Raw genomic sequence first — 970,265 nt, 5'->3', positions numbered from 1 at the left:
TGACAGTCATGGTAAGGGTTCCATATTACACTAGCATACTCCAAAGTGCTCCTTACATAGGCATTAAATAGAATAATTTTAGTACGTGATAAACGAAATTCTTTGCAAGTTCGCTTTAAAAAACCTACAGTTTTGGTATACCTACAGGTATCTACGCACCATGCGCCCGCGCCGCCAAGAGTGTGTCTTGTTCTTGTAGGATGTGTTTGATGGTGGTGTGTGAGGGTAAGTGGTGGTGGGGGGTGGTGACAAGTACATACCTACTAAACAAGCAAACAGTTGAAGTCACAACAAGTGAAGTCTGGACTGGACGACGCGCGCTGCAGGTTGCACCTTAAGTACAAGATTTATCTAATTCACGGCTCAAGCTAAAGGAAATTAATATTGGTGATCCTTGTGTATTATAGATTTCTGCAAAGTATCTATCACCTAAGTACCTAGTATTGCTTCTATCCAAGAAAAAATTGTTGTCTTTATAAAAATAGTAGGTATAATCATTTACTTTGACTACACCGAAGCACTGTCAGGAAAACAAACAATGTAAGGATCTATATCCCGTACGCACGTCGAGAACAAATACTAGATAATAAATACCGACTCCCATCCGACACCAATAAAACGTGGAGGGTGTCATGTTTTCACACACACTGTCAGAGGAGTTTAAAATTTGTAAATACGCCGACGCGCGACGCCGCGCAAATCCGACTTGTTTTTTTGTGACGCGATAAATCTGCAAATTCAGGATTATTGGGAATAGTACCAAGTATTGCAAAAGTTAGAATGCAGTTGTTATTTTGGAAGTGGTCAGTGAGACAAAAGTTAAGTTATTACAGATAGAGTTTGGTCAAAGGGACCACAAGGTCGATTTTAAAGATAATAAAACTGCATTCTTTCAAAAAAATTCAAAGATCAGGAATTGAACCTACACTTTTTAGGGTTTCGTACCTCAGAAGGAAAAACGGAACCCTTATAGGTTCACTTCTTTGTCTATCTGTCTGTCTGTCTGTCTGTCCGTCCGTCTGTTCGTCGTGTCTGTCAAGAAACCGATGGTACTTTCCGTTGATCTAGCATCATGAAATTTAGCAGGTAGGTAGGTCTAATAGCACAAGTGCAGGAATAAATTTGAAAACCGCGAATTTGTGGTTACATCTTTAAAAAAAAATTAAAACGTGTTTCAATTTTCAAATAAGATTACTGTACCAAGTAGGGTATCATATGAAAGGGCTTTGCCTGTACATACCTAATAGTTTTTGATTTATCGTGCAAAATGTTGGAAAAATACCCGAGTGCGGAACCCTCAGTACGCGAGTCTGACTCGCACTCGGCCGGTTTTTGGAAATGTAGTTCCCATACGTAATATTACAATACTATAAATATTATAATTATAAATAAACAGATCCATGTTGTCGCAATCTTGGAACATCTTTTTGTGACGTGATAAAATAATGACAGTGAATTGCCCTGGGGCTCAGACGCATCCCCCTGTGAATACTTAACTGAATACTTTTACTTGAAGACTGCCAAATTGTACCCACTTGGTATTAAGATTAGATTTTTACCTGTTTTTGAGGTTTCCATTATAGACACGCATTAGTGTACTATTAATTTATGTAACTATTGTCAAGTTGATCAAAACCTACCCCTCATACGATAAATGATGGTCATATTTATAATATTTTTATAGTACCTATTTAGATACTGTAGATACCTACTGATGCGAAGATTTGGTCATATTAATATGATCACAACAAATCATCACAAAATTTAAATGGGTAGTAAAATATTTCCTTTAGGAATTTCCTCTTTATAAACATTTACCAATTAAGTAAGTAGGTACCTAGAGTCTAGACCGTACCTACTACGATTTTATTTAAGCACAAGCACCCTCTTTCGAAGGCCGGAGCGACTGAACTAATTTTAAACTAACATATTCGTAGATATCTTTTGTATTTATTATTCTAAATTGTAATTTAGTCAAAGGACGATGCAAATTAGCGCATCTATTGACTAAAATGAAGACTGGGCTCGTTGAGTGTGAGGGGAGCGTTTCAATCAGCCCTCGTTTGGGGTTTAAACATTAAAGCAATCTTCCATTGCGTCACTTTATTAGTTTCTGCTTCATTTTGCTCTTTTTGATGTTTGAAAGCAATCGTGCCGCTCAGTGCAAATACTTTTGTTGGTGTGTCGGTCTTTTGCTCTCTTTATTTAAATTACCTAATCAGTGAAAGCAAAAAATGTTTACGTTTTATAATGAAAATGCTTGGTAAAGACATGTTACAAATCGTAGTGTATTACTTGACAATACTTAACTTACTTAAATTAATGTTGTGAGTTAGTATTTTAAATTAATAAGTAAGAATCGGGCATTTGATATATGAATTTTATACCACATTTCGTACAGAATATATTGGCTTCGCAAGTTTTGAGTAAAAGAAATTTGTTGACGATCGAATGTCATTAGCATAGCAACATTCGGTACGGAATAGGAATGAGGTTGGCGTACGACATGAATGACAAAGTGGATGCAAATGTCGGCTTTGTCGGCAAGTCGCACCCGTCGCCAATCAAAGGTAACTCACGGATGTACTGAATACTGCTGCACGTTTTCCTTCTATTTACTCAAACGACAGTAGGTACTACTACCTACCAGGTAGATACCTAGGTATCTACCTGGTAGGTAGTATGTTCTAATATATCTGTTTGTGTAAATTTAACTCTGTAATTTTGTAAGAAAGGCCAACGGAGAAACAGCTCCATATAATTTTACTTACCTACTTATTTTTTTTAACATTTATTTAAATTTCATATCTCTTAAACTCATTTAGTTTTGACCGGCATTTGTCACGACTTTTGCCGGTCAAAAAATGTAGAAAAATTTTACTCTGGTGTCACGTTTTAATAATTTGAAAACTTATGCCTACTCCGGGTTTCATAGGTAAACAAACTTAAGTACTTACATAATCATTATGAATCATAGTCTTAGAACAATAAATTAAAGCATGGATATTGTTTTGGCATGCTTTAATTTTAATTGCTAAGTATGATATCATAGCAGTTGCAATAATTTATGACCTTAGTTCTTTTTTCTGCACGCTAGTAGTGTCAAACTGTTAATGACTGTCGTGTGTCGGAACAAAAAATTAACATTCCCTAATTATAATAAATCTTTACAGTTATGCAACGTGCTAGTTATGCGAGACCTTTAAATTGTTACGTGAATTCCTTTTATCTAATTCTACATTCCGATATCCATAATTATAATTCCTGTAAATCAGTATTGAGAATCATTTTCAAGAATTTTTAGTATGAAGGCATGTTACAAATTACAATATTTGAATTACCAATAGGTAGGTACCTACGTACAGAGGGTACCTACTTACTTACCTACTTTAAACGAAAAAAAAGTCTGACATACCTACTTATTTATGTAGATCATAGAGTTTACATGAGTCTCTACATTGTGTCATAGTAAAGTATCTACTTAAGTATTTGATCAGGTTGAACCTTATTTAAGAAATATCAGTTTGCATCGATATTTTATCGAAAGAAGCCTGCAGGCTTTGAATCGTACCATTTGAATCGTATTTTTTCTATGAAGTAAAAGTGTATTATTGGCAAAAACGGTGTTAAATTTCATAAATTCCTAGCTCCCGTGGGCGTGGGCGACGACGTCTGCGCGCACGCGCGCCGGATGCGGAAGTGTGTAATTATGCCGCTATTTCGCAAAAATATCTCAATCCCAATGCTCAATTCACCCCCGACATGTGCCATGTAACGAGCATTCTTTGAATAACTTCAAGACTATTTTCAAGATTTTTGCATTTTTTTCAATAGACACCTATTCAAGTAAGATATTATTAAGGTATTTCAACATAATATTATAGCTAACTTTGCAACTCTTGCTCGGAAAATGTACCTACCTACTTAGTGATGATTTTGCGCTTATAAAACTCAAAAGCAAAGATGATCAAGACAATTTTTTGACTCGATGACTGACTTGTGCATCAATCTTCCAAACTTGCTTGTCAAAACAACTTTATATTAGGTATTAAATTACCTATTAGAAATACTTATCTAAAAACCCGATCAAAATAAAATATAGACAGTAGACACGTACCTAATAATTTATCTACCGCGGCTGTATTGAACACTTTTGTTTTGCCGAAGCAGGCCGTTTGGTGCGAATAAAATATGAATAAAATAAATTATTGAATGTCTTTTTTAATAAAGCGCTTATTGTTTTATCGATATAATAGAGCCCGGGGTCCATTATGGCGAGGCACCGCCCAGGCTTATTCCAAATCCGGCGACACAAAGGGAAAATAATAAATAGTCGTATTTTGTTTGCGTTTTCTGCGCTCGGTCGCTTCGCCGTTGTTCCATTAATTGGTGGATGAAATAAATTAATTGAATTAGATCGCTTGAGCTGAGACCAACACGTCGGTTGCTTTAAATATTTGGACGTACATTTGGAATTGTTTTTCAGGTGGAATGGGTTGCACATATTTAATTATGGGAATTGTTTTGAGTTCAGCTCATAAGTTAATTGTTTAATGCTTAATGAGGTAACCGTAATTTCATTAACACATAATATTTTTATTGCAGAAAAGAAGTTGGTAATTGATTTAATAGACAGACTCTTGAAATCTGTAACTAAGTATTAGGTAGGTACATAATTTTAGAAAATATAGAAATTATGTAGTATTGTCGTGTGACAATATTATAAGGTAGGTATGTTAAGAGGTAGAGAAGTGAAAGTTGTGTGTAAGGTAAAATCCTTTTCATTCATATGTGTCTTTTTGCCTACTTATGTCTGTCTGTTACCATTTAGTGGCCCATCCATATTATATCAATTTTTTTTAGATTTGGCACAAAAATATCGGGCAATGTGCATGCCCTAGACGGAGCTGGGGTACTTTCTACCCCAGGAAATCGAAGAGTTTTCGAGGTAGAAAGTTTTTAAAAACGGGCAATGTCGTGAGCACTTATCTAGGTAGGACCTACACTTAATACCTATACTTCTATGAGTGGGTACCTACTTAGGTACCTACCTAATCGATTTATTGCGATCGATTTTCAACATCGCTCCAGTTCTAGTCATGTCATAACTATTACTCACTCTAGCGAATCAATCTTTAACATTTTTTGACCAGTCAGAGATATTGATTATTGAACACTAGTTTTAATCTATGTAACGTGGTAATTTTTTTTTTAATTTTTTATTACACTCTTCTGTAGGAGCTACGAAGGCGTCTAGCCCCATCTAGTGAGGAGTAGCAGTGATTACACATTTGGCTTTAGTCAATCCTTCACCCTTCACGCCACCGACTTTGGCCGGGAACGAAGATAGCAGATGCTTAGGTACCTATACCCTAAGGCCTAAATTATTAACACATAGGCTTCTTTTTGTCTCTGAAAATCTAAGAGTTCCCACGGGAATTTTTTAAAACCCATACTTATCCATGCGGACGAAGTTGAAGGAAAATCATATTTTACTAGACATATTATAGGTAAGTAGGTACTTACTTTCAGGAATAAATTCAAATAAATAATGTTAAGGTCCTAGATATGTAGGTGAACGTTAGCTAATTATTCGCTTATTAGATCTATACATATAATAAAATTGTAGAAAAGTGGTGTCTGTACAATGGAAATATATAAAAAAAAGTAGCAGGGGTTGTTATTATATTTATTATATTATGGAATATAATAATATGTTATTATATTATGGAAGCCGAAATTGTAATTAATTTTTTTTTGTCTGTTTGTCTGTGTGTTTGTACACGCTAATATCAGAAACGGCTTATTCGATTAAGATACGGTTTTCACTAATATATTGTAGTAAGCTTCACTTAACATTTAGTGTTTATTTCATGTCAATCGGTTCATAAATAAAAAAGTTATGTCAATTTAAAGAATCACGGCGAACATTTTTAACGTACAGAGTACGTACTACACGCCTCGCGCCTGAGCGTCCGTGGCTATATAAAGCGCGGTCACTATTCCACGCGAACGAAGTCGCGGGCACAGCTAGTATTACCTATATTTAATATTATGTGTAATTAAATATTGTAATTATACTTTTTAAACACTGCGAAGGTCCCATTTAAAATCTAACACAATAATTATACTTCAAAGCTGCGGTTAGGTTATGGCAAACTATCAATTTTACGGCAGTTTAATTCCAACAGGAATTATTGTAACCGACAACTTTCTACCAGTTTGCTTTTGTGTGGTGTACTTTCTTATTTCCTTATTACGTAATTTGCGTTTAAAAAATTAATAAAAAAAGTTAAATGTTGACTAACAAAAGGCAGTAAAGGCTGTGGATTCAAAGCGTAGGAAGTAATTAGGGCGCCAGATGGCGCTGTGCGTAACCGCAAGCCCCGGTGGCCGGTGACGAACCTTTGTGCTTCCATATGCTATCTAGATACATTAACGTATCTACAAAGCAAAGCAAAGGAGTATGTATGTACTTACCTGTAGGAACTATTGGGCTGATCCTACAATCCTAGGTAATCCTAATAATATCTATTATTATTACTTATTTAATAAGTAGCTTATAATCGCGACTGCGTAGATTTGTTCTTTTTTTGAATCCGGTGATTTTCCGGGATAAAACATATATCCCCCAAGTCTTTAACTAAGTAGGTACCTATAACCATGCAAAGAATGACGTTGATCCGTTGCTCTATTGCGATATGAGTGAAGGACATAGCATCAACCACACTTCATCACCAAACCATCAAATAATCACACTTGTACCTAAATATAACTTACATTTGTAATATGGGTAGTGAGGTAGTAATATGGGTCGTGTTAATATGGGTAGTGATGTAAGATGTTTGGATGTTTGTTAAGTACAGTTAGGTCATACTCTTTGACGCCACAACTGTGTGCCTACTGTGCGTGTGTTAGTTGCATTTCATCCCGGAAAATCAGAGTTCTCGCGGAGGTACCTAATTATGAGGTACTCGTAGATAGGTACTTATTCTTAACCAGAAATACTCTACAGACACTGCATCAGTTAGGTATATCAGTCAGAATAACAAGAATAAGAATAGAAGAAGTCTCAGAATAACATAAAAACTAGGTAAGTAAATGATCCTTTAGGCAGCCCCAGGAAGACATTAGAATTTTGCAATAATAAAATACTTCCGCCGCAATACATAATAGCACTCACAGTAGCTCTCGTCAAAATTCCGCTAAATATTTTAGTCACGAATGTGGCAAAAGGCGAATTACGGATAATGAAGACATTTTAATACCACACTTAGAAATTGCTACTCACTACTCAGTGCTCATTTAGGGCCTTTACCACAAAAGCTTTTAAAGGTAAATAACGCTGATAAAAATGCAAAGGCGAAGTGCCTACCTAATTTTCTAAACTTTGCTTTTTTAAAATTTGCTTAGGTAGTTACCTACATGAGTTACTTATAATTTTCTCCTTTCTTGTACCTTTGTACACCGATTTGCAATTTTTTTAAATCAACAGCAGAAGTTTCCGTGATGGTCCCATAACAAAATCTGGATCCAACTCCTTGATTCCGATGCAGCACGGTTACTGCCCGCCTAAGTTATCAAGATTCAGGAAGTGTTCATATTGGATTAATATTGTAGGTAGGTACCAAGCAACGACTTCGTGTTTGGACTCCAAGTCCCAACTCCTCACCCTGATGATGCAGGGTACCAACCTACAGCACTCCCAAACTATAGTGATTCAGGAACTGCGGATGGCGCAATATTATTTTAAGTACCTACCAAACATAGACTACATCATTGACCTTTGGATTCCAACTCCTCAATCCTGATGCTGCAAGGTACTGAACTCCTAAGCGTGGGGTTCGGGAATTTCTGATGGTAAATTGATATTTAAGGTATCAAGCACTCTAAGTCTGAACTCCTCAAACCTGATGATGCAGGGAACCTACATCACTCCAAAACCATAAAAATTCAGGAGTTGTTCCTAGTGAAATAATGTTATAAATGCTGAACTCAGACTTTGTTATTGAACTCCAAGTCCCAACTCTTCAATCCTGATGCAGGATGCTGCAAGGTACTCAGTATAGTGGCCTGCGATAGGTTGAAATGACGATGAATTTAACTAATTAGGTATTTTCACAAATATACTGCCCTCGAACCCTATCTACTACTACCTACCCTTAGACGAATTAATCGTCTAAGTTTACTACCCTCTATACCTACTCTATGATTCCTGCTATTTCACCCACGTGCATTTAGGTTTTTAAAATCCTTCATTTTTCGGAACAAAAAGTAACCTATGTCCGTCTCCGGGATGCAACTTGCAAGCTATCTCTGTACCAAATTTCGTCAAAATTTATTAAAGCAAATGAGCTGACAAGCAAATAGGCTGACTGCCTACATTTTTGCAAATCTAACCCAACGCGCCATCAGACTAAAAGTCTAATAAAATATAAGCAACAATCTGATAAACCTCTAAAAAATAATTTTCCAAAATAATATTCTAAAATATAACAATAGCCAAATACGTCTACTAACTAATGTGACAAAATTACCCTCATTATTGATGGGAACACGAGAATAATGCTTTGTCAGTCATCGGCAGCTCCAGCTGGTGACAAACAACTCGACCGTCGCTCTACCTATTTTCTATGCCTTTTTGACTTTGATTTATGTATTTTTTATACTCCATTCACCCGTCACGGGTACTATAGATATTGTATTTCATTGCAACGATATATGGGAATCATAGTTATTTGAATTTCATTCTTATTTCTCTACATTACAGTTTATTTTCTTATGATATTTAATTTATTAATATGATATCGAAAAACTAAGTTCGCGTTGGCAAAAGCCAAAGCTACGTCCGCGTAGTATCGCTACATCATCACTTAATAGAAGGGGACGCGGTTTTTATTTCATTTTCACAGTAATTTATTTTTGTATAGACACAATAATGTTATTGTGCAGTTCGATTTTAAAGCAAATATCTGTAAGTTTTGAGGGAGTGCCGGGTTACGGTTCACACCCTTGTTAATGGGCACAATTAAATAACGAAAACTAAATACTTAATCTTTAATCTCACTTCTAAAACATAAACGAAGATTTAATGCACTCTGAAGCATTAGCTTAGCATTGACAAAACTGAAATCACAGAATACATTAAGTATAAGAAGGCAGTATGTATAAGTACAGTAAGTATAAGTAAGCACTAAGCAGGTAATAAGGCAGAAGGAATTGAAGAGTAGGTAGGTACCTACCTAAACTACCTAGTAAGCAAAGATCCAGTTCGATGATCCAAACTTATAATAAACATAATCTCCATGCGTTTAAATTCTTTTTTCGGGATGAAAGGGCGCATTTTTGAGTTTTTAAACTTTGACGAGTGGACCACTAAAAAAATCACCAAGTTTTGTCGCCGCCTAAAATTTGCCGCCCTAGGGTCGGGCCTACTTGGCCTACTTGGCCTAGTATAGGGAAATCCGCCCCTGATTATACCTAGTGTAAACTGTCATTGGGTAATAGAAGAAGGTAGACAGCTAAGTAGGCACTAAAATAATAGGATTAAAATTTTATCTAAAACAGTAGTTACGAAAGAATTCTACAAGTTGTATTGAAAAATTCATAAAAAGTTTGTTTTAATATTTTTTCACCTATTCCCATCTACGTAGCTCATACCTAGGTCGGTAAATAGACATCTACAATAAATGGCAAACACTGCAGACAAACATGCGGTCCCAACAAAAACTTCTCGTTTTGTTTACTTTTCACTCCAACCATGTTTGAACTAAATATTATCTTTTCATGAATTACACAAACAGATTTTTTATTAACATTTTCTAGCTTCAAACTCGTAAAGCAAATATTATAAAGTCTGCTATTAATCAAATCGTAGAAACCACCGCCTTTGACCCGCCAAGCATAATGAAAACCGATTTGCCACATTCTTTACGAGAGGTGAAAATGATACAGAGAATTGTCATCGTGTAATGTCGCAGCTTTGTGCTTTCAGATGACAAAAGCCCCTCGCCACAGAAGCTCACAATGCGGCGGCAAGCGAGAGCGGCAATTTGTCAGGATCGACAATGCTGTTCGACATATTGACCATTATTTATGGAGCTGTAAAATTCATTCGGTTTTATTGCGGGAACGATTCAACGGCGTGTATTACACGATGACGATGCGTAGACTTTGTTGCAGTTATCTTTTATCCGATTGATCTCCTTTTTATCCGACCTAAGCCCGGCTACCATCTAAGCAGAGAGGAGAGGCGATAATATTATGTTGGTTCAGTCGACCCATTAGATTCTTAAAAAACCGGCCAAGTGCGAGTCAGACTCGCGCACTAAGGGTTTTGTACTCGGGTATTTTTTCTAACATTTTGCACGATAAATCAAAAACATAAAAATAAATAAAAATCTGTTTTAGGATGTACAGGTAAAGCCCTTTCATATGATACACCACTTGGTACAGTTATCTTATTTTGAAAATTGAAACACATTTTAATTTTTTTTTAAATGACCTAACCATAAATTCGCGGTTTTCAGATTTATTCCTGTGCTCGTGCTATAAGACCTACCTACCTACCAAATTTCATGATTCTAGGTCAACGGGAAGTACCCTATAGGCTTCTAGACAGATACGACGGACAGACAGACAGACAGGCAGACAGACAGACAGACAGACAGACAACAAAGTGATCCTATAAGTATTCCGTTTTTCCTTTTGAGGTATGGAACCCTAAAAACGACGTAAATCTGATTAGTCAACTAAACACATCTCCACTCCGCTCCACTTAGGTGAAAACCATTGATTTTGAAAGTGCCACCCCTGAAAACCAAGCCCTTAACGCCTTGAACTTGGAGTGCAAGACCAGTTACAAAAAATTTATGAATTTTGAGAAGAATCTAACTTTTTCAATAACGTCCTACCTTCTTACTTATTTTACTATTTATATGTGATATGTAGTATACCTATTTGTATTTTTGTATATTTGTACGTAAGACATATTTTGGTGGATAGGTACCTACCTACCTACGCTACTGAGTCCAGGCTGTCCAAGCTCCTGGATTTCAAAAAATATTACTTATCAAAAAATATGTTTCCCTTATGTTTTATTCTAAAGCTCAAGTAAAAAGCGTGACCAAATTAATGTGTAAGGGGTTTATCGTTAGTGTTCTCGATTTGCTAGGCGGGCCGGTGCCGCCCTGAACGCCCCCCCAGCTGCCAACTTTGTACCAACAGCACGTGTTAGCACAAAACTGAAACTTTTTAGGATTCCGCACCTCAAAAGGAAAAAGGGAACCCATATAGGATCACTTCGCTATCTGTCTGTCTGTCTACCCGTCTGTCCGTCGTTGGGTCTGTCAAGAAAACCTAAACTTAGGATACCTATAGTTACTTCCCGTTACCTAAAATCATGAAATTTGGCAGGTAGGTAGGTCTTGTAGCACAAGTAAACGAAACATCCGAAAACCTTGAAACAAATAATTAGTGTTTTAAATTTTCAAAGATTACTATGCCAAATGGGGTACCATGAAAGGGCTTTGCTTGCTCTTGCTTGTTCACAATTCACATCCTAGTCGCGCCATCTAGTGTCGAGTAGATACATCTGGTTTAAAAAAAATCATTTTACGCGCTGCTGTATGACATCATTTTTTTATCACCTTTACTGCCTTATTTGTGTACCAAATATTGTAGATACCTACAAGATGCAACCAGCAGATCCAGCCGCTTATCAAGGCTTATTGCTGCCTTCCTTTAAAATCCTTTATTTTCTGCATCAGAAACGACTACCAGACTGGAAATGGTATAACTCCAGCGTAATGGTAAGTTAAGCTCGTTGAAAATACAGTGGACCCCCGGTAATCCGACAAACGTTTTGCAGGGCAGTGTCGGACTATCGAATTTGTCGGATTATAGAGTACTGCCTAAGACCCCCTATAGTCCGGCGTTTTTTATTAAAGAGTAGGGGAAGTTCGGGAGAGTTGAACCGCTTTTTGCTTAAAGTGTCGTATTTTCTTATAAATGAGGCTTAGTGATTCAATTGTAATTATAAACAGTAGCTTATTTATTTAGGATTACTTATGCATAATTACTTTTTCGAACTTATAATACTGAAATATGTTATATATATTTGAATGAAAAATGGGATTTGGGTCAACTCTCCCCACCCCGAGGGACACTTGAACCGGGTTCTGGGGAGAGTTGAACATTGAGAGGGTCATTTTAAAGGGGAAAATAAAAACATTTTGTAGCTTAAATTACAGATATACTAAACAAAATATCACAAAATGAAATTAAATCATAAATAAACATAGCTATTGCTTTTCTAATAAAGAAAAAACTGATGTGAGTCAGACTCGCGCACTCGGATTTTTTTTCCAACATTTTGCACGATAAATCAAAAACTATTATACATAAAAATAAATAAAAATCTGTTTTAGAATGCGTAGGTAAAGCCCTTTCATATGATACCCCACTTGGTATAGTTATCTTATTTTGAAAATTGAAACACATTTTAGTTTTTTTTTTAATGATGTAACCACAAATTCGCGGTTTTCAGATTTATTCCTGTACTTGTGCTATAAAACCTACCTATAAGGATTCCGTTTTTCCTTTTGAGGTACGGAACCCTAAAAAAAAGAAAATTTCAACATATTCTTTAACATTCCACAATCAACATAATTATTAAACATTTCGCCAACAAAGTTAAATATATAAAGTTTCTTTAATCAAATTTGTTGGTAGTTAAATATATAACATTTCTTTAATCAAATTTGTTGGTCTTTCTTAACCTTTTCATTAATATCTTGTGTAACTCCTACGCATATCTCATAGACATAATATCTTCGGCATAAACCACATAAACGTATAGTCATAATTTCTTCTGATGTGCAAACAAAACAATACCAACGATCATTCACGTCAGGAATTCTGCAAAATCACTATTACTGGAACTATCAGCGTACGCAACATCTTCATATACGTCTTCACACTCGGTTTCACTATCATCATTAACATTTTTATTTTTTTTAGCCTTTTCCAGTTTTCTTTCTCTGGGCTTTTTGTTTCGAACCTTGTTTAGTTTTCAAAGTTTTCTTTCTAAATTTCTTAATTTATTAAATAAAACTTCAAATTTTCAACTTCAACTCTCACGCGTATACTACTTTGACATTAAATTTTACTCACAGAAAAAACAATCTTAGCAAAAAAATACTTAGCGCATGTTAAACTACAATAATCAGGCAGTACAATAGTAATAACACACAATACGTAACTCTATAAACACGGCCGTAATCTCAAAAATACATAAATTAATAAAATCTACTCTGTCGTAACAAAAACACTTTTCCGAGCCTGATAGCCAAACAAACCGGCCATTGTAAAAAATGGCGGCGTGCTGGTTATTGGCCTCCCACGCTTTACCAATGACCGTCTTGACGTTTCATTAGCGCGAAATTTAAGCTGAATTTTAAAAGGTGGTTCAACTCCCCAACCTGAGCAAGTCTCCCGGACTTCCCCTACCTACCTTGTAATCCGACAAATTAAAGATCCAATTGTTACTCCTTCACGCAAAAACTACTGAACGGATTGGGCTGAAATTAAGAATGGAGATAGATTATGCCCTGGATTAGCACATAGGCTACTTTTTATCCCGGAAAATTAAAGTGTTCCCACGGGATTTTTAAAAAACCTACATCCACGCTAACGAAGTCGCGGGCATCAGCTAGTTCAATAATAAAATAAACTTGTCGGATTACAGGGGGTGCCGGATTAGACAGGGGCCGGATTACCGGGGGTCCACTGTAGCTGTGTAGTAACGAATCTCCCAGGCCGAGCTTTTTCACCAATGTGTTATCAATTAAACTCTCAGATAGTTAAATCAACCCGTATAATGCAATGTAAACCGGTCGGAGCGCAAACAGAAAGTGTCGCTTGTCGTTCCACGCCACATCGTCGCCCTAGCGCCCTCTGTTCAGTCTCCATGGAGGGGACGCTGACGTCATGACCACAGCATAACGACCAGCACCGGACGTGAGAACGAGGTGCTGCCAACACGGCCATGCTGCATGGTGCCCGCCCCGGGCACCCCACGAGTCGGGATAAAGTTACTGCAAAATAGACAACCGTTAACACCTCATTTACATTACATACTTCTAAGGATCCTTCCTAACTTCCCAAGGAATATTGCCCATTCATTGTCACTTATCACTTAATAATCATACGATAGCTTGCAACTTGATCAACAAGACAACTCCACCTAAAGGGACTTTGCCACACTTAGGAGACCAAGTTTGTCGTAGTTTCATACTCGTAAGGTTCCTAAGGAATATTGTACATTCGTTACCATTTAACACTTTACAATTATACTTCGCTTGCAACTTAAACAACTAGACAACTCCACCTAAAGGGACTTTGCCACACTTAGGAGACCAAGTTTGTCATAGTTGAAAACCACCTGCACTTAAAGAGCATTTCGCTCACTTCAGCGTACCAAGTTGGTGAAGACAACTTGCGCTTAAAGAGCATTTCTCTCACTTAAGACTATCAAGTTGCCTTCAAGTTCCAAGCATCGAAGAAGACCACTTGAAGACCACTTGCGCTTAAAGAGCATTTCGCTCACTTAAACGTACCAAGTTCGACTTCAAGTTCAAGCGTCTTATTTCTTAAATCAATTTCCAATTTATATTCATGGTACAATATTCCCAATTAACCCTCTAATATTTTATCATAGTTCAAGCTTCGTATCCCAATGTGATATCCATGGTGCAATATTCCCACTAATTAACCTTCCAAAATTTTATCACGGCTCGCTATATCAATTATGTTGCTATACATACTTAATTTTGAATAGATTACTCAACATAATACACAAGGTAGCCTTGCCAACACGGTTTTTAATACTCCATGAATACTCTTTAAAGAATCAATGCATTAGCACTCACGATTAAAATCAGATCATACCTCTTTACTAAATCTCAAAGTTCTTTACTAAATTCTAACACATACTCAATGCCATAGCATCTTGTACCCACACAGTGCCCCGACACTATTCATCCACGTATGCAATCACCACACTATCTTTATCTACCGCGCATCAAAGCAAGGGATCACTGGTGCCTAGTTCATAATACAAGTTATTTGATCTCATAAGAATCTTTCTAAAATAAACAACAACAACAATCTTATCCATTTTATTTTAACTATCAATGCTTTATTATTATAAACAGATCATTTGATTGTAAAGCTGGTACTATCAATGTTAACTTTAAATAATTATTATCACTTTTTAAACTAATCAATATCTTAACTGCAGTTATATTAATGATTTCACTAGTTCACTGCATTATTAATTACGATGGTTGGTCACCATTCACCAAATATAATCTTATAACCCACAAACTATTTTAATTCATGAATTACTCTAGTATCAAACAATAATAATAATTTCGGCCTTTATTATTTTCGGCCTGTCCTGATTATAGCACAGAATTGCAGCTGAGAGCATAAAAATGTTGTATTTGTCTACCCTCTTATTGTAATCTTTTAAATGAGAATTTTCCAAATTAATAATACCCACTTAGCTATCTGGACTAGAATGTTTCTTTACACAAGGCAAATGTCACAGCTTTTACCCAAAAGAGTCCACACAAGATACCACTATAATGTATGTACTTAATAATTTGTAATATTATTAACTACCAACTTATATCAATATTATTCCAATTTGCATTATTAATGACGTACTATAACTTTACAAACTAAATAAAGCTTCATTATTATATTATACACACTACAATCTGTAATTAATAATTATTATTTGTTTCTGAAGCAGGTACCTAACAAATACAACGAAACTTTTGAAGTGAACAGACAATACAGGCAATAGTTCTAACTCTGAAGAGAAATATTACTTTCATCGATACTAGTCTGTTTGTGTCTATTTTATTAAAATATAATGTACAATCCTTTTACCTTCGTACTAGTTCAACCTAATTGACTTGTGTATGTATACAAAACGGTTTTCTGTTTGGTTGGACAAAAAAAAATAGCTAAAATGCTTTCAGAGGTCAATGTGTATACGAGTCTACTACTATTACAGTACTCTTCTCGAGGATAAACCAAATCGGATCACTCTGTTACATTCCGTCCGAGCAAGTTATTACTCCCTAGTCAATAGGTAGATACCTTTAACGTAAAAATAAATTCACTTAACGCAATTGAATCAAAAGAAATGTTAATATTTTGCAATTCTGCTTAAAATCCCTTGTATCAACAAAAAAAAAAAAAAAAAACCTTCGGCTTTATCTTTAAAAATAAACCTTACGTAGAATTATTCATCTTGCATACCAAAAGTACGCCCTAATATTATAACGCTCTAGTCAAACTTCATATTGAATGTATGGTAAATTATTTTGACGATTCAAAAGCATTTGCAAGTTTACTTGAATTATAATCTATTCTATTATATTACATTATATTTTAGTCTAGTCTGGTCTTGTCTTGTCTATTCTATTCTATTCTCTTCTATTATATTTTATATTGAATATTATATCGAAATTTCGATGGACACGCAGAATATAAAAAATAGAACTAAAACTTCATATGTAAATAATCTTTACTGTAATAATTTAAAGTTATTATCTATCTAATTAATTATTTACGTAGGTAGCACTAAGATAAAACTGTAAGGTACTTATTTAAAACTGCAACAAAGGCTCTTTTTAAATATTTACTGTTTTAAGTAACCAGTATGATAATAATAATAGATGAAACAAAAGCAACAATATTTAACCAAAACTAAAAAATGGTTAATCCAAGAATGTTACTACAGTGTGCAAGAACTTTTGAATGAATAGACCTCAATAATACGATGATACGATATAAGAAGATTTTAATAACTTTGTAAAGTACTTTTTGTTTGTAAGTACTTTTTTTAAGACTAATTAATTATAGCAGGACATAATTTGAAAGCTCCCATATAATTAATTCATAATTTTTGTTATTCATATTTCATAATTTCGTAATTGTTTGGCAATTAATAGAATTGTAATATTACCTTTAATTATTTACCTATGTTGTACTTTGCAACGCCCTTGCGGGGCTTCATGTTGTAATATTATAAGTATATATTTTTTTTATGATGTAAGACATGAATGCAAATAAAGAAAAAATAAAGAATTACCTCTATGAAGATACGAAAATTCTAAATATAAGTCACTCGTACGCGCTTCAAACTTGTATTCTTATAAGGAAAATAATAACAGGATTATATACTCCCAATTATGCTTTAAAAGAAGAACAATTACGAAAACATCTCTTCCCTAAAACTAGTATTGTAAACGTATGGATATTATTACTTACCCACACAATTATTTAATGTAGATACGAAGTACTAGAATATGACATTTGATATCATGTGCGTAAGTACCTACCATTGTAAATGTAAATAGCTGTAATTCCTGATATCTAAAAGGACTTTTCTGCTCTTTATTGAGAAATAAATGTTTTAAACTGAAATTCCTTTACTAACGATTCTGATATATGCGGACAACTACTTCCGGAATCTATGAATGCCTCATGACATGTGTCGAAAATATACACTTTTTATGATTTACCCTACCCCACATATTATTATGTAAGATTTACTTACAATACGAGTTCGGGTTTGGTTATCATGACTTATATCTGAGCTAACATTTCACTTGTGAAGTTTGACTAACCTATGACACTCTTTGATTACTTTTACCACTACCACCATCACATTTAAACTTGTTCGTCACGTGAACAACCCACGTGTTTAATATTTTTACTATAAAAACTTCTATGTAGGTAACTAGCTCAATCGTCACTCGTTTTTAAATTATTATATTCTAAGGACGTATATAACTGATGCTACTATAATAATTGACCCACTATAATAGTTGACTACTTGAAACTAAAAAAAAAAGTTGACACAACCGTGAATTTAACATTTTGTTCCAAAATAAAATTCAAACAAATTAAAAATTAACCATTTTTCAAACACATTCCCTTAAATTTGAAAAGTAAAAGACAATTTCGTTTACCAATCACTATTTCCACGCGGGCCACTTATAGACTGTACGCAATATTAAATCGTACCAGACTTTTACCTGATACCTTCAACTTAGAGTCTAGTAACGAATTATCTCACCTGACTATACAAAAGTTTGAGCATAAGATTGAATAATATTAAACCATATTCACTCAATATTTAATAATTACTCAAAGTACTCACAGTTTCGGTATCTTTACGAGATACCTTATTACGTTTCCTTCGCAGCCGACGGTGTCCTGGCACTTGAAGACCTCTAGATGGAAAAAGTACGTTTGCGTTTCGACCGATTTTTCCTCAAAGCGTAAGTTACTACACACTTCTGATGTTATTAATTAAACTCTCAGATAGTTAAATCAACCCGTATAATGCAATGTAAACCGGTCGGAGCGCAAACAGAAAGTGTCGCTTGTCGTTCCACGCCACATCGTCGCCCTAGCGCCCTCTGTTCAGTCTCCATGGAGGGGACGCTGACGTCATGACCACAGCATAACGACCAGCACCGGACGTGAGAACGAGGTGCTGCCAACAAATGCTGAGGGAGATTCACGAGCAGGTCACTTGACTCTAGTAAGGGGTGGAGATGGGTTACTGAGTACCCAACCTTCCATTCTATGCAAGTTATTCTATAAGCTATATGTATTATGAAGCAGCAAGATTGCGGGCAGAGGTCTAGTGTGCCGCGAGTGTGACAGCAGCGCGGTGTTGGCATGTGGCAACGCAACGCAACACACCTTAGCAGAGTAAGTAGGTATGCAGCGTGGTTGAATTGGTCGATATTACAATAATATTCCTCAATTCACAAGATAAAGAGCTATTTATTAGATAACTATGTCTATAATGACACTATTTTTGTCAATTAAGTGTAATAAAACACAGTTTATTGATGCATTTACTTCGATGCGGTCTCTAAAACATACAATTATAAGCAAAATGACCCATTTTAAAGGACATCAGGCCCATTACCTACCCACAGACCCATCGGGTGTACCTATTACTAATGTATTCTTGTAGTTAATAAGAGTTATAATGGAGTAATCTATTCTTATTACCTACTTACTTAGTAAAAAAGTGTGTTAAGGGTTGATTTAGCGGAAATGTGGAGTAAGTAGGTAATATCGCCAAAAAATTTCAGTCTTCATCCCGAGAGATCCCTTTTATTTTTGGGGATAAAAGCTATCCTAAATATTTACGAGTAGATCCCTATACCAAGTTGCATTCAAATCAGTTCTGTAGTATAAGCGTTTTGCGCGCTGTGACAGAATAGACAGACAAAAATTTTAAAAATAAGTAAGTACCGTTTTGGGCTAAGTACCTACCTACTTATAAGTAATTTCATATTTAGATTGATTTACTTTCGGCCGCTCCAACTTAGATTAAAACAGTTCACTAGAACACAAAACAGAAATATGCTTTCTTATGGTTTCAGACCATACAGCTGCTGAAAGCTCTTACCACCTACAAGGTTATGATTTTAATTAAGTATTTATTTCAGAATCTTTAAATGCACACCCAAACATACCTACGTATACCCAGAAAACAATATACTTAAGATAAGTACCTACAGAAGAAACTTTTGGTAAATTTATTAATTATGATACTTAGGTTTTTAAGCTATTATCCGGCTAGAAAACAACATCAAGGGACACCATAATCAAAACTGTTCTTTTGTTTAAGGTTTCCCGTACCAAGTCTCACGGAAACACCAGTATCATTGCAATTGGCAGCTCTGTAATCTTACGTAGCCCATTATGCATAGAAAATACCTGTTAGGACAATAAAAAACTCCCGCCATTGCTACGTGGAAAATCAAAAGCTATTACAGTCTATTACAGCTACCTACCTTCTATTGCATCCACCACGTTATATTGTCACAGAGTAGAAAATACACAGTAGGATTACAGTAGGTACATCTAAGTATATAGTCAAGCAAATCACATAGCCTAGCATCTGTAAAGTGAAAGACCTATAGACTCCTTAGCTGTAAAAGGTTTTGAACAGTTTTGTATTTATAACCTGGCACATCTACAAGTCCTACCTGGCAGAGATCGCTTCACAGCTATCCCAGAAAATACACACACACACACACACACACACACGCACGCACGCACGCACGCACGCACGCACGCACGCACGCACGCACGCACGCACGCACGCACGCACGCACGCACGCACGCACGCACGCACGCACGCACGCACGCACGCACGCACGCACGCACGCACGCACGCACGCACGCACGCACGCACGCACGCACGCACGCACGCACGCACGCACGCACGCACGCACGCACGCACGCACGCACACGCACGCACACACACACACACACACACACACACACACACAAACTGAGCTTGAACTTGTGGGAAAAGTCCATAGGCTTAGTACTTACTTAGCAGGCTGGCGTCAGCAGTTTCGCCGGTGCGTGGCTTTTGTAGAAACGTACTGACATCAGTTCAGTTGTCCTTTAACCGACATGCATCCATTCACTCCGGTCCACCATGTAATTTCAACTTTCTTGAGTGATCTCGTATTATATTTCACCACAACCTTGATAGAGAACACGGCGCTACCATCAAGAACATAAGTGTCACCATACCGGTACGGTAGATTGATGACAGCAGAATATTCACGTACCTACATTCATCTACTTTTGTGGGACGAGTCCATAGGCATAGGAGTCTACCTACCTACTTGAGTTCGACCCAACTAGGTTCGATGCAATTCTGAACTGTATGTTTGCTAAACTAATATAACGATTGTTCGCGAACTGCTGCGAGCGGAAGAAGATTTGCATTTTTAATAAACAAAAAGGCAATGTTGGGACATTTGCGTGTGATGGGTGTAATTTTAACGCGGTTATTCTAGGGGTAATTTTCATTGAAGATAGGTAGGTTTATTCTTTTCTGTGAATGTATCCAGTTAAATAAGTAATAATAGCTATTTTCATTGTTTACGTATCTATATATTAACTCCTTTTCATAGATAAGCAGTGAATGTCTACTAGGTACCCTCAACACACCCTGAAAACAATCATATTGTATGTACCTACCTACATAGGGATAAGTAACACAATTTAGCCAGATCTGGTTTTTACCACATCCTATAGACAATCGTAGTTATGCTTAATGTGTGAACGCGTGCATTGAAATAATGTTGCCACTAAATCAGATCCTACATAGTAAGAATCGGTTGTGTCAGTGCTTATCAGCGGCGTGCAGGTCATAGAGGCATAAAACACTGCTTACCCTTGTTGTAATAGCTCGGTCCTCATTTTTCACTATGATACATGCCCGTAAATAGGTCCCTAGCTAATTAATGCCAACCTTGGCTTCGAACCCTGTGCACGTCATTGGGTCTCACCTATTTGTAGCTATGTACATACCTACCTACCTATCTAACTAATAACTTGCGCCTACTTAGTGGCACACCACAAGTTCAAGCAGCCTCAAGTAGGATGGTTGCTTGACAGGATAGTGACATAGGCTAATTTTTATCCCGAAAATCAAAGAGTTCCCGCGGTATATTTTAAATCTAAATATACTCGGACGAAGTCGAGAGCATCAGCTAACACCTATAATAGATAAAAACCCTGTAGGTATAAAAGAAACTGCCGTCCTTGGCATTGCTGAAGCGAGCTGCGACGCGACGCTCGCATGTACAAGTACCTACTTACCTAAGTATCATCTTCAATATTGTGTATACCTACCTACTTACCTACCTACCCAATAATAGCTGATATGCTTTTTTCAGGAACATTGATCTACTTACTTTTAATAGGACCTACATTGACATATTGTGATGTTGTTGAAGAAGCCACAGTAGCGCGTATAGAAAACTAAAATGATATATCGATTTCATCTAGCCACAAGCATAAACACATAATTTCCAAACGATCTAAAGCTACCTCCAGTTTTCCGCTTAAACAAATTATGTAGAAACCTCCAGAGCATCATTGATCGCAATGCTGAATCGATAGCAAACGGTATTCAAAATGGTCAGGTGCGCTCGCCGTTGCCTAGAGGAACGAATTGATTCGCGGCACTCAATATTTCCTCCGTCCTCGACTCCGCTTTCCGCAGACCCAATCACTGTTATCACTGTACGGGCCGTTCCGCCGCGGGGCCTGATTATGTCATTAGATGGACAATCTGGCATATCCAAACCGTTGAAAATACGCGGACTATAGCCGATGGCGGTATCCAAATTGTGTCCAATGGTAGATGACTACAACCCTTTTAAGACAAGTTTCTCTAGCGCGCTTCTCATCGTTTTCCATACAAACGTAAATTTACCTAGTTTAGTTCTCAATTCAATATTTAACCAATCAAACTGAATAAAATTTTGTAGACACGTTCTACCCTCATACCTACTTAGCCTTCATAACCCCATAGTTATAGTTTTAAGTTTAAATTTAACAAATGATAATCAAAAAGTGTACAATGAACCTAGGAACCTACCTATTAGGAATAAATAGCTTTGACTTTGAGTTTTATAAAGACATACGCATCTGCTAGTTGAGTCCCTAAGGTGACACTGTTCGCTTGACCGAAATTGCTGGCGCACGTGGGTAATCTTTTGCTATTTCACCTAACATTGTGTGAGAAAGAGGTCCCCGGTATAAAGATGCGCCGACTGGTCCTTTTACCTTATGCGTCACCTTAAGATCGAATAAAAACGGCGAATCGTATAAAATGTGAGGGCTCGTATAAAGTTTATAGAGACGTGGGCGTGACCGCAGCGGCCGGCGATTGGAGCGCATGGCGCCAATGCGCGTGCGCCGCACAGTAGTCCCCATGCGCTTTGACTTATACAACACTGAACACATGTGTTTACTGCGTAGTAACCACCAAAGCGAAAAGCTCCACTGAAGATAAGCGGAGAGATGTAGGACTGTTTTTAAAATTCAGTTAAGTACATGCAAGTTAACCCTTTACTGCAATCTCACCTGGTGGTAAGTAATGAAGCAGTCTAAGGGAGTGGGTTAACCTGTAAGGGATATGGCAGTTTTTATTAAACCCATACCCCTTTGGTTTCTACACGGCATCGTACGAAACATTAGATCGCTTGGCGGTACGGCTTTGCCGGTGTAGGGTGGTAACTAGCCACGGCCAAAGCCTCCCACCAGACCAGATTAGAAATTTAGAAATTATAAAATTCTAAACCCCTGCCGGAAATCGAACCCGGGACATCCCACTAATAAGACCACAGTCTTAAGTATAATACCTACCACTGCGCCAGGGAGGTATGTTATTTGATGCCCGGAATTTCGTTCGCATTGATTTGGATTTTAAAAAAGCACATGAGAACTCTAATTTTTGGGATAAAATACTTATAGGATGCATCAAGCGATCTCTGAATAGTACCAAATGACTGATGATGACGGACCCTGAAAAGGATTTTCGCTAATAAAAATATAGATTTTTTGTAAATACATAAAAAAAATTGCGCTCGCCTCGCCCGCGCTTTTATTGTATTATATTGCTTGGTACCCGGAACTACATCCACATGGATTTACGTTTTTGAAAATCCCCTGGGAACTCTGATATTCCGGGATAAAAAAACATAACAAAAGTAGAGTGAGGTGCTTTTAAACAAAATTTTGCTATGGCTGAGCTCGTTTATTATATTATAGGTATCTGTGGTATCTACTAAGTACGTATTATTCATTCTGTCATCTAATTACCTTCCTTCCTTCCTTCATTCCGAGAGTCAGATGTGATGATCATTTTTTTTCCATTTGTAAGTACCTAAGTCCTTACCTATTTGTAGAGCACGCATAAAATAAAATAGCGCACCTAAATACCTACCTATGTATATCCAAAAGAAAAGAAGAACTTCACGATTTTCAAGAACCCACCAGTCAGCTTCCTAAAAACGTTTAAAGACCTGGCATTACCAATAATAATTGAAGGCTGGGCTATAAACCGACCGTAGCCGATTCTATGTTGATTACTCGTAGTTATCAAGGTTTGAGCATCGGCCGGCCTATTATAGCGGTATAAGGAACACAGGCATCTCATAATAACGATGATAATGTCTGAAATTATATGATTTGTGAGGAATTTTGTTGAAAATGGCGAAAACATTACAGAAAAGTACAGGGGTCGTAACGACGGCGGGCGGCATCAGCGCCCCGGGGCGGCTGCTCCGCCGCCCATATGCAAATTAAACGCAATCAAAATAATCATTCTGTTTGATACGACCTTACTTTGACTTGCGAGCTATAACGTGAAAAAGACATTAGCCCATCCCTGTATGGAAATACCTATAGATTCCTGTTGATAAATAATACCTACTTACCTAATTGGTCCCATAAAAATGGTTCATTCAAAACGTTCAGTGTATCTCCTGTACTTACTTATGGAGTTATTAAAAGTCAAGTCATTTATTCAAATTGGGTACTTTTGTAATCTTTCTGATTGTCAATTGTTGGATTTGCAATACGATGATGCAATGGTACATTTCACAACAGTTAGGGAACTTCTAACAAAACGTCTAGGCTTTGACGTCACTGGCAGCCCTAATGTAGCCCTATTTTTATATGATTTCGCCAGATTTCACCATAAGCTTAATAGGCACTTATTTGACATATCGTCGATTCAAGATCAAACCGAGAGTTCCCTCACTCTCGTTCACTCTGGTAGTGGTGATAATTAATACGTAAACTTAAAACTAAAGCTACGAGGGTTCCAAACTCGTCAATATCAAATTAGGACTTTAGAGAATCACCACACGGCAAACCACATCACAGATTTACCAATGATGATAAAACGTTTATTTACTTGAAAACTTACACTACCGAGTTACCTACGTGTTTTGTTCGGAAGTAAATGAACTCATGTTTAGGATTCCGTAGTAAGACAAGCAAGCCTTAGGTATATTTTCGTCCATTCCGTCTGTCCGTCTGTCCAAGTGTCACAGCCATTAAAAAACTGTAAGTAAAGTAAGTAAGTAGGTCCCGATACTGGCAAGCGTCGTAAAGTTGAGTGTAAATTACAGAAAGCCGTTCCTATAGCTAAGCACCTACTTATGTTGAAGCATTATATTGAAATAAAAAATAAAAGATTTTTCAGGATACCTACCTATCCATTGATCATGAAAAGTGAGTAAAAAAATTAATTTTGGTTGATCTCTCGAATAATACCTACCCTTGCCTACCTTCCTAAGTAGGTACCTACCTATTTTGAAATAAAATTATTTTAAGTAAGTAATAATATTTGAAAATAACCTACGTAGGTACCTACCTACTGTTTAAGAAATTCCTACCAAAATATTCAAAACTAGCATGGCTACGGAACCCTACCTTATCCATGTTCTCGCACGCACTTGACCAGTTTTTAAAAAGTAGGCTAATAGAAACAGTCCTACTTAGGTAGGTATCTCTCTACCCAAATTCCACTGTAGGAAAGCTTATTACAATAAATAGCTTACATTAAAGCTAATAAATGCTAACGGAAATGGAAATAACCAATGATTTGCATTGCTCAAATTCAATCGGACACGCGATTGATGTAGTTTGAATATGCTAATTGGTTGAAAAATATATCCAATTGGTTAGTGAACGTACCTACCTAATAATAAAGTACTTAGTGGTTGAAATGCATGATGTATCAGATAATAGCATAAACGATGCAATATTGGTATAAATATGTATAAAGGTTAGCATGAGATTATTACTAAGTACATATATTATTATCAAGTTACCTAATAGGAACTTAACTAATAAATGATTATCTATAAATCCTGGTAGGTATTCAATCCAATCCATCAGCCTAAGCCGTATACGTCCCCGCTTCGAGCCATCTTCTTCAGATCATCGGTCTAGTTCAGGTCAGGTCATCCTGTAAATCCAGGTTAGATACAAGTATGTGATATCTACTTTGAAATAGTATAGTTAGACCGTACCTAATATAAAGTTCAAAAATTAGTTTTGAACTACTTAGTTCAAAGTTCAAAAATATGTTTAGATTCTTCATGCATAGAATGTTAAAGCTAAGTACAGTCGGGAGATTGAAAGTACAGATAAATTAATTTAAGCAGAGTTTACTTACCTACCTAATATGTATCTAAATATCTCGGTAGGAATCTAATTACATACTTAAATTACAATATTATTTTGTAACTCTTCCGACCCTCTAAGTCTAATTAATATAGAGATAGGTAAGTATGGTAGACTACTCGCTTGCAATGATAGCATCTACAAGAATGCCTAGCCGAAGCTAAAGAATTCGCGCTAAGTTGAAGCACATAATGAAAGTAAGTAAGTATGTAGGTACTTATTAGGTATTAAATAGGTTTCAGTTACCTTGACTGTACACAAAAGGAACCAAAAGCTAAAGATATAATTCTCTAAACCAGATAAATCTAGGTATAGGTATGGTGCAACTGCACCACCACCACGCAGCACCACAGTCCACACAAATCCCTTACCATGAGTGTAGCCCTTACCATGCCCAATTGCAAAAAAAAATGTTTATCAGTGGGAGGGCGGGCGCTGCATATCACATGCTGCATGTTGCAGGATTATTTGTACCTACCTATATTATAGACTTCCGCAAAGTGATGCCTGCTTCTATACAACACATGCAGATATCTAATCTAGGTACTAGCTTAAGCAATGTACATATTTTGTAACCTGCGTGAGGTTGCTGAATACCGATTAGCATATACGCTAATGCCAAAGCGATCGAGCAATGCTTTTACCGGCAGTGGCATTATCGGTGCGTTAGATGTGCGCAATTTGCCTCCATTCGCCGTAATGACAGGCCGCGGCCTCACTTCATGGAGTCTGCATAATGAGCCGAACCTCGCCGATTGATCTAATGTACGTAGGTATACTCTTTAGGCAGTTACATACAAATGCCATGTAAACGCAACATAAAGGTTATCGTGAACGATGTTAAGGAAAACGCGGCCAGAAAAAATAAATCAGGGTAAGTAAGCACCTTCTGAACAAGAAAAGCGAGAGCCGAAAAAAATTTGCTTCACCCTATCGAATGATAGGTAGATGCTTCGTTGATGTACCCTACCTACCTACTTATTTTAAAATGACTAAGTATGAGGTTTCTTAAAGAGTTTTAAGAAACTATTTCGAAATAAATAATGACCGTCGAAAAAAAAACTAGCATGACTACGGAACCCTTTCTGATTGAGTTCTGAAGTTCTGACACGCACTAGAAGAAAACTCCTTTTCCTAACGCATAACGGTGGAATTAACTGCATCATGTCCTCCGATAATAGCCGCAATACAAGGGAATGACATCAGAAATGGAAATTGTTTTAATCGCGAGCAATTTGCGTGACGGGGTAACAGCAAGCTAACCACTGGTCCATGGTAGGCCGACCGTGGCAATAATTAAACGGCACTGCGCTCATACCTAGGCTATATCTATAGTCGTAGGTATACCTACCTAGGTTATTGCATAGATATCTTCTCTAAAATTATAATTACAATTGATACCTGAAGACCTCGAGAATCAAGACCTCATCATAGGTACACACCTTCCTAAGTAGCTAACTGGGTAGGTACTTACTTACATATTTTTAGTTCAACCATTTACATATACCTACATCAACCACTTTTTGAAAAAATCCATACTCTAAGATAATAAATGCGAAAGTGTGTCTGACAAACAGACCTAACACACGGCCTAACAGTTTAACCGATTTGGTAATGAATGAGCTGAATGAGCTTACGTCCCGGTGATGGATATAGGCTAATTAAGCTATTACCTATATTAGCTAAGGCTTTTTATCCTGAAAAATTGGAGAATCCCCACAGGATTCTCGAAGACCCATCCGTTTACCGATTTATACTAAGTAGGTATAGATCGTTTCATCGAATAGTTCCTATGGCGTTATGTTGGCTCCCCTGTCTGTTGGGTGGTCATTGGCACCATATTGGCATGAGAAGACGCAGATTTTGTTTATTTTCATTTGATTTTCATTTCATTTATTCATGAAAATCAAATGAAAATTAACAAAATCTGCGTCTTCTTATGCAAATATGGTGCCAATGACTTGGACAGTCAGGGGAGCCAACATAACGCCATAGGAACTATTCGTTGAAACGATCTATACCTACCTACCTACTTACTTACCTACCACACTAATTAAACCATACATAGGTATAGGTAGTAGGTAAGTAAGTAGATATCACCAAGGTAGATAACCTTGTAATCCTAAGTAGGTATGTACCTATTTAGGTTATTTTAGCAGATATGTTATTACCAAAAACGTTGTGTGGTGTCCAGCAGTGGGACCACAGATCTATGACGATGATGTCGATGATGGCACACAAGAAATAATATGCACAAAAACAATACCTATGTATAATATTATAGAAATAATACGGCCATCCATTGGCGATTTTTTTGTTGCTAGACTGGTAATATTTAAAGGTAAGTATTAATCCTAACTAGGTACTGGTAGATATCGAAGTACTTTTAAGTAAGGCGGAAAATCTCAATTTGAAGAGTTGCTAAGCAAACGAGGCTAGCATACCTAAGGTTGACCTGCTGGAACGAATGAGTTACAAAAGCATATGTTTTGAACGCTAGAGCACACCTTATCATTTACCACATTACGTGAGCAATGATTATAGTAATCTGCTCATAAGGGAACAATGGCGTTGCATTCGCCCTGCCACTACATAAACTTACAGGATGCTTTCACTTTGTTATACTGTAGACTGTAGCCTAACTTGGACTTATGCAATTTACAGAAAATTCAACCTTTGAAATGGATAGCATTGTAGGTACTTTATCTACTTAGTCACTTACCCTAGGACAGATAAATAACATTTTATCCTTTGATGTGGATAGCTATGCATTTCAATAAACTGAATGTGAGACGGAATATTATATTTCTATTAATATAAGTAGGTACTTACTTACCTACTTACTTCTACCAGCTAGCAATATTTTGAACATGGTTAGATGAGGAAAAGTAGAGTATGAATGTAGATCTTTCTGACAGATATGGCTCGATAGTAGAATACCTATAGAGCAATCAATGAAAGAAACCGTCTGCGATTTGGATATTTGTGATTGTTTTTGGTTAATTATTTGGATGGTAGTATAGGTAATTGGTACATATACAGTAATGGTAGAAGGCTACCTAACCTAAGTAAGTACCTGATCATAATATTTGAAACCTATGAAACCAGAAAATTCTTGCAAAGGTTGTTTATTTTACAATTTAAGTATGCACTCTCAGCTCGTCTGTTTTATTTGGCAAGAGTTGTTTTTAAAGATACTGACTCTTCTTTAATAAGAGTCAATAAAAATAAAAACACCATGTATTTTTTATTGTACAAATTTAATAGAAAATATGACCCTTTCACCGCTCCACATAATTAAGGAGTGCGCAACGGGACAAAGAGCCGATCGGCTACACGTTGTTAACAATGTTTTATGCGACGGAATCGGTTCACAATGCCGACGCGCGGTACCCTTTCTTCGGCAATTTGGAGACCAGCAGGCAACGGAAGTTAGAACCTCACCATGGAATTAGGAGTCCTTAGACTCTCCGGGTATCGCATTGTTGTTGTAAGAACTCCGCCCCGCAAGATTTCAACGCGACAAGTCAGCGCGTGACACACATTTTATAGGGCTCGTGTTTCACAACGGTTACACATTTTCAACGGAGTAAAGACTTGGGCAGACACGACTTGCGACAGCAGCGATGCGTCACGCGTGAAACCAGCAAGACGGAGCAGCGCGGTTCCTAGAACGCGTCAGTATTTTTCCTTAGGTCCATATTACATCTTCTAGGAGCAGAGAAATAACTCTTATATAACAATATTTACCTTAATATATAATTAAGAGTCACCTTACGGTAAGTACCTACCTATTGGTATTCAAATTGTTAATTATTGCAATGCTGCAGTTATAGGCGAGTAAAATTCTGATTTGTTTAAATGTAAGTATATAGGTACAGTTTTTCTTAGGCTCAGTCATCTTCATCTAAGTTATCTGTCTAGGTCAAAATAATTATATTATTTACCTATATATATTTTTTGTTACAGTCACCGCCACAAAAACCACAGTTGGTTTTACCGGGCACTGAGTTTATTAATTATAGCTATACAATAAAAATAAAATTATAGAAACCAGCATAATGACAAATTGGTAATGTAGGTACATAGTACTTAATCTAGTGGGTAGGTAAGAAATATATAGAGCGAATTAAAAAATCGTTCACCACCGTTAGGAAAATTCGGTGAATTGGCCAGTCACATTATGATATACTTTTAAATTACATAATAACAGTTTCTAACAGACCGAAGACGCCATCAACACTTAAATAGAATTATCTTGTTGCGTCCAAGCTTTGACCTTGCTATGCCATGAACTTGCAACCATTGATTACCGAATTACCAACTCATCGTCTATACTTAAAGCTCGTACCCTCGATTTAAATAATAAATATCTTATCTAAATAACACCCATGCATTGTTTTATTCCATACAAACCTGATGGTAATGACCTATATTAGCTCGAATCGCTCATAAAATTAAGCTGGCCACGTAATTTGACTTAATTTTGCAATAATCATCGCTGATTCAGATTTGCGAATTAGAGATACAAATTCTGATCGCTGAATATGAATTTGGAGTTCAGTCTGATTTAACAGGCAAGTTTCATCAGGTAGTATCATCACTATCAGCCTGTGGATGCCCACTGTTGGACATAGCATTCCCTAAGAAGCGCCACCACACCCGGTCCTCAGCCTTCCTCATCCAGCCACTTCCCGCCAGCCTCTTTATATCGTCGGTAAGTATCGTGCTTGAGGGCGTCCCACACTATGCTTGCTTATACGCGGTCTCCACTCAAGGACTTTCCGGCTCCAACGGCCATCACCATCAGTAAATTATAATGTCAATAATCAGGCTGAGGCGTACTTAGATCTTTAGAGCAATGGCTAATTGTCCTAGCAGGGAGGGGATGTTATCCGCGCGTCCCGCTGAGTGTCCCGAACAGACGGTGCCATGGGGCATAGCCCCAGGAGTGAAGGATGTGGCTGTGTTGGGTGGTTGGTGATGAGTGTTTCATCACCCATTAATTACTGGCTGCCCCAGCAACTCACTTGTCCAGTTTGGTGACGGGCGAGAGAGATGTTGCGAATAGGAAATGTGGAAGGGAAATCCGTGGATGTCTTATCCGTGAACCCCAGCCCTCGGACCTGTGGATGATGGACACGGGGGGTCCATCGTTCACAGTGTTGTCCTCGGGTTGGCTGGCGCGCTGTGATTCAAGCATGCCTCCAACGTTGTTCGGGGGCCCAGTGGTGGGTTAGCTACGACAGACATCCGCTGGCGGAGTAGCGAGGTGGTGTCGGTCCCTTGTGTTTCGTCGTCGGTGGTGGGATGGAACTTCGTGAGGTTTTAAATCGGTAGGTGTCCGACATAACCACTATGTTCCCTCGTGGCCAGTTGTGTCCATGATGACGGATTTTCCTCACGAAAAAAAGGTAGGTTAAATATAGGTACCTACGGTTACTAGTCTCAACCTTAGATTTATACCTACCTATAAATCTAAGGTTGAGACTTGAGAGAAGAGTTCTATATTCTGAACCAATTACTATTAGGCCCAACCCTGATGTCGAACCCAAGATCTCATGATCAGCCGCAGAATGCTAGCCACTAGTCCAGCGAGACGTAGGTAGGTACCTAATTACTTATTTCCATACTTTGTAAGTCAAACATGTAATTTTGCAATACAAAGGCAAATTTCATTTGAAAAAGCCGGAGCTACGAAGCGTAATCATACTGTTGCGCAAAAAGTGGGAAAACTAGTAATTAATCCGCCATATTAGTTAATTGTGGCCCACCTCCTCCGCCCCTGTGTTACGCTTCACTCGCAATACGGATAATAAAATTGTACCTACCTGCCATTCTTGCCGGTAAGTACCTACCTACGCTGTGTTTTACAGCCGTCATGTATTTTTTAATGTCAGTAATTGCTTATCAAGGTAGGTATAGGTAAGTATCTACTAATGCAAAGTACCTACATTTTTCTTAGACTACTAGATGATATCCGCGGCTTTGTCCGCATGGATTTAGGTTTTTGAAATCCCATACTTTGAATTTACGGAATACTTACTTAAGATACTTGGATTTATTGAAAAGTTGCCTATACCTGTCCATCTTCGATACTTACAAGCTATCCCTAGGTACCAAATAGATGAAGCTCACGAGAATGCGGGCGTCAAGCGGCTCATCAAGTCCAGCAAAAGTTTTCTTTCATGAACGGATTCGGTTGGGATATAACCTGATAAAACTCCCTTCGAAATCAATTCCTGGCTACGGTCTTTCATTTAGAAGGATTTCACAGATTTGATTTAAGTAAGTAGGTAGGTACTTAGCTCATTCAATTTAACGTCTTCGTTTTGACTGGCAAATGAAAGGGGCCTCGCAAAGCTGAAGTCGCCGAGCGACGTCCACGTTTGGTCTAACGCCGCCACTGATCGCACCGCATGGCAGTGCGGTGTAAATGCCCTACAGGGGTCTTTCACAATTCTTGCGGGGCGACATTGTAGCATCGTAAAATTCTACGACAACGCACGACGCTTTGTGGGAATTAGCATGAGAATTTACATGGGAATCACTTGTAGTGCAACGTCGTTCTTGCGATTCGACCGTGTTCTAAGTAGGTACTTAGGTAGTTAGGTAGGTACCTACAGTTTGTACCTAGACCTATTGTTTAAGAGCCTTGGTTTTGAAGTCAGGATAAACCAAGGGATACATGCACTAATTTCGGGTAATTATGTCTACCTACGTAGGTACGTGTATTTAGACACTAAAAGTTTTAGTTTGTAAATAGGTAGGTATAGTTTAACTACCTACTACTAATACCTACCTAAAATATAGGTAGCACATAAGTAGTACTTTCGAGGTGAATGTTGAAATTATGCAAAACCGCTGAATTAACAATAAGCGATGTAAAAAAAAGGAAATATTCGGAGGCTTTGGCTTGGACGCGGGCGTTTACCATTGGCCGGCTGACTCCCGCCTACCGCCCGCGGCTCGCACGCAACGCCTTGCATATTTACATGTGAAATCTAAAATAACTGGAAGTAGCATTATAAAGCTTAAGTCACACGCGGCGAATACTCCCTGCGAATGCAATCGCTGTGAATAAAAGCTGTGTCATGATACTCGCTGCGATCAAAAATCACTCGCCGCGAGTAAAATCACCGAACATTGTTCCGTGAGTGTGCTACTCGCTAAGTAGGTACTCGCTGCTTTAGCTCCAGAGCTTTGGTGTAGGTTACTTCCTTACATGAAACAGAGTCGAAAAAAAACAGTCAATTTTATTGATTTTCATGGTCAACTCATGTTTGACCGAAAAATTGACTATGCCAAAACTGTTTTTACAAAAAAAAAAGAGTTGATGTTTCCTAAGACAGTTTCCCTGGTACCTCCTATGGTTTTGGATTTTTCCATACACTGTATATTGGAATAGAAGACAGTGCCATCTTAACATTATTGTGAAGGTATGTTAAAAATACTGATGCCCATTAAAAATGAAGTAATTTCGTTTCTATATAATATCAGAGACATGCTACCTAAACGTAGCAAGACTTACAGTCATTTGGTGCTTAAAAAGGAGGGTAGCCCGGAAAGTTTTCCGTTAAGGGGCATGCATGGAACTAATAAGTACTACGTACGTAGTACTTATTAGTTCCATGGGGGCATGAGACCGGCCTGCCCGCGAAATTCAAATTTAATTTGGTTTTTCGCAATTTGTAAACTAATACAACAATGTAGGCTTATGGTTATTTTATTTGCGACAGTGGCAATATCATCCTCACAGGTTTATATTCTCATAAATTAGTTGATACTTTAATTTATTTCTTAAACTAGACCTTTTCAAGTAAAGATTTTTATATAAACCTGTGAGGATGATATTGCCACTGTCGCAAATAAAATAATCATAAGCCTACGTTATCGTATTAGTTTACAAATTGCGAAAAACCAAATTAAATTTGAATTTCGCGGGCAGGCCGGTCTCATGACCATTAAGGATTAGCAAGCTGAAGTGGCAATGGGCAGATCATGTCATACATTTCAATGCCATTTCTATTAAACCGTCTCCTCAGTGATGCTATTTTAAAGTTACCCGCAACCACTGTACATAAAACAAATTGGTACTTACAGCTCCTACAGCTCAAGGTTTCGCTACGCTACATCCAAGTATAAAATTGTAGTCTTTGGCTACTCTGGCAACGCTGAAAAATTGTCACGTGTCAAAATGGCATTTGGCAATGACATTTTTATTTTTGCGTGATTTTGGCAATAAAATATAAATAAATCATCATTGTTGAGACGACACGATGAGTTTGATTTAAAACTCGAAGGTTAATTTTATGATCAGATCAGAATAGCATAATATTTTGGAATTTGGACGTGGTACCTTAATGGAATAATTTTATTGGTGTACTGAACATATAGGTCTATGCGTTAATTAGTAATTTCTGTGTCACCTTAGTCAATAATTATTTGTTGAATTATTTGTGGGACTCGATAAATAATCCAGTATAACTTATAATTCATTTAGATTGTTTTAAATAAGTTTCAATTATTTGTGGACCAATAATAAAACCACAAAAGGTATTTATATACCCTACCATATGAATACAATAAAGTTTTTCAGCAGACATTTTTCATTGTTTTTGTCTTATTTTTGACCATTTTCAGATGCAACTCACTGCGGACCCTCGGCGAGCTGATCGTGAGCGTCGCTACAAACCTCCGCCACCGACATCGGCCCCTGCTGAAGATCTTACTACTGATTATATGAACATTTTGGGTAAAACACGTTTAAAGTACTAGTTACAACACACGACGTACATATTAAAGCCTACATATTAGTGAGACTTCTTTGTTCCAATTTTAGCTAGTCATAATGTAGTTTTTAACAAAAGATTAAATAGGTTAGAATCAAGAATTCAGACATGGTCTACAAGTAGTGTACAGGTAAACTTCCAATATTGTAGGCCAGTTTAATATTCAATGAAGAAATTACTTAAGTAGAATTTAAAATGTATAAAGTCCTTTATGAGGAACAGTCTCCACAGAGAACATAGCAAAAATGTACTTTTTTACAATGCTCTACAAAATTGAAAAAGGCAATTAATTACTTCAAATAATAGATTGTACCATTTGCATACAATTGAATTATTTATTGTGTATACTAATTATTACTTTGTTGTTCTATTTTAGGGATGGTCTTTTCAATGTGTGGCCTGATGATGCGGCTTAAGTGGTGTGCATGGACTGCTGTCTTCTGTTCCAGCATAAGCTTTGCCAATTCAAGAGTATCTGATGACACCAAACAGGTATAAATATCAGCAAGTGATCCATACTAATATTATAAATGGGAAAGTGTGTCTATCTGCTGCTAGCCATTAACTGGCTAACTGTTTAACCGACTTCACAAAATTTCATAATGAGATAGCTTTCATCCCAGGTCCGTCCCCAGACTAAACATAGACTAAACTTTTTCCAGAAAATCAAAGAGTTTCCTCAGGATTTTTTAAATACCCTAAATCCACGGAATGAAAATGTAGGCATGATCCAGCTTATTGATATAGTCAGGTTTCTTTTAATGGGTTTGAGAAAGTTGTATTGTCATTCTTGTAGATTTAAATCACTCTAGGCCAGTTGCCACAATATCTTTCTTTGAAGAAGAAATTTACTATATGTGTACAATGCGAATTTAATAAAAAGAGTAAGGTATCTTCTCACATCTATAAAAGAAACATTTAATGGACATAACTTTTTCTTTTCAGATTGTCAGCTCATTTATGCTTTCAATATCTGCTGTGGTGATGTCCTATCTGCAAAATCCAGCACCTATGTCTCCACCATGGGCTGCACTGACAACATAACATTAACAGCATGCATCAATTTGTAAAAAAATAAAATTTAGTAGGATACGAAATAACTTTCTCTTTATTATTTATAATGTGTAAAACCCCAAAAAACGATGTGCTCAATTTGTTATCTAATTTTTAATAAGCATTCAAGGTGTGAACAATTACAATTATTAAAAGTATTAATTTCACTATTTTCATTTAAAATTTTCACCGTGGGAATTCATGTGACTATGTGGGAATCTGACTGGATGGAATCTAATATCATAATATGAAATATCAAATTAGTGGTGGGAATCCGATATTTATTTGAACTTGAATTGATAATCCACGACGACCGACCGGTGAACGGTCTGTCCCATAGAGATATGATAATACGTTCATGGTCTGTCCACAGAACACTGTCACATCCGTAGTAGGTATATTATTCTAGTGATTATCATTAGGTACATACTCTGTGTATGTATTTATCTATGCCATTGCCATATCTAATATCTATGCAGATACTTTGACTGTGTCGGTGTTAGCTGGCGGGCGTGCTCTGCCTTTTTGGAGTGTTTTTTTTTTTTTGTTAAAACTGACTGGAAAGCGCACTAAGGGAGTGCTGTGCGTATGTCGGCGAGCGCCGGCACAGACGGGGTTCATACTTGTATAGTTTATCTAACTTGTTACAAATAACTACAAACTTGATATTGGCTTATTTTTGTAAAGCCAGAAGAGAGAAAAAAAAAACTATGCAGATTGCATCTGTCAGTTGTCACTCGCCGCAGTCCGCATTTTAAGACGTGATTGTATTCGTGTTTTTACTGTATAGTTAATATTTTAATTAATATAGAACGTTTATAGCGTTTAAAATAAGTGTAAAAATAAGCTAATACCTACCGTTTTGTCAAAGCTACTTATTTTCGATAAATCAGGTATGAAAAAGAGGTTATCTTTCTGTCAATGCAATTTTACCTAGATTATAATTTATTTTTCTGTAAGTAAGTAATACAGACTAGAATACAAAAATAATAAAGTTAAAATATCAACAAAAAAGTTGATTCTTCAAGATTATAATAATTATTCATACCAATATTTTTTATCTGAATGAAACTAATTGTTATGCTGCGCGCAAAACAAGAAGTCCGATCTGAAGTTGTTTGCAACATGGCATATTATAATATACCATATTGTGATCGCAGTTTACGCAGGGCATAGACTGAGGACTAGATAGACAAGACCAGTTCATGTCCTGATAAGACTACACTGTTTTGCGCGCAGTATAAATAGTTAAAATAAACATAACAAACACAATACTATTAAGTACCTACATACATTTTACTAAATTCACACTGCAATTTCTGTGTATAAATATTTCATAAGTTCAATGCCCAGGCAGTACCTACTATCTTGGTTGGTTAAATTTTCTTTTAAAACATTAAAAACAGACCAGCTTGCCAGCTTTTGGCTTGCAGATTGCAACATCCTGATTTAGGATGTTGCAATCTGCGGAATCAGGATGTTGCTATATTGCAACATGCGGAATCAGAATGTTGCAATATTGCGACTTCCTGGATCTTTGAGACTCAGAAATTGTTATAAACTCATGTTTAGGTATTGTTTTATGATAAAATTTAAGTAAATAATATAATATTATGTAGCTACAATGTAGATACTTTTCAAATTGTTAAAGGTTTGTCTGTCAGTAATAAGTAATGACTACCACTGCATTTCAATCTTTTTATTCTCAGAAGAATGAGCTAGAAATTCAGAAGCCCAGCACAGAAATTCTTAAACAATGCATACTGATGAAAACCTGTTGCATAAAAATTTCACAATTTCTTGTGAACCATAATAAGCAGAGACTAATAACTATAACAGAAAATTTTAAAATGGCCACTATGAAAATTAAAAAGTTAATGTTTTCTTGTATAATGGTTCGAAACCCTTCATGTGCAAGTCTCTGGTCTTGAGTCTTGACTGATATTTTTATACCTGTTTTCATTTATATTTTTTTATATTTGTAAACTTGTCTTACCTACCTCACAATAAAGATTTATTATTATATACCCCATAGTAACAGTGGCTATTCAGTTGTATAGTGTTTACAAAACAAGTAGTCCAATCTGAAGTTGCAACAATGTAGTGTGCTGGTCATAGACTAAAGATTAAATATATTAGCCAGGTTGAGATCTGTTTTTGCACAAAGTGCAGTCATGCACCTTGTGTTTACATTGGAATATTTATTTTGCACACATACAAAATCATATTGTTGTTTTATCTTGTTGTTTGTTTCAGAATGCCTCCTAAAAAAGTAGAAGAACCAGAAAAGAAACCACTCATTGGAAGAGTTGGTACTAACTTAAAAGTGGGAATTGTTGGAGTACCTAATGTTGGAAAGTCAACATTTTTTAATGTGCTCACTAAAAGTCAAGCTGCTGCAGAAAATTTCCCATTTTGCACCATCGACCCTAATGAGAATAAGTATCCATTTTTTCTTTTATATTTATTTTTAACTTAGTATATAATATACTTGATAGATATGACATGTGACATCACAAAGAAATATATTATTTCTTTTGCTTTTGCCAGTTGGTGATCTGTTTGTATCTCAATTTTGACTTGACTGTGGGGTAAAAACATTTGGGTACCATACCCTATAGTAGTTAACAATGAACACAGCTATTTTAAAGACAGTGCTTGATGCCAGTCTTGTCTGTCCTACCATTAGAGTATTTTGGTAAAGCGTAAAGCCTTCTGGTGTAGTGCATTTAAAAAATACAATAGTTCAGCTAGATTTGAGCTTTATTTACCTGCAGTATCAGACATTCACACATCATTGACATCAGCTATAAAGCCACTAGCGGCAAATTAGATTTGAAGCATAATTTGACAGGTTTTTAAAAACTGTTCTACGTTAATCACTGATGTTAAAGGACTATAGAAAATGAATATTTTACTTTCCATTACATATAGTGCAGGAAAAAACAAAAACAAAAAATATTATTGAAATATCCCACGAAAACAGTTTTCCTGATAATATCACTTCTCATATTATGTATTGAATATGACGTCGCCTGCTTGTATTTATGTACTCATACTCTACACGCAACTGTTGACTATTATTTGACGTCATCAACCATTCGGCCAATCACAGTCGTTTACGATCATGTGACTAAGTAGACAAAAAAAAATATTTTTCTTGTCGATTTTCTCTTACACTATCTCGTATTTTTCTTATATATTTTACATGCTGATAAATACCCTATTTTAAGATAGACTGATTCTGAAGTTATTGTTGAGCTTCTTAAATTCTGCATAAAAGGGATATTTGAGGCTGGTCTAACTAACATGGGATCTTTGAACTCCTTGGTCAAAGAGTAAGCAATCGTAGATTTATAATTTAAAAAAAATAGTATTATTAGATATCTATGGTAGCAATTTATAAATAATTAATTTGTCAAAATTTGACATTTGCGAAAATATTTTTATTAGAAAATGATGAAGTTTGAAGATTTTAGAAATAATATTGAGGTGATTGATGAATTTAATGTGAACCAATTAAATGTGAATAAAAATGTTATATACAATGGCCATCACAAATTGTTTACATGTACCACAAATGAGATCAAAAGACAACCTTTAGCAGCTGCTGTTCTAGGCCTGAATAATACTGACATCCCACTTCCTGATGATGTAGAATTCCATAATTGTTGGACTGATATCGATGCGCAAGAAGCATACCTAAAACTGAAACCCAAAACTTTTTTGATTCTCGGGAAACAAGGAACGGGATGTTACAGTTTAGGAGAATCTCTGTCTAAAAAAATTAATTGTGTTCACATATGCCCAAAAAATGTTTTGGTGGATGAACTTGATCAAAAAAGTATTACAGGGAAATGCTTAGACTTCAATATGCGACATAATAAAGTTTGCAAGTTTAATACAATATTGGCAATTATGAAAAAAAAATTAAAATCGCCTGCAGTACAACATAGAGGTTTTGTTATATCAGGATTGCCTTTAGTTACTTCAAGTAAAGATATAAAATATTTTGTCAGTACATTACAAGCAGAAGAATCACTTATGATTATTGAAGATATATTATTTGATTTGATATGCAATCTAAAGAAGGAAAAATCGAAAAAGAAAAAATCTTCTGAATATTCCTTGAGTTCTGACAATTCTGAAATTCAAGGTGAAGAAGAAGAGCAGCCTGAAACAGAATTAGAAGTAGAAAATCAAGAAGAAATAGTTGAGCTTCCTAAATTTTTGCTGGATTCTTGCAGTGACATTGTATTTCCTTCAAAAGCTTACTATAGCACAAAAAAGACTGTGTTGTTAAAACAAATTTATGAATTATTTGATTTGACACCTGATATTGTTCTATATATCACTTGCCCAAATGCAGATATTATTACAAAAAGAAGTCGAAAATTTTTAAACTATATTTCTAGCTCTAATACTTTTAATCCATTTAGTAGTAGTGAAGATATTGAAATAAGATGGCCGACATCCTATGTTTTGTCAGAATATAAAAAATCATTTGATGCCCATGCCATCAATCCTAAATATAATTGTGCACAACCAATACATTTTAAGAAAAATGCAATAGAACAAATCTGCAATTTTAAAATGAATGTTACATCATTTCTTGATGAAAAATTAAAGGAGATTGATCCTCGTTTTATTATAAAACTAGACGGACGGACTTCTGTTCATCAAATGATAAATCACACAATGGAAATATTGCAACTTATGCCTATAAAACCAGTACTTATTCCAGAACCCCTTTACTTTGAAGAATCTTTAGAGGATATAGATGAATTTTGGACAAAAGTGGAAAAGTTAAACGAAATCCGAAGTGGTGTTATGAAATTTAACAGATATGCCTCACCTTGGTATAATAGATGTCCAGTTCAACTTAAGAAAAGACAGTCTGTACAAGGAAAACCCAAGTTTGCTGTAACTTTCTTTAAGCACATATATCTACTATCTTCACTTGATGCTATGGTTTCATTCTGTAGAAATCCTCGTCCTTTTTTAAAGCTAAAATATTTTGAACCAACTTGTCGTATTATGATATTGGGTACAAGGTCTTCAGGAAAGACCATGGTTGCTAAATGCTTATCTTGGTTGTTCAATGCACCAATTATTTGTTACAAAACATTGTTAAAAAATGAAACACTTAAAAAATACAACAACTATGCTAAAACTATATTATCCGAAATAATAGCGAGCATTGAAGATGCTCGGTTTGCCCAATGGCAAAGTCTAGAGTTAGAGAGAATATCTAATTTGAATACATGGTTCAATACAGTATCCAGCACATTATCTAGTTATGTAAAACTTCTTTCCAAAAAATTAAACGATGAAAGCACTGAAGGCGATATCGTATTTTTAAGTAAATTTAATTCTCAAAGGAACCAGCTTTCATTTCTACCGATAGACGATTTACATGAGTGTGAAGATGCATTAATAGGTAAAAATTTATTAAAATATGCTCCTGCTTCATTGATGATTGAAGCAAGCAAACCTACCATACCAGTTCTTGGTGATAACGATGTTACTGAAGCAATATCTGATTATATAAAAGTCAACGAATTACAAAAAGAAATAGAACCAACAATTGAAGAACTAATGTTTGAAGTTATTAACTTTATAAAGACAGATTCCAAGTCTAATGAAGAGCTTAAAGACCAAGTATTCAGCAAATTTATAATCGACGGATTTCCATCAGATCCACAATATTGGGTTTATTTAACCGACTCTAAACTATTACCCGATTACACTATAGCTTTAATTGAAAATAGAGAAGTTGACGCTGACTTAATGCAGCGTTATTTTGAGATCGAAACATCCGTTAAGAAATATCAAGAAAGGTACTTGTTAGCAAATGATGTTTTGTTAAAAACTAAATTACTTCAAGTTAAGCCTCCAGACTCGACACTCAACGACATGCAAATTATAATTGATGAGGCGATAAAGGACGCACTCGACTCAATATTTGTGTATGAAAGAAACAGTGACGATTTACAAACTTTTACTGAAAATATTGAGAAATTTCGTGAAGATTGGGATAGCCTAAAATCAAAGTTACAGGAAAATTATAAAATATTTGTAGAAGTAGAACTTGAAGGAAAAAGTGATATTCAAGTATTAGATGAGGTCTTGCTCAAAATACGTAAAGGCTACTGCAAGCCTTGTTCAAGTAATGAGGAAGAACCTGAAAATCCTGCAGATGAATACGAATCTTTTAAAGATTATTTGGCGTATAATGATTCGAGAAATTTAGGTGACACAAATGTGTACTGCCCAATAGCATTTTGTGATTATGGTGTTTTACGAGAAGGTAAGCCGGAATTCACGGCAACATACGACAATAAACTTTACTATTTCAGCAACGAGGAATGTTGTGAAACATTACAGTATGATATAACGAAGTATTTATCATTAAATAAACCGTTTAAAAATATTCCACCATTGAGAATATGTGTTATCGGGGGTATAGGAAGTGGCAAAACAGCAGTATCTAAAATTCTAGCGAAAGAACTTGGTTTAATGCACATAGATTTTGCCGAATTTTTAAATACTTTCCTAATTCCTAAACATTTTAAGAAAGTTGGGTGGCAATATGAAAATAGTTTCACTGACACTCTCACCGAGGATGATGAAGTGGTAGAATTTCAGATGGATGAAGAAAATTTGGACATATTTGCTGATCTTCTTTCCAATGAACGAGAATTGCGAAGGATGGTAAGCAATTATTTTGAACGAGGTTCACCCCTATTGTCTATAATCATGCAAACATTAATCAAGAAACTTTGGTTTGAAAATCCATTTAAAAGTACTGGAATCATAATCGACGGGTATCCCAAATTGCCAACTGATATAGAAGACATGATAAACTGTTTTTGCATCCCTGATATAATAATAGAATTAGAAGGAAGTTTGGAAACCACTTTAAATAGACTTTCAGCTGTTAAATTAAAGAATTGGAAATTACAACTAAATGAAGCAAAAGATAAAGCTAAAAATAAATTAGAAGCAGAAAGAAAAGAATGGCGAACCTTTGTTACTAAATCAGTTGTAATTAAACTAATCATTGATGAAATTTTAGAAAATACTGTTTTAGACACAGAAAATGCCTACCCTATTGCAAATTTGTCTACACAACTTAGTACAATAATAGATGCCCATCCAGCTGGTTCAGCTAACGTAGATGCCAATTTATTTACAACTTATAATGAATTTGTACAAGAAAATCCAGAACCAGTAGATAACAGTCAGTGGGAAAAAACTGAAGATGTTCTTGAAAAAATAAACAATAGATTAGAAAGTATTTTTGAAATTGACGATGAAAATATTCAAAACTTGAAAGAGGTTGCAGAAGAACAAAAAATTAAAGTTACATCTTTAGATGCCAAGAAATCCATAAATAAAGTTATTAGACGAACATTGGCCAAATTATCTGATTTTCGAAATAGATCAGAATCCTTTCTTGAACAAACTTTTATTATAAATTGTGACATAGCTGAAATACTTTTGTCAGAAGGTTTCTTTTTACTAAGCAAATTTAATAGAATGTGTCCAGTGTTCATTATGGAAAATCCTCATACAATATTTAATTCCTACAATATAAACAAACGTAAAAATAAAATATATCCTATAATTCATCGAGCATATATATACTTTATTTCATCTGAAGAATATGTTAAGAAATTCAGGAAAAATCCATTAAAATATGTTCAAGATGATACCATTAACCACTTTAAAGGATATTCTATAAGGATTGGGATTATAGGACCTCCTAAGTCGGGAAAAAGTAAATTAGCAGCCAAACTTGCCAAAAAGTATGGGCTGATTTGTATATCAAAAGGAATGGCTATACGACATGTACTGGAACATATGGGTTGGACAGTTTTAGGAATGAAAATGTTGGCATTACTACGCGAAGGGCAAATTATTGACGCAGAACTTATTATGAAAGCTGTGCTTACAGTTGCAATGGATTATCGTACAGTTACAAATGGTTTTATAATTGATGGCTTTCCAGAATCGCCCCTTGAAGTGCATGAACTATCTGAATTTGGTCTATTTCCTCTTATTATGTTTGATCTTAACACTGATAAAGAAATAATTTTGAGAAACTCTCAATACGAAATTCATTATAACATACTTAATAGAATACCACCATATCCTCGTCCTTTTATTGAAAACAGATATAACAAATGGTATTATGAATGTGCAAGAGTTAGAGATTGGATTAATCAAGATACTCAAAATCTTTATGTCATTAATGGAAATAATTCTAAATGGCAATGCTTTGTTGATGCTTGCAAGATAATAGAATTTATAATCGAAAAGATACATTACTACATAACAAACTTCAAATCTAAAATTGTACCCGTAGAAGTAATGTGTATTTCTAAGGAAACATTCCAGAAAAGTATGTCGTCTTACCAAAATCTATGTCCAGTTTGTTTCAACAAAAATACTTTACGCCACAGCGGTTTCCCTCCCTATAATAAAGGCCTCGTCCAATATGAAGACCGCTTTTACTGGATTTGTGCAGAGCATTTCAATCTTGTACTACAACACCCACACTTATTCTTGGATTCTAAGAAAATTGTTATTCCAGAAATTCCCGCTATAGTTAAATCAGTAAATCTTTCACTCGTTTATGAAAATGGAATTTGTATAGTCACATATGCTGAAAATTTACCATCACAAATCATTGTCACGGGTGAAAATGAATTTGCAGCTGCTTATAAGAAAAAAACTTATTTGTTTTGCAGTTCTAAGTGTCTTATTAAATTTCTACTTAAACCTCATATGTATTACAATATTAAAGTTTTAAAAGAAATTAATACTTTTCCAAAAATTACTTTGGATAAATTACCTCATCTTGGTTATCTTGAGCAAACAGTTGGTAACATTATGACAGATGCATGTTGTGCCGTAAATGTAATTCGTCCAAAATATCCTGGTTTATGTACACGTCTGTCAGCTGTCCTATATTTAGCATTATATTTGAAAACTCATAATTCTAATTCTAATGCATCCTTATTATCCATGTACTCTAAAACCTTTAAAGTTTATGAGGCCCGATGTAAATTGATTACTGAAATAGGACTACGATTGCGATCAATGGATAATCCTTTTGCCAACTATCCGAAATGTTGTGGCAAAGAACGTCAATCTAAAAACCATTATTCCGATAATTTACAAAGGTCTTCAACCTCAATTTCTACAAGTAACAACAGTCTTTGTATAGAATTTGATTATACAAGTAGCAATCCATAGTAAACTAAGGAAGGAACCTCCTACAGTTTCTTTCAGTCTGTCTGTTCGTTCTTCCTTTACTGCCATTTTACTCATGAACTACCTATTTGTAAAGGTGATTACCTACTTAATTATTATTAGTTTTAAATCGTTAGGTACCTAGGTACCTACCTACCTACAAGTTTTTTTGTCAGTAAAAAAAAAAACTATTTATGTACCAAGGTAATATTTTCGTCATAAAAACACTAATTAGTTATAGGAAAGCTGATCTGAGAAATTATCGTAAAAAAATTACTGTTGAAGTCGACCATGATTATGGGGATAATCAACAGAATTATCCCCATAATCATTAATGACCTGAAATATAAAATACTTGCAAAAACGAAGAACATAGAAATACTAACAATAATAAGATACCTATAAAAAAAATTGATCTAACGGATGTTACATCAAAAAAAGTGGGGGTCTCCAATTTTTTTTTTGCTATTGTATTGAGTGGGATGTCTAATGAAAGAGGAGAAAATTCTGAGTTCATAAATATAAATCTACTACAACATTAAAATATACCAAGTGACAGAAAAACAATTTTACCATAATATTTCAGCGTTTATTAAGACAATTGCAGTCTAGTTTTAGTTTTCAACTTTATATTGTTATAGTTAGTTTCCAGTAAAAAGTTTTTTACTACTATGACTATGGAACAGGGAGGGTTCCATAGTCATACTAAGCATGTTATTTTCTTGTTCTTAACACTTACTTAACTATGTTATTTATTGTAATTTTCGTTGTAATAAATATAAACAAATATGTATAAAAGTTGTTTTATTTGGTATTTGAGAAAATAAAATTAGGCAGAATAACAAAGATATGAATTATTATTATTACTCTTTATTTTATCCCTCTGTGAAATCTAGTTATGAAATGTGATTTACTATTGGTGAAAAAACTATCAGTTCCTGCGTAGATATCCTAGTCAAGCAGTTCTGCTCCTGCTTGCAAGTACTTAAAGAGAATTGACAGATGCCCAGCCCTCAGTAATTTAGCATGACTAATAACAATTACTACTTTAATGCTGAATATTATAAATCATTGATTAAACTAAAAAAAAGTACCTCAAATCATTGTGATGTCACATGCCAGTATTTCATAGAAGCTCGCATACTAAGCGTATGTTTTGACGTTTGATAAAAAGATGCTGATCTGACTAGTTGTCGGACACAGGATTGTGATATGAATGTAACATGACTATGGTATAAACAATTAATAAATGTTTATTTCTTTCAGCAAGTAGGGTACCAGTCCCGGACGAGAGGTTCGATTTTCTCTGCGAGTATCATAAACCAGCCAGGTACTACCTTATATTTATTAAAGGCCGAAATTATAATAAATAAGTAATAATCGATCTACGTATCTGTAATCTGTCGATAAGTTACGCAAAAATTGTACGGTCTTTGCATGGAAGTAGGAAATGCATAATTATTTCGTATTTCTATGGGTCTTTGCTGTGACTTATCGACAAGTTAGATATATTATTAACTAGGTAATACCCGCGACTTCGTCCGCATAGATTTAGGTTTTTGTAAATCCTGTAGGAACAATTCGCTTTTCCAGAATAAAAGTTACCTTTTTAATTTTCGGGATAAAAGTAGCCTGTATCCGTCTTCAGGATGTAAGCTAACTCTGTACCTAATTTCATTAAAATCGGTTTAACTGTTGGGCCGTGAAAAGCTAATAAAAAGACAGACAGATTCACTTTCGCATTTATAATATTAAGTATTGATGGATAGATAGAAGTTAGATAGATTATTAATTTCTGCCGTTAAGATGGGTGCGACGGTTCTACCCCGAAATTCAAATTTAATTTGGTTTTTCGCAATTTGTAAACTAATACGACAAAGTAGGCTTATGGCACTTTAATTGCGCCAATGGCAGTATCATCCTCACAGGTTTATATAAAAAATCTTTACTAGAAAGAGTCCTAGAAAGGATACTAGAGCTAATTTCTTAAACTGTATAAACCTGTTTAGGATGATACTGCCATTGGCGCAATTAAAATGCCATAAGCCTACGTTGTCGTATTAGTTAACAAATTGCGAAAAGCCAAATTAAATTTGAATTTCGCGGGCAGACCCGTCGCATGTCCCTTAAAGAATTCAGAAAAAAAATGCTTAGTACTTATTTTCCATTTTAAATATGATACTTATTATGATAAATTTCAGCAAAGTGCCAGCGTTTCTGAATATAGTAGACATCGCGGGGTTGGTTCGAGGCGCCGCGGAGGGGCAGGGTCTTGGCAATGCATTCTTGTCACATATAAAAGCGTGTGATGCTATTTTTAATTTATGCAGTAAGTAGTTCATTATAATTTTTACTTATATAAAAATATAAAATTTCAATTGTTTCTACGCATATCGCGTAAAAACAAACTGTAGTTCACGACAGGTAGACATGACAATCGGGGTATGAGGCGGGGGCGCCCCGCACACCCGCACATCCGGGTTAGCGCGGGGGCTGTGTGGGTGTGCAGGGCGTCCCCAACCCGATTGCCATGTCGACCTGTCGCTAGATTATAGATCAGTGGATCTATAATTAGCGACATCTTCGCTTCAGTAGAACCAAAAATATAATTTGCCACAATTGTTGCGCGCAATCAAAATCTAAATAAAAAGAAATATAAAACATATGTAGTCTCGACTAATATAAAACAATTGAGGAACCTTAATAAACTGAACAATTGAAGTGTAGGAACAACACGATATTATATACCTAATTTATTCTGGATTATTGTAGGAGCTTTCGACGATGAAAGTGTAATTCACGTAGACGGTGAAGTGGATCCGATTAGAGATTTAGAAACTATTGGCGAGGAACTGCGTCTGAAAGATGAAGAACAACTCATGCAAAACATTGAGAAACTAGACAGGACCGTCAATCGCGGTGGAGACAAGAAACTTAAACCGGAATACGTAAGTTCTCTCTCTCTCGTCTGTCTGGCTTTACAAAGATTAGCCAATGTCAAGTTTGTAGTTATTTGTAACAAGTTAGTTAAACTATAAAAGTATGGACCCCGTCTGTGCCGGCGCTCGCCGACACACGTACGGCACCCCCCTAGAGCGCTTTCCAGTCAGTTTTAACAAAACAAACACTCCAAAAAGGCAGAGCACGCACGCCAGCTAACACCAACACAGACGAAGTCCCACGTAAGTTACACATAATAAATCATAACCCCCTCTCCCGCCAACAGAAGAGAAGAGATAATAAAGGAGATTATCGTAATTTGAAAGAGTAGAGATTATATTGTGTACTGACTGTACTGTGTACTCAAAAGTCTTAATTATTTTTCAGGAAGCGTTAGCGAAAATCAAAACAATTCTTGTCGAAGAAAAAAAGCATATTCGTTTTGGCGACTGGAGTGCTGCTGATGTACGTATAATATTTTTGTCACGTAATACAATCACACTTCACACTAGAGGTTATAGAGGTGAAAGTTTGTGTGAATGTAATATGTGTGTATGTGCGTATGTATGTTTGTTACTCCTTCACGCAAAAACTACTAGATAGATTTGGCTGAAATTTGGAATGGAGATAGATAATATCCTGGATTAGCACATAGGCTATTTTTCATCCCGGAAAATCAAAGAGTTCCCACGGGTTTTCGAAAAACCTGAATCCACGCGGATGAAGTCGCGGGCACCAGCTAGTATTTTATACAGCCGATAACAGTGTCCATTGATTTATTTCAGATCGAGGTGCTCAACAAATACCTGTTTCTCACATCAAAACCAGCTTTGTATCTTGTGAATTTGTCGGAAAAGGATTACATTAGAAAAAAGAATAAATGGTTAGTTTTTAATAAGTATTTACAATTTTTTATGGACAAATTATCCATAATCTGTCGATCAGTTACAGATTACAGCAACCTTATTTGTCAAAAAAAAATTTGATATTTTTTCCAAATAAAGAAACTATTTGCATTTATTCTGGAGTAATTACAAATAGTATCTAACTTTTCGACTGATAACAGATAGATTTCTAAATAAATTTTGGCCGTAATTTAACTTATGTTAGTGTAACGTAACTTTTGGGCCTGTATCCTCAATCTTAGGTTGAAATCTGTAGAGCGCACTTTGATTTTGCTTAGACTTAACTTTCAGTTAAAACGAGACAGATTTATGCCAGCGGTATAAGGCTGTCTCGTTTTAACAGTGTCTTAAGTCTGAGCAAAGTCAAAGTGTGCTCTATATATCTCAGCCTTACTATCAAATAATTTCCCCACAAAGCCGATACGGAAAAACATGTTTGTCTTCCCTTCGTAGGTTACCGAAGTTAAAGGAATGGATTGACAAGAACGACCCTGGAGCGCCTCTTATACCATTTTCTGGTGTTTTAGAAAGCAAATTAATGGACATGGACCCTGACGAAAAGCAGAAATTCCTTAAAGAAAACAACATTACAAGGTAGGCATTTTACTTTATTTCATACTTTTATGCATACACATGCGAATTTTATGGCATATTGTGATATGTACCTACTTAATAATTTTTGTAACATCTTTTTTGTACTTACAATCTTGCAATAATTGAATGAAATGAAATGAATGAATAAATTGATCTCCACTCCAATCGAAACCTGAGAAAATTTTTGGGCGCAATTTGAATTGTAGTTCATCTTAAGTGAATAATTTTTGCGAAAGACGTGTAGAAAACTAGAAAAAATATTTACATGGTTTTATTATATATATTCCAAGTATATATGATATAGTATATGGATCGAAAATAAAACTAATAATGCATTATGAACTGTGTAATTTAACCCCAAGCCAAAATAAGTAAGTAACATTAATTGTATTTCAGTGCTCTAGATAAAATAATCGTGCAAGGGTACAAAGCGCTACAACTGGAATACTTCTTCACTGCTGGTCCAGATGAAGTTAAAGCTTGGACCATTCAGGTAATTGCTTTTGCTATATTTGTATTGTTCCTTTTTCGTTTTTATTTTGGCTATAACGGTTTTATCACACTAACATTATAAAGGTGAAAGTTTGTGTGTATGTGTGTGTGTACGTTTGTTACTCCTTCACGCAAAACTACTAGACGGATGTAGCTGAAATTTGGAATGGAGATATTAGCACATAGGCTACTTTTATCCCGGAAAATCAGAGTTCCCGCGGGATTTTGAAAAACCGAAATCAACGGGCATGAAGTCGCGGGCATCAGAAGTGCTTTACTAGCATATTTTTAACTATTGCCAGTTGTAAAGTTTCTTTTATATACTTTACGTAGCGTTATCATTGTGATTTCACAAAATCATAATTTTTGTTAACAGAAAGGCACAAAAGCGCCTCAGGCCGCCGGTAGGATCCACACGGATTTCGAGAAAGGTTTCATAATGGCTGAAGTGATGCATTTTAAAGACTTCAAGGAAGAGGGCTCCGAAGCCGCGTGTAAATCCGCTGGCAAATACCGACAACAAGGTATTTAATCATGTTCTTTATCAATTATCATGCACTAGCGGATACCGTTACGGCGATATCGTCATTTCACCACGTGGACATTTGATAGGCACCCCCAGCGTGTGCTATTACGCTAAAAAATCTGCCTAATGCATTGTTTTATTGTTCTAAAACCGTCTTCGCATTATTGCCTTTCTAATAAATTCCGGTTGGAGACACTTCGGTTGGATGATTTCGTAGTCTATAGCAGATATAGGTAGTTTTTTTTTAAATTTTATGTATTAAGAAGATAGAACTAGCAGATACTTATTATACTTTTAAATAGAGAAGGATCACTCCGCAAAGACGTTTAAATGAAAAGCAACTATTGCTGCGACACAATAAAGTGCAATTCGGCTCGCACAGCGCTAAAATGTAATAAATGCCTCTCTTTCTATCGCGTAAATCTCTCTCTCTCTCTCTCTCATAAGAGTTAAGTGAGTGAATATAAATATCGCCGCGATAGTTATCGAATTTTGTCACACGGCGAGACTAACGCCGCAATTCTCTCGTCCATGGAGATGACGCCTTAGGCTTTGAACTGTAGACATATAGTCCGAATCCAATAATAAAACAAACCGATAACCGCCAATTTCATTTTCAGGCCGCAATTACGTAGTCGAAGACGGTGACGTGATATTCTTCAAGTTCAACGCGGGGGCGGGGCTAAAGGACGCCAAGAAGAAATGACGCGACAAACTGCTTCTACTCCTCGTACACATGTTGTATCTCAACCTTGCGCTCTACTCGCTACTACACGTCGCTTGAATGATGGACACTTTTTTATATATAATAATTTATTTATAGTATATATCTCAGCATTTATTGAAACGAGCTGGTTCAGACACAGTGCAATCCGCGCGGTTGAACTGTTTTGACTCTCTATTTGGTCCAAAATAGGTACAATACTATTTATTATAGTAACCTTAGAATGTATGTGACATTACAGTAAGTATACAAAACCAATGATTTTCTACAGCAAATCCTAGTTATTATACCGTTATCGTAGCTGAATGAATTTTGTACGATGGATTTTAGCCATAAGTGCAAGTGTTATTTATTGCGTTTGTCACATTGATTGCATCAAAGTTTGTAAATAAAAGTTTGTCTTCAATCGATGGTCTATAGGCGTCATATTTTGTTTTTGATATTACACAACCTCACAGTGTACTGTTCATATCCTCCGTTGCGGTTTTCGTTCTGTCTGAGCTAGCATTAAAGCTTGTTCTTGTTTGTCAATTTTATCATACTAAGAATTTGTAAATTCTCATTGACTTGTAATAAATAATATAGTTATATAACTTCAACAAATTCTTCTACACGTGCTATATTCCCCTCACTAGCCGTTTCTTGAAAATTGAAAAACACTTTTTCCAAAATAACGCGCAATTGTTTCAGAAGCTTTTTAAGGTTAGTTTGTGAAAGTATATCTTGGTCAGTAACGGGCGCTAGTTTTTCCTTATCCTTTTCCGATTTTTTGATGATCTTGTTGAGAATGTAGGATGAGACTTGCGCAACGGATTCCTCCCATTCCTTAAAAAATTAAGAGCGAAATGAGATATTACATCCATAGTAAATCAAGAGTATGAATGACCATGAATGGATGTCATCTCACCATTGCAATTTTTTTTTAATTACTTACTTGAAAATTACCGTTTAGTGTCTCTAAAGATAACATTTCTTCGATAAGTTTGACCTTTAAGTTATCGGTTACTGCTTCTTTCAAAACGTAAACAATAAGAGAACCAATTGTCCGCAAAGTACTACCTGCTCTGGAATTTAAAATCATCAGTTTTAGTAGGTACCTACTACGTAGTCTATTAAGTGTTCTATTTAAATAATGTATTTTTCAGATATACCTAACAACACAGTTTTTGCCTTGTATGATTTCATAAGCTACAGTTTTGATTCGTTCATGTGTATCGTTCATCAAAAACTCCAATGGATCGCAATCGCCCGGTGGTAATGATCCATACTGAACCAATAATCTCTTTTGGACCAAAGTAAATTGTCTTTGAAGGACGTTCAGTTCTTCCTAAAAAGGAGATTAAATTCTTTTATTTTAATTTTATAGTCTGTTAGATTTATGTTCTGTAAGATTTGTATGAAATCAATTACCTCCAAATCTTTTAATTTAATTCTTTCCTTAGCATGTGATTCAACGCTTTTTATAAACTTATGCATTATTTGCCGAATTATTTCTCCATTAATTGCAACGTTTATTTCGAATTCCACTACTCCGATTCGAGTGTAATAGTCCTCTAGCTTCTTTAAAAAATGGTCTAACATTGGGGCTATTTCTGAAACTTCATTTGCCTCTATTCTGTACATATTGTCATCGTACGCTTTGATGGTAACAGTTTTATTTGACGTCCGATACGCAAAAGTCAGTGTTTCTTTCGAAATGTAGCCCGCCAGATCTTCTTTATTAAATTCTGGAAAATTAATTAATTTTAAATAACCACATAATTATTTATAAAATGCCACTATCTACACCTTCATCGCTTCTCCGTGATTTATTTTTGGCTACAGCCAATACTTTTAACCTACCTGTAAATAATTCAATTAAATCAATTTTCATCTGATTTGTTTGAATAGTTATTTGATAACTATTCTCTTCTACCGCCTCCACAGGAAGGCAATATAGACTCAGTGGCAGCAATGTCCTCTTCGAAAGTACTCTCACTTTCCCCATATTGTCAATAACCGTAAATTTAATATTAATTCCACCATCCGAGATATCAGTATCGCCAGATAGAAAAATTTGTGTTTCAATTATTTCTGTGCCATTAATAGTGTCCAGGCATATAGTGGTCTCAGATGAACTTATGGGTGGTATACAATCGTAAGTTATCTGTAGGCTTTGTACTAATTTCGGGTCATCACACGTTATCACAACAATCACTGAACAAGTTTGTAAAGGTTCAATGTTATTTTCTGTTGAAAACTGTGAAGCAAGATTGTTGACCGGTTTTCCAAAATCAACTTTTATTTTGATTATATTATTATCGTCTGTTTTAGTATCTTGTACATCCAATGCTAAAAATAATAAATAGGTAGTGAGACTTGAATTTGATTTGATATGATCATTTTCAAATAATATCGTAAAAGTTGTGTTAAAAAATTAATTCACCCAAAACAAACGATTCAGTGTGATTTTTGAACATTTTCCAAAAGTACCTGTAACAATTTCGTTTATTACCTCCTTTAGCAGTCATAATTCTTTGCAATGATTCTTCCACCCCTTCTAATTCTGCCTGTATTTGTTTAGGATCAAATACGTCATTGATTGGACTTGCGTTTGGATTCAAGTCTGGTTCGGTTCCCAAATAACTAACGTTGATTATCCCATTAGTCGATAATGTTAATATGCCACCTGGCATGGTGCTTAGAAAACAGCGGGAAAGTGATATAGCTTTGTGCCCCAAATCACATGACCACAAGAGTGTCGTGGCTTCGTAAACGTATAACTTGCAATCTTCCGATGCTACCATTACAAGCAATCTTGAATTAGGTTCTGTTGATGAAATAGTAAAGAACTACACTAAGAAAATCATATAAGCTAACTAACTACCTACCTTTAACAAAATGAGTCTTACCATAATACCATCCAATTAAATAAGCGTGGAAGCAAATTGGTATGTAATCAAATCTTATCATATATTTCATTAAACCATTATCCTGGAAACAGTAAAGGTGTCTTTCACCCAAAGCAACAATACTGGCAAAAGTCGTACTCGTCTGAAAATATGAGCAATATTTTTAAGGTATAACTACCACAGAAAAATATAAAAGATAATTAAAACATAACATACTCGAATCACTTGTATTGCCATAATTTCTTCCCCAGCGTTGTAGGTCCATTGCGGTATATTATTCTTATTTGGTCGTACGCTTAACTCACTCAACTCACATAACTGTTGATAACTGAAAATAATTTTGTGATAACCAGAACAATATATTTCTCTAGACTAGATAATATGATAATTTGTATATATAATGAAGTAATAATTACCATTAAATAAAAAAGAAGTGGAAGGACATGACTATGTGAATGTGAGTGAAAAAATCTGGAAAAAGGTTATTGCTAGATTGGCGAACAGAACTTCACCAACAACATTGCGGCTTTTAAGATAATATAATTATTAACTTAAACAAATACTTAGTTAAGATGATCGAAAAGTCCCTTTACCTGTAGATTTCCAATATCCAAGTCGATTTGCAAATTACGAATAAGTCACTGTTGGCTACGTAATTAATCGGTCCAGGTATTAAGATATCGCTGAAAATACACATGAACAAAAATGTATCTTGATCAAAGAAACTCAGCGTGCCATCCAAAGCCTGAATACAAATAAGGTCTCTACTTTTCGAATTTCCGAATGGACCACAAGTTGCCCTGTCAGCTCTTCTTGTGAAGGAATGTTTTATTACCGGAGCGATAAAATTTTGGTCCCCTGAAAAGGGAATTGAATTGAACATTAATAATTAGGTACATGGATTGGTAGGGTAAGTAAGGTTGGCTTTCATTGATGTAGGAATATACTTTGGCTTGGATGAGTGGTGAACCTCCAGCACTGCAGTAGGATATCATCATCGCAAGAGCCTGTATAATGATGACAGCTGCAGGACTCATGAGTCATGAGTCATGACCAACGATGGATGAAAGAGGGCTCTTGAGCTAAGGTCTGTAACCTTCTTGAATCTTTGCTCAGATTTTAGAGTTAAAAGTGTTAAAACAAGAGAAAACAAGAGTCTCTTACATACCTGCTTACCTAAATCTATCTCATTTTCATGTCTGAAGCCCTATGAAATGTCAAAGTATGTTCTACAGCCTTAAACAAGGAGAATAAGTAATGGGTTCGTGACTTGATGAATAATAAAATTATGATTTTAATTTAGCATATAGCAGCAGGAGTTAGGACCTGACTGTTTTCCTATACCTACCTACGGAGCTTACTATATCTGTCTGTAATTATGTCAATCATAGATCTTATATTAGTTATTCTCCAACTAAAATCAAAGACAGAAATATCAAAAATAAATTCAATCCAAAACTTACCAACATCAGCATGACCACCTTGTTTATCCAATAAATATATAGCGTAACTATTTGGGTGCAATATTAGTATCTGACGATCGGCGCAATCCCTTAGAAGAGAATTTAAAGTTCATTAATTTTTAAATATTTTTTTTTATTAAGTATTATTTATCAATAGGTACGCTATTAAGACCTGAAGAATATTTTTTTCTGTCTACCTTTCATTTTACCTAAGATATAAGATGGTGTTACATATCAAACTCATATTATATTTGATTCAATTTTTATTTCTTTGCATATTAAATTATCATAAAGTGTGACAAGTCCAACTTGGCTGACATGAGAATGTCTGCCATGTTGGATTTTTCTTGACGTCATATCACCTGCATCACTGAAATTGACATAGGTAATATTGAGATAAGTTTAAGATTCTTGAACGTTACTATTATAGGTGCCCAATAATTATCAATTTACAAAAATAATATCTAACTAACTAACTCACGTTAAAAATTTTCCTGTTCCAATCTGTAAAACAATATCATCCAATTGCGACTCTAAAATTGCATGCGACTCGTTTTGATCTGTACGAGGTTTGTAGATCTTCATAACAGAACTTTGCCCGAGAATAAGTAAATCACTATCGCTATGTAAATTGAACTTGTCTACGATTATACAGTTCCCATTTTGTATACCGTCCTCATATTCTTCACTTTGCGACTTTTCATTGGACCACCACTGATTTACTTTGAATATTGACATTACCTACCTTTCGAAGGTAGTTACCTACTTATACAAGAATAATATTATTTCCTATTAAGATCAATATCTATTAAAATAAAGGAAACCCTTAATATAGTCGTCTTAGGTAGGTAGAAAAGGTAAATTGCTTGTGATGTTTGGATACTAATGGCACCATGGTAACAAGTAGGTACCTCTGTATATCGTACGTTGGAATAGATAGCTAAGTACATAAACTACATCACCTAAATCAAGTAGCTAGCTAAGCTAGATAGCTTAAAGTCTAAGTCTAAAGAGCTTTCTGAGTGTACAGAGTTTTTTTTTAAATGAAAGGTAAATGTTATCCCTTGACTGCGAAGTGCGATCTCATCTGGGTGGTAAGTAATGTACAGGCCCGGCACAGTTTTGACGGTATACTAAACCACAGCTGAAACCTATCAGACCAGACCAGACCAGAAACTATTTAGAAATTATAAACCCCTGTCGAGAATCAAACCTGGATCTCTCACTTATTAGACACAGGACGCGGGGCTCGCCATTGTGTCAGGAAGGTCGCCAAAGAGGCTCTTCTGTGGTGTCAAACCTCTTTAATGCTCTGAGGTTGTACAATAAATTGAAAGACCCATCTTCAACGTTGTCTTATTTTTAAAAAGCTGCTGACCCCTAAAAGAGAAGCAGTTTGATAGGAGGGAGCAAACCTAATCCTTGGACCGTGCCTTACCTACCCCTCTGTTAAACCTACCTACATACTTTAAAGTTGTTGGTCAAACTTTGAGAACCAGTGACCCTAGACACTGACCTCTACTAAAATACAAATAGGTACGCTGGACCTGCGACTGCCGACCTTTTTTTGAAGAAAAAATATAATTTTGGTGTGGATTGGAAGTTGTTGTCTGTGAAAGCTTACTTGATAGTAAGAAATGGCGCCAAAAACAAACTTGTCTATGACAATAATTTTGTGGCACTTGCTTGCAGTGTTTGTACCTTGTACATCACAAAGTTTTAACAGATGGGCCTGCCCGCGAAATTCAAATTAAATTTGAAAAAAAAAAAAAATTGAGGCCCGTTGCTTCCACCAAAGACTACAATATTATATGGCTTCCACCTTATGTGTGAGTAATGTGAGGTAGTGTGCGTAGTCATAGAGTGACAGCCAGTGTACGGCATACTTAGGCGGCGCCACATGCTCGTAAGTGACAAACGGCCAACAAAAGCACTGGCAATCGGCAGGTAGACACTGTGTTTGCTTAGCTTGCCAACTTGCCAACAATTCGATATCTAATTCTGTATCGAATTATAAGACGTTGTCACGTCAAAAAAGTACTCTGTGGACTGTGGTGTTTGCTGATGCTTGCAGCTGTATGTTGTTTGTCGAAAGCATGTAGCGCTGCCATCATAGTTATAAATATTCCGTGTTTCGCTCTTTGGGTTGTTTGTCTATGGTCTATCTATTGTGTCAAAGAATATGTAAATTGTAATCACTACGTATTGTGTGATTGTGTGTGGCTAAACAATTTGCGTGCATAATTTGTAAATTTTCTCGTGGTCTTGTTGAGAACATTGTTTCTTACTATTTTACAAGAAACTGTATTTATTTCTACAAGCTTTGCTAATCGGACATCTAAATTGTCAGGACTGAAAAAATGTCTGAAGTTCAAGACAATGGTTCTACCGAGCCATCATCGGTTGAGCCAGAACAAAGACCAAACGGCGGTGGTGGTGATGAAGGCGATGCATGGGGAAGTCACGAGTCTTCTTCTGTACGTCGCTATGCAAGAATGACAGTAGATAGAAACTCTGCATACTATAACATGAACCATAAAAATCGCGGCATGGCAATAATCTTCAATCACGAACATTTCGATATCCACAGTTTGAAAGCACGAACAGGTACCAATGTCGATAGCGACAACTTGGCTCGAGTGTTGAAAGGGTTAGGATTCCGTGTGACCGTTCTGGTCGACCGCAAAGCTGATGATGTGAACAAGTATCTACAGCAAATAGCTGAAATGGACCACACTGACAATGACTGCTTGCTTATCGCAGTGCTGTCTCATGGAGAATTGGGAATGTTGTATGCAAAAGATACTCATTACAAGCCTGATAATTTGTTCTATCATTTCACTGCAGATAGGTGTCCTACATTGGCTGGAAAACCTAAAATTTTCTTCATACAAGCTTGCCAAGGCGATAAGTTAGATGGTGGAGTAACCCTCACAAATAGAACGGAAACTGATGGTTTATCTAGTGCATCATATAGAATTCCGACTCATGCCGATTTTTTGGTTGCATATTCAACTGTACCTGGATATTATTCCTGGAGGAATACCACACGCGGTTCCTGGTTCATGCAGGCCCTGTGCGAGGAGCTTCGTTACTCAGGTGCTGATAGAGACATCTTAACATTGCTCACGTTTGTAGCACAGAGGGTAGCACTGGACTTTGAGTCCAATACACCAGACATGCCCACTATGCATCAACAAAAACAAGTGCCATGTATTAATAGCATGCTCATCAGATTACTTGTGTTTGGAAAGAAGTAATGTACTAGTTGAAACCAAAAGTAATAGCATTTTATTGTTACTCCTTAGCATGTTTTCATCACTGCTATTCCTTCTAATATTAGGATACTGCATTCCTATTTTTGTTTTGTATTTGGATTGTAAAGTACATACACTTACAGAAACTTGCAGAAATGAATTAGGCAGAGAAGCAGTGGGGAATTACAAGGTGCTGCTGATATGCAGAACCACACTTACCATTGATATGTTTAAAATTCAAAGAACATCAGCAGTATCCCCCTCTGCACATCTTGTCAGATCTATACCTCTAGCAACAAATATTTTAATTAGCTTTTTTTTAATGAATTAATGTTATTACTTATTCTAAAATAATTAGAAAATCCATATATTTAGTAATATTATTATAAATGTGTCTATCTGCCTTTGCTAGCTTTTTACTGCACATCTGTTAAACCAATTTTGACAAATTTTCATAGCACAAGAACTAGCTTATGTCATAGCTGGAAAATCAAAGAGATCAAAGAGGATTTTCAAAAAACCTACATTAAAATACATAACTAATAATTATCTTGTTTATTTAATAATAATAGATTTTAGGAATTAAGTAAATGGAATCAATGATTATTGATTACACTAATAAATGTATTTGATTATGTAAAAGTATGTCTTCATACGTACAGTAATTAACACCTTAAATGAATAATATCTAGATTTTAATATTGAGCTCAAATTTAGATAAAAGTATTAAGCAAAATGCATTTCAAGCTTTTATAATAATAACTAACTACTAACATTTATCTTGTTGATAAGTATGTACTTAAGAAAACTGCCAATAGGATATTAGTAGTGAACCCTAATACATGAGATAATGCCTAAGTATATTAGATAGGGTATTGATGGCTTGATTTAGCTTGTTGAGGAGATTGATATTACAGTGGACCCCCGGTAATCCGGCCCCTGTCTAATCCATCCCCTGTAATCAGACATGTCTATTATTGAATTGACTAAATATGACATACATAGTGAAGTATTATTTGTACTTCAGAGTATGCATAACATATAGAATCTTATCATTGGATCTGTAATTTGTCGGATAACAAGGTACACTATTGTAAAAAAAATCCGGACTATAGGTGGTCTTAGGCAGTACTCTATAATCTGACGATAGTTCAACAATGCCCTGCAAAATGTTTGTCGGATTACTGGGGGTCCACTGTATATTATTCTTATGATATTTTTAAATATGTAATAATATGTGATAGTTTTAAAGCTTTTGAACAAGATAAGCAAGTCTGCAAGGTCAAATGTAAGTGATTTTTCAAAAATAGCTTGAATTTTTGAAAAGTATAAGCTGCCCTAAATGATCAGCTTGGCCTGGTATTTAAAATTTTTATAAGTAGGTTTACACAAAAAAAAACTATTGCACGAATATCAAATCATTCTATAAATTCAAAAAGTAATTGTGGAGACAAAAGACTGGCAATGAGATTTATAATGGAAGTCTGATTTAGTGTAAAAAGTGTCAGATGTGATCAAATCATATTATAGGTCTGTTCTATATTTTTTTTTAATTTATCTACATAAAAATGCAGTATAACAGTAAGTGGTATGCCAGAAATTGATTTTAGTAATTTTTATACTTAATCAAAGCTTCACTAATATCAACTTCTGGCATACAAGCTAATTGATTTCATTTTTTCTGCCATCAACTCCCTATCTATACATAAATATAAAAACTGCAATTTGCTTTTTCAATCATTTTAAAACTTTTGTTTGATCACTTTTATAATCTAAGTATATATATTTACATATCATATTACATGCAGAAAGAGATGTTAAATATATACAAAAAATGGTCCAGCAACAATTTTATAAAACTTTTTCTACTTGAGCACTGAGTTCTACTTATACAGGCTTGTAATGATTTTCTTTATAATAGTTTCTGATTGAATGATATATTTTTTCATTTAATTGGGTTTACTGTTACTATGTAGGTATTGTAATTGTATGGAGTATTCTACATACCTAATTATAATTCCTTTTTTAGTCAATGTTTTAATAAAATTTAGTTTAGTACACTAAATTCTCTTCTTTCTAAGAAATAAGTTCCAATTCATACAATTATAATTAATGTGTTAGATTAAAAATGGTATTTATTTGCCTTTTAAGAACAAAAATAGTCTAAGAGTAAGGTGCACGAATCAGTTTGCCATGTTAATGATTTACTAAACCTAACAAAAAATATTTAATTTTAGTTTAATCATTGTTTACCTCACAAAAATTGGTATGAATTTATGTATGTGATATCTGTGTGACTGATATTAGGGTATGGTAAGGTTAAGGTCAAATATCTGTGAAGAGATTTATATTAAATTGTGGTCCCTTCAAAATTGTGCCTTGAAGACACTAAAATTTTATATGATAGTAGTAACTAGGTACATTATCATATGTTATCAGAAGTATATTATTAAACTGGATGAATCTCTTCATAGACATTTGCAATTGCAATGCAGCGAAATGACGTATTTTGTTATAACAAGCCTTATTTTTGTATTTTCAGTAAGCAATAAAATCTTTCAAAGTTACACTCCTCTTTGGATTTCATAACCCCTTTGTATCATTTTGTAAAGTTTGGCAAAAAGTAATGTAAGTAGAATTTGTCGTTACCTACCTGTTTATTATCCCTTGGACTTTCTAAAAACCATAGACATACGAATTTTCGCTTAAGTCTATGCTAAAAACATAAACCATCACTGAAATAAATTATACTGTCATAAATTATAATATTCAAAAGTACTTGGTGGATATCATTGATGTTGGAAGCGCCACCTGTGGTAGGTAGTGCGAATTTTGAGAAAAGGCTCGCCATATTTGCTATAGTACGTTAAAATCGTACTTTTACAGTTGACACAGTAAAACATGGCGAGCCCGTTTTCAAAATTTATGCAGTAGGCTTGGCAGTAGGTTGCTTTTTTGAAGACCAGAGATCAACAGAGCTTCGCTTCGGCGTCTTGCGAGTTTTTGCGGGAACTTGGCATGACATGAAACTTGGAAAGTAAAATATCTAAATTCCTACAAAACATCCATATCGCTGATACGTTTCCGGAAGCGGTCTATCAGGCAAAAATTTAAACTATTAATAGGCATAATGCCTGAGTAGGTTACTGCGGCAGTGAAGCGGTACGAGAGAGGTGTATAGGATATTGATAAAAATAAAAATATAGGTAAGTTATAATATATATATATATATTTACTACAAAATTACAAAACATTTCAACAACACTGAATCCCTGTTGCCTTTTCCCGAATTTCCCAACATTGATCCCAGAACTGGCTTAATCTTTGCTCATGATTTGCACAAAAGTGCTTGAAATCTCGTAGCATTCGCATTTGAAACACTTCGTCGCCGGCTGCGGGAGCTTGCGAACCTTTCCACTTCTTGGATATCATGTGATTCCAGGACCATAAAAACCCCATCTGAAAGTAGACAAAGAATGAATATACCATAGCGTACATGCGAAAGAAGTGAAACTTCTTTGGGTTTTAATCATAATTCATAAACACGCTAATAAAATTGAAAGATCACATTAAAAGTAATGGTTTGGTCACCATATTATGCCCACATTGTGATATCTTAGGCGACACTATTGTTTTTTGGTGTTAGTCCTACAACATTCTCAAACTGGTATTTCACCAGAGCAACATTCTCATTCACAACGGAGTCTATAAAAAAGAGATTAATTAAATCGATTGTTGACTGAATTTTTAGATCACTGACCGCAAGGTCGCTTGGATTTTGTTGCAGTAAGCCAATACCCATTCAGCAGGACGATTCAGAACACTCGATTCGGTAAGTTATCGTTCGACAAGATGTACTTTTCAATGAAAAACGAATGTTATCGAACGACAACTTACCGAATCGAGTGTTCTGAATCCCCCGGCTGAACGAAAAAAAAATCGCAGTCTACAGAACTATAGATTCTTTTCTTACCCTTCGCGTGTTATCATAACAGTCTTTATTCTTCACGTCGACGTGCCGCGTTATGTAGCCCTCGTGTGGACTGGGCGCGGCTTCTGGATGTACAGGATATCTACAATTTTATAAGAAACAAACATTGGGTAAGTATACATAAATAATTTAAAATTAAATGGGATATATTTATTTGTACAAGAATACTAATTTATTAGCCATGTTAGTACTAACTAAGCGCAAAGCTTGTACTAGTAGGCACGACAATGGGTGGGGTTTGAACCACCGACCTTTCGGATTTCAAGAGGCTTGCACTGCTACAAATATATTAGGCATTGCATTAAATGGTACAAGTTTGAACCTATATGACTTTATGTACATAGTGTCGAAATAGCTTAACATCTTTAGATTAGATTAGAATACAAACGAGTATTTAACGTTTACTCATCCGGATCATAAATCACTATGTATTGATTGATGTTGGTAATAAGTAATATAATATTTTCTACAAAGGTCTTTGTAGACGAGTTTAAAGTTCATTGGACTTTGACGCCCGCCTGGGCCGCCTTTGCGCGTTAAACAAACAGTTAGTGACTCAAAATGGTTAATGTCCACCGATATTTTTAGCTGTCATTTGTATGGGATTACTGCTCTCAGTATTACGTAATCCCATAATAACTTCTTTCATATTCAAAATACTTTTATTCAATTAGACTTTTAAAAGTACTTTTAAATCGTCAAAAGTATCTACCACTGGTTCGAAATGCTTTTCCTACCGAGAATTAGCAAGAAACTCGGCGGTTGCTCTTTTTGTATCTTTCCGTGGATAATATCTGCAGTAGGAAATACTTTCAAGCACAAAACTTTAATCAATAAAAATATAAATGAAGTTTTACCTGCCAGCATTGACCAGTTTATTTACAGGTTTGGCCCTCAGCCCTTTCTGTTCGGATTTCACAGTGGTGGGTATCAGTATGAACATGTTCCCGGTGAGGTGCACATACAGATGGTCGCCGACGTCGGCCGCGTGGGAGGTGCTCTCCACCGTACATTTGATAAAGCCGAAGCGACCTACTATCGCTTCTTGGAAGAGGAATAGTCTCTCCAGCCATGTTTCTTCTGTGAAGCCTGAAACAAGGTTTTGAGCATTAATTCATACTTCTACACTAATATTATGAATGAGAAAGTGTGTCTGTCTGTTGTCTTTTCACGGCCTATCCGTTTAACGACGAAAGTTACAAAAATAGTTCACATCCCAGAGAAGAACAAAAGCTACTTTTTATTCCGAAAAATCAAAGAGTTTCTACGGAATTTTTAAAAGCCGCCGCGTTTAACCGAATTTGACAATAGGTACAGAGATAGCTTCTGGAGATTTGGGCATAAGCTCTTTTTAACTTGAAAACAACAATATATAATTGAACAATATAATTTCAGTTGGCGAAAAATGTGTTGCGGACAACAAAAGCGACATCAGATGAGGAATACCGCGTTATCATCACATTATTGGCAGGCGTCAAATGTTACCTAAATTTGACGGTAGGTAGTCTATGAAACGTCAATTTTTCTTTGATTTCACCTCGCCCATAGCCTATTTGACATATCGTCGATGCAGGATCAAACCGAGCGTTCCCTCACTCTAGTTCACTATGCTACTCTTTCGTATATTAGGCTGACGTGGATAAAAGAATGATTACAATACAAGCGTACCCTCAAACAAGGCGCTTTTCCCTCTTAACAGCGGTTCTTCATTTAAAGGAACGTAAATGGGGCCGCGTAGAGGATCCGATTTCTCCGTAAACGGCAACGCGAGGGGGTCAGCGGGTATGGGCACCATTTGAAGACGACATGTTTGCGCTTTGCGGAACCAGCCGATTATCTGAAAGAGAAATTGGATTTTAAAACCTAGAAAATATAGGGATGCATGGAAGTATAGAATATAAAAAAATATTAGGTATGCTATTTTATTGTGGGTCATAATCATAGATAGGAACTGATTGCACTTAAAAATTAGCTATACATTGCTAGAATGATTTATTACTGCGTAATTAGGTGTAACTTGTAAGACGTGATCATGGTGAGGTGGAAAATCGGTTACAACTAAGAATTCAAGGGGTTTAGGTTAGGCATAATCGTCTTATCTTGAGGAATTTTACTGTTCATTAACTAGTATTTAGTAACTACACATTTTATATTAAGCAAAAACAAACGTGACATCTGAAGTACCATTCAGCTTGTAGAACATTTCAATATCAATATAAATCAAATACTTAAAATGAAAGCAAAAAAAAAAAGCGAATGCATGAATAATGCGATAAAATCGATAACCCCTTAACACGTCCTATTATGTGAGGTCGTTCTTATCGCAAGTTGAACTAACGACCTTTGACGACTTTGGCGCATATATAGGTACAATAACCTTTAAAAGGAGGTCACCTTATGGGGAGTAAACCCGATATTTATACATTTAGTCGATAACGATTGTGACATACAAACAAAGAAAGTCTTATCATCGAAATCTATTATGTTTGATGAGTTGATGATATCATTGGTTTGATGCTCAACGAACAATCCACTTTTTATAAATGCATATATGTGTCTATCTTATCTTGTCAATAAAAGTAAAATGAGTTCTGTCATACTCATAAGAATAAGATATTTTCCTATTTTCTTCCACTCTTTTGTTCCAAACGATGATTTCAGATTATCCTGAGATATAAGCTACAAGTTTCCCGAAATCTAAATTGCTATTTGTTATTTACCATTCAGCATTGAACTTCAGCAATGATCCCTATTCCCTACTAATATTATAAATGCGATTATTTATTTGCTCGTTTGTCCTTCAATCACGCCGCAACGAAGCAGCGGATCGACGTGTTTTTTTGCATGGGTACCTATAGTTAAAAATCTGGAGAGTTACATAGGCTACTTTTTATTCCGGAAAATCGACGAGTTCCCACGCGAATTTTAAACCTTAAGCCACGTGAATAAATCGTGGGCAACAGTAAATATCTCCTAATAATCAGATCCAATATCTGCCCTGGAATGGCCTGGAAGGAAGAACCCGCTATCGTTAGATTAGAGCTCGTTCAAGCACTCACCAACTCAGCGACAATATTCCCACTGGCGACGGCCCACTGTATGCACATTTCATAGGCCTGGTCGGGGCGGAAAGTGGCCTGGTAACGCGCGTGGCCCCACTCTATGCGGTCGCTTTTATTGTTCACGTCTATATCTAGGTGCGTATTTTTGTACAAGGGCACTGAAATTGATACAAAATATTGATGTGTCGTTGAATAGGATCTTTGGATCACTGGTAAGCCCCTTTCGTTCTTTGGGTTTTAAGTGTGTTAGTGTAGCATACGATCGAATACAGTTCTATATCCATACTAATATTGTAAATGCGAAAGTGTGTTTGTCTGTCTGCTAAGTTTTCACGGCCCAACCGCTGAACCGATTTTAATGAAATTTGGTACAGACTTAGGGTACATCCCGGGGAAGGACATAGGCTACTTTTTATCCCAGAAAATTAAAGAGTTCCTACAGGATTAAAAAAGGGCATCCTCTAGTCTAACATATCTAAAAAATTCTGTGAACTAGCTCTAAATTATTTCCAATAAACCAAAGATGTACTTACTGTCATCGCTCTCCAGTTGCATATAATTAGGATCAATATTATCACAGAGGAAGGCCGGAATACCGGACTCGTTGGTGACGGGGCTCGAGCCTGAAATGTCTATCGCTCCAAAAGTGGCTTCAGGAGGGAGCAACGGTGATCTAGGTCCGAGGACTTCAACTTCCATCCACTCGTTTTCGAAGCTTTGAAGGTCACCCAGGGGGTTAACGTAATCTGTTATTTCTGGACATAAACAAAAAATTAAACGCGTGATAACCTAGATCGAAAAAAATTGAGAAACTGGCGGGAAAAACAGTGTAATTGCACGAAATTAAATTTTTACAGTGGGGGCAAAAAAAATTAATGCAATCTGCTGAAAACTTTACTGTAATTGTACCGTTTTGATCGGAAAAAAAATTGTACTCAACTTTAGCACGCCACACGCAGCACCACACAAATCCCAACACCACTCGGTGCTGCTGTGTGGTGCTGCGTGGTGGTGGCGCGTGTGGCTTGCTTGTTGGCTGGCTTTTCCTGCATGTTTATCAGTGGGAGGGCGGGCGGTGCATGTCGCATGCTGCATGTTGCACCATACAGGTTTCTTTAGTTTGGCGGCTTATAGCAAATTAAGCTTTTGGTTCCTTGTATATCATGGACTCCCGCAAAATAACGCCTGCTTCTATACGACATGTGGCCAAGCAATCTTTAATAGCAAATAAAATGTTTGCCTGAAGAATGATAAACTGTTAACCTACCCTTACTATTCTTTTGAGGGAGTATATGGTACATATAGTACCCGGCTACGTAGCGTTTCAGAGTGTCACCTGAAGCGTGACAAATCATTTTTTCTTGTAGAAGTTTCTGAAAAAGAAACTAATTAAGATCGGCGGCCTGAGCAACATCGTGTGCGTGCGTGCGTGTGCATGTGTGTGTAATAAGAGTGTTTACGTCACAAAAATCAGGGATTTTTTACTCTTACCCAATGGCTTTCAGCACCAAATGTAAAGAAATCGAAAATCGTTTTGGCGCATCGTTTTGAGGAATGCAATAAGTTACAAATTTCATTCTCAAGTTATTTAATTCGGTTTTTTTTGCAGTCAAAGATAGATTCAGATCTGGTATGTGGCTATTCTCGAGGCTTATTACCTACCTATAGACAAGCCCCTATAAATAACCAATTTAAGCGTTTCAGAAGAACACTTCCTGTCAAAAATATAGGGATAAAAGAAATGCACGAAGACATAATAGTGACTGTGACTACACTCCCAGTAAAGTTCAAAAATTACTCCTGCGCAAAGAATTCCTTACCGCGCAAGTTACCTGCATAATTACTGTCGCTTTCTCATACGTCATGTTCTCCATATTAGCTTGCAGCCATTGAATGGCGTATATCGACACGAAGGTATGCGAGGGCAAACTGACTGTTTGTTGTAGGAAGCCAACGCCTAAACTCGGGTGGCGCATGCGCTCTAAGATCTCTTGTAACGTTGCATTGGCTTTCAACTTTGGCTCTATGACTCTGCAAACGAAAAAGCGTAATTACTAATTAGTAATTATATGCTTTCACGCAGTTAAGGTGGAAGCGACGGGTCTGCCCGCGAAATTCAAATTTAATTTGGTTTTTCGCATTTTTTAAACTAATACGACAACGTAGGCTTATGGCATTTTCAATTGCGACAATGGCAGTATCATCCTCACAGGTTTATATAAAAATCTTTACTTGAAAGGGTCCAGTTTAAGAAATTAGCTCTAGTATCGACTAATGTGTCAGAATTAGTCGATACTACAGCTAATTTCTTAACCTGGACCCTTACCCTTCTTAAAATGTCTTCACTGACGTTATGAAGCTTTTTTATTCGCACGCCCATTAAATATCTGAGAATAACAATGTTGCCACTTGCATTGCATGCAATCAAGCTTGGTTTCTCCGCGCTGCGCACCACAACGGTTCTGCTTAATAATCACTCTAAGGCTGAAATCTATAGACTTTAATCAGACTTAAGTCAGTTAAAACGAGATAGATTTATGCCAGCGATATAATTCTGTCTCCTTTTAACGGCACTTAAGTCTTAACAAAGTCAAAGTGCTCTCTATATATCTCAGCCTAATATTCCTTGATCATGGTATATGCTAAGAATACTTACCCGTCATCATACGTGTCGTCGCATTCACCTGTCTGAGATTGCGATCTCTCCAATACGGTTTTTGCAGCAGCTCTGAAACGTGGAGACCAACTCTCAATACATTACAATTCGTTATTATTATAAACGATGATTATGAGAGGTGATTAAAGGAAAGTTATAGTTTGCATTTCGCTAAAGCACCTCAAGCAAAGAAAATCTATGATGCAAGAAATAAAGACAATTCGAATGTAAGATTATTTGAATGCGAATTTGAGTAAGTAACTGAAGTTACAACGGCCAACTTTATCACTAATATCTTAAGACTAGTGTCCACTACGCTCGCCGAGCTGAGTCGAATCGAATTGCAATAATTCGTCACTTATTACGATCAGTGATGTGCCGTAGTGGGCCGAATCGATTTATTTGTCATATCAATCAACTCGTTTCGGCTCAATTCGGCGTGCTTCAGGACGACTCCAGGCTTTAGAATGTATCAAAAAGAAACAAAAAGAGGTTAACTCTTTAAACAAAATGTAACTTCAGTCACTCTTTAAAATGTTAGATGACGAAGGCTTGACAGCTTACTTACTTGGTCCCTTGGCTAGAATTTAGTGACTTAGTAGGTGAAACTTGCTGCAATGAAACATTCAATAAGGATAAGAATAACAAGCATTTAAGAAATAAATCTGGACAAGCTATTAGAAAAAGACGGGAAGCAAACTTATAAAACTTATTGGAGTTTGAAATTGAGTAAGATAAATTTTCCATTAAAAACAGGGTAAACAATAAACTTAACATTCTTTTTTTCAAGGCAGGAATATTAATAAAAATAAAGGAATATTGTGCAACATATAAAGGTAAAACTTACAAGGCCATGGATGACAAACCTTTGGCAATTTTCATCTTTTTCACTTTTCATTATTAAGCCCTGTTGCTAAATTATGTTTTAAAGGTATTTTTTTAATAACTTGCATAAAGTTATATGCACTTAATCAAATTTAATTTTCTTTAAAGGTACGTCATCCATGGCGAAATATTTGCTGAAAGCCGTAGGTAAAGATTTCAATAAGTTTAATGCTGGGGCCCGAGTGTAACTTTTCAAGTAAACGTGGGTTTAGAGAGTTGAGGTACTTAAATCTGTAATTTAGTATGGAAGGGCAAACATACAAACTTATTGAAATTGTGATACACAAATCTGTCATTAAAAATTGCTTACTGCGTTTTTATTAACGCTTAAAATGATCTGACGATACCTCTCCATTTCGATAAAAGCCCCAAAGTACAAACCAGATTAAACAACAGCAAAATCGGACACAAAATAAAGCATATACTATAGCGAGAAACTTTCTGTGGACTTAATTTAATATGGAGCCTAATGAATGACCAATGTGAATGGTAAATGATACTGAGTGAACAAATGATTGGTTCTAAGAATGAAACACCTAAGAAAAAAGCGTCAAACCATGCCCAAAAGCAAGCCAATGTATCAATAAAAGTGTAGGTAAATAGTGAGAAAACTTAGATTTTTTAATTTCCATTTTTAGGGAAGTTAATTAAATACGTAATCGAATACACAATCATACTTTTAATAGAATTTTGCAATAGAAAATATTGTTTGCATATTCGACCGACGTAAATTAATATAATTATTATGAATAGACTATGCAATACAAATATTTTAAGATATTTTTACTTGTTTTAAAACAATAACAGTGAACCGAAATAGTCTTTAAACATTTTATTTTACACTTAGGACCGGTTGCAAATCAAGAGGTTAAAATAAGGTTACTGTTAAAGATAGATCACCCAAATCTTTTGGGGTTGAGCTGGAAAAGTTAGCCAATTTCCAAATAAAATCAGTTTTTGACTCTGACGCAACAGTTCATGTTGACACACACGTCATTTCAAACTTAACTGTGGAGGTGGGAATACTAACTTCTGCAACCCACTTTGCTTGTATTTTGGTAGCCAAATCTAACTTACGAGTATGTTAACAATACTTTAAGCTAGGTGTGGACGGGTGATTCGTGACCGGCTGGTCAAATAACCGCTTCGGATTATCATACAATTGTTACAAATTGTTCATTGAAATTGCCGTTTGACTCACATAATTCTGCTGAACGGCTATTTAACCGCCGGTCAAATTTAACCGTCCGTGCAAGCCCAGCCTTAACCTTCTGATTCGCTCGTGTTCCAAGAGTAATTAAAAGGTTTGAAGACTGCTATGTTCTATTTGGATTGCCTAGTAGGAGGATCGTGTATACAATGGTACTGACATGGCTTCGACCCGAAGCCGCGGGCGGTCGGGCAGGCGTGTGCTGCCGACGCGCTCTCTGAACGGAGAGTTGGACACGCCTCCCTGCTACACCACACAACACGCACGTTAACTTACAATCACTACCTACTCACTTATACAGGTGTCCCTCCATAAAATGCAACCCCGGAAGGGGGTGAAACTAGACCATAAGTCCATAACTTATCAACGAAAAAAATTGTAAAAGAAATGTTAACAAGTAATTCTACTTTTTGTTTTAAAATTAAAAAATAAATTAAGATTTTTTTTCCAATGTGGACTCTATGTACGAAAAATCGATTTCTTCGAAAGTATTGAGTGTATTTCTTTGAAACAAAAAAAAAAATATGCCACATACATTGGCGGTGATTATAAATTAATAAATAGTTCGCAAAAAGTGGGTATAAATAAAGAATTAATGCATTTTAAAATGATTCCTTCGTTTAATATAGGTAAGTAGGTAGTAATATTTTTTTTTTTAATTTTTGTTTCTTTTGCCTTGATAAATTATGATCTAGTTTCAACCACCTTTTGGGGTTGCACTTTATCAAGGGGCACACTGTATGACAATATCTAATTCGATACTACAATATATCACAACGATACAAAACGAAAGGTCTTTGGACGAAAGGAGACCTTTATTTACTTATATCTGTAACAAAGATGGGCTGATAAAAATTTCTCTGTGGACAAATGATTCGCAATTTTTGTACAATGTCCTTGGAATGTGAAATTAATATGACCATTTTTACAGTGTCTCATGCAAATCCAGCGAACTTATCCACAGAGTACATTTCAAACAAAATGAATAGAATTTTCTAAGAATTTTTGTTCCTTGAAATGGTATTTAGCTCTAGAAACAAACAATTTTCGATGATTTCAAAATTCACAACTATATCGTACAACATATAAATGCAAGAACTATTGTACAATAGACAATAATACAAGATGCCTAAGAAGGATCACATAAACAAGGGTGGAGGGGAAAGCAAATGCATTATATCATACAGGTTTAAAACCACGAGTACTGCCGCGGAATAGTATGTTTATATTTATAAATAAATAATAAAAGGGAAGGCGTTTGTTGCTATTGGGTCTTATTCCGTAAAAACCAAACGTTGCAAAATAGAAAAAAAAAAAATATGTAGAATGAAACTTCCAAAAACTGATCTATCAATTATAAAATGGGGAATAGCAATCGATTTTTGGACGCTTAAGAAAATTGAATAAATATTATTTATCTAACCAAATCATTGTAGGTGCAAAATAATATTCTTTCCAGAACCCAATATTTTTTGGGGATATGAGCGTGCCAAAAAAACGATCGCCATGTGTTTGGATATAATAGAAATAATCACAAAATAAACAAAATAAGCTAGCCAACATAACTACAGAATATAGTGCAATTCGTGCATTATTTTATCCACGTTTATAAGCAGTGCTTTTATATACACAAAAGCATTCGTTTCAATTATATTACTTAGAAACTAATATGTTAAGTATAATGAATGTGATATCAACTCAATGTGCTTGCTACGTTTCGTTTGCAAAGAACTTGTTAAACCTCAAAGAGCACTAACTACTAACCACTGTTATTTTTTTATGTCGTAGAAATGATTTAATCAATGTGAGCTTTACAATGTTATAATTAGTTTTCAACTTCAAAGCAAAATCTGAAATACTAATTGCCACACCAGTTTAGTTTTTTAATATTTTATATACCCTATCTATTCTAAACGTCTCGCGAAAAAGGATCTCGATTGCTTCTAACGTCGAAACTTTGAAATCTGCGGATTTTCAAGAAAGCAAGTGAGATGAACATTGAAAAAACGGTGCTCAAAATTTTTAAAAAAGAATTAAAGCTCTGTGTAACTGAAAACGCTAACGATTGTATAAAATGATGGAGTAGAATTAAAATCGTCACCACTAACACATACGAATTTGAAACCCTAATATGTATAGTCCGTACAAAATGACTTCGCACGTGCCATTTTGACTCTATGGGTCAACTGCCATGTCATAAGTATGGTTCACCTTTAAAATAAGGACTCAAATCGTACTTAAAACATGACATTGACATCTAAAGTTAAAATGGCACGTGAGAAATAATTTTTTACGCATTATAGTTCTGTTATGTTCAATCAGATGGCACTTGACATATATTGGCTTGAATTTATGTCTAGGTTAGCGATGTTTAAACATTTTTGAAGACATTGTATGAATACATTTTTCATACACGTGTACGAGAATTTTGACATTTCTAGATCAAACTGCAATTTGCTGTGGCATAATTCAATAGGTATCGGAATTGCAGATACCGATGGTTTTTCTTGAGTTCCCTGCGATTATAGGTGCAATACCCGACAGGAAAGATTACACATCGAACTTTAGAAAGAGATTTCGGCTCCATAGAGCGTCGTCTCTGTCACTCCGACTGAGACAATGCTCTACCAAGCCTATCTCTTTCTAAAGTTCGCCGCTTTATCTTCCCTGCTGGGCACACAGCTGTGACATGATCGCTGCGAAGTCGGAGCCGATATATCAATCGACTATAATCTTTATAGTGAGGGTGGTAAACGCTATAATTCCGTGTACCTGCGCGTTCCGCGTGAGGATGGAGGTGGAGTGCCGCCGCCTCGTGAGCGCCGCGTCCGAAGCGCCGCACGCTCCCGCCACCTGGAGCATCCGTGCTGTATTCCTAACCCCATCCTCTGCTCTAACCCAAGAATCCAGAAGACCGGCCCTACCCTTAACCATTATTCACTTTAGTGTGTTCAAACTAATGTGACTGTGGTGTCGGCATAAATCTGTCATTTAGTTATAGGCAAGATCCCTACGTCCGTCAACTTCATATCGGACGGACTACAAAAACTCCAGTTTCAGGTATTTTTAACTTGAAAACTTAGACTGATTGACTGACTAACTGTTAAGACAAAGTGTCAAACCGATGTGTTTTTTTGTGGACAATTCCATCAGTTACACTTGATTTTTAAAATAACTGTGTATTAAAACTAATATGTACCTATATCTTCGATATTCTATACTTCTCTACTGAAAATATAAAACAAAGTAATGTTCGAAATACTGAAAACTGAATTATTTTAAACTAACTGACTATTAATGAAACAAAAACGATACAAGTTTAGGTGTAGGGCCGGTTGACTTGTCGTAAAATGTCGCCTCCGATAGACAGGACACTCAACAAATAATTAATTGATGGCCCGTGCTCATGAGGCATATTGTTGCAAACTATTTAGTACCGAAGGTTGTTGAACAACTATTTTATGTTCAATTTTATAGATTAAAAACACGTAGCAGAGCGTTTTAATAAAATATTATTATAAATATTCATGCAATTGTACTCAAACAGGAAATTACTATCGTGATGTCGTCTAATGAAAAATAGACAGGAACACATGCATGTGATATTATTCTACAAAATATAAAATTCATAATAATAGAATTAATTTGAAAAACACTATCTATATCATTTTATCCATTTATCTTTTTGATATATTGTCATATCAAAATGACGGACAGTATAATAAGTAGGTACAGATTTTTTCTACGCGAAAAGTCAGACATGCAACATGCCTTTAAATACATGAGACTAAAGACATATAATATTTTCATGTTTGAGTTCAGTTAATAAAAATATTCAATATTAGAAACTAGTATAACATGGCACATTAACATTGAACCATCAGTCTGTAAAACAGGAAAGATTTAGTAAAACAAAAATATAATATTATGACTGGGAAAAGATAATTGACTGTTTGTAACGCGAATTGCACTAACAATTAATTCAATGTTATCGAAATTGTTTCAAAACCTGTAAGTAACGAACTGAAAAGAATGTCAAGATTTTAGTATAAACAGAGTTTATTTAAAGGATCTGTATTTTCAATGATTGTAAGAGAATATCTGGTCGTTTTCTAAAAAACTGCATCAAATATAATTATGATCTCAAGTGTTTCAGCGAATAGTGAAAGTGTCAGCCAATCAGAAGTGATTCCGATCATTACACGTACTCTGTCAAATTACGACGGTACCCGCAGGGCACCAGCCTTTCAAGTTTACGGGTGCTAATTTTATGATAGGTTTATTAGATTTTTTTTTGCTGTTGTAGTTGAAATACATCTACCTTATTTCAGTGACACTGAAGAATAGTTATTTCCCTTACCATAAATCTTTAATTTGTCTTAAATACTTTTGATACGACTAAACTCGAAATTCCCGTTGAAATATATTATTTATCTATTTGAGGAAGATGCTTTACGGAAGTAAAGATAACAGGCTGTAAATGCTTTTCCATTAGTTTACATGCAGACATCAAGATTTAAAATAATCATTAATCATTTTCACGGTTTCACAGACGAACAGTGTCAATGTTAAAAAGGGCATTTCAAAGCTGAACACACTTTACGCACGCGCCGTACGCACCGTAAGCAACTTACGTTGAGTTCTGGATATGTGAATGACGTCATCAGTCAATAGAAGGCTTGCTGATGCTGACGAAATCCGAATTTTACGGTCGACGCGTGCTAATGAGTAAACACTAGGGCCGGCTACCTTGTCACATTCATCAACGTCAACAGAAATAGGGTAGGTAAGGAACAAAATGGCACACCTTGGCATCAAATGGTGTTTTGGAATAAAAATACTCTAACAAATCTCGTGCTGCCCGTAAACTGCGTCTTCTGCAGTCCGCCTATTTTTTACTCTGGTCATTGAACTAACTACGGATATATTGTAACTTTATAAGGCTTGATTATTACGACAATGAAGATATTTTGGTTTTTTTTTGCATTCTCTACATTGCCCCCAATCCATTTTTGGTCAATAAAACATGTTAATTTTCTATTTTTTTTTTTTTATATATTGTCACGATTTTTCCAAAGTTTCATCTTGTCCCTCCGCCTGCCCTATATCGGTTTTGACGTCTGCAAATGCTACAAAATAATAACGGGGTCTAGTAATGACATTGCATTTATAGTAATAAACGATGCGGCGCGTGAAGCTCGTCTCGTAATGTGCGATCAGCTTAAGACAAAGTTTACTAAGTCTGTGCATCTATGAAGGATCATGCAGTGCTACATTTTCTACATACTGGGCAGTCGAGTGCAAATAACTCGCATGCTTACTTGGTTAGACGTGGATCTAATTACAGTTAAATATTTACATTTTTATAGACATTAAATTGTATCTATAGGATATCTTAAAAAAACAGTAGTAAAGGCTTGGGAGGACACAACGTGCGACGGCCACGACACGTGTTTTAACAAGTCAAATGCAGCTCTTTGAAACATAAAAACGTCAGATTAAAATGGTGCTTTACTTTGATTTAAAGTCGAAAATTCAGTGCCGTCGATTTTATCTTACGACGTTTCCGGCTGTAGCTTTATGGAGAAACATGAGATTTAAAACAAGGTAGTCAAGGTCAATTATACTTAAACGCTTATGTGATTCGACGATCGAAGTTGGCGAGATATAAAACTTTAGACTCGTACTAAGCCTACTTGTTCGTAGTGTGTAAAAGTCGTATGGTATGCGACTTTCTGACGTGTTGCAGCCATCGCGCGTTGTGTCTATCTTGGCCTTAAGACGTACCATACTATGGTTGTTTAATTGTCGAATTGTTTGGTCAATTTAAATACTTACCCTCTGCCTGTTGGGTCTTTTGACCTTGTTGAAGTAGGCTTCGGTCATTTTGAGGAATCCTTCCGTGAGATGGTCGAGGTCGTGTCGTGTGGGCGTGGGGTAAATGTCACAGTGCGTGGACTCGTCTTCGAGGATCGTCTTTGTTGCCGGGTTGTATAGCGGCAAGAGGAGGGTACGGAAACGCCAGTATTTGAGGGCCTGAAATCCATACTAATATCACAGTATAAAGAGAAACATAGTAGTCCGATGCCTTTGATTTCGTGGTATGACGACCACGACGACCCTTCAACATAGGGCCCCAACTACGGAGGCCATTTCGCTCCTTTGTCCCGCACTTACCACAATTGCTCTACCTAGACGGCTTCGTCGAACACCGTCGAATAACGTTAATGTTATAAATGCGAAAGTGCCTTTGTATATCTGTTACCTTTTCACCCATCCTTTTAAGAATACTTTTATTATACACCTTACTTTTTGTCTTGGAAAACCAGAGTTCACACGGGATTATTATAAACCTAAGTAATTCTTTTATTTTATTTTATTATTAAACTAATAGAGGATGCCCGCGACTTTGTCCGCGTGGATTTAGGTTTTTAAAGATCCCGTGGGAACTGTTTGATTTTCCGAGATAAAAGTTGCCAATGTCAATTACATGGACGCAAGCTACTCCGGTACTAAATTTCATAAAAATTGGTTAAGCGGATGGGTCTTTAGGAATCCCGTGGGAACTCTTTGATTTTCCGGGACAAAAAGTAGCCTATGTCCGTCCCAGGGATATAAGCTAACTCTGTTTTCGTCAGAATTGGTTAAAATGTTGGGCCATGAAAAGGTAGCAGACAGACAGACAGACACACTTTCGCATTTATAATATTAGTATGAAAGTATGGATTAGGATAATAAATTACTTAAATTAAAAATGACTGAACGAACTTCAACGAGAGTGAAATCGGTGTCTCCTCGGGTACAAATGTAGTGGTCCATGTAGTTCCAGTTGTAGTTCTCCAACTTCTCCGTAGTAAAGGACACCCAGGATACCTCGTATGTATCGTGGTTTGGCGCGTGGAACCGATATCTGTAGTGGATGTTGAAAGGAGGATATGGATGCCTGAAAGGAGATAATTTAAAGTTGAGTTGAGTGTCAAACTAGCTGTCAATAAGTTTCAATATCGCATGTCTGGGCCGATATTGATTAGAATTTATATAAACTTTTCTGGCTGTACTGACTTTAGATAGATATCTAGCCAAGTAATTGGCCGTATGCTAGAGAGCTATCACTTCCAGGAAACTCGGATAAAATTGATCACTGCCATTTGGTAAAAAACCGACCAAGTGCGAGTCGAATAGTGCTGCAGCCTAATATTTAACAAACATCTCTATTTTTATTGCATACAATCTTATCTCTTATCTCCCTCTTACGAGACAAGCCTTACGCAAGAAATACGAGAAGAAATATTTCTTGGATCACATGATCAAGTGAATCTGGACTGATATTATACTGACCACACATTATGGACTGTTTCATCATTATTTGCTTTGATTGAATTTGCTGCTAAGAAGTCAGCTAGAGATAAGAAACCAGCAAAACTGCCGTCTCACCTCGGTCTATACCGCGTGACGGTGATCGTGGAGCCTACAAGCGTCAGTTTGTGAAAGATTCTCCCAATAGACAGTAGGTAGATCTTTGTTGGTGCCGAATTGACAGACTTGTTACTCTGGGGAGCTACTTTTGACGGCGGCGGCGTATGAGTCGACGGAAATTGAGATTCTATTACTTCGTTTTCGCTTATGCCCACTATTAGTTGAAAGCCCTGTAAAGAATAAGGAAATATATTACGTAAAAAGTTTTTGAGTTTACAATAGTTACTTATGTTAGAAGTGCGGAATGATGAAAATTCCAGTCTTTACGTTTTAATTGCACAAATTTTAAATAGCGCCGAGACTGTAATTTTCAATGTTGCGCATTGAATATTAGTCTCGGTGCTATTTTACAGTACATTTGTCAGTAAAACAGTAAAAAATTGGATAGCTTAAATTCTACTGGATAGCTTTAATCTTTGTTTCATCAGATGACCTTCGCATTTTAGATGTCATGTAATTAGTAAGAAACAGAGTCCAGCATTGGACGCAAACAGGCTGATTGATTGATTAAGAGTTTTTCAATATGATGTATTAATTATGTAGTTGTATGTATTAAATATGCATGTATAGAAGTTCAAACGGCAATCGGAGTGTCATTAAGCTAGGACAAGGCCTTTTCTAGTATATAGATTACAAACTCTACATTAGTATCCCACGCGTCTCACCTTAGGCCACATCATCACTTTCCATCAGGTGTGATCGTGGTCAAGCGCTTGCCTATAGTGAATTAAAAAAAAATCTAGTTAAACACTAGGCACTTGCATGAACGAAGAAGAAGTTATCCAATTATCCATTTCGCTAGACCTGAAATATATGGAAGCACCCTAAATCCTTCAAAAGCGCAATAGGTTAATAAAACATACCTGCGCCAATCGCTGTGATACCAGCTCTTTAAAGACTTCCGTAGTCGTAAGAGGTTCCTTATAGATAGCTCTATTTCGCGCAAAGTCTGCATTCACATCGTCTGGTAGAAGATTGTAGTCCGACACTAGATAATCGTTTTGTAGAGACCGCTTGTCGGGGAAATAATCAGTTGTGATCGGCAGGCAGGCCGGGATTGTGAGTGACTTCCAGTCCACACCTGAATAGTTTATTATGTTTATTGCTATAGAATGTTAGTGATTATGAACGTATTAGACTTAGTGTACACAGAAGTGGCGAGAGAGGGTGACGCGGTGCTAAATCATATCCTCCATTGCTTGGTGTCCAACTGAACCCTTGTCTTCGGTCACCTTCGGCCAAATGGGCCGAAGGACTAGCCGAAGCCGAAGGCAAGCCCCACAATTGAACGAACTTTACGAATGGAAGAGGCGAAACGTGGGCTTACATAAAAATTCAAAATATTTTTATTCAATTAGACTTTTACAAGAACTTTTGAATCGTCAAGAGCATCTACCACTGGTTCGGAATACCTTTCTAAATTCCATACACTAAATACATGTGTACAGCCGGTACATTCGATGCTTGAAGTCGAAATCACTCACGATACTTTACGTGCGTCGAACAGTCAATAGCAATAGAATAGAGCGTTGTTTTAGTAATTGATGAACACATTGACACGACTTGACGAAATTCTCAGGCATAATTTAAGCAGACTACTTGTAGAAAAAAATCTGCTAATGACTATGCGACTTTTACATTCACATAAAAATCTTGGAAAGTATTATAAATAACAATAATAATTATGTATATGGCAATGCTTATTAGTGACATGAAATGGCTTAAATACGTATAGTTGTTAGTTACAATCGAATGCCGCCGAAATAAGGCCCAAAGCGTTGGTTCAACTAGTTGCTTTAATTTGTGTTAGTATATGTTGGTGTCGCATGCACTGTTTATAAATACATACAAATTTTTACCAAGCGAATTTTACTGTAATCCATTTTGGCACGTGGCTATAAGCACATGTTTCATATATTTTTTTTTATTAGTAATTGATTTTAAAACAAATCACAAAATTAAATAAGGCAGGGCGTCACACTTAACGGTGTTAACGAATAAGTAAACCGAATGAAGCCAATTGGAGTCATAGATTTTATACGAAAACTAGCTGATCCGACTGGCTTCGCTCAAATGGAATTTGATGTACTATATTCATAATACACAATATACAGATAGCTGTATTATTTACTATAGCCTTGCTTTGATTACTCAACGTTGTGATTTTAGACATAAAACAAAGTAACCCAATTGTTTCAAATGAGAATATAACTCACACTTTTTTACCTCAAATTTTTTTTTCGTGGTTTAAACAGACGTTTTTGATTGTCCCGTAAAACGCATGTGTTTAACGTTACTTTAAACCTTACCTAAAGTTTTTCTGGTAAGATTATTAAACAAAACTATGTTTTAGCTTATTAATTCATATCTCAGTGAAGACTTAGTTTGTCGACACTTCTAGAATTTATTGTTGCGTAAGTTTCATAGAATTGAAAGTTATTATAAGTTACCTTGATTTATATATTGGATTTGCTACGAAAATTCTAAAAAGCGAAATATATATTTTTAACAACCCCCAGAAATAATATTAATTAATATAAAATCAGATTCATATAAAGGGAGAGGCAACTACGTGATGCAAATCCATTGAAAGGGATATCAAACCTATAGCTCGGTTCGCTTTGGGCCGCATTCGATCCAAACGATTTGAAGATATTTTCAATGCGACGATGTCATGAAACATTAAAATTGAAATGAATATTTAGTAACATTACACTATAAAATAGGGTGAAATGATTTTTTACGTTCAAAAAATGAATAAAGGATCATTTGCACATGAGCCTTACGACTCGGCTATAGTGCTATTCTTACAGCAAACTGTCCTCGTATCTTCTTTGAATCATGTCCTGGATTAAAGTTATCACCCCTCTCGATTTTGATTGCCAACGTTGTATGGGACAAATGGTCGATTGAGGTAAAATGACAGCTAAATGTCAGGATCGCAATCACCTCTGATTGGTTGACTCGCTCACTATTGGCTACAATGCATTGTTGCAACAAGAACACTATAAATTCAGCCAATCACAACAATTGAGATTGTAAGAATGATTAATATAGTTTTTCCGCAATCGACCATCTGACCATATAAGATTCTATCTGGACATGATTCAAAGAAATAGCACAAAGATTAAAGTTGTTCAGTTTAGACCACATTTTTTTTTTTTGTTAATATTCATGTTTTGAAAATATTCATCCGTAAATGTTAAACTTAGCGCACTCCCCAGCGCCTTTCATCTAAACATAGTTTGGTTTAAATAGTATAATATGAATGTACACTAACCAATCAAACGAGACATAATTTTATATACAACTAGATGATGCCTGATGATGCCCACGAAAACGTAATGGATTAGATTTTTTAAAAATCTCTAAAGGAATTCTTAGATTTTTCGGAATAGCAAGTACCTTATGCTTAAGGCTGCGAGATGCACATTTATATCTGTACATATTTCATCAAAATCGGTTAAGTGGTTAAAATGTGAAAAGGTAATAGATAGACAGGCCAGACAGACTTTAACATTTATAATATTAGTATATGGATGTATCCCGTCAAACCTCATTGATTTTTTTTATTAGCGTGAAAGAAAATGCCTCTGCTCAGAGCTCCATGATATCACAGAATATCATGGAATTTTTATGGTACGTTATGTAACGTTATTTTTGTCAATGAATCGAGGTGTACCAAATAGACCCATGAGTTTACGTAAGTGCAGACATATTTTTACATGGGATTGTGGCTTGACTGTATGAATACTTACCGGTAGTTAGGGCCGGCGTCCACTCCTGCTCGCCCGTTGCTCCCCACAGGAGAGCGAGAGAGGCGTTGTTGGTAGTAGACGGAGCGCTTAACGCAGCTCCGAGTACGCTTAAAGTGCCAGATGCACTTATCATACGTTTGCGACTCATTATATTGCCTGCAAATACAATTGAAACCGATATCATACTTGCGAAATTACCTCCACGATGGTACCTTCCTAGTATTTTCATGTATTATTTGCACTTTTGCGACGGCAATTCTCCTTTCGCGAGGGTTATTTTAAAATCTTGTACCGTGCGGTTTTATCTTGAAAGTAGTTTAGCAGCAAGACTTTTTAATACACCTTAATAAAAGATGGCAGCCCAAAAAAGGGTTGTTTGGCGTCGGCAACCATTTTGTAAACAGACTGAAGTAACTCGCAACGTTACTTTTCGTCCAAAAGTTACTTTTAGTTTTAAATTAGTTTAACAAAATATAAGTACAACCCGGCAAAGTTAAATAGAGATTTGAGAAAAATAGAGTTTGCCGAACACTATCATTTATTCGCGTATTGATTCATTTATTGGGTGGTTGAATACAAATCAAACAGAGAAATGTACCTATTTACATATTTTTTTAAATTCAAAAAGGTAACTAATACGGTGCATTCGGTTCGCATCTCAAGTTAACTTTGACGGGTTAATTTAAGAAATTACCATCAACTTGGTAGACGGAGTGGTTGGTATTGATGTTGGAGGCGCCGTTTTCCTTCCCCATGTTGCTGTCGCAGCGATGTTCCTCGGGGCGCGAGGCGGGCTCGCCGGCCGGCCGCGCCTGGTAATGGTGCTGTTGGATCAGCACCCCGGTGGGACCTGATCAACCACAAAATAAACTTCATAATTAAACCCCCACTACTCCTTAAGCAATAAGGCCGCCTTTGCATATAATTGTTTTTAGTTTATAGTTTCTTGTTTTGTCTTGGTTTTCTACTCCTCTTAATAACCCTCCCTCTTTGGCGCAGTGGTAAGCGTTGTGGTCTTATTAGTGGGAGGTCCAGGGTTCGATTCCCTGCAAGGGTTTGGCATTTTATAATTTCTAAATCTCTGGTCAGGACTGGTGGTAGGCTTCGGCCGTGGCTAATTACCGCCCTACTGGTAAAGCCGTGCCGCTAAGCGATTTAGCGTTCCGTTACGATGCTGTGTAGAAACCAAAGAGGTATAGGTTTAATGAAACTGCCAAAGCCCTTCCAGGTTAGCCCTCTTCTATCTTAGACTGCATCATTACTTACCACTGGCTTGTTGAACACGGAGTTGCGAGGCGACAAGCGATTCACTGACATCTAAATATTTGTATACAACTTTAGTTACCTTTTGGAAATATGTGGGTCCACCGGCGTCGGTTGCTCGTGAGCTTGACAGTGACGTGGGAAGGGTCGAACGGGTTGATGAGCGCCCTGCCCGTCCTTATCACGGGCTTATTGGACACGGAGCTGCGTGGCGACAGGCGGTTCACTGACATCGAGGAGTCCGTGGAGTCGCTGTTGGCTTCGTTGACGCCATATTTTGCTGAAACAAAAAAATCAATTTGCAAAAATAATCCTTCTTAGTAAGGTTTTATAATGTTATAAAATAATTCAAAACTACCAATTTACTAGCTGAGGCTTCGTCCAGCTGCAGTCAGGATTTAAAAAAATCCTGTAATGAACTCTTTAATTTTCTGGGCCAAAAAGTAGCTTATGGCCATCCCCAGGGTGTAAGCTATCTCTTTACATCAAAATAGTTTAATCGGACGGGCCGTGAAAATGTAGGAAGTGAGCTAGAGCTTTAATTTACTCACGACTATTCAGTATGTCATTTCCCAGGCTGTGATGGATATCAGGGTCGGACATCTTTCTGTGATGAATAGCGGACACCGGCGGACTTCGTCTGTTGATGCCCTCCAAGCCCGCCACGGATGTTTTCTTCGTGCGAGCCACTTTCTGAACCCTAAAACCAATAAAAGAGAATATATATTTATTCAAGTAAACTTTTACAAGTGCATCAAAATTATTTACCACTAATTCAGAATGCTGTTCCTACCGAGAAGAAGCAACAAGAAACTGATAAAGAAACTTAAAGCGATTATAAATATGGATTGTTACGGCTATATTCACGTGTTAATCGACGTAACTACTAGGTTATTATGGCTCTTTTACAGCATGGATTTATATTAGTATGGATGGATAATAAATTAGCTAAACATACCATGTACTATGAGCCGGCGGCAACTGAAACACTTGCGCGTCATACGCGTCGTAGTCAAATATAGAGTTGTGCATATAATCGTCCTCCTTCAACAGTTTCCCTTTACACTCGTCCTCGTACATCTTTTTCAATGGCTCCTGACTTTTTCTCGGTGGCAATTTAATCCTCGGAATAAAATTCGAGTACGCAACTTTCTTATTAGTAGAATAAAAAGATAAGTTGATCCAATGAGGCATAGAGTAATCGTCTATAGAATTGATATTGCTGTCTTTATTATGGAACTTTAGTAAGGGGACTGCGTGTAAGGGTTGTTCGCCGACGCAAACTAAATCGCTTCCTACACCGTTGTCGATGATTCTCTGCTTTGTGACGTTGGTCAGCTCTCTATCGACCTCGAAGACACCTACGCCGGGTGTGATCACGACACTAAGTTGACCCGTCCGGTCGAAACATCGGTCCAAGTAATGCTTTTCGAATACTGAAAGTTATTGCAAAAAGTCCATTAACAAATACAACTATTTATTTATCATCAATATTCAATATAAAGAGTATGTATATTTCTTTAAAAATTGAACTCTCGTTAAATTATTCTTAGCTAGATGATGCCCGCGACTTCGTCCGCGGAGCGTTTTTAGGGCAGGTAAAGGTATTTAAAAAAAAAAATTACCATTTAAACTCATATTCAAAACTTCCAGGAAATTCCCCTGAGCTGCAGTAGAATTAATGGCAGTTGGTATTTCCATGTTAGGCCTCTCATGGTATTGGAGTACAATCTTTTGATAGTCAGTGAAAAGCCTTCTCAGTTGCAGTAAGACATTTGACCAATCTTCATACCTTTCATTCTGGACTGCCACCCTGCATTTGACAAAATAATCCAAGGGTTAATATGGAAAATCTCTAAGAATTCAACACATGTTTATTTTTTTGTATAGTAATTGCTTGTTCGAATACAAGGATCCAAGGGTTAACATCTCTAAGAATTCAATACATGTTTAGTGTTGTTTTATTTAGTCTTCGAATGCCAGGAACAGTAAATAATTTTTGTGAAGAAGTAAGATTTGGAATTTTTACTAAAATAAAGGTTTCTAGAACCAAAAAGAAACAAAAAAGATTAATTAACTTTTGGTTTTGTGTAAAAATCAAATGCAAACCTTGTAAATGTAAATATTTAATATATTTGTATTGTGTATGTTAGTGGGTTTATGGACTATGTAAAGTAAATGGTAACAACCTGTAAAAATCCTCATAAAACCGCCCCCTGTAGTCTTTCTGTAAGCACTCTTTCATGTGTTGGGGGAATTCCTCTAAAGTCTTAGCTTTATAAAATGTTCTTGAAAATAATACAATTGTCACTTCATGATTACTGCCATTTTTCTGAAAAGTATAATAATATATAATATAATATAATATAATATATAATATAATATTTTGAAGCTTGCCATCCTACAATAATGGTGCACTTTGGGTTCTAAGCTGCATCCACACATATAAAAATTTGTTTCGTACATCAGTTTGCCAGTGTTCTTACTTTTTAGGGTTCCATACCTCAAAAGGAGAAAGGAACCCTTATAGGCTCACTTCTTTGTCGGTCTGTCAGTCTGAAAAGCTTAGTTCTGAAAAGCTAGCAGACAAACAGATACACTTTCACATTTATATTAGTATGGATAAATATGCACTCATAATAAAGATCAAATCCCCGAAAATGTGATAAATACAATAAAGAGAAATAAATAAAAAAATAGTTGTAATCGAAACCTACCCTCCATTTAGCAAACAGGTCCGCAAGAAATCCATTGACAGCCTTCTCAAAGTATAAGTCACCATGAATATCAAAATCCCACATCTCAGAAGACATTTGTATGAAAAGATAAACCATGGATGTTGAGGAGCGGAACACAATTTTCGTGTCTTCTGTTATTACGCCACAAGCGACTCTGTCACCTTGGGACCACATTTCGTACACCTGGCATCTGATTGCACCTCCACAATATTCTATCTTTTTATTCAGGTACACACAAGTACTGACCTAGAATAAACAGTAATTGTTGATTAGATACTTTGTATACTCTATTCATACAAAGAAGTTAGTATAGGGCACTCTCATCACACAATCCAGTACACATGACAGACGAAAATCAGATGTTAACCGTTTTGAGTCAATTCTTTTGAGAAAAATTATTGGTTCAGAGATTGAGCTGTGAAAAGGTAACAGAAAGAAAGATACACTTTTGCATTTATAAAACATATCAATATGGATAAAAATATGGTCTCTAAAGGACCCATTTTTAATAAGAACTTTTAAGTTTGTTAACTAATTAAGTTTGTATGTATATTTTACCAAATGATTCTTCAGCCTCCACATCTCAGACCTTCCCAAGTACTGATCTTTGAAAGTCAGTTCCACAGAATCTAAAGCAACATCTGCTACATTAACAATATTCACATACACATCTGCAAATGTTCGCAGTTGGAAAGTTGTGGCAATGCTTTGCTCCACGCTGATAGCATCTGGAAATAAACCTTATAATATTTATATCAATGCTGGATGGAAAGTGGCCTTGTTGTATCTCAATAAATTGCCATAAAATATTTTCAAAAATTCATAACTTTGTTTTTACAAGATCACTTTTGACAGTTGATATACAATACAAACTCTATTTAGACAACACTGAAGGGACTGACATTTTATGATGTTATTGAGTTGTCTTTAAATGGGGAGAGGAAAAATCTGTATTGGAAAAAAAAGGTATATTTCAATCTAGTCTTAGTAATTACATAAATGAAAATTCTTATTTGAACACTATTGTGTATGGTGTGCTATTTTCGAGTGACGTCTTTTAATGCACTATTAATTTTGTTGTATTTCCATCACCACATCTACATGTTAACTTGAATGGATATGTTAACAATACTATTACATTTTTTAAACCTTGTGGATAGGTATTTTATGCCTTTAGCTCACTGAGGTAATTGATTAAGTTTCATAATGTAGAAAACTTACCTCTCCCTCGTCCTGGAGCATCAACTTTAGTAACTTGCAAAAGCAGCCTTGGGTAATCATTTTCTGGGTGATAAATTTCAACAATATCTTTTTCCTTTAATCCGGGATAATCTTTCAGATTTATTATCAGATCTTCAGCTTAAATATTATGAAAATTAAAAATAAAAGATTTCAGACGGCTCAATAAAGCACCAGATTTTTTAAAAGATATTCATATTGCCATTATTTTAGTTGTACCTTCAAATAAAACTTTAAAAGTAATGTTTATAAAAGGAGAAAATACTTACAGCTGAAACTAGACTGATGAACGATCAATTTAAAAGATTTCATTTTTGTTTACAAATATTTATGAGGATATATTGACGACAAAATGGTAACAATGGTTTAATTTATACTTATGCTAATTGATTAGTAATGTAAGGATTATTAGCTTCCATTGGCACTCACTGTTAAAAATAAATGCTTTTATTGGCTTTTGTTTGATTTTAAATTACAAATTATGATTTGTAAAGTGAACATATTTTGGTCTAACTTTGTGAGTGTTAAATTGTTAATTTCTGTCACAGATTAGGTAATAGGTTATAGGTATTAGTTACTACGATTTCTGTATTACTTTTTTTTTCTCTCTCGTCTGGCCTTACAAAGATTAGCCAATGTCAAGTTTGTAGTTATTTGTAACAAGTTAGTTAAACTATTTTTGGTCTGTGCTGTGATTGGTCTGTGGTGATCACCACAGACCACGAAGTGATCACCAGTGATCACACTGCTTAGTGCTTTTTTTCCAACTGATTTTACGGCTCTGAGTTCTAGCCCCTTTTCACACGTCACACTTTAGTGTCAAAAAAGTAATTTTTCTCAATGTGTCAAAATTCAAATTTCAAGACCAAATTCAAACATATTTTCAAACCATTGAAACTGTCAAACATATTTTGGAATGTTGTTGAATTTTGTGAGTTGGAAGTGAATTGTTAGGTCTCAACGATTAAATCTATATAGTAATTATAAATGGTTTACAATGAATTTAGTGAGTATAAGAGAATTAGTGTCATTTTCAGCTGTTATAACTACGATACTTCAATTTTTATCCGGAACGTAAGTTAGATTCATCCTGCGCTTTAAAGATCTATAAATTGAAAACTAACCACTGTGCGTATTTTAGGTTGGTTTGCAAGCAATATGTAGTTAATCGGACAACTGCAGAATCATCACCACTACCTTTTGTCTGCGGATTCCTATCGTAAGTAAAGTATTTTCTATTCAAACATGTACCTATGAAGTCCTTTAATCACCTACATATTATGTGAGGTATTTTTAAGGACTTCACAGTTCATTATTGTTGAATTTTAAGTTAATTATGATAACCTCAGAAAAAACCAATTAAATCAACTTCCAGAGTTCATTTTCACAGGCCACTAAACTTTGGGTCCAGAAAAGTTTTAGTTCTCACGAAAGAACTGAGGCTTTCTGTGAGTGTGTATGGTAAAACTTGTAAGTAATTGCCAAGACACTTCTCAGACATGTGGAAGTTCATTATTTAATTAAAATTGATCAGGGGCATGACTTTAATAGAACTACAATACTCCTTCCAAGTTAGCCCAGTTCTGCTGCAATCTAATTTTTATTATTGTTGTTCATTATGAGTCAAACAGCTTTTGCTGATTCTACTCAAGTTTCAGGTCCTTTATGCTATAAATCTAATCTATTGTGGAATTGATTTATTTGAACTTGTTGTCACTACATCCTTGGGTAATTTGTTTTAATGTGTGGAGCTTTGCTAGTCAAAAGTACTTAATTTAAAAAAATGTTATTATAAATAAAAATCTTTATTGTTACAGATGTGGTGTTTGGTTACTATATGGATTAATTAAGCAAGATAACATAATAATTTTAGTCAATATAGTTGGGGTTACACTTATGATCTCATATGTATTCATATTTTATATTTACACCTTCAAGAAATCTAGTCTGTTGAAACAGTTTCTTTTATCATTATTGTTGTATTCGTTTATTATGGGATATATGTCAGTAGAGACTGATAATGAAGTACTTTTAAGCAGAGTGGGTATGTATTAACTTTATTAGATTTTTTATTATTATTTTGCATATAAAAATATTGCATCAGGAAACATAGATTTAAAGTAAAAAATTCAGTACCATTGATTTTAATTCCGCAACATTGCCACTTGGAGCGCTGGTTGTAAATATGTACAAACTTGAGCATTAAAACAAGGCAATTAAGGGCCATTTTTCTTTAACGCTAAAGTGTTAAGACTCTCAAATACTATCAATGTTAGTGAGAAGTAAAATCTTATACTGAGGGAACCGCTCACAGTTTGTAGCATTAGATTAAGTGTGAACACTTACTTTATGTCCAATACTTATATTTTGTCTTGTTGCCAGGCTTATCAGCATGTACACTCACTTTGATAACGATTGCCGCACCAATGAGCAAGTTGTTATATGTAATCAAGACGAAGTGCACAGAGTGTCTTCCATTTCCCATGATATTAATGTCCTTCATTGTGTCAAGCCTTTGGTTCTGCTATGGTTTAATTGAGCAGGACTATTATATGACGGTAAAATATTTTGCTTATTTATTTTATTCCTGACTTTTAAATCCAAATTATAAATGCGAATGTCTGTCTGCTAGCTTTTCACCGCCCAACAGTTTAACCGATTTTAATGAAATTTGGTTACAGAGTTAGCTTGCGTCCCTATAATTGACATAGGCATTTTATCCCGGAAAATCAAAGTTCCCACAGGATCTTAAAAAACTTAAATCCACGCGGACGAAGTTGCGGGCATCCTCTAGTAATACATAATTTCTTTTTACATAGTATTTAAACAAAAATAGCTTTTTCGTAAATTTTGTAGATTGGTTCTGGTTGGCGTTAGTAGGTCCAAATGTGCTACGTAAAATGTAACTCAGCTATGGTTTCTTTACAGAAGTATTATTTTCAGATACCAAATTTCATTGGAGGTGGATTGGCAGTGGTGCAGCTCTCTTTGTTCATAATATATCCAACAACTCCATATTCTTCACTTGCAACGAAGACCACATTAGCATAAATTTGGTCCCTTACCTTATTTATTAGATTAGATTAGATAGATAACACAATTAAAAAGTTTGTAAACTTGTCATGACTATTAGGTATAATATGAAGTGTTGAATGCCAATACAATGCGTTAGTATTAATATGACGTAATGTAATAATTTATATTGCCTTATTCTTTGATGATGATGCATATAGTTTTATGTACAATGTATATAATTTTTCTGGATCAAGAATCCAAAAAAAATGGCTAATTATTTTGAATTAGGGTATCCTATTTTATTTAACGCTAATGCATGGCACATTAAATTTAAAAAGTTCTGTTAATTTAATAGATTACAAATATTATTAAGTCCTTCATTATATTATTACTTAATAATAAAGAGGAACAATTTCTTTGTTTGTTTGTAATTGATAAATATTGAAACTTCTGAACCGATTTTAATAATTATTATTTTACCATTATAAAACTTCTTTATCCATAAGATTAGTAACACGATAAATTACATATTATACTATACCGCGGACGCGCGTAGTCGTGGGCAAAAGTTAGTCTACATACAAGTGCCATAATTTGAAAGGAAATAAAAAACGTAAAATTTCAAAATATAAAATTTTAAGTTTCAAATATTGAAACAATAAAATTGTTGTATTTGAATATGGTACTGATAAAATAATTGTATGATTTGAATTAAGTATTATTAAAATAGCTCTCAAATCTCTTTTACCTTAAACGGTTGTGGTATTTATTAATAGAGTAAAATTATGGAGATAGGATTAGTTAATTTTATAGCCTATTTTGTTATCATTCAATGTATGTGTTCAAATCGGACTGAGAGAATCACTTTTTATTTACGGTCTATAGTTTTCAGTTGACTGATTTTCTTTAGCGCGGTAGTGCCCAAGTGAAAATAGTATTTCAAAAGAGTAATCATACGACGCGTACAGTACGCAATTTGCTAGAAATAGACGCGCAAATTAGCTAGCATTCGGCTGTTCGCTCTTTACTGTCAACTGGGACATAATTTGTAATATACCTTAAATTACAATAATGAGTTTTATAATATACCTTAAATTAGTCATTTTAGGCTTAGCTTTGCCCATTTTACTGGCTTTTACTATGGCAGAGTCCTCCAGGCTCCAGCCCTTTAAGCTGTTAAAATGTACCTAACTACCTTCCGGTACAAAAGATTCCTTGTTTGTGGACTAGTTTAGTTATATCGGTTCTGACTCCCCTCTTTTTAGTCAGCTTTATTTATAATGATTTTTGTTATAACTTAAGCAATTTCATCTTAGGCATATTATCTCATTAGAAACCTTGTCTTTCGATAGTGGTGATAATGAGTAAAACCGATGTACAAATATGGGCCCAATACATACCCTTGTGGCACACTTAGAAAATTAAGAAAATCGGTCTCCACATTGATATGCATCAATGTACATTTGCCTTTAAATATGTTCATTGAGTTGATATAAAACAGAAATACATAAATGACATGAGTTTGGTTAATAAAGTTTTAGTTTGTAGTTTAGTACGAAAAGCGAATGAGCCTTTATACATACTTATAAAAAATTGTTCTGCGTCAGTATTGGATGCGTTTAGTTGGATTTGAATGTGTGCGTGGAGAATTTCAACTTTTACGGAAAACAAGGGTCATAAAATACTATTTTAATAAAAATAGAGTATTATTTATTTTAGTTTGCATTAATTTATAAGTACGTTTGTGTTGAGTGTTCATTGCAGTGTATACGTATTATTTTATGCATAGAAATTTATATTTCGATAGTTTTATGAAATAAATTTTTGTACAGTTTATTTGCGTTTTATTGTAACAAATAGAATACAAATATGTATTGACTTTACCTCTAACATTATGTTGATAAGATCTTGTTTATAATTTTCTAGAAAACAAACATAAGTATTTTTTTTAAATGTTTTTGATGGTACATAATTATTATATATTTCCATCCACAAGACCCATATTAAATTATTTAGAATTGATAACCACTAAAAATATATATCTACGTATTATTCTCTATCAAGAAATCTCATTTTTTTTTTAATAAAAAGTAGCGAGCGAAGGACCAGATTTCCTTAAAATATATATTTTTAAATTAATCATTCCTATTTTAAATTAATTAATTATTCCTAAAACATATTTAAGTATAATTATTATAATATTACACTTAATAAAAAGGTACAGTTATTTTTTTTCGTTTCGCTTGACAACAACTTAGTTACATACTAGTTGATTATTCATTGATAATGTGCCTACCTTTACAGGTACAGTTTGTAGAAAGCAAGATAAGATATCCGGAAAAAGAGCATAGTTTAAAAGATAGAAATGAACGTGTGGACGATTTAGACTGAAGATGATATCAAAGACGAAGAAGATTAAAGGAGCGGACTTTCAAAATAAAAAGCTTTCATACTATCGCAAAAGTTTTCTGCGGATGACCAACTAGCTTCTGAACAAGAAAGGGATGTTGAAGGTAAGATTAGGTATTTCATTCAATTAATACGCGAATTATAAAGAAATAATAATTTTAATAACATAATAAATAAATATCTGCTTAATTACTATTAGTAGCTTAGTTAATGTTTTTTTGTACAACTAGAAGCACACACGCAGTATGCGCGGTCATTTTGTTCAATAGCACATCTTCCGTGGACATTATACACTGATATTGTATTTACTTGTAGTATAGTTAATTTCTCTTGCTTTACAAATGAGACTTCATAGGCGACGTCGCCTGGAGACATAACTAAAGCAATAATATAATAAGTATTGTTTCGATTTTCATCTCGGTATGTGTGACTTCGTAAAATCTTTTTTAATTTTAACATTTCACATTTCATACAGTGCGTAGTCTTTATTGTGCTCACTTTGTTTTGTACATAAGTTACTGCTAAGTTTGTAGCTTCAACCACGTCATCGTCCTTGTGGCTGATGTCTACCATTTCATGACAAGAACACCATCTGTCATCAACCCCTGCGTCTTCACATGTTCTGTTAGCACTGATATTATTAAATATGCTCTTACACTTTGGACAAGCTTCAGAATACAATTCCGTGGAGTTCTTGGATATTTCTAAAGTGTCGTATAGTGTAAGATATAAATCGTAAGGCGTGATAAGTCTATGTTGGTTTATTTTTAAGTTGTTGTACTCTTGTGCTTTGATATTTCGAAACTCTGTAGGGACCCATAGAAAAAACATAGGTAGCCGTTCGTCATAATACGATTCGTAAGGCACTCTCAGTTTACCACTTCTTAAACCATGGTCACTTAAAAAATATATAAATGTATTTTGTAAAATGCCCGTTTCATTAAGTTTCGAGTAAAAGTTCACAATATCCTTATCAATAAGCGTGGGTATATTGTCTAAATTATGACTGTAGGAGTTTAACCAAAAAAATCCAAAAAAATTATCTTCTTTATAAGTTTCTGTAAAAATGGATGCGTAATCTATGATATGTTTTGCTGATGGTATTTTTTTGGTACACATAATGTTGCCGTGGTGTTTTTCACCAGTAAGAAAAAGTGGTCTTATATAATGATCTGTAGGTCGACTCTTATATCCATATTTACCAAATGTGTCGGGAAGATTCAGGTCATCTTCTCCAGTAGCTGTTATGTATCCAGCTTTTTTAAATTGTGACCATAATAATAGATGGTCACAATGATCCATACCTGATGAGCAGGTTTTGTAAATTGTCGACATTTTCTTGCCCGTTAATAAGGAAATCACATTGGGAAATGTGTTGTAACCCACCTGGAAGAAAAACGCATGATATTCATAAAAACAAGCGATATGGATTTATCTTACCAAATACCTACTGTTTGAATAACTGTTTCATTAGAGACACGGTATTGTAGATTATTTTGAGATTTATACCTTTGAAACTTTCTAGGGACCTCGTTACAGTAACAACGAAATTGAAATAGAAAGATTTTGATCCAAGCAAACTTTTACAACAGCTTTTGAATTTTCAAAAAAATCTACCACTGCTGGTTCGGAATACCTTTCCTACCGAGAAGAACCAGCAAAAAATGCAGCGGTCGCTCTTTTCAAATATTGAATTCACAATTATATTATGCCAAATTGTATTAATGATTGCAGTTCCGCGCATTTGTGGAACGAGTTCAATCCAAATTTTTTATCACTTACATAATCTTTGATTGTTAATATGGTTTTTTAGGAGTATATATACTTGACTGTGGAATTTTACAATAAAATATTACACTCATTGCCATAAATGATGATGAATGTATATTGAAACCATGTTTGAAATAAAGCTGTAAGAAGATACTAGCGGGTGACCGTTACCTTTTGATATGCCCTGTAGTCTAACCAACCGTTTTGCAACATATATTCAATAGTTTTGGGCATGCTGTTGTAAACTCGCGCTCTTGACACGGTGTCCAATCCTAATATCAAAACATTCCAAGGTTCTTTAATTTTTTGTTCATCATCTGTAACGTCTCTGTTTAGTTTCTTGAGTATTATATATGCATCTTCGTAAATTACGCTTTTTTTAGAAGCTTCCAGTGTACAAGTTACGCTGATTACTTCAGTTTTCAATTCTCCCTTGGTATTATTTTTAAAATTTATACAGTCAGAATATCTGTGGATAAAGTGATGGCATGAAGAATTGATAAGTATATGTTAAGCATTTGATTAAAAATAAATAATTCTAAGTATCTAAATAATATAAAAGGAAAATATCACTGACTGACTGACTGAAAGATCTATCAACGCACAGCTCAAACGGACGGATCGGACTGAAATTTGACATGCAGATATCTATTATGATTTATGACGTAGACATCCGCTAAGAAAGGATCTTTAAAGTTCACCCCTAAGGGGGTGAAATAGGGGTATGAAAGTGTAGTCCACGCGGACGAAGTTGCTGGAATAAGCTTTTTTAGGGTTCCGTACCTCAAAAGGAAAAATGGAACCCTAACGAAACTCTTTGTTGTCTGTCTGTATGTCTGTCCGTCCGTCCGTCCGTACTTATAGGGTACATTCCGTTAACCTAGAATCATGAAATTTGGCAGGCAGGTAGGTCTTATAGCATAAGTAAAGGAAAAAATCCGAAAACCGTGAATTTGTGGTTACATCACAAAAAAATATATTAAAATGTGTTTCAATTTTCAAAGTAAGATAACTATACCAAGTGGGCTATCCTATGAAAGGGTTTTACCTGTACAGTGTACACTCTAAAACAGATTATTTATTTTTATGCATAGTAGTATTCGATTTATCGTGCAAAATGTCGGAAAAAATACCCGAGTAGTAACCATCGATGCGCGAGTCTGACTCGCACTTGGCCATTTTTTTTAGCTTAAGCTTGCGATTATTTTTACCTCTGTTTTCTGTAGTCTTCTTTTCCCTCAACTATAGCTGGTGAGCCGAATTGATAGCAACAGGAATATTTCTTCCCTTTTGTGTAACTCTTCATTTTCACGTCAATCCTAAATGCGATTTCTTCGTCAGATAATTTTTCAATAAATACTGCTCGTGTACCACACGTACTCTGCTTGCTAACTTTATCTTCTACTATTTTATATGTATTTGAATAGTTTGGTATAGAACATCCAGGGGTGTAAATTAAATAATTTTTGTTAACTTCTTCAATACTTTGGTCTGAAAAAAAGGAAGTAAGAACTTATACATGCCGGAATTGTCCGAGTGAAAAGATGTCAAGGAAGGTTTTTCGCTTTTTCCGTCCGTCTGTTAATCTGTCTGTGCCCTGTGCGTCTGCTTTATAACATTTTAATAGATAGTTTATGATTAAAATGGCTTTGACATACCTACAAATAGACTGACGCTCTGAAGAAAACTGTGAAAAACTGTAATCATTGTTTTACTATGCTTTGTTTTACTATCAAACCCTAAAATTTACTCAAAAATTATCAATTTGTCCCGAGGATTATCTCAAAAACGTTAACGCCTAAAATTTGTGAAATATATTACGCGGGGTCAGTGTAGGGGCGAATAAAACTATTAGTAAAATTTGAACTCTTCTATATTTACAGTTTGGTAATAAGTGACCTAGTACGCGACAGGTTGAAATGGCAATCGTAGAGGGAACGCCCCGCTCACCCGCACCGCCCGCGCGCTTACCCGGTGCGCGAGCGCGTGTGAAGTGCGGGTGTGAAGGGCGTCCCCCCGCCTCATTCTTCGATTGCCATCTCAACCTGCCGCGGACTATACCTACTATAGATTTTTTATATCATAATAGTTTTTGATTTATCGGGCAAAATGTCGAAAAAAATACCCGAGTACGCAACCCTCGGTGACACAAATAGGTACCATAGGGCTGGCAATCGATAGATGCACAACATTGTAGTCAAGTGCAAGTTTGGATGCGATTCAATTCCGCATTCTACCATCTATACATGTTAAAAGACTTGTTCTGTATAATACGACTTTCATTAATTTAGTACAATAGTATTTTTAACCCCCGACCCAAAAAGAGGGTGTTATAAGTTTGACGTGTGTATCTGTGTGCATACGCGCTTGGTGTGTCCCAGCCTTAACTAGAAAAAAGCTGATAACTTTCAAACGACTGAACCGATGATGATTCTTGGATGATAGCTAAGAACACTCTCGATCAAGCCACCTTTCAAACAAAAAAAACTAAATTAAAATCGGTTCATTCGTTTAGGCGCTACGATGCCACAGACAGATACACAGATACACAGATACGCAGATACACAGATACACACGTCAAACTTATAACATCCCTCTTTTTGGGTCGGGGGATAATAAAATATATAACGTTATGTGGTTGAAAGAAATTAAAACAAAAGGTCGCGTGACGCATCCCCATCCCTATAGAGTAGACGACTAGACAAATAAAGGCAGTAAATAAGTACAAAAAAATTATACGTAGTTAATTATTGTTTCCCATAGAATAAAGTAATTTTAGCTAAATTAGTTATATTAACTAGCTAGACAGCTGGTAGGCGTGTACCTATATTCATTTTATTCTTATGATAGAAAATGTGACATACTCACTATAATACTCTATATTTTCTGTAAAACTCTCTTGAGAAGCGTCTTGTAATAATGATTTGTTGGTATCGACGTTAACCATACTTATTACGTAGAAAAGTGATAATAATATACCCAACCAACAAAGTAACAGTAACTTTAAGCGTTTTGTGTAGTACATTTTCCAGGTAACGCTATTTCTGAAAATAAAAAAGAAAATCAGGTCTACCGTAGGTAATTATAATTCGAAATGACAATCGGGGGCTGTGCGGGTGTGCGGGGCGTCCCCACCCCGATTGCCATGTCGACCTGTCGCGAACTACAGATACTTTTGAACCACTACAATGTAGGCACGTCATCGTTGATTCAAGTAAAAATGTCTTATTTCGTAAACAATCGATGGACACATGCATTTTGAATAGGTATTTGATTGCACACAAAATGTTGTGTGTGTAACAATGATCATCATCCCAACCCATCGCCGGCCCACTACTAAGGACGGTTCTCTCCTCATAATGAGACGGCCACAGTGCACCACTAAGGCCACGTTTAGGTCAAGTTCCTCACGATGTTTTCCTTCACACTTCACAGTATAAGCAACTTATTATATTTTTAACTAGCCGATGCCCGCGACTTCGCCCGCGTGGATTTAGGTATTTCGAAATCACATGGGAACTCTTTGATTTTCCGGGATAATAAGTAGCCTATGTGCTAATCCAGGATATTATCTATCTCCATTCCAAATTTCAGCCAAATCCGTCAAGTAGTTTTTGCGTGAAGGAGTAACAAACATACACACAAACTTTCGCCTTTATAATATTAGTGACCGGATTGAGCCCCAGACCTCTGAATAGGAGTCCTACAACTTAACCTAGGCTACACCGCTATCACGGCATACTGCGTATAACAATTAGTAATTCCGACTTCATGTGTTAATTAACCTATATCCAAGTAAACTAGAGTGAAGGAACTCTCGATTTGATTCTGAATCGACGACGATATGTCAAATATTAGGCAAGGGTGACGTAAAATCAAAGAAAAATAGGACTATCTTAGGGCTACCTGCGTCAAATGTACTAACATTTGACGCCTGCCAGTGACGTCGAAGAGTCTACGTTTTGTTACAAATGCCTTAACTGCCGTGACCTGTGGCATAAGGTAGCCTTAAAGTAGCCCTATTTTTATTTGTTACAATCGGGTGAGATTGCAGTCAAGGGCTAACTTGTATCTGTATTTAAAAGTAAACGTAAAGAAATATTATTTGTGGTGGGAAATATGAATTAAGAGTGCCCACTAGTCAGTATTAAATGCCGATAACGTCCTAGCTAAAAAATAGTAGGCAATTTTAAAATAAAAAAGGAAACGGATGCGTTGAACTATAAAGATAAAATAGTACAGCTACCTATATTACGATAAACAGTGTGTTATAATCAGATGTAGCTAACCTTGTAACTAGATCTCTATGAAATAAATGGTAATGAGCTAGAAAAAATAATAATAATTATTAGGTATATTATAGTTTTATTTACCTAAATTGACTGCACTTGGCGTCTTCATTACTTCGTAAAGTTATGTAGAATTTGAATTTGAATTACAGCAAATGAGTTACCACTTACCTGCACCGAAATAGGTTTTGATTTAAAATATTTAAGATTAGAAAAAGATAAAGTGAAAGTAGCTGCGGATAGTATGAGGAAAATGAAATATTGTCTAACTAAATTACCATAGGCTAAAGAAAACAATTTACCTTGCCAGTTACGATTTTTATTTATCCTACATAGAAGATCTCATAGGTACGCTTACTAAAATTATATCCTCCTAATAATATAATGCACTATTATATAAAATTACATGTAAAACATCACTTTACGACACTTTTGTTTAAAAAAATCAGAAGGATTAATTCACAATTATTTTCATTTTAATTTTCTAGCCGTCCCTACTGTACTTAGCAAAATTTTCACTTACTAGAAATTCAGTTTTAAAAATCTCGTATACTGCACATGTTTTTATCATGTTATTTAATATACGCGTCTATTATATCAATTACAAATAACACATCCATTCGTCATAGCGTTTTATATGCAACTACAATACAAATGGCAAGGATATCCGATCATATTTTATTATATCATCAAATTCAATTTAGGTACAAACGCAAAATTTTCATTAACACGTTCGATGCATTCAGGAGTTTGACTGATCTAACGGCCGACTACTGAAACGTATTTTAACACTTAAGAGCTTTCTAAATAGCTATAAGTGACAATTTTTTACATAATAAAATCTTTTTTTACATAATATATCAATAAAATATATCTATCTAAAAAATGAGACATTGAAAAACTAAAATGGCTCTTAAGCGTACCTAAAGATACATTTCTGACTATGTATTCGGTTGGTCGTTAGAATAATATATTCTTGCGTTCGGAGTATTTCCAACGTTAATTCCGAATGATGTTATGCAAATACCAATAAATAGGGTAAGACTAGAAATATACGTAAATATACCTTTTCAGGGGTTCCGTACCCGGAGGGTACCTACGGAACCCTATTACTAAGGCTGCATCACGTGAAAAATGAAAATTTCACAGAATGTGTATTTTTATTGCTGTTGAAAACTGAATTGAGAACGATGGTTTTTAGATGAAAATGATTTTATGCAGCACTGAACTAAATTATATATATGTACTTATTGTTTGCGGGCTAACTATAGCCTAAAGAGGCAAGAGACTTATTAGTTTAGCCTTTAAAGTAAGTAGTTTCAAATGAAAATGTTTGTTACAGTCAAAACTCTTCTACTAGGTACTAATAGTCAAAAGTGCTTTAAAAAAATCTTTTTAAAACCAAAGTTTTTTAATGTAGTTACTTAAAGGAAAGAAAGAAAGAAAATGCATTTATTTGTTGTTGGTGTCACAGATAAAAACAAAGCATTAACATTTTCATCTGTGACACCACCCCAAATGCGTGTACAGCTCAGCATTATGTACTGCACCACATGCATTAAATGCGTTGATTTTCAGCTGTGACCCGGACTGAAACATATCCATCAAAACATAGATGATATATAAGTAGAAACACGACTATCCTGCCATATGCCATTCTTGAGTTCATCTGCATCAGAGTCAAGCCAATGTTGACGGAATGACAACAAGCAACATACGAATAAACCGAATTAGTAAGTAGCTTTTAAAAACCGGTCAAGTGCGAGTCGGAATCGCACACGAACTGTTCCTTACCATCGTGCAAGGTATAGGTACCAATTACGTAAACACGCTAGTTAATGAAATCACATATAGATGGAGCGACCGCTCCATCTATAAGTGATTTAGTAAATTAATTGACGACAAGGTTTTCTGATTTTTCCTTTACTTTACCTACCTACCTACCTTCCATGATTCTTGGTCAAAAGGAAGTACCCAATAGGTTTTCTTGGCAGACACAACAGACAGACGGAAAAACAGATAGACAGACAGACAGACAACAAAGTGAGCCTATAAGGGTTCCTTTTTTCGTTTTGAGGTACGGAACCCTAAAAAGATGATTTTGAAAATTTGATGGAAAAATAGTGAAAAAGTATGTGACCAGTTGTATATGTAGAGATGTTAAATAAAATAATATTGTATATCACAGGAATATGAAAGTATTTTAGCACCAATTTGGTGTTGTACGTGTGCGTAGCATTATGTCGGGTTGTCTCGGTGTTGGAGAAAGAAACACGAAGTTCATAAAAAACCCCGTGTACTTAATGTCTTGTTCATACAGTCACTTGAGTAATCGGACTATACTGTGTGCGGAACCCTAGTGAAGGGTCTATTGAGCCGGAGTCTCTTGTCCAGTCTTTCTCTGAGTCCAACCGGCATGGCAAAAACCGGGGCCGAAGTTGGAGCAGATAGGACTGAAGAGTTGAGAACTGATTATTTTGTCCAGATGTATCGTTTTTATAGGCATTATAGAAGCAGGCGTTATTTTGCCGAAGTCCATGATATACAAGGAACCAAAAGCTCGACATGCCCCGACACCGGAGCAGGAGATGTAGACCTTACAATGCAATTAGACATTGTAAGGTCTACATCTCCTGAGGATGCTCCGTTGTCGCGGCGAAACGCGCGTCGAGTGGTGTTGGAATTTGTGTGGTGCTGCGTACCATACAGATTTCATTGGTTTGGCGGATTATAGCAAATTAAGCTTTTGGTTCCTTGTTTTTATAGGCCCCATACTGCTGATTGATGTTTTATTGGTGTCAATTTGGAAATAGCAAGTCAGCAATATGTCGCCTAGGCTAGGGTTATAACAGTACGTAGGTATTAAAAACATCTACTTAGTTTAATCAAAATAATCGATTTTCAGTGTTTCAATAAAATATTTTATTTAAATTAAACCAAAAATTTTAACAAACGTTATTCTATTTATTATTATAAATATAGATAAACTTTTATTTTAGTTAAAATATTCATAAACCTAACATAACATTATTTTAACTATCACAGATACTCATTCCAGTAGTTGAGTCAATATTTAAAAGAATAAACGTTAAGTACATAGTGTTATAAATTAAAATGTAGAGTTTACGCGACAATCGTTATTTTTTTGGCACACACAATAAATTCTATCTTCGTGTCTAATAGTGCAATCCCCAAATCCTTTATAAGGTGAAATAATGCTAACAGAGCCGATAAGATTCATCTGCGTACCTTTATGTTGCACGGTAGCTTCATAAAAAATATTCTTTGGATTCATAGAAAATGCTACAACAAAATATAGATTGATTTTGTCCTTGTCATAGTAGAAATGAATTCTGCTTACATTTTTAAGTGAAAGATGCGCACAGCCCCAACATCGTTTGGTTTTCATAGTTTTTATTACGGAATGAATATGTGATACTACAAAGTGAACACTTCTTATCCCCTCTGTGTCTTCAATATCAAGGGGATTCATATTGTGGCAACTGCACCATTTATCGTGAATGCCAACGTCCTGACAAGTGCGATTAGGGCTAATAACACTGAATATACTTTGATGTTTGGAATCAAAAGCATGTTTTTTTTCTTCATTGCATTGAGATAATTCACTTATTTCAAAGAGCGTGTCAAATAGATCATACGGAGTGATTAATCGGAATTGATTGATTATTATTGATTTCAATTTACTAGGATAATTTATTTTAAATGTTCTGGGTGGCCAGATATATAGTAATGGCATACGATCATCATAATACGATTCTATTAGAAGACGATTTTCACCGAACCGAATACCATGATCACTTAAAAATATAATGAAGGTATTGTCGAATGCCCCCGTATAGGAGAGACGGTTAAAGAAACTCTCAAACATGTTGTCGGCATCTTCTGGATGGTTGTTCATGTTGTGACTGAAAGAGTTCATCCAAAAAAAGCCAAAGAAAGGATCATCTCTGTAGGTAAAAATGAAGTTTATTGCGTAGTCCAATAGCTGCTGGCCGGATGAGATTTTTCCAGCACAAAGTAAAGAATGATTGTTTATTTCCTTCTCCCCTTTTAGGAAAAACGGTCTCATGTAGTGATCCGTAGGAAACTTTCCAAAAATGTAAGCCTTACTAAAAATATCAGGCAGTCTTAAATAATCTTCACCGTATGCAGTAACGTAACCTGATTTTTTAAAAGTAGACCAAATAAACTTATCGTTGCATTCATCCATTTTTCTTGAACATGCCTTCACGATAGTGGACATGTTATGGCCTGTTAAAGCGGCCATTAAATTAGGAAAAGTATTGTCACCCACCTGTAAAATATAAAAACAAAACGCTTATCAGTCCAATCGTACATATTTCAGAGGTATCATTTTATCAGAGTTTTTCCAGAATGAAATACCTTATGGTACCCTTTGTAGCTTGGCCAAAATTGGTCATTTAAAAACATTGCGGTTCTTGTCATTGTCTGAACAAAGCGAGGTAGAGACATTGAATCCATTCCCAGAAGTAATACATTGTACTTTTTCCCGCATCTTGTTACATTTTTGATGTTAATTCTTTTACAGAATGCGTATACGTCATCATATATCAGATGAGATCGGTTGTTGGCACCATTTTCGAAACATTGAACATTAATAAAATCTTGTTCCAGGACTATTATTTCTTTATCATGGACTTTTTTACATTTTGAGAATCTGAAAGAAGCGTTTTGAAGCTTAAGATTTAGGATAATCTTATTTTTTTTTAACAATTTTACATGTTTTATTTATGCATGATCATAGACATGGTTGCTTACTAATGCTTAAGAAAACTAAAGCCACTGGGGTGATAGAGAGAGCTATGCTCAGAGTTACTCTACGTGATCTAATCCGAAATGAGGAATCCGTCGCTATACCTACCAAAATTTTTGTCTGACATTTACTTGTTTTTTTTTAAATTCTAATAATAATTTACTTGGTTAAGGGTAGGGTTAACTCACCGAAGAGCCCTATGTTCGGAGCCGGGTCTAGTCGATCTTTGAAAGAATCTATAACAACAGTAATAACTTTTGGTTCTCCGTAGATATTTTCTCATTGTTTTCTCCTTTATTACTACGCGCACTTTATCTAAATCTTCCATTTTTAGGAAAATTGCACGATATCCGCACGAACCTTTTTTCCTCTTCCTCTGAGGTTTCTTATAATTAACCATCGCAAGAGGGATACGGCAACCTGGCGTGTTAATCATATTTTGGACTAAAATGAAAGGAATATGAATAGATTTTTAAATATAATTTAAATAAATACATCAGATAAATAAATTATATATACAGAATTTGTGCTCTAAATAATGAAAAAAATAATGAAAATAAATAAATTAATACCTACCTACGTGATTTGTCATTAGATGTGCCAGTAAATAGAAATTAAAAATCCGAAATATGAGGTAAGTATAAAAACAGTGAAAATACCTGGCTTAGTCTCTTCGAATTCAAGAGAAATATCATCATGGAGTGGGATGCCTTTATAAATCTCATCTAATGGTAATATGTGCCTCATGGGGGTGTCGAAAGTCCGTTTCGTGCTTGATGGAAGTTGTTGATAGATTTTATTTGATTCGTGATGATTCCGTGTAAATGAAAAATGGTGTAGGTGGTATATAATTAATACAAAAATGGGGAAACTAATTGTTACCATCCATAAAGTTATTTTTGCTGCATTCATTTTCAGTTTTCGTCTTAAATGCTTCAATCTGAAAAAATAAGTCCAGTTACTCAAAGAACAATGAGCATTATCTCCACATGACCTCGTTACGGCGTAGTTTACAACGATATAAATGATCAAAAGTTATTCTGAATTAATCTGAATTTTAGGCTTCTATCTTACCTATTGCACAAGATGTAAATTATTGAAAGATAGTTGAGTCATTACCATAAGTAGGTACCACTATTGAAAGCAAAGCGCATGGTGTGGAATGCAGAATGTAAGGTGAGGCAGGGGTATTTTTGCTTAGTTCTAAACAAGGACTACTTCAATTTTTAACTGTTTTTAAGTGATTTCTATCATAATCTTATTAGGTGATAATGATTCCTTGCTAAGTTACATTTTGAAGTCTCGTAATTTTTTTCCTAAATAGGTTACATAATATTATTATATATAAAAATATTCAAACACTAAACTTAAATGAAAACTTCTAAACATAATTATTAACATAATTTTTTAAAGGTTCGACCTTCAACATCAGATAGCACATCTATCAGATAATAATAATAATTTGATAAAATAGGGAAATAGCCGAAGCTCATTGATTAGTTCATCCTAGCCGCTAAAGAAACTGGCTATAGAATCAGATATCTGCATGAAAGAAACAAAATGCATAGATGTAATAACACGCCGTGTATGCCCAATTATTATAATTGCTAACACGTATAAACTGCCAGATGAAATCACGAAGTAACTTAAGGAACCACGAACTTTGAAGGTGAATACTACTTAACCATATCCAGAGAAGTTAGAAGTATAATTATATTATTAATAACATAACTAGCTATCTAATAACATTTAAAGGTAGTGGTATACTTACTTCACTAACCTTGATATGGGAGTTACAAAACATTTTATTATGATGGTATCCAGAAGAGACTTCGGGTTACGTCTTTCCACAGAAGACATAATATTTACTCGTTAGTGAAATGCATCTAGGTTTTCAAGACCCGTGGTTAAGTTACAAGCGACGTATTCCAAGTATAATGAATGCATCGTAAAATTTTTATAAACAAATAATGTTGGGATTGTTTACGAAAACAATGGCATTTATAAAATATGTAAACATTAATTTCTCTCATATATTCTTTTAAGTTGTGATTATTTCAAAAAATTAATCGAAATTGATATGTTAGAGATTTTGCGTGTAGTTTCCCTCTATAACGTAGACCATAATAATAAAATGCTTTTGCGTGATTCTTCTAGAAAGCATTTTTAGAAATTCTTCTTGAGGGAAGCCATGGTGGGTTAGCTTTAGTTCGTCATTACACTATCTTTCATGATTACAGAATAAGTAAGTATACTTACTTATTCTGAAAAATATGAAAAATAGGCCGGTAATTATTTCATTTTGTAAAGTTATTCCCCGATATTGCGTAGAAGCCATTTGAATGAATAATTGCCTTGTGCTGGCCACCATTAGCTAGGTAGTGTATTGTTGTACATAGTTCTGTTATCATTGTAATAAACTGATAACTGAGCAGCTCCATGTATTTTAACTCCTAAATTAAGTGTTAAATTGTGTTATCAAATGAAAACTACTAGAAAATTTTCCATGTGCATGTAAGAATTTTGGTAACTTTTGCTTAAAAAAAGATAAAAGTAACTAACCACATCGATTCCTCCATATTGGCGTCAATTCTGATGTTTTTTTTTTCTAAACCAAATTTAGAGTAAGTATCTGCATCTTTTTTTTAGTATTGCTAGAAAAGGAAAGGAAATGAACTTTTTTGAATACCCTTTTTAGTTAGCGCACTTTATAAACAATAGGCTCACAACGGCACGTAAAGTCGCGAAATTTGACAGTCTTAAATTAAATTTAAACCGGTCAAACTGTGCCTGCCCTTTTCGTATTATATTAATTAGTAAGATAAGAAAAGAATGCGAATACTCTAAAATTTAGTTGCGGTCATAATAATCAGCACCAATGCCAATTACATTTATTACAAATTTTGTAATCATATATTTTTTATTTATCTAAGTGTAATTTACTTCATAGTTTTGATAGAGATATATTTTGTAGCACCATATAGAGTATATGGTGCTACAAAACATATACTTAGCTACAAATATAATATGTATGCGGCAAAAGTTATCACAAGTAATAATTTACAATAAGTTACATACACTAAAGTTTCCGTTCACTGGACAATATATAAATTTTCTCTGTCTATGTAGAAAGGTTGATATAATTAGGACATTCAGTTTCCACTTACCCATGTTTTAACAAATCCCAAAACAATGTTTTGATTTTGTGAATTATACTTATTTCGAGACAAGAGTCAAGACACTCAATGAGATGAGCTTGTGTGAGATTTTCGCAATCGTCGCTAGAACTGCAGTACGCATGCTCGCTGGAGCTTGTATCAATATCTACGCAATGCCTAAATTAGACACATTCATAATGTAGACGCCAATATTCGATTAAATTATTTTAAGTATTTTTTACTTGAATTTTAATATTATTAAAACTCAATATACTTAACCTCTAACTAAAAATAATATTGCTTGAAAAATTTTGGTATTTGGCTGTTGGAAGTAAGTATATCTACAGGTTTTTATTATTCAGACAAGTTAGCCCTTGACTGCAATCTCACAAGGTGATCAGTGATGATGCATTCTAAGATGGAAACGGGCTAACCTGTAAGAGGTATGGCAGTTTTGTCATACCCCTTTGGTTTCTACACGGCATCGTACCGGAACGCTAATTCGCTTAGCGGCACGGCTTTTCCGGATAGGTATATCATTTCGTATATAAATGCCTTTTACAAAATGCCCAAGCAAATCACTCTCGGAAACCGATAGCGGATATTTAAAAGTAGCTAATCATTTTTGGAGGCCCAAGGCATCAAGTAGCTACTGGGAATAGTTTAGCTAGTAAATGGGATACACTGTAGACTCCCTTCGTTAGCCTTTTATTCAGCTTCATCGTCATTTCAGTGGGTTGAAAATGGCGGTATCAAAATCAAATTCAGTTTTTATAGTTTGAAATAGTTTATTTACTAGTTATAAATATATTTATTTATTCACATTCACACACACACATACACACTATATTACAATAAGTTACACTCGCACACATGTGTAAGCTCTACTTAAGTTTTATAAAATAATTATTTAAAAAAATACCCAGGTTTGATGTTTCTTACTTGGTAAGTATCAGCACTTATTTCGATGTTCAGAATAATTAACAATATAAGGGGTTCTAAATCAAATCCAAAAATACTTATAATGATTGCATTTACATTTTTATAGTAAGTATTTTCTTTTTATGAAGTGAGTATAATAAGATAAGAATAAGAAATAAATGAATCAAACATACTGTACTGATTTTGGATGACACCATAAACCAAAGTTTTTATTTCTATAAAAATACCTACTCTGCAATTACTCTGAAAATATAAATATATTTCGGTAAATTAGTTTTTCGTCAAAATTAAGTAATATACTTACTTATCTATATAATGAGAATTTTCAATTGTGACTTTCATTTTATAAATAGGTACGTACTATTCCCATTTGTGTTCAGTAAGACACGTGCTGTCTACATCTACCTAATTAAAGTCCGAAATGTTATTTTTAAAGAAATTGTATGTACAGGAGATTAGTGCTAATCTAAAACTTAAAATTAATAAAATACTTATTATTTTATAATTGCAAAAAGAAAGCATATAGGTTAGTGGTTGGTAGTGATACGATTTCAAATTGCATTCTTCTAAAATTTAAAAGTTAGACAAAGTTAATAATTAAAATACTTCTATGTTTTTTCATAATATATATACCCTATACTATTTTCAATGTAATTGTAGCTCAGTGTCAGTTCTCAGTCTTATTCCTTTGTGTTCTAAATAAATTCTAACAGCAGCGTGTAGGTAAAGCCTAGATTTTATGCTTGCTCTAAATCTATTTATTATACTACTAGATAACTATACTACCTACTACTTTCAGTGAAGCTATGAAAGTAGTGCAAATATACAGGGTGACCGGTAAAACGTCACAATCCTGTTGGGGGATAATTCTATCACATTATCCCGAAAATGACCTATTTTTTGATTTTTGAAAATTTCATGGATAAGAATAATCTTTCTTGTGCGCATTTTTTGTGAATTTATCGGCTAATTTCATCTTATTTGTTAGAAATATAAATTATGGTAGAGTTTCAGTCTTCAGAGCCGTAATCAGAAATTTTCTAAAGATTATTATTTTAATTTTAGTGCTCATTATGATTGATTGGGATGTCATGAAAGTTAATAATAAATAATTGCATTCGTTTTTTTAACTATAAGAATTCGTTTTGTTACTGAAAATCACAAAACGATGAACAACTCAATAATGGGCCATTTTCGCTCAAAGATATTTTGATAGCATTCGACCTCCCCTACAACTCGTCAACTGGTTAGGACATTTAACCGATCACACATAGGTATGCCCTATAGTTCATATTGTTCATTATAATTTATGGTTTAATTATAAATAAAATTAGTTATTACAATTTACCTACATCAACTTATTTACATTATTTTTTAGAACATTTCAATTCCATATATTATTATTATTAGAAATATAATCTCGATTTATCGACAACAGCTAACAGCTTTCTTGCGCAAAAACGATTGTGATTAGCCGGTTTACTTAAATCACCATTGTCTAATATTAACACCTAGTTTCTGAGTTGTTATTTAAATTGCTGTTAACTAAAATAGCTTGAATATTTTCGATCGCGTTGCAAAAGCGTCAAACATTTAATTTAAGTAAATCACTGAATCTATGGACAATCAACCTTAAATTACATTAAATTAATTAATCTTTTTTTTTAAACTCCAATACCTACCTATTGACTGCTGATTGAGTGCCAATGCAAGTGATGATGCAGTGTAGTTGATGCGCCTGTTCACTGTTCTTTTGAAGGTGCCAATATTTTACTTAGGTGGGGAAAATGGAACCCGGAAGAGTATGTCATATTCTGTTGTTGCCGTAACATAGTTATCGCAACCCGATTTAGAAATGATTAAAAATTATATTATTACTAGAGACCCGCTCCGGGTTCGCACGGGTTTAGAGTTGTAAAATCATGAAACAAAACAATATTAAACTACAAGTATAAACCTTCCTCTTGAATCACTCTATCTATCGGTGAAACCGCATTAAAATCCTTTGTGTAGATTAAAAAATCTAAGCATAGAGGGAAGCGACTTTATTTTATACTAAGTAGAGATTCAGCTAATTCACTAATTTGATCAAAAAGCAGGATTTCAGAAACTGTGTGTAAGATTTCTGAAAAAGGTGCAAAAAGGCCGAAATATCTATAAAATATGTACGCATATATTTCTTTCTTAAACAGATGTATAAAATTCTGTTAGAAAACAGAACATTACTTATTCGTCAATTAATAAGTATCTCACATTGGTAGATGCGTAAATCCAACGATAAAATCGGTTCTAACTTCTAAGCATTAAAAAGTATAAATAATTATAATATTGTTCTTGGCAGTTAGTTGACAAGCTTCATCCACGCGGGCGTCAGAAGTGCGGTGAGATCTGTTAGGGTATTTCCACTAATAAAATCTTTAAAGATCTCACGGAAGCTTTGGAGGAGATGGACACCCTGAAAAAGAAAAACAATTGAGTCAACCTAATTTTTATCGCAATCCGTAGAACATTAGGTACTCCAATACAAACATTTACCCGATAACGGCCGGACCCTACGAATAACAAGCCGGACCTTTACCATCTCTACAAATCACTAACCAAAAACTGAATTAAACTGTAACCCTTTCCAAATTAGCCCGTTTCCATCTTAGAATGCATCATCACTCATCTACCACCAGGTTAGATCGCAGTGAAGGGCTCACTTGTGTCAGAAAATTCAGAATAGAATATAAATTGGGGTAACTATGCCTTATTTTGAGTAAGTAGTTGCTGTATAGGTATAGTACGCGACAGGTTGAGATGGCAATTGGAGTATGAGGCGGGGGGACGCCCCGCACACCCGCACGTCACCCGCGCTATCCCGCACCAGGTTAGCACGGGGCTGTGCGTGTGTGCGGGGCGCGTACTATCGGTAAACATAAAGAATAACCTACCTATGCGACATTTACGTGTGTATAACAGTAGTGTTGCATTTGCTATGCGTAAACAACGGTGATTCGTGACAAATTCACAATTTAGGGCTTATTTGGTTAGGTGCATGCTCGACAATCAGAAGTCGTTAACACTTGCGTAAGCGTGTACCTACCTAAGGCATCTTTCATACTTAGTTGCCCTTTACCTGTACTATTTACGTATTCTGAGCTTGAAACCAAAGCACTGATGACCAGACTCTTTGATTTAAGATTTTGTGGCAGTGTTGTTATTGTTAATCACTAGTAAAGATCTTGTCTATCCCTTCTCTCTTCATTTTTATAGCGTAGACAAGGAGTAACTTAACTTATAAATCACAGGTTTACCTGAAGACGGTTACTGTAAAACCATGGTGTATACGTTGCATAACTGTGCAGGTTCCAAACCCACGCTTGGTTTGAACTGCACGGGTTAAAAGAGATGAGGTAGGTTCATCCTAGTTTTTTCGTCGTCTCTACCGATATGAGCACTACTAGTTTAGACTACTACTAGTTAGACTACTAGTTTCACGAGATTTTATGGTTTTTGTATCTCAGCGACACGCTCAATAACGTTGTCTTCGTAAGGTTTGTTACAGTATCAGGCAAACGACTTGAGCATTGACGCGATTGGCTGGGGAATGGCGGGTGCACGCGATTGGTTGATACTCGTACGTCAACTTTCGCTTCCCGTATTAGGCAATTTTCTTCAACTACACTGCTTCAGGTCCAAGGTGTTGGGCACAGGGCACTATACTTACTGCAGACTGAGCATGCAATCTCGTCGCTATTGTCGCCGCATCCGTCCCGACCCGAGCAAGCTACCGCTGTGCTGCGACACCGGCCGTTGCCGCATCTTAGTGGGCAGAAGTCCGCCGCCCTCCACCTACAAAGAAATGTAAACTTCTATGTATAATGTATCTAAATTATTTTCTGACATATGTTGTAGTGGTGTCAAAAAATAATTTATCTATAATACATATTCAATATAAAAAAATATTCAGGATATTAGATATTCCTTAAACCCCATATTTAATATAAATTTTTTAAAGCAATACATTTTCTATTAGTAATTGCTTTTAAATTTGACGAGGCGTTTGCCAAAGATAGACCTACGATCTACGTCACACGATATCAATAGCGAATATCATACGCGATAAAATATTATATTCTATCGCTACGCGTTAGTTTTTAATTCGTTTGGAATATCGCCCCTCGGTAGTTTCATTTATCAAATAGATTCTTTCGATTTTGCTATTCAATCAGGACAGTAGTTTTATTTATTTATGAACTTGGTTGTGGGTGAATACTGAATGTAAATAATATCATATTTCGTTATTCGGAGTTGATATTATCACAGATTAGGTTAGTTACTTGATTTTGTAGATTTGTGACGCGCATATTTGTTATTATAGGTTAGGTACGTAAATTGTATTGGTCTTTTTGGAAATGTGTGTGTTTGTGTGGTCTCATGATGGAACCGGGTGGGCATAGTGGATTATATCCAGGGTCTCATGATGGAACTGGGAGGTAGCCATAGGAACCGAGTGTCTGTTATAGCTCCGGCGTGCTTGGAGCTTGGGTTGTTCGATTTTTGTATTAGTTTTAGCCGTGATGAAGGCTAAAATAATAGGTAACTGGGTAAACTTATCTACTTTTTGTACCTTCTTGACATTTCTTTATCATTCCAATTGTTTTTAATTTTGCATAAATACGTAGGTAGGTATAGGTACCTAGGTATTTAGAGTAAAATTATTACCATATACTATACGTCTTTCGGGATTTCTTTATTGTCATGCTTTTTAGGGTTCCGTATCTGAACCTGAAGGGTGCTAACAAGGAATACAGAATCTATTATTTATTTTTGTGAAGCTTGTAGGTACTTATTGAAGTAAAGGTTTACAAGTGCCTTTGAAATTTGTTGGTACTAGTATATCGTGTTAGGTACTATTTTTATTACTTGAGTGTTATTGAAATGGAGACCCGTGCTCAGTAGTGCGCCGGCGATAAGTTCTCACTTCTTTTTGATGATTCTTATAAAAAAAAATAATGAAAAGAAATAATTTAAGTATAAAAATACAAAATAAAAATTATTTGTTTTTTTAAAGTGATATAATATATTTCTACAGAACCTCCTCCGACACCTCCCAGACGTCGCTTTTAAGGTGGTAATCTGTATAATGGTTCGCTAGGGGTGAAAGCAACAGAAAAACAGGTGCAAGCGATTCTCGACCTTATTGACGGTAACGAGAAAGTTGTTATTTTGTCATATTCTTGCTCAGTATCATTCATAGATTGCTAATATGTGGTTTTCTGAAATATGTCAATAAGGTTGAAAATCGTTTGCATGCAAGTTTCTGCTTGCGGCTTTTTTTTTTGATAGTTAATATATTTTAACGTAAAAAATATTCAATATTTTTCTGTAACAAACATTAATATTATGATATAGGAATCTAACCATATTTGACACCTCTAAATTATGTTGGCCTGCTGTAGGTACCTACTCTTTTACTACCAAACTACTTTACAAACCTACCATAGATATTATACTTAAGTAGGTAGGCAAAGCCATTTTCTGAACAGTTGTTTAATGTTTATGAACTGTAACTACTTAAAACTGTTTTTAGGGTTCCGTACCTCAAAAGGAAAAACGGAACCCTTATAGGATCACTTTGTTGTCTGTCTGTCTGTTTGTCTGTCTGTCTGTCAAGAAATCTATAGGGTACTTCCCGTTGACCTAGAATCATGAAATTTGGCAGGTAGGTAGGAATTACAGCACAAGTAAGGGAATAAATCTGAAAACCGCGAACTTGTGGTTACAACATTAAAAAATAAATAAATGTGTTTCAATTTTAAAAGTAAGATAACTATACCAAGTGGAGTATCATGTGAAAGGGCTTTACCTGTACATTTTAAAACAGATTTTAATTTATTTTTATGTATAATAGTTTTTGATTTATCGTGCAAAATGTTGGAAAAAATACCCGAGCACGGAACCCTTAGACTCGCACTTTTTTAATGAATATAATATGCTCCTATAGTCCAGCACATTAAATAGACATTTCATCATATTAGGTACCTATCTTAGACGAATTAATAGGTACAAATCCATGTCTATTATTATTTTTCCTGAAAATAATCTCGAATTTTACTATATCGAAGATTTTCAAGCATTTGCGTAGGTAAGTTACTATGGATGATTTGGATTAAAATCATATCGAATGCATGGAGAATTTTAGTGCATTTCTGTGTTGCAACATGATGGGTATCATAATGACATACCTACATAGGTACTCACTTATATTTCCGGTATTTTAACATTGAATAATTGAAAGAATTAATTTCATGTTAAAATGTTATTGCACCTGTTATCTTGAGCACGTGCTATCATAACAATAATTTTGCATTAACAAGATTAATGTTTTGCTAATTAATGTATTAATGTTTTGTTTTGATTACCTATGAATCACAAAAAATGAGATAGCGATGGAAATGAGTTTGAAGTGTCTGCTATATTATGAGTTAGCTATACCTAATGCAAGGACTAAAGTAAGCGCGTAAGAGTCTAGGATTGTACTTAGTTATGAGATTTTACAACGCATGCAACGTTGATAGAATTCTAATCTCGAAACACACTAATTACATCAGAGTAAAATAGATCTAAGCCGCCTTGATTTATAGTCAAAATTTCAGTCCGCCGATTTTAATTTCACAACTTTTCGGTTTGGAGCGCTGCCTGCGCAAATGTATGGATGAAACTTTAAAGCAAGGCTTGTAAGCTCCATTTTACTTTGACGCTGAAATCTTTCGACGCTCGAATGCTCAACATTGATGAGATGTAAATTAGGTACTAAGCCTACTGCGATGTTGTTTTACGCTCTTGAAAAGGGCGTGCTTCATAATGTTCCGCGTACCTATTAAAATAGGTACTGAAAGATTAGTTACTTTTAAAAATTGATTCGAATTGTCAAAGGTAGTTTAATAAAATCACTACTTGATTCATTCGATGTCATACGATCTGTTGCTAGGATGCCACCAAGAGTGAACTTGCATAAATTCAGGTTCGGAAAGATTGTTGCACATTTTCTGAGTGACGCTTATAGTACTTACCTACCTACACTGAACGAGTGTACGATTTTTATTTAGTACACTTTTTGCCACAACGGACATTTTATGTCAGGCCTCGTTTGAATGATAACTGTAACTTAGTCTAGTTGTAATCCAACTGACGCGACGGTAATTCACCTTGATTGCTCGTTACAGAGGTGAGGCGGCTCGTCAGAAGCGTCCTTGCACGAGATGATCGCGTTGCAAAACTCGTACTCGGGCAGGCACTCGCCCGACCCGCAGCGGAATGTGTGTCGCGGACAACTGGAAAAACACGCCCGTACTGTTACAACGCACAAAACTACATAGACAACCTGTTGAGCTTTCTTGGTATCTATTGCACGCATTTTCTTGCGTTTTTCGCTCTTGGACTCTACCGCGTCTTAATGGGCGGCCGGATTACTGACAACGGGTCTGATTACGGGTAACATATCGATGGCTTAGTTTACAATTTGCATAGTACATTATTGTCGATTTTACTGGAGAACAGCTGTTATGTCTAGCACAAAAATAGTAGATAATAATTTCAATACAGTACAATAAATACATAAGTAAGTACAATAAATCTGCTCGTGAGTTGTGATCAGATGCTAAACTGTATTGAAGTTATCTACTATTTTTGTACTACTTGGTCATATTACAACTGTTTATAATTCAAATAATATGACCTGTAAAATCGACATTACCCACTACAAGTAAGTCATCGTGGACTCTGGAATGGGGTTTATCTGAAGAATAAGTTGCTTGGAGCCTTCGCTCCAATTGAAATCACTAATGAATCCTCAATTACCTAAACCCTTTCAGATACGTAGCAGGCTTTTTTAGGAACTGTTTTATCCACATATAGATAGTGTGAGGATGAAAAGTTCAGTGACTTACAGACTGTAAGTTAAGTTACTGTAAGTTACAGTAGATACAAAACGGAACGGTACGGAATGAAAAATATGGCAATATTATTGTAACCTACCCTCTCCTTTTAGTTGCCCGACAATTTCTCTCGTCTTCTCCGCCGGGACACTGCACTTTGCCATCACACCTGGATGCTCTGGATACACAAGGGGAGCCAGGTCCTCCGCAGCGGAACGAGTGCATTGGACAACGTTCGCCTGTACCATCTGTAGACAAGAATCAAGATATTTATTATACCTAGAGACGTTTTACTGTCACGTTAACATATTCTCAGTAATTTTAAATGGTCTGCTTGTTAGTCTTAACCGATATGACAGACTGCAAGTTTTCACACGGAAATACTGCTATTTGTATATGTATCCACAACCAGTTAAAGATGAACGAGTAGGATAATAATTTCGATTCTTAAGTTAAGAGTAGGTAGGTGTATTAGCTATTAATATAAAGTGTCAGTGAAAATAGATAGACTAGAAAAGGTAAAGGCCAAATCCGGCCTTTCAAAACTGGGTTACCCATCCAGTTAGTTAGACTACATGTTTGAAATCAGATGAATAGAGATGAGATGCCCGTGCAATGAAAAGGAAAAGTGCATAGATAGTTACCTCTACCAGTACCTTGACATGTTTCATCAGAGCCATCCGGGCAGTCCTTGCGTCCATCACACACGAAGTACCAACTGATGCACGTACCGGTTGAACGACACTGTTAACATTTTAGCAAATTACTACTAATAATAGTAGGTAATGTTCTACTTTCTGTTGTTTCAAAAAAAAAGAAGATTGTATTAAAGTATTGCTTCAGGTTTAATTCAGAAGTGTTACGGACAACCATACTGCAGTGAATTTGTACATTTTATGCTCACAATAATATAATTTGATGTAAGTTGTTGGTGTAAATAAATAAATAAAAAATTACTGATGTTATTAAATTTTCGGCTGTACTCAATCTCTTAAATTAAATTGATTGATCTAAAAGCAGTGCTATCCTTTTCTGCTAGGACCATTGTGGAAAGGATAGGGCTACTTTTAACCCTGTTTTAATTTATGTTAGAGATTTTGTAATACTGTAAAACGTTCAAAGACAGATTTCAAAATCGCCCAACGCGCCTAAAGAAAATTTCATTTCATAAATAACGAAAAAAATTCAGTTCGATTATTATGAATTTTACATTGCAGCTTTAAGTTCTATTTAATAAAATGTTCATTGGAGAAACCCTGTGGGTAAGCGTAAATTAATCATTGGATCGCTAGCTACTAAACTAGGTAAGCCCATCAAAAGTTGAATGCTGATTAAGAAACTGTGAGAAGAATCTCACAGTTTTTTTAATCTGCATTCCAAATCTACAACTACATTTACTTTTATTAAGATTATTAAAATGCCATCAGTCAAACCACGAACGCCACTCACTTGGAATGTTCCAGGTAAACATCCTCGATTGCGCGCCGAGCAAGCCGAGGTGGAATTGGTTCGATACGCGCAATCGCATCGTTTATTCAGGCATCGCGTGTTTAGATCCACCATGTGACACTGATTGTCTGTGAAACAGGGCATCCCCAGAGACGCGGGCCCCAGGTCAGACGGTGATACAGCATCCGCCCGTATACGATTTTTATCTGAAAAATGAAAGTTAATCCATCAAGAACTATTGTATCTACTTTATGGTAAAAAATCTTGGAAGGTAATTTCCTTCTAAGTACATCTTTTCTTTAGGTCATTTATTGGATTATAACTTTTATAACGATAATAGTAGAAAACTACGTCATTTAACATATTGGTTTAAATGGTGTAGAAAAAGTCTTTTATTTAATACTACCTACAGATTGCAAAATTGCTGTTAACTAACCTTTTAGCGATGATTTTTTCTGATGACCGCCTTTTAATTTGCTGCTGATTTGTTCTTTTGACGAGCCTTTCTTGTTTGATTTCTTTTCTACTGAGGGCTGAGTTACAACCCTATAAATTGGTTGATCGTTGGCATGTAAGTTTGCTGTCATTTCATCTACTCGGATCAATTCATTTGGTTCGCCATCTTTTCTGTTTGAAACAGGTAGCCGTTTACTCGGTTCAACTGTTGGTACTTTCATTACGGCTTGCATCAATGGGCTATCTTCTTGGGTACTAAGGACATCATTTTTACTTGAAAACATAGGCAAATTACTAGGGGCTACATCTTTGTCCGTTAATGGGTTTGATTTTTTAATGTCCTCTTCTGAGTCGAGTTTGATTGGGGGAAGTGATGATTTCAAAGGCAACTCCTGTTTTAAAGTTCCTTTAGTCGGACCTACTGCTGCGTCTTGCTCGACTATTACAGCCTCTGTGGCATACGATGGTATTTTTTGAGCTATACACTTCTCTCCAATTTGCTTGTAAAATGGGTTACAGGCGCATCTTCCAAACAGGTTATGGATCACGAATTCACAATGACTTTCTTTATCCCACAAACGACAATGCTCGTTACTATAGCACACGTGACCAGGTGGTGCAGCTATAAAGGAAAATATAGTAGGTAAGTATTGCCTTGCGGTAAACATTAGATGTTAGCTTCGATAACAGTAGTGAACTTATGAGCCGTGAAAATCATTAGTGTATAGTGGTCGTTTGTTCCGACCCGCGGACAGCAATTTTCTTGACAGTAAATAAACGACTTGTCGCCGTGCGCTCCAATAAGCTGTTCAATAGCAACAGCTAATGTGGAGGTATCCTATTGTAGTAATTAACGCACGATATGCATAGTCAACCGTCACAATATTACCTACACTTATAAAAAGAAAGCGATTTATTTCTAAAAAATCTTGCAAATTTGATGTCCAGGATTTATAGTAAAATAGCTAACAATTTTACGATTATCTTAGCTAACGTAAAGTTAAAGTGGGTAATACTCGTAAGTCGTACATAACTCATAACCATAATTGGTTTATTGTGTCACGAATGTAACCCGTGAAATAAGTTATATTCGGTTATTATGTGTTAATTTTCATTCACAGTAAATCGTCACGCAAGTTTTGTGATGCCGGATTTAGTCTGCGGTCTACATCTCAAAATCATTGTATGCATATTTTAACATTTTGTTAAGTTTTAAAAGTCAAATCGCTCGAATTTATTACCAACAAGAATGGAGAATCATACAAAAATGCTTTATTTTGAAAGTTTTAATCAACAGTTTCGATCGAAATATGTATTTTGCAAAAGGCAAGTAGAGCAAGGTATTCTACCATTTTTAATATCGTCGTGGGATTTAAAGAAAGTAAACAATATAACACGGATGAAAACGCGGAAAACGACTATTTACCGGTTAATAACATCCGCATATACATACAAAAAGATGCCGCATTCATTTGTCAGAACAATCACCCCCTTGTTCTCACACTTATAAGTTACGGATTGATCACAATTCTAATTTACAGTAGATCATTAGATACATCAGAGATACTCGTACCTATTACCTCGTTACCGAAATTGGTTTGAGAAGAGACGTGATTCTTAAAACGCAATCTCATATTGCAAGACACCTAAGTGGCTTACTCTACATTGTTATCTCGACTTTCATCTGTTTTTATGTCTACAGAATTACATGGTGATTTATCTGCTATCAAAAGCGTTCGAGCCCGTGACGTGACCGATTTGGCGTAAGTTCATGACGAAGAAACCGAAAGTATGGCACGCATTATTGAACTACTTTTCTCTATCGTTGCATTGAGGAAAATTTCTTCTTCGACCTGGCACGTTCCCGATATTTAATCAGCGACTCTCATCTGACCTCCGTAACCTGTGAGTATCATCGAAGCGATAATGTTTATTTGCATGTCTGCTTAGGTGTAATTTATTAGCTTGTAAAGGAATTGAGTGAGAGGACCTATTGTAACTAACTTTAACTTTCTCTACGGTTGTACTTAGGGACAAAATGAGCATTTATTATTGATTCCTTCTTGAAAAGTTTAGGATTAAAATATACTTACGAGAGAGGCACGTATGTTTCCTGAACTGCAGGTGACCGTCGGAACATCGACAAACGTTATCCAAACAAGCGCTGTAAGCAACTTTCAGAGTACACTGCTCTGAAACCAGACATTCCGATCCCAGAAGAGTTGCTGGAACAAAAGGAAATCATTTTTATAGTTTTTACTACGCTATCACATTCAGTATATACAGTCAGTATTGATTATTGGACGTGTGTCGGTTGATAATGATGATGATGATTGATATAATGATGTTGTTTTTTAGGACCAAGTTTGATGTTTTTAGAATAGTTTTCAGTTTCAATCGGTGGTATGAAAGTGTTTTCTAGAAAACTATAAGCTCGTTCACACAGGCTGCGTTAGCGTAGACGTAGCGCGTACCATTGCGTTGCGTATGAAACTGTATGAAACATGGCACACCGCTTGCGTAAAGCGTGGACGTATGCGTAACCCGGTGTGTAAGGGGTTTACGCACGTCACTACGCACGTGGAACGTGTACGCAATTGGTGTGAATCGGCCTTAAATGTGCAGCGATAAAAATCGGCAATTCGCGAATTTGATACCGATGAAAGATCAACAAGTAGGTCTCTGGTAATACTAAGAAAATACTAGACAATCGATTGGCTATCGATATTAAAAGTTACTAGGTATGACAATAATATAAAGCCAGACAAGCCTGTCAAGTGCAGTTAGGCATGATTGGTATCAGAACTGAACAAGAGAATCTTTTTGGTGTCAGATAAAAAGAGTTCGTGCCAAAAATTCTAGTGGATTCTGCTAGGTACAGTACCATTGCGAGACAAGACAAAAAATTTAAATAGAATTGCACCAATTCAATAGGCTTAGATACAATATATACTAACCTATTATTGGCAAAGTTGAAAAAAGACGGTAATTTAAAAACAGAGCCTTTTTTGTTTAAAACATGTTTAAAAACGATTTTTTTAAATAAAATAAGTTTAGAATAGAATAGAAATATTTTCTATTCAAATAAACTTTTACAGGCTTTTGAATCGTCAAAATAATTTTCCACTGGTTCTGAATGCCGTTCCTACCGAGAACTAGCAGGAAACTCGGCAGTTGCTCTTTTTAAATGTTCAATTTACAATAATTGCAAAAAGCAAATGCAGCCCCGCGCATTGCTGGAAATTCATCAAATCCATGCTTATTGGACGTTGAAACAGAATTTAGTCAATTGGTCGGAGAGAACTGATCAGATTTCAGATCGATTAGAGGAAAGCCAGATCTAATAAGATAGAAAGTTACTAAAGCTAACTCTATCATTATTGTTTGAAAGGCTGGGCGTTAGCTGTCAGCACTTGAGACGTAATGAATGAAGGTGGACAGTGAAAATTGAATGACGAGGTCGTGACCCCGTGCGTTCGCGACCCTATTGCGCTCATCTAATTCTCAAGTTCACCGTTGCGGTGCGACCTTCAATTTGCATCCAATAAACGTACCTATTCTTTACACATCATTTTATATGAACATGCGGAATAGGTACCTAGGTTATACTTTTTAGAATTCCGTGCCTCAAAAGGATAAAACGACCCTTATAGGATCACTTTGTTGTCTGTCTGTCCGTCTCTCGTGTCTATTAAGAATACCTATAGGGTAGGTACTTTCCGTTGACCTAGAATCATGTTTGGCAGGAAGGTAAGTCTTGTAGCATAAGTAAAGGAAAAAATCTGAAACTATGAATTCGTGGTTAAACGACGAAAAAAAATATTAAAATGTGGTCATGAACAAATATGTAAGTATTTTCAATTTTCAAAGTAACATAACTACATACGAGTACTTGCTGTACAATCTAAAAATGATTATTTATTTTATGCATAATAGTTTTTGATTTATCGTGCAAATGGTCGGAAAAATACCCGAGTACGGAACCCTCGGTGCGCGAGCCTGACTCGCACTTGGCGGGTTTTTTTGTAAATGTTCATACTTATTATTTTTTATATATCATTTATATATTCCATTCTGTATGATATTATTAACTAGATGATGTCCGCGACTTCGTGGATTTAGCTTGTTGAAAATCACGTGGGAACTCGATGATTTTCCGGGACAAAAACAGCAAATTTCGTTGAATTCGGTGTAACCGATGGATCGTGAATGCTTGCAGACTGACAGACAGCCTTCCGCATTTATAATCGCATCGCACTTCGCACTAATATTATAAAGGCGAAAGTTTGTGTGTATGTGTGTTACTCCTTCACACAAAAAATACTGGACGGATTGAGCTGAAATTTAGAATGGAGATAGATTATACCCTGGATTAGCACATAGGCTACTTTTTATTTCGGAATATCAAAGAGATCCCACGGAATTTTTAAAAACCTACATCGACGCGAACAAAGTTGCGGGCATCAGCTAGTATTAATATGTAGTATATTTATCTACGATAGAAATAAGATTGTGCCTCAAAGGGCGGAATTATTCTAAGGTTTTAAAAACCGATCAAGCGAGTCGGACTTGCAAAGGGTTCCGTACCATCGTACGAGAAATAACACTTATATATTGTTTTGTGATGTAACCACGAATTTACGGTATTCGCTTTTTTCCCTTCCACATTTGCTACCTGCCAGATTTCATGATTCTAGGTTAACGGGAAGAATCCTATAGGTTTTGATTCCCTTGACGTGTCTTGACAGACACGGCAGACAGACGAACAATGAAGTGATCCTAAGGGTTCTAGAAATACGGAACCCTAAAAATGGAGGAACAATTATAGGAAGTTAAATTGTTGCAACTAATCAACGTCCGCATAATGTCGACACGGTATATGTAATTTATAGTAGAAGATATTCGGAAAGTTATTTTCTAATTCGAATACTGTCCAATCGTTTAATGATAGTGTTAGTAACTTCCCGCTTGTGTAAACATAACACTTTCGAATGATTACGGACTAATGATTAACAAGTAATTTTGTTTGTCAGCGGTCTCTATGAATAACTGAGTACTTAACTATGTAATAGGCATACATTAATGACTCGGAGAGACGTGTTATTATGCATCATGCATTATATAATGCACATAATAACTTCTACACTTCTATCGTATAATGTATAACACTTACGTAGGTATGAACTTTTTCATTTCAAATTCAAATTTAAAATATTTTTATGCAATTAGACTTTTACAAGTAGGTACCTTGGAATCGTCAAGAGCATCTGCCACTGGTTCGGAATGCCTTCCTAACCGAGAAGAACCAGCAAGAAACTCGGCAGTTGCTCTTTTATATACAATATTATGCCATGTACAAAAGTAATTGAAGTCCCGCGCATTGCTGGAGCGAGCTGCAGGTCAAATCCACACTCTTTTATCATTTTTATAATCGTTTACATTTTGTTCGCATTGCGTCCATTTTGGAATTCGCCATCTCGGTTTTTTATAAAGTATTTGAAATTGCTGATAAAGCGGCAATAGAAATGCACACTCTGGGAAAATTTCATCTCTCTACCTATTAAGGTTCATGATATACAGTCCGCTAACAGACAGATGGACGGACAGCGGACGCTTAATGATAGACCCGCTGGTACCTTTTTGGTACGGAACCCTGATATGATGCTTGTATATCTATGTACAGAGTGATTTGCGTTTATTACATCGGTTAGGTACGGATCGGCAGGCGTGAAAACTTAATTCGAGTGGTTTTCGATTTACAGTCATAAGCTTTTAATTTGTGGCCTAATTTGACAGAACGCCTTAGTGACCGCATTACGTTTGTCTTCGAGGTTGGTTTGATAACAAGAACGAAATTTTTTTATCAAAATTAATGTAACTAATAGATAATTAAATTTTATTTTTAGAAGATGTCATTGGCTCCGGAACCCGTAGGAAATCAAGCAAGAGGGCCATAAAAAATGTGTAACCTAAGTAACTCTGCCTGCCTTACATCTAATTAGGTACCTACCTAAATCGTCGTTAGGTACCTAATTAGATGTATGGCAGGTCTATTTACAAATTCTATATGGAATTCACATGTGTAGTACGTCATTATGATTAAATGTGTGGAATATTGGTGGCGCTTATACTTATTATGTAACGGTAAGAGCGGTTGCGCACTCATCCGATCCGAATCCGTATAAATGCGAATATAAAAAACTCGGTCTGAATTCGGATATTAGTAACGCACAAATCTGATCTCTGATCCAAATCCATGCTATTCAGTGGGCATCATAGAATAGCTTGACATATCTACATCCGATTTTAATCCGAGGCACATCCGTGATACTCTCTATCTTTAAAACAAGAGTGAATAGGCACCTTCTAGGTAAACGCGTCCCATCTTAGACCACATCATAACTTTCCATCAGGTGTGATTGTGGTCAAGCGCTTACCTATAGTGAATAAAAAAAAAAAAAACTCTCTCGGATGACGGACAGAACTCGGATGACGGAAGTTGGATCTAGTGCGTAAGCTACCACAGGTACAAATAGTTCTATATGACTACATACTTCGGAAAGTATTGTCATTTTCCACGGACTCGGATCGGATGAGTCTGTAACCGCCCTTATACCTACTGGAGTTAGATTTATAAAATCAACTTTGTAATATCTGCCAGACTAGGCGAATAATGTTCGGAATTTTTTACGGGTAATATAAATTCATAGTAATAATATACCGTTAAGTAAGTCATATATCACATAATATTAGGATGTTGTAAGAGATAAACTTATTCACAAATTAGATATCTTCAACAAATTCAAATTGCTTCTTTTATGTTCCACAACACTCTACCTGAATGTGATTAATGACTGCGAATAAAACAGTGTTGATGTTATCTCACGGTTATTCACTTTATGGAAATTTCTACTTTCAGATTATGTTTACTAACCAAATACTTAACAACATTATTTGGTAGAGTTGTGTATTACCATTTATTACCAAGTAGGTAAGTAAATGTCAACTATTAGGTACTTACTTCATTTTAGGCTGAGATCTATAGACCTTAGGTAGGTACTTTGACTTTGCTTAGACCTAAGACACTGCTAAAACGAGACATCGTTATACCGCTGGCATAAATCTGTTTCGTTTTAACTGAAACTTAAGCCTAAGCAAGGTCAAAGTGCGCTCTATAGATTTCAACCTTAGACTCCTACGGTCTCTACTACGCAACCAGTAGGTATATTGTAAAAAAAAAAAAAAAGATTCCGACGAATTGAGAACCTCCTCCTTTTTTGGAAGTCGGTTAAAAACTACATAGCTACAGATATTAGAGATAGGTGGCGCAAAGGTATACTTACTACTATTAATATTAATACACAAATAATTAATAAATACCAATAATTGCTAGAATAGCGTTTCAATTATCATATTATAAATAAATATTTATACCTAACTAAGTTTTATTTAGATATTATTGATTTACAAATAAACTTAAACTCTTCTAATAAGTAACAGTGTCAAGTGTAACTCAATACGCCCATAAAATATACCTACATCTTAATACAATTATTATGCGTTAGATATCTACATAAAACCTGTTAAAATTATAATTTATATACCTACTCTATTCTTTAACCGATCTTTTTGATCGTAAATGGGCTCATATGAACTCTCACGGATGTTAGCCAGCAAGCACCTGGTTCACATTCAAGCATTTTTCTGTTTTCCGTGTCATCTTGTTTTTAACCCCCGACCCAAAAAGAGGGGTGTTATAAGTTTGACGTGTGTATCTGTGTGTCTGTGTATCTGTGTATCTGTGTATCTGTCTGTGGCATCGTAGCGCCTAAACGAATGAACCGATTTTAATTTAGTTTTTTTTGTTTGAAAGGTGGCTTGATCGAGAGTGTTCTTAGCTATAATCTAAAAAAATTGGTTAAGCCGTTTAAGAGTTATCAGCTCTTTTCTAGTTTTCTTGTAGAAAGAAGGTTAGATAACCGTTAGGTTCATAATATTATGTCAATAGACAAATGTCAAGCTGTCAAGATGGACGTTGTCTGAATACATAATTATTTATTTGAAAATGATGTTTTGGAAAACTCAGATACTTTGGATCGTCGGGGGTGTTATAAATTTTTAATTTACACTTGTATATCTATCACCTGTCACGAATTCCTACAAACCAAACGACTTCAAATAGGTAACAAAAATGTTAAACTGTTTCAAACCGCTCTACATAGGTATCTTGGTACATACTAAATACGTAGGTACACCTAATAAAGATATCGTTATTGTAATGTTCTAAACAATGTTGCCAGAAACTAATATCGGAATACTTTGTATTGTTACAGTAGGTGGTTTGTGGTTACCTAATATTCTTTAGGTACCTATTCTCATGATAAAAAAGGAAGATAAATATGTGTCCAAAAAATCAATAAGTTCAATATCTATGATCTCATATAACAACCAATATGAATGAATTTCTTATAACTAAGAGATATTTCATAAGACACTGTCTTGGTGGCACCGTTTGAGTACGCAACCCTAAAAAGTGTGCAAGTTTAGTGAATACGTAACTGTTAAGTGATTCGGCGAGTATGTAGTGGTTTAATACAGATTTATTGGCGCAATATTTAATGTGTGTTTGTTGGGGGAGACCGTATTAGTCTTGTCTGCACGATATACCTACTTGCTTAAGTTTACATTGTTTAAAAAAAATTACTAGGTATATAGTATAACTTATTAAGTATGTAGTTATTTATTACTATTTACCACAAAATGAGGCTTAGCAATAACTCTTGCAGCGCCATTTAGAGTGATTTATGACTGGGTCTAAAGTTTTACATGGACGAATTGCCAAATACTAGATACTTAGGTAGGTACTAGGCAGGTAGGTAGTATCTTTTTTCGTAAGTTCGTTTGAAAATTGGAAGAAAACCTATACTTAATTACCTTTTTAACTAGGTACCCTAGGTACCTAACTAGCTACAAAAAGTACGATCATGTATGTTTTATTTTTATTCAACCAGGTTTTGTGGAAATTTAATAATTTATTTAGCCATTGTTATCATAAAGCAATTTTAAATTAAAAACTTATTTGCCGTTTGTTCCTAGGTAGGTTTAATCTTTATTTTCATAAGTATTTTTTTTAATGTATCTGTATCTGCGCAATGATTCTTTGATTTCTGAATGAAAACGAACATGATGGGTGCACTTAAGATTTTTAATTCATATTAAAAACACAACAAAAATATAATTTTACAATTAAAATAAGTAAGTACATAAAGTTGGTAATAGTCGTATTACATAACCTTAACGAATTAGTGAATTTATAAATCAATTTGGGTATATTTTTTTGATAACTTATTAGGTACTTGAGGTACTTGATAGAAAAGAAATGAAAAACGAAAGTACCTATACATTATAAAATGCAGAATGACACTTCCACTTTCATACTAATTATATTATTATTGCCGTTCAAATACCGACAAGTGTAAAGAGATAATAACTCTTCGACATGAAAGCCGTAGAGATGCCGTAGAGTATGACAGCTTCCATTTAAATGCAGTGACAAGTCGGATAAACGCTACAATTATTTCAATTAAAGATGATCACAGATTATATAGCCGATCCACACGCGCCGAACGCAACGCAAAAATTGCGTTGTGGCACGACCCGACCCGACACATGTGAATTTCTTTATTCCACCATAACTTTTGAATGCCCGAACAGTTTTATTATGTAAGTTTTAGTATGTACTAAGTATTATGTAATGTTAAAATCCTTAAGTACATAATTTCGAGTGATAATATTTTTGGCTATACTTTTTTTGACAGAAAATCAATATTACAGGGCAGTTGTGTTTTTTAATAAAGTATTAAGTATTTGTGCAGTATGGAAATTCCGAATAACTTTAGTAACCAACGTCATATCGACCGTGTCAGAGTAACGTAGATGACGTAAACTGCAGTATATCATTCGCATTTTATGGCTGGTCTACACTCTGCATCCATTGACTATACTATTTCCTGAGTGGTCGCATCTTTTCAGCAGCTAAGCATCTAATTTTTAGGCTTCCGTACTCAAAAAGAGAGACAAACGGGACCCTATTAGTAAGCCTACAGAGTGTACAGAGGCCTACAGCTATATAGGTGTCACAGATTGTGTAACTATGGGCTATGGGGTATACATGGGGCATGGGAGGATTTCATAGCTGCCATAAGGAAACTTCAGCTCAATATTTCGAATTAAGACGTTATGACTGCTAAAGAGGCTAGACGCTCAGGTGATAGTTGCTAATGTGAGCCCAAATTATTTTTTGTCTCGCGCGTGCGATTTGCGCTGAGAATGCTATCAGCATTAAATATATTTTGTAAGAAAATATGGAAACGGTACAAGATGTGCTAATAAATTATGATCCTAGGTCATAGTCAAACGTATACCTACCTACATGTACCGGGTAAATGTGCCTAGCGGGATACTGGCGAGATCCTGGCTCTAAAGGTTGTCTGACTTGATCTACGACTATGACTGGCCAGTCGGAATCTTTGAATGAAATATTTTATTGCTTTTTAATTAATATCGTCTTAGAAAAGCGAAGACTATAACATATTACCTACCTTCTACCTCTTTACGAATGATTTATAGTAAGTTGCTATAGCTATGTTTGTTATTTTAAAACGAAAATGCAATAAAAACGTGATTTCATGCCAGTTGAGACGGTGCAAAAAGGCTTCAGTTTAAAGTTAAAAATAGTCGTAGTTACCGAAGTACTTACGTACTTAACCAGTGAGACGAGTAAGACAATGGAACATAAATAAACCAGAATTGAAATCAAAATTATTTGAACACATTAAGTAGTTAAATAGGTACTTACCTATATTATTTATATCACAAAATATCTCAAGATCTGTGTATTATTCTACCAACGAGAAGCGACTCGCCCCGGCGTCAAACGGATAGCTTGAGTCTTGAGAGGGACTATTCTACTATAGATATTGTTTTTTGTATAGTACACGACAGATCGAGATGGCAATCGGGGCAGGGACGCCACGCACAGCCCCCGCGCTAACCCGGTGCGGAAAAGCGCGGGTAACATATGGGAGAGTGGGGCATCCCCCGCCTCATACCCTGATTGGCCATCTCGACCATACATACATAGACGTACATAGGGTACCTAATTATTATGTACGTCAAATGCGCGAAATTATTTCATCAAAAACCTGTCTTTCCTATAAACACTGCACACACACCTAACGAATGTGCAAAACCATGCCGGCGCTAAACATCTTACGGCCTTTTACTATACCTACATAACCACGTAGCGCACACCACTGAAGCTATTGGGACGTTTTTTTCCGATTTTATAGATGAATTTCGAATTTTCATAAATTATTATAATAATCTTCTTAGTTATTGGTGAAAATAGTATGAAAACCCGTTTTTGAGATTAGCCCGAACAAACACGGACTCGCGCGGAAGTCAGAAGTCCGCAAAGCTGAAAGAGGCCCAGCTGTGTGATTCTCTAGTGTAAAATAATATTTACATCGGTTGCACTTAGGATGTTACCTTAGATGTTGCACATTTGCTATTCTACCTACTAATTGAGTTCGCCTCGCGTCTGCGACACTAGCGCCTCACATGTGAGTGTGACGGATGTAGGAAACGCATTTTTGACATTTATGTATGAATGAAATTTGCTATTCTGAATACAGTGAGACTATGAGGCCGAGTAAAGCTTGAGGGAGGTAGCGAAACGATAATTTCATACATTCTCTTACAGCTTTAAACCCAGGAAAATTAAGCATCCTCCTTGGGTAAAACTTTCGGAAGGTTTTGTTGTCTAACTGTATATTATTAGGCTATACTTACACTGGAGGCATGTATTCTCGTCCACCTGCGCGTAGTATGGTTGACAGGCGCATACTCCGCGCGTGCAATGCGCGTTTGTTACGCTACAGTCTGCGCTGGAGCGACAACTCGACCCCAAAGACGAGCCGTTGACTAGTACTACCTGTAAAAAAAGATTTTACCAAGTAAGTATTAAGGGGCCATAACGAACTCTTCGTAACTGTAGGTTTTTCCTATGTATAAAAAGTAAAGTAAACAGTAAGTATACAAGTGTAAATTAAAAATTTATAACACCCCGGACAAATAAAGGTTACAGTTACTAGAAAAGAGCTGATAACTTACAAACGGCTGAACCGATTTTCTTCGATTATAGCTAAGAACACTCTCGATCAAGCCACCTTTCAAATAAAAAAAACTAAATTAAAATCGGTTCATTAGTTTAGGAGCTACGATGCCACAGACAGATACACAGATACACACGTCAAACTTATAACACCCCTCTTTTTGGGTTTGGGGGTTAAAAATACAAGCAGCCTACTCAACGCGACTCTATACCTAATAGTGAAAAATCATTCCCTGTGTTATGTTGACTATGCTATGTTGTAAATCAAGGCACGTCATGGCCTCTCTGGCGCAGTGGTAAGCGCTGTAGTCTTATTAGTGAGAGGTCCCGGGTTTGATTCCTGGCAAGGGTTTGGAATTTTATAATTTCTGGTCTGGTCTGGTGGGAGGCTTCGATCATGGCTAGTTACCACCTTACCAGCAAAGCCGTGCCGCCAAGCGATTTAGCGTTCCGTTACGATGCCGTATAGAAACCAAAGGAGTATGGGTTCAATGAGAACTGCCATACCCCGGTTGCCCGCTTTCATCTTAGACTGCATCGCCACAATTGCCAGTTACGACCCAGGTGAGATTGCTGTCATGCGCTAAGTAGTATCTGAATAAAATAAAAAACCGGCCAAGTGCGAGTAAGACTCGCCCACTGAGGATTCCGTACTCGGGTATTTTTTCCAACATTTTGCGCGATAAATCAAAAACTATTATGCATAAAAATAAATAAAAATCTATTTTAGAATGTACAGGTAAAGCCCTTTCATATTATGATACCTGACTTGGTATTTATCTTACTTTGAAAATTGAAACATATTTTAATTTTTTTAAATGATGTGACCTCAAATTTGCTGTACTTGTGCTATAAGACCAACCTGCCAAATTTCATGATTCTAGGTCAACGGGAAGTACCCTATAGGTTTCTTGACAGACAGACAGACAGACAAACAAGGGATTCTAAGAGGGTTCCATTTTTCCTTTTGAGGTACGGAACCTTGAAAACGGAGGCCATAAAGCAGTCGTAAAACCTCAGCTACGATAAGATTAAAAGAGGGGCGCTTCCCTTGATGTCGTCTCCAAATGAATCGTGATAATGAATTATTCTCAATGAAATACCTACTTGTTCAAGTAATAGGAATACTTACCCGCTTATTTTATATTTCGTTTCTATTTAATTGTAGTAACTAATTAGCTAGTTGTAAGTAATGATTGAGCCAAAAGAGCGGTACGTAGATTCTAGGCAGGCTGTAACCATTGCACCCTAAAAATGTAGAGCTTTCTTATTTGCCTAGATCTTGCGGCTGCTGACCCAAACAAAGATTTTATACACCAAGTCTAATTATGATTGATCTACCTGACCCGCCCCGGCTTTACTCGAGTGGAAATTTTTAAAACTAGTGAGGAAGTGGAATTATGGAAATAAATATGTAGATTGCAGGTATACTAATATAGAACAGGTATATGAACCTACATTGAAAGAAGTAATTATTGAGAGGTAAGACACTACGTGATACATCATCAGCGTGGGCCTGGCGGACATCCTCATATACGTGGAGACTTGTTAGATTGTCTCACCAATTGCTCGCTATGACATAACATGCAAAATAGACTGAAATTTGATAAACTCTACGTGTACCTACGGAAATTGAAAATTAAGGAAAGACAAATAAGTAGGTGTTATAGTCTAAATCTAGACTTTAGAGCATACCTACTTAGTTTGCTTGAAATCCACAATAGATAGATACCAATATCTAGATAGATAGATATACAAACGCCGTTATGGGACAGACATCCATAATGAAATATATAGGCCTTTAGGTAAGTCAAGAAATTACCCAGCGCAAATTTCGATGCCTTCAATACTACTGAACTTATCAAGCTTTCGAGCTTATCAAAGATCACAATTCACAAGAATCAAATCTTGTACAAAATTATAACAGTTCTCCTTGTTACGAAAATAATGTAGAGCACTTTGTGTCTAGGTTTTCCCTTAGCCGACGCGACGTAAATACAATAAAAAAGGATCTTTAGCCACAAAATTGATACTTACATTGTCGCAAATTAGGACACACTACCCTCAAATATTATCGATTCACCATAATACTTTATTTATAATAGAAGCTTCAGTAGAGCCTCCCCCTGCGACAAATTAAATTTGAAAGGAACGGTTCAGAAACGTATCTATAAGTTATTCAAGCTCCGGAAACATGAAATTATTCACAGAGGAAGAAGGGTCCGACATGTTGCGATGCTTCGTAATTTACGAGTACCTAAGTTTCTTTTATTTAAACGCTAGCTGATGCCCGCGACTTCGTTCGCGTGGGTATAGTTTTTAATACCGTGGAAATTTATTTTCCGGGATAAAAGTAACCTATGTTAAGCAGCTCATCCAAATCCGTCTAGTAGTTTTTGCGTGAAAGAGTAACAAATATACCCAAACATATACACACAAACTTTTGCCTTTGTACTAGTGTGTTGGATTATGAATTGAATGAATAATAGGGTAAAATACACAAATGTTAGTTGAAAATTTATAACACCCCTGACAAGGAATGTTACAGTAACTAGAAAAGAGCGCTTTCACAACTTTCAAACGGCTGAACCGATTTTCTTAGGTTATAGCTAATAACACTATCGATCAAGCCACCTTTCAAACGAAAAAAACTAAATTAAAATCGGTTCATTAGTTTAGGAGCTACGATGCCACAGACAGATACACACGTCAAACTTATAACACCCCTCTTATTGGGTCGGGGGTTAAAAATGAATGTAGGGAAAACTTTCCTTTGACATAATAATTCCCTTGTTTTTCTTTTATCTCCGCTTTTTATTCCCTTTACATTTCTTACTACCTACCTACTTATTCACCATTGAACTGCGCTTGGAGCAGAGATTAGGATGTTATCCATTTTATTTATTCGAGAGTATAATACCTGCCTAGTCTCGAATAAATGACACTTTGATTAGATTTTTGTTACGTTTACTGCGACGATAAATAAGAATTTCAAATAGGTCTATTTTAATTACAGTTTATAACTTAATTAGTTAAAGATGAGTGAATTTATAAAACACAATCTCTCATACTAATGGATACAGAATCTGACAAGAATACATAAGTTGTTAATAGGGCTCTCTCCGTCACTCGTTTCATACAATCGTAGTTCCAATTTCATTTGAATATTAAGCAACCAAAGTCCATGAAATTTTGCAGACATATTCTAGAAACTAATATCTGTGTCTGTGGTGTTTTAGATTTTTCTAAAAATATGTAGTTTTAAAATTACAGGGGCTCAAAGATTTGTATGAAAATTTTTAAGACCGCGTAACTTTGAAACCGAATATTTTAACAGAAATCTGGAATACCACAGACACAGATACTAGTTTCTAGAATATGTCTGCAAAATTTCATGGACTTTGGTTGCTTAATATTCAAATGAAATTGGAACTACGATTGTATGAAACGAGTGACGGAGAGAGCCCTCTTAAGTAAGGTGCCTACACATTTACTGGAATGAATACATACTTCCAAGCGCCATCATGAATTCTCGGATTAAGCACGTCTTGTTAAGCATTAGATTAATTTAATTAACATTACGAATCACGCACAGCTCGACGCTCCATGAGACACCAATTTATATTTTATGAAGAGCTTTTTAGGAGTGGATGGCAAGTTATAATGCAATGTATGACGATAGGTGCCTACAAAATATGTCTACAAAAAATATGTAGGTACGAGCAAAGCTGTAGGTACTCCTACAAAGTACAAACCCTAATAAAATTGTCGTTGTGCTTTGTGAATTTGTCTCTATAAAAAAATGGTTAAAAATTGACTCAGCCGATAGAGAACCCTGAGTGATGAAAAAAACTTGATACATAAATATCATTTTTTTCTACCAAAATATCCACTCAGGCCTACCTAAATGACATATTATCGTTCATGCTACCTTCCATAAGTGACCTATTTACGGAACTTTCGTTGACCTCTAGTGTCAGTCAGATGTTTTATTGTGAACTTTTAAAAATACAGGAATTAAAAATATTTTTTTTAGTTTTTTGTTATGGTCGGTATCTGATTAGTAATCATCACTAACATCATCTGTCTTCGGTTGTGCTAGCATTTGATTACACCCTGTATGTCCAGCAGTGGACGTCTGTTGGTGGTGGTCGGTGAGTCACGACGTTCATGATACGCTTATTAAATTGAAACGTTACACTACAGTCTACAGCACCTCAGGACCAAGGTTACAAGAATCATCAGAATATGCAGAATTGATTTAAAACCGCAAATACCGACAGGCCCACAGGGATCGTCGTGACTTCGATAGGTGCTCTCGGATTCCTCATCTACAATTTTCCCATTATCTAGTAATCTATGGGAATGTCTGTTTTGGATATTTCCTTACATTGTATCGGAATATCATACACTTCTCCAATTTATTATAAATAGTATCTACCTAAGTATGGCTTTATTAGTCAACAATTAAAATCCGTAGTAAGTCTCTTGGATTATTAATTATTGCTACCGAAAAATGCTATCTGTGGTACCTAAGAAGATAGAAATTAATATAATAGGTACTATGACGAAGATACTCGTTGGTAGGTACATACTATGATCTTGCCATCAGTTCCGCCATTCATCTGTCTCCATTCGACATCCACAAGCCGCTGACTGTAACATGTTCAGGAATTAGAATATCATGGTATCTTAAGAAAACTTTCATTCCATTGACTGATGCCGTTTGAATAGCGGTTGATAACTCTTTGTCATGATATATGAATGTTACCGGTTTACCTACATTTTCTTATGTTTGCGACAATTGATTCTTCATTTACTCCAGGCAAAAGCACTTCATTTACTCCAGGCACAAGCACAGCTACATCGCGCTTTTCACGAAAAATACCTAGGTAAGTACCTACTTACCTACCTATTTATTATATTTTACATATTTTGAAAACCAGTAACCAGTTCTGAAACTGAGTAATGCCATTCCACGGTCAGAGTATCGGCAGAAGTTGGATTCTCAAGACGATCCCGCACCAAAAAGTGTGGGTAGGTTAGATTTCCGAGCACAGCCTCAAATTATGCTAGTGAGTCTCCTATTAGTCAAAGACCCGAAGACAAAATTTGCGGCTAAGGTAGAATTTACTATTCCCACATAGTTATTACTTACTACCTATAACTATTATGTTATAATATTATGTACAAGCTGTAAGAGCGGTTATAAGCTACCATACAAATAGTTCTATGACTATTTCGGTACGGATTGAGATCGGATGCAGTGCGTAATCGCTCTTACTGTTGTTTTTCGTACGGTTTCCATCACAAACTACTAATTACTACATTCCGTGATGACACAATATGTGATTATTTTGTAAACAATTAGCTGTACAGCGAGATAACATCTCAGATAACAAAATGAGAATGTTTCTTATTAGTGAAGGCAAGAGAGCGTGACGCGTAAGTCTCATCTCCCATGACTTAGGTCCAGGAAAAGGATGTTGTTTATATCGTATCAACTATCAAGCTAAGCTTCCATTGGGGACAAAAAGTTCATTTGCTATGTTTTGTCGCTGCGTAATAATTTCCGCAGTTAATGTATGAACTGATTTTCCTCTCCCTTCCCTTAAAATAACTTGCTGATGCCCCCGACTTTGTCCGCGTGGGTTTAGGTTTTTAAAACTCCCGCGGGCAACTCTGATTTTCTGGGGTAAAAGTAACCTATGCCATTGCAAAATCACGTCGATCCGTACTCGGTTGCAGCGTAGTTGAAAGACAAACAAACAAACGAACACACACGCATTTATAATATGGGTAGCGATTACAAGCGATGTACATTTGTAGCTACTAAGTTCATTTATCTTTATCCCACGAGAAACAATTCCAATTTTAGTCGTATACGGCGGCGTTTGGTCCACTGTTGATGTGATTGTTTATTTACCATCACACGCTCGTTTACTACAAAAATACCCAACAATAAAGACATGAATATTCTATACTTACTCAACAAAAACTTAACTGTATCTTTATGAGCCTTGAGAAAGCCTCGCGGTGCCGCACTATTCACACATGACAAGGTACAGTAAAATGATGTAATAAATAAACTTGCGGCGTAAATTATGTAGTAGTTGGAGAAGCCACGGTGAAGCGGCCACTAAAAACTATCTATGGAGTGTCATCTCTTGCATTAAATAGCTTAGCTTATGGTTAAACCTGTTTTTATATTGTCCCTAGCCATGTTTAGTCTTGCAAATAAAATTAGGTACCTACGAATGCAGAACCTAGCCTTTTCTAAAGTAAACGTAGGAAAGTTTACGTAACAACTAATAATATTATAAATCAACTGATTTACCTAAGCTAAGTAATAAACCTACCTAAGTAAGAAGTTAACTAGGTAAGTAATTGGTTAGGTACACGTTACGTGCATAAAACAAACAATTTGGGAAACAAGCTTTCATAGGTAAACAAACGAATTCTTAATCGGGGAAAATCTTCAAAAGATTTCTCATTCTTTCTTTCTTATCCTATGATGTACTTAGGAAGTTATTTACTCATATACTTAGTAAATAACTTCCTACATTTATACGTACATGAATCTTAGGTAAGCTCAGCGAAAATCGAAAGTGCATAAATCATATTAAAGAAAACTTTGTCTGGCAATCTATGGGTAGCTACATACTTAGAACCTTGTTAATTCACTTAGGTGATTCCTAGGCTTAGGTTAACTCTATGACTTCTTAGGAATAGATTTCTCTTGGAAATAGGAAGCCAGCCGAAGAGAACCTAATTCAGATCTCTACCTATATTTCCTTGATAAGGTTAATGTGCATCTTAACCTCGTGATTTAGTACATGCAGCTTTCTTAACCATATGTTATCGTTATAATCGCTTATAAATTTTCTACCAAAGCAAGATCTATAAAATTTTATTATAATTAATGCAAAGCATGGTAGGTATAAACTGTTTAAAGCAAACGTTTATTCGTGTACGGCGTTGGCCAATTAAAATTTAAGAGCCATTCTGGTTAAGTATGTTCAAATATTGTGTATGCAATCTTAATGTTGACAAAGAGTTAAACGATATTGTATTTTGTACCGTTGTGTTAGGATTTAAAGTCTTTTGATTAGAGGAACCTGTTGCTGTGACCGGAAACTAACGTGCATGCGAACGCTTCGAGCTTTGGTAATGAAGCTAGAAATGTATTGTTTTACTAGTTGGTACCCGTGACTCCTAACAATGCGTGTCTCGAGTGCTTATTCCTTCTGTGAATATGCAATTGGCGAGCTTTAAAAATATTTGCCTTATCAATAAAATGTAGGTATCCTGCTCCTAGTTAACAAAACAGATTTTAAGTACCTACTAAATACCTATCGAATTTTAGTCTCCAAAGAGGTAAAGTCGAGGGACCCGTAAAGCTTTTTAATTTTCTACACTTTTAAAAATTATATATCTACATATAAAACACAAATAAAATTTACAAACTCACAACAAACCTTTTACCTATACTGTAATGTTAGTATAGATGTATAAAATATGAAAGAACTACCTATCTTCAGCTATAGGAGAAAGATAATCATATGAGATCGTATAGATCATACTGATACATAATAAGTATGCACTTTGGTTTGTCAATTAACATAATGCTCGCGCGCGTCGATTGCATAAGGCAATTTAAATGCAAGTTAGATGCAAAGACAATTTTATGTTTCTCATGAGTGGGACCTACACAGAATGTTAACTAAAGCAAGCTCTAGGGTATTTTCATCCCACAATAGGACATAGGCTACTTATTATCCCAAAAAAATAAAAGATTTCCCGATAGTTAAGAATCTAAATTCACGCAGACGATGTCGCGGGCTTAATCTAGAACCTAAATATGTTTCAGCTGCTTAGTGCATTCGGCAGATGTGAGGAAGCTGTGATAACAATCAAGACGTAACTTCGTAAGCTATAAAAACCGACCTGTAATCATTGAGAACCTTACCCAGCTTATACTACCATGAGTACCTGCACTAGAGCGACCTTTATGAGCCTAATGAATGGTCGTCGACCGCACGCCTCTTGCATCAAACTTATTACCTGGATAGGTAACTATTTTGTTTGATCTGATTGAGGAAGGACCAATCCTTAATCTAAAGCTTTTTCCCCCATGTTCCATCAATATAGAAAAGTAGAACGGGCATAGCACTTGAGAACGCAAAATATGGCTAGAAATGGAATTTTGTGGTCACATATTTGATATTTCGTAGTAAGTACCTACTGACATTTTGTTAAATACTGACTTAGCTTGTCCAAATTCAAAGCAAAATTCGAAAACAATAAGGTGTGATTGCAGAATTGCAGTCAAGTGGTAGCCATTAAACACTATCACTAGTCAGGTGACTAGTTTAGCAGTTAATGGTTCTTTTTTTTGTACATTGGCCTTTTTTTATCAAGTGGACACCAAAGATGTCGTAGAAATTCTCACTGTCTTTTTAATCTATTTTTACACATCACAGTGCGTCTACTAAGAGTTTTACTCACGATCATCGTCACTTCCCGTGCTTGCAATGAATGGTCGTTGACCGCACACGCGCCTTGCGGCTTTGCTTTTAATGTGCTTAGAATTGCCTCAACTCTTACTGATAACATCGTTAAAGCTTGAATACGTGATATACCTAGGTGCTTAGTAAAAAATAAATGTGAGCTTTGGAGTCCGCCAGTCTCTGATATTTACGACTTTTTGTCGCTTACAGATAGAGATGATTTCTTTTAAATTTTTAGGGTTCCGTACCGCAAAAGGAAAAACGGAACCCTTATAGGATCACTTTGTTGTCTGTCTGACTGTTCGTCCGTCCGTTTTTTTTTTTTAATGTGTTTAAATTTTCAAAGTAAGACAGCTATACCAAGTGGGGTATCATATGAAAGTTATTGTACATTCTAAAACAGATTTTTATTTATTTTTATGCATAATAGTTTTTGAAGATTTTTTTATGCAAAATGTCGAAAAAAACCGAGTACGGTTTTTTATAAAGCCGTTCAATACTTACTCACCAATTTACTTAACCCTTGTATTTATAAAAAACAAAAACTTTTCACAGTGTGCAAAATTTGTCCTAACTAGAATGAATAGTGGTCTGAAAAAATTAAATATGTTAACATCGAAACTTCGAAGTGATTCGTGCTCTGACTTCTGACACAGCACTTGGTATTGTTAATAGACTCGGTGTGAACTTTTTTCGTTTACTGTGTCAAAGTTCATCTTGACCGTTAGGTGGGCGGTCAGGTTCCCAGTAAAGGCGTCGGTGGCATGTTTAGCGCATCACCTATTTAGTGATGGTTTAAAACCATTTTAAAACTGTAAAATAAATGTGTATTCGATACATCTTCATTTTGTTTCTGTCTGTTTGTTTGACCGATTATTCAGAAAAACTATGGAATCGAGTTAATTTTTTTCACTAGGACTCAACATATTATGTAACCGAAGAAAAATAAGTTGTTTACCAATAATTTTACTCAGTTATTTTTTCAGTTCGTCGCAAATAGGGGAGAGTGTGCATGAAAGAGCCAGGCTTTGAAAGAGCCGATGTGATTTTCCATTACTTATCGATATTCTACCAAAGTTTAATTTTACTCCTTAAATGGCAACACTGGATACCTGTTACCCACAAACATTTGACAGTTCTACGACAGCAAATGGCCTCACAGGACTGTTACGAAAATTCGGAAGCCAAAAAGTAAGTTTCTTTGTGTTTCTTTCATCTTTTTTTTCAAAAAGGGTATTGCATAAGTTGACAAAACTGATATACAGTATTGGCGTCTATATATTTGCCCTTGTTTTGCATAAATAATATCAGATCAGCGTTCTGGTATAGTGCCTTTTTTTTGAAGTTATATTTTTAAAAGCGTCGCGTTTTGAAAGAGCCAGTTATTTATGCTTTGAAAGAGCCGCTTCTTTCATGACACGAAAACTGGCTCATTCAATACATCGTTTAGTTTTAATTAACCCCCGACGAAAAAAGAGGGGTGTTATAAGTTTGACGTGTGTGTCTGTGTGTCTGTCTCTGTGTGTGTGTGTGTGTGTGTGTGTGTGTGTGTGTGTGTGTGTGTGTGTCTATTGCCACGTAGATCCTAAACCAATGGACTAATTCTGATGGTTCTTTTTTTTGTTTGATAACTGATGTGATAGAGATTGTTCTTAGCTATAATTTATTTATTTATTTATTTAATCTTTATTGCACAAAATACAAAAAAAAACAAAAGGCGGACTTAATGCCTAATGGCATTCTCTACCAGTCATATTTATAGAGGTCGGGGGTGTCCAAAATTTTTAATTTTAGTTATTTCATTATTATATGATATATGTTTCAGAATAAAAAGATATGTCTTCGCAAGCGTCAACAGCTAAAAAACGGGTAAGGCCCACAACTGCTGCAATAGAAGAGGCTGTAAAAGAAGTGCTTGCTGGAAATCAGTCCATAAATAGAACAGCGTTAGCGTTATCGTGTGGCCTCAAAGGGGTGATTAATTTCTTCTGCCAAAAATGTTTTTAATTTTAAATTGTTTTTATTTTTTAAGTTATAGAGTAAGAATACGAAAAAGGGCTCTATTTTATGTTTTTAGACAATTTTTTATTAATTATTTAATTTTTGACTAAGACAAAGTTCAAAAGTTTTAATTGTTGATTAAGACAATGTTTAATTATTACTGAGACTGTTTAAAAATTGTGATTTTCATAGAAATACTAAAGTAAGCTTAGTATTAATCTGATTTTAAATACTTAACATAATTTTAATTGATAAAAAACCGTTTAGTACCTCAAAAGTAGGGGAGACCGAGGGGATTTGAAACAAAGGTGATTTGAAACAGTACCGATTTCTCAGAATGAGAAACCGTTAGCGAATTGGCAACATCGCTTTTCAATCACTTCCCTCCGCCCGCTAACTCGTCAGTTCGCGTCAGTGGCGTAAGACGCGCGGTTGTGGAGTTCTGCGTGCCATGTGACAAAAATCGAGAAAAGTAAGTTTTTAACGATTTTTTACGTTGGCCATATTTTGATAAGGGTTTTGTATTTTGGTTTAAGTTATATATGTTTCCAAAGCTTATTAACTAAAGATTCATTATATATGTTTGATACAATTGATTTCTGTGCATTTGCTTCTTGATTGTGGATTATATACAAACTGGGAGGATTTTTCTTACCGAGGTGATTTGAAACAGGCTGTTTCAACTCTCCTCGTTTTCAATTTTATACCAGACAGAGTAAATAAATAACGGGCAGAAGATATAAATGATGTTTTGGTGATTTAATTTGTTTATTTTGTTTCAGAATGCCTACTGATTATAAAAGAAAGACTGACAGAGGTATGGCGAGTCGCGAAATATATGATCTCGCAGCAGAAGAAGTAACTTTGCGACAGAAAAGTCTACGTGACGCGGCTTCAAGCTATAACCTGAACCATACTTCCCTCTACAGGTATATTAAGAAAAAAAAAGCTTATGAAGCTAACCAAACGGCAACTTCTCCAACGGTTGGATATCCGGAAAAGACTGTTTTTACAGCTGCAGAGGAGAAGGTACTGTGTGAGTATCTTTTAAACTGCGCTGCTGCTAACTTTGGCCTTAGAACTAAGGAAGCCAGAACTTTTGCCTATAGGTTGGCTGTAGAATATAATAAAAAAATTCCTTCTTCTTGGACTAAGCACGAAATGGCTGGAGAGGTTTGGCTTCGATCTTTTATGAAACGTCATCCTGTTCTTTCTCTGAGACTACCTCAACCTACAAGTATCGCTCGAGCTACGAGTTTTAATAGAACAAACGTGGAACTTTTTTTTCAAAATTATACCGCAGTAGTTGACAAACACAAGTTGCAAGGGAAGGATATATGGAACGTTGACGAATCTGGCATTACAACTGTTCAGAGACCAGACCGCGTCATTGCCCGACGAGGACAGAAACAAGTGAGTGCCATGACTTCCGCAGAGAGGGGAACATTGGTTACTATAGCACTAGCAGGGAATGCTCTTGGGAATCACATACCCCCCATGTTCATCTTCCCGCGGAAACGATTTAATGACCATTTTATTCGCGATGGACCTACTGGATCAATTGGCACTGCAAATGGGTCAGGGTGGATGCAAGAAGAAGACTTCTACACATTTCTTAACTTTTTCAAAGACCAAATAAGGCCATCAAAAGAAAATAAAGCACTATTATTATTAGATAACCACGCTTCACACACAGCCATTAAAAACATCGAGTTCTGCAAAGAAAATGGCATCATTCTATTGACGTTTCCACCTCACTGCACCCATAAGTTGCAGCCGATGGACAGAGCCGTTTTTGGTCCAGTGAAAAAGGCAGTTAACACTGCCTGCGACAATTGGATGCGGTCAAATCCCGGAAAAGTAATGTCCATCTATGATATTCCTGGCATAGTTAAAACATCGTTTGACATAGCCGTCACGCCGCGCAATATATCTTCCGGATTCATCCATACTGGACTTTGGCCAGTTAACACTGAAATATTCCAAGAAACCGATTACCTTCCGAGTCAAATTACTGATCGACCTTTGGCAACTTCCGTTAGTCCTGGTCCATCTAGCTCTAGCTTAGTGGGAATTTCAAGAAGTGAAGAACTCGCGCCATGTCCTACTTCTGCCACAAGTGAGGAACGTCCCCTTAGAAACGATATATTACATGATTCTCGTACACCAAGTCCATCAATCTTAAATTTACCAGCTACTCCTCCTCAAATCGGCTACGAAACAGAAGACGTACCCAAGTCTGCAGAAAACCCTAATAAGAATTCACCTGAACTGGCGATATCTGAAGTAATGTTTAATAGTATCACGATGCCTTCGACCACTGAAGATATAATACCTGTAGCATCTACATCACGACATACTTCAGTGACAGCAATTCCTTTCTCACCTGAAACTCTTAGACCCTTGCCTAAAGCCCCACCAAGGAAAGGTAATCAAACAAATAGACGCAAAGTGAAATCCGCTATTTTAACAGACACTCCCGTAAAGGATGAACTAGCTGCAATCGAAGCAGCTAGAACTGCTAAGAAAAAGGTGAAAAGACCTAACTTTGAAGAATCAAAAACAAGAAAGAAATCAAAACCAGGCACTAAAACCAAAAAGATCAAGACTGTCAAGAAGAGAGAACAAAAAGGAAGCGAAGACAGTGCAGAAGAAGAGGAATCCTATTGCCTTTGTTGCTTAGAGCCATTTTCAAACAGCAGGGCCAAAGAAAAATGGGTGCAGTGTCTAGAATGCCACAACTGGGCTCATGAAGCTTGCACTGGTGGGGAACTTTCTTATGTTTGCCACAACTGCTTGTCAGATTGATGTTTTTTATTTTATTAATATTTCTATGTTTGACATTAATTGTGAGATTATTATATATAACTTAAATATTTAAAAGAAATATTGATCAAGACTGATTGTAATACTTAATTAAAGACTGAAAATTAATGATTATTTTATATCAACGATTTAGAAAGTAAAACGTTTTGTTTATCTGATTTTAATTAATGTTACGAAATGGATGTCATGGTACTTTTAACTATTTTAGAAGTTGATTATTTGTCTTAGACCTGTAGTTACCTACTTAACTGGTATAGCAGTGCAAAATTATTAATAAAAACTTTTTTTTCGTACTTGAAAGTTTAATTTTAATAAATACCTTAAAATCATATCATCATTTATATTTTACATCACATAAAACCTCTCAAAAATCATATGTTTCAACTCTCCTCGACCCCTGTTTCATCTTACCTCGGCATGAGGGGAGTTGAAACAAGCTGACTTGTTACGGTTAAGTCAATTTTTCACCACAATATTTAACGTTTACAATTTCTACATGTTAGTCATTGGCACGTGTAAAGAATGACCTATCTATTGATACTAATATCATACGATTACTGTCTTTAATATTTGATGCATCAAACAAAATGTGAAAATTGTTTCAAGTCCCCTCGGTCTCCCCTAGGTATCGGCTCTTTCATAACACATGGTGGCTCTTTCATTGACCTGCTGCTATGAAAGAGCCGATTTCCTTTTTTTTTTAAACTATTTATATAAGAGATTATCAGCGTTGTTATCCTCTTTGTTTTTATTTTATAACATTGCCAATTAAAGTTATTATAAGAAAACCTTGTTTCATTTGAAAATAATATAGTAAAAGTGTGTTTTTTTTTACACTATTCAAAACTGGCTCTTTCATCCACACTCTCCCCTACCTACTTGTATCTAGAGTTGAACTTTATGATACCCACATCTTGTTTCTAACGTAGACAAAGTTGTAGGCATTTGTTCGTATGTATTTATAAGGCAACGCATGCCTCATTCGGTCAACAAGGTCGATTTTTATACCTATCGATACTGAAAAAGGAAAAAGGATCCAGACCTACACACTTTTCTCCGTTTCCCACCCTACTTACCTATTTGGTCATAGAAGAAATACCTACCCGGCCACCGTTTGGCTCGTCTTGGCGGGGGCACTGCCGTGCCCCCTGATCTAATATCGATGGCAACGAACTTGTCATACAGAATAGGAACCATTGTACACTTTTTGATTGTCGATTGTTTCAGAAGATAAATAATGATGTAAGAGGATGGTTATAAATTATAATTAATAATTAAGCTACGAGGGTTTCAAACACGTCCTGGTCTGAGAAGAGCCTACAAACAGACAAAAATAAAATACTTTAATTTTGATGTTGCAACAGCTTGGTGATTCACTAACTCAGTGTCAAAATGTATATTTTTTGAAGCTACGAAAAGATATATTTTTCGAAGAAGGCAGGCACATTGAGTTCTGTGAGTTACGTTGTTATATTTTTAAAGAAAAAGTCAATTTGATGAAATAGATAGGTTCAATTTGTTTCTATGTGATTTATCAGATCGCGGTTGGCTTTCCATTATTTTCTATGAATTACTTTTCATTTTTATGATTAGGTTCATCTCAGCGTTCGACACAACCCAGTGGCTCGTGCTGCGAAAATTACCAGCAACTTTCTCGTTCTATAATAACAACATAATGGCTTGTGAAATGATCCAATACTGGAAATGAACCTAATAATTGTTATTATCTGTGTCTGTGCCTATTGCTCCTTCTTACTTCTTTGCTGATTTGAGATGTGTACTTTTATATTCTCCACAGATATTTTTTTTTGTATTCCTAGTGTCCAAAGTAGCCTTAATCACTCTTTGCATAGTCTTCCACCCACCTCCGAAATTCCCGTCAAAACTGGCTTAACTATTTTGCCCGGATAAACAGACAATAAAATGAGCAAAGAACCTCCAAATACTGGATTGACTGTGAATATGGTTGGATTGCTATAGGATTGTATAGCAATTAGCACTAGATAGTCGACTAGAATCCGACGTTAGAAAATGTCGGTAGGGCATTTGAAACCTTAGGAAAATGAGAGGTAAAAGCTTACCTCCTTAATATAGTTAAACGTATTTTTTACAACAGGACAACAAGGTAGGTAACAATGAGGTATCTACCTACTATCTACGTAATAGGCATAGAAAAAGCTTAGAGTTATTACATTAAAATATCTGGAAATCATTCTGGAAATACATACTTACTTATGCGTCGGTGGCTTTAATACTCACAAAGTAGAGGTATATTGAATGTCAAGTTATTATCGTGTCAATATCGTATCCCAGGGGACCCGGCCGTCTAGACTCCCGTATCAACTTATCTAATTTTAAACGTTCGCAAACATTGCAGTTCACGTGAACTGAAAACTCTTTTTCAAAAAAGTTTCAAAGGATGTGTCAACATTGTTAGCTTTCGCTGCCTATTTCGTATACCTACCTAGTACCTACCTAGCTAGCAAATATCTACATCCTAAATACATACGTATGATTGTGTCTTTTGATTTCTTTAGCATAGGAAATCTTTCTTACGAAATCTTTTTACACGGCTGCAGCTAGGTGCCTACAGCTGTCAACAAAATATGCTTTTGTTTTGGCTAATGTATCGCTCTTCCGTATGTTTGATTTTTCTTCTTTTGAAAACGCAGACTGTACTACAAGTAAATTAATAATTTTAAAGTAAAGAGTTCCTACCTACGATCAAGTACCAAAGTCAACCAAAACATTTCAAATTCTGAATATGGGGACCTAAGTCTAAGATCGCTCAGGCATAGTTAGCAATCAAAATGTAAAATCTGTAGAAAATTATTTCCGACAGGCCAAAGAACAAAGGATTAAGTAATCATTTCATCAGGGTGAAGGACCTCATAATTTCATCGATATTATTTACTTATATCCACTTATTTTCTCTACAAAGAACATAACTTCGGAAAATCTATGCGTATTACAGCCCTAAATCTCTCCCCTCTAAAATGTTGGTAAACTAATCTTCTTTCCAATTAGAATGACGATCTTATATGAAGAGGCTATTATTGGGTAGGTAGATAATTACAATTAATACGCCTAATAGGTACCTACGTATCTCAATAATATCACTGATCCGAAATTTCAAAAAGCTTTTCTTCAGAGCAAAATTATGTTTGCAGCAAGTAACTACTAAGGTAAATACCTACATCTAATCAAGTATAGAATTTTCTTATTTTTCTTTCTTATGGTTTCTAAAAAAGACAAATTAGGCAAGTAACGGGCCTTGCTAAGACTGTAGTAAAGTCTGGACTTTAATTCTTATTTAAACCTACTTGTGAACTTACTTACTTATATTTGAAGTAGATATAAAGTTCAATTGGACCCTCAAAATAAGTACAATTTGAAGCAATATCAATTTGTCGACGTAGGTACCTACATAATATAGGTAGGTACTTATTAAGTATTAATTTGCGATGTCAGCATTGGTAGTAACAATTGTGCGTAGCTAAATGAAAGCATGCTCGGCCATAGGGATTATTTGCGAACTTATAGAAATTCGCTACGTATTTCGGACAGTGATTTATAAAGGGGGTGTGCCACCCTCGCAAGGGGCACCGGCCACCGCAATAACAAACATTGATTTCTGAAATCGAAAGAAATTTTGAGTTGTCGTGATTGAATGATGCGAGATAAATGCTCATTCTTTGTCTATAGCGTTCTTATAGGCACGATTTTGCCACTACCAGTCTAGATTCTAGTTAAATCTAGTGTCTTCACTAAAATTATAAAGAGGTCTTCTGAACTAATTATCCGATTCTGAAATTTCTTTCACTGATAGAAAGCTGCATTATCCCCGACTCCCAAGTCCTGAGTCCTGAGAGTCCTGAGTGTCCTGAGTACTTATTTGTGATTGTGATTTTAAATTGTTTATCATGTTTTTAATTGTAAATTGAAAAGAGCAACCGCCGAGTTTCTGCTGGTTCTTCTCGGTAGGAACGGCATTCCGAACCAGTGGTAAATTATTTGACGATTCAAAAGCACTTGTAAAAGTTTATTTGAATAAAAATCTATTCTATTCTATTCTATTCTATTCTATTCTATCTAATGCGGACGACATCGCGGGCAGCCACTAGTTATATGATAAAGTTCCATTCCATCTACCTACTCTACAAACCGATAAATGGATTTTGATGCAAAATTGTAGAGATTACGTTTACGAAAAATAAAATGTGCAGTGACGAACAGCCTCTACAAAAAAATAATTAAATACTTAATGATCAATACAAAAGAATATATCTACAATTTGTTTAACAAAAGCTTTCTTTGATTTCCAACGTTAGTAGTGAATAGTAATATAGGTACAATATAGAAATCGTTGTAAAAATTAGCTATTTACGAGTATGTAACACCTTATTAGCCTGCTATTAATACACTGTTTCCAAAAACAATTATTTCCAACAATTTCTCTTTTATGTTAATAACACTTTCCTTATCCACGAAATTTATAATCCACATTATTTATACCCTAGAATAAAACCTACCTACTTATATGTAATAACAGCCATGTGTAAGAAAACAACACTTTCCGTTATAATATGCTTTTATTCTTGTTCGCTGATGGTTTTGCCTGGGAAATAAGTAAGTAACCTGTGTTAAGGGGATTGAGACGGATCTGCCCGCGAAAATCAAATTTAATTTGGTTTTTCGCAATTTGTAAACTATTACGACATTTTAATTGCGCCGATGACAGTATCATCCTCACAGGTTTATATAAAATCTTTACTTGAAAGGGTCCAGTTTAAGAAATTAGCTCTAATATCGACTAATTTACAAATTAGTAACCTACGAGTATACGAGTATAAACCTCACAGGTTTGTAAACCTTTTAAATAAACCTCACCTGTGAGGATGATACTGCCATTTGAATTTAGCGGGCAGACCCGTCGCATCCACCATAAGAGGAGTCTTCATTCGAGCGCTTGCAAGTGCTTCCCATACATTTTTACTTCTTATTTTATATCAGACTCGCACTTGGCCGGTTTTTTATTCAATGACGGCTATCCTGATTAGACTTTTCAATTTATCCGGGTAAGTAGGCCGTAAGTCAGATGTTAGTAGATAACACGATTGTATTGATCGTTAAAAATTTTTTGTGACCTGTCTTGTTTTAATGGTATGCTGACACCGCCTGTCACTTCTCTAATTGAATTAAACGCCCGCGATAGCAAAAAATAATCGATGTACCAATTAACATCGGCAAATATTGTGCTATTAATTTTATTTATATATCTCTACAATAGATCAAATCATGACAAGAACAAGTAGGGCGACAAGTGAAGAGATTCAACAAAATTAATTGATGAGATCCAACAAGTTTTCTAGGCGAACGCGAACCGTTAGAGTTAAAAGCTTTTCTTAATAAAACGTTTAGTCCCTTAATTATCAGTAAATAATTCACTGTCACATGTTGGCGGCTGATCTTAGGTTTTTCGAAACACCTTTCTTCTTTTTTTTGCGAGGTTATAAGGCCAAGACGTGTTCACTAGCAATAAAACTTGCTGCTGATAATTTCCAATGAAAAAATTTCTCGAAGTCGAATATTTACACAGCAGAAGTGACTTGCCAGAGCTGAACCTAAGTTTTATTGCTAGTGGACGCTTGGCATAAGAATGGCTAGAATAGCTTAAACGATCGGTCAAGTGTGAGTCAGACTCGCAAACGAAACCACTCGCTTGTACCTACCATCGTAAAAAAATAAAACTTTTTAATTTTTCTTAATATTCATAGCGGCCATTTTGAAATTTTTATTATTTGTTGTTATAGCGGCAAATTAGAAATACACATTCTGTGAAAATTTAACTCTCTACTTATTACGGAATGCAGCTCGCTGACAGACAGAGGACGGACGAACGGACGGACGGACAGCAGAGTCCTAGTAATAGAGTCCCGTGTGCACCCTACGGATACGAAACCCTGAAAATGGTATCAGCAACTAACTCACTTAGGGCATGCGCAGACGTGTGTTGACAAAAGTCCCTCATCTTTACTACGGCGTATCTACCGTACCTATTTACCACTCATGTGGTACTTAGGTACTAGAGGATGCCCGCGACTTCGTCCGCGTGGATTTAGATTTTTAAAGATCCCGTGAGAATTGTTTGATTTTCCGGGAACAAAAAGTTGCCTTTGTAAATTACAGGGACGCAAGCTACCTCGGTACCATACAAATCGGTTAAGCGGATGGGTTTTTGTTTTGGGAATCTCGTGGGAGCTCTTTGATTTTCTGGGATAAAAAGTAGCCTATATCCGTCCCCGGGATATTAAGCTATTCCTGTACCAAATTTCGTCAGAATCGGTTAAACTGTTGGGCCGTAAAAAAGTAGCAGACAGACAGACAGACACACTTACGCATTTATAATATTAGTATGGAAGTATGGATTAGTCCATCGTGAGCATTATGCGATGCAACTCTTAGTGACCCATTTTTGTCCTGCGCAGACAAAATCCCTCGTCTGCGTAGGCCGTTACTAGTGGACGATAAAATTATGGCTTAGAGTCCAGTTACAACTTTTTGTTAGGAATGCCTTTCAACCCACGTACGGTACGTCTTTTCTATCTAATTACTACTCGTAGGTTATTGAATTAAGAGTGACTTATTTAGGACTAAGTACTAATGGATTTGATATCACGCCCGTAGTCGCCAATAGGTAATCTAACTAATAGCATAGAACTAACTTATAGCATACATACTCTAATTTATAGCATAGAAGTTGTATGTGGGCCTGGAAGTTCACAGGTCGTAAATATTCTATAGCTAGGGTACATGGTCGCACAACCTTACTTACCATCATAGACATTGGAACGCATGCAACGGTACTATGACCAGTCAATTCACCAGCACGCCAATACCAGATTTAATGCCTCTTAAACCACAGGTACAACAGGCCATAAAGGTGCCTAGATTAACTGCATCCAATAAAAGCAAAGGACGTTTGTAATAAATTATGGTGTTCACACCTTATTAGGAAAGCGGTGGTTTTGTAATCAATAGGTATTTAGGTACTAGTGACTACAACTAAGTAATAATAGATACATAATATTATTATGAATATAGATTTAGGTTATTTGGCGCGCATGTTAGGTTTGAAAAGGCAAACAGGGTCACGTAAGAAACGGTATATACCTATCTACTAATAGGCGTTTAGATAGGTACTTGATTCATCATCGGACGAATAAGGTAATTGCCGGCCTAAAATCATTTATCACGTGAATAATTAATGTATGACATAGTTTATATCCTGAAAAACGACAGGCATCGTTCGGGATAGTGATAATGATAAATAATAAATGATAATGATATGAAAGAAAGCCGTTTATTGGGCGCCTACGCAGTGGCATGCACAAGCCATAAAGCTAGGGTAGGCATTAGTTAGGTTGCCTATTTATTTATTGTAATATAATTTATATATATTATATTTAGCAAAATAATTTTTAACTGTTTCTTGCTAAACATGAACTTCCGCAAAGTAACGCCTGATTCTATCCAATAATTAAAATGTGTTTCTATTTTCAAAGTAAGATAACTATACCAAGTGGAGTATCATATGAAAGGGCTTTACCTGTACATTCTAAAATAGACTTTTATTTATTATACTAGTTATTGATTTATCGTGCAAAATGTCGGAAAAAATACCCGAGTACGGAACCCTGGGTGCACTTGGCTGGTTTTTTCAAGTAAGGTAAGTTTTATTTTAATATGGCGTAGAACCCACACAGCGCAATGCCCTCTGCTAGAGTCACGTAAATGAGGAAAAATGTTTTTTTGGACACCGACACAGCGTGACTTCTTTATAGTCTACATAGGTAGAATATAAAAGTGTGATTGAGTATGCGATACAGTCCAACTAACAGTGGTTTATTGGGTCAGTAGGAGACACGCATATCACTTCATATATTTTTTGTTTTGATTAGTAGGCACAGCGTGGATAACTTAAGGCAATTTAAATAGTTCATCACGTCTTTTAACAAACGAATCGATAGAACACAGCTGCTTAAAAATAAGGGTGAGTACAAACTGTACTACCTATTTCGCAAATCATTTTTGATATTGGTACGAAATTCATACTTCCTGCATACGTAATAATAAAAGCGAAAGAGTGTCTATCTGCAAGCTTTTCACGGTCTTTCCATCGAAAGTTGTTACAGAGTTAGCTTGCATCCTGGGGAAGGGTGTTATAGGGCTCGATAAAGTATGAACACACAAAAATATCAACCGCTTGTAAGACTGATCTCAAGTCTGAAGACCAGACATTTAAATATCAAGGGCAGCTGGCAAAGTCTGAGGTTATGTGCTTGTCCTAAGTGCCACTTAAATCAGGTAGGTGAAATAACAGTTGCGGTTAATTCGAACCAAAGCAAAGGCGTGACGATAACATTCAGCTATTATGTTTTGATGAAATTCGCCTTATGAAGTGCAAATTTTCATTTTTATTTTTCAAAGCTAAATTGAACCGACATTTAAAAGTTCGTTGTGCTCAATTAGATCTCTATTAAATGAACAAATTGGTGTTTGAACTATAAACGGATTGTTTGACTAACACATATTATAGAGTCAGTGCCGTTAGGTAGGTATCTAGAAGAATATTCTTGATTAGCTTGATTATGATTGCTCATCTATGATTCTTGATCAATTAAAAAAGATCGACTTATGATCGATTAAGCACTATTAAGATAGACCTACCGCGAACCGCCTCCGTGTTTCGGTAATAGTTATCTATAAGTTCTTACTATGAAAAGGCAACTTAAATTCAATGAATTTCAGCCTACCAAAAATAATGTGATAGTAGGTACCATCAGGACTAATATTATTATTATCAGATAGGTAAGTCCTGGGGTCGTGGTCATGCGCCTACTATAGGTAACAAATTAACTACATTATTATATTACCAACCTTCTCGCTCAAAGACAATTCAGTTAGTTTATATTTTTCTATCTCATTAATAAGTTTTAGAAAATAATATATCTTTTCAATTCAAATTTCTTTCGTGCACCATAAAGATGTGTATTTTGCAAGCTAAATCTTCAAAAGGTAAATAAGTCCAAGATCTTTTGATCTTGAATACGGATAATGTATAACATAACATAATAGCATTCATAACAAGTGTAAATTAAAAATTTATAACACCCCCGACGATCCAAATATCTGAGTTTTCCAAAACATCATTTTCAAATAAATAATTATGTATTTAGGCAACGTCCATCTTGACAGCTTGACATTTGTCTATTGACATAATATTATGAACCTAACGGTTATCTAACCTTCTTTTCTACAAGAAAACTAGAAAAGAGCTGATAACTCTTAAACGGCTGAACCAATTTTTTTAGATTATAGCTAAGAACACTCTCGATCAAGCCACCTTTCAAACAAAAAAAAACTAAATTAAAATCGGTTCATTCGTTTAGGCGCTACGATGCCACAGACAGATACACAGATACACAGATACACAGATACACAGACACACAGATACACACGTCAAACTTATAACACCCCTCTTTTTGGGTCGGGGGTTAAAAAATAGAATAATCATCCAAAAGTATACTCGTACAAGTGATGTTAGGCATCACTTAGTACAAGTTGATATATTTTTGCGAGGTGAAGCTTTTATTTCCAAAAATGGTTTAAAGATGAGTATCGTGCGAGTCACGATTGTAGCTACATAACGCAGTTAACTTTCACGTTTATTAATTTTTTAACAACCTTTTTGATAGCATTTTAGCCCAGATACCTTTGAAAAAAGTTTTGGCAAGCCATCCTTTACAGGCAAAAAACAACCATTTGGTCTACGGCCGTCTTTGATCGATATAATCTGGCTACAAATTGTATTAAAAAGTAGGACAAGCTCCGATTCTTTTTAAACGTTTTTGCAATCGCATCTTAGATATTGACGTGTCTGTTGACTGGTTCTGTAGGTTCTGTTACTATGTGAGACATCTCTCCCATATTGCAAACAATATTATAGACTCTGCCGTTATCGAATTGAACCGTAATTGGTTAACGCATAAAAAAGCAATTTGCTTTGGGAAAAAGGTGTGTAGGTAGGTACCTACCGTCCTATTCTGTTATGCAACATAATTGGATTGGTTCATTGACACGAAGTCAAAAATGTTTGTTTGACCTAACTTTACTACATAGATTAAACAAGGTAATTTTTTAAAAATTAGAACAGACATTTTTTAACACCTCAAAATTAAATGATTGTACCTAAGTCAAGCTGCAATTTTATAAAATTAAAAACAAGTGTAAATTAAAAATTTATAACACCCCCGACATAACATTCCGCGCCTACGATCCAAAGTATCTGAGTTTTCCAAAACATCATTTTCAAATAAATATTATGTATCTAGGCAACGTCCATCTTGACAGCTTGACATTTGTCTATTGACATAATATTATGAACCTAACGGTTATGTAACCTTCTTTGATACAAGAAAACTAGAAAAGAGCTGATAACTCTTAAACGGCTGCACCAATTTTTTTGGATTATAGCTAAGAACACTCTCGATCAAGCCACCTTTCAAACAAAAAAAAATTTATTAAAATCGGTTCATTCGTTTAGGCGCTACGATGCCACAGACAGATACACAGATACACAGACACACAGATACACAGATACACAGATACACAGACACACAGATACACAGATACACAGATACACACGTCAAACTTATAACACCCCTCTTTTTGGGTCGGGGGTTAAAAAGCGATGTTGCGGTTTTGTGAATGGGATTGGTTATGCAAATGCTTAAAAAAATAATGCTTACTAAAAACTACATTATTATCAATTGGTCGCGTACTAATATCACTATACAGGATTTGAAATGAATTTCGGATTTTTCCTCATACCTACTTGTACGACCTACTCTGCCACAACCCACTAGACCTCTCTTCGTGTCAAATTGCAAAATTGTAATTTATCGAGGCGAATTAGGGCTAACAGAAACTTTTCCATTTTAAGGTATGGGGCCCTATAACTTAAAGAAAAAAGTACTAAGGGCCATTCATCTGTTCAGTTCATCTTATAAGAAAAAATACTAAAATTTATTTAGTACCTGTGTGTCATTGTTATTGAGCCCTAAGAATGTTTTTATCACTTAAAAAATAAAACAAACAAGCTATGTGGTCTTTCTTATTTGAACCACGTCGCTTATTGTTAGAACACGAGCTGAAAACACGCGCCCATTCAAATAAAAGCTTATTAGCTTTAGTAATGGACGTTTCTCGGTAGAGATGCATCGGAAAGAAATCTTGCGTGTAAAATAATCACAAGGCTCAATGGCGAAAATAATACAGCGCTACACCTCCACACTCACAGACCACAACAATGTTACTTATTATTACCAGAACTCTACCTTACATACTAATACCGTACTAAAAGTGCAACACGCAACTATAAACATACCGTCTAGTAATTAATTTTTTTATAAATTAATGGTGCCGGTGGCCGGTCGTGCTTTGATAAAGCGACTATAAATACTTATCACTCATTAGGAATAAAGTCATCATCTTGATCAACCCATCGCCGCGCGGCTCACTACGGAGAACGGGTCTCCTCTCAGAATGAAAAAGGTTTTGACCTAATCTACCACGCTGACTGATTGGCTGACTTCACACATATTTGAGAACATTATGGAGAACTCTCGGCATGCAGGTTTCCTCACGATGTTTTCCTTCACCATTAAAGCAAGTGATATTTAATTGCTTAAATTAAAACGCACATAACTACGAAAAGTCAGAGGTGCGTGCCGGGGATAGAACCTCCGAACTCTCGATATCTATCTATCACAGCATTAAGATCAAACTTTTTTTTAACCCCTGACCCAAAAAGAGGGGTGTATAAGTTTGACGTGTGTACCTGTGTCTGTGTATCTGTCTGTGGCATCGTAGCTTCTAAACTAATGAACCGATTTTAATTTAGTTTTTTTTTTTGTTTGAAAGGTGGCTTGATCGAAAGTGTTCTTAGCTATAAACCAAGAAAATCGGTTCAGCCATTTGAAAGTTATCAGCTCTTTTCTAGTTACTGTAACCTTCACTTGTCGGGGGTGTGATAAATTTTTAATTTACACTTGTTACTTATTATATTACTTTTAGTTAGGTATGTTATATCTACATTATGTGAAAATAATAATAGAAGATTGAATCTTTACATAATAATATTAAGGACCTACGTATACAGAGAGATTTCTTCGAGGTAGGTAGGTACAGCAATATCTTTGTCTTCAGGAAGCAAGCTCCTATCTAAATCTTTTAGATCGGTTCTGTCATCTGTGGTTGAGCCGTAAAAAGATAGCGGTAGAATCAATTTCCATAGACAGTATAGGTAGGCATCTACGCAGAAATATATGAATACTTATCTCAAAGTTTACAAAAAAGGGAATTCAAAGAAACTATACAGATGAGAGATCTAATGGAGATGGTTTCATAGCATCAAAGAGCGAAGCAATAAAAACAGATCGCGTAGGTAATTGAGCACCCTCCCGACATTCCCTGATTGCACGCTTGTTTCCCACGCCTTGGATCATCCTGGCTTCTTATGTAACTTAATCGAAATTCCGTAAAGAAGGAAAGCATGTCTATAAGCCGATCGATAATAACATAGGTGACACAATTACTTAGCGGTCTCGTGATGTTTTTGGGACCTTGATAAAATTTGGGACCTTACAGATGTAAGAAGATCAAGTAGGTAGGTACCTACCAAATGATATTGGAAGATGATATTCAACATACTCTAGTTATTTTTTATCCGTAAAATTCACAATTACCTATGCATCATCTGATTCAAGACTAAATTTACCTACGCGCAAGGAGTTTAACCGAGCCGTATAAGTACTTTGTCCCGCACTAAACTGACCCTCGTCCCTGCTTCACCGGTTAAGTAGCTTACCTACTAAGCATTTAAGTAATAAGTATGCTTTTAAAACACCATAGAGTAAGGGAACGACGAAAAACTTGGCTATAAAATGGAACTATATACTTACCTAATATTAGTTCCATATAGCCAAGTTTTAATATTATACACGCTTATTTAGGAGTATTCTACAATCTTCATAAGTAATTGATTATATTATATTTTGTAAGAAATACGAGAGACAAAAGGGAAATGTCACTGACATTTCCCTGAGAGCAAACCACATAAGTACAAGGGCTTATATAAGGACCCTTAATGTAACATTTGGAGCAACATCTTAAGCTCGCGCCGTACTCGAGGATTGTTCCTGTAATCTTACGGTTATGAGTAGGAATCATGTGAAGCAGAGCTAGTAATTGGGTGCACCCGAGCGGCGCTTGTAATTGATACGGCAGACTAGCGGTTCTTCAGCTTTATCGATACATACCTCTACTTGTACCTATTTGCGCCCTTTGATTGTATGGCTGCGATCTTTAGGTTGTCGGGTAAGAGATGCTGCAATCGGACTGATGCTTTTGGGAGAAAAGCAATTGAACTATGTTGCAATAGATAAAATACAGTTAGAAGATGTTGAGTTTCAATGTCCAAAAATTGATGTATTGACTTGTAAAACTATTATACAAGCGGTATTAAACATGTCTATGGTTTATTAATCCGTTTTGGTAGGCATGCCAGGTGCTTAATTGGTTAAACGCTTTTACAACTGGCACGTTATTTTGTGATTGTTTTAAAACTTGACTAGTATTACCAGTCTTGCCTACTGGTTTTATAGTTCTTAGGTAATAGTTATAGTAGCTACGTCGTGAGACTTGTAAGAATTAAAATAATTTTGAGCATTAATGAGGCTTATTATTTAACTTTGTTAAGATTTTCGAAGAGTTATTTGGTTTCGAAGAGTGTGGTTAAATTATAAATTTAGGTAGAGGTAGATACTTCATTATTTTAAATTAAGTAAAATATACTAAAAATATAGGTACTTACTTAAGTAAATAATATAGTTATTCGTAGTGTTGAGAATGCAATGCTTACCAAAATATTTACAACGGCGAGCCATTGACAAAGTGTAGGGGAACCGAGTTTATGCATCGTTCACGATAAACACTTAAGATTCAATTTAATGGTTTTGTGTTACGATTGTACGTCGCGATTCCCGCCAAAGATGTGGGAGTAAGTCGTACACAAGTGTGTTATGCCGGTTTGCCCGCTAAACTGAAAGAGTAAGCACCGTGAGAGCTTCGCGAACGGTCTCTGAATAGCCCACTCTACGGAGGGAGAAATGGCGGGAGGGACGTTCTTGTAGGGGAAACCGCGTCAACCGCCTCCGGTAATTCACTAAGAAAAGTTATTTTTTTGATTGCTTCGAAGGGAGCTCAGAAAATAAAATCGAAGACCTTTTGCGGTAGGCAACTGGTAAACCGTACTCTTCGTATCGCTAGGTTCCTAAACATAATATACTTCTTACGACGAAACAAAGCTTCCAAGTTACAAAAAGCTTGCCGAAAAGAAAAAAAGGATTTAAAAAATAGGTAAGCAGTAGGTAGGTACTACTTATCTATGAATATGTCTGTAAAAGTTCCTTTTGTAGGGTGCTTCCCACTTACTTACCTACTAAATACTTTCAGATACGTATGCACATAATTATTAGATAGATAGACCTAATATCAGTTATAGCGCCTTCGATCGGCTTCGAGGCCTCGTAATGTTTTATGTGAGTACTTACTGTAAGCTTGGCCCATCTTAATTATCTATAAACGTATAGAAGTTACTGATTAGATAGTTGGCGCCACTCAAATCATAACAAATCATAACATCATATTAGAAGGCGTCATTGATTGGCTGAAGTTGTTCAACATCTGATCGATAAACGTACTGTATATAAAATTCTTATAGTTTTTAGTTGATGAATTGTAGCATAATAAAGGATAATATTTGTAATCAATATATAAGATGAAAACATCTTTATTACTTAGATGATTTGTTAAACGAGCTTGATGATTTGTATATTAGTCACTAAGTTTATTCATTGTACAATTTGGATTGGCCGATAACGATAAGATAAAAAGGGGAGTGGCTAATAAACGTGGAGAGGTTACCTGTAAGAGTGGTTTTAAAACGACGACATTCGGAAATATACTAACGTAAGAGGAACAACATTTATTTGACACAAATGTAAAAGTTAATAAATTTAAATATGAAATAAAAGTATAATAATTTATCATAAAGATTGTGTTTGTGATTTCGTCAGACCTTACCCAAAAGGTCAGAAGAGGGACATCAAGAAAATATAATATTTTCTTGTCACGCTCACGACTCAGAGAAACAAGTGGAAATATACAGAGGAACGAGAAAGAAGTGGAGGTCTAGTAGACCACAGACATTTTGGAGCACAAGGCCAATATTTGGGCCTCAATATATCAAAGTACCTAGTCATGGCATCAAAGGATTTCTGGATAAACGGGTAGGATCTTTCCATGATTTTATTTTTATTGATAGCTATTAATGGTAATTTTTTTTTTTATTTTTATTTGTGTGGGTTTTCGTTTTGTTTGTTCTACATTTAGTTATCATTTTGTTAAAAAGCTTTGCTCCGAGTTGGAATGGAAATTATATAACGTTATGATACCTAGAATTACCCACATGTTTATAATTCATCTTGTATATTGGTTATACAAATGCGATCGACCTTCAAATTGTGGTTTAAATAACATTGAGGTATTTAGAAGGCTTATTTTACAATGAAAAATGAAAAATGTTTATTTACAAAATACAGTCTTGTACAATTTTCCTGTGTCTGGTGGTACCCGCACTAGGTTATCCTGTATCGTGGGTACAATGGAATAGATAGTGAACATAGTGTTAAACAATATAAAAAGTGTGGTTTACTTAATGATGGGCGTTATTGTTACTTTTAAATAGTTTTCAGGATGTATCTACTATGTCCTGCCGGGGTTTTATTTCTCATTAAATGATTTCACAGGTGAATATCTCACGGAACGTGGTATTTCAATCTTCACACTTGTAATCGTGTGCCGAATTAGTTTGGTTAAGAGTTACGATAGGGATTTATTTTCACATACCTAGTGGTTTTGTTTTACGGAAGGTGAATTTCTGGATTTAGGTTCAATCGTTTGCTGCATTCATTGTATAGATAGATGTTTTCCTTTTTCTAGCACACAGTGACGCGATATTATCACACAGCACTCATTGGGCATCTTGAATGTTGTTTTGTGAAATTATTATTTTTTGTAAACCGCTTTGGGATAAGGTAGAAAAAGTTACATGAAATAGCTTTTCGTTTTACGCCTGCCAGTGAAATAATCCGCCTCTACTTGTAATGGTTACTGAGTGATTGGGGATATAAAATGTTAATTGATGAAAATGAAGGTGATCCGTTGTAATAAAGTAATAGTGACCAGGGTTAATAAATTGAGCATTTTGAGAAATATAAATCCTAAAATGGGTGTAAAAGTAGGTTTATCTTATCTGGTTATTCTTTAACTAAATTTAAAATTATGGTAGGTAGGTAGTCAGATAGTTTTAAATACGGGGTGCATAAATAAGTGTTTTTTTTTTACAAAAGTGAGGAGAAATGTTTTCATTTATCTATTTTTACCACTTGAAACGCGTAATGTTTGAGTTTCAAACATAACTTTGCTGATAACAGCTCACCATGAACAACCCATGGCCGGCCCACTACTGAGCAACAAGTGTCTCCTCACAGAATGAGAAGGGTTTAGGCCGTAGTCTACCACGCTAGATAACAGCTAATTTACTTTTAATACTGGCACAATAATTTGAGTACTACGAGTAGTAGGTAGGTATAGTATATGGGCAGCGGGGTTTTTTTTTTAACCTGTATTCACGCAATTAACTGTGTACTGCCGCATTTAAATGCAATATGATTTTGTTTTTATTGGAATAACATCGCTTGGCGGGTTAAATTCCTGGCAAATGTTCTATTAAAATTAGAGTAAGTTTTTTTTTAATGGTAATATACCTACAGTACTGCCCTTAGGGCAGGGCGCGATAATAAGTACCTACTACCAAAATACTATTTTCTTTGTTGTACGCAAGAAATTTTAGGCAAATATCTTTGCACTACGCTCGCGTTTGTGGCATGACATTATCCCAGAAATATATTTTAAAAAAAATTCACGCTCGCTTGACTCGCTTCGCGATAGTTCAGTTTCGATATGCATTTAGTTAACAAAACTCTCAGGAAACCACGTTTGTTGTGCTCTCGAAATTGATCAGTCTATTTGATAAAATCGAAATGCGGTGCCTTATAAATTTCGCTTAGGAGCGCCGGTAGTATCTCATGATAATAATATGAATATTGATCATAATTTTTTTTTAGGATGATTAAGCATTGAAGGGTTTTCGGCTGGTCTGGCATTTCGCCTGATTTTATGTTTTTGCTTATTTAGCGCGTTCAGGAAAGCTTTGACAACGTTTTATAACATGAGTATATATTTTTTTTTGTTTTAGTTACCCAAACAGAAAAAAAAAAAAAACATTAAAGATGTGGGACCGAGGGATAAATCTAGTTTGATTTTTGGTTGGATTATGAAGTTGTAGTTAGGGTATTTAAAATAGAAAGATTTCAATTGTAGGAAATGATGTAAAACATGTTGAGGATAAGTTGTGTAATAAAGTCGATAATTCACTTGTTGGATGTCACGCGATCTATTGCGAGGAGGAATCTTTTTCTTGTCTCTGTTTTTATAAATACGGTGTTCTGACGGGTTTTTATTTACGTCTCGGATTATTGAATACTTTCGGTGTTTGATTGGACGGTTAGAGGTTGCAAAAGCAATCGCCCTCTAATTAAATCATTTATTTAGGCATTAGTTCAATTTGGATTAAATCTCGCGAAAAGCCACGGTGGCTGTCTCTCGCGCGTCTTGGAAAGACATTCCTAATGCCTGTTTTTCTGAGGGAGGGATGCATTATCAAGTGAGATGAGCTGCAATGTTTGCGGCTGATTATTTTGGAAAATTTGCAATCGTGGCAAGTGGAGTAAAGTTTGACTAAACGATTTAATGAACTAAGTATATAATGGATTTGGTGAATGGTTATGTTATATAACATTTTGATAAATGGATGAATTTGAAGAGTGTATGTATGTGGTTGATGCACATTTGTTTCATATTTTTACTTAAGTTATAAAGTATTACATTTGGTGAGTAGTTATTTATATTTGGTAGGGTAGGTTTGATAAACAGGTAGTTATCTTGATTAATAAGTGAGTTATCATTTTATAAATGCGTACTTTAATGTTTGATGGACTGGTATACTTGATAAATGTGCATATTTTCATACTTCAAAGACAAGTTGTACCTATTAGTTTCTTCAAGCTTTTAGTTGCTGATAATTATATTAACATTCTTTAGAGCGCATGTCCTATGGACGAAATCGTTTATACATACTTTCACTGTTTGAAATGTTACAATCATAAAGATATAGTTATGACTAGAGGAGGTCATAGCTTGTTGCCGCTCTTGTACATCCATGTGTCGACTAGGTATTGTTATCTCAGTATATTTCAGGGAACCTCCGTTCGGGTGAAAGCGATAGCTGTTGGATAAATGCTTGTTGGGTTATCAGAAGACCGTGTAGTCTTCGATGAGGTTACTTGTAAATATTATAGCGAAATAGTAAGTTTAAAAATAGAATGAGGCTAAACTAAAAAAATGAGACAAAGATAAAAATAATAACTTAAAGCATTGAAACAGCATAAAGTGAAATAGTAACTTACAAACTATACATACATATTTACGAATTATGTAGATAGATATAGTATTACTGGATTACGTATATCAAATAAGAATACTGTCAGCTCATGTTTTGTTTTCGGCGTGGTAATTTTACGCTTAAAACTCATAAGAGATATCATGAGGTTCGCTTTCTGTAAAAGTTATTAGCTTTAACAGTTAATTGATTTATTACATTATTTATTTATTATACACTCAACAAGTAAAAGTATTTTGTTTTGACAAAATCCAAAGAAGTACCTATTGGATTAATAAGGCAAGGTACGAAGCATTGGCTGGATTTTACAACATTTAAAGTTTCCTGTTCATTTTTATCATTGAGTTAATTTGAGGCGGAAGGATCCTCTTGAAAATTTTTAAGATTAAGTTATTAGTAAGAAAGTATATTTTGCTTAGGTTAGTTTAAAATGTACAGCCGGTAATTTAAAAAAAAAATATATATATTTAATTTTACATAATAGGTGAAGCTGGTTGATGCACCAAAAATCGAATTATCATAGGAATTTAATTAAGCTAACATTTTTATTTATTATCAACTTCAAATATACAGTAGCAAACTGATTAGTTGGAATACATGCAGTGATTGGAATATTTAAGTTCCGATAGAAGAATCTATATCGTGGCTTGTTCCTTTATGGACAAGAATATTTTTTTTGACTCGTGGGACCACTTACACAAAATATCAACGTTCGGTTTGGAGGTCTTCCATGGCTATTCCTACAGTTCCATGACGTATTGAAGAGGTTAACACTTTGTCGCTCATCACATCAACCAGCACGGCATTTGGGTATGATGGATGGATGTAGATAGGTACACATTTGATGGGGGGGGGTTTAGTGGTTTGTATCAATAGGAACCAGGGGTTGAATGAGGAAGGCTGAGGACAGTACGTGTGGTGCTTACTAGGGAAGGTTTATGTTCAACAGTGACCTTATGATGATGACGATGTAGATGACGATGATGATGATGATGGACGTACGAGGATGAATCTTTTACGAAACGAATAAAGGGAAATCGAACAGATGCGGGTCATTACGGTTAACATATAAAATAATGTATAAGGTACCTACTTTCTTCTAATCTTTATGATCGATCAGCTTGTGATAGAGATTTTGATGTCGTAGAGAATAGAGATGTATCGAACGGAATATTTATTTCATTTTTTTCCTGCTATTATGTTGATATCGCTTTTCTCTATGAAAAGGAATTAATGATAAACTAATAGGTATCATTCGGCGGCGAGTCGCGACTGTGTCGTTCCCAGGGTCGAATTTGGTAGTTCTGCTTATGTTACTCGAAACGACAAAGTACGCCATATGGTGCATATTATGGCTAAAATAAAATATATAAGTATCATGTGAAATTATAAATCAAAGATTCTTTTTGCATGTAGATATTATATGGTTAAGAGGCACAAGTGACGCAACTACTGTACCCTGGCGTTTGTTTAACATTGTCCATTAGTACTTCAGAATGTGGATTTTGCTAGAAAAAAAAACAATAGGTAATTGTAAGAAATATGGGAAGCGTAATCTGCATTAAAAGAAAAAGTTTGAATTGGAAGCAACCAGGCATAGGATTTTCATACATCCGTAATCACGTTCCTTTCAACTCTCTATCTATCACGGTTCACGATACGCCGTTCGCGGTTCGGGCCGTGACGCACGTGCAGACGGACAGACGGACGGAGAGCAGAGGTTTAGAAAATAGGGTCTCGTAGGCACCCTTCGAGGGGTACGGAACTGGAGAAAACTAAATTATAATAATGATAATAGGTTTTCTAGGTTACCAAGTAAAATTACTTCTCTTAGGTCGGATTGTATTATGATGGATGCTTATGAAACAAAATTAAATGAACGGTCTACTCAAAGTGTTTTATGTTTGCAGGATCCAAGGATGTTGGAAATGAACAAATGAGGGAAAGGATGACCCAAAACTAGGTATGGGTCAGGGACACAAAGTCCCAAGGAAGGAAAGGATGGAAAAGCCCCGAGGTTACGGGCTATGGACAAAAAGTCCTATAGGAGGAAGGAGGTGGACCCTAGGATAAGGGTCATTAAAAATTTGGATCTGGAGGGAAAAGACCCTAGGATAAGGGTCATTAAAAATTTGGATCTGGAGGGAAATAAGGACAATCATATATGTATCCCGGTAGAAGAGAGACGCGCCAAGGCTCGGAATCCGCGATTTTCCAATAAGAAGGGAAGAAGAAAATATGTGCGTAAAACTATTGCGTTGAAAGTGTATGAAAATGTTTTGTGATTTAAATCGAGAACTGGCGGCGATTAACTTTAAGTTTAGAGAGTTTATTTTATCAAAAGGACAAGAAGTTCACTTACACATATTCATATTAAGAATCGCTCCCGATTCTAAATATAAATATAGAAGAAAACATAATCTTTAAAGGTATGGTGACTATACAATAATATAAAAAGTCAAAACACGTTATATTCGTTAACAAACTATACCTACATCTAGCTAAGATATCTATGGTGTTTGACACTGTTTGATTAAACTTTAAACTTTGTAAAAGATTTTTCCTCCAGTATGAGTTTCGGCAAGTACATTATGTAGTAGAGCTAGGTAGTTTACATACCATAATTAGTCCTAGCTTTATGTAATTGTAGCATAATAGGTATGTTCGTTTTGTGTACCATATTTATGAGATTTAGCTTTAAAGTGATGCGTGTATGTACGGACTTTAATAGTATTTTCCTAACAAATAGACATATTTTGAATTTGTATAATTGACTTATATAATATAGTTCATCAGTTTTCTTATATAATTCTTTAGTGGGAAGGAGAGTCTAGTTGGAACAGAACTTTTAACAATTTATTTTGAGATACTTGAAACCCTTTAAAGTAGTTTTTAGTAATTAGTTTTACATGCTCATCCCCAAATCTCTATTGAGTGTTCCTGTAAAATATTGGCTTGTGAGTTATAATTGATACTTCGGACTTTATGCATGTACCTACCTTCTTTGATTAAATGGAGGCCTCCTTTAGTTGCTACTGGTCTCGCAATTTTTGATATCTTTATGATTTTTGAAAAATTATTTATAAATTTAGAGTGTCTGCATCTTTTTATTTTAATATTAGCTGAAGAGAACAGAAAAATGAATTTTAGATTAAAGGCTAAATTTGAGTGCTACTGTAGACTGGCAGGTAAAGTTGCGAGGGTAAATAGTTTGGAATTGAATTGAGTTTATCTGCTATTTTCTAATTATATCGGATGGAAAGGGTTGCTGCGAGTGCTCTAAAATTAAGTTGCAATCATAATCAATACCAATGTATCAATAAAACTGTATATTCCTTCTAGTTAAGGTTAGCAAGAATATTAATTTAATTAATTACTATCTTAATTTTTTTTGTTTTGTTGAACTAAGTCTTTGTCATTTTGGTTGTGAAGTTTACATGTTACTTAAGTTTTAATTTTTTTTTAAAAGCGATGAGACTCGCTTAAAACAGGATGGCCGAGCTGTAAGCTTGGCCCATCTTAATTATCTATAAACGTATAGAAGTTACTGATTAGATAGTTGGCGCCACTCAAATCATAACAAATCATAACATCATATTAGAAGGCGTCATTGATTGGCTGAAGTTGTTCAACATCTGATCGATAAACGTACTGTATATAAAATTCTTATAGTTTTTAGTTGATGAATTGTAGCATAATAAAGGATAATATTTGTAATCAATATATAAGATGAAAACATCTTTATTACTTAGATGATTTGTTAAACGAGCTTGATGATTTGTATATTAGTCACTAAGTTTATTCATTGTACAATTTGGATTGGCCGATAACGATAAGATAAAAAGGGGAGTGGCTAATAAACGTGGAGAGGTTACCTGTAAGAGTGGTTTTAAAACGACGACATTCGGAAATATACTAACGTAAGAGGAACAACATTTATTTGACACAAATGTAAAAGTTAATAAATTTAAATATGAAATAAAAGTATAATAATTTATCATAAAGATTGTGTTTGTGATTTCGTCAGACCTTACCCAAAATTACGTTGAATAAAATAGCAACTTCGTCTATTGATTTTTGTCGTCAATACCTGAGAAGGATTTACCTACCGTAAATGTACCTAATACTTTGTGATTTCTAGTAAGCATTGGTACTATACGAAATGAAAAAATTTTTTACTTATAGTGGGTACCTGCATATCATCATCTCAACCGATTGCCGACCCACTACTAAGAACGGGTCTTCTCTTTCTTCACTTTTTCAAAATTAAGAATAGAAGAGAAATAGGTACTTTTTAACCCCCGACCCAAAAAGAGGGGTGTTATAAGTTTGACGTGTGTATCTGTCTGTGGCATCATAGCTCCTAAACCAATGAACCGATTTTAATTTAGTTTTTTTTGTTTGAAAGGTGGCTTGATCGAGAGTGTTCCTACTTAGCTATAATCTAAGAAAATCGGTTCAGCCGTTTGTAAGTTATCAGCTCTTTTCTAGTTACTGTAAACCTTCACTTGTCGGGGGTGTTATTAATTTTTAATTTACACTTGTAATTATAAGTAAAGTATTGGCCTACTTTTGAATCGTCAAAAACACTAGCTCGGAATGCCTTTCCTGCCGAGAACTAGCAAGAACAGATTTTCTCACAATATAAAGACACCTATGTGATATTAAATTGCTTAAAACGCATGTAAGTCCTACCTACTTAACTTACTTTCCTAACTGAAAAGATGAGGTGCGTTCGGCGTACCCGGGATTGAACCCCGGACACCTTGAACCGGCCGATATATTTACCATTAGGCTATCATGGCGCTTTTCCGAAATGCTTATAGCTTTGTAACTGATTTAATTAGAGCCTTCATTGCAGAACAGAATATAATAAGTAGGTATATTTTTTCATATAAAAAGTTACAAATGTTTAACTAAGCGATTTAGCGTTCCGGTACGATACCTTGTAGAAACCAAAGGAGTATAGGTTTAATGAAAACTACCATATCCCTTTCAGGTTAGCCCGCTTCCATCTCAGACTGCATCATCAGTGAGACTGCAATCAGGGGCGAACTTGTATCTGAATAATAAAATAGTATTTTAGTAACGCCTGCGAAAAATGAATATCAACAATGACAGACTTTCGATTGCTATGTAATTTACTTCATCACCACAAAATACGTAAAATAGGTATTTCTATTTCGTTAGAGCAGATATTATATTGTATTTAAACGGAACCCAAATAGAACGCTTGTAACTTATATAATTTGTAGACTAGGAAACGCGCGCTGGAGCCGCACGTCATCGGCGCCATGCAGCCATACAGTTGCAATTTGAAGTTTCATAGTTCCTCGTATTGATGGTGGAGCCTGTGGTGTAGCTGTACACTTTTTGCAACCTCTTGCCGTGCATCGCAAAATGAGTATTTTATGCTGTGTGGTATTTTTAGGGTTTTGTACCTCAAAAGGAAATCTAATTGGATCACTTCGTTGTCTGTCTGTTAAGAAATCTATAAAGTACAGACCAAGTATCAAAGTAGTCCAGTTGACCTAAAATCATGTAAGGCAGGTAGCACAAACTAAAGAAAAACTGTGAATTTGTGGTTCCATCAAAAAAATCCGGCCAAGTGCGAGTCAGACTCGCGCACAGAGGATTCCGTACTCGGGTATTTTTTCCAACATTTTGCACGATAAATCAAAAACTATTAAGTATACATAAAAATTAATAAAAATCTTTTTGAGAATGTACATGTAAAGCCGTTTCATATGATACCCCACTTGGTATGGTTATCTTACTTTGAAAATTAAAACACATTTTAATTTATTTTTAAATGATGTAACCACAAATTCGGGGTTTTTAGATTTATTCCTGTACTTGTGCTATAAGACCTACCTAGGTGCCAAATTTCATGATTCTAGGTCAACGGGAAGTACCCTATAGGTTTCGTGACAGACAGACAACAAAGAGAGGATCACTTTGTTGTCTGTCTGTCATGACATAAGGGTTCCGTTTTTCCTTTTGAGGTACGGAACCCTAAAAAAAATAAGTATATTTTGTTCCAGAAATAATTAGTTTACTAAAGCACATCAAGGTGGCGCTGTTCCGCCATTAACTTGCAAATTATACCTAATGGTTTGAGACTCTGTATACACGACAGGTCGAGGTGGCAATCGGGGTATAAGGCGAGGGACGCCACGCATGTCATCGGCGCTAACCCGCATCGGGCGCGGCGGCTGTGCGAGTGTGCGGGGCGTCCCAACCCCGATTGCCATCTTAACCTGTCGCGTAGTATAGGTAGATAGTTGTAAATTGAATTTACAAACCAAATACCTACCTTGATTTATTTACCCAACTACTTTGGAACAAATTCAATGATTAATTTGATTCGCATATTTTACGCAAAACGAGCGTATTTATTTTGAATCTATTATCATGTTGTGACCAGCGACCGTAATTCATGCTTATCACTCAGATAGTTTATATCGCTTACTCTTATTGTGCTATTTGTTGCATAATCTGATAAAATTACCACAATTATGACAAGTAAAAATTCTTTATCCGCATGGGCGTGCCGCTTGTAGGTGTTTTTATGAAAATGATTACGAGGAAACGTACCTACTTACTACGTTTTACACGACCTCCTTGTGGTCTTATTAGTGGGAGGTCCAGGGTTCGATTCCCGGCAAGGCAAATTTGGAATTTTATAATTTCTAAATTGTGGGAGACTTTGGCAGTGGCTAGTACCCTACCGGCAAAGTCATGCCGCCAAGTGTTTTAGCGTCCCGGTACGATGCCGAGTAAAAACCAAAGGGTTAATCGATTTAATATAAAAACTGCCATAACCCTTCCAGGTTAGCCCGCTTCCATTTTAGACTGCATCATCACTTACCACCAGGTGAGATTACAGTCAAGGGGTAACTTGTATCTGAATCCGTACTCAATATTATTGTAAATGAGAAAGGGTGCCTTCTGGCTCTTCACAAATAACCGTTCCGTTAAACCGATTTTGACGAAATTTGGTACAGAGATAGCTTGCATCCCGGGAAGTGCATATGCTAATTTTAACCCGGAAAATCAAAGAATTCCCACGGGATTTTTAAAAACCTTAATCCACGCGGGCAAAGCCGCGGGCATCATCTAGTAAAAAATAAAAAACTCCCTACCCAATTATGGAATGGAAGAATAAAGGAAAAACAGATGTACCTATCATTTTATTTTGAGGAAACATTATGGAACACGGAAGTAATTGTAAATGATATGGCGTCATGTAAGCCGATTGCTTTATTTGGCCAAAGTTTACTTTTTGCTTTAACAGTATTTAACATCTACCATTTTTGTACAGTTAGGGACTAGAGGTAGCTCAGAAAAAAACTACTGACAGTCGATCTTAGATCACACTTATTAGATTCAACGATTTGCCAAACACGCCAAAATATGTCCGGTTAAGTAGTAACCGTATTTCGTAAACGCGGTTTCGTAAAATAAAAGAAGATGGATATTTAAGAATTGATTTATGATCAATAAACAAGAAAATAAATAAATGCGGTAAATTATCCTCAAGCCCGTTAATGTTCACTTAAATAAGTAGATATAAAATGTTACAAATTGCTGAGTTTCCGATTAGGACCTAGTCATTGCCCCAAACTCTTTTTCAAATTCTCAGCTAGTTTGTCCATGAACTCAAATGTTTCATAGTAATCAGACCTCTTAACATTGTTCATGCCCTTGATACAAATAGCAAGATCCTTAGTCATGATACCAGATTCTATGGTATCAATGCATACTTTTTCGAGTGTTTCAGCGAATTTTGTTAGTTCAGAGTTGTTGTCTAACTTAGCACGATGCAGAAGACCTCTCGTCCACGCAAATATAGAGGCGATAGGATTCGTGGAGGTCTCCTTCCCTTGTTGGTAGAAGCGGTAGTGTCTAGTAACAGTTCCATGGGCAGCTTCGGCTTCTACCGTTTTTCCATCAGGGCAAATTAACACTGAAGTCATAAGTCCCAATGATCCGTATCCTTGTGCTACAGAATCAGACTGTACATCTCCGTCGTAATTCTTACAAGCCCAAACAAATCCACCCTCGGACTTCATTGCGTAGGCAACCATATCATCGATAAGGCGGTGCTCATACCAGATGCCTGCAGCTTCGAAACTCGCTTTGTATTCCTTATCGTAAATTTCTTGGAAGATGTCCTTAAAACGACCATCATACTTCTTAAGGATAGTATTCTTTGTGCTCAAGTATAGAGGATACTTTCGATCCAATGCAAACTTGAACGACGAATGTGCAAAGTCTATAATCGACGCATCAGTATTAAACATACCAATTGCAACACCAGCGCCTTTGAAATCATTCACGACATATTTAATGGGTTCACCCGACTTGGGGGTGAATATAAGTTCCAGTTTGCCTTCACCAGGTACTACAAAATCTGTAGCCTTATACTGGTCTGCATGAGCATGACGACCGATGATTATGGGTTTCTCCCATCCCGTAACCAGACGAGGAATATTCTTGCAGATAATAGCTTCCCTGAAAACAGTTCCTCCAAGAATGTTACGAATTGTACCATTCGGACTCTTCCACATCTTCTTTAATTTAAATTCTTCCACCCTCTTTTCATCAGGAGTAATAGTAGCGCACTTTATGCCAACATTATACTTTTTAACAGCATTTGCACAGTCGATTGTTACCTGATCTTCGGTTTTATCACGATTTTCCATACCTAGATCGTAGGTGTGTAACTCAATGTCCAAAAATGGTAAAATAAGTTTATCCTTAATGAGGTCCCAGATGATTCTAGTCATTTCATCGCCAAGGATGTCAACAACTGGACCAGCCTTTATTTTCGACATTTTAACTGTAAATGAAAAAAAAAAAAACGGTTAAAAAGGAGAAAAAGATAAATGTAAATTACCTACAAAGACTGTAATAACTGTGACACTCGTGGATTGTGTTCTTCAATGTCTAGCATAAATGAAATAAACAGTAAAGCATTCTTGAAATGTATGAAGTTCAACATTCAAATAGTTCAAGTGAATAAACAAATTACATAACCTTTGCCCTTCATACAAAAGATGACTTATTAGGAATTTGTTTCATATTAACTAACTGGACTTTAATTGAAAATTTAAAACTATGTAGTTCATTTCTGAACATTAAAATGCACATACAATTTACATAGTTAATTCTTCAATAAAATGTTCATGTTATTTTTATTCCAATACAATAGACCTTACAAGGTATTTCAGTCAGTTGGTATATTAGGCTGGCCGCATATTATAAGAACTCTTCGGTCAGTAAAATTTCTGATGAACGATGGACGACCTTCCGTATACCCCGCATGGTATCGGTTTCATTTCGGCGAATTCCAGATCGCAATTGGCTGCCAATTCTCGCATACTAAAGGTGCCCACGCACTAAAACTGAACTGCAGCTGAACTGCGCGTCGCGGCAGCGCGCCGCAGTCGAGACGCGCGGCAGTGCCGCTCTAGTGCGATATGCTCCATACAAAATGATACAAATAATATTTTGCCGCACTGTGCCGCGGTCTGCAGTGCAGCACAGCGCAGCTCAGGTGCGTGGACACCTTAAAGCTTCCTGAGAGTTTGCGGGGTCTAATATAAAATGTATGGAGCGCGCGCCGTAATCTGATCCGGGTTTTTGAGGTCAGTACTATTCAGTATATATAGTGTACAGAACGAAAGTGTCCTTCGGCGCTCATCAGATAGTTATATTTTTAATTTCTGACTGAAAAATTCTTATAGACAAGTGCATGGATAAATGAGCGAATGCTCGCATTATCCCACTTTGTCAAATTTTCTTTGGATAAAAAGACAGAGTCGGTCTATGTTAATCCAAGGAGAATTTGGCAGAGTGGGGAAAGACAGAAAATTCACTCCTTTGATCTATTTCCATCCCAGTATGCGGCCAGCAGTAAGCTTTGTTATTAGTTTATTACATGGGAATTCAAATTCATAACGATTAAAGTTTCAGATCAAGAGTTTCAGGATGTTAAGTTGAATCATGTAAAACTAGTCTTTGGTTTAAATAAAGAATTTAAAAAAAAGAAGATATTATAATTAGGTAGATATCTATGTTATTGTAAATAATGTTGCTTATATAGAAGCAAACAAGCATAATAGCAAGATTAGGGCCTGCAATCTACATATTTTGTAAACATTCTTTAGTAAAATTTTAATCTTATTTTGTTATATGACGTAATCAGAGCATCAGAGCAATAACCTTCAATATCAACAGAATCTTAAACAAGTTTAGGTAAACAAACATGATGAAATAAAAGCTGTATACACTGTAGTTACATAACAAACCTATTTTTCGTAAACTAACTTAGAAAGGTAAACAAGTCACTTGCTTGGCTCTATGCTGGTGGGCTTGGAATGATGTACAATGCACACCAGCAGAATAGAGCTCAGTATTCTTATTCCTTTCAGTGTTCCTTGTAGAAAAGGATAGCTTTATATTTAGATTTGTCAATTTAGTTTAGAGATTGTATACAACAGGATTAGTACAAATCAATAACTATAGTTACATCAGTGTACTTAAAATCATAGTACAGGCTTAGATAGCATACTATGGCTAACATAAGTTCTTTTTAAATACTTAATAATAATAATTAGCAACAATTTTTGGAAAAATAACATATTGCAAGTCTTTACTATATCTACATATTATTATAATCACTTTCTGCCGTCTGCCCCTCTGTAGCCTAATCTTTTAAACTATACAACAGTTTTTAATGCAGTTTTCAATAGATAGAGTCATCCAAGAGAAAGGTTGCTACATCAATGATCACCATATACATAATTATGAAAAGTCAAACTTAATATTGTGATTTATTTTATTTGTTACCCTGCATTTATATTATGTGTTAGATAGAACTGGTAAAAAGATAAAAATATATTTAAGCACTTAATATTAAAATAATACCTAAACATTATTGTATGGTCTTATGACCATATTAAACTGTATGTACTAGAATGTCAGTCAAACAAACTTAGGAAAATTTGTAAGAATCACAATGTAATGCTTGTACCCACCTATTTATTGAACACTTCTCACAACTAGTTTGTCTAGTAAGTACAAAGTTCAACTTTAATAATTAATGGTGGTATGGTAACTTCAAATGATACAAACATTGTGTACAGGGAAAAATATTGTAACAAATCATTTTAAATTAATAATATTATACTATTTGCATTAATCACTTACCGAGAAAAGTTGCTCGTTATTAGCAAACGGAAATAATTTGGTTAGTAGTATTTGTTACACGTATATAATCAAGATCTCCACAAGCGTGAGACTGCGGTAACATGAAATTTGAAAGTGAATGTAAAATGTGGTGCGTTCGTGAGTCGTGACTTGTGATCTGACTTGACTACCTATGAAGTTTGAACTGTCAGTCTATCTATTCTATATCACCGATATCGTACTTACTTGCGGCTTTCCTGTTTTTTTATATTATTAGGATTATGTGATTTTTCAGTTCACAAAATTACCTCTTTGTGAACCAAATGCCCCTTATTTTTATTCGTAGAAATAAGCTAATACTATGGTTCGCGAATGTAATGTGATGAAAACCACTTACCAGAATAAAACCCGATCAAAAACCAAAATTAAAAAATATCTTACCTAAATTTTACAAAAATATGACAATCAATGACAATGCAACTGGCAGTTGGCAGTTGGCAGTTACCACAGACCAATAACATATATGATTACTGCAGCTGGTGGTCTGTGACTGGCACTGTTTTAACTGGCTTTACGTCTCTGGGTTCTAGTCTCTTTGAGCCTGACTGGTACTTAGGTTCAATGTCACCAACTGTATCCCATAAACCACAGACTGACATAGCTGAGCTTTATTTTGTTCAGAGTAGTTACCTACTTTTAACGATCTAAAATTACAAAAAAAAATATAGAATGTTTTCATTGGACATCGACAAGTTGATAACCTTGGATGAAGGATTATATATACTATCTCTATGTTGATAACTCCTTGAAAATGACCACATACCAATTTTTATGCTAGAGTCAAAGAGAATTTAACTAAGTTTTGTTGTGAAAAGTGAGTTCTTACTCTGTGGTCACTCACCTGTGTTTTACAATGCCTTCCATCTTATACAATTTCTGTCAATTTCTGTAATCTGTCATAATCTGTATCTGTTATTCTACTACGAAGCTTCACCTGCTGCCTGGTTTTTCAGTTTTTGAAATCAATCGATACCTCAATTTCAGAAGAGCAATAAATTAAAAATGTAGTATCTTTTTGCTGTCTAATATTTATCTGACTGTTTAATTACACGAGTACGAAATAGTAGAATATTCTGTCCTGCCCGAAATTTAATTGTTTGATGGCAGTATAGTATGCGAGGTGTTGAATCTATTTGTGATTTGTTTTCAATCCGAAATGGTTATCCAAAAGAACAAAGAAACAAATAATCTCTCAACGTTCGATAGCACTACAAGTACATGGAATTTTCAGGCGCAACCGAAAATAGTTAATGTACGTACGAGCACAACAGCAAATATGCAAGCGGTAAGATTGAGGTTTATAATAATTTACGAATGTATTTCGTTGGTATATAGTATTACTTCATCGCATACTCTCAACACATTGCTGGCCCACTACTGTGAAAGAGTCTCCACTCAGAATGAGTAATTAGTAATCAATAAATAATAATTAAATATCAGTACTCATAAAGAATTTATGTTTAAAAATATTAAATACACAAAGTTGTTTAGCATTTAGCAGATATCATTTTTGTTTTAGAAGCAGCCTATAACACGGCAAATAGCCATAAGTACTTTGGCAGCCATGCACCGGCGGTTCAGTCTCCCTGGTCCAGTTCAACCACACTCAAGACCTATTGCTGAATTTCGAGCAAGTGCTAATAAATCTCTGGACATGTTACGCCAAACTATACAGTCTGCAGTTACTAGAGAAATCGACCAAGTTATCAAAAAGTATTTAGAAGTGAGTATGCATTATCATCATCTGCAACATGATCAACTTATTGCTGGCCCACTACTGAGCATGGGTCACCTCTCAAAATAAGAAGAGTTTAGGCCATAGTCCACCATGCTCCCGTAGTGCGGATTGGTAGACTTCACACACCTTTCAGGACAGTATGGAGAACTCTCAGGCATATAGATTTCCTCACAATATTTTCCTTCACTGTTAAAACTATAAGTGATATTAAATTGTTTAAAACACTGTTAACACCTTCCACTTGTAATAAGGAATAGTAATAATAAGGAAGTTGTGACATTAGTTAGCAGGGCTTAGGAGACTTAAAATTGTGCATTATTAACTATTCAAATACTTGCATTAATTTAAATTTAAAAGTGTCTACATGGTTGTGTCAGATAAAATTATTTTGTCTCATAAAACCTTGTTTTCAGTAATCATTAATCAAGTTTTTGCAAGAAAATGCTGTTTGTGTTATCTTTTTTTCCTCATCATAATCATATCAACTCATCAGCGCCCCACTACTGAGCATGGGCTTCCTAAAGAGGCTTAGGTCATAATTCACCACTTCACACACCTTTTGAGAACATTATGGAGAAATACTAACACCTCTGCAGATTTGCTCACAAAGATTTTTCTTCATTGTTAAACTGTTTTAAATGCACATGGTTTGTTCATTGATGGGTACCAATCCGTGAATGGATATGGACCTCCCAAACAGGAGGACCAACAACTGGCTATCACTGCTTTTTTATTTTTTTCAACAATGAAATATTCTTTTCAGAAATTCTTTGTTCCTGCTGTAAATAATATAAGATTAAACTTGGGCGATGAGTCTGTAAGTGAGGATCAAGTAAGTGTTAAATGTTATATTTGTGTTTACTTTTTAGTTTAAAGTAGAAACTTTTTTTGTTTAAAGTAGAAAGTTATATTCTTAATAACTAAAGTAAAAAATTATATTCGTAAATTATAACTGGAATATACTTATTAATAAATAAAAAACTTTAAAAAATAAAATAATACAATTTAATAAATCTGATGTACACAATCTACAAACTAGAATGACAGATCTAAACATATTGCTTAATCTTTCATAATGCCCCTTGCTGAAAATGATAGCACTAGATTTATACCTATCAGTTAAAAGTTTAGAGATTGAAATTACTTTACTAAACTATAATCATAGGTTTAAAAGTAGATGCCATGCTTTTCACATTGTTTCTTGAGAAATAGGAAACTACTTCTTTTAGACATTTTAATGTAGTTTGGCACCTGTAATCATATCTAATGTAATTTTTTTCAGATAATCTAATTAGTACTATCCTACTTTATTCTATATTTCTGTTGAATCTAAATCCAGAGTTGGGTGTTAATAGCTGTAACACAGTTTTTAACTAACACAGCTGTTACTGTTTCCCCAGCTTATGAATTTCTTTGTAATAAATAAATTATTAACAACAGGTGCGAGCAGTCTGTCGAGCAATGTTGGATGCCACACGGTTATTATATTCGACTCCTCCACGCACTGTAGCCACAGGATTTGCCGATGTCACAAGTGATGCTGAGTCTAGCAATAGTACAGAAAATAAGTTAACACGACAAACAGTAAGTAATATTCATTTATGTAGCAAATGCAGTATTTACAATTGAGTTACACATTTATGGCAAATTCACACCAATTACATATGCAGCACGTACATGTGACACGTGCGTAGTGACGCGCGTGAACCCATAGACGCACCTGCACGCATTATATCTACGTGAACGTTCACGCCACGCAAGCGGTATGCCATGTTTCATACAGTTCCATACATTACAACGGTACACGCTACGTCTACGCTTACACCAGCCGCAGGCAACCCTTATAACTAGCGAGGAGAGTTTAGTTTTCAATGCGCATGTGCATCATACAAAGTTTTTCAATACATTTGTAAGTAAAATCGATAAAATAAGTGGATAAGTTAACTGCTTCAACATATTACCTGAACTTTAGTTCCAGAATTCATCACAAAAACGCAAAGACATGGAACTAGACATAGACTTTTCTAAAATAAAGAAAATAAAGCAAGAGGATTCCACCGATAGTGGGTCATCATCACCCATCCCGTCACCCGCGCTTCGAGACCCTGAGAAATGGAATCCAGCAAGACTCACTCAAGACACCCTATTTATCATGGGATCCCACGCACATAAAGTAAGTGATTTTGACTTATGGTGAGATCTATAGAGTGCACTCTGATTTTGCTTAGACTTAAGACAGTAAAAACAAGACAGATGTACACACTGTCCCTCACATATATCTGTCTCGTTTTTATTCAATGCTAAGTCTGAGCAAAGTCAAAGTGTGCTCTATAAATCTTGAACCTGAAAATTATTCCATTATGCTTCAAAATAGCAAGCAGGCCAGTTAATAAAACCAATTCCATGCCATACATATTTCAGGTGTTAGGACTTGGTAATTCGCGTGGACGACTTTATACAAGACACGCCGGTTTGCTGCGATACCCTGCCGATCCCGCTGATAAGGAATGGATCGCCACACACAATCTTGTCAATGCTGTTGGTGGCAAGACATATATTATGGTATGACGTTTATTAATTCTCTAATTAGGGATGTTTAGATTAGTCTTAAGAAATTTAGTGGAGTGGTCCTTACATAGTCCCTTGTATAAGTATATACATTACAAGTCATATAGGTGTGGTAAGTTTGAAATTAATGTTAAGGACCTATAAGGAATATTTTAAACCACAGCTATTAAAATACATATCTGCTGCTTATGTTCCAAACTTTTATCTCAATATTAATTGCTATTCTTCCTGAGCAATTAAAAGCAATACTGAGTACACATTGAAGAGTAAAGGGGGATTTGATGCCTAGAAAATGTTTAACCTGACCCTTAGAGTTGTTCCGTTTCTTTTAGGTGTTAGAAGACATTGAAGAACTTGCCACCAGTGATGCATATAAACACAGCTCTCTGCCTTTGCTAGGCGAATTAACAGGATTCAAAGTCCCACCGTTTATGTTAAGAAAAATAAAGGCTTACGTATTGAGGAGAGCATTAAGCGGAGACCTGAGTAATGCGGACAGTCCTCAGCCATCAACAAGTAGTGCTCAAGAGGACAAATTCAAAATCGATGACATTAAATTAGAAGCACACGACGATTTCGATTCGGCTAATTTTAATGCGAGCCAGTATATGACGAATTCTGATGCTTCAAGAGATTTCGCTGATGATCAACTCATGAAAGAAGACACAGATTTTGCTGACATTAAAGTTGAGGACATGGACGACATTAAAGTTGATGGTATAAAAATGGAGGATTTGGATGAAATAAAAGTAGATGAAGTCGAAGGTTTAGAAGTTAATGGAGTTAAAGTTGAAAATATTGATGGTATAAATGTTGATGCAATCAAAGTTGAGGACATCAAGTTGGAAAACGACGATGCGTTCGATCTCTGCAAGCAAACAGACGACGATCAGAATCTTGTAGAAGGCTTGTTGGAGGCCGATATCGAGTTTTTGAGCCGCAATTTGGGCAACATCGAGAGCGATGCTGATGCTAGAAAAACTATCGAGAAACTGACAGGAGCTAATCCAGATACGATTACTCTCGTTGGCGACGAATTTGATTTGGGAACAACACTTAACACAAGTAATGTAAGTATATAGCAAGTAAGAAATTTATTTGCAAAAAACCTGACTTTCATTGCTATAATAAAAATATTGTTTAAACATTCTGGACTTGAGCGCTGGTCTGTTTCATCATTGCTGTAAAGGCATAATTGTCAAAAGAAAAAGTTTATGCAGGAAGTTAGTAATTTATTAAATACTACCAGTGTTTCCACATTATTGGATTCAGAATCATAAATCCATTGTCTACTAATAATATGTAGGTATCTGTTTATCAGCAGTTTAAAATGTAGGTTTTTAGAATTATATTTCCTGATGTCAGATAAATGCCAGATATTGAATTATAGGATCTCATTAACAGTGTTAACCTTGTTTAATCTCTAGTTCACAGGAAATCAAAACACAAAATGCATAACTGTGGCATCAACAACCAGTGGCATGGTACACAGTGTACCAGTGGCGCACATAGCCGCCCCACCTCGCATCACTGGCAGCACTGTCCACTACTACACCAGCAGTGGAGTGCAACCCACTGGACAAAGGACCATACATCATCTGCCACAAGCCACTGTCACTATACAGAGTATCCCGGGATCCAACTCGCATATGATTCGTGGGTAAGTAATTCACATGTATTGTGCAATCAAAGCATCTATAACAAGTGATATGGTACTCAAAGCATCTATAATGAGTGATATGGTACTACTGGGCCGATTTTGATGAATGAGGTGTCAATCGATTCGTCGTAAAGGTCAGAGTGACAGAGACTATATTTTATACGAAAAAAAATTGACCTAACGGATGTTACATCAAAAAAGTAGAGGTCTCCAAAAATTTTTTTTGCTATTGTATCGATTTGGATGTCAAATGAAAGAGGATAAAATTCTGTGCTCATGTATATAAATGTACAATTACATGAAAATATACCAAGCGACAGAAAAACAATTTTACTCTAATATTTCAGCGCTTATTAAGACAATCGCAGTCGGGTTTTAGTTTTCAACTTTATCTTGTTGGCTTACCAACCTATTACGAACGTGTAACGGACTTCATTAACTGACGATAAATATCATAGCATTAGTCGTCATAAAATAAAGCTTCAATATTTTACTTGTTACAGCATCCCGATCAACACAAAATCTGGCACAATCAGCACGGTGATGTCCCAAGGGACGGCCAGTACGATCATTGGCTTCGGAACGCGAACATCCAACGCTACCTTAATCGGCACGCCCGCACAGTATGTCAATGTTTCTTCCAAATCTTTCCCCACAGGCAACATTCTACACAACGCCATCGTTTCAAAGAATATCATAAACCGAAGCACTGTTACTTCGGGAGTCTCGTTCAACGTATCGGGTGTAAGGCCGATATTGCACACGACCACCCCTAAGAGCACTTTAATCACAGCTTCATCCACTGATTTCGATAGTATTTCTACAACTAAAGACATGATTGACAACGCTTGCAACTCCTCTGTTATGCTGAAAAAAGTTTTAACTCTAGGCAGTTCGGGGGCCACGAAATCTTTTATGATGCATAACACGCAAAAGGTCTTGTCCACTGGTTTTGCTAATGGAGTCACTCCACCGCCGAACGTTACGATTGTTAGTTCGGGCACTAGTGGGGGTATATTGAATAACAATAATGGGGCGAATATCGTTTGCCCGACATCTGGAAACTTAAGCGCTACTCATGCTACACTGTCTGCTTTGTTGGCTTCTAACGCTGAAAACGCTCAAGCTAACAAGAATTGATAGTATTTTACTGTTAAATCGTATATCGTAATCGTTCTTTATAACCGTTTTGATCTCAATGTATTCACTATTATTTTTTGTATTACGTTTTCACATTGTTTTACTTTTTACAATCATGTTTTGCTCGCTTTATTTATTTATTGTGAAGTTGTTAAAACAAACATCAAAAAGGAATATTGTATGAATAATAATAATTATATCTACCTCTTTATATGTTACCTGATGAATTAGTTTGTAATATTTATGGTCGTAAGTATCTTTAAAGTAACTATGGCTACAACAGTAACCAAGAGCAATTGTAGCATTCCCTCTATTACTCAAAAAAATGATCATAATTTATTATGGTGTTTTTATTAAATAATAATACAAAAAAATGTTCAAGTATAATGGTTTATTTTATAATAGAATAAAGTGGCATTGTCTGTACTTAGAAGGTTCTCTTTAAAGGTAAATAGATGTTGTGCAAATGTGTGTGTATTCAAAGTACTATAAATTAGAGTCTTATAAAAATTGTAAAACTATTGCTATAGTTATTACCTTTTATTGTTAGTTATACACTTATACAGGTATGACATAAGGCCGCGATTACATCTGTAGTTTACGTAATTGATTGACAACTTTACGATTGTAAATGTACTTAAAAGATTGTTTACATTAGTTTTGTCGTAAGTTTATCACGTAAGTATGTGAGTTTACGTGAGTAAAACTTACAGGTGTATCCGCGGCCTAATACATATTCCATTCCAATCCAAAATATCTACGAAAGTGATTTGTTTGAACCTACCATTTTAAGTTACGTTAAGTTTTATGTTATTTGAGGCTGTGGAACTTAATCTTTATTGACAGTATTAATGTATAATGTAAGTTAGAATATTTTTTCTATAAGTATAAGTACATAATTAGTACATGCTGAAGTATATTTTGTAACCTATAAGGCTTTATTTTTGTGCATTTATTTTTCAATACTTAGTGTTAAGGATTGTCAGTTTAAGTTAGCTTGCTTTATTGGACTGTTAGAATAATCTAATGATCAAATTATTATTTTCAGAGATGTTCTAAAACAAGTACACCGTGTTTTATGAATGCTTGTATTTTCGCAAGGTACATAACTGTTTGATTTAAGAAATTAAAGTAAAATAGTACAGTAAGGTATAAAACGCCTAACATTTTTGCAGTTTACACAATAATAGCGCTAGAGTGCGTCCTTTTCATTTTCAGAGATGACGTCTATCCAAAGAAACTTATAAATTCAAAATAAAAATACGAACAAATGAGCTGGCGGGGTCTCCTGATGTTAAGTGATTGCCGCCGTCCATGAACATTTTGCAGCATCAGAGGATCCGCCAATGCGTTGCTGGCCATTCATGAATTTGTTGATATACTCTTGAATAACCCCATGTGGAAATCTTGGAAAGTAAAACATAACATAAGTTTAAAATTTTATCCAAATAGTTTTCAAGAAATCAATTACAACTCTTTATACAAACGTAAAGGAATTTGTTTAAAATGAATTTTTGAACGCTAGTTCATAATCTTCTCTTTTTCTCATCGCATAAAATATAAATTACGCCAGACTAAATAGGTATGTGGCAATTAAAAATGGAGTCACATAGTCTTTTATTTGTTTACTAGCTGATGCCCGCAGCTTCGCCCGCGTGGATTGGTCAGATCCCCTGCAGCATCAGGATTGAGGAGTTGGACTCAAAAATTTTTATGAAACAATGTCGCAAAGTTCCTCTATCGATTAAAAAAGAAATGACGCAAATCGGTTCAGAAATCTCGGAGATTTCGGTGTACATAGGTAGAAAAACACAATTCCCTTTTTGAAAGTCGGTTAAAAAAGTAGCCTATGTTACACCCTGTTCAAATCTCTACTTGTCTGTGAAAATCCCGTCAAAATCGGTTCAGCCGTTCCCAAGATTAGCCTTTTCAAACAGATAGACAGACAGACAGACAGACAGACAAAAATTTTAAAAACGTGATTCAGTTATAGTATCGTTCAAATAACCATATGACCTTAATATGCGGTAGTTATTTCGAAGTTACAGACAGACACTCCAATTTTATTTATTAGTATAGATTCAAAGTTTTTATTTTATTTTTTGCGTATTATTAGCTTTAATTTTTATGTTGGTGTGTTATTTTTCTATTGTGGCAATAATAGAATATGCTTTTGGCAATTTTTTAAGCTTTAACGACTGACTCAGTTTTGATGAAAAGACTGCTTTTATTTATTTTTTCTATTTTGTGCTTATACGGCTTCGTTGCAATTTGGCTTTTATATTATGTTGTTTTTGTTGATGTTTTATTGTTTCCCACCTATTGTTTTATTTGTTAAAGTGTTGATTTATTGGCTTATTACCACCATTATAATGTGCTTAGCAAAAAACAAGTGCTTAGCTTTAAATGTCGTACGTTTGAGTGTGGTGTCAGTATGAAATGATGACGAATCGTGCTGGATTACGCCCAAAATTTTTCATTAGACTTTTTTATGGAAGTACCCATGTTTTTATTAGTTATGTATTTTACTTTATTCGGTGACAAATATGGGCTTAAAAATTGGCTTAGTATTTTGTACGCTAAAGTTAAATAAAGTTGTAAAGGTTGTAATTATTATAAGTACAACTTAAAAATCTCATGCAAAACTCGAAAAAAAGATTAAGCACTTTCAAACTGAGACTTAAATCTTGAAGTTGCCTTCAAACTACGGAATATAAAACAATATATAAATATCGCTCACCCTACTTTTAAATGTCACTGTTCACACTGCTAGATGTAATAATATTACATCTATGTGTGAACAGTGGCATTTAAAAGTAGGGTGAGCGATATTTATATATTATATTATATTTCCGTAGTTTGAAATCAACTTAAGTCTGTAGACAGGCTAATATTTCTGGCTTAACATTTTGTTGTCAAAATTCATATGCAGAATTCACTGACTATTCACTAGTGATTTGCGTCTGTGATGCGTGAATGCCATTGGTTGACCGATAAGGAAACATGGATGTAAATTAAATTGAGTCGTACTGTTCGATATACGCCTAAGAATCTATTACAGCTTTACAATTGTGGAATATCTTCTAGGTGTCTCTAAATCTTTTACCCATTGTGTTGTGGCTTGGCTGTTTCGCTTTATTGTGGTATTGTATTTGGCAAAATTTATTCATTGTCATCTAAAATACTGGTTGTGAATCTACAAAGACTTATTTCCTTATTTTATATTAAAATGTATTTTTTCTAATCTGATTAGGTATATATTTTTCTACAGCTACTGTTATTTTTGGTCTAGATATTAAGATGGATATTTTTAGGTGAGCACTACGACATATTTAATATTAAATTGTGCTTGATTTTCTTATGGCTTAAAGAATTGATGTCGATAAAGTATTAAATAAAAATTAAAATATTATATGTATGTACCTATATTGTATAATCTTAATCACAAATACCTAATATTACTGCAGTACTGAAACTGCATCAATTTCACCCATTGTCTTAGCTTGAAGTTATTATTCGGTAGGACTAGATGTGATTATTTTAATCTTCTTCGATACTACGCTAATAAACAAGGTACTGTGTTGTGTCGTGATGCCCCAGCAGGCGACCAGAGAACATGCACACGATTTTAAATGAAGACGTGTTGTCAAATTGACATATTGACATACAGTACCCGGCAGGAAATATTGTACATCGACCTTTAGAAAGAGATAGCAGTTTCGTAGAGCGTTGTCTCTGTCGTTGATACCGACAAAACGTCACATAGGAATTAATAGACTATGAAGCCGAAAGGTCTTTCTAAAAGTCGATGTACAATATTTCTTGCCGGCTACTGTATTGGCGTCGATTGTGATGTTTTTCTCTAAACTAAACTTAGAGTATATGTATCTTTTTCGTTTTAATAGTGCTAACAAAGGACGGAACATGAATTATAAAAGACTAAATTTTAGTGTGCTCTACAAATTTAAACAATAGCCTCGCGACTGGTAACTAAAGTCATGAGGTTCGACAGGTCTAAACTAAATTAGGTTTGTTTGTCCTTTTCTTATTACATTATTAAGAAAAAGACGCGAATACTCTAAAATTTAGTTGCGCATCAGTATCAATGTGTGATTTATATATTACCGGTCGACGTGCACGACAGTGCATTGCAATTTCCAACACACGACACCACAGTATTTTGTATGCACCTTTAGTTATACTTTGTTACATTTTATTGAAATATTTTTTTTTCGATTAATGTATGTAGTTATACTAGTTGTAATAATGTATAGGATGAGTTTTATGAGGTTCTTATAACAGCTTAAGGAAGATTTATATAAAGAAATAATACAAGGTGTAACGAGAACGCTAGCAAAAACGAAGACAGGTGATAGTACTGATAAATTAACAGTTGTAAAAGATTTTTTAAATTTCAGTAATTTTTACATATATACCACAATATCAATACATTGCAAATAAAACATCTGATTGACGCTAGATGTCAACGAACGCTTCGTAAGTTTTGCACGCTTATACATTGCGGGTTTGAAAAATCCTAAATCACTAAAAGTACAAGATAAGACTAATGGTTATTGGCATTGGATTGTGTTTACGTAGTATAATAATAAACCTAAGTTTTTGCTAGAGTTCTGGTTACACCTCTTGTATAAAGTTAATCTTATTTTAAAATTTAATTCAAGGATTATTGCAATCATTTAAGCACAATATAACAAAGCACTTTTGGAGGTAGCGGCTATGTTTAACGTGGCTGCTATTCTTTACCAGCCCAAAAAACTCATCCTGTATTTATTTTGTTTCCATTATATAAATAAATTACATTATTTGTTACATATATATTTAAGCTAGACTATCTATACATAGGCTCATGTCGCATTTCTGAACATTGAATTGTGCCAGATATATTTTTATTGTCTAACTATTTTGTCTTTTCGTATTATGTGTATATACCCCGAGGTTCTTATTTTCATGAATATATTTGTTTGTTAACCATAAAATTTGCTAATCCGCACTGGGTCAGTGTGGCGAACTATGGCCTAAACCCTGCTCATAGAAGACCCGTGCTCAATAGTGGGCTAGCAATGGGCTGAGCACGATGATGATGGTGATGAACTCTAAAATTTAAATTTCGTACTATTAGCGGCTTAATAATTATTAATTTTTGAAGTTATAAAAAAGAATTAGGGCCGGGACACATCACTGTGGCACGACATCTTGTCGAACTACGGCGCGGTGTCGTATCGTACTGCTGCGTGACGTCAAGTCGGGCAACGCGTAGTGCGCCACGGGCGATGTGCCGTGTTACGGTAAATCACCAGCACCGTACCAAGTTCATGCGTCCTGCGCCTGGTTCAATGTGTAAGTAAAGTAATTTTTTTCTGTTACAGGTTGGCCCTAGTATGTTCTAAATTATGGAGTGTTTTTTAAACTAAGTGATATCCGATTGATAGCTCTTGGAAACTTGATAAAGATATTCTGAAAAATTTGCAAAAGTAACGTTTTCACATATTTTCAATGCCTCATATTTTCTCTAAGTGATCTTCATTATTACTTATGATAGAAAAAAAAAAGATTCCGACGAATTAAGAACATTCTCCTCTTTTGAAGTCGGTTAAAAAGGTATGCATCTGTCCAGTACCTACTGTTCTTCAGATTTTTCGTAAGTCTTGACAATAGCAGGAGGAGAATATGTCTGGTGCGCGATCCGTATCAAGAAAGAAACTGCTTATATTTTGTCGCAGATGCCTACGTCGTACGGTGCAACGGCCACGATAGGTCGCCTGCCGGAATACAACAGCACGATGCTTTTGAGACTTGATATACCAAGTTATGAAAATCCCAGATATTATCTCGTATACGAAAACAATACATATGCACCTGTACGCTTGTGTACATTTGCTATCACTGGATTGGTTGGAAGGCGAAATGAAATTCAACTATTTTCTGCCAGTTACTAAATTTATTTACAGTGTTAATTCTAAGCTGTTTACTTACAGTAATAAACCTTGTGAAACTGTACTTCACTAATTTCACTATAAGGTTCACTGTTCACTGTAAGGTTCACTGTTCACTGTACTACACTGTTCACTGTACTATACTGTTTACTGTACTATACTGATCACTGTTTCACTGTTAACTGTTAGACAAGATTAGACTGTTGACCAAGACAAGACTGTCGCGGCGTCGAAATCATCCGCTTATATACTGTTTTGTTTTATGTCCGTCCCTTACTTTTCTATGCGCCCATCTCTTATTTCGTACATTCTGGAAAAGTCGCGCTTTGTGGCAGCGTCATAAAAGGGTCGAAGACATTAGGTGTTTACGCTTTCTCGATCCTTGACCTATTGTTTCGTTCCCGGTAACACAATAATCTATTATTTTTAAATTGGTGTTTACGCAGTTCTATTCCATCCATCTTCCATTTTCGTCCAAATTCTTGAACTGTTCACATTCTGTTGAATTGTGCTCCTCTTTTTTGCATACGGGACACTTGGCTGTGTACATCTTCTCTGCGACGTTGTGGACCTTCTGTGGTTTCTTGTGTTGAGTGGCTGATGTCTGTGAGGCCACCTGTTCAGGTAGCGCATATGGTCCGCACAGCTCCGCTTCTCTCTTGAGGAATTTATCCAGCTTCAACAAATCTGGGTCTTCCTGGGGCTGTGTTGCTGCGAAGTCATAGAATCTGTAGCGCAGCGTAGGTGTAAGTTTGTCCACGAGTGTCTTCGAAACTTCAGGGTTATACATATAGTTCACGCAGCTTAGTGTCTTCAATGTTGCCACTACGTTAGAGACCTTCGTCGCGAATATACAAATGTTCCGTGGTGACTCGGTGAGACGCGGCAGTCCACGGAGCGTCTCCATCTCTGTCATAGCAATTGACTCCGGTCTTCCGAATCTCGATTCTGGGGTCTTCATAATTTCCGCAGGGTGCGCGCTGGTGATAAGAAGCCCTTCCACTGCTTCTTTAGCCTTTCCCTTTAAGTTTCGTCGCAGACGATTTATGTTTTCCACTGTACTGAACATATTTTCAGTTTCATAGTAAGTGGCGCGGAACGGTAGCCACTCTTGATGTGATCCACCAAAGAAAGGTAGTTCGATGTACTTGGGGCGCTGCGCTGCTTTCACGGCGTTTGTGATAGCTGTAGCTAGCTCTGCTATTCCGAATTGCACTCCCGCCGGTGCAGACTTTTGGTGTTCCTCTGGAAGCTTCTGTTGTTCCACGTCTTTGACCACTGATTCTTCTGTATGGTAGTGAGGTGCATCAGTGATCGCTAGCACGGGACGTGCTGGTTGATTGTCTAGCCAGTTGTCCACTCGTTTGTTGATTTCTGTATTGGAGTGGACGGAGACACCATCGTCTTCTAAATCCTCTATTTCTGTATCTGTTTCTTCTGTCTCCAAGGCGGCGAGGCGCGCAGCAGCTAGTTCCACCTGAAGGCGCAGCAGTTGTTCCTTTGCTTTTGCTATTTTGTGAGCCTTCGTCTTGCTGTAGTTCGATCGTCCCTCTCCCCCCCTCTTACTGAGGGCCCGGGGTAACTGTGGTTTGTCGACTGTTCCCTTCTTTACTGTAGAGGTCTCTGTATCTCGAGTACGCTGTACTGTATGAACCCCCCCTGTAGTCGGAGGGTTCATCTGTTTCGCGTCGACGGGCAGAGTCGGTGCGAAGGAGGGCGTAATCGAGTGAGTGGCGGCCGAAATCTTCGATTTAACTGTCGCGGAGGGTGACACGGCAAAGGGTGCTGACGTCGCGGAAGTACTGTAAATCGCTGTCTGTTCTGTTGCTTCCGTTGTGACAGTTCCCGTGGCTGTATAGGCCATGTCGGTTTCCGTCCTAGTTTCGGTAGCCAAAGCGGCGGTTACCTCTGACGTCGAAGGAATTTGTTCTGTAGGGGCCTTGTGGCTTTTAGCTTGTTGACGCGTAACTGGCATTCTTGCTGTCTTCAAATATCACGACGAATTTCAGATTTTTAATTCTTCCAACAATATCCGGCTCGAAGGACCATTAAATGTACGCTTGTTTACATTTGCTATCACTGGATTGGTTGGAAGGCGAAATGAAATTCAACTATTTTCTGCCAGTTACTAAATTTATTTACAGTGTTAATTCTAAGCTGTTTACTTACAGTAATAAACCTTGTGAGACTGTACTTCACTAATTACACTATAAGGTTCACTGTTCACTGTAAGGTTCACTGTTCACTGTAAGGTTCACTGTTCACTGTAAGGTTCACTGTTCACTGTACTACACTGTTCACTGTACTACACTGTTCACTGTACTACACTGTTCACTGTACTATACTGATCACTGTTTCACTGTTAACTGTTAGACAAGATTAGACTGTTGACCAAGACAAGACAAGACTGTCGCGGCGTCGAAATCGTCCGCTTATATACTGTTTTGGGTTATGTTCGTCCCTTACTTTTCTATGCGCCCATCTCTTTTTTCGTACATTCTGGAAAAGTCGCGCTTTGTGGCAGCGTCATAAAAAAGGGTCGAGGACAAAAAAGGGTCGAAGACAATAGGTGTTTACGCTTTCTCGATCCTTGACCTATTGTTTCGTTCCCGGTAAGACAATAATCTATTATTTTTAAATTGGTGTTTACGCAGTTCTATTCCCCAATTTTCTCGAACTGTCCAGCTAATTTTTTGCACCTTATTTTGTACTGTTATTGTTCCGGGCTGTCCCGCACAGCACCTGTCAGAGCTCGGGAGAGGCTAGTATCACAGCAGCTATTTAGGTTTACAAACTAGCTATAAGGTTTAAAAAAAATCGACTTTACTTACTGAACTTGCTATCGTAACGTAACTTCTTAGTACGGTAAAGCTCCGCGCCGTAGAAAAATTTGACGCGGCGGCGTAGCACTGCACGACGTCGCGTCTTGCTACGGCGCTGTGCCGTGCGTCTACACGTTACTCAGGCGTAGCCCGGCATGACGTCGCAACGCGGTGATGTACCCCGACCCTAACGCTCCGGCTATATGCTCCGTCTTACCTGCGCTTAACTGCGCAGGTAAGACGGAGCATGTAGCAAAGCGAGACCGAGAACTGCGCAGTCCAATCTTTAGCAGCTTTGGAACTGCGCGGGATACCATCTTGCCTTCCATACGCACGCACTAAACTGCACAAACTGGCTTGGGCAGGTAAGCTCTAATGCTTTCTTTCACTAACGGTTCGTTAGCGCCATGTTTTAAAGTTACGTCTTCGTTAAATATGTTGATGCAATCAGCCCTTAGAATCTCCTTGGTGGCCGTCTGTCCGTCCTTATTATACCGTAACTTCGGGGTATTACACATTTATTATTATTTTCGTTCACTTTGATTTATTGTTAATAGATATAAGTCGTTCTAAATATTGTGGCTGTGTAATACATTATACAATTTGAATGGATCATGAAATGTTTTTTATTACTTCTTTATAAAACTAATATAGTACTTACAACTACTAATTTTATTGACTTTTTATGTGGTCGATTTATAGGATTACAGACAGGTTATGCAGACGAAATATATAACACAATGTGTCCAATTCTGTTGTACACAATTTCTACAAAAAATGACAGGTCTCAATAACTTATCTCTTTTGAAAAACTCTACGGAAAAGGATAGCGTTCGATTTAGGATTGTCAATTTACTTTACATCATTGTGTACAAGACAATTAGCCACCATAATATAAAGATTGACTGGAACTGCCTAAGGTGCCAGGGCCGTAGGCGCTTAAAATTAAATCACACAAAAGTCAACAATTAACTAACCGGAAATTATGCTACGCGGTTTTTGATCATCTACATCGGTACAGTTTCACAGGTTAATTTTTTATTCATCAAGTAATGGTGAAACCTTTTCTGGTTATACTTTCTATTAAGTATCAGATTTTAATCCAAAGTTATTGCTTTGATGCGTATTTGGATGAAAGGGGCTGTTACAAAACGCAGTCGCTATCCAAAGTTAACCGAGGGAATAAAACTTGGCAAAACTAATTGGTGCCCACATTTGTCACGTTGCTGGTGCTACTGTTAGGGTTGCTTTATTATTGAATGCGAAAGAAATAGGAGCATCTATAGGTAAATACCAACTTAAAGAGACTCTTTAAGACAGCCAAAATTATTTAGGTAAATATTTACTGCAGTTGGAACAGTAACAGGAGCATAAACGTAACGCCATTTTTGAAGTTTTAAGCAGCCTCGAATTGGATTCTATTCTAATTGGAAAAACCAAACTCAATGATGATCCAGTTTTGAAGAAGATTGTGATTGGATGTGCGTTGCGCAATTATCGCCAAGGTTTGGCTATTTGATCGCGAAGGATTTGGAAATATTGAGGTGGCGTGAAAATTTATATTCCAAGTTTTTCTCGTCTCTTTCGGTATTTTAAAGTTCATGTTGGTTTGCTCAGATACTCATACCTATAGAGAACTTTTCATTTGGTAGGTAGGTTTTGAAACGAGGAAAATACGCGGAGTTATTTTGTAACATATACGTATTTAAGTGATTGCGCTGGCTAGGAAACAATAAGCAAAGTCAGTGACTGGATTGGTGTCCGAATTTTGATTGTACTAAAACTATCCTTTTCACAGAAAACCGAATACTTACTCAAGCTAAGCTGATTCCTAACTCCGTGGTCCTTTTCTTCAATGTCTAGGTACATGTAATTCAAATATTCATTTTAAATGGGTAAGTAGGTATCTAATTTTATTTAATTTTTTTAATTCGTTACGTAAAACGGGAATTTACAGAGACGGAAATTTTACGTAGGTACTACTATCTATCATTATGTACGTGACACGAGTCTTATTAACATTAATTAATTTAATATTCTCATCCTCATCATAAAAATTAATATTACAGTTATCAAAGTTTGTTTTGCCAAAGTGTTTATTTTTAAGGCCTCAAGATCTACGCACGTACTACGTAGTAGTATGCGTAGCGATCGTGTAGCGCGTAGAAGAGATTTGATCGTTATTTCGTTATGTTACACTGCGCGATGCGTTAGCTACACAGGGTAGGGGTCAATTAATGCAGTATGCTATGATACGTAGTATTGGCATGTGAGTTGTGACATGAGCCGTCTGTCGTGGCAGACGTCTGTTTTAAATATTATAAAATTTTTCTTCCTAAGTCAATCGCAGTGATCAAGGATCAGAACCGAGAGGTCACTCAATATAGTTTCATTGGTTTTGGTATGACTCTATTTTACCTATGTACTTACCTGATATTAAATGTTAGTTAGCGAGTTTAATTTCTATTTTTGTCTGGCGATCGAAATAGAATTATAAAGTAACGGTGAATAATAATAAGTGATACTATTGAGACATCTAGACCTTCTCTGAAATCATTATTAACAGGACTCTCTCCGTCACTTACTCCATACAATCGTAGTTCCAATTTCATTTGAATATTAAGCAACCAAAGTTCATGAAATTTTGTAGACATATTCTAGAAACTAATATCTGTGCCTGTGGTGTTTTAGATTTTTCTAAAAATATATAGTTTCAAAATTACAAGGGCTCAAAGATTTGTATGTGAATTTTTAAGACCGTATAACTTTGAAACCGAATATTTTAACACTAATCTGGAAAACCACAGGCATAATTATTAGTTTCTAGAATATGTCTGCAAAATTTCATAGACTTTTGCTTCATATTCAAAGGAAATAGGAACTACGTTTGTATGGAGCAAGTGACGGAGAGACCCCTCTACGAGTGTCATATTTTTTGATTGTAATCGTTCTTATCGTTACAGTTTTCATAGTTGGGAACTTTGTTTATCAATCCAAATTCCAAATAATATCGCATGGAGCAGAGCAGTTAGATTGCGTGGGTCGTGGGGGTGGGTTGGTGGCGGTGGGCGTGCTCGGGGCGGGCGCGGCACGCGTGCTGCGCGGCGCGGGGGGCGAGCACGTGTCGCGCGCTCACGTGGTGGTGACGAGCGCGCTCGCATCCATCGTGCGGCTCGTATGAATAATTGTGTACGGAGTGAATGAATCGATGCGGCGGTGGCGCGGGAGCGGCGGGGCGGCGGGCGCGGCGGCTCTGCGTGGCGGGGTGCGCCCGGCGGCCGGCGCGGGCCGCGGCAGTCTCGTGCCGGTAGTCGGTAGTGCAACCGAGCGACTCCGGGAGTCGTCCCCGCCGCGTCGTCGCTCGCTCGTAGTCGTAGTGCGTCCGCCGGCCCGCCCCCGCCGCCGGCGCTCGAACCCATGGAAACCCAGAACCAGGATGTGGCCCACAGCCCCGCCGAGGTGCCCAACGACCCGGGGTACGTGTCGCTCCATGCGCGTCGTGAACTCGTTCCGTTCCGGTACCGGCTTCTAACCATCATGTTTATCTTGCAGGAAGATGTTCGTCGGAGGTCTCAGCTGGCAGACTAGTCCAGGTACGCAAGTCGAACGGCGGCCGCGCGCGGTGTGCGCCGCCGACGGAAGTGCATCCGATGCACTCGACGGCGGCGGCTGATCGCCCACTTAGATTACGACAGATCTCCGTCTCGGCCTGTAAAACTGTAACGAACGGAAAAATGCGGTCCGCTTTCAGTGATAAATCGTTCACTCACAAAATAAACATCAGGGAAAGTTTGGTAATCAGCTGATTCGTCGTGTTTCAAACTTTCCGTTAATGGTGGCTGGCGTGTTGTGCACGTGATGATATCGGTCGAAGATGATTACTGGCAGCAATTAAAGTGTCGGAAACGCGTTAATATACATAGATGCTGTAATTCAGTTATGATGTCGAGGTGTATTGGCAGTCAGGTGTGCGGTAGCGGCCATGCCGGCTGCGCGCGCAGCTTCCTCGGCTGCTCTGACTTGTTCCTCGTCCATGCGAAATTCGTCCGTATTCAAAGAGACTTTTAGTACCAAATTGTTACTAAAGTTCGTTAGCCTGTTTTTACTCTAAACGGTTATCACAACATAACCTCAATTTCAAGTACGTACCATACGGACATAGAGCGCGGCACCGGCCCTTTGAATTGCATTTTCAAAATCTGTATTAAAATATCTAATTGGCAATTAACTGTTAATAAAGAATGTTTCGAAATATATATAGAACTATGAAAATTGTTTTATTCCAATCCTTCAACAAAAATTCTTTTATCACAATTCACAAAAAGTAGAATCCAAGTTTTCATCTTTAAGGAAAATTCCGAGAGGTCCATAAAAATATACAGCATTTTTACTTTCCGCTATTTTCCTCATACATAGTAGGACATGCGATAAAGAAACGCGTTTCAATGTGTAGTTCAAATTAATTGCGCTAACGTTAATTGTAATGAAAGGACCGGTGCGCGTGCGCAAGTGATGAACCGCTTGCGGTATTGGGTCGTTCGCCCACGCTGCACTTTGATCCCTATATCTATGCCAACTATGTTCTTCTTTGGAATTATCTAGGCCGATATATCAATGATTATGCGAAAATATAATTCATCCAATAATAGGGCCATCCATCTATTCAGAATAGATACACGTACAATCAGAAACGATTCATAAACTATCTGGTAAATACTCGTAAATTACTAGTTATCAAACTGTACCTAAATTATATCTTACATTAAACAAAGTTATTTAGTTTGTAAATGCACAACACAGATAAACTCTCCCTCTCTATTTACGCATGTAGTTACTTACCTACCTAGATATTTTCTCAAAGGTCGTTTTACTCATAGTTATATCGACTGTTTTTTACAGTGTTCAACTTATGGATTGGTGCCAAAAGCTACTTGAGCGGAAATACTGGGGGATTTTTGGAGATCTATAAAAATGGAACTTTAAGCATTAGGCGCGGGCTGTGTACAATCAGTGGTTGTAACTCCGCACATTACAGTACAGTATACCTACAATAAATACAAATAAATAAACTATTCAAGTGCCTACTACAATGCCTGACTATTAGCATATCCATAGGTTAATCGCGTTGCTTAGTATGAATAGATAACTAAAGCAATTTTGAATTGCTATTCTAAAGTCAGACGACAAAAATGATTTGTTTCCCTCTGTTTTCCTGAGTCGAGATAGAAGTTTATTGAGCTGCATCGATACTTAACTGTACTTAAGTAGGTATAAACATCTATTTGAGAGCCACTCGAGTGGCAATCTCAGACATTGCTTTTAACACAACTTAGTTTGCTAAATCTTTAAACTTCTGGAACAAACCTTCTTTTGTAGAATAGAAAGAATTTCCGACTTAGCCTTAAAGTTGAAACCCTTGACACTGTCTTCTTTAGGTAGGTATACCTAAAATACAAATATCATCTTTTAATAAAATATTAATAACAAATCTTTAGCTAGCCTTAAAATCTAAGAGGTGCTGTAAAGCGTGAGACACTGTTAGTATAAGATGTTTGCTAGTAGGCAAGTCAGAGTAGATAAGATAACTTTTAAAATTAATATCACGACACCTGGTTATCGTCAGATAGATAAGAGTAAATATTTTTGACGTCTTAACCTAATCTCAGACAAAATTCCACGGTCGTCCATAAGTTGTTCATGTATTTCAAATATAAATACTACAAGTACAATCAATCAAGACAGATAAGATTGGCATGTATAATGTTGTTTACACTTCAACTATTTAGGTGCCATATATCGCGATATTTTTTTCTGAACACTACCTGCTATACCTATAACTCACTACGGAAATTAGCTTCCGACTCATATTTATTATGCCAATAAGTCTGGTTACACACGGTTCTAACATGGGACGTTTTTTTCAGGATGAAAGACGTAGTAGCGCAAACGTACTATCGAACTATTCACTGTTATTTGTACTAAAAAAAAAATCACATACCTAGTTTTAATCATGAGATTCCATCGAAAAACGCTTTTATTGCCATGTGAAACCAGACTAACGCTTTAAAAATATAGGTTCCTATGTTTATCTATTATTATACTTACACTCCGCTAACTAACTCTATATTACTCTACCTATCTAAAATCCATTCAAATAAGAATGTCTCGGGTACATACTTCAAACAACTGACACATACTTACCTACTTATTATAAATTTCTGTTTTGCTCCACTGTTACAAAAACAAACTGTTTAGTGTGTAATCAACAACAAAACATGTTTATCAACTACGTACCTATACCTACTTAACTACCTATGAAAAAAATGTATTCCTAATTATTTTAGGGAACGCGCAGTTTTGTTTACGTAACTCTATTCGAAATTATGGAAAAGGTAGGTTTACAAAGCGAATTTCTTGCGACAATTAGAATCTAACACGGGGACGGAGGGAAACCTTATATTTTCGTAATCTTGCGACATGGTCTTTAACGACGTTTTAACTGGAAAGATATTTTAGGATTATTTTTGTACGCTTTTAGGAGTTGCGATATCGGTGTTTGCGGTGGACGTTACAAAACAAGCTTTCTCTAGATTTTAATTCGTTTTACATTAGGCAAAGTGAGCAAATTTTTAGTAAAGTATGGTTTTCATCACGTCCATTTGAGCCCAAAAAGCAGGCAGAAATTACTGTTCGACAGGAAGGTAGAAGAAACATCCGAGAATGGACTGGGATAGCTAACGTATCACAACTTTGTCGTCAAGTCCATCTGAAACCAATGTTAGGTGGGGGTGTCTTAGGTTGAAATCTATAGTGGGCACTTTGACTTTGCTTAGACTTAAGTTTCAGTTAAAACGAGATAGATTTATACCAGCGATATAACGCTGTCTCGTTTTAACAGCGTCTTAAGTCTGAGCAAAGTCCAAGTGCGGTCTACAGATCTCAGCCTTAGTGCTTATGAAACAAACACGAAGTTCGGTAGACAGTTATAGACACCCCGTTTATTTTATGTCTGTTCACACAAGTCACTGAGTACTTGGATATACGTCACTCGCGGAACCCTAGTGAAGGGTTTATTGAGCCGGAGTCTCTCCTACAGTCTTTCTCTGAAGCCTGGCCGGCGGGCAAAGTACCATTTTCGTTTGGCGAAAGACAGGAAATTATACTTATGACGGGATGACGGCTAACCTCCAATAGTGGAGAGGTACAAGAAGAAGAAGGAGGTTGCTGCTGTTGTAAGATGTACCTACCTACTCAATGACGAAGAACTGAGTTCTTGCCGAGAACATTATGAGTATGTTTAACCCGGAACAAGAAGTACACAGTAGACTCCTGCGCCGGTGCACGTGCATACCTACTGATATAGGTACATCATGAACTTATACATCAATTGTATGACGTTAGTGTTGTATTGTCTTCAGTGTTGATCCAGACTTTCTTATTATGTGTACTTTCTTTGTTTTGGCCCATATCCACCCCAGTTATGGATACCTACTTCAATTGTTCACTTGATAGTATTCGGGTGTTGTGCTTGTGTTCATTTCACCACAGTACAAAGGTTTTAACATGAGTTCTTCTCTAAGTGAAGTTGTAGAGGTGGTGTTCCCAATATTACCTACCTCTAAGTCGTTTGATGATGTGGTGCTCATGCAATTTGTTTTGCAATCTTTGAAGTCTCTGCTGGGTTGTCGTTAAGAGCTCTCCATAATTTTTGTACACATGTCCATTAGTGACCATAAATTACTGCCAAAAATATTAAAAAGTACAGACAGATGGAGAACATACTCCTGCAGAAGTTGCCTTCAAACAACATAATTTGAGAGCAGTTTTAAGGGCGTTTATGTTTGGGGGTAGTAATTAAGACGCAAAATATTTCTTGCCCGTCTGGCTGGGATTAGCAGCGAGTGGAAGAAATTTTGGTGTCACGGAAGTCCTTCCGTTAAAATTTCGTCCGTCCGACTAAAATTATCGCTGGTCAAGGGTGTCTATACATATAGACTATAGAGTTAGTAAAATGTCACATGCCTGAAATCTTGAAGCACAAAATACTTACTCTACGCTAGTGTTGTTATGGATATCCATATCCGTAACCGAAACTATCGGATATCCGAAATAAAAAAATATCCGTAACTGTAACTGAATCCGTAATAAAAATTTTGGATAGTTTCGGATAGGGCGGAGTCTAAATAAATACTACACTCGTACGAATTAACTGTGCACTCCGCTGGAATGCGACACCTTCATCAGTTCACATTTTACAGTTCCTTAAAAAATTAATATCCGTAACCGAAACTATCGGATAATCCGAAATAATTTAATATCCATAACCGTAACCGAAACCGATATTATTTTTTACCAATATCCATATCCATATCCGGATCCGAAATTATATATCCATAACATCCCTACTCTACGCAAGCTCAAATTGTTATTGAGGTGGTAGGTAGTGTAAATAAAATAGATTTTCGGAAAATATCTCATCTTGTCACGCGAGCGAGAAGAACTCATGTTGGATACGTATGGCGTTGTCCTTGTCTGGGCTCTCAGCTCAGACCTCAGCTCTACCGCGGTTACACACACACACACACACACATAAATCGTGTGCGGACAGGCCGGTGTTCCGTTAGTAGTAATTGATAATTAAATTAGTTCGCTTGTGTGGAGTGTTGGGGTGTGCCTATAAGCTGTACCCGTTCCAAGTGGGATTGATTGCTCTACTTTAGTTTTAAATCTTCCCAGACAACGATTGCCAATAGAAAACGTACTATTTTCATATCTTCTTTTCGTTATCTGAAACCGTTTTCTGCTAAACGGGGCAAGGTTAGTTATAACTTTGTGTATAAAGGAGAAACTCATTATTTCTGTTGCGTTGCGAGCGTAAGCCGTTTCACACCGAGGTAGTTTGTAGACAAAAGGTAGAGCTCTATTATCTGGCTCACTTCGCGCCTGGCATATCATTGACACCGACTCGAAGATTTAACTGTCCGACTTTAACATTACAGAAATAAACATTGCTAAAATGCACGCCGGCGAGCGTGGTAAATGCGAGTCCTTAATGCGTGCGCTAACACATTATTTTTACAGCTATTATAATTATGAAAATGATTTAAAAAAATATGTACTTTTTAAAGGAACTCTACGTTGTGATCGGTAGGTAGGAACATTTACCATAAAAGATGGTTTTTTTTTTAATTTTTCTTATTTGCTGTGCTTAAAGTCCATAGTAACGCGTATTCGGTGAAAATTCCAATGGTCTACCTATTAGAGTTAGTATTAGACTGACAGACAGAAGAGGTTCGTACTTCGTAAAATGGTCCCGTTCGCACCCTTCGGTTACGGAACCTTAAAAATGGTAGATAGTCGCAGCACTTGAAATGCATTGAATGGAAAATGAATTTCTTTTGAGAATTAGTTGTAAAGTGAGCTTTAGGTCGTTGCGTGGTCGGCTGGACGCGACACAATACAGGTGGGAACGGGATCAGGCTGAACTCGTTACGGTTATTACTACGGCGATTGTTTGCGCGGACCGCGTTCGCGCATTGCCTCTCCAACGACTCCAACTGCTTTGTTACTCAATTTCCTTTGACTAGTTTATGAGACACTTAATCGTTTTATACTTGACGAGTATAATTAAGGAGCTGGCCAACAAGACGGTGTACACAGGTACACTTGTGATCAAAATACTTGTTTCTCTTCTGAATCCGAACGTTTTTGGCCCGCTCAATACATGAACTCATTTCCAAGCATAAGGCCTATTGTACTAAAATTGAGTCCAAAGTTCTGGATTTCGATCATAGAAGACAAACTTGAAATCATTACCAAACAAAACGGCCCAAAAACTGCTAAAATTGAGTCCAAAATTCGTGTTTTTGATCAAACCGTTATAGTTACATTAGGTAAAGCTTTAATTCAGTTTTTTCTCCTGTAAAATTTTATTTCGTGCAACACCGTTTTGTATGCCGTACTTGAGTTAACTCAAAAGTAAACTCACAAAAAAATGTCCATAATGGTCGAATATAATAGGTAGGAATGCGCTACAGGCTGAAATTAAGAAAAATAATTATAGTTAGTGAGTGCCACTTTAACAACGGCTTTTACCAGATGGATCCATCACTCCAAAAAAAATTTGTGTTCTATGAAGCGGTCAAAATTAGTCTGATACTGGCATAGAGGTATAATGATACTGGTTACAAGACTGGTTATTAATTTTTTTTTTTAATTTTTAGGCGAGACAGGGAAAAGTAGGTACTTAAATATACCTAAGGTAAAATCAAATGGCGGTTTTTGTTGTGAAAATAAAACAGTAAATGCTGAAACATGGAAGGAAAGTGACATCAACAAGATCCTCCTACTCTTTGCGCCTCGAAGTTGTTTGAAATAACCCGAAGAAGTTTCACGTCTTTTACGTGGTGTATACTTACTATGTATGTAGTAGAGAGTAGATGTTTCTAGTTTCTACATACTTACCTACAGACAATTTTAACTTTTCAGTCTATAATCGGGTCAACTGCTTTTAGTTTGTTAGATTAACGTAAAATAGCAACTCTACATACTTTTTAGGGTTTCGAACCCAAAAGTGACTATGCGCTAGCCTCCCTGTCCATCTGTCTATCCGTCCGTCCGTCTGTCTGTCAGCGGGCTGTATCCCATGAACCGCGATAGGGAGAGTTGAAATGTCACAGAAACTCTATTGCCGTTATAACAACGAATAACGAGAATTTCAAAATGGCTGAATGCAAATTAAAACAATTGAAACAGTAGGTAAGTATGTAGGTACATAGTACTTATAATATTTTGTATGATGGTACGGAACCCTTTGTGTTTGAGTCCGACCTAATTGTTTAGTTAAAAAACAGTCGGGTTTTTTTAACTAAACTATTAGGTATTAGGTACGCATTAAGTATTCCTTTAATTGGCGCCTAACTAAAATAACACAATATTGTAAGCTTAACTACGTTGCACGTTGTATTTCAAAGAATTCTTACGTGCCTACCTATCTATCTTATACAATCCTAAAGACATGTCAAACCACACAATGTGGCTACCACTTACAAACAACCATGATTTATCATGAACATTTTGTTAGGAATGACGAATTTTTCGTGTTTGATGTGGTGAGATTATTTTAAATATCCTTTGTAGAGAAATATAAGAATTAAAAGGCTAACCACGTCATGGTTAAACGCCGCGTAAACAAACGCGTACACAATACATACCTAACCTACCTACATAGTAATATATACCTATAGGCACAGAATAATATACATAGGAACCATGTAGGAACGAGTATTTATTCGTCCAAGGTAAACCTAAACACGTACTTAGATCCAAAAAGTCTTAGGTACCTACCTACTTGTTCACTCTGGTCTTACTGAGATGAGAGAATTTTGGTCCCCACCTTTTCAATGAACTAGGGTGAGTTGGCGAATGTGTTAAATAACTGTTGTGTTTAGTTCAAAGTTTCTAAGTTTATTTAAGTTGTGTTAGCTTGAAGTTAAAGGAGATGGACGAAATTGGGGCCCACTCATAGTGGGTCCTACTCCTAAGATAATAATAATGAAGAAAATATACTAGATACAAGTTAATATAGAAATAAATAAATATATTTTTTGATGTTGTCCTAATAAGTAAGAAGAATACAATTATATCATACATTTTTTGTTATATTTCATAAGAATAAGACAGCATTTTAGATGAAAGCCTTCAGTCGGTTTGATTTCTTCCGACATGTTGAAGAATTATAGTCATATTTCAACGAATTAACACAAAATAGTATTAAACTATACGTATACTTACGTATAAAATATACCTTCGTTTATTTTATTCTTTCTTCGACGATTACTCTATCTATATATGTACCAAAATCCGTTGCGTAGTTTAAAAGATCTTAAGCGTACAAAGGCGCAGACGGCGGGAAGCCACTCTGTTTTACACTATGTAGAGATCCCTATGTACTGCCAATTAGGTAGTTACGTGCTTACTTAAGCTAACAAATAATTCCTACAATTTCTCCAGACTTACGTAACTTTCAATCCATACATCTAAACTTCTAAACGCACATGTGTGTTCGTCACACACGCGGCTGCGTTGTTGTCATTACTCATAAGTCATATGTCGTGCACACGACTTCACGTTGCCGAGCCGCTGCTGTCGCATCCGTGAAATGTCACATGTCGTGCCCACTGTCACAGATACTCAACTTTAAAACTAGTGCCGTAGAGAATAATTCACATTCATAAACTTTTGTCATCCTCCCTTTTGGAATTCCAAAGAAAGAGAGCAGCAAATCTTCAAACGACATGCTAATTGACGTCGGCGTGAAGCGACAACTAAAAGTTGAAACTAGGATTTTTTTAGTTTTACTGCAACGTTTGTTCTCAAGTAATACTAGGTACCTACTAGATACTCTCGTTTCAATTCTAGAAACGCGGAAGAGTCATAAATATGCATAAACCTATTATTCTGTGTAGCTTTTTTTCCAACGTGACGTATACCTACTAATAGTTATTATTAATTATTATTGTTGTTGATTGATGATTCTCAGCGCTCATAAATAATGTACAATGTTAATTACATCTGACACATAATGCGAACTAATAGAAATAAATAGGAAATTATTCTGCAGTGCATATTGTATCTAAGTATATGCATACAGGCTGAAAATGTATGATGGGATAAAGAGATAGCCAAGTACTTACATTATTATTTTAATTAACTCGGCAATATTTCTCCTGGTACTTAGGTATAGGTACCTATGTGCCTGGTATATTTATGAAAATATTTTATAGCTTGTGCGCCTTGTGCGTTGATAAATAATTTTCTTTATTTGGGTTCTGTTACAGCTTAGGCAACCTTTGTCTCAAAAAGAGGAAAAAGGTGGGGAAAATGAATTGTTTCATCTTTCATTATTATGTACTAACTTCTTTCAACGTTAACAGTTGGTTAAACACTGTATAAAGTCTAAATAAAGTTAGGTATGATAGAACAGCATTTTTGTCTATCTTAAAAAGCGGTCTAAGTACAACTGAAAAAGATATGTGAGTATAAGTAGGTATATGAACACTCAAACGATTTTCAATTCAAGTGGGTAGATATTAGATATTTACCTACATTAACTGACAGACAAACAAATACTGCTTTGAAGTAAACAAATTGGATCGGCCAGCTTATAACTATCGGTCTACACGCACTGTGGGATAATACGTAATCGTACCTAGGTACATTATTATCTATTCTATTCAAGGGTACGCGCAAACGGGCCAGTTGCCATAACCACACGTCAGCGCCAAGCTGCGGATTTAACTTGTATTTTATAGCAAGAGTACACGTGTAGTTGGTGTCCATATAAAACGCCAACTCATGCCACTGCACTCTTCTCTTATTGCAACTATGAATATGTGGCTCGTCTTGGCGGGGGCACTGCCGTGCTCTCTGAAACGAAGTAGGAGAATATGAGATGTAGATAGGTACCTACAGATGAAAGTAAGGTAAAGGTGTAATGGGTCGCAAACATCATGTTGGCTAAGTCAACCTCACCTGCTTGTGGACAACAAACAAGGCTCTGACGGCACAGTACAGTACTCCTTGGGGTCGTTAAGATAAGACGTCAGTTGCTCTATACCTGTACAACTTTGCCAAATCAACTTTACTATGGGAAGACATAAAAGGAATAAATGGTATTATAACGCATAGGGCGTCGCCCATAACGACGCGCGGGTACAGCGCCCTAAACCTGCGATAGGTGGGTAAGGGCTACCGCGTAAGGTACGGGCGCGGCCAAAGATGCTAGTATTAAAGTTCTGATTTACCACCTACTTGACAGTCACCACATTGGCTTATTACCTGGACGCTATAGAGAATTACTGGCTGACGTGCCCTAAAGGTGGCATGTGCACTTAGCTTTGCAATGGACGCGTTAGATAGGCAACAAGTGTCGTAACATCGGGCAGGGTTACAAGCTAATGTACACCTTACCTATCGGGAATAATATCTGAAGATATTCAAAAGAGCATCCTTAACATTCACAGAGTTAATGATCAGCTTATGTTGATTAAATGGTTGCTAAACGACACTATAATTAACCTTATAAGCACATACAGCCGTCTATCTGGGAGCCCAGGAGGATATAATTAACGCTATACCAAACACCAAGAGCGTAGTATCGGGGAGGTTTTGCTTCAGGTCACCGCATCGGTGTAATTGTGACGAGTGGCCCGTTTGCGCCTAGTCTTAGCTACATTTATGTCTGCTGCATATTATGCAATTAGCAACGACCTGCAATAAAATCGCCGTATTATTTATTTATCGTCAAGTATCTACTTATTACTATACCTACTAACTTGAGTACATAAGCTTTGTCTAATTATTACCTACTGCCAACCTACTGCACTCCTTGAGAAAATCAGGCCAGTGTCGGTATAAAAGACAGATAAGTTATTACCACCTAGCCTGAATAGGTAGGTAGTTATTCTATCGCAATTGCACCTAACCCTAATTAGGCGCAACGCACACCTAAATAGTACTTACACTAAGTTGAGTTGTATACTGAAATATCTTGGAAAATCACCGTATCTCACCAAATGAACCACTATGAAAAGGGGTCGTGACCCTTAGCAATGGGCCTCCCCATTGCTAAGAGTCACGAGTAAATAGAGTCAGAGAGGAGAGATATAGAGGACAGAGAGGAAGGAGAGGCAAGTGTCAGTATAAAAATCTCTTTGCTAAAACTTAAATTATAAAATCCGTCGAGCACTACGAAGATCTGTGGTCGCGAATAACAACTTATTCATACTTAGGTCTAGCGCTTTCAAGCAGACATACTTAGGTAGGTATAATACTTAGTAATGATAATAGCGATAATGGTACAAGTAGGTACACTGTATGTGAATAGGTACTTTATGTGAATATCAAGCATTCACTGGTAATTTATTAGGTATCGTGATTTATATGCCGTACCCATGGACGTATAACCAATCTATTTGGTTAACGCGACTGTGTTTTGGGGACGGATTCTGTCGACCACACACTGTCATATTTGTCATTCTATTTTGATATTAGTTCTAGTTTAACGAACCAATTGATAACGTAGAGAAATTTGAAAGCTAAAATCTTTTGTCCGCGGATTCGACAGCGACAGTGTCGCGAACTGTGACAGCGTGAAAGTAGATGGATGGAATTAGGACTGACCTGACTTATCGTTAATTGTAGCTATTAAAATAATAGTCCTCCCAACCGAATTTTGACCACTGCGCGGGTGATACTTATGTGCGCAAGTGTGCGCGCAAACACAGTGTACCTACTCTTTATTCCCTCACTCTCATAGCCCGATGAAAGGACAATCTGGCATGACCGGAGAGAGCAATCGTAGGAGCGACGGCTTTACGAGCTCTCCGAGGCACAGAGGTGAAAGATCGCATACATCTTGATAGAAAAATGCTTGACTATTATATATTTAAAATAATACAGATAGCAGGATAGTAAATGAAACCCCATCTGGGTTAGGTTAAATAAGAATGGAGCCTTACTCATGGAACTTATTCATATACAGATATTATTTTATTATTAGATAACATGTTGATGCTATTTTACGTGGACTACTACAATTTTATTCTATAACATTAACATATTCATATATATATTATCTGTACTTTCGCGTAAGTACTTTGTAATAAATCTTTGACTTTGACTAAAATATTTATTATTTGAGAGCGTTGTGTTGTGCTGTGCAAATTGTTAAAAATATTAATCACTTCTACTAATTAGTTCTATTTCTTGTAGAGATAAGCAAATAAGTAAATAGTCGATCCATATAAAATTGGAATAGCCGCCAGCCGATCAATGTTTTGAACAACGTCTGTAACTATTGTGTAAAAATTGGAACTACGATAAGGATTTTTTTCCTCGTTTTTAACCACAATATTGTTATCTTCGATAGGTTTATTTATTTCCTCATTTGACTCATTATTGTGTTACTTAATACATTAACAAATTCTTGATTGCTTTTGTTTTGTTACAAATATACAAATCTCTAATCTTTTTTGTATAAGTAACATCTTTGGTTGCTACTTTCAACAGGTAAAGTTCTTCGGATTTATGGATATACCCACTTTTGGCAATAATTTTTTCTAATAAGTCATCATCAGAGTAGACCGTGCCTGAAATACAGTCAATCAAACTCTCACCGAGTTCACGACACGCGATATATGTTCGTAAAACATTTAAATGCCTGAATCACAGTAGATTATGAAACTGTGCAGGCTAACTATAATATTCTCGTCTTACTTTCTGCGTCACTTCATAGGCAATAACGTTCTTGCTCCTGAATCCAATCTGCACTCATTGATTTTGTAAATATCTATTGGGTCGCAGCTGGCTTAATAGAATCACAAAATATTCAGCAGACCAAGAATATTTTGATCGAAACGCAAGTCCCGTTTTGTTCAGTCATAGTTTATGGATGCTAAACATGCAGGCTTTATTGACTCCTACAGCGCCTCGCTAGCACAGTCACTAAATAATAAAGATGTAAGATTACGAGATTTATGAGCCAAAATTCTGACAAATAATAACGTTCATTTAACAACAAACAAACATACGTAAAAACTTTCTTTTTTTCATAAGGATTTAACAGATCCGCTTCGCATTGTTTTATTCTCATCTAAAAATATTATTCCGACTTTATCTTAACCAAATATTTTTGTTAACTGGTCCCTCTATATTTTATTTATGAATCGAGATCGTTTCTATAATTCAGTGGCCTTGATTCTGAAGCAGTCTAACTGATATCTCGTTGTTTTTGATTTATATTTCGAGATAAAGATATTTTATGTTTTTTGCGTCTATTTGTACTTTAAACGATATATTTTTATTTATAGTCACATCTTTATCAGTATTTACTTCTAATCCATCGGCTCGCACTATTGCCTAGTCACTCTCCTTTTGAAGGTGCCAATTACCTGAAATGTTACCTACTTGTCTGCTTGTGTCTTGTATAAACTAAACTTTCAATCGTTGCTTTCTGCAGTTCGTATATTGAGAAGATTGAAAACATTGATGAGTGCTCTCACTTCTTTTTTCTTTAGAAATTCATTTTTTCTGTCATCATCATCATCATCAGCCTGTGGACGTCCACTGTTGGGCATAGCCTTCCCTATAGAGCGCCACCACACCCGGTCCTCAGCCTTCCTCATCCAGCCACTTCCTGCCAGCCGCTTTATATCGTCAGTCCATCGTGCTGGAGGGCGTGCTGGAGGGATGGATTTTTTCTGTACTAAAACAAAAAAAAAATCGCGCTCGCTGCTCTTAGGTACGTTCCGTTTATCTTACTTTCAGAGAGAGACTTTCAAATGTACAATTTTACCAGTCAGGAAACAGCCAGGAACTCTGTAAAGCTGGACCTAAAAAAATCCAATAAAGGCTCTGATAACCCCTCTCCCTTCCCCGAAATTAATTTCTGGCTACGGCCTTGATTTCTGAAAATGTATTATCATATTAGTTAGTCGTAGTATCTACATGATAGGATATGAATCAGTGTAGATATTTTATAAGGATTAAGCTTTATTAATGATAATCGTAATAATCATCAGGCCGTTCATGTGTCTCGTAATATTAATTAAAAACTTTATTGAATTCGATGCAGGCGAAAGTAATTATCTCGGCAATACAGAAACTCGTTTTTATGAGTATCGTCTGTTATGATAGGATGCGTTCTGTTAATGCAAACTGTAGCTTGATAACAATCACAACGTACCTACGTAGATACCCACGGTAGATGCAATGCAATGTATCATTTGTTATCTTTTTGCTGTGCAGACATACATTTGTCAGATATTTTTGATTTATGAGACACTAGATGATGCCCGCGACGTCGTCCGTGTGGATGTAATAATCCAATAGTAATCTTTGATTTTTCGGGATAAAAAGCAGCCGGGCAGATAAACAAACTTTCGCATTTATAACAATATATCTAGTATGGAAAGTTTACCGATTTCTAAGTTTTTTCCAGTCGTAAGGTTTTTGTAAAAAGTACCAACCAAAATATGACAACATATCGTAGGAAAATTATCCTTAAATGAAATGAAATGAAATCCAATATGGTAAGTAGGTATTAATTAACTCTTTTTTTCGCCAATGCTGTAACTTGATCGTGAATAATAGCATTTCGGAAATGTGTGTCAGCTTGTAAGCGATTTTACCGATTTTAACACTATAACAAAGTTAAGTTGATTTGATAACGAAATTGAGAATTTTTTATCAGTTGTTTGTATAGTAAAAGCTAAAAGATTCTTATTTAAATCGAAGTTATATTATTATTTACTTTATTTCTGATTTGCATTTCACAATATTCGCGTAAAATATTCTGGGCGGGAAATTATACACATGACCATACTTAATATTTCTTAGAAAAGAAAACGGAAATTATAAACGGAAATTGTTCAAATACGTGGAAAACGCTTGTCCGAATAAGATCATTAAAACGCATATGTTGCACTTTGTTTTAATATGTAAATATAATGCTGACCGTCCCGTATAATGTTAGCAGTTTATTACTTCGGCCTTCGTTCATTTCATCGGAATATGCATCACAATATGCAGTAATGCAGCGTTAATCCTTGCCAATTGACGATGTTGAGAGATTTACTACTCTGAGCTTGAGGACTAATCTATTTATTGCAAATATTTAGAAGTTCACAAATTGCTGAACAGAATTTAAGATTTATTTTGACCCGTGAAGGAGTACGTATTACGTAACCTTGATTTCGATTAGGTACATATTTATGTTTTACTAGCTGATGCCCGCAACTTCGTCCGCGTGGATTTTGAAATCCCGTAGGAACTCTTTGATTTTCCGGGATAAAAAATAGCCTATGCCACTCTCCAGGTCTTTAACTGTATCCATGCAAAGAATCTTGTCGATCCGTTGCTTCATTGCGACGCGATTAGTGATCAAAGGAAATACCAACAAATCAACAAACAAACACACTTTCGCATTCATAGTATGGATAGTGATTATACGGTCGAAGCGCACTGTTTACAAGTATTTTGTTTTAGTAGTTGCAGATTCTAGTACAGACATTTGGTACCCAAAAATGGGGGAAATTTGGTAAGTTTTCCGGGGGTTTTAATTTAGATTGATACAGATTTTGACGTGCTCCTTCTGAATTTCGGTTTATAGAAATCTTTATTCTCAAAAAAAACCGGCCAAGTGTGAGTCAGACTCGCGCACTGAGGGTTCCGTGCTTGGGTATTTTTTCCAACATTTTGCACGATAAATCAAAAATACATAAAAATAAATAAAAATCTGTTTTAGAATGTACAGGTAAAGCCCTTTCTTACGGTACCCCACTTGGTATAAGTAGTTATCTTACTTTGAAAATTGAAACACATTTTAATTTTTTTTTAATGATGTAACCACAAATTCGCGGTTTTCAGATTTATTCCTGTACTCGTGCTATATAATACCTACCTACCTGCCAAATTTCATGATTCTAGGTCAACGGGAAGTACCCTATAAGTTTTTTGACAGACACGACGGACGGACGGACGGACAGACAGACAGACAGTTCCGTTTTTCCTTTTGAGGTACGGATCCCTAAAAAAAGAGCTCACTCACGTAAAGATTACACATAAATTTTCCCTTTACCATCTTGTATCTTTGCCCCTTGTGCCATCATATTGGAATAAAATCCGGCCAAGTGTGAGAGACTCGCGCACCGAGGGTTCTATTATAAAATCACCAAGTTTCAAAACTCCCTGAAAATTTTCCAGGTAAAATTGCCAAACGACTGGAGTAGGTACCTACCAGTGTAGCTGTAAATAGGTATGTCATTCAGTTTGGATGAGACAACATCGTGATTTGATTACAAAGGTTTTACATAACTCCGCTGTCACGTTTTTTTAAGGGTCGCTGGTTTCGTTATCTCATTTTTTGTACGTAAGTATTCACAATGCCCGCAGCTTCGCCCGCGTGGATTGGTCAGATCCCCTGCAGCATCAGGATTGAGGAGTTGGACTCCAAATTTTTTATGAAACAATGTCGCAAAGTTCCTCTATCGATCAAAAAAGATAACGTAAATCGGTTCAGAAATCTCGGAGATTCCGGTGTACATAGGTAGAAAAACACAACTCCCTTTTTGAAGGTCGGTTAAAAAAGTAGCCTATGTTACTCCCTGGTCAATTCTCTACTTGTCTGTGAAAATCCCGTCAAAATCGGTTCAGCCGTTCCCAAGATTAGCCTTTTCAAACAGACAGACAGACAGACAGACAGACAGACAAAAATTTTAAAAACGTGTGATTCAGTTATAGTATCGTTCAAATAACCATATAACCTTAATATGCGGTAGTTATTTCGAAATTACAGACAGACACTCCAATTTTATTTATTAGTAAGTATAGATTGAATAGGAATTCACTTATTTTTAGTAGGTACCTGAGATTTACACGAGCTTGAAGTTTAGATACACGCCCAGTGTTAACTTTCGGAAGTTCGAAGTTCGATTTGAAGCTTTCAGGATTTTATCCTACTTTAGCTGACCACATACCACAAAATGCATTATAGTAGGTATTAACAGTGCTGCTAGGGCCAAACGTACCTACATAATACATTTTCAGTACTGAGAAATGCGTGTCTTTTGTTTCAAGCCAAATGTGTTAAACCTAAAGTAAACTGAACTTTAACTCCACTTCGTAAATAATTTACGTTTATTTATTGTGCTTCACACTTTGAACACGACGTAGTTGAGATAAAGTGCTCGTACTATCCCTTCCAAGGCCTCTCGTTTTTAGGGTTCCGTGCCTCAAAAGGAAAAAAGAAACCCTTTTAAGATCATTTCGTTGTATGTCTGTCCGTCCGTCCGTCCGTCTATCGTGTCTGTAAAGAAAACCTATACGGTACTTCCCGTTGAGCTGGAGATTTGAAAAACCGTGAATTTGTGGTTAGGTACATCAAAAAAATATATATTAAAATGTGCTCATAAATAAATTAGTATTTTCAATTTTCAAAGTAAGATAACTATACCAAGTAGGTACCAATATGAAAGGGCTTTACCTGTTATATTCTAAAACATATTTTTATTTATTTTTATACATAATATATAGTTCTTGATTTATCGTGCAAAATATCGAAAAAAAATACCCGAGTACGAAACCCTCGGTGCGCGAGTCTGACTCGCACTTGGCCGGTTTTTTCAATAGGTACCAATTTAGGTAGTTGTTATTGCGTATCAACTGCGACGCGTGAGTTTGTTTACTTCTTTAAAATTAATATTTTACATCGTTACACAAAAATAAGTGCGCGTAAAAGATCGAAAGTGTAGATTTTACTATACAGAGGCTGACGAAAATAACACATTCATATTATGTGAATGGCTTATTTTTCTTAAAATTATATTATCTGTTCACTTTGCTCAATATGAAAGGAATTTCTGACGAAATTCGGCAGGTGTAGCCAAATTTCGTCTTACCGGATGTGAAACCGATCCATCTCTATCTACTAAGTATGAATTTATTGTTAGTTTATTTTATTCAGTTAAAAAGTTTACTAGGGATTTTTAAATAAAACCTAGCAAGTATGCATTGCTTATAGGTTCTGGTAATTTTATCATGATAGTTATTTTATTATTATTGAAATTATTTAATTATTTGCAAAAATTCAGCCCTTTAATTTATACCTAATGGAAAGTGAAATTAATTTTCACTAGATGATGCCCGCGACTTCGTCCACGTGGATTTAAATTATTAAAAATCTCTTAGAAATTTCCCGGGATAAAAAATAGCCTATGTTGGTAATTCAGGGTTTAAGCTATTATATTATATATTATATTATATTCATTCCTTGACTAAATCGGTTCAGTCATTGTGGTGTAACAAACATCCAAATTTTCACATAATATATCGTATAATTTTGGTAAGATTGAACTTTCACAGACCACCCAGTTTCGTTAGACAAACAAAGCCGCGAACACCCTCTAGTCCTGTAGGTATACCTACATGTCAATAGTCAATAAATAGCAGTAATGGATGCCATGCCACATTTATCACAATTAATGTCTCTCCTTCAGATTCACTTCTGGCTAATGGCGAATTACTTATAAGAAATAAACAAACTTGATGTATTGTTCTACTCGAGTAGTTATCTGTTAGGAACATAGGTACGTTACGGCTCAAATTGTTAATCAGGTAAAAGTAGTTTTGCTTGGATACAATAAGCAAGTATTACTTAGGTAGGTACAAGTAAGTTCTTTCCGACCAAATTTCGGCCTCGGTGTCTAATCCTTAGATTAATACCTTTGATTTTTATAAAAAGGCTCAAAAATAATAAAAAAAAAAATTGTGAGCATATACCGATTCTTATTGCTCTTTTTAATTGGGTAATCTAAATAATTCTTGGCCATCATATTTTAAAACTTTCACATCATGTCAATACATCGCCGGATCATCAATACTGAGTACCGGGTGGTACCGGTCTCCTCTCAGAAGTAGAATGGCTTAGGTCATAATCCACCACACTGGCCAAGTGAGGATTGGCCATTTCCCACTTCCCACATCTTACAGAGAACATTATGGAGATCTCTCAGGGATGCAGGTTTCCTCATGATATTTTAGTCCACCAATATTTACACAAATAATACCCCTAAAGTTTAAAATAAGTAAAAATGCATGATCCTTTATAAAACCGTGCAAAATATGGGGTTTCTTTCACAACTATAGTAAGTACTCCTATATAAATAACTCAAAATTTAAAAAACCCCTAACACAAAAACCTCTATAAGAAAACTAGAAAAGAGCTGATAGCTTTCAAACGGCTGAACCGATTTTCTTCGATTCTAAGAACACTCTCGATCAAGCCACCTTTCAAACAAAAAAAACTAAATTAAAGTCAGTTCATTCGTTTAGGAGCTACGATGCCACAGACAGATACACAGATACATACGTCAAACTTATAACAAACCCCTTTTTGGATCGGGGGTTAAAAACTTATAACACCCCTCTTTTGGGTCGGGGGTTAAAAAAGCGTTTTGTAAAGTGTGGTCTGGTCAAAGAAAGTTTTATTTCAATTAAATGGCAAATCTAAAAGTTTCCACACCAAGAACAGCTTCAGTTAATTGAAGGAAAGCACTTTACCTTAGTATTTAAAGTTTAAATAATACACAAGCTTTCTACATGTTCAAAGAACGTCATTTAGTAGGTATGTGAATTCGTGACCGCATACCAACAACGAGACGTTGCAGCGCAAGAGCCGTTAGAGATGCTAGAGTAAATTAATCTTAGTATTTTTGAACAGGAATCGATAGTGTGACGTCAGCAATAAGGCTGAGATCTATAGATCATTATTTGACTTTCCTCAGACTTAAGAGCCCCGTTCACGGTAGCGACAATTCGTTGGTAGGTATAGTGACGTTTTCACAGATGAAGGAAATGACGTTATCTGTGCGTGTCATCCTTTCCCTCTAACCGCACCTCACCGCGAGAGAGGCCGGATGAATGAATTTTGCTTGAGATACAAGATTTCTTAGTCAAAAACGGCAAAGGGAGAATTCAAATCGACGTTTGGAATTACGCCTATTTTTCCCAAAAGAAAACATTTTATTACACAAACTAAATCTAAGTTGCCTCAAAATTTGCCTAAGAATGGAGATTTTTCAAGGGTCATAACTTTCAAAATAAATATGATTTGATTTAATTTTAGAGCATAAATAATGGATAAATCGATATGTGGCTTAGTTGAGTTCTAGAATAGCAAATAATAGAATAATAGGCGAAATACGCTTGTATGGAGAAGTGCGTAAGAGGAGTTCTTCCAGTTTGGCCCCCTGCTCTGTCCCCTCAAGGGGACAGATAGGAATAAATAGTTCGATCTGTCCCCCTACTACCGACGAGCGGACAGATAGAACTAATTATTTCCAGCCTGTCCCCCCGCTGCAATAGAGGGACCACCTTAAGACAGAGTGAACTTGAGTGAGGGAACTTCCTGAATCGACGCGGACGTTAGGAATATTTGACGCCTGCCAGTGACGTGGAAGCCTCGATGTTTTGTTACTAGTTCCCTAACTGTCGTGAACTGTGCATAGGAGTAATATGCTCCTCTTTATATAAGAAATATATAATATAGGGGAGTGTATAACAGTGCGTCTGGCGACTTGCGGTTCCGGCAGCTCATTACATCTGCGAGTCTTGCGGTCGTGTGCGATTTACTTCAGAAGAGTTCATTCGTAGCGGACTTCAAACAAACGTAGTTCGGTTCTAATTTAAATTTTAACCACACGCAATAAAATTTCGTAGACACGTTTTAGAAACTAGGTAGGTATCTGTATCAATAGTTTGCCAGATTACTTAAAAGCTACACTTAAACATTTTTATAAAAAAAATTGAGCCTACTAACTTTGACACTACACATCTTTACGGAAATCTGGCTTATCCCAGACACGGATATATTTGTTTCTAAAACGTACCTACAAAATTTTATAGTCCAAACTATGACGTTTATATGGAGAGTGCGTTAGGAAAACTTCTCTTAATAAGTACTCTCATAAAGTGTCCCGAAAGGAATCATTATGTTGTTAAAAGAAATACGCTAAAGAGAAGGTTGAAAGGTGAGCATTTTTAACAGGGCTCTTGATTTAAGAGATAGCACTTGGGACGTAGCCAAAACACGTGTCTTTAATATGATAAGATCACGAGCATAGTGGAATAAACACGTTTGCTGAATCCGTGCCTGACATAAATTAGCATCGTAAAACTATTAGCGCGCGCTTTTTGTGTTTTAAATGATTATATACGCTCTAATTGACAAGTGCTCGTACTTTGATTTATGTAGGACAGTGCATTTAGTTTTAGAACAATTCTATGCATAATTTTCGAGCTGTCTTGGTTTCTATTATTACTGTTGATATATTGAACTGTTCGTTGACTTTCATGTACCGTTCCGTGAATCTGTAGGCATTAGATTTATTTGGTTGTAGGTAAGGCCCTAGTGGAGAACTTGCAAAAAAATATCGACGTCTGTGAGATGTGGACTATCGCTGGGATACTTGCGCGGTGTTCCCACTAGATTACAACGTGGGGTGCAAGGGGCGGACCAGCTTACTCCTAAAAGACCGGCAACGCATCGGCGGTACCTACCTCTGGTGCTATAAATGTTCATGGGTGGCGGTAATCACTCAACATCAAGTGACCTGCCTGCTTTTTGCTCGCTATTTTATTAAAAAAAATGCTATTTATAAGCTAAACGTTTAGACTCTAAGGTGTCTGACGCTGAGGTTCTCGCACGAGCGCGGGAGAAGGCCGAGTTACGAGAAGCTAAGTTAGAACATCGATTGGTGGAAGAATATTTTATTTAGGTATTTCAAAATTACTAAATAACTTTAAAAAATATAGATTAAACTGAAAGCTTGACTTTTGTCTGCTAATCAGTCCTTTCTTTTCAGCAGATTTACAGAATATTCACGATGTTTTCTTTCACAATTAAAGCAAGTGATATTCGTGACTTATCAATCATAATAGTTATTATATATTGACTGGGATTAAATTCGAATTTTCTTCGTGTTCGTTCGACATAAGAGTGTCCATCTTAGAAATTCTTTATCGAGTGATATGTCGCTTATTTACGATCGCGCTATGCAATAGGCAACTGCCTATTTCTGTCGCGCGTGAATGACGGCTAGCCAGTAGATGCACAGATGACCTTTGAGCAGCGTGCACGCACCGCACTGTCCCTGCCTCGCCGATAGCCCGATGCACTAATCCACTTAGACTCTGATACTCGGTCATATCATCATTAGCTACGTTATTGAACCCTGTTATACAATTCATACTTATCATATTATTTGTTTCAATGAAAGATCATAAGTTAACGTCTATCTGAGTGATAGACTCGGATAGTCGCTAACTTGTAAATACTTAGGTAAGTACTTCGTTCGCGTGATGATAATTCATAGTACTTAACGGGATAATGTAGCTGTCTAGAAGAATTTTTAAATTCGATGAGTGGTTTCGGAGAATACCTTCTACACCTACTTACAAACTTTATTTTTTTATACTTAATAGGTCTTAGTTAGATAAGACGGTTAAACTCACGTTTATAAACGATAAACTAAGATAACGTAACTAGGTAAGGTCGACAAAAGTTGTAATCTTTCAGAATTCAGAGTTATCTACCTACTTACCTATCTCAATATTCTGCGTGAAAACTCGTTGCATCGTCGCTCGTTAGCTTTGTTGTTTAAAAATTGTGATCTTTGCTTTGTTGGCACATGCATGCGGACGTATGCAAGAATAAACAAGCTAAAGTTGAGTCCATTCACTCTGCGCTGACATTTCTACTGAGCGTTTCAGTGCCAATCCTCGCCAATCGTATGGGGCTTAGGTGATGCTTATTAATGATAGGTATATAATTATTATGTTCCACAGTCACCATTTATTAGTTAGGTATATGAATTAGTCGACTACCTGAGAATAATTCATGAAAAATTTATATGTTCCGCGAAATTGAGGCGAAGGAAGTAACAAAATTTGGGAATATTTATGACTCTCATTTAAATATCGTATTAGATACGAGCAGAATATTCCTTTGAATTTGTACATTTACGATTATTACTTTCTATTAAATCTGATAAACGTTTAAACTCTGGAATATTTGAACACCGAAAATTTTCTGACTTTACTTGACCTGATAAAATGAAGACAGAATCCTCCACGATTTAAAAAAAATTAAAGTATACAAACAGAGCTCGCGCTAGCTTTTTACACATTCTGAATTGAATTAGCGAAAAAAAATTTGGTGGCAAAAGTTGAAAGTTACTTCGTGGAAGCAATATAGAGTGAAGGGAAAAACAAAAGCTGGAACCGAAAATGGACGCCGAATTCTCTTTAACCGACAAATATTCCGACAAAATTCTGACGGATAGGCCGGAAAAACGGCCAGGAAACCCTCCTGGATAAATGCTTAAACTTTTATAAAATGGTTCTCGATAAAATTGAGGAGGGAGAGGCGCGTACCGGTATAATAGTGTGCTTGAGACCGTCTCATAAAAAATTTACTCTAATAATACAAGCAATGCTATGAGCTATGTAGTTACCTACGAGCGCTTTGACCTATATTTTCCGTTAGTTTGTTTTTCCTTAGAGCACTTGTGTGTTTGGATAGAGACTGAATCTCTTACGAGGTTTTAGTTTGTTTGTCAAAGACATGCACACGTAAATTATCAAATTGCCAGTTGTAGTAATTCACCTTCGTGGCCTAATTGTTTACGAACTACAAACGACAGAAACCGCACTATAAGAGACACGTGTAAACTTGTTCGGCGTCTGAGTCTATGTTTTACGAGCGTGGTGATGAGCGTGGTGATTACACATTTTGTCTTAAATAAATCAAAATACGTATAGTGCTTCAATACAGCATTGCCAGATGATTTGTGGCAAAAGTGATTTGTTGAAAAAGGTATGAAAATAAGACCGAGGATAATATGAACATGACCCAAAAGTACGAATTTCGTACATTTTGTAGGTATACTTCTGGCAACGCTGCTTTTTTCTCAAACTGACTTTTTACCGACCATCAAGGCAAGGCTCTTTGAAGCATTGTTGAGAGGTTTTTGTCAAGCAAGGCATGTTTACTCCAACAGAGCTGCTGCAAGAATCATGCGCCTCTCTATAAATGCACCTCCGAACACGATACGAAAGAACCTCCACCAAATTTCTTACTCAAATAACGAAAAATAAATAAACAAGTAAGTAGCAGCAATTTGCAAGCGAGATCAAGGCGCTATCGAAACAGTATTAACTGCCACCCTTAATCCTTTGAAGATTTAATGAACAGCCACGCGTCTTCTGTAAATTTTATTAACTTAATTTATTACAGCTATTAGTATTTACAATACTGCGGTTGATCGCAATTAGTGTTCCAGCGAAATGAACAACACTTTCAATGTTGACTACGACAATGTTTATTTTAAAGGCATCAACTAAGTAAAGAGAAAAATATTAGTGTTAATTAGTGATGTATCAGCTTACTTTTGATGGAAACATTTCGTCTTTTGATGTAATGAAATATGAGTTAGTCAATTGAACCAAACATTATAATAGTACCTACCTACTTTATATTATTTTCAACATAAAACTGTATTTATATGCACCTAATCAATATACTATAACATTATAGAGAAGAAAGATTTGTTTGTTTGTAATCGATAATCTCTGAAACAGATTTCAATAAATACTTTCATCATTAGTAATCTACTTTATTTAGAAGTAACAGAGGCTATAAATTACATATGTACGGCGGTTGAGGTCGCAGATAAAGCTAGTTTTGATAAAAGTACTTCAATTCATTTTAGAAACAAAAAATAGTCTGTTCTAAAGATCTTAATGATTCTTTTGCTTGTTGAAAATCACAGATAACTAATCCCTAACATTTGTCACACTCCGTATCAAATTTTCAAAGCAAATCAGCATTTCCTGTTCTTGCTTCTTACGTAAGTCATGACATGTGATGATCCATTTGTCAAACATTTGAGCTTGCGGCGCTCGGAGACAAGAGGCCTGGACAGTGGGCACGCTTCAGGCCTTCGTAACTCTGGTGTTCTGTTTCGGTCGCACGCTGCCAAGTGCCGGCTTAACAATATCCGTCATATTGTTATTCTATATTTAAAGTGCGAAGAGAGTCGAACGGCGTCAAAAATAGCCGTCAGTGCGACATACCGTAAATCTCGGTTACGACGAAACTTATGTTGTAAATCATCAGCCAAAGCGCGACTAAATGGTACACTGAATTTTATTGCAGTATGTACGATAATAAAATTATACCGGATTAGTTAAGAAGCAATTGACCATAAATTTCGCTAATGTGTAACATTGATAATGTAATAATAATTATGTTATCGTTTTTTATTAATCCCCCCGTGTATTACCTAATTACTTCACCGTGTAATTGGTGCTGGTTTAAATACGATTTAATAAGGTACACATATTATGATTTGCATGTGTTTAGGTGGTCAGGTCAGGATTTTTTTCAAAAAATTTATAGCCCACTAGCCGATGCCCGCGACTTCGCCCGCGTGGATTTAGGTTTTTCGAAATCCCGTGGGAACTCTTTGATTTACCGGGATAAAAAGTAGCCTATGTGCTAATCCAGGATATTATCTATCTTCATTCTAAATTTCAGCCAAATCCGTCGAGTAGTTTTTGCGTGAAGGAGTAACAAACACACACACACACACACACACACACACACACACACACACACACACATACAAACTTTCGCCTTTATAATATTAGTGTGATGTCCTAACAATATACTCGTACATTCAAATCTCTTCAGGCATTTAGAAGACATGTTGGAATAAAGAAACCCTGAAAACATTATAAGAAGTAGCTCACGTAAATTGACATAATTATAACATGGACGCGCAAACGTTGTGTTGTTGTGATTTGTGACATCTACATACATTGTTGGCAGATTAAAATGTAACTCCGGTATTACGATTTTAAACATGAAATCTTTCATTTAGGGCTCAGAGGGGTCTCCTTCAACGCTGCGCTTTCCGGTATAAGGTCGCTATTCCAGCACCTTGGGATCCAATGTCTACTGGTTTTTCAAACTATGTGCCCTACCCATTGCCACTTCAGCCTCGTAAACCACTGATCTATGACAGTTCTCCTATGAATCTCCTCATTTCTGATTATCATTTAGTACCTACTAAATGGAAAGGGTAGTAAAACGTCATGATTTGACATCACCATACATTTATTCCAGGCTTATACACAGAAATACATCGTGGCTCAGGCCCTGACGGCATTCACTTGCACGTCAACAGTACATATTTTATAATAGGTCGTATAAGTAAATCGAGAGCCAACAGCTAGTTGCAGTGAATGGGTCAGTAATCATGTGCACTGCGGCGATTATCTCAATTGGCGACTCGCAATGAGCGACCTCCAGCGCCGGAGACCGCGCCCGTCCGCGTTGTCCCACAATGCGCATTTGTTTGCGACAATGTGCTTTTTACTAGCATTTGTATACAGCCATGTATATATTGTAGACTAGGTCATCGTCATTCCATCATCTCGATCCATCGCCGGTCAACGACTGAGCAAGGTTTCCTTCCAGCATTAGCATATTGGCAGAATTCACACACCTTTGAGAACATATCGGAAAACTCTCAGGCAGAAGGTTTTTTCACGATGTTTTCCTACATCATTTAAGCACATATTTAACATAACTCTGAGAAGTAAGAGGTGCATACCCTAGATCGAACAGTGGACTCCCTAAAATAGCACGCGAACATCTTGAGCTCTAGGATATCATTCACCATTAGCACTACTAGGTACTAATAATAAATTAACAGTTACAAAATTTCAATGATTTTTTAATATTGTATCTTTTTTACTGAACATACATTATTTGGGATTTCATAAAAGGACTTTTCAACGTTTGGACGTCCCTTGACCCGAGGTCCAAGGCACAACGCTCCTCCCAAGTCTTTATCCGCCACTGAATATGATAACATCCTATTCTTTTATTCCAAGGAGTAATGATACTTAAAAATCCAGCTTCATTTTTAAATGTTCAAACTTTATGTTAATGTAATAAGTAATAATGCCTAATATAAGACTAACATTAATTTGAATAACATTTTTTTCAGGTATTCAGAATAGCATACCTCCTCCTTTAGATATTAATAATGGTAATAACATACAAACGATTTCAATTCACTTATTTTGTATTTAGTAGATAATCGAGTAATTCGTATTTTCCTCACTTATCTCTCAGTCTTTGTATTATTGAAATAACTTTGTCTAGTAACAAAAACTGTGTGTTAGAACATGTAGGTATACATAGAACCAATAACTGTGTTTTAGAGTCATAGAGTTTATTTTCTAGTAGGTACCGACTAGCGGTCATTAGTGATTTATTTTGAATTTTACATTGAAGTAGATACTTATCCAATGCAGTTTTTCTTTGAGTAACGTGACACTGAACTGTATTACAACCCACTTATAGTTGAAACCCTCAGATTATATACAATCCCCATATTCACTTATATCTAGAGAACTGAACAGAGCATGTTAGTTGTAAGGTATCAGTCACACCGTAAGCAAATGTTTCACGGAGTATTGACATACAATGCCCTATATTATAAGAACCAATCACTGTAATATGAATAACTTACACGTTAGATTCACGGAAAAATATTTTTCCCAGGGTTACGCAAGCGGTATTTGTGGTGGAGCACCTTAGTTGCCATCCTCCGAAGTTTGGTAAGTGAGGCACTCCATTATTACACAGTCTGCCCGTCGTGATTCCGGAGAGAAATATTTTGTAGATTGTACCGCTCGTGCCCTGAACCACAAGCTTGACACGAACAGAATCAGTGCGGAACATCAAGCATAAATAGATCTTTCCCGGGAACCACCGGAAGCATATTTCACACGTAGACTAGCGCTACTCAGAGCTTCATAGTTTAGAGCGTCTAACGGTCGATGTCACGCTATGCATGATTATTTGATAAGAGCACGTTTAGTTACCTTGTCTAATTTTGTCATTTAGTTAGTCAACTTTTTGTAACAGTTTATAGATTTTACTGCACTTTTTGATATATTTTTACTTATCACCTTTATTACTATTTTTTATTAATGTATTTTTAAATATCTACATGTTACGATTGAACTGTTTTTATATTAAAACCAAAATTTGGTGAAATTTGAAGGAAGCCATCGATGTAATCGCGGGATATCCAGGAAGGGCTTTACCCAGTGAACCTGAGGCAAGGCAACTGGCGCGTGTAATGGGAGTCTGCGAATTAGGCACGCCGTTTTCCTTCGTCCTTATTTTCTTTATGCATATGGTAACGTCTATATTTGAGTGAGTACAATGAACGTTCTAATTTTCTTTTCTAATCTGCTTATTCCGGAGTTTATTTCGATTGAATTGACTTACGAATAATTAAATTTTACTGTCGAATCCATTCAAATTTGAAATAAAATGAATTACTTTATTTCATGTAGGACACAGTCTGTGCCACTTATGATATGTCGAGACTCTACTACCGGTTCGGAAAACAGATTCTACTGAGAAGAGCTGGCAAGAAACTCAGCAGTTGCCCTTTTAAAAATACAAAAATTACAATCCATATAATATTATAAATGCGAAAGTGTGTCTGTCTGTCTGTCTGCTACGTTTTCGCGGCTCAACCGCTGAACCAATTTTAGTGGAATTTGGAAGTTTTCTCGGAAGGTGGTCCGGTCAATCCATGGTTCCATGGTCTGACAGAAGAACATGTTCCTATACGTACATTTTGATTGATTGAATTGACTTACGAATAATTAAATTTTACTGTCGAATCCATTCAAATTTGAAATAAAATGAATTACTTTATTTCATGTAGGACACAGTCTGTGCCACTTATGATATGTCGAGACTCTACTACCGGTTCGGAAAACAGATTCTACTGAGAAGAGCTGGCAAGAAACTCAGCAGTTGCCCTTTTAAAAATACAAAAATTACAATCCATATAATATTATAAATGCGAAAGTGTGTCGGTCTGTCTGTCTGCTACGTTTTCGCGGCTTAACCGCTGAACCAATTTTAGTGGAATTTGGAAGTTTTCTCGGAAGGTGGTCCGGTCAATCCATGGTTCCATGGTCTGACAGAAGAACATGTTCCTATACGTACATTTTGATAACAGTTGAAAGCTTGTAGGATGGTTCTTTTGCTTTGTCTACCTTTATACCCGGTACCTAAACAAGACCTGGAAACCGAACACCGCAGTTCCCGAGAATTTTTAAAATTCGATTTCTATTTACAAAATGCAGATGGTGACCCGAAATGTATGGCAGTTCTAACTGAAATTCTAAAATTTCGACCACCGCGGATCCGCTGGCAGGTCTATTTTTCTCAGGTAACGCATACAAACCACCATACGTTTCAACTTTTTAAACATCAACACCATAAAATTTACACAAGAGCAATACCTACCTACTTAATTATGTTTATAGAAGCGAAAACTTTAGGTGCATTGGGTGATTCCGGGATGGAAAAACAAATAATAATTCAAATAAATTTCAAGGTCACCGACATGCTATTGTTAATAGCATAAAGTGCTGATAGATATTGTAAAACTTGTTTTTAATTTACAAATCAAGAAAATTTTAAGTTCGGCAGGTAGGTAAGTAGGTACGTACTACAATTCATTTGAAAATTAAAAAACATAAGTATACATATTATATTTCATAGTTTTAAGTTTTCACTTCTGTCCGCAATCACCAGTGACTGCCAATTTTTCTTTATAAAACCTAACGTGAATTTTAATATTTTCTTTTGATTTTTAGGGTTCCGTACCCAAAGGGTAAAAACGGAGCACTATTAATGTCACTCTGCTGTCTGGCTGTGTGTCCGTCTATCTGTCTGTCTGTCGTCCGCGTGTTACAGGTTTCTAGTTCGTAGATTATATGATTTTTTTTATGATTTTTATTATTTCTTTAAAAAGGACCCTGGATGAGTTCAAACTAGTCGGGCTTACTTAAACTAATCACGCGGATCTACCTGGCCTTTAGTGATAATTTACCTAACGTGGCAGCTAAATAGAAGAATTCTTTTTCGCAGTTAGCTGTAAACAAAACGTAGTAAGTACGTAAATCCCGCGGAAATGTATTTATATGCGGACGTCGTACAAGGCGACACCCGGCGGACGACACTCGCTAATCCGCTTATGTGTAACAAAATGCTACGCCGCGGTCAGTCCGTCCGACAACTCTATTGCAGTCTAGACTCTCGTAAACGGGCTATACAAATTGCATCTTGCTGTAAATCATGCTTACAACCATAACCTAGTAATAAAATTCAAATGTGATTGATGACTATTTAGCGCATATTTTTCATTTACGAAAAACTAGCACATATCACTCGCGGAAAGATTTCCCACGGGATTAAAAAAATTGAATGAATGAATATACTTTTAATTGTATACCACAAAATTAATACAGAAAAATACAAAGCAAAACAAAAATATACAGGCATTTACAAATTTTTTTGGCGGCCTTATCGCTACCTAGCGATCTCTTCCGCAGGCAACCAAAATGGTGTAAAGGACATCTATAGATATTAGAGGTAGATGGTGCAAGTAAATACATTAATGTATAATATTGAAATAAATAAATATGTAATTCATTATATATTGTAATACTTACTATAAATAATAAGAATACATAATTTATAAACTATACGAATATTTATGAGTTATAAGTAAAACAATAAATATGTTACATAAATAAATGATAAATCCTCACACTATCCGTGAACGCAATCGCAGGTATCATCTATTGGGCACCAAAATAGGCTTGCTCACCGTCCGAATATACTACTTAAAATTCCCTTGTGATTTTTAGGGTTACGTACCTCAAAAGGAAAAACGGTACCCTTGTAGCATCACTTTGTTGTCTGTCTGCCTGTCTGTCCGTCCGTGCGTCCATCCGTCGTGCCTGTCAAGAAAACCTACAGGGTACTTCCTATTGACCTAGAATCACGATATTTGGTAGGTAGGTGGGACTTATAGTACAAGTAAAGGAATAAATCCGAACACAGTGCTGACGATAAAATTAATTTACTAAATCACATATAGATGGCGCTGTTGTCATTAACTTGCACCCAAAAATATTAAAATATCTTGTACGATGGTACGGAACCCTTCGTATGCGAGTCCCACTCGCACTTGACCAGATTTTGAAAACCTTAATCCACGGGGGTGAAGGCGCGGGCATCAAACTATATACTTTGCAAACGTTAAAAATCTTTATTCTTTCAAATTGAATGAACATTGTCGTCCGTCTAAGCTGGTTATGACAAAAAGTAGCATCCAAATGTACAGAGGCGCCGTCTTCAGAGTTCTGTAATCCGATTACGTGACAAAATGTTGTTACTCCCGTGACCTCCCGGCCTTCCGACGTTTTTTGATTCTATATAATTCCTACTTAACAAGTGCTCGCCGTTTACCTACAATTACAAAATATGATTAACTATCCAATATTAAAACGTTAAACTTGTTTTTAGGCTGTCATGGTTCTTTATAGGTTTTTTGGAGTCGGTGCCATGAGGTGCCAATGTGGAGTCACAAACAATAGGAAGAGTAAATTGGCACTGGCTCCAAAAAGTTACAATAGAACTACATTAACTCTAGTATATCATTCAGGAATAAATTAATATATTTTTGTATTGAAGTCAATTTTTTTTTGTAAACACTGATACTTTATGGTGACCATAAACCTGTATAACAATAATTATCTCACTTTTGATACTAATAATTATGACAGCCTAAAAAGAAGTTTAATGTTTAATGTTGGTATAGTTACTTAATCATATTTTTGTAAGTTTAGGAAACAGACCCTGAGTTTAAAACTAGTGCTGACAATATCGGCAGCTATATAGCGACCACATTTCACTCTGAACATATGCAAGTCGTAGTAATTTAGTGAGGCTTTAAGATCTTTGGTACAACGTACAAATGCAACAAGTGACCTTAAGGTTTCCAGGCTAATTAGCGTCACAATGATGAAATCACTAACGGCAGATTTTTATACCGCGATTGTGTGCTAGTAAGTCGTTAAAACCAATAGCCTCAATAGCTCAACCGGTAAAGGAGTGGACTGAAAACCGAAAGGTCGACGGTTCAAACCCCGCCCGTTGCACTATTGTCGTACCTTCTCCTAGCACAAGCCTGACGCTTAGTTGGAGAGGAAAGGGGAATATTAGTCATTTAACATGGCTAATATTCTTTATAAAAAAAAAAAAAAAAAAAAACGATGTAATCGTTAAAAGTAGCTTTGATGCAGTCGTAAAATCGCCGATTGCTAAAAGTTTCATGTGTGCTTTGACTCTAGAGCTGTATCTTATGACGACGTAGTGAACTTACGTCAAAATTACGGCAGTTAGAGGGGTTTATCCGTAGTGCGCTCCATACAAACGTACTTTGCGTCTCTGAAAACCAACCAATTAAACTCAATGAAATGTAGCTATGTTCTAGGAACACTCATGTCTGTGGTTTTCCAGATTTTCGTTAAAATATTAAGTTTTAAAGTTCTCAAAACACCGGATATTTAAATCTGGTTATTATTTTTTCGAAAGTTTTTATTGCACTCTGCAATTAACTATTTTTTTTTTTAGTTATAAGCCGATTATATTAAGTATGAGATTAATTAGATACAGTTAGACGTTGAATATTACAATAGTTAATATAAAATGAAGAGTTTCATAAGTACCTGCCGTAATGCCGTTACTGAGTAAATTATTATTAGTTATGAGTATAATAATTCTATTCTAAAGTATTAAACACAACTTGAATAAAACCTGTATAGGCATTAAAAAATGGAGGTATATAATAATATTTAGATTGATTAAGCCTTTCCAGTTTGTCATCAGGCTTTAGTTAAAAGTAGGTATTTAATTTTTAAGATAGTGGTCATCAAAATTATGCTCAAATCAAATATGCATATCATAATTATTTAGTTCCGTTAAAAAATAAGCGTTTGAAGTTTGAACTAGTGTAGTTAAGAAAGTGTCTAGTTTCAAAGTTACATGGGCTCAAAGATTGATAAACCCGTGTTACTTTGAAATTACATAATGTTTTTATGGAAATCTGACAAATCACCTAATCAAAGACACATTAAATTATTATTAAGTTTCTAGTAGAGCATCCCAGTAGGTATAAGGTAGGTAGGTATAAGCTGTGATAGTCTAGTGGTTAGAACGTCCGCCTCCTAATCGGAGGTCGGGGGTTCGATCCCGGGCACGCACCACTAACTTTTCAGTTATGTGCGTTTTAAGCAATTTAATATCACTTGCTTTAGCGGTGAAGGAAAACATCGTGAGGAAACCTGCATGCCTGAGAGTTCTCCATGTTCTCAAAGGTGTGTGAAGTCTGCCAATCCGCATTGGGCCAGCGTAGCAGACTATGGCCTCCTTCTCATTCTGAGAGGAGACCCGTACTCAGTAGTGGGGCGGAAATGGGTTGATGGTTGCATTGGATCCCAGTAGGTATACCGCCAGACCTTACTTCTTTTCTGATTAAAACAAAGATCTTGGACAATAGAGCGTGTCTTCAAAATTTCATTAAGATTGATTAATATTAATATTGAATTACGAAATAGAACAATTTTCGAGGGTTCCATCTCTTGTAACGTGTCTCGTTAAAGCCTTCTTGAACTAAATAAAAGTGTAAACACCGAATAAAATATGAAGAATTCTGTGCTAAAAGATTTGACAAGATTTTCTAGAAACCTTAATATTAGGTACCTACGAACGGCATGAAAAATAATACCTATGAATAATCAAAGCTTATCCTTTTTTTTTTTTAATTTACGCGGCGGAGCTGAAAAATGACTTGCGTTTTATTTTATCCTAATCCGTTTTGCAATTGATTAATAGCTTGCGAATGAAAAACATAAAATAATAAGAGATAGGGGAAGCTAATTTCTTGGCTTTTTGTTTAGAAATGTTAAGTGGTGTACATTAGGTAAGAAGAAAAATGTTATATACTAGCGACCCGCCCCGGCTTCGCACGGGTAGTTTATTAGAATTTGCGAAGGGATCTCATATTTTTGTGTAAACATTAGCAGAAAGTATGGATTAGTATGGATATGGATGTTAATTAATGAAAATTAAACCAGCCAACGTTTGTTAGATCTTGTAAGAGCCAGTAAACACTGAACTATGAAATTACTTACCATGACTTCCTCAGTGGGAAATCAGCTCTGACATTGTATGCCGATAGTAGACTTACGACAAATTGTGAGCAAGTTTTTACAAAATTCAAAATTAATTACAATTTCCTTAGATAAAGTACCTATGCCATGACTTTATTTTGTTTATCATCATCATCATCATCGACAACCGATAGACGTCCACAGCTGGACATAGGTCTCACGTAGGGACTCCACACGCCATGGTCTTGCACCGCCTGAATCCAGCGGCTCCCTGCGACTCGTCTAATGTCGTCCATCCACCTAGTGGGGGGTCTTCCAACGCTGCGCTTTTCAGTGTAAGGTCGCCATTGTAGCACCTTGGGACCCCAACGTCTATCGGTTTTTCGAACATGCCCATTGCCACTTCATTTGGCCACCCACTCAGCTACGTCGGTTACTCCGGTTCTCCTACGGATCTCCTCATTTCTGATTGGATCACGTAGAGTAACTCCAGCCATACCTCTCTGCATCGCTCGCTGAGTGACTCTGACCTTTCTTATGAGGCCCATAGCTAGCGACCATGTCTCGGATCCATATGTCATCACTGACAACACGCACTGTTCGAAGACTTTGGTCTTCAAGCACTGAGGAATTTCGGACGGGAAGACATTTATTTAGAAGCTTCCCGATCGCTGCACAGCTGTGTTGGGTTCGGCTGACCTCTTTCTTTCATGATGATGATGACGATACCTTGTGAACCCTTCGTGTGCTAGTCCAACTTGCACTTGACCGGTTTTTTTGAGACAGTTTTTATAAGCTTGGCTACGGAACCCGACCTTATGTGCGTTCTAACAGGCACTTGACTAGTAGTTATTCGTATAAATTACCGTAACTAGTACGCGCTAATCATGACTCACAAAAATTGAAATAACAATAAAATGTCAACACTCACTTCCGCAACAGGAAAGCAGCACTTAACTTGCATACTGTGGACATGCTTTAGTGGACAGCGCAGACTTGCGTCTAGATGGTAGTGTGTGTGATAGTGATGAACTTGAAATTTATTAAAAGCTCGAGTAACGTAAAAAGGTATCAAATATTGTAACAGGACAGAACTATCTATTAAAAAAAGCAAATAATTTACCAAGCTACCAGATTATTAGGAAATATACAATTTTAATACCCAATATCTTAAAGGTATAAAAAATTAATGTTTGCCTGTCAGTCTGTCTGTTTGTTACCTATCCATTCCTGCCTTCTGTATCTGATAGAGTTTAAAATTTGTACACTTGCTGTTAGGTCAAATTGCTTGTTGGCTTCTTAGGCACAAATTAGCAGTTACATACCTAGACTTATAGGCTTTACAAACGGCAACATGTTACAATAGCTATTTAAATGTAACAACTCATTAAGTCAGACCTAGATATTCCTTAGATGAGGCCTAGTTCAGATCAAATGATATTATGTATTATGTATTATTTAACTAGCTGATCAGTCCAAGCTGGTATTAAAAAACCGGCCAAGTGCGAGTCAGACTCGCGCACTGAGGGTTCCGTACTCGGGTATTTTTTCCAACATTTTGCACGATAATTCAAAAACTATTATGTATAAAAATAAATAAAAATTTGTTTTAGGATGTACAGGTAAAGCCCTTTCATATGATACCCCACTTGGTATAGTTATCTTATTTTGAAAATTGAAACATATTTTAATTTTTTTTAATGATGTAACCACAAATTCGCGGTTTTCAGATTTATTCCTTTACTTGTGCTATAAGACCTACCTATCTACCAAATATCATGATTCTAGGTCAACGGGAAGTGCCCTATAGGTTTCTTGACAGACACGACGGACGGACAGACAGAGAGACAGACAGACAGGCAACAAAGTGATCCTATAAGGGTTCCGTTTTTCCTTTTTAGAGGTACGGAATCCTAAAAATAAAAATAAAAAATAAACAAAAAAAAGATTCCGACGAATTGAGAACCTCTTCCTGTTTTTAAGTCGGTTAAAAAAGTCTATTTTACAAAATATCGGATAGGTAAAAATTTAATACATTTTACGAGTGTCAGACATCGGATCGCTGGCTGCTCTTAGGCTAAAAACGATTTCGAGTGCATCCGTGATCGTGAATAATCAGCGTAAGCTGAACCATCTATCAGGTTGAGAATAGAACAAACGCGATATATTTGCAACAGTCTATTGAACTGTTTGTTTATTGTCCAGAATAACCGTTGCCGTCACATCAAATGTTTTTTTTTTTGGTCTAATCTCGTACCTATTAAAACAAGCTATCGAGGTTTCTATAGCTTTGCCAGAAGCTACTATATCAAAACTGAACTAATTTAGATAATGTGATTGAAATTGCAAAATGAGTTAGTTATTATTCAATCCTTATTTTGTTTCATCCAACTACTCGAAAGTGGTAGCCCAAACCAATCTAGGTTAGGTGATTCAGAATAATCGAAACAATTTAAAAGTTAATTTAAGAAATAATAGGGATTTACCTAGGTAGATACAAACAACCACAAATTTTAAGAGTACGAAAACAAAGTAGGCACGAGATGTATTTACAACGGTTTATTGAACTCTTTGTTTACATACGAGTTCGAGTAGTGTTGAGAATAAACAGTGCTGTCAATTTAATAGTCCATTACTTTGTTGCATCGTGTAACAGCCTAACAATAATAGCATTGGCTGACTGTTAAATTAGCTCATTACGTTTAATTCATATAAGAATTGCGCGTAGTATCACGCTTGGTATGAAGCGACGATACAGTCTATTTGTTTAAAAGACTTTGAAGTGTCTCAAATCGAAAGCGGCAGGAAACACGGACGCCGGAATGGCATTCTACACCTTACTGTCCTATCCTATCAATTAGTTTTGCATTACGAACGGTCAAGGAAGTCATATTATTACGTTACCTTATTCAATATCTTGTTTGTGTGAGCTACGAATGAGCTCGCCAAGTGACGCGAAGTGCGAAAATCCTATATCATTATTTGTATTTCACAACAATTGCAACACTTAGGATAGTATAAGCCTCGAAATACCTGGCGTCAACACGACGACGCAGTTCGTCGTCATAGTGATAATGTGATTGAGTGTTTAAGATAACAAGCTGTTGACTCGAGTCGAAAAATCTGTGGGTAAAAAATCAGGATGTGCTTGCGATAAGGTAGGCCTTATCAGTGAACAATTTTTTTTTTTGTGATAGATACTGTAATAGTTTAGTTTTTGGTGGGAGAGTTGGGACAGCAAAACTTAAGGCTTTCAACAGAAGATGGCCAACGAATTGGATTTCGCAAAAAAAGTAGATAGATAGGTACCTATAATATTTTGTAAATGCAAAGAACTCCCACAGAATTTTTGAAAACCTAACCTAAATCGCGGGCGTCATCTAGTTACTATCTATATTGCACGCATAAGTTAGTTAAAAATATCCACCAATAAGAATTCGTCTTTTACCATTTTAGTACGGCATCGGTTTCTTGCTGGTTCTTCTCGGTAGGAACGGCATTCCGAACCAGTGGTAAATTATTTGACGATTCAAAAGCACTTGCAAAAGTCTATTTGAATAAAAATCTATTCTATTCTATTCATCCTAATAAGACAGCACTTTGCCTCAGAAAAAGCTAAACTTTATCAGAATATACTTCGGAATTCTAATATAAGTGACAGGAAACACAAGACGCCGGAAGGTGATTCGACACTCTACATCTTAAATGTTCCTACTCATTAGTGATGAGGAAATGAAACGTTTCATGAGTATTGATTAAGTCATCTAGGGGAAAACGTGTTCAAAGCACCATGTGGTCTGATGATAAAATGAAAAAACAAACCTCATCTCTATGTAGCTTGGTGTTCAATAAGGAATGAGATTTCGGAACAAAGTGGAACAAGTACTTGTTCATTTTTAATCGACAGCCTTAGTCCTAAATACTAATTTTTATGGATATAACTTGAAAATTGCATACAAACTAACATAGGTATAAACATAGGTATGAAATTGCTGATTTTTTAATATATTTTCAAAAAAAATTTACCCTCAGCCAGTGGTTCAGGCTGTGGATTGATAAATCAGTCAGACAGTCAGTCAGTCTAGACAAATCTTGTTGTATGTATATTGTATACATTGATGAATGACGATGACGACATTTTGTCTAAGCATCGTGTGCATTACTCTTTGAATAAATAAATTACAATTTATTCGCATACTTACATCCTGATCAACAGCTAGATCATAAAGCATCTGTCAAGCACATGTCTTAGTAACAAATATACTACGCTTTGTGGGAAGAAATGATTGTTCACTTATTCCTATTTAAAACGTTATTTACTAAAGCAGCATATCCCATCCTGTTAAGTAATAAAGATTCAACGAAAACAATCGAAAGTCCAATCCAATTGAAATAAGTAAAACTATTGAATCGAGTCGAATGTGCTTAGCTTGCGTCCTTTAAAAATCTTTTGGCTTTGCCAAGACTATATAATAGCTGTCTTATGTTAATACAGCACACAACAAGGGAAAAATCGAAGTAAGGAAAGGATTCGGGGGTCAATGCAGCTGCTGGTGTGTGTTATTTAAATAGCGATGGGCATTATTGCTAATTTTAAACCATTTTCATTAAATGAAATGACTATTTTTATTCATGGTGATTTCATATGAGATTTTTCAAGGAACATGGTTTTTCAATTTTTTCACTTAAAATCGTTTGCTACACTCATTTAACAAGGAATAATTATTATTATCAAGATCGTAGTACTAATATCATGCAGGTTGTTTTTCACGGAAAGTGAATTTTCGCACTCATAAAGTAGGTAAGTAAGTGCAAAAATTCGCCTTTTATGAAACATGGTAAATGATTGTATGCTACATATGACTAGATGTTTTTTTTTCTGCGCGTTACACAGCGATGCGAGTGTTCTCGCTCGCGCACTTTTTAGCTTGGGTCGATAATTATAAAGCGGGATTAAATCGTGAGATTTTGCTGTGTTTTTTCACTGGTTACTTAAATAAGACAGCAAGTGTTACATATTATATGAAAAGGTGTTTCACGTGATTTTTCATGTCATGCTATGCTGTGAAATGGTCCATCTCTATTCTCTAGTTATTTGAATGTGGATGGGAGGCAAGAATAAATTAGATGCAATATCAATGCCAGATAACGGCTGTAATTGCCCTATAAAGACGAGGAACGATGTCACAACGCTTAGAAACGCAATTACTCTCGCGAGCATGTCCTCACGAGCATTATATTACTAGCTATAAATATTTTTTTCTGCCTTTATTGCCATACCTAGAAATTTTAGGGTGCCTATAAGACTTAAAATAGATACTCGTATAATGCATACATTTTGAGAAAGGACTCGCCATTTATTTGCTGTATGTGTCAACTGTTATGTCAAAATTATGGTTTACCCTTAAATTAAAAATACAGGGTTATTTTTTTCCGCGTTTTTTTTTGTAGTATCTTATCAGTAATCATCAATACACCCTGTTACACCCTGTATATGTACCTACTGAGATTGTAAAGTGACGAAATATTTTGAACGGATAGTATTAGAGTATAAATAATAAAAACACAACCGTACAGAAAATCCTAAAAATGAATCAAAGTCCTAAATTAGTGTTAAACACGGTGCTACGAATTCCGTAGTAGTTCCTCGTGAGTCATCACGAATCGAATAATCCGGAAGCAACTCCTGCAGCCAAATGGAAGGCAATATGGATTCGGAAAGGCGTTTTCAGAAAATGGGATACGCGATCATAAACTGTCTTCACTTCATATGGGCATACGTTAAAAATTTGGCTGAAGAGTCCATATCGGGTACAAATGGAAGTGCTCAAAGTAATATGGTCTACAATGTACGTCGGATTTAGGGTATTTCCGAAGCTCTAGGAATAAATACGACGTGAGTTCACGCTCTCCTTGCTTTAAAATGCTTTCGTAAGTTCGAATTTTATAATAACGTATTTTAATACGCAGTGTTATAGAAAACTAGCTTTTAACACTTTTGTAATATTTGTAAAATATATGTATTTTTGTATTATTCTAAGGTAGGTCTAATTAACTACAACTATTAGAAATTTTACAAAAAATTATGAGTAAAGTAAGCGATGGTCCAGTAAAAGTTATATCTAGTATATAATAGTAGTAGTAGTAGTAGTAGTATATAAAGTAACAAGATAGGTACTTATTGAAATAATAAACAATGTTGCAAAAAATATTTTTGTTATAATTGTATTAATTTTAATACAGAATTAAACTAAGCTTAAAAAGGTTCAAATCCTAATAATTTGCAGGTGGTACGGTGGACTAAGAATGTCTACTTACTCGCAAAGACTAATGATATAGAGCTGCCACTATTTTCAAGTACTAATATAAATAGTACTTCATTTGTTAGTTGTCAAACCGTTGATTTAGCTAGTTCGTGAACAGCGCGCTTTAATCTCGCAAAAGTGACTTGTCTCAAAGAGGAACCGTCAAGTTTCTCAGTCACGCTAGAAACAAGCAGGGAATCCGAACTAGAACACATTGAAATTTAGCAACTGTCTGTCGAGCCGCATTACGGAGTTCGCTACCGTATTTATAAATATTCCGCCGGCGATTTGAGCTGCTCGTTGAGTTATAGGTCAGGATATTTACGGCTTATTCAAATATACAGACAAATTACTTTTTTATTAAGTCTTGAGCCTCATCTCCGAGTATTTCAATCGGATATCGATATTCAAGGCTAACTAAGGCTGTTGGTTAACTGACGCACTTTTAAGAATCGGTCTCAGACTGCTACTTGCCATCAGGTGAAATCACAGTCATGCGGAAAACCAATCATCTAAAATTACGACCTGAACTTTCTTCATTACACTTTCAATATAACCAATAACCATTAGTTCCAAAACAAATGATATACTGCGGTGGTCGATAAATGCGGTCCTCGTCTAAGTTTAGCACGTTTATTTTCATCACGATTTAATCGACCAAAAACAGCTTTTGGAAAAAAGGACTACTTACCTACACAGAGAATGCTAATTGTGTGTATTTTTGTAGAACACGACACATATTATGAGAGCTATTCAGTAGAAATAATGCAAAAAGAAGATACTGGATAAGCTGACATACGCGACTATAAGTCGTCATTAAAATCAAATTTTGGCGCAGTTCCAGGCCTTAGAAGATATTGTTTGCCATCTTTGTAGAAAGGATAATAATAATGAACTTTATTGTCAGACAGAGCGCATAGATTGCCGGGTATATCATATAAATATTCTAAGAGAGGGAGGGAAAGTGCCGCTAAAGCAGTCATAAATCCACTCTACATCTCAGCTTTACTAAGTTAGTTGACACAGGAATAAGATTAAAACCAAAATCAAATGTTGTCAAATCTAACGTTAATAAATAAACAATAATATATGGTACAAATATCTTACCTAATGTGTTTTGCAGTAAAGCATAATCAGTAATCTCTTTTTTTTTAAAGAAGACAATTTCGACATCCCGTTGGATCAATTTAAACTTGTTTCAGAAAGTTCTTCTCTGAGTAATTTTTGAATGATTAGCAGTATAGTCAGCAGGTAAGTGATTCATGCCTCCCAGAACAGGTGATGCTGTTGGGTTCGTCTCTCAGTGAGAGAAATCCACAACGATCAATGGCTTTATCACAAAACTTTGGGAGATTTAAGTAGGTACCTACTTCAATCTGTGAAACTGCTCGCGCCTAAGCGTTGCCGACTTTTTAGAAATTTGTTTATCTGCCTCTCATTCAAGTGGGTGCATTAGCAAAAATGTCATTTATTTTTCTCAAAGTAGCGTCTAGGTCTGTATTAGCCTGGAAAACTGCATTAAGTCCGCTAAGGGAAACTAAAGTATACTTAGTTGGTTTCACAAATTGCATGTAAGCAGTTCATGGAAGAGATGAGCTGGTTCAAGGGGCGCTAAAACTATGCCGGGACGTTATCATAACTAAGCCATTACCGGCTCACTATTGAGCACGAATCTACTCTCAGAAAGAACAGGGTTATTTCACCACGCTGGCCAAGTATGGATTGACAGACTTCACACCTTTGAGAATTCTCAGGCGTACAAGTTTCCTTCACCGTTAAAGCAAGTGATGATTAATGATAACAAGTGGATTTGATTGCTTAAAATAACTACGAAAACTTTGAGGTGTCTGCTCGGAATTGAACCCACGCCCCTTCGAATGGGAAGCCGAGGCGACGGCTTGATCACTAGGCTATCATTGACACTATAGCGGATATTCGGGCAAAATAAAATTATTTTTTAATGCATTGGTATCTATAGCAAGTGATAAAAAAACACGTTGTAATTTACCGATTTTCATAGCATATTTTATCGCTGGCGTGATTAAACGGTTATGCCACACTTGTTTCGTAGCTCGACATTTAGAACAGCTTGAACAAGATATAAATCTAATACGTCTTCCATCCATACTAATATTATAAATGCGAAAGTGAGTCTGTCTATCTGTCTATCTGCTAGCTTCTCCCGGCCCAACAGTTTAACCGATTTTGATGAAATTTAGTACAGAGCTAGCTTACATACCGGGGACGGACATAGGCTACTTTTTATCCCGGAAAATCAAACAGTTTCCACGGGGTTCTTAAAGGTAAATCAGTTTAATTGATTTAAGTATATGAAATTTGGTACAGAGGTAGGTTGCGTCCCGGAAATTGACATAAGCAACTTTTTATCCCGGAAAAGTAAAGAGTTCCCACGGTATTTTTATAAAAAACCTGAATTCACGCAGGCGAAGTCGCGGGCATTATCTAGCACTTAAGTAGTAAAATATTTATGATTTAGTTAATTTGATTTCATCGAACTCGAGGTTAATGTTGTAAATTAGACTAAGATATCATAATATATAGTACCTATCTACCTAAAAGGAGTATGTAATATAATAATATGAGAGGTATGTGAAAGAGTTTTGATTAGTAATAATCACTTTGTCCCTTATGCTCGGAAATTGCTTCATGACTAAAAAAACGGTAATCGGCTCTTTGCTGTCCACACGTCTGCAATTTTCAACTGTCCAGTAATAGTTTAATGGACAGTTTCACACTGGTGATGAGGTTCTTTAAATGCACCTGACATAAATTAGGTTGTTAGGTACACGTGATATTTATTATTATAAAGCAGTAGTAGAGTAGTAGGTACCTATAGAATCAGCAAGTACTAATTGCATATTAGATATATATCGTTACGTACGGGACATTCATTTAGGTATGTGGTCCTAAATTTTTGTAAGGGCTAGTTGAAAGCCTGGATATAAAAATTAAATATCCAAGGATATTTGCTCTACCCAGAGCCTAAAAAAGAAGCGCTGAAAGAAAATCATACATCCCCAAAAATAGTGTAAAAGTTTATAAGCATGACATTCATTTTGTTCGCATCCCGGCTATACGGTATGACCGAAGTACCTACGCCTTTAGCTGCTGAAAAAAATGTTTTAGGCACAAGGTCACTAGGTAATATCTGTCGTTTACCCCACGCAAATGTTGCTTTTAAAAATACGCGGATAATGTATGCTCGTAAGTCGTCAGTCGTCGCAAGTAGGTACTCGTACATTGCTGCAAAAAAAGATTTCTCTAAAAATATTAAAAGTATGCGAAACTGTGAGTTTATTTGTAAACTACTATACATACTACATAATGTATGTTCGTAGTACAATAAAATATGATAATGTAGTTGTTTCTCAGAATCTGTTTTAAAAATTTGGATGTCCGACCTATCGCGAACAGAGAAAATTCGTTTTTTTAACCCCCGACCCAAAAAGAGGGGTGTTATAAGTTTGACGTGTGTATCTGTGTATCTGTCTGTGGCATCGTAGCTCCTAAACTAATGAACCGATTTTAATTTAGTTTTTTTTGTTTGAAAGGTGGCTTGATCGAGAGTGTTCTTAGCTATAATCCAAGAAAATCGGTTCAGCCGTTTGATAGTTATCAGCTGTTTTCTAGTTACTGTAACCTTTACTTGTCGGGGGTGTTATAAATTTTTAATTTACACTTGTTACACAAAAAAACTCAAAAGACGCTCGAGCTTTGTCATAATAGCTCGAGTCATAATAGCTAATTGCACGCCTCAGCCCGATCCGTCCAGTAGTTTGAGCTGTGCGTTGATAGATCAGGCAGTCAGTCAATCGCCTTTTCCAGATTCTAAAAATCAAACTGTCCAGAGATTTATCTGCAATAAGATACGGTACTAGGCGTGTCAATATAGTTTATTTATTTTATTGTTGTTTCCAACGTTATGTCGTCGTGGTTATTTATAACGGAATATTAACTAAAAACAACAGCTGGCAAACCGCTGTAACAGTCATTCAGTTCGTACTGCAGCACCAGTGCGAAGTACAAAACGCGGCAATCATTGCCGTCGACCGTCCCAAAATAAGAACAAAACACATTGATTGATGTCTAGCTTCATGCGTGCTTATTTTTGACATCCCGCCGCTAAGAACAAGGAGTGCGAAGCGACATGCTCACAGTTTTTTTTTACTCTTTGGAACCCTACACTAGGAGAGGCTCGGTCAAACAAACTAATGAACTCTACATACATATTTTTAGGGTTCTGTACCTCAAAAGGAAGAAAGGAACGCCAGATTAGGCGGTGCAAGACCGTGGCGTGTGAGTGCCCCTACAAGAGCCTGCAGTGGACGTCTATCGGTTTACAATGATGATGATGAATTAATGTATCTTGACTACAGTGGATCTTTTGATCACTCTAATATTATAAAGGCGAAAGTTTGTATGTGTGTGTGTGTGTGTGTTTGTTACTCCTTCACGCAAAAACCACTGGACGGATATGGCTGAAATTCGGAAAGAAGATAGATAATATCCTGGGTTAACATATAGGCTACTTTTTATCCCGGAAAACCAAAGAGTTCCCACGGGATTTCGGAAAACCTAAATCCAAGCGGACGAAGTCGCGGGCGTCAGCTAGTAAGTAATATATCAGAACATATCTTATAGGTATGGTGGGAGGCTTCAGCTGTGGCTAGTTACCACTGTAGGTACCTACCTGCAAAGCCTTGCCGCCAAGCGATTTAGCGTCCCGGATGATGCCGTGTTTAAGCCAAAGGGGTATGGGTTTATTAAAAACTGTCATACCCCTTCCAGGTTAACCCGTGTCTTTCCTAGATAGCATCATCACTTACCACCAGGTGAGAATGCAGTCAAGGGCTAACTTGTAATAAAAAATAAAAAAAATTGGCGCTCCATTTTCACTAAGCGGAGCAAACTGGCAAGAAATTTAATTTCTTTTAAACATACTTAAGTCTTATTTGGGTGATAATAAATAATAATTATTAATAACGGAGGGTTCCAAACGCGCCCCGGTCTGAGAAGCTCACAATAAAGTCAGGCGGATATTTTTTTACTATCACTATCTCATAGTAACACTTGAAACTAATCTAAACTTACTGAACAAACTATCAGAGCTGTTAAAGCAACTCATTCCCACGCTTTCTTGAGTGAATTTAGTGAAGAGAGTTTTGAGAAGTTTTATACTTAGTAAAACCAAGGTAAAACCCTTCTTATTTTGTGATAAAACTTGCATGCGTTCCACCACGTTCCTGGTGGACTAGTATGATATTCTCACCAAAAGGTGCTTTTAAAGGTGCAAAAACTGCACCTTTAAAAGCACCATTCAGTTTTTCCCAATCACCGACGTCATACATTAGAGAGTTACGAGTTCTAACTTCTAACCTGCTAACTCATACCGCTACGATATTTAATTACCGTTATATTGGTAGTTCTAGTGTTATAAAAATAAAAAGAACTGACATCAAACTAAACTTTCAGTTGAGCTAAATGCGTTGTGACGGATTTTATTTCGTGAGATTAAATTCTCGAGACCGTGCTCTCTGTCTCTAGGTAAGTTGGTAAAAGTGTCGCCACAAGTAGAAAAGTTTCGATATTTTCCAATGATATAGTAAATCAAAAATGCACAGTTCTTTAGAAAGTGTGTAGCCCCTGACAGTGTCCAATTTCTTCCTTTGTATTCCTACAATATCAAAAAGTTCGACTGTGCTCCGATAATTTACTGAAAAAATATTCCCTTATTTGTTCGTTTATTGTGCTGTAAGAATTTTTAGCTATTAATAAATTAACATTTGATTTAACGAATGCCTAAGGATACATTTGTAGCATCGATAGCTCAACGGTTGAGGAGCGGACTGAATTCCGAAAGGTTGCCCGTTGCACTATTGTCGTACCCACTCCTGGCACAAGCTTTTACGCTTAATTTGAGGGGAAAGGGGAGTATCAGTCATGATTAGCATGGCTAATATTCTTTACAAAAAGGAAGGATATAATTTCGATTATTCTGATATTATTGTAAAAAAATTTGACATTCACTGGGTATCTTGAGTGTTTCATATCCATAATATTTTTACGTCGATTATTTAGTTAGACAGCTTGCGCAGGAGGCTGCGGCGCAATCTCCGGTGGCAGGGAATCTCCCCAGACCAGACACCCTCCGGCCTTTGCAATGCAATATACAGTCAACCCTGCTCGACTCCGATCCTACGCTATCTAACAATCAATTGATATTTTCATATATTTCCTACAAAGCATAGTGCCAACTAACTTCGTAAAAAATCCTTCGTATGTATTTACTAAGCGATGTGATGTAGAAGTAATAAGCGATGTGATGATTTCTGGAGAGAAGCAAAAAAGTGACAGCAACCCTTAGTTTAGAATTCAAATGTTGCACTGAAATGGACATAATATTATACAAGTACCTACCTACGCTGTGCCATATAATCACCATCACTACAATATAGTTCCGAGTACGCTGCATGACGCTCAGCGTCGCCAAAACTTGCAAGTTGCTTCAGGAACAGGGTCGGCAATCGCAGCGTTGCATTAGTAGAGGTCAGTTGGATGTTGTATGTCTGAAGGTCGAAAATTATTATCGACTTGCCATTTTAAATAAAGTGCAGCTGAGCGGAAAATGATTTTTCTGTGATTGTAAAATCAAGTTACTGCCGTCTGGAGATTGCGCAGTTGTCAGTCAGAGGAAAGCGAAAGCCAACTCTCTGGAAAAGTTTACTGCAATAATTTCAATTAGGCTGCTTAGATGGGAAAATATAAAACTAGGTACCTATATCAAAGTTTAATTTTTTTTTTGTGATGTAACCACAAATTCACGGTTTTCAGATTTTTGCCTTTACTTGTGCTATAAGACCTGCAAAATTTCATGATTCTAGGACAACGGGAAGTACCCTATAGGTTTCTTGACAGACACACAGACAGACAGACAGACAACAAAGTGATCCAGTAAGGGTTCCGTTTTTCCTTTTGAGGTACGGAACCCTAAAAATGAGATCTAGAAATAGGTACGTACATCTTTCAAGGTTTACTTCGTGTTACCTGGACAAATTGACGAGCGCAGCCAAGAAAATATCCCCTTTGAAAATAATATCGAAGTATGCAGGTACATTATTTGTTTATCGCATTATTCGCTCCGGTTTACACACATATTACTGTCACCGAGGACGTGTCAAATGTCCCCGACCGTCTGCGCTGCGGCCGCAATAGAATGCGATGTAGTGCGTTGAAATCGACCGGACCTGTTGTTATAAGGTCATAGCACACATATCAACTCGGATAGGGATCGTCACTGCATCAACTCAAGCCATCCAGTATTCTTTGTATACATAATGGTTTATTCGCTGGAATGTTACCCACGTTATCTTACATTAATTGAGTTGCCTTACACATTCTACCAGGTTTTGGTGTGCAAATAGATTAGTGAATCTCATTACTGAGTTTCATAATAGATTATGAAACTCATTACTGCAACGCACAGTAATCGGAATCTTATCGTAATCGCCTCACCTCGAGATTTGGGACAAGCTCACGAACCGCGGTGAGGTGCGTCGTCAACTTGCAGTTCCCGCGTCTGCGACTCGTCGTCGTCGCCCTTATGTCTCTCCATATGCCCGTGAGCACGTCTCTTCGTCCATGCTTGCCGCTTTCACCCCTCCCACGGCCTGCCTGCTGTAAGCGCGGCGTCACCTAGCCATAGCCACCATAGCCGAGTCGACATACCGGAGCTGCTGATCCGCTTTTACATTAGGTTGATGCCTGGTTGACGGCGAAGCGAAAGGCGTTACGGTGACGATCCCTTTAAGAGTTGATATGCGTGCTATGACCTTTTTAGCGACTTTTTATGCCAAAGCAAACTGTAATATCGCCGCTAAAGGGTGGCAATCGCTTGAAATCGACAGCGCTAGCTATCGTTCAGTGAGCAACAGTTCATTTATTTCCGTTAGCATTTCGCTTTTGCTTCACAAGCTCTCCAACGTATCAGATGTTGGATTCTCGGTGATTTGAGACGCACGACTACAGTGATAACCGTCCGGAGCTGTGGCCGACAGAACAAACATCGTCTACCAACTAAAATAAACATTACAGAACCCTCGTTATCTTTTTTACAAATATTATTCGACGTGGTAGACTTGGTTAGTGCTAAACGCGTAGTCACGTTTTTAACTGTTTAAGTAAAAGTTCAATTTAGAATTTCGCGCTAAAATTTCGAATAAAGTTGAATAAGTAAAAGTATCTTTATCCATCAGCGAAGTAAAGAAACTATCTGCGAAGTAGAGAAATAAAAAGATTTCTATTCAAATAAACGTTTAGTAAAAAAGCCGTGCCCAGCTGTAGCTAAGACATCGCGCATATTAATAGGCCGGATGATAAAGTATAACCTTTAAAAATTTTGAATAATAAATAATTTGTAATTTAAATATTTTGAATTTATATTTGATCCGAGGTCCATTCTTTGTTTTTTAATTCAATGAATATTTAGAACTCTATCATTAGACAAAACATAGAGTCGCGCAATTAGCTATTTTCGTTTCAATTTAAATTCCAGTAACACCTCAGCAGATTCATACAATCCATAGTTTTAATATGCCATGTGATATTAGGTAATACTTTAAGTTCGAAGTCTACTTATTTGTGCGTTGCTTCATTACACCTCAACTCAATACCGAATTCAGACTTAACCAAAGATTAAATGTTATATCCAGAGGGATGATAACTGTAACACCCAAGTATTTTGGAGTGTTTGTTCAGGATTGTCCTCGTTATTTCGGTTTCAAATAGACAATTACCTGGTAACAGGACTGCGTGTTTGTACAAAATACTAGGTGTGTTTAATATTTACTTTGCTCATACAAAATGGTTAACCACTTCTTTATTTCACTTCGCTATATAAAATTCATGGTAATTAAACACTGCTATAGAAATAATAGGAAGGACAAAAATAAGGGTCGAGTAGGTATTTTTTACTAAAATAAAAATTTTACTAAGGTCCAGTTGCATAACAGGGGGTTAAAAAAAGTACCCCTAGCACGCTCCCCAATGCTCTTCCATGCAAACGTATAAGTTTGATCAAATCAAACTCAATGTAATTTTGTAGACACGTTCTTTGTCTTCGGTTTATCAGATTTTTGTGAAAATGTATAGTTTCAAAGTTATAAGGACTCAAGGACCCAAGGACTGAATGTAATGATGTAATCGGGAATTGCAAGTGCCGATGATATGGTTCGCCTCGCGAATTTTCCTGGATGTTCTTCGCGAGAAAGTAGGTATGGAAAGTTGACCGCTAACTTAGCTATTCGGACAGACAGCCAACGAAAAAAATAAGCTATTTTTTAATGAAAATTAATCTTCTCTCATTTCTAAAATCAGCAAAATTATCCTCTAAATCAAATTGCTTAATTTAATTTACGCTGAGAATCACAGTCAGTTATACAAATTATCGTTGTCTAAATAATGTATCTTTATATTGAAGTCAATAAAAATCATATACTTAAGTAACTGGCTAAGTAATAGCATGATATCTACGTTATTCCCTCGGGATGTTAACCACTCATCCCCTCTTACATTACTAATACGCGTTATTTCTTTTAGTAATATCAAAGTAACTCTTTAATGTTGTAGTCTTTAGTGTGGAGTGAAAGATAATCTTTTATTTATCTAAACTTCCAAAAAATTATACATTTTTTTTTATATCATTACTTAGTTCTCTATGTATTTGGTCTAAAATATTAAGTATAAAATTAATAGCTAGTTAACTAGACTGAATTGTCGTCCAAGTCATGCTCGCATAGAATGGCACCACGAATAGGTACCAGTTGCATTTCCACAATGAACAGTCAGGCTGATTCTTTGTGCAAAAATGAGACAGCCTTCTCTCACTAGAAGAGGCTACAATAAGTACTATTTATTAATATCCTTAGTACCTAACTGTAGCTGATTGAAAGTAGATTTATCATCACCACACTCAATCCATCGCCGACCCACTACTGAGTACGGGTCTCCTCTTAGATCAAGAAGGGTCAAGACCATAGTTCGCCGCGCTGGTCAAATCCTTTTCGCCAGACTTTACATACCTTTCAGAACAATATTAAGGACCCTTGCTCTATCTGCAATGTGCCACATTGCAGATTGTAGATAGGTATATACATATTAGATTTATAAATGACAATTTATATAGTGTAAGATTAATTCAAAGGACAAACTCTCTCCAAGACAACAATGAGCAGAGCAATTTCGTTCACTCGCCCGGCTCTTGTCCACTTATCCCTTTTTATATTACTAAAATCAGTACACGCAATTTATTTTCATGTCAACTGGGAGATCTTACTTAACAGGGCTCTCTCCGTCACTCGTTTCATACAATCGTAGTTCCAATTTCATTTGAATATTAAGCAACCAAAGTCCATGAAATTTTGCAGACATATTCTAGAAACTAATCTATGTCTGTGGTTTTCCAGATTTTTCTAAAAATATGTAGTTTTAAAATTACAGGGGCTCAAAGATTTGTGTGAAAATTTTTAAGACCGCGTAACTTTGAAACCTAATCCTAAGTGTATCCTATAGGTTTTACTACTTTATAACATTAACTCACTTATATTATACTTTTAGCTGAGTAAGTAAAACATGTTATATCGGGTGTAGATACAAAGTGAATAATCAGATAGTGCTATGAAAGTAATTCTTATTTAAAATTAATAGGTGCGTAATACTATAATGTCCTCCTCCTATTGGCCAATCGTGCAAATATTCAAATATGTCCCTAAAATGTCGTATCCTTTTCTTTGACCCGTTGCGCTAGAGCCTTGCCTACCTGTTACGTTTCAGGTGATCCGAACAAAGTCAGTCTATCCTCCAATCCGTCTTTCCGTGACACACGAGTAATTCGCTTTTCCGCAGATTTACTGACTCCGGCTTTGCTGAAGATGTTTGCATAAGCTGAGGTGTTCTGACCGATCGATCACCGTCTAGGAATGTACCCACCCGTATTATCATCGGGACCGTTGACCTCTTTGAAATTAGTAGGTACCTCGTAACGCACGCACACAAAAACGTTTTTAAGCTTAATGATAACGTCACACATGCGTAATACGTGGAAGCTCTTTATCTTATTCGTTTTGTGGTTGATGCGATAAAGTAATCCTTTACGGCAACACATTCTTTTACGTCTTTTTATAAATTAAATGCTTTTGAGATCAGTAAAGCACCTTCATAGTACGGAACCCGTCATTTTTATTATTTGTTGTTTTACTGTGTTGTATGTGTTATATTATATAATATGACCGTAATTTGTATGATCCGTTTTATCTGTTATTATTTTACTTAAGATAAAGCTTAAACAAATAACTTAAAAAAATGTCTTTTTTTTGTTTGAAAGGTGGCTTGATCGAGAGTGTTCATAGCTATAATCCATGAAAATCGGTTCAGCCGTTTGAAAGTTATCAGGTCTTTTCTAGTTACCGTAACCTTCACTTGTCGGGGGTGTTATAAATTTTTAATTTGCACTTGTTTCATATAGTTAAGGACCCGGAGAGTGACATAGGCTACTTTTTATCCCGGAAACTTGAACAGATTTTTAAAACCTAAATCCACGCGGACAAAGTCGCGGGCATCAAGTAGTCCATCAATAAGTTACCGATGAAAAAGTTGTCATCAATGAAAAATTATTTATTACATATTATTATCGATAAACGGACGGAAGCTTGAGATTGAAATTTCAATTTGAGTACAGATTTAACCGTCGGATCGCGAACGGATTTAACATATTGTGACGAAGTAGTTTATAAAATATGGACGACAGTGATTTTAACAATACGGGTATATAATTTATGACGGTGCAGATATAAAATTAAACTTATGAGAAAATAACGACTAGAAATTTATTTAAAATAGGAAACGCTTTCTGCAGGTAACTTTATGTTATCGGCCTTAAAAGCTTTCGATTTCAAAAGTTGCACTTTGCGTTATGCTACTGTAGAGATCTGTATCTACATAATACACAGAGTTCATTAAAATGGCATTGAAATGAAATAAATGATGATAAATGATAATGATATTGATGTTCATTTGCATACTTATTGACATAGGTATACTTTGGACTCCTAACTCCCAAAAAAGTAAAAAATGTGTCATGGGAGTTAGTGACTTCCGTTATACATTTGCTCTTATTTAAGTTAAAATAAGTTAAGATTAAGTAAAAATGAAATGTAATAATAAGTAGAAATGAAATGAAATTTATTTATTTGCTGAATATAAATTGAGTACATGGGATGCCCAAATTAATATTATAACTTATAAGCGACCTTCATATTCTACTACAGAGCATGAAAATATTCAATACTCATCAGGAACAAGCTATATAAATAATCCTGATGAGATTAAAATAGGTAAGTGCATTATCTTTTAAATGAAACAGTCATTGGTCGCAGTTTCACCCATATTCAGTTTGGGTCCACTCGTATCTGCAATTTGCGTTCTTGAAGATCGATTTTGATCTAATTTAAATAAGTTGATCTAAGTTTAATAGTTGGACGAAAAAATAAACTTTGGAGTTTCCAGCTGTTTATTTTGAAGGTCTTTGGTGCTGTAGGTTTTCATAGACGGCAATAATAATAGCGTCTTGGACTGTAGTAATAAAATGATGTGATGTTTTGTATAGAGGTAGTTTATGGGGCTAGAATTCATTATTGAAGAGAATAATTTAATTGAAATTTTTAAATATTTTTAATATAATTAGTTATTAACGTCACGCTGTAGCGGAAGGCAATAAAAATTCGTAACAATGCGAGAAACGACAAAAATATTTTTCAATTTTTTAATATAAAAATATTTTCCCGCAGAAATTACTGTAATTTCATTTTATAGCCTATAGGTATATATTAGTGATAGCTTACTAACTAGGTTATCACTTAACATCACGTAGGCATGGCATTAAAAAATTGTCAAATCAAAAAAGCAACGTTACGTTAATTCACAGTTCACAATACTCTTATTTATAGACGAGAATACGATAATGAGATATAGACAGTAAACAGGCAGCCACTGTGCTGTAAGATCTCAGGCTCCTGTGCTTACGTGTCACGTCGAGTCTAATCTGGAACTAAATAAAGCAATCTATTTAAACACATATTTACTTGGAGACAGAACGAGAAAGCAAGTTTTGTTATCCGCTGTTACTTAAATATCAACATTTAAATGAACATAGTTATTGACCGTCATCTTAACTAATGATTTATGAACCCCCGACCCAAAAAGGGGGATGTTATAAGTTTGACGTGTGTATCTATGTATCTGTGTGCCTGTCTGTGGCATCGTAGCTCCTAAACTAATGAACCGATTTTAATTAAGTTTTTATGTTTGAAAGGTGGCTTGATCGAGAGTGTTTTTAGCTATAACCCAAGAAAATCGGTTCAGCCGTTTGAAAGTTATCAGCTTTTTTCTAGTTACTGTAACCTTCACTTGTCGGGGGTGTTATAAATTTTTAATTTACACTTGTGATATTATGGAAGATTGCATCTTAACGCAGACGACCTCTTTTTGCCTTACAACTCTGTGATGTCCAATCCGAGGTCGTCGATAGACCGATAGACGTTGAGGTACCAAGGTGCTGGAAAGGCAATCTTGCACCAGAAAGTTTATTGCCTAGGAAGACCATTTTTCTAGGCAATAGGCAAATTCTTTAAAATAGGCTGCATTCTTTCACGAGTGATTCATGTCACCATCATGAGTGAAATTGTCGAGTCTAATATAATATAATAGACAAGTTTTATCTAGCTCTACGTATTAGCACACAAAAGGAAGGTATTTTGAGGTATTTTTTTTTTGAATAGCGCTTGGCTGTAATCAGACCAGCTAGCAAGGATTAGGTGTATCTTTAGCGTGAGGACTACTATAATAATACTTAAAGCTTTAGCGCGTTTGGCATAGTCTATTAGCAATAATATGACTATATACCTACCTATCAGTTCACACCGCAATTTGATTTTAGCTAGCTGAATATTGCAGTGATGTGATAGAATGACATCTGAACAGAAATTGCCGACACTACGAATAGCTCGTGATTATAACTGTTATAATACTTAAGCTTTTAGATGATCACTGTGAGTATTTCAACCATTCCTAATTAGTTTTGAAACACCCACAATTGAAAGGAGCTATACCTAAAAAGCTTACAAAATATCTAAATGTTAAGTAGTTAGGAAGGTAGAGTTTAAATAAATTCCTTTTATCCAACCGATTTGGCAGAAGGTCAATCTTTTTTTTTTTTTCTCTCGTCTGGCTTTACAAAGATTAGCCAATGTCAAGTTTTTAGTTATTTGCAACAAGTTAGTATGGAATACAAGTAGCATACAAGTATGGACCCCGTCTGTGCCGGCGCTCGCCGACATACGCACGGCATCCCCTTAGAGCGCTTTCCAGTCAGTTTTAACAAAAAAAAAACACTCCAAAAAGGCAGAGCACGACCGCCAGCTAACACCAACACAGACGAAGTCCAAAGGTCAATCTTTGTATTTAGGGTTGATTTGTTTCTAGGATTGCTATCGGGAAAAAAGACACGGGTGCAACTAGTTATCTATTAAGTATAGAATAATTAAACAAACTACAAATATTGTTCAAAGGTTGGCAAGTCTAAGTCAGAGACTCGTAAAGGCATCAAAGCTGTATTCCTTCCTTTCATTCGTCCATGTGATAAATAAAGAAACAATAACTAAAATTTGATTGGTTGAAATCTTTAACATCTTACAATTTGTATCTCCTATGTCTTTCATAATGATACATTAAGCCCCAGTTATTATGTACTTCCACACTGAATAGCGACCAAAGACGTCGTGTAAACATATCATTCGTCGTTTATACAAACATCATCTTTAAAAACGTAAGCTTCCGTGTTTTAAATGAGATGCCCGCGTAGAGATACAAGTGCTGTATATTTTTCCTCTCATTTTGAGTCTTAGGCTCGCTGAGAAAATTATGCAAAGTTTGTTTCTAAGATAGTTTAAGTGAAGTGCCTGGAGAGAAAATAATCTTACATTTTTCTTGAAAATATCTAGGAAGCTAGCTTGGATATTGAATAGCAAGGAGCTATGTATTGTCCGGTAGGCAGACTGACAGACATTATAGCAGAAAATAGGGTAGTGGGCTCTCGGTTTACTGCAAGTGAATACCTATTGTTGTGTTTACGGAGATAATGACACAATAACTCTAATTTGCTTATGCTTTTCACAAAATTAATTATATTATAAACGAGGTTTGAATTACGGAATAAATAGCTGTAATAATATTATGATTAGTGTGATTAATTATAATTTAACATATTTACTATTGTTTTTGATAAATATGGATGACGGGAATTGAGTCTGAAATTAGCGTGTAATATGCAATTGATTATATGGGCAGTAAATTGTCCGGATGATAATGGATAATTAATTTGTAGATAATAGAAACGAAGGTTTGTGGAAAGAATTCAACTATAACATACTAAATAGGAAATAGCTCTGAGGAGATGACGATAAGTCTGTCATATTTTGAAAAGAGATGAGTGAAATGCTGTACAAGTGGCTTTTTATGGTAGCTGAAAATCAGGTCAAACCAACCAACACCTGAAGGAAGCGAAAGCAAACCTCAAGAGAGTGAGGCTCTCGTGGAAACTCATCAAGGTATTAGCCAAGGAACGGAGGACATACAAAATTACTACTGCCCTAAATTATGTTTCTCGAAATAATAAAGAGTCTCAAATCAAATTAATCATTGTATCAACTATGTAATGGATACCTAAAGCATTTAACTTTTGTATCTCCATAGACCCATAAATACTCGCTAGTAAATAAATTGTTTGTGATTAGTAAAAAGACGTTAATCAAGTGTGAAATTAAGCTTCCTATTGATTATAAATGATTATCTAAAAAAAAATTATTCAATTGTTAATAATATGCCAGCAATGTTTAAGCGCAAGAATAAATGAATATTTAAAATGAATGAACAAGAATAACATATTATTACTGAGAGCATTATACAAATCTAGGACACACTAGTAAACCTGAGAAACTGTTATTGAATACTGCCTTCTCGAGGTCAGTCATCAGTGGCGATGCCTGGTGTTGTATTTTACACCTTTGCTTCTAATGAGGATGCGCAAACATAAATAACAATAATACTTATTCAACACACATTTATTCAAAGTCAAAGTCAAACTTTTGATTGCCAACCAATGATGTAGTGGTGAGCCTTTTTATTCATATTGAAAAGCGATATCGGAAGTTACTTTTAATTGTTATCAAATTTTATTTTGGATGCCTGAAGGGTTTGGGGCATCAATAAAATGATCAAATCATCAATTAAAAATAGATAAGTACTTAGTGTTAGTTAGATAAGTACCTAATGCTTTTTTGGAAATATTTTTAAGGTAGTTCTTCCTAAATTATCTTGTACTGTGTAACTAACTCCACGATGTAAATGTCCAAAAAATTTGTATGGCGACAATTTTCGTCAAAATCTCTTGCTATTGACAAGTTGCTCATGTGTCGTTACTCTATATGTTCTTAGTTTGATCATTCTGTATTGTTTTATCTCTCTGAGTGGCTGAGGTTTCGTTCAGTCAGTTATTATTATGGGCGTTTTCTTTCATTTGTAACGTAATAAAGAAATAAGCTAAAGAAAATTGAAATACTAACGTCTCATCAGGTAACTAAGATAAAAAAATCCACTTTTTTTTTAATTAAGTACCATTATATTATATTATTATTTTATTACCAACTATTTTTTTTGTAGAATTATTTTAGTATTGCTTTGAATTTAAATGTTTAAAATATTAATTTACTTTGGACATACTGTTTAAAAATGTCTAGGTCCAATAAGATGTTCCCGTGTACCAAAAACACATACCGGGGAAAAAATCGTGGACGACCACTATCTCGATGGTCCCATGTCAATTCCGATGGTAAACCAAGGTCAGGATTGTGGTAGAGACTCGAAAGTTAAATCAAGGTTAAGATTGTGGTAAAGACTCGAAAGTTAAATCAAGGTCAAGTTTGTGGAAAATACTTGAAAGTGACTAGCTCAATACTGGAACAAAAATGCGTACCCATAAGGAGAACCAAGCCTTTTAAAATTTAATGTCGAAGAGCGCATAAGAACAAAATACGACATTACTATAATGTTAAGAAAAGTTTCCCTAGCACGCTCCCCAGTGCTCCCCATACAAACCTAATTTGGTTCTCATTCCAATCAAACTCGATGAAATCTTGTAGTAGACACGTTTTAAAACTAATATTTCTGTTTATGGTTTGCCAACGTGTGGTTTGCCAGTTGTGGTTTGATGCGTTCAAAGATGTGTGATGTGATGTGTTGTATGTAATACTTGATCACGTTAGCTATGACGGAAATTTGGAAAACCACAAACCAGATATTAGTTTCTAGAACGTACAAAAATCACGTCGATCCGTTGCTCCGTTGCGACGTGATTGAAGGACAAATTGAAAAAATAACACACACTCGCATTTATAATAATATGGGTAGTGATGCACAGTAAAGCTTTAAATAAACCGAGCGCAATTAATAAACAATTTGAAAAAGTTTCTATTTAGAGTGGTGTCAGCTAATGTGACAACGAAACCATTAGCACAGTCACGAGTTCAAATCTAGACGTTGCCACTAATTTTTTTTAGAGACTATCTAATTCCAAGAATAAAGTATTATATTTTTGTCCAGGCACATATATTTTTATTACAAAAGAATTTTGACAGGGCCTTGATCTCGATTTTTTAACATACCACGTAATTTCAAGCTGAGCTTTGGTTTTTTGTTTGAACGACCTACATATTCCACATTTAAAAAACGCAATATTTACTTTTGTTTTAATAAAAGTTGAAATTAGCTTTTTCCTCGAGATTTTATCCGCGTGGATTTAGGGTTTTTAAAGATCCCGTTGGAGTTTCTCAAAGGTAATCATTTCTTAGAAGGAGTCTACGTCATAGAGAGAATCTACATACTTTAATAAATTTCAATTCTCTAGACCCAAAGATCAGTTTAAGCTGTATACGTTATGATACCAGTCAATCGTTTATCGTTTGTAAATACAAAATTAAATGAATACAAAAAATTCTGGTATTCAGTTCTGTCTAAAAATTTTTAAAACAAGTAGGTGTAATGGAAATTATGATATTAATAACGCTGTATGTACGTGTAATGCAACAAAAACTCTAAGTCGAACTTTATCCTTGACTCCCGCCGCGCCGCCAGCCTTACAACGCAACACTTGAGGGATTACAAGAAAATAACAAGATGATAAGAAAATAAACATGTATTAGCTATTGTATGGTTAAAAATATTCATAATGTTGAAACAAAGTTAGAACAATTCTTCTGGAAAATCATAGCTTATTTAAAACCTGAATATTGAATGTGAAGCTGCCTGCACTCGACGATAGTGGCTAAGCCCGCGCTTTCTATGCGGCGTTTGAGCCAACCGTCTCTGTTCTCAGCTACTCTGTGCACTCTATGCTCCTTGCCTTATGTGCTATTCGGCTTACGACTTACAAGGCCGAGGGCCGAGGCCCATTGACGTTGTAACCTTAATAGTAAAGGACTGGGGATGAACTATCGAACTATAAAGTCGCATCTATTTATTTAATGTCCTGTTTTATTCCTTTTTTTCTTCGGTTTAAAGAATATATTCTTAAAAAAGAACATACCTACTGTTCACTTACAATTAAGATTACTATATACATTTCAGGTACTTACACAGACGCATGCATTTACACTTTAAATTGTATATTATACTATATTATTAAAACTTCACTTTTAATATAGAGATATCTTCAAATCGAGAGTAAATAGGCATCTTTTGTGCAAACGCGCTTAGTCTTAGGCTGTATCATCACTTGCCAGTAGGTTTGATTGGCTGATTACACCCAAGCTCTGGTCTGTATATTTAAAAAAAAATGAACTAAGGACAGGTGAAGCTGAGAAAAGTTTCAGTTTGTCGAGAAAATACTAAGACTAACACGAAATGGCGGCGTTTCATGATAAGTTGAGGAATTCATGATCTGCAAATCAAATTGGGTATTATCCTACTTTTTAATTTGATAAATATTATTACTTTATTATAAACTACACTAGCGGCACGCTATGATGGCCGGTTTGACACATTACAATAGTGATGTGGAATGTCAATTTATTCTCGAACAAAAAACAATTAAGTTTTGTTTTTGTACCTGATTAAATAGGTTTAATAAAACAAAAATGTATATGTTTATTTAATTTATTTGAACGAACTGAATATTTGAACGAAAATGAATATACATACTTTATATGCACACAAGAAACATATGAATACAAAAGATACCAAAAAAGGTGCCACAAAAGGCCATAATTAATCAGATTCGTCCATACTACTATTTTCACTGTCGTCACTGCTATCATCACATACATTAATAATTATATGTTCGTTTTCTATAATATTATCTATTTTCACATCTCTTTCATAATCTTCCCTTATTAATTTAACAGTTCTATTCACAACCTTTTCCCAGTCTCCTTTAGTCACATGTTCACAAGCTTCTTCTAATAATTTTAGCATTTTTTTTGTGGTGAATGGGGGTTCTGTATTGTGTCTTGCAGCATATCCCTTAATTTGAGCCCACACCAACTCAATCGCATTATACTCACAATAGTAAGGCGGTAACCGTATAACTCTGTGCCCATGTTCTAATGCTATTTCGTCAATGACGTATCGGATCTTGGTTGGTTTGTTTTCTTTTAAAAGACGTACTAATTCCGCTTTTAACATATTCATGTTTGCATCTACGCCATTTTTACGAAGCCATGCGACGATATCAGCTTTCTTTTGGGATTGGGCAGGTGGCTTGTCAATTTGCATCGAGTGGTATGGGGCGTTGTCCATAATTATAATAGATGGTTCAGGGAGGCTACACAACATTGAGGTAAACCATTCAGTAAACTTTTCTCCATTCATGTCTTCATGATAGTCTCCAGTGGTTTTTGACGCAAAAGCCATGAGAGAACCTTCGACAAACCCGTTGATGGTTCCGGCGTGACAAATTATAAGTCGCGATCCTTTTCCTACAGGAACTTTGGAAGTAGATGCTGCTGTGTCATCGTTCCAAGAACGGCCTACAGTATGGTTAGCATTAAGCCATGTTTCATCCAAGAACACAACATTTTGCCAATTTTTGATTTCTTTCACTTGCCGTAAAAAAGTATACCTTGCCATCGCTATATCAAATCTTTCCATCAATATTTTGCGTTTGTTACATTTTTTGTATCGAAATCCAATGGTCTTCAAAATCTTCGTTAAAGAACTTTCCCCACCGAAGAATAATCCAGCTTCCTTCAGTGAATGCACCAACTTTTTTCTTGTTGGATACTCCTTCTGTAAATAGTAGCCGTAAACATGTCTTCGGATAGCATCGGCATCAAAGCTATCGATGCCTACGACTGGTTTTGCTCGTTTTCTCTTTTTTGGTGTGTGAAGTTTATTTTCTTCTGTGCCAGTCTCGCCATATTTTTTTTAGTTATCCGTCTAACAGTTCGTTGTCCAATATTAAGCGCATCAGCTACGCGTTCAACCACTGACGTTATAGGTAAAATTGGCCCTCCATTTTGAGCTTCACGATCGAAATAGTTACGAAGGCGTATTACGAACTCACGTGTCTGACTATTTAGAACAGTTCTCTGCGTACGTTCGGTCATATCGACGAAATCCACAACAAAGGGCTTGAACAGAGTCCAAATTAACGAGCAAGGGTCAACAGTAATGCAGTATCAATATTTGAAATCCAAAGCCAGGTCAAAACTATATCACAATCGCATTGCACTGACAGTTTATACTTTTCGAAGCAACGTCAATTCGAAACTGCTTTGTTTTGCATTGAGCATTGACGCGAGTTTGCCGGAGGTAGTAGTTGTGCTAGCCAGCGATCCTATGTGACGATCGTATTAGATTCCATTTTTAAAAATTTATTGATATTTTTTTGCGATTTCAGAGGTTTGTCCACATAGTGAAAATTGTTCATCTTCACAAGTACATTCACCCCTTAAATGGTGCAAACTGATTTTTCTACACTTGTATACATTTAAGAAATCAATTTAATAAATAAATTTTGAGTCCTAAACCTAAAACTACATTCGATAAAATTTATGAATCTCTGCACATCACTATCGTCAATAAAGTAATACAATTATTTCCTTCAAAGTCGTTATCAATTAATACGGAACTTCATGAGCGGACAAACGTCAAACCGGCCATCATAGCGTGCCGCTAGTTTAGGATAAAAATAATGACGTACGCTGAAAAAAATATTAAAATCCAACAAAGATTTACAAAGTTATAGGCCTTTTAATTTTGGAGTGGGAGGTTCTTCTATCCCTTTCTCGCAAAACGAAAATTTGTATGAAACCGCACGAAGCTACTATGGCATTAGTGACGGAGTGACGTCAAAATGCTATTATCGCTATTTCTGCCTAATCCGAAATATTTAAATGCTTGTAACTTTTTTGTTATTTGATCGATTTAATAAGTTTTTTCAGTTTACGTCATTATTTTTATCCTAGTTTATAATAAAGTAATAAGAAAATTGGAGTAAAATACCCTATTACTATCGGACGCTGACGTAATATAATAATAATTAATGTCCATATCTGTGATCAGTGGTGATCCAGATCGTCATGCAAGTGTTCCTACTTCTCTGAATTCAATTATTATATTCTGTACACGTAATATTATGAAACTTGCATAAATAAAAAGTTACTTACTGTTGCTATGCTTGCTGCGTGGTAGTAATTAAATTATTATCATAACTACCTTGCCTACTACCATATCAAGTTAAACAAAGTATCAAGTTTAACCTACCGACATACGCACTTGAACTTCTCGTGTGTTTGCGGTTACTCGCTCAAGTACGGGACTGCTAAATATAGGTGTCTAATGAAAAGTGCAGGCGCTTTACAGATCATCATCATCATCATGATCAACCCATTTCCGCCCCACTACTGAGTACGGGTCTCCTCTCAGATTGAGAAGGGTTTAGGCCATAGTCTGCCACGCTGGCCCAATGCGGATTGGCAGACTGCTTTACAGACTGCTTTACAGATGCCTGATGCATTTCGCTTAGCTCTGGTATGGTCTAAGTCAATGCTACCTAAAATATGTCATATCGATAGGTATAATTATAGTAGGTAATCACACTAATATTGTAATGTCGAAAGTTTGTGCGTATGTGTGTGTGTATATTTATTACTCCTTCAAGCAAAAACTATTAAGTAGATGGATTTGGTTGGAATTTGGAATAGAGATAGATAATATCCTGGATTAGTATATAGGTTACTTTTTATCCCGAAAAATCAAAGAGTTCCCACGGGATTCTTAAAAACCTAAATCCACGCGAACGAATTCGCGTCGATCTGTCTATCCGTCTACTAGCTTCCCACGGTCCATCTGTTTAAGCGAGTTAAATGAAGTTTAGTACAAAAGCTTACATCCCGGGAACAAATATAGGCTAATTTTTGTCTCGAAAAACTTAAGAGTTCCTAAAAACCTAAATCCACTTGGTTGAAATGGTTATCGCTCGCATCCCGTAGATGGATAGATAGGTAGGTACAGGCTATTTTTTATCAGCTGCCATGAGATTTTTAAAGCCTTTAATCCACGCAGACGAAGTCGCGATCATCATTTAGTATTCTAATTTACCCCCTCCCCCACAAAATCGACAACTTTTAATTAAACAGATACTATAAGTGCCAGATTTAACTGAAAACATTGTATTTACCTATTATCATACTTAGGTACCAGTCGTAATTTAACAGAAGCGTGCTACATTTTGGAAATTTACTGCTCAAATTTCTAACTTCCTCTATCTGTAGTTTTAGAACATCTTACTATTCTATGATTTCAATCGTCCACTATGGCATTCAATGAATTTCGCAGTGCCAGAATGTTATTTAGAGCCCATTGTGTGGTAGCTTTGGAACGGAAGTTAGATATGCGACAGGTATTACCAACATAATGCCCTGCCAACCATTTTGAACTCTACCGGCAGCTTGCATTTTGGATTAAAGCGTTCTTGTTACGGTATGATAGATCTGCTAAGTACTACTGCAATGATACCTACTCTTTTTTCGATGACAGGTTAGGCCTTGATTGCGATTTAAGTGTTGCTGATTTTGCAGTATAAGATGGCACTAGCTTACCTGGTAGGGGTATGGCAGTTACCCATTACCCCTACTACCTCATTAGTTTAAACGCTAAACGAAGACTTCGTGAGAAAACTTGCATATAAGAGAGAGTTCTCAATATGTTCTTAAAAGTGTGTGGAGTCTGCCAATCCGCACTAAGCCAGCGCGGTGAACTATGGCTTAAACCCTTCTTATTCTGAGAGGAGACCTTCGTCCAGTAATGGGCCGGTAACGAGTCGACCCCTTTAGGGATTGGACTTTAAAAAACCTTTCTTAGCGGGTGCCTACGTCATAATGGATATCTGCAGCCCGATCCACCCAGTGGTTTGAGGTGGGCGTTGATAGATCTGTCAGTCAGTCGGTCAGCTTTTCCTTTTATACAATGTATATAGAAGATTAGAATTACCACATCGCTTTTCAACTACGAATAGTGCTCCAAATCTGCTGCTCTGAAACATTAATGTATTCGGCTAACACGCTTAAAATACAACCGAACCATCGCGTCGGCTTATTCCGGAGCTGTCAGGGATGGAGTGGGTCACAAGTGGAGGTTTATATTTAAAAACAAATGACACGACGGGTCCATTAAAGTTGCAGGCAGGCAGTCTCGCTAACCGGGTCGGTTAAAGTTGGAACGATCGAAACGCGCTATTATTGGATTGTTTCAGTCGAACGCTTCTGAAATTCTGCCCTTTTTGCTCTGAATCATAATGTCATGCAGCCGTTTCGTTGATTAAAAGTCAGGTTATTAATGCCCCTGTCTGTTTATTGATTCTCATGGGTTGGATATTGCGTACTCATTAAATTATTACCTGAGTACCCATCAGTAATGTGGCTGGAGTATTTCTGTAAATAAATTCGGAGAGTTTGAAAAAAATACTTTTTTTATGACGCTATTTTAATTTCACTTACGAATTGACTAGCTGACGACCGCGACTTCGTCCGCGTGGATTTAGGTTTTTCGAAATCCCGTGAGAACTGTTTGATTTTCCGGGATAAAAAGTAGCCTATGTGCTAATCCAGGATATTATCTATCTCCATTCTAACACACAAACACACACATACACACAAACTTTCACCTTTATAATATTAGTGTGATTATAATGTAAGAATAAGATTAGGATAAACTACTACTTTATTTTTATCCTAATCTTAAACAACTAGTGTAGTTATTCATAATTAATAATAATTGCTTTTTTTTAATAGGTATAGAAAACAAGGAAATCGTGACTTTTGGATGAAAAATAAATAAAGTTGAATCTTTGTTACAATATCGGATGAGGAATGTATTCCTGAATAAATTCAGGATATCTCATGAGATAACAGATTTAAACTCAATTTTTTTTAGTGGCGCAGGCGAGGAGTTGTGATAATAAATCCACGTACACACCAACAAAAGTTTATGTCGCGTGTTGTATGCAGCATTCGAATCTTTTTTCACGTATGAATGAATGAATGAATATACTTCTATATTGTGTACCACAAAATTAATATGTATAGAGTAGGCTTTACAAGATACAAGATACAAGATTTTTATTTGCAGAAACATCTTTGACGAAAGTCTTTGTATACAATAATTCGCCGCACAAAATACACTAAGCATTTTTTTGCTGATGTGGACTGGAATTAAGCACATACAGATACTATATACATAAGCAGATACTATAATTAGATATAATTAGAGATATAAGACTTGATTTAAATTCTTACATTTTTAAGGTAATCTTACATTTTTAAGGATATTTAAAGTTCCCGTTTCGACTCTTATTGGAAAGCTAATGAAATATAATATTGTACGTAGTTTTATTTCAAAGAGGTTGCGAAGCGAATTGAAGACGTATAATTAATGGAATTTTTCTTTTCTAATATAAAAGCTGCTAATAGCCTGGCACTAATACATTTTCTTCTTGTTTCAGGTAGAATTATGCAATAAATTGCAAGAAGTTCTTTGACTCAATTTCTCCTGATGTAAATGAGGAAGAAACGTAAGTAGCTAGGGCACTTATCATGATATAAAGCTTATATACATTTAAAACTATAAGTTTAATTAAAGTTACATAGAATTTATGGATACAAGATTTTATATAAACCATATATTGTTATTTATATGAATTATAATGTATATAAATGTTATTTGGTATCGACTAGTCGCAAAATGAAAAAATAAATGAATGTCACTATAGGCAGACTTATGAAAACAGGTTCGTTGTTCAACTACAGAATCAGAAATGGACTAAAGATCATCCATTTAAAAATTAGGTAAACAATGAAAAAGTTCCACGTAAGGGAAATGGTAATCAGTTTTAACTTCTAAGAGTACTTATAGGTAATTACCTATAAGTAATTATGTTGAAAAACATTTGCGAATGGTATAAAAATAAATATATAATGTTTGGCTATAATATCTAGAGGGCAGAGATTTGGCTATTAAAATCCTTAAAAAAATGAATGTGCTTAGAAATTTAGAGTAAAACAAAGGAAGCTTAATGAGCAATAAAACGGCAATGGTATCAGATTTTTAACATTACTGCGAAATTTAATGTTAACAATTTAAACAGGGAAAAAATTCTCATTGTTAGCTTTAAACGCTTGCGGAGGGGCGTTATAATAGGGCATAATATATTCAGGGTGAGTCAAATAAAATTAGCACGGTGAAAAATGTAAACGGGCCTTTTACGGTCTTGAGGACGTGTAAGTATTACGCCACTTGCCTTATTTTGTACGTGAATTTCCACGAGAATAGTGTGAAGTTTCTTGTTCTTTGCCGGATTTGTTGAATGTGCTTGATGTGAGGGACGGAAGAAGTTTATTCAGTTTATTGTTACTTAGACTTGTTTGTTTTTATGCCAGCGCAGAGAGAACTTCAAACGACGCGTGCACTTCTGTGGGCGTTTAAGTAAATATCAATTTCATCCGATTCATATTATTTTAATTAGTTCAAAGATAAAAATGGATTGCAGCAGAATTCTGCTGCTTCTAAAAATGGCGACACATTACTAGGGGTGCTAAGTAGGTATCTACTTAAATAGGACAAGAGAAACAAAATCATAAACAAGTACTTATAATGATCTAATAATTAAGATATAAACTAATTTGAATGCGTATTTTCATGCTATCTTTGCTATATGATTGTAAAGTACCTACGTAAACAGTAGAACTTTTTATAAATTCGTTTATTAACGTCTCATTCCGTACATACATTTTAAACAGAGATTTCACGGTAATCGATATCTTTATAATTACAGTTTAAACACAGAATATCCCTCTGTAAAATATACTGAAATATGGACCGTTTATACCCAGAGAGCTCGTTGCATGGGTGCAACAGATAATAATTGCTTATTATTATCAGCTCGCACACGATTATTTATTAATCAAATTAATGAGATTGCCCGGTAACCTTATGCTTTTGAAGAGAAACCTACCGATTAATTATAATAGCCCGGTCAAAAACGTAATTGTTTACAATAGTAGGTACAAATCTTGTGGTACGTTAGTGATGTCCAAGCTTATTTCGTGGCATAAAGACATAATAAAATTTAAATACAGGTTTCATACCACGATAAATACGATACTTGTGGCATTTTCGAATAAAAAATTTAAACATAGGTACATAATATTTAGGTTTTATGGTGCGTACCTACCTACTCATATTTACCCGCATTATAAAAATTATAATAAAATAATTATTATTTTATTGGTACATATATTATTAACTTTTTTAAATAAGATCAGAGGGTTGATAATTATTCGCAACATTATTGCGTATATTAAAATGTTGAGCTTTTAAAGAATATTATAATTAACCGTTAACTGAAGAACAAGAATATCAATTTAAAAAAATCTTCTTGCGTCATCTATGGATAAAAAATGTAATAGGTATAGAATATTGATGTAGGAGGAATCAACCCAAAGAACGAATCAAGAACTTCACATGTTGTAAGCTTTTTGGAAGGTACACGTCCTACTTACAAAGAGTAAACTCAATCAGGTTAGATCAGATGGTGATGTGAAAGCAGACAAAAATTGTAATCGATACTTAAATCGATATTTAATCGATTGATAAATAGATTGTTGTAACCGATACCGAAATATTGACCGTTTAAAGAGAGATCTCGTTGGATGTGAGCAACAGTTAATAATTGCTTATCAGTAGACATTTACTGGTGAACGATTATTATTAATCGAAATGCATTCAGCACTCATCGCTAATGGAGTTGTCATGACTTGATGACACATTTGAATAATTTTCGAGGCTATTCAGTAATTTTAAATACTGCAGAGCATATGCCAGTTAATCGCTTAATTTTAATTTACTTTAGGTTAATGCGCTCTTAACGGCATTCCGAACCAATGGTAAATTATTTTGACGATTCAAAAGCTCTTGAAAAAGTTAACTTGAATAATACTTGAATAGAACCTACGGCGAATTTTACCTATTGGGTATTAGGTCACGAACGTGGCATATAACTTTATTTTCAACTAGCTGACGCCCGCGAATTCGTCGTAAAATTATATCTCCTTAGGGGTTGAATTTTCAAAAATCCTTGCTAACCTGATGTCTGCGTCATAATAGCTATTGCATGCCAAATATCTCGATCCGTCCAGTAACATAATTTGAGCTGTGCGTTGATACATCAGTCAGGCATGTAACTTCCGTAATTTCTAGCAGAAGTCAGATTGCAGATGCCATGTGTAAACACTCGCAGTAAGTCGAAGACGCAAGTTTTGTATGTCAAAGACTAGCAACTTCTGCAAGGAAATTACCAGTGGACACGGGAGGGAAGGTGACACATGAATGAAACTAATTGGACAATCCCCTCAATACAAGGCGCTGAGGAGTGAGGAGAGCTTGGCCGGCACAGCTGTCCTGTTTGCCAGTTGGCGGCATCGCTTCTGTGTAGTTCGGGGCTACAGTGTTGAAACGCTTGCAAGATTATCATATACTTGTGTCAAAACTATTCTATCAGTTCAAACCTAAGTAGAGTCCTTTGTATTAAAGCTTTTAAGCTGTGTTTAATTTTAAGCTATCTTAAGCCACTGGAAGTTTCTACATTGCATCGTACCGGAACACCAACCACTTGGCAGTACGGCTTCCCTGGTAGGGTGGCAACTAGCCACTACAGTAATCAGACCAGAAAAAGACCAAAAATGCCACTGGATACAAACCTAATATTAAGCTTAATGGTTCAACAATAAGGTATCCTGTTTCGAAATTTTTTGGACGCGGCTCGCGGCGGGGTGCCGTTAAGTGCTGATTAAAACTTTCATGTGTTGGCATGAGTTTGAGACTTGCCCCTAACGAGCGTGGTTTTGTTATTTTTGGTAATCAGCGTGTGATGTTACTTAGCTTTGAAAAGTATTCGCAAACTGGTTCTCTACAATAATGGTTTAAAAGCATTTCAGGTCAGTGACTATATTTAATCTTTACCTATTTAAATTAAATAGGAATAGAAAGATTCGAATAAAGCTGTAGTTTATTAACCTTGTTTTCTGGTAAATAAACAAGTACATTTACATTTTTCATTAAGATTGATATTTTCATCCATGAGTTCGAAACGCCCCTTCTACCAAAAAGAACCAACAATAATTTCGGCGGTTGCTCTTTTCAAATATTTAATTTTCAATAATATTCCTATATTGTATAATAATACTTAATTCAAATTGCAATCTAGAAGTATAGAATTATTATCATTATTTCATCATCATCACCGCTACCCATCGCCCACTACTGAATATAAGTCTTCTCTCAGAATGAGAAGAATTATTTTATTAAGTGCCTACTGCCTACACTTAATAAAACAAGTATAAATTAAAAATGTATAACACCCCCGACAAGTTAAGGTTACAGTAACTAGAAAAGAGCTGATAACTTTCAAACGGCTGAACCGATTTTCTTGGATTATAGCTAAGAACACTCTTGATCAAGCCACCTTTCAAACAAAAAAAAAAAAACTAAACTAAAATCGGTTCATTATTTTAGGAGCTACGATGCCACAGACAGATACACAGATACACACGTCAAACTTATAACACCTCTCTTTTTGGCTCGGTGGTTAATTATCATCATCATAATTATCATCATCACTGTCAACTGATAGACGTCCAATGCTGGACGTAGGTGTCTTGTAGAGACTACCACACACCACGGTCTTGGGCACCTGAATCCATGGGCACCTTGCCGTTCGTTTGATATCGTCTGTCCGCCTAGTGGGAGGTCTTCCAACGCTGCGGTTTCCGGTGCGAGGTCGCTATTATAGCACCTCGGGACCCCGACGTTTATCGACGAACTATACCCCCTGCCTTTTTGAAATTATTGGTACCTGAAAAAATAAAGAAAGAAATAATTAATATCTAAAGTAACTTAATAATATTACCTTCCTAGGTAGGTAACCTAGGTATTACATTTATGAACAAAGGTTCTGTTCTTTACTCATGAGAAAGAATGACGAATGATGAAGACTCTGACAAAGAATTCTCTCATACATGAATATTTTGGCTGCTGAAAATTGAAAAATATGAACATTTCAGGGAGAATACACAGTGCGTATCTAACAAGCAATGAAATGGGACAGAGCTCATTTGTTTCGGAAAATAAAAACTATAGCAACGAAGGATATAAAGATCGCTTCAAAGTAAAATGTTACGAGTAATCCGTATTTACCATGTAGACTGAAATAATATAATAAAATATACTCGTACCTACTTAACTTAGATGATGCCCGCGACATCATCCGCGCCGAATTAGTTTGAACTCTTAGATTTGTTTAGAAGTAGCCTATATTCGTTCCCGGGATGCAAGCTATCTCTGTACCTACCAATCGTCAAAATCTGTTAAATGGAGGAGCCTTTGAAAATTGCATGGGCACTCATTGATTATTATCGGGTTAATAAATAGACTATGTCCGTCGCCGGAGTACAAGCAAGTAAAAAGTCAAACACGTAATGAAGATATGAATGTCTGTGAAAATAAAATGTTTAACGCTCAAGTTTCTGTGTAACGTCTCAAGTGATGGTTTTGAAAAATGTATTCATTCGCCCAACTACAGAGAATTCCGAGTTCCACCTAAATATCCTTTCATCAAAAATGTAGGCTTTCATCTTGCACTGTAAGCTATTACTCTAATAGAAGCAAAACATTTCTTGCAAAATTGCTCTATATGACTTGTGAAATATGTTGCATGAGTGCAAATTGTGAGAGTATGATAATTACACATAACTTATTTTTATCGTGGGACATTAAATTAATGTGGTATGAATAACGAAGTTGCCGTAAGTATCAAAATGGTAGTGAAAATATAGAAAGGAAAAGTTTTTTTAGCGCGCCCCAGCGCCGCGCTTTCCATACAAACGTAGTTTGATTCTCATTTGGTTCTCAATTAAATTTGTAAGCACGTTCTAGAAACAAAATTTTTATTCTGTGCTTTTACAGATTTCTATAAAATGTGTAGTTTTAGGGCCATTTTTTTTTGTTGGCCGGCACTTTCAGAAAAGGCCCAAAAATGTAAGAAGCTTGAATGATCTCCTTTGCAACTTCGAGTTGTAAGTTCTATTTAGTATACATTATTTTATTTTGTTTGGCAAAAAAATAACTACTGAAGTCGTCGAATGTGACTTTTACCTATTTAGTAGTCATATAACATACATTTCTTAAATAATTACACACACGGAAATGTAGGAAATAGGCAGGCTGTCAGATCTGTTTTGTCACTAGAGCGGTAAATGAAGCAATTTCCGTCACTTAAATCAATTCCTCCTCCCTCCCTGCATGCAGCTTCCTATTAGAACGATTAGTTCTACGTTGTTGGCTAATCATAAACTCTACCGAATAGGTACTTAGGTACAATATAGCTATCTCTCCTAGGAACAGACTTGACCTCACCTAAAATTTATTATTTGGTTGGGAAACTTGAGTTATTAGTTTATAACACAAGCTGTTGCCTGCGATCTTTATATTCAAGCACTCAACTAAATTTGTAGGAAAACTTTCGCACACTTTAAAAATAATAATATTAGTCATGTTGATCATATTGTGCAACGGGTGACCGCCGACCTTTTGATTTTATTCCGTTGAGCTATTGAGGCCGACTTGTCTCACAGTAAAGCATGGTTTTTTTTTTTATTCACTATAGGTAAGCGTTTGACCACAATCACACCTGATGGAAAGTGATGATGTGGTCTAAGACGGGACGCGTTTACCTAGAAGGTGAATATTCACTCTTGTTTTAAAGATACCCGGATTGTAATTGGTAGGAAACACAGATCGCGGAAGAGTATTCCAAACCTTAGCCATGCATATGAGGAATGAAGACGCAAAGCATTGTGCGCTTTTATCGTGTTTCTTACGGAGGAATTTTACACATCCAATTGAAATAAGCGTATCTACTCTTACAACCTTCAAAGTATGAGTTGGACTCTGTGATTGTATACAGTGGATGACCTAAAAAGTGGTAAAAGTTCGTTTCATGTATTTAGTACCTACATCATAGATTTAACAACCACCCTGGCGCGGTGATGAACATCGTGGTCTTATGCGAGGTCCCAGATTAGATTTCCGGCAGGGGCAGTTTGAGAATTTATAATTTCTGAGTTGTCTCTAGTCCGGTCTGTTGTGATCCTTCGGCCGTGGCTAGTTACCACCCTACTACGAGTAAAACCACTAGCGTTCCGGTAGAATAACGTGTAGAAACCTAAGGGGGGTATGGGTTTAATAAAACCTCGGTACCGGTAAGTTAGCCTGGTTCCATCAGACCGCATCATCACTTACCACCAGCTGAGAGCGCAGTCGAGCTACTTTGTAATCGATAAAAAAAGGTTCATCTCATAGCCATGAACGTGCCTACGAAAAGGGTTGTTTAAAATTAAATCCAACATAAATTTTAAAACCACTGTTTTATTTATTTATGGATGATTCCTTTTTGGTCTGAAGACGCTTGACCTTTACCCAGAATAGCAAATTTAGGGTCTACGTAAACTAATTACGATGTAATTATTCTAGTCACATTTTAGTAGGATGTGATGTTCTTTTATCCCACGCAAAGTACATTAGTATTATTCCTTTCCACATTTATTTTGTTTCTTACGGCATCCATTAGCGATGAATGGTGATCATTGATTACATACAACGATACGGTTGGTGAGAGTCGGTCGAATTGTGCGTATCGAAGCAAATTGATGCTAGGTGTATTCAAACTTTTTAACGGCTCATCCTGTTAAAGAGAAAACTGTTCAAGAGAAAACTCCAGAAATAATAAATGCTTAAATTAAGTTAAATTAATGGTTTAATTTAATTTGGTTAATTAAGTGTATCATATATTCTGTCTTTGTAATTTTGTTACAATATAGTTGTTTAAATAAATAAATGGTTTTTATTTAAATTTTTATAATAACCTTTAATGCCACAAAAGGAAAACATAAAAGAAAGGAAAGGATACAAAATTTCTAAACTCTTGAATTGGCAGGTCTAAAAGTAGTGCCATCCTTTTGCGCAGGGAATTTTGTAAAGAGGAAAGCATAATTTTAAGGACTGCTAATTTAGTGTGGTTTAGTGACTTTTAATTCGAATGTTTCCATAATCTACTATCTATCATCTTGTAACAACGCAACAAACGTTCAAGTTTGCATAATGCAACGAAAAGTACTCTAAGTTTAATAAAGTTCTAATTTGTACAATAACTGAATCACGTAAGCCGATCTTCAGTGTCATTACGCCGGGGGCAGACCATGGCTATAATTCAAAAGAGCTTCCCGACCCAAGGTTTGGACAGACAAACTCGCAGCAGTATAAGGACGTGCGACAGCAGCATTACTGTATAATGACTTAAGAGATAGCATGTGCGATTTAAAATACTCCTTTTATTACAAATCGTATATCGTAATCGCTATATATTTTCATAATATAGTAGGTACTAGCTGATGCCCGCAACTTCGTTCGCGTGGATATGGTTTTTTTTAAATCCCGTTGGAATTCATTTATTTTCCAGTATAAAAAGTAGCCTATATGTTAATCTATTTCCATTCCAAATTTCAGCCAAATTCGTTCAGTAGTTTTTGCGTGAAAGATTAACAAACGTACACACAGAGTTCACCTTTATAATATTATAGTGTGATGAGATAGTGTGATTGTTGCGTCAGCCACGGCTCGCGTTGTTCACTTTGGCCGCGGTTCTTGGAGGTCTATGTCGTCGCGCTGCCGTTCTGTCTGTCGAAGCCTTTACAGGAAATCCTTCTTCTCGGTTCTGTTGTCACGTCTCTGACAAGGCGTATCTTGTACGAGGCTGTCCATTAAACATAATTGTAGTTTTTGTATAGCGTAATGTTTCTAATAATAATTTAAGTTAATAATAAACTTATAGGTAAATGCCTGACATTTTGGGAGCAGTCAGCGACCAAAACTATTGGATCAAAATTGTATCTGCAGGGGTTTAGAATTTCGAAATCTCTGGGCTGGTCTGGTGAGAAGCTTTGACCGTGGCTATAGTTACCATCCTACCGGCAAAGTCTTGCCGTCAAGCAATTTGGCTTAATATTACGATGCCGTGTGGATGCGATACCTCTTCCAGGTTGACCCACTATCATCTTCGACTGCAACATCACTTACCACCAGGTGCGATTGTAGTCAAGTCAAGTAGTAATTGATTATGAAAATATGTATTTAAAGAAAAATCTTACTTAGTCTCCAAAATAAAAACAATGATCAGATTAGTTTACAATTTTCTGATCATTAGTCCAATTAGATTAATATTATTACGAATTTTTCTATGCAGTTTTGGTTTTTCAAAAAATCAATCCGTCCTATTTATGTAATTTTAATTTTACCTCAACTGTTTTATTATTTTCTCTCTATGGTGCTTGGATATTAACAACTTGCGTAGATTTCAGTCTGAGGTTATAGTGTTTCGATACCTACTCGAAATCTATCAAGGTTTACCGATAAACTCATTCTTATGCTAAAGGTTAGGTACATTATAATATTATTATGTCGTTTTATTAAGAAATCAAAAGTAGGTAGGTACCTACCTAGTTTGGGTTAGGCATTCCTATGCAGTGATATTATTATTTTTATTAAAACTTGGACGGATATTTAAACGTTTCCTTTAAGACTCCGCGTCTACGGTAAACAGTTTATGTAAATTAAATAAGTTGTCGCCTTCTTGATTACAAAGACTTGAAGCGGTTTTGTTTACACTTTAATTATAAACGTACCTACCTAGTCCTAGTCATATTATTAAGTACATTTCTTGTTTCTTGGGGTTAGTTTCATAACGGATGATTAAACTAAGGTTAACGTTAAAGTTGGATAAGTATTTGCTAACAAAATCCCGGCGCGATGATTTATTGATCATAAAGGATATCAATAACATCTATAAAAGAAATATGTCAAAAAGAAAAGATAACAAATAAATAAAAGAGAAAGGAAATGCACTCAAATGAACTGTAATTATAGCTGATACGGCCTATAAAGTATTAATGACGTAAAACTACTTTCATCTTGAAAGTGTAGAGAGCTGGAACGAATACGATCGAGCTACTGAGAATCTTCAACAAAATGGATTTATTAGAATTGAAATAGGTAGGTGTAAGTCAGCGAATGACAAAAATTATTGTTTCACTCCCGTTTTCAAAGCAAAAGAAGCTTACAAAATTGCTTTCAAAACCACATTATTTTTAAAAATGTCAATTTTTCCCCCATTTTTTTACGTTCTTACATGACCTACAAGCTTTTGAAAATAATAACGATAAATAATTATGCCACTTATATTATTTAGTATCACGCCTATTTATTCACTTCTGCAATAGTTGAATCTACGTTTCGATGAAAATAATTACGAAATCATCATCATCCTTGTAGCTTTAGTTTTAAGTTGCTTAATTAATTATCACCATTACATTACATTTTTATCTTACAACACAAATGCCAAATAGAACAATGGTACCCATTTTGAATAAATACTTTGAGTTTTAGTTTGCCCCTTAGGCTGAGATCTATAGAGTGCACTTTGACTTTGCTCAGATTTAAGACACTATTAAAACGAGATAGCGTTATACCGCTGACATACATCTGTCTCCTTTGAAACTTAAGTCTAAGCAAAGTCAAAGTGTGGTCTATAGATTTCAACCTAAGTCTGAAGCGGGCGCGATGCCATACTCTCCATGCAGCTCAACACCCACTCTCGATTAGAACGCGTCCGGGTTCCTTCTAATTTCTTGTAAATATTAGTTTGTTCTACACGCTGGCAGCCCCGCAAGACACACCCACTCCCACCTGGGTCGCAGACTCAAGTATTCAATGAATATGGCACTCATGGCACATGAGATTGGCACTTGTCTCATTATTTATTGCATCAACAGGGTAACGTGTGAATGTGCTGTGAACATCCATAGCACGTGGTTTTCTAGGGCGACGAGTATTGTCTGCAGTCTTTTATACCATCCGCCAATAGTGCATAATGCTCATGCGTTCCCACGCCCTCCTTACTTCCTGTTGTAGTTCGCTGAGAGAAAATTAAAATGCTATTTTTAGTTCGTTAGTTACGACTAAGTATTGTCCTTTGTTGCAGTAACTAGCTTGTTTCCTCGACTTTATCATTGTGGATTTAGGTTTTAAAGATACTGTTAGAATACTAAAATCTTTCTTACGTACGTTACAGGTCTACATTATAGAGGGATTTTTTATAAAATCATATTTAGACCCAGCGTTTGATCTGTAGGTTGGTAAGTATTTTTGTATAGATAATAGTAAAGTACTCATTGCTGTAGGTCGTGACCCTTACTCCCATAATAGTAGGGGTTTTTTTGGTATAGAAGGTGTATGCTGTAAGTTTTATTTTTAGTTTTATTCATTTTACTGCAAACTGTAAAATATAATTAATGATAACAATTAGTCTTCACTTTATTATACAAACCGATGCTAAAAACCCGTGTACTTACAATCAGCGTGATTTTAACGTCAACGCTTTGTCGACCAAAAAGCTTCGAGGAAGAGCTGCCCCACTAATTGCGCTTGAACTGCAGATTTTCTAAATATACACAAATCATGAGCACGATTCTAAATTCGCTATCAAACATTTGGCATGGTATATCGTCAAGCGTCCTGGCAACTAATACGATAGATACACGTGTACCAAATTATGACTAACCAATAACTTGTAGGTGGCTTGAACCCAAATTATGGTAGGTATATACGTCTATGGACAAGACTGCCAAGTCCTGGCACTAAGCTGATCTGGCGTCATATATAGTAGGCATACCTATAGGTCTGCGCCAACGAGGAAGGCGTTTCAACAACATGCTGTCCTTCGTCTAAACGTATTATGCATATATTTTGCAGCAATAGAACCGAGTTTGAAAATATAGTTTGCTAGATGATAGCCGAAACTTTACTTTCATGGATTTAGGTTTTATAAAAATCCCATGGGTAGGTACTCTTTCATTTTCTGGGATGGAAAGTACCTAGCCTGTCTGTCCCCGGGATACAAGCTATAATAAAGGTTAAACTTGGTTAAGCTAATGTGTCATGAAAAGGCAACAGACAGATATACTTATTTACTCATTTATAATATTAGTAGATGGATGCGATAGCAAAGCGTCAACAGATAAGTATAGCAAGCAGCCTTTACAGTAGTGAGAGATTAGAGAAAGAACACAAAAGCAAACTCTGTTTGAAGATGATTCTAAGAAAAATCTAGGAAGAAGAAAGGTCTACGCATCAATAGGTTCTTAAACTAACATTTCTTTGATTCTTTTTAACCTTGCTTTAAAACGGAGTCTACTCAACTTTTCAAATTACTTTGTGCCCGGATTTGTGCATCCACAGACGATAAGGCTTCTAGCTCTTATATAAATACACCAAGATTGAGTTGGCTTTTCGTCTTAGGTACGGGAACTGTAGGGTTACCTTATTTGTTGCTAGATGATTCATCCTGATCCGCATGAGTGGTTTTAAATATTATTATATATACTAACTCCATACTTATAAATGTAATAACTCAAAATTTATAAAGACCCCCGACACAAAACCTCTATAAGAAAACTATAGATCTATAGATTTGAGCTGATAACTTTCAAACTGCTGAACCGATTTTCTTCGATTATAGCTAAAAACACTCTCGATCAAGCCACCTTTCAAACAAAAAAAAAATTTAATTAAAATCGTTTCATTCGTTTAGGAGCTACGATGCCACAGACAGATACACAGATACACACGTCAAACTTATATAGTTTTTAGCCTGGAGAGTGGAGACCCAAAGAGTTCCCAGGGGTTTTTGAAAATCGAAACCCACGCAGGCGATGTCGTGGGCATCATGGTTATAGGAACAAGAGAGACACTATCAATTGATTAAAGCATAATTCGATACTTTTCGAGATTACCTAACGCTAACGAAAACACAGACGTGGTTTCGTTAATACTTTTCTAACCGTCTATACTTTGGTTCGCATGGGCCATTCCGCAATGAAAATCGTTTCACGAGTTACTTTTGTCCTAAATTGTTGATGAAACTTGAACTGAGATTCACTGACTGCTGAAAAAAATCAATCTAGGTATCTATAACCTTTCAATAAACTAGATTCACTTAGCAAAGATTAACTTTTTACTAAAAAATTGTCGAAAATTATAAATGGTATTTTTTTACAATTTATTACAACCTAAGTAACTTAACGAAAGCTTATATACAGCATATTATTGCTTATTATTATTATGATTATTTTATATTTATCATTAATTTCGGCCGTAAGAAGTTTAGGAATCTACTGTGTTATGAGACTTTGTTTTATACATTTTACTTTATACAAAGCAGTTATTGAAATACAGTGATAAAATATTTTATTTTCAGTAAAACGATAATAAGTAATAAATGTATTCGCAATAATGGCGATTCTAAGTCAGACATAAACATGCAACTCTGCAACTGCGCTGATTGTTATCAGGATTAAAATATGATTATTATCGCATTAACGTGCGACAAGTGCCTTATTGTAGTGCCTTCAACAGTGCATTTGTATGAATGACGCAATGCAGCGTTGACCGACGCGATCGTTTTACAGAAAGAAACTAGCCTAAGGCTAAGTCTACACTTGCAAGTTTTCTTTCAGAAGTCGCTGTCAATTTCTGAAAGTTTTCGTACAGAGTTATAGAAGTTGATAAGAAATCGCGGAACTTTGGTAGACACTTAGCCTTAGTGTAAAAAAACTGCAAAGGCATTTGATCAAGTGATCAATTCGAATGTGCGAAATAGGTATCGATGTTCGCATGATTTGTTATTGTAAAGCGACATTATCTTTCCGTCAGTGTACCTACGGCTAACATGTAGTAGGAGTAACCTTAAATTTTTACAGATTTTTTGAGTCACATCACAAACATCGATGGCGGGTCGGGCCGCTACGTTGTATTTAAACCAACGCAGTGAGCAATGTACTCGCGATATTGTGCGAGTAATGAGTGACCTTATTCTGATGTTTTTCTCGTCTTTTGTTGCGAGTTTTAAATGGTGGCCTATTATTTTTATGTAGATGTACGAGAGAATATACAAATTTGTAGACCTTAAGGTGATCGCATACAAGAGGCTTTAGAACCGAACGCAATGCTTATTTAGCCCTAAAAATGTAAAAAAATAATTACAAAATGATTGGGTTTCATCTACGAAAGAATATACAAATTGGTAGACCTTAAGGTGATCGCATACAAGAGGTTTCAGAACCGAACGCAATGCTTTTCTAGCCCTAAAAATGTAAAAAAAAAAAACAACAAAATGATTGGGTTTCATCGGACCTCTGCTGACGTCGCCGCCGAAGGAATTGTATAAATGTTTTTAAACACAAGGTGAGTTAGTCTTTATTAGGCATATGCCGGTAGTAACCCTTACAACTATTATCTACTAGGCAAGTTATATAACTTTTATCTAAGTAGGATTTCAGTGGCAATTATTGTGTTTGTAGGTCTCAAAAAGTTATGAACAATTGTATCATAAAATAATATCAATCTTAGAATCCCATTTTAGACTCACCGTCGAGATAAATATCGTTTTCCTTAACTCGAAAAAATAATAGCGTACTTAAAGGAGCGTAAAAGACATTGTATCGGATAGGTGGATTATCGATATCGTTTCTAGGTTGGAAGCAATTTTATACGACTACTATTTCTTCTATTTCAATTCAGACAAAAAAATAACTGCTAGATAAATATTCCCCTTAAAAGAAAGAACTCGTATTCAGCATGAGATTTATTCAAGAACGATTTTGTCCCAAGATAATAGAACAAGATATTGAAATAAATAATCTTTAATCTTAATAATTTTTTTATATTCTTGGTCTTTGAACTTTCTCTTAGTATCGGTGTCGGCAATCTGTGGGGGAAATTTGAATAATTTGACTTTTACCCATCAAAGGATTTTGTTATAAGGCAACAAGCCGACGATATTTCCCGAAATCGCAATTTGAATTTTGTGGAAACCTTATGATAGGCCAATTGAATAATTTTTCTTTTCGCCCTGATTTTTGGTAGATTAATTTTAAAGATTGAATATAAATGATGCATACTTTGCGAAGAAACCGTTTATGAACAGTCATTAGTCAGATATTTTGAAGTAAAAAGTAAACTTTGCGAAGACGCAGTCAGCACTTGTATATAAATTGAAACTTTTGTTGATGAGTAGAAAATAACATGTTTCTGTAGTCAATTTACGATAATTAAAATTAAAAAAAAAATTATACACGACTGCACGACTACTCATGGTATTCCCGTGTCTTACAGTCTAACAAAACTATAAATATTAACTATCACTACTAACTGTTATCATATTAATCAAATTCAAATTCAAAATATTTTTATTCAATTAGACTTTTACAAGTACTTTTGAATCGTAAAGAGCATCTACCACTGGTTAGGAATGCCTTTCCTACCAAAAGAACCAGCAAGAAATTCGGCGGTTGCTGTTTTCAAAGATTTGATGTACAATATTATATAAAAGTAATTGAAAGTTGCCATGTATAAAAGTAATTTAAGTCCCGCGCATTGCTGGAGCGAGCTGCAGGTCAAATCCACGCTCTTTTATGATTTACACAATCTTCGATTGTACTTATAATAATATGCTTTCTATCGCAGACGTCGGATGTGAAATATTTTAGGCATCAATGAAATTCATTAAAACGGTTCAATAGCAGCCATGTGATTCAATGTATTGGGATAACGTCGGATGCGGCGGCCCACGTGACGGCTTCCGGCGCCGGGCGCCCGGTCACGTGATATGGTCGCATTGTTGTGCTGCTGAAATGTTGTTGGACCACCTCCTAAAGTATAGATCATATTGGCTAAAATTCAAATATACAACAACTCCTTCCAAGAAATCTTCCCGCACATTATGTAAATACTTCCCTAAATAAGAGACAAGGAGAAAGCTAAATAAATAATTTAATATTAAATACGACCTATCCATATAACATTGCATAGCCTTTTATTATGAATTAACTTTTACTTCTTAAAAAGTTGCGGACGTAATATTTTGTTGTGAAATACAAAGGTCCACCTATTTTAGGCGACAACAACTATTTAATTTATAGTGATTTTTGATTAAAACGGTTCAATAGCCGCCATGTAATTCAATGTATTGGGATAACGTCGGATGTGGCGGCCCACGTGACGGCTTCCGGCGCCGGGCGCCCGGTCACGTGATATGGTCGCATTGTTGTGCTGCTGAAATGTTGTTGGACCACCTCAAAGTATAGATCATATTGGCTAAAATTCAAGATATAGGTACATTATCTACTCTTACATTAGGTATAGAAACCTCCTAAAAGGATTTTTGTACGATTCTTGTACTAGGTCGAAATATCGATATCCTAGGATCTGTTTATCTTCTATTCAGACCCATTCGTTTAACCGATTTTGACGAAATTTGGTTTATCATTCCCGTTCTGTTCCAGGGATGTTAGCTCTGGAGGGATGTAACTAACCTGCGTCAAAAAAAAAGGCAATAATTATCTCTATTGAACACTTTTTTATTCCTAAACGTAGGTATACTTTTTTCATAAAGTATTTGTTGCTAGGATCCAGAGTACCTATCGATCTGCCTAACATTTATCAAAACGTACCTACCTACTAGTATTCTTAGCAACAGTCATAAAAACGGTGGAATTGGATGTCCTAGAAAATTCTGGGATATAAATTTTATTGTATAAAGATTGAAATAAACATTGAAATGTTTACGGAGTTTTCTGGAATCCATTAAAAAGAGATTAAAACTTACAATATACAGTCAAAACACAAAATTGAAGCGGAGATTATTTTCGTAATGTGGCTGTCAGCGTCTATCACCCTGCAACCGGTCGCTCTAGATACGAATCATTTTTCATTATGATATTTTTAAAATAAATTGAAATTATTTTTATAACTGCTATTTCATTAGAAGGAAATCTAGCACAGATATGTCTTCATTATGCCAGGGACAAATCTAGCGGCAAATTGTATCCATTTGCGTACCGAATCCCGTTTTAATCATGCGAAAATTCCGCTTTAGTTTTGTGACGGCCTGACTTTCGCAGTAGTAAGCGTGGTCCACATTAGTGGGAGGTCCCGGGTTCGTTTCCCGGCAGGGGTTCGAATTTTATATTTTCTCTGGTCTAGTCTGGTGCGGTCTACAGATAAAGCCGTGCCGCCAAGCGATTTAGCGGTACGATGCAGTGTAGGAACCAAAGGAGTATGGGTTTAACGAAAACTCCTATACCCCTTCCAGGTTAGCCCGTTTCCATCTTAGCTCAACATCATCACTTACCACCAGGTGAGATGGTAGTCAAGGGCTAACTTGTATCTGATTTTTTTTTAAAAAGATGTTTCCTAGCGTATTTGCACGTAAAAGTTACTGAGATTCGGCATCCAACCCAGTGGTATGGGGCTTTACCTACTAAAATTTCAATACAATACAATAGTTAGCGAAGTTCCAAGGGTGTTTTTCCGCTAGTTCATCTAGTCTTTTAGGAAATATAAATTATGAAACTGGTAGAGTTTCGGAGCCCTAATCGGTAAACATATGTATTATATTACTTAAGTTTTATTTTAATTTAATACTCATGATCATTATCGGTTGGGTTGTCTGATACTAAAAAAGTTGGTGAAAAGCATTACTTTTTTGAAAAATCAACTTTGAAAGAAAAAAATCCGTGTTATTCGGAAAAAAACACGGTTTTTTTTTAAAACTCAAAAACGGTCAAAACTCAAAAACGGGCCAGTTATGCCCAGATTGCCAACTCGACCTTTCGCGTATTATAAGCACTAAGTAAGGGTTATTTGATAGCATTTGACCTTCTTTACAACCTCTCAACGAGCTCGTAGGAATCTACATAAATCTCTATAATATAAAGTAGATTATTAACTCAGCTTGTTGTTCGGTAGATAGGTACAATATTGATTGATGTTGGGACATAACATTTCTAGTCATGTAATTAAATTAACATCATTCATCATTAAAATTTAAATGTTTAAATACATACATAGTAATTTATTTATTAATTTTGGTAATTTAATTAAATAAATATCAATTATTTTAAATTTTCATGCACTTAACACTTTTAAAAATCATTTAATCATGTAGACATTAAATGTTTTAGTTATAATAATATGTGTGTTTTATATTGCGTATAAAAATATAATTTACGACTCAAACTATAGTAATATAATCGTCTGTATCGAGTCGTAAGTTTACGGCAATGTAAGATTCTTTGCGTGTTTCGCAGAGTCATAAAATTATACCGTTTCTTCGACCCGGTTCAAATCATAATATTTTACCCGACTTCAGAAATAGAAAAAGTTATTATTTCGATGCATATATTTTGTTTGGCTATATTACTCAATAGTCAGTCAATCAAATCTGAATATTTATTATAATTTGAAGGGTTTCGTAAACGAAGGGTGCCAACGGGATCCTATGACTAAGACTCCGCTGTCCGTCCGTCTGTTCGCCAGTCCGTCTGACTATAAGTGGACTGTATCTCATGAACCGTAATAGGTAGAGAGTTGAAATTTTCACAGCGTGCATTTCTATTGCCGCTTATAAAAACAAAGAATAAAAAACCCAAGATGGCGAATTTTAAAACGGCCGACATTCAAATTAAAAAAATTGAAAATAGCGTTATATCTCGTACCATGGTACGGAACCCTTCGTGTGCGTTTTCCTTTAGGAACACCTCAGAGGATACGCTCGGTTTCTGTCCATTCATCGTTCTGTCATAACCATTTTTTTTTCAATTCAAAGATTTCAATAAAAAATTCAAAGAGTAAATGTGTAAAATATAAAAATAGAGGAATAGCGTAACAAGATTGCAATCTGATGCTCTTAGAAAAGCATTAAAGTTATTAAAAGGCATTAACGTTTTTATTATTTTTACGAGGTAAATTAATTTTACCTGGAAATTATAGTGAGAGCATTACATTTGTTTTAATGAACTACTGGCTGATGCCCGCGACTTCGTCCGCGCGTAATTAGATTTTCAACAATCCCGTGGGAACTTTTTGATTTTCCAGCATAAAAAGTAGCCTATGTCACTCTCCAGATCTTCGATTATATCCATGTAAAAAAATCTGGTCAATCCGTTGCTTTGTTGCGGTGTGTTTGAAGAACAAACCAAGAAGCTAATAAACCGAAGAACCAACAAATAACCACGCTTTCGCATTTATAATATGGGTAGCAATACTCGCTGATAACCATGACTTCGCCCGCGTGGATTTAGTTTTTTTAAGAATCCCGTAAGAATTTCTAAAAATCCTTTCTTAGTTTTCAATTTAAGTAGGTAGGTATATTAGGTATAATTTAGTTCATGACTTCGTTCGCGTGGTTTTAGGTTTTTTGAAAATACCTATTATATATTTTAGGAAAAAGTAGCCTTCAGTCAGAGACCAAAAGTAACACCCAAATTTTGTCAAAATCAATTAAACAGATCGGCCGAGAAAAGCTAGCAGATAGATAGACAGATGCACTTTTACATTTATAACATAAGGATTGTTTTACTTTTGGTAAACTCTTGAAATATGCGATACTTAGTTTAAAACTAAAACCATATACCTAATATTTTTAGATAGAACTAAGTATTGGAAAACAGATAAAACGTGTATTTATTAGAGATACACAACTAAGATGGATAAACTTGAAAGGGTCTTGAAGTTGACCGGCTTAATCGATCATAGGATTAAGTAACGCTTATCTATACGCAAGCTATACCTACGCCCGTGGAACTGTCCATGTTATCGGCGTATTAGGTATTAAGGTAAAATAGAGAAGTTGTAAAGCTCTTCGACTATTTTTGACTTGATTATTGAAACTAATGGATCAAAATCCATACCAATATAATTATGATTGTGAAAGTCTGTCTGTTGTCTTTTCACGGTCCATCCGCTTAACTGATTTAGACGAGTACAGAGTGACTTTGCATCCTGGAGATGGTCAGAGTCAACTTTTGTTCTGGAAAATCAAATTTTCTTTGATTTTCCTGGATAAAACGTAGTCTATGCCCGTCTCCAGGATACATGCTATATAATATGTATTATGTACCAATTTTAAACAAGCCGTAAAAAGGTAGCAGATAAATAAACACATTTTCAATACTAGCAACTAGGTATTAGAAGTCGGTATGGATAATAAAAAATTTAGGCTAGTTATAGAACCTCCGAAAAGAGAATTAAAAAAAATAAGTATACAAATGAATATTATAATATTATGTTATACCTAATACTGTGTTATTAACAAAGTTAAGTACTGTTTTTTTTTTTGCGTGAATAAGTACAGAAAGCTTATGAAATATTAAAAGTTCAGAAAGAGCAATACACCAATTGCTGATATGCCTAGTACTATTCTACCAGCTTTACCAAACCATTATCATATCCCGAAAATTTACATATACCACGCCACTACACCATGGTCTCTGCCAGAGTAACTTTGTCGAATCGGTTCACATAGCAGCAGCTTGAGTCTATTTATGACCAGGATAGGTAGTATTGGCGCTATCCCGCCGAATAAAATATAGCACCTAATTATATCCTTTTGTTTAAGAAGTAGGTAGTAATAACAAGATAAGTGTCATATTATAGTGCCTATACTATGTGCCTAGGTACACACTTATTATGATAGCCATACCATTGTGCCATATTAAACGTGTACGTATGTGAGTGAGCATAAGATAGTATGGCTTCCTTGTCTTGTAATGTAAGTAACTGTTTATACAAAGTCCAAGTAAACAACGTCGGGAGAACTTGATACAGGATCTACGGGGTACGTCTATATTTAACTTTAACGTCAAACGGTCACGTGGCCACGCTCGAGTCTCGCAGCCTGCTTCAGACACTTCTTCGAACTACTGATTTGTCTCTGGAAGTTACTAAGACGTATTTATCTATATTCACTATTATTTCATATAACGGAACAAGAAACAGTAATCCATACTATTTACTACTAATATTATAAATGCGAAAGTCTGTCTGTCTGCTAGCTTTTCCCGACCCAACAGTTTAACCGTTTTTCATGTTTGGTACAGAATTAGCTTACATTCCGGGGACGGACATAGGCTACTTTTTATCCCAGAAAATTAATGCGTTCCCACAGGATTCTTATAGGTCCATCCGTTTAACCGATGTATATGAAATTTAGTACAGAGTTAGCTTGCGTCCCGGAAATTGACATAGGCAACTTTTCATCCCGGAAAAGCAAAGAGTTCCCACGGGATTTTTCAAAAACCTAAATTCACACGGACGTACATCATCTTGTATTTTATGTAACGAAACAAGGAACAGTAATCTTAGTGTAAGTTTTCATGTAACCTTACGTGACTTACATTTAAGGATCTGAGCTCAAATGCAACTACTCAAATTAACATTTGAATCGTACGCAAGTCCATCCAAATCGTATAGCTGTGTCAAGTCACAGTTTTACGGACAGTTTTTCGTCGTGTTTTTTTCGCAGCCCTATTGTAACGTTTCGTATCTTGAAAACTTATAATCAAAGCTCTAAACCCCTAGTAGTTTTCAAGTTAACAAGCGTGACACAGTTACGTTAATCTGCTGAATTTGTCACATCACTCCGTAAGCCGGTCATATGAAATGACTTTACCTTAAAGCCAATGTCACGTTTTGTTAACTTGAAAACTTACACGTGCTTATACATTCAAGACCCACAATTGGTTTTTCCTTTTTTTAGTCCTTTTAGCTTCGTAAATAACTTCAGCACCCCGATTGAGAAGTTGTTTGTAAAACTAATAACGTGTTTACTTTGCTTTGTTGTTTGGAAAAGTATTTATAGAAATAATGATTTGTATAATTTTTATATTTTCCAAGTATAATCGGATAATACGCGGATACTTATATTATTTTAAACCTCATTGTAATACCCTGGCGGTTAAGGAAGCTGTGATGGCCTGACTGGTGCCCCTGGTGGTTAAGACGTCCGCCTCTTATTCTGGAGGTACTTACTTAGAGGTTTGATCCCGGGAGCCTCTAACTTTTCGGAGGTTATACAATGCGTTTTAAGTAATTAAATATCACTTGTTTTAACGATGGAAAAACATCGTGAAAAAACCCGCATGCCTAAGAGTTTTCAAAGGTGTGTGAAGTCTGCCAATCAGCATTTAGTTAGGGTGGCAGACTATGGCCTGAAGTCTTAACCCTTCTCATACTAAAAGGAGGTTTTCACGAAATCAATTATTGGCTAAGGCCAATCATACATAGGCTTGGTGTACAATCATAAAGTACCTATCATGTTACCAAGACTGCGTTTGCAATACCTTCCGTCTAAACTTTTGTGACGTTGATTAAAGTGCGCGCAGTAAGTTTACTAGAAACATCGTTTGAAAATTACTTGTTGACACCGACGCAGGTTGATGACTCTGCGCGGTTATTGTTGCGCTGCACAATGCATGCTTCCGACTTGTTGCAAGGAGATGTGATAGTGTACTCTTGTGTCTTACTGCATTCCCATAATACCGTTACTCAAAATTCTCGCCTTCATGTAGGCAAGGTGTTCCTGTCATGGTGTTGTGCAAGATGTAGGTATGGAATTATCTCTAAATATAGCATCCACCAGGCTGGCAGAGTCGGGCGGGCGGGCCGCATTGCAATTTGCAACGCATAAGTCTAGAGGTACGGCAGGACGGATATACGTAAAAATGTGGACAATATAGTGGGCGCCTTCCATTAGGGTCCTTTTTAGTAAAGTCATCACAGTTGTTGGCGTTAACTAGAAATAGACGAACGAGGCGTTCTAATTCATGGCTAAGCGAGGATATCAAAAAATTGGTTATTATGGGTAATAACTTCTCGCACTCAAATAAAACAAACTTTAAATTTTTTATTATCTTTTATTTACAGGCTTTTTCATGGCTGTATATCAGAATAACAATAAATTTAATTGCTATAATTCGCTAGAACCAAAGAAATGAATGGTGAAACATACCTACCTCTACTTCTATTTATACAGGAAAAGAAGCAAGCATCACCACGCGAAACCACTCAGATCCTCCAAGACATACCTACTCTAAGCACGTTTCACTCTAACACCGAAGCATCCTCACAGAGTCGACTCTCCAATGCACAGTTGCAAAATTCCTGCTCGCACACACTTATCGCATTTGGACGTACGGTTTTTCCTATCATGCTACCGAATTATTCATTAGGGTCTGCTTTTAATTCAAAGCCGTTATAGACTTTTAGCCTGTCAGTAACGGTTGAGGATATTATAAGGATACCTACTCTAATAAAAATCGGTCGGTTCCTTACCATCGTATAAGAATAATTAACACTTTTTTTTTTAATTTGTCTGGCAGCTATTAATTTTTAATACTTGTTGTTATAGCGGAAATATAAATATTCTGTGCAAATTGTAACTCTCTACCTATTACGGTTCACGAGATACAGCCTGCTGACAGGCAGACGGATAGACAGACGGGTGGACGGAGGGATAATAGGGCCCTGTTGGCACCTTTCGGGTACGAAACCCTAGAAATCGAGAACATGCTAGATTTAACGTACGTCCAAATTCGCTGAGTTTGCGCGGGCCCTGAGCCTGAGGCAGGTTAATGACTCCACAGAGGCTATTGTTGCGTTAAACAATGCCGCGGCCGAGCGTCAATCCTTACAGCTATTTACTTCACCATACGTTCTTTAAGCACTCAATGGAAAATCTAGACTAATTTTATGATGAAATTAAGCTTAACGACACATTGCTTTTATAAAAGTTTTTCTTTTAAGAAAAATATGAGAAGGCATTAAATTCTTCGCATAGGTAGATGGAGGTTGCAATTAAACCTGAACCGGCCTTGATGTAATCTATTTTAATTATGTAAAATATTTTTTAGTTATAATTTGACCATGGTCTGCCAGCGTGGCAGACTTATGGCATAAAACCCTGCTCACTCTAAGAAAAGAACCATGCTCAGTAATGGGCCGGCAATGGGTTGATTATGATGATATTACTCTTAATTCAGTTTTACACATTTTTTCGTTTCTCCTATTGCTCTCCTAATATTTTTATATCAAACCAGCTTTTGCCCGCGTCTTCATCCACTATATATACCTACCTACTTGTAATTTATAGCCTATATCACTCGGGGATAATTTATCTATTTATCAGTACAAGAATATTGTAGTCCCTTTATATCAAAACTTACAAACTATACCTCTTTATAATATTAATGTCTAGATAGGCCAACTTTATGGGCTCTTATGGAAGGTCAAGGCTTACCACCTTAGAACAGAACAGAAGGTTTAGAAGAGAGGTTTAGAGAAAGCAAATCAAACAGTGAAATACTGGCGAATAAATTGTGTAGCATTTGAGAATGCGGTGTTCTCAAGTGTTAAACAATTTATTTCATCCAGACGTAACTATGCGACGGGCTAACTTTATTTCATGTGGTGATTCTTCTGTCATCTGTTTAGTCTGTACAAAGTAGATCAGCCAATTTAGTCTATAAAACGAAGGACAGGAAATAAATACTAAGATTACCGATGAAGCATTGAGGAGATAATTTGTGAGATAATCTAGTTTAATTCAAGGATCAATTGCTGATATTTAATGATTAATTTAAGTAAGTCTAGTTTTAGTCTACTAGTTTTATCCCGTGATTTCCTCTGCATCATATAATTTTATAGCTTACAACACTTGGGATAATGTAGCTATCACTGAAAGAATTTTCAGTATCGGACCATTAGTTCCGAAAATTACCCTCTTCATCCAAATTTACAAACTTTAACTCTTTATAATAATTACTGTAGATTGGAGGCTGATCCGTGGGTAAAATATATGAAAATGTGTGCACCCACCTTTCATAATACGTACGAATGCCTAATGTATCTATACAGATGCTTTTAACGTAGCTGTATCTATAAGCCGATGACCACACCTACTCGCAAAATGAGGAATTGTTAGATTCGCCATTCCATTCTGTTGCACATAGGATGAGTTTTCAATCGTGATTGATGCGAATGAATGAAATTGCCTATGCAGTAGCTATAGTACAGCCGCCGCGGTATAAAGAATGCATATAACCAAAATTCAAACTAGAGAAAAAAAAAATGAAAACGGGAATGATTTTCGTGGAACGATAATTCGATCCCGGGTACGCACAAATTAGTATAACGCAATTAAATATCACTTGCTTTAACGGTGAAGGAAAACATCGTGAGGATACCTGCATGCCTGAAAAATGACCAATGCGTAATGTTCTCAAAGGTGTCCATAATGTTCTCAACGGTTTATGAAGTCTACCAATCCGAACTTGGCCAGCGTGGTGGACTCTTCTCATTCTTAGAAGATCCGTGCTCAATATTTGCGCCGTCGCGTTGATTGGTTGATCATAATGATGAAATTCTCATGAAATATCTTTAAATATCTACCCTAGATTAAAGAATGATTGCTTAATTTGCGCAAATTAACGAAAATATAAAAATATGTGCCGTAAAATGGGCATCGACGAAGGGAGGCGTAGGTTTCGGCGGAAAAAATAACTGAGATCGCGGATAATTAATGGCCTCATTTATGTTACTGCTTTTGAGGGTCCTGATTGTGCTGACCGCTTTTTATTTTTTTTCCATGGCGGCTTTTTACGCGTTAAAATCTGTATTGTTCGAGCGAAACCAAATTGAAAATTGTAGAGTTTGGAAATCTTTAACGAATTGGCCTCGTTGTGTAACCGAGTCCAGTTTTGATTTTACTTTAACTTGCAAATTAAATTGGATTGTTTTGCAAGAAGGGGTTGAAATTTAAGGTAATGTTTTAAGGAATAGGGACGGTTATTTTTAACCCCCGACCTAAAAAGAGGGTTGTTATAAGTGACTATGTATCTGTGTATCTCTCTGTGGCATCGTAGCTCCTAACCTCCTTGTTTTTGTTTGAAAGGTGACTTGATCGAGAGTGTTCTTAGCTATAATCCAAGAAAATCGGTTTGAAAGTTATCAGCTCGTTTCTAGTTTTCTTATAGAGGTTTTTGTGTCGGGGGTTTTTAAATTTTGAGTTTTATTCCTAGTGATGAAACAGTTTTGAACTCAAAACTCAGTTTTTTAAATCTTAATTAAGTAACAATCAGTGGTAGAATATTTAAGTTAATATACTATTTAGTCCCTATTGTTATTGATATTGTTAATATTAGTTTATAAAATTGTTGTTATTTAAATAAGTTGTCATTAAAAATAATAAGCAAAGCTTCTGTTAATCTAAAAAACTTCACATCATAAGTATTTTGTATTCTATGACATCGTCAGCCAAACTGCACATAACTGTGCTCTCTCAGAAATCTTATTTGTAAGTAATGCCTATCCAAATTTTATTTATAACGAACCTTAAAAATAAATTAATGTATAATAGTAATTTACAACGAGTACAAAGGCTACTTTTTATCCCGGAAAATCAAAGAGTTCCCACAGGATTTAAAACATTAAATCGACGCGGATGGAATCACAGGCCTCATCTAGTAGATCTATAACTTTATATTTCCAACCATTTCCAACAGATCGTTCAGCTCTTTTTATATTTTATGACGTACCTTACATACTGTTATGCAGATTTGCGTCCGGCTCGCCGAACTGAAGTATTGTTATTCGAGACGCGATCGTCGACCGCGTCCCGATTACGTCTGCCAGCCCTGACCCTTTGAACTCTATTGGGAAATGTCACCAGGACGTCTCTTTGATACTTTCATATATGTAATATAAGCTATAGACGCAAGCGTAAAAGGACAAGGACAGGGATATAAAAAACGGATTAACTTTATTTCGATATTTTCAGCTCACTATACTTAGTGTTTACATACACAAGCAAAATCAATCTATCTATTCTATTCAATCTATCAATCTATCTAATCTATTCTATCTAATAGAATTAAAAGAATGGAATGGATGTCTACCACTGAACTTACTTATGGAGATTTTCGGACTTCACGGTCATGTGTCGCTTGCACTCGGTGATTCTCTAAAACTCGTTCTAATTTTACCCAGTCTATCAAAATAGCTCATTGTGGTGCGTGGTCTACACTTAAGCATTTTGGACCGCAACTTGACCTAGTAGGTACCCAAGCACCTAATTCTGTTGGTGATTTATAAAAAAATAAATCTATCGGTTTTCCGAGCTATGCTTAATATACGGTCTACTTCGCCTGTAGCCACGTCTTACTTACAGCAGCTTCGCAATTCGTAAGGCTATGTTTGGTACCCTAGTTCTTCGACTGATCTCATTTTGTGATTTGGTCACGTAGAAAAACTCTGAACATACTTCTAAGAAATAGGAGCTAGCGTCAATCAAAATAATGCTCTTGTTCACGATATGAAAATAAGTATTTTATGGCCGCGTTCAAAATGGCTTTATTCTGTTTATATAGTTATGCAGATTTGCATCCGGGTACGGGCTGAAGTATTGTTATTCGAGAAGCGATCGTCCCCCACGTGTGCCAGCCCTGACCTTTTGAACTGTATTGGGAGTGTTATCGGAACATGCCTTTGCTAGTTTTTTGCTTTTCCTTGTAAGCGTATGCGTTTAACAGGATAAAGTCATTAATTATTATTCACTGTTATATTGTAGGGTTCGTACTGCGTACCCGAAGGGTGCAACGGATCCCTATTACTAACCCTCCACTGTCCGTCCGTCCGTCCGTTGTCTGTCAGCGGGCTACAAGTATATCTCATGAACCATTTATGTTACCGTAACCATAGGCATACCGTATAGGTAGAGTTGAAATTTTCACAGAATATGCATTTCTATTGCTGCTATAACTACAAAATATAATAAATTTTTTAAAATGGCTGCCATGGAAAAGAAAAAATGTGGTTTCTTGTACGATGTTACTTACGGAACCCTACGTGTGCGCGTCCGGCTCACACTGTTATGGTATAGGTTTTAACTGATACCTACTATTGATGCAGTTACTTACCTTACCATACAAGGCTGGTTTCAAGCAAATACTTGTTTACTAAAAATTGATTAGAATATGATAAGAAATTGATACTCATTATTATCTACGAGAAAAAAATCGGAGTGACTCTTGCTGCTTGAATGGTTGGTTATAACAACTAATGTATACCTATAGCGTTAGATTATACTCTTAACTGTGAAAACTAGTGGTCTTCAATCGTAATGAACCATGTTATCAGCTGATAATATTATTTATAATTTCCTACTATCAGTTGTTGATTCTTCCTTAATACATTGAATACAGAGATCAGAGGGTATTCGATTTAATTGAAACTGATACATTATCTGATTGTTTGAGTATTGGAAAAGTAAACTGGGAAATGTCATTGCTAACGGGAAATACTTGAATGGCGTAGATCTTGTTTGAACATACTTAGTTATGCTTGTTCTTGTGTACCTATTTTTTAAATTATTCCATCCGATATTGAGCTTGTAAACTAGAACTTTTTAATTAATAAAATCTTCACCTAATTTTTACGCGCTTAACTTTAGTGCTATTAAATTTAATATACCAACCAACTTGTTGCTTTTCAACTATATTTTAAAACTTTGTAATTTTTCTTAACAAAAATAATTCCGTTCCAAAAGCGATTTAAAACTTCAATTTTCCTTTACGTTAAAATCTCCATTAAGCACTTGAACTTGTAGGGACCTTCATGTCTATAATCCTTATAGGAATGTTTTTCTCAGGCCCTTACCTATTTTAAATAGTTGGTTAATGGGTACGTCCTTAATTAGAATAGGTAGTGAGAAAAGTGGAGGCTTCTCTTCTGTTTTAATGAGGAGGCAATCGTGCGGTCCCTTTCTCACAAATTTGGCTCCTCCTACCGGGCGGTGAAAATCAATAACGTACTCCAGAAGTGCGTTTGCTTTCCTACCATACTGACGTTGGCTTCGAGCCGACGTCGACGTAACAATTGTTTATAGTGACGTTATGACGTCGACGAACGTCAGCCGTCACATGCGTTTCACTCATATGACGCAACACCTCAACTCAACAGACTAAAGTCCATTAAACATTGACAAAGTTTCACAAGTTGAAAATTAGTCTGTTAATGTTTTTATTAAGTAAATAGTAACTATCGGTAATCGGTATTAAACGTATGTAAGTATTTAACGATCATTCACTAGTACTTGTTAGGTACGAATACTAGGATTAATAAAAGAGTTAATTATTATTATGCTAAATATACTTTCATTGAGAGCTATTTTGAGCCATTTTTGATACCTACCTACTCCGGGGCTATGTCATAGTGCCTTGGTGTAAAAAAACAGCCCAAATTATCAAGAACGTAGGAAGTTATTATCAAGCAATAAGTTGGATGAGTAGATTATTTACTTGTTCTTTTCTTTTTTAAAGAAAATTGACTGTTCTGAAATATTATTATTACTTATAGGTAGAAAATAGAAATACACGTCTATCAATAAAATAATAAGTTTCCTATATATCGTATAAGAGGAAAAGAAAAATCGATATCTTCTCGTATCTCGGCAACAACAATATCTGCATTAATTACTACAAGATTTAACATGATCCTTCCATTTTTAAGGAATAAACTCACTCGTCGTTAGGAGTTAGACACAGAGGAGGTAAGTACGTGTAATTAACAGCTCAACATAAAAATCTTTACGAAAAAGCTTATTCATCAATAAGTAAAAAGGGAAACTGACTGAATGACATATCAACGTTCAGCTCGAATTGCAGGGTCTAGCAACTTTAAATTCTACATGTAAGTAGGTTCCCTCTATTTTTGATTCACTTTCCCTCCCTAAGTCTTTCAGATAGTCGGAATTTTGATATCAAAGCTAAATCTACGCGGTAAAAGTCGCCGGAAAAGCTAGTTTATCAATAAATCTTTACTGTCTAACTCTAGAATATGACAACAAGTAAATCGCCCTTTGTATATTTTTTTCAACTAAGTAAATTAAACCAAACCAACCACAAACATGCCAAAGTAGGGATATTTTCAGAAATTTAGTTTAGAGGTTTTTTTTTGTCATTTTTTAAGTAGGTACATACATCGTGTCTGTAATTTTACTACATTGCGACTTCATTACAGTTATGGTTTTCAATGTTGTAGATTATGATCCGTTGTTGTGGTGGCGCAGTCTATTTCTTTGTACGCTTTTGTGTGTTTATTAAAACGAAAGATTAATTACGATGAAGAATTTCAAGAATTCGAAACTTTGTTGGCTCAGTGTTCGGAATTTAATTTAAAAATTCCCAAGTTTAACGAGACAGGTGAACCAAACTGCTAAGCGCGTTATGAATTTCGCTCCACTGTAGTTTTCGGAATTTTTCCCGCGGACTCTACTAACTTTATGGCTTATCCTTCGAGCGTATTCGTATAGAATTTTTTAAATCTAGATAAAAATTTTACACAGCTTTTTCGCTCTTGTAAAAACTTTGAAACGCAAAATTCTAGCTCGGCGGCTCTTTGTTTCAAAAATCTAGGCGCGATTTATGAATTTTGCTTTACTGATAACTAGGTAGCTTCGTTACATTCACTGTTTTTGTATCTACCTTTTATACTTTTCTCGTGCACTGCGAAAAGAGATTGAAATTCATAAAACTTTAATCCGATTACGAATCAGAATTCGGTTTCCTAAATAAATACGCCTAGTAGTAGAAAAAGCGGCTGGTTTTTTAAACATGCATATTTAAGACACTTTGTATTTTATTTTATTTAAACAACTTTATTGCTTATAACTATGACAAAAAATAAAATACAGGTAAGATTTACAAACTAAGGGCGACCTTAATATCAATATAGTGATCACTTCCAGGGAACCCATTTTATTATCATAACACTTTTTATTAGCACTCAACTGGTTGTAACCATACTAATATTACAAATGCGAAAGTGTGTTTGTCTGTCTGCTAGCATTTCCCGGTCCATCTATTTAACCGATTTTGATGAAAGGTAGGTACAGAGATAGATAGCTTGCATCCTGCGAATGGATATGGGCTACCTAAAGATCAAAGAGTTCCTAAGGGATTTAAAAAAAAAAAAACTCTGAAACTGCTGGACCAATTTTAATCATTCTTTCACCATTAGAAAGCTATCAAAAAGTAGCTTATGCTATAAATTATTATGTACCGCGGATGAAATTATGGGCCACAGCTAGTCTATGATAAAATACAAGTAAAGTAGATTCAGTAGGTATGTACCTGAGCAGCAACGAATCCCACACACACCTGTAAAAGTGGATTTAATTACACCACATGGGTAAATTATTTACCCTTCTCGATTTTGTTTCGGCGTACTAAAAACCGTACGTAGGTAAAACCTTAAAGCAACTACGCTTTCCTGCCATGCCTGCATTAATTAAGAGACTTAACCCTCGCGTTAATGGCAGCCGCGTTTCGGACTTAATTCCGCCTAAATTTAGCCCATGATTGATTTCCCTCCTTCGATTAATTTGGTAGGCATTAAGTGTGCTTTAGGAGTTTATTTTATAATATTATAGTCAAAGATCTCACTATTGAAAATCTATTAATAATTTATCTATATGAAAATGAATGGGCCTAATTCATGTTGTACCCAATCTCTATACTAACTAAATGGATAGGTCTAAATCCCTCATATCCTAAGGGATAGCAATAAATTTAGCTGTTGTAGTTGAAAGATTGTGTGCAGCAGAATTAGCCACATTGTGTCTAAAGTGACAGGTAGTGATATACCTATTGCTGTCCTTTTCTTGTTCCCTGCGGAAAAAGATTTGAGGGGTATAGTTTAGATCTGTCAATTTAGTTTAGAGATTGTGTTTTCTCAGAATAAGCCACAACTACGTTAATATCATAAATTATGATATTTATTTATTTAAGTTATAAATAATTTACCTCACCAGTTTTATTCCGTTGTATAAAAACACACACACTTAGGTAAAAGGTAAATTATGCTGACGTCTATCGTACCTGCATTAATTAAGAGACTTAACCCTTCCGTTAACAGCAGCCGAGCTCGGAACTAAACTCTATCTGAATTTACCCCTGATTGATTTAGGTTCCTAAATTTCAAGTCTTATTGCTACTTACACTGATCTATGAGATAAACTTTATTTAAGGCATTATATTATTAGGGGTGAAATAAGTTTATAGGTCAAAGTCCTGTCGTCTCATTAAACTGATAAAATATAGGTATTAAGCTTGAATACATACGCTGGTCAGTGGAATCGGTTGGCCTTCGAAATTTTAAAATATTAATATTTTCTTGCAGTGATTTAAAAAAAGAAGGATTCCTCTTTTGAATAAGGATATTAAACTATATTTAGAGGCACAAAACAGAGCTATGAAGTTGCCAATGAAAGATATGTAAGTTGACAAGCTATGAAGTTGAAAGCTATGACAATGCGTTAACGTTGTAATATTATAGTTTCAACTCTCAACTACAGAAGTTGTTTCTAAACAAGCGTGCAAAAATGTTAGTACTTGTTAGCGTTCCTAATCAGCTGTATAGTCAGATGATAAGTGTGTAATAACTTGTGTGCTATGGGTTGCGATTGCATAACAATTTTAACTATTTGACAGCATTAAGGGTTAAAGCGTGTGTTAGAATTTAGAATACACTTTCTACACGCAATGGCAATGATTGTATGCTTCTGTCATAAAATAATGATCATGATAGTTTCACGAAGAGCAAACCTTTGACAAATAAATTTATTTCTAAGACCTTGGTTGGGTGAGCTGAAACTTTAAAAAGAGATTGAAATAAGCAACTACTAATGTAAGTAGGTAGGTACGCATATCTAATTGTATCTTTTCTTAACAACGCTCTTAAAAAACTTCATAAAACATTTATTGTGATTAGAAACAAAGTAGCAAAATTCTTCTTGAAGGATTCTTTCTTGGCTGTCACATGAGTTTAGTATCGGAACAAACCGCCATCAAAGTTAAAAGCGCCCATTAAAACAGCAATAAATCTAACTAACAACCCACTTTGTTGCACTATTACAACTAATTTAAATTTTGTTTAATTACCTACAATAAAATTTACTTGTTATTCCGGTAGCTACTTTTCTAAATAAATAATGTGGCTATTCAAGAAATCTGTAATTACAACTTATGGCATGTTAATTTTACTTTTTGCTGATGTAATTTGAATATAGCCATTATTTATTACAGCCATACGTTTTTATTGCTGTTCAATTATGTTTTTGTGGCTTGTTAACAATCCAGTTATATTGGGGGTGACTGTAGGGGTTGTGAAAGGACACCACATTTCCTTATCCTAATTCTATTAGTAAAATTTTTACATAGTAATACTTATACTAATTATAAAAAAAGGTTATCCTAATTGCTCCGCCGATTAGTAGCGGAGGCTTCTATGGGTAATTGCGATGTGTCGGTACTCAGTCCTTGCTCACGGCGCTCACGATTTCTGCCGCGTTAGGTGTCAGTTTCCACGGTGACACTGTGGAAACGCTAAGCATGCACGTCTAGCATTGCGGCCTGACTATGCCTGCGTAACAATCCCACCAATGTTAAATGCTAGGGTACACACATGCTAGGGTGTACTCTAGTTATACCTAATACAACAAATAAACCAGAGGTGTATGTGTTTCATAAAACCTGTCATATCCGTTCCAGGTTGGCCCACTTCCATCTTAGACTGCATCATCACTTACCATTGAGATTGCAGTCAAGTTAACTTGTATCTGAATTTAAAAAAAAAGAAAAAACCTGCGTGGATTTAGCGTTTGAAAATCCTTGAGGCGACTCTTTGATTTTTAAGATATGTAGCCTATTTCCCTCTTCGTCTTCACTTATATCCACGCAAAAGAAACACTAATACTTGGAAACGAGTATCCATCTTTGCACCCCAGACGATGAAATAATATTATAATATAGAAAGTAATTGAAAAGTTAGTAATTAAAATTAAATGAAAAACTATACATTGCGGGTTTAAAAAAATAGTACAAGTAAAAAAGTATAAGAAGATAGTACAAAATAGCAGTAAGTTTTTGCTAGTGTTCTAATTACAGGTATTAATATGTATTTATTAGTCCAGGGTGGAGAGACGGACACAATTATTCGGAGTATACACCCTAGCATGCATGACAATTTGTCGGAATACCTACATTTGTTTTCAAATTTTGTGTCGCAAAAATAAAAATAAAAGATGTATTTCTTAACTACTTATATTATTTTAAACTGTTAATTACGAGCAGGCAAAATAATTTGCAGTTAACTAAACAACATCAAGCTGCGTAAAATGTCCAATGCATGTCGAACACTCATTATTTCATATCAGAAGCTTGTTCAGCAATTTTAATGGGCGAGTAGTGTGAAAAATACAAATGTTAACAAGAATAAAACACAAAGAAATACAATATTATTATGAAGAATAAAATTCAGTTAGTAGGTAGCGTGTCAACACGTGTCCCGCTGTGGAAAACATGGTTTTGAACAATCTCGTTGTATGAGTTCTATTTAATATTTTATTTTTGCTAGCGTGCATTAAGTTTAATAATAAATATTATGGAATCACGAAATTTTGTTTCGACCAAAAATATAATGCATGAATTAATAGATTTAATAATTTAGTTTAAGCTGTAGAGCCTTGCATATTAACTATCAATCAGTCTGTTTATACCCACTGCTGCTAGATCATTACACACGGTCTTTCGCCTTCCTTATCCACTCACTCTTCGCGACTCACCTCCAGAAATCTTAAGGTCGTCAGTTCAGGGGTCTGCAGATGGGTCCACACTGCGCTTGCTGGCACGGGGTTTCCATTCCAAAATACTTACCAGCTCATGCCTCACCGGAACATTCTCATCATATGATTGGGCATAATTAGATTTTTAGTTTAAAGGAAAAATGAAAGTTTGAAACTAATTCATGAAGGAATTCTGGAGTTCACAATTACATATCACAAATTGTATAATAGTATTTTCTTTTTTCCCCTTGCTTAATAGCCTGTAATAATGTATATGTATACCTAAAACATACAGTTTTATATGTTATCTACATCGGAGTGTTATTACTTAACAGGGCTCTCTCCGTCACTCGTTTCATACAATCGTAGTTGCAATTTCATTTGAATATTAAGCAACCAAAGTCCATGAAATTTTGCAGACATATTCTAGAAACTAATATCTGTGTCTGTGGTGTTTTAGATTTTTCTAAAAATATGTAGTTTTAAAATTACAGGGGCTCAAAGATTTGTATGAAAATTTTTAAGACCGCGTAACTTTGAAACCGAACATTTTAAAAAAAATCTGGAAAACCACAGGCATAGATATTAGTTTCTAGAATATGTCTGCAAAATTTCATGGACTTTGGTTGCTTAATATTCGAATGAAATTGGAACTACGTTTGTATGGAGCGAGTGACGGAGAGAGCCCTCTTAATAAAGTACCTTGTAGAATACTAAGTCGTCTTGAAATATAAATCCACCGTGTCATGGAAAGGATATTGAAGGCTCACTAAGAGGATTTCAGAGATAATAATGTACACATACCTACTTATAATTTATTATATCAACTGTTTTAGCGGTTATTGGGCTTTTGTTTCTACACTTATCAAAATATTTGTTATAATCATTTAGGTAATTATTCGTGTGTGCCTCAAACTATAGGTAACCTATCTAGGTTACAAGTTATATTATCCTATTATTCTTAGAGTACTTTTTGTTTTCTAATACAAATTTATTATATAATAGAGCTACATAAAATCATCCACCAGTCATTAAATTACATATAAAATACTACGTTCAATCTAGATAACCTAAATTGGTAATATTAGTGAGTTTCATAAACTGAATTATCACGAATTTTAACGAGTAAAATAATAACAAAATTATTATTTTAGGTGAATATTTTATCTAGGTTAGGTTATATTGTATAAATAACTTTCTATTTTAAAAATAGAAATAATTTTGGAAAAAATATTTATTAGTAAAAATAAGTTACGAAATGAAACAAAATAATGCGAAATAAATTCAGTATGTAGTTAGACCTTATATCGTATATATTTACAGGGATACGACACGCTTTGTTAGAGGTTTAGGAGGCATTATACTCTGATAGGATTAAACCCCAATCTCTTTTTGTTGCCTTTCCAATGATAATTGTAGTGGCTTCCTATGCCCTTTTGATAAATAAAAGCTGAAAATGTTCATTATTCTTTTCATATTATGGGCATAAATTATTTTGTCAAAGGATTTCACGTTTTTATAAATAAAATATCGCGTTTGGCCAGTTTAACTTTTGATGTGTTGATATATTTTATGCAATCATTAATTTAAGCGTGACAGGTAAAAGGCATCAAGTGTATTTAACGGAATTATGAAATTGCCGAGTTTTTGTTACATTTTTCAACCGAATATAAAATAAATTGATATTTTGGTATTTGCTGGATATTCGGACTTAAGTAGGTATATCGTATTTTTTTAAAGAAATACTTTTGACAATTTCAAAAGTTTTATATACGATAAAAAACTTCTGCCTTTAAACAAGTTTGAAAATCTATTAAAGGTATGCCCTGAATAAAGAGAAATACACAATCGAAGATTATGTGAATAATAAAGAGCGTGGATTTGGTGTTGATGTTGTGTTGATCTCGCTTCAGCTAGCGATACGCGAGACTGAAATTAGGTTTATACATGGTAAAATATTATTGTAAAATGAATCTTTAAAAAGGGTAATCGCCGAGTTTCTTACTGATTTTGTTTACCGGGGAACGCCGCTGATCATCGCGTACTTGGCCGTTAATGTGACCGGGGCATTGGAAAGGATTTTTAAAATAACCACACTTTTCTCTTGGCATTTTGCCTACCTCAACGCAAACCCCTAAATACGCGGTTGTCAAGCATTCATCAAAGCGCGTCACATGGGCTGACTTCGGCACTCGTGAGCTCGTGAGTTTTTTCGCGTCATTGTTCCCGCGATGACCAATCAAGAGTTCCCACGGGATTTTTATAGACCTAAATCCACGCGGACGAAGTTGCGGGCATCGTCTTGTTATACATAACTAAACAAGGTTTAAACTAATGTTAAACACGTGGATAAACCGCATCTAAAGTTTTATAGTAAGCGAGTAATAATTAAAATAAAACTCAAAATATTAATAATAAACAAGATGTTTTGACATTCCCGCATTTTTATTTTCATAGTTGGGAATTTCTTTATGATCAAAGTATAAAATGAAATCTTTATGAAATTCTAACCGCGGCGGCATATTGTTATGGTTTATTTAAATTTGTTTTCCCGTCGCATGCGTCAGCGGACGATAGCCCAGTTGGCTAATGCGATCGTCATGTGACTGTGGATAACTCCCGTTATTTTCCTATGTCTAAAAGTGATCTGTCCTGACATTAGTCTTAAATTAACTCGCGTATGTTAATTACGGCTCAAGTTTTTTCTATATCTTTTTAAATATCTACAGTAAGTACCTACCCGATAGGAACGATTGCACATTGAATTTTCAGCTAACGGCGGCAGCTTCGTTTCACTCTGTCTCTCTGTCGTTAAATCTGTCAAGTCAGCGTCTAAACGTCACTTAAGTATTCTAAAATTTGATTTTTCCGGCCGGGTACCTTTCATCCAAACTTAATTTTACTACTCGTATGATAGCCTGCCGTTATTAAAGTCAGATTTACCAGATTTAAAAATAAGTTTTATTCCCTACATAGATCCAAGCGGAAAATTAAACTTCACATTAGGAAGGGTCTATTGGGTCTACACAATAATATTATGGATCTTTTCGATTGCAACCCCCATTGCGTCGTAACCTCGATCAAGATCGATAGTTTAGGTACACAGTTTGTGTTATAAGAAGTTACGCCGAAATGTTTTCTCTTTGCATCGTATTCCTCATTACTGAGGTTCGTGAACTGCTTTCCAGTAATCACAAAGGTGGGAATTTTCTTGGGATATTAATGAGCTGAGTTTCCAAGATCCTTTCGTATACAACTCGACTGAGAGAACGAGATTTCGACACTTAGGTGTTACAGTTTTTAGGTATCAGATGTACCGGAACCGACGGTTTAATGCAGGTATTCTACGTGCCATGGGAAAAGAAACAGGCCTAATTCGGATGTCCAATGTCAGTCGTCCATCCAGTTCCCGACTTGGGCCAATGTTGTTTAATAATCTCTATAGACTAACTTCTATAACACTATAAAAGTGTTTATAAGAGCAATGAATTAATATGATCGCCTGATGAAGTCTTGTCTGCATGGTGCTATTATTACAGCTTATAGTGATTAGTTAACCGTAACTGACAAAGATCGCTACAATGATCATTGACATGATAACATAATCTGGTAATGGCTAATGTTAAGGTTATGGGCAATGATAATGTAGCTGTGTTGAAGAATAAGATACGATACATAGCTGCCTAGAGTCAAGCTTAAAACTATGTCACATTTGTATAGCGCTATCACTTTCAGTCTCGTGCATTTTGTATCTTTTTTTTTACTCATCACCGAGCATGAAATTTATACGCCATGTTATGTTAACGTAACATATCTACCTATGGTATAATGTCGTTAGTTATGGCTAAGGTCTTCCAAACCTAAGACCCAATGATAGGTACGTAATCGTAATCTATGAAAATTTCAGGTATGGAGTGTGGGGCCCACCTTTATGTCTGCTCCTTACTTTCTACACAAGTATTAGATAATTTATTTAGGTTTTTACCTGCTTTTAGAAAATAATATAAAATTATGTAGCGTCGAATACGTAGATACTTGAACTTTCAATGGTATTATTAGAGCGATTGTTGTAAATCAGTGTTGTAAACATCAATTTATCTTACTCTATTTGCGTGTCTGTCCCAGTAATAACAATCTTCTAAGGCCGACCGACCGACCCTGTCCTAACTTTGGTGAAAATTACAATTTCCAATCCAAAATACACCCTATTGTTATTGTCTGAGAGTGGTTGTTGTATGTTTCAACTGTACTGAAATATGGCAGTAAAAGCTTTGTGCCTTGTTGCGCTCAATGTTTTCATAACAGATGTTAGTGGTTCAACTCCTCGTTAAAATGACCTCTATAAACACTGTAAAATTAAATTAGGTGGTGAATTATTATTTGCGTATTCATTTTTTTAGCAAAGAAAAAATCTGTACAAATACAGATACATGTAGTTACCTACTAAAGGTGGAACCACACGATGCGTTGCGTTGGCGGTGCGGTATCTAAGCGTTGCCGCTGTGTCATCCTAGATAGAAATCGCTTTATCGCCGCCGTGTGGCACCGCACCGCACGCACTGTGCGCACGCACAACGGACTTGGGTCCAGAGAGACGAGGCGGGGAGGGGTGGTGCGTTGCAACGCCATACTTTTTGCTCAAATTCACAGCGATCGACGTCGCAACGCACTGGAAACGCACCATGTGGCCTCAGCCTTAGGCATCACAGTCTACTGCCATTAACTATTCTAGATAATAATGTAACACCCCAGTTTCTGTATTGTAATTATGATGTAAGATTGAGTTGGCACTCACTTTAAAAATCCAACTCTCAAGGATCTCACAAATTAAGGTTAAAATAACATTTTTACATTAACAGGGCTCTCTCCGTCAATCGTTTCCACTCGTTTCATACAATCGTAGTTCCAATTTCATTTGAATACTAGCAACCAAAGTCCATGAAATTTTGCAGACATATTCTAGAAACTAATATCTGTGTCTGTGGTGTTTTAGATTTTTCTAAAAATATGTAGTTTTGAAATTACAGGGGCTCAAAGATTTGTATGAAAATTTTTAAGACCGCATAACTTTGAAACCGAATATTTTAACAGAAATCTGGAAAACCACAGACATAGATATTAGTTTCTAGAATATGTCTGCAAAATTTCATGGATTTCGGTTGCTTAATATTCAAATGAAATTGGAACTACGATTGTATGAAACGAGTGATGGAGAGAGCCCTCTTAAAGTGCAACAAAAGAGGATTTTTTAAACGGTTAGCAATAAATATGGTTAAAAAACAAATAAATCCGTCACTCACAATACATAATGTCAATAGTATTTCTCATACTCATTAAAATACTATTTTAGAGGATTTTTTTAAAGACGTGGAAATCTAAATAAATCAACTTGTGAGTTGGAAAATTTATTTAGATTCCCGTTCCTAATGAATTACCCGGTCTAAATAATGACAATGAATCCGAAGTATTTCGGGTGTATGGAGAATGGTTAAGATGCGTCTCATTACGACGGGCGTTTGATAAATGAGTCTATCGGAAAACGCCTTGGCACGCCTCTGCCGTCATGATGACAGTTTATAAATGAGTTTTATATTGTCTATTCGCACCTAGACCTTATCTGATAACTAATCAGGAATAGCGCCGAAACGATCAGCATTGATAGGCCATAAAATGATCTTACTTCATTGGTTCAACTTGCGTTCATGTAAGCTGCTGAAGCAATGCATGTGATAGCGCATTCGTTTACGATTAAAGCTAAAAAAAACGAAGACTGGTTATTGTATTGATAATTACTGACAAGGTACCTTAAAAAAACGTGAATCTGTATTCCTGTATTTTTTAAAGTTCACAATATATCAATTAACAAAGTTAAGGCAGATATACCGTGAATTTACTTAATGACATGAAGTAAGATTGACCCTCCTGCCTTGTTCATTAGTTAGGTTAAATTAATTTTAAGAGACACCACTATCTCTAGTAAGAGAATGGCACCTCTTTGGTTGAAACAGTTGACTCGTTTCATTCATTTTGCGACTAGACCAAGTTTAGACGACCAGTTGAAATGTTTGGCAAGTGTCCAGTGTCGTAAATTAACGCAATTGTTTTTTATTTTCAGGTAAATCGCCGAAAGATACGGAGACAAGCGGTTCCTCGAGATTTGTTGGCCGCTTTTCGCCATCGCGTGACATCCATACATCTAATGCTTTATTTGGCAAAACGTGTTTCCGGGTGGATTTAAATTGTTAAATAGAATTTTGGCTAACAAAACGGCACTGTTTAAAGCAATTTTGGCAATTCGTGGAATAAATGTGGCGTTGAATTTGAGCATTTTTATTTGTATTCAAGGTTAAGAAATGTCGTAACTTAAAAAAATACTTGTAGGTATACTTACTAAATACAGTTTCCTTCCTTTCATGTTTAAATCATTCCAAACAAATGTAGCGAGATAAGTAACTTTTTCTTCATAAAACTCTTAAAAAATGTTGGGCAATGTTCGTATAATATTTTTTTAAAATGAAATAGAGAGATGTTAAATAAAGTTAAGACTAAATCAATTTGTTTTACTACATAAAACCACAGGTACAAAACGAGAAAAGCTATAAAATGAATGGGTATAATGCCCTAAGAGCGGGCGAATGCCAGACCTTTGTCATTTTATAAAAGCTGAAAGTTTCTTTGCGTACCTATTGTCCCCAACACAGGGAGGACCGATCAGCTACTGTGAAGTTTGGATCACGGTGACTTTGGGAGATAATAGGTAACAAATGTGTAAAAAATCTTATGTCCAAGTATAAAGTCTATTTTTTTTATATTTTCTTCGGAATAGTATTAGAAATAACGTTATGCATTGCCAGACACTTGTAATATGTAGGTTGCTTACGCGTTGAATTTGAACAAAAGGCGATACAAAATTATTTAGGTTAGATTAAGAAATATCTGTAAGACAATAGCTTATAAGATTTTATTATAATTAATGTTAGTCCATAAGAAGGAGTCGATCCTAAGCCTTCACCAAATAAAGACGTCACCTACAACGCCGCCGCCTTCCATCATTTTAAATCCAACAAAAAGTTTAATATTTCACACTTAGTATCGTGGTAAACTTTACACACCCTTTAACTTTTAAACTTTAATGGCGTCTGGCAATGCATGACTTCATAGTCGCTGATCGTTCCTCCCTGTGTTGTGGACAATACGCAAATAAACTTTCAGCTTTTATAAAATAACGAAGGTCTGGCACTCGCTGGCTCTCTCTCTGTAACTAAACGTACACTCGACGTCGTTGTCTGAAGTGGTTCTGGCAGCCGAGCCAACGTCTGTTCAACTTAATCACGCTACACCTTAACTAGTTTTAAGTGCAGACAAAACTCATAATGAGTTGAAAACAATGTGACGTTCTAACTTGGCGTTAGAGTGGTGTCTTGCGAAATTTCGCCATTTAAATACTCGTTTTTGTTTCATTATTAGGTTAATTTACCAACTACTGTACTTTTTAAGCGTTTAGATGAAATGTGTATGACAAATTATTGTACTGTCCGATGTTACCGCTACAAACTTTGCAAAATGTGTGGACCATCTAATGGGCACGTTTGAACGCAGCGCCACAGACGCAGTGTGCAAACGCAGAAATTGAACACTAGGTTTGAAGGTTTGTACTTTGTACGTAGGTATAGTGCAATATTTTTTTGTGCTCAAACTACAGGTTTGATCTGTATCCTGAGGTTTTGCGTTAATTTGTGGAAATATGAGATAAGTGTTCAAGATTTCAGAAAAAATCAAGCCGACTTGAGAACTTCAATCGAAAATGCTGTCTTACTCTTTTAAAAGATAACAAAATAAGTAAATAAAAATATTTTTTATTCAATTAGACTTTTACAAGTACTTCTTAATTGTTAAATGCATCTACCACTGGTTCGGAATGCCTTTCCTAACGAGAAGAACCAGCAAGAAACTCGCCGGTTGCTCTTTTCAAAGATTTAGATTGATAGATTAGAATAACAACACTGACACCACATTAGTGCGGGTCACTAGTTTCTATATTAAAATATTTATAAAGTTGCCTTCAAACTACGGAAATATTATATAATATTATATAAATATCGCTCACCCTACTTTTACACTGTTTTGTCACTGTTCACACTTATGTAATATAATATTAATATAATATTACATCTAAGTGTGAACAGTGACATTTAGACAAAAGTAGGGTGAGCGTTATTTATATATTATATTATATTATATTATATTCCGTAGTTAGAAATCAGTTTTAAAGCTTGAAAAATGAACATACTACTTAGGTACAGCTTATAGAAAGATGACAGAAAGGTTCCAAATTCGAATAGGTACTATAGTCGACATAGAGCAATAAATTTGTTGAACTGTCGCAGCCAAGTGGCGTCCATTCGCGATTGTAGATTGATTCGTTGATTGAAGAGTTCCATTCGTTATAGCCTGCACGAGCCGGTACAGTCTTAATTGCTATCGGAGAATGCTGTATAGAAGCCATCAAGGCTTGCGATTCTAATTTATGCAAGAAATTAGAGTTGCCAGCCTTTAAACGACGTTGGTACCGATTCTGATGGCAACTTTTTATAGAATTCGCATATTTTGTTTACCGATGTACTAAGAGACAAACTTAATTTAATTTAAAACTGCCAAACCTCGTGATTTAAGTGCCGGTATTGAGCATAGTATTTAAATTAATAGAGTAGCACTAACATTAAAGTCTTTAATTTAAACATTTTCCGTCCTTTTTTAGCAATATTAAAAAGAAAAATGTAGATTTCCTAAATTTAGTTTAGAGAAAAACATCAGAATCGGCGCCAATGGTACCTACTGATTCTGATCGCATCCAAATTTTAGAGTATTGGCAATTGGCAATTTGATTTGCACCAAAACCTATCTATGTCCGCTATACTTTGGAACCAACCAACCTATGCTCCAAACCAGTTTCATTAGAAAGGCAATAAATAATACGAATATGATTTTAGTAAAAAAGGTATTTTTTTAGCGTAGTAGCACACGCCGGGTATCCGATACTTATACTATAATATTATATGAAAATTAAGTTTGGAAATACAATATTAAATATTTTAGTAGTTAAAACATTGTAAGCTGTAGTGATCAAGGGCAATAAATTTGTGGAACTGTCACTGTCAAGTAGAGATCATTCGTGATTGCAGATTGATTCGCTGATTGAAGTGCTCCATTCGTTTCTGACTGCACGAAATGGTAAATCCTTAATTGCTATTGAAGCTAGGATATGGTTTGCAGCTGTAATTTGCATGTTTATGTATATTTATGTACTGCGTTTATGTGCTTGCATTTTATTGGCTGTAACTTTATTGAATTCATGTTGATAACGTTGTCGTAAACTATGAGTAGCTCTCGAAGCGCCTAAAGAGACGTAAAATTGATTTAGGAGCATAGACTTATATAAACCTCACCTAATAATTATTATCTATCATGCATGCCACTCATACATTCAAACTTTTGGTAAATCCTCACCAAAAAATCTATTCTTTTAGAAAGATGAGGGTAATGTCCTCAACAACAAAAAAAATATTGCGCAGCCTTGAAGAAGCCGCGAAAATGCGTTGTCGCGTACCTACTGATCGTCTAGGGCTGCAGTTCGGCAAAAAATTAAAAATATTTTTTGTCTATTTGCTAGGATTTTTCTGCTTCACCAAATGCTCATATTATCCTACAAGCTTTTATTTGAGCATTGCTAAGAATGCTCAATTCAAGTAAATAAGAACTATCCACGCTTTAAATGTAGGTAGGTACGACTTTCAGGAAATGGATAGAAGAATTATTATTCTACTTATAACTCAAAATTTAAAAACCCCCGACACAAAAACCTTTATAAGAAAACTAGAAAAGAGATGATATCCTTCAAACGGATGAACCGATTTTTTTCGATTATAGCTAAGAACACTCTCGATTAAGCCACCTTTCAAACAAAAAAACTAAATTAAAACCGGTTTATTTGTTTAGGAGCTACGATGCCACAGACAGATACACAGATACACACGCCAAACTTATAACACCCCTCTTTTTGGGTCGGGGGTTAAAAACTAAACTTTAAAAGAAAACTTCCCGAGTTCTATTTGTCTATTTTTAATTATTTTCTCTTATAAAGAAGCTATCTCCATGTCGTGATGTCAAGAAGCACGTGATCGCTAGCTAGCTCGAAGTGACAAGGAGTGCTTCGCAAGGGATTGTGGCACTCGACCTCTGTCGACCTAGTTTACAACTTCTTCGATTTACTGGAAAACATCCTATACTAGGTATTGCTAGCTTTTACCAACAACTTCTTTGTTATGAGAGTTTATTTTTCATATATTTCCAGGCACGCGTGTGCTTTTTCATATAGGTACCATCTTTATGTAACTAATTTTGAGTTTAAAGTGACTTTCGATCAAGGAATTTCGATCCTTAAGAACTATTTTTGTACCCTCACAAGAAATTATAGAAATAGATTATTATGTAAGAACTATAAACGTGCGGATATCAGGTACTTAGATACGATAACTTGCTACTAAACAGACGGGGCAGAAGCTAGTAATAAGGACCCATTGTAACCCTTCGGGTACAGAAACCTAAGGTTGAAATCTATACAGCGCATTTTGACTTTGCTTACACTTAATTTTCAGTTAAAACGAGACAGATTTATGTCAGCCTATAACGCTGTCTCGTTTTAACAGTGTCTTAAGTCTGAGCAAAGTCAAAGTGCGTTCTATATATCACAGCCTAAGAATTACGCAAAAATACCACAAACATTAACAATATCACTTAATTAGTGGCGAACAAGTCACATCTTGATAATGGCACTGCAAACGAGTTCTACTTGTTAATAGAGTTTTAACAAATGATAGTACAGGTAATTAAAAAGTTACTATAAAAATGTATTTTTAAGACTATTAAGAGTTCTTACGAAAGCGCATTCTTGTTAACTAGTGCATTTGGTAATAATTGTTATTAAGTTGAATACTTATCTAAAAATTGTATGTTAAAATTTACAAAATTATATAAAACAAGACACCAAATTTTAAAAGGTTAACTGTATAATATTGTATTAAGCCCAGATCTGAAATGAAGGTTATAACAGCAGTGATGTTTGCGTTTTCAACTCTTACAATTATTGGCCATTGTTATACAAGCTCTCATAAGCAACACATTGAACATCCACCAGAACTTCTTTCTTTGCCTTGCCTTTTGGAAACCGCACCCTGCTCGAATGAAGAACAGGTTTATAAAGGTACGTACAAGCATTTATAAAAGCCTCTTTTCGATACTGTAACCCAGTGTGTGGATTATGTTCTGATTGAGGCAATATGTTTATAATTATTAATTTATAAGCACTTGTAATAAAAAACCGGCCAAGTGCGAGTCGGACTCGCACACGAAGAGTTCCGTACCATCGTACAAGAAATACCTACCACCTTTATGTAGAACACTGCAAGTTAATAACAGACTGCGCCATCTATCTGTGATTTAGTAAATTAATGTAATTAATGTACGGCTTTCGGGTTTTTGCCTTTACTTTTGCCATAAGATCCAGATACCAGCTGCCAAATTTCATGATTCTGGGTCAACGGAAAGTACCCTAAGGTTTTCTTGACAGACACGATGGACAGACTGACAGACAGTCAGAAAACAGTGATTGTATAGTGTAAAGTGAATAACGAATCTATCAATACCACATTATTAACATTTTCTCGATCATTTTAGCAGTAGCTCAAGGGAAAACTCGTCAAAAAATCTTTTCTTCTGAAAAGATGACAGACTTCGCCATTGCCTATCTCGGCAAAAAGTTCAAAGCAATATTTTGCTGAGCACTCCTGTGCGACTAAACTCATGTTGTGTGAGCTTTTACTTATTTGAAATTTATTCGCTTGAATAAAACTGAATTCTCATGTTTATCAATCTGTCCATCAGTTTTTATACGAAGCAACTTAAGACTTTTCTAAACCTCTTGACCGTTTATATTTAAGTAGGTATAGTTTTTGAGGATAAAAAGTTTTCATCTAAAAATAGAAAGCAGCGGCGGAGCTACTCGTGTGTAAATTCTTACCGGATATTATCTAATTACAGAGGTAATTCTCGAGATGATGAAAACAAAGTGCAGCGATTGCGACGACACGCTGAAAAGTTTAATTAGAGACCTAACTTGGAGACTCAAGGAATGGTTTACTGAAGAGTACGGAAAATTGGCGCAGAAATATCACCTCGAAAACCAATGAATACTTCATAATAAATATATTTTCCTTACCTTTTTTTACCTTTTTTAATAAACCTTGTCTATGTAAAGAAAAAATAAATGAATCGATAGGGTTGTAATACGTGTCGTTTTATTATGCAACTATGCATGACCTCAACACTTTTAGGTTCGAAACACAAGAGGGGAAAAAGTCTTTGCACTCCAGCAAGAATGGCTTCGTGTGCAAGTGGCGGCATGCAGTCATCGACGTTCGAACACACTTAAAAAATCTTTGACAGCCACTTGGATAACATTGGCTGTAGACTCCCTGCCTTGCTCACTTGGAATCTGCTTTGTCTTATGCTTGTTTATTTTTTACACTTCCTAGTAACTAGCTCAGTCTTTCTGCTGTTAGTAACGGATGATATTATACACAGTATGACTTCATCACGATTAATCCATTACTGGCCCACTATTGAGCACCGGTCTCCTCTCGAAATGAGATGGTTTTAGGCCAGAGTCTGCCACGCTGGCCAAGTGTGGATTGGCAGAGTTAACACACCTTTGAGAAGATTATGCAGAGTTCTCAGGTATGCAAGTTTCCTTACGATTTCTTTTCCTTCACCATTAAATCAAGAGATAGTCATTTGCTTAAAAGGTAACTATAATCTAACTCCGAAAAGTTAGAGGTGCCAACCCGAGATCGGACCTTTGATCTCCCGAATTGGAGGCGGACGTCTTAACAATCAGGGCTCTGTTCACGGCAGTATAAACTTATTATAAACTAGCTGATGCCCGCGACTTCGTTCGCGTGGATGTGGGTTTTTTAAAATTCCCGTGGGAACTCTTTGATTTTCCGGGATAAAAAGTAGCCTATGTGCTAATCCAGGGTATAATCTATCTCCATTCTAAATTTCAGCCCAATCCGTCCAGTAGTTTTTGCGTGAAGGAGTAACAAACATACATACACACACACACACACACACACATACAAACTTTCTCCTTTATAATATTACTGTGATACTGTGATGTGATGTGATTAGGTAGGTAGGTACACCAAACAAGCGTGTGGTTATATCAATAGTTGTAAGATGTCTATAAGATGTCGATTATTTAATCATACCATTATGATTAATTAAAGTTCAGTGCATCTGTTTCTTTCAATTTCAGTTATTTAATTTAAATCCTGTCAAATTAGTCGACGCTTGTTTTAATGTGACGTAAAACAACTTCACTGTTGCGGCATCTATTTTGTAGCGCGTCTTTAAGAAGCTTTTAGAGTGTGTCAAGCATTAACTAATTTGACATGACTAAATTAAAATATTCTTTATTGACATAGATTTAAATAGATAGTGTTAATACAAAACAGTGTTGTGTCTTAGACAGTGTTTAAATCTGCTGTTAGCTTTTCTATCATATTGTAAGGCCCACTTGCACAAGGACTTAAACTGATTAAGAGCGGTTAAGTACTGATCCGATCCAAGTCCGTGAAAATACGGATATAAAACTCGGATATTGCTTACGCACTAATTCAATCTCTGATCCAAATCCAAGGTATTCAGTGGACATCTGTGACATATCTACGTCATATGCCCGATTTGAATGCGAGGTACACCCGTGATATTCTCACGGATGACAGAGAGAACTCGGAAGACGAAAGTCGGAGCAAGTGCGTAAGATAGAAAAATATAAAGATAAGTTCTATGGCTACTTACTTTGGAACGTATTTTCACGGAATCGGATCGGATGGAGCGCGTAATCGCCCTTCGTGCCGATTTTTCAACAGTCAAATAACTTTTATCTGAGGAGTAAAATTAACGTTTTGACAGATTTCCTATACGAAAACTCTTAACAGGGCTCTCTCCGTCACTTACTCCATACAATCGTAGTTCCAATTTCATTTGAATATTAAGCAACCAAAGTCCATGAAATTTAGCAGACATATTCCAGAAACTGATATCTGTGCCAGTGGTGTTTTAGATTTTTCTAAAAATATGTAGTTTTAAAATTACAGGGGCTCAACGATTTCTATGTGAATTTTAAGACCGCGTAACTTTGAAACCGAACATTTGAACAAAAATCTGGAAAACCACTTAATTGAATTTTGTAATACTGTGACTTTTTGGAAAGAGCATAAAATATGCGGTTGCCTTAATAGTGTAAATCATCAACACGTATAATGATTGTCTAATTTAAAACTTTATTTCGTAGTAATATTGTAATAAGTTTATATAGAGTCATTCATACCAAAAATATATCATATTATACCTACTTGAAAAAGAAGAACATAAAATAATATTTTAGCTTGACGTTATCGCAATGCATTAATTGATTATTTGCATGTTTGATACGATTTACATATGAAATCTTGGATGAATAAATACTCAGGATGGTATGCTCCGAAAAGTCAAATGAAGCAGGGCTAACTGTCAGTTGATGAGTATGTGTGCGTTATGGAATGATACCATTCACATATGAAAATTTGCCTATTTTCCTATTTTTCGCTATTTTTCCCTTTCACGATGATTATTATTAATAAATGAGATCTCATTAGATTAGTCTTTATTATGATAGTTACAAATCAATGGATGTTCGATGATAAAAATAATAATAATAGATTGCAACGTATTAAAATTTACCTACTCTGTTTTTACATAACTTTGAATTTTACAGTATAGGGCCTCTGGCCCTATTGAAAATCTCTGCTTAACAGGGTGCCCATCACCATATATACTATATAATCGTATCCTGACAGTTAAAAATTAAAAAGTTAAAAAGTCAAATATAAAAACACAATATATTCACTAAAAATATTTAATAATAATCCAAGTATGTACCAGTTGGCGATTTTGTTTAGCGTAGCTCGCAGGGTTAGTAGACTATTCACTACTTTTGGTGTTATACACCGGGCAAGTTTACATCCTTATATCGTAGATCTCTTACCAAATTACACAAAGCGGCTCTTGGGTAGCGGTTTTTTTTTCTCTAAGCCAAATTCAAAGTTATTTATTCAAAATGGGTTCATATTTTATTTTTCTTGTGTTTTCTGACATTTATGACCTTAAAAAAATATCTAAATAAAGATAAATATTCTAGCTATCCGTATAGCGTCCCATCTTTGACCACATCACGCGTGACGAGTCCTCCGTTCGTCGCTAAGGTTGTTTTGGTGGGTGCCTACTACCTATCATGGACTAACTATAACTAAATAATATTATTAATGTAGTAAGATTTTGATTACCTATTTATTTATTTCTTTATTGCACACACAAACATATACATTTACAAAAAACATAGAAGACAACATGGTAAGTACGTTGGTACCTAGGAACTTCATGATAAATTGGCATGCAGCTATTATGACGGAGACTGGTATATTAAATGTACTACAATTTAATAATAAGTTTTGTTATAGTTAAATTTCAATATCAATTCAAAATCTTTTAATTAACAAAACAGCCCTTTTGCTTAATTATATTATGATTGTCATCAAAAATAAAATATAAATTTGTCTAAATATAATGAAAAAAAAAATTGCTCATTTTTAGGCAAAATTACCCCATTTATTTTCTGACAACCCTAGACTTCAATTTGAAGTTGTGTAATTTGCACAGCACGATTACGATACGATTTAAAATTAAATTATTTCATTGAAGTGTCAAACAAAAAAAATTTAATCACTACGTTGTGTCAAATGCGTATCGGAAGGTGTTAAGTGGCCAGTTTCGTAGAATTTATGTTGAGTTTGTGTGCGTGACGTGTAATTACAGAGATTTGGTCGATAGTTGTGCTTCCTTCGTTTGTACGGCGGGGTCACCGGTTGATATGAAATATGGTAGTTTTACGTTATCAAAATCAGTGAACAACATAATATTATTTGACAGCTACAATCACCCATCATGATAAATACTGCGAAAATTTATTATTCGATTAAGTATAATTTAATAATAACTACAACGCATTGAGCAGAGAACACTAAGATTTGGATTAATCTTAAGAACACAGACAGACAGAAGTTATATCTTTATACATATAGGCATTTACGACTAAATAATTTGAGATTTAAATAAACTGAAAATTAAACCACAGTTTAAAAAACAATATGTATAGTAAACCATCACCCATCGCTCTTGTTATTTGCAATCTTTCGCAATTTTGCTAGAATTACCTACTATACTTAATGCATATAGTATTTATTCTTTGTAGCACATAGCATGCAAAGCATGTGCCCGCTAGTTACTTATAGTCACAGTGCATGTCTAGACAGTATCGGGAAGCCTATTGCATTGATAACATTATGTGATTAAAAAAATGATGTGAAGAATATGACGTATAGAGAGAGAAAGAGAGAAAGATAGCCCAGATTTTCGTACGTAGCAACCTTACACACATAGTGAAATACCTACCTATTTTTATAATATTGTCTAAGTTTATACAATTAGACATTTATAGTAGTGCAGCATAAAATATCAATCTAATTAAAATATCTCAATACATACGACACTCTCTAAAACTTTTAGATTTCGCATATATAAACAAATGCTGCAAAAAGCGAAATGCATTTTCAATGTACTGCATCTATAATGTAAACCACCCTAGATGAGTTTCCATTTTCCCAGCATTAGGTAGTTCTACCGGCGACCAGAAAGATGGCGTTGTTATATTTTTTAAGCATCCAACTTTTATCTTTCACTGGCGGGAAATATTTTGAATAGACATTTTATGCTGCAGCTATTTTTAAAAGTAATGTTAAGATGTATTTAAGAAGTTAGGATATTTTTCATTTTATTTATTGTTTTAATCGCTTTTTAACAATTAATCATTAAAATCAAACTTAATAATTGATATTATAACAAGTTTCTTTTAAATCAATTTAGAGAAAGTTCAATCAAATTATATTTATTAAAGGTTGTACCATTATTTCATAATATATCTATTTTAGTGTTGAATTACATCAGGATAACTAATGAATTTTATAAATTAGGCAATGTTTGAGTTTAGATTTTATTTGAAATTCGGAAAAAAAGATTTCGATTTAAAAATAATATAATTACAATTAATTTGAATAATGAACACATTATTTTCTTTCAACTACTGACTAATATTATTATTTAAAATATTACTTACTTTCGGTATAGAAGACTAGCACCAGCGACGAAATTGTTTGCGGTTGCATAATGAAAAACAAGAAACGTAGTCTATATGAAAATTGAAATTGCAAGTCAGCGGGAAAGTTGGCGATGCATTCATTAAAGTAGCATCTACTTCAATTCCGCGCCAAAATTATACCAGAGTCATCGTTTTCACCATTATTCACTGCATGTGAAGCTTGTATTGCCTTTTTTGCCTTTAGAGATTAAAGTATTAAATTGAAAAGCCGATGGAGCCCTACTTTTATCATATAACAGTATGACTTTCTACGGCGCGTATGCCCTCTAATATTACAGTAAGTTACTTTTTCCGAAACACTATTCGCAATATATTCGCACTTATTCTCACCGATTTAATACGAAAAGGACAGACAAACTTAATTTACTTTATATAACTGACAAACCTCGTGACTTTAGGTGCCAGTCTTGAGCATAGTATTAAAAGCAGGGTTATAGCACTATTTGAGGTTGTTAATTGAAAATTCGTTGTCCTTTTTTTACTTTTTAGCAATAATAAAAAGAAAAACTTCCAAAAAATTTCAAAATTCAAAATATTTTTATTCAATTAAACTTTTACAAGTGCTTTTGAATCGTCAAAATAATCTACCATTGATTCGGAATGCCGTCTTACCGAGAAGAACCAGCAAGAAACTCAGCGGTTGCTCTTTACAAGTATTCAATTTACAATAATATGCCTTACTGCACTATTACAAGCAATTGCAGTCCCGTGTATTGCTGCAGCGATTCAAATCCAAAAAGATTCAAATACTTTAAATTTAGTTTTAAAAAAAAAGACATCAGATGCCACTGACGTCATAACTTTTTAAAATTAACGCTTGTATAACAGATAGATGTACAGCTCATTCGTTTAGCGGATTCTAGAGATAACTTGGATCTCGGAAATTGACATAGCGTGCTTTTTGTCCTGGAAAATCAGAGAGTTCCCGCGGAATTTTTAGAAAACTCAAATCCACCCGAAAGATATCGCGGACATCTAGTAAATGTTAATATCATACTGACTGAGACAAACTTATGGACTTACGGACGGATAGACGGGTCACTTTCTGCATCAACTTAAGATAAGTAAAATAGCTAAATATTTGATGGTCCTTGAATAGGCTTATGCTCCATGGTATGATAGTATCTTTACCTGAAAACGATTACTAAAGTACCGTCTCAAGTGATGCAATTTAGGGGCTGAAAGCAAAGAAAGGGCGTATACCAAAGCCGCTTTTGCTGGCGCTATCGTAAGACAAAGATAAGGCTATAAATTTTGTTTCTAAAAATCCAATTACAGCGCTCAAAAGTATTAAAACGTTACCCATGGACATTGAGTTAGACCATGGAGCAGCAAACTCCCACACACGTCGAATAGATTAAACTTGGAAGTAATAAACATTTTTGAGTTACATTAATTTCTCTCTTGAAATCTCAAAATCTTTATGAATAAAGATTTTGTGTCAGACAGCAGAATAATTTAATGGCGAAAGGTATATTAAGATGAGTACATTTTTCGGCACATTGCCTGAGGTCTTAGCGTAAAAGTTTTGGCTTTAAAGCCAGTTAAATTTTTCTGCTATTGACTATCGTTTGGAATCATCTTAGGTTTGCTTTTGAGTTGACATAAATAGTTATAATCATTATCTCACCTCAATTTATGTTAAATTGAAGATTCATAAATTGTGCAGTGTAAGGATCTATTCTGAAAAAGTAAATTGACTTTGATATTGGTCACCTACTCTAGTAATGTGACAGCTCTCTGGCCGCATAGATAAGACACTTCATTGAAAATTGCTTAAGACATTTTGATTTTTCAATTCGCTTATGATAATATTGCCGTTTTATTAATTTGTGAGGGAGAGACGCCAGGTATTTTCATAAAACAACAAATTTAATAAAGTGGCCGTCAACGTTGAATAATTCAGGTGCGGTGGGAGCTAGTACATTATTTATGATGATGGCATGTCGTAAGAGACATACGTCTGCCTTTGGTCGTGGTTTTGCATCTCGGGCACGTATTTGTAATATCGGAGACTTGGTGCAGTCTTAAGATGGCTGTGTCAGCCAAAGAGAACGCTGTTTTGTGATTGGTAGATGAAAACTTACGAAACTTTTCTCTGTGATTTTTATTGCTTTTCTCGTTCAAAAATGTGTTTTTAATTAATGATTATCTTACCTGGTGGTGAAGTAAGCCTAAGCTACTATCAATATGTTGTCAGCTTTAAAGGTTTTCAAAATTTAATATTTTAATAGTACCTAGACGACCTTGCACCGGAAAGAGCAGCGGTGGAAGATTGCAAACGAGTCGCAGGGAGCCACTGGATTCAGACGGCGCAAAACCGTGGCGTGTGAGGTTGATAATGATGATGATCATATTGAACTTAGGTACTTGACATAAAGAGGCCTATATTTTCACATATAAATATATAGTATTTGCTACATACAATAAATTTTCTTTTTGAAATCTGTACATAAACTATGTGGTACATTTTGCGTATTTAAATTCACAACAGTACTATCAGCATGATGAATGTTTACAATCGAGCAGCGTCTTATTGGCACAAACGCTTCATTATGTATCTGCACTAGATGCATTGAAAATGTAACAAGATATGATGCGTCTGATTCGAACCGCGTGTGCGCAAACGCAGTCTTGGGCGTGACGCGTCTTGTAACTCGCTTCGTTTGACGTATAATACGGCACATTTATCACCAATTTAAATTAAATATCATATATTTGAGTATAATAATAACTACTAATAGTTGTAGATTGCACCAAAATTGTAGTAGGTACTCTGTTTATAAATATAAACTGGCAAGTAATCAAATCCAGACCTTTTACTTTAATATTACAAATGCGAAAATGTATCTGTCTGTTTGTCTGTTTGTTTGTCTGCTACTTTTTCACGGCCCAGCTGTTGAACTGATTTTAATGAAATATCCCGGGAAGTCGGAGAGTTCCCACAGAGGCCCATCCGTTTAACCAATTTATATGAAAGGTACAGAGGTAGCTTGCATCCCGAAAATTTACTGAGGTGACTTTTTACCACGGGGAATCAAAGAGTTTCAATGGGATTTAAAAAAAACTAAATCCACGCGGGAAGTCGCGGGCATCATCTAGTGACGGAGGCACAATTTCAGATGTTTAAGAGGTTAGTGGTCGTGAATTGCAGCATTTTGGCTACTTTGTTGTACGTTTCGGACTACGATTAGGGAAAATTTAGTGCTCTTTGCTCGATATATCGGTAAGGAATACCTTCGTCCTTATGCTGTAATTCGCATAAAATATTATTTTCAAGAAGTTCAAGAAGTTGTCATAATATAGCTTTTGTTAGATCAAGAGTAACAGCAAAGGTGTATATCTTAGAAAATGGAACTAAGGTTTATTATAGAAATTCAAGATTGACAAGTTTTAAACAATTTTATTTTGTCGAAGTTTGCTGCTGCAAGAGCTTGTCACAAAATCATCATAATCATAAAAGCTTGTGCCTTGTCAAGCTGTCAATTACGTATATTCAATGTTATCAGGTAAAGCTAACAAAGTAGAAGCATAATATTATGCTTCGAGTAAACGTTAGGTCGCAAAATTCGTAGAAGCCATATGAACAGGAGACTATAGTTGTAAATTCCGTTGCTTTGGTTATTAAACTGCGGTTATCAAGTTCAAAAATACGAACCTCTGGTACAGGAGCGTGTGTTGCAAAATACACGTTCTAGCCAATTTTAACTAAAAGGAACAACACCCATTTATTACACTGATAACTTAAGTTCTAACAAAATAAAGAACCACCTCTAAATAAATAAAAGTCTGGCAACGCAGACACGGTGCTCGGAAAATACAACCTCATGAAATAAATAACAGCATTGCCCTCTGAACTATTACCAATATCTACCAAGAAATTGGTATATCGTGTACGCAATAAATAATAAAGCCGCATCGATTTCACCAACGCTTTGTAAATAAATAACTACAAATGGTAGGTACTTCGCCGAGGAATTAGGTTCCCTCGATATAGGATAATTGCTGAACCTTGTAACTGCCGTGTTGATATTGGGGCTGATTTCTTGATACAAATATTTTTTGCTCTGAGTAAACTGTTGGACTGTCTGAGTGGCCAATGATAGACTTCAGCAATTCTATTTAAAGATGACAAAATAGATACAGCAAAAATCGTCAAATCTCGAAAGCTTATCCTATTTAATAGTATAAATTAGACAGGAAATTGGAGTCCTTGGACTGAAAAACAACTAACAGTACTTGAAAAAATTAAAAATGTTTTGTTTTTTACTTTTTCCAGTTGATTAACTGACGACGATAGGATGAGAAAAATAAAACGTTTAATTTTACAGTGAAAGGTCATTAAAAATAAACCCCGATTCGTATCATACACAGCCATTTATCATATCAACTTAGTAAACGCTACAAACACTACGACAATGTGGACTTTTGATATATGAACGAACAAAATGTTTTAAATATTCTATTTGGGAGTTTTAAAAATATCGCACTCTAAAATGGACAGCCGCTGTTACTGGAGAACTTTATAAATTAAAACTTTAACAGCCAACATTTTTAATGGCCTTTTTTGTGTCTGTACTTACTTGATAAAATTCGTTCCATAAATAGGTACTTCAAAATTTATCTTTTGAGAGTACTCATAAATTATGTTGTTTTATTGTTTGAAGTGAATGATTGATAAGATATGGGGGTTTTGTAATATTTGGGATTGAATATTTTAAATTTTCTCATAGGTATATCATGCTTATACTAAATCATATTAATAGAATGAGTTTGAATTACACGAACGATAATAATAAAATACGGATTGATATCTTCAAAAAATCTATAACTAGGTTTATAAATTATACTTAGTTTATATCTAGAAACAATGACTTTTGAGGATTGTTGTTATCCCAATCTAATTAAACTATAGTGTAATTTATTTACTTTATTTTGTTAAAACAAATATAAAAAGTAATATTTTATTTTATTTATTTATTATTATTGACATAAAAAATATACAGAGAGTTTTTGTTACATTCAGCGCCACAAAACCACAGTTGGTTTTACCGGGCACTGAGTTTATTAATTATAGCTATACAATAAAAATAAAATTATAGAATTATAGAATATGTCTACTAAATTTTTGAAACGCCAAATTCTGTACGGTCATAATGCCTCTACCCCCCGTAAAACCTGAAAGAAACTCAGTATTTTCTCTTTTCAATTTAATAATTTCCACTGAAGTACACGATTATATCAATGCACGTAAATCTACAAATTTATTGTGCGATAGACGTAATGCGCGGTCCTGATTAAATTCTTACGAGTTTGACGTAGCGTAGCTTGTGACGCACTTGTGACGATGTTCCGCGTCTATTGCAGGATGGCATACGTAATTACTTAGTTATAAATAATCGTCCAGCTGAACTCACGGGCTGTAACCAATCAGATTGTCTCGCCAAGATAAACGATGACTCGCTTTCGTTTTAAACTAATCGTTGCATTTGTAATTTCTCAATCGACGACGGACTGAGACGAATTCGTTTCGACATGCCCAGTGACGTTATTTACCTTTAAATTATTACAGCGTGTAATATATGCGGTGGGGAAGGTCAAACAGTCGTGATGTGGTTAATTTAATATTAATAATATCAGTGCCAAATATCTCAAATAATTAGACTATTTAGATTAGTATCTAGTTATTTGCCATGACTCAAGACTGTAAGTGGGTGGGTGGAGTTATGTTTGGAGGTCTGAAATTAGCCTTTCCGTTTCCTTGTGTTTTAGACAGCACATTAATGGATGGATTAACTTGCTTGCCAAATCTTGGTCATAAATGTATTGATAGGTATGATATCAATACATTTGATAAATAATTATAAAAAGCCTAAGAATTGAAATCCAGTCCTTTACAAAATTATTTTAAAACTAACAGCAAATTAATTATTTTAAAAGTAAGGCAGCCAGCCAGCTGAATGAGGGTATGTGGGACTCGCCGGCCGAGAGGCGACCGGAATACCCACTAAACTCCAGCGGCGCTGCTGCGCGTCGCTTGACGACTGGGTCACGGGAACGCCGAAGCAAACAACCGCGACCCAGCCAGCGACGTCTGCCGGGCAGACCCTCCACCGGGGACCTACTCGCGAGCTCCGTCCGCCACACCTCCGGGCTGCACCAACGAAGTGCGTCCATCGACCCTGGGTCCCAACGGGCGACATCTGCAGACTGACCGCCCGGAGCGATTCCGCGCACGTCGCCCGCTTCGCGTCCTACGTACACTGTGCCCTCTGCTACTCAGAGGGACAAACCTCCACCCTGCCAGGTCATTAGCTACAGCCCACAATATCTCCTAAGATAAATTATTAGCCATGTTACCGGGGCGCACCGGCCTGAACACTACTCTTCCCGACGGACGCATCCAAAAGGGACCAGCAGCATCCAGGTACACTGGAACTTGGGAAGTTACCTGGCTGGCGCCCCTCCCTATGTGATGCCTTGGTTTATGTGCAAAGAAGTGCTTAGAAACTTGTAGGCACTATCGTTGTTACGAATGTTGTCATCTTCCTCCAAACTATTTTACAAACATAAATACAAGTGTAAATTAAAAATTTATAACACCCCCGACAAGTGAACGTTACAGTGACTAGAAAAGAGCTGATAACTTTCAAACGGCTAAACGGATTTTCTTAGATTATAGCTAAGAACACTCTCGATCAAGCCACCTTTGACACAAAAAAATTAAATTAAAATCGGTTCATTAGTTTAGGAGCTAGGTACGATGCCACAGACAGATACACAGATACAAACGTCGAACTTATAACACCGCTCTTTTTGGGTCGGGGGTTAATGATGAAGTAATTTCTATGAAATAACTCAAAATTATGGAATTACTTATTAAGAAAATATTTCTAGAAAATTAGACAATAGAAATTGCATGCGCTTTTGAAAGACATGATTTTGCCACGACTCAGTATTTAAGCACTTCTTTGTTCCGCTGCAAGTTAGATGTAAAGGTTTAATTTCTCTGAAATAGAGCTAACAAAGCACAAAGCGTTGCACTACTTTGACCGCTTCGAATTGCTCCAGTGCCGATATTAAAACTTATAATTAATAGTGGTCTCATGCGAATTAGTCACAATGCAAAATGCGGTGAACGTTGAAACGTTACGTAATTAACAATAGAGCAATTAAGTTTGGCGGACAACGCAGCTCGGTTGGAATGGAAACGAATGCTATTTCGCGGCGTACGGCCGCAACCCGCCGTTCCGCTCGGCCGGTAGACAATGCATTTTACTGATTCCGCTGACGGAGCTTTTGCTGATTCCCACCTTTCACCTTTCCCCTTTTCCCCTTTACTCGATAGTTAGAAGGATTGCACATTTTACTTTCAAGTGAATACACGATGAATATCGATTCCCGATAACGCTCCGATTTACATGCTCCCTATCTAAAATTGAATTTTAAAGCACGCAAATGGATATATTCAGGTGTGATGCGGAAAAAGTTTGCCATTTTAAAGATACTTTCAAAAGTTTACCTACCTCGGTAACCTTATGTAGAGATTTTAGAATAAAAATTGAAAAATATACATTTTTATACTATTAGATAGGTAGGCTATTGAACTGATGTCTATTATTATTCATAGTTTACCATGCTGGCCCAGTGCGGATTGGCAGGCTTCACACACGTTTGAGAACATGGAGAACTCTCAGGCATGTAGGTTTCTTCACGATGTTTTCCTTCACCGTAAAAACAAGTGATATTTAATTGCTTAAAACGCATCTAACTGAAAAGTTAAAGGTACGTGCCCGGGATCGATCCCTCGATCACCGATTACGAGTCGGACGTTCTTACCACTAGGCTATTAGAGTTTAGCTATTTGCATAACGTCACAGTTTAATTATTTACTGTTCTTTGATTGCTAGTGATACATGTTTTTGAATTATTTCTGCGATACCCTGTCCCGGTATTAGAAATAGCAGATACTTTTTCTAATATACTTTGCTAAGAACTTCACGTGGAGTTTTCCGTTGGAATTTCCTCAAATTCTTTCTTATTCGCAGTCTAAGTTATTGAAAGAGTCTATATCTTCGTTTCTACTTTCTATAGTCACATAATGATACTGATTCTGGTCGTAAGTAAATTTTGGAGTATTCGTATCTTTTTCTTACCAAGGTAATACGAAAAGGACAGACAATCTTTATTTAAATTAAAACTGGCAAACCTCGTGGTTTTACGTGCCAGCCTTGAACATTGTATTATTTGTAGAGTAGCATTGTTTGAAGATGATAATTTAAAATTCATTTTCCTTTTTTTTTAGCAAAATAATTAGAATAGCCTTAATAGCTCAACGGTTCAGGAGTGGACTGAATTGCAAAATAAAAAGAAAATCAGTCATGATTAGCATGGCTCATATTCTTCATAAAAAAAAAATAACAAGAAAAAGATACTCTAAATTTAGTTTAGAGAAAAACAAAAGAATCGACGCCAATAATATCTAGCCGCGACGATGTCGCCATTGAGTATCTGGTAGTTACAGGAAAAGTAAAGGGCACTAGAGCAGCCAATGAGATGGACAGACCACGTGAGGCCAGCGATGGACGTACCCTTACATGCACAATGAAGGCACTCATCAGAGAGTATGGTACTGGAGACGCATTGGTAAGCGTGCTACAGTGACGACCACGACCGCTCTGTCAACAGCGTAACGACAAAGTATCATAACGTTGAATGTCAGAGACTGAGCTTTGTGATTATAACGCTAGCAAAAACAAAAGCAGGTGATAGTACTGATGGTTACTGGTAAGATACCATAAAAAACACGAATTAAAAAAAAACCTGTATTTTTTAAAGTTCACAATAAAACATCTGACTGACGCTTGAGATCAACGAACGTCCCATAAATAGGCCACTCAAAGTCGCAGGTGGGGCATTGAACCAAGTTTTGCACGCTATACAATGCGGATTTGAAAAATACTAAATCACTAAAACTACAAGATAAAGCAAAATATGCTTATTGGTATTGGATTGTGTAATAATAACTTTAAGTTTTTGCTAGCGTTCTGGTAACACCCTGTAAACCTAGAGTTTGCAGTTACTACATAGGTAGTTAGTATTTGATGTATCTATTTCGCATAGATTTAGGAGAAAAGCCGATTAGCTCTCGTCGGTTCACTACACGAGCAGACTTCAGCCGGCATGACGAATGTTTCCATCAAACAAACTATTTATGGATGTAGCTTATTGAAGCTAACGACGTGCGGCATACGAGTTCCCGTCGTATTTACACACGATTAGGGCAACTCAAATACATTAGAGTCCTAACACACGAACGGATGTCGAGCGTAATGGTGGGTACACTGTACAGTAAACGTAATTACGGAATAAACGGAAGAGATGTCGAGAATAAACATTAGGTAGGTAATAATTTAACGTAGGTAATGCAAGTACCTGCTTGAATAAAATTACAGATCTACTTAATTTTCCTCTGGGTTCTTCTAAAGTGATAACAGAATAGCGTTAATGCTTCAGAAACTTTCATAGCCGTAACATATTAAGAGTGGGTCACCTAGTTGTATGATCACTGAAAAGTGTTTTCGGATGTGTAATTATGTTACTCTTTATCTCTTTGAGGTATGTCTCTCAAGAACCACGGAATACTATTACTACGTAAAGAACTATGGTAAAGCAGCGACATTTATTTTCCGCCCGCCAATTTATCGGTGCCCGAAACGTAATGGTAAAATAAAACTCAGATCTCAACACACACACATATTGTGTGTGGTCAGGCCGGTGTTCCGGTAGTAGTAATTAAATCAGTTGATTTATATGGAATGTGGGAGGGTGCTGGACCCTTCAAAAACTCTTAATACGCATGCCCGTGTGGAAAAGCTTTAACTGTATCACATGTAAGCCTATTCACGACACACGCCACGTGGCGTTTATTGTCAATGGCGTGCTATTGCCCTAACCGCATTCCGCTAATAAAAACTAACGCTGTAATTACACGGGCCCTTTATTACGTGCTTATCAATGAACAATCACAAATTGTACTACACAATGTTTCCACGCCTTAAGCCTCTATTAGGCTTTGATATGATACATTTTACAGCTTTTATTTAATAACTCTCAGATATATTTGACTAAACTAATTGTTATTTTTAGAGATTTTAGACATTAGCACCACCTGATTATTATGATAACTATAAACTAATACGGAAAATAGTTATCCTAAATTGGTCTTGGAATGTTCAAGATTGAGACAAAACGTACGTAAACCAGGATTGGAAAAAAAACAGATAAAATAAATTTAATCTGTACAAAACATGTTTAAATAGCATTTGTTTTATAAATAAAAAAACATGCTTAAAATATAAGTTTAAAACAATGCCAACCCTGACGTAAGTAATTTTAAATCTCCCGGTTCTGTAAAAAATTTAAAAAATCTATTTTGCATGTTAGAGGGAAAAGTTTAGAGATCATGAAACATTCAATAGAATACCGGTTTCGTATCCGCTTGTGGCGTAAAAGCTTGTCAAACTTGTAAAATGTTGCAAATTACCACTTTTTCGACGTAAGCCGGTAGCGAAAAAAATAAAAATCGACAGCATATTATAACCGTAGTAGGGGTATCAGAAGAATTTTGCAGACCCCATTTAAAATGTATAAAGGCGCTTGAAAAATCATTGATCATGTTGTTTTATTAAGGTAAAACACTTTTTTCTAAACTGTTATATAAAATACCATAACCACCCAGTTTAAACGGAATCCGATGTAAAATAAACGATTAAACTCTGGCAAAGTTATTTAATTTCCTAAGCATTTCACTTTGTTAAAAGTTAAAAAAAATTAGGCCACAACTCAAATTAAAACTTGAATTATGCAAAAGTTAAAAAGAGCTGTTAGGAGCTTACTTAAAAATTAAATGCACTTTTAACTGCTGCTTTATTCAGACTTGGGTTAAAAGTGGCTAAGTATTTTTTTTATAAATCTCAGTATCGGATATATCGTGATAAAAAGTTTATACATAGTATTTTGTATCCAATCCATATTTTTTAATTCATATCTAAAACTAGTGACCCACCCCGGTTTCGCACGGTTGTTGGTTAATAAAATATAGCCTATGTCATTAGGCATAATGTAGCTTTCTATTGGGGAAAGAATTTTCAAAATCAATACAGTAGTTCCAGAGATTACTTCCTACAAATAAACTAACAAACTTAACCTTTTTATAATATTATTATTAGCGTAGATAACTATCGTTTTTTAGGTAATTCCTAGATATTATTGAGGGTTTGTTCAATCCTGAAAATGCTAAGCCCATAAAATAACGTTAGTTAAATAACGTGGCTGAATTTTAGCCTGCGTTGTATACTTACATAATTTATTTATTTATTACGTATAATTTTTAGCATCCTTAGGATAGAGCACGGGTTCTAAATCGATACCAAATTCAATCAGTTGTGATCGGGAATTTCAATTGCAAGTAAAAATCAAAACTTCTATTTAAAATGTAGGTACCTATAATATACTTTGCAGAAATAGATATTTTCTGGCTTATTAATACGTTTGCAGTGGGAGCTCGATGTCTCAAGCGCAGTACTGAGCGCTATGCTGGCTATGGTATCATTAATGGAAGATAGAAGGGTTCGATTTTTGGCTGAGTCAATTTGTCATATATCAAATTAGTCTATTAACTTGAGACGAGTCAATTTGGAAATTTACTCAATCTAAATTTTCGGTCGTGGCTAGTTTCCACTCTACCGAAACAGCCATATCACCACACGCCAAGTGATTTAGCATAGCAGCATTCCAGAACGATGTTGCTTAGAAACTGAATAAGAGTGTGAGTTTAATGATAATTAAGGGTTAATAAAACTGACGAACTAATCGTTATTAAACAACAATGAACAATAATTTAAAGACTGTTTGTCTGTATTTTAACTTTCACTAAAAGACAAACAATATTTTATAATTTTTATGTTATCAAGTGTTTTTATCTAAACTTCAAGGCTAAATAATTTTTAAATACCAATCAAAAATTGCGGAACCGGTAACATTCGAACCTGCGTCTTCTGGGTTCGCGCCCGACGCTCGACTCTGACTGCTAAGCCACGGTTCGCTTGCTGCCAGTGACTTGCCATTGCGCTGGCGTGCCTTACACGTATCTCGACAAGTGTAAATTAAAAATTTACAACGACCCCGACAAGTGAAGATTAAGTAACTAGAAAAGAGCTGATAACTTTCAAACGGCTGAACCGATTTTGTTGGATTATAGCTAAGAACACTCTCGATCAAGCCACCTTTCAAACAAAAAAACTAAATTAAAATCGGTTCATTAGTTCAGGAGCTACGATGCCACAGACAGATACACAGATACACTCGTCAAACTTATAACACCCCTCTTTTTGGGTTGGGGTTAAAAAGTAAATCAACAGACGTACAATGTAATAACAGCTGCATGTTAGACGAGCGTATAAGCGAAATTTAAATTTTCAATAAACAAACTTAGCCTAGATATTATTACACACAACACTCGAGACCGGTGAAATAAATTGAAAAGCAAATAAAGGCTTTACGTTAAAAACGATGGGAACTTTTTCAATTACAAACTTGCGTGGCGCGCGCATAATATCTTGTATGGGGCCTGGGGGTTATTGAACTTGATAATACTGCAGGTCTATGTTATTAGTTTTTAAAGTGTATTATTAAAACTTCTTTGTACCTAGTGTTCTTTTTCTTTTTAACAATAAGCAAAGCAAACGGTATTAAAAAAAACCTTTCAAGTGCAAGTCGGACTCGTACATGAAAGGTTCTGTATCATCGTACTAGATTATGACATTATTGTACTTAACAGGGCTCTCTCCGTCACTCGCTTCATACAATCGTAGTTCCAATTTCATTTGAATATTAAGCAACCAAAGTCCATGAAATTTTGCAGACATATTCTAGAAACTAATATCTGTGTCTGTGGTGTTTTAGATTTTTCTAAAAATGTGTAGTTTTAAAATTACAGGGGCTCAAATATTTGTATGTAAATTTTTAAGACCGCGTAACTTTGAAACCGAATATTTCAACAGAAATCTGGAAAACCACAGACATAGATATTAGTTTCTAGAATATGTCTGCAAAATTTCATGGACTTTGGTTGCTTAATATTCAAATGAAATTGGAACTACGATTGTATGAAACGAGTGACGGAGAGAGCCCTCTTAAAATACCTGATCATCCATCGATATCTGTAGGTTCTTGTAGTGTTGGAGGCCCAATCAAAGACTTGTTGGTGGTTCGCTTGCTTTAATGATACTGAACTCACTTATTCTATGTGCATTACATTATATGTGTTCAAGTGCCGTGGGTCACATACTACACCTCCCAGGGCACTTGAAAAAAAAAATTAAGTAAAACATTTTTTTTCCTGAAGGTTCTGTATATCTGAAGTTAGCTGTAAGCTACGTAATTACCAAACGATTTACTGACCTTGCTATTTAGCAAGGCCAGTAAACCTATTTAGGTGCCACAGCAAAACGCATAATGTAGGTACGTCGTAGGGGATACAAAATGGGGTTTCACAATGTGACAGCTAGTTCTGTTATCGAGCCTAGATAGAACTCGCGAAAATTAAATCTCTATTAAAATTTAAGAAAGGGATGAAACTTTTATCAGTTATGAACTTTTGTGACATTTCTCGAAGAATTATTATCGTCTTATCTTCCGCGCAGGTCCGCAAAGCGAATTTTACTTGGCCCCTATTTACGTTGCATTTGCTTTCAATTAGAGATACTTTAGAGCTTTTCTGGTACTTACCTACTTGACAAACGAATCTCAGTCTTTTATAAAGGGATAGGTTTAAGATTGTATTTAAGCTCGTAGATATACCTACGATAGTCGAGTACATCCACCATCACCATCCACTACTGAGTCTGATTCTGAGGAGCAGAATGAGCAGAAATTCAAATTCAAAATATTTTGAATTTGAATTTGAATGCACAGTCTACCACACTGGTTAAATGTAGATTGACACACTTGACACGTCTTTTTGAGATTATTACGGAGAACACTCAGTTATGATGTTTTCTTTGTATAAAAAGCACGTAAATCCGAAAATTTAGAGGTGCGAGCCCAGGATCAAGTTCCTTCAAGTGAATTAGGGCTGTATCAGTTTTTTTTTGTTATACATTAGTTTTCATAAGCAAAAATAATACGTTTAATTAGATTTCTTTTAAAAAAGGAAAAAATAAAAGTTTTATATTTACACATTTGTGAGTCTAACATCGTGTTTAGCCGGCTTCGAAATGAAACGAATTTCGTAAATATTAAACAGAGTTCCAAGCGAGGAAAAGCGATTGTGGAAAAAATAAAACTAAGTGAAACCGCGCGTAAATTAGTCAGCATTGTAATACACCCTTGCCGCCCGCCCCACGTGGTCCGCGAACGTGCGCTCAGAATAAGGCACTTGTCTGACCGCTGACGATTAGCGAGAAACGAGTTGAGCTAAAAAGTACATGGTAAAGAGTTGGCGAGCGACGAGAAGTGTATTGTTCTGATAGTTTTGACGCTGGGCTATGCGACGAATGTGCGAATACGAAAGGCAGGCAATTGCTAGTGCCGGTCGTTGGGAAAGGTAGCCGAGATATAGGTTTTGTTTTGACCGCCACGTTGCTGAGCGAATTTTTTCTTTGATAACTTGGCAGGCTTACTTTGGCAGTTGCCAAAGAGAGCTCTCCAAGATGGTGTGCACAACCAGCATCAACTATTAATATACTTATTTATCTCTTTCATTGACACAAAACCATACATCGATTATTTTTTTCTTAAGCAAGAAAACAGTCGATAGCTATACTCTATCCATGGAAAGAAGTTAGTATAGCGCTCTCTCTGTTACGTAATCCCATACAAATGACAGAGCCAAAACTTTTAGTGGGCATAAACCATTTCGACTCACCAAACAATCACAAACGAAACTATGTTCTCGAATTACATTTCAAATGTTTTTTGATAACATTTTCGAATTGAATTTGGAATGTTTTTTGAAAACTTGTTTGTAATTGGTTGGTGATTAAAATGGTTAATGCCCACTGAGATTTTTTGCTCTGTCATTTGTATGAGATTACGTAATAGAGAGAGCGCTATGCTAACTTCACTCCATAGATAAGAGCGTCCTCGGCGGGCGGTGGGACAAGTGCCTAAGTTAATTAAATAAAAATACCGCCCGAATACCACCCGCGGAGGTGTCAAACAGCAATCAACAAATAAAGAACCGCCAATAAGTTAGCTAGCTATTCACAGATCGGAAAGGTTTTGATTCATTGTCACGTCCCGTTTGATTGGACGTGCTTTGATAGCGATAGCCGGGATTGCGACTGCAAAATTTTCATATTTTTTTTTATTTTCCCTCATATTCGATTCTATCCTGCTGCGGTTTGGCAATATTTATGACGAGTTGTTTTGCTTTTAAGGCGCCCGGTTCAAGCGGGCACATAACAGTATTTGCATTCGTTTATTATTCGCTTGCAGGGTTCCGTACCGAATTGGCAAAAAACCCCTGAGGGCGGTAGTGCACTCATCCGTATTCGTACTCGTAAAAATAACTTCGAATCGATTTTTTACGAATATGAATAAGTTAAAGTGCACACACGATTAATAGCAATTTATTCAGGATACAGTTAAAACCTGGAGAGTGACAGCGGCTACTTTTTATCCTGGAAAATCAAACAGTTCCCGCGAGATTTAAAAACCTAAATAAACGCGGATGATGTCGCGAGCATTAGCTACTTAGTAGGTAAATATTTTAAAATAAAAAAACCCTATAAAAATAATTAGCCAGCTAAGCATAACAGTTTTGAAATGCTGTTCGTATTTTATTTATTATAATGTTTTTTAACACAAAGTTGCCTCATTTGCCTTAAAATAGAGGTTTTTGAAGGGTGTTCAATATAAATATAACTTATTTATATTTGCTGTTGCTGACATACATGAAAAGACAAAATATCAGGCTTAGTTTTAGATCTAGAATAAAAATTATTATAATTTATTAAATTAAAAATAATTTTGCTTGATATTTTTGCACTGAGAAGCAAGTGAGAAATTAATGTTACCTTAATCAGTTTCCTGTGCAAAAATCAGTCATCTGTGTTCGAGGTTCGAGACTTCAATTGCTTTTATACATGGTATAATATTGTATATCAAATCTTTGAAAAGAGCAACCGCCGAGTTTCTTGCTGGTTCTTCTCGGTAGGAAAGGCATTCCGAACCAGTGGTAGATGCTTTTGACGATTCAAAAGAACTTGTAAAAGTCTAATTGAATAAAAATATTTTGAATGTTTTTTTTGAGGTGTAGCTCAATATTCAATTAAACTTCATTTGTATGGGGTACGCTTGAGGAAGGAAGGGCAAATACCTAAGTAGGATTATGACTAGAACCAGTCTATAAGTTGCAAAACTCATTTTATTGTTCTGTAATGAATAGCTCTGTAAGTAGTTATTAAAAACTGTTAAATTGATGGAACAGCTTTTTATTTTCAAATCATAACCATAATAAGTACATAAACTGCATTTACGTAACGGAAAAATACTTATTCCACAGAGGTATAAAGGTCTTTATAATTACGATCCCATAAAAAGTGTTAAAAAGTTTTTTAAGACTTGCACAAAATTTGCAAGCCGAGACATTTTTCTTGGGTCTTGATAAAGGCGCATAGATGGCACTTCTTGAGATCTTTTATTATTTTCATAATTGGAAAGACTCTCCCGCGTCCCTCTTGACCGGTTTCCGCTTGGAGCTTAACTGGGAGACTGCTGAGAGTCTTGAAGATAGATATCAGTATGTATATTGTGTTTCAGTTCATAGGTGTCTATTGTTACAAAACTCTACTGTCTATAAGTATCTAGAAGAGTGTACAATATTTTTATCTGTATATACAAAAGGAAAAGCTGACTGACTGACTGACTGGATGACTGACTGACTTACTGATCTATCAACACACTGCTCAATCTACTGGACTGATTGGGCTGAAATTTGGCATGCAAATAGCTATTATGACTTGACTTGAATTGATGATGATTATATCATGTAAATCCATCGCCGACTCATAACTGGGCATGAGTTTCTTCTGGGTTCTTTCTTCTGGGTGGGCTTCTTTCTTCTTCTGTTTCTTTCTCAATGGGTTTAGACTGGTCCAATACCCTGCTCAAGTGCGGAGTGGTAGATTTCTTTGAGAACATAATAGAGAACTCTCAGGCATTTCCTAAAGATGTTTTTCTTTTTTAATGTGTAAAATGCACATAAATTCAAAAAGTTAGAGGTGCGTATATGCCCCGGACCATAATAACATACATAGAAGGAAGAAATCTCAAAAACTAGCTTACCCGTTTTTTCGCCTTTCAGCTAATTAAAATTGTAGTAAATTCCTAACTGACTCAGCCGGGAATAAAACCCCACCCTAAAACCAACCTGCATATTTCTCCAGAAATGACGTGTGGGAGTCGTATCGGGGAGACAGCTGCGGAATTGGAACAAAAAATTGATAACATAAAAACTTGTTATGAATTTCAAAATGTACCCACCTACTACATAGTTGTGAGGTTAGTTTTATTACACTTTTTTATTTAGGATACAAATGGTTCCCGAAGGTGACATTGATATGTCAATGGGGACACTAGTACACGTACCTTTTAGTGTGAAAATTAAAAAATGTACGCTGAAGCAAATAAAGTAACAAACTCCGCATTGAGTTAATTTTAAAATCAAATAAAAGGAAATGAAATTGTTAAAGTAAATATCAGCTATAATAAGTCGTTTTTACTGAACAATATCGGATTACTCGAGTGCATTTTTTAAAAATAATATTACTTATCCATAGAGTATGTATGAGTCAGGGAGAGATGTAGGCATACAAGGTAAGTAACGATATTACTAACATAAGAAAGGTTGAATAAGATGTTTTGTAAACCATAACAAAGTTATACATTGCAAAGAAGACTCATGACTTTATGTCGGGTTAGTCTTATTTGGTGAAAGATCGAATACTTTTACAAAGTGTGTTAAATCACTTCATTGTCTGAAAAAACGAGCACAAAGTTGGGCCTTTTTGATAGAAAAATTTTTGATAGAGAATTTAATTTTCAAATGAGAATCAAACTACGATTCTATGGAGTAAGTGACGGAGGGACCCTTGTTAAAGTTACGTTATACAAACGTAATTTTCCTCAACACATCACAACACGAAAGTTAGCCGCGAACACATTCGATGCACGCATGAAAGAAAAATTTTGTTATTACTAATAGTGTCGATTATTACTTTTTGTCAATTATTGAGTTTAACTTGGATAACTTGTAGCAACATAGGTACTAAAAATTACTGACACTTTACTTTTACAGACATTTGGTAGAGAGCAACTTTTAGAATTATTGTTGTCATTAAACGGTAAACTTCAGTTCGCATTCACGACTAGTGTAAATTAAAAATTTATAACACCCCCGACAAGTGAAGGTTACAGTAACTAGAAAAGAGCTGATAACTTTCAAACGGCTGAACCGATTTTCTTGGATTGTACTCGTAGCTAAGAATACTCTCGATCAAGCCACCTTTCAAACAAAAAAAACTAGATTAAAATCGGTTCATTCGTTTAGGCGCTACGATGCCACAGACAGGTACACAGATACACAGACACACAGATACACACGTCAAACTTATAACACACCTCTTTTTGGGTCGGGGGTTAAAAAAGAGCCTAAATTAGCACTGTATTTCTTTATCACTTTATCTTATCTGTCACCGATTTCTATCATCATTGGCTGGTGACGCAGCGGCGAAGTTTCATTCATTATTCCACACTGAATGCGATCCCTCGGATAAAATGCGTCTGGTTACTTACAGGTTAATTAATTATTTCCGTGCTGTCTCGCGACTATCGCGTTGATAAATTATTGTGATAACGTATTGGTAACACACACGATTAAGTCCGAGCTCTTCCAATCCAGATCATGTGGTTATTTAAATAGCAAATAAATAATTAAAAATAAGCTATTTATTTCTTCATGTATCATTAATAATAAAGTATTGTTAATAAACAAGTGAAAACTGTGATTTACCCCCTTGAGTAGGGAACCCTAACTTATAATATGTATTCTTTTACACTCACTTGACCAATTATATACTTAGCATAAGATCAGACGAGATTATTTTCGAGAACTAAACAAAAAAAAATTCAACGATTCACTATGATTTTTCCTGTTCTACTCCTCGTACGTGGAATACGTACGAGGAGTAGAACAGGAAACGTATCTCGTACGTATTCTTAGAAAAGATATAGGTACATAGCAACAGGAAAGCAAAGAATTATGATGTAAGAAATAACAACATGCATCTGACGTGGGTCAAACTCCAGTATATAAATAAGAAGAGAACAGGTGCATCGTTACAGAAAGCATGCACTGCAATCGGCATCACATCGCTTAGTATAAGCCATATTTTATCTATTTTAAACAACGCTCTCTCTGCAAAAAAGAAACATCAAATCTTGGAACAACAAATCATGGACTTAGCGAGCCTTAGTGAAAGTGAGTGTGCATTCTAAATAGGAAGTAGGTCTTACAAGTCGCATCTTAGCGAGTTTTTCTTTTGTCTCGTCGAGAACTACTCAACAGATTGTCACGAAATATCCAAGCAGCTCGCGATTCACATTTTCTATTTAAAATTGAAACACGTCATAGCTTTCTCGTGCACATAAGACGTTCCGCATGACTTATGCAGCCCTGGTGAAGAAATAAGCGTCGTAATTTTTTTTAATAACAAACGTTAAGAGGACTTATGTGTGGCGTGCTCCAAACAAACGTAGTTTGGTTCTCATTTGAAACTAACCGATCAAATTCAAAGAAATTTTGTAGATACATTCTAGAATCAAAATATAAGTAAGTAGGTAATTATGTCTGTGGTATACCAAATTTCCGTAAAAATGAGTAGTTTTAAAGCTAAATCTATGTGTAAATTTGTATGTTAGTCTTCGAGTCCGTGTAACTTTACAACTAAGAACATATTTTTATGGAAATAACCGAAGAAATAGATATTCATTTCAAGAAGGTATAGCTACAAAATTTTATGGAGTTTGTTATTAAATATTCAAACTACGTTTGTATAGAGAGCGCACTAAAGGAACTTCTCTTAAATATAGTTTGCATATGAAAAAATAAGGAATGAATTTGTTTAAATCAGAGTTCATTCCCAACATTTATTGCCTGCTATTGGCAAGAGAGTCGCGAGCGAAAATTTATCGGGTACATGCAATGCACAACATTTGGTGAATTGGCGTTGCGACGCTCGGAGTCGGCTGTATTTGTTGAGTGCATATAATTTTGCTTCAACGAGCCATCGCCTACATGCGACATGCTCGTTTTGTTTTGAACTCCAATAAGAGTACGCGCATCGCCAACGTTTGCTTGATACTTTCGTGGTAAATATTCTAAAATTCGATAAACATCAATCACTGCAATGCTTATCCATTTTTACGGTTCCGTAGGTACTCGAAAGCTGTCAACAGAGCTCTACATTGCACCTAGATAATGCCCACAAATTCGTCACGGCCGTTTCGATTTAGATTTTTAAAATCTTGTTCGAAAAATTTTTGACTTTCCGGAATAAAAAGTACGTTGTCTATGCATTGTGTTAATTCGGGGTATAATTTTATAAACTATTTCCATTCTCAGTCAAATTGGTTTGGCTCTCACTGTGGCGTGAAGATGTAACAAACATCTAAACTTTCACCTTTATTATATTAGTAAGATACTTCATCTCTATAAATCAATAATAGCACTACTGAGGAAGGATTAAAAAGAACTTGTCTTTTTGTTGTGTAAGTTGCCCAAATAAACAATAGAGTTCAATGGGAAAATTGCATGCAGATAGAGTTTTAAGTGACGGAAGTAACTAAATAAATGACTAGGTACGTACTATTATCAAGTAAAACACTACACCAGTTAAGTAAGATATTTGCATTTTAGTTACTTTAGTTATATAGAAGTTGCCGAATAAATAAACGTTGCGGCTTGGCGGGTAGCACATTATATCCTTCTAAGATACGAGTATTAAGCAGGTTTTCATAAGATATTTCTCTTTACAGAATATAGCTAAATAAAAGCTGTACAATATAAGTGAATATTCTTATAATATTGTACATCGGATCTTTAAAAAGAGAAACCGCCGAATTTCTCCTCAGTAGGAAAGGCATTTCGAACCATCATGCATTTGACGATTCAAAAATTACTTCCTTGTTTCTAGTTTTGAAAAAGTTTATTTGAATGTAAAAATATTTCTACACTGTTTTTGTTTCAAATATCCTGCTTGAAACTGTGTTTCATTGTTAAGTTCCTTGAAACAAATTAATTAGTTGATTAGAATGCAGCTGCTGTTAATTAACTAATTGATGTTTACCCATAATCCCATTTAGTTACTCGTACATCCATCCGTTTAAACAACATTTCTCATGTTGCTTAACCATGGCATCTAATTTAAATAATCAGGCATGATATCGAAACTTTTGACGACCGCCTTATGCATTTGAGATGACTCCGGTCTTATGGAAGTGTGTGGTTTTGATTCCCGGCTAGAGCATATTAGGAATTTGTAATTTTCGAATTGGCTCAGGTCTGATGTTCTGAAAGGTTGTGGCCGTAGCTAGTTACAACCTACGGAATAAATAACATATCTAATAGAAATGGTATCTTTATCTTTAAAAGTACGGGGACCGCAACTGGCCGATTTTGAGCAGCCCTGAAAGTGGCGGGAAGCGATTGATGAGGAAGGCTAGAGGACCGTGTTTTGTGGTGCGAACTTCAAAAGGCCTATTCTGAGCAAATCCAGCTGTGGACGCATACAGGCTGATGGATTGGATTAGAATGAATACCTGAAAGGTTTTATAAAACTGCCTTACTCCTTCCAGATTACCCTGCTTCTGTATTTTATCACCAGGACATGAGATTGCAGTCAAGGGCAAAATAATTTTCATCGAATAAAAATGCCAGGTTATGTTACTCTAAAATTATTATCTCATACAATGAAAAGAAAATTCCTGACTCACTCACTGATTGACTCATCAACGCCCAGCCCAAACCATGGACATACAAAGCTGAAATTTTGCACAAAGGTTCCCTTTATAGACCCTTATGTAGACAAGGAATAAGACCGAGTTTTTCGGAACCCTCACGGGAGCAAAGCCGCGGGCGTTTGCTAGTAGGTAAACTAATAATAATGTAATAAATAAATGAGAGTAAAAATAATAATATAGTTTCCTTATTAAGGTAAACCCCCAAAAAATATATAGAATTAAAATAAAATAATTAATATTCATACTAAAAATACTCAAATATAAAGTAAATTAAGTAGGTATCTACATAAAATAAAATATTATTATTTAAATCAAGCTAATGAAATGATCAATAAACGCTGCAGCGACAACAATTTTTATATAACTAGTTTTTATATAAAGATCGTTTTTTAAAATAAATGAAGGAGTAGTTCGTACAGAGTTTTAAAACTTGTAAACGAGCTCTGTCTTAGAACTCTTTGCGGAAACTTTTATTATTCCGAGATGCAATAAATGCCGCGATCAGAGGAACTATACGGAAAAGAACCGATTTTTATTACTGTCCTATTGCACAATTTAGAAACTACAGTATAAAATATAGCAGCGAAAGATAACATTTTGTATAAAAATAGTATCTTACTCCTAAAACTTGTCTATAGGCACATATAAAAAGATTTATCCTTTGCATTGCATATTGAAAAGACGATTATTACAGGTGTGAATTGCGATAGAACATAGTGTTATATTATTATGAATATTGGATAATGGATTACAAAATTACAATACAAGTAAAATGTTAGAACTCACTTCGGAACTTCTTTTTATCTGAAAAGTAGTAAACTGTGCGATCAATAGAGCAATTCAAAATGAAACTGATTTTTACTACGCAATGAAGATATAAATTGCAGACGTGAAACATTACTTAGTTTAGACTTAGAAAGTTATAAACTTCATGGTATACCTACCTAGAAAAAAAGGTGACTTCCTGTGAAGCTATCAAAATTGATACAAAGTTACAAAAAATAGTAGTAGCCCGTATTTTTTTTTCGCAATAAACTTCTTACGTACATATCATGTGGTCGTTGCATGTATGCAATTAGTTGTGCTTCAAGCAATGACAATACCACGTAGAAGAGACAGCGCTCTACAAATCTAAGTGTTGTAGTTTTAAGTCTAAATATTAGATACGTATCTCGCGTATCTACTTCTTATTTACATGTTTAATATAATTGCGTGTGATGAAATAAACAAACCTTGAAAACCAGAAGCAAAACATGATACAGGAGTTGCGCTAATACAATTTTCGGCGACATAAAAGTGACCATGGCAAAGCAAAACCTTACAAAGTCGCCACTAGCACAAAGCGGCTCGGATCAGAACCCTCGTTTAAACGCAATTTGCTAGAGCCTATTTAATTTTCATCCACCAACGTTTCATACTTTAATTAACCAGGAGGTTGTTTGTTCGGTAACGTTTTGAGTGGCCGAGATTTGCAAGAAATTGATACTAATAAAACTGCCGTTCGAGTTTTGTTATCAAGTTGTTTTAAAGATTTTTATTGGAGTTCTTGTTGGGTTCCTTTTGCCTAGCATACTTTTTAATTTAACCTCAATAGTTCAGTGGTCAAAGAGTGGACTGAAATACGATGGTAAAATATTCAATTTCTATTAGTTACAGGTACGTACGTACCTATGGCAATTATAGATAAACGGATTAGTTAGCAAAACAATGTAGACCATATGATTTTTTCGAGATCACGGATAAAAATATCAATATCCATGTTATAAATGCGTGCGTTTGTTTGTTGGTTTATCCTTCAATCACGCCGCAGTAGATCAACGGATTGATGTGTTTTTATCGTGGAAGATAAAGAGTTTCTATGGGATTTTTAAAAACCTAAGTCCACGGGGACAAAGTCACGGTAACTGATCAATCTATATATTCAATAGAGTGAAATACTATGATATTAATGTGATAATTGGTAACAGTTAGAGCTAGAGGTACTCATAAGCTGTTGTTTGAATAACAACAACAAATAGTTGCTACTTGCTGATGACTGTTTATATCGCAAACAACGTCCATGTTTACGTTCGTAACACTTAACAATGCAATGTAGATAATTACCAAACATCTCCAAATAAACTGGGAGCGAGTCCCAATGCACGGCGATATCCCTAACTATTAGATCTAGAAACAAAACAACATTCCCGAATAGCCAGAACAAAACACGTAATGACCGTGTTCAACTTTCGTTACACTACATATAGAGTGCTTGAACAAAAGGTTTAAATTGTACAATTAGTTCCTCTTCTATTTTACATTATGTTAGTGATAAGTTCTTTTCCACTGGCGGATGAGCACCCTACAAGCAAGTGTCCTTTTAAACTGAAAGATTTGTAGTGTAGGATTGTAGTTCAACCGATCATCTGTGAGGAACTTTCTAGTCATAATTTTATAAGAAAGATTTATTTAGCATATAAACTGAAATCGGTGATTATAACTTTATTTATTAAATGTAAAATCATTCAAACAAAAGGCAAAACCTTTGAGGAACATTAAGGAAGATTGTCGGATGTGATTTTTTGCAGCGATACAGATGCAAAAAGTTACGATATAGCTGTAGCGATGTCACTAGTCCGTGCACCTTTGCCCCGGATTCTGCACCCCTACTGTCGCGATTTAGAATCGCGTTCACGATACATGTGTCACAACAAAAAGTCGCCGTGGACGATGCTCGTAAATGTCTAATATTTTCCAAAATTCTAGCAGCTTAGCCATGTCTCTTAGCTTAGGTATAGGGAAGTTCTAGCAAGCACTCAGGTATAACATAGAAATTACGTTCAAAGCGAAAATAAAAAAGTACCTAATTAGAGAAGAAACTAATTAGCAACTCTTAACAATGGAGTAAGATAATCGGAGAGAAACTTAACATTTTACATATAAGTAGACGCATTTATCTTTAAAATAGTTCAGCACCGATTTCTCGTCGAATTGTTTGCGTTCGTGAAAGAACAAAGCAGCTACTGATTTGTGGTTGCCGTCGCATTCAGTGTCTCATTCCTAGAGTATTCACTACATAGACAGACGGTAAGTACAACATTGTAGTGATGCGACTGCGGATTTTATCGTTATCCAACTTGACCTCAGAGATGTAGATATTAAACTTTCTTTAAAATTGAAATTGATTCTTTAAAATTGATTGAAAGTTTAACTGATGACCGGATGTCTGTTAACTGAAGCGAAATGGAGCGAAAACATTGTGACAAACGGATGTTCAGCAGACCAATCAGATCATATTTTATTAAGGATAACATGACAATTTTATCACGTCAACTTTTAATAATGTGATTGGTTTGTGAATCCACTGCGTTTCAGTTACCTGGTTAATGTAGAATGAGCTAACCTTCACTCCAGGAGAGTTTCTGAAACCCTTTGGGATATGCGACAATGCTTTCTCGCGACCATTGAAGATTCATCAAAGCAAAAGCTACAAGAGAGATATGTCACTGATTTTGCTCGGACTGCGCTTGTTTCCTCTATGAATCAAATAGGTCTTTAGAACACGTTCGCCAGGCTGAAGCTTCAATGGGACACCATGAAACGTGACCAACGCCACGTCCTCTGTGTAAAGCTAACTTTACAACCTTGATACTTCCGTGTCACGTTTCGATACTTTTATGTTCATTTAATTCAAATAATCATCACCGTATTTATCACACGTCATCTTTGTCAGTGATTTCCATTCTTACCAGGTAGATAAGTACTGTAATTCTTTAGTTCCATTAGCAATATTATGATAATAAAGAGAATTTCGTTAAAAATATCGATAAATAATTGTTTGGCACCTCACTACATTTTGTGTGTGGAGCAAAAAGAACACGTTGGCGTGTGCCCAACCATCTGTACGGTAGCTTGTTTCATACGTCACATTAATTAAGAATCGGATAAAATCTGCGCGCTCCAAGATAAGTCCTCAAATAGTAAACATGGTATTCGGAGTAAGACAGGTGTTTTATAATGCTACCTCTAATACATATTTACTAGTAGGAAAGTCTGTTCAGTGCATTTTCTTATCTGTTGTAGCTATAACATTTATTTATACGAATACATGTTGTTAAATGTCAACTATGTTGATAAATCAAGATTTTGTGAATGAAAAAAGTCTTGGGCAAATAAAACGCGTGATGAAAAGACACATGGCTTTTATAAAGTAGGTTTTCACTAGGAAGTGAACTGTGTGAATACTTGTGGCGGTCCACTGTGTGACGTTCTGCGGTCTGCCGTCCTGCTGTTTGTCTTTCCAGATCTGTAGTGTAGGCGAAAAAAGAAGAAATACAAAAGTAGAGATATTAAAATGCTCAAAAAATTTTTGACTTCAACAATCGTTAGGTAAAACTTGATCATCCGTATTATCTACCTATCGTCTATATTTAAGAACTCAAAACATTACAAAAACTCGATATCTTACATGCCTAATCATCATCATCACGACCAACTGGACCATTGCTGGCCCACTACTGAACACGGCTCTGTTTTCAAAATGAAGAGGGTTTAGATGATAGTCCGCCACGCTGGCTAAGTGCGGATTGGCAGATATCATGTAGAACTCATAGGCACGCAGGTTTCCGCACGATGATTTTCTTCGCCTTTAAAGCATATTCAATTGCTTTAAACATAGGTGCATAAGTCCTAAAAGTTAAAAGTGCGTACCTGGGATCAAATCCCCGACCTCCCAAATATTATGAAGCCGACATTTTAATCACTAGACTAGATTTTTATTTGCAAAAACGACGGAACTACTTCTTCTTTTTAATATTTATATACATTTTGTTTTGGCAATATTCATAAGGAACACGGAAAAAGGTTTTCTTTCAGCGTACGTTTCCTAGTAAACTAGGCTGCGTTTTCTTTGGCGGCGTCCTAGGAAGCCTCGGCGTAGGTAAACAGCTCGGTACGATTTATGCACAGTTTGAGCGGCTTTCGCTCTTTGTTTCGTGTAATGACCCTGCTTTCATCTCGGCATGTATGGCGCTCGCAAAGAACTCAGATACTGGTCTTCGTAAGCCCGTCTCAAGATTGATACGTCTACGTTTACTGAGAACTCATTATGGATTGTAATTTATAATGTAATTTTGTTGTCTCCCTTCATACCCATACCTTCTAAATTGTATGCCTTTGCGCTGTTAGTACACGATATTTTAAGCAGTAAACGACTATGACACGTTTAAGTATCGAATCGCAATTGCGGCATTGACGTCACTCAAGCGCTTGCTCCGATTCTGCTTCGCGTTTTGGTGACTTGTTGCGTTTAGGCGTGGTGTGCTGGACCCTCACTAAATCACTGTGATAATCGTTCGAATGTATGCAGAATGAAACATACAGTTGCTGCATGGATTCCGATAATTATCATCAACAACCGATAAACATTAACTGCTAAACATAGGTCTCTTGTAGGGACTTCCACACGCCAAGGTCTTGCGCCGTCTGAATCCAGCGGCTCTATGCGATTCGCCTCGTGTCGTTCGTCCACCAATGGAGCTTTTCCAATGCCATTCCAGCACCTTGGGACCCCAACTTCTATCGGTTTTTCGAACTATGTGCATTGCCACTTCAGCTTGGACACCCACTAAGCTATGTCGGTTACTCTGGTTCTCCAACGGATCTCTTCATGTCTGATTGGATCACGTAGAGTAGGTAACTTCTGCTCTGTCCATCGCTCGTCGAGTGACTGACTTTCTTATGAGGCCCATAGTTAACGACCATGTCTCGGATCTGACATAACTGGCAACACGCACTGTTCGAAGTCTTAAAAGTACAAATATGCAGGAGTTCATAGCATTTTTTTTTCGAAAAACGATCAATTCTCCAAATTGCCAAAAGAATTGCGTATGCTTTTTCTCTTTTAGTACCTAAGATTATTATCATGGGCAAAGTATGATTTTTACCGTCAGTACTTACTTTAGCTTCCCCTTTCGACATAACTATAAAATCAGCTCTGACTCGAATAGAGATTTGACCGTTCAGTTGTAAATCACCCCGGAGGAACCGAATAAAACCACATCTCTGAATGTTGTTCACGATTTTACAACTGATATAAAATTAGATCACGAAAGACTAATTCATCGTATAACTCAGGCTGTAGTGTACACAGTACGTGAGAGATAGAAGGGGCTTGTAACGTCACTCTTGCCCGTTCCCACTGTAATGACCCTATAACGGCCCGCATTATTATTTATGTTGTGTAGCTGAGAACGGCATAATAGTACAATAAGAATGAAATAAATTCTCGCAAAGTTTGAGCTCTTAGCTTCGCGAAGACCGCGATAGCATTTATTGTACCACGTTTGGATATTTGGGAAACAAGTTGCTACTTATGTGTTTGGACCGCCTCGTTCAGTTTATTAACAGTCTTTTGAATGATTTAAACGATGAAACTATCGTACAATTACTTAACTTTCTGATTTTGAATTCACTGAAGGAGAAAAATAAATTGTGTCGACGGAAAGGTTTTGCAGACTTCTCCACATCTTTCAATGATGTTAAGTTGCCAATCTAACAGTAATTTCATAAAGATTATGTTAGCAGTTTATCATTTATTATTCAAAATTTTCAGATTCATCAGTTTTTCTTGAAAGTAAAGGGGGTTTTTAAATGTGTTATTAAAATGTTTCATTTTGCAAACTCGCCTTTCACGTTGAAACAATAACAAGCTGACTTAACTTTTTCACTGCAAACAATAGATTTAGGTCGATAGGTCTTTTTATTCGTTCGGTCAGATGGCATAGGCAAGCGACGTTACTTTATCGGTGGCCAGTGACCGATTCGTACCATCGATTTAGGGTTGCCACCAATTTGGGTGTTTTTATTCTAGTCTCTCTAATTGGGCTAGAGTATCGCGTGAAACAGGAACTCATATATTATGTGCACAAGAGCCTGTTTAAAGGTACTTACTAAATGCTAAATGCTCCTGGCATTCACTTGTAATGGAGCATATCGGATTTGAGTGTAACATCGATGAGTACTTCCTCACTCCATAACATTTATGTAGTGAGTGAGTGTTACGAAAGCAAATATTTCTCTGGTCCCCTTAACGTGCAATACAGAGTGTGGCTGGCAAAAAATGGTAAAAAATGCATAAATTCACAATAAGATATTTTAAAGTTACTATTTTTTTTTCAGTAAATGATTCCAAAGAGTAGGTGAGATTTCATCGCCATCAACCACCAGGCGAACCAGCTACAAGAACCATCTTATTTCTACATAGAAAGTTTCAGTGACAGCTCTCTAAAGTACATTGAGGCCGCTATTATAAGCCGGTGCTGCTCTCCTGAAACCCTAGCTTTAAGTACCTACCTAATCTACCTGGCCAACCTACCTCTAGGCATGTGTGAATGGAAGTCATGGAGTTGACATTAATTACTAACACATGGCTTTTGCAGCTATTTCTGAAAATTGTTATTTTTATGGAGTCACTGATGGCAACCCTACATCGATCTCGTGATTCTCGTGTTGCTTCGTCCACCGCAAATAGGGTCCTTGGACTGGAATACAGGGTTTAGGCAAATCATTCGCTTTTTCGTGTAGGTATTCGTATTTCGGGTTTTGTTTTAGCTTAGATTTAGAGCAACTAACCTACAGATTTTTACTGTCTATGTTTAAACTAAGTAATAATAGAATTTAACCAATAGATACACTAACCTAGAATTATATTAGTATTTTGTTATATAAGTATATCATTATATTAAAGTCACTAGAAACATATTTCATATTATTCTTCTACTCGACTATAATATTTCTTAATAATATAATTACTTAGAATGTAGATTGTAGATACACTTTACCCGATTAATAGTTCCAAAATTTATTAGTTGTAGTACCTACCTGTCGCTACTGTATTCTACTAGAACGTCCTTCACGTTTATTAGAAAGGGATTGAATATTTCGAATCAAAAATGTATACGTAAATTCCTACGTAATATCAACACCTGCCACCACAATCCCAAGTAAAAGCTATCACAAAACGCTTCAAGCGTATCATAGTTCAATACAAACTCATCAAGTTATTCTATTGAATTCCTTTCAATAAATAAAACAAGTTTCGTCGAGGAACACGTGGAGCTATGATAGAACTCATAACGTCATGAATATCGGATGAACCTGGGTCATGACAATATTGCGAACCTACTTCATTACCACTCGTTATTGGAAACTCAATAAGCCTGGTATAAATGCATTTTTCTTTTACCTCCCGTTATTCCCACGGGCGAAGATATTCCTGCTTGGTTGCCTGCTTATTTTATTGCCAGCTTGGATAAATATTGAGACGGTAATACCATTTTATTATATAGACGTAAGCCCTTGTATTGTTTTTGAGGAGCAAACAGTGAAATTGACATAACTCTATATCAATACATTAGAAAAGGTGTGCTATACAAAAGGAAAGTTATTTTATTGTGCACCAAGCATACTGGGAATTAAAATTGTCACTTAAAATTGACATTATGTTGCCAAATGTCTCATCTCTAACATTTAGTTCCAAGTACGCTTTCATGACGCTTACTGCTGCTATCAACGACAACGTGGCGAAAATCAAGATGTTTCAAATACAGGTCGGCAATCACAGGTCTAGCGTGCTTCTATTACTGTGACGGTCAGTGGGGGGTAAGGAATGGTATATCTGTTAGCTTGTGAACGGAAAAACGAACCTCTAACTAGGTACTACTTGAGAAAAGAGAAATAAATGTCAGTTTTAGTAAAGCCACATTGACTCAAATCGGTATTTAGATCACGAGGATAAAATAAAAACCTGAAACAAACAGAGTCAAAGGAAGGGGACCAGTAAAAAATTAAATATCGCGGAGTAAAATTTAATTAGGTACTTTAGTACTTTTACTACGTATACGTGGGTCAGTCAAGCGATTAAAATAAATTAGGGACTTGTTACAAAAACCGCTTAAGGCACTTTGCACCGATAACTTCGATCCCTTACAAGAGAAAATTAGCTAGCAATTTTAATACGAATTAAAAATGGAGCAAAAAGGCAGGCTAGCCATTAGAGAGCCTTAACGACTTCGATCAGATGAATAAATGATTGAATTTTCAATTAAGATTAGAGAGAAACGCGACAGAAACTTCGTTGACAATTTTGTACGTGGTCGCTGGTCGCAGGCGGCCGCGATAAGTATTTTTGCGAAACTTTACAAAGTTTCTATGAAAAAAAAACTCTAGTCATGATTTATTTAGGGTTTCATTATACTTCCTTACCTGCCCATTTTTTTCAACTTTTCCTCAAAGGTCAATCATGCCCTATTTTTCGTCGCCAATTTCATGTCATTTGATTTAACTTCAATAGAATATGTTTCTAAAACTTCAATACGTATGTAAGACTTAGGGTGAGATCTATAGAGGGCATTCTGACTTTGTTTAAACTTAAGACATAGTTAAAACGTGTCAGAGGTATATCTTTCACATAAATCTGTCTCGTTTTAACTCAATCTTCAGTTTGGGCAAAGTCAAAGTTTTGAGCATAGATCTCAAATTCTCAACCTAAGGCTGAGAATAGAGTACTTTGACTTTGCTCAGACTTAAGCTTCAGTTAAAACGACACGGTTTTATGTCAGCAGTATAGCGGTATCTCGTTTTAACGTCTAAGCAAAGTCAAAGTGCGCTCTATAGATTTCAACCTAAGACCTAGTTGCTGACGTTGGCCTCCTATTTGGTATGTCGGGGTTTCGATGCCGTGCACACACCTCTCACTTTAAGGGGTTTGTTTTGTTTGTTGTGTTGAGTGCGTTTTAAAGAATTAATTAATATCACTTGACTTATGACGGAAAACATTGTGAGAAAACCGGCATACCTAAGAGTTCTCCATGATGTTCTCAAAGGTGTGTGAAGTCTACCAATATGTACTGGGCCAGCGTGGGAGACTATGACTGAAACTCTTCTCACTCAAAGATTCATTGTCAGATGATGTTTCTAAATACATATTTTTGTAATATAAGTTAGTGAAAGTTTACATAAATTTCTTGTAGGTAGCTATTTACAGAATGTAGAATTAAAGAATACTGCGTACTAAACGAATAAGATCACATAAATTTTAAAAGCAGTCATTTCTTGAGGCACGTGCGTTGTCGGAAACAACTGCTCCTTGAATTGTGTTGCAGTTGAAAATTTAAATTTACCCTTATTTTTATTACCGACCTAATGCTTTTAAAACTCGTATTACATTTTTCTAGTAAAAAGCAAGCACATAAGTACTTATAACAAGAGCAAATTAAAAATTTAAAAAAGTCTCTTGTTTTGTTTAGGTCCTACCTATTATTATAACGCGCGAGTGGAGTGCTACTTGGGGCTTTAACAATAATAAAAAATACATCAATGAAACAACTTCAATATAGATAAATAGTTGATAAAGATTGACAATCTGTCAAATGATCTTATCTACTACATATCAAGGTAAACCCCGGACTTCGTCTGTGTTGGTGTTGGCTGGCGGGCGCTCTCTGCCGTTTTGGAGTGTTTTTTTTTTGTTAAAACTGACTGGAAAGCGCTCTAAGGGGGTGCCGTGCGTATGTCGGCGTGCGCCGGCACAGACGGAGTCCATACTTGTATAGTTTAACTAACTTGTTACAAATAACTACAAACTTGATATTGGCTAATCTTTGTAAAGCCAGACGAGAAAAAAAAAAAAAAAAAAAAAAGGTAAACCCCTCTCAGCGCGTGTCTCTGGTTAGCAGTCATCTCGCTCAGTATTGAGAGAAATTTCCTTCTGTTTTTTCTCCTAAAAGAGTTTTTATTCAAAAGAAAATGAAATAAAAAACAAATTAAAAAGATAAATTTTATCGAATACCTACCGAATGAAAAATAATTTTGAAAGGTAACGCTTTTGGAAAGAGAAAACCAGAAGAAACGTCAGAAAAAATTTCTCAGTACTACCTACAATTTTCCAAAAAATCCTTAGATATTTTGATCACATCGCCTGGCGCCTATCTAGTAACTTGGACAAAATAGACGTAGACAAGGTGGAGGGCAACAGGAATCCCAGCAACAGACCACATAGCAAACGCCGTAGCCACCCTACTTCAGTTATGTAGCATACGAGTTACGACCAAGAAAAAGAAGCACTACCTCGTTAGGTTTCACTTAACATCATATTAGAAAAAAATAGTAATATAAGTCAAAATTTAAAAAACCCCCGACACAAAAACCTCTATAAGAAAACTAGAAAAGAGCTGATAACTTTCAAACGGCTGAACCGATTTTCTTAGATTATGACTGAGAACACTCTCGATCGGCTCCACCTTTCAAACAAGAAAAACTTAATAAAAAATTGGTTCATTAGTTTAGGAGCTACGATGCCACAGACAGATACACAGATACACACGTCAAACTTATCTCCCCTCTTTTTGGGTCGGGGATTAAAATACATTTTAAAAGTAACAGAAGCAAAACAATTAAACTTCTCATTCTGTCACAATTAAAATTATGAAGTCACTAGAATTAAAAGTTTGAGCTACTCAACAGGTAGAATAATAAAATAAAATACCCATCTGGGAATTCAAAACTTTCTTAAAAACAGAGAACTGACAACTGGGAATCTTTCCCCAGGACCGCACTCAGGAAACATTTTTAGAAAACTCAGTTATCATAGTTTCTTGTCATTCACTTGTACTTTGCTGTTGTAAGTATTCATTGAAATTTTTAGGGATGTCTCATCATAATTGTTTTATTTATTTTATACCAGCAATCCACCCGGTTTCGCAGGATTACAATTAACTAATGACGTGGCGTGTGGAAGACCCTAAAAGAGATCAATGTCCTACAGCACACATCTCTGTTGACGATGATGATAATAATATTTAAACTAGTTGACAAGCCCCGGCGTTTTTTTTTTTTGTTGACGCTGGGGAATGCATTTACGCATCCCCCCCCGGAAGCTAGCCAGCCAGCCGTGAGGCAGCCAGCCAGCTGAGGAAGGGTATGTGGGACTCGCCGGCCGAGAGGCGACCGGAAAACCCACTAAACCCCAGCGGCGCTACTGCGCGTCGCCTGGCGACTGGGTCACGGGAACGCCGAAGCAAACAACCGCGACCCAGCCAGCGACGTCTGCCGAGGCAGACCCTCCACCGGGGACCTGCTCGGTCCCCACCACCGCACCTCCGGGACGCACCAACGAAGTGCGTCCCCCGACCCTGGGACACGCATGTCGCCCGCGTCCCATCCTACGCTTCTCCACTGTGCCCTCTGCTAGTCAGAGGGACACGCGGAGAAACCTCCCCCCCTGCCAGGTCATTAGCCATAGCCAACAATATCTCCGAAGATAAATTATTAGCCATGTTATCGGGGTGCACCGGCCCGAACACTGCTCTTCCCCTCGGACGCATCCAAAAGGGACCAGCAGCATCCAGGCACACTGGGAGGTTACCTGGCTGGCGCCCCGTCGCTCGGTAGAAATTTCTGAACTTTCTTTCTAGCGAAAATCTACACACACACATTTCTAGACATAGGTAGTATTTTATGCTGTAAGTTGTTATGCCAGTCAGTCAGTTTATAATTTAATGTTTAAAGATTAACAAATGTACCTTGTAAGTATCAAAATATATTGAGTTGCATAAACTTTAAAGAAACATAGTAGGTAGGTACGTATTGCGGTTATATTCGTGAACGTCGGATGTTTGCGGTGACTTGACAGTGCGACGTGTGATTTATATCGAATTGTGTTCTGAGTTACAACACGAATACTCCTAAACCATGACAATACGTTTGATCCCACGCCAGAACACCACAAACAACCTAAACTTTTAGAACATCGGGCAATCTGCATTTTTAGTTACAATGTTGCGGATAAACTTATACTGTCATGCGTCAAGACAAATTTGTAGTACTAGGTAGTTTTTAAATTTAAAGTTGCAGACATACATTTACATTTAGGTGTATTTACATTTTATCATAAACTAGGTAAACTCAAGCTTTGCACGAATGGTCTTAAGTATATAGTTATAATAATAATATGTTCAAATATTACTTCACCGAGGGATGTTTCATTTATTGATACACAGAATTAAATTCTGTTCAGTACTTATTAGGCTTTATTTCAGTGTTAAAATCTATAACATATTATTATTGTGTTGTTTACAAACCAAGAAAATCTGGCTATAGTCTCCGGATCACACTTTACTTATTTAAAAATGTTAGTGATGTTAATATAGGCAAAGTGAAGATTAACAAAATAGTGACAGATGTATGGACGGCTGATGAATGATGAATTGATGAGCTTTTATGTAGTAAGTAGCTTAAAATATGACGAAGTTAATAATATGGTTCCCAATTCGAAGAATATCGCCGGAGTTTATAAAAATAGCATAAACGAGGAAAGTTGCTTTTTTTGTTTATTCAAGAGAACCCCGAAAGTGGAAGGTAAGTACCTACTCGAGTAAGCATAAAACTATAATCTATGCCCTATTATAATTACGAATGCCAAAGTATGTCTGCCTGTATGTCTGTTTGTCTGCTAGCTTTTCACGGCCCATCTGTTCAGCCATTTTTGACGAGGTAGATACAGATAGCTTGCATCTCAGGGAACCCGGAAAATCATAGAATCCTCACAGGACTCTTAAATATCTTAAATCCGCGTTGATGAAGTTGCAAACTTCATTTATTTGGCACAGAGACAGTTCGATTTTAGAGACGGGCATAGGCTACTTCTTATCCCGGAAAATCAAGGATGAAAAAACGGAATTTAAAAAACTATATCCACGCGGACGAAGTGGGCGTCATCTAAGTAATAAGTACCTATCTTATAAGTTTCTTAACTAAATTTAGAATTTCTCTTATTACGGTAATGAACTTTTGTTTCTTCATTATTTTTTTGTCAATGGCGACATCTATTATTAATCGTGTCGGATTGAAATTTCATCAGGCCGTAGCTAAATTAAATGTAGCGCCATCTAGCATTTGCTGTGGAATCCACTTCGTCAAATGCAACAAGTGCAAGCTGCATCATTGGCGGCATGGAAATTTAAATGTCTACGCTGAAGCATAGACTGATAAGTAGAACGAGTTTGTTGTGGTTATAAAATATTATGTAGATATTTTAGAGCTTCTAGTGTACCCACATAAAATCACATCACATTTTAGTATTTTATTACAAATTCGTGTGATTGCCCGTGATTTGCCCCGTTATACTCTATCCATAGAACGAAGTTGGCTTGAAGTTGGTATATACCGCTACCTATGTCAAATAATCCCATACATAAATGATAGAGCCAAAAATCTCAGTGGGCGTGAACAAAATCTATCTGTCAAGTATCTACCTATTAATTATCTATCTTTCTAACATTTTTTCTACATTATCTATTTTTCATTTAAATAAACAATGATACTTAATTAATTTAAACAGTTTACTTGGGGCTAATTTTTCAATCGTCAAATAATTTTGTAAGTATAGGAAATCTGTCAATACGTCAAATTTATTCCTCAAATAATTGATATATAATTTGATGATTGAAAAATCAGCCTTTAGTTATCTTAAGCACATCAGTAGGTAGATAATTTTTAGGTACCGGTAATATCCGGTTGAGCGTTGGTACATTTTTCATGTGAAAATGAGTTAGGTACAGTCCTAACCATTAAAAGTTGTATTCGTCTTATCGGCGATACGTTCGTCTATTTCCATACACCTATATCGACCGATTCGTTGGCTGCCCTCGATAATTATGTTGTCAACTGGCTAAAGGAAACGGGCTACAAAGCGGATCTGGGCCGGATCAGATGCTTTTTGTTAACGACAAAGGCCATTACGCGATATGTTTCCGAGCACTAACTCAACACCGCTTTGGAGTTCCCATTTACTTTTCCTGCTCCAAAAATTGCTTGAATGCGTTGCGATTTGAATGCATGATATGTCTACCTACTTAAAAATTCAAAAGAAGATTGCTATATTGTTTTGTTGATATATCACCGATTCTGTTGTCTTTCTCTATACTTAGACCTAAAGTTTGTGATGATATTAGTAAGAAAATTAACTCATAACAAATATAATAAAATTTAAAAAATACAACTCAAAATCTGAGGAAACTTTGTGCAACCCGTGCAAAACCGGGGTGGGTCGTTACTTAGTGATTTTTGGCATGACCTATTTTAAAATCTGCGATTGAGTAAAACATAATAGACACGATCTGAACATACGATTCGAGGCCGAGTGAGTCTTTTTTACAGGACCAAGATTGTTATACGTTCCCGAGTGCAAAGTCAACACTTTTATGAAGTTTTCATTCAAATTTTCTGTGCAATCGGCTAACGTGGAAATTCTAAGTTTGCAATTTGAATAGAAAATCAGAAGCAATTGTCTAACGTCCCACTTTTTCGTATGTTCCAATCTTTGATGTCGTTTAACGGATGGTCCTCAACATCCAATTTATGAGTTAGGTACTTCCCATAGTAGTAATGCATTCACATGCATTTAGCATGTGAATGTCTAATTGCGAGCACGGAAAATTTTCTCCCTCACTCCATCGTATTGGGTCATCGTATGGGTTGTAAAATTCTTCCGCATGTACCTACTATGCTTGGTTCTACTGTGCCGGGCTCACTCCGGGCTCCTATTTTTTGGAGATTTACTCGTATCTACTTATAAGTACAACGCCACTGCCACTCTCACTAATTTAAAATTAAGTTTTTTTTACGTATCGGGTCTTACTTAAAAGATCGCAGTCGATCGCAGATTACAGATCGATATTAAATTGAGTCGATAAATGTAATTTGATAAAGTCAAACCAATGATTCCTATAGTTTCAAAGGCTAGTTTTACGTTCCTGATTGTTTGCTACCGTGTAATTTGTATCCAATTTGATTAAACCTAGTTTCGTTTAATTAACTGTTTGGTTACCCAGTATGCTGATTTACAATATGGGTAATTTTACAAACAAAAGCGCTATCTAATTGTTGGTTTAGTTTTTGATTAACGATATTTGGCAGCCTCTATTTAATAATGACCGCAATAAGTCGATCATTACCTATTCAATATTCAGCCCGAACCTAGCTCTTTGTGGTGTACATCGATAAGTAATTATCGAAATTAAAGCTTAAATTTTTCACCACTATTACATTATTTAACATACTACTTAGAAAACAAATTATTCTATCACGCGTATCAACATAGATATGCGTAAATTATACGAGTAAAGTGAGCTTGTTTGTTGATTTGACCTTCAATCACGCTGCAACAGAGCAACCGAAGTGATTTTTTTGTAGGGATGAAGTTAAATATCTGGCAAACTTAACATAGGCTACTTTTCATCCCGGAAAATTAAAAAGATCCACGGGATTTTTAAACGTATAAAATCGCGGGAATCATCTACTAAACTATAAAACGCACAATAAGTCTAAAAAAAAATGAAATCAATGTAAGTAATACTACTATCCATCAATATTCAAAAAGCTTACTTCCAGATATTATAGGTAAATTGCAAAACCACACCACTCGACGATATTATTGATAAGCTGTAACTGCTTTTTACCTACATTTACCTATAAAGAATATTCCCATTCGAACCCATCAAATAGATATAAACGCCAAAATATATTCGGATTCCTAGTTAATCTATATTTCAACGTGAAAAGCGTTGTGATACATTTCTGACATGTTTCAGGAGCGATTTGTTAAAATAATGCCTCTCCTGTATTTAAATCTCTTTTTCGAGTGGATAAATTATGAATTTTGTGGCCGTTTAGAAAAAAATGACATTAATTGTAGCGAACGAGTGGGTATCAGAATGATGTTAGCATGCGATAAATTTTAGCGTAGGATTCGGCATGTGTTCACCAGATTATCAAATACGTAAAACACGGAAAACACTCGTATGTATTGCAACATCCGCCATTCAAGCATTAATCTGGAAGTATAGATGTCCACTGCTGGTCAAAGGATTTTTTGGTATACTTTTTGGTATCACACGTCATGGTCCTCCGTCGTCCTCTTCCACCTACTTAGATATCTTTTTGAGGTTGCAGGCCTGTTAAGCTGGAGATCGTCTTACATTGCGCTGACTGGTATATCGGTATCATTTTGAATCATGAATGTGTTGTTTGAATGTTATCTAACATAACGATCTTATTTTCTGTGTACCTGTACTTAATTTAGTTCAATGGTCTCACACTGTTCATGTAAGGCATCGATCCCATATATCCCATGGTTTGGTCGTGAGTTTATTAGGGCTGAGTTAGGTTAGGGTTCCTTAAAGGCTGTAATCAATTCTATAAAAACAACCTTCTCGTTCCAGTTTCCATAACTTTCATATGGTTGTATTACATAAATACAACCTTATAATTAAGCCACTAACCTAACCTTATAAAATATGTTTAACTTTGTTAAGTTTTCAAACAAAGCAATCATAATTATTCAAGTGTATGCAAGCGTTATCATCATGTAAATTTTATTTTAAGAAAATGAGCGATATTATTCCATTATTTCTGTCCATAATTTTTCATTTTACCGGTTGTATGCAGATAAATTGCAACAGTCACCAAAATCATATCATTTTCGAACGCAGTGCGGCGCGAGCGTCGTCGTGAGACTGCCATTTATTGCGGTCAATTTGGCGTAATGTAATCAATTGCCGAACCAATAAAATAAATCAGACGGGACAGTTTTAATTGATACCGTTCACTATTAACTGCGAACACCCGAGCGCACTTGCTGCTGGGATCCAAAGAAATTACTCCGGCAACTAGTTGCGCTGTGGGAGACCTCCAACCAGTCCTATTAACAATTCGTAGGCAAGAATTAAAACAGAACTTAAAATAGTATATTAAATTATATAATATACATACATAATAGGCATTTGATCAAGTTTTCATATTTTATAAGGATCTAGATTATGCCCGCGACTTCGTCCGCGTAGATTTAGATTTTTATCCGAGCTGCTGGGATCTAGGTATAGAAATTACTGCAGCAACTACCTAGTTGCGCTGTGGAAGACCCTAACTTAACCTGTACCAAGTACATTTACCGCAACTTCATCCAAGTGAAGAAAATGAATGAAATATGCTTTAGGTATTGTACACCATCATAAAAGAAAGACATAAAGTAAAACAATAAACAACAAAAATAGAAGTGAAGTACAATTGGCGGCCTTATCGCTTTGAAGCGTTATCTGTTTATGTTTTTAAAACCCTGTGGGAATTCTTTGATTTCGCAGGATTAAAAACCCGTGTTCTTCCCTAAGATGCAAGCTATGTCTGTACTTGAATTCGTCAAAATCGGTTAAACCGGTAGGCCGTGTAAAGCTACGCTTAGTGGGTAGATAGACACACTTTCGCATTTACATATAACTAGCCGATGCCCGCGACTTCGCCCGCGTGGATTAAGGTTTTTCGAAATCCCGTGGGAACTCTTTGATTTTCCGGGATAAAAAGTAGCCTATGTGCTAATCCAGGATATTATCTATCTTCATTCCAAATTTCAGCCAAATCCGTCCAGTAGTTTTTGCGTGAAGGAGTAACAAACATACACACACACACACACACACACACACACACACATACAAACTTTCGCCTTTATAATATTAGTGTGATATTAGTATGGATTATGAAATTTTATGTGCTGCGTAATGTTATGGAACCAAAGTAAGGGTAAGTCATGACTGTCGTTACCCACAGGCTATATCCCAATACATTTTCTTGCGTTTAAAAAATATTTCCCCAAAATGGCGTTATACCCGCGAGTCCGTTCAATAAACGCTTGGTAATATCGACAGCCTCGCCTTCATTTTATAACCACCCTATTTTGTACCGAAACTATCAATCATTTTATTAATTCCGTTATTTATCTATGCCATTACGATATCGCGCTGTCATTCGTTCATGTAATTTTATTAAGTGGCCTCTTCATGTTATATTGCCCGGTTTTTATTTACCTTAGTCATTGTGCTGTCATGAAAATAATGTTTATAGCTCGAGGTACGCGCCGTATTAATTTTTGTTTATTTTCTGAAATATGTGATGTAAAAACAAAAGCACATTTAGTCATAATGACTTTTTTACCTCCAGCCATAATAGGTCAAAATTGGAACGCACTTAGAACTAATGGCACCAATATTATAAAGTAGACTAACGTTGTCATTAAAGATATTCCTTCAAATTATTAGTGGCAGGAAATACGATCGCTGAAAAGACGAGACTAAGAAAAGTAAATGAGTATTCTAAAAACAAAACATTCTTATCAAAATGCAACCTATTGAAACAAATTTTTAAAGTTTTTTCAAATTTTAAATGTTAGGCAATAAGCTATCTAAAATAAAACAACTAAAATGCAATATACGTAAATATTTTTAATTTAAGAACCGCCATACAATGACATTTTTGTAGTACATACTTAGTACTTTACACAAGACGGATCATTCCGAATAAAAAAATTGCGAGCTGCCTCTCGTTTCTGTCCAGTGTCATACTAATTTTGACAGCTTCTTAGAACACGGTTCTTGTTTGAAATAGCTATTCTATAGGTACTAATCAGTTCAATCCCAAAATAATTGCAATCCGATGCAATCGTAAAATTTAATGGGTAATATTTGCGACACAAGATTGAATAACATTTCACGACTAGCTTTAGTCAAAACAGACGTCAACAGAAGCTATTTATGATCGAATACTAAACTTAACACGAAGACTGATTGACTAGCAAGCAGACCACTTTAGTCTAATTTATGGCAGGATCGTTATGGCTGTACATTAATTTTACACCAACTAAAACCGACCGATCTACAATCTGCAACTAATAATAGTTTATACGGAAGACATCATGAGTCGAGACAAAGAATAATGGGTTATTGGGAGAGATTTGCTGTGGTAATGCAGTTTATTAATAATATAATATGCCAAGCAAACAGACCAGTTTAATACCTTTTTAATACAAGTGTAAATTAAAAATTTATAACACCCCCGACAAGTGAACGTTACAGTAACTAGAAAAGAGCTGATAACTTTCAAACGGCTGAACCGATTTTCTTGGATTATAGCTAAGAACACTCTCGATCAAGCCACCTTTCAAATAAAAACTAAATTAAAATCGGTTCATTAGTTTAGGAGATACGATATCACAGACAGATACACAGATACACACTTCAAACTTATAACACCCCTCTTTTTGGGTCGGGGGTTAAAAAACCTAGTGACATATTCTGAACAATAGCGACCTTTTTATACACGGTCTTTTGCGATAGCTGCTGTTGTTGCACTGTTGTTGATTGCAGGTTGTGACTGAATCGCAAGTGGTGTCAAAGCATTAAAGAATAGGCCGGTGTCAAAGCATTAAAGAATAGGCCAGCTGGATGATTTCCGAAATTGACAAGCTTTGCATCCTGATGTAAATGCGCAACGCTATAAAATATATCGGGACAAGTGCCGTCTGACAACTCGCCCGACATCGAACATTTTGCGCCCGACTTCGTACGATGACCTAGCGCGATACGTCCGTGTTATACGTATTTGACGATGACCATAGAACTTACTGAGATAATAATAAATACTTATGTAATATATATATTCAAAATAATGATTATCTGTCTGTCTGTTTATTTCCTATGCGTTCAGACAATGTTCATCTGATTGAGTTGAAAGTTTGGGCAGTTGTTATTGGGACTTGCTAGTGGTTTCTAAGATACAGTAGGTGGCACGCGAATCGCATGTATGAAATAAAAGACATGATCATGTTTAACACGTAACTACAATAAAACTGTTGTCTAATGAATACACGGCTACATGGCTTACACCGATTTTAATAAGCTCTAAAAGAATTTGAATTTTCGTCGGCTACATTAAGGTATAACAACGCCATAATTATCGCGATAATCAACGTATTAAACTGAGTGGCTACACTTGAACGGTTAATATCTAGTGCCAATTGAATTAATAATTAAAATCGTCTAACGCACAACGGCATTGTGAATGCCGTTGTGCGTTGATTGTCGTTCTACGTTTAACGGGAAACACCGTTGAATATCGCGTTATTGGCCGTTAATGTGGCCGGGATATAACAAGACGTAAAGTGACTAACCAATGGCGAACTGACAGATGCCTGTCTGAAGCGGACTAGTAAACTAATCCCAAGAATGTGAAGCACAGTTCGCTATAATTTGTCTAGTTTGCCGAATGTGCGAGCAAATGAAACGGCCCAACCGTCTGGGAACTAATTTACCCGCCGCGCCGGTTGACGTCTAGTTGAACTCTAGTTGAGCTCGTGCTATTTTAAAGCAATAAATCTTACATGTGGTTTGCTGGTCTGGAGATTGCTTCTTGATAATATTAAACAATTGTGGTAACATTGCAGTCTTTTTAGAGTTCCGTAGTGCAAGGAATCTTTATAATTTCGTCCAGTACTTACGTCTGTCTGCGTGTAACAGTCATTTTAATAATAAATTAGGGAGATAATATTGAAATTTATAATAGTTATAGAAAATTAATGCTACTTTGAAGGATATTTTAATTTTGAAAAAAAATCTGGGTTTAAGATATATGGTGAACATGAAAAGCGAGAGCCGAAATATTTTGGTTTACCCTTTCTGGTAGTCTAGGTGCCTCGTTGAATATGTAATTTGAAAAAAAAATATGATGGAAAGAAACTCCGTTTACGAAATAGTGACCGTGAAAGTTTTTAATAACTAGTATGACTACGGAACCTTAGGTAAGGTACATTATGCGTTTTCTGACACAAGATTATTAGAGAAATTTTAGGTTTGTGTTCTGGTGTTATGGTGTTGTGTAGACAGTTTTCTTACCTGTGCGTACCTACTGAGTATGAATTACGGCATTAAGGTTTTACATTACCTACCTGATTTCGTCAAAATCAGTTAAATAGATGTGCCGTGAAATGGTACATGGCAACAGACAGACAGACACACTTTCGCATTTATAATAATGATTAGTATGGATATTTTGTGTAGTAGGTACTTAAGAACTAAATTTTTATTCCCCATAAATAACTTCTCGCTTTCCAATACCTGAGTTTAATAACGTCACACCTACTGTACCGTCAATATTATATCTAGTAGCTAAAACAAAGGCGAACGTCAATCTATGTGACAATTAATGCAGCTGCTTACGATAAACTAATTTAAGCATATAGACAGACATACAGACATTTCCTTAACTATGTTCTAGTCTCAGTTCGGTTATAATTATTGCACTTTAGATATCCGGTATAATAATTTTATATCGTTTGATAATACCTAAAAATCTAATCAATTAATAATAATTAATCATTGTTGCAGACTCTATGAACTCTACCATAAAATTATTTTAAGGGCTTAACCCTTAAAATATTTTTTTATTTCAAGTGGTTTTGTGTACGAACATGATTTTAAAGAGTGTGATCAAGGAAAAGAACTAATTGTATAACTAATTACACCATTCTATGAGTAGATTTTCTAACACTAGTTTACTATATCTGTAAAGTTACAAAAACGTACGAGTTACATTTCCTTCGAAAACAATATTTCATACTGCCGTAGAGACCGTAAGTAATAAATTATTATTAAATGCTTAAAAAAGTTTTATTACACACCTGGATGACATTTTTTTCGTTCAAGAACACTCTATTAGGGATTTACAAGTTTTGTAAGGAAATAAATTATTTAAGGATTAGGAAGTTTTGCTATAAAGCAAAGTTATAGGTACGATACTTATTTGGGGTAAATGCGGGCACGTCATTAGGCGTACTTTACCATTAAGCCCCTAATATATTGCAGGTATGCCCCTTTAGAAGATCGAAAGAAAGACTAAAATAATTGAAACAGCTCAATGAGTTGGGAAGCTGAGTTGGGTGGGGCAGATTTAGAAAAACTGGTAATGTTGGGACCCCAAAAGTGCTGAAATGGCAAGTGAATGATGGCAGCATTTGGAGACCCCCAATAAGCAGACGGGTAATCACAAATGTGTTGATGTCGAAAGCGGCACAGAAGAATGTTATGTGGAAATAAATCTAATGGTGAGATCTATAGAGCGAACTCTGCCTTTGCTTAGACTTAAGACAGAGTTAAAATGAGACAGATGTATATCCCTCACATAAGTCTGTCTCGTTTTAACTCAATCTTAAGTCTGAGCAAAGTCAAAGTGCGCTCTATAAATCTGACCCTAAGAGACATAATATGTCCAGCTGTGGACTACTAATTGACACTATGATGACGATGCAACTATGCTAATTTCACCAGTCAAAGCAATAGTCGAGCATAAATCGAGAAGCAATAGTATTTTGGTGGGAGACTCGGCCTTGCTAGTTACCTCCCTACCGGCAAAGCCATGCCTCCAAGCGATTTAGCATTTTGGTACGATGCCGTGTAGAAACAAAAGGGGTATGGGTTGAATAAAAAACTGCCATACCCCTTCCAGGTTAGCCCGCTTCCATCTCATACTGCATTATCACTGACCATCAGATGAGAATGCAGTCAAGGGCTAGCTTGTATATTAATATAACAAGTGTAAATTAAAAATTTATAACACCCCCGACAAGTGAAGGTTACAGTAACTAGAAAAGAGCTGATAACTTTCAAACGGCTGAACTGATTTTCTTGGATTGTAGCTAAGAACACTCTCGTATGAGTAAACGATAGCTAATTTTTCTGCATTTTATGAACCAGTGGTATGTAAACTCCAAAGTTTTAATGTTATTGGGTAGAAATAAATATTCCCTTTCATAATGGTGTAAGTGATTCCTGTTCAGCTTAATGTTAGAAGAATTTTCACGCGGCTAAAGAGGGTCGGTGGCCAGCCCGGCCGACTGGCGAATTCTAGCGATTGTGATGATATATGGGGGCGCATTATTTTCTTATCTTTTCTCTTTCTAACTCCACCATCCATACTTCATTCTCACCCGTATTATAAACGTTTTACTTTTCATATCGCAATAGATGCCTCGGGCCCCTACGGAGTGAGCATTACGCAAATTTTCGGTAATATGTCATAGAACATGGCTCATCTTTCGTGATCATTTTATAAGAGCAATATAAATTATTTTTTGTTTGAGCTACTCTCGAAGGAGATTGTTTCTCGAATAAGTATAATGCGGCGGTGAGGTTATTGTAGCAAACAAGACGGTATGAACGAGTGGGAAAATGTTTTCCTGCCGTGAACAGGAGATGTAATCTTTTAATTTATTTGATTCAGAAATCGTTACGTAACTTAATTTATAACGAGGAAAACGTAAAGTGTTTGATAGGATTAGAAAGTCATTTTGTTAACATTTTTATTTTTGTGCTTGAACTTTTCGTCAGTTTTTCCTCGAGGGGAGTTGGTGCCCGGGTGCGGTCCTGAGCTACTGGAAAACATTTTTGCCTTTACTAAAGTTTTGATAGAGGTTTTACTCGTGGATGCGTGAGGTTATAAAATACGTAGTACCTATCTTTGATATTGTTATGATACAGGGGTTTACTCAGTAAGTGTTTTACAGAAGACTTTTTATTTTATGAGGAATTGTATTTTATGAAAAAATGCAGTTTTTGTGAGTATATTGTGGAAATCTTCGAAGCAATTGAAGAGCAAAAATACCTTTTAAGGATTTTATTTTAACTAAGTAATATTACTAATTGAAAGTTTGGGTGTTTGTATGTTTCTTACTGCATCACGCCACATTGGCTGATTGGAATGGAGATAGCTTATATACCCTGAATTTACACAGTATAGGCTACATATATTTTATCGCGGAAAATTAAAGTGTTCCCGCGGGATTTTCAAAACCTATAGATTCACGGATACGAATAACGAACGTCATTTAGATGTGATATTATTAGGTATATATCGCGGAAATGTTCAAAGCTATGAATTAAAGCACTACCTTTCAGCATTACCTTTCAGACGTTTAATAATTAAATAACAATATGTTGAAAAATATTATTGTTACTCGATATCTTGTACACGTCGTAAAGAGCAGTAAAAAATAAAACTAAAATAATCTGTTCGAAAACACGCGACGGTTGTCAGCGAGTTATTTCCATAGCTTAAAATTCAGGAATAAAATATGAGATCGAACCCAGTAGTAAACAACTTGACCTTGTGCCTCCTTGATTCGTATTATACCTACGTGATCAGAATTCCAAATAGAATCGTAAGTTTATTAAAAAAATCTTTTTAGGTACATAAAATATGGAAATAGTCCGCTTCAGGACTGAAAAGTCCAACCTTGAATAAATACAGCAGGAAACAATAATTAACAAAATCACATCCAGTATTAAAAAAATACATTGTATTTAAAGCAATCAAAATTGAACGGGAAAACTGATTGGCTATCCGACAATCCAACAATACAATTTAAAACATGTCCACCGCCCGTATTTATCAACGTTTGCGATATAAAAGTCGTGATCTTGTACGTCGCACACAATAAATGCCCATCGCGAAATCCAGTTACGTTACGAGCCTCGACAATTGATAGAGAAACTGTGTGCAACGATGAAATTTAAAAAGTCATTTATTTCGAAATGCTTTTTCTCGGGTTGCCCGCGGCGGAGCGGTATCAATTTTATTTTCCGTCGCGGCTTCCTGGCTCGGGACATTCGTTTGTAAATACTTATATACGTCGAAATGGATTAACTAGGGATGATAGAGAATTCTAGAATACTCATGGCTATCTTTTACGAATCGGTTGTATCATATTTTCTTAAACATATTATATCGTTTCCATAGGTCAAGTCTACTTAACTATAAAAAAATTGGGTTTGTTTAGTAAAAAAAACTGTTTTTTTAAGATAGATTTTGGGCCTTGACTTTGTTTCCTTATCAAAAATATTCACGTGCTTTGGTTCACTTTCCATAGAATCTGCTTTTCAAACTGGTGGTTGATAGAGTCTTGAGTCTTGGCAAATAAATGCAGTACAAGTTGTCCCACATGAGATAAATGCATTGATATAATTTATTTTAATTTAAACAACCACGAGTGATTTCTATTATAAGTATAGGTTGTTACGGTATTTAGTCGATGTAAGCCAGACTAGGTCGCAACCGCGACGCGAGCTGGGTCCCTGTGAAAAAGGACCCCGGATGGGATTGAAACTAGTCGGGCTTACATCGTCTAAATACGTGAGTATAGCCGTAACAACCTACAATTATAATGATTTAATTTAATCATTTCCTTGTCCAATATTAGATATTGATCGCCATCATCGAATGAATTCGAGTTAATTGACCGTAATTTTAATCCGAACCGGATTTGGGCAAGTTTAAATTTAATAATATTCGCATTGATTAGAATAATTTGGCCGCCATAGAGTTTTCATCAAATAAGATCCAGTAAATGCGAAAGTGTATATACAAACTTTTCACGACGATCCACGACGAAATTTAGTACTGAGATAGCTTGCATCTCAGAGATGGACAAAAGCTACTTTTTTCCCGGAAAAGCAAAGAGTTCCAACGGGCCTAAGCAATGGTTCTTAATCAATAATCGTCAAAACTAAAGGGATACACTGTAATGTTTATTGTATTTCCATTCCACTTCTTGCACGTTATACCACTGGTCCTAGGAATAAAATTAACTATTATTATTACTGATTAGAATAATTACAGGTATAGGTATTTCTAAAGAGTTTGCAAGAGGTAGGCATACGTTTTGTTTTGGACCAGTACCTACACTGTCAAATTAGGGTTCGAATAAATCAGAAGAACTTGATCATCTACATTGATAACGATAATATCTTGACGCTAATATTATTATGAACATAATATTTATGTACAACATAATATTTAAAGCGCTTTGAACGCGATGGAGCGTGGGTATTTAATAATTTAATTATCAAGTATCGTAGTTTCCGAGGTATTAAAGGAACATGCCGTTGTAACTGGTTCTGACATGTACTCTTACCCAGTAAGAACTTATACACATGTTACGCGCACGAAAATTGTTTATAGGTGTGTGTGCTACAAATTACTTACGCAACAAGTGAAAAGGTGCCTCGGAGTAAGGTGCGTTTACCATAGCCACGATTTGCTTATGTGGTCTACGGCATTTTGTCTGATATACCTATACGGCCAAATACCTGTAGAACTTCATAATATTATACTGTAGATGGAAGTTACCAAATTAATCGTGGTAGGTACGTACCCGTACGTACCACGATTAATTTGCTGACTTTATTTCTCAATACTTGAGTTATTTGATCCCTGAATCGTTGATGTACCCGTTATCTACAATATATATATGTAATACACATATATAATAATACACACATACTACATATTATATAATATGTCGTTAAACCACGAAATACGCTTAAAATCAATACTGTAGAATTTCATTAATTGTGCGATTTTTTAACATTTTGTCCATACAACATCATGACAAAAACAGTCAGTATGTTTTCCGTTCCTCGGCTAATAGGTAAATAGTTTTTCTTTTAAATTTTTAACGATAGCTGATTTTTCCTGGAACAGTGCGCTAGTGGTTTAGTTTACTTAATTATGTTCAAAATACCTAAGCCTTATAACTTACTACTACGCAGCAACAAACTCTTCTGTCACGATTTTTTTTAAATTTACAAACTAGCGCTTGGCTGAAATCAGACTCGCTAGCAAGTGATGATGCAGCCTAAGATGGAGCGCGCTCGCCTAGAAGTGGCCTATTCACTCTTGACTTGAAGGTATTTACCCAAAAACTGATGCCGGAAGGACGTTCCATATCATATAGGTAAGTATTGACCATAAAAATAGAGTCTCAGAAAACCTTCACACCTTTAACGTCTTCTTATGATTCTATGCCTACTTCAAATAACAATTATTATTAGATTAATTAGAGTTGAACATCGTAATGTGTTTCAGCAAAAAGCATTAATTTCAGCATTGAACAGATATCTGAAACTGGATAGGTCTAATATCTATAAATTTTGATGTTCCTTCAGACTTTTTGATGCGATTGAAAAACGCAATGGGGTCGCGTAAGTGTGAAGTGATCAAAAGATTAGGTAGCGTCGAACAGATTTTAGAGGGGCACAAAACGCAGTTTTGAATTCAATTTCATGAACCAGTGGCACGGTAACGGTAAAACAAATAGATTTAGCTCGAAACTTCGCTCGGATTTTTATGAAATATTCATCGTTTTAAATATTTTATTCAACGCTCATTATGATGTCTTATATTACTTTGAGTCCTGTTTGAAATCTTAAATGTATGTTTTAGGATACAGTGATTAGGAAGCTTTTGTTGTAGGCTAGCACTTAATTATATCGTGGTCGTCATCGTCAGCCAATAGATGTCCACTACTCCACTGCTGGACATAGTCTTGCAGGGTCTTGAGTCGCCTGAATCCAGCGGCTCCCTGCGACTTATTTGATGTCATCTTACATATTTAAAGTGAAAAGAGGCGTGAGTTATCACACTAATATTATAAAGGAGAAAGTTTGTATGTGTGTGTGTGTATGTTTGTTACTCCTTCACGCAAAAACTACTGGACGGATTGGGCTGAAATTTAGAATGGAGATAGATTATACCCTTGATTAGCACATAGGCTACTTTTTATCCCGGAAAATCAAAGAGTTCCCACGGGAATTTTAAAAAACCTACATCCACGCGAACGAAGTCGGGGGTATCAGCTAGTAATAATAATAATTGGCGCAGGAACATACTTTTGACACGCGACTTGGCATTGTAGATATACAACACTACGAGTATTGAATCAAATCACATTGTATATACTTACTAAATTAAATGTACGTTAGGTGTGTAAAAGTAGTGTCACAACTAAAGTACATGTTATGATGTTAACTTTAGTCATTTAAAATAATACACCAAACATTGTTCGATGATAAACCCTTTGCAGCTAAAATAAAACAAAACATTGTAAAAGGATGTTAAAAGTGTAATCTAAAATGTCCATCGCATAACACTGTGCCGTAAAGTTAAATCAAAATAAATGTCAACCATTGTTAACAATCAGCCTTTACCAGTTAATTAGTGTCCTAGCGCAACTGATAGCAGCTATTTACAAAGCGGTCGATGATATCATTTTTAACTGTGCATCGTGTAATAAAAAGGATCGTTTTTAATCGGACAAATAATAAATAAAGATATGCACTCCAAATTTTTTTTGAATGCACAAGTAAAACCCTTTGATATAATACCCCACTTGGTATAATTATTATCTTACTTTGAAAATTTAAACACATTTTAAAGCACATTTTAATTATTTTTTACATGTTGTAACCACAAATTCGCGGCTCTCGGATTCATTCCTTTACTTGTGCTATAAGACCTACCTACCTGCCAAATTTCATGACTCTAGGTCAACGGGAAGTATCCTATAGGTTTTCTTAACAGATACGACGGACGGACGGACAGACAGAAAGACAACAAAGTGATCCTATAGGGGTTCCGTTTTTCCTTTTGAGCTACGGAACCCTAAAAATGAAGCCCCGATGAAGTCGCCCTTATATTTTTTCAGCTGCTTAGTTTATTACCGTATAAAATAATAGGATGTGAATATGTATGCAAGCGTGCATGGACAAATTGCTCTTGCATCTCATTAATGTCACTCACGATGGAGCGACATGGCGCGGCGAGGGATTCCGTCTTGACGACACATGAAGTGTGTAAGTTTACAGGTAGTGCCTGTAGCTACCCTTCATATGGTAGGTAACTCATACCTATTGGGTTACGTTTTATGTCACTCATCTTTTATGCACTTAATATGTGAACGTGCAGCTGGAAGTGCCGCAAGAACCTATAAAAAATCCATACTAATATTATAGGTAAATGCGAAAGTGTGTCTGTCTGTCTGTCTTTCTGTCTGTCTGGCTGTCTGTCTGTCTGCTACGATTTTAATGAAATTTGGTACAGACTTGGGATACATCCTAGGAAAGGACATAGGCTACTTTTTATCCCGGAAAATTGAAGAGTTCCTACAGGATTTAAAAAACCGAACTCCACGCGGGCGAAGCCGCAGGCATCCTCTAGTGTAAAATAATTTATTTGAGATTAGCTTTTAGCGTTATTTCGTTCATGAGTAAATTACCTAATGTTTAGGTTTTGTAAAGACGTAAAAGTTTTAAAAAGGAATTACTGAAAATCATTTTGAGTATGTAGGCGTGTGCGTTATAGAAATAACTTACATCATGCAGTCTTAATAAGTAGGACTGGATCGCAAAGTAAAGTGTGCACAGATCTCCTTTCATCCTTGGAGATTCGTGCTCAGTAGTGGGCCGGCGATGGGTTGAGATGATTATGATGATTATAACACTGCACTTGGATTTAACAATTTTTTTTCATTGTAGGCAAACGCTTGACCACAATCACACCTGATGGAAAGTGGTGATGTGGCCTAAGATGGGACGCGTTTACCTAGAAGATGTCTATTTACTCTTTTGTTTTAGATGCGCGGATTGTAATTAACACTTACTAAAGCACAGAAGCTAATCAGGTGTGTGTGTCAGGGACATCGAATATCAAACGATTACAAGCTATAGGAGCACGTTTCTCCTTCATTTTCCGGTTAATTAAGTACTAACATAATAATTAACAGTAGTTAGGTAGGTAGATACACGTCGTTCCTAAGCACTATATTAAATTATTTAACCTATGAACATCTTCATCTTTTCGGTATTGCTAACAGAATTAACAGCCAGTTTTACAGCTTCGATATATCAACGGTTAAATGAGCGGACTGAAATCTGAATGGCCGCCGGTTCAAACCCCACCCGTTGCACTATATTGTCGTGCCTACTACAAGCACTGGAAGGGAAAGGGGAATATTAGTCAGCACAATAAACCTGGCTAATATTCTTTATATTAAAAAAAAAAAATCTTTTGTACAAAATTTCGCAATTTGTCACAGAAAACAGAAAGTTTTTACGCTCTCCATTAAAGTTGTTAACTTAATTTTCTGAGGTTTGGGTTGTTATGGATAATGTGCAGTTGTTTTTCTGTAGGTCATTTTCTTGTTTATGACTAGCCGAAACGACGCACTCTCGATTGTCTAACGAATGGCTTCGAAATGTTAAGATCGCCTGAAATTACTTACATGGTGTTAGAACTTAAGCGACAAAATACTTATCACGTGTGAAACCCTCTCAAAAACCACACCGAATAAGGGGAGACTTATTTAGCATTTATAGTAGGTATTGCGTGTTCTTGAAAACGCCACACAGCGTACGCAATTCAAAGGATGTCTCAAGTTGACAGAAGCTGGAATAAATAGGCATCACAAGTTGTCTAACCGTTTCAGCGAGGCTTCATTACTCGCATGAATGTGTGTATCTTGTACAGACAATACAATTCTGAAAGGCCAAACGCTCTTATCTACAGTGGAGGCGAAACTTTAAAATCCCTTTAACTCTGCGAAGTGTAAATTTTGTCAGTCACACATATACCGCTGTATCAAAATAAAGCTAACATTCTCGCATTTACACAATAAAATGGTAACTTTGGAGTCTCACGCCTTTTCTCTCACAAACCCGACCAACTTGAGTGCAGTATTATAATAATGAAACGTACATTTCACTCCAAAGCAGACAAGGCGATGCTTCTAAATACATACAGAGCCCGCTCTTTCTTGACACTCAAGTTTGCCGGACAGCTTTACCAGGAAAATATTTATAGGCCAGTCATTTAAGCTTAAATTAGGTAAGAATCTCTGAATTCGAGTGATCCAGCTGTAAGTCTGTAAATACTTGTATATTGACACCCTGAAAGTTGTCTCAAAACCTACATAATATGGTAGGGTGTACGCAACTATTAAATTTTAAGGTCAAAGGTCACAAAAATCAGTTTTTTGCGCTTTTTTTGTAAATACCTCATTTTTTGCTATTTGTATTTATTATAAGCGCAAAAAAACGAATTTTGCGTTTTTTGGTATCTCGAATTCCGAGGTGATCTTAATATAATGACTGGACTATTAATTAATTTTAAATGATTGACTGTTGACGAATTTGTTTCTTGACTTTTCACTAAATACTTTATACCATTTAATTTATGTTTAGCTGCCTTCAATACGTATTTTATTATATCCATGTTCTATAACAAAATCAAATTAAATCATAGACCGATTAAAATATTATTAGTGTATACCATATGATTTAATTACCATAATCCACATTTTAATCATCATATTATAAATGCAAATTGTAGGTACACGCTCCCGAACTAACAAAGGGAAGCTAGAAATATATGTTTTGATTCAACATATTTTTTACGTATTTGTTCTTACCCACACAGCACACACACACACACAGGTAGCCCTATTTTTCTTTGATTTCACATCATCACAGCCTAATATTTGACATAATTATCGTTGATTCATGATCAAACCGAGAGTTCCTTTACTAATTTACGTCTAGTTCACTCTGACATTTTCCCTTTGCTAGTTCGGACGCATTATAATGCACTACCACTAAAACTAAACTTATCCATTCAAACTTTAGCCGTCACTTCCAGTAAGTGCCTGACGGACAGGATAATCTGCAAGGAAATCGGGTTTTCCAGCAATCGAGCCGTACCTACCTTTTGTTTAACCATACGATATTAGACCGATGAAATTTTGAAGACGACTAACAAGTATTAGGACGGTGTCCCAACTACGGGTCAATAATACAGTTGCTGAGACTAGTTATTTCCAAAGGATTTTTTTCGTGCATATGCATTTCAATCCATACTAATATTATAAATGCGAAAGTGTATCAGGTATCTGTATACCTGTTTGTGTGTAGCTTTTTACGGCCCATACGCTTAACTGATTTTGATGAAAGGTAAATAAATAGCTTGCATCCCGGGGTCAGACGTAGGCTATTTTTATCCCGAAAAATCAAAGAAATGCCACTGGATTCTTGTAAAGTCTAAACCGGTTGAAGTCGCGGGAATCATTTATTACTACCTGAAATACATACTTATAGTAAAGTAGAGAAAAAAGTAGGCAATGCATTTTCCAATACCTACAGAAAATGTGAATGACATCATCAAAGGCTCTTCTGGATTTTGTAGCAGTGTGCGATTAACTTTATTTTACGCCAGTAGTACAAACTACTAGTACTACCTACCTACAACTAGTTTGTATGACGATGATCTGACGATGAACTGGTTATATACGTATAGTATAATAATGAGATCGTTTCGTTATGAATCGTTTCGTTGATTCGTTATGAACTGGTTATATTGCTATGCTATCGTTATTCGTTATGAACTGGTTATATTGCTATCACACTATCACAGTTAATATTATAAAGGCGAAAGTTTGTATGTGTGAGTGTGTGTGTGTATGTTTGTTACTCCTTCACGCAAAAACCACAGGACGGATTTGGCTGAAATTCGGAATGGAGATAGATATTATCCTGGATTAGCACATAGGCTACTTTTTATCCCGGAAAATCAAAGAGTTCCCACGGGATTTCGAAAAACCTAAATCCATGCGGACGAAGTCGCGGGCGTCAGCTAGTGCTATATAAACTGTTCATAACAAATAACGATCTCATTTTAAAATTTGTAATCGGTTTTAGATCGAGATCATATGTTAGGGGCGGATCACGCGGCCGGCAACGTCGTCAATAATTCATGCGGGAGGCACGTCGTGGCCGCCAGCCGTTCCTAATTGATTCCTGATGCGGTCCGAGAGCGATCGCATCACTGCCTCCTTACGCTGATCTCCTGGTACCAGTGCGCTTCATTACGCACTTGTATCGGTTTTATGAAAAAGACTAAATTAATTTTCAACCTTCATGATTGGAAATGTGGTTTATTATCCTATTATTTCCTCTACTAATCCTCGGTAACTTAATAATGTACACGTAAATTAGGGTAAATTATGATTATGCTCCGATATATTTAATTACCTATGCCCAATTTTGCAATAGGTACCTATTATTAACCGCCAAAATGAATTTCTTCTGTGTGATTTTCACCAAATGTATCATCTTTACAAAATAAGCAGGCAAGTATTTATTACATTAGACCGCTTTTCAGCCTTTAATTGATTTGTGATGTGTTAATAGTGAGATTTCTGCCTCTTTACACTATTGTTCTTGTACCAAGAAAAGACAATAATAAATAAGCTACCTTCATTTGCATCATAAGAATATTTGACATTGTATTTTATGGTTGGTACAAAAACTGTAACACGTTATAACTCACTCTAATCTGAATAATCTTCAATCTTTACATGGCTCTAAATTGTAAGTTCATTCTGTAATCTGTCTTTCAAAGTCATTTAATAACAATGTTAAAAAAATACAATGTTAACGTGAACCCGTAGGAATAGGCTTGTTTATTCAATTTACGTATTTATATGAGGTTCATGGTAAAAGCAGTATTATTTTAGCACCGAATTTTCATATAAACGAACTTTATGCATATAAATGTCAAATTTGATAGTCCTGCGTTGGAAGTATATTCATTGGATATTATTCCCTGTGCGTATATCAGTGAAAGTTAGAATAGTATTAAATGCGTTGTAACTAGGGATGGCGATATTATAATAATCATCACTACATCTCAGTCTTTCCATTCCATCAGCCGGTGTAAGCAAGAAAGTAAGTAGCCACCAAACAAGGTCCACCGCCTTCCTCATCCACCCTCTTCCCGCCACCTTCTTCAGAACATCGGTCCAGCGGGCTGGAGGTCGTCCCGTACTGCGCTTACCAGTACGCGGTCTCCACTCCAGAACACGTCTGCCCCATCGGCCGTCGGTTCTACGACAGACATGACCTTCAGCATCCTAATCATTTGAGCTATGTCGGTGGCTTTTGTTCTTCTGCGAATCCCACTCAGTCTTTACGATTTAGAAATACATAAGTTGTATCTATCTACTTGTTAATATGTATCTAGACTAAGTAAATCCTGATTATGAACTATTGTAACAAATAACAATGTATAAAATTAAACTTCAGTCAAAAAAATATCTTCTTCATCAATAGACTTAAATTAAACTTTGCTCTTCTATGTAAAACATACGAAGTTATTTGTATAATTATTGGTTTTGAGACTATGAAAATGGTTTCGTTATTCTGATTTGTATAGCAGCTCCTAATCTATGAGAATAGTACTTGCTGCAAACCCTGTGCTATTATTCAATTATTGCTATAGCAGATTAATTCCATTGAACCTGTAACAGATAACTATTTGTCAATAAATTTCGATGGGATCGTTATGCAATATTCCATTTCTAAGTTTCATTTTATATCAGCGAGGTGTCTTAATACTACTAGAGCGTGCAATCGCAATATTATAAAGCCGAAAGTTTGTATGTGTGTGTGTGTGTGTATGTTTGTTACTCCTTCACGCAAAAACTACTACAAGGATCTGGCTGAAATTCAGAATGGAGATAGATAATAGTGGATTAGTAGCATATAGATTACTTTTAATCCCGGAAATTCAAAGAGTTCCCACTGGATTTCGAAGAATCTAAATCACGTGGACGAAGTCGCGGGTATCATCTAGTTCGAAATAATTTAGAAACCTACCTTTATTTTATATATAATATATATATTGTATTTCATTTAGCTAATTACCTACACTTCACTGGTGTTAATTTCCAATTTCTTCTAAAATAGCTTTCGTTTAAAACATATTTTTATACAGAGCTACACAATATTTGAAAAGCCTTTTTAGTGCCTAAAGTAAAAAGTTCGCTCTTCTAGTAATTTGGCATCTCTGTGTTTTAAATTTGTAACGACATGAATAAGCAGCTAAATGGTCTGATTGTATAAATGTATGCGCTAAGCTTTTTATTAGGGCTTTAGATGTCTATCTAGATTAAATTGTAATATTTAATGCAATTGTGTACCAAATCACGTACTATCGAATTGGGGGAATAATAAACAGTCTGTATAATAAAATTGTTCTTTGTAGTTATAAGGATTAAAATAATGTAATTGTTTTTAAATTAAAAATAATAGTTTATTATTTCTGTAAGTCATTTAGTATTAAGAAAGTAATTATGTGGTTATAAAAAAATAAAATTAACTGAGAATGGCAGGATTTTTATTTCTGGATCTTCTGTTACTTACAACGTTACAAATAGTATTACTAATGAAGTAAGTGGTAGGTACCTATAATATTTACGTGAGGAGATGTAAAATGTAGACTTAAGCTACCCTTTTTTTGCATTCCGAACCAATGGTAGAGTCACAGACGTGACATATAAAAAAAATTCAAAAGGAAAATAAAACCGACTTCTAACACACACAAAAAAGTAATAAATAATTTACTTCTAATTATGAAGTAGAGCGAGTAAATAAAACAATATTAGAAATCCAAATGTGAAGCAGAAAATTTTCCAAATCGGTTCAGGGGTCTTTGAGTAATCGGTGAAAACACATTAAAAAAAAAAAGATTTCGACGAATTGAGAACCTCCTCCTTTTTTTGAAGTCGGTTAAAAAGACACTAGCTGGTTGTCCTACATGAAAATAAATAAATTTTGATTTAGATAATTATTTTAGTTACAAAAATTATTCATACTGTTACTTGCACTTAAAAATAACATAAATATATTTAACCAACTAAGTACTACTTTAATAAAGCTTACATGTATTGCCATTCGGTAATAAAACGTGAATCATAATAGCAAAACTATTTGTCCCCTGTACAAACTGAATAAAATGTAAGTTTAAATTTTCAGTATAAACTCCCGCTATTCACAAGTGGTATGAAAACTAGTTGCTTCCCGAGTATGTGATCCTTAGTTTTGAGGTGCGCCGAGTTCGTGACAGCACATACTAATCTACAACCGAGATGAGACACCGCGTGACAAATATGGTCTGGAAACTTATAACGAATATTAATTGAATAAGGCTCTTATTATATACCTATTACGTGTGATGTAATTGCCTGTGTTGTGGAATAATTTCGGTAAAAATAGTTACTGTACAAGATTGGCCATTTTGAAATATTTATTATTTGTTGTTAGAGCGGCGACAGTATTACATATTCTGTGATAATTTTAACTTTCTACCTATGACGGTTCAAGAGATACAGCCCGCTAACAGACAGACAGACGGACGGAGGACAGACAGCAGTGGCTTAGCTTAGTAGGTACCTATTAGAGTCCCGTTGGCACTCTTCGGGTACGGAACCCTAGTAAATAATTTAAACTAGCCAACGATGGTCTGAAAAGGTTCGTCTTATTGAAAGCTGAGTAGGGTAAACAGTTTAGAGCGAAACAAGTGTAGAAAGTACTAACTTTGAATTGTTCTCATAGAAATAGTACCTATATGACCATCGATATAAAATGTCCTTTCATGTAACATACACCAATTCAGAAATTAATTAAATGTCATACGCTAAAGATATTAGAGCAATATGTAGTTAAGTACCAACTCTTAGTGATATCCAACTTGTGACAAAAAGATCCGCCGGATTTTCTTTCATAAAGTGCTTTTTGTGAAGAACCAGTTTTGGTCTGCACACATACTAGGAACGCACAAACATCTTGGAAACGTAACCATTTATCACAGGGCTGTCCCTATAAAATGTGAAAATTCCTTGAAATATCGTGTGTCAAAGGAGATATTTTTTGTACATTATGTGTCTAAAGGTACAATTTATAACGCTCTGTTACTAGAGTAGAATGTCTTCAAAGTAAACAAAATGATAAGTGTTTTAAGCATTGTTATTTCGTTGAGTAAACAAATAAAGATGAATAAAACTCCGTTGTTAGTAATTTTCTTGATGTTCAATCGAAATGATTTTTGAGGTTATTGCTAACTTTTTCCTTGTGATACGTTATTTCAATAAATACTTTCATCAAACTCTCACAAAATTGGAATAGACTGAGATATTAATCGAATGAAAGTGGATGGTTTAGTCACCTAAGATACGATAAACAGATAGTATGCTAGTGCAAGTTTTGTATAAACAGGTTTAACAAAATCTAGAGGCAGCCCTATTTACTGTTAGGCTTCACGTCCGAGAGAATGAATATGCGAGAAGCTACCCCGATAAGTTTCCTCCAATTCTTTAACTTGTACCTATGTAGGAAATCGCTTCATAATATATCGCTATTTGAGATTGAAGTTGACTGTGAAATACGGCATATTGGTAAAGTTTTATAGGACATGTCACAGGTGTGATGGGGGCGGGTTTTTATTGCTATAATGTAATATATTGGGATTATAGATAAAGGATATTCGTATTACATATTAAAGTTATATGTAACGCTTTGTTGGTGTGCGTAAATATTTGATGGGATTATTCTGAAGCGAATAAATATTCGTTTACTCTGCTTTTGTTTTACTAAAGGAGTTTATTAGCTAAGTGTTTTCGGTGCATGACATACGTAGGGTTTTTAGGGTGTCGTACCTCAAAAGGAAAAATGGAACCCTTACAGGATCACTTTGTTGACTTTGATCACATTGAGATTTTAAATGTGCACTTGCGCGGGCCATATCCGCATGGCCATAATGCAGGTTCAGGACCACAGTTCGCCAACTTTTACGTTGGTATCATAAATGCAGTGGCAAATTATGAATGTAAGGGGTTTCCACGAGAAATAAAATCCAAGATATACGCATACCAGCTTACATACTAAATCCCACACATTTTTTACCCTGGCAAGTAACCCGTGTGGTATCTGTGGATATAATATGAGTAGACTCGAAACGAAGAAAGTTATGTTAGGTCAAATTTAAAAAATGTACACGGAAAATAAAAGACTAGTATTAAAACCACTTCATTATTGTAAATTTTAAATTGGTAACGAGCCGTGAATTGTTTTTAAGGAGTTACGCAGACACAAGCCGCGATATTTTCAATTTCACGAAACAATTATTCCGCCATGTCATCAATCGGATTCCCGCTTTGATTGCGCGGCAAATTCGTTTTGTTTGGACACAAAAATTGCAATATAAAGAGCTGCCACATCATTCCTTTTTGACCTGAGAGCTTGTAGGAAATTTAAAGAGGTGTTGCATAAAAGCTGCGAATGGAAATGGGGGTTCTTTTGCGTTGCCTGATTATAGCAAACTATGGACTGGCAGTGTGATCAGTTTTCTGTAATCTGTACGTCTTTCAAGAAGAGATGTGTTAGGTACGTTTTTCTAAGGGCCTAACTGAAATATCGTATACAGTATATGTCCCCTCGAGGCAATTAATTAGGCACACCTTTTCAGATTGTCTATCATTACTTATACCTACCAGATTTATCGGTTATGGTGATATTATAACACTAAAATACAATATATAGAGAAGAAATTTCTATCGTGTATTATATTCCAGTCATTTCGTCCGAAAAAAAGGCAAATAAAAGAAAATGAATTTGCGCTTCTAATTTTTTAATATGTTGTAGGGGATACCTAGAAAAGCTTAACTTGAGATTGTCGACCAAGCTTTCCTAGGAGCTTTCGCCGCCATCTTGGAAAACGCTTAAAATTTGTTTTTCGGCAATAACTCGGCTATCCGATGAGATTCGAAAATTTTTGTAGGACACTTTTTGTAGCTTTCTTTGTGCTCTACAATAACACCTGAATCATTTTTAGCGTATCATGCATCGTTATCGAGATATCGATCGATAAAGTCAAAAAAGGACACAATTTTTGTTTTTTCCTTTTTTTTTCTTTGGGTCTTAATAAATATGAAAAATTGTGGAATTCAAACTTGTAGAGCATATTCAGACCTACAATTTCCTTCTTGGATTTTTTTATGTTGGACAAAAATTACGATCTCCAGCGCGCCGCAAAGTCGGTGAATCCACACTCAGCGTCGAGCGCGCTCAAGTTAGTATATCGTATCGTGTTGAGTTTTTGCTGTGCGTAGTGTAAATCGAGGGTTCCGATATTCTGGGCAAAAATTTCGATATCTAGTTGGCTGTAAACTCGTTATAACGGAGTGCCCGCATAGAGCGTCCGTTGGAGTTGGAGGGGTCAGGTATAAAGGGACCCTTTTGTTAGGGTCTACCAGTTGCTCCGTTATTTGCAAGCACTGCAGTGGGCAAACATGCAGTAACGCCAGAGTCGACATTTTGCTTGACGACGACGACGATGTCTGTAACGATGATGATGACGATGCTCTCATCGAATCAGCATCATTTCCAACGTTTCAACAGACACAACAACTCGAAGAGTTTACGGAGGACGAAGATCTTCAGCCTGGACCATCCAAGCGAAAAAAGACATGAAAAAAGTCCATCGTTCGTGTCTCGAGTGCAGAAAAAAATATTTTTCTTTCCGTTTATTTTGTTTTGTTTATTTTGTATTGTAAAAAAATAATATTTTTTACTGCACAAACAAATTATTTGTTTAATAAATTACTATTGTGTGATCCTTAATTTGTTGCTCTATGTACTTATTTTTTATCCCATCAATTTCCTGAACAATTTCCCATTCGATTCGACATCCAGACACAACCGAGCGAGCAGCTCGCTCGACGCTGAGTGTGGATTCACCGACTTTGCGGCGCGCTGGAGATCGTAATTTTTGTCCAACATAAAAAAATCCAAGAAGGAAATTGTAGGTCTGAATATGCTCTACAAGTTTGAATTCCACAATTTTTCATATTTATTAAGACCCAAAGAAAAAAAAAGGAAAAAACAAAAATTGTGTCCTTTTTTGACTTTATCGATCGATATCTCGATAACGATGCATGAAACGCTAAAAATGATTCAGGCGTTATTGTAGAGCACAAAGAAAGCTACAAAAAGTGTCCTACAAAAATTTTCGAAATCTCATCGGATAGCCGAGTTATTGCCGAGAAACAAATTTTACCCCTTTTTTCAACATGGCGGCGAAAGCTCCTAGGAAAGCTTGGTCGACAATCTCAAGTTAATCTTTTCTAGGTATCCCCTACAACATATTAAAAAATTAGAAGCGCAAATTCATTTTCTTTTTTGAATGTACGTAATGACTGGACTATTAGGCAAGATGGTGGTGATGATCACGATGATGGTGGTGGTGATGATGGTTGGAACTTTTTACTTTGACATAAAGGCAGGCAGCGCGGTATATTCAGGCGCGCGTCCTCCGTGGTTTGCCTATGTCAAGGTAAATTAAGCTGAGTTTAGGTATATGTATCAGAAGACTTTACCACTCCGTCTGTATGCGTCAGCCCTCGTCAAAAGACAGCAAATAGAGACTAATAATTTTTTTTCAACCACCTCTTTGAAATTTCCTACGCGCTCTGGAGCCATTTTGGTTTAACGTAGATTGTTTCCAAAATGTAATATTGTTTGCAATTCATTTTGAACAGGAGTTTGGCCACTTTTAGTCCATTTATTTTCATTCGATACTAACTCGATATTTTGCGCGGCTACAACAATGGCCATGTAATCGAAAAAAAACTATGCGATTCTATTGAAATAATTTAACTGGACGGAATCTATCGAGGGGATTCTAAAGACAATTTTCTAAAAGCCGAATAAGGATGTATCTACCTCGTTGTGTCTCAAATCTCTCGTTTTTAAATCTGTTTATTATTTTATTATTCTTTAATGGACCTAGGTAAGTCAAAAGTGGTTTAAAATTGTAATAAGCACAACTTCTTAAAAATCGAGGAAAAAATGGAAAAATAAATCCAAATACATGTTAGTACTTAGTGTTTGCGTGAGCCCCTATTTATGTACTCGTAAGATTGAGCTCACTTTCAGATCACCTTTGGCGAAAATATTTTAAATAAAATTATAAATATGTGAAAGAGTCTCTCTCTCTCTACCTGTAACCTTTTTACGGCCCATCCGCTTACCAATTTTGACGAAATTTATTGAGAAGAGGAGCAAAGATTATTTTTTATCACGAAAATTCAATGAAGATTTCCACCGAATTTAAAAAATCTTAAATCGACGTGGATAAAGTCGCAAGCATTAAAGGTTACTGATTTTTTGTTTTGTAGAAGCCAAGAAGCCATAATACAGTATTTGAAGGGTTTGAGCGAAAAACATTATTAGTCCTTTTTTATTTATCCCTTGAAACCTTATTTGCATATAATTGAAGTCGTTGGATTTATGAGGTTGGAAGAAGTTAGCCTCTTTAAAAAAGGATGTACAAAATGTTCATCTTAGAACCGCAGGAGGCACCGAGCTCTCTTTACGTGGGAAGTAATCAGACTGCAGCCTCGAGCTAATCTTGATGTACTATTCCTAGACTGCTATGTACGTATCATTGTACTCTTTTCAGGCCATTATTATTACCTACGTAGTACCTTATGATACTTATCTATATTTTTATTTGAGTAACTTTGAATTTATATATGTAGCTTTAAGCCATATACGAATGTTATTAATAGTTTAAACCAAGTATAAGTAGGTATTCGACGAAGTTCTTGATATTATTATGAATTAATAAATTCAAGAACCGTCTTCTTTCCGTGAATTTTGATTTAAGGTTTTGATATGAAATTGACGCTGAAATTTCTTTAAAAGTTAGGTATATATACTTACCTACATGTATAATCTCAAGTTTGTAGACTGCAGTGATGGAGTTATTACTCACATATTTAGAGTGCTAAAATTTCAAGCGAAGTATTATTATGTATTGAGAACGTACTTATTTATATAGGTACACCACGAATTCTATAATATCTACAAAAAGTAAATTATGTAAAAGAATATACTTAATATTATAATATCATATTTGAATGCTTTTGTAAGCACTGACTAGATACGTTTTAGATTTAGAAAGGTGAGTTATAAGTGGTTCGTTTTATAAAATATTTAAAGCCATAACTTGAATAGGACGTAATAATAAATTGTAAGCTTAGTCGTTCGTACTCGTTATTAAATTTACTTTTTCTGCGGGAAACTTTACTGAGCTGTCCGCGTTGTTGTCAAGTTCGAAGTCATAAATAAAGTGCGAGCGCTTTAGCCGGATGAAGTTAGCATGAGGGGACTGAGAGTTAAAAAGCGGTGCAATTCATGCGGCGCAGGTGACCAGCGCTCTAACTGCTTATCGGGGTGCTCCAGACCACGAGTGCGGGAGAGAGTGGAGAGCTGTCGCCGACTCTCGCCGCATACATTCGCTATCTCGCGCGAGCGCGGTGCGGATAATCGTCTCATTTATAAAGTTTAGCGACACAAAGCTGTGCGAGTTTTTGATTGAAAACAAACTTAGAAGGGACAGCCTCATTTGAATAAGTATTCTGAGAATAAAGTGTGGCTTTATGTTTTCCTTTAGGTGTTTTTTTTTTCTCTTTGTTATGCAAAACAATGTTCCACCTTGTTTAGGTACTACAACACGCTTTATTTTTGAGTGAAAGACTCTTTTGAAGTTAAGCTTTCCTGTATAAATTATTTTATTTTCACTGTATTGTTTAAAGAGACAGCCTTTTGTAACTTTAATGGTTGCCGTGACTGCTCGCCGCTGAGTCTTAGTTTTTAATAAACTAGAATATATTTTTGCTCTTAAAAACGTAAATGCGAGGTGCAAATAAAAATAAAGGTAGTTTTTGATAACGTTGGTAAAAATAACATGAAAAGATTATAAAGATTTTTGTCACAAGGATTCTTTTCAACAGGCGACACAATTTTATCATATTTGTCTAGTCTCATATGACCTTTTTAATGATAGGAATGGAAGTATAGGATTTGAATAGCTAGTGAACTGTGTGAATCTGATAGTGTAACTGAACTAACGGGGTCCTAAGAAACTCTACCCTATTTTCCCTTCGGATCTTTCTAAAGATTACATTTTAAAACAATTTCTTTAAAGTGGCACGTGTATCGTATAGCGGTAGGACCCCTTGTGATGTTGTGTCCATAATAAACCAAGAACTTTTAGAGTGTCGGAAATAATGAGTTCATCAGACTTAAACGACTTTACGGAGTTCAAGTATTGAAAATGTGTGTTTGCGTATATCATCTCCCATGCATTCGGTCCGGCAAGACTATTGCCAGTGCGTACTTAGTTCGAGTATTGAAAGTGTGTTGTTTGTGTATGAATATTTATTTAGCATTTGGTATGGTGAGACAAGTGCTAGTTCGAGAATTAAAATGTGTGTTCCGCATAGGAACGCATTAAAATATGAAAGGATCATGAGACTGCTCTTACAAGACAACACTTCATATAGAGCCCTACTTAATAGACGTGTGTGTGTGTGAGTGTGCTTCTTCCTTCGTAAAGGAGGAAGTTGTGTGCGGCATCATTCACTCCAGTTGGCGTAAAAGGGGTTTAGAGTGAATGATGGTACGTAGCTCCACCACGCCACGTACGGTGAGCTTCTGCCTTCCCTTGGTATCCCATCGTCATACTGGGACCCTCGATAAATCAAGAGATCAATATGGCACATAAAATACCAATGAACAGTAGCTCCCCCCCCACACACGTCATCATCCAAATAAACAGCGCAGCGTATGCAAGCATACTTTAGGAAGTGGTGCGTGCCACTTATGTTCCCACGTTGCAGCCGAAGCTGAAACAGCATTTTTATAGTGGTGCCCTCCCACTACAGACCTGTAATAGGTTTCAAGGACGGGTCAGACTCACTGCGGGAATATCCACAGGCCTTAACCCAACCTTCAGTATATAATTGCATTAGCGTAATTTTGTATGGGTATGTTATTAATATTAGGTAACCACCACAAGGCGGTTAAGTATTCCAACAAATGTCAGAATACAAACAGAACAGCAGCATTACCTGCCCTCTGTGGTCAGTCTGTTATTAAAGCACATTAGAATCATCTCAGCAAAGGTTTCACAAAGCGCCCAAGACACTAGGGCTCTCCTTAGTTAGGATTGACAAAGCATCAAAGGCACCAGGATACTCCCTCGCATAAGTTTCTTCCAACGCGCTCTGTCATATGTCAGATAGTTAGTTAATATCACCGAAAGCCATCTCAAGCAAAGATCACCGAACATCCGGAGGACACGCGGTTCTCCCCGCCTGAGCAGCCACGTCGTCAACAGTTCAAGCATAAATCGCTTTTAGATCTTAGGAGGTATCGCCCCTATATAACAAATATATCTGTGTAATTAAAGTGGTCCCTTCTATTCGAGTGTTTGCTTAGAATGTTTCTCTCCAAATACCAACTTGGTCTGAGTCTCAACTCAGTATTCTTTAATATAAACTTTATGTATCGCCCAGTACAGAATTTAAACAAATTAATTATCTCCGTGCATTACGACGTCCGCGCAGGCACCGCCCGCCGACGCAAATGCACGCGGTCCCGCTGTGCGGGTTCACGTTCTGATTTCGACTCTGCTCCGAGCGTTACGACGCCCGCGCACACATCGCTCGCCAACGCAATTCGGCCGCGGTCGATCGCGTCTCTGCATCACCGACATGCCAAACGGTGTTTGCCTCTTTTCGAAAATGCGGACGGCCCACATTAAGATTAAAACGTCTAAAGGAATTAATTTTATGTTCGTATGTGTAAGTACATCTCTACAAGTATTCACTGACCTGATTTTGATAAAATTAAAGCAAAAATTTTAATACTATTTTTATATATTTTTTTAACACTTTGGTGTAAAATCTAGGGTCGTTACAATAGGCACCACAGGTAGTGAAGGATGGCATGCAGGTAACCCTGCATTTACTTACATGCGCCGCTTGCTGCGTGTCATTCACGCATAACCTCGTCACTGCGCAAATGAAAGCCGAGATCAGAGACGATTGTGTGAACAGAGAGTTAACGTGCGGTACGAGACGCGATGCTCTTTGGCACATGTATAAACATACCTTTATATATTTCTATACATTGATTTTGTGTACCTACTCATAAATATTGTGTTTTAAATGAACTTAAAATGTCAATCGAAATCGACTATATTCTGAAGCATTTACAATGTTTCTCTGGAGAGACCGTTAGAATCTTCTCGACTTGCTGATAATTAGCACCATTTTAGAGGTCTAAATATCCACCAGTACTTCGCTAATACGCCCCCGGGTCGCTAATGTATGCGCCCAGTTAGCCGATTTGCGCGAAATTTGTCTATTCAACGGCAGTGACATTTTACGTAACATGTACTTCTATTACGAAACGCCATTGATGCATTGAGACCGTCCAAATCGTTAATTGGTAGAATTTACTTTGGAGGAATTTACTTTACTAATTTTGGAGTTACTATTACTTGTAAATATTTAGTCAATGGTCCAGGGGAGGTCGTAAGTGGGAACGCACCTTTATATTTTCAGGATTATGTGCCTTTGAAGGAAAATATTGTGAGGAAATCTTCATGCCTGAGAGTTCTCCATAAAGTTTTCAAAGACGTGTGAAGGTAGGTGAAGTCTGCCGATCCGCACTTCAAACACTGAGAGGAGATCCATATTCTGCAGTGAGCCAGCGATGGGTTGATCGTGATGATAATGATGAGTAGTCTAGGTCAGTCTAGGCACTTTAGCAATACTAGTCATTCTAGAAGACTAGACATTGTCAACCAGGTCAGTAGGAAGGATCGCGACAGTTGCATTGATTGCATTGAAGTTACGTAATATAGGGGGTGATAATTGTGTGTGCTCGAGCGATTACTGACAGATATATAGCACGGACTGTAGACACATTAACTGACAAATGTGTGTTCCGATGTGCATCTGACACAATATGATCTTTATGACTAATTTATGGAAAATGGAAATTAGATGCATCTGATTTCTATGAGCGAGTATCTCGTACTGTTTTAGGAATTGAATTCTGTTGAGACAGCTTCGATGACCAATTCTAATCATCAAAACCTACGTGACTAAAGCGACTACGAAGCGGGAACGTCAGCCGCGCGGCGGTTTACTCCTACAATATTTAACGGCGCCATGCACTTCAACGCGACCACTACACCTGCACGTATAGATTCGGGTGGTGCATGCTCCCGCATTGCATCACGAATCGAATCCCTCGTACATGATTTGCAGGTGTTGCTGTACGTTGTACGTTGTAACGTTGGGGTCTCGAGGTGCTCGATTGGTGACTTCATATCAGAGAGTGTGGTGTTAGGTTAGCGCTGGAGGTCAGGTGGCATTAAAGGGTATCAACAGTTGACAAATCAAATTTAAGTAAGTAGATTCTAAAGATACCTGCTACAGGGCCCTGGCGAGCAAATAACGGTTGATTTTTAAACTCTTCTACAATTTTCAGTTCAATAATACTTAATATGCTATTCCGCATTATAAATGCTTGGAGCTTTAATACAATACCTTTAATAAGAGACTTCGAACTAACTAAAATCATTTAGCAACCACCAGCCATAATGACGTGTGCAACCAGTTAGCCGATGAGCTTGAAATGTGTCTAATCAACGCTACAGTGTCATTCCACCTAACCCGATAATTGTGTGTGCCCGAGTGATTACTGACAGACAAATAACGTGGACTGCAAACATATTTAGTGACAAACGCGCTTCCAGATATTCAGCTAACATGTTCTAACTCATTGCTAATTTTTGAACAAAGCTAATTGTAAGTAATGGAATAAGAGCCAGCGTGTACCAGGCCTTCGTTATTTTATAAAAGCTGAAAGTATCTCTGCGGATTGTCCCCAACACAGAGAGGAACAATCAGCGACTATGAAGTTTGGATCATGGTAGCTTTGGGAGATAACAGGTAACAAAAGTGTAAAAAATCTTACGTCAAAGTACAAAATCTATTTTTTTTTGCATATTTTCTTCGAAAACCAATTTTTCTGATAGTATTCCGAAGAAAATATAAAAAATTTGACCTCATACTTTGACGTAAGATTTTTACACCTTTGTTACCTGTTATCTCCCAAAGCCACCATGATCTAAATATTAGAGTCGCTGATCGTTCCTCCTAAAAACTAGATATTTCGATAAATCTTTGATTCAAGCACTTCTAAGATTTCGATTGAAACAAGAATCATTGATTTCTTCAATCTAAATTGAGGAAAACTCCCCGCCTTTAGTACAACTCAGCACCGACTTTACGAGTTCGTAAAAAGACGAAGCCAATAAAGGCCGTCCATTCTAACAAACAAGTTACTTACGGCCACTTTTAAGAAATATTTAATGAGAGGGCCGTCGATCGACACTGAAGCTCTAACACAATTAGAAAAGATCAATATCAGTCGCTTTATTTATTTAAAAGTTGGTATACCGTCGTGGAAGAACGTCGGTTATAATTATTGTGAACTATGCCTCCGTAACTATAATTGCGTGCGACTGACAGAACATGGTCCCACGATTGTAGGTGGATGGTTGGATGTCTATAATTTCTATAAATTCTATAATTTGCTTAACTGGAACATTTAGCTCTAGCTGAACCGCCTGGCTTTGCTGTCAGTCAGTTTCCCGTTTATGTGAATGATATAGAAAGTTGAATGATTATTATACCATGACGATACCTTGTGCCTTTGTCTTTTTATCCTTTTATAACTATCTACAAAGAATACGAAACAGAAATGTCTGTTGTTTCCTAATATTGTTTTTGTAGTTATGCACATTTTTGAATACCTAAAATATGATAAATAAATAAAAAAATGGGATAAATTAGAAATAGGAACAATGTAGGTTACTAAGTATACGAAAAGTCTGCAATTTTGTACAACAATAGGTAAACGGGTAGGTACCTATATGCACAGGTTTTTTTGAAAAACAATTATAAGATACAATAAGTTAAAGCTTTACACAAAAAACACAAAGTCGCAAGTAAAATGCAGTGAAAAATCTCCAACGTGTTTTCACTTAAAAATACATCGTCGAACAATCACAAGGCATCGGATTATGTTCGGTTTGACGACGCCGCTCATAAAACACAACTCTTTTATTGCCGTCATCCACCTGACCTGGAAGATTGCGGGAACATCGAATCTCTACAAACTTGGATTACGTACTCATCACAAAAAGTGTGAAAGAGCCACTAGTCTTTTACAAACCCAATTTGTTCGATTGTGTGATTTGTGTGATGCATTTAAAGATGCGTCCACATCTGGGTCCTGAGTGAAACTTTCAAATTAATGTTTACAGCTCGTTCAAACAGGCTGCGTAAGCGTAGACGTAGCGCGTACCATTATGTTGTAATATATGGAACTGTATGGGACATGGCATACCGCTTGCGTGGCGAGATCGTTCGCGTAGACGTAATGCGTGCAGTTATGTCTACGGATTCACGCGCGCCAATACGCGCGTGTCACGTGTACGTGCTTGGTGTGAATCGGCCTTTACTGTGAGTACGTTACGTACTCTGTCAAAATATAAAATTGTCAGACACGACATTTTCTTGTAAGTTTTCCTTCCAAACTAAATGACATAATATACATGCAGATAAAAGTCAATGATCTGTGGATAGTGAAACTTGTTATAGGTACCTACACTGTTGTGTAAAAAAATAATTAAGTAAAGTAAATATGAAAATAATAAAATTGTATTTTTATGTTACCACATATTAATAAAGAATTGAGATTTTATTGATACTGTTTAAGGTAGTTAGATGTTTTATATATTGAACTGTAGTGATAATAATTTTGTATGCCAGAAATTGCTGAATACATCGATATATTTTTTACATTCTTGTTTACATGCTTAGGTCTACTGAATAAATAAAGGATTATGATTATCAAGTGATATCTGATCTAGTACGGCACGAGTAGAATGGAAACTCGATCGATCAACACTACTGTGTATCGTATATACTTATTATGATCGATACATAATTATTATGAACGTATTTAATTTTGTATCCATAAGATCGCGTCATTGATCATTGATACTTTGGATCTAGTAGTACCTAATCAGATGTGGACCTACCCTTAAGTTTTATATGTGCCACCTATGTATTTACGTACGTATACTTTTATAGAACTTAGATAATAGGCGCTATATTATGTAAATAATATTCATAAATCTGTCAGCCCAATCTTTCGAGTTTGAGGGAAAAGTATTGTAACTATTAGGGCCTTTGCATACCGCGTTTTTTTAACGCGCCATTGACGCGCGTTTTAGAAACATGCGTCGACGGCGTGCTTTTATCCTACAGAGCAGTTTGTTGTCATTTGTATCAATAAACACGCGCGTTAGCATCGCGTTTGTATCGATTCAAACGCGCGATACCGGCGCGTCTCTATCGTTACATACGCGTCTTTACATCGTGTCTGTATCGCTACAAACGCGCATCTGTATCGATTGAAACGCGTGTTAGAATTTATACAGGTGTGCAAAGGTCTACAGGCTGCGTCTGACTCGCGTGCGTATCGCGACTGTATCGCTACAAACGCGCGTCAACGGCGCGTTTAAAAGACGTGGTGTGCAAAGGCTCTACAAACACGCGTATAGTAGCGTCACTGCAAGTAATACCTACTACAAGGCAATAAAAAAGTATAGTGCGATAATAAAAGTAATAGACTAGCATCACAAGCATATACTAATTGATATTTTAGAGGTGTCGGCACGCAGGTCGCCGAGGGCGTGGCATGACACTCCTGTGTAGCATAGTAGCTAGTAGTTTTCCTAGCAAATCGTATGCCAGCTACTCGGTTTTATCTTCTAATTTATGAAGGAAGACCTGTGAATCTTAGAATAGACAAAACTGATGTTCTAGTTAATCGCAAGTCTATTTTCTGCTGAAATTAATAAGCAATCTATCTGTAAACTGTCGATAAACTACTTAGCAACGTTGTTGGACTTGTTATTTATCAAAAAATCTTTGGAGGAAATACTATCTCTATAAAAAACCCCATGTAATGTTTGACAGTTAACAACGCTGCTTAGTTACTTATCGACAGATTACAGATAGATTTATTTTTGATTTCAGCCGTTAGCATAATCAATTGCTTATTTTGTTTGTCTTATTTCTTCTATCAGAAAATAAACTTCTGGGGTCCCGTGCCCGAAAGCCAACGGGACTGACTCATTACTAATCCTCCGCTGTCTGTCTGTGAGTGGACTGTATCCACCAAGGAGTATGGTTCAATAGTCTCTGGCTGTGTCTCTTGAGCCGTAATAGGTACAGAGTTGAGAGTGTCGCTATATCAACAAAAATAAAAACTAAAATAGCAAATTTCAAAATGGCTGCCATGCTAATTAAAAGAACATAAGTAATGTTAAATCTTACGATGGTACGGAACCTTCAAGCGAGTCCGACTCGCACTTGGGCAGTTTTTTATAAATATATATAGCCAGATATTTAGCATAAAACCTACCGGGGCATCACACTAATATTATAAAGGCGAAAGTTTGTGTGTATGTGTGTGTATGTTTGTTACTCCTTCACGCAAAAACTACTAAAGGGATTTGGCTGAAATTTGGAATAGAGATAGATAATATCCTGGATTAGCACATAGGCTACTTTTTATCTCGGAAAATCAAAGAGTTTCCACGAAATTTCGAAAAACCTAAATCCACGCGGGCGAAGTCGCGGGCATCGGCTAGTTCAGTATAAATTCCTCTTAAAAGTTAAGCTTAAGCACCTAAATCATCGATAGTGCAGAAAATCCAATTATCACTCGCACAATGGGTCACGAAACAATCTGAACTAAGAAAATTAATCTTCTGAGTCCAGAGAGCGCTGTCTCAGCGAACTTAGACAATGAATTTATAGTTCATCTATTTGGGCCCATCGGAAGCCCGTGGCCGTATAACGCCAGTAGACTTTACTGCAGACTAGGTGCACTCTGTCACAGGCCCAATCACTTAAGTATAAGATAATTAATCGAAACATAAACTATACTCTGTCCACGGAGAGAAGTTAATATAGGGCTCTCTCTGTTGCATAATCCCATACAAAAGACAAAGACCATTGAGTGACCATCTACAAACGAGCCTGTTTTCCGTACTACTCTATCCGTGAAAACAAGTTAGTGCAAAACGCCCTTACTTCTTTTCTAGTCATGTTAGATAACTTAAAACGTTACAGGCATCTGCAGTTTGGTGTGCAACGTTTAAAGCTAAGGTCCATGTTTAAATGAAGTTAACTTTCATACAGAACATAAAAGCAATCGTAAAGAAGAAATCAATTCAAAGCTTTTGAAAAACAAAAAAAAAAAATCAAGCGACCCGTTCCTACAGAGCAATTAAAACGAGTATGACCTTGTAGTGTATGCGCTGGCGCGGGAGGGCGTTGCAGTCTCCGGGGGCGCTGGGGAGTCATTGTCGGCCATGACAGAGAGTGTGCGTGTTCCAGCGTTACGTGTGCTTTACATCCCTTTGTGTGTCCAGAGAGTGTTTTATTAGTGTAATCACAACACTACAAGTGGCGACGAGGATAAAAGTAAGTACATGTAACTCTAATAAAAAAAAAACAGGATAAATGAAGGAAGGAACAGTAATGGTTACCTATTTGTTGCCTATCAATTGTTTACGTGTTAACTTCGGTCCGAATAACCTATTATAAATTGTTGGTATTAGGTATAGGTACCTAATAGGATAAAAAAAAAAATTAGTTTAATGAACACTGTAATGTTATATGCATAAATCAGAATCACTTAGGAACCAAGTAAATACGTAAACAAAGGTACCTACTGGCAAACAAATTTATACTCGTATTTATGCCGCTATCCTTCATTGTTAAGGGCCTTGCATTATATCAAATAGAAGGGAATAAGGCCATACAATTATTATGCAAAGGTTGTTGTGTAAGGTTATTAAAAAAAAAAAAATATATTATCTAATGAAGGTGGTTTAACAAAATAATAATTGACTCATTCGATGGCGTACGATCTGTTGCTAGGTGGCCAACAAAAGTAAATTGTTATAAATACGGGAGTTATGAAGGTTTCAAATAAAACCTGCTTTCCAGACCCTTGGATTATATGGATATCTACAAAAACATATATTGTGCACGTATACAACCTATCGATACCTACCTTTGATCAGTTCAATTGATATAATGTATGATTTATGATCATAGATTTGACTTAATGAGAAACATATTTTATGCACATACATTACACAATGTAATATTGATTATTATTTTATTATTAAATTTGGTTATAAGTAAAAACTTAAAATATGATAGTTTGAATAATAATTCAATTAGATTGCACGAGGCAGGAAACATGTGTATAAAGTTTATGGTAACTTTGATTATTTCATTGTATTAGTAACAACAATTACATCACAACATTTAAGTTATGCACTTATCCTATTGTTTACTTGCACAATTTATATGGAGATGATCCAGTAATAAGAAAGGTTCACTTTAAGGCCACGCAATGAATAGAGTCACGCAAATTAAATCAAAGGGCCACGCAAAATAAATCAAAGGGCCACGCAAAATTAATCAAAGGGTCACGAAAAATAAATCAAAGGGCCACGCAGATTAAATCAAAGGGCCACGCAGATTAACTCAAAGGGCCACGCAGATTAAATCAAAGGGCCACGCAGATTATATCAAAGGGCCACGCAGATTAACTCAAAGGGCCATGCAGATTAAATCAAAGGGCCACGCAGATTATATCAAAGGGCCACGCAAATTATATCAAAGGGCCACGCAGATTAAATTAAAGGCCACGCAGACTAAATCTAAGGGCCACGCAGATTAAATTATGGACATATTTTAAGGTACTCGTATACGCCTTAAGTAACATATTAAAAATATGTGTATATAATTAGGTCCAACTGTATGAGAGGGCTACGCAGTGTAATACTAAAAAAAAAGAGCCACGCAAAAATAAGAGTCAACATTTTGTTGCAGGCTGCCCCAAAATGACTCATGCATCATCTACACTTCCTAACTTGCAACATTTTGATTGCGAAGGCGATCCAACATCTATCGGCACTCGCTGGGAAAAATGGAAAAGAGCATTCGAAATTTACTTACTGGCTGCCAACATCGAGACACCTGTAAAAAAACGGGCTACTCTACTCCATGTGGGGGGTATAGCACTCCAGGAAGTTTATTATAACATACCCGGCGCTCACGTTGAAGAAGAAGGTGTCGATGTTTATGAAGTAGCTCTAAAGAAATTGGACAGTCACTTTGCTCCAAAACAAAGTCGGATTTACGAAAGGTATCTCTTTAGACTCATGAAACAGGAAGAAGAAGAACAATTCGAACGATTTTTATTAAGGTTAAGAACTCAAGCCGAAAAATGTCAATTCCATGACAAAGAGCAGCATATTATTGACCAAATCACTGAAAAGTGCAGACAAGTCGAATTGAGGAAAAAAATTTTAGAAGGTGGAGATACAATTACTCTAGACGAAATCATCAGTAAAGCAAATGCATTAGAAGTTGTAGCCAGACAATTGGATAAATTTAAAATGGTAAAGACAAATGATACGAACAATTTCAACAAAGCAGAAATAAATAAAATCGATAACAAGAAAAAATATAACAAACCGTTCCCAAGACAATTCTCGAACACTAAATGTAGTAGATGTGGAAGCCCCTCCCACTCATCCGAAGACATAAAATGCCCAGCAAAAGACAAACGATGTTTGAAGTGTGGCTTCATTGGTCATTTCCGGGAAAATTGTAGAACTCGACAGAAAAGACAGTTTTCGGGCAACAGGACGGAAACCGTAAATAAAAAACCAAAAATAGAAACAAAAAAAGGTGCCTTTAGATCTGAAATTGACTACATTTTCAATCTGGGTGAAAACGGAGATAAAAAGGATGAGACCGGTGAAGTACGAAAGGAAAAGACAGAAGAGTCCCGAATAGATTATATTTTCTACCTGGATGATGACGAAACTATAAAGTGCAGTATTGGGGGAGTTACCATTGACATTTTGATCGATTCGGGAAGTAAATGCAACGTAATTACTGATAAAACATGGCAGCTTCTAAAAGACAATAGAGTGAAAATTTCTAATCAAATACGCAAACCTAATAAGACACTTGTTTCTTACGGCAGTAAAGAACCTTTGGATATAATGGGCTCCTTTGACGCGAACATTTCAGTCATTGCTAATAAGTGTATAAAAGGTACCATCTATGTTATCAGAAACGGCACACGTGATTTATTAGGCAAGGAGACAGCAATTCAGTTAGGCGTGCTAAAAATTGGGCTTCAAATTAACTCAATAAGTAATGAGAAACCATCAGATAAAGTGTTTCCAAAGTTCAAAGGAGTAACGGTCCAAATCCCAATAGACCAAACAGTTAAACCAGTTATCCAGCCATATCGAAGAGTCCCCATTCCTTTAGAAGAAAAGGTTACCAAAAAATTAAAGGAACTTAAAGATGCGGATATCATTGAGGAAGTAAATGAACCCTCACCGTGGGTATCACCCATGGTTCCCGTTCTTAAAGAAGGACAAGAAGAGTGGAGATATCCTTCTTCGGGGAACTAGGATAGTTATACCTCATCTTCTGCGGCAACGAGTACTGGAAGCAGCTCATGAAGGCCATCCAGGCATAGTAGCAATGAAAGCTCGCCTCAGAACAAAGGTGTGGTGGCCTAGGATTGACAAAGATGCTGAACGATTAGTAAAAGCTTGCCGAGGATGTACGCTTGTATCAAATCCTACTCCGCCACATCCAATGAAGAGACGAGCACTTCCCGCTGAACCTTGGGTTGACATAGCGATGGACTTCTTGGGGCCGCTTCCTAGTCACGATTACCTGTTGATACTTGTTGATTACTATAGTAGATATAAAGAAATCAAAGTAATGCGCAGTATTACTTCTCTTGATACGATAAAGGTGTTAAAAGAAATATTCTCCAGATTAGGTTATCCAGCAACCTTGACGTGTGATAATGGAACTCAGATGACTGGCGAGGTTTTCCGGAAATATTGTAAGGAATGTGGAATCATCCTATATAATACAGTTCCGTATTGGCCTCAAATGAACGGGGAAGTCGAGAGGCAAAATCGAGACGTTTTAAAACGTCTAAAAATTTGCCAAGCTGAAAACAAGGATTGGAAAGAGGACATTTTCAGTTATTTAATGATGTATAACAGTACGCCTCACTCTGTTACAGGCAAATCTCCCTCGGAGTTATTTTATAAAAGACAGTTTAGAGACAAGATCCCAGCAGCACCAGATATGGAGTATAAGGCAATAGATGAAGAGGTAAGAGATAGGGACCTGCAAAAGAAGGAAAAAGGGAAAGAGTATGCAGATCTCAAAAGGAAAGCGACAGATAGCAACTTAGAAATAGGAGAAAAAGTATTAGTGAAAAATTTGATCAAAGATAATAAGTTAACCTCCAATTTCAATCCCACTACGCATACAGTTACGGATGTGAGTGGTGGTGATGTTAATATTAGGAATGATGAAACCGGAAAAGAATATCGGCGAAATATAGTCCATTTAAAGAAATTAAATGATTCATGGACGGTTGTGAACCAGAGTAGCAGTTAGTTAACTATGATTAGGTTGATTAGGTGTGATTGGATTTTGTACAAAAGTAAATTGTGTTAAATTGTTAATTGGGAATTGTATTGAATGTTGTTAAAAGGAAGTAAAACCAAAATTGTTTTGTTAAATTTAAAACCATAATTGTTTTGTCTAATTTTACCTACTGTAACCTACTGTAATTTCAAATTATTTCATATAATAAAAATAAAGAAGGGATGTAGTGTATGCGCTGGCGCGGGAGGGCGTTGCAGTCTCCGGGGGCGCTGGGGAGTCATTGTCGGCCATGACAGAGAGTGTGCGTGTTCCAGCGTTACGTGTGCTTTACATCCCTTTGTGTGTCCAGAGAGTGTTTTATTAGTGTAATCACAACACTACAGACCTTAAAAATCAACGTTATTGTATGCTAGGGCACGTTCATTCGTGAAATTGTTTGGTTTCTGCTTGTGTTCGTATCATAAATGTTTCACCATTCCCGATGTTAAATCCCGAATGAGATTTTCACATATTGATGATGTCCCTACATTCCGACCGAACAACGCGGCGGCGTAAACACATTGTTTGATTGGAATACACAAAAAATTGAAAATGCAGATAATAAATAGTAATAACGTTTTAATATTCTAGTAACATTGATTTTAAAGACAACACTTGTAAATGAGTGTAAAATGTGTGTTCACATAAACCCGCAGGCGCGATAGCGTTAACTTCATGAACAATACTATGACGATAGATGAAATGGTAATACACATTGCGTCTGTTACCCACAAAATGCGTGCGGTTCTGTAACAGGTAATGCTCCTGCCACCACACCTGAACTTGTGAGTTCTATATGAACTCGTACTAATGGATTTCGGCGACTCTATTTTGACACATGTTTATGTTCCTTGTCATAGCTTTGAAAGCATGCCTAAAAATGCCTACTATTTTATAGTAGGTACTGCCACAAAAACTTCCTTTTTATATTTCATAACAATGTAATAATAATACCACAATTGGAGTAAATAATATAATAGAGATATTCCTGAAATATGATCCATTTTGATGTATAACGCAAATATCAAATTAGTGGGCCGCTGTCCCGCCGCATCCCGTCATTCCGGCACGTTTAATATTTTAGGCATTCCTCTCACGCCCCGTCTTCAACGGCCGTCCTGATTGCCGTTAAATTGAACTAAAAACTTCTTCAATGCTCCTAAAATGTTTCAATTATATTCAGATATTTTCCTCAAAAGATTCCTCTCTTACTAATTTTCTTTAAACGTTTCTGGCACTATTATTGTTCCTAGAACAGATATTTTAGTCGCGGTGACGTACAACTGCTTCAGAAACACATTTTACCCCTAAAGTAGCGGAAGTCATAATTTGGATTTGCATTTGCAGATTAAATAACTTTATATGATGAGTAGCCCGTCTGGTAGCAATTTATTACCAGCCAAGCAGCACGAATAGCGCTAAGATGTTTTCAATAGAACGCCAACAAGGGGATGTAAAGTTTCGCAATAGTGCGCTCTCGGATCGTGCAATTATTGCCAACCGAGTCCTGATTGAATTCTTAGGTCAAGTTGGCGTTGAAAGTTTGCATAAAAGACCCCTTGCAAATTAACAATTTTCCTTGTTAGGGATTTTTGTTTTATGTATTTCCGACTTTCTCTAATTAAAAGAAAACTAGAAATGTTCGACTTGAAAGCGTCGAACTTCGGTGAACGGATCCATTAGGGTAGGTACGATTTAATTTGTTACGAAATTCAACGTAAACTCTGTAAAATTTCCGTTGAAATTGACCAAGCGCCAACATTTCGTTAACACGCATGTCATGTCTGGAAGTTCCGTCCGTGTTTTGGTAGACTATTCAGAATTTAAAATGGATTCGTTTATAAAGGCATTTTCTAGGGTTCGCATTTTCGATGAGGGAGAGACGGCAGGTGAGTGACTTGTTTGCCGCTGGCGGGTGGCCCGGCGGAGCCCGAGCGAAACGGTTCTAGTACAGGGGACAGTTTAGTAGACGTTGCTGACGGCGACGCCGACGAACCCTCTATAAATCAGTAGCCGATTGACGTTTCCCTACAGGGAGTGATCTATTTCGCCGCTTCGATGATACACCTCACTTACTAAGATTTTATCTATCAATAAGTTCGACTTAAAAAAATACGAACATTTTGGCTCCAACACTCTCTCAATATACGACCCTTGTAGATCTAGTAGTAGGTTGTTGTAGATATTGTATGGCTAGATAATATTGTTATTTGTACGGCCTTATTAATAAACGTTGCAAGTAAAGCGAGTCGAACACCGATTTCTCTCTTTTTTTCATCAGTTTTAACATTCGAAAGAAGAAGATAAGCATTGTACCTATATGTCTGCTAGAAAAGAGATTTTTTTAAATTGTTTATATTTTTGTTACTCTTTCAAGAGTGTATTAAAATATATATCTGTTATTACTATTGGTTTTTTCCGCCAAACTAAACTGGAGTTTAGAAAAAATAATCGTTTCATGATATAGTTGTAAATGAAAACTAGTCAAGTGCGAGTCTTTACTTTTACTTTTATGTAGAATAATGCAAGTTAATGATGGACTGCACCATTTAATTATTAGTACAGTAATTAATAGTAATTTTTAATTAGTAGTAATTTTTTTTTTTCGTAAACACATTTTAATTTTTTTTTGTGATGTAACCGTTTTCGTATTTTTACCTTTACTTGTGCTATTAGTCTATCTACCTGCCCATGATTCTAGGTCAATGGTAGGTTTTCTTGACACGACAGACAGACAGACAGACGGACATTCGGACAGACGGTCAGACGGATAGATGGACAGATGGACAGGCAGACAGACAGACAGCAAAGTTATCTTAATATAAAGGTGCCTTTCCCCTTTGAGGTACAGAACCCTAAAAATGAAAGAATTTTATTAATTAGACAACTAAATTTATTTTTTGTTTGTTACAGGTAAAGTCCAACGCACCACTTGAAAAGCATGAAAAACAATGGCCAAGACGTTTAATGGTTGTAATGAGCGAATAGCCAAAAGGGTATTTCGTTTTCATTTTGGACAGCACTTGTAACATCAATTTGTGTTTAATATAGATTGTTTAAGCTTTTATTGTTGTTTTAATGCACCTTAATATAAGTACAACTTTGATAGTTTCAAGCTAAAATGACACTTGCTTAAACGGTGAAGGAAAATATCTTCAGACAAAGAGTCCTCCATAATGTTCTCAAAGGTGTGTGAAAACTACCAATCCTCACTTGGTAGATTATGTCCAAACCCTTCTCATTTTTGAGAGAGAACTCGTGCTCAGTAGTGATCCGACGACAATGGGTTGATGATAACCACAACTTCTAAGTAGCTAAAACTTGTTACTATAAAATATAGTATTTTCCTTTTTTTACACAAAATATTTTAACCTGCCTATCCTCAAGCGAATGCGGATGCTTCATTGTTACTTATTTTCTAGAGCCCTTCTTATTTTTTCAAGAAAGTCCTCCATTATTCAGGGTCAGGCTCCCAGGTCCTTCGGCGTGTATTAATATTCACCAGATCCTCAAAGTTCATCAACCTCGGCCTGTAAGCGTGAATATTCCATTTACACGGTGTTTTATTATAGTCTTGTTAAATATGTGCATTTACACTCAATCCTCTTTGAGATCCCTCATTTATGCAATGACTTTATTATTTATATTACAGTCAAGAATATAGTGCAGGTGTTATTACACAATTCCCCAAAAAAGGAGTGTAATGTTTTCAGGGTCCATGTAGGTATGTGAGTTTCTTTATTTCACCATAACTTCTAAATGCCTGAACAGATTTGAATGTATGAGGTGTCGTTAGAATGTTTATAATATCATCTCAAGTGACAATGAAAAAAAAAATTAATAAGCGCAACTCTTTGGCAACAAAAATACAATGACACGTACATATTCATACATACAGAACTAAAACAAATAGCGCGACTTTAACAAGTTAATTCAAACACAATAAACTCACACAAAACCGATTTAATACTACAACAAAGCTTATTTTAATATTTAAAGAATATGTTAACGCAAGCATAAAATAAAATGCCGAGTTTCGTATGTGCAAATTTTCCATTGTTAGCTTGACAAGCTCTACTCGTACGTCAGTTGAGGAACCAACCCTCGTTGGTTTAAGAAAACTGAATTCTGTATAATGGAGGCAGTATTAACAAAATACCTCGACTACTCTTTTAGAGCGCGTGCACATGAGACGTTTTATAATGTGCTTCTGGTCAAGCACGCGTCAAACGTGCGCAGTCAAATTGCGGGCGTGCACGGGTGAGAGGTTGACGGAAATGAAATAATTTTGATACGGATTTATTTATGGATGAAATCCAAAATGCAATAATTCAACAAATTATTTTATACATATTCCAAAATTTTACACGTTTTAAAATTTTAAGAAACTTTGATTCGTATTGTCCTAATAATATGGTACCTATAAACCTGCCATGCGACATTTCTTTAGTATTGGATGTACCCGAAATTATCTTTGCCTCTGTCATCGTCTTTTCTCCCGTCGCTATGACTGGAGAAAAGCCACACACAAATAATCACTTCGAATGAAATCGAACACTTTTCGAACTGTGCCAGAAGTATATGTACAGTCAAAGGCCGTAAGTCGTTTAGCACCTTAATGATCATATATTATTCGCGTGACACGGTTATGCACACTATTACATTATTACACTACATGTGTGAGGCGTGTCTAAAGAAAAAGGTCATAAGTGCGACAGGTTTTCGATGCAATAGTTAAACGGAATTGCTACTCGAATTCTAAGGCCGACCGTTTGTCCGTAGGTACTAAAGTTCCTTGCTGAGCGCGGTGTATTAACGCCACCAACGCGCGCTGAACGCAACGCAAAGCGCCCAGTGTGTGCTGGCTTTTAGACGTGCAGAGGCACGGTGATACGTCACGCGATATTACTTAATTTTTTATACCGAGCAAAGAAACTTACGTGGGTTGGTACGACACAATGAACTTGTCTCCTTTTTGTAGTACTTACTATTGTAGATTCTTTGCTTATATTATTATGTAAAGAGAGTATATATTTCGTCCAAGAGACATATAATAAAACATGGCTGTTGGAGTTTTGGACAGCGTTTTTAGTTTTCAACTTTTGGTTAGTTACACGATTGCCAAAAAACCGGCCAAGTGCGAGTCAGACTCGCGCACTGAGGGTTCCGTATTCGGGTATTTTGTCCAACATTTTGCACGATAAATCAAAAACTGTTATACATAAAAATAAATAAAAATCTGTTTAAGAATGTCCAGAACGAACAGATAAAGCCCTTTCATATGATACCCCACTTGGTACCTATAGTTATCTTATTTTGAAAATTAAAACACATTTTAATTTTTATTCTATGATGTGAACACAAATTCACGGTTTTCGGATTTATTCGTTTACTTGTGCAATAAGACCTACCTACCTACCAAATTTCATGATTCTAGGTGAACGGGAAGTACCCTATAGGTTTCTTGACAGACACGACGGACAGCCAGACAGACAGATAAACAAGAAAGTGATCCTATAAGGGTTCCGTTTTTCCTTATGAGGTACGGAACCCTAAAAATAAATGTGATATTTTCAGAGGTCATGCATGTATGAGTGTGTATGTGAGTTTCTTGGTTCTACCATAACTTCTAGATATGCCTGAACAGATTTGACTGTATGGGGTATCGTTAGAATCCTTACGGCGGCGTCCCGAGTGACACTGGCTATAATTTATTTATTTTAATTCAATATTATGGCAGAATTTTGTGTTTTAATCTATGGTTTTAATAGGTTTTTTCAAAATTATTACTTATTTTTTCCACGGTTTAGTACGTAGGATGATAGTTACGTAAATCGATTTAATGAAAAATTGAATTGCGCTGTACTGCAAGTAGGTGTGTTGCGTGAAAACCAAACTACGATTATAATATTAAAAACCCAAAAGTTTGTCTGCTTGTGATATGACTACTTTTTATTCGGACATTTTATATGGCGGAAAACTGAAGAGTTCCTTTGAGATTTTTTTGTACTTCAATCCAAACGGAAGAAATTGAGGAATTATCTAATAATATCATAGTTTATAACTCATACATTTTTATAAAATCAATTCATAGGAACATTATTCCATAAATATTTTACTTATAAAGAAAATGTCTTGTGGGCTGAGGCCTGTACCGAGAATCTTTCAAATATCATTACGCCGCGATATTACGGAAAATTGAATATTTATAAAGTATTAGGTACAGATAGGGATCAAAGAAATAAATGTTTTGGCGTAAATAAAATATTACTTTCTGGACCTACAGAATTATAGGTTTTCTCAAGTTACCACAGCTTGATCAATCCATCCTAATATTATAAATGCGAAAGTGTATCTGCCTGTCTGCTAGCTTTTCACGCGCCATCCCTTTAACCGATTTTGACAAAAGATGCAAAAAAAAGATTCCGACGATTTGAGAACCTCCTCCTTTTTTGGAAGTCGGTTAAAATAGCTCACATCGGGGGGAAGGATATCAGCTAGGTACTTTGGGTTTCGGAAAATCAAAGATTCCCCGTGGGATTTCTAAAAAATTAAATCCACATGGATGAAGTTGCGGGCATCATCTACTTAGTTCAGACATCCTGAAATTCCTGAAAATGGCGAAATTTTATCCCAGAAAATCAGTTCTACAAAATTGAGTTTTTAAAAATCCCTACTGAATTTTTAAGAACTTCACGGACGAAGTCGCAGGTATTAGCTAGTATCTAAAACAAAATAATACATAGCAGTCTACATCTACGTTTGTGGGACTTCTGAACTTCTTAGAGCCAGTTGCATATCATGAGGTTAGTAATAATTACGTTATATAGGTACGATTACCGTTAAATTTGATCACAAATAATAAGAAAAGCGAGTTGCCAAGTCAGTAAAATTTTGGTACAAACTTAAGAAGCCTTGGCTTTTCTTTACGTGCAAAGGTCAATGGTAATCATAATGTAACTTTATCAGTTTGATATGCAACCGGCCATAGCCCAAGTAGGTTTCAATGTGGTTTTTATTGTTGTCGTTTCACGAGGTGGAAAGGTGTATTTTGTATGTACAAAATATTCAAATTAAGGATGCTTTCTACGTCAGTCTTATACCCAAGCATGCGAATCTAAGGCAAGTCAAACTTTGATAAACAATTAATAAACTAATAGTAATAATCAGTCATAAAAAATATTACTTGTACATATTTTTTTTAAAGAATATTAGCTATATTAGTCATGACTAATATTCCCCTTTCCCCTCCAACTAAGCCTAAAGCTTGTGCTAGGAGTGGGTACGACAATAGTGCCACGAGTGGGGTTTGAACCGCCGACTTTTCGGATTTCAGCCCACTCCTTAACCGATGAGCTATTGAGGCTATTATTAAACAATATTGGCTTCTTATCCAATTACAATAATAATATGATAATCTTATTATCATACTACAAGTTCAATGATAATGAAATGAAATTACGTAATATTTTACTATGATAAGTATTCATAATGTCCTCAATATTTATGACCAAATAGGTAGGTATCCGTTACTAATAAAAACGGTTGAACGTGGAAATACGAAATAACAATATTGTTTCTCTAACTTACGCGCCCCTTCATAAATACAAATGAAATCTACCACCTTCATTGAATTGTAAGAAAATAGGTACCTACTCCTGAAGTGCGGATTAATAAGTTTCTAGCTTGGTTTCTAGACTAGAATTTTTTAAATCGAAACGCTTTTATTAGATTATTTCTACTTAATACCCGCTTATGTTGCAGTACGACCCAAATGAGTGTGTTAGTAGTTAGTGTTTTTTAAATGTAGGTATATTTGTTTAAAAAAAAAATAATAAGTAACAATTATTTTCCTAATTCTACCAAGGCAACTCTTTTCGGTTACCACATCGCACCTAGAATGCATGCTTTTTTATCTTATAAGTTAACCTTTGACTGTAATCTCACCTGGTGGTAAGTGATGATGCAGTCTAAGATGGTAGTGGACTCCCTTGAAAGGGGTACAGCAGCTTTTATTAAACCCGTATCTCTTTGGTTTTTACGCGCCATCGTACCGGAGTACCGGAACGGTAAATCGCTTGGCGGCAGGTACAGCTTTGCCGGTATGGTGCTACGAAGTCGCTGCAGAAGTGACGATGGCAAGAATGCCAAGTCCTCGCCTCTGTAGACATGCACTGCACTACTCTACATCCTCAGGGAGTGAGCCTTTTTTTGGAATAGGTGACTACATCGGCCGATCGAGTAAAAATAGCTTATGTAACATAGTTCCAAAATAAATTAATACAATTTTACGTAAAATTACCCTGGACCCCTAAACTAGGATAGTCCGTGAAATGGAACAAGGAAACCATAGGATTAGAATTTAGGGTAATAAGTAGCTGACGCTAAATAATAATTATTAATAAAACTACTAATCATGTACAGCAGTAACAATATATTCTCTTTAATTATTATCTTAATATATTTCCATTACGTCCGATGCAATTATAAAATAGAAGCAGTAATATATTATTACGAATACAAGTAGTGAATTTTTTTGAAATGCAAATAGAAAACGCGCTCAAAAAGTAAATTTAATATTTTGAACTACGTCAATATTACGTGATAATATTAAACAAAATCAAATATTTAACAAGTCCTTTATGGGGACGTAAAGCAATCTTGTCCGGCGGGGTTGAATGTAGAAATATAATTTCGATCGAATGGCAATCAGGGGCCGTTGAAGATGGCGCGTGAGGCGACTCTGTAAAATATTAAATGTACCTACTCGCGACGTAAAGCCTCTATATTACACGTAAATATACCGAAAATGACTTTATTCGATCTATATTTTATTTATGACACTGATAGAGATTTATTTCCGAAGCTCTTTTTCTTATTTTAAACTAGAGAATGCCCGCGACTGGTAGAGGATCCCGTGGGAACTGTTTGATTTTCCGGGATGAAAAGTTGCCTATGTCAATTACAGGGACGCAAGCTACCTCGGTACCAAATTTCATACAAATCGGTTAAGCGGATGGGTTTTTGAGAATACCGTGGGAACTCTTTGATTTTCTGGAATAAAAAGTAGCCTATGTCAGTCCCCGGGATATAAGCTAACCCTGTACCAAATTTCGTCAGAATCGGTAAAACTGTTGGGCCGTGAAAAGGTAGTAGACAGACAGACAGATACACTTTCGCATTTATAATAATAATTAGTATTAATAATATAATAGTAGTATAATAGTATAATAATATTAATAGTATAATAGTATTAATAATAAATTAATAATAATTAGTATAGTATGGATTATTTTGTCGATAACATTTGTTATTTTTGAATAATAAATTCAAAGAATTTGATTTACTGACAAAGTAAATACGACTCTTATTTATGTCTGTCTTATAATAAATGCTAAACTTTAAAAAAAACGGCCAAGTGCGAGTCAGACTCGACTGGAGTCAGACAGACGGACAACAAAGTGATCCTATAAGGGTTCCGTTTATCCTTTTAAGATACTGAACCCAAAAAAAAAACAAATAACTAGTAAGTATTAATTACGATGGTATTTGGTATGCATTTCAATTTAAGGGTATGCACAGAAACTTATTCCAAGTTCAGTGAAGTTCACGGGAAACTCTGTCTTCCACCGACTTGATGTTTTCAAAACAATCTCACAATTAATTATATTTGATGTTCTCGTTTGTAATGTACGGTAAGCCACACGTCTTTCAAACAGGAAATAAACGTAATTTTAATTGAAAATAAACCATAATTCAAATATATTATGTAAATGCGATGGTGTATCAGTCTACCTGTCTGTCTATTAGCTTTTCGCGGCCCATCTATTTAACGATGCTGACGAAATTTTGTATAAACTTAACTTACAACCTGACGACAAACATAGGCTACTTTTTGTTCTGGAAATTCAGAGTTTGCACGAATGCTTGCCTCTTGCGAGAAGGTTTCTGACATAGTTTTATCAACGTACAACAGCTGATACGAGTCGCATTGCAATGCAAGTCAGACAAAAAAAATATTTATTACACAATATAATACCTATTAATTATGTATTCTAAGAGTAGTATTTTTGGAGCCGGTGCTAATTAACCGCACGAAGCGTCTGGACTCTCAAATTTTTTTGACTCCACATTTCCACCGACTCCAAAAAATATTATTATGTTACATTACAAAACTACTTGTTTATAAAATCATAACCATTCCTTTTGGCTTTGCCGCAGTCGGGCAAAAATAAGACAAATTACGTTTATAAATAGATATTTAATTTCTCTTAAGCAAACTAAAGCACGATCAAACATCCAGTGGTCTTAACCAAGACAGCCTCAAGTAATCCCAGATGGCATCGCATTCGATGAATTAAAGTCACTCAGACTAGTTGACTCGAGAATCTGTGCAATGAACAGATATTCCGACTGCTAGTGCTAGTGCCACGTTAGGGATTCGACTGTCTGAACTTAGTTTAATTATATTATGAGTAGGTACCCAGCATATTCGTAAATGCCTACTAAAGTTTTTACCTGATATGACAACAGAACAAAATAATACATAATTAGAAAAAAATCAAAATTAAAAAAAAACCATGTTGAGAGATCGACATACAACTATTATAAGTAGGTACCTTATTTGCTTGTTGCTCTGAGATTCCTACTCGTTATATTATTGTCTATATATTTAGAAAGGCCAATGTCCACCAGTGGACGCATACAGGCTGATGGAATGAAAAATTGAATGAATTTTACACAAATACGAGTACAGGCACCGTTTTTAACCCCCGACCCAAAAAGAGGCGTGTTATAAGTTTGACGTGTGTATCTGTGTATCTGTCTGTGGCATCATAGCTCCTAAACTATAATGAACAGATTTTAAATGAGTTTTTTTTGTTTAAAAGGTGGCTTGATCGAGAGTGTTCTTAGCTATAATCCAAGAAAATCGGTTCAGCCATTTGAAAGTTATCAGCTCTTTTCTAGTTTCTGTAACCTTCACTTGTCGGGGGTGTTATAAATTTTTAATTTACACTTGTTACGTTTTAAGTATGAAACATTGCAAACAAAAGTAGTACCTATAATAACTATCTAGGTCTATTTGCGTAGATAGGAATTTTGTAACATATTATTATTATATTGGCTTTCATTGATGTGGTAATTGTGTGTTAAATAGTGGTTGAAATTGTGCATAGTTATGTGATGACACATTAATAATATAATTGGCACCCGTTTTAAAATATGATTATTATAATATTATATGTGGTTAGTCTAAAGTCTTCAATGGGCGATGGAGCTATGGAGTGAGCTTTGTAGGGTGTTTTTTTATAGAAATAGCAGTTGCAAGCTTTTATAGAAAGAGAAAGACGCTTCTATACATAATTGACTTCTAATATTTTAATGTTTAAGCTAATCGTTACTGATATTCATTATAACGGCCTAACTCATTTGTTTCTCGGGGTATGCCCGAATTATTTCGAATTCGCCTAGGATCCTTATTCAGCGTCTCTGCTCATAACACGGCGCGCAAGAGACTGGCTTCTAATACCTACATTGTACTGATTTTCTGTCGTTCGTCACGACTGTGCTGGTGCTAATCTGCTTATTAAACCGTATTCGTATTTCAGTAAAGCTGTCTTGTGTGATACAACTCTTTTATTCACATAACTAAATTAAATGCTGACGTAACCCATCAATCCATCTCAATCGGGTTCGCAGTTGTAATAAAGCAATCGATCAGAATATAAAACATTCCGCATCGCATATTTTATCTTTTAACAATCCTTGCCTAACCAAACCAATTAGCGAAAAACCTTTAGCAATGTAGAGCAATGTTATAAATTTGGCACTTAGCCTGACTCAAATTTTTGTCGCTGTCAGCGAATAAATGTTCTGCGAAAAAAAAGTTATCGTCGGTGCACTAAATTGTTGCAATATAATTTTTTTCATTTTTAGATGTATATCAATCCAGTGCTGTACTATAAAGTATAGTCTAATCTGATTTTATTTGAGTCCCATGCTACCGGCATATATAAGCAGACATGTGATGTGATTATGGAGGTACAGCTAGAGAAATGGAAAAGCGTAGATAGAAATACAAAGCATTAGAGACAAGGACTTACATCATTACTGTGTACTTGACAAGAAATAAAGTATTTCTTTTATTATTTGCTGAAAAAAATTGAAGATTCAGATAAATAGAATTCGGCAAGTCAATAGCAGCTCTTTCCCGGCAAAGGGGGCACTTTGAAAACAATGAAAGTACTGCAAGATCTTGACGCGTAATAGCTAAAAAGTATGCCACACATCAAAGCGATTGCAAAAAGCTTGGCGGAGAGGAAACATTGTAAAAATCACGACGGAGTGTCAAGTGTCGTCCTCCAGTCTGAATCGAGTGGCGATCGCTTGTTTTTCCCACTTTTGATAGGCGCGAGCAGAGCCTTTCGAGTGGTCCTCTGATTTCGGCCCACCACCCAGCTGTTTTTTACGAGGTCAAGAGAGGCTCCACAAAAAACACGTTCTGCGATAAATTACGCACTGACACATTCAGATTCACCCATAATGTGCGCGATCGTAATAAATTGTTTTTTTTTTACGATTTTATTCCGGCGCGGTATTTTTGTTTGCTTTTCGGTATTTAATTAATTATATTTCCGATGTAAATGGTTAGCGGTCTTTATTTGCTAAGGTTATATTCATGTCAAAATTTAACTTAGAGAAAAGGTTAAATTATAAATCCATTCTGATATCGTATTCCTCTTATATATAAGGATGTGCTTATATATTTTACTCCCAGAAACTAGTTTCATTGTATTGTAGTTTGGTAGTCTAATATAGGTGATGTAACAAGAAATTGACGTGTGCCAAACTTAGAAAACATATTCCTCGCCACAGAAGATGACGGGTAATTTATTCTCAATAACTATCAAAGCAGTGCAGATGTTGTACAGTTTCAATTTAAGGGCACACAGCGCCGGAAGTTCTATCCGAGATGAACTTTGGGGAACTTTGTTCCTCCTGACATTGTCAACTAATCTTCTAACCGCCAGCACCGAGGCATGTGTACGGTCGACGACACAAATTTCTGTATATCTTCCCCAATATTACTAAATAAGTGACATCTAAACTTTGTATCAAGACTGTTTACACTGTCTAATAATTTTCCACTGTTGATTGTTGATTTATTATTATACTAAAATTATTAATCGTTTACTTAAAATTGTATGTTTGAAGTTAAGTTTGATCACTGAAATCATTTTAATTTAAACAAAAGTTTTTTTTTTTAAATTCTAAATTTTAAGAGGGTTTTTCATAGATACCTAGTCATTTTTACGGCTAATTAAAAATTAAAATTACTGTTAAATAAAGCGCCCCTTATATGACTGAGTAAGCACTCAATGAGTCGCAGAGGTAAAGTAAAGAAACGTAAAATATTCTTTACTGTACACCAAATTTACATAAAGATACAACAAAATAGATGTTTGTACAATAGGCGGCCTTATCGCTAAAACAGCGGACTCTTTCAGGCTTCCAGTTCTCTTCTTAGGGTAGAGGATATTATTTATAATAGCAAAGGTACCTATAGTAGTTCTTAACATGCATACGTCATACACAATTCAGGATAACATCTACAAATTAACAATGTAATTTTATAGCGTTTATGCTAATACCGACTCTGTCCATATCATTTAACGTCACGTGCGATGATTAAGGAGATATAACGCATAATATATTATCAGGTAATATGCAGTAATTGTTTGGATCTCTGTCGACAATAATTTTGCCGCTGCCTCTCATGAGATATGACCTGACAAAGTTACTTTACAGATTCTGCAGCATTTTTATTATTGACTAGTTGATGCCCGCGACTTCGTCCGCGTGGATTTAGGTTTTATTAAAAATACTGCAGCAAAATCCCTGATTAAACTCCGTAAACTCTTTGATTTTCCGGGATAAAAAGTTGTCTATGTCAGTTCCGGGAAGCAAACTACCTCTGTACCTATAAATCAGTTAAACCAGTAGGCTTTTGGGTATCCCATGGGAACTCTTTGATTTTCCGGGTAAAAGTAGCCTTATGTCCTTTTCTGGGATGTAAGCTAACTCTGCACCAAATTTTATCAAAATCGGTTCAACGGTTGGGCCGTGAAAAGCTAGCAGACAGACAGTAGACAGACAGAATGGAAGTTTCTGAAGAACCGTGGACTGTATAATAATACAGAATCTTAATTATTTCAACAACTATTATTATTTTAATTTAGTAAAGTTTTCATACAATACATGCGCATATAAAAATGACTCTAGTATGACAATCATATAACTGGAGTGCCTATCTACAGCAGTTTTCCGATCATCATCAATTATTCACGAATATAAATCACCGTGCCTCTCATTATATTTTGTTTCTATTCACTCTGTTAAATTTTCAAATGCTACAGATCAAAGCGACAAAAGTCAAAGCGTTTCATTGTTTGTAATGCAAAATAATTATTTTCAACAACCAAGAGTTTAACTTGTTGCTTTACTTAGAACTGTCTTTTAATATTTTGCTGAAAACTCCGACGCGAAATATTAATAAGTTGTGTAAGATTTTCATTTAGTTGATTACATTTCGCCCACCGCTCTTTTATTTATTCCTAAACAAGAAGGTAGCCGTGACTTTGTCTCTATGAATGGTTTTCCTTTGAACTTACCTAGGAAGATTTTGTATTATATTACTTAAGTACGTAGTCCACTGCATTAATGGCGTGTAGGTTTCACACGTACTTATTTGAAAATAAATGTTTGAAAACAGAAAAAACCTTCACTCAAAATAGATATACGTCAAGACTGTTTTGTTAATGTTGTTTATTTTCATGTTGTGAGAAAAATAAAAAACTAATTTTTACGAAGGAACTCGTGCCGTTTAATTATTTCATCATCAACGCACTGAGTATTCCTTTAGGCGCACTCAAAACAGCTGTTCTGTTAGGTGGCCATTTTATTTGGTAGACTGATAACTGTGTGTAGTTAATATTTTTTCGCCTGAGTGTGATAAAAGTATCTATAGTTTATAGCTTTGATAGCGATGAAATAATAGGCACTTTGTAGGAACAAATCTATTGAAGAATTAAATACGCTTGTTATAAGGTAGATGATGTTTTTGCAATTGTTTATCTGAATACAACACCAAGATTCATGGAAATTCGGATCTCAGATACTTCGTTAACGTCATTATTTTGAGAGTATTGCTAACTAGTAAGCAATATACAATAGAACTACTACTACCCTATGAAGAGGTATATTATATGACTTGGTGAAAAAGCAAAGTTACACTAAATAGTCAAAAAATCTTAAAAGTCTTCTCGTAAGATTCCTACCTCTTTTGAATGTATCATAATAAACAATAGAGCAGCACGATTTATTCATGACGCCATCAGGTGTAGAAAGTCCGCCTACTTCAAGTTACAATATAACACGTATGTAATATTACACTCACGAACATAACACTCAACTTTACGACTGACGCTGACGTGGAAAGCTTAGGTTTATGAATCTTTAAGCATCTCCAAATACTGTATGGTATGTTTCATATTACCACCCCATAGTTACACAGCTGAATATTATCGTTTTGGTTTATGATTTTTATTTGGCGAGATGTCAAGGGTTTATTGGGTGCCATTTTTTACTGTAATACGATATTTGGATCACGTACTTATTTGGGTCATAAAAGCTATCTGTTGATACTTATATACGTCAAAGTTTAATGTTGTCACATTAAGAACCACTTGCACACTGCTGCTTAAACTGATTTAGTTAAATTGTTTAATGTTGTTACTTCTTGGCAACCGTAGGTACTATTTTTTACCTAAATTGCCAGCTTTACAAAACTTAACTAAATCAGTTTAGCTGTATTTGTGCGTGTGCCTAAGTTCGTAATATTTGAGCGTAGAAAATTAAGGGCCAGCGCAGACCGAACGCGTCGATTGCCGGTGAGTAGAGGGGCGGTACGTCGAGTGGTGGTGAGAAAAGGCGCGGCAGAGGGGCGGCGAATTTACGGCGATCCTGGTGTATGGTAATCACATGGTAATAAAGTCGGGGTTTCAACTATGGCTTGACTAAAAGAGCAAAAACAAGCCAAAGTTGCCTCACTGTATCATCGCATCGCTCGCCACACAAGACGCTGCGTCGCTACCATGACACGCTTCAGCTCCACTCCACTCCTGTGGGCGACATGCCTAAAAGTAATAACGTGCAATTTTCTTTAAAAAAATCATACTTAGCACGTAGCATCTTCATAGGTTTAAACGTAAATTGGCTAGAATCAATTCACTTTGCTGTTACATTTAAAAATTCCAGCAGGATGAATAGGGACGGATAATGAGAGACGTAATTTATATTCGTGGTTAATCGCCGCTCTATTTCCAAATGCAATTTATAGAATAATTTATGCGCTACATTATTGGGCCTCCTACTAATATTGTCTGCTCCCATTCAGAAGCCAGGTTCGCGATGTCTAAATGAATGGACGCAGCAAAATTAGCAACGCACCGGTGCCAGGTCATATCTCAAGGGAGACAGCGGCAGTTGTTGACAGAGATCAAGGCAATTACCTTTTTAATCAATCCAATAACTATTGTGATCTTCGTCGATGAAGCTCATAACTCATATTGAAGATGTCTCTCAATAAGTTCAAAGTTTTCATAAAACTTAAATTACCTATTGAAAAATCCCACTATAATGCAAAGGATTATTTAAATAATAAGAAAGCTTGGGAATTAATTGCCTTAACATCTTTGATAGTTCTAACTAGGTTAAGTGATATTGTTAAATGGTGATAGTATACACAATAAGTACCCGGCTTACGAGTATTTTGCTATGGGCTTCTTATCAGACCAGGGCATGTTTGGAACCCTCGTAGCTTTAGTTTTAAGTTTACTACAAATTCAACAATTGTCAATCAAAAAGTATACAATGCCATTATGAATTTTTAGTTTGTCTAAAAGATCTAAGTAATTCAAGTTTATTGAAGTTAGTGGTCGTTTTAAGCTAGTTTTACTTGGTCACATGACCCGAAATATAATATACTTACGGCTGGCTATACTTACGGTAAGACCCACGAAAAATACGAGTTAAATCAGAGGTACGATAGAAAGAGAGGTGTTTGCAAAATTTTCAGCCGCATAGCTGTGTGAGTTGAATTGCACTTTATTGCGTCGTAATGTAAGTCTTCTGTACCTGGAAGGTAATATTGAGTAGTCTGTGCTTGCATTCATGGTATTCTCAAAGCCAATCGGAAATCATTATAATAATCACTATGATCATAGTTTTTGGTATTCGTTCCTATTTAAACGAGAAATGGTTTGGTTGTATTTTTTTTAATAATTTTGTTGCAACTTTTTTTATTTTATTACTTAAATGTGAAATAATATCTTAAGGTTTACTGTTATGAAATTTTCCATTGTTGTTGATTCAGTGTTGTTACGTCGAAATCATCCAAAACGAACGTAGAGACTAAGAGATTCACAGATTCGGACGTGCGGCAGTACGTGGCTGGCGCCTCGCCAACCACAATACACATTTAATGGCCCGATTTTATACGCAGGACACCATTTTAAAGTAGTGTATAAACGTTAAAAGTATCATTAAGTCAGTATATATCTTTTGTTTTATTTTGTTCTGGTTGACTAACTGTACCCAATTTTTTTGAGAACCAACAAAAGGAAAACCCAATTCAGTGTGTTCATTTGTTGTGTGCTTCCTTTCAATGAAGGTCTTTTAAAAGCCTCCTTTGGTGAAAAGCTAGGTACTTATAAGTCATTATTAACACCAACACCTAACTACAATTTTATATCAGTAATTCGTTCATTTTGTACTTTTAACGTTACAAAATATATTTTGCCATGTCTAAATTTATTTCATGTAACCTACAAATAAAACAAAATGCTTGTAAAATTCAATTAACAAGTTTTCAAGCACCATTTATAACGGCAGTCACAAGTGACTTATGTTGGAGCTGCGTTGCAATTTAATTTAATGATGTCTGCAAAATAATTTTGCAATATCAATTGTTTGTAATGCGAAAAATGCAAGAACTATGTACAAAATATTACCTTTAACGAAGGGTGATGGAGATAACTATGTTTGGAGTTTCTCTACGTGATCAAATCAAAAATGAAGAGATGCGAAGGAGAATAACAGACATAGCTCAGCCGGTTGTGAAGCTGAAGTGCCACTGTCCATTCCTGGGTTGCAACTTTCTCCTTTCTCTACCTTTCGTCAAAATTAGTTACGCAGATGGGCCGGAAAAAACTAGCATTCAGACAGACACACTGTCGCGTTTAAAATATTTATATGGATTTAAATATCCTGTATTTGCGACTAGCAGTGTTTTTTAATGATAGTATAGGTTATTCCGGACGGGCTCAGTTCACTAGCTTCCAATTTTATGGTGGTTGAGCAACTGCCGTAGCAAAAGGCTCTATTCGCCAGCATACGAATATATAATACGTATTATAGTATACAAAATCTATCGTTGGAAAACTTTTAGAGAGTTGCAGCCTACGGCAATCGGTTAGCTTTCAATGTTCACGAAAATATAAAATTATAACGAAATAAGAATAGCTTTTAAAATATCAGGAAGTATAGTTTGTTTAATGCCTTTCTCGCATTTCAAAAAATAATTAATACCATAACTTCAGCGAGCCAAATATAATCAGTGGGTACGAGTATGTTATGTCAATATTTGAAGTATGTACAGAAACAAGCAATTGTTTATCCATATCTCTCCATACAACTTCTCCTTAATTCTCAAAAGAAAATAAAATGACGCTTGTTTACATAATTATCACACAATGACTCTCCGAAATACGAATTAATTAAAATAACCATTCCGATCCTCATAATTTGCAGAAATACATTCATAAATTCACAGTTAGACGGTTTTGATTCGTTTTACCACCAACCACGACAAGTTGGGTGCCTACTTTTGCTGGATTCCGCACAAAAGTTAGTAGATTAAAACTGCCAATTAGGGAGCATTTGAAGTCCAAGCTGTTTCAGAATTCCCGTAATTATTCTTCGATGAACAATTACTGGAAGGACGAGAAGGAAAATTTGAGAGTATTTTATTGTCATCGTACTTTTTTTTGAATACGCTTACTTAATTTGATTATATAGCCATTGAGATACAGAATGGAGCACAAGACGTCGTACATCTCGTTAAAAAAATCTCCCACCAAATAAAAGCAAAGATGTACCATTGAAACATGATTGAAACTAATAAATATTGTATAAACATTGCTAGGTTAAACATTGCTAGGTTGCTAGGTTATAGCGATATGATTGACGGATAGATGGATAGAAAGCAAATCGAGTACTTTACTGAATAACAAAAAAAAAAACTGGTGAACTTTTACTAAAGGCATGACACACTTAGTTCGGTAGTTGAGCGGTGCGGGAGGTGTGTGATGACGTGACGTGAGGGCTCAGTGATTCGTCAACATGTGACAACTGTCAACCCTCCCGCAACGCTTCACTAGTGGAGGAGCCTAATCAGTTATGTGCTATACCTATAGTCAGCTTGAGTTGATTTTGCGACATATTGCCGCTCTAGTAATACAGGTACTCCCTAATTCAGGTACCTACACAATGTTAAACATGCAAGTTTGGATTTGGACTTTGTCTGTGGTGGCGTTTGTTGGCGCGCGTGTTGTGACTTTTTGGAGTGTTTTTTTGTTAGAAGTGGCCGGTTTTTGTGTCCCGCTGGTGTTTATTAGTGGTGGAACTGACCGAGGAACTGACTGAGAAGCGCTCTAAAGGGGCGCCGCGTGTATGTCGGCGGGCGCCAGCACAGACGAAGTCCATACTTATACGTATAGTTTTCCTAACTTGTAAATAACTACACACTTGACATTGGCTAATCTGTGTAAAAAGCCAGACGAGAGAGAAAAAAAAAAAAGTTTGGATTTCAAATCATAAGTCTATTTTATCCAGACACAATGTGATTAGGTAAATAATCGGCTTCGTCGTAGTCTAGGGAGTTCCACATACCACGGTCTTGCGCTACCTGAATCCAGCGACTCCCTGCTACTCATTTGATTCATCTACGCATACGTCATTCATCTTTTGATTCATCTTTGATGCTGATAAGCATGGCTAAGGTTTGGAATATACTCTGCCGCGATCTGTGTTACCTACCAATTACAATCCGGGTATCTTTAAAACAAGAGTGAATATAGGCACCTTCTAGGTAAACGCGTCTCATCTTAGACCACATCATCACTTTCCATCAGGTGTGATTGTGGTCAAGCGCTCGCCTGTAGTGAATAACAAAAAAAAATCTGTCCACCTCGTGGGGCTCGTGCCAACGCTACGCTGTAGGTGCGAAATCGGCATTTTTAAGCATATTAGGGTAACACCCCAACGACTATCAGTAATTCTTCGAACTACAATCTACATGCGCTTTGCCCACCGCCATGTAAAATGAAATGAATGCGCAGTATTTATATAGAATCCTCCTCATAAAGATCTAGGATAGGAGCTAGGTCAATAGAGGTATTACATAATCTATACTTTTTGTGTGCAAGTAAAACCGGAAAGGGGAGATCGTGTCTGAGAGGTTATTATTTTGAATACGTGCCAAAAATAATAATTAAATATTTTCGGAATCCAGCCACTCACTATAATTGATTTTACTTTTGGCGAGCAAACGTTTGTATTATATGATTTGTTAAATTTAAGATTTGTTATTTCATTATTCGTTAGCTTCGAAGTAGGTACAATGGCTTTATTAGTTTCCTCGAATACTTTAGAAATTGTCTCAAGTCCATTCCTTTGTCACAAATATTATTTTCGGAAACCTTTTGACATAGATATTAAAATTTTGTATGTGCCTTCTAGATAGATATCAACAAAGTTGTTATAAAACTCTATACAGCCAACGCTCATAAATTATTTTAAAAAGTTAAGTATATTCATGCAATTGCTAATTGGCACCGACTCCAAAAAAAATTAATATAGAACTACATTAACTCTTGTATACATAACATTATATTCGGTAGTATATTAAATTATTTTTTACTTTTTAGTGTTTGTGGTTATTGAAGTCGATTTTTAGTGGCCCCACTGTATTAAAATATGCTTTACCTACCTAGTTAAAAACCTACTGTTTACTTTACCATACTAAGCCTTTAATTTACTCTTATCCGTTGAGGAGTTCTGTTCTCCGTATCCGAAGATAGTCATCAGATCTTCACTAAACTAAAATGGAAGTAACTCAAAAGTATGACCTACCAAACAAAAAAAATTAGCAAAATCGGTTCATATTTGGCGGCGTAATCGCGTAACTAACATACAAAAAAACTTATCGTCGAATTGAGAAACTCTTCCTTTTTTGAAATCGGTTAAAAATTGGATAGGATATGAATTATTTATATTTAATTTCCAAGTAATAAGAATCTCCGAATGCATATAAAATATCTAATTGGATCGTGTGTCAACCCTGTAATAATACGTTATCATCGAAGAAGAGGCGACGCAGCATATTTTGTCATGCGCAACCACCATTAAATTGAACCTTGCCGCTTCCTGAGCCAATTGCAACTGAAATTTATACGCAATCATACCTACATATACTTTTGCTGGATATTCAAACCACTACTTTAATTCGGGAAACTTTACATGCTGAAAAGTCATGTCCATTACCGACATAATTGACAGAGTCAAAAAGCATAATTAAAATTTCTCTTACGTATGCTTTTAATGGAATGTAGAGGTGTTATAATATTTTATTAAAGCAATTTCACTTACAAGTAGTGTTTTATAAAAAATAAGGTGATTCACCCTAGCTTCGTACAGGTAGGCTTTCCTAACCTAATAATAATTGTTATAATGAACATTCCATCTGAATTCAGAAGTAATTATAGGCCAATAATAAATAATTTAGTCTTGATTTTATAAAAAAGGAGGGGAGAGATGATGAGAAATTATTAAAATATACGCATATTTATACTAAGTATATAATTATGAAATTTAAATATAAATAAGTAATGTCAATAAGTAAAGGCGATTTTATAAACTAATATTATTGGAAAAGCAAAACTTCATTTAAAATCATAAGTAAAACAAAAATAAAGGCATATTTAAGTACCTATTAGATAAACTACTAAAAGCAATTTCCGATTAGTAAGAAGAGTGGGCAAATAATTCAGGTACCTACTTGTATTTGGTTGAAAATGTTACTCGCTAGCCAAATGCTAATTTTATGGTGGTTGAACAAGTGTGCCGAATTCACCCGCACTGTCCTCTGCACCGAAGACTGACACTATCGTTCTGTAGAAAGGACCGACCTTATTGCAACAGTCGATTCTGCTTGGATTTGATCAAGTGATCAATTCGGATATGCGAAAATATATCGATGTATGTATGGATAGTAGATGTATTCTTGTACTTTTCTATTGAATCGTCGAATTTAGCGACGAACTGTTTTTATTTGAGGTCTTCATAATATGGTATTCTACTTTGTGCTTCACAAGGTGACACATTCCCGGTGGGTTGAGCCGCCATCTTTGGACTAAAAGCTCTACAATATTGCTTCGTAGGCGTATTTCCAAACCAGTACAGATTCAATACTGATTTCAAAGCCTAAATAAAAATAAAATCTAATTTAGTTTAAGTACTACGTCTTATAGCGTTAATCTTGACTCATTCGTCGCCTCACACTTGAATTAACTGAAGAGTACTCACATTCAATCAGATAATTCCTTATGATGAAGCTAGCTAATTTGCGAGTCTGAATAGTCGACCAAGATTGTGTCTTACAAAGAAACATTTAAATAGGTTTTTCACGTTACTTGATTAAGATCTTATTTTTCAATCGCCAAATGAGAGTTAACGGATAAATTCATTTGATATTTATGTCATTTTTAAAATGCAAAAACGGATAAAATATCTGTCCTATCAAACATTATTCGAAGAATCTTTTACAACTTTTGGTATGGTTCCTAATACCTGCTACTTAGACCTTATTCACACGAGCGTTATAAAAGCGTTGCTTTAAAACCCGGCGTTGGCGGGTATTAACGTTGTAAGCGTTAAAGAGGCGTTGTCGTGTGAACAGATACTTGGGAATGCATTATTTTGATCTATTTGAACGCTTTTTTAACGGACGTTAAAAAGCTCTCGTATGAATGAGACCTACTCTTCTACTAAGTGACGATGCTAAGTGAAGAAACGCATTTTTAAAAATGTAATATTTCATTACATACACAAAATTTTAAAACGACTATTCTTTTCTAGCTAAGACACGGAAGAATAAAATGATTTAGTTTATAGATTTTCCACTAAGCCAATACTTATATTTTATGATATTTTATGATATTCTATAGCCACATTGCCCATATTGCCCATACGTTATGATATTCTAGCTGTATTATCCAAACATTTACAAAGCTTTAGATTTTTTTGGAAAGCGCCAATAATTCAGGTACCTAATACTCGTGCACATTGAAACTACCACTCGCTAGCCAAATGCTAATTTTATGGTCGTTAAACAACTGTGCCGAATCCACCCCCACTGTCCTTCGCAGTATAGCCTTGTACGCAAAATCTAACGTGAGACTAAAAAATTCGGTAGCATGCGTTCCTTTTTTTTGTGAGAATCCCATTCTGTTTATTAAGAATAAATCGACAAATAAAATATCTTTTGAGCTAAGGGAAATAAGTTTTGCGTAGGCAGAAAAATAAAGCTCAAGGCACATTGAGTGTCTACACCAGCGTTAACTACATAATATTTGGGGAGAAATGTTTCCATGTATAAGTGGGTTACGTCAGACTTCAGAAGGAAATTAAAAGTATGAATTTCCTTATAGGAAATATAAATTTAAGAAAACAATAACATAATTTTTTTTTTCAAAATTACAAAAATATACAATCTTTACACGTAACTAAGATGTGGATATAACAGTAGCTAGAACGCAAGCGTTGAGTGTTGACTGTACAACAAAATCAACATGCATTGAGCTTAACGTAAGTAGGTAAGACAGGAAAACGTGTTTTCAAGTTTGATTTAAAACTACATGAGCACATGGGTAGTAAATAAACGGTTCAAATACTGATTATTGATTAGTTTAAATTAATCATTCTTCACGATTCGAACCAAAATCAGTTTTCACTGAAAACCTTTTAAAGATCCTTCATCGTCTTTATGAGCAACCCATTACCTACCCACTCTACCGAGCACGAATTTCGTCTCAGAATGAGAAAGGTCTTGGGTTATAGTCTGCCACGCTGGCCCAGTGCAGATTGGGGAACTTTGGAGACCACTTTGGAGAACTCTCAGGCATGCAGGTTTCCTCACGATACTTTCTTTCACCGTTAAAGAAATTGATATTTAATTGCTTAAAACGCACATAGCTTTAGAAAGTTAGAGATGCGTGCCCTTAAGTTGCGAATGAAAATTCACCGATAAAAATCCATAAAAAATCAAAGTTCAATATATTTTTATTCAACTAGACTTTTACAAGTACTTTTGAGTCGAAAAAGCATCTACCATTAGTTCGAAATGCCTTTCCTACCAAGAAGAACCAGCAAGAAACTCGGCGGTTGCTCTTTTCAAAGATAAAAATAAACTGTTCTCATAGAAATAAATAAAAGCTAAGTACCCGGTTGCTTCATACACGGCAGAGCTGATTAATGGCGAAGTGGACATGCAATCGTTACTTTTCATTAATGTTTCGAAGTGCGGTACTGAAGCCGGAGCCTGGTCAGATTAGAAAAGTTCAGTCCCGAAACAAGTTGAAAATCGACTTTAAAAGCAAGGCCCAACATTTGGTTTTAGAAGCGCCGCACTTTCGAATTGAAGGCAAGTTTAAATTGGAATGTATCCTACAATAAGCCTCTTGTGATTGGCCTGTTTGTTCTTAATTAGTATTAATCGAAACCCCTCATAGCATAGACTGTAGAGGAACTTATTTTATAGTTAAATATCACCTTAACTAATTTTAAATAATTGCCTCAATTTTTCTAATAAGAAAAATGGAGCTTCACAGTATTAAGTATAGAGATTTATGAAATTAGAATATTATTCTAATCTAAAACTAAAAGCTGATATTTGCAAAATTGAAGACATAATCGATTTGACAGAAGTAATCGCTTAAAATGTTTCCGAAATTCTGGAAGCATATTTAATAACAATAATTCAAAAAATAATAAAAAAAAACCCGATGAACATTGCAGATAGTTTAGTTTCATGAATTTCTGTTTTGCTTAAAATTATAGTTAGTATATCATTTTATCTAATTATTGTATTACTAACCAAAATATTTAGTTAATTATTATGAATATTTCGAAAATAATGATAACATAATATCGCATTCGATTTCGCGAAATTCATTTTTTAAACTTAAATAAAATACAGATCCCTGAAAAACATTTCAATCACGTAAATGGACACAACCATCGGAATGCCACAATATTTTAAATTATCAAAAAGTTTATTCATTTATAAGTATGTATATCAACAATATCAATCAAAATAATGCATCAGTTACTGACCGGAAATTATGTAAAATAAGCCTAAAAACACGAACGTGGGAAATCAGCATATTCATTTTAAAGGGAGCCTTACCCACCCCATCCATTAGTGAGTAATACGACTACCGCAAATCCAAACTTGGAGTTTCTTGCATGTGTTTGAGGCAGACATTTGAGATGCTTTAATATGAATACAAAAAATCGGTCAAGTACGAATCGGATTCAGACACGAAGGGTTCTGTACCATCGCACAAGAAATAATACTTATTTTTTTTTGTAGTATAACCACAAATTCGCGGTTTTCCGATTTTCAACTTTACTGGTGCTATAGGACAATGGTACCTGCCAAATTTCAAGCCTTGTGTCAAGTGAAATTGAAGTCAAGTGTTTTAAGCCTGTGACTAAAAGCTAAGGTCTGCCATCTTTTTTTTTTTTTTTTTTTTTTTATTCTAATATTTTTAAGGGGCTTTTATAGGTGTCCTATATGCCAGCCCCATCGGTACAATCTAAATAAAAATTAAACTAGGTATATAACTAAAACTACAACAATTTGAGAGAATCACTAACAAATTCATACACTTTCATTGCCGAAACGCTCAAAGGTTTGTTTAAAATACAGTTGAAAATACCAATATTCATAAAATTTAAATTTAGTTCACACATTAGTGTTTCTCTCAAATTGTGATTCCGAACACATGCCAGTAGCAAGTGTGAGACATCATCTACGTTACCACATACTTCACAATTGGGAGAATCCCTTTTCCTCATTAAATGTTTAAACTTGCCTAACGGCACGTGTCCAGATCTAAGTCTAAATGCTATAACTAACTTATTTCTACTAATTTTACTATTTACAAACCAAGGTATACGAGGAGGCTCGGATTGGATTGTTCTATACCATATTCCTTTGTCAAGCGATCTCTCATTAAAATATTCATCCCAATTTTTAAAACAAATGATTTTGAATTTTGAAAACACCTCAGTATAGTGAGGTTCTATGTTATAATTTTTCCCATTTAAAAGAGCCAAATTTGCCAATCGATCCGCCTCCTCGTTACCGGACAGTCCGATGTGGGATGGAATCCACTGAAACTTTATTGAAAATCCCTTATCTCTACAATCTTGTATGATACTAAGAATAGAATATGCTATCGATATTCCGCTGCAACCTTTTGTACATCTAATAATATGTTGCAATGCACTTTTACTATCTGTGAATATAACTGCTTTTCTCACATCAATTTCTAAAATATACTTAAGTGCTTCAAAAATTGCTATCAATTCGGTCGTTAATATCGATATATGCTCATTGTTAACTTTGAATATTTTGTGACTAATACGACTCGGATCATATATAGCCGCACCTGTACCTGATTCGCTCTTTGATCCATCAGTATAGACCTTGTAAAACCCACTGTAAGTATTATTAATCTCCCGCATAACTTCATACTTTAAACTATTGATTTCGTAGGACCTCTTACATTTATTAACACACTTTAAATTAATAATAATAATATCATCATATTTTATGTTACTGATCCATGATTTTAAAGTAAACATCTCCATTACTTTAGAAGAGTTAATAGCTTCTGTTTTGGTCTCACCATATGTGACAGCAAGCAAAGGTTTCTTTTTATTGAGCCAATATCGTGACTCACCTACGTTACTAAGTTTATCTAAACTATTTACAATGCCATTATCACGCCATGATTGTGCCTTAATACAATACTTATATGCAAGATATTTCCTTCTAATTAACAATGGAGGGATACCCATTTCATTTTCCATAACATGTATGGGTGTACTACGAATGAATCCTCCTATAATTCTAAGTGCTTGATTTTGTATTCTATCAAGCTTAAACAAGTGTGTTTTAGCCGAATTATCATACAAATAACAACCAAAATCCAATCTACTACGTATTAACGCAATGTATATTCTGCGCAAATGTTTAGGATGTACCCCCCAACCTGATCCAGCTAATATTTTTAAAATATTTAGATATTTAGTTGCTCTTTCACTAATCTCATTCAAGTGTCTCGTCCACCTTAAAGATTTGTCTAACCAGATACCCAAATATCTTATATTATTTACAATTTGTACAATTTGACCGTGAATTTTAATATTAAATTGCTCTGTTTTCCGTTGTCTTGTAAATAAACATATTTTAGTTTTACTAGGAGAGGGTTCTAAGCCAATAAGCCTCAACTTTTCCACCACTATATTAACGGTACATTGCATTTTGAAAATTAGTTCTTGCCAATTAGCTCCTTTTATGTAGAACACAAAATCATCTGCATATTGACTAATAGCTACATCTGGAATAATATTTTGTGTAATTCCTCGCGTTACTATATTAAATATTAGTGGAGAAATTGGGTCACCTTGAGCTAAGCCCATACTAGTCCATCTCACTATATCTGAATCTCCCTTATTATCAGCTACAATTCTTAAATACCTTTCACTTAAGTAACACCATAAATATCTGCATATTTGCGAACCTACACCAATTTCATCAAGTGCTTTGACAGCTTCGCTTACAACAACATTATTATATGCTCCTTCTATATCTAAAAATAAAGCTAATGTAGGTACGTTTTTAGAAAATCCTTCTTGAACACATGAGGTTACACGAGTAATACAGTCTAAACAAGATCGACCTCTTCTAAAGCCAGAGGTGCTTTGAGATAATAATTGATATTTTTCAACAAACCACTCGATGCGTTTCGTTAACATAGAATGAAATATCTTACAAATGCATGAAATAAGTGCAATAGGTCTTAAATTATTACAGACAGAACCATTAATACCTGGTTTTGGAATTGGCACAATCGTTACCTCTCGCCACTGATTCGGTATTTGGCCAGCAACAATAATGGCATTATAAAGGTTGAGTAACTCTAATTTCGCGTTTAAAGGTAAGTTATAAATCATCGAATATGTTACTGCATCTTCTCCAGGTGCCGTGTCTTTCTTTTTTAAACATGCTATCAACTCTTGTAAAGTAAAAGCTGATTCTAAAATAGTATTCCTAGATTTTAATTCTGGCATCGGTGCTAATGTATAATCTGGTGCTAACTTACACAATAATTCTACTTTTTGGACATCAGAGGCATACACTTTCCGTTTTTTGTATCCTTTTACCCATCGCATCTTATCCCACATAACAGACGCGGACGTCTCCTCACAAATACTATCACACATATTCTGCCAATCAAGTGACTTATAACGACATATGACCCTTTTACTCTCTTGAATTTTTTCCTCTAATTTGTTAAGATTATCGGGTGTTGGATTGCGACGAAAATTCTTTAAAGCTAGCCTACGCTTAGCGACAGCCTCCGATATAGAATCACACCAATAAGACTGGGGTTTAAATTTTGACTTTGGACTAGTGCAAATTTTAATCTTAGGTATATGTTTATTAGCAGCATCATTTATTCTGTCTATAAAGGAATCATAACTTTGTTGTATATTTTGAATGTTCATAGGAGAGTCAAATGATTCTTGAAGTGTTTCTTGGTAGGAATCCCAGTCAGCCTTTTTAAAATTACGCTTTTCAACCAATTGTACCTTTTCCACATAATTGATAGTAAATTTAATTACTAAATGGTCACTACCTAAATTCTCTTTAGTTACCTGCCATCTAATGCCAATCGCTATATCCGAAGAGACAAATGTGACATCTGGAGAGGTTTCTTGCAAATTATTCTGATTTAATTTAATCCTTGTAGCTTCACCATCATTAATTGTAATCAAACCAGAGTCAAGACAAGCATCCTGTAACTGGTTCCCTCTAACATCACATTTATTCGCCCAATTAGTGTGGTGACCATTAAAGTCACCGGCAATTATGCTACTTACCCCGAATTTTGAGAAAATTCCATCCCAATCAGCCTGTGTAGTGTGAACAGATGATGGACAATATACAGAGACAATGTTTTTTAAATTATTACAGTTAAGAACCTTAATATATACTATTTCTATTCCTACATTACTAATATCTATATTACAAAGTCTAGCTTTTACACTCTTATGCACTATTATCGCTACACCACCATAACCATCAATTCGGTCTTTCCTAAATATATTATAACCGCTAACATTAAAATCATCCTCCTCATTTAGCCACGTTTCACTCAAAATCGCAATATGTATCTTCTCTTGATCCAAAAATGCCTTAAAAATTGTTGATTTTGGTTTTAAACTCTGGCAGTTCCATTGCATAATGTTTAAAGTGCACCTATTGTTGTAGCTATCCATTGTGAAATATACTAAAGAAATTTTTCAGCATGTCATTATCACTGATCAATCCAACTACTAGCATTTTAATCTCCTCTATGATAACTTTAAAAATCAATTTCATTTTATTCTCCAAACTTGTTTGTGAAAAGCACACATCCTTAATTTTTAATAGCAACCTTACAAAGTCAAATCTCTTACGTCTCTTCTCATATTCTTCTCTATTTTCTCCTTGGCGTTTTTCTCTTTCTGTATTTTCAGCTATATATTCTGTATCACCAACTACACGTTCTACCTTACTTCCTTTTTTCTTCCTTTTTTTTTCTTTCTGTGACCCAGTTTGTACCGTCTCAATATTCTCCATTTCTATTTCACTATCTGATGACTCTTCTTTCTTCTCATTATGAATTTCAGCTTCAGTAACTAGAACATCTCTATAAGTCTTATTCAAATTCGTCTCATTATAATTTACGTTACGATTGTTGAATTCTTCATTTGTTTCGTTCATATTATAACGCTGACGTCTATCACTTAATTTCTTTTTATCATAATATATAAGCAAAGCCTGTCGATATTTACAGTTTTCCTCACACATAATCTTCCTGATCTCCTTTTCTTTGAGAAAAACTGGACAGGACATTCTTTCAAGTGCCATATGATTCCCATTGCAGTTAATGCAAGAATATATCTTGGTCTCACAATTTGAGTGTTGTTCTCCACATTTTGGGCAAAAATCCTTCTTTCTTGGACAAAATTTCTTTGTGTGACCATAGCGCCAGCAGGAAGAGCACTGCGTGACAGGAAATGTGAATGGTTCCACCTTAAATCTGCACCCGTATATTAGTATATACGAGGGTAAGGTAGGACTCTTAAAACACACCCTTACTGATTCACTCTCAATCCAGTCACCATTATCTAAACATCTCCTTAATCTCTTAATAGATAAAATTTCGAATTCACTTTCAAAACTCGCCAGCATTTCTTCCTCTTGAACATCCAAATCAATATTTCGTACTACACCGAATATCATTTGCAACCCCTCTGTTAATTGACATCTATAATCTGCTTCCGCAAACCTTTTATTGCTTAGAAGCTTGTGAGCATTTTCTTTGTCACCAAACTCTATCAAAACTTTAAAAGGACTTTTATATTTAATACTCAATATGCTTAGTATATTTTCTGATCGTAATAGTTTCGCTAGTGCCATTTGTTTAGGCAAAATTTCCTTTGACGTAACACTCACCTCAATCTTCTCATTTTCTTGTGTTTGTCCCATCATATCGATGTCATCATTCAAATCACTACTACCCGACTTGCGTACAGCGAGACGTTTGGTACGCCGCCGCGCTACCATTGTAAATCCTTCTTCATCAATACTCGCGCCACTACTGTCACGCAAACTTTTTTCCCGTTGCCTTTTTTCGCATCGTACACTTTCGTCAAATTCATTTTCACACGAAATATAACGTTCGCACTCCATTTCCTTACTAAATTCACTCATATTCCCATTTTATTATTTTGGTGTGGGTAAACAAAAAACTTTTATCAATTATTGAGAAAGCGCCCGCTCCAAACGAGTGCGTTCGCACGAATGGTCTGCCATCTTGGCTTGGAGCTTAATGGTGATAAAAATAATGCAGACTGCCTAACTAGACTACCTCAGCAAGCCGTGCCGTGTACATCCAGGCGGATAGATGGATGCCATGTGGATTTTATTTACATACTATCGATTGGAGTTCAGAAGTCGTGGCAGGCAGTGTCGTACGCTATTATTATGTATATTCATAATTATTTCTGGGCTGACATGGTCTTATCAAGACAACAGTATATTATCTATAATGTAACTGGTTAAAAATATCGCTATTAAACTTTAATAAAAATAATTGCGGCGTAACCTATGTAGCCAAAAATGATTTATACTCGTAATTATACCGTTTAACCACGAACATTTGAGTTTAAAGTCATTAATCATTTGAAAGTAATGCAATCATGTTAATATTCCTTATTAATTTGTATAATTTATTATATTTGCTTTAATTTTTTAAACACCAATAAAATCTTTCTAGGTTTGGATTGTATATTTGACACAGTAAGTACCCCTATAGTATAAAAACAGTTTAGAATTAAGTAGGGCTCCATTTATATTTTCCAGGTTTAGCTTTGTATAATAAAACAGTGTGTACCTACGAGTATTTATTGAATGTTTAGAAAGTTTATTTTACTTAGGAAAACTCCAAACCCCACAGGTTTCTTCTATTGTATTACCGAGATAGAGCAATGACCTACCTTTCATCGAAAAATAAATGTTCGATATTTTTTGTTGTTTGAATTGAAGTAAAGAAAAACTTTTTTTTTACATAATAGGGGATTTTTAAAGAACTTCATCCCGGAACACTAAAAATATGATATTAAATATATAAGAACGCCCTGTCACCGAAAATTCCTTGTAACATAAGAACTCAAAGTGTATTCCTATTCAGGGTACACGCTGAAACATTTTGGATGACGGCTTCTTAAGTCATTCAGAGGGTACGACTCTTATCGTCTTACTTTTATGAACTGGGAATCGAAAAGGTTTCGTTACAAAATGCGTCCCTTCCATTGTGTAAGTGTTCAAAGAATGTACCGTGAACTGCCTTTGTCCCATGCCGATGCGTAATATCTTTCGCTTTAGAAAAAAGCTATCGAATTCTAGAAACAAAGAAATCTAATTAACTGAATCAGAAGGGTTTGGCCATAGTTCACCACGTTGGTTGAGTGTGGATTGGCAGACTTCACACACCTTTGAGAACATTATAGAGAACTCTCAGGCATGTAGGCAGGTAAATATTCATATTTACAAAAAAACGAAATTGTATCAATTTTATGTGTCAAGGATCTTCACTGGACCAAGAGGGTTTCGCTACTTGCCTCGCGTCCTGGATGCTGAAAGGAAAAGATGACTGACTGACTGATCTATCAATCAACGCACAGTTCAAACCACTGGACGGATCGGGCTGAAATTTGGCATACAGTTACGAGCTAGTATGACGTAGGCATCCGCTAAGAAAATATTTTTGAAAACAACCCTTAAGCGGGTAAAATAGGGGTTTGAAATTACATACATTTCAAACGCGGTCCATGCGGATAAAGTCGCGGGAATATGCTAGTTTTACTAGGACAGATCCTGAATCTCTTTACGCACTGCATCCGACTATAATCCAAGGAAATTGATCTAGATCAAATCCGGATGTCGATTTCAAACTTCGTCCGTTTTGACATACATAACTTATATACTGCTTGCGTATTCTTCGACCTGCATCTTTAGGAACAGACGCATTGCCCAAGCGTTCAAATAAGAAATATTGTGAGTAATTAGATCCGTACACAATGCTCTGAATTGGAGCTATTCTCGGCATCGGAAAACTTTAGATCTAGTGTGGAACCTCTCATTCAAATACTACTACTACGGCTATTACGAATCGAGAATTCTTGGACTTGGATGTAGTGCGTAAAGAGCCTGTCTAAATAATATGAGAACGCTTGCATCGCAAGATGCTACCATCGTACGTTATGTATCTTCCCAAACCTATATGTTTTTGCGGAGATATTTGGGTTTGTAAAAAAAAATCAATCTACGAACTCTTAGTGCGTAAGACGCTCTTAGTGTCAGACTCTCTCTTGTTCTAAATTATCAAGTATACTTACCCACTTTTCTCTTTGTTACAGAAAGCCTTCGAGACTACTTTAATAAATTCGGCGAAATCACAGAGGTTATGGTTATGAAAGATCCCACGACGAGGCGGTCGAGGTACGTCATTTTAGCAATCCATCATACTTTATAATAATATATTATTCAGAAAGAACATTTCTTGTGGTTATTTATTTTGTTATATTAAAATTAACTTTTAAATTAGATTGGTCTACTGCATTTAGGTAAGTGACAGTTAAAAAGTTCTTCATACTTATTTGAATTATTTTATGGAAATATTAGTAGGAATCATATTTACTAAATACATAATGTATTTACCTATAGAAAATAATAAATTAATCATTATGTACCTGTTAAAAAAATTATTTTCTCCGAGTAAAGTTGAATGTATTTAATAAAAGGCCTTCAATCGCAATTCACGTATTTTGATATAGCTCAAAAGAGCACAGTTTACTCAACAGTATTGATTTTAATTAGGAACGGATGAAGGGTATCTGAAATGTTTAAGGGCTTATTATGTTGTTTGATCAAAAGTTTTGAACAAGCAATGATCCCATCCTAATATGGGATGTTTTACATTAACGAAACCTGAAAAGGAATGCTTTTACACATAGTTTGCCAGCCGTGGTTGCTCAAGCCACGCCGGCGTGAACAGACCAACTCAGGCTAAAAGTTATTGGTTTGCAAATAAGTTTCATTCTATAGAAGCATACTCGTTTAGAAATTTGCGGTTACCTTTGAATTGTAAGCAGTTAAATGTCGGGCTTCAAATTTAGTAACTTAACAATGGAACTCGGAATTATTTCAACTGAATTAAGCATTTGGGCTAGTTCAATGAGTGGAGATTTCGCTATCAACTTTACAGGTTGCCAAAACTAAATTCCTTTAATAGCCGTGTTGGTTTGCGCATCGCTCAAATATTTCGCTTCGGAATCTACTGCTGAATCTGCAGAGACTACACCATTCTACGAGTACATCTAGATTTAGATGAAATATAACATATTTTATGCTATGAATGCCCTGGCGATTTTGTCGTACGTTAAATATTGCACCGATATATAAAAACTTGAGGGTGTAAATCTAGTTTTCTTAGTCGAGATGTTAGCGGGTGGATTTGGGAATCTCAACTTCTACCACTATGTGATTAATGGTAAAGAGTCAAGACTCTCAGCAATGAGAAGTATGATGCACAAAGAGAAATATTGCACATGTCAATCTTTTAGACTGGGTTCAAATCAAGCAGACATATTATTGGCGCCTGTACCACTGCCCACGTATTTCATTTCAACTAACACCTAACAAATCTGAACGGTAATTTTGAAGTAACATTAAGTTTTATCAAGTTTTCAGATTCTTAGGCAAATGCGCTGAAAAACGCGAACGGACGGACTCTGGTCCACGTATAATAATATATAATACAACAAGTTGGAGAGAATTTTTTGTTTCATATTTCATTTTGTTCTTATTGCGAAGTCTAACTTCAAAATAAGTCATATTATGGTGAATGAAAATTCGCATAGCTTAAGAAAATACTAGTTTCAATAAAATTATTGATGATTGCTGATCTATATCCAGCTAAGTAGTTCACAATCAAGTTCAGCCTAACCTAAAACTCCATAAACGATATAAACACGCTAACGTTTAGCATTAAAACAGTTCTCGATACCTAAACCCAAGGTTTAATAACAATCACTATCCAAACAGCAATCAAACCGCTATATAAACAAACGGAGAGATTTAGCAAGTCCCGAGACAAGAAATAAGTTGTCAAAGTGTCAGGGTAAAGTTGCTCCGTTAACAGCGACTCTCTTAGGTAAATCGTAGGTTTCACAACTCAATATTAACCGTGTCTCGGCCCTGAAATAATATCCCTGGCTTCGATATTGAAGCGAATCGGTTAGGAATCTAAACGTAGCCTGCAGCCTGCTACAAATAAAGGACTTCGCCTACTACTTGGCATTGAACGCATTGGCGATTCCTCTGGTACTACAAATGTTAATGGGTGGCGGTAATCACTTAACATCAGGCGACCCGCCCGCTCGTGTCTCGATGTCGTCTGTCCACCTAGTGGGTGCAACAATGCGCTTTCCATCATAATTCCAACACCTTGGGACCCTAACGTCTATTGGTTTTTCGAACTATGTGCCTTTAAGTTTCTCTACCTGTTAAGCTATGTCAGTTAATCTGGTTTTACTTTGGATTTCCTCATTTCTGATTTGATCACGTAGAGAAACTCCAAGCATTATCTCTCTCCATCACCCATTGAGTGACTGTGAGCTTTCTTATGTGGCCTATGATAATTGGCGACCATATCTTGGATCCATATGTCATCACTTTCAACACGCACTGTTCGATTATTTATAGTATAGATCAAAATTAGATTTTAACAAAGTTTTTGGCAGCTCCCTTTGAAACAGTTTTGGCACGTCCTTATGCAGTTACCGAAGACCCTTACGTGTTTTGCCTTTGAGTTAAATGGAACATTTTGTTTATGCTTATTGATATATTGGGATCAGGACGCTGTTAGCGCTTTGGTAATTAAATACCTTAGCTCACTCGCTGCTATTGTCTGATTTGGCCAAAGTTAAATTAAACTAAGGGGACGGTCGACCCGTTCTAGTTCATTCGGGTAGAGCATTTTATGATCTAAAGTTAACAAGACAAATAATTAAAATAATTTAGTTTATTTAAGTATATAAATTTTATTTATTTTTATGAATGTAAATATGGTAATATCTCGTCACTTACCTTGCACTGGTAGCGCCCTCGTTTGCAAATATGCACTACAAAAGAAAACCTTTCAAAATGTACCTTTACGAAAACAGTAAAAAACTCTCAGAATATTCAGTGAAAATGCTAGTAAAAAATAACAAATTACCTGCCCAACTTATCAAACTATACAAAAAACCTTATTATTTTTTATATCAATATCCGCATCACAATTTATAACAAGCAATAGTTCTTGAGATTCAGGGCTCCGAAATAAATGTAAGCAACATAATTCACGTACCGACCCAAACTGATAGCGAATAGTCGGTAGACCGAGAGATATTTCGTGGAAACAAAAAAAGGAAAGATAATGTTTCGTGTTGTTTTTCGGTTTTAAATCTTCCGAGACAATATTCCTCGTCTTGGGGCAGTACGAAACTTTTTAGGTCGACACCTTATCGTAACCGTAAATCAAGTGGACATCGGCAAAGGCCAAGATGTACCGCTGGTGTCCTGAAAGTGATAACAGTTTAGAAGTTACCGTCGTAAACAACGATATTAAGTGACAGCCTGCCTACTTTACTCGGTTGTATAATTTCTTGTAGAGTCAGCACTTTCATTTTTCGGGCACTAATTTTCATATGTTTTCATCTGAAACTCTTATAAATTTAAATACAATATTTTTTACAACTAGAACAAAGTTTTCAGAGGTTAGATAGGTACTTAGAATTTTTTTCGAAGGATTAAATTTCTGAAAATGCAGCATAGGGAAGCAGTCGATAAAAAGATGGCCAATTTTATCTTACATATGTTTTTTGAAATAATTTAAATGAATCTACAATTTAATCGTTGTACATGTAACACACCAGTAACAATTCTAGTTGTGCAAGGTGTCCTTAGTTAGTAAAGTTCAGCTGCCAAAGTGTCCGCACGCACGACACGAACTTTACCCTTAATTCTTCAAGTCAAAGCCCGGTAGTTTACCGTGGACTTTCACCCAACTACAGTTTATGCAAGCAAAGTAAATCAATATCTAAAGCCAATGAATCAAGAGTAATATATTCGGGTACATAATAAATGTGCGCTACCTGAAGGCAATATCTGAAAAATTTGCCTGCTCGATATTGCTTACAAGGGAGTTTCCTTTCTCCCCAAAATTTAATGCGTCGTTCGCATTTTTATAAAAAGAAGTAGGTAAGTGAAATAATTTGCGGTCGGTGCTTTATTTCCTTTTATTTATTTTAATGGTAGGTCCCATTCCTTTTGTTTCTTTTCTTTTAGGCTTAAGGGAATGAAGGGTCTCCGCGAGAAAAATGTGTTAAATTCGGGTGTATCGTTATAAATGATGAATTTATACACTGCCAAAAACAAGACAAATTAGTTTCGTTTTGATTGCTTACTGAAATTACTTTCTTAATTAATTTGAGCATTTCGCGTTATAACAACATTTTCTCGACGCAATTTTCTGCAAAAACAGTATTATTCCTGATTTCATAGGCGTTAAGTGTTTAAACGTGACTTTGGGTAAATTATTTTACTCGTAAAAACAAAACCCTTTATCATAATTTTATGGCTCAAGTTTTAAAACTTAAGATACCCCTTTCCTGTTGGAGGGTCGAGCTAATGTTATGATTTATAGATTGCGAAAATATTTCTAATTCGTTTATGGAACTTTCGGTATAATGTACACGTACATTAGTAAATTACACGAGTATGTATTTCATGGAAATGCGTGTGTAACTTTAGGGTTTCTGATATGCGCCGGGCTGAATGGAAGTTTATATCATCGTCGAGGCTTACATCGGCTTACAGAGAGCGCGTCTCCATTCACGCTCGTTTCATTCGTTTCGCTTTCCACTAAAAATCTAAAATCAATAAAGGATCACGATATAAATGCAAAGATTATCGGGTCCGCCATTCGCGTAGCGTGAAAAATGTGCGCCCCATTACATGAGCCGTCCGAAATAAAACCGCGAATCACTATGAGACTCTAAGTAGCACCATAAAGGAAGGATCCTTCGACGCAATCGCTTCGGCAAACATCTACAGAGAAGCGAGTGGTGGTAAATGAGAGGGATTCGGCGTCCCCCGCCCTCGCAGACGTCGCCGCTCCGCGCCATATCTTAACAGATGCGCGACCGGCTAAAGTGCTTAATTCATGCTCGAGAGGACTCACGACTCGACGAGCTATAGTTGAATTGGATCGACGTGTTCGTAGCATATCATATGAAATTTAATAAAATCGCTATTGAACACCGTCTACGAGGACTTTTATCTGGATAGAATTTGCATTAATACTATCGTGTGCAAGGGGATTTTGCATTTTTGCAGAGCTTATTTTACATTGGATTACTTTGCTGATAATCTTCGAACTAGGTTATTAATTACGCAGGAGTAGGCTCCAATATTCAGTTTAAGCGTCATGCAGGCTGCCATAATACCTCTAGCGAGCATAACTGCGATTCTAGTTGATTGCCTTGCACAGTTGTACCTACCTATTGCGGCAGTGATAGGTTTGTTGTACTTCTTGGAATCATTGAAAATGCCTAACAAGGTATTAAACTGGAATATAGATATGATTTACTGATTGCGTGAAATATGATAGAATAGTTCAGTGAAAGTATCTGATTCTGAGAGGAGATCTCTGCACTGCACTGTGGTGAGTCGGTGATGGCATGATCATGTTGGTGATGGTGATGACAGTTTCAGGTACATTTTTACTAAAGAAATAAGCACAGAATTATGTTAAAGTACGAACGTTAAAAATAAGGATGTTCAGATCCTCGGAACGTAATACTATTACGGTAGATAATCGCAGTTTAAAACTTTAAGGATAAAAATTAGTGAAATCGGAGTAGGTATGGTAAAAAGTTTCTAAATTTTGTATGCGGTAGCGTTCATTACTAGTTCGATAATCGGTAGGAAGTGTGCGATGCATAATCAAGTAGTCGAGCCGGGCAGAGCCGTGGGGTTGTAGGGGGGATAGGGGTTAGTCGTAAAACTATTACGGCAACGTTCTGTGGAGCACGCCGGCTTCATTAATCGGCCATCGTATGAAGCTATCCCCGTTATTATGATACGACGGGTAGGCCGCGCCGGTACGTGTCGTATCGCTCCGGACGGACGCTAAACGCAATCTTTCAAGCTGCTTCTAAATTTGTAAATGTTCACATTATCAGTGCGCTGAATTTGTAAATGTCCTTGTTATCAGGGAGGTAAATTTGAGACTATTATTTATACGTGAGCTACATGACTTAGTTTTATTGCGCGACGTGACGTTTCGAATGACTAGAATAGGCAGAGACGTTCGATTCTACAAATGCGTCATCATCATCATGATCAACTCATCGCCAGCTCCCTACTGAACACGGGTCTCCTCTCACAATGAGAAGGGTATAGTCCACCACACTGACCTAGTGTGGATTAGCAGACTTCACACACCTTTGAGAACATTATGGAGCACCCTCAGGAATGCAAGTTTCCTCACGATTCTTTCCTTCCGTTAAAGCAAGTGATATTAATTAGTTGCTTAAAACGCACACAACTGCAAAACGTTAGATTACGTACCCGGGATTGAACCCTCGAAACGCCCGACCTCCCGAATAGAAGACCGATAACCACTAGGTTATCACCATTCTTTTATTTTTATGTTGCTTTGAAATGAAAATGTTCAGGAACAAGTGTAAATTAAAAATTTAAAACACCCCCGACACGTGAAGGTTACAGTAACTAGAAAAGAGCTGATAACTTTCAAACGGCTGAACCGATTTTCTTGGATTATAGCTAAGAACACTCTCAATCAAGCCACCTTTCAAACAAAAAAAAAACTAAATTAAAATCGGTTCATTCGTTTAGGCGCTACGATGCCACAGACAGATACACAGATACACAGATACACAGATACCCAGATACACACGTCAAACTTATAACACCCCTCTTTTTGGGTCGGGGGTTAAAAATAGTTATAAACATTTGACATACACTGTTGCATGCGGATACCACAATCCCCTCAGCTGAACTGCAGTATTACATCGAACGTACGAGTATTTTCGGTTGTTTGGAATACAGTGGATAGAGTTACAGGGATGTGAGAGCAATCTTCATGAGTGCTAAACTTGTTGGAGCTATCAGGACGCGAGGCGAACGAGCTAACAATACTATTGCTTTTGCCTCACTATGCTCACTTACCGGTGAAAAGATATGCAAGATATGGGCAACCCCCTGCCAGACACCCTTAAAGTTCTGGTAGGGAGTTGCCACGACACTAAGTGTCTGGCAATGAATGATGTGATGTTTAAATACTTTTTCGAAAAATATATGCAAAAATTAGACTATGCTTTGATGTAAAAAATTGTATAACTTTGTTACCTGTCATCTACCAAAGCCACCATGATCCAAATTTCATAGACACTGATCGTTCCTCCCTGTGTTGGAGACAATACGCATCGAAACTTTCAGCTTTTATAAAATAACGAATGTCTGGCCATCGCTGGCTCTCTGTCTATCCGTTTGAATACCAAACGTTTTAAGAATCGATTTTCATCTCCGGAATAAATATGGGGTTTGACAGTTTTTGCATAGAAAATCTGTCAAAACGTCAAAATTCCTCGATAAAAGTATTGGACCATTGAAAAGTCGGGCCTGAGTTAAATAAAAACATAATATTCTGTTTGTTGCCAGTGTGTCCACAGCCTTACGGTACCAGATTGAGTCGGTAACAAGACCGTGTACAGTGCGTTGCTGCAGTCCGCTACTCACTCTTATTGCCTATTTGGTCGAATTTACCACCGAATCTAGTGGCGTAAGTGGGTCGTTAGCGTGCTACCAATTTTGCTATATACAGCCACTATACAGCAACTACTGCACTCTTGTACTTGTATCTAATATTCAATAAATTTCACATAATTTTACATTCTATCTATTGGCCAAAATCAGATCAATGACATATAATTACGTTCATAAACAAGAACTTTGGTAAACCGTATTTCCTTTTTTTCATAGCCGGCTGGAGTGCGTTGTTACTTTAATTATATTATGCAAGGGCCTAGATACTACTTAGTGAAAGAGTCAGTTTGAGAAATTATTTTTCTTATTCACAAGAGTTAGAAGTCTTTATTTACAAATACTATAAATATTTAAATATAAAAATTACAAAATAAAAAAAGTCATCCAAACCACTGTAACGAGGCAGAACGCTGGCTGATGTGGAATCAATCAGAACCCCTAGTGTGAGTTTCCTAGGGCAAATTAACGTGACATCGGAGGTACGTTAATTTGCCAAAGAGTTCTCAAATTACGATGCTAGGCCGTCTATATACCATACACGTAAGTACAGATTTACCTCATTGTACTGGAGGCAGCCATCGCTACACATCGACGGTAACATTACCCCTTTCATCGACAAAGTGCCGGTCGTCTGTAAGAAATCTAAGGTTCTGGATAGGCAAAGTCGTTTGCTAAGCAAATTAACGACTTAGCATTATTTTATAAAATTGCTAGTCTAGTCTCTTTGCAGATTGCAGCGCTTTCATCACGTTTCATCTGCATCATAATTTTAGTATCAGACCATATTGCGGTCAAGCGCTAAACTGTCATCGATAAAAAGACAAAACTAAATAAAACAAAAAGAACAAGCCAAGAAGCGATGCGACAGTCGTGTGCGTGCATGCAAGGGGCGTTCTATCATGGATTATTTTATGCGGACATGCCGTCCGCGGCGTGCCAAGGATTAACCGCTGCAATTCTGGACGAGAACAAATAGGCACTATTACACATCAGTGCTTGATAGATTTTAACGTCAAAAAGCGCGATTCCGGCTTCTACTTGTCACTGACTTTCGTAACAATGTGAGTAGCTTAGCAGCTGATTAAGAGATGGCTGGCATTTTCTATGTGACAAAAAGAGATGGAGAGTTGGAATAGTATTTAAGAGGGCTCTCTCCGTCACTCGTTTCATACAATCGTAGTTCCAGTTTCATTTGAATATTAAACAACCAAAGTCCATGAAATTTTGCAGACATATTCTAGAAACTAATATCTATGTCTGTGGTTTTCCAGATTTCTGTTAAAATATTCGGTTTCAAAGTTACGCGGTCGGTAAAACTACATATTTTTAGAAAATAAAAACACCACAGACACAGATATTAGTTTCTAGAATATGTCTGCAAAATTTCATGGACTTTGATTGCTTAATATTCAAATGAAATTGGAACTGCGATTGTATCAAAAGAGTGACGGAGAGAGCCCTGTTAACTGGAAATGCTTTGTCGAAGCTTTTGGTATGATGTGAATCCTCCTTATGGCTTTAATAAAGGACATGTTTATATTTCTTAAGTTTTACTTAGGCGTGTAAAGGAAACAGGTTATGAGTAGCATAACAAAGACATGATATGGTACGAGATATCACTCATTTATTCATTCACCAGACACCAGAAAATTATCATCATCATCACCGTCAGCGTCAACCAATAGGTAGACACTAACTACTGAACAAGGGTTTTTGTAGTGACTTCCACAATCCACACGTCAAAATCTTGCATCATCTAAATCCAGCGGTTTCTAGACACTCGTTTAATGCCGTCTGTCCACCTAATGGGTAGTGGCCATTCCAGCAACTTAGGAAGACCTTAGCCGCCGAACCCAACTCGACTGGCCAGCCGTTTTTATGCTATAGAATAATGTAATTTATGTATATAATGTTTGTCAAATCCTTCCGGATTTTGCAATAATATTTAAGTGTACCTACCTTCAATTTTATCATTTTAACAATCTTATTCGATTGGAGTAATGCCAATAAAAACTTGTTAATTTCACTAGTGGCTCGTACAAAATGAAAGCCGGGACTTATATTTCCAGCTCATGTATAATGTATTGGAGTGTATATAAGCAATCCCACTATTCGAAGTCTAGACGCAGTGTGAATGAGATGAAATGAAATATCGACTCAATACAAACTGGTTTTCAGATTTTTATTGGAAATTTCAAGGCGCATCCCTTGAATATGCCCTGCGATGACGTGTGGCATTCAATTGAAACTTGTTTACTTTTTAGGGTTCCGCACCCAAGGGTGCCAACGAGACTCAATTACCTACTAAGCCTCCTCTGTCCGTCTGTTCGTCCGTTTGTAAGTCTGTCAGCTGCTATATCACGTGAATCGTGACAGTGTTGGTTACGTGTTAAAGAGTTGTTTTCACAAAACATGTTTCATATTACCGCTATAGATATAAATAGGTTAAAAAAAAACCACAAATAAATTATTAATAAATAAACAAATAAGTTATTTGTTGTACGGTACGAAACCATTCGTGTGCGAGCCCGACTTACACTTGCCCGATTTTTTATACATATATGAAGCGATCGGCGCTCTCTTTAAATATTTGTAGTCTGTAGAACGTCGGAAAAGCAAGACATTCACTTTGTTGGAATCCCATTCCATCATTGGAAATAGCCTTAAAGTTAATATTAAATAATATGAAGAATAAAATGAATTTGTCCGTTAGAATTATGACCTGTTGCTAGGTTGTTGTCTCGCTGACTCTTATGTGCTGCAGCTCAGACAGTGAGGTGCGATTTAGCGTTCCGTACCTATAGGTACGTTAGTTTTACTTTTTGCTAGTTAGGTCTCCATCCCAATACAAGTTATTATTTTTTTAAGAAGTTTAGGTTGAAAATTTTAGATAAGTAGGTAAGTACTTACACATAGTTTTATATTTCACTCTCTGTTTTCATCACTGTTATTTTTATTTCATAGTTTTAAGTTTTCACTTCGCGTGTTTTGTTCGGCGCGTTTGGAACCCTCGTAGCTTTAGTTTTAAATTTACGTTATTAATTATCCCCACTCATCTTAAAATGTAACAATTCTGACCATTAAAAATAGTAAAATAGTACCTACTTTGAATAAATGATTTTGATTTTGAGTTTGACTTCTGTCAGCAAGCCCCACTAACTGCCAATTTTGCTGTGGAAAGTTATTTTTAACCCCCGACCGATAAAGAGGGGTGTTATAAGTTTGAGTGTGTATCTGTGTATCTGTGTATCTGTCTGTGGCATTGTAGCTCCTACACTAATGAACCGATTTTAATTTGGTTTTTTTTTGTTTGAAAGGTGGCTTGATCGAGAGTGTTCTTAGCTATAATTCAAGAAAATCGGTTCAGCCGTTTGAAAGTTATCAGCTCTTTTCTAGTTACTGTAACCTTCACTTGTCGGGAGTGTTATAAATATTTAATTTACACTTGTGTTAGGTAGTATCTATATTCTATATAAGTACCTAGATTGGATTTTAGTAGTAAGTATATAGAGTGCATGCTTCTTTGAATATTGTACGCAAAACAGTATAAAAACGGTGGTATATTTCAATTACGTGCGGTTACAGGTGGAAAATTTTTCGCGAATACATCAGTGGCCGTCGTCGCGGTGATACGTGCACACCTAGCGATACGACCGTATATTAATGATTTGAGACTGGGTATACGTACGTTTAGAACAGAAAACACGTCTTTTCCAATTGACAAATAACTTTTATCAGAGGAATAAATTGGGCATTTCGACAGTTTTTGTATAGGAAATTTGTCAAAACGTCAAATTTTTCTTTAGATAAAAGTTATTTGAAGATTGAAAAATCGGGCCTAAAAACAAATTCAAGTTATTGCTCGTTACTTCGCCCCGTAAAATTCCTGGGCGATGTCTTTAGTAATAAGTGTAAATTAAAAATTTATTACACCCCCGACAAGTGAAGGTTACAGTAACTAGAAAAGAGCTGATAACTTTCAAACGGCTGAACCGGTTTTCTTGGATTATAGCTAAGAACACTTTCGATCAAGCCACCTTTCAAACAAAAAAAAAAAACTAAATTGAAATCGGTTCAGTAGTTTAGGAGCTACGATGCCACAGACAGATACACAAGTCAAACTTATAACATCCCTCTTTTTGGGTCGGGGGTTAAAATAAATATGAGCACATTTTAGGAAGTATCATCTGATACACGTCATCAATCCAATAGTTAGAGCCATTTCCAGGAATCCATGTTATCTCCAAATTCCCGCGGAAATTAATCGATGACAGGTAATCACACTAATATTATAAAGGCGAAAGTTTGTATGTGTGTGTGTGTGTGTGTGTGTATGTTTGTTACTCCTTCACGCAAAAACTACTGGACGGATTTGGCTGAAATTTGGAATGGAGATAGATAATATCCTGGATTAGCACATAGGCTACTTTTTATCCCGGAAAATTAAAGAGTTCCCACGGGATTTTGAAACCTAAATCCACGCGGGCGAAGTCGCGGGCATCGGCTAGTATTTAGATAAAGTTGGAAAGCAAAATATTATCTAAAAACAAAATTTCACCGTTTACTTAAGTGGAGCTGTTTCCGAAAATCAAAAACAATGTTAACCTTGAGTTTTCGCGGAAATTCAGTGATTGGTATGAACAGATAGAAATATTATGTAATCGAAGGGTACATCATATTCTAGACCTGTCGTGTTCTTTTCATCCATAGGATTGGGGTCACCTCGCATTGCACTGGTTAACATTGTTTTTACTTCTAAACATTTAAGCGTACCCCAGTGACCATACTCGTAGCTCTGTGTTCGCAGTTTGGCTTCCAATTGCAAACAAAGTTATACCGACAGTTCCTTTGAAACAAAAGATAAATTTTCTGAATACAGAAAAAATCTTGAGTATAATATACGATTACGTGTCATAAGTTTATGCCCCGAAAGTTTGAAAGTAAATTCAAACATCCATCGATAAATCTTGGCGACGCTCGGAACGATTTCATTTTCGAATTTCAGGAGCGATTGCCTCCACTGTTAAACTTTGCCTGAAAAATGTTCGCGGACGATTGACTCGGTATAAACGAAAATAAAAAGTTTGTGTTAGAGCAATAGCGTTGTACATTGCGCATATAAAGTAAAGAGAAAGCTCCAAAGAGGATCACAATTTGAAACGCTTCCGGATTTTCCCAGAGTTAAAATGTGACCAAGTTTTTTGCACCAGGCAGCCGGCTATTGTAAAAGTTCTCCTCGATGAACTTGCATTCATCTTAAGCGCTTAAACCTAACTTTGCATTCATAATTTCATTTCGCGGAGAAAGTATGTAGCGTCGCGGTTAACATGAATTCCATGAAAAGTGTACGTTAGTTTGCAACTAATTTGCTACAGCAATAAGCATAAACACGAAATTCATGGTGCACAAGTTTAATTCAGTTAGTCTAGTGTGGCGTGAGCTGCGTTCCGTATTATCATTACTAAACAGCTTTTATTATTCCACGATATTTGGCTACAGGGGCCTCACATGAGCGCTAATGGAATAAAAAGTAAGGTTACAAAGTAAAAAGATACAGAGCACCACCCGCGGCGGCGCTTCGTGCGAATTTCAACTGAAAATTTTATACGTTCAATCTATTTGGAGCGCCTTTATTTTGTGTCCCGCCATCTCGCCTTTGCGCAAAAGAGTTTCGTTTTCAATTATTGCCCACTTGTAGAACGGGATCCAATGGAAAAACAAAAAACTTAAGCTAGAAATGATATTTTATAGACAAGCCGCTTTATTCGATGTTTACTGTACCTCGATTTGTTCTCGGGCGAGATCTGTGATGTTCAAAGAAAATTATTGACGGAACGTGCTGGGATAGAGTTGTTTTCTGGAAAATGGGGAGTGTAGCACAAAAGCCCTTGGGTAAATCTTTGTTAGTAATAGTACAATTTGCTTTTAATGCCCTGTGAATATTAAAGTAATTGTTGTGTCCAAGTCTCGTCACTAATTACGCTATTTGCGGACTCTAAAATTTAATCACGTCTCATTACTTTAATTCGTACTAAGCTTTAGAGAAATTAAATTAAGGCTTGCTTGATGAAAGTAGCAGCTATGCGTTCGTCAACAAAATTAGAGTTCTAAATTCTTAGATCCCACTAATTAGCTAATTTAAAATTAATCTGTTCATGTACAGTAAGCTACGGGCAATTATAATTTATAATTTTAAGTCTCATATTCTCTTAAAAATTCCTGGTGAAAATCAAGATAGTGAGATGCAAAAAGTTAATGCTGCGTGTGTATGCGTGTGCGCGTGTGCGCGCGGTTGTTTATGTGTGTGTGTGTGTGTGTGTGTGTATTTGTTACTCTTTCACACAAAAACTACTATACGGATTTGACTTTTGGAATGGATATAGATTATGCCTCGGATTAACAGATAGGCTACTCTTTATCCTAGAGTAGATATCAAAGAGTTTCCACGGGATTTTTAAAAAACTAATCTCCACACGAACGAAGTCGCGGGCATCAGCTGGTTTATAATAAAGCTTAAATTCATGAGTTTTTATCACTAGTTTAATAAATCTACATAATATAAGTACTTCGAAAAAATCTCATGATTGTAGACTATATTTTTAAGCACCTTCCATGCAAAGTATAAGCCGTTATAAGAATTGTAGCAAGAGTTTTTAACCAAATATGTAAATACTCTTAGTTTGAATGCCACGTAGTAATGCAACCTACGTCGCGGACGTAGACTCTCGTACATAAGAACAGCATTTTCATTTTTAAATTATGAAATACAAATACCTACATGAAATTTTCATAAATTAACCTTATCGCGTGTAATGTTTATGTTTTAGGCTATCGCTACCTAATATTTATGTAAATGCAGCAACCCTTCCGCGTAAATTATTTTAAACGTTTGTTAGCGAGCCACTTTATAAAGTTTTTGTTAGAAAAAAATTGTATACGTGTTTTATTACTTCCCATGTGCACGGAAATTGTTTGAAGATTTATTTCTATTTCATTCTTAGGCATTTACAGTTTCAACTATAAATATTATCGTAGAAAAATATACACGAATTCATAATCAATTTGTAAATAATGATAAAACTAAAAATTAGATTAGGGTTTCCTCAAAGAATTTATGGTTATTTTCTAAAATATCATATTAAAAACGAATTCAAGGAAACCTACTAAGTTATCTTGATAAAATTTACCTCAATGTGTGTTCCAGACTTAAATCCTTCTAACACAAAGTTTTAACAAGATCCGTTCAGCAGCTCTCAGTTGGGTGGCTACCGACTATATCTACATAATACATATTTCTATTCAAATTAAAGTAGGTAAGAATAGGGAACATTTTCAGAAACTCCCATTTTATCTTTTACGCTAACGAGGGATATCGCAAATGTCAAGTAATAGAATTGAATTTATAAAGGTAAGGTTCCGTGGATCACGGTCGAAGCTATAGATGCGTACGAGGAACGCGCGCGACATTCCAAAATCGTAGAGGTAGATATAAATACTGACTAGGCCAACCCATTTGCTACTTTACTGGTAGTCAAAGTGTGAAAGTAACCGTTAAGTACTTTAGTCCCCTGTGGTGCAACTTGTCCTTAAGCCTTATCCTATTGGTTATAGCGCTTACAAAGACTGCAAGTTAAGCTGAAAAACAGGCCAGTCTCACAAAGCTTTGAATAGAAGGTGTGGCTCCTATATGAACATGATTTCTGTGCCCTGTAATTTGGAGTTGACAACGTTGGTTGCTAAGCCACGTTTTTAGTTAGCTGTTACAAATGCCACCAACCCTTTTCTTGTTGCAAACTTCTCACAAGTTAAAGGAAATACTGTTTTTGCACAGATTTACTAAGATCTATGGGTATGCAGGATTTGTTAGTGTTTTTCCTGATTATTTTGTTATACCTATAATATTTAAAAGTTGGTTGGATTTTAAGTTTCCTTCAAATCCTAAATCCATATTTTAAATGCTAGGGCGTGTCTCTATAACTGTCTGTAGTTTGGTACTTTTAGTCCCGGAAAATCAAAAAGTTCCCGCGGGATTTTTAAAAACCTTAATTCACGTGAACGTAATCGTATATTCAGTTGACCATATTTGTCATATTTGTTAAAAGTCTTTATGAATTATGGATTCTTTTAGTGGAAATTTGGAAATTCATAATTTTTAACATCTCTACTGTATAATAACGTACCTAATCTAAGTTCCAGACAATTTACCAGTGGACAGTGTGATACAAATAGTAAATAAAGTACGTGAAACTATAAAGTGCATACATATAAAGTGCGACCGAGCAATAGTCGTGCATAAAACACGAAAAATCGTAAATGCTTTGCGGTTGGATCGAGTGGATACGATTGTTCGTTTTTATCCTATTCGACTATCGCACGAACAAAGAGTGCAAGTTAAGCTGAAAAACAGCCCGCAGACTTACAAAGCTTTGAATAAAAGGTGCGGGTTCTTCGAACTCTGTTCCCGTGCCCTGTAATTTCAAGTTGACAACGTTCGCTCTTACGTCAGGAGTTTAGTTGGCTGCTCGAAACGTCGACGACGCTATTTTTGTTGCGAGTTTGTCGCAAGTTACACTAAGGCCGAGATCTATAGAGCGCACTTTGACTTTCTCAGACTTAAGACACTGTTAAAACGAGACAACGTTATACCGCTGGCATAAATCTGTCTCGTTTTAACTAAAACTAAAGACTAAGCAAAGTCAAAGTGCGCTCTATGGATTTCAACCTAAGATTCCGTCTGTGTGCAGTGATCACGATGCGATGTTTGATGTCTTTTCTTCCAGTTACGTATGTATTTCTTAGCAATTTAAAATGTTAAAGTAGAACGAGACGTTGAGTAGCGCTTTAAACAGTTTTATCTTCACTTTTGTATTTATTTTGTTTTAATCCACCGAAGGATTTTTCAACTATTTCTACTGACCGATTAACTTTATAGAACTTTCGCGACACATTTCGTTTACTCTCTAATTCCTAGTTTCAATAACTCAATTAGGGACATAGACCTTGAGGGCAGAGGGTCACGGTTATACTTATTGTAGGCTTTATAAAAAAACTTAGTTGAAAACTTGTTTTATTTTTTAGAAGTAAAAGTTTACTTCTTAATAATTAGCTGATGCCCCCGACTTTGTCGGCGTGGATTAAGATTTTTGAAAATCCCGTGGGAACTCTTTGATTTTCCGGGATAAAAGTAGACTGTCACTCAAGTAGACATTATGTAGTTAACGAACTGTCCTTAACTATACCCATGCAAAAAATTTTGATCTATTGCGACGTATTTAAAGGACAAAATATAAGAAACAATCACACTTTCACATTTATAATTTCGGTAATGATACCTATTGACATTATTGCCGTGACCAATAGATAGGTACCTACATCATAGATAATAGCTTCGATAATAACGATTGTGCGTAGATGATCGAGCCCGCACCAAACCGCGCGTCGATCAATGCAGTGCAAGTAAATTTTGCATAATTGATGTCACATTCACGGCCACAGAACATTTATTCATATTCATGAATTTAACAAATTTTTCAATTTGTTCCACCAGGAAGAGTATTTACAATATTGCATCGTATTTGCTCCAATACAATCTGTGTAAAAGCTGAGCGGAGTCGTCCCTGCAGCGACCGCCGATAAAGGTGGTCTCTAATACGATATTTTTGATGCAACTGCTTCCCCACTAGCCGTTATTGCTTTACACAATACACGCTTTTAGATTCCTCGACAAAACACAAAGTTCGTTCATAGTAGGTACGCTCACTACGTTTCTTTCCGTAAAACGGAATCTAATTTCTTATCGCGAAATAAAATACAGTTCGTTACTATCGCAACTTGTGTGACATAGAAATCGTTCAAAGGGAAAAAGTAAAAAAACACTGAAACGAATCTGATTCCCAGTAGCACCGAAGCCTTGGAGGTAATGGGAGATTGTAAAAGGAGGCAATAAAAGCTTAGTATTGTGTGTGAGATCCTTAGGGGAGTCCCTGTATTGTGTTCGGTCCGCGGGGCCCCCAAGAATCGTCTGACCACGGTCGCGGTCAAATTGTACAGAAATGAAATTATCAAGGTACGCTGCCGATTTTCCGAACCAATGAATCAAGATCCAATTCCCTTTTGTAATAGAACATCGTCGCGAGACGCGCCCATAGAGTTACACTATCCACTCAGTGGACGCTTTGTATCACTTTATGTATGATAGCCCTTTTAGTTCAAACGACTGCCTTTTCAAGGATTTGTAGTTTGTACATATTGCATCCTAAACACAGCCTCTCAATCCCTAATGACAACATTGAAAAGTACTTTTGGATTAGCTTTACTTATTATCTTTGGTTTCACTTTCTGAAATCAAAATTTTACTCAAATCTACTTAATAGTTTTACCTAAGCAGCTAATTACTTTTAAAAGACACTTTTTTCTCATCCTATCATTTCATGTTACCAAAATCTTTATTATGGAACTTTATAGTAGAGCACTTATCCATTATGGATATTCCATAGGACTCGATATGAACATAAAAGGCATTGATAACGTCCGACGTTATCAATGAAAGCGCTATTGGGGTATAAACACGGCCCATTTTGGCAATTCCATTAACACTTTGCTGATTTAAAAATGAAAATAATCGCCACAATTTTTATTTAAGTGTTTAGATGCTAATTCATTTTCATTTCGAGAGGAGATCCGTGGACTATATTGAGCTGGCAATGGTTTGAGATAATGATGATGATGACGAAGTGCTAATAATTATGAAAAGCTTGATGAAAGTCATGAAAGTGCTTTTATAGTAATGAAAGATAAATAGCAAAATAAGTGATCACCATTAAGAGAGAACACCAACAGAGCTTTTGACAAATAGATACCTAAGTTGAATATAATATATTATTTTTTCTACCATCTTCATAAAAGGAAAAGCTGAGTGACTGACTGACTGATCTATCAACGCACAGCTCAAACTACTGAACGGATTGGGCTGAAGTTTGGCATGCAGATTGTTATATTATGACGTAGACATCCACTGAAAAAAGGATTTTTGAAAATTCAGCCCCTAAAAAGGTAAAATAGGGGTTTGAAATTTCTGTACTCCACACGGACGAAGTCGGAGGCATAACCTGGTTTTAATATAAAAAACATTCATGGAGACTTAACTAAATACCAATCCTTCGAAAATCTAATACAAACGAAATATGCACAGATTTATGAAATCTTAGTTCAACCAGAAATTACATATTTTGTTCATATCTTGCGAGTCCTCTGAAAATATTCGTATTTTAGTAAGATTTCGTTCAGTCGCTCCGTAATCTGCGTCAAATTGACTTTTCCGGCGTAGAGCTGACGAGTCTCCGACTGTAATATGCCATAAACGACCCAAACGTATTGGGCCCAGTGCTCGAAGGTTGATAAATTTCGTTGATATTTGAATGCGTTATATTCCTTTCGGGTTATAGCCGGCCCCTTTCTTCAATAAATACTTCGGAAGTTATTCCTTAGCCCTCGCTAATCCTCTATTAATGAAAAACTTTACAAAGCATTTTATATAGGAAGATCATTGCGATATTAAAGAAGTTGTCTCGATTTCTTATCGCCTACAAAAAATATCTACCTATTTGAAAAAAAAAAAACTGCTTTTACAGAGACATATTATAGATAGATATATATATTTAGAGAGACATATTATAAGGTACTTTATATTCTGGATAGGTAATTGAAGAGTTTCCACGGGATTTCAAACCTAAATTCACGCGGACGAAGTCGCGGGCATCAGCTAGTATTAATGTATAAAAATGAATATGTAGGTTATGCTTTGATACATCGACTCTTTTTATTTTGTAATCAACCCCAGAAGCCTATTATTTGTCATCGTTGATGATAATATAACGATCTTATGATAGTAATTTTATTCAAATCCGAAAAATAATTTTCGCAAAGAAATTATGAAACTGTAAGATTTTCCATAATCTCGCTAAGTTAGTACAAAGTAATTTTAAGGATTTAGAGATAAATTCGGCGTCATTTCCCTACTCCGCAAAAATATTATCAGCCTTCGACTTGGGGCCATTAAAAATTAATGAATAATGTTATCTGATAACGATTGTGGAAAGTTTAATTAAAATTACCTTCTTGTCACTTTTGCCGAGTTGTTAATACGGTGAATTTTCAGTTTTATACGAGGGAAGAGCTTTCTTAAGTAGGACTTAAATAATTATTTAAACATTATCATAAAACTGGCTTAGAAAAATTAATTTTCTTTTGGTATTGGATAAAGTTTAATATATTATGTTCAGCAATTTATTATTTGACTACAGTAAAGATATGAAAGTTTTGCATAAAGAACATTTGCATTTGAGCGCTTATATTTTTTGGGAATACTCATCTCAATACAAAAGAATTTTTATGCGCGGTAGCCAAAGCCAAAGGCAAATATAAAGGATTTAGATCCGAAAGAGTGAAACATTTGAGAAATCGCGATAAGATCATTCAAAGAATGAGGAATTGAGAGAGCTTTGTTCACCTTTGAGTCAGTAAAATAAATATCTATTCATATACACGTGTATTTGTAGGATTGAGCTTGAATGCATTTCATAAATGAATTTCACGAAGCAAATATAAATTGCTGTTCTTATCTATCTGATAACAATTTTTAAAATAATTTTTATGCATAAACAAAAAAATGAAAATAAAGAGACATGGTAGGTATTGTAGAAAAACCATAACATCTGCTAATACTTACTCCTCAAATTAAGGACAGGAATCCAATCAATCAATCAACTAATTTTCAATAAATGCTGTACCTAAGTAGTAATTACGAAAAATATTCCAAGGATTAATAAAGAGAGTCTTTTCTATTACTTTCCAAAAATAGACTGACATTTTGTTGTTACAAAAAATAATGAGTTCAAATTTCAAGCTTCAATTGGTCAATGGAAAAAGGTTCGCGATTCAAAAGGTCGTGATCCATCGGACTTAGCATTTTTAGGGTTCCGTACCTCAAAAGGAAAAACGGAACCCTAATAGGATCACTTTGTTGTCTGTCTGTTTGTCTATCCGTCCGTCCGTCCATCGTGTTTGTCAAGAAACCTATAGGGTACTTCCCGTTGACCTAGAATCATGAAATTTTGCAGGTAGGTAGGTCTTATGGTACAAGTACAGGAATAAATCTGAAAACCGCGAATTTGTGGTAATATCTATAAAAAAAATTAAAATGTGTTTCAATTTTTAAAGTAAGATAACTATACCAAGTGGGGTATCATATGAAAGAGCTTTACCTGCACATTCTAAAACAGATTTTTATTTATTTTTATGCATAATAGTTTTTAATTTATCGTGCAAAATGTTGGAAAAAATACCCGAGTACGGCACCCTCAGTGCGCGAGTCTGACTCGCACTTGGCCGGTTATTAATTTCAGAAATCTATGCTTGAAATAAGTTTAACCTATTCCACCTGTTTGATTGAAAACTCTACGCGGAGAAAGTCACGGGCATCGTCAATTATTATTATTAGTGTAAGACAGTTCCACCCTCATTATTATAAGGTTAACAAAAAACGAGCTCTGTATTAATCCGTTCAGTTAAAAGCTATAAATATTCGAAACCGTCAGCTCCATCTATAAATAAGGTTTAAATTTTAAACGCGCCGTGCCAGTAATTACAAGCGAAGCGAAAATATTGCAAGCGCGACAACGTGTCGACAAGGCGTCGCGTTAGCACGTTAGCATGCATTCTTTCCCTGCGTTCATTACCATAACAAGTAGTTTCGTTAATCAAATGTACGAAATTAATAGCGCAGTTTAGTCGACGTTCCGCCTGGCAATCAGACGGTCATTACAAATTGCCAGCAATTACTGCGACACTCACCCTACCCGCTCATGGCGGCTTTTTTAGGGTTCCCTACCTCAAAAGGAAAAACGGAATCCTTATAGGATCACTTGGCAGGTAGGTAGGTCTTATAGCACAAGTAAACAAATAAATCCGAAAACCGTGACTTTGTGATCATAAAAAAAAAAGTGTTTTAATTTTCAAAGTAAGACAACTATACCAAGTGGGGTATCATATGAAAGGGCTTTACTTGTGTATTCTAAAACAAATTTTTATTTATTTTTATGCAAAATGGTTTTTGATTTATCGTGCAAAATGACGAAAAAATACCCGAGTACGGAACCCTCGGTGCGCGAGTCTGACTCGCACTTGGCCGGTTTTTTTTTCATACACGGTAAATATTGCATAATGGTGTACGTACGGCGCGTCGTAAATAAGCATTAATGGTATGGAACTTAATTTTGCTCCTGTTTTACCTATATGAAATTTTTACTCATGTTACACATTTTTATTAAGATGAGGTTTCAAGGCGGAATTTTATTTAGTGTAGGAATAATACTAGATAATAAAAATATAGATACATCATTTTAACTGTCTTGTATAAAGCTTCTATTATACTTATTTTTTTATTTGATACTTACCTAATACAATATCAGAGATTTCTTTATGGGGCTTGTACGCATTAGCCTAGCGTAAAATAAAATTTTTTGGCGCGGAGTTATTGTATGAAAAGAATTTTATTGTTTTAAAAATATTTTAAAAGTTTGAGGGGGCACAAGACCGAAAATATAATTGATTGACATATCAACGTACCTACAGCTACCTAACCTAGAGAACCTTGAAAATTTGCTGATGTAGGGCTTTTCTATATCATAGACCCCCCGCTAAAAAATTTTTTTTGAAAATTCGCCCGAGCGGGTGGACAAATTGAAACGAGTCGATAAAAACGCAATAGGACCTGCACTACCGCATAACAGAGTAGGTTTCTGTTGTAGGGCAGCGGTGCGGGAGGGTGGCAGTTATCACAAGTTGTTGAATCACTGAGCTCTCAGGCTACGTCATCGCACTTCTCCCGCACTACTCCATTAAGACAGAAACCTATTCTGTTATGCTTTATGCCTGTAGTATCTCAATCACATCGGCATGGTAGGTAGGTTTTTACAACCGTGTGAGCCCCAACGGTGTTAAATTAATTCACCCTTAATTTAGAAATACTGCCAAAGGAAAACTACCCTTAGACTGGTTGTATAATCCTGAACTAATAGGCTAAGTTAAACGATCGACCATTAGACGTTCTCCAGAAGGCAAGGCTATACGTCGCAGTCAAATTCGTGACTTGTCAATTCCGTTCCGATATCGATTATATCTCAGACGGGTGAAAAGTTTCCGCACGGAAGGCATTGCACGCACGCGATCCTATATGGAAAATTTGGACTGTAATAGGGAATTAGATGGAGGAATTGTTGTGTATAATTATAGATTTTTCGATTAGTAAGCTGTCTATTGTGCGATGGAGGTGAAGTAGTTAAAGAACAATGAGAATATTCGTGTTCCAAATTACGTTGTGTATAAGAATACAACCAACGAGTACCTACTTACAATTTTGTGTAGATTGCCATGGAACATTTTAAGTATACGAGAAAGTTTAAGGATCCTCTAATCAAAAATTATTTTAGAGTGATTTTATGGATTCATTAAAACCGCAGCGCGAGATTTACAATTACACAGGGTTCTATAAACAAACTTGATTGCTTTACAAAAACTCAAATAACTAAGGCAGTGTCTCAAGTAGAGGTTCATTTGAATATCAAAGACGAAATTCAAATTACGGCGTTTACAATAAAGGCTCAGCCGGTTCGGTATTACGAGTTGATGTAAATTTCCGATACTCATTTTGAGGATGAAGTTCTGATGTCTTTGTCGCGGGTCGCGATCCTTCAATTGCACCAGATTTATGGGCTAATTTGAAATTTTATCGTTCGAGTTTTATGTTTCACTGATCCTATTATAATTTGTGACGTTATAATAAAATTATCTCTTTGATAGAAGATACAGTACTTGAGGGTGCTCGAAATGTTATTATTTTCATCATATTTTCATTGACAGATTTCATTCTGCTGACGCCTTGTTCTTTTAAATTCACTTGAGAAGTTCTTGGTTTCACTTTGGTTCGTCAATATTATTTGGCCGGCAATTATTTCTTTACTTCCTTTCAGCCTGGACAGTAATGTACTATTTCTTTTTAGTTTATTTATTTATTTAACCTATAGAATGTATAGGGCATTATCGCTACGTTCAGTGCTGCAAAAACGACAGTCAGTTTTACAAATTAGTGTTATAAATAAAATAAAATTGTTATAAATTATAATGCAATCAATTTCATGCTAAAGATTAACATACGTTTTGATTTTTAAATGACGTGATATGTATATTATAATTTAATTATAAGAGAACGTTTTATTATTTTTATAACGATAACCAACAGCTTCATGGAACCAGCTTTTAGTTATATATAAGTAAAACAATAAAATACAACAGAATAGCGTAGCTCCTAAGTATTGGATAATAAGCTTCCACAATGAAGTCTTAATCGTCTTTAAAGCAAGCGAAATTAATTAGTACCAACTACGAACCCGAAATTTTGCAATTTTGCTCTTTAGCATGATATCACAAGTACATACCTACTTATCTACTTGCCTCGAGAAAATAGATTTTATAGTTTAGTTTAGCCGTTCTTAATTGTTATAAACACTATATTTCATATTATACTCGTAATTATACCTATAATATGAGAAACTGGCTGATTGAAATATTAACTTACAGCTCAAATCAGGCCAACAAACTTTATATTACTATATTTTTGGCGATTAAAAAACGCATGTTTTGACGTCAATATTGACACCTATTCCTTAAGACAAAAGAAAGACCGAGTATAAGGTCACGAATGTTGCAATTACGATTAAAATTAGAATTTCATCAAAATTTGTCAGTTTCAAAATTAAATGATGAAACACACATGCCAGTAGATAACTTACATAACTATGAACAATCTGTTGCCTTGCATTGCTTGCAATTTTGAACACAAAACTTAAAGGTATTTTATTGTTTTTAGCATTTAAAATATAAAAAGTGAATAGGTACCTACTCCAAACGTAAATCCTGAAATCTAGAGACATTTTCATAGCGTGGGGCTCTACAGGCTAATGACGAGTGACATATCAAAATAAAACATAACACATTAAGCTGGCCTTTGAAAGAATTATTCGCTTGCCCACTTTGACAGCTCGCGATAAATTTTTGCCGTGCTTAACAGGGCTCTCTCCGTCACTCGTTTCCACTCGTTTCATACAATCGTAGTTCCAATTTCATTTGAATATTAAGCAACCAAAGTCCATGAAATTTTGCAGACATATTCTAGAAACTAATATCTGTGTCTGTGGTGTTTTAGATTTTTCTAAAAATATGTAGTTTTAAAATTACAGGGGCTCAAAGATTTGTATGAAATTTTTTAAGACCGCGTAACTTTGAAACCGAATATTTTAACAGAAATCTAGAAAACCACAGACATAGATATTAGTTTCTAGAATATGTCTGCAAAATTTCATGGACTTTGGTTGCTTAGTATTCAAATGAAATTGGAACTACGATTGTATGAAACGAGTGGAAACGAGTGACGGATAGAGCCCTCTTAATAAGTTTGCCTTTATTTTCATAAATGTCAGTTTTAATTCCCGAATTCAAATAATAAAATCAGGCAAAAGCTCAAACAATCATTCGTTCGATATAAAACTCAACTCTCACTTAGAGCGGTTCCGCACTCATCCGATCTGAGTCCGTGAAAATACGGATATGAAAAACTTGGACCGAATTTGGAATTGCTTACGCACTAATCCGATCTTGATCCAAATCCAAGCTATTCATACAGTGGACATCATTGACATATTATCTACATGTGTCATACGTCCGATTTGAATCCGAGATATTCTCACTGATAACGGAGAGAACACGGATGACAAAAGTCGGATCTAGTGCGTGAGCTACCATACAAATAGTTCTATGACTACTTCAGAACGTGTGTTTACGGATTCGGATCGGACACAGTGCGTAATCACCCTTATCCTAGCTAAAAAGTTACCACGAATTTTAGCATCGCAAAGAGTGAAGTGGCGAGTTAATTGAAACTGTTACTGACCACCTTGACGTTTAGAATGCTTCTTTATTAGTACATTGCTATATGTTTTGTTTTTTGCGTTATTTATTTTTTATTAATTACATTGCGTTTTTAAGGCAAAACTTTATGGATAGGGTCTGCGTTAGTATTCAATTCTATCTTGCATTTATAATATCGCGGTGCGTCTCTCCGCTCGCTAATTTTATGCTATCGACATGTCACGCATAATCTCGTCACTGCGTTGATGCAACACTATACCTACTGGGGGTGCATGCGTTAAAAGGTGGCTAACTTACTGTAACCACTTACCATTTGACGTGCTCGACAAGGTGTTAACAGGGCTCTCTCCGTCACTTACTCCATACAATCGTAGTCCCAATTTCATTTGAATATAAAGCAACCAAAGTCCATGAAATTTTGCAGACATATTCTAGAAACTAATATCTGTGTCTGTGGTGTTTTAGATTTTTTTTTAAATATGTAGTTTTAAAATTAATTGAGCTGAAATATTTGTATGTGAATTTTTAAGACCGCGTATCTTTGAAACCGAATATTTTAACGGAAATCTGGAAAACCACAGGCATAGATATTAGTTCCCGGAACGTTTCAACAAAATTACATTGAGTATGATTGGTTAGTATTCCAATGAGAGACGAACTACGTTTGTATGGAGCGAGTGACGGAGAGACCCCTCTTAAGAATCTATGTCAATATTAAATTTGTTATGTATACAAATATAATCGTTTGCAAATATGTAAATACACCTAGGCGTGTTGATTATAAATCTCTCCACGGTAAGATTGCGAGACGAGACCGGAGACAAATGTGTAAACAAGTAACTCACGTCCCGGTTCCCGATCGTCACGTCCTTTTGTGTAAATGCCCGTTAGGGCTTTAGATAATATTGGAGGTACAGGAACTACTATTCATATTCCAAAACACATATTTGTTTTAAAAGTGATCTCTTATAACCAGCCTACTACTACTAAATACAAGCTTTTGAAAGTCTAGGTTTACTAGGTCCAGCCATCTCTTCAGGCTGTTTGAGATAAATGAGATAGCCTACATCGTTTTTGCTCTTACACTTTTTGTACATTTAAATTAAAATAAAGTCAATACTGTACTAAAAAACCTTAGAGAAAACGCTGAAGCTTTTCTTTATCTGTCCCTTCTGACCTACAATTTATTCGATGCTTTTACGGTTGACTTAAATGCCAAAGCAAGGTACTTTAGTCGCAAATCAAGTTGTTACTTTTTGCGTGTGAATAATGTTTTCGTGAACATTATTTGTTAACCCCCGACCCAAAAAGAGGGGTGTTATAAGTTTGACGTGTGTATCTGTGTATCTGTGTGTCTGTGTATCTGTGTATCTGTGTATCTGTCTGTGGCATCGTAGCGCCTAAACGAATGAATCGATTTTAATTTACTTTTTTTTGTTTGAAAGGTGGCTTGATCGAGAGTGTTCTTAGCTATAATCCAAAAAAATTGGTTCAGCCGTTTAAAAGTTATCAGCTTTTTTCTAGTTTTCTTGTAGAAAAGAAGGTTAGATAACCGTTAGGTTCATAATATTCAAGTGTCAATTGACAAATGTCAAGCTGTCAAGATGGACGTTGCCTAGATATACATAATTATTTATTTGAAAATGATTTGTCGGGGGTGTTGAAAATTTTTAATTTACACTTGTATTAAATGTAGTTAACTGTTCAGATACTTATTTAAAAGTAGAACAGATACGAAAACCTGTCTAATTCTGTACTGGAGCTATTCTTACTTAAAATGATATTTATAAACTAGAAAAGTTATAATGTTTGTGTATTTTATTCAGCCACGAAACGCTTGAAATACAAAGCAATGCATCAAAAGTTTTTACCGAATGATAAACGATGCCACAGGAATAGCCACAAAGCGATAAACCCAGTATCAATCATATTATAATCAAAGTTAATCTCTCAAATGGAAGGTTTCGTTCGCCTATAGATAATGTGGACTTATTACGCAGCACTAACGGTCACAAGCCTTCCTTTTATCATTCTTTGCATTGCTTCCTGTTGCTTCTTTTTCTTTGAAATATTCCGCTAATTAAGGAAAGAGGGAGGCTGAAGATTTCCTGGTCTAGCAGATTACGCTATCTCGGAGAAAATGTAACTCATAGTCAGAATTCATTTTTGTGGCTCTCTTTTGTTGGTTGTTGTTTTGTGAAATATTCTTTCAAGAATAAATTGGTCTTTATAAAAAGTTCCTTCAAATAGTTGTCATCACTCTGATCCATACTAATACTACAAATGCGAAAGTGTTTCTGTCTCTCTGCTAGCTTTTCAAGCCAATAGTTTAACAGATTTTGATGAAATTTGGTACGGAGTTAGCTTAAGTCCCGGTAATGATACTACTACTTTTTATCCCGAAAAATTAAAGCCCATCCACTTAACTGATTTATATGAATTTTGGTACAAACTTTCCTTGACGTTCCGGACATGCCCTTTAAAATCCCCTGTAATTGTTTTCATTATCTATCACTAGGTATTTGTTTCAATCGAGATAAATGGTTGTACTGTACCTTCCCGAAGCTGGCTTGTTTTCGAAGATCAGATAGGTCGAGTGGCTAGAGACTTCAGCTTCAAGAGTCCTTGTCCCGGCCACGCTCTCATGGAGAATGACGAATATAGACGATGCCCGATGTAAAAGGGGTACCTATTATATTTCTCACGACTTTGGTCACCATTTGTTTAATTAATATCTAACCCTGTTAAATCGGGCACAATTATTGCATCACGCTCGTAGGTGTCTAAGGGTACATAAACTCTGCGCCAATATCTATAAAGTAGGAGTATGTAAGTATCGCTAAGCGTGTCACTTAGCAAGCTTACGAATTTGTTTTCATTTTATAAAATACAATTGTATGAGCTTTGTTTATCTGGAGTTTTATATCCTAGAAGCTTAAATTTTTTATGAGTTAGTGTTAAAATTTAAATGGAAAATATGAAATCGGGATTTGCTATTTTAAAATCACAAATTATGGAGGTTAACGTGTTTCATTTAAATAAGGGCTGATTTTTCAATCGACAAATAACTTCTAATTTAATCTAAACTAACTTCTAATGGTAAAATAACTTCTAATAATAAATAATCTAAGGAATAAGTTTGACGTTTTGATAGATTTCCTATAGGAAATATGACAAAAATCGGTCCTAAAATTACAATTTGGTTTGATACCAAGACAGTTAATTTAGGATGTAAATACGAGTGGTTATGACTTTGGATCAGGCTAGATAAATACAGATCTTGTAGAGTATCTACTCCTATACCTACCTTGTCAATACTAATACAGGGTAAACTTCTACTAATCTATTCAAATTTTACTTTTTCCCTTAGTTTTAAATATATCATAACTACGTAATATACATAATAATAGATTTATATTGTAATGGATATTTTATAACCAGGATTTAGCGTTAATTGAAATTTGCTTGTACCTACTCCCAAAACCAGAGTTTTGCATCTATTTTAATATGAACTAGTTTACGCTCAGGCATCGTACGCCCTATGCATGGTAGGTATGAATGAAATCCAAGCCATTGTTATGTAAATATCCAAGTTTGGTTTGGCAGCTCCCGTGCTAGACAAAGCGAGCGACGTTGACGACCGACATCGGTTGTTGCTATCAGTTTACATCCAATGAAGCTAGATTTCCGTTTCCTAAAATGTTGTTACTATGTGGACTTGAATAATTATACACATTATACAAGGAACTAAAAGCTTAATCTGCTATAATCCGCAAAACCAGACAAATCTATATGGTGCAACATGTAGCTTGCGATATACACTGCCCGCCCTACCACCGCTAAACATGCAGGAAGAGCCAGCCACCAACCAAACAATACGCACCACCACTACGCAGCACCACACAAATCCCGAACTACTTGACGCACATTTCGCCTCGACACCGTAACATCCTCAGGAGATATCTATATCTCCTATATATACCCTCAGGAGATGTGTTCCTGCAATCGACAATTCTCACAGAGTACCTATCTGCATAGTGGATGGTGCGTCGTGCCTGACATAGTAAGTTGATCATAGCATTCGAGCGAATGTGGATAGGAGGTTTAATGCAATTTCTATTAATTGTCATTGATTTTTGATTTTTAAAGATACTTACTTCTCATATTTACACATACCATAATTTACAGACCAGTGCACAGTGGATAGATTAAGGTTGTGTGAAATAAAATGGTAATCAGAGAAGCAGTACAACTTCCCAACTTTATGGAAAAATGTGAGAGGGTGTAAATGTAGACGAGGTTCACGCAGATTACCACATATTACTAAACGGCATAGAATTACAAATAGCCTTTTCATTTTTTTCTCTAGGGGCATCCCTGGTATCAGTCAGATGCATGCGCTGCCTTGAGATGCAAAGTGAGAGGTGAACGAGAGCTTTTTATATTTGCGGCAGCCACGCTCGGATTTGCATAATATTGCTTCCTTAACATTTGTACTGTATCATACTGCGTAGAATTTTTGCCTACCCACGTTGCTAAATTTCACGTAAAAATTCACGGCTTCAGTATTTTAAATATTTTTTTTCTATAAAGAAAGCGCTATTCCTTTTAATAATAACTAAAAATTTAATAACCCCTGACACAAAAACCTCTATAAGAAAACTTGAAAAGAGCTGATAACTTTCAAACGGCTGAACCGATTTTCTTCGATTATAGCTAAGAACACTCTCGATCAAGCAAAAACAAAAAAAAACTAAATTAAAATCGGTTTATTCATTTAGGAGCTACGATGCCACAGACAGATACACAGATACACACATAAAACTTATAACACCCCTCTTTTTGGGTCGGGGGTTACTAAAAATATTTCAAATGCAAAGTCGTAGGGCGCGTATAACAATCAACTTTTGGCTCAGGGACTGTCTGCCATATCCATAATTTAATTAAGAAATGAAAAGTCTCCTTCCAACTACGAAAGTTGTGTCTCAATCGGCAACTTTTTGTACAATGCCGTAGAATGAGTATGTGTTATACACGCTTCCTAAGTGTTCTTAAGTAAAAAGAAACACTTAATTTCTTATTTCTTTCATACTCTGTGGAAAAAAGGAGAAGGTATTAACATAGGAAAGAAGTTAAATTGAACTGCCAGTTTTCGTCCGTTATCTTTGGATTTAAAAATCTAAAGCTAATACCTAAGTCACTATTCAATCTGCATAATATTGCTTCCTTAATATGCCGACCGCAGTGAAGGGAGAGGTGAAATTGCTTTTTTCTCAGTACGGGAAGTCAATGAATTTAAGTCAATGGTAGATAGTGGGGTCTGAATGTTTGCCTAGTCAAATGTGATGGAATGGGCCGGGACGCGGCGTTGGTATTCCTTGAATTTGTAAAAATGTTTTTGTCGCTATGTCAGTAAAATGACATTGTTTGCTATAATGGAGATACTATGAGTATATTTTATTGCCAATCTTACTTGCGCCTTTGCATCGATCAAGGTTTTTCATATTCTGTAGTAGCCCTTTATTTTCCGGGATAAAAGTAGATATCGTCTATCCTAGTGTAAGTTGATTTTAAGCATTGTGTCACGTCGAAATCGATTGAGAAGTTGAGGCGTAAATAAGTAACAAATAAACACCCACTTTGGAATTTATTGCATTAAGTGTGGACTATAGATAGCCAAGTTTGATAGTAGTATTTTGGTTAAGAAATAGTTTTAGAAATAATTTTTATCATGAACATTAGTCCAATAATCTGGGTCTTCCTAGGCTTAATTACACAATATAAAACCTCCATAAAATTTTAATTAGTAGAATATCATTTAATAACAAAACAATTAAGATCCTAAGGAAGATATTTCTTATAATTCATAGTAGATTTGCGTATTGCTCTTTTTAACAACATAATACCTTGATAAGTCAATTGGACTAAAATACAGGTGGCGTTATAACTGTTAGTAGCTTCAGAAACGATAAAACACGTGCCGAATTAATTAGGCCCTTGTATTATAGAGCATTTGTAAGTTTAATGTTGGCACGTCCAACAATTTAATCCCTTTAAGGGTTTGACCTCAAAAATTACCTACGTCATTGCAATCCTGTGTCGTAGGCGGAATCCGTTATTTAAACCTTATGTTTTGGATTCAGTGGTTGTAGGCTGACTTTAATGGTGGATTTGGCGGTTTCTCTATGGAACAATCACTATGTTGTACGTGTGACATGGAATTACAATTTAGGTGAAATATATTTTTGTTGTTTCTCATTTTTTGTAAACATTTTAAAAAATATTATTGTAATCAGTACATTGTATATAAATGTAAGAAGATTAGGTATACTTTGAATAATAATGTTAAGCTAACTGATCTTGTAGGTTGTTAAAAACTCCACTTAACGCGATAATCTCATTTCGTAATTTCATTGCATGATATTCCGTCGTACTCTACCGAGTTTATAGTACTTCGTTATTTTGCTTAATTAAGTATATTTTTTGTTTGTTGTACCCTTTTGTTCCATACATCCTATAAAGATTCTGAGCGAGTGCTGTAAATTAAATTACTGAAACATTTTAAATTCTTCTCACACGCTACTCGTAGCTACGCGTCTTTTATTCGTTTATCCAATGAAATGAAATCAAATAAATCGTTTGTGAAAATATTTCTCAACAACTGTGTTTTCAAAACAAAAATATTAACAATACCTGACTATCCGACTCTGGCTGTCATAGAACATGTCATGAGAGCAGGTGCTCTTTTCGGTGACAGGCAAGCGCGGGATGGTGCCGTTATTTGTGCCCGGAGTTTATTTATTCGAAACTTCTGCCCGCTTCAGATGACCGCCGTCCAGTCACAAACTGTCACTGTATTTTTCGACCCTTTATTTTCACTTGACAAGAATATTCCGAACGTCCTCTCGATATTACATTCCGATACGACTTTTTACTCGTGATACATTTTTCCAATTGTCTCGTTGCGCGCCTCCGCAGTGCGAACTAACGGAATAGAATTTTCAAACAGTTTTGATTGATAAAGGTAGACAGGTTTTCGCTTTCTTTGTTTGTGAAATTAGATTCGGGAGGTAGCGTGAAACTTCAGTTCCACTTGATTAATGATCATTCGAGGGGGATTCGAGAAAAAAGAAACGATTTTAGGTTGCCCGATTTTCTATAGAAAACGAATTAGCCGCCGATTCTTTTTTCGGTAGGTTAATTTCTGTCTCGGGGCGAATGTGCTTAGATTTGATGCAATAGCGCGATATTATCCAATTTTCCGAAACAACGCTCGGGCTCTGTTAATATTTGATATGTTCTCGACTTTTCTCGAATTTAACGCAGCGATTAAACAACGCGGGGCGAAGGATTATATGTGAATATTTAAAATGCTATATCGGTTCTAGTTCAGTGAAGGAGCATGGGATTGTTCTTGCGATTTATTGAAAATATTGCTGTATTCATTAATTCATATTATGTGACTGTAATATTCATTAAAATAATCATCCGTACTTATACTAATTCAATGCAAAATTTATTATTGATATTAGTTAGTAAAATTGCCAAAAATTTATAAATCCTCTCGGGATTTTAGGACTCCAGTAAATTAGACATAGTTGCATACCGCAGGTTGGAAAGCCATTAAAATAGAAGGATTACTTTTATGGCACAGTTAGCTCGCTTGAGATAATATCGGTTATTTTATGGATGCAATAAAGGGTATTCGATTTTAGCCAGCCGCGTGTGTGATTGTATAATAGCGGGTTTAATTTAGTACGAAGCCTAATCCGGTACCGTAAGAACTGTTTTAAGCCCGTACCGTTTTATAAAAGATAATTTTACTTTGGTTTTGATTTCAATTAACAGTTAAGTCCAAAAATACAGTTAGAATATCAAGTAGTAATTAGTTTTAATTGGAGATGATTGGATTTATACGCATAAAAGATTTTCAAGAATAAGAACTTCCCAAACTTTACATTCAGACAATCAGAAAGTGGGTTAATGAGATTCGTTCAAGAAAAACATCTCGTTAGGGCATACATTATTCAAGCTTTCTCAAAGTTATTCCGTGTTCACGCGTTCATTAAATGCGAATAAAGTTGCGATTCGCGTAAACCGTCCGGACCTGACATATCAACTTATCACCCCGCGAACTATTCCCAAGTATTTGGGGACTCGAGAATACACTCCCGGCTTGTTATTTAAATTTATCACTCAACTTTTGTGTTCTAAATTCGTTGTAACAGGTAATATTTCACAGGTTATTAATTACAATGCCGGCATCCTCGGTGTAACTCTTATTACATTACGTCAGATGCAAATTGAAAAATTCCCCGGGCGTGTGTCCCGTCTCTCCGAAGTATTTTGGCAAAATTATTCTCATTCATTAAGTCGAGAAGTGGAGGGCGCACGAGATTGTCGACGTAACATTTACTTGTGAGTAACGAGGTGACTTCCTGTTATTAGTTATGTCGCTATAATATTGTTTTCCCTCTGATTTTTAGGGTTCCGTACCTCAAAAGGAAAAAGGAGCCCTTATCACTTCGTTGTCTGTCTGTCCGTCTGTCCATCTATCCGTTTGTCCGTCTATCCGTCTGTCCGTCTGTCGTGTCTGTCAAGAAAACCTATAGGGTAGGTACTTTCCGTTGTAATTCATCAGATCTGTCACCTAGAACCATGAAATTTGGCTAGTCTTATAGCACAAGTAAAGGGAAAAATCCGAAAACTGTGAATTTTTTGGTGACATCACAAAAAAAAATTAAATGTGTTCATGAACAAATATAATTAGTATTTTCAATTTTCAAAGTAAGATAACTATGCCCAGTAAAGTGTCATATGAAATGGCTTTACCTGTACGTTCTAAACATATTTTTATTTATTTTCATGCATTTTTTCATGATTTTGATTTATCGAGCAAAATGTCAAAAAACCCGTGCACGAAACCTTCGATGCACGAATCTGACTCGCACTTGGCTGGTTTTTTGTCCTTATAAGCTCTCGATATCCTTGAGATTAACTTAGAAAGTTTTACCATTTCATCTGTTGAAGCTCTAATCATACTGTGATAATATATATCTCTTCATCTTATTTATCTCTTTGCTTAATATTGTTAGCAAAATCTTCTTTTTATAGTATACCAGACAACACGATACCCGCGACTTCATCCGCCTCAAAAATTGATTTTCCGGGATGAAAAGTATCATATTATGTGTTAAATCAAGGTATAACCTATCTCTATCCCCTTCCGCCAAATCGGTTCAGCCATTAAGCGTAAAGGAGTAACAACATCCAAACTTTCACATATATACCTACTAATGTTACAAAGAGGATAGATTCGTTTGTCTGTTTATATCTAGATACACCTACTCTGAAACTATTAAATTGATTTTAATAATAATTCACTCCCCATTATAAATACATACTACATATTATTATAAATGCGAAAGGGCTTGTGTTTTGGTTCGTTGTTTTGTCCTCTGAAATGGAGCAAGAGATCAACGTGACTTTTGCATGGATATGGTAAATTAGTGATTTTTAAAGAAGCCTAAAACCAAGCAGATGAAATGTCGCGGGATTTATCTGCTTAATACAAAATACATCATCCATTTAAATTGTGTGTGATGTAATCTCTCTTTAATCATGTTGAGGTACATTGCCATTTATCTAATTTCATGACATGAGCTTGCCAAAGTAACATCCCAAATCTCTACGCAGTGTTCACGTCTCTTAATACCAATCCATTAATTAAAACTTATTTTGTCCCAAATACGACACCTCTTCGTCGGCAAATAGCGTTAGCACGCGTAATCCAAACTAAAACTTAGTTATTGTTTATGGAACATATACGAGATTATTTTAACATGGAACTAGGGGGAAACGAAACTTGTTCCTACACTGTGTCTTATTAATTACAAAATTAGGTTTTCGTCTACATCGTCTACATTTACGACAAGTATAATTACCTCTACTATTTTAGTCTATTTCAAACAGTTTGTACATTCAATTGTTTGAGGGCATAATATCACACATACATAGTTCAAAAACTGATAGACTTTGGGGTTCCAAGGTGCTGGAATAGCGAATTCGCACCGGAAATCGCAGTGTATAAAACCTCTCCCACTAGGTGGTTACATCAAACGTATCGCAGGGATCTGTGTAGTTGAATGTAACGTTTACTTTTTTTTTTCAATTTAAATGTGGCTTAGATTATGCTGCTTATTAAAAATAAAGGGTCATAGTAATGAAGTTATTTAACTAAGTATAATGATAATAATCTGCGTTGGGGTGAAGCATAGAATGACATTTTTTTTATTATACCAGAAAGTTATAAAACCAAAGAGAAAAGGATTTACTGGATTGAAGACAGTTATCCTCCAACAACAATTTACAATATGATTGTGTTTGAAAAATATGTTGCAGTCTTCAATTTCGACATCCAATACAATCCTAGTTGAAAACTCTTGAAAAATAGAAAATCTTTCAAAGAGATGCGTTTAACACGAGACAAAGAGTGATTTAGATCTCTTTGCGGAGGCCCTTTCACGGCTACTATTTACTTTACTCACGGGGCCTCTTCCAGTCCGTGCACCTAAATCCTTTGCTCAATATGTAAGAGATGGCTTCACCTACCCAACGTCAGCAAAGATTTTCCTCACTTGAAGTTTTTTCAAAAACATTTTACTTTGGAATACAATATATCTAGTGTAGGTGTTCTAAATTGCGCTGATTTTATTATTGTTCATTAAAGTGAGAGTCCAGAACTTTTACTACGAGCGAGTTTTTGCCGATGCCACCGCTCATGCCATCTTAGTTCATGGGTGGTCTTTAGTTCACACTCGCCCATAATATATTAGATTCCCACATGCTTTGCCGCTAGTTACACTGCTACTCGTAGGAGTCCTGGGCGATAAAATGCCGAGGCGCTAAGACCGAGGTCTTTCACAAGACGAAAAAATTTAATTTATTCAGAAAGTAATAATACAGATTTTGACAAATGTTAAAAATACTTAAATATAAAAATTATAAAACAAAAATATCATCCAAATCACTGTAACGAGGCAGGGTGCCCAGAACGCTGGCTGCGTTACCTCGTTGAATGGTCAGACTAATATGCTGACCAAGGTAACTGCCAGATTTCCGGTCACCCGTGGACTCCACAAGACGGGATGACAGGTCCTTAAAAAAGGATCTGGCATCCTCGCCCCACGAACCCATGGTCTCCACTCCAAAAGGCACAAATATGAAATTATTTTCTATATTTTCATATTTGCGCCTCTTGGCCCTTTCTGCCTTAGTGGCTGCCGTTCCGGCCGCCACGGAGGTCACCTGTATGTTAAACTTAAATTCACGTGGACTAAGTCGCGGGCACAATCTAGTAATCTATATTAACAAAGTTTGAATAGTCAAACAAATTCAAAGGAAATCTTCTAGTAGGTAATTAGATAACTAGGCAACTAAGAAATACTAATTAAGCACCTACTGCTGTAAAAGTTGTCCAGTTAAATAGTCTTTAAAGCTGAAGTTTTTGCGTTTCAAACTAAACTCGAGTATCTTTAAGAGTATTATATGATATTGCTCTTTAGAGAAAGTGAATTACCTAAGACTTGGGCTATTACAGCTCGCGTACGTGTACCCGACATTCAAAGATAATTCCTTCATATAATTTCCCATACTTAAATTGTAATGAAATTTATTCTCCACTCAAGTCTTTCGCAACGAAGCGGGGAATGTAATCGGTGGAGAACTAATACAGCCCCCCTCGCGTATGGAAATGCCTCGTTGGGGACGCAGTTAGTTCTTTTGATAGCAAGCCTTTTTCTTGTCGAATTAAAACTGAAATCGAGCTAGGCGATTTCGAGAAAATTAAAGGAGCGTCTCATTTTCAGCGATGACTCTTTACGGGTAATATTAGTATGATTGTGGCTCGCTCACCGAACTTAAGTACTTACTTAAGTGTCTACTTATTTTGTACTGAACGTTTATTTTAATTAAGTGGACGCCTTATCAAGGTGTAACAAGCGAGTGTGTGTGGAAAATCATTTATTTGTCTGCATACCCCGTCTTGACTTAATTGAAATTCTTGTTTGTACAGTACTTTGGTGTTAACGTGGCTTATAAGTGTTTAGAAAATAATTAAAATGTTGCGTTGGATAATTATCATGAAAGAAAATTTGATTAAGACGGGTCTCTCCGTCACTCGCTCCATACAAACGTAGTTCCAATTTCATTTGAATATTAAGCAATCAAAGTCCATGAAATTTTGCAGACATATTCTAGAAACTAATATCTATGCCTGTGGTTTTCCAGATTTCTGTTAAAATATTCGGTTGGAAAGTTACGCGGTTTTAAAAATTCACATACAAATCTTTGAGCTCCTGTAATTTTGAAACTACATATTTTTAGAAAAATCTAAAACACCACAGTCACAGATATTAGTTTCTAGAATACGTCTGCAAAATTTCATGGACTTTGGTTGCTTAATATTCAAATGAAATTGGAACTACGATTGTATGGAGTAAGTGACGGAGAGAGCCCTGTTAAACCCTTCACATTCTGAGAGGAGACCCACGCTTAGTTGATCATAATGATGATGTGTTTAACATTGGAATGGCATGTCAACAATTTTTAACTACTTATACAAATATAGAAATAAGTAATATAATTATTACAAACTTAAGTTTATAATATATTTAGTATCCAATACCGTAAACTAAACAGTAACAATGAGAAAAGTCACTGCAGATTTTCCACTATTTTGAATTCTGTGGTTGAGGTTAAACAAGTCTTACACCATCCTTAGAACTTGTCTCCTCGAGGATTATAAACTCTTGGTTCCCTCCACTTGCACATATCAAGCTTATTGTTGTCCTCTTAGTTTCTACATTGGAACACTCGCAAAACGCGTTCACCCGTGATATTGTCTCTTTTAAGTCTAGATGCTGTACCTATTCTAACTCTTTGAGACAGTAGATTAGCCTTACAAATTAAAAAATGTTTTTGTGTGTCTGTCCGTTCGTAACCTACGCGTTATTGAGTTATTGTTGACACTTGCATGAAGGTTTCTTACAAAGTATTACCAGTTGAAGGCGCGTGAGTCGCATTACAGCGCATCTATAGGTATAGCTAAATAAGTTACACATAAGGAAAAAACCGGCCAAGTGCGAGTCAGACTCGCGCACTGAGGGTTCCGTACTCGGGTATTTTTCCAACATTTCGCATGATAAATCAAAAACTATTATACATAAAAATAAAAATCTGTTTTAGAATGTACAGGTAAAGCCCTTTCATATGATACCCCACTTGGACGTACGGACGGACGAACGGACAGACAGACAGACAACGAAGTGATCCTATAAGGGTTCCAAGGGTTTTTTTGGAGTTTTGAGGTACGGAACCCTAAAAACGGCTAATTGATTGACTGATCTATCAACGCTCAATTCAAACCACTGGACGGATCAAGCTGTTATAACGTAGGCAGGTGCTAAAAAAGGACCTTTGAAAATTCAACCCCTAAAGAAGAGAGTTAGGTACTTATCTTTAGAATAGAGGTTTGAAATTTGAATGAAAATGTGTCAGTTTTAAAGTTATCGCTGCGATATTGTAAAAGCTGGAATACTAAGTGAAATTATAAATCGTCAATCGTTTCCATTTATCGACGTAATGATACCGCGAAAATTGTGTCATTTCTTAGGTTTAGCCACTTACGCTTTTACAATAAAACCCGCGACTACACATAAAAATTTTGGCTTTCTGTTGAAAATGAAGGAGTGCATAATTGTTTCACGATATTCATTTGAAAAAATGAGTTTTGTGTTTCTCTGTCCAAGCCTTTATGCCAGCTCTCTAGTTTGAACGCGTCCACCCGTAACATTGTCCCGCCTTAACCGCTGACGCCTTTATTTTAGCCAGGATGCAAATTAAATTACACTCAAGTTTTGCTGACTTGGTCACACTGTCGGGAAGATAGCTCGTCGCTTGTTGGTTGTTGTTATTGTTTGAGAGTTTGTCTTCTTCAACTTACCTTATTTCCGCTATTTAACAAGAGTCTTGGCATCTCAAGTCTTAGAACTTAGTAGCCTGCAAGGAAAATAAGGTTTTAAACACTTATATGTAGATAAATATGTACTTTTGAGAAAAGACTTTAGAAATTGAGTCGGGAAGTTATATGAGTCATATAACTTCCCGATTACTGTTACTGTGAACTGATAGTTAACAGTAACAGTTTCCCGTCGATAAAAATTTGCATAAGATTGCAGACAGAAGGGCTGGCTCATTTTTTGCGCAACGGATCAGCCTGGCTGTCCAACGCGGAAATGCAGCCAGTATTCTTGGCACCATTCCACGCGGGCATGATTTGTATAGTAATTAGATAAGGCTTTAAGTTTTATTGTAATATTTTCAATAAAAAAAAAAAGATTGCAAACTTTGTGATTTTATCTTATATCGTAATAGATCAAAGTATCTAAATTATAGGTACCCATAATAAGAACCCATTGATAAGAAATTGGTATTTAGACTAAATACCGATTTTCGTGGATAGATATAATTTTTTTATCCCCTATTTCACTTTTTAGGGGTGAAATTTCCAACTCAAAATTTCAAGTTTTTGATAGATAAGTAGGTAAGTCAGCCAGAACAAGTATCTTTTTCATATGTATAGATTTTGGACACAAGAAGATTATTACAATTATAACGAGGCAGTCGCCAGCGCATCTTGGATGAGTCACCGTGGCCTACGTGACCGGACGCTCGTAGGCATCAGCGAAACTTCGCGAACATTCTACGAGGACGGTCAATCGACGCGGCCTGCGACGCTTCGCCCCACTCCGACCGCCTCCTGCCGTTCGCTAATAAATACGCCGCGCCGGCTCAACACCCTTGGCAAAGTGTATGAGAAAGTCATACTCAGCCGACTTAAGTCCGTGGTAGAGGAGAAAAACCTCCTAAACGACGAGCAATTCGGATTCCGATCCAGACACTCGTGCGTCCACCAAGTGCACCGCCTCACGGAGCACATCCTTCACAACTTCAATCGATTCAGTGTGAATGGTGTCCCTACGGGAGCCCTCTTCTTCGACGTAGCCAAAGCTTTCGACAAGGTGTGGCACGCCGGCTTAATATATAAGCTATACCATCTAGGCGTGCCCGAAAGACTCGTACACTTACTACGAGAATTTCTCACCAATCGAACTTTCCGCTACCGACTGGACGGGACTCTTTCCTCCCCAAGGCCTATCCGAGCAGGTGTCCCTCAGGGCTCCGCGCTCTCACCCCTCTTGTACGCGCTGTACACCAGCGACATTCCCAGATCCCCCGATGTCCACATAGCTCAGTTCGCGGACGATACCGCTCTATTCAGCTCTCACGTAAAACTCCAAATTGTTAAAGCTCGACTCCAAAAGGCGGTCAGTAGCCTAGGCCACTGGTTCCGCCTCTGGAGAATAGAGGTTAACCCGGAGAAAAGCGCAGCAGTGCTCTTTCAAAAGGCAAAAAGAAAATCACTTGACACACTCCGACGGACCGAATTAACCCTTTACGACCGCCCCATTCCCTGGCAAACTAATACCAAGTATTTGGGTGTAACCTTCGATAATAAGATGAGCTTCAAGGCGCACATACGTAGAGTCCGTAAAAGGGCATCGTATGTTATGAGTCGTCTTTATCCCATGATTTGCGCCAAGAGCAAAATGTCACTCCGACATAAAGTCACGCTATATAAGACGTGCATCCGGCCAATAATGTCATATGCCTGCATCGCATTTGCACATTTGCCACCCTCCTCCCTCAAACCCCTCCAAGTCCTACAAAACAAATTCATGCGCATGGCCACAGGCTCCCCGTGGTACGTGCGTAATGTAGACCTCCATAGAGACCTCCAGCTCCCGACCATAGCTTATTACTTTAAACAGCTTTCCAAAAATTATTTTGAGAAAGCCACCAAACACCCCAACCCCCTGGTAGTTGGGGCATCAACTTATACCCCCGACCGTAACGACCCTCCCGACAAAAGACGCCCAAAGCACGTCCTTAACGATCCCGACGACCAAATTATGACGGACAATGCTCCCTTTCTTGTAGGGCTACACGATTCAAACAATTTACAGCGTCTTCGCCGGCGAAGACGAGGACCCCGATTTCTTACGTCACCCGGACGTGGACTCACGCCACGGCCTCGGGGACGCATGGACTAGCCAGTCCGACCAAACCACCCATCCCAACGTCAGCCTAAGCCGTGGTCCGAGCCTCACAGGAGGCGCCCTTAGGAGGACGTTGCCCCCCGACCTCTTCATTTATTTCTTCGAGCCCTAGGGCTCATCCCAGGCGGAGCTTCGCGCTTGCCACCCCCCCCGGTGACGCTGTAGCGGCCAGTAGGGCCTACGCAGCATAGTCAATCCGAAACAACACACCACCGAGCCGGCAGTTCGACTGGGAGCACCGCTCGCCACCAAAGTCGGAACGTGGTCAGACGCTTACGACTGGTGGGTGGTGATACCAGCGAACGAGGCAGGAGGTGTTGACGAGCCGTCTCGTCAGCTCCGCCGATATCCCCGCTCCCCCCTCGCGTTTCCCTCCGTAGTGCGTAGTCTGCCGGCCGCCGGCGGCCGAGTGTTGTTAGGATAATTAGAACCCGTGTAGGATAGGTACCTAGGTTTAAGATTTAAGACTGTAAGAATCCAATAAACGCCGAAGGGCGTTAGTGTATACCATCCGTGTTTAATTTACCTTCCCTCAACCCGGCTAGGGACAACTGACGGGAGGTAGGTTCGACCCCTGCTCCTCCATGTACGTAGCGAGGCAAGGCAGGACTCACCTGAGCTAGCCCGCTACGTTACATTGGCGCCCATCCGAAAAACCCACCCGGCCGTCCGGGATTCACGCGCGTCGCATAGACCCGGTCGTATCCGTTTCCGAATAGTATTCCGTAAAGATTAAAGATACGCCCTGCTACATCGCAGTGGCATCCGATCCGAGAGGAGACAGGGAAAACACACAGGTAACACTTTTATTTAAATTCGAGTGATTTGAAAGCATTAACGAATATAAACCCTTGCACAAAGTCGGCTCGTACAGTTCGAGTTCGACTGTAAGGGTGAATATTCGACCGCGAAACTCAATAAACACTCACAAGAATAGAATCGCGAGAATTGGATGCTTATCCAGGATTAGTTGGCTCGGGGGCTCCGAGAAGATAAATCCAAGATCAGCTCCACATCGTAACAAAATACCACACAACACAGACACACAAGGGGGAAAATTAGAAAAATCAAAAAACGCGTTAACGGATATAAACTCTTGCAAAAAGTTGACTCGTACAGTTCGAGTTCGACTGTAAGTGTGAGTATCCGACCGAAATATAATAGTGAAAACCTAGAAATCCGACAATTAAAGGCGCGAGTTATATGCTTATCCAGGATTAGTCGGCTCGGGGGTCCCGAGAAGATAAATCTGAGGATAAGCATCCGACCAAATTAATAAAACGAGGGAAAAAAATTATCGATATATATAGTCATAATATTCCGTTACCGATAAAATATAAGATATAAAATCTAAAAGATGAGATATAGAATATATAAGATATAAAATATAGATAGATAAAGTACCGTCCGCTCATCCGTCGAAATATAGATATAAACTAAAAATAAGCCGTTACCGTTACCGTTTCATATAATAATCCGTTACCATTTCATCCGTACGATATAATAATCCGTTACCGTTCAAAAGAAAGATTAAGAAATAAACTAGTTAACCGTCATTCTCTGTAATTATACTCATATTTTACCGTTGTCACCGGTATCGAAAGTGATCGTTACCGGTACCGTTCTGTCCGTTACCGTAGAAGTTAAAATAATAACCCGTGATTTAGTTAGCATAAACCAGATTGCTTAATATAGAAATTCTTAAACAAGATAGAAATAAGTAAACCATAGTAGTAAAAGAAGATAATGCCCACGGCCTGGATATACGCGCTAAATAAACAAAAATTAATCGAAGAACTAGAAAATAGAAATATACCGGTTACACCCACGAGTACAGTCGACGAATTGCGTAAGCAATTATCACAGATAATCAAAACCGAGACAGAAACGTTCAAAGACTGCACAATGGGGAACGAAGAGGAAATGAAAGAATTTGATAAGGCCATATCCCGCTGGAAGATCCATTACGATACAACAGGGGACGCCGCCGAATTTCTGGAAAGAATAGAGGAACTAGCAGATACGTTAAAGGTCAATAAAGACAAAATAATACATCTAATACCCAGATGTCTTAACGGAAAAGCATCACTATGGTACAGAAACAACAACCAGTATTGGAAAACCTGGGAAGATTTCACAGAAAACTTTAAACTATATTATTACCCGAGGAATTATGAGAAAAATCTTTTAGAAACAATCATAAATAGACGACAACGACCTTGGGAAAACTTCGTACAATATTTGACCGATATACAAACGCTCATGAGAAGATACGGAAAGCTTACACCGGAACAACAACTAGAAAGAATATACGACAATATGAAGTCTAATTACCAATACTATATAAAGAGAAGAGACTTTGATACAATTACGGAACTTATTCAGCTAGCAAGGGACTACGAAAAGATAAACACAGACCGATACAAAGAAAGGTACCCAAGGACAAATTATCAACACAGAGAAACCCGAACAGAACAAACCGATAAAACGTCAGAAAACCCGAAACCAGAAGACCATAAGAAGAACGGAAAACTGGTCAACCAAGATTACGATCCGAATACCTGCTGCTGGAAATGTGGGAAGAAAAACCACAAATCCCAGGAATGTCGGAATAAACAGGTCATATTCTGCAGCAGATGCGGCCTTCTAGGAAAATTGACGAAGAACTGCTGTAAAGAAACAGGCAAAACGAACAGAGTTAAACAAGCATATACAACAAACATACAAGTGGGAAAGGACAAGAGGATCTTTACCAACATAAAAATACACGGAAAACCGTTCAACGCGTTAGTAGATACAGGGTCAACAAATACCTACATCAACAAAGAAATCATGGAACACGTAAGAAAACACAATAAAGGAACAGTAAGGAAAGAAACAACAATAAAATTAGCAGACGGGTCCAAGGTAACGACAGATACAGCCGTAAACATTGAGTTAGAATTAAACGGAAGAGTCCTAACGCACCAAGTCATCTATCTCCCATCAACAACAGTAATGATAATGGGGATGGACCTGCTTACACGAATAGGACTTACAATAGACTGGAAACAGGCGACATGTGAGCACACAGAGACAATAAACCTGGAAGCAAAAGGGAACAAGACAAACACCCTTACCACCGAACAAAAAACCATACTACAGACCGTTCTGAAAGAAGAGTTCGAAAAAGCTGAAAGAAGCCCAAAAGGAAATACCTGGGTAAAACACGTAATAAAGCTAAAACATAAAGAACCAGTAAAGCAAAAATACTACCCGAGAAACCCGAAAATGCAAGAATAAATTAACGAACACGTAAATCAAATGTTGGCAGATGGAATCATCGAGAGATCAAGCAGCCCGTATAGCTCACCAATAGTGATGGCCAAAAAGGATAATGGCCAATACCGATTTTGCATAGACTTCAGAAGAATAAACGAAATTACCGAAAAAGACGCCTACCCGATACCCCAAATAGACGACACACTAGAAAAGCTAAGTAAAGGAAAATATTTTTCAAAATTCGACCTAAAGAATGGCTACTGGAACGTCCCACTAGACGAGACAAGCAAACCAATAACGGCGTTCACGGTACCAGGAAGAGGACTATTCCAGTTCAGAGTTATGCCATTCGGACTACATTCAAGTGGTGCAACATTTCAGAGATTATTAGATAGAGTGATAGGCCCAGAATTAGAACCAAACGCTTACGTATATCTAGACGACATAATAGTCTGCAGCAAAACATTTGACGAACACATAAAGCACTTAAAAGAAATATTTAAACGAATCACCGACGCAGGTCTCAGAATAAACAAAGAAAAATGTGAGTTTTGCCAACACCAAGTAGAATACCTAGGTCACGTGATAACAAAGGAAGGTCTGAAGATGGATGAAGGGAAAATACAGGCGATAAAGCAACTCAGGGCACCGGAGAGCATAAAGGACATAAGGCGGTTTATAGGAATGACATCGTGGTATAGAAAATTCATTCCCAACTACGCAGAACTTACGTCACCATTGGTAAAACTTCTAAGGAAAGACGAAAAATTCAACTGGGGAAAAGAACAACAAGAATGCTTCGAAAAAATAAAAAAATTACTCATAGAAGACCCCATCTTAACCAGAGCCGACTTCTCGAAACCATTCGTACTCCAAACAGATGCAAGCGACACAGGCCTCGGAGCCGTCTTAATGCAGGAGGAGGACGGACAGCAAAAGGTAGTAATGTACGCAAGTCGAACACTACAACCTCCAGAAACAAGATACTCAACCACGGAGAAGGAATGCCTTGCGGTAGTATGGGGAATAAGAAAGATGAGACCGTTCTTAGAAGGATACCACTTTACCATAATAACCGACCATCAAGCTCTCAAATGGCTAAACACCTTAAAAAACCCATCTGGTAGGCTAGCGAGATGGGCATTAGAACTACAACAATACAGTTTCGACATAGTATACAGACCAGGAAAACAAAATGTGATAGCGGACGAACTATCAAGAAACCCGGTATACACCACAACAGTGGAGAAAAAAGACTGGTACACAAAAAAATACGATAGCGTAACTAAGAATCCGGAATCAGAAACCGACTACTGCATACGCGAAGGAAAATTGTACAGAAGGATAATTAACCCACGTTACGGAGGAGAATTGGACCCGGCAACCGAATGGAAATTATGCGTAACTAACGCAGATAAGGAAAAAATATTACGTCAAAATCACGACGAACCGAACGCGGGCCATTTAGGTACATCAAAAACATTCAATAAAATTGCTTCGCGTTATTATTGGCCAGGTATCTTCAGAGATGTGGCAAAATACGTAAACCGGTGTGAAACGTGTCAAAAACACAAAAGTTCACAAGAAAAAAAACCTGGCCTAATGCACATTAAAAATGCGGAAGAACCGTGGCAAGTGGTCACAACCGACTTGATCGGACCGCTCCCACGATCCTCGAAAGGGTACCAGTGGATCATCGTTTTTCACGACAAGTTCACCAAATGGTCAGAAATAAAACCCTTAAGAACCGCAACCGCGAACACAGTAGTAAATGCTCTTAAGGAGTGCATCTTGATGAGATATGGGGGAATAAAAACACTACTAAGTGATAACGCAAAAATATTTATAAGCAAGCAGTTTAAAGATACACTACGAAAATATGGAATAGAACAAAAACTGACAGCTCCGTACACACCACAGTGTAACCCGACCGAGAGAGTGAATAGAACACTCGAAACCATGATAGCAGCGTTTATAGAAAAAAACCACAAGAAATGGGATGAATATTTAACCGAATTCAATTTCGCACTAAATACATCGATCCAAGAATCGACAAAATACACCCCAGCATTCTTGTTATTCGGCAGGGAATTAAGAAACATACACGACGAAAATCAATTCCCAACTCCCGCGTTAAAAGAAAAACAAAAACTAGAAGAAATCTATCAAATAGTCAGAAATAACCAAGACACCGCATCAAGTCAACAAAAAAACCATTACGACAAGTATCGACGCGAATGGAAACCGAGTATAAACGAACTAGTTTTGAAAAGAGACTACCCGTTATCAAACGCTAGCAAACAGTTTTGCGCCAAATTAGCACCGAAGTTCTCAGGACCATATAAGATCATAGAACAAAAGTCACCCGTAATATTTTTACTAAAATGCCTCGAAGGCGGGAAAATATGTACGGCACACGTAAAAGATATGAAAAAATTCCATTCCTAAAATGGACCAAAGTCGTATCAGAATCGTATCGTAAGGTATAATGAATATCGTAATCGTATCGTATGGTATAATGAGATCATACCTAAGTACCGAACCGGCCGTACAGCCACTGAAAGTAACAAGATACCTAACTCTGTGATTTTTACAGGTAAAAATCCTCCGACGGGGGAGGGGGATATAACGAGGCAGTCGCCAGCGCATCTTGGATGAGTCACCGTGGCCTACGTGACCGGACGCTCGTAGGCATCAGCGAAACTTCGCGAACATTCTACGAGGACGGTCAATCGACGCGGCCTGCGACGCTTCGCCCCACTCCGACCGCCTCCTGCCGTTCGCTAATAAATACGCCGCGCCGGCCACCGAGCCGGCAGTTCGACTGGGAGCACCGCTCGCCACCAAAGTCGGAACGTGGTCAGACGCTTACGACTGGTGGGTGGTGATACCAGCGAACGAGGCAGGAGGTGTTGACGAGCCGTCTCGTCAGCTCCGCCGATATCCCCGCTCCCCCCTCGCGTTTCCCTCCGTAGTGCGTAGTCTGCCGGCCGCCGGCGGCCGAGTGTTGTTAGGATAATTAGAACCCGTGTAGGATAGGTACCTAGGTTTAAGATTTAAGACTGTAAGAATCCAATAAACGCCGAAGGGCGTTAGTGTATACCATCCGTGTTTAATTTACCTTCCCTCAACCCGGCTAGGGACAACTGACGGGAGGTAGGTTCGACCCCTGCTCCTCCATGTACGTAGCGAGGCAAGGCAGGACTCACCTGAGCTAGCCCGCTACGTTACACAATTTTACTTTATAATAAAAATTACTTAAGTACCAACATCAATCACATAATCACTACGTAAATTATCAAGTATGATTTTCAATCCTGGGAGACTGGTTACAGTCAACCAGTCCCAACCCGGAAACAATTCACACTAATATAATAATATAAACTGATCGTAGTTAATCTAAATGCGGTTAGCCCTGAAACTTTAGTGAAGCTATTGTTTCAAACTCACAAAAGACGCTGAAACAACAATAAAGTTGGTCGGATCTGCTGACCATTGCAAAAAGCACATCGTCCGTGGCGTACTGAACACAATACAAACTTAAATTGTTCGTGAAAGCGTTATGCACTCGACGGTTTCAATTTCCTCGCGAACTAGCCACTGCAGATGTTCGGACGACCCATAAATATGATTTGAAAATCGTTTTATGTATGAGCCGTAAACTTTTATCTTCGCTACCAATGAGGCACGCTGTATAAGCGGTTCTAGTTAGTCCTACACAAAAGCTGCAGACGCTTTAATATCAGACCGTCTGGTGTACCTATATCTGCCAGTGTAAATTTTGTCGGAATGAAACGGTCTTCATGCACGCTATACCTTTGGTTAGTCAAACAAGAACATCCCTGATGGTTTTACCTATTGCTAAGAGTGTTTTTACGCTACAAAATGATACGAATTCTCTGTGGTGAAATTGTATTGATTGTATAAAAGCCTAAATCCATGTTTTCTCGTGAGTTGCGTTCATCTATGCAAAATTATAGGTAAATTTAAAAGTGAGTCCGTCTGTCACTCTGTTGGTTTTTCACGGCCTATCTGTTTAACCGGTTTTGACGAAAATACACGTGTTTTGACGGTTTTTATTTCAGTCGCCCTTCGAGCCTCGAAACGATTATTATTTTTGAATACCTTCTGTGTTTAGATTGGGAACGGAATAATTAGATGTTACGATAGAAATAGCGCTCTAATTAAATATTTTGTTTTTCGTTAGTTTTTTAGACTGAATCTCTCGATAACCTCTACGCGTTGTGACCTGTGTTCTTCGTGCATGTTTTGGGAGAATACACCAATCATATACCTGTTTTGCTGTGTAACGCTTAAACCTACTTCAGTAAATAAAGTATGCCACAAAATAATTAAGATAGCCCACTGCAAAATCTGCAAACGTTTTAATATCACACAGTCTGGTTCAAATCTGCCGGTGTAAATTTCGGTGCGGCGAAACGGTGTTCGTGCACGCCACCTTCGGTTGGTCAAATAATAACATCCGTAATAGCCATATTGCCTAATGTATTTTAGCTAAATGGAATGGAGTTGCTGTCTCACGACACTTCCCGTTTCAAGCTGGTTGTGATTTAGACTGTGCTTAGTGCACGATTCGCAATATAGACCAACCCTGTATTCTGTTTAGATATAATTCAGATATAATTTCTTAACTTTACTGTCTGAAGCTATTTAATACTAGTGCTGGTCCAGCGCTTTATATGTCCCATAAAAACTTTTCATTAGCTATTAATATTTAATTATTTATTGTTTAAGTACCTACTACAAACGACTGAATTTATGCACATTTATATGTGTGAATTTTCATCTGTTACTAATATTATAAAGGCGAAAGTTTGTGTGTATGTGTGTGTGGGCTGAAATTTAGAATGGAGATAGATTATACCCTGGATTAGCACATATACTACTTTTATCCCGGAAAATCAAAGAGTTCCCATGGGATTTTAAAAACCTACGTCCACGCGAACGAAGTCGCGGGCATCAACTAGTATATCATATTATTCATTATTCACCAGGTTCAACGAAATTTGGAAAAACAATCTGATTGTTTTGTTTTATGAAAATAACCGGCCGGCGAGTCAGACTCGCGGCCCGAGGGTTCCGTACTCGGGTATTTTTTTAGACATTTTGTACGAAAAAACAAAACCTATTTTACATAAAATTAAAAAGATAAATCTGTTTTAAAATGTAAAGGTAAACATGATATACCCAACCTGGTATAGTTATCGTATTGAATTGTGGTATATATTGAAAATACTAATTAGGTAAAATTATTTGTTGATGTTTTTAAATTATGGTTTCAGATTTTTTCCTGTACTTGTGCTATAAGACCAATCTATCTGCCGAATTTCATGATCTAGGTCAACGGGAAGTAGTTTCTCGACAGACACGACAGACGGAAAGACGGACAGACAGGCAACAAAGTGATCCTATTAGGGTTCTGTTTTTCTTTTTGAGGTACGGAATTCTAAAACAATAATTGTCAACCCTGGGATAAACTTAACTAGGTAATTTAACTAGGAAAATCAGATTATTGAGTTTGGTGTAAGTGCATCTCACCGACAGATTATGGACAAAACGCAATTTTATCCAAGATTTGAAAACATAATGTCGCGCAGTCAATTATTATTATATTCACTATGATTTGACTTAAAATATCTCGCATAAAGTATTTTTAAGTTGTTTCAAGTTAATAGTCAGTTATTATAGTCAAACCATCTGTGGCATACAATTTTATTCCCTTGACAAAATGAGTTCTCGATTATATCAATACCCATATTATAAATGAAAAGTGTGTTTGTTTGTTGGTTTGTTCTTCAATCACGTTGTAAAGGAGCAACGGATTTATAGATATAAATAGTTAAAGACCTGGAGAGTGAAATAGGCTACTTTGTGTCACGGAAAATCAAAAAGTTGCCACGGGATTTTTAAAAACCTAAATCCACGCGAAAAAAGGCGCGGGCATCAGCTAGTCTATTATAATATCTCGAAATAAGTTCTCTTATTTCTTAGACATTTGAAATTTTTGTAGGTCCGTTAAATTCTTTAGATAAGGACTTGTTTTTATTTAAACATGGACAGTTCATTATTCAACATTTGTGTAAAACTAATTAAAATAAGTATTTCCTCACAAAATACTACCGGCAATTAATCCGCTCTACTGTAACGTAGTCTAACTAAGCACGACTTATCTAATCAAAACAATGTAAAACCTAAATCTACAACAAACATTTGCTTAGCATTTTTAATTCCACGCAAACTTGTATTTAACGTTTGTAATATTTAAATAAGAAGTCCCACCTTTCAACTCATTACACTATCATTAATAACATCAGCGTCCAAAATGTAAATTTGAAAAAAAAAATGCGAACGTTACGCGGAATTATTCATATTTATTTTAAAAAATCGGTCAAGTGCGAGTTGGGCTCGCACACAAAGTGTTCCGAGCCATCAGCAATTTTTTTTAATGAATTTTCATGATGACTTTTACAAATTTTTATTATTGGTTGTTATAACGGCAATAGAAATACACATTCGGTAAAAATTTCAACTCTCTACCTAAAGTTGAAATTTTTATAGATATATCCCGCTGACAGACAGACGGACAAACGGACGAATTGACAGGGGAGCGGAAAACTGCTTAACATTATAGACATATAATAATTTTGTATAAATACGTAAAATGAAAAGGTGTAGGGTATGAAGTGATCTAAAACGTTCAAGAATCCATACCTACTAGTAGTATAATTTTATTATTATGAGAAAATGTGTATGTTTGTCTGTCTGCTAAGTATTCACAGCCTATTTGTTTAATCGATTTTGACGATATAACTGAGATAGATAGCTTGCATATCTGGGTATCTAAGGGTACTTTTGTCCCGGAAAATCACAAAGTTTTTAAAACCTAATTCCACGTGGATAAAGTCTTCATCATCATCATCATTATCATCAGCCTGTGGACGTCCACTGTTGGACATAGGCCTTCCCTAAAGAGCGCCACCACACCCGGTCCTCAGCCTTCCTCATCCAGCCACTTCCCGCCAGCCGCTTTATATCGTCGGTCCATCGTGCTGGAGGGCGTCCCACACTACGCTTGCTTAAACGCGGTCTCCACTCAAGGACTTTCCGGCTCCAACGGCCATCGCCCCTACGTCAGGTATGGCCTGCCCACTGCCACTTCAGCTTACTAATAGTTTGGGCTATGTCAGTGACCTTGGTTCTCCTGCGGATCTCCTCGTTTCGGATCTTATCCCTTATTAATATAAAGTCCCTCATTTATATAAAGGATAAAGTCGGAAATTATCCCTCATTAATATAAAGGATAAAGTCTTAAGCATCACAAATCAGATGACGGGTATCATATAAAATAAATAAAAAAAACTACCTTCCAGGTTAGCCCAATTCCATATCATCACTTACTACCAGATAAGATCGCAGCCAAAGTCTAACTCGTTATATACTTAACTAACGCAAAATGTAGTAGATATTATTCCAGGAAATATAGAGCCGAAAGCTTAGACCTAACGCATATTTAAATATCAAATCGTATATCCGCCCATAGACTATAGATAATTAATACCATTTACATCATGGAATACATACAACCTAATTAAATATTACCTAATTTAGACGTACAAAACCGCGAGCAAAGCTAGTGATTAAATTAAATAGTCCAATTGAGTGCGGCATGCGTTTGCAATACACAAACCATTAATCTACTACGGAAGAGCTTTCAGTTACCGACCACAAATTAATTACATTACAGAGTAGATTACGAGATTATGTAATGAATCAACATTTTTATATAACATTTTTAACAAAAATATCAACAAAAACTCGTAGGTATAGGTAATGTGAAATATAATAGGTAAATCCCATTAAATATCATAACTAACCAATAATTAAGGTAAGATCCAGGTTTAGTATGTTGAAATCACTATATTATTTTGCCTATCACGATAATCGTCCGATAAAAAATTATTGGATAGTTGACTATACATACAATTGTGTTTCTCTCGGTTAAAACAATGACCACAACCCAAAACGCTAATGAGGTTTGAAAATCTTCTAAAATTGAAGAGATGTTTATAAAACTGTATGGAAATTTTATTTAAAATATAAATTTGTACATATACATTATGAGTTAATTGTAATTGTTAGGCTTGTATATATGTTGCTATTTTTATCGGTAAGCTGAAACCATATATTAAGCCAAAAGCTTGTTCATAATAAAAGCTACAAACTACAGTCATCATCAATCATTAACTAACATGACAATTACATTTAAACTCATCCAAACGGGTGTCAACAATTTATCTATCTAACGCGCAAAATGTATTTAATGGAACACAAAGCATTGCATTGTTTATTATATAATTTATTATTAACGGTGCATTATAACAAATTGCAAACAATTGTTTCGACGGCACGATTTCGTTGTATTCAAAACAAAACAAAAATTAATGTTAGCGAATAGACGACAATCATTTGTGACACATTCAAATTGGTAGAAATGGGCATTACTGCTACTTTTAAATCATTTTGATCCGGCGAAATTATAATTTTTCTTCGCAGTGATTTCATAGGCAATTTTTCACATAAAGAGAAATTAATTTAGCTAGGAATTATGATCAAGATCAACACAGGTAGGTGGTTTTTCACAGAAAGTACATTTTCCCACTTATGATTATAAGTGCGACAATTCACTTTCCGTGAAACGTAGCATACGGTTGTTTGCTACATTAATTTAACTGTATGGTTTCCCTTTCTAACATGCAGTGAGGTAAGTGTTCTTGCTCGTGTGTTCTTTAGGTAAGCAATAAAGCGGAACGTAATTATAATTTTTAAACTGTATGACATTTTGCTTTGTGATTTTTTGCAGACTTTTTTGTGTAAGATAGCAAGAGTAACACATAAAAGGCTTTTCACATGCTACCTGTGAAATGGTGGCCCAGCTCTACATATTGTATTAGTAGTTTGGAAAATTATTTGTCACGAGTTGGGGCGTCACGAAATAATTATGTAGAGTTACATAAATATTGAATAGGCAATGCATTGAGGGTATTTCAATTAATAACATTCGCCATTTACGCTGGGAGTATTTGTTTTGCGGTTAAATTATAATGGAGTTACTGATAACAAACTGTCTGATAGTAATAAGCTAAATAGGTAATAGCAAACAGATAATAATGGCACAATTAGACGGACAGAAATTTATGAATCTAATTTGTATCCCCCTATTATTCGAGATAGCTATGAGGTTCACGGCCGTAAGAAAAAATCTCGCTATCAATCACATTTAACGTTTTAGCATTGCGTATCAAAATTAATTAAATGTAATGGGAAAGACTATTTGCATAATGAAATCATTATCAACAGAGTGACTTTAGGGTTCTGTACCCGAAGAGCGCCAACGCGACTCTATCACAAAGCCTCTTCTGTACGTCCGTCTGTTTGTCAGCAGGCTGTATCTAATGAACCATAATAGACAGTTGAAGTTTTGTACAGAGTGTGCATTACTGTTACCGCTATTACAACAAATACTAAAAATCCAAGATGGCGAATTTCAAAATGGCCGCAATCCAAATTAAAATAAATAAAAGTTGTACGATTATGTTGTTATTTCTTGTACGATTGTACGGAACCCTTCGCGTGCAAGTCAGGCTCGCACTCGCACCAAAAATTAATGGATGTTGAGTTGAGGTCCTAAGGTGCTGAATGATGGCGGTCTTGCATCCAAAAGCGCAGCGTTGGGAGACCTCCCATTAAGTTGACAGACGACATCAAACGAGTCGCGCAGGGAGCAGCTGGATTCAGGGTTCAGGCGGCGCAAGACCTTGGCGTGGGAAGTCCCTACAAAATACCCACATCCAGCAGTGGATGTATATCGATTGATGATTTTGATAACGAATTTAATGATTTAAACACTAAAATATTGTTTAATTTTTTAAAATTCTAGAACATCTCACATTTACTTAAATAATGAGGTATGTTCAGCAGTAAAAGATATGTTTCCTAAGGTTTATAATAAAAATACTGAAATATATTTTTAGATTAGTGTAGAATGACCCTAAGTCCACTGGACCGTAACCTAAAGAAGGTACCGTAAAATGACACGTGTAGGATACAAGATCAAACATGGGAAGGTCTTAAGAATAAATCTTGTTTATTACGTTTGGTCTATTTATTACCAAGTATGTGGTTTTGGCGTTGATCCAAACTTTACATTGACCGTGAATTGGATTCATTCTTTATCGGATTGATCTTCAGCGTTCCATCACCTGGAGATCTGATTTATATCCACAAGATATTAAGTAAGTTTGTTGCCAATATGCAAACGTATTTTGGAATCTTCGTCGTGGAGTTAAGTTGAATAAAAATTTTGCATATTCGTATAGAGTTTCTAAGTTGCACATGACATAACTTTATCCACGTATGGCTCGTTTTATTTCTGTTATGTCACCTACTGCAAAATTGTAAGACTTTATCAGTCTGTTCGATGATAATATTATGAGATTTATTTTAAGTAGAGACAAAAAGAAATACAAAGATAAGATACATTGCATAGTGAAATGTAAGTGAATCTAAAGTGAAGATGCATCACGCAAAGACGACTGGATCGATTTAGATTAATCTTTGATAGTTCCAAAGCGTACTATGAGAGAGTACAATACTGTGCAAAGTTTGACCCAAATCGGTTGAGTAGAATAAAGCAAGATCCCAGAACCACCAGACATAACTGATTTTCCACAAACAAAATGTTTAGGTTAGAGTAGTGTTACTGTGTAATATTATAACGTACGCATCGACGAAATTGGCCGTTGCCGGGACAAGCTAGTAAATATGCGTGCACACACTTTGAGACTGCTTTATCCTATAAGTACATTTTGTTTCTTAGTGGTCCTCGGATCTTGGACCAGAACACTAGGTGCAATTTGACTCCTGGCAAAGCAAAATAAAAAAAATACAAAAACTATTGTCTCAAAATCAACTGTGTCAATTTCTCTTTGAAAAAGTAGATAAGTATATCTAGGTAAATGAAGCGAGATAGTTAAATATAAACCTTTATTGCACAAAAAACATGAAATAACAAAATGAAGTAAGATTTCATCATGTAACTTATCTTATGATTCATAAGCTAATAAACACAGTTATCGTAAACATAATAATTAATCAATAATAGAGCTACGAAATATCGACACGGCCTATGTAATTATTAACTAAGTACACATTGACCTCTATCTACCGCGGTATCCTTGTACTCATTCGGTAAACAACGCCCGGTGCAGACTAAACAAATAATATGCGATGAGTTATTGAGCTAAGTACAATAACGATTGTATTGTAGTAACGTAGCTACGCAATTATGTGTATGACGTTTTCACTTTACAGATGGCATTCTAGCGATGGGATAGATATTCACTATTCATATCATGCAAGAGTAAATTAAAAATTTAAAACACTCTTGATACAAGTAGGTCAAAGTTACCATAATGTTGCATTACAGTCGAGATACTTAAAATATGTCAACTGGATGATTGAAATCCCTTTACCGCACCACTTGAAAAACCAGTTGAAAATCCTCAAACGGTTGCACACATTTTCGTCAAAATAATATAACTAAGAAGCATTTCGATTAAACAGGCTTACGAATAAAATAAACTGCATTCGAGTTGGTCCAACCGTTTGAACGCTAAGATGCCACAGACAGATAGGTACTCATTAAACTTATTACACCCCTTTGTTTGCATCGGGGGTTAAAAATACGTACCGAAGTGGAGGCGCTTGTAATTGCCGCTGCGCAGTGTGGTTAGTATGAAACTATGAGATTTTACACCTCACCAACGTTGACAGAATTCAAAATTCAAATATCGAAGCGTAATAACGTCAAAGTAAAATGGATCTGATGGTCCTAAATAATTAAAGTAAAAAATTCAGTACTATTGGTTCTAATTACGCAAAATTTCCGCTTGGAGCGCTGGCGTTAGAGACACGAACGAACTAATATAAGGCAATTAAGGTCCATTTTACTTTAACGCTAAAGTGTGTCGACGCTCGAATTCTGTCGACGTTGATGAGATGTAAAATCTTGTACTAAGGCTGCAACTAATGTCTGTTGAAATATAAGTGCACGTTATTGTAAAAAACAGAAGCAAGTTTGTTTAAGTAAAGAAGATAAGCAAAGCTTTAATGTAGGTATGGGTTTGTTCTTACTTTGTATGCTTTAAATAAAAAATAATAATGTTAGTATGGCAAACAGTTTAGTTTACGTATTTTCCAAACGATAGAATCTAGTAGAACATAGGATGCTATTTGATAAATGTACATATTTTGTTATGTTTATATTTTGCTTTTTTAGGGTTCAGTACCCGAAGAATGCTAATGGGACCTATCACTAAGCCTATACGCAGTCCGTCCGTCTGTCTATCTGTCAACAGGCTTTATCTTATGAACTGCAATAGGTAGAGCGTTGTAATTTTCACCGAGTCATTATTTCTATTAGCAACAAGTGATAAAAAAATCAAGATGATGAATTTCAAAATTCAAACCAAATCTTGCACGATGGTACAGAACCCTTCGTATGCAAGTCCGGCTCGCACTTGAATGGCTTTTTTACAGCTGATAGCATGAAGCAGGATGCAGCTAGGCTAACCAATCATTGGAAATGAAATTTGTTTCATGCCAACAAAACCACAATTCGCCTTGAACTGTCTTGCGAACAATATCTACGCTACATTATTGAAGCACGGTATGAGAGACGGAGATTCAACTGTAGTTGCATGTACCGACAGGCTTATCGGCTGCGACACACGCCGTGTTTGTTTATTGCCAACCTATATAGAAACTATGCTTACGTCGCTAAGTTTGGCACTACTGTTCACCCAGTAATATTGTCTACAAACCCATTGTCCTGACAGACATGAGAGAATATAGCCTGTACAGCTCTGTCAGTTTACAGGGCTCTATAGTTATCAATGTTTAAAAATGTGATGTTAGTAGGCGGGTTACCTGATGTTAAGTGAGTACCCCCACCCATGAACATTTACAGCACCAGAGGAACCACCGATGCCTTACCGGCCTTTCAAGAATTTGCTGGTCCGCCCCTTGAATAACCCCATGTTGTAATCTAGTGTGAACATCGCCGAAGGGACTTGATTAGAGACTCGAATAGTAGAGATAAAAATAATCATATCTAAAACATTATTATAATAAATAATAATGATTGATGAGAACAACACCTTCTCTTTTCACATCTTCAGGCATATTGTTGACTTATCATTATCACAGTCATTAATTCAATAGAGTTCTATAGAAACACGAAAACTTCTACGTCTTTCTGATACATCAGTTTCTTTAACATGTTTTTTAGCAATACAATGTAATCATGCTGGGTAAGAACACCTTCTCTTTTCACATCTTCGGGCATATTGTTGACTTATCATTATCACAGTCATTAATTCAATAGAGTTCTATAGAAACATGAAAACCTCTACGTCATTCTGATACGTCAGCTTCTTCAACCATAACAGATAATGTAACCCCTTTACCCCATTATACTTGCTCATTGTCTTTTATTTACGTCAGGTCACAAAATGCAGTGAGTCGGGGCAACGATGAGATTAGGCCGTCTAAATTCGGGCTTAAATTTTAATCGCTGTTTAAGGCTTACCTAACGGAGGCACTGAATCGCTGCTTTACGAAGCATATTTTGGCAGTAGTTTCTTACTTGCGCGCCAGAGCTTAATTACGGAAGGGTTTATTATGTAAACCATACGCGAATAGACGTGTATTAACATTAATGGATTTTTAATACATCACGAAGTCGTAGTAAAAAAATATTAATACACGCTGTCTAATCCTAGTATCCTAATAATAATAACTAGCTGATACCCTCGATTTCATCCGCCTGGAATTATGTTTTATGTCCTGTCACTCTTCAGATCTTTGACTTTATCCATGCAAAAATCACGCCGATCTTTTGCTTCGTTGCGACGTGATTGAAGAACAAACTAGCAAACAAATATACGTCTATCGCATTTATAAAAGGCAGTGATATTTGGATGTTTGTCATGACAATCGCTTTAGCTGTTGGGATGGACACAGCTTAGGTATACCCTGAATCAACACATAGGCTAACCTCTTAGAGTTTCCGTGGGATCAAAAAAACATTTACATGTATGAAATCGCAGGCATCATTTAGTAATTTACAGTTAACTAGCGACCCGCCCCGGCTTCGCACGGGTGGACATTTATTTTTTCTATTTTCCGGGATAAAATATAGCCTATACGGATTCGGAAGAATCCCTCTAAGTAATGGTAAAAGAAATTTTGAAATCGGTCCAGTAGTTTTTGAGCCTATTCAACACAAAAATACAAAAATATAAAAATACAAAGGTTTCCTCTTTATAATATTAGTATAGGTAAGAATCATGAATATCAAAATATTATAAAGAGATACTCGTATTAGTGCTTTCATATTTTAGGACACCGAATTTCTACCAAAATTATCGCAGAATTTGTGGGCGTAAATGACAAAATTATTCAAAAGATTAGCCAAACAAATCCTGAAATATCGGTCATAATGGAAAAGAAATAAGTGGAAACAGTCCTTGGATAGTTACAGAAATCGTGATCAGCTAGACGCGTTATTTTTCACTTGGCTTTATTTTTACGCGGAGCTACATCGACGGGCAGCATCGAACGGGATCCTAATCAATTTAATTTATCAGGGTTCCCCCGAGGCGGCCATTCACTTCATTTAATGCGCGTATTTTGCGGCTGGGCTGATTGTTTTGAACCATTCAGCTGTACGGTCCATTTAGATTAATTATGGGATTACTTAATTTCATTGTGAATGATGTATTAAGTTATCACGTTACAACAATTAAACAATATCAGTGAATCGTGACTATCTTTGGTTTTGGGAAAATACTTTTTATCAAAACTTTATTGACGTCTTTTAACGCTTCCATATCTATATCTCAATCATTTATCTCAATTCTCTCTTCTCTTCTCTCAAAGTATTATATCTCAATTCAATATTGATTTATTTGTCCTACCTACCTACCTATGAATACCTATTTACGAAAATTCACATTGACTTCACAATCTGCAGCCAGAAATGATAGCCACTAGATAAACGAAGCAGTTCCAATACATTAATTTATTATATTACTTCTCGGTCACCCGGGGGCAAATCCAAGAAATGTAGATGCAATCCGTCAGCTACGCAGCTGCCATAAGAAATATTAATTACCACAATGAAATAGGAAAGATGGCAATCGAAGACCGAAATGAGGATAGAATTACGACGGTGGCAGCATTTGTCTCGGCAACTAATAAAGGAGACAATATTGCACTCGATACGTATAAATGTGTGAGCAACATTTGGGGCGTGATATTAATTCCGCCAGTAATTGCGATCGGTTTCCACCCCGGGCTGCAGCCATGAGCCATGAATACCGGAGTTACCGCTATTTGTTCCTGACTTTGCGGTTTAGGGTTTTACCTCGACCCCGTCCTATATTTATTTTCTACGAGTTTTGTCCAAACACAATAGCCGAGCTGGATTATCAGGACCGTTTCAATAGTACTAGCTTTGTGCGCGATAACGCTTATTGGCGATTAAGCGGTTGTAGAGCGACCAAATCATCGTGAAATATTATTTCCGTAATTCAAGAAACTATATAAATACTTTTTAGTAACCCTATGATACGGTCTATCCTAGTTTAGGGGCCAGGACTCCATGAAACTCGCATGTAAAAGTTTTTTCATTAATAAATTTTTATTTCATAATAGCTTAATTTTTAATGGTCAATATTTCGGTTGTTATAAAGGATGTGGAGACTTCCTACAGGTGATATGACGATTAGTGAAAATTAGTTGGCCGATAACTCGAACTATACATAAATACTTACTCGTAGCATACGTGGAAACGCCGGCGTAGCGTTAGATGCTTTCAAAATGGAATGCGTTTTAGGAAACTCCCGCACTCCAAATCTACCTATGAAAATGGTTTGCTGGTTTTCCATATCCTGTTCACTAATGAAAATTAGCCTTTAAGCTCATAGTATAATTTACTATATAATTCGCTTAAAAAGAAGATAATAATTAATAAATACCTAAACAGGTAACTGTAAACAAAATAAGGCTGAAGGTATTGTAGATATTATTGTCTAGACGAGTTTAAAAACGGCAAATCTTCTACACGAAAGCGATATTGAATACCAAAGTTGTGTTACTAAATAACACTGCGCCTGTATAGAGTACCTAGTAGCCAATTAATTTCTGTCCTTGTTCAGAAAAAGTCATCTAGAACTGCCGAGTTATATACAACTTTAGAACTTTGTAACAAAATTACGTCAAGTTATCCAACTTCATATAAAGTAGCCGTTGTAAGCGGAATACTTTCACGTACAAATTCTAACACGTAAAATTCACTGGTCCGGAGCCAAGATGTAGGCATAATGTCCACATTTAGAGATCTTTGACGTGAAATGCAACTTGAATTACGCTTGGAAGTACGAACTTTATATTTTATTGGGAACTTCTATCGATTCTCGAGGAGACTAAATGGGTTGCAAAATTTGAAGAGCTTTTAGTTTTATTTCTTGTTAAACTTGAAGATTCAGGAGGTTTGCGTTCAAGGTTTGATTTGCTATGAATGTATTTTGAGCTCCAAGATTTAACAGATTATGCTCAGCTCAGCTTATTAAGGTAGGCATATTATGTTAGTTCGTCCTTTTGTGATGCTCTAGTACTGAAAAGCGTGAGCCGATTTTTACAATTTTTCCACCTGTTAATTCGTTATAGCCTGGTGGCGCAAGACCGTGGCATGTGGAAGTCCCTACAAGAGATCTATTTCCAGCAATATATGATAATGATGATGAACCTGGTGATAGTTGGTTCTCTTGTTGATAATATAATTGGCTGTCTTATAATGTTTCTAAATCAAAATTATATTATGTCTTCACGCTTGACAAAGGTTAAAACACAATATAATCGGAAAGCCAATATCTAAGAAATGGATTTTTAAATGTATTCCCATAAAATAATATTATATTATTTTTCACACGAATAACTTTGACATTTACAACCTATTTCCCCGTGTTTTTGTTAGAAAACTTAGTTGTTTCTTGTAAAAAGAAAATAAGGCGTCGTCTTCTTACAGATAAGTAGGACGTAACTCCATTCGGCAAAAGGCCTCTCGACTCCACGCAAGTGTAGTGCTACCAAGTTGGAGAGACCTGCCACTTCTCTTGTATCGGCAAAAGATTGGTAGAAAATAGGGGTTAGCGTGAGGATGTGGTGGGTCGATTGTAGTGGTCGTGTTATACACAGTCAGCTCGATGTGTGAACGGAGGTCCTCGTTATTTTCAATTTCCATATACAAGCGCTCTTGCTATAGTACGATGTAGTCTGCGAGTATGAGGGTGTATTAAGCCATTGAATCTTATAAAGGCTCGAGTACATTTAATACGCTTAGGCATTTTTTTAATATTATTTTGTGACATTGTGGTTTATTTTTGTCGAGGAAAAGTAAGTATAAATATGGAGTTAAAATACCAAAAGATTGTTCAGTGAATTATTGTTTTTTTTTTCTGAAGTTTCGCGAATGTATTTCGCAAAAAATATTACCAAGAATCATTTATAGCGTTTTTATCTCGCGTTGCGTAAAATTTATAATACAAGATGGCGTTATTATAACACGTTTCTGGCAACAGCACCGGCACTCGCGGCAACGCAGCGGAGGGCGGGAGGGAACAAGGAGAAAATTGTATTTCCATTTTTACAATTTCAATTTAGTATTAATTCGAGTCCGGAGCCCGGTCGGGAGCGCCGCCACATGTAAAATATGGATCGGCTAAGTGAAATTAAAATGCTCTATAAATTGCGATTTTTGCAAGTCCTAAAGTGGAGAAGGCTTTTTATTATTTATCGCCCGAGCGCTCGTGGCCGACGTCGACTTACTGAAAATCGCTGTTATTATTCAATTTACTTGTTTAAAGTTTTTACTTTGATGCCAGTTTTCATTTTTTAAGCCTATAAAGACCTTCCACGTCTTTTGTATCGAATAAAAAAGTTTATAAAATTGAAACTCTACTAATGAAATTTTACAAAATACAATTTCTGTACTTATTGCGTTTCACTGCAATGGATATGAATAAATTATTTTATTGAATGAATTATTTTATTGCTTTATTTCAATACCTAATTAAATATAATTTTTAACGTAATCTCTAGATATTGCTATTATAGGTATTTTTTTTAATTTACCATAGGTACACGTTTGACCATGATCACACATGGAAAGTGATGATTGGCCTAAGATGATTACTAAAAGATGCCTCTTCACTTTTGCTTCTGTATCTAACCACTTAAGTGCACAGTGTTTTGATATCGTTTGAGTTATTTATGTGGTTCAAAGAGGGGTTGGTTAAAACATTTAGCAATGCCGAAAATAAGAGAGACGCAGTCAGCGAATATCATTAGCACAATTACTGAAGAATGCATGACAATTGGCAGATAATGCTTGAGAGCTTACTTGATTTGACTCATTTCTGACCCCGTGTCAGAAATGAGCCAATTATAGATACCATTTATGGGATACGATGCTATGATAAATAATAACAATATACCTAACTAAAAATGTTATTTTCTATTAGGTAAGATTGAATTTTCTTTTTGTTACAGGGGTTTTGGGTTTATCACATTCAGCGACCCAGCCAGCGTAGACAAAGTTTTAGCGCAAGCAACACACGAATTAGATGGTAAAAAGGTACGAACTTTTCATATCTTGTTTCGCTTAACACAAAATCTTTTGCTAAGTTAAAAAGTTTTCTTTAATATTATATAATGTTTATTAATTATTGAAATTAGTCTGTTATTAAGAAGATATTTTCACATTTTAATTTATTAACGGTCAGATTTAGAGTGCCGAAAGGGATCTCTATAAAATATATTTATCAATAATTATTTTATTTTATTTAGAAATCTTGATTGTATAGTTCACATATACAGGGAAATAATCAGTTAAATAAGTGTATATTTTTTCTTTTTTCTTTACGTGTTTATTTTTTTTATAAATATTTTCAGTCAAAAAAAAATACACTGAAGAAATCAATACCTATATTATTATAAATATGAGAGTGTGTTTGTTTATTGGTTTGTTGGTTTTTCCTTCAACCACGTTACAACAGAGCAACGGGTAGACGTAATTTCTTTTCATTGGTTTTAACATTTAAAGACCTGTAGAATGACATAAGGGCTACTTTTTATCCCGGAAAACCAAAGAGCTTCCAAGGGATCTTTGAAAACCTACATCCACGGAAGAAGTCACATTAGCTAGTTATAATATATAAATTAATTAGGAATATCTAAGTCAACCCTGATAACGGGACGCTATTGTTTGAAGCACGCTCATTATAGGTGTCAAAAGTGCGTAAAGGTCGTAGCTCATTTACACGATACCGTTCCCACACAACACCCGCACGGCTTCGCTACAAATCGAAGTGACCGCTAGTTGTCCACGCGACGACACCATGCAGAAAGCTCGCTGTCCACACGATGACGACTAGCAGTACGGCGTCTCCCTAGCGCACACGTTACAACTTGCTTGAGTGACCCGCACGCTATCGACGCGTGGGCCGCTCGCTCGCAAGCGCGTGGTAAGCAAGACGTCAACCATCGAGTGGCTAGATTGCGGCAAGCTCGTTGCTGAGCGTTGTTTTGCAATTGTATGTTGTCACTGCTAAATGTCTGTAAAGAGCACGATTTTAAACCCATATTTGAATGTTTATTCTTTACCGTGCGGGAGCGGTGTCGTGTAAGTGAGCTACGACCTTTAACCCGCACCAATATTTATGTAGTTTGTGTTGCAACGCGAATGTGAAACACATATGATTTTTTCCGTTTTTAAAATATAATTGTATGAGCTTTGCTTTTTTGTAGTTTTATAATATCGTTGATCTAAGTTTACAAGTCTCACAGCAACAGATATAAACTACGAGCCATATAAGATGATTGTGCACGTCATATAAAATTAAACATCTCAAAGACATGTCTCAATTTCTAAGCGTTATGACTGCAGGGAATAAGTTCCTGATTTCCTGAGAGTTTATTGTCACATTCAGAATGTCATAAATTCTGTGTCCCCGGGCAAATGGCCTCTGCAGCCATCATAAAGCGTAAAATCACGCCCGCCTTATGTTTTTCTATCAAGATTTTAGAATGCCTACGTAAGACGTGTAAGATTTTTGAGATAGGTCTGAAAACTTACTAAGATATATCAAAAATTGTAATTGTCGTATTGATTTTGTAGGTAATAAATATTTACAATTTTTTATTATCTATTCTAATACTTGATCAGTTTTTAAAAATACACAATTTTTTTAATTACATGACTTTTAGTAGGTACCTAATGTAAGCTATATCTAATATGTTATAAAAATTATGCGTAAGTTTTGGCTCCATTTAAAATTTAAAGCCACTGTAGGTATTTTCATCTCTATTTCACGTTTAAAATTAATCAAGAGCAATTTAAATGGCCAATTTATTGTACAGGCCTATGCTTTATTTTATTGAATTCATTGTCCATTTATCTTAGTTTCAAATGTGGCACGAAAACCGACGAATAGGTCAACTGTTGCAAGTGTTTTATTATTGGACGAAACGGTTATTTCTATGAGCTAAAAAATATTGCTATCGCATGAAATGTTCCTTTTTTCCATAAAAAGTATTGAAACAATATGAAAACTGGCAATTTTAAATTTTTTCATCTCTTTCTAAAATTGCATACAGCAGATATACCAATTTTGCTATTGTATAGGTACATCGTACAACATAATATTAATATTTCATTCAATGTTGACTCACTTTCATGATTTCCTGTACTTTCGAACTTCGAGTTATTTTTACATACCGAACCTACTGTTTTGTTCGTTGATTTTTTGCAACAGAACTTTTGTAATCGAAAAATCTTATTGAATATTTAAAACATAAAATCTTTCCTGTATCATTTGCCCTTAATTTTTTACACAACTACCTTTTAATTTCTACCATTCAACAAAAGTATAAGAAAACATTGCTATTTATCCAATGTCTTGTCGTTTATTTAGATAATAATCATCTTTATCTGCGGATTCGAGACACATTACGAGCTCTCGTCTATAATAAAGTCTCGTATATGGTATGTACAGATGGATAAAAAAGGCGATTTCTATAGCTCGCCGCGAAGTAATCTAGACAAATTACAGCGCTGTCGTTGTTTACTTTGATTAAATTGTAGCCGACTGGTGGAAGATTAGCTGAAGCCTCGCAAATCGAGCGAGAAGAGCATTTACCCAATTTACATAAAACGAACGCGGAAAATAGTTCGGTGTTGATGCTACTGCTTTGTAATACTTACTTAAAGCACGTTTTGTGTGCAACTTTTTAAGTTACATTTGCATGCAAGTTACTTGCATTAGAAAGATGTTGCTAGTGAAACTTGCATGGTGTGTTTTACACAATATCACGATTATAAAAAAATTGTAAAGACGTTGGTCCTGTGAACAACTCCTCTCTAAAAAAATATTTGGATACGTCTTACTATAGAGCAATCATGGAACTTTTTTTTTTGTTTTTAAACAACCCTAACGCTAAAATAAGTCATCATCATTATTGACGACCTCCTCGGCGCAGTGGTAAGCACTGTGGTCTTATTAGTGGGAGGTCCCGGGATCGATTCCCGGCAGGGGTTTGGAATTTCATAATTTCTAAATCTCTGGTCTGGTCTGGTGGGAGGCTTCGGCCGTGGCTAGTTACCACCCTACTGGCAACAATGCTTGTGGAAACGAAAGGGTTATGGTTTTATTGAAAACTGCCATAGGTATCCCTTTCAGGTTAGCTTGCTTCCATCTTAGACGGCATTATCAATTACTGCCACGTGTATTGCGGTCAAGGACTAACTTGTATCTGAATAAAAAATTAAATAAAATCATTGGGAACGTTAATAGACTATTATTGAGGTATTTATTTTTAACCGATATAACCTTAACATTTGAAACGTACCTACTTTACCGTTTCATCGACATAATCCACCCTTTAAATACAAACTTTTCCCATTTATATTTTATTAAGAAATACTGGAACTTCAGTTTTCCTATCAACTTTGTTCCGAACACATATCGACTGGAAATCGCTCCAAGCGACTACACCTAAGTTATCGTATGAGAACTTTTATTTACTTTAGCTATTAACTATGAATTAATTCTGAAGTATTTCTTGGTTGCTTAGTTTAGTACCTACAATGTCATATCTGCTTGAAGGACGGTAAGTAGGTATTTGCATTGCAAACCAGTTGACATCTGTAGGCGAAGAACATCGTTACGAGTTCTATATATATTTTTGAAAAAACTTTGGTAAATTAACTAGAGTAGGTAGTAGGTATTTACTTACTAAAAGATATACATACATTTCTTACATTTTATGAATACTTGTCTCAATGTTTGGTGGCAAAATATAAATTGCACGATTTGCCCTTCATTTAAAATATCGGGTCATATTATTAAGCCATCAAAACTCGCTTAAATTTTTCCTGTCTATGCTTTTCGGCTCAGAATGTATTTGAATTTCATATAGCTTTGTTGTAAATTCTTATTTACAGTAGATACTTACCTACGGTCCGCATTGCTTTTAGATCATTTCCACTGAGAGGTTCAACCATTTTTAATGAAGAATCTTGCTCAGATCTTTTCTTGTAATGGTTATTTGTGCAAAATAAGTTTTTTTCGTAATAGAAAACGATATTAGATAGAATATAATAAAAGAGCATTGACGTGTCCTGAATGTGACACAAATACTTTCCCATCATACAGCTAAATGGCATTTACGATCCGACATTAATAAATCATGTCGACTTTTAAAATATGTAGCGACGGAATTTTGCGAAAAATTAAAATTTTCCCTTATGCTGGAAACTTTCAATATTTTACGTGGTTTCATATTGGCAGTGTTCAAAAATGTGATGTACTTTATACTTTACGGTCCGGCTGTTACCAAATTCAGATCTACTTAGTAATTAATAAACGAATACGCACGTTCTAGTGCAGTGTCTCCAACAAGTATAGACTCGCATTCTGCAACCTAATGAGATAACCCTGCAACATGCAACATCCGCAGAAAAGATTACCACATCTAAAGACTATTATTTCGATACCAATTAAAAAGTCTTCTTTCCAGCTCTCTATAGATCTAGATGATCCTCTTTTGTCATCTACTCTTGAAACCAATCCGAGATGACTCTTAAATTTCATCCTTTTAAAAATAAGAAGACGTTGTAAAGTCGCTGAGACGTGTTTTACAACCCGATCTCAGAAGTTTTAAAATAGATTTTTGCAGATTTTTTTCAAATAGATTGTCGTTTGAAAGTTGTCTAAATATATAGGTAAAGAAAAACTGACTGACTATCTAATCTATCAACGTAAAGCTCGAAACAGTGGACGAATCAAGTTGAAATTTGGTGTGCAGATATCTATTAATATGACGTAGACATTCGCTGTGAAAGAATTTTCAAGAGTTTGACCCCTAAGGGGGTGAAATAGGGGGTTGAAATGTATGTAGCCCACGCGGACTTAGTCGCATGCATAAGCTAGTTCAGCATAAAACTTCAGCCTCCTATTTGGGGGGGTCTGGTGTTTGATCCTCATGTTTATAGAGTTATTTTTTTAAGCTTTTTACCACAAAAATACGTACTTGTTTAAATACGTAATGCCTGAGAGTTCGAATTTATGTTCTAAATGTATGTTTGTTCGTCGTCGGTTGTAGAATAACTTTTTTTAGGATTCCGTACTCCAAAGGAAAAAGGATCGAAAAAGAACCCTTATGGGATCACTTTGTTGTCGGTCTGTCTAGTTAGGTATATCTTATGACACAAGTAAAGGGGAAAATCTGAAAACCATTTTGTGGTTATACAACACAAAAAAATTAAAAAGTGTTATTTTTTGTACGATGGTACGGAACCGTTCGTGTGCAAGTCCAACTTGCTCTTGACGGTTTTTCTTGATGAACATGTTTGGAGCGCTCGCGCAATAACTCACTGTTATGTGCAAAAAATTAAGGTGTCTGCATAGCAAGCGCCTGGTTTCAGACGTGTTTACAAGTTATAGAATAATTCAAATAGCATACTACAGCAAATTTATGCAGCTGCACGGTAACATACTTCAATGGCTGCATTGAAAAGCATTTTATTTTCATGGACGACGGCGACTACCTAGCTCATATTTTTGAATTCAGTGTGCGCGGAACGTGTTAGGTGGTAATATGAATTTATGATCATGGCAAATTAAATGCGTTAAAGTCGAGTCGATTCGGCGGGATACGCATCGGAATTTAATTAAGCGTTTTTTACACTTGACTGCCCAATGCGGGATTCGTCGGCTGACTACTTATTTGGTACGGTATACACTGTTGCTGTCGCTCTTTTTAATCACGCACGTTCGTGTAAATATTTAATTTTCATAAGCATCGGACTGTTGGAATTTACATAATATTTTTGCAAGGCGGAAAGCAAATAATCGATCGTTCCTTACATACCTCAAAAGTATAAAAAACTCTTATAGGATCACTTCGCTGACTGTCCGTCTGTCTGTCTGTCCCTTTTTCTCAAGAACGCGTGGCCGTATCAAGTTTTTTAAAATAAAAATAGCAAGCAAAGGAGCAGGCGGATCACCTGATGTTAAGTGATTACTGCCGCCCGTGAACATTTGCAGCACCAGAAACACCGCCGATCTATTGCCAGCCTTTACAACACCCCTCTTTTTGGGTCGGGGGTTAAAAATTATCCACAGATGACTTATTTAGTTGCCAAATAAATATTGCTTACATGCATGTGGGTTAGGACTCGCATCACCATCAGTGGCGCGAATTAATCTGATTTCACTAAGTTATTTCCCTCAGTTGGTGGTTAGATCTAAGGGTTATTACGAAAACACTAAGTGATTTTTATCGTCCGACAATTACATCCGGGCAACATAGCAAACACACATTTGTGGTGCCACTACATAATGTAGAGTCGGCGTGTTTTTGCGCCGGATTACCCGTACAAACAAACCGAGCGGCTGGAACACCAAATAAAGGGAAACACTAACCGGCGCCCGCGTTATTCTTCCAAAATTAACTCATAACGCCAAGAGCTGTTGATTTTTTTTCGACCGTAATCTGCTTTAACGGGCACGGGGCCAGTAGCTTTAGTAAATCGGCCGCACGCGACTACCGCGAAATGGGAATCTTTAAATGCTATACGTACATTTTTAATGCCGTTTTAATGCCACGCCTCGCCCGATTGTGGCTACAATTAACGTTATAACGAGTTCATTAATGATGGACGATTCAAAGCCGGGCTTAAAATGAGCAGCGCTGAGATAGCTCGACGTTTGCGTTTAAGTACGTTGGATTATCTTGAAAAATTAGTAAAATATATTAAAACTGGTAGCTTGTCCCATTGATTGACTAATTTAATATCATTGAAGAACTAAAATCAAGAAATAGAAAAGTTAGATTTGAGAGATTATATTGATAGATCTGAGATTTTTCAAACATTTTATTATTCCTGAAATTAATCAAGCGGAATAAAATATAAATTTTTGGCCCAAATAACAGTGTTTGATAAATTGTAACGCTAACGCAGTCACATGAATATTCTATTTCTATATTTGATGAATAAAAAAACAACTACTCTGTACGAAATTTAATAAAAGGATGAAATATATGTAAATTAGTGAGCGTAGCAGAAAAACAAACGCTTTGCATGCGACCCCAAAATAATAAGTTCAAGTTGAGTGTACGTCCCGCGCCCACCTGAAGAGATTGGGGGACAGGAATGCTTAATATAGAGTCCTTTACTACTACGGGGTCTCCCAATAACATCTCCGACCTCGCAAACGTAGACAAATTTCGTTTGTGCTGGTTTTACATTTAATATCAAGTGCATTTGTTGGAGCATTTCAGAAAGTTTGCACAAGTTCTGTGGTAACTTATTGCAGTATATTTTAAGTTGATTTAAACGGTTTGAAAAGCTTTGGAGATTTTACGAATTGTGGGATATATCAAGCCTCCCATGTTTACATTTCGCTGACAGGCGTATTCATTCTATGCACGAAAAGTTGCCCGTAGTCGTGTCAGTCGGGGCAAACTTCCCGGACTCGGACATCAGAACCCGGCGTGGATACAGATGCACAATGGAATAAAGTAGCATCGGAAGCTCGTTGGAGTTAATAAATAATACAGAAACGGAGTGACATGCGCAGAGTGCACCACGAAGCGCCCTAAGTCTGTTTTGACTGCAAATATCTGCGCCGGATGTCTGCCCGTACTTCTGGGCACGGATCAGGAATACTTGCTGGATAAGTTGGGGTAACTTAGTCATTTGTTAGAGATTTACTGTATAAATACGCTTGGATGAATAATACAATAGTTGCTGAACTGGATACCCCAATAACAAAGCATTTCCAATGTAACTTAATTTATTATTACTTTGTAAGTGCAATTTTGGTACATGAAAAAAACAATTGTTTTAAGCAACAATAAAACAAAAAAGGATATTTTATAATCTATTTATTCAAACAATAACATGACAGCCAAACAACACGCCAACGGTTGTTGTTGTTAAGTGGAATGCCAGTGAGAGCCTTCACCTGGTCAAATCATTGACTGGGTGCTCTGCAGCGTGGTCTTTTGCTTTTCACCTTACCTGCGACTGTAAGGTTGTCCAAGTTCTCTTCAGTTGTATCTGTTGCATTCTATTATGTACAGTCCGACAAGGCTCTCTTGGCACTAGAGTGAGGGCGCTGTTGTACCTTTATATCATTCACCCAAGCTTTATGCAGACACAGCGAACTAACAACAAGTGCACTTCTCAAGATGGTGGCTTTAGTTCCGATTTTGGCCACGCGCCAAAAGAGCCTTGTCAGACTGTAATTCAGCCTATGATGGCGTATCCCTGTTGGACCAAAGTCCCGTAAAAATTATTAAAAAAAAAAACTAGATGGTAGGCGTTTGACAATGCGACCAAAGTAACTAATAAAATTTGTGGAAACGCGTCTCGAATAGAGCTTGGCATTTCCAGTACTTGTACTGGCTTGTTTTATAAACTTAGTCTAGATCTCGGACGCAGGACAAATAGTGGGTAATCTTTGTCTCGCGAGATCACTGGCCGCAGACTGCCATCGCTGGTGCTGTTAACAGCATCACCGGGAGAGCTTTATCGTTGTCATTCCTGTTGTATACTGCTAAGTTTAATCAGTTTCATACAGTTAACAGTAAACTCCTTTGATTCTATTTAAACACAAGTATACTTTTATTATATATTTAAGCTGATCTATTACGAGACAAGCATAAAATTAAAGTATTAGTAAGTATACGTGTTCTCTCATTGCATTTCTATGATTTTTGAATTCATTAAAAAAAATCCACGTAAATAATGTGAGATCATGTTCTAACTGTTGTAGAATTAAGGTGATGATAGTATTATTTGCTTTATACCTAATTTTCTGCCTCCTAGGAAGATATCGGGGAAAATGAGGGAAGGTTAAAAGGTTTTTGTTTTTCTAAATTCACTTACTTATGTTCCGCCAACTACTATAGATTTTATCACCATTTGAATACATGAGAATAACAAAAATGAAAATAATTCTAAACAATTACAGCAATAACCAATGATGTAGCGATGTATATATAGTATATTAAATAAAACTTCCATAAAAACTATAAATAACAATAATTAGAATACACACTAAGTACGAATAATAATATCTAAAATGCTAAATAGATATTAATTACAAAGCTCGAAGAATCATATGCAATTATTTAGATGCATTCGTAATATTAGCAGTGGTAAAAGAAAATAATAATAGTACTGGTTAAGCTATAAAAAGACCGGGCCTTTAATATAATAATATACAATTACGCTTCCGTATTTCCCTTTTGCACTTTCTGTAGTCTTATTTAACAGAAAGTAATATCCCTGAAAGTGATGGAAATTTCTTTGGGCTGCACTTAGGTGTGAGCGTAGGCCTAAGCGGGCCAGTGTGGCGGTTCCCACGCTATCAGAGTCCTTCTCACGTTACCTCCGACAAGAACCTCAATTTTAGGGTTACGCGGGCCAGTTTATCATGAATATTATGAAACGCAATGCTCATGCTACAAGACTGTTACGCAATTAATTTAGAGGGAGGCAAGGGAGGGGGAGAGGGTGTCTGCTACTTAGAAACTTAATAAAAAGTTGACAATATGCCTCACTTTTTTTTAATTAATTTTAAAAGAAAGATATGCATTTTTTCTGAAAACGAGCAATAACTCAAAAACGGGCTCTTTTTGCCCATAGGTGTTTAGAGGTCATTTGATAGCATTTGACCTCCTCTACAACCTCTCAAAGAGAAAGTAACGTTTTACTGGACTTTATGTATATTATAAATATTACACATATGGATTAAAAAATATTAAAAAGTATTTCCCCGCTTCAAAACTTTCTGATTTTAAATAATATTATAAAAAACTAAAATTTTAAAAAAAAACAACATCAAAATCGGAGCTGTTTCTGAGGACTTCCGACGAAAAGGCTTCGTTTATTCCACTATTATAGTTTTGCATGTTAACTAGATGTTTATTGTGGTTTATTTTAAAACGATATTTTCGTTTGAAATAAAATAATTTTTATCTTCCTTAATATTAAGATCAATTTCAATATTCGAAGTATTTGCACATGGGCCATTCATGTATTGAGGTACTAGTAAGATAAAATAATACTGGAGAGGTACAAGGTATATTTAATACCATTCATTTGAAATGAAAACTTCCTTCGGCTTCACTTAGGTGTAAGTTTAGTCCCAAGTGAGGCAGTACGTCGGTTCCCACGCAATGATCATTTCGTATTACTCAGAATATCATATTATGTTAGAATATCCTTTTCAATATTCAATGTCAGATAGAATCAAAAAATGAAACAACTTAATTTAAATTTATTGTCTTTATTGGGTTTTTGGTTTGTCCTTCAGTTACTTACGCAACGAAGTGACAAATTAACGTGTATTTCGATAGGATATAGTTTAAGACCTGTAGAGTAACGTACGCTAGTTTTTATCTCGAAAAAATAAACAGTTCCCGTTTGATGGAATGTCATTTTTTACATCTTTGTTCTTCAATCACTAAGCAACAGATCAACGGATCCACCTGATTTTGGCATACTCAAACACTCAAAACTCAGCTAACAACTATATATAATTTTCTCCAAGAGAAACCTCCTCTGAGGAAGTACGATTTCAAAAATTTCACCCGAGTGATGGGCCATATCAGCAAATCAAGTAACATGTAGTTGAATTGTTAAAAATAATTTATGCACGAGACGGAACACCCACAAATCCACCTGACTCAAGCTTGTCCACTTTTTTCACACGGAATTAAACGAGCGATAAAATTCTTGCGAAGTCGCATGAAAATGTGCGTTACCTGCCTTGCATATTTATGCGTGTCCCAGTAATGACGTTTGTAGAGCCTCCCCAGCGAGGCTTCATTACGGCATGTCTCCGCGGGCGTAAAAACAAACCCTACTTTATAAACAATCTGTGTCAAGTGTTTTCCGATCGTGTCGCAGTTTGTTTGCATATTTCTTTATTAAATGAAAAGCTGTTGCAATTAAAAAAGCCTTGCATCAAAGTATATTTATCTTGCATTTGTATTTGAATATCTCCTGATCAAATTTTGGCCACGACAGGCAATCTGAATGGAGACAGGCCAACTTATTAGATAGATATGTACAATAATATTTATAGAGCATATACGAGTATGTATGTACGCAAACATGAGACAGATCATTTCACAGGTAGCATATCAAAAATCACGTCAAATGCCTTTTCATATTTTAACACTAGCAACCTTGTTTAAAGTAACCTGTAAATAAGTAAATTCACGAAGCAAAATAGCATACAGTTTGGAATTTATTACATTTAACCCCGCTTTATTTTTAAATTTCGCTCGCACACGGTCATCGACTCGAACTAAAGAGCGAGCGAGCGAGACCATCGCTGCCATTGCTAGCGCAAACACAAGTGTACTCTCCATTCCCTGACTCAAATAGTCCGATGGGAAAGCAATCTAACATGACCGGAGAAGAATCAATGAAGGACCACAGGCATGTGATAGCGTTTTTTATCGATGACCTTTTAACATCTTGCTACTAATGAGAATTCCTTTATAGATTTTTTAAATTATGTTTTATAACGTATAATTTTTTTATCCGGCCTCAAACATTTAACCAGACGTAGTGTTTTCTAAATGGTTAAGTATAATTACTTTTTAAGGTAATTACAAACTCATTTTGAGAACGCGGATACTAGGTCGTCACTAAACATTACCTCAGCTTACATGTGCAATATCATATATCACAGCGGTAGAGGGTAAATGTTGTTCTTAATTTAATTCTAGTTAGTCGAAGCGCACACGTGGGTGGTGACGGTAGGAGAGCGGTGTGGAGCGCAATGGAGCGAAGCGGTATCGGGCTGCAAGTCGCGCGTTGCACATCAAATATTTCAGTCGGAATTGCTGGTAATATGCTGGCAATAGCCCGCTTCTAATCTTGAGCCAACTCAAGTATTGCACCTGCAGCCAAATTCGTTCCAATTAGGGGAGTTAGACCGCGTTGACTGAACAGCAAATGATGCGGTACCACTTGACGCAGCCAGACACTTACGATTCTGTAAATAAATTTAGTCACCAGTTTCCTGAGTGCGTCATTAAAGGACCACAGTTGGAAGGATATAACACTAAACAATACAACAATAACTTGCTTTATTTCATTTCGAATTAAATATACCGGGTGTTATATTGAAGGGTAAATAAGGTGTATACAAAAACATTTATTACAAATTTTAAACGCGGGGAATCCATAGATATGTAGGGGAATCTGAAAAACTGCAATTTGTAATAATAATGGGTAAAACAGAGCGTATAGTCTGTGACGCGATGCCAAGACAAAAATGTCAGATTACTTTTTTTCTTATTTGGTGACTTTTTGAAATGCCAGCAAAGATCTTTAAATAGATCTAGAGTTGGTACTTCATACTTCCATAAATGCTAGACCAGCGTTGTCAGGCAGATTACTTGTTTGGCATTTGCTTACCAAAAAGCTAAGAAAAAAATTCAGGCCAATCTCATTGCTCAACATCCCACTTAAGTTTTGGTACCAACCCTCTATAGAAAGTAGCGGTTGTCCTTTCTCGTCCTTGCCTACGCTGTGCGGTAGCTATTGTTAATTAAAGGTATTTTAACAATACATCCGTTGATTGAAATTGCATGTACACATCGAGAGTGGTGGTTCATTATTGTATTAACGTTTCGTAGAACGAATAAATGAGACTTACAGTTTGCAGGTCTAATAAATTATTTACTCGCGCGTTTTAATGCAATGCAAATTTAAATAATTGTGTGACGTTCTGAAATTTTTCACTAGATACAATGAAAAAAATAATCGAATTACTATTTTTGAAATTGCATTCAATTCAATTCGTTTACTTGTCGGATCTGTTTGATACTGTACAATGAAAATAAGTTGGAAATACAATCCATGGAATCTTAAGTCATAGAGTAGTACGCCAGAAGCTTGCAAAGGAGGGCAATTTTAAGTATTAGATAAAACTAAACTAAATATATCAGCGGAATTTTGAAGCTATTCCTGTAAAAACTATTTAGAGTGTGCTCAGATCAAATAGCGTCCATACACGGTATCGGTACAAGATCATTGAATCCATTTGTACCGAGTTCGAACGCTTAGATGCAACTGAATCGACACCAGGGCTCAGATAGTAGTCCTACTCAGTGTTACAATGCGCATTATCTAACTCATATGATTCTAAGAGTGACCACTCTTTTCAAACAAATAATTTTATTTTTCTTACCTTACAATCTTTTCCACTACCAAGGGTCACTGGTAGAAATCTCTTAAAGAGATAAGTGCTTCCTTGTCCAATTTCATCAATTTTTCTCACAATTTTCGGTTCACATTAAGAGGATAGTCTAGGTACATTTTTTCAGTCACATTGGTTTAGGACATTTATCAACTCCTGGCATGTCGATTTTCGATGTCGCGACCTTGACATCGTCCAACGCACCTGAAGAAAATATTACTCTCCCATTTAATATTATAGGAATTTTATAAATTCTCATGAAAATGAATTTTTTCAAACAATAAAAACGTGGCTTCATAAATTTGTTGGATTTCTTTTCAAATGAAACAAATTTATCAAGCCACGTTTCTGTTCCGTAGTCCTGCCACTACGCGATGTACTTCTATGCCAAAAAAAAAACATGATAAGCGACGTAAGACGACATAAATACATAAGCACATTTTATTAACCCCCGACCCAAAAAGAGGGGTGTTATAAGTTTGACGTGTGTATCTGTGTATCTGTGTGTCTGTGTATCTGTGTGTCTGTGTATCTGTGTATCTGTGTATCTGTGTATCTGTGTATCTGTGTATCTGTCTGTGGCATCGTAGCGCCTAAACGAATGAACCGATTTTAATTTAGTTTTTTTTGTTTGAAAGGTGGCTTGATCGAGAGTGTTCTTAGCTATAATCTAAAAAAATTGGTTCTGCCGTTTAAGAGTTATCAGCTCTTTTCTAGTTTTCTTGTAGAAAAAAAGGTTAGATAACCTAGGTTCATAATATTATGTCAATAGACAAATGTCAAGCTGTCAAGATGGACGTTGCCTAAATACATAATTATTTATTTGAAAATGATGTTTTGGAAAACTCAGATACTTCGGATCGTCGGGGGTGTTATAAATTTTTACACATACATCATTGGTTTCTTACTTATTAAGGTCAACTTGCGCCAATTGTTTAAACGCGCTTACGTTAAATTTTTTATTCCTGTCCTTTTTTATCAACTCTTGAATAAACTTGATAAAAAGTGACAGCGTTACAAAATTTAACTTAAGTAGATTAAACAATTTGGTTGAAGTGGGCCTTAAACTTTGACTGTCTATTAAAGCAAAATGGTTGTAAGAGTCAGGATTTATTATCGAACCATTTTGTCTTAAACCTTAAGTTTATCATGGAGGTAAGAACTCCATATAATCTACAAATCACTTAGCTTGTTATTAGTGAGGGTTTAATGCTAACCGTAATGCAACTGAACCTAAGTTAGCGAAGTCAAGATCCGACGAACAGTCAAAAGACTCATAAGCAAACATTATTATTCTAACAATAGCATACGAAACTACAGCTGCAGTGAAATATCGATACCTACTGAATGTTTACTTAATATAAAATTTAACGTAATCGACTTTATGTCGAAAACATCGCCCATATCGCGACATGCTCTTTTTCAACATGTATAGCCTGAGAGCCTGCAGAAAGGTATGTTGGGATGCTTTATAAGAACCGAAAGTTCTTTTGCGTTGCCCAAATATGATGTGTGGAGTGGGTTCGAAATGTTTGAATTTTTTAATAATTTATAATTGTAACAACACTCATACAGAGCAAGAAATAATTAATATCAGTAGATACTTTTTATGGTATTTTTACGAATATTTTTGGCCTGCTATTTTGAAGGTCCGGGGAGAACCGATTGCTACGTTGTTTTGTATTTATAAAGATAGTAAGTAAGTACCTACATATTATTGAAAAATGTATATGTACATAAGAACATTTAGATGTATAAGTATATAAAATTGTATAAATACTAATATTGATGAAATATATTAAAACCGTCCAAAATATAGACTATATTTACATACTTACACACACACATACGCACTGTTGTAATAATTGTATATTTTCATTATATTTTTCATTATAATTTTAAGTTATCTCTTGTGGCCTATAGTAAATAAAATAAATAAATAAAATTAAAATTCATACTTTTAAAATCCCAACTTATTCCATTGCAATCCAGCTGGCAATCTAGTTTATCACTCATCACAGAAGAAGCACCTTATATTATAGTTTTACCTTTTATTAAGCACCTCCTTAAAATTTACTATTAGCTCTCAGGCCAGTAGTGATATCCGACTAATGTGCTTCCTTCTGCAATCTTTTCTTGCGATGACACGCTAAAAGTTATCAGTTAGTTTGGGATTATGAGATATAAAACGACGAGATTAAGGTACCTTTTAGTTTGTCTACAAGGTAGGACTTAAGATAATTTGAAAGTTAAAACCCAATGTCAATCTTTATCGCAAGGGAAGTTGAAGGAAGGGGGAGGTTGACTAAGGAGGGTGCGCCACTGCGTCGATTGTAATCACGCAAATGGTTCCCATATCAAAATGTCACATTCGTATGATATCGATGTTTCGTTGTCAATTTTGCGTGGATTCGAGCTTGGCCAGTTTTCGTGTTACGGAGATGAAAAATACGGCATGTGTTTACGAAAGTCCGTGCACTTGGGTTGCAATGTTTGTTTTGTAGGGCAACATTTTACTTTTGTTTAATCAGAACTATCAGGATGGGTTCAGTTTTAATAAAATCCTTCTCTAACAAAAGCCCAACGTTTCTGATACCAACGATTTTTCCCCTTTGATTAATAAGTATATATTTAAAAAACTAGGTAAGTATATTATAGAAAAATATCATTAGATATTAATCGGAACAGCCGATTTTTCTAATGTTAGATCTAACTCTAAGTATGTTACGTGAATTATTTTTATAACAAAGTAGGATTTTAAAAAAACTACAAGGCCATAAAATTACGAATTTGTATAAAAATCATGAAAAAATAAAGCAAAAATGAACTTAAAATTTTCTAGCTGCAAACATCTTAAGCTTAAATTGTTTAACGTGAAAGTCGTTATCATCAAACTTTTAAAAGTATCTTAAAATAAAAAGGCTCGCAATCACGGACGGAGCAGTCTTTTGGTGCTTCGTTTTATTTTTCTATCGGCACAGGCTGCAGGCTAGCCACTGACTGCGATCGCTTCCATTAAAATAACTCGTTAAAATTTATCATCGACCCGCTTAATCGCTTTAGCGCCACCATCTGGGGTTTTATGATTTTTCTGCTTGCTCTCTATACTTTCGTGGTCATTTACAACGTTAACAAAATTGCTTGCGTGAGACGTTTAATGGGTTGGCAATTACTTTCCTAACGCCTCTCCGTAAATTCGAAACACGTTAAGAAATCACTTCCTGTGCTCCCAGTACGTATTCGTAACTACATGTCGTTATTTTAAGCCTTCATACCTTATTACAATATCGTTATAAAAATGAATATTCTCCAGGGTGAAAATCCAATTTAATCAAATTATACCGGATTTTCTGCAGCTGCGTTATTCCGCGGCGCACTCAAAAGATAATTAAATAATTAAGAATGTATGAATGACGCCGTAAAGCCGTTTCTCTGGTATTGTAATAATGCAGTCCTCTTGGGCAAAATCTTTTAAATTATTCTCTCACGCTTGGTTCGTAATTACGCAGTCCTGGATGCCTAGGATCCTGAATTCATTGCGATACTTTAGAATTTGTTAGAATGATTTTTCATTATACTTCTTGTTTCTTTGCTTTAACGTTGAAGGAAAACGTTGCGAGGAAACCTGCATGCCTGAGAGTTCTCTATGATGTTCTCAAAGGTGGCGAAGGCCGCACTTGACGGACTATGGCCTAAACCCATCTTATTCTGAGAGTGGAATCATGCTCCATAGTAGCTTCTTGTACCTGTCTCCAAAATATTCCACTTATCCTACATAAGTGGAATATGACTGGTTTTTTATTGGCCGGCTAGTGTTTGAAATGATAAGACGCGATTTGTAGGGTTTCGTACCCGAAGAGTACCAACGGGACCCTATTACTAAGCCTTCTTTGTCCGTTCGTCCATCCGTCTGTCTGTCTATCAGCGGGCTGTATATCGTAAACCGCAATAGGTAGAAAGTTAATTTTTTTACATAGTGTATATTTTGCCGCTATAACAATAATTAAAGAAGCCTCCATGAAAATCAAAAAAAAAAAATGTGTTTTCCTTGTACGATGGTATATACTGAATACTTACTAGGTACGATCCTTCGTGTGTGAGTCTGACTTGCACTTGACCGATTTTTGATCGTTACATCATTGCTGTGTCATTTAGCGCCGTATGCATAGCCACGAAATAGATAAAGTTAAGTATGGCAGGAAATTATACCTATGCACCTAATCTCGCTATTTTTGTCTACGTTATACGGAGGCTCTGTAAAATATTATAATTGGCCTATTACCACACATTAAGCGATAGCGCTAAAACATTACAGCGAACAAACCCCCAAAACGAATTTAGCAACCGGTCGACAAAACGGTGAGTACGTGTGGAAATGAAACGTTTTACCTCTAAAATGTCAAAGGTAGCTTCTTTGGGTTTATATTTTGCGTTTATAACGGTCAGCGGCGCGTCGAAATACGAGAAAAAAGAGCAAAGCGACCGCCCGTTGCCGGAGAAAATCTGAGGGCTTAAACAGTGCCACGTATGAAATAGTACCGCTCGGTTACATGAAAAAGACGAGAGGAGAAATCGAGTGACAGGACCACGGAGGGTTTTCAGTCCGATGCTTTTTTGCAGCGGGGATTTTAGAACGGGCAGAGCAGTATAGGCGATGCGAGTTTAAGGTGCGCTTCCGATTTCCGCGTCAAACGCCGGATATCTGCAGTAAATTACAAGTCTGCAACATCAGCGACACGTGCGTCCGCTTGTTATTAATTGCAGGGCCTGTCTGAGTCTGTATTATACAGGTAGTTGGATCCTGCTTATGTTTACAAAGTAATTTAATAACATAGCTACTTTACAAGTGATACTAATGCAAGTGCGCACTTTCATCCAGTGTGAATGAACAGTTTGATTACAAGTGTAAATTAAAAATTTATAACACCTTTCAAACAAAAAAAAAACTAAATTAAAATCGGTTCATTAGCTTAGGAGCTACGATGCCACAGACAGATACACAGATACGCAGATACACAGATACACACGTCAAACTTATAACACCCCTCTTTTTGGGTCGGGGGTTAAAAATATGTACCAATAGAAACTTTACAGTTACTAAATAGTAGTGTCGCAACCCGCTGTAAGACAAGGAAGTAACGATGCAACGACTTAGAATCGGAAGTGTACCTTTTTAGAGTTCCGTATATGGAAGTAAAAACGGAACATTCATTAAACTATTTTTTCATATATTTTGTTTTTTAGTTATAATTGTAGTTACACAGTTATACTAAATTAAGTTACATTGGAAATGCTACATTACATTGAAATATTACATTGGAGCTACCTTGGTATCAATGCTAGAAACTTTTTACTTGTTATCTATAATAATAGCTTTATTTCATCGGAATATCGTTGAATATATAATTCGCACAAATACGCACCCAAAGTGTAATAAGCCTAAACGTTCATCGTCCTAAGTTCTACTAATCGTGTACGTACTCTACAATCTACAACGTGAGAACCAGGTCATAATTTTTGATTTAAGAGGGCTCTCTCCGTCACTCGTTCCCACTCGTTTCATACAATCGTAGTTCCAATATCATTTGAATATTAAGCAACCTAAGTCCATGAAATTTTGCAGACATATTCTAGAAACTAATATCTATGTCTGTGGTTTTCCAGATTTCTGTTAAAATATTCGGTTTCAAAGTTACGCGGTCTTAAAATTTTCATACAAATCTTGGAGCCCCTGTAATTTTAAAACTAAATATTTTTAGAAAAATCTAAAACACCACAGACACAGATATTAGTTTCTAGAATATGTCTGCAAAATTTCATGGACTTTGGTTGCTTAATATTCAAATGAAATTGGAACTACGATTGTATGAAACGAGTGGAAACGAGTGACGGAGAGAGCCCTGTTAAGTACGTGGTAAAGATTTTTATTACGGAACACTGGACGTGCAAGCTCAGCTTACCCTTGTCCGTTTGTTTTGGCCAGCTAGCGCCGCATGCGATGCGAATTTATCGCGGCCGCTTCCCGCCCGGACGTGCAACCATGATTAGAGGGTGGAAACGCCTGAGTGATTTTTTTTTCGTGCTCGAGTCATTAACTTAAAATTAACTAGCCGGCTACTTAGTGCTGTTGACGTGGTCAGCTTATTTACATTGCATACCTACTTTTATCGCTTTTACTTTTATAGCGCATTTTTTTAAGGAATAGCTACTCGTAAGTAGTGGAGGAAATTAATGTGTTTCAATTATTGTTAGAAAAAGAAAGCTAAAGCGTGAGACGAGTTTTTCTTTGATGGGGACCATTACCCTCTGGTGACTTCGGTGATCTAATATGAAATTATAATTTTATTGTAATTAATATATTTTCCTATGTAATGCAAGGTGTGATATAAGTTATTTCATTTATTTATTATTTTTGTGTATGACACCGTCCTAGAGTAAATACGCCGCTGGTCTGGCCTAAATTACTCATCGAAATACTTATCGTTGTTTTGTTCTTTACAGATAGACCCCAAAGTGGCGTTTCCCAGAAGAGCACATCCAAAGGTAAGCCTATGATATTATTTGGTAGTAACCCATCAGACTGGAGGAACATAAATTGAAACTGAGAGCATGCTTTATTAGGCCCATTCAAATATTAAATCGCCGCAAGGGCGTACACCAAACTTACGACATATTGTGAATCTAAAGCACCGGCGGACGCGGCTTGTTTATTTTCAAACATTTACACAAAATATTATTTTAGGCTGGACGTAACTCTCGCTCGCTATTAAGATGTTGGCTCATGATGCATAAATAACTAAGGGCTAGTAATTTAGTATGCGGGCTGTGATCTTGAGATCGTCCGGACTCTCTATAGGTCTCTGATTGAATCGCGTTGCTACATATTCAGTGCATTTGCGATCCCATTTTTATTTTGCATTAAAGCTGGATATTTTCAGCGTAAAAATTTAAAAAAAATTCCATTTATTTGAAAAGTAGACATAACAGTAATTTTTTAAATTAAATAGTAATGAAATAAAAGACCCTTATTGAATAAAGAAAGAAAAAAAAACCTTTGTAATGATTTAATAAACGATGTGAAAAAGATAGAATTAGTTTAGTAGATAATATAATATCTTTAAGATTTTTCATGGCACTGTAAGAATATTAAAAGTTAAACATGCCCCTTTTCATTATATTATATCCACTGCCACTTGCAATTATAAATAAAAACAAAAGTATAGTATAACAAGTTTAGAAACGGATTCGCAGACTTTTTCCAAGGAAGTACGAGTATTTTAAAGTTTAAAGAAAGCTGGACAGTTCTTGAACGAATAAAATGAATGTATGAAAGTAGAAAATAAAGACAAAGTTTGATATAAAACGCATGGCTTCTCGACTACGGGATTAAAGCTTCAAACGTTATATCTTATTTTACAGGATAATTATTATTTTATATTTTGTTAGATTTAATTTTTAATCTTGGTCAGTAAAATAATGTTATATTTATTTTTAGTGGAAAGCGTCCCTCTCTCGATTCTTTGAATATAAAATTATTCATGTAAATATTTAAAATATTAGTAGTATGGATTCCACATTTTTACCCTCCAGGCAATCAATATTTTCAAAACTCTATTTTGCAACAGGTACCAAGTGCGAAAGATCGAAAACATTCGTGCGTTTCGAGACTGAGTGCACAATTTCCGCTCCAGACAATCGTATTTTGACGAATTTCCTACATCATAATGAATATTAGGGTTCGCGCATTGAAAGGAAATTTTGTTTATTGAATTGTTTTAACGAATGCATTGCGTTTGTTGAGTAAATAAGTTCGGATGCATGAGTTTTTCAGTAACCCTTGAAGATATGAGTCCAATCAAAATCAAACATGGAAAGTGATAATTTTCAACAGTTGAAATTTTAATACTTGAGAAAGAGAGAACATTTGTTACTTCTTTTATATGGACACTAAACTTGATGGATGGTTTTAAAACATGAAGTTATATTACTCTATCCGGGCAGCCCATGCGGTGTTGCGTGGCCGGTCAAAGGGGATGCCGGCTATGCGAATTACATGAATACATTAAGGGAGCCTCATACATGTAAGGTACACTATAATGCTCACGAATAAATTTAGAGCATGTTCCTCTATCATAGTATTAATATAAATAAAATAGAAACTACAACTATGCATTTAAATTCAGATATTCTATCGATCTTAAGTCAATTGCGTAGGCATAATTTAATTCATTATTATCTAGTGGTCGCAGTAAAGATAATAGGAAGAACACCTTTGGACAAGTTGAATTACGGCGCAATCGAAACAAACGCCAAGTTATTGCAAAGTTAAACGAGCTGTTCAACGAAGTAAACAGTATTATTCTTAGGGAAAAATAACTTTTTCTTCGCCTAATTATTCGCTATGATAAACGACGCGCAAAATCGGATGATTCAGTCAGTACTGGCAGGCCGAAATTCAAATTTCTGATTATCGTTTGCCGCCGCTCCTGGTTCCCTTCTTACGGAAACAATAGAAAAAAGGGGACACCGCTCTCCGGGCGCAAGCGAAGAACAAAACAAACGAATTTTTAATATCGTCTTTATCGATAATTGAGACTCTTGCAAAAACCTCTTATTTTGAAAACTTTTAGAGACTGTGAAAGAGGAATCGTGAAGGAAAATGGAATTGAGAGAAAAAACTTTTTTCATCTTCTTTGTTTGACATTGACAGTCACTAAACTTTTTATTTTCGCAGTGGATCTATTTAATTTAGTATCGATCCAGAGAATTTAATTGTTCGACATCTGGCAGGAGCCCGACGTGATATTGAATTTTTCCGATAAAAACTCCGGTTCAACACGACCAAATATATTCAGATCAATTATTTGGAGCTGTTTCGTGGCGTAAAATTGAAAATAGTTTCGGGGGCGCTGCAGTTGTTGTGATATCTAAATTTGACCTCAATTTCAAAAGTCTTATATATTTTCTAGGATATAGATAAAGTCTTAGTCAATAAACACCTATTATTTACTTGCTGACAAACAGATTGATGGTAACGATCATGATGGTGGAGTCATTCTATTGCCCCATAGAACATCTTTGACCAACAGGTACAAGCTCTACTAATTTATACTGGGCGTTTAAGGGTCTGAGCATACGGATGATTTGTTCAATGTTTTATAAAGATAGCTTTATAGATAGTTTCTTGCGGGTAAAGAGACGACGGTTGGTGGGGAGGGGTGGCAGCGTGGCAGCGAGCAGGGAACAAAGACTAATATGTCATCGTGGCCAAGTTAATTGACGCGGCTTCCGCACCGACGCGGCGGTACGCAGACGTCAGCGTTTCCTTAGCTTACATATTTATATGGAGCAATTGTATAAGCTCGTCTACCGTGATTTAATATATTGCGCGTTCATTTCAAATTTTCTGTTATTAAAGGATTAATTTAATTTAAAATCAATACCTATAAAAAGACTTTACTTGACTAACTGACGGATCTATCGACGGATATCCTAAACCGCTGGAGTTAGAAACTTTAAACTTTGACAATAGGTTCCTTCTTTGACGTAAGTACACACTGTAAAAGGGTTTTTGGAAATTCACATTATTTTAAAAGTTAATTTAGAGATTTAGTACGACCGAATATTTGCCGTTGTCTTTTAATAAAAATCCTAATATGACTGCCGTCGTTATATGGAGCATTTTGATAGTAAAATATTATACATGAGATTATTACATTTAATCACGATAAATTTAATCAGGCTTATAATTTTACTCTTTTCAAAGAATCACTCAAGGAGTCTTATTTCAATGTTCATTTGAAGCTTTAATACGGTTGAATAACATGTATAATAGTAAAAGGGTCGGTTAATTTAAAAATGATGTCCGTTCAAAGTTCACCCGAGAAGGTTTCAATTAAAAAGCTCTAATCGACCCGAAACGGTCGTCGAAATCGGTAGCATTTGTAATCACCACGGCGTGAGTTTATATTCCTTAATGGACTTTGCTGAAGTAGTTCCAACTCTCCTTACGGGTAAGATATTTGAGTAAAAAACTACGACCTAGCGCAGATTGTAGTCAACTTGGTAAAGCTCCGTGCAAACGAGAGCGCGACATAACCACCAAACTCCGTTTTTTTGTTGTACCTAATTGAATATTATAAAGTTACACGGATTGTTATAAAGTTCACGTAAGGACTGCTGAAGTAGTTCCGACTCTCCTTATGAGCAAGATGTTTGAATAAAAATCTACCATCTAGCACATATTGAAGTCGACTAAGTAAAGCTCCGTGCAAACTAGAGAAATTACCTAAATAAACTCTGACATAACCGCGAAGCTCTAGTTTTTTTTGTTGTAATTGAATATTATAAACGGTTCATGGATTGGATATAAGATAATGTAACGACCTTTGAAGTAGTTCCAACTCTTCTTGTGGGTATGATATTTGGTAAAAGCTGCCACCTCCCGCAGATTGTGAATGACTAAGTAAAGCTCCGTGCAAACTTGAGAGCGACATGATCGTGAAGCTCCAATTTTCTTTGTTGTAATTGAATATTAGAAATAACACATGGATTTGATATAATGTAACATAACGATTGCTAAAATAGTTCCAACTCTCCTTGGGGGTATGATATTTGAGCAAAAACTGTCACCTCCCGCAGATTGAAGTCGACTAAGTAAAGCTCCATGTAAACAAGAGCGCGACATAACCGCGAAGCTTTGGTTTTTTTGTACTTGAATATTATAATGTTGCATGGATTGATGTAAGGTGAGATGAATTGAAGGTTGTGACTGCGACAACTGCTGAAGTAGTTCCAACTCTCCTTATGAGTAAAATAATTGGAGTAAAAACTACCACAATCCACAGAGTGTAGTCAACTAAGTTAAACTCCTTCCAGACTAGGGTACGACATAACTACGACACTCGGGATTTTTGATTGTTGCCTTGTAACGTTCTATAGAAATAACGTAACGTAAGAATGTGTAGTTTTATTTCCTTAACTGACTTCCCTTTACTTATTTCAAGGATTTTGGGGATATAATAATTTATTAAAGTATGATAACAATCTAGACGATGAAGCACAATTAGATACTCCTCGGGGATGTTATTAAATTTGATAATAATCCAAACAAATTAATTTGAAAATATTGATTGTGAGTAATAGCTCGTTCACACAGGCTGCGTAAGCGTTGCGTAAGCGTAGACGTAGTGCGTAAAATTGCGTAGTAATGTATGGAACTGTATGAAACATGGCACACCGCTTGCGTAAAGCGTGGACGTATGCATAACCCGGTGTGTTAGGGTTTAGGGTGACGCGCGTCACTACGCACGTTTCACGTGTACGCAATTGTTGTAAATCGGCGTTAAATGGAAACCGATTATCCAATTTAAGTCGAAGTCGAAGCGCGTAGTTTTTATGTGCGCTTAGCTTTGTACATTAGAAATCGTGGCGTGGCGGGCCGCAGCAAGACCAGTTGGTGCGATTTAACGTGTTTCATTAAGCGTTTTGTCGGTGTAATCGCAAGTAATTTAAGTGAAGAGAGACCGGCTTCCGACTTCGTAAGTATTTTGTGTTTTCTTTTTTAATTACTTCGTTTTAACTTTGTTGCTGGGCTTTAAACGCTGACTGACAGCGAAATAACAAAGTTCTTTGTAACTATTTAGGGTGGATTTAATGAAATTGTAGGCTTTTTATAGGGTAGCGCCTCGCGGAATAGGTGATTTGGATGTCTGGTTACACGAAATCGCACTCGTGGCTCTTTTATTGTAGTTTTTATAACTTTCAACACGCCTCTTGGTGTGTTACTTATATTTATTTTTACTGCGGTCGCCAAAAAATGTTATATTTTTAGTAGAACGCTTTTGTAATGGCAATGTATTCTGAGTAAAAAAATCTTCGTCTAGTGTTATTTTATTTAAAATAATAATAATATGTTCTTATAAACTACAAAACATGTAAGAAAAAGATTTTATAATTACCTTACTTCTTTGAAATCAGTTATTTACTAGATTATGTCGGCAACTTCATCTGCGTGGATTTAGTTTTTAAAAATCTCATGGGATTAAAAGTTAGCTTGCATACGTCTCCACGATGCAAGCTATCGCTATACTAAATAGATAATCGCTAGTCCGTCCACGCGGATTAAGGTTTTTTAATGTCGCAAGAAATCTTTAATTTTCCGGGATAAAAACCTACGTCCGTCGCTGGAATGCAAGATATCGTTATACCAAATTTCGTCAAAATCGGTAAATCGGACAGTCGTGAACAGACAGACTTTCCCATTTACTTATTACTACGCTGTGAATTTAATATCCCGTGTGATAGTATTGAAAAAGTATTATTGTTTTATGAAAATGCATTGGAATTAGTGCTTACACAGCGTTTCTACTAAGTTCAATAGTACAACGTTAATTAAAGGTAAAATACGCCATATAACATAGCCGTGAATAATGCGAGCGGCGTCGGCTGCAGCCTCACTCTGCGGTCGCTGGACTTATGCGCTACTGGACGCTAGTTATGAGCTCCGTCCCGCCCATAAGTCACTCGCTACATCTGTTCCATCATGCCCGAACTTACCTTCATTATAAAGCAGCATAGACCAGGAGACCGCTGCTCAATCGATATATTCATACTAAAATCTAGACCAATATTATAAATACGTGAAGTATGTCTGCCTTTTTGAATTCACCATACTTAGGCACCCGTTCGACCACAATTATACCAGACTGATATAGGTTACTTTTTATCCTGAAAAAGAATTTCCACGGGATTAAAAAAAAAAAACTAAATATACGCGGACGAAGTTGCGGGTATAATCTAATGTACATATAAAAAAGTTTTTTAATAAAAGTTTTTTGAATAGTACTTGCTAAGGCAACGTGAAATTGTCGCTCTAAAGTTACACAGTTAGGTAAAATTAAAAGTAGAATGGTCCAAAAATTCCTATAGATACCTATTACCTATATAGACCTAACCGAGTTACACAAGTTTCTTGTTAGAACGAAACTCTAAAGCCGTCCAGTAACAATAAAACTAAATTACATTGTAAGAGCCGTATTAGTTTCCGAGATATTCAGAGTTAAAATCAAAGTTTTGCATGTATTGGACCCAGCTGCGCGTTCCCTATATACATTTTTCTTGAGCTGATTACACAAGTTCTATCGAAGTGGGAAATCAACTAAAACGCTGCAGTAAGAGGCGGCTGCGAAATTTTCTTCGCATCGAGTGCATAAAAATAATTGGTGCTGCAACTTAATACTGGCATAGACGAATAGAAAATTCTATTAATTATGATAGGATGGAATTATAAGCCTCAGTTTATTCTAAAATTATGGAGACGTGGAACGGACAAAATATTATGCATATTCTTCATGTACTTCGAAAGTAACCACGTGCGTATAACCGCAATAATTATATTTATAAACAGCGCTTTATTATTTTTATGATTTAAGACTATGGCTATTTGACAAATCGCAAAAACGCTGTACTTTGAAGTAAATTGTTTATTTTTCTAAAGCATTAACAGCTATTAAATACATGCAATTAAAAACTTCAGTTTGTGAAGATTATAAGGGCCTCTTTTAATTTAGTATACATTATCCCAATAAAAAAAAAAAACAAGTTGAAAACATTGCTGTTCGCAACTTGTTCTGTAAAAATTTTCTTTAACATCTTGATACTTTGAAGCCAACCTCCAGAAAATGATATGTTTAGGTTTAGCAATCAATTCGAACTGTTAGTTTTATACTAAATGTTTTTCATTTCTTAAATAATCTAAAACTAACCAAAAAACTTCCTGTGCTATTTATTTTCTTGCAGGCGCTCTATGGAATTCAGTGTCCACTGGACTGTCATGACGGGCGGACTGCGCGCGTCATTTCGTCGCAAAATATTATTTAAAATGAATTTAAGCTTATTATTTTTGAATGAAAGTTGTGTTTATAATCGTTGAAAAATAAAATAGGGATTTTTTCATTTCTAAATGAAGCCTGCTTATATACTAAAATTTATTCTAAAGTCACGGTTTTACCAGGTAAATACTCGGAGGTTGTCATAGATTATGATGACAGATAGTAAGTGTTCTAAATAGGTATTATACCTATGTTTTTTAGGAGATAGCGCGCCTCGTTCCGGGTGCCGTGTTCCGAAATGGATTTCGTAGTAGTGCAAGTTTGGTGCAAGCCCCACATGACGGAGGGGTATGCGTCAGGCATTTCCTGTGTACAAAAAAGACCTATATTTCGGATCCATTTTTCATCACTGACATCATGCACTATTCAAAGACTGGTCTTCAAGCATTGAGGAATTTTGGACGAGAGACATCTCGAAGGTTCCCGAAGGCTGCCTAACTAACTGAGTTAGATTTGTCGGCTAGCTAGCTTTTTTTGAAATTGGACCTACTTAGCTGGATTGTGTGTTAGAGATTTCTTATGAGATATTATATGTACATAATAATATAACCATCATAAGAAAGCTCAGATTCATGCTGCGGGCAATGGGGAGAGCCTAAAGGTTGGAACGCCATTTCGGCGGCCGTGTTTCCTGCCATATATACCTTAGATACCTGCAAGCCAAGAGTGAATAGGCATCTTCTAGGTAAGCGTGCTCCAACTTGGACCTCATCATTGCTTTCTTTAAAGCATGATTGTCGTCAAGCGCAAGCGCAAAGATTCAGGCGGCGCAAACCCGTAGCATGTGGAAGACCCTATTAAAGACTTATGTTCACTGTGGACGTCTGTCGGTTGATGTTGATGATTATGTCTTTAGTGCAAGTAGTTCAGTAGTTTCAGAGTTTATCGATAACAAACAAACAAACCTTTCCTCTTCATAATATGTACTTAGTAGCGCAAACTTGGAAAAATCTCGTGGAAACTCTTTGATTTTCCGAGATAAATGTCATTTTACCTGGCAGCCCTAATCAATTTTATCACTGATAATAATAACTAATTCATAACCGTTAAACCTAAGAGTCAAAATCTCGTTTTTCTAGTCGAGTTCCGTAGGCTCTTTGAACTCACCGCATCCCAAGAAAACCTACCATTAGATGTAGGAATAATGGAAAGAGGTCACAACCCTCAGCAATAAAGAATACGATGCGGAGAGAGATGTCACTCTCAAGGTCTTTAAATGTATCCATGCAAAAAACCACGTCGACTGGTTGCTCCGTTGCAGCGTGATTGAATATTAAACCAACAAACACACTTTCGCATTTGAAATATGGCCAATGATTATAAGAAACAGTTTAAATCTCTCTCTGCTCTCTGAGAGACGTTAGGCTCTGAGAATTATGACACTTCTGTGTTCTTATACAAGCTTAGGTCTCTCAATTTTGTCAATTAATGTCAAATTTCTTTCTCAGATCAAAACCTAGTAAGTGGTTTAAATTCAAGAGAAGTTTAGGAACACACCTTTGAGAACATGGAAAACTTGCAGGTATGCAGGTTTCCTCACGATGTTTTCCTTCGCCGTTAAAGCAAGTGATATTAAATTGCTTAAAACGCACATAACTGAAAAGTTAGTAGTGCGTGATTCCAGGATCGAAGCCCCGACCTTCGATTAGGAGGCGGACGTTCTAACCACTAGGCTATGACAGTTTTTAAATTAAAGGGGTTTAAATATTTTAGTGTGAAGACTGGCCTACACATTTATTCATAACATGTGCATCATTTTCTTTTTTAGGGTTCCGTACCTCAAAATGAAAAACGGAGCTCTTAAAGGATCACTTTGTTGTCTGTCCATTTGTCCGTCCGTCCGTCCGTCAAGAAAACCTATACAGTACTTCCCGTTGATCTAGAATCACGAAATTTGTTCTCGGATTTATTCCTTTACTTGGGCTATGAGAGTTGAGACCTATCTACCTGCCCATAATTCTAGGTTAACGGGAAATACCCTATCGGTTTTCTTGACAGACACGACAGACGGACAGACGGACAGAAAGACAGACAACAAAGTGATCCTGTAAGGGTCCCGTGTTTCCTTTTGAGATATGGAACCCTAAAAACATTATGTAAGTATGCAAAGTATTTCCCTTGCAAACCATATTTAACAGTTGACATGTAGAGGTCAGAACTCCTTTTGACTTTTCCTATCTTACTTTTAAGTTTTAATGCATTATTAAGTATTTACTGTTTTGACATGGTATTTAGATAATGGGTGATATTTATTTTATTTAATCTAATTCCTTTGAAAAACTTAGTAAGGCGCATTAATCTATAAAAAACCTAGCGAGTTCATAGACTTACTATGTTTTAAAATGGTCAAAGCGACTTACTAGCTTTTAATTTTACTTTAATGTGGGTGTCCTTACAATACAACGGGACATACTATGAAAGTTAGGCTTATGACATAAAACGATTTTCGGAAAAATGACATTTACTTTGTTTTGATATGGGGCGGTCGATATAATTAGGTACTAGGGTAAAGGCTCAAGTAAATGAACAGATTGGACGTTTTTACATGTATTAAGAGCTGGAATAAAAAACCGGCTGATATACCTTTTTTAAATATTTTCTTACAAATTCTTACACTTTTTTCAATTTCAATTTCAAAACCGTGTTCCGTTCAAACCGTTCAAAAGTGCGTGTGCGTCCATGTGTGTGTGTGTGAGTGTGTGTGAGTATATACTTGTCTGTATGTTTGTACGAGTGTTTGTGAGTGTGGTATTGCGTTGTATAACCACATGAGTAGCGAACAGAGTCAAAGCTTCATACAAGCGCGCTACGATAGGTACACTACTACAAGCTTGAGGCGCGTGTGTGCGTGAGCACAGGCGCTACGTCGCGTACGGAGAGAAATCGGTTTATACCGGCTCGGCCTGTGCTCAAGCTCAGGGGCTGCAGTACACGTCGCGCGTCGTGTTTTCATTTAATTTAATGTTAATGATAATAATTTAAATAGTGTTTAAAATCTATTTTCTTGAACTGTCATAGATTTTGTTCAAAATCAATATCTGAGGATCCCTAGGATCACAAAACAGGAAATTGTTACCAAAACTTAAAACAGTTGGCACCATTTTGTAATTCTTTGTTAATTGACCGATTTCGTTCAAAATCGATATTTAGAGCTCCCTGGGATCACAAAATAAGAAACTGTTACCAAAATTTAAAAAAGTCGACGCCATTTTGAAATTCTTTGTTAATTGACCGATTTCGTTCAAAATCGATATTTAGAGCTCCCTGGCATCACAAAAAAGGAAACTGTTACCAAAATTTAAAAAAGTCGACGCCATTTTGAAATTCTTTATTAATTGACCGATTTCGTTCAAAATCGATATTTAGAGCTCCCTGGGATCACAAAATAAGAAACTGTTACCAAAATTTAAAAAAGTCGACGCCATTTTGAAATTCTTTGTTAATTGACCGATGTCGTTCAAAATCGATATTTAGAGCTCCCTGGGATCACAAAAAAGGAAACTGTTACCAAAATTTAAAAAAGTCGACGCCATTTTGAAATTCTTTGTTAATTGACCGATTTCGTTCAAAATCGATATTTAGAGCTCCCTGGCATCACAAAAAAGGAAACTGTTACCAAAATTTAAAAAATATTTCTAACCGACTTCAAAAAAAGGAAGAGGTTCTGAATTCCTCGGTATCTTTTTTTTTTTAACGTATGTTCCCCGATTACTCAAAGACGCCTGGACCGATTTGGATTTTTTTTTTGTTTGATAGGGTATACTTCGCAGGTGGTCCCATATAAATTTGATGAAGATCTGATGAATATCTTCCGAGATGGAGAACGGAACTCCTCAATGGATAAGAGCAAATTGCTCGCGATCAGTGTAATATCTTAGTAAACAGTAGGGTTTTAACTGGGTATGGCATATTATAGTACAGTGGGGCCACTAAAAATTGTGAAATAAAAAATTTTCAAAAGAAAAATAAAACCGACTTCAAAAACCACAATCACTAAAATTATTTTTACTTTTTAGTGTTTGTGGTTTTTGAAGTCGGTTTAATTTTTCTTTAGATTTTTTTTAAAATATTTATTCTGGTATTCTTCTTTCTTGGATAAGGATCCCTCTTGGGTATCCCCATTTCTCTCTGTCTTTGGTACTATCAAGCTAATTTTCTCTCGCGATTTGCACAATAGCATTAGACCAACGCGTCTTCGGTCTACCTATTTTTCTTTTGCCTGCTGGACCTGGCCAAGGGGAGATTTTTCCTGTCCTTCTTTCATCTGTAAAAATCGATACAATATGACCATTTGCATTTCAGTTTTAGGGCATGTCTCAAGGTGTCTGTAGGCTTTGTCTTTTTTCTTATGTCTTCAATTCTCACTTTGAATATTTTTTCCTTAAGTTATGCTCCTTGCCATCGCCCTTTAGCAAGTCACTATTATTCTTTTTATATTCTTTGTCTGGACCCATGTTTGGCTGGCATAGGTGAGGCATGGCAGGATGCATGTATCTGTAACGGATCTTTTAAGATGTACTGGGTAAGCTCCTTTCATTCTTTCCTTTTGTGCCCAGTACTTGTTCGAACTGATGTTAATCCGTCTGTCTACTTCCTCTTCTGCACTTGTAACGCTGAATGAGACTTGTTTTTTAAGATACATTTAGGAGCATAGGTATTGTAGTTCCAATACTTAATTGTATTTATTTGCCTGTTAATATAAATATGGCGGCTGATTGAATGAGGCCGATTGTTGTAGGTACCTCTGCGAAACTGTTCAAAAATAGTAAACTGAAGTAAGTAAGTACTACTTACAAAATTATGTCGCTTTTCATTGATAAATATGGATTTCGAAAATTTGACCACATTTCCAAATTTCGCGATATATAAAGTGGCTTCCGATTCCGAATCATTTCACTGGCATACAAAATTCAACTTTTTTGTTTTATTAGGTTTTGAAACTGTTTCTTACTAATTTGACGTCGCTGATTTCAGATCTACTTTAATTTTTTACACAGCAGCTCTAGTTTTTGAGATACAGGTACCCCCATATTTTGCACTATACTCACACTTTGTATGTTCACACTTTATTAAGATCACACAAGTAATTTCCAAAATTTATCGAGGTGTTAACATCAAGAAGAACATCTGCAAGTTATTCCAATCATTTTTGTACCATTTGGTGGCGAGTACGTATTAAAGAATGTCGTGCAAGTGTGTCTAACTTTGTAAAACAAGCATACTCGGGCTACTTTGAGAACCCATTAGCAGCTAACAGCAAGGCCTGGACTCCAAATTTTTATATGTGGAAGCTGTATTTCCTCATTGCGTTTATGAGCAAATAAGAATAGACCCTACTTTTACTAAAAAAAGTATTATAATTTGGCGCGAACCATCTAAACACCATGATGATTATTATTTCTGCATTGTGAATATAACCAGAAGAAACAGCAAAAAAATTGTTCCAAGCGACTCTATTGTAACTTGCAGTCTACAATTAGAACGATTCTGACTTCTGGTGATAAATCTGTACCTCAGCCCCAACCCAGTACCTCCAATCTACTTCAAGAACTTTCAGAAGGTAGTGACGATGTAGTGACTTTTACATCTCAACTTAGACTATTCAATCAAAATGATTTGGACCACTTAATGAGAGATCTTAGATTGTCTAAAAAGCATCAGAACATGTGGCTTCTCGGCTCAAAGGAACAAATCTGATAACATGTGTTACGGTATATTGTTCTCACTACTCTCAAAACATTCAGCAGCTGATGTTGCACTTCCAGCGACTTGGGTGCAACATGGGCATTAAGTTTTTCTCTATTATACAGAAAGGGCTCTATTATACATTCTAAAACAGGTTTTATTTATTATTATTATGTAAAATAGTTTTTGATTTATCGCGCAAAATGTAGAAAAAAATATACAATAAGTCAAAAACTGTGAAAATCTGACAATTTTTTTTAAATTCCAAGCCGAAAATATATTTAAGAATTTATTTATTAATAGGAATCGAGAGTTTATGCACTAGATAGAGTTCGTTCATTCACTGAAATTCCCAGTTCATTTACTGGCAATTTATCCTTTTGTTAAATAAAATAAGTTATAATAATTAATACCACGCATTTTATTTGATTTTTTGATATTTAAATAATTTAAGAGTGTATACCTACTGTGTACAGACACACAAAATATAAAAATTATATATAGAACGATTCTCATATACCTTAATTTTAGGTCAATGTCAGGGTAGTCCTTATTTGTTCATTTACTGGATCGTTTACCCTCCTACGTCAAAATACTAAAAGTCCGCGTAAATTTCGCAGATTGAAATGTCTGCTTGATTAATTGTCAATAGAGGGTCATGACATGTCAAAATTGCTAGTTTGAAGGTGAAATCGTCTATGTCATTCGCATTGGTTTTCCTCTTAAGAGCATTTTGTTTTTACGGATTTTCCATGACGGTTTTTCTTTCGATCAGTTTGCTTAGTATGAAATTTTACATCTCACTAATCTTGATACAGTTTGAGGTCAAAACACAATAACGTCACAGTAAAATGAACCCAGACTAGGTACCTTAATTTAACGCGAAGAATTCAGTGCCACAGGTTTTAATTCCACAAGATTTTCGCTTGTAGCGCTATCTGTAGATGTATGGATGAACTTCAGCTTTAAAACAAGGTTTGTAAGGTCCATTCTACTTTAACGCTGAAGTGTTTCAACGCTCGAATCTATCAATATTGGTGAGATGTACAATCTCATACTAAGCGCATTGGTCTTTCTAGGCAAATAAAATTTATAAAAATTGGTGTAGGTGTCCTAAGTAAGAAATAAAATATAATTGCATACAATGTACATTATGAAACAAAAAAAAAAACAGAGTTTTGATGCAAAAATAGAACATTGATGTTAAAATTATGATAATGTGCCATATATTACTTCTATACAATCGTTTGACTATCCCGAGTTTTAGAAAACGGTCTTGAAAGGAAAAGTTCTACATAGAGCCAGGAGCATACTTTGTAAAGAAATTGCATTTAATCATGTTGGGACCTCCTCATAACTTTGCTTTCTCTCGTGTATTTTATGAATTCCTACATACTTCTTGTCAACAATTACTTTAATACTTTCGCCGTCATGTAGGGTTTTATACGCCTCAAACTATTTTAATTTGGAACAAACTCCGAAGTTAGGACCGGGTGGGATTTTTGGAAGAATTACAATTGGGGAAGTATTACAAGAATAAAAATATTTACCAGAAAATGCTATGTATGGAATATGAACTCATCAGTTTGTATACATACCTATAGACATTTTATGGTTGTAAAGGCTTAAATAAATAATTTCAATCTATTGATATTGTGATGACGTCAGAGTAAAGCTAAAATGGCGGATGTTGAAGCAAATTACGTCGAACGAAAAATAAAGGAATAGGTAAGTAAATTGATCGTGTTTTGTTTCTAATGAAGGGTCTTACAGGAAAATCTTAATTATTGTATTTTCCTGCTCAAAAGAATTCAAACAACCAAATCATGGTACAACGTTGGAATTGTTCCCCAGTGGCTTGTTGTAAAATCAATACATTAATTATATTATTCTTATTTGGTTACTAACGACCCGCCCCGGCTTCGCACGGGTGGACACTACCACGAAAAATACTATCTATTTTCCGGGATAAAATATAGCCTATACGGATTCGGAAGAATCCCTCTAAGTAATGGTAAAAGAAATTTTGAAATCGGTCCAGTAGTTTTTGAGCCTATTCAATACAAACATACAAAAATACAAAGGTTTCCTCTTTGTAATATTAGGTATAGATAATGGAATTTCAACTTCTTGTAGCAGCAGTTTTATACACCTTTCATATTAACTTTCCAACTATTCCTACCGCTTCATATCAATAGTTCCGCATTTAAAACTTCACCATACGCCCATAAACATATTATTTCCGCCATACACCGCGCTGCTATCGTTTTTATTTTATAAGCCAGTATTTGAGTGAACACGTCACCAGCAGTCCCCTTTTATATTCGCCGCTTCGAAAGAATTCGCAATTACGTACATTGATACTCCTGTATCATTATGTCCTCCTGGTACTCGTCCCGTATGACAGGGCATGTATAATTTGCTAAAATAATAGCAATATTAATTAATAACTTGAAAGTCAACACCCTCACCCTGTCATTAGTTAGAACAGAGACGTATGAGTATATCAATCATTAGAGCGTTATCGCGCTCACACACGACGTGCCTTCAAGTTACTTCGTCGTCTCTTGTTTGTGTTATTTGCGATGGTTTTAACTAAACCCACGTCAGATTTCTATTTAGCTTACGAGGCAACTAGTGTCTTTTAACAACAAGATTAATTCCCTTCTCAGCTTTAACAACAAATATACAAGTTAATTTCTAGTTCGAAATAACAGACTTAGTACAAAACTTTTTTGATTTGACTTTCGATAAAACTATTCTAATACAGTAGAATAACTTCATTATGTTACATTAATTATTCAATAATGGCTGCGACTTCGTCCACATGGACTTAAGTTTTTAAAAACCCCGTGGGACCTCTTTGATTTTCCGGGATAAAAGTATTCATATTTGTCTCCAAAATCCAAGTTATCTTTGTATTGAATATATTATGCCCGCAACCTCGTCCACGTAGGTATAAGTTTGTCTTGAATCCCATAGGATTTATCTAAACCGGGACTAAAAGTAGCCCATGTCCTTTTCCGGAATGCAAGCTATCTCTGTCCCAAATTTCGTCATAATCGGTTTAGCGGATGAACCATGAAAAGCTAGCCGACAGAGATACACATTTTCGCATTTATAATATTAGTATGAATTTATTTGTGGGGATCCGAAGCTCGATAGATATATGTGAATATTACGTGTAGGTCTGTAAAATGTTTTTAACGTGACTACCAGTTAATACCAAGCGCAAGCCCCGGTAATTATAACTGCGATAAAAATTACATATTATATCTGTTTTCACGGTCCGGATGTGGGTACGGGTTTCAGAACGGACATAGAACGAAACCCACCGCTTTCCAGGTCAAAATTCCGGACCGCGAATTTAATATTTAATCGCACCCTCTCCTAGAACATTTACCGGCTCCGAAATACTTTCTAGAGGAAGAGCTGGCGCTCATCATACCACATTATCAAAATTAGCTGATATAAGAAAAAATTAAGTGTTTCGAGTATAGCTGTTATCATTGCCTTCATCTATTTGGATGTGTATTGTGTCCTACAAGGACATTGTCACTAATGACATGTAAACGTATTTTTAGCGAAGCGATTCTTGAAGGTGCTTGCAACGGATGCACCATAAGCGTCCACTTTATGAATAAAATATGGATCCTATTAATAATAATTATCTATCGTTATCCAAACCACACGTGTCTGTAAATTTTCAATTCAATCGGACTAATGGAAGTAGCCGAAAAATCAGTTATCAATCTCAACGGAATGACAATATTATACGAACACAGCAATTTAAATAAAGCTTTTAAAAAGAATTATAAAACCTGATAAAGCTACTTACTTTAGGGCTACTTAGTGAAAATAGTCGTCTGAAAAATACATTGACCTATTTTCTAATGAATTCTCTGATTTTGTCAAACCATCTTTGAAGTCACCGACTCTTAGCCAATTTCCTCTTTGGGGCCGCATCGGTTAGGAACAGTTTTTTTAATCGCTCGGGCAACACTTGACGCTCGGTCGTGATGGATGGCGGGACACCCTGGGTCACGTTTGGTCATTTTATTAATGCTAAAATTGGCACACAGTGACGTGGTCAAAACGCGAAAAAGAGACGTAACTAAGCTAAAACTAATACGACAAATGTATTTTTAACCCCCGACCCAAAAAGAGGGGTGTTATAAGTTTGACGTGTGTATCTGTGTATCTGTCTGTGGCATCGTAGCTCCTAAACTAATGAACCGATTTAATTTAGTTTTTTTTGTCTGAAAGGTGGCTTGATCAAGAGTGTTCTTAGCTATAATCCAAGAAAATCGGTTCAGCCGTTTGAAAGTTATCAGCTCTTTTCTAGTTCTTACTGTAACCTTCACTTGTCGGGGGTGTTATAAATTTTTAATTTACACTTGTTCATAAACAAAGCTTGCGCTAACTACAATCATCAATGTAAAGCAATGATGAAGTTTAGGTAGCACGCTTCTCTAGAAGATGGCTGTATACTCTTGCCTTGAAGGTACTTAGTATACGTGGCGGTAAATACAGATGCCTGATAATTTATATAAATATTAAATAGATATTTAATTTGTATAAATAGTAGTTATTCGCTGAAAGTAGCGTATTATACGCATATGTAGTGATATTGTTATACCATACGGTAATATTATACTATATATAGCTCGATTACCACTCACTCACTCACTGACTCATTGACATAATTGTTCTCCTAGAAGGAGACGGAAAATGATATAATGATGTAGGGGAAATGTGTTCGGGTGGGGGATTCGACTGGGGAAAAATTATGACATTTCGGAAAAACAAGATGGCGGCCGACGTGATTTTTGCAGCTCTTTTGTATTCCAACCGATTTTGTTGAATTTTGTAAACTTCAAAGAAAGTAGTAAACGATTAATGGGAAATGTCGAGAAAATTGAAAAAACAAGATGGCGGCCGAACCGTAGCGTTTTAAAATTTTTGATTTTTCGACCCCGAACCGCGGCGCCACAGATCCGAGACGGGGTAGTCGAGGATAATTATTTTTTCGTGTCTCGCCCACGATTATCCTGTATTTTGACAGAACGGGAGTGGTTTTTAAAAATTCAAGATGGCGGCTGTCGTGGCGGCCATTATGTTAGAGGTACGAAAAAACGCAATTTTAAAAGTTAAATATCCCAAAGTTGGCAACATCGGAGCGATTCGGCTTCTATGAAGCGATTGTACGTATAGACTCGAGGTATAGATTGGAGGAAAAAAATTACCCCATTTTTTGGGGAAATTTCAAGATTTTCGGGAAATTGAAAAAAATCGAAATACGGACTTTTCGCAAAATCCGAGTATGAGTGATTATGTGTTTTGATCATACAAATGACATTTGGGTATTTTTGTCGCTGGAGACTGGCAACACTGGAATTTATCAAAGAAAAAATGATTTTCGACGTGGTCTTTTTTTAGGGGCGATCGTTTCGCGTGGGTGTGAGCGAGAGGAGAGATTGAAACGTCATCGGGAGCGGTATATCCTGTAGTTATTGGAAAAGTTGTACAACGATGTAATTTATTTCTGCAAAACGAGTTGGCGGCCATTTTGTATTTTTTTTAATTTTTCGAAATTTTGATCACGTTTTTGAGGCAGTTGGCAACATTTTGGAAAGTCAGTATGTATGAATCGATTGTGTATCTCGGCTGGCAGTATGAAGATATGCAACCGGTGTTGCCACTTTTGGGGAGATTTTCGAGATTTTCAACTAGAAAACTCCTGTAAAATTTTGTATGAAAAAATTTTTTTTCACTGATGGTGTCGTATAGAAAACAAAAACTTAGTAAGCCAAAATTATGGAGAGAGCTGATGATTGAGGGTTTCGGAGACGGGTGAAGGGTCCGCTCAAGGTATTGAAGATAGGTGGGGGGTGCTCGACCAAATGTCATTCATGACATCATCCAATTGCCAAAAAGCTGAAAAAAAATTCAAAATGGCGAAGAAAAGATGGCCGCCATACAAATTTCGCCGGCGTCCAGCTCGGAGGGTATAAAAGATGGAGGTGTGGTTTCGTGGCAAAAGAGGATCAGGATCCAAAGGTCTACTCGATGAATAGAAAAAAAATTCAAAATGGCGGAATTTATTTTCCCATACATTTTGTATGGCGAATATTGAATGTCTCATTCTCCTAGAAAGAGACGGAAAACGATACAATAATGTAGGGGAGATGTGTTTGGCTGGTGGAAGCAAGTAGGGAAAAATTATGACATTTCAGAAAAACAAGATGGCGACCGACGTGATTTTTGCAACTCTTTTGTTTTCCAACCGATTTCGTTGAAACTCGCAATCTTTGAAGAATGTACTAAACGATTAATAGAAAAAGTGGAAAATTTTGAAAAAACAAGATGGCCGCCGTACAAATTTCGTCGGTGTCTATCTCGGAGGCTATAATAGATGGAAGGGTGGTTTCTTGGCAAAAGATGATCAGGGTCCGAAGGTCTACTCGGTGGAACAAACTCTGCATGCTCGCGGACCACTTTAGTGGTCCGCGCACCCACGCACCCTACTTTATTAACCTCAACTACCCCGTTTTTTACAAAAAATGAAATGGATGTCGTTGTTGGTTTTCCAGGGTGTTGATTTTGATGATGACATTCATTTTCAAATTCAAGATGGCGGACTTACATTTTCTACAAAAAAATAGAAATGGGTGTCGTTTCATGGGGTTTTCGGGGTGAATTATGTATCTTAATAAATAAATTTGGTTAAATATAATAAAATAAAACCTAACCACGTCACGCGAGCTGCTTTAGCAGCTCGCGCACCGAGCAAAACACTAGTTATACTATATATAGCTCAATTACCACTCACTCACTCACTCATTGACATAATTGTTCTCCTAGAAAGAGACGGAAAATGATATAATGATGTAGGGGAGTTGTGTTCGGATTCGGGAACCCTCTGGGGAAAAATTATGACATTTCAGAAAAACAAGATGGCGGCCGATGTGATTTTTGCAGCTCCGTTGTTTTCCAACCGATTTCGTTGAATTTTGCAATCTTTGAAGAAAGTAGTAAACGGTTAATAGAAAAGGTAGAAAAAATTGAAAAAACAAGATGGCGGCCGAACCGTAGCGTTTTCAAAATTTTGATTTTTCGACCCCGAACCGCGGCGCCACAGATCCAAGACGGGGTAGTCGAGGATAATTATTTTTTCCTATTTCGCCCACGATTATCCTGTATTTTGACAGAAAGGGAGTGGTTTTTAAAAATTCAAGATGGCGGCTGTCATGGCGGCCGTTAAGTTAGAGGTACGAAAAAACGCAATTTTAAAAGTTAAATATCTCAAAGTTGGCAACATCGGAGCGATTCGGCTTCTATGAAGCGGTTGTACGTATTGATTCGAGGTATAGATCGGTGGGAAAAAATTACCCCATTTTTAGGGAAATTTCAAGATTTTCGGGAAATTGTAAAAAATAGAAATACGCACTTTTAGCAAAATCCGAGTATGAGTGATTATGTGTTTTGCTCGTACAAATGACATTTGGGTATTTTTGTCACCGGAGACTGGCAACACTGGAATTTATCAAAGTAAAAGTGATTTTCGACACGGTCTTTTTCACGGTATCCCCTTTCGTGTGGGTGCGAGCGAGAGGAAAGATTGAAACGTCATCGGGAGCAGTATATCCTGTAGTTAATAGGAAAATTATGAAACCGTGTAAAATCTTTGTGTGAAACGAGTTGGCGGCCATTTTGTATTTTTTTTAATTTTTCGAAATTTTGATCACGTTTTTGAGGCAGTTGGCAACATTTTGGAAAGTCGACATGTATCAATCGATTGTGTGGCTCAACCAGCAGTATCGAAATATGTAAACAGTGCTGCCACATTTGGGGAAATTTTCGAGATTTTCCCCAAAAACTCCTCCTGTAAAATTTTGTATGAAATTTTTTTTTTTCACTGATGGTTTCGTATAGAAAACAAAAAAAAAATCGAGGAAAAATTTGGAAATAGCTGATGATCGAGGATGTCGGAGACGGGTGAAGGGTCCGCTCAAGGTATTGAAGATAGGTGGGGGGTGCTCGACCAAATGTCATTCATGACGTCATCCAATTGCCAAAAAGCTGAAAAAAAATTCAAAATGGCGAAGAAAAGATGGCCGCCATACAAATTTCGCCGGTGTCCAGCTCGGAGGGTATAAAAGATGGAGGTGCGGTTTCTTGGCAAAAGAGGATCAGGATCCGAAGATCTACTCGATGAATAGAAAAAAAAATCAAAATGGCGGAATTTATTTTCCCATACATTTTGTATGGCGAATATTGAATGTCTCATTCTCGTAGAAAGAGAGAGAAAACGATACAATGATATTCGGGAGATATGTTCGGGTGCGGGATGGGAGTCGGGAAAAATTATGTCATTTCAGAAAAACAAGATGGCGGCCTATGTGATTTTTGTAACTCTTTTGTTTTCCAACCGATTTAGTTGAAACTCGCAATCTTTGAAGAATGTAGTAAACGATTAATAGAAAAAGTGGAAAATTTTGAAAAAACAAGATGGCCGCCATACAAATTTCGTCGGTGTCTATCTCGGAGGCTATAAAAGATGGAAGAGTGGTTTCTTCGCAAAAGATGATCAGGGTCCGGAGGTCTACTCAATGAAACAAACTCTGCATGCTCGCGGACCACTTTAGTGGTCCGCGCACCCACGCACCCTACTTTATTAACCTCAACTACCCCGTTTTTTTACAAAAAATGATATGAATGTCGTTTTCAGAGTTTTCCACGGTGCTGATTTTGATAACGACATTTATTTTGAAATCCAAGATGGCGGACATGCATTTTTTAAGAAAAAAATCGATGTGGGTGTCGTTTTATGGTGTTTTCGGGGTGAATTTTGTATCTTAATAAATCAATTTGGTTTTATATAATAAAATTAACCTTACCACGTCACGCGAGCTGCTTTAGCAGCTCGCGCACCGAGCAAAAGCTAGTTATACTATATATAGCTCGATTACCACTCACTGACTGACTGACTCATTGACATAATTGTTCTCCTAGAAAGAGACGGAAAATGATATAATGATGTAGGGGAGTTGTGTTTGGTTTCGGGAACCCTCTGGGGAAAAATTATGACATTTCGGATAAACAAGATGGCGGCCGACGTGATTTTTGCACCTCCGTTGTTTTCCAACCGATTTCGTTGAATTTTGCAAACTTTCAAGAAATTGGTTACAAATTAATAAAAAAAGTAGAAAAAATTGAAAAAACAAAATGGCGGCCGAGCCGTAGCGTTTTCAAAATTTTCATTTTTCGACCCCTAACCGCAGCGCCACAGATCCGAGACGGGGTAATCGAGGATAATTATTTTTTCGTGTTTCGCCCACGATTATCCTGTATTTTGACAGAACGGGAGTGGTTTTTAAAAATTCAAGATGGCGGCTGTCATGGCGGCCGTTATGTTAGAGGTACGAAAAAACGCAATTTTAAAAGTTAAATATCCCAAAGTTGGCAACATCGGAGCGATTCGGCTTCTATGAAGCGGTTGTACGTATTGATTCGAGGTATAGATCGGTGGGAAAAAATTACCCCATTTTTAGGGAAATTTCAAGATTTTCGGGAAATTGTAAAAAATAGAAATACGCACTTTTAGCAAAATCCGAGTATGAGTGATTATGTGTTTTGCTCGTACAAATGACATTTGGGTATTTTTGTCACCGGAGACTGGCACCACTGGAATTTATCAAAGTAAAAGTGATTTTCGACACGGTCTTTTTCACGGTATCCCCTTTCGTGTGGGTGCGAGCGAGAGGAAAGATTGAAACGTCATCGGGAGCAGTATATCCTGTAGTTAATAGGAAAATTATGAAACCGTGTAAAATCTTTGTGTGAAACGAGTTGGCGGCCATTTTGTATTTTTTTTAATTTTTCGAAATTTTGATCACGTTTTTGAGGCAGTTGGCAACATTTTGGAAAGTCAATATGTATGAATCGATTGTGTGACTCAGCCGGCAATATCGAAATATAGAAACAGTGTTGCCACTTTTGGGGAGATTTACGAGATTTTCAACTAAGAAACTCCTGTAAAATTTTGTATGAAAAATTTTTTTTTCACTGATGGTATCGTATAGAAAACAAAAAGTTAGTAAGCCAAAATTATGGAGAGAGCTGATGATTGAGGGTTTCGGAGACGGGTGGAGGGCCCGCTTAAGGTATTGAAGATAGGTGGGGGGTGCTCGAGCAAATGTCATTCATGACGTCATCCAATTGCCAAAAAGCTGAAAAAAAATTCAAAATGGCGAAGAAAAGATGGCCGCCATACAAATTTCGCCGGTGTCCAGCTCGGAGGGTATAAAAGATGGAAGTGTGGTTTCTTGGCAAGAGATGATCAGGGTCCGAAGGTCTACTCGATGAATAGAAAAAAAATTCAAAATGGCGGATTTTTTTTCCCCATAGAAAATGTATGGCGAATATTGAATGTCTCATTCTCCTAGAAAGAGACGGAAAACGATACGATAATGTAGGACAGATGTGTTTGGCTGGTGGAAGCAAGTAGGGAAAAATTATGACATTTCAGAAAAACAAGATGGCGACCGACGTGATTTTTGCAACTCTTTTGTTTTCCAACCGATTTCGTTGAAACTCACAATCTTTGAAGAAAGTAGTAAACGATTGATAGAAAAAGTGGAATTTTTTGGAAAAACAAGATGGCCGCCGTACAAATTTCGTCGGTGTCTATCTCGGAGGCTATAAAAGATGGAAGAGTGGTTTCATGGCAAAAGATGATCAGGATCCGAAGGTCTACTCGGTGAAACAAACTCTGCATGCTCGTGGACCACTTTAGTGGTCCGCGCACCCACGCACCCTACTAAATTATTATCCTAATTTTCAAAAAATAATATGGATATCGTTTTCAGGGTTTTTCAGGGTGCTGATTTTGATAATGACATTTATTTTCAAATCCAAGATGGCGGACTTACATTTTCTACAAAAAATAGAAATGCCTGTCATTTTATGGGGTTTTTCGGGGTGAATTGTGTATCTTAATAAATCAATTTGGTTTGATATAATAAAGTTAACCTTACCACGTCACGTGAGCTGCTTTAGCAGCTCGCGCACCGAGCAAAAACTAGTTTGTTATATACAAGTAACTTTGCACAATGATTTTGTTAACCCCAATTACTCAACGGCTTAGAGGACGAACTAGAGAAAAATCGAAAAAGTCAATTCATATACCATCCGGACTACTCGTATTGTATTGATAAATCTACTCCTAACCCTACTTTAAGTTTTGTAAACAAAAGAGGAAAAGTCACTTTTCAAGGCAATAATCATGCTTAGTTAATTTTATAGCATTAATATACCTATTTCATATTATGATTTTAATTTAAAAGTTAAGATAGGTAGGTATTTTCATACTAAAGTATTACGTACGTACGTACGTATAGAAACTTAAACTTGAAAGTTCTTTAAAAATTCAAACAAATATTATCAATATTATAAATACGAAAATATGTCTGTATGTCTCTCTATTGACTCTTCACAGCCTATTCGCTGAACCAATTCTGACAAAATTTGGTACGGATATAGCTATAGACGGATAGGCTACTTATATCCCGGAAAATCAGAAACTTTCCACGAGATTTTTAAAAACCTATGCCGACCAGGGCGAAGTCGTGTCAACGATCTAGTATAAAATAAATTCGATTATACAGCACCAGTACAATTGTATACTATAAGCGATCGGCCTCTTGCCAAATCTTAAAATCTTTGACTTAATTGTGTAAAACAAAAACCCATCGCCATTCCGCCTTGCATTTTCAAGGCAAACAAAAATTTTAAAATATTTTCTTAAAATGAAATTCCTATGTTATTTGATAGCTAGTTATTAAACTTCCGGAGGTTTTTTTTAATATTAAAATATTAATTAATTTTAAGTTCATTATCTTTGCTTTATTTTAATAAAGGTACTTATTTTAATTAATAAATGCAGATGCATTTATTTTAGACATTCATAGAAAATCAAGGTGATTTCCTGTAAGTACATGATTAAGTTCTTAAATATGGGTCGCCTGGAAGAAATCGCTTCAGTGATAGACCCTTTGTTTTGTAAATGTATCATGTATTTTATTCATTGTATGTTTAGCAATAAAGTAATTTAAATAAATAAATAAAAAAATAATTGTTAAAACTAAATGGAACTAAAGCTTTTATTAGTAGACTAGGTAACACTTTCTACAATAAACCTTCAAAAAATACTGAATTCAGACAAAGCGTTGTTCAGATTAAAAAATTGCATTTTTTTAATGTTACATTAAAAGATTAAAATCACTTAAAGCTAAAAAACCCGACCAAGTGCGAGTCAGACTCGCGCACTGAGGGTTCCGTACTCGGGTATTTTTTTAAACATTTTGCACGATAAATCAAAAACTATTATACATAAAAATAAATGAAACTCTGTTTTAGAATGCACAGGTAAAGCCCTTTCATATGATACCCTACTTGGTATACTTATCTTACTTTGAAAATTAAAACACAATTTAATTTTTTTTAAATGATGTAACCACAATTTCGAGGTTTTCAGATTTATTCCTGTACTTATGCTATAAGACCTACCTACCTACCAAATTACATGATTCTAGGTAAAAGGGAAGTACCCTATAGGTTTCTTGACAGACACGACGGCCAGACAGACAGACAGACAGACAACAAAGTGATTCTATAAGGGTTCCGTTTTTCCTTTTGAGGTACGGAACCTTAAAAATAGTGAAAAGCTTAACCTACAAAATAACTCTTGCACCATATTTCCTGTATTAAGCGGGTGTCAATAGAGGATGTCGCCGTGTCCACGTCCTGATGAGGTAGTAGCTTGTAAGGCGGACGACCCATCATAGGATGACAAGCCATTAACCCACGGTCTACTCGCTAACTTGCTCGGCTAAAATGTTTTAAGACGCAACTACACGGATATTACAGACAATATTTTATCCTCACTCTTTTAATGTTAGTTAAAAAAAAATATTTTGATTGATGCTAATTATGTAGTTTAAATTTATTTATTTTTATTATTATTTTATTATTAACATAAATCTTATAAATATTTACATAATATTATATTCTTAGCGACCTTAATTCTTAAATAGATAAAAATATAAAATAACGAACGAATTTAGGTACAAATATTTTATCTGATTTGAATTTTCTATAGCTGTAGACAGTAGTAGACAGACTTTGCGCCCATGATCCAAACTTTGAAATAATTCTAAAGTTGCCTTCAAACTACGGAATATTACATCTAATAGTGTGAAACAGTGACATTCAAAAGTAGGGTGAGCGATATTTATATATTTTATTATATTCCGTAGTTTGAAATCAACTTCATGAATTAAAAAATATATCTAAATCCACGCAGACGAACTCACCAGCATCAGCTAGTAACAAATAAAGAATGAAGTTTTAGTTCCCAAATATACAACTTTGACATCTGCCAAACCAGGAAACAATCCAACGGAAGACAGAGGCAAACGCCCGACTCAAATCAAATAACTGTATTGCTTTCAGCGCTGTAAGGCTTCAAGTGCAATAGCATCGCTGGCGGATGTAACTGCTCCGTCTCTAGTCTGTAGTCTATGATATTGCCCCCGCCCTTTACGTGTTAAGCGGATCTTAAGCCTCGCACACACCTACGCAACCGAGGCGTGAGTATTAGCAACGCGTAACTAGAAAGTCGCTCAATAACTGTACTTTCTACGATTTCACCTAGGCATTATTGTAACAATAGACATGTTTACTGAATTAGTGTTGTCGACAGTGTTATGATGATTGGAAAAGTATAATTTTTTTAATTTATTTTAAGCTCTCCATACATATCTTGGTACGGTTCTTTTGGGTATGATGTTGCGCTGGTTCTTACTTTAAGTTTTTTTTTTTAAAGAATATTGGCCATGTTAAATGAGTAATATTCCCCTTTCCTCTCCAACTAAACGTCAGGCTTGTGCTAGGAGTAGGTACGACAATAGTGCAACGGGCGGGGTTTGAACCCGTCGACCTTTCGGTTTTGAGTCCACTCCTTTACCGGTTGAGCTATTGAGGCTCAGGTAACTAGTGTAAGTTCAAGTACTGACTGAGACTCAACTAACCTTCAGAAAATCTGTTTGGTGTACAGATTTCTCTGTTTCTCTGCTTCATATTCCTCATTATCCACTTAATAATATAATAGTGAGAGTTTTCTTGGGATAGTAATTCCTAGATCCTACCGCATACAATCTATCTAAGAGAACGAGACTCTTAGTTATTTACAGGTCGGTCTACGGCTTTGGCAATCCCTTGCCTGTAGCACGTACGTATCTACCGCGATGTTTGTCAGCCGCTTCCCAAAGATATCGCATCCGTGACGTCCGACCTAAGTATTCCAGTTTATCCCTTTAATTGCCTTTTTTCTGCGGAGTGGCTTTAATCGCTCCAGCCATATCTCCTCACGTCGCAATTACGGAGACGTCTTATGATAAATCTGCCGTAATTTGCATGAGATAGCATACGCTCTCAACTTTCACGCCAAGCTTCCTACTCTTGTCGTTTATTAAGTTAGGGAACGTTTCCAAGAATGAAAATGAGTTATTTAACTACTAACTAGATACCGTTGACTTTTATTTGGTTTATTATCGCTTTATTTATTTTTAATATCTTTATATTCCGCGCTTGTCCTAGCTACATACTCGCGTACCGACTCATTTGCTCGTAAGTGCTAAAGTGGGACTACTTTTAGTTTCCACTAGAGGAAACGTAATATTAGAGACAATTTTCTGACAAAAATTTGGTCTCCGTGCAATTTTTCTGTGCGGAAATAAGATGGTAAGAGGCAAGCAAAACAGACAGTACAATCTCCGTGTTGCAACGCGGCGAATCCGCGGCCGACACCCCAAGGTTCCGCAGCTCTTCGCCAATTTCCACATTTTTTCTAGATACCGGTGCTACGCTGGTAGAAATTGTAACGTCAGCGGCCCGCCCTGCGGACTGCGAGGGGGCTATTTGTCGAGCGATGCGCCAAAACATCGCATCGCAATCACACGGAAAAATTATTCCCCGCTAGATTGCTACGCTTCGCTTTTTGATGTTACATTTACGTTAGCAGGTTTTATATTGTGCGGTGTATGAGATAGAATTCGTATTATCTTGTTGGCAAGCACTTCGATAGCGATTTTTGTTTCAATTCCGTTCGAATAGAGATTTTGATAGAAAAATAAAAGCTGCTGAAATTAGTAAAACGCGATTGTCTGCTTTCATCCATTGTATTCGATATTTCGTATAAAATGTTTGTGATGGTTTTGGAGATAGATAATGGAAAATTTTCACTTAAAATATTAAAGACTAGATAATTCCCGCAATTTCATCCGCGCGGGTTTAGGTTTTTGGGAAATTCCGTGGATTTCATTGGTTTTCCGGTATATAAATTAGTCTATGTGCGTCTCTGAGATGCAAGCTAGCTCTGTGCCAAATAGATGCCCGTCTGCCGGATGGATTTAGGTTTTTAATAATTATGTAAAAACTTTTTGATTTTCCAGGACAAAAAGTAGCCTAACCCCACTCCCGGGTTGCAAGTTCGTACCTCCGTAATCTCCGTACCTTTGTCAAAACCAGTTAAACAGATGGGCCGTGAAAACCTAGCACACCGACAGATGGCACATTTTCGGATTTATAATAATACTAGCTTATGTCCGCGACTTCATTCGCGTGGATCACACAGATTTCAAATCCCTATTTTACCCCCTTAGGGGTTGAATTTTTGAAAATCCTTTCTGAGTGGATGTCTACGTCATAATAATTATTTGCATGCTGATTTCCAGCCCAACCCGTCCAGTGGATTGAGCTGTGCGTTGATAGATCAGTCAGTCAGTCAGCTTTTCTTTTTATACATTTGGATTAGTATGGATAATAATGATATTTCTTCGACGACACGTGTAATTCAGCTTTCACTACAAATGTTTGGCTAAAAGCTTTCAGATTTTAAACATAAACAGCTATCGTTCATAATCAAGCGAGAGTCCATCAAAATAATCATTTGCTTTACGAACGCTGTCGATACGCGACATTCGGTGCGGTAATTAATGCAAATCAATGGTGGGACGTGCGATTGATTCGGGGCTAGCGGAAACCCGATCAATTACGTTAATGAGCCCCGAGGATCCGTATCGCTGACGTTTCAGTATTATGCAAATACTTATGCTTATTTCTGAGTAGTAAACGAGCGAGCTCTACAGAATTTGCGGACTAACGTTTTCCGATAAGCATCTTGGGAACTGTTTTAAATTGAATATACCTAAGTACAGATGTTTGATAGTAAATCTTTAAAGAATATTTTTTCTATTGGAGAAAATTCTTATTTATATAGGTACATAAAAGGAAAAGCTGACTGACTGACTGACTGATCGATCTATGAACGCACAACCCAAACTGCAGGAGCAACTATTACTAATATTTGAAACTAGCAATAATTCCGAGATTGTAAGCGGAGTTAAAACAGTATTTTTTTAAGGTGAGCTTAGCTTTAATATATCAACAAGTTTAATATCCTGGAAATGACTACCATTTTTCGAATCATTTTCGAAGGTGTTGCTTGACTCAAAGGTGCTTCAAGAACTCCGTACCAACATCTGCGTAGAATGTGGTGCTACGCGCATCAGTGTCTTTTATACAAGCGTACTACGATTTTCGCTTCACTTTTTAAAATATAAATTATCTCCTTTTGCCTATCTAAAGTCTTATATTACCTTTGAGTAATATATAGCACCTAAATATCTTACCTAGGTCCATTCTCGATGTAAATAGAATCCAATGACATTATGAAGATATTCAATACTGTAACGAGATCCCACTGTCGATGATGATGAGTTGTGGCGAAATGGTTTAGGCATTATGCAAATACTATCAGCAGTAGACGAGAGCATCAGTCGGACATCATAGATATCCATGCCTAACAAAGGCCTCCTCAATGCGTTTAAACGCTTCTCATGTTCAAAGGGATTATTTATAATCTCTTTGAACATGAGAAGCGTATAAACGCATTCTGGAGGCTTTTGGATTACTCTCAGTAATTTAAATGTAGGCATTGCTTCAAAATATTTGCTAGTGTTAACTGATAACTATCAAATTTTATCAATCAAATTCGAATTCAAAGTCAATATCTTTCATTAAAATTAGATAGATAGAAAACTTTATTATACGCAAAACATGAAATAACCAAGATAAAACAAAGAAACTAAAAACAATTATGTAAAGTATGCAAAGGTGGCCTTATTGCTCAGAGCAATCTACACCAGGCAACCTTTGGTGAAAGGAGAAAGTAGGTCTGTCGGATAGTACTTAAACGCAATACACAGATATAGGTACCATATATTATATGGTACCTATATAGGTATGTATACATGAATAATGAGATTACATTCAACACTGTACACTATTTTAATATGGCCGAGTTGCACATCATTTCATCATCGTCATCCGACAGACCTTCACGGTTGGACATATACCTAAGTCTCTTTTGGAGACTTCCATACGTCGCGGTCTTGCGCCGTCTGTATCCAGCAGCTCCCTGCGACTCGTTTGAGTCGTCTACCCACCCAGTGGGGGGTTCTTCCAATGCTGTTTTCCGGTGCAAGGTTGGGACCCTAAGGTCTATCAGTTTATTAAACTATGCGCTCTATTCTTTGACACTTCAGCAACCGTTGAGGTAAGTGGCTTACTTTAGTATTCCTACGGATTCCCTCATTTCTGATTTGATCACATAGATAAACTTCAAGCACAGCTCTCTTCATTACCCACTGAATGACTCTGAGCTGTTTATGATTTGTACATGGAAACCAAAAATATAAGACCTAAGTTTTTACATTCTTGAAAAGATAATGATCAATACCTAATATTCACCCTGTTAAGGTATTCAATTACACGATTTAAACCTTATTTTACGGCAGGGTATTCCTAGTGAACGTACCTATACGAAACAATTGATTTCAAAAAACTGTAGCTCTATTATTTAACAAAATATATCCAACTAGGTATATGGTAGATTATATTATATTTATACTTATACAGTATATATATGGTAGATTATTATATTATATAGTACAGTAATTTGAGCTATAGGTTTGTTTGCGGCAGTCCCAAAGGTCGTCAGAGCATTGCTAAGACAAATCATATTACATACCCGTTAGATGAAGCAATTATGGCGCTGATCATATTCAGGGCCGCTGATGATGATGAGGTGTATCGAAATGGATTAGGCATTATGCAAATGCTATCAGTAGAGGCCGAGAGCATCTGTCGAACATCATGGACATCCCCGTTATCTGTGTCTAACAAAGGCCGCCTAAATGCGATAGATGCTTCCCGTGTTAAAACAGATTATGAGGATTATGCCCAACTCTGAGGAAATATTTACACACAGTTAATCTATATTCCAAACTTAATACGAAAATATGTCTGTATAGAGACAAGATAGACATACATACTTTCGTATTTAAATTTGTAATATACGTTAGCTATTACGGCTTATTTTTGTTTAACCGATTTTGATGAAATTTGGTACGGGGAAGCTTGCATTACACTGCGACGCTAATTTTTGTTCCGGAAAACCAAAAAGCGTTCCTACGGCTAAAAACTAATTCCACGTTGTCAACTTACCTACTGCTTAAATCGCTAGGTTTAGAGACTTGAGATATTGTATGTAGGCGTTCGCTGACGTAGACCACTTCGATTTTTTTTTTTTGAAATTCCAACCTAACGAATTCGAGGCCAGTCTGCTTGAATAATATCTGTATGACTAGTAGGTATAATAGTATAATGCACTAGTAGGTATAATATAGTAGAATACACTAGTAGATATTTTAACAACAGTGGTGGTAGCCTAGTGATTAAGACATAGGCCTCGTATTCGGAGGGTCCGAGTTTCGAACCCATTTACACACCTCTAACTCTCTGGAGTTACGAGTATGTTCGTTCTTAGCAATTAAACATTATTTGCTCTAATGGTGAAGAAAAACATCGTGTGGAAACCTGCATGCCTGAGATTTATCTATAACTAGCCGATGCCCGCGACTTCGCCCGCGTGGATTTAGGTTTTTTGAAATCCCGTAGGAACTCTTTGATTTTCCGGGATAAAAAGTAGCCTATGTGCTAATCCAGGATATTATCTATCTCCATTCCAAATTTCAGCCAAATCCGTCCAGTAGTTTTTGCGTGAAGGAGTAACAAACATACACACACACACACACACACACACACACATACAAATTTTCGCCTTTATAATATTAGTGTGATGATGTCCTGAAAGGTGTGTGAAGTCTGCCAATCCTCATGCCATCATTTGGTCAGCGTGGAAGACTATGACCAAACCGTTCTCATTCTGAGAAGAGACCCGTGCTCAGTAGTGAGTTGGCGATGAGTTGATGATGATGATGATAATAAGCCGATACTGGTTTAGATATTTAATGCCTTAGATCTAACTTAAAAAGGCAAACATTTTGATCCTAGATGCCTATCAAAACATAAGTAGAATAGTTAACATAAATAAAAACTAGAGCACCTCTTGGGATTTATATGAGGTTTCGTAGAAACATATAACATTTTAATATCAAAAAGGGATAGTAAAAGTACTTAGTAGATACCCAAGTTGAGACAGTTTCATTTAGAAAGGGCACAAAATATATGTCATCTCAGTAGGTACTAAAACTAAGAGGCGGAACGTCGTTAGTTATGAGTAATGGAAGGACACCTTCAGAAATGAACATCGAGAAAGGATCCAATATTTCTTAGAACTTATACCATATACTGAGAAATTCGAACATTATACCGACTTTGAAGGGAAAGTCAACAATCCTTCTTCACCGCTTACGTCCAATATACTGTATCATAGAAATAAAGGACTACCATAAGTACTCTTTGGACGTAATATCACGTTAGTAGTCATAAAAACTACGCGGGTAGTGTGTAAACAAGGGTAGGGTTGTGAGATATAACCGCAATGCACCAAAGTAAGTGACGTAGCTCCTTGTAGGGCGACACTGACGAGATCGTTTATCAAAGTCAATATCGACTGTCGACACTCAACCACATATTATAGCAAGTACCTCTATTACTTGCACACGCATGAATGTCGTAGGGTAAGTTTGGATTGAGCTTTACTCTGGTTTATGGTTCATATTATTTATGACGTTTGGCTTTGTTATGCTGTTTTCCCGGTCTTTGTTTGTGGTGAAATTCGAAAATATTTGCCCCGGAAAACTGCTCTGTAATATTAATTGATCAAAATGACTACGATTTTTAAAAGTGAAAATGGAACTGACTGATATTTTATTTATGGTATATTTATATTTTTTTTAAATACATATATAAAAGGAAATGGTGACTGACTGATGATTGGTGACAATGCACAGCTCAAACCACTGGATGGATTTGGATAGATGGACCTAGGCATCTGTTAATAAAGGATCTTTGAAAATTCAAGCCTCAAAGGCGTAAAGTAGAGGTTTGAAAGGATGAAAGTCTTTCAGTTTTGAAGTTCTATCCATGGAAAACTGGTATTTAGGCTTTTGGACGAAAATGGAGGAATACGTGTTACACTTACACGATTTTAATATATTTTAAGGTAAAGGGAAATATAAAGAAACACATGCAGAAAATTTTGGCTACACGAGGTTTTGAGAACTTAGGTAATTCCACGCAGATGAATTCGCGGGCAAAAGCTAGTTTATTCATAAAACGCATAGAAATATCGGCACAAATGGCACGAAAGAAAGCGTTTGACATAAACAAAATCAGCCAACAAGAATACTAGGAAACAATACAAGGAGCAATATTGGCATAAATCAAATTTTTATATTCGTACCGACTCGATACTTCTAATATTAAAACTCAAGTCAAGGCGCGTCCCGCATTTTATAAGATCGCCGCCTGTAGAGACGGCAACTATTAAAAATAGAGGAACTCCACAGCGTATTTTAGTTGTCATATTTCACGGTTTGGTCGATGTATAAACACGTTCTCCGTTCAATCATGCGGCGATAGGCGGCGCCAGTATACGAATAAATCAAGCCTCTCACTTTTTCACCTGCCATACACAAAAGCCTTCGCACTGAAACTTGATTCGGGTTATTTCTAACAAAATATCAGCCTATTTGTTATACTATTGATACGGGCGCGCGTGTGCTGTGCAAGTTTGTATTCGTTTACGAGAGGGATTGAGTGAAAATTGCTTTACTAGTCTGCTTGGAATTCGTTTTTAAGGAGTCGTAAGCATCAATCGCATCACAAAAAACGTAGATTTAGCAAATATCATAATTCTCTGTCCTGTATTTTTGTATCCTCTTTTTTTTAAATAGTACAATAGAAACTTACAATCCGAGTTTCTTTATGTATTTGATTATAACTTCTTTCCTTATTGGATTTCAATGTTGTTTAAACAATCAATTCATATTTCAAATAACACAATATTATTCACATTGTATACAGATTATAGAATATGCATATTCTGAATTAATTTGCAAATACCAGTTGTCAAAATTTTATGTTGCTGTAAACAACGCTGATCACCTTCTGTGGCGAGGATTTCTATCTCTTCATGATCGTATATCCATTAGTGAAGATTGCAGCCGTGGTGACATCCTGGCCTCGATTGAGTTGCTGTTTTGTCTTTTGTCAGAGGCCATTTTTCCAGTCACGCAGAATTTGCACTAAGAAGACCATCGTGGCTCAAGAATTTACGCCACAGATACGGGAAGAGTACCCGTTATTTATTCCACGCAGCAGAGTTCAAGGTGCAGATAGCCTTAATGGTTGCCAATATTTGATAGGAGATGGCATTACAAGAAGAAGAAGGATTTGCACGAATTGGACTCCAGCCAAACCATCTTCTTGGTGTAGCCTCTCGCTCTTCTATTCTCCGTTTGGTCCATAACAAGCCACACTTCGAGTCTACCATTCCCGCGACGCAAGATATTACCAATAAATCGAGCACCGTTGGTAACAGATGTAAAAATGTCTAGCTGCGAGTATTTATATCATTCGAAGGAAGTAATTTAGCTACGTTTTTTGATAGCAATGTACCGTAATTATATACTAGAAGTGATAAAATTGCCTGAACTTGACAAACTTCTTCTTTTTTGGAGTTCTAGAGCAAGACCAGTCGTGCTTTTCAGGGTCTTCGTACGCCTACAGTGGTAAAAGGGTCCCGTTGGCACCTGGACTCTTTTTAAATAAATAAATAAATAAAAGTTTATTCAGCTCACAAAACCACAAAAAAAAGAATAAAAATAAAAATACAATTCATAAAAATAATCAACTAAACTTAAAACTAGAAAATACTAAGACCAATATTGTGTCTGTGAGCTAAAAACCTCCTTAGCCTCCAATGACAACAACAAATAATAAAAGTTCCAAAATGACCGTTATGAAAATTACAAAAAATTCTGGTGTTATTTCTTGAACAGAAAGGTACGGAACCCTTTGTATGCGAGCCCGTTTTCATTAAATTAACGCTGTACCTGTACTCTGCAGCCCGATCAGAATCAGTGTGACACATCTCTCTCGCGGTTTTATACAGCTCTTTGTTGTGCTTGAACAGCTATCTTTGTCATTTGGTGCAACTCTCATGATATTGTAGTAAGAGTGAAATAGATAAATATATTTAACATATTTCCTTAAAAAATATATTTCTATTTTATTGTATCCTCCAATGAATGATTTCCCAGAAATTACTTTTTGATTTCCCAGAACACTAGCCTATATAACTTATAGTTCATGGTATAAACCACTACATACAACATACATCATAAACATGGTATAACAAACATCCAAACATGTAAACTTTCCAGTTTTTGAGGCCTAATGTACGAGATCTACATTTCTCTGGTTTCTCGAAGGCAGTGATAGTAAAATCGGACTAAGGAAGTATGAGGCATCTCATTACGGCATCCGTAAGTGCCTATCTTATTTCCAAATTTCAGCTTATTTGATTCACTCATTGTGGCGAAAAGAAGTAACAAACATCCAAACACGTACACTTTCGAGTTTTTGAGGCCTAATGTACGATATCTACATCTCTCTGGTCTTTCAAAGGCAGTGATAGTAAAATCGGACTAAGGAAGTGTGAGGCATCTCATTGCGGCATCGGTAAGTGCCTATTTGAGGCTACATATCCACTTAGGAACGGCGCGAGCCGATAACGTAATCCAAATCGACATGTATTGTGCGTTGCGATATCTATTGCTAACGGAATACGGCTGTGGACTATTCCGAATGTATAATCGCCATAAATGGATTTAATGCAAATTTAGCTTCGGATTCAACGGCCATTCCATTTGAATTTCCAGATTTTATATAAGATCTTATTTGCTCGCTTAAACACTAGTCTTATGCAATCTGTATTGATATATATTTAATTATTTTGCATTATGATGATATATTTGTCCTTACTTTTATTCAGATTTAGTCAATAGAAAAGCCTAAGTCACTATGTTTTATTGAATGAAGTAAATATCTACGAGTGTGCTCTTAATAAGTAGGTATTGTAGACTATGCTATTTTATTTTGGCAGAGCTTATACAAAGTATACCATCAGAAAAAGTGTCGCTTCGACTTTATTTTGTTAATAGCAGAACCAGAAAATAAAGTGTTTGCTTACACATTACATTCTGAAACTTACCTTATCCTGATAATCTCCATAACTCCAAACGTGTGTGTGATTTTCAAGGTGAGTATTAGCCCTAACAACCTATACTTATTTTTTCGCAGTCATTTTTTATGTCTAACTCATCTTGTTATTATTAGTCAACGCCTAGGAAGACCAATCACCTGGGATCAAAATCGTGACTAAATTATAATACCTACTCGACACAGAGCGTCAGATCGACGGTGTACAATAGGATTTAGGAAGGTTAAGGCAGCTCGGTGAGTATTTGAGGATACATGGCCACTTACGAACCGATAGCGTGATCCAAATCGATGTTTATTGTGCGTTGCAGTATTGCCAATTGTAGACTAAGGGTCTACATAGACGGAGTACACCACAACTACACCAATAAAACACCGAGCCACCGATCTCATTTAACATTTGTTGGTTCTACATTGCTGGTTTATTGAGTAATATTAAAATACTTTTCCGTATAACCCTTCAATGGATTAAAAATAAATGTCAGATAAGCTCGGTGACTACCATAGAATTACCGCCAATTTTAATTTCAAAATACTTCCGCTTGGAGCACTGGCTGTAGATGGATTGATAAACTTAATCGTTAAAACAGGACAATTGAAGTTCACTTTACTGAGTGTTTCGATGCTCGAATTATATCAGCACATGTAAAATTTCACACCTACTAAACACACTGATTGAGGTCACGCACCCAGGTGTTACAACTAACCTTACACTTTTTCTAATAGCATAGAAGTATAACCTATTTCAACATTCCCTTATAATATATACCTAGTTAAATAAATGGAAAACTGAAAACTTTATAAAGTCCACGACTGAAGTTCCTCCTGATAACTGTGTAACAATAGTGTAAGCACCTATCCGGTGATAGAGCCATGTAAAAAATATCACCGAATCAAAATTGGACTACTAAATAGTTTGTGAAGTACATTATGGTAGCAGACATTAATTAATTAAGTACACAAATTAACATGGTCTTTGACTTCAAACTCAAATACTGTCCATATTCCCTCACGACGTGGGTTATAAACCCATATTGCAGAGTAACCTTAATCGATTTGCAAACGGCGGCGTCATCAAATTTTACACCTTTACAATTGGTGCGATCAGTTGCTCCCTATGAGTGAGCGATAATTCAATTATGGCGTTAAAGCGCGTCGTTTCAGTGATGCGAACATATTCTTGGAACACGATTGGAATAAGAGCCTATTGGTGCTATTACGGTGTCAGTAAACGTATATTTGAGGCCATTATAGCCTCTGTATTGCAGGTAACGGACCATTTATTATGTGAGCTATTCAAATTACTTAGCCCTGACATGTTTTTATTTTTTATTCGATGAATCTTATAGCCGTTGAATGTACTCTCACTTGATGGTTTATAAGTGCTGATGTAGCAAGATAGAGGAGAGCTAACTTGGAAGGAATAAAGGAAGGCATCACTTTTATATTAAATTATAATATTCCCTTCACCTTTTTCTGCAGTATACCTATGCAATAAAGTGGTTTAAACAATTAAATAAATCATGCCTGCGTGGAATGATGCCAAGAATACTGGCTGCATTGCCGCACTAAACAGCCAGGTTGATTACTATAGGTACACTATACTTTACATTACGATCTTACTGTTAATAATATGTAAGTACTCTTAATTAAATAACATTAATGCCTTCACAATACATATAATAATAATATCGTTCAGCAGACCTAAAGTTAAATTTAATGAAATTACGAATTGTAAAGCTATTTCAACTGGCTAATCGTCAGACGAAGGTCTAATAGTAATTGAGATTTACATAAACAGACTGTAACTTGCGGCTGTTATCGTTCAATTAAATAATTTTGCACCACCTGTTCAAACCACCTCTTTGTCTTTATATATAGAAGAGTGATTTATAAGTAAACTTAATAGCTACAAGGAAAATTAAATCGTCAATTAATTTTGAATATAAAATTCAAAAAAAAAATGTTCCTAGCCTGACTACTTAAAAAGGGGTCCTTTTTTGGCATAAATAGTAACAGACACACATTTCTATTTAAAAATATAAAAGTATATTTTATCTTTTAAATTTAGAATCAAATTTACAGTGTGATGCGATTAATATTCGTCTTGTTTTCATGTCGCTACGATATAATGTGATCTGTGGATTTATTTACTGACTACGACCACCTGTATTTCGTAGCGCGATAATGATTCCTAGTGCGCCTTGGGGTAATTTTCGTATTCCGATATTATTTCACATAAACATACGAAATAAAAACAGCATTGCAGTGTGCGCTTAGCTTTAGTGGGGATCTGCTTTATAGAAAGAGCCTGAGATATCGAGTATCTATAATCACTGGTTATAACTGTGCGTAGGTATGCCAGTCTTTGAGTTTTACCTTTTAAATATAGATAATTATCAAATTATTATTATCAGTAAGCTCATTTATTATTTAAAGCAATATTGAATATAAATGCTTATCAAATAATCAATTAGAGTATTTTGAAAAACACAGCCATTGCTTGATTAGTGCTATTTACTAATCACTCGTCCATAATAATTAGATATTTACTGTCAAATTTTCTGCAAATTAAAACAATATTATATACAAATTCCTGAATTAGTAAAATTAACTTCATTGCCAAAACGGCAACTGTTAATATTGATACTAGGCATGTCACTGAATTTTCAACTCTAATGTAAAATCAGTTTTCCATCTATTAATGCAGATTCTAATTTGCACTTTAAATATCGCATGTAATTCCGACCGCCTATTAAAATGTAAATTGGTCAACCAATTGGCCATTCTGACAATAATGAATATATGGAAAAAGTATTACGGAATATTTTTTAATATCATTTTTAGGGTTTCGTACCCAAAAGGTACCAATGGGATTCTATTACTAAACTATGCTATCTGTATCTGTATCTGTATGCTGTTGTACCTCATGAACCGTACCTAATAGATATAGAGTTGAAGTTTTCACAGAGTATTGCCTTTATAAAAACAATTAATAAAAAAAAAAAAGACAATCAATAATAATGGTGAATTTCAAAATGGTTGCTATGCAAATTGAAAAAAATTAAAAATACATACTTACTGTAATATCTTTATATAGTATACGATGGTAAAGAACCTTTCGTGTGCGAGTCCGTTTCGCACTTGACCGTTTTTTTTTACTTTGACTGTTACCAACTTGTTCCGCTAGTTCATATTTTTAAATGTCAAATCTTGCATTTCGAATTGGCACTACTTTCACATACCTAACCATTTTTAACCCCCGACCCAATAAGCGGGGTGTCATAAGTTTGATGTATGTATCTGTATATCGGTGTATCTGTCTGTGGCATCGTAGCTCCTAAACTAATGAACCAATTTTAATTTACTTTTTCTGTTTGAAAGGTGGCTTGTTTGAGAGTGTTCTTAGTTATAATCCAAGAAAATTGGTTCAACCGTTTGAAAGTTATCAGCTCTTTTCTAGTTACTGTAACCTTCACTTGTCGGGGGTGTTATAAATTTTTAACTTACATTTGTAACTTGAAATTTTGCAAAGGCATGCATAAATGTTTTGTTATATATGGTCAATAAATTATGTTATCAGTAATATTTTGTTCAACTGTTTTTTCACGCTAATTTATACCTCCATCTAAACAGTAAACCGCCGTTTTGATAACTTATTAGTTTTACCTACCCTAACAGCTGATCGACCCAGGTTCATTCCAATGGATTTTCTTAAAATCCTCTAGTAGAAGTCTACAATCTAAAATAGAGAAAATTTATATACATTATTTTAAGTTTCTAGACTCAGTGGTTTAAACTTTATGGCGATACGTCAATCAGTCATTGTCTGCATCATACAAGAAATCATAAAATTTCAAAGCTGTGGATGAGTTACTGTTTTTCATTATAAATAAACTATGCTGTTTCATTGATTACTTATTATAACTAAATCAATACTTGTAAAAGTTGTACAACATATTCAATAGGATTCTTTGTCGTGAACGACGCAGTTTTTTCCTTCTATAAAATTCTATTGTATGTTGTAAGGAGGTCTCGAGAGTTTACACACGATTTGATATGTCCCTCATATTCTCACGGTAGGCGTTTACGTGCTACAAACTGCTTTTATACCCTTTGTAAAGTCTATGATACGTGCTACTTCAATTACTGATGCACGCGAAAGTTAGTCTGTTGAAAGACTAATCACTACGCTATTTACGGACTTAGAAATGATAGCCACATTTTCACTGCAACCTATTTTCGAAATGAATATCTAAAGCACTTTAAAATCAGTTCGTAGACGTAGTTGAGTCAGATGGTTTCTAGCAGGCAGTAATCAACGACAAGGTGCAAGTATCGAACGATCCGGGCAAACGGCTCAATTCTCTGACGGGCGATCCTGCTACCATTAATCTTATCTATTCACAACGGGAACTTTACTCCAGTAGTTGGATAGAATTTGAATACTGTCGATGTAGCGAAGGGCGCACAGCGGTACACCTCTCGACCTATGTACTAGTACGTGTTTACAATTCGTAAATAGAAGTATGCTGGGACCAAATTACGACTGGGCCCCACTATGCCTACTTAACCAGCCCGCAGTGAAATGTATCGCAACAACATGAAATAGTAACGTGCAGGCCCGCTTGTAGGACTCGAGAAACATTTTCGGGAACGCAATTGCTAATAAATTCTGCTTGTAATGTACGAGATTTCGGCAAACTGATTTTCTTTAGATTCTTACAATAAATACGTTTAGTGTTAACGGATTTGCTTTATAGAATCCTTTAAATCAGCGTCGAACGTGCAAGCGTAGGTAAAATTTACAGGGTAAAGACAGGTAAGTGCTGCGACGGGGACGCAGAGAGCCAATCAGTTCTATTTGCATTTCTGTAGCCATTATAGCGAATCTCCCCCGCATTTGATGCTGCTGATTGTAAATTAAATTCCCTTACAAAACGTTTAAAGACTGTATTAAAAGCCTATCAAACACGGTCCGAGCACTGAAATGATATTTACTCTAAACTGTTGTTTTAATGGGATGACGCTGCATTTGCTGAAATTCGACGATTTATTATGGTAATAATTTTCTGTATGAATAAGTGATGGAGCTTTTAATAATGGATATTAGTAGGGACATTAAAATGAAGAGACGTTATTCATTGTGTACTATTGTAGAAACGGGGACAACAAAAGTTTCCTCGACAGAGTCTATTAATACTGAAAACTGCGCATAAATATCGCGAGTAATTACAATAAGAAGTGGGATCGTGGAAAATCACTGGGTAGCGCGTCGCAATTAGCGGGCGAACACCCAGCGGAAATAAATAAGGATATTACCTTTTCTACCGCTGAGCCGAGTGAGGATAAAAACTATATTATCGTGTTGAGAATAATCTATTCGGTTAACAGTTATTGGTTGGTTCCTGACTGCGATACCAAAATTAATGTTATTTCATAATATTATATTACCAGATGATGCCCGCGACTTTGTCCATGTGGATTTAGGTTTTAAAAAATCAAGTAGGAACTTTTTGATTTTCCAAGTTTAAAACAAGTCTATGTCCTTCTTCAGGATGCTCTAGCTATATCATGATGCCTGCAAATTCAACCACGTGAATTTAGGTTTTTTTAAATCCCGTGGGAACTCTTTGATTTTCCGGGACAAAATTAAGTAACCTATGCCGGTCCCCGTAATGTAAGCTATCTCTATACCAAACATCAAAATCGGTTTAACTGATGCGCCGTAAAAAGCTCACAGACAGACAGACACACTCTCACATTTATAATCATAATAATAATGGATTGCCTCATAACGTTTTTTAGTTTTGTATCTTGAGTAAGATTTCAGTTACTTCTTAATTGCACCGATACTTATGGAATTTCCCACACAAATTCCGTTCCCATGACAAAACAACATTGAGTAAACTCCGAGTTTGCAACTTCTTAATCCTGATTGTGTAGGTTATAGAGGATCAGAATCTGCTCATTTAGAATATTACTTACATTTTTCTTATAAATAGGACTTATAGAAATATATTATGATGTTTTGGTTTCTAAACTATTTTAATTAAAAAAACTTACTTGGCAAACGGTTTTTAACAGTAATATTGAAACCATAATTATATTTTGTTTTCACAAGATTTTAACCAACTCCGTAATTTTTTATTGTAACTTTATAATACTTAAGAAAAATGCAAGGAGAAGTCCGTGCCTGAATTAAATATGGCGGCCGACCTGATTTTGCGATGCGAATAAGAAAAAGACGGCAAAATTCTAAAAATGCTGCTTGGGGAAAGAGCTGCTATAAAATAAAAATTTAAGTAACGAGTACAAACACACATTTATACTTTAATATAAGTAATTTTAATAAAATTATATAATGCGAAATTAAAAATATTAAATGCGGATGCCGAAGAGTATAAAAGTAAAGTTTTCCAATAAGTCTGACTACGAGGTTCATACAATATTTCGCAGATAATAATTATAATATAATATATAAAATAAAGATAATTACTGGCAATAATATTATATTTTTAACTTCCGACTCAAAAAGAGGGTTGTTATAAGTTTCACGTGTGTATCTGTGTATCTCTCTGTGGCATCGTAGCTCGTAAACTAATGAACCGTTTTTAATTTAGGTTTTTTTTGTTTGAAAGGTGGCTTTCGAGAGTGTTCTTAGCTATAATCCAAGAAAATCGGTTCAGCCGTTTGAAAGTTATCAGCTCTTTTCTGGTTACTGTAACCTTCACTTTTCAGGAGTGTTATAAATTTTTAATTTACACTTGTATTTTCAAGGATTGAATAGAGGGCTTGTGTATCGTATACAAAGGGTTATTTTCGGAATAGTTTAAATTTTTTTATTGATCTTTAATTACTATTGAATACATTTCCTATAAATTACGTTTATATATCTATAGAAGGATATCAAATGTCGAATGTAGAGTCGGAAAGTATTCAATAAGTAAGGAAAGTAAGTATAAAACTAAAACTATTAGAAAAAATTGTTGAAGTCAAACTAAAATAAATCTCCGAGATTGTCATTTCGCACAGTAATCTCTAGATAGTGTACATACTATCGAAGGTTTAACGGTAAATGGAAGCAATCTGCGCTATATTTTTCTCTATCTCTATTTCCAGTACACTGCAGTCCCCGAACTAATCATGGTCAGGTCCCGTGCCATTTGACTGCCCATCTGAATCGCTGCAATAAAACCATCACCGGCGATACCCTTATATAGCACTTTTGATATTGCGTAGGTATCTGTTTTTTACCACTTTTACTCGTGATTTTTCATAATATGTACAGTGTACACCTTTAGTAATTTTTGTTAAACTTTTTTTTAAATGGAAGTTGCTTCAGTCATCTATACTAATATCAGAATACCATATCCGGAACAATAATATACTGCCTACTATAATACTATAAAGAAGAAAGATTTGTTTGTAATCGATAACGATTACAAACAAATCTTTCTTCTTAATCACAATTTATATTCTGATTTTAATAACTTATTATGTTACCATTACTAAGCTACCTTAAAGTAACATAGGCTATGTATTATCTGACGGATGTTACAATAAAAAAAAAATAGTAGGGGTCTCCAAAGATTTGTTGCTATTGTATCGAGTGGGATATCAAATGAAGAGGAAAAATGTATATTAGTACAATGTTAAAATACACGGAGCCAGGGAAAAACAAGTTTACACTACTAGGTTTTACATTTTAGGTACTAGGTTTAATTTAGGATTTTTTTTGAAATCCCGTAGGAATTCTTTGATTTTCCGGGATAAAAAGTAGCCTTTGTGCTAATCCAGGATATTATCTAATCTCCATTCCAAATTTCATCCAAATCCGTCTAGTAGTTTTTGCGTGAAGGAGTAACAAACATACACACATTCACACATACACACAAACACACTCGCCTTTATAATATTAGTATGATATCTATCGCTATCTATCGGCAGTTCGCGGGTAGTATTAGTAAGCCCGAGTTTTAGTGCTGTTTAACTTTATCTTGTTACATACGTACAGATTTCATAATATTCAGGCTTTAAATTTTACTACTTTCTTATTATTCGATTTAAAAATTCACTCGGGGTGACTACTCGGAAATATTAAAAAGAGCCAACAAATTACTCAGCATCTTCGCCAACTTATTTGCCGGCAATGTAGCGTAGGCACTCAAATTTCACTACTCATACTTCAGCAAGGTAACCATTATTACCGCGCAGCTCTCCCGTTTTATTCAACGGTTCGGTTACTGACGCTGCTACTCGCTAAAACCAATTCCTTGTTACTTGATTTCTGCATTTCGAAAAAGCGTAAATATTTTCCTCTTGGGCGCTTTTGCTGCAATAAAGAATTCAATCGACAAATCCCTGTTGGCATTTTAATTTGAAAATTTGTAACCTTTTAATTTATTATTATTAATAAATAATTAGCAATAGGTTACAACAGTCTGTAATTTTTATAAAAAATGACTTGTCTGACTCACTGATTGACTCATTCATGAATGCGCATCCACTGGGGTTAGAAACTGGGGGTTGACAGTAGATTTTTTCATCGTAGGCACTCACTAAGGAAGGATTTTCAAAAATTCTACCTATGCCCATGTTCTACCTTCTCCAAAGGAACTTAAACAGGGTGACATTTATGTGAAAGTCCGTCATTTTTGGAGTTGAAATTGGTATATAGATTGTCGGTGACAATGAAGCCCCCAAAGGGTTGATAAGTATAGAAATTGGTTGGTTTTCAAGCTATACTTATCCATGAAAATTTGTATTTGAGCAAAGCTGAGATGGTCAGCTAGTTAAAAATTGTTTCAAAATAATAATTACCATTGATTGTTAAGTAATTTGAGAAGTGCATTATTACTGTGTACAATGTGTAGAAAAAAAATGTGCCATTTGCTAATCAAAAATGGTCCAATTTTCAGACTGGCCTACCTGCTTGTCGAACTAGTGAGTTCCTGTGTTTGACCTTCGTTTGGCACAATTTGGGAACAGTGTGCTGGAAATTAATTTGGGAGGCTTGGGGTTTTCTTACTTCTTTTTTGGAACTCTTGATATCCCAGGGCTAAAACGTACTCGTAATTTTTGCAGACTTTTTTAAAATTCCTACCTATTGACACTGGGTTTTCCTCTTCGTAGTGTCAACCAATCCACTGTTGGAAATAGAAATTGATAGAATTGTTGAAGTAATTTTGTCACTCCACGGTCTTGCTGTTATGGTGCCCCTGTCCTGCGGTTCCTTGCGTTTCGTTGGCTGTGATCATCTGTCTACTTAGGGAGGGTTATTCAACACTGCGCTTTCCAGAAACTTAAGATGATCCGAACTATCTCATGGGGTGACCCACCCATAGCTGTTCAGCTTTGAAATTTGTTAAGATACTACGTAAATGTAATGTATGTAAATACTTACCGTATAGATGATAGTTACGAGTATAACAACACACTGTTGATACATAATAATCGATTAATTTTATTATCTGTAACTGCGCACCATTTATGGGTTTTGTTTTATTTGCAACTCGTTTTGATGTTACGATATGAGCAATTCTTTTGACAGTGACCTATGCTGGATGATAAACAACAAAAAAGGTACGTGTTGGATATATTCCAACAATTGACAAAAGTATTTTTTAAAATATGTCGCAGCGACTATGACAAACAGTTTAAAGTATTTCGCCATTTGTATTTGCGAATTGGTTATTTGTGGTTAACACAACGTCATATAAATGAAATTCATTTCATATCTTCAAAAGCTTCATTTTAATGTCACAGAAGCTGTAAATCATTGTAAATTCTATTCATTTTTTCTTTTATTAATCTTACTTTTCATTTTATAAGACAGTTTTTAACAGATTGAACGAAAATTGGAATCTGAAAGAAATAACAGCCATTTTTTGATTGTTTAAACTTTAGTATTTATTTGAACAGTGCATTAATCCTAGTTTATTCAAACAAATAATAGAGCTCCACAATTTACAGAGATAACGCAGTTTAGAACGAAACGCGCTAACCTGCAGGACAGGTAATGCAATTCAGCATAGTCATGTTTTACTTTCACATGCATTTAAATAGATTGTACGGGACATTGTATTCGTATTTACGAAAAAACCTTTTTATTTTAAAATATTCATAAAAAATAATAAAAATAAAGTATTTGACTTTTTATTTTGACAACGCATTGGAAGAAATGAAGTAAAAAGTATACCTTATAATAAATCCACCATGCCTCCAGAATAACAAAAAAGGTTCGTGCGTTCTAAAAAAGGGTGAATTAAAATCTATCGATTTTACTTTCGGCGGGCTGCATAAAAAATACACACACATATTTCGATCTAGTAAAAGCTAAGTACATTTGGGGCTTTTTCTGTTATTTTTTTCTTTTGTAGGAGATTGCGCTAAGTGATCACATTTCGATATTAAACCATTTGGCGAAGGCCGGTGCTAGCAACGTATTTCATTTTACTGAGTGTCTGACGTAAGTTTTGGAGACTTGCTTTTTGTTGGAATTATTTTCCAATTCTTTTATTACGTTAAGTGTCATTTTTGCTTTCTCTTCCTGTCACTATATCTTATAAGAACCTAATATACGTATATGATTATGCCTTTATTTGAAAAGAATACTGACAAATAGGCTGCGTTCTCATTGGATTCTTACTTTATCAATGAAAAGTTCGCTGCTAAGTGGGAGGCGTTGTAGTTAAAACTTATACCTTAAAATAAGAGTAATGATAATCATCACACAATAAGGTCAGATTCCCACTTAAGCGGAGCAGACAAAAGATCGTTCAGTCGACAAATAAGATTCCTAATAGATAACGTGGAAAAATTATTACATTGATATATTAAATTATAATTAATGTTAAAATTATTCATTTAAAAAAAAAACTGATACAGTTGATTGAAATCGACTGAACAAATCTCTCTGTTCCGTTTATGTGGAAACTGGGCCTAATCCAAATATTGTTTTATGCTCGACAACTTTTAGGTCTGCAACAAAATTGACACAAGGAGATGGTAAGGAAATTTAATCATTAAAAGTTATGAATTCTAAAATTGGAATGACTATGCTATTCGCTTGAAACACCTTTAAAAATGTCCGCTTCATTTCAAAGTTATCTTATAAAACTTTAATTTGATTTAAAATAGTTTTGAAAGAAAATGTTACTAAAGTTTGTCCAAAGTAAAATAGAGAGCCGATCTTAATAGATAGAGAGCTGATGGAGGAAAAATTTCAAGGGTTTGACACTTGGAAAATGTATTTTTTTATATCTACTCCAGTTAAGATTATAAGTAAGTATGATTAAATCACTAAGCTTTTACCCACCAGAATTAAAAAAAAACTTTTTTTATAGAAAAGTTAGCGACACTAACTATTTTTTTTTCTATTATTGACAAGGTCTAGGTCTACCTAATAACCTCAAAATAGGCCTTCCTGAAAGCGCGTTACTACACACGATCCTCTTCTGTCCTCATCCACCCGCTTCCCACCACCTTCTTAAGATTGTCAGTTCAGTGCAAACTGACTGAAAGTGTCCTACAATGTGCTTTCTGGTAAGCGGTCTCCACTGCGGCGCACATCTGCCCTAGAGACCGTTGGTCATGCAACAGAGATGGCCTGCCACGGCCGTTTCAGCTTGCTAATCCATCTTTAATATCATAAGCTTTAAGACGATTATGTATGGAGCTCATGCGTGGACACTGACAATTATTGGCTCTACGCGTTGGATGGATGTCTTCCTGAGGGGAAAATAAAAAGATATGTCCGAATTGCCACCAGCTCTCAAGCTCTAAAGGCAGTCCGTAAGAGCACGAAATGTTATTTTATGCAAACATGAAATTTAAATCAAAGGTAATATTATGGGCAAGCGGAATGGAATAGTTTTTGCCCTTCGCTGGAAAGCGTGCTTCCTGTCTGGACCAGCGCACTCAAGACTTACGGAGGATTCTCGAATATTGCTAAAATATTTACATTCAGTAAGTGTATAACCTAAATTATAATGTCTGTATAATATATAATATTATTTTCTTAATATATTTGAACTTCGTTTTATAAAAATTACAACCACACCCATAAATCATGTGCGAATATAAAATCCAAAAAAAGAATAAGAAAAAAATTGCCTAACTGAGATAATGGATCGTGTTTCATATCAAATGAAAGTTCTTTTTGTCTAGAATCCGAAAATAATTTATATATTGAAATATAAACAGACCTTCTACGGGTGGGTTAATTCATATTCTGTTTTAAATTAGGAAACACTAACCACTTATAAGAACCGCCTAGTTATTTTATATTTTGCTCTTCTGCAAACTTTTTAACTCTTAAAATACAAAAAACTTAAATTCATGAATAAGATACTAAGCCGTATTTATTTCATGATGCATTCATTTTGTTCTCGAAAAGTTGTGCGAATGTAGCCACGACGGTGTACCAGAATTCTGGAATTGAAACTTACAAGATGCTTTCTTGAAGTTTCTTTCGCTGTACAACTTCAGTTTCTTCACTCATTAAGTTCATTAACAAGACCCCAGGTCAGTGTTTTTAATGCTCTCAGCTTGTTTTCAATATTTTCTATTCGTATAATTCACTTTGTGTTCACCCCGACGTCTGTGTCGGTGAAAATATTTGAGAAACTCTTTGAATTTCCATGTTTTATGTTTGCGGCAAATAATTTAAGCACTTGTGAAAAGTTCGTTCTCTTGATTAACGAGCCTCAATTAAGTAATTCAAGTTTAACATTTTGGACGCCGCTTCTGTATTTATCGTTTATCAATGTTCTATGATTCTACAACTAGTGAGCGAGCATTAAAAAGAAAAATTTCTGTAATTTTTGAACTATGCATTTTATGTATTTTCTCCTTCAACAAAATTATAAGCTTAAATACTTAGGAAGAATTAAGGGGTAAGTTAAGGAAAACTTGAGAAATACTAAATAAATACAACGGACGGCTTAGACTCAAATTTCCAGATTTTAAATATTACAATGCACTTCGTCGAACTGCAGTGCGGGCTCTGTAAATTCCATTTAGTTAAATAGCTTTTGAGAAAGATAAGAATCTAGCCATACAATACTTCCCTACTTCGAACGAGAAACTAAGAAAATTGAAAAGAGAGTCCCCTACTGAGACTGCAATGTCGATGGTCCGATTTCAAGAAACCTGAGATTTCGAATTACTAACGTCGTAAAAATTTAAAGGCGATAAACACTCGAGTTGGAGTTCAAACGTTCGGTGGAAGTTTTTCCACAGTACAATCCCTTTGGTCTGGCAATCTTGGTTTTAATAAGTATATAACGTTCCCAAGATGTACCTGTGAGGAGGAGATTTACATAATCATTACCATATCTGGCGCACTGGCGCGCGTATTATGCCCGGGAGGTTAATAATGCTATTTTCTCGCCACGTTTTCACGTTGCTATTTCACGTTATCGACCCACTTTATCTGCCTCGTCATTGTAACTAGCCACTCAAGGAGAGGCTTCACCTTGCCTCCACTCGTAGCACGTAAGGCTACGATTTTATATCGCTCTCAGTAGGTAGGTATATCATAACAGATACCGTAGTGATATGACTAAGTATAATATTATCTAGTATTTCTTTCTAGTACTTATCTAGACTTTTCAATATTTTAAGAAAGATTTTGTTTAACTACCTACTGTTATTTTGAGCTCTATAAATTAAGCAGTCTTACGGTAATATCAAATACATCCAGTAGGTATTTTTTTTTTTTCGTTTTTTAGAAACTTTTTGGAGCTATGTACGTTTAAAGCAATTCAATATTATTAATTGCTTTAACGGTGAAGGAAAGCATCGTGAGCAAACCTGCGTGCTTGAGAGTTCCTCATAACGTTCTCAAAAGTATGTGAAGTCTGCCAAGCCGCCCTTGGCCAGTGTAGCTAATGCTTATGGCTAACACCTTCTCATTCTGAGAGGAGGAAAAATATTCTAACGCTAGTTTAGTTAAACTTACGCGGTTTTCACTCACTTCAAATTTAATTCACTTCCTATTATACCTACTTAGATTTTCATAAGCACAATATTACAAGACGTGACGCGTTGCGCGTGCACACACGCGCGGAAGTCAGCTTACTCGCTTAACATTATTTAACGGATCTCGAAATCCGTTTCATAAATCCTATCTAAGTATCCTAGGGAAAATTCAACTAATTATATGTTATCTTATAGGTTAGGTTAAGTCATTAGACAAAGAATCAATATTTTTCTTCCTAAATTATTGTGATAACAGCTTTGTACATATTTTTGGTTGCATAAACAAAAATACGTAATAAGAAACATTGAAAACGATAGGTAATAAATATCACTTCAATATTGTCTTTTAAGTTTAATAATATATAGGTATGTGAAAAAATGACAATCTTGCACATGGAGCTGTATTTAAATGAGGAATTAACGTATACAGCGAATCTTTTTGCTTATGGTGGAATGAACGATAAAATTGAACTGACAAAAACAAGAAACAATCAAAATGTCTTCTACACATGACTCGGATGTAATTTAAGACATAATACTTTAACATCGCTTTAGAGAATATTCTTGACATTTTTTCAGTAATATGCAAAGTTTAAGTTAGTTGCTCTTCCGGCTTCCATTTTCCCCGCCAGCTATATAATATTATAATAATATAATTTGGTGCCTTCAAAATAAGACTGACTAGGCATCTTCTAGATTGACGCGTTCCACTTTAGACTGCATCATCACTTAGGTAAGTAGGTACTATTTGATGCAATCAAGCACAATCGTTTAAAAAATATCGTTATAATATCGTTTAAAAAAATTACATCTTACTTTTACTAACTTTATAAAGTGAAAGTTTGGATAAATTTATTCCCTCACATTCATAACTGAACCGATTTGGCTGTTAAGAAAATCTTCCAGCGGAATTAAAAAAACTATATCCACGCCACAAACTCGCGGGAATCATCTGCTAATATCTAGTAAGGCTTACTATATGCTATAGCTATAGAAACTGATACAATGCTACGATGTGCTTCAATTTGTAGGAAATACTATAGGTACTATAGGTATACTAGGTGCTTACTTTTAACAATTATTATTTCAGAATTATAGGTAGGTAAACAATTTTTGCGGTAGGTAAACTCTTTAATGTAACAGATACTTTCGTTACAAGTGTAAATTAAAAATTTATAACAGCCCCGACAAGTGAAGGTTACAGTAACTAGAAAAGAGCTGATAACTCTCAAACGGCTGAACCGATTTTCTTGAATTATAGCTAAGAACACTCTCGATCAAGCCACCTTTCAAACAAAAACAAACTAAATTTATATCGGTTCATTAGCTTAGGAGCTACAATGCTACAGGCAGATACACAGATACACACGTCAAACTTATAACACCCCTCTTTTTGGGTCGGGGGTTAAATTGATCGCGCTCACTACTGAGAACAAGTCTACTCTAAGAATGAGAAGGAGTTAGCAATAGTCGACCATGCTGGCCAAGTAGGAATTGATAGACCTCACACACATTTGAGAACTATTGAAAACTCTCAGGCATGCAGGTTTCCTCACAATGATTTCTTTCACCATTAAAGCAAGTCATATTTAATTGCTTATACGCACATAACGCCAAAAAGTTCTGTGTATGCCCGGGATCAAACACCACCGAATAGGAGGCTGATGTTCTAACCCCTGGTTTAGGTATCACCACTTTTATTGAGAGGTACCTATAATTTTTTAAAAAATGACGTTGAAAATCAAGAGGGATATTATTTCAATCACGGAAAAATGGCGTCAATTATTGATTTCCTCTGTATCAGTGGAACGTATTTAGCTGTTTTTATGATTTAGTAGTTGCGTAGGGAGTGGCATCTATGACGAGTGCGATCATTTTACGATGATTAAAATATGTACCAATATAAGCTGGATAAATACACATCGCAGGTTCGTGTACCTATTCATATTTTTCGAATACACTCCGATACAGAAAATATTATTTAGGTAGGTACATTATATTTTTTCTTTCACTTTTTTATTTTAGTAAAATAATCATCCAGTTTTTAGAAAAGTAGGGATGCTAAAGTGAATGTAAAGAATGTTCAGTTTTATAAAAATACGATAACAGATATGTATTTCGATATATCTCTAAGAACTGGCATCATTTTTACGGTGGCAATGATTTCTAAAAATCGAAAGTTAGGTAATTCTGTGAAAGGAAAAAATAGGTATATGTCTATAACAAAGTTTTCAAATAAAAACTATAATATGTGTATAAACTAAAACAATTATGCAAGTATTTTAAGCTGTCAAATACCATCACGGCACTGCGTTATAGAATGAAACAACAAAAAATAATCAAGGAAGAAAAAAGCTGAATTAAAAATATTTATCCTATTTTCATTATTATTTGACAGCATCCGGCGTGATATCAATATGATTTAGTATTAAGCACAAACTAAAAGCTGCTGAGCCTTACATAGTTGGCAATAAATCTAAACTTTGCGAGCAAGTAATTTTGTTTCTATGCTTATACTGTTCTTGTCCCAGAGATAACTACTTTTTGTTCGCTTTGCTTGTTACATAATCGTAGCTACTTGTCATTGCTAAGTGTTTGTAAGTAGGTATTGGATAAACACGATTCTAAAGTTTACCCATGTACCGGCTGTAATGTATTATTATAATTAACTAAACTAAACTAAGGTTTTTTTAAAAAAAATCTCGTGAGGACTTTTTAATTTTCCGAGATATAAAGTAGCCTATGTGTTATCAAAAGGCCGATTCACACCAATTGCGTATGCAGCACGGACACGTGACACGTGCGTAGTGACGCGCGTGAATCCGTAGATATAACTGCACGCATTACGTCTACGTGAACGTTCACGCCACGCAAGCGGTATGCCATGTTTCATACAGTGCCATACATTACAACGCAATGGTACGCGCTAACGCAATGGAACGAGCTGTTAAGCTATAAGCTATCTCCATTTGAAGTTCCACCCAAATCGGTTAAGTCATTCTTGCGTGATGTAGTTCAAACATCCAAACTTTAATGTTTACAATATTATCATAATCGAGCCAGCTTCATCTTCTTCTCGCGTCGGTACCTCAATTTTGAGGATCGTAGCTCCCTCGAGATATCACCTTCTTCACGATGTTGCGCCATTTTTCCCTGTTAGAGGCCGTACGAAAGGCTTGCAGAAGGATGTGTCGACCGCTTCTCTGATCTGGTTGGACCAACGTCTCGGGTTGCGTCCGGTGTGTCTCTTTCCTCCGATCTTAACCAAGAGTTTCTCTATGCTACTCGCGTACAGCTTCATCTGGTTGCTAATAAAAACAAACTTGTAATATACCTAATCATGACTACGATTTGTAAAAACCTCAATCCTACCGCTAAAAATTCAGAAAGTGTCTAAAGCAAAAGTCTCGCAAGCAAATAAAAAGATCACAATAGCGTGAAAATATTACACGATCGTATATAATTTTGCTTAAAAACCGGGGATAAAATGGACACGCCACGAACAACGCATCGCGACCCAAAGTAACAAAAGTAAGGTGCACATTTAAAAGATAGATAGCACCATTCGGATAATTCTGTTATCAACGCAGGAGAGGCTCCCCCCTCGTATACTTATTCGGCCGTTTCCTACGACGTTAAGTCCTTATAAAGGTAACTGTTTTTACTGGAAAACTCCTATTTCGGTGAAAAAGCGCGCTTTTAAGCGCCTGAGTGAATTTTTTAAGGGATTTGCTGTTTATTTGGTTAAAATAGTCTTTGTTAGGTGTAATGGAATATTCAGAATGTTTTACAGGTTACATTGTCTCTTGTAATTTTACTCAGATTTTACTAAATTAAACTATCCCTTAACATCTGAGAAATCTAAGACATTTCATTGCTTACAATGTATTTAGATGGTAGTTATGTAACGTTTAACTAGTATCAATATTTATGCACACACAGTTCCGTCCGGTTTGCAGGTTAAACCGCATAATGCATTAACTGATTACCGCCGCGATCCATCTTCCGACGTGCTCCACCCAACGACTTGTAAGACCTCGTTCACATTAGACTCTGTTACTTGTACTTACCAAGGATTTAAGATAAATTATGTCAATATTTTATTCTTAACATTATTTTAATACGACACAATACTAGTGTTAAAAATCTCTATTAACCTTTTCCAGCCGTGGACATTTATCAGTTCAGATTTATTTATTTATTTTTTATTTTTACCAGAAAGTTGTAACAAAAAAAAGAAAAAGTGGATTTTTGAAGTTTTCGTCGTGCGTTATGTATTTTTGACTCAAAACTTTTCTTCTTTAACTGAATATCTATCTTCTAAAGGATGGGGATTATTAACGAGATTACTAATTTTGATTACTATAAAGACAAGTGTAAATTAAAAATTTTCAACACCCCCGACAAATCATTTTTAAATAAATAATTATGTATATCTAGGCAACGTCCATCTTGACAGCTTGACATTTGTCAATTGACACTTGAATATTATAAACCTAAGGGTTATCTAACCTTCTTTTCTACAAGAAAACTAGAAAATAGCTGATAACTTTTAAACGGCTGAACCAATTTTTTTGGATTATAGCTAAGAACACTCTCGATCAAGCCACCTTTCAAACAAAAAAAACTAAATTAAAATCGGTTCAGTCGTTTAGGCGCTACGATGCCACAGACAGATACACAGATACACAGATACACAGACACACAGATACACAGACACACAGATACACACGTCAAACTTATAACACCCCTCTTTTTGGGTCGGGGGTTAAAAACATGACATCATACACTCGACTGCAATAGAAATAATTTATAGAAATAGGCTTTATTACCATCGGCTTAAAGTTTACATTACAACAAAATACATACTTTGATATTTGCCTCTCTGCCCGTACGCACACGATAACGATGATGGCTATATACAACGGAAGATAGGTACTTCAATAATAACTTTACGTGAGCTTAATTCGAACACTGGATAATTATGTGGGAGCGGTATTAATGACAATCGTGATATATTGCTGTGGTGTACAATTTTATATTCTTGAATTGACAATAATTTATTGAGACCGCAATGACAATCCGTAAATGAAGCAATTATTGCATTTTTCAGTGTCAATTTTAACAATGTGTTCGTAGAATTTTGTTCTGCACGTCAAATTAACGTTTGGGTGTGAATAATTAATGCTGCGTTTGTGTTGTTTGACTGAAAAAGAAGCATAGTTACTGTGATAATAATAAAATCAGTACTATGACTATTTTTATATTTATGTGCCCAAGAATTTATTGATCTGATTCCTCCCTCGGCTCTACTATCGTACCGTAGTCCGTAAGGCATCGTCATGGTCTGCATCCGTACATAGTCTTCATTCCACGGACACGTATAAAGCGTTTTGCTTCCTCGTTTTTCTCTCCATTACTGATTTACATAATTATTATAACTCTAACTCAAATTATTATATATTTCTAATGTTTCCAAATCATACCAAGGACGTCACCAGTGCGCCAGGAAGATCATCAGAAGTGTGGTTTGAAAAGTAGAAACGATCTACAATACACTTTGTAAGACGGAAAACAATAAAATACAAAAATATGTAAAACACATACTGTGATAGCTTTTCTTCTTGAGGCTATATTCGGTGCGATGATTTCGTTTCACGCCGATGAACAAACATTTTGAACAAAAAATCGGGAATGTAAAAGCATTAAGCCTCCGTGTATTTTGCGTGCCATTACAACTCATAAAGATAACATTTAATAAAGAAACGTTTGTGAAGGTTTTGTTATAAAATGTGACAGTGCTTTTTATACTAAATGTAGAGCTGCTATAAAAATCATATCACAGTTTATCAAAGTTTGTATTTGCTTGCATAAAATTTATGATTTACTTATTTCACAACGGACTGATAATATTTGAATAGGTTTTAATAATTCTACAAACGAAATCTGTTATTCAGAAAACGCAAAAACCTTTTAGGTTCGTGGCCACGAATTAATCTAACAATATTATTCGGGCAATCAAAGATGTCTGATCTGATCAACTTTCGGATCGAGTAAATCGAATCGTATTAATGAATGATCCCAGAGCGCAATGCGAAACTTTGGGGGAAGTTTTCTTACATTTAATAAAATGACTGGTGTTTGTCGAACTTTTCCAGCTCACAAATTATAAGTAGGAAACACAAATAATAGTTGACGCAGGACGAGCGAGGTATACGGGTGCGGGGGTGGCGAGGAGGAGTGAGGGGACGGAGGCGGTAATCAGTCCGGACAGTAATTCGGCGAGCCTTAAGGGTGTGATTGGTTAGCGCAGACAAGGGTTCCACTACTGGCATCCTTAGAGAGAAGAAATACTTTAGTTCAACATTTCCAATGTGGTTTTGTTTTGTAGCTCTTCGAGATTAGACGATTGCTCAATAAACATGCGACCGCCCGGCAGCTGCTATTGCTTAGTTTGTTCGACGTCTCTCGAGAAATTAATGTCATGCCGAAGTATACCAATATACTCATTTATTATTATTTAAGTAACGTAATAAGATAAAAACATTCTTCCCGTCTTATAAGATGCTGGTTTATAGATACTAGAACCTACTTAGAATTTTGTTCACAAAAAAGTTTGGGAATTTTATTTTTTAACCCAATTAAATTTTCTTTGAATCTTTTGAACGCAAAAACCAGAGGAATAATGGCAGCCTACGCAACATTCATCGGTTTGAGTACACAGCCGACCAGTGAAGGGCCCTCGAGCCTCCCCTAGTCGGCAGACTTGGGATATCTTTGCACCTTAATTACACTCAGCTCAGTCGAAGTACGACACGTATATAGTCTCAAACGTTGTATCCAAAAAGGGAGTGAAAAAATTTGAAGATCAAGCCTCTTCACGTATACCCAAAGAGAGTGCTTTACAAGAAATTGTGTAATATTCTGACTCAAAAATTGATGCCAAACGCTGATTAGCTTTAGTTTATGTCATGTTTTTCGGTAGACGGTAGAGTTCTTTAATGGAAAGGCTTTTGAGTTAAAAGCTTTAGTCTACATTGTTTCATATATTTTTCTCACAAAATTTTTGGAAGTATTTATTATGTTTTATTATTGTGATCATTACAAACTTTTTTAAATAGTGCTGACTTTATTTTTACAAATAATTTACATACTTACCTACATAAATAAATGAAGGAAATAATAAGTACTAAAATATCGTTTTATTTAAATAAAAACAATAGTTATGCTAAATAACTTTTCTCATAACACGATAGAACAAAATAAAGTTCAAAATAATATTGTCACATGTGTATGTAAGTTATGATCACATTAAAACATACTCGCCTGAACCCGCTCACAGAGCGCGAAGCCTAGTAAAGCCACTTTTATCTGACAACTTCTACATTATCTGCCGAACTCATCCATAAATTTGAGTTTCTGAGTCTACTTACGCTTATCAAGTCAAAACTACCAAAGTGTATATTTATTTGTTTCTATTTTCTCCCTGATTGACTCCGTAACTTTTACGAAGACTCGAACGGCAGGGTTAGTCTACCTTCGGAAGTTTCGCGCCCCTGATTCAAAATCAGTTAATGCAAAAGTTTATTTTTATAAGTAAGATTACACGGAGTTGGAATAGAAGTTTTTCGAAGCAGCTTTCTTTCGGAAATCCTACAATGTATGGAAAGGTGTCTCGGAAGATTCTTGGATTAATTCTGAGTTTGAAATAATTTTGCTCTTTTCGTGTAAAATATTTTGCCGTAAAACTAATAACTTTTATATTTCGTAGACTTATTATTTTATTCTCTATTTTGACTGATCCAGAAGAGTATTTTATTTTATAGTTTATTTATTTCTTTTTACAATGTTCTTTATTACGAATGACATAATTATAGTAGGTACATCATTTTATTTGTTTCAATTTATTTATCCTGCGTTGCTCATTATATAAACATTATAAAATTTCCGGCAGATGGAGGTCGGTACCCGATTATTCCGCTACCGGACCTCAACGTATACCATGCCGTGAACTCTGGTATGTTATTATGTAAAAAATTAAAAAGGTTTATTTGCTAAGCTACCTTCAAAGCGTGTAATGGGCCAAGCATTTTAAATATTTAGATGAAACCGAGCATCATCCACCAAAGATACTTTTGGAACGGTAAATATTATTATTGCATGTTTAAGCGGCTGTAAATTTTTGATGCGCAAATTTCATAACCAAACCAAACGTGGCATTCTTTATCTAAGAATGTAACAGGAAAATCTTTCAAGTTATTGTCATAATTCATAATGTGGTCCTGTTAGAAAATTTTAAAATGGCTACATGATTTTTAGCGACACTCACTCCGTCATAATACGCCATTACGCTTGAGCGACGCGGCCTCTAATTCACGTTTAAAAGCCTGCACTCGAGTCAAAGTCAGCTATAATTTCGTCTAAGCCAGCGATACCTAGTAAAAATCTAATTTGTCAAGAATTATATTGTGGCTACTAGAATTGTGCCGTCATATTTTTTTATTATTTTCAAGTCTCCATCAAGTCTTTTTTACCTAGATTATGTAAGACGTGATAAGGCGACTTAAGCCAGCGTTTTATCAACCGAGATGATGGATTATATTTTAGAGAAATTTGAATTTTCGTGTAATGTATTAGATATTAAATTAGAATTGCTTTTTCCTATAATATGTTTGAAGCAAAAACGACGTGATGGCTATGTTTAGAATACATTGTTTTAATGAATGGGAATTTTATAGTTTTATAAAAATGTAGTATGATCTCAGAGTGAAACAAAGATTAGTAGTAGTTCCCTACATTACTAACACATAAACAACAAAGGATTAATATATATTTCATATCGCAAGCTTCGTTCAATAGGCCAAAAGTCTAGTTATAAGCAAGATTTATATTATCTATGATATCGTATATGATGAATGTATGGTATGGATACAGACATTAATGTCTTTTACGACAAAAAAATGGCTTTGTTGTCTGGTAGGAGGCTTTGGCAGTAGTTATCTGCCACTCTATCACCAAAGCCGTACTGCCAAGCTTTTCAGCACTCCGGTAAGATACCGTGTAGAAATGAATTAGGGGTGTATACCAGATACCTACTATAACCCTACCAAGTTAACCCGCTTCCGTAGAACTATTTGATGGTAACTTACACACTAGATACGACTTCCGTCATCTGATTTCTCTCCGTCATCCGTGAGAATATCTCGGATGTGCCGCGGATTCAAATCGGACTATGACGTTGATATGTCAAAGATGCTCACTGATGCTTGGATTTGGATCGAGATCGGTTTAGTGCCTAAGCAATATCCGAGTTTTTTATATCTGTATTTTCACGGACTCGGATCGGATGAGTGCTTAACGGCTCTTAGGCGCTAACTTGTAAATAAATAAAATAAATGTCATATCTAAAATGAGTGGTAAGTTATTTTGACGATTTATAAGGACATATATTTATTCTATTCTATTCTAAACAGCCCCGACTCGGCCACTTATAAATCGTGTCTAATTTTGCATTAGTGTGTGAGCGGCGTAATGCCAGTTGCCACGCACTGAACATTATTTTCCCTAAGAAACACCAACTTGTCAGTGAGCCTAACAAAGAGATGCAAACTAATTCGTATTAGTTACGATTAGTTTCCTGGCTTGTCAGCCGCAGTCGTGGCTCGGTTTACGGGCTCTTCCGGGCCGTTGGACTGCCCTTCAGCGTACTTGTACTCGAATATTGAGTGAACCAAGTAGCAATGGTTAGGCAATCATTTCGTAAATCGTATTTACTTATATACTCCTAGATGATACACTAGATTTTCTGGAACAAAAAGTACAGCTGCTAGGCACTATGTCCGTCTGCGGTATGTAAGTTAACTCTGTACCAAAAACCAAAATTGGTTGAAAGGATGGGTCGTGAAAAGCTAGCAGACAGACAGAGAGAGTTTCGTTTTTATAACATTATTTGTATGGAAGTATCGATGTACAAGTAGCTAAGAAACGATGTAAATGATGTATAATATGTTCCAATAAAAATAAAAGGACAATTTTTTTGGATAATGTCGTCACTCTAGTGAAAAGGTATAAGTTACTGCCTCGCCAGTAAGAATTTAAATATTACCACTAACTTGTTTTAAAACTACAAAGTCACAGTGATGATTTTATTGAGTTAGCGATACAATAAGAGAAATTAATAAGTACTTCATGCACAACCCTTTAATTTTCAAATCTGTGATTTTGTTAAATAAATACATCGGTGTAAGCATAGTGGCTAAGATGTCAGCGTCTTATATGGGGAGTCTTGTGTTTGATCGCAGGCAACTCCTAACATTTTAGGGTTATGTGTGTTTCAAGCAATTAAAGATCACTTAGTTTAACGTGAAGGAAAATACTGTGAGGAATCCGTACTTGGCAAGCGTAGAGGATTATGACCTCATTCTGAGAAAGATCCGTGCTCAGTAGTGGGCCGGCGATAGGTTGATGATGATGACATTCCTCTAATTAATAAAAATGTTTTGTTTCAGGTAAACCGAGTTGGTTTTCGTCGTTTCAACTCCACAAAGAGTATGTAATCACGATCACAGCACCATAATTAAATGCGAGCTTCATAAACTTATGTAAATTCAGACAGATCTAATCTCATTCAATTTTATCACGAATGCTGCTTAAATTTCTATTCCATTCATAATTAGAGTCCAATCTCACTTAAATGCAACGTTTCTCTAAAACTTAAATATTTAGACTCCACATACTATGGTGGTTAGATTCTCATTACAATTACATTATGTAAATAGTACTTTGTTTAACCAAATACCTTCGCCGTGCTTGCCAAGCTCTCTTTCTATTAACAAATTTTGCTGACTTAACCGTTCCCGTCAAAATGTGTTGAATACGAAAAATCTTGAAATCCTTTCAGTATATTGAAGCGCTGCGAACTCTTTTATTTTCCTTATATTACCTAGGTACTAAATTTCACTTAAGACTGAGCACTTTTATGATAGATTATAGAATGTTCTTAAGTCAGGACTCAGGAGGGATAGGTCCTTTGTTATGAAAGACGCTTTCATTCTAATAAACGCATCCGCCGCTTGACAATGTCTTTATTCGTAAGAATTATATCATTCATCCTTAAAATGGATTCCAAAGGAGGGAAGCAATTTCATTTGTGAGAACCTGCTCCTGCTTATAATCCGTCCGAGGTAATAACATTTCATATTCGTAATAGAATCATTCTGCGTCGCCCGGAAACTTTATAGTCTCATTTTCATTGAAAACGTTTAGTAGACATAAACTTGTAGAATAATTTGATGCATAGCTCTAAAGAGGAAAGGGCACAATCTCCGGAGTCCCTTATTCAGTTAATCAACGACTCCATTCTACAAAGTAAGTCGAGTTTAAAATACTTCACAGTTACATAATATTATTTGATCATTCTAACATAGTAAATAAATAGGAAGCATTTTTCAAACTTATTTTTGGTAGGATTTGTGAGTTTCACTTGATTACTATCTAATTATATTAAAGTGCGTACAGAGACAAGTGACTTTTGTGATTCGATTAAAAATTCGCTTACGCAGGCAATCTGTATCGTAATGATATACCACTTAAAAGCTATAGTATAAGAAATATTTTGAGAAACAAAATACGTTAAATTTTATACAAAAAACTGTCGTCACTTTTAGTACAGGTCGTTTGCGGCTTAATAATACCAAAACTTGCTTAATCCCCTGTGAAGACTAAACTAATACGGTACGTTAGTAACTAATGAACGAGGCAGCAAACGATTTGGCATATGAGTGACATATTATGACGGCACTTTAAATTTAATGGTTGATATTATGATATTACATGATAAGTTAATGGTAAAATCTAAATCACATACTAAATTATTAACAAATATGTTTTATAGTGCTATTTGCGCTTGCGATTTTGTCAGTGTAGAAAAAGATTTAGTATAGAAATAGAATAAGATTCAGCACCGAATCAATTTTTCATTTACCCGTGATGAAAATTACTTAGTATTTGTGTATCCTCCCTTAACCACTTAACTACTAACATTATCGTTATCATCCTTTTATTTTAAATGTCGCCCATTAGTTGTTGATTTATAGTGAAAGTAGGTATAGTGTTTTCTGTTAAGGTTACATTATCCAATAAATAAAAGAAAAATAATTCTGGCCGTAACTTTAGGTATTTTAGGTTCTATGATATTACAGTAGGAAATAAAAACTAGAAAAAAACAACTATTACAAAAATAAGCTCTCACGGAACCAAAAGCTTAATTTGCTATAATATAATCCACTAAATAAGCTCTCTTCTAACGCTTAGGTATAAACTTCACTTATTATCAGTCTAATAAGTAAGGATTCCGTTAGGTTTAACAAAACTCAAAATTTTGACTTATTTATTTCGAACATCCAGCATTTGAAAGGCGTTCTTTGTTTTTGTTCTTGGTATCTTATTCTTCCATCAAGGTTGGTTCAGTGGTTGCTCATTATTATTATTATACACACCTGAAATTATTATACAATAGTATGGATTGTAAAGTAAAATAGTACTCCACTTTTACAGTTAATAAAATAATACTTTTTCTGATAGGGAGGTAGGTACGAGTATGATTCATGGATTCATTATTAAACTGCATTTAGTAGATTACACATAAAATGCTGGAATGAAACTTTTATTGAATTAATCCTTGCGGAGCTACTGCGGCGGACATCGTAGAAAATCGCTAATTAAATGTAGGAGGATGAGTAAAAAGCGGTTTACCTTCATAAAAGTTATATGAATATTCATTCATAAAGTAAACTTATGGGGTTTGTGTTAGTTTTGACATGGAGTTTAACTTTCACAGCATTTTGTCGCTTCTATTCTTCTTTGATTCTTTGATGATGGAGTCAAATATAAGATAGCTATTTTTATTCTATATTCTATGACAGGAAAATTTGTGATAGAATGTCCGGGTCCTTATTTATAAGTGTCTATAACGCGTGTTTAAGTTTCATTATTACGACTTGTTTAACTATACGTATATTTGTGAAAACACACACACACACACAAACACACACACACACACACACACACACACACACACACACACACACACACACACACACACACACACACTCACACACTCACACACTCACACACTCACACACTCACACACACACACACACTCACACACATACACACTAACACTCGCTTAGTTCTGTTATAATTTATAATCTCTTTTATGTTAACTGTAAGCATACTCATATATTGTAAACCCATTTGGCCTTATTTTTATATAGTTTAAAATGTAAAATTATAATAATTGTACCGCTGTTGTTTACAAATAAAGGAATAAAAAAAAAAAAAAAATATTTGGAAAAAGGGAAGCAGAATTTCGTTTTTTACTTTATATATCCTATTTCAATATAAATCCGAACACTAGAAAAATAATCAAATCGATATTGTAAACGTAAATGTGATTTACTTTTTAGGCGTTATTCATAGCTAATTACTATAGCTAATGTAATTTGTTGCGTGGAATACTCCGTGATGGGGTGTGCATAGTCACCTCTAGAGGTGAGCTGGCGCCACCCGAGTGCTCACGAGGAAAAGATTTATGTAAAGACTTTTGTTTGTACGAGTAGTTAAGCTTGGGGAGGCTCATCTACATTTGCCTTAATTCACACCAGATATCTTAAGGGTCTTGTATATGTAGATTCATTGGGTTTATTAGTAGACACTAATTGGAAAATACGTGTATGTTTTAGTTGACATAAATTCAGTTTGTATTATGGACGATTTTACAACTAAACAATTTACGTCCACAGCTGAATATAGGTCTCTTGTAGGGATTTCCACACACCACGGTCTTGCGCCGCTTGCTCCCTGCATTCGTTTGATGTCGTCTGTCCACCTAGTAATGGTCTTCGAAGACTGAGCTTTTCGGTGCAAGGGTGCCAATCTATCACCTTATTGTGCGCCTACATACTGCTCTACTCGCGCAATTAATTGCGCCCGCGCCGCTGCACTAGGTTGCTTGCCTTTGCAACGCGATGGACATCGAAACTGTGGCAGCGTACGCGCTTTTGCATACTAACCGATAAAATAGGGAGCGATGGGCATGAACCAGGAACATGCGAGCAACGTGGCCACACTACGTCTCTGCCTCAGTTTCTCGGTCCCTTCCATGCCGCATGGGCAGTGTGTGGACGGGGGGTTAGGACCCAAATGTCTATCCGTTTTTCAAAATATATGCCCTGCCTGTTGTCACTAACATTAATGATAGAGAACTTTGCATGGAATTTTAGACGAGAATTTGTTAAACCAATGATGAACAAAAAATCAGCAATTTTGTTCACTTTCTCATATGAAGGTAATGAATTCGTTTTGTACTAAATATTATAGCTAAAAAGGCTATAAAGAATAATAAGTATGTATAGTTCTATTTAAAATAACCAATCTGCAAAGAGACTTTTAGTAAGTACAAAGCAAAAAATCACTGCTCAGTAGTAGGTATTGTCATTACACTGCTTCGCATTTACGGCGAAAACTCTACCTTACAACTAAGTAGCAGTCGCGCAGCAGATCCATAACAAAGTACGGAGTACCCTCCTTTTGTCTTCCTCGCAACAGTTATCTTCAACAAGACGGAGGAAAAAACGCCTCGTTTTAAATTCGACGTGTCTACATACATATATTTTCCTTTGCAATTTCTCGCCATAGACACATCATCTGGCGTGAGTTTTTGTTGGGACGTAGGAAGTTTCTTTGTCTTCGCTATGAAAGTCAGAGCAGTAAGGAATACCCAGCTCTCGGGAGAGTTGTGTGTGGGCATTGTTTCGGGGAATCTACATCTAGACTTTTATTAAGCCCCGCGACGTGCAACACGTGGCTACGGCTAAGTAATGAAATCGGGCTTTTATATAATTATTATAAAGTTGCTGTGGCGCAGTTCAATCCAAAGTAATGTTATGAATGCAAACTGTGTCTGACTGTCTGTCTGTCTACTAGCTTATAACGGCTGGTCTGTTTAAGCAATTTTGACGAAACTTGGACGGACGGAGATAGCTTTCATCGCGGGAAGATGTAGGCTACTTTTCATTCCGGAAAATCAAAGAGTGAATATGAGATTTCCAAAAACCCAAATCTACTTGGATGAAGTAGCTGGCATCATTTAGTATTAAATTATGTTAAAGCCCATATATATTATTAAATAACTGTATGTAATTAATAGTATTGATTTATGAATATGTATTACATAAAATTATTGTAGTACCTACAAAAGATTGACCTTAACCATTTCGTAATACAAGTACAATTACATGTTTAGCTCGCTCTATACGGATAAGATAATAAAGCTTATGAATTTTAAGCTCCTCAAATACTAAAATTACACTTGTTTGCGAAGGAATAACGCATATATTATTACTACTGTAACCCTAAGCTATTATATTTTATAAAGGTCTAAATAATGTAAAGGCCAGGGTAAAATTTATAGCGGTCAAAAGCGAAAATAAATTTGAAATGTAGGTAAAACACTCTTACCATTGCTTTGGGTTACCATTTAGATTTCTTGTTAACGAGTTATTTAATGAGGTGAAGAGGCGAGAGTTACAAATAAAATATTTACTTACTCGATAAAGTTACGGAACATATTTTTGGTCGAGAAAATTAAGTTCCAGATATGTATTATCATGTTTACAGACTTTTGACGGACTATTTTTGATAGTCCACGACAAGTGGTGGAAAGGTTAAAGGCCGATTCACACCAAGCATGTACACGTGACACGTGCGTAGTGACGCGCGTGAATCTATAGACATAACTGCACGGCATGTCTCATACAGTTCCTTACATTACAACGCAATGGTACGCGCTACGTCTACGCTTACGCAACGCCTACGCAGCCTGTGTGAACGAGCTCTTTCTCGTAATGTCAGTTTTTATCTAATAAAGGAATATCTTCTGATGTGGCTGCGTGTTTGAACTAGTTTGCAACATAATAAAGAGTAAGTTCTGGAGGAATAAATGCGTCGCCTAAGTTCAGCATAGGCTCTTTGTCAGATTTCGGTACAATGTAGTCTCCGTATTATTAGCTCAATTAATCATAACTTTGTGTTAGTGAAATTCCTCTGGGCCCATTGGTGCAGGCTCACGAAGGCATGAAATTGGATCGCGAAGCCTTAACGTTCGCTTTTGAAATTAGGACGGAGTTGATTTTGATACTATGCCACGAGTTAATTTTCATATAAGAAATGTAACATAACATATTCTGTGTAACCTATGTATTATCATATAAGAAAATTTGTTCATAATATGAATATTTACCATACTTACTAATATAAAATTACCTAATCTTCAGTGATGCGATGACGTAAAGTTTCGTCCAAAAAATGTTATTCATCATAACTCATTTTTTAGAAAATAATTTTACTGAAAATAAGTGTTTATTGCAATATAAAAACACTTCAGCTTAGGTTAGGAAATTTTGAATAAATCATATATAATTTGTAAATTACATTGACATCGACGGTAAGTGAACTGTAACTACCGCTTTTTTGCGTTTAACATGCACCATAATATTAATTTTGTTCATATAAAATGTAGGGCATCCGGACCATAACAGTGAATCTATTGACATCTCGTTCATCAAAATCAACTTAGGTACTACAATGAAACATATATAAATACATAGGTATATACGTAGACTGCTAAAATCATAACCCTTCCTTTTGGCTTTGCTGTCGTCGTGTAAAGAAAAAGGGGTTATTGAAACCATGAGCAAACTTGAAGAAATAAATAAAGTACTTATGTGAAACATAATTAAAATTCAGTTTATTATAATTGTAACCTGCAACATGTTCTGACAATAAATTCCTACAACATATTCTGATATAATAAATTCCTGCAACATATTTTGATGTAATAAAATTCTCAGTTCCAATTAATTACTATTCGCTGCACAGAGCAAAATTAAGTGCCCGAACAAAACAAGCGAGAACCGCCATGACAAAATGTGAACGGAGAATTATGATAATAGTTTTAAAGAGTTTAGAAGCGCCGAATTATAGTACAAGGTACAACTGGCGCTACGGAACCTTCGTAGAGCTACGCTGGATGCTACGCCGCTACGCCGTAGTCACATCTTTATTTATGCGCTTGCATAATTTAGCATAGTTTTTGTTAGCGAATTTATTATCTAGAAATTTCAGTTTGGTGTTAGATAAACAACTATATTATAGTCATATTACCTAAGGTACTTTTATGGCTATAAAATGAAATAAAAATTGCAAATTAAGGACATTCTATATAAAACTAGCTGCATGGCTGCATTTTCGTTTGCGGGAATGTAATTTTTTTAAATCCTGTGGGAACTCTTTGATTTTCCGGGATAAAAAGTATTTTTATCCGTCACCAGGATACAAGTGCTTAAAGCAGCTGAGCGTATAAATAGTATTTTGTAAAATCCTTTCTGCACTTATATAGAGGTAGATATATATGTTTCTAGAAAGCGTAATACAATTATTATTAACTTGTAAGTTTATGTATTTAAAAAATCGTTAATTCGTGAGGATAAAACCGTAAGCTGCAGCTAATTTTACATAACTGCAACTCTCTGACAAAAAAAAATTAGAATGCATATTTTAAGACAAAAGTTTTACTATCTGCTTTCAGTAACTGTTAATTTTAAAGATCATTTTTCATTAATTTCACCGTAAAATTGATTTAGATGAGTGCCGAACAATTTCAGATTTGTTATTACAATTACACTTTAAATTTTATATCAATTAAATTGGTTTACTCAATGTGCGCGATGCAAAACAAACTGATTAGGTAAATCAACACTACAAGCGTTTTCGATTACGATTCCAGCCGAAACGGCAGCTGCTTAATTAACATAATCCGGTTTGGAAATAAGCAAAGTTAATTTTGTATAAACTTTAAACATGCCGTTTTAAAATTCAGACAGCTCAGCAGTCGCCAACGCACCGATCATTTCGAATACGTAGCCATTTTTCAAAAAGCGATTTCGCAACTACATTCATTTACACTTAATAATTGTGTTCGGTGGCGGCTGCTGACTCATTATCATATAAATGAGAGAGAAAAAGCAACGGTCAGCCATTAATCAGGGGAATGGAGCAACAGCATTGACTAATACACTTATCAAGTTTAATTCAATAATCCGTGGCGCCCGCGCCGCTGCCGGACTTTTCGTGACGTGAAAAATAACTGCGAACGAACGCACGACCTCACACACTAATCCCAATTAATTGCAGCGCACCTACTACTTGAAAGTTACGAGCTTGCTTTCTGTATATTTTATTTTTTGTTGCAACCCGTATTTCCGGCTATGCATCGAAATTATTCAGTCTGCTCCTCGAAAATTAGATATGGAATTCTTTATTTTAAAGCATGGAAATAGAAATTTAAATTTAGCAGTATTTCATAGTGTGTATACAAACTTGTTTCATAAGACATAATTGAAATCAGAGATATATTTTTTATATTAGAAGAGACCAACAAGAAAGGTATAAGATAAACTCCATGTCACACCAACGTCGAGTAAATGTAGGTATTTTATATGTCTTTTAAATACCAAAAACAAGTTGTGTTATTTAGTACAAAAAAAAAATTACTTAGCTGTGTCCTACTGCGTCTGAAACAATGGCAATCAAATTAATCATGTGACAAGTTTTTGATTTTTGTCGAAAAGTACATAGTATCACTACTTAAAACGGACATCAGAATCACAATTATCTGACGCATGAAATTCACTTAAAAAGAATACAACTATTGTATTATATAATTATTTTCAATATTAACTGCTAATAAACCAAGTTGAAGACAGCTTTTCAATGTACAAAGTTTTGTTAAGGATCCTCAAAGAAGTTAATCTTATCTTACGATAAAACACTGTTATCTTGTATAGTTAGGCAAAGCCTGTCAGTCTTCGACAGTTCTCTGATCATTAAACTTTTAGCTTTTTGCATATTGTTTTTTTACCTAACCCGATACTATACTGTACTACGAACCCAATTTTATTTTTTAGGAACAGAGTCCAGTTTTTTAAATGCCTTTGTTTTAATAATAAAAAACTTACCCACAAAACCACTCTTATTAATCATGTAATAAGTTGTCTTGATTTCTCCCTTATTCATATTTATCTCATATTAACAATTTTGAGTCTTTAGTTTCCCTTCTTCTTCTCAACCGTTATAAATTAGGTAATTCACTTTCACTGCACGATCTCTTCTTATGTTCAATTATTGTATTTAAAACGTAACTTAGATATCTATGTAACCACAAAATGATCTATGTACTTATTGTAAGTACTGAGATCCAATATTGCGAAATACTTTCACTTGGATACATCCCGTCAATCACTGAAATGACGGCTATCAATAGTCAAGTTTAGAGTGAGGAATATAACAAAATAAACTATGAATAAACATTTATACAACTTTAGTACTTCACTTATATATCTATTATATTGTTTCTTAATTTCTTTAAATGTGAATTTAATGTATGTTCGACTATTTATTTATTTTTCATAACTCGGCCACTAAACCGATCTTGACGAATGGCACGAATTTTTTACATCCTGAAGATGAACATAGGACTTTTTTATTTAAGAAAATCAAAGAATTCTAATGCTATTTAAAACAAACTAAATCTGTCCAGATTGAGTCCCAGGCATGACTAACACAAAATAACTATTAACAGAATCCTATACCGATTTGAGGGAATGAATCAAATATGTACAAAAACAGGTAAAACTGTGCGTAAATTGGTATAATCTTAAGCTAATAAAAAGTTGTAGATATATGCTAATACAATAGCATTTCACTATATTATTGCGTCGAGTAGTGGTATTTGATTTTGGTCTGCTCGGATCGCGTCTTACAAGTATGTTGCCACCGTATATTAAAATGAAACTAAATGAAAGTTCTGATAAAAAATTCTGCGCCAGCCTCTATCTCCTGTCAAACGCTATCAAACTTCCTTCAACCCAAAACTAAGAAAAAGCAAACATGCCAAAAAGTCACTCCAATACAATGCCGAAGTTTATTCGGTAGATCGGAAAAAACCGTTACAAAAAATATGACGTCTGAAAAATTACACGCATTCACAAATCATACGGGCCCTCTTTTGTGAAAACTTTCGGCGCTTTCAAAGAAGTTTAACTCGTTCTTAAGCCCTCAAATTTCTTTTCTGTGCGTATACATCTATTATTCTGTTTGTTCTTTACAAAATAATGTAAGTTTAGTTTGTAAATCAAATTAGTTGACAACAAAGACAATGGATCTGTAACGCAGGCACGGTAATTTGTACTAGATGTCTGCGGCAACGTTCGGCGAGGTTTGGTTATTTAAAAATTCCGTGGAACTCTTTGATTTTCCGGGACGAAAATTAACCTATATCTGTCTCCGAGATGCAAGCTATCTCTGTACCACCGGCTATGGCGCGACTTCTTCGGTGTGGATTTAGGCTTTATGAAAATCCCTTGAGAACTCTGTAATTTTCCGGGACAAAAAGTAGCCGATGTTCTTTCCCTGGATGCAACCTATATTGTACTTGAATTTTATCAAAATCGGTTAAACGGGTGGATCGTGAAAAGCTAGTACATAGACAGACACACTTTCGCATTTATAATATTAGTATGAACATTAATACGGACATTGTGAGTTGTGACTTACAAACCCTACCTGTATAAATAAATTAAACAAGTGTAAATTAAAAATTTATAACACCCCCGACGATCCAAAGTATTTGAGTTTTCCAAAATATCATTTTCAAATAAATAATTATGTATTTAGGCAACGTCCATCTTGACAGCTTGACATTTGTCTATTGACATAATATTATGAACCTAACAGTTATCTAACCTTCTTTTCTACAAGAAAACTAGAAAAGAGCTGATAACTCTTAAACGGCTGAACCAATTTTTTTAGATTATAGCTAAGAACACTCTCGATCAAGCCACCTTTCAAACAAAAAAAAACTAAATTAAAATCGGTTCATTCGTTTAGGCGCTACGATGCCACAGACAGATACACAGATACACAGATACACAGATACATAGATACACAGACACACAGATACACACGTCAAACTTATAACACCCCTCTTTTTTGGTCGGGGGTTAATAAATAGAGACTCAAATATTACCAAAAAGGTGATAAATATACATCCCCATAAGGCACTGACATACTGTCACCGCTGTGAACCGAGGCCGGATTAATCGAAGACTGCAGTTACGATTAGTTGATGATTAATACTCGCACGGCGACGCCATCTGCCGAATTAATTGCTTCATTTCCTTTAGACGGCACCAAATGGAATTTTGTACAGTCAGCAGCAAAAATGTAGCAAGATATACAGAATAGTTGAAGTCCTCCAGATCTTTTTATTAAAATGAAACTAATTAAACTGAACGTTACACTAATACTTGTTCATAAATGTTCAATTTTATGTGATGCAAAACTTAAATTCACGCTTCGATTAATTTTTGATGTATTATTTTACCCATAAAAATATATAGTTATTTTTTATTAACATTACGTACCTACTAAAGTTGTGGTTAAGTTTATTTTGAAACGTTTTAGAAAAGACGCGTCACTTTGTCGTTTTGTTCCATCCGTAATGTGCGGGTTAATATTACTCTATACTAATACTATAATTAATTTGAAAGTGTACCTATCTGTCTTTTTCCTTTTCACAGCTTTTCAATCACATTTAATTCGTAGATAGCTTACTTTACATACATAATTTCAGAGACGTATATCCTTGTTTTTTCCCACGGGATTTCAAAAAACCTAATTATCCACGTAGTTTGTTTGAGATTGAAGATTTGATTAAAAGTTAATCCAATAATTTAATTAATTCATGCTAAATTTAAAACTGACACAATCATAATATTTGTGTTTCAGACAGTTAAAATTTCCCATAAATCTTTTGTTGCTAACTGTACTGTGGTTCAAACGTTCAACGTTTTTGTCTAACTCCATATGCCCGTTTACGTGTTGTAGACTCTGATTTAGCATGTTACACCTGAATTTTATTTTTTCGATAGGTTTTCTATTTCGGCAGTCCATTTTGAATCGACGCGACGACCAGTTTGAAATGAACTGACGATCTACATAACGTTAAGAGCTTCTGAAAAAATAACAATTTTTTCCAGTTGTGCTTTTAGGGGCCATTAGATAGTTTTTGTTTAGTATTGAGTAACAAAAGGCAGAGTTCTCGAATATTTTTAAACAAACAAAATTTAAATTTCAATATTTTGTACTAGGTAAACTTTTGTTTCAAATTTGTTTACTTTTAGGTCTTTATTCGAGCACAGACTCAAATTCCAGTTGAATCTTATTTTTAGACACAGTTTTATACAAGAAGTTTCTGATGTTTTACGTTCTACTTATACTTGCATTTACACTATTAGGTGAAATAATAGCATTGACATGTAGTCAATAATAATTCTTCATCGAAGGAAGGTATTCAAGTGATAAGTAGGTATTCATGAACATAAAAGGCATAGGCATTCATTCTTACCTTTCTCTGTGAAAAAAGCCATGCTTAGGTCTGTTTATGCGCTTTTAAATTGTGAAAGTTTTCTATGAATTGATCCAAAACTGTGACAATTAAGCTTACTAAAAAATGGTAGTCAGTGGAGACTGTAACTGTAATATTATCAAACGTGCATATCATACTTGCAACACTTACTTACAGCTACAGATATACTTGACGCGACTTTGATGTTTTTATTCATCCCAAAATCGCTCGACGCGTCTAAAGAAGTTTTCACTTCAATGTTATTCCAAAAAAACAACTTTTCTAAAGCAATAAATAAATAACACCGATTATCACAAACAGAGGCGGTTCACCGAAACCTAAAGTGTTCTTAAACAAACATCAAAACGATAAAATCAGTTGTCACTGCGGTTGAAACTTGTTTTTGTAATTAATTTCTGCTTGAAAATTTAATAATGTCAGCGAGAAGGCAATTAAAAATGGATTATACGCAAAAATGAAGCAAGTAGCTCTTTGGAGTTGGAATCAAACCAGGGTAGATTAAGCACTGGTCCAGGGGATTATGGCAGAAGCAAGTGGTAATGAAATTTGCCCGGAGGAAACCGGCAAGGCTAGGCCTTAAGCCCTGTCCAGGCAACTTCTGATTGTATTTGATGAGAGATTTATCTGTTTCATACTATCATTTCAGCCGATCATGTAATCACATTGATTTAAGTTAGCCCTCAGAAAATGAACCCATTTTGTTTAAAATTTTCCCGGATTAAAAAAGGCTTACGGGTTCATTAAAATTTGAAATTGCCTTTTATTCGATACGAAATTTATTAATAAGATTTTGTTATGAACATTGGTGCTAATTATGTTGTACAAAATCTCGTAACTTAACTAAACTGACAGGTATCAAGCCTATGCCAGTCTCTAGGTTGCAAGTTACCTCTGCACCAAATAAATAATGCCCGCGACTTTGTCTATGAGGTTTTAAGAATCTTATGGAAACTTTTCCGGGACAAAAAGTAGCCTATGTCCTTCTTCTATGGAATGGTACCAAATTTCCACAAAAATGGTTAAACAGATGGGCCGTGAAAATCTAGCAGACCGACAGACAGACACACTTTAGCATTAATAATAGTAAGTAAAAATGAAGTAAGTGGCTCTTAAAAAAATATATAATAGGTACCTACTGACTACTGACGAATAGGATTTAAAAATAATTACAAGTTAGTTACAAGTACTTTTGAATCGTCAAATGCATCTATCACTGGTTCGGAAAGCCTTTACCTACCAGAAGAATCAGCAAGAAACTCGGCGGTTGCTCTTATCAATGATTTAATATACAATATTATACCATGTATAAAATAGGTACCAAATATAATGCCAAAAATAATTGAAACACATATCTATAGCAAACTAAGTAGGCTACTTAATGTAATCAAAAAAGTATTCTGTATTCCAGTGGTTTACTTAATCTTTACCCTGATCTTTAAGTACTTACCTAGTTATATTTTTAAACAATATCATCACTAAACTCTTTGATTATTTACATCAAAAAACAATGTTTATTGTTGGTAATCTAGTTATTTCATTAACGAAGTATAGTCACGAACCTTTAATCTCTTAAATCTCTAATTTAAATACGCCAAAATAAACTCAACTTAAATTGTGACAACTCTGATTAAATTAGCAATAGAAGTGGTAACTTGAAAAATAGCCCGTTTAGTTTGTAAAATTAGGGTACCTACATTTGGATATTACTGCGTACGTACTGCGATATTACGTCAGCGTGTATTTTTATTTTTTCCTGAATGAATGTATTTTATTTCCTTCTCCAGATACTATGTTAGCTTTGGGGCATAAAAATGTAACAAAAAATGAACATTCGATTAAAAATACTTAGGTACCTATTATCTCGCCTAGTGACTCTCTCGTTTGACTTAACCAGTAACTTGTTCATACTTTAAGCAATTTTCACTATGTTCTTAATTTGAAAACGAAATACAACAAGTGTAAATTAAAAATTTATAACACCCCCGACAAGTGAACAGTAACTAGAAAAGAGCTGATAACTTTCAAACGGCTGAACCGACTTTCTTGGAATAGCTAAGAACTCTCTCGATCAAGCCATGCACCTTTCAAACAAAAAAAAACTAAATTAAAATCGGTTCATTAGTTAAGGAGCTACGATGCCACAGACAGATACACAAAAAAACACGTCAAACTTATAACACCCCTCTTTTTGGGTCGGGAGTTAAAACGCGTCATGAAAGGATACCCAAGTATACCTAAGTACTAGATGATGCCCACGACTTCAGCCGCGTGGATTCAGGTTTTTTCAATCCCGTGAGAACTATTTAATTTTCCGGGATAAAAGTTTCCTATATCAATTTCTGAGACGTAAGCTACCTCTATACCGATTCCGTATAAATCTGTTAAACTAAGGGCTTTTAAGAATCCCATGGGAACTCTTTAATCCAAATGAAAAGCTAGCAGAAAGACAGACAAGCAGACAGACAGACATATTTTCGCATTTATAATACTGGTATGTGTTGTTAATATTTTGTAGTATATAGTAGTGATAACATAACGACTAGAGCAAAACATCTCAAATATGAACAAGCAGATTGTACAAAGGTCTACGGTCCCTGAGGAGGGACGAGTGTGTAAAGATAGTCAACCAAAGCCCGTTACGTCACTGAACATTGTGATTCGATTAGATATTCCTGTGTACCATGGCCCTTAGTGATTCAAAACCATACACTGGATTGTTTCTCAAAAGGGTGTGTGACACGCTCAAGTCAAATACAGAGTTTATTTATTGTGAACATGACAGAAAGCATTGGTACTGGTTTAGATAAATCGATATAGGTTTTTGGTTTAACTAAATTGACTTTTAACTACAACTTAAACAACTACCTCCAACTACAACTTAAACAACTACTTAAGAACTAAATTGATTTTTAACTTTTAAATAATAAAAATTTAACTAAATTAGTGCCGAGATTAAAAGTAACAATGAATTATTATTAAAAGTACGTTAATTCAATATATCACTTTTATAAACCCACTCTTAAATCGATATCTATGAGAAACGTTTAATTGCTGGGCAGAAGGTTTAAAATTCTTATATTTTGCCAGTAATAAAGTATAATGTAGGCGCGACCGAAATCTTACGCCAAATAAATACCTTCCAGTAGATAAGTGAATTAAAAAGACTTACCTTATAATATTGAACAACAAGGAACAAACCCCGAAAAAACAAAGAGAAAAGGATTCCCGCGACTTTGTCCGCGTAGATATATGTGTTTTTAAATCTCTTAGAAACTCTTTGATTTCCCAATATAAAAAGTAGCCTATATGTCCCTATGCAAGTTTTTAACTATACCTATGAAAAAAATTACGTCAATGTTCCGTTGCGACATTATTGAAAGGTAAACCAATAAACTAACAACCAAACACACTTTCGCCTTTATAATATTACGGGTAGTGATAGCGTAAAGACGTTGTCTAATAAGCAACTATCGTTCATAATAATGTTCTATTGTCCCCGAGGACTGTCAACCAAAGCCCGTCGTTACGTCAGTGCGGATTGTGATTCGATTAGGAACTGCTATTCGTCCGCTTAGGTCTTTAACGAGTTGGAACCATACAGAGGACCGTTAGGAGCTTGTGCAACATTTTTCAATTGGATTTCATTTATTGTTTTAAGACATATCAATTCACCTAGTTATCTTCCACTCAAATAGTCAATATAACTTTCTCTTTGTTCTAAATTTAATAGTTATCATTTTGATAGTTTTTGATAGTTTTTTTTCACAATATAGAACGTACAATAAAAATATCTAAATACATAAAATGAAAAGTCCTATTTGCTGACTAACTCACTCGCACATCCCAAACCCTTGGACCTAGAAAGTAAAAAACTGGCCAAGTGCGTGTTGACTCGTGCACCGAGGGTTCCATGCTTAGGTATTTTTCCGACATTTTGCGCGATAAATCAAAACTATATAAATAAAAAACTGTTTAAGAATTTAGAGGTAGAGCCCTTTCAAATTGTGATACCCCACTTGGTAAGTATAGTTATCTAGTATCTTACTTTGGAAATTGAAAATACTAATTATTATTTGTTCATGAACACACTTTAATTATTTTTTTTGTGATGTAACCACAAATTCACGGTTTTCGGATTTTCCCTTTACTTGTGCTATAAGACCTACCTACCTTCATGATTCTAGGTCAACGGGAAGTACCCTACAGGCTTCTTGACAGACACGACAGACGGAAAGACAAACAGATCAGATCAGAACAAAGTGATCCTATGAGGGTTCCATTTTTATTTTGAAGGTACGGAACCCTAAAAATCCACATAGTTACTCTTTATGGTGTACACAAATATAAGGCCGGTTTTTGAAATTCCCATGGGATAGGGAATTGAGGGTTTTTAGGTATATTTATATTCTCACCGAGTCAAGCCGCGGGTAGACACTAGTCTGATATATTATTATTTTTGGTGACCGCTCTGGCATAGTGTTATGCGCTGTAGTGTTATAAGTCATAGGTCCCTATCACATTTATCACTATTACAAATATTAACGAAATTTTTGGTTTTTTTTTTTACTGAAACAAGACACCCATTTTTAAAATTTTGTATTTTTATTCAGGTTGATTGATCTTCGAAACGGTTACACCAGTTCGACGAGATTTCCGCAGGCAGAAAACTATGCACAAAATTATCTAGGCTCCTTTTTATCCCCAGTAAACAAAAGTTCCCACGGGATTGAAAAAATCTGAATCCACGCAAAAAATTCACGTGAAGAATTCACAGACAAAGGTAGTCTGTAATATTTTAAATTTCAGTTTTAATCACCGTCATCATGATCAACCCATCACTGGCTCACTACTGAGCACGGGTAATGAGAAAGGTTTAAGCCATAGTCCGCCACGCTGGTCAAGTACAGATTGGCAGACTTCATTCACCTTTGAGAATGGAGAACTTTCAAGCATGTAGTGTTCCTCTCGATGTTTTTTTTTACCATGAAATCAAGGGAAATCGAATTGCTTAAAACGTGCATAGGTCCAAAAAGTTAGAGGTGCGTCCCGGAACCACACCCTAGACCTCCCGAGAGAGGTGGACGTCCTAACTACTAGGCTATCACGGTTCTTTTGATCATCTAATCAGCAGTGTTAATCATCCAGTACATATTATAAACACTGTACATCTGTAGAATGTATAGTATCTATAGTCTATCTAGCTTTAGCAATTTTTCACGATATCTGGAGATGACGGGGGGCTGACATTCTTCCATACTGTATATGGCTCTTGCCACACGCAGCACATAATTAATCATGGCTCGTACACAAACAAAAGGCGTTTCAGCTCTAGTACTATCACGTAAGATTCTAGCCCTATGTAATCCCAGATCTGTATATTCTGACCCAGTCGCAGGTAGATGCTCTTTTAGGTGTAATACACACGCTAGACACAATAGTCTTTTAAAATAACCCAATCTATTTATCTATATCTATATACTTTCTAATATTATAAATCCAAAAGTTTATTATATGTCTATAGTTCTACTACTATAACATTTGAAATATAAATGTGTGTGTTTGTTACTTCTTCATCTCTCTACTACATAATCATTGCACTAAAACACAAAGCCACACCTGCAAAAGGATCTAGTATACTTTTTATCCTAAGAAAACAAACATTTCCCAAGATTTTTTACAAAAAAGTCGTGGGCAACAGTGGCTAGCTGGTAATATTTTTCACAAGACGTTTTGATATCGTACTGGAATGCTTGATAGCTTGCCTACACGGCTTTGTCGGTAGGGTATGGAGGAGTAAGCCACAGCTGAAGAATCTCGTAGTTTTGATCAATTTAGAAATTATAAATCATCATCATCATCAGTCTATCCATAATGAACGTCCACTGTTGGACAAAGGCCTTCCCTAAACAGCGCCACCACACCCGGTCCTCAGTCTTCCTTATCCAGCCACTTCCCGCCAGCTGCGTTATAAATAGTCGGTCCATAGTTGAGCAACTTTGAATTTGTGGACAAGGCCGTTTGTCAGTGTCCACGTTTCAACACCATAGGTGAGGAATTATAAATAGATACCACAGATTAGGTATGCGCTGATCACCGCGCCAGAGAAGGTCGGCAAAATATACATTTTTATTGTCTCGCCTAATGTCTGCGGTCACCCTTATTTTTCATATCTCTGCTTTCGTGCCGCGTACCGGTGATTATTTTTAATTTCTACCGCTCCGCTGTCGGAAAGCATGTTGTACAAACCGTTTTGTGGGCTTTTTTAATGAACGCCGCCAAGTTACGACTTTGACGTTTGCTTTGACATTACGCTGGAACCATCAGCGTATGTTACTGCCGCTATGGCACTCAGTGTCGAATAAAAGCGTTATTATTATTTCTTTATTTACTAGCGCGGCGACTGGACGGCACTTGCACTTATTTTAACGTTTCCGTTGGGGACTAGCTCAGGTAAGGGGAAAACTGGTGACCTGCCTCTTGAATTTATATTTTGCTTTATAAATAATATCTATAATATGGAACAGTAAATTATGCCAAACTAATTCAAGTGCTGTTTATATGAATTTTTTGGTTTACACATAAGTAAAGCCTCAAAATTCTTGTACTGATTATATTTTAACAAGAGTAAATTGTTATAATATTATCTTAGTACTTACGTAGAGTCTGTTCAGTGATTTAGTTAATTCTTGGTTAGGGATGCCTAATCAAATTTAAAATAGGTACAATCTATATTAGCATCATACCTAATGTAGCTATTATCTGTCTTTATATTATAAAACTAATTATTCTAAGTTATTTTTTTTTATAAATAATATACTTATAATTGTGTGAGATCTGAGAGTTAAGGCTTGTTACCAATGCCTTTTACTTATAATTAACTTTTATTTCTCATCCACATATTATAAATTACGTACAAATACGTTATGTAGCGAGGAATAAAATCTTCAAGAAATGGTTTTTGTATAAAATTTATAAGAATTGAGTGAACCCGCTCTACCATTTATGTTTTTGTTACAAACATTGTTATCAAAAGCGATACCTGGACGTTTTATTGCTGCAAAATAAAATAAAGCAAAACTACAGGTAGACGCTTTTCTCTGTAAGTGAGTTTTCTATTTAGTGTCACTTGTCTTCCCTGGAATTTAACGATCTCGAAGATACAAGTGAAATCTCAGGCTAAACTATAGGCGATGTTAGTACAAGAACTGTACTTTTAACAGTTCAGGTTCCAGGGATCTTAGTTTGTTATTAATCATTATAAATAATGTCTAGTAAAAAAAAGAATCTCTTGAAAGGTTAAAATGTTACTTTATAATATAAAAAAATGCAGTAGGACCTACTTTGTCCCTAGGTACCACCCAATAGGACTAATTTTCTTATAAAGCTTTGCAAAGTTAATAACATACCTGTGCACACGAATAATCATCACAAATAGCCAAGTTTGTTTTGCTCAAAACATTGTTAAGTTCAAGTCAACAATCAAAGGAATTATTGTGACAACAATCTTATTGTAAGCAACTTTGATGAAAGTTATTTAGTCAAGTTTCTTTTATAAGAAAACGAATTTTACGAAATCAAAAGTTTTTGCACAAAATGTACGCGCTATAAAACTAGAATGAATTCAATAAATACTTGTCCCCTATACCATTACTTAACAAAGGGATATCTGAGATTATCAAAAAACTATCAAAGTTTTGCAATTCTATGCCAACTCTCTATATTGCATTCGTCAGTGTCTCTAAACTTTTATTGCTACATATGCAATAACTACTCATAACACAATCTCGACAACATAGTTCTTCACGAAACAGAAACGAAACCGCATACCGACCACCGAAACAATTTTAAAATGGAACAAGGGTGCCTCATACTTTGCATGGAAATACCGAGACGTCAACGTTTACAAATAACTTCTTGCTCCCGTCGAGCCACTTTTTGTTTTCCTCTTTACCGAAAGTTATGACACAAATATGAAAATATTCAAATTGAATCACAGCCAAATATGTTAGTTGTTGAGCTGTGAGCGGCCGAGTGGTCGCTGCATACCAATCGCTAGCCCACGGAGAGTCGATGCAAAGGAGGCATCAGCTACGCCGTAGCAGGTGCTACGCTTAACGAATACGCTAACTTACGTGCATTCGATTACCATTCGATATTCAAAAATGTCGCGAGGATCGGATAAAATAATCCATTTTATTTATTGCGCTGTCTTTATAAGCGAATGTAAACATTGTTAAAATCAACATATCTGAGAGGAACATGAAAGCAATTTTTATTTTTAATACAACGTAAAAAGAATTACTGTGTCATATAAGAAAGTAGTTTATTTTAAAAATTGATATAAAATAATGTATGAATATCTATTATTTTTAAGAATCAATTTAATAAAATTAAAACAATGTTGATACGTCAATTATGTGATCTTTGAAGGGTCAGGGTTACTTAAACTGTCCATAATTTCAATAAATCAATGCTAATTGGAGGTAAGAGTTCGACAGCCGGTTCCATCGCAAGAATATTTCAGAGCCGCCGCGGTGATAAATCAAACTCGAAACCGTAATGAAAGCGAACGGATCGCGTCGCGAGGAGAGGGAGGAAAAAATATCACGGAAAAAATCAGGTGCGTCCCCCGGTCGGTGCCGAGAGAAAAACAGTCGGGCGTCGCTTGCGGGCCGGGGGGGCGGCGGCGCGGCGGTGGGGTGGGGGTGGCGGTCGATGCGGGGCGGGCCGTGCGCGCGCCGCCTGGCGCGTGGGGCCGTTCGCGTGGGACTCTCCGCTCGCTCACTCGGCCGCGCCGCTCCTCTCGCGCCGACGCCGGCCGCGCCGCGCGCTCTCATCACGTGTCCGCTCCGACTTTACATGTCCAAAGTGCTCAAGTCAGTGCTCCCGATCGCAACCGCGCGAGTGCTCCCGCAGCCGATCTCCGAGCCGGACCCGACCCGCACAGCGCTCAGGGTTAGTACGCGTCCAGCAGACCAGCTCTCGTGATCGATAGCGCGCGTTGCGAAAAGTTTATTTCGGGAGCGTAAAGTTTGTCGAGTGGAGTGCGCGCCTCGGATGCACTTCGCGGGGCCGCGAGTGGCCGCCGTCGGCCGCGCGGCGCCGTCGTGTCGCTCTCCGGTCGCTTTCGACCCTCGATAAAAACAACAAACAGATAAACGACCTGACCGTGCAAAAGTATTCAGTGCGAAAAGCGTCCGTTACGCTCCTTTCGAACGGATCCAAATCAGCGTACGGCCGTAATGTTTTGTATTAATGTACGAAATTTTACGATAAGATAAGAGTTGCTAATAGCTAGAAATAAAATTGTAGGATTGCATGTAACGGTGATATTAACTGTGAATTGTTCAAGTTTAGGGCTTTTCTTAAACATGCCGGTAGGTTGTTTTATGGGAGTCTAAAATTGGGGTGGTATTAATTGACACTTTTCCGTCAGTGTGAGCGTGAAAAAGTTTGAAAATTTTACGAAAATAGTGAAAATTATTATTAAATATTAAAAATACAGGTAAAAAGCAATTAATAAAAGTTTGAGTGTTGCCTAAAGTTTCGAAGGAAACAGGTATGTACTGTAGTATGGCAATTTTTTAATAAAAAAAAATTGTCAATATATCTGAAAAGTCATAGTTTTGTAGAAATAAATAGAGCAATATAGCAAAGTTTGATATAACTCTATTACCTTTCAAGTAACTACTAGATTGTGCTAACTTACTCCTGTGCTTCACGTGAAACTGTCAGTGAAAAAATGCAATATAATTTTTATTGAAATGCATTCAATATTCTCAATTAGATGATGAAAATCACCTGTAGCATTGCTGTTGCTTTTGTTTCTTTCACGCTCACACAGCCGGCCGAGCAAACTCAACCGCATTACTTAAATACGCGCCAAGAAATTTCTGTTACGAAAATATTTTTAGCCAAGTGTTATTCTTGATTTATCGCACAGGCGTTCGATTAATTTTAATACATGCACAATCCATTTCTGCAGTATTTCATTTTAACGGATGCAGTTATTATACAGAGATTTCATTTCAAACGCGCGATTCCGAGAATCTACAATTGCTACGAAAGTTTAAACTGACGTTAAAGTTCAAGATGCTTTTGAAATAAGACAAATTTTTGCACAATTTAGAGCTTTTCACAAGTTTTGAAAGCATTTGTAATTTCCTAATGGAAAACGTCTGACATCAAACTATTATCATATACTTACAATAAAACTATTAGGGAGTAAAAAAATGTCTCAAATGAAAGTTTAATACGTACCTAATATATAGAAAAATTCCCATCATAGGTATTTTTAACCCCCGACCCAAAAAGAGGGGTGTTATAAGTTTGACGTGTGTATCTGTGTATCTGTGTGTCTGTGTATCTGTGTATCTGTGTATCTGTCTGTGGCATCGTAGCGCCTAAACGAATGAACCGATTTTAATTTAGTTTTTTTTGTTTGAAAGGTGGCTTGATCGAGAGTGTTCTTAGCTATAATCCAAAAAAATTGGTCCAGCCGTTTAAGAGTTATCAGCTCTTTTCTAGTTTTCTTGTAAAAAAGAAGGTTACATAACCGTTAGGTTCATAATATTATGTCAATTGACAAATGTCAAGCTGTCAAGATGGACGTTGCCTCGATACATAATTATTTATTTGAAAATGATGTTTTGGAAAACTATGATACTTTGGATCGTAGGCGCGGAATAGTCCAAGAAAATCGGTTCAGCCGTTTGAAAGTTATCAGGTCTTTTCGGTCTTTTCTAGTTACTGTAACTTCACTTGTCGGGGGTGTTATAAATTTTTAATTTACACTTGTACGTTAAGGTTCTAATATTTGATTTGCGTGACTTCTCGTAAAAGTCAATCAGTTTATGTTCTGTGCATTAAACAACAATCATATTATTGTGTAAAGGAGTAGCTACATAGTGGGTATTGTATGGGTGACATGGCAACGTGGAAAGCGTGATTGTACAACTGTATCCATTGTGATAAACACTCATTTTTCCATGAATTTCCCTGTAATCATTGTAACTTTTAAAGGGCGAGATGTAATACATATACCTAATAATAATCATAGAGTAGGTATAAATAAAGCAGTAAAAATAAAGTCACAATCCAAGTAGGTCTGTGTATTTTCTTAAAACTTCCAAACGTGAATCTTAATGTGATTTCCGCCATCATTTAAACATTTTACGAGGAAGGTTTATACGTATACCGAATAGGTACGTTCATTTGTCTATACATAAGTGAGCCTTACTGGTAGGTAAGGTATACTATGTTACAGAAGTAAATAAGTATGTTATATCACTCATGTGGAGCTGTGGCAATAGAGCTGTTTATATCGAGATCAGTTATAATAACAATGCTCAAATAATCTTGTCTAGAAAGTATACCTACTGTGACAAAATATATGATGGAAAATGTTTACTCGGGTATCCACTAAAGTAGGGGACCACCAGAATGAGGTATTATCGTGGCATTATCCGTTTTCCCATTTTGTTCCCCTTATCATAAGAAAAGCTAATGGTGAAAGAATAAATAAAACTTTTAGTAACGAAACGTGAAACATTTAATAAATGTACCTACTCTTTTAAAAGATAAATAACTCATGGAAAGCAGTAAAAAGTTTAAAAGTATCATACGAATTCAGAATACTCGAATCTCTTCTAAAATTGTTTTACTGTCCGTGAAACAATAAGATTGCACTTTGTAGAACAATGCGTAGGATATCTCATAGAGAATGCATGTACATTGAACATTAAGAATAATGGCTATGAAAATATATTTTAGTATAGCATTATAATATTATACGTGTATACTTACTTCACTTATGTAGGTACGAGTATGTGCTATAGATATAACATGAATATTAGCATCCTTTATAGTAGAAATTGGTCTAGACTAAGCAGTGCGAAACACTTTAGAAGAATTTTTTTGTAGGTAGATACATGTGAATAGGTAGAATATGTAGCAGTACTTAGTTATGTATGTAGCTACGCAATTGGTAGAACTTAGTATTATACAAAGATGAAGATTTGTGATAGCTTAATTAGTATAAAAACGTACATAGTTCTAGGGATTAAAAACCAAATACTTAGTGTACAAACAGAGAAATAGACTCGAGTATACATACTGTGATAGGTACTTAAGTACAGCAAATATAGCATAGCTAGAGTGACTTTGTAGCTTTAAGCACATAGACTTCCTTTAAATAGTAGAGACTGTGATTCAGAGTATTTATCCCTTTAAAAATTGAAGGTAGTGACCTATATAAAAATTGACGTAACAAAAACGTTAAATATTTTCTTTCAGGTTGATTAATACTAATTACCTTCGTTCCATCCATAATAATTTTTTAAAAGTTGAACTGCTTTTTATTCACACGGCCAAACAGTGGGCGTCTCGTCCTAAGTTTTGTCACTACGTCATTGTACTTCGTAGTTCTTACTAACTTTGATTTAGCAGAAAATAAGGATTATTAAAGCGAACGCCTACGTCCGTCCACCTGGCGGTAGAGCTGATATTTTCCACCGCGCGAGATAATTAAATAACTACTTAGTCGTCGTCTAAACCGATGGAAATCTCTTGCTATGACATAGATCTCTTCTAAAGATTTCCACAAACCACGTCCACGTGGAGTGATAATGTTATCTAGAGGTAATTTATATTATAAAGCTTGATCACTTTTTGTCCATGTAAAAATATACCTATAGTTCGGGACAGGTTGAGATGGCAATCGAGGTATGAGGTAGCGGGACGCCCCACACAACCACACGTCACCCGCTCTCGCCCGCACACGGTTAGCGCGGGGGTTGTGCAGCCCAACCCGATTGCCATCTAGACCTGTCGCGTACTATACCTTGCGTTAGCGCAGACGCTGAGCAACAGGCTGACAAACAGGTGATCGATGTATTGATTACGTTTTTGCCAGAAACGTAAACTGTTAAGTAAGCAAATTTTTGACACACTCGTCAATTCTACCTCTTTTTTCTGCAAAGAACTCTAGTCAAAAATCTGTACTTACGTTGCTGCGGTAGCTAAATAATTAACAAGCTATTACTTACATCAAAGTACATTTAAATTGTTTGGATCGCCGTCAAAAGAAAAAAGTATGTTTGAACTTTGGAGTGACAAACACAAAGATGCTTAAAGTTATGGCTTAAGTTTTTAAGCAGTAATAGGAACTCTGAGCGTTTTTTTTTTAATTTTTACCCTTTTCTTTTTAACGGTTAGACGGGAAGTTCTTTACATGTAAGGCTTGTTTTCCTACATAAAAGTACTTAAGACTAAACATTGGGACAGATCAAGGAAATCTCAGCTCACGATGGAAACTGGTATTTCATGTTTCGTTATTGGAATGTTTTCTTAGAAATATTTAATCTTTAGCTACTTATGAAATCTTAAAAAAATAATATTGTGAAAGTTAACAGCAACTTAGCAAACAAGATGAGCCATTTAATGCTTTTTGATTAAATTGTTGCAATATAAAACGATTTGCAACTTTTTTAAATGCACAAAATAACAAAAATCGCATAAAAGTGGAACAAAATCACTCTTATTGCACACGAAATAAAGACTGAATTCAATTTCACTCCGTCTGGGTAACCTGCGAAAGTTTAGTAAAGCCTAACAGCAATCCAATGTTTCTGTCCCAGTGAGGAGCAAACACAGCTAATGATGGAGTGGCGACAATGATGATAGATGAAACTTATATCATACGCAGTTAGTCAAGATGCGATATATCATTCCCCCCTTCCGATGCGTGAAACTTGCACTAAGTTACTGTTGCTATTGTGATCCGATTACAACTAATGTTATTGACGACCTTAGCTGTTTTAGTCATACTAACATTATAATGGCGAAAGTTTGTGTGTATGTTTGTTACTCTTTCACGCAAAAACTACTGGACGGATTTGGCTGGAATTTAGAATGGAGATAGATTATACCCTGCTTTAACACATAAGCTACTTTTTATCCCGGAAAATTAAAGAGACCTACGAGATTTTTTTTAAAACCTTTGTCCACGTGATTAAAGTCGCGGGCATCAGCTAGTAGTATAATAAATTTTGCAATCCGCATGCTTTGTGTAACGGCTAATAACTTCTACACGACTAAGTGGATTTTAATGCGGTTTTCACTATTATTTAGAACATTTTAAGCTTATGATTCATTCTGTAAAAGGATACACAACGATATATATACATATAAAAGGAAAATCCACTCGTGCAGAGCCGGGTTGAGTCAGAAGCTTCATTTCAGACTGATTTTGTCTTGCGATGTGGTGGGCGTGACTAATAGAAAAATTAGGCTAGGTAAGCTATAAGTTTTCACTAAAAAGGGCATGAGCTTTAGTGTATGCTATAATGTCGTTGATTCAATTGAAATATTGTATCTGAAGTTTGAGTCCAGAATATTAACAAAAACGCTGATAAAATATTTAGTCAGAAATGTATTAGTAATTACCGTATTCAAATATAGCGCAAGGTAATAAGTTCATTTTGACTTTATCTAAAAGTTCAAGTAGGCAATTTAATATTATATAAAAAAACAATAGTGAACTCATCATTTCAAAATGAGATGATTTTTAATTAAAGACAGTATTCAGAAGAAAAATGTCTATTTTTAAACAAACCTGGAAGACCGATTTTAATTCCAGATTTCTTTCTGCTTCGAATAATTAGTAGGTAGTTCATTATTTTTGTCACAGGTAGAAAAAAATACTTCATTTTGATGATTGCAGTCTAGTATTATACGATTTCTGACTAATTGTTAGGGGTGGTGTTTTTATCCGACTACCAGAAGGGCAGTGTTAGTGTTTGGCAGTTATGTATGTATGTTTATGGGTTAATTGATTCTAAAGATATAGAGCCATTTCACAAGTAGCATGCGAAAAATCATGAGAAAAGCCTTTTCATTGGTTGTTACATGGAATTTTACATATTACCTTAAAATTACTTTTAAAGTAAGTAGCCTGTGAAAAATCATGAAGCAAAATTTCATAAAGTTTAAAAATTATTATATTTAATCCTACTCTACCGTTTAAATTTAGTCATCGACTCGAGCTCAGACACGAAAGAGTGCGGGAACGAGAACACACATTGTGTTAGTTAGAGAAACAATACCTAGTTAAATTAATGTAGCAAACAAATTATTGTTTGCTACTTTTAATGAAATTTTCAGTGAATTTTTGCACTTATAAGTGCGAAAAATTTACTTTTCATGAAAAAACACCGGTTCAATATACCTACGCGCTATTAGTCTTGATCATTATTGCTAGTAAATAATAAAGCGCATTGAAAAATCACTTTCCGTGAAAATTGCCTATGAAATCACTATGAAGAAAAATAACAATTTCACCAAATGAAAATGATTTTAACATCTCTAATAGGATCACTTTCAATTGTCAAATTACTCATTCGAATTTGATAAAATAATGAAATATTGCTAGCTATAAAAATATCTAATAAAAACAAATCAACTAAAAGTTAATTAATCGAGTTTGATATTAATTAAAAGATCTTGATTATGTGAATTCCAAATATATATAGTTTCCGTATCAAAATAAAAACTTACATAAACTAGAGCTCCTAGAGCTATGAAAAATCAGCTAGGTCTTCTTTTTGTCATCGCAATTTCCTTTTATTTTTTCCAATTTTTATCATTATTTAAAGTACTAATCCCTCACTTTTTTTATCAACCCGTCTAACCGAATCATATTTTCTAATTGCCTCGTATCCCAAAATTAACTCATGAGCTTTGAGAGGTAATAAGAGTATTGTGAGGGAAGCAAAATGTGCCTGCAAAAGACCTCTTTAAACACGGCCTGAAATAAATGATAGAATAATATGCCGTCAAAGATAAGTTAATTATGGTGTTTAGCTAAACGGATCGTTTGAACGCGAGGCTCACTCGTGGTATTTGCTTTCTAATTGACCGCTCTGTATAATTGAATATAAAACAAGACCGCCGCCTTAAGCTGTTTGACGAAGTAATAGTTGTTCTTGTTGTAATTACTTGTAGTTTGTTTAGAAGGTTATTATTACTGCTGCTTCCCCGGAGAGCTAGGGGTTGCTCTTTACTAATTCAACGCCTAACATGCGCCATATATCTATACTTAATGCCGATTAGCGGTGGTCTTGCTTTTATGTTCATTCATTAGGTAGAATATTTATTGTAATGGCCGTGCCCGAAGTAGTTTAGTGTACGCAGGTGGACCTAAGTTCGCAGCCAAATTTTTATATTAACGATTCTTACATTAACTAAATTAAATATTAGCTTATCTACCTACTCGTACCTATCTAGCTCAAATTTCGTAGCGAGAAAAAGCTATTATACTTTATGATGTTACTTGACAACGTCCATGACTTTATCCACAAAGATTTGAATTATAATCCAATAGAAACTTTAATTTTACAAGATTTTTTAACTACACAGTAGGTACACATCATTAAAAAAATTTAAAATGTGTGTCAATTTTCAAAGTAAGATAACTGTACCAAGTGGGGTATCATATGAAAGGGCTTTACCTGTATATTCTAAAACAGATTTTAATATATTTTTATCACACTAATATTATAAAGGCGAAAGTTTGTGTGTATGTATGTATGTGTGTGTATGTTTGTTACTCTTTCACACAAAAACTACTGCACAAATTTGGCTGAAATTTGGAATGAAGATGATAATATCCTGAATTAGCACATAGGCTGCTTTTTATCCCGGAAAATTAAAGAGTTCCCACGGAATTTCGAAAAACCTAAATCCACGCGGACGAAGTCACGGGTATTAGCTAGCACATAATAATTTTTGATTTATCGCGGAAAAGGTCGAAAAAAATTACCTGAGTACGGAACCCTCGGTGCGCAAATCTGAGTCGCACTTTTTTTAATATCATTTATAGAGCCCTTTTGTATAAAAGTATTTTTTCACATTTGGCTATTAAGTGAGAACAATATTGCTTGAAAATATTACATCGATATTTTAACAAATAAAGCTTAAAAGTATTCAACTTTCTACCTGGTATAACATAAATCAAATTTTATCCCGTAGATTAAACATTCAAAGTAATCCTAAGGTAAAATGTAGCCATATTAAAACTTTACCCGCCGGCCACTCTATTGGAATATTTCCTTGATCACATATAATTAATCGTATTAACATATTTTAACTCGTATTAGAGTTGAACTCGAGCACTCTCACCTCAACGTAAACTTTCATACTTATGTAGTTTCAATACAGTTGTGAACTTTCTCTATGATCGTAGAACATTAATTACGAGACGAGAGAAGCCGAATAGGACGCTGCATGAAGTTTAAACGCGTAGATTTACGATCAACCCTTTCATTAAACAGGTATTAAGGAGACAGATAAGTCTATAGATCACACATTTGCTTATATAACTTTGCGGACTTTGAATGGAAGCGTTATGTGAATAATTATTCTTGTAATTATTAAGCATCTACCTTTCCTAAAATATTTTTGGAAGATAATGACCGAGCAAAGCAAGCTTTTTAAGTATACTTGAGTAAATCTGCACTAATTGTCAGGGCCTTACACCTTCTGAATTAATTATTATAATTTCTTTAATTCGCAAATACTCGTAACATGCAAATTAAAGGCCCAAAAGCAAACGAATACATTAAAATAATATTCAAAGAATAGAAATAAAATTATTGAAATTAATTTGTATGGTGGTATTTTAGATGACTAACAAGGAATAGCTTATAGGACATGAGGGTTCAATATCAACCACTTGTTTAATTTGGTGTAATTGTAACTTTACACTGATATGCGTGAATGGTTTTCCTAGTTTATTGTTGACTACACTGTTGAGATGTAGAGCAGACCTCTACATTCGTAGCAGGTGCGTAGCTGCACCTACGTGTAGGTCCGTAGCTACGTATGTAAGCTTCTCAATTTGAAGGCATTCATTTTGAAGTTAAAAGTCAATTACTCTCATGTTTCACGCCCAAATACTGAAGTTTTAGGGTTCTGTAGTAAAAAGAAAAAGCTATGATTTGACGAATTATCTTGAAAACAACTCAAACTAATCCTTACTCACTTTGGCATACCCACGGCAGCAGCACGTAGCAAGCGTGGCGCGCCCTGCATTTTTTGTTTCCAATATATTTTTTCAAAGCATTTAAAACTGTGTTTAGAGAGATATTAAAAAAACTCGACTCTATTTCAATCCGTCTGTTTGGGTTGGCCCTTATTTGTTTTGCTACGAATATCAGTAGCTCGTTTCGCTCGGCACCTTGCTTGTTGCTTCATTCAGAGAGGGTAGGACAGATAATATTGCATTGAGTCGGAGTCGGTAGATGATTTTTCTGTTAACCAATGTTGTTACGTTGTCAACCAAGTAATCAATTTGCATCGTGGCTATTTTAGCAGTCAAGATATACATAAAGCTGACTGATACATAAATTTGCCGATAATATTAAGTTTGCTAATAGAACAATGGTTGCACTTGTGAGCAAAACCATTTTTAACCCCCGACCCAAAAAGAGGGGTGTTATAAGTTTGACGTGTGTATCTGTGTGTCTGTGTATCTGTGTATCTGTCTGTGGCATCGTAGCGCCTAAACGAATGAACCGATTTTAATTTACTTTTTTTTGTTTGAAAGGTGGCTTGATCGAGAGTGTTCTTAGCTATAATCCAAAAAAATTGGTTCAGCCGTTTAAAAGATATCAGCTCTTTTCTAGTTTTCTTGTAGAAAAGAAGGTTAGATAACCCTTAGGTTCATAATATTCAAGTGGCAATTGACAAATGTCAAGCTGTCAAGATGGACGTTGCCTAGATATACATATATATTTATTTGAAAATGATGTTTTGGAAAACTCAGATACTTTGGATCGTAGGCGCGGAATAGTCCAAGAAAATCGGTTCAGCCATTAAAGTTATCAGCTTTTTTCTAGTTACTGTAACCTTCACTGGTCGGGGGTGTTGAAATTTTTTAATTTACACTTGTATGCTGATGCTGTCCAAAAAATTTGTCATTTTTTCATGCTTTACAAATATGATAATAGAGTATCATATTATTTATTACTTCTTAGTAATAATATAAGTGATCTTTAACAAAGCTATTTGCTGTAACATTATTATAATTTTATCGCTTAAACGCTGTTAGCATCATTTATCGTATCAAAACGGCACCTAATTTTATACACACCAACGTTTACAAGTGAATAATTATAATCTTAATGAAAATTTTAGCGATGCACGATAGACGTCTTTTATTTTGCTTTACACTTACAAAGAGCAATCGATTTTAGAGTTCGCTGGATTGAAAATTATATGAGAGCCTTAGAGAGATGGGTGCGGGTGCGGTCGTGAGCCGCCAATGCGCTTGTCTTTCGGTTCAGTGGGCTTTCTTTAAATTGGCGACGGCTCCGCTGGCCGCACCGCTTATTGCATCTCCCGCCCGCAGCGTCGCGACGTCCACAATATTGCCTCCATTCGACCTTTAAGCAAATACAATTTCACAGTCTGTAAATAAAATACCTTCATAGGTGAATCTTGAAGGCTTCCTTTCCGAAACAAAGGTCTGAAAGAAATTCAATTTTTATCGAACGGCGAAGTAGATTACTATCAGTGCTCGTACTTTAGTCGGAACGTTTTGGGGAAATTTGTGCGTGATAAAAACTAATCCTTCAGCGGTTGTCAGGAGACATCGTATCAGGCTTTCTTTATTCATAGTCGTGCCCTGTACACCGGGGTCGAATGGATAATAGAATATCACATTACATAGTTTTTATTTTGACGAGTGTACGCCAAGAAAGTTGCGTGACGTTAGAATTTATATCATGAGACCTTTCAAATAATAATGAGGTCGTCTTGTTCGATATCGTGGCCTGATCTATTCCGCAGTAATCGGGGACGATCCCTTTGTACTTTACCAAAATACATATCGATGTTATTTGGGCAAACTTTATTGACTCATGTAACATATTCTACCTGACAATAAAAACTTTCCTTATAAACAATCGCATTTTGCTTTGTTGAAATGAAATAAATCTCCATAAGACAAATAAAAACCTCATGTTATAATTAGGTAGGTAGGTTATTTATTCCATATTTTCAATAAAATTTAGCATGACAAACGAGTAAATTTTGGCAATATTAACATAAAAAGTGTGGGTAATTAATTGAAATTTTTAATAAAGTAGAACGCAAATTTCGTAATAATACAGGACAGTAAACATTAATAACCTCTAAGCTGAAGAGTATTTCGTCTGCCGACAAAATTTACTTTGTGCTATGTAATTTATTTCTTCGAGGTTCTACTATTGAAATGATTTCAATATTTCGTGACTTGAACTTAAAACGACAAAAGATGCACTTTATCTACATGCTTATGACAGTTTATTTACAAAGATATTTAGAAATACTGACTATGTAATTTTTTTTAAAGCTGTTTCAAAATTTCTATCACTCTCGTAATATGAAATTAATTATTACATCAACCCCAAATTTTTAGCATTCTAAGTATGACTTTTTTTTTACCAAAATAAGCCATAGAATTTGGATGTGAACCCATTTTAGTTCTCGTTATTAAATTCTAAAACTGAAATAAAAAGTTATTTCTAATTTTTGTGTTCAAAACAAAAAGATTATCCATCGCATCCAAACACAAAACTATGACTTTTGCTTTTCGATGCTTGGAATAGCTGCTCTTATGGATACATCTATATCAGCGATGTTACAGTTAATGGGTGTCGAGAGCTCACATCTGCAACGCGAGTGCGGACGGCATAAGCCTATTGTCGTGGCATGGCAGGCATCACAGATTCTGGCCACGGACTACTCCTCCAGTTTATTGTAATTTACAAAACTGACGGCGGGTTTGCTTCTATCGTTTCCTTATACGTTTGTTTAACGATTTACTTTTATCTCCTACCCGATTTTGGATTACATTGTGTGTTTTGAACTTTTTATAGGACGTCTTAGTATTAAAGTGCTTTTTAAACAATTTTATAATCTAACTAGTAACTAGCGTATATCAATGTTAGTGGAAAGGTTGCACTAATGGCATAAATTGCAACGCTAGCAGAAAGTAACCACGAAATTTTACGTAGCTACGAGTATTTCAAAATTTTCAAATTCAGTTTCTCATATTCCGCTGACCAGAGAAGGTTTGAGCATTCTTTGTTTCAGGGGTTAGTACAATTTTCGTTATTAAAAATGTTCCAAATATTTAAGGTTTAAAATTGACTATCTATATTGTACTCTTATTAAATTTTAGATTTGATCCTTTCAACCAAGGAAGCGAGATATTACTAAGCTATTGAAAAAGGCAAAAAATTAACCTATTCTTTAAAATAAGTATTGTTTAAAATATGACATAATTATGGTTAGGTCCATCTAATTCATTCGTTTCATGATTAGTACCTGAAAAATGTTATGCCTGAAAAAATATTGTTAAAACCTACTTCATACCTACTTTTTTTATAAGATCTCAAATCTATGTACTTTACAATGTATTATTGTAGGTAACTACGATAAAATGCTACTCTTTATTGAATATCAATATCGAAACAATTAATGTGGGAGAATATTATAAAGTAAACAAAGTACAATATTTACATAAATAAGTTACCGCTAAGAGTTAATATTTACAAAAATATACGCCGATTGGTCATTATACTACGATAAAATAAATACACCCAACACGGCTTACTAGTTTATTTATTTGTTCTACAACGTTGTCCGACGAAAATAGAGCCTTAACCGCGTTAATATTTCATGGAAATATTCAAACTATATCCTCTAAAGACAGACCAGGGGGCTATTACAAATGCATTGAGCAGTCGAGGCGAGTGACAGGGCCGGGGAAGCGGAGCAAGGCGGTTCGTTATAGCGTCATATCAATCACTATTGCCGCGAAGCAGCTCGATCCCTTGGCACTTGGCCTAGATTCGAAATTACACAAATTTACGTAGTGGGCCTAACCGCCGGCGTTAGCCGAGCTCGGGGATTAGGCGTTCGGCGCGGCTTACAACGGATAGCCAAACCCCAATACCACGCTCAGCCGACCCGATCCAAGAAAGATTTCCCTTTCTATTTTTCCATTCCATTTACGATTCCTAAATGAATGCTTGTCAACGCTACGCCGAGATCGTTAATAGGCAAGTTAATAAGTAGAAAAGTTTGAATAAACTCCTCTTAGCTCTTCAATATGGCAGCCATCAAAAGCGAGTGTCTACTTTAGTGAAAGTTACCGCTAAGTAGGATTTGTGTTAGGACTTATGCTCCTCGAAAGGGATTATAGAAATATCATATTGACTAAATATTCGGAGAAGTTAATTAGGTAACTGCTTTGTAGATGATGGTTTAATATTAAATAACTATATATTTTAAACTTCACTTAATAACAATTTGCTTTTGATTTTAATTTTAATAACGTAATAATATACTTAGAAGCGTATTATATTTCGTTAGCAATATATACTAATATTATAAAGGAGTACCTACCTAATGTTTGTAAGTTTGTTGTAGGGAGTAATCTCTGGAACTACTAAACCTATTTTGAAAATCCTTTCACCAGTAGATAGCTACATTATTCCTGAGTGAAATATTCTTTTAAAAGGAAATTAGACATCCCTACGAAAATATTATTGTAATAAGCTACCCTAAGCTAGAAAATACCTAAATGTTAAAATTCAGTTTTGTTGTTAAGTTTAAGCTACACATATTAACCGACCAATTTATATACAACATGGGACAGAACGGCGGAAAATCGCATTAGTTAGCGCCGAGCAAAAATTCGTTTCTGTGCCAATTTTACGATATCTAAAGAAGCAAGTGGATGCATTCGCAAGAACTAACCGAGCAAACATCCGTTATTTAAAAAAAAAAAACTATGAATGCAATAAAAAAAAACGACTTGTTAAAAAAAAAGTATACTGTTAAAGAAACACGGGGCTCGTGCAAGTTTTTATGGTATGTTTTATGCAAACATGCGTAAATACCCTTTCGCTTATAACTCTCGGTTCTTGATACAGGCTTGCCCCTAATTCCTACTTAATTAGTGTCACGCAAGTTCTCTAATCCGAGGCTGGAGGATACGCCCGTTCTTAAAATGGAGATTAGTCGAAATATCTTGAACTACACTATCCGCTCGTTTGTAAAGCCACTACCACACTGTGTATAATATGCTAATTAATTGTTTTTACTTTTAAGATTTATCAGTACGTTACAGCAAACAGAAATTATTCGAATTAACAATAAAACCGTCTTTGCACCATTGTTTATATTGTATCTTGTACTGTTTTGCTGTATATATTATGTTTTGTGTGCAATAAATATTTCTAAATGAATAAATAAAAATTATTCACTCAATATTAGCAATAGAAATAGTTTACCCATTTCAACCCTTCCAAGGTAAACACTGAAATTGAGGATTAGAATTTCAAATGTGCTCGTATATTCCTTTACGTAACCTTATTATTGCTTAACATTTCAAAGCATAACAATATTTATGAGCCCTGTAGCAGCGTGTCGGCACGAAGAGTCAACTGCGACGAGGAATTCTAAAAGAACTAAACATAAACATAGTATTTTGTGAACGGAACTCCTTCCGTGGTCGCGTACGACGGATGTGCAGCGAAACGCTTGCATACTGAGTATTCGTGCCTAAAAGACACTGCGGACTTCACTCCGCCTACAACGGATTACACGAAACTTAAATATGCCACCTTAATCTGCGACAAACCGTACGAAACCGAAACATTAGTCTGCTGGCTTTTAGGCTTAATACTACGTTGAACAAACACCAAAGCTTTTTGAAACAAGCCAACACACGCTCCTCTAAAGCCACTTTAGAATGGCTCAATCAGTAAAAAGAATTTTATGCGATGATATTCCTAGAAAAAAATTAATCAACTCCCGACAAGTTTAAGCCCGCAACGTTTCATTCCTAGTTAATCTCATTAAAATTTTTATCATAATTTTCTACCGTATCGGACGTCAGAAAATTATTTCTAGACTGTCCCCCGACGTGTCTGTCGACAAATTAGTTGCGTTACGGATTTATTCGTGTCAATTTACGAGCGATTTTATTTTTAACGAGACATCAAACATTATCGAGGGCCCCAATAGGAGTTGCTCAAGCGCCTGTTTACAAATAAGAAACATCGAGGAGACGAGTGCGTAATAAATTTTATAACGCGGAATCGATTCAGATTCGTAACGTAATAATAATATATTGGTTGGAATATCGGAATGTTTCGGTGCGCTCGGCCCGCATCTCGAAATAGACCCTCATCAAAGACAAGCAGTTTTGCAGCTGTAAATCCATTTCAGTGTTGCTTGTCCGCATTATAAATTGGAGCGCAGTGTGTACATGTGCAAGTTTGCTTGGTTGGTATTTATACAGAGTGGGAGCGGGGCGTCGCGACTCGTCCTGCGACCCCCGCTCCTATATCATCCACATTCGTTTGTGTTTTCTATTAACGTGTCCGAAATACTATTAGCCCAACTAGATGGACGGTGTAATTTAATTGTATACATTTGCCAAATTAGAGGCGAACTTAGCAGTATACGCGAACTAAGCATTCTACGCTATTTATTTTACAACTAGCTTATATCCAAAGCATATGAAATACATATACAACGCGAATCGCTGGCCACCTTCACGCAAGTTCTGAAAATAACTGTACATAGTTTCTACTCAATTGCATGAATGATGCGCAAACGCATAGATAACGAACAAACGGACAGACTGACAAATACAAAAGATACATAAATTAATAACACGAATATTGTTGTTAAGTCGACGTATGACTAGAAAATCGTCTGTGTAGCGAGCTGCGCGATATCACCATGGTAAGATATTTTTTTAACGTCATTAATTTTTACAATCTGAAGACTGTGAACCCCAAAATGAATAATAAATCTCATTTAGAATGCCTTATAAAGTATTTAAAGGTTTCTATTACAATTTCACACCTACTTAGCAAGAAAAAAGGTATTTAAATTAAACTTATAGCCCTTAGAGAATATAAGAGGATTAGGCCGCCGACGAGCGTTTAAAGCAACATTTTTTCATTATTAAAATAATATTTCCATTTGAATTTTTAATATTACCGGTAGTGGGTATTATATTTTACAATGTCGGCAGCCTCACTAAGTACTCGTGTATGATAATTCGAGTCAGATTGCATTTGAGGAAACGCGGGCTCCGCTAAGCACTAGACGACCGCACTGCATAGATTTGCATTTTACGGTTTTGATACGTGAGCGAATATTCAGTGCGGTGTCGGCGTAGGTATCTTTTCAATTCGACGCGGCGAGCGCCGAGTGGCCGCTCGAGGGCGCTCGACGACCGGCGCGTGCTCGAGTGCCCGTGCCGCTGCGCCTGCGCAGTGCTCCCTCCCGCCCCCTCCCGCGCCCTCCCACCGCCACCCGCCTCGCTCGTCAGAAGGTTATTACAATTAACTGCAACCCGACTTAAGCCTCAATTTGGCACTAGCTGCAGATTTACTGAATACGAAATTGTGTTTTTTTTTACACAAATACAAAAAATATTACCTCTTCATAATAAATTCAAATTATGTTAACGAGTGCATCCTATTATCGTGTTTCTAGTTTTAAATACAATGCATAGTCATGTTTTAGAAAATCCTGAATTTTTAAGAGATTTTTAAATTACTATGTGATTATGCCAGACCCATAACATTTATATTCTAACTAAATCTTTATCAATCTTAAATCTGTTCAAATTATACGCAAATCATATTTCATAAACAAGATTCTTGCGTAAAATTATTATTTAATAACAACGTACAGACAGAAAAAAAAAATTGTGATATAAAAAATACATCGAGACATACAAAATCATAACTACTTAACATAATAAAACACAGATAACTTTTGAGATCGAAACTTGTGAAGTTGAAGGGAACGAAAGTCCCATTAGGTAAATTATTTGGAAACTTATTTCAACAGCGTAGAATTTATTTTTCTAGCTGTTAAGATTTATGTTTACTGTTCTCGCAGTTATAGGTAGATACATCACTACAGTTAAAGTAATTTTGTAGAATAACTTTAATTTGATTTTTGAATAATTTTATCGTGTTTAATATACCGCGACTCAAGAAATAATAATTATTTTTTTGGTATATTTGGTATTTGAGATATAGACGGCAGCTCACGAACAATATGACAGTGCTCAAGTGTCCTTCAGTTCTTCAATTTATTATAAACCTAACACTTGAACATAAACTTTAACAACGATTGCAAAATATTTATATTTAAGGAACAGGAAACATCGACAGGAATTTCAAATGAGAACAAAAGCATGCATAAAGTTTAAAAATTTGAGTAATTTGAAAAAAGCATATTCGCTGTTATTTTTCGGGCCGCAATTGAAGCACCTATTTCATATCTTGTACAGATACTCATATCACTGTTCAAGGCATTTAAAATTTAAGTTCAGTACGCATGATATGCTTAGTTAGTGTGTAAAGCCAATGGAGTTTCCAAAGAATTTCGTTCATATTATACATAGATTACCTTAAATGCACACATCTATTACTGATTTTTTCCTACTAAAATAGACGAATCGAAAACGAAATCGTGATTATTTAGTAGCAATTCCGCAGTTTTTAACGCGAAACTACATTTAAAACTTTGAAGTTGTTAATTTAAATTATAACTCAGCCAAGAAAATCGCCGCTATGTTAACACACGGTACCTGTTAGAGCTACGATTGCTACGAAGTAGCAGTGCTTATTTTTCGGTTGAAAGGCATGGAAATTCGTATGATGTGTTTAGTAGGTTTTCTGATTTTTACATTTTGGTGATCTTTGTAAAAAATAAATTATGATTATGGTTATTTGTTCGTATATTCACTATTCAGAGGTCTAAAAACATCCAGATTAAAGAAAAAAAAGTATTTTGATCAGAAGTAGAACTACGCTGTTTTGTTCACCAGCTCCTCAAATTATTTTCATGTGTACAGTAAGGTCGACAATGCAGTCTCAAGTACTCCTCTTGACAAGTTTTTATGCCTCACCACTCGTAAAGCTCATGTCTGTCTCCCGCACTATCTTTTAGTGCTACTTTTAATCAATTGAAGGATGCAGCTGTGATTCCAATCGAGATTAAGAATCCTGAAATAGAAAAAGAAGAAAAGGAAGCTTTTATTTTATCATCATGTTTTTATTGTTTTTTCTACATTTGTATCTTCAAATCCTGATTATGAATTTAAAAGAGTGAATCTTACTTCCTAATAAATAAATTCGAATTCGTCTGTTTGTTTGTTTTTTTGGTTTCGATCCATATGTTTTGTGCATGGATATAGACCCATACCTTGGGAGTTACATAAGCTACATTTTAACCCGGAAAAAATTATAGACATCTTACATTTTTCCACGAGGACAACGTTTTACTCCACGAAGATAAGGTCATGGGCATGATCTTATAGTGACATATTTTATTTACGTACATCTCTAGTATGGAAAAAAAATTGAGAGCTTTGTTTTCTTATCAAAATATGCTTTATTTAGAATATACTTCAATCCAAATAAGGAGGTTCCAACAATTTTTTTTTGCGGCCATATTATATTTAATCAATAAAATTGCTTTTTGTGACCACTTCAGCTGGATGTGCTGCTTTTCCGCGAACGCACCACCACACACAACTTCTCTTCCATCCGCTTCCCACTATCTTACTAAGGTCGTCCGTCAAACGGGCTAGAGGTCGTCCCACACTGCATTTGCCGATACACGATCTCCACACCAAAACTCGTCTATACCCTACCTGCCGTAAGTCCTGCGACAGGTGGCCTGCCCACCCACTCCAGCTTGCTAATCCGTTGAGCTATGTCGATCAATTTAGTTCTACGGATTTCCTCGTTAGGAATTAAGGCCCCCAGAAAAATAGCCTATATAGCAGCAACTTTTCAAATCTGCCAAGCCCAGCTGGATTCTTCTGTTAGCCTTTTATCAAAGTTATTCCTATCAAGTTGTATCATTTAGACCCACCCGACAAAGGGCCAATAGTATGTCTATAATATTTTTGTAAAAGTTTGTTAATTCGGCTACATTTTGACTAAAATTAGTCATCTTATAAAGCTATGCGAAATAGTAGTTTAGATTTCTGTGCGATTGCTTACCTATTTATCTCATATTTCTTACCGTTTACTACTTATTATTGGCTTTATACTCATGTATACTGGTTGGCAATAGGTAACTTTATTTTGTTATATTTGTTGTGTAATTTCCGATTTTTATCACTTCATTCTAAACGAAGCTAAAGTGACAGGTCTAAAAGCAATGGCATCATTTTTTGTCGACTATATTGAAAAGGATAGCTGCACTAGGGTGCATTCAAATTGGCAAGTGTGGTGTGACAGCCAGGCTGCTGTCGCATCGCTAATTTGTATGCACCCTTAGACCTATATATTATGTTTAATTTAGGATTTGTGTGCAATTGAATCAGCACTTTTACTGTCCATTTATTTGGAGCACAGCATCTTTCTTATAATATTTTATATTAGCTTTGTAGAGATGAAACACCTACATAGATACGTACAACATTATATTGTAAACTCTATGTGAACTGTACCAGGTTCCACCCTAAGTGTCACTTATGTGTTATAGTTTGAAATTGAGTTTCTCAAGTAGGTACTTTAACACAGCAGCAGTGGGTGTATTTGTGTGTGTATGGGTGTGAACTATATATACCTACGTAATATACTTACTATGTTATTTTAATTAAAAATCATTAAATACATCCTAATAGGACTGTATCCTTAATCAAAACTCTACAGACAGTCGACTTATAATAGTATACTTAGGTTCAAAATATTTCCAACCGGTTGCAATATTATTATGTAGGTAAGTCATCAATACTATCAAAAACATCATTGTAAGCGGCTACAAACCAGACCCACAAGTCAAAGCGCATTTTTCATGCTGAAAATACATCAATACAAACATCAGCTTGGTAAGGCGTGCCTTAGAATAGCATAATAATTACGAGTATGAATCAGCTATACTGATGCTATGCTACCTCTGCTAATGGTATTAGCATTTCTTCGAGCTTCGAGGCACCTAATGCGACCTATCTTGCTGCTGACGTCACATAATAACACAAAATATTTTTAGTTACAAGAAAATTGGAAATCTACATAACAGGCTAATTAGAAACCGTAATAAGTCCCTCCTCTCCACCTGTGCTCCACCTTAAGAAAGTCCAAAAGTCATTTGTGGAAATGAGTAGGTATAATCTTTTATGACAAAATTTCGCAATCAATTATAGACTACTTTTATACTAATTAAAAAAATCTAATAAAATATGCACCTAAAAAAAGCAATTAGGTACCTATATAACGATACATAGCATGGATTTGACTCGCAGCTCGCTCCAGCAATGCACGGGACTGCAATTTTTTTTATATTATGTCAAAATGTTTATAACCCCCGACCCAAAAAGGGGTGTTATAAGTTTGACGTGTATATCTGTATATCTGTGTATCTGTCTGTGGCATCGTAGCTCCTAAACTAATGAACCGATTTTAATTTGGATTTTTTGTTTGAAAGGTGGCTTGATCGAGAGTGTTCTTAGCTATAATCCAAGAAAATCGGTTCAGCCGTTTGAAAATTATAAGCTCTTTTCTAGTTACTATAACCTTTACTTGTGGGGGGGGGGGGGGGGGGGGGTTTATAAATTTTTTAATTTACACTTGTATATGAAAAATTCAGACAGCTCTTTGACGAAACGGTCTTTTGTCTACCCGTGCGCGTATAACCTCATTTTGTAATACCTTATGTATGTTAGATACCTATAGTATTATGAAAGCATTTAAAATGATTAAATGTGTTAGATAAACCGCAGACGATCTCTGTTTATCCAGAGAATGCGACATCGTAAGGAATAAATCATGCGTCAAACGCACACCGAAAGGGAGAGGGTGGCTATGTCATCATGCAAGGGACGGCACTCCAGATCATTCATCCGACCCGACAGAGTATTGAATCACGTATCCGACTTATAGGCTGAGCAATTAGTGCCACCGATTCATTTGATTTGATTCCTTTTTTTGGGTTCCGTATCAAAATGGCAAGAAATAATCCTCATGGTGTGCCTAATCTATAAAGCGTGACTTTGCTCAGACCTAAGTTTCAGTCAAAATGAGAACATTTGTGTCAGTGATTTATGCTGTCTCATTTTAGCAGTGTCTTAAATCTGAGCAAAGTCTAAAACTGCGCTTTCTGGTGCGAAGTCACCATTCCAGCACTTTAGGACCCCAATGTCTATCAGTGTGACACTATCTTGTTTAAAATAATTACAACGAAGTATTTTTGTTTCTTTCAAAATATTATCATGAAATTCTGCAAAGATACGTCTGTATCGATCAACTATTGACTTTTAAATTAAAAATAGTCTTAGATCAATATTCTGTATTTGTTTTGAGAAGTTTTATACAGTCCACTTTACTTTATCGCTACTCACGCATATCTACGTTCCATAAATAACTAATCCGTTTATAACCAGTAAAATATTCCGTATATCGGATATATTATACTTAAATGTGAGTGAGTTTTTGATAATTTTAAAACATTAGTTTCCAACAAAGTGCCTATTGATTGTAATAAGTAGGTAGTGTTAGAGATTTAATATTTTCACGCTCCAACCTAGACTTCAGCTTTGCTTTTATTAGGCATGATGATTGTTGTCAAGCCACAATAATAAAAAAATCCAAATCTGGGTATTAATAAATTATAATATACCAGAATTTAGGCTACGTAGAACTCGTACCTGATTTATTACATCGAAGATCTTGATGACCTTTCTGTCAAAGTAATGGCCTACAACAAAAAAGAAATTTGGCTTATCTACTCAGTTTGATCCCATACGCTGATACAATATTTAATGTAAGAATGAAAGAATAAGAATTCCCTCTCGTATGATCCCCATTATTAAATTTCAAAGGAGATTACGATCCGGTAATCTTGAAATATAAGGTCCTATTTCATTCAGCAAGCTCGTTGTAGGAGTACGCTTAAAATTTATCGACTACGGTCTTCCTTTGCTTAAAAGTGCAAAACTTTTTCATGAAACGCACAATTTACAACATTCGTAGCGAGTAAAACTACTATTAATATAACGCCACGCACACATACACGATATTAATGTGTTAGTAATTATTTCGTGGAAAAGTTTAATTCTGCAATGCGCCATCGTCAAAGTTGAGGGAAATTCAAAAACATTACATGATCCTGTCGTAATCCTTCAGGCTACTATAAAAGCACCTAGCTTACGTATGTTTTTCTCTTGCATTAATAATTAAACACGCTCGTATTATCATCGCCGGGTGTCACTTTCTACATGTCTAATTAGAAATTCTATTTACGATTCAGTTCTGTAAGGGATATATAATTAACTAATTTCTAACTTATATGCCAGAGAAACAGCACATTTTCGCAAGTGGTGCGCGAGTACATACCTTTTGTATAATTAAACTGCGGGCAAACCCAGTTTAAGTTTAATCCTATAGCCTCTTGACACCACACTCCCACCCGGAGGGGAGCTTATTTTGTTCGTCAACACTATCGACCGATGTGGAGACGAAAATGCTCAACCCACGCTACAAGTGTCATACGGGATATCACTGTAGTTGAACGCAAGATGATTTCTTTTACGACATTTTATTCTGTTCTTTTGTAGTTTTAGTAGCCATTTTGAAAGTCTATTATAAATATTTTATAGTGCTACAGAGGAGCTCACATTTTCGGTACTATGCCTAGTTATACTCATAATAGGTAAGGCACCTAAGAATACTCTATTTCTGATTTGTCAGGATAGCCAAAGATTGTTACATTCATAAAACTGCTCTAGTGATTATAAATGTAGATATCTCATAAACAATAAAATTCTCATTGTAACTTTCAGCATCAATAACGTAAGTTTAAGTTTGAAAATATAAGCTTAAAAGTTTTTATAGTCTCATTCAAAGGCTTCTGGTAGAAATCTCTTAAAAAGTTAAGTTGTCCTTGTTCTTGTGCTTTCAGTGTGTATGTTTGTTTTAAGTTTTTTTTTAATAAAATAAATAAATAAATGAATAATATTATTTTGATGAGCTATCCATGAATAATCACTCATGAATAATAATTAATTAATAAAAAAAATTATATCTCGACTAAAATGTACTTACGTCAAACCGAACCCACTGAAACGTGGTTGCTAAGCAAAACCCGAAGGTCGCTTAAAACATTTCCGATTGTCCAGACCCTTACAGTATAAATGCTCTTAGCAACCTTGTGACGGCTTACAACATTTTGGCCCTAATTACGCATTCTCGACATTTGGTTAATGTATGAAAATTCGAAAGAACGAACCATGTTGATGGTACTCGAAACAAAATAATTGCTACGGTCGCACGGTCCCGGATTCGGCCCCGCATTCATTATTCACTTTTTATTTCGCCCTCCCCTTGGCTTATAATTTGACTCGAAACATAAAATCAAGTTTTATTTCATTATGTGAAGAAAAAGTAAAATAATGAAAATTTGACCTTTACATGAAACACGAGATAAATCTCCATAACGACCGCGACACAATGATGACTTTTTAAAAAGTTCCAAACAGAGAAATGTGTATAAGATATACAGCATTCTTCTCCGGCTTCTATTGAAACTTTTTTACACTTGGATGTAAGAAAATTTCTACATCTCACCATATTTTTTGAGACAAAGCCGTCGTAGTCAATCCCGACAATAGCGCAAGCTCGGTACAGGCATAGTTTTTTGCATTAAGCAAGAAGGGGGAAACGCGACAAGGCATCATAGCGTCTCGCTTTCAACCACTCTCTAGGCGCGGCTGCATAAAAGAAATAAGTAGGTATACCTACCATACTATATGAATGCAACCCTTGTGTATATAGAGTCACTCCGATGTGTTTCGAATGGCTTTCGATGACAAGTGCGCTGAGCTATTTCTCTTTTTAGATGGCTAAATGCGCCCATTGTTTCGTGAGCGCTCGTGTAAGCATTTCTGAAGAAGTACGCCTTGGTATGCATCTGGGCGATTTTTCTCTCGCTAAAATAAATTGCGCGACGACATAAGTAAGCACTCGTTTCTTCATTTGTAACTGCTCGTTTTATTAAAACATCTGTTTACTACTGGTACAAAAATGTATTTATAATTATAATATAAATATCCAAACAAGAATATTTATGTGGGTTAACTATGTATTCTATTAACAAAAAAGTTTTACTATTCATGGGCCGAGAGCTTTAACACGCATGTGTAAAAAGCTACATCATACCGTCTTCATCCATTTCTTCGACTGTACGGATCCTCTTTAAATTTTACATATCCTTATCAACGCATCGATCAGCCGTTATTTATTCAGGTCACGAAAGTATTGAGAAGTTTGTTCATTTACATGCATTCGCTTTTTCTTTCGTATTTACTTGTTTGTGCTTTCTTTATCGGATATTGAATAAAAACATACGGTAACTTGAATGAAATTTTATTTGGTTTTATATCGACGTTTTATGAAAGTGCAATCTAGGATAAAATTAAATAACTTCCACAATAGCGTTCGCCTCTGTTGTACGTACTATTTATTTTGTGCTCGGAAGCTGCGAGTTAAGTCCTCCATTGATCAACTATCGTTACGTGTCTCCGTATTTTAAATCCTCTCAACTTCGAATGAACAATGCAGGACGGAGCCAAGTTTAGATGTTCTCAGAACTACTAGTATCTGCACGACAGACAGCGAGCATCAGAACGAGATAGATTAATACTGTGCAAGTGTTGGTGAAGCGGGGAAGCAATAACGTTCCGTTAATGTCTGCCATTTAGAACGTACGCGGTTACTGTCTTGCGTCGCCTGATGTCTAGTACCACAGAGTAGGTACTTATTTTATGTCACGACTCTCCAACCGAACTAACGAGACTGGCAACCTAAGCCTCAGAATCACCATTTGCCATCCGTACGGTCTCTGTATTGTTACAAATGGTACAGAAATGTTGGCAGACGCCCGTGCGAGACCTAATGAGCTGTGAAGCAGATAAGGTGTGCGACATGAGAAGACGGGATCATCCCTCTATCTATGCGGAATGCTTACTGCTACCGAGCGAATGTAGACATTATAATAATATAATGCTAGAGAAATAAGATAAATTTGAATAGCATAGTTGCTTAACTGCTTAATGAGCACACAATTGCACTAAATCAACGTAGTCTCATGCAATATTTGTAAAATATTATGCTTAAATTAAATAAAGTAAAAGAATCTGATTTATCTTCCTATATTATTAGCAGAGATAAAATTCAAGCTACAAAACACTATGCTAAGGTGTTAAAATAAGGTCAAATAAATACGCACTGTCTGATACTAGAAAATATTTATAAACAACTGCTACTATAGGTATGAGGTTTCCGTGAAATGGAGTTTTCAAACTATTCCATGGAAATAAAATTCATCAATAACAGTTTGTATTCGTTCTCTTCAATATATAGGTAGATAGTCACAAAGTTGCATGTTAGATACCTACATAAAGGAAAACCTTTTAGAATGGACTTCGTAATAATTTTATTAAAGCTCAAAAGACGCTAAATGTATTTGAAGCAGTAAAAATACGTTTCAAAGTAATTGTATAAGTGCTGATGCGTGTGTTTATTTTGAAACTGCAACCGACATAGACTTGCTTTTAGCTCTGGTCATGGATTACGCATTTTGTTTTGTTATATTTTATCAATTTCATTTCTAGTGTTATTTCTGAATTATCCAATAAAACAATGTTATTTATTTATTGAAAAAATCTTAAAAAAATGTTGATTTTAACAAAAATCTTGCATTTATGCGGATTTAGTTTTTTAGGTCTTAACACTACATAATACTATTATGTTATATTATGTATAATAATCTTTAATCATATTATTGTATAAACTTTGTAAAGTTTGTTATGAACGTTTTGAATGGTGTAAAGTCATAAACGTTTTGAATGTTATGTAAGTAACAAACACACTTTCGCATTTATGACATGAGTAGTGACCCCGTGTTAGTTTATTGGTTGGTCCTTCAGTCATGCTGCAATAGAGCAACGCATCGACGTGATTTTTTGCATGGATAGTTAAAGACTTGGAAGGTAACATAGGTTACTTCGGCAGCCTACAAAACTAGTACTAAGTAACCTACGTCCATCCCTGGGATATAAGCTAACTCTATACCAAACGCCAGAATCGGCTAAACTGTTGGGCCGTGAAAAGGTAGCAGACAGACAGACCGACAGACAGATACACTTTCGCATTTATAATATTAGTATGGATATCAAAACTAATATTTCTGTCACATAAAGTCTTTTGGCTTTGTTGTGTCTCATTGTACACGAAACATGTACACGGCTGTGTTAAATAAAGGTGAAAATGTAAAAATTTCGCTGGTGCAACATGCACTGCCAGTGACATGTTATGAATTGAGTTAGAGCAAGTTCCCAGCCAGCACGGCAAAGGGACAGGCCGCTGTATTCCGTAATTGATGTGTGTAGCTTTTCATCGTGGCGGTCATTCGCTGTTTGCTGCCTGTGGTCAAGTTAGACTAAATTAAATTGTTGTATTTTTCACAACAAAATGACTGCGAGTAACCGAGTACGGTTAACGAGGGGGCGGTAATGTCGTTTGTCCGAGCGCCGAGCGTCGAGCGCTCCATAGGTTTAGTATAAGATTTTACATCTCATCAACGTTGATAGTATTCGAGCATCGAAATCACTACTTCAATCGTACTTCAACGTTGAATTATTGCAAAATGGAGCTTAATTTCATTCTTTTAAAGCTCAAGTTTAATCATTTACAGCCAGCGCTCCAAGCAGAAACGTTTCAAAATTAAAATCGATGGTAGGTACTGAATTTTTGACTGTAAATCAAAGAGTGTTTGGCCTATTTTACTTTTTTGTTATTATGTATTGAGTCTCGAATTCTATCAACTTTAGTGAGATGTAAAATCTCATACTAAGTACACTGCTCAATGTTTGCGCGACACGTTTGGAAATTTTGTATCGCTAGTGCTCTCTTCTTGTTTGAATTCGCAACTTGGTATAAACGGATCCTTCAACATACTTTACTGCAACTCTATAGCATTGTATAGATACTTTTTTTAAACGAAGCATCATTTTGTGCGTTTTGCACTTACAGTCTGGGGAGTAAAATAAAAAAATCACCTTCGTCACGGTCACCATCTCTTACTCTTAGTTCCCTTGATCTCTGCTAGTCTCTTACCTATCTACTTACATACCTACTTCAGCGGGCACTTTGCCACGCAACGTACCTACCACCGACCACGAAGAACGTTCAATACTAGATATTGCAACGCTCAAATCGCATATTAGTTAAAAATAAAAACTATAACTATTTTTCATTTTGCGTAGCTTAACTATTCAAAACTAATATCATTGCAAATTAAAACCGTCTAAATTAGCTTTCAGACTTTTCACTTTTTAGCTATTTAATCTCTCCCAAACACAAAAAAAAAACATCATTTATTGCTTTAAAATTGGTATTGATTTAAGATGTTAGCAATAATAGAAATTGTAATTCAATTGCTCTGTCCCGCGGCGATAATAATGAATCTAGGCAATCACAAACCGATTCCAATTTAGAGCGAGGCAAAAATTGGGTATGCGGCGAATAATAATTTTCCCCGTGGAATGAACTGCGTTGTCCACATTTAAGGTAATTGCCAACAGTTTCGGCTGACGTGGCCGGCAAACCTGACACTCGCTCCCAGGAGGCCACCCTTTACAATCCCATTAATGAATGCCTCTTATTCAATTTTTATTTGCTGGTATATTTCCTGTAATATTTGCATCTCCGAGCTGAAATTTTAGTCGCTTCTCTTTTGTTTTTTAACGTTTCGTTAATACATTTTGTGCAGTTTCTACGTTTATTTCTCGATGTGTTTTATTAAACCCTGGTTTTGCGTGTGTTGATTTTAGTCTAAATGATTTTTTTTTATCTTGGTAGGAAAGACATTCCGAACCAGTGGTAGATGCATTTGCTTAATCAAAGTACTTGGCAAGGTCTATTCTATTCTTGTTCTATTCTATACGTTAAACCTTTCTCATAAAATGTTCTAAATAATAATGAGGACCATATTATTGAAAAGAGCAGACGTTACAAGTGGATATGCCTGCAGACAAACGTGAATTAAGCTATTGTTTTATACCACAAACCTTATTTCAAGTTTATGAAGTGCATCTTAGACTCAGTAAAAGGAACTACTTAACTTTATTTTTTCTAAAACACGTTATAGGTATATAGACTTACGTGCTGGTTTTTATTATTTTGTTTTTGCACCTTTCCTTTGCAACATAAATCGGCGCTAAGTATTCTACAGGATATATTATTTTGGAGAGTGTGCCAAAAATTATTTGACTTGGTCCCTCCTTCAATTTTCTACTATCGCACCGCAAGGCATCGTCAAGGTCAGCACCTTTGCGTACTTGAAATTTTTACCGCTATGTACGTATGTAAAGATTTGCTTCCTCTTTTCTAATTCAAACCGCTATATGGAACCGTATATGGAACGCCCTACTTGCAAAAGTTTTCACCTTTATTTTTATTATTATAGGTATAGACGTGAATACACATCGTTAAGTCAAGCGCACTCCACCTTAGGCTGTATGATCATCTGCCAGCTGGTCTGATAGTATCCCAGTGCTAGTCTTTAAATTAAAAAAGTCAGCTATTTAACCTTTTTTTCATAGTACAAATGCACGTGTAGCAATTGAAGATCATAATATTATTCAAATCTATTTTTAAATGCAGTTGGGTCATGTATGAACGCGTCGGCTAAATGGATATAATTAATAATTCACCGAGCACGTGAATGCAAACCTATTCTTAATCATATGCGCATAGTCGTATAATTAAACGAACGGAAAGCACCTTGACTTGGAGAGCCAACGTGACTGGGGGAGGCTGCGGGATGTCATACTCAAGATTTGCAGGGAAAAGGCGTGCTTGTGGGGAAAGACTGCCACTTGGACACGTTCACCGGGAAACATATATTATCGTGCCAATTGAGACTCTAAGACCTTATGCAAAGAGGCTACTTTTGAATAAATATTGACGTAAAGACTTTCCGCTCACCACGTCGTACGTACGTTTTCTGAATGAGGTTTCATTTGATAGCGTTATATTATTATGGAGATTAAATGATGAATTCCGAAAAGTAAGCTTTTTATTTGGAACAAGACTTACTGAGATTTAGCATGAATTTTTCGCATAAAAATCTACAGATTTTTTGCATCAATGACTTTATGATGAAACCAATGCCAATTATTATTTACTTATTAAGGCGTATTCGGTTACTTTGTCACCAATAGAGAGATGAAAATCTCGGCGGTCATTGTTGTCCCGTCCCCTGCTTTTTTTGCTACGTTATTACCTATAAATATTCAAGAAAATACGCCTTTGAGAGCGACTCGATATTGACATTATTATGAAATCCTGTAAACCTCCACATTTTGACTGATAAAATATTTTATAGAGAAACAAATGACATTATTAATTAAACGTATTACTCTCGAAATAGTGCTATTTTTCAGAAAAATATCTGCTTATTTTTAGTTATTAGGAACATTTGTACATGATATTGACTGCTGAAAGAAGGTAAGGGCTTGTAGTGGCCCTTTTACTTTTAGACGTTCGTTAGCGATTTAACACTGTTTTCTTGAGTACACAGATATTTTTTTACGTAAGCTATGCTGCAACTATAGCGAATAGCGGTGATTGCCCTGAGGTTAAGAAAATGGCCTTCTACTTATTCAGGATGTCGGGGGTTCGACCCCAGGCATATACCTTCAGCTTTCAGAATTATGTGCTATTTAAGTAATTAAATACATATCACTTGCCTTAACAGTGAAGAAAAACATCGTGAGGAAACCTGCATGCCAGAAAGTTCTCCATAATGTTTTCAAAGGTATGTGAAGGCTGCTGATTTGCACTGGGCTAGCGTGGCAGACTAACTCTTCTCATTCTGAGAGGAGATCCGTCCTCAGTAGTGGGCCGGTGATGAGTAGAACATGATAATCAACCCATTGTTGTACTGCCTTGGATCATTCGCTGAAAAGGTCTCTCAAAATACTTGACCTTTTGTGGTAAGAAACATAAAATCATCTCACATTAGAATTTCATTTCAGATGGTGACCAGGACAAAGAAAATCTTCGTAGGAGGGCTATCAGCACCCACAACGCTGGAAGATGTAAAGAATTACTTTGAACAGTTTGGACCGGTGAGTTTAAAAAATTTCATATATCTTTTAAAGAATTTTGTTTTTGAACGAATTAAATATGTGCTGAATAACACGATATAGGTAGTACAAAGAAAGAAAATAAAAATAAAAAGACTTTACCAAAACCGTTATTATTTTTAGAAGTTTAAATAAAAACGTAAGGTATTTAGTAGTTTTGGTATTCGAAGTATTTCGTTACAGAAAACAAGACTAAAACAATTAAGTGATAAAGTTAAGAATGCCAAGTCATAATTTTTTATAAAATATGGCATTGCCAATTCACGAAATATTTTTTCCACCCAAATTCGAGTGCTACGGCCAATTTTTCACTGTCAGCTTACACTTTCACAGCTTTCTGGCACAAGCAGCTAAGTTTTTTCAGCGATTACTAGACATAATCTGATTTAGTTTTATTGAATAAAAAGTCTTAAACCAAATTAAGTGTGAGTATATAGGTATATATATACATTATTATAACGACAGACACATTTGAATTCGAAACTAATAAAAACTCTATCAGAAAAGGTCAGTAATAGTAATAACATAGTTCCCAAAGTATTGGTGATCCGTAAATAATGTTACCCTATCTATTTACCTAATATGAAGTCGGTGGTTTCACGATATTAAAAGACTGGCTTCATATCACAAAACATGTTTTCAAAGAAAACTCAAATATTATTCATCAGAGTACAAGAAAACTGGTGTCGACTGGTAGGTGTTGCAATGGAAGACATTTTTCAATTATAAAGTTTTTTCTTTAATTTCCACTTCGATCGATGTAAAATAGGAATCGCTTTGGCACCAACCTATCGTCTGACTTCCGTTACTATCATGCAAAAGGGATTCTTATTAGTGTTGAGTAAAGTGTGTATTCCTGTGGCGGGGCGTCCGTGGCTGTAAGGCCGCGATAACTCTCCTCTTTGTCTGGCAGCCGCGACACTGAGCAGGTGTCTATCTACAAAAGTTTCGTCGTAATTAGCCCCGTATCTAGCATGGATTCTGACTAAGGAACTTTTCAGAATTCAACATTGGCTACAGGCGGCAGTCATTGTGCCTCTCAAAGTAATCGGGCTGAGCCAGCCGCCCGCGACGATCAAAACCTTCATTACCTATTATGAGAGTTTAGAATAAAGCCAACGAGTTTTTCGGAGTGAATGTGATTGATGCCGAGCGAAGGAAATATCCCGGGAGAGATAAAAGGAATTTAATGAAGAGTCTTTAAGAATAATGATTAAGGGAATGGTTATTCCTTTTGGTCGGCGGCCTAATGATGGAGTCTTTTGAATTACTTTTTTGTGTCTATGTAACGTTGTAGCCATGATTACTCCAATTAGAAGAGGAAACAAATAGATGCGTTATAATAAGGCGCGACAGTTTCTATACAAATAGGAAATGATTATTTTTTGAATGAGTACATTATTGAACTTGTATGAGCCTTGTTTTATTCATCATAATCGTGTACCCTCTTCGAAACGAAGAAACGAAGTCTTTCAAACGAAGTTTGGCAATCATCATAGGAAAATCTCTATCTAAAGCCACCTCTTTTAACTTTGGGTAACTAAGCCATGTCCACCCTCTCATGTCGTTCAATCATTTGCGTCTTCATTGACCTGAAGTCCGTATGTCTTCAACTCTTCCTTCCAGTACTAATATTTAGAATTAGAATTAGACTCCTCTCTGTAAATCTCCAAAGAAAGCAAACTATTTTCTTGGAGATTAAACTTCTGCATCTTTATAATATTGGTTGCCTTTCTATTTACTCTGTTTACAAACAAAAACACTCCATTACATTTGTTTAAGTATCACAAGGAACTATATAATTGACGAGCCCATAAAATGGTCTTACTGCAACAAAATCATTCGGTTCAACAATTTACAGTATCATTTACCAACAAGCTGTTATAAACCAAGTTAATCTGTAAACGTAATTGCTGTAAGATAGTGAATCGCTACACTTAATGGGATAATCAAAGCGCGTAACATCACATAAAAGCCTAAAGTGTATTCCCAACTAAGATAAATAAATGAAAGCCATTATTGAATCTACTTAGAGCGTACACCGAGAATTCTGAGTACAAATTAATTCAATAACATTCAAGCCGTGCACTGTGCTCTCGAGTCGACATCATTTCGTAAGGGTGTCACATTTTGAGCAAGTTTAATTAACAATCTAGTCGCTTTTGTAGGTACCTTCATTAGTGTATTTGTGGATAAACATTGCGCAAACTCGGTATAATCCACGGTGCGTCCGTGTGCGTGGGATCCGCGGTATCGTACATGGCGCTGTATCGTGTGGTACCGACGTGTCACGTGCGATCACATTCACGCTTGGCTATGGTGAGTACCGTACGCCGTACAGGTACACGAGCCGGTACCGATAGCTCACGCACACATGCGTGTCTCCGATGTCTCGATACCGTTCTAGCTCTCCCTACGTGCGAGCTCTCCGAATGCAAACTGTCTCGGAATATCAAATGAGCCACTTAAATACTGAACACAATGACTACGCCCACCTGAAGCAAAGGCCGCGGGGACGCGTGCACGCAACTCCGTCGTAAATGAAAGCCCGTCGGGTCGGGGACGAAGGGTGGGCGAGGTTTAACCCCGGTAACGATTTCCTTCAGATAATGGAGAATTTTCTGATGAAAGCTGCTCAACAGTGCCCTTTTAAGGATTTAGGAAACGTCGGATTTATAGCCCGAACGGTCGGCGCAAATTTTGTTCGTCACGACACCATGCTCTCTGTCGCATGAATAAATCTGTACGTGAGGCTTCCCTAAAGCATTCTTCTATAGAATTTCTCCTAAATTAAAGTGCCATCGGAATTTATGGTTACTGTTAATGAGTCATAGTTAGCACGATTTAAGTACTTAAATCCACTATACTGAATTTGAATCCAGTGAAAAATAAAGCACAGATAATTTTATTAAAACGGACGCTTAAGCTCAAGTAAACATGCCTGTATATGAAGATACTTATGAACATAAATGTGTGAAAACTTTGGAATAGAATGCTGCTTTCAGACTCTATAGTACTGAAACCATAACACACGAATGAAGGGAAATGTTTGAAAATCAATATTTGGTACAGATGAGATAAGTAAATAGGTACCTTTTTATGAAACAACATAATATGAATCAAATCAGCATAAAATAAAGATCGTAAACCACAATATAAAAAGTTACCTATTCAAAATTTTACACTACCTATTTTAATAGAAAATACAATTTCAAAGCGGTGCGTAGAAGACGACACCGTACAAAATATTAATATGTAAATCGTAGTCAAATTCACTTGAAAGTCAAAAGTCGGGTGCCGGCATCGAGATTCCGACTTAAAAATTAATTAGCCGAACGACCGGTGTAATCTCTGAAGCCTACACCGATTAGGGACTCGTTGTTTTCTAAACTGTATTCCAACACGTGGTGAGAAGGTGACATTTTATTCCACCCATGTTTCATGTCTTTTATGACCTTTCGGTTACGAATCTCCGTCTCCGCCAAAGTTTGTCTCCGTTGTCAGAACGTATACTCGGCCCTCAATTTCGTCGCGGTTTGCTTATATTTTATTTTTTCTGTTCCCTCATGAAAATGTATGCCGCCTTTATCTGTCTATCTGCCTCGCAGCTCGCTAAAGCGATCTTATATTATTTAATGATAAGGGAACAATTTTATTTACAAAAATTCACTGAGATCTTTTCTGGTGAATATTATTTTTAGATTTAGAAGCGCGAGAAAATTACATTAATAAATATATTCGCCGCAGTTTTATTAAGCTGTCTTTTTACGAAGGGAATAACATTTCACTGTACACACGTAACGCGTCTCGTGATACGGAAGAAATTGTTTATTTACTGGGAAGTTTTGACAAATTAATACTCTTGCTATGTGATGCCTTACACTGGATCAATGTTCCCGGCTAACGATAAAGTTTCGTAACCAATATAAAGTTAGCGAGCGGGCTTTCTCTTAGCGCCACACGCACAAGAGGGTGTCTTTGAGAAAGTTCCGTTGCATGCTTGATTCGCTATTGTTTTAGCCGTCGAGCCAACCGAAACTCTGACCGCTGCTAGTTCCGGCGATAACTAGCATCCAAGACGTGTGCTGCCTTCTGTTGCAACTAGCACGATTACTTGTTATTATCTTAGTGTTTGCTGTTAACTTTGAATCGGGTATCGACTTGTTCCGCTAGCTGCAAGTGCCGTAATATTGAATATTGCAATTGGCTGAGTGTGGCTCCTCGAAATAGGCTTTGCTTGCATTTGCATAATTAATTCTCTAGAGCGAATATACAATATTCAGATTACTTAATATAACTGGAACTGTTTCCAATATCGATATTCTATCTACATTGCCACATTTACCAGATGCCATGAGCTTAAATTATTATATTGTTTTAAAAATTAAAATAGGTTTTGTTTAATTGAGTACCTAGTAAGTTAAATACAATAATATTTTCTTGATATTTTATACCTGTGATTTGCGTTAAATTCAAAATTAGTCGATATGCAACAATTTCGATCAAACAGGCCTTTGACGATAGCTAAACGACTCTTACGCGTTCGCATCGTTTACTGTCAGCAGCACTCCAACTGTAACTGAGGCGGGTCCGGAATTCGGCTTAACTACCCTATAGGTACGATATCATCGGAGCCCGTATATCAATCAGTTGTTACAACGATCCACGATTGTCGTTTATCTTCAGGGCCGCTCGGATCTGTCTGTCCAGATTCGTGCATTGTTCCAACATTACCAGGGTTGCCGAAACGGTGGATGTCTGAAATACCAGTAGAGTGGCGTTCCCGTTGCACGGTGCATCGAGCGCCCGATAGCGTTTCCAATTTCCTGACTTAAATTGCTCTAATTTGGTTATACGCTGACGGTTGATCGAAGGTTGCTAAAGCGCCGGCCACCAACGACATTCGGTTGCGGTTCGTAATTTTTGCTGCATTTTGTAGTACGCTTTCATGTCAGCGTCCTATTTCTGACTGTGAATTGAGTTATTGAATTTATTGCAATTTGTTTTGACCAGATAGGAATATTAAATGTGTTTTGTATAGCGCCTGGAATCCATTTGCAAATTATTTATTGATCTCGTGATAAAAACAAACCCTGTGCACCCAAAAATTAAACGTGCCTTTGAAACAATTTTTTTTCTAAAATCTCATTACGTATTAAAGTTATATTTACAATCTCTGAAATCTTAACAATATGATCACGTTCAATGCTTGTAACAACCACAAATAAACGCAGGAGTTAAATGCACTTTGAGTATTTTAAACTAAAATTGCAAGTTCATAATAAAATTACATCTGTATTTTCCAAATTAAGAATAAAATGTTTTTGTTTGCTTGAATGGTACGAGCACTGGAGTGCCAATATATTAAGCTAATGGCGAACTAATTACGCTCTCGAAGTATTTTACAAGGCCACACAAGTGCCTCTTAAGAAGCACGGCTTTATACATTTCACTTGTAGAGACTTCTTTACATTTTATTTAAGGAAACCTGGTAAGTACCTACCTACCATTTAAAGAAAAATTCTTCTTATAATTATTTCAGTAAAGAAAAGTTGATGTCTTTATAATATTTTACTTTTCAAATAAATGTCTAATCGTATTAAGCAGGTACTTATATCGTAAACAAAAAACATCAGAGCGCCAGAAATTCGGAAGAAATCGAATCATATTCTGTGTACTCAGTTTTAAAGGAAATAGTGCTTCAGTGCCATAATTATAAGGTTTATTTTACAATGGATGATAAAAATCGGTGAAGCAATGATGTAATAGTTTCCCAGATAGTACGGGGGTGCTACGGATAAACGTACCCCCGGGCGAACGATTTGTATTAGCCGTCTAGTTTTGTACTCGTAATTGTCGATGCTTGAGGCTACGTTTCATTGCGTCATGCACTCCAATACGGAAAAAACTAATAAGTTGAGAGTATATCGATAAGAAAAGTCTCTATAAGAATGTTTCCCCTTAATTGTAAAAGCATTAATATTAATGTGGGCCCCTGACCTGCAATAAAATGTTTTTTTTTTGTTATAAAGTTAACTTAAGTTCATTAATTATTTCATAGCATTCCCACTTCGTAAGAAAAGTTGGTAACACTTAATTTATAGAGTAGCTATTTTATTGTAATTCAAAATATTACCGATAGTTTTATTTTGGCGATTCCCATATTCACGCTAATTCAACATTATAAAATAAAACTAAGTAGATTCTCTACTACCAGACTCCAATAAAACTTATTAACTTTAAATGTACCAAAGGTTTTTAAATTATGAATAAAGTATAGAGTTATCTCCAGTTCCAATCATTTTGTCAAATAAAATGTTGTCGTTTTATTTATTCTCTGAAAAATCTTTTATATATTCCCAATAAAAATAAAGTCTTTTTGATTGATATTCTATAAACACGCATCCACTCCAAGTATTTAATCCTGTTACAATGGACTCGATGAGACGATATAAGCCGATCATTTAAAAACAAGAGCAAATTGTATTGGATCTGTATCGAAATAGCTGTTCAATTCCACTGATGATAATGATTGTTTCATGTAGGTATACCTTTAGAATACGGATGAAAATGTTTCATTAACTTTTTAAAGCAGGTAACATTGATTTTTTTGCATTTATTTTCAGTAGTGAATTAATAAATCATCGTTGTGAGAAGACTTTTGTAAACCCCGGTAAAATAATAAACTATCTTTGTCTCAACTGATTAAATTGTAATTCCACAGGACTTCTATGGAGATTTCCACGGTCTTAAGCACTTGAGTCTAGTGGCTCCTTTTGATTTTGCAAAAGGAAAATATTATAATACAATTTTATTACAAAATATATTATTATTTAATTACCAAATCATTCAATAAGCAAATGTGATCATCATACTCGTCAACCGATATCAACAGTTGACATAGGCCTCTTTTAGGGACTACCATATGTCACGGTTTTGCGCCGCCTGAATCCAGTGACAATCCTGTGTAAATTCCTGTAATGGTTTTCGTTTGTAATAGAATTAGAGCCTTTTATCGCGATATATATCTTCATCTCAAAGTTTTACGAGGGGATCGGCTTAGAAATGAAAAAATCAACGCAAGCATTTGAATCGAGTTACAACAGAAACCCGGAGTAGTCGTATTCAAAGCTTCTTCAGAATCGAATAGATCTCGTTTCACGCATGTGTGGGTGCCTAGTATAAGTCGACTTATACGCAAAGCTGATTTAAGGGTGGTTAATTATGTTTCCTCAGTTATTTTTCCTCGACTCGCTTTAATTAAAATATTTAAATCTTCCAATCCCTCATCTTACATAACTTTTATTTCAGCGTTAACTTTTCTGTTTTAAAAACACGACTTTGCATGTGATTCGTACTGTTAAAATATTCCTAAATTTTGATTGCCTCGTAGAATTTCGCATCAGGATTTTGTTGGAGACCGTCAATTTTTGTACCCATTTCAAAAGACAATTAGGTATGCTAATTCATTTACACTATGAAGGCTTTGTAGAAAATCGCTGAGAAAAGATCAGTGTTCGGATATTGATGGAAGTGAGGAGGGTGAGGTGCTTTAGGGGGTGTATAAGGGGTTTCGGCCGACGTCTATTACGGCACTGTGGTAGTAATTAATGGATCGTGCGTGGCTCCGGTGAAGACAACTTCACTACGTATAGATTTTCTGAGCCTTTCTATTCTGAAAGATTAAGACATATTTACATTGTTAAATTAATTTACTTTAATGTCCACTTGGAACATTTACTGTAAATATAAGGCGGAGTGGTTGAATAATAGCAGCTTTATCTATTTACAATATAAAAGCTGACTGACTGACTAATCTATCAACGTCCAGCTCAAATCACTAGACGGATCACTAGTTGGGATCGAGTCCATAAGAGTGTACAAGTGCAAGGAACATAAAATATATCAATTGGATGACTGAGATCCCTTTTTTTTATCGCTGGGAAAGGCTCCAACTGAGAAAATAGCTAATACTAGAATAAACAGTAATACTCAAACGGCTGAACAGATTTTAATCAAATATAGTTAAGACAGGCTTTAGGATAAATGAAAGCGCATTTGAATCGATCCATCCATTAGTGCTATGATACCACAGACAGACACAAACATACACACGTCAGGGCATAAAAAAAAGGAAAACATTTAAAAAAACATCACAATATGTAAGATAGTCCTCACAATAAAATTCCGACGTAAAAAATTGATCCCATAATATCTTACATATGATGAAAATAACAGACTGCCAAGCTGAGAATGTAGTTACGTACAAGCATGATTCACAGATTCTTCAGGTTTATTGCGAGTTCAAAATGAATCTGTACTTTAACGAAATGAAGAAAACGAAAAAGGGGAGCAAGGGACATAGTAAACATAATTAGGTGTTCGGGCAAGCGGCCACCTTGATTAAACGGGACGCTGACGTTTCCGGAAGACAAAAACAATTTGAAAGGAATGCACGTCAAATTTCGGATTTCGTCATGCGCCTTATTTGTAATGTAATTTACTCTTGCATTTTATTTGCTTTCTTTTGTATTGAAAACAGTAGATACGATTACTTCATGATATTGATAATATTGTGTTACAATATACCGTTAAAATAAATCTCCAAATATGCAGATATTTTAAAATGTAAATTATTTGATTTTGTAGAACCTTGATCTCTTGTCATGACAAAGATTTATGTACTTTGGTACAGAACAAGGTCACTTATGATTTGGACTAGAGACTAGCGCTAGTTTCAAATCATTTTAATTGGGTGAAATTATTATTTTTCATCAGTGATTTCACAGGCAATTTATTACGAAAAGTGATTTTTCAATTTTCGCACTCACAATCAACATTCATTTAACTAGAAATTATGATCTAAATCAATAGCGCTGATATTTTACTCATATTTTACCACGGAAACTGGATTTTTGCACTTCACAAGAGCAAAAATTTGCTTATCGTGAAACGTAGCAATCGATTGTTTGCTATATTAATAATACTTTATCTAGATGCTTTCCACTTTCTAACACGCAGCAACGCGAGTGTTCTCACTCACGCGCTCTTTAGTGTCAACTGGGCGCGTGCGCAACAACAATAAGCAACGCAGGATTAATCTAATAATAATTTTCTTTTGCGAAATTTTGCTTCCTGCTTTTCACAGCTTGCTTGAAAAAGCTTTACGCGTGATTTCGTTCATGCTACCTGTGAAATGGTCCATTTCTAATTTTGACACACTGTCGAAGTTGGTAGGATGAGAATACAGAGAAGACTTGCACTGCTTGCCTCTATATCAATGCTAAAGTAATTAAAGCTTACTTTAAGTTATTATCAAAAAAATGCTGCGTCACGCCTCCACTCCACTCTGATGTTGTGCATAGCGCCTTAGAAACATAATAAAGATAGATACCTACCTACATGCCTAGAGCGTAGAAAAAACAACAACAAAACCGAGCGACAACGTCAATACAAACTGTCAAATAATTCAAGATGCGGTGCGACGTATCTCACAATCAGTAAGATGAACAGCCTCAGAATCGAGACTATACGTTTTTCCCGTCGGTTTTATTCTCCGTATCGCCTTATAAATACACGAGTTCGGCACACGTATTCCCAAGATGAATAGGTATTTTTCACACGTGGAATCGAGTGAGCCCACCGCATCGCGGCTAAACGGTATCTCTGCGAAGCTTATGGTATCGATGCATGAGTTATCACAACATATTTATTCTACTTCGTACTACTGAAAGTAGGTTGCAGTATTATGAAACTGTTTTTCAGTATTTATCTTGCTACCACTACAGATTTTATGGGGATTGAAAGAGTGAATTTTGGAGGAATTCCATGGAGGGAATATAAAATCTAGTTGTAAAAAAATATAAGGCTATTTTATGATAGGTTTTCTAGTTTAGGGTTTTTAATATTCTTGCGTGAAATCGTTCATTTTCAGACTATATCTGTCTCCTTGAAAAGCCTTCAAAGCTAACAAACAGACAGATTCACTTTTGCATTTATAATATTAGTACTGATTGATTAAGGATATTCTAAAGTTATAATAGTAACGATTTTAAAGTTAGTCTTAAAATTTTAAAACACTCTAATCATAGTTAGCCACAACGGAACTTATTTCTTGCACTAAACATAATGGCGTCTATTTAACGAGTCAACCGCAATCTTTTTCACGACAAAATGTCGCATCGTGCTGTTTAATACCGCAAAAGAAAACAAAAGAAAGCGCGCCCGAAGTAATAAAGCAGCTCGATTTCCGCTATTTAGAGTGGTGAAGAGAATTAAAGTTCCTTTTGAAGGAAGTTCTCTACAATATAAACAAAATGTATCCAAAGTGGGCGGGTAATAAGAATTCCGTAGCGTGGTTGGCAAAAGCAGAGCTTTTTGATGTCACAAGTGTAAATTAAAAATTTAAATAACCCTCGACAGGTCAACGTTACCACAATATTATTATTGTATCGGGATTGAGTCCATAGAACAAGTGCTAGTAATTAAAATATCTACTGGATGGATCCCTACACTTGTTGAGAAGACAGCTGATAATAATCTTTAAACAGTTGAACAGGCTTTTGAATAAAAGAAACTGCATTCAAATCAATCCATCCGATTGGGAGTTACGATGCCACAAACAGATACACACATACGCAGACACACGTTAATACCCCTCTTTTTGTGTCGGAGGTTAAAACTGATAATGAAGCACGATCACGTTGAGAAATATGCTGACTGATAAATAAAATTGTTGAACATTTTTTCCTAAAAAAATATCTTTATTGGTATGAAATTATTGCGTCTGATCAAAAACTTCACGTCCTTGACCTTGACACAATATGTAAAAGCTTTAGTAAACATTGGCCCAATAAGTTTGACATGTTCTGGCCAATGTGCAAATGCTTCGTGTGAATTGCGCTAAGGCAATTGCGCTTTTGATGTTTGTATGAAAACCCATACAGTCAGCCGATGCTGGTTGTACGCGTGAATATAGGCCAACTGGCCCTGTACACATTGGCTAAGTTGGCGTATCGGGCCAATGAGTACTAGGCTTTTAAAATTTTATATTATTCTTGAAATTTTGCATGTAGATTCACTAGAGAAATTCCAAAGTAATCATTCCTAACGTAAATCCACGCAGATGAAGTCGCGGGGCTTTGCTATAGTCCAAGAGAAACTAACTGACTGATATAGTAGCATACAACACAATACGTTGCGTCTTCAACTTTGCAAGATGGTTCTTAAAAGTATTCAAGTTTTCTCTATAATACCTATAGATACCCACTAAAAAAAATCAGAAAGTCCACCTAAGCGAAGCCGAAATAGGTCACCTTGTATTAAATGTTCCTTAATTTACTTGTAATAAAGGTTTCTATTTAACTTACCATTGCATTTAATATTTAAATTGCTTAGCCCCTAAAACACTCGTTATTTCAAGTCACGTAACTACATTTATGGGGGACGTAGGCTCCCCCGTGTATTTACACGATATTTACCTAAGTATCTAATTATATGAAATGTAAAGGTTTATTTTTGTGAAAATAACTGTTCTAACTGATGGACTGATCTATCAACGCACAGCCTAAGGGCCGGCGCACATATTATTGCGGAGCGCAGCGCAGAGCATTTTTCACAGTCAAAATATTATCGAGATTGTCTTCAATGAAATAATATCTAAAATTAATTGTGCCATCCATGCGGATACTCGCGCATCCGCGCGCAGTCCCGCGCGTGCTCGCGCATTCTCTGGTACAAATTCGCGTAATATATCTGTACGCGATTAGAAAACTTCGCGGACATGCTCTGTGCTGCGCTCCGCCATATTATGTGCACCGGCCCAAAACCGCTGTGGTTAAAAAATTGAAATTTGGTCAGTAGATTCTTTTTATGACGTAAGCGTTTACTGTGTAAAGATGTTTGGAAGTTTAATTTCTAAGGGAGTTAAATTAGGTATAAAAAATCGTATTAAAGTCGGTCATTTTTTAAGCTATGTCTATGATAAGAAAATAGCTCACATTACCTTCTGAATTGTGACTACAGAAAATCTATGCCCTACAAGGTCTATGAAAGGCGAGTCAAGCGAGTACATACTTTCAAAAGAATGAAATATCAACAAAAATGTGGTCGAACACTCCCACGAGTGTTTTTAAGGGTTAAAAACAAAAATGTTATCCTACATTAAAAACACTATAAATCAGCAAACGATCAATGTACCTATATAATTTGTATGAACATTTATTGCTTTTAAACATAAACATACAGAGAGCAAACTCAAGCCCGTAACAACCGTTCTCTAAGCGGCACCATACTCACAAATACTAACTCGATACAAACCGTGATAAAGGTTCAATTGTATGCAGTAAATAAAATATGACTCGGTCGTATTTCCACTTTCTTTTCTTTCAGTTTTATGGCCCTTTTTCTTGGCTCCCTGAAAAACCATTGATACAAAATACCTTTCCAATATTACGCGACTTTATTAGCAGCGGGCATGTATTTTTATGTCAGAAATATTTTCACTTCTGTAGCAATTCTTCTGAAATTAAGATTGATACAAGGGATCTAATATTAAAATGTATTATCAGAATCAAAAACAAATTGCTGAATAATTTATGGACAGGTTCACTGCCCCATAATGTTTCCTTAGTCCCTGAAATTTAATTTAACTAAGGAAACTTTAACTAAGGAAAAAATTTCATTATTAATTTTTTTTTTTGCAACTAAATGTAGCACGCGGAAATATTGCTTGAAGAACTCTGTGTGTAGATGAAGCTGAGTGGCCGCGGATCGTGCTTACAGCCCAAATAAATAGCTTCTTCGAAAGCTATCATGAAAGCAAATTAGAATAATGCCCTGCGATTTCGCGTTTCAACAAACGAGAACGTAGAATGGCCCTCAGTGGATTATTCGGGTGTTCGGGTGGACCCGGGTAAATTTGGGTATAAATGGAGGTGTCGTGACTATAGAAAGGTTTCCTATTAACTAAAAGTAAGCCAATTCTTACACCGAGATTTTGAGCGAATTAATTTCTATTTAAGCTTTATTTTCTTTCCCGAAGCGCAATATTTATGATTATGGTGCTGATTATTACACTGTACCGCGATTCGACCGAAGATATAACTCTATTGGAGCAAATTATGCAGGCGAAAACAGGCTCATTATTCGATGTAATATTGAGGGCAATTTTTGAAATAAAATAATGCTATCGAAAAGTAATAAAAGTCGTTAAAATTTAACGAATATTGTGACGAGCATTTTGAATCGAATACAGCTAAAGTAAATAATAAAATATCAGTTACTAAAATACATTTTAATTTTTACTATAATTACTTTTTGAATTACTTAAGTACTTTTAAAAGGACTCATTTCGAAATATTAATTATTATAAAGGTTCACATGTATAAAACGTTTTCTGCACCGCTATCGGCTACCGAGCTCGAGGCGCTATTTTCGTTATATTAAAAACGGATTCATCACACGAAAAAAGTCGTTATTAAACAAAAGATCGTAAATCAAAAGTGCCGATAAATAAGCTGCAATAAACCATGCTATCAAGCTGGGCTCATTTTTAAATTATTGGATGCTGGAGATCTCATAGTGCAACATGTGTTTTATATCATCTCCCGTATTTCGTAACATCAAGTTACGTACACAGCAGATTGAATACGGAATACTGCGGGGATTTTAATATAACGAAATGTACGGAATAGAAAGGTGCACTCGTATTCATACAAGTGTTAAAAAGTCGTAATAGGATTTCGAATCCAATTCCGATCGTTTGCATTTTTTATTATATTTTTGTGTACACGGGGATTTGTAACTTGTAAAAACGATGGTCATATTTTTAGCTACTACGTGCTGATCATTTATTCCATTGTCACTTAATGAAATAGTTGCGTTGTTATGCACTGAACTTATTAATATTTCAATTTATTTGGTTTAGTTTTTATTCTGAAAACCCCTACTCAGGATATTTACATACTGAGGGAAAAATACTCTATATCTATATAAAAGTGTATTGTGTTTTAACATTTAAGGTTCAGCTCAGGTTTTTGGTGTTGTATCGTGGGTTAGAATCCTGATCAACTTGAGAGCTTTACCGCGGTTTTGATGGCTTCCCGATAAAGTTAGATGATGGATCATTGCAAAACCGAGGTTTAGTGAGCCAGAAAGCGGCCAATGAAACTGAGTAGTCTTTATCGCAAGTGCCGTGATATCCTAAGTGGTGGTGGTGATAATAGTGGTTAAGACGTCCACCACCTAATCAGGAGGTCGGGGGTTCGATCCCGGGCATGCACGCACCTCTAACTTTTCGGAGTTATGTGCGTTTTAAGCAAATAATAAATAACACTAAAGGAAAACATCGTGAGAAAACCTTCACACCTGAGAGTTCTCCATTATGTTGTCAGAGGTGTGTGAAGTCATGCTAATGCGCACTTAGCCAGCGTGGCGGATTAAAGCCTAAGCCTTTCTCATTCTGAGAGTATAGGTGCTCGTGGTCAGTAGTGGGCTGGCAATTGTTTGATAATGATGATAATGATGAATCTTTATTGTAAGCTTATGACTCAAGCTACAAACCAAAAATTCTATAGAATGACGTAAAATGTGCTTATTTAAATTCAACATTGAGCTCTGAAATTAGGTTAAAGTTTTCAAGTTGTGGTAGAAGATGGGAAACTATTTTCGTATCGGAAGGGTAACCACTTATTCCCATCCTTAACGCTTCACTTGCAGAGTTAATAACCATGTAGACATTTGAAGGTTACTATCAAATTTCTAATGAAAATGTTTCCGTAACAATCAAGGAAGTGTAGTGTATAACTATATATCTTCCAAATATTAAATCGACACATGAGTTGGTAGACATTATTTGTTTATTAATTTGATTTCAAATTAAAAATATACACCAATCTAATCCATCCACTGCTGTATGCGTTCACTGCTTGACATAAGTTCTTTTTTTTATAGCGCGATAGCCTTGCGCTTGATGACAATCACACTATAATATTATAAAGGAGAAAGTTTGTATGTGTGTGTGTGTGTGTGTATGTTTGTTACTCCTTCACGCAAAAACTACTGGACGGATTGGGCTGAAATTTAGAATGCAGATAGATTATACCCTGGATTAGCACATAGGCTACTTTTTATCCCGGAAAATCAAAAAGTCCCCACGGGAATTTCAAAAACCTACATCCACGTGAACGAAGTCGCGGGTATCAGCTAGTCATGCATAAAAAAGCAATGATGTGGTCTAGGTCGGAGCGCACGTGCCTAGAAGATACCTATTCACTCTTGACTATAGTCGTTCAGTAGGAAACACGGATGCCGGAAGGGCATTTAAAACATTGAAAAAGAACGTATTTTCAAGAGAGCACTATCAAACTTCTAAAAAAATTCTTTAAGAAATAAAAAAAACCATGGTCCTCCGAATTTTTTCAACCACATCCTTCCTGCTACCTCCCTCAAATCATCGGTACAACGGGTTAGAGTTTTCCTAAACTGGCCGTGCCACGTGGTCATCATTTATGTCTTTCCCATTTGCCGTTGGTTCTGGACAGATATGGCTTGCCTACTGTCACTTCAGTGTGATAATCCTTTGAAATTGTCGGTCACTTTTGTTCTTTTGCGAATTTATTCTTTACGTATTTTATCCCTGACAAATCCCTGTAATTACTATACAAATGAAACGTTTTAAATTTCAAGCTATTTCGTCAATTAACTGCCTAACATTAAACTTATTTTATATCCTTTAAGAAAAGCTTTTACATTCCTTCTTTTAAATCAATAAAAGGTCTACTTTCATTAGCCTTCAAGCAATAAAACCTGGTTTATAGTTATCCGAGACAATGAAAATAGGATAATCTGTTTGTGTCCAAACTTGGTCGATAGGTATATTGTTTTAAGAAAAGGCAACCTGAAAAAATGACACAATTTTCACATAATCATAGTATCTTGATACTTCAAGCGAATATGTACCCAATTATGGTTTCTCCGAAACTGTTCTAACGATTTGTATGAAATTTTGTATTTAGATAAGTAATGATACTTTCCAAGTTTACCTACGTGCCTTTAGAAATTCGTTTTCATGTAAAAACACTCGAAAGATGGCATACGAAGCTCGGTCAATCCGGTACCTACTTATGTCTAATAATATTATGCATATTTATTGGCTATAGCAAGTACAACATCAGTATAATATTATATACGTTGAAAGCTCAATACAATCTCAGAAATATCTGCGAGAAGCTCGTTATTGGATGTTTGAAGATGGTTATTGCTAAATATCTAAGCAATCACACGTATTAAACCTTAAAAAGCTTGTGCTACATAATTAATAACAGTAATTGCCAAGGCTAATGCAAAATCGCAGTCAAAAGTAGCCGAAACTAATTTATGTTAAAATGCACCTAACATTAATATAAAAATCACAAAGCTTTCACTTCTCCAAATTTACAAAAGTTAAAACGTCGTTTGCTCGTTCGCTCTACACATAAAGGTATTCGCGTGAAATTATTCCTTTCATGCAAAAATTACCGGCATGTAAATGCAAATTTATAATTGAATTAAATTAATATTTGCGGGTTTAACTCTCGCCGACGGAATTGCGGGTAATTATACCAATTTGTATTACTCTTTATTGTTCCAAGAGTTATGCGAAAGATTTAATAGACGTAAAAAATTTGTTATCCTTACCTCCCCGCCTGTGTTGTCATAAAACTACGACACTGAAGCTATCAAAGGCGCTCTAATAAAAGCAGAGTAACAAAGCGGAATACAACAGTACAGTAGGCTCTACTACATACGATTGTAATCCTTACAAGTTCTAACAGAAAGTCTAAAGTCCGGCGGAATTACAAAAGTACTGAGTAGCCTACCGTACAGGGCGTAACTTTGTATGCAGTGTTGTTTTCATTGATGACTTTCTCTTCCTCTTTTAATTTACCTCTCACATGCAAATATGTTTCATTATTTTTTCGATACTTTTATCATCAGTATTTTGTAAGAATTTTTGTAAAAATACCTATTGTCACAACAATGAATATTTTTAAGCAGCGCTATTTTTTTAAATTTTATAGTATAGTAGAGTAGATAGCAATGTAATACTTAAGACTACATTATTATTAAGCCTTTATTTACTCCTTATCTTTAAGTACAATAGGTTTTCTTACAACTATATAGCTATTTATTCTACAATTTTTACCTTTATTTTATGTTAGTTTTGTTAGTAAGTACAATTGTGTTTTGTATGTGTGTGTGTTCATATGTTATGTTTTGTACAGTGTTTGTTAATAAAATCGTTAGTTTACAAATGTTTAAAACTACTTAGTATATACCTACATTTATATCTATTGCTATATACATATATTATTATTGTGTAATTATTTGTTTGCGTAGGTAATCACTATTAAATCTAGATAAGGATCCCATATTTGGGTATAAGGCCTCCCCCCGGTGTGTAAGACTACATAACAGACATTAAACTTCATAATTACTTATTGGAAAGGATTTTAATAATAATCATTTTTCGATAAATTGAAGAGTTTTTAGCCTTAGCTTCTTTGTGGTATTTTTTCCATAAATATACATATTTTGAATGGTTTAACTAAAATTATTGTCTATGTTCTATGACTTTGCGAGTGAAATTCATATTCAAGTTAAGGATTAAAAGCACGAAGACGATGTAATAGATATTACTGAAAGAGACTTAATACCGCGTCGCAATGTTAATTATTGCTCAAATCTCTAAATACTCGCCAGACCTCTGCTTTTTACTCCCGCCCTCTGTCAACCATAATTAGTTTTTTCCCCCGGAGTAATCACTGTCGGAACAAACATGCAATGCTCTTAATGAAAACACTCGCAAGTGGTCGTGTTTAGTGTTTATTTACTTCCATATCGTTTTAAGATGTTTCCTCCTGGCTTGTGTTCAACGACGCGCCACGTTGTAGTAATAAGCTATTAGGACTCCTTTTTAACCCGTGACCCAAAAATAGGGGTGATATAAGTTTGACGTGTGTATCTGTGTATCTGTCTGTGGCATCGTAGCTCCTACACTAATGAACCGATTTAAATTTAGTTTTTTTTTTGTTTTAAAGGTGGCTTGATCTAGAGTATTCTTAGCTATAATCCAAGAAAATCGGTTCAGCCGTTGGAAAGTTATCAGCTCTTTTCTAGTTACTGTAACCTTCACTAATTGTCGGGGGTGTCATAAATTATTATTAAATTACACTTGTTCATACATAGTTTTCAACGAGACCTAGCATTTTGTTATCTCCGGTTTTATCAAAGGTGGTTTTGTAAAGAAGTAGGGTATCATGACTTGAAATTGTGACGTTGATAAGGAAATAAAAAATTTAGATAGATTTTAAGGTTCAATTGTAAACCAGAACCTTTCCCTTGTACTTATAAGTTTAATAACTTGATTATCTTCTTGGCAAACTTTTCAAATTCATTAAATGGCCTTCCTGAAGGCGTCTGCGATTGATGTAATAAAATAGATAAAAATTATAATAGCGTATATTTTTATATCCGGATTATAAAATATTATGATAATAAGATCCAGTCATTATATCCATACACTAAAATACCTATTTATATTTCGTGAGACAGATAGGCAGGTAAGCAAACTTCTAAGTATTTCCACTGAATGAAAATAAAATGTTTAAGTAATAGTATGTATTTTTCGTATAATAAAACAAACAAACTAATTCACTACACCACACCGAGTAAACTGGAAAAATTATTAACAATCAGCTCTTTGTTTTCCATATTCCCTTTATTATTTTGCAACCCTTAAACACAAGGAATACAATAACAATACAGAAATGTTTCACTTTGCTTTGAAAAAAATGTGTAATTCTTTACACATTTTTGCCCTAAGAGGTAGAATCCCAAGATGGCGCGTCTAAAGAGTTACTTACTGAGAAAAATAAGATGTTAACATTATTTTGTCGCATTAGGCTGTTTGTCCACTGATCACAATTCTTACAAAGACACTGCATTCGCAGTTCATTGTTTTCAATTTCTTACAATGGCTAATGCAGAAACCACGTAGCAACATAGGTATACGGAGAACCTAGCATTGACGCCATGTGTCTTGCTCCGTGTGTGTGGAACCGTTGCTTATGTTATGGTCGTAGAAGTTTAATAATATGACCCTCAGAATCGTTACCGCATTTGGTCCTGTCACGTGGGGCCAGCGGAAAAACACCCTAAATGTACATATGAGTTAACGCTGTCGTGTTTACAAAGACGTTAAGTAACTTTCAGACGGCTGTTGAAAGCGCGTAAATCTTCAATTTGCGTTAGTGCAAAACAATATAATAAATCAGTTAGCTTTTCCTGCTGCGCATCCCTTCACTTGTTATGTTTATTTCAAGAGCCCACGCACCATCAGTGCGAGAACGATTTCGTGGCTTTTGCAACGCTTTTCTGTGAAAAACCGTGAGAAATTTTGTCACACTGGGCTTGATCTATATTCTACAGGCTTAAAAGTTGCCTATAATATATATTTTATATTAAGATATTGTGTAAATAAAAAAATACGTCTTTCCACTTTAACTGTCATCGTGACGTGAGTAGCAAAAAGGAGGCCATTCAGTTTACGCCACAAAATAAGAAAATTATTACCATCTAGCCAAGCCAGAGAGGAAGAGATCTTTTAGCTTTTTAGGTCGGTTATTTTATAAGAAAAATGTAAGAAAAGAAAGAAAAATTTACTTGTACCTACATACGAGTCTAAGGTAAACATGAATTCCAACGTAACGAAGTTCAAAGTTCATAAACACCTAGTTCGAAGGCCCTCAGTATTTTAAGTGCGAAGTTTCAGACATGACTACTTTATAAATTGATTAATTTATTAAGATACCTATATTTCTTGTATTAATTCCATCTATAACTACAATTACCACCGATATTATAGATGCGAAAGTGTATTTGTTTGTTGGTTTGCTGGTTTGTCCTTCAATCACGTCGCAACAGGGCAACGGATCGCCGTGATTTGTTGCAAGAGTATATTTAAAGACCTGGAGAGTGACATTGGCCACTTTTACTATCCCGGAAAATCAAAAATTTCCCTACGGGATTCTTAAAATCTAAATCTACGCGGAGGAAGTTATGGGCATCAGTTACTAATATTATAAATGTGAAAGTGTCTATTTTCTGTCTTATGCCTTTCACAGCCCATCTGTTTAACCAATTCAGGTGAAGTTTGCATCCCGGGATGCCCGGGATCAGATATTTATCCTGAAAAATCAAAGAACTTCAGGGATTATCCCTGAAGTCACGGGCATAGTGCAAGTAGGTATACCTTTGTTATTAAGGAGTAAAGAAAATTTTATAGTGCGCAGCTGTACAATTTAACGCAGTTTGCAATCCACACATCGTTCGCGCTCACCTCCTTTATTTATAGGACGTTTTTATAGTACACCAAGGACACTCCTTGTTTTAATTTCGCGTAAGGACGAAGAACATTTTCCATCGGCAGCGTATCCCCGCCCTAAACCACCACGAGCCTAATGTCGCGAGGCAACAAAATTTATCACGACGCTTGTAATTCAGTAGTCGTCGCCCCGCTCCTGTTCCACGTCACCCCGACGCCCACTTACATATAAAGACTCCAGTACACAGTGGCCCATTGCTTTTGGCAAGTGCTAGCCAATAATAATATGGCTTAATGCGCCGAGGTTCACCTAAATGAAAACGCATAAGTCCACCACATAAGCCGGCGCGGCGTTGGTCGCACGCGGAAAATCTACGCTTAAGCGGAATTTACATTACGACGTTAGTTAATTATACTATCAATTACAAGTCATTTGTCTCATTCCGCAATGCATCTAACGTCGTAGTGTAAGCCTTACGTTCTTCGCACATGACACAGACTCGACAACACCGCAGCTGACTCCATTCCGACTTGAATCACAGTAAAGAAAGTAAAAAGCATGGAAATATGAGCTTTGTATTGTATTCCTTATGGTAGAATTTACAACATTGAAGTGTGTAATTAAAATTGACCATTCTCCCGTAAGATACATGATATGAAGCTCACATTTCCCTGTGAGTCGAGTCTAAGTTGAATCGTGGTCAGTGTAATGTGCGAAAACGTGCACACATGTTTGCCAAGAGCGATGGCCGAGTGCGTTAGGCCAATGTGAACCAGGCTCTTAGCGTTTTCTAATGAAATTGTCCACAAACTCGCTCGCCATAACCCCCGGGCCCGTTGACGCCGCCGGATGAACCGAAAAAAGTGTAGCTCGCGTTACTAATGGCTTCATTTATCTCAGTCACTAACACTGATACGCCACGACGATGTTTTATATTTAATTTAGCGCTGTACGGAATAAATTACGAGTATACGGTCGTATCGGCCCTACAGAGGACAAGCATGCTCTTGAGTTATCGGCGGGCTTCTGTACTCCAGCAAGGCTTTTTAGATTAATTTATTAGTGGCTAAGTGATAAGTTATGTTGTTCGGCAAATCGGAAGTTACGAGTCTTGGTAACATCGAGTTGGGCGAAACTTTCTGCATGTTTGTGTTACGTCCTTGCAAAAAGTAGTTCAAATAGAGATACGACTGGACGTTAGCATGAGATCACACTTTACATCATGTATTTTCTTAATATTTAAATATATTAACTATAAACATTTACATTTTAATATACCTATAGCATACTTATTAGAAACTAGCTGATTCGCTCGGCTTTTCTGGATATAAGTAGGTATACATACTTGTGTCCATCAGGAATAAAAATGAATTTAAGAAATAGAATGAGTAGTATCGGAAATTACCTCCTACACTACAGATAACTTACAAATTTTACCTCTGCATAGTATTAGATAGATTATCTACTTTAATTAATATTCAATAGAGGGTTATATCTTATTTTTAGTTACATTCCTGAGATAAATAAATATACATAAATATAACAAGTAGATTTAAAATCATTATAATATGATACACAGAACAAGCTCAGCAAGTTAAAATAATAAGTGTCACAGCTAAACTTACAGAGAATTGTGTTTACCGCACTCATGAATACACAAAGGAAAATGGTCCTTACGCAAACAAGTATAAGAGCCTAGTCTAACAATAGTAAATAGTTTGAACTATGATTCTCCTTAATGTCCGCTTTATGCTTTAACTCGTTCCAAGCTCATGTAAGGCGACTTATCCTACAGGTTTACGAGGAACGATAAACGTATCCTGCCGATGGCTGCAACCCTTATGTTAGCGCGCATACGTATTCAAGACTGTAGGCTTATCTTACGAAATATTTCTTCTCCTTGGCATTACTACTAGCCTCGTGTTGAGAAAGGAATTTCCCGAACTGAAGAGAATTTGCCTTTAAAACTTGTGTTCCGCTAAGCTAGTATTTGCAATACATGCACACTTGCACAGCTACTTTTAAAAGCAGCGTATAAACCTACATTGTGCTTGAATTCACACATAGAATATAGAAAGTTTCGTTTAACAATTGTTTAAAAGAGAGTGTAGTGTACTCGAAGTTAACATTTGCATGTAGGTTAGCTTAAAATTACAGAGCGTCTAAGCGGTAAAATTATAGAGGAAAAAGTGGTGATTGCTTAATGCTTAAGACACCGGCTTTTATCACGGGGTTTGGGGTTTGATCTGGGGCATGCGCCTGTAACTTTTGCAGTTATCTGCATTTTTAAGATCCGTACCTCAAAACGAATAAAATCATTTTGTTGTCTGTCTGTCTGTCCGTCTGTCCAACTGTTCATCTGTCAGTCTGTCTGTCATGTCTGTCAACAAAACATATAGGGTAGGTACTTCCCATTGACCTAGAATCACGAAATTTAGCAGGCAGGTAGATCTTATAGCACAAGTAAAGGAAAGAAGTCCGCCATAAGTGCTAACTAGGTATATCATGTACCGAACTCTTCGTTTGCAAATCCGACTCGCACTTGTTAGCAATTAAGTATCAACTGATTTAACAATGAGAAAAATCCGTGAGCAAACCTGCTTGTCTGGGAGTCTCCATAATGTTATCAAATGTGTGTGACGTCTGAAAATCTGCACTTGGCCAGCGTGGTAGACCCAAACCCTACTTTTCATTCTGAGAAGAGACTTGCAGTAGTCAATAGTGAGCCAGCATGGTTGTTATGATGATAAGCAGAATAAGCCTATAATTTGTTAAACTTGATTTGTGGACTAAAATTAACAAAGTAACAAAAGTTGCACATTCCCTACATGATATCAAAAGGCCGCAAACTTTTTACTATTTCCTTTGAGTAACCATATTCCAGATATTCGCGGTACATAGGATTAAAGTAAGCCACATTTAAAAGCGAACCGCGTAATTTGGCAACTGAACGTGATTAGATAGTGCTTTGGCCTCGTTAGCCTAATGAGAATAGCTTTTGTTAACCTTTACCAGTGTTAACATGATTTCATTTTCAACCTTTTATTAACTTTATTACTTTTATTTTAATAAGCATTTTCATTAAAAAAAAGTCTTAGTGTTTTGTCTAATTTAACACCTTTTTTGATATAATTATCTAGTAATACTCAGTTAATAATTTCCCTACTTGTTATTTCCTATAATAATAACCTTCTTAGTTTTAAGAAAGATATAATACCTATTTTATTGTAATCAAACATCTGCCATATCTTCAACAATCAATTAGTTAAATTCAGTTCAATTGTTCCTTTGCCAGAATAATCGTTTCACGGTGGTACAATGATGTAGGTCTTACACCACTAGGTATAAAAGTAACATAACAACCAAGTTGTTTTTTTAAACAATTTTTATAATTGTACTATAACTGTAGAGGTGATGCTAGTATAAATTAGAACCATAACAACATTGATCATCTGTTATAAATCACGGTAAAACTTATAGATTATATTCAAAATAGAGCACGTATATCGACATATTTTGGTTAAGTAACAAAACAAAATCGTACAAAAATACGTAGGTTGAGTATTACTACAATTTACAGTTACTAAAAGCAATTGTCACATTTTCATGCATAAATTTTACTTTCCAAGACATTGCATCGCTTCATTTCGCTAACACAATATTTCCTCGATTTACGACTGCAGTAGATACGGTGATGGATAATAATGGTGAACATTTTACGCCATGAAAACTATTCGTGCGAAAGTAGGTACAGTACGTTCGCCGTCTTAGCTTAGTTGCCACAGTTTGGCGAGCCTCAGTATTTCGGAAGCCATGTAAATCGTGGGCCACGGTGAACTTCCTAGAAATCCCGCCAAAGGACAAGACGCTAATATATGCGGCTCTGCATTCTACGTATTGTTGCTTAATGCAGCGAGTTCCTCGACTGCATGTATTTATGCGTTCAAACTTGCAGATTTGTAAATTTCTGCTCGTTATATGTGTTCTCTGTTCTCTCTGCACCTAAACTTAAGAAATCCCACTATCACAAATGAAGACGGTAAGGTTGTGCACAGTTTAAGGACATTTTTTTATTGAACCCAGTGAGATTATTGACTAGTAAGTATGGTGGTATCCTAGTTAAAATATTCCAACAAAGATCGGTTCCGGATATCCTCCAATCGTGGTCCACTTCATGATGCAGAAATGTGCGCACGCCCCGTCCCATAAATACTTTGTTATTACACACACGTCGCGTCGCTGTCAATTTGGTAATATTTTTAACCCCCGACCCAAAAAGAGGGGTGTTATAAGTTTGACGTGTGTATCTGTGTGTCTGTGTATCTGTGTATCTGTCTGTGGCATCGTAGCTCCTAAAGTAATTAACCGATTTTAATTTAGTTTTTTTTTGTTTGAAAAGTGGCTTGATCGAGAGTGTTCTTAGCTATAATCCAAGAAAATCGGTTCAGCCGTTTGAAAGTTATCAGCTCTTTTCTAGTTATTACTGTAACCTTCACTTGTCAGGGGTGTTATAAATTTTGAATTTACACTTGTAATTTAAAAAGTCATATGAGGGAATATTATGGCGTAAGTATTATTTTACGGGCATCAGTGTTATAGACTCCTATTACATTGGTGTCTGTGAATGAACACAATTTAAATAATATTCAGAAACTGAAGTCAGAGATGCAACGTCATATAAGGACAAAACTGTTTTCTTCTATGTTATTAAAGACCTAATTAAATATAATATAGTTAAAACAATGCTCATTATAAACACAAGTAATATAAAGATATACGTAGAGATTTATCAAACAATAACAAACCCCATCCCTTTATACCCACCTTTGTCTTGGCGCTATTAAAATAGAAACGCGGTTCCGACCACACAGCCTAGTAATTTCTTAGTCCCTTTTCTCTTAGTTAATTTAAATTAATTTATTCCCCGCCCTATCCGTGCTCCCATGCAGCTCATTGTGGTATTTTCAAGTAAAATAGAGGATCTAAGCAATCCTAACTATATAATAATATATAGAAACAGCTGTTATTTTTCCCTGCAACCCCTTGAGTTTTCTTGACTTTCCTATGTAAATACTCGCGGATTTTCCTAACAAAACCCGCTGCACCGTAGTTGACTGAAGGATACTATTTGTATTTCATTATCAACAAAAGCTTTGCTGAAAAGATGATACTCAGCAAATTCGAGTTACATCCAAGTGTACACACCGCACTAACGGCGCCCGGGCGAAGATATTTCCCAGTCGTATTTACTCAGGCGTGCCAAAATTGTTTGCTTACATGTTTGACGCGCCGCACGCAACGCTCATTACGGCAAACGGGCTTTGTTCAGACTTAGAAAATAAATTGTTACACCCGATAGAGCATGTTCTTTACACGTTTTATTTATCATTTCAGGTAAGTTGCTGAAGCTCTCGTCAAACTAATGGCTGCGGTTGGGTGAGGATGCCTCTTTGAGCGCGTAGTTTATCAACGTTACAGAAAACGACTTGAGATTATCTGTGGTTTTCTTTAAAGTATAAAACCGATCTGGGTCATTACTCAACAAGTGAGCAAACTCTGGAAACTCGTATATTTTGACTGTGGACGCTATAATGATACACGGATTAGGCCAAAGTACTTAACAGCACTAAACACACATTACGTTTCTTCTCGTGCGGGCGAGTCGGTACACTTAATTGTTCATACAACAAGCCAGCTGGGAATTGGCTCTAAATGTTTCGTGTCTGGGACATAGTTATACCACAAACGCTACGCGGTAATCGTCTACAACTTTAAACATAGTTTTAGGTAAAACGGACCTAATTTAGTTGGATACATGTGTGATTTTCGCGGTGAGCCGGGGCTTGTGGATACGTACGGCGGGTGATGGAAGGCGCAATAGACGGCCATTTACACCTGTGATTCTTCTTCATCTTCCCTAAACTGGCGCACCGCTTTGTCTAAAGTAATTATGCTACATAACGTATTACTCTTTTGGGAGCGAGCACGTGTGGGAAACGCTTAATCACTTACTTTACATTTGCGTACGCAAATAATCCGTTAATTTAATTTCGCCACGGTATTTATGACGTTTATTTAATTTATTATCATATCAAAGTGTAGGCTTCATTTAGCGGATTTCGTGTGCGTGTGAATAAACGGTAATTATATAATCATGTTTTACCATACACAGGGGAAAAATTTTAACGATTTCATAATGGTTCCTGCTAAATGAATCGTCATTTTTTTTAACGCGCTGGCATTCAAACAATTCCTGCGTGACGTTCGTGTTTTATGAGAACGTTGCTATTACCCTGACTTAATAGCTTTAAAAAATTGTTTTAAATTCAGAATTGCATTTTATACTTATTAGGTAGTTGTAAAACTTCACGTAACTACGTTTTAGCGTATGAATTTAACAAACACACATAAAACATTTATATGGTAACAAATATGTTTCTTTTATTCTTTGTCGATACTTGACTTTTTAGACAATGCAAAACTGAATGCACTAAATGGTTTAACTAATATGAATATACATCCTTTAAGATTATATATCTACCATTGAATGAACGCATTGTAGGTACCACGCTATGTTAAAGAGCAAGAAAAGTCGGAAAAGTTTCTGTTATTGAAGGAATATGATATTGAGTATATCTGAAACTCGATATTATAGGCCATAAAACGCATGAGGACCCGTGGAGGGGTCCTTCACGCCACTGATATTTGTATTTTTTCGGGCTCAACTTGTTTTGAAACTTTCCTTTTTGGGGCAAGCATTCTTGGATTAATGTAACTAGAGTGTTGTAATTGGCCGGGAAGTTATTACTTTCTCTTTCTTTACGGAAAAAAATATGAAGCAATTGTTAGTGATCTCGGGGAGTGATTTACTGTTAGGATGAAAGCGCACGGTGTATTCTCAGAATAGTTTTTTAGTGGACGTATCGTAATAAAACCGGTCAAGTGTGAGTCAGACTCGTAGACTAAGGGTGTCGCAGCACCGTACAAGATTTTTTTTTAGTTTTATGTCATTTTCGACGGCAATTTAGAAATTTTTGTAAAAATTTCAACTCTCTACCTGTTACGGTTCACGAGATACAGCCCGCTGACAGACACCCAGACTGACGGATAGACGAACAGACGAACAGGGTCTCGTTGGTACCCTATAGGTACGGAACCTTAAAACAGAAAATCTCAGATTACTGCTAACATAGCTGTAAGTCTGTATGTAATATTTTTGGAAACAGCAGTTTTCATACCAGCTCTATGGTTTTGATTGAAAATCTTTTAGGGATACCTTCGTATGTATGAAATAAATAGCTGGGTTTTCACAAAGTGTGCAGCGTAGCATAGCATTGCTTTACGTAGTAACGCGATCGTAGAACGCAACTGAAACTGTACTCCTCGGCCGAGACAGCGCGGGTTGCTTGTTTGCACCCAGCTGGAGGGAGACTATTTCACAGGTAGCATGTGAAAAGTCACATGAAACGCTACGCTACGGTGGAACACACAGAATCTGGATACAAACATAGATACATACATACATAAGAACATACTACTAATAAAATCATAACCCTCCCTTTTGGCTTTGCCGTAGTCGAGTAAAGAAACAACATAACAACAACCCTAAACAAAATAAATCGTACGCACAAGTGGTTTCCAAAACTACCACAGGAGGTTCGGCGTGAATATGTTTTGACTTTTATTTCGAAAATATCGTGTACATAAAATAAGGCACAAAAGCCATTTTATCTGACAGGGCCTTGTTTGAAATCATAACAAATAGCCCTTTAGAAAACCGCATCCCGACCCGAACTGTCCTTCGGAAGGGCGAACCCTTTACACATTACAAATAGTCCAAGAGACGATCACAATATTTCTTATAGATTAAAAGAGGTACATAAAAATAACTGCTCACCACGAACAGTTAAGTATTAACGCACAGGAACAGAAATCGATAATTTTTGTTTTCTTTCCTAGTTTATTTTGATTTAAGCATCTAATATTGTATTAAAGTATTATACCCCATCACCCACGGGCTATTTATTTAATTTCATCCTACGCTTAAGGTTGTCTAAAAGAGATTGCTCTTCCTACCTACCTTTTAAGTTCCTCGTTTTGTAAATAATTATTAGTTTTATTGTGGTATACAATAACATACACACACAATGTTATGATCTTCTCCAGGATATACGCTTTCTTTGTAGCATACGTATCGCTGGCTAAGCAATGAAAGGTACAGACATACTGTTTATAATAGTTCAAACTCTTGTATCCATTTTACACAGAATCATACCACCAGACTCCTGGAGTTTTGGTCGCAAAACGAGCGCTGTTAAGAGCCTGTCAATGAAAACTCTCCCGCCCCAGACTATTCGTTATGTGTCTTAATGGATTACATGGAATAAAGTAGGCATCGACGAAACAAAATGCCTCGAATATCTCTGACCGCATAGTTTGCCGACTAAAACAAAATTTATTACGTTTGACCTTAGTAATTCTTGCCGGAGATTTTCCAACCTTAATGTGTATAGGGAGTTTTGGCTTTAAAAGGCTCGCCTCTCCGGTTGCGGTTTTGTACGCAACTAAATATTTTATTACTTACAAAATAGTTTCAGGTATAATTAATTTCTATGCCGTGATTTGAATTACCTACAAGGTTTTTGTGAGCTACTCGGGTAAGTATATTCATTATTATGAAATTACATCTTTTGTACCAAGTTTTTGAATAGTTATTATAATTTTAGGTCACTTATCCCTCACTACCTACTATGAACAAAAACCTCAACAAGTACGTAAAACGATACGACCTGGCTCTATCACACTCTTGCTTGAGTCAGCCACGTATTTTAAAAAAAGACAAAAAAAATTTGGTAATCCCAGAATGCCCAATAGTGCAACGGCAAAGAGGAACTCTAGCATGCTAGAGTCTTACTAAAATAAGATGCTGCTTAAATACACTTTAAAGTAATATGTACTAGTAGGTATAGGTATCATCGTGTATAAGCAAAAGTCCTCCCTTTTGAACTCTTTGATTTTCCGGGATATAAAGTTGCTCGATATGTCTATTTCCAGGATACTCTGTACCAAACACATAAATCGATTAAACAGATGTACCTTTAAGAATTCCATGGGAACTGATAGATTTTCCGGGACAAAGAGTAGCCTACGATCTTTCCCGGGATGTAAGCTAACTCTGTACCTTTCATAAAAATCAGTTAAACTGTTGGGCTGTGAAAAGCTCGCAGACAGACAGACACACTTTTGCATTTATAATATTAAGTATGGAGTACGTTATTAATAAAAATAAGCCTAATTATAGGTATACCATGTTCGTTAGGCGCAACAACCTATCCCTAAAAAAACATATACTTAGTTGTTCATTCAACTCAAATGTAGCGTGTTTAATACGTCTATTCATTACGGCCACTGTTCGGTAGTAACACGTTTCTGCACCGATCGTCGCGTTAACCCGCTCACGGCCCGTCCGTTTTCCAGTTATTCGAATGCGTTTTACTTTAAGTGTGCTCATTTCACGCCCTTTGATGGCCTGTTTAGACATTTGATTTCAACTCTTTCTCATTATTCACTTTCAGAAACGTGCATGCTTTGAATCGAGAAACAAACGTAGAACTACGCGAAAAGAGTTTTTAATTCGCCTAATGCACGCCCTGTCTCTTCGTCTTTTCCTACTGAAAGTGCAATTTCTCTATGGAACCCTAGCGCTACCTAGTAGGAGCTTTCTGTCATATCAACTTTTGTGTCGACAGTTTATTTTAGCTCCATTCTGAATATCTAACATTTTGCTCGAGATAAAATCCACTCTCACGTATAATTTTTTTGCTAAAGTGAATTTGTAATCTGAAATTTAATTTCAGATTGAAATGACGCTTGGAAAATTTATATTAAACATTAAATAACATTCACTAAATAAATCTCGAATAATTTCCAGCGAAATTGAACAAAGAAGATATTACAAGTGCGATTTGCGAGATGCTTAATCAGACTTAATGATTACTATGATTTCCATCTCCCGCCCGACGAAACGAGAAACTTAATGAAAAGTCAAGCAAACTCAGTCGAATACAAATTTTAGCATTAGTATGCAAGAGCAAAGTTTTTATTCAATATAACTTGCACTGTTTAATCTTTCGTTTGTCTTTTTCGCATCAGCAATACACGAGTTATGGCAACTTTACAATTGCGCTAAATAAAACAATTGAAGTGGTTGTTTTATTGAAACAACTTGTGTACCTTTTAATGAAATCCTTTGTTACGTTAACAGAATTTCAAAGTTTGTACAATGTAAGCAATTTGGTAAGACTCAGATTCAGCCACCGATGAGACCAATTAAAATTAGAATGGTATTCATTATCTTCAGAAGGTTATGTAATGTTATACAATCTAAACATATCCCTTGCCTTTTTATCGTTATGGTAGTGTAGTAAAATTAAACTCATTTAGTACGATCGTCATCATCGAGCGTTCCCTCAACCCACCATCTAATTCTGGTATGAATATGAAATTGTATGTAAATGTCGGCCAAATGTTACCGCACAACTTGACAACTCGACAGCGTTGTAAATATACGGAAACGTTGCATTGAGTATACCAAAACATGCGAGTTTCTAGTTTATGAGCTCCCGATCCAATAAATTGTTTTGATTGTACGTCCCAAGTCAGCATAAGTCACGAATCAATATCTGGGCAATATAAACGAAGTTTTTTAATAGTAATATACAATACTTAATCATTTTTTGCATTAACTTTATAGTGTTACGCTTCTTTTGTGGTATACTTATGACAACAAAGTTTTTTATTTTCTCCATTTGCGACCGGAAAACGAGCACATTCCGTCCAAAAATAACTACATCATAACTTTTCACCTGGTATGGTCGTAACCTAAAATAATTTGTTAAAATAATAATAAACCATGGCAATATTATAAATGCGAATATGTGTCAGTCTATGTACAATCAGTAACACGACTGTAAATTAAAAATTTATAACACCCCCGACAAGTGAAGGTTACAGTAACTGGAAAAGAGCTGATAACTTTCAAATGGCTGAAACGATTTTCTTGGATTATAGCTAAGAACTCGATCAAGCAACCTTTCAATCAAAAAAACTAAATTAAAATCGGTTCATTAGTTTAGGAGCTGTGACGCCAGAGACAGATACACACGTCAAACTTATAACATCCCTCTTTTTGGTCGGGGGTTAAAAACTAGGTTTGCACCCTCCAGTGTAAGCAACTATATGGACGGGTGCAAACCTAGCTTTACCGGTGACCCTTCCAGCTTTTCTTGGTTAAATTATGTTCTGGAAAGGATACAGCTACAACCAGTAGCAGCGGCCCGAGCACAAACAGTGCGACAAAGCTTTCTCGCGCTTTTTCGTCGGCAAAGTGTTGCAAAAGCTGCGACATAGATTTGTCGCTCTGATTTTATTCTGGCCACAGGAATGAAAACAGAAGTTTCCAAAGACAATAAAGTGATCCCTTAAGGGTTCCGTTTTTCCTTTTGAAGTAACTACGGAACCCTAAAAATATCACATTCGCAATTGAACTCTATAATATAAAGGAGTCGGAAACCTATACAGGTAGTCGTTATGCCGTGCACTCGTGCAACCGTCTAACGAGTGCGATATCACCCAACTATGTTCAACAGAAGCACTCCTTGTGTTTTAAACTAGAATCCATTTCATGACTGCAAACTCAAATGCGCATTTCCTCGAGCGTATCGCGCCACAATGTTAACTTTTACCACTTAACATCATCTTTCTAACGTTTCCTTGGTGTTTTACTGACATTGTTAATTTGATGGCAGATTTTATTTTCACTATCTACTATTTGTTTTTTTTTTCAATTGATTTGACAGAACTTTCCTTTCTTTAACATATTTATCTATTGTTAATCTATAAACAACGCAAAAAGCAAACAGATTAATTTTAAGACATTAGTGAAAGTTTTTAATTTGCTACTAGCGACCCGCCCCGGCTTCGCACGGGTAGCTTATTAATTTTTTTTTCATGTATTACAATTTTATTAAAGTCACTCAGGGATAATGTAGCTTTCTACTGGTGAAAGAATTTTCAAATCGGTTCAGTAGATCCAGAGATTACCTCCTACAAACAAACGCATAAACTTTACCTCTTTATAATATTAGTAGGTAAAGCCAAAAAAAATGTTAGTTCTTCAAAATAAAATAAATACATTTTAATTGCGTTGCACTGCCAGTCCAGATAACTGCTAATGGTACATAACAATAACTATTTGTACTTAACCTTAACATACATATTTGTGTCGGGTAGGATTTAAGCATTCGACCCTTGACAAAGATCGCAGGTAGGAGGTACTCTGACCACAGAGTCGACACTCTCTCATCGCTTGACATAATTGCCAGTGAACCATGTTTCTGTTGATTGCACGTCAACGAGGGTCGCATCTGAATAATTATACTGTTAGCATTTTTCACCGTGACTGTCTTCTGTCTCACTCTGATTATCTTTAATTAAAAAGTTGGTTTAGGCGTCCTCAAAATTTCAAGATATTAAAAGAAATTTCCCGGGGCGAAGGAAAATTTTAACTTGGTGAATTGTCGTAATTAGATTAAAAGCGCTTTGAAAGTAAGCTAAAAATATGCGTCTGGGATTTTGAATCAAAAATATTACCGCTTTGTTTCCGAATTCCTAGTTATCGAAGGGGGTTTTAGGCATGGTATGCTCAAAGAATATTGACAGATATGATCACTTCTCGATTGGAGTTCGGCCAAACGAACGTCTAGATTTTCTGTACGATTTGTAACTCGATACTATTTTAGCTTCCGTTTAGAATAGATATGCCATTTTGGAGTGTTGCGTCTTTCTCATATTCGGCATGCTTCGGATGATATTTATGGCCGTTGCAGTTCAATTTTGCATTATTTTCCCCACTTCAATACACTAATGTGTATGGTACGTATTTACATAGATAGTCATCAAATATTTGGTCATTTTGTCGTTGAAATTTGGCGAGTTAATAGTATGTGCTCGGTTGAACATATTACAAATGGACGATAGTTGCACTGATACGTTTGTTGAAAATTTGTCGCTGCATGCAAGGGCGCTTCGTGGAGGTTAGATAGAGTGACACCGCTCGCGCACTATGATTCCTTTTATTTATTTTAATCAAATGTACCAGTTGTTGTTTTGATGCGGCGAGGTTTGCTGTAGCGGCAGTTTTGTGTGCTCTATATTCGCCCATGAATTCCGGTGTACGGAGCTGCGGGTAGATGAATATTTTAACATTTTACATATCCGACGAATGAATTCGTTTTCGCAGCGGATATTTTTTTTTTTTCATTTTATTCAGTTATTTGATACGTTTATGTTTGTGTTGCAAGGTACCATACCTTTTATGCTAAAATATCTCCATCGTTCAGAAATTGGTAAAAATGTTAAATTCAGCCTATATTTGTATGCATTGATGCATCCATTCAAAGGATAGGCCTAAAGCGGAGATTTAACTTTATTAAAAACTTTTTTAAACTAATTGGTTGCGTTACTGCAAATATTTCACCTGCCCATTCACATTCGGAGCAATGCATAAAAATGCATGTAGATTGAAATTTTTATTTGTAGTCCTGTCTTTGAGCTCACCTTATAGATACCCCGTATAGTCTCATATTTAACTGACCCAAACTAATCATAATTTTTTTTTGATACTATTATTATTTGCCCTCTGACCTTTGTAGTCCGCATCTAATAGCAACAGGTTTTCATTCGTAAGCCAACGAGACTAAATAAACTGACATCACAGTTATAACATCGGCTCTGATTCACCGATTCTAATCAATCCTATCTTTAATTTAAAACTATTATTATCGCATTACGAATATAAAAATATCTCAAACACATTTTACTTTAACGAGATGACAATCTAGGAAAGAGTCCGTAATAAAGAAAATGTAATAAAGCGAATGCAACAGCTCGAATCCGATTATTCTCGAACACGTTATGAAGAATTATCGGTCAAAGCTCACAGCGGGATGAAAATCTTCGACGTTCTATTTCTTTTATCTAATTGATTTCCCATCCCTTTGTAGAGACCAGTGCGTGCACTGCGCTGCGGTCCGATTGTGCAGAAGCAATCAATGGTTATGACGCAATGTACACACAAAGCTGACTGGAGAGAAAGATGTGAGAGTACCTATCACAAAAAAAAACCTCTTTATACTCATTCCTCCTTTAAATGAAAAATCTTTTTATCCGCAGAAAGCTCAATCAACTGCCTTTATTATGTACTTACGCTTATCTTTCTATTTTCCATATTATCACTAGCTACAGTATTATATAAGCTTGAAGTTCAAAGCGTTTGTAAACTCTTCAGTAAATATGTAAGTAATCCATGTAATGTTCTTCCTTATTTAGAGGGGCACTTAAGAAATGCTTTGTCTTATGTTTTTTTACATAATAAGTAATTTTAATAAAATCTTATAAATTTGTGTTTATGTAAAAGATACACACGATTTCACTTTTCTACACAAAGGATTTTTTGAATGAAGTAGATAGCAGGTAATTTCATAAAAAACACTTTTCATAAATATAGATGTTTTTTTTTCAAATAGGTACCTACTTCATTAAATTTCTGTTATTACTGATGCACTAACTAACGTGCCTGTAAATTTCATGCTCGCTGATGAGTAAGACAGAAGATAAAACACGAGAGTGCTAAAGATGAGAAAGTGCTTTAAAAATGTGATCCAAGTGTCGAAGTTTTAAGTCTGAACTTTAGATAGATACGTATACTGTATCCACTTCTTTGTTAAAATAAATATAGACAATTCAAAATATTTATTCAAAATTTTTATTATTCAAAAATCATTTATTCAAAATAGGTAGGTAATATTTACACTTAGTCAGTTGTTGGATTTGTAAGATAATACAGTGGTGATAATTAATGACGTTAAACTTAAAACTAAAGTAAAAGTAAACTTAAAACTTAAGTAACTTAAAACTAAAGCTACGAGGGTTCCATACGCTCCCAGGTCTGAGGTATCATAGTTATAATATTCAATAACTTGACGCAGTTGGCATAAAGCAAATGTTTTAACCGATTTTTATTCGATTTACAGTATCGTTGGCGTGCCAGGAACCTCGGCTGCTGAACCTTGAGCCATCAATTTAATAACAGAATATTATTATGTGTCCTGTTTTTACAAAATTAAAATTTTCGTGTAAACAAATTACTATTAAATAACTTATTTCAAAACGAACCTTATTATAGAACAAATATAATTTCCTTCAACAGAGACTACGATATTTTCAATGCTATGGATGAAAGTTTCCTGCACTTTGTCAGCTCTCCGTTTCATTGAATTAGAAAAGAAAATCCGTATCCTTTGCATTTCTCCGTAGTCTGTACGCGATGTCCGAAGGACGCATCTGCACTAAAGGGGAGGGCACACAGTAATCATTTAAAAATGGTGCGCATTCAGTGTAAACGCGTATCTGGGATTGCCGCTTACGTTCTACAATCAGATCGTCCTCTCATATCGACTTTTTCCACTTCGTTTATTGCGCCCGGTTCGGGAATAGTTTTTGTTTCTGCCGTACTAATCAACGCCTGTACATAGCCATCCGAGTGAGATTTTCCATTTTGCGATTCTCAATAAAATGTTTCCCTATATTGTTACCAGTTCCAGTTATACCAGCTGCTTCTAAAGGCAGATTGCAAACTATGGAAAACAAGATTTTTTAAATATTTTTTTAAGCACCTATTTGACCAAGTTTTGCATGAAAGGTTACACTTATACAACCATATTTTTCCCTTTGAGTTTGTATATTTATTATTCAAATATTTTATTTATTATCTTAATAGTATATAACGCAAAAATGCTGTAAATGTATGATAGGAGAGTTTCCATGAAAACCGTTTGATTTTCCGGGATAAAAAGTAACCCTTGTCACTCTTCTGATTTTTAATTATATCCACTAAAAAATCATGTACCTACCTATATCCATTACTCCGTTACATCGTGATTGAAAGATAAACCCAGATCAAGCACACCTTCGCATATATTAATATGGGTGATAGGTATAAAAGTTGGTAAATATACAAAACAAAAGGCGATGACAGGAATATAATAACAAATTCGTCAGAATCCCTGCATAGCTGGCGACAACGATAGCCCGACGTCCACTAATTACAATTGCGGTGATTCAAAGACCCTTCAGTTACAATTCCGCTCATTCTTCGAATGATTCGGGCTGCTGCTATGCGGTGCGAATATCGATTTACATGCCACTGTATAATTCAAAGTTTGAATAATGTATCGCCTTTCATTAGCACATTGGGCAGTCCCGAAGCGTATTTGCACATAAATTCGCCAAGCCACACTCCTGAGGAGGCTTACGTGTGAATGATTACATTCTAAGACCTCTTTTGTTTTCAAGAATTGGGATGGAAACCAATAGCAGTGCATGTTTAACTTTCATTTTGTACTCTAGAGTGATAATAGATGCTTCTAAAGTAAGAATATAATTTGTGAAATGAAATAATAATTAATTTAATTTTTATTTATAGCATGTAGGAAAATATATTTTTGTTAAAACCATGCTCCATCCAGTATAGTTATTAATGCGGGGTAGATTTCAGTTAGCTAAGTTTCATCATTCAACGTTATATAACGCCCGCTATGTAGCGGCAGGTACCGCTTTCCTAGGAAACTCTAGCTTAAAACTTTACTTTTCAAAACTTTATTGAGATGTAATAGCATTAACAACCAACTATACAATACAATTGGCTTATCATACTTTATACAGAGCCTAACATGATAACAAACATTTCTCGAATAGCAGGAGTAACTTGGGGCAAACACAACTTCATTCCAGACAATAACAATGGGATATTACAAGATTAGTTACGGGAACCTGAATCGAAAGCAATTCCGAAAGGGAAAATGCCCAATAATAATGATTAAGTCCGATAATTGCGAGTACATATTGTACGCGAGCCATTTTCTGGAACGCGATAGCTTTTATTATAATTTCCGTAAAATAATCCATCCGTGTTTTTTATGTAATCCTAGACGATTTTCCAGAAAACTCTGATTTTCTCCGCTTTATATAGTGCGGTTGCTGTAGTACCACTGTGCAGCCTCATCTCATTTGCTAAGGTCGAGGTGCGTCCACGCCGGCTAGGGTGTCGTGTCGTGTAAAGAGAGACGCTGCAGTCCGAATTTAGCCTATAATCCCATGGTAAATGATGACCACGTCAACCCTTCAACATAGGTCCCTAACTACGTAGGCCAGTTCGGGTCGCTACTTCATACTGCACTCACCGCACTAGACGGTCGCCTAGACGGTTTTACACTTTAGGTTTCGGGTCGAACATCAGCTGTATGTAGTATCATATCCTTACTCTATCCCATCACGTAATATATGCTAATTACTGTATCTAGAGTAAAGTGATTATTAATTTGTTAAAAAATTATTTCCCATGCTAACATTTTATTCCAAACATAAGTTAACCATATGCATACTCGAACATTATCAAATTAGGTACGCCATCGGTGCATACTGCGAGCACTTGCCCGGTTTCTTTGACAAGTTAACACCTGAAGCGTAATAAATGAGCGACATGGATGTATTGAGTTAACCTAAATAGCGAGCAACGCTGCGCTTTCCGGTAGAGGTTGCCATCCGAGGTCCTTGAGACTCCAACGTCTATCGGTTTTTCGAACAATGTGCCCTGCCCATAGCCACGCCACTCCAGCTTGAAAGACTCCCCACTAGGTAAACAGATGAGATCAAGTCACAAGGATGCGCTAGATTCAGGCGGAACAAGACCGTTGCGTGTGGAAATCCTTTCAGCAGCCTATGTCCAGCAGTAGACGTCTATCGATTTATAATGGTGATGATGATGAATAGCGACCTGCTACAATGGTAAACCTAATATGACCAGATCAATGCTTCACACAAAATGCTCGAATCAAAGCACACACAAGGAAAACTCGATGCGTTTTATACCAAAATATTCTCTGTATGTGCAAAATCGGCATTTTATACGATGTGTCGATATTAGTCAAGCTATGACGCAGCCACCATCAGTTTTAATTGTGCCTCCGTTCGCAATCATTAGGACAGTCAAAGCAGCTTGATAAACGTAAATAACAAAGGGTATTAGACAGATCAATGTATTTGCCGAGTTGTTTTAGTTTTAATTAAGCTTCAGCGTGCTGTTAAGCTGGGCCGCGCAGTAAAATCGAGGACGCAGCGCGTGTGTCGCGCTAATAAGCCGGTGCGGGCTTTACAAACGTGGCCCGTAAATGAGAATCGCCAATAAATCGGACATTATAATAAACATTAACGTGATTGTTTCCCGTTAAGCGTTCATCCTCCCCCTCTCATCACAGGTGTTGCCGCAACAATGCGCCCGGAATCTCAACGACTTCAATTATTGAGTGCCTACCAAAACCGAACCCTTTTGGGTTCCTCAAGGGGCCGGACTGTCCATTTTGCCGACGATAACGCCGCATGGCACGCCAAGAGGATATACATTAAATAAACCATTAAGACCACTTCCCTTTACCCTGTTTTAGCTGAATTCGACGGAATCTCATTTTAAATTGCAAAAGTATTCACGGGTAATAAAATCGTGATGCTAAATTTTCTAAGCAACCGTCGTAACTCACACAGTTAATTCAATTTAATTGCTTTTTTTTTGTTTTAAAGATCGAGCTTTTGTATTTTAGAAATAAAACAATATTTTTTCGAACAAAATACAAAAATTATATACCTAATTACTTACTTAGGAGTAATTCACGAATTTAAAAAAAAAATATAAGTAACGATTCAGACGTCGTTCGTTTCTCAGAAAATAAGTAACGTCTGGCGTCACTAGGATCTTGCACCACCCTATGTATTGTGTAGTGTTGCTTGCTAACCGGCCGGCGGCAGCGGGGCGTGTTCGCATCCATACCAATTTTTCTAGATTATACTCAAGTGGTAAGTAAAGTTAATTAAGACATGTCGCAGTCTTATATTACGAATCTAAAAGATAGAAATCTATTTCTATATTTCATACAATAATCTTACGGGTAAGTTAAAGTTGTTAAACTAGAGCATTTAAAATGTATAACTTAATTTACCGCTTCCTCGCGATGAAATATGTTTTCTACTACAAAATCTTAACGGTGAACAAATGAGGTATACCTACATTTTTCATAACGCCTTTGCTTAAAAATGCCTAACATTAAATAAATAATTACTTCACACGAACCAAACAAAATAATCATGAATGTCATAACGGTGCAGGCAACATGTCGGTCAGCAGCGATTAAATGTACGCCGGCAACGGAACGCCTAATCTAATTGAGGGCCTGCATAATTCGCACAATTTTCTACTGTGCTTTATTGTACCTAAAGGCATAACGCATAACTGAAGAGTTTTGGGATGGTGCGAGTAGGTGTGACGCGAGAGTTCCGTGGTTCGTCAACTTGTGACAACGATCACCTCTCCCGCACTTCTCTACTACCGCAGAAGTCTAAACTAGCGGCACGCTATGATGGCCGGTTTGACGTTTGTCCGCTCATGAAGTTCCGTATTAATTGATAACGACTTTGAAGGAAATAATTGTATTACTTTATTGACGACAGTGATGTGCAGAGATTCATAAATTTTATCGAATGTAGTTTTAGGTTTAGGACTCAAAATTTATTTATTAAACTGATTTCTTAAATGTATACAAGTGTAGAAAAATCAGTTTGCACCATTTAAGGGGTGAATGTACTTGTGAATATGAACAATTTTCACTATGTGGACAAACCTCTGAAATCGCAAAAAAATATCAATAAATTTTTAAAAATAGAATCTAATACGATCGTCACATAGGATCGCTGGCTAGCACAACTACTACCTCCGGCAAACTCGCGTCAATTCTCAATGCAAAACAAAGCAGTTTCGAATTGACGTTGCTTCGAAAAGTATAAACTGTCAGTGCAATGCGATTGTGATATAGTTTTGACCTGGCTTTGGATTTCAAACATTGATACTGCATTACTGTTGACCCTTGCTCGTTAATTTGGACTCTGTTCAAGCCCTTTGTTGTGGATTTCGTCGATATGACCGAACGTACGCAGAGAACTGTTCTAAATAGTCAGACACGTGAGTTCGTAATACGCCTTCGTAACTATTTCGATCGTGAAGCTCAAAATGGAGGGCCAATTTTACCTATAACGTCAGTGGTTGAACGCGTAGCTGATGCGCTTAATATTGGACAACGAACTGTTAGACGGATAACTAAAAAAAAATATGGCGAGACTGGCACAGAAGAAAATAAACTTCACACACCAAAAAAGAGAAAACGAGCAAAACCAGTCGTAGGCATCGATAGCTTTGATGCCGATGCTATCCGAAGACATGTTTACGGCTACTATTTACAGAAGGAGTATCCAACAAGAAAAAAGTTGGTGCATTCACTGAAGGAAGCTGGATTATTCTTCGGTGGGGAAAGTTCTTTAACGAAGATTTTGAAGACCATTGGATTTCGATACAAAAAATGTAACAAACGCAAAATATTGATGGAAAGATTTGATATAGCGATGGCAAGGTATACTTTTTTACGGCAAGTGAAAGAAATCAAAAATTGGCAAAATGTTGTGTTCTTGGATGAAACATGGCTTAATGCTAACCATACTGTAGGCCGTTCTTGGAACGATGACACAGCAGCATCTACTTCCAAAGTTCCTGTAGGAAAAGGATCGCGACTTATAATTTGTCACGCCGGAACCATCAACGGGTTTGTTGAAGGTTCTCTCATGGCTTTTGCGTCAAAAACCACTGGAGACTATCATGAAGACATGAATGGAGAAAAGTTTACTGAATGGTTTACCTCAATGTTGTGTAGCCTCCCTGAACCATCTATTATAATTATGGACAACGCCCCATACCACTCGATGCAAATTGACAAGCCACCTGCCCAATCCCAAAAGAAAGCTGATATCGTCGCATGGCTTCGTAAAAATGGCGTAGATGCAAACATGAATATGTTAAAAGCGGAATTAGTACGTCTTTTAAAAGAAAACAAACCAACCAAGATACGATACGTCATTGACGAAATAGCATTAGAACATGGGCACAGAGTTATACGGTTACCGCCTTACCATTGTGAGTATAATGCGATTGAGTTGGTGTGGGCTCAAATTAAGGGATATGCTGCAAGACACAATACAGAACCCCCATTTACCACAAAAAAAATGCTAAAATTATTAGAAGAAGCTTGTGAACATGTGACTAAAGGAGACTGGGAAAAGGTTGTGAATAGAACTGTTAAATTAATAAGGGAAGATTATGAAAGAGATGTGAAAATAGATAATATTATAGAAAACGAACATATAATTATTAATGTATGTGATGATAGCAGTGACGACAGTGAAAATAGTAGTATGGACGAATCTGATTAATTATGGCCTTTTGTGGCACCTTTTTTGGTATCTTTTGTATTCATATGTTTCTTGTGTGCATATAAAGTATGTATATTCATTTTCGTTCAAATATTCAGTTCGTTCAAATAAATTAAATAAACATATACATTTTTGTTTTATTAAACCTATTTAATCAGGTACAAAAACAAAACTTAATTGTTTTTTGTTCGAGAATAAATTGACATTCCACATCACTATTGTAATGTGTCAAACCGGCCATCATAGCGTGCCGCTAGTGTACTCGGTCATGCGCTATACCTATAGTACATTGAACAAAACTCTTATTATATCCGTTGAGAAAGTTTCGCCAGTGTAAATAGTAAATTACCCTTTAGTTAATCTCATTATCCGTTTAACATTATTTATTATCATTTTGTTAGCACTTTCTGTAATATTATTTATTTATTTTACTCATAAGTTATAAGGCGCACAAAACAAAGGAACTCTAAAATATCTAAATATAAAAACAATAATTTAGGATATTTAGTAACAACCCCTTATAAGTGTACACAACATTAATAAATGAATGCATAAATTCAAATTCAAATTCAAAATATTTTTATTCAATTAGACTTTTACAAGTAATTTTGAATTTGAACTAAGCAAGATGAATTTATTAAGTTTTTTATTTAAGAATTTACCTAGTTTACTGTTAAAAACGATGGCAATCATGTTTAGTCAATCCAGGATTTATTTAGACTTTGTAATAACCCATCATGAATTGATGATGCACAGTCTCCACATGAACCAAACAAAATAATCATGAATGTCATGACGGTGCGGGCAACATTGTCACTCAGCACTGATCTGATATTGTATTGAAAGGGGCCGCCTAATCCAATTGAGAATAACTGCCTACTGTTCTATATTGTAGAATGTAGTACACTGAACTAGGCCTGCCTTGTCCTACCTCCACCTGCCTTTTTAAATATAAAACGCCTATCAGTTTCAATTTGCATTCATGAATGACATCATTTCCCATGAAAGAAACGTGATATTATCATGATAATGTCATGACGGTGCAGTCATGCCACTCAGCACCGATTAGATGTACGCCGGTAAGGGAAAGCCTAATCCAATTGAGGGCCTGCATAATTCGCACAGCTGCCTGCTGTGCTCTATTGTAGTGCATTGAACTAAGCCTGCCTTGTCTGCCTAGAACGCTTTGCCAGAATGAACTGAATCTGCGTAATGACTGAGCCAATCATGATATTATATTTTGATAGTCTCATCACGTAGATAAGTTTTCCTTGGAAATAATTGATTTTCAACACATTTTACCTACGAGGCTACGATTACTTATAAAATCTCATTGTCTACTTCTGAACTGGTTTTATACATTGTTTTCCATTAATACCAAACATTTACCAATCCTATTCTATTTTAGTAAACAATACTCTCAAAAGTGAAAAATAGACACCGAAAGTAGTGCCAATTTAAAACGTTTCACATTAAATAAATTAAACGATAAAATCACGACACGGAACCAGTTAACGAAATCAAATAAAACTGTAATGTATGATTACGCACCCACGTCACGTTGTCACTAATCTCGACTCTTAGCGCAATCTCTGGCCATTCCGGCGAGAAAACAATACCACCTTTCACGGAGAACAAAGACGAAATAACAAAAGAATGGACTAGACGAATCGGTGCACAGCACATTATCGCCCCCGGGCCAGGAGCACACACGCGACTGCCGCTGACCGGCTTTGAAGAGAGAACTTGAAAAAAATAAACTGAAAACGCTATTCAATTCGAGCCGTGCAGCATTACTGGTGGATTTAAAAGAAAATAATATCGGATTTATGTAACACTACGTACAATAGTTTTATTTTTCAGTTGGATTGAGTCTTTTGTCAGTGCGGCTTTAACTGTTAAAGTTCACACGTTCTGTTGTACTCCAGTACTAAACAGGGAGTTAGCCACTGGAATTTTACCGATTTTTTGTTTTATGATTGACAGCACACGAGCCGTGTTCGGTCGCGCGTTCCGTGCCCAGCGGGCCGTGATCCACCGCTAAGAGACCTACCTATCCACTGCCTGTTGTGCCCACATTGTCACATGTTGCATAATAGAACACTGCAATAAAATCACGAACTCTGAATATTTTTAGTCCATTGAACCATTCACAAGATAATCCCTGACCAAAAGCTGAACGTGAAAAAGTGAATTCACGTTGCACTCATATTCATTCATAGATACGTACCTACTTGCGTTGTGTCTAATTATGTAAATAAAATGGACCTTCTCATTTGTGTTTAAACTTTAAATGCAGTTAGGAATATGTGCTCATCTCGTTAGAACTTTCGTCTACAAATATAAAATTCAATTTCTGAATGAGCACAAAAATCTTCTACCCTGTTTTTCGCGTTCATTTTGCATCAACCGACGTAGAATCCTAATTATCTTTCCCAGTTAAGCTTAAGTGAATTATTCCGGCCGCCCACTGTAGCGCACAAACAAAACGGCACGGAGTTCACAACCTCAGTCGAAAATACTAAAACATTTAAGAGAACTCCCGGCACACGTATAATATCCGCTAAGCAGTATGTACGCGGCGAATAAGCCCGCTATCTTAGCGGAGGTAACTGCAGAGCCGCGCTTCAGCCGGCTCAACTTTTAATAACGCCCGCAAAATCATCTAATTAATCTGATTACGGACGGACCCGCACACTAACGCAACACTCCACGCTAATGCCTACTTCTGAACATTAAACAAACTTATTTGTCCTCTGTAGTGCTTTATGGATTAGGCAGATAGGCCGTGGCTTATGTGGCGAGATAAACGAGAGCCCGAAAACTCTGTGCTCTAAAATGTATTGTGTAATTCATACTACTTATGTCAAAAAATTAACAACTTTTCAATGTTAACAATAATAATAATTAACTTGAAAAATTTAAATTACACTCATTATTAAAAAAAAACTTAAAATTCCATAATCAAGATTTAGTATTAACGATTTATTTAATTAAGTATATTACAGGTAACTTTTTCTTTCAAAATCGTTCACCTAAAACTATAAAAGGCGAGGATCAGATTTGGTTTGCGTACTTTGTGGGCGACCCTTGTAATTGTAATTACGTAGACCCGGATCTTCTCCTTCAGCTGACTCACACGATGAATGAGCTCTACGACTAATGGAGATCTTATCTTTGTCCCAAGATAGAGTAAGGTAGCCGTAGCCCTAACAGCATAAAGCCGGTTATGTATACGCATATTATGGGGACTTATCTCGACCAAATAGAACAGCCCTGTCCAGATCATAAATAAAGACTGGCTTTGATTTCTGTAGGTCACCCTCGCTTTTACGCGTCTTAGGGTCGGCAGGTCCCTTTTAATAGTTTGTAAGGAAATCTCGCTTAATTCGCATAATGAACATGTGATTACGTTTAATGTCCAATTTATATACCTTCCTAAATACCTTGTACAACGTAGTAAGGGCTCCATTAGTGGAATTTAAGTCGTGACTCGGGGGTCGGTGCGTATTAATTTCTCGACAATTACTCGCTAATCCGTTTTCTTCAGAAATTAAATATTTAAAGGTACAATTTTATGTTGCTTCCGTCCTACGCGATTTACAAAGGTCTATTCGGTTTAAGTTATATCCTGAATTATGTCTTTACTACGCCTTTCGATCTTGTAATGATTATTCTTGCTTGGTTTTAACAAGCCTTTATTTCGAGATGGAAATTGAGATTTTAAAAAGCTGATAAAGCGACAAATCGTTGACTAAAATTATTATACATTTTTGTGTTAGTGAAACGATTTTTCTTTATGATTATACTCGGAAATTATTTTAATTTAAATGAAAAGGTGTTTTTTTTTGTAAAAGCTTGTATTGAATAGTAATAATAAAATATTACTCCTTTAAAATAAAAATATATCTTTCAGATATTAATATCGCTCTAAAATCATAGACCAGGTACCCTAACTATATCAAAAAACTGCAAACCTGGTTCATGTTAATCTTTTAACTCTACTAAAACAAAACCGAAAAATTTTCCGCATTCAAATAAATATTTTTTCAACGAAATCCTCGTCTATATAAACTGGAAAGTTTGTTCTAACAACAAACGGTAAAGATTTCTAAAAAGTTACCATTTCCGATAAAAGGTAAAGCCCATTGGCAGCGCGATCTACCAGTGGAATACTGAAAGAGGCGAGTCGACTGGCAGCTGGAGCGACACGGATGCGACATTTCAATTTGGGCATATATTATTCATGGTAATGCGTTAAAAGCAGCGCACACTTGGTCGCAGAGAGCGAGTAATCGCGGCGTACGTGCGAACACCAGATACGTAATATGTATATTCAATGTTGTGCTTTAAAATTGTCGTTTCGCACCATTTGCAAGCGCCCGGCCCGATGTGCTTCGCTTATAAAGTAACACTACGAAATGTGGGTCTCGTTTTTATTTATCGTACACAGTACAAAATCGACGCTTTTTACCTATCACGAGGAATTTCCGTTGAAAAAGCACGCGTTCCATTGAATTCGGATATCTAACAATTTCACTGATGTTTTTGAATAATGTAATTGCTACATTTTTACGTTGTGTACCTAGTTCGGAAGTTAAAAGGAAAATTTATTCGATGATATATAATATACTCGTTCACATTATAATATAATGTATAGCTGTAATAGTCTATCCTATATAATAGTTAGTATTATAAAGAGAAAGGATTAGTCTATTTGTATCTAATCGATAAACTCTGACATTAATGAACCAATTTTGATAATTATTTTACCATTAGACAGCCATTTTATCCAGAGTAACATAATAATACTTAGCATGTAATCTTGAAGCCAGATGGATCAGCTACTGTTTAATGTAGTTTATTTAATTTTGTGACTTACAATAGTTTGACTTTTTCACAAATACATCGTCCTATCTCTAACATTAGTTCTATGGACTCTCAATACTGTTATCTAAACTTTTAGCACCGAAATGGCGAGAATGAAACTACCTCATTAGGAGGTTGTTTGTAGCTAGCTCAGTGTCCAAAACAGATATCGCCTCGCCTTTTTTTTGGTTTTGAATCCCTATAAGCTGTAAAAAGTATTAAATTCTTGTTTTTATTTAAACGTAAAAAAATAATTAAATAATTATTTGAGAAAAAAACGCAAATATTAATAAAAAATTGACTTGTTTTGTATGTCACAAGTTCCTACTACTAAGTATAGGTGTTTTTTATAACTGAATGTGTCCGCAACCTATTTTTGGTTTTGACGAGCCGTACAAACTTAAGTTTTAACTGACTCTTTTGAGGTATTTTTAACCCCCGACCCAAAAAGAGGGGTGTTATAAGTTTGACGTGTGTATCTGTGTATCTGTGTGTCTGTGTATCTGTGTATCTGTGTATCTGTCTGTGGCATCGTAGCGCCTAAACGAATGAACCGATTTCAATTTAGTTTTTTTTGTTTGAAAGGTGGCTTGATCGAGAGTGTTCTTAGCTATAATTTAAAAAAATTGGTTCAGCCGTTTAAGAGTTATCAGCTCTTATCTAGTTTTCTCGTAGAAAAGAAGGTTAGATAACCGTTAGGTTCATAATATTATGTCAATTGACAAATGTCAAGCTGTCAAGATGGACGTTGCCTAAATACATAATTATTTATTTGAAAATGATGTTTTGGAAAACTCAAATACTTTGGATCGTCGGGGGTGTTATAAATTTTTAATTTACACTTCTTCTTTCTAAATTGCCACGTCTTGATTCGTTTCTTGTCCATCTTTCAATACTCACTTTTGGAACAAGATAATAGAGAACAATTCTAATCCAATAGGTGCTTGACAATCAAAACTTAGCCAGCGTAGTTGACTATGGCCAAATTATTCTCCTTCTGTTTGATGACCCATGTTCAGTAGTGAGCCAGCGATGGGATGATGATAATAATGATGATGATGAATAGAAATTATAACCTTGCTCTAAATATCCAGTAAAGCAGGTATCCGTGTCCATCTATTATTCATCGTTGTAGACACGGTAGCGGAATTTGTGTAAGTGCGTTGTGAGCCAACCAATCTCGCCATCTTTATTTCATTCTCAATAAATGGATTACCTACCTACTCAGCGTACAGGCCTCGTTTCGCTATCAACGGTTTTATTTGGCTCCCTATGCGATATTCTCAAGTTATTGTTTCGTTATGTTTTGTTTTATGATTATTATACAAAGCTATTTCATAATAAACCCTTTCTTTCAAATGCTTTTTAAAAATGTTGCTGTAAGAATATTAAGATGCTCATAGTTATTATTAATTTCTCCCTATACAACATATCGTTTCCAGTATAAAACCAAGCTGCTTAAATAAATCTATAATAATAATTATTATTTGTGATTAGCTATTCGAATTATCTAACCATTCAGGCGCTAGGCGTCTACAGCAGCTGAACAGTGGACATGGGTCTCTTGTAAGGTTCTCTATAGAAAATAGTCTTGTACCGCTTGTATGCTTACAGCGTTCTAGCATCTTGTGTAGACGTGTGTAGATCGTCCATCTGAATAATAAGGGGTCGCCCAACGCTGCGTTTTCCAGTACAGTGTCATCATTAAGTCTTGAGTCTAAGACCGGCGGCAAGCGCCAGCGACTGGCGACAGTGATATGTGATCATGTCGCTGAGAGCTCCACTGGTTCCTATATATTTTATTTAACTTTGTTTAAAGATTTCAAATCTTTAAATCTTTTAAGGTTTGTTTAAAGAGTCAAATTCAGAAGTATAAGTGTAGTAAGTCCCTGTCGTCACGCTGAACCTACTTGGAATATATTTTCAGACAAAGTCATAGAAAATGTAGGTATAGGAACCAGTTGCGGTCGGTGGCACTGTCATTTGTCGCCAGTCGCTACTGCTTGCCGCCAATGTAAGACTCAAGCCTTTTCCATAGTAGTGATACTACAGATGCAATAGACAGTTATACTGCCCAATGCAATTACGGCATATACCCTTTCAATGGATGAATATGGAGTCTGATCCCTATACAATTCACTTATCTATATCCTTGTGTGTTTAGAAAGTAAACATTGTTAATTAATTAATTCTTTCATACGGGCTGTTTGCATAGATATAGAGCATGCATAGGCATGCAACATTCAAACGGTCCATGATAGATGAGCAATCGATATATCACTATGCACTCGGGTTTATTGTTTTCCATAATATTTGACCACAGTCCACGGGAAAAAATCAATTCAAGTTCCAGCAAGGTCTATATTTGTTTTATAATATATAGGCACGAATGGAGGGTAGGTTCAAACTAAATTGGCGTTGTCAGGATGCCTACTGTTCTTGAAAAAAATGTACGTACGTTTTTTTGAAATGTCAGACCGGCGGCATTTCATAGAGCCAAACATAGCCAACACATTTTTCATTTTATTTGTTCGATTGTTTAATTTGTAAAAGTATATAAAAATATATACGTCCTCTGTGAGTAACATTTACTTTAATAGCAATAGTACATTTGACTATTTTTATGCTAGTCAAATGAATGGTTTCCCATTGTTTTTTTTTAATAAAATTTTCTTTTGTTCTAAGCTTTGTCTGCGCTGCCTATCACAATGCCACGAAAAAACGCAAACACACTGTTCTGTATTTGATACACGCGTCGACAAATAGGTCACATATCGCCGAAAAGTACAATGGTGAAAGGTATAAACGTTATGGACCCGAACCTTTTTTCCAGTGAAAAATAGGAAATCGGTGGGCAAGTTCGCCGGTGGTGCTACCATTTTATCGGCACCCCGAGACATAAATTGCAAGTAGAAGTAATTGTTGAAACTTTCGCAAGGCAAGGGCCAGAAGCTTGGAATTTGTGTCGAATCACCTGCCACCAGTTTTAAGACTTCTAATTTATCAGTTACGGCACCCGACTCGATAGACCGAAGGTCGGCAAAGGCCGTACGGAAAATGGGCTGCCTCATCCCGTTATATTGGGGTTCTGCTGAGAATTTCTTCAATAGACTTAATGAATCTCCTAATGCTTAGTTATTACAAGCGATAGCTTTCTTAACTGCCAATATTCAACGTAACGGCTACTTATTTGTCGAATTCGAAAAAAAATCATGATTTCTTAACAACTTAAAACCATGTTTCCTTTCTGAAAAACAGCTAGGCTAATAGTGAGCCCAGTGATACTAATTTATGTATTTCGTTTCTCAGATTCATTTACTCATAAAACATTATAAGTATTTCAATAATCAAATGTTTCCAGCTAGAGAAATATGAAATTCACGAGACCCAAATTCATGTTTCAACATATAACAATCCCTAGACTCGATTTAACACCAGTTTACGGAACGCAAGGCCCCATAATAAAAACATTAGCTAAAATATCTGGTCGAGTTGTGCGTATATTACGGTATCGCGCAAAAAGGCGGCTTTTGATTGACGCCGGCAATCGGCTTAATGTAACCTCGAGGCAAGTTTTGCGCGGCTCACAAACGACTGGTTAAATTCAGAGGTCGACGCAAAGCGACGCAATCTCTCACACGTCACGCAGAAGGAGCTTTCCATATAATTCATTTCCCTATTCATATTTGTCTTAGAAGTTGATTCTAGGCACAGAAGAAAAAATCCAAAAAGGCTCAGGAAGGATGTAAAACGACATGATATTTTACGGCGCAAGTGTTATTGAAAAAGTTTTGCGCAAATATATATTTCCCTCTCACTTTGCCATTCATACAAATTGAATTGAGTCCCTTATTTTAGCTAGAGAACTATGCTGGCCGTATGGTTTATATTCGTCGTTGAAGATTACGTGACTGGAAATAGTAAAATCGGATGATGATGTTGATAATGTAGGTCGTAATGGGCCATTGCCAATAAAACCTTATAGGTAAGCGATGGATTAAAAGGAACTAGGTCAGGGCAAGGCCTGTGCCTTATGAAAATAACGCATTTTGGAAGTCAGCTCCAGTTAACGCCGAAGAAGGCATTGTGTTATCAATATTGCCACGCCTACTACTAAAAGTGAAATTTCCTGTAATTACCTAGCACTGAATTAAGCAGGTACTATAGCTACTAAGGTATAGCAGAATAGGTGCTAAGTAGGTACTGATATGCTTTGTAAAAGCAAGCGCAGTAAAATTTAATAATTAGCAGATCAATTATATTTATCGTTATTATATCGCATGTTGCTAAGGTGGACCTTTATACCTCTTCATCATTTCGGATTATTATACGTTTCATTCATCACAATAGATTCGGACCTCTGAAAGCAAATAACTCCAAAACTTGTCAAAAGTTGTTTAACCAAAGATATTCTATGCAACTAACTACGTTACCTGATCCTCCAAAAGATAACATAGATCAATATCATAACTTTTGGCCGGAAACTTAGCGGCTACAGTGGACGTCCAAAACTTCCATGTGGCTGATAATTTACATAATAGAAGACGGTAGGTCTATCTCCTATCGGGGTCATCCAAACTTCTGTGGATTAGGGCTTTCACGGGCAGGGCTTATCGGATTTCGAACGAATTTCGGGATGCTTGCGATAGCGACGTCATTATGGATACCCGATTTATATGCAGATTGGAAGTGAAGTAGCGCCGGCGGTATGCAGGCACGCGCTGGAGACCGTACCTACCTACTTCCAAGATGCACCCAGCATCACCCCCTCTGAAATAATAAATCGAACACCTAACTTGCTGTTATTCGACATTCAATATCAAACTTTTGACAATACTCGTTTATTTTGCAAAACTTGGCAAATCCAAAGCTAATATAATTTTTTATCGATGTCAATAAACAAGCGAGTAGGCTTCCCGATTCGATTCTTAAATTTTATATTTCTTTTGCAACAAACTTGAATTGAGAATACATAAAAAATTACGGTCTCCTTGAATATTGGCATATTACGAATACAGCTATTCAACGTAATAATAATATATTGTTCTTATAATCTTAGATTGAACTTACACAAATACTACGAGTATTATTTAGATTAGATAAAGATATTTATTTATTTAGATTTAGGTGACAATAATTATGAGACAAATAGATCCTCAAATTAATATTTGGAAAGACTTCTTAATTAAACTTTAGGATGACTTAATTCGGTGGAAAACAAATTGTCATTAAAATAAGTAAGAAGAGCGATACAGATATATAACGTGTATAACATAGGTTCTTTGTCACTTTTGAAGCTAAGATCTTTGTTCAACTTTTCCGCTCTCGACCCAAAGAAGACAGATTCTCTATTGTAAGGATTTAACAATATCTCGCGGTCCGTTGCATTTCATAGAGTAATAATAAAATATCACAATGGATGTCAACTCTATTCATGATAAGTGCCTAAGATGAAGCGTCAGTAGCAAAATTCACGAAATCAGATGACGAATGAATAATTTCAATGGAAAGGGGTGGTCTCAACTTGTAACATTGTTATGTCTTCACTGAGGTTTCTTGTGTTGGTTTGTTTAAACTTAGCCCGCAATATGGAATTCGCTCTGAGGGGACTTTGCTTTTCTGATTTGATTTAAAATTTTAAACCTCTATTGAATTAAATTTGTTCTTACATTTCACGGAAACCTGACACGAAAATGGTATCTCAAATTATTCTCACAATTAAATATGTTAATAATTATGTTAACAAATAATAATTTAAATGTTATACACCCAGTTTAAAAGGGAAGTAAAATATTAATTGTAACTACAATTTTTTCTCTCTTTCACATAATTAATATCACAATCATATTGTTTTATAGGGCAATAAAACTACCCACGTTAGTACTAGATAGTAGTGACAGTAAATAACATTTATCTTTCATTTATTTACAGTAGTAATATACTCATCGAAATCATATTATTTAAAAAATAATGTTTAAATACAACAAATACTTAACAGAAACAACAAAAATAAAATGGGAACGGCATTCCGAACCAGTGGTAAATTGTTATGACGATTCAAAAGCACTTGTAACTACTTGAATAAAATCTATTCTATTCTATTTTATTCTAATGACAAAAACAACAAAAAAAAAATTAGAAAAATACAACCAAATGGGCTCCACTAGCAGCGGACTCCAGAGTGAGAACCTCCTACAGATGCGTGCCGTATTAAGCTTTCTGTGTCCTGCCCTTGATCCAATATTTAATAAGTAACATTACTTATTAAATTTTATGTTGCACGTTGTTACGCTTACCACGATTTCAAACTCTTTGTATGTAAATTAATAGCAAAAACAGCCCCACTTGAGGCATTTTGCGGGCTATTTCATTTATCTCAATATCGTATAGCAAAACATATTGGCCGGAGCGTTTACCACCTGAGCCAATTTAGCACTGCACTGAATTTCACTATACATTCGATTTCCGTTTCACTTTATTAATGACTGCTCTATCTAGAGTTTCATCGTATTGAAAACGTACATCAATCTTTTAAATGTGTTGAGTATAAAGGAGGTGAGAAAATTGTTAGAAGTTAGTTTTTTATACAGATAATTATATTTTAGACGGGAAAAGGCGTCGATTCTGATGTCTTTCCCTAAATTAAATTTAAAATATCTGTGTGTTTTGCTTTTTAATATACGTACGTTAAAAATTACAGTAAATTAATTTTTAATAATAAAATTTAATAATTAGCAGGTATTGAGATATTATCTGTGATATATTATGAGGGTATAGTTCTAAACACCCAAAATGAAATGATAAAAAATAAATAAGTAAATAGACAATCTAGATGATACGTCTCTTTCATCGGCGCACAATATCCACGGAGGGCCGAACCCCTTTGCATGTTTTATACAAGCCAGCTGTCAAATTCAAGTTGTTTTTGTTCGTACATTTTCACGAAACTTCGGCGAAAAAGTGTAATGAAAACCCCAACACATCATTCATCTTTCACCCGCCCTGTCTATTATGAATTGCAGTTTTTAAAAAGTTGGTAATTAACATCGAGCCACAGTTCAAGCCAGGTCCCAAGTTTTAAGTGGTATAAACTTTGCGAAATGCTCTATAATCATTAAAAACGATCGGCAAAATTTTGGTGATAGGTTTATGCGGGTCACGTGGTAGCGACCCATCAAACTAAACTTTTTGGTGGCAATTTTTTTTTTTTAATATCTAGACAATTTTTTTCTGTTATTTAATTTTAGATCTCTGCACATGTTATGATAATCGGAAAAATCCTACTAATATTATAAGTACGTTTGTTTATTGGTTTGTTAGTTTGTCATTCAATTGCGTCCCAATACAGTTAAGTAATATGGAGAGTGTCATAGACTACTTTTTATCCCGAGAAAACAAAGAGTTCCCACAGGATATTTATAAACCTAAAGCCACCTGGATAAAGTCACGGATATGATTTAGTATCATGATATTAATTATAACTCTCCATATCATTATTTAATAGTAAAACAAGAATTAGGTACAAGACTAGTAGATTACTTGCCGTGAAATGAATAATTTATAGGATAAATACTTAGGTATACCTACTGGTGTAGTTTAGGCCACATGTCCTTGAAAGTAGAGCAGGCTTCATACCGATAAATAGGTATATTTTATAATTTTACTTTTCCTTTTAGGGATCCGTACCCGAACGGTGCCAAGGAAACCCTATTACTAAAATTCTACTGTCCGTCCGTCCGTCTGTCTTTCAGCGGGCTGTATCTCATTACTCTTAATAGGTAGAGAGCTGAAATTTTCACAGTGTTTATTTCTATTGCCGCTATAGCAACAAATACTAAAAATTACAATATGGCCATGTTGTACGATGGTAGGAATACGAGTCCGATTAGCACTTCATCAGTTTTTATTAAATAATAATATAGTGAAGGTAAAATAAATTTTATTTGAGTCTCAAAATCTATTACATTCTTGTAAGATCGTTTTCCTGTCCCCGATGATTTCAGTTTGTCTCGTACTCAAGCACAGGTTAATAAGTAATGAAGTGGATTCGGAGTTTTGTTTGTTAAAGTGATTATTCAAATACGGAAAACGTTTTCGGCTTTACCTAAACTTCTTTCATATTTTATTCATCGATCCTTCACGGTTCAAGACACTCGTAATCGTTGATAAGATTTGAACAGTAATATATAAGGCGCTTTGCGCATCATATTGTACGGTAGAACGGCTTGTGTTCTTTAAAAATAATAGTCTTCTTCTTTTTCTTTGTTGACCCTTATTATTTTATCCATTGTTGGACCATAGGCCTCTTCATGTGCACCCCATTCTTCCCAGTGCTGGACGAGCCTCCCCAAAAATGTTCCCCGCAAGCTTGATGATGTCGTCGAATCAACGGTATGGTTGACTTCCAACGTTTCTTGTCGTCTCCATTCCAGGTGCATCGGTCATAATATGTGATCCTACAGAATGCGCTGCACATTTACCTATCGACTTTGTCACTTTCAAAACAATGTCAGTTATTTCTGAAATAAATCTTTTATAGTAAACACGATTATTGTACATAGGTATTATTTACATATAGAAACACTATTTGGACCTTATATAGTTTAGAAGTTAATAATATGATCGGATGAGTTCACGCTTCTCACGAACTTACAAAGAAAACTAATCCTATTCCGATATTATTCCGGACGGTGCCCAATCAATTCGCCTATAAAAACAGAGGGATAAAATGTTGCTATCCTTCCCCGAGAATTCTCCTTGGAGAATCATTACGTAAATACGACAAAATTGTACAGTCTGTCCTCAGAAAGGGGTGTTATTTATGAAGGGCAGAGGGCGGAGTGTATCTGAGTGGTTCTATTAGCTCAACTAATATTTTGTTCTTCAAGTTAATTGTTATGTCACCTTTAAGACCAGGTGGCTCGTCACATTAGGCTGCCGCGGGCGACTTTAATGCTGGCACAGAATTCGAGCCACCGAGGGAACTTCCTCCCGCGGAAATATTTAAACAAATTAAAACTTTTCTTTATGCCATTTCCCGAAGTCTCCTTATTCTGATTCGTTTTTATTGAGTTTTCTCCCACTTTCGACTGACTTGCCGAAAGTAAGGCCGTAATTCAATTTGGATGTATAATGTTGTGTGTCCACGCGTATCCCTCGAATGGAAATTTCTCTGTTATTCAGGTTTGGATTTAGTTATTTTCGCAAGGACATGCCAAATATTTTTTACTATAATTTTTCTCCTTAATAATGTATTCACACGCTTTCAATATTATTGAGATGGTGATGTATTATTACCTGCCAATTGTTCCATAATTTACCCAGTATTCATAAAATTTTAAACCAAATATATTTCCAAAGTTCTACATTTGAAGAGTTGACGAGATTTTCTTAATTCAGCTTTTAACATAATGTAAAGCAACCTGTTGATTCTGCCGCCATAACAAAAATATCGCAGACTTTTGAACAATGAAAATACTTGTCTAACTTTGATCTTTTATCCAAAGTAAGTATTATCGAAAATATACCGTTAAAAGAAAAACACTTTTGTGGTTTCCACCCTCATACAGTTAATTTCACCTTTGAAAAGGAACCTTTGAAATTGAATTCAGTGCGACTTTAATAGCCGAAGTTCAATTAATGTAAGACAAAGGTGAAGAAGTGAAAAGAGCAACCGCCGAGTTTCTTGCTGGTTCTTCGCGGTAGAAAACATTTCGAGCTGGTGGTAGATTCTGTTAACTATTCAAACGCACTTACTTGTAAAGCTATTTGAATTAAAAATCTTTCAATTTCTATTTCAAAAATAATTTTGAATTTACCGTTATCAATAATAATAATCGATACTAATACCTACGAATGTGTGTCTGTTTGTCTGTCCGTTATCTCTTCAGATTTTGATGAAATTTGAAGTAGACATCAATCGGGATGCTAGCTAGCGGGGAAGGACATAGGCCACTTTTTGTCCTGAAAATCATAGAGTTCCCACGGAATTTTCAAAATACCTAAATCCACACGGACGAAGTTGCGGGCAAGATAATTATACCTGGTATAAAGAGTTACTCGTAGCTTGCATCCTGTTAACGGACATATTATACTGCTTTTTATCCCGAAAAATCAAATAGTTCCCACGGAATTTTTTAAAAACCTAAATCCACGCGGACACAATCGCAGGCATAATCTAGTATGTTAATATATTTTGCATTGCAAATACGAAGTTATTCAATTAAAAACTTGCCAACCGCTAAACCTATTTGTAAACCGCTATTCCGAAGCTTTATCGCTGTGGGTTTGCAAGAAGCATCCCTTGTCCGATTCTATGTACCTCCGTCAAAGGGCTTAAAACTCCCTCCGACAAACATGTCTGAAACACAGCAAGAAGTTTTTTGCAAAGTGGAAGCCGGATTAAGAGTTGAATATACGAGTTAATTCTGTTGTGTACTCATAAATACACTTTGGGTATTCTCATTCTACGTTTTCAGGCTATCATATTTTATTCAAATGCAAGACTGCGGTTTAACATGAATATTTAAGTGAAATATATCTTGGACAAAATTGTTTTAAGATGTTTATTAATCCATGCTAAATGCGAAAGTATGTCTGTCAGTCTGCTAACTTTTCTCGGCCCACCCGCTTACATCCCAAAGACAGACGTAAGCTACTTTTTGTCCCAGAGTTTCCACCGGTTTCCATTATTAAAAAACTTAAATCCATGTGGATGAAGTCGCGGCCCGCGGGTATCATCTATTTGGTAAGTACTAAGATAGCTGGCATCCTGGATACTTGCCATAGGATACTTTTTGTACCGAAAATCAAAGAGTTCCCACGGTATTTTAAATTCACGCCTGTAAATAAATCATAAACCTGAATTCACGCGGTTGAAGTCGCGGGCATCGTCTAGTTCTAAATTATGTTTTGTTTCCGAAACTATATCTACTCACAATTAATAATTATATTATGTGCTCCAATAGTGTAAGTATATAGTTACTTTTCCGAGCCCAGAATCAATATATTCAAGCCAACTAAACTCCTAGACAAGACGCATTCTTCCAGAAATAGTTCGTATTTGATGGACGCAAAGCTGACCATTACGAGCGGACTGTTTCCAAACTGCCAAAGTAACCACTAAAGCGACCAAAGTGAGAAAACAATCGCATTGTTAGAGAATTTCTAGAAACAACTGACAGTTCTAATTTGGCAGGATGAGCAATTGTACCTAATCACTAAACACATTGTTTTCTGTTAGCTAACTTTCTTGATAACTTTACGATGGCTTTTGTTATGTTTACATAACCTAAACAACTTAAGTTTCTTTATCTCTACTCTATCTTGTACCTACTGTTCGTTTTTTTCTAAGCTAAAAGTTAAAAATGTCAGGAAAGGTCAAATCGAAATGCCATTAAAATCCCATTAAATTATTAACAAGCATTAAACTATGTGAAGGCTTATCTAATAGTATAATCGTCTAAGAAATGTTATCTGAGGTTTTATAGATCATAACCCAGAAAAATATTATAATCGATTTTGACCTAATTCGGTTATGCATTAAATACGTTTTATTAGGCCCTAGGGAACGGTGACAAACAGTATGAACAGCATAGTAGCTAAGCACGGACGCGGTATGTTTGCAAACCTATGCGTCACAGCTAGGGCTACCACTGTTACCAAGTGAAAAGAGTGAAAACTTCAAGATCGCGTCACCAACATGGTAATGTTATCTAATAGTTCTCAGAGCGCCGGGACATGCAAAAATGAAACTAATGCTAATTGTTTTAATTTACAAATTAATTATGAAATTTAAATTTTTGATAGGTACTACAATTCATTTGAAAATTCAAAAGAACCACTGTTATTAATTCATCAACGATAAAGAATTTGATGGAAATATTTCTTTTTAGTTTTCACTTATGTCGACAGTCCTCACTAACTGTGAATTTTCTTTACTTATTTGTATCAATATACTATCTTTCTCTCAATAAGTACCTCGCAATAAGTGACCAAAGTTTAATTTCCGGTTGTATCTATTCAGTGACGTCTTTCGCAGGTTTTTTATTGATGGTTATCTTGGATCTAGTAAATGGTATTTCATGTTGTACTTTTATTACACTGTTAAGTATATAGATAAAATCAAATCTGTTAAAATTATAGTGGGTATTACTAAATTATTTGTTTCTGTAGAAATTAACTGTATTAAGTTTTAATGACCAAGGAATATTAAAATGATTTTAAAATACCTATTCAACGAGATATCACTTGAGGGGGTATACCAAATTTTTTTAACTCTCTTTAAAAGGCGTCCTGAAAAAAAACTTTTTCCAATATTTAATTATGCCTCTGTGTAGTAAATATTTAAGTATACCTCTGTAAAGTTTATTTTTGTAAAGGGTATGAGACACAAACATACAGATGGACTGGATGAAACTATAGTGTTTCCTACTTTCTAGTTTTACTAGCGAATCCTAAAAAGTCTGCAAACCAAAAAAAGCAAATTGTAGTAGGAGTCAGCCCTAGGAAGTCCGCACGCGTCCGCATAGACTTACACACGGACAAACAAAACAAACGTAGTGATTGTGCAGATAGTACTGACAAATGCTGGGTTCACAAATAGCGATATTGCATGCTTGCTTTGATGGATCGTGCTGCCGAATGTAATGCTCGTAATTCAACAATTGTTGTGTGCTTGTCCGCGATAGCTTGTTGTTACGGCTTGCTCGAACATACAGATAAATTCATACTTACCTCCTACATTTCATCTCATACATGATTTCTTAGTAGATACTCGTAAGTATGTCATTCATAACTTAACTTATAAAATTATAGGTAACAAGTGTAAATTAAAAATTTTCAACACCCCCGACAAATCATTTTCAAATAAATAATTATGTATATCTAGGCAACGTCCATCTTGACAGCTTGACATTTGTCAATTGACACTTGAATATTATGAACTATGATGGGTTATCTAACTTTCTTTTCTACAAGAAAACTAGAAAATAGCTGATAACTTTTAAACGGCTGAACCAATTTTTTTGGATTATAGCTAAGAACACTCTCGATCAAGCCACCTTTCAAACAAAAAAAAGTAAATTAAAATCGGTTCATTCGTTTAGGCGCTACGATGCCACAGACAGATACACAGATACACAGATACACAGACACACAGATACACAGATACACACGTCAAACTTATAACACCCCTCTTTTTGGGTCGGGGGTTAAAAAGAAGTCCTGATTCAGTGACTAACTCATCAAAGCCCAGTTCAATCCCTTGGTCTTAAAGCGGAAAAACGCAGAGGTTCCTTTTATATTGTAGAAAAAAAACGATGCCTAATTTTTCTAAAGTTGCTAGTTCATTATATTATTATGATTAAACATTTAAGGGCATAGTTAACTCTTTTTAGGGTTTCTAAAAAAATCATATTATAGTTTTGTTTCTGTAGGCTAAATTGTTTTAAACAAATTAATATGAAACTCAAAATGCAATGCCATGCTTACCGAATGGTTCTAAACAACGATATTTATATGTAAAAAACAAATCGATAAGTTGCAAAAGTATGCATCTAAAGTGAAGACTTAAAATGACGACACTTAGGTCACATTTGTAGAGCACTATCTCTCCCACTCTCATGCGTTTTGTATTTTCTGTTTCATCAAGCCTATTTTGCCATTTGCCTACGGTGTAAAAAAAAATTAACCTAAAAAGTTAATATAATTTGTAAAATATTTTAACTTAACATATATTGTACTTAAATTATTTCCAGTGCGCTATATTTTGTGAAAAATGTAGTCTGTGCTTTTCCCTTTCGAAGTATTTCCCTAGCGATTTAGCAGTAATCGAGTAAAACTCTACAAATCGACTGCTACGAGGACTTATTTATTTATTTACTTATTTATTTATTGAGAACATATTTAACTTGATGTGACATCATAGGAAGTCATATTATATACTACTACTCGACATATTATATATTTCATTCGCGTGGATTAAGTTTTTGTAATCCCGCGGGAACTCTTTGATTTCTCGGGATAAAAAGTTCATCTCCAGAGTGCAAGCTATCCAGTACCAAATAGATGCTCGCGACTTGATTCACGTGGATATAAGGTTTTTAAGGCTCCCGTCGGAACTTTTGATTTCCTTGACAAAAAAAATAATATTTATCCTGCCTGGCATGCCCGCTATCTGTGTAAATTTCGTCAAAAGCTAGCAAACAGACAGAGATACAGATACCTTTCACATTTATAATGTTAAGAAAAATTACTTATGACACAGCAACCCTTAATACCAAGAAATAAGAGCCTCTTCAATAAACTGGTAACGGTTTTAGTTTATACATGTTTTTCGTGGTAGAGATATAAGGAGACATATCAATAAACGCACTTGTAACAATTTGCTCTAATATCACCATTCCTACTAAGCAGTCGTCCTTATTATTAGCTATTTTATTTAAGGGGAGACTTCCCGCCAGGTCCCCAGAGGTACCTGTCGCATTAATTTGTGACGTAAGCACGTTTAAGAGTAACTTGGTAGCTTTAAACCTTAATTTTTTCTTCGTTGCTATTCACGAGATTTGCTATGCTACTATAATAGTTTTTAGACTTTGTCTTGTAATTTTATTTTGTACTAGATGCCCTCGACTTTCTCTGCGTGGTTCTAGGTTTTAGGTCCAAAGGAAAACAAAAGGTAGCCTATGTCCATCCTTGGAATGGAGGCTACCTATGTAACGAATTTCAGTGGACTGTGAAAGGCTAGCAGACAGACAAACAGAGATACTTTCGCATTTATAATATTGGTATTAAAGTATGGATATACTTAGATAATTTTTGATTATTCTTACATTTTGCGGTAGTTTTAGGTAAAGTTGCGACGTACTCATTTATTTCAAAGGCTTACAGAAAAAAAAAAACAAATTCTTTGGAAATGTTATTTTTGAGATAAATCAAACAAAAGATCAAACGAAACCGTGTAATACAGTATTCATAACATTATTTAATATTTTCAGGCCACTGAAATTTCATTTAATACAAAGCACATAAATTATGACGATGTAAACAATAAGTGAAAACTTGTTTCACCCCGCGATGGCCGGGCTAAGTCATAAAAATTCCGGGCGTATACACCGTACATTGTCTCCAATTCCGCTCACTCATCCGAGCAGCTATGAAAAATATTTCAGCAAGAGTGGAATTAGCAAAGTTCTAGAGAATTCCACACGAGGACGCCACACATTGCCCGAATATTAAAAGGCGAATTAGACTGGTCATGGCGCGGTGTGTTCATAAATGTTCTTATTAGGGACCCACTTGTTACTGAACACACTTGAGGCTACCTGTCTCCTGCCGTTTTACAGTCAAAGCAGACACGTCGCATCTTTAGACCGGTGTATTTTGTAAATGAACAGCTTTTCTTGAAGTTTTGACTGATACTAAACAGTTTTATTATGTATTAAAAAAAAGCGTAATCGACTTCATAGGTGTGAATCATTAAATTATATACATAATTATTATTATAATTTATTAAATAGATCATCAAACTCAGAAATCACGATAAAACACTTGACTTAAAGTTCTCTTCCAGTTTTATAAGAAAGTTTTAATGTATTTCTTAAAAGAATAAATATACCATGTTTTTTTAAATATTTTATACCCTAGCGCTTGGTTCAACTCTACCTGAAAATAAGCAATGATACAGCCTTGCAAATCACGCTTGTCTTAAAGATACTAATTCACTTTTGTAGTTGGTAGAAAAAAAAATCAAATCTGAGTGGTCCATATTATTATAGAAAAATGGATGCAAAACGCTTTGTACGTGTACGTGGAATATTAACTACCTAGAGATACAGATGCCTTACACTGGCTCGAGGTGTGATGCTAGAAAAGTAAAATTTACTTCCTAATATGTTGTCATTACCTTTCCCTTGTAATATACAAAACAATATAAATGAAAGTACCATTTCAAACAGTTCGCTAGTAAAGATACACCAGCTTAGGGAGCAGCTTTATAGCATAAACACAATATCACCAACATCAGATGTTACAAATAATATACTGTGGTCCACTTTAACTTACATACGTCGCTCATAACTTTGCCATAAAGCAGAATGTAGACGCGACACTAAACAAAAGCTTAGATTAAATATAAACTCGCAAAGTGCTTAAGTTGAAGTGAAAATAATGCGCGTTGTAAACAGCGTAACAAGGCGCGAACTTGTTCGTGTGCTGCCAAAATAAACAACTTTATTCTCTTAAGTTTTGTTAAAAATTACGAAAATATTTTTGTATAATATTTTTCATAATATCTTTAAATAAATGTTGTAAAGACTTTTAGTTAAATGCTTATAGACTAGGTATATAATTTTTTAGTTCCTTTAGTTACTTTCATAATACTCTTCTTCGAGTAAGTATATCTGACTTTGTATATACGCATAATATATAATAATAATAATATAATTAAAGGTATTATTTGGTATCATCAATTTTATGGTAGATGTAGAGATAGAAGAAATGAATATACTTATAATCTGTACACTTTATAACCTTTGCAGACAAAGCAAGTGCTTTAACATAAAAAACAAACAGGTGTTTGTTGTAGGTATACCTAATTCTTGTTGTACTTACTTCTGTTTGTTTTTAGAAATTCCGTACTTCCTATAGCATTGTCTATTGCCCTATATAAATAAAACAGAGGAAAATCAAAACCTGATGTTTCTAATGTTGCCCGAGGGAGTTCGCATTGATCACCGGGCCAAACTTTGGTTTTGCTGTAACATTACTCAAGGGATTAGCCCCGGTCAATACCAGACCTTGTCTCTGCCAATCAGTTATGAAAAAGTTCACAAAAAACGACCTTCGAATTTGTACTTTACAGACAAAGATTGTATTACAGATCGTCCTATTTATACATTGCCATAATGGTAATGGTTGTGTACCGGGAAAATAATCTTTACCGCTAATGTGAAGATGAGAATGAAATAAGGTAAAAAAAATTGTGCCTGAATACTAAGAGAATTTTTTTTTTAATTCAATTATTCCCAGCATATTTCCTCAAAGTCGGTTAAATCCTTTGTAATATTAGTATGGAAGTATTTTAGCAAAATTGTATTCGTCCAGGTCTCCAGGGTGCACCTCATACAAAATGAAGCTCAAGATTCATTTTTCAATACTAACCAATCAATGTATTATTATGTAACTATAATAAAGCGTGGTAGCCGAATTGTAAGAGTTCCAATATTTTTTTGTTACTTGGAACGATTCAGTCAGTTAAACCCAATTCATTGAGGCTAAACTAGAGTGTCCTGGGCTAAATTTGTATATCCTGCCACGTGTAGGACAAACCAGTTTAACCTAGGATGAAATAGTTTGGACTGAAACCGGGTTTGGCTGGTAACATAATACACAACAATTTACATTGTTGTATATCAAAGCATAAGTCATCCAATTCAATTAATGAAAACAATCCCTAAGCAAGTTATTGATTTTGGGATTGTTGATTTAGGAAAGTGATTATCATCGCAATCTTGAAGATCAACTAAGGTAATGAAATACCTACACAAATTACAGTTAATTTTCATCGGCCCCGAAGGTTTTCATATTATACTCTGTACTTAATTAGTAAATTGCCTTCTTTATTAATTTAACGATATTATTCATGAGGTCACAAATCAATTTCATTTACATAAGTAATTCTGCCGAGCTGTGTAATAGAAGATAAAATAATTAATGTCGTATATATGAGAAATTGTAATACATAAACTAGGTGATGCCAGCAACCTTATGGAAACTCTTTGATTTACCCCGATAAAAGTTAGCCTATGTCTGTCCCCAGAATGCAAGCTATCTCTGTACCTTTCTTCATAATCGGTTGTACGGATGGACTGTAAAAAGTTAGCAGACAGACAATCATATAGACAGACATACTTACGCATATTTTTTAACATAGATAAAGATTATTCTACACTAGATTATGCCCACGACTTCGTCCGCGTGGATTTAGGGTTTTCGGAATCCCGTGGGAACTCTTTGATTTTCCGGGATAAAAAGTAGCCTATGCGCTAATCCTGGATATTATTATCTCCATTCCAAATTTCAGCCAAATCCGTCCTGTAGTTTTCGCGTAAAGGAGTAACAAACATACACACACACACACACACACACATACACATAAACTTTCGCCTTTATAATATTAGTGTGATTTTAGATAGGTGACTTTCTTTGTGTATAAAACACAAAGTACCTTAGTCTATTTTAACACGTTTAAAAATTCCATTTTATTGTTATAAAACTCTATTTCTACGTCGAAAAAATTAACGTTATGGAACATCGATACAAAAGTGGCAAAAGTTCACCTGTCAGTATGAAAATTTTTATTCACCGCAAAAAAGGGTTATCCCCGTCACGGGTGCCCAAACAAAGGCATCGCAATTCCCGGTTAAACAAATCACCTCTAAACAAACATTTCTACAGGTAAGAATAATTCAGCAAAAGGTCACCTGTTACGGGTATTCGACATCGATCATCGGGAGTACGTAGTACGGGGCCCGCGTAATGTCGCCCCAGGGAGAGGCCGACGCTGGCGACTCCGGCCAGACAAGACCCTGGGGCCGGATCGTCATACTAAACTTGCCCGCTTTTTGCAAACATACAGTACGCGTGACGGACGCCGCTACGTCCTTGGGGTATACAACATCTCACGCGCTCTGCTGAAAAATTAATCCGACTTTTTAATTGTGATTTCCCGTATTATTCGGAGATATGTAGCACGTTTGCGGTATGAATTTTAGAACGCAATTTCGTACAATAAAGAATGTATTGCCTCTGCGAGCGGGGAGATTTAAAAACGTAACAATGAGTCGAATTCGGTGGCACTCGGGTCCAAACACAGGCGGTGACAGCGCATCTCTGCTCGCGTGTATTGTTCGTGTCCTAACCGCCGACTTTCCATTTATTTCTCTATGAATACGTTATTACCTGCTCGCCCCCGCTTATCAAAGTTTATTTGCAGCGTGTGGTTTACTCTGTACCGGTGCTTATTCGTTATTACAGCGCCCGAGTGTTTTATTGCTGGGGCGGGGCTCAAATCGCGCACGACGCCCTTGTTTTTCGCTATTTTTCCTCACGGATCTTTTTAAGGATTTGAACTTTATTTTATGTATTTTTGTTGCAGATCGAGGACGCCATGTTAATGTTCGACAAACAAACTAATAGGCACAGAGGTAAGTCTTTGTTCATATTAAGCTAATGTTACAGTTACGAAATACAAAACACCCTGTAGTATAGCTAAAACACAAAGTAAAATCAAATGATACACATACCGATGTGGATGAGGTAATCTGAATCAGCCAATGTTTTCGCAAGCTGTTGTTACAGCGGCTAAATAAAAAATGGAAATAAATTCGTACGGCAATAACATATATTATTACGGAGCTGCTCATAACTCTTTGGAAAAGACACACACGGGTGGCTTTTTGTCACCTTGATATCATCCAAATTTCCTCGTTTGCATGTCGCATGAGGAAATAACAATATCATTTTTGTGCACGATCCGGCTCATTTCTCTAGTCGTCTTTGCCACAAAGTCGATGCCGGTTAACTAGCTACGGATAAATACAGGCGCCGACCCTCGCTAGATCTCATCCATTATACGAAGAAACGTCTAGCCTATCGAAGGATCTTTCTTATGAACGGTTACTAATAGAATAGAAAAGGCATCAAAGCTCTTGTGAAAATGGTTGCATCACAGCTTCAGAGTAGCGAAGCGAAACGTACGAGTAGTTTCGAGGCAGAGTCGTCTCTAAATAGGTTCACCGTTTCGATATTGTATTCTCTCCCTCGTGTTACGACTATTCCCGACTAATAAATAACAAATCGACGCCCGAATAAAATATATGGTTTCTTTGTAAAGATTTCTTGCTATTGGGCACGAGCGATAGTCAAAAGTTAGTGCAAAATTGGGCTCCCATTTCATAATTTTTTTTTCACTGAACGCTCTTGTGTAGTAGTTAAATTGTTTAATGTATGAATCTTATTTTATAAAAATGTGAGTTGCTACATATTAAATTTGTGGAGGACAAAAATTTGTAAACAAATTGTGCGTCAAAACACAATCAGAGAGTTGTATATTGTAGAATCAGTTGCTTTCATTACCCGCACAACGCGTAAGATTTTAATTAAAATCCACGAATTCGTATCAAGGGCGGCCATCTTTTGTTGGCAACGAAGGTTCCCTTGTAGCAGTTACACCAGATATAATGTTAAATTTACTTGTGTAATCCCCATTATACAAAAACAGGTTGACCCAAATATTCAAGCCCGGTGAAATATCGTTGTGCTGTCATTTATGCAAGTTCGCAAAAACGAATCCTGTTTCATTGTAGGACTAGGGAAAACCGACATTGTTATGATCGCTATAAGAAATAAAACATCTTGTCCCCGCTTCAAGTTTCACGCCCTTTGCGTGTCGTTTTGATGATATTCGAGGTCCCTCCTCACTTTGTAATTAGACAAACAAAGGAATAAAATATCTTATCTTATAATATTTTCGGTGCCAAAATGATAGCATAACATTAGGCTATCGAATGGGTATACAATACGGTATTGACATAACAACCCTCATTAAACTTTAATTAAATATTTTCTATTTTTTTAGTATCGATCGTATTAGCTAGTATCTACGTAATTAACTTAAAAAAATAGTTGTTATATCCGTTGCGTACCTACATCCCTAAACAGTGAAACTTCCTTAGTTAAAAATCGTACGTACACATATTAAAAAATGTTTGTTCGTTGCCTATGCGTTCGCGCATCATTCGTTTGGTTGAATTAAAAACTTTGTGCAGCTGTATTAGACACTTGCGTGAAAGTTTCTGCTGTATTACAAGTACTATCAACGTACAAAGATGGCACGCGTGTCGGATTGATAGCAAAAAACAAATCCAAGGCGGGTCTCTAATATCGGTGCCGGTTATTATCCCCAAAACGTAATCAGTTGGGTAGGGTTATATCCAGCAAGTAATGTAAAAATATCCCCTGTTTATTTGTATCAGAGTTGGGGCTAGAAGCAACCCAAACGCATATTCTGTCTGAATATGAATGCAAACTGCCCCGGCGAACGGCCGGAATGGCGAAAATCAAATTAGGTATGGCGTGAATACTTTACGGCGACGTCGGGAAAAAAATTGAAATCAAATATTCATTGACTTTCAACCGGATAATCCGGCCCGCAGCCATTTCAATACATTTTATTATCTATTTTTCGCGGCCCCCGCATTCGTGACCCTAAGACGTCTTCTGCCCATTTGAATTATTAATTCCGAAAATCAAATCATGTAGGCGCGGAATGGTATTGTGCCCTGTTTACTCATTTTGTATATATATTCTTGCTAGTTATTTGTGTAACTATAATACGATCAAATAAAAAGTTTATTCAACGCCCCCGTATGATAAATATTAGTATCTTTAACCCTCATAATACATTGTAATATACTAACTAATATATTTTATCTCAGAAAAATAAGGTTCTTGTGGGATAGCAATGAAAATTTGTTCTTTTTGTTATTAACCCCCGACCCAAAAAGAGGGGTGTTATAAGTTTGACGTGTGTATCTGTGTATCTGTGTATCTGTGTGTCTGTGTATCTGTGTATCTGTGTATCTGTGTATCTGTGTATCTGTGTATCTGTCTGTGGCATCGTAGCGCCTAAACGAATGAACCGATTTTAATTTAGTTTTTTTTGTTTGAAAGGTGGCTTGATCGAGAGTGTTCTTAGCTATAATCCAAAAAAATTGGTGCAGCCATTTAAGAGTTATCAGCTCTTTTCTAGTTTTCTTGTAGAAAAGAAGGTTACATAACCGTTAGGTTCATAATATTATGTCAATAGACAAATGTCAAGCTGTCAAGATGGACGTTGCCTTGATACATAATTATTTATTTGAAAATGATGTTTTGGAAAACTCTGACACTTTGGATCGTAGGCGCGGAATAGTCCAAGAAAATCGGTTCAGCCGTTTGAAAGTTATCAGGTCTTTTCGGTCTTTTCTAGTTACTGTAACTTCACTTGTCGGGGGTGTAATAAATTTTTAATTTACACTTGTGTTATGTTGATGTTACTCCGTAGCTCTCCGATCTTTTTACAAATATTGTACTGCAGGTTAGTGTCATGTGAAAGTGAGTTGAATAATTTTGGAGATTTAAAGTTACGCGGGTTCAAAGATTTACATAATATGAATCTTGGAGCTGCTGAAACTTGAAACTATACTTTTTTAAAGAAATCTGACGAACTGCAGATACAGATATTTATTTTGACTACTTAAACTGCGTTTGTATGAAGAGCGTTGGAGAGCGCGTTGGGGTTAATTCTCATACCGTCCCATTCATTTTATTGGTACCTACGCTTCTTCTGTAGGTATGTGTATAGTATATTATGTACCTACCTGCTATTATGGTTAAACCCCTAATTTTTCCATTTGCAATTTTCGATAGGATAATGCTTATTTATGCTATAAAACACATATTGAATGGGGGCTTAAATTAAATGACGATTTTTTATATAAAGCTGTTGAAAAATAAAAAACCTTTTAACCTTTCCAGTACATTAAATATTCGCGAATAATGCGTTTAATAGCACCCTTTACTTTTATTTACGACCTTTCCCTGTTGAAAAAAATAATTAACGATGTCCCCTTGCAAAGTTTTCATTGTTTTGCCTTTAATATTTATTTTAAAGTCAAAATTTTTGAATACCGGTAAACACACAGTTTTTAATTATTATAATTACTTTTTTAAAAGGCTGGCGTCAGCGAGCGCTTTATTATTTTATATTGAAATTGATAATAAATTGATGATAGTTTAGTTCGTTATTATCTAGCAGTCAATATTGTTGAATAATAGGTATTAACTCACCTGCTGTTTTGGTTTACGTGAGCCGTGATTAAGTTAATCAGCTTCTAAAATGGATGAATTAATGATGGCCTCGCAATCTCCATTTAGTTGGCTGATAATATTATTACTATCGCAGTCCCTTCAAGCTTAAATCCAATAAGATAAAATCTTAAAAAAAAACACGGATTTAACTAATTGACGATATGAAACCACTACTATGAAATTAGCAGTATTTCCCTAATTTTTCGACAGTTTCATATTTTTGTCTCAAAACAGTTACGTACTTTTTTAGTCGATTTAAGGTTTATTTATACACTCGTCAAGGAAAACGCACACATATTCATCTTCGCACGTAGCCTGCGACCACGCAGATGTGATTGGCGACATTATGCGCGACATGACGATGATAACATTAATGGCAGGTAGCGCGACACAAAGGTAAATATGTTAATGCAAGGTAAGTCAACGAGACAAGTTTTAAGACAAAAAGTACCTATTATGGGCTAACGTTAAGGCAGAACGATGCTATTACAAGGGTTAAACGACACGTAAGGCTCAGTTCATAAAAATTAAAGAAAAAAACGCGTGGAACCCTATATTGGAACCGATCTCGTTGGAGCGCCGCAGGGACGAATTGCCACGTCTGCGTGTAAAGTCTGCATAAGAACAGTTTTTATCTATATTTTATTCGGTTTTCGTGTTTGAAGGCCTTCGCGTGATTCGTGTACCGTTCCATTGAGTATCATTTCGTTTTATTTTTATACTATTACCTACTAGTATAGAAATAGAAAAGTTTTTATACAAATGAACTCTTATAGAGTATAAATTCTTAGTACTCTTAGTAGTCTTATAGAGTATATAAATCTGCCATTAGCTAGTAAGAAACAGCTAACAAAATCCGAACAGCAATCTAGGTACGTAGTGTATTAAAATCTGTCCCGTAGGAATTTGTCATATTTGACTCAAGCTTATGGATACTAAAACAATGAGCACGAGGATGCATACATAATCATACAATACTTCTTAATACAAAATAGAAAAACAATCATGCTAGGGTGCAAAGGCGGCCTTATCACTAATGATAGTTTGAGTTGTTATCAAGAAAATGGTGTTCATTGCTCTTATGTAAGCGTTGCGTGTAAGGTAGAAAATAAAAATTAATATATCTGCCGCTACTTTATTTTTATCCTCACAGTTTTATTTCATTTTAACTTAGTAAATTTTAGAAATACAATTCAATCTAGAAAACACTTCAATTCGCTATTTTTGTACATGTCGAGGCAATTCTTACACTCCTAAGCTTCCAGAGAGACTCTGGCGATGCTATCTCACGGCGGCTATGTGCGGGCAATTTTATTCTCTATCGACCTTGTAATAAGGTTGTTTGGTGGTGCTTTTGTGAAATTCTAAATGTGTATTCACCGACTGCTAAGTGGCAGCACGTGGCAGTCTCCTCTGGGAACGTCAAGAGTCTGGGCTTAGATGCATCTTGTGGGGAACCAGCCCTTGTTAGTATTATGTCTATTACTATTAATTTACTTCATAACAATGTTAATTTCTTTACGCTACGTAGATAGGTGTACTACGGTACTAATAGCGATTTCTAGAGCTACTACTATCTTTAAACGTTTTTTTATACCTATTGAGTTTATATCTTATTATTTTTTTACATGCGAACTTGTTATGATATAGGTTGACAGTTAGGTGTGTGTGTGTGTGTGTGTGTGTGTGTGTGTGTGTGTGTGTTTCTTTATTTATTAACTCCTAGTTGCTAAACTACGGATGTTACTTAGCGTTGCGATTGTACTAGGTTGTATTATGTAGACGTCATGATAAAATATGCTATCGAATATGCATTTTATCTTCTGTCTTTCTCATCACCGAGCACGAATTATATGCGCTATAATGTAGAGTAATAATGAATGTACCTATATGATATGTCATTGCGCGTCATGCGAGTCATTGCAAAAAATCACGTCGAATCGATGCTGCATTGCAGCATAATTGAAGGACAAACCAACAAATACTTTCGCTTTTATAATTATTAGTAGACTCTAGAGTCCCCTCTGACTCAGCGTTGAATATTCCCTTCATGTAAACAAGAGGGTAAGGGTAGACAGCTAAACAATCAGGGTTATTATTCTTGGTTACGTCAGTTATTATAAAATCGACCTTTGATGGTTTATTTTAAACTAGAATTTGCTCGCGACTTCGTCTGCAATTCATATTATATATAATTGGATTTAGGTTTATAAAAACCCGTGAAAATTTTTTGATTGTTCAGGATAAATGTAGCCCATATCACTCTCCAGTTCTTTAATTATTATTTATGAGTTCCGGAAATACCTCTTTATAATATCAGTACAGACGTAGTCTAGTACACGTACGAGTATTTGGTATGTTTCAACTGACAAATTTCCGGTTAGACCACTCTACCGAGAAATCTGTAGCACAAAACGACTAAGCATTTCAGTGTGATATTGTTTAGAAGCCAATTAAGGCATATCGATAGCACAAAGTCTTATACAGGAGATAGGTACTAACCACAATTTTGACGGAAATTATTTTGATTGTAGATTTTATTCCTTATAAGTTACACTTCAAGGGATTGAAGTGTAACTATAAGGAATAAAATCTACAATGTTTTCGAGAGCAAAATATTGTTTCTTCGTCATGCCATAACAAGTGAATATTTATATATTTATTATCAATAATAACATAGGTTGCATCATCATTTACTATTTGGTGTGATTGTAGTCATGCGCATGCCTATATCCATATCCATACTAATATTATAAATGCGAAAGTATGTCGATCTGTCTGTTGGTCTGCTACTTTTTCACGGCTCAACAGTGTTACCAATTCTGATGAAAATTGGAACAGGGTTAGCTTATACCCCGGGGACGGACATAGGCTAATTTTTATCCCGGAAAATCAAAGAGTTCCCGCGGGATCTATAAAAATCTAAATCCACGCAGACGAAGTCGCGGGCATCCTCTAGTACTAAAATAAATGGCACTAAGGAGCCGGTTACAAAAAGTACATTCCAGTAGTTACATCCAGGATTTAATACAGTGTTTACCGGGAACGACATGTCACGGTTACGCTTCCATAACGGAACGGTACAAAGTTGCATCGATACGATATCGAGTTCCGTTCAAGCGAGACTCTCGTGGGACGCCGCGGTTGAGGATGCAGCGAACAGCGCAGAGAGCGTACGAGATGTATGTAAGATAAACTTGAATCCAAAACTCGCGGGATTATTCCGTAATCAATGGTGCTTTAAATGTGAATAAACAAGTTTTATATACACTCTACTTGATAATATTATAAACTAGCTGCTGCCCGCGACTACGTTCGCGTCGATTTAGTTTTTTTGAATCCCGAAAGAACTCTTTGATTTTCCGGGATAAAATATAACCTATGTCACTCTCCAGTTCTTTGACAAAAACCATACAAAAAATCACGTCGATCCATTGCTGAATTGCGACGTGATTGAAGGACAAACCAACAGACTAATAAGCTAACAATCCAACAAACAAACACACTTTCACATATAGGTAATATATGCAATATGAGTAAGTACTAAGTCGTGACACAAAAGTATTTGTTTTTGATTTGTTCTTCAGTTAAATCGCGACGGAGCTTCGGATCAACGTGATTTTTACATCGTCATTGTCATCATCATGATCAACGGCTCACTACAGAGCACTAGTTTCTTCTCAGTACAAGAAGGGTTTAGGCATACCTAGTCTATCGCGACCGTCTTGTGTGAATTAGCAGATTTTTGCATAGACATAGTTACATAAGTGGAGTATTTTGGAAAATCTGAGTTCCCACGGGATTTTTGAAACCTAATTCCACATGGACGATGTCGCGGGCGTCCTTTAGTTAAAAATAACCCTGATATATTTAAATAATTTCTCTCACATTTCATTATAAAGATAAAATTATAGAATTTTACAATACAATATTGAGTAATAGTCAGTACTTTCAATATTAATACATTGGCATACTAAAGTTGTCACTTTTAACGTAAGCGATAAGCTACAATTTATATAGCACGTGTCTACATTTCCGTTAATTTGGGACAGCGAGCTCATCACTAGGCCTGTTGAAATACTTAATATATCGATGTATCGATATTTTTGTGCCTATTTCGATATATCGATACAAACTATCAAATAAGTATCGGATACATATCAAAAATGATTTTTTTGCTATAGGTACCGTTGTGTAATGAATTGAGTGGTAAAAAAGTGTGGCACACTTAACTCATTTGACTTTGGTTAGTTGAGTATTTACTTATTTAATGTGCTAGACCAGACGAAACACTCTATTATTTTAGAATCACCAAAATCATACCAATATATTGATATTCTGCTCAATATAACGAAGTGGATATTGATATTTTTGAAATATATCGAATCTTTTTGGCACTTCCGACATCCCTACTCATCACCCATTAATACAGAACTCGATTAATAACATCCAAAATGGCCTTTATTCGTTTATCTCATAACCTTTATTTAAATATTAACTAGTTCCCAGAAGTATCTCCCTATTGCAATAAGTCTATTTACACGTTAGTATAACGTTAGTGGGAGACTCGGGTCCCTGGAGGAAAGCGGCGAGAAGTGGTATAGAAAATACTGGGAAGCATTTTAACACGTCTCTGTTTTCCGTTAGATATCTCCTAGCCTTATGCGAAACTGTCTGCTTGTGTATCTATGGGTATTACCTTGGGGGTTTATGCGCACGGTGGTGGTATAAACGTTAAATATTGTCGGAGGTAACATTGTTGAGAGTCGCTTAGATTGCTCCTGGATACGACGTGGTTGCGGAAGAATTTTCAGAAGGATTTAAAAAATATAACGTGAATATTAAATACCCATATGAAAGAGATATAAGCAAGTTCTGTATAAAGATATTATAAAACTTAAAATAGGCTAAGCTCGTACGATTGCATTTTAAAAAGTGAAGACATATTCGTATGCGCAGCTGTACAGACTATATATTTAGGTATTGGAGTAGGATTTGCGCAGCTCCGTTGTGGGTTGATTGAAGGACAAACCAAAAACAAACCCTTTCGCATTTATAATATTAGCAATAGCGTACCCCCGACACTTCATACAAGCTAACAGTTATTTAAAATGGTAGAGAACAATCAATTTTAACCATAGACATATAATCCTTTGATATTTTTTCTTGGCATCATAGACAGAAACACCACATGATACCAATATCCTTGTGAAATTCCATTTACCAACATAAGTGCCTCTCAAAGATCGGATGGCAATAAATCGAACCAGGAATTGAACGTCAATGAGGCATTAAGGAGCCTAGCGCTTTAACAATACACATTAAATAATGTATTTTATCAAATCACTTCCTTACGAAAGCTTACCCATGAAAGGGGGGATGGTTAAAAAGTAGTGAGTGCGGGAAATGACATAGTGGAAATCCATTCACAACGTCCTTATTCGGTAAATAGAGTGGCAACAATTGAAAAGTCATCCATTCTTAGACCGGGGAATATTGAGTGCAGCCTTACATTGTCAGGGTTTCGAACAATAAACGGGGTACTCGCCGACAAATAAGTCCATGGTGTTGTAATTATGGAGTCAAGGTTCATTCGCTTTGTGCCATTTAAAGTATTCTTTCATTGTTACTACTTATATGCTTCAGGCGTACACCTAATAATAACTCGTCTATACACAATAATTTTCAACTTAAGGGGAAACATTATGATTGATATGAACCATGTTTCTCATTACATTCAATACAAGTGTAAATTAAAAATTTATAACACCCCCGACTAGTGAAGGTTACAGTAATAACTAGAAAAGAGCTGATAACTTTCAAACTGCTGAACCGATTTTCTTGGATTATAGCTAAGAACACTCGATCAAGCCACCTTTCAAATAAAAAAAACCAAATATAAAAAAACTAAATTAAAATCGGTTCATTAGTTTAGGAGCTACGATGCCACAGACAGATACACAGATACACAGATACACACGTTAAATTCATAACAACCCTCTTTTTGGGTCGGGGGTTAAAAATTACGCATTTTGCTATAATAAATATGCAATAATAAAGCAGTTGATTTTTTCAAACAAAACGAATGTATTTATATGTGTAAATATCATTTGTATAAGTAATTTGGTTTTCTTGTACCTACCTGCCTACTGCTTAAGTCGTTAACCGTACTCAATTTGAATAAGCTATGAAGTACACTTAAAGCTTTTTAATAGCTCTTATAAGTTTTAATGTAGGTAGATACCTATAGGTGGGTATTACATGTGTAGATGTACGAGTAGCCTGCAGGTTTTTGTAATTGGAAAATATTAAATTTAAAAAAAGAATGAATTAATGAATATACTTTTATTGTACACCACAAAATTAGTACAGAAAACCACATACAAAGCACAACAACAATGCTTATTTTTCAATCGTTAAATAACTAACAAAACGTCGAATTTATTGCTCAGTCAATGATTAGTTATTGATTGAAAAATTTGCCCTTAGTTAAAATATTTCTATGTGATACATGAAATAAGTCTTTATAATAATGTTTACTTTTTTTAGATTTTATATAATAAACTGTATACTTTTACGCACCCGTTTGAAATAATATTAGGTATTTTCACTTCATAAAACTCTCCAGTTATTGTAATTTTAGCTTAAAAAGAATCCAAATAGGATTAGAACTTCGTACATAAATTCCTTTAATGTTTTAGAACTTGCCACAAACTAACTTACACGGTTGTTTGGCTTATATTAAAGGATTCCTAGCATTATTTATCTCAAAGCATCTCACTACGCACCCCTTTATTAACCGTCTTAATTGCTAAGGCCAAGTTAATTACAGCCGGTAAAACTTAGCGTCTAAAGATCCGTTAATTTAGTATAGCATCGTGGAAATCCTTTCATGTCATTTATCTGCAAAATCATTTCTGCGGTAACTTAAGGCACTTGTTTGACTGCCGACGAGGAAGCAATTAGCTATCAACTATTTTCTTGCTTAAGAAACGTACAATAGATCTACGATTCCGGGTCAATAAAAGAGATACTTAAATATAGAGTTGATCGCCAAAATGTGCCCGTCATACTCGTATACCCGCTCATAGCCCAGCGACAAAACTATTCCAGCCACACAATCGCTTCTCGTTGCTCGTCAACTCGTTTCTAGTTTTTAGCTCAACTCATATCTCGCTGATTTTTGGCGGTAGGACAAGTGCCTTAGCCTGGACCGTCACCCCCCCTGTGGATTATAGTCAGGGTTGTGGGGCGATTCCGAATGGCGCCTTCAACTTTTTTCATAATAAAATTATGGAAAATCTTCGGCTACTTGGAACGATTACTTTTATTTATGACCCCTATTAAATTTAGTGTAAAAAGCAATGTATCTTCCAGGGATGAGAAAATTGTCATCCTTATTAGATTTTCATAATAATATAATCTATTGGAAACTCTATACAACTTTATAGATAGGGGTGAACTTCAGAGAAGAGCTAGAAGTAGTCTCACTTTTTATGATTTTAGCACTCTATGTATATGAAGGTTTGTATTTATATGTGTGTTCCACCGTGGCACCTAAACTACTGAGTCGATTTTAATTAATGAGGTGTCAATCGATTTGTTATTATCATCCGGGTGACATAGTTTCTTGCTGGTTCTTCTCGGTAGGAAAGGCATTCCGAACCAGTGGTAGATGCTTTTGACGATTCAAAAGAACTTGTAAAAGTCTAATTGAATAAAAAATTTTGAATTTTGAATTTTGAATAGGCTACATATTAAACGAAAAAAATCAATCGGATGTTACATACAAAAAAGTGGGGGTTTCCAAAAAATTTTTTTTTGCTATTGCAGAAAAACAATATATGTATCGCTATCTATCGGAAGTTGACGGGTACTTAGTGGTCGGGTTTTAGTGCTGGTTAACTTCATCTTGTTGACAGGTTAATTTATTTTAAAAAAAGGAATTATAAGCAAATAGACGTTTTTAATTTCCACTTAGTCGATAAAAATGCCATTTTAGTCAAGTAATAAATCCAGTTTAATTATCTTTTACGCTGATATTTTTCTGATGTCGTTTGCCATTTGGGCTTTTATTGATGTTGAGTAGGTACTTACCTATTTTAATATTATGCTTTTATGGTAAATGTAATTAAGCACAAAATTATTTAACGAATTATAAACATCATCGAAATTAAAGTACTAAGTGAGACAATCATTGTATTATATGCATAGAACGGCCGATGAAAAACCGTGTTCCATGATATAGCCGAATTAGTATAACACAGAACATCAAGTTGCAAGCAAAGTTGAGGTACATAGATTGGAGGCAAAATTTGAAGAATTGAAAATGTTTTTAAACTACAGCCGGTCTAAGACTGGCCGCATACTATCAGGTTATTTTAAAAGATTATTATTATCAAAGAGCACCATGCCAAAGAGTACCATGCGCTCTTTATTAACTTACGTGCTAGATAAAAAATAAATGCACTTCAAATTTGTATTGATACAATAAAGAAGCATGAAAAAACGTATTGAAACCCCGCTGATATTGTGGTTAATGTATACGACAGTGAGTTGACATTATAAACTGAAGCCCAGATATTTCTCTTTTCAATACAAACAAAATACACGACACGGGATGATTTTTCCGTTCACAACATAATCCTCTTTTATTCAATCTCTTGAGATGGCACTAAAAATATCATATGTGCTATGAATGAAAAATAAGCAATAATTTAACCTAAGTGTACGGGCATGATCTTACAGTCTTTTTATTTATAGTAGGTACGTTAGGTGAAGTTTTGCGTAATATTCTAGTTGGTATAATAAAGTAGTAAAATGTTTATCTTGATGCATAATTTTTCCACGGAGTTTGCTTATTGTTTTTAAGATTCTATTTTATTTATTCAATTTTAAAATCACCCATAAAACACAGTTTTTAATAGATTATTACTATATTAGGTAAATATTTTTTTATATAGGTAGGTATGTAGGTATGTTTTTGCCTATGTACTTTTATATACTTTATTGCACCACAAAACGAATGGCAGGCATCAATTCATTAATGAGACATTAAAATATTTTTTTGATCCTAATTCTAATAGCAGGAGTGGGTTTTTGTAGTAAAGTAACGTAAAGTTAAGTAAATTATACTTTATATTACAACAGGCGGCCTTAATGCTAAAATAGAACATAATTTGTATTAATACACAGTAGTGATAATAAAGAGTTCTTGTGTTTAGTTATTTTGAACCGTCTCATATAAAGATACGTTTTGTTTTGATGTATGTAGATTGCAGGGTTTATCTCGAGAAATGTTGGCTTTTGTTGTTTGTACAATGAAATGCAGCTGAATAAAGGCCCATCTCATTACTGCACTGACCGCATCTAAGCAATCTAAGTGCGCTTCTGTTGAACACAACGTAACTTACTGTGGTTTTAAGCGTGCACGAATCAGTCTGGTTAATTTAGAAGTAACTTTCATACGTATTTTGGTGTTATTTTGCATAGGTACGCAAAGTACATGGGCAGTAGAAAAAATGTAATACTAATTTTACCGAACCTACGTAGTCACCTACTATATAAAATTAAGAAAATTTCATTTCTTTTGAACTCTGTTAAAAGTTGTATCTGTAATAATATTAAAAATACAAAAAAAAAACAATAACACCAATTTAAAATTATTTTCATTAATTTCCTTTCCATTAATCACAAAATGGCTTGGGATAATAATGGGGTTGGTTCTCAGATCCTTCCGCATAAAACTCACTAAGAGAACGAGATTTCGTTTCTTAGGTTTTACAGTTATTATCAGATGTTAGTGATAATAGCCGAAACCGACGGCTTACCGTAGTAAGCCGTCGGTTTCGGCACGGTCTCCGAGGCACGGAGGAAACAAAAAAGCTAAATTTGAACTTCCAGAGTCGGTGACCCATCCAGTTACCGACTTGGGTCAATAGTAAGGTAGGCTACCTTACTTCATAGTTTATGAAAGTTTCAGTAGCTTACTGCAGTGTTCGTTTAACTGAAGATTAAAAGTTACTACAATAAATAAATGACTACCGAGTTATTTAACACATTAATGCGCATGCCGCTGTAATTGCGGTTATGAATTAATCGAACCCTTTAAATTGACATTCCATTGCGACGACTCGTGCCTCCAATCGGGCGGTGGCGGCGCGGGCACAATTGTAATCAGTCTAATATGCTGAACAGTAGGTCCATCTCATTACCATGGGCGACCACAGGTGAATGATGACGTGGCGTGAGTGCCGCCACCCGTTTTGTTTGCGGTCGATTTAACGCTCACGACAAATTGCGTGTTTGCCGCCGCAACCGAGAGATCATTCCAGAGCCGAGAGGAATAAATCGACTGATTACTTTTGCACATTTTGAAATATAAAGTGAATTGTTCTGCGCACCGGTGCCGCTTGTATAATTCGGACCGCGCCTGTGATAGTTTCTCCTCCAGCATTTTTTATGACAGCCCCGTAATGACTCTGGAGTGTTATTCTTTTAAGCGAAATAATTACAGGAGCCGTATTACGCAACAACAATGCTCCCCTCGGAATTTTCTTTTGTATTCAATGCAAAATAGTTATTTTTCTTGACTTAAAGTGTTCGTTATCTCGGAGTTCGTGATTGATAGAAATCTTTGTTAGAAATAAACAAAAGTCGCGGCCAAGTTTCGAATAAAATGTTTATTTCTTAGATTACAAATGAAAAGTACATTTAAAGTTATTTGATGAAAACGAACTCTTGCTTTTATCCTCTTAACAAGAAAGTAATCTGTCGAGCTCGGTTGCGATAACGGGATTTTTATGTAACAAGCTCGCCTCGCGCCTACCCTCACCTAGCCCGAGGCTCTCTTAAGAAATCCCCTGCATTGTCAGCTTCTAAGGATTCAGCGTAATGTAATATACATTTTCTCGTATTGGAAATTACAGCTGTATTTCGCTCGTACAACATAAAATTGGCACGAAGGCAACGCCCATAGAAGCACACACACGGGGACCTACAGTCTTTATGTAGTTGGCTCCAAAGTAACAATCCACTGAAAGTTTTACTGTCGACTATTTCAACACGGTTTCATAAGCTGAGCACCGTAAAGTGTAACAGGGTTACGCTTTGCTGTACGTGAACGACGGAAGCTATACGACACGAAGCGATACGAATCGCGGCTCACCGTGGTAAGGGTAAATCCCACGCCCTCGCCAGAACGTCAAATAAACCAAATAAAAATACACTCTGTATTTTCGCTACTGACTGATTAAAATACTTGTTTTTTCATTCAATAAAAGAAAATCGCTTGACTAAGATCTCATCAAAGGATGATACGATAAGACGGAACAGTGCTGTGGATTGCAATTGATTACAAACCGTGCTACTGATAATAATATAATATCTAAAAAAACTGACTGACAGTCTATCAACGTATAGCTCAAACCGCTGGGTTAAGACATAGTCAAAAATCACAAGACACAGTCTTATGATTTTTCTTGTATAACATAGACCCTAAACGAAGCCACGGGGAAAAGCCAATATGATTTATTGATTTGATTTATTAAAATTATGTAGACGCGGAATGCAAAACAAAGTCTCATAGAATTTGGAACTCACCTAAATGTTTAAAATTATAATATTTTAGACGTTTTGAATTTCAGAAATCCTCTCTTTAATGTGAACTGTTCTCTTCAAAAATAAAATAGTGGTTGCATATATAAAGTATAAGTAGTAAAGTAATAAATAAGGCCATACTAAGAAGTTGTTACTAACGCATTGAAAGATGCTAATGCAATGCACCTTGTCTCAAGACAAATTCGTACATATATGTTATAAAGCCTTTCTTGACATACAACTGGAAACAGAACGGGGAACTTTTAAAGGATTTACGACGTTACTTGAATCTCACTCAAAAGTTTCCACGGCCCGACCGTCTAACTTATGCAAGATATTTTATGTTTTAACGCTAAAAATAGACTTCAAACAGCAAAAGCAATTTCAAATCAATATCCTTTCAAACAAAGCAATGCAAGACTTTCCATACATATTATGTGTATAGGTTGAATGCGACAGACAACTTGTCTATTTTAAGTTAATCACACCGGTCGATACAATATTCCATTCTGAAGTAGTCCTGAACAACGATGACAGCAAATAATATCTGCATATTGCATTCTTACGTCTAATGCTAGAGGCCTCGAATTGTATACCTAGTTCAACTGTATATTACAGTGAAAGGAAATGATTGAGGTGTAAGAAGTTTTTAAGTAAAAGCAATCATGCATCTTGACGGTTCTTCTCAGAAGAGATATACCTATATAAAGTAACCTATGTCCTTGTCTGGGATGCAAGCAATTTCTATAGAAAATTTAGTCAAAATTGACATAGAGGATGGGCGAGAAAAGGTAACCGTAAGGTAAGGACAGACAGACACATTGCATTTAGAATATTAATCTGTTTTGAAGTAAGGTAAAAAGTACTAGGTACTCGTGGACTGTCCCACCATAACACGTAACAATGTCGTCAGCTTGATCATTTCTATTGGTCGTCGTAACGCCCTTTAACCGCAGGAAATTATACACAAGTGTCGCATAAGGCGGGCGGGTAACACGTATAGTACTAAATTTTAGTTAGTGATTGTAGGCAACAGGTGCGCGAGATGAGTTTGCCCGAAACTAGTAATAATTATCATAACCTACGCCATACTTGAATACACAAGAAAAATCCCACCCTCCAACACAAATATTGAAGAGAAATTCAAACCAACAAATGAATCCATTTGAGCTTTATTGTCCAATAAAAACATTGATCTGACAACCGCAGTATATTAATCTACCAATTCCGATAGTACATTTTCATAAACCAATTTTAATTAAATATTTTAGCCGGAATCGCTATTGATAGGTGGAGCTCTTTAAGCGAAAGAATTAAATTATTTCATCATCAAACTTAATAAATGATTGGCGCGACAAACGTCAGATCAAAATATGAGCATTGAAATATTTTGGCGCCAATATCGCTACATTTACACATTTTACTCACTTGTCAATTAAATGTCACACGCGATTCGCTGCGAATTTACTCAGTCGCTCGAATATCAACCGGGTAAATGAAATTTGCATAAAAAACACATAGTTTCACCGCGGCGCGCACTGTCGCGCGTAGGGTTGGGGATGAAAGTGTTACTCTATCTTTTAATACTCCTGAATTTTTCACCAAAATGAAGCTATGGAGTGAAACAATAAAGCTTAGTTTATTTCATAATTCATGCGTGAATCGTTTTAGCTTTTCGAACGCTCCAAATTTTTTGTTTGAGCAAAACGGTTGAAAAACACTCGTTAAAATGTATGTACGAGGACATTGAACAATGTAAATATATATTTCCTATGAACGGCTTTTTGTACATAAAAATGCTTACCTACACACCTACCTATTTATGCAGATGAAATTCGCATCAAAATACCCAAAGATTTTTAGAGAGTATATAGCTATGTAGCGGTAACAAGTTTTTACAACTATTCCAAATTTGAATTTTCTTATCTAATAATGTAGGGTTCTTTGGTTAAGGTATTTTCAATCGCCAAGTACATTTTCTATTTCACAATATCTGATAAAAATATTCTACCTAGATCTTCATAAAATTTGCCCGGCGGGTATTTAAAACTCAGCGCAATGGCGAGATGTGATGTATCAATCGAGAATTAATTTAAACTTTGCTGGCCAAAGCGAGCAGCGGACGGCCTCAGGGACCGAACGGGCATCAAATCGAATAGAAGGTTATAATTGACTGGTATCAAACGAATAACGATCGAAACACCGATTACGCGTCAATCAAACATAACCTTTAAAGTGATTAAAATGAAACTAAAACTGTTTACAGAGACGTCTTCGCAAAATATGAAATTTCCTTTGTGTTACGAATGATTCCAACAGACACTTTAAAAGCAATTAACTTAAGTACTTCAACGATTATAAGACCTTTGGTAAGTAAGTTTAATAAATAAAATAGGTCCACTGTACATGGTTGATTAAGTATATTTTTGACGAATACAAGATTTTGATACTATCTAATACTAGTACCTAATAGATTTGTGACTTTGTGTGCAAAGATTTAATTTTTAAAAATTATACAGGAGCCCTTTGTAATATTATCTCGAAAGAAGTATTTTATTTAATGTATTTTATATGGTTTTTACAAACTCTTAGCAAAGTGGTCTCGTGCATTTGTGCGTTGCATCTAAAAAATCGTTTCGTTCCATTTTTGATTTTCTTCCAAGAGTTGATGGGACCATCTCCCAGCATCCTTTCTATATCTAAAAAGCTGTTAACTGCAATAAGTAGTTTTTGAGTCATCGTCAAAAAACATGGGAATTGAAAAAAAATATATATAAGTATACGTGGCTTTCTTTGTCTACGATTTATAGTTAGGTAGTCTTTGTTTGGTCCTACGTAGAAAACTTTGGGAATCAGTTTTTCTAAATTCCCCTGCTTTTGAGCAACTCTTAAATATTTTTTAGCTTTTGAGATAAGTAGGTATATCTATAACGGCAGAATATCGACACAAAATCGCCTATTCCTTTCGCTCGCGCTTGTTCCGATGCACAATACGCAAGCAGATCCGTAAACCCTAACCTAGTAACCAATAATAATTATTCCCGAGTTGAAAATAAGCTTTACATGCCTCTGGTAAGTAGATTTATTGACAGCAGTACGAGAACATAGTCGTATGTTCATGATAATGGGTTTGCAAATTAAAGCCGTTATGCGACGCGGCGAGACGTTATTGTTATATCGCCGTTGAGTGGGGGCGTTAATTTTGCCATTTACCATTTTTGTTCCCATCGCTGTTGATGCTTTTCTGACAAATGTATTTACCTACTGGCTTTTTGTATTTCGAATCGCAATGTGTGTGCGAAGACATATCGTGCGAATTGCGCAATACAGCCACATCAAGTCTAAATACATAAAAGGAAAAGCTTTCGGATTGACTGACTGACTGACTGATCTATCAACGCACAACTCAAACTACTGGACGGATCAGACTGGAATTCAATATAGCTAGCTAGCTATTGTGATGTAGATATCCACTAAGAAATGATTCGTAGGCAACAGCTATTACCTTATATTTCCAAAATACACACAATAACATGTCATCAGAATAAGTTAGCAAAATATGCAAATAAAACTATTAGGTACAAACGCTTAGCTAATCATTCCATAAATGAAACATGTATCGTTAAATAATCAAATTAATATTATATCTACCGTTTTTCCTCAAAACTGTCAAACTATCAAAATACAAACTGACACGCGACACCCCTAGATTCTGACGCTTGCCTGTTAACTAGTGACAGTACCAGGCGCCTCCCGAACTCGAGGAGAATGAATTAAACACTTCTAAATCGGCCCCTCGGCACCTGGAGGTTTATTCAATCCGTCTATCAAAAACCACAATGATTGTAGCCGATCAAGCGTTATTATTCAAAAGAGAAGTATACCTAGTAGTAAGTATTACTACATCATCATCAATCTTCTCATCAGTCTCCTCTCACGACTGCCAGCACGCCACATTGGCCAATGGTGGATCGGCAGACTTCACACACCTTTGAGAAGATTATGGAGAACTGTCAGGCATGCAGGTTTTCTCACGTTGTTTTCCATCACCGTTAAAGTTATTGGTATTAAATCACGCTATCACACTTCACACTTCTCACTAATATTATAAAGGCGAAAGTTTTGTGTATGTATGTATGTAGGTATATGTGTATGTAAGTGTGTATGTATGTTTGTTACCCTTTCACGTAAAAACTACTGAACGGATTTGGCTGAAATTTGAAATGGAGATAGATAATATCCTGGATTAGCACATAGGTTACTTTTTATCTCGGAAAATCAAAGAGTTCGCACGGGATTTGAAAAACCTAAATTCACGCGGACAAAGTCACGGGCATCAGCTAGTTGTATATTAAAATACACATAACTCCGATAGGTTTGAGGTGCTTGCCTGGCATCAAACTGGACATCTATCACCATTGTTTATCATCCGTCGTTGAAACTAATATTTTTATGCTAAAATAAATAATATTTATCTCTTTTACTCGTTTTAAAGTACGGTCAGAGTTACCCATTTTATGGAATATGAAATTCTATACAATCAATAGAATTTAATTTTAAGTTAATCTAGCTAAAGCAAAGCCAAGAATCTAGTCCTTTCTTGATTCCAATGACAACGTCAGTCACTTGATGATGTCTGGAGGAAAATCAAAAACGCCCATCACTCATTGCTCATGCTCATCTTTTGCTCATACTTTTTCTAGTGAATACTCGAAGCAAATAATTCACATCTACAGAAGTATTCTTCAATTGTAAGTCTTAAAAATGAACGTCATTAAAAACAAAACAAAAATAAAGTGTTAATGGCGCTGTAAAAGACTTCTCGACGAAAAAACAAATACTTCAAAGTGCGTAGGGAATGAGTTTTTTCATTAATAAAAATTAACATTTGCCTAAAAAAACATTATTGTAATCACTCCTAACAATGGCCTGGGGTTGTATTGATGTCCGCAAAGGCTCTCGATTAATTTCATCTTAAGTAAGAAAAATATGAAAATATTCACACACAGAGATCCTATTCAGGGAAAAGGTTCGGAATTTTAAACAAGAAACAGTAGCAGATGTTTTGATGCATAGCAACATACAATCATTATGTTCTCTTTACATTAAAGATAAAAATGTAGCAACCATCGTATGACCTGCTTTTCTCTCTTTTTCCTTATTTTGCGTAATACTTTTTCTTATTGAATGAAATGGGATTCATTAAAGAATTTAAAATGAATTCGTTATAATATGCAGCACTGCGTGCAACTAATTTGTTTGAGCTTTATTACTGTGTTCTATATTTCTAAACTGATTGTAAAATACATATACGAGTAGAACGTAGCAATAAATTTCACTATAGCCACTAAATTCAAAACAACACCAGGGCCCCATTCATATAAATTATAATCTACCCAATATAATTGTACACGTAACGTCATAATAAAATTTATCTTTCAATACACAAAATCGATATATCTAATACAGACAAACTTGTTAGAAATTAAATAGGTATATTTCAATTATATTTCTATGTAATTAATATTGTGTTGTCTTAAAAAAACACCTACTTAATGGGTATCAACTATGTAAGATAATAATATTAGAATGGTGACTCAAGATTATCTTACTGGAGATAAAAAACCTATGCATTGACTGCCTAATCATTATTTTCTCAAAACAGTGGCCTCGATCAAGTATGACACTTGAATTCAGCAAGCAGCTATGAGCAGTAGAAATTTTTCCATGATACATCTCCTTAAGGTTCCTTGATTAATCAATTCCTTATCATAATAGTTCCTTATCATAGATTAGTATGAAAATAAATTAAATTGTAATAGAATGAAGATAAATAAGTACATAATCACTTTAATGGGCAATTAGATTTTTACATGCATTTGTATTTCTCAGCCCGGGAACGTTTAATAGCGTTTCTTTTAAGTGCTCAACAGTTCACGACCTCAAGTAGCTATTTCCGTGTAACGGTTAAAGTCATCAGTTTAAAATTTAGATCGTAAGGTGCGCACAGACTTCCAAGTGGCTTCTGCCATTAAACATTTACGCCTTTAAGATAACGCCTACTTTTTGTGTACTACTACAAAATTTTATGGCTCTTTTATTGTTCCCTGATCTGATCCTGCGATGCGTCTACTCACCTAGTTATTTCACAAACAAAGGCGATTACAGCATTTGATTGCAGTTGGAAAGTTTCCTACTTAGATGTTGTTGATGACCTACGAGGAGGTAGGTACATCTAGCGCTATATGCGAATAGGTGCTCACCTTTCTAGAAGAACTTCCGAGTTGCGTTTCCGATCTGCGGGGTAATTTACCGACTAACTCTGTGGATAGGAGTGAATGATAACTACTGAGCTTATTTGACATTGCTTAGTTCTACAATGCTGCTTCATTGAGAGATATTAAAAGAATTTTACGTAGAAAACCTTCAATGAATTAAAAACAAATGTCAAATGTGCTCGGTGTCTATTAATTAGTGTTAAACACTGAGTTAGCGAATCAATAGGGTCACTTAACAATTTTTTAATTTATACGGCTCATGCGTAAATGCTAGTCTGGTGGAATAATTCTATTTCGTTAGATTTATGTGGGTCCCAAAAATATTAAGCCCTCTTTAGGTTAGAGTCTTTTATCATAATAAATCTGGGTATAACTTTAGAACGATACTATTGTAAGTATATAATCTATTCTTAGGCTTAATAATCAGTAGATACCAGCCTACACAAAGAAAGTAATAATGAAAGACCAGAAAAATGGCGCTGTTCTCGTTATGAGCGACATGCATAAATGATACGGCGAATCTGACAAATGGTACGGCAGAGTATAACAATGGTGGTGCTTCCAAGTGGCCGTTCAATTATGCAAATAGAACGGGCGATGTTCGTCCGGCAATAACAAAACTGTTTAACAGCTGACAAACGGCCCCGTGAAACATTTTTGTATTCAGTCCTCCTAAGCAATAAAATGAAAACAGGTACATCATCCACATGACGACATGCCCGCCGTTCATATTAAATTAGACCGTTCCCGGTTATCTACTTTATTTTTATTTGAATCCCATGAAAATATGGAACGTGTTTGCTCGTTCACGTTTGGGAGCACGGAGCGCCACCATTTTATGCGTGAGTCAATGTTTATGAATTTGTCAATAAACACCCGGGACGTAGTTACCTTTGCAATTTAGCTGCCGCAATATTTGTGACAAGAGCAGTCTTTTTTCTGTTTTTTTATTTTTTTATTTCCATACAACTCTTTACTGCGGTCGCACGTGATGGTAAGTGATGGTGATGATAATGTCTAAGATTGAAGCAGGCAAACTTGGAATGGGTATCGCATACTACTTCCAAGTTTTTTCTCAACTTATTTATTTATTCACTAAGCAACACAATTAGTATGACAAAACAGTATATGTCTCGCCACATTACACAACAGTTTGTTTGCGAGTACACGCTCAGAATGAAATATTATGTACCTACGCATACTCCTCATCAGTTTCTACACAGCATCATACCAGAACGCTAAATCGCTTGGCGGTACGGCTTCGCTGGTAGGGTGGTAACTAGCCACGACCCTAGTCTGCCACCAGACCAGACCAGAGACAATTTACAAATTAAAAACCAGCCAAGTGTGAGTCAGACTCACGCACCGAGGGTTCCGTACTCGGGTAGAATGTAAAGGTAACCCTTTCATATGATACCCCACTTGGTATAGTTATCTTACTTTGAAAATTGAAACACATTTTAATTTTTTTTTAATGATGTAACCACAAATTCACGGTTTTCAGATTTATTCCCTATAGGTTTTCTTGACAGGCACGACGGACGGACTTAGACAGACAACAAAGTGATCCAATAAGGGTTCCGTTTTTCCTTTTGAGGTACGGAACCCTAAAAATCCCCAAATTACCCTGCCTGGGATAAAATACACGACCTCCCACTTAAGGCCATATCACTCACCACTGCGCCAGGTAGGGCGTAAAACAGGGCGTTTTGTGAACATAAACGTTATCTATGTACAGCATGCTACTAAAATAAAAGCAATCTGATAAGTAATATGTATAAAAGAGTCCCTTTTTACGACGTCTCGACTCCTTGATTAATCTAAGTAATGTCTTTAAGAGGGGTAATCATGCAAGAAACGTATAAAAGCCATTGCGGGGCGTGTGTGTCCACAACGGTATCGCTTACATTGCTTTTTGTCCTAGATAACAGTGTTGCTGTTTTAATGGAAAAATCTACTTCTACTAATCTAAAAAATTTGCAACCTTCACATTATTATTAACAGGCATCCACTGCTGGACATAGGTTTTTGCAGGGACTTCCACATGCTACAGTCTTGCGCTGCCTGAATCCAGCGGCTCCCTGCGACTCGTTTTATATCGTTGGTCCGCCTAGTAGCGAGTCTTCCAACGCTGTGCGAGGTCACTATTCTAGCACCTTTGGACCCCAATTGTTTTTTCTGTTTTCTTCTTTCTGTGTTGTGTTTCCTTTACATGTGTTTTTGTGTGCAAGAAAGACTTCTATCTATATATCTATCTGTCTATAGACAAAACATCGTTAGAATAATTATAATGAGAAGAATAATAATTACAGGGCAATTAATGGCAGGCGCTAATAATGGGAATGAGATTATAAATTAATCAAGAGCAATTTTTCGTCCGTAACTCCTCATTAAACTGATCCAGAGCTAGGTGCTTTATCACTCAGTCAAATTGCGTTTCGCTTAATTTTCTTTCGCCGGCAGGTGTGTTCGACAGAGTAATTATTTACACCGTCAGCCGTGACGTCACTTCCTAACGCTCTCCGCCCTGTGTGTGGTTCTTCAACTAAAACTTTTGTATCGTTGTCTAGATAGTTTCAAACTGTAAGTTATTTAAGTTGTATAAAGTTTTCCTATTTCATTTAAACGCTTTATTGTCAGTTGTAATTTTGATTATCTATTATTGTAAAAGTAGCATAAAAATATAATAACTTTAAAAACGTTGACGTAAGATATTTCTCTTAAAATATTTATTTCTACAATGTGCGTAATTAATATTTTCATTTGCTTAATTAATATTACATTATTGTGTCCTAAAGCATTGTTACAACATGGTATCATTAAAATACATAATTGGAGAGGCAACCTGTCTGCCTTCCCCACATTAGAGCCAAGGTCGCTAACATTCGCTAAATATCACATCCATTTATTTTGTTCCCCTTGTGTTTAGAAATGTCACTGTGGCTGATATTCCTATGGTTTAGTGTCACTAATTTGACACTGAAATATAGAATTAAATCAGAACGTAACGCCAACGTTACATAAAATGGATTCGCATTAAGTGTTTTTGTTTTATTAGGTAATGGCCTAGCTGTTTAATATACGAAGTTCGCTAAATTCGGCTTTATGGAGATTGAACACTGATCTTCAATCACTTTAAACTTTAATGGATTGTTTTAAATTTAAAATATGAGTTTCTCACTCTGACACAGGCCAAAATGAGTCAAGTGCCCTCCGGTGTTCTTCACAAAAGGGCACTTTTGTGAAGTATTGTCACATGAAGAGTACTAGAGAATATTTTACTTATTTTATTTTTGTCCATGTATTTTGCTGAGATGGGAGTAAAAACTATATAGGTAGACTCTGGTATGAATTCCTTAAGGCTAATTATTGTCACCCCATATTTAACAATAATATAATTTTCTTCCATGACCATAAGTTAAACTCTTATGGTGTAAGTCCCCATTCCCGCTTATGCGTATTGCTATTACTCTACAAATATTAATGATTCTGATTCAAATAAAAAATACTAAAAAAATAATAGAAACAGAAAGATATTTCATATACATCTTTCTATACTCAGCTAATATGAAATTACCAAAACGTAGCACTGTATTTAAGCTATTATTCAATGAACATGGCTAAAGCTTTTTGTTACTTGTTAATATTTAACTTCATACTAATAGAATTATTTCATAAGGCCCTTGTCAGCTTAATAGGCTTTATTGACTGACATTTACGCAGGTGGGTTCCTGACATTTAGCGTACCCTAGTGTACTAAAATTTGTTGAAGCAACATAAAAATTATCGATCACAATGAATAACCTTTCACGATTTCTACTAAAAACGGTATTTGTTCTTTTCGTCACGCGATTCTAGAAAATGTTCCACGTGCGATTATTCCTTGACGTATCGTGTGAATTTCCGTGGAAATGGGATTGAAACTCACGATATGTAGAGATTAGGTATCAAAATGTAATAAAACTTGTGAAGTTTTTAGGATTTGTTTTATTATTATTGTATTCACATTTAACACACGGCTAACTAAATGTCATCCTAATCTAAATCTTAATATCTAAAAGAAAAAGGTGAATGACTGATCTATTAACGCACAGCTCAAACTACTGGATGGATCAAGTTGAAAATATTGACATGCAGGTAGTTACTATAAGTAGACATCCGGTAAGAAAGGATATTTGATAATTCAACCCCTAGAGGGTGAAATAGGGCTTTGGAATTTGTACAATCCACGTGGATGAAGGCATCGGGCATAGGCTAGTTAGGTATATTACTAGTGTTACCTATAGGTACTTTTTAATGCTCGCAACTGTGTAGAGTTTATTGGAAGATCTTTGTAAGGTATCGTTTTGTTTCAATTTTACTGCACTCGTCAATCTTTTAACTTACAGCTACTACAGTGTACACAATCGTAACAGACTAATAAATAGCGATACCCATTAAAATGTTTAAATAAATAAATACGAGTAACTAACTCCATTTATAAAGAAAGCGCGATTCAAATTACGCGAAACACCTTCGCTCAGTGTCTAATAAACTGAGCAATTTCAATTCAATAAAGTCCACAGCGTAATAAACGAGGAAACAACATAAATATCTTCCCGCGGCAACCGCATCGATAACATTCTGAATACACCGGTGCATTTTAAAGCCTCGGACGAAACCGTTTTATAATAAATTCTCCCTTCCAGTAGGTACCCTGTGGGATTAATCGTCTTACTTTTCTCTCTCGGCCGTAATCCTCACAGGGAATTGTGTGGCCAAGATCTAGTACGGTCGCTACTATGAAATTCATATTCACTTAGCACTCGATACTGCTCATATCGTTTCTTTGTTTGAAAGTATACTTTTGTGTTTGGTGTGTAAAAAGTTTGAACTTCTTTTTGCTCGATATAAGGGCCATAACAGACATAATGCTTTTAGCATCAGTGATCGGTGATGTAATTGCTTTTCGGAAGCTCTTACAATCTTCAGTTGCCACTATCAAGTTCATTTTATTTGTTACTTCAATAAGCGATCGAAAGTCGTGAAAACGGGATGCAGCATCGATGCAGTCGCAAAATCCCCAATCGCTTATGCTAAGAATATCTGGTCTGCTATGGTCCTAACGATAAGAAACATTGAAGTTTTTACTTGAACTGAAGACAAATGAACTTGTCCGCGTGGGGTTAGTTGTTTTAAAGATACCGTTAGAATTTTCTCCAAATCCTTTTTTAGTTGAGGTATAAAATAAAAAGTATAGGTACGGTACATATATTAATCTTATGTTTAAACTAACAGTTTAAGCTGCACCTTGGTATTATATCAGTCAGTATAGTTTCTCCTTATTATATAGGTAGATATTCCAGATGAATCTTTCCTGTAAAGTACGTACTTTGTTGCTTGCCTAAAATAATGTTGTGATAAAAATAACGAAAATCTGCCTAAAGTACAGAAAATTATATTAAAGGCCCGAAATTTCATTATTATTTATGTTACAGTTGCAATTAAATGTCGACTAAATGCCTGAGAATTTACTGCGTATTATTTTTAGTCTTCTCGGGCACAGGTGGTATTTTTTGTAATATTCATAATTAGGGCTTAAACCTCCATCAACCTGGTTTGCATTAACCATGCTTGTTTTTTTTTGTAAATAAGCTTTCAACATAGAATTGTAGTAATGTTATTTATGTGAATAATATTATTATAATAATGGAATTTTAATACTGAATAATTCTAACACGCTAGATATGATAGTATTTTATATCGCCATACAAAATGATAGTATTTTATGCGTCAATTCGAAGCGCCCCATCGAGCGTACGGGGAATAAAATTAACTCAGTGACAGATGTGTTGACAGATGTCTCATCACTGACATTTACTCGTAGTTCCGAATAGATACGCTCACATGACCGCTGCAGCTATCAGCGCCAATAGCGATAGTCAAGTTCTTTCAAAAACACGTGGTCAATCGCCATTCTATGGCGTTCAAAATGTGAAACGACGAATGTTAATCGAAATTTGAATAGTCATTATTTGAATTCGAAACTGTCAGTAATTGGCAGCGGTAGTAAGGGATTAGATTTCGAAGACATACGTTGGGATAGTTGCAAAGTGTACTCTTAGGATTTACCGCATCACTAGTTGGACTCGGATAACTATCGTCAGTGTGCTTTAACTTATGAAATGGTCTCTTTGTGCTTCCATGTCTTTGTTGACTGAATGCGAATTATTGCTAGGGATATGGATCGCGTAGTTTTAATGGAATACCACAGTTTGTATTCTTAGCTAATGGCTTCGGAAAATGACGCCGTCTTTCTTGTAATAAAAATGTATATCTAAAGTCGGTGGATTTATCTTCTTTTACTACTATGTAAGTATTCTTACTTAAAATAAATAATGTTATTTTTATAATACAGTTAAACTGAAAATTCCTTTTCTGAATACAATTCCTTCGAGATGTTTCAATTATGACAAGATGATGCTAAATAAAACCACATTGCGGTGATTTAATGTTCAAATGTTTATTTAAACAAGTCGTGGTAGCAAAAACGACCCACATCAATAAGGACGTCTCTTTTAAGTAAGATTAGTTGACGTCTTGTTTCAACAAATTATGGTTTATAAATATACATAATTAATTTGAGTTATGATTATTATTCAAACTACCCAAATTAAAATGAATGAGAATGATACTTTGACGATTAAGTAATCGTAAAGGTCGTTTATATACGACACTTTGGTATATTATCTTTGTATTAATAACACCGTGATAGCTTAGTGGTTAAGACGTCCAGAGGGTCGAGAGTTCGATCCCGAGCATGCACCTCCAACATTTTGGAACTCTGTGGGTGTTAAGCACTTGCCTTAACGGTGAAGGGAAAAGTCGTGAGGAAACCTGCGTAGGTACCTGATATTTTTCCATAATGTTCTCAAAGGTGTATGAAGTCTACCAATACACAATTGGACAGCATGGTGGACTATGGCCAAACATTTCTCATTTTGAAGAGGCCCGTTCTCAGTAGTGAGCCGGCGGTGGGTTGATAATGATGACGATGAATCACTTATTACGAAAAACGACCGGATTGAATCCTGCATTGTAGTGTTTAATAATGAAAATAATATAAGTAGACTGTAATGAAATGCAATCCGTTTATGAAACGAATGGAATTAAGTGAACAGGCACTCTGCGCCTGGCCGATATTAGATTGGGCAGCTCGTACCTGATGGGTTTATAGGCGGCAACAGGGTTTAGTTGATGTCACAATCGGCCGCCACTGCCGCAGCGGAATTAACCGCCGCCGCCGGCTCGCTCTAAATGTCAGTCTTATTATCATCTGACACTCCGGGATTACCTAGGATAAATTGTTTTAACGTTTCGGAAGCGGCCTTTTCACTGGATGTCGACAAGTGTTATCTTTTCAAATTAAAACTGAACTAGCCGGATCTACTACCTACTCGAGCTACCTAGTTCGGATTTGCTTTTGGACTTTTTAATCAAAACTAGTTTACAGTTTCATTCAGTCTCTTTGAGCTTGCAAATTAAGCTTTTGATTGGTTGCAACAATCACTTACGTGCGACGCTGTCAACTCTGTCACACGAATGAAGTTTCACGGCAGGACGGGCGGCAGTACGTTTGCTAATAGCATTTTCCGTTTGGCTAATAAGTTTAGCATGCGCTATTACCAATCGGACGTCGAGCTTGGTGCTTGTCGAGCGCCTCTGCACGGCAATCAATTTGTTGCACGCTCGAACGTTTTGATTCTCCGAATTTCACAATCACTGTGAAGTCCTGATCATTGAACATATCCAGATACCTACATACCTACATACAAATTCATGTGCGTATTCTTACCTAGGATTGCAATAAAATATCAGAGTTCTTCGTTTAGTATTCAAGCTGCTAAGCGCAAAGATGATTTTCCATCTTTCAATTGTTATCGATACAAAATCGCAATATGTAAATGGCGGGTCGAGCGTTCGGCAGTACAGTCAGGTCCAAAGGTCTTGGCGAGGGTGCCTCTCGGGCTCATTTGACATTCGAATCACGAGCGCCCCGAACGATGTCCCATCTCAGCTCGCTTGCGCCGATTGCATTAATTTAACCATTTTATAAGCGATTTAATAGACAATCATCTGATTTCGCTATTAGGGAAACACCGAAATTGTCGTAGCGGTGACGTGAACGAGAAATTTAGTGTTTGTCCCTTTCTAAAATACTAAGATTTTTATTAAATTGTATATTTCTTTGCTTCTTCTCTTTTTATAAGCCTTTACTTATCCATTACTGAATATAGACCTCTTCACGTTATTTCTCCCGGTGTTGGGTGAGCCTCCTCCAAGTTTTCTTGAAAGCTTAGTAGGTAATGCCGTCATTAAATATTTACATAATTTAAAAAGTTTTTTTGTTTATTCTCACTTATTGTAAGATACAGCAAAATACGAAGTCTTCTTTATTCGACTACGAATCATTTTTCAATATCTCTGTACATCTGCCGAGTGGCTGGTAATAAAGTGTGGTTTCTCAGTAATCGATGGCCACCTCCGATATATCCCAGTGAGTATTCAAATCAATCTCTGAACATTTTCAATTTATTTCAGTGTCCTTATCTGTAACAGCCTCAGCGCTGAATTAATCTGGACTCTTCCCTCGCGCCGCCGCCTCTCACCGGAAATTAAACGAATTAATGCTATCCAAATGTACATTTTTCACTTTGGGACTCGCGCTTACTATCGATGAATCTCGTCTTTTTCATCGAGAACGATCATCGGATCTGCGTTTATCAGTCTTCGTTTAGATGGAACAATTGATACGTCGGTGATGTACGTTGAATTGTAAATTGAATTCACGATATTGATTCGTCTACGCTCCATTTATTCGAAAAGCGATTTGATTATCGACTCGGTTATATCAACTAAACGCGGTTCGGATATAACATGGCTAATCGTGGCAAGCTTATGATTTTAGAATTATCAGACTATGATTGTGAATCAAGTGTTCCACTGAAATCTAACATAGATTTCAGTGGATTAGTAAAGAAAACAAATTGAATTCAATTTACTTTATTAAATAAAATATTAACTATATATTAGTAAACACTAAAATGTCTTTTTATTTTCTAATATTGATTCTGGAACTCATATTACAGGTAACATCAATCATCATCATTATCAATCCGTCTCTCAGAATAAAAATAGTTCGGCTTTAGTCCACCACACTGGTCAAGTACGGATTGGCAGAATTCGCATACCTTTAAGAACATTATGAAAAACACTCAGACATGCAGGTTTCCTCACTATGTTTTCCTTCATTATTAATCCAAGCTATTTTGGTAACCGTATTATAACACTAAGGCTGAGATCTACAGAGCGCACTTTGACTTTGCTCAGACTTAAGACACTGTTAAATCGAGACAGCGTTATATGGTTGGCATAAATCTGTCTCGTTCAACTGAAACTTAAGTCTAAGTAAAGTCAAATTGCGCTCTATTGATTTCAACCTAAGTATTTTTTTTAATGAGAGACTAGAGCAGTAACTTTCGAATGTTTTGTATAACATAATCGTTTAGCACAAAAAATCTTTCGACACATCTCAATTAATATTCGTTTAAGTAGGTATATCGGCTAGGTTTACACGATTGAATTGTACGCAACTACGTAGCCAATCGCTCAAGCGCTTCTCCCTCATGTATTCCAGTATAATGGCGCTGTAAAGCCTAGCGCACACCTGCCGCTCCGAACGATACCGCTAATTAATTCAGTTAAGGCTATTACTACGAATACAACATCTACGATTATTGGGTCGTATGCAAAGCTGTTGGCCGTTCCTCCGAATACCTATACATATCAGTAAATAACATCTACGTTACCACGAGTGTAGCGTAGTAAAATGCATAAATTATAGTATTCAATGGCACAATTTTATCAGTACTTTACCGTTTTTGCCTTAAGTAAGAAATGGCTGAGTTTACCGATTCATTCCAGACTTGGGTGTGTTTGTAACCCTCGTAACTTTAGTTTTAAGTTTGCGTAATCAATTATCACAATTACATCATTCTCTTATAATTCAACATTGACAAGCATAGAGATCAATAGTACCTATTTTGAATAAATGGCTTTGGCTTTGTTGGCCACGTGAAGGTCCGATCATGCTATGTCTCAAGTTCTCTTAACCGATTTTGATTAAACTTAACATAGTGGCTACACCAATATTTACCTTTAAACTGCAATTTTTTTTATCTAAATTAGAAAGCTACAATTGATGTGATTTGTGTAAATGTTTAAGATAAACAATTATTCAGTGGAACTCAGTCAATAATATTATGACGTAAGCTGAATAACGTTTTATAGCTGAAAATATATAAAGCAATCTTTTAGCCATCGACGCTTAGTTATAACAATGTAAAAACGTCACTATTATTCAAACGACGGGCACAAATAACTGCAATAAACAAATGAGTTCGCAAACAAAAAACAGGTCCACATTTTTATGTGAAAATATCTCTATAGTTGTTTGCGTTAAATGAGATACACGCACATAATAATTTAAAGTGAGGGCTTTAGCGTTCATTCTCTTAACGAGCTTGCCCCGTTCAATAAATTGCTTAAAACTATGTGCATTTTAATTTTATAAAATCTACTAGATGATGCCCGCGTCAGTTTCAGTTTTTGAAAAATCCCGCGGGAAATTTTTGGTTTTCCGGGATGTAAAGTAGCCTATATCTATCTCTGGGATGTAAGACATCTTTGTAGCAAAAAGATAATGCCCACAACTTCATCGACCTGGATTTAGGTTCCAAAGTAAAATTTTCAGATCTATGCCATATTATGTAGGTATGTGTAAAGGAATGAAGACTCAAAACGTTTGGTGCAAGCAAATAGATGCAATATTGAAGACACGGTGATGAAAACCTGTCTCGCGGAGCAGTAAAAGATGTAATGGGAAAGCCATTAAAAATATAACAAAATGAAACTTCAATTCTTTCGTTAAATTAATTAGATAATGAAAGATTTTAATACTTAAAAAAAAACGTAAAGAAGATAACGTAATCTAGTACAATTTTTAATGCCTTGCAAACTTTAACTAGAACTAAACCAATCCATTTAAGAACAAAGTAGACTATTTGACTGTACATAACGAAGATAAGATAGAACGTCATTTAACGCAATGCAGTGATATCGAACGCATAAAGACTAGACGTACTGGTACAGTAAAGTTGCCTTGATTGAACTTGTGTTTCAATTTACCGCAACAACTTGAAGGTAGTACGGAATTCTGCAGAACACCTTAAGTGTTATCGCGGTCGGGAGCAGCTGCCTCTCTAACTAACCGTGATTGCCCCCCTCCCTTGCGCCCCGCTGTGTATCATTTTTTTCAACCCTCTCGAGAACCGGCTCATCGTCGTCTTGAAATTGCTATACTTAGCATTAAATTGTGAGGCTTTAAAAGGGCATTCCGCAAGGATTACTGCGGCTAAGGCGTTTTTTCATTGCTCGTCTAGATTGCCGCTTAGCTGTTTTGTAAATATCTTAAGGGTATCGGTTAGCATAAACTGGGCCTCAAATCCGCGTTGACGTTAATAACCCGGTCCCTTTCGTTATCTCCGAGACGTACGGTTACATTGCCCACTCATTGCGAATTATCTCGGCTCAGAAGATTTTTCCCTTTCTTAGTTTTTGCAAACTCCCATTTACGGAATTCGACGCTTTTAATAGGGTATTCGGGTTTCATATTCAACAACATAATGCTGTCTCATCAAGTAAATTATGACTTTAATCTCATAAAAAGTTCCGCTATGAGTTTACCCGACTTTACTTTAAAACTTCACCCTCACTGGCGTTCAATGTTCGGTGATTTATGGAAACTAGAAAATTTTAAAGTGTATAAAGTATTTTTCATTGCTTCAGCAAACTTTGTTGTCATGCTTAAAGACGATCTAGACTTAAATTTTAGATTTTGCGTATGAAACGCGAGAGCAATAAATAACTCGTATGTCTTCGTATTTCATGCTTTATTTCTAATGTATGTTATTTGATTTTATTTTATAAAGTAGAGTTTGATCATCAAAATGTATGTCTTCATTTTATAATCTACAATTTTTCGCGTCTGAATTCACAACATTATTTTCTCATTTGTATCTTGCCTGCAATCTGTAGGTTATTTACGACTATTAATTAATAAAGAAAAATATTTAAAACTTCAAATCGTGGCTACCAATAAACGATTATTCTATTAAACTTAAAAAATTTAAATCTATCAAGCGCATTCAACGGAAGACAAAACTATAAATATGCTTTACTCTATCATTATCAGATACGAATAACCTCAAGGCTCTACAGATTTATGCCTCTGTTTCCTGTACAGTTACGAAGATAGACGCAAAAGTTAATTTTATAAATTGGTCATTTTCGTATACGATACCAATCCTGCGGCGGCTATCTTCAGTTATCTTCCCCAATCGTCAAGACAGATAGCGCGGTAGGCACGCAAGCGGCGATTGATTAGGTAGGCCGGCACCACCCTGACGGGTTAATAAAGCCTCCTACGCCTTGCTGATTGCCTAGTAAGCTACCCGTTCTACCTTCCAACGAATACCATGCATGAATTATCCCTATGTTTGTGAATAATTTTATCTTTTGATGTAAGTAGGTTACTTTATCCCGAAAATTTTCTAGAAGTGTGAAAAACGATTTAAATAATATTATTAACTGTTCTTTATATCAAGAATCTACTATTCACAGTTATTATTTCTTTACGTACTAATTGTTTGATTCGTGTATCTGAATTATCCCAAAAAAAATTCAGAAGTGTGAAAAGTGATTTAAATAATGATAAGGGAATCGTGTTTTAAATCAAGAATCTACTGATTTACACAATTATAATTTCTTTACCTAATAATTGTTTGATTCGTGTTTTGTTTTACTTATTTGAAACGGGTTGAATTTAAGAATTTCAAAACGGGTAAACAAAATACCAACTCAAAATCATTTGTTATCAACAGGTCGTCATTGTTTATTCCAAAGCTGTCGCTACATTATTTCAAGATTTATAACCGCTCAGCCCCAAGAGACTTTATTAAAAGCTTAATACCTAACCCTATTTAATATTCAACAGATCTTATTTAAAGAGGTAACGCACTTAAAGTGAAATCCTTGGCTAAAATTAGAGGTACACCTTTATTAATTTGTATACCCAAGATGGGTTTAGGCGAGAGGTGACCCTATTTTCAAAGGTGACAAATACTGCACCTGCGCGCCACATTTGAAATGTAACAGTACGAATTATACTGAGGGTAGCAGCACCTGCTTTCATATTTGTCAACTCTCTGTACTGCCTTAATATAAAGGAATATTGTATCTTCTGTAAAGTAATTTCGTAGAATTTAATTTAACGAACAAAGCATTTAAAGGTAAGATAAGGCCATATTTTTTAGTTTAACAATATACCTAAATAACGACTACTAAGTTGTCTCTATAAATTAATTGATAGAGGCTTGGCACTCGTTACATTAAAAACGATGAAATTCATACTGTTTATAAATATTATAAATGCGAAAATGTATCTCTGTCTGCTAAGTTTTCACGGCCCAACAGTTTAACCAATATTGATGTGGTATAGAATTAGCTTTCTACCCGGGGACGGACATAGGCTACTTTCTATCCTGGAAAATCAAAGAGTTCCCAAGGGACCTAAATCCACGCGAATGAAGTCGCATGCATCATCTAGTAAATTGATATTTAAATAAAAATTACGTACTGTTATTACAAATTGGTAGCATATTAAAATGAAGAAGAGTAAGCACAATTTTACGATAAGCAAATAATATTTGGAGCAAAGTAACATACTAAATCTTTTCCGAGTTTAATTTTCAAATACAATTTTTATTCCTTAAGCAACAGTACAGCCGACGCACGAAATGCGAAAAAACATAATAAAAGAAGCAGTTCTTTAAAGGCAAGATTGAATTAAATTGTAATAACTGGCAACTGAGCTGCAATTTTCGTGATATCATCAGAGATAAAAAGCGCTACCATCTGTCCATTCTATGATGCCAATTTTTGCGAAGTATGCCAAATTGACTACTTGGCTACATTTCTTGCATAAAAATGACCCTCATTATGTACCATATTCTGTATGTTCCCCGCAAGATCGTTCGCAACCACGACATATATGATTATGCGGCCACTTGACATTGATTTCTAACATACAAGTACGTTGTTATGCTAGTGCAAGTGGTGTTCTGTGATTGTTTGATTTTCTACCGAACTGAGGGAATATCAGAATGTATGTATGTTTGAATATTGTATGGGGGCTGTAGTATACATTTTCAATAGCGTGATAGGTACCTACTGCATATTTCCTTTGTTTTATTTTTTACTAGATGATGTCCACGACTTCGACTGCATGGATTGAGGATTTTTAAACATTCCGTGGGAAATTTTTGATTTTCTAGGATAAACAGAAACCTATTCCCATGTTCAGGGTACATCTATCCCAGTACTAAATGGATGATGTCCGAGACTTTGTCCACGTAGACAAAGTCTCGGACATCATCCAACACGTGGACAAAGTCGCTTACTAAATTTCGTGTGGGAATACTTTCATTTACCTGTCGCAAAAAGTCCATCCCCGAAAGCGAACTCTGTTCCAAAATCCAACATTGGCCGTGAAAAGCTAGCAGACAGACATATACTTTCGAATTAATAATATTAGCATATAGTACTGGCAAAACTTAAATAGATTAAAATTCAGTTTCTGTAGTTTAATTCTGAAAAGTTTAATCGCTGCTATAAAATAGAAAACAAAGGGTCAGACTAAAGCAAACTCTTTCAGGGTGCTCACAATATATCAGGATGATCCTATTCATACAACGATCTCATTTTAGCATACGGAACTTTGTTTCGTTGCGGTGTGAATTAATCAAAGTGTTCTGTGATTATAAAACCAGTTAAGTTACCAGAACAAGTTTCCGAAACGGATTGAAATAGGGTGCTCGCGGTTGCAACCAGGTCTAGTGAACACGGTATACGTTTCACAAACTTCTCCAGCGGAATTAGAAAGTCAGTCTACCAAACAAATCTGGATTTACTTCGCCTCGTGGAAATGTCATTTCGAACTTCTCAGTCCCCGGTTTCGCTGGACGCATGAGCGGGTTATCCCAACCTAACTTCTAAATCAGATTATTCAAAAAAAGTGTGAAAGATTTTTTTCGCTTCGTAAACAAATGTCAAACAAATTTTGTACTACGCAGTTCGCAGTGGCGCGCCTTCTGCCTTCTTGATGAAAGCTAAGTCATTGTTGAACGAAAATAAATGATATCAAAAATAGTGTTAACGAGTTACTTGCGTTTGATTAATTGAGATTTAGAGGCAGGACTTTCAATGGGGTTTCAGTTAAATAAGTAGAATGTCGTGATAAAATTTCTATTAAAATCTATTCAAGCGTGTTGTTTTTAAATCGTATTTATTCTCTAAAAAAAAACAGTAAAAATCAATTACTTAATAACTAAATGAATAAACTCTATGCTTTTAATGTTATACCCATCCCGAAAATTTTAATCGTTGCTTCCGTGTGAACAAAATCCCCACATTAATAAATTTTAAAGCGACTTAAATTGAAATAAAAAAAAGTAATTACATGCATGGTTTAATATTATATCGTTCTGGTTAATTTAATGAAAAATTCATGCATAGCACGCATCCTTAATGGAAAAAAAGCAAAATGTTAAACAAGTCTTAATAGGGTAATAATTTTACTTTGAACATATATATTGTAGACAGACATAGGAATAATTAACTTGTATTATGTGTAAACATGAGCCCATCAAGAAGACTGTTAGCACGCACGTCAACATGGCACGAAAATGGGTCAGAAAAACCACAAGTGCAAGGTTGTTACACCTACAAGTTAATGACTTCACAATTATTTTTAGTTCCGCCCTGAAACCCGTAGCGCTTTGCAGACTATTGCAATTAGTCTAACAATCTCTCTTGTGGACACATTTTTATCATTTGACATGAGAAAAATTCTCCAACCATAGTCATCCTGAATTCTACGCTCCTACAACTTTTATGATAATCTGCATGCAAGATTTCCGCAAGACACGAGTGCTCTTCTCGTTGAAGTCGGAAGCCCCTTGACCTGATATTCGAAAATAAGCCTAGAATTCCTTCACATCTTTTCTTCTTACATATTTTTCATCGCCTATAAAATGTTATCCGTGATTCACGCTAACGGCTCAATAAAATGCGAACATTTATTTGATTAGGCTTAGGCAAGGGTAGAAGTTCATACGAACATGTATGCCATCTATTATGAACACTTTAATATATGCAAAATGGGCCGGTAAGCCTCGAAATCCTTTAGTAATTCACGGGGCTTACTCCATTAAATTATCACACAATTCAGGAAAACCATTAAGATATTATGCTGCGCCAACATTTTTACTTAACATGAACAACAATAAAATTTCACGCTCGCGATAAAAGAGAATAATTATTTCAAATGTATTTGTTTGGGAAAAAATATCTTGACTTTAGAAAATATCTTTAGGTAGAAAACTGTTTTTCCTTTAATGTATATTTTATAGAGCAAGTTTATCTTATACACTTTGTAAAGGTTCTCGATAAAGCTCAAGAAAGTCCCTATTAATATTGAATTTTTTAAAAAGCATTCGTACCTACTATACCAACTGATACTCTCGTTAGTGTGACGTATTGAAAGCATGGAATTTTCCAAAAATCAGTTGTAACAAATAAGTATCTACAGTTCAATGTTTTTTATTCTCAAACATACCTATATCAACAAAGATGTACGTGTATAGACGCAACTAATATACCTAAAACTTGCCTTACAAGCATGAGACTGCTATTCATTCCCGAATTGAAATATTAAAAAAAAAATTATAACGAAATGTTTATTTATTATTGTTTATCTAATATTTTAGTTAATAATATATCGCTCACGTAGTTTCCATATTTTTTTTAGTGTAGCGACTGTTATACTTATCGAAGCCACCGCGCTGTGAGTATACGCCAACTAGCCTTAGAACAAGTTTTGTATAGTTTTCAAAGCGGAAGCTCAATATCAATGTTGATACCACAAGTATACAAGTTCAGCACACCATGCGACAAGTTATAAAAACAAGATGCGTTATATCTATAATTTAATATTCACAATCTTACGAAAACGGTAAAAGTTTTCGAGATATGTGAAATTGTACTAACGACCCTGCGACGACACGCAAGGTTAATCTGTCTTCATTTCCTATCTATCAGAATAGCGGTCGGGCCCAGTGGAACGAAGTGTTAAAGCATTACCTACTATCAGGCGACTGGTGTTCGTGAAAAATGATTTGATACCACACCTTAAACATTCCACAATCTTTCACTGTTTACTTTGTGTTTCAGGAATGTTATCTATTGTTTGTAATGGCTTGCGTGTCTCGCCTTACGTGTAATCCTTATTGTGTATTTATCAAGCTTTTCTTTGATTTTAGTTATGTACCTATCTAAGAGATTACATAGGTGGGCGGTGAAATAGTGCGCTCCGCTGACAGGTCTTCATGAGTGATCACCGTTACAAACGCAATTGGTAGAGGCCGAATTGTTATAAACAAAAATTAGCTTTAGTCACCTTTAGCTATGGAAAAGAAGTCTCCGATCTTTTTTTTTCAAAGTAAAGATAATTTTTTTAACTTGATTGTGCATCATACATTTACATACATCTATGCATGGTACGAGAATTTGTTGAAACACTCCCTCCGGCGGTGTTCACACTAGATTTTTAACCAACTTCAAAAAAAGGAGGAGGTTCTCAATTCGTTGGAATCTTTTTAACATAGGATTATTTAAGGGGCGGATCAAAAAGCCAGCAACACATTGGTGGTTCCTCTAGTGCTCCAAATTATCTATATTATGGCAATTACTTAACATCAGATGACCCGCCTGCTCGTTTGCTTGCTATTGATATTTAAAAAAATCGCCCAGCGTTAATTAATAAATACCTAGTATCCTTAAAGTAGGTTTAACGTCAGTTAGTTATGAAACAGTATAGAAAGAATATCACGATTTTATGCTGAAGCCAATTTGTGTTAGGTTTGCAATTTAATTAGCGTAATGGGAACCTACTTGAAATCGAATGGAACATTTTTCAAACTTTGTTGGTGCTTATCATTTGTGATTAATCGTAATTAAATTAATTAATTAATTTATAACAATGCAATTTGGGATGACTTATTAAGTAATTGTCTTGAAATATTGACTAATCAAACAATGAAGTATAACTTAACATAATTAATCCAATTTTCACTAACTTTCACATAAATTTTTCTATCAAAATTCTCAACACGGAAATAATATATACGTAGAGAGCAAAGATGGTATGACTGCGTTCCAAAATACGTAATATTGATTTAACACTACACAAGTATAAATTAATTTCAACAAGTCGTAATTCAATAGAGCCTTAGTAACGAAATACCATGCCGTCAGTATTCTCATTCATAACAATATTCTTCTTTTTCTATACCCATCTCATTAGACCATGCATGTTTCGTATGCGAATGCGAGGCACTGTGCACAACAAATCTCTCTTACATGGTAAAAACACCATGTAAACAATATAGTTATCTCCACTCATCCGGTGCGTAGGATGATGTGAATTTTAATTACATTTTTACGATACTAAAGCGGAGGTACTTAAGTATGTATGAAGGGCAGGCAGCCCTCATTGGAACTTAACGCTTCCGGCAGGCGCATACAAAAACAACACAACCCTTGCTGACTCCGAAAGCCTCATTCAGAGGGATATTGTCTATTTTGCTGCTTCTATTTATATGGAAGTTGTTTATATAGCAGTAGGCGGTGGGTTCTATACGTGTTATGAATGTTGTTTTAGGTTAATCGATTTTAACACAAATGTTATGTGACGTCACTTGATATTGTATTTAATTTCAACTTCTGAAGTTTCTTAATCTTAATCTTAGATAATTCTTGAATTCCTAACTCTACAATTTATGAAAGATGAAAGAGCTAAGAAGACAATAATTTTAGTGATATATTATTAATTTATTCTTATTTTATGGACTAAAGCAAACTTGTAGATAATAAAAAGAACCTTGTATTATTCTAAAGTACTTAGCTCCTATTTTATCGTCAAAAGTTTTAATCTTCCTATAAATATTATACTAACAAATGAAAAAGGTACTAACTACAGGCAATAAATATTAAAAAGTAGGATAAATAAACCATATTCACTTTAGCAGATATATACCTCGTTTTATGAAATTTTAATCGGATTATTATGGGTAAGCTATAAAATCTAAATAGCTTATAGTGCAAGCCGGCGATTTATACCACTCCATATCCTATTCCGTACGATTTTACGTCTGAACGTTTTACGTGCACATAGTAAGATGGATTCGCAATGCAAATAAGCGGTATTTTACACTAAATCACGTTTATGTATAGCGGTGTCAAATGGGTATTATCCTTTACATACAACTCAACAACATTTCTTTGGTGCGCATTAGTCTTCCTTAGCGGTGATCTATATCATCTTTACGTACGCGAAGTGCCCAGCGAGCTCTGAATAAATCACACACCGGAACTCGATGCCTCAGAACAGGGACAAAAAACAAATGATTTGGTATGCCTCGGCGATCACGAAAACACCATAAACAGAAAAAAATTAAACGCTAAAATGAAAACCGACAACAACAATGAAACGTGGCTTTCCATAAATAACGAAGCAGGCTTTCGTTACGGATGTGGGTAGATTTTGAGAGTTTATATAGCCGAAGCTCGGGTAAACAACGGGAGAAATTTGAATTATGAGATTTATAACTGAACTTGCTTACTTCTGTTTTATTGCGAATAGATTCCACGGAATAATGAACCTACCGACACGCCGATACCGATATATTGACCGGGACGAATTAGTATGCCATCCGCGGCGCTGTTTTTACTCCGCAATTTTTTGCAAAAAGGGAAATAATGATATCGTCAAACGGAGATAAGCCTAAGCGTGCCGCACTGTTTATCACGTCGCCACGAGATTTTTTCCCAACGGCAGTTTGATGAGTTTATTAAAACATTAACATATTTCTCCGCCGTATTTTACATTTATTATAATAGATAAATTTTTCTGACGAAAATGAAAACGTCTCCTTCCATGTGAATACGCGTGCATGTAATCGCTAAGCCCACTTACTAAACATTAGGTGCTTTTCATGAAGATGACAATGGCTTTATGAATTTTTAGCACGTAATTGGTTTACCTGGAGTTCTGGCAGACAATGAAGGCTCATAGAGTATGCGTGCGACCGAATGCGCCTCGCACGGAGAGGACCGGTCCTTCATACATAGTTGAGTAAAACACCCTCGCTGCAAATTTAAAATTCACCCCGTAATGATGCCAAAATGAACCCCGTTATTAGAACGATCATTGAGATGACTCTGTATTTATGTAGATAGAAATCTTAAACCATTCCGTTGTATCCATCGACCAAATCGCATCTTATCGTGCGAAGGACCTCCATTACGTTTCTTATAGACTCTCTTTACGAGTCCCCGTCGGGCAGTAATAATCTGCATTGTCGTTTACATGGACTATATTTTTTCATTCCTCGCAAAAACAGTGGTACGAATGGCTCGCCGTTGGCGGTGGCGTTTGATATGGCGCGTTATTACAAATAAATTTTTTTGAAACACACGATATGTTCTGGGAATTGTTGCAATGCGCTCATATTCTGCTGCATTATCTTCCCTGATTTATTGAGCGTATTTATATACAGTGTTATGTTTAGTTTCGGCCGATATGCGGGATTATTTCTATGCCTAATATGTATCTAATAGATTTTGGTGCAAATATTTATATCGTAAATATTTCTATAGCGGGAGGTCTAATCCAATTATTTATGGTCCGGTCGGACTCATTTGCGGTTGCTGAAAATGAGGATCTTGATAACGATCCTTACGCTTCAATACGAAACTTTGTTTCATGGTACACTTGGTGCAATAATATGAATTAGTCCCGCTCATTATTCGCAGCTAACCTGAAAAAAAATTGTCTGTCTGTCTGTTTGCTAGCTTGTCACGGCCCATCTGTTTAACCGTTGTTAACGAAGATGGGTATATAGAGCATCCCAGGAAAAGAAGGTTTAAAAGTAACTTAAAGAAAATCAAAAAGTTTCGCCTCGAAGTTGTGGGCAATATCTAATACTTAATGAAATAAAAGTGGGCAGTAATAATGATGTAAACTGGATCTGATAGAACAAATGAAACGGTGGCACGGAAAGATAAAAAACAAGGCATATAGAACGATTACGTGCGGTCTTTCCGATCGCGATGAGTTGCGCACTAGGGGCGATAGCCACAACATAATATAACTGCCGGACCCGTATCCAGGCTCTTATCTTTTGTGCGGTAAGCGCTGCATTTGATCCAATTTGCCAATACAATCGGATCTCGAGTATTGCAATGGCATTATCTTCGTCGTGGGCCGCGCGGGCTCTAATGCGATCGAGGCTAAGGGCGGACACAGACTTCAAAGACACTTCGATGTGCCATGCATAAAAAATACCCGTGTTTCATTTTAATATTTAAGGAGCATTATCCATTAGAACGTGGCTCTTTGTCAAACTTGCTTGAAATATTTGTAAGAATGTAATTACATCACCCTTAGGTCAGTTGAGTACATAAAATTAGTCCTCAAAATATTTTATAAAATAATTGTATGTTGAAACAAATTAAAATGAAATCAGAAGTTATTTTTATACATATCCAAGGGCATTAAAATCATACCCTGCATAAATGATTACAAATGAAAGCCAAAAAAAATTAAAATTAAAATTCTTACATAAAATAATACTAACTCGGTAGCACTCACGAAATCCTTGTATGTAGAAAAAGATTGTTAAAAAACTGTTTAAGACATATACTAATATAAAATCCAATCGATAATCGCTACGGCACCTTGGGAAATCCTCCAAAGAGAGGGTGCCGGACACTGTAAAATCTTTCCCCTCTTTGATAAGATTGTCCAGTGCAACTCCCAATACGCAGAGGGCTTGAAAAGTTCTTCCGAAACGAAACCGAGCACAACCATCCTGAGGGATCAATATGTTCTGAAATATTATATCTCGATAGTTACGTTCTTTGCGATTTTTTGGCATATTTCTTTTGTTAGCACAATTAGTTTGACCTACATTGAAATAAAACCTAGTTAGCGAGCTAAAAATCTTTTTAATTAAACCAACTGCTTGTACATCGAGATGAATAATTGAAATATCGGAAAAAAACATTTGTGTTGGAAACAAAATTCATTATTATTTATGTTACCGCAGTGTAAACTTTCGTAATTTTTTTCGATACAAACGTTTCAGCCACTTTTATATTAAATTCAACATTTATACGAAATTCGACGTGTAGTTACAAGCTTTACATTTATCGCAGGATTTTATAGTAACAAAGTGTTTTTTTAGCATTTAAATTGCTTTTTTTCGGCCTTTGACAATTTACTAGTTTCCTCTTTGTGATCTACTATACAGGTATTTACTACACAGCTTTTTCTATGACTGCAAAAAAAATCATTACTATAAAAATGAATGAAATTTTATGTGAAAGGATATTAAATTACTAATTAACAAAACGAACAGTGTAATATCAAGCAGTGGAATGTTCTGTTCCTTATATACCTTGGGGAAGTAAATAAGTAGAGTTCGTAAATTTTGTCTGGTAGTTTGCCATTACTTGTTTTCAGAGCAAGTACGGCCATTTACTTTGAGAAGGGATCACTCACGCAATTAGTTCTGGCTACGTCCATTTCACACTTGACCCCTATAATTGTTTTTGAAGCGTAGCATCTTAACTTATATTACTTAGTAATGGGGAATTGCCTCGTAAAAAGTGAAACAAATGAAGTAAACGGCGATAAAACCTCCAAAAGGTTTCATTGGTGGACAGCGCATATTATTGTTACTGTTAAGAGTGAGGTACAGAGTACAAGAGAGAAATTGCAGAAAGCAACATAAAGAGCTTTCTCTGCTTTAATAGAATAATTTAGAAAAAAAATATTCTGACCGTTCATTATGAACTTAAAGCATAATTGTGTTGTTTGCCAAATAACATCATACATTCGCATTTCACTGTCCATAGTGAATAAATGTGGGGCGTACTAAAGCCATCATGTATAATATATTTTTTAGCTTGATGTCATTACTGATTATTGTGTCTAATTTGCAATACTGAAAAATGCTATATTTACGGCTAATTCGGCTTGTGCGGTTAGCAGAGATCTATGGTGTAATATGCAACATGAACTATCATTGTCCACCCCATGATGTTACACTTTCGAAATATAAGTAAACAACATAATATTATGTAGGTATACATGTTCTAAAATGCAATTGAATTCTCTGCCAAAGTGTCCTAAGAAGATAAAATCTACAATATAAAATCCACAATATAAAATCGCAGAGTGACGAACGCTGGATTATTGCTTGCCGTGTTTTCCGCACAAAGATTTTCTCTCAATTCTGGATTATAACCAAGATCTCAATACATAGCTCCTTGTATTGTATATCGCAGAATTCTGCATAGCAATATCTGCTTCTATAAATTAAGTTTTATCATTAGAAATCACTGTATTCTAATCATCAGTGTATACACCTAATACGTATATAAGTCGTTAAAGAAAATATGGTATCTAAGCACTAGAATATAAGGTCGGTTTATCTTAGAAACTAAATAAGTTTGTTTGGAAATTTTTCCCGATAAACTTGAGTACTTGTTTGCACAGAAATTGGAGTCGTTTACTTTAGGAGTGGCTTACTAAAGCAATTAACTCCTTATATTATTAGATAGGTCAGTCCATTTTCACTTCACATTTGGCCTTTAGAATCTTTACTAATTCTTTGTATATCTTCAATCAATAAACTATCTTTATAAGGTATTGATGGAATCAAGTGTTTTTCTTAATATTTCAAAATTATTTTTAAGGTTTTCGAACACTGCACAGATTTGACGCTGACTCCACTTCGACTCGACTCAGAGTGAAGCATGAAAATATAAGCTTTATGTCGTGTTCGTTAAGGTGGAATATTCAACATTGAAGTGTGCAATTTATGAATATAACGCGTGAACCGCGGTTAGTCTACGCATGGTGGTGTAACTTCTGCCAATTAAATATTCAAAATTATACCATAAGGAACACGATATGAAGCTCACATTGCCATGCTTTACTACGAGTGGAGTCGGCGTCGAGTGTGTAATGTGGGAAGACCCTACTATTCACTCAGATTTTTATTCTTTTTGTGTCTTATCTAAAGCCCTTAAAACGCTTTTTTAGTAAATACCTCAAAAGAATTGTTTATACCTAAGTATGAAACCGAAGAATGTCGGCGGCGTACCTTGGGGATCTAAATAAGTGGGTTTGTGAATTTTTCCGGTAAACTCGACTACCTGTTTGTACGGAAAACCAAGTAGCATCCTTTGGGAGGAGATAACTGACATAATTAGCTCCGTTTATGACCACTTCATATTTGCTATTTTAAACTCTATTTTGACCATTTGTTTACTTTGAATCCACTGCATTTTGATGTCACACTAAGTTTAATTTTACAAGACAGGCAATTTTTTTTTTTGTAAGTATTTTACAAGTTGTTTTTAACCGACTTCCAAAAAAGGAGGAGGTTCTCAATTCGTCGGGATCTTTTTTTTTTTTATTTTTTTTTTTATTTTTTATGTATGTTCCCCGATTACTCAAAGACCCCTGGACCGATTTGGAAATTTTTTTTTTGTTTGAAAGGGTATACTGTGCAGGTGGTCCCATATAAATTTGGTGAAGATCTGATGAATATCTTCGGAGATGGAGAACAGAACTCCTCAATGGATAAGAGCAAATTGCTCGCGATCACTGTAATAGCTTAGTAACAGTAGGGTTTTAACTGGGCATAGCATATTATAGTACAGTGGGGCCACTAAAAATTGTGAAATAAAAAATTTTCAAAAGAAAAATAAAACCGACTTCAAAAACCAAAAACACTAAAAAGTAGAAAATAATTTTTGTTTAGCTACACATGTAATGTACCTAGGTATGAAGTCGGGCGAGCTTCACTCTTGGATTTCTAATTTTGTTTTAATATGCTCGTTCGACTTCATACCTAGGTACATTACATGTGTAGCTAAACAAAAATTATTTTCTACTTTTTAGTGTTTTTGGTTTTTGAAGTCGGTTTTATTTTTCTTTTGAAAATTTTTTTTGGTGTATTTAAACGAAATTGGCAACAATGTATACGTCTACTACATGTAAAATAACTGCTTTAAGCCTTAGTCCTTGATACATTATATTACCTGTATTATATCTGTATTATATTCAAATAACATCTTCGATACAATGTGCCCCATTTTTACTTCCTTTTGCAATGTATCTTCTTCACTCGTACCTATGTGAAGAAACTATCGCTCATTGAACGTGCCAACGTTTTTAGGCTAACAAAGGCGTTTTTATTCCCACTCGAGAGGGACATTCGATTACACCCTTCAGCGTTTCTAATTTCCTGGTCTTCGGGTGTGCTTAACGCAATTTCCGTAGAGTACCTGAGGATGTGGCCCGCTTTGAAACCATTATCGGCACATCAAACACTGAGAGACGTAGACTTAATATTAAAATGGGTGCTACACTTACATTTCAGACAGTATTATTAAATTTTCTCATTAATTTCCTTTCATATTTTCATCTTATCACTTCTAAAAGTTCGTAACTTAAAATATTAAGAAAATGAACTTGATTCGATTTTCGAATATTTTATCTTGAAATATTCTGGCATGTTTTCAGATCTACGCGAGAAAATTTTTAAATCTATGAAATATTGGCTAGGTTTTGTAAAAATGGCAAAGTTCCGTTTCCAAAACAAACTTTTTCCGTGACTTTGCTCACGTCAAGTGTCTACAATATTGTTGGTATATTGTAATAATGTGTTTTGTTAATATCGACATTTAGATCTTATACCTATTTTCAATTAAGAAATATCGAAATGTTATTCCTTTGGAATTGCTAAATAATTTATTCATTTTGTTTCTGTATTTGTTTGTAACTCAATTCGAATACAGCGCGGCATCAAATAATAAGTATAGAAAAAATATGTTTATTTTCCTAAAGCGGATTCGCAAAATAACTTGCAAAGGAAAAAGTCTCAATACCTACATTCCAACATTCCTCAGACTCAGATATTGACATTGCCAGGGTAAGAGAAAAAAGATAAATATTTGACAGTTCGCAGTTGGGGTATTTTCCCTTACTGAATGATTGACAATATCCAGCGAGTTTTTCGCCGATTTGGGGATGTAAATCTTTACTGTCATATTAAAGAAATAGATCGTGCCAATCTCCAATGCTATCATAGAATTGTTTATATATCAGGAAAAATTATATCAATATCTATTGGTACCTGCTTATAAAAAAAACAATAAAGTTCGTTCGGGATAGGGAATCAAATGTTTTTTCGATGTTACTCCATAAATTTGTTAAATCTTAAACGATTTTGACTAATCTTTTTTACAATGTTTGCTGTCAAGTAAGTTTTATGTTTTAGTCAAGATCTGTTGAGTAGTTTTCGGAGATAGAGGATGGAACAAAAGGGTGGTCAATGTAATAGTTTAGTAAAATGTAGACTGTCTGACCATAATATATCACATAGCTAATAAAAACATTTTCATTCCTTCCCTATTCTTAACCAAGGATCGATTTCAGTACAAAAATTTTGTAAATAGGTACCTAAATGTCTCAGTCAAATTGAATACGGGTTTCATTATTCATTAAGAACATTTTACGAGGAACGGATACATGTATTAGTAGCTTTTTCCACAACCTTGTCCTTGTTACAACCTCCGTTGGAATTTACCAAACGCCCGTTCGAAGCTGGGTGGAACAGCTAGTCTTTAGTTTTGTCGGTCGAGTGGCACAAAGCTAGTTCAAACACGGTAGAATTGCGTCACGTCGTCGGTCCTCCGCGCGGTTCTATTTACATTTGCGTCATCGTAATAATCGTTCAAACCTGTCCGCACGGATCGTAAATCCGCGTGATTGCTGCATCTCACTACCGGAAATCAGATATTCGTGGTGTCTAGTGATAGTATACCCATTGCCTGCCGTGCGACGTGCCGTGAGACGTGCCTAGTAATGAAGTGCCTAGTAGGTTTTTGATTGCTTTACAGCGAACGCGTGTTTTGGACGTGATAAAAGATGTTTCCATATCTCCCTCTTGCATTAGCTTCGCATGCACCAGCATTAATTTATTAAATAAGTTTTTAATTCATTCACACTATTATAATCTCCGCGTTTCCGCATATCAGAACTAGGCCTGACCTTAGATAGTATCATAATTAAAGTTTCAATACTTTCTAATTTTCAGTATTAATATTTCAGTTACTAATTTGACCTGTTCTGCTTTGACATTAATATTTGAAAAGGTCTCTGATTAAAATTTAAACATGAAGTAAATTTTAATTTAATTTGAATTGTAACTATAACGTAGTACCTACGTTTAAAACGTTTATTAACTTGCTAATTGGTTTGCTAGAAAATTAGACTTTATATTTCAGCGCATACCTAACTGTTTATTAAGGATAAATACAAGTTGAGCTGCTCATTAATAATAATTAAAATGTTAATAATATTTTTTCATAGCCCAAGAGCTTTTAAATCTTCTAAAGATATTGAGGAAATATTACACCGTTCCACGGATACAGTTACGTGTCTTAGAAGGGTTTAATTTTGAAACTCGCCAGACTCAATCGACGCTCCGCGAATCGTCGCCATTTATCATTAGTCTCATTTATTTTTGCGCCTCGGAGATATGATTTATCACACCAAGACTACGAGCGTAGGTTTGTTTTTGCTCTAAAGATATTAATCGTTATCGTACGCGTGCCACCCGTCGTTTGTTTTCGTTATACTGGCACCGCCCATTAATTATCAATGAACGTCCGGCCACGCTATGATGAAGGTAGCGTTATGTCCCGAGCCTTTCGAGGTGACAAGGCTATTGCCATCAACCCTTTTTAAGCCGCCGCATTTAACGCGGAGTGTCCGATGTCATAAAAGTGTCCGATCTGGATATCTACGTGCGCGGACGCTAACGCCCGCGATTAACTTGTTTCTCTGGCCGGTATTAAAAATAAATAAAGGCCTTTATCCAATTTACACGTAAATTTTTAAAATTCTAAACGCAAAGCTCTGTTCGATTTTGTTGAGCGCCGAATTTTTTTCAATAGATAAGCGCTCTTGAACGCTGCCGTCTATCTATGGAATCGTTTTCAATTATTTTAAAAACTGCAGAAGGAAATATGATCGCTACAAATATTGCGTGACACATTTCGCCGCACTAAGCTTTTAAATCGATTGCAGTACATTTTGTTGATGCTACAAAAATGTAATATATTTCATTTCGCTCGATGCATAACTTTGTCTTTTAGAAATGCACGATTCAAAAACTTTACAACAATAAACTTTCTTTTTGAAAAGCTTAACACATAACCTAGTAACGAAATTGTTCAATGATTTTTCACTAAGTTCAATTTAGTTTTGGGGAAATATTTTAAAAATATATTTTAATGAAAATTGACATTTCTCTCTCGCCGGTGCTGCCATCTGGCGCGACGCGTCGCCGGTGACGTATTGATAGATGGTATTAGTCAGCGTTGATTGATCGCTGACAGCTCCGCAACTCCGTCCATCTCTCATCGAACCATCCAAATATTGGATAAGGCTTATAGACTAACAAATAGCTATTTTATTTTCACTACGCAGATAACTTGTTAAGAACAATCTTTTACATATTTGTAATGTAAAAGCTTGTAAAAGTTGGATTGTGGATGTTAAGAAATCTTGGATTAAAGGCATACCGAACCAATGGTGCCGAACTCAACGATTTACAAGTACTTGTAAAAGTCTAATTGATTAAAAATATTTTGAATTTGAATTAATATAATAATGTATCGAAGCATCATTGTAAATATAAATCCATACTAATATTATTATAAAAGCGAAAGTGTGTCTACTAGCTTTTTACGGTCCATCTGTTTAACCATTTTTGATGAAATTTGATACAAGGTAACTTCCATCCCAATAGGTTACTTTTTATCCCGGAAAATCAAAACATTCCTGCAGAATTCCTAAAGTATCTAAACTCACGTGAACGAAGTAACAGGCATCATTTATTTGGTACAGAAATAGTTTGTAGCCTGGAGGCGATCATAAGCTCCTTTTTTTCCTGATCTAGCCTGATGCATTCAAATAAACAGCTATTCAACATGTTTTAAGTATCATTTTTATGTTTTCAAAAACTTTGACATTTTTATATTAAGTTATTGAAGTTATGAAATAACATTTAGCAGTTGTTATAAAATGAATTAGTTAAAATTGATATTGAATACCCATCTCGCTAGTGCTGCCACCTGACGTGACGTATTGATAGATGGTATAGTCACTGTTGATTGATCACTGACAACACTCCGCAACTCCACTCGCTATCGAATCATCAGAATACATGGATAGTTAAACAATGAACCTTAATTTAACTCTATTTAATTAATAATTATAATAAATAAACGCCAAGTTTTAAATGAAAATTAATTAGGTACCGATATCGTTAATAAATTTGATTTAAGCAACGTAAAGTACGTTGCTTTAACTTTTTTTCATAATTTTTATCAATTTCTTCTTCTCTTTCTTTTTTACTATTCTGTATTTCTCTCTCCAAATGTGACGCATATAGGTATGCGATAATTTTTAGTCTTCGCTTTAGACACGTATGCAAAGTATCTACCTACTTGTTTTTTACACATAGTATGTTTTATACAATATACCTATATAATCTCATTGAGTAACCCGAAATTGGATACGCCAATAAGGGTTTTCAAGTTACAATTCCTACTCTAACTACAAGTAACTAGGTACACTTTTGAACTAAAATATTGATTAATAGAGGGGACGATACTGATTATATTTCCTTACAGCTATTTAAATAAGATCATAATTGATCAAACATTATTCGGTCGTTAAAATTTAAATTGGAAAGACGCGTCTAATTGAAGATTGTCGGCAGATCGGGAGGGGAGGTAGACCACGGGAACGCAATTTCAGCGATTAATGGTGCGCGAATAATCTACCTAAGCAAGGCGACGGAAGACGTCCGCGTCGTGGATCTCGTCTGCAAACATATATCTAACCAACTATTCTCGAAATTTCGACCTAAAGTTACATGACTTTATCCTAATTTGATGATCGTAAATGAACTTTGATAATACGATTTTTGGAGTGAGTTAATCTTAAACTACGAGTATTTCGCCATACAGTAAAATCAGTTATTAGTCCCCAACCCAAAAGGAGGGGTGTTATAAGTTTGACGTGTGTATCTGTGTATCTATCTGTGGCATCGTAGCTCCTAAACCGATTTTAATTTAGTTTTTTCTTCTGTTTGAAAGGTGGCTTGATCGAGAGAGTTCTTAGCTATAATCCAAGAAAATCGGTTCAGCCGTTTGAAAGTTATCAGCTCTTTTCTAGTTACTGTAACCTTCACTTGTCGGGGGTGTTATAAATTTTTAATTTAAACTTGTGTTTTAGGGGTAGGTACTAAGCTAAGAATTTCGAAAATTTTACAAATAGATGAATGTTTTGTGTAAAATGATAGCTCTAGTAAGCTATACAAAGGTACGGAATATGCAAAGGTTTCCAGATTGCCCACGATTTTCGCCCGCGTGTATTAAGATATTTTTTTGTTACACTTTTGTTTGGATCATCATCATCATCATCATCATCATGATCAAGCCATCGATGCCTCACCATGGCCACGGGTTTCCTCTCTGAACAAGAAGGGTTTAGTCTGCCACGCTGACTTAGTGTGGATTGGCAGCCTTCTCACACCTTTGAGAATATTGTGGAGAACTCTCAGGCATGCAGGTGTCCTCGCGTTGTTTTCGTTCACAGTTAATGCAAGTGATATTTAACTGCTTAAAACGCGCATTTAACTCAGACTGTACCCTGAGTTGAACCCTTGACGATGTCTTAAGCACTAGGCTATCACCGCACTGCCTAAGATAGTATGGATGTGTAAATAATCATTAGTATGGCAACAGATAGCATGTCTAAAATTAGTTAAACAATTAAATTCAGGCATTAATTACAGAAACTGACAGAACTCAATTACATGGCGGAAAGCAGATCGAGTTATCTTAGTAGAGCCGTAGGACACGCCGGTTCATTAGCCCAAGCATATTATCGTGCCTTAATGATTTCACGCTCGCTCAACGTCGTTCATTTCGACAACTTCAGGCATTTCATCTCCCCACGACACCGATACGGAATGAAGACGACACTTTATGGCTACATTTATGGAGTTGTACTCTCTATGGCTACATCTATGGAGTTGTACTCTATATGGCTACATCTATGGAGTTGTACTCTCTATGGCTATATCTATAGAGTTGTTTCCATCGATAGCTTTATCAGTATAACGGGCATGCTATAAATCTGATTCAAATACATTTATACTTAAAAAGTACGTTCTAGGAATTAATGTCTGTTTCCAGATTTCCGATGGAGTATTTAGTTTCAAAGTTACACGGGCTCAAGACTTACGAGTACATAAAAATCTTTAATCAAATGTTTATTTTTTACAAACAAAACTTTCTATACAGACACAGAGAATTGTTTCTAGAATGTACCTAAAAAATTTCATTGAGTTCAGATAGTTTAATATTCAAATGAGAAACCAAAGTACGTATGTATGGAAAGTGCTGGGGAGCGTGCTAAGCAAACTTATATTAACGCTAATGCATTTACCCAGAAATTAGAATGATACAGAAAGGGGGAAGAGAGGCATGTAATACATGTCATAAAGAATGTTATGTCGTTGACTCTATCGTCGAATGTCATCAAGTTTGTCGTTAATTGTAAAAAGGGTTCTCGTTGGCAGCCGAGGGTATTCCGTAATCATATCATGCATTACGATTAAACTTTCGGTTTTATCTTGTCTGTTGATTACTCGAGTAGAAGTTTCATTCGAGTGTTGTGTTTAATCGATACGTAGCATCTAATCTTAGGAAATTAGTCCAACTTTAATTACACACCGCAAGTCTGTGTTTGATTACGTGATGTATTAGTCATAATGGCTTTGTAAAATTAACGACTGGGCCGCTCATACTGTTTATCATGATGATGGTGTAATTCGCGAGCATTCTATTTTTACAGACTTCAAACAAAGCAACAGGATCTCAATTTGGCGTTTAGTTTTATCTGCGTTGTTCTCTCTCATTTATAATCTAAACCAATTATTGAAATAATTCGTTTTGAAAGGACGTTTGCCATCAGGCAGGTCCTATTATTTGGTAAAGATGTGATGAATATCTTTAGATATGTAGGATAAAACTCCTCAATGGACAATAGGTAGTAAATTACCAACGATCAGTGTAATAGTTCAGTGAACATAATATCAACCAAATGGAAATCTTTCTGTTAATTCGATTACAATGTTGCTTCAAAGTAAGTACATTTAAATCACGTTCACATCAAGTCACTCGTATTCAATAATTTTATAAATGAATTATCAAATCAAAAGCACGCACGTCTTGCTACTTAATTCATATCTCATTGTTCATACACGACAAGTACGTGAAGATTATATCCAAAGTAGACTTAGTAACCGAAATAGCTTTTACTTTAAGAACAAAAGCAAATTAGCGTATTATACCAACATCGTAACGCTAAAGCGCGTGGGAACGATCCAGGTGATACAGTATTACTTTATTTACTTACTCCAAAGATACAATCCCCATACGAAGCAATGTACCGTGCAACGTTTATGTCGAATAAGCCTTTATTTTATCCTTACAACACGAACCCTCATAGTAATCCTGAGGTATATAGATTTTGATAATGTGCCGTTTACGATATTTCGCGTGTTGTGAATTCGTAAATTCCACTGTGTTTATTTTTATCATGGCACTTTAACCCTTGAATATGGTAATTTATTTACAACAAAATAATTCATTTTCCGTTAGTAATTTAATTTGTATGCGTATTTAGATTATTTACTTTTCTGTTTTAGGTTTGAACAATATTCCATTCTTAAATTTTTTCTCTTACAATGAATAATTTTAATTTAGTAATTTCACAAAAAAAAAAACACTACTCACCCTTATTATCACTATCCATATTATTAATGCTAAAGTGTGTGTTGCTTGTTTGTTGGTTCATTGGTTTGTCCTTCAATCATGTAGCAACAGAGTAACGAATTGGCGTTATTTTTCGCATGGGTATTATTAAAGGTGTGCAATAGTACCTATTTTGAATAAATGATTTTGATTTTGCCTGGAGAGCGAGACGGGCTTTTTTTTTGTCCCGGAAAATTAAAAAATCCCATGGGATTTTTAAAACCTAAATCTACGCGAAGTAGCAGGCATCAGCTAGTATTTATATAAATAAGTTGAAGAGTTAATAAAAATATTGTAATCCATCCATCTTATAATATTATAAGCAAGTAAATAAAAAATTTCAAGGCGTATTTCGTTTCTAATTTACATGTAAGAACACGTCTTATCAATTCATTCTTCCAGACTAATACTTTTTAAAAACAGTAAAGAAAAAACTAAAGCCCTCTCTACCGACGGCTGACGCTACGTTTATTTTTCTATTCTCGTTGAATTGAGAGCTACGTAATAGAGCGTGCTAAGCTGTATTCTCAGAGGATACATGTTGAATTACTGAAATTTTATTTCAAAGAGTGGATTACCTTTGGGTAAATTAGATAGTTGGGCAAATGACACGGTTTGGGCTGGAAATGTAAAATCTTCTTTTGAAAGGTGGCTTACAAAAAACTACTCTTTGTTTTTACTCAGTAAAACTAACACGTATAATTTACAACTTACAACGTAATCTGTTTAAATTTGCGTGTAGTAAATAGATTTTTTTACAATAACTAGTTTGCTCGGGACAGTCTTGCTTTTGCAGATGGAAACACGTTTCGTAAAAGACAATGCACTTACCTTTAATAGACAGAGCACAATTTTAAGGGTATAATAATAATTGTTTTATTTTTGACCTAAATCTTCTATCAGTTCATTGGTATTTGAAAAAATTCCGAACAAACATACACTCAATATACATACTCACATACGGGCCAAATAAAAACCTCGTTTTTTAAAATATGTTAAAAATACTATGTTAAAATGAGTCTTTATAAAAAAAATTCAAAAGAAAAATAAAACCGACTTCAAAAACCAAAAACACTAAAAAGTAGAAAATAATTTTTGTTTAGCTACACATGTAATGTACCTAGGTATGAAGTCGAGCGAGCATATTAAAACAAAATTAGAAATCCAAGAGTGAAGCTCGCCCGACTTCATACCTAGGTACATTACATGTGTAGCTAAACAAAAATTATTTTCTACTTTTTAGTGTTTTTGGTTTTTGAAGTCGGTTTTATTTTTCTTTTGAAAATTTTTTATTTCACAATTTTTAGTGGCCCCACTGTACTATAATATGCTATGCCCAGTTAAAACCCTACTGTTTACTAAGCTATTACAGTGATCGCGAGCAATTTGCTCTTATCCATTGAGGAGTTCTGTTCTCCATCTCCGAAGATATTCATCAGATCTTCACCAAATTTATATGGGACCACCTGCACAGTATACCCTTTCAAACAAAAAAAAAATTTCCAAATCGGTCTAGGGGTCTTTGAGTAATCGGGGAACATACATAAAAAATATAAAAAAAAAATAAAAAAAAAAAAAAAAAGATCCCGACGAATTGAGAACCTCCTCCTTTTTTGGAAGTCGGTTAAAAATATTATAATCTAACAGAAATCGTCTACACCAAACTCTACGGCGTAGCATGGATCTACGAATTACACGGCGTAGCAGCGTAGCAAGCCGCACTACGTTGTCTACGGTTTGATATAAATCTCGCCGGATTAACTGGTTTACTTACAAGTATTATTACCTCCTCAGATATTATAAACTTAATGACGCCTTACCTACTGCTTATATTTCTTCATTTTTATAAATTGCAGTAATGCCTATTGCTATACCTACTTTTTTATTCGGACAAATAAGTTCTTTACTGCAATCTCAAGTTGTAAGTGGACCTGGATGGTTTATCGCAGTTATATTGGACCAATACACAAGTTCGGCAAGTGCCAGCCAATATGTAAATTAGCGGATTGGGCCAAGATCCGCATGATATGAAAATCCACAGTTCGTCGAGTATACCTACTCGACGAACTTGTAGATTTTCATTGGGCTAATGTGACCAAGGCTTTTCAGAAGATCATAGAATGGACGCATATCGCTTGTCTCTGATGGCTACAAGTACGAGTAGATGCTGCATTATGTTATAATATGTCATAATTGATTGAGCTATAGATACAGTAACGATTAATTTTTCATGTAACATATTAATATCATTCCGATCAAATTTTGGCCTCAGTAGCCAACCTCTATAGACATATCCATCTGCGTGCGAGATATTATAGTACACAAGTATGTGCGCAAACACAGATTTACTCTCGTAGCCCGATGGGGACGGCAATCAGACACGACCGGAGGTTAGGTGTAGGACCGACGGTTTTACTAGCCCTTTAAGGTAAGAGGTACAATACCACCGACTTTCTAACTTCAAGCTAGTACTGAGAATTTCTAGAAAACCTCAATATCTAACTGTTCTTGGCTCGATGCGGAAATCGGCCCCAGAACTTCGTCATCCGCAGTCAAACATGCCAACCACCGAACTAACGAAGCAGTTGAAGGAGTATCCTAGAGACATAGTAAATAATTAGCTTTATTTGATATTCATTCTTAGTTTATTCATCTCTTGAACCGGCGCAGTACAATGTCTACCGCGGTTATTATTTACACAGTTGTTTCCTTTTACTTTAATGGAGTCGGCTGCTGTCAGAAATATCAGTTACTGCTCCCTACAGGTAATGAGTGTCCACACCGCAAAAGTAAGTAAATATTTTACCCACGAAGAAAGCTATGGCGGTTACTTAGAATGCCAGAGAAAATATCATTTTTACAAGCTTTTTTACCTTTTTTACCACTCGCCGGCGTGTCTCTCGTTTTTATTATGAATGAAATTATGCAAATTTGTTTTTTTACTAACTTCCTGTAATCAGATTAGGCGAACTTTGTCACACATCTTCAGAATTTTAATTTTAAGGATTTCTCAAGTGCATGCTAAATACAATTTATTTCACAAAAACCTAGATAAGTTCTTGATGCTTTTTACATTTAACTTTATTTAACAAACATAAGCCTGTGGTATTACCCACATAGAGTGTGTTGCTCGTGAGGCGTATAACATCTGCCTTCAAAGACGTTGCTTCATGATGACCACGACTGTTCTGCCAAGAGTGTTATGATGAAGAAGAAGAAGAAAAATGTTGGGACTCTTGGTTTACCTGGTATAATATGTACTTACCTATATATATTTATAGAGTTATGAATGGTTAGTTCTTTAAATAAGAAAGACTTATACAGGCAGAGCAATAGTCACTTGTAAGAAGTAAGACTGTGTTTTAAAATTTGGCCTACTATAATTTTTTGATTATTGTATTAACTAAGGTGCATTTGATGTGTCACTACAAAACCTAATAAACCGGAATAATGTTTCCATTTAACGGTTGTCTGCTTATCGTTTAAGCTGCCGCGGTATAATAGGTCGAATCACAGTTATTGTTTACACGGGCAAGTTCCTTTTACTCAGTTACTGTCAGAACCATCTTTAAAAAGCCGCCGACGGTAATGAGCGTCTAATAAAGAGCGACTTTATTGCTACATTTTGTAAAACCAAACAGTTCCTACGGGGTTATTAAAAACTCATATAGCTACGTCCATAGAAGTTTCGGGATCAGCTAATCTATGCTTCCATACTAATATTATGAATGCGAAAGTATGTCAGTCTATTCATGCGTTTAATCAATTTTTACGAATTTTGGTACAGACACAGCTTGCATTCCTGGGGACGGACATAGGTTCCTTTTTGTACTGGAAAATAAAAAGTTACGGGATTTTTAAAAACCCTAAATTCACGAGGATATAGTTGGCAGGCATCACCTCTTTAATGCAGAGATAGTTTGCACCCTAGAAACGGACACAGGCTACTTTTTACTCAAGAGTTCCTGCGGAATTAGTACACACCTAAATCCATACGAATAGAGTTGCGGGCATCGTCTAGTTATAAATAGGTACATTTAAAACAAATACTATTACTACTTTACAGTCGAGCACTACATTCACAAAAAGAAATTACGCACTAAAGTGTAATTAAAGCATTGTAACACAGGACATCGAAGTGGATCTGTTCGAATTAGAAAATCCACTTACAATTGCACATAAATAAAGGCGGGATTCGTCGGGATTACACCGTTATTTAGCGGGAAGGACCCGAAGTTGCCGATATAATTCCGACCAAACGTAATAGTTGCTGTTCAATTACTGATAAAGCTCTCCAAGATAGAAACTAAAGGAGCATACAAAATGTTATTATTGCCATTAATTAAAGCAATCAAGCACTTAACTTTGTTAATTTAGAGTAATAACTGAATTAACCCGTTCCGTAATTGTGTTTTGTAGTCGTGTTTCAATTATGGCTTCATTTTTATATTGGATCGCAAATGTATTTCAAGTGGATTTGAATTTGCGATGTTTTTCTATTTTAATTAGTTGGTAAGTCGTGATGCCTGCCGTATATTAATTAACTTTATTTATTTATTGTCTCGTAATAGGCTTTGATTGTGGCTGGTTACCTCCTATTTTACGTAATAATAAACTACATGCTTCTAGCACTTGTGTTATCAAGAAATATTATTTCTGTCGTTTTTCAATAATTGATGTTCAGTCTTGTGGCGCTTTACACATATTAATATGAATTTGTTTCCATGACAAAAATACATTGTCTTACCTCCAGGTTCCAGCTTCTGAAACCTAGTACTGGATGGGTACTGCCTGCCAAAATTATAAGATTCACATGGGTTAGTCAATTTGGAATCGATATTTTTAGTATCTATCATTATGAATGTTCATTAATTCATAGTTCAAACTCCTTAATCTTGAAGGTACCTCTGAAACGTCTTTGTCAACAGTTAAGATAGAGGTTCTGTCGCCTTTATATTACACAAAAACTAGAAGTAAACCAAAACGATTATACGTATTTTTATTTACTGTTTCTTTTCTTTTTCCTTAACAAGTTGTCTGAAAACATACTAAGTTCCATTGCAGTGCTGCATTAGAATATAAAAGTAATACCATATTTACAAACTTTAATATAATTGCAGTTAAGAAACTTACCGCAGTATTAAAGCAAATATTGTTAGCGAGGGCAATGCGGTACGCCACTGAACACAATCTCAAGTAGCCCGGTTCAAAAGATAAGCGTCATTTGAACAACAATACGCACAACTTTGTTTAGAGCGATCCCCCAAACTATGTAGCATTGTCTTAATTTTACATTCTCTCTCTTATTTACAATCCAGCCTCGCGTGTAGGTTCTAACTGCAAGGATATTTATTCTCATGTCTTTATAAAGCTGTTGTTTCACCAACTTTAGACACGCGTAACATAGCGCAAGAATACCATTTTTGGCCAATCTATAGGCATGCATATTCTAGGTTCTTTTATTAGGTTCTAAAAGTTCTAAGCGTGCAGAGGGACAGAATGCGGGAAGCTACTTTGTTTTACACATTGTAGAGAGGAGAGGAAACGATGTTTAAACGTCATTATGATACAGTATCACCAGAAAATGTTTTCATTAACTTCCGGTCACGCATCCAGATCGCGTGTTGTTAGCTACTTATTGAAGTTTTGATTACAATTGCAGCTATTATAAATAAATAAATATAAAATAAATATGCACGTAATTACTTAGGCGTGATGCTTATTAATAACTTTGGCTGAAAGAGTCAACCGCATTCCAACACGATTGTTACTAAACTGACGGAATTTTAATTCGTCCACAGTTTATTAAGTGCGTAAAGTTTCAGCCTCTTTGGCGGACGTAAATTAAGTGAATTTCTTCGTAGGCTTAAGAGAAGGATCGCTTTGAATCTGATCACGCTGCTTAAATCTATTTTCCAACCAGTAATAATCAAAAAAAAACACGACTGCTGATTGATTTTTTATTTACCTATAGCCAGACATTTTAGAAGTTATGTGAGAGCAAAGTAACTCAGATAGGTACATACATAATGCATCCATACATACATTCAGGAATCCTGAAAACATTTCACTTCTTTTAGTAAAGTAAGTGTTTTTTTTTTATTAAAAGGCTATAGGAAAATCTTAGATATGTGACATATTGCATAATTAATGAGCTTTCCCTATATAATACAGGACCTAGTATGTAATTTGATTTATCACAGTATATACTTATTTATAATTTATCAATCTTTTTTTCTTGTTTCAGGTAAGTCTCACCCTCAATTCCATTCCACATACCTTACTCGGATGGACTGCTTTACATTGAAAATAAGGTTCCACATAAAAAGGTAGGTAGTAAAATGAAGTGAAATGAGCGGGACCCGTAAAACTCTTTTCATACAATATTCAATAGAAAATATTTTATTATACTGAGATTTCCACAATTTCCCGATAAATTCATGCTATATCTCCAGTTTTATATCCTTCTATAGGGCAAATTTGTTTCTTTTTCACGTGATACAGTTATAAATCTAAAGCAACGCGTACGCTCCTTTGGTTACGAATCTATTTTATTACCGCATACGCCGAAGGTTAACCAATAAAACCTTTTAACAGCCGTAACTATTTCGTTATAAGATCTGAGTACGCAATAAAAACGAGGAAGCAGAAATAAATCTAGAGGCACAATGGTGGGCATCGGGCGGGGCCGCGGGCAGCGTCTCGCAGAAATCAATCACGAAGGGCGCACGCTTTAATCGCTTCAATTTAAGTTTTTCCTCTCCGGATAGAACAAACCGACGAAGATAGACGAAGGTTAAATATTGCAATTTGTCGAGCTCGAGTAGGTACACAAACTCCCTACGTGCGTTTACAGCGAGCGATAAATCTTGACTGCTTTGTGCGCTCAACCTCTTCATCCATAAACGGCACGTGCGCTGTTATCTATATTTTTGTAACGACGCGGTACGAGTGAAAAAAATGTTGTTGACGACGCACCGTATCCGTTTCCTTGTCGCGATACAGGTAGACATTGTTTGGATTAAGCGGCGCCATCATTTCGCTCGGGCTCCGCACAACTTTGCGCGTCATCGTTTGTATTCAGTTATTCACACGCAGCGCTTTATCTTCCCTTCGAAAACACGTCCCTGAATTAGAAATAAGCCTCCGTCCCAGTGCCATCGGAGACAAGCTTCTTTCTAAACTAACCCAAAGATAAATTATTCCGGCACATTTCTCATCACGATCCATTCTTTTCTCCCTCGACAAAGCGTCGCTGAATCCCTGGGCCATACGAGCGTCCTTATCCACAAAATAAAATGACGTCTGGTAGCGTATTCACTAAGTAACACGTATACTCTCGCGACGCGTGTGTGCGGGTATTCTGTCGCTATATACGACGTTAGTATGAATCAGAGCTGATAAGCAAAGTGCGCAGATTTGCAGGATCGTGCGACCGCTTGCTCGCTGCCAAGTTTCTTGCCACGCCCCGCACATTTGCATGTTATGAACGCATGCTAGTGTTATTGCGTTTTAATGTGTGCATCTTTTAAATGTGCTCGTCTTTAAGTACAACTTAAGTGAATACTTACCATCATACAATTAGTCCGTTCCTTCATTAAATTACTAAGCATTATAATAAACGGCTTTTGCGAACTTTATCCACAAAATGGTGTTAAACGTTGAATGAAACATAAACTCAAGTAATTTAAAAAATGTAAAGTCATTTCATATACAGAAACGATATCAAAAAAGGGTGCCTATTAGTACTAAATGGTAGAGGAATTATGAGCGACCAAATAAAGGGAATAGAACAGAACTCAGCGATAAATCAGGGTTTGTTGTGAACGTAAACAACCGCAGCGTTCCGTCCAATCATTAGTCAAAATACAGAGTGCAGCAAAAAGCGAGCTAATTGCGTTCTTGAAGGACAAGGGCCACTCCGCTCTGTCGCAAATCTACTTAGTCACGTTTAATAGTTTTTCTGTCTTCGGAATGTTCTCTGATTCTGGAGTCCATTTTATTGCTCTACCAACGATTTGTATCAATTATCACGAGATTTTTGCACATCTATGTTTCTGCTTTGTTCTAGTAGGTATATAAGTTTTCCAGCAACGCATTTCCAAATTATAGTATGTATATTGTATAGTATAGGTAAATGTCTAGCTATCCACCTAAGAAATTGATACAAATTATTTTAAATTTATTATACTAAATATAAAAAGTAAAAATAAAAACTGTTAACAATATTTTATGTGTAGACACAATATTATGTATGTTGAATCTAACATGAATTAAACATTCATATACTATGTAAAAAAAATTGGATTTCTGTCTCATTTCCGAGATAAAAAAATATGCCAACATTCTTCTTTGTCCTCTAATTTACAAATTAAAATATTTAAGTAGAGTTTCTTTTACATTCAAGTTGCACTCTTTCGAAGTTCCACTAGCAAGTTTCCCTTTCCGACAGTTCAGAGAAATTGATTTTTTAACTGTGAACGAGTTGCTTTGGAAAATACTACGAAACATGGAAAAAACTATTCTGACACAAAGTTGGAAATGAAATTAGTCTAAGCGACAGGTCCATTTCAGTTTTTTTACTGTTAACCAGGTTCCTGGAATTGCTAGGAGATTCCGTGGAAAGTTTTCCAGTGCGGATTTTGATTACACACGCTTCTTCAGGAAACTTCCAACCGAACAGGAATATTAAATCTCATTTAACTTAGACATCCCGTTCTCTTTGTTATTTCGAACTAGATGATGCCCGCGACTGCGTCTGCGTTAATTAATATTTCTTTTAATCCCGTGGGAACTCTTTTAATTTTCCGGGATGAAAAGTAGCCTATGTCCGTTTCGAGGAGGAATCCATGTCTGTACCAAATAGATGATTCCCGTGACTTTGTTCGAACTTTTTGAACTTCCGGGATAGAATAAATGTTAGCGATGCAAGCGATCTCTGTATTAAATTTCATCAAAATTGGTTAAAAGGATGGACCGCGAAAATCTAACAGAAAACAGCCAGACAGACACTCATATTTATAATCTTAATATGGATAGAGTATTGAGTCTTTTATTATAAGATAGGAAATTCTGAACCATTTTTTATTTGGACCAACCCCTTCTCCTAACATACTTCACTGTTTTTCTATGTTTAATAGGCAGTAGGATCAATCAGCTTCAAATTCAGACTAAGTAGTAGGTACCTAGTCTTAGCCGAAAACTCAAGCACTTTTCACAGTGTTTGGGCAATAATCCACAAAACTGGCCAAGTGCGGATTGGCAGACTTCACACACCTTTGAGAACATTATGGATAACTCCCAGGCATGCAGGTTTCCTCACGTGTTACTTCACTATTAAAGCAAGTAATATTTAATTACCTAAAACACAATAACTCCGAAAATTTAGAGCGTGCCCGGGATTGAACCTTTGACCCCCCTGAATAAGTAGCCGACCTCTTAACCACTAGGTTATAACCGTTTTCAAATTCTAATACAATATTATGCTCGTTATTATGATCGACTTCGTACTTGAGAACTAAAGTTCCCTAACAGTTGATAATGTAAAAAGACAATACTAATTACATGGAAATATAGTTCATAATCTAATAACGTTTAAGTTAAACATCCAGTTCTCGTTATTATTTCAGATAAAGTGTTTTATAAACTCTGAAATTGCTCGTGGATTCAGAACTATTTACCTTAGTTGTTCTAATAATCGCCATTATTCATAATAACAAGCTAACAATCGTTCTCGATATCAAGTTCTGATTAGAAATACGCAAAGCCTTTATAGATTACCGAAATTACATTGAAACGCCTGAATGAATTTAACAAAAATTTAAAAAGCAAATGTTGACAGAGTGGTCTGCTACTTTTGCTATCAAAAACGCGCGAACAAAGTAGGTACTTTCATTTTCTTAGTAGGACAGACTAGATACCTCACAACATACACTAGCAAAGCTATTTTTAAAACGTTCACTATCAAAAATTTGTAATAGCGTACGCGCTCTTTGCTCTGTTCTAACGAACACCCCTTTAAGCAGTTCGTTACGCTTCGTTGAGGTGAAATAGTACCGGAAAATCTCCCGTACAATTTTAGGACCGCTTAAATTTTAATTGTGTAGTAAAAGTACGTTTATATAATCATTACGGGGAACAATACGGCAGCCGCGATGCGGGCCTCGCTCTCACCGACTCACTTTACATGCTGCATTTGCCTAATTACAGCTCAGTTCACTGGTGTGACAATTCCTGATTGCCGAAACGGTTACTTCGAGAGACGACGACTGTCTGGATATTATTTTAACGAAATCCTTCAAGAAATTATCTTATTACTTAACTAAATTACGGTGATAACGATAAAATCGCTTGAAACAAAAAAAGTTAAAGTAATAACTCACAGAAATGTAATGCAGGTACCGTCGGCCTTTCGAACTTCGAACATGGCACTTTCTTACTTATTTCATATTTCTAAAAGTTATGTTTAACAAGTTATGAAGAATATAAGTCCTCCTGGCAAGGAAAAGAAAGTCGAAAAATGGAGTTAGTGCAGTGAGGCGGGAGGAATCGATAGGTGGCGCCGCGGCGTCGTTGAGCCCTCGGCAACTGGTCCTTGTATTTTGGGAAGTGTCGGGAAGTTCCACACCCTCGGTTGCATTCCGAGCTGACTGACGTGATACCTAGTGGCACTTGGGAACCGTACCCGCTACGCTTCACTAACTCGAAGTGACAGCTGCGCGGTATCTACGTCTCGATTAAAGTTTAAAATCGATGCTGTGATCTGGAAAAATGGAACGAAAAGTAACAATGCTTTTCAAACAATACAATCGGGAATGTTTTGCTTTTGAATTCTTACAACTAATATGTGGAAATACCAGATAGAAAAGAGCTTGAGTTTTGAAAGTCATACAAAAATAGAATCAAAATACTGTTGCAGAGCGACTGTAAATATCGAGAGGGGCCTTCTCGGACTCAGACGTTTTAATTTTATTAAACATCTCGCAGCGCTGGGGATAAAGTAGATTTCTTTTGCTGCCAAGTGAGAATTTCGACTCGTGTAATAATTTAGATTACGTGAAGTGAAGTGAACGTTCATTATCGTTCTTTTGTACCTGATTTCGTAGAGATCTCATTCGGATAGAGCGGCGTGCCGCGGCGCCGGCGCTCTCTCGAAATGGAAAGTGCGAAAATGAAATTATAAAGCCCCGCGATAAAAATAAATTAAATCGGATTTCACGTTTCCCAGTAGCCAGGGCTGAGGAGTATTCCGTAGTCTGCGATTCCCTTTCTCTTTTCAAATATTTGTTTTAACAGTTGATTTGTGGTGTAATGAGAAAATTTTCACTGCGTTCGTTTCCCTTGCCCTTTCGTATTATTTTTTACTCAGTTTCAATTTACTCTGGACTCGTGGAGTTTTTGTTTCTGTTTTCTAAAGAATTATTCGAATATAAAATTCCATTTTTGAAATCTTAAGGTGCTCGTACACTGCGGTAATTCAGTCCATTATCACCTGCGATTATTCAAATTAGAAAACGGTACGACAAAGACGAATGGTGCTAATATCGTTGCTCGCGATCGCCGACGCGATAGTGCTGTACGTGCCCTACACACGCGCTATAGATTTCGTCCACCGATAAGTCCAGATTGATTCCTCCGATACGCTTTTTGCGTAAATACCTTACTCGGCTAATTTTATGCAGCCAGAAACGTTTTATTACGTACATACGTAATTTCGTAGCACTTAAAGGAATTTATGTGTATATTTAAATGACGTGTAATCGTGCTTCCTACGCTACTTTCTTTGCAACAACCACACCTTATATTCATTGTTTAATCATATAAAAATTATATGTAGTACATCAACTTTAATTTATGTATGGACCTTTAGTGAAAAATAATGACATTATACAATACAATAGTAAATACCTAATATAATATAAAGCAAAATCTCATTAAGGATTGAAGGGCTGTTTTATTCTATTCAAAACGAAACAATGAAAGAAGATAATTATTATTTTTATTGCTCATTCTATGTCCAGTAAATCGGGTCGGTGATCCCTGGGGACGTTTTACTGAGCCGACCCCACTTAATAGTACTAGGGGTCAACACACAGTACTGCGCTGTTGGACCTACCTACTTTATAAATCTTATTTTTTTATACCAAATTTAATTGAAATGTGCTAACTTGTAAAAACCATGTTCTAAAACATACCTAATGTTAATGTCTGGCCAAACCCTTGGGCCAAAAAATCCACTTTCGGCCAAGCTTTCGACTTTTGTCAAAATGGGCCGAAGTTTGGGCCAAAGCCGGTTTTAGCAAGCGCCGAAATTAAACGAACTATTACGAATATTATTATCGTTTGTTGCTTATGTTTACCATGAAATACATATTGATTAGTCGATAGGCCTAGAGACGGAAGCTTTTATTCTCTAAGGTCTCTAAGCCAGTGAAGTAAATAACTGACTTGCAATAGTTTGAATCAGTTTAGGAAATACAGACTAACATAATCTCATCTTTTGCTGACCTACCTGCATTATATAAAACTGCATTAAGAAATTGCTGTATACAAGTGACACCTCGCAATAGTCTTGGCACAAACCGCTCACACTAGTGTCGCCGTTGAATCTAGGACAAGTCGATGTTTCTAAACTAAACAACAGATACAAATGTCAAAAGTGCTCAAAACTTAATTTAGTTCCCATCTCCTTCGGAGAGCTATACAAGCTTATTTTTACGTCAATTTCAATTTCCACGATACAACGTTGTCAGTTATAGTGACCTCTGAAACTTTAACTTAGTTACATATACATTGTTTTTCTCAATTCTTGTTTTGTTTGAAATTTTCCACTTATATTATTTGATATCCAATATCTTACACATAGATTTTTCGCAAAATTAGAAGTTGGAAATGTGAAATATAGAAAGAAGGGTGTCAATGGCACACAGGTGTCTGCCCCCATGCCTCCACCCACTCACAGCCCCTGTCGCCGGCAAGTCATGATTTCACCCACTGATTTCAAGCACATGATTTTCACATTTATTTTTTAATTTCTCTGTGGATATGAGCTACTAGATACTAGATAGACTATCTGGTATGTTATGTTGTGAAAAAGCTTACTAATTAGATCACTAGATATTTATTTTAGCATGTGACTTCGTCCGCGTGGATATACCTTACTTTTAAAAAATCCCACGACAACTCTCAGATATTCCGAGATAAAAGGTGTGATAATTTAGGGTTTAAAAGCTAATCTAATGGTTCAGCCATTTTGGCAAAAGAAATAAGGCATAACTAAGCTTTTGCGTTATAATATAAGTAATATCACTCTGCTCTAAATTCACTTTCAAGACAATTATAATTTCATCTATGCAGAGTAAAAAAATACATTCAGCTGCAATGATACGAGGTAAGAACAGAGTATGAAAAGAAACTATGAGGAGACCAATTAAAAAGTGTAAAACCGCGAGCGATTATGTAAAATGGTTTATTCATAAAAGCCACTGAATTCCTTGCAGCGTAACCGAGGTCTTAATTTCAAATTTAGCGCAGATAGAATAGGATCTCGGGCACGTCAGTAGTGTTGAATTGGGGATCCTGTATCAAAATCCATGGGGATTTTGGATCACTCTCGCTAACGCTCGTTCGCTACGCTCACCGTGATACAAAATCCCCATGAATTTTGATACAGGATCCCCAATGTAGGCTACTGTCCACAACAACACATTAAATAAATGGAGTATTCCTAAATCCAAGCAACAATTAATCACTATCAACAGTGAGACAAAATCCTCAATGACTAGTTATTGCGGATCCTATATCATACGCCCGCACCGCACAGTGGATGATATAATACGATGAGTTCGACGAGACTGCGGCATTCATAAGAAATGCGAACGAGCCCATATGCATGATAATTTTACGTCTAAAAGTTTGCTCTCGCATAGTTAACCATTTGATTTGTTGCGCTCAAATTATTTTTGTATATTGATCGTGTTTCTGCTTGATCCGGCATTGCTGTATTCATTAGTATGAATTTCGATCGATTGATTCGAGGCTTGCGCATACTTATAATAGGTTGGATAAAGGTAGACTCTTTAAATGTTTATAGCTCATCAGAAATATATTCGTATTACATTAACGATTGCTTTTCCACATATCGGACATAACATTTTATCCAACGATAAAGCACATTTAGTACACGTTATAGCATGACCACATGGTATATAACACGCAGCTACTTCTTCTACAAGACAAATTTTGCAGCAAAGTGTTTCTTTAATATTTTCAACACATAATATGTTTCTGTCTGCAAAAGAACTTATTATATTGTTATTTACAAATTGTTCAGATACTTTTGATGCACCACAAACATCTTTGCTATCACTTTGTAGGTATGTTTCACCCTTCACAAGTAAAACATAGGGACAGGACGGAAACCAGCGTGCGTGCTCCGACCATGGATGATCTTCGATGCCCCAGTCTTTGAGCCTGCCATCACAAAAGTAACAAATCACGCGATCACTATCTCCTGTATAAAAAAAACCAGCATCAGCCATTTCTTGAGGTTTTTGATTTAAATCTTGAGGCCAGGTATCAAAACTTCGCAATCTTGCGATTTGAGTTGCATAGCGAGGATATTTAGGATATATTAACTCCATTCTGATCTACAAACAATGAATTTTGGATAAAGATTTATTAGTAAAAATATATTATAGCAGATTTCTAGTAAGGTGTGCAAGCTTATCATACATTATTATTTATCGAAAATTAATTCTTTAATGATGAATTTAGACACATTTCCCGCTATTTAAATATATTTCGATTGTTATAAATACTTTGATAAATAGAGATTAATGGACGAAAAAAATACGTACAATGCGTACTAATATAATAAATTCACTGATGCCCCCACGACTTCATCTGCATGGATTTAGGTTTTTAAATCCTGCGGGAACTCTATGATTTTCCGAGATAAAAAGTTGTCTATATCTCTCCAGTTCTTTTACTATACCCACGAAAAATCATGTCGATTCGTTGCTCCGTTGCGACGTGATTGAAGGACGAACCAATAAACAAACAAACAGACACACTTTAGCATTTATAATAAGTATGATTAGTGATGCAAAAAGGCGTCTGTCTAAACTAAAGACTAACGGCTGAATCTTGCCGAAATTTGATACACAGACAATTCACATCTTGGAGACGGATCCAGGATATTTTTTGACGTCGAAAATTAAAGGATTTCCACTCAAGTTTTAAATCAAATTCGCAAGGAAGAAGATTGAAGCATCAAATAGGAGCAAATATTATTAGACCTTTCACAAATTTTATACCTACCTATGGAAAGTAGTAAAATGTATAACCTTTTAACATTTTAACTATCGCGAGTCCGACGCATACCATTCCTTTTACGGTTAGATCTCAATTCACTGCGTAACTATAAACAACAGCGTCTTCCATGCTTCAAAATCGAACACCTATAGCTGATGCGGCAATAATTTATACGTAAGACAGTGTTCATACGAATGTATAAATCTAGTCTGATTACTTTCGCAAATATAAGTTTTATGTTGTGATGATTTAGTGTTTAAAGTTACATGCGCAAATGTTTAAATCTAATTTATTTCAATCCATTTCGTTTATTATGAAAGAGGTTTTAGAATTCGAGCGTATAAATAGGTCGATCCTAAGCGTCACCATTCCTTTCTTTCCGAGTTTTGGATACGACGACAACAACAGTCGAAATAAAGTATGTAAGTATTTTTATTTTATATGTTTATTTTTGAATTAAGCAACTAGGTACCTATTGAATTTTTATTTGGAGTTTTCATGTTGATAGTTACTTAAATTGTTTTTCAGGGCCTCTTCATCTTTCATCAATCCATTTGACGAAGACGAAGACCCCATCGCTTTGGTGCAGCCCCCATCAACATCGAAGTCTCTTAAGAAGAAACGTGAGGTGAAGCGGAAGAAGACGATCAAGAAAAAGGAGGTGACTTCTTCTGCTCCGAAGAATCCGTTCGAATCGAGCGGATCGGAATCTGAACCCGAAACGTCTCCAAATACACCTACGAGTCCATCTGTTAAGCGGAGGAGGTTTATTACCGAATCTGAGGTGAGTTGTCTTATTTATATTTTATTGGATTAAAGCTTTTAAAAGACTTCCCAATAAGAATGTTGTTAGGCAATTGGTCTGTATATAAATTTATGAATATAGTTTGTTAAAGTTATTATTTTGTTAGGGATCATATCCGAAGGGTACCAGTGGGATCCTATTACTAAGCTACCGCTGTCCGCCCGGACGTCTGTCTGTCAGCGGGCTTTATCTCATGAACCATAATAGGTAGAGAGTTGAAATTATCGCAGATGATACTAAATTGAATATTTTTCAATTTCAGGATGAATCTACTAGCAAGCCAGTGCGCGCTGCGAAATTGAGAAGTTTTCTCAGTCGGCGCGTTGCGTCGGGGTATACATCCCAATCAGACCCATCGAAGAAAGGCAGCTACTACTTCGAGCTGCGCGTCTACAACTCTGAAGAAGTGGAGAAACTCGCGAACAATGAGCGTTGGAAGCATGCCATCTGCACACTAAAACTTGCAACTGATTTAAATTCGGTGGTATGGAAGTCCCTCACCAAATTAATTGATGATAGTAAGGCTGAACTAAAAAATATTCAGCCCATTTTATACCCTGCAAATGAAAATAATTTCTAAGATAAATTTTGTAAATTAAATTTTGTAAATCTTAGAAATTATTTTCATAAATAAATTCAAAAAATATTTCATCTGCAACATATTGTATATAATAAGTATGACAATTAAATTACTATCTTTATGTTTGTGCCTGTAAATATTTTTTAACGTGTTTTTTTTACAGAAATTACAAAGCCTAAACCATACAAAGCCTAGACCATACAAAGCCTAGATCATACAAAGCCTAGACCATACAAAACCTAGACCATACAAAGCCTAGACCATATGAAACTAGAAATATAAAAACTAGAACCATATGAAACTAGAACCATATAAAATTAAATTAACGTGTTTTTTTTACAGAAATTACAAAGCCTAAACCATACAAAGCCTAGACCATACAAAGCCTAGATCATACAAAGCCTAGACCATACAAAACCTAGACCATACAAAGCCTAGACCATATGAAACTAGAAACATAAAAACTAGAACCATATGAAACTAGAACCATATAAAATTAAATAAAAATGTCTAAATGTTCATATCGAAAGATTTGAAGTTGGGATATTAATAACGTGATACTTACAGCCCTTATACTCTTACTAAGTCTGCACATTGTCTGAAAATAACTAGATTACTTTATTTTAATACAGTCATCTCATAACTATCCAAAATTTAAAATCTAGAACTGAGAAACTAGAACCATACAAACTAGATACTTGACATGTTTGAATGTTGATATCGAAACATCGCATTACTTCCATTCTATTAATAACTGTTTACTGTTTATTAGCCAATAGCTTGATTTATTATTTAGCTGTATTTCCTTACCGATTTTTTATACGCAGAATATTAAAACCAGAACTGAGAAACTAGATACTAAATAGATAAACAAGATAAGCAATTCTATGAAATTGAAAATGTTTTTCTGCAAAGAGTGTAACCTTTATGTTAAAACATCTATATCGTCACATAACAGAACAAATACTCATAAATCTAATAGTTTATTTCAATCTAGATATGAGAATGTGCAAATTATAAAAACGGCTTTTAGAAACAGAATAGTCAGTTACAAAGTAAATCCGACCTCTACAACTTTAGTTCCAGAGAGTTTTTTTTCACAAATATTTAAAACCACACGCGAGATCATAAATATATCTCTAAAGAAACACACTGCCATTAAAGTAAATTTTGAGTTATTTGTTTCGTATATTTTACCAAAAAATTTTGAAAAGTCTATTAAATCTTTCAGTACTAAATATGGTATTATAGTCCAAAGTACTGATATTGATAATTTTTTATTACAATGTGCTCAAAAGTTAACTTGCAAATGCGCAGAATTCGAACAGTCAGAATCTGGTTGGACAATTGATTCTATCAGTCATTTGGAGATAAATATTAATAAATATAATCCTCTGAAAGGTGGATCATATTTGGCATTACCATCACATATAAGAAATACAAAATCATGTCTAAATATTCATAATTTCGATGATTGTTGCTTTTTATGGTGCATTGCTGCTAAAATGTATCCTACAAAACTTAATTCCAATAGAGTTTCATCATATCCTCATTATTCATTGCTTTTTGACATAAGAAATATGACATTTCCTCCGGGAATTGAAGATATTAAAACCTTTGAGAAGAACAATCCAACTATTAGTGTAAATGTTTATGGGTTAGAAGCCAATAATACAGTTACAGGTCCTTTGTATGTGACTTTAGCTCGAAAACTTACCCATGTTAATTTATTATATATTACTAAAAATGACAAAGCCCATTACTGTTTGATTAAAGACTTTGGCCGACTTGTGCGAAGGCAATTAACAAAACACAAGTCTAAAATATTTTTATGTGATGAATGTTTTTTATATTTCGCAAATGAACAAAAACTACACAATCACGATTGTGCTAAAAGACAAACTGTACTTCCAGAAGATGGTAGTAAGTTGCATTTTTCAAACTATGAGAGAACTCAAAGAATTCCTATCGTGATATATGGCGATTTTGAGAGCTTGCTTTGTAAATATTCAAACGAAAATAAATCTCTTTATACTGAAGATATACAAACACATGAACCATCTTGTTTCGCTTATTACATATGTTGCCATTCTAAACCTGAGCTTAATGACTTTGTAAGCTATCGCGGACCAAACTGTGGTAAAAAATTTGTTGAAAGCATTACGCGAGATGTAAAAAGATTGCACGGTATTTTAAATACAAATAATCCAATGTTTCCTCTTACTACCGAAGAGTTGACTTCATATAATGAAGCAAAAATTTGCTGCATCTGTAAAACAATGTTTAAAAAATATGATATAATAGTAAAGGATCATGACCATTTTACAGGTAAATACCGAGGCCCTGCTCACAACACTTGTAACATAAATGCAAAAAAATGTACGTTTATACCGATCATTTTTCATAACTTGAGTGGTTATGATTGCCACTTATTTATTAAAGAATTATCAGAAATTACCGGAAAAACGAGCTTGATACCAAAATCTAAAGAAAAATATATATCATTCACAAAATTTTTACCTATTGATAAAACAAATGCTGCTCAACTGAAGTTTATCGATTCATTTAATTTTTTGAGTTCGGGTTTGGATAAACTGGCAAAGAGTCTTCATCCGAATGATTTTCAGCATATGCGTGTATTTATTAAGGATGAACACTTATTAAATTTGGCCTGTAAAAAGGGTGTCTATTGTTATGATTATATGGATGCATGGGAGAAATATAATGAAACAAAGTTACCAAAACATTCGATTTTTTTTAATAAACTCACAGGTGAAAATATTTCCATTGAGGATTACGAACACGCTTTAAAAATATGGAAAACTTTTGGTATAAAAAACTTAGGAGAGTATACAGATTTATACTTACAATGCGATGTCTTATTACTATGCGACGTTTTTGAAAAGTTCAGAAATATGAGTTTAGACTATTATAATTTAGACCCCTGCTATTATGTATCATCTCCATCTTTAAGTTGGGACGCAATGTTGTTATATACTAAAGTTGAGCTTGATTTGATTTCTGATGTGGATATGTATCAGATGTTAGAAAAAGGTATTCGAGGTGGTTTAGCCCAGTGTTCATTGAGATATGCTGAAGCAAACAATAAATATTTACCATCCTACAATAAAAATGAGTCAAGTACGTACTTAATTTATTTAGACTGTGTCAACCTTTACGGTTTTGCTATGATGCAAAAAATGCCAATGCGTGACTTTAAATTTTTAAATGAAAATGAAATTAAAAATTTTGATGTAAGGAACATTTCTAAAAAAAGTCAGTGTGGATATATTCTCGAGGTAGATTTATGTTATCCGGATAATATTCATGATGCTCATTCAGACCTACCATTTGCTGCGGAAAAATATTCTCCTGCTCAAAATCAAAGCAAAAAATTGGTGGCAAATTTATATAATAAACATCGTTTTGTTATTCATTATATGCACTTGCAAGAATGCTTAAAGAATGGTTTATTGCTTTTAAAAATATACAGAGTGCTATCTTTTTATCAGGACAACTTTTTAGAGCCTTATATTTTTTTAAACACAAGTCTCAGACAAAATGCCAAGTCTGATTTTGAGAAAGACTTTTTTAAAAAGCAGAATAATTCTATTTTTGGAAAAACGATAGAAAACAAAAGGAAGCAGGTTGACGTAAAACTAGTAAACGTTTGGAGAGATACTACAAATAATACTAATAAATTGAATGGAGCGGAAAAATATATTAGTGCACCACATTTTCACAGTTTATCAATTTTTTCTGAAAACTTAGTAGCTATTCAATTGAAAAAAACAAAAATTGTCTTAGATCGACCAATATATATTGGATTCACGATTCTTGAACTGTCGAAAACGCATTTGTATCATTTTCATTATTCGGTCATAAAAAGAATCTATGGAAATAATGTTCAGTTATGTTATACGGATACTGATAGTTTACTATATCTTGTAAAAACTGATGATTTTTATGAAGATATGAAAGATAACATTCATTATTTTGATACTAGCAATTTTGAAGATGATAATATTTTTAATATGCCGAAAGCTAATATGAAAATACCTGGATATTTTAAAGACGAAATGGGAGGAGAAATCATTTCTAAATTTGTTGGTTTACGCGCAAAATTATATTGTTTACTTTCTGAGAAAAAAACTATCAGTAAAGCAAAGGGTATCACGAAGCCTGTGACAAAAAAATTAAACTTTGAGAAATATAAGAAAGCCTTATTTTGCAATGAAAATATAAGAGATGATATGTTTGTCATACGATCAAAAAATCATCAGGTTTTTACTCAGAAAATTAATAAATTAGTATTAAATAGTGATGATAATAAAAGGCAAATAATGGAAAATGATTTTAAAACTTTGCCTTGGGGGCATTACAGCACGATTCTTTAGTAAAAATATTATGCTAAGTACCTATGTATTTTACAAATTTTTATGTGTCTAATTTTAATATTAGTTTTAATGGTAATTTAGCATTTAATAAATTTGATTAAGTTTACCACAGTGTTTTATTTCAAATAAAATCACAACATATTTTATATTCCCTTTATTAATTCAACCAATTATTTACATTACTTCATAAACTTAGTACTTAACATAAGATTAACGTATTATAAAAACTTACTACTTAATGGAAAATATTCGGACTACAACTTACTTGCATGATATGAAAATATAAAATATACTTTATACTTTAATTAGAACTCATTTATGCTTTTTATTTTTACAATCGCAAAATAACAATAAAATAATATTAAATTTAACTATTCAGGCACACTTAGCTTTTGTATAATCCTATTAATTAAATCTTCTGTAGCATCCATCATATTGTCATAATTATCACTCACTATGTACTGTACACTCAAATTAGTCTTTGCACTGTTCTCCTGTTCTTTACTATCAATTTCAAGTATTTCAATTTTTATAATGTGGCTTCCCTTTGCTTTATTTTTCCGTATAACAAAAGATGAATCTGGAGCTGGTGAAATCACATGATCTATTTTTGGAAGCTTCTTTTTTAAAGACAATTTATTTTTCTTTTTTATGGTTTTCAAACTGGTGTTATTTTCAAGTGTTTCATTATTTTTTTGCTCACGTAAAGCTTTCAATCTATTCTCTTCTTCTCTTTCTAAAATAGCATCCAAGTCTTGAGCTCCATAAAATGGATTATTCATACTTGTGTTTCTTTCGTCATCCGTGAAATAAAAGTCCGACATGATGCTGTAACAAAATACAAAATTTTATAAATATAACAATAAAACAACATTTATAAAAATATCAATAAACAAATTCTAAAATAGAAAAGAATACAGTCAAAATATTATATAAGTAATTTTTTTCACTAACCAGAAGCGAGTGAGTTCCTTGCGTGAGAAGATCTGGGAATGAAAATTGTTTAGTAACAAATCTATGGAGTCAAGTTTTCAAAACAATTGTATATACTTGTATGACATTCGTCCGCATTATGCAATCTCTAGCGACATGTTAGAACCTGTTTAATATTAAGTTCTTACGAATTTCAATTTCATACTATTATCACAAGGTTTAAATTAAAATGTATACCTACATTTTAATATAATCATCGACAAATAATAGTGCGCTAGACAAGTGCGAAGTGAAACACGAATGTGATACCTACAAGCAATACCTTAAAATTTAAATCAACTAGCAATAATATGAAGTTATTTAATAAGTTGCATTTTTAAAATTATCATCAATCAGTAATATGAAGTTGATAAAACAGGCTGAATCATTAAAAATAAATTATATAGATGTTGAAACACCACCACCATGCTTTAGCCGACATAGTAAACTTCTACCAAACACAATTCGATGCATAATTTGCGGACCCTCCAACTGTGGGAAAACAAATATTATGATAAACTTATTATTGCACGAAAATGGACTTAAATTCCAAAATGTTTATATTTACTCAAAGTCCACTTTTCAATCTAAATATTGTTTCCTACAAAAAGTTTTTCAAAATACTCCAGATGTTAAATTTATTATGTTCAAAAATAGTGAAGAAGTTATTTCGCCAACTGAAGCCTTAAGAAATTCTATTTTCATTTTTGACGACGTGACTTGTGAAAATCAAGTTAATATTCGAAATTATTTTTCGATGGGCAGACACAAACAAATTGATTGCTTTTACTTGACCCAAACATATTCAAAAATTCCTAAGCAATTAATACGTGACAATGTTAACTTTTTAATTATTTTCAAGCAAGATGATATAAACTTAAAACATATATATAAGGAACATGTTAATTCTGATATGAGCTGGCATGTCTTTAAACAATTGTGTGCAAGTATTTGGAAAGATCCGTTTATGTTTTTATCAATCAACAAAGATTGCGAACTAAATAACGGTCGGTACAGAAAAACATTTGACATATTCGTGAAATTCGACTAACAATTTTACAATTATATACCACATACGAGACACAAATTTAGTCAGTCAAATGAGAGCACTGGTAAGAATACCTACCCATATTTAATTTAAAAATGGAAGCCGTTGTAAAGAAACAATTAATTAAATCAATTGAAACCATCAAAAAGAAAGCAAAACAAATGCGTGAAGAAGAAGATGATTTAGAACTAAAAAGGCGCAAACTTTTTAAATCCATAACGGATCCATTAGAATCCATAGTATTGCAAAAAAAAGAAAATAAAAACAATAGTCACCATGATTTACCAGATACATGTTCACCTTCAACTTCTGATAAAATTAAAAACATAGAAAATGATGATAAAAATTATGTAACACCAAAACCAATAACTTCTACCCAAAATTTTGAAGAAATCGAAGAATTCTATACTCCATCTCCAACGCCTGAAAAAAGCAATGAAATCTATAATTTGAATGTACCTTTTGGTGTACGTAATGAAAATAGTAATTTAATGATTGGAAATACAAAAGTAACATTTTCAGATGGTGATGCTCATAGCAAAAATATGATGGCTAAAATAGGAAATAGATCCTATGAAGTAACCCCAGGTTTGGCAGAATTATTATTTCAGAGTAAACCAGATGTAAAGATTGTATCTGATCAAGATAAATTAGTATATAAAGATATTTTATGCAATACTAGTGCACATAGGAGAGATTATAACCCTACGAATCAGATTAAAGGCGATAAAGGGACAAAATATACTAAAATTGTGAAACCTCTCTTTACTGATAGTGAATTAAAAGAAAAAAAACAAGGTGGTTTTATGCCAACTCTTAAAACTTTGAAAAAAAATACAGATTTCATATACTGGGATGATCCGAATGAGTTAGTAGATAGATTGAAAATTTTAATTGCTTCAAAAGATGCTGGCAACACTAGTCATGACAATGAGATTATATCAATAATTGAAGAACTTAAAGAAGCTGGTATAATAAAATAAGTATATAAAAATAAAACCTGGTTACATTTTTGCTTAGTTCTATAAACACTGTTGAACATGAATGTCAACAAGTTTGGTCATCATGTACACAAGAAACTGAAAATGGATAGCTCTGCCTTAGAAAATATCTTTGATGCTCAACATAAAATCATCAAACATGTTGGTACACCCATTGACCCAAACGACTGTGCTACTAAACTATATGTTGACAAATTCTTAGATGGGCTCTATATACGATTAAAAACAGTAGAGGAAACATTGTTGCAGTTAAAATCAGAAATAAATAGTCTAAAAAGGAATATAGAAGGTGTAAGTCGTAAATTCAAAAAATGAGCAAAGATAGTGTAGTAAATGAAATACATAAAAATGTTAGGAAAAATTTTCCTCGAAGACATGTTATACTTAAAGACATTGATGATGTATGGCAGGCCGATTTAGTTGATATGCAATCATTCTCAAAAGATAATTCACAATATAAATATATTTTAACAGTCATCGATGCTTTTTCAAAGTATGCATGGGCATATCCGCTTAAACTTAAAAATAAAGAAACTGTGACTGAAGCATTTAGTAAGTTACTAGAAAAAGGTCGTGTTCCCAAAAATCTACAAACTGATTTAGGAACAGAATTTTATAATAGTTGTTTCAAAAAATTATTACAAAAATACGGTATAAATCATTATTCCACTTATTCCACTAAAAAGGCGTCAATAGTAGAAAGATTTATAAGAACGTTGAAAACTAAAATGTACAAGCAATTTAGCTTGCAAGGGAATTACAAATGGAATGATGGAACCCTCGAGCACATCATGAAAAAATATAACTCCACATTTCACAGAACAATTGGTACAGCTCCAGATAAAGTTAATGAAAAGAATAAACAAAATATACTAAAAAGATACAGACTACTACAATTATCAGCACCATCGCAGAAACGTTCAAAATTCAAAATTGGAGATTATGTAAGAATAAGCAAATACAAAGGAACTTTTGACAAAGGATATACTCCCAACTGGTCAACTGAAATTTTTAATATAGCTCAAGTTCAAAACACTCATCCAATTACTTACCTTCTAAAAGATGCAAGACAGCGACCTATTTTAGGATCATTCTATACTGAAGAATTACAAAAAACAAAACATCCTGATATATATCTTATTGAAAAGGTTTTAAAAACAAAAGGAAATAAATTATATGTCAAATGGTTAGGTCTGCCGCCTAGTGAAAACAGTTGGATAGATAAACTAAATCTTTTATAAACACATTTTATGTTAACAACTTTCAGTCTCTTATTATCTACGATACTGAGCAGAGTTCTCTTTTATTAAAAATGGAGAAACAACTATCCAAGCGTAAAATGACTTTGAGAAGAAAATCTAACAATTTGAAAACAAGTAATTCTGGTGCTGGTTTTAAGAAAAGCTTTAAGGATATTGTATCTCGCGCGAAAAAACATATCCATAAATTGAAACCTAAATGCAAAAAAGCTGCAATCGAATTAGCTCTTGCTGCTGCTAAGGAATTAGCAGCGACATCTTCAGTTAATGTACCGCGTATAATACCCATACCAAAGACAGGTGGGGTTTTGCCACTAGTCCCCATATTTGCAGGATTGTCTGCCGCGGGCAGCTTAGCGGGTGGTACTGCTAGTATAGTGAAAGCAGTCAATGCTATTAATTTAATGAAAAAAAAATTTCAAGAACTAAAGAGACATAACGAGAAGATGGAAACATTGTGTATCGGAAAAGGATTATTTATAAAGCCCTATGGTAATGGTTTGGGAATATACACAGCAAAGGAAAAAAACTGATTCGGCGGCTACCTAATCGTGCTCTAAGTAACTTGGATATTCTAAAAATTTCAAAAAATATTCCTTATTTCAGAGGTGTATTTATGAGAAATGAACTTCCAAAATATCCTTTTAAAAAAGAGTGTGGTATCATCAACTTAGATAGCTCTGAAAATCCTGGAACTCATTGGGTAGCCTATGCAAAAATAAATAATTACATTGAATACTTTGATAGTTATGGTAATTTGAAACCGCCTAAAGAATTTGTAAAATATGTGGGAGCGAATATTAATTATAATTATGACAATTATCAAGGATCTAATTCTTATAACTGTGGCCATCTATGTATCAAATTTCTTATTAATTTTTGGAATAAAAATTGAAAATAAATAGATGATACAAAAATATGTAAGCTCATTTAACCATCATGTCTATTACACTCACGATCGTGGGTGAAAAATCTATTCTAGAATCATTTTACGCCCCTCCTCTTATTTTGGAAGACGAATATGAGTGTGGCTTAGTATATTTTTCTGCATTTAATTCAATTCCAAATGTAGACTATAATAATAATGTGTTTGAATATGGAGAAGAGAAAAAAAGAATTCTTATTCAACCAGGTGCTTACGATTTACAAGATTTGTATGAATACCTAAAAGAAAGAGTTGAAAATTGTGAATTACAAATAAAATCTAACATCAATACAATGACATGCTCTTTGTACTGTACTGAAACTATAAACTTTAATTCAGAAAATAGTATTGGACCTATGCTAGGTTTTTCTAACGAAAAACTAAAAGCAAATAAATGGCATGAATCTACAGAATCCGTTAACATTCTACCACTGTCTGTCATAAGGATCGAATGTGATCTTGTACAGAGTTCGTACACTAACGGTTCTCCTTCACATATTATTTATGAGTTTGTGCCAAACATTCCTCCAGGTCATAGATTTATAGAATCTCCAAGTAATGTGATATATTTTCCGGTCAAAAGAAAGATAATTTCATCAATAACAATAAAAATTTTGGATTTGGAAGGCAATAATATAAATTTTAAGGGCGAAACTATTGTTTTGTGTCTTCATTTGAAAAAGTCAAAATGATCGTATTTAACAAAAGTAATTATTATAAAGAGTATAACCCAACTATTAAGAAAGTTATTACCAAGGAAAGTGTAAAACAAAGAAGACGTGTTAGAGTATATAAAAAAATTCATCAGAGTAATAAACAATTTCTTAAAGCCCTCGGCTTCAAAGTATGAGCCTCCTTCAGATCAACGAATTACCTGAATTCGATAACTCTATCGAGAGTTATGAGGTTCATACATATAATCCATACAATAACAGTTTCAATGAAAATGATGAAATTCGGATACCTATTCACCAGCAAGATATTTACGTGTTACCATCAGCCAGTTCCATTTACATTGAAGGAAAAGTTTCGGTGACTCATAAAGATCAAGCTGGCAAAGTTCAAAAGAAAAGTGTTGACTTCAGTAATAATGCAATTGCATTTCTTTTTCAAGATATCCGATACGAAATGAATGGTGTTGAAATCGATCGTATTAGAAATGCTGGAATAACTACAACCATAAAATCTTTCATTTCAATGAATAGCGGTGACAGTAAAGCGGCTGCTGCTTGGGGTTGGAATATAGACGGATTTAAAAATCAAAATGGAAATTTTAATGCTTTGATACCCTTAAATAAGATTTTAGGTTTTGCTGAAGACTACAATAAAATAATAATAAACTGTAAACATGAACTCATACTTAACAGAGGTAGTACTAACATAAATAGTGTTGTCATGGGTAGCGATGATATTGTAGACATTGATATACAGAGAATCCAATGGCGAGTACCACATATTAAAGTATCAGATCAGCAAAGATTAATACTTTTAAGGAAATTAGAAAAAGATAATCCCGTACAAATAGCATTTAGAAATTGGGATTTGTATGAATATCCATTATTGCCAAAAACTACCAAACATTCATGGGCGTTAAAGACTGCTTCTCAATTAGAAAAACCTCGATATGTTATATTTGGTTTGCAAACTAATAGAAAAAACGTTAAAAACAGAGACAGCACAATATTCGATCATTGTACATTAACCAATGTCACATTATTCCTGAATTCCCACTATTATCCGTATGATGCTTTAAATCTCAAGTTTGAGGAAAATAAATACAGTATATTATACGACATGTACACCAAGTTTCGTCAGTCGTTTTACAACCTTCCTATTGATCCACTGCTTGATCTTCATACATTTAAAGAAATAGCGCCTTTATTTGTCATAGATTGTTCCAGACAAAATGAAAATTTAAAAACTGGTCCAGTTGATGTTCGTCTGGAAATAGAAACGTCTCAGGAAATTCCAAGCAATACCAGCGCTTACTGTTTAATCATAAACGATCGTCTTGTGGAGTATAGGCCGCTGAGTAACATTGTTCGAAAACTATCATGAAAATTATTGTGGACGTTCAAGGTTTTAAAAATGATCAAAATTACTTTCTGCCTAAAGAGATTGCTATAGTGTATAGTGATCGAGTTCAAGTTTTGTTAATAAAACCGCCATATCCCTATGAATGGCTAACAGACACAGAAAAGAAACAAGTTAAATGGATTGAAAAGAATAGAAAAATATTATGGAGCGAGGGAATCGTGCCTTACGAGACCTATAAATACCATCTAATAGATATTTTAAAAAATAATGATATTTATTGTAAAGGCCTTGAAAAGCAGTTATGGTTAAAAGATATATTAAGTAATCCTAACGTACATAATTTAGAAGATAAAGGATGTCCTCGTTTATTAACATTGTATGAGTTGTATAATTCACATTCTGACATATATAGTTGTGTTTATCATCCGACCATCTGTGCGCTGAAAAATGTAACTTGTTTAAAAAAGTGGTGTATGAATAATAAAGTTTTAGATGATTAAATATGCTTGTTTAACTTCCATATACCTGCTTCTTTTATTTAATTTACTGATTATACTCGTATTGAAAACACAATATTTGGTGTAGGTTGTTATAGCCAAATAGTTGTTTTTCATGTTGTAAAAATATTACATTTGAAGAGTAATTTTAAAATTCAAGGTTTCTTAGTACCTATCTAGTTATTTGCTCGTGCAAATAGAATGAATATTTCGTTCTTAAACCATGTGAATAGTTTGTTCAAAATACGGATAGTTGATTAATTTTTGCTTGGATTTAGCTACACTCCATTTATTTAATGTGTTGTTGAGGACAGTAGTTTAGAATTGGGGAATTCTGTATCAAAATTGGTGGCGATTTTGGATCACGGCGAGCGAAGCGAGCGAGCGTAGCGAGAGTGATCCAAAATCCCCACCAATTTTGATACAGAATCCCCAATTCAACACTACTCACGTCACTAAGAAAACGTGTCTCTTTAATCTTGTCACAAAAGCCTTACCTGAATCAGCCGGGCCACGAGCACTCTCCGAGGTACAAACATGGAGGAATGAAGCGGAAGAGTGCCCGGTACTCTGAATTACTTCCTAATGAAAAGAGCTCCAGAGTAGGACAGAGTGGGATGGAGAGTGTTCGTCGCGCGGTCGCTAACGAATGCGGTAGGCCACTCGACTCGCTCGAGGGCCTTACATAGGTATAGTATACGGTATGCTTGCTGCGACTTCGCGGCTTATTAGTATTGTTTTGTAGGCGCGAACGTTTTGTCGAACGTTCTGACTACAACTAAGACCAACATTTCACGTAAAAAATGTGTGCTAATGACTTATAATTGCGCTAAAAGCACATGTCACACAGCATTTCTTTTACGAGTATTCGCGGCGGATTTTTTTTCTATTGTTACCCATATACCTAGTTATTGTTCCAAGGTTTGCAATCATTTGCTTTCATGGTGAAGGGAATCTTTGTGAGTACAGTGACTTATATGCTGGAGAGTTCTTTATAATGTTCTCAAAGATGTGTGAGGTCTGCCAAGCCGCACTTGGTCAGCGAGGTGGACTATAGCCTGAACTCTTCTCATTCCGAAAAGAGACTTGTGCTCAGTAGTGGGCTGACGATCGATTGCGATGATGGTGGTGAATTGCAACTTTGTTTAATTAACTTGTCTTTATAGCAATAGTTTTAATGGGTTCCAACAAACTTATTAAATAAAGCCGTTAACGAAATAATGTTCGTTATAATTTGTTCCTTCTTATCAATCACATCGCGTACCATTACGAGATCTAGCGATAGCAATAAGACTACTGTGGAACAAAACGTAAAGCAATTAAAATTCACGCAATTTTACGCTTACGGTAAATAGCTCGATTTATAAAAGCTCCCCAAAGTTATAACTTGTAACGTAAAATGTAATTGCTTTTTTTTTTTAATTCATACTAATTTTTAAATTCAACAGTGTGTTTATCTGTCCGTTTGCTAGTTTTTAACAATCCGTCCCTGTCTTCAATTATGACGGGTGCAGAGAATTCATCTAGGGGATGGACATAAACTTATTCACCCAGAAAAGCAAAGAGTTCCAACGGGATTTTTAAAAGAACCTAATTCTACGTTGATGAAGTCATGATATATGTAATATATTCAGTACAAAGGTAGCTTGCATCCTGTATATGATAATAGGTTTCTTTTAATCCCGGAAAATCAAAGAGTTCCCTTGGGATTTTCAAAAAGCTTAAACAAACGCGGATAAAGTCACGAGAGTTAGTTATATCATAAATTTTTTTTTACTTCAATAAAGTGAGTACGAAAAAAGTTAAATAAATTATATTTTAGTGTTGCATTAAGTAGAAGTGCTCTAACAAAACGCACTTGACCTCTTTTAGTGTTGTTACGGGATGAATAGTCTGTTTTGTCGCGAAAATGTAATTCATCCGGCATTAAGAAGAACTATTCGAAACAAAACGCGTCGGAGTTCCATTCGGAACTTGTCAATGTTCGAAAACAATGAACCTGTTCTGCGCTCTACAACAATATTGTGGTTTTGACAGTTTCGTATAAATATAACTTATCCAAATGTTATCTGTTATTAGCTGCTGGCAACGTAAAGGACTTGGAACTAAAGTATCCAACTTATATACCTACCTACTTAATAGTTATCTAATAGTTTGTTTTGCAAATGTTTTCTAAAACAAAGTAAAAAGAAAAAGTGAAACCTTATCCATACTTAGTATTATAAATGCGAAAGTGTGTCTGTCTGTCTGTCTGCTACGTTTTCACGGCCTTTTCAACAATTTAACCGTTCCGACGAAATTTGGTATAGGGTCAGTTTATATCCCGGGGACGGACATAGGCTACTTTTTATCCCGGAAAATCAAAGAGTTCCCACAGGATCTTTAAAAACCGAAATCCACGCGGACGAACTCGCGGGCATCCTCTAGTTCTAGTAATATACAATTTGTGACCGCCTGCGAGTTCCCACGTTTCAGCGGAATTTCGAAATATTTAACATTTTTCTTTATCTGCATTATAAGGAAAATCTTTTTATACGTCATATTTCTATATCCAAGAGTTCGGACTGGGCGTTGTTGAGTTGGCCATTGAGTGAATCAGGAATTTCGTTTTTACTGTTCAAGAAGATAATATAGATTAAATGTTACTTATCCTAACTGTAAGTAAAACCAATAGCAAGTAATAATAAAGTTAATGATTTTGTCACTAAGTCTACGGCCCAGGTGAGAGCGGATGCGTCCAGCGGCGGCGCGGCCAGCGTATAGAACAACCTCTAAATATTTAGATACAAGAAATTGTAAGGAAGATGCGCGGACGCGTCCTAATCGAGAGCGGGTGCCGAGTGGCATGGAAAGTATGGCATCGTGCCCGCTGCCCGTCCCGCAGGACGCACCCGCTCCCACCTGGGCCACAGACTGAGACTGTCGAGTTTCAATATAAAAAGTTCGCTTTCGTCCCATTTCCGCCAAACTACGGAAACAATATCCATCCAAATCTAGCGACGATCCAACATGGTGACCTCGTCTACTACGAGCATGTGCCATGTGTAGCGTAGCTCACACTAAAGACTAAATTATTTATTGTTAAACTTTTTGTGTTTCCTCACAACACACATGCATTATCTGTCTAGATAATACATATTATACATATATAGACAGATAATAACATGGAAAAAGGCAATGTGTCCTGCATTTTTATTTTTAACATTGCATTGAGTTTTTACCTTTAAATAAAGAAAATAAAGTGATTAAGAAAACATGAAAGTGATTATAGAGGTGAAAATTAAGGCAGCCGATTTTTCTTCGATCACAATCAAGTCTTCAGCTTGGAATTGAATTGAAGTCGAATACGTTATAGTTCTATGGAGATGCCCATCTATCATGATCAACCAAACTAAACATCACTATATATACATCATCATCTATCACGATGCCTAAACTAAATGGATCGCCAACCTTTGTCATATAATTCAAATAACCACAAACTTAATTCATTGTAACGCGTAAAACAGACAAACTCGTAGGGCAGTGCATATCATATCGTTACAGTAAGTTGTACTGTGCAATTTTTTCTGTTGTGGTGGATTATAGCGAATTAAGCTTGTGGTTCTTTATATATTATCATAGATCTCCACCGCAAGGTGACGCCTGCATTAGTTAACTTGAAAGTTACAGGTTGTTGAAGAAATGTAGTTCGGGCCTTATGAATCAAATTCAAAAAAGAAGAAAAGACAACTTAGTTTCGACAGTTAGGGGCTTTTTGACATGTGACATGTCGCTAGTGTGGTCAGTCGCGAATCGTTGGTGCGGTGGACCGTTTGTAATAATTCGAATATCGTTCCAATTGTGTAACCATTGCGAGATCAAACATTTTTATTTGTTTGCCCACTCAACCGCACGACTGAAACTAATGAAGAGAAGTTTCGATTAAATTAATACAGCTTTTATTTTGCGATTCGCATTTCCTGTTTTCCTGGTCACAGTTCTTTTTTTTTTTTTCACGTGATACTCGCAGTCCTGTTTTCAGTTGCGGAGGTATAATTGGTGAAATATAGTTCATTAGTCCAGATTTAATACTGTTTCCTTTTGCACACTTAACTTCGCAGTCGCAGTTTGCTTTTCTATTTAAATAATGACCATTACCTTATTGCTTTTGTGCAAACACTCTTATACGAGGAGACTTTCTTGCAAGAATTGCAATCACAGTGCTAAGATCTCTTAAAACAATCTTCGTCTACATTTTGCAGCTAGTAATTTATTTTGAACTCGACGATGCCCGCGACTTTGTCGTTGTTGTTGTTACATTTTTTTTTTAATCATTAAAATCGATTCAACAGATGAGTCGTGAAAAGTTGGCAGACAGACTGTCAGACACACTTTGGCATTAACAATATTAAATATGGATGGATTTCTTGCTTCTTTGAAATTAATCCTACTGTCTCTCGTTCATTTTAAAAGTAGGTACCTAGGTATTTTCAGGTCACCAACTATTCGGAGTTATGTGCATTTTAAGCTATTAAATATTACTTACTATGAAGGAAAATATCGTGAGGAAGCCTGCATGCTTAAATTCGCTCTTGGCAGCTTGGTGGACTATTTCTCAAAGCATTTTGACAGGACACCCATGTTAATGGGAAAGATCAACTCACCGTTGAGCTCTATAATAGATTTCAAAACAAAGTAATTGTAGTTTGTTTAAAAAGCTTTATTTTACAACCGATAGAATTCAAAACTTTTAATTGTTAAAAGCTTTTACCTAAAACGTTATTAAACTACGTTCAATTTCGTTGCAGCAAGTACTAATAATACCGAAAGCAAAATCCATTCCTCAAGTCCCAGGGTAAACGTGCTACAGATACTTGTTACCACTATTATACAAGCAAGAAGTTTAATAAGCACCGACCACAAGACGATTTCGTGTTGAGAGCTTAACGAGGTGTGCACGGAGCTTTAATAAAATGCTCATTCCGACGGGATAATTGATTTGTGCTATATTGTATTTTAAGGGTTGGAAAAATCGTGTTTTAGGTGATTCTTAGTTAGATTTCTGCTGGTTTGCTTATTTTTGTTATTAAATATTTATAATGTCAGATTTTTAGATTATTAATGATTATAATATTATGAGATTTTAGATAGATTAGTAATTTATAGTAAGTACATCTACATCAAGTAGTAGAAGTGAATTCGCCATAATAAACCTTACGTCACATAAAGCATATTTTTTTTTGTTTTTTCTTCGTAATAGTATTAGAAATCACGTGAAGTATTGCCAGATAATATCGTGGCAACCCCCTGCCGGACGCCCTTAAACTTTTAAACCTTAATACATTTACCTTCACATTCTAAAAGAAATTTTCATTTATTTTCATGCATAATTATAGTTCTTGATTTATCCTGCAAAATGTCGAAAAAATACATCTGTAGTACGGAACTCTCGGTGCACGAGTCTGACTTGGCACTTGGCCGGTTTTTTATTTAGGTACTTAGTAACTTCACAGTTATGCATCCTAAGCTCTTAGATTTTCATTTGTAAAATTTGACCTAGTTGTTAAGTTATAAAATTAATGACTAAAACGTGTATTCATACACAAGGCTTAACCAAACTAACCAATCACATAAACAATATGCAAATACAAGTGGTTTTCATTTAAATAAAACAATACAAACATTCATAAAATTCATTATCGCAGTATTTTAATTATTTTATATATAAAAAAAGAAATTGTTATTACTGGTAATGAACGGAATCGAAGCTCGTAAAATTTTATTTACAACATTTCTACAATAATATTGCGTAGGTGAAAACAGATAAAGGGTAAACGTATCAATAAATGCATTATATTCAAATAATTGCTTATCTCTATTGAAATTGAAAACACTGAATACGACAGAATGAATATATATTATATTATAATGAATCACTTGTAGACTACTCACACATAAATAATATAATTAATCTTTTAACTAACATAATACATAGGGGTTTACTAAACGGTCCGGCGTCCACTAGGTGACACGATTTTTATGAAAACTATTTTTGAGAAGTAAAAGTTCTTCAGGGTCCACTCTAGAGTAAATCGAACCTTCATTCAGTCCGTGGGATTCACATTCTCTTTCAAAGCATTCTGAGGCTTTTGAGGGCACTTTGACTTAATAATTAAAACGAGACAGATGTATGTATATAGCATTTAAATATATCTCTTTTTAACACTATCTAGTGCAAGCCTGAGCAAAATCAAAGTATGTTCTATAGATCTGTCTAAGTTCTACTCCCATTCGCAAATGATTCAATCGAAAACCAGGATATGCCAGTGATATACAATTAAACTCTAATCTTTTGTTTCATCAAATTTCACAACGTGCAAGCGAACGACGACACATCGATCGGATCTGGCGAAATTTTGTACGAATCGAACAGTCGTTAATGAAACTTCCCGTGCGCAATTAGGCAACCGTCTTGGTTTTATTAAATTTAATCAAGAACTTGTGTAATATTACACAGATTGGTCCAATCGAGCCGTGTACAAGTTTCGATAACGTTGTAGTTGCGAACTAATTTCGGAGTTATCTTGGTTTCTGCACGATCGCCTTATAAAAAAAGGATCAGTGTTTAACGAGACGAGTTGATAAATGGCGTTTTGATAGTGAGCGCGTTGTCTCTTGCACAGATTTATTTTATGCGTAGCTATCTCGAGTTATTACTTCGTAAGACGTGAACGTTTGCATTTTAAGCAATGAAGATTTCTGGAGATAATCTTATAAGTCTCATATATTTTGCAAGGATATTGAAGCATTAAAACGTAGACAAATCTACAATACTGCTAGGCTAGTATGAGTACATAATATGTAACGCGCGTTATCGACACTGATAAGCCGTTCCGGAACCTCGTCATCGTCCGCCTGCGTCGCGTTGCCTACGGCTATATCTGAGTAGCATTACACTCACCTATAAAATAATTTCGGCTTACACTCTGTTTTATTTTAGCTGTAAAACCATTTTACGAATAACAAAGAACGATACTTAAAAAACAACTATTCCAAGTACGATTTACTCCCCCAAACAAAGATTCCGAAACTAACTTGCCCCGCCATTATGTAAGGCACCTGAAAACCACAAGCGCAGTTTCGAAACAAGTATTGCACAATTTTAAACAAAGCTATAGACGGGACAGAGCAGCATTACCATAAACCGCAGGTCGGTGGAAGCGCGAAATTGCTTTTTTGAACTCCCACATTGTTACCACTATTAGGAGTTAAGAAAAAGTTGAATAAAGGTGGCGAAGAGACGGCATGCGGCTGTGACGACGTAATCACATTCCCACCCAAAGTTGGGTTACTGGATGCAGAGCGGAGTCACCTCTGCGCTGTGTACAAAGCTTCGAACAACTTCGCCCCGAGCACAAGATTAGAAGTATTTACGTAACTCAAGTTAAAACCCGCGAACGTGCTTTTTAGCAATTCTATGACTTCGGTGCTCCTTACAGGGTAGCTATCAAGAGATCCTTAAAACTCTCTACTCGGCATATGATCTTTACATAAAACGCTTGCAAAGCGAAACTTGGCTCTGCTTAGCATATTGGCGTGGTTAAATGTGAGGTCTACATTTTTTCTTCACTTATTTACTGACTTGATGGTGCCTGCGACTTCATCCGCGTGTATGGTTATGGATAGGTTTTGTAACTAAAACTTTTAATTTTCTGCCATAAAAAGTATCTTGTGTCACTCTCCAGGTCTTTAACCATATACATATATCTAATATATAAAGAACTACATTTATCCGTTGCTCCGTTGCGGTGTGATTGAATGACAAACTAACAAATAAACACACTTTATAATATAGGTAAGTATAGATAAATCAACTAAAATTTTGAGTGGCAAGTTAATAGCGATATTATAAGTTTGCGATAAGTTGGAGCCATGTTATTAAAAGCAGAAACGAAGATTCAAATCGCGATAATAGGCTGAGTCATGGAACACAAATTGGTGTGAATCCACGCATAAACCCCGGAACGATCTAGTTCCGTTCACCTCCTGCGAAGGCGTGCGTGAAAATATATTTATTTCTTCCGCGACAACCAGCGATTAGGGCCAATACAGACGTGCTATACATAGCGGCTAAATCGCGCGACTTAAATAAGTTGCAATTATATCGAAACCAGAACTTCTTATTTTTCGTTTGTATATGTATAATGGGGCTGACATAGCTATAAACATCTGCTAATTTGTTATAATAAGTTATAAAGAATATCAGGCGAGTCGCAGAAAGCCGCTGGATTCAGGCGGCGCAAGACCGTGGTGCGTGGCAGTCTCTATACGAGCCCTATGTCCAACTGTGGACGTCTATTGGTTGATGATGATGATTATGAGACATATAGTTACAATGAAAACTGTTGGATATAAACAAGTGCTCATGTGACAGCAGAGCTTTTATTTAGTTTTTCACGATTGCGTACAACCAAAACTGAACTGTAAGGGAATAACGTGTTAATTGGGGTGAATTAGTTATTACTATCACTATGTCGTGCTGTCTTGTTTGTATGGTAAGAAAAAATAGGTTTTAAGTATAGGTAATTCAATTTAAAACTTAAATTTAAAAAACCACTACAAATCAAATAAACAAAGATTCTTAATTGAGAAAGTTTTTTCTTCATTTTTATTGTTATTTTGTGTGTAAATATTAAAAAGTATATTTGCGTGTGTAGGTAAATATAAAAAAATAGGTAATCATAATATTATGCTATGTTGTTTTCGTATTTCTGTTACTTTCAACCGTTGCAACCATTTAAGCATGATATCTACTCACAAACATCACGAGCGATTTAATCGCAAAATCGCGCTACCAATACAAAATAGCTTGTGCTATACCCTTTTTATGTATGTACTTGTACGTGTTTCACAGCAATAACACTTACTCCTTTCCGGACTAGTAGATTGAAGATAAAAATCCATACATTTAAATAGGGCCTATAATTATCGAACTTTTAATAAATCATCGATGGCGTTATCTAACTGTCATCACCTTGCTGTTTTATAAATCTTTGAACGGTTGTCATAATTCGAAAAATATATATAAACATATAAAAATATCACACTAATATTATAAAGGAGAAAGTTTGTATGTGTGTGTGTGTGTGTGTGTGTGTGTGTGTGTGTGTGTATGTTTGTTACTTCTTCACGCAAAAACTACTGGACGGATTGGGCTGAAATTTAGAATGGAGATAGATTATACCCTGGATTAGCACATAGGCTACTTTTAATCCCGGAAAATCAAAGAGTTCCCACGGGATTTCAAAAAACCTAAATCCACGCGGGCGAAGTCGCGGGCATCGGCTAGTACCTATATAAGTATAGTACGTACATGAACCACAACTTCGCCCATATGGTACCTAACCCTTGATGGGATCTAAGTGGCCTTACGGTTTTCCCTGGAAAACTGTTTTTTCCAGGAAAAGACACTGTTTTAAGGTACATTTTACACATGTACCGAGCTATCCCAAACATCAAACTTTACGTCACACAATGAATCACAAAATTTCGAGTTTCTAATCCCAGCGGCTTAGGTTATGGTGGATATGGATTATTTTGGCGTTCAGAATCATCGACAGTAGTTTTTTTAACATACTGCTACATAAAAGAAACTTATACGTGAAGTTTCAAAATGTTCCAGCCATAATTTTACTATCCATTTTGAAACTACTGTTTGGTGTGTATTTTCATTTAAAAAAACTTTCAAAAGGGAAACATCAATTCAAACAACAACTAAATGTACAATTTTAATGAACTTTGCTAAAAATCCCGTCGTTTTGCATCATGGGTCAGAAAATATCTATTACATTTGGGTTCATTAGTGGTGAAACCGACTCAGTTTCCTGATCTTGCAATTACGGGAGAAATTATTTACATAAATATCTAGTAGAGATCTTCAATAGTTTGAATAGGGACCTTAAAATAATGTGTTTGTTGAGTTAATTAAAAGCATGAATGAGTATAAATAAATAAGATGTCTTATAATATTTTAAACAAATATAATATTAGTAGAGCCAGACATGTAGGTATAGTACTCCTCATGTGCCTTTTGCCAAACTGTATTAATCCTGAAGTATTTTCTATTTATATTGATAAATAACGCTAAGTATGTCGGTACTACATGCAGTATTTTTATTATTAGACAGCTTTAATATAATATATTAATACTCCTGAGTATTTGTCATGACAATTGAAATTTCCGGATTTTTATTATAAAACAACTTCAAAATATGTCGATGATTGTAGATTATTTACTGGAGACATTGTTTGTATCAAGTGGACCATTACGGTAATTGCTTTACGGCGCTGGATGGTAATAATTGAGTCGAGATCGTCATTACGATTCCTTAGGGGGTTGAAACATAATCACTTTAAATAATTGTGTACAATGTTACTTTAATTATTTATGTTTTTCGACGGGCTCATTTCGGACGCCGTTGTTTCAGTTAATTTAGACGACAAAGTTTATCTTTATTTCTACCCGACTACGGCAAAGCCGAAAGGAAGGGTTATGATTTTAGCAATCTATTTACATTATCTAGAGTCCAACAAATAACCTTTTTAAGTTATAATGAGATTCGACTGTTTTATTCTAGTAAGTCAATTCTATTTTCGGTCGTAAGACAAAAATTAAAAGTCATCTGTTAGAATATAACTAGAATGGATTGTCGTTTCTCATGCGCGATAAAAACAAGAAAATATTTTTCGATTATCCCCAATCTGGTATCTGTATGAAATTATCTCATGTACCACAGAAACTTGGGAAATTGCTAACAAATAAATAGAACGAAATAAAAAGGAAATTCTTCAAGTTTACGATAGTACCAATGTCGCCGTGTCGCGAGTAAATATTACGAGAACATAAACAGTATTAGTGTGGGAAAATAAGTAGGGTTTACTTAAAAAACATTGGCGTATATTCGACGCTAGCGAAATAGTGAGATATATTTCAATCTGTTACATAGATAAGGATATTTATTCAGTGTGTAAGCGGTACAAATTGTTTGCTCGAAGGCTCTCTTTACCTGAGTTTTCATAAGCGCATAGCCGCGGGCGGGAGGCGACAGATTGTAAGTCGTCGCTCACCACTGTAGATTTGTTGACGAACTTGTGAACGTATTCCTACTTTGACACGGTGATGTTTCGTCTTTGAAACTGACTCCGACTCGTCTTATCCTTATAACGTTACTACTGAAAATCCTGCGGCAACAAAAGTGAAATGAATACTAAAGGCTGACACAGACAAGTGTTGTGGTGTGTCTGGAATCGAAATGCTTTTTGTGATCTTGATACTTTTTAATGTGTTTAGTTAGCTGTTTTATTTAGTTGTATGTATTTAGTTACAAACAGCTAAATCATTGAATACTTTATTATTGATATAAATACCGATTGATTTAGGTCGTCGCTTCTTTATCAATCGATATTACTGGCCAAACGCATCCATTCGGCATCTTAAAATTTTACTTTTATTTACTGTTAAGTAATATTATTCTAATATTATATTCGCGAATCATAATAATTAATATGATATTTACATACGAATACCGCTTGTATTTAATTAAGGCTGCCAACGATTGCCGTTCTCATACGAAACCACATCTGCACATTAGTAAGCAAAGCCTCAGTTATGAAAATATCTGTAGGCATCCCGCGGGCGAAATTAACTTGTGTAGATTAAATATTAATATCGTGACACTCGACATCTGACGTCGAGATATCGTCGCATCCACATCGCGTACGCCATGTGTTGCCGAACTTTCCTTTGTTACTATTACTTTTTACAAAGTTCATTTTTAGCGTTCCGTACTTGAAATTAAAAACGGCACACTTCTTATTGAAACACCTCAGTATCTTCCTGGCTGTAGATCTGTCACAGCTGTTTTAAAGGAAACTGCTGTAGCTGTAAAGATAGCTGTTGTTAGATTTTGTTTCATGGTAAGAACGACTGACTTAGTTAGGTTTTAGTGTATTAGCTTATTTCTTCGACTTCGTCCGCATAGCATCGTAAACTTTTTAAAGATTCCGTTGGAATTTCTAAAAATCTTTTCTTAGTGGGGGATCATACAAAATCTTAAATTTCTACTCGGTTTTGACGATCAAAAATATGGTGACGTTGACGTAAATAATAAATTATAAAAAATGTAAAAACGCTAATGTGAATGGATCCTGCAACCAGAACAACCAAGGCGTTCTTAGTAAACCAAAACGTTAAGTGGATAAAGGTAAGGGTTGGGTAAAGATACCTTCACATTCACAATAATGTAGATTTTATCACACAGAGAGACTATCGCCGCGGTTCGCTCGCCTATGGAGATGGCGCCTAAGGTTTAGCATTAACAAAACTACCAAAGGCTAGAACAAAGCCGGCTTCGTGTACGATGTAAATGATGTCGCTCTGGCGTTGTACTCGTGTAGAGTAGCTCTAGAATTTGGGATTCTTAATGCGCTGTCAAACCCAAGACTAAACTTTTCAAGACGGTGTAAACATGTTTCGACGTCGTGTCATATTTTCCATTGTTCCTACATCATTTCGGTGTTTACTTTGTACGGAAGCAAGGACACCAGAAAATCGCTGGCTAAATCGTGTTTAACGCGCACATTGAAAATGCAAGCGTTAAAGTGAAACAAAATCATTACACAAACCTACCACGACGAATCGAACCGTCTTTCAGACTTCGATTTCCTTATACGGTTCGTCTAGTTCGTCGATTTCGTTCGTCGGTTCGTCTAGTCTAAAGTTAGACAAAATATCTTTTATATTTTTTTAGTTAGATGTTTGTATTTAATCTCTAAGTAGTATAAAGTTACGATCCGCCGTTTTTTTTTTAATTCAGATACAAGTTAGCCCTTCACTGCAATCTCACCTGGTGGTAAGTGATGGTGCAGCCTAAGATGGAAGCAGGCTGACCTGGAAGGGGTATGGCAGTTTTTATTTAACACATACCCTTTTGGTATCACGCATTGGGCGCGATACAAATGCGACATCTGCTTTTTGGTCATCTACAAAACCGTGAGCGCGCGTTCGTTAAAAGCGTGTCGTCGGTGCGTTAACAATCGAAAACAAGCCCAACCTTGTGAAACCGGCAATTCTAGAAATATGGGTGCCTAATGGGCTTAAGTTTGATAAACACACAAAATAAGATACTGTATTTCTTTCTTTTTTCAAATAATAGAATATTCATTGAAGCTTTATTAGATCAATAAATTAATTAATGTTAAACATTATATTCAATTCATTAATTAATGTTGATTGGCAAACATCATTACAGTTATTAAAACGTTTAATTTTTGCTGTTAAATTAAATGTGATTTGTGTTAATAAATCATTATTAATAAAATTCAGTCTACACTCGTGTTCCATTTACCTAATGATTATTAATAATAATAATTATCAATTATCAATTTTTACCCTTTTTCCCCGGCCCATACTCTCTGGAAGGGGGTAAGACTCCTAAATTTTGTAGGATTTAGCAGATCCTCATTTCTAGTGCCAAGATAGAGTTATGAACAAAGTTTCATTAATGTACATATTTTGCCTCCAAGATATGCTCTTTTACCTATCTAGTCGTCAAGAAATCAAAAATGTTTAGAACCCATTCAAAGTTTATCATAACTTCCAGCTATGTAATAAATGTATTAGACATGGGATCCCTATCGCTTGATCGTTCACGTTATTCCGAATTCCAATCTCAATTTTCCCCTTCCCTTTCATTACTTATTTACTTCGGCCCTTCAGCCTATACCTATTAGAGCTACTGAGAGAGCCCAAATTTGCATAACGAACAAAGAATTTTCCAAGCAAGAAAAATGTTCTCAATACCTACTCGTACCTCCTAGTCGAATACCATACACATAACGCACAAAGTTGCAAAAGTCTAAAGCCGCATCGCATTTCTTAACCCTAAAGTACCGTCAGCGAGATTCGGCAGCATTGGAAGAACCTATATTTATTAGCATTTTATTTGTACACCACAACAAAGTAAAGAATAGTTACAGGCATAAATAAAGAAACAAGAAGTATAAGTAGGAAGTAGAAAACAAAAGGCGGCCTTATCGCTTAGTAGCGATCTCTGCCAGGCAATCTTAGGATTAGAAAAAGAATAGTAGACTAAATTGTGAATATGTAGTGTATTATTATAAACATACATTCGAATAACAAACAATATTATATACAAATCATGTACAACTAGATTTTGCCGTGACTTCGTCCGCGTGGGTTTAGATTTTTGTAAATTCCGTAGGCACTCTTTAAATTCCTGAGATGAAAGTAGCCTTCCTCACTCTTCAGGTCTTTAAATATATTCATGCAAAGAATTACATTGAACCGTTAGTCCATTGCGGTCTGACTGGAGGACATGCCAATAAACAATAATATACCGCATTCATAATTTTTTAACATAGTTTATTTCATATTATATGCCTTCTAGGCAAAGCTTGATTACCATTTTGAAATGCAAAATCTGCTGAGATATCGGCAAGAAACTATGATACAAGCTATGATAGTGAATATTTAAATATATGACAGTAATAGAAGATTTTGATGACGTTTGATGGGACCGGATCTCGGCTCACGCATTTTATGGCTGCTAGATTACTCACACTAATTTTCTGTACTTAAAAATGTGTTGTTTGCGGGTTTTGCAGGTCTTATGTAATTGCGATGATGCCTATGTCAAAAATAAATTATTTTATAGGAATTATTAAATAAAGGGTCTTCCAAAATTCATAAAATCTACGTCGGCTGTTAGTTTTAAATTGTTTAACCATTTAAAATATCGATTTAACTAAAAAAGTACGTCAAATTACGTCCTCCTTCCTTCCTTCCTTCCTAGCTTCCTTATAAAGCGAGCGTTTTGACGTTTGATTAAAAAGTCACTGATTTGACTAGTAGTCATCATCCCTATTCCCAGGTTTTGCGGCCATGTACTGTCTCCTTAAGCAACAACTTTGCGAATTGTTTGAGATATTTACAACTTTTTACGATGTTTGTTTCTTATCTCCGGGGTCGGGATCAGTGGAACACGACGCATCTGCGTACCGTTTGAGCGATCATGTTTTATCTCATGATAAATCGTTATGCTAATATTTATCTAAGTAAAAGTCTTCATGTAATCTTATTTTCGTTGTTGTTTAAGACATTGCATAAATCACATTTTTTATCAATATTATATAAAAGGAAAAGCTTACTGACTGATCTATCAACGCTCAGTTTAAACTACTGAACGGGTCGGGCTATTATGACGTAGACAATAGACATCCGCTAAGAAGGATTTTTATAAATTCAATCTCTAAAGGCGTAATTCAGGGTAACATAATAATAATTTAGTAAGATTTAACAAAATCTACATACACTTTATTAAACACTCTTATAGTAGACATAACTTTATTCTTCGAAACCAAAGTGTATAATATTATTTTAGCGCAAAACTAATTAATATGCCGTAGTCATAACATGGTAATTAGCTGTATTGTAGATCGAAGTTAGCGAGGAAAGGACCCCGAAGAATCCTCAATTACACAGAATTAGCACGTAATGAAGTACAAACTTTGTGCCTCAACTACTTTCATTATGCAGACACGGTACTCGTTTGTGTGGAAGTATTCACAATAAAACTTTTCAACTTAAACGCTGTTTACTTCGACACTGTAGCATGTCTATAATTGTGTTTAAAATGTTACAAATCTTACAAAATGTGGAGTAAAAAGTACTGTTCAAAAATTGAGTGTTGCTTTTTCATCCGACTATGTATTCTATGTATGTAGGTATGTAGGTTTGTATTTATGTGTGCTTCCACCATAGCGCCTGAACTAATGATTGATCTCGCCCTAAGTATAAGTACCTAGCGATTGCAACCATAGCTCTACGGGCAGAAATGAACACAAAATATTACGAAAATGTCTGAATACAGAATATTCGTGAGAGTTCTTAACAACGGTCTGACAAGGAGGGGCTTTGTCGGTCATGTGGGGCTTCATTAGTGGCAGGCAACGCAGGAAATGCACCGTCACCGACACGGCCGGGGAATACCGTACGCGCCGAAACTATAACTAACATCTGGAAAAGCCAGCCAGAGCTTCAATAATAATGTTAGCTCCTACGAGTATAAGCTGATTTCTTTTATCTTAGTTTGTGACTATCTATTAGTTGAAACTTAAATCCGTACTAATATTATAAATGCGAAAGTGTGTCTATCTATTTGCTACGTTTTTGCGGCCCATTCATTTAACCAATTTTGAGATAGGTATATACATAGTTAGCTTACATCCCGGGGACGTACATATTTCAGCGTAATTTTTTGTATGGATAAAGACTTGGAGAGTGATATAGGCTACCATTTATCCCGGAAAATTAAAGAGTTCCCGTGGGATTTTAAAAAACCCGAAATCTAGGGGAAAAGCTAATCTATAATGCAAAATCTCAAGTTTACAAACCCAGTGGTGTATAATATTATGTCAGTCAGTCTATTCTTTTTTTTAATATGTATAGATTAAAATGTTTAAGAAAAAAAAACATTTGAAGCGTATCTTTCAGACGCGCTACGCATAAAATATATTCATAGCCACAAGGAGGCATGCGTGTCTGTGCATTAAAAAACTAACAATGTTTTTAGATTAAACTTACCTTATTTTTCGGCTTGCATTTTGCTAGACGCATTATTATGGAAGCAAGGGGTTGCGGTGAGTGCTAGACGGGCGAGATAAGGGCTAGGTACAAAAGGATACCTCCGTTCCGTTATATACCTTTTTATACCTCCCCGGTTGTGTGCACCGAGCCTAATATAATGGCACGGGGAGCACGTACAAGCTATTCGCTATACTCCTCCTCGTTTTATGTCACCAAAATATTGAAGTAGATTTATAATGTACCCTTTGATTTATTTAGTAGTACATATTTATGTATCCACTAGGGGTGATATTCACGCAACAGTTGTCTCGTAGATAGTACCCTATCTTCGCTCACGTATTCCACGCTAAAATAAGAGACATCAGTCACATCAGGGCAATAGTAAGCGAAGCCCTTACTCGTAATTAATTATGAAGAGATCCACTTGCTATTGCCCAACTCGGCAATGGAATCATCATCATGTTAAATGTGAAACGAGATTGTTGCCATGCCATTCCAATGGTAAGGGATGGTAGTCATTTTGTGTTTGTATTAAATCTTTATTGCCACAAGTTAAATCATTTACAGAAGGAATTAAAAACTAAGTTTACGAATTTATTTATTTCATTTCTAAAGTTTAATTGACCCCCAGATCTTTGCAACTTATCCTTACCTATCTTCTGTCTTGGGCTCTTTTCCACACTTAGGCTGAGGTCTATGAGCTGACTTTGGCTTTACTCAGGCTAAAACCGCCTTGTCATTGACATAAATCTGTCTCGTTTTAACTTTGAATAAAATCTGAGCAAATGCTTTGTTCTGTAGACGCTGTACGTTGCACGTAACCTAGACTGTATGTACATGCCTTTTCCCGACCAATCTTTTGCTGCCCTGACGATGATCTCTTGTAATACCTACATTTTTATTCTAATAACCGGACAAAAAGTTTCACCCCAAAGCAGTTTCATCAAATGAAATTTGATATTACAAATTTATTTTCATCCTCAACCTCCTGCAGAGATGGAATTTTTAAATAATAATTATATCACTGGAACCCGTCTACATTTTTCAGTATTCATTAAAATGTTACGAGATATTGCGCTCTTGAGAGACTCACTCATCATAATCCAAAGAATACAGAATCAGAATTACCTACATACAAATGAACATAATCTGGGGCCCTACCGTGAACTTTAAGCGTGTCTACAAAATTTCATTGAGTTTGATTAATTATGAAATACAAAATTAGAATCAAACTTTGTGTGTAGGTAGTTTAGTACTAGGCTCAGTACAAGTTTGCAAATCTCGAATACTTCAAAAGATTTCGAGTATTGCAACACTATATCGCCAAAGTAAAAAGGAACTCGACTACAACCAAACCAGTTAAAGCACATTATGGAGAAATGGAGCTTAACTGCCTTAGTTCTAAGGTCCAGCTCGAATCCAACTACAGTAAGTGTCCCAAGCGAAAACTAAATCAACAATAGTACTGAATATACAACTTTGAAGACATTGGTTCTAGTTTATTCTGACATATAAAAGTTTAATTACTCAAAATCTATCAACGAAGTCGCGATACGCAAACTCGTGCTAAAGGTACAAGTACAATAGCAAGCACTCGTGTAAGGTTCACATGGTAGGCCGCTGTTCCATTATTAATTTCTGCAAATCAAGCAAAGCCTTCTGTCGCATATGGCTTCGAGTTGAAAAGCGGAGACGCGAAGCCTTAATGATTTCGGTCTGCAAACAAGCACATGTAATGGGATATACATGTTAATAGATTATTCTAGCGCGAATACGTGATTGTAATATGTACAAGCATTGATTTTCCAAAATATAGACAGGTAGGTACAATTTGGCGACCTTATCGCTATCTAGCGATCTCTTCTAGGCAACCGAAATGGTGCAAAGGACATAGCTATAGATATTAGGGGTATACTATAAGTAATAAAATACATAGAATAAGAATGTGGTTAATGCAATGTTTTAGTAGTCTAAAATCAATTATTGCCTTTCTAATGAAACCGTTGGTTTTAGAGTTTATAACGGACATAGGTATAATTTTTTTTGTGTTTTATATACCTATTGACTTCATTATGTTTATTTAGAGAGGTACCTTTAGAAGTGCTCGTCTAAAAGAATAGCAAACATTATGTACTTCTCTTGATTTTCCTAAAATTTTCCCTTTCTTTCATTGACCTTTTATTTCATCCTTAGGGAATTTCAAAATCACTCCATCTGATATTATTGACAGACCTTCTACCTACGCAAAAACCAAATGGATACTCTCTTTGAATAAAAATGTAATACAATATCTCTAACTTTGACTAAGTATATTATGATATTAACTGATGCCCGCGACTTCATCCGCGTGGATTTACGTTTGTAGAAAATCCGTGGGAATTCTTCGATTATTCGATATAAAAAGGAGATCGATCCCTTGCACCGTTGTAGCGTGATTGACGGACTAACCAACAAATAAACACATTTTCACATTTATAATAATTGTGGTTAGGTAGTGATGTGAACATTTGATATTGGTAATAAGATTAAACAGGCCAACGGAATCATTACAAAATCAGAAATGCGTTCTCAATTCCGCAATCTACATACGGCGCGTGCATTGTAACCTCGTAGTGACACATTCCCGCGGATTAGCCGTATCTGAGGCCGAAGACGATAGCACGTCAATCCCGGCGAGGTCATTATCGTAAATGTTAATGATCACAGCAATTACCAGGCTCAGAGCTTCATCTGGCGCCCCCGAAATGGAACATTCCCAATCTATACCCCGGATCGACTTGTCCCCCTATAAACTCCTTCCGATCGACCGGCTTTAATTAAAATAGTTTCACGGGAAAAAATGGTTAGGGCGACCTCACTCGATCGTGACCTTACGGATTTTTAGGCAATTCCCCAAAAGAAGGCTCCGATTCAATCAGTGCTTAATGTTTACTGCGTAATCTTTAGGGCTAATTGTGATTGGATTTTAAAAATGTGCTCCGTTTTTCCTAAACGTTACGTAAGTAGATATTTCGTTACAGAAAAAAAACATTTATTTTATCTCTGTACTGTAAACAAAAACGAAAATGTAATCCTATTTGTAGAAAATTCAATTCTGTATGCTCTTTTCTCTACACTATACACGAGACGATAGCGAGTAATGAGTGAAATTGTCAGAGAGCTTTTTATCTATACAACATTTTCATTCTCTAAGAACTATTATTGTATGAACTTCAACATTTATAACACTGCAAGAGAATTCTGAAAGTCTTTTATACGTAACCCGTGCATTGTTTCAGATTTGTATTTTTGGGAGAGCCCAGAGGCACTCGACCGTTCGCGAAATCATTTATTTTCCTATTGAATACTCCTCATTGGCTGCTTAGGAATACAAAATAGAGAAGAAAGCCATCCCGAATTTCACTGATGCTTTAAAAAAATTGGAAATGCTCGAGTATCTCCTTGATAAATTGTATGTGAAAACAATTTTTTCAATGAACCAATGCGCAGAATTAACTTTATTCCATACTTTAGCTAAGGCCCTGAATGCAATATGACTCGTGCGCCGCCTATTTTTGTTAAGGAATATTAGCCATGCTAATCATGACTAATACTCTCCTTTCCCCTCCAATTAAGCGTGCTAGCCCCGTACGGGATAGCGCGGGTGAGGTGTGGGTGTGCGGGACGTCTTCCCGCCTCATACCCCGTGAATACCTAGATAATGTGCATACAAACTTTAATTTTTATAATAGGGCTAGCGACCGCCCATGACATTGCTCCCGTCGGAATTTGGAATAATATGATCACATCCTTGCCTACATTATGAAAAGAAAGCAAAATTTCAATTTTCAAGGCCCAATTTGGCTGGGTGTTGATGAATCAACCAGTGGGTGAGTTAGAACTTTTCTTTTCTTTTTATATATTTAAATTTTTACCTTTTTAGCCTACTTTTTTACTCTCATTTCTTTACATTGTTTGAAATAGGAACAATTTTTAAAAGTCATTTTATACGATTCTCGCGTGCGAGATTTGTCTTCAACGACGATAATTAGTTAAAAGGCGAGAGTACAATTTGTATAAAGTTGAAATTAGATTTTACTCAGACTTGTTTTCTTAAGGAGGTACGAAATTATTAATTTATCACAAAGCGTGAGAAAACCCCGCTGCCGAGAATTCATTTTGACTAATGATTTTGTTCATAATTTTTACTTTATTAAACAACCCCTTTTATTCCTTTAACGATATAATATATGAGGCACTTTACCTAGCAGAATTAATTTAATAGAAGAAACGATTAATAATAGAAAACTTGAGAAAAAATTATAAAATAAAACTTTCACTAAAATGCACTAAACATTAACTACGATATTAAATTTTACTATCACACTTGAAACTATGCTGAAACTAGTATGAGCTTTTTTTACAGGATAGGCTTGCGCTTGACGACAATTTAAGCATAACGTAAAGAAAGTAATGAGGAGGTCTAAGCTGGAACGCACTTACCTCTCTAGAAGAGTTTTTCAGCACTTAGGGATCATTATACTTAAAGTTTGGTTGGTAACCAAATACCTTATTTACTAGGAACTTTTAGTATATAGCTCCTTAATTCAAAACAGCGTTAAATTATATCGATTTCGACCAGTAGGACGCTCATAAACGAGCCAATTTTTTCTCAAGCCAGTTATGTACAAGTACCTATTTAGAAGTTACGATATCAGCTAGATAGAGCCAATTGAGTAGGTATTAAGGGAAAGTTACGCCAAAGGAAATGAGTAGTTCATTTCCGTCGCATAATACACAAAGTCCAACCACTAGAGAGACAATGGACAAGTTGCAATATTAATGATGCACCGAGGATGCACAAAGACGAGTTTCAAAAGCTCCCATTGATACTCATTAACTATTGATTCATAATACTATTTCGTGTAGACTAGCACAATTGTTCTATAGAACGAGACCGGCCTTGTCGCTTGAGCCAATTATGCTGAGCATATTGATCAAATGATCAATTCGAATATTTCACGTATAACATTATAACTTACAACACACACAAAAGTGGACAAAAGAAAAATCATGTAGGTATATACACCGCATATTTTTTTTTGTTAATGTGCATGTGATGTAGGTATACCTACCTAATCTAATGGGAGAGATTTCAGAATTTTGGCAGATTTTTTGAAAGTCACGAGCGCGGTTATGTGGCTGCCAGGTTTGATTGAGGTGACAAATACTTTAATAAGCTTATTCGATTTTATTTAAATTAGTATCAAAACTTAGTTTTATTCTGAATCAATTTTAATGCACAGTTAATTATTTCCTATTTATAAATTGACAAGTACTTATTTTAAAATTGGACAATTCCACCAATTTTCTGTGAATACATCAATCTAAAAATTCATATGCAAATAATATGTTACCTCGAATCACAAAGCAACGTGAAATATCAAATGCAGCGTATTATTTATTTAGATTTTTTCTAAAATATCTAGTGGAACCTAAGCTGGAACAAAACATTTTAGTTCAATCCAAAAAAAGTTTTTACGTAAATACTCTACGTGAAATGCGTCACAGGCTTTGCTTTAGGTTTCACGAATGTGTTTGGGAATTTTAAGCTATTTCACGATTTTGCTGGGTTGTCCGCTAACGGGGGAGTTCAACAAATTCGGTGATACTGTTAAATATTTACAGGAAACCTTAAACTTTGTCAACTAAATGGAATACTAATTTATATTTTAGTAAATATCGATTCAGGAGAATTAAATCATAAGCAACTAGACTAGATAACATTGCCAATTCGTTCGTGTGAAATTAGGTTTTTAAAATCCCGTGTTAAATTAAATTAAACGTGGTCTATATCCGTCCCCAGGATGCAAGCTATCTCTTTAACAAATAAACGGGGCCCGCAACTTCATCCATGTGCATTTAGATTCTTAAAAATGTTTGGGAACTCTATGATTTTCTGGATTCAAAAATAGCTTATGTTATTTCCCAAAATAAAAGGTTTCCCTGAACCAAAAGTCATAAATGGCTAAATGAAAATCTAGCAAACAGACTGACATATTACATAGGCTCGCATTTACAATGTTCAACTTTTGAACTAAATAAATATAAAGCTCTAGAGTGAGATTTATGTTACGGTTTTCCTTGATACACATTTTAAGAATCATTACCTACTGAATTCATAACCGCTTCAGTCTAATGACTAAAACGCCGGTTCTAATAATGTTCACACTAAGCGCGCCAGCTTCGCGAGGCCTATGGTGTGATATCAAACGGTTGTGATTGTCTCATTTTGTTTGCCACTTTTGATTTATTTCTATTTTTAACCCCCGACCCAAAAAGAGGGGTGTTATAAGTTTGACGTGTGTATCTGTGTGTCTGTGTATCTGTGTATCTGTCTGTGGCATCGTAGCTCCTAAACTAATGAACCGATTTTAATTTAGTTTTTTTTGTTTCAAAGGTGGCTTAATCGAGAGTGTTCTTACCTATAATCCAAGAAAATCGGTTCAGCCGTTTAAAAGTTATCAGCTCTTTTCTAGTTACTGTAACCTTCACTTGTCGGGGGTGTTATAAATTTTTAATTTACACTTGTGAAATATGCCGAATAAAAGACAAAAATGTACCAAAAATGAACCACTAATATCACCAATTTATTTGGCTTTATTTGACTGTTAGCGCAGCTGCCTGTTCTACGATCTCAAATAAGGCACATCCGCATCGGCTTTCAAACTATACAATAACAAGATTTTTTTTTATAATGCCTTACAGGTATACAGAAGACTCATTCCGCAAAAACATTTAAATAAATAGCGACTTTTTAATGACGCAAATAAAGTGCAATTTAGCTCGCATCGCACTGTGGCCTAAAGTTTAATAACCTTTTCTCTTTCTGTCTTATCTGTTATATCCCTTCCTTATGGATTCAAGCGGATAGGGAAATGCCGCGCGGTGGCGGCTTGCATTGCCGTAGTTACATATCTCTAGTCACATGACCAAAATGACCCGGTTTGATAATGATACTAAAATACGCCCATAGTGATTATAGAGGTACGATTATTTGGACAGATTTTTGCCTCACATCCACATCGACCACGCTTCTGCACCTAGTGTGGACCCGCCCTATATTTATGCTCAACCTGTTGTTCTAAATTCAACTTGAATTCATTAGCATAAATAAAACAAATCTCTCTCTTAGTCCATTAAAATGCAATATACAAGACAATCAAGCGTTATTAATCAGATTGCACGTTTACAGGTAGGTTATAAAGATTGTTATAAGAGAGAGTTAACTCCGGGAAGTAATCGTCGGCCGGGGTCGCTTTACGAGTCCGACTTTGCATATCACGACAGATGTTCGAACAATAAAACTGGAAGAGCCGCGGGGGTACTGTGCCGAGTTACTTGTGTAAGTGTAACCCTTTCTCCTATTACTCAGTTTTAATTTTTAAGTGGAGCAATTAAAATAATCTAAATTCGTAAGGAAATGATAACATTATGAATGCGAAAATGTGTCAGCTAGTTTTTAATAACCTATGCATTTAACCGTTTTTGACGAAATTTGGTACAGAGATAGCTATCATCCCAAAGAAGGGCATAGACTGTCTCGGACTCCACAGGATTTTAAAAAACCCTAAATCCACGTGAAGGAGGTCGTGGCTATGTTTGGCATAGAAGGAGCTTGCATCCCGTATACAGGTATATTTTATTTTTATCCTGAAAAATCCTTCGGGATTTAAAAAACCTAAATACACGTAAATAACGTTGTGCGCACAACAGTAGGTATTTCTATAAAACTTAAACGCTTTGTTTAAAACTTAAACGTTTTTAAATAAGAAAAAAACTTTTTTTTTAACTTTTCTATAATCTTCATTGCTGGCCCACAATTTGATTGGCGTGGAATTTCTATTCTAGTCGGTCACCAGAATGCAAGTTATCTGTGTGCCAAATTCCATCAGATCCGTTAGCGAGTTTGCTACGAAACTGATTAACAGGTAGACATTTGCATTTATCGTTATAAATTTATTTTTACTAGCTTTTACCCACGATTTTCATTGACTTTCCACAACTGGAATCAGGTTCTCATAGCACCTAAAAGTCCCATATAGCTTCAGATTACCTCTTGTATTAATCTCCACCTCCACGTGAAAATCCCTTTAAATTATTTCTTTCCTTTACCTCAGAATTTCCGAAAATAATGGGACCCGTATCTACCTATATCTACCTTCATCTTCAAACGAAAACCATAACTAATCTTTAAAACTGACACACCTTCATACAAACGAACCTCTTTTTAGCCTCTCAGCGGATGAATTTTTAACTATCCCTTTTTTAATAGATGCCTACGGATTAATAGCTATCTATTTGCCAGCTTGATCTATCCAGTGGTTTGCTGCGGCTATGCGTTGATAGATTAGTCACTCAGTCAGTCACCTTTTCCTTTGTAATATACTTAGAAGAGTAGCGTAATATTAACTTATAAAAAATTGGAATGAAACTAAAACATGCCTTCAGAAACTAAAGTGACGAATATAGTGACAGATTTTTGCCGCATACACTGTACACTCAATCGCTCGACTTCGTAAATACATTCTGCACTTATCGCACGCCACTCAAGTTAGGTCCTTGTGTGTACGGACCCTTACGAGTAAGAACAAAAGAGTTGGCTTAAAAGGCATCTTTTAAAAAAAAGCCTTGTGTTGGAGTGTATAAGAAGTGAGGCACTCAGTATTTTTATATTTTTCTTCTTTACTATTTTATTATAATCTTTTCTTAGATCAACATTATTTTTAAAAAATTGTGTTAGTAAATTTACACTCGGTAGAATTAAAATTAAACGCGTGTGTGATATCATTTTTTTGTAAATAAGTCGGAAAAAGATTTTTATAAAATACTAGCTGATGCCCGCGACTTCGTTCGCGTGGATGTAGGTTTTTTAAAAATCCCGTGGGAACTCTTTGATTTTCCGGGATAAAAAGTAGCCTATGTGCTAATCCAGGGTATAATCTATCTCCATTCTAAATTTCAGCCCAATCCATCCAGTAGTTTTTGCGTGAAGGAGTAACAAACATACATACACACACACACACACACACACACACACACACACACACACACACACACACACACACACACACACATACAAACTTTCGCCTTTATAATATTAGTGTGATTATTACACTACTTTAAGTAAAAAATAGAGCTTTTAATTTACGTCACTATCTACTTGGTACCACCACATCGATAGTACAACCTCGATAAAAGATGGCAGCTTCAAAATAGCTGCTCTGTTTGGCAGCCGTTTTCAGTGGAAGTGACATGTGAACGATAATTCCGCACGAAAAAGGTTTGAGCTCTTATGCAGTCTCACAATTTCCCCTAAAGACGTTTTTCATCAAAAACTGACCCAGATTTTAATAGTAAATTGATCAATCAAACTGTATCTTTTCATATATGTTTTAGGAAATGATAACTTGGTAACTAGAAACTCATCACACTAATATTATAAAAGAGGAAGTTTGTATGTGTGTGTGTGTGTGTGTATGTTTGTTACTCCTTCACGCAAAAATTACTGGAGGGATTGGGCTGAAATTTAGAATGGAGATAGATTATACCCTGGAATAGCACATAGGCTACTTTTTATCCCGGAAAATCAAAGAGTTCCCACGGGATTTCGAAAAACCTAATTCCACGCGGACGAAGTCGCGGGCATCATCTAGTACCTAATATACGAGATGTTGTCGCATTCTTATCACATACCTACAATATTCATTGTATCACCCACCTTGCTGCGAGCTGGCTGCGCGCGCGTAATCGTGTTGCGTTAGGTATATTTTCCACTCATCTTTTCTCCTAAGTCGTAGTAAATAATAGCTTGGTGACTAGGAACTCATAACTAACGAGTAGATGTTGTGGCAGACTTATCACGTACAATCGTTCACTCGATCACCCGCTGCCGCGCGTAATCGCGCTGCGTAAATACATTTTGCACTCATCTCGCCCCACTCATATCAGGTGCTTTTGTGTGTGGAGGCCCTATAGTGAAAGAGACAGTTGTAGGTTTCTATTCATTAAATACAACAGCGGTTAATATGAGCCAGCAAGTAACACCTACCTAAATTCCACGGATAACATAGTTTTACCTAGATAACACAGTTTTTGCTCTTATCTACAATTAAAAAAAAAAACTTATCTTTTTACATTTAATTATGTACTTATTATTATCAAACAGTTTCTAAACTCATAAATGTATAGATTGTTTTATTGTGTTAGTATGTCTTGCAGAACAAGATCAATGATAAAATTTTGCTTTTTTGTCACGTCTGTCATGCTGCTCATGTCAGTCTTAAATAGAATCCGTACCTATGTTATAGTCCAAAATAAAACACCGGCACTTCTATATTAGCCTGAAAAGTCATTAGGTAGACGCCGAAGTTTTGACTTTGGACTAAACGATATGATCGTGATATTATTCGCCATTTTGGCTTTGGACCATAAAATCCGTACCCATTATTTTGTGTTTCATATAAAATCTACGGTCAACTCCTAGACTATTAAAAGTGAGAACAAAGCAGTGGATGGAGCGACATTCTATGGAGAATCGACTTAAAAAGCCGCCCCAGCGTTTTAATAAAATGCATTGTGTCGGCGTATTTAAGAGCCGGGGTACTCGTAGCTACATCCCCTGTAGCTTATTGCTTATATTACAATGTTAATAGTTGACAAACTGGTGTAGAATATTTAATATTATGTGCAGATTTTGTACTCCGTAGCGGAAAGAGAGGTTGATTTCGTTTTTTGGAATAAATATTTATACTTTTGCGCAAAATTAAAAGATCGTAGTTCAGCACATTGCAATATTCGGAGGTATACCAGCATTTCTTTTGACGATATACTTAAATATCTTTTAAAAAGGCGGGGTAGCGCTCCCAAAATCAATGTTTGAAATCATACCACACAATGAGGTGACACATACACATAATGAGGTGTACCAGCATTTTTTTTTACTAGTATACTTCTATATTTGGCTGGAAATAAGTTGAAAAAATCATAATCAAACAGGTGGGATCTGATTCAACTACCGCTTGGTCCTCATCACCATCATCATCAAGAAGAGGGATTGACCATAGTCCACCACGCTGGCTAAGTGCGGATTGGCAGACTTAACACACCTTTGAGAACATTATGAAAAATTCTTAGGCATGCATGCAAGTGTCCCTCACGATGTGTTAAAGCAAATGAGATTTAAATATTTAAGCAATTTATTTCTTACTAGCGACCCACCCCGACTTCGCACGGGTGGACATTTATTTTTTCTATTTTCCGGGATAAAATATAGCCTATACGGATCCGGAAGAATCCCTTTAAGTAATGGTAAAAGAAATTTTGAAATCGGTCCAGTAGTTTTTGAGCCTATTCAATACAAACATACAAAAATACAAAGGTTTCCTTTTTATAATATTAGTATAGAAAACGCACATAGTTCCGAAAAGATGAAGGTGCATGCCCGGAATCGAATCCCATACCATCCTATTGGCGTCACTCAAAAAAACAGGTATTATTTAAATATTTTTATCGAATTATTGGAATGTCCTCTCCAAAACCAACACAAAAAAACACAAGTTTAATGTGCAAGGTTATCCGAGAGTTTTAATCTAAACAAACTAATGACAAAATAAATAATTTAATTAGAGCGTGATTGCTATCACAACATCTAATTATCTAGTTCACAACCCAAATACCGAAAATATGCGATATCGCTCCGAATCTCGGAAGGAGACTAAACTACAACCTTCGAAACACCCGTATTTATGCAAGTTCAATCTTGTTGGCCTCCTAGTAACAGATTGTATGACATCGAATGAGCCAAATATCGATTTTACCAAACTACCTTCATCAGCAAAATTAATAATTTTATATTATTTTTGACAACTCAAATCAACTTTTTTAAAATAACCTTACAATCCGAATACAATTGTTGTTTAATCCGCCCCTATTGAGCAACCGATGATTTATCATTGTTTTCAATCAGTTTGAATCTCTATTACCAGAATAATTAATACCAGATAGTAATCATTTATTTTTAAAAGTTTTTACCTACACACTACACAAAGGAATAAGTGAACCCTATTACATCCAGTAAAAATACTAAAATAGTTGCATCTATTCGATTCAGCGCACAGCACGCGTACTTGATAAAGTCCGTTAAATCCAGCTGGAGAGCGGGTTTAAAAATACAATGAAATTTCATGATTTTAATACCTCACTGACACGGAAGAGTACGAATGAACCTCGGTGTAAAAGAGAGATAAAGGGAGGGAAAATTATTATGTGATCAGAAAGCGGGCACTTTGTTCACCCTCATTTTCTATTTATATTATGCCCGCAGATTGAAATTTTAACGTCTTACCTATTCGGAATATATTTAAAAAATATTCTATCGGTGACAAAATTATCCTTAAGCTATTTTAGGATTATGTAGGTACTAGTTGAAGCCCACCATTTCATCCGGTGGAGTTAGTTTTTAGAAATCCTCTGGGGGCTCTTTGGTGTCTTTGATTTTGTTTGGTTGTGGAGGTTTGGTGGTTTTGGACAAAAAATATGTCCGTCTCTAAGATATAAGCTAATCTCTACCTTTCTTCAAAATCGGTTAAACGAACGAGCTGTGTAAAGCCAGACAGACAAATAGATATTCTTTAGCATTTATAATATTAGTATGGATAAATAAAAATCATATAAAAGCTAAAGCACTTATAACATATAGTCTCGTTGACATAAAACCCTATCCTAGTAACCAAGGTAAAACGGGACAACAATATTGCCAAAATCAGTACAAAACAGTTTTGTAGTGCTCGACAAATAGCGTGGTCGCAATAAACCGTCCAGCTCCGACCGGTCACTCGAGAACTCGGTAGAGGACAACTGGAAATTCGACCCTCGCAACTCTCGCAAACTTTAAGATGGCTCTTTTTCGAGTGCAAAGTTTTGTATTTTCGAATGCAATAGTAAATATTTGGGCTTCTCGCTGCGGTCTTCCTAACAAGTGAACCGTAGCGTACGTGCGAGCGGCGGCATCTTCATTGACAATCTGCGCGAGTCCTCGGCTCGCAACCGGCATCACAATTCCACCTCCCCCGTCCCTCTATACGCAATTAAAACGATATCATCAGAATCATCCATTGCACCGCAACTTTCACATTATTATAAGAGTTTACCCAGACACCGAATAAATTTAATATCGGCACTCGTAACATTTATGAGCGAACAATCTTTATTAAAACGCTTTCGTGTTTCGAGATTATCGTAGAATTACGGAATAGCCGCCTGGGGAAGGTACGTAGGCCGTTATTAATAACTATTACAGAGGTCGGGGGGGTTATTATTAAAATATCTAGCGGCGCGTTAGTTTCCGATATTGATTTTGAAACTTCGATGTAACATAAATTTCTCAGTGGTGTAAAGCGTTCGGAGGAAGTCTCGTGTCGATTGCATAGGGAATAGTGTAGCCACGATAAGGGTTTTCGGAGTGGGTACAACAGACCGATGATCCAGCAAATCCTATCTTACGCGTCTCGGGCATGCCTTTCCAATGGAATTACGCCCTTTACAATAAGGCTACGAGTATGTGAATTGAACGCAACAATCATATAACCTATTGGACTAAAGGTAGATATTCTTTATGTACATTTACAATCATAATTTCATACATCACTATCCATCACTACTCATATAATGAATACGAAAGTGCGTTTTTTGTTCGATTATTGATTTGTTGGTTTGTCCTTCAATCATGTCACAATGGAGCGACCCATAGACGTGATTTTTGTATAGATATAGTTAAAGACCTGGACAGTGACATAGGCTACTTTTTATCCCGGAAATTAAAAGAGTTCCCACGTGAGTTTTAAAGACCTAAATCCACGTGGACAAAGTCGCGGGCATCAGCTATTAGCAATACCAGAACCGTATCATCACATTATCATTGCTACTGATGACAGAGAAACACGTGATTGTATCTTTGTTGTCACTAATTAATGCAATTAGGCGCGTAATCGCGTCGCATTTGAGTGAGCATGTGGGTGCGGTGCGCCGTGCTTTACTGGTAGGTATAAGGATTATTACACACAAGGAACAACGAGCTTATTTTATTACCTGTCGCTCTTCAGTCATTCCTTCATTACTCCTGGTCAAATCCAAACCTTGACTGGATCGGTCTTTTTCCATTTTCTTCAGTCGGTGGCCATTTTACCGACATGGACTTGGTGTGAATCGGCTTTAAAACTATGACAACGCGGGTGTGCCGGATCGCCATGTCAACCTGTCGGCCAATAGTTGTAGTTCAAGTTGCCGCGCAAGAGCATTGCTGAAAACAAATTAACAGATGTGTACCTATTTTAATATTAAATTTCACCCACGTTGCTTTTACCTCAAAATCAAAACTAAATCACGGTTGGACGGCAACGCAACTCAATTGTATTAGTAACAGCAACCGCGACGTAATGTGTCTATTTGACCAATAATTGCCAATATAAACTATTAACACGCAAATACCTACTGCCTGTTGTTTGTAATTAAATCTAGAATATTGTATAAACTGATTATTATATAGGTAAAGTAAGTTATCCTACATTTCTCATCTCTATTAACTTTTTAGTGTCCAGCGATATAATAAAACTCCAGACAGGCAAAGCTTATACATTAATTGTATTTTTAACCCCCAACCCAAAAAGAGGGAGGGGTGTTATAAGTTTGACGTGTGTATCTGTGTATCTATCTGTGGCATCGTAGCGCCTAAACGAATGAACCGATTTTAATTTACTTTTTTTGTTTGAAAGGTGGCTTGATCGAGAGTGTTCTTAGCTATAATCCAAAAAAATTGGTTCAGCCGTTTAAGAGTTATCAGCTCTTTTCTAGTTTTCTTGTAGAAAAGAAGGTTAGATAACCGTTAGGTTCATAATATTATGTCAATTGACAAATGTCAAGCTGTCAAGATGGACGTTGCCTAAATACATAATTATTTATTTGATAATTTGAAAATGATGTTTTGGAAAACTCAGATACTTTAGATTGTAGGCGCGGAATAGTCCAAGAAAATCAGTTCAGCCGTTTGAAAGTTATCAGGTCTTTTCGGTCTTTTCTAGTTACTGTAACCTTCACTTGTCGGGGGTGTTATAAATTTTTAATTTACACTTGTATAAAGTGAAGATAAACTTTGTACGCTTGTGTGTGTGACCCATTCACGTAGTGACACAGACTACACGTGTTGATGAAAGGTGCGTACCTTTTGACATCTACAAACGTGCTTCAAAAAACGACGTCCCGTTACCAATTAGAATCTAAGAAGGGTTAGTAGAATCTAACCAAATATTCTCGAAAAAGTTTGTTCAATGCTGAATAATAATTTTAAGTTTAGTAAATTAAATTGTGTATTGTAAAAGTATTTCGAAACGAAAAAAACTCGGGAGTGTGACAATATAACGTACACGTTACTAGACCAAAACAAAACATTTACGAAAGTATTCTTGCTAGGTAAATAAGTAACGTTCCCATTAGCGTAAGTTACGGGGTCTACGAGGTCCTAAACTAACATAGAAAGACTCAAGCCTCTTCAAGTGGCCGCCGCGAAACAACTCGAAGTAACACATTAGACTAACAAGATCTTAATTCGCATCCCAACGCCCAGTAACGTAAAGCTACATAAGCCTGCAAATACCCCAACATATAAATTATTTTTAATTTAATGTTCTTTTTCGGGTAATAATCGCTTGTAGAAGCTCCTAAGCACACCCTTGTGGGAAGTTTATGCAAAACACGATGTGAATACGTAGGATTTCCACTCGCATACCTTCTAATTTCGAAGGAAAATCATTTATTATGTTCATCTCATAATCTAATTTTATTTCACGTAATTATGAAAATCGTTTTTGAGCCCATTCGCGAATTCCTTTTGCGAAATAAAGTTATATGGTAGACATAGAATGTAATGGATTTCTTTGGCATTTTACTGCGAATGCCGATAGTAAAAAAATAATGCGCACACGCTGCTCTACTCGTAGGTCGATGGTCGCAATCGTGAGCCAAAGTGTGTCGTAAAACATGAGTTGCGAATAAAAGGGACAGAATCTTATTAAAGTAAATATTTATGGCATTGCCATCAACCGATTGGACGAGGGTTCCGTCGCCCTTGATAAATTGTTCCACCGGTTGCGGGCTAACAGCTACTCGCGAATATTTCTCTTACGACGTATCGGTCTTAAATTCGATGGCGCCGATTTATGATTTTTCTCTTCACGGACTTTGCTCAAAGTATGTCATGTCAACAAAGAAAAGATTTTACGCTGTCTTAATTTCCAAAATTGAGCCGAACGAAGCTGGACAAGCTGAAGTTACAGAACTTTAAAAGTTTAACAGGCTACGCACAAAGTAGCGGGCCAATTGTGTTTCTACTTTATTTGCCTGAAGGTAGACAATAAGGGTGTCTCCACACAATCAACTCGACGAGAAAGTTGATTGTTTGTGTTCCATTCAACTTCACAATAGAGAAAATGAAGAGGAGCCAATTCTTTTTGCAATAGCTTTTATCCACCATTTTCTTCGCTTGCCGAAAGTTTGCATTTAGAGTACCTCGCTCGGGATGCATTAGCGTCTCGTCACATATTTGTCTTGGAATCAAGCTCGTATTATTCCCGGGAACGGCAATCACTATAAACTGTTTGCACATATTCCTAAACATGTGCTCACTCACTCGCTCACTGCTTTTTGTAACATTGTTTGTTTAACGGCTGAACTTAAGTCTAAGGCGAAATGTAACATACGCAAATATTTGTCATTGGATGTAGAAATAATGTAGCTACTGTAGGATATTCAACGTATTTTTGTTGATTTTGTAATTTACCACCTTTTGCCCTCGATTTTGCTTGTATCATAATATCAATTATTATTAACGAAAATAAATAGTAAGATTAACACCAGGATATCGATTAATTACCTATCTATGTACATCCCTAACACAACCTACTATGTCAGTCTCATACATCTCATAGTTGCATATTATGACAACAAATAGAGTAGTTAATAGATTTCTGACAACACTGATCGAGAAGGCCCTCCAACAAATGTATGCTCTATTTCTTATTTCAATAAAGACTCTATTCGAACTTATAACTATCACTCCGTATCATAGATGAGTTAGCAAAAGCAATCCGGCAATTATTTATGAAGCAAACAATCTATACAGATGACAGTATGATAAAACTCTCCTCCAACTATTCCATCAGATGGGACAATTCCCTAGCATCTCTTAATTATGGCACTGCGTATTTCGTATTACAATAATGAAGCGGAACAATAACAAAAGTTTGAACGTCGGAGCGCGGCCAGCGGACAACTTCGCTGCTCAACTGAGTGGTTGTTGAGTTTGCTCCGAACGAAAACTTGCTTGTTACCGCGAGCGTAGAACGTTACTTTTTACAAAACGAGGGCAAAAATAGTCGCTGCGAATTCCGACGATTCACTTCGTACTTTGCATTGCTTCATTCAATTAAGCGAGCGTTTCGTGTAAACAGGCGTGGTGGGAACGTGGAGGTTACTAGGCGTATGAAAGTACATTGTGTCACGAAGTACAAACCTTATATTGTTGTTATGAAAGTTTTCATTATCCGAATAGATGCTTTGACCATCGCTAGTTAGCTTCTCCTTCTTTGACATTTTTCCCCGCCAAGTACTGTGGGGTTCGCTTTCTTACATATTGCCGCCTACCTTGCCTGGTATTGAGTGTCCAATTTATGAGCCTATATGCTCTTAGATCTGCGTTCACGACGTCCAGCCAAAGCTTTCTTGGGCAGTCTTGGGACCTTATTACTACTAAACTAGGTATAAAAAAGTAGCTATACAAAAATCGGTTGTGTGAAAGTTTTCCCAGTTTGGCAGATTTTCATTTATGAAGGCATCACTACTAACAGATAAGATCGTTGACTAGTAGACTTGTCGCTGACAGCATCTTACTGTATGTAAACAGCCGGCCTGTTGCTTGAGTAAACACTCACTAGGTCTACAACAGATACATACTAATTAGTATGTATCTGTTGTAGACGTCATTGCAAAGCCTAGGAAGAATAAACAAGAATTTTCTTTATGTTAGGATATTCAGTTCTTATTCAACTCAACACTATACCGTTTATAGCCTTAATAGCTCAACGGTTACAGGAGCGGACTGAATTCTGAAAGGTCGGCGGCGGTTCAAACCCCACCCGTTACACTATTGTCGTACTTCCTCCTAGCACAAGCTTTACGCTTAGTTGGAGGGGAAATAGGATTATTGGTCAAGGGAATGCACACTTATCCGAGTCGAACGCGTCGAACGATTCGAACGAAACGAATTTTAGAATTCTGTATGAAATCTCATGAAATCTCGCACACATAGTAGGTACGCGTGTCGAAAATTCGGATGATTCGATTCTAAAATTCGTTTTGCTCGACGCGTTCGATTTGGATAAGTGTGGGTTCACCTTACCACGGGTACCATGGCTTATATTTTTTTAATAAAAATAAAAAACTATAAATGCAGAGTACGTAACGAAATACGGGGCTAGGATTGTGTATAGTCCGTTATCGATGCCTACAATAAGTCGCGTTTTATACGGTTATTATAGCATCATAAACGCCACCGGTCTGCGTTTCATACAGTGCCGGCAGATTATACTGCCTGCCCTGATAGGACCCGCCCACTGTCAGCCCCACGTGCCGCCCGACAGATGTGTCGAGATAGATATTCGATATCGGCAGACACATTCATAATCTTCGCTTTAACTTCCCGTTTCTTATATTAAAATAACAAGCGCATCGCAGGTGTGAAAACTGATCGCAGGTGTCTGACTCAGTATGCGTTTTGGTTTCACTGTAAGCATGCTGAGATATTATTATTTAATAAATAAATAAATAAATAAATAAATAAATAAATAAAAGAATTTCCAAGTATTATTAATTTTGTTAGGAAATTGAAGACAATTTTCAGTTTTATATTCTGCTTTTCTATTTGATTTAAGCAACTGCAAGGCTTGGTGTAGCTAAAAGGCTTTCATCTGCGCAAAAAGTTGCCCATTTTTAAACCACTGCCCAAACGAGTAGTGTAACTACTGGTGACTCAATTATTTTAGAAAAAAAAACAATGTGGAGGCTGTATGGCACCATATTCAAATGTGAAAAATTATTGTTGTTCGTTTATTGGCACGACAGTCGTTGTTTTTTTTTTATTATTATTAGGACTTGTTGACATTTAAGACAAAAGACAATTGGAAACTTTAAGTGTGCGTCCTGAGTGACGGCGCACCGCGTATGGCGGATTGCGAAGCGGATTTACACGCCAAAAATATGCGCTGTGACAAGTGTTCGCACTCTGGACTTCAAACGTGTAAAACGTTTGCTTAATGCGCCGCTCATTCCACCTCCGCGGTGCATCGTCACTCAAGACACTGCCTTAGTGTGCGTCCTGAGGCGGATTGCGGAGCGGATTTACACGCTAAAAGTATGCGCCATGCGCCACGACAAGTGCGCGTCCGCTTTCAGTCCGCCTCAGCGGTGCTCCGTCACTCAGGACACAGCCTTAGGCCTAACTTTAATTACGTGCAATCTTAAAGAATTCTAATCCAATCGGCCTCCAAACAACAAAAGTGCTTCAAAGTCAAATTGAAATTGTGAAAAAGTTAATACCTCGAATGTCGCCGAGGAAGTTTCATTAGCGTACTTCCAGGCAACAATTGCGAGTTTAAATAATTATGTTTACGAAATCCTTTTCTTACGCAGGGATTATTTATCTTCCCCATTGTTACGAGAAGTGACGCGGACGAATTTCACGAAAATGCCCCATTTATCTACGGCGAACACACAAAGGGAACTTGAAACCCAAAACTTTTTACGTGGTCAGTGACAATGGTATTTCTCTCTATTCTCTTTACGTTTCATTTCCAACTTTTGCGAATATTGTGTTACAATTCTAGTTAACGTTACTGTGTATCCCTGGCCTCAGTCGGAGACAAATTATAGAGATACGTCCGTGGAAACAGCTAACGTGGGAATGCGTCATGTGCCTTTACAGTATTTTTTTGATAAGTAAATAAACAACTATACAAGATGTTATTATTATAGTACCTACGAGTGGCACCTCTCAGGCACCGATCGCTACTGAAAGCAGCATCTAAAGTATTTATGAATATAAAAAATTACCTAAATGTTACTCCTAAATAATATGTATTCTAAGTGAGGAGCTGGCGAGCAAAACGGTTTAACTACAGTTCTGATCAAAATACTTTTTAATCCGTATGTTTTAGCCCACTAAATAAGTACAAATTTGAATTCATTTCCAAGCAAAATGGTCTAAAACTGCTCTAAAATAATTGAGTCCTAAGTTCGTGATTTAGATCAAAATGGTAATACAGTTTAGTTTCAAAAGCATTCATCCAATTTTATGCTCCTCCTGTAAAATTTTATTTCATGCAGTGACCCCATTTTGTTCGCCAGCTGAGGAGCTTCATACTTCCTTGTGAAAACACAGCTATTGCCTTCTTCCCGTAAGCTGTCACTTGCAGATACAACTTGTTAGGCAACTTTGTATTATTTTTTCTGATAGTTCGAATTAGATACAGAAGCTTCAGAAGAAAATGGTTTGTTTTCAATCGGGAGCCTGATTTAATATTTGCAGAAGCGCTGTGCCCGCAGATAACTTTGCCGGACGCCGAGCCGTTGCTGCTTACTTCCTACTTTATTCCGTTTACAGACCCGCATAAATAACGGAGGAAATCGGTTCTACCCTCATTTCATTTCAACAATACAACTGTTCTATTGTCCTTAAATCTCTGTTTCAATAAGACTTCTTTTCTGTTTCATAAGAAAAGAATTATTAACAATCTATCCACATCATATACAAAAATCGAGGAAACCAATGTTTATAAAACAAGGTGTTTAAAGATCGCTTACCCAGAGCTGACTATAAGCGCAAGAGCCATGGCTTGTCTCATGCATTCGGTGTACCCAATGCACTTGTTTCGGTTTCCAATTCGGTGTATCCAATTACAATAGTAATTTTTTCACTATTGAAAAAAGGGACTTCAGTGTATTTTACGACTCTGGTGACTTACGATAGAATGTAATTTGCTTCAAGCACTACGCTCTCATAAGAAGATTCATAAAGTGACAGTAGGTACCTATAAAACGGATCGTAAATAGTGGCGATAATTATACCTATGTACTTTAGCGCTGCTTCGTTTGCTTTATTTTTAACCCCCGACCCAAAAAGAGGGGTGTTATAAGTTTGACGTGTGTATCTGTGTATCTGTGTGTCTGTGTATCTGTGTATCTGTGTATCTGTCTGTGGCATCGTAGCGCCTAAACGAATGAACCGATTTTAATTTACTTTTTTTTGTTTGAAAGGTGGCTTGATCGAGAGTGTTCTTAGCTATTATTGGCGTCACTCAGAAAAGCAGGTATTATTTAAATATTTTTATCGAATTATTGGAATGTCCTCCCATAACCAACACAAAAAACACAAGTTAAATGTGTAGAGGTTATCCGAGAGTTTTAATCTAAACAAACTAATGCCAAAATAAATAATTTAATTAGAGCGTGATTGCTATCACAACATCTAATTATTCAGTTCACAATCCAAATACCGAAAATATGCGATATCGCTCCGAATCTCAGGAGGAGACTAAACTAAAACCTTCAAAACACCCGTATTTATGCAAGTTCAATCTTGTTGGCCGCCTAGCAACAGATTGTATGACATCGAATGAGCCAATATCGATTTTATCAAACTACCTGCATTAGATAAATTAATAATTTTATATTATTTTTGACAACTCAAATCAATTTTTAAAAATAACCTTACAGTTCGGCCGTCCTGAATTTAACACGTCCTCGTGTTTCTAATCAATCTTGTCATGTCAGTCGCGGGCTTCCTTGCCCTAAGTCAAATCCAAATCATTGGCTATCCTGCCCTCCGTCAAATCATTAAAACCTACCCTTGAACTGCCGAACTCTCAGTTTTAATATCAAGTCAACAATAAATCCAAACGACTAACTTCTCATTCGATGTATACAGAATCTGAACCACTTATTGCAAATTACTTTCCACTTCACAAAAGACTAAATTCTTTAAAAAAACTTAAAATTTTAATCACCAAATCACCAAAAACACCGAACTCATTAAAAAAAAAATTATCAAATGTGGGTTGTTTTGAAAAAGATACCAAAGCGAAATGAAGGCAACGTGAGACACGTCCCACTTCTGAATTATTGGCGTCACTCAGAAAAGCAGGTATTATTTAAATATTTTTATCGAATTATTGGAATGTCCTCCCATAACCAACACAAAAAACACAAGTTAAATGTGTAGAGGTTATCCGAGAGTTTTAATCTAAACAAACTAATGCCAAAATAAATAATTTAATTAGAGCGTGATTGCTATCACAACATCTAATTATTCAGTTCACAATCCAAATACCGAAAATATGCGATATCGCTCCGAATCTCAGGAGGAGACTAAACTAAAACCTTCAAAACACCCGTATTTATGCAAGTTCAATCTTGTTGGCCGCCTAGCAACAGATTGTATGACATCGAATGAGCCAATATCGATTTTATCAAACTACCTGCATTAGATAAATTAATAATTTTATATTATTTTTGACAACTCAAATCAATTTTTAAAAATAACCTTACACTATAATCCAAAAAAATTGGTTCAGCCGTTTAAAAGTTATCAGCTATTTTCTAGTTTTCTTGTAGAAAAGAAGGTTAGATAACCCTTAGGTTCATAATATTCAAGTGTCATTTGACAAATGTCAAGCTGTCAAGATGGACGTTGCCTAGATATACATAATTATTTATTTGAAAATGATTTGTCGGGGGTGTTGAAAATTTTTAATTTACACTTGTCATTACTGATACGATTTATACAAATCTATCCTATCAGCCAAAATTTTATACACACTAAATATTTAAATATGCGGTTCGCTAAATCCGGCAGGATGAAAATATAGGCCATTAGTGTTTTCACGCAAACCAAAAATGAATCCAGTTGCCTACCTACATTTACTCGGTGTAAGCGAAACGATTTTCCTTGTTTGCTAAATGTACTGTAGCGACCTTATAATGCATAAAGAAAATACGGTCAACTATGGAACTCAACGAACCCCTATTTGCCTTTTTTGGGGTGTTGCTATCTTTGCCTCAATTCGTACGCAAAGCCGTCGGCCGCGCGTGAAATACCAAGCGCGTTGTTCGCCCTAGTTTTGATAAACAGGACGCGTCGTTTGTTTAGATTGTCTTCGCAGCGTGTAAAAGGTTAGACTACACTACTGCAATATTGAGTTTATCATGCAGAAGTGTACTACGTGAAGATAACAGTTTACTTCATCTTCACCCATATCCGCTACCCATGTCATAAATGAGAAAGTGTGTTTGTTTGTTGGTTTTTTTTATTTGATTTGTTTTGTTAATCATGTCATCAGTCATGACCTGTGACGTCACGCGTTGGGCGACAATCTTTATTAATAGATTTAAAAAAAAATTGCTATTTAACTGACTTCCCTTTCTGAAAACTATATTTTTTTCATTGATTTATTTCTATCAAAAAATTAATTCCCATATTTTTATTTATTTATGGCAACCAATATCGCAATCGTACACATGACAAATATTGTAAGTATAAACTTTTCAAGTGAACGTGAGGAAAAACCACCTTTAGGCTTAGTAAGAATTTGCACAGCCACAAAAGATTACACTTACGAACTAACAGAGACTTGACAAAAGATTTCGAATATCAAAACACTATACCGTCAGAGTAAAATGGCCCTTACTTTAAAGTCGTGGTATCAATATCTACTATTGTTTATTTAGTAGTTTCTGCAGTTCTCTGGCTGTAGATGTATAGACAACCTTGAGCGTTAAAAGCAAACTAGGTCTATTTTACTTTTCGAAATTTATCATCGATGTCAAAACGTGCAGACTCGTACTAAGTCTACCGTTCATGGTTCTACGAAGTCGAAATAAACGCACTAGGCGGGGTGTCTAGTGTTTACACAAGGTCCGCTAATGCTATTTGCTGTGGTGGTCATGTCACGTCATTTGTGTGTGTCTTAATCATTAGAGTATAGGAACAATCTTGCACATTGCAAAGAATGTGACCAGTTTTAGTAGAACTATTTTAGATGCAAAGACAAATCAGATATTCTATGACATGGAATCAATAACGCCAAATTAATTTCACAAATATTGCGTAATTATAGCCAAAATCGATATCTCTATCTGAGTTTTTATAGGGTGCGTTGGTTTTCTGAAAATATTTACTTTGCTATTATTTCGTGTAATATACCTACAAAAGAAAATGAACGTGAAATGAACTAAGTATCACATACTTTACGAGTCTCTTACCTATAGGATTGCATATATTATACTTATACTAATACATCTACATTTTGATAAGAAAATTCAGTTTAGTTTTTATTAAAAAAACTTGAGCCAAATAAATGTAATATACGTTCAACTCTGCTCTACGTTTCAAATATTACCGGCTTTAGTAGAAAGTCAACGCCAAAAAGACGATTACACGATTTTTTAGTAATGTAGTTACAAAGTTAATGGATATGTGACAAGCCGTGTTAAAGTTGTTGTCTGGAGTTTTGTACTGTAAATATCGGAAAGCGGTTCAGACTTTCGGGATGCGTAATTCGAATTTGTTACTCATGAATCGTATGTGGAAAACTTGAACTCTTAAAGTTGAAATGGGAACGTATCGGCAAAGTTGCTCGTCGCAGGCCACGTGAATGTCTTGCAACCTTTAAGAGAAGAAATATTGCCAGGATTTCCGCCAATACTTGGATTATTAAATTTTTGAGGAACGGCCAAAGCTATTTCCAAGCTGCATCCGACGATAACGTCCTTTGTTCGAATCGTTGCGTCTTTAATATTACAAGAGAACAATTGACTTTAATTAAAAGATGTAGACATCGCTCCGAACTAACGAAGTAACTTCTTGAGATCAACAATTAATTTTTGAAGTGTCCGCTTTATTAAAACAATTTCAATAGTTGTAGACAAATGAACTTTTATCAAGTTACTATAAACTTTTATTACTTTACACGTTTCAATGAATATACGTTATTAGCCTTATTAATCGAAACTCCATCATACTTTATCGTAACCAGTCACGTACAGTTAGATCAAGTAGAAACACCTATAGGTAACTACTTGTTGTTATAATTTTATATAAATCGTTTACTTGTTCGGGATAATCTCAGAAACTACTATACGGATTTTGATAAGACATTCACCAATAGAAAGAGAAATTGCCTAAGAAGGTTATAAGTGAAGAATATGACCATTTTGTGAAAATAAGCTACCAATATGATGATAATTTTGAATTAAGTCGGAAAACATCGTCCCATTAAAGAGCTTCAGGCGTTGGTACGCTAAATAAATAGTTAACACAACACAAAAACAATGTATAGGGGAATAGATTCTCTTAAGCTGCGCAAAGCAGGGGTGAGTCTACTAAATCGTAAAAAATCTATAAACTAATTATATTAAGTGTATAATTGTTAGGTAGTTAGGTTATAAATTTGGAGAAGCGGAAATAGCGCACGTGACACATTTTTTTAATCTCAGACCCACAAAGAGGGGTGTTATAAGTTTGACGTGTGTATCTGTGTCTGTGTCTGTGACATCGCAGCTGATAAACTAATGAACCGATTATAATTTAGTTTTTTTTGTTTGATCGTACTCGATCGAGAGTGTGCTTAGCTATAATCCAAGATAGTCAGTTCAGCCGTTTGAAAGTTATCAGCTCTTTTCTAGTTACTGTAACCTTCACTTGTCGGGGGTGTTATAAACTTTTTAATTTACACTTGTGACATTCAAAATACATCTGACGTCAGGAGAAGGAATAATTCGGCCGAATGGCGCTTGTTAAGAGAATGCTGATGAATAACAAAGTTGATGCTGAAGCTACTTACCTACAGATTTCAGGCAAATCCTTATGCTATTGACGTCACATGCATTTTCCTCACTAAAAATAGCCCCGGCGAATCCTGCGGCTGCACTCTTTTCAGTTGGAAGAAAAGAACGTTCTAACTTCTATTATAAATATTGTAATGGACCTATGTAAAATTTTGTTTATTAATTAATATTTCCTTGTTTCAGGTTTCGGTTTCGTCACATTTCAAAGTGAAGACATAGTAGACAAAGTGTGCGAAATCCATTTTCACGAAATCAACAATAAAATGGTAAGTCCCCAATACATTTTCAACCCAAAAAAAAAACCTTTTAACGAAATAAGCTGAATATAGTTTTTATCAAGTAGGGTGCAAAATAAAATCCGCTCTTAACAAATAAAGCACTTTATAACACCTATTCAACGATATCCACTCAATCACTTCTACATAATATTATATGAAACTTTTTTCGTCGTCATTTCCGCGTATAAAGAGGCAGCCTGAAAAACCTGCATTTATTTTTATATGGATTTAACATAACATACTATAATCACATACCTAATCATAGCTGTATAATTAATAATGTTGACATTCCTCGTATAACATTAATCTTGTATTGTATAAGTTTGACGGGGTTCAATAACAAAGTCACTTTATACCCACAATATCAATTCACAATCGGCAAATCCTTACCATGCGGCTTAAGAGGGCAGTACCTTATATCGTGATTGAGAAGTTTGACACCAGAATTTACATAAAGCTGTATAGCAAGCTATAGCAATGATTTTCATTTGCGGGGGGGGGGGGGGGGATAAGAATCGCATCAGTAGAAGTAATTGATACATTGAATAGAAGTAAAAATCTGTCGCAATATTTGAATTTTAACCGAAACTAAAGCTAAATAAATTCAATAAAGTTTTTTAACAAATAATAATTTAATTGAAAGTATTATAATTTGGAAAACCGGTCAAGTGCGAGTCGGACTTGCACACAAAGGGTTCCGTACCTTGATACAAAATATAACAATACTTATATATATACCTACTTTTTGATTTGCATGGCGGCCATTTTGAAATTCTACAACTTGGCTTTTTATTATTTGTTGTTATAGCTGCAATAGAAATGTCACAATCTGTGACAGTTCTCACCTATTTATTGTTCATAAGATATAGCCTGCTGACAGACAAACGGACGGACAGATGGACGTATTAGCGCAGGCTTAGTATAATAGGGTCTTGTTGGCACTCTTTGAAACCTAAAAAAAGGCCAAATGCCTAAAAGTATACCTAACTAAATTGTGATATACATAGTAGGTATAATTCATTATTTTTTTTATCAACATCAGTGGCATACATTCTAGCTTTTATGCTTCTACCAAGATTCGTAAACTCCGTCCTAATGTTAATATTATCGTCCAAATATCAATTAGAGTAAGAAGTATCTGGCGTCGGTCCAAACAGGCCCAATAAAACGCCACTAAGCCTTCAGCGTGCTTAGATTTTTCCCCACAAGGAGACGGGGACAAGAGACATGTACTCGAGATGTTACCATGAAGTTTTGTCGAGCCAAACGTACATTAATGACTATAAAACACTTGAGCAGTAACTTTTACATCGATTTTCCGTTTCAATACAATTCTGAGCTTACAGGTTTTGAAGTTAAAATCGTGACTCCGGAGTTACGTTATAACTAATGTGCCAGTATAAAATTAACCTCACGAAAAATACCACCTTTGTTCGTTCATCCTCAATCACAGATTTACTATGATGCATATGTCGTGTTAGGTTACTTGAATAGTTTCTACCCTAACGGTTCACTAAGGCATACAAACGAAGTAGAGTGAATAACTACTTGAACTCAGCTTTATGAATATTAACATACGGTTGAAATTTGTATACGGAAAACAAAACACGCAGATCGCACATCTCGCTTTGGCGCGCCTGCCGTTTGCCGTCGCGACCAACATGGCAAATTAAATAAAGTTTAGTTTGAGTTGTCATGAACAAAGACGTCGCGCCTTAGCTATTTGCTGGTGTGCGTTGCGCCTAAAACTTCTATAAGTAAGCATAGTTCATAAAAAATACAAAATATTTTTTTTTTATGGTAAGGTAATGTTGCATAAAAATTTTACTTTTATTTTTCTACTTACATTGAAAAGTTAATAGAGACTTAATATAAATATATATTGAAAAATACACGATCAATTTTAGTTCGAATAAAAATATACCTTATTTTCAAAGAATAGGTATTTGAGACATTTTAATCCACCATTTCACTGTTGGGCTCCGATATTCAGTTTATATCAAGTAGATAAATATTTACCAGGACCCGTGAACCTCGTCCTAATGCTAATATTATGGGAAAAAATATCAATTAAGAGTAAGAATTGAGCTGGCGGCGGTCCAACCAGAGCCAATAAAATGCCTCTAGAGTCAAAGACGTATTTAGATTTTACCCCCCGATGGACTTTTTAAGAATTTCCTTAAAATAACACAAGTATTTTAGGTAGACTTTGATTTATTATAGAAAATGCTTTAAATAGGTACCTCACTTGACTGTAGTCTAGGTCCGCTGATAGGTACAGTCAGAAATCGGTATTTTTATGCTTATTAAGCTTCGCATCCAATATAGGTAGCTGCCGATTACAGCACTGCCTCAACTTAAAAGGAGATAAATAGAAAGATAGATAGAACACTTTATTGCTCACAACAACACATATAAAGGAACACAACACAGAGAAGAAAACAGAAAAAACAATTGTGTGCAAAGGCGGCCTTATTGCTTGGAGCAATCTCTACCAGGCAAGCTCAGGCAGGAGATGATGCCTCAACCTGAGGTACGCCTCGTATTTTATCGATTTTTGTCGTGCTTTGTCTCAAAGGAACCATAGGCCAAATCGTCTCAAAATCCCGTTTAATCAAAATGGTTCTTAGCTATGTTTTGTGATATTCAACTTTTTAAGGATTATCATCTGTTTTCTCAGCCGGTGTAGGGAGCATAGTCAACCAATTGATATTAATATTACTCGCACGTGTCCTATGGACTCGATTCCGACGACAATCTAATATTATCGTAACCTTGACCCGTCGAGGGTGATTGAAATTTTTAATTAACCTACACCTATTTCAATTGTTGTTGGCACTTACGTTAAACTTTCTTAAATAGCACCATCAGCGTACAATAGGTGCTCGCGCGAGTCGCATTGCAACGCACGCCGGGCATTAGGTAGTAGTTTATAATTGATACAATAAAGCAATGTCATAATCTATTGGACTTGTAAGTTATTGCATAATATCGGCCATATGTCGCAATACATACAAGCTGCCTTAACGAGACCATTATTTGTGACAAATCATGCTACATATTGAATGTTACAGAAGTGACCTCCACAATTGAGTACAATTTTAGAAGTAATAGTAAATATAGTAAGCTTTATTTAGCATTACAGTGTACCTATAACTACTAAAATTATTGCTACTACTACTAAGTTAGGTACTTCTGTGTAAAGTAGCTTTCTAATCCTAAAAGAATTAAAATCGGTTCAATAGTTTCAGAGATTATATAAGCAAATAAATCTTTCCTCTCTATAGATCACTACCAACCCACCCTGGCTTTGCACGGGTAGTTGGGGATCTCTGATTTTTTGAAAATAAAATATAGCCTATGCTAATCAGGAATAATGTAGCTTTCTACTGGTGAAAGAAATTTCAAAATCAGTTCAATAATTTCAGAGATTATACATGCAAACAAATGTTTCGTCTTTATAGATCATAACAAAACTTTTGTCCAATCGTCTTGAAGAGCGAGGCAAAAGCAAATAGCTCGTAAAATAATTGTTGGCAAACATTATTAAATATCATTAAAGTTTCGAAACAGTCTACCATAATATTAATAACGTTATTATAATTAATACATTTAACACCACCGTCATAACAAAAGGTAGTTTGCGAAAGAGGTATAATGCACCAAATCTAATCACGCCACCATGAAATAATAATTACTTTTAAACAACTATTATAAGCCCCTAATATCCAGCGGGATCCTGCTTTTATATGATAATTATAGTGCTCCATAATTCTAATATTGTACAAATTAGAATATAACCAATTCAATTGTCAAATTGTTATCGTAATAATCTACAATATTTGAGCCAATAAAAGTAAGAGCCTATAATATTACCATAGCAATTAACAGAGAATTACAAAGTTGGTTACAAACTGTATTTGCTATAAGCCCATATTAGGACAATTAAATGCTAACTTTAATAACGTTTATAGTGTCAAAATTGTAAAGCAAAACTAATTATTATAATATTTGGTACGTTCTATGTTTAACGACCGCTGTGTAAAGGTGGAAAAGTCAATAGCTCTATGAAAGATTTCAAGTTTTATTCCCAAGGAATAAAGAAATGATATCTAGGAATTGTATTTACCTATAACCTTAAGTTATTACTATCGTTGACCGACTTCACAAAAAATTTGAATAATAGTGAAAAGCACTACCCATATAATAAATACGTCAATATGTTTGTTTATTGGTTCGTTTGTTTTTCCTTTAAAAAACGTCACAATAGAGCAACGGCATGACGTGGTATTTTGCATGGGCTTAGTTAAAAATCTGGAAATGATATAGGTTACTCTTCCCGAAATATCAAAGAGTTCCCACGATATTTTTAAAAACGATGAAGTCACGGGCATCACCTAGTATCTGGAGATAGTAGAATCCGTTTTAGGTAATCCATATTTTTTGACATGTCACATCGTTATGTCACGTCACTTGCGCAGTATCTAAGCCCCTCTTGAAAACCATTTGTCAAAAAATCTCGTATTCACCTCCCTATCTCAATCACCTTCAAAATTGGCACCACATGCCTCCAGGCGTTCACAAGGGCCATTATCTGTCTAGTCACTTAAACTTCCCTCATACTTTCAGTCTGAAAAGCCGTGGAGCAAATATCCCCCTGTTGTCGATGCATATTCCTGATTATTAATGCTTGTTTTTTGCCTCACCCCATTGTTTTGTACCTTAATGCACGAATGCATGGATAGAAGGAATCGGGGGTGATGTTCGCCCTAAGTGGAGCAAACAACGAACAAAGACATCAAACAAATGGGTAGTGTTTTAGAGTAATTACGGTTCGCTTCCGTGCGAAGCGAGAAGTGTGTAAAGAGCGGGGCTCCCGTCGCGCAGTAATGTATTCGTCGCAGTCTTTAATAAAAACACGTCATTCATTCCCGCGTCTAATCCTGGAGACTAATTAGGGAAGAAATCGAAGCCTTTCAGACGTAATCTTGCGAATTTGTCACTGCGTGCTCATTTATAGAATGCTTCTACAGTAATATACTTTTAGATATAGAGGTACACATTGCTGTTGTTTTTGCTGTTTTAGTTGACAGACTTTTACAAAACTATTTGTTAGTAGATTATGAACACTACTTCGTCCGCGTTGTTTAAGGTGTTGAAAAATCCCGTGGGAACTCTCTGATTTTCTTGGATAAAAAGCATCCTATATCCATCTCCAGGATGCAAGCTATCTCCGCACTTTTCGCCACAATCGGTTAAATGGATGGGTTTTTAAAAATGATGTACGAACTCTTTGATACGGGGACCAAAATTAGCCCATATCCTTTCCCGTGATGTAAGCTATCCGTGTACTAAATTAGTAAAAAGCTAGCAGACTGACAGACAGACAGACACATTTTCACATTTATGATATTAGTATGGATTACTTAAATGAATTTCATGGACCCAGTCTTTATTTACATGGTCATTTTCAGTATAGTGACTGATTTTACCTATAACGAATCACGCACCGTGTGTAAAAATATTATATAAAAAAAGTAATTGCGTAGATACCTACCAGCGCACCCCCTACTTTGTTGCGTGCGTCACAAATGATCAATGTTACAGTAAACTCCTTTTTTACGTTGTTTTCGTAAACAATTTCGAAGCGCAAAGTTGCCATGGAGTTTCAAAGTAGGTACATTGTTTTAAGTGTCACGCGGAATTTATGTGGAATATTTTGACACCGAGGGGTACAACATAGTGTAAACGTGACTCGTAAACAATGCCGCCCATTAAAAATTTGTGTTTAGCATATCATAAAGACATCTAATAGTTATATTTACGTAGGCAATAAAGAAGATAGAGGCGTCACGCCAGCGTCGATGTTTACGCTATGAGTAGCTGCCCTCGTAAATTTAATATGTCATCTCTTATATTAAAATGGTCGTTAAGCTAATAGCTGCTCCGCCTTCCTGCACGGGTTGATAGGGGGGATGGCGTGTTTTACATTAAACGGTAAGAACACGGTAAATTACACACTTACTCAAAAAACGCTAGAGCACGAAAAATCGAATTTTATTATCTTTTATTACAGTTTATTTAGGCAATAACATTTTTCCGTTCTTTTATTAATCCGAGTATTGGGAATACCACATAATTGGAAAATCATTGAATGAAACCTACCAAAACAAGTTTCAATAAAAACAATTAAAAAACAACTGCCTTTCCAAAAATTAAACTCAAAAGTATTTTTTATATTTGAAAATAGTGCCATAAAACCATTTTTTCAAAAACAAATGGTTTTATGGCACTATTTTCAATAGGTCACTCGGGATCACCAAGAAGTAATCCAGTCTCTGCTCAGAATGATGTAAGGATTCTAACGATGCCCCATACATTCAAATATGTTCAGGAATTTTAAAATCCTTGAAATAGACAAACTCACATAGGTAGGTACCTACATACATACACTCACGAACCCTGAAAACTCTTTTTTTTGAGCAGTCGTGTAGTTAGAATAATGATTTTAAGTTGATATAATAGAAAAGAAGTGTGAACATTTGAAGAAAATAATATATTTAAAAATAAAAAGCATTTCATTATTTGGGAAAACTGCTGTGACATCGTTTTATAGAAAGTGAACTATTAATTTTTTTTTTTAAATTAAAAGAGTAAGTAGGTACGAAGTTTAAACTACATAATATTATAAGAGAGTTTATGGGCCGAGGCGTTAAGTCTGCATTTCTGCCATTGTACCACCGACACCATTAAAACACTACAACTATTTCTCGTCAGAATATTATACCTACGTACTATATTCTCTTAATTACTTCAGTTTGAAACAAACTGAGGCATATGACTTTGGCATGAGATTTAGTATTCATGGATAATAGTTTGATTCAATTTGTTTTAAATATCAGAACAATAAATCACAGATGTGAAATGTTTAAAATATTAGTGTCTTAGGATTTCGCACCTAACATCAATTTCTATTTGCCGGATTTCAGCAGACGAATCTGACACCTGAGCCTTTTCTTTACCTGTTACGCACGAAATTTCATAATAATACCCAAGTCATCCCTTTTCCACGATACATGTTGGGTTTTGTGTATATTGAGTAACAGGCGTGAACGAAAAAATGAAACGCTATCCTTTGCGACGGTTTCTCTTGTTATTTTATAAAACCTAAATCAACGATCCTTCTTTTCCTTAGATAGACTACGATGACACGGTACATTAAATTATTCCACAGTTTAACATAAAACCTGCTTAGTAATGGAAAATGTGCTAAATATGCTAAGATAAATATAGTAATCGCTGTATTTTGTTTCAATGCAGGTGCTTAAACCTATGCTTAAACCCTTCATTCCATATGTACATTATTGTTTTAAAGTACAAAATGATAACGCAAAACAACTTTAAAAGGTGTAAAGAGAAACATACATTTGCGCTTTCAGAACGTGGCAATGTGAGCAATGATATAAAAGTGCACTTGCCTTCAAGCAATCGCATAAACACTTTTGCGAAACCATTTTGGGTATTGCGTACATTTTTCTTCCCGATCGTACATGAGGCAAACAAATGGTTTCCGTTTAGGAAATAACACTAAAAGTAGGCACATTTGAAACTGCCACTTAAATCTTCAGATCCTCGATCGCCATTTCTCTTAGCGTCTTAACGGTCTAGCCCAGTGATTCCCAAAGTGTCCGCCTATACGCCCTTTGGAGCCGCAACTTCCTTCGAACACCGTCAATTATGAACCTATATTATATACCTATACTATCGCAAAGACAAAAATATTAATATTTAAAAGTATTGTTCTGGTAGCTCGATACGGACTTTACCGCGAACATACGGCGTTAAGTGTTTCTCCTTTTTTTCCTTTGTCAACATATCTAATACGCAGAACAACAGAGAGGTATCCGGTATAAGAGCATCTGGTGAGAAATGCTAAAAGTAAAGTTGGAAGAGTTAAAAACTACTGACCCAATGTAATAGTTTTCTGGTTTGATACGAGCCAGCGTCTATTGACCTATAGCATGATTACCAGCAGGTTCGACTGCATTTATCATGGGAACCGCTATGGCATAGTATCATCATCACAATCCTGATCAACCCATCGCCGGCCCATTACTGAGCAAAGGTCTTCTCTCAGAATTAGAAGGGTTGCATGGTATTATTAGCTGGTCTGAAAACAAGGCAGAAGTGGTTCACATAAGTTAGCTAATTTTCATTTTTGTTTTAAGTACTTTATTTACTACTGTGTTTATTATGTCTTTGTTGGTATAAACTCAACACTTTTAAGAATTTCTACTCCTTTTTGATCAAGTCAACGTGCTCGTAACTTTATACTGACACGTTTGGAGTGATAATTCGTATCTGCAACCGCTCGACCCCCCCCCCCCTTCCCCCCTGCCCCAATGCGCGCTCCGAACAATCAATCACGTGTTCCTTTGCAGGCGTGATTACCATAAACTTCCCGTTTTAACAGCACCCAGAGCTTCTTCTAAGCATTATCGATCCCTCCGAACCCATTTTTATTCCTTCTATTTATCAACTTCTCTTTGTAAAGATCCCTTTTCATTGAAACTTGCAATTGGCAACTTGTAGGTCCGAATTCGGAAATTTGCTACGCCCTCCTTTTCTTTAAAGATTTATCTAAGATTTTATTTAACTCGCTGATGCCCACAATTTCGTCCGCGTGGATTTGGGTTTTTAGAATCCAGTGGGAACTTCTTGATTTTTGGTGATAAAAAGTAACCGATGTCACTTTCGACGTCTTTGACTATACCTACTCGTGCAAAAAATCACGCGACGCACGTGATTAAAGGACAAACCAACAAACTAGTAAATCAACAAACAAACATAATTTCGCATTTATAAAATGAGTAGGTACTTAGTGATGGTAATTTTGGTTTTCGTGTGTTGTGGTTAAAAAGCTGCGTACTTTTTTTACAAATATTTCGTTATAATATACTTAACTTACAGTTGAATCTAAATCTTCGTATGTAATTCTAAGAAAATAATAAACTCTGAAGATGTTAGATCAAAATATAAACGGACCCTACCTAAATTCCTGAAAAACGTTACAACGAAGAACAACTTCGTAATAAAAGGTTTTCCTCAATATTAGGTGCTTTCACGAATAAGGTCAACTTGAAGGTTGAACACGCCTAAATGAAGAGTTCCGAAATGTTAATAGAATGCGAGGAAATAGAAAGCGCCTGTACTTCAGCTCTACTCCGTCATGTCGCATTGTCATTAATAATGGAGCCCAAACCATGATAGGCACTGCCGTCGGGTTTCAAATGCAGTACTTGTCTCTAACAGAATTTCAACATTCTCTTCGTAACTCTCAGTTACGGAGACTTCAAAATTTGTGTAAAATTTGAAGTTGTGATATTAATTACGTTATTAAGAATTTGAAACAGTTTATATAGCTCCAATGACCGTAAAAGCTTGTTCTACACGATTAGTATCAATCAAATGGCCGCGAGGTTTTTAAGTTAAAATTTATAAGTTCGATTATAATCTAACGCCAATCGCTGGTCGAACAACCACCCAATTTCCTATGTACTTACACTATATAAATTTAATGGTTATAATGCACACACGGCACGCAATTCACGAGTGACGCAACTAACTTGAAGCGACGCAAAGACGTAAATTATGGCTCAACAGGCCTTTCCGGCCGTTAACGATTTCGCCTCGAACTTAAATTTGAAGCGTGAAAGAAAATTAATTAATCACAGGTGGCGCAAGGCAAGGCACCGCCCCTCACATACGTTCATATCGACCGAATTGTAGGTACTACATTTGACTGAAATAACTACTTGCCAATATTGTACCAAATTGTTTACTCTTTACCTTCAAAACAACTTTAACGATTCGCACCAAATAACTGCTTTTTTGATATATTCAAAAGGAAAAACTTTTATATCTATTTGTCGCAGTGTAATATCATAAACCGGGAGTTGGTAACCAACTTTTCAACATGACAATTCAAGTCATGTAATCGTTTTGCTTGATGCATCAGGATGTTGAACACTTTGTGATATAACACGTAATGCTAGTAAGTTAAATTATAAAGGTAAGGTAAATTTGCCATTAGGATACCCAAATAAATATTAGTTAAGTCACCCTCAAAGCTTAGAAATGTATTCGACACCCATATCTCGCCGGACAATGAATCCTGTGAACCGCGCCATATGGCTAGATTGCGTGCGACAAACGATCGAAGTAGAGCATTTTTGAGGTGGTTTTTTGTACAAGTGTGGCTGCGTATGAAAGCAATAATAGTGAAAGCGAGCATCATCAATAAAGGCCATACGTTAGGGCAGGCCGGTTCATTACTGCGCTCCGTGCGTCGTCTCCACATTCCCATTACGTGGGAGTTAGGAGACGCGCGCGGCGATAAATAGCGGCAGAGGAGCCCTGCTTTATTTCTCGTGCACAATTTCATTTACATTAGAGGTGCTGAACTGAGTTTCCTCCCGGGAGTCATATGAAAGTCGCGTACAGATTCATGCAAAACAAGTTACGAGCGGCGGGGCCACGTGCCGCAAGCCTTAATCTAGTCCGTGGCGGTCTGACGAGGCGCCGCCGCCGCGCGCCGACCCACTTAATTGCTACTAATTGCTACAGCTTATAATATGTACGTACATCGTAAACCAGCGCCGACTATAGAGCTATTAATTTCAAAACACCATTACTTATTTATCCTGTTAAACTAACGTATAAAGAAAAGTTCACTTAGAAAATGTAATCCAGATAATAATGTTACCCGATAAGATTGGATTTGCCTTTATGGCGCTCGTCCGTAATGTAAACTTGACCAATGAATTTTCATTACCTAATGAAAGCAGAGGGCGTTTGACAGAGAAAAGAGATGCTACATCGCCGGCCGTAGAAACATCCAATTTCGCAAATTGAAGCTGCATTAACGCACACGTAACGGATGCCGACATTCCACAATTATGTACTTAAATGCAAATCGCTCTCATAAGTAGTCTTTAATACCACTTTTTTTAGATCCAGTACATCGTTTGCATTTTCATTTGGAATTCGTCGAGGAATTCATTCTTGAAACGTTTCAATTCGTACATGGAAACACTTTTATAAGGGTTTCGCTCGGCGTCTCCACCTAATATTATACAAATTTCATTATTGCACGTTTCAATTGACTAAACGGTGTGGTCGCCGTCTCCGCCGGTCGTTCGGTCGTTTTATTCTTTTTGTAGTACATTCGAGTGGCTCTTAAGCTTGATACGAATTAGTTAAGCAACGAGTCTACGGTAATCTCGTCCGCTTACAATTGCAAACGGCCGCTAACACTGCTGAGTAGTTGCCAATACGCATTTTGTTTGCTTTGCTCTCCATTTAACTATTCTTTTTTGAGTGCTATTTGCCAAGTTGTGCAATTACCTGAGCTAGTTTGCTTTGTAATATTGCCTCACCTACTCTTTTTGAAGTTAAATTGCCTAATGATATCTGTCTACATTATACATTAAAACAGCTATGTTAATATTGTACCTATGTAAACAATTTTTCAAAAGAAAACCAAATGTTTGACTTCTTATATTCGTATATTCTCTTGAAATATGATGGCAAACAAAGATAAAATTATTACATTCTCGTCCAAAAATATTCCTCGTTTCAAATCAAGGTAAAGCCTTATAATTTTTGACAATCTTTCGTATTTAAGGCGCCATCTTCACGGACGAGAGAATCGCGACAATAGTCTCGCCGTGTGACAAAATTCGATACAAACTCTATGGGCAAACGCCACAGTATCCCCACGAGACGATACTATTACGGCGATACGACGAGTGATTCTGGACGTGAATAAGGTCACAGACTCGTCGCGTCTCGCGACGATACCGCCACGTTACGCCACAGGGAGAGACACAACGAGGCGTTGCGGTCACGTCTTGCGGTGATCCGATGCGATCTCCTGGCGGTTCGTTGCGAGTCGTAACGATACGCTGGCGGAATTATCGTTTTGCCGTGTAGGACGACTCGTTGCGAATCTTTCAACCGACCGTGGAGATGGTACCTAAGCGAAGTAGAAAGAATTTATTTATTTAAAAACAAATATTCATTAAATTAGCATATTTAAGTTTATTGGTTCACTGTTTTGCTTTGTTGTATATTCAGCGCGATTTATCAAAATAAATGGTTCTTTATTTCTTTCAAAGTATGTTTAGCAAAGAAATCCTTAACAAATCGGTTCATTAAAATCCAGCTCGAGTGCCTCCTTTTACTGAAATCGTTATTCAGAATATTCGATTCAAGAACGAAGAAATGATTCTAAGGAGTTTAAATAACTCGATCAATTTTCTAGAAATAACTTGTGGCGCACGCGTTCTAGCGCGGTAAATCTTGCAGGCGCCTTATACCAGCCACAATGTCTCTTAATATTTGATGCCTGACTAACACTTCTATAACATGTTACTAGGCTAACATAATATTAAATTCACCAATTATTCCCCTGCCTTAAATATGTTATTAGTGTCGCTCTAGGTACCTACTAATTTACAAGAGGTCTAGTTTCATAGACTTATTTATTTTATATTGTAACTCTTAAAATATGCTAAATAAAATCGACGAAAATAAAATAATCATTCGTTTCAAAAACAACACGTGTCAAATATTATCTGGAAATACAGATATGGACATATACAAGTAGGTATGCTAGATAAGGTGTGCCATACAAAATAACAGTTATTTTTGGAGCAGGTTATTTCAAAGCACCCTAGCAGTCGTACCGGGAATTAAAATTGACACTTTGGTCAAATGGTTTTATGTTGGTACTATGTTGACAGACGTCTAATCACTAACTTTTAGTTCCAAGTACGCTCACTGATGCTATCAGCGCCAAAAGGGCGATAGTCAACAGATCGGCAATAGCAAGTCCAGCGTACTTGTATTACGAGTAAGTAGTAGTAGTGTCTGAAAAGCTCATTTATACTGTCGAATGTATGTATTTAATTTAAAAGAGAAGTTTGCAGGCTATCTTTAATTTGTATGTAAAGGAGAGTAACATTAGCCTACATAAATTACACCGAAAAAACCTCTTACGATTAAGCTTTTGCAAAGTCACAGACGATAGCCGTCTAAAAGCATATTGATTACTTTACTTTTCCACTTTTGCCGTATACGTTTTGCTTAGTTTAGTATAAAGTTACAAGTTTTCAGACATACCTCTAATGCAGATGATAAAGTATAAGATTACAACATTTTCATTGGCTTTTAACATGACTACGAGCGTAGTCAAAAGTTCACAAGTTAAACATTAAAGCGGAGTTTCATTAATTTAAGAGTGAGAAATTACGTAAATGGATTTTTAATTAATTTCACTCGGTGTGTGAAAATAATTTCACACGGCATCAGGCTGTCGCACGCGACTATCTAGAAATTTATTTCCAAGCAATGTTTGAATATAAAAGCTTCGTGAAATACACGAGTGGCTGGAGGGCTATCTGTAAAGCGTTGCAGGTAACGTTACCGCTTATCGAAGACGGGCGACGCGACAACTCGATCGTATATCTGATTTGAATTTCGCGCATTACGGCCCATCGCCCCCTCCTTCCTCTCTGCGCCCCCTTGGTAAACACTCGCTACACTTTAAGTAACTGCGCTGAATTTCGTAGGAGAACGTCGCGTCGGCTAACGTTTATCTTCCTTGGAACAACAGTTACGTAAATATGAGAATATTTTAAAGAGCAGAACTTTTCATTAGCGGTGACCTGTTGAGCGTAAGTTTTAAGACTGAAGGAGTCTTTAGTACAAGAGCTCATTTTGTTTTCAAGCGGTTATAGCAGCTTTATAGGAAGTCCTGTTCATATTTGCATAGAAATCCACCAGCTGTTTCCATGCCTGTAACAGCTGCAAAGTATCTTTGATCAGTGCGCTGGAAAGCAACCTTAACTCCTTTCTCCCTAAATGTATATAGTACCTATTAGAAATATATACATACCTACTGCTAATAAATAAAGTTTTCAATTTAAATACGTGAAGCTCATCAGAAGAGCAGCTACGAGAAGAAACAGCTACGAGAATCTTTTCTTTACTTGTGCTACAAGTCTATAGGAAAGGATTATTTCCTCTAAATCGCATTGTGTGTTGGTTATCAGTTCGATAAGACTGCAAGATGAAATAAAACTGACTATCTTAAAATAACAAATCGATTATTTAAACACACTCTAACGCGGCGGAAACAAAAGGTTTTAGCATTAAAGAAGCTTGGTAAAAGGAGCACAGTAGCATACACAAGGTACATTAATATAGCTGTATTTGTAAAGCTCTCACCTAGTCTCCGGTTCCCACGCTCCGCCTTCCGTTTAACGGCAATCAGGGCCAAGCTACGACGCTCTGTCAATACCAAGGCGAGAGGTTTCTCTGATAAACTTATCTCAGCCTCCCCTCCCGCGCTTCGCCGATCCGTCTTCGTTTATCTCTCACGTACGTAGGCATGTCCTTACGATATTCACATTTCGCACCATGTGATTCGTGTACTTGAGCAATTTAATACAAATCCCTTCCGAACCGTCTTGTTTGCATTTTTTATGATTTCAAAGTGAATTCTGCTTCAGAATAGTACTTACATGACGTATGGGTCAGTTGTATCAACGTATATTGAATGTTTGCCTTAGTCAATCGACGTTGACCTAAGCCAGTGAATAACTTATGAAACTAAGACCTGGCTTGCCGGATGGTTGAAATGTAGAGGTACAAAATTGGTCCGTTTACTTGCCGCTTTGCTTTTTCCTTGTTAAGCCATCGATCTAAGTTATTGCATTTGATATCAGATGGCAGGTATGTGAACTCACCCGCCCACTACTGAGCACGGGTCTGCTCTTAGAATGAGAAATGTTTAGGCCATAATCCACCATATTGGCCAAGTGCCGTTTGGCAGACATCATCACCTTCGAGAACATTATGGAAAATTCTCACACATGCAGGTTTCTTTACAGTGTTTTCTTTCACCGTTACAGCAGGTACCATTTAATTTCTTAAAATGCACTTAACTCCGAAAAGTAGAGTGCGTTCCCGGAATCGAACCACCGACCGCCCGAATAGCCCGACGTCTTAACCAATAGGCTATCACCGCAAGCCTAAACTAGGCTTTATTGAGAATATCCAAGGTAAATATGACATACCTATTGCTATAAAAATGTTATAGTAAGATCAATGGCACATTTTTAGGGTTCCCTTTCTCAAAAGGAACACGGAACCCTTATAGGATCACTTTGTTGTCTGTCTGTCTGTCTGTCCGTCTGTCTATTCGCCCGTCCGTCCTTCCGTCCGTCGTGTCTGTCAAGAAACCTATAGGGTACTTCCCGTTGACCTAGAATCATGAAATTTGGTAGGTAGGTAGGTCTTATAGCACAAGTACAGGAATAAATCTGAAAACCGCGAATTTATGGTTACATCATTTAAAAAAAATACCCGAGTACGGAACCCTCAGTGCCTGAGTTTGACTCGCACTTGGCCGGTTTTTACCTATGTAGGTAGACTCTATTGCAATATTTTGTCCTCTTATAAAAGTTGTCTGTTTGGCCGGTTGCCCGAAGTCTGCAGGAATTTGAAAGGAAACAGAAATTTCAGTTTAAGAAAACAAACGCAAAATCTTATAAAATGCAGTTAATGTCAACACACATGCGAACAAGTTCGGTAAACATATACTGTACTTTCAAGAAGTTGCTTTATTTTGTAGTTTCTTGAATCGTGCAACGCTCGACAGGAATCTGCAACGGTGTACATAGGTACTAATGTTAAAACTTCTACCATTTAGTAATTCTACACAAGCAATGAAATAACATTGTCGCCAGAACACAATGTAGAACATTTATTCGATGTTGTTTTGCGGGCATTAGATCTCTTTGTTTCTTTTCTTTAATTATTCTGTATTTAACTTCAACATACTGACTTCTACTATGGTATACAAGTGTTAGACAGTGTTCGTAACATCCCGGCAAGCCGAGGTGAGGACCGCTATGTAGATGTGCCGAAAAAATTATGTGCCTCGTAGCGTGATACCCGTGGGAGATAATATAAGAATATGTTTAAAACACCAGTGTAACAACCCTGTAAGCATCTGATCGCTGAAATGAATTTGTAAAAACTTCTGTGCACATTTTTCAAATGTTCAAACTTGCTTCGCCAACGATAACGAAAAAATCTATGGCACTAACTATACCTACGTACAGGTAGATATATTTTCATACCTTATTTGCCATGTAGATTTTAGGTATATGATTTATCAAGCATGCTGTAGTGTATATCTATATGTAATAAAAGGTATTTGGAAGAAAGTAAAGTATTTATTTCCTTCATTCGTTTCAAAAAAAGTTTACATCTTATCTTAAGGTATCTTTACATTTTAAGGCAAAAATTACTGATCATCATACAACTTATCAGTATGTAGAAAAATTCCAATGAAAGGAGATAACGAAATCGGTTTACATATTACAATCTACTTCAGAATTATTTTATCACTCTTTTATATGTCGACACATTTTTATAGGACCGTAAAGGTGAATTAAAAAAACATCAACCGAGCAGCCTCATATTTTGTAAGCGTATCAGCGAAGAAAAGGTTGTAACAGCGACTTACTAACGCAAATTCTTTATAGAACACACACACCTACATTTTAATGTCTGTGTGGTCGTAATCGTAATCTTCTTCAGGCAAATTAAATGTTCTTAGAATATTATTTTAAGAGCTTTGAATTGGTTAGAAGTGTAATCTATTTTGTCAGTTGGTACTTAACCACATACTAATCTGGCATACCGTACCATCCATCAAGTCACAGCCGTCTTCATAATTAAATAAGTTTTGCTATAGACACACTAATATAGTTTAAATTTCCATGCACAATTGTTTTTTGTGAAAAAAAAACTCTCATGAATAATTTTATTTTACCTATAAAGGAATTACCAAAAGCAATGGAGTAAAAATTTAATGACTGCTTTCATGTGCGCATTAATACCATTCGAACCGCGAGTGATCAGCAAAGGTGGCGAAGTATGAAACGCGGTGTTTTCCAGCGAAACAATTAAATTTCGCACACATCGATGGGATTAAGGGCACAATTTGAGGGCGGGAAGGCTCAGGTTCAAGCGACAGTAAGCTCCAGCCTATAGCGTCTTAAGTCCGCTCGGTTAAACTGAGATCTTTGCGTCGACGTCGGATACTCGATCGGATTCAATCGATATAACGTCGGGGGCCCGTCTACCTAGCAAGTAGCAGGGCTAAATACAATTTACCTTTGTTATTTTTCGTGTCATTAAACTGCGTCGCGATTTCGAACGCTCGATCGGAATTGCGAACTCCGATGCGAATTGTTTGTGAGCTTTTGTTTCCCACTCCGGTCGCCAGCGACGCGACATCAATTAACGTCGGATCCCGAACGAAAATTTCTTCATGGCCGTTCGTATTATTCAAGATAGATTTAATAGAATTATTATCGACTGCGAAATAAGGCCAAATATTCAGATTCAATTATCCTTCCTTTTTTCAGGGAGAAAAGTGTGTAAATCGATTTGGAAATTGAAGTTTCGGTAAATGTCGGACAAATCTCATTCGTACGCTATCACTTATGGCGACATTTGTCAAGCATGCCCCTCGTTTGCGTGCTACTGAACAAATGGGGATGACCACGTCGCTGGCGTAGGCTCTGGTTCATTTGTAAAGCTTTAACGGCAGTGACAAATTGCGACACTCTCTACTTTTATGTTGCAAACGATCGAAGAATACCGAATGTATGGAATGATTTAGGTCTATTGTTTTTACGCTGCCACACCATAACTATTAATAATAGTTGACGTTTTTAGAAAAGAAAGGGAAAAGTTCCTATAGCGTTAAACCAACCTTAAATCTAAACACTGTATAAAACTCGCACGTCGGTACTCGTCTATAATAATCTAAGCTTTCAAGTTCAGCATCACGTGTTGATTATTCAGCCTTATCTAGGCATAAAACTTGGTGGAAAGACACTCAACACGTTGGAGCCTCACACTCACTTCCCCGCGTTAATGCAAAAGCACGTAGTTTCATGTCGACGTAGAAAGTTGTGCAAAGTGCACAAAGTGCGCGAACGCCGCGGCAAGGCCTTCATTTGTCGGCTCATGACGTCCGTGTGACAAATGTGGACGGGACTTTATGCACCGTACCTACAACAAGAACGCGTCGCGATTATGCACGGCGATGAAAAATGTAGCTCCGAGTTTTAGTCCGTCTGCCAAGCGGTTTTTAACGTAACAATTTGTCATGAGACATCTATGTGTTTTATGCATGTGTTCTTTAAAAGCTCGCGAGTTTTTAAGAGACATTTTTGTATAAAACAATAGCGACCGCTTCTTGCAAATTCAGGTACCTACTTATCTATTGCTACATGATATTATTGTGTATACTTAGTAAATATTTTTATATGTTATGTAATATTTATTGAGGTATTTATTTAGATTCACCTTTATCTTTGTTCTATCTATTTGTTCTTCCTTTAGAACCTCTTCTGTCTACTTCTCATCTTTTTATTTTTATTGTTACTAATTTTTGGAACGAATAAATAAAATAAAAGAATGACACTTTTTCACATTGGAAAATATCTATTCATTCTATTTTATAAAAATTTCGTTCATATCAAATAAAAGACGTATAAGAAGTGGTCTGTTTCAACGGTTTTTACATAATTTAAGCCTATATCTTTTCTACACGGGTTTCACTTGGTAGCGAAATTTCTATTGCTAGAGGTTAGGGTTAGCGTAGATTGGGTAATTTATATCTGCCTCCAGCCTCCCTCCCAAGTGGGGTAGGAGATACAAGCTCTGGAAGAGAACCATACCGTTCGTTAAAATTGCTTAATGGATCGATTAAACGTTGAGTTTAATTATAAGATACATTAATTTACCTTAGCGTCGCTGTTTTTAACATCCGTTAATGATCTTCTTAAGAGAAGTAACCCTAGCGCGCTCTCTATCGATTTCCATTAGTTTGTTTTCATTTGAATATTAGGTAACTTAACTTAAAAATCATCGCTACTTTGTCAACACGTCCTGGAAACAAAATGTAATGTGTGATTTTCCATATTTCTGTAAAAATGTGTAAGTAGTTTAAAAGTAACATGGGCTGAAAGATACAATAGTAGACACAGAACTAGGTTTGTATAGAAGACAATGTGGAGCGCACTAAGGTTACTTCTCTTAAGTTTGTATTATTAAGAGCGGTTATCCTTTATAGAAATAATTTACATTTAACCGTAAACAAACCCTAAATGTATGTAGGTACGTAATCTTAGATTGTGGGTAAAAGTACACATCTCTTCAAATATCAATACGACAATTATCCTACATGAAATATGTACTAGGATATAGTTTTTCTTGGCGCAGAAAATTATAGAGTTCCATTGCAAATTTTAAAAACCACGCGGATGGAGTAAATCCAGTATAATATAATAGTAATAGTATAATCATTAATCGAATAAAGTATATGATATCCAGTAAAATATAAAACTACAAACTCCGCCAATTTCAAATCATACAAATGTACCACAATAATCATTTAGATTTTATCGTTCTGCCTAATGAGTATTCAATGTTAAGCCCTTTGACTTGATAAAGTATATTAAAATTCAATTTGTGAGTCGAACCGTGAAGCAGAACGGATTGTCGACTGATTTTGTCACCCCCTTTTCTTCCATAATTTTGCGACTCACCCAATTCTGCGATAATATTTACTTAATGCTGTCAAGTACAATGCTAGCAATTAATTCTTCAACGTTGCCATCCATTAGAATTTGCGAGGTCCCGAAACAACGACCATCTTTTTAAAAAAGAAATAAAAGAGTAAAGGATATTGTAAATTAAAGTCTCCCGCGCACTAAGTTCGTTCGTTTGGAGTAATCTCAGAAACTCTATACGGATTTTCATATAGTTTTCATAAAAAGGGATTATCTAAGAAGGCTTTATTTTATGAGCTACTTATCTCTCAGTGAATGGAAGTACTTTGTACATAACTTGAACACATAAATCCTATAATTGATTTAAATAGTAAAATTGTTTTGTTTGCATATTCTTCATGGGAAAAATAAATATAGTATCACTAAACCAATGCGTCATTTTTAATCCTGATATTTTTATGTACGAAGGCAAGTCGTAATTTCGTCTAAAAAAGAATCTTTTGAAGACTCATTTGGGTAAACAAGTAGCTCTTGTCCTATGCTCTTGTCATTCTTCGACTCTTTTTCGATAACACCATTGCAAAAAATAAAGTAAGTCAAAGTAAAGACTAAAGTAGGACAAACCAAAAAGGACGCATTCGCATTAGACGACGACGTAATGTTGCCTGCCGGTCGTCTATCGGATATACTTTAGAGAGTGTGCTGAGGAACTTCACGACCTTTAATTTTCTACCACAGAACAGCGAAAAACCGTGAACGTTGGCATCCTTATGTGGTTGACATCCAATCCACTCGCACGAAATGTTTTTGTTCACCGTTTCTGATATGAACATCTATCCTACCTAGACCTCAAAACTGACGATGATCTGAATTGTTTCAGGTGGAATGCAAAAAAGCACAACCGAAAGAAGTCATGCTTCCAGCGAACTTGGCGAAGACGAGAGCCGCCGGACGCGGCGCCTACGGTGAGTTGCTAGGTAGCGCCGTGGCAGCCGGCGCCGTTCGGTACGCTCCTTACCCCGTCCATGCGCCCGCGCAGCTCCTAGTGACGGGCGCAGGAGCTACCGGCGCCGCCGCCATGTACCGGCGCGCGCTCGCCGCCCTGCGCCCCGCTCCGCGCCCTCCACGACCCACTCTGACCCCCATCAGCATTCCGCCTCTCGCCTACTCCGTCTCAGAACTCCTCGGAGCTCACTCCCTCGACATCCCGACCCTCTACTCTCCCCTCACCCACTCGACGCTTCCCACGCCGATGCCCCTTTGATCCGCAATCCTCTTCCAGCAACATCCCCATCAACCTTTTTAATGAACTTGCCTAAGTATTCAGTATTATTTCGCTCCCCCAGTATTATTCTTTTTCATTCAGGCCAATTGAGCTGCGCTGGCGTACCTTCCTATCCATTCCTCTTATTCTCTTACATTCCTCTCTTCTATTGTATCCTTGCGTTTATTCTAATGTATCTAAGGAAACAAATAATATCCAAAGTGTCTTATTTTAGTAATTGCCATTAGAGAATCAGTTAGATAGCAGATTTTCGAAATGTGTACTAACATAAATTATTATTAGTAAAGCTCTAGAAACAGTTGTTATACAAAGGTTTATATAATAATGATTACATTTTATGAAACGTAGTAAAATCATCTGGTACAATTTTATGTAGGGAAATAGAGAGCAATATTTTTCTACCAGGTTGTAGGTGCTTAATGCCATTTGATTTTATAAATAGATAGATGAAAATAGTAATAAGCCTGGTATTTTTTCTGATTTTTAAGTAGTTTTTAATATGGAATAATTACTAAGGACCCTATAGTCCTGCTGATTCTTGCCAGTTTTGCTACATATCCATCCATTATAAACAACTAAAGCAGCTTAGAACAATTTCTAGTTACGACGTTATACTTACGGCTGATTTGATGAAGTTTTTTCAAAATAATATTTTGTTACATGATATTATATTCTTTAGCTTTTTACTATAAATAGCTTTGCAACTTGATGTCGGCTTTTCAAAAATGTTATCATTGGAAGAAAAGAGGTACCTATGAACAGTCGATGTTACTTATGAGTTTTGTGAAATTTTAGTCAATATATTTTACACGTATTTATTTCTTTATTTATTTATTGATTAGATTAGGTAAAGTAATGAAAGCGACGTAACTATATTGTATTTATAGAATATATTAGATGACTTCTTGGACTTTCTTGTGCAATGCAAAAATTCTATGAACTTTGTTCTCTTTTAGTTTTATTTAGTTTGTCTTCAGTTTTTTTACCTCTTAGTTGAATATTTGTTACCTATAACAATGAAATGTTATTAATAATTTACTGAGATGTGTATTATCAAAAGTAGCTCTCGTATAAACTAATAAATAGTATTAATTGTATTAACTTATTAAGTAGGTAAATTCGGTAGTATTTAGATTAATAAATATCATTTCTAAAATATTTAAAGATGTCTGTTTGTTTAACATGTTTAGATTTAGACTAACAATGTGTAGAATAGATTAACGAGTTAAGTCAAGTTATATAATCATCTTTGGTGATAGATACTAACATACCCCATTGAAGTCATACTAGTAACTTTTGAATGGTAGTAAAATTTAGAAATCTTAAAATACTATAATCTAAGTATATATTATATCACACATAATATGTTTGTACAATCCACAAGAACATTTTCGCCAAGCAAAATAGTGTCTCATGGTACACTTAAAATTTTAAATACTTCAATGTTTACTAGTACACACGAATGTATAAATTAAGATGTAAGGATCGATCAATTTATGTAAATGTTTTTACATTTCTAGATTTCATGTGGTCATTGGGTGCTCTTCCTGACGGTAAGTTGTTATTACTATTCACATTATATTTTTAAAGTCAAACCATTCTCTGTAACTCCCGCATCCTCAAATCATTTTTGTATTGGAACGAGTCTGACCAATATACTATTATAAGCTTCCGTACCTACCTCAATAATTCAATTTGCACTTAGCGTACCAAAACGGATCATGATAGCATATAATTGACTTGACAATTTACTTTAACGCGTAATGCAATAGACAGGACGATATGCCTAATTAATGGATTATCAAACAGCGTGTCGAGGTGTGCTTCCATCCGCCGTAATGGATCACGTGGCCTGACAGATACACTATTTTGATTGGCAATAATATGATAAACGATCCGGTGTGGTAATCATATCAGCCTCCGTCGACGGTCCGTCCATCAATCACCAACATTTTTATACCGGACTTCATGTTCACAAAGCTGATATTGCAAACATATTGTTTTTATATGTAACTTTTAGCAATAATATCTGTTTGAAACTAGTCCACATTGTTCTCATATTTCTATCTAGAGTAGCCGTAGTTTACTTTGTAATTTAATAAGTTTGTTAATGAAATGCTGTAAGACGTTCCCTAATTGCATAAAATCGTCGTTAGTCCTCTTATAGTCCGCTACATTTAACCATGTTTACAAAATATCATCTGCTGGACAATGTCCAAAACGATGTCGTACCGAGCTTGTACGATATACTTTAGTGTACCTTTTATGTGACGGTTCTATTTTAAAATTAGGGCGTTGTGACACGTGTTACGTACTGAAAATTTATATGGACCGAAACGCCGGTGTCGACGTCAACAAAGCGATGACTGATTGAAATCAAATTAATTGAAAGCATGTAATCTGATAATTGAACGCTTGTGCGTGAATAGTGTTTTTGAGGATTAACGTTTGTTTATTTGTTGCGCAGGTTTCCCCGCAGCGTACGCCGCCTACGCGGCAGGACGTAGCTATTCGGGCTATCCTAGCTTCGGGCTGCCGTACCCCGCAGGTAATCCCCTGGCGAGCTTGCACCACCAACTATCCGGCAATCACTACCACCACCTGGCGACACTACTGCCATACCACCCACTCGAGCTCAGTGGGGTTTACAATGTACACGCCATGCATCTGTGAACTCGCCCGTCGACAATGCATTCCACTAACTGCTAACGATTCGCTACCCACACTATCCCTAACCAACTAACCTACTCGCAAACCATTTAAATAACTTAACCCATAAAGTTTCTCGTAATCTATAATTGTGGTGACTATGTCCTAACTTACTATTTCGCTAACTTGTGCTATAAGGCAACGGGAAAAGTTCGTATGAACTCTCACTAACAACTTTACTAACAAGTTAACACCTCTAACAATGACTGAGCCATCTAGATAAATCTGCCACGCCGTCAATTACAAAACGTCCAAGTTTTGAGAAATGCTATTTATTGTTTACGTTCAGAATTTTGTTGAAAGTATCCGACCTAACGCGAGCGCTTCGCTCTGTTTACAAGCGATTCTTCCTAACGATTCTCAAATGCTACGCGTCAAGTAAACACTTAGCGCAAATACCACGTTAGCTTTGGCTCTCTGTCTCTACACGTGCACCCCCATTCCTTCTCTTGCGCCACCCTCTGCGTGGTTCGCGTCACCGCCAAGTTACATGCGATATGCCTACTCCTCATCAATAGAGAAGCTTTTTAAAAGGTCTAAACAGATTCAAACAAAAGTACTGAAAATGACGTCCTTTAACGTGTATGTAAATATCGTAGTAATTGGCAAAAAATGGATCTTTAAGTACCCAAATTACTCAAGAAATTTAGTCAATGAAGAGAAAGTAGATTTTAGTATAATTTGACTGTAATATCTGCAAAAGAAAATAAACTACTCCGTCAAATACGGTCACGAGAGTGCCTAATCGGTATGAGCGGAGTTACGCGCAGCTGTTCAAATACTCTTCTTGCTATTTGTCCTACATACCGTATTTAAGTCCTTTTCGTTCTGCCATAATCGTACCCGTAAGCTTTTGGCTTTCTATTTTTGACCCGAAGGCAAGTGCAATATTTTCGCAAACGCGTTGGAAAATTAAGCAAGTACGTTTTTTCGGGCACTGTGTTTGAACGAAAATTTGATCTATTGTACTTTTAATTCCACAGTAGATGTTATCGTAGATTTGACCACGGTCGGCTGTGGTTGTTTTGCTTTCGTATTAGTCAAACAAATCGTTTTGCACTAATTACTTTTAAGCTACCGTTTTACGGCACGCGAGACAGACGTTTTAAGCCACAAGCGTATAAAAACACGACAATTGCGAGCATTAGTTATGTTATAAATACGCTTTATATTAAAATAAAATATTTTTGCTATAGAAAGCTCTTATCAACTCAAGCTTTTTTAAGAAAATAAAACTGAGTTTTGTCCTTTGCTATTCTAATAACGAAGACTTTATATTTGCGAAGCAAAAATGCAGAAATACTTTAATGTTCATTATTCTTCGATATCTTTGCGGTTTTCTAAAGCACGTGTAATAAAGTTTGTTTTTAGCGTATAAATAAAAACTGTAAAATTTTAAACGCAACTATTAACTTTTCTGTAGTTAGTGTTAGAGAAAGGTAGTAGTCAAGCTTATTTTCAAAATGTTGATTTTTCTTATCTGAAAAATTTTCTATGATTTTACATTAAAATATCACCTGTGACATTTTGTAATAAGCTACTTATATAATTCTTCAAATAAACAAGTACATATTATATGCAAGCCAGTACATATTGTATTTTAAAAGCATAATCCGCAAGGGTACAGTTAGGGTACAGTTTACGACACTTTGAACCATGTTTGCACCACGACGCTGAATAAATCGGCAATATACCATAGCGGAATAGAAGAATATGGAATTGTAAAACATATTATACTAATATCATTATCATAATATAAAACCCACCTGTATGAAACAAGAGTTACCTATATACTTAAATCGTTACTTTTAACGAAAAAAGTGTCACATAGGTAAAAAGAATTCGCACGAGTGATAACCTTATGATAAGCTATGACTATTTCAGTTTTATTGCCATAATTTGATAACTTTTTAATCAATGATCTTAGCGTCCATTATATTGGTAGAAGTAACAAAATGCTTGGCCAACATAAAAACACCTAAATTGACTCTACTTGACTCTCCTTTTTCTGTTTCATTTCTAAAATATTATAATGATGTCCAAATTTTGTTTCAATGAAATAGATAATATTTTGAAAAGACCGTGTAAACTTAAGTATAATATCTGCAGAAATATTTGTATACAAAAGGGCCGACACCCAGTCATTTAAACATGCTGGATCAACTATAAATGTAATCTGCATATTTATTGAAAATTTAGCCTAGACTTATTCATCATGTAGCGAGTAATGCTTGGACTTAGGTTAGGTGAACCAGTTTAACTCATTAGATATAATCTCCATAGCGTTTTGATAGTAACATTATAAACGTATTTATCTTCAACATAGCATGTTCTAGCGGGTAGAATTTAAATTTTTCTAGCGTGTAAACAAGACTGAACACAACTTATAAACTCTTCTTAACTTAAAGATAAATCGTAGAGTGTTAAAACATTTATTTCCCACGTAGTAAGGCAACCAGACTTCGCATTTTTGCTTCCCAGTTCGTGGACACACGCGTGCTGTTACTACAAAATGTGTAACCGCATGAAACAGCAATCATATCAGCGTATTATCACTGGACGAGGGAACATAGGAAATACATTATCCACTTTTTGTGGTAGTACTATTGTACTTGCGTTATTCTGCGCGAATTGCGGGTAAATTGCAAGATACCGGTATTATTTTAAATATAATAACATTGTTACACAGGTGTACCAAACGGGAATTAATTACGTGTCAATATACCCGTAATATTGTTCGTGCTGTCAATTTGATATTCGTGAACAAATTAAAGTATTACTTAGCGACAGCAATAGCGATACTTAATTTTCATTTATTATATTTTTTGTATGTAAATTACCTAATAACAATGATTTATCTACGTTAAATTTGTATGAAAGTTCTGCAGTAGGTATGTACATGTTGCATACTTGTAAATCATATTCAGTAGTAAGTTTTTTTGGTTCAAATAGGAGCTTTTGAACGACCATAATTTTAAATACACACGTTGTGTTCAGTCAATACTATTGCAGTTAGATATCTAAGAATAACTTCTACACTATAACAATTAGACAGATAAGACATGTAGACGATTAGCTTAGGGATTAATTTCTAATTACTAAGTTTAGAGGATGAGTAGGAATATTTCATCTTAATAGATTTTCATTTGCGTAGTTTGTTAAATACCTATACCTATCTAGAATTAGTTTAGAATTTTGTTTAATCAATTAAAATAATATAATCGAGCTTGGAAAGTGTTATTTTAATACCTAATTGAATATTTGCTATTATTATAATGTATACTTATGTAGATACTATATACCTACTTTGTGTTTCAAAGTTATTTCTCTATATTTTATATATTTACACTGCTTAAGCGATAATGTTATTAATAATAATATTTATTGTTGTTGTTGTGTAATATTTTTGGATGCAAGTATTTAATGCTACCTTCTTCGTGTTAATGTTATTATAACAGTTTAATGTTTTCAAAGACCCGAAAAATGATAAAGTCTGTCCCACCAAAACAATGGGTGGAAAGGATTATCTTCGATTCGTGGCAAGTCGTCGCTTTATCGCCGCGCCTCGCAATAAACAAAATTAAGATTTTCATCGAAATTAATTACGAAATATATCTAAGTTAATTCGATCATAAAATCGCTACGTGTGCGACCGTCCTTATCGCCATCCTCTAAACTAGTCATAAATAAAATAAGCTTAAAAATTACTTATATCGTGTAATGTAATTATACAATATTTATATTTAATGTGTGGCTTTTGGTCATAAATGAAACCTGTTATTAAGTCGTATCGTTGAATTCGTCATTAAAATAATAGCTTCGCATTTAAACGTATCTGCCTATATAATATGCATACGTATTTTAATGTACTATTTAATAAATTAATATGCGCGGAAAATTATAATTGGAGATCTGTTTTAAATATTCCGGTAAGATAAACCAAAATTTAGAAAATATTAAGTGTTGAACTTGATATGTACAAAAGATTTAAGCATACCAACCGTTACATGACGTAATGAACCTATCCCCTGCACTTTGGTTGTGCGTGATACAAATAGAGATTGATCATTAAAATAACATCACGGTATTTGCGTGTCAGAAATTCAAAAACATTAGAAATTTTTAAGTTTTACCATAAAATTATTACGTATGTCAGGTACATAGGGCTACCTATCACCGCTCACGTCGCTCGACGCGTTTAAATTCTTTGTTAGCATTGTATTATTTTCCATTCCATGTTAATTTTACAAAGCGCAGACATATCTGGGCTCCGGATAACGTAGTTACTTTTTGACATACTTTTGTTTTATTTAAGCGCCGCGGTTCTGTCGGAGCCCTCCCCAGTTCCGTGGCGGGCTTTGTAGCTTTTTTATTTTGTTGCCGCAGGTGTAGTGGGAGTAATACCGGCGGAAAGTCGTCTGATGGTCGGTGTGGAGTATGTAAGCCTGGGCGGGCTCGGGCACGGCTCGTAGGCCGCACGCCGCCCGCGCCGCGCCTCGACCGCCACGAGCCACGACCTAACCGCTCTTTATCCCGGAACAACCGTTAACGGCTCCCGAAATATCTTACGAAAACAAATAAATCTTTTCTAAAGCGAACATCTCTTTGGTATCACGCCCTCCATTCTCCCCCGAATCGCAGCCAAGGAATGCAATGTCGCAAACTCGTGCCATAAATTATAACAATGGCAGCGATAATTCGCAGATGCGTACGTGAGCATATCGCCCGACTAGGTTGCCCCTATAGCTCGATACGATGTTTTAACATAATCAAATTAACGCGGTTTCCTTCAGGAAGTTTATCCAATATATTAGATAAAATAATTTAGGTATTTAAAGCACAATTTTTTAAATATTGTATTGATGTAACCCATGTGTCAAATATTCTAATGTGTAATTTAAGTCACTAGCATTGTTCTTATCACTGTTTCGACATATCGTCTTTAATTTAATCGTAAGGTTATGGTATTGTGAAGCCAATATATTTTAAAATAAAGGAATTTTCCGCTATATAAGCAAAACGTTTTATCGTTTACTGTCCAACTGTTCATTCGACAATCGAGGTCGATCACAGCCCACTTATTTAACATTCGTTCGCTTATTTATCGATTGCAACCAAAATAAACCGAAAGAAATAGTATGCAGCGTGGAGTCGGCTAGCGTGCGGTGAAGTTTGATAATTCCTTATTATGATCCAAGTTTAATATCCACGCGGTTTAAATGAATGTTAACGTTGGCTTTCCGTTTTCTGACTCATCCAATGCGGCACATGCAGCCTGGTGTCCGCGGCGCGCGCCCCCTCGGCAGGCCGGTAAGCGCATGCTGTGCGGCGGGGGCAGGTGTCGTGTCGTCCGCACACTCGCCGCGCGGTGCCGCTGCCCCCGCCGGAGCGAGCACGTGCGACCGCGGTCTCGCCGCCGCATCTTCGGCATTCCTCACATTCTACACGCTCGCCCTCAGAATGCAGCCCGCGGACCAGACCCGCAACTATTTTGCATAGTTCAATGCAACTCGCCTGCACTCACTTGTTTCAGAATGTAGATTTATTCTCGGCGAAGAACAGTCTCTCGCCCGTATATCCAATTCACTCCTAACACTTTACGACTTTTTTATTCAAAAAACGAAAAACCTTTGAGGGGGTTTGATAATTCGATGAGCTTGCAAATAAATAGATGAGGCGGCAAATGACCACGTGTCGCGAACAGTGTCCACTCCTTTACTAATTTTTTAATTAAGATACATAATGAAATTTAACTTTTTAATGTGTTAGTACCTACCTTAAAGATTTAGTGCTTGTTGTGTAGGTCGGAACGCTGCTATGCGTATTCGTTCCGAACTTTTCTCCCTATATTATTAGATATTCATTTTGACTCTAGATATTCCTAGTTTAAGATAGTATCGGCGAATATACATCGCCAATAGATTAAGAGTGCTGTGTATGGATGGGTCAGAGTTATTTTTAGTTTTATTTTTTTCGTGAATGTCATAGATGTTATTATCTCTTAAAGTAATCCGTTAGCCTAGCAAGCTCCATCGCCCGTACCTTTTTATAGTAGAATTTCATTAATGAAATGCTGACCTGGAATCTATTAGCGTTCCAATTTCTTCTAGACTATATTAAGTACCAACCTACCGCTGATTATGAAACCATTAAAATTACAGTAGCAAATTTATCATCCTCTGTGTAAGCCTACCTTTACGTCTCTATATATCAGCAGTTTAGAAAATATTTGAACGCTTATATGACAAAGGATGATAGATTTGTATACCAGAATTCCAATAGTGACATGTTCATGTCGACTCAATGAAAACGATAGTGTTGACGCAATACAAGAGAAACAGCAGTTTGGTGAATGGAGTGTGCCGTCCGCAACAGCAATAGGGCGAGTAACATTTATCTTTGAAATTTGAACTAAAGTTTGACCAGTATCTCCGTTGAAGACATAGAATAGTGTAGGCAAAATTATACGTAAGCTGAGTTTCTGTTGTGAAGAATTTTTATAAAAAGTGTGGTAGATTGTTAGTGTTCTCGACTTATAAGTATATTAGCAAAGCTTAGAATATATAAATAGAAATAGTATAGACAAAGAATTAGAAGGTCAAAAGCCTAAACTTAAGTAAGCAGAATTTGTAGACTCGATCTGGCGATTTATAAAATTTTACTAGCGGTGTATCTGAATAGTCTAGTCTTAGTGTTTTATGGCGGGCGAATTCCTTCCTATTGTAAATTAGTGAAGCTTAAAAATTAGCGTGGAAAGGTTCGTTCCGAAGTTTTTAAAAGCCGGAAAATAAATAATTGCTTTATTTTAACCATTTAGCGGGTAGTTAAGTAAGCGATCGAAGCGGTAGAAATTTGTCGGTAAAATATTGTGATGGTGGTGCAAACTCTTTTTATAGTGGTATTTGTTATAATTAGAATTAAGAAATAGAATAGAAATTTATTGTATTTTAAACCGTTGTGCCTTAGGCAGAAGGTATTCTAGGCTGGACATAAAATATTGGAAAACTAATTTCATGCCATTAGACTCTGTAGTCATTTCTGATTTAAAACATAGAATAGAAAATGTAATAACTTTTGCTGTAGCTGTTAATGTAGATGTAAGCGGTGTCTGCCGCAAGTATTTTATAATTTGAATACATGGTTAGACGATGTTTTATAATATTCAGTATTCAGTAGACAAGTTTTGAAAATTTTCTCTGTTTTACAAAGTGTGATTTTATATTTCTGGGTTCATTTTAGCTTTTTGATATCGCTTTTCATGTTTCAACGATGTATGACTGAACCAAGGTAAATGAACGAAGTGAAAAAAACGGGACTTCATAATATTACGGACGCAGATTAAACTACACGGTGAAATGCAATGAAATATTTTTATTTTTAGTGTGAGATTTAAAGAAAGATAAAAACTTGCATTGAATCAAAAACTAGAGGGTGGCGCGTGCAAAACGGGAAGCGTATCTAGAGATTCCATTAATTTGCAATTGAGATAAGTCCCAGATGATAAACCAACGTATCATCCGCTAAAGCGTATCATCTTCGCGGCGAGTTATTGATGGCAGCTATTAAATATACGTTTTCGGTCTGTACGAGTATGTGGGGCTCACGTGTAGGCTGAAATAAAACATTTCAATCGCGCCGAGTGGAAGATGAAGAACGGGGATCTTTTTCTCGAGCGGCATGAGTACTCAATTTTGATACCTGAGAGTTCTCTGCTAAACTTTGCTACTTATTACTTACGATACACTTGTAGTTAGGCACCTGAAAATGTACGGGATTTTATGTATTTTTTATTTATTAAGTATACAAACTCCAAACGCTTTTTTTTTCAATTCTTACACGTCTATCTATTAAGCTATCTTTTCGAATGTTATATTTGAACTTTACAGCTTCATACTCAAATTCGTATATATAGATACCTACCTCATTCATATTATCTTCATCTAGGAATATTATCTCGCTCTTCAGAATTTTAAAGAGATATTTAATTGCTTTACTCTGATTATTTATTTAGTAACTATATTTTTTAATTTTAAAATCATATAATACCTAGACTTTCTTACAAAGGTTGCAATTCATGTCATCAATTAAATTCTTATAAACAGTCTTATGAAAGTAATAATGTCAATTATATTTTTCAACATTGTTGCAAGGAAAAAAACGTAATACCTGCTCATGATTTCAAGGGTGGGCGTTAAGGTGAAGTACGCTCTGTGAATATTTTGTTCGGCCGTCATCCCACTTCTGAAGAAGAATTATTAACTTTCCCCGAACTTCCCAATTATGAAAGTTCGAATAGCTCTCGCAAGACGGCCTCTGAATTTATAGATGAATATGTGCTTCCCGTAAGGTGAGAGGCTTACTTGGGGTGCGAATCACCTTACCTCTATAAAGTCCCTACGACTTCGCAGCTAAGCCAATAAAATTGGAAATTGCCTGGTGCAAACTTGTAAAATTATTTCGTATTCCTAGTATTTTATTGGAATACTTTGTGGCAAACATACTCTTATTTTATCCACAATTTCTGTGCACCACGGATATTGTAATTTTATAACAAATAATATAAAGAAAGAGTGCAAATTTTGTAGGTTTGTGTGTATTTGGAGGGAAATCTTCGTAACCACTATTGCACCTATTTAATAATAATAATTTTCACTATTCGAAAGGTGCATTATTCCAGATGGATATTATAGGCTACATATTGTGGTGTTCAACCCAGGTGAAAATGGAGCGCGCTGCTAGTTTATCTAGTAAAATGAATGCTATTTTCAAACAAAACTGGAATACGCTCAATGCTCATCCATAAAATCATAAACAACTTAACCATTAACACACAAATTACATCTAAAACATGTGTTACAATGTAATGTACAAAGTTAGCGTCCGCCACAGCTGATATGACCTGTACGCTTAGTGTGAGATTATTACATCTCACCCAACGTTGATAGATATCGAAATTGTAACACAATTACGTCAAAGTAAAATAGCCCTTAAGTTTTGTGACTTAAAGTTAAAGACTCTGTACCACCTATTTTAATTTCATAACGTTTCCGTTCGGAGCTCTTGCTGTATAAATATGGACAAACCTAAACTATTAGACAAGGCAGTTGAGGTCCATTTTAGTTTAACGGTGAAATGTTTCAAAGCTCAAATTCTATTAACGTTGATGTGATATAAGAGTGAACCACACGATGCGTTTTGGCAATTGAGCGGTAGGTACCACTTTGTTATCTTACATAGAAATCGCTGTACCACAAGAGGCGGGGAGGGGAGGTGCGTTACAAGGCATACTTTTTGCCGCACTGTCAACGCAGTATCCATTGTAGCACCCAATACTCAAATTCACAGCGGTGCGGCGCCGCAACGCACCAGAAACGCATTGTGTGGCCTCAGTCTTAAATCTCATACTAAGCACACTAAGTAGATACGCAAACTTGCTTCACACTTGCTGGTAAAGACAACTGTTTAAGTTGTAAATTATTTGTGGTCAGAAACACGTCTTGCTCAAGTTTAATCGGGCCTGTTGTAACTTTGTTGTCTGTGATCCGAGCCGTGGAAAACTTTGATTGAATAATTAAGTTTTAAGCATGTGATGCTTACAATTTTCATTGCTCGTTTTTAATAAATCCCTATTAACAATAGCACAATTAACATTTATCATCATCATCATCATCATCATCTTTTTCAACTGACAGACGTCCACTGCTGGATATGGGTCTCTTGTAGGGACTTCCACACGGCACGGTCTTGCGCTGTCTGAATTCAGTGGTTCCCTGCGTTTAGTTATGTCGTGTGTCCATCTAGTGGGGGGGTTTTCTAACCCTTGCGCTTTTCGGTGCAAGATCGCCATTCTAACACCTTGGGACCCCAACGTCTATGGTTTTTTCGAACTATGTGCCATGTAAATTGCCACTTCATTGCAAATTGTTACTTACTCTGGTTCTCCAATGGATCTCCTCATTTCTGATTTTATCACTTAGAGAAACTTCAAACTCTCTCCATCACCCGCTGAGTGACTTTCTAATGAAGCCCATAGTTAGTGACCATGTTTTATTATTTAAACTATGATATGACTGCTTAGCATGAACCTTGTATGCATCAATCTATGCACTAAATCATAACATGGGTTATGTTGTAGTCTTTCATTTTCATTTCTGCGAAAGACAATAAATATGAGTGCCGTCGACATAATGGGAAAAGAATGAGCTACGTGCTATCGACACGTTAACGATCAGTAGACGTGTCTGCGCTACTACTCAAATTCCTATTTATTACTCGGCAACCCTCAAATAAATAGCCTCTCACATCGCAGCGTAATGTTATTAAAATGTGTCAGCATTTTAGTGAGGGCCGGCAGCGAGCGGGCGCGAGCCGACGCGAGCGCGGCCCGCTCGTGCCATCTATCATTCATCCTCCATTACTTATATTGTACTTTTTTTGCAAAGTCACTCGCAGGCCGGTAATCACCTGGTGCGGCCGCGGGCCTTCATTTTTCACACTAAATAACAACTCGCTCATCTAACAAAAATAAAATTTGTCGTACAAGTCAATAAAACTAATGGTTATATTATGAGCAAGCGAAAACGGAATAGATTCGTTTTTTGGGAATATCTATGAACGTCGGTTTTAAAAACAGCACTTAAAAGTATACAGAAAACCAATTCGATAGATTACCTATACCTATAGAAATATAATCAGTGGATTCGAGCAGAACATTTTAGCGTAGACCGAATATTTACCCACCTACATTTACATTTACTAGCAATTGAGACTAATTTAAAATTCGAAGACACTAAAAGCTTTGAAAATTCTGCGCGAAATAGTAGTAGGGGCGGAGGGCAAGGCGGAGCGAGAAGCGAGTTCGGGAGCGAGCGGCGTCGAGCCGCCGCTACGTGCAGCGTATGCTAATGCCGCTCCCTATTCAATAAGCAGACCGCCGCGTGCCACCGAGAACTCACGTCAGATAATTTACTGGATATTTTGTAAAAGTTTTTTTCGTCCTCTGTGATTTATGCGCGCGAAACTTCGAGCTCTCTTTTTCATTTGAATGCACGTGACATACGTTATATTTTTTGTTCCAACATAATCTCAGCCCGGGGAGTCTTCGCCGTGCTCATTCGTCAGCTCGGCATCTGTCTCCAACGGCTAAATTATTCATGCATTTACGCGCTTCAGGTTTATTCGCGCTTGATAAATTTAATGTCGGGCGTTATTGAAATACTCTACCTATACTTAAACCAATAATAAACTTCGGGCAGAGTTCCTTTTTAAGTTTGATGGTTCAGTCATAGATCTGTATGTTCTATAATTACCGAGTGTGTGTACCACTCGCGTACGTGGAGCGAATGCGAACCATGTGTATGTTTGCAGTGGACCTGACCAACGGCCAACTCACACCGAATAACAACACACCGCTGCTCGCGCAAGCGCTCTCAGGTGAGGACGCCTTCATGCCATCCTACATGAACACATTCCTCATTGCCCATCATGTGACTAACCTACATCCAATCATGTAACTCATATCATTCAGGAACATCAACGAAAGCATTTTCACATACAAACATCCATCGGTCGTCCACTTTAGGATCATTTTTACAGAGGTATACAAAATTTGATAAACATAATTACTTAATTCCTTACTACGGAATGTCAAGAATAATTTTAAAAATATTTATACTTACTGTTAATAATAAGTAATGGCCCCCCACTCATATTTTATTATAACAAAACTATTATCAAAGTTTAATCATGGAAGTTCCTTTTGAATAGTTAATTTTACAAAGAAACTACTTACGAACGACTATCCCGTACAAAATTTGAAGATTGAGGCATGCATGTGGTTATGAAATATGTGCTGAAAACAGAAATAGGTATCGTACTTAACAACTAAGTAATAACTAACGCATTGTAAAATATCCGATATATTTTGCAATTGTTATGGCATAATACTAGTACGGTGTTTAAATTAATTTTCGAAAACGGAATTTGTTATCGAGTTCTTACATACTCGTACATGTACAATTGGTGCCATCCCTAATCAAGACTTTCTAAAATTCTAAAAAAATACATTTTTCTCGGCTTAGTCCACAGAACTCTAAATAAGTTAGGTAAATAGAAATGATATCCTGTTGTCTTTAATACGTGGACCGCGTGTCAGAAATATTGGACATCCACAACATCCACACATATACAAATAAGTATGTAAAATAACTCTAGCATCCAAAGCAGCGTAAATAAAACTATAACACTGTGAAAATAAGTCTCCTTTTACAACAAAGCGAAATGATCAAGCCCATCAGCGCGTCGAGAATTTTTGTCCATTGCGCGGTGACAGTCTTAAGATTTTGTAATACTATACTTATCTGATTTCTGTAATCGTTCTTAAACTTACAAGATAAGCTCGTCGTCGCTTTTATTCTTTATGATATCGAAACTTCGAAAAACTATTAAAGTTTTTCAAGATGAGCCTACTCGTACTAGTGATATTTAATCCATATTGATATCGTCCACGAGATGGGCCGGGTTAGGTTGCAACGTAAAAATCCGCCTATCCTACAAATTCTATATGACTAGAGGGGCTGTGGACGGAGTTAGTAGACGTAGTACACAAAAATGCTCGCCACACCGTTCCAGTCCGTCTTTAGTGGTAGTTTTCCTGATAGTAAATATTGCCAGGTTAATATTAACCACTGGTTTATGACTTCCGCAGTGATGAACAACTACCAGGCGGCCGCAGCCGGGTTTGGACCTCCAGCGTCGCCACACACGGCCGGCGGCCGGGCGGGGTTCCCGTCCGCTAGCTCGCCGGGTCCCGCGCTCGACGTCTACGGCTCAGCGGCGGACAGCGTCGGCTACGTACAGGCAGCGAGCCCCCAGCCCTCCGGATTTCCCGCCATTGCAGTTAGCCGCGCACCCCTCAATTATACCCCAGTAAGTTTCAAAACATAAAGTAATGTTATCATCATGACTATCAACCGATACACGTCCACTGCTGGACATAACAATATCTCTTGTAGGGACTTCAACACGCCACGGTATTGGGCCGCCTAAATCTGTGCTTGTACAGACATAAGATAAGTATTGGTATCATTGGCATTGGATACCGTCGCCAAAGTTCGGCAGAACATTATTTAAAGTCGTCTCTTTAACTTATTTCTTCACTTACCTATTAAATAGTAATTTTATCTGAATAAACCACGTAGCAGCAGTTACACAGTTCTGAAATAGTATTCGAACAATGAAGAAGAATTACTCAAACTTATTTTATTTCTTGATAAATGGGATAAAGTTATTAACTTTCGATTCTAACTTTTTTCATTTGTTACGTCATGCTCAAAAATGCCTATTCCAGTAAGACTCGAATGAAGGCAATTCAGAAAATTGTCCCCGTTCGAGAAGTTTCAACTGTCACGGAATTCAAATTAATGTTTGTTCTGTTTTGTTTTTCTGATTTTGTGCTCCTAGGAATCTTAAATTCATTTAATGATTTAATGCAAGATTTTCTGTTATTTTGCTATAGGAAAAATACACAGGTAATATTACAATTAATTTACGGTTACGTTGCCTGTAATAATAAACACATTTTATGTGAAATTTCAAGACTTTTAGTTGCGCTCTATTTCACGCCAGCGTAACTCCTAAATGTAGAGCCACCCTATGTTAAACGCTGTCAAGCCGCACGTGACAGGCACCACAGACGCAATTAGCAGGCGACACTCTAAAATTTTAGCGAGACGGTCCAATCTCATTACCGAACCGATCTTCCCGTCGCTCTTACGGCGTAATCACCATAAGTTAGCGAGGAAGTGAAGCGTGGGAGATGCGATTATAAAGTGTTCCGAAATATGAGAACGGCGGGCGATGGCGGCGGCAATCTACGCGGTGCATTGCCGCGGGTAATGGCTTTTTAAAACTGCGACCGTGCTCCATAACTGCTTCCCAGAGACGCCATCAGTCTTCATTGCTTGTCGGCACCCGCCAACGCCGCCACCGCCGCCGAGATCTTAACTCCTCACGTCGACGTATCTTTGAGACATTTTTCAAACTGCTCTTAAAGCTTTTAGTTTTCCTTTGTACAAAGTAAGACATCCCCTTTTCAAATACTAAAAGCAACTACACTCGAACTTGACTCGTGCTTCAGAGTTCTTTAAGACTTGCTGTGTCAGAAAGGTCGCGCGGGACGCTTTTGTGAGCTAACGTTCACATTTAGTCAATCCGTTTATCAAATGGGATATAAACTCGATCATTTGCAATCGTCGAAGCAGAAAAATACTTTGTTAATGAAAAAATGAACCTTTTCAGCCGCTGGCCCGCTCCGAGTGTGGCTCATGTGGTTCCTGGGTGTAAAACGGTCTTATTAGGTAACGGGAATGCCCCTACGGGCAATAACCGTAAATCAAGGAGAACAAGCGGTGTAATTACCGCTGCCGAGCGGTCGCGCGCCGCTCTAACTCATCCACTTGCTGTTTTTATTTTGTTGGCCGCTGAGCTCGCTACCACTCTATCGACTACGAACTCCAAACTTACTACCTTTAAATCTGCCCCGGAAGAAGTTAATGTTCAATCGAACGCTTTACCCCCATTCAATTATGAACCGTAAACTTTTGGATTGAATTATACGAACGTTTCCGAACGTTATTCGTCCGTATTATATTGTATCGATTCTCAAAAATAAGCTATTATCTATAGCGTTTGGCTAATTTTATCTTTTTTCTATTACAGGGACCCTTGATTCCTGCGGCTTTCACCAACGGTTATCATTGAAAGTGTTATAGCACAAATATTTAACGTGAGTATTATTTTTTACAGTGTGGTCTCGGCATAGGTACATAATTAAAATGTCGTTATGTGTAATGGTGCTTTAAAACGCGGCGTGTGTAATTGTTGCCGTCGCAAATATGAACGTTCAAGTGGTTCGTAATAAACGTTTACATAGTGCTTTAAGATTAACAATACCGCTATAAGCAGGACTATTACGCCGTGCTTTTATTTAATTAACTCGAACAATACTCCTCATAACAGCTAAGCTGTACAAAATTCTCGCAGCGATATAAAAAGCCACGAATAAAACACATTGCAGTTTTCATGAATATTATTCTTAAAAAATCTTTAAAAAAAGTTCATTTTTGTACTTTTTTTAAACATTTTTACCTAATAAATTAACAACTTTCTAAGTCGAAGTAGCTGGTATGAATGTATATACGAGTATTGCACCACAAAACACAAATGACAGGTTACAAAAAAGAAAACTTAAAATGTAGGTGCAAAAAGTATTTTGTAAGATTGATGTAATTTTTTTCGTAAACAAAACTATACATTTCTTATTCAAATTTCTTACTAGTTAATTAGAGTAGAGTATCTTTAAATTTTTTTCGATTGAACAACTCTATTAATTAGATAATGTTTTGTGTAAACAGGTGGCGAGCGGCGTGGCGACGCGTAGCACACCAACGCGCAACACAGCCCCACCAACCTGCCGGCGAGTGCTCGCGTTCGCGCCCGCCGCGGCCGCGAGCCAGTCCGCGCACGCCGCGCCACGTGCCGCATCGGCGACGGTCGTGTAATCCGTCCGGCCACCGCGCGGACCGATCCGTCGACCGCGGCATCTAAACCTCACACCCACCAACACGAATCCCAACTCTCCCGACCCCACGACCCGACCTCGATCCCTAACCCTATAAGATTCGACACCTTGTCTATTGTAAATAATGATAATCTACTTTTTGTCGTGTGAACGAGAGATAGTCTATTGATTAAACAGGTATTTTTTCAAATTATTCTCGCTTCGACTGTACCGTAGATGTGTTGTCAATATTAAATGATTAAACTCCAAAAAAATACATTTCGTAATATATAAAGAGCATCTAGACGATTCGATTGCAGGGAGGTATATCTTAAAATATTTTATTATTCATAGTTAAATTACAGTTTAAGGTGTAACTTACATGTCAACTTTTCCATTCCCAAGTCGTTTGAGTTATTCATAGAGGATCGGTTTCGTGGCATTTAAGAACCGCATCCAGTGTGCGAGTGTTTCTCGTACTAAAACTTTTCGGTAGTGAGCTTTTATATTTAAGAGTTTGGAGCATCAGTAGGAGCCGATTGGGCCGAGGGTGAGATGTCTGCCCTCAGGTCCGCTTGTACAGTCGTCGGTCGGCATCGTAGCGGCATAGGTTGGCAGGGGCTGGTCCGGCGCCGGCGACACTTCGGAGACAATAACCGCGCGACCGCGCGATCGCCGCGCGCTATCTCGCTCGTCCACCAACACATATTTTATTCTATCTATTTTTAATATTAATGTCAAATATTAACATAATTACTATACTAATACATATTGCGCATATTTTACCTATGAATGTAATTATTTTCGCCTAATTCGAATTGTATAAAATCACCTCTATGAACGGCTATTCTGTTTCTGTAGAAAAATTCTGGATTACTTCCCTATAAGACTATGTTAGTTACGCGTATACATACTTTCTTAATATTAATAATATGTATTATGATATAAAATTTTATCCTAAGGATAACATGATCATATTTACGATTTTCATAAGGACATTTGGAAAGCTAAGTCGGTACATTTCAGAATATCTCTCATCGCATTAAGATAATAATTCATTTCTATCTTGTACCTTTGAAAGTAGGTATTGTAATTATAATAAATAACATTTTTGTGCATTACGTAAATAATATTTCATTGTTTCTTACGATTGTATTTACCTTAATATAAGACCACTGTTGAAAATATTTGCGGCTCCACGAGAAACGCGGAGTCACACAGTACTTAGTCGTATTTAAAGTTTTAATCAAAATAATAAAATATACACAATTAAAATTTTCATACAGAAAAGACGATTAAAACAATTCAAACTTTTCAGTAAACCAAAGACAGGGATATATTAATCAAAATCAAGTGCGCAGGTTCGAGGTAATAGAGTAAAATAAAAAGTCAATTCATTAATCATATTCGTTAGGTACTGGAAATAAATTTGACCACTTTGTCTAGTTTACAGCAGTTAGGAGTAAGACACGCAAGCGAAGCGCGCCCAGCAAGCACAGGCGCGGCCTGGCGGGCTCGTGCGTGCGCTGCGCCTGCGTCTCTCGCTCGCTACACACACGTGCACTCAGTTGCAACCATTCGTTATATTTACTATTATTATTACTCATTACCAACATCAATTAAACATTAATATTATAAATCTAGGTATTAAATTTTAGATAATAATAATGAACAATCTTTTAAATGCTATTATTATATAAATACGTTATAAATATAAATGTTTCCTGTTACAAAAATATTGAAAATGATACGAAATAAATCAATATTCTTTTTAAAGGTAATTTATTACTTATGAGTATGTAGTTAATTGAATAATGGAGTGTTAAAAGAAGCGTACCCGTCGCCGGGCGGTGCGCTCGCTTCGCGTTTTTTGTTCATTCGTGCCGAAACATCGTTCGCTACGTGAGTGCGTGCGCCGGGCCCGCGCCGCGCCGCGTTCGCCCCGCGCCGCGTCCGCCACGCGCCGCGTTCGCCCCGCGTCGCGTTCGCCCCGCGCCGCGTTCGCCCCGCGCCGCGTTCGCCCCGCGTACGACGCATCCCGCAGGAGACGCGACCGCTATTATGTTGTTAAACGTTAGCTAGGAAATTGATAATAAATCGAAGGTGTGAGTCTATTATAAGACGGTCGGAAAATCGATATCATACCTAACAAATTAACGTAATTATTTGTTTTATATTTACGGTGTTATAGGTATTTAAGACATTTTTCTTAGAATATTTAATTATTACGATGAAAATGTTATAATTGTTAGGCCCAGACCGACGGCGGGCCGGCGCGCGCGCACCGAACCGCCGTCGGCCGTCTCATTCACTCTTACATCCTCACTATAATTATATTTTCTTACCGACCTTTTTAATGTAGGAAAAGCGTACACGGCCGCTTATCCCCGTGCGAGTTCGAGTACAAAACATACATAATATAGTGAGAGACGTTCGTTTCGCTCGTTCGTGAGAAGCCATCCGTTCGCCGCGATTGCACCGAGACGACACTATGACAATTACTATTGTATATAAATAGTTAGCCGCATGTGTAAAAAAACGTATTAGTCGATACCATCTGATCGATATTATTAGACTCATTCGAGCTACAATCAGGATTAGCTTTACAGAGATATTAGTTTCATTGTTGTTGTTATGGTTTGTTGATACGGTTTGTGAGCTTGTTTCTTTAGTCCCTTTAGGGCTTCCACACGCGGGTCATTCTTTTATACCATTATGGTTTTTATTTAATTTATTTATCGTGTATAACTATTATCATTCTAAATGATTGTAAGCACACTCTTTTAATATATAGGTAATTAAAATAATTTATTGCCAAGCAATATATATTAAATAAGACGTATTAAATAAAATTTTAGCGAAATTTGGAGTTATTGAGGATATTCAATCATTCAAAATGAATATTAATAGATTTGTTCAGTAGCTGGGTATGGCCCGCGTGTACGTCGCCGCGGCTCGGTGTGCGTGGAACTAACTTTACAACGATATTTTGATAAGAATGGCTCATGATAAGTAGAATAAAATTGTAGGCCATTTATAATTGATATTTTTGGGATTGATCACTCGAGTGAATAGAAAAGTCCAATTGGTCGATTCTTAAGGTTTTTAGAAAATGTAGCCCCACGGAAGAGGCACAACCACGATTATGATCGGTCCTAGTTTGAGGCACATCTTAGTATAGAATTATTACATTCGCCACCGCAGCCGCTACATTCTCGCTTGTTCGTTTCACTCGTTAGTTAATTAATTTCAGTCGCCATTTTAGAAATGTTTTCTATATCAAATAAAGACTACGTAATAATATTAATAAGCGAGATCTCAAATTTATTTTAAAAATTCGTTATGTGATCTTAACACTGCGACTTATCGTATAATATCCATCTAAGTAAAAATTAATAAAAAAAATAATTTATTATATTTTGTATAATAACATTCTACATTATTTTACACTATGTACTTTATATCGTTAATAAAGATAATAATTAATTTTAATCTAATAAAGTGACAGACTGGTAAAGTTCGTAGAGTCGCCGAGGCGGCCTTAGATCAGTAGCTTTGCATACTCGGCATTGGCCAACTTAATGTTTCAAGGACCAAAGGTATAGTTATTCGCGTAGGACCGGACGCGCATTGGCTCCACACGAACCGACTTCAACCGATCGGTTGCATCAAGCAGCATCAGAGCGTGTCTGTGAGAATAGCGTTTGAGAATAGAGGCGGGCTGAGGCGGAGGCGCGCCTGCCTCGGCGGGCGAGGGGAGGCCGAGGCGGGCGCGCGGGCCGCCGGCGCTCACAACTCGCTCCCGGCATCCCTCCCGCCCGCGCAACGCCGCCCGCTTGGTTTCGTTCTCGCGGTTACTTCTCGATTACGTGCTTCGCGTGCTGACTGATTTTCTATAGCAATAAAAATCAATTACCTAAGATTTTACATTAAAGTAAATTTGGATTTATATATACGTTCGAATTTGGTGTCATGTACATTTAAAATATTAGAGAAAGGAGATAACGATAGGCGAACGAACCGCGACGCGATGTTGCGGTGTCGGCGCATTATTTTCGTCATTTCTTCGTGTATAATATGTTACATGAATCTATATACAATATGGATATAAATCGTATTGATGAATAAATTAGTTTTTACGGCATCTCTTTATTAAAATAATGATAATATCAAACATTTTGTAAAAAGCGGTGTGTATGCCCGCCGCCCCGATTTCGTGCACCAGTGCACTTTAACTTATTGGAATATTACATTACTATAACGTACATAATACTATGAGATATATAATCATACAGCCTCTTGGGGCGCGCGTGTATGGCGATGTATGTATACACATTGTGCAATGTACATATACCTATTATAATACAATGATTTAAGACAAGGTTCACATCGTGCCGTGTGTATGTGGTAATAAATATAATATGGACATTGTTCAAACAATAACCAGTTGTTTTATTTTATTCACTATCCTATATCTATCTATATATTACTGTAATATCCTAAATTCTAAAAAATATTATAATGATATATTTATGTTAAAAATTTAATGTATTAAGTAAGATTTCATCTCGAACTTCAAGTCTCTAGCGCTGAACTCTGCGATGGTGACAAATCCGTTGTACACAAAGAAATAAACCAAACATGACTAGCAGAATCACAACAATGTTTACAATGTTCTCTGAGCGATGTTTAGTCCTATCAATAACAAGGTCCAGATTAAACGCGGCAGTAGGACGAGAAAAGTAGAGCAGAATTGTCTCGGTTGAAGTGCGCTCACACTGGCTGAACTTCCATGCAAGCCTCTGGAAATAATAAAGATACCTTCATACAACTCGGATCTTACGAACTCCTTGAAGAGCTTTCAAACCTCGTGGAACTGCCGGGGTTAGTCTGGACCCAGTTATATAAGTTTAGTTCATACATGAACAGAATTAACTTTTATTTTCTTCATGGTCACATTTTATTATAATAAAATTACTTTTCGATAAAGTACTTGCATTTCGTTTTTCATTTTATTTATTAAAAACCACAATATTATCAGTGTCACGATCTAAAAAGGTCCTATCTATTATAGCAGAAACCTTTTCACGTTTTCCCTAAACAAAATTAATGTAGAGTAGGTAAGCCTTTTCATTGGCAGTTAATAAAATTCCAAATCAATTCCCTAAGTGCAAAGATTGCGAATGTGTTAATTTTTGAACCTGCCCAAACACCAACTTAGGAAATTTGTCTAGTAAACCGATTAAGGGTACCCTTTCAACCTGCTTCCATCTTAAATTGCATCGTCACTCGTTGCATGTCAGGTGAGAAAGCAGTCGGAAGACAAAGCAAGCTTGCCATCTTTGAAAAATGACAGAATTAACAACTAAGACGGTATTTAACGCTCTAAACTCAATCTCGTCCTCAGGGCGTTAGTGTATTATGCTACAGCTAAAGTATGAAATTAGGTTAAACTTTTTCTAACGAATAAATTTGACGTTAGGCCGCCATTAACACCTGTAAGTTTTACTCGCGTAAGTAGTTTATATGATTAACTTACGAAAAATTTACTAATGTAAACATTCTTATAAGTAGTATTGGCGTCACTCAGAAAAGCAGGTATTATTTAAATATTTTTATCAAATTATTGGAATGTCCTCTCCAAAACCAACACAAAAAAAACACAAGTTTAATGTGTAAGGTTATCCGAGAGTTTTAATCTAAACAAACTAATGCCAAAATAAATAAATTAATTAGAGCGTGATTGCTATCACAACATCTAATTATTCAGTTCACAATCCAAATACCGAAAATATGCGATATCGCTCCGAATCTCAGAAGGAGACTGAACTAAAACCTTCAAAACACCCGTATTTATGCAAGTTCAATCTTGTTGGCCACCTAGCAACCGATTGTATGACATCGAATGAGCCAAATATCGATTTTATCAAACTACCTGCATTAGGTAAATTAATAATTTTATATTATTTTTGACAACTCAAATCAACTTTTTAAAAATAACCTTACAGTTCGGCCGTCCTGAATTTAACACGTCCTCGTGTTTCTAATTAATCTTGTCATGTCAGTCGCGGGCTTCCTTGCCCTAAGTCAAATCCAAATCATGGGCTATCCTGCCCTCCGTCAAATCATTAAAACCTACCCTTGAACTGCCGAACTCTCAGTTTTAATATCAAGTCAACAATAAATCCAAACGACTAACTTCCCATTCGATGTATACAAAATCTGAACCACTTATTGCAAGTTACTTTCCACTTCACAAAAGACTAAATTCTTAAAAAAAAACTAAAAATTTTAATCACCAAATCAAACTAAATTAAAATTTTAATCAAATGTGGGTTGGTTCGAAAAAGATACCAAAGCGAAATTAAGGCAACGTGAGACACGTCCCGCTTCTGAATTATTGGCGTCACTCAGAAAAGCAGGTATTATTTAAATATTTTTATCAAATTATTGGAATGTCCTCTCCAAAACCAACACAAAAAAAACACAAGTTTAATGTGTAAGGTTATCCGAGAGTTTTAATCTAAACAAACTAATGCCAAAATAAATAAATTAATTAGAGCGTGATTGCTATCACAACATCTAATTATTCAGTTCACAATCCAAATACCGAAAATATGCGATATCGCTCCGAATCTCAGAAGGAGACTGAACTAAAACCTTCAAAACACCCGTATTTATGCAAGTTCAATCTTGTTGGCCACCTAGCAACCGATTGTATGACATCGAATGAGCCAAATATCGATTTTATCAAACTACCTGCATTAGGTAAATTAATAATTTTATATTATTTTTGACAACTCAAATCAACTTTTTAAAAATAACCTTACAGTAGTTAGGTACATTTACCTCAGTAAAGTTATCAATTCATTACGTAAGTTTCTTCCATGAGTAAAACTACAAGTGTAATTGCGGCCTTATGACAGTTTTTGTATTGGTAATAAACTCAACGTAGGTATACCGTTAAATCGCAGAACAGGCTTTATAGGGTATATTTATAGCTAGCTACTTAGATATTCTTTCTTTATTCCCAAAAATCAAGGAGTTCCCAAGTGATTTTTATAAAACCTAAATCCATGCAGGCGTAATCACAGGTCTATATAAAAATACTTCAATGAACGAATCAACTAAGAAGACTTGGACTTCAAACCATCAAGGAAGATTGGACTCCGTCTACCTACTGTTCCTGCAGGGTAAGTTGAGGTAACATTGCTAAGAGATCGGCGCTGAGATTAACAAGATATTTAATAAACCAAATGAACCTCATTATAATCTATCTGTTATCAATATAGTGAAGGTTTGCGGAAAACGTGGAAAACATGCCTTCTTATCTTTCGTGGGTGATAGTCTTTAGATATAATTTAATTAGAGAAAAGAAGAAGTTCTTGCCGACCGTACATTTCAGTCGCATACACAATTTTTTTATTTCTTCGCTATGAATTCAGCAGCACTACTGAAAAACGCGCTCTTTGCAAGTCAACTGAGTCAATGTGCGATTAGCTAAAACAATAACATTTTTCAAAGTTACTCCTGGTATGCATTAGGCAGCTAGGTTGCAACGAACAGTGTTTTAAGCTGATTACTGGCTGGTGGATCCCACCATGGTGCACGCCACGTCTAAGATTGAGATGTAAGTAGGTATACGTATAGCGCACTCTTAGTTTGTTTCAGACTTAAAACAGTTAAAACGAGATCTTTACATAATTTTGTCTCGTTTTAAGTCTGGCTCAAGTTGTATCAAACTCAAAGTGCGCTCTATACATATACTCTCATAGATATAGATCTCAGTCTAGGGTCGATTACGCACTGCATCCGATCCGAATCCGTGAAAATACATTTCAAAGTAGTAGCATATTTTGTATGGCAGCTTACGCACTAGCCGCGACTCCCGTCATCAGGGTTCTCTACGTCGTCCGTGAGAATATCTAGGATGTGCTTCGGATTCAAATCGGACATAATATGACGTAGATTATTATGATGACCACTGAACAGCTTGGATTTGGATCAGAGATCGGATTAGTGCGTAAGCAATATCTGAATTCGGTCTGAGTTTTTTATATCCGTATTTTCACGGAATCTGATCGGATGAAGTGCGTAACCGCTCTAAGCATAAACACACGTGTGACCACAATCACATCTGATTGATGATGCAGTCTAAGGAGGGATACGTTTGCCTAGACCTAAGAAATAAAGCTAACAGCAACCAACTACGTATATTTTATGTGCGTAGAAACGAACTAAGTTGTTTTTAAAACATCTACAGGGGTTCGACTGTGTTCGAACATAATGGACCTTATGAAAAATCTTGGCTTAGTACCTTAAACCTTGCTCTATTTTGGACAGTGAAAGTCCCAGTCGCCTCTAATATAGAGGCAGCTTATACACTACGTGACTCTATTTACACCTAAGGGGCGCTTTTCACAATTTAACTCGCTTTCAAACGAATCTGTTGCATTGTACTTTAACAATGGGACTCTAAACATTATTTCGTGACCGATTGTTATGAATGTAAACCTTAGAAAAGGTTTCGTTTGATTACGAAATAATATTTAGATATGCCTACATATTATTTATACATAGAAAGTGTTGATAGACTAATGGTCAAGACGTCGGCCTCTTACTCGTTCTCGTTAGGTAAATTTTTATCTCCGAAAATCAAAAAGTTCCCGTGGGATTTTCAAAAAACCTATTCTTACCGCATGAACACCGCACCGTTAGGAAGAATCGAACTTCTATGCTTTATGAATAGCTAAATTTAGGGTTATTACTCTGTGTTGGCGTCGGTTTTTGCCGCCTTTTTGCTTGTCATGGGATCTTTCGCAGTTTTTTGTATAATAGGGGGGACATGATTAAAGTGATCTCAAGTAGTTTTGTTATGTTACGCAAATAATCTGCATTAAATGATAATAGTTTACTTTGTTTTGTATTAGTTATAAAGCTCCTTTGTTGTTAGAATTACAGTTAATTTAAACTCTTTCGAAAAACGTCTTTCATTTATCCAACTCCGATCTACCTAATACTAGTTCACCAATCTACTTATGTCTTAAAGTGGAAACGCTTTGCAATATACCCACAGTCTCGTAGTTTAAAGGAAAACGACACGTATAATATTATGGGCCTCGCTAGAACAGGTGAAGTGATGTTCACGGCTGTGAAACAAGTTAACAAGTGAGCGTTCCCCCGGGTTACACTAAACTTGCACGCGTAAGACACGTACTCGCACTTACCCGGTTACATTACTTCAATTATATTATTATGAAAGTAGAACGAATCTGTGTAGTATGGTTCGAGTACCTACTATATTTTTTGAAAATTATAAACGCGAGATTCTATACATACCTATAGGGTGTAACCAGAACGCTAGCAAAAACGAAGACAGGTGATAGTACTGATGATTACTGTTAAGATACCACAAAAAACAATCACAAAATAAATTCCTATATTGTTAAAAGGTTAACAATATAGGAATTTAAATAAATTCCTATATTGTTAAAAGGTTAACAATATAGGAATTTATTTGTATATATGTGCAATTATGGACGAAGTTATTAAGACTAATAATTACCGGAAACATATAATGAAAGATGGAACGCTTGACATTTGTCGTGCGTGCCATCTTCCTGGGGAATCCCTCAGACATATTGTTTCCGGTTGTTCTTATCTTGCTAACGGCGAATACTTGCACAGACATAATCAAGTAGCCAAGATAAACCATCAACAACTTGCTCTTCAGTATGGCCTTGTAGATACTGAGGTGCCGTACTATAGGTACGACCCAATGTCAGTTCTTGAAAATAGCAGTGCCCTGCTTTACTGGGATCGGTCGGTTATCACTGACAGGTATATTGTAGCCAATAGACCTGATATAGTGCTAGTTGACCGATCAGCGCGTCGAGCAATGATTGTTGATGTCACTATTCCACATGATGATAATCTAGTGAAAGCAGAAAAGGAAAAAGTATCGAAATACTTGGACCTGGCCCACGAGATTACCGCCATGTGGAGTGTTGACTCAGCGATTATTGTACCGATAGTTGTATCAGTCCACGGTCTTATTGCGAACAGTTTCGACCAACATCTTAAGAAACTGTCGCTTAACTGTTGGATCAAGGGTAAGATACAGAAGGCAGTGGTTCTTGAGACGGCACGCATTGTGAGGAGGTTCCTCACTCTGGAGCCCTGACCACTGGCGGCTTGGGTCCAACCCACCCTGTTGCCAGTGGGATCCATTTTATCATATTTTTATTCAATGTTTTTTTTTTCCGTTATTTTAGTTTTTTGTTGTTTATGTTATTTTATTTCTCTTTTGTTTCTGTTATTTATTGATTTTGTTGTTGATGTTATTTTATTTTTTGTTCTTTCTGTGTTTCTGTTATTTTTTCTGTTGTTTTTGTTATTTTATTGTTTAAAAATAGGATAAAATGTGAAAAATAAATAAATGAGAGAAAAAATATATTGCAAATAAAACATCTGACTGACGCTAGAGGTCAATGTTCCGTAAATAAGTCACTCGAAGTCAATGCCGCCGAAGTCAGTGTCGTAGGTGGGGCATTGGCCCGAGTTTTGCACGTTATAAGTGAAAAAATCATCAAAGATGGTTCATTAGTTTCTAAAATTATCGCGAACAAACATACATACATTCGACTTTAGAAGTCGGTTAAAAATTAGATTGCGATAAAAATATTTTAGCAGACAGGTACCGCTAAATTATATTGGTAATTCCGTAACACGAACGAACAGCGCCAGCATTTAAGACCTGAATATATTGTGTGTGAATTTTTCGTGAGATTGCAGACCATTTAAAATTATCGTCCGCCCATTGCGGTTGCTGAGAGAAGATACTAAGTAAAGGAGATAAATTCCGGTATAAAATTTTATAATAGTCTGTTAACTGCCAGACCGAGAGCTTCCCTCGTTTTATGTCCTATGCCGAATACTTGTTATGAGAATGAGCCAATGAAATCAATTTTTTCATTTCGCAAAATTTTCTTTATTTTAATTTAAAGCGATTGTTGCAGCTTATAGTACCTAGGTAGGTATAATTTACTGTAGGCTGTCTTTAAGTTACAGTTATAGTTACGACTATTTACGTATTAAAATACTTGAATATCGCGTGAAGTAACCATATAGTTTTCAAGCTCTACGTAAGTATTTATGAACTAAACTAAAATAATTGCAAGTATATTTTCCAGGGCTCAAAAATAAATGAATTGAATTTATTTAAAGAAAAATCAAAAACTTCCACGACTTAGACAACATAGATTAAGATTTTTTATAGATTTCGTTGGAATTTCTCAAAATACTTTCGTAGCGGCGAGTCTACGTTAAACAGAGAACTTACTTGCAAATTCTCATGTTCATAGACCGAGTTGTAGGCAGTGGCGTGCAGATCATAGAAGCATAAAAGCGCTCCTTACCCTAATTGAACTAGCGCAATAATAATTTTTTTAATATAACTAGTGGCGTATAGATCATAGAAGCATTAAAACACGCAATGAGCATTGGCTCATTTTTCTAAATTACAAGTGGCGTGCCAGTCAGGCCATAGAGACATAAAAGAGGAACTATTTCCTACCCTGACTTAGGGTCCAATGCACGCCACTGGTCGTAGGTAAGTTTATATGTTAATATGACAGTTAATATGATAATTTTTGAAATCGGATAAGTAGTTTGGGAGATTACCTCCTACATCCAAACTTAAAACTTTATTGCATTTTCATAATATTATTGTTGATATTCTGTATATACCTAAACACGTAGATACGTGTTTCACGACTAAACGTGGTTTTCGCTCCTGTACATGCAACGTTTTAACCCGTAATTCGTATCATTTGCCGTTTGAACATAATACAATAATAGGATAATATTAATTCACATATACCTATCTAATATTCCGGTGTATAATATTCATGTAATATTGTAATACCGGGTATGTTCATAACGGAATGGTCCCGTACATAAATTGGATATTGATTGATTGCATTATCCTGAACGCGCAGTACAGCGAATTTCCTTTCTGCATACATTGTCATTTCAATCAAAATGCTTATTGATCCCTAAATATTATAACGGTAATCTTCCTAACACACAAAATATTATCATTTTTTGCTAAAAGTTTGGCCAACTGTATTGCCCATTATTAAATTTTTGGTTATATTTAATAAAAATACTGACCCCGATCACTATTAAAAATAGTCCATCAGGTAATAATTATAAGCTATCTGAAGAATTAATATGAAAATCATTATTCACTCCAATCCATCGGGTTGTATGTGTCCACTGGTGGAAACATACGAACACTGTGCTCCACCCTGATCCTGAACTGCTTTCCGCCACCTTCTTCAAGTCATCAATCCATCTCCATTCCAACACCCGTCTGCCCCATCGGCAGTCAGTTCTGCGACAGACATGACCTGCGCATTAGCACTTCAGCTTACTAATCCTTCGCGCTGTCAGGCGTCAGCCGCTTTAATAAAAAACATGAAAATCAGAATATTATTTTAAATGTTAAAAATGAAAAGTTGAATTAGAAATCTCAAATATTAATTATTACTACAGCATTTGGACCGTTTAAATGACCGACTTTCAAATACAAGCTCGTAGCCTCAGCATTCGCGCAGGAAATTAATTTCGAACACCTAAAGTGTTTCACTATTGTAATCGAAAACTAGGTTATTGCAAGACCAGCTTTGCCTTCATACAGAGCGATAACGTAAATTGCACTGTCCGTTCGTACCGCAGACGATTTTATCAATTACATTCATGATCTGTGCACATTCAATAAAGTAATCAGATTTCGCGCTTCGCATTGTCGGCATGTGCCCGCCTGTTTAAGGTCATAGCTCAGTAGAACCAGCCGGCACCCGACCTGCACCGCCTCGCTTCGTGCGGTTGGCATTCTTCATTATGGACTTCTATGGACATACGCTCACTACATCAACTCCGTAGCGTCAGCAGAATATTGCCTCACTCGCAAGCTATCCGCTGCGAACCGGAAGTCTGCTCACATGCTTTTTTTGGGTCGATTGCTCATTGCTAACGCAAGGTATCTATTCGAGACCTAGATCCCATCGCTGTCAGACTACTTAATCGAAAACTCGTGGACCACGCGATGTCCACTCGTTGATCACGCGACATTTACTCGTTGACCACGCGAAGTTCACTGATAACAATGCGGCGTTAAATGAGTGGACGTCGAACGATGAGGTGTGCTGATCGGGTGAAAGGTGGCTCTAATAAGCTATGACCTTAAAAACGAATGCGATCTGAATTTGGCAGCGAAATAATCTTCACAGCCGACTGGGTGGGGATAATTAAAGCGATTGGTTCGACGACATAAGTTGGCAATTACGGTACAATAATGCGACAGTGTAGGTTCGGCTTAAGGTAGGCTGTTTACAGCGCGCTTATGTACGTATGCTTGTACAAATAATAATTGTTCATTTGAGAGGTTTCGATTTAATACTCGTACTAATACCGTGCAGCAAATTATACTGTGCTAATTCTCTACATCGTAACACTAACGCTATGATATTATTTTACCTACCAATACAACTGTTAGGCCTCATTTACACGAGAGATTTTTAACGTCCGTTAAAACTGTATCCAAATAGAACAAATGTATTCCCAAATATATTTTCATACGTCAACGCTTTTTTACGTGCTTTTGTATAATGAGGTCTTATAGTATCTATAGCATTAATACTTTTTCTGCTTCACCTTTAGTACACTGATGCATTAACGCACCGTAAGAGCCCCTTCACACTATCATTTCTCCAGTGGAGGCGTTCGGGCTAAATAACGCGGCTACGCAAAGCTAGGGCTGCCTTAACGCTAATCGCTGAGTTAACATCGCACTTACGCCGCGTGATCACGTTACCATTTAGGTTGTCATTAACAAAAAGGAACAAAAACCTATTGTTGCCGTTGCTATAAAAATATATTAATTGTTCATAACATCACCGTCACAGCTACGAAACGCTAGCGTAGGGGTCAGATGTTAAGGCGACGCGAGCGTTGCGTTGTCGTGGCATTTGCACTGCGTATAAATTATTCGAGGAGACAGCGCACTTGAGTGGTGAGCACGCAGGCGTAGTGTGGGAAGCCCTCCAAGCACGGTGGGCCCACGATATGCCTAAAGCGGCTGGCGGGAAGTGGTATGATGAGGAAGGCTAAGGACCGGGTGTGGTGACGCTCTTTAGGAAAGTCCTATGTCCAACAGTGGATGTCCACAGGCTGATAATGATGATGATAAATTCGAGGAACGCCTGTGCTAGAGAAACTCTAGTATGAAGGGGGTCTAAAGTGCCGCGTGCCAATGCGACGATGTGTTCAAAGGGTCAATCCACTTTAGTTTAGAATTTGTAATATTACTTAGTTAAGTATTCAAATCGTCTTTTCTATTCTCATAATATAGGGCCAGTAAAGTTCATTTCATTAGTAAAATTTTCAAACTTAAGTCTTATTTAAAAGGTAAAAGTTATACGAATAATTTGATTAGAAAATAAGTGCTTTTGAAATAAGTACAATAATTAATTATTACTAGGATAATTTATGCCAATTAGGTAAACAATCAAATTCTAATACTAATACTAAACTACATATAAACTAATGTATATAGTTTTATTACCGCCTCGTAGCTATTATAAAAAATAATTTCATAACGCAGTTCTCAATACACAAATCACTAAATGAATAAATAAATGTGCATATTATTAGTTTATCACAATAATGGGCAAATGCACGGGTAATCGGAATCTATCGTACGTGAAAATAGGCTTACCCTAATACCCAAACAAAATTTTATCATTATTAGAAATCTAAAACTGAACATTATTCGTATAACCGTATTAGGCTATTTTCGCACTGCATGTGATTCGAATCTAAAATTCTTGATCCAAAGTAACTGTAGTACTTACTGTTTAACAACAGGTTTCACATTAGAGGTGAACGCACACTTATCCGAGCCGAACGAAACGAATTTTAGAATCCTGTATGAAATCTCATGAAAGCTCGCACACTTCCCCGCGTCGAATCATCTGAATCGGATAGTAGATTTCATAAAGAGAATTCTAAAATTCGTTTCTTTCGACTCTTTCGACGCGTTCGGCTCGGACAAGTGTGCGTTCACCTTAGATCCGAAATTCGTTATCGTAGACTAAAATATCTATTCAGAGCATTGCTACATTCACGTTATTCACGGATCTATAGTAATAATGTGGTATAAGTCATTATACTTACCACAATATAACTTGTATGAACGTCTGCAAACTGCGTCCCATCCGAATCCAGCAGGACAGTTGTGGTCAAGAAAACAATCCTCATCAGTCGAAACGGATGCAATGTAATATCGACATCCGGATTCGATCCGACTTTTCTAGATCTGAATTTTCTCGGATCGGATGCAGTGCGAAAAGAGCCTTACTCCTAGTATTTCAAATCGGATTCAAATAACATTAACGTGCGCTGTGTAATCCTATAAAACTTGTTAGGATTTGAGAGCACACAAAATGTACGTGAACTTTATAATATAAGTAGGTAATATAATTTTGCGCGGTTAAATCGATTGTGCTTTTATCTATTGGACAACTAAATTGTTTCGCTAAACCCAAGATAATCTCCTTCCTGTATCGTCGTCTCAGTATTATCCGGTTAAAACAAAATGCTCTAGCAATAATAACTGAGTGCTTGCATCGGGTATTTTGTACATTTTCACGTAATCCTCAATTGGTAGTATTAAAGTATCTATTAGAAAATTTTGTTATTAGATTTAAGCCCATTTGCACAAGGATAATTGAACTGATTTAGTTGATGTATGTAATGTTTTATGCAGTTTTTCCCAAGAGTATAATGCGGTTGCCAAGAAGTAGCAGCTTTAAAAATAACTAAATCAGTTAAATGCCTTTTGTCCATGTGGTTTTAATCTAGTCTTAATTTTTGTTTTCTAAAGATAAAATTTCCAGTTACACAGTTATCCATTTTGCGTATGATACAATAAGTGCCCAATGCAAGTCATATTCAATTTGAACTAATTGTCAAGACGCAGAAAATTCATGGGTATGCATTTAAACGCCAATGAAAATTATTTTATCAGCCGAGTTCACTGCCAAAAAATTTAATACTCGTATCGGACTTGTTGCGTGGTCAGGCCCCTTAATAAAGATAAACGTTTGATATGATTTTTTATGTCTGAAACGAAAAATGATTAATTTTTAAGATGGAAGTTAAAATGATATGATCAAGAAACACGCTAATGTGTCAAGCCAAGTTCTAATTCTCTTGTTCTAAACTAAGTTTTGTAAACTTTACAGTATCAAATAGTTTCTGAATAAAATACAAACGGACAGGATGGTCAAACCATAGACATCATTTTGGTGAAGGCGCCGAATAAGACTATCTATTCGTACAGATTAAGTATAGACGGTCAAACATTTTTTAATTACCCACAACACGGACAAATCTTATTGAAAATGCGCGAACCTTACTAGCACTTAGGTTGTTTAGTAATCTGACCACTCAGAGCTCATCACCAACAGTTAGCCGTATCTACAATTATTCATGAATTTGGTAAATTATGTAACCTCTAATTCGACATCATTGTAAGTTGGTATACCTACCGAGAATATTAATTTTATCAATAAGTCCACACTGGATAAACTTTAAAGTATCCTTGTACTGTGCCTAAACTGTAGTTAAACTGATCTGTAGAATTATTTCAAGCTAATTGCAACTACTTATTCTGGTATTAACAAAAGTTATCTTTCGATATAATACATTATTATAGTAAGGTACTTTTCCGGTAAAGTCATGACGTAAATTCTTTGGCAAGTAAAAATTAATCTAAGTACTTATCCTGTTTTCTACAAAGTAAAGGTTAATGAGCGATCAAAATGTAATGTAATTACGTTCCTTTAGGTTATCAAATTTATCAAATTATCCGCCGATCTCGAGGTTCATAATGAGATGTGATTCGAAAGAGAATAGCTTATACACGATTTATCCGCTAATAGAGTTGCGGTTCTTAACAAACAGGATTATGTCGGAGTAGGCAGACTTTATAAATTTATGAACTGAACAATCCCTTAATGCCCGAAACTGATGTTAGAATTTAAAGTTCGTCTCGCGGGAAGATTGCGAGGAAGTTCGTTAATCCAGTCGAATGCTTATAACGACGACTACTCTGCAGCTCTAAAAGTGTAGACCCGCCCGCCCTCGCTTGCATTGATTTAAAATGCTGCAAATCTCTTTACTTTATTATGCAAATACAGTTTTTACAAAAGCCTTAAAAAGGAGCCATAACGATTTATAGATCGGCAATTCTACCGCTTCGTGTGACAATTTAAAGTCGTTCCCTTAAATTCACGAGCGAATACCGAATAAATAGGTCCCAGGATTAAACATTTAGTAAGTAAGTAAATATTCAGACAATACCACTTTAACAACTCACCCACTTATTTCGGAATTCGCAGATAGTAACTGGTTTCTCACTAATTTCTCTTGAGCAACAAAAGCACACAATAATATATTTAGGTAATCCTCTTACGACCCACAAGTAACTTAATTGTCTTATACTAAACTGATAAAATATTTACATATTAGGTAGAACCTCTGCGATACTTGTATTATTACTTACTAACTATACTAATAAAATAAACAATAAAAACCTACTAAAATTCAAATATGGGTAATCTTGTAAAATACCAGCAAGGAAAAACGATTAGGGTTTTATATTCATTATTTATTTTTGGAATTCACAGAGACATTGCTTTGATACCAAACTTGATACATTTGTCTAATACTAGCTTATGTTCACGACTTCGTCCGTGTGGACTACACAAATTTCAAAGCCCTGTTTTACCCACTTAGGGGTCTTCATCATAATAGCTATATGCTGCATGCCTAACAACCCGATTAATCCAGTAGTTTGAGCTGTGCGTTGATATATCTGCTAGTCAGCCGTTTATTTTATAGATAAAGATAAAGTTTTTTATTTAGCTGGCCCCTATACTAGCTTATAATGTGTTTCAAATCAATACAAGGAATTAAGCGCGTACAACGGGCAAGTTCAATTTTAGAGGCAGCCATGTTAGTCAATAACAATATATGTAATACTAGTATATTAATTAAAGTCAACCACATAGGAGCTACGCTAAAGAGTATCAATGCGTACTCGTAAAAAAATTGAAAAAAGAGACAATAAAATTCCAAGTCATTTTACTCCACAATTTTTTATCACAATACAAACGCTTAGAACGTAGCAGATAAAACATATTGATGCAAAATTATCGAGTTCATAATACCGAGCTCGCTCGTACAAGTTTGAGCGTTGAACAAGTGGTAACGAGTGATATCCAAATAAATTGTGCTATTTGCGTAGATAGTATCGCAAGTACGGAGCGCGTTAAAGTTGCAAACTCAAACTTGCGTCGGAAGTTTGGCTCATGCAAGTTTATTGTACCTACATTTCCAATATCAAGATCTAGCATCTAATATTAAGATGTAGTAAACTTAGTTATTATGCTGAATTAACGAAATTGTACGTAGGTACAATTTTGGGTACAAAGGTTGGTACGTAGGTAGGTAGGAAGAGATATACTTATAGGTGAACAATGTGAACAATGTTTTATTTACCCCCTAATTTAGGCATGAAAATATTTATAGCACATGGTTAAATCGAAACTTACGCTAAAAGTAGGAATATCTATTTAAGTAAGGTTTCAGCGTTCAACCTGAACTGAATCACATACTGTACACCAGCAGCCGCAACACTGTACGATAACTCTGTGGCGACTTTTGCAACGTTCAATTGATGATTGCTGCGAGAAACACAATATTATCTCACCGTGTTTGGGCTGCCAGACATTACGCGTAACGTGCGCGTATAAAATGTACAATGAAATAGTAACAAATAACAAAACACTTAACTACCCTACATCAAACTCACTGCTTCAAATGCTATGTTACGGGCAATTTGATAAGTCCGGGCACTATTAATAATGGCCGGGCCTTATTGATAATGCCCAGTTAATCACGTTGCCCGTAACATATACATTTAACAAGTAATAAGTACCTACACTCTTTCAACTGTCAACCTATAAAATATATGTAGGAGATGCAATCAATAATTGATCAAACTTGAGTTATACAAGCCAGAAAACTCAGCAATTTTGTAATTATTACACGAAATACTATCGCGGTATAACCAAACCACCAACTCTGTTCAACACAAGCCTCAAACTGTCCACTGAGGTAAAGTACCTTGGTGTGACTCTGGACAGCAAGCTCAGCTGGAAAAGGCATACAGAAGATAAAATTAATAAATCGCTTATGATACTAAACCAATGTAAACGCATGCTGGGAAAAAAATGGGGGCTTAAACCAAAGATAATAAAATGGTTATACCTAGCGGTAGTAAGAAGCTCATTAACATACGCCGCTTTGATATGGTGGCCGAGAACTCTTCTTACGACCGCCCAGCAAGAACTACAGAAATTTCAACGACAAGCATGCCTCGCCATTACAGGCTGCATGAGTACCACACCAACAACAGCACTGGAAATCATACTGGGGATCCCGCCCTTACACTTACAAATCAAAGAAGAAGCAACGCTCGCAGCCTTGAGACTGAAAACCTCAGGTCTATGGAAAGAACAGAACACAAGGCACACTAAAATTCTAGTGCAAAGCATAACCAAAGAACCACGCCTGGAGTGGAAATGCGACAGAACCAGGAAACAACACATGCTGGACAAACCATACAAAATATATCCAGAGATAAACATAGATCCGAAGTCAACACGAGATGCAATAGAAGTGTACACCGACGGATCCAAAACAAAAACTGGCACAGGAGCAGGAGCCTACTGCCAAGAACTAAACATCAAAATAAGTCACGCACTCGGTAAGGACAACTCTGTCTTCCAAGCAGAGTGTGTAGGCATTACAACCGCAGCCATAGCAATGGCAAATCGACAGGTAAAAAACTTTAAGATTAACATTAACTCAGATAGCCAAGCTGTTCTCAAAGCTTTGGCTAAATTCTCGACAACCTCCGAACTCATACAAGACTGCCATAAGGCTCTGGAAACACTCGCCATGTCGAATGACATCACTCTACGGTGGGTCAAAGGACATGATGGGGACCAGGGAAACGAGGCAGCGGACGCATTAGCACGCAAGGCTACGACGCTGAAGGTGACAGGGCCACAGCCTATTGTACCCATACCCTTCAGTGAGTATAAAACTTGGTTGCATGAACTAACACTTAAAGAACATTCCCAATTATGGGCAACCGCAACTGACTGCAGGCAAGCCAAAGAGGCTTTCCCTAATATAGATCAACGACAAACTAACAAACTACTACGCCTGGACAAAGGTAAACTTAGGAAGGTGGTGGGACTCATAACAGGGCACAGCCCACTAAACAAACACCTTTTCGTTATAGGTGTTACCGACAGTCCTCTGTGCAGGGCCTGCATGGAGGTCGATGAAACGCCGACGCACGTGCTCCTGGAGTGCACGGTCGTGGCAGAACAACGAGAACGCCATTTGGGTTCCCCAACCTCACTCCATGAAGTCCTCGGCAACCTGGGCGGTCTACTTGGCTTCTGGAGCGAGCTTGGATGGCTGGAGTGAGGACTTCGGCGGGGAGGGGCAACACACGCACAACAGACGGAAACGTTTAAGTGCGGAAACCAGCCCAGAGGGAGAAGAAGAAGACTATCGCGGTATGAAGTACAAAAGCTCGTAAGAGAAAGTTCTAGATGGCGGAATATTATTAAATAGCACACAATTCGTTAGGTTCAGCGCGGGTACAGGCGGAGATTTAAACGCAGGTGTTACTGTATTTTGTGTAAAATATAGAAGTGGGCAAGTAACAAATTGGAACGTCAGCTGATCTTTGCAATTTTTAAAATATACATGGTGTTTGGTAATTAATATATAAAGACGACACGTACCCGTGCTACTTTGATCTGATAAATACAATACTGAAGTATAATGACGAAATAAAATTATAAAAATTTCCATACAATTTATTTTTTTAATTATGTCAAAGTTTTCATGACCCCAACGTGCCCTAACTCACTGGGATCGTTGGCCATCTTTAAATAGGCCAAGGTCAACGATCTCAGTGAGATAGGGCACGTTAGGGCCATGAAAACTTGGTCATAAAAAAAATTAAAAATTTTATGGAAATTTTATAATTTTATTTCGTCATTTTACTTCAGCGTCACGTACCCATGCTACTTTGATCTGATAAATATATTATCAGATCAAAGTAGCATGGGTACGTGTCGTCATTATATACTAATTACCAAACACCCTGTATATCTGCCGTGTGAACTGTATCTTTAAAAGAAAATCACATCTAGTATTACTGATCGGAAAAAGTCTATTATGAGACGAAACTATTTACGAAATAGAAGTAATTGCACAATTTTCAACAATTTATTAAAACAATAAAATGTCCTTCAATTAAAATATCACATACAAAGACACCCATGTGAAAATTGCGATTGAAATCTTCGGCGCATTGTTGTTGTTGTGGTTTATTATTTTATTAATTAGGTTGTCATAATAAGATTCAATTGGGTCAAGTAATTTTTGAGTGTCTTTCATATTCATAATTAAGTTTGATATAACATGAAATAATTTTTAAATATCAATGACTCGTTTGTTTATATAAATTAATCACCGATGCTTGGGATTTCATTAAAACTATAGAAGAAAAACATAAAAATCAATCAATTCAAATCCTTTCTCGAGTGAAATCCATACTAATAATAAAATAGATGCAAAAGTGTGTTTGTCTGTCTGTGTGTTTGGGCTTTCCCCAGCCTAAGGTTTAACCATTGTGTTGAAAGTTACAGAGATAGCTTGGATTCCGGGCAAGGACAACTTTTTGTCCCGAAAAATAAAAAAGTTCCCACCAGATTTTTTACCTACATCCACGTGGATGAAGTCTGAACAAAGTTGCGAGCATCATCTAGTAAGCCTTATTAATTTTAAGTCTGATCATAGAATTCACCTCAATACAATCACCTCATACTTTAGCTAAAAATTCTAATATATTTAGATAATAATTCTCTAAAATTAATTTTCATAACAAAATGCCCTAACATATATGAAATATAAATGCATTTAATTAAGTTCCTTATAATAATATTAATTATGTCCTTAAAAAACCGAAATAAGCCCAAAATCATCAACTCTGAAATATCACACTTAACCGACTATTTCAGTGTGTTTGTAAAAGTTACAAAATTTATCTGGTTGGTCTAGATTTATCTGTTTCTAGAAAGTACGCAATATTGCAGTGTAGTAACTAGTAGTACCTCACATAAATACGTTTCGGTACAACGTGCGGGCCATAAAATACGGGAACAGGTGCTTTATCATATCCCAAAGCCATGTGTCAGTGCGCGCGTCCACATGATGTACAGGACCTTATGGGCTTACGCGCCAACCCGGGGCGGGACTCGACGAAATTAGTGCCCACTGTAATTGATTTTAAACTACGGTTATAGTAAAAACATTTCACCCCTGAGGGTGAGATTTATAAAGCGCACTTTGACTTTGCTCAGACTTAAGATTGAGTTAAAACGAGACAGATTTATGTGAGAGATATACATCTGTCTCGTTTTAACTCTGGCTTAAGTCTAAGCAAAGTCTGAGTGCGGTTTATAGATCTCACCCTGAGAGTTGATGGGGCGCTCTCATTTTTGTATCGAGTAGACGTTAATAAAGTAGTAGTGTAAGTAGTAACGTTTTTACTTGTAAAGTAAGATAAAAAATGATTTATCTCGTATCGTATGTTAGAATAGGTACCTAGGTACTTTTTAATTGGATGATAAATTAGCGCTTTGTGTCTAATGAACTATTACCATCATGATCATGGTCAACCCATCGTCAGCCTACTGTCCTTGGGTCTTCTCTCAGAGTGAGAATGGTTTAAGCCATACTCTACCCCACTGGCTCAGTGTGGATGAGCAGACAACATACATTATTTAAACAGATACGTTTCTACGTGGTGTTCGTACTGGAATGCTAGCGCTTGGCGATACGGTAGCTTTGACGGTTTGTTAACGTTTTTCTGATACTTTTTTGCGATTGCTAAAAAGATAATTATGTCAGTTTAATACTTTCCGTGTTTCTTATCATTGACACTAAAAATATCTGTTAAGGTAATTGCTATTTGACAAATCGCAAAAATGCTGTACTTTGAAGTAAATTGTTTATTTTTCTAAAGCATTAACAGCTATTAAATACATGCAATTAAAAACTTCAGTTTGTGAAGATTATAAGGGCCTCTTTTTATTTAGTATACATTATCCCAATAAAAAAAAAAACCAAGTTGAAAACATTGCTGTTCGCAACTTGTTCTGTAAAAGTTTTCTTTAACATCTTGATACTTTGAAGCCAACCTCCAGAAAATGATATGTTTAGGTTTAGCAATCAATTTGAACTGTTAGTTTTATACTAAATGTTTTTCATTTCTTAAATAATCTAAAACTAACCAAAAAACTTCCTGTGCTATTTATTTTCTTGCAGGCGCTCTATGGAATTCAGTGTCCACTGGACTGTCATGGCGGAAGGACTGTGCGCGTCATTTCGTCGCAAAATATTATTTAAAATGAATTTAAGCTTATTATTTTTGAATGAAAGTTGTGTTTATAATCGTTGAAAAATAAAATAGGGATTTTTTCATTTCTAAATGAAGCCTGCTTATATACTAAAATTTATTCTAAAGTTACGGTTTTACCAGGTAAATACTCGGAGGTTGTCATAGATTATGATGACAGATAGTAAGTGTTCTAAATAGGTATTATACCTATGTTTTTTAGGAGATAGCGCGCCTCGTTTCGGGCGCCGTGTTCCGAAATGGATTTCGTAGTAGTGCAAGTTTGGTGCAAGCCCCACATGACGGAGGTGTATGCGTCAGGCATTTCCTGTGTACAAAAAAAGACCTATATTTCGGATCCATTTTTCATCACTGACATCATGCACTATTCAAAGACGGGTCTTCAAGCATTGAGGAATTTTGGACGAGAGACATCTCGAAGGTTCCCGAAGGCTGCCTAACTGAGTTAGATTTGTCGGCTAGCTAGCTTTTTTTGAAATTGGACCTACTTAGCTGGATTGTGTGTTAGAGATTTCTTATGAGATATTATATGTACATAATATAACCATCATAAGAAAGCTCAGATTCATGCTGCGGGCAATGGGAAGAGCCTAAAGGTTGGAACGCCATTTCGGCGGCCGTGTTTCATAATAAAGAATACGATGCGGAGAGAGATGTCACTCTCAAGGTTTTTAAATGTATCCATGCAAAAAACCACGTCGACTGGTTGCTCCGTTGCAGCGTGATTGAATATTAAACCAACAAACACACTTTCGCATTTGAAATATGGCCAGTGATTATAAGAAACAGTTTAAATCTCTCTCTGCTCTCCGAGAGACGTTAGGCAAAGTGAACACGAATTATGACACTTCTGTGTTCTTATACAAGCTTAGGTCTCTCAATTTTGTCAATTAATGTCAAATTTCTTTCTCAGATCAAAACCTAGTAAGTGGTTTAAATTCAAGAGAAGTTTAGGAACAAACCTTTGAGAACATGGAAAACTTGCAGGTATGCAGGTTTCCTCACGATGTTTTCCTTCGCCGTTAAAGCAAGTGATATTAAATTGCTTAAAACGCACATAACTGAAAAGTTAGTAGTGCGTGATTCCGGGATCGAACCCCCGACCTTCGATTAGGAGGCGGACGTTCTAACCACTAGGCTATGACAGTTTTTAAATTAAAGGGGTTTAAATATTTTAGTGTGAAGACTGGCCTACACATTTATTCATTACATGTGCATCATTTTCTTTTTTAGGGTTCCGTACCTCAAAATGAAAAACGGAGCTCTTAAAGGATCACTTTGTTGTCTGTCCATTTGTCCGTCTGTCCGTCAAGAAAACCTATACAGTACTTCCCGTTGATCTAGAATCACGAAATTTGTTCTCGGATTTATTCCTTTACTTGGGCTATGAGAGTTGAGACCTATCTACCTGCCCATAATTCTAGGTTAACGGGAAATACCCTATCGGTTTTCTTGACAGACACGACAGACGGACAGACGGACAGAAAGACAGACATCAAAGTGATCCTATAAGGGTCCCGTGTTTCCTTTTGAGATATGGAACCCTAAAAACATTATGTAAGTATGCAAAGTATTTCCCTTGCAAACCATATTTAACAGTTGACATGTAGAGGTCATTGACTTTTCCTATCTTACTTTTAAGTTTTAATGCATTATTAAGTATTTACTGTTTTGACATGGTATTTAGATAATGGGTGATATTTATTTTATTTAATCTAATTCCTTTGAAAAACTTAGTAAGGCGCATTAATCTATAAAAAACCTAGCGAGTTCATAGACTTACTATGTTTTAAAATGGTCAAAGCGACTTACTAGCTTTTAATTTTACTTTAATGTGGGTGTCCTTACAATACAACGGGACATACTATGAAAGTTAGGCTTATGACATAAAACGATTTTCGGAAAAATGACATTTACTTTGTTTTGATATGGGGCGGTCGATATCATTAGGTACTAGGGTAAAGGCTCAAGTAAATTAACAGATTGGACGTTTTTACATGTATTAAGAGCTGGAATAAAAAACCGGCTGATATACCTTTTTTAAATATTTTCTTACAAATTCTTACACTTTTTTCAATTTCAATTTCAAAACCGTGTTCCGTTCAAACCGTTCAAAAGTGCGTGTGCGTGCGTCCATGTGTGTGTGTGAGTGTGTGTGAGTATATACTTGTCTGTATGTTTGTACGAGTGTTTGTGAGTGTGGTATTGCGTTGTATAACCACATGAGTAGCGAACAGAGTCAAAGCTTCATACAAGCGCGCTACGATAGGTACACTACTACAAGCTTGAGGCGCGTGTGTGCGTGAGCACAGGCGCTACGTCGCGTACGGAGAGAAATCGGTTTATACCGGCTCGGCCTGTGCTCAAGCTCAGGGGCTGCAGTACACGTCGCGCGTCGTGTTTTCATTTAATTTAATGTTAATGATAATAATTTAAATAGTGTTTAAAATCTATTTTCTTGAACTGTCATAGATTTTGTTCAAAATCAATATCTGAGGATCCCTAGGATCACAAAACAGGAAATTGTTACCAAAACTTAAAACAGTTGGCACCATTTTGTAATTCTTTGTTAATTGACCGATTTCGTTCAAAATCGATATTTAGAGCTCCCTGGGATCACAAAATAAGAAACTGTTACCAAAATTTAAAAAAGTCGACGCCATTTTGAAATTCTTTGTTAATTGACCGATTTCGTTCAAAATCGATATTTAGAGCTCCCTGGCATCACAAAAAAGGAAACTGTTACCAAAATTTAAAAAATATTTTTAACCGACTTCAAAAAAAGGAAGAGGTTCTGAATTCCTCGTTATCTTTTTTTTTTAATGTATGTTCCCCGATTACTCAAAGACGCCTGGACCGATTTGGATTTTTTTTCATTTGGATTTGGATCAGACAAGTAATTTCCAAAATTTATCGAGGTGTTAACATCAAGAAGAACATCTGCAAGTTATTCCAATCATTTTTGTACCATTTGGTGGCGAGTACGTATTAAAGAATGTCGTGCAAGTGTGTCCAACTTTGTAAAACAAGCATACTCGGGCTACTTTGAGAACCCATTAGCAGCTAACAGCAAGGCCTGGACTCCAAATTTTTATATGTGGAAGCTGTATTTCCTCATTGCGTTTATGAGCAAATAAGAATAGACCCTACTTTTACTAAAAAAAAGTATTATAATTTGGCGCGACCCATCTAAACACCATGATGATTATTATTTCTGCATTGTGAATATAACCAGAAGAAACAGCAAAAAAATTGTTCCAAGCGACTCTATTGTAACTTGCAGTCTACAATTAGAACGATTCTGACTTCTGGTGATAAATCTGTACCTCAGCCCCAACCCAGTACCTCCAATCTACTTCAAGAACTTTCAGAAGGTAGTGACGATGTAGTGACTTTTACATCTCAACTTAGACTATTCAATCAAAATGCTTTGGACCACTTAATGAGAGATCTTAGATTGTCTAAAAAGCATCAGAACATGTGGCTTCTCGGCTCAAAGGAACAAATCTGATAACATGTGTTACGGTATATTGTTCTCACTACTCTCAAAACATTCAGCAGCTGATGTTGCACTTCCAGCGACTTGGGTGCAACATGGGCATTAAGTTTCATTTTCTCTATTATACAGAAAGGGCTCTATTATACATTCTAAAACAGGTTTTATTTATTATTATTATGTAAAATAGTTTTTGATTTATCGCGCAAAATGTAGAAAAAATATACAATAAGTCAAAAACTGTGAAAATCTGACAATTTTTTTTGAATTCCAAGCCGAAAATATATTTAAGAATTTATTTATTAATAGGAATCAAGAGTATATGCACTAGATAGAGTTCGTTCATTCACTGAAATTCCCAGTTCATTTACTGGCAATTTATCCTTTTGTTAAATAAAATAATTTATAATAATTAATACCACGCATTTTATTTGATTTTTTGATATTTAAATAATTTAAGAGTGTATACCTACTGTGTACAGACACACAAAATATAAAAATTATATATAGAACGATTCTCATATACCTTAATTTTAGGTCAATGTCAGGGTAGTCCTTATTCGTTCATTTACTGGATCTTTTACCCTCCTACGTCAAAATACTAAAAGTCCGCGTAAATTTCGCAGATTGAAATGTCTGCTTGATTAATTGTCAATAGAGGGTCATGACATGTCAAAATTGCTAGTTTGAAGGTGAAATCGTCTATGTCATTCGCATTGGCTTTCCTCTTAAATTGGTTTAACATAGTGTGCAAGATATTATGAAAATTATAAAATTATAAATATGGGTAAATATTTATCTTTGCTAATTAAATCGACACAATATTAAATAAGCTGCTAAGTATAAAATTGTTATGCGTATCATAACGGGTGTTCTGAATATATTTCTAATAGATTTACGTGAATCGGAAATTTAGATAGTAGGTACCTACATAGTATGTATGTTGCGGTTAATCTACTTTAGTCTATATGATGTGTGAAAAGGTACAAATTTAAACTGGATACTCACGTTCTTTATCGGTAGGTATATGTCCGACTTGTTTATAGGTCCAAGACGTCAACCAGTAGCCAGAGGACAACGAACGCTATTTCGATGAAAGAGTCAGGAGAAAGTATAGTCGCACGAGTCGCACTGACATATTGATGGCCGATAATATTTATTACTAGCTGACGCCCGCGACTTCATCCGCGTGGATTTAGGTTTTTCGAAATTCCGTGGGAACTTTTTGATATTCCGGGATAAAAAGTAGCCTATGTGCTAATCCAGGATATTATCTATCTCCATTCCATTTCAGCCAAATCCATCCAGTGGTTTTTGCGTGAAGAAGTGACAAACATACACACACACACACACACACACACACACACACACACACACACACACACACACACACACACACACACACACACACACACACACACACACACACACACACACACACATACACATACACATACACACATACACACAAACTTTCGCCTTTATAATATTAGTGTGATTATATTACGTACGTAAGTATACGTCCCGGTACGTAACTACAGCGTATTGTCAGCATATTTTGAACGAAAAATGTAGTCTGACTTCACATTCATATAGAGCAAGACCCAAGCCACCTAGATGTTTCTTATTTTTTGAGTAACAAAATGCTAAATGTTTTTACGTACCTTTTGCAGCCGATTCCTATAAATTGGTTATCAGCCTAAGCTAGCAGATACCTACGTGTACTTTAGATGTACACACTAAGACTATTCTATAGGTACCACATATTTTATTACTTAGAATATAATTAACGTCTGGTAGCCCTGGGATCAGATTGGGCCAAAACTGAGCTCTCAGTTGGCGGCTGACATTACGTTAGCTGACTTAAGCACTTGCTAAGGACACTAAGGGTTCATCTAAATTAAATATCACAATACTTATAGAATTCAGTAAGAATTAAACATAATTATCAAGAAACGGTTCTGATGCTTGGGGGAATTTAGTGAGACAATTTTGTCTCCACATTCCAGAATAAGTGGCCTAATTGTTTAAGTACTCGTAGATTGTGCGATATTTACCACCTAAATATTTAAACCAAAACGGATTAATACACTTTACCCTTTTTAAACGAACAACTAACTTTCACGAGGTCCGATAAAATTGTTAATGACTTATTAAACTTATGGTCTAGTAATTACAAATTTATTAAAATTTTGTATAACAAAGTAATAAGGTTAATACTACTTAATACTAAGTTATAATTAACAAAGTTTTTAAAACATCTTATAATAAAAGACTATACTTACCTAGACGTTTTTTTTATTCTCAAAGGCTCCAGACTCAGGCGGCTGCGGTTTTTTGGGTTTGTTAGGCCTTGACTGCAATATTATACCTACTTACTTATGTTTTTATGTTAGGAATGCAATAAGGTTGTTCTACCTGACGTGTCTGTCAACAGTGACCCTGCTTAAGCGTCGGCCACACAGGCCGCGTAAGCGTAGATGTAGCTTGTACCATTGCGTTGTAATGTACAGGAACTGTATGAGACATGGCATACCACTTGCGTGGCGTGAACGTTCGCGTAGACGTAATGCGTGCAGTTATGTCTACGGATTCACGCGCGTCACAAGTGCATGTCACGTGTACGTGCTTGGTGTGAATCGGCTTTTAGTTCTATACAATATTGTAAGGCCGAAAATAGCAGGTAGAGATGTATCGTAGTGCACAGAATATATCCAGAAAGCTGTTTCAAACCAATTTTGAGTAGATTACACTTGACGATTGAAAACACTTGTAAAAGCTTATTTAAATAAAATATAAGCTTTCTATTTCTATTTTAGGACAACTCTTTTTATGAAGGCGGTTCGGCGTCACTATTTATATATGTAGAAGCTGAGTGGATCGAAAGAAATCAAAAAGCAGCAGATGCATCCCGAGCAAAAGCAGTGCGACACATCTCTTTCGCGGAACCCACAACGCGTTATCGATGAAAAATTCACTAGAAAGCGCCATCATACCGATTGTGCTTGGGCTGGTGCTACTGCTGGCAAGAATATCCATATTATAAAATATGTGAAAGTTTGTTGGTTTACCCTTCAATCCCGCCACAACAGAGCAACAGATAGACGTATTTTTCGCATGGATATGACGTGGAGAGTGACACACCTACGCTATTTTTACTCTTGGAAAAATCAAAGAATTCATAAACCTAAATCCGCGCTAACGAAGTCACGAGTATTAGCTAATTTTAAATAATTTTAAATAGACGTAAGGACCATAGTACAAAACATTCCTCCTATTCAGAGTACAAACAAATGAAAGAATTCACTAATTTTATTCCACTGTACAATAAAAACTGCACATTTCTATTGTCTTGCCAGAATGCACCTAAAAGTATGCAATTCGTGCGGCTGACATATATTTTAAATGGCAAAGATCAGCTGGCGCTCTAATTTGTAACCGGCTCACGTTCCGTTTCAATATTTCACACAAAATACAGTAACACCTGCGTTTAAATCTCCGTCTATACGCCAAAGCTGGACCTAACGAATTGTGTGCTATTATTATGCAATATTTCGCTTTGTGAAACATATTCTTAGTAAGATTTTGCACTTTCTCGTTTAAAATGTAATATAGTATACATTATATTTTATTTTTGTGCTTTTTTGACTATTGTGGTCCTAAATTACTCACTAATAGCTTACGGGCAAATCATCAACATCATCATCAACAACTCACTCACTCACTATTGAGCACTGGTCTTGTCTCAGAATGAGAAGGGTTTGACTATAGTCCACCACCAAGGACAAATGTGAATTAGCAGACTTCACACATCATTGAGAACCAATGTTCCCCATATTAAACCTGCGTATATTTGAGAGTCCTCCTTAATGTGGAGGACTCTCAAATATGCTGCTTGTTTCTTCATGACGTTTGATGACTCTCAAATAAGCTGCAGGTTTCTTCATGACGTTTTCCTTCATCGTTACAACAATTTATTGCTTAAAACGCACATAACTCCGAAAAGTTAGAGATGTACGGTTTCGAACCCCAGACCGGAGGCCGACATCTTACCTCTTAAGGCAATCGCTGCCTATAAACGAACAAAATATATTACTTATTGTAAGGTTACTTTTAAAAATTGATTTGAATTGTCAACAATAATATAAAATTATTAATTTATCTAATGCAGGTAGTTTGATAAAATCGATACTGGATAATTAGATGTTGTGATAGCAATCACGCTCTAATTAAATTATTTATTTTGGCATTAGTTTGTTTAGATTAAGACTCTCGGATAACCTTTACACATTGAACTTGTGTTTTTTGTGTTGGTTTTGAGAGGACATTCCAATAATCCGATAAAAATATTTAAATAATACCTGCTTTTCTGAGTGACGCCAATATTATATAATATTTTTCCACAACAATTTTATATCCAGCAGTGGATACTTACCGCGAGAAACGATGATGGTTTGACAGTACGAGTAAGTCAGTACACAATTAATCAAAAAGAAAATATAAGAGTCTTTGCTCGGTTACGAAGTCAGACATTAATAATGTAATGAAGAACTTATAAACAACAGTATACGTAAGACTGACGGCCTTATTAAATCTAAACTTTAGGGAGGGTTCCTCAAAATGTTGTTAACAAGGAGTTTCAATTCCGTCATAAATCGACATCGCAATTAGTTTCAAGAATTTCATCTTACTTTAAACATTCCTCCATATAACTGCAGCAATGTTTCAGCTCTTAATTGAGAGGTCGTACGCATACTTGTCTCTAATATGGACACCGTAAATCAGTGGCACCTAGCGAAATTAAAACCGGGTAGCATGGGCATGAATTAATTTGCCCTCTCCCGGCCTCGGAGCCGGGTACCGCGCACGACGGAGACAGATGCAAGGTGTTATAGCTAGAAATAGAATTATGTAGTTTTATATACTAGCTGATTCCCATGACTTCAACTTCGGTTTAGATTTTTAAATCCTGTGGGAACTCTTTGATTTTTGGAATAAAATGTATCCTTCTACGTCCTTAGGATGAAAGTTATCTCAATGATTCCTCATAATCGGCTAAGCATTTGAGCCGTGAAAAGATAACAAACAGACACACACACAATCACAGACAGGATTTAAACATTCGTTTGTATTTTGTTATGACACGTTATTAATATGTAACTATTTATGCACTTTAAACTATTCAATAACTTAATATTTTAAAGTATACTTAATCATAGTAATAATAACAATTATTCGCTTGTTAATTGCCTCCTTTAAAGACTTATCTTTTTAATTTAACAGCTGTATAATTTTACAGTTACTGAAATTATAGCTACAGTGAGTAACAATCAGAAAATTAATACGATCGATCCCTAAACGCGTAGGCATGCATACGCCGTAGACCATCTACGACGTAGGCGGTTATATTGCTAATTTAAAACCACAGTTAAGTAACCGTATTGTTGTTATAATATATTAGTATATTCTTCAAAATTTTTTACTGTTCAGTTTATCCCAAAAAACAATTAGGAATAGACAAATGTAAATAAAATAACCAATAAAATATGTATAAACACAGGGGAAGGGAAGTCAAAAAATATTAAACCAATTTGGACAGTAAAAATTAAAAAAATTAAAACAACTAAAAAAACTTCAGCTTTTATAAAATAACGAAGGTCTGGCGCTCTCTGGCTCTCTCTCTATAGGATATAACAGCATAAAATATAATGCGTAAAAAATGAGTTCTCACAGCCATTTTAACTTTATGTGTTATGTCAAAATTACTATTTAGTCCTTATTTTAAATGTGAACCGTACTTTGACATGACAGTTGACCTATAGAGTCAAAAGTGCGCGTGAGAAGTAATTTTGTACGGACTATACAAATATATATTTTGTCACCGTGACAGTAATCAATGACCCGAGGCGCGAAGCTCACGTTAATCACGCTCTAGATTGCGGATTTGACTTATTAGTGCATAATTAAATTAGGTTATGTGCGTATACGATAGGTTTTGACTAATGACTTGAGTAAGAGCAGCGCGATCAACAGATGACATGCAATTAATTGAATTAATTGCCGAGCGAGCAAGAGCCATGCAGTCCCTCTCAACCGGCATATCTGGTGCATTGCAAATTACGATTGGAAAATAGGTAACCCAATGTTATGCTCTACTTTTTAGGGTTTCGTATCTGCAGAGATTAAAGAAACCCTTATTAGGATCACTTCACTGTCTGTCTGTCAAGACCCGTCAAAAGAAACAAAACCTATAGGATACATACTTCCCGTTGACCTAGAATTATGAAATTTGGCGGGACGTTATTACCCAAGTGAGGGGAAAATTTCCGAAAACCGTTAATTCGTGTTTACGTCACAATAAAATTAAAAAGTATTGTATCTTGTAGGATGGTATGGAACCCTTCGTGTTCCAGTCCAACTCGCACTTGATCGGTTTTTATTTTTTGTAGTATAGCTATTGTTGTATTGAGTCGTTTTCGATTCTCTATTTTACCTAACGACCGACGAGATTGTTCTAATTGGTACTAGTAATTTTTTTAAATATCCGCATTTCGTATTTGCGTTGCTTATAATTCTTAATTAATAAATTGGCTTAATAAGAGATCCCCGATCTAGTTAGACTAAAGCTGTTCGCATACTATAAGACGACTTGCACGAGACGCAAGAGCTGCCAAAAAGACCTTGACAATAGTTGCATTGCAAGGACGACATCAGACTTCAATGCCGCTCCGCACCATTACCTCAGAAAAGTCACTTTTTCTATTATGTCGCCACGATTTTTTGGGTATTTTAATAGAATTTCATAACGCAACGTCGCGCTGAAAGAGTTGTAAAAGAGCCCAAAGTCGTAAGAGAGGCTATTCTATATTAAAAATTCGAATAAAGATAACTTCGAAAAAACTAAAATGCATACGTATAGTTTCTAGAATATGTCTGCAAAATTTCATGGACTTTGATTGCTTAGTATTCAAATGAAATTGGAACTACGTTTGTATGAAGCGAGTGACGGAGTACCTACTTAAGAGGGGTCTCCTCTTAAGTAGGTACTGATGTCATTTCAATTTTGAGTAGACACCTGCCTACTGTTTTACGAAATAAAAAACCACATTTTTAACCCCCGACCCGAAAAGAGGTGTATTATAAGTTTCACGTGTGTATCTGTGTATCTGTCTGTGGCATCGTAGCTCCTAAACGAATGAACCGATTTTAATTTAGTTTTTTTTTTTTTGATCGAGAGTGTTCTTAGCTATAATCTAAGAAAATCGGTTCAGCCGTTTGAAAGTTATCAGCTCTTTTTTAGTTTTCTTATAGAGGTTTTTGTGTCGGGGGTTTTTAAATTTTGAGTTATAATTAGTTATCGCATCACTCTTTCACGTTCATTAATTTAAAATCTGTTTGACTAAACAACAAATTTATTTTAGGAACATAAAACTTAGTATATAATATATTACTTAGCTGAGCTATCGAAGTTTTGAAGGAATAAACCTATTTAAAACTTATAATATGAAGGTAACAACATTCAATATCAACCAATAACACTATTAAACTTAGACGGTCGAGTATATTGTTCGAAAACTTATAGTTTAGAAATAATAAATATTAAACTTGCTTAGTTGTTTGTAAAAACTTCTTTCTTCTTTAAACAAGAACATTGTCAAGTAAATAATTGTAGGCTTCTTCTCGGATCAAGGTACGTTTGGAACCCTCGTAACTTTAAGTTGACGTTTAAAAGTGTGAATAGTTACGTTACCATATTTTAACAACAAATGATTTGATGACATTGTTTGATACATCTGATGAATATAATTAAATGTCTATAGTTATTTATTTTTTTCAGCTTTTCAATAAATTGTGTGAATACCGGTCGATTTGAGTGCAATTTTTAAAACTGTATTTACGAGTAAGTCTATCAGTTATACGTATAAATTTGATTATGAACCAATTCTGATCAAAGTTAGAGCGTGTGATAAGTTCTATACAGAAATACAAGCCCTTGAAAAAACATAATCATGCTTTTGAAATGAAAATTTTCATCTTATTAGGCCTGTTGTTTCTCAATGCAAAGAAACAGGTTGAAAGACAAATTCTAACATAGCTTTTCCCGTGACTTCGTTCGAGTGTATTTGGAACTCGTTGGAATTTTGTATTAAAATTATTTTTTGGTGGTGTTCTGTTATCGAGCGGGCCTGCGTGAAAAATTTTAAGTTTCCAGAACAATCAGTTTCTCCTTTTACATAAGTTTACTATTAAACGTGACGAAAGATTTTCAGATAAAATATAATGTACCTACATGTAAGTATGTATTGTAATAAATAGAATAGTAAAACGTAGGACACACGATTACGGCTGACAAGGCAATTAATAAGGGCAGATGGCGATTGAGCACGAGTCACCCGCCTGACCGGTATTAATCATAGACAGCGTCCCCTATTACATATTGGTATGTCCGTTTCATTCGTTCCTAATGGGAATGACGACCAGCTACTTTAATGTAGTCACCCAGTATATTATAGCTGGTATTACAAAGACGATTTCAAAAACCTAAAAATTACATTCTTGCCTTCATATAGTGTTCAGTTTACTTATTTAATTATTTAAACAAAATACTTGATGCGTGCGAATTCGTCCGCGTGGATTTAGGTTTGTGAAAAAATCCCATGGGAACTCTGATTTTTGAGATAAAAAGTAATTTACACCCATTTCCAGGATGCAAGTCACTTCTGTGCCTTTCGTCAAAATCGGTTAAACGGGTGGGTTTTTATAAATCCCGTTGGAACTCTTTGATTTTCAGGGACTAAAAGTATCTTATGCCATTCTCTGACATGCATAACTTTGTAGCAGATTTCATCAAAATCATTTCAACTGGTAAGCCGTGAAAAGCTAGCAGACAGGCAGACAGACAGACAGACACACTTTCTTATTTATATGATATTAATTGTGGATGTAAAAAACAATGTAATAAGTAGCGTTATCATGGTATGGTTGGATAAAATGGTACCGTTTTTACTTTTTATATTGCGAAGCAGAGAAACATGGAATGCACATAGCGTTGCATTGTGGTAATATTGTATTAATAAAATAAAACATCTGCTAATTAATGTATTTATTAAGAAAAAAGTGTATTTAAATATTCAGCTGCACATTTTTTTTTGCTTGTATTGTCGTATTATCCATTGAAACAATATTACAATACGAACGCTAGAAACTGTTACAAGACCTAGTTTTACAATGTAACTGCGATCTGAATACTTTTGTTTTTTATGATGCAATTTAAACGGGATGTACTTTTTTTTTCTTGTTTCACTTGATGTTTAAGATATCTTGTGCGATGTATATTGTATATATTAAAATATAAATAGCTACGCTAGGAACGTACATTACTTTTGGAATAATGTGTTTTAACTTTTCAAGCAATTAAATGTCACAGTCAAGGAAAACATCGTGAGGAAACCTGCATATCTGAGAGTTCTCCATAATTGTTTTCAAAGTGTGAAGTCTGCCAATCCGCACTTAGCTAGTGTGGTGGACTAATGTCCTCAGTAGTGAGCCGGTGACGGATCGTTGATGATGATGATGATGATGATTCATGTTGTAAGTATTAATAAAAACAATTAAAACTATATTATCATTTAAATATATTATAGCGAAAGTTTCAATCGTGTATAATCATATCATTCAAAGAATAAACACTCTAAAGGTAGGTATATGTATAATTTCATGAAGCATATTTTAGAGTGAAATGTTGTAGCTTTTGCAGTGAATGGGAATTTCTTCTCATTACCACTGTCACTCGTCGCGTCTACTCTGCACACTTATCATCAACACGATAGTGTCGTTGTTAAAAATAAAATATGTGAGAATATCAGCATTAGAGTCTAAAAATCATAGTACAAAATGTCATAGTATTTTATTTAAATAACATTTTAGACCACTAAAATACTTAAATTGTATGTATAATATTGGATAAGTATACCTAGCTGTCTTTAAATTATTTAGAACATAATATTATTAGTAACCCGATTAGTATACTTAATCGGGTTGACAACAATCCTATTATATCTGCAAAATATATTTATCTTTAAAAAAGTATATATATGCCTAAGATGGTTTCAAATCAACTCATTTTATTCATAAAATTGGCCATAACTACTCCTAATAGTTTATTAAATAAATATAGGTAAATACTCGTTATTTTACAATCATAAAAAAATCTTAAAATTTTATTCAAGTAATAATACATACCAAGAATTATGCTCCCAGAGATTCACGTAATTGCTATCACGAGAGCTCACACGTAATAGAGCCTCACGTATAGGTCTCCTTAATGACATTTTACTTGCGTGATTGTTGCTGTCACGACGTCAAAGTGGAGAGGAGGCGGTTAATTAAAACTTCCTCGGAGCTACAGGTTTTTAACCCCCGACCCAAAAAGAGGGGTGTTATAAGTTTGACGTGTGTATCTGTGTATCTGTCTGTGGCATTGTAGCTCCTAAACTAATGAACCGATTTTAATTTAGTTTTTTGTTTGAAAGGTGGCTAGATCAGTGTTCTTAGCTATAATCCAAGAAAATCGGTTCAGCCGTTTGAAAGTAATCAGCTCTTTTCTAGATATTACTGTAACTTTTGTTAGGGGTGTTATAATTTTTAATTTACAATTGTATTTTTGTACCGCTCAGGATAACTTATGCTGTGAATATTTGCATGCGTTATACCTACGACTGGAGATGCATCAAAACATCGTGCAGCCTCGACCTATTTTTTATGTGCTATTTCTCACACATAGGGATTGTAGACTTTTCCTGGCTTTTTTTTTATTTCGCAGAAGAGAGCTATTATCCATCATATTATACCTACTCCTAGAAGAGAGCCATTCGATCAATTCATAAACTCGAAACACGCAAATCCTTTCATGAAAAATTTAAAAAGATTCTTACAGTTGCTTGGCGGTATATTTCTAATATTTATGCACTATATTTATAACTTATTCGTTTATTTAAACATCTTTATTGCTTAATACCATGACAAAGAGTAAAATACAGGATAGACTTAAAAACAAGTGGCGACTTTGTCACTATAGCTACTACTAACTTACTAAGTAAGATAATGTTATAAAAAAATATTAATCTTTATAAACAAAGAGAGCGTCCACAAAATTGGCTTTCTAGAAACTGTATCGTCTGCTTAAAATCCTAAAATCCTTTGGTGGGCTGAGTATTATTTTTTGAGGTTCCAAAAGAATTTTTAGATTTGCAATAATACACAAAAAACAGTGTGTAAAAAGTAATAGCACACTTATTAATAATATATATACTACGATTGATGTATTACCTACCTTTATGGCAAAATTGCGTGGAAATAACCGGCTAAGCCTTCAGTTGCCCACAAGATTGTGTAGTAAATTGCCATATTATAAATACAAAAGTATGTTTATTGGATGGTTTGTTTGGTCTCAAATCACGTCGCAAAGTAGCAACAGATCGACACGAGATTTTTTGACACAGGCTATTTTTTATCAGGGAAAACCACAGATGAATTTTGAAATTTTATAGTTCTAAGGCACTGTAGGTACATATTGTATTTGGAAAGACATATTTAGATATAAAATAGTCTCTTACCGTGGTGTAGGTAGACGTTTGTAAATCTCGTAATCAAATAGAAGATATTACGGCTCTTACGGCCACTTCCTATCAATGCCCGAATATAACGATGTTCGAGAAACTGGTCACTTGGGAGAAGAAGAATAATAACTAACATAAGTCATACGTAATAACCAGGATTCCATAATTAATCCACTCATATATAACGCATTGAATGACAATATTGTCTTAGCTGGAATATATTGAACTAAATACATGACTAAACAGATGATTAATGATTTGGGGATTATGCTGGTAAGGGCCTCATTATTATAATTAATTAATATGGCGATTAATTTTAACCAATTTATTATAACGCAAACCACAAAGGATTTTTAATATTAATATAATTGATAGGGACTTATGCATTTTGTAACGTGTAATTAGTTATCAATTTTAATTAGTGCAAGTACATTTGATGTATACTAAAAATATTAGCATAGCATGCAGCATTGCAATTTTTTAAAGCGATGAAATCGTCGAATAAGATTTTACATTCAATCTTACGTAGATACTTGTGAATAGGTAGGTCCTAGAATAAAGAAAGACAGAACTTTATTTCCTAGAAAAGTTTACAATAGATATAAGGTTTATTTTTATTCGTAGAGCCACTTTTAACTTGCTTGTTAGAGAATACACGTGCCATTGCTTGGAGACATCTCCGTATAGTATTATGCAAGACAGCAATTTCACCAAGTGCAGTGGAGTGATCCCTTATCGGGCACCTACAGACTGAATAAAGCCAAGCATTTGAGATATTGACTTCAATAGAAGTCAAGCTAAATATATTGGATTCAACTCATACGTAATATAGATATCCTACTTTTGTTAATTTGGTGAAATCAGGCAGATCTCTAATAAAAAAATATTATACTCGTATAGTTAGACGATACGCAAGATTACTCAAGCGATCTTATTTCAACGACCAACTGCTCAAGCTGCCCATTTATGATCACTATGATTACCCGAAATTGTCTATCATTTGAATCTTAGGTATGAGATAAATGAATAAAATGTAACGTTATAAAATTAACACCAGACAGTCAGAGTCACTAGCTCCATTCAAACATAGTTTGGTGTTCATTTGAATATGAACCAATTAAACCGATTTGCCGTAAAAATAACTTGTTTTAAAATTACACAAATCTGTAAACCATTTGTATGTAAAATCTTGAGTCCGTTTTACTTTGAAACTAAATATTTTGAAGCAAATCCACACACAGACATACATTAAATAGTTCCTAAAGTGTATCTACAAAATTTCGTTGAGTTTGATTACAAGTAGATTCTAGTATAATATGCTTTCAATGTTTCGTTTCAGATTACATTTTATAAAATAATATCACGATATTATTTGATATTATTCCATTGTTTTAAATAGTTTGTCCATTCTGAGTGAACAGAAACAAAAGCCGTATTGTGGGATACTACAATCACAGTTGTTTACTTGTTAGGCTAATGGCAATCGCTAACATCCGCTATTGTCTGAATTGGTAAGGTTGAGGATTATAGTGACCTTTATTGAGTATTTCAATAACTGAGAACGTTGCTATCGCTGGTGGTTATTGGATTTAAACTCATTTATTTATAAGAGGCTTAAAAGTCACACTTACATTTTGTTTCGTTTAAATACAACGATGTTAAGCATAATGTTACACACCTGCCTTTAACTTCCTCCATACCTTTGCCTATGGATGAAGTTGCAAAAGGCAAACCTTTTGCCTGTAACTTCATCCATATGATGAAATAATTTATAGCCTATATATACTCGTAGCGTAGCACCTGGGGATAATATAGTTATTGAGTTTTTGTCAGCAAAAGATTTTTTAGAATCGGATCATTAGATCCGGGGATTACCCCCCCCCCCCCCCCCCCCACATCCAAACTTACAAACTTTACCTATCTCTTTATACTAATACATAGTGAATAGAATTCACGTCGCATTATGTTAGTCGTAGTATGAGAAGGCTCGAATCTTAGACCCGCCAAAACTTAACCAGGCGGTTAAGTTTTGGCGGGTCTAAGGTTCGATCTCGGGATTTAACTTTTCGGAGTTATGTGCTACTAAATAACACTTGCTTTAAGCACAGTTTTATGATGTACTATTCGTAAAACTGTACTTTAACGGTGAACTAGGCCTTACTTAGCCAGACTAATGGACTGTGGCATTAGCCCTTTTCATTCTGAAAAATCAAAGTATTTTCAAAACTAAAAATGCTTACCACAAGCCGGTCATATTCAAGGTCTCTCAACGCCGCGTAACTTAGTTTAAAAGTACTAGATACCTTATAGAGATATGTATCAGATACAGAGCTCTGGATATTTTATATCATATGCTAAACGATATAAAAAATAAAACCCGTTAACTCAATATAAAACATGCCGTAAAACTCCATCCGATTTTGCGCTTGATTTATCATCAATTTATTTAATCCCGTTTAACAAAGTTACAATAGGGCCATTAACAATTGAAGCGCACTTCTGAACTAATTAAAAATGGGCGCGTCTTCAGCACAATTTAGACTATTTAAGTGCTTACGCGGCCCGTTTCTGTCCAAGTTGTTTCGAATAAAGAATTAATTATGAAGTGGAGGCCAAGTTGGCGTTGGAGCGGGCGACTTGCGAGGAGTTTGAACCGGTTACAATTTGTGGGAACGTAGCAGGTGTGACGCGGGAAACTTGGACGGGTCGTACACACGCTTTGTTGCCTTCTCGGATGATAAACTTGATTTAAATCGCAGATTGCAGGTGTTTTAAATATGAAGACTGAGTGAGTTGCTCTATTTCAACTGTTCGGGTGGTAGTTCAGGTGGCGTCAACTTTATTAACACAAATACATTAAAGATGAACAGAAGAACCTATTTGATAACTTAAAAAAAAAATAGCGTGCAAACGAGCAGGCTGGTCACCTGATGTTAAGTGATTACCGCCACCCATGAACATGCTGCACATCAGGTGCTGCAAGCCGAGGTCCACAAATGGAGGCGGTAATGGAATCCATACTGTTATAAGTGCAAAGTACCTGTGCAAAAGTGCAAAAGTGTCTGTTATCATTAAATGATTCGGGTATTTTAAATATGGAGATTGTGTCAGTTGCTCTATTTCAGTTCAGGTGGCGTTTATTTTATCCAAACAAATATTATAAACGCGAAAATATATTTATCTGTCTGTTACTTTTTCACGGCCCATCCGCCTAACCAATTTTGAAATTTGGCACAGAGATAGCTTGCTTCCCGGAGATGAACAGGCTACTTTTATCCCAGAAAATCAATGAGTTCTCATGGGATTTTTAAAAACCTAAATCCACGTAAACTAAATCACGATCATCATCTAGTTAAAAATATAGTCATTCACTTTTTATGTTTAATATCTGCAAATACAAAAAACCTTCCTTCAAAACTTAGAAATAAATAGGAAATGAAAAAGAAAAAGAACGGTAAATACAGATTTCAAAAGGAATTATAATTAAAACCCCATGGCTGTATCATTAAGAACGATAGCCCGCGGTGTCCTTTATAGAAATACCCAATAACGGTCAGTATTTTCCTTAACCTGAGCAATTGAGACAACGGCGAATGTCGGCTATTACCATTAGCGTAACAAGTACACAGCTATGATTGTAGTGCCCCACAATAGAGCTTTTGTTTCTATTATCTGTCGAATGCGACGGACTTGTTTGCTATATAAATTATAAGTAGGTAGGTATGTCGTGCTGCGGTGAATTTCAATTCGACCAATCTTTAACTTGTATAAAAAATGACTGCTTATTTATATGACTTCAAAACTTCTTCGTGAATTTCTACAAGATTTTCACATTCACTATGATAAACGTTTAAGCATGATCGAAACCTGCGTGACCAAAGCAAAGAAGAAACAGGAACGTTGATATTATATTTTAACTAGCCGATGTCCGCGACTTCGCCCGCGTGGGTTTAGGTTTTTTGAAATCCCGTGGGAATTCTTTGATTTTCCGGGATAAAAAGTAGCCTATGTGCTAATCCAGGATATTACCTATCTCCATTTTAAATTTCAGCCAAATCCGTCCAGTAGTTTTTGCGTGAAGGAGTAACAAACATACACACACACACACACATACACACACACACACACACATACACACACACACACACACACATACAAACTTTCGCCTTTATAATATTAGTGTGATGGCGCCATGTAGGTACACCTACGCGACTTCAACGCGATTCGACCGCGACTACAAAGTGGGACACAGTGTCTAATGATTTATTGATCAGCAAAAATGCACACAAATGAAGTTAATGATCTGCATTATAGTCGCATAATATGTGCACGTATAGATTTGCATCGTGGAAGCTCCCGCATCCAGTCCCGCATCCAACGTTCATGACGCGCAGGTGTGACCCTAGCTTTATACTCGTATATACCAAGTTGAGGAAGTAAAGGTAGCCTTGAGCTTTTGACCTGAAAACACGCCACTAAGTATATAAAAGCATGTTTTCAGGTCAAAAGTTCAAAGGTACCCTAATGCTAACATTAATGTACAACCAGTAAAGCCATTGTTTCATTGTGTTGTACTTTGCAGAACCACTGTTACTGAACTAAGTATTCATAGCCCGCACGTCATGCTGTGTTCAACAATCAATCCGCTAGGCGAGTGTCAGCGACAGCGCTCGTTTGTTCACCATTATGTCTGTACGTACACGCCTGAACAAACGTTCACGTTTATATATAGTCGTGTATATACCATAGTAGGTTCCTAATGGATTCTGTGAAACCATTTCTTTGATGTCTACACAAAAAACTAAAATATGTATGCATAGAAATATAGTAAGTAATCAATCAGTCAGCCTGTATGCGTCCATTGCTGGTCTTCCTTGAGTGCGCAACCACACACGGTCCTTCACCTTCTTCATCCACACATTTCCCACGGCCTTCTTAAAGTTGTCAGTCCAGCGGGCTGAAAATCGTCCCACGCTGCGCTTGCCAGTACGTGGTCTCTACTCCAGAACATGTGTGCCCCAATAAGTTCAAAATGACATTTCTGGCAACACACATTATTCTAAGACTTTGGTCTTCAGGCACTGAGGAATTTCTATATAGATACTGTTAGGTAGGTGTATACTCATACTTCATAAATATATTATCTGCAGATGTTACATTTAACAAGCATTTAATATTTCAATTATTGTACCCTGTATTTGACAGTCAATCTATTTAAATATGTCTATGTCAGCTACAAACGTTATCTGAATGAAGCCATTTGTAGGTTTACATCAACATAAATTATTATGAGCATTTGGAAATGAATTTTACTTGACTAACCAACTTCTGCCGATAGCGGTGATAACCTCCACGGTTCGAGCCTAGGCTTTTAGGACTTATATGTATTTTAAACGATTAAATATCACTATATTTTTTGGTAAAATAAACGAAAACATCATGAGGAAATCTGCAGCCTAAGAGTTATCCATAATGTTATCAAAAGTATGATGAAGTCTGCAATATACCTATCCATTGTGGTAAACTATTCCCAAACCTTTCTCTTCTGAGAGGAGATCCATGCTCAGATGAGAGTAGTGAGTGGGCAATGAGTTGATCATGATGACTTCAAAAGGATAAGGTTCTCAATTTAATTTCTACGTTATGAAGGTATAAGTAGATATAGCTACTTTATCAGTTGTCACATCCATTTTTAGAAAAAGGATGTCTTTGTCTTCTCAGCATTATGTATACTGTTTCTGACATTTAATTTAAACTTTTCCTTTTATAAAAGAGGTATCTTTTCTTCACTGCTTCCCGTGTAAATTTGGGTCAAGCAGAATTTAGTGGGCTGATTTTGAAATGCGCAGGATTTAAGGCTGACGATAGTAAAGTCTATGCCAGTGACAATAGTCAAGCTACCTACTTATTCTGATTTTGATTACTCTGAGACGTCTGTAAAATGTGTAACTAGGTTATAAGTAAGTAGATTAGAAATTATAAAGACATAATATTATACACGCTGGAAATTGTGTCTTGCACAAAATGACAGTTATTTTTCTGCCAACTCCAAGCGATACACTCATAGTTCGCGACAGGTTGAGATGGCAATCGGAGTATGAAGCGAGGGGACGCTCTGCACACCCGCATGTCACCCGCGCTGGCACGCATCAAGTTAGTGCGGGGGATGTGCGGGTGTGCGGGGCGTTCTCTCCCCGATTGCAATTTCAACCTGTCCACATAATCAGCTTATCTATTTAGGCATAAGGCTGTCATTTTAGTGTTAAAAAGACTCTTTCGAGGCTCATGACTTTAAAATCAATATTTTTTCAATATTTTATATCAATAAACCTAGATAATGATGAGACAAATCCATATAATACTTAGTTTTGAGCGTACAATATGAAAGATTGTATTAATTACCTTTCTAGGTTTGTATGAAGAAAGCACTGCCTTGTGTCACCTTAAGTTTAAGCTAGATGTACGTATACATACCAACATTGTTTTGTTATGTATCTACAATCAATCCGTTAGAGCCGTGCCAGTGACAGCGCTCGTTCGTACGCTGTTCACTATTATGTCAGCCTTGATAGATGTATTCTATGAATCGGCTTATGTTCCACCAAGATAATTATTATTGGCTACTAGGTGACCGACTAGCGACTAGCGACTTAGGTGAGCGGTGATATCCTAGTAGTTCACGTCAACTTCCTACTCGGAGGGTTTGGGGTTCAATTCTAAGCATGAACCTAAAACTTTTTGGACTTAATCCAAACTACGGCAAAGCCAAAAGGAAGGGATAGGATTTTTCAGCAGTCTATGTATGCATGCACGTATGTATGTAGGTTTGTATTTATGTGTGTTCCACCGTAGCGCCTAAACTACTGAGCCGATTTTATGAATGGGGTGTTAATCGATTCGTTATTATGGCCCCGGTGCCAAAGGCTACATTTCATATGAAAAAAAAATAACATAACGGATATACACCCAAAAAAGTGGGTGTCTCCAAAATATTTTTTTCGCTATTGTATCGAGTGGGATATCAAATGAAAGAGGATAAAATTTTTGAGTTCATCAATATACGTACAATGTTAAAATACACCGAGCGACAGAAAACCATTTTGTTATATCTATGGCTATCTATCGGCAGTTGGCGGGTAGTAGGTAGTCACGTTTAGTGTTGTTTAACGTTATCTTGTAAGCAATTAAGTATCCACTGATTTAATGGTGAAGGAAAACACCATAAGGAAACCTGTACCTATGCCTAAAAGTTCTCCAATATTAATGAATTACCTACAAATTGTTTATTTACCAATCTAATATGTTCAGATAAATAATTCAATCCGATAATTGAGCAAATAGTTTAGGTATACGCTGAGTGAACATAAACAAGCTCACACATAGAATCCATCTGTCAGCACAAACATAATAACGAACAATGGCGTACCAACGAGTGCTATGACTACTGCGGCTAGCGAATTGATTGTCTAGCGAATGATTTGTAACTTTGAACCTAAAAACTGTTTTTGTTGGTTGATAAAACTGAAGGTTGATTTTAATTTGCGGAAATTCTAATTATATATTGCGGAGCCGCTGGATTCAGGCGGCGTAAGACGTGGCGTATGGAAGCACCTGCAAGAGACCCTTATCCAGCAGTGAATCTCCATCGGTCAACGTTTATGGTGAATTGTACCTAAACAAATTCCACGAATTACCCCATTGTTATATCCACAGCTACTGCATTAGCTTCAAACACATTAAGTTGTATATCAGACTATCACACTACATCGTGCCAGTGACAGCGCTCGTTTGTACAGCATTATTCACCATTATGTCCGCGATTACATACGAATTCTATGAATCGGTCCATTTACGTATAATCAGCACATTCCTAATTCAGTGTTTGAAACCTAACTTCTACCAAAACTGATAAAAGTTATGCATAGATTAAAGTTGCTAGATAAAAATATTTAGATCTGTGTGAATCATCGTCATCATCCTGTGGACATCCACTTTTGGACATAGGCCTTCCCTAAAGATTGTTACACCTAGTCCTCAGCCTTCCTCATCCAGCCCTTCTTGCCAGTCTCTTTAAATTGTCGGTCCATCGTGCTGGAGGGCATACCTACTATGCTTGCTAGTAAGTACTCAGTCTCCACTCCAGAACACGTCTACCCTATCGGCCATCGGTTCTTTGACACACGCATAATAGGTACTCAGTAAATCCGTAGGAGAACCAAAGTGACTGTCACTGGGCAGGTCATGTCTGTCGCAGAACTGATGGCCGCTGGGGCAGACGTGTTATGGAGTGGAGACCGCGTATTCGCAAGCGCAGTGTGGAACGACCTCCAACCCGCTGGACCGACGACCTTAAGATGGTAGTGGGAATTGAGTAGATGAGAAAGGCGGAAGACCATGTGTGGTGGCGCGCTCTTGGGAAGGACTATGTCAAGCAGTAGACACAAAAGGCTGATTGATTGATTGATCGAAATTATTAACTGAAAATCTTCCAAAAGTGCATTCACAATCAATTGCGACATCATTGCGTATAATAACATCACTTCACTTTATGTGCATAATTCACCCAGTCACATCCACAATGGTACATGGACACAGACCACGCATATTAATCAGCTATTTCAATGGCTCTAATTAGGTCTCTAACTGACAGGGACTGTAAGCGGTGTACTTTCTACATTATAAATAAGGGGACGTCCACATTAGAATGATATTATCGAACTCTAAACACACTAAACTAATTTTTTTTTAACGCACATCAAAAATTGCGGATGCCTCAAGTGCCTTTGACTGCTAGGCCACGGGTTTCTTTAAACCTCAGTGCTGAAATTTCTCATGTACCAGTACCAGTCTAAGCAAATATTAGGGCTATTGGTGCCATCTTATTAGTGTCTTGAAGTGTAAACTCTATAATAAAAATTATACACCCTATTAAACTGATTCAGATTCCAGTACTTGTGAGTTCGTATAAAATTAGGCTGGCAGATTCAACTGGAGTCCAAGTGTAGGAAGTGTAGTGTGGGTAATTTATTTACACAATTTGCTATAGTAGCACTTATCTGCAGCAATAAAGATACATCTCGGCATTCCAAACAGTCTAAATTTACCTCATTGTTATATTATTTGTTTTTGCTTTGATGTGGTTTTAATAGGGCAATGAAAATGCAGCAAATTAGATATGACATTAATATTGGATACTACTCTACATTCAGGGAACATTGGATACTACCAAGAACCTACTTCAAATACATTGTCTCTCGAATTAGACATCCAATGCATAATTTCAAAAAAATAAGTTGATACAATCAACAGTATCTGCACCGTATATATCTTCAATAGAGTTTCAAAATATCTAACAAATAAAGAATGCATTAGCAAATGACACAGTGACACAGCGACTCCTACTGAAACCATGCCTAACAAAACATACACCCCATTTTCGTTACGAGCGAATTTCGTTTTTAATTATAGGAACTCTCAAAAACAACTAGCGAATGTTCGATAGCATACAGCTCGTAATCACAACACTTCACTAGCAAGATTCTCTCGATTGCTTCCGAAATGGAGAAACGCCGGATAGAGTGCATATTAATCAGCTTATAGGATCATTACTGTTATCACTTCGTCTGTCTCTCTGTCTCATCTGTCAAGACCAGGCAAGGGAATCAAAACTATAGGGTAGTTTCCCGTTGATGATTCTAATCATGAAATTTCGCAAGTAGCAATGTTTTATGGCACAAGTAAACGGAAAAATTCGAAAGCTGTGAATTATTTATGTATACCTAGATTAGTTTACCAAACTGACCAAGTGCGGATTGGCTGATATTATTATAAAATAAACCAGTAACTTTCTGCAAGGAAAATTAATTATTTTGATTAAATAATTCTAAACTGCAAAAAATTAATTTAAAAAGTGTTTTATTAAAACAAGTTCCGAACGCATTTTTATTTTTTAATTAACAGAGCTTTCAAAAGGCTCGGCACTGGAGTGCGACGACATTGTGTATAATCATGTCACTGCACTCCACGTGCATTATTTACTCAGTCGAGTCTACAATCGAAGATCAGAGAGATAAATGACAGATTTACGCGAACGCACATGTTACGTTAGTTTACTTGAATAAATTCACTAGGGCCTCTGAGTAAGTTTTTATTATTTTATCATTACAGTGGAGGCCTGGGTGCCTGTCGACTGAAGCGAGATGCGTTCAACGGACCAATCATATTATTAAAAGATGACGTGAAAAAAATATCTAATGAGTAGTCAGCTCAACTCGTCTTTGCTACATTCTGCTTCAGTTGACATATTTTGAAGACAGAATCAACTCTTATCACAAGTCTTAACTCAGAATAAAGATGACCTATGTTACCTCCTTTTATATTACCGATATCTTGATCGGTAATATAAAATTTCTAATTTTCTAATATAGAAAAGTTATAAATAAAGTTTCAAGTCACAAAATAAAATTAAGATATTTTAAATTAAAAAAGATAAGCATTCACTGTTCTAATAATATAGTTTTTGCAGGCTAAGAAATAAAAAGATGTATTTCATCATTCATTTTTCCACAATTTTTCTCCGTTTTCTAAAAAGAAAAAAATTTCACATAGTTTACGAAAGTTTATACTTTTATGTATAATTGCAGTAAAACTCAGTTAAATTTATCAAAGCCAGCGCCATTTTTCAGCAAAAATCAAGATGAAAACTGATTCAAATACGGCATAGGTAGGAACTGCCTATTAGGTGAATATGCGAGAAAAGCAGAAGTTGTAAGTGTGAAACTATTCGGGCAAGTTCTTAGAAGTACGTCGCCGTACTTGATTATGTGCGTGTTTGCAGAGCAAAACTTGCTTTAATTAGAAAAGTATAATTAAGTGGTTTTACTTTAAATAATTTGTTATTAAATTGTATGTAGGTATTGTAAAGACTCCGTCACACATGGCCCAATGCGTTGTGCAAGTGCCAGCGAAGATCTCTTTGATGTTTGTATAGAAGTCCAGCCTACTGATTCGCTAGCTCAGTGTCTATAATACTGAATTATAGCCACCGAGCTCATTTATGCCATATTTAATGAAATATTAGAATTCAATAAAAAACAGTAGGGACTTTACTTATTCTAAAAAATGTAAGAAAATATTTCTTAAAGGAACGGGAAAATTCATCATACATAAAACTATAAAGTAGACTCTTTTAACATTATTAGGTCGTTCGTTTGAACTTTGAACTCTTAATTAAACATGAACGAATGGTACTATCCCAAAAAAAATCTTCATAAATAGTAGGTATGTTCTGAAAGTATATTGCGCCATAGGGTTTGTGAGGAGATGCATTCAAAGACGGTCTCATTTTTTAAAGAGCATCAAAGTGGCAAGTGCAGTAATAAGCCCGTAGCACAAAGTCGCGGCATAATGCAGAAAGACATTAGGCATACAAACAGCTCAGTCATCTATTAGGGTCTGAGTGGTGTCAGAGGCAACGCCAGCGTTATGTCTAATTAATAAGCATAAAGCTCTCTTTCATCTCGTTCTGAATTCGTAGCACTGAAATGACACGTAGTATATACAAGTACGCTGGAAGAGGTGTGCCATATGAAATGACAGTTATTTTTTGTGCCAATTCGACGCGCCCCGCCGACCGTAATGGGGAATAAAATTGACACTTAATGTCAAATCTTCGTGTTGATATTATGTTAACCTAACGTTTAGTTCAAGTACGTTCGAATGACGCTCACTGCTGCTATCAGGACCAAAATGGGGAAAACCAAGTTACTTCAAAAACAGGTCCAGATACGATGGACCTGCAATTGCAGGTCCATCGTACTTGTATTAGTAGAGGTCATGAGTTATTCGTAGTTATATGCTCCACACACAATATATGCCTAATACATAAACTCTTCTTTTAGAAATGTAACTATGTAAACGAATCCCTTCGTATTTTTCGTCATTCGCTAATTCATGGACTTTTCAGCATAATTTGCACACTGCATTAATTAGTCTAAGCCACAAATCAAACATTGGTTATACGCTTTCGTCATCTTCGGCTCAGCTTAATGCTGGATATGATCTATTTATTCCCCTTTTATATCCAGCGTATCCCTACAAATCGTAGTAATAAGCCCACCTAAAAGCAAAACGAGTAGCAACTGCACTTTCAAACTTGTAACGTGGCAAATCAAATATTTAAGGACCCCAAAAATTATCGATCCTTAGAGTTAGGCATATTATAGTAAATTGTACATTTGAAGAGAGCAACCGCCGAGTTTCTTGCTGGTTCTTCTCGGTAGGAACAGCATTCCGAACCAGTGGTAGATTATTTTGACTTGTAAAAGTTTTATTGAATAAAAATAATTTGAATTTTGAATTTTTTTTTTGCCCTTTTTTATAGTCACTTGTTGAGCTTACGTTTTACGGATCCCGAAAAATTAAAGAGTTTCCGCGGGATTTTCAAAGAACAGAATCCGCGTTCACGAAGTCGCAGTCATCAGCTAACAGCTAGTAACAGAAAATAAACAAATTAAAAAGTCTCGAACGATTGTTCAGTTGCTCTATTAATAGTTATAAACAGAAGTTTGAGCACAAAGCCGGCGCACAATGCGGCTAGACAATAAGCACACACAGCATGTCACAGTCAGACATAATTAGCGCTGAGATTGTCCGATTAATAAGCGCGTTGTCTCTTTTCAACTCGTCTACTAAATCGATATTCATAAAACATTTCGTAAGTTCTCTTCGAAATTAAAGACGTGTCATTGCATACCTTTATTTGGCGATCTAACAGATTACATCACTATTCACTACGAGCTATGATTTTAAGACCAAAAGGCCATAGCAGACACGATGCTTTTAACATGAGCGAACTTTATATCATATCGCTGCTTTTCAAGCGACTTCCAAAAAGGAGGTGTTTTTTTTAATGTATGTACCTATACAATTTTTTTAAGGTTTCTGGACCGATTCGCTTTATTTTTAATCAGCAGAAAAAGTTTTGTTGTGTTTCCATAAAAAATTCTGGATCCAACTCCTTACTCCTGATGCTGCAGATTTACTGCCCGCCTACGTGATCAAGATTCAGAAAGTTTTCTTAGTGAATTAATATTGTAGGTACCAAGCAACGACTTCGTGGTTGAACTCCAAGTCCCAACTCTTCAACCCTGATGATGCAGGGTACAGCAATCCTAAACTATAGTGATTCAGGAACGGATGGTGCAATATTATTTTAGGTATCAACTCAACCAAGCATCTAGACTATTGAACTTCGGATCCTAACTCTTCATTCCTGATGCTGCTAGGTACCTACTGAACACCTAAGCCGTGGGGATTTGGAAATTTCTGATGGAGAATTGGTATTTTAGGTACCAAGCAATGACTACTTACACTAAAAAGCTTAAAATAAAATATTTAAAAAAAAACCCGATATTGTTGAAGTCGGGCGTGCTTCACGCTTTGATTTCTAGTTTCTTTTATTATGCTCGCCCGACTTCATACATACATAAACGTGTAGAAACATGAATTTATTTTAGTGGTTTTGGAAGTCGGTTTTTTCAATATGTTTTTATTGCAATATTTACATTAATACAATCATGCAATTCCAACAGTTAGAAATAGTCAGCTCAAACTAGTCACAAGATTTGCTTAGCCAAATCTCTATACAGGACGCGTTTAAATAGTTTGCGTTTTGGTCTGTACATCAATCGTGCTGGCTTACCCGAATACGTGAGGAGCGTAGCATTACGTTCAGGTCTAGCTATATAACTATTGTAAAGTGAACTATAGATACTGTTATAAATTATGGCTGTGAGTAAACTTTGCAGAACAGGATACAAGATCAACCGTTGCAATGCAGTTTAGATAGAGAGAGAGCCAGCGAGCGCCAGACCTTTGTTATTTTATAGAAGCTGAAAGTTTCTCTACGTGTTATCCTCAACATAAGGAGAAACGATCAGTGACTATGCAGTTTGAATCATGATGGCTTTGGAAGATAACAGGTAACAAGGGTAACGAGGTGTAAAAAATCTTACGTCAAAGTATAAAGTCAAATTTTTTTTATATTTTCTTCAAAATAGTACCTATCAAGGTTCACTGGTAGAGATTTCTTATAGAGATAAGTGCTTCCCCGTCCACATTTTCTTTCGTTTTCTCTTTAAAGATTTCTGTTGATTCAACTTTCTGAATAAATAACAAACAAGTATTATAAATCACTTCTTGCATTGCCAGACACTTAGTGTCGTAGCAACCCTTCCCCAGACGCCCTTAAACGTTAAAACATAAAAAAAAATCTTTATACTTTGACGTAAGATGTTTCACACATTTATTACCCGTTATTTCCCAAAGCCACCACGATCCAAACTTCATACTTGCTGATCGTTGCTTCCTGTGTTGAGGACAATACGCAGAGAAACTTGAGGTTGATATGAAGGTAGATCTTAGCCTTAGTTGAAGAGCACAATACGGCCATACAATACGTGAGCGCAGCGCGTCACTGTCAGATATAATTAGCATGCTATTGAAATTGTCGGATTAATACGCGCATTGCCTCCTTTCATTCCGTGGTCGACTTGCGTACTGCAACATTGATTTGCATATCAAAATGTTTCTCTATTTAAACCCTGATTGTTGACATTGAAATCGTCATTATGCATGAAATGCATATGAAATGTATTTTATGACGTCAATTTTCACAACCTTTCATGCAGTAACTGTCAAGTGCGCTAAATAATTGCTTTCGAAAATAAGACAACTTCAGCATGTCCATACGTCTTAATTTTTGATCAAGTAGCAATAAAACGTAAACAAATCAGCTGTCTGTCTGTCGAACCTAATTTAACAGAACTTTCACAAACAAGTAGAAGATTATCAAAGGAATAAAAAAGGCTACTTTTTTAACCGACTTTCAAAAATGGAGTTGTGTTTTTCTACCGATGTCCGGACCGATATCTCGAGATTTTTAGAAACTTAAACCCGTGCGGGTGAAGCTGAAGGCATCATCTAGTAGTTTATAAGAGGGGATGTGGCCGGCGGAGCCCCCCCTTCCAAAAATTTCATACTTGGAGCTGGATACACTTCTTTACTATGTAGTGATCCCAGTCAAAGTGCAATGAAAGGACATCACTTGAACGAAACAGGCATGGGTAGACTGTTATATACTTTTTAAATTGGCAATACAATAATGCGATGAACCGTACCAGTGGCGTCATCTAGTATGAAAAATTTATTTATCTATATCTAAACTTACTAATAAATAAAATTGAAGTGTCTGTCTGTAATTTCGAAATAACTACCTCATATTAAGCTCATATGGCTATTTGAACGGTACCTTAACTGAATCACACGTTTTTAAAATTTTTGTCTGTCTGTCTGTTTGAATGGGCTAATCTTCGCAACGGCTGAACCTATTTTGACGGGACTTTCATAGACAAGTAGAGGATTAACTAGGAGTAACATAGGCTACTTCTCTTAACCGACTTTCAAAAATGGAGAAGTTGTGTTTTCTCACCTATATACACCGATATCTCCGAGATTTCTGAACTGATTTGCGTGTATTTTTTTTTATTGATAAAGGGACTTTGCGACATTGTTTATAAAAAAATTGGATTCCAACTCCTCAATCCTGATGCTGCAGGGGACCTGACCACCAAAACTGATGGGACTTAGAAACTGTTGGTTATAAATTGGTTGATTTTGAAGGTACCTATTAATACCAAGTAAAGACATTGTCGTTCACCTCGATGCCCCAACTCCTCAACCCTGATGCTGTAAGGAATTGCATTCCTAAATCTTGCAGATCCCTCGGGATTTTTAAAGGATCATCTAGTTATAAATATATCAATGAGAGTCAACGCGTTACATATTTAGACAGTACCGTACCGAATACCTTCACGGTAGTGTCAACAAGAACTGCACTAAGTTTCAACTCAATTGGATGAACGATGTGCGAAAGTATTGGCAACGAACATTAATCTTTACCTATGAGATTTATTTAGTTATCAAATAGATATACTATTATTTTTATCGAAATAAATAATTACAGTGAACTAAATACAGTTTCAATTACTACCCAATATAACAGAGAAGTAACTCGAGCGTAACGATCGTCATAACCGATTCAGCAAGAAATATCATCGGCGCAATTACCACTTTTTGCTGATAAATGTGTCCGCCCAGTGCTGTTTATGTGCCATTAACTTGAAATATACTAAATTATAAGTAATCAGCTATATAGTCCAGAAACTAACCAAGCGGTATTCCGCAAGCGAAAAACGCGCAGCGAATCCTGCTCGAATGTGTTGTGCGGAAATGTCAGAAGAACGCCACATGCCACACGCCTACAATCTACATATACGACGCAGACCGTGCAACCTTTTCCACGCGTCCTATCGTTATTGTATTTTCGCGTAGATAAAAATGCGGAAATTTAGCAATTATAATATGAAAGCTGTATTACACCGCAGCTGTTTAAAAAACTGCTGCACGCTGGTGTCAAAAATATTTATTGACCTTAAGGAACATGCACCAGTTATTTTCTGCCAAGACATCATCGTGCATAGAACTGGAATATTACAGTAAGATAAAATCTGCCGATGACTTTTGCTATAATTTAAGTTATTGTACCATGTGGTCCTGCCGCAATATTGCATTTTGTTGTTGTAGCGTAAATGAAACTATACACACGAGTTTCTTTCAAAATTAACAAACCAGCATGAAATTTCCTCTGTCACTGCCAAAGACAACTGTAATGAGAGCCCGTGAGCGAAAAAACGCCCCGGGTATATAGCCCTAAATGTGACAAATTTAAGACTTACGGGCGGCGTCTTTATTCGCGCGAATATGGCGCTCTGTCCTTAATAAACGCGCGCGTTTCTCTGCTCGCGATTTTTCGCTAGATTTGTCCTTAGCCTTGATTACAATTATTATTACGTCTTGTACGTGTGTTCGGTAGAGCTGCGTATGTTATGACAACAATTTGTTACACGCGGTACACTATTACAAAGATATATCGGGCACCGAAGACTTATGGTGCTCCTAACCGTATTTACTTTTGATGTATTATTTGAAAACACGGTTGTTTCCACTTATTAATGAAAATTTACACACCGCTCACATGTAAATGGCTTGTAAATGTCAAATGTACATTATAAAAAATGCTACAGAGACGTTATAGATGCGTGAAAGTTATTAGTAATTAAGAAAGCAAAAGTTATTAGTAATTAAGAAAGCAGCTAAGATCCGAATTCCTTACCGAATTTCTCAGTGGAACCATCTTTTTCGTAAAGGTGATCTTGACTATGAATATGAATTTAAAGGTGAACTAGTGTTCAGCTATTTAAATAAATAATAATAACTAAATTTTAAATAAATTGCATGAATCCAATAATAATATGATGCCTATTCGACATCGGTATCGCACAAATCGTTTCTTCAGGACAGGGTAAAAAAGATGGCAGTAGCAAAGAGATCTAGCTGCCAATCTATTTTTTTTAATCTTTATTGAAAATGTTACAACAAAACTTGTCTATTAAGAGATTTGTATACCTATTTGAATCAAACAGATACAACTCAAATAAACACACCTTACGTAAAAATTGATAAGAAACAAACCTTCGATATGTTTTGTAAGTTCTTTGACTTTTTTTGCTTCTTTATCATTCTGAGTCATTAGACTACGTATCTGCAACAAAAAGATAAGCTAGTGTGTAAAACAAGGTAGATAGGTACGTTTAACCTAAGTCAAAACAAAACTTCCACGCTGTTGTGGCACTAAGTATAAACTGTTTGTTATTATAATTGTTTTTCATTTTAATTGTTTCAACGGTACGCAGCGGAAAGCAAATACAACGTACAAGAACAACCACAATCCTGTGTAGGTACGTAGGAGAAATTAACCGCTACAGTATTTGAATAACCGCTCGTTTAACTTTTATTTTCACAACAAAGTACGAGTTTATAACTATCACGTAACAACGAACCGCCGACTTTTATACTACAACCGTAAAGTCATACACATTATACGGTTCACAGTCAAGGGTTTCAAGCAGTTGAATAGAAATTTTTACGCACATTTGTACGTGTCAGATACAAGCTAAGTCAACCTACTTTATCTTAAGTTTTTGCCTGCGAAGTTGTCCGCGTTTATTTAAGTTATCCCGTAGAAACATTTGTTTCCGGGATAAAAATTGCCTATGTCTCTCTCAGGCTTACCAGTTATGTTTACGGAAAAGTCACCTTAACCCATTACTGTGTTGCTGCATGAAAAAGAAGGAAAAACCAACAATCACACTTTCACATTTATATTAATTTATCCTGCACGTAAATTTGATCGATGTTATCAAACACCGCAGCATGTTATTCTAGACTGCATTACTGCATTGTATAAAAAGATTGTCCCAGAGATTATTTAAAAATCCTTTAATTTGTACTCTCATGGGACAAAGCTCTTGTGCCTAAAACATAATAACAAATGTATTGGATATAGAAACTTCACGGGGGAGTTAATCTACTTAATTATTTATTATCACACTTAGCTAAGCCTAATGGTAATTTTCATTTGATTAGAGTGCAATGGCTATTGCAATCTCTAAATCAAATATCACAATCTAAAGACTAACTAAAATTAAAAACGTTAAAACACACGTACTTATTACAAATTCTTTCAAGATGGCATTCCTACCCCACATATCGAACAATTTCACGATGGCGTTTCCACGATCAATTTTATTATTTATCAATTTAATTAAATTCACTTTAGTTTTTCTGTCGCTTGGTATATTTTAATGTTGTAGTACATTTATATTTATAAACTCAGAATTTTCTCATCTTTCATTTGACACCCTACTCGATACAATAGCAAAAAAAAAAATTGGAGACCCCACTTTTTTCATGTAACATCCGTTAGGTCAATTTTTTTCATATAAAATAGAGCCTTACGGCGAATCGATTGACACCTCATTATGCATCAAAATCAGCCCAGTAGTTTAGGCACTACGGTGGAACACACAGAATCTGGATACAAACATACACACATGCATGCATACATAGACTGTTAAAATCATAACCCTTCCTTTCGGCTTTGCCGCAGTCGGGTAAAAAGACATGAGCAATCATGTAAAATGACGAAAAGGGGTACCAGACCTTCAATTACAAAATAAAAAGAAGTAAATACACACATTTAAATGAAAATAACATGAATGATAAACAAGCCTATTTGAAAAAGTCAACAAAAACGAGGCCACCCGGAGACAGAATGCCTTTTAATTAGTAGCTTTAGTGCTGTAAAATTCCGTTGACTTCATAGTGAAATTAATTAACGGAGAACGTACTCACTACTAACAATCCAAGAGTTCCTAGAATTATGGAATGGGATGCATCTAGGAAATATTTTATAGGTATGTGCAATTTAAAAATACTATCGGCTGAATCCATACTTAATATTATAACTGCGAAAGTGTGTCTGTTTGTCTGTCTGTCTGCTACCTTTTCACAGCCCAACAGTTTAACTGATTCTGACGGCATTTGGTACAGTGTTAGCTTATATCCCGGGGGCAGACATAGGCTACTTTTTATCCCAGAAAATCAAAGACTACTGAAATATTTTGGGCCTCGTTCAGGCAGACGCGAGGCGTAACGCGGGGCGTTGCGCGGTGCGTTATGCTTAGCGTGACACAGCCAAATCAGACTTATAGGTACTGATACTAGCTGATGCCCAAGACTTTTTCCGCAGAGATTTAGGTTTTTAAAAATCCAGTGGGAACTCTTTGATTTTCCGGGATAAAATAAAAATAAAGTAAAAGTAAACCTACAAAGTAAAATAGGCATTTTACTTTCCAGGTTTTTGACTATACCCATGCAAAAAATCACTTTAATCCGTTGCTTTATTCCGAGGAGCAAATAAACAGACCAATAAAAAGTTTAACGTACCACCTCACGGTTTCATTTATAGTGAGTGTTACTTTTTAATTTATCAATAAGAGTCTGGAAGTTCAAATGAAAATCGTTCCGCGTAAAACCGGTATCTTTTGAAATCTGCGAATATAATATAAAACGAACTGCCTTTCAAATCCGCTTACGTATTCCAGCTTTAGTAAATAACAAGCCCCTGATTTATGCCTGGATGTATCATTTGTTTAAAGTGTTATGATATGGGTAATGTGTCGCCTCAAAAACTCAATGATATATTGGCAGAATTAAATGCGCTTGTTTTTAAGGTTGAACGGCATTGCAAGCGTGGCTCGTATAGTCAAAGTCAAACTCATTTATTCAAATTGGGTACTATTGTACACTTTCTGATTGTCAAACAATGATGTAGTGGTGATCATTAATTACTATTAAAACTAAAGCTACGAGGGTTCCAAACGCGCCCAAGTGAGGGAAGAGCCCATAACAAACTCACCTGGGTGTTCTTTTATAATCACCACTTTACAAAATTTATAGACGCACCTTGACCGAGGCAAAATCACGTTTCTACAGTCTACACTAAAGCAAAGCCGCAAGAATGTTGAGCTTAGAAAACAGAGTCGGCTGTTGGTGTGTGGCCCTGACCAAAGCGACTACGAAGCTGGAACATCACCTGTGGGGCGATCGCCGCAACTACAAAAGTCGTGTAGTTGTGCTATGTGCAAGTATAAATTCGCGTCGTGGACGCTTCCGCATCCTGCGTTCATGACGTGTAGGTATGATCGTAGCTTTAAAAAGGAACGACAAAAAAAACGAAAAAGGAAAAAAAAGAAGAGAAAAGAAGAAACTATGGATTTAAAGTAGAATTTGTATTGTCAATGTTTTTCAGGTGTAAAAAAGTCTCTTTGAAAAAGGTACAAAAATAAGACAAAGGTACAAAGAAAAGAAGGTACGAATATGACGAACGTATAAGGACGAATTTCATAAATTTCGTCCTTCTGGCAATATTGTTTGAGGGGTCCCTGCTATTTATTACAATATTGATCAAACTGTACTTACAATTCTATTCTTAAAGGGCTGGCTAAGAGAAATAATGTTATCAATAATTTAATTTATATTAATTACCATCAATACCTAAGAGAAGGAGGCACCTTTCATTAATTTTAATACTTACCTACCTACAATATTGGTGTCAAGAGCCAATAAGAAAACGAAATTTATTATATTGAAATGAAAAGCCAAAACGATATCGGGTAAAATATTGCGTAAATCATAACGTTACGTAATATCTTTTACAAGTCTTGAACTCCAAACTTTTAACTATACTTCATGAAAAGTAGCTTCGGAGGGGAATTTCCGAACCGGTTATAGATCACTTAAAGTTTCTTACGTCTAGGAGTGATAAAGTATATATCATTCTCCCTACACTTCCCTCGTATAGTACCTACATACTTTATACCTATACATGCATACATACACAGTATCTACGCTAATTATTATGGCTTGCCACACAAAATGCCAATTATTTTTCCCACCGAGCATACCTGCTGCTATCAACGCCAAAATGTCGATAGTAAAGGTGCTTCAAAAACAAGTCATCAATTGAATGTCTAGCATTCTTATTATAGTACCCACCTACATTATATTATTCCAATTGTTCAATGTCCTGCATAATTTTAGTAAAAGATACAAAAACAAAGTCTGCAGTACCTCATTCATAAAAATCTAATAAGCAATTTTACAATATCAAAGGAACCGATAAACCGACACTCATACACACATACTTATTATAGACAGCTAGTTACATAGGTAAATATGTTAAATAATGTTATCGGCTAAAAACAGGACCAACACAATTTTTTCACCTTTGGTTCTCGGCGCTATTAATATTATAACCAAGCTTATTATCACACGATACACATTTAACGCTACGTAGGTAGTCCTTGTGAACATGCCTTGCATACCAGGTACACAATGATTTCATCCCACGCCTTGTGTTCTCTTTTGTCAGCATCGGTTAAGTAAATTTACCAATCTTTCTGAAAAGCTCTGCAAGCACCTTGTCCCTACTGTTTCAACACTTGTTTATTCCAACGGTTTCACTCTTCACAGATTGTCAGTAAGCGTATTCAGAAGTTTCATACAAGAAAAATTTAAGACCGTCATTTCTGCCTGTTCCTTAACCAGTTACAAAATTGTAGTTGATACCGAGAAAGTTCTAAGTTGAAGAATTTAATTCCTTCTTATTTGCAAATAATTAAAGAAATATACATTTAGAAATGTATGTATCTAAACAAGCATCTCACTTTATTAAAATGTAAGTTAATCCAAAACATGCATTCAATGCTTTTCTAAGAACGTGTCTCTGATTCAAAACGCTCAAAGCACATAATTAACTCCTCAGAATATTAGATTATACCTACATACGTTAAATACCAAGTTTTGATACTCCAACTTTGTAAAATAAAGTAATTTTAATTAAAATAAAAATAGAAGTGCAAAAATTGCCCCGGCAAAAATTTCTATAATATGCTTACTCAGCACAGAATTTTTCTTCATGAAGAATTTTTATGTGAAGCAGTTTTATCATGATTTTTCTTTATACTTATCTTGTAAGCTATGCAAATCCCTTTAACCCTATTGCCGGTCATATTATAATGGAGATTGCGCCCTACTTATTTATTCCATATTAATTATGTATTAAACTGTGGTGTGATCTTGAAAATAAAGTGATCTCGAATGAACCACGTCAGCATTATCGACCGCACATCTAGGCTGGCGTCTTTCCTAACACGTATTATTAACATGTAAATGAATCCCGTACCTACATGCTTTGTCTGCGATTTCATGAACGTCCTATGCTCAAAGTATTTAGATATAGCATATGTACGTATATTATGTATTTATTAAAACCTCATGCAAATAAACATTTTCTTATATTAAGTACAAGATGATACCCGCTACTTCGTCCGCGTGGATTTAGAAATCCGGTGGGAACTCTTTAATTTCCCGGGATAAAAATTTACCCATCAAAATTTCTGGGACGCTAGCTACATCTGTACCAAATTGTATATATTATAAATCAGTTCAACAGACGGGCCCTTAAGAATCCCGAGAGAACTTTTGATTTTCCGGGATAAAAGTCATGTCCGTCCCCGGGATGTAAGCTGACTCTGTACCTTTCATCAAAATCGGTTAAACTGTTGGGCCGTGAAAAGCTAGCAGACAGACAGACACACTTTCGCATTTATAATATTAGCATGATTTGATATGATTAGATTAACTTTTCGATGTCATTTAAGCGGTATGTTGGTCTCCTAGTCGGGGGTTCGGTGTTTGATCCTGGACCTAGACCTCTAACTTTTCGTAGCTAGGCCTATGTGAGTTTTAAGCAATTAAATAATACCAATGTTTTGAAGGAAAACATCGTGAGGAAAGCTGCATGCCTGAGACCTGAGAGTTCTCCATAATATGTATTCTCAAATAGGTATGTGTAAAGGCTACCAAATAGCACTAAGCGAGCGGGTAGACTATTAAATTAAATCTGCAGAAATAATGGAGCTAATATAGTTTTGCGATGTTGAAATTAATTGCGTATTTGTATAATGTAACTAATATGGTTTTATCATTTGGAATAATTAATTGTGTAAGTATGTGTGGTGGAAATATTATAAATCGTTCTCAAATTAATACTTAACATAATAAAATATCAGTAATCCAGTTTTACGATTTTAGAATTTGTGTGTCTGATAGAAGTAGCTAATATAATTTTAGGGTTTTGGAATAAGCTTGCAATATAAAAAAATAGACTTTAAATTGTACGGTAAAACTTAAAAGTTTGTGAAAATATGAAATTAAATTCTAAGTTAGGTGCGCGCAAATGTTTTGTGCTAATAACTCACTTTTATTGTTCCTATCTCACGCCCTTTGCTACATTTATTACTCGCCTTCACTAGTACTGGGAAGCACTAATCGCTATACATATTTTTTTGGAATCCAGCCCCTATGGCTCTAGTAATAAAGACTATTGTAAACCTCTACTTAGTAATACCTTAAATATATGATGTGGCGGTATGAGAAATGGAAGTCATATATCAATTAATAATAATTAGCTCCATATTATACTGCAAGAAAACCAGATTATCAAACGTGGTGAGAGTTATGAATTATTCAGAAAAATATTGTAATAACAAGTGTAAATTAAAAATTTATAACACCCCCGACGATCCAAAGTATTTGAGTTTTCCAAAACATCATTTTCAAATAAATAATTATGTATTTAGGGAACGTCAATCTTGACAGCTTGACATTAATTGTCTATTGACATAATATTATAACTAAAACAGAAAACTAGAAAAGAGCTCATAACTCTTAAACGGCTGAACCAATTTTTTTAGATTATAGCTAAGAACACTCTCGATCAAGCCACCTTTCAAACAAAAAAAACTAAATTAAAATCGGTTCATTCGTTTAGGCGCTACAATGCCACAGACAGATACACAGATACACAGATACACAGATACACAGATACACAGATACACAGACACACAGATACACAGATACACACGTCAAACTTATAACACCCCTCTTTTTGGGTCGGGGGTTAAAAATGGCTTTAATAACCACCGCTGTCGTTTATCGTCGTGGACCGAAATCGATACGTAACGCAGTGGACATTATGTTTACGACATGTCCGATATAAAATTAATGTTAAAGCACCCCTATGTCCCGGATGCTTAAGTTCATTTTCCCTTCAAATGACAGAAACGTCCAGGTACTAAAACAAAGATATATTTTCTTTTCGAAAATCCTTAGAATACTTTACAAAAAGTTGAATTTAGCGTGTATGATGAAAAAGGTAAAAATGTTCTAAGCAATCGAGACGACCGTTTGGAAATAGCTAGTGCGTCTGACAGTAAGGTCATTCAGTGCCGTCGGTACGCATTGAAGGAATAGCAATAAAATGTAGTACCAAATTCCGGATTTATTTTATTTTGCATCCATCATTGCCGTTAAGTATTACCTACTTTTATTAAGGCCCACAGCGGACAACTTTATTCTGATTTAAGTAGAAAATCATGTCATTTTATTTCTTGTTCTCCTTTCTAATCAGTGAGAATATGAAAAAGCAGGTGTTTTATTAAAGTGAATGATGATCCAGTGTCAGATTAAACACATGTTATATACATGTCGTACAGTAGGTATTATTAGTGTTAGTCATAGATAAATTTATGCCTCAAAGACGTTGCTTCGTGATGACCACGACCGCTCTGTTAAGAGTGTTATGACGAAGAAGAAGATCGGTATGGGTTTTCTCACTTCTCATTGCAACTCCTATACTTTAAAGATACTTTGCAGACGAAAGTACCTGTTGAGCAAATAGTAATAAAGCTAGACTTTCGGACGCCTGGCTGTTGGCGTTAGAGGTTTTACGCGCTATAACAGTCATTGGAAGGGCGTAATTAAAGGCGAAGTGAGTTTAAATTGTAGCAACTTTTCAATGTCTTGGCCTTTTGTTTACTGTTACACAACTACCACTACTGTACGAATGGGTCCCTTGAAATTATTGCGGATCAGTAACTGTAAAGTGACACACATAACACATAAAAACTTCTTCTGACTTGACTGACTGACTGTTTTACCAACCCACTTAGAAACGTGCAATTTTGACAATGGGTTTCTTTTATAACACAGGTGCTCATTAAGAAAAGATTTTTGAAAATTCCACTCCCTCGCCGATTTTCAAAAAAACCACTTGAGTGAAGCCGGGCTGAGTCAGCTAAACTAGGTAGGTATAAGTAGGCTTATCTGTATTGATGATTTTTTACTGACGAAGTTGGAAGTAAGCAAATGGCTTTGCATCGTATTTTGAAGATATTTAGGTAAATAATTAAAACAAAAAAAAAACATTTTAAATATCCTTTAATTCAGTATATTTCATATAAGAAAAATCAATTAAGTTCGCACCTGAGTCTTCTGTATTACAAAATCCATAAAAACACACGCTTAATTTCTAAAAAAGTTAATTGTTTGAAAAGATTTATGAGAATATAAATCGTTTCGTTCTTCATTACGCTGAGAAAACCAATTACAGTGTGTGTGACGCAGTGGCAATATCGAACAACCATTTGTCAAAGACGTAAACCCCCCGCTAATGAAAGTGACATATTGTGGTGCGATCAACTACCCACATTAAATAAAAACATTGTAAAACTAGGGAAAGTTAACAAACGTGACACTCTAGTTACGTTAAGTATGATATATGTCAACATTTATCAAAGATTTACTGAATTACATCACAAAGTACCATACTGTGTAACAAAATAATGCAATGACATCAAAGAAATATATAACAGACAGACACACAGACAAATTTATGCATCTTATAATCTCTTACTGTTACTTTCAACGTTTAATTTTCATGAAGTGGTGAAGCAATTCCTCTTAATTTGTAAACTAATAAAATAATTAAAGTATCAACTATTCTTACAAATTAGTCGATACTTTAATTAATTTCTTAAACTGGACCTTTTCAAGTAAAGATTTTTATATAAACCTGTGAGGATGATACTGCCACTGTCGGAATCAGAATGAATGGTTTACAAATTGCGAAAAACCAAATTAAATTTGAATTTCGCGGGCAGGCCGGTCGCTTTGCCCTTAAGGAAAACTCTAATTCAATTATAATGCAGTTGTAGCACAATAGTGAAGGGAGACTTGTCTACAATGCCGTGAATTAGGCGCATTAAGCGACTGGCCCCGTAATACACCATGATAACGCGTGATTATTCGCTAGATAACTGATCAGCCATTAGCTAATTTTCAACTTTAAACTAACCAGTTAAAGTTTAAATTCGTATGTAGCTCATCCATGCTATAAGCCAATACAGGATTGACTGGACCCATAGTATTTGTAGCAAGAGATAACAGCATACGAGCCGGTAGGGAACCTGTTGATGATAAGCGCCGTCGTCGATAAGGCCTCCTGCTGATGGACTGGCCGAGACAGAATTTCGGCGAATGCATATTTCATGAGTTGATTAAATAGTTCACGCTTTGAATTTAGCTGTGCCACGGTATGTATGTCCGCCTACTACCGTGCGATAACCGCTACGTTCCTGTAATAATTTCAGGACGGTTTCGTGTTCCAAGCTATTTCTTTACTAGATGATGCCCGTGCCTTTGTCGGCATGGATTTTAGTTTTTAGAAATTGATGGAAACTCCTTGATTTTCCAGGACCAAAAGTAGCCTATTTCCTTCCCCGGGATACAAGCTAACTTTGTTCCAAATTTCATCAAAATTGGATAAATGGATAGGCCCTAAAAAGTTAGCTAGCCAGACAGACACGATTTCATATTTATAATATCAGCATAGTTAGTATAGCCGTGTCTTTGAATCTATCTTTCTATTTATCTTTCTATTTTGTACTTGCGTACGTAAACAATACGGTGCCGTACAGACAATTCGGTCCAAGATCTACCTTGGGTTCCATTAAACCGGTCAAAGTTAGCACAACATACATATAAATCTTTGTTATTGCGAATGTCCTTTTTCAATCCGTTCTTAATAATGTTTTAAAATAGTATAATAACTTAAAAAGAAGCCAATGAGGGAACTCTTCCAACTCTACCATAAACCATAAGTACATGACTCATCATCAACTCAGGTGGAATCCTATTCAAACGTCATGTCGGTATTAAAAATACGCACCATACAAATATTAAAATAAAATATGAGTGTGAATTTAGCCTGAAGCGAAATTCATTGGTGTTTTATAAAAGTTCGCCCTTACAACTTTCGCTGCGCCCTACGGCTGGCTATTTCACATGTTAGCTACATAATGTTCACATTTTTGACTTCAGAATTAATTTACTTACCTATATTTTGATTTTATTCTCTTTCTTTTTATTACGAGTACATTTTTATGGGTAAAAAATTTTGTTTTCTTTATCCACTTAGCATTCTTCCTTTTTTTTTCTTTGTTGGCTGAGTTTTATACCACTTTAAAAATTAGGTACTTAAATTTGTATTTTTTTGTGAATATACATCATTTTGCCCTTATTTTTGTAAAAATAAATACAAAATTTTTAGGAAATATAGATAACTGTCTTAGATAGGTATAAAAATTATCTTACTATAAAAAATAAAAAAAATTGTAAGAAGATAAATGAAGAGTTTCATACTGTAGGTTTTATGGTAAAGTCTGCAAACAAGCGCAATGGCACTTTGTCATCTTGCGGTACATCCCATCCCATTCTGTGAAGAAACTAAATTTCCAATCAAAGTTATTCAAGTTTAATAGGATTATACATGCAGGGGACAGCAGCAGCGAGCAAATTAAATCTTCAAGTTCAGCTCTATATTAATTTGAAAAATATGATGACATTTTTATCTGCAGTGCCGGTTCTTGAACATGCAACATGTAATATGCCAGCCAGTGTGAACTAGCGGTCTGAACTGACCTTTTGCCACAATAAAAGCTGAAACAATATTGATTCATTTTGAAAGTGCGAATATAGCCGGAAGTTATATTCGATGTTTTACAAAAAGTGACTCGCAAAGTTCGCCTTTACAACTTTAGGTACGCCCGGGGCCGGGGGCACTCACGCGTATCGCGTTTCTTATTATCGGAAATCCGGATAGAGCTCGCATTTTGATATTAAACTTATCCTGTTGGAAAACATGTCTTAAATTTGTAACATAACTTTGATTTTGTTTACAAACGACGTGACAGCAGTCCTAGCTTGTGCTCTGAGTAAGTTTTAAGTTAAAAATACATAACACCTGAGCTATGTTAATCTGCCATATTTGTATCATCAACAACCCTCCCAGCCCACTACTGAGCACAGGTCTTCGCTCGAAATGAGGGTTTAGCATACGGTGGGCAATTGCGGATTGGCAGACTTCACACACTTTTTGAAAAGAGCATTATGGAGAACCCTCAGGCATGTAGGTTTCCTCACAAATGTTTTCGTTCGCTTTTGAAGCAAGTGATATTTAATTACTTGATGCAAAAAGGTACATTAATTTGTAAAGAGATATAACATTCAAACTTTTGCCCATCCATACTAAAATACGGATTTACGTTAACGCTCATGTTACGTTAGCTAAACTGACGTCCGTCACCTTGAAAAGTTACTATACTCGCACCCTTAATAACAAAGCGAAATAATTCAAAAATGTCGAGGAAGATTTCCGGACAGTTGTGATTTTCGAATTATAGCGGTTTATTATTGAGATGCGTACGTACTATTGTTTTAAAACTATCCGCGTGTATGTGTATGCGAAGAAAAAAACCTAAAATTGTATTAATTGTCTTGGGTGAAGTTCATTCTAAATCAGTCATTGAAACCAATGGTAGCACCCAACTCGTCATAGAGGCATGTGTGCAATAGGTAAGCAATGAATAAACGGCCGGAGCGAATGCGAGCGATAAAAATGATATATGCGCCCCGACGTGGACATAGTACCTACTAGTACAACTTTATTTGTACCAATACGCCACATTCCGAACCCTGAGCTTTTTATATTGGCGTTTATTGCCGGGAAAATTGGCTCTCGGACTCTATTCTGTTCCTTATCTGCCCGTAAGGGGTTTTTGTGCGGTGTCACTTCGGTAGTGACTTATTTTTAAAATTAGTATTATTTGTAGAGTTGCCGTTTTATGATGGTTGTTTTGCTCTCGAAGTGTTCTTGATCGGGTTTCCGGTGTGATAAATTGACAAGTGAAAATTCGAAGTATTTTTCGAATTTATTTAGTAGTAAAAGTTTCCGTTTGTTACCACAAATACGTAGTAGTAATCATAAGAAATCGATATCAGCCAAATAAAGCAACACGATTGTGACATTATATACGAGTAAAACTAGCCTATGCCCGTGACTTCATCCGCGTGGACCACACAAATTTTCAGCCACTTTTTTACGCTTTAGGAGTTGAATTTCCAAAAATCCTTTGTTAGTGGATGTCTACTTCATAATAACTATCTGCATGCCAAATTCCAGACCGATCCGTCTAGTAGTTTGAACTGTGTGTTGGTAGATCAGTCAGTCAGTCTGTGACTTTACTTTTTACATATTTAGATTTATCGACAAAACAACATCGAACTAAATTAAAACACTCATGCCTTGAATATTATTTATTAAAAATGTTACAATAATACTAACATAGCTAGCCTTATCTAGCTAATAGCTGCACAAATCATGCCCACGTGGAAGGTGCCAAAAAAACTGGCTGCATGCTGCACAATGTAGCCAGACTTTTTCTTGGCGCAATAATGAGCTAGGTCTTCTATAGCCATTCATCGTTCACCACATATTATACCTATTATTGCGCGGTGAAACTCACAAGAATTTTTACGATGGTAAAATCGTTAAATCATCACATTTCATTACGTACGTCATTGCATTTAGGTAGGTATAATGCATAGATACATTTGAGATCTCACTCACCATCTTAGCTCTATGTGTTTTAATTTGAAAGGTGAAATGTGTTTTAATTTGGTGTCTTTTGACATAACAGTTGACACTTAGGTCCAAAATGGCAAGTACGATCTCAAAATGTACGCACTATAACAACATCTCTTGACTATTTCCAAGTAAAAAATATGAAGTATATGGAAGCAGTACCGTATCATAAATACCATGTATGTATTCTTTTACCTCAATAAATAAGAGCATTAAAACTTGTAAATTCACAATTCTAGCTCTTTGGCGATCCTTTGTACGATCAGCGTGACGTGAGCGCAGCAGTTTTTCCGTTCCTCGAGAGTAATCGTTCATTTTTTGCTTAATGACTCTCTCGGAAAGGACGCCCGCAGTACACCCCGCGGGTGCGCCCGGATAGCTCGACTTTTTCAAATCCCGTATTAAGCAGTATGGTCGAAAAGTTAAGTGAACATCTAACGATCACCTATCTTTTTGTACTCAGTGTAATTCAACAGGTATTTAATTAAATTAGAATTGTTATCTACTAACAAAATAAGTAGTTTATTCATTCTGACAATTTAGCTATTAACTGCGATCGCTGTTGATGGTAAGAGATGTTGCAAATTAAGTCACTACAACTCTTTAACAATATTTATAATTAATAACTTATCCAATGCAACTTCAATGTCCTCGACTCCGGTGTGAAATATATCATGCCTTAAATTCAAAATAGTAGTGTAGTATCAAATAGAAGTGTCAAATCTACTCTGAGTGTGTTTAGGAGACCAATCAGATTATTGATAGATGTCGTGATAATCTTTTTAATCAATAACCTGATTGATCTGCTAACACTTTTTATCCTGGAAGTGGTTATCGAGCCTTGTTCTGGAATTCTGTTGTATTTTTACCACCAAAAGTATAGCGGACAGGAAAGCGCTTCCAACAATATTATTTTTATATTTCAGATTCATTACCGCTATAACCATTCATCTATAACAATAAACGGAAACCTTTTAGTAATGAATGCAGCAAAATCCTTTACAAATACATACATTTATTTTATTTTAAGCGGAAAAGCGGCCATAAGTTTCGCTTATCGCCTCTCCTGGCACGTTAACCGCCAGCGAACAATTGATTCTAGCGCTTCCCCAAGATTGCACAGATAAACCGCCTTTCCGAATATTATCATATTTTATTGTGTCAATTACAAAGCTAAGCGCTCTCTCACATAAGCATAAAAAATAAAATAATTGAATTTAAAACAAATAAAATCTGCACAAAATATTATGTTTTACCAGCAGTTGAAACTATTTAACTTAAACTACTCTCAGGCAATGTAGATGGTAGATAAATGTATAAGTTAAAATTTCAAAGTTTCAATGAAACATTATATTATTTGCTTCATTAAACAAGAAAACACCACACAGTGATTTAGCTATACTTTTAGTGAAATGATTAGTATATTGTGATAGTGTATAAGTAGTTCTCTAGCTTTGCCGGTAGGTGGTAATTAGCCACGGCCGAAGCCTCCCACAAGAATTAAAACTTTTATTGATTTTGTTCACGCTCAAACTGCATGTCAGTTTATTTGAAATGTTTTTGACATCAATAATTCTGAAGTCTACAATTCTACATTTTTGCATTAATTTTTCTCTGTGTGAAGCCGCAGGTTATGGTGTGTGGCTCAGTAACAGTTTAATGTGAACGCAGGCTAGTCTCAAAACCACCGGATCCATTTTGGGTGCACATGTTGAACTGAAAAATTATAAATGAAATAAAATTAAATTAGCGGTCGCATACAAATTTGAATGTGTAATATTTTTAAACTGTTATTTAAATGAAATTATAATAGTTAATACGCCTTTTAATCATTCATCATTTATATTTTTAAACAAATATACGAAACAATAATATTTTTATCGAAATTATTATAATAATTATGTCTTATGGAAATGTTTCGTAGCCAGCTACGAAACTCTACGAAATGTCCATCTGTTATTTGCTACGAACCTCTACGAAATATTTTTGTTTCGTGATTTTTTATACTTTGAAACTCTAAGATTCACAACCGCCAGATAAACTATATGTAACAGATGAATTTGACACTTTGACAGATTCCCAATACAAAAACTTCATAAAGTCTTTCTTTTTTAAGTCATAAAGTTTATCTTGAGGTGGTAAAACAGGCCCTTAGTACATTTAATATGATTTAGGCCCGATTGTTTAGTCATCAAATATCTTTTATCTGAGGAATAAATTTGACATTTTGACAGATTTCCTATACAGCAACTGTCAATACCCCAAAATACCCCAAATTTATTCCTCAGATAAAAGTTAATTGACAGTTGAAAAATCAGCCTTTAGTCCGCTACAAAAATATTCGTATATTATGAAAAAATCAAGAAACGCTACCAAATAAAAACGAATATCAGTCGTTACAAGTTAAGAATGCGCAGTATTAAGTTACCTACTCTAAGCCTTGTCTCTTAACAGCAAAAGGACTACTCTCTGAGGCATAAAATTTGCAAAATAACGGCTTACATGTGTAAAAACACTCGAACGACGTCATAAAAACTTGTTGCAGATTATCCGTCTCACCTTCATTCTGAAGGAGTTTCGGAAATGGGTGAGCCCATGAAAAATATAGCTATGTTTGAGGAGAAAGGAAGCGTGGGTCATAAGCCTTTTATGAAAACGTTAATGACCCGGCTGATAGCACACCGATTTTTAAGTGTTCGCTTTTTCAGCGTTTACCCGTTTAAATGTATTGATTCCAAGATTAAGTTATTATGTGCTCACCATGGTTGAATGGATGGTAAAGTCTACAGATACAATTAAACATTACAGATCACCTTACTTTCTTACTTTGAATATTTTGGATACTAGCTGACACCCGCGACTTCATCCGCGTGGATTTAGGTTTTTCAAAATCCCGTAGAAACTTTTTTGATTTTCGGGGTATTAGTAGTCTATATGTAAATCCGAAGTATAATCTATCTCCATTCCAAATTTCAGCCAAATCCGTTCAGTAGTTTTTTGCGTGAAAGAGTAAAAACATACACACACACATACATACACACAAACTTTCGGATTAGTGTTGAAGATTCAATTTTTATCTGCTTTTTTATTCTGTAAATGAATTTTTTGCAATCAAAGTTTCCCACTAACATCAAGTGATCTATAAAAAAAAAAATACTATCTATCGCACAGAGTTTGTCACATATAGATAAGGATCAGTTACAGTATCTAATTACAGTTATGTTTATTCAACAAACTCAAACATAAACCTAAACACTCGCCACAGATAAAGCCAAACTTTCGTGCAAATAATCGATGTTAAAACGGCAAATACTAAGTCTAAACAGCGAACCGAAATTATCCAATATTGTTTCGCTATTGTACGTTTAATTGGCACCGATTTCGGCAATGTTGCACTTGTCGAAGTGTTCAACTGACTGACAGCTCGAGTTTTGTAAACAAGGTTTTAAAACGGCAAAAGTTTCAAGCGTAATTTAGCTTCAAAAATGTTAAAGTGTTGGCCCAAATTATTTCGCATTGTTATATAACAGTGTTGACCCAGAAAATATATTTAAGTGCCGGAAAAAGATTAATTTTTATCGCGACGTGTCGGACGTGAAGTAGCAATTCTGCCCTTACCACAGATAATATGAATAATTATGACCATTTCATGTTTATTTTGTGTTTGTATCTAACAAAAATTTTAGGCTTCTTATGCATATAAAAATCAATAGTTAAAAATGTTCGGCAATTTGAATCATGAATCATTTGCTAGGTTCATTCTTTCTTAACTCGTTAATGGTATTATCCGAAAATTTTGTATCAAATAACTTTTGGTTTCACTTGTGTTTCGAAACAAATCTTTGTGTTGAAAATTGTTTGTAGTGAGTAAGTATGACTATATGAATGAGAAGATGCCAGTAGAAATAATAAGTTGTTGTTATAATATCTAGTACTTCTGAGGTGTTATACTTTTCATAGTAATGTTTAAATACAGGCATACTAAGCAGAGTACATAAATCCCTGTAAAATAAAAATAATAATAACGCTTGGGTCTCGTCAGGGGCGCACTTGACATTCGCAAGTTTTAATTGCCACACTCAACCGCGGCTGCGGCTGGGCGCGAGCCGTCACTGAGACAAGGGCGTGCTAGTTGCGAATGTTTTTAAACATTCGTCTATTACATGCATTGTGACATAATAAAAATTTTAGCTGATCGCATCTGTGACATAACGGTTTGGGCTGTCGACGCATTCCATTGTTCAATTATCCTCAATCACGACAAAAATCCGAGAGGTGTCGAACAATACATTGACAGAAGCGAAGCTATTTTTTTTTTTAATTCACTAAAGTTAGTCCTTGACAGCAATTTCAACTGATGGTAAGTGATGATGCAGTCTTAGATGGAAGCGGGCTAACCTGGAAGGGGTATGGCAGTTTTTATTAAACCCATTATGACGCTTTGGTACGGTAAATCGCTTGGCGGCAAAGCTTTGCCGATAGGGTGGTAACTAGCCACGGCCGAAGCCTCCACCCGAAAGAAATTATGCATTACATAAAGATATTATAATTCCAAAAAGGCAAAGCTCATTTATTTATTTATTTATTTACTATAGTCTTTTAAAAAGTGAATACAAATTCGTATACTTTTGTGTGTGATACCTATGCCCCGTGGCAGAAACAACAGAGACTGGAGATATTCACAAACTTTTAGGCAAAGTGAAATCTATGAGTACGCTTCAAAACAAAGTGGATCAGTCAATAAAAGTCGTTGGCATTATTACATCGCTCACTAGTATGAAATAACAACAATACTTACGCGCTGCCCAGCCAATAAGACACGTTTCATCACTGCACTTCCCTCCAAAATCGGTTTTCAACAATTGTGGGAGTAAGTGAGATCTTGACGTAATGATACGAGTACATAGTTGAATACAATCCCAACCAGCAGCCCAAGCACAATCAGAGCGACAACGTATTTTCGTAGTTTTTGCACGACAAATCGTTGCACCAACCGCAAGACAGGTTGTCGCAATGATTTTGCTTGGCCTGCTGAAAGGGGCTATAGGTACATAGAACAGAGAAACAGCTTAGTGTGTTTATGCATGAGTAAACATGATGTCTCAATGCAATGTCGATATCGCGATGCTCGTCTGATTTTAATTTATGTCATGTCTAGCCTAATGAAAACGGGAATATTCATTGCGTATTTCTATAAGTAGTTAATTTTAATCCATCCATATCCATACTATCCATCTGTATCCATACTACGATATCCATACTCGTATCTACTCGTATCTATACTAATATTATAAATGCGAAAATATTTTTGTGGGTCTGTTAGCTATTCACCGGCCCATCCGTTTAATCGATTTCGAGAAAGGCACAGAGATAGCTTACATCCCAGGGAAGGATATAGGTTACACTTTGTCCCGGAAAATCAAAGAGTTCCCACGGAATTTAAAAAAAACCTATATCCACATGGACGAAATTGCGGGCATTGTTTATCTGGCACTGAGAAAACTTGCATTAATAGCTATGGAGAAGGACGTAGACTAGTTTTTATCCTGAGAAATCAAAGAATTTCCACGGGATTTTCAAAAACCTAAATCCATCCGGATGAAGGCGCGGGCATCATATAAAGTAATAATAAATATAAAGTAGTATCATTAGAATGTGTAGAACTAAACTAGTGAACACAGTTCTATTCTCTTTAAGTTACATTCTGCAGTGCAAATGTGAATGCATTGTCGACATCCTGATGCGCGTTCCAATTTAGTTCATCATCAATTTACGCTAATGAAGGAACGATGCTTTCACAATACGTTCGATTTGTGATTTAAACGATAATCACACTGTGGTCAAATATCAGCGATTTATACATGGCGTTATTGATAGAATATGTTAGAATTTTTAATAGAAATTGTTCAAAATGTTTTGGTGAACTGTCGCACACGTCACTCTCGATTGACATCGGTTTTTGCTAATGAAACCGCAAAATAATATATGTTAGAATATACTGGTATGTAACAATACTACTAAACTAGTATACAAAATTTAATTTGAGTAAAAATACAACATTTCTTCTATCTAGTTCCCCTGATCAATCCGCGAGGTAGATATTTCAGATTTCTCGAAAGCAATCGAAACAGTGTAACATATGTCCATTGTACCTACTAGTGAAACCTTTTATACAGGACTAGCTGACTCCCGCGACTTCGTCCGCGTGGATTTAGGTTTTTCAAAATCCCATGGGAACTCTTTAATTTTCCGGGATAAAAAGTAGCCTATGTGGTAATCCAGGATATTATCTATCTCTATTCTGAATTTCAGCCAAATCCGTCCAGTGGTTATTGCGTGAAGGAGTAACAAACATACACACACACACACACACACACACACACACACACACACACACACACACACACACACACACACACAAACTTTCGCCTTTATAATATTAGTGTGATTTCTAGTCATACATAGATACTTACAATGATACATGAACCCCGAAAACGTTACACTCCTTTTTTAGGCAGACAAGTAAAAACATAGACTTGTTGAAGTCCCTTTTGCAATCTATATATAAATGCGAAAGTGTGTGTGTTTGTCCTTCCTTCACGTCCTAACTAAACAACCAATCGACTTGATTTTTGGCACAAAGATAAGTTGAAAGGCCGGATAGTAACATAGGCTACTTTTTATCCCGGAAAATCAATGATTTCCCGTGGGATTTTTAAAAACGTAAATCCACGCAAATGGAGACGCGGGCATCAACTAGTTTAAGAATAATTATTCTTCTGCTCCAATCGATCGATAGTTGCTCTAAAGTTACTTCACTTTGCTAAAGCCATACAGTTTCCAGATAACAGAATTTACTGGCATTTGAGTTAACTAACCGCAGTAGTGATGTGCACAATAGTGTAAATATTGCATATTCGAAGTATCGATATCGCGAAGTACGCCTCACTTGAGTTCATCATCTGTTTGCTTAGTATGAGATTTTATACCTCACCAACGTTGATAAAATTCGAGCGTCGAAACAAAATAATCTCAGTATAAAATGGACCTAACTAACCTTGACCTAAAGTAAAAAATTCAATACCACTGATTTTGATTTCACAACGTTACCGCTTGGAGCGCTGGCTGTAGATGTATGGGCGAAGTTGAGCTTTAGAACAAGAGGATTAAAGTGCATTTTATTTCTACGTTGCTCAAGTTGTTCGAAGCTTAAATACTAGCAACGTTGATGAGATTAAAAGTATCATACTAAGCACACTGTTTAGGCTAATGAAGCTGCGACGCGTTCACAATACCTTCTGTTTGTGATTTCTGCTTTAATTACGATGTTGTCGACGTTGTGCTTTGAGATTATAGCGCATGTAGTGATGTGTGTTATTGGATTATAGTGCACTAATTATGTAATCAGAACCTCTTAACTCATTGACCTCATTCGCTATTCATGAATTTTTGTACCGTATCTTATATGTTATATGTATATGGGATGTTCCTGATTTTACTAAAGAAAATATTTAGAATAGAATAAGTAGAATAAGTTTTTTACTGATCCAACACATATTAAACACGATAAACATTTACAATTAATGCCTTAAAATCTAACTTAACTTAAACAGTTTGCATAGTACGTGTCGTGCCAACGAAAAGGCCCGAACTCAGACAAAAAATGTTGTGGATGATATACAATGTATCCATAGCGCTGTTATTCTATTTGAGCCCAAACGAGGGAACCCCTGGAAATGTTATAAAAATTAAACGATAAATAAATAAATCATAATTAAAAATAGAAAGTGTTCTTTAACTGTTATCTAAAATAATAAATATATAGCTATATAGGTATGTAAATAAAATAAAGGGTTTTTTTAGGGGTTATGCTATTCAAACTGCCACAAACTAGCTGATTGACTTTTGAATTTTGAGCAAATGGGCACGATGTTACTTTTTTAAAGTATATTTGGAGCCAACGTTACGAAAAGTTGGGGGATGTCGTTTCAACATTTCGTAGAATTCTTTAGAACTTTAAATAATAAATAAAAGACATCAAAAAATAGTTAAGTTAGGACAGGGAAGAATTCTTTTTAACTATAAGATATTAAAGACTTTATGTTCAAAACCAGAAATATAGTATACGTTGAAAGAGAAATTTACCTGAAAAGAAAATCTTAAAGGACGGTTAATTCTAGAACCTAGAAAACGTGCAAAAACGGTGAGCGTTCATTTTTAATGCGCACAGAATAAAAAAAATTATGTACAATCATTAAAAGCACTCTGATGTCACACGAATGAAATTGCAGCAGTAGTTTTAAAATTACAATAATTCTTTTACACTGTTGTCGCGAGCTATTAAACTTTGCAGGGGCTTTATAAAAATACCGTCAGCAATCAGCATTTTATTTTTCATATTACGCTGTCGTGATACGTTATGTACACAGCACGGTTCGCAAATTCAGATTAGGCGTAGGTATACGCTTGCGGTATAGCATCGTTGAACATGCAAACGATAACTAAAGAAAATTTGAAAGGAATATATTTCGATAAATAATTACGGTACATAACGTACAGTATATTATCGGGTGCATAACACTATATAACTTAATTTAAACCGTCAGGAAATATTATACCATACAAAAGCAGTAGGTGTTATACGAATTTATACCAGTATTTTTGATAAATACTGCAGTAAAATCTAGTGATAAACGACTGCCGTTTGATTTCTGTTTCTTGACATGAAATGTTACTTATTGGTGGAAAAACTTTTGTTTCACTACAGTGGAATATTGACACCTTTATAAAGCCTTAATTACACAAATTAAAAATAATTAATTCTCTTTGACTTGAAATTAAGCTCTTCATGTAGATTTATGAACCTTAAATTAATTTGTTTCGTTAAGTAGTTGTAAATTATTATGTTACAATACTCTAAAAAGCAGGGGCCGTTTTGCAAAGGACTGCATAATGTCTTGCCCTTTATTAAGTATCCATCGAAATAGGTCAAAAGTCGGAGGTATAACATTTGAGCGACCTTTCACTAACTGTTTCCATTGAATCGAGTTCATATATTTATGAAAGAAGTTTAAAAAAGAAATCAAATATATTCCGTAAAATATTTGATATTTAGGAGCATACATGGCTCTAAAGTACAGATAACAACGTCGCATCGTATCAAATCAACCACTGAATGTCCACTGCTGGACCTTTGTAGGAATTTCCACACGCCACGGTCTTGTGCCACTTGTATCAGGAAATAGCGTAAGTGAATAAAACTACACGAGCATTCAAAATTTTAAAATGATTGATAGACTTGATACACCTTTGAGAATATTATGGAGTATGGCATGCAGGTTTCCAATGTTTTCCGTTACCATTTCGACAGTGAACATTGCCGTTTTATCGTATAAAATTAAATCTTTTTTTATTGAGGTGTGCATATAAGTTAATAAATGTATTTGTTAACGTTATAATATTATAGCGATATCACAACGCAGATACCAATAAATCTAGGTGACGTAACAAAAATATTCCACGTAATATAGGTAATCTCGTAAACCGCACACAATAAATTCTCACGTAATATTATATCAAGAGCGAATACCATATAAATACCTTGCAAAAACAAATCCTGAACGTAAGCTTGGAACACTTTCCTGGGTCCCCGGTATCAGTTCGGTCCATAAACTACGGTTCCCCCTTTCCGCCCGACCAAAGCTCCCCGTTCCCGGGTACATAAGCTCTACCATTTTTTTAAATGCGTGCCCCGGACCCACGAGCACCGCTACATCGACGGTTTGAAGTAACTTTTATTTTCTTCGGCATAGTTTATTTTGCTCCAAGTGACAGTGATAACGAATTGTGTGCCGGAGTTTTATTGCGCCGTTTCGGTGCTGTGTTCAATTAAGTAGTTGCGCAACAACTGGAGGTAGGGTCAACGGATTGGTCAATTAAAGTTGATTTAGTGCACCGCGTCGCCGATGTGTTCCAGAATCTAGAAGTACAGGTTTACGACCTATGTTTGAACGGACACTGCATTTTAGGAACGAAAACAAAGTTTAAAAGTAATTGTGTAAAATAATAATCTATGTGCTTTAAAATAAAGGGCTAAATGCTAAATACAAGCATCATAGTTAGGGGCGAGATAGGGTTGTATCCTAGCTGTAATAAGTCATGTCTGCCGCAGATTCCCCCTAGCGCGCCATTCCCCGGCGTACTGAAGATCTCTAAGTATGATCAACGACCAGTTTGAGGCCGCCGCTGTCAACGTAAATGATTAGGAAAATACATGAACAGCAGAAAACTACAAGTACAAACAGCACGAACAGCAGTACAAACTAGCTGACCACCCCAGCTTCGCTTGGCTATTTCTGAAAATCCTTTCGCAGCGGGGGTCAACGTGAAGAAAATAATATACAAACTCTCAAGTTACACACATTATTATTAGTTTCTCCCTAACAGAGTAGTTAGAGTTCACTCTGACAATACTTCCTACGTGTGCCTCTTTGTGTGTTCACTCTTGTTTTCAATTTCTCTTAACCTGTAATAAATCTAAGTGCTTATACTAAGTGAAATGGAAAAGAGTTGAAATTCGACATCATTTTGTACAAAAAAAAGCTTCATCCCCGGATTATTTTAAAATTTGGACCGGATCAAAAATATATTTATTCAAAAATATTTCCAATCAATTTCGGAGTTGGCGAAGTTTATCTGCAGCGAGCACCGCATAGAATATTCGCGGACACCCGACATCCGCGCTTACATAAGCGATGCAAGTGCTTCGATGATGAACCGATAATCCCGTAACTAGAATAAATTTGCATTCGTGAAATCCGTGCACTCCTTGCAAACATAAATTTTACATGTAGGTATATGATAACCTGACATAAAGCCGGGATAGCCAAGTGGTTAAGACGTCCGCCTCCTATTGGGCACGCATCTCTAGGTCTTCGGGACTACAATCGTTTAAATATCACTTGATTTAACAGTGAAAGAAAACATCGTGTGGAACTGCATGCCTGAAAGTTCTCCATAATGTTCCTAAAGGTGTGTGAAATCTTCCGATCCGCACTTGGCCAGTGTGGCGGATTATGCCCTAACCCCTTCTTATTCTGTGGGAGGCCTGGGCTAGCGATTGGTGGATCATGATAATGATCATAACCTCTCTAGAAGCACAGAATAATAATTACTAAAGAATCCGCCAAAATTATAACCTACAACGTAATGACATGGCTCCCGCCCTGTGCTCCCGCCACTACCGCGCTGAAGTTATTAGAGGTCCCCACCTTGTTGTCACGCAAGTGAAAAGCACTGATGTTGCTTACGTATGTGCTTGTTCGATTGGCTTCGCTCAGACCTCAGCCTCATCCGCTACCAACATACACAAATCGAGTGCGGATAGGCCGGTGTTCTGGTAGTTAGTAGATTATATCAGTTCGCTTGTATGGAGTGTCAGGGATGTACTAGATGTATGCAGATGTAGGTTTTTACTACACTATATAGCATCTTGACCATCCTAGAGACCCGACGTAGGATACTTTTTATACCGGAAATCAAAGAGCTCCTACAGACTTTTTGATAAACTCAAGTGGTACCTACTAATTCACGGGCATCAGTTAGTTACCTACCTATCTGCCAAATTTCATGATTCTAGGTCAACGAGAAGTAGGTACCCTATAGGTTTCTTGACAGACACTACAGACGGATGGACGGACGGGCAGACAGACAGACAGACAGACAGAGTGATCCTATAAGGGTTCCGTTTCTCCGTTTGAGGTACGGAACCCTAATAAAAGGGCATATTTAAACAGAAAAAAACACTTATAAATAAATCCTAACTCATTACAAAGCTGATCCATACAGATCCGCATTGAATATTCGCGGGCAGCCGCGATCCGCGCTCACATAATTACCGCAAGTGCTTCAATGATGAGCCGATAGTGCAATAACTAAAATAAATTTGCATTTGTTAACCACGTTTGCGCACACAATACAAATGCAAAGTGCAAACCTTATCTAAAACCAGCTAATACAAAGTTCGCAACAACGCAAACCTGTCTATTCTGATACCTACCGTTCTAGAAAGTGAAGGTTCCTACGAACTATTCGACCTTGGTCGTTCTTTTATTAGGCGTTTTACTCATGTAAGTAGCTTACTTGATTAACTTACGACTTTACTAATGTAAACTATCTTATAAGAATTAAAAAGTGATTTATCTTAGTTTTGTTGTAAATTAATTACGCTACTTACGTGAGTAAAACTTAGGTACAGATATAATCGCAGCCTTAGTTATACCTATTTAGGTTTGTTATCTGTAAAACTCTCCGTCTCCTCTTTCTATAAATTATATTATTTGTAAGATTTCACCTCAATGGTTTGGATTGGCCAGCATATTACATAGGGGCACCAACTCTTTCCAGGTTACATATACTGTTAACTAGTCTAGTGTTTACAGTACTAGAAGGTGGCCTCAACTTCGCCCTCGTTGATTTAAAAGTCCCATGGGAACTCTACATCTGTACAAAAAATTAAGTCGATCAATTATTGATCCGTTGCGGCGTAATTGAAGGACAAATCAACAAACACACTTCCGCTTTTCTAATATTAGTAGGTATAGGAAGTAGAATGTTATTTAGTCGCTGGACATAAGTGGTACAAGACCGCATTCTGAGGAGACCCTTGCAAAAGCATGTCTTGCAATGAACAACTACTGTAAAATGAAGACGACGACTAGTTTATGTTAAAATCTAGCAGTACCTATAAGGTGTGCATTTTAAGCGGTCGGTCGTATAAAAAGTTATGATATCACCTAGTATTATTTAAGGGCCGATAAAGCATGGTGTGCTCATCGCTCCCGGATTTACCCGTCGACTTCCTTAATCGCCTTTATCACTCTCTACTATCTTACTCTACAAGTCATGTCAACAGGGTACCTACCTCCATATTACAGGGTGAATTTTATGGCTACTAAGTTATAACTTTCTATTTCCTCGGTGCGCACGCAATCTTATACCGTTTCATAATAATTACAGTCAAGATGGTTCCTTGTTTGGGCTTTATTATTGTTAAAATAAAGAATAGATCTCCTAGTTTATATAATATAGGATACTTATCTCTTTGTCACAGATTATTATTAATTATTGAACTTATTTATTATGAATCTAGGAGTTCTCTTCAAACAATAATAAAACTAGCATAATCCCGCGTTTCATCCGCGTAGTGAGGATCTACATTACAGATAATCGATTAATTGCAAGTCAGATTGACATACGAAGAATTCCGTACCATCGTACATAACACTTTTTACTTTTTTAATTTTTATGGCGGCCTTTTTGCAAATTTTTTTATTTATTGTTGTAGTGGCAATTGAAAAACACATACCGTGACAACTGTCTACCTATTACGGTTCACGAGATATAGCCCGCTGACAGACAGACGGACGGACAGCGGAGTCTGTTCCGTTGGCCCACTTCGGGTACGAAACCCTAAAAAAGCTTAAATGCTAAATTTCTGCCTCTGAATGCCGAAACCACTGGGGGTTTGAGCTGTACATTGATAAAGTCGGTTTCTTCTTCTATGTAACTAATTATAGTTAAACATTAGATTAAGCGGATCGCTATTGACAAATCGCAAAAAACCTTTGAATTAAATTATTTATTTTCCTAAAAATATGTATGAGTTTTCAGTGGTATTGCCACCAGCAATAATTAAAGAGTTATCATACCTAGATATTGTCAATCAAACGGCGGGTCCCAAAAATCTGTTTCACACATTACCAACAAACTGTTGTTTGTTTAAATTTTTCCAGGCATCCAATAAAAATCCTGAATTATGCATGGTTCCGGTAACTAATAGATTCGCATCGCATAAACCAGCACAGGAAATGTTAAGTAATGTAGTAGCCCGGCCTCATGCCCAAACGGGAAATAACTAGGCGCTCGTATGTATTTCTAGCTTGTCGCGAACAAGGTCAACCTTTCAAAAACTTTACAACTTTGATAAAATAGCATGCAAACTCCGAACTGAAGTTATGCCAAATTTTCCAGATTTTGTATATAAAATATCAAACTAATGGGACAACTTGTAAAAATGCTAACATAAAATATATTACACATTTTAAAATTCATAAAGAAGTACGTAACGTCTTGTTTGAGTTTGTTACTTTACTGTTTCATTTGTTGTTTGATTTTCATATAGTATGAAGTTTTCATATTTATAGCGAACTTAGCTAGCCTGCCATTTCTTTCGCATTAATTTCTGTAAAGCATTTCTATGATATTTTCCAGAATAAATCATGTCTATCTCTGTTAGTACCAAAATGCAAGATTTGTACAGAACACCGCCACACACTGTTCATTTCTTAAAGTTAGTTTAGTTCTGAAATCAATATACTATTTATTAATTAACTTCTGACTATTTAATACTTGTACATGACACGCTTTTAAAAATTTCTTTTGACATAAATAAGTACTTGGATAAAAACACGTTAGTATTATATTAATTATGATCTATCCTATTTTTGTGCTATAGGATTCATAGACTTACTAAAAGCTTGGTTGAATCCTTCAGATTAACTATGCAATTACTGAGAAAGCTGTCCATCGATTTACTTGATGGTCTTTTCAATGAAACCAGTGGTTTCGCTATTTACGAATATCGATACAGCATCCTAAAATACATTTCCAACCATTCAGTAAAGTAAGTGTACACACAATTTGCATCGAACGGACAGACTGCGTTAGTTTATTCATCTATCGACTTACATTTACAATGCAAATCCTCGATATTTCGCTAAAGCGTTTTCTTATTTATACATTCCTTATTTATTGTACTGATCGTTGTTTACACTTCACAAATTAATTCTATCGATTAGAGTGTTGTAGTGTGAGAGTTGTACACTATTTTAATTATTGACTTTTATTTGATATCTATAGTTTCCGAGTCGTGCAACAGCCGAGCGAACAATCTTCGTAAAAAAACTGTAAGTACAAGTGTAAATTAAAAATTTATAACTCCCCCGACAAGTAAAGGTTACAGTGACTAGAAAAGAGCTGATAACTTTCAAACGGCTGAACCGATTTTCTTGGATTATGGCACTCTTGATCAAGCCACCTTTCAAACAAAAAAAAACTAAATTAAAATCGGTTCATTAGTTTAGAAGCTACGATGCCACAGACAGATACACAGATACACACGTCAAACTTATAACACCCCTCTTTTTGGGTCGGGGGTTAAAAAGCCCATTTTTAATTTCTAAATTATGTTTAGCTGGACCTATTTTGATCTTGACTATTTTGATTCACATATTTACGGGTATCAAAATGTTCGTGTAACCATGTTAAATTCATAGTCCTATTGTTTATTCAATAGTCGTAATGGAAACTTATGGTAAGGAATGACATTTCAAAATCCCAAGTTTATTTGTCAGTTAAAGTTTAAGTGGCCTTAATTTTATAGCAATGTTCATTAATGTAATGATGTATGTAGTCATTTATTTGAAATCTTTCGTATTTATCATGAAGATTTTCATAGAAATGTTTGCTATCGTATTTTGTTTCGAGATAAGATATCTGTGAAAATAAGACAAGTTTTGTTCAAACTATATAATATGTAAGTACGTACATAAGGTTAGTATTGCTAGCTAGCTCTTTGTCTATACGATAATCCGATTGCTTTTACTGAAGAATAACTGTCTATTCTACTTTATTACTGAAGATAATACACTGAAGACAGTTTGTGAAATAAATAATAAACCCAACATTTTCCTTTATAGAAACTAAAACAAAGCTTTGGTGTTTTACCTAACTGACCAATTCCCAAAGCTGAACAGGCATATATATGTAGATAAAAAAATGACCCTTGAGTCCTTTTTGCACGATACAGCGCACATCAATTAAACTAATCGAAACTTAGCTATTTTATATTTCCCACTAGATTACAACGTAGGTATTCAAGGGGCGAACCAACAAAACGAACGAACGTCTCCAATTTGGATTAACCTGTATCGCATTCCGATCAAAGCTGAGATTTCTTAACTTATTAGGCTTTCGATCTGCAAAAGTTTCTTCAAAATCATTCCAGATTTATGTGTACAAACAAACAGACAAACTATTACAATTTTATAACAGTACAGAAAGAACTAACTTCATACTGCAATTTTGAACACTAACCGCCGAATATTTAGTGGTATCATTATAAAAATGAAAAATTGGGCAACAGAAGTCTTCTTAATAGTTCTGTGGGAATGTAACATTACCGCACAGAGCAATAATAAGTTCTTAACAGACGTATTTCGATGGCCTCGCCAAACTAAGCGGCCGCACCACAAATCTTCATTAAGAGAAGTGCAAAGAAACTAAGAAAGGCGTGCGTCGCGTAGCAATGGTTTAATTGTCAGTGTTTATCGCTGCGATTACTCTTTGGGCTCGGCTTAAATAGCGCTCGTACGTCAGAGCCGGCATGTAATTATTTTCACGTGAAACGCTCCAAAAACGTTACGCTGCAAGCACCTCGAAGCGGGACCCGTTACTTTATGTCAGCCCCATAATTTGTCTATTGGTTTTCCTTCGGCTTGTACTCCTCTAATTTCTTTTGCGACACGCTTGGGAACCGGGCTAATGATTCACGATATATACGTCTCTATTTCAAGAGACATTTGTTTGTGTTCTTTTTGCTTGTTTTATAACGTTCTATTACGCTACTGATTAAGTAAGAGCTTAACAAAGTGATATGGTCCTTAATCCATCTCATATTTGTAGGCATTCAATTTTAGTAAGTGACTCGAATAATATTGAAGACCAACTCTACCAAAAAGTTTCAATAAATAATCAACTAACTCAATTTTTTCCATGAAAAAATGTCGTGACGTATCGTGGTTCACCGTACAAAGGCGAGTCTTATATTGTTGCAGCATTGTACCTATATATTATGTTACCAACAATCTGTATTCTCATTACTCTGGTATATATAGAATACCTAAGCATTCCATAGAAAATCTAAAACATTCAGGCAATTTATAAAATATTTTTTATTACACACTTTAAAACTTTACTATGTATGAAATTCGGGATAAAACTGTCTCCAGGTATAAATATTCGTATGTAAAAGTGCGATTATGTTTGTCTGTCTGTCATCTGTAATGCATAAGGGTCAAATGTGGCCCAGAACGAAATCTGAGCAACCCGACTCCATGCAGTCTTAATAGCCTGAATGAAATGAGCCTACGAGGCCGAGTGGAGCGAAGGGGGGAGGTGGTGAGCGAAGCGAGCTGGCGACCTCCGTAGCGATACGAAGGTCTAGTAGGTGAAGCTGAATGACAGGGCGATGAGCGGGATGAGTGAGCCAGGGGTTTTCGTCACCATAGCCATATATTTGACATATCGTCGATTCAGGATCAAACTGAGAGTTCCCTCACTCTAGTTCACTCTGGTTAGATTCTCATCCCAACTTCACTTCAAACAAGCAAGTGTTCGTTTTAAACAGTTAAAAAGCCCCCTTTACATTTCGATTCATAGACAACAATTGGAATCAGAATGAAGTTTAAACTAGTATAAATAACCACGACTTATGTACACGGACCATTATACTCGAGAACTCTTTACTTCTTAACAGTCGATACTCGTTGGCTTTATTGCGAAACTTTCGCAAGCATTCCTCTTTTATTACTCCAATTTTGTACGACTAAGCCTACCCTACAGAGGGGTTGCCTTGCGATCTTTATTATTTAGATTTCGATCGCTCGCTATAGGATAGAGTAAACTTGTTACTCAATAGAAGCGATATATAGCTTAGGTTACTACTTTGAATGATTTGCGAATCATAGAGTTCACCGTGACGCCATTGTACTTCGCAATTCGCCGAATTCCGACCGCAAAATGCACTTTCGACAGTAATGTCAACCTAATGATCTATGCAAATTGACAAAATTGATCTGATAGTTACGTCGACCACATTCGCGGAACGGAATTACTAAGTAGCCCGCATTTACTTGCAAACAACATTTGAAACGGCGATCTAGTGGATCGTAATTTGAATTGAGTTAATTTATATTCTAAAACAGAATCGTCGGTGGAACATATTGAAACTTGCATGCGGGTAGTTAGTCTATGTCAGCATGGGCCCGGTTAACCATCATCGATAGTAATATAGAGTAGAGCGACACAGTTACCGGCGCTCTAGGTCGAAGATTGCAGTCCCCGGCCAGGCATCAAATCCCGAAACGAGTATATTAGATTAGGGATGTCGGCCGGCACAAGCTATTTAGTAGCTACCTACTTGAATTCGCCGCGCCGTAATGGAAGTGGCCATTTATTTGTATGAACTAGTTTAGCTATTGAATATATTTGCTAAGGGAAATCGTAAATTAAATATTGCTTTGCTGCATATTAGGAACGTCTAGGTACCTACTTTGGAACTGCAAATGTTATTAAGTATAGAAATACAATACGTGTATTGGTAGTTTAATTTATAAATACTCAGGTACTTTAAAGCAAGCTTTATGAATTTCAATGACATTACTATACCTACTATTTGCAATGTTTTTATGAAACATAAGTTAGTTGCATTATCTTTTCTTAATATGACGAAATTGTTGCCAAATTATTAAGATATACTTGGGTAATTAGATATTTAGTCTTTTAATATTTTTTTCCACCATAAGTCTGGAGTTTGACTGCAATCACACCAAATAGTAGTAGGTGATGATACAGTCTAAGGTGGAGAGCGCTTGCCTAGAATTCACTCTTCTTTTAAAGGAACCGATATAGTTAGCAGCTATTTTTTATCAACAAACCCCCTAACTTTAGGAAGTGAAATCATCAAAGTCTATAAATCTGGTCACCATTGACATTTGCGGACTGTCGCCCTCGGTAACAAAACGCTTTCATATATTCTGTATAGAACGTACGATTTTATTGCCTGTCGTATTACCTCCTATAACGAGATCTTAAATCTTTTTAAAGGTCGCTCTGACCTTGGGCTATAGGAAACGTAAATCTGACAACGAAAAATTTGGAGCAGTTCAACAAAAAGTAATTTGAAGATGCTTAAAGAAAGGTACTTAAATACCGACAAACATTTTCTTTGCAACTACATATCAATTTAAGTAAACCTTAAGTAAGTACAACTAATTTAGTATTTTACATTCATTATATTGTATGGAGCCATAATGCTATAAAAATATGATACTCTGCCTATTAGATACCTATTATTAAGATGAGGATTGCAACACTGGTTTTCAGAAGGTAGTTTCTTAGGTAATATTAGGAATTTATGTAGCGTATTCGATACCATAATATTATAGAAAGCAGTTTATAAGCTACCATACTTCTGTTGCGACATTGTGTACTTTCCAACTGCAAAGTTCGGAGGTTGGCATTAAGTTACTTGATAAAGAGTAAGCATAACATTAATGACATCATTCGACAATTTCTTTCTGGCGACAGCGTCGCGAAAATGTGCTTGGAATTTCGCCGTTACCCGACAAGGTTATGAAGTGGAAGACGATATGACATTTGTATCATTTGCAACGCTGAAACCCCGCTTCGTGGGCATCATTTTCGTTACATTTTCTTCGCTGCAACGCATTTCGCGAATACACGAAACGTCGGCATTGTCCGAAGGCATGTGACATTTCCTTCATAGCCGTAGACAGTGACATGGGTTGTGAACATGAACAGCCCCTCCCCCCACTTCCCGAGCACCCCCTCGCTTGATTATGATAAACGACTTATGAAATTAAAACGGTCGAGTACAACAAGTTGCCATTCAAATGAATGAGCCCTTTGTTGAAATTCATTGCCTTGACAAATCGGTCCTCTGCACTCCCTGTATACATTGTCCGTTAAATTAAATGGGTCTTCCATAGAAATCGTTTCGTGGAAGGCTATTTTCAGACAAAACGATAACGCGTCAATCGTGTTCGCGTGTCCGAAAGAGGTCGGTGAATTTACAATGCCTGTAATATCGATTTGGGTTACCTGTCCGTGCAAGTAACCTAACGTCAACGTGCACTGCCTTATCTTAAGCACACTTAAAAATAAGTATCAAGTATATAAAAGAGCATTTCCATTCTAAGTGGAACGTTTTTAACTATATTAAAATGGCTTTACATAACTACAAGCTTGACATAAAAAGCGGTGATAGCCTAGTAGGTAAGATGTTGCCCTCCTAGTCAGGGGGTTGGAGTTAGTATTACGGGCACGTCTTTTCTGAGGTATACCTACCTATGCAATTTAAGAAATTAAACATACTTGCTTTAAGAAAACATCGTGAGGAAACCTGCATCCCTGAGAATCCTCCATAATGTTCTCAAGGGTGTGTGAAGTGTGCCAATCCGCACTTGGCCAGCGTGGTGGACTGTGGCCTAAACTCTTCTCGTTCTGAAAGGAGATCCATGCTTAGTACCTAGTTAACCGGCGATAGCTTGTTGATAATGAAGCTTGACATAAGCCAGAAGCCTGTATGAACTTTCGTGATTCATGTAGTGCAAGCATACTTGAGAGTCTAATCTAATCTTTCATCATAGTACAGACGTCTAGTGTTCGTGAGTTATAAACATCAGTTTTATCTTTAATTCTGCGTATACACAATATATATCATCTGCTCAATTTAAAGCACTTGTCAAAAGATTTAAAAGAAAAAAGAAAATTTTCCTTTGCACGATAGCTCAACGTTAAAAAATATACGATTGATTTTTGATAAAAGTTCTCTGAAGCACAATTTAAAATAAAAGAAAGGCTTTCCATTGTAAAACGAAAATCTAGCAAATCTATTCGAACAAAGGTGGGCTAGGTAAAAGAGGACGACGCAGTAAATTTAGAACTTTTTCGTTTTTGCTCTGGCGTCGCGTTAGCTGTAAAATAATACAGTAATTTCTCTGGCAACAGTCCTCGAGGCCAGGAAGGAGTGCAGGTAGATAGATATCCGTCGCGAGCCATCTCTGACACCGTTCCAATAACTTTGACGGGCGCGCTATCGCACCACTCCTCCCCGACCCCCGACGCTCGCCATCACAAATTTTCGGCCGAAGCGGACTGTAGTTTGTTTTCTTTGTGTCATTTCCTTATCGCGCTGCCAAAATACGTTTCATGACGGTTACGTCAGACGAAACACACTACAGGTAAAAACTATACCGCGCTCGAGAGGTCTTGACTCTCGCCAACATTTTCACATAATTCTCCAGACAAAAGTCCAGCGTAAATAGAACGGAAACACAACGTCATAATTATATACACAGAATGAATTGTTAACGTAGAAATGAAATTGTCCCCTTTGCAATTTTCACGAACAAAAACCGCGCCACGATTCTTTTAACGCTGAAATACACGCACATTAAAGCCCTGGAATACAGTACAAAAGCAATTATTTATAAAAATCTCTTTGAAAATACCGCACAACTGCTTGTCGCAGGTAACCGCAATATTACCAGAAATATTTAATGTTGTTACGTACCCATTGCACTTTTCCCACGCGTTTTACATACGCCGTTTTATAGCAGCTCAAAATATATTTCTGACCTTAAATTAAATTAAATTCGTTGCGTGTTTTTATTGCAACACATCCACGCGAATTAAGGCCATTAAAATATTTCGCCGAGTCCCTTGATGTATGACTGTTTATATTTAAGTTTTAGCCGTTACTATGAACAAAACTTTGTACATGTAATGTACGTGTTGCATCTAAGTTATAAATCGTGACAAATAATATAAAGAACGGTGATGCAGAACATAAAGTAAAGAATGGGTAGGTACTAGCAAATATGCGCTATAGTTAAAAAAATGATTCACTGTTCCTTATATCTCTTGCCATTTTAACGATTGTTTACTTCAATCACAAACAATCGATAACACATTTTTATTTTTTGTCGCGATAATTGCACGGGGGTTGGATTAATAGGTATTTGCGAAATTTTTCAAGCTCTCTGTCAACTGATCCTCAGATCCTAAATGCTGATGCATATTTCTGGACACAGCATGTGACCCGCTGCAACAATGTTAACGGTGTGTATATTGTGTATAATCTCAGCCAGAATCGTAATTTCTCAGCTCAAGTGTCAAGATGTTGACACCATTTGTCGCCGCCGGCATATGCTCTACGACTCTACGACACAGCCGTGCAACGAAACAACATCTATTTGATTCTTATCTCCCCCCCTTCCCCTCCACTCTAACCGCTGCCCTCACAAACATCCAAAATACAAACCGGTAAAATGTTTTCTTTGTGAAGCAAAACTCTATTTCGCAAACGAAATCGTCTGTCTTATTTCAAAATTTGTTACGGTCAAAACTCATTGGGTGATCAAAGTTAAAAGTGACCGGAAAGTGATCTTTTTGCAATATTTTCATTAAAAAAATTATTGATAGAACGGCTATGTTGAACATTAGGTCTAACTACGCTGCTACGCTCTCAACTTGACGCATGCGCTCACTACTCCGCCGTATGCTTATGCGCAAACCTAGATTGTTCGCTAGCAAGAGCGCTTTCAACAAACCATGTGGTGCACGCATTAGCGCTCGCACTCTCTTGCATCCTTTCTCTCGTTTGTGACACACACGCAACACGCGCAACTTTAATATAAATTTATATTATACAAGTGTAAATTAAAAAGTTATAACACCCCCGACAAGTGAAGGTTACAGTAATTAGAAAAGAGCTGGTAACTTTCAAATGGCGGAACCGATTTTCTTGGATTATAGCTAAAACACTCTCGATCAAGCCACCTTTCAAACAAAAAAAACTAAATGAAAATCGGTTCATTAGTTTAGGAGCTACGATGCCAAAGACGGATACACAGATACACATGTCAAACTTATAACACCCCTCTTTTTGGGTCGGGGGTTAAGAACTAGGTATATTCATAGACACATGTGCTATTTCATGCGGTACTACAAAAAAAATTGTGCAAAATAGACGTACCTATGCGTATATGAAAATATATTGGTCCTATCGAAATTAAATAAAAATTTGTTTGTAGATAAATAAATTAATGATTTTTATCACTGACAGTTTTTTCTTAGCCCCAATAGTTTTCATGGAAATTATAGATTACAAAAAACATTTTTCACAAATTTTGTTTTTTTCATGCACAATAGATAAACATTTTCGAAACTATTAGTTATATCAAAATAAACTAAAAAGCATTTTGTAGGTAATTTCATGAAGGTCATTTTTCCTGCTGACGGTTTTATACTAGCTCTAATAGTTTTTGTGAAATTTACAAAAACAACGGTCGGGGAGACATTTGAAGGGAGAGAGAGTGAGATGCTGATATCCTAGGGGTGGGAGCATCTGAGTATATACTTCTGAGTTCCTAAGGTTGTGTCAAAAATCAAAACTACATAATTTATCTTGAGGTTAATGTATAATTATCCCTTACTATTCATTGTGATATGCAGTTGCCCTCACGCTATTCCTTTATTATACACAGGCTTAACATATAATTCCAAAGATAAGTAAATGGCTGTTACATTGTAGTCATTTTTGTAAAAATATTATTTTAGCCGAATCCAATATCAACATTAACTGGAAAGTGTTGATTTTGCACACGATACACGTTTTGACCTTATATAAGTATCACCACCTTTTATATGTGCCATATTTGCAGCGGTGTCCTAATGACACTAGGGGTCACCTACGCAACGCGTGCAGATAAGCCCCTAATACTTTTCGGTTATTTATGGCCATAGTTATAACGCTAACTTTTTGGATTATTCATGGTAAACAAAGATAATAACGGTAAATAAACTGACAAGGTTTTAAATACAAAACAAGCAATGGCAAATACCTATTATGTGGACTTTGAAAATATTTTTTATCAGTTCAATTTTGCAGTGTATTTAAATATTGGTAGAAGGCCAAAAATTGCCTTAAGACCAATTAAATCATTGTAACTTCCTTTCAGTTTCAACTATTAGAAAAAGACAATAAAGCATGTTAGCTGTATTGTTCTGTACAATGCTGAACTCGTCGCTGAGTTCGCCGTCGAAACACACTATGCAATATATATGACATATGTAAAAATGTATATAAATGAATATTTTACACAAAATATTGTATTATAGCGCCGGTGCACCAGCATTGAAAGCGAGGCTGTGCATTTAAAGAATAGCACTGTAATGGACATTCATTTTCCCTGGCAACATCGTAGAATGAGACTCATAAAACAGAATGGAGTGATGAAAAATGGAATTGAAGAAAAATTCCTTACTACTTCCATTATAAATGTGTTAAAAAGTTAAGCTCGTGGACGTGAATAAACTGTTAGAATTGCTCAGGACCGCGAGTTTTATAGAAGTCATCTCGAAAAATGTTTCCAAAATCATAGCGCACAATAAAACTTTTATTGGCTCGCTATTGTCTCTGGGGAGGGCATAGGTGTGTGCGGGGGTAGGGTGGAAGCACCCCTCCAAAGTTTCCCTCTGACTGCCCACTAGAAAGTTCTGTAATTTTTGCACTACGCTTCGCACTTTGCCTCGCATGATTGACCACCCATCATACTTACGTACCTAAGCCAATCAGTAGATATTTGAAAAGCTACGCAAATACATATTTTTAACCAACCTATAAAATTATTAAATAAAATATTACATAGTACATATTCCATGTAAACATAAGCGCACACACTCCTGTAATGCTTATCAAAAAGTTGTTTAAATTAGTTGATACAGATATTGTAAAATAAATGCTGCAATACGAAAGCTTAAAAACAGTTGTGATAAAAATCATGCACAACTCTTGAAGACAGCTGGAAAGCACATTATAGTCACATCATATGAAAATCACCAAAAAAAATATCCAATTCAATGTGATGATAAAAACTGTAGGTATGGCATTAAAAACCGAAGTTTAAAGCTAGTGAAATATAACATACTTACACCTCTAATGAACTAAGTAAGTAAACAAAGTAGAGTGTAGACTGCAGGTATATTTGTTATATTTGTTCACATTAAAGGAAAAACGTCGATTTTTGTATTATTTCTCGCTTCAAACGAGCGTGGCTCGCTCAAAGAAATCTAAATTCATCGAATACGAATAAAAGTGAGAACCGTAAAAGTACCACCATGCAATTAAACGGCACTTTACCGCGGTCCCGTGAAATAAAGAACTCTCAAAGAGTTATTTTTTGGTTGGTTTTATTTCTTGCGGTACACCCGCCGCAGTGAGAATAATGTGGGTACCTACTAGCTACATACAAACAATAACTCCTAGTTCCTACACTTACCTAGTAGGTACTAGGTATCTATCTATAATTGCTTGCAAGTTTCAACGTAAATTGACAATAATTGAGTGTACGAAAAAAAAGAGATGAAAGAAGAGACAATTGCGTTAGAGACGCTTTTTTCATTATTGAAAATGCAAATGACGTCGTCAGCAAAAATGTGTAAGCAGAAGTTACGTCATCGCTGGCTTTTGCTGATGTCATCAGCTTTTTTCAGCAAAAACATGGCAGAAACTTGCTGCTGTAATGTCACACGCATTTAAGTTATGAAAAATTCAATTCATGACGTGTCTTATGCAATTCTTGAGATTTTTATATCATTCATCCGATCGAGTTAAAACTTTGCGCAGTTGTTGTTAAAACTCACGAAAAAAATTATGACCTACCGTCAACGTAAAACGTGAGTTTTAGTTTACCAGACAAAAAAAACGTTAACGTAATAAATAATAACTAAACAGACTTTATTATTTAAATACACTTAACAAAGTGCTTTGGTTAAAATGAATCTACAAAATACATATAATAACACAGAAATACCCATAGAAAATTATTAAAGAGCGACGCACGAAATTCGGAACAATCTCTAGTCTCTACTTTCATTAAGCCAAAACAAAAAATCTGCATACACTACATAAAACGCATAATCCCCGCAAGAGTCGTCATTAAAACAACGCCTCGTGTTTTTCAAAATGATGCGATCGCAAAAGCAACGAGTAGCGACACATTAGAAACGATATGGCGGCTGTCACCTGTAAACTTAGCACGAGTTTGCACATCTCGAACACGTTTATAGAATCTGAGTTTTAAAACTCTATACATAATATCAAAGTAAAATGGACGTGAAGTCATTATTTGTGTTCTACCGAAACTTTTGTGGTGCGATTCTAAATTGCAAAAACGAACAAAGCGATGAAACGTCCATAAAAGGGAGCGAGACAACGTGAGTATAGCTTCGCTTCTGTCGGGTGTCTCACAACAAAACGATGTATTAAAATCTAACCTAAAAACTAATAAGTTTACGTTAATTTTAATCTGATGTTATAGTTTTTCTCGAAATCTATGAACGTTGTTGACATTTTCAAGCTCATACTAAGCCTACTGCTCGAAATGAAAGGTGGAAAACTTCGAAATGGACTTGTTTGTTGCCGTGACAAAACGCGCCATTTTGCGAACCTCAGAAAAAGTGGAATGGAAAATCATTTCCCTTCTTACTATTGTTGCATGGTGTAACAAAGCAAAGGCACTCTGGCGTTATTCCTTTTAGCCGGACTTTGTACTTAAACATCTACCTCTGTATCTCCTTTTGTACACCTTGCGGAATTCTTATTATTTGTCTTTTGTTCGTGAAAGTAGACAAATCACTTTGCTCTATTGACTTCGTTTAAAATCTACAAAATTAGCTTTGTTCTTGTTCATTTTAAAACTATGAATGCCGTAAGCTTTAAATGAAAGTTCTCGCTACAAAGGTGATTAAAATAAAATAAAAGAGAATAATAATGGATTTACTTATTAAATTATTTTTGTTTCTTCTTGCGAAAGTCTCATTAGTGAAAAAATAGCGCAACATATTTTGATTTTACAAGCGGATGCTCACGTCTCCGTCTGCTAACTCTTTAATTTTCGGGTATGAAAAGTAGCATATTAAGTCACTCTCCAGGTCTTTAACTATATCTGTTCAAAAAATCACGCTAATCCATTGCTCTATTGCGACGTGATTAAGGAACAAACCAACAAATCGACAAACAAACACACTGTCGTATTTTTTGCACAATATTATTTTATCTACGAGTACGTTGCATTAAAGATAAATATTAGTATGTATGTATAAAGTAATTCTTAAATATATAATAGTCCATTGAAATCAATAATAGAGTACTCCCAAACTATTAACTATGCCGGTATGAGGTCAAGACTCAAGAGCTCCCTTATCATTGTTTTTTAAAAAAATATAGAAACTAAGGTTTTCTGCAGAAGATTTTGTCATGTGACTGGTTCATCTAACCAAACTAGTGTCGGACAAGTCGTAACAAATAGCGTGGCACCTGTGGTTAGAGACGAGGGCAGCGCTACAAATTTCACGAGACTCAGGCGCGACGTTGCGGCTACAGTGCCCGGCTTGTACTACTTTAAAACTTTTAGCAAATACTCTGACACACTATTACTTTGGCTAAATCTATAAACCTACTAATATTATAAATATAGAGTGCGAATTTTGAGAGTTAGTATATAGATATGTTGAGGGTAAACTCCGGAACCACTGCACCTATTTGATTTCTTCGCCTTTTTTTATAAAGAATATTAGCCATGCTAATCATGACTAATACCCCCCTTTCCCCTCCAATTAAGCGTAAAGCTTGTGCCAGAAGTGGGTTCGACAATAGTGCAACGGGTGGGGTTTGAACCGCCGACCTTTCGGAATTCAGTCCACTCCCCAACCGTTGAGCTATCGAGGCTTTTATTGAAAGATAGGTTACATTATTCGAGATGGGCATGTATTATATTTATGTGGTTTAAGCCGGACATAATAAGAGTCTGCCGCTACTACGAAAAGGAAAAGGTGAAACTGACCACAGCAGATTCCCTTATCTATGAAACTGACATATTATCAACGTATAATTATCAAGCTGAAAGTTTAGGCACTAATTTATATACCTATGTAGGTTTTCACTTTTTCACAATCTACATTGTAGAGACTGATATCATATCTACGTCGTAGACCCCCTACGTCGTAGAAGGCTGAGAGATCTTTAAAGTTTTGACTTTGCTCAGTTGTAAGACAGAGTCAAAACCAGGCATATTAGTCATCGATGTAGATGTGTGTACTACAACCTACATTAATAACAATAGGGGCAAATTGACTCATTTTCGAAATGTCTTAATTATATCATAGCTATATTCTAAGCATCGCTTAATGTCACACAGTTGTTACTTGGAGTGGGCATAAATATCGTATAATTACTACGGACCCTAATCCGTGGCTGAAACATCGCTTGCATCCGATACAAGTACACCGTAGTGGTGCTCGAGTAGGCATTGTTGGCAGTTGAACAAAGCGAAGGGCTCTTTGCGGCCGACGTGACCTCGCAGCGCCCTCTACCTCTCTCGCATGATACTCTTTGTGATAGCACGTTTTCAGGCCGACCTTACACTGATTGGACCCTGGCATTACCCAAATTACCTCATTATCCCCGTCGGACTGGAACGGGGCATGACAATTTCTATTACAACTTGTATAAAAACCTATTGTTAGACCAACAAGATAAAGTTAAACAGTACTAAAACCCGACTACTACTCTTAAAAACCGGTCAAGTGCGAGTCGGACTCGCACACGAATGGTTCCGTACCATCATATAAAATATTTTAATATTTTTTACGATACTGCAAGTGAATGACAACAGCGAGAGCCAACAGCTACTTATATATTAATTTTTTCGGGAACACATTTTCATTTTTTTTTTCATTTCACGAACAGACAGACAAACAACGAAGTAATCCTATAAGGGTTCTTTTTTCCTTTTGAGGTGCGAAACCATAAAAACACGGACGAGGAGAGCTGCACTAGTAGTATTCATAAACACTGAAATATAGTAATAGTATATTTCATTACAAGTGCGGAAAGGCTGTCATTGCAAAGAGTTCCGACAAATGTCTACCCGAGCCGAGGCGTAGCTGAAGGCGAGGGTTGACAGTCGGAACGAGTTGCAATGACGGTTCCGCACGTGTACTGAACGACTATTTTTAATACAGTTGCGAAAAAATGAAGCAATTTAATAAAATAATAAAAACACAATAAACTCAACTAACTTAATTTAATTTAATTTAAAACAACTTTATTGTTAATAGATATAAAAAACTAGGGTCGAAATTACTCATTTTAGGCAACAAACAACTAAACTCACAAAGAAAATTTCTAAAAAATGGCGCCAACCGTAGAATATAAGCAGAGTTTTTTTTTTCTTCACCCATTCTGGTAGGCAAAGGGAACTATGCCCATACAGCCAAGTCTTCAGTAGAAGTTTTTTATTGATATGAAATGAAAATGAAATTTAATGAGATGAAATGAAATGAAACCTAACCAAACTCATTCAATCAAATCATTAAATCTGATATTGAAACAAATTAGTAGCTTCTTATTAGAAATACGTATTTGCATGAATCATAAAAACTTCTATGAATTTTTTTAGTAAAAACTTCATGGTTGGTTTTTCTTTTTAATATTTTGACAATTGGGAAAGAAAAAGCACGAGTGCGGGAAAGGTAAAGTAAAAGCACGGGTATGTAATAGCCCACATCCCGAACGCTATACATCCCTGCAATACGCCACTTTTTGAGCAACTGTATTAAAAAATTGTTTTTCTGTCGTTTGGTATTTTTCAAAATTGTATTTTTTAATATTTATGTTTTGAACTCAGAATTTACTCCTCTTTTATTTGACTCCCACGAGTGATGATCCCATAATAATGAGTTTGATTGGCATGAGAAACATTGACACCTCATTTATCAAAATCGGCTCAGTAGTTTTGGTGCTAAAGCGGAACATACATAGACCCCTAAAATAATAACCCTTTCTTTTGGCTTTGCCATAGTCCTGTAAATAGATACTTTTTGACCAATATTCATCCGGGTCATAGCAACAACGTCTAATAGAAATCTTTCCATACCTACTGTGACAAACCGCAATGGTGCCCACATTCTCGTATCTCGGGTAATCAACATAAAACCCCGCACGCTTTCCTTAAAATAAACGCACACCCACATTTGTGTGTTCCATTTATATGTTTTTAAAATAGCGTGAATAAACAGACACGACGACAACACATAGTTTGCGCGCCACGGCCACTCCAGTCTCTAGCACCTTCAAGTTACCTCGAGCGAAATTCTTGCTTCTTTTGCAAAAATAGAAAAGAAAATGGTGACACATTTTCCTTTCTCAGTACGAAACGCTATAGATTTTTAAGGTTCTTTAAATTAAACCCCAGATTTTGCGAGTAATGAGCAGAAAATAATTCATGTAAGAAAATACACAAGACGTGTAAAAGCGCAATCTTTTTCTGTTGCTTTTGTAATTATTTAGAAGTTAGAATAACACGCTTGCTTCTTTAGGACCAGTGTGATGTTCGAAATAAAGGGTAGGTATAAATAAATAAACAGAGGTATCGAAGTTATTCACTCTTTCTAGATTCGTGATATACTTTCTTTATGCAGATAGGTACGACTACCTAATGCCTGCGATTTCGTTCGCGGAACTTTCATATTTTCATAGGTTTCGATATTTTACTTTTTCCATACCAAGCATCGCTTTCTCTGGCATGATATTTATGTTACGATGATTTAGTGCCTATAGTATTAGAAGTACTCAGTAGTATACAAACCAAATTCTGAAAATTCGTACAGCATCAACTCGAACTCTGAACAAAGGGCAAAGGCTTTATCCGACCTTTACAATAAGGGTTACTGTTCGCATTAATTGTGTCCACCACTCTCCAACCTATGCTTTCTTATTAATCTTAATTTGCGCCTATTTTCAAAAATATAGCTTTCAACCATTACAAAAGTAAGTACACTCAACTACCATTGGAAGATTTTTTTTAAACGGTTCAGTAGAACAAGAGTTTATCTCAAACTAACACAAATTCACAAAATTCGTAATTTATTCACCTTTATAATATTAGTTTACGGAGACCACTTAAAAATACGGTGACTCCTGTACTTTAAAAACAGGCGTTACCCGTCCAGGTTTTTAGGCATATTCTTTATAAAACTCCGTCATTGAGATTAAGTTATTAGTAGTGTTGAATTGGGGATCCTGTATCAAAATCCATGGGGATTTTGGATCACTCTCGCTAACGCTCGTTCGCTACGCTCACCGTGATACAAAATCCCCATGAATTTTGATACAGGATCCCCAATGTAGGCTACTGTCCACAACAACACATTAAATAAATGGAGTATTCCTAAATCCAAGCAACAATTAATCACTATCAACAGTGAGACAAAATCCTCAATGACTAGTTATTGCGGATCCTATATCATACGCCCGCACCGCACAGTGGATGATATAATACGATGAGTTCGACGAGACTGCGGCATTCATAAGAAATGCGAACGAGCCCATATGCATGATAATTTTACGTCTAAAAGTTTGCTCTCGCATAGTTAACCATTTGATTTGTTGCGCTCAAATTATTTTTGTATATTGATCGTGTTTCTGCTTGATCCGGCATTGCTGTATTCATTAGTATGAATTTCGATCGATTGATTCGAGGCTTGCGCATACTTATAATAGGTTGGATAAAGGTAGACTCTTTAAATGTTTATAGCTCATCAGAAATATATTCGTATTACATTAACGATTGCTTTTCCACATATCGGACATAACATTTTATCCAACGATAAAGCACATTTAGTACACGTTATAGCATGACCACATGGTATATAACACGCAGCTACTTCTTCTACAAGACAAATTTTGCAGCAAAGTGTTTCTTTAATATTTTCAACACATAATATGTTTCTGTCTGCAAAAGAACTTATTATATTGTTATTTACAAATTGTTCAGATACTTTTGATGCACCACAAACATCTTTGCTATCACTTTGTAGGTATGTTTCACCCTTCACAAGTAAAACATAGGGACAGGACGGAAACCAGCGTGCGTGCTCCGACCATGGATGATCTTCGATGCCCCAGTCTTTGAGCCTGCCATCACAAAAGTAACAAATCACGCGATCACTATCTCCTGTATAAAAAAAACCAGCATCAGCCATTTCTTGAGGTTTTTGATTTAAATCTTGAGGCCAGGTATCAAAACTTCGCAATCTTGCGATTTGAGTTGCATAGCGAGGATATTTAGGATATATTAACTCCATTCTGATCTACAAACAATGAATTTTGGATAAAGATTTATTAGTAAAAATATATTATAGCAGATTTCTAGTAAGGTGTGCAAGCTTATCATACATTATTATTTATCGAAAATTAATTCTTTAATGATGAATTTAGACACATTTCCCGCTATTTAAATATATTTCGATTGTTATAAATACTTTGATAAATAGAGATTAATGGACGAAAAAAATACGTACAATGCGTACTAATATAATAAATTCACTGATGCCCCCACGACTTCATCTGCATGGATTTAGGTTTTTAAATCCTGCGGGAACTCTATGATTTTCCGAGATAAAAAGTTGTCTATATCTCTCCAGTTCTTTTACTATACCCACGAAAAATCATGTCGATTCGTTGCTCCGTTGCGACGTGATTGAAGGACGAACCAATAAACAAACAAACAGACACACTTTAGCATTTATAATAAGTATGATTAGTGATGCAAAAAGGCGTCTGTCTAAACTAAAGACTAACGGCTGAATCTTGCCGAAATTTGATACACAGACAATTCACATCTTGGAGACGGATCCAGGATATTTTTTGACGTCGAAAATTAAAGGATTTCCACTCAAGTTTTAAATCAAATTCGCAAGGAAGAAGATTGAAGCATCAAATAGGAGCAAATATTATTAGACCTTTCACAAATTTTATACCTACCTATGGAAAGTAGTAAAATGTATAACCTTTTAACATTTTAACTATCGCGAGTCCGACGCATACCATTCCTTTTACGGTTAGATCTCAATTCACTGCGTAACTATAAACAACAGCGTCTTCCATGCTTCAAAATCGAACACCTATAGCTGATGCGGCAATAATTTATACGTAAGACAGTGTTCATACGAATGTATAAATCTAGTCTGATTACTTTCGCAAATATAAGTTTTATGTTGTGATGATTTAGTGTTTAAAGTTACATGCGCAAATGTTTAAATCTAATTTATTTCAATCCATTTCGTTTATTATGAAAGAGGTTTTAGAATTCGAGCGTATAAATAGGTCGATCCTAAGCGTCACCATTCCTTTCTTTCCGAGTTTTGGATACGACGACAACAACAGTCGAAATAAAGTATGTAAGTATTTTTATTTTATATGTTTATTTTTGAATTAAGCAACTAGGTACCTATTGAATTTTTATTTGGAGTTTTCATGTTGATAGTTACTTAAATTGTTTTTCAGGGCCTCTTCATCTTTCATCAATCCATTTGACGAAGACGAAGACCCCATCGCTTTGGTGCAGCCCCCATCAACATCGAAGTCTCTTAAGAAGAAACGTGAGGTGAAGCGGAAGAAGACGATCAAGAAAAAGGAGGTGACTTCTTCTGCTCCGAAGAATCCGTTCGAATCGAGCGGATCGGAATCTGAACCCGAAACGTCTCCAAATACACCTACGAGTCCATCTGTTAAGCGGAGGAGGTTTATTACCGAATCTGAGGTGAGTTGTCTTATTTATATTTTATTGGATTAAAGCTTTTAAAAGACTTCCCAATAAGAATGTTGTTAGGCAATTGGTCTGTATATAAATTTATGAATATAGTTTGTTAAAGTTATTATTTTGTTAGGGATCATATCCGAAGGGTACCAGTGGGATCCTATTACTAAGCTACCGCTGTCCGCCCGGACGTCTGTCTGTCAGCGGGCTTTATCTCATGAACCATAATAGGTAGAGAGTTGAAATTATCGCAGATGATACTAAATTGAATATTTTTCAATTTCAGGATGAATCTACTAGCAAGCCAGTGCGCGCTGCGAAATTGAGAAGTTTTCTCAGTCGGCGCGTTGCGTCGGGGTATACATCCCAATCAGACCCATCGAAGAAAGGCAGCTACTACTTCGAGCTGCGCGTCTACAACTCTGAAGAAGTGGAGAAACTCGCGAACAATGAGCGTTGGAAGCATGCCATCTGCACACTAAAACTTGCAACTGATTTAAATTCGGTGGTATGGAAGTCCCTCACCAAATTAATTGATGATAGTAAGGCTGAACTAAAAAATATTCAGCCCATTTTATACCCTGCAAATGAAAATAATTTCTAAGATAAATTTTGTAAATTAAATTTTGTAAATCTTAGAAATTATTTTCATAAATAAATTCAAAAAATATTTCATCTGCAACATATTGTATATAATAAGTATGACAATTAAATTACTATCTTTATGTTTGTGCCTGTAAATATTTTTTAACGTGTTTTTTTACAGAAATTACAAAGCCTAAACCATACAAAGCCTAGACCATACAAAGCCTAGATCATACAAAGCCTAGACCATACAAAACCTAGACCATACAAAGCCTAGACCATATGAAACTAGAAATATAAAAACTAGAACCATATGAAACTAGAACCATATAAAATTAAATTAACGTGTTTTTTTTACAGAAATTACAAAGCCTAAACCATACAAAGCCTAGACCATACAAAGCCTAGATCATACAAAGCCTAGACCATACAAAACCTAGACCATACAAAGCCTAGACCATATGAAACTAGAAACATAAAAACTAGAACCATATGAAACTAGAACCATATAAAATTAAATAAAAATGTCTAAATGTTCATACCGAAAGATTTGAAGTTGGGATATTAATAACGTGATACTTACAGCCCTTATACTCTTACTAAGTCTGCACATTGTCTGAAAATAACTAGATTACTTTATTTTAATACAGTCATCTCATAACTATCCAAAATTTAAAATCTAGAACTGAGAAACTAGAACCATACAAACTAGATACTTGACATGTTTGAATGTTGATATCGAAACATCGCATTACTTCCATTCTATTAATAACTGTTTACTGTTTATTAGCCAATAGCTTGATTTATTATTTAGCTGTATTTCCTTACCGATTTTTTATACGCAGAATATTAAAACCAGAACTGAGAAACTAGATACTAAATAGATAAACAAGATAAGCAATTCTATGAAATTGAAAATGTTTTTCTGCAAAGAGTGTAACCTTTATGTTAAAACATCTATATCGTCACATAACAGAACAAATACTCATAAATCTAATAGTTTATTTCAATCTAGATATGAGAATGTGCAAATTATAAAAACGGCTTTTAGAAACAGAATAGTCAGTTACAAAGTAAATCCGACCTCTACAACTTTAGTTCCAGAGAGTTTTTTTTCACAAATATTTAAAACCACACGCGAGATCATAAATATATCTCTAAAGAAACACACTGCCATTAAAGTAAATTTTGAGTTATTTGTTTCGTATATTTTACCAAAAAATTTTGAAAAGTCTATTAAATCTTTCAGTACTAAATATGGTATTATAGTCCAAAGTACTGATATTGATAATTTTTTATTACAATGTGCTCAAAAGTTAACTTGCAAATGCGCAGAATTCGAACAGTCAGAATCTGGTTGGACAATTGATTCTATCAGTCATTTGGAGATAAATATTAATAAATATAATCCTCTGAAAGGTGGATCATATTTGGCATTACCATCACATATAAGAAATACAAAATCATGTCTAAATATTCATAATTTCGATGATTGTTGCTTTTTATGGTGCATTGCTGCTAAAATGTATCCTACAAAACTTAATTCCAATAGAGTTTCATCATATCCTCATTATTCATTGCTTTTTGACATAAGAAATATGACATTTCCTCCGGGAATTGAAGATATTAAAACCTTTGAGAAGAACAATCCAACTATTAGTGTAAATGTTTATGGGTTAGAAGCCAATAATACAGTTACAGGTCCTTTGTATGTGACTTTAGCTCGAAAACTTACCCATGTTAATTTATTATATATTACTAAAAATGACAAAGCCCATTACTGTTTGATTAAAGACTTTGGCCGACTTGTGCGAAGGCAATTAACAAAACACAAGTCTAAAATATTTTTATGTGATGAATGTTTTTTATATTTCGCAAATGAACAAAAACTACACAATCACGATTGTGCTAAAAGACAAACTGTACTTCCAGAAGATGGTAGTAAGTTGCATTTTTCAAACTATGAGAGAACTCAAAGAATTCCTATCGTGATATATGGCGATTTTGAGAGCTTGCTTTGTAAATATTCAAACGAAAATAAATCTCTTTATACTGAAGATATACAAACACATGAACCATCTTGTTTCGCTTATTACATATGTTGCCATTCTAAACCTGAGCTTAATGACTTTGTAAGCTATCGCGGACCAAACTGTGGTAAAAAATTTGTTGAAAGCATTACGCGAGATGTAAAAAGATTGCACGGTATTTTAAATACAAATAATCCAATGTTTCCTCTTACTACCGAAGAGTTGACTTCATATAATGAAGCAAAAATTTGCTGCATCTGTAAAACAATGTTTAAAAAATATGATATAATAGTAAAGGATCATGACCATTTTACAGGTAAATACCGAGGCCCTGCTCACAACACTTGTAACATAAATGCAAAAAAATGTACGTTTATACCGATCATTTTTCATAACTTGAGTGGTTATGATTGCCACTTATTTATTAAAGAATTATCAGAAATTACCGGAAAAACGAGCTTGATACCAAAATCTAAAGAAAAATATATATCATTCACAAAATTTTTACCTATTGATAAAACAAATGCTGCTCAACTGAAGTTTATCGATTCATTTAATTTTTTGAGTTCGGGTTTGGATAAACTGGCAAAGAGTCTTCATCCGAATGATTTTCAGCATATGCGTGTATTTATTAAGGATGAACACTTATTAAATTTGGCCTGTAAAAAGGGTGTCTATTGTTATGATTATATGGATGCATGGGAGAAATATAATGAAACAAAGTTACCAAAACATTCGATTTTTTTTAATAAACTCACAGGTGAAAATATTTCCATTGAGGATTACGAACACGCTTTAAAAATATGGAAAACTTTTGGTATAAAAAACTTAGGAGAGTATACAGATTTATACTTACAATGCGATGTCTTATTACTATGCGACGTTTTTGAAAAGTTCAGAAATATGAGTTTAGACTATTATAATTTAGACCCCTGCTATTATGTATCATCTCCATCTTTAAGTTGGGACGCAATGTTGTTATATACTAAAGTTGAGCTTGATTTGATTTCTGATGTGGATATGTATCAGATGTTAGAAAAAGGTATTCGAGGTGGTTTAGCCCAGTGTTCATTGAGATATGCTGAAGCAAACAATAAATATTTACCATCCTACAATAAAAATGAGTCAAGTACGTACTTAATTTATTTAGACTGTGTCAACCTTTACGGTTTTGCTATGATGCAAAAAATGCCAATGCGTGACTTTAAATTTTTAAATGAAAATGAAATTAAAAATTTTGATGTAAGGAACATTTCTAAAAAAAGTCAGTGTGGATATATTCTCGAGGTAGATTTATGTTATCCGGATAATATTCATGATGCTCATTCAGACCTACCATTTGCTGCGGAAAAATATTCTCCTGCTCAAAATCAAAGCAAAAAATTGGTGGCAAATTTATATAATAAACATCGTTTTGTTATTCATTATATGCACTTGCAAGAATGCTTAAAGAATGGTTTATTGCTTTTAAAAATATACAGAGTGCTATCTTTTTATCAGGACAACTTTTTAGAGCCTTATATTTTTTTAAACACAAGTCTCAGACAAAATGCCAAGTCTGATTTTGAGAAAGACTTTTTTAAAAAGCAGAATAATTCTATTTTTGGAAAAACGATAGAAAACAAAAGGAAGCAGGTTGACGTAAAACTAGTAAACGTTTGGAGAGATACTACAAATAATACTAATAAATTGAATGGAGCGGAAAAATATATTAGTGCACCACATTTTCACAGTTTATCAATTTTTTCTGAAAACTTAGTAGCTATTCAATTGAAAAAAACAAAAATTGTCTTAGATCGACCAATATATATTGGATTCACGATTCTTGAACTGTCGAAAACGCATTTGTATCATTTTCATTATTCGGTCATAAAAAGAATCTATGGAAATAATGTTCAGTTATGTTATACGGATACTGATAGTTTACTATATCTTGTAAAAACTGATGATTTTTATGAAGATATGAAAGATAACATTCATTATTTTGATACTAGCAATTTTGAAGATGATAATATTTTTAATATGCCGAAAGCTAATATGAAAATACCTGGATATTTTAAAGACGAAATGGGAGGAGAAATCATTTCTAAATTTGTTGGTTTACGCGCAAAATTATATTGTTTACTTTCTGAGAAAAAAACTATCAGTAAAGCAAAGGGTATCACGAAGCCTGTGACAAAAAAATTAAACTTTGAGAAATATAAGAAAGCCTTATTTTGCAATGAAAATATAAGAGATGATATGTTTGTCATACGATCAAAAAATCATCAGGTTTTTACTCAGAAAATTAATAAATTAGTATTAAATAGTGATGATAATAAAAGGCAAATAATGGAAAATGATTTTAAAACTTTGCCTTGGGGGCATTACAGCACGATTCTTTAGTAAAAATATTATGCTAAGTACCTATGTATTTTACAAATTTTTATGTGTCTAATTTTAATATTAGTTTTAATGGTAATTTAGCATTTAATAAATTTGATTAAGTTTACCACAGTGTTTTATTTCAAATAAAATCACAACATATTTTATATTCCCTTTATTAATTCAACCAATTATTTACATTACTTCATAAACTTAGTACTTAACATAAGATTAACGTATTATAAAAACTTACTACTTAATGGAAAATATTCGGACTACAACTTACTTGCATGATATGAAAATATAAAATATACTTTATACTTTAATTAGAACTCATTTATGCTTTTTATTTTTACAATCGCAAAATAACAATAAAATAATATTAAATTTAACTATTCAGGCACACTTAGCTTTTGTATAATCCTATTAATTAAATCTTCTGTAGCATCCATCATATTGTCATAATTATCACTCACTATGTACTGTACACTCAAATTAGTCTTTGCACTGTTCTCCTGTTCTTTACTATCAATTTCAAGTATTTCAATTTTTATAATGTGGCTTCCCTTTGCTTTATTTTTCCGTATAACAAAAGATGAATCTGGAGCTGGTGAAATCACATGATCTATTTTTGGAAGCTTCTTTTTTAAAGACAATTTATTTTTCTTTTTTATGGTTTTCAAACTGGTGTTATTTTCAAGTGTTTCATTATTTTTTTGCTCACGTAAAGCTTTCAATCTATTCTCTTCTTCTCTTTCTAAAATAGCATCCAAGTCTTGAGCTCCATAAAATGGATTATTCATACTTGTGTTTCTTTCGTCATCCGTGAAATAAAAGTCCGACATGATGCTGTAACAAAATACAAAATTTTATAAATATAACAATAAAACAACATTTATAAAAATATCAATAAACAAATTCTAAAATAGAAAAGAATACAGTCAAAATATTATATAAGTAATTTTTTTCACTAACCAGAAGCGAGTGAGTTCCTTGCGTGAGAAGATCTGGGAATGAAAATTGTTTAGTAACAAATCTATGGAGTCAAGTTTTCAAAACAATTGTATATACTTGTATGACATTCGTCCGCATTATGCAATCTCTAGCGACATGTTAGAACCTGTTTAATATTAAGTTCTTACGAATTTCAATTTCATACTATTATCACAAGGTTTAAATTAAAATGTATACCTACATTTTAATATAATCATCGACAAATAATAGTGCGCTAGACAAGTGCGAAGTGAAACACGAATGTGATACCTACAAGCAATACCTTAAAATTTAAATCAACTAGCAATAATATGAAGTTATTTAATAAGTTGCATTTTTAAAATTATCATCAATCAGTAATATGAAGTTGATAAAACAGGCTGAATCATTAAAAATAAATTATATAGATGTTGAAACACCACCACCATGCTTTAGCCGACATAGTAAACTTCTACCAAACACAATTCGATGCATAATTTGCGGACCCTCCAACTGTGGGAAAACAAATATTATGATAAACTTATTATTGCACGAAAATGGACTTAAATTCCAAAATGTTTATATTTACTCAAAGTCCACTTTTCAATCTAAATATTGTTTCCTACAAAAAGTTTTTCAAAATACTCCAGATGTTAAATTTATTATGTTCAAAAATAGTGAAGAAGTTATTTCGCCAACTGAAGCCTTAAGAAATTCTATTTTCATTTTTGACGACGTGACTTGTGAAAATCAAGTTAATATTCGAAATTATTTTTCGATGGGCAGACACAAACAAATTGATTGCTTTTACTTGACCCAAACATATTCAAAAATTCCTAAGCAATTAATACGTGACAATGTTAACTTTTTAATTATTTTCAAGCAAGATGATATAAACTTAAAACATATATATAAGGAACATGTTAATTCTGATATGAGCTGGCATGTCTTTAAACAATTGTGTGCAAGTATTTGGAAAGATCCGTTTATGTTTTTATCAATCAACAAAGATTGCGAACTAAATAACGGTCGGTACAGAAAAACATTTGACATATTCGTGAAATTCGACTAACAATTTTACAATTATATACCACATACGAGACACAAATTTAGTCAGTCAAATGAGAGCACTGGTAAGAATACCTACCCATATTTAATTTAAAAATGGAAGCCGTTGTAAAGAAACAATTAATTAAATCAATTGAAACCATCAAAAAGAAAGCAAAACAAATGCGTGAAGAAGAAGATGATTTAGAACTAAAAAGGCGCAAACTTTTTAAATCCATAACGGATCCATTAGAATCCATAGTATTGCAAAAAAAAGAAAATAAAAACAATAGTCACCATGATTTACCAGATACATGTTCACCTTCAACTTCTGATAAAATTAAAAACATAGAAAATGATGATAAAAATTATGTAACACCAAAACCAATAACTTCTACCCAAAATTTTGAAGAAATCGAAGAATTCTATACTCCATCTCCAACGCCTGAAAAAAGCAATGAAATCTATAATTTGAATGTACCTTTTGGTGTACGTAATGAAAATAGTAATTTAATGATTGGAAATACAAAAGTAACATTTTCAGATGGTGATGCTCATAGCAAAAATATGATGGCTAAAATAGGAAATAGATCCTATGAAGTAACCCCAGGTTTGGCAGAATTATTATTTCAGAGTAAACCAGATGTAAAGATTGTATCTGATCAAGATAAATTAGTATATAAAGATATTTTATGCAATACTAGTGCACATAGGAGAGATTATAACCCTACGAATCAGATTAAAGGCGATAAAGGGACAAAATATACTAAAATTGTGAAACCTCTCTTTACTGATAGTGAATTAAAAGAAAAAAAACAAGGTGGTTTTATGCCAACTCTTAAAACTTTGAAAAAAAATACAGATTTCATATACTGGGATGATCCGAATGAGTTAGTAGATAGATTGAAAATTTTAATTGCTTCAAAAGATGCTGGCAACACTAGTCATGACAATGAGATTATATCAATAATTGAAGAACTTAAAGAAGCTGGTATAATAAAATAAGTATATAAAAATAAAACCTGGTTACATTTTTGCTTAGTTCTATAAACACTGTTGAACATGAATGTCAACAAGTTTGGTCATCATGTACACAAGAAACTGAAAATGGATAGCTCTGCCTTAGAAAATATCTTTGATGCTCAACATAAAATCATCAAACATGTTGGTACACCCATTGACCCAAACGACTGTGCTACTAAACTATATGTTGACAAATTCTTAGATGGGCTCTATATACGATTAAAAACAGTAGAGGAAACATTGTTGCAGTTAAAATCAGAAATAAATAGTCTAAAAAGGAATATAGAAGGTGTAAGTCGTAAATTCAAAAAATGAGCAAAGATAGTGTAGTAAATGAAATACATAAAAATGTTAGGAAAAATTTTCCTCGAAGACATGTTATACTTAAAGACATTGATGATGTATGGCAGGCCGATTTAGTTGATATGCAATCATTCTCAAAAGATAATTCACAATATAAATATATTTTAACAGTCATCGATGCTTTTTCAAAGTATGCATGGGCATATCCGCTTAAACTTAAAAATAAAGAAACTGTGACTGAAGCATTTAGTAAGTTACTAGAAAAAGGTCGTGTTCCCAAAAATCTACAAACTGATTTAGGAACAGAATTTTATAATAGTTGTTTCAAAAAATTATTACAAAAATACGGTATAAATCATTATTCCACTTATTCCACTAAAAAGGCGTCAATAGTAGAAAGATTTATAAGAACGTTGAAAACTAAAATGTACAAGCAATTTAGCTTGCAAGGGAATTACAAATGGAATGATGGAACCCTCGAGCACATCATGAAAAAATATAACTCCACATTTCACAGAACAATTGGTACAGCTCCAGATAAAGTTAATGAAAAGAATAAACAAAATATACTAAAAAGATACAGACTACTACAATTATCAGCACCATCGCAGAAACGTTCAAAATTCAAAATTGGAGATTATGTAAGAATAAGCAAATACAAAGGAACTTTTGACAAAGGATATACTCCCAACTGGTCAACTGAAATTTTTAATATAGCTCAAGTTCAAAACACTCATCCAATTACTTACCTTCTAAAAGATGCAAGACAGCGACCTATTTTAGGATCATTCTATACTGAAGAATTACAAAAAACAAAACATCCTGATATATATCTTATTGAAAAGGTTTTAAAAACAAAAGGAAATAAATTATATGTCAAATGGTTAGGTCTGCCGCCTAGTGAAAACAGTTGGATAGATAAACTAAATCTTTTATAAACACATTTTATGTTAACAACTTTCAGTCTCTTATTATCTACGATACTGAGCAGAGTTCTCTTTTATTAAAAATGGAGAAACAACCATCCAAGCGTAAAATGACTTTGAGAAGAAAATCTAACAATTTGAAAACAAGTAATTCTGGTGCTGGTTTTAAGAAAAGCTTTAAGGATATTGTATCTCGCGCGAAAAAACATATCCATAAATTGAAACCTAAATGCAAAAAAGCTGCAATCGAATTAGCTCTTGCTGCTGCTAAGGAATTAGCAGCGACATCTTCAGTTAATGTACCGCGTATAATACCCATACCAAAGACAGGTGGGGTTTTGCCACTAGTCCCCATATTTGCAGGATTGTCTGCCGCGGGCAGCTTAGCGGGTGGTACTGCTAGTATAGTGAAAGCAGTCAATGCTATTAATTTAATGAAAAAAAAATTTCAAGAACTAAAGAGACATAACGAGAAGATGGAAACATTGTGTATCGGAAAAGGATTATTTATAAAGCCCTATGGTAATGGTTTGGGAATATACACAGCAAAGGAAAAAAACTGATTCGGCGGCTACCTAATCGTGCTCTAAGTAACTTGGATATTCTAAAAATTTCAAAAAATATTCCTTATTTCAGAGGTGTATTTATGAGAAATGAACTTCCAAAATATCCTTTTAAAAAAGAGTGTGGTATCATCAACTTAGATAGCTCTCAAAATCCTGGAACTCATTGGGTAGCCTATGCAAAAATAAATAATTACATTGAATACTTTGATAGTTATGGTAATTTGAAACCGCCTAAAGAATTTGTAAAATATGTGGGAGCGAATATTAATTATAATTATGACAATTATCAAGGATCTAATTCTTATAACTGTGGCCATCTATGTATCAAATTTCTTATTAATTTTTGGAATAAAAATTGAAAATAAATAGATGATACAAAAATATGTAAGCTCATTTAACCATCATGTCTATTACACTCACGATCGTGGGTGAAAAATCTATTCTAGAATCATTTTACGCCCCTCCTCTTATTTTGGAAGACGAATATGAGTGTGGCTTAGTATATTTTTCTGCATTTAATTCAATTCCAAATGTAGACTATAATAATAATGTGTTTGAATATGGAGAAGAGAAAAAAAGAATTCTTATTCAACCAGGTGCTTACGATTTACAAGATTTGTATGAATACCTAAAAGAAAGAGTTGAAAATTGTGAATTACAAATAAAATCTAACATCAATACAATGACATGCTCTTTGTACTGTACTGAAACTATAAACTTTAATTCAGAAAATAGTATTGGACCTATGCTAGGTTTTTCTAACGAAAAACTAAAAGCAAATAAATGGCATGAATCTACAGAATCCGTTAACATTCTACCACTGTCTGTCATAAGGATCGAATGTGATCTTGTACAGAGTTCGTACACTAACGGTTCTCCTTCACATATTATTTATGAGTTTGTGCCAAACATTCCTCCAGGTCATAGATTTATAGAATCTCCAAGTAATGTGATATATTTTCCGGTCAAAAGAAAGATAATTTCATCAATAACAATAAAAATTTTGGATTTGGAAGGCAATAATATAAATTTTAAGGGCGAAACTATTGTTTTGTGTCTTCATTTGAAAAAGTCAAAATGATCGTATTTAACAAAAGTAATTATTATAAAGAGTATAACCCAACTATTAAGAAAGTTATTACCAAGGAAAGTGTAAAACAAAGAAGACGTGTTAGAGTATATAAAAAAATTCATCAGAGTAATAAACAATTTCTTAAAGCCCTCGGCTTCAAAGTATGAGCCTCCTTCAGATCAACGAATTACCTGAATTCGATAACTCTATCGAGAGTTATGAGGTTCATACATATAATCCATACAATAACAGTTTCAATGAAAATGATGAAATTCGGATACCTATTCACCAGCAAGATATTTACGTGTTACCATCAGCCAGTTCCATTTACATTGAAGGAAAAGTTTCGGTGACTCATAAAGATCAAGCTGGCAAAGTTCAAAAGAAAAGTGTTGACTTCAGTAATAATGCAATTGCATTTCTTTTTCAAGATATCCGATACGAAATGAATGGTGTTGAAATCGATCGTATTAGAAATGCTGGAATAACTACAACCATAAAATCTTTCATTTCAATGAATAGCGGTGACAGTAAAGCGGCTGCTGCTTGGGGTTGGAATATAGACGGATTTAAAAATCAAAATGGAAATTTTAATGCTTTGATACCCTTAAATAAGATTTTAGGTTTTGCTGAAGACTACAATAAAATAATAATAAACTGTAAACATGAACTCATACTTAACAGAGGTAGTACTAACATAAATAGTGTTGTCATGGGTAGCGATGATATTGTAGACATTGATATACAGAGAATCCAATGGCGAGTACCACATATTAAAGTATCAGATCAGCAAAGATTAATACTTTTAAGGAAATTAGAAAAAGATAATCCCGTACAAATAGCATTTAGAAATTGGGATTTGTATGAATATCCATTATTGCCAAAAACTACCAAACATTCATGGGCGTTAAAGACTGCTTCTCAATTAGAAAAACCTCGATATGTTATATTTGGTTTGCAAACTAATAGAAAAAACGTTAAAAACAGAGACAGCACAATATTCGATCATTGTACATTAACCAATGTCACATTATTCCTGAATTCCCACTATTATCCGTATGATGCTTTAAATCTCAAGTTTGAGGAAAATAAATACAGTATATTATACGACATGTACACCAAGTTTCGTCAGTCGTTTTACAACCTTCCTATTGATCCACTGCTTGATCTTCATACATTTAAAGAAATAGCGCCTTTATTTGTCATAGATTGTTCCAGACAAAATGAAAATTTAAAAACTGGTCCAGTTGATGTTCGTCTGGAAATAGAAACGTCTCAGGAAATTCCAAGCAATACCAGCGCTTACTGTTTAATCATAAACGATCGTCTTGTGGAGTATAGGCCGCTGAGTAACATTGTTCGAAAACTATCATGAAAATTATTGTGGACGTTCAAGGTTTTAAAAATGATCAAAATTACTTTCTGCCTAAAGAGATTGCTATAGTGTATAGTGATCGAGTTCAAGTTTTGTTAATAAAACCGCCATATCCCTATGAATGGCTAACAGACACAGAAAAGAAACAAGTTAAATGGATTGAAAAGAATAGAAAAATATTATGGAGCGAGGGAATCGTGCCTTACGAGACCTATAAATACCATCTAATAGATATTTTAAAAAATAATGATATTTATTGTAAAGGCCTTGAAAAGCAGTTATGGTTAAAAGATATATTAAGTAATCCTAACGTACATAATTTAGAAGATAAAGGATGTCCTCGTTTATTAACATTGTATGAGTTGTATAATTCACATTCTGACATATATAGTTGTGTTTATCATCCGACCATCTGTGCGCTGAAAAATGTAACTTGTTTAAAAAAGTGGTGTATGAATAATAAAGTTTTAGATGATTAAATATGCTTGTTTAACTTCCATATACCTGCTTCTTTTATTTAATTTACTGATTATACTCGTATTGAAAACACAATATTTGGTGTAGGTTGTTATAGCCAAATAGTTGTTTTTCATGTTGTAAAAATATTACATTTGAAGAGTAATTTTAAAATTCAAGGTTTCTTAGTACCTATCTAGTTTTATCACCATATTTGCTCGTGCAAATAGAATGAATATTTCGTTCTTAAACCATGTGAATAGTTTGTTCAAAATACGGATAGTTGATTAATTTTTGCTTGGATTTAGCTACACTCCATTTATTTAATGTGTTGTTGAGGACAGTAGTTTAGAATTGGGGAATTCTGTATCAAAATTGGTGGCGATTTTGGATCACGGCGAGCGAAGCGAGCGAGCGTAGCGAGAGTGATCCAAAATCCCCACCAATTTTGATACAGAATCCCCAATTCAACACTACTGTTATTCCATCCATTGCCGCTTGTTTCACAAACTCAAGCTAAAAAGGAAGAAGCTCGACCATTGAAATTCTTCGTGTCTGTGACAAAGTTCGTAATAAGTTAATTTTAAAATCTGTTACGTATTTTTCTGCGAGTTGCAGCCTGCTTTCTTTTAAAATATGTTTGAGCTATTTTAAAAACAAATTTTCGTTTGACTTCTTGGACAATTTTTATATGAAACAAGCTTTTGCTCGTGACTCTGTCCGCGTGAAATTAGGAGCTTAAAATTCCCGCGTAGGAAGGAAATTCTAATTCACTCGTATTGTACTTAAATTAATTTAACTAAGCCATGTTTACGAGCATTGAAAGTGCATTTTACAAACAACTGTATTTAAAAAAACTATTTCTTACTAAACACATGACATACTTATTAAAGATTCATTTCAAGAATAGAATTCCTCACCATCAGTCGTCTGATGAAACCATTGATATAGAATAGTAGGTATGAAACATAGTCTATCCATAAAGGTTATCCAGTTTTTTTTTTGTTCTTACTCACAAATATTTTGTAAAACGTTGTTTGTTAGTGCATTGAAAATTGCACTCCAGCGCGTTTTTTTTTTTCAATAAAGCGTCTCGACTGTAATTTTCATTATTTCGCACTTATAACATAAACAACTATTAGACATACAGAAGATTAGTACAGGTACGTCCATGAAACTCTTGTTATCTTTCTTTTCTCTATTCTTTTTCTTAGTCCTTACTTTTGTAAAACTAAAGTTAAATGTCAATGTTAAACAAAGCGACAACGGAAAATTCGTTCATCCAAATCTCAGAAGCAAACATGTCGAACGTCGAAGAATAAAGCTAAACAAGTTTGTGAAAGTTTTACAACATTTATTGAAGTCACCCCCTAGTGCATCCTTAGAGCTCGTACACATTTAGGTGAGCTGTTCCATATTGCACTGAAAATCTTTCCTCTGAAAACTTCCTTATATTAGGGATTTGAGTTTCATTTTGTGTCGTCTTTCATTATCATTTTAGCTATTTATTTTTTTCGTGATCACCAATTAAGGCTCGAACAGACTCAAAGCACGGTAGCCTGCACGACTGCATGACAACTCCATGGCAAGAAGTCGCGTAGACAATTTGTAATACATGAAAGTGTATGAAGTACTAACTTACAGTGCTGCGTGCCATAGCATCGGCGCGGCTTTTCCAAGTACTCTGCTGTGAGAAAGCATTTAATCAGTTCCTTGTATTACAACTAAATCTACGTTAGATACGTACCCGTTGCCCTTTGTGCAAGTACAAGCTTTAGGTTTTTAGATACATATCATAATTACTGTTGTGAATCTTTATAAATTCTACGAGTATAATGACAAGTGTTTCTCAGTTAATCATATAAATTAACCTGGCTAAACTAAGAGTTCCCATGGGATATCTAGCTGACCTATAACCACGCGGTCGCAGTAGCGGGCATCAGCTAGTAATATAATATATTTTACATATCCTTAAATACGAGGATAAGCAGAGGTTGCTTCGATTCCCGACACAAATCCATAAAGCACGTGGAAATATATCAAGGCTCCCAAGAAACCGATTCCTCTTTAAAGTTGCGGCTAAGTCTTCGTCCTATATCATATTTTTCAAAATGCTTACACGAAAGTTGGTCAAAGTTCGGCCGTAATACTGAGCTTCAAAGTACAACTTCCTATTTTAAAACCTATAGGTATAAACTTTCGATTAAAATAATACATTATGGCTTTGGCTCTTACAAGGAAGAAAAGACGAAAAAATTTAATCTCGAGAGGTTTTACATTATAGTAATAATTTGAATAGTAATTTATTTTTATTTTAATTTAAAGTGTGATAAGTTTGTGTTGTACAATATAGTCAGAATGAAATCACCTAATTTGTACTTAGAAAAACGTGAGGATAAAAATATCAATGTCTCAGAGATATGGTACTAAGGTAACTACCATGTTTCTAAGACACAAGCTCTACAACATTCTCTCGCACCTACCTATGAAAGTATTCAAGTAACTTAATACAGTCTAATAATAACAGCACTTAGCTTTATAAGTTCTGCATAATCGCTAAGTGCAAACAGGATTGCAACACCTGTACATTATTTTGCATGGAGCAAGGAAACTTGCTAATTATAATCGACATTCCTCTTAGAGAATCTTGCGAAGTTTATTTTTAACACGTTACACCTGCGGTACTTTAATGAACAACTTCCTTGCCATACTCCTTCCGGATTAAGTGCCTATGCCAAATTGGCGGCAAAATAAGCGTTGATAGCCTAGTGAGAGTCGCAGGTTCGATCCCGGACATGCACTTATAAAACTTTCCGGAGTTATGTGGCTTTTAAACAATTAAATATTACTTTAACGGTCAAGGAGTACATCGTGAGGAAACCTGCACGCCTGAGGGTTCTCCATAATGTTCTCAAAGGTGTGTGAAATCTACCAACCTGCTCTTGGCCAGTGTTGAGGACTATGGCCAAACCCTTCTCATTCTGAGAGGAGACCCGTGCTCAGTAGTGAGACTGCAATGAGTTAATGATGATGGTGGTGATGATGATGCCAAATCGCATCCGTCCGTCGAAGAGAGGTATGCTGAAGATATCACGATGGCGTACTGATTAAGTACCTACTGCTTGGACATTGTTTTTGATTATGCCAAAGGTGTAAAAATATATTAATACATTAAGGCCGTATTCGCACGAGAGCTTTTTAACGTCCGTTAAAAAAGCGTTCAAATAGAGCAAACGCATTCCCAAGTATCTGTTCACACGTCAACGCTTTTTTAACGCGCACTTTGTATTTTCAGCGCTACGCCAGGTTTTAACACTCGTGAGAACTCGTGAGGCTTAGGCCTCAGTCATACGAGAACTTTTTAACGTCTGTTAAAAAAGCGCTCAAATAGAACAAATGCATTCCCAAGTATCTGTTCACACGACAACGCTTTTTTAACGCGTACAACGGTAATACCCGCCAACGCCGGGTTTAAACGCAACGCTTTTATAACGCTCGTGTGAATTAGGGCCAAGTTTCATGCATTTTGATTTTGATTTCATCGTGAGCGCGATTCTGTTGAAATGCGGGCTTTGACGGTTTTGCGGCGAAACTTATTTTAATACAATTTGGGTTTACGTTCAATTTTGGTGAGTTTTTAAGGCAGGTATTTGTAAGGCACTTTCCACAATGAATCTATTTCCATACAAACGCAGTTTGATACTAACCAGTCAAACCCAATGAAATTGAATTTTAGATAAGTACAAAAAACTGTGTCTATGATTTGTCAGATTTCCTTTAAAATGTGTAGTTTCAAAATTACACCAGCTTCAATATTAAATATGTAACTTTTCAAACTACACATTTTCACTGAAAGAAAAATCAAACAATAGGTATATTTGTTTTCTAGAGCGTGTCAACAAAATTTTATTGAGTTTGTTTGGTTAATATTCAAATGAGGATCAAACTACGTTTGTGTGAAAGGCACTAAAGAGCGCTCTAGGGTTGCTCCTCATAGCTGAGAATCGTACGAGTTTTGTGTTACGGAAAAAAATGTTAGTTGTAAAAAAATTGGGAAAATAAAATACTTCTCTATAGATATCATATTGAGAACCAAACCATAATCTGAAGTGCAGTATAAGTAGGTAATTTATTCTGCAGGATATGGTTCATATTGGGGTAAACGGAATCTGATATAAGCACTATTAAGTTAAGCTTTTAAGCCGAGTTTAATTATTCCACCGGAGTTGGGAAATGGGAATATTGTATTATAGTGGATTCTACACTAGGAACGACACCTATGACAGGTCCCGGGGGGTTACACTTCACCTCGCTAGTCTGATTGTTTGTTACTTGTGTTTAACTGGTTATTAAGCATTGCTCCCAGCTAATTCAACGTATTTAGGACTGATATTCTCAGGCTTAGGTGTAAATTTTTAACTTGACGTGCATGAGCGTCGGTCGGTCATTTAATATGGATGAGCAAACTTGATCAGGTCACAGATTCTTAGAATTTCTGTTTACCTATATAGGTATTTATAGGTTGTTAGGTATCCATCGAACAGGTACAAAGTCATTACTCCGATTACCACAAAAGAATATAACAATTGAAAATCAATTGTTATATTTTCATGAATGAACTGGTCAACCGATATTGACGAAATTTTACGTAAAGACTGCTTACTCCGGAGATGAATATGGTACAACTGTCCCAGGAAAACAAAATGTTGCTTAAGGCTTTAAAAAAAATGCGAGCAAAAGTAATATGACTACACTAAGTGGAATTTAGATTACGAAATTAGTCGTTCGAAATTATTAGTTTCCCAACATTAATTTCATTATCAATTGCATGAGTCAACGTCTAATTTCGTAATGTAGTAAGTACTAGATGACATCCCGTCGATAAATATTTTTAATAAATAAAAATTCAATCACAATATATTTCTTAGCTCTACAAATTCCTTTTTAAAAGCTACATGTTCTATAAATTCTAATAAATAACCGGCTATAACTTAGCTTATCGACCCAGCCAGATCTGTACACAAAAAACACCTTTTCAGCTTTCAGGTAGAAGAGATTTCGAACACAGTATACGTTTCTCTCCTTTGTATTTTACGTGTAATTTAGTAAAGCGTTTTCGGAACGGGGTCATAAAACAAACGATCTTTACCGGAGTTATACTGATGTCTTGGAGTGCAGGTACGTTACAGAAGGGTACTTAATAGTGTCACAGTGGGAAATCCGAGGATTGACTGTCTACGGCAAGAATTTCGCCCCAAGCGAATTTAGGTTAGGGTACTTTAACATGACATTTTGAAATGAAACTGTTAAATGGCATCGCCACGTACGAAGACGTTGTGCATTGTTTTGGGATAGCTGTAAAAATTGTAATTTAGCTTAATAATACTAAAATTAAAATATCAAGTGACGACGATAGCCATGGCTCCGGAAACTATTAAAATTGATGCTCAATATATGCATCAATCATTATATTGTGCCTCCACAACTTATATTGTAGCTATACAGATACAATACTAATCTATCGACTCGTATGTTTGATTGATATGAGATGAGATTAATACGAGCTCGGGTTTGGATCAGCAAACGAAGCTTAAGAAGTTGACTGCTTAATTCTTATATTATTAAAGGCAGAGGGCATGCAGAGGTCCTGGGAAAAGACATATTTCAAGCTGTGGGAAATGGTTGGTGACCTAACATTATTATAGCAGTTAGTAGTAATATCCAAGTTGTAAGCGGGGTGGAAGTAGGTAATGGTCAGAGTCGGTCAGTTAAATTGCCACGTCTCGGTTATAATTAACAAGGAGACCTAAGTCATAGTCGACGGCACACGCCGAGTAAGGATCATCATATGAATTTAGGGCGAATTCAACGGGCCGTTTCTTCCAGGGTTGTCAAATCACGTGATTAAATTAAACAACTTTAATATCAAAGTATTTTTAGTAAGTTTGTATTATTATGTAGTATTAAAAAACTAAAAATAATATTAAACTAAAAATATAAGTACTAAAAAACTAGTTGGGCTTACATCGACTAAATACGTGAGTATAGCTGGTATATTCTATACTTAAAATAATACTTTTTTAAATTATGAAAATTGGACTACATTTACAGGGGGAAAAACAACGCTTTTTCTATGAAAATTTACAACTAGACGATCCTCTTAACAATCCAATAGTTGTAGAAACTATTGTTATGGTTTTAATTCACAAGTTATAAAATTTTAATTTTTTATTCGATTTTATAAAAAGAAACATATTTGTTAGCAATCCCCACTGACTACCAAATTTTTTCTACTTATTATTTTATCGTTTTTAGGGTATAAGTTTTTTTTACCAATTGTA

At 35.8% G+C, this 970,265-nt stretch overlaps 13 protein-coding genes, 6 long non-coding RNA genes and 1 pseudogene across 41 annotated transcripts; 10 read left to right on the top strand and 10 right to left on the bottom strand.

The window, feature by feature from the left end:
- Positions 1 to 34,309: 34,309 nt before the first annotated feature.
- LOC123881178 (protein Asterix) lies at positions 34,310 to 36,013 on the top strand. Of its 4 annotated transcripts, none has more exons than XM_045929812.1 (4): positions 34,310 to 34,517; positions 34,765 to 34,876; positions 35,290 to 35,405; positions 35,859 to 36,013. In XM_045929812.1, exons 2-4 carry the CDS (start codon positions 34,765 to 34,767, stop codon positions 35,955 to 35,957), a joined length of 327 nt encoding a protein of 108 aa, XP_045785768.1. In that variant the 5' UTR covers positions 34,310 to 34,517; the 3' UTR covers positions 35,958 to 36,013. The 4 variants fall into 4 exon arrangements, with proteins under 4 accessions (XP_045785768.1, XP_045785765.1, XP_045785764.1 ...); XM_045929809.1 differs by having other exon boundaries at positions 34,311 to 34,424; XM_045929808.1 differs by having other exon boundaries at positions 34,311 to 34,450.
- Positions 36,014 to 36,695: 682 nt separating this feature from the next.
- LOC123881004 (obg-like ATPase 1) lies at positions 36,696 to 52,007 on the top strand. Of its 2 annotated transcripts, none has more exons than XM_045929514.1 (11): positions 36,696 to 36,857; positions 38,220 to 38,404; positions 46,497 to 46,557; positions 47,429 to 47,556; positions 48,000 to 48,175; positions 48,555 to 48,632; positions 48,953 to 49,050; positions 49,526 to 49,666; positions 50,063 to 50,159; positions 50,535 to 50,682; positions 51,305 to 52,007. In XM_045929514.1, exons 2-11 carry the CDS (start codon positions 38,224 to 38,226, stop codon positions 51,388 to 51,390), a joined length of 1,194 nt encoding a protein of 397 aa, XP_045785470.1. In that variant the 5' UTR covers positions 36,696 to 36,857; positions 38,220 to 38,223; the 3' UTR covers positions 51,391 to 52,007. The 2 variants fall into 2 exon arrangements, with proteins under 2 accessions (XP_045785470.1, XP_045785469.1); XM_045929513.1 differs by having other exon boundaries at positions 36,696 to 36,859; positions 38,223 to 38,404.
- On the top strand, positions 38,813 to 45,650 carry LOC123881001 (adenylate kinase 9-like). The gene has a single exon (XM_045929502.1). It carries the CDS (start codon positions 39,423 to 39,425, stop codon positions 45,228 to 45,230), a length of 5,808 nt encoding a protein of 1,935 aa, XP_045785458.1. The 5' UTR covers positions 38,813 to 39,422; the 3' UTR covers positions 45,231 to 45,650.
- On the bottom strand, positions 51,497 to 57,663 carry LOC123881003 (protein PTHB1). Its single transcript, XM_045929512.1, has 11 exons — positions 56,244 to 57,663; positions 55,763 to 55,851; positions 54,893 to 55,157; positions 54,516 to 54,627; positions 54,300 to 54,441; positions 53,903 to 54,217; positions 53,251 to 53,739; positions 52,819 to 53,135; positions 52,560 to 52,735; positions 52,343 to 52,472; positions 51,497 to 52,233 (listed from the first exon to the last, which is right to left on the bottom strand). The coding sequence occupies exons 1-11, from the start codon at positions 56,498 to 56,500 to the stop codon at positions 51,994 to 51,996; spliced, it is 2,532 nt and encodes an 843-aa protein (XP_045785468.1). The 5' UTR covers positions 56,501 to 57,663; the 3' UTR covers positions 51,497 to 51,993.
- A 281-nt stretch (positions 57,664 to 57,944) lies between these two features.
- LOC123881005 (caspase-1) lies at positions 57,945 to 61,586 on the top strand. The gene has a single exon (XM_045929515.1). It carries the CDS (start codon positions 58,123 to 58,125, stop codon positions 59,020 to 59,022), a length of 900 nt encoding a protein of 299 aa, XP_045785471.1. The 5' UTR covers positions 57,945 to 58,122; the 3' UTR covers positions 59,023 to 61,586.
- Positions 61,587 to 62,226: 640 nt separating this feature from the next.
- LOC123881002 (GATOR complex protein Iml1) lies at positions 62,227 to 87,863 on the bottom strand. 8 transcript variants are annotated; one of them, XM_045929503.1, is made up of 27 exons: positions 87,567 to 87,863; positions 87,280 to 87,417; positions 86,617 to 86,786; positions 86,038 to 86,304; positions 85,510 to 85,652; positions 84,946 to 85,133; positions 84,279 to 84,756; positions 83,872 to 84,020; positions 83,403 to 83,600; positions 82,752 to 82,907; positions 82,058 to 82,213; positions 80,904 to 80,918; positions 79,163 to 79,380; positions 78,258 to 78,469; positions 77,592 to 77,766; positions 76,662 to 76,859; positions 73,596 to 73,676; positions 70,984 to 71,069; positions 68,729 to 68,800; positions 67,893 to 68,103; positions 67,340 to 67,445; positions 66,606 to 66,827; positions 66,070 to 66,230; positions 64,679 to 64,847; positions 63,868 to 64,099; positions 62,993 to 63,092; positions 62,227 to 62,478 (listed from the first exon to the last, which is right to left on the bottom strand). In XM_045929503.1, the coding sequence occupies exons 1-27, from the start codon at positions 87,607 to 87,609 to the stop codon at positions 62,275 to 62,277; spliced, it is 4,548 nt and encodes a 1,515-aa protein (XP_045785459.1). In that variant the 5' UTR covers positions 87,610 to 87,863; the 3' UTR covers positions 62,227 to 62,274. The 8 variants fall into 8 exon arrangements, with proteins under 8 accessions (XP_045785459.1, XP_045785460.1, XP_045785464.1 ...); XM_045929504.1 differs by having other exon boundaries at positions 70,984 to 71,066; XM_045929508.1 differs by lacking the exon at positions 70,984 to 71,069 and adding an exon at positions 69,297 to 69,340.
- Positions 87,864 to 88,169: 306 nt separating this feature from the next.
- LOC123881006 (sugar transporter SWEET1) lies at positions 88,170 to 92,146 on the top strand. Its single transcript, XM_045929517.1, has 5 exons — positions 88,170 to 88,371; positions 88,439 to 88,516; positions 89,115 to 89,341; positions 89,680 to 89,855; positions 90,241 to 92,146. The coding sequence occupies exons 1-5, from the start codon at positions 88,295 to 88,297 to the stop codon at positions 90,346 to 90,348; spliced, it is 666 nt and encodes a 221-aa protein (XP_045785473.1). The 5' UTR covers positions 88,170 to 88,294; the 3' UTR covers positions 90,349 to 92,146.
- A 731-nt stretch (positions 92,147 to 92,877) lies between these two features.
- LOC123879028 lies at positions 92,878 to 106,817 on the bottom strand. Its single transcript, XM_045926528.1, has 10 exons — positions 106,743 to 106,817; positions 104,235 to 104,515; positions 103,764 to 104,019; positions 103,185 to 103,479; positions 102,004 to 103,095; positions 101,124 to 101,233; positions 97,360 to 97,535; positions 95,703 to 95,982; positions 94,663 to 94,960; positions 92,878 to 94,107 (listed from the first exon to the last, which is right to left on the bottom strand). Exons 2-10 carry the CDS (start codon positions 104,485 to 104,487, stop codon positions 92,929 to 92,931), a joined length of 3,939 nt encoding a protein of 1,312 aa, XP_045782484.1. The 5' UTR covers positions 104,488 to 104,515; positions 106,743 to 106,817; the 3' UTR covers positions 92,878 to 92,928.
- Positions 106,818 to 108,362: 1,545 nt separating this feature from the next.
- On the bottom strand, positions 108,363 to 157,203 carry LOC123879607. 2 transcript variants are annotated; one of them, XM_045927401.1, is made up of 10 exons: positions 156,999 to 157,203; positions 129,356 to 129,497; positions 119,596 to 119,727; positions 117,483 to 118,124; positions 117,047 to 117,252; positions 116,242 to 116,341; positions 115,698 to 115,845; positions 114,869 to 114,994; positions 111,385 to 111,509; positions 108,363 to 110,130 (listed from the first exon to the last, which is right to left on the bottom strand). In XM_045927401.1, the coding sequence occupies exons 1-10, from the start codon at positions 157,053 to 157,055 to the stop codon at positions 110,102 to 110,104; spliced, it is 1,707 nt and encodes a 568-aa protein (XP_045783357.1). In that variant the 5' UTR covers positions 157,056 to 157,203; the 3' UTR covers positions 108,363 to 110,101. The 2 variants fall into 2 exon arrangements, with proteins under 2 accessions (XP_045783357.1, XP_045783365.1); XM_045927409.1 differs by having other exon boundaries at positions 116,254 to 116,341.
- On the top strand, positions 140,471 to 143,293 carry LOC123879597. The gene is made up of 2 exons (XM_045927389.1): positions 140,471 to 140,660; positions 140,971 to 143,293. The coding sequence occupies exon 2, from the start codon at positions 140,972 to 140,974 to the stop codon at positions 142,994 to 142,996; it is 2,025 nt and encodes a 674-aa protein (XP_045783345.1). The 5' UTR covers positions 140,471 to 140,660; position 140,971; the 3' UTR covers positions 142,997 to 143,293.
- An 11,993-nt stretch (positions 157,204 to 169,196) lies between the features above and the next one.
- LOC123880921 (isocitrate dehydrogenase [NADP] cytoplasmic) lies at positions 169,197 to 173,455 on the bottom strand. Of its 5 annotated transcripts, none has more exons than XM_045929328.1 (2): positions 173,358 to 173,455; positions 169,197 to 170,565 (listed from the first exon to the last, which is right to left on the bottom strand). In XM_045929328.1, the coding sequence occupies exon 2, from the start codon at positions 170,558 to 170,560 to the stop codon at positions 169,334 to 169,336; it is 1,227 nt and encodes a 408-aa protein (XP_045785284.1). In that variant the 5' UTR covers positions 170,561 to 170,565; positions 173,358 to 173,455; the 3' UTR covers positions 169,197 to 169,333. The 5 variants fall into 5 exon arrangements, with proteins under 5 accessions (XP_045785284.1, XP_045785281.1, XP_045785282.1 ...); XM_045929325.1 differs by having other exon boundaries at positions 173,314 to 173,374; XM_045929326.1 differs by lacking the exon at positions 173,358 to 173,455 and adding an exon at positions 173,225 to 173,249.
- Positions 173,456 to 173,909: 454 nt separating this feature from the next.
- On the top strand, positions 173,910 to 298,470 carry LOC123880912. Of its 3 annotated transcripts, none has more exons than XR_006799367.1 (12): positions 173,910 to 174,261; positions 174,496 to 174,699; positions 175,478 to 175,546; positions 176,155 to 176,298; positions 176,687 to 176,887; positions 177,136 to 177,276; positions 177,615 to 178,352; positions 178,710 to 178,942; positions 179,446 to 179,565; positions 220,054 to 220,109; positions 257,976 to 258,044; positions 298,267 to 298,470. XR_006799367.1 is itself a non-coding variant. In XM_045929317.1 (12 exons), exons 1-11 carry the CDS (start codon positions 174,133 to 174,135, stop codon positions 258,009 to 258,011), a joined length of 2,067 nt encoding a protein of 688 aa, XP_045785273.1. In that variant the 5' UTR covers positions 173,910 to 174,132; the 3' UTR covers positions 258,012 to 258,044; positions 298,267 to 298,470. The 3 variants fall into 3 exon arrangements, 2 of the variants coding, with proteins under 2 accessions (XP_045785273.1, XP_045785272.1); XM_045929317.1 differs by having other exon boundaries at positions 257,980 to 258,044; XM_045929316.1 differs by lacking the exons at positions 220,054 to 220,109; positions 257,976 to 258,044; positions 298,267 to 298,470 and having other exon boundaries at positions 179,446 to 181,331.
- Positions 191,953 to 848,840, top strand: LOC123880913 (RNA-binding protein Musashi homolog Rbp6). Of its 5 annotated transcripts, XM_045929318.1 has the most exons (15): positions 191,964 to 192,334; positions 192,411 to 192,451; positions 421,130 to 421,211; positions 484,721 to 484,805; positions 504,463 to 504,504; positions 616,862 to 616,954; positions 682,787 to 682,835; positions 809,263 to 809,345; positions 829,902 to 829,986; positions 831,827 to 831,859; positions 832,774 to 832,854; positions 844,383 to 844,448; positions 845,722 to 845,942; positions 847,734 to 847,800; positions 848,429 to 848,840. In XM_045929318.1, exons 1-14 carry the CDS (start codon positions 192,276 to 192,278, stop codon positions 847,773 to 847,775), a joined length of 1,062 nt encoding a protein of 353 aa, XP_045785274.1. In that variant the 5' UTR covers positions 191,964 to 192,275; the 3' UTR covers positions 847,776 to 847,800; positions 848,429 to 848,840. The 5 variants fall into 5 exon arrangements, with proteins under 5 accessions (XP_045785275.1, XP_045785277.1, XP_045785274.1 ...); XM_045929319.1 differs by lacking the exon at positions 831,827 to 831,859 and having other exon boundaries at positions 191,953 to 192,334; XM_045929320.1 differs by lacking the exon at positions 844,383 to 844,448 and having other exon boundaries at positions 191,968 to 192,334.
- Positions 197,343 to 209,607, top strand: LOC123880919. Its single transcript, XR_006799371.1, has 3 exons — positions 197,343 to 197,528; positions 197,890 to 197,893; positions 209,597 to 209,607. It is a non-coding gene; the product is annotated as an uncharacterized LOC123880919 (long non-coding RNA).
- Positions 240,256 to 450,509, bottom strand: LOC123880918. Its single transcript, XR_006799370.1, has 3 exons — positions 450,330 to 450,509; positions 449,884 to 449,885; positions 240,256 to 240,301 (listed from the first exon to the last, which is right to left on the bottom strand). It is a non-coding gene; the product is annotated as an uncharacterized LOC123880918 (long non-coding RNA).
- Positions 317,627 to 332,978, bottom strand: LOC123880920. Its single transcript, XR_006799372.1, has 3 exons — positions 332,968 to 332,978; positions 329,939 to 329,943; positions 317,627 to 317,705 (listed from the first exon to the last, which is right to left on the bottom strand). It is a non-coding gene; the product is annotated as an uncharacterized LOC123880920 (long non-coding RNA).
- On the bottom strand, positions 428,164 to 432,908 carry LOC123880917. Its single transcript, XR_006799369.1, has 3 exons — positions 432,891 to 432,908; positions 428,680 to 428,686; positions 428,164 to 428,318 (listed from the first exon to the last, which is right to left on the bottom strand). It is a non-coding gene; the product is annotated as an uncharacterized LOC123880917 (long non-coding RNA).
- LOC123880915 lies at positions 586,285 to 586,685 on the top strand (annotated as a pseudogene).
- Positions 832,994 to 859,835, bottom strand: LOC123880916. The gene is made up of 4 exons (XR_006799368.1): positions 859,823 to 859,835; positions 857,952 to 857,962; positions 845,371 to 845,374; positions 832,994 to 834,432 (listed from the first exon to the last, which is right to left on the bottom strand). It is a non-coding gene; the product is annotated as an uncharacterized LOC123880916 (long non-coding RNA).
- A 6,531-nt stretch (positions 859,836 to 866,366) lies between these two features.
- On the bottom strand, positions 866,367 to 870,022 carry LOC123880445. Its single transcript, XR_006799261.1, has 3 exons — positions 870,009 to 870,022; positions 867,518 to 867,519; positions 866,367 to 866,443 (listed from the first exon to the last, which is right to left on the bottom strand). It is a non-coding gene; the product is annotated as an uncharacterized LOC123880445 (long non-coding RNA).
- Between the last annotated feature and the right edge of the window lie 100,243 nt (positions 870,023 to 970,265).

This window comes from Maniola jurtina, chromosome 3 (assembly GCF_905333055.1).
Source record: "Maniola jurtina chromosome 3, ilManJurt1.1, whole genome shotgun sequence".
Taxonomy (NCBI): Eukaryota; Metazoa; Arthropoda; class Insecta; order Lepidoptera; family Nymphalidae; genus Maniola; species Maniola jurtina.
Note: the sequence above shows the minus strand (reverse complement) of the source record. Positions and strands in the feature narration are given on the sequence as shown.

Bases quoted from the DNA above. Each gene is read 5' to 3' on its own strand.
- LOC123879028 (XM_045926528.1), bottom strand. From the start codon at position 104,487: ATGAATGCAGCAAAAATAACTTTATGGATGGTAACAATTAGTTTCCCC. The intron at 101,234-102,003 runs GTTAGCATTATT...TCAACTCTTCAG, and splicing joins AGATGAATCTTATCGGCTCT to TCCTATCTGCTCCAACTTCG. The intron at 95,983-97,359 runs GTGAGTATGTCA...CCTTTTTTTCAG, and splicing joins AGAAAATATAGAGTATTATA to ACCAAAGTATTGAAGAAGTT.
- LOC123880913 (XM_045929318.1), top strand. From the start codon at position 192,276: ATGGAAACCCAGAACCAGGATGTGGCCCACAGCCCCGCCGAGGTGCCC. The intron at 682,836-809,262 runs GTAAGTCTTTGT...TCCTTGTTTCAG, and splicing joins ACAAACTAATAGGCACAGAG to GTTTCGGTTTCGTCACATTT. The intron at 844,449-845,721 runs GTGAGGACGCCT...TGACTTCCGCAG, and splicing joins GCTCGCGCAAGCGCTCTCAG to TGATGAACAACTACCAGGCG.
- LOC123881178 (XM_045929812.1), top strand. From the start codon at position 34,765: ATGCAACTCACTGCGGACCCTCGGCGAGCTGATCGTGAGCGTCGCTAC. The intron at 34,877-35,289 runs GTAAAACACGTT...GTTCTATTTTAG, and splicing joins TGATTATATGAACATTTTGG to GGATGGTCTTTTCAATGTGT. The intron at 35,406-35,858 runs GTATAAATATCA...TTTTCTTTTCAG, and splicing joins TATCTGATGACACCAAACAG to ATTGTCAGCTCATTTATGCT.
- LOC123881005 (XM_045929515.1), top strand. From the start codon at position 58,123: ATGTCTGAAGTTCAAGACAATGGTTCTACCGAGCCATCATCGGTTGAG.
- LOC123881003 (XM_045929512.1), bottom strand. From the start codon at position 56,500: ATGTCAATATTCAAAGTAAATCAGTGGTGGTCCAATGAAAAGTCGCAA. The intron at 55,158-55,762 runs GTAAGTTTTGGA...TTCCCTTTTCAG, and splicing joins AGGTGGTCATGCTGATGTTG to GGGACCAAAATTTTATCGCT. The intron at 54,628-54,892 runs GTAAAGGGACTT...AATTATTTTCAG, and splicing joins TGGATATTGGAAATCTACAG to TTATCAACAGTTATGTGAGT.
- LOC123880921 (XM_045929328.1), bottom strand. From the start codon at position 170,560: ATGTCGAAAATAAAGGCTGGTCCAGTTGTTGACATCCTTGGCGATGAA.
- LOC123881004 (XM_045929514.1), top strand. From the start codon at position 38,224: ATGCCTCCTAAAAAAGTAGAAGAACCAGAAAAGAAACCACTCATTGGA. The intron at 50,160-50,534 runs GTAATTGCTTTT...TTTTGTTAACAG, and splicing joins TTAAAGCTTGGACCATTCAG to AAAGGCACAAAAGCGCCTCA. The intron at 50,683-51,304 runs GTATTTAATCAT...TTTCATTTTCAG, and splicing joins TGGCAAATACCGACAACAAG to GCCGCAATTACGTAGTCGAA.
- LOC123881002 (XM_045929503.1), bottom strand. From the start codon at position 87,609: ATGAAATCTTTTAAATTGATCGTTCATCAGTCTAGTTTCAGCT. The intron at 76,860-77,591 runs GTTCGTTCAGTC...TATGGATTTCAG, and splicing joins CCGATTTCACTCTCGTTGAA to GCCCTCAAATACTGGCGTTT. The intron at 68,104-68,728 runs GTAAGTATTCTT...TTTCGTTTGCAG, and splicing joins GACGACACGTATGATGACGG to AGTCATAGAGCCAAAGTTGA.
- LOC123881006 (XM_045929517.1), top strand. From the start codon at position 88,295: ATGAATTTAGTGAGTATAAGAGAATTAGTGTCATTTTCAGCTGTTATA. The intron at 88,372-88,438 runs GTAAGTTAGATT...TGCGTATTTTAG, and splicing joins CTTCAATTTTTATCCGGAAC to GTTGGTTTGCAAGCAATATG. The intron at 89,342-89,679 runs GTATGTATTAAC...TCTTGTTGCCAG, and splicing joins AGTACTTTTAAGCAGAGTGG to GCTTATCAGCATGTACACTC.
- LOC123880912 (XM_045929316.1), top strand. From the start codon at position 174,133: ATGGTTATCCAAAAGAACAAAGAAACAAATAATCTCTCAACGTTCGAT. The intron at 177,277-177,614 runs GTATGACGTTTA...CGTTTCTTTTAG, and splicing joins GTGGCAAGACATATATTATG to GTGTTAGAAGACATTGAAGA. The intron at 178,943-179,445 runs GTAAGTAATTCA...TACTTGTTACAG, and splicing joins AACTCGCATATGATTCGTGG to CATCCCGATCAACACAAAAT.
- LOC123881001 (XM_045929502.1), top strand. From the start codon at position 39,423: ATGATGAAGTTTGAAGATTTTAGAAATAATATTGAGGTGATTGATGAA.
- LOC123879597 (XM_045927389.1), top strand. From the start codon at position 140,972: ATGCCTACTGATTATAAAAGAAAGACTGACAGAGGTATGGCGAGTCGC.
- LOC123879607 (XM_045927401.1), bottom strand. From the start codon at position 157,055: ATGCATAAACTCGGTTCCCCTACACTTTGTCAATGGCTCGCCGTTGTA. The intron at 119,728-129,355 runs GTAAGTATAGCC...CTTTTGTTCCAG, and splicing joins CGAGAATACATGCCTCCAGT to CAACTCTTCTGGGATCGGAA. The intron at 111,510-114,868 runs GTGAATTACCGT...ATTTCTTTGTAG, and splicing joins CTCTGTAACGAGCAATCAAG to GTGGAGGGCGGCGGACTTCT.